Here is a 1,153,433-nt window from a genome sequence, read left to right as displayed (position 1 = left end):
GAGGAGGAGGAGGTTGGAGGAGGTAGGAGGGATTGCCACACACACAGCAGGGGAACAGCTGACGTTACTGAACCCCAATAACAGAGGAGGGACTGTTGACTGTGCGTACAGCACTTCTGGACGGCAACTGGCGGTGTTGGAGCCCAGGGGCAGGTGGAGGAGGAGGAGGTTGGAGGAGGTAGGAGGGATTGCCACACACACAGCAGGGGAACAGCTGACGTTACTGAACCCCAATAACAGAGGAGGGACTGTTGACTGTGCGTACAGCACTTCTGGACGGCAACTGGCGGTGTTGGAGCCCAGGGGCAGGTGGAGGAGGAGGAGGTTGGAGGAGGTAGGAAGGATTGCCACACACACAGCAGGGGAACAGCTGACGTTACTGAACCCCAATAACAGAGGAGGTACTGTTGACTGTGCGTACAGCACTTCTGGACGGCAACTGGTGGTGTTGGAGCCCAGGGGCAGGTGGAGGAGGAGGAGGTTGGAGGAGGTAGGAGGGATTGCCACACACACAGCAGGGGAACAGCTGACGTTACTGAACCCCAATAACAGAGGAGCGACTGTTGACTGTGCGTACAGCACTTCTGGACGGCAACTGGCGGTGTTGGAGCCCAGGGACAGGTGGAAAAGCAGAGGAACACAATGTAGGCCGAAGCCTGAGAAAGTCGAAAGGGAACCTTTAACCCCCCCCAAGGCGTTTGTAGCTGAAAGAGCCAGCTTGTGCAGCACAAAAGATGCAAAAGGAAAAGGTGGCTCTTTTCATCATGCTCCTTGCAAACACAGAACTAAACACTTATAAAATGTGTCCCCTGCAACCGTAAAACCGTCCCGGAGGTGGGACTTTCCTTCGTAATGTGACGCAGCACAGCCGTCATTCCCACCCCCCCGGCGCCGCGCACCGGCTCCTCAGCGTTGGTTTATTCCGTCCCGGAGCCTGCGCTGTTATGTTATCCCGTGGCCAGGCACACTTAGCGCTGCCCGTCTTCTGGCATCATTTGGTGTCAGGATGGCTGCGCCTGTGCGGCCGCGCTGGCAGAGAGCCCGCCTCGCAGTGTCTTCTGATTTAATCCCACTGGGGGCCTGGGATCCGTGTCCATGCGCAGTGCATATCCTCGCCTCTCACTCCCCTCCCTACGGCTTCTTAAGACTGTGCGGTGTCACGGCCGTGGCATGCTATTAGGGACCAGCTGACACCGAACAGTCTGAAGAAGCCATAGGGAAATGAGTGAGAGGTGGAGGTTCAGATATGCACTGCGCATGTCCATGGATCCCAGGCCCCCAGTGGGATTAAATCAGAAGACACTGCGAGGCGGGCTCTCTGCCAGCGCGGCCGCACAGGCGCAGCCATCCTGACACCAAATGATGCCAGAAGACGGGCAGCGCTAAGTGTGCCTGGCCACGGGATAACATAACAGCGCAGGCTCCGGGACGGAATAAAACAACGCTGAGGAGCCGGTGCGCGGCACCGTGGGGGTAGGAATGACGGCTGTGCTGCGTCACATTACGAAGGAAAGTCCCACCTCCGGGACGGTTTTACGGTATCAGTGGACACATTTTATAAGTGTTAAGTTCTGCGTGTGCAAGGAGCTAAACAAAAATAGCTACCTTTTCCTTGTGCAGCATTACTGCTGCACAAGGTGGCTCTTTCAGTAACAAACGCCTTGGGGGGGGGGGACAGATTCCCTTACATTTCAGTTGTTGTGTCAGCGTGGCGGTCGCATGACACATTGCCGGCTACACAGCTGGGGATCAGCTGACGTTACTGAAACCCAATAACACTGGGTCGTATGTTTTGACTGTGCAGACGGCACTTCTGAGCCTCAACTGGCGGTGTTGGAGCACAGGAATTTAAGTTCAGGTGGTAGAAAGATGAACACAACAGGAGACCTGGATAACGTATACAGTGACCTAATTATTTAATCAGGAGGAGGAGTGGCAAATTCCTGCGAGATCCAGGCCTTGTTCATTTTCAGGAAAGTAAGCCGGTCAACGTTATCGGAGGATAGTCGCATGCGACGGTCAGTTAGTACACCACCTGCAGCACTAAAGACACGTTCCGATAATACACTGGCCGCAGGGCAAGACAGCACCTCCAATGCATACTGGCTTAGCTCTGGCCATGTATCCAGCTTTGAGACCCAAAACTTGAAAGGGGAAGAGCCGTCTGGGAGTACAGCAAGAGGGCAAGACATGTAGTCTGTCACCATCTGACGGAACCGTTGCCTCCTGCTGACTGGAGCCGTCTGTGATGGTGTAGACTTTTGTGGGGGGCACAGAAAACTGTGCCACAGTTGGGCCATACTGGTCTTGCCTTCGGCAGAGGCACTGCTTCTGCTCCCTCTTTGTGCAGAGCCTCCTCCACTGCCTGAACGCACTGAGCTGCTTTGTAATGCACTAGCAGCACTTCTCTCAGTTGGAATGGAGAAGATGATGGAATTGACCAGTGTGTCTTGGTACTCCTGCATTTTTCGCTCCCGGTTCAACGGTGTGATGAGGCTTTCTACGTTGTCCCGGTAGCGAGGATCGAGGAGGGTGAACACCCAATAATCAGACATGTTGAGAATGTGGGCGATGCGGCGGTCGTTTCTCAGGCACTGCAGCATGTAATCCACCATGTGCTGCAGACTGCCAACTGCCCAAGAAACGCTGTCCCCTGCTGGAGGCGTGATCTCTGCCTGCTCGTCATCACCCCACCCTCGCTGTACACACTGAGTACTGGACAATTCGGTAACTCCCTCCTCTGGACGGACGTCTTCCTCCTCCATTGACTCCTCCTCATCCTCCTCACAAACTGTCCCCTGCCTACGCGTTTGTGAGGAACCACGTGGCGCTGACTGTCCAGAAGATGATGGAAATGGTGAATCCTCATCCTCCACCTCTTCCACAACATCATCCCTTAGCGCTTGCAGTGATTTTTCAAGCAGGCAGATAAGGGGGACAGTCATGCTGACTAGTGCATCATCTGCACTCGCCATCCGCGTGGAATAATCAAAGGGACGCAAAACCTGGCAGACGTCATTCATAGTGGCCCACTCTGTGGTTGTGAAGTCTGTACGGCGCTGACTGCGACTTTTTTGCGCCTGAAGCAGCTGGTACTCCATTACAGCTTGCTGCTGCTCACACAACCGCTCCAACATATGTAACGTGGAATTCCACCTGGTAGGTAGGTCACATATGATGCGATGTTCCGGCAGGCGGTGTCGGCGCTGCAGAGCCGCAATGCGCGCTTTTGCCGTGCTGGAACGCCGCAAGTGAGCACACTCTAGGCGGACCTTGTGCAGCAGTGCATCAAGATCCGGATAGTCCCTCAAAAAGCTCTGCACGACCAAATTGAGCACATGTGCCAGACATGGGATGTGAGTGAGGTTGCCGAGGCCCAGAGCTGCCACCAGATTTCGGCCATTATCACACACTACCATGCCTGGCTGGAGATTCGCTGGCACAAACCACACATCGCTCTCCTGCTTGATGGCATTCCAGAGCTCCTGCGCTGTGTGGCTACGATTCCCCAAAAAAATTAATTTCAACACGGCCTGTTGCGTTTGGCCACGGCTGTGCTCATGTCGGTCGTAACAGGTACACGTTCATCACGGGTCCATGTGGAGGTGGACTGTGACGGCTCCTGCAGCGATGATTCTGAGGAACTGGTGTAAGAGGAGGAGTCAATGCGTACAGAATGGATTCCTGCAATCCTTGGAGTGGGCAGGACACGTCCTGCGCCACTCGCACGGTCTGTACCTGGCTCAACGACATTAACCCAATGGGCAGTGAGGGAAAGGTATCGCCCCTGTCCATGTTGACTGGTCCACGCATCGGTGGTGAGGTGGACCTTGCTACTGACGGCGTTCAGAAGCGCGTGTTTTATGTGTCCCTCCACATGCTTGTGCAGGGCAGGGACGGCTTGCCTGCTGAAGTAAAAGCGGCTGGGCACATTGTACTGTGGGACTGCCAATGACATCAAGTCACGGAAGCTGTCAGTCTCCACCAGCCTGAATGACAGCATTTCCAGTGACAGCAGTTTGGCAATGCCTGCAGTCAGAGCCTGTGCTCGTGGGTGGTTTGACGAGAAAGGCCGCCTTTTCTCCCATGCCTGTACTACCGATGGCTGTAGACTGGGCTGGGAGTGTGTGGATGACTGGGAAAGTGGTGCTGCGGGTGGAATTACAGCGGGTCTCTGGACAACAGGGCCAGAGGTTCTTCCACGGCGATCCTGGGAGGAAGCCGAACCAGCTGCGTGTGAGCTAGAGGAAGAGGCAACACGAGCTGAAGAGGTGGTAGCTGCCGCTGTTGGTTGGCCTACCTCTTCAGTGTGTTTTTCTAACTCCGCCGGGTGCCTGTTGCGCACATGTTTCCACATGTTGGAGGTATTGAGGTTGCTGACATTTCGACCTCTTTTGACTTTTTGATGACACACGTTGCATCTGACATAGCAAATGTCATCTGCAACTGTGTCAAAAAAGGACCAGGCACTGCAAGTCTTGGGAGCGCCCTTTTTGGCTTTTGGAAGAGACATGCTCCTAACGGGTGCCAAAGCGGAGGCTGCAGGATCCGCGGTCTTCCCCCTCCCTCTCCCTCTTTGGGCCGTACGGGGAATCTCTTCCTCAGAGCTGCTCCCACCACCTTCCTGTCCCTCACGCCAAGATGGGTCGAGGACCTCATCATCTACACTACCCTCTGCCCCCAACTGCTCCTCCTGGGTAGTCTCAGCAGCAGAGCACGCACCAGTAAGTGGCACCTGAGTGTCATCATCAGCTGATGCGGCCTGCGATGTGGTGACCGGAGCCACTGGCCCACCCGCCTCTTCAGAGGAAGACAGAAAAAGCTGTTGGGCATCACTGCACCCTGCCTCTTCTTCCATTTCTCCAATGCTGCTTGGCTGGCCCCCTGTTTCCAAGCCAAGAGATTCAGAGAACAGAAGTAGAGACGGCTCCTGTCCTGGGCTCTCTGTCTGCCTGGGCAATTTGGCAGGTGGTGAAGAGACAGATGGCTGCTCTCCAGTGCTCTGTGTCTGAGAGGATGTGGCACTAATGGAAGTTGATGCATTAGCTGCCATCCATCCGACAACAGCTTCAATTTGGTCTTGACGCAGCAGCGGTGTACGGCGCTCTGACACAAAGCTGCGCATGAACGACTGTTGCCTGGTGAAAGTGGGTGCTGATGAGTCACCGGTGCCCGCAGCAGGCACAGAATCCCCACGTCCCCTCCCTGCTCCGCGCCCACGCCCACGCCCACGTGCCTTACTCACTGCCTTCTTCATCTTGGTTGACTGATAAAGATAAGCAGAAAAGTACTAACGGATTTGTGTGCTTATTCCTGAGCAACTCCTCCTAACAGGTATAAGAAACACTAATTTTCTAAAGTGTGGACTAGACTTTAATATGAGCTAATGTGGCCTACAGAAATGTAAAGTGGTGTAACTGGTGTGTTTGGTGAACTTTATTATTTATTTCTTTTTTGGGGGCTGAACTGACAACAGATAGAGCTGCAGTCACACAGAGACCGTGCAGACAGACGTAAACGGCGCTGCAAGGCCCAAAAACCCTCCTCTACTTTATCCTATGTAGTGTTTTTCCACAAATTAGCTGGAGACGGGTGGAAAGACACTAATAGGATTTTTTTAAATTAATTAGCAGCAGACTACACTACTTGAAAAAAAATTAAAATTGATTTGGCGGTATGACGCAGTGAACAACCCTGAGCTGGAGACAACCAGGCTACGGCTGCTCACAGACTACAGGGCGAGCTGCAGTCACACGGAGACCGTGCAGACAGCCGTAAACGGCGCTGCAAGGCCCAAAAACCCTCCTCTACTTTATCCTATGTAGTGTTTTTCCACAAATTAGCTGGAGACGGGTGGAAAGACACTAATAGGATTTTTTTAAATTAATTAGCAGCAGACTACACTACTTGAAAAAAAATTAAAATTGATTTGGCGGTATGACGCAGTGAACAACCCTGAGCTGGAGACAACCAGGCTACGGCTGCTCACAGACTACAGGGCGAGCTGCAGTCACACGGAGACCGTGCAGACAGCCGTAAACGGCGCTGCAAGGCCCAAAAAGCCTCCTCTACTTTATCCTATGTAGTGTTTTTCCACAAATTAGCTGGAGACGGGTGGAAAGACACTAATAGGATTTTTTTGAATAAATTAGCAGCAGACTACACTACTTGAAAAAAAAAAAAAAAAAAAGAACAGTATGAGGCAATGAACCACCCTCCCTGAACTGAATACAACCAGCTATGGATGGCCTATGTGGCTGCACTCAGACTAGAGAGTGGGCTGCACTCACACACACACACACACACAGACCTTGCAGATCGCTGTGAAAACAGCGCTACAAGGCAAAAGCAAGGTGAATAGTAGGTGAACACAGCGGTTGCTAAATTAGCCTTTGGAAAGCACAAAGAAGCAAATCGCTATCTCTAAACTGTCCCTCAGTCAGCAAACAGCGTCCTGTCACTAACTGAATTCACAGCAGAGTGATCGCAAAATGGCGCCAGCGACTTTTAAACTGCATCATGACATCATTTCAGCAGCCAATCACAGCCTTGCCAGTAGTTTCATGCCCTCCATGCTAAACAGGATGTGCCCACACTTGGAATCATTCTCATTGGCTGAATTTCGGAATTTTGAATCTGGGAACTTCCGATTCCGGTATCCGATACGCGGCAAGTATCGGAATCCCGGTATCGGAATTCCGATACCGCAAGTATCGGCCGATACCCGATACTTGCGGTATCGGAATGCTCAACACTAGTCACAGTACAGGGGTAGTATACATAGTGATTTCACAGTACAGGGATAATATACAAAGTAATGTCACAGTACAGAGGTAGTATACATAGTGATTTCACAGTACAGGGGTAGTATACAAAGTGATGTCACAGTACAGGGGTAGTATACAAAGTGATGTCACAGTATAGGGGTAATATACAAAGTGATGTGACAGTACAGGGGTAATATACAAAGTGATGTGACAGTACAGGGGTAGTATACATAGTGATGTCACAGTACAGGGGTATTATACATAGTGATTTCACAATACAGGGGTAATATTCAAAGTAATGTCACAGTACAGTGGTAGTATACATAGTGATTTCACAATGCAGGGGTATTATACAAAGTGATGTCACAGTACAGGGGTAGTATACATAGTGATGTCACAGTACAGGGGTAGTATACATAGTGATCTCACAGTACAGGGGTAATATACAAAGTGATGTGACAGTACAGGGGTAGTATGCAAAGTAATGTCACAGTACAGGGGTAGTATACTTAGTAATGTCACAGTAAAGGGGTAATATACATAGTGATGTAACAGTACAGGGGTAATATACACAGTGGTGTCACATTACAGAGGTTATGCACAGTGATGTCACAGTACAGGGATAGTATACACAGTGATGCCACAGTACAGGGTATGACAAAGTCACTGGCAAAGTGCAGGAAGGGCGATATATTTCACTGAGGCTATTAACTTCAGTGATTTGAAACCCAGTAGATATCTTCAGCACACTATGTTTTGAGAGATGTTAAATGGCCATTTTAAGGACTGGCTTTTTGTGGACAACAATAGAGCAGGTGGAGGGTTGTCCACCTTATCTCCGCCCCAGGGTGTGGTTTGGGTCTCAAATAGTCAGCCACCAGAGGCAGTCAAGTAGGGTTGGAGAGAGGAACTCCAGCGTTTTGTGTCCTGAGGAGGAAAAATTGAACCAGTGTGTGGTTATAACCCTGAGCGAGCGGATCCTCGCAGATGCAGAGGCTGTTTACCATTTTGTTTTGTTTCTCCTGTTTTTGCAAAAGGGCTGTTCTTATTTTCACTTCACGTTGGTTTCTGCAATATGAATAATAAACCAATGGAAGATTTAAAGAGACAGTGTATCTGTCTCTGCCTCCGTGTGCAGCCGAATGAGTCAATCTACCACAGTTGGCGGAGAATGAGGGCAATTTCACCAGGGAGCCATTGTGATGGCTGTTGATAAAATACCATGTCCCGGGTGAAGGTGGCCATAAGCTGAGAAACGACGTCAGACAACATCAAGGACCTGATTAAGCACCTTGTCAAAGGTCAACAGGAGGCAAGTCATCTGCTTATGCAACAGATACAGCAGCACCAGCAGCAGCTCCAACAACAGCAGCAGCAACAGGACCAGTTCTGACAACAACAGCAACAGATTCAGTTACTCATAGAGGCTGTTTGTGGGAGACCGACAAACCCTTCACCAAGTCCAGGTGACAACACATACATCCAGAAAGCGGTAAAATGAGCATTGCAAAAGATGACCCCGGGTGCTGATGTGGAAGCATTTTTGACTGTTTTACAGCGGGTAGCAGAGCGGGAGAAACTACTGCCAGACTAGTGGGTGGAGGTGCTGGCCCTTATCTAACTGGCGAACCCCAAAAGTCTTATGGGCTGTCCTTACAAGATGCCCCCGGAATATGCAAAACTAAAAACTGAGATACTGGTATGCTCAGGGGTGACTATGTCTGTCGGAGCTCAAAGGGTCCACTACTGGGCTCATTGCAGTGATAAAACCCCTCGCTCCCAAATGTTCAATTTGCTGCATCTGGTACAGAAGTGGTTGCAGCCGGAGTCCTCCACCCCTGCCCAGATGGTAGAGCAAGATGTAATGGACAGATTTATCCACTCCCTTCCAAGGCAGGTGCGGATGACATTGTTGGCCTAGTAGAAAGGTACCAGGTGGTCGAGAGGTTTCTAAGGAAGCCGGGTGGTGTTGCATCCCCATAATGGAGTACCCAGAGGGAGTGCAAATCCTAAATGAGGGGTAGAAAAGCCACCACTGGGGGAGTCTGAGGTCCCAAGGGGTTGCTAGGGGGTTACCAAAGGCCTCGGGTAAAGACTTGCTCTGCTGGAGATGTCATGGTCCTGGTCATATAGCCGCCCCATGTCCTATTCCCTGTGAATGGATGGACTGCAGTCTACGGAGGCACTGTTCGTACTATGCCTACTGCTCCTGCAGTGTGGACTATCTGCCCGGTGAGGGCCGAAGGCATGTCCCGTAACAATAAATGGGGTACTGGTTTCAGGACTCTTTGACCCAGAAAGTTTGGTGACCCTGGTAAGGACCACACTCCCCCACCAGTTGATCCCCGGTAAACACGTGGGCGTCCGCTGTATTCACGTTGACGCCGAGGACTATACTGTTGACACAATGTCTATAAAAATGAACTGTGGGGCTGAGACCCATGAGATCGGGGTGGTTAAGGACTTGCTAAACCCTGTGATAATAAGGCAGGACTTTAGCCAATTCTGAGACTTATGATAATGTGACTGTGATAAATGGATTTGCTCTAGAGTCAGAGGTTGACACCAGGTTTCCATATTTTGCTTTAAATGAGGAACTGCTATATTAGGTCACTAAACTGAGAGGGGAAGTGGCAGAGCAGTTGTTATTACCGGGTCCCTATAGCTGTAGGGTACTATACCTGGTGCCATTCTCATGTCTTGAGGGGGGTATCTGGGAGTAGACAAAACTCAAGAACTGGTCCTTCAGAGGTTCTACTAGCCTGGGTGTCACAGAGAGATTTTTACCTTCTGCCGGTCCTATCCTACTTGTCTGCTAACTGCTCCCGTATCCCACTTCCAAAGTCCGCTAGTACCATTGCCCATTATAGAGGTCCCATTTGACTGGATTGCCATGGACCTTGTAGGGCCCCTAGTTAAGTCTGCTGGGGGGGCACCAATACATCCTAGTAGTAATGGACTATGATTCCCATAGTCCTTAAATAGAATAGGCTAAAAGCACTTCAATATACAGATTATTCTCCACACTGATATGAAACTGTGCCATAACAGTAAGAAGTGACCAAAGAAAAGAGATTTGAATAAAAGAATATGTTTATTAATTGCATTATATACAAAAAAAGTTAAAACAGGTATAAAATGACAGGGGAAAGGGAGAATACCTCCAAACAAGGGGAGGAGACAGCAAGATTTTCAAAAAGGTCACATCCAGACAATGGTATAGAAAAGGGAAATGGCATGTGAACGATTAAAAAGTATCCAAAATTAAGAGAGCTTATGCAGCGCCCCCACTGCCGCAGGGCTGAGGGGTACCCGGTACCGGGCCTCTGAGTCTCTGCTCTGGGGTTGTCACGGTGGCTAGGCCCGATCCGTGACCCTGCCGAGGGGCGCACAGTGAATGATGTGACGGATGTAGATGGTGCGGTGCAGTAAATAACGAGGACACCAAGTTTGCAGTCTCTTTACCTCTTTACTGAAGATCTCTGGGTCCTCAGTCCGGAATCCGGATAACCAGGCTGCGCAAGTCCGGCCGGCCCAATGGCACCTCCAGAGTTCTCTTAGCAGGTGGAAATCTGTGCCTTCCTTCTAGCGCTATGTGTTGCGGTCCTTCCCTGCTGTGCTTACGGAAAGTCCCCACAACTGTTGTGTCTGTTTCTTAAGTTCCCTCACAACTCGATTAGATGATGTTCTGCTAATCCTCCGTCCCTCCCTGATGTTACGGTTAGGACGGCACCCGTTTGACGGGTAGGCTCGGAGCTCTTCCGGGACCCTAGAGTCGCCCCTCTCCACAGGTTGCCCCCCAAGACTGCATAGGTGATTTAAGTGAGACAGCCCGCCTTAGACTGACTGTCTTGCCGCTGTTTAGAGTATTGCTTGAAGCTGAATATTGTAATACTCCCTCGATCACGACGCCCCACTTCGGCAGGGAGCCCTCCAGCAGTTCTCCGCGTGCCTCCCGCTCCACTTCTCACTGGAACTCTGCGATCAGGTGGTTTCGATATTCCCCCCAGGGGAAGGGCCCGAGATTATGCCCCCCCCGGTGCATTGGTGCCAGAAAGCGGGGGCACCGGGGCGTCACTGGTCGCAGCAGTGGCCGGATCGTGGGCAGGGGTGAGGTAGCCCCCCCGGGGGTCGCGGCACGGGGTACCTTCACTTGCGGTAGCTCCTCCTGCGCCACTCCCCTCTCCTGTGGAAGGCGTCTGAACCGGGGACCGTTCAAGCACGGGATGCCCCATCGGCAGCTCCCACGGATACAAGTCTTCCAGCGGGGGCATATCGGAATAATCCACTGGTGACGGGGGTCGATGCGGGGCCATTCTTTTCTGCAGGCCTTCCCTGGTCTCCAGTTCCACCTCATCTGAGTCATAGTTTAGTTTCTTCGGTCTCCGCCCGCCATAGAAGATCAAGAGGCGGATCTCTCCTGTCGACGGGCCCGCCCTTAGGATGCAACAATATTTAGACTGGGCGGCCATTGTCCTTCGCGCTCTATAGTTTGTCTATGCCTATTCCACGCCCCTCTTCTCTTCCTGCGCTCTCCTCAGCGCTGTAATGGCGGTGGATTTTGGCGGTAAATGGCGAAGCACAGTCCTTGCAATAAAGTACAGTCCAAACACAATAAATCACAGTTCCAAGGCACACATGACCTGATTCTTCAGGCTTAAGTAGATCCTGTTCGTGACGCCAAGTTTTGCAGCGCCCCCACTGCCGCAGGGCTGAGGGGTACCCGGTACCGGGCCTCTGAGTCTCTGCTCTGGGGTTGTCACGGTGGCTAGGCCCGATCCGTGACCCTGCCGAGGGGCGCACAGTGAATGATGTGACGGATGTAGATGGTGCGGTGCAGTAAATAACGAGGACACCAAGTTTGCAGTCTCTTTACCTCTTTACTGAAGATCTCTGGGTCCTCAGTCCGGAATCCGGATAACCAGGCTGCGCAAGTCCGGCCGGCCCAATGGCACCTCCAGAGTTCTCTTAGCAGGTGGAAATCTGTGCCTTCCTTCTAGCGCTATGTGTTGCGGTCCTTCCCTGCTGTGCTTACGGAAAGTCCCCACAACTGTTGTGTCTGTTTCTTAAGTTCCCTCACAACTCGATTAGATGATGTTCTGCTAATCCTCCGTCCCTCCCTGATGTTACGGTTAGGACGGCACCCGTTTGACGGGTAGGCTCGGAGCTCTTCCGGGACCCTAGAGTCGCCCCTCTCCACAGGTTGCCCCCCAAGACTGCATAGGTGATTTAAGTGAGACAGCCCGCCTTAGACTGACTGTCCTGCCGCTGTTTAGAGTATTGCTTGAAGCTGAATATTGTAATACTCCCTCGGCGTTCCGGCCACCGGTTGTGCGCCTCAGTAGGATGTTGCCTCAGTCTTACAGCACGACTCCTACTGGTATTCTCCTTGTCGCTTTGATCTCGTTTCTCACTCAGCACAATCTATCTCGCTTCTGATCCTTCCTTGGGCACCGCCGCTATCCTGAGCAGGCACGGTCCCGTTACGTTCGCTCAAGTCGCCAAGCCTCTGTCAGGATCCCACCCCTGACAGAGACCCTACTGTATCTTCCCCCACAACACCCTCTGCCACAAGGTGTTGCCTGGTTCCAACCCAGTCAGCTTTCTTCCTAACTTCCTGCCTGACCCCCAGTTTTACCAGTGTGTGAGGAGTGGCCTAATGAATAGAACCCTTAGCTCCCCCTGGAGGCCCGGCGGTGAAATGTATTGGTGTCTGTGATACCTGATCAGATGAACTCCTTCAGTGCCATCAGACGTACCATAGCTCCCCTTAGTGGCGGAGCCACAGTACTGCAACGACCAGGACTCTGGGGCGCTGCACTTATAGTTGTGAGAACTGAGCACTCTGTATCCCATTACGTATTTTCAAATAACTTATAAAAGTGAAAAGGTAGTATACTTAGGTGAAGGAGGATGCATGGACACGTAAAGACCTAACAACCATGTATGAACCCTGTTAGAAAGAAATGTCCAGCTTCACCGAATCCGTGAAAAAAAGTTTTCTTAATTCACAAACTTAAACATGGAGGATACAAACTTCAGCACAAAACATATGGGTACGAATCTCAACTCGTTTCTGGAGACTAATCTCCCTTAATCATGACATTCCAAAGGGACATTTCTTTCTTTTGGATTCTACACGCCTGGACACAGCGGGTCCGTGCTCTCTAAACTCAGCTTATGCATCACGGGTGAGCTGGTTTATATTCCTTCTCTTCAATGAACTCTATTACCATGCCCTTTCTATAAATCTCTATACAGCACACACAATATAAAACATTCCATACTCAGATATTGCAGTACAATTGCTATTACCTGAAGTGGATGCGTGATTGCTGTGATGTGGTGCTGCAGCGCCCCAGAGTCCTGGTCGTTGCAGTACTGTGGCTCCGCCACTAAGGGGAGCTATGGTACGTCTGATGGCACTGAAGGAGTTCATCTGATCAGGTATCACAGACACCAATACATTTCACCACCGGGCCTCCAGGGGGAGCTAAGGGTTCTATTCATTAGGCCACTCCTCACACACTGGTAAAACTGGGGGTCAGGCAGGAAGTTAGACAGAAAGCTGACTGGGTTGGAACCAGGCAACACCTTGTGGCAGAAGGTGTTGCGGGAGAAGATTCGGTAGGGTCTCTTTCAGGAGTGGGATCCTGGCAGAGACTTGGCAACTAGAGAGAAAGCAACGGGACTGTGCCTGCTCAGTATAGCGGCGGTGCCCAAGAAGGGATCGGAAGCGAGATAGATTGTGCTGAGTGAGAAACGAGATCAAAGCGACAAGGAGAATACCAGTAGGGGTCGTGCTGTAAGATCGAGGCAACATTCTTCTACTGAGGCGCACTACCGGTGGCCGGAACGCCGAGGGAGTATTACAACATCCAGCTTCAAGCAATACTCTAAACAGCGGCAGGACAGTCAGTCTAAGGCGGGCTGTCTCACTTAAATCACCTATGCAGTCTTGGGGGGCAACATGTGGAGAGGGGCGACTCTAGGGTCCCGGAAGAGCTCCGAGCCTACCCGTCAAACGGGTGCCGTTCTAACCGTAACATCAGGGAGGAACGGAGAATTAGCAGAACATCATCTAATTGAGTTGTGAGGGAACTTAAGAAACGGACACAACAGTTGTGGGGACTTTCCGTAAGCACAGCAGGGAAGGACCGCAACACATAGCGCTAGAAGGAAGGCACAGATTTCCACCTGCTAAGAGAACTCTGGAGGTGCCATTGGACCGGCCGGACTTGCGCAGCCTGGCTATCTGGACTCCGGACTGAGGACCCAGAGATCTTCAGTAAAGAGGTAAAGAGACTGCAACCCGGTGTCCTCGTTATTTACTGCACCGCACCACTACAGCATCACCATCATCATCATCATTCACCATACCTATCACTGTACGCCCCACAGCAGGGTCACGGACCAGGCCTAGCCACCGTGACAACCCCAGAGCAGAGACTCAGAGGCCCGGTACCGGGTACCCCTCGGCCCTGCGGCAGTGGGGGCTCTACAACTTGGCGTCATGAACAGGATCTACTTAATCCTGCAGAATCAGGTCATGTGTGCCTTGGAACTGTGATTTATTGTGTTTGGACTGTACTTTATTGTAAAGATTGTGCTGCGCCATTTACCGCCAAAACTCCCGCCAAAAGTCGCCGCCATTGCAGCGCCACGGGGAGCTCAGAGGGAGAAGAAGGGCGTGCCATGGGAGGAGACTACCAAAGCGGCGCCAGAAGTAGCGACCGCCCCCTCCGACTCCTGCTGCGAGAGGACGACCTACCCAGCAGCAGAGGAGAACCGCCCCCTGATTTGCAACGGCGGGAACGAAGTGAAGAAGGAGCCCGACCTTGGAGAAATGGCGGAGCCAGATGCATGCACTGCCACCGACTATCAGACAGCGATGATGAACAGCAAGTGCCTGAACGAGGAAGGAGCAATCCCGGCTTGCCCTCCTCCACCAGAGGAGGACCTACGTCCACTGCAGCGGAAGGATCTGAATTCCTTGGAGCCGGCCGCGGAACTGAGCCTATCCATCCCGTCCTCGAAGCCAGCGGAGGAGGAACCATGGTGGGCGGAGCCGCATCTGGGGACCACCGTGGAAGAGCCGCGGTCCGGGCTGCAGCCGATTCCAGTGTCCCCATCAACGGACCGGATCGACGTCGGTGGAATCACATCGGGCGCAGGTATGGAAGACGCCCCTGCTCCCCTGCTCGATCCCGCTCCCGTGACCGGCCCTCACCTCAGTAAAAGCCGTCTCCTCTCGGCAGAGCTAGTGGTGTTACCCCCCGATGCAATGGGGAAGTTGGTACCACCGCTGCCGACTAGGATGGGGGAACCCGTAGATGTGGGCCCAGACGGGGTGACCCTCCAGTGGGATACCCCCCGGGTTGGGCCAGATGGAGTTCGGGAAGAAGGATTCACCCTTGCTGTACTTACCTGGGAACAATACAAACAATGCTTGATCCTACATTGGAAACGGCAAAAAGAGGCAAAGCTGACTGACCCACCGAGGGTGCAACAACCACCTCTTGCATGTGATGACAGGGACATGGTGAGGCGAGGCACTGTGTTGGCCTTCCACCCGAAGAGGGGATGGGGCTCCATACAGGAACCGGGGCTATTAACTGACGTCTTCGTTGCCAGCTGCAACGTGAAGACTCCCTGCTGCGGCCGAAGTGGCGACCCATTACAGAGGGGGGATCCGGTGACCTACACTCGTCATTGGAATGCATACGGGTGGTATGCCCGGGACGTGCGCCGCTGTGAGCTGGGCGGAACGCCATCTGCTACTTCAACCATGATGGAACCAGACGTGACGGATCTTACCAATATTGCCGCCGTACGTCTCGTTGCAGCGACTGAGCTGGCGGCTAGGGTCCGCCTTCGGGTCCAGACATCGGGTGGTCTGACTGCACCAGGGAAATCCGCCAGTGATACTGGTGCGGTGTCAGCTGACCTAGGATCAAGGTCTGCACAGTCGGAAGGTGCCCACTTTCGGCTGATGTCTTGTGATCTACTATGAAGATAAACCTCGATACCATGAGTATGTATATAGTTGCTGTTTTACTGTTTTGCTGCTAAACCCGTTCAGGGTTAACTCTTAAAGGGATCCCTTTGTTGACCCGGGATCCCTATTGTTTTGTTTGTTTTTCAAGTTTTGCACAAAGTTTCCAGAACTGCCGCAATCATGAACAGTGCATGATACAAACTCTTTGTAAATAGTTTGCACCTTCTTAAAGGTGCTCCCTACTGGTTTTACTTCAAAAAGGACTCTTTGTGAAGATACCACACTGGAACCTTTGCTGAGTATGGACTGGTAGTTTGAGAAGATACGCTACCTCATAGAGACTTGGTCCCCTCTTAAAGGGGATGTTCATTTGTTGCACTTAAATGGTGATATTGCTTTAAGACAGGTAGCAATAATGTTTTGACAGAAAGAAAGTGATGATAATGTTTGTATGAGAAAGTTATATGTATCCAACTAGTTAATTGTAAAGAAATGCTGATAATGTTCCCTGAAAGAAAGTGAAAGCTAGAAGAAGGATGCAGTGGGCCCGTAGGGGTAGACGTAGTGTCCAGCATACATGTCAGTAAGAAAATAATGAGAAGGTTTAATGTTATACAGAAAATGTTTGATAATGTTGATAGACAACAAGGATAGAAGGTGAACCCTGAGTCCTCCTAGGAGCCATATAGAGATGGCTCAGTGCTCTTAAACTGAAAGAAATGTTATGTTCTATACTGTGTATAGTAGTTGAAAAGACAGAAGGCTCGGGCTGAAAGGAGCGGTCCTGTAAGAAAGGAGAGGCAGTAGGTCTGGTGCCGTTAGGACAGGCGGTCCTGCAGATTTAAAGAAGGAGAATGAAAAAGTTAGATTGCCTTATAACGTGATTATAAGAAGGTCTTTAGCGGATTCAGAGTGTACGTCCTTAAAGGCAATGTTAAATTATTGTTCAAGAATTTGTACTAAGTAGAATACCCGGTTGGGTAAGAGAAGTTATTTATAGCATGTTGCTATGATATTTAACCATGTTTGTAACGTTCAAGTGTCCTCACCTCCCATAAAGGGAAGCTCTATTCAAGTATACTTATTGTTATTGCACTCAACAAAATTGTATGTCTTTTTGCTAACCTGTATTGTTGTTTTCTTCCCAGTCCCGGAGTACTGGATTTAACCGGGGAGGAGTGCAGCGCCCCAGAGTCCTGGTCGTTGCAGTACTGTGGCTCCGCCACTAAGGGGAGCTATGGTACATCTGATGGCACTGAAGGAGTTCATCTGATCAGGTATCACAGACACCAATACATTTCACCGCCGGGCCTCCAGGGGGAGCTAAAGGTTCTATTCATTAGGCCACTCCTCACACACTGGTAAAACTGGGGGTCAGGCAGGAAGTTAGACAGAAAGCTGACTGGGTTGGAACCAGGCAACACCTTGTGGCAGAAGGTGTTGCGGGAGAAGATTCGGTAGGGTCTCTGTCAGGAGTGGGATCGTGGCAGAGACTTGGCAACTTGAGAGAAAGCAACGGGACCGTGCCTGCTCAGTATAGCGGCGGTGCCCAAGAAGGGATCGGAAGCGAGATAGATTGTGCTGAGTGAGAAACGAGATCAAAGCGACAAGGAGAATACCAGTAGGGGTCGTGCTGTAAGATCGAGGCAACATTCTTCTACTGAGGCGCACAACCGGCGGCCGGAACGCCGAGGGAGTATTACAATATTCAGCTTCAAGCAATACTCTAAACAGCGGCAGGACAGTCAGTCTAAGGCGGGCTGTCTCACTTAAATCACCTATGCAGTCTTGGGGGGCAACTTGTGGAGAGGGGCGACTCTAGGGTCCCGGAAGAGCTCCGAGCCTACCCGTCAAACGGGTGCCGTTCTAACCGTAACATCAGGGAGGAACGGAGAATTAGCAGAACATCATCTAATTGAGTTGTGAGGGAACTTAAGAAACGGACACAACAGTTGTGGGGACTTTCCGTAAGCACAGCAGGGAAGGACCGCAACACATAGCGCTAGAAGGAAGGCACAGATTTCCACCTGCTAAGAGAACTCTGGAGGTGCCATTGGACCGGCCGGACTTGCGCAGCCTGTCTATCTGGACTCCGGACTGAGGACCCAGAGATCTTCAGTAAAGAGGTAAAGAGACTGCAACCCGGTGTCCTCGTTATTTACTGCACCGCACCACTACAGCGTCACCATCATCATCATCATTCACCATACCTATCACTGTACGCCCCACAGCAGGGTCACGGACCGGGCCTAGCCACCGTGACAACCCCAGAGCAGAGACTCAGAGGCCCGGTACCGGGTACCCCTCGGCCCTGCGGCAGTGGGGGCGCTACAGTGCGACCCAGGGACAAAGCTGTGTCCTACCCAGCGCATGACGAGCGCCGTTTTGCAATTAAGCTTCTTCCGATCAGTAATGGACTAAGCAACATGGTACTCAGAGGCGGAATCCCTGAGAAACTCCTCCGCCAGGAGCATAGACCGAGAGTTAGTCCATATTTTCTCCTGCGTGGGCCTGCCAAAGGAGATTCTAATGGACCAAGGAACTCCGTTTATGTCCACAGTGATGAGGGAATTGCTTAAGGCTCTCCAGATTGTACAACTCCGGATGTCGGTGTACTATCCCAGACAGATGGCCTGGTGGAGAGGTTTAAAAAGACCTTGAAGTCCATGCTTAAGAAGTTCGTGGAGAAGGATGACCGAGACTGGGATTGCCTACTGCCATACCTGTTGTTCTCTATCAAGGAAGTCCCAAAGGCCTCTACGGGGTTCTCACCATTCAAGCTGCTATACAGGCAGCACCCTCAGGGACTTCTGGATATTGCAAAGGAACCCTGGGAAGCAGAGGTAGCACCGCACCGGAGCATTATTGAGCACTAGTTGGTGGCCCGAGGACTCATCGGGTATTCTAGAATATGTATGTAGTTTATGAAATTTTCAGAATAATGCAATTTATACAAAGGATTCGGCCGGCCGGGCGCGACTAATTAGCTAAGCGTGGTTCAAATTCAGCGCCAATTCGCGGGCGGACTGCGACTGTCGCTGATTGTTCAAGGCCGGGCGTGACCAATCAGTGAAGCCAGGGCCGGCTCCAGGTTTTTGAGGGCCCTGGGCGAAAGAGTCTCAGTGGGCCCCCCTCTTTAACACATACCACGATTCATGATGCACAGATACAGCAGAGAAATATAGCACAGCCCACGTAGAATATAACACAGCCCATGTAGTATATAACACAGCCACGTAGTATATAGCAAAGACACGTAGTATATTGCCTAGACATGTAGTATATTGCCCAGCCACGTAGTATATTGTCCAGCCACGTAGTATATAGCACAGACACATAGTATATAGCACAGACATGTAGTATATTGCCCAGCCACATAATATATTGCCCAGCCAGGTAGTATATTGCACAGCCACGTAATATATTGCACAGCCATGTAGTATATGGCACAGCCACGTAGTATATAGCACAGAGACGTAGTATATAACACTGCCCATGCAGTATATAACCCAGGCCACGTAGTATAGAGCACAGCAATGTAGTATATTGCCCAGCCACGTAATATATACCACAGCCACGTAGTATATAGCACTGCCCACATAGTATATAGCACAGAGATGTAGTATATAACACAGCCCATGCAGTATCTAACACAGCCCACGCAGTATATAGCAATGTGGGCACCATATCCCTGTTAAAAAAAGAATTAAAATAAAAAATAGTGAAATACTCACCTTCTGTCGGCCCCCGGATCCAGCCCAGGCATTTACCGAGGCTCCTCGCAATGCTCCAGTCCCAAGAGTGCATTGCAGTCTCACGAGATGATGACGTAGCGTATAACACAGCCCACGTAGTATATAACATTATAGCACAGCCACGTAGTATATAACACAGCCACATAGTATATAGCACAGCCACATAGTATATTGCCCAGCCATGTAGTGTATTGCCCAGCCACATAGTATATTGCCCAGCCACATAGTATATTGCCCAGCCACATAGTATATAGCACAGTCACATAGTATATAGCACAGACACGTAGTATATTGCCCAGCCACGTAATATATTGCACAGCCACATAGTATATTGCACAGCCACGTAATATATTGCACAGCCACGTATTATATTGCACAGTCACATAATATATAGCACAGCCACGTAGTATATAGCACATAGACGTAGTATATAACACTGCCCATGCAGTATATAACCCAGGCCACGTAGTATAGACCACAGCAATGTAGTATATTGCCCAGCCACGTAAAATATACAACAGCCATGTAGTATATAGCACAGCCCACATAGTGTATAGCACAGAGATGTAGTATATAACACAGCCCATGCAGTATCTAACACAGCCCACGTAGTATATAGCAATGTGGGCACCATATCCCTGTTAAAAAAAAAATTTAAATAAAAGATAGTTATATACTCACCTTCTGTCAGCCCCCGGATCCAGCCCAGGCGTTTACCGATGCTCCTTGTGACGCTCCGGTCCCAAGAGTGCATTGCGGTCTTGCGAGATGATGACGTAGCGGTCTCACGAGACCGCTACATCATCATCTCGCGAGACTGCAATGCATGGACCGGACCATCGCGAGGAGCAGGAAAGGCCTGGGCTGGATCTGGGGGCCGACAGAAGGTGAGTATATAATGATTTTTTATTTTTTTATTGTTTTTAACATTAGATCTTTTTACTATTTGCATAGGCAGCATCAATAGTAAAAAGTTGGTCACACAGGGTTAATAGCAGCGTTAGCGGAGTGTGTTACACCGTGGCATAACGCGGTCCGTTAATGCTGCCATTAACCCTGTGTGAGCGCCGACGGGAGGGGAGTATGGAGCGGGCACTGACTGTAGGGGAGTAGGGAGCGGCCATTTCCTGTCCGCAATGTGCCCGTCGCTGATTGGTCATGGCCGTTTGACCACGACCAATCAGCGTCTTGGGATTTCCGTGACAGGCAGATGGAAGTGACCCTTAGACAATTTCTAATTTCTAAGTTTGATCTGCAGGGAGCCCCAGCTACCTTCCAGAGAGCCATGAACCAGATCCTATTTTCTAACAAAAAGTACTCCACCATTTATCTGAATGATATCGTGATCTTCAGCCTGGATTGCGGAAGTCACCTGCAGAAGGTCTAGGCGGTACTGGATGCACTGAGGAAGAGTAACATAAACACATAAACACAAAAAGTGTGCCGTGGGTAAGCAAGAGGCATAATACTTGGGCTATGTAGTCGGGAGGGTCGAAATAAATACGCAAGTAAACAAGGTGTAGGCAATCCAGAATTGGCCGCAACTAGTGATGAGCGAATAAACTCGTTACTCGAGATTTCCCGAGCACGCTCTGAGTATTTTTTTGTGCTCGGAGTTTTAGTTTTTAGCGCCGCAGCTGAATAATTTACATCTGTTAGCCAGCATAAGTACATGTGGGGGTTGCCTGGTTGCTAGGGAATCCCCAAATGTACTTATGCTGGCTAACAGATGTAAATCATTCAGCTGCGGCAAGAAAAACTAAATCTCTGAGCACTAAAAAATACTCGGAGGACACTGGAGCGTGCTCGGGAAATCTCGAGTCACGAGTATATTCGCTCATCACTAGCCGCAACCAGTCTCCAAGAAGCAATTACAGGCCTTTCTGTGATTTGTGGGATAATATTGTCGATTTATCCCAAATTTTGCGATGATAGCTGCCCCACTGACTAATCTTCTTAAGGGCACAAAGACGTCGATGGCCAAGTGGTCCTCTGAAGCTGAGATGGCATTCCAGGATTTGAAGCTCTCCCTATGCAAACATAGGGCGATCTTGGTCGCACCTGACTACACAAAGGAGTTTGTGGTCCAGACGGATGCCTCTAAGGTCGGGTTGGAAGCTGTGTTGTCCCAAGTAGTAGATTGGAATTAACATCCAGTCCTATACCTGAGTAGGAGACTCTCCTTCTATGAAAAGAACTATACCATCGTAGAGAAAGAGTGCTTGACCATCAAATAGGTGATTGACACGCTGAGGTACTACCTGTCAGGTCGAATGTTCAAGTTAGTGTCATACCATGCGCCCCTGAGATGGATGAGGAAAAGAAATTGGAAAAATCCCCTGGTGAGTAGACGATTTCTGTCTCTCCAGGACTTCAGTTTCTATGTCGAGCATAGGCCAGGGTAGCTACATGGTAACACAGATGCCCAATCCAGACTTCCCTGCTTCATGAGTGAACGTACCAAAACCTCCGTCTTTGGGCAGAGGGGTGGATATGTGACAAAGTCATTGGCAAATTGCTGGAGGGGAGATATGTTTCCCTGACACTATTAGCTTAAGTGATTTGAACCCTGCAGTTTTATTCAGTACACTATGTGTTGAGCGGGGTTAAACAGCCGTTTAAAGGGCTGAGTTTTTGTGGACAACTATAGAGTAAGTGGGAGGTTGTCCAGCTTATCTCCTCCCCAGGGTGTGGTCTGGGGCTTAAATAGTCCGCCTCCAGAGGCAGTCAGTGTTACTTAGGGCTGGAAAGGGGAAAGCCCTCATTTTGGGATGTAACAATACAGGAGTATTATACACAGTGATGTCACAGTACAGGGGTAGTATACACAGTGATGTCACAGTACAGGGGTATTATACACAGTGATGTCACAGTACAGGGGTATTAACACAGTGATGTCACATTACAGGGGTAATATACACAGTGTTGTCACAGTACAGGGTAACATACACAGTGATGTCACAGTACGGGTGTAGTGTACACAATGAAACTATAGAGAAAATAAACAGTGATGCTACATGGAGAGGGGATTTCTATATTGAAGAATTGTACACTGACGCTGCATGCTAGGGTTTGACAGAAAATTTGAAAAAAAAAAAAAAAAGCTGCTGGTGATTAAAACAGGTTCTGTGTGTCAGTGGGAAAAGCTGCTTAATAATAATTAAGGATAATCACCGCGCTAATTATTACAGAACTATCATGGATTGAACTAATATAAGTGGTATATATGGATAATTTTTGGGTGTTGTACTCACTTCATTGGTATTCGTGCTGTGCGTTGCTAGGAATCCATGCAGGGAGTCTGTTCGTGGTAAACGTGATACCTTTTGAGTATTGCTCCACAAAGATTCCCACTAATTAAATACATTTAAATTCACATTAGTTGTGTTGTGGAACAGGGATTACAACCGGCTCTTGTGTGCACTGCAATGTATTTGTACTGTAATGTGATGTATTGTGCTTTTGTGGCACCCCAGGAGTTCGGGTACCACGGTAGTGCTGCCTTCCTCTCGGGGAGGGTAGTGCTATGTCTGGAGACAAGTGAGATTCCCTTTGGTAGGTTATCACACACACCACACCTTCCAAATCCAAGCCAGGAGGGGGAGCTCAAAGCCCTGTTTTAGGGCAGCCTCCCTGGATAAAGATCCTGGTTTGGAGGTGGAGCTAGTTCAGTTAGTGCAGACAGTCTGTGTGCAAGGACAGACAGGGTCGGAGCTCAGTGGAGAAACAGGACTCCAGGAGGGGACTAGAAAGGCCTCCTGGCAGTCAGAACGCAGTAGTCGGGTAGTGGGAACCCGAGGCTTTTGTGGACTATAAGACACAGAGCAGAACCGGAGGGGGATGTTGCGTCAGCCCAGATGTTACACTTCCCACAGGTGAAGCGGGGTCCCCAGGTGTCCTATGGTGTGTGGCGTAGATGGTAAAGTCGGTGAATAAATGAAGGAGACGGGTTGTAAGCCTTTACCTGGTTTACTTGTGGGTGACAGGCCACAGTCCAGGGCACCGGCAACAGTTGAATAAGAAGTCCATAGACAAGTGTAATCCCCTTAGCAGGTCAGGTATGAGCCTTCCACTCTGCGCTCACTGTCTCTGAGGTCCCTGCTGCCACTAAGTGTCCTAAGCAAAGTCCTTAATCGTTCTCCTGTCCAGGGACAGGTACAGTACCTGTATGGCAAGCAGCTTGAGCCGTGCCTACTGGGATCCTTTCATGGTGACTCCAGGCTCCATGGTGCTGCTGTGCCACAGGTAAATATGGGCAAAGTCCATGTAATTCAATGCCCAGGGGACCACTCTAATGCAGCGTCAGTCCCCATATTGACCGAACTCCACAGGTGGCGTCACGACAAACTTTGAACATTTAACCCCCTTTAACGTTGATGCCCAGGGCCAGGGACCGGGTCGCAGCCACCGTGACATCCCCCTTTGCGACCGGACCTGGTACCGAGTATCCCACTGCCCTGTGGGCACGTCACTTTAGCTTAGGGATGAATTAGTACATAGTGCAGGACAATAGTTTAGCTTTCATCGCCGCAGCTGAATGATTTACATCTGTTAGCCAGCATAAGTACATGTGGGGGTTGCCTGGTTGCTCGCCCATGACTACCACCCCGTGCCACCTTCTTATACACCCTTCTATCCCACACAGCCTGCATCCTCATATCCTACATGCCTGCATACCCATGCAGCTCTGTATTTCATATAGCCTGCATCTTTCTATTTCAAACACACCCTACACTGCATATACCCATCTATGATATATATCCTGCACTCCCCATGTTCTCCTGTTCCCACATTACCTGCCTCCAGTGCCCCTTTGTTCTCCAGCTTACATACTGCTGCTTCCTACCCTGGAAAAGGAAAAACTTCCTCCACAACTCTATGATGGCTTCTTCCATACAAGTCATATGGACATGGTGTCATCACAGGTCCTGTACCATTAGTATGCATTCTCTTCTGTCTGTGCTGTGATATAATGATGGCTTTTCTACTCCTGCAACATGACACATCACTATGGCACCCCCCTTGCAACTTGCCGCCATAGACACATGTTCTCCAATGTAGATCAATACCAAAAGAATATAGGGAGTACACGTCCAAATCTTTTTTTAAAAGATATTAATACAAGTTTTATTAAGCAAAATCAATACATATATAATAGCAAAGTCACAAGCAATGTCAAGAAAATTCAGTAAGGGAAAACATTGGAACAACACTGAAAAAACAACGGTGAGAAACCCAGAGTATATCTGCAACTATTTCATAAGTAAAGTGCTAGTAGTGCATGTCATAAAAAAGAATGGGGGATTAAGAGAACAGGTTACTGCTATATTACATGTAGTACATCCCATGGTCTAAATACCATCAGGTATCGTGCACTGGATACCAAAACCCAGTTCCTCAGGTCTTACCCATAATGCAGATTACCAGGGGTCACCGTCTACGCCCCAATGCGCGTTTCACGTTGGCTTCGTCAGGGGACTGCCCCCTGATGAAGCCAACGTGAAACGCGCGTTGGGGCGTAGACGGTGACCCCTGGTAATCTGCATTATGGGTAAGATCTGAGGAACTGGGTTTTGGTATCCAGTGCACGATACCTGATGGTACTTAGACCATGGGATGTACTACATGTAATATAGCAGCAACCTGTTCTCTTAATCCCCCATTCTTTTTTATGACATGCGCTACTAGCACTTTACTTATGAAATAGTTGCAGATATACTCTGGGTTTCTCACCGTTGTTTTTTCAGTGTTGTTCCAATGTTTTCCCTTACTGAATTTTCTTGACATTGCTTGTGACTTTGCTATTATATATGTATTGATTTTGCTTAATAAAACTTGTATTAATATCTTTTTAAAAAAGATTTGGATGTGTACTCCCTATATTCTTTTGGTATTGATCTATGTTTGCTGGAGTGTCCTTGGTATTGGAAGGTAATGCGACCTCTGTCTTTGACACATATGACACATGGCTATGTGCGTGTGTAAGAGATCGCTTTTCTTTTGGTCCATACTGGGCTGTATTTATTATAACATGTTCTCCAATGCCTAGTGGCTAATAGAGACCTGGTTCTGGTAAAGTATTCATGTACTGACTATCCTTTTGGTGATGTAATCCTGTACTGATGGTGGTTGTAATGCTGTATTTCTGTACTGTTGGTGGTTCTGATCCTATATATATATATATATATATATATATATATATATACAACAATCCATAACTTGACAGAAAACCTGATGACTATGTTATTAAAGTTTTATGCCATCTGATAAGTTTAGGGTTACTCTATCTGTATTTATGTTAGGTACATTATTTACAAAAGTAATCACTCTAGTGTGCCAAATCCTAACCGTATGTAATATATTCACTGCCAGGATTCGGCTCTGCTTGCCAATTTAATCTGTCATCATGTGACCACACATACACTATTTTCATGTTCATGGTCACATGCAAACTAGCTTCTCTTTCTGCCTCTCTTAATGACGCAAGCACTGTAACACTTCACTGAACATTAAGAGAGTTTAAAAGAGCAGGTAGTTGCCACATGACGACTACTCAAACTTAAGCTGCATATAGGAGGAGCATCAAGCCAAATTTTTGCCCCAGGTCAAGGAAAACTAGACTTGCATCTGATTGCAGCAATGTCTTATGTTGCCACTTGCCAGTCTTGATAGAAGAGGAACCATGGAGATCAGAAGAGGACTGGAGCAGTGTTGGAAAAAGAGTGGCGAGAAACAAGTAATGTGAATTTTTTTTTACTTTGGCCTCCTACATCTTTTTTAAACCCTTTCACCTGTTGGGTGACTGATCCTGCCAATTGAAAATACAGTGGGTAAGGAAATTATTTATACCTCTTTAAATTATTCACTCTTTGTTTCTTTGCAGCCATTTGGTAAATTCAAAGAAGTTCAGTTTTTTCTCATTAATGTACACTCTGTACCCCATCTTGACTGAAAAAAAACTGAAATGTAGTAATTTTTGCAAATTTATTTAAAAAGAAAAACTGAAATATCACATGGTCATAAGTATTCAGACCCTTTTCTCAGTATTGAGTAGAAGCACCCTTTAGTACAGCCATGAGTCTTCTTGGGAACGATGCAACAAGTTTTTAACACCTGGATTTGGGGATCCTCTGCCATTCTTCCTTGCAGATCCTCTCCAGTTCCGTCAGGTTGGATGGTGAAGGTTGGTAGACAGCCATTTTCAGGTCTCTCCAGAGATGCTCGATTGGGTTTAAGTCAGGGCTCTGGCTGGGCCAGTGAAGAATGGTAACAGAGTTGTTCTGAAGCCACTCCTTTGTTATTTTAGCTGTGTGCTTAGGGTCACTGTCTTGTTGGAAGGTGAACCTTCGGCCAAGTCTGAGGTCCAGAGCACTCTAGAAGACGTTTTCATCCAGGATATCTCTGTACTTGGCTGCATTCATGTTTCCTTCAATAACAACTAGTCGTCCTGTCCCTGCAGTTGAAAAACACCCCAGAGCATGATGCAGCCACCACCATGTTTCACTGTTAGGATTATATTGGGCAGGTGATGAGCAGTGCCTGTTTTTTTCCACACATACCACTTAGAATTATCACCAAAAAGGTCTATCTTCATCTCATCAGACCAGAGAATCTTATTTCTCCTGGGAGTCCTTCATGTGTTTTTTAGCAAACTCTATGCGAGCTTTCATATGTCTTGCACTGAGGAGAGGCTTCCATCTGGCCACTCTACCATGAATGTCTGACTGGTGGAGGGCTGCAGTGATAGTTGACTTTGTGGAACTTTCTCCCATCTCCCTACTGCCTCTCTGGAGCTCAGCCACAGTGATCTTGGGGTTCTTCTTTACCTCTCTCACCAAGGCTCTTCTCTCAATTGCTCAGTGTGGCTGGACGGCCAGGTCTAGGAAGACTTCTGGTGGTCTCAAACTTCTTCCATTTAAGGATTAAAGAGGCCATTATGCTCTTAGGAACTGCAGAAATTCTTTGTAACCTTGGCTAGTTCTGTGCCTTGCCACAATTCTGTCTCTGAGCTCCTTGGCCAGTTTCTTAGAACTCATGATTCTCATTTGGTCTGACATGCACTGTGAGCTGTGAGGTCTTATATAGACAGCTGTGTGCCTTTCCAAATCAAGTCCTATCAGTTTAATTAAACACAGCTGGACTGCAATGAAGGAGTAGGACCATCTCAGGGAGGATGAAAAGGAAATGGACAGCATGTGACTTAAATATGAGTGTCTGAGCAAAGGGTCTGAATACTTATGACCATGTGATATTTCAGTGTTTCTTTTTCATTAAATTTGCAAAAATGTATGCATTTCTGTTTTTTTCCAGTCAAGATGGGGTGCAGAGTGTACATTAATGTGAAAAAAAAATAACTTTTTTGAATTTACCAAACGGCTGCAATGAAACAAAGAGTGAAAAATTTAAAGGGGTCTGAATAATTTCCGTACCCACTTTATATCGATTATCTATCTATCTATCTATCTATCTATCTATCTATCTATCTATCTATCTATCTATCTATCTACCTATTATCTATCTATCTAGCTATCTATTATCTATTATCAATCTATCTATCTATCTATTATCTATCTATCTATTTATCTTACCTATCGATTGGTGTCAGTACTTGTACTAGTTTACACATTGCAGAGAAATCATGCAGTTTTGTAAAGTTAAGTCATTTCTAGTATAAATATTTATGATGAGTTGGACTAATCTATTCCTGAACTATTTGTTATCCTATAATCATTGGCGTGTAGATTTTCTCTTCTATTTATGTGGCCATCCTCTCTGTCTTGTGTTCTGAAATACAGATTGCACATTTGTTTCTAGTAATTCAAGGTCAAGGTCCCCCAAACTTGTCATTCTAATAGCAGTGACTTTCTCCAAAGGTCTTGGATCACTTATAATGAGATTGATCTCTGTTGACATTTTGTGTTTGTGAAGTAAAAGATGAAACGGCGATGCTTGTCAAATCTTCTACCTCTGTACGCTGTGGAGAAAACTACAAGGTCATTGGTGTGAGCCTTGCTCATTTTTAATCTGAGTTTTCCTGCCGGGTTGTGCAACCTTTTACAAACAAGGGACCTGGAGGCAGTCATAAAATAAATGCAGAAAAACAACAACACCGGCCATTGAGAGGTAGCACATTTCTCGTGTATTCGGTTTTGTTATGGGGACGTCAATGATTTTTGAAACAGCCTGACAAATCTACAGTATCTGAAGATATAAGGGGACACATCTCCTCACAATATTTTCAACTGGCCATGTAAGTTGCAGCATGTGATGTGGCGATATGGTGCCAAGGCCCAGGCGTAATTCCCTAAACCATTCCTAAAGAGCTCTGCAGGAGTGGCTTAAGGCATTGAACAGTAACAGTCACAACTGGACTATCCCGTGTGGCTCTGCATGTCCTACAGGCAATTGCACATTTTTTCTTAGGAGTTGCAGCTACTGGATTCAATTTTGTTAGATTTCCCATTTTCTTGTCAAATTGGAATAAAAATTATTGTGAGGCTGAAGCAAAAAGAAAATTGTCCAAATTTTGATAATTATATATGTGCAGATAAGCTGCTTACATGCTGTGCTCCATAAATTGTAAGTTGCCCAAAATATTAGCAAAATGCCTGTTATATAACATATAGTAATACTTACAGTACCAAGAATTCAAGGGCCTAACTGGGGCATTTAAGCCTCCTAGGCTTCCTAGGCCTCCCAGGTTCATCTACAAAATTACCTGGAATGTCTAGCGCAGAAATTGGGGGCAGGGATGTCCCATTTAAATTGTGACTTTTACCAATTTTGCAAAGTTTCTATTAGAATCATTTCCTTTAGCAGTGATAGTTTCCTTTACCCATATGATACTAAAGGAAATCCAAGCCCCTTCTGCTGACCTGTTGCCTGTTACTGCAGTTGTTGTGCTGTTATTCCATCTTGAAATGTATAAGATAATTGGAAGTAGTCTGCTACTTTTGCCATGGTCAATAAGGTAAAGAATATCTATACACTGTGTTCCAAATTATTATGCAAATAATATTTCCTCATATTTTCTCTAAATGACCTATCTGAATTGCAGTCATTGTTATTTTCCGGTCATCTACTATTCTAGTACAATTGCAATGTTTTGGAACAAACTGCCTATGAAAACAGTATCTTTTTTAAAAAAAATAAACACTCAAAATGCATGTTCCAAATTATTATGCACAGCAGAGTTTTCAACCTTTTTTTTATTTTGAACAAAAAAATGGTCAATTGTGAAGTTATAAGCATTATCAGCTTATTACAAAATGAAATCAACCAGTTTTCAAGTGAAAACTTTATTCTAGGTGATGTTACATTTGCACATAGGACCCCTTGTTCGAAAGAAGCTTCTGAACTCTCTCGTCCATAGAATTTGTCAGTTTTTGGATGGTTTCTGCTTCAATTGTTTTGCATGTGGACAGAATACCCTTCCAGAGATAATGCTTAGATGTGAGCTGCCTCCCGCCATCATAGACACTCCTTTTGATAATGCTCCAGAGGTTCTCAATGGGGTTGAGGCCAGGGGAAGATGGTGGCCACACCATAAGTTTGTCCTCTTTTATGCCCATAGCAGCCAGAGATGCACATGTGTTTTTTGCAGCATGAGACGGTGCATTATCATGCATGAAAATGATCTTGCTGCGGAAAGCACGGTTCTTCCTCTTGAACCATGGCAGGAAGTGTTGTTTTAGAAACTCCACATAGATTATGGAGTTCATCTTTACCCCTTCAGGGATCATAAAGGGGCTGACAATCTCTCTCCCCATGATTCCAGCCCAAAACATTACTCCACCTCCTCCTTGTTGGCGCCTTAGCCGTGTTTTCATGGGGTGTCCATCAACCAGCCATCCTCCACTCCATCCATCTGGACCATCGAGCATTGCACGGCACTCATCGGTGAACAAAACAGTTTGGAAGTCAGTCTTCATGTATCGTTTGGCCCACTGGAGCCGTTTCTGCTTGTGTGCAGTGGATAGAGGTGGTCGACAGAATGGCTTACACATAGCTGCAAACCTCTGAAGGACCCTGCATCTTTTTGTTCTGGGGATGTTGGAGGCACCAGCAGCTTCAAAAACTTGTCTGCTGCTATCACAAGGCATTTTTGCAGCTGCTCTTTTAACCTTACGCAATTGCCTGTTGGAAAGAGTCCTCAATTTTTCCTTATCAGCACGCACACGTGTGTGCTGGGAATCAGCTACATACTTCTTGATTGCACGATGATCACGAGGAAGTGTCTTGGCAATGTTGATTGTAGTCATGCCTTGACCTAAATACTCCACAATTTGTTGCTTCTCAGCAGCCAACACATTCTTTTTCTTTCCCATTTTGGCAAAAAATGTAGGCTGCTTAATAATGTGGAACAGCCTTCTTAAGTAGTCTTGCCTTTATTTGGACACACCTGCCAAACTAATTTGCACAGGTATCTGCAATTGCTTTCAGTGATATAAAGAGCCCTGACACACATCACCATCAATGAGTTTAAATGACAAACAAAACAATTCTAACCTTATCACTCCTAAACTCTTTGTGCATAATAATTTGGAACACAGTGTACACTATCTGAAATTATCAGCATTGAATGGTCAGGGTCAAAGTGAACTGATAATATGCAATTGTTAATTCGGACCAATTTGCTCCAGAATTTCTATTTTTGAAGAACTAGCTCTAACATGTCAGGAGAGGTGGTAGACCCTTTAAAATGATACTGTCTGCAGACTGGTACAATGGGAATATGGAAACCTTTTTATAATGCTGGCACATGTTAGAGACAAAAGTTGTAGGGGCAAGTCCTTTTTAACTTAGAAATTCCCCTTCTAAAATAAAAATAACATAATCACCTCTCATGCCAGCACCATTTTAGCGATGTCTCCCAGGGCTCACATGACATTATGTCATGTAAGCCCTGCAGCCAATCAGCCGCCACTATTGAACTGCTGCTCACTCACATCCTTCATCATCTTCAACCTTAGACAAAGGTAATTAGAGAGAGTGCAGCATCCTACTAATAGCGACTAGGGTTGAGCGACCTTTAGTTTTTTAGGGTCGAGTCGGGTTTTGTGAAACCCGACTGTCTTAAAAGTCGAGTCGAGTGAAATCGGCCGACCACCGTGAAAAGTCGGGTTTCGGCCGAAACACGAAACCCAATGAAGGAAATTATTATTATTTTTTTTTTTTCTCTCTCTCTCTCTCTCTCTCTCCCCCTCCGTCCCAGCACAGAAAATTTTGTATTGCACATTCCAAATCCCTACTGCACACAAGCGATAACATGACGATAGGCGTTCACTCCCCTAAGACCTATGTCATCACTCTGCCCACGCTCATTCATTGGCTGAAAAAAATGGCGCTAAACGCGTCATACGAAACGCGACTTTGGCGCCAAGATCGCGTACCGCATGGCCGACCCCGCACAGAGATCGGGTCGGGTTTCATGAGACGCCGACTTTGCCAAAAGTCGGCGACTTATGAAAATGAACGACCCGTTTCGCTCAACCCTAATAGCGACCACTTGCTGGCTACAGAGCTCATGTGACATAATGTCACGCAAGCCCTGGGAGACCCGGTGCTGGTATCCCTGGAACAATGGAGGTGCCGGAGTATATGTTATTTAAAAAATAGGATGTGCAGGTATTATGCTTGTTTGTATAGCGCCATCATATTCCGCCTCACTTTACAGACATAATCATTGCTGTCCCCATTGGCGCTCATAATCTACATTCCCTAGAAACATGTCTTTGCAGTATGGGAGGAAATAGGAGGAAACCCACACTTTATGACGTGGACTGATAATACAGAAGTTTGAGTAAGTGATCAAAAATCATTACATTGTTTTATTTCTGGTCGGTTCGGCTTCTTCTCTGAAAACATGAATACATGAAAAACCCCATCGACTTAAATGTATTTAATAAAAGTTGCAGTCATTACAAATAAATATCACTCTGTACACATTGTGCTAAACTCTATATTAAAACCATTTAATTGCAGCCCCTGAGAGCGGACGTTCTTTCACACCGTTTTGAAGAATTATTTACCGCCAGATGGAAAGGGTTAACGAACCAACACACAATGGCGCGCTTCTGTCTTGGTAGCGCGGGACGTTGCAATATTTATAGTGACATCTCCCATTCTTTGAAAGCATTTACAGTTCTTGGCAGGAAGAAATTTCTGATACAAGGTTCTTGGAGAAAAAAGTGTACTGTACCCAGGTCGGCTCTAAGAAAGATTGAAAAGAAATATATTTAGAAAAATGAAGTCTGGAATCAATGTATTTCTTCCCCCGAGGACGTACAGCTGAGCTGACCCAATCATTCCTCAGCTTTAAGGCTCCTCTCGGCACTGTCAAGTACATAACAGCCCGCAGGGTCAAATTAGCATCCTATGGCTTGCAGGCGCCTCATGGATGAAGTTTTCCCTAATTAGAAGTGTGCTTATCTTTCAAGTGAAAACTAAACTGTGAGATATAATGGATGAGTGGATTGTAAATCTCATTACTTTCTGAAAATTATTAAAGGGGAACTGAGAGTTTTATTTGGATCACGTCCATTTGTCATCCATACAAATTATTTTCCCTTTTGCAGCTATGTGGGTTCTAAGAAACGTTTTGCGACCACTTTGCCTTTTCATAGGATATACTAAAATGGAGCTTTTATATCAAGACGTTGCAATTCCAACCTTTGCTTTCAGAAAGCTCCAGCTGCAAGCATAGTGACCAATATTGATAGCCAGCAGTTGCAGAGTGGTTATCTGAATACAACTGCTCATTAAGACATAGGGATGTTATGGTTTCCTGCCTTGGACACCCTCTATGTGCCATGGGAAACAACCCTTGCAGACCTTGCATTATATCACTGGTCCCCAACCTTTTATTACCAAACGCACTATGCTGGTACTAAGTAATAGCATAATGTAGGCAACTACAAGAAGGTTGCAATGCAACACACAAATTACTGTGACACACAAGTCGCAATAAATCTAAATCCTTAGCATTTTCTACAACTTGCGAGTGACAGGTGTCCAATCGCGAGTATTCACTTTTTCCACTATACTGAAATGTAGGACAATATCTGGTTGCATGATGATTGACATGGCCTAACTTTTTTTGTAGCCTCAGCCTTGGGCCATTTTTTAGAATAACACATTTCACGCTCCATATAAAAAACCGCCATGTGTCTCCTAACTTGAATTAACAACCTCATAGGCAAATATATAGTAAGGCTGCTAGATCGGGTCAAGATACATTTTACTGGTCTGTGCGTTATGGTTCATTTGTGGATCTTGAGACACTTGTCTGAAATCAACCTTCAATCACATATCCACGTAACTTGGTTGTGGGTTTCCCAACCCAAACTCAACAGGCTCTTGAGCATTTTTGAGACTCTCAAGTTTGGGTCAGAAGCCAGTAGCCAATCAGTGTCATGCGCTCCACTTTGAAGAGGTTATCCAGGCCTATGTTTTTTTTATACTATTGGCCTAAGAACACTTACCGGCAGGTAGATGCTAACTACCTGCCTGTTCGTCCCCGTGACAATCCCTTCTGGCTCAATCGGTGATTCTCCATCTTCATTTGACCTCATGTCAGTAGAGAAGCTCTTTCACTTCCGGTGTGCCCTGCAGACAGATGATTACTGTCCATGTCATCCTAATTGACAGCTGGATCGCCACTGTTAGGCAATGGACTATGCATATAAAAAAGAGAAGGAACTGCTCTGTTGATGTGATGTCATTGGAAGCACAAGAACCACTAGCAGGAGTGGTCCGTGACTGCTCTGAGCTCTTATAGATTGTCACAGGGTAGAACTGACAGGTAGTTAGCTACCACATGCCAATAAGTTCTTAGTCCCACAGCCAAAAAAACCCAAAGTCCCAGATAACATCTTTACATCTCAGTTCACCTTTTCATACTGGTATAATAGTCAAAACTATAAATAGAGTTAAACAGAGGAATGTCCAACCTAGAGAAGAATTGTGCTTATTTTTGATTATTAGTATCATATTTTTGTTAAAAACTGTGCCTAATTTCTTATTATACTTGTAGGAATAAATCTTTGGGAACATTAATAGTATTGCTATAAAAATAAGCACATTTTTTATGAAGTCCATCGTATGTACATTATGTGCACCGCACTAATAGATTACATTAAATTCAGAATTATATCACATCTAGAGATAGAGAAAATGTCCTACAGGATTGAATAGAAAGACACACTGCTTTCTGAGGGACTTGTAGGTGTTTCTCTTTAGTGATGATTTCTCACATTGGCAAAGCCGAGTTTGGCACTCCAACATAGTGTTAGACTTTAAGAGGCTTCATTGGAAAATGACACATTATTTCTACATGAACCTTTTTTTGGAAGTTTGTAATGATTTTGCAATATTCTTTCTATATCAATTTATCACAGTTGTCAAGATCTTCTTGTGCTGCCATTCAATAAGAAATTATTGATTCCCATTGGACTAAAATACTGCTCATATGATGAACACAGGTGCATAAAAAATAAGAGGAAGCATTGGGCCCGATTCATCATTTACATCTTTTTTTTCCAAGTCACATTCTTTTTCCAGGACATCCCTCATGACAGCACACCAGGAGGTGGTCCTTCTCATATTCTAGGGACAGGAAACACGAGAGGTTAAAAGCACCCCTCTCCACCTCACCCTCTGTGTTTTTCCCATCTATGAAGATCTGAGGTTGTGGGTTGTAATACTCACCTAGGCTGGTTAACGAAGCAACAATTTTTTTATTCCTTACATCCATGGTTGTACAACAAATCCAGGTAGATGGCCAAAATGTAATGTTCTCAGTCCGTAAGTTCCCAATCTGGAATTGGTAGTTCCACTGCCCTCGAACCAGGCGATACCCACTTTCTCCCAACTTTTGGTTGGTCCACAGCTTTTGGTATTTCCAGACAGTATAGTGTGCATTCACAGTTTATATTCCTCCAGACAATGGATATCACAATTCTTGCACAATGTTACTCCTCCAGCCAATAACCAATCTCCATCTCTATTGGTCATCCATCCATGTGATTCAGGATCTCATCCTCGATCCTCTCCCTTCTAAGTCACTCTTCTAACTGCCTGACAAAACATGTGGCTTCTTTTCCTCCCGCCCCCTTAAACATTTGCTTTTAGCTCAAAGAATGACGCATATTCCATAAGCCCATCACCTGGGACTGCATGTGAGACCCCCTGTGGTAAAAGCTCCATTGGGTCTACAATCCCCATCCACACAATGGAACACGTTGCTGTAAGAGCAATGGAATGAGAGAGTTCCTTGATTACTAATCTTGGGTTTGGCCTTATGTATGCATCAGATCTAGCCTGCATGTCTTCCTCTGCTTACTGTCACTGAATGGAAACATCGATTCCTGAGGCTGAACTGATGAACAAGCAAATCAGTAATAAAACACAGCCAGCAAATCTCTAATAAAATACAATAATATCAATGCAACCGGTGCTCTGTGCTGGAAAAAGTTGGCAATCTGTAGAGCCATGAACTCCACTCTATGTCTATTTGTCCAATAGTCTTTAATAAGTGGACAGCTCCTCACACTCTCCTTAGGAGGGCAGACACAGGGTGGATGCGCATTGGAGCAAGGATTACCTGGAATGTGCTCAGGGGGATCGGCGGGGATACATCATTTCCTTTCCTCCTGTGAAGAGGCACATGGCTGATACCCTGCTGGGTTGGGGTCACTCAGCCTGGGTCAGTAGAGCGGGAAGTGGCTCCTGGCTCTCACCGCTTACCTCTGTGGATTCCTCTCAGCTGCATGCTGCAGCTTCCCCCAAGGCACGCATTCAGTGACATGCGCGGCATGCATTCCAGAGTGGAATGCATTTTCAGAATTACAGGGGAAGGATGCAGGACTATCTGTCAGCACGGCGTGCATTCCAGGGTGGAACACAAGTGATTATGGGCGGTGGTGCTGGTGCGTATACCAGAAGACAAGGTAGGACACTATAAAAGCTTATTGTGGATGAGATTTTGGTGTACACTGTCTGACAATGAATGTTAATCTACTCGTTCAGAGACATCGTCCAAACAATTCTTGGGTATAGTAAGTCATAATGATTATCATTAGCCCTAATGTTTCCTTGAGTCAGTTCAGAAAGTCTTAGCCCCTTTTTCTCCTATCTTGTTTAGGAGAGGAGTCCCTATAAGGTCTGGTTCTTCCTCCAGGAAGGAAACCAATAGATGTGCAACATGTATTACCCAAAACACATAAACAGATGTCTGCCAAGTGTATCATGAAGATCCGGAAAAAAGGAGCAGGTCTCATTTATGGCTGACATAATATCCATTATTAAGGAATAAGTACAAAGCACTGTCTCTAGCCTAGTTCCCCTTCAGATGATACAGGTCTTGCCGCATTATAAATGGGCAAGATGGGAAATGGAGGGGTCATCAGAAGAGGAGGAATGTTCCTATTATTCTGACCAGGATCTGGAAGGTGAAGAGGATACACCTCAGATTCCCATATAGGAAAGAAAAAAAATATTATTTCTTGTCTGAAGATACTGATGAGCTTTAGTGTGCAGTTAGAGCACTATGAAGATTGAGGAGACACAGGTGGCTCACTCGATACAAGATGAGATGTTTGGGGGGCTGAGGTCAACAAAGATATTAATGCCATGATAATGGAAGAGAGGGAAGATATATTATTATTATTTAGTTATATAGCACCATTAATTCCATGGTGCTGTACATGCGAAGGCGTTACATACACAGTTATAGATATTGGGAAATTGTTTAGATGGAGTCTGACATTACAGCAATATGATTTTACAATTCAGCATAAGAAAGGAATTGATCATGGTAATGCTGATGGCTTATCTCGCCAAGGCGAGGCAGAACCAGATACTTGCTCAGGAGCTGACCTGTAAGTCAACCCCCATGCACATTCATGAGGAGGGAGGTGTAGTGAAATATCTATATGCATGAGTGTATGACCAGCAGTAAATTAACATCTGTCTTAGACTGCAGCTATCACAAAGGTTATGACCTATGTTATCCTGAGCAGACACTCTCCTGGTCTCCAGTCACCTCAGGGAGTGATGTCCTGAGAACACACAGAGAATTGGAAACACTTCACACCTCCTAGTGCCTTTGATGGGAAGATGCCAAATTTCAGCCTGACACTGTATATTTACTTGGAGAAAGAAAAATTACATGAAGACTGTTCAAAGAAAAATAATGTATTCATTGGTAAAATAGCCAGTATCCAGTCACAAACCAAGGATTAGAATATTAACCTGAGAGGTTCGTCTAGAAATTTGACCTTCAGGTTGACTCCATAAATTAGGCCTTTACACATAGAAACCTGTTCCCAGATTGAGGGGCAGCCAAGCTGATGTGAGCCATTCCATATTCAGCAAAACAAAGAAGAAAAAAAAAGGACTAGACAAATAACAGACATTGAGGGGGCGTTCCGGTTACTACCTGTGCCTCCGAATAGTGTCCTCCCATTGGGCTGCTTCTGTGAAGGAGCATACTACATAGATCGCTGTTTGCCCATGGGGTGCTCCATATCCTGCTCACTATTTGAGGTGTTTAGTTGCTTCCTCGAATGTGTCGTCATGGATGTTTGTAAGGCGGCACATATTATCCATTACCTCGACGACTTCTTATGCCTGGGCCCAAAAGATTCGCCACAGTGTGAAAACACGCAGTAGTCCACCTGTGAGAAGGAGAGAGCTGGAGGGAGAGTGGACACCCTAGAGCCGAGGGGTTAGATTGAGAAAGAAAGAAGGTGGTGTAGCTTGCTTCATGGGTGGGGTACTCTGCTGAGTAGCAGAAATTGCTACCAGGCCCAAAAGGATTTCCTGGGTCAGATGCCGTTACAAAATAGTAGTTAGGTAAACAGGCGCTGCAGCTTGCTTCATGGGTGGGGTACGCTGCTGAGTAGCACTAAATTCTACTAGGCCCAAAAGGATTTTCTGGGCTAGATGCCATTAAATAATAGTAGTTAGGTAAACAGGCGGTGTAGCTTGCTTCATGGGTGGGGTACGCTGCTGAGTAGCACCAAATTCTACTAGGCCCAAAAGGATTTCCTGGGCTAGATGCCGTTACAAAATAGTAGTTAGCAAAAACACAACAAAATTCACCATGGTGAATTCATGTCCACAAATAACCATATAACCAATGTCAAAAGTGAACATATATCAAATAATCACATGAAAGATATATATATCTTAAAAAATGATTTTATTACCAAAATTTATTACAAAAAAGAAGAGACAACAAATAATACGACAATATTTTACAAAAATGTATAATTAATGAGGAGACCAGATCCATATAATAAAAAAGATACTAGAAAAATATATAATCCATATACATATATGTGACCTTCCAGAGTGCAAAAACAAAAAACAATAGAAGGCACTACAAAAGGCCTTCTATCCCAATAAAGTGCATATGCATCAATAATAATAGTCTAACCCAGACAATAAAGTGCATAAATCTCTGAAAGAATACTAGTACCAGTGTAAAGATGATCTGTGGCCCTCCAGGACTCCGACCCCAACGTACGTTTCACCTGAGTGGCTTTTTCAAGGACTCCTTGAAAAAGCCACTCAGGTGAAACGTACGTTGGGGTCGGAGTCCTGGAGGGCCACAGATCATCTTTACACTGGTACTAGTATTCTTTCAGAGATTTATGCACTTTATTGTCTGGGTTAGACTATTATTATTGATGCATATGCACTTTATTGGGATAGAAGGCCTTTTGTAGTGCCTTCTATTGTTTTTTGTTTTTGCACTCTGGAAGGTCACATATATGTATATGGATTATATATTTTTCTAGTATCTTTTTTATTATATGGATCTGGTCTCCTCATTAATTATACATTTTTGTAAAATATTGTCGTATTATTTGTTGTCTCTTCTTTTTTGTAATAAATTGTGGTAATAAAATCATTTTTTAAGATATATATATCTTTCATGTGATTATTTGATATATGTTCACTTTTGACATTGGTTATAAAATAGTAGTTAGGTAAACAGTCGGAGTAGCTTGCTTCATGGGTGGGGTACGCTGCTGAGTAGCACTAAATTCTACTAGGCCCAAAAGGATTTCCTGGGCCAGATGCTGTTAAAAATAGCACTTAGGTAAACAGGCGGTGGGTGGCTGGGCTACTCTGCTGACTAGCAAACACTGAAGCCTGGGAGCAGACCTCTGAATCCCAGGCCATAGTATGAGTAAACAACTCTGCAGACGACCCCACCCACCTGGAATTGACGATGGCAACATCATGTAAAACTCAGCAAGGGGACTAAATAAAAGAGTCTCCATTTTTTCAAAAAATTCGGCCACAGACACCACTTAAGTGGCATCAATTTCGCCAGAGTTTTTTAAAACGGTTGGTGAGGTGATTTTCAAAAATCATCAAGCTTTTAGTCTTCCCAAGATGACACAGGGGTAGAAAAGTCCTTGAGGATCCAGGATTTGTTCATCTTGATGAACGTTAGTCTGTCTACATTGTCACTGGACAGCCGCGTGCGCTTATCTGTCAGCACACCACCAGCAGCGCTGAACACACGTTCAGAGAGAACGCTGGCTGTGGGGCACGACAAGATCTCCAAGGCGTGAGTAGCGAGCTCAGGCCATTTTTCAAGATTGGAAGCCCAAAATGAGCAAGGGTCCAGTTCCACAGTCATGGCATCGATGTTAACTTGGAGATACTCTTGTACCATCCTCTCTAGGCATTGGCTGTGCGTCAGACTTCTTGTCTCCTGTGGCCTTGCAAAGGATGGTCTAAAAAAATCTTGAAATGATTGGAAAAAATTTCTGTTACCACCAGATACGATGTTACTGTTACGGTTAGAGTGATGACTCGATAGTCCCACGGTTGGCAAGTTAGAACTCGGAGATTGACTACGTGCACCACTGGTGTTTTGTGGAAAAGCAGATGTTAGATTCTGTAACAGTCTCTGCTGATACTCCTGCATGCACAAATCCCTTTCCATGGCAGGAATTACTTCGCCAAATTTGCTTTTGTACCAGGGATCTAAGAGTGTGGCAACCCAGTAGTCGGCATCACTTCGGATTCTGACAATCCGAGGGTCATGTTGCAGGTAGTGCAGCAAGAAGGCACTCATGTGTCTTGCGCATCCAGGAGGACCAAGTCCTTGTTGTCTTGGTGGTGGCGAGGTGAGAATCATGCTTCCTTCGTCTGCCCTCTCCCCCCAACCTCGCACAACAGAAATTTGATCAAGGTCTCCCTCATCTGATGAGTCTTCCATGCCCAGCGCCAGTTCATCCTCCACTTCTTCCTCGCCTCCTGCACCTTCCTCAACAGTTTGGCTGCTACCATGCGCCCTCGGTAATCCATCTCCCCCAGCCTCCAATACCAGCCGCCTTGGTGCTGCCAACCTTCTTGACCTTGGAGATATGATCCCTTCCGCATATGACTCCTCCTGTTCCTCCTCCTCCTCTTGTTCCACCACCTGACTCCGAACACTGTGTAATGTGTGCTCCAGCATGTAAATCACCGGAATGGTCATGCTGATAATCACATCGTCAGCACTAAACATCTTCGTTGCGATTTCAAAACTGTGCAGAAGGGTGCATAGGTCCCTGATCTGAGACCACTCCTGCAGCGTGATTTGCCCCACCTCTTGAGCTTGTTGGCCCAGGCTATACATCATAACGTATTGCTCCAGGGCTCCTCGGACAGTGCAGACACTGCTCCTAGGCCCAAAACTATTAACTGGATTAGATGCAGTAAAAATTGAGGTACACAGGCAGTATAGTTTGTTTCACAGGCTGGCTACTCTGCTGACGTGCAGACACTGCTCCTAGGCCCAAAACTATTAACTGGATTAGATGCATTAAAAATTGAGATACACAGGCGGTATAGTTTGTTTCACAGGCGGCCTACTCTGCTGACGTGCAGACACTGCTCCTAGGCCCAAAACTATTAACTGGATTAGATGCAGTAAAAATTGAGATACACAGGCGGTATAGCTAGTTTCACAGGCGGGCTACTCTGCTGACGTGCAGACACTGCTCCTTGACCCAAAACTATTAACTGGATTAGATGCAGTAAAAATTGAGATACACAGGCGGTATAGTTTGTTTCACAGGTGGGCTACTCTGCTGACGTGCAGACACTGCTCCTTGACCCAAAACTATTAACTGGATTAGATGCAGTAAAAATTGAGATACACAGGCGGTATAGTTTGTTTCACAGGCGGGCTACTCTGCTGACGTGCAGACACTGCTCCTAGGCCCTAAACTATTAACTGGATTAGATGCAGTGAAAATAGAGATACACAGGCGGTGTAGTTAGTTTCAAAGGCGGGCTACTCTGCTGACGTGCAGACACTGCTACTAAGCCCAAAACCCCAAAACGATTTACTGGGTTAGATGCAGTAAAAATTGAGATACACAGGCGGTGTAGCTAGCTTCACAGGCGGGCTACTCAGATGACTATCAGACAATGCTACTAGCCCAATAGGATTGGCTGAGCTAGATTACACCAAATGCTGTGACTAACACTTGCACAGCACTGGCTCAGACCTGCCTGGCAAACAGTGCTATGAACTGCTGTAACCTACCCTGAAAAGGGCTGATATTACAACTAGTCCTGACTCCTCCCGACTCCCTAAACCTATCTCTCTGACAATTCGCTCCAAAAAAACACTCTTAGTCTGTATAGCGCCCACGGCAGCAGCGGTGCCATCTAACACTAAGCTGCAGTAGTGAGGAAATGGTGGCAACGGGGCAAATGGCTTGTTCTTATAGGGCAAAGACATGTGACATACACAGCCAATGACACATGCCCTTGCTTGTGTGCATCACATGCACATTGCTGTGTGTGTGCGCACTGCTGATAGGCTGAGAGACTGCACCGCCCCTCTGTAAATGCGGGAAAGAAAAAAAAATGGAGATCGGCGTTATTTCAGCACAGATCTATCCCCCGCCCACTATACACTGAAACAGTCTATTAACAATGATAAACAGTTTTAATGTGCAAATCAAGCTAGGCTTTTGGTGAATGAACAGTTATCGAACAGAAACTTGAGCAGCCGAATTTTGAGCAAATTGTTCGGGTTCGTCGAACGACTCAAACACCGCCCAAAACAGCTCGAATTTGAAATTGGCGAACAGTTCGACTCGAACACCGCTCATCTCTACTCGGGAGCCACATGTGGCTCGCGGTCCCATGAATTGTAGCTCGCGGCTGTCTGTCAGCTTGGTGAATTAGCTCCAATTCTAGCAAACAGGTATGAAGAGCAAATCTGAAAATGGTGAATTTTGTGAGCAGCCCTGCACAGAAGAGCAGATCTGGACACACATATACTGGTTTTAGGGGTTTTGAGATGATTTAAGTATGGTACGCTGGAGACACGATGATACCACCTGTCAGAGGAGATGTTTGAAGCTGGATGTGGCAGTGTCTTGGGAGTGCTTTATAGGAGAATACTGAATGGGGGTATTGTGGGAACCCCAGGATCTTAGTATACTGCTTTGGCGTGATTTTTGTGGAAAAGCTTTGGTTAACCATTATGCCAGTAATGGGGGCTTTGGTTGCCACTATTGTGAGGGGGGCGGGAGCTGAATGTGGCTTGCGACCCTCTCTCAAGGCTGGATGTGGCTCCAGACCCTCTCTCAGAGCTGAATGTGGCTCTCAAGGTCAGAAACATTGGGGACCTCTGCTGTAGAGACTAAGGTGCAAGTACTAAACGCTATAAAAAAAGAGCAAATTACTCCAGAAAAGTGGAGAAACAGCAATGGGAACAGGCTGCACAGTCTACAATGTATGTCCGCCCCTGCGTCACATAATGGCATTAGTTTACCTTCATAACATGGTGGTGGTCTGAGTACACCATCAAAGCACTGGCCGGAGGCTGTATAACTACAGGCTTGTGTTTTATTCTGGCAGAAAAACTCCACGTTCTCTGAGTGATGCACTAGACCTTCATCGATCTCTGTGACCCAGAGCTTCTGACCTTTGTAAATCACTTGGCTCCGCTGTACTGGCACTTTACATCTTGCTGTATATAGAACAGAGATGGACATAAACATTTAAGAGAAAACATAAAGAAATTAGATCATACATTTTTGTATGCTCAACATATTGTCTTTGCTGAAATTGAACGCAGGTGCCATTATCAAAAAACCCTTGATTTACAGTCCTTACTTATGAGTTCTATTGTGCATGAGATATGGCCACCAGCTCTCCCCATTTCTATAGATGCAGGTGTCTGTGATCTGCTTTGTTGCAGCAGCTTGAACAGAGACATTTTCACATTGGGTGAATATTTTTAATCTGTGTTGCTGCCGATGGTTTCGAGGTCACACAGACACAGCTTATACTCAGTTGAGGCACGCTAGTGTAGCTGCTGCCACCCCTCAGAGTACAAGCTCCATGGCTACCCAAAAATGTTGGTACACTTCTTGATGGTTAGTTACACATCAACATTAAAGCACAGAGCTTAGTGATATCATAAGAACAGGTCAATATTAAAGCACAGATCTTGATGATAACATAAGAACAGGAACAGTCTCTTTATTGAGTGTCTAAATTACAGTTCTATGGCATGGGACTTGATGGTTACGCTGCTAAACAGAGGTGTGCAGCTTGGTGGTTATTAGTGATTGTCCTTCAGCAAATGTATCCCGGGTCTTCTGGCTCAGGACAAAGTCAGGTTACAGAAGCTCAAGGTCCAGGCCAGAGTTGACTAATTGTCTCAGACTACAGCAGAGCTATTCTTATGATGAGCTCCGTTATTCACCAGTCCTGTGACTGCACAGACAATGTTTGCGAAGCTGCGGGGATGAGCATGCATATGCTTGCCTCACAAATTAAATAAATATGGCATATAATGTTCTCAATATCAAATCTTACTTTAACCACGTGTCCCATTCCTAGAGGAATTTGCTGTAGTTTTACAAAGTATAAGATGATAAACGCAGACTTCAGTAAGTTCCCATATGTTACCTCTGCAGGCAGGACCGTCAGACCATTGTCCATCCGCCATACACGTTACACTATGTGATCCATCCATAAAGAAGTTTCTTTTGCACATGTAGTAAATCACTTCTGAGACTTCATACTCTGCTTTCTTCACTGCTACCAGAATGCCTTCTTTGATCTCTGGAGGTGGTGGACAGTAGACTTCTAAAATTAAAATGTGAACTTTTATTCTCAATAGACAAATGTAAGTGGTCATTGAGTCAGGAGGACCAGCATGTGGAAGGGGAAGACTGATGGTCTTCAGGTAAGTGAGGACAGCAAGTGACTGGTGGTACTTCTAAGGGGATATTGTGGCTCATCATCTGTCATTTATACCATAATCTCTTCATATGGAATAAAGGGATGTTTTAGGCCCTCTCATGCTCCAGGGCCCTGTTGCAGACACAACTACTGCACTCCATAAAGTGTCATTGCTGTATATAGGGCAGCATGGTGGTGCAGTGGTTAGCACAGCAGCCTTGCGGCGCTGGCGTCCTGGGTTCAAACCCCACCAAGGACAACATCTGCAAAGAGTTTGTATGTTCTCTCTGTGTTTGCGTGGGTTTCCTCCCACATTCCAAAGACATACTGATAGGGAATTTAGATTGTGAGCCCCAACGGGTACAGTGATGATAATGTGTGCAACCTGTAAAGCGCTGTGGAATATGTTAGCGCTATATAAAGATTATTATTATATGCCTGTTTACGTATATGTAGATATGAGTTCATTCCTGACTCTTCCTTTACTAAATCTTGTGTATACCACTAAATGAAAAGATATAAAATATAGATAAACTGAGTAAACTGTTGCATAAAGAGAATAATGACTTACTTTTACATGCGGGGACATTGCTAGACCAGGTCTTGTTCTCCAAGCACTTTGTGAATACCGTACCTTCTAATGTGTAGCTGTCAAGAAGAAAGAAAAGTCATATATGTCTATAGGACAAAGACAACTGTGTGTGCTGCTGTACCTTAAACCCTTCCCACATTAGGGCATGAATTAACATCAGGGGAAGGGACCTGTAAGTGTGAAGGGTGCTCATGAGCTGTGACTGATGCCAGGTAAATTACATAGCCGACATCTACGGGATCTCTAACAGCCATTGCTGGAGCTGAGTTCAGGCCGCGGCTGTTAACCTCTTCAATCTATGACTGCGGCATTTAAATGGAACACGTGGCGCTCCAATTTTAGGGTTTCAGTCTTTCACAGCAGTCTTTTATGCTGTAAATTGTGAGTGTTACACAGCCATGACTTTCTTCATCACGACTGCAACCAGCCAGAGATACCTCCTGAAACTTCTCACCCATTCTCCACTATGAAAACTCAAGTTTTTCCAGATTGAAGTGTTTCAAAGTTACTAAAGTAATACCATTGTACTTGCAGTAAATCTCCTTTTTGGATGATGGAAATAGATTTGACTACAAAGCATAATATACACAGAGTCCAATACTATGTCCCTGAGATACCGTTGTTCTATACTGCCCAGTGTCCTGGTAGCTGCACGGTAGCTCCACTTTGTGGCTTTCAATTGTAGTAATAATTGTAAAAGAAACCATTGTTGGCTTTACACTTACCCTTGGTCGCATTCATACTGGACCAGTGCTCCTTCTACCAAATGTCCATTCTTTACAAAGTATCCATTCTCAATGCTTGGAGGATCGGCACAAGTGGATACGACTGAATATAAAACAAAGGAGGGTTGCTCAATAGCATACTAATCTAAAACCTATCGATACAACATTATAAGCCATGACCAGCATATATGTGGTCCCTGCTTGGGACATCTGTCTTTTAACTAGATGCCATGTAATACAATGGATTCCATGCAATACTATAGCTCTATTGCAGTAGCTGACGATGTGGAAATGTGCGGGCATTTAATATTGAGAAGAGGTTGTTCTGGTGGCACAAACCCATTTTAAGAAATGATTGCACTTTATGGCACTTTAGACAAATTATCACCTAGTCATTGTCAATAGATCAATATGGTTCCGTCTACTGTGACCACCACAGATCTTCAGAATAGGAGTGTCCATTTATCTGTAAGCCATAAGACTGTGAACCAGAGAAGTTGAATGGAGTGTCTGGTTGAGCAGCCGAGCGCAGTGGTCATCAGAGCCTTGGACTTTGAATGGAGCAGTAGGGCGCATACACTGTCAGACTGAAGAACATTGGGCCCACCAGAGAATTTCATTCTGAGGGCCCACCTTACTCCCCCACTCAAGAGTCCCATAGTAGCTGCAAGGTTCGCGCAGTGAACTCTCCTGAAGAAGAAGGCAGGGCCCACTGGAGGATTCTCTAGTTTTCTGGTGGGCCAGTCCAACCCTGGGTGCATTGCAGCCAGGTACTCCATTTAGCTTTTCTCACCCACGGTCTTGTGACTGGTGGGGAATGGAGTCCATCAGTCTTTGCCACCATAGCAGATGAACCCACATTAATCTAATTACTAGGATCTAAATAATGGAAATGTGATAATTTGGGTAAACTGCAATTAGTAGCTCATTTGTCAAGCTTGCTCTAGAGCAGTGGTTCCTAAACCTCTCCGGTATGACCCCCAACGGGCCATGTTGTCAGGATTTCCTTAGCATCTCACAGTCGTGAGAACCTGTCGCAAATACTGATGCCTTTCTAATAAAGCCATCACCAGGACAATACTAAGAAAATTCTGAAAACATTATTTGTTGATGCCATTAGGACTGGGGCTTGGGAAACTCTGGTATAGATGCAGATTCACACTGGTGCATGATTGTACAGTACGGCATTTATAGGATATCTGAATTCATGGCGGCTCTACCAGCTTCTGCGTGTAAAAAGCTGAATGGGTAAATAATCATTATAACACGATGAACTTGAAACATAATTTGGTCATTTCACGTGGTTCTTTACTAATAATAAGTCATCGACACCGCATTTAAATTCCAGAAATATTACAAATAATGACAGATGGAGTGGATGTGAGCAAATTGAATCATGATGTGACCCAGTCATACTGAATCGTTGAGTAAAAGTAATAGATATCGATGTTCCTGAAAGTGACAATTGTGTATTTCCTATTGTTAAAACCAACATCTCTTGTATAATTTATATATACCTATAACAAAACATGTGCAGTGTTTGATCATTTCTGTACTGGGCAGGCTGTAACACATGGTTTTAATATGGTTGTTTTTAGGCTTTGTTTTGACCATACCTGAAGGTCACAGAATCTTCCAAAAATAAGTTGCCAAGTTTTACATCTACTCTTTTTGGGCTTAGGTTAGGAGACAAAATCTGCAGGGTCGTCATTTGTGCCATTCTACAAACTCAGTCTTTGCTATTTGTCATGTAAATATAACAATAAGAAGCAAAGTCATCCAAGTTTGACTATTTGGATTTTGGGCATGTTTGACTATAAAATGTCTTTTTTTATATTAAGTGAAATATATGGTAGAGATGTTTTCACAAGCACAAAAGTGTAAAAATCCCAGCTTCCTGTGGTCACTGAATCCCTGCTGGAGTAAGACTTGTGGAGTAGTGAATATTGCAGCTGGTCATGAACTTGCCGGGCAGCAATAGCCACATCACTGTCCCATCCCAACTTTGCACACTTTGTCGAAGTTGGGTGAAATTGGCATGAGCCAAAATTCACATCATTTTAACGCATCCGCCAGTTACACCCAAACTATGAGACTTTTCAAAGCTTTGTTACGTCAAAATCCTGAGTAAAAGCTTTGATGAATCGTGCCCCTAGTGACTAGGGACTATAAATACAGGCCTGCCCGGCTTCCCATTCCAGCATTTCCCTGGCCCCCTGATAGTATCAGTTCTTCCAGTGTTGGTCACTAGTGATGAGCGAGTGTACTCGTTGCTCGGGTTTTCCTGAGCACGCTCGGGTGTTCTCCGAGTATTTATGACTGCTCGGAGATTTAGTTTTCATCCCGGCAGATGAATGATTTACAGCTACTAGCCTGCTTGATTATATGTGGGGATTCCCTAGCAACCAGGCAACCCCCACATGTACTCAGCCTGGCTAGTAGCTGTAAATCATTTCAGCTGCCCTGATGAAAACTAAATCTCTGAGCAGTCATAAATACTCGGAGATCACCCGAGCGTGCTCAGGAAAACCCGAGGAAAGAGTATACTCACTCATCACTATTGGTCACCCATACAGTGAATGATTGGCTGCAGTGGTCACATTTCTGCTTGGACTAAGCAGGACAGACAGAGACCGGTGGACGACCCTGGAAGTTTCAGAATGAGCAGTCAGGGATAAATAAAGTGAGCGTCGTCAGAGTTTTCCTTTTATTTTTAAGAGGTCACACAACCCCAGAAATATAAAATCTGCCTTCAGCTTTTAGCTACGGGCCTTCTGTCTGCCTCCCTCCCTGGCGTCTGTGTATTTGCTCCGCTTCATAGCCTGTTTTACATTAGCATCGGAAGAATTTTTCCTGGAATACTTATTTATGACGGTGTCTATAGGCAGCATGGTAAGTAGTAGTGATTAACAGCCTGCAGGGGAATAAGGCAGCTCGCTTCCTGGCAGACTCAGGATAACAGCTGCACCCAGGTCCATCTTCTGCCGTTCCCACTGGTGAAAGTGTTTAAAAATGCAAAGGGGAAGATTGCGGAGAGCCAGCGTGTGAGCAACATTACGGATTACAGAGCTGAAATAAAAATGAATCATGTCACTTTGCTATTACCATCACAGGGTGCTGTCACACTCCACTTCTTGTCTCCCTGACAACGGCTTTGTGCCATCTCCTGTCCGTCGGCCATCTTGAATCCCGGATGGCAGTGCACTAACATCTGATCTCCGAAGTTCCATGTTTCCTGCTTCAGGGACACGTTTGCATTCTCAAGGCTTACAGGCCACGGGCAGCTGCTGCGGGCTTTAATGTAGGAACCAGAGGAAATCCACCGTCAAAATGTGTCAGACAAAATACAGAAAATATACAGTTAATCTTCCTGACAATAGAATAACATTGATACGAGTGGTATCCGTCAAAACCAAACAAGCCAGCTCCGGTGTCGGGTTAACCCCTGCCATGTACCATTGTCTAGCATCAAGCTACATCTCCGAGTTTGACCTTATAAACATGGGATAGCCCCTTATCATTTGCTATATTCCCTGGTGTAAATTAAAACATCTTGTACTCACCTCTAGTGCTGGCGCCGATGGTCTTCTGGGGCTCGCGTGACATTGATATGTCACGTGGATCCTTGCAGCCAATCAGCAGCCGCATCACTATCTCCTCCTTCAAACAAAACTGATATCCGGAGAAAATGAGAGCTGCTGCTGCTATCTGACTTCACATGGATATCAGTTACATCCGAAAGAAGTGAGAATAAAGCAACTACTGTGGAATAACAATGTTACATGTGTCCCGGGACACCAGGCATCGATGTCGTTGGAATGGCTCCAGGGGTGAGTATAGGCTGCTTTAGTTTTACAAATGGAAATATAGCAATTGACAAGGAGTTCTCCAATTAGTGTACAATCCCTTAAAGAATTCATAATATAAGAATGAGGGCCCCACGCATATTGCCAATATTCTGAGGAAGCCTCCTCCTGTGATGATACACGTAGGGTCATAATGCCCATATGAAGATTTTGAGCCAATTCCTCTGTGACTATTCACATTGCACTGTGTTACTGCAGACCTCTTTAGATTGTTTTGATGCCACATTATTTTATATTAGCTGTACTTGTTCATTACTCCTCTCTCTATTATTGAATATTCTTTGACATTTCTTTAGCTGTACAGTCTATTTGTACCTATTTCAGATATCCACTTTATTACATGTTCTATTGGATATCATGCTGGCCATGAGTTTTAACTCAATGCCAGTTTATAGCCTGGGAAACAGGTTCTGGTGCATTTTTTAATTGGTTTTATGCTTTTTTGTGCTTGCTGCAAAATAAAAATTTACATTGCTAAAGTTTAGGAAGTGCAACCAATCTTTTGCATGTGTCTTTCCTTTTTTTATTTTGAATGACAGATTTGTGCTTCTCTTATACTATGATTAAGGATCACGTTCCGAAACACGTCTCTATGTCTTCATCTTGATGTAATATGTGGACATTTCAGCCAGGAAAGTATTTTATTGGATTGTTACAGTTGGATTTTTTGTGTTCTATCACGATACCTGTCGGGAGTGAGGTTGAATTTTTGTTCCTTTTTACTGTTACACATGGTGACTGCTGAAATAAATAATTTTCTACATGGTGCCCCTTGGTGCAATAAACCGTTCCTCTCTGAACATAAAACAAATACTCTAGACACATTACAACTTTGAGTAATTGTGTGTCACGGGTGTGTCAGAGGCTGCAGACAGTCGCACTGCATCTGGCTGCAGAAGGACTCAGCGGTTGGCCTTGCAAATTACTGGCCACCTCCCCTGGTCTTAATGGTGTCACCTGGATCTGGGTGTTTATAACGCCCAACTTCTTGTTGGGAGTTGCGAGTGTTATTTTCTATTAGCACTTCTCTGAGGCATGGCGCTGCAGCAGTCTGCTAGCGTCCTCTTGGAGTGTGAAGGATGACGGTGTTTCTCTCTGTGTCTACTCTAGCTAAGTGTACCCTTGTTTTGTGTATCCCAGCTGTCTTTAGCGGTAGTGGGGATTGACTAGTGCTCATCCTGTCCTTCTCAGTGCAGGGCTTATTCCCAAGGTCAGGCAGGTATTAGGTATCCTGCTCGGCGATAGGTGTGAAACCTATATAGGGACGATAGGGCAGACAGGGTGACGTTATATCTTTCTAGGGGTCTCCTCTCCCCTCCTTCCCTAGTGTTTGATTCCCCTTCCCTTATCCTCTTGTGTTGCACTTAGTCTGTCCTGCTCTGTGTGTGACCTTGTGTGTTTTTATGCATTTTGAAGTGATTTTGCTAAAGGAATCAAAGCACAATAAAAAAAAATGCAAAAGACTTATAGCAGTTTATAAAAGCCATAAGAGATCTGCTCTTAAACTGAAGAATGCCTCCAACTATAGTCTGTTGCCTGCTGAAATATTTGCGAGCCAACACCGGAGAATTTCCTGTAGCCCCATCTATAGTATTACAACACGACACTATACCGTACATCGCCATGTCAGGGCATAAAATTCTTAGAACTATTATAGCAGGATCACCATCAGTGACCTTCAAGAGTTCTAAGAAAAATGATGGAACCATAAGAAAACAAGATGTCCCTTGCTGTCTGAAGGCTGCAAATTGTGCGGAAACCCTAAATGCATGGCAAATTCATGCTTCTCATTGGGGATCGCCTCTATCTCACAGTATTAAAGCTTTCTGTGTGTGAACAGAATCATTTTTCTTAACAGCTTGCACCTTAAATAAGTCAAATGTGCGTGATGATATTAAAGGAAACAGCACCATCTGGTCACCTTCCCTTTGGTGATAAAAGTCATTTATCAGGCAGAGCATCTGGGTTTCCGCAATGCCCTCCTCTGCAACATGTGTGCCAGGGAGTCAGGCCGATGCTTCCCTGTGATAAGCCTTTTACTAGCTTTTCATTTTACAGTGTGGCTCCCCTGGCACAAAAATGTCTCCTCTTTTGATATTTTATTCATATTCTTAGCCGTATTTCCCAGTGTCGCTGTATTACTGAATTTGTAATGCTGGCACTTACATGGCAGGAGTGACAGACTTGGTCATTACCTGGTGTGTTATAACTAGGAATGACGGGGAAGGAGACTATTACGTGTAGTCTGGCAATAATACCATTTTAGAATATTAATGCTTTATTAGTGCACTGCTGCAATGGAGCTCTGGGGTCCTAATCTGGAGGAACATCTCAATAAAGTGTATGTCCCCAGTGTTCGTGTGAAAGGTTCTTGCCACACTCCAAAAGCAAGGAAATTGACCCTAGTTTTTGTCCGGTAGGTTGCAGTGATCACGTGACAGAACAATATCATGTGACCTCTGGAGACTGCAGATGTGACACCAATCCGGCAGCTGAGTATATATTTTTTTTATTTTATGTGGGCTCTTAAAGAGAATCTTTCACCAGGTATTTGCTCCTCCATATCAGAGCAACATGATGTAGGGACAGAGACCCTGATTCCAGCGATCTATCATTTACTGGGCTGATGATATAGTTTGGAAACAATATCTGCTGCAGATCTACCAGCTCTCTGAATGCTGAGCTCTGTATAACCCCACCCACACCATTGATAGACAGCTTTCTGTGTACACTGTGCATAGGCAGAAAGCTGCTAATCAGTGGAAAGGGAAAAGTTACACATGGCTCCTGAATATGGAAGACTATATGGTGGCAGATTTACTAGTTCTATAGTGATAATTTCTTACTGATTAAACTGTGATTATATCAAAACTACAGCAAGTAGCCTATAAGTGACACATCACAGGAATCAGGGTCTCTGTCTCTATGTAATGCAGGTGCCACAGATCTGGTGACAGATTCCCTTTATGCTTCTGAGAAACGGTTGTCCAACCCCTTTAAATTGTGTTCCTAATTGGTGACTTAGAAGTGAACGGTGACAACCTCTGTATAATGCTGCTACATAAGAACTGGGAAACATACTGCATAGAAAGACAAATTAGCAGGTAGGTTCTGTGCTGTGCTACTAGTTACAGTAGTTGGTGATACAGTCTACATAATCGATTTTCCACGTGGACGCACGACTGGACTCTGTCCTGAGGATGGCCGGCAACACAATGTGAACTGTGGACAGGCACAGGAAGTGCAAACATGTCCGAATGTTCCAGATGATCAAAGAGTTGTGCTAATTTAGCAAAAGAGATGTTCAAGTTTCCAAATATTATTTTTCTATTTATTCCCCCTGATTTTAGGGATTTGCACTACAAGTAGGTGCAGTGGCATGTAAAAGTTTGGGCACCCTGGCCAAAATTACTGTTATTGTAAACAGTTAAGGAAGTTGAAGATGAAATGATCTCTGAAAGACCTAAAGTTAAAGATGACACACTTTCTTTGTATTTTAGGCTTACAAATATATATATAAGCTTTATAAAAGCCCAGCCTCCTTTTACCTTGTACCAAAAAACAGCAGCCATGGGTTCTACTAAGCAGCTGCCTAGCACTCTGAAATGGGGGAGGCCCACAAAGCAGGAGAAGGCTGCAAGAAGATAGCAAAGCGTTTTCAAGTTGCCCTTTCCTCTATCTGAAATGTAATTGAGAAATGGCAGTTGACAGGAACAGTGGAGATCAAAATAAGGACTAGAAGACCAAGTAAAGTTTCAGTGAGAGCTGCTTGTAGGAATGCTAGAGGGGAAAATCAGAACCCCTGCTTCACTTAAAAAAAAAAAACCTTCAGAAAGATTGAGCAGACTCTGTAGTTGTAGTACATTGTTCTACTGTTCAGGGACACCTGAACAAATATGGCCTTCATGGAAGAGTAATCAGAAGAAAACCTCTCATCCTCATCATAAAATCCAGCTTCAGAAGAATGCAAAAGAACATCTAAACAAGCCCTTTGCATTTTGAAAAAAAGTCCTGTGGATCGATGAGGTTAAAATAGAACTCTTTGGCTTAAATGATCAACAGTATGTGTGGAGAAAAAAGGGCACAGAATTTCAGGAAAAGAACGTCTTGTCAACCATTAAGCATGAGGGTAAAGCAATCATAATTTAGAGTTGTGTTGCTGCCAATGGCACATGGAACATTTCCCGGGTAGTGGAAAAATGTATTCAACTAAATTTCAACAAATTCTTGACGCAAACCATCTGTAAAAAAGCTGAAATTGAAAAGCGGATGGCTTCTAAAAATGGATAATGATCCTAAACACACATCAAAATCCACAATAGACTACCACAAAAGACGCAAGCTGAAAGTTTTACAATGGCCCTCACAGTCCCCTGATCTGAACATCATTGATAATCTGTGGCTAGACCTCAAAATAGCAGTGCATGCAAGACAACCCAGGAATCTCACAGAACTGGAAGAATTTTCCAAGGAAGACTGGATGAAAATCCCTCAAACAAGAATAGAAAGACTCTAGGTTGGCTACAAAAAGGGTTTACAAGCTGTGGTACTTTCAAAAGGGCATGCTAATAGGCATGAGCCATGCAAGGTGCCCAAACATTTGCATTGGTCCGCTTTCCTTTTTATAATTTTCAAATGTAAAAAATGGCAGTATATAAATATATATTTTGCCTAAAATACAAAGGAAATGTGTCATCTTTAACTTTAGCCCTTGTAGAGATCATTTCATCTTCAACTTGCTTAACTGTTCACAATAACATTGATTTTGACCAGGGGTGCTAAAACTTTTACATGCCACTGTACTTATCACACGTAGACTTTGGATATGTCCATCAGGATCTATGATTGTTGGCTAAAATCAAGATCAAGCACACATTACATTGCTATAGCTATGGCCCCTGAGATCAGTGCTCATAAAGTGTTCATAATAGATACTATATTAGGAAATGAGGACGCGTCTTCTGCTCTGCTAATTGAGTTCTAATTATACTCTGCTGGAGAACCACATCACCGTCCTGTTACAGATTATAAAATGTGATAAAGTAACAGGAACATTTACATGCCGATCACTAGAGTAATGATACGAGCTATAGACATACGTGGAACGCAGCTCATCCCGCATTCTCCATCACAGAAACATTTCAGCCTCTTCTTTGGACAGTCTTGGTCTACAGCACAAGCCTTTTGACAAGTATGACCAATTGGGCTTTTAGTTCGTGTAGGGCAAAAATCTGCAATATCTGAAAAAGAAATGAACAAATGAAACAGTCAAATAATCCTATCACTGTGTCTGAACAATAAGGCTGATACCAAAGGTTACAGCAATCATAGCAATTTATAATAAATTCAACATGTAGAACAGGGTTGGGTTGAACATGGCTGAAAAGCTACAAGCAGGTTGTGGGTTCCACTCCAACAGCTACTGACTCTCGACTACAAGCTCATGGAAATATCAATTTACACAGTTTATTAAACTCTAGGATGAAGGGATTGGGGGGATTGAGTAGCACTCATCTCAGTAAAAGACCAGTCAGAGACAAATTTGTTTAACCCTGGAACTGGATTCACAGCCACACAGATCAGTACTTCTATATAATCTTTCTAGAGAAAGAAAAGCAGGAATTATTTCTCTGTCAGCATTCGCATTTCTACATTTTGCAGTTGCCAAATCATCAAATCATCAAATCTAGTTACCCCTCCATATACATATATCACATTTTCAACATGATAAAAAGCTGAAAAAGGCAAAAATTGGTAAAATCAATTTATCCTAAATGGAAGAAAACAGACAAACAACATTTTTAAGGGTTTCGCAAAGACAAGTTATCAAAATTAGGGTTATTCAGTTTGAAAAACAAAGGCTTAGGGGCGATCTTATTATAATGCACAAATAAATGAATGGACAGTACTGAGTTCATTACATCTTGGCCTGCAACCATGACAATGGGACATCCTCTACATCTCAAATTAATTCTTTACTGAACAAGCAGTGAAACTATGAAACTCTCTCCCACACAAGGATATTAGTCAATTCACAAAATAAAAGTTCTAGGAGGGTCTGGACGCCTTTCTCAAAAATGAAATATTGTAGTTATCGGTCCTAGATTCTGTAATGGGACTTTTATGCAGGGACCCAGACTGATTGCCATATGTGGAGCTGGAAAGCAAAGGTCACCCAATGTAGGGCCAATGAAATCTGAGGCTATTTCCGAACATTTCAAGCTTTATCACCTACTTAAAATTAGGTACTAATATGCCCTGTAAGAAGAGAGTATGCCTCCATTCATTGTCTATGGAAACTGTCAAAGATAGCCTAGTGCAGTGTTCTGCTTTCTCCATCAGTCCTATAGACGATAAATGGAGCAGTGGTGCACATGCACAGCCAGTGTTTCTTTCCAACAAACCATATCAAAGCCTTGTTCTTAGCAATTTGTAGGTCTCAACTATCAGACCCAGACTGATCAGCAAGTTATCACTTATCCCATGGACTTGCAATGCTGGAAACAATCCTTTACCCTTTAATTAATTTAAAAAGAGAAAAAAGCATTTCATGTTGCATCCAAAGTGAGGAAGCTTATTAGGGTAAAGAAACCTAGAGCTCAAAGGTCATGTAGAAGAAAAGTGACCATGAGATGTTGTCAACTTATCTTCATATGAGTCTAAAATTATACAGAATAATTATATTATTACATGCTGCTAGTGATGAGCGTGGGCATTAGGAGCCCCCAAATTTGATGCAAATCAAAGTTTAGTTTAATTTCATGAAATTTGCAGGTCCCAGCAAGCAAAATTCAATTATTTGTGATTCAAATCACCCCCCAAAAAATTGTGCCAGTTATTAGATGCCACTTATTCGATGCGTCAATTCTGGCGTTTTGCCTGGCTCTTCCCACTTGCCCTGGTGCGGTGGCAAGTGAGGTAGTATTTGTGGGGTTGATGTCAGCTGTTTTATGGCTGCTGACATCAAGCCCAAGGGTTAGTAATGACACCTTTTTTATTTAATATAAAAAAACAAAGTTATACTCACCTTCATGCCTAATCCACTGAAGCCAATGTCACCTGTAAAAGACAGAAAATAATAAACAACCATAATACCTTTATGCCTAATCTACCAATGCCCATGTCCCCTGTAAATGAAGAAGCATAATAGACAACTAAATATCTTATCTGTCTGACGTGAAGATAATCTATCTCACAAAGATCCGGATGATTTGGATAGTGGTCACATTCGTGATGCAACCGCTATCAGTGTGAGCTGGCTGGTGTGAATAGCAGTCATAATGAACTTAGGATTAGGTGTAAAGGTGTGTAATATTGTTGTTTTTCTTTTTTTGTTCTGCCCAAACCACCTTTCCCGTCATTTTTTCCCCTTTACTATCCCTGCTATCCACAATGCTTCTTCTGGGGTAATGGCCAGGACCTCTTCCACATGCCCATGGGGTAGAGCGCTTAGAGATATTATGCAGAATGAGGGCTTTACCGGGAGGGGGGGCAGAGGCTGACCGCTGCTTCACTCACCGCTGCTGCTCCGCTGCCATGTCCTTAGGGTTTTGGTGCCACGGCCACAATTAGTTCTTGGCCACACGATCGAGGCACTTTGGCTGCATCTTCTTTACAGCCAAGTGATCAAGATTCCTCGGCTGCGACTTATACCTGACTGTGTGGTCCAGGCTCTTCAGCCACAACTCCTTTACGGGTGCTCCTCACTTCCCTCCATTTATGATACAGCTCTCTGACCGGGATAGAAAAGTCGTCTTTGTGATCCTCGTTGGAGTCGTCCATTCTCCAGAGGCCTCCAGGACGCTCCTCTTTTTCATCCAACAGCTACACTGCCCCTTAATTTGGCTGATACCTCCCTGGTAAGTCACACTGCTGTTCACCATCCTGGTTGGTGTTGTCTCTCGCAATGGCACCAGGTTGCTGAGGATGAGGGATCCCTCTTCCAGACTGCGTCCTTCCTTGGGTGGAGTCACTTACCGCTGCTGTGCCCGTTCGACTTCAGTCTTCTCCCATGCTTCAATGATATGCATTAAATGGTGGGGTTTCTTCTTTCTTTGCTCCACCCACCATGGGCGGGCACTGTTCACAGGGGGCTGACTTCTGGGCTCAGGCCACCACCCATACCAGGAGGAATTTGTGATGTTTTCTGTGAGGCTGCCTATGATGGGTGAACTTTTCATCAGCCTCCATGCCATCATACGCCATTTCTAACAGTTGCTGTCTTGGCCATTTCAGGAGTTCCTCTGTTTTCTTCACACAAGGACTGTAAATCCTGCAGACTATGCCAAGTTGTGAGGCTTCTTTGTTTCCACACCCTGGCACCTCACAATTAAATAATGTCCCTTCTCCCTTGTGCTTTGTGTGAATTATATTACACTCATGGTTTCACTGGAAGCTGTCACTGACTCCACACCTCTGGATCCTGGATCAGCCACACTTTGAACGGGAGGCAATTCATAGTTTTCAAACAAATGAACTTTACTGAACAGTCCAATTTTCAGCTTAGTCACAGCACAATGCGATGTTACAGTCACGTCTTTTTCAGCCTGAGTTATCTCCTTCTGGTCTGGCACCCCAAGCCCCTGAGATACTCTGTCTAGCTCCGCAGCTTTCATGCATTTTGTCCCACCTTTCCTCCATAAATTATTCGAGCCATAGGCCACGGATGTCTCGGCAAGGCCTGCTGCTGCCCAAAAGTTCATACTCCCCGGCTTTTCAGCCCTATTACCTTGGACTCCACTGAATCAGTCTTTCTATCTAATCTCTCATCTCATCTCTATCTGACTAAAACCAGGAAGTGTTTTCCCATATAACTATCCTTCCCCTCCAACACTGGAGCTGGTTCTGAATACTTCAATTGCTTCTATGCTATCCTCTACTGCAATTTCTCATTCCTAGCTATGCCTGTCACTTTATCTTATTCCTATACCTACATCCTAATTTCCTATCCTCATACTGTCCCTATATTTAATTCAATGAAACACTACACTTTATCTAAGAACATTTTGCATCATCCACAACATTAATATTGAAACATGGTGTATCATTATTCATATTACAACAAAAAGCCCTCCCATTTTATTAGGAAGGGAAGAAGAACATGCTTGTCCTTGACATACTCCTGCAATCACATTACATGGTATAGTGCAGCCAATCAGGAGAGACTATCATAGCCTGCATAACAGCAGAGACAGGTAATGCAGCAGCAGAAACCATCACTGATTGTGGATACTTCACACTAGATCTTAGAAATCAAGGTCCCAGAGTCTGGAGGAAGAATGGAGAGGCCACAATCCAAGCTGCTTAAGGTCTAGTGTGAAGCTTCCACAATCAGCGATGGTTTGGGGAGCCATGTCATCTGCTTGTGTAGGTCGACTATGTTTTATCAAGACCAAAGTCAGAGCAGCCGTCTACCAAGGAACATCACGCTTCACTTCATGCTTCCGTCTGCCGACAAGCTTTTTGGAGTTGGAAATGTAATTCTCCAACAGGACTTGGCACCTGTCCACACTGCCAAAAGTACCAATACCTGGTTTACAACCAACAGTATCACTGTGCTTGATTGGCAGCAAACACGCTTGACCTTAACCCCATAGAGAATCTATGGAGTATTGTCAAGCAGAAGATGAGAAACACCAGACCCAACAATATAGACGAGCTGAATGCTGCTATCAAAGCAACCTGGGCTTCCATAACATCTCAGCAGTGCAACAGACTGATTACCTCCATGCTACTCCGCATTGAGGCAGTAATTGATGCCAAAGGAGCCCCAACCAAGTATTAAGTGCATTTATTGAACATACATTTCAGTAAGCCAACATTTTGGATTTTAATATCATTTATTCAAGATGGTGTTATAAAATATTCTAATTTACTGAAACTATGACTTTTGGGTTTTAATTGGCTGTAAGCCATAATCATCAACATTAACAGAAATAAACATTTGAAATAGATCACTCTGTTTTTAATGACTCTATATAATATATGAGATTCAGTTTTTGTATTGACGAACTGAAATAAATTTACTTTTTGATGATATTCTAATTTCGTGAGATGTACCTGTAGCACTTCCCATGTCCCAATCACAGCAGGATGATGTTATTTCTGACAGCGACAACATCAGTTTGAGTCAGTTTTCTGCAAAGAACAGGCTTCCTAATCACAAATGACCAAGACGGATCATTTCTGGATGATATTACTTATTTTAAGGGTATGTGCACACGTCCGGATTTCTTGCAGAAATTTACTGAAGAAAACCGGAAATTTTCTGCAAGAAATCCACATTTTTTTTTGCGTTTTTTTTCTGGTTTTTTTGCGTTTTTTTTAGCATTCTGCAAGCGTAATTAGCTTGCAGAATGCTAAAGTTTTCCAAGCGATCTGTAGCATTGCTTGGAAAACTGACTGACAAGTTGGTCACACTTGTCAAACATACTGTTTGACAAGTGTGACCAACTTTTTACTATAGATGCTGCTTATGCAGCATCTATAGTAAAAGATAGAATGTTTAAAAATAATAAAAAAAAAAAAAATGGTTATACTCACCTGCAGACAGCTGATCTCCTCAGCGGCGTCCGTTCCTATAGCTGGTGTGTGTGCGCAGGACCTTCCATGACGTCGCGGTCACATGACCGGTCTCGTGACCAATCACAGGACCGCGACGTCATCGCAGGTCCTTCACCGCACACCAGCTATAGGAACCGAAGCGGCAGCATGCACCTGAGAGGCGGGAAGACATCGAAGGTGAGTATATCACTATTTTTTATTTTAATTCTTTTTTTTTGACCAATTATATGGTGCCCAGTCCGTGGAGGAGAGTCTCCTCTCCTCCACCCTGGGTACCAACCGCACATAATCTGCTTACTTCCCGCATGGTGTGCACAGCCCCGTGCGGGAAGTAAGCAGATCAATGCACTGCTAGGTGTGCGGAATCCCTGCAATTCCGCATTTTTAATGAACATGTTGCTTTTTTTTCCGCGATGCGATTTTTTTGCGGAAAAAAATGCAACATTTGCACAAGAAATGCGGAATACACTGTAAATAATAGGAGGCATATGTTAGCGTTTTTTTCGCATTTTTATCACGTTTTTATAGCGAAAAAACGCGAAAAAAACACGAAAAATACTGAACGTGTGCACATGGCCTAAAAGCAGTAAAAAATAATCAGTGTACTGTGTTTTAGAATGAGCTCTCCTGCCGGATTAACATCCATTCTCTGGTGAGGTCACTCTGACATTGCTAAGGCTGTGTTTGCTTATTAGAGATTACAAGAGGTCAGATACACTCCTAGTAGACCTCAGAGAGTTATACACATCCTTTCAAGGCAAATGAAGTTCCTTCCAATGAAATGTTTTGAAAAATTCAACAAACCTGGTCGAATTCAAATTCGAAAATATTTGGTCATCTCTACTTGTTACCTTGTTACTGCAGATATAGATAGAGATAGTGTGTCAGGGAAAGATAGTGTCTGGGTAGTTTTTAAAATTAATGTAATACTGTTATTTCTCACTAGATGTCAATGGAATCTTTAAACAAACCTCAATTTACCATTGTAAGCATTCTGCAAAATGAGGATTACATTGCTATACAATGCTCGACTGCAAGAACATGTGACTGACTGCTGAATGTATTAGTTACCAAAGATACCAACAGTGGGCTGCAAACTGTTCCTGCTCATCAGCACAGCTGGCAGCACCTTTCATCAGCAGAAAGATCCTTATTCTCGTAGCAACGGAACGGGAAAAATTGCATTAATGAACTCAGGTCTACATCCCCAACACTATATGGAGTGTACCTACTATAGCTACAGCGCACAGCAAAGCTGAATAGCCAAGCAATGGCAAATAGTCTACAAAGGCAGTAAAAAAGATGTTTAAGCTGATGATCATACATGACACAAAATGCAAAAAATAAAACAAAAGCAAAACACAGCATTTAACAGTTTAAGGCCGGTTTCACACGTCAGTGGCTCCGGTACGTGAGGTGACAGTTTCCTCCCGTACCGGAGACACTGACACACGTAGACCCATAAAAATCAATGCATCTGTTCAGATGTCATTGATTTTGTGCGGACCGTGTGCGGACCGTGTCTCCGTGTGCCAAACACGGAGACATGTCAGTGTTCGTGGGAGCGCACGTTTTACACGGACCCAATAGAGTCAATGGGTCCGCGTAAAACACGCACCTCACACGGACATTCTCCGTCTGGGGTCCGTGTGGCGTGCCGGAGACAGCGCTACAGTAAGCGCTGTCCCCCCCACATGGTGCTGAAGCCGCGATTCATATCTTCCCTGTAGCAGCGTTTGCTATAGAGAAAATATGAATGATAGTGTTTAAAATAAAGATCCATGTGTCCGCCGCCCTCCCACCCCCTGTGCGCCCCCCCCGCTGGTCAGCAAATACTCACCCGGATCCCCCGTCGGCAGTCGCTCCTTCCTGGTCTGGCCGCGGCTTCTCTACTGTATGCGGCCGATTACACTCATGAATATGTGGCTCCACCTCCAATAGGGGCGGAGCCGCCTATTCATGAGTGTAAATGAGCGGCCCCACGTGACCGCATACAGTAGGAGGCGCGGCCAGACCAGGAAGGAGCGACAGCCGACGGGGGACCCGGATAAGTATTTTCTGACCAGCGGGGGGGCGCACAGGGGGTGGGGGGGCGGCGGACACATGGATCTTTATTTTAAACACTATTCTTCATATTTTCCCTGCAGCAAACGTTGCTGCAGGGATGATATGAATCGCAGCTTCAGCACCATGCAGAGTGGGTACCACACGCTCCGTGTGGTACCCACTCGCCATACGGGCGGCACACGTGTGCCGCAGGTATGGCCTCCGTGAGTTCCCAGGCACACGGACACGGATAACTCCGGTACCGATTTATTCCGGTACCGGAATTATCTGGACGTGTGGGACAGCCCTAAGGAACGTGAATGTGATTTCATAAAAAGATGCTGTTGAAGTCTGCATTTCTTTTTGCATAAAAATGTAAAAGAGGTTGTTTTTTTAAAGCAGGACAAAGCTTTCCTGTACTAAAATATGCATTAAAAAAACCTGCTTACAATTTGCCCCAAAAACCATATCTTCCAACTTTTGAAGATTAGAAAGAGGGACAAATTTTGCGGCAAATTTTGGCCATACCTCGATCCACGCCGATTTACCCCTTCTCCCCTGACAGGAGGCGTTGTCAGAGGGACGCTGGCAGTGAGGGACATTCAGCAGACGCCCGACCCTGCATGGCGTAGACCCAAATCCAGGACTGTCTGCTGCATCCGGGACAGTGGGGACTAGAGCTGAGCGGATGGATTCCCGGGTCATTTTGCTTGGACCGTTAAATGCAGCAGAATTTCTGTGCAAAAAAAAAAAAATTAAGCAGCATAAAAACGCAGCATTTATGCTACATGTGAACATGGTCAAGGCAAAGTGGATGTGATTTCATGAAATCTCCACCCTCGATTCGTCTAAAGACGCTGTTGTACTCTGTAGGTTTTGATGCATTTTTCCTCTATAAGCTTCTTCTGAAAAAAACGCACACAAAAAAACGCATTTGCAGTTTTAAGCGCAGAATCAACACTTTTCTGTATTATTGAAAAACCACTAAAAACTTGGATTCACATCTTCATCAAAAATGCATTAAATATGGCGATAACAGGCAGAAAAGAAGCGCAGCAAGCACGCACTAATCAGAGAAGATTGTTATTGCGTTGTGTGGTGAGGACATCTGCACAAAAAAAGCAGTAGAAAAAAATGCAACATTTACTCTACATGTGAACACAAACTAAGCATTACATTTTTATTACATTTTCTTATGGGATTATGACTATGAAAATTGTAAATTCGCACTGAAGGCATCAAAACTATGAATTACAACATGTGGAATTATATACTTAACAAAAAAAGTGTGAAACAACTGAAATTATGTCTTATATTCTAGGTTCTTCAAAGTAGCCACCTTTTGCTTTGATGACTGCTTTGCACACTCTTGGCATTCTCTTGATGAGCTTCAAGAGGTAGTCACCGGGAATGGTCTTCCAACAATCTTGAAGGAGTTCCCAGAGATGCTTAGCACTTGTTGGCCCTTTTGCCTTCACTCTGCGGTCCAGCTCACCCCAAACCATCTCGATTGGGTTCAGGTCTGGTGACTGTGCAGGCCAGGTCATCTGGCGTAGCACCCCATCACTCTCCTTCTTGGTTAAATAGCCCTTACACAGCCTGGAGGTGTGTTTGGGGTCATTGCCCTGTTGAAAAATAAATGATGATCCAACTAAATGCAAACCGGATGGAATAGCATGCCGCTGCAAGATGCTGTGGTAGCCATGCTGGTTCAGTATGCCTTCAATTTTGAATAAATCCCCAACAGTGTCACCAGCAAAGCACCTTCACACCATCACACCTCCTCCTCCATGCTTCACGGTGGGAACCAGGCATGTAGAGTCCATCTGTTCACCTTTTCTGCGTCGCACAAAGACACGGTGGTTGGAACCAAAGATTTCAAATTTGGACTCATCAGACCAAAGCACAGATTTCCACTGGTCTAATGTCCATTCCTTGTGTTCTTTAGCCCAAGCGAGTCTCTTCTGCTTGTTGACTGTCCTTAGCAGTGGTTTCCTAGCAGCTATTTTACCATGAAGGCCTGCTGCACAAAGTCTCCTCATAAAAGTTGTTATAGAGATGTGTCTGCTGCTAGAACTCTGTGTAGCATTGACCTGGTCTCTAATCTGAGCTGCTGTTAACCTGCGATTTCTAAGGCTGGTGATTTGGATAAAATTATCCTCAGAAGCAGAGATGACTCTTGGTCTTCTTTTCCTGGGGCGGTCCTCATGTGAGCCAGTTTCATTGTAGCGCTTGATGGTTTTTGCAACAGCACTTGGGGACACTTTCAAAGTTTTCCCAATTTTTCGAAATGACTGACCTTCATTTCTTAAAGTAATGATGGCCACTTGTTTTTCTTTACTTAGCTGCTTTTTTTTTCCATAATACAAATTTTAAGTTTATTCAGTAGGACTATCAGCTGTGTATCCAACAGACTTCTGCTCAACACAACTGATGGTCCCAACCCCATTTATAAGGCAAGAAATCCCACTTATTAAACCTGACAGGGCACACCTGTGAAGTGAAAACCATTTCCGGTGACTACCTCTTGAAGCTCATCAAGAGAATGCCAAGAGTGTGCAAAGCAGTCATCAAAGCAAAAGGTGGCTACTTTGAAGAACCTAGAATATAAGACATATTTTCAGTTGTTTCACACTTTTTTGTTAAGTATATAATTCCGCATGTGTTAATTCATAGTTTTGATGCCTTCAGTGTAAATTTACAATTTTCATAGTCATGAAAATACAGAAAAATCTTTAAATGAGAAGGATCTTTAAATGAGAAAGTGTGTCCAAACTTTTGCTCTGTACTGTTCATAATCTGCTTCTGGATTCACTGCCTGCAATTCAGGTCAAGAATACCAAATTCAGCTGTTTTTATCATTGTAAGCTGTGTAGATTAGATTTTTTAAAAGTGTGCACCCTTCTCCCACAGACACAGGTGCACAGTAGATCATTTTGTTTTTACACAAAATATTCCCATAGACACAGTGGCAGAGTAGAAAAAATATGTTTTATGCACATTGATTCCACAGACACTGATGCAGATTATTAAAAAAAAAAAATACACACACTATTCCCACAAACAAGGGTTCAGACTATTTAAAATTTGTTTTTATGCACGGTACTCCCATGGACAGGGGTGCAGAGCAGAGCAATTTGTTTTTACACACAGTACCGCCACAGAAACAGGTGCAGAGTATAAAACTTTGGTTAGGCACCCTACTTGGATAGACACTAGTGCAGAGTATAAAAAATTGGTCAGACACAGGTGCAAAGTAGAAAAAATTGATTAGGCACACTACTCCCACAGATACAGGTGCAGAGTAGAAAAAAATTGGTTAGGCACATTACTCCCACAGACACAGGTGCAGAGTAGAAAAAATTGATTGTAGGCACACTACTTCCACATACACGTGTGCTGAGTAAACACAGAGAGGATTTTTGGAAAAATGCGCACAGGTTTAGTGAATCCTGTGTTGAACAGGGGGTTGGACATGATGACCCTGATGGTGCCTTCCAACTCTAGCGTCCTATGATTCTATGAGTTTATAAACAAGAAAGTAAAAAGGCATTCCCATCAAAGTTTGTCTTTTCTTAATATATTGCAGTCATCATATTCTATAGCACTGTGTACTTACAATTGCTCATTTTGCCTTTCTATCCAGTTAATTTTTCTCTTTTGCATTAGGTCTACAACATCACTTGATGAAGAATCCTTTTAAGCTATATTTTACCTGTATGAGTCATCATTAAAACTACAATCCTGTGACTCTGAAAAAGTTCCTAGCAGGGTGAGGAGTTGAGCATGCAGGGAAAATTGACCTCCTGATTCTACATAGTGCTTAGAAGGATTCAACTAGTCTGTTTTTTAATGACGTGATGTCATAGACCTAATGGAAAAGAGAAAAATTAACTTGGAAAAAAGGCAAAACTAGCAATTGTAAGTACACAGTGCTATATAATATGACTGTAATTAAGAGGATAACAACTTTAGTGGAATTGCTTCTTTGCAAGTGAAAATATTTGGGTGCATGGTGTGGAGTTGGATTAAAAATTTCCAGCCCAATCTATGGATTTAATTTAGGAGCACGGTGACTCCGTGGAGGTAGAGGGCAACAGAAGGGCGGATGAGGCTGCTAAAGTAGCAGCAAGGTGGCCTAGGGAGCAGAGGACGGTGGCGGGAAATCAGCATATTCCAGCTACACTGAGCCTAGATGTCCTGAAATCCCTCCAGCTGCCCAAACAGAGAAGGAACACTGGGGGAGAATGGGAGCTGAGCTGAACTCAAATGGAGTATGGGAGAATAAGGATAAATTGTACCTACCAAGGTCCCTGTTCCCAATCATAGCGCAAGCAACACATGGCCCCACTCACACCTCAAAATGTCACATGTGTACCATGGTAAATGCCTTCTGGATCGCTCCTGGTTTCAGTTACGCAGCCACGAAACTCATACAGTCATGCCTCATCTGTGCACAGCACAACCCAGGTAAAACAGAAAAAGTCCCCAAGAAAGCGACACCTAGGCCTCTCTACCCATTTCAGAGACTGCAGACTGACTACATACAGCTACCCAAGGTAGGAGCGTATGAAAAATGTCCTAGTATGTGTAGATCTCTTCTCTGGTTGGCCGGAGGCCTATCTGGTAAATTGTGCAAATGTAAAACGACTGCAGACAAACTGATGAAAGAACAGATCTGCAGGTATGGTGTCCCAGAAACCATAGAAAGCGATAGTGGTACACACTTCACAGGAGAAATAATGAGGGAAATGATGCAGGCCCTGGGAATACAGCAAACATACCATACACCATGTAGACCACAAGGTAGTGGGAAAGTGGAAAGACTAAACGGGACACTTAAACTGAAACTTCAAAAAGCTATGGCAGATACAGGAAAGAGCTGGGTAGAGTGCTTGCCTCTTGCACTCTTTTCAGTCAGACACACTCTAAATAGAAAGACAGTTTTGACTCCTTTTGAAATCCTGTTTGGTAGTGCGCCAAAGACTGATCTGTACTTCCCACAGGTGCTACAAATGCAACACGGTGCTATGACAGCCTATGTCCAGGCCTTGCAGAAAAGACTTAATGTGGTGCATAAATATGTGTTCTCATCCATTCCAGATCCTAATGCCAGTGCAGACGTACATCAGCTGAATTCAGGTGATTGGGTGGTCATACACAGACACGTGAGAAGGAGCCTAGATCCACAATTTGACGGCCTGTTTTAAAGTCCAGCTGACCACATTCACCTCAGTGAAACTTGAGGGAAAGCCCACCTGGATCCATGCCAGTCACGGCAAAAAAATCTTTTCACCAGCAGAATGACTGTTCTCCTAATCACCTTTTTGGTAGTGGCAGGGTTATTGCACTCCACAGAGACACTGGATAAACTTTTAAATGTTCACAGCCACAACAAACTTATTCAGCATCATGCTTTTCTTATAAAGAAGAACCTGGCACTCAACTTAATGCTTAGAAGTTTATTTGTAGTACCAACAAACGTTTCGGTCCCCAAGTTCGGGACCTTCATCAATTACGTACTGGTAGACTTTTGGAAGAAAGGGGGCCAAGAAGAAAACAAACTGCATCTGTGTGCAGGGCGGTTACCTGGTGTAAGGCTGTATAGGAATGCGCTTAAAGCTAAGTGCATGTCGTGTGCTTCTGGCCCAGACACACCTTATACCAGGTAACCGCCCTGCACACAGACGCAGTTTGTTTTCTTCTTGGCCCCCTTTCTTCAAAAAGTCTACCAGTACGTAACTGATGAAGGTCCCGAACTTGGGGACCGAAACGTTTGTTGGTATTACAAATAAACTTCTCACTAAGCATTAAGTTGAATGCCAGGTTCTTCTATTTATTATCACGAGGTGTGGGAACCTACCTGAGCACCACCATTAGTAGTGCACACATATTCATCTTCAACTTTTCTTATAAAGGACGTGGAAGGACGAAAACCAAAAGACTTATGGATCTGTACACACAGCCCCCGTATCTGCAAGGACTGTGCTGTACTTAGCCTTACGCCTGGAGCCAAGGAAGGTATTAACACCACACTGCATACACAAGGAGACTTGGACTCAGATTTTCTAGGTACCTTGAGGTTCTTAATGAGACAAATACAGTACAGAGACTAAATCCTGCCAATTTGTTTAGTCGACTAGCCGGATGAATTTTTTAGTATTTTACAGACTTGCATGCAAATTTTATTGTTTTGTTTATTGAATAGTGTATGTGTAAGGAAGGAATGTAAGGCTGAGCCTTCCATAGTGTATCATAGACCCGAGATAACTACTGCTGACTGGGGAAGTGAGTGTCCACACTGAAGGTGGATGGGCGAAGCAGGTAGAAAGCCCCCTTATGGGTACTAGACCCTTGAGACAGTAGCTTCTTTGTGGACATAAGCTGACCCTGTGGCAGAGGTTATACCATTTACAAAAGGGGGAAATTGATATAGAAGGGTTACTGTTTTGCCTTTAATTTGCCTTTTGCTAGAATGTGTTTAGTCATGATGCAGTAGTCTAGTCAAGGAGACTATACTTCTTATCAGATATGTTCTCAATAGTCAGCCACAGCATGTGCTGGGTATGTGGGAAATAAAGGTCAGCATGACCCAGGGTAACTTTGCTACATGAATTAGATTGAGTTTCCTTTGTTGTAAATGGTATAAAATACTGCCACTTGCTCCACTAGATCAGATAAAGTGATTTTGCTCACAACATCTGTGCAGCTTTCTTCTTCTCCCAGCGCGCTTTTCAATTAAGGGCGTAATTCCACAATTTGGCCTCACTGGTGATCTGGCTATCTGACTCTGGGTCAGAGCGAAAACAGCTACGACAATTCTAATAAGTAAGTAACGTACGGAAAGTATGATGCAAAATATTCCCTGACTAAGTATAAAAAGAATACACTTGTTCACATTTTCTTTTTTAATTAGGTCAGCTATATTGATATCAACTCTAGTTATTAAAGGGAGGGTGCCGTGATTTTAGTTTTTGTATTAATAATTATTGATTATATAATCAATTATTTTCAATACAAAAGTAAATGTACCTCTTTCATACTTTTTTATTTATTCACTTTTACTTTCACCACTGGAGGCCGCCATTTTCATTAGTGTGGGTGTAAGTGTCTGGGCACGACACTTGCAGTCCTCACTTACGGCAGCCATGTACATAGGAGCCAACGGTCGGGCTCCGACCGCATCTCCTGCCTCTCAGCTGTGACTTGGCCACGCCCAATGAGCTGCCGCGTCACAGCTGTGAGAGGAGATCGCGGCCATTTTGTTTATTTCCCTCTGCCATCGCACACACAGCTCAGTGCGTGCGATGACAGGAGCTGCTGCTGGGAAGCGAGGGTCCGAGGTGAGTATCTGCAGCAAGGAGCTGTGATTGCAGCCTGTACTTAGTATTACAGTACATGCTGCAATCACTGCTTACTACCGACCTGTTCAGAGCAGAGCAGGGAGATGTCACACTGCTCTGCCCTGAACATGACTCAGCATTTCCTGAGAGAGGATGGAAGGTAAGTACAGGGTTTTTATTTTCTTACGCATCTACCACTGCTACCAGCCCCTATATACCACCTAGCACTGCCTGCCCCTATATACCACTGCTGCCTGCCTCTGTATACCCCTGCCTGCCTCTGTATACCACTGCCTGCCTGCCTCTGTATACCACTGCCTGCCTCTGTATACCACTGCCTGCCTGCCTCTGTATACCACTGCCTGCCTGCCTCTGTATACCCCTGCCTGCCTCTGTATACCACTGCCTGCCTGCCTCTGTATACCACTGCCTGCCTCTGTATACCACTGCCTGCCTCTGTATACCACTGCCTGCCTGCCTCTGTATACCACTGCCTGCCTCTGTATACCACTGCCTGCCTCTATACCACTGCCTGCCTCTGTATACCACTGCCTGCCTCTGTATACCACTGCCTGCCTCTGTATACCCCTGCCTGCCTGCCTCTGTATACCACTGCCTGCCTCTGTATACCACTGCCTGCCTGCCTCTGTATACCACTGCCTGCCTGCCTCTGTATACCCCTGCCTGCCTGCCTCTGTATACCCCTGCCTGCCTGCCTCTGTATACCACTGCCTGCCTGCCTCTGTATACCACTGCCTGCCTCTGTATACCACTGCCTGCCTCTATACCACTGCCTGCCTCTGTATACCCCTGCCTGCCTGCCTCTGTATACCACTGCCTGCCTCTGTATACCACTGCCTGCCTGCCTCTGTATACCACTGCTGCCTGCCTCTGTATACCACTGCCTGCCTGCCTCTGTATACCACTGCCTGCCCCTATATACCCCTGTCTGCCTGCCTCTGTATACCACTGCCTGCCTGCCTCTGTATACCACTGCCTGCCTCTGTATACCACTGCCTGCCTGCCTCTGTATACCACTGCCTGCCTGCCTCTGTATACCCCTGCCTGCCTGCCCCTATATACCACTGCCTGCCTGCCTCTGTATACCACTGCCTGCCTGCCTCTGTATACCACTGCCTGCCTGCCTCTGTATACCACTGCCTGCCTGCCTCTGTATACCCCTGCCTGCCTGCCCCTATATACCACTGCCTGCCTGCCTCTGTATACCCCTGCCTGCCTCTGTATGCCCCTGCCTGCCTGCCTCTGTATACCCCTGCCTGCCTGCCTCTGTATACCCCTGCCTGCCTGCCTCTGTATACCCCTGCCTGCCTTTGTATACCACTGCCTGCCTGCCTCTGTATACCCCTGCCTGCCTCTGTATACCCCTGCCTGCCTGCCTCTGTATACCACTGCCTGCCTGCCTCTGTATACCACTGCCTGCCTGCCTCTGTATACCACTGCCTGCCTCTGTATACCACTGCCTGCCTGCCTCTGTATACCACTGCCTGCCTGCCTCTGTATACCACTGCCTGCCTGCCTCTGTATACCACTGCCTGCCTGCCTCTGTATACCCCTGCCTCTGTATACCCCTGCCTGCCTGCCTCTGTATACCCCTGCCTGCCTGCCTCTGTATACCACTGCTACCTCTGTCCTGTGTAGCTAATCTAGTCCTTTGTAGCTAATCCTGTCCCGTGTACTGTGTCCTCAGCAGTCAGTATCACACAGGACAGGATTAGATACATGGCTCAGCTGTCGGTATCACACAGGCCAGGATTAGATACACGGCTCAGCAGTCAGTATCTAATCCTCTCCTATGCACTCTCCCCCCTGCGTGTCTTTTCCCATTGTGGTTTATTATTTTTGTTGTGGGAGATGTGGGAGTCGAGGATTATGCGTTCGGTATGGTTTAAAAAAGATTAATAAAGGACTTTATTCTGGCCGAGTCTTTATTTACAATACAACTATAGGATTAGTAATGGATGGGTGCCTTATGGACGCCTCTCCATTACTAAGCCGTGGGCTTGATGTCACCGGACAATATGAAGGTGACATTAACCCCACAAATATGAACCCCACTTGCTACCGCTACAGGGTAAGTGGAAATTGCCAGGCAAAGCGCCAGAAAAGGCGCATGTAAAAGGCAGCTGAGAGCTGATGTTTTTAGCCTGGGGGGGGACAGTATCCATGGCCCCTTCCTAGGCTATTAATGTAAGCCCGCAGCTGTCTGCATAATATTTCATGGTTATTAATTATAGGGGGCCCCACGTCTTTTTTTGAGGGGTGTCCCCCATTTTAATAGCCAGTAAAGGCTATAAGTATACAGTTGCGAGCGTGTGAGTGAGCACACCCTCCCACCCACAGACCAGTACACTGCTCTTCTGAAATACTGTGCTCCTGTCACCCTGCTCCTTCCACCATACGTCTCTCACCTCCCTAGAGCAGCACAATACCATATGGATCACGTATAATGCATATATATATATATATATATATATATATATATATATATATATATATATATACAGTGGGGCAAAAAAGTATTTAGTCATTCAGCAATAGTGCAAGTTCCACCACTTAAAAAGATGAGAGGCGTCTGTAATTTACATCATAGGTAGACCTCAACTATGGGAGACAAACTGAGAAAAAAAAATACAGAAAATCACATTGTCTGTTTTTTTATCATTTTATTTGCATATTATGGTGGAAAATAAGTATTTGGTCAGAAACAAACAATCAAGATTTCTGGCTCTCACAGACCTGTAACTTCTTCTTTAAGAGTCTCCTCTTTCCTCCACTCATTACCTGTAGTAATGGCACCTGCTTAAACTTGTTATCAGTATAAAAAGACACCTGTGCACACCCTCAAACAGTCTGACTCCAAACTCCACTATGGTGAAGACCAAAGAGCTGTCAAAGGACACCAGAAACAAAATTGTAGCCCTGCACCAGGCTGGGAAGACTGAATCTGCAATAGCCAACCAGCTTGGAGTGAAGAAATCAACAGTGGGAGCAATAATTAGAAAATGGAAGACATTCAAGACCACTGATAATCTCCCTCGATCTGGGGCTCCACGCAAAATCCCACCCCGTGGGGTCAGAATGATCACAAGAACGGTGAGCAAAAATCCCAGAACCACGCGGGGGGACCTAGTGAATGAACTGCAGAGAGCTGGGACCAATGTAACAAGGCCTACCATAAGTAACACACTACGCCACCATGGACTCAGATCCTGCAGTGCCAGTCGTGTCCCACTGCTTAAGCCAGTACATGTCCGGGCCCTTCTGAAGTTTGCTAGAGAGCATTTGGATGATCCAGAGGAGTTTTGGGAGAATGTCCTATGGTCTGATGAAACCAAACTGGAACTGTTTGGTAGAAACACAACTTGTCGTGTTTGGAGGAAAAAGAATACTGAGTTGCATCCATCAAACACCATACCTACTGTAAAGCATGGTGGTGGAAACATCATGCTTTTGGGCTGTTTCTCTGCAAAGGGGCCAGGACGACTGATCCAGGTACATGAAAGAATGAATGGGGCCATGTATCGTGAGATTTTGAGTGCAAACCTCCTTCCATCAGCAAGGGCATTGAAGATGAAACGTGCCTGGGTCTTTCAACATGACAATGATCCAAAGCACACCGCCAGGGCAAAGAAGGAGTGGCTTCGTAAGAAGCATTTCAAGGTCCTGGAGTGGCCTAGCCAGTCTCCAGATCTCAACCCTATAGAAAACCTTTGGAGGGAGTTGAAAGTCCGTGTTGCCAAGCGAAAAGCCAAAAACATCACTGCTCTAGAGGAGATCTGCATGGAGGAATGGGCCAACATACCAACAACAGTGTGTGGCAACCTTGTGAAGACTTACAGAAAACGTTTGACCTCTGTCATTGCCAACAAAGGATATATTACAAAGTATTGAGATGAAATTTTGGTTCTGACCAAATACTTATTTTCCACCATAATATGCAAATAAAATGATAAAAAAACAGACAATGTGATTTTCTGGGTTTTTTTTTCTCAGTTTGTCTCCCAAAGTTGAGGTCTACCTATGATGTAAATTACAGACGCCTCTCATCTTTTTAAGTGGTGGAACTTGCACTATTGCTGAATGACTAAATACTTTTTTGCCCCACTGTATATATATATATATATATATATATATATATATATATATATATATATACACTCACTGGCCACTTTATTAGGTACACCTGTCCAACTTCTTGTTAACACTTAATTTCTAATCAGCCAATCACATGGCGGCAACTCAGTGCATTTAGGCATGTAGACATGGTCAAGACAATCTCCTGCAGTTCAAACCGAGCATCAGTATGGGGAAGAAAGGTGATTTGAGTGCCTTTGAACGTGGCATGGTTGTTGGTGCCAGAAGGGCTGGTCTGAGTATTTCAGAAACTGCTGATCTACTGGGATTTTCACGCACAACCATCTCTAGGGTTTACAGAGAATGGTCCGAAAAAGAAAAAAAATCCAGTGAGCGGCAGTTCTGTGGGCGGAAATGCCTTGTTGATGCCAGAGGTCAGAGGAGAATGGGCAGACTGGTTCGAGCTGATAGAAAGGCAACAGTGACTCAAATCGCCACCCGTTACAACCAAGGTAGGCCTAAGAGCATCTCTGAATGCACAGTGCGTCGAACTTTGAAGCAGATGGGCTACAGCAGCAGAAGACCACACCGGGTACCACTCCTTTCAGCTAAGAACAGGAAACTGAGGCTACAATTTGTACAAGCTCATCGAAATTGGACAGTAGAAGATTGGAAAAACGTTGCTTGGTCTGATGAGTCTCGATTTCTGCTGCGACATTCGGATGGTAGGGTCAGAATTTGGCGTAAACAACATGAAAGCATGGATCCATCCTGCCTTGTATGGAGCATCTTTGGGATGTGCAGCCGACAAATCTGCGGCAACTGTGTGATGCCATCATGTCAATATGGACCAAAATCTCTGAGGAATGCTTCCAGCACCTTGTTGAATCTATGCCACGAAGAATTGAGGCAGTTCTGAAGGCAAAAGGGGGTCCAACCCGTTACTAGCATGGTGTACCTAATAAAGTGGCCGGTGAGTGTATATATCACATAATACTCCCATAAAGACCACACATTATGCCGGGATATTATAATATATATATATAATATCACACATTATGCCACCAAGTATTGTGTGATCTATGTGACGGTATTATATGTGATCTATATGGCAATATTATGTTTGATCAGTGTTGTGGAATGATGTAAAAACTATATGACGGTGGTATATGAGAACTATATTGTGGGATTATGTGTGATCTATGTGGAAGTACTAGGTGAGAATTATATGGCGGTATTATGTGTGATCTATATGGTGGTATGTGAGAACTGTATGACAGTATTGTGTGATCTATTTGATAGTATTGTGTGTGATGTATATGGCGGTATTATGTGTGATCTATATGGTGGCATTATGTGAGAACACTATGGCAGTATTATCTTCAGAAAGTGGACCCATTCTACGGTGGTTCTGGCTGAGCACCGGCACGCGGGTCTGGGGTAATAGAGGGGGCAGCATGACCTCCAGTTAGGTGCAGTCAGGGCTGGTGAGGCAGCTGAAGAGAGGGGTCTCATTTTTATCATTACTATATGGCTACATTTCCCCCAGCGTCACCCCGGACTGCGCCTGTCGTCTCACTTTCACACATCGCCAGGACAGGATGGAGAAGACAGGATGTGAGGAGGGGAATGGGGTCTTTGCATGCAATGTCTGGATCAGAACAGGCCATCAATCCGCATAAATGTTTCCTGGATTTCTGAGGAGCAGACGGTCCATCCATGTGTATAAAAGACAGCGCTCTATGTACAATCCCTGGCTGCTCCGCGCACTGAACAGGGTGCCCCCCATGGACCAGCACACTGCTCTCCTGAAATACTCTGTGCTGCTGTCACCCTGCTCCCTCCACCACATATCTCCCAGAATCCTTGCTGCCTGCCATCCTCGGTGACTGTCTACTTGTCAGTATAAGGCTGCCGTCACACATTCAGTATTTGGTCAGTATTTTACCTCAGTATTTGTAAGCAAAAACCAGGAGTGGGTGATAACTGCAGAAGTGGTGCATATGTTTCTATTATACTTTTCCTCTATTTGTTCCACTCCTGGTTTTGGCTTACACATACTGAGGTAAAATACTGACCAAATACTGCTAGTGTGACGGCAGCCTTACTCTGCAGTCACCAACAAAATGGCTGCTCACTGGGTTCCTGAATCCTCTCATCCCTTAGCAAACACATGGAAGGAGAGGAGACATCACACACGTCAGCAGACTCCGCCCATAATTACTGCAGTGCAGTAATGTGAGCTAGTTGTACACTAGGTTTTTCTGAAATTTCAGCAGCTGCTCCCCCTAGTGTTTAAAAGTGGAAATTCCAAAACTTTTCAAATTATTTTTCATATTTTACTAAATTATAAACAAATGAAAATATTTTTTAAGAAAATTTAAACATTAATTCTTTACATTTTTACAATTGCTGTAAAAAATTTTTTTTTGATGGCACCTTCCCTTTAAGTTAATATTATTCCAGTACTATGAAGTAGCTCTCAATGGGTTAACACTGGAAATTATGGGTCATAAATGGCAGCTTTTACTACAAAGTGCTCTATAGAGATTTGCTGGGATATTGGCTGTAATTGGAATGTTCGGGGGCTGTTACCAGCAGAATACAATGTTGTAACTCGCTAGTGTTTAGTATAATTACTTTGCTCATATTGCTAGCTGATGAAGCCTCCGGAGGTTGATTTTGTATACAGACTATCATATACTGCTTGGGATCCTTGAAATAGGTCACATGAAGAAAGGAATCTAGTTGGAGCTGGAACTCTTTATTTCTGAAAAATAAGCTCTAATCCACAGTCTAATAATAAAAAAATAAAATGTAAAAAAATTGGTGGTTAAAAAGATAGGCTAATGACAAGTAATATCCATGATGCAGAAAATGGGGGGAGATAGTCAAGGTGTATTTGATGCAATATACTGTGATTTTTTTAGATGGTATGTGGGGGGTAATTATCCAGAACTGTAAGGGTTATTAAAGGGAATAAATTGTCAGAAGATAACCTGAAGTGTTTAAAGTGTAACTGACGTTTCAGGAGAACTTGCAGCAGAATGCCTGTGACTTCGAGGAAGTCACAGGCATTCTTCTGCAAATTCTCCTGAAAAGTCAGGTACAGCTCCACTCTCCTCCTGCCCACTTCCTTCTCCATAGAACCTTATTTGCACCAACTATCATATCCTATTTCAGAAATGGGAAAATCTGTATTTACTGAAGAGAGATTTTACCTGTAAATTGAGAATTTTGAACATGAAAGATCAGTCCAGTAAAAAGAAAGAAGCAAAGAAGATTCAAAAGTTTCTTATTTTTATGTGTACTATTGATTAATGAAAAATAAATAAATAAATGAAGGTTACTTTTTAATTCATTGAATACCATGCATTAGGGATGATAAACTTTCACGCAAGTGTGGGATCCGGTCACCACTGCAATTTCAATCTACACTGGACATGCCCTGGATTATGGTCTGATATAGGCGCCGTGTCACTATTCCTAACTGAATATGTGTAGAGCGGATTGAGTCTAAAAAAAATTGATAATAATTTGAAAACATATAATAAAACATAAAAATGTGATTTAAACAGTAGGTCATTTTATAATTACATGTTCCCCTTAAATAAATTTAATGAAGTCTCTAATCTCTGATCATGTTATCACTAGGTGAATCCATATTTGGCCCTCAGTGCTCGCTCTCCTCTGGTGTTTTCCTGTCAGGGTGACCTGTTTGTTGCTACTCTTTGATTTGGATCTTCTGTGCCTGGCCTCCTGTTTACCACCAGTGTCTTCCTTTTGGATCCTCTGCTAATGATGGCAACAGCTTCTTGAAGCCTCAGTTAGCGCCCAATCATCTAAAAGATATTTCTTAAATATTAAATGCCTGAACTATCGCTTTTTACCAACCCCTTGAAACTGAGCCCTGATAATATGGAATCACCAATGTTTTAGGTCCACCTCAATGTAGTTTGTCCACTTCAACTAAGGTAGGCCTCATGAGTCATGACAATAATTTTTATAACAAAGGCTGTATTTTTCAGGCACACCCATCTAAGGTATTTAGACAACCTAAAGATACCCTTGGCTTTGCAATGTAGTTACCATTTTTAGAGCACTGTTTGTAAAATTATTGATGCACTGTAGTTTTTTTTTACCTATGTTGACTGCTCATGCTGTGGAAAGAAAACGTTGGCACCATCTTGGTCTCTGTCTCGCTGGACATTTTATCAAAAATTGCCCAACTCGTCATCAGGCAAGAACGCTGTCATGAGAACACCCTAGTCTTGGTGATTGTCGAGGAGGTCTCGCCTTTACAATTTGTTGAAGCCTGAATGAACCGCCATGAAAGACTTATGTTAACGAACGTTTACGATAGAGTCATATCTGTCCTGCCTCTTCCCCTGTAGCTGCTGGATTTTTCTTTGTAAGAAAAAAAGATGGGGGTCTCCGTCCTTGCCTCAATTTTTGAGAACTGAACAAAATAACGGTTAAGAATACATATCCACTTCGACTCATCTCCGACCTATCTATATATATAATTGTCTAAGGGTTTTTCCGTCTGTCTGTCTGTCTGTCTGTCTGTCCTGGAAATCCCGCATCTCTGATTGGTCGAGGCCGCCAGGCCTCGACCAATCAGAGACAGGCACAGCATGGCGACGATGATGTCATAATGGAAATCCCACGTCTCAGCGAAGGGCACAGTATCGACGTAGATGTCATAATGGTTGCCATGGCGACGATGATGTCATAAAGGTTGCCTCGACCAATCAGCGACGGGCACAGTCTGCCGCGAATTCTGGAATCATCATTGTCCATATACTACGGGGACATGCATATTCTAGAATACCCGATGCGTTAGAATCGGGCCACAATCTAGTAGTATATAATTAGCTAATGGAGGCTAAATGGTTTTCTAAACTTGACCTTAAGGGACCTTACAATTTGTTCCGCATCTGGAAGAATGATAAGTGGAAAATGGTGTTTTTAACATCTGAGGGCATATTTGGGATACCCAGTGCACCTGCTGTATTTCAAAATTTTATGAATGGTATTTTTTCTAATTGCATTGAAAGATTTGTTGTCATTTACCTGGATAATATTCAAATTTTCTCACCTGATTTGGACTCTCACCAGAAACATGTCCTTGTAGTTTTACAAAGGTTTAGGCACGACTCTTTGCTTGCTAAATTAGAGAAAATGTGTTTTCAGTTCAGGAAATTTCATTTCTGGGGTTTATTTTGTTAGCCGAATGGTTTGAGATGGACCCTGGGAAAGTGCTGTCCACCTTAAGGATTTTTCTCAGGTTGCTAAACCTCTTACTGACCTTAATCGTAAGGGGGCAGATCTCAAGGTTTTTGTCCCCAGATGCTATTAGGGCTTTTGAAAGATTAAAAGTGTTTAATGTTTGCTCCTTTTCTCATTCAGCCCGATCTCCAAGAGCCTTTCATTGTGCAGGTGGATGCTTCAGAGGTCTGGGGCAGTTCATAAAGGGGCAGTTCATCAAGTTACTGTGGTCACTGAACATAGGAATCTAATTCACATTGAATCAGCTAAACAATTAACCCCCAGACAGGTCAGATGATCCCTGTTTTTCTCTAGGTTTAATTTCTCTATCACATTCATGCCAGGGTCCAAGAATGTGAAAGCTGACAAATTATCTCCCTTGATTCAGTTTCTCCTACATAACCTCCATCTTCCATTCTTCCTCAGAGCATAGTGATTTCCATGGTGTCCTCAAAGTTGGAAGTGGAGATCCATAAAGTCCAGTTGATGGCTCCCTCCATTACTCCAGGGTCCAAATTATTTGTGAATGTGTATCTAAGATTGCATCTTTTACAAAAGTTTCATGATTCTGCCTTGAACTTGCGTGGTCATCTTGGGGTCACAGCTACATGGAATGCTATTGCTAGACAGCCATCCATGCTTAATGATATTAAAGATTTTGTGTCCACTTTTGAAGTTTACACAAGCGTTAAAGTATGTCATAACCAGCCAGTTGGCGAATTGACTCCATTGCTGATTCCAGAAAGACCGTGGACTCATCTCTCCATGTATTTCATCACAGATCTGCCTCTGTCTGGTGGGAAAACTGTTATTTGGGTGGTAGTTGACCGATTCAGCAAACAAGCTCATTTTGTTCGTTTGTTAGGATTACACTTTCCATGTTGTTTATTTCTCATATTGTAAGGTTGCCTGTGATCACTCCTAACATTGTGTCTGATAGGGGAGCGCAATTTGTCTCTAAATTCTGGAGAACATTTTGTAGTAAACTGGAGACTGACTTGTGATTTTCCTCTTCCTATTAACATGAAACCAATGGTCAGACAGAGATGATAAATCAGTCTGGAACAAATTTTAAGGTGCTTTTTTGCAGCTCAGCAGGAGGACTGGTCCTCATTCTAACCTCTCGCTGAGTTCGCCTTTAAAAGTCAAGTCAATCAGTCTAGTAAAACCTTGCCATTTATCTGTAACTATGGTTGTCATCCCCATTTTGGAGAATTTTCTAGGACTAGTTCTGAATATCTGGGATGAAAGTTGCCATACAGAAACTTGGGAATGTCTGGAAGGAGGTTCAAAAGAACACTTAGATTCTCCAAAAATGTAAGGCTGATAGAAAACGGTAGGTGGGTCCTGTCTTAAGGGTAGGTGATAAGATTTGCTTAACTTGAAGTGCCGTTGGCGAAGTTTGGTACTACATTCATTGATCCTTATGAGACACTGGAAGTAGTCAATCCTGTGACTTTTAGATTGAAACTTCCTCGGTCTCTTCGGATCCCTAATGTTTTTTATAGATCCCCATTAAAGGAGTTTGTCCCTTTCGTAGTACCTGCCTCATCCCCACCTTCTCCAGTTTCGGTCGGTGGCTTGGATTATGAGGTTCAGAGGATCGTGGATTCTCAAGGGGTTCGAAATTCTCTCCAATACCTCATCCACTGGAGGGGATATGGAGTCGATGAGAGATTCTTGGTCCTAGCTCGAGATGTGAAAGCCAATTGGTTGGTCAGGGCCTCTCGTTAGAAATTTACTCGAAAACCTGGGGGTCCGGTGGCCCACCTAGAAAAGGGGTACTATCAAAATCTTGCTGCTCACTGTGTCCTAGGGATGTAGTGAGTGACCACTCGGTAATCCTATAGATTGAAGGGATGTACTAGACTGTCAGTTTGGGGATGGGATTTCCTTGCATCCCAATTAGGCCAGACCTGCTCAAAATCCTCCAGTTGCTGCCCTTTCAGGATAAATTCTTGGCCATTAAGCTGTCTGGCTATGCTGGGACAATTGTTGTGAATTAGACTTTTTGGCTCCCTCTTGTGGTCACTAGTGATATGACTCTGGGATTTTCTTTCTTCAGTTTGGCACTCACCTGGGCCATTAGTCCAGGGGTGTCGCTATATAAACTTCCTGGATCCTTAGTCCAGTGCCTGGCATCGTTGTATTCAGATCCTTCTGTTGCTCCTGTCTACTGGTCCTGGCTCTTGCAAAATTAAGCTAAGTCCTGCTTCTTTGTTTTTTGAGTTATTTGCTTTGCTCCTATTTTTGTCCAGCTTGTACTAAATGTGATTTCTGACCTTGCTGGAAGCTCTAGGGGGCTGGTGTTCTCCCCCCGGCCGTTAGTCGGTTCGGGGGTTCTTGAATATCCAGCGTGGATATTTTAATAGGGTTTTTGCTGACCATATAAGTCATCTTACTATATTCTGCTATTAGCTAGTGGGCCTCTCTTTGCTAAATACCTAGCTCATTCTTATGTTTGTCTTTTCCTCTTACCTCACCGTTATTATTTGTTGGGGGCTTGTATCCAACTTTTGGGGTCATTTCTCTGGAGGCAAGAAAGGTCTTTCTTTTCCCTTCTAGGGTTAGTTAGTTCTCCGGCTGGCGCTAGACGTTTAGAACCAACGTAGGCACGTTCCCCGGCTACTTCTATTTGTGGTGCTAGGATTAGATATATGGTCAGCCCAGTTACCACTGCCCTATGAGCTGGTTTTTTGTGTTTGCAGACTTGGTGTTTATTCCTGAGACCCTCTGCCATTGGGGTCATAACAGTATGCCAGGCCTACATTGAATGTTTAATGCATTGCAGAAGTGGGATTATAAGAAAGGAAATTCTGAGTTTTTTTTTTTTTTTTTATTTCCTCTCTTCCTCCCCTTTACCTCTGAGTGGCTTGAGCTTGCTGCAGACATGGATGTCCAGACCTTGATTACAAGTGTGGACCAGCTTGCTGCTCGTGTGCAAGGCATACAAAATTTTGTTACCAGTAGTCCTATGTCTGAACCTAAAATACCTATTCCTGAACTGTTTTCTGGAGATCGATTTAAGTTTAGAAATTTTAGGAATAATTGTAAATTGTTTCTATCTCTGAGACCCCGTTCATCTGGAGACTCAGCTCAGCAAGTTTAAATTGTTATCTCTTTTTTACGGGGCGACCTTCAGGATTGGGCTTTCTCGCTAGCGCCAGGAGATCCGGCATTGGCAAATATTGATGCGTTTTTTCTGACGCTCGGATTGCTTTACGAGGAACCCAATCTTGAGGTTCAGGCAGAAAAAGCCTTGCTAGCTATTTCTCAGGGCCAGGATGAAGCTGAAGTGTATTGCCAAAAATTTCGGAAATGGTCCGTGCTGACTCAGTGGAATGAGTGTGCTCTGGCCGCAAATTTCAGAAATGGCCTTTCTGAAGCCATTAAGAATGTGATGGTGGGTTTCTCCATTCCTAAAAGTCTGAATGATTCCATGGCGCTGGCTATTCAAATTGACCGGCGTTTGCGGGAGCGCAAAACCGCTAATCCTCTGGTGGTGTTGTCTAAACAAGCACCTGATTTGATACAATGTGATAGAATTCAGACCAGAAATGAGCGGAAAAATCATAGACGTCAGAATGGGTTGTGTTTTTACTGTGGTGATTCTACACATGTTATATCAGCATGCTCTAAACGCCTAACAAGGGTTGTTAGTCCTGTCGCCATTGGTAATTTGCAACCTAAATTTATTTTGTCTGTGACTTTAATTTGCTCATTGTCCTCTTACCCTGTTATGGCGTTTGTGGATTCAGGTGCTGCCCTGAGTCTTATGGATCTGTCATTTGCCAAGCGCTGTGGTTTTGTTCTTGAGCCGTTGGTAAATCCTATCCCTCTGAGGGGTATTGATGCTACGCCATTGGCGGAAAATAAACCGCAGTTTTGGACACAGGTAACCATGTGCATGACTCCTGAACATCGGGAGGTGATTCGTTTTCTTGTTCTGCATAAAATGCATGATTTGGTCGTTTTGGGTTTGCCATGGTTACAGACTCATAATCCAGTCTTGGATTGGAAGGCAATGTCTGTGTCAAGTTGGGGCTGTCAGGGTATTCATGGTGACTCCCCACCGGTGTCTATTGCTTCCTCTACTCCTTCGGAAGTTCCGGAGTATTTGTCTGATTATCAGGACGTGTTTAGCGAGTCCAGGTCCAGTGCTCTTCCTCCTCATAGGGACTGTGACTGTGCCATAGATTTGATTCCAGGTAGCAAATTTCCTAAGGGAAGACTATTTAATCTGTCTGTACCTGAGCATACCGCAATGCGTTCGTATATCAAGGAATCTCTGGAGAAGGGGCATATTCGTCCATCCTCTTCCCCTCTTGGTGCGGGATTCTTTTTTGTGGCCAAGAAGGACGGATCTTTGAGACCTTGTATTGACTATCGGCTTTTGAATAAAATCACTGTTAAATTTCAGTATCCTTTGCCTCTGTTGTCAGACTTGTTTGCCCGAATTAAAGGTGCCAAGTGGTTTACCAAGATAGATCTTCGTGGTGCGTACAACCTTGTGCGCATTAAGCGAGGAGATGAATGGAAAACCGCGTTTAATACGCCCGAAGGTCATTTTGAGTATTTGGTGATGCCTTTTGGGCTCTCTAATGCTCCTTCAGTGTTTCAGTCCTTTATGCATGATATTTTCCGGAAGTATCTGGATAAATTTATGATCGTTTATCTGGATGATATTCTGGTTTTTTCTGATGACTGGGACTCGCATGTAGAGCAGGTCAGGATGGTGTTTCAGGTTTTGCGTGAGAACGCTTTGTTTGTTAAGGGCTCAAAGTGTCTCTTTGGAGTACAGAAGGTTCCCTTTTTGGGGTTTATTTTTTCCCCTTCTGCGGTGGAGATGGACCCAGTCAAGGTCCGAGCTATTCATGATTGGACTCAACCCACGTCAGTTAAGAGTCTTCAGAAGTTCTTGGGTTTTGCTAACTTCTACCGTCGCTTTATTGCTAATTTTTCTAGCATTGTTAAACCTTTGACGGATATGACCAAGAAAGGTTCTGATGTTGCTAACTGGGCTCCTGCAGCCGTGGAGGCTTTCCAGGAGTTGAAGCGCCGGTTTACTTCGGCGCCTGTTTTGTGCCAGCCTGATGTCTCACTTCCCTTTCAGGTTGAAGTGGATGCTTCTGAGATTGGGGCAGGGGCCGTTTTGTCGCAGAGAGGCCCTGGTTGCTCTGTGATGAGACCTTGTGCCTTTTTCTCTAGGAAGTTTTCGCCTGCTGAGCGGAATTATGATGTTGGCAATCGGGAGTTGTTGGCCATGAAGTGGGCATTTGAGGAGTGGCGTCATTGGCTCGAGGGTGCTAAGCATCGTGTGGTGGTCTTGACTGATCACAAAAATTTGATGTATCTCGAGTCTGCTAAACGCCTGAATCCTAGACAGGCCCGCTGGTCATTATTTTTCTCCCGTTTTGACTTTGTGGTCTCGTATTTACCAGGTTCAAAGAATGTGAAGGCTGATGCTCTTTCAAGGAGCTTTGTGCCTGACTCTCCGGGAGTCGCAGAACCAGTTGGTATTCTTAAAGAGGGAGTTATCTTGTCAGCCATTTCTCCGGATTTGCGACGTGTGTTGCAGAGATTTCAGGCAGGTAGACCTGACTCTTGTCCACCTGACAGACTGTTTGTTCCTGATAAGTGGACCAGCAGAGACATTTCCGAGGTTCATTCCTCGGTGTTGGCAGGGCATCCGGGAATTTTTGGCACCAGAGATCTGGTGGCTAGGTCCTTTTGGTGGCCTTCCTTGTCACGGGATGTGCGGTCGTTTGTGCAGTCCTGTGGGACTTGTGCTCGAGCTAAGCCTTGCTGTTCTTGTGCCAGCGGGTTGCTCTTGCCCTTGCCTGTCCCGAAGAGGCCTTGGACGCACATTTCCATGGATTTCATTTCAGATCTCCTGGTGTCTCAGGGCATGTCTGTCATCTGGGTGGTATGTGATCGCTTTTCTAAGATGGTCCATTTGGTACCCTTGCCTAAGCTGCCTTCCTCTTCCGATCTGGTTCCTGTGTTCTTTCAGAATGTGGTTCGTTTACACGGCATTCCTGAGAATATTGTGTCTGACAGAGGATCCCAGTTTGTTTCCAGGTTCTGGCGATCTTTTTGTGCTAGGATGGGCATTGATCTGTCGTTTTCGTCTGCCTTTCATCCTCAGGCTAATGGACAAACGGAGCGAACTAATCAGACACTGGAGGCTTATTTGAGGTGTTTTGTTTCTGCGGATCAGGATGATTGGGTGACCTTCTTGCCGTTGGCTGAATTTGCCCTTAATAATCGGGCTAGTTCCGCTACATTGGTTTCGCCATTTTTCTGCAACTCTGGTTTCCATCCTCGTTTTTCCTCGGGACATGTGGAGCCTTCTGACTGTCCTGGGGTAGATTCTGTGGTGGATAGGTTGCGGCAGATCTGGAATCATGTGGTGGACAACTTAAAGTTGTCACAGGAGAAGGCTCAGCGTTTTGCCAACCGCCGCCGCGGTGTGGGTCCCCGACTTCGTGTTGGGGATTTGGTGTGGCTGTCTTCTCGATTTGTTCCTATGCAGGTCTCCTCTCCTAAATTTAAACCTCGCTTCATCGGTCCTTACAGGATATTGGAAATCCTTAATCCTGTGTCCTTTCGCTTGGATCTTCCGGTGTCGTTTGCCATTCACAACGTGTTCCATAGGTCTTTGTTGCGGCGGTACGTTGTACCTGTGGTTCCTTCTGTTGAGCCTCCTGCTCCGGTGTTGGTTGAGGGCGAGTTGGAGTACGTGGTGGAGAAGATCTTGGATTCTCGTCTCTCCAGGCGGAGGCTTCAGTATCTGGTCAAGTGGAAGGGCTATGGTCAGGAGGATAATTCCTGGGTGGTTGCCTCTGATGTGCATGCGACCGATTTAGTTCGTGCCTTTCACGCTGCTCATCCTGATCGCCCTGGTGGTCTTGGTGAGGGTTCGGTGACCCCTCCTTAAGGGGGGGGTACTGTTGTGAATTAAACTTTTTGGCTCCCTCTTGTGGTCACTAGTGATATGACTCTGGGATTTTCTTTCTTCAGTTTGGCACTCACCTGGGCCATTAGTCCAGGGGTGTCGCTATATAAACTTCCTGGATCCTTAGTCCAGTGCCTGGCATCGTTGTATTCAGATCCTTCTGTTGCTCCTGTCTACTGGTCCTGGCTCTTGCAAAATTAAGCTAAGTCCTGCTTCTTTGTTTTTTGAGTTATTTGCTTTGCTCCTATTTTTGTCCAGCTTGTACTAAATGTGATTTCTGACCTTGCTGGAAGCTCTAGGGGGCTGGTGTTCTCCCACCGGCTGTTAGTCGGTTCGGGGGTTCTTGAATATCCAGCGTGGATATTTTAATAGGGTTTTTGCTGACCATATAAGTCATCTTACTATATTCTGCTATTAGCTAGTGGGCCTCTCTTTGCTAAATACCTAGCTCATTCTTATGTTTGTCTTTTCCTCTTACCTCACCGTTATTATTTGTTGGGGGCTTGTATCCAACTTTTGGGGTCATTTCTCTGGAGGCAAGAAAGGTCTTTCTTTTCCCTTCTAGGGTTAGTTAGTTCTCCGGCTGGCGCTAGACGTCTAGAACCAACGTAGGCACGTTCCCCGGCTACTTCTATTTGTGGTGCTAGGATTAGATATATGGTCAGCCCAGTTACCACTGCCCTATGAGCTGGTTTTTTGTGTTTGCAGACTTGGTGTTTATTCCTGAGACCCTCTGCCATTGGGGTCATAACAGTATGCCAGGCCTACATTGAATGTTTAATGCATTGCAGAAGTGGGATTATAAGAAAGGAAATTCTGAGTTTTTTTTTTTTTTTTATTTCCTCTCTTCCTCCCCTTTACCTCTGAGTGGCTTGAGCTTGCTGCAGACATGGATGTCCAGACCTTGATTACAAGTGTGGACCAGCTTGCTGCTCGTGTGCAAGGCATACAAAATTTTGTTACCAGTAGTCCTATGTCTGAACCTAAAATACCTATTCCTGAACTGTTTTCTGGAGATCGATTTAAGTTTAGAAATTTTAGGAATAATTGTAAATTGTTTCTATCTCTGAGACCCCGTTCATCTGGAGACTCAGCTCAGCAAGTTTAAATTGTTATCTCTTTTTTACGGGGCGACCTTCAGGATTGGGCTTTCTCGCTAGCGCCAGGAGATCCGGCATTGGCAAATATTGATGCGTTTTTTCTGACGCTCGGATTGCTTTACGAGGAACCCAATCTTGAGGTTCAGGCAGAAAAAGCCTTGCTAGCTATTTCTCAGGGCCAGGATGAAGCTGAAGTGTATTGCCAAAAATTTCGGAAATGGTCCGTGCTGACTCAGTGGAATGAGTGTGCTCTGGCCGCAAATTTCAGAAATGGCCTTTCTGAAGCCATTAAGAATGTGATGGTGGGTTTCTCCATTCCTAAAAGTCTGAATGATTCCATGGCGCTGGCTATTCAAATTGACCGGCGTTTGCGGGAGCGCAAAACCGCTAATCCTCTGGTGGTGTTGTCTAAACAAGCACCTGATTTGATACAATGTGATAGAATTCAGACCAGAAATGAGCGGAAAAATCATAGACGTCAGAATGGGTTGTGTTTTTACTGTGGTGATTCTACACATGTTATATCAGCATGCTCTAAACGCCTAACAAGGGTTGTTAGTCCTGTCGCCATTGGTAATTTGCAACCTAAATTTATTTTGTCTGTGACTTTAATTTGCTCATTGTCCTCTTACCCTGTTATGGCGTTTGTGGATTCAGGTGCTGCCCTGAGTCTTATGGATCTGTCATTTGCCAAGCGCTGTGGTTTTGTTCTTGAGCCGTTGGTAAATCCTATCCCTCTGAGGGGTATTGATGCTACGCCATTGGCGGAAAATAAACCGCAGTTTTGGACACAGGTAACCATGTGCATGACTCCTGAACATCGGGAGGTGATTCGTTTTCTTGTTCTGCATAAAATGCATGATTTGGTCGTTTTGGGTTTGCCATGGTTACAGACTCATAATCCAGTCTTGGATTGGAAGGCAATGTCTGTGTCAAGTTGGGGCTGTCAGGGTATTCATGGTGACTCCCCACCGGTGTCTATTGCTTCCTCTACTCCTTCGGAAGTTCCGGAGTATTTGTCTGATTATCAGGACGTGTTTAGCGAGTCCAGGTCCAGTGCTCTTCCTCCTCATAGGGACTGTGACTGTGCCATAGATTTGATTCCAGGTAGCAAATTTCCTAAGGGAAGACTATTTAATCTGTCTGTACCTGAGCATACCGCAATGCGTTCGTATATCAAGGAATCTCTGGAGAAGGGGCATATTCGTCCATCCTCTTCCCCTCTTGGTGCGGGATTCTTTTTTGTGGCCAAGAAGGACGGATCTTTGAGACCTTGTATTGACTATCGGCTTTTGAATAAAATCACTGTTAAATTTCAGTATCCTTTGCCTCTGTTGTCAGACTTGTTTGCCCGAATTAAAGGTGCCAAGTGGTTTACCAAGATAGATCTTCGTGGTGCGTACAACCTTGTGCGCATTAAGCGAGGAGATGAATGGAAAACCGCGTTTAATACGCCCGAAGGTCATTTTGAGTATTTGGTGATGCCTTTTGGGCTCTCTAATGCTCCTTCAGTGTTTCAGTCCTTTATGCATGATATTTTCCGGAAGTATCTGGATAAATTTATGATCGTTTATCTGGATGATATTCTGGTTTTTTCTGATGACTGGGACTCGCATGTAGAGCAGGTCAGGATGGTGTTTCAGGTTTTGCGTGAGAACGCTTTGTTTGTTAAGGGCTCAAAGTGTCTCTTTGGAGTACAGAAGGTTCCCTTTTTGGGGTTTATTTTTTCCCCTTCTGCGGTGGAGATGGACCCAGTCAAGGTCCGAGCTATTCATGATTGGACTCAACCCACGTCAGTTAAGAGTCTTCAGAAGTTCTTGGGTTTTGCTAACTTCTACCGTCGCTTTATTGCTAATTTTTCTAGCATTGTTAAACCTTTGACGGATATGACCAAGAAAGGTTCTGATGTTGCTAACTGGGCTCCTGCAGCCGTGGAGGCTTTCCAGGAGTTGAAGCGCCGGTTTACTTCGGCGCCTGTTTTGTGCCAGCCTGATGTCTCACTTCCCTTTCAGGTTGAAGTGGATGCTTCTGAGATTGGGGCAGGGGCCGTTTTGTCGCAGAGAGGCCCTGGTTGCTCTGTGATGAGACCTTGTGCCTTTTTCTCTAGGAAGTTTTCGCCTGCTGAGCGGAATTATGATGTTGGCAATCGGGAGTTGTTGGCCATGAAGTGGGCATTTGAGGAGTGGCGTCATTGGCTCGAGGGTGCTAAGCATCGTGTGGTGGTCTTGACTGATCACAAAAATTTGATGTATCTCGAGTCTGCTAAACGCCTGAATCCTAGACAGGCCCGCTGGTCATTATTTTTCTCCCGTTTTGACTTTGTGGTCTCGTATTTACCAGGTTCAAAGAATGTGAAGGCTGATGCTCTTTCAAGGAGCTTTGTGCCTGACTCTCCGGGAGTCGCAGAACCAGTTGGTATTCTTAAAGAGGGAGTTATCTTGTCAGCCATTTCTCCGGATTTGCGACGTGTGTTGCAGAGATTTCAGGCAGGTAGACCTGACTCTTGTCCACCTGACAGACTGTTTGTTCCTGATAAGTGGACCAGCAGAGACATTTCCGAGGTTCATTCCTCGGTGTTGGCAGGGCATCCGGGAATTTTTGGCACCAGAGATCTGGTGGCTAGGTCCTTTTGGTGGCCTTCCTTGTCACGGGATGTGCGGTCGTTTGTGCAGTCCTGTGGGACTTGTGCTCGAGCTAAGCCTTGCTGTTCTTGTGCCAGCGGGTTGCTCTTGCCCTTGCCTGTCCCGAAGAGGCCTTGGACGCACATTTCCATGGATTTCATTTCAGATCTCCTGGTGTCTCAGGGCATGTCTGTCATCTGGGTGGTATGTGATCGCTTTTCTAAGATGGTCCATTTGGTACCCTTGCCTAAGCTGCCTTCCTCTTCCGATCTGGTTCCTGTGTTCTTTCAGAATGTGGTTCGTTTACATGGCATTCCTGAGAATATTGTGTCTGACAGAGGATCCCAGTTTGTTTCCAGGTTCTGGCGATCTTTTTGTGCTAGGATGGGCATTGATCTGTCGTTTTCGTCTGCCTTTCATCCTCAGGCTAATGGACAAACGGAGCGAACTAATCAGACACTGGAGGCTTATTTGAGGTGTTTTGTTTCTGCGGATCAGGATGATTGGGTGACCTTCTTGCCGTTGGCTGAATTTGCCCTTAATAATCGGGCTAGTTCCGCTACATTGGTTTCGCCATTTTTCTGCAACTCTGGTTTCCATCCTCGTTTTTCCTCGGGACATGTGGAGCCTTCTGACTGTCCTGGGGTAGATTCTGTGGTGGATAGGTTGCGGCAGATCTGGAATCATGTGGTGGACAACTTAAAGTTGTCACAGGAGAAGGCTCAGCGTTTTGCCAACCGCCGCCGCGGTGTGGGTCCCCGACTTCGTGTTGGGGATTTGGTGTGGCTGTCTTCTCGATTTGTTCCTATGAAGGTCTCCTCTCCTAAATTTAAGCCTCGCTTCATCGGTCCTTACAGGATATTGGAAATCCTTAATCCTGTGTCCTTTCGCTTGGATCTTCCGGTGTCGTTTGCCATTCACAACGTGTTCCATAGGTCTTTGTTGCGGCGGTACGTTGTACCTGTGGTTCCTTCTGTTGAGCCTCCTGCTCCGGTGTTGGTTGAGGGCGAGTTGGAGTACGTGGTGGAGAAGATCTTGGATTCTCGTCTCTCCAGGCGGAGGCTTCAGTATCTGGTCAAGTGGAAGGGCTATGGTCAGGAGGATAATTCCTGGGTGGTTGCCTCTGATGTGCATGCGACCGATTTAGTTCGTGCCTTTCACGCTGCTCATCCTGATCGCCCTGGTGGTCTTGGTGAGGGTTCGGTGACCCCTCCTTAAGGGGGGGGTACTGTTGTGAATTAAACTTTTTGGCTCCCTCTTGTGGTCACTAGTGATATGACTCTGGGATTTTCTTTCTTCAGTTTGGCACTCACCTGGGCCATTAGTCCAGGGGTGTCGCTATATAAACTTCCTGGATCCTTAGTCCAGTGCCTGGCATCGTTGTATTCAGATCCTTCTGTTGCTCCTGTCTACTGGTCCTGGCTCTTGCAAAATTAAGCTAAGTCCTGCTTCTTTGTTTTTTGAGTTATTTGCTTTGCTCCTATTTTTGTCCAGCTTGTACTAAATGTGATTTCTGACCTTGCTGGAAGCTCTAGGGGGCTGGTGTTCTCCCACCGGCCGTTAGTCGGTTCGGGGGTTCTTGAATATCCAGCGTGGATATTTTAATAGGGTTTTTGCTGACCATATAAGTCATCTTACTATATTCTGCTATTAGCTAGTGGGCCTCTCTTTGCTAAATACCTAGCTCATTCTTATGTTTGTCTTTTCCTCTTACCTCACCGTTATTATTTGTTGGGGGCTTGTATCCAACTTTTGGGGTCATTTCTCTGGAGGCAAGAAAGGTCTTTCTTTTCCCTTCTAGGGTTAGTTAGTTCTCCGGCTGGCGCTAGACGTCTAGAACCAACGTAGGCACGTTCCCCGGCTACTTCTATTTGTGGTGCTAGGATTAGATATATGGTCAGCCCAGTTACCACTGCCCTATGAGCTGGTTTTTTGTGTTTGCAGACTTGGTTTTTATTCCTGAGACCCTCTGCCATTGGGGTCATAACAGACAATTGCCTGCCTTAGCTTTCAACTCAGTGGTATGTTTGCTCTATGCTGTGTACTCTGTCCTCTGATATTCTGACCTTTGTTGTCGGATATTGGATTTGCATTTTGACTATCTGTTTGTATTACCCCTTTGCCTTGATGCACTTTGACCTTGGAATTCTGACCCCAGACAATGACCTGACTACACCTTTGTATCTCCCCTCTTTTTATGACATACTCTCCCTTGCCGCAGACTCTGACTTCCCTGCCTCACGGCTTGTCCAAGAGAAGTGACTTAACCTCATAGCAGACTTACACAAAAACAAAAAAATAAATATTCAGGGTAGCAGTGGGAATAAAAAAAAGAGCAAAAACTGGCTAATTTTGACCTGGACACAGGCCATTTGTTAGGCTCATTGTAAATGGACCGATAATCTGGAAATGAACATTCATACGACAGGCTGAAGAGTGAGCAAACTGCTCACTCTTTTGGTGCAATAGCTGTTTCCTAATAGATGTAGTCAGAAATTGTCTTGATGTTTACTTTTCTTCATTTCTTTAACCAAGAAACTCAGTTATACAACAAAAAACACTTGATTATCTTACTAAGACAGTTTTACTTCAAAAGTCAATAGTCAGATCTAAACTCAAATTAACTGAATGTTGCAAATAGGAGCAAACAGAGGACTGGCACAATCAAGTCCAGGTCTAGTGTAATAATAGCAAAATATCCGTGTGTGTATATGTAAATGGAAGTGTAGAAATCTGCAATGTTTATATGTATTTGTGGATATCTCAATATAGATTTGAAATGTATATACATTGATATTTGCTACATGTATATAGGTAATTACCCTCATGTCCTTGCTTTCAACTTTTCACCCCACCTGTAAGTAGTTTTTGCACGTCAACCACACCTTAGGGATTTCCAGTGACATGCCTACATTTGCCCCAAGTGGAAGAGTGGTCAGATGATGCAGGTATGAGGTGTTTATTTGTATATATATATATATATATATATATATATATATATATATATATATATATATATATATTGTGAGGGTTTCCATAGTTTCAATGGTTCCAAAGGTAGAAACAGGAACACTTCTTGTGGTAAATCATCTGTTGGTTCATTATGGAACAGCATAAACCATAGCAGGGTTCAGCAAAGTAAACATGGCCTGCTCAGACCACCATGTGTCTTCAGCTCCACCTGGAGCCACGTCTGGAGTCTCTCCTCTCCAAACCACAACATCAAGAAAAAAAAACAGTGGCTGTACATTTAACATCCCAGCCACATCCTTGAGGTGGAGATATGGTAAGTAGGCATCCCACCCGTCGCTTACCTACAAACCTACACACCCATCCCATAATATGGCTAATTAAGTCCTTCAGCACCTAGCAGGCGTAAGAGAAACTTATGTGTTTCTAGATCACAGCAGAAAGCAATCTTTGTGACACATATCTCCCCTCCTGTTCCATGCCAATGACCCTGTCACTATATATATACAGTAAAGAGCAAAAGGGTAACAATGGTTTGAACTTTTGACTTTCAGTCTCCATATCTCACCATCCACTACTGCTTTGACCTTGAGACTATCATCATTTTATAGACAATCATCTTGGATATCTCATACATAAATTTGACTTGAAACTATTTAGCATATGATTAATTATATATAATTCTTCTCATGTCACTGCATTGTTATGTTTTGTTGCTAAAGATCTACCTTTACATTTGTATTATTCTGTTAGTAATTTGTAAATCCGCGTTTGGATTTCAACACTGCCTGAATCCTTCTGGGCATGCTCTCTGTCAGATTCAAACATGTGTTGGCTGAAATTTGATCTCAGGTCTCTTCTACACTTTCCGAAAGTCGGTGTATAGCAGTCGACTCACTTGGGTATGTACAGTTTTTTCTTCAATTCTACCCATAAGTTTTGATTGGGTTGAGATCTGGGGACTTCTGGGGACTTCTACTTCATTGTCATTGAACCATTTTTTTGACAACCTCGATGTATGCTTCTTGTTGTCCCATTGGAACACTATATCGTCCTTTTCTTATCCATAGTACTTGAGTGTACGAAGTAACTCATCTTGCAGGATACTCACATATAACCCAGCATTGAGACCACCATTGACCTTGGTCAAGTATCCAATGCATTTGGCTGTAAAACAGTCCCACATAATTTTCTCAAGCGAACTTGACATTTTCTTCAATTTCTCAATCCATTAGCCCTTTTTCCCCTTGTTTTTTCCATACTCATTTGCACCTATCAGAGCCAAGTCAACCGACTTTCATCCATATCATCTGCATACAATCTTCTACTGTCCACTTTTAGTACTTGTTTGCAAACTCGAACCAACGCTTTTTATGACAATTTAGAAGTTGAGGCTTCTTCACCTTTTTTCAGGTCACCACTCCAGACTTGTGTGATGTGCGTCGCACCATGCTTGTATCGATGTCTGTGATCTCACTATTAAGAAGCATACGAGCCACCTCCACTGCCGTGTTTGTCACTCCAGAACTGATAGACCTTGGGATGAGCCAATGTGTTGACACCGATATCTTGCCTGGATGTCCACGTTTTGGCTTCTGAATGAATCGATAGACTTGATTTTTGTATTCTTCCAACTGTCATGGCACTCACATGATGCAGTTTAGCATTTTTTTTGGCCAAGAGACCACTATCGATAAGCGGCATGATGCTGTTTCTCTTTTCTTGGGAAATTGTCTTCATGGCTGTTCCTTGATTAGAACCAATGACCTTTCATTTGGGAAACAACCTAGTCATACATTTAGCTAGGAGGGAATGTGAGAACAGGTTGTATTTTGTAGTATTCAGGAAGAAAAATATTTTTCCACCACCAGCAGCAAATCAGTAGCATGACAAAAATCTGCATAACTAATCATATGCTAAATAGTTGCAAGTCACATTTATGTATGAGATAGCCAAGATGATTGTCTATAAAATGTTGATAGTTTCTTGTTCTTGTTACATTTTGCTCTTCACTGTATATATATATTCATATGGACATTTTTCCAGAGTATGAGGTTTATGTTTGCTGTGTCCACAGCTAGATAGGCTTCTTTGCACCCCAGGGCAGTGGTGAAACTGTCAAGAAGTTTTGATGCCTGAATACAATGATGACAAATTACATCTTTCCACATGTGAAAATACACAAGCACATTCCATCAGAACAAGGTGGAAAGGACACATTATAGTCAATGACTGAAATGTATTGCGATTGTGTATAATTTAGTATATAGACTTGATATTGATTCTTATATACTGTATTTGACATGTGCTAATATTCTACTGTTTTGTTGTGATTTATGCATAGTTTTCTTAGTCAATAAATTTGTTATATTTAACTATAATAAAGTGTCATTAATCAGTGTGCTCATGTGCAAAGTAATAAATATTTTAGAATAAGGATAAAGATGGGAAACTAGTATACCATTAGGACCTAGACAATATATATTAATATCTTTTATCTGAAATTTCTAATCTTCTTCCGCAGTAATATATATACACACACACATATACATATACAGCATCTTGACAGCTATGGTTAGGGGGCACTGCAGGAGGGCCATCATTGGGTCATTGGGGGAGAGACTATGTGAATAGTGATGCTTTTGTTATTATAAATTATTATAAATCTGTTTCTGCTTTTAGCTGCCAATATGGGAGCTCCTACGAATATGCATTCATCTCATCTTATAATTCTGCTTTATAGCTGCATGATGGGAGCAATGGATTTGGATCAGAAATAGGAGTTCTAGTAATGCCCCAAGATGTCCACAATTGACACCTATTAATGGCCGCCATTATAGTGCCTGGAAAGGATATTATCCTACTTTTCACAATCTTTGATGGATAGGAGGATTTTTAAGGCATCTGACAAAGTGCATAGAATTGGGACATGGAACATTTTAATTTAAATATTACTTTCACCTCTGTTTATTAAATCTCAATGTTGTCATAATCTAGCATTTATAGTCACAAGTCAATTTTATGACGGATATTTAGAGAGGTAAACTTGCAAGCCTATAACTTTGGGATGGAATAACTGAGATCTATAATATTTACCAGATACCAAAACAAAGTACAAATCTACTACAGAAGATGAAATAATGACCCATAAGCAGAAATCAGCAAATACCGGTATTAATGAGCAGCCAAGAATACTATACCTTCATCTCCAAAGTCACAATGGACGGCGATCGGGATGAAGACCACTAGGAAATATATTTTCCAAGCCATTTTTAACATTGTCAGTATCCAAATGTTGTCGCTCTTCACTGGTTCCTACTTTTCTAGTCTGCACCTTCTTTATAAATTAGAAATGTTACTGATTAACCAGTTACTAGTACGAAAAAAACAAAATCTATGCTAAAGGCCATGTTGACTGTGGGCTCATCCTTCCGATTTGGTCATTGACCTCTCCCACGCTGATAGTTTAAGAACAAAGAAACAACTAACAGTCTCATGCCGGCTGGGAAAATAGTAAATAACATAATAGAAACTGTATTTATCAATGCCGGCAATGTAGGATTCTATGGGATTTTATATTTCCAAATCAGGAACTCGGATAGATACGTTGGACGAGTGGAATCTGTATGGTTTACCTTTTTGTCATGCGAGTGTAATGTGAGTGTGAGCATTATTTTCTCAGCTTGGATCCGTATGCGATCTGTATGACATGCGTATGAAATCTGTATGCAACACTTTTTTAACATAATTTTTTACATCATATACTGTACATACTATAATACTCTATGTAAACTTAAAACTAGATGCCAAAAAATAATAAAGCAATCATATATAAAGATATAGATAGATGATAGAATGACATTAGATATACAGTATAACACAGATCTACAAAAAAAGTTTTGTCAGGTGCCAAGGTTTTTTGAATTTTAGGGTATTTTGAGGGTGGTGAATTAAAAAATCCCATTACTTTTGCTGAATTGGTTCCAGTTTTTGAGATAATTCATCCATGAAAATAATTCATTCCCCCAATGTGACTTGCGTGATAACAAATGTAATAACTTTTGATCTTTTGACTCTTTAACTCCTTCAACTCCTTCACATTCATGATCAGGCCAAATTTTACAATTCTGGAACGCTTCAACAGATTCCACTAATAATGAGAATGTTGCCTCGTGACATATTTTACTTTGTGATAGTTGTAAAACTTCTTTGGTATGACTTGCGTTTATTTTTAAAATAATCAGAAAGTTGGCAAAATTTTGAAAAGTTCGCAGTTTTCAAACTTTACATTTTTATGTCCTTAAATCAGAGAGTCATATCAAACAAAATAGTTACCGTAACAAATATGTCTAATTTACATCAGCACAATTTTTTAAACATATTTATTTTGTTAGGACTAGTGTTGAGCATTCCGATACTGCAAATATCGGGTATCAGCCGATATTCGCTGTACCGGAATTCCAATACCGATTTCCGATATTTTTGCGATATCGGATACCGGAATCGGAAGTTCCTATAGTGCAATTATGCACTATAATGGAGTGTGGGCGGTGCGTGGGTGGAGACCGCGTGTGTGTGGGCGGGGTCTGTGTGGGCAGGCGGGGCCTGTGCGTGCCTTCCGGGGCTCTGTGCGTGCCTGCCAGGGCTCTGTGCATGCCTGCTGGAGCTCTGTGCGTGCCTGACGGGGCTCTCTGTGGGCTGCTGGGGCTCTGTGCGGGCAGCCAGGGCTCTGTGCGGGTCTGCCGGGGCTCTGTGCGGGCCGGCCGGGGCTCTGTGTGGGCCTGCCGGGGCTCTGTGCGTGCCTGCCAGGGCTCTCTGTGGGCTGCCGGGGCTCTGTGCGGGCTGCCGGGGCTCTGTGCGGGTCTGCCGGGGCTCTGTGTGGGCCTGCCGGGCCTCTGTGCGGGTCTGCCGGGGCTCTGTGCGGGCCTGCCGGGGCTCTGTGTGGGCCTGCTGGGGCTCTGTGCGGGCTGCCGGGGGTCTGTGCAGGCTGCCGGGGCTCTGTGTGGGCTGGCGGGGCACTGTGTGGGCTGTCGGGGCTCTGTGTGTGCCTGCCGGGGCTCTATGCATACCTGCCGGGGCTCTGTGTGGGCTGCCGGGGCTCTGTGTGGGCTGCCGGGGGTCTGTGCGTGTGTGCAGGCATCGTCAGATGGGACTACAATGTTATGGACCTGGTGGTTAGGTGCACCATGAATGACCTGATAGTTAAACACGGAATCAGGACGAGCTCTGGGGAAATGGGAACTCTGCTGACCGCAAATCCTACTCCTATCAACACAACTAGAAATAGCCGTGGAGCGTGCCTGACTCTGCCTAGACGCCTCTTCACTAGGGTTGAGCTAAACGGGTCGATCATTTTCAAAAGTCGCCGACTTTTGGCTAAGTCGGCGTCTCATGAAACCCGATCCGACCCCTGTGCTTGTCGGCCATGCGGTACGCGACTTTCGCGCCAAAGTCGCGTTTCAATGACGCGAAAAGTGCCATTTCTCAGCCAATGAAGGTGAACGCAGAGTGTGGGCAGCGTGATGACATAGATCCTGGTCCCCACCATCTTAGAGAAGGGCATTGCAGTGATTGGCTTGCTGTCTGCGGCGTCACAGGGGCTATAAAGGGGCGTTCCCGCCGACCGCCATCTTACTGCTGCTGATCTGAGCTTAGGGACAGGTTGCTGCCGCTTCGTCAGAAGCAGGGAGAGCGTTAGGCAGGGTCCACTAACCACCAAACCGCTTGTGCTGCAGCGATTTCCACTGTCCAACACCACCTTCGGTGTGCAGGGACTGTGGAAGCTATTTTTTATTTTTTTTCCCCTCAGCGCTGTAGCTCATTGGGCTGCCCTAGAAGGCTCCGTGATAGCTGTATTGCTGTGTGTACGCCACTGTGGAAACCAACTGCTTTTTTCAAAGCACATATCCTCTTGTTCCTTCCTTTCTGCACAGCTATCTTTTTTGTTTGTCCACACTTTTTATTTAATTTGTGCATCAGTCCACTCCTATTGCTGCCTGCCATACCTGGCTTAGATTACTGCAGGGAGATAGTAATTGTAGGACAGTCCCTGTTTTTTTTTTGTTTTTTTTGTGGGAGATTAAGATTGGCATTTCTGCTACAGTGCCATCCCTGTGTGTGCCATCTCTCACTGAGTGGGCCATAGAAAGCCTATTTATTTTTTCCGTGATTTGTGTTCTAAATTCTACCTCAACACAAAAACACTACATCAATCAGTGGGAGAAAAATATTGGCCTCAGTCAGGGCTTGTGTGCCACTGCTGTGTGTGCTATCTCTCATTCAGTGGGCTATAGAAAGCCTATTTATTTATTTTTTTTTTTTAATATTATTTGGTTTCTAAAGTCTCCCTGAAAAAAAAAAAAATACCTAAAAAAACAGTGGGAGAGTAATATTGCCCTTTCAGCTTGTGTGCCAGTCTTGACTCCTGGGTGTGCCACCTCTCTCTAATTGTGGGCCATAGAAAGCCTATTTATTTTTTCCGTGATTTGTGTTCTAAATTCTACCTCAACACAAAAACACTACATCAATCAGTGGGAGAAAAATATTGGCCTCAGTCAGGGCTTGTGTGCCACTGCTGTGTGTGCTATCTCTCATTCAGTGGGCTATAGAAAGCCTATTTATTATTTTTTTTTTTTTTAATATTATTTGGTTTCTAAAGTCTCCCTGAAAAAAAAAAAAAAAAACCTAAAAAAACAGTGGGAGAGTAATATTGCCCTTTCAGCTTGTGTGCCAGTCTTGACTCCTGGGTGTGCCACCTCTCTCCCTCTCATTCAGTGGGCCATAGAAAGCCTATTTATTTATTTTTTTAAATATTATTGGGTTTCTAAAGTCTCCCTTAAAAAAAAAACAAAAACCTAAAAAAACAGTGGGAGAGTAATATTGCCCTTTCAGCTTGTGTGCCAGTCTTGACTCCTGGGTGTGCCACCTCTCTCCCTCTCATTCAGTGGGCCATAGAAAGCCTATTTATTTATTTTTTTAAATATTATTGGGTTTCTAAAGTCTCCCTTAAAAAAAAAAAAAAACATAAAAAAACAGTGGGAGAGTAATATTGCCCTTTCAGCTTGTGTGCCAGTCTTGACTCCTGGGTGTGCCACCTCTCTCCCTCTCATTCAGTGGGCCATAGAAAGCCTATTTTTTTTTTTTTTTTTAAATATTATTGGGTTTCTAAAGTCTCCCTTAAAAAACAAAAAATACATAAAAAAAACAGTGGGAGAGTAATATTGCCCTTTCAGCTTGTGTGCCAGTCTTGACTCCTGGGTGTGCCACCTCTCTCTCATTCAGTGGGCCATAGAAAGCATTTTTTTTTTTTTCCTTGATTTGTGTTCTAAAATCTACCTCAACACAAAAACACTACATCAATCAGTGGGAGAAAAATATTGGCCTCAGTCAGGGCTTGTGTGCCACTGCTGTGTGTGCTATCTCTCATTCAGTGGGCTATAGAAAGCCTATTTATTTATTTATTTATTTTTTTTCTTATTATTTGGTTTCTAAAGTCTCCCTGAAAAAAAAAAAAAAACATAAAAAAACAGTGGGAGAGTAATATTGCCCTTTCAGCTTGTGTGCCAGTCTTGACTCCTGGGTGTGCCACCTCTCTCCCTCTCATTCAGTGGGCCATAGAAAGCCTATTTATTTTTTTTTTTAAATATTATTGGGTTTCTAAAGTCTCCCTTAAAAAAAAAAAAAACATAAAAAAACAGTGGGAGAGTAATATTGCCCTTTCAGCTTGTGTGCCAGTCTTGACTCCTGGGTGTGCCACCTCTCTCCCTCTCATTCAGTGGGCCATAGAAAGGCTATTTTTTTTTTTTTTTAAATATTATTGGGTTTCTAAAGTCTCCCTTAAAAAACAAAAAATGCATAAAAAAACAGTGGGAGAGTAATATTGCCCTTTCAGCTTGTGTGCCAGTCTTGACTCCTGGGTGTGCCACCTCTCTCTCATTCAGTGGGCCATAGAAAGCATTTTTTTTTTTTTCCTTGATTTGTGTTCTAAAATCTACCTCAACACAAAAACACTACATCAATCAGTGGGAGAAAAATATTGGCCTCAGTCAGGGCTTGTGTGCCACTGCTGTGTGTGCTATCTCTCATTCAGTGGGCTATAGAAAGCCTATTTATTTATTTATTTTTTTTCTTATTATTTGGTTTCTAAAGTCTCCCTGAAAAAAAAAAAAAAACATAAAAAAACAGTGGGAGAGTAATATTGCCCTTTCAGCTTGTGTGCCAGTCTTGACTCCTGGGTGTGCCACCTCTCTCCCTCTCATTCAGTGGGCCATAGAAAGCCTATTTATTTTTTTTTTTAAATATTATTGGGTTTCTAAAGTCTCCCTTAAAAAAAAAAAAAAAACATAAAAAAACAGTGGGAGAGTAATATTGCCCTTTCAGCTTGTGTGCCAGTCTTGACTCCTGGGTGTGCCACCTCTCTCCCTCTCATTCAGTGGGCCATAGAAAGCCTATTTATTTTTTTTTTTAAATATTATTGGGTTTCTAAAGTCTCCCTTAAAAAACAAAAAATACATAAAAAACAGTGGGAAAGTAATATTGCCCTTTCAGCTTGTGTGCCAGTCTTGACTCCTGGGTGTGCCACCTCTCTCTCATTCAGTGGGCCATAGAAAGCATTTTTTTTTTTTTTCCTTGATTTGTGTTCTAAAATCTACCTCAACACAAAAACACTACATCAATCAGTGGGAGAAAAATATTGGCCTCAGTCAGGGCTTGTGTGCCACTGCTGTGTGTGCTATCTCTCATTCAGTGGGCTATAGAAAGCCTATTTATTTATTTATTTTTTTTCTTATTATTTGGTTTCTAAAGTCTCCCTGAAAAAAAAAAAAAAAACATAAAAAAACCGTGGGAGAGTAATATTGCCCTTTCAGCTTGTGTGCCAGTCTTGACTCCTGGGTGTGCCACCTCTCTCTCTCATTCAGTGGGCCATAGAAAGGCTATTTTTTTTTTTTGTTTTTTTAATATTATTTGGTTTCTAAAGTCTCCCTGAAAAAAAAAAAAAAAAAACCTAAAAAAACAGTGGGAGAGTAATATTGCCCTTTCAGCTTGTGTGCCAGTCTTGACTCCTGGGTGTGCCACCTCTCTCCCTCTCATTCAGTGGGCCATAGAAAGCCTATTTATTTTTTTTAAAAAATATTATTGGGTTTCTAAAGTCTCCCTTAAAAAACAAAAAATACATAAAAAAACAGTGGGAGAGTAATATTGCCCTTTCAGCTTGTGTGCCAGTCTTGACTCCTGGGTGTGCCACCTCTCTCTCTCATTCAGTGGGCCATAGAAAGGCTATTTTTTTTTTTGTTTTTTTTAATATTATTTGGTTTCTAAAGTCTCCCTGAAATAAAAAAAAAACTTAAAAAAACAGTGGGAGAGTAATATTGCCCTTTCAGCTTGTGCGCCAGTCTTGACTCCTGGGTGTGCCACCTCTCTCTCTCTAATTGTGGGCCATAGAAAGCCTTTTTTTTTTTTTTTTTTTTTAATATTATTTGGTTTCTAAAGTCTCCCTGAGAAAAAAAAATAAATAAATTAGGTGGGAGATTAATATTGACATTAGTGCTTGAGTGACAGTCCTGCGTGTGTGTCATCTCTGTGATTTTGTGCCACAGAAAACAGAGTGTGTAACATTGTGCCTGATTTTCCTTGTGGTCTCACCAACCTGTTAAGGGATATTGAAATCATACTGAAGTTATAGCTCACCGTGTAAGTTGTTTGACAGCAACAAATAAAGTTACTTTGGTTAAGATTTTAAAACAATGAGGAAGTCTGGTGCAAGAGGTCGTCGTGGGCGTTCATTGTCAGCTGGTAATGATGGTAGTGGTAGTGGAGCATCAGGTGGTCGTGGGGATAAAAATATTCCACCTAAGTCTGGAGCTGTGGAGCCAGTTTCGTCGTCAGGCTACACAAGGCCTCGAACGCTCTCTTTTCTGGGAGTAGGAAAACCGCTTTTAAAGGCGGAGCAGCAACAGCAAGTTTTGGCTTACATTGCAGACTCAGCCTCTAGCTCTTTTGCCTCCTCTTCCGAAACTGGTAAATGTAAAAGCAGCGCGTCGCTTGTGGATGTTCACGGTCAGGGACAAGTCGCTTCCTTGTCCTCCTCAGCAAAAACTACAACAAGAGAGAAGGATGCAGCAGGCGACACAACGGGTCACTCCATGGAGCTCTTTACACATACCGTCCCTGGCTTAGAAAGTGAAACATTTAACAGGCCATGCCCATTACAAGTATATTCTGACATGGAGTGCACTGATGCACAGCCACAGCCAGAGTACTATGCTGCTCCTTTGACTCAGACCACCACATTGCCCTCTCAGGGTACAGATCCACAATCAGACCCTGATGAGACTATGTTGCCCCGCCACGAACGCTATACCACCGACCGACACAGTGACACAGACGAAGTTGCACACGAGCTCGAAGAGGAGCCGATTGGCAGCCATTGGGGGAACAGGGTGCAGGCGGCAGTAGTTCAGAAGCGGAGGTGGAGGAGGGGCCGCAGCAGGCATCAACATCGCAACAGGTTCCATCTGCCGGGCCCGTATCTGGCCCAAAACGCGTGTCAAAGCCAAAACCTGTTGGAGCACAGCGTTGCCATCCGGTTAAAGCTCAGTCTGCAATCCCTGAAAAGGGATCCGAGTCTAGGAAGAGTGCAGTCTGGCATTTTTTTAAACAACATCCAACTGATCAGCGCAAAGTCATCTGTCAAAAATGTTCAACTAGCTTAAGCAGAGGTCAGAATCTGAAAAGTCTAAATACTAGTTGCATGCATAGACACTTAACCACCATGCATTTTCAAGCCTGGACTAACTACCAAACGTCCCTCAAGGTTGTAGCACCCTCGGCCAATGAAGCTAGTCAGCAACGCAACATCCCTTCCGTCACTGTAAGGCCACCATTTTCCGCACCACCGGCAGTATCTGTGCAGGTTTCTTTGCCAGCCAAAAGCAGTCAGGGTCAGGGAATCACCAGTTTTGTAGGAGGAAATATTGCATCTAGGGCACCGGCGGAAACAATACCGTCTCCAACCGTCTCTCAGTCTGCCATGTACACCGGCACACCCGAAAGTTCCACGATCTCCAGCTCTCCAGTCCAGCTCACCCTACATGAGACTCTGGTTAGAAAAAGGAAGTACTTATCCTCGCATCCGCGTACACAGTGTTTTAACGCCCACATAGCTAGACTAATCTCGTTAGAGATGATGCCCTACCGGTTAGTTGAAAGCGAAGCTTTCAAAGCCCTGATGGAGTACGCTGAACCACGATACGAGCTACCCAGTCGACACTTTTTTTCCAGAAAAGCCATCCCAGCCCTGCACCAGCATGTTAAACAGCGCATCGTCCATGCACTCAGGCAATCTGTGAGTACAAAGGTGCACCTGACTACAGATGCATGGACCAGTAGGCATGGCCAGGGACGTTATGTGTCCATCACGGCACACTGGGTGAATGTGGTGGATGCAGGGTCCACAGGCGACATCAATTTAGGGACAGTTGTGCCCAGCCCACGGTCTAGGAAACAGTTGGCTGTAGGCGTTCGCACCCCCTCCTCCTCCTCCTCCTCGTCCTCCTGCAGAAGCTACAGCTCTTCCACAGAACGCAGTCTGCCAACCACTCCATCGGCAGATGACACTGTTGCACACCAGTTGTCCCATTATGGGCCAGCTACTGCCAAGCGTCAGCAGGCTGTATTGGCTATGAAGTGCTTGGGCGACAACAGACACACCGCGGAAGTTCTGTCCGAGTTCTTGCAACAAGAAACGCAGTCGTGGCTGGGCACAGTAGATCTTGAGGCAGGCAAGGTAGTGAGTGATAACGGAAGGAATTTCATGGCTGCCATCTCCCTTTCCCAACTGAAACACATTCCTTGCCTGGCTCACACCTTAAACCTGGTGGTGCAGTGCTTATTGAAAACTTATCCTGGGTTCTCCGACCTGCTCCTCAAAGTGCGTGCACTTTGCTCACATATCCGACGTTCACCTGTACACGCCAGCCGTATGCAGACCTATCAGCGGTCTTTGAACCTTCCCCAGCATCGCCTAATCATAGACGTTGCAACAAGGTGGAACTCAACACTGCACATGCTTCAGAGACTGTGCGAACAGAGGCGTGCTGTTATTTATTTGTGGGAGGATACACGGGCAGGCAGTAGGATGGCAGACATGGAGTTGTCAGGTGTGCAGTGGTCTAAGATACAAGACATGTGTCAAGTCCTTCAGTGTTTTGAGGAATGCACACGGCTGGTTAGTGCAGACAACGCCGTAATAAGCATGAGCATCCCCCTAATGCGTCTGCTGATGCAAAGTTTGACGCACATAAAGGAGCAGGCGTCTGCACCAGAGGAAGAGGAAAGCCTTGATGACAGTCAGCCATTGTCTGGTCAGGGCAGTGTACAGGACGAGGTAGCGGGCGAAGAGGAGGTGGAGGACGAGGAGGATGATGGGGATGAGTATATTTTTAATGCCGAACCTTTCCCGGGGGCACAGGAAATTGGTTGCGTGTCACGGCCGGGTTCTGGTTTTTTGAGGGACACAAGTGACGTAGATTTGCCTGCAACTGCCCCTCAACCAATCACAACCGGAGATTTGACAACTGGAACTTTGGCCCACATGGCGGATTATGCCTTACGTATCCTAAAAAGGGACACACGCATTACGAAAATGATGAACGATGACGATTACTGGTTGGCCTGCCTCCTTGATCCACGCTATAAAGGCAAATTGCAAAATATTATGCCACATGAGAACTTGGAACTAATATTAGCAACCAAACAATCAACTCTTGTTGACCGTTTGCTTCAGGCATTCCCAGCACACAGCGCACGTGATCGTTCTCACACGAGCTCCAGGGGGCAGCAGACTAGGAGTGTTAGGGGTGCACACATCAGAAGTGGCGTTGGACAGAGGGGTTTTCTGACCAGGTTGTGGAGTGATTTTGCTATGACCGCAGACAGGACAGGTACTGCTGCATCAATTGAAAGTGACAGGAGACAACATTTGTCCAGTATGGTTACTAACTATTTTTCATCCCTTATCGATGTTCTCCCTCAACCGTCATTCCCATTTGATTACTGGGCCTCCAAATTAGACACCTGGCCAGAATTGGCAGAATATGCATTGCAGGAGCTTGCTTGCCCGGCAGCAAGTGTCCTATCAGAAAGAGTATTCAGTGCTGCAGGTTCAATATTAACCGAAAAAAGGACTCGTCTGGCTACCCAAAATGTTGACGATCTAACATTCATTAAAATGAACCACAACTGGATTTCGAAATCTTTTGCCCCACCTTGCCCGGCAAACACCTAGCTTTCCTATGAAAAGCTCTTGCCTGTGAATTACTTTTCTAATGTCTAATTTGCTGCAGCTGATTGTACAGCATACGACATGTTTACACCTCCCTAAATGGCAAAACTCCCCACACGGGGCCGTGGTATCGCGACTTGGCGCAAGCACCCGTGAGACTGCTGTTTGTCTGAAGAGGTGGGTGTGCTCGCTTTTGGTTGACGGCATTGCTACTGGGTCCCTCATAGTACAATGTAGTGTCTCTGGCGGTGGTGGTGCGCACCCAACGTCAGACACACCGTTGTAACATGAGGGGCCCTGGGGCGGTCCCGCCGGCCTCAAGAGAGTTCCCCCCTACCCCAGCTCAAAATGTGCTCTACCACGTGCAAAATTATGTCGCACAGCTCCACCAATCTTTAGTCTATTCGCTGACATCATTCAATGTCTGGCACTGACAATACAAATTTGTAGACATCTATGATGCAACTTAAAGTAGTCTGTGTCTGTGTCCTATATTGGCACCATTAAATAGTTACTGCCAAATTACTATGTCAGAAACTCAGTAGATGAGCCCACCCCTGTACCTAAGTATGCCACCTTTTTTTTTGTTTTGGTTGTTTTGCGAGACATTAACATCTATTTATATTTTGGGAGTACTGGGACAGACACTCCTTGCACTACTCCTCCACTCACCACCAAGCTGCCCGTGTATCCATGTAACCGCTGTAAAACTGCCATGAGCCTATTGTTTGTTATTTTAGGCCTTTGAAGCCTGTCTGCGGTCCCTCCTTCCACTAGTCCTCCACTGACCAGACCACTGCTGCCCGTGTACCCCTGGAACCAATTATAAAGTGCCTACAGCCAGCCCATTTTTTTATGTTAGGCCTTTGAAGCCTGTCTGCGGTCCCTCCTTCTACTAGTCCTCCACTGGCCAGACCACTGCTGCCCGTGTACCCCTGGAACCAATTATAAAGTGCCTACAGCCAGCCCATTTTTTTATGTTAGGCCTTTGAAGCCTGTCTGCGGTCCCTCCTTCCACTAGTCCTCCACTGACCAGACCACTGCTGCCCGTGTACCCCTGGAACCAATTATAAAGTGCCTACAGCCAGCCCATTTTTTTATGTTAGGCCTTTGAAGCCTGTCTGCGGTCCCTCCTTCCACTAGTCCTCCACTGGCCAGACCACTGCTGCCCGTGTACCCCTGGAACCAATTATAAAGTGCCTACAGCCAGCCCATTTTTTTATGTTAGGCCTTTGAAGCCTGTCTGCGGTCCCTCCTTCCACTAGTCCTCCACTGGCCAGACCACTGCTGCCCGTGTACCCCTGGAACCAATTATAAAGTGCCTACAGCCAGCCCATTTTTTTATGTTAGGCCTTTGAAGCCTGTCTGCGGTCCCTCCTTCCACTAGTCCTCCACTGGCCAGACCACTGCTGCCCGTGTACCCCTGGAACCAATTATAAAGTGCCTACAGCCAGCCCATTTTTTTATGTTAGGCCTTTGAAGCCTGTCTGCGGTCCCTCCTTCCACTAGTCCTCCACTGACCAGACCACTGCTGCCCGTGTACCCCTGGAACCAATTATAAAGTGCCTACAGCCAGCCCATTTTTTTATGTTAGGCCTTTGAAGCCTGTCTGCGGTCCCTCCTTCCACTAGTCCTCCACTGGCCAGACCACTGCTGCCCGTGTACCCCTGGAACCAATTATAAAGTGCCTACAGCCAGCCCATTTTTTTATGTTAGGCCTTTGAAGCCTGTCTGCGGTCCCTCCTTCCACTAGTCCTCCACTGGCCAGACCACTGCTGCCCGTGTACCCCTGGAACCAATTATAAAGTGCCTACAGCCAGCCCATTTTTTTATTTTAGGCCTTTGAAGCCTGTCTGCGGTCCCTCCTTCCACTAGTCCTCCACTGGCCAGACCACTGCTGCCCGTGTACCCCTGGAACCAATTATAAAGTGCCTACAGCCAGCCCATTTTCTTATGTTAGGCCTTTGAAGCCTGTCTGCGGTCCCTACTTTAAATACTCCTCCACTCACCACCAAGCTGCCTGCCCGTGTATCCATGTAACCGCTGTAAAACTGCCATGAGCCTATTGTTTGTTATGTTAGGCCTTTGATAGCCTGTCTGCGGTCCCTACTTTAAATACTCCTCCACTCACCACCAAGCTGCCTGCCCGTCTATCCATGTAACCGCTGTAAAACTGCCATGAGCCTATTGTTTGTTATGTTAGGCCTTTGATAGCCTGTCTGCGGTCCTTACTTTAAATACTCCTCCACTCACCACCTAGCTGCCTGTGTATCCATGTAACCGATGTAAAACTGCCATGACTGCCTACTGTTTGTTATTTTAGGCCTTTGATAGCCTGTCTGCGGCCCCTACTTGCAATACTCCTCCACTGACCACAATGCTGCCTGGAGTGCCTGCCTGTGTATCCATGTAACCGATGTAAAACTGCCATGACTGCCTACTGTTTGTTATTTTAGGCCTTTGATAGCCTGTCTGCGGCCCCTACTTGCAATACTCCTCCACTGACCACAATGCTGCCTGGAGTGCCTGCCTGTGTATCCATGTAACCGATGTAAAACTGCCATGACTGCCTACTGTTTGTTATTTTAGGCCTTTGATAGCCTGTCTGCGGCCCCTACTTGCAATACTCCTCCACTGACCACAATGCTGCCTGGAGTGCCTGCCTGTGTATCCATGTAACCGATGTAAAACTGCCATGAGTGCCTACTGTTTGGTATTTTAGGCCTTTGATAGCCTGTCTGCAGCCCCTACTTGCAATACTCCTCCACTGACCACACCAATGCTGCCCGTGTACCCCTGGAACCTATTTAAAAGTTCATAGAGCCTAGTTATATATTTTATTTACTATTAATAAGGCCATGATGGACTACGCTGTACCACGCTACAAGCTAACCAGTCGACACTTCTTTTGCGAGAAAAGCCATCCCAACCCTCCACCAGCATGTAGAAGACCGCATTGTCCATGCACTCTGGCAATCTGTGAGTACAAAGGTGCACCTGACAACAGACGCATGGACCTGTAGGCATGGCCACGGAAGATTACGTGTCCATTACGGCGCAATGGGTTAATGTGGTGGATGCATGGTCCACAGGGGACAGCCTACTAAGTCTGTCTGCAGTCCCTAATTCAAATTGTCCTCCACTGTCTAAATTGGAGCTTCCACCTTCTGGCTTTCGGCCTATAGTATCAGAAATTAAACTGCATTTGGCCTTCAACTTTGGTTAGGGCCTACTAACGGCTTCTGCCCCTCCCTGGTGTTGCCCTCAACTAAATAAAGCTGAGCTTCAACCTTCCGGCTCTCATTAAGTGGTTTTAAAAAAAAAAAATGGTGGTTAGGGCCTACTAACGGCTTCTGCCCCTCCCTGGTGTTGCCCTCAACTAAATAAAGCTGAGCTTCAACCTTCTGCTCCAAATTACCATTTTAAAAAATGCAATAGGCTTTTCCGGCCTACTAAAGGTGTCTGTCTGTGTGCCCCTGCCTGGTGTTGTCCTCAACTAAATAAAGCTGAGCTTCAACCTTCTGCTCCAAATTACCATTTTAAAAAATGCAATAGGCTTTTCCGGCCTACTAAAGGTGTCTGTCTGTGTGCCCCTGCCTGGTGTTGTCCTCAACTAAATAAAGCTGAGCTTCAACCTTCCGGCTCTCATTAAGTGGTTTTAAAAAAAAAAAATGGTGGTTAGGGCCTACTAACGGCTTCTGCCCCTCCCTGGTGTTGCCCTCAACTAAATAAAGCTGAGCTTCAACCTTCTGCTCCAAATTACCATTTTAAAAAATGCAATAGGCTTTTCCGGCCTACTAAAGGTGTCTGTCTGTGTGCCCCTGCCTGGTGTTGTCCTCAACTAAATATAGCTGAGCTTCAACCTTCTGCTCCAAATTACCATTTTAAAAAATGCAATAGGCTTTTCCGGCCTACTAAAGGTGTCTGTCTGTGTTCCCCTGCCTGGTGTTGTCCTCAACTAAATAAAGCTGAGCTTCAACCTTCTGCTCCAAATTACCATTTTAAAAAATGCAATAGGCTTTTCCGGCCTACTAAAGGTGTCTGTCTGTGTTCCCCTGCCTGGTGTTGTCCTCAACTAAATAAAGCTGAGCTTCAACCTTCTGCTCCAAATTACCATTTTAAAAAATGCAATAGGCTTTTCCGGCCTACTAAAGGTGTCTGTCTGTGTTCCCCTGCCTGGTGTTGTCCTCAACTAAATAAAGCTGAGCTTCAACCTTCTGCTCCAAATTACCATTTTAAAAAATGCAATAGGCTTTTCCGGCCTACTAAAGGTGTCTGTCTGTGTTCCCCTGCCTGGTGTTGTCCTCAACTAAATAAAGCTGAGCTTCAACCTTCTGCTCCAAATTACCATTTTAAAAAATGCAATAGGCTTTTCCGGCCTACTAAAGGTGTCTGTCTGTGTGCCCCTGCCTGGTGTTGTCCTCAACTAAATAAAGCTGAGCTTCAACCTTCTGCTCCAAATTACCATTTTAAAAAATGCAATAGGCTTTTCCGGCCTACTAAAGGTGTCTGTCTGTGTGCCCCTGCCTGGTGTTGTCCTCAACTAAATAAAGCTGAGCTTCAACCTTCTGCTCCAAATTACCATTTTAAAAAATGCAATAGGCTTTTCCGGCCTACTAAAGGTGTCTGTCTGTGTGCCCCTGCCTGGTGTTGTCCTCAACTAAATAAAGCTGAGCTTCAACCTTCCGGCTCTCATTAAGTGGTTTTTAAAAAAAAAAAATGGTGGTTAGGGCCTACTAACGGCTTCTGCCCCTCCCTGGTGTTGCCCTCAACTAAATAAAGCTGAGCTTCAACCTTCTGCTCCAAATTACCATTTTAAAAAATGCAATAGGCTTTTCCGGCCTACTAAAGGTGTCTGTCTGTGTGCCCCTGCCTGGTGTTGTCCTCAACTAAATAAAGCTGAGCTTCAACCTTCTGGCTTTCGCCCTATACTATCAGATATTAAACTGCATTTGGCCTACTAGTGTGGTTAGGCCCTTGAAACAGTGTCTGCTGCTCTTGGGTTTGCTACTCCACTGAACAAAGCAATGCCGCCTGTTTAGTCCTGTTACCAATTTTGAACTGCATTTAGCCTACTTTATTCTTTGGCCCTATATCTGTTTCCTCCTCATCCTGCCCATTGCCCAGCCACTGCTAGATGAGTCTGCTGGTACATTGACCTAGACCACTACATTCCCCTTGTACTCTACACAGCCAGAATCTGACCCTGCTGAAAGTAAGGTTCCCCTTCCCGCATGTTATACCACCTTACACAGGGACAAAGAGGAAGGTGCAGATGAAAGTGCAGGTTCCTTCATCAGGTGGGGGGGCATACTCGTTGGCGACGTCACTGGCACAGGGCCCCTCAGAGTACGCAAAAGTGTCGCTGCTGGTGGGAGGCGCCCCCGCCATGCAAACACACCGCCGTACTTTGAGGGGCCCTGTGCCAGTGCCAATGCGAACGAGTGGGCCCCCCCCTGCTTGCTCAGGATCACAGCACTTGCAACGTTTAAATACTTACCTTTCCCTGCAACACCGCCGTGACGTAGTCCGCATTTCCTGGGCCCACGAAAAACTTGAGCCAGCCCTACTCCCCCCACAACTTTCCCCCAATTCCCTATGCCCAACTATTATTATACAGTTAATTAAGATTGGCAAGCTTCAGAAACAAGAATGGATGTTTTTGGCATTAAAATGGGCACTGTAGGTGTTTTCCTGGCCTCCACTCACTGCCGACTATGCTTCCCCATTGACTTGCATTGGGTTTCGTGTTTCGGTCGATCCCCGACTTTTAGCGATAATCGGCCGACTGCACTCGACTCGACTCTGGACAAAATCGGGTTTCCCAAAACCCTACTCGATCTTAAAAAAATGAAAGTCGCTCAACCCTACTCTTCACAGCCTAAGAGCTAACTACCCCTAAAGAAAGGAAACAAAGCCTCACTTGCCTCAGAGAAATTTCCCCAAAGGTAAACGCAGCCCCCCACAAGTATTGACTGTGAGATAAGAGGAAATCACAAACACAGGATGAAATAGGTTTTAGCAAAGAGAGGCCAGACTAACTAAACAGATTGAGGATAGAAAAGGGATCTTTGCGGTCAACACAAAAAGCTACAAAAACCACGCAGTGTGTGCAAAAAATACCCCCGCACCGACTCACGATGCGGTGGTGCCACTCTGCACCCCCAGAGCTTCCAGCTAGCCAGGTAGTTTCATGATAGCAAGCTGGACTAGGACTTAGCAAGAAAAACCATATGTAACAATTGAACTAACAGGAACTTAGCTTGTGCTGAAGTAGACAGGTCCTCAGAAAGATCCAGGAGAGATCTGAACCAGTACTAGAACATTGACAGCTGGCAAGGAATAACGATCTGAGTGGAGTTAAATAGAGAATCCAGCCTAGCCCTAAGCGAGGGCAGCTGGAGAAGGAATCTCAGAACCAGCAGCTCCATTCACAGCCACCAGAGGGAGTCCACGGACAGAACTCACCGAAGTACCATTCATGACCACAGGAGTGAGTTCGAGAGCGGAATTCACAACAGTACCCCCCCTTGAGGAGGGGTCACCGAACCCTCACCAGAGCCCCCAGGCCGATCAGGACGAGCCAAATGAAAGGCACGAACTAAATCGGCAGCATGGACATCAGAGGCAACAACCCAGGAATTATCCTCCTGACCATAGCCTTTCCATTTGACCAAGTACTGAAGTTTTCGTCTCGAAATACGAGAATCCAAAATCTTCTCCACCACATACTCCAACTCCCCCTCGACCTACACCGGAGCAGGAGGATCAACAGAGGGAACCATAGGCGCCACATATCTCTGCAGCAACGACCTATGGAACACATTATGGATGGCAAAAGAAGCAGGAAGGGCCAAACGAAATGATACAGGATTAAGAATTTCAGAAATCTTATAAGGACCAATGAAACGAGGCTTAAACTTAGGAGAAGAAACCTTCATAGGAACATAACGAGATGATAACCAAACCAAATCCCCAACACGAAGTCAGGGACCAACACGGCAATGGCAGTTAGCGAAACGTTGAGCCTTCTCTTGGGACAAGGTCAAATTGTCCACCACATGAGTCCAAATTTGTTGCAACCTGTCCACCACAGAATCCACACCAGGACAATCCGAAGGCTCAACCTGCCCTGAAGAAAAACGAGGATGAAAACCAGAATTACAAAAAAAAGGCGAAACCAAAGGAGCCGAACTGGCCCGATTGTTAAGGGCGAACTCAGCTAATGGCAAGAAGGTCACCCAATCATCCTGATCCGCAGAAACAAAGCATCTCAGATAAGTTTCCAAAGTCTGATTGGTTCGTTCGGTTTGACCATTTGTCTGAGGATGGAAAGCCGAAGAAAAAGACAAATCAATGCCCATCTTAGCACAAAAGGACCGCCAAAACCTTGAAACAAACTGGGAACCTCTGTCAGACACGATGTTCTCCGGAATGCCATGCAAACGAACCATATGTTGGAAAAATAATGGAACCAAATCAGAGGAAGAAGGCAATTTAGGCAAGGGTACCAAATGGACCATTTTAGAGAAGTGATCGCAAACCACCCAGATGACCGACATCCTTTGAGAAACAGGAAGATCAGAAATAAAATCCATGGAAACATGCGTCCAAGGCCTTTTCGGGACCGGCAAGGGCAAAAGTAACCCACTGGCATGAGAACAGCAGGGCTTAGCCCGAGCACAAGTCCCACAAGACTGCACAAAAGAACGCACATCCCGCGACAAGGAAGGCCACCAAAAGGACCTAGCCACCAAATCTCTGGTACCAAAAATCCCAGGATGACCAGCCAACACCGAACAATGAACCTCAGAGATAACTCTATTAGTCCATCTATCAGGGACAAACAGTTTCTCCGCTGGACAACGGTCAGGTCTATCAGCCTGGAACTCCTTCAGCACCCGCCGCAAATCAGGGGGGATGGCAGACAGAACTACCCCCTCTCTGAGAATACCAGCCGGCTCAGGAACCCAAGGAGAATCAGGCACAAAACTCCTTGAAAGGGCATCAGCCTTCACATTCTTAGAACCCGGAAGGTACGAAACCACAAAATTGAAACGGGAGAAAAACAGCGACCAACGAGCCTGTCTAGGATTCAACCGCTTGGCAGACTCGAGATAAGTCAGATTCTTGTGATCTGTCAAGACCACCACGCGATGCTTGGCTCCTTCAAGCCAATGTCGCTACTCCTCGAATGCCCACTTCATAGCCAACAACTCCCGATTGCCAACATCATAATTACGCTCAGCAGGCGAAAACTTTCTCGAAAAGAAAGCGCATGGCTTCATCACAGAGCAATCAGAACTTCTCTGAGACAAAACAGCCCCTGCTCCAATTTCAGAAGCATCAACCTCGACCTGAAAAGGGAGCGAAACATCTGGCTGACACAACACAGGAGCCGAAGAGAAACGACGTTTCAACTCCTGAAAAGCCTCAACGGCCGCAGAGGACCAATTCACCACATCAGCACCCTTCTTGGTCAAATCAGTCAACGGTTTAACAACACTAGAAAAATTAGCGATGAAGCGACGGTAAAAATTGGCAAAGCCCAGAAATTTCTGAAGGCTCTTCACAGATGTAGGCCGAGTCCAATCATAAATAGCTTGGATTTTAACAGGATCCATCTCGATAGTAGAAGGGGAAAAAATGAAGCCCAAAAAGGAAACCTTCTGAACTCCAAAGAGACATTTAGACCCCTTCACAAACAAGGAATTAGCACGAAGGACCTGGAACACCATTCTGACCTGCTTCACATGGGACTCCCAATCATCCGAAAAGACCAAAATATCATCCAAATATACGATCATGAATCTATCCAGATACTTTCAGAAGATGTCATGCATAAAGGACTGAAACACAGAGGGAGCATTAGAAAGGCCGAATGGCATCACCAGGTACTCAAAATGACCCTCGGGCGTATTAAATGCTGTTTTCCATTCATCGCCCTGTTTAATACGCACGAGATTATACGCCCCTCGAAGGTCTATCTTGGTGAACCAACTAGCCCCCTTAATCCGAGCAAATAAATCAGACAGTAGAGGCAAAGGGTACTGAAATTTGACCGTGATTTTATTAAGAAGGCGGTAATCTATACAAGGTCTCAGAGAACCATCCTTCTTGGCCACAAAAAAGAACCCTGCTCCCAATGGTGACGACGACAGGCGAATATGCCCTTTCTCCAAGGACTCCTTTATATAACTCCGCATAGCGGCGTGTTCTGGCACAGACAAATTGAAAAGTCGTCCCTTAGGGAACTTGCTACCAGGAATCAAATTAATAGCACAATCACAATCCCTATGAGGAGGTAGAGTACTAGACTTGGGCTCATCAAATACATCCCGGTAATCCGACAAAAACTCAGGGACTTCAGAAGGAGTGGAGGAAGAAATTGACAATAATGAAACATCCCCATGTACCCCTTGACAACCCCAACTGGACACCGACATTGATTTCCAATCCAATACTGGATTATGGACCTGCAGCCATGGCAAACCCAACACGACCACATCATGCAGATTATACAACACCAAAAAGCGAATATCCTCCTGATGCGCAGGAGCCATGCACATGGTCAACTGGGTCCAGTACTGAGGCTTATTCTTGGCCAAAGGCGTAGCATCAATTCCCCTCAAAGGAATGGGATGCTGCAAGGGCTCCAAGAAAAAACTACAGCGCCTGGCAAACTCTAAGTCCATCAAATTCAGGGCAGCGCCTGAATCCACAAATGCCATAACAGAATAGGATGACAAAGAGCAAATCAGAGTAACGGACAGAAGAAATTTAGGTTGTACAGTACCAATGGTGATGGACCTAGCGAACCGCTTAGTGCGCTTAGGACAATCAGAGATAGCATGAGTGGAGTCACCACAGTAAAAACACAGCCCATTCTGACGTCTATGTTCTTGCCGTTCAGCTCTGGTCAAAGTCCTATCACATTGCATATGCTCAGGCCTCTGCTTAGAGGATACCGCCAAATGGTGCACAGTTTTGTGCTCCCGTAAGCGCCGGTCGATCTGTATGGCCAAGGACATTGATTCATTCAGACCAGCAGGCGTGGGGAACCCCACCATAACATCCTTAAGGGCTTCACAAAGACCCTTTCTGAAAATTGCTGCCAGGGCACACTCATTCCACTGAGTAAGCACAGACCACTTTCTGAACTTCTGGCAATATACCTCCGCTTCATCCTGACCCTGACACAAAGCCAGCAAAATTTTCTCTGCCTGATCCACAGAATTCGGTTCATCATAAAGCAAACCCAGCGCCAGAAAAAACGCATCTACATTACGCAATGCAGGATCTCCTGGCGCCAGGGTGAATGCCCAGTCTTGAGGGTCGCCACGCAACAAAGAAATAATGATTTTTACTTGCTGAATAGGGTCACCAGAAGAGCGGGGTTTCAGAGCAAGAAACAGTTTACAATTGTTTTTGAAATTCTGAAACTTAGATCTATCCCCAGAAAACAAATCACGAACTGGAATTCTAGGCTCCAACATAGGATTCTGAACTACATAATCTTGAATGTTTTGTACCCTTGCAGCGAGTTGATCTACACTAGAGGACAGACCTTGAATGTCCATATCCACACCTAAGTTCTGAACCACCCAGAGTTTAAGGGGAAAAGAAAGGCAAAACACACTGCAGAGAAAAAAAAATGGTCTCAGAACTTCTCTTTTCCCTCTATTGAGATGCATTAACACTTTGTGGGCCAGCTGTACTGTTATGGACCTGGTGGTTAGGTGCACCATGAATGACCTGATAGTTAAACACGGAATCAGGACGAGCTCTGGGGAAATGGGAACTCTGCTGACCGCAAATCCTACTCCTATCAACACAACTAGAAATAGCCGTGGAGTGTGCCTGACTCTGCCTAGACGCCTCTTCACAGCCTAAGAGCTAACTACCCCTAAAGAAAGGAAACAAAGCCTCACTTGCCTCAGAGAAATTTCCCCAAAGGTAAAAGCAGCCCCCCCACAAGTATTGACTGTGAGATAAGAGGAAATCACAAACACAGGATGAAATAGGTTTTAGCAAAGAGAGGCCAGACTAACTAAACAGATTGAGGATAGAAAAGGGATCTTTGCGGTCAACACAAAAAGCTACAAAAACCACGCAGTGTGCAAAAAATACCCCCGCATCGTCTCACGATGCGGTGGTGCCACTCTGCACCCCCAGAGCTTCCAGCTAGCCAGGTAGTTTCATGATAGCAAGCTGGACTAGGACTTAGCAAGAAAAACCATATGTAACAATTGAACTAGCAGGAACTTAGCTTGTGCTGAAGTAGACAGGTCCTCAGAAAGATCCAGGAGAGATCTGAACCAGTACTAGAACATTGACAGCTGGCAAGGAATAACGATCTGAGTGGAGTTAAATAGAGAATCCAGCCTAGCCCTAAGCGAGGGCAGCTGGAGAAGGAATCTCAGAACCAGCAGCTCCACTCACAGCCACCAGAGGGAGTCCACGGACAGAACTCACCGAAGTACCATTCATGACCACAGGAGGGAGTTCGAGAACGGAATTCACAACACTACAAGTCCCATCGGACGATGCCTGCTACAATGACAGTGATTGACACATTAGCCAATGATGAGACAGTAGTAGTGCCATTATCCGGTTAATGTGTTGAATGTAAAAAAAAACAATACATACTACATACATACTACATGCATACTACATACTACATACATACTACATACATACATACAACATACTACATACATACTACATACATACAAACTACATACTACATACATACAACGTACTGCATACATACTACATACATACATACTACATACATACTACATACATACAACATACTACATACATACTACATACATACTACATACATACTACATACATGTTGATTAATAATACTATTAACCACCGCGCTAAACCGAAACTGGAATATCAATGTACTTACTTTTGATATGGCTATTACTATGTTGTCTGGGGTCCCTTGTGAGTGAAGGGTTACACCTGGTTACAGTGGTTTGCTGAAAGGTAAAGTGTGCAGCAGAGTGATATATTATTTGATTTGGACCTTACAAAAAAAAAAAAAAAAAAAAAAGGTGTTGGTTACAAACACTTACTCTTTTTATGAGGCTGTACAGGTTGCACCTGTGGTGTTTCAATGTGGGGTTAATAGTTTCTCTTTCCACAGTGTAGAGAAACTATTAACCCCACATTGAAACACCACAGGTGCAACCTATACAGCCTCATAAAAAGAGTAAGTGTTTGTAACCAACACCTTTTTTTTTTTTTTTTGTAAGGTCCAAATCAAATAATATATCACTCTGCTGCACACTTTACCTTTCAGCAAACCACTGTAACCAGGTGTAACCCTTCACTCACAAGGGACCCCAGACAACATAGTAATAGCCATATCAAAAGTAAGTACATTGATATTCCAGTTTCGGTTTAGCGCGGTGGTTAATAGTATTATTAATCAACTGGTTTAATTTTTAACAGAGTTTTGCACAGAACCTGTTTTAACCACCTGCAGCTTCCGTGGCTTCCTACCTCATCCTTCCAGGTAAATAAGCGCCAGTGTATATACGTTTTTATACTACATACATACTACATACTACATACATACTACATACAGCATACATACTACATACATACTACATACAACATAAATACAACATACATACCACATACATACTACATACTACATACATACTACATGCATACTACATACAACATACATACTACATAAATACTACATACAACATACATACAACATACATACTACATACATGCAACATACATACTACATGCATACATACTACATACATACATACATACTACATACATACAACATACTTCATACATACTACATACATACTACATACATACTACATACATACTACACACTACATGCATACTACATACAACATACATACTGCATACATACTACATTCAACATACATACTACATATATACTACTTACATACAATATACATACTACATACATACAACATACACACATACATACTACATACATACATGCATACTACATACATACAACATACATACATACTACATACATACATTACATACAATACAGACATACAGTACATTAAGCATAGATTTCATACTCACCATTACTTGTCACTTTGTTCCCCAAAGCCAGTGTCATCTGTAAAAAATATTAAAATAACAAACAACCAATATACTCCCTGTCCGCAGAAATCCACAAGTGTCCCACGACAATCTCCCATGGAGAACGGCAGCATCAGCTGATGCGACCACTCTCCAGGGGCTCCAGGAACACAGTGACGGGAGGAAGGTATCCTTCCGCACTGTATTCCTCCGCCGCTGTAAGAAAATAGTCACTAGTTTCACTTTTGGCATTGCTGTGTGAGAAATTTTCCCACGCAGCAATTGCCATAAAGTGAGACTTTGAACTATAGTAACCTCAGTGATGCACTGCAGGAGCCATTGTCTCCTGTCAGTGTGTCACTGAGGGTCCTATAGAGCAGTGACATCACCCGATGTCACTGTTCTATAGGGGAGATCGTCGTGGGACACTCGTTATTAATTGGACTATGGTGGACATTATACGGTTTATTAGTTTACTTTTTTTGCAGGAGCTGAAGTATGGTAAGTCTGGTTAAATAAAGAATATTTAAATACTTTTTTCCTAATGTGTGTGTGTTTTATTAACCCTTTATTACTATTGGATTAATAATGGATAGGCGTCTTATTGACGCCTCTCCGTTACTAACCCAGCTTAATGTCACCTTACAATAGCAAGGTGACATTAACCCCTTATTACCCCATATCCCACCGCTACACGGGAGTTGGTAGAGAGGGGCTAAGTGCCGGAATTGGTGCATTTTACAGATGCGCTATTTCTGGGGCGGCTGCGGACTGGTATTTGTAGCCGGGGGGGGGGGGAATATCCTTGGCCCCTCTCTATGCTATGAATATCAGCCCGCAGCTGTCTGCGTAGCCTTTCTGGCTGATATTCATAGCAGGCTACAAATATTGACCCCCAGCCGTCGGCTTTCCCCCTCTGGTGCAGAAAATTGCGTGGGAGCCCATGCCGTTTTTTTCTGTTTTTTTTAAAATTCAACATTCATTAAGGCCACTTTCACACTTGCGTCGGTACGGGTCCGTCGCTATGCGTCGGGCCGACGTACCGATGCATGTTGTGAAATTTGTGCATGACGTGGGCAGTGGATGCAGTTTTTCAACGCATCCGCTGCCCATTCTGAAGTCCGGGGAGGAGGGGGCGGATTTTCGGCTGCGCATGCGCGGTAGAAAATGGCGCATGCGACGGACCAAAAAGCTTTCACTTGAATGTTTTTTCATGCCGACGGTACGCCAAAACACGACGGATCCGTTGCACGACGGACGCAACGTGTGGCCATCCGTCGCGACCCGTCGCTAACACAAGTCTATGGGTAAAAAACGCATCCTACGAGCACATTTGCAGGATCTGTTTTTTTCCCAAAACAACAGATTGCTAAAAACACAAGTGTGAAAGTAGCCTTAGAAACATCAGCCTTTCTATTATATATCTATGGATATATCTATCTATAGATAAATTTATAGATATATCTATAGATACATAGATGTATCTATCCATATATCTGGCTGCTTTCACACATCTGGTTTTTGCCGTCAGGCACAATCCGGCGAGTTTTGAAAAAAACGGATCCGTTTTTTTCCGCCGGATACATTTTTTTTCCACCAGATCCGTTTTTTCTGCCGGATCCATTTTTTTCCGCCGAATCCTTTTTTTTCACTGGATCCGTTTCTTTCCGCCGTATCCGTTTTTTCCGCCGGATCCGTTTTTTTCCTCAGGATTCGTTTTTTTTCTGCTGGATCCGTTTTTTTTCCACCGGATCCATTTTTTCCACAGGATCGTTTTTTCCCCCGATCCATTTTTTCTCGCCGGATCCGTTTTTTTCAAAAACAGCATTAAAAGAAAGCATCAAAAACCGCATCAAAAGCCTGCATCAAAAACTGCACCAAAAACTGTATCAAAACTGCACCAAAAACTGCATCAAAAGCTGCATCAAAAACTGCATAAAAACGCATAAAAAAGGCACCAAAAAACCTGCATCAAAAACTGCACCAAAAACAGCATTAAAAACTGCATCAAAAACCACACCAAAAACCTGCAGCAAAAACTGCAGCAAAAACTGCACCAAAACCGGCATCAAAAACTGCAGCAAAAACTGCATCAAAAACCTCACCAAAAACCTGCATCAAAAATGCACCAAAAACTACATAAGAAACAGCATGAAATACCGCATCAAATACCACACCAAAAACCTGCATCAAAAACTGCACCAAAACCTGCATCAAAAAGTGCACCAAAAACAGCATCAAAAACCGCATCAAAAACCACACCAAAAAACTGCACCAAAAACTACATCAAAAACAGCATAAAAAAGCACACCAAAAACTGCATCAAAAACTGCATCAAAAACTGTATCAAAACAGCATCAAAAACCGCATCAAAAACCACACCAAAAACCTGCATTAAAAAATGCATCAAAAACAGCATGAAAAACCGCATTAAAAACCACACTAAAAACCTGTATCAAAAACTGCACCAAGAACTGCACCAAAAACTGCATCAAAACTGCACCAGTTTTGGACTTGTAGTCCCATCGGACGATGCCTGCACACATGCACAGACTCCCTGCAGCCCGCACAGAGCCCCGGCAGCCCGCACAGAGCCCCGGCAGGCACGCACAGAGCCCCGGCAGCCCGCACAGAGCCCCGGCAGGCACGCACAAACCCCCAGCAGCCCGCACAGAGCCTTGGCAGGCACGCACAGAGCCCCGGCAGGCATGCACAGAGCACCGACAGGCACGCATAGACCCCTGGCAGCCCGCATAGAGCCCCGGCAGCCTGCACAGAGCCCCGGCAGCTCACACAGAGCCCCAGCAGGCACGCAAAGAGACCCAGCAGCCCGCACAGAGCCCCGGCAGCCCGCACAGACCCCCGGCAGCCCGCACAGAGCCCCGGCAGGCACGCACAGAGCCCCGGCAGGCATGCACAGAGCCCCGGCAGGCCGCACAGAGCCCCGAGAGGCCCGTACAGAGCCCCGGCAGCCCACACAGAGCCCCGGCAGCCCGCACAGACCCCCAGCAGGCCGCACAGAGCCCCGGCAGGCACACACAGAGCCCCGGCAGCGCGTATAGAGCCCCGGTAGCCGGCACAGACCCCTGGCAGCCTGCACAGACCCCCAGCAGCCCGCACAGAGCCCCGGCAGCTCGCACAGAGCCCCGGCAGGCAAGCACAGAGCCCCAGCAGCCCGCACAGAGCCCTGACAGCCCGCACAGACCCCCGGCAGCCCGCACAAAGCCCCGGCAGGCACGCACAGAGCCCCGGCAGGCATGCTCAGAGCCCCGGCAGGCTGCACAGAGCCCCGAGAGGCCCGTACAGATCCCCGGCAGGCCCGTACAGATCACCGGCAGGCCCGCCGACAAGCCCGCACAGACCCCGCCTGCACACACAGACACGCACAGTGTCTGCCCACGCACCGCAGACACAGGATGTAGAAGGACAGAAAGGGCTTATTTACATTCTATTTGTGTCCCATTGACTTGCATTGGTATTGGCGATATCCGATATTTTTTGGATATCAGCCGATCCAATCCGATACCGATACTTTTGGATATCGGAAGGTATCACTCAACACTAGTTAGGACATTTAAGAGTTAAAAGCTGACCAGCGATTTCTCTTTTTTCCAACAAAATTTAGAAAACTATTTTTTAGGGACCACATCACATTTGAAGTGACTTTGAGCCATGAAAATAAGAAAATCACATTTTTCCCACAAAAATGTTCTCTTAGCGCCAACTTTTTTTTATTTTCACAAGGGTAACAGGATAAAATGAACCTCAAAATTTGTTCTGCAATTTAATACGCCAATACCCCATATGTTGGGGAAAATTACTGTTTTGGTGCACGGCATGGCTTGGTAGGGAATGAGTGCCTTATGACTTTTGGAGGTCAAAATTGACTGGAATCATTACCAGGTGCCATGTTGCATTACTGCTGTTCTGGATCACTGCGTTGAGAAACACGTGATGGTGTCTCCGCGGTGTTGGATGTTTTGATCTCCCCGAGGTCTTTCACCCTTGTGTTTATAGCATTACTGCTGATGACCCCATTTTGGAAACTAAACCCCTTTAGAAATGTATCTAGATGTGTCGTGAGCTCCTTGAACCCGCAGGTGCTCCACAGAAGTTTATAACGTAGAGCTGTGAAAATGAAGAAAATCACACTTTTCCCACAAAAATGTAATTAGAACCAAATTTGGATTTTCACAAGTGTAACAGAAGAAATTGCATCGCAAATTTTGTTGTGCAATTTCTTTTGAGTATGAGGTGAAAACTACTGTTTGGTCACATGGCAGGGCTCAAAAAGGAAGAAATGGTGTTTTGGAATGCAGACTTTGATGGAATGGTCTGGAGGTGTCATGTTGCATTTGGAGAACTCCTAAACAGTGGAAACTGATTTTTATACCATTGAGCAGTGAATAAAAAATAATTATATTGTTACCACCCAAATTTTGTTTTTGCCTCAGATTTTACATTTTCACACTGGAAAATTGCTAAAAGTGGAATCAAAATGTGTCCCACTATTTCTGCTGAATGTAGAGATGTGACGGTACAGTATTACTTAGGGTACTGTCACACTCTGCAACTTTCCAATGATCACGACCAGCGATACGACCTGGCCGTGATCGTTGGAAAGTCGTTGTGTGGTCGCTGGAGAGCTGTCACACAGACCGCTCTCCAGCGACCAACGATGCCGAGGTCCTGGGTAACCAGGGTAAACATCAGGTTACTAAGCGCAGGGCCGCGCTTAGTAACCCGATGTTTACCCTGGTTACCAGCGTAAAAGTAAAAAAAAAAAAAAAACGTACATACTCACATTCCGGTGTCCTTCAGGTCCCTTGCCGTCTGCTTCCCGTACTGACTGAGTGCCGCCGTAAGGTGAAAGCAGATCACAGCGGTGACGTCACCGCTGTGATCTGCTCTCACTTTCCGGCCGGCAGTCAGTCAGAGTGGGAAGCAGACGGCAAGGGACCTGAAGGACACCGGAATGTGAGTATGTACGGTTTTTTTTTTTTACTTTTACGCTGGTAACCAGGGTAAACATCGGGTTACTAAGCGCGGCCCTGCGCTTAGTAACCCGATGTTTACCCTGGTTACAAGCGAACGCATCGCTGGATCGCTGTCACACACAACGATCCAGCGATGACAGTGGGAGATCCAGCGACGAAAGAAAGTTTCAAACGATCTGCTACGACGTACGATTCTCAGCAGGGTCCCTGATCGCTGCTGAGTGTCAGACACAGCGATATCGTATGGATATCGCTGGAACGTCACGTATCGTACCGTCGTAGCGACCAAAGTGCCACTGTGTGACAGTACCCTTAGCCACAAGCCACAAGCGGAGATTCAGGAGGGACGGAGCGTTATTTGCCTCCTGGAGCACAGATTTTCCTAAAACAATTTGCAGACTCCATATACAGGGCCTCTAAGTGCTAGAAGAGCAGAATTTGCATAATCCCCCTTTCAAATGATCACATTATGTAAATTATACCCCTTTGGGAATTTATCTACAGGTGTAATGACAATTTTGACTGTATGGGTGTTTTCCAGAAACAGGCAGCAGTGGATGTTGCTGAGTGAAAATTGCACACTGCCATTTTTGTAGTACCAGAACACGTTTATGCCCAGCATGTTGCAGGCATCAGTACTTTGTATGTGCTAGTTTGGGGTATTTGGATTTGGGAGCAGAGAATTTGCTGAATTTCTTTTGGGGTACGACGAGCCATTTCGCTTTTCCAGAGCCTTTGTGCTCCCAGTAATGTGGAAGCCCCCTATATTTCCATTAAAAGATGATAGATCTGAGTGGGGACTTGCTTTATTTGTGGATTTAGTTGAAACTTTTATTGGGAACATTTTACATGATGTTTTGGATCACAGTTATCCTGCACTCTGCGATGAGCACTTACTTTGTGGTTTCCATCTAAATCTCCGAGGGACGTGACAGATGAAACCCCGAGGGATCCACTCACTATAATGAGGCAGCAGACTTACTCTGTACTCCGTCTGGCCTTTGTTCTGCGGTGTCCTTCTTTTCAGAAGTGAATGAAACTGTGGCCGAACACACTTATAGAAGAAGATGCTGTTTTCAACAATAACATTTTTATTTACATTAGTGTATTTGATCGCGTTTTATTCCACTATTTATTCAGTAGTATGATGATAAAGAATCATTTTATGCCTCATTTTTTTTGGTGTCCACTGAAAAGGTTAACTAGTGCAACAGTTTTATAAGTCAGGTCATTCCGGATGCCTCGATATAAAATATGTGTACCTTTATTGTTTTTTCTTAAAAATATTCATTTATATGTACAATATATTTTTTTACTTTTTTTACTATTTTTAACTCTGATTGCTTCTTATTAGGGTTGAGCAAAACGGATCGGACAAATTCAAAAATCGCCGACTTTCAGCAAAGTCGGGTTTCATGAAACCCGACCCGATCCTAGTGTGGGATCGGCCATGCGGTCAGCGATCTTGGCGCCAAAGTCACGTTTCGTAAGATGCATTCAGCGCCATTTCTCAGCCACTGAAGGAGGATGCAGAGTGTGGGCAGCGTGATGACATAGGTCTCGGTCCCCACCATCTTAGAGAAGGGCATGGCAGTGATTGGCTTGCTTTCTGCGGCATCACAGGGGCTACAAAGGGGCGTGCACGCCGACCGCCATCTTACTTCTGCCGATCTTAGCATAGGGAGAGATTGCTGCAGCTTCATCAGAAGAAGGGATAGAGTTAGGGAGGGAAGGTTAACCCCAAAACCGCTTGTGCTGTAGTGATTTCCACTGTCCAACACCACCTTTTTTTGCAGGGACAGTGGAGGCTATTTTTTTGTGCATTAGATCTGTAGCTTATTAGGCTGCCTTATAAGGCTCCCTGATAGCTGCATTGCTGTTTGCACGCTGCTGTGCAAACCAACTGCTTTTTTAAAAGCAAAAATCCTGTTGCTCCTTTTTGCAGTTATCTTGTTTATTTGTCCACACTTTTGTGTGCAGCAGTCCTTTTTGTTGCTGCCATACTTGTCCTGAGATCATTGTAGGGAGATTGAAATTGTACCACAGTCCTTGGTTTTTTTCAGATATCTTCCAGCCACTTTCTGCCACTTACATTGTGTTGTGTTATACACTGGGCCTGAGTTGCGGTGCAGTCTCCCCCCCTAAAAAGGGTGTTTCAAATTGTCACAAAGTGGATATACGTCAGTTCTGTTAGTTTGTCGTATATATCAGCCAGCCACGTTCTGCCACGTACATTGTGTTGTGTTATACACTGGGCCTGAGTTGCGGTGGAGTCTCCCCCCCAAAAAAGGGTGTTTCAAATTGTCACAAAGTGGATATACGTCAGTTCTGTTAGTTTGTCGTATATCAGCCAGCCACATTCTGCCATTTACATTGTGTTGTGTTATTCACTGGGCCTGAGTTGCGGTGCTGTCTCCCCCCAAAAAAAGGGAGATTCAAATTGTCACAAAGTGGATATACGTCAGTTCGGTTAGTTTGTCGTATATCAGCCAGCCACGTTCTGCCACTTACATTGTGTTGTGTTACACACTGTGCCTGAGTTGTGGTGCTGTCTCCCCCCAAAAAAAGGGAGATTCCAAATGTCACAAAGTGGATATACGTCAGTTCGGTTAGTTTGTCGTATATCAGCCAGCCACGTTCTGCCACTTACATTGTGTTGTGTTACACACTGTGCCTGAGTTGTGGTGCTGTCTCCCCCCCAAAAAAGGGAGATTCAAATTGTCACAAAGTGGATATACGTCAGTTCTGTTAGTTTCTCGTATATCAGCCAGCCACGTTCTGCCACTTACATTGTGTTGTGTTATACACTGGGCCTTAGTTACGGTGCTGTATCCCCCCAAAAAAAGGGAGATTCAAATTGTCACAAAGTGGATATACATCAGTTCTGTTAGTTTGTCGTATGTCAGCCAGCTACGTTCTGCCACTTACATTGTGTTGTGTTATACACTGGGCCTGAGTTGCGGTGCAGTCTCCCCAAAATAAAAAGGGAGATTTAAATTCTCAACAAGTTTAGATACACCTTCTACCTTGTTTTACAGTACCATATAATGATTGTTATTTTGGTAACATTTTCCCAAAAATGAGGAAGTCTGGTGGAAGAGGCCGTGGGCGGTCGTTGCCAGCTGGTACTGATGGTGGTGGTGGAGCATCTAGTGGTAGTGGGAAAAGCAAAATAGTGCCTAAGGCTGGAGGTATTGAGCCAGCGCCATCGTCTGGCTACACAAGGCCTCGAAGGCTCCCTTATCTTGGAGTAGGAAAACCGCTTTTAAAGCCGGAGCAGCAGGAACAAGTTTTGGCTTTCCTTGCTGACTCAGCCTCTAGCTCTTTCGCCTCCTCTTCAGAAAGTTCCAAATATAAAAGCAGCGAGTCGTCAGTGGATGCTCCCGGTCAGGAACAAGATGTTTCCTTGTGTCCTTCACCCAAACCAAAAGTGAAGGATGCGTCAGGCGACACTACAGGTTACTCCATGGAGCTCTTTATATATACCGTGCCTGGGTTAGAAAGGGAAATTGTTAACTGCCCATTACAAGATGAATCGGATATGGAGTGCACTGATGCACAGCCACAGCTAGATTATTATGCTGTTCCATTGACTCAGATCACTAAATTGCCCTCGCAGTGTACTCAGCCAGAATCTGACCCTGATGAAACTATGGTTACACGGTGACACAGAGGAAGGTGCACATGACATTGAAGAGGAGGTGATAGATGACCCAGTTGTTGACCCACATTGGCAGCCATTGGGGAAGAGGGTGCCGCTGCCAGTAGCTCAGAAGCGAAGGAGGATGATCCGCAGCAGCCATTTACATCGCAACAGCTGTCATCTGGCAGGCCCGTATCAGGCCAAAAACGTGTGTCAAAAACAGTTTTAGGATAGCGTGGCCATCCGGTGAAAGTAGCACAGCGTGCAATGTCTGAAAAGGTATTCGATAGTAGGAAGAGTGCAGTGTGGCAATTTTTTAACCAAGATCCGAATGATCAGTCAAAAGTTATCTGTAAGAAATGCTCAAAGACCTTTAGCAGAGGGAAGAATCTTCAAAATTTAAATACAACGTGCATGCATAGACATTTAACCAGCATGCACTTGCAAGCCTGGACTAACTACCAAACGTCCTGTACCGTTGGTGCACCTGCTCAGAATGAAGGTAGTCAGCAATGCTACATTGCTTCCCTCACTGTAAGCTCACCGGTTAGGACACCACCAGCAGCAAATGTGGAGGTATCGTCGCAGGGCCAAAGCAGTCAGGGAATCACAAGGTTTTTGGTAGGAAACACTGTATGTAGGCCAAAATCAAGAATGCCATCACCAACCCTCTCTCAATCCGCCATGTCCACCACCATCGCTAGTTCCACCATACGCAGCTCTCCAGTCCAGCTCACCCTACAAGAGACTCTCGATAGGAAATGAAAGTACTCATCCTCTCATCCGCATACACAGGGTTTGAACGCCCACATTGCTAGACTAATCTCGTTAGAGATGATGCCCTACCGGTTGGTTGAAAGCAAAGCTTTCAAAGACCTGATGGCCTACGCAGTACCATGCTATGACCTACCCAGTTGGCACTTATTTGCGAGAAAAGCCATTCCAGCCCTCCACCAGCATGTCAAAGACCGCATTGTCCATGCACTGAGGCAATCAGTCAGTGGAAAGGTGCACCTCACAACAGATGCATGGACCAGTAGGCATGGCCAGGGACATTACGTGTCCATCACGGCACACTGGGTTAATGTGGTGGATGCAGGGTCCACAGGGGACAGCCATAATGGGACAGTTCTGCCTAGCCCACGGTCTAGGAAACAGTTGGCTGAAGGCATTTGCCACCCCTCCTCCTCCTCCTCCAGAAGCAAAAGCTCATCCACAGAGCGCAGTCGCATGACCACTCCATCCGCAGCTGCCTGTGTTGCACGCGAGGTGTCCCATTATCGAACAGCTAGTGGTAAGCATCAGCAGGGTGTGTTACAAATGAAGTGTTTGGGCAACAACAGACACACCACGGAAGTACTGGCCGAGTACTTGCAGGAAGAAACTCAGTCATGACTGGGCAGTGTACATCTTGAGGCAGGCAAGGTAGTCAGTGATAACGGAAGGAATTTTATGGCTGCCATAGCCCTTTCAGAACTGAAACACATACCTTGCCTGGCTCACACCTTGAACCTGGTGGTGCAGTGCTTCCTGAAAAATTATCCGGGGTTACCAGCCCTGCTCCTGAAGGTGCGAAGACTTTGCTCGCACATCCGCCGGTCGCCCATACACTCCAGCCGTATGCTGAACCATCAGCGATCACTGAATCTTCCCCAGCACCACCTAATAATCGACGTTGCAACAAGGTGGAACTCCAAACTGCACATGCTTCAGAGGCTGTGCGAACAGAGGCGTGCTGTAATTTATTTGTGGGAGGATACACATACACGGGCAGGCACTTGGATGGGAGACATGGAGTTGTCTGGTGTGCAGTGGTCGAAGCTACAAGACCTCTGTCAAGTCCTTCAGTGTTTTGAGGAATGCACACGGCTGGTAAGTGCAGACGACGCCATCATAAGCATGATCATCCCACTAATGCGTCTGCTGATGCAAAGTTTGACGCACATTAAGGAGCAGGCGTCTGCAGCCAAGGAGGATGGAAGCCTTGATGACAGTCAGCCATTGTCTGCTCAGGGAACTCTCCTGGACGAGGTGGCGGATGAAGAGGAGGAGGAGGAGGATGATGGGGATGAATATTTATGGGAGGAGGATGCTTCTCAGGGGGCAATAGAAACTGGTGGCATTGCAAGGTCAGGTACAGGGTTTTTGCGGGAGACAAGTGATGTTGATTTGCAAGAAAGTACTCCTCAACCCAGCACAAGCAGTGAATTGACACCTGGAACATTGGCCCACATGGCTGAGTATGCCTTGCGTATCCTAAAAAGGGACCCCCGCATTATGAAAATGATGACCGTTGACGATTACTGGTTGGCCTGCCTCCTGGATCCACGCTATAAAGGAAAATTACAAAATATCTTGCCACATGAGAACCTTGAGCAAATATTGGCTATCAAACAAGCAACTCTTGTAGACCGTTTGGTTCAGGCATTCCCAGCACACAGCGGCGGTGATGTTTCTCACACGAGCCGTAGGGGGCAACATGGCAGAGGTGTTAGAGGTGCACAAATCTGAAGTGGCATTGGACAGAGGAGTTTTATGACCAGGTTATGGAGTGGTTTCGCAATGACCACTGACACGACAGGTACTGCTGCATCGATTCAAAGTGACAGGAGACAGCATTTTTCCAGTATGGTTACGAACTAGTTTTCCTCCCTCATCGATGTTCTCCCTCACAGGTCATTCCCCTTTGATTACTGGGCATCTAAAATAGACACCTGGCCTGAATTGGCAGAATATGCATTACAGAAGCTCGCTTGCCCTGCTGCTAGCGTGCTATCAGAAAGAGTCTTCAGTGCTGCTGGTTCAATACTGACCGAAAAAGGACACGTCTGGCTACCCGAAATGTCGATGATCTAACCTTCATTAAAATGAACCAATCGTGGTTTTCAAATTATTTGGCCCCACCTTCCCCTGCTGACACGTAGCTTGCCTGAAAAATGTCTTGCTTTTGGCCTCCTCTTACTGACTTCTCCAATTCCTCCATTTGCAGCTGCTGAATGTCCACCATAGACCATTTTTATACCTCCCTAAATGGGCTGACTCCCCCCACAGGGCTGTGGTCACCACCTGGCGCAAGCACCCGTGCGAGTGCCGTTTGCCTGGACAGGTGGGTGTGCCCACTCTTGGGCGACGGCACTGGCACAGGGTCCCTCATGGTACAATGAAGTGTCTCTGACTGTGGTGGTGCACAACCAACGTCAGACACACCATCGTAATATGAGGGGCCCTGTGCCAGTACCGCCGCCCACGAGAGAGTGTTCCCCCCCAGTTCGAACAGTGCTCTACCACTTGCAGTACTTACCTCTCCCTGCTCCACCACTATGTAGTCTGTGCTGTTAAATCCTTCAATGGCACTGCCAATACAAATTTGTTAAAATGATAGATGATAGTTAAAATATACAGGGGCCCTGGCCTCCATTTAGACCAGTTAATACTTTGCGCCTACTACCACTGTCTGCTACTCAGCAGAGGAGCCCACTTCTGTACCTAGCTATGCCACCTGTTTATTTATGAAAATTTTTTGGCAGAAATTTAGCCTACTTAATTATTTGGGCCTACTCACTGTGTCAGCCACTCCTTACAGTTGTCCTACGCTGAACAAAGCAATGCCGCCTGGTTAGTCCTGTTACCAATTTTGAACTGCATTTAGCCTACTTACTTATTTGGGCCTACTCACTGTGTCAGCCTCTCCTTACAGTTGTCCTCCGCTGAACAAAGCAATGCCGCCAGTTTAGTCCTGTTATCAATTTTGAACTGCATTTAGCCTACTTACTTATTTGGGCCTACTCACTGTGTCAGCCACTCCTTACATTTGTCCTCCGCTGAACAAAGCAATGCCGCCTGGTTAGTCCTGTTGCCAATACTGAACTGCATTTAGCCTACTTACTTATTTGGGCCTACTCACTGTGTCAGCCACTCCTTACAGTTGTCCTCCGCTGAACAAAGCAATGCCGCCAGTTTAGTCCTGTTACCAATTTTGAACTGCATTTAGCCTACTTACTTATTTGGCCTACTCACTGTGTCAGCCACTCCTTACAGTTGTCCTCCGCTGAACAAAGCAATGCCGCCTGGTTAGTCCTGTTACCAATTTTGAACTGCATTTAGCCTACTTACTTATTTGGGCCTACTCACTGTGTCAGCCACTATTTACAGTTTTCCTCCACTGAACAAAGCAATGCCGCCTGTGTAGTCATGTTACCAATTTTGAACTGCATTTAGCCTACTTAATTATTTGGGCCTACTAACTGTGTCTGCCACTCCTTACAGTTGTCCTCTGCTGAACAAAGCAATGCCACCTGTTTAGTCCTGTTACCAATTTTGAACTGCATTTAGCCCACTTTATTATTTGGGCCTACTAACTGTGTCTGCCACTCCTTACAGTTGTCCTCCACTGAACAAAGCAATGCCGCCTGTTTAGTCCTGTTACCAATTTTGAACTGCATTTAGCCCACTTTATTATTTGGGCCTACTAACTGTGTCAGCCACTCATTACAGTTGTCCTCCGCTAAACAAAGCAATGCCGCCAGTTTAGTCCTGTTACCAATTTTGAACTGCATTTAGCCTACTTACTTATTTGGGCCTACTAACTGTGTCTGCCACTCCTTACAGTTGTCCTCCGCTGAACACAGCAATGCCGCCTGTTTAGTCCTGTTACCAATTTTGAACTGCATTTAGCCTACTTTATTATTTGGGCCTATATCTGTGTTTCCTCCTCATCCTGCCCATTGCCCAGCCACTGCTAGATGAGTCTGCTGGTACATTGACCCAGACCACTACATTCCCCTTGCACTCTACACAGCCCGAATCTGACCCTGCTGAAAGTCAGGTTCCCCTTCCCACATACTATACCACCTTACACGGGGACAAAGAGGAAGGTGCAGATGAAAGTGCAGGTTCCTTCATCAGGTGGGGCATACTCGTTGGCGACGTCACTGGCAAAGGGCCCCTCATAGTAAAAAAAGTGTCTCTGCCGGTGGGAGGCGCCACCCGCCATCAAACACACCGCCGTACAATGAGGGGCCCTGTGCCAGTGCCAATGCCAACGAGTGGGCCCCCCCTGCTTGCTCAGGATCACAGCACTTGCAAAGTTGAAATACTTACCTCTCCCTGCTCCACCGCCGTGACATATTCTGCGTTTCCTGGGCCCACAAAAATCTTGAGCCAGCCCTACCCCCCAACAACTTTAGCCAAATGACCCCCAGTTTTCAATGCCTAACTATTATTATAAAGTAAATTAAGATTGACAAACTTCAGTAATAAGAATTGATGTTTTTGGCATTAAAATGGGCACTGTAGGTGTTTTCCTGACCTCACTCACTACCGACTTTGATTCCCCATTGGCTTGCATTGGGTTTCGTGTTTTAGTCGGCCCCCGACTTTTCACAATAATCGGCCGATTTCGGCTGACCCGACTTTTGACAAAGTTGGGTTTCGCGAAACCCGACTCGATCCGAAAAAAGTAAAAGTCGCTCAACTCTACTTCTTATCTCTTATAAAGCATAGCAATGCACAAGGATTTCTATGCTTTATAAACTGTCAGTGCTGCACTGACACACATGTCATGAGGAAGCCAATCGGAGGGCAGAGGGGGCACCCACCTTATGCCTGCCTTCTAAATGCTGCGATTTAACAATTTGGACTGCCTGGAGCTGTTTGGGCACCGCTCCTGTCAGTAAGTGCCGGGTGTGAGCTGTCATTTTAGCCATGCACAGCCTCCTGTGCATGGGTGATCACTATGGCGTACAGTACAGAACAAAAGTTTGGACACACCTTCTCATTTAAAGATTTTTCTGTATTTTCATGACTATGAAAATTGTAAATTCACACTGAAGGTATCAAAACTATGAATTAACACATGTGGAATTGTATACTTAACAAAAAAGTGTGAAACAACTGAAAATATGTCTTATATTCTAGGTTCTTCAAAGTAGCCACCTTTTGCTTTGATGACCGCTTTGCACACTCTTGGCATTATCTTGATGAGCTTCAAGAGGTAGTCTACACGTGTGGAGTCCTAAAGAGGTATAATGGGTAAGAGCGTAGATACATAGCATTGGGTAGATAGCAGCATGGTATTATATTAGCACATAGCACTTTATGTATTCTCTGTCCAATTTGGACTAATACACAGATATAAAACCATGTAAATATCTGCCGTATGGTATTACTAGCACCGTATAAAATAACATGATAATTTATGCTGTACCCACCTCATTATATATATACTATGCATCTAGGACCCACACATCTCTGTTGTTGCTAAATCCCCCTCTATGTAGAAACAGTTGTTGCCATAATACCATTTTGTTAATTTTGTGCCTTATTGTAATTAAATAAAGCTATAAACTTTTTAAGCATTTTTTAGTCTTTGGATTATTCACTTCAGGTGTTTTTGTCATATATATAGACAGATAATAGATAGATAGATAGATAGATAGATAGATAGATAGATAGATAGATAGATAAATAGATAATAGATGATATATATATATATATATTAGATAGATAGATTAATAGATAATAGATAGATAGATGATAGATACATTAGATAGATAGATAGATAGATAGACAGATATCCTGTAGATATATAATTTCACATCTCTTCTACATATTATAAAATTGCACCCTTTAATACCTTTCATGCAGAGTTTATTCTACAGCTTTTATGCTTGTTTAACCTAATAAATAAATTAAATAATTAAGAATACGATGTGGGGTACCCCCCTATTTTATGAAATCAGCAATGTTAAAGCAGACAGCTGTCCGCTGACGTTATCAGGCTATGAAGGTCCATGGTTAGCCTTAAAGTACCAGCCTGCTCCCCGAGAATTGACACATCACATTAGATGCATCAATTCTGGTACTTTGCCTGTCTCTTCCCAATTGCCCTGGTGCGGTGGCAATCGGGGTAATGGTAGTTAGGGTTGATGTTAGCTGTGAATTGTCCAAAGATACAGCTGTCATTAAGCCCTGGGGTTAGTAATGGAGAGGTATCCATTAGTAACCAGTAAATAAAAAGAAAAAACACACAGACAAAAATCATTATTTAAATAAAAACTCACCCACACTTTCTCTTCTTCACCATTTTGTTAAAAAAAAAATTCCCACGCAGGTCCGACGCAGTACCCAAATGGAAACTTGAAAAACATAAACCGAGATAATTAAATGCAAGACACTGTCGTTCATCACTTTATTAGAAAAAAAGGTCCCACGCAGGTCTTACTTAGTCTAGCGCTTCCTCCCAATGTTCCCTGATTTTGTCATCCAGAGCCTATGGAGCCTCGTTCAGAGGCAGCAGCCACTCCCAGCTTACACTGCACTCCGCGAGACCCAGCGTCTTTGATGAGTGGTGACGTTAGTAACGTTACTGAACTTCACAATGGTGATTGAGAGCTCTGGCTGGCCTGACAGTGCTCACTCCAGGCATACCAGTGCTGTCAGTGACCAGTGAGGGAGGTGTAGTTTGCAAAACCAATGGGCGGAACCATGCAAGAAGTCCCTCTTTCCTGTAAAAGGTGTGCAGAGCACCCTAAATTTTATATTTATTTAGCTTTATTTTCTACAGCGATTAGAACATATTAGGTGTCATTTTCTATGGGCTATATTCCCTATAAGGCTGTGTACTATCATATACTTTTAGTTTGGACTGATAAGTTCCCTTTAAACGCTCTGAAATGATTACCGTATTTTACTGACCATAAAACGCACTTTTTTTCCTCCAAATTTGGGAGGAAAGTGTGGGTGCGTCTTATGGTAGGGATGTAGCATGTTGGGAGGGGGGCAGCAGTGAGTGGGATCGCACTGTTATCCCACTTCAGGAGGCAGAAAAATGTCCCCACTGCCGGGAATCAGCGCTGGGGAAACCATGTGGTCCCGATGATTAAGTGCAGTGAATATTCATTAGCTACTCCCTGCCCACCTATCAGCTGAGCGGTGAGCCTGGAGCAGCAAATGAATACTGCACTTAAGCAGGGACACACATGGTTTCCTCAGCGCTGATTCCTGCAGCAGCTTGGGAGATCCGTGTGTCCGGGGGAGGAGGAGGCAGCAGCAGCAGGGTCTGGGGGAGAGGAGATCACTGGTACCTACCTGGGCTGGAGCTGAGTGCTGTGCAGTGTGCACAAGAAGGACCTGTGATGATGTCAGAAGTGGGCGGGCTGGAACATCACAAGGCAGCACAGAGCCCTCCCTCTTCTTGACATCATCACAGGTCCTTCAGACTCCAACACTAGAATCTGCTGGCTTCCATTACCTGTGCTGTGGAAAGGCAACAAGAGGGAGGGCTCTGTGTGTGCAGTCATGGGATGCTTTTACCTCACCACAGCTGGCTGGCTGCCACAATTAAGAGGTTAGTCTTTCCAAAACACAATAAAGCACTCTGCCACTCCTTTAGTGAACTATAACTCCCCCAGCATGTCATAGGATCTGCAGGACATGCTGGGAGTTATAGTTCTCCCATGGGATTTTAAAGCAGCACTCCAGTGTTATTTTGCAGTGCTGGAGTGGTGCTTTCAATATAAGCCCTGTGCCCCCATTCTTATACTCACCCACCAGTGTCTTCATATAGTACTGTACAGACACCACACTGGTCCCGCAGCTTCCAACATAATAACATACTATTATATATAATAACACCATATATAATAGTATGTTATTAAATATTTTACCACATTTTTTGCTTCAAATATTTTTTTCCCTATTTTCCACCTCTAAAACCTGGGTGCGCCTTATAGTCCGGTGCGTCTTATAGTCCGAAAAAATACGGTATATAGCCGTAATGATATGGATATTTAGAGTAGGTACACCAGTCTCATCAGGTCTATGAGATTTATTTATAAATGTATGTAGTTTGTATTGTGAAATCTGACAACAGATCCACTTTAATGAAATTTATGGAAAGGTACAGGCGGACACATCTGTACAGTGATAACATGAATTTGCAAGCGTGGGAGCAGCTGCTAGTTAGTGGCTTTTCTCTGGCTCAGGGATTCTGCTTTTTACAATTAATGTGCATCCTAAAGTATCAAAGTGTAAGAAATATCTGAGCAGACTCAAAGGGGAATTCAGCTGGGACTCAGTGAGGGGCCAGAGACTGGGATTGCCATCAATCTTCATTTACCAATCCTGACGCTGCTCCGGCTCTCTGCATGACTGCACCAACCCACAGGACTTAACCAATGCTATCAGTTATTCAGGATCTAGTCTACTGTACAGATGCAGACCGATAAGTGCATAACTGATAGCATTGGTTAAAAAATAAATGTCATTTTATTTTATTTTTTTTCAAAACTCAATAGTACACATGAAAATAAGAAATCTTGTAATATATCTTATCAGAGAAATCTGCTTCTTTCTCCTCCTGGACGGATTATTCAATCTCAAATGGTCCAATTCATGGGTAAAATCTGTATTTGGTGAAGGATTTACCATTAATACTGGAGCTCATTAAGTTCTATGGAGAACTCTACTGATGTATCAGGAGAACTGGCAGAATAATTTCTCTACTTCCTTTCCCTCCATAAAATTTTAAAATCACCAACTGCCATCTCCTATCTCAGTAATGGCAAAACCTGAATTCACTGAACACAGATTTCACCCATGAATTGAAAATGAAAGATCAACCCAGGAGGTGAAAGGGAAAGATTCCTCTGATTGCAACGTTGCTTAATAATTCAAACGGCAGTTACAATTTAAAGGGGTTGTCCGGGTACGGCCTTAGGCTACAAGTCTGCAGTCACTCTATGTGACAGCAGACTTGTGAAACCTTACAGAGCATGCACTGTGTGCGGTGAAGATTCGCCAGGGCAGGGAGCAGGTGGTAACTTGGAATACTTCTGGCCACACTCTGACTAGACATGTCTGGCCTTGCTCAATTTGCTTGTATTGAGTGAGGTCATGCACGTCTAGTTGGCATGTGACTGCATTCATTCAAAACACAAACTTGAAGTCACGCGCCCGCCACTCCCGGCACTGGTTTGGAGAATCTGCACAGTGCATAGTACACATGATTGACAAGTCTGTAGTCATATAGAGTGACTGAAGACTGGACAAACCCTTTAAGTGTTTGTAGAGATTCAGACTAATAAGTGAATTGCACATACAGTTGGTTAAATCTTGGACTGGGCAGTGGTTAAAATGCTTCAAAATAAAAAAAGTTGTGTTTGTGACCAACCATAAAATGATGTAGTTCTTCCTTCTAAATGTTACTTCTTTCCTTTAAATTAGCCAAGCTAGGCTACTTTCACATTAGCGTTTGAATCTGCAGCGTTTAATCCGCAAACGCAAGGACACGAAAAACGCATGAAAACGCGTGTAAACGCAGCGTTTTTAAAACGTTTACGGTTACCGCATGCGTCATTAAAACGCAGCGTTTACATGCTTTTGCTTGCGTTTTCTATGCGTTTGAGTTTTTTGTGCGCATGTCGCAAAATTTTACCAGAGAAAAATTCTAGATGCAAGAACCAGCCAATGGGACTACAGAGGGCGTGTATTATGTGAAATCTATATATAGACCCTAGGACAGCTGAAATCTTCAGATTTTGCTCCTGTGTCCTGTGAGAAGATGGATCTTCACATGGATAGCTATTACTTTAAACTAGATCTGAGCATCAAGATTTTTCTGGCATGTGCGTTTGCTTGGGAGCAACACCGAAACCGGGAAAGACAGAGAAGGACAAGGCGTAGGCGGTTTTGGCAACACCCCATTGTAGAACTGCGGGAGAGCCGTGGTACATATCACACCCTGTATGGCGAGCTCAATGAGAACCCAGAAAAATTCCCAGAATATACCAGGATGTCACAAGACTCTTTCCGGGATTTGCTTGATCGTGTCCAAGGAGCCATCCGGAGACAGGACACACAGCTCCGTAGAGCCATTCCACCAGCGGAACGTCTCCTGGTTACCTTAAGGTACGTAATAATTCTAAACAAAAGCTAACCAAAATTTTTTGCAGGTCTGATGTTTTTTTGCCTATTTTGTAAATTATTTATTCTTACTACAGATTTCTTGCAACTGGAGAGAGCTTGTCATCCCTTCATTTCCAGTACCGCCTTGGGATTTCCACGCTGTCCGGAATTGTTTTTGAAACCTGCCGGGCTTTATGGACCATTCTCCGTGAGGAATTTATACCCATACCCACGGAGGACATGTGGAAAGAAATTGCTGACAAATTTTGGACTGTTTGTGATTTTCCCAACTGTTTGGGTGCGGTGGATGGGAAGCACATCCGGATTACCAAACCAGCCAGAACGGGATCACAGTTCTTCAACTACAAAAAATATTTTTCAGTAGTTCTTATGGCAATAGCCGATGCGGACTGTCGCTTCATTGCTGTGGACATTGGTGCTTTTGGCCGTGGCAACGATTCACAGACTTTTAAAACCTCTGATATGGGCCGACGTGTTTATGGCAAAAATTTTAATTTCCCACAGCCACGACCACTCCCCTACACTCAAGGCCCACCGCTGCCATTTGTAATGGTTGGGGATGAGGCCTTTCAGATGAGTGAAAATCTCCTGAAGCCCTATTCAAGTCGGGACTTGAACCGCACAAAACGGATCTACAACTACAGACTAACCAGGGCACGCAGAACAGTAGAGTGTGCCTTTGGGATTATGGTGTCCAAATGGCGCATTCTAGCAACTGCAATAAATCTAAAAATGGAGACAGTGGATGAGGTAGTTAAAGCCTGTGTGGTTCTCCACAATTTCATTCTGGCTAAGGAGCGACCCACCATAGAACTTGATGAACCTGTTGCCAACCCTTTGCCTGATTACCGTCATCACCCGCTGCGGTCAACAGTTGAAGTAGGCCACATGCGGGACCAATTTGCAGCGTTTTTTGATTCTGACATTGGACGTGTGCCATGGCAGGACAATATGGTGTAAAATGTACTGCTGGTTTCGGGTCTGCAAATTTATGTTTGGAATGTTAATGTTTTTTCAAATAAAATAATTGTGATTTACTTTCTTCACCATGTCTCCTATCTATTTCCTTAACAAACCACTTTGGGTTTTTGGGCTTAGGTTGTTGACGTGAGTCCTGTCTTGGTTCACCATTAGCTTTTTGCCGCAGACTGTATAGACGATGTCCGTTATTGTCGCAGTATTTGTCCAGTACTTAACATCAGTATTTGTAAGCCTAAACCAGGAGCGGTAGTTAAATTCTTTTAGTGGTGCATATCTGTTTAATGTACTTTTCCTCACATAGTTCCACTCCAGGTTTAGGCTTACAAATAGTGCTGTAAAATACAGAGCGAATACTGACAGTGTGATGGCAGCCTACACCAGAGATCTATAGTCATCAAGTCAGGTGTCTGAACTAATGAATTCATGATGCTATTTGCTCTTGAATTCATTTTTCCTGACACTTGTCCGGGTGAGTATAGATATGCCATGTACATTGTTCCTTCACTTTGTGTGAAATATATGTATATGTACCAATAAGATAAAATGGAGGTAATACAATGCATTTCTAAAATCAGCAGGTCAGGGGTCATAAATAATGTTTCGGATAAGAAAGGACCTGTTGAGTATAGTTGTGCTGTGTATTACCACCATTTTGTCTTCTGTGTGCGACCAAAAGTCACGGAGTAAACAGAAAGAACTGTTTTTGGAGAAAATACAAGTGTTATTTTTGGGGGCAACCTCATATCTCTCAACCAAACACACCAAGCTTCAGTGTTCTGCTAAGTAGGTACTGGAGGTTGGAGGTGGCCCCCAAAAATGTGTTTGACGCATAATTTGTTATTGGCGCATGCTGTGTGGTGACGGTGGCGAAATACACAATTAACCAAACCTTATTGGGGCAAAAAACACAGGTTTATTAAACACACACAAACCAAAAAATTAACTGCGCCTGCTTGGGGTTGAGTGCCGATATTGTGGGGTGTTGAGTAGTGAGGTCTGGCTTACTGTAGCCGACATAGGGGTGGCAGGAGAAGGAGCTATGAAACTACTGGGGTCAGGATATTCAGGGATAGGGCTAGACACATGAGAGGGTTGAGACACACTGGAAGGGTGAGACAAACCAGACATTACAGACACATTGGGAGGTGAGGGGGGAGGGATAGCTATGGTTTTTTGTTTTTTTTTGCCTTTCCCCTTCCTTGTTTTGCGCGGGCACGTTGTGCGGTGGCAGGGAACGCCAGGGCAGGGTCCGGCAACGGCAGTCTGGTAGTGGTGGTGCCAGAGAACGCCAGGGCAGGGTCCGGCAACGGCAGTCTGGTAGTGGTGGTGCCAGAGAACGCCAGGGCAGGGTCCGGCAACGGCAGTCTGGTAGTGGTGGTGCCAGAGAACGCCAGGGCAGGGTCCGGCAACGGCAGTCTGGTAGTGGTGGTGCCAGAGAACGCCAGGGCAGGGTCCGGCAACGGCAGTCTGGTAGTGGTGGTGCCAGAGAACGCCAGGGCAGGGTCCGGCAACGGCAGTCTGGTAGTGGTGGTGCCAGAGAACGCCAGGGCAGGGTCCGGCAACGGCAGTCTGGTAGTGGTGGTGCCAGAGAACGCCAGGGCAGGGTCCGGCGGCGGCAGTCTGGTAGTGGTGGTGCCAGGAAACACCAGGGCAGGGTCCGGCGGCGGCAGCATGCTGGTGGCAGTGGAGGAGGCCCAAGCAGGAGCAGCAGTTGTCATGGTGGTGTCGGTGGGCTGACCCACTGCACTGGGCATGGTGGTGGTGCTATAATACGGTCCGGAAGTGTTTGGAATGGAGGTGGCCGTGCAGTGGTATGCAGCAGATGTCGGCATTGATGTAAAGCGTGACAGTGTGGGCACTGTTGGAAATGTCCCCACTGTCTGCTGAAAATACCGACTCTGCTGCATAGCCTGCACGTAAGCAGCATTGCAGGCCTGCATAACAGTAATCTGGAGCTCAGGACTAAGGTGTTCCGACATGCCCTGTTCTATCTGATTAAAAAAATGATGTGCTGGCCTCTGGAGGTCGGCTTTCACTTGGGCAAGGGCTGTGGTTACCTCCTGGATACGTGTGCTCATATGACTAATGGCAGTATCCAGTCGGTCACCCATCGCCTTGAGTCCCTCATGGAAGACCGAGCTCAAGTGCAAAAACTCGGGCATGAGTGACCTGTCCGCGGCCCTCTGCCGCTGCCGGGAGGAGCCCATAAAAAATTGGCTAGAGGCAGAGGGCTGGGGAAGGGGAACACCTAATGGACCAGCTTCCTGGTCTCCAGGTTGTGTGGCAGGCCCACTTGCTGCAGCGCTGGAGGATGGCTGGGACGGGTCCGTGGCTGACTGATGAAGGACCGCTCCAGAACCTGGGCCAACAGTGGAGCTCCAAGTGCTGCGGAAAAAAAAAAAAATATATTACAAAACATTTACAAAAAGATAACTGAACAGTTAGATACACATTCAGATAGGGAAAGGTCACACTACTATTTGTAGTGAATTTTACATCAGAATTTGCAAGCCAGGAGTTCAACAGTAGGAATAAAAGTTTCATAAAACAACATGCTATACTTCTGCATGCATCGACCAGTCCTTGGGGATTAAAAAAACTGATGTAAACTATGAAGAGATGATGGAGACAATACAAGCCATATCTCTATACAAGGTATTGGTATGCCAAAACCTGGAGAGGAACTATGTGAGGGAAAGTATTCAAAGAACACGTACCCCACTGCTGCATCTATCAATCAATCAAGGTTTCGGATTACAAATACTGATGGGAAATACGAATTGACGACAGAGGACATACAAGCCTCCTGTATACTCACCAGGACAAGTGTCAGGAAAAATGAATTGAGGAGCCATTGGCATCCTGAATTCATTATTTCTGACACCTAACTTGCTGAGTATAGATCTGTTGTGCAGGCTGCCGTCACACTCTCAGTATTTGATCAGTATTTCAAATCAGTATTGGTATGCCAAAACCTGGAGAGGAACTATGTGAGGGAAAGTATTCAAAGAACACGTACCCCACTGCTGCATCTATCAATCAATCAAGGTTTCGGATTACAAATACTGATGGGAAATACGAATTGACGACAGAGGACATACAAGCCTCCTGTATACTCACCAGGACAAGTGTCAGGAAAAATGAATTGAGGAGCCATTGGCATCCTGAATTCATTATTTCTGACACCTAACTTGCTGAGTATAGATCTGTTGTGCAGGCTGCCGTCACACTCTCAGTATTTGATCAGTATTTCAAATCAGTATTGGTATGCCAAAACCTGGAGAGGAACTATGTGAGGGAAAGTATTCAAAGAACACGTACCCCACTGCTGCATCTATCAATCAATCAAGGTTTCGGATTACAAATACTGATGGGAAATACGAATTGACGACAGAGGACATACAAGCCTCCTGTATACTCACCAGGACAAGTGTCAGGAAAAATGAATTGAGGAGCCATTGGCATCCTGAATTCATTATTTCTGACACCTAACTTGCTGAGTATAGATCTGTTGTGCAGGCTGCCGTCACACTCTCAGTATTTGATCAGTTTTTCAAATCAGTATTGGTATGCCAAAACCTGGAGAGGAACTATGTGAGGGAAAGTATTCAAAGAACACGTACCCCACTGCTGCATCTATCAATCAATCAAGGTTTCGGATTACAAATACTGATGGGAAATAATGACCAGCAACAAATTGCATTATACACCATTTTTTTTTTCTTTTTTAACCAATATACTTACGTTCTTCGTGCAAGGACTGGTCTCAAAAACGCAAGGATGCGGTGGTACTTGTATTTGCGTATCCTTGCTGCAGAACCACTTGGAAGCCGGCTCTCTTGGCGCAGGTCCTTGTTGAAGCGGTCCTTCATCGATCTCCAACGTGTTTTCACTTTTGACACTGTTGGCAAAACAAAACATAATAGTTAGGACAATGGTCTTTTGACCATGGTCACACAACTGTATGTGCTGTGAAAAAGTAATGACTTTCTCACATCATACACAGTTGTGTGAGCATGGCTAAGGTATTGACTACATCACACTGCATTGCGATACTTACCAAATGCAGAACGGACCCGAGCCGGGGCATTGGCCCAGCCATCCCACAACGCTGCGGCCACCTCATTCCAAAGCCTCCGGATCGTCACATTGTTGGCGTGCAGTGGATCCCGGGTGTCCCACAATGCGACTCGCTCGTGAACCAGGGAGATGAGGTGTTCATTCTCAATTAGGTCCTCATCCTCCTCTGGAACCTAACAACAAAAAGTACATTAATATAGGAGGCGTTCACATACGGAAGACAGAAAACAGAATCAGAGGAATGGCATGAATATTGAAGTAAAAAAAAACACTGGTGCTGAAGCAAAAGGGAAAGAAAGAGAGAAGTAGAAAGAAATGAAGATTCAAGAATTATAAAGTGAGGATACAATACACATTCAGCCAGCTATACTTACACGATGCCGCCGTCTTGCCCGGCCATGACTACGCTGCTCCTGCCCAGTCTCCTGCCCAGTCTCTTCCGCTGTAGAAGAAGTGGTCTGAAAAAGGGAAAATATACATTGTCATATGTGTAGATGTGACAGTGAATACAATCTGAGGAGGTGAATACTCACTTCGCTGACATGTTCCCCTTGTGCAGGCCCAGGCGTTTCCTCATCAGAAGAAGAAGACATTCTGATGTGTGCAGAAAGAAAGGAATGACAGAAATTAGGGCACATAGACACAGATTATAGAAAAGAAATGCATTGGATAGGATATACTCACATAGTTCTGAGGCTTGTTTGCTGCTCCAAGGGGCTGTGGGGCGTCTCGTCTGCAAGGCAGTCTGCTGACTAGTGACCTGCAAATGTCCACTACCTCCCTTTATCACCTTGTATGTGGGGGGGGGCTTATCAGTGTCTAGACATGTTTTTCTCAATTGAGACGCATGCGTCGGTAAACGCAAGCAAACGCATGTACTGAAAAACGCATGCGTTTACATAGACTACAATGCGTTTTTTGGGCGCAAACCTTGCGCAATCAGCCGCATACGTTTCCAGGCGGCAAAATGACGCCTCTAAAAATTACTACATGTTGCATTTCCGCGCCAAGACGCAGACGGCTAGACGACGCATGCGTCGTCAAACGCGGCAAAACGCGAACATAGAAAAACGCATGCGTCGTTAATGTTAAAGATAGGAATACACAACGCATGCAGATATTTGCGGAAGAAACGCTGCGGACACAACCGCAAATGTGAAAGCGGCCTTACAGGTCTTTGCCCACACTCCCCAGATCCCCTGTAAGGCTCTGTGCACACGTAGGAAATGTGGTGCAGAATTTTCTGCACTAAATCTGCATCTCCTGGCATAATCCGCAGGTGCTTTTTTTATGCGTTTTTAGTGCATTTTTTGTGCGTTTTTTATGCGTTTTTTTGTGCAGTTTTTGTGCAGATTTTACCACTGCAGATTTCTATTAATGGAGGGGTGCAGAAACGCTGCAGAAACGCAGAAAAGAAGTGACATGCACTTCTTTGAAATCTGCAGCGTTTCTGCGCAGATTTTGCTGCACCATGTGCACAGCTTTTTTTTTCTCACATTGATTTACATTGTACTGTACATCACAGTGCAGTTCTGCAGCGTTTCTGCAGCAGAAAAATCTGCTGCAGTTCTGCACCAATTCTGCACTAAATCTGCATCGTGTGCACATACCCTTAGGCTATGTGCACACGCTGCGGATAACGCTTAGGAATTTCTGGTGCGGATTTTGCCTCTCCTGGCAGAAAACGCACATGCTTTTTTTGTGCGGTTCAGCAGCGGTTTTTTGTGCGTTTTTGCTGGGGTTTTCTTGCGGATTTGCTGCGTTTTTTACCCCTGTGGTTTTCTATAATGGAATGGGTACAAAATCGCTGCAGATTCACAAAAAAGAAGTGACATGCTACTTCTTTTAAACCGCAGCGTTTCCGCAGCGGATTTTCCGCAACGTGTGCACAGCATTTTTTTTTCTCATTGATTTACATTGTACTGTAAATCAATTGCGGATCTGCAGCGTTTCTGCACTGCAAAAAACGCTGCGGATCCGCAGAGAATCCGCAATGTGTGCACATACCCTAAATCTCTCTCTACTGCAGCACTGATGTCACATTAGTGGCACTGCAGTGAAGTCACATTAGTGGTGCTGCAGCACTGAAGTCACATTAGCGGTGCTGCAGCACTGATGTCACATTAGTGGTGCTGCAGCACTGAAGTCACATTAGCATTGCTGCAGCACTCATGTCACATTAGGGGTGTTGCAGCACTGAAGTCACATTAGCGTTGCTGTAGCACTGAAGTCACATTAGCGGTGCTGCAGCACTGAAGTCACATTAGTGCTGCTGCAGCACTGAAGTCACATTAGTGGCATTGCAACACTGAAATCACATTAGTGGTGCTGCAGCACTGATGTCACATTAGTGGTGTTGCAGCACTGAAGTCACATTAGTGGTGCTGCAGCACTGATGTCACATTAGTGGTGCTGCAATACTGAAGTCACATTAGCGTTGCTGTAGCACTGAAGTCACATTAGCGGTGCTGTAGCACTGAAGTCACATTAGCAGTGCTGCAGCACTGAAGTCACATTAGTGGTGCTGCAGCACTGACGTCACATTAGTGGTGCTGCAGCACTGAAGTCACATTAGTGGCATTGCAACACTGAAATCACATTAGTGGTGCTGCAACACTGAAGTCACATTAGCGGTGCTGCAGCACTGACGTCACATTAGTGGTGCTGCAGCACTGAAGTCACATTAGTGGCGCTGCAGCACTGTCACATCAGTGATGCTGCAGACGATCACTGAGCTCACAGGCCTGAGCGACTCATGCCTGAAACTTTGGCAAAGTTGCAGCGCTGTTAATGTGACGTCACTGCTGCAAACAGCAGCAGACATGGGAAGCAGTGACTCAGTGTTGCACCCAGGGATGATGAGCAAAGCACTGATTTTGCAAAACCATACATTCCTTTAAGACTAGTTGCAGATTTTTCAGAGAGGCTTAAACTTAAGAATTGCTATTTACTGAAATGGACAAATGATTGTGAATTCACCAAGCGTTGTCGTGCATAACATAACATGCCCGATGCTTTGGAATTTAACACATTGTTGCCATGTCAACAGGCAGGTGCAGTGACCATAGAAATTGATAATCTCCAAGTTACCATCTGATATGCAAACAGCGCTCCGTAAAAGCTGCAGAATGACAGGTCTAAAATATGTGAAGAGCTTGACTGGGTTTTATGTAAGAGGCAGGTAAACAGCTTACTAATAAATCTATGGAAAAACTGTGAGAAAAACCCCAACACCTGTGAAAGATGACTTTATTCCTTGCCATTGAAATACATTTATGCATATTTTTTTTCAACCCATTAACTTCCTACTGGCCAAGGATGAATATATATAAGAGAGGGGATTCTGAAATTAGCAGAAAATAAAGGGTGTTGCAAGTTTGTGTATCTGCAACTGCAAAAAAAGGCATTATAGCAGATGGTAATGTTGCCTAGCAACCAGGAATGCGGGTACAGTGCTGGTCCTTCCGCTTTAACATGTACAGTTAACTCCTTTGGACCTTGTTTGCAATGGATAATAGTGGTACAGTTTTTACTATTACAGCCTCTGCCCCTGAAAAGCCTTTATCAAATGTAAAAGTATCTAAGCAGCAGCATAATTCTGAAATCAGAAATCTCCATATAAGAACATTGCACCAATGGACAAAAGTATTGGGACACCTATACGTTACCCTACCGGAGGTTTTATGTCATCCCATTCTAGATCCATAGACATTAACATGGAGTTGGTCCCCACTTTGCAAATATGACAGTTTCCACTCTTTTGGGAGGCCTTTATACAAGGTTTTGGAGCAAATTCACCCAGAAAATCATTTATGTGGACAGATGTTGATAATGTAGGAGGGGCAGGCTCATATAATGCACAATTCCACCAGTTTTGGAAGTGGTAGTTGGCCCCTTACGCCTTGGGTCCCTGTAAGATTGAACAAGTTGTAAGAATAGTATGTCCACCCTGTCCTAACAGTGTTGGATGGGGATGAGATTGGTTGAGGTTAGGGCTCTGTGTGGTTGGTCATGTTCTTCTTTATTAAATTCCTCCAACTTTTATGGTCTACACTATGTCCACTTGTAAAGGTGAAGAAGATGGCATAGTGCCCTCTCTGAAGATCCCAGTTGTTATATCATGTGTGGATTATATACAGTATATTTTTTTACTCTCATGAAGGCTGCATTTTCCTGTAAGTCAGAGATGACAGGGTTAACTGTAGGGCCAGCCCTGAGTTGAGGAACAGTAATAGGCACTAGTGTTTTAGCTCCTGGTTTTTAAATTAGTTTAGAGAGAGAGAGAAGAAAGGACACCCTCAGAGAGTTATGTCATGGCAACACAAGCCTCATTCATACATAAATAAAAACACGACAAGGTTTTAATAGTGGAAAAATAAGGCCGTGATGTTTATTTTGGGTAACTATAAAAAGTCATAACAGACAAACCCAAATAACTAATCCAGTAAATTGACCAAAATTCCATAAACCACCAAACCATCCACCCAGAAACTGGGCGATTTTCCCAAGAGCCTTGACTCAAAGAGGAGAGGCCCCCCCCACACCGCACAGCCATTTTTCCACTATGTTCTGCATATCAACATTAAAAATATCAAAGCCAATGTTAGACAAGTGAACTGAATCTTGCCTAAAAAGTCCAGGTAAAAAACCCTCGAGATCAATGTGCCTGTAAGAAAAGCCATTAATTAGGGGAAAAAAATTTTCCATGCCTTTATTCACCCGTTTACGAATCCTATCCATAAACCTGGATTCAGGAGATTGCCATAATAACCTAGGTATGATCTCGGAAAATACAAAGCCCGGAAGGGGAAAGGATTGTTTAAGCTTAACCAAATCAGATCGCATTTTAGCGAGCAAATCCAGAGTTCTGGATTTTCCAAGATCATTGCCACCTATATGAAAGATTACTAAATCGGGAAAAGGGAAGAAAGTAATACAGCGTTGAAATTCAAAATTTAAATTATACCAACTCAGTCCACGGACACCATGCCAAAAAATTTGGACCAATGCCGGGTCGAAGGACAGGTTCTCCGTATAACACCTTTGGGAAGCTCGTCTCTGTGCCCAAAAAATAAAAGAATGACCGATTATCCAAACTATTACCGGACCTGAAATAAATCAAAAATTAGTAATCATATAAATTGTGACGTACATAAAGCTTAAACCTCCCTGATTCCCATCTCCCAATTTGTTTAATTTGAGAATCACAAAGGCCAGCCCTAGAAGCTTCAGTCGCAGCACCAATCCGAAACGAGTGAGAGGAAATTCTGAGATGACCTTTGCCAATGGCTTTTAAACATTTTTTCAAAATAAAGTTAAATTGGAAGACTGTAGCAGGCGAACCGTCTTTATGAATAAACAACGGTCCCTCCGTAATTGCTCTGGCGCGTAACCAAAGCCCAATGTGCAACACAGGGCAAATGAATGGATCAGGAAAAGAGACAATTTTAATAGTTGTTCCTCTAGCTAGCTGATCAGTCTTAGATCTTCCAATAAATAGTGTGAAAAAAACCATCAAATAACCTTAAATCAGACAACCTAAGACCAGACGGATGAGACTTATTGGCAGAAACCAATTCGCCTATTCTAAGTGCCCCAAAAAATGCCAAACAAAAAGCTGTGTGGAACAATAATGCTTCATCAGCATTCAAACAAACCTGGCCCAAAGCCGAACATAAATCTTTAAGTAGAGGCAAAGAAATAGGCCGTCTGGTATCAGGTTGAAAAGTGCATTTCCTAAGGCCTTTTAAGAACTGTTTAACTGGAAAAAATGAGGTTAATGGTAATTCCCCGAAAAGCTTGAGAAAAAATGACACCCCTGCCAAATGTTTAGACACTGCAGAATAGGATAGACCTTGAGAAACTAACGACTCAGAAAATTTCAAACCAGTTACGGCATCAGCCACTCTAGGGTTAACAGAATGCAAACTACAAAAGTTCAGCCAAGCGAGCCATGCGGCCGGCCGAGTAGCTGGCCCATGATCTAACCGACAAAGATTCCTTAATATAATGCGGGATCAAACCGAAATCACATCCCAGATTAAAGGAGGGCAAGGGGTTTCTTCCGTATCCACTTCTGGAACCTGTGAACGAAAAGCCGACCAATGACGTGTACAAAGGGCATTAGTTGCAGTATGAAATATACTTCTGCCTGAGCTGGCTTTAAGCCAAATGTTCTGCTTAAGGCAAGCCAGAACCAGATGTCTCAAGATGCTCGCTGCCCATTTGTTTCTGGATGACAAGGTATTGACAGAGAAAATCACGCCAGGGTCAAGAGACAGAATGATAATTCTGGAATTTTGAAAAAGATGACCCCAAATGGAGATACCTAAAAAAATGGAAAAGAGTTCCAAGACCATCAGATTGTTGGTAACACCAGAAGAGACCCATGCGAGGGGCCATTCCTGAGCTGTCCAATGAGAGGAAAATAAAAGGCCACAGCCCGTAGAGGCATGAACTGAGAACACTAATGGTAAAGTACCGTATTTTCCGGCGTATAAGACGACTGGGCGTATAAGACGACCCCCCAACTTTACCAGTTAAAAAATAAAATCTTCTTAAAAGTCGGGGGTCTTCTTATACACCCTATGTCGTCTTATAGGGCCGGTGAATATGTGCCTTTTGGGGGGGGGGGAGTGATCCTGATGAGGACGAGGGGGCGTCTCACAGGAAAGTGAGTATCCCCCATTACCTTATCATAGCGCTGCAGCGTGGGGTCTCTGTGCTGGGAGCGGCGGCTGCTGTGCTGTGCTGTGCTGTGGCGGCTCCTCTTCTGCAGTGTGGGGCCTCTGGTGCTGTGGGGCGGTGGCGGCGGCGTATCTTCATACAGTCGGGGCTCCTCCGGCATCTCAAAGACTGGAAGCCCCGCCGGCAACTCCATGGGTACAATGCGGTCAGGTGGCCTCCGGGAAAATGGCCGCTGCTCAGATTCAGATCTCGTCCCGAGATCTCGGGAGACGAGATCTGAATCTGAGCAGTGGCCATTTTCCCGGAGGCAGCTCAATAGGTGCGATGCGGTGGCCCGGCCGCTGGGGGCTGCGCATGCTCAGATTCAGATCTCAACGAGATCTGAATCTAAGCAGCGGCCATTTTCCCGGAGGCCAGCGCATTGTACCGATGGAGTTGCCGGCGGGGCTTCCAGGCTGAGATGCCGGAGGAGCCCCGACTGCATGAAGATACGCCGCCGCCGCCGCCACCGCCCCACAGGCCCCACACTGCAGAAGAGGAGCCGCCACAGCACAGCAGCCGCCGCCGCTCCCAGCACAGAGACCCCACGCTGCAGCGCTATGATAAGGTAATGGGGGATACTCACTTTTCTGTGAGACGCCCCCTCGTCGTCATCAGGATCACTCCCCCCCCCACCCACCATATACACCCGGCGTACAAGGCGATTCCCGGCGTACAAGACGACCCCCGACTTTTAAGAAGATTTTCAGGGGTTAAAAAGTCGTCTTGTACGCCGGAAAATACGGTATCTGCAGAAGTGAAGGGCGTCTGCCAGCAAGATATACCATTATAATCCGAAAGGAAAGACAGCCAGACCCTGGCGTCTTCCTTTAAAGCCGAGACGATTCTCACATGAGAATTAGGAGCAGAAATACCGCTTGTGGCGTCATAAAGGCGACGGGAAAATGCTCTACCAATTGGAATGATTCTGCTGGCAAAATTCAAAAGGCCCAATAAAGATTGTAAATCTTTAAGTGTAGATTTTGGTTTGGAAATAAATTTAATTAAAGCAGAACGCAGTTTGGTGATTTTATCTACCGGGAGTCTACATTCCATAGTAGAGGAGTCAAGGATTATACCTAAAAATTCAATTGCTGTGGAAGGCAAAACAGTCTTTTCTTGAGCAAGAGGAACACCAAAATGACTACATAAATCAACAAAAGAATTCAAAGTCTTGAGACAGTCGGGGGAAGAAGGGGGGCCAACAAAAAGAAAGTCGTCCAAATAGTGTAAAATGCCCGCCCCAGGAGAATTTGTTTCCAACACCCAATGTAAAAAAGAAGAAAAACTCTCAAAGTAAAAACAAGACAAAGAAAAACCCATCAGAAGACATTTGTCAAAGAAAAAACAATCCTGGAAATGAAAGCCTAAGGAGGAAAAACCGTCAGGATGAACAGGAAGAAGCCGGAAGGCAGATTTAATATCAGCTTTAGACAATAATGCATCCTGACCAAAATGACGCAAAATGTCAATTGCTTTGTCAAAAGAAGAGTATGACACAGAACAGGATGAACCGTCAACTTCGTCATTTAAAGAGGAACCCGCAGGAAAGGATAAATGGTGAATAAGCCGAAAAGAACCAGGATCTCTTTTCGGTACGACACCTAGTGGAGAAATTCTAAAATTGACAAATGGTGGGGAAGAAAAAGGACCTGCTACCCTCCCGAGATCCAACTCAGTCTTGATTTTTTCCATGACAACATCAGGATATAGATCCACTGAACGTAAATTTTCAACAATGTGACAACCAGCCCCTTGGAAAGGGGGAACAAAAAAACCAAAAGAAAAACCTCTAAAAAGCAGATTACTGCTCACTCGGTCTGGGTATTGACTTAGCCATGAAACCATGTTTTCCACTTTCACTGGCGTCCGTGCTCTTTCCATTAGATTCTTTAGACACGGATGCAGCTGACTGCTTCTTGAAGCATTTAAACGCGGGGTGTGTGTTCCCACAAAAGGAACACTCATGGCGAAAACGACAATTGGAGCTCCATTTACAATTAGATTCATTGAAAGCAAAACAGAAGCCCTTCCTAGTGACAGGAGCAGAAGAGGATCTGGATGAAAAATGCCTCTGGGGGAGCATCAAATTTAACCATAAGCCCACGTCCTTACTACCCCAGCGAACTTCAGGGTGAACCGCCAGCTTCTGGCGGAAGGCCTCATCGTAATGAAGCCAAGCCACTCCGCCGAAATTGCGATAAGCTTCTAAAATAATATCTATATGTTGGAACAATTGACTACATAAGTTAGGTGACTTCTCTCCAAGGACAGCCGAGTAAATAGCAAAAGCCTGAAGCCAATTGTTGAAAGACTTAAAAGCACGTTTAGTATCTTCCGAATCAGGCTTGTCATCTTTCTTATCTAACCTACTCGGCTGCTCTCTACGAGGAAGTAAAGAGAATAGGTCCACATAATGGTTATTCCAAATAAGTTCCTTGGTGGAGGGGCTCAAGTGAAATCCTAACGGGGATAGCTCGCATGTTAACGCTTCCTTAAAAACATTCTTAGGGACAGAAGCGGTTAAATCTATAGGAGGGGTAGAGTGGGGACTAGTAATTAGAGAGCCGCCTAAGGCTTCAGAAAGGGCACTCTGAACCATGCGTTTAATATCACAATTAAGTAAAGACAATTGAGGATCCATAATCTCACCCCTTCCAGCGTTCCTGTTATCTGATGGCGTCTCCGTTGCGCAGCCTGCGCTCGAGCCCTCCAAATTAGGCGAGCGCAACTGCGTGGATAAGGCAGGCACGAATTCCGGGTCCCGGGTAGGCACTGACAAGATCCTAGAAGCAGCTGGGAAGGTGAAGTCCGCAGCCGCCGAGTGAGGGGAACCGGTATTCGAAATTGGCGCTCTCACCGCCCGACTCTTCCGGCCGCGACTGCTTCCGGCTTTGCTGGCGGTGCCTGATGACGAAGGCGGTGAATCCTCGCGACATCGCCGAGTATCGCGGGACGGACTCCGGGATCTTCTTGATGGAGGGAGGCGGGACTTCCTGCTGCTCTCCAGCGGAGGATGCCTGGGTGCAGGAGATGCCGGTGATGGGGAGTACGCTGCTCTGGGTTTCCTTTTCCTGGCGCTGCCGCGGTGGTTCAGCGGAGACAAAGGAGGCGAAGGTATGGGCCGCAGTGCAGAGCTGGGATTCGGTCGTTCAGGTACGACCTCCGGAGCCGTAGTAACAGGCTTTGAAGTGAGGCAGGACATAAGCCAAGCAGCACCATCGTCCTCAGCTGCCCTCGCAAGAACCCTTTTGGAGTAGATTATCCATAAAGACGTGAGGTCTTCTTTTCTTGAATGTCACCTCACAATGCCTGAAACTCGCCAGTACCTGACCATAAATATTCCGGCGACCGTACGGCAACGCACTGACAGCCAATTGTCAGCCGCTAAATGACCGCCAAAACGGCTGATTGGAGCCGGATTTACCAATAAAAAACTTAATATAAATAACATAAAAATACCATTCTGGCTAGTAACCTGAGTTAACCAATCAGCTTTAGAGGCTGTGTGGCCATGTGACCCCCCCTATATTCCCTACGTAAAGTAGGGGGGGGGCTTCCATTATTGGGTGTGTATGAACAGACCTGAAAGGGAGCATGCTAAAGCAAGCAATCTACAGTGGCGGCAGTTATTATCATAGTAGGCAAGTTGTTGGGGCACCTATGCAAGAAGATTTAAAGCATGTCTCGGTGTTAGCCTGACCTGGAGATCAGCAGTAAAAGAATACAGGAACAGCCAGGGGCACATCTGTAGGTTGGTAGTTAGTGAGAACTCTCTTACACTGCCAACAGAGTGCAGTTAGGGTGCACAGTCGGTAAAGTGCAACACACTGACTCGTGTGTCTCTGTATCAGAAGATGGAGGCCTCCAGCGTAACCTGTTATGCATTTGTAACTGTCATTGCTCGGCTTCATGGCTTGATCCAGTGACCTCTGGCTGGTGGTTTGTTTCTGTCTCTATTGGACCACAGCTTGTTTTGCTCTCAGTCCAACTGCTGACAATACTCTTGTCTTTGCTTTACTGTGCTGCTTCTATGCAGGTGTTTCCATTTTCTTGTTTGGTTTGTCCTATAACATCTTGGGAGGGACTATTTATACTCACCTTGAGCTGGCACTCTTTGCTGGCTATATTTGTCACGACTCAGCTGTCTGGTGACCTGTGACCAAGGGCTCCTTCCATGTCTCTACAATAGGAGGCGCCCTAGCTCACCCTATTCCCTGGGAAACTTCTGAATGTGAATATGCCGGGGCCACCAAATTGTCTTATCTCCTTAAACCGCCCTCTGTCTGTTCCCTTCACCCACCCACGGAAGAAGGGAGCTGCCATGCACCACAGTACAAAAACCAGACGAACAAGGCAACACGAACAAGTGCAATTGAAAATACCAGGCATACAAAACTTCACTCACATATAACAGAGGAATAAACTGGGGAGTGGAGGATGAAGAAAAACCAAAGTATGGGGAGGGAAGGGAATTATCACACTTATGAACCCAAGCAACAGTCACAGATAAATCTACTAAACTCCTTCACAAATAACCACCAAGCAACAATCCTCCCAGCCATGCAGCATAAGCTATCTCTGACGACGTGTTTCAGTCAGGACTCAGATTATATAGGGATGGTTAACTCCCAGAGCTCCCAACATGGCCGATTAACCCCTGTACTGCCAAAAGAAATTTACACCATTTAAAAAGAAGGAGAAGTGTTTCTATCAGCACAGGAGTAGAACGCTGCAGTCTTCTGATTCCTCTCTGTAGCGGTAACCCCGTGACAATATTCCAAGATTGATGATGTTTTGAGTTCCAGCTTTTCAACTAGGTATTACCGTCCTGACTAATCTCTGTTGCTTTTCCTATGGTTTGCGTGTCTTCCATCCTACTACCCTTTCCTTTCGTTTACGTGAGAGGTTTTCCATGTATTCCTTTTGATGTTTGGTTCTTATTATTTTCTTCTGTCTTTCCTGTGTGGCTGCGTGAACACATCCTTAGCCCTGTCTCTAACTCTGTGCTTGTGTACACTACTTTCTGTTGTTGTTTTGGAGTACACACTGTGTGTAGTTTAGGGTGCAGTTAAAGACACTCATGGTCAGGGTTGTCACTAGGAATTTAGGGGCCCCACACTAGCAAAATTTTCGTGGCCCCTTGAGACTTCACCCAGGTTCCATCCTAGCCCCACCTTGCCCCACCTCCACCCCTCGAACTGTCCCCAGTCCCACCACTCTCTCTTGGAAAAACTCCACTTCTCACAAATCCCACATAACAATTCCCATCACCAGATCACACATGTAGCCGGCAGCTCTTGTTTTGGCCAAAAGATTTTTTTAAATCTGCCACCACAGCAAGGTAGATTCTTTGGGCCGGGCCCTACTCTACTCTAACCTATTAAGCATTTGTTAAAATATGCAATACAATTTAGGTATATTTTTATTTATTTTTTCAATTTTTAAATTGACCAATAATATCACACACAAGGGACAAATACTACTGTACCATGTCCAGACCACATATTACCACCAAATGGTGACAAATAATACCACATACAAGGAACAAAAGCAACACAACATGACCAGACCACATATTACCACCACACAGTGACGAATAATAGCACATACAAGGAACAAATACCACTACACCATGGCCTAACAACATTTTACCTCCAGATAGTGACTGGATACTACAATACTGATCATTAATAAAAAAACACAATACTATCACCATAAGTGTCATTATACACAGGAGATCTGTATTTAGTATGCAGTGTCTGTGTACAGGTAATATGGGGATCACCAGTGACATTATACACAGGAGCTCTGTATATACTGTCAGTGTACAGTTAATACAGTGATCACCAGTGATAATATACACAGGAGCTCTGTATATAGTGTCAGTGTAGATTGTAAGCTTGCGAGCAGGGACCTCACTCCTAATGTCACTGTTTAAATTGTCTTAACCTGTATTGAATTTATTGTTTGTACATGTCCCCGCTTAATTGTAAAGTGCTGCGGAATATGTTGGCGCTATATAAATAAAAATTATTATTATTATTATTATTATAATAATACAGTGATCATTGGTGACATTGTACACAGGACATCTGTATATAGTATACAGTGTATAGTGCCAGTGCACAGGTAACATACTGACTCACCAGTGATGTCTCTAGGTGAAGTCCTTCATCTTGGCTTTTCATCTTCATCCAGCACAGACAGCCATCACTTCTTCCAGCCAGGGCTCGTCTTTGCATGTAATAACACAGTTATCTAGAGATTCGCTTGCAGAACACATTACTTAATTTTTTTCCCAACTTCTACACTACACCAGATGAAGAAAAAAATGTGACATAGTGTCGCTCTGCACAGTAACAGGACCGTCCCCCCATTTAAAACAGTATTCTCAAAAAATAAAATAAATACATCACTGCATTAATAATATCCCTTAATTAGCCACTATGGTAATAATATCCACCATCGTGGCCCTGTGTATCTCATTCCTGCCTCTAGCCATATGTTCTCCCATCCTGCCTTCATGAGTATCCATTCTGCCCCATATGATCTCCCCATCCTGCCCCACCTGTTTCTATCCTGCTCCATCTGTCCCATGATCCTGCCCCATCTGTCCCATGATCCTACCCTATGATCCTGCCCCATCTGTCTCCATCGTATCCATCCTGCCCCATGATCCTGCACAATGTGTCTCTATCCTGCACCAGGATCTGCCCCATCTGTCTTCATCCCGCCCCATGACCCTGCCCCATCAGTCTCCATCCTGCCCCATGACACGGTTCCATCTGTCTCAATCCTGCCCCATATTTCTGCCCCATCTGTCTCCATCCTTCCCCATACTTCTGCCCCATTTGTATCTATCCTGTCCCCCATGTCTCCCATCCTGCCTGTGTCTCCATTCTGCCCCATGTCTCCATTCTGCACCATGTGTACATCCTGCCCCGTTTCTCCCATCCTGCGCCCATAGCTCCCATCCTGCCCCGTGTCTCCCATCCTGCCCGGTGTCTCCATTCTGCCCTGTGTCTCCATTCTGCCCTGTGTCTCCATTCTGCCCTGTGTCTCCATTCTGCCCCGTGTCTCCATTCTGCCCCGTGTCTCCATTCTTCGCCATGTTTCCATTTTGCACCATGTGTTTATATCCTGCACCCCCTGTTTCCCATCCTGCCCCTGTATCTCCTATCCTGCCCTGTGTCTCCATTCTGCCCCATGTCTCCATTCTTCGCCATGTTTCCATTTTGCACCATGTGTTTATATCCTGCACCCCCTGTCTCCCATCCTGCCCCTGCATCTCCTATCCTGCCCTGTGTCTCCATTCTGCCCCATGTCTCCATTCTTCGCCATGTTTCCATTTTGCACCATGTGTTTATATCCTGCACCCCCTGTCTCCCATCCTGCCCCTGCATCTCCTATCCTGCCCCGTGTCTCCCATCCTGCCCCATGTCGTCATTCTGCCCCGGGCTTGCAGCTTTCAATAAAAATAAAAACAAAAACTTTCTTCTTACCAGGCCGCACCTCAGAGGCGATGTTCCATCCAGGCATTTTAAGCACGGACTCGCGAATGACAATGACGTAATTCGCCGGCAACGTGCGTGCTGACATCAGCTGCCAACCTCCGATTGACTGGCTGCTTTTAACTATTACCGTGCGGTCTCCCACAGCAATAGAGTTTAACTGAACCTGCGTCTCAGACGCAGGTTATTTTTGTACTGGCAGAATCCTGCTGCTGGGGCCCGATGAGCAGAAGAGACGGGGCCTGATGCGGGCCCCCTTTGCTCATCGGTCACCATAGGTCAGTCAGGGCAGTAATGCTCTGATGGCAGCCCTGCTCATGGCCAGCCGATGTTGAGTAGGGACGCCAGGGCCGGCTCCAGGTTTTTGAGGGCCCCGGGCGAAAGAGTCTCAGTGGGCCCCCCCTTTAACACATACCACGATTCATGATGCACAGATACAGCAGCAAAATATAGGTATAGTCCAATGCCAGATTTCACTTCTTACATGAGTGATAGCTATTGTAAATTCTACAATACCACACAGCAGAGGGGCTTTATATAAGTCATCCCCTTATATGCCAATTATGCGAGAGCGATGCGCGAGCCTTGCATTGCCTCACCCAAATCGTCCGTTTTTCTATGCAGCTGCACACTCCTGTCCAAAGAACGGGCGGCTGTGCAGGGTGAAGTGATGCGAGGTTCTTGCAAGTATATACACTACTATATATAGTAGTATAATTCAGCGCCATAGCGGTATAATGCACCCCCATAGTGTATAATATGCCCCATAGCGCGGCTTTACAAAAAAAAATCCAAGTGTCCTCCACTCGATGCATCTGAGGCCCAGACCTTCGCTCCGGCGTATGACAGTGATGTCATATGCCGGCTAAGGGCCTCCTGATGTCAGCTGCTGGCCTGTGATTGGCTGGCAGATGTTAACTGTTGCCGTGCAGTAGCAATCTCCCACACAGGAACAAATTTTAACTGCCTGTGCGTCTGAGGACACCCGATCAGATGCTGAGGTGGCAGAAGCCTTTAGGCTATGTGCACACTTTGCGGATTCCACTGCGGATCCGCAGCGGATTTGACCGCTGTGGGTCCGCAGCAGTTTCCCATGAGTTTACAGTGCAATGTAAACCTATGGGAAATGAAAACCGCTGTGCACATGCTGCGGAAAAAAACGCGCGGAAACGCAGCGGATTACATTCCGCAGCATTTCACTTCTTTGTGCGGATTCCGCTGCGGGTTTCCACCTGCTCCAATAGGAAACTGCAGGTGAAAACCCGCAGAGGAAACCGCACTAAAAACCGCGATAAATCCGCAGTGAAAAACCGCAGCGGTTTTGCACTGTGGATTTAGCAAATCTGCCTGCGGAAAAATCCTCAGCAGAGTCCGCAAAGTGTGCACATAGCCTTAGCTGGGGCCCGCTGAGCAGAGGAGAGGGGGCCCATCTGCTCATCGGGCCCCATCCAGTAAGGGCAGTAATGCCCTGATGGCGGCCCTGCTTAGGTCAGTGGGTTTGGGAAGAAGGATACTTATATTATAAAGTTTTCGGGAATATTAGGAATAATTAAAATATATAAAATAATTGTCCAGCTGAAAAAAGTGTAAGGCCGGGGTCCCACAAGTGATGATTCTCTCATGTGAGAGAATCGGCTCAATTATGCCACTGACACTCGGATCAAACTCTCATCCGAGTGTCATCTGATTCTCTTGAATGAGATAATGAGAGCATATTGAGAAGACAAGGACACTTAATTTCTACATCTTCTCTACTGTCTGAGGCCGTGGATGTCAGACTGCACTCAGATGACGGCTGAGTGCAGCCTGAAGTTTCACATGCATCCATAGATTTCAATGGGTCCGTGTAATCCGAATTCCAGAGCCACTCGAAGCGTGCTGCAGATTTTTCCACAGACGATTTTTCCACACGTCCTCAGCTGTGTTATACGCTCGTGTGAGCGAAGACTAAGACCCTTTATTCCCTCTGCAGATCTTCTCTCATTAGCCTCTCATGCTAAGTCCGGCCTCAATTACTTTTCTATAGTACTGTGGAATTTGTGGCATACTTTTACCATATACTGTGTTTGTATCTATCTATCTATCTATCTATCTATATCTATATGTCTATCTATATATATACACTCACCGGCCACTTTATTAGGTACACCATGCTAGTAACGGGTTGGACCCCCTTTTGCCTTCAGAACTGCCTCAATTCTTCGTGGCATAGATTCAACAAGGTGCTGGAAGCATTCCTCAGAGATTTTGGTCCATATTGACATGATGGCATCACACAGTTGCGGCAGATTTGTCGGCTGCACATCCCAAACATGCTCCATACAAGGCAGGATGGATCCATGCTTTCATGTTGTTTACGCCAAATTCTGACCCTACCATCCGAATGTCGCAGCAGAAATCGAGACTCATCAGACCAAGCAACGTTTTTCCAATCTTCTACTGTCCAATTTCGATGAGCTTGTACAAATTGTAGCCTCAGTTTCCTGTTCTTAGCTGAAAGGAGTGGTACCCGGTGTGGTCTTCTGCTGCTGTAGCCCATCTGCCTCAAAGTTCGACGCACTGTGCGTTCAGAGATGCTGTTAGGCCTACCTTGGTTGTAACGGGTGGCGATTTGAGTCACTGTTGCCTTTCTATCAGCTCGAACCAGTCAGCCCATTCTCCTCTGACATCAACAAGGCATTTCCGCCCACAGAACTGCCGCTCACTGGATTTTTTTTCTTTTTCGGACCATTCTCTGTAAACCCTAGAGATGGTTGTGCGTGAAAATCCCAGTAGATCAGCAGTTTCTGAAATACTCAGACCAGCCCTTCTGGCACCAACAACCATGCCACGTTCAAAGGCACTCAAATCACCTTTCTTCCCCATACTGATGCTCGGTTTGAACTGCAGGAGATTGTCTTGACCATGTCTACATGCCTAAATGCACTGAGTTGCCGCCATGTGATTGGCTGATTAGAAATTAAGTGTTAACAAGAAGTTGGACAGGTGTACCTAATAAAGTGGCCAGTGAGTGTATGTCTATCTATATATATATATTTATACAGTGTGTGGTCATGTTACATAACATCTCTAGAAGAGGAGCCTGTTCGGTGGCTATAAATCCTGACGAGCCCCCTCCAGAGAACAGAGAAGGATAAGGCTTCTGTGCCTCACATCTGCCCCCTGACAGGACACCACAGCTCCATTCTGAAGACTGAAGTTTGGAGAAGTGCAGGGAATTTTGAGAGGGGGTTGCTGTGTCCTGTCAGGGGGCAGGTTATGCTTCTCTGCAGGAGGTGAAGGTGCATGATAGACGGGTCAGACTCAGGACATACTGTGGCAGCTGCTGTGCTGATTAACGCTGTCAATGAGCACAGTAGCCAACTCACTGATGATGGTCGGCTGCAGGGACTAGAGCCTGTCAGGACACCGTCCATAAACTTAAACAACACAGGCTCAGACAACACTCACCGGGGGAGGGGGGCTGCTCCGTGACTCACTCCTGACTGTACTGTGTGACGGGACGGGAGCACAGCACACTGGAACTGCACTAAGCCCGCTCAGCCGGGATTGGATGCTGGAAAGTCCCGCCCTCCTGTTGCTCAGCACTGGCTGCCTCTCCCAGCTGTCTGTCACAATGCTGACTCCTGCTTCCTCCGCACACACACCGCTCTGGTTTGTAAATATTCTGACCGCGGGCCCCTCCAGCTCCTGGGTCCCTTACACCAGTGTGTGTGCGCTGTATCCCAGACAGCGTGAGTGGGCCCCCCCGTCTCCCCAGGGCCCCGGCACTTGCCCAGGTACGCCAGGTGCTAACGCCGGCCCTGAGGGACGCCATTACATAATCTTAGGGTGCCAACCTCCGTGGTCAGGTAGGGATGAATCAGGGTCAGGTTACGGATTGCCTAGTCTGAATAGGACCCTGTGGTGTGCTCATTTATCACCTCCCCCGGTTTGTACATTTCCTGTGTGAGTGTGCTTTAACAATCATAACATTAATAGTGAGAGGTGAGCGTGCTCTCCGAGCAGTGCCAAATATCGCAGGATACTTGAGTGCTCGCCTCCCTCAATGATTTCAATCTCAGCGGCGCAGCGCTGAAGCCGGGAATTCCCTTGCTGGGAGTCCAGGGACTCTCTCTCACTCTCTTTCTTTCTCATTATTTGTCTCTGTCTCCCAGAAAAATACGTGACTGTGCCTCTGTATTGCGCAGAAAAAAGTCAAGCATTGTTCCTGCTACCCTTTCTGTATAGAGTATGTTCCAAGCTCAGTAAGCAAGACTTTCATTTTGCAAAACCGTCTGCTTTCTTTGTTAAGGTAAAGGGGTCCAGTGCCACAAAAATTGTGCCAGAACGTATCCTGAAGTTGTCAGTAAAAGTACCGCAACCATATGCACACACCCAAGGACCCCTATATAAGGTGTTTATAGGCGCGGCAAAAGATGTCGGCAAAATTCCCTCTTTACATTCTGGGACTAGTCATGACAAACAGAAAAGCACCTTATCCAAACTGTTCACACAAAGCTGGATGCTGCAATTCACCATGATGACTTGGTATGCTGAAGCATTAAAGGGGTTATCCAGGACAAGTTATTTTTTTTTACTATGAGCCTAAAAACTAACAGGCAGGTACTGTAGTTGCTAACGAGTTGCCTGTTCTGTCCTGCACAGATCTCTGCCGGCACACAGTGATCACAGACCAATCCTGCCATTGATTCTGCCTCTTCCGCTGATGTCAAGTCAACAAAGCCGCGACTTCTCATCCAATCTGCTCTGTTGACGGGGTTTGACTGCTGTTGTCATGCTGATAGATAGCTGGCTCTCCACTGCCTAACTGAGGGAGACAGTTGTCAATCAGCATGATGTTGTTAATTACGCCCCATTAACAGAGCAGCCAGGAAGAGGAAGAGCTAATTTGTTGATGTGGAACAGCTGCTGAATAGCCGGCAGGAGCGGTTGGTGGCACTCTCAGCTGGCGTTAGGCAGAACAGGCAGGTAGTTGTCTCTATTAGCAACTGTCTGCCTGTTAGTTTTTAGGCCCATAGTAAAAACAGGAAAATAGTCCCGGACAAGCCGTTTAAGGCTTCCCTTCATAAAAAACAAATACTGTGATTTTTTATACAGTTGAACCTAAAAATTTCAAGACAACGATTGTAACCGAGCACCTGACCTAAATTTGAAGTGTGTCTCCTTTCTGTGACATGTCTAAAACTACTGCATGACTTAGTGAAGAGTGAAACAACATTATGGAGTGATTGTAAAATTGAATGTCAATGTGGAACAAATATTGCTGAAAGGGGCCAAGATGGGGACATTACACAATGATGGGGAGAAATATTACTGAACGGGGACCAGGTTGAATGACAGTCCAGGATGGGGACATTACACCAGGATGGGAGAATTATTACTGAACAGGGACCAAAATGGATGACAGTCCAGGATGGGGACAATACACCAGGATGGGGAGAATTATTACTCAATGGGGACCAGGCTGGATGACAGTTCAGGATGGGGACATTAGACCAGGATGGGGAAAATCATTACTGAACAGGGACCAGGCTGGATGACAGTTCAGGATGGGGACATTAGACCAGGATGGGAAGAATTATTACTGAACAGGGACCAGGCTGGATGACAGTTCAGGATGTGGACATTAGACCAGGATGGGAAGAATTGTTACTGAACAGGGACCAGGCTGGATGACAGTCCAGGATGGGGAGAATTATTACTGAACAGGGACCAGGCTGGATGACAGTTCAGGATGGGGACATTACACCAGGATGGGGAGAATTATTACTGAACAGGGAACAGGCTGGATGACAGTCCAGGATGGGGACATTATTATATTATGGAGGGGGGCAACACGTATGTCTTTATAGGACTTAGAAAGCTACAAGGGCTGATACATCTGACCAACATGTAGGTGGAGGCCCAGGTCCAAATTTTGCACTGGGGCCCATCGTACACTAGTTACGTCACTGTATCTAGCTATCTATTATCTATCTATCACCTAAAAATTGTGACTACACACAAGGTCAGTGTGCACCCATTATTAGAAGGAAGAATAACAATTTCCATCTATACATAAGCTGCTAAATACACACAAAAACAAAACCATGTATTCAACAACTCAGTAAGATGGTAAAATGGTTGGATGGCAATGAGGATGTGTAACCATAGTCCCCTGTAGAACCAAAAATCTGGAAATAAAGAAGTTACATTTACTAATTTTTTCAACAGCCCAATAAGAGCTACACCTGTCTGGAAGGTTTAGTGCACCTTAACGCTATCATTACCAGAGCACATAACTTAGAAGAAACGGTGTCTGTAAAAAGATTTCACAATACGACCTACATACATACTGTATTTTCTGGCGTATAAGACTACTTTTTAACCCCTGAAAATCTTCTTAAAAGTCTGGGGTCGACTTATACGCCGGGTGCCCTCTTGTACGCCGAGTGCAGACACCAATGTGTATATGGTGGGTGGGGGGGAGTGGTCCTGATGAGGAAGAGGGGGCGTCTCACAGGAAAGTGTGAGTGTAGTATCCCCCATTACCTCATTGTAGCTGCAGCATGGGGTCTCTGTGCTGGGGAGAGGCGGCAGCTGCTGCTCCTCTTTGTGCCGCATGGGTGCTGTGCTGTGGGGCGGTGGCCGCCGCCGCTCCCCAGCACCCCACACTGCAGCTACAATGAGGTAATGGGGGATACTCCACTCACACTTTCCTGTGAGATGCCCCCTCTTCGTCATCAGGACCACTCCCCCCAAAAGGCACATTAGTCACCGGCCCTATAAGACGACATACGGCGTATAAGAAGACCCCCAACTTTTAAGAAGATTTTATATTTTAACTGGAAAAGTTGGGGGGTCGTCTTATACGCCCAGTCGTCTTATATGCCGGAAAATACGGTAGTTAAATTAGGCGGGTGTACTTAACTTTGAAATATGATGTCTCATAATACTCTCAATTTAATATCAATAAGGTTTATATAATCCTTCTGACATAGACTTTAAAAGTAAGTACAACAGCCTCATGAGGTCTAAGGGATCTACTCGATAATTGTCAACTTGTATTTGAAATATGGTGACAGATGTATCTAAACAGGGACCTGTCACTGGGTCAAAAGTGATCATTTTTTGCTCTTATTTTATTTTTTATAAAAAAAAATGTGCCATATGGTTCAAGAAATACAGCTTTTTTTATTTAGTGTTGTTTTTTGTTGTCTTTACTAAGGGAACAGGGACAAGTAATAATGCAGAACAGCCTAAAGACATGCCCCAGAGGATCATGTGAGCCACGCCTCCATGTAAAAGTCATACAAATTGTCACTGCAAAGGCCCATATCTCTGAAACCGTATGGCGGATTTAGAAAAAAGAAAAAAAAAAAAGAAAGAATACTCAGGAGAACATTGGGAATGAAATAAGAGCAGACGCTGGCCACTTTTGACCTGCTGACAGGACCTATTTTACTTCAGTATCTGTAAGCCAAAACCAGGAGTGGGTGATAAATACAGAAGTGGTGATGTGTTTCTATTATACTTTTCCTCTGATTGTTCCTCTCCTGGTTTTGGTTTACAAATAGTGAGGTAAAATACTGACCAAATACTGAACGTGTAAACTTGGCCTTAAGACAATAAAATCCCACCCTTAGTCTATTGGATTTGCGGCTGCTAGACAGCTTGAATACATGTGGAGATTGCCTAACAAACAGGCAACCCCCACATGTATTCAGGCTGTCTCACAGCCGCAAATCATGCAGCTGCGTCAACATAAACGAAACCTCCGAGCACGCCAAAGTACTCAGAGACCACCCAAGCATGCTCGGGAAATCTCGAGTAACGAGTTTACTCGCTCATCACTAGTGGTGACAGTTTTCACACGTCCCGAAGACACTGACACACGTAGACCCATTCAAATGAATGGGCCTGTGCACATGTCTGTGTGTTTCTACAGACCATGTGTCCGTGTGTCCCACAAGTAGACATGTCCGTTTTTTACTGTTAGCACTGGTCGCAAAACGTCCCGCACACTGCACACGGTAAACACACATGAATATCATCCGGTTGACACACATTGGCGCTGGGGAAGAATCATTACAGCAAGCGCTGTTCCCCAGCGTCGGGTGCTGAAGACGGCTCTCATCATTCTCCCATGCTCTGCCGGCGATCGGGGTCCCTATGCTGGTTTTTTTTTAATTATTTAAATAAATAATTTTAAAAAACAGCAAGGGGACCCCTGTATTCTTGCTAAGCAGCCTTGCTGAAGCTGACAACTGAGGGTTGCAGCCCACAGCTGTGAGTTTTGCCTGGCTGGTTAAAGAAAATACGGGGGAACCCACGCCATGTTTTTCATTCATTTAGTTAAAGCACAGGCGGGTGAGAAATACCCCGATCACTGTTATTAGCGGCAGCAGGTGTAGGTTGACGAGAGTAATTGTCCCAAGAGCCCTCACCTGCTGTTATTGATCTTACTTGAATATAACTCTCATCATTCTCCTCTGCTCACTACGATCTCCGGTAGAGCAGGGGAGAATGATGATAGCCGTCTATAGCACCCGGCGCCGGGGAGCAGTGCTTACTGTAGCACTTCTTCCCTGCAGGCCATCCGTGTGGTTCTGATGCTGCAAGTATTACACAGACACACGGACATGGACGTGTGAAAATGGCCTTAGATGGGTTCTGGTGACATAGGCTTTACAATGCTTGGATAATCTATCAGAAATTGAGAACCTTCATAATTTACTTGAAATTCTGCTCTGTTCCTGAGCTGTCACATGAGGCCATGTGACCTCCAGCTCCTTACTTCCTGTTGCAATCCATTCAAAGCACAGAGTACAGAGATTTCCTGTCTGTGCTTTGTACGGCTTGGCCAGCAGTTCTGCAGTGTGATCTGAACGATGATGTCATGGGGTATTTTTATTGACTGGAGATTAGCACAGGAAGGGATGGAGAGCACATTGCAGGCTTCACACAGAAGAAGTATTCATGTCAAGTTGTGACTTTGGGCAGAGGGGATGGTGCTGGAGATTCTAGAGTTCTACATTACATCATATTATAATACATGAATATAATCAGGACTGAAGTGGAATAAAGAAGCAGCCCAGGTGCACACACCCTACTAGCCTTCATACTATAACACTCACCAATCAAGGAAAAATAGTGCTCAATACCAGGCTCAGAATATCTTACTTTACTCTGTTATGCCTCTGACCAGTCCCATAACACAGATTGTCTAGGATTCATTTTATTTGCTCATAGGCTTTCAAACAAAATAGCAAACACCTCAATACTCATCCTCTGCTGGTCCATTTCTGCCTCTCTGGTGCCATTCCTATCTTTATTGACAGACTGCAATAGTGACCTCATAATTACATAGCACATGACTGCTGCTGTCATTCATTGGAAGCAGCAGTTATGAAGAGGTATGGCCCCCATATGCATTACATAGCTGTTGGCAGACAGCTATACTGTATATCCTGACTTCCTGACAAGAAACACTCGGGGGATCATTTGTTCTCTATGACAGAGTTGTTGTCAGACTCCCTCATTCTCTCCAGACTCCCTTGTCCTCTTTAGACTCCCTCATCCTCTCCAGACTCCCTTGTCCTCTTCAGACTACTTTGTCCTCTCCAGACTCCCCTGTCCTCTTCAGACTTCCTTGTCCTCTCCAGACTCCCCTGTTCTCTCCAAACTCCCTTGACCTCTCCAGACTCCCTTGTCCTCTCCAGACTCCCTTGTCCTCTCCAGACTCTCCTGTCTTCTTCAGATTCCCTCATCCTCTCCAGACTCCACTGTCCTCTCCAGACTCCATTGTCCTCTCCAGACTCCCCTGTCCTCTCCAGACTCCCCTGTCCTCTCCAGACTCCCCTGTCCTCTCCAGACTCCCGTGTCCTCTCCAGACTTCCGTGTCCTCTCCAGACTCCCGTGTCCTCTCCAGACTCCCCTGTCCTCTCCAGACTCCCCTGTCCTCTTTAGACTCCCTCATCCTCTCCAGACTCCCATGTCTTCTCCAGACTCCCCTATCCTCTCTAGACTCCTCTGTCCTCTCCAGACTCCTCTGTCCTCTCCAGACTCCTCTGTCCTCTCCAGACTCCTCTGTCCTCTCCAGACTCCCGTGTCCTCTCCAGACTCCCGTGTCCTCTCCAGACTCCCTTGTCCTCTCCAGACTCCCGTGTCCTCTCCAGACTCCCGTGTCCTCTCCAGACTCCCCTGTCCTCTCCAGACTCCCCTGTCCTCTCCAGACTCCCTCGTCCTCTTTAGACTCCCTCGTCCTCTTTAGACTCCCTCATCCTCTCCAGACTCCCATATCTTCTCCAGACTCCCCTATCCTCTCTAGACTCCTCTGCCCTCTCCAGACTCCCCTGTACTCTTCAGACTCCCTTGTCCTCTCCAGACTTCCGTGTAATCTCCAGACTCCCCTGTCCTCAGCAGACTCCCCTGTCCTCAGCAGACTCCCCTGTCCTCTGCAGACTCCCCTGTCCTCTGCAGACTCCCCTGTCCTCTGCAGACTCCCCTGTCCTCTGCAGACTCCCCTGTCCTCTCCAGACTCCCTTGTCCTCTCCAGACTCCCCTGTCCTCTCCACACTCCCTTGTCCTCTCCAGACTTCCTTGTCCTCTCCAGACTCCTCTGTCCTGTCCAGGCTCCCCTGTGTTCTTCAGACTCCACTCTCCTGTCCAGACTCCCTTGTCCTCTCCAGACTTCCCTGTGCTCTGCAGACTCCACTGTCCTCTTCAGACTCCCTTGTCCTCTCCAGACTCCCCTGTCCTCTCCAGACTCCCCTGTCCTCTCCAGACTCCCCTGTCCTCTCCAGACTCCCCTGTCCTCTCCAGACTCCCCTGACCTCTTCAGACTCTCTTGTCTTCTTCAGACTCCCTTGTCCTCTTCAGACTCCCTTGTCCTCTTCAAACTCCCTTGTCCTCTCCAAACTCCCTTGTACTCTCCAGACTCCTCTGTTGTCAAGTATTCTCTCAGAGAACAAAAGGATTGGTCATTAGAAATCTAAATTTTTTACCACCTGTTGCTGCGGAGTTGGTTGGCTTCCAAGCACATTATATTGCCAGTCAATTCCTATAAAATCAGGGAGGTTGGCTGACTTTAGTCTAATGTGTATGGAGGCTTGTAGATGGCACAAGACTGCTGGCACAGTGATAGGTACCATGCCTGTATTTGTCTAGACGTCAGTGCTGCGGCCTGGTAAAATGCCAGGGCAGCTCTGGAGAGCCAACTATGGAGCAGGGGTGGATTAGAATAACTGTTTTTTTTTTTTTTTTACCTATGCACTAAACATCATTTAAACATCCAAAGCCCATTTAAAGAATCATCTGGTTGCAGCATATTTGGCACAGCAAAAACACTGAAAAAGCAAGATATTTATTTTGATTGTCTCCAAGTCACCAACTCGAGACAATTCTATTTTGGCTGCGACACACACTGCACATACTGTTAGCTGCAGCTACAATCGCTGCAATGTAAGTAAATGCTATAATGCAGTTTGGAAGAAATCCAAACAATTTTTTCTCTCCACTTGTGTATCATGTTCGCACAACCAGATTCACTAACATTACAGTGCATTCTAACAGCAGCACAATGTGATCTTTGGCTGCATGATGTGTGTCATACAGTATGTTGCATAGTTTGGTTGCAGAAGAAACTTGTGAGAGTAGATTATATGGGGTAATTCAACTTCAACTTCACAGAACATGAGGTACATGCATCAGCTTCTTAATACAGCATAACAGGAAGTATAAAGGACCTTTTACCAGAGAGAAAGTGGAACCAAAGCACAATAAGTATATGCATTACATTCAACTAAGCATATACAGTTATATGAAAAAGTTTGGGCACCCCTATTAATCTTAAGCTTAATGTTTTATAAAAAATGGGTTTTTTGCAACAGCTATTTCAGTTTCATATATCTAATAACTGTTGGACACAGTAATGTTTCTGCCTTGAAATGAGGTTTATTGTACTAACAGAAAATGTGCATTCTGCATTCAAACAAAATTTGACAGGTGCATAAGTATGGGCACCTCACCAGAAAAGTGACATTAATATTTAGTAGATCCTCCTTTTGCAAAAATAGCAGCCTCTAGTCGCTTCCTGTAGCTTTTAATGAGTTCCTGGATCCTGGATGAAGGTATTTTTGACCATTCCTCTTTACAAAACATTTCCAGTTCAGTTAAGTTTGATGGTCGCTGAGCATGGACAGCCCTCTTCAAATGATCCCACAGATGTTCAATAATATTCAGGTCTGGGGACTGGGATGGCCATTCCAGAACAGTGTAATTGTTCCTCTGCATGAATGCCTGAGTAGATTTGGATCGGTGTTTTGGATCATTGTCTTGCTGAAAGATCCATCCCCTGCGTAACTTCAACTTTGTCACTGATTCATGAACATTATTGTCAAGAATCTGCTGATACTGAGAGGAATCTATGCGTCCCTCAACTTTAACAAGATTCCCGATGCCGGTATTGGCCACACAGCCCCAAAGCATGATGGAACCTCCACCAAATTTTACTGTGGGTAGCAAGTGTTTTTCTTGGAATGCTGTGTTTTTTGGCCGCCATGCATAACGCCTTTTTGTATGACCAAACAACTCAATCTTGGTTTCATCAGTCCACAGGACCTTCTTCCAAAAAGAAATTGGCTTCTCCAAATGTGCTTTTGCATACCTCAGCCGACTCTGTTTGTGGCGTGCTTGCAGAAATGGCTTCTTTCACATCACTCTCCCATACAGCTTCTCCTTGTGCAAAGTTTGTTGTATAGTTGACCGATGCACAGTGACACCATCTGCAGCAAGTTGATGCTGCAGCTCTCTGGAGGTGGTCTGAGGATTGTCCTTGACTGATCTCACCATTCTTCTTCGCTGCCTTTCTGATGTTTTTCTTGGCCTGCCACTTCTGGCCTTTAACAAGAACTGTACCTGTGTTCTTCCATTTCCTTACTATGTTCCTCACAGTGGAAATTGACAGGTTAAATCTCTGAGACAGCTTTTTGTATCCTTCCCCTGAACAACTATGTTGAATAATCTTTGTTTTCAGATCATTTGACAGTTGTTTTGAGGAGCCCATGATGCCACTCTTCAGAGGAGATTCAAACAGGAGAACAACTTGCAAGTGGCCAATTTAAGTAGCTTTTTTCATGATTGCATACACCTGGCTATGAAGTTCAAAGCTCAATGAGGTTACCAAACCAAAAAAAGTGCTTTAGTAAGTCAGTAAAAAGTAGGCAGGAGTATTTAAAACAAGAAAATGATAAGGGTGCCCATACTTATGCACCTGTCAAATTTTGTTTGAATGCAGATTGCACATTTTCTGTTAGTACAATAAACCTCATTTCAAGGCAGAAACATTACTGTTTCCAACAGTTATTAGATATATGAAACTGAAATAACTGTTGCAAAAAAAACTATTTTTATAAAACATTAAGCTTAAGATTAATAGGGTTGCCCAAACTTTTTCATATAACTGTAACAGTAACAACATCGCCATCTACTGTCAGAAAAGTGTAAACTCTTCCTGCACACAAATAAGTCTATCTGTTGCATATCTGCCAACATCATAACCAAAGTTGCCGCATAGCCCAGGCCCAATGTTATGTACATTCCTTTAGTATAAACCCTGCGATAAAACTCATATACAGCATTTCACTATGAACCATTCAATGCCAACACTGTGCAAACATCATACAAGCTGAGAGTGTAATCACACAAGCCAAACCTCTAAGGCTGCTTTCACACATCAGGTTTTTCTCCACATGCCGGTTCGCGTCGCGCTGCAGCGTCGGATCCAGCGTATTTTGTAAAAACTGGATGAGACGGATCCGGTTTTTAGCCAGATCAGGTGTCCGAATCCGGCAAGAAACCGGATCCGTCTCATCCGGTTGTCATCCATTTCGTCCCGTTTTCCATCCGGTTTTTGATGGATCTGGTTTCTAAAAACGCCCCCTGAAGGGCTAAAAATGTGATTGGCCCACTGAAAACTATATATACAGTGTTCCTACAGCCCATCTGTGACAGGTTTGAGAGGAGCAAGATACAGAGCAAGATGGACGGCATTATTGCAAAGATTCTGCAGAACAACGTGGATTTCATCGTGGATGTGAATCGATTGAAAGCAATTGTTCTTGAGAAGGAGCGAGAGAGACAGCTCATCATGCGTCTGCGCCGACACCGTTTGTGGATCCACTCCATCACGGCACAGAGAATGACGCGGGAGTCTTTTCTACTTTATACATGGAGCTACGAGGAGACCCTGACAAGCTTTTCAGCTATGTGCGGATGAAAGCTGAGAACTTTGATGTATTGGTGGAGCGGGTTGAACGTCTAATAAGAAGGAGTGATACCTATTGCAGATTCTCCATTACACCGGCTGAGCATCTGATGGTCACTCTTCGGTAAGCATTCTTTTTGGATCTACTCTTGTAGCGCACTTTCATCGATTGATAATTTGAATTTGCAGTAATTTCTGCCTTGCTTTTGTTCACAGATTCCTAGCAACTGGTGAATCCCTGTCTTTACTACATTTTCAGTTCAGACTGGGAATTTCAACCATATCTGGAATAGTGAGGCACACTTGCCGTGCTGTGTGGGATTCTCTACATGACAAAATCATTCCACATCCCACAATGCAGACATGGTTGGAAGTTGCTGACAGATGCCAGGAAGTGTGTCAGTTTCCCAATTGCTTGGGTGCGGTGGATGGGAAACACATCCATATCGTGAAGCCGGCTGGCTCTGGATCTCAGTTTTTCAACTATAAAAAGTACTTTTCCATCGTGCTGATGGCCATCGCCGATGCGGATTACAAATTTGTAGCGGTGGATATTGGGGCTTATGGCCGCTCTAATGATTCTCAAGTTTTCAAACTGTCTTCTATGGGGCAGCATTTGTATGGACAAACCTTTCAATTCCACCCCTAGACCACTGCCTCAAACCTCTGAGCCACCAATGCCTTTTGTTTGTGTTGGAGATGAAGCTTTTCAGCTTTCAGAACATCTTTTGAAACCCTACTCCAGCTATGGTTTAAACAATACTAAAAGAATTTTCAACTACCAACTCACACATGCACGGAGAATGGTGGAGTGTGCGTTTGGGATCTTAACCGCCATATGGAGAGTTCTCCTGACATCCATTAACTTGAAGACAGACATTGTGGATGAGGTAGTGAAAGCATGTGTTGTCCTACACAATTATGTTATATCCAAGGAACAGCTTTCCATTGAGGACCACTCTGCAGAAACCACCTTGGCTGATTATAGCAACCAAACGTATAGAAGTTCTGCCACTGTTTCCAGAATACGGGATCACTTTGCAGAATATTTTATTTCACCCGAAGGAAGAATACACTGGCAGGATGAGAGAGTTTAAACAATTTGTCTTGAACCTAGTAACTTTTTCACCTTTTACCCAAGATGTGTACCTGTTTGGTTTTACCTACCCAAGATGTGTACCTGTTTGGTTTTACCTTTTACCCAAGTTGTGCATCTGTTTGGGTTGTACCCAAAGTATTTTACCTCTGACCAATAAACCTTGTTTAACCAAAGTGTGTTAATCTATACCTTATAAAGAATAAATACAAGATAGCTGTAAACAACAAAGTTTTATTAAAAATTTTTTTTACAATATCCAAACCAAACTTTTATTTTGAAACAAAAATAAATAAATACATTTTGCAGCATACAAAACAAACTAGAGATTGGAATAAGTCGGGGTGGAGATAGTGCTGGAGGGGCTGTCGGATAGGGACACTTCGACAGTGGGAGTGTGGAGAGAGGAATGTGTTGGTGGTGGGGAAGGATCAATAGGTAGTGGTGAAGGAGTGGAGAAGGCAATTGAGCGGGTGGACAAGAAAGTGGGATTGGGGTTAGGAATTTGGTAGGATGGAGGAATGTAGGTGATGTTTTGGGAGGATTGGGATGCAGAAGCAGTGATGGGTAGAGAAGAAGGATGGGAAGGAGGTGAAACAGGCTGGTGGTAGTGGCCAGTGAGAGGAGGCGCGGATGAAGTGGATGGGAAGTGGTATGGGTCAGGATCATCATATTGGTGGGAAGGGGCACGGGCAGGATGCTGGTAGTGTGGCTGGTGGGAAGGGGCATGGGAACGCTGGAAGTGTTGTGGCTGGTGGAACGGGGCACGGGCACGATGTGGGTGATGGTGAGGTTGGTGGGATGGGGCACGGGCAGGTTGGTCGTACGGGTCAGGAGGATGGTAGTGGCTGTAGTGATTGACAGTGGAGGAAGGGTGGGCAGTTGCAGCATGGGTGGCAAGAGTCTCTGCTCTTGAGGCAATGAGCGCTAGAGTAGACTGGCAGGATTCCATTACTTGCATCTGCCGGGAAGCAGATAGCGTCTCCATTTGCTCAAGTACAGACTGGAAAAAAGTGTTGTTCGGTGACTGTCTTGCCTCTGAACGCATTGTTAACAGAAGTGTATGCATCTCGAGTATACTTTTATTTATAAAATTAAAACCTGCAGCCATTTGCTCGGACAAAACTTTCAGACAGTTCTGGAATGATGCGTTCAGATGTAAGAACTCGGGCGCATAACTCTGTACCTGACCCCTCTGCTGAAGGCGCCCTGATGCTACAGGTTTACTAGAGGTGGCTGCAGCAGAAGGGTGGGGTACAGGAAACGATATATCCTCACCAGCAGATACATGCAATGGAACCGGCCAGGATGCTCCAGCGCTCGTGGATGGGACAGAGGGATCCGATGTGTGGGAAGGTGCAGAGTGGGAAGGTGCAGAAAGGGAAGGTGCAGAGTGGGAAGGTGCAGAGGGTTCCTCACTGTCAAAGTGTCCCTCGGTGGCGGCCTCCTGTGGGATCGCCGCAGAAGGGTTCAACTGTGCTGCAGGCTCCCGAGTGCTCCCGACGGTGCTGTGGAACAAAAGAGAAAAACAAACAATTAATATACTGTCATAGCATGGCCCTGGCTGAAAGAGCAAAAGAGGTTTAGACATGTTAAACATTTGTTAGTACATGTGGTGGGTAATATTTACCTTCGTGTCACCATCGTCGACCTGAGGAACGACAGGGCTTGGGCATACTTGTATTTGCTCCTGCGTCCTCCAGATCCACTCGGGGCCCGCATCTCTTTGTTGAACTCCTTCTTAAAGCAATCCCTGATCGACCGCCACCTTTTCACAATCCTCTCACCTGTTAAAAAAGGAGAAACACAACTTGGTTAGAAACAATACTTAGAATGCATCAACAAAACTGAACTGTGGATACTTACGTTCTTGATTCTGGGCCTGAACATCGAGGTCCTCCCATCTCGATATAAGTTCTTGGCAGATTTGCTCCCAGAGTCGACGGGTCACTGAGATATCAGCATGGCGGCGGTCACCCATGTTCCACAGCGGCTCCCTGTCTCGGACAAGATCGATGAGGAGGTAAATAGCAAGGCCGACCTCCTCACCGTCAGAATCAGGAGCACGCTGTGAAACCTGTTATAAAAAAGGGAAAAATAAATTAACACAAAATTGTAAACATAGAAAACCTCCAAAAAAAAAAAAAGTGCTTACACGACGACGGCCGCCACGACGCTCACGCCGACGACCCTGGGAGCCACTGGAAGGACCTCTCGATTGAGCACCAGAATCCGAACTCTAGAAGAAAAATAACATAAAAATTATATGCTTGTAGGTAGCCTTTCTATGTGTTGTGTGCCATGCAATATCTATAATGATAAGTTTTTTATGTGTTGTGTGATGTCTGAATGTATCAGTTTGTATGTGTTGTGTTCTATCTGTAAGTATCTAGTGTTATGTGTTGTGTGTAGTGTTGAGCGATACCGTCCGATACTTGAAAGTATCGGTATCGGATAGTATCGGCCGATACCCGAAAAGTATCGGATACCGCCGATACCGATACCCGATACCAATACAAGTCAATGGGACACCAAGTATCGGAAGGTATCCTGATGGTTCCCAGGGTCTGAAGGAGAGGAAACTCTCCTTCAGGCCCTGGGATCCATATTACTGTGTAAAATAAAGAATTAAAATAAAAAATATTGATATACTCACCTCTCCGGAGGCCCCTGGACATCACCGCTGGTAACCGGCAGCCTTCTTTGCTTAAAATGAGCGCGTTTAGGGCCTTCCATGACGTCACGGCTTCTGATTGGTCGCGTGCCGCTCATGTGACCGCCACGCGACCAATCACAAGCCGGGATGTCATTCTCATTTCCTAAATTCCTAGAATGAGGTGAGTATATCAATATTTTTTATTTTAATTCTTTATTTTACACAGTAATATGGATCCGATACCGATTCCCGATACCACAAAAGTATCGGATCTCGGTATCGGAATTCCGATACCGCACGTATCGGCCGATACCCGATACTTGCGGTATCGGAATGCTCAACACTAGTTGTGTGTAGTGTTAGGTTGTGGTTCCGCAATACATGAAAGAAACATACCAATTGTGATCCCTCTCCATGTCTTTCTCCACCCCTTCCCTCTTCTTCGGGGAGCACCTCTTGGACTATGGCAGCAGCTTCAGCAGCTTCCTACAAAGATGCAAAATGACAAAATACATTAATATACACATACATACACAAATACACACACAGACATGCATTCACACACACACATACACACAGACATACATACACAAACAGACACACATACACAGACACACATACACACACAGACACACATACACACACCCACACACATACACACACACAGACACACACACACACACACACACACACACACACACGACAGCGAGGGAGCAAGAGAGCAAAATTATGTTAAAAACATATTTACCTGCCGACGGGGAGGAGGGCTCCCAGAAGAAGACATGTCTGCTCTGGTATGGCTTGGCTGGCTGGCCTCTGTGGCAGGAGAGCGAGCTGGCTGGGCTCTGTGGCAGGAGAGCTGGCTGGGCTCTGTGGCAGGAGACCTGGCAGGCCTCTGTGGCAGGTAGCTGGCAGGCCTTTGAGGCAGGTTATAGCTGGCAGGCCTCTGTGGCAGGTTATAGCTGGCAGGCCTCTGTGGCAGGTAGCTGGCAGGCCTCTGTGGCAGGAGAGCTGGCTGGGCTCTGTGGCAGGTTATAGCTGGCAGGCCTCTGTGGCAGGAGAGCTGGCTGGGCTCTGTGGCAGGTTATAGCTGGCAGGCCTCTGTGGCAGGTTATAGCTGGCAGGCCTCTGTAGCAGGTTTGTAGCTGGCTCAACTCTCTGGCTCCTTTGTTCTTCTGTCTTGGCAGGGTGTGTCTCTCTTGTTGTCTCTCTGGCTGGCAGTATGGCTGGAAATGAGTGAAGGCCTCAATGGCATTGCTTTATATATAGTCCTGGGGGCAGGCCCATAGTTTCTGAGCATGCTCAGTGTAAAAAGCCGAATCAGGCCGCCGGATCCGCCATTTTCCGGATCCGGCGCTATCCGGTGTCCATAGACATGCATTGCAGCGAAAAGCCAGAAAGGCCGGATCCGGCCCTTCCAGCTTTTTTGCCGCAGACAAAAAACGTTACAGTAGACGTTTTTTTCCAGACGCCGGAATAGATTGTACGCCGGATCTGGCATCATACCGGAAGGAACGCTGGGCCATCCGGTGCAATCCGGCGCTAATACAAGTCAATGGGGGAAAAAACGGATCCGGTTTTGCACTATTCCAATTCCGGTTTTTCTCTGAAGAGCCGGATTTAGCCTGAAACAAAAAACCTGATGTGTGAAAGCAGCCTTAACGTTTGAAGAATAGAAGGATGGACAGATCACACGTTGCGCATAATGCGCTGTCGCTAATTTTGGCCATGTCCCAATCCACGCCCATATACCATTTCATTCTCCCCTGACAGGCAGAGTTGTCAGAGGGGCACTGGCAGTGAGAGGCGTAGACCCAAATCCAGGACTGTCTGCTGTATCCGGGACAGTGGGGACTAGAGCTGAGCGGATGGATTCCCGGGTCTCTCGTCCAGGTCAGTGGTACCTGGCGGCTGGACGGGGGGCCGTGAATCTCTTACCTTCTGGCGTCCCCGGCGGCTTTTCATTAGTCCGGGCAGCGCGGCGTCATCTGTGCGTCCGGCTCCTCTCTAGTTGGGACCTGGGGATTACTGTCTGTTCCTTCATTCACAGTCGGAGCTGCCAGAACGTTCTCATCTTTATGTAGTGTCACTATACGACCTCCGGCTTCTGGGGTCTGTACAGCCGTGTTCACACGCTGCAGAAATACTGTGTTTTCTGCAGGATCCGCCTCAAACTGCACAATAACAATCTTCTCCCCTTATTTGATGCGTTTTTGGTGCAGATGTGAAGCTGCGTTTTTAATCTGCTTTTTATAGTACAGAAAAGCTTTGATTCTGCACTTAACAATGTCTGCAGTTTTGTACATGCATTTTATTTAGACACCATAGAAGCATCTTTAGAAAAAAAAAGCCCCAAAACCGCACAGTTCAGTGGCATCTTTAGACAACAGGGGGAGCAATTCTCATGACATGGCATCCAGATGTAGCGCATGGCTCAGTAGTTAGTCCTGGGTTCAAATCCCACCAAGGACAACATCTGCCAGGTGTCTGTTTGTTACCCCCGTGTTCGTGTGGGTTTCCTCCAGGTTCTCCGGTTTCCTCCCGCACTCCAAAGACATACTGATATGGAATCTAGATTGTGAGCCCCCATGGAGACAGCGATGATGATTAGGGTTGAGCGAAACGGGTCGATCATTTTCAAAAGTCGCCGACTTTTGGCTAAGTCGGCGTCTCATGAAACCCGATCCGACCCCTGTGCTTGTCGGCCATGCGGTACGCGACTTTCGCGCCAAAGTCGCGTTTCAATGACGCGAAAAGCGCCATTTCTCAGCCAATGAAGGTGAACGCAGAGTGTGGGCAGCGTGATGACATAGATCCTGGTCCCCACCATCTTAGAGAAGGGCATTGCAGTGATTGGCTTGCTGTCTGCGGCGTCACAGGGGCTATAAAGGGGCGTTCCCGCCGACCGCCATCTTACTGCTGCTGATCTGAGCTTAGGGACAGGTTGCTGCCGCTTCATCAGAAGCAGGGAGAGCGTTAGGCAGGGTCCACTAACCACCAAACCGCTTGTGCTGCAGCGATTTCCACTGTCCAACACCACCTTCGGTGTGCAGGGACTGTGGAAGCTATTTATTTATTTTTTTCCCCTCAGCGCTGTAGCTCATTGGGCTGCCCTAGAAGGCTCCGTGATAGCTGTATTGCTGTGTGTACGCCACTGTGGAAACCAACTGCTTTTTTCAAAGCACATATCCTCTTGTTCCTTCCTTTCTGCACAGCTATCTTTTTTGTTTGTCCACACTTTTTATTTAATTTGTGCATCAGTCCACTCCTATTGCTGCCTGCCATACCTGGCTTACATTACTGCAGGGAGATAGTAATTGTAGGACAGTTTTTTTTTTTTTTTTGTTTTTTTTTTGTGGGAGATTAAGATTGGCATTTCTGCTACAGTGCCATCCCTGTGTGTGCCATCTCTCACTGAGTGGGCCATAGAAAGCCTATTTATTTTTTCCGTGATTTGTGTTCTAAAATCTACCTCAACACAGAAACACTACATCAATCAGTGGGAGAAAAATATTGGCCTCAGTCAGGGCTTGTGTGCCACTGCTGTGTGTGCGCTATCTCTCATTCAGTGGGCTATAGCAAGCCTATATTTTTTTTTTTTTTTTTTTTTTAATATTATTTGGTTTCAAAAGTCTCCCTGAAAAAAAAAAAAAACCTAAAAAAACAGTGGGAGAGTAATATTGCCCTTTCAGCTTGTGTGCCAGTCTTGACTCCTGGGTGTGCCACCTCTCTCCCTCTCATTCAGTGGGCCATAGAAAGCCTATTTATTTTTTTTTTTAAATATTATTGGGTTTCTAAAGTCTCCCTGAAAAAAACAAAAAATACATAAAAAAACAGTGGGAGAGTAATATTGCCCTTTCAGCTTGTGTGCCAGTCTTGACTCCTGGGTGTGCCACCTCTCTCCCTTTCATTCAGTGGGCCATAGAAAGCCTATTTTTTTTTTTTTTTTAATATTATTTGGTTTCTAATTCTCCCTGAAAAAAAAAAAAAAACCTAAAAAAACAGTGGGAGAGTAATATTGCCCTTTCAGCTTGTGTGCCAGTCTTGACTCCTGGGTGTGCCACCTCTCTCCCTCTCATTCAGTGGGCCATAGAAAGCCTATTTATTTTTTTTTTTAAATATTATTGGGTTTCTAAAGTCTCCCTGAAAAAACAAAAAATACATAAAAAAACAGTGGGAGAGTAATATTGCCCTTTCAGCTTGTGTGCCAGTCTTGACTCCTGGGTGTGCCACCTCTCTCCCTCTCATTCAGTGGGCCATAGAAAGCCTATTTATTTTTTTTTTTAAATATTATTGGGTTTCTAAAGTCTCCCTGAAAAAACAAAAAATACATAAAAAAACAGTGGGAGAGTAATATTGCCCTTTCAGCTTGTGTGCCAGTCTTGACTCCTGGGTGTGCCACCTCTCTCCCTTTCATTCAGTGGGCCATAGAAAGCCTATTTTTTTTTTTTTTAATATTATTTGGTTTCTAATTCTCCCTGAAAAAAAAAAAAAAACCTAAAAAAACAGTGGGAGAGTAATATTGCCCTTTCAGCTTGTGTGCCAGTCTTGACTCCTGGGTGTGCCACCTCTCTCCCTCTCATTCAGTGGGCCATAGAAAGCCTATTTATTTTTTTTTTTAAATATTATTGGGTTTCTAAAGTCTCCCTGAAAAAACAAAAAATACATAAAAAAACAGTGGGAGAGTAATATTGCCCTTTCAGCTTGTGTGCCAGTCTTGACTCCTGGGTGTGCCACCTCTCTCCCTTTCATTCAGTGGGCCATAGAAAGCCTATTTTTTTTTTTTTTAATATTATTTGGTTTCTAATTCTCCCTGAAAAAAAAAAAAAAACCTAAAAAAACAGTGGGAGAGTAATATTGCCCTTTCAGCTTGTGTGCCAGTCTTGACTCCTGGGTGTGCCACCTCTCTCCCTCTCATTCAGTGGGCCATAGAAAGCCTATTTATTTTTTTTTTTAAATATTATTGGGTTTCTAAAGTCTCCCTGAAAAAACAAAAAATACATAAAAAAACAGTGGGAGAGTAATATTGCCCTTTCAGCTTGTGTGCCAGTCTTGACTCCTGGGTGTGCCACCTCTCTCCCTTTCATTCAGTGGGCCATAGAAAGCCTATTTTTTTTTTTTTTTTAATATTATTTGGTTTCTAATTCTCCCTGAAAAAAAAAAAAAAACCTAAAAAAACAGTGGGAGAGTAATATTGCCCTTTCAGCTTGTGTGCCAGTCTTGACTCCTGGGTGTGTCACCTCTCTCCCTCTCATTCAGTGGGCCATAGAAAGCCTATTTATTTTTTTTTTTAAATATTATTGGGTTTCTAAAGTCTCCCTGAAAAAACAAAAAATACATAAAAAAACAGTGGGAGAGTAATATTGCCCTTTCAGCTTGTGTGCCAGTCTTGACTCCTGGGTGTGCCACCTCTCTCCCTCTCATTCAGTGGGCCATAGAAAGCCTTTTTTTTTTTTGGTTTTTTTAATATTATTTGGTTTCTAAAGTCTCCCTGAAAAAAACAAAAAAAACATAAAAAACAGTGGGAGAGTAATATTGCCCTTTCAGCTTGTGCGCCAGTCTTGACTCCTGGTTGTGCCACCTCTCTCTCTCTAATTGTGGGCCATAGAAAGCCTTTTTTTTTTTTTTTTTTAATATTATTTGGTTTCTAAAGTCTCCCTGAGAAAAAAAAATAAATAAATTAGGTGGGAGATTAATATTGACATTAGTGCTTGAGTGACAGTCCTGCGTGTGTGTCATCTCTGTGATTTTGTGCCACAGAAAACAGAGTGTGTAACATTGTGCCTGATTTTCCTTGTGGTCTCACCAACCTGTTAAGGGATATTGAAATCATACTGAAGTTATAGCTCACCGTGTAAGTTGTTTGATAGCAACAAATAAAGTTACTTTGGTTAAGATTTTAAAACAATGAGGAAGTCTGGTGCAAGAGGTCGTCGTGGGCGTTCATTGTCAGCTGGTAATGATGGTAGTGGTAGTGGAGCATCAGGTGGTCGTGGGGATAAAAATATTCCACCTAAGTCTGGAGCTGTGGAGCCAGTTTCGTCGTCAGGCTACACAAGGCCTCGAACGCTCTCTTTTCTGGGAGTAGGAAAACCGCTTTTAAAGGCGGAGCAGCAACAGCAAGTTTTGGCTTACATTGCAGACTCAGCCTCTAGCTCTTTTGCCTCCTCTTCCGAAACTGGTAAATGTAAAAGCAGCGCGTCGCTTGTGGATGTTCACGGTCAGGGACAAGTCGCTTCCTTGTCCTCCTCAGCAAAAACTACAACAAGAGAGAAGGATGCAGCAGGCGACACAACGGGTCACTCCATGGAGCTCTTTACACATACCGTCCCTGGCTTAGAAAGTGAAACATTTAACAGGCCATGCCCATTACAAGTATATTCTGACATGGAGTGCACTGATGCACAGCCACAGCCAGAGTACTATGCTGCTCCTTTGACTCAGACCACCACATTGCCCTCTCAGGGTACAGATCCACAATCAGACCCTGATGAGACTATGTTGCCCCGCCACGAACGCTATACCACCGACCGACACAGTGACACAGACGAAGTTGCACACGAGCTCGAAGAGGAGGTAATAGATGACCCAGTTATTGACCCCGATTGGCAGCCATTGGGGGAACAGGGTGCAGGCGGCAGTAGTTCAGAAGCGGAGGTGGAGGAGGGGCCGCAGCAGGCATCAACATCGCAACAGGTTCCATCTGCCGGGCCCGTATCTGGACCAAAACGCGTGTCAAAGCCAAAACCTGTTGGAGCACAGCGTTGCCATCCGGTTAAAGCTCAGTCTGCAATCCCTGAAAAGGGATCAGAGTCTAGGAAGAGTGCAGTCTGGCATTTTTTTAAACAACATCCAACTGATCAGCGCAAAGTCATCTGTCAAAAATGTTCAACTAGCTTAAGCAGAGGTCAGAATCTGAAAAGTCTAAATACTAGTTGCATGCATAGACACTTAACCACCATGCATTCTCAAGCCTGGACTAACTACCAAACGTCCCTCAAGGTTGTAGCACCCTCGGCCAATGAAGCTAGTCAGCAACGCAACATCCCTTCCGTCACTGTAAGGCCACCATTTTCCGCACCACCGGCAGTATCTGTGCAGGTTTCTTTGCCAGCCAAAAGCAGTCAGGGTCAGGGAATCACCAGTTTTGTAGGAGGAAATATTGCATGTAGGGCACCGGCGGAAACAATACCGTCTCCAACCGTCTCTCAGTCTGCCATGTCCACCGGCACACCCGAAAGTTCCACGATCTACAGCTCTCCAGTCCAGCTCACCCTACATGAGACTCTGGTTAGAAAAAGGAAGTACTTATCCTCGCATCCGCGTACACAGGGTTTTAACGCCCACATAGCTAGACTAATCTCGTTAGAGATGATGCCCTACCGGTTAGTTGAAAGCGAAGCTTTCAAAGCCCTGATGGAGTACGCTGAACCACGATACGAGCTACCCAGTCGACACTTTTTTTCCAGAAAAGCCATCCCAGCCCTGCACCAGCATGTTAAACAGCGCATCGTCCATGCACTCAGGCAATCTGTGAGTACAAAGGTGCACCTGACTACAGATGCATGGACCAGTAGGCATGGCCAGGGACGTTATGTGTCCATCACGGCACACTGGGTGAATGTGGTGGATGCAGGGTCCACAGGCGACATCAATTTAGGGACAGTTGTGCCTAGCCCACGGTCTAGGAAACAGTTGGCTGTAGGCGTTCGCACCCCCTCCTCCTCCTCCTCGTCCTCCTGCAGAAGCTACAGCTCTTCCACAGAACGCAGTCGGCCAACCACTCCATCGGCAGATGACACTGTTGCACACCAGTTGTCCCATTATGGGCCAGCTACTGCCAAGCGTCAGCAGGCTGTATTGGCTATGAAGTGTTTGGGCGACAACAGACACACCGCGGAAGTTCTGTCCGAGTTCTTGCAACAAGAAACGCAGTCGTGGCTGGGCACAGTAGATCTTGAGGCAGGCAAGGTAGTGAGTGATAACGGAAGGAATTTCATGGCTGCCATCTCCCTTTCCCAACTGAAACACATTCCTTGCCTGGCTCACACCTTAAACCTGGTGGTGCAGTGCTTATTGAAAACTTATCCTGGGTTCTCCGACCTGCTCCTCAAAGTGCGTGCACTTTGCTCACATATCCGACGTTCGCCTGTACACGCCAGCCGTATGCAAACCTATCAGCGGTCTTTGAACCTTCCCCAGCATCGCCTAATCATAGACGTTGCAACAAGGTGGAACTCAACACTGCACATGCTTCAGAGACTGTGCGAACAGAGGCGTGCTGTTATTTATTTGTGGGAGGATACACGGGCAGGCAGTAGGATGGCAGACATGGAGTTGTCAGGTGTGCAGTGGTCGAAGATACAAGACATGTGTCAAGTCCTTCAGTGTTTTGAGGAATGCACACGGCTGGTTAGTGCAGACAACGCCGTAATAAGCATGAGCATCCCCCTAATGCGTCTGCTGATGCAAAGTTTGACGCACATAAAGGAGCAGGCGTCTGCACCAGAGGAAGAGGGAAGCCTTGATGACAGTCAGCCATTGTCTGGTCAGGGCAGTGTACAGGACGAGGTAGCGGGCGAAGAGGAGGTGGAGGACGAGGAGGATGATGGGGATGAGTATATTTTTAATGCGGAAACTTTCACGGGGGCACAGGAAATTGGTTGCGTGTCACGGCCGGGTTCTGGTTTTTTGAGGGACACAAGTGACGTAGATTTGCCTGCAACTGCCCCTCAACCAATCACAACCGGAGATTTGACAAGTGGAACTTTGGCCCACATGGCGGATTATGCCTTACGTATCCTAAAAAGGGACACACGCATTACGAAAATGATGAACGATGACGATTACTGGTTGGCCTGCCTCCTTGATCCACGCTATAAAGGCAAATTGCAAAATATTATGCCACATGAGAACTTGGAACTAATATTAGCAACCAAACAATCAACTCTTGTTGACCGTTTGCTTCAGGCATTCCCAGCACACAGCGCACGTGATCGTTCTCACACGAGCTCCAGGGGGCAGCAGACTAGGAGTGTTAGGGGTGCACACATCAGAAGTGGCGTTGGACAGAGGGGTTTTCTGACCAGGTTGTGGAGTGATTTTGCTATGACCGCAGACAGGACAGGTACTGCTGCATCAATTGAAAGTGACAGGAGACAACATTTGTCCAGTATGGTTACTAACTATTTTTCATCCCTTATCGATGTTCTCCCTCAACCGTCATTCCCATTTGATTACTGGGCCTCCAAATTAGACACCTGGCCAGAATTGGCAGAATATGCATTGCAGGAGCTTGCTTGCCCGGCAGCAAGTGTCCTATCAGAAAGAGTATTCAGTGCTGCAGGGTCAATATTAACCGAAAAAAGGACTCGTCTGGCTACCCAAAATGTTGACGATCTAACATTCATTAAAATGAACCACAACTGGATTTCAAAATCTTTTGCCCCACCTTGCCCGGCCGACACCTAGCTTTCCTATGAAAAGCTCTTGCCTGTGAATTACTTTTCTAATGTCTAATTTGCTGCTGCAGATTGTACAGCATACGACATGTTTACACCTCCCTAAATGGCCAAACTCCCCACACGGGGCCGTGGTATCGCGACTTGGCGCAAGCACCCGTGAGACTGCTGTTTGTCTGAAGAGGTGGGTGTGCTCGCTTTTGGTTGACGGCATTGCTACTGGGTCCCTCATAGTACAATGTAGTGTCTCTGGCGGTGGTGGTGCGCACCCAACGTCAGACACACCGTTGTAACATGAGTGGCCCTGGGGCGGTCCCGCCGGCCTCAAGAGAGTTCCCCCCTACCCCAGCTCAAACTGGGCTCTACTACGTGCAAAATTATGTCGCACAGCTCCACCAATCTTTAGTCTATTCGCTGACATCATTCAATGTCTGGCACTGACAATACAAATTTGTAGACATCTATGATGCAACTTAAAGTAGTCTGTGTCTGTGTCCTATATTGGCACCATTAAATAGTTACTGCCAAATTACTATGTCAGAAACACAGCAGATGAGCCCACCCCTGTACCTAAGTATGCCATCTTTTTTTTTGTTTTGGTTGTTTTGCGAGACATTAACATCTATTTATATTTTGGGAGTACTGGGACAGACACTCCTTGCACTACTCCTCCACTCAGCACCAAGCTGCCTGCCCGTGTATCCATGTAACCGCTGTAAAACTGCCATGAGCCTATTGTTTGTTATTTTAGGCCTTTGATAGCCTGTCTGCGGTCCCTACTCCTCCACTGACCACCAAGCTGCCTGCCCGTGTATCCATGTAACCGCTGTAAAACTGCCATGAGCCTATTGTTTGTTATTTTAGGCCTTTGAAGCCTTTCTGCGCTCCCTCCTTCCACTAGTCCTCCACTGACCAGACCACTGCTGCCCGTGTACCCCTGGAACCAATTTTAAAGTGCCTACAGCCAGCCCATTTTATTGTGTTAGGCCTTCGAAGCCTGTCTGCGGTCCATACTTCCACTAGGCCTCCACTGACCAGACCACTGCTGCCCGTGTACCCCTGGAACCAATTTTAAAGTGCCTACAGCCAGCCCATTTTATTGTGTTAGGCCTTCGAAGCCTGTCTGCGGTCCCTCCTTCCACTAGGCCTCCACTGACCAGACCACTGCTGCCCGTGTACCCCTGGAACCAATTTTAAAGTGCCTACAGCCAGCCCATTTTATTGTGTTAGGCCTTCGAAGCCTGTCTGCGGTCCATACTTTAAATACTCCTCCACTCAGCACCAAGCTGCCTGCCCGTGTATCCATGTAACCGCTGTAAAACTGCCATGAGCCTATTGTTTGTTATGTTAGGCCTTTGATAGCCTGTCTGCGGTCCCTACTTTAAATACTCCTCCACTCACCACCACCAAGCTGCCTGCCCGTGTATCCATGTAACCGCTGTGAAACTGCCATGAGCCTATTGTTTTTTTATGTTAGGCCTTTGATAGCCTGTCTGCGGTCCCTACTTTAAATACTCCTCCACTCACCACCACCAAGCTGCCTGCCCGTGTATCCATGTAACCGCTGTAAAACTGCCATGAGCCTATTGTTTGTTATGTTAGGCCTTTGAAGCCTTTCTGCGCTCCCTCCTTCCACTAGTCCTCCACTGACCAGACCACTGCTGCCCGTGTACCCCTGGAACCAATTTTAAAGTGCCTACAGCCAGCCCATTTTATTGTGTTAGGCCTTCGAAGCCTGTCTGCGGTCCATACTTCCACTAGTCCTCCACTGACCAGACCACTGCTGCCCGTGTACCCCTGGAACCAATTTTAAAGTGCCTACAGTCAGCCCATTTTATTGTGTTAGGCCTTCGAAGCCTGTCTGCGGTCCATACTTCCACTAGGCCTCCACTGACCAGACCACTGCTGCCCGTGTACCCCTGGAACCAATTTTAAAGTGCCTACAGCCAGCCCATTTTATTGTGTTAGGCCTTCGAAGCCTGTCTGCGGTCCATACTTCCACTAGGCCTCCACTGACCAGACCACTGCTGCCCGTGTACCCCTGGAACCAATTTTAAAGTGCCTACAGCCAGCCCATTTTATTGTGTTAGGCCTTCGAAGCCTGTCTGCGGTCCATACTTTAAATACTCCTCCACTCACCACCAAGCTGCCTGCCCGTGTATCCATGTAACCGCTGTAAAACTGCCATGAGCCTATTGTTTGTTATGTTAGGCCTTTGATAGCCTGTCTGCGGTCCTTACTTTAAATACTCCTCCACTCACCACCTAGCTGCCTGTGTATCCATGTAACCGATGTAAAACTGCCATGACTGCCTACTGTTTGTTATTTTAGGCCTTTGATAGCCTGTCTGCGGCCCCTACTTGCAATACTCCTCCACTGAGCACAATGCTGCCTGGAGTGCCTGCCTGTGTATCCATGTAACCGATGTAAAACTGCCATGACTGCCTACTGTTTGTTATTTTAGGCCTTTGATAGCCTGTCTGCAGCCCCTACTTGCAATACTCCTCCACTGACCACACCAATGCTGCCCGTGTACCCCTGGAACCTATTTAAAAGTTCATAGAGCCTAGTTATATATTTTATTTACTATTAATAAGGCCATGATGGACTACGCTGTACCACGCTACAAGCTAACCAGTCGACACTTCTTTTGCGAGAAAAGCCATCCCAACCCTCCACCAGCATGTAGAAGACCGCATTGTCCATGCACTCTGGCAATCTGTGAGTACAAAGGTGCACCTGACAACAGACGCATGGACCTGTAGGCATGGCCACGGAAGATTACGTGTCCATTACGGCGCAATGGGTTAATGTGGTGGATGCATGGTCCACAGGGGACAGCCTACTAAGTCTGTCTGCAGTCCCTAATTCAAATTGTCCTCCACTGTCTAAATCGGAACTTCCACCTTCTGGCTTTCGGCCTATAGTATCAGAAATTAAACTGCATTTGGCCTTCAACTTTGGTTAGGGCCTACTAACGGCTTCTGCCCCTCCCTGGTGTTGCCCTCAACTAAATAAAGCTGAGCTTCAACCTTCCGGCTCTCATTATGTGGTTTTAAAAAAAAAAATGGTGGTTAGGGCCTACTAACGGCTTCTGCCCCTCCCTGGTGTTGTCCTCAACTAAATAAAGCTGAGCTTCAACCTTCCGGCTCTCATTATGTGGTTTAAAAAAAAAAAATGGTGGTTAGGGCCTACTAACGGCTTCTGCCCCTCCCTGGTGTTGTCCTCAACTAAATAAAGCTGAGCTTCAACCTTCCGGCTCTCATTAAGTGGTTTTAAAAAAAAAATGGTGGTTAGGGCCTACTAACGGCTTCTGCCCCTCCCTGGTGTTGTCCTCAACTAAATAAAGCTGAGCTTCAACCTTCCGGCTCTCATTAAGTGGTTTTAAAAAAAAAATGGTGGTTAGGGCCTACTAACGGCTTCTGCCCCTCCCTGGTGTTGTCCTCAACTAAATAAAGCTGAGCTTCAACCTTCCGGCTCTCATTAAGTGGTTTTAAAAAAAAAATGGTGGTTAGGGCCTACTAACGGCTTCTGCCCCTCCCTGGTGTTGTCCTCAACTAAATAAAGCTGAGCTTCAACCTTCCGGCTCTCATTATGTGGTTTAAAAAAAAAAAATGGTGGTTAGGGCCTACTAACGGCTTCTGCCCCTCCCTGGTGTTGTCCTCAACTAAATAAAGCTGAGCTTCAACCTTCCGGCTCTCATTAAGTGGTTTTAAAAAAAAAATGGTGGTTAGGGCCTACTAACGGCTTCTGCCCCTCCCTGGTGTTGTCCTCAACTAAATAAAGCTGAGCTTCAACCTTCCGGCTCTCATTAAGTGGTTTTAAAAAAAAAATGGTGGTTAGGGCCTACTAACGGCTTCTGCCCCTCCCTGGTGTTGTCCTCAACTAAATAAAGCTGAGCTTCAACCTTCCGGCTCTCATTAAGTGGTTTTAAAAAAAAAATGGTGGTTAGGGCCTACTAACGGCTTCTGCCCCTCCCTGGTGTTGTCCTCAACTAAATAAAGCTGAGCTTCAACCTTCCGGCTCTCATTAAGTGGTTTTAAAAAAAAAAAAAATGGTGGTTAGGGCCTACTAACGGCTTCTGCCCCTCCCTGGTGTTGTCCTCAACTAAATAAAGCTGAGCTTCAACCTTCCGGCTCTCATTAAGTGGTTTTAAAAAAAAAATGGTGGTTAGGGCCTACTAACGGCTTCTGCCCCTCCCTGGTGTTGTCCTCAACTAAATAAAGCTGAGCTTCAACCTTCCGGCTCTCATTATGTGGTTTTAAAAAAAAAAATGGTGGTTAGGGCCTACTAACGGCTTCTGCCCCTCCCTGGTGTTGTCCTCAACTAAATAAAGCTGAGCTTCAACCTTCCGGCTCTCATTATGTGGTTTTAAAAAAAAAAATGGTGGTTAGGGCCTACTAACGGCTTCTGCCCCTCCCTGGTGTTGTCCTCAACTAAATAAAGCTGAGCTTCAACCTTCCGGCTCTCATTAAGTGGTTTTAAAAAAAAAATGGTGGTTAGGGCCTACTAACGGCTTCTGCCCCTCCCTGGTGTTGTCCTCAACTAAATAAAGCTGAGCTTCAACCTTCCGGCTCTCATTATGTGGTTTTAAAAAAAAAATGGTGGTTAGGGCCTACTAACGGCTTCTGCCCCTCCCTGGTGTTGTCCTCAACTAAATAAAGCTGAGCTTCAACCTTCCGGCTCTCATTAAGTGGTTTTAAAAAAAAAAAAAATGGTGGTTAGGGCCTACTAACGGCTTCTGCCCCTCCCTGGTGTTGCCCTCAACTAAATAAAGCTGAGCTTCAACCTTCTGCTCCAAATTACCATTTTAAAAAATGCAATAGGCTTTTCCGGCCTACTAAAGGTGTCTGCCCCTCCCTGGTGTTGTCCTCAACTGAACAAAGCTGAGCTTCCACATTCTGGCTTTCGCCCTATACTATCAGATATTAAACTGCATTTGGCCTACTAGTGTGGTTAGGCCCTTGAAACAGTGTCTGCTGCTCTTGGGTTTGCTACTCCACTGAACAAAGCAATGCCGCCTGTTTAGTCCTGTTACCAATTTTGAACTGCATGTAGCCTACTTTATTCTTTGGCCCTATATCTGTTTCCTCCTCATCCTGCCCATTGCCCAGCCACTGCTAAATGAGTCTGCTGGTACATTGACCTAGACCACTACATTCCCCTTGTACTCTACACAGCCAGAATCTGTCCCTGCTGAAAGTAAGGTTCCCCTTCCCGCATGTTATACCACCTTACACAGGGACAAAGAGGAAGGTGCAGATGAAAGTGCAGGTTCCTTCATCAGGTGGGGGGGCATACTCGTTGGCGACGTCACTGGCACAGGGCCCCTCAGAGTACGCAAAAGTGTCGCTGCTGGTGGGAGGCGCCCCCGCCATGCAAACACACCGCCGTACTTTGAGGGGCCCTGTGCCAGTGGCAATGCGAACGAGTGGGCCCCCCCTGCTTGCTCAGGATCACAGCACTTGCAACTTTTAAATACTTACCTTTCCCTGCAACACCGCCGTGACGTAGTCCGCATTTCCTGGGCCCACGAAAAACTTGAGCCAGCCCTACTCCCCCCACAACTTTCCCCCAATTCCCTATGCCCAACTATTATTATACAGTTAATTAAGATTGGCAAGCTTCAGAAACAAGAATGGATGTTTTTGGCATTAAAATGGGCACTGTAGGTGTTTTCCTGGCCTCCACTCACTGCCGACTATGCTTCCCCATTGACTTGCATTGGGTTTCGTGTTTCGGTCGATCCCCGACTTTTAGCGATAATCGGCCGACTGCACTCGACTCGACTCTGGACAAAATCGGGTTTCCCAAAACCCTACTCGATCTTAAAAAAATGAAAGTCGCTCAACCCTAATGATGATGTCTGTAAAGTGCTGTGGAATATGATAGCGCTATATAAGCAAAGCATAATAAATAATCCACTTTGCTTGGACAGTTAAACACAGCAGAATTTTTGTGCAAAAAAAGTGGCAGAAAATACAGACCATTTACGCTACATGTGAACATAGTCCAAAGCGCAGAATTAAAGCTTTTCAGTACTATTAAAAAGCACTACAAACTCTGATTCACATCTGTACCAAAATCATGTCCAATAAGGTGGAAAATGCACAAAAGAAAGACAGAAAGCGTGCAATAATCAGGGAAGATTGGTGAAGACAGCAGCAGAAAAAATGGCAGCGTTTATTTTACATGTGATGTGAATATGGCCTCAGCGTTAGGCCGGCGTCACACTCAGCGTATGAAAATACGGTCCGTTTTTTACGGCCGTAATACGCAGAAACATTCCCAAAACAGTGATCCGTATGTCATCCGTAGGCAGGGTGTGGCAGCGTATTGTGCGCATGGCATCCTCCGTATGTAATCCGTATGGCATCCGTACTGCGATATTTTCTCGCAGGCTTGCAAAACCGACATCTAATGGATTTATGGGCTCAAATGTTCGTTAAAACACATATACAGTCTATATATACACTCACCGGCCACTTTATTAGGTACACCATGCTAGTAACGGGTTGGACCCCCTTTTGCCTTCAGAACTGCCTCAATTCTTCGTGGCATAGATTCAACAAGGTGCTGGAAGCATTCCTCAGAGATTTTGGTCCATATTGACATGATGGCATCACACAGTTGCCGCAGATTTGTCGGCTGCACATCCCAAAGATGCTCCATACAAGGCAGGATGGATCCATGCTTTCATGTTGTTTACGCCAAATTCTGACCCTACCATCCGAATGTCGCAGCAGAAATCGAGACTCATCAGACCAAGCAACGTTTTTCCAATCTTCTACTGTCCAATTTCGATGAGCTTGTACAAATTGTAGCCTCAGTTTCCTGTTCTTAGCTGAAAGGAGTGGTACCCGGTGTGGTCTTCTGCTGCTGTAGCCCATCTGCCTCAAAGTTCGACGCACTGTGCGTTCAGAGATGCTCTTAGGCCTACCTTGGTTGTAACGGGTGGCGATTTGAGTCACTGTTGCCTTTCTATCAGCTCGAACCAGTCTGCCCATTCTCCTCTGACCTCTGGCATCAACAAGGCATTTCCGCCCACAGAACTGCCGCTCACTGGATTTTTTTTCTTTTTCGGACCATTCTCTGTAAACCCTAGAGATGGTTGTGCGTGAAAATCCCAGTAGATCAGCAGTTTCTGAAATACTCAGACCAGCCCTTCTGGCACCAACAACCATGCCACGTTCAAAGGCACTCAAATCACCTTTCTTCCCCATACTGATGCTCGGTTTGAACTGCAGGAGATTGTCTTGACCATGTCTACATGCCTAAATGCACTGAGTTGCCGCCATGTGATTGGCTGATTAGAAATTAAGTGTTAACAAGAAGTTGGACAGGTGTACCTAATAAAGTGGCCGGTGAGTGTATATATATATATATATATATATATATATATATATATATCATTGAGACACACACACATTATATATATACTGTATTTATATTTAATTCAGCGCGAGATAGCACAAAAGCCGGTAATTCAATTGCCGGCTTTTCCTCTCTCCTTCACAAACCCGACAGGATATGAGACATGGTTTACATACAGTAAACCATCTCATATCCCTTTTTTTTGCATATTCCACACTACTAATGTTAGTAGTGTGTATGTGCAAAATTTGGGTGCTCTAGCTTGTAAAATAAAGGGTTAAATCGCGGAAAAAATGAATGGAGTGCAGGGGAATGTCCTGTAGTTACCTTGAGTCGTGGTGATGCGCCCTCTGCTGGATGAACTCATATGAACTTGCGCGTGGGAACTTTTCCCAGGCACGAGTTCATATGAGGACATCCAGCAGAGGGCGCATTACTGCGACTCAAGGTAACTACAGGACATTCCCCTGCACTCCATTCATTCCCAAAATTTTACAGACAGGAGCACAGCTGCATTAGCAGAGCTCCTGGGTGTAAAATGATTTAACCCCTTTAGATGGATTTACAGCGTGGGACGTGACTGAAAGATGGAAAGTATGGGATATTGTTGTTTTTTTATTTTTCCTTTTTACAGAACTAGGGTCTTCAGGTGGATTAAGAGTATAATAAAATATTAAAACACCATGTGTCTTTATTTCATTAAAATACTTTTTAATAATGTGTGTGTGTTTTATTAACCATTTTGTACTATTGGATTAATAATGGATAGGTGTCATAATTGACGCCTCTCCATTATTAACCTGGCTTAATGTCACCTTACAATAGCAAGGTGACATTAACCCTTCATTACCCCATATCCCACCGCTACATGGGAGTGGGAAGAGAGTGGCCAAGTGCCAGAATAGGCACATTTTCCAGATGTGCCTTTTCTGGGGTGGTTGGGGGCAGATGTTTTTAGCCGGGGGGGCCAATAACCATGGACCCTCTCTAGGCTATTAATATCCGCTCTCAGTCACTAGCTTTACCACTCTGGCGGAGAAAATTGCGCGGGAGCCCATGCCAATTTTTTCTGCGATTTAACCCTTTATTTTACAAGCTACAGCGCCCAAATTTTGCACATACACACTACTAACATTAGTAGTGTGGAATATGCAAAAAAAAAAAAAAAAAGGGATATGAGATGGTTTATTGTATGTAAACCATGTCTCATATCATGTCGGGTTTGTGAAGGAGAGAGGAAAAGCCAGCAATTGAATTACCGGCTTTTCTATAGAACACAGCTGCGTATTTCTCGCAAGTCACACTGCTGGTCCGTGTGTAATCCGTATTTTTCTTGCCCCCATAGACTTTCATTGGCGATTTTTTTTTGGCGCAATACGGTGACAAACGCAGCATGCTGCGATTTTCTACGGCCATACAAGACCGTATAATACGGATCCGTAAAATACGGCTGATAGGAGCTGGGCCATAGAGAATCATTGTACCGTATGCATTCCGTATTTTCTGCACCTCTCATACGTCCGTAAAACTCGCTAGTGTGACGCCGGCCTTATAGTTTATTACATTTTTTATGGGTTTAATAGAGAAAAATTATCAATCACGCAATTATTTTACTTCATTTACCGATTCCGGTAAATAATCTGATTTCTGTCGTTACAACTACAGTGACGTCAAATATGTCCCTGTCATTTGCTGATTTGTGATGTTTATTATTTAAAAAAAAAAAAAACATTAAAAATGCAATATTTTTTATTATCAAGTGTTTTTAGTTATTTTATAGGATGAAAAAAATCAGTTATTCTCCATCTAAAATACAAATATATACATTGTACGCAGCAATATATTTTTATCAGTATAATCTGCCTGTGGAGTCAGAGTCTGGAATGCAGATCAAGTACACAAAATTATCCCCATTTCATCACCAGAGCCTGTAGCTCAGTAGCTTTAGATCCTGGCTGTAATGTGGGTTTGAGACTTGGGGAGACTTTCACAGAAAAATGGCATTTTTGTGATTGCTTCTTATTATTTTTACTTCTTTTGTAATAACAAAATAAATATTTTTTTTCATCTCAGTATACAGTGGCCAAAGAAATACAATGATTATACACATTCTATCTCTATGGACATGAATACTTGTACTACTTCTGGGTTCACTAGGTCAAGACACATGATGTGTCATGTGTGTAAACTAGTGTTTTAAATTTTTTTTTTTTAAATACATACTCATTAAAGCAATCAAAAAGACACAGTCCTTGATTCAACCACAGCAACAGAAGACAGTGCTTATTCTGGTCTCCCTTTCTGATTCTTCCAAATTTGTCTTTGACAGACCCTCATTGGCCACATTGTTTCCAGCCAGGGTCTAGAGATGGATCTGGAGAAAGTCTTTGCTTTCCTCTCCTGGCCTTGTCCCTAAGTATCGCATGCCATCCAAAGGTTCATGGCTTTTGCCAAGTTCTATAGATAATTTATACCACACTTCTCGTCTCTCAAGGCACCCATCTCTGCCTTAACCAAGAAGGGGGCTAATGCCAGAATCTGGTCTGTGGCTGTGTCTTCCTTCCAGCATTTGAAAGAGGCCATCACGAGAGCTCCAGTTCTGTATCTCTTGTGAATTCCGTTCTGGAGCTCCCTCCTGTGGTTGCTAATGGTATTTTTGCGGGTTCTGCCCTTGGGCTCCCTCTGGTGGTTTCGAGTGGAACTGCTGCTCCTTTAGGTAGCTGTAGCAGCTGCCTCCACTGATCGCCTTGCCTGGGTTTGTTATTTAAACCTGCTCTGGGCTTTAGTTCATGCCAGCTGTCAATGTTCTTGGTTGGATTTGGTTCTCTCCTTGGATTTCTCATATGGCCTGTCCTTGTCAGCAAAAGATAAGTTTTTGCTAGTTCTTGTTTGTCCATTTGTTTGGACTCTATTGCTCTGCAAATATGTCTCTTTTTGTCCAGCTTGTCACTATATCATATTCAGGCTAGCTGGAAGCTCTGGGGAAGCAGATTTGCCCCTCCACGCCGTGAGTCGGTGTGGAGTTCATTTTTGTAAACTCTGCGTGGATTTTGTAGTTTTTAATACTGACCGCACAGTATCCTTTTCTCTCTGTCTATCAAGTTTAGTATTGGCCTCCTTTGCTGAAATCTGATTTCATTTCTGTCTACGTCATTTCCCTCTCCACTCACAGTCAATATTTGTGGGGGGCTGTCTTTCCTTTGGGGGTTTTCTCTGAGGCAAGATAGCTTTCTATTTCCTACTTTAGGGGTAGTTAGCTCTTAGGCTGTGACGAGGTGTCTAGGGAGAGTCAGGAACATCCCACGGCTATTACTAGTGTTGTTGTTAGGATTAGGAACTGCGGTCAGTAGAGATACCACCTCCTCAGAGCTCGTCCCATGTTGCGTTTTAGCCACCAGGTCATATCAGTGTGGCCTCTTAACCACCAGGTCATAACAGTACAGCTGGCCCACAATGTGTTAAATGCATCTCAAAAGAGGGAAAAGAAAGTTCTGAGTCATTTTTTTTTCCTTTGCAGCTTGTTTTGTCTTTTTTTTCCCCTTAATCTCTGGGTGGTTCAGGATTTTGGTGCTGATATGGAGGTTCAGGGTCTGTCCTTGCGTGTGGATCAACTCGCTGCAAGGGTACAGAGTATCCAAGATTATGTTGTCCAGACTCCGGTATTAGAGCCTAGGATTCCTATTCCTGATTTGTTTTCTGGGGATAGATCTAAATTTTTGAACTTCAAAAATAATTGCAGATTGTTTTTTGCTCTGATACCCTGTTCCTCTGGTGACCCCATTCAGCAGGTGAAGATTGTTATTTCTTTGCTGCGTGGTGACCCGCAGGACTGGGCATTCTCCCTTGAGCCAGGAAATCCTGCATTGCTCAATATTGACGCATTTTTTCAAGCGCTCGGATTGCTGTATGACGAGCCTAATTCTGTGGATCAGGCAGAAAAGACTTTGCTGGCTCTGCGTCAGGGTCAGGAAGCAGCAGAAGTATACTGCCAGAAATTTAGAAAGTGGTCTGTGCTCACAAAATGGAATGAGTATGCTCTGGCAGCGATTTTCAGAAAGGGTCTTTCTGAAGCCCTTAAAGATGTTATGGTGGGGTTTCCCACGCCTGCTGGTCTGAATGGGTCAATGTCTTTGGCCATTCAGATCGATCGGCGTCTGCGCGAGCGCAAGGTGGTGCACCATATGGCAGTGTCCTCTGAGCAGAGTCCTGAGCCTATGCAATGTGATAGGATTTTGACTAGAGCAGAAAGGCAGAAATTCAGACGTCAGAATGGCCTGTGTTTTTACTGTGGTGATTCTGCTCATGCTATTTCTGATTGCCCTAAGCGTACTAAGAGGGTCCCTAGGTCTGTTACCATTAGTACTGTACAGCCTAAATTTCTCTTGTCTGTTACCCTGATTTGCTCATTGTCGTCCTTTTCTGTTATGGCATTTGTGGATTCTGGCGCTGCCCTGAACTTAATGGACTTAGAATTTGCCAAACGCTGTGGTTTTTCCTTGGAGCCTTTGCAGAGCCCTATTCCCTTAAGGGGGATTGATGCTATGCCATTGGCCAAGAATAAACCTCAGTACTGGACACAGTTAACCATGTACATGGCTCCAGCACATCAGGAAAATATTCGCTTTTTGGTGTTGCATAATTTGCATGATGTTGTTGTGCTGGGTTTTCCATGGTTACAGGTACATAATCCAGTGCTGGATTGGAGATCTATGTCTGTAACTGGTTGGGGTTGTCAGGGGATACATAGTGATATTCCTTTGATGTCAATTTCCTCGCCCCCTTCTTCTGAAGTTTCTGAGTTTTTGTCGGATTTCCAGGATATATTTGATGAGCCCAAGTCCAGTTCCCTGCCTCCTCATAGGGACTGCGATTGTGCCATTAATTTGATTCCTGGCTGTAAGTTCCCTAAGGGACGACTTTTCAATCTGTCTGTGCCAGAGCATGCCGCTATGCGGAGTTATGTAAAGGAGTCCTTGGAGAAGGGGCATATTCGCCCGTCTTCGCCACCGTTGGGGGCTGGATTCTTCTTTGTTGCCAAGAAGGATGGCTCCTTGAGACCCTGTATAGATTATCGCCTTCTCAATAAGATCACGGTCAAATTCCAGTACCCTTTGCCTTTACTTTCTGATTTGTTTGCTCGGATTAAGGGTGCCAGTTGGTTTACTAAAATCGACCTTCGAGGGGCGTATAATCTCGTGCGTATTAAACAAGGTGATGAATGGAAAACAGCATTTAATACGCTCGAAGGCCATTTTGAATATCTTGTGATGCCATTCGGGCTCTCTAATGCTCCATCGGTATTTCAGTCCTTTATGCATGATATCTTCCGGAATTATCTGGATAAATTCATGATTGTGTATTTGGATGATATTTTGTTTTTTTCCGATGATTGGGAGTCTCATGTGAAGCAGGTTAGGATGGTGTTTCAGGTCCTTCGTGCTAACGTGTTGTTTGTGAAGGGGTCTAAGTGCCTCTTTGGAGTTCAGAAGGTTTCTTTTTTGGGTTTCATTTTTTCTCCCTCGGCTATTAAAATGGACCCTGTTAAAGTCCAGACCATTCATGATTGGACTCAACCCACATCTGTAAAGAGCCTTCAGAAATTTTTGGGCTTTGCTAATTTTTATCGCCGCTTTATTGCTAATTTTTCTAGTGTGGTGAAGGCTCTGACCGATTTGACGAAGAAAAGCGCTGATGTGATGAATTGGTCCTCTGCGGCTGTTGAGGCCTTTCAGGAGCTTAAACGTCATTTTACTTCTGCCCCTGTGTTGCGTCAGCCAGATGTTTCACTCCCTTTTCAGGTTGAGGTTGATGCTTGAGATTGGGGCAGGGGCCGTTTTGTCTCAGAGAAATTTAGATGGCTCTTTGATGAAACCATGTGCTTTCTTCTCCAGAAAGTTTTCGCCTGCTGAGCGTAATTATGATGTCGGCAATCGGGAGTTGTTGGCTATGAAGTGGGCATTTGAGGAGTGGCGACATTGGCTTCAGGGAGCCAAGCATCGCGTGGTGGTCTTGACTGATCATGAGAATCTGATTTACCTCGAGTCTGCTAAGCGGTTGAATCCTAGACAAGCTCGGTGGTCTCTGTTTTTCTCCCGTTTTGATTTTGTGGTCTCGTATATTCCAGGATCTAAGAATGTGAAGGCTGATGCCCTTTCTAGGAGTTTTTTGCCTGACTCTCCGGGAATTCTTGAGTCGGCTGGGATCCTCAAGGAGGGGGTGATTCTTTCTGCCATCTCCCCTGATTTGCAGCGGGTACTTCAGGAGTTTCAGGCTGATGAACCTGACCGCTGTCCAGTGGGGAGACTGTTTGTTCCTGATAGATGGACTAGCAGGGTAATTTCTGAGGATCATTGTTCGGTGTTGGCTGGTCACCCTGGGATTTTCGGTACCAGAGATTTGTTGGCTAGGTCCTTTTGGTGGCCTTCCTTGTCGCGGGATGTGCGTTCGTTTGTGCAGTTCTGTGGGACCTGTGCTCGGGCTAAGCCTTGCTGTTCCCGTGCCAGTGGGTTGCTTTTGCCTTTGCCTATTCCTGAGAGGCCCTGGATGCATATTTCCATGGATTTTATTTCTGATCTTCCTGTTTCTCAGAAGATGTCTGTCATCTGGGTGGTTTGTGACCGTTTTTCTAAGATGGTCCATTTGGTACCGTTGCCTAAGTTGCCTTCCTCCTCTGATTTGATTCCATTATTTTTTCAGCATGTGGTTCATTTACATGGTATTCCGGAGAATATTGTGTCTGACAGAGGTTCCCAGTTCGTTTCTAGGTTTTGGCGGTCCTTTTGTGCTAGAATGGGCATTGATTTGTCTTTTTCTTCAGCATTCCATCCTCAGACAAATGGCCAAACGGAGCGAACCAATCAGACCTTGGAAACCTATTTGAGATGCTTCGTGTCTGCTGATCAGGATGATTGGGTGACCTTTTTGCCGTTGGCCGAGTTTGCCCTTAATAATCGGGCTAGTTCGGCTACCTTGGTTTCACTTTTTTTTTGTAACTTTGGTTTTCATACTCGTTTTTCTTCAGGGCAGCTTGAGCCTTCTGACTGTCCTGGTGTGGATTCTGTGGTGGACAGGTTGCAGCAAATTTGGACTCATGTGGTGGACAATTTGACGTTGTCTCAGGAAAAGGCTCAACGTCTTGCTAACCGTCGTCGGTGTGTTGGTCCCCGGCTTCGTGTTGGGGATTTGGCCTGGTTGTCTTCTCGTCATGTTCCTATGAAGGTTTCTTCCCCTAAGTTCAAGCCTCGCTTTATTGGGCCTTATAAGATTTCTGAAATTATCAATCCGGTGTCTTTTCGTTTGGCCCTTCCAGCTTCTTTTTCCATTCATAATGTGTTCCATAGATCCTTGTTGCGGAGATATGTGGTACCTATGGTTCCCTCCGTTGATCCTCCTGCTCCGGTGTTGGTTGAGGGGGAATTGGAATATGTGGTGGAGAAGATTTTGGATTCTCGTTTTTCGAGGCGGAAGCTTCAGTATCTGGTCAAGTGGAAGGGTTATGGCCAGGAGGATAATTCTTGGGTTGTTGCCTCCGATGTTCATGCTGCCGATTTGGTTCGTGCTTTCCATTTGGCTCGTCCTGATCGGCCTGGGAGCTCTGGTGAGGGTTCAGTGACCCCTCCCCAAGGGGGGGGGGGTACTGTTGTGAATTCCGTTCTGGAGCTCCCTCCTGTGGTTGCTAATGGTATTTTTGCGGGTTCTGCCCTTGGGCTCCCTCTGGTGGTTTCAAGTGGAACTGCTGCTCCTTTAGGTAGCTGTAGCAGCTGCCTCCACTGATCGCCTTGCCTGGGTTTGTTATTTAAACCTGCTCTGGGCTTTAGTTCATGCCAGCTGTCAATGTTCTTGGTTGGATTTGGTTCTCTCCTTGGATTTCTCATATGGCCTGTCCTTGTCAGCAAAAGATAAGTTTTTGCTAGTTCTTGTTTGTCCATTTGTTTGGACTCTATTGCTCTGCAAATATGTCTCTTTTTGTCCAGCTTGTCACTATGTCATATTCAGGCTAGCTGGAAGCTCTGGGGAAGCAGATTTGCCCCTCCACACCGTGAGTCGGTGTGGAGTTCATTTTTGTAAACTCTGCGTGGATTTTGTAGTTTTTAATACTGACCGCACAGTATCCTTTTCTCTCTGTCTATCAAGTTTAGTATTGGCCTCCTTTGCTGAAATCTGATTTCATTTCTGTCTACGTCATTTCCCTCTCCACACACAGTCAATATTTGTGGGGGGCTGTCTTTCCTTTGGGGGTTTTCTCTGAGGCAAGATAGCTTTCTATTTCCTACTTTAGGGGTAGTTAGCTCTTAGGCTGTGACGAGGTGTCTAGGGAGAGTCAGGAACATCCCACGGCTATTACTAGTGTTGTTGTTAGGATTAGGAACTGCGGTCAGTAGAGATACCACCTCCTCAGAGCTCGTCCCATGTTGCGTTTTAGCCACCAGGTCATATCAGTGTGGCCTCTTAACCACCAGGTCATAACATGTATCACCCCGATCCCATCAAGCAATTTCTTTTGGAGGTAGTTTCCTTTTCTACCAATGCTTGAGTGGTGCTCCTGAAAAGAACTTCTTTTGGGCAGTCTGTCTCTTGTATTTTTTTTTCTTAAAAATGTTTTCGCTGGCTGAGCCAAAATGTACCGTTGGGTATTGTGAATTTCTGGCCATTAAGATAGCGCTCAAGGAAAGTTGACATCTACTGGAGGGTGTCAGTTCTCTGGTATTATTAAACATGAACCATACAAACCTGACCTTCCAGCAGTCCACCTAGCGATTGAATCCCCATCAAGCCAGGTGGGCACTCTTCTTTGCTCATTTTAACATCGATGTGAATACTTTTCTGCCCAATGATGACAGAAGTATTACATCAAATTATTCTTCTGTACTGCGGAGAAGCATGCCAAAGCAGATGCTCTGTCTCGATCTTTAATGTGACCAATTCTGTGGAGGAGTCTTAACACATCGTTGATATGGCCAGGATTATTGAAGCAGCCCCAGTCCCTTTAAAAGACATTCCTGAGGTTGAAACATTTGTGCCTACAGCTAAGAGGAGGAGAATCCTTTGCTGGGGATACAAATCCAAGTTTGCTGGCCATATGGGCATATGCAAGTCCCCTGAGCTGATTACTTGACACTTCTGGTGGTCTTCGCTGATAAAGGATTTCGCAACTACCTGTCAGCTGTGCGCCAGAATGACCAGTTGGATTTCTCCTCCGTGTATCACCCTCAGACCAATGGGCAAATAGAGTCAACCAGGTTCCCGAGAATTACCTGCGTCACTTTGTCTGTGCCCGCCAGGATAATTGAGTGCAATTATTATTATTATTATTATTATTATTATAATTATTATTATTTATTTATATAGAACCATTGATTCCATAGGGCTGTACATGAGAAGGGGTTACATACAAATTACAGATATCACTTACAGTAAGCAAACAATTACAGACTGATACAGAGGGGAGAGGACCCTGCCCTTGAGGGCTTACATTCTACAGGATGGTGGGGAAGGAGACAATAGGTTGAGGGTTGCAGCAGGTCCGGTATTGGTGAGGCGGTAGCTTCAGTAGTGGTGAGGAGGCAGCGAGGTCAGTGCAGGCTGTATGCTTTCCTGAAGAGGTGGGTTTTCAGGTTCTGTCTGAAGCATCCGAATGTGGTTGATAGTCAGACATGTTGGGGCAAAGAATTCCAGAGGATGGGGGATATTCGGGAGAAGTGTTGGAGGCGGTTGTGTGATGAGCAAATAAGTGTGGAGGAGAGAAGGAGGTCTTGGGAGGACCGGAGATTATGTGAGGGAAGATATCGGGAGATTAGTTCAGAGATATATGGAGGAGACAGGTTATGGATGGCTATGTAGGTTAGTATTAGTAATTTGAACTGGATATGCTTAGGGAATGGGAGTCAGTGAAGAGCTTTGCAGAGGGGGAAGTGGAGGAGTAGCGAGGAGAGAGATGAATTAGTCGGGCAAAAGAGTTAAGGATGGACTGAAGAGGTGCAAGGGTGTTAGCAGGGAGGCCACAGAAAAGGATGTTGCAGTAGTCAAGGCGGGAGATGTTGAGGGTATGCACAAGCATTTTGGTAGATTGACGGTTGAGGAAAGGACAGATTCTGGAGATATTTTTGAGCTGGAGGCGACAGGAGGTGGAAGGAGCTTGGATGTGTGGTTTGAAGGACAGGGCAGAGTTGAGGGTTACTCCGAGGCAGTGGACTTCCAGTACAGGGAAAAACATGATGTAGTTAATTGCAATAGAAAGGTCAGGTAAGGAAGATCTATGACATGGAGGAAAGATGATGAGTTCAGATTTGTCCACATTGAGTTTGAGGAAGCGAGAGGAGAAGACAGAGGATATGGCTGATAGACATTCCAGGTTTCTGGACAGCAGAGAGGTGACGTCTGGGCCAGAAAGATAGATCTGAGTGTCATCAGCATAAAGGTGGTACTGGAGTCCATGAGACTTTATGAGTTGTCCCAGGCCAAGTTTAAAGTTTGAAAAGAGTAGGGGTCCTAGAACAGAGCTTTGGGGGACTTCAGCAGAGAGAGGGTGGGATGAGGAGGCAGTGTGGGAGTGGGAGACGCTGAATGTGCGGTTGTAAAGGTATGAGGAGATCCAGGATAGGGTGACGTTCTTGATGCCAAAGGAGGAGAGGAGCTATAGTAGGAGGCAGTGGTCAACTGTTTCGAAAGGGGAGGACAGGTCTAGAAGGAGGAGTACAGAGTATTGTCCGTTAGCTTTGGCTGTAAGTAGGTCATTAGTAATTTTGGTCAGGGCTGTCTCAGTTGAGTGATGGTGGCAGAAACCAGATTATTGTCGAAGAGCAAGTTAGATGAGAGGTAGAAGGAAAGTTCAGCGTGGAGGTGCTGTCCAGGAGTTTGGAAGCGAATGGGAGCAGTGATATTGGGCGATAGCTGGACATAGCAGTTAGATTGAGGGTTGGCTTTTTAAGGATAGGCGTGATTGTGGCATGTTTGAAAGCAGAAGGTAAGGTGACAGAAGTTAATGATAGGTTGAAGAGGTGGGTTAGGGATGGGATAATAGTGGCGGTGAGGTTGGGGAGGAGGTGCGATGGGATGGGGTCGAGCACACAGGTGGTGAGGTGCGATTTGGAGGGGAGAAAATTAAGCCCCCCCTTCAGTGATGTTGGATAGGGAGGTTATGGGGTTTGGGCATTGGTCTGGTATACAAAGGGGTTGTGGTGGTTGATCAATGAAGACTTGCCTTGTTTGGTCAATCTTATTTTTAAAGTGTGTGGCAAAGTCCTGAGCAGAGATGAGGGAGGTCAGAGGGGGCAGTGGGGGGCGGAGAAGGGAGGTAAAGGTTTTGAATAACTGTTTGGGGTTGTAGGATAGGGAAGATATGAGGGTTGTGAAGTAGGCCTGTTTAGCAGAGGATAGAGCAGATTTAAAAGCGAGTGTTGCTTGTTTGAATGCAGTGAAGTAATCTTGCAAATGTGTTTTCTTCCAATGCCACTCAGCAGCCCTGGACACTTGCCGGAGCTTTTTAGTGGTGTTATTGTGCCAGGGTTGTCTATTGATACGTCGCACTCTGCCATGAATGAGAGGGGCAACCGTGTCAATAGCTGATGCAAGAGTGGCTTTGTAGAAAGCAGTTGCACTGCCTGTGTCGTGGAGTGAGGATATGGATGCCAGTGGTAGGATAGATTCAGGGAATGTGTGGGTGTCTAGGTGTGAAAGGTTTCTGCAGGGATGCACATGTTGCTGGACATGGGTGACCAGTGAAGAGGACAGGGATGAGAAAGTGAGCAGGTGGTGGTCGGATAGAGGGAGAAGGGAGGTGGTGAAGTTAGATAGAGAGCAGAGATGGGTGAAGACCAGGTCTAGCATATGTCCATCTGTGTGGGTGGCTGCGGAGGACCACTGAGTAAGTCCAAAAGATGAAGTAAGGGACAGAAGTTTGGAGGCTGTTGACTGAAGGGTATCAGTGGGGATGTTGAAGTCACCCATGATGATGGTGGGAATGTCAGCAGAGAGAAAGTGAAGAAGCCAGGTGGAGAATTGATCAATAAAGGCAGTGGCCAGGCCTGGAGGTCGGTATATGATGGCCACTTGGAGGTTGGAGGGAGAGTAGATGTGGACAGAGTGGACTTCATAAGAGGGGAGGATAAGGGAGGGTAGAGGTTGGATTGAGTTAAAGGTGCAGTTTGAAGAAAGGAGAAGACCCACTCCTCCACCATGTCTGTTGCCGGGGCAGGGGTGTGGGTGAAGTGGAGGCTGCCATAACACAGCACAGCAGGGGAGGCTGTGTCAGATGGTGTTAGCCATGTTTCTGTGAGGCAGAGGAAGGCAAGCTTGTGAGAGAGAAAAAGGTCATGAATCACATGAAGCTTATTGCAGATTGAGCGGGCATTCCAGAGTGAGAGAAGGAGCAGGAGGGTGGGGGTCAGGGGCATGAATATTATGTTGGAAAGATTGCGGTAGTTCCTATTAGATAGGGAGCAGTAGGAGGGTGTAGTAATGGGAGGTATGAGCTGTGGGGATCCAGGGTTGGGAGATATATTGCTAGCAGTGACGAGAAGCAGAGAGAGACAGAGCAGGTGGGAGAAGGAGAGTGGGCGGCTTGTTTTATGCTTTTTTAGGACAGATTTTAGGTTGAGGAAAGAGGGAAGGGGAGATGATTATTTGGTTAGAGGGTGCAGGGGTTTGTGGATAGCAAAGGAGAGAGAGCATTAGGGGAGCAAACACTGTAAGGACATATGTAAACATGGTGAAGGAGTAAGATGGGTTAATAGAAAGGCTAGATGCAAGTAATAACAAGTGCTTACTCAGCAGATATTCCCAAAAGAGACAGATACATAGAGTGGGGTCATGACTTCTGCCGTGACTAACTGCCGTTGAAATAACTGCACTTCACGATACTTAGCTGCCGTGGTACTTTGCTACCATTATTCCCTGGGCAGAATTTTCCTACAAAAACGACATTGCAGAGTCTTCCAGAACCTCCTCCAAATATTATTGCATACTCCCAGCATCTTCTAGTGCTCTCTTATATGTCTGATTTTTGTGGATCGCCAGCATCTGATTCCTTGTACTGTTGTAGCATGGAGCAAGGCAGTAGCCACGGGCGAGGCACTTGTCTCCAGCGCCCTGGAGTGTTACATGAAAGTGTGGGTCCTGACTGGGTGTGTATTTTGTGCTGTGATAGCCTTAAATCCATGCAGACTGCATTTAGCCTGTCTTGTGGGCTGGTCAGGACCAGATGTTTCACAGTTCAATGAGAGAGACTTCTGTTCCAAAGTGAACTCTTTACTGAATGGTAACTTGTTAAGGATTATATACAAGTCATAGTGGATACAAAGTCTTATGTTCGTTCCCTTACAGTATTATGTATTATTCCACACAGTTTCTTTCCTCTGTAGTATGCACCTGGGCTTTCAAGGCACACTGTTTCTCCCTACTTCCCCATAATCCAGCTTTAATGTTACAGTTCTGATCAGCTTAGCAAGTCTCCTTCTCCACTGTTTCTCCCTGCCATGCTCTACTATTTTATTATGAAGCCATAAATTAATAAAGAACGGACCTTTTGCATGGACGGTGAGTGCTCTTCTGTTTTTTTAAGTCTTATCATTTGCAACAGTTGGTTTTTCTGGAATGAGCACCCGTAGTCCATAGTGGCTGGAGTACGCTTTCTAGCTCGGGGAGGTGCAACAGGTGTATTGGCTGATTGTGCGCACTTTTTCTTTCTTTCTTCATTGTTCAGCTACCTCTATTGAACCTCTGCTGCCTGCCCTGTTGTCAGATTGTCTAATCACGTCTTTGGCTTCATTCCCTGTACCTCTTACTCGTTGGTCTGCTGCTGCAGACCCGGGGACTGCCCTGGAATGGTACCTGATGAGTACCTGTGGCCAAGCCTATCCTTACCCTCAGAGGCTCCAGTGAATCCCAGATAGTCACTTAGTTACACCCCTCCAGGCTAAGCCCGGTCTGTGGTGCAATGGGTCCACACCCACGAGCGTTACACAAATGCAATTTGCGCACCTCACACAAGCACAGCACATGTCACACATGCACTGTGCACACATCCCATCACATAAGCTCAGGCTAACTGGTTAGATTTCCCACTGCTAATAAACACAACCAGGCGCTCTGACTACACTAATGACAAGCAGGGGCCCCAGGCTGAGTAAGATGTGGAGTTTTGATATTGAAGCAGATCTAGCTTTGCCTCCATTGAACATTCTGACGGCCAGCAGCCAATCTCCATAGTGGCACCATATGTGTGATGCAGGAGCTGCCTGTGGAATGTAAAGGGACCAGGAAAGGTGGGGATGGAAACGTGCAGCTCAAGTCAGGCAAATGGCCAGCCTGGGATGGTAAAAGTTAAATAAGGCATATCTCTCCTGCAGGAAACTGAACCTCTGTTGGAGATTATTGCCTGCAGGAGACTATCCGGGCAGTACATACAAGGTGAAGGAGTGTTAGGAAGGATAAAGTATGTGTAATGATGTATCCTTCTTGTGACTATGTAGGAGCCCTTAAATGGTACTTTCTAGGTAATGGGTGGGAAATAAAGCCTAGAGACTAGTGTTGAGCGATACCTTCCGATATCGGAAAGTATCGGTATCGGAAAGTATCGACCGATACCGTCAAAGTATCGGATCTAATCCGATACCGATACCCGATCCCAATGCAAGTCAATGGGACGAAAATATCGGAATTAAAATAAACCCTTTCTTTCCTTGTAGGTTCATTCTACATGAAGGAAAACAACTAAGAATAATGTAGGATGTATTGGGGGAGGTGGCGCCGGAGACATTAAAAGCACAGAGGTTTAGCCCAAATCGAATCAAATAGAATAGCAGGATTTTTTTTTTTTTTATGACGTTCGGCGTTAGAAAGATTTTGACTATGTTAATTTTTTTTTTATTTTGTCAGATATTGATGTTTCACTACTTCAACGCCCTTCACCTTCTTTTTTACTTCTCCCACACTTTCTTCTTCATTATCCTCATCATCAGCTTCTTTGACATCAACTTCTTCACCTTATTCATCTTCTTCTTCATCTTCTACCTATAATTTTTTTTGTTACATTGTTCATATTCTTTTTATTTTACTATTATCTGCTTCATATTCAACTTCTTCATCATATTCTTATTTGTGACAGGAATTCCCGTAGTTGTTATCTATAAAAGTTTGAAGATTACACCTTCCGTTCGGCCTGTCACAAAAGAGTTACATTTGTCTGCGTTCAGTTTGGCCTGCAGCATCAGGCTTTATCCAGGGGCACCACGAGGAGGAATGGACTCACCCCCATACACTGCTTAGTCTTCTTCTGCTTATAATTTAGATAATATCTTTTGCTCTGATATTTAGTCTTATGCTTAATGTTCTTCTGCTCTTTGTTCTGCAGCCTCTTGTTCTTCTGCTTCTCGGTCTTCCAGGTCGTCGTCGTCTCCAGGGTCGTCGTCATCGGGGTGGTCTTCAGGGTCATCGTCTCCATGGTCGTCGTCATCTCAGTGGTTGTCGTCTCTGGTGTCGTCGTCATCTTAGGGGTGGTCTTCCGGGTCATCGTCTTTAGTCTCTTGAACTTGGAAATGTAGCAGAAGGTACAAGAAGGCTGAGAAAATGCCGAGAAACAGCTGATGGAACTGGAACTCGGATGGCTACCCGAATGTCCAAGAGCCAATGGAACTACCGAGGACCAGCTGACGTTACTGGAACCCGGTTACTAAGCAGGAGGTACCCGTGCCTGAAAGCACTACCAAGGACCACCTGACGTTGGTGGAACTCGGATACCCAGAGGGAGGCACCTAAGCCAAAGGCTCTGCCCGGAACCAGCTGACGGTACTGGAACCAGGATGGGGAGCAGAAGGTACAAGAGCAAAAGACACTGCAGAGAACCAGCTGACGGTACTGGAACCCGGATGGGTAGCCGAAGGTCCAAGAGCCAATGGAACTACCGAGGACCAGCTGACGTTACTGGAACCCGGTTACTAAGCAGGAGGTACCCGTGCCTGAAAGCACTACCAAGGACCACCTGACGTTGGTGGAACTCGGATACCCAGAAGGAGGCACCTAAGCCAAAGGCTCTGCCCGGAACCAGCTGACGGTGCTGGAACCAGGATGGGGACCTATTCAAGCTTGTCTTCCTAGAGCCCCAACTAGCAGTGTTGGAGCAAAGGGTCAGCAGGGGGAGCAGAGTGTAGGCCGAAGCCTGCACTGGCGTCAGCTTTGGGTCTGTTGTGTCTGCGTGGCGTTTGCAGGACACGTTGCCGGCTACACAGCAGGGGAACAGCTGGCGGTGCTGAACCCCACTGACATAGTGGCGTGTGTTTTGCTCTGTGCAGCCAGCACTTCCGGACAGCAACTAGCGGTGTTGGAGCCCGGGCTCTGCAGGTGGAGCAGAGTGTAGGCCGAAGCCTAATTGAACCGATTTTAAAGGTAACCTTTAACCCCCCTTCAGGGGTTACAAACTACAAGAGCCACAGCTTGGGCAGCAGTAATGCTGCACAAGTCAAAGGTTGCTCTTTTAATTTTGCTCCTTGCACACGCAGAAAGAAACACGTATAACATTTAGGCCCTTAAGCAGTCAAACTGTTTTGGAGGCGTGAGTTCCCTTTGTAATGAGACGCAGCACAGCTGTCAAAAATCCCACCTTGGTGCTGGGCGCGGCCTCCTGAGCGTTGTTATTTGCTGCACAGGAGTCTGCGCTGTAGTGTTATCCCTTGGCCTTGCGCTGTTAGCGCTGCCCATCTTCTGACATCATTTAATGTTGGCCAGTGCGGTTCGCGATGACCATGAATCCCAGCCCCGCAGTGTCTTTACATTGTTAAAACACTGCGGGGCTGGGATTCATGGCCTGGCGCAGTACATATGTTCGCCTCTCACACTCGGGTCCTTACACCTGCTTCAGACTGTGCGGCGTCAGCTGATCCCTTGTCGCATGCCACGGCCATGAAGCTGCACAGTCTGAAGAAGGCCGAAGGAGATGAGGGACAGGCGAACATATGCACTGCTCATGCCCATCAATCACACCCTCGCAGTCAAAATAAATAAGACACCGAGGGGCGTTGTGTGGGCCAGGGCGGCCGCAGAGGCGCAGCGAGCCAAACAATGATGCCAGAAGACGGGCAGCGCTACCAAGGGGGTTGCAGCGTGTCATTACAAAGGAAAGTCACACCTCAGGGACGGTTTATTGGTCACAGAGGACACATTTTAGACGTGTTCAGTTCCACGTGTGCAAGGGGAATAAGTTTCTGAGCCACCTTGCACACATGCAGCATTACTGCTGTACAAGGTGGCTGTGAAACATACAAATGCCTGGGGGAGGGGGGACAGGTTCCCTTCAATTTCAGTTCTTGTGTCTGCGTGGCTGTTGCAGGACACGATTCCGGCTACACAGCAGGGGAACAGCTGGCGGTGCTGAACCCCACTGACACATTGGCGAGGTGTTTGGCTCTGTGCAGCCAGCACTTCTGGGCCCCAACTGGCGTTGTTAGAGCCCAGGCTCTGCAGGGGGAGCAGAGTGTAGGCCGAAGCCTAATTGAACCAATTTTAAAGGTAACCTTTAACCCCCCCTCAGGTGTTACAAACTAGAAGAGCCACGCCTTATGCAGCAGTAGTGCTGCACAAGTCAAAGGTTGCTCTTTTAATTTTGTTCCTTGCACAAGCTGAATGAAACACGTACAACATTTTGGCCCTTATACAGTCAATCTGTCTTGGAGGCGGGAGTTCCCTTCGTAATGAGATGCAGCACAGCTGGCAAAAATACCACCTTGGTGCTTGGCGCGGCCTCCTGAGCATCGCATTTTGATGTACAGGAGTCTGCGTTGTTGCGTTATCCCTTGGCCATGCGCTGCCCGTCTTCTGACATCATTTCATGTCGGCTGGTGCGGTTCGCGATGCCCATGAATCCCAGCCCCGCAGTGTCTTTACAGTGTTTCACACTGCGGGGCTGGGATTCATGGCCTGGCGCAGTACATATGTTCGCCTCTCGCTCGTGTCCTTACACCTGCTACAGACTGTGTGGCGTCAGCTGATCCCTTATCGCATGCCACGGCCATGAAGCCGCACAGTCTGAAGAAGGCGGAAGGAGCAGAGTGACAGCCTGGCGAAGATATGCACTGCTCATGCCCGTCAATCACACCCTCGCAGTCAAAATAAATAAGACATCGAGGGGCGTTGTGTCGGGCAGGGCGGCCGCAGAGGCGCAGCCAGCCAAACAATGATGTCAGAAGAAGGGCTGTGCTACCAAGGGGGTTGTTGCGTGTCATTACAAAGGAAAGTCACACCTCAGGGACGTTTTAATGGTCTCAGGGGACACATTGTAGACGTGTTCCGTTCCACGTGTGCAAGAAGAATAAGTTTATGAGCCACCATGCACACATGCAGCATTACTGCAGTACAAGGTGGCTGTAAAACATACAAACACCTGGGGGAGGGGCGACAGGTTCCCTTCAATTTCAGTTCTTGTGTCTGCGTGGCTTTTGCAGGACACGATGCCGGCTACACAGCGGGGGAACAGCTGGCGGTGCTGAACCCCACTGACACATTGGCTGGTGTTTTTCTCTGTGCAGCTAGCAGTACCGGGCCCCAACTGGCGGTGTTAGAGCCCAGGGTCAGCAGGAGGAGTAGAGGGAGCAGAGTGTAGGCCGAAGCCTGCACTGGCGGCAGCTTTAGGTCTGTTGTGTCTGCGTGGCTGTTGCAGGACACGTTGCCGGCTACACAGCAGGGGATACAGCTGGCATTGCTGAACCCCACTGACACATTGGCTTGTGTTTTTCTCTGTGCAGCTAGCACATCTGGGCGCCAACTGGCGGTGTTAGAGCCCAGGGTCAGCAGGAGGAGCATAGTGTAGGCCGAAGCCTGCACTGGAGCAAGTTGAAAGGGAACCTTTAACCCCCCCCCCCAGGGGTTTGTAGCTGAAAAACCGTCCGGTCGGAGGGACTTTCCTTTGTCATGTGATGCAGCACAGCTGTCATTCTTACCCCCTTGGCGCCGTGCGCCGCCTACTCAGCGTTGTTTGAATCTGTCCCAGAGCCTGCGCTGTTATGTTAGCCCTTGTCCATGCACACAGTTTGCGCTGCCCATCTTCTGACATCATTTGGTGTCAGGCTGGCTGTGCCTGTGCGGCCGCGCTGGACGAGATCCCGCCTCGTAGTGTCATCTAATGTAATCACTCTGCGGACCTGTGATCCATGGGCATGCGCAGTGCATATCCTTGCCTCTCACTCCCCTCCTTCCAGCTTCTTCAGACTGTGCGGCGTCATGGCCGTGGCATGCTATTAGGGATCAGCTGACGGCGCACAGTCTGAAGAAGGCTGAGGGAGATGAGAGAGAGGCGGAGGTTAAGATATGCACTGCGCATGTCCATGGATCACAGGCCCGCAGTGGGATTAAATCAGAAGACACTACGAGGCGGGATCTCGTCCAGCGCGGCCGCACAGGCACAGCCAGCCTGACACCAAATGATGTCAGAAGATGGGCAGCGCAAACTGTGTGCATGGACAAGGGCAAACATAACAGCGCAGGCTCCGGGACAGATTCAAACAACGCTGAGGAGGCGGCGCACGGCGCCAAGGGGGTAAGAATAACAGCTGTGCTGCGTCACATGACAAAGGAAAGTCCCTCCGACCGGACGGTTTAACGGTGTGAGGGGACACATTTCATAAGTGTCAAGTTCAGCGTGTGCAAGGAGCACCACAAAAAGAGCCACTTTTTCCTTTTGCATCATTATTACTGCTGCACAAGGTGGCTCTTTCAGTAACAAACGCCTGGCGGGGGGGTGGCTTCCAGGTTCCCTTAAATTTAAGTTGTTGTGTCTGCGTGGCTGTTGCAGGACACGTTGCCGGCTACACAGCAGGGGAGCAGCAGGCATTACTGAACCCCACTAACACATTGGCGAGGTGTTTGGCTCTGTGCGGACAGCACTTCCGGACAACAACTAGCGGTGTTGGAGCCCAGGGACAGCAGGATGAGGAGGAGGAGGAGGTGGAGGAGATAGGAGGGATTGCCACACACACAGCTGGGGAACAGCTGACGTTACTGAACCCCAATAACAGAGGAGCGACTGTTGACTGTGCGGACAGCACTTCTGGACAACAACTAGCGGTGTTGGAGCCCAGGGACAGCAGGATGAGGTGGAGGAGATAGGAGGGATTGCCACACACACAGCTGGGGAACAGCTGACGTTACTGAACCCCAATAACAGAGGAGCGACTGTTGACTGTGCGGACAGCACTTCTGGACAACAACTAGCGGTGTTGGAGCCCAGGGACAGCAGGATGAGGTGGAGGAGATAGGAGGGATTGCCACACACACAGCTGGGGAACAGCTGACGTTACTGAACCCCAATAACAGAGGAGCGACTGTTGACTGTGCGGACAGCACTTCTGGACAACAACTAGCGGTGTTGGAGCCCAGGGACAGCAGGATGAGGAGGAGGAGGAGGTGGAGTAGATAGGAGGGATTGCCACACACACAGCTGGGGAACAGCTGACGTTACTGAACCCCAATAACAGAGGAACGACTGTTGACTGTGCGGACAGCACTTCTGGACAACAACTAGCGGTGTTGGAGCCCAGGGACAGCAGGATGAGGAGGAGGAGGAGGTGGAGGAGATAGGAGGGATTGCCACACACACAGCTGGGGAACAGCTGACGTTACTGAACCCCAATAACAGAGGAGCGACTGTTGACTGTGCGGACAGCACTTCTGGACAACAACTAGCGGTGTTGGAGCCCAGGGACAGCAGGATGAGGAGGAGGAGGAGGTGGAGGAGATAGGAGGGATTGCCACACACACAGCTGGGGAACAGCTGACGTTACTGAACCCCAATAACAGAGGAGCGACTGTTGACTGTGCGGACAGCACTTCTGGACAACAACTAGCGGTGTTGGAGCCCAGGGACAGCAGGATGAGGAGGAGGAGGAGGTGGAGGAGATAGGAGGGATTGCCACACACACAGCTGGGGAACAGCTGACGTTACTGAACCCCAATAACAGAGGAGCGACTGTTGACTGTGCGGACAGCACTTCTGGACAACAACTAGCGGTGTTGGAGCCCAGGGACAGCAGGAGGAGCAGAGGAACACAGTGTAGGCCGAAGCTCAATTGGAGAAAGTCGAAAGGGAACCTTTAAACCCCCCAAGGCGTTTGTAGCTGAAAGAGCCAGCTTGTGCAGCACAAAGGATGCAAAAGGAAAAGGTGACTCTTTTCATTATGCTCCTTGCAAACACAGAACTAAACACATATTATAAAATGTGTCCCCTGATACCGTGAGACCGTCCCGGAGGTGGGACTTTCCTTCGTAATATAACGCAGCACAGCCGTCATTCCTACCCCCTTGGCGCCGTGCGTCGGCTCCTCAGCGTTGTTTAATTCCGTCCCGGAGCCTGCGCTGTTATGTTATCCCTTGGCCAGGCACAGTTAGCGCTGCCCATCTTCTGACATCATTTGGTGTCAGTCTGGCTGCGCCTGTGCGGACGCGCTGGCCGAGAGCCCGCCTCGCAGTGTCATCTAATGTAATCCAACCGCGGGCCTGGGATCCGTGGCCATGCGCAGTGCATATCCTCGCCTCTCACTCCCCTCCCTACGGCTTCTTCAGACTGTGCGGCGTCACGGCCGTGGCATGCTATTAGGGATCAGCTGACGGCGCACAGTCTGAAGAAGGCATAGGGAGATGAGTGACAGGCGGAGGTTCAGATATGCACTGCGCATGTCCATTGAGCTCAGGCCTGCAGTGGGATTAAATCAGAAGACACTGCGAGGCGGGATCTCGGCCAGCGCGGCCGCACAGGCGCAGCCAGCCTGACACCAAATGATGTCAGAAGACGGGCAGCGCTAAGTGTGCCTGGCCAAGGGATAACATAACAGCGCAGGCTTCGAGACAGAATCAAACAACGCTGAGGAGCCGGGGCACGTCGCCGGGGGGGTAAGAATGACGGCTGTGCTGCGTCATATTACGAAGGAAAGTCCCACCTCCGGGACGGTTTTACGGTATCAGTGGACACATTTTATAAGTGTTAAGTTCTGCGCGTGCAAGGAGCAAAACAAAAATAGCTACCTTTTCTTTGTGCAGCATTACTGCTGCACAAGGTGGCTCTTTCAGTAACAAACGCCTTGGGGGGGGGGGGGGGACAGGTTCCCTTACATTTAAGTTGTTGTGTCAGCGTGGCGGTCGCAGGACACATTGCCGGCTACACAGCTGGGGATCAGCTGACGTTACTGAAACCCAATAACACTGGGTCGTATGTTTTGACTGTGCAGACGGCACTTCTGAGCCTCAACTGGCGGTTTTGGAGCCCAGGAATTTAAGTTCAGGTGGTAGAAAGATGAACACAACAGGAGACCTGGATACTGTAGACAGTCACCTAATTATTTAATCAGGAAGAGGAGTGGGAAATTCCTGCGAGATCCAGGCCTTGTTCATTTTCAGGAAAGTAAGCCGGTCAACGTTATCGGAGGATAGTCGCATGCGACGGTCAGTTAGTACACCACCTGCAGCACTAAAGACGCGTTCCGATAGTACACTAGCCGCAGGGCAAGCCAGCACCTCCAATGCATACTGGCTTAGCTCTGGCCATGTATCCAGCTTTGAGACCCAAAATTTGAAAGGGGAAGAGCCGTCTGGGAGTACAGCAAGAGGGCAAGACATGTAGTCTGTCACCATCTGACGGAACCGTTGCCTCCTGCTGACTGGAGCCGTCTGTGATGGTGTAGACTTTTGTGAAGGCACACAAAACTGTGCCACAGTTGGGCCATACTGGTCTTGCCTTGGGCAGAGGCACTGCTTCTGCTCCCTCTTTGTGCAGAGCCTCCTCCACTGCCTGGACGCACTGAGCTGCTTTGTAATGCACTAGCAGCACTTCTCTCAGTTGGAATGGAGAAGATGATGGAATTCACCAGTGTCTCTTGGTACTCCCGCATTTTTCACTCCCGGTTCAACGGTGTGATGAGGCTTTCTACGTTGTCCCGGTAGCGAGGATCGAGGAGGGTGAACACCCAATAATCAGACATGTTGAGAATGTGGGCGATGCGGCGGTCGTTTCTCAGGCACTGCAGCATGTAATCCACCATGTGCTGCAGACTGCCAACTGCCCAAGAAACGCTGTCCCCTGCTGGAGGCGTGATCTCTGCCCGCTCATCATCACCCCACCCTCGCTGTACACACTGAGTACTGGACAATTGTGTAACTCCCTCCTCTGGACGGATGTCTTCCTCCTCCATTGACTCCTCCTCATCCTCCTCACAAAGTGTCCCCTGCCTACGCGTTTGTGAGGAACCACGTGGTGCTGATTGTCCAGAAGATGATGGAAATGGTGAATCCTCATCCTCCACCTCTTCCACAACATCATCCCTTAGCGCTTGCAGTGATTTTTCAAGCAGGCAGATAAGGGGGACAGTCATGCTGACTAGTGCATCATCTGCACTCGCCATCCGCGTGGAATAATCGAAGGGACGCAAAACCTGGCAGACGTCCTTCATAGTGGCCCACTCTGTGGTTGTGAAGTCTGAACGGTGCGGAGTGCGACTTCTTTGTGCCTGATGCAGCTGGTACTCCATTACAGCTTGCTGCTGCTCACACAACCGCTCCAACATATGTAACGTGGAATTCCACCTGGTAGGTAGGTCACATATGATGCGATGTTCCGGCATGCGGTGTCGGCACTGCAGAGCCGCAATGCGCGATTTTGCCGTGCTGGAGCGCCGCAAGTGAGCACACTCTAGGCGGACCTTGTGCAGCAGTGCATCAAGATCCGGATAGACCCTCAAAAAACTCTGCACGACCAAATTGAGCACATGTGCCAGACATGGGATGTGAGTGAGGTTGCCGAGGCCCAGAGCTGCCACCAGATTTCAGCCATTATCACACACTACCATGCCTGGCTGGAGATTCGCTGGCACAAACCACACATCGCTCTCCTGCTTGATGGCATTCCAGAGCTCCTGCGCTGTGTGGCTTCGATTCCCCAAAGAAATTAATTTCAAGACGGCCTGTTGACGTTTGGCCACGGCTGTGCTCATGTCGGTCGTAACAGGTAAACGTTCATCACGGGTCCATGTGGAGGTGGACTGTGACGGCTCCTGCAGCGATGATTCTGAGGAACTGGTGTAAGAGGAGGAGTCAATGCGTACAGACTGGATTCCTGCAATCCTTGGAGTGGGCAGGACACGTCCTGCGCCACTCGCACGATCTGTACCCGGCTCAACAACATTAACCCAATGGGCTGTGAGGGAAAGGTATCGCCCCTGTCCATGTTGACTGGTCCACGCATCAGTGGTGAGGTGGACCTTGCTACTGATGGCGTTCAGTAGCGCGTGTTTTATGTGTCCCTCCACATGCTTGTGCAGGGCAGGGACAGCTTGCCTGCTGAAGTAAAAGCGGCTGGGCACATTGTACTGTGGGACTGCCAATGACATCAAGTCACGGAAGCTGTCAGTCTCCACCAGCCTGAATGACAGCATTTCCAGTGACAGAAGTTTGGCAATGCCTGCAGTCAGAGCCTGTGCTCGTGGGTGGTTTGACGAGAAAGGCCGCCTTTTCTCCCATGCCTGTACTACCGATGGCTGTAGACTGGGCTGGGAGTGTGAGGATGCCTGGGAACGTGGTGCTGCGGGTGGAATTACAGTGGGTCTCTGGACAACAGGGCCAGAGGTTCTTCCACGGCGATCCTGGGAGGAAGCCGAACCAGCTGCGTGTGAGCTGGAGGAAGAGGCAACACGAGCTGAAGAGGTGGTAGCTGCCGCTGCTGGTTGGCCTAGCTCTTCAGTGTGTTTTTCTAACAACGCCGCGTGCCTGGTCCGCACATGTTTCCACATGGTGGAGGTATTGAGGCTGCTGACATTTCGACCTCTTTTGACTTTGTGATGACACACCTTGCATTTGAAATAGCAAATGTCATCTGCAACTGTGTCAAAAAAGGCCCAGGCACTGCAAGTCTTGGGAGCGCCCTTTTTGGCTTTTGAAAGAGACACACTCCTAACGGATGCCAAAGTGGAGGCTGCAGGATCCGCAGTCTTCCCCCTCCCTCTCCCTCTTTGGTCCGTTCGGGGAATCTCTTCCTCAGAGCTGCTCCCACCACCTTCCTGTCCCTCACGCCAAGATGGGTCAAGGACCTCATCATCTACACTACCCTCTGCCACCAACTGCTCCTCCTGGGTAGTCTCAGCAGCAGAGCACGCACCAGAAAGTGGCACCTGAGTGTCATCAGCGGATGCGTCCTGCGATGTGGTGACCGGAGGCACTGGCCCACCCGCCTCTTCAGAGGAAGAGAGAAAAAGCTGTTGGGCATCACTGCACCCTGCCTCTTCTTCCATTTCTCCAATGCTGCTTGGCTGGCCCCCTGTTTCCAAGCCAAGAGATTCAGAGAACAGAAGTAGAGACGGCTCCTGTCCTGGGCTCTCTGTCTGCCTGGGCAATTTGGCAGGTGGTGAAGAGACAGATGGGTGCTCTCCAGTGCTCTGTGTCTGAGAGGATGTGGCACTAATTGAAGTCGAAGCATTAGCTGCCATCCATCCGACAACGGCTTCAATTTGTTCTTCACGCAGCAGCGGTGTACGGCGCTCTGCGACAAAGCTGCGCATGAAGGACTGTTCCCTGGTGAAACTGGGTGCTGAGGAGTCACCGGTGCCCGCAGCAGGCACAGAATCCCCACGTCCTCTCCCTGCTCCGCGCCCATGCCCACGTGCCTTACTCTCTGCCTTCTTCATCTTGGTTGACTGATAAAGATAAGCAGAAAAGTACTAACGGCTTTGTGTGCTTATTCCTGAACAGCTCCGAGTCCTAACAGGTATAAGAAACACTAATTTTCTACAGTGTGGACTAGACTTTAATATGAGCTAATGTGGCCTACAGAAATGTAAAGTGGTGTGTTTGGTGAACTTTATTATTTATTTATTTTTGGGGGGCTGAACTGACAAAAGAGAGAGCTGCACTCACACGGAGACCGTGCAGACAGCCGTAAACGGCGCTGCAAGGCCCAAAAACCCTCCTCTACGTTATCCTATGTAGTGTTTTTCCACAAGTTAGCTGGATACGGGTGGAAAGACACTAATAGGAATTTTTTGAAAAAATGTGCAGCAGCCTGCACTACTTAAAACAAAAGGAAAATTGATTTTACGGTATGACGCAGTGAAGAACCCTGAGCTGGAGACAACCAGGCTATGGCTGCTCACAGACTACAGGGCGAGCTGCAGTCACGCGGAGACCGTGCAGACAGCCGTAAACGGCGCTGCAAGGCCCAAAAAACCTCCTCTACTTTATCCTATGTAGTGTTTTTCCACAAGTTAGCTGGATACGGGTGGAAAGACACTAATAGGAATTTTTTGAAAAAATGTGCAGCAGCCTGCACTACTTAAAACAAAAGGAAAATTGATTTTACGGTATGATGCAGTGAAGAACCCTGAGCTGGATACAACCAGGCTATGGCTGCTCACAGACTACAGGGCGAGCTGCAGTCACACGGAGACCGTGCAGACAGCCGTAAACGGCGCTGCAAGGCCCAAAAAACCTCCTCTACTTTATCCTATGTAGTGTTTTTCCACAAGTTAGCTGGATACGGGTGGAAAGTCACTAATAGGAATTATTAGAAAAAATGAGCAGCAGACTACACTACTTGAAAAAAAAAAAAAATACAACAGTATGAGGCAATGAACCACCCTCCCTGAACTGAATACAACCAGCTATGTCCTATTGGCTGCACACAGACTAGAGAGTGGGCTGCACTCACACACACACACACAGACCTTACAGATCGCTGTGAAAACAGTGCTGCAAGGCAAAAGCAAGGTGATTAGTAGGTGAACACAGCGGTTGCTAAATTAGCCTTGGAAAAGAACAATGAAGCAAATCGCTATCTCTAAACTGGCCCTCAGTCAGCAAACAGCGTCCTGTCACTAAGGGTACTGTCACACAGTACCATTTTGATCGCTACGACGGTACGATTCGTGACGTTCTAGCGATATCGTTACGATATCGCAGTGTCTGACACGCAGCAGCGATCAGGGATCCTGCTGAGAATCGTACGTCGTAGCAGATCGTGTGGAACTTTCTTTCGTCGCTTGATCACCCGCTGACATCGCTGGATCGTTGTGTGTGACAGCGATCCAGCGATGTGTTCGCTTGTAACCAGGGTAAACATCGGGTAACTAAGCGCAGGGCCTCGCTTAGTAACCCGATGTTTACCGTGGTTACCAGCGTAAACGTAAAAAAACAAACAGTACATACTTACATTCCGGTGTCTGTCCTCCAGCGTCTCAGCTTCTCTCCACTGTGTGAGCGTCTGCCAGCCGGAAAGCGAGCACAGCGGTGACGTCTGACGTCACCGCTGTGCTTGCCGGCTATGGCGCTTACACAGTGGAGAGAAGCAGAACGCCGGGGACAGACACCGGAATGTAAGTATGTACTGTTTGTTTTTTTATTACTTTTACGCTGGTAACCACGGTAAACATCGGGTTACTAAGCGCAGCCCTGCGCTTAGTTACCCGATGTTTACCCTGGTTACCGGGGACTTCGGCATCGCTCCAGCGCCGTGATTGCAACGTGTGACCGCAGTCTACGACGCTGGAGCGATATTCATACGATCGCTGCGACGTCACGGATCGTGCCGTCGTAGCGATCAAAATGGTACTGTGTGACAGTACCCTAAGGGTACTGTCACACAGTGCAATTTTGATCGCTACGACGGTACGATTCGTGACGTTCTAGCGATATCCATACGATATCGCTGTGTCTGACACGCAGCAGCGATCAGGGACCCTGCTGAGAATCGTACGTCGTAGCAGATCGTATGGAACTTTCTTTCGTCGCTTGATCACCTGCTGACATCGCTGGATCGTTGTGTGTGACAGCGATCCAGCGATGTGTTCGCTTGTAACCAGGGTAAACATCGGGTAACTAAGCGCAGGGCCGCGCTTAGTAACCCGATGTTTACCCTGGTTACCAGCGTAAACGTAAAAAAACAAACAGTACATACTCACATTCCGGTGTCTGTCCTCCGGCGTCTCAGCTTCTCTGCACTGTGAGCGCCTGCCAGCCGGAAAGCGAGCACAGCGGTGACGCGGTGACGTCACCGCTGTGCTTTCCGGCTATGGCGCTTACACAGTGGAGAGAAGCAGAACGCCGGGGGACAGACACCGGAATGTAAGTATGTACTGTTTGTTTTTTTTACGTTTACGCTGGTAACCAGGGTAAACATCGGGTTACTAAGCGCGGCCCTGCGCTTAGTAACCCGATGTTTACCCTGGTTACCCGGGGACTTCGGCATCGCTCCAGCGCCGTGATTGCACAGTGTGACCGCAGTCTACGACGCTGGAGCGATAATCATACGATCGCTGCGACGTCACGGATCGTGCCGTCCTAGCGATCAAAATTGCACTGTGTGACAGTACCCTTACTGAATTCACAGCAGAGTGAGCGCAAAATGGCGCCAGAGAGCCAATCACAGCCTTGCCAGTAGTTTCATGCCCTCCATGCTGAACAGGATGTGCCCACACTTGGAATCATTCTCATTGGCTGAATTCGTGCAAATTTGTGCAGTTTGAATCCTGGGAACTTCCGATTCCGGTATCCGATACGCGGCAAGTATCGGATCTCGGTATCGGAATTCCGATACCGCTAAGTATCGGCCGATACCCGATACTTGCGGTATCGGAATGCTCAACACTACTAGAGACACATAGAGAGATGGCAGGAAGTTCAGGATGTAACTATCAATACTGCTGCTGCTGCCGCCTCCTCGCTCGCTCCCGGCCTCTGCTTCTCATGCGCGCACGCATACCAGGTTCAGTGCTGCGCGTGTGCACTTCTGATCTTCTGTCGGCGCTCCTCTTCTTCTCCTCTATGGTCCTGGAGGACTAGTACCCGGAAGATGGTCCTCCTTATTGTCCTCTCTATGGTTCTGGAGGTCTGTTACCTGGAAGTGCTACCCTGCCTTTAGTTATTTAAACTATTTCCTGCTGTCCCTCTGTGCCTGGTTATATTTGTTCCTTCAGGTGTTCCTGGCTGCTCTTAAGGTACCGTCACATTTAGCGACGCTGCAGCGATCTAGACAACGATGCCGAAGTCCCCGGGTAACCAGGGTAAACATCGGGTTACTAAGTGCAGGGCCGCGCTTAGTAACCCAATGTTTACCCTGGTTACCAGTGTAAATGTAAAAAAAACCAAACACTACATACTTACATTCCGGTGTCTGTCGCGTCCCCCGGCGTTCTGCTTCCCTGCACTGTAAGCGCCGGCCCTAAAGCAGAGTGGTGACGTCACCGCTGTGCTCTGCTTTACGGCCGGCCGGCGCTGACACAGTGCAGGGAAGCAGAACGCCAGGGGACGCGACAGACATCGTAATGTAAGTATGTAGTGTTTGGTTTTTTTTACATTTACACTGGTAACCAGGGTAAACATCGGGTTACTAAGCGCGACCCTGCGCTTAGTAACCCGATGTTTACCCTGGTTACCAGTGAAGACATCGCTGAATCCGCGTCACACACGCCGATTCAACGATGTCAGCGGGAGATCCAGCGACGAAATAAGGTGCTGGCCTTCTAGCTCCGACCAACGATGTCACAGCAGGATCCTGATCGCTGCTGCGTGTCAAACACAACGATATCGCTATCCAGGACGCTGCAACGTCACGGATCGCTAGCGATATCGTTGTTAAGTTGTTCAGTGTGAAGGTACCTTTAGTCTCTGTGAAGTTCGTTTTCCCTCTGACTTTGGGTTTATTCTGTCTTTCCTGTATCCTGCTAGCCTCTGCGTTCCCTCAGTTCCTCTGCCAGTCCCAGCACTGCTGCAGTTTACCCACCAGTCCTGTGTCTCTGCAGTACTCACCTATCCTGTGGTCCTACTATCTCCGCCTCTTCTTGGTCTTCTCCCATCCTGGTCCTCGAGCTTCCGTGGTGATAGTCCCTCACGGGCCTGCCCCTAACTCTCCCTGTATAGGGGGCGGTCTATCTGGTCAGCTCATCCGTGAGGGGTTCGTCGTCGTGGTCTAGAGGGTCCACTCTCCGTTTTCCCTCTTTGAATTTTCACACTCACAATAGGACTGCACTCGGATGACATCTGAGTGCAGCCTGATTCTTACAGCATAACAGTATAACCAGGCCATGGACCCCGCTGGTGTCTCTGCCACTCAGAAGGAGTTACTTTTTTTGTGGGAGAACCAGACTAGAATCATATCCTTTCTCAAGAACATGGAGTCTCGTCTCGCGATGTTACAGTCTACCGACCCTGGTAACGCTACTCAGTTGGCGGCTCTTCAGCAAGAGTTAAGTCAACAACGGGACACTCAGTCCCATATTTTGAATTTTATGGCCTCTGTCGATAATCGACTTCTTTCTCTTCAGACTTCAGACTGCCCCTTCTGCTCCTGTACAGGCGTCCGCTCCACAGCCCTTGCCCCGTCTTGCCAGGCCACCTCGGTATGGTGGGGATCCTAAATTATGTCATGGGTTTCTCAACCAGTGTCAACTACACTTTGAATTATCTCTGCTACTGTACCCAACTGACCGAGCTAAGGTGGCTTTTGTGATGTCCCATTTGGAGGGCGAGGCTTTGGCTTGGGTGAACCCTCTTTGGGAGCGAGATGATCCAGTGGTTTCTCAACTTGCTCTCTTTTTAGACACCTTCCGCAAGGTGTTTGATGAACCTGGTCGTCTGGTATCGACTGCTGAGTCCCTTTTCAACCTTAGTCAGGGGACCCTTTCTGTAGCTCAATATGCCATCCGCTTCCAGACGCTGTCCTCTGATTTAGGTTGGAATAATGAGGCTTTGGTGGGAGCATTTTGGCGAGGTTTGTCTTCTCGTATTAAGGATGAGCTGGCAGGGCGGGATACTCCTGCTTTAGATGACCTTATCTCTTTGGCGACTCGCATTGATTTGCGGTTCCAGGAGCTCTCTCGTGAGGTTGTCAGAGAGAGGAGATCTCCTCGTTTATCCTCCGTTACACATGGTACTTCTCTTTCCCAAACCACTGCAGCTTCCTCCTCTTTTTCCCCTGAGCCTATGCAGGTTGATCGCCTCAAGCCTGCCGAACAATGCCGAAAGGGGAGACTTGCACAGGGCTTATGCTTTTATAGTGGCAGCGCTTCTCATCTTCTGCGTTCTTGTCCCCAGAAGCCGGGAAACGCCTCCGCCTAGGTCAGGTAAGCGAGGCCTCCCTAGGTAGCCATGATTCCTCTCCAGATTTGATTTTGCCTGTTATTTTACACATGAGTTCCAGTCGCTTTTCTCTTGAGGCTTATGTAGATTCTGGTGCGGCTGGGAATTTTGTTCAACTTGAGCTGGTCGAGAGGCTTGGGATTCCTGTCAGATCCTTGGAGGTTCCTAGGCAAATAGCTTCTGTCGACGGTCAGCCTTTGCGGGAGGTCGTTTCTTCTGTCACAGAGGAGATTGAGATTCAAATTGGAGCTTTACATCGAGAAAAGTTGGCATTTTATGTTTTACCATCTTTGTCCCATGCATTTCTTTTAGGACTCCCCTGGCTAGGAAACCATGAACCTACTCTGAATTGGCGTACTGGGGTCATCCTATCCTGGGGACAGTTTTGTCAAAACAGATGCCTGCTTCCCGTCAAGCCTGCTAGTTTCTCTCCCTCGGCTCCGGAACTAGCGAATCTACCCACAGCTTATTACTCTTTTTTGGACGTTTACAACAAAAAGGAAGCAGAGGTCTTACCTCCGCATCGCCCATACGACTGTCCGATAGATCTTGTATCCGGCTCTACTCCTCCTAGAGGTCATATATATCCTCTGTCACCCTCCGAGACTCAAGCCATGTCTGAATACATTCAAGAGAATCTGGCCAGAGGCTTTAAGTCCTCCTCACCTGCAGGCGCTGTTTTTTTCTTCGTCAAGAAGAAGGACGGTTCCCTTCGTCCCTGCATTGATTACCATGGCCTCAGTAACATCACCATTAAAAACAAGTATCCACTTCCTCTCATCCCAGAACTTTTTGATCGTCTGCGTGGAGCATGAATCTTCACTAAACTGGATCTCAGAGGAGCTTACAACTTGATCCGAATTTGTTCGGGAGATGAATGGAAGACTGCGTTTAACACCAGAGATGGTCATTATGAGTATTTGGTGATGACTTTCGGCTTATGTAATGCTCCTGCAGTTTTTCAAGAGTTGGTGAATGATGTTTTTCGGGACCTATTTTACACCTGTGTAGTGGTGTACTTGGATGACATCCTTGTGTTCTCACCGGATCTGCATTCTCATAGGAGACATGTGCGGCAAGTTCTTCTCCGTCTAAGGGAGAATCGTCTGTATGCTAAACTTGAAGTGTGCCTTCGAACAGTCGTCCCTGCCGTTGCTGCCGTTCCTGGGCTTCATCATCTCTGATTCTGGTCTGTGTATGGATCCGGCTAAAGTGTCTGCCGTACTCAACTGGCCACGTCCGCTTGGGTTTAAGGCGATTCAGGGTTTTCTAGGATTCGCGAATTACTATCGGCAATTTATTCCTCATTTCTCCTCCTTGTCGGCTTCCATCTCTTCTCTGATAAAGAAGGGTGCCAATCCTCGTCTTTGGCCAGCAGAGGCTGAAAAGGCTTTTCATTCTCTCAAAGAAGCATTTGCCTCCGCTCCTTTACTCCATCGCCCTGAAGCTAATAAACCCTTCTTCCTAGAGGTTGACGCCTCTGCTGTCGGTGCCGGAGCTGTGCTTTCTCAGAAGTCTTCTACTGGTCGTCTTGTGCCCTGTGGTTTCTTCTCCAAGAGTTTCTCTTCTTCTGAAAGAAATTATTCCATTGGCGACAGAGAACTTTTGGCCATTAAATTGGCCTTAGAGGAGTGGAGATATCTGTTGAAAGGAGCCTTACATCCCTTTGTCATCTTTCCGGATCATAAGAATTTGGCATACATCCGTTCAGCGCACCGACTGAATTCACAACAGGCCAGGTGGGCCTTGTTCTTTGCCCGATTTGACTTTGAACTTTGCTTCCTGCCTGGAGAAAAGAACTTCAAAGCTGACGCTCTATCCAGGTCCTTCTTGTCGGTGGACACTGAGGAGGAGTCCTCACACATCATTGACCCCGCTAGAATCATCACACTTGCTCCAGTATCTATGACCTCTTTACTTCCGGGTAAGACTTTCGTTTCTGAGAGGAAAAGGAGACGTGTGTTACTCTGGGGACATGCTTCCAAGCTAACGGGACATGTCGGTTTCAAGAAAACTCTTGATCTAATATCTCGTTACTACTGGTGGCCGACTCTTTTGAAGGCTGTCCAAGCTTTTGTGGTCTCTTTTCCTTCCTGTGCCAAGAACAAAGTACCCAGGCGGCTTCCTTCCGGGCTTCTTCTTCCTCTTCCAGTGCCTACCGCTCCGTGGCAACATATTGCAATGGATTTCTTAACTGATCTGCCTCGTTCCTGTGGTTGTACCGTCATCCTCGTGGTTGTGGACCGTTTTTCTAAAATGGCACATTTCATTGCTCTTCCTGGTCTGCCTTCGGCTCCTGAACTGGCGAAGATTTTTGTTCAACATATTTTTCGCATTCATGGTCTTCCACAGCACATTGTTTCTGACCAGGGAGTTCAGTTCACCGCTCGTTTCTGGAGATCTCTCTGTAAGTCTTTGAACATTTCGCTTGATTTTTCTTCGGCCTATCATCCACAGTCCAACCGCCAAGTGGAGCGTACCAATCAGATCCTGGTTACTTATCTCCGGCATTTCTCCAACGCTCATCAAAATGATTGGTCCGACTTACTACCATGGGCCGAGTTTTCTTATAATAACCACACCAGCGAAGCTTCTACCAAATCTCCATTTTTTGTCATCTATGGACAACACCCTGGTCTTCCTCTACCAGTTCCTCCTGTCTCTACTGTGCCGGTGGCAGATCTTCTGTCTACAGAATTCTCCAGGGTTTGGCAGGAGACCAAGTCTGCTCTCGAACTAGCTCAGCATAGGATGAAGAGGCATGCAGATAAAAGGCATCTCTATTCTCCTGTGTTCCATCCTGGGGATAAGGTCTGTCTTTCTTCTAGATTTATTCGCCTTAAAATCCCTTCACATAAACTGGGTCCCCGTTATATTGGTCCTTTTGAGGTTTTTACACGTATTAACAATGTTTCTTACAAACTTAAGTTACCTGCCTCTCTTCGTATCCCTAATTCCTTTCATGTATCTCTCCTTTAGCCTGTAGTTTTTAATCGGTTTCATACCTCGACTCTTTCTTCACCTTCGCCTGTTTCCGCAGACAATGTTTTTGAGGTTAAGGACATTTTGGCCATGAAAAAAATTAGAGGTAGAACTTTGTTTTTGGTCGACTGGAAAGGTTTTGGTCCTGAGGAGAGATCCTGGGAGCCTCGGGAGAATATTTAGACTCCTCGAATTTTAGCTAAGTTTCTTTCTGGCCTAACGAGGAGGGAGGGATGTAAAGACGGGGTACTATCATACCGCTGCTGCCACCTCCTCGCTCGCTCCCAGCCTCTGCTACTCGTGCGCGCGCATACCAGGTTCAGTGCTGCGCGTGTGCACTTCTGATCTTCTGTCGGCGCTCCTCTTCTTCTCTTCTATGGTCCTGGAGGACTAGTACCCGGAAGTCGGTCCTCCTTATTGTCCTCTCTATGGTTCTGGAGGTCTGTTACCCGGAAGTGCTACCTTGCCTTTAGGTATTTAAACTGCTTCCTGCCGTCCCTCTGTGCCTGGTTATCATTTGTTATTTGTTCCTGGCCGCTCTTAGTCTCTGTGAAGTTCGTTTTCCCTCTGACTTTGGGTTTATCCTGTCTTTCCTGTATCCTGCTAGCCTCTGCATTCCCTCAGTTCCTCCGCCAGTCCCTGCACTGCAGCAGTTTACCCACCAGTCCTGTGTCTCTGCAGTACTCACCTATCCTGTGGTCCTACTATCTCCGCCTCTTCTTGGTCTTCTCCCGTCCTGGTCCTCCAGCTTCCGTGGCGATAGTCCATCACGGGCCTGCCCCTAACTTTCCCTGTATAGGGGGCGGTCTATCTGGTCAGCTCGTCCGTGAGGGGTTCGTCGTCGCGGTCTAGAGGGTCCACTCTCCGTTTTCCCTCTTTGAATCGTCACACTCACAATAGGACTGCACTCGGATGACATCTGAGTGCAGCCTGATTCTTACAGCATAACAATAACTAATGATAGACCACGAGGATGGCTATAGGGGGCTAAAAATGTAAACAAATATGAAATGCCATTTACATTTCACAATTACTGTGAATAATTGCACAGTCTGCACAAGGTGCTGATCACCTGAAAAACTGGCAAAAAAAAAGCTCGTTCTTCAAGTAAAATGATCTTTTCGGTTGCATAATAGATCATCCTTATCGGCAGCGCACTATCCTATGTAAACAGAAGCTATGCTGCCAAGAAAAGGCTACTAGACGACAGCCGACTACCAAAAATGATATCGGTGGGCGGTCGTTTAACACTCGTAGACACACCATAACGGTGGGGCCTTATTTCAGGGACAGCCAGATCAATTTTTACTTTCTTTGTGTGCCTGGAAAACCCCTTTAATTATTTATAAGTGCACAAGTGTTGATGAGCTGAATTTACCAGATAACAGATCATGTCGCTATGAACTGTACCGAGCAATGCTCACCCTGACAAATGTAGCACTGCTAGCTTTGTAACGTAGCATTTCCATGAGATTTTCCGGTGTTCAAACGATAAACCAATTAGTGGAATGAGCGCTGTGGTAAGCCTAGCATGGGGAGGGGAGCTCATCACATGTGACGTACCTTAGCGTCTGCTCATTAACTAACTGACCACTGTAAGAATCAGGGAGAGACTCGGTCAGCCTAGTCCCAGGTAAGTGAGCACATACAGTAAACTGGGCCATGTGCCCATGGCGTCACGTCATATTCCAGGATTGTGTGCCGGTTCATGTTCACTAATGTGCAAATCATTGTATGTTTCCTACCTGCTGTGTCCTTAGAAGATACTCTAAAGCACAGTAAAAAAGGAAACAGCAAACAATGTGCTATTCTGTTAACACATATCAAAGGAAAAAAGTAATAACGAAGCTGAATAATGTAACCTTCAATGCTATCCAAATAAATGAACTATATAAGCTAAATGTATTTCAGGAAAAAAGTATGTCAATAAGCAACCTTGGGGGGGAAGGATGTGATAAAATGGGCACAAGGTATAACATAAGGCACTAAAGGCCAGTATAATATTAACTATACTACGCAAAATTGTGTACATTATAATTACGCTGAATTGAAATAGTGATGAATTAGAGTAATTAACGAATGTACAAAAGATAAATAATAGTAATAGTTATGTCAGCACCGTGTCACATACATAAAGGGAATGACTCATAAAGAAGAGAAGTGTTCCTAAGCTGGCACCCAAAACTCATCACAGTTTTGCTACAATTTTAAAGTTTCCAGTATTCAAGAAGCAGCGGAAAGTGTGGCATGTTTTGTCCTACAAGCATCTCCCCAAATAATCTAGTCTCGAAACATGTTAGACTTGTATGTGAACCAAAGTTGTTTTAAAGAGTTATCCCCCCACCCCAAAAAAGGTTATCCCTTATTCAGTGAATAGGGGATAATCAGTTGATCACTGGCGTGGCGGCTGCTGTTTCTTGATTGAAAAAAATGCGAAAGCCAAGCTTGGTTGTGTGTCCACTAGTTGGGCTCAGTCCTTCTCCACATTCATGTCACTTGACAAATGGTAAAGTTTTTTAATATTAGAGTTAGGACTGTCGCAATTTCGGTAGCCGTGATGAGGTGGGATGGCTTCTGCGCTTTTTAATCAAAAAACATGTTAGCTAAGTACCATATATTATCTTCATGCACTATACTATTTATTTACTGCGGGGTATTTAATCATTATGTTTATGTCTTTGTTTTTTGTTTTTTTATGTTTAATGGCCAGTGTGAACGTGCGCTTACATGCTGCATGCACACAAGTTTATATCCCAGTTCATACCTTTGGGTTTTGCTCAGCTTACTTGTAACCAGAATACCCAAGTCTTTCTCCTGTTCTGTAGTCCTGAGTATACTCCCATTTAGGCTAAGTGCACACGTTGCAGAATTGCCACGAAAATTTCTGCAACTCCTGCCGCGGGTATATCGCATGCGGAATTGGCATGCATATTCCTGCTAAAAACTAGCGTTTTGCAAGCATAATTAGCTTGCAGAATGCTAGCGTTTTCCAAGCGATCTGTAGCATCGCTTGGAAAACTGATTGACAGGTTGGTCATACTTGTCAAACATAGTGTTTGACAAGTGTGACCAACTTTTTACTATTGATGCGGCCTACGCAGCATCAATAGTAAAAGATAGAATGTTAAACATAAAAAAAAAAAAAAAAAAATGGTTATACTCACCTTCCGTTCCTATAGATGCTTTGTGTGCAGGACCTGCGGTGACGTCACAGTCACATGACCACGACGTCATCGCGGTCACGTGACCGCGATGTCATCGCAGGTCCTTCACACAAAGCATCCATGGAAACAGAAGCGGCCGCGTGCACCGCTGAGAGGCGGGAAGACTCCGAGGCCATCAGAAGGTGAGTATATCACTATTTTTTATTTTCATTCTTTTTTTTTACCAATTATATGGTGCCCAGTCCGTGGAGGAGAGTCTCCTCTCCTCCACCCTGGGTACCAACCGCACATGATCTGCTTACTTCCCGCATGGTGGGCATAGCCCCATGCGGGAAGTAAGCAGATCAGTGCATTCCTAGGTGTGCGGAATCCCCGCGATTCCGCAAATTTAATGAACATGCTACGTGAAAAATCTGCTACGTGTGCACACAGCCTTAATGTATATGCAGTGTGAGGGATTGACACAGGAACACTTTGGTGGTGAAACACCTGCTGGTTTATTAACATCAGCAAGCACCAAGGCAGGGTTCAGAAAAACAAAAGCAGAGCCTTCCTGGCGTAGCGGAAAACAAAACAAATAAAGTATAACAGAGTCCTTTCTCTGCAGGTTTAACCCCTTAACGACCGCCGATACGCCTTTTAACGGCGGCAGTTAAGGGTACTTAAACCACAGAGCTGTTAATTAACGGCGATGTGGAAAAAGTGAATAGCGCCCCCCAGAGTCGGATTTTCTCTGGGATCTCGGTTGCCGGGGGTAGCCGAGACCCCAGAGAACATGATTCGGGGAGGTTTTACCGACCCCCGAGTTGCGATCGCCGGTAATTAACCGTTTACCGGCGGTCGCCACAAAAAAAACCCCGCAATTTGCCATTTAATTTCTCTGTCCTCCGATGTGATTGCACATCGGAGGACAGAGAAATGGGGTCCTAGATCGCCCCCCATACTTACCTATCTCCCCTGGTGCTCCTCGTGGCTCCCGATGGGTGCCGCCATTTTTTTCCGGGAAAAAAAGGGCGGGCGCATGTGCAGTGCGCCCGCCGCCCGGCACACGGAAGATCTTTGGGGTCTCGGCTGCCGGGGGTAGCCGAGACCCCAAAGAACATGATCGGGGTCGGTTTTTGCGATCGCCGGTAATTAACTGTTTACCAGCGACCGCAAAAAAAAGAAAAAAGCGATGTCATTCTCTGTCCTCTGATGTGATCACACATCAGAGGACAGAGAAATAGGGGGATCGGGGACCCTGTTATACTTACCGGTGTCCCTGGGTCCTCCTGCTTCTTCTTCTGGCCGCCGGCTTCTTGCTCCGGTAAGAAAATGACGGACGCATGCGCAGTGCGCCCGCCATGATCTGCCGGCCGCAGAGGAAAATTCTTCCTATTGTTTTATTTTGGTCACTGTGAGATCCTATCACAGTGATCAAAATAAAAAAAAAAAGTAAATAACCCCTCCCTTTATCACCCCCTTAGTAAGGAAAAAATAATAAAATTAAAAAAATGTAGGTATTTCTATTTTCCAATTAGGGTTAGGGGTAGGGTTAGGGTTAGGGGTAGGGATAGGGGAAGGGTTAGGGGTAGGGTTAGGGGAAGGGTTAGGATATGTGCACATGTAGAATGGTTCTCTGTGGATTTTTCCGCAGCGGATTTGATAAATCCGCAGGGCCAAAACGTTGCGTTTTTCCTGAGAATTTATCGCGAATGTACCACGTTTTTTGTGCGGATTCCCCTGCGGTTTTACACCTGCGGTTTTCTATTATGGATCAGGTGTAAAACGGCTGCGGAATCTGCAGAAAGAAGTGACATGCTGCGGAATGTAAACCGCTGCGTTTCCGCAGCATGGGCACAGCGTTTTATGTTTCCCTTAGGTTTACATTGTACTGTAAACTCATGGGAAACTGCTGCGGACCCGCAGCTGTGGAAACGCTGCGGATCCGCAGCAAAATCCGCAATGTGTGCACATAGCCTTAGGGTTAGGGCTAGGGTTAGGGCTTGGGTTAGGGTTAGGGTTAGAGCTAGGATTAGGGTTAGAGCTAGGGTTAGGGCTAGGGTTAGGGTTGGGGCTAAAGTTAGGGTTAGGGTTGGGGCTAGGTTTAGGGCTAAAGTTAGGGTTAGAGTTGGGATTAGGGTTTCGATTAGGGTTGGCATTAGGGTTACATTTGGGATTAGGGTTAGGTTTGGGATTAGGGTTAAGGTTAGGGTTGGGATTAGGGTTAGGGGTGTATTGGGATTAGGGTTAGGTTTTGAGGTTAGGGTTGAGATTAGGATTAGGGATGTGTTGGGTTTAGGGTTTTGATTAGGGTTATGGTTAGCTTTGGGATTAGGGTTAGGGGTGTTTTGGGGGTTAGGGTTGTGATTAGGATTATGGATTGGGTTGGGATTAGGGTTAGGGGTGTTTTGGGGTTAGGGTTGTGATTAGGATTATGGATCGGGTTGGGATTAGGGTTAGGGGTGTGTTGCGGTTAGGGTTGGAGTTAGAATTGGGGGGTTTCCACTGTTTAGGTACATCAGGGGGTCTCTAAACGCCACAGCCAATTTTGCGCTCAAAAAGTCAAATGGTGCTCCCTCCCTTCTGAGCTCTGCCGTGCACCCAAACAGTGGTTTACCCCCACATATGGGGCATCAGCGTACTCGGGATAAATTGGACAACAAATTTTGGGGTCCAATTTCTCCTGTTACCCTTGTGAAAATAAAAACTTGGGGGCTAAAAAATCTTTTTTGTGTAAAAAAAAATATTTTTTATTTTCACGACTCTGCATTATAAACTTCTGTGAAGCACTTGGCCATTAAAAGTTCTCACCACACATCTAGATAAGTTCCTTGGGGGGTCTAGTTTCAAAAATGGGGTCACTTGTGGGGGGTTTCTACTGTTTAGGTACATCAGGGGCTCTGCAAACGCAACATAACGCCCGTAGACCATTCTATCAAAGTCTGCATTCCAAAACGGCACTCCTTCCCTTCCGAGCTCAGCCATGCGCCCAAACACTGGTGCCCCCCACACATAGGGTATCAGTGGACTCAGGACAAATTGGACAACAACTTTCGGGGTCCAATTTCTCTTGTTACCCTTGTGAAAATAAAAACTTGGGGGCTAAAAAATCTTTTTTGTGGAAAAAAAAATATTTTTTATTTTCACGACTCTGCATTATAAACTTCTGTGAAGCACTTGGCCATTCAAAGTTCTCACCACACATCTAGATAAGTTCCTTGGGGGGTCTAGTTTCCAAAATGGGGTCACTTGTGGGGGGTTTCTACTGTTTAGGTACATCAGGGGCTCTGCAAACGCAACATAACTCCCGCAGACCATTCTATCAAAGTCTGCATTCCAAAATGGCGCTCCTTCCTTTCCGAGCTCTGCCATGTGCCCAAACAGTGGTTTACCCCTACATATGGGGTATCAGTCTACTCAGCATAAATTGCACAATACATTTTGGGTCCAATTTCTCCTGTTACCCCTGTGAAAGTAAAAATTTGGGGGTGAAAAGATCATTTTTGTGGAAAAAATATGATTTTTTTTATTTTCATGGCTCTACATTATAAACTTCTGTGAAGCAGCTGAGGGTTCATAGTGCCCACCACTAGGGTTGAGCGACTTTTATTTTTATAGGATCGGGTCGGGTTTCACGAAACCCGACTTTCTCAAAAGTCGGGTCGAGTGAAATCGGCCGATCCTATAAAAAAGTCGGGGTCGGCCGAAACGCGAAACCCAATGCAGTGCAATGGGATACTATGGTTCCCAGGGTCTGAAGGAGAGGAAACTCTCCTTCAGGCCCTGGGATCCATATTTACGTGTAAAATAAAGAATTAAAATAAAAAAAATTGATATACTCACCCTCTGACGCACCCTGGTAGTAACCGGCATCTTCCGTTCCTAAAAATGGCGCTTGAAAGACCTTTCGAATGCTTCACGGCTTGTGATTGGTCGCGGTGGCCCACGTGACCGCTGAGCGACCAATCACAAGCCGGTGACGTAATTCTCAGGTCCTGTTCTGGTTCTCAGGTACATGAGAATTACGTCACGGCTTGTGATTGGTCGCTGAGCGGTCACGTGGGCCGCCGCGACCAATCACAAAGCCGTGACGTCATCGGAAGGTCCTTCACGCGTTCATTCTTAAGAAGGAAGGCTGCCGGAAAGAAGCAGGGCGCATACGAGGGTGAGTATATACCTAATAGGAATATACTCACCCTCGGCTTCTTTCCGGCAGCCTTCCTTCTTAAGAATGAACGCATGAAGGACCTTCCGATGACGTCACGGCTTTGTGATTGGTCGCGGCGGCCCACGTGACCGCTCAGCGACCAATCACAAGCCGTGACGTAATTCTCATGTACCTGAGAACCAGAACAGGACCTGAGAATTACGTCACCGGCTTGTGATTGGTCGCTCAGCGGTCACGTGGGCCGCCGCGACCAATCACAAGCAGTGAAGCATTCGAAAGGTCTTTCAAGCGCCATTTTTAGGAACGGAAGATGCCGGTTACCAGCGGCGATGTCCAGGCTGCGTCGGAGAGGTGAGCATATCAATATTTTTTATTTTAATTCTTTATTTTACACTTAAATGTGGATTCTGATACCGATTTCCGATATCGCAAACATATCGGAACTCGGTATCGGAATCCCGATACCAGATTCAGAAGATCGCCGACCTCATGGCCGACCCCACACAGGGGTCGGGTCGGGTTTCGGCGACTTCTGAAAATGGTCGACCCGTTTCGCTCAACCCTACCCACCACACATCTAGATAAGCTCTTTGGGGGGTCTAGTTTCCAAAATGGGGTCATTTGTGGGGGGTTTCTACTGTTTAGGTACATTAGGAGCTCTGCAAATGCAACATGACGCCCGCAGACCATCCCATCAAAGTCTGCATTCCAAGCGGTGCTCTTTCCCTTCCGAGCCCTGATGGGTGCCTAAACAGTGCTCCCCCCACATATGGGGTATCAGTGTACTCAGGACAAACTGGTCAACAGATTTTGGGGTCCGATGTCCCCTGTTACCCTTGAGAAAATAAAAAATTGCAGGCTAAAAAATCATTTTTGAGGAAAAAAAAGGATTTTTTATTTTCACGGCTCTACGTTATAAATTTCTGTGAAGCACTTGGGGGTTTAAAGTGCTCACCACACATCTAGATAAGTTCCTTAAGGGGTCTCGTTTCCAAAATTGGGTCACTTATGTTTTTTTTTTACTGTTTAGGCATATCAGGGGCTCTCCAAACGCGACATGGTGTCCGATCTCAATTCCAGCCAATTCTACATTGAAAAACTAAAACGGCACTCCTTCTCTTCCAAGCTCTGCGGTGCGCCCAAACAGTGGTTTACCCCAACAAATGGGGTATCGACGTACTCAAGAGAAATTGCACAACAACTTTTGTGGTTTAATTTCTCCTGTTACCCTTGTCAAAATAAAAATTTTGGGGCAAAAATATCATTTTTGTAAAAAAAAATGTGATTTTTTATTTTCACGGCTCCACGTTATAAACTTCCGTGAAGCACCTTGGGGTTTAAAGTGCTCACCACACATCTAGATCAGTTCCTTAAGGGGTCTAGTTTCCAAAATGGTGTCACTTGTGGGGGGTTTCCACTGTTTAGGCACATCAGGGGCTCTCCAAACGCGACATGGCGTCCGATCTCAATTCCAGCCAATTCTACATTGAAAAAGTAAAACGGCACTCATTCTCTTCCAAGCTCTGCAGTGCGCCCAAACAGTGGTTTACCCCCACATATGGGGTATCTACATACTCAAGAGAAATTGCACAACAACTTTTGTGGTCTAATTTCTCCTGTTACCCTTGTGAAAATAAGAATTTGTGGGCGAAAAGATCATTTTTGTGTAAACAAATGAGATTTTTTATTTTCATGGATCTACTTTATAGACTTCTGTGAAGCACTTGGGGGCTCAAGGTGCTCAACACACATCTAGTTAAGTTCCTTAAGAGGTCTAGTTTCCAAAATGGTGTCACTTGTGGAGCGTTTCCACTGTTTAGGCACATCAGGGGCTCTCTAAACATGACATGGCATCCAATCTCAATTCCAGCCAATTCTGCATTGAAAAAGTCAAACGGCGCTCCTTCTCTTCCAAGCTCTGCGGTGCACCCAAACAGTGGTTTACCCCCACATATGGGGTATCAGCGTATTCAGGAGAAATTGCACAACAAAATTTATGGTTACATTTCTGTTTTTACACTTGTGAAAATTAAAAAAAAAATGGTTCTGAATTAAAATGTTTGCAAGAAAAAGTAAAATGTTCATTTTTTCCTTCCACATTGTTTCAGTTCCTGTGAAGCACGTAAAGGGTTAATAAACTTCTTGAATGTGGTTTTGAGCAGCACCTTGAGGGGTGCAGTTTTTAGAGTGGTGCCACACTTGGTTATTTTCTTGTGTTTCCAAAATTGTGCTGATGTAAAGTAGACATGTTGGAAATGTTATTTATTAACTATTTTGTGTGACATATCTCTCTGATTTAAGGGCATAAAAATACAAAGTTTGAAAATTGCAAAATTTTCATAAATAATCGCAAGTAATATCGAAGAAATGTTACCACTAACATGAAGTACAATATGTCATGAAAAAAACAGTCTCAGAATCAGCGGGATCCGTTAAAGCGTTCCAGAGTTATAACCTCATAAAGTGACAGTGGTCAGAAATGTAAAAATTGGCTCGGTCATTAAGTACCAAAATGGCTGTCACTAAGGGGTTAAACCTGCAGACACCACACACTGTCCTCAGCTCCACCATGTAGCTACTTGGGGGTACCTTCTCTCCCAAGACACCCACACACAGACTGACTCTCATGCCCAGGTATTTAACAACCCATGTGATAACCACATAACCTTGACTTCACACAGGTCCTGTTAGGACTCTGCAAGTCGAAATATGGTGGACCTTCTCTCTATGGAGGTCCACTAAAATCACTAAATAACATAACTTAACCCTCTCAGTACAGAGCGTGCTGGATTAACCCCTTTCTGACCTCAGACGGGATAGTATGTCCGAGGTCAGATAACCCGCTTTGATGCAGGGCTCCGGCGGTGAGCCCGCATCAAAGCCCGGACATGTCAGCTGTTTTGAACAGCTGACATGTGCCCGCAATAGCGGCGGGTGAAATCGCGATTCACCCGCTGCTATTAACTAGTTAAATGCCGCTGTCAAATGCTGACTGCGGCATTTAACCTGCGCTTCCGGCCGGGTGGCTGGAAATGCGCGCATCGCCGACCTCCGTCACATGATTGGGAGTCAGCAATGCTTCTGCAGAGTAACCATATAGGTCCTTGAGACCTCTATGGTTACGGATCCCTGGTAGCATTTCTGCTGCATAGCAGCGATCTGATGATCGCTGCTATGTAGCAGAGCCGATCGCGTTGTGCCAGCATCAAGCCTCCCATTGAGGCTATAGAAGCATGTCAAAAGTAAAAAAAAAAAAAGTAAAAAAAATGTGAAAAAAATAAAAAAATATAAAAGTTTAAATCACCCCCCTTTCCCTCCATTCAAAATAAATCAATAAAAAAAAAATCAAACCTACACATATTTGGTATTGCCGCGTTCAGAATCGCCCAATCTATCAATAAAAAAAAGCATTAACCTGATCGCTAAACAGCGTAGCGAGAAAAAAATTTGAAACGCCAGAATTAAGTTTTTTTGGTAGCCGCGACATTGCATTAAAATGTAATAACGGGCGATCAAAAGAATGTATCTGCACCGAAATGGTATCATTAAAAATGCCAGCTCGGCACGCAAAAAATAAGCCTTCAACCGACCCCAGATCATGAGACGCTCCGGGTATCGGAAAATGGCGGAATTTTTTTTTTTTTAGCAAAGTTTGGAATTTTTTTTCATCACTTAGATAAAAAATAACCTAGTCATGTTAGGTGTCTATGAACTCGTACTGACCTGGAGAATCATAATGCCAGGTCAGTTTTAGTATTTAGAGAACCTAGCAAAAAAGCCAAACAAAAAACAAGTGTGAGACTGCACTTTTTTTGCAATTTCACCGCACTTGGAATTTTTTTCCCGTTTTCTAGTACAAGACATGCTAAAACCAATGATGTCATTCAAAGGTACAAATTGTTTCGCAAAAAATAAGCCCTTACATGGCCATATTGACGGAAAAATAAAAAAGTTATGGCTCTGGGAAGGAGAGGAGCGAAAAACGAACACGGAAAAAAGGAAAATCCCAAGGTCACGAAGGGGTTAAAACAATTCTGGTTTTACATCATTAAAGCCAATATGCACAGTGACACATATCTCCCTTCATAGACTGGGCCAGTGACCCAGTCACATATTCCCCCCCACTCTGCCTAAAGGACAGTCCCCAGGTATATGCTATTTGGGGTGCCCACCGCCACTCAAAATATGTGTGTATTTTCCTTACACATTTCCTCCCCAATAAGGGGGTTTCAGCAGGGGAATCTAATGATAAATGTCAAAGAGTGGACTTTCTATAAAGTAGTTTTGCAGTTCAAAAAATGTAAATGTGCCACATTTACAATAGTGTTGTGAATTTGGTTTCTGGGCTCCCCCGGTGGTTTCTGGTGGTACTGCACTTGTGTGCTTCATCTCCTCTGTTCACCTGTTTCCATCAGGATGTGGGAGTTTTCTATTTAACCTTGCTCCTCAGTCATTTCTATGCCGGCCAACAATGTTACCAGAAGCCTTTCTGTTGCATGTTCCTGCTCCTAGACTACTATCAGCTAAGTTGGACTTGTAGTCCTAAGTTTGTTTTGCATTTTTGTTCCAGTTCTCTGTGATTGATTGTTTCTGAGGCTGGAAGCTCTTGTGAGCTGAAATTGCCACTCTGGTGTCATGAGTTGATATTAGAGTCTTAAAGTAATTTCAGGATGGTGTTTTGAAAGGGTTTTCAGCTGACTGTGAAGTTCCCTTTTCTGTCTTCCTACTATCTAGTAAGCGGACCTCAATTTGCTAAACCTATCTTCATACTTTGTATGTCAATTTCCTCTGAAATCACCGACAATATATGTGGGGGCTACTGTCTGCCTTTTGGGGAAAATTTCTCTAGAGGTAAGCCAGGTCTGTATTTTCCTCTGCTAGGGTCAGTCAGTTCTCCGGCTGGCGCTGGGCGTCTAGGGATAAAACGTAGGCACGCTACCCGGCCACTGTTAGTTGTGCGGTAGGTTTAGCTCACAGTCAGCTCGAGTTCCCATCTTCCAAGAGCTAGTCCTTTTTGTATGCTTTACTATGTTCTCTTGCCATTGAGAACCATGACACAATAGGGTTGGTGATGCTAATGGTCACACCTTGAGGGGGGATGTCTGCCACTGCAGGTCTCCCTTATATATATTTTTTGAACTGCAAAATACCTGGGGACTGTCCTTGTTTGGACCGGAGCAATGCAGGGGCACAACAGGGAAGAATAGATATCCTCCTTCTCCCCGCTATCATATTAGGAAGGCACACATTCTTGCTCCTGTTCATCATGGATTCGATAAGGTTCTACGAGACTTGGTGAGACCAAACCATTTTTTTAATTGAGCACTGATGTGGATTGTCTAGAATTAATTTGAATGGAAAACCAATAAAGGTTATATTTTATTGTTATTTAGATAGGACCGTCAGAGGTAGATTACATTATATTACGAGGGGAATTCTGTTGGTAGATAATTAAACTACCAAAAAGTTGACTTTAACGTACCTTGTGGCTTCCAGTCGCTCAGTGAGTTCATCCACGCAGGGTATCAGGTATGTGTCAAAATGGGACACCTTGATTGAGCTTCCGGTAGTCATTACAAAGCCGCCAATCGCCATTGGGCTTCGGTACGAGGACGACGGGACTTGACCAGCCACTTTTTGATTCCTCTATCACCCCGAGGTCCAGCATTCTCTTCACCTCCTTGGAGATTATCTACTGGCGAGCTTCAGGGATTCTGTAGGGTTTGAGGTTTACCCTTGCATGCAGTTCTGTTAGCACATTGTGTTCCATGACCTGTGTGTGAACTGGCAACTCCGAGAACAGGTCACGGTTCTGCTGCAGCAGTTCTTGACATTGTTGCTTCTGGGCCAGTGTTAGCATCTCAGTGATCATGAACTCCTCGATCTTGGCTTCGGGTCTGGTCCAGGAAAGGAGCTTCCAGCAATTCACTGTCCCGCCAAAGTTTGAGTAGGTTCACATGGTATACCTGGTGTGGCTTCCTGCGACTGGGCTGGTGTACCTTGAAATTCACGTCCCCAAGTTTTTCCACTATCTCACATGGATATTGCCACTTTGCCAAGAATTTGCTCTCCACTGTAGATATAAGTACTCGCACGCTGTCCCCGGGCTGGAATTGCCTTAGCCTCGCTGATCGGTTGCATACCCTCGCTTGGGCCTCCTGTGCCTGGAGAAGATGTTCCATTACAATAGGCAATACATGTGCCATCCTTTCTTGCAGTTGTGCGACATGCTCAATGACTCTCCAGTATGGCATGACCTTTGCTTCCCAGGTCTCCTTGGTGATGTCCAGCAGCCCTCGTGGATGTTGACCATACAGGAGCTCGAATGGCGAGAAGCAAGTAGAGGCCTGTGGTACTTTTCTCATAGAAAAGAGCAAGAACGGGATCAGATAGTCTCAGTCCCTACAACTGCTAACCAGAAATTTTTATAGCAGTTGTGGTTTGTAAAGCTGAGAGGTGCGGTGACCTGAGATGGTAGATTGAAACATTCTCACCCATTTATTGCTCTTCCTATTAGATCGGGATGTACCTGGAGTTTTCATTCAGGAAAGAGACGGTGTTCAGAATATCCCTATAGGTCCCTATGATGGCTATGTCCGATTCTAACCCCGAGTCCCCGAGTACTCCTGCCCTGAGTACGAGAAGAGTGAACTCCCAGTCTTCTTTATTGCACAATCCGACCCGTTTTCTCCAAGTAAATCATCAGGGAACTAAACACTTGTTTCTTATGAATAAGGTTTCTAAGGTGCTAGGGGCTAGATAGACTCTCTGTACTTTCCTGCAAACGTCCTATTGCAGCGCCCCAGAGTCCTGGTCGTTGCAGTACTGTGGCTCCGCCACTATGGGGAGCCATGGTGCGTCCGATGGCACTGAAGGAGTTCATCTGATCAGGTATCACAGACACCAATACATTTCACAGCTGGGCCTCCGGGGGGAGCTAAGGGTTCTATTCATTAGGCCACTCCCCACCATAGTGGGTAAACTGTTATGACCCCAATGGCGAGGGTCTCAGAAATATCAGCAAGTCTGCGAAGTACAAAAATCCAGCTCATAGGGCAGTGGTAACTGGGTTGACCATATATCTACTCCTAACGCCAACACTAGAAGTAGCCGGGGAACATGCCTACGTTGGTCGCTATATGTCTCGCGCCAGCCGGAGAGCTAACTACCCCTAGAAGAGGAAAACAAAGACCTCTCTTGCCTCCAGAGAAAGGACCCCAAAAGTAGGATACAAGCCCCCCACAAATAATAACGGTGAGGTAAGAGGAAATGACAAACACAGGGATGAACTAGGTTTAGCAAAGAGAGGCCCACTTACTAATAGCAGAATGTAGTAAGATAACTTATATGGTCAACAAAAACCCTATCAAAAATCCACACTGGAGATTCAAGAACCCCCGAACCGTCTAACGGCCCGGGGGGAGAACACCAGCCACCCTAGAGCTTCCAGCAAGGATAGGATACAGATTATGTACAAGCTGGACAGAAATGCAAACAAAAACAAAATAGCAAAAAGCAAGAAAGCGGACTTAGCTTAATCAACACAGGAACCAGGATCAGTAGACAAGAGCACTACAGATTAGCTCTGATATCAACGTTGCCAGGCATTGAACTGAAGGTCCAGGGAGCTTATATAGCAACACCCCTGACCTAACGACCCAGGTGAGCATACAAGGGATGAATGACATACCCAGAGTCAAATCACTAGTAGCCACTAGAGGGAGCCAAAAGGTAAATTCACAACAGTACCCCCCCCTTAGTGAGGGGTCACCGAACCCTCACCAAGACCACCAGGGCGATCAGGATGAGCGGCGTGAAAGGCACGAACTAAATCGGCCGCATGCACATCAGAGGCGACCACCCAGGAATTATCCTCCTGACCATAGCCCTTCCACTTGACCAGGTACTGAAGCCTCCGCCTGGAGAGACGAGAATCTAAGATCTTCTCCACCACGTACTCCAACTCGCCCTCAACCAACACCGGAGCAGGAGGCTCAGCAGAAGGAACCACAGGCACAACGTACCGCCGCAACAAGGACCTATGAAATACGTTGTGAATGGCAAACGACACCGGAAGATCCAGGCGAAAGGACACAGGATTAAGGATCTCCAATATCTTGTAAGGACCAATGAATCGAGGCTTAAATTTGGGAGAGGAGACCTTCATAGGAACAAATCGAGAAGACAGCCATACCAAATCCCCAACACGAAGTCGGGGACCCACACCGCGGCGGCGGTTGGCAAAACGCTGAGCCTTCTCCTGTGACAACTTCAGGTTGTCCACCATATGATTCCAGATCCGCTGCAACCTATCCACCACAGAATCCACTCCAGGACAGTCAGAAGGCTCCACATGTCCCGAGGAAAAACGAGGATGGAAACCAGAGTTGCAGAAAAATGGCGAAACCAAGGTGGCAGAACTAGCCCGGTTATTAAGGGCAAATTCAGCCAACGGCAAGAAGGTCACCCAATCATCCTGATCAGAAGAGACAAAACACCTCAAATACGCCTCCAGAGTCTGATTAGTTCGTTCCGTTTGTCCGTTAGTCTGTGGATGAAAAGCGGACGAAAACGACAAATCAATGCCAATCCTACCACAAAAGGATCGCCAGAACCTGGAAACAAACTGGGATCCTCTGTCTGACACAATATTCTCAGGAATGCCGTGCAAACGAACCACGTTCTGGAAGAACACAGGAACCAGATCAGAAGAGGAAGGCAGCTTAGGCAAAGGAACCAGATGGACCATCTTGGAGAAACGATCACATATCACCCAGATGACAGACATGCCCTGAGACACCGGAAGATCCGAAATGAAATCCATAGAGATGTGTGTCCAAGGTCTCTTCGGGACAGGCAAGGGCAAGAGCAACCCGCTGGCACGAGAACAGCAAGGCTTAGCTCGAGCACAAGTACCACAGGACTGCACAAATGACCGCACATCCCTTGACAAGGAAGGCCACCAAAAGGACCTGGCCACCAGATCTCTGGTGCCAAAAATTCCCGGGTGCCCTGCCAACACTGAGGAATGAACCTCGGAAATGACTCTGCTGGTCCATTTAGCAGGCACAAACAATCTGTCAGGTGGACAAGAGTCAGGCCTACCAGCCTGAAATCTCTGCAACACACGTCGCAGATCTGGAGAAATAGCTGACAAGATAACTCCTTCCTTAAGAATACCCACAGGTTCAGCGACTCCAGGAGCATCAGGCATAAAGCTCCTAGACAGAGCATCGGCCTTCACATTCTTAGAACCTGGTAAATACGTGACCACAAAGTCAAAACGGGAGAAAAACAATGACCAGCGGGCCTGTCTAGGATTAAGGCGTTTAGCAGACTCGAGATACATCAGATTTTTGTGATCAGTCAAGACCACCACACGATGCTTAGCACCCTCGAGCCAATGACGCCACTCCTCAAATGCCCACTTCATGGCCAACAACTCCCGATTGCCCACATCATAATTTCGCTCTGCCGGCGAAAACTTCCTAGAGAAAAAGGCACAAGGTCTCATAGTAGAGCAACCAGGGCCTCTCTGCGACAAAACGGCCCCTGCCCCAATCTCCGAAGCATCCACCTCAACCTGAAAGGGAAGTGAGACGTCAGGCTGGCACAAAACAGGCGCCGAAGTAAACCGGCGTTTCAACTCCTGGAAAGCCTCCACGGCAGCAGGAGCCCAGTTAGCTACATCAGAGCCTTTCTTGGTCATATCCGTCAGCGGTTTAACAACGCTAGAGAAATTTGCGATAAAACGACGGTAGAAGTTAGCAAAACCCAAGAACTTCTGAAGACTCTTAACTGACGAGGGTTGAGTCCAATCATGAATAGCTCGGACCTTGACTGGATCCATCTCCACAGCAGAAGGGGAAAAAATGAACCCCAAAAAGGGAACCTTCTGTACACCAAAGAGACACTTTGAGCCTTTTACAAACAAGGAATTTTCACGCAAAATCTCAAAAACCATCCTGACCTGCTCCACATGCGAGTCCCAATCATCAGAAAAAAACAGAATATCATCCAGATAAACAATCAAAAATTTATCCAGATACTTCCGGAAAATGTCATGCATGGAGGACTGAAAAACTGAAGGTGCATTAGAGAGCCCAAATGGCATCACCAAGTACTCAAAATGACCTTCGGGCGTATTGAATGCGGTTTTCCATTCATCGCCTTGCTTAATGCGCACAAGGTTGTACGCACCACGAAGGTCTATCTTGGTGAACCACTTGGCACCTTTAATCCGGGCAAACAAATCTGACAACAGCGGCAAAGGATACTGAAATTTGACAGTGATCTTATTTAAAAGCCGATAGTCAATACAAGGCCTCAAAGATCCGTCCTTTTTGGCCACAAAAAAGAATCCCGCACCAAGAGGGGAAGAAGAAGGACGGATATGCCCCTTCTCAAGAGACTCCTTGATATATGAACGCATCGCAGTATGTTCAGGTACCGACAGATTAAACAGTCTCCCCTTAGGAAACTTACTGCCAGGAATCAGATCAATTGCACAGTCACATTCTCTATGAGGAGGCAGTGCACTGGACTTAGACTCACTGAAGACATCCTGATAATCAGACAAATACGCCGGAACTTCCGAAGGCGTAGAAGAAGCAATAGACAAGGGCAGGGAATCAGCATGAATTCCATGGCAGCCCCAACTAGACACTGACATAGCCTTCCAGTCCAAGACTGGATTATGGGTCTGTAACCATGGCAAACCCAAAACAACCAAATCATGCATTTTATGGAGAACAAGAAAACGTATTACCTCCCGATGTTCGGGAGTCATGCACATGGTAACCTGTGTCCAAAACTGCGGTTTATTTTTTGCCAATGGCGTAGAATCAATACCCCTAAGAGGGATAGGATTTTCCAATGGCTCAAGAACAAATCCGCAGCGCTTGGCAAATGGCAGATCCATAAGGCTCAGGGCCGCACCTGAGTCCACAAACGCCATGACAGGATACGATGACAGTGAGCAAATCAAAGTTACAGATAGAATAAATTTAGGTTGCAAATTACCAATGGCGACAGGACTAACAACCCTAGTAAGACGTTTAGAGCATGCTGAGATAACATGTGTAGAATCACCACAGTAGTAACACAAGCCATTCTGGCGTCTATGAATTTTCCGCTCACTTCTAGTCAGGATTCTATCACATTGCATTAATTCAGGTGCCTGTTCAGACAACACCATGAGGGAATTTGCGGTTTTGCGCTCCCGCAACCGCCGGTCAATTTGAATTGCCAGGGCCATGGAATCATTCAGACCTGTGGGAATGGGAAAACCCACCATCACATTCTTAATGGCTTCAGAAAGGCCATTTCTAAAATTTGCAGCCAATGCACACTCGTTCCACTGGGTCAGCACGGACCATTTCCGAAATTTTTGGCAATACACTTCAGCCTCGTCCTGGCCCTGAGACATAGCCAGCAAGGCTTTTTCTGCCTGAATCTCAAGATTGGGTTCCTCATAAAGCAAACCGAGCGCCAGAAAAAACGCATCAATATCAGCCAATGCCGGATCTCCTGGCGCCAGCGAGAAAGCCCAATCCTGAGGGTCGCCCCGTAAAAAAGAAATAACAATTTTCACTTGCTGAGCGGAGTCTCCAGAGGAACAGGGTCTCAGGGACAAAAACAATTTACAATTATTCCTGAAATTTCTAAACTTAAATCGGTCTCCGGAAAATAGTTCAGGAATCGGTATCTTAGGTTCTGACATAGGATTTCTGGTAACATAATCTTGTATGCCCTGCACACGAGCAGCAAGCTGGTCCACACTTGTAATCAAGGTCTGAAAGTATCGGTATCGGAAAGTATCGGCCGATACCGGCAAAGTATCGGATCCAATCCGATACCGATACCCGATACCAATACAAGTCAATGGGACTCAAGTATCGGACGGTATTCCTGATGGTTCCCAGGGTCTGAAGGAGAGGAAACTCTCCTTCAGGCCCTGGGATCCATATAAATGTGTAAAAGAAAGAATTAAAATAAAAAAATATCGCTATACTCACCTCTCCGACGCAGCCTGGACCTCAGCGAGGGAACCGGCAGCGTTGTTTGTTTAAAATTCGCGCTTTTACTTGGTTACGTGAAGTCCCGGCTTGTGATTGGTCAGGGCGGCCATGTTGCCGGGACGCGGACCAATCACAGCAAGCCGTGACGAAATTATGTCACGGCTTGCTGTGATTGGTCCGCGTCCCGGCAACATGGCCGCCATTAACCAATCACAAGCCGGGACGTCACGGGAGGCTGGACACGCGCCCATTTTAAAAAGCGCGCGTGTCCAGCCTCCCGTGACGTCACGGCTTGTGATTGGTTGCGTCTCCCATGTGACTGCGACGCAACCAATCACAAAGCCGGGACGTAATTTTAAAATCCTTAAGGACCTGAAATTACGTCACGGCTTGCTGTGATTGGTTGCGTCGCCCATGTGACTGCGACGCAACCAATCACAACGCCGGAACGTAATTTTAAAATCCTGAAGGACCTGAAATTACGTCACGGCTTGCTGTGATTGGTTGCGTCCCGGTCACATGGGCGGCACGCAACCAATCACAAGCCGGGACTCACGTAAAGGAAAGAAAAGCGCGAATTTTAAACAAAGAACGCTGCCGCTTCCCTCGGTAAGGTGCAGGCTGCGTCGGAGAGGTGAGTATAGCAATATTTTTTATTTTAATTCTCTCTTTTACACATTTTTACATTAATGTTGTTTCGATACCGATACCCGATATCACAAAAATATCGGATCTCGGTATCGGAATTCCGATACAGCAAGTATCGGCCGATACCCGATACTTGCAGTATCGGAATGCTCAACACTAGTCTGCAGCAATCACAAGCCACTCAGAGGTAAAGGGGAAAAGAAAAAAAAAATGAGAGAGAGAAAAAAAAAACCTCAGAACTTTCTTTCTTATAATCCCGCTTCTGCAATGCATTTAACATTTAATACTGGCCAGGCAAACTGTTATGACCCCAATGGCGAGGGTCTCAGAAATATCAGCAAGTCTGCGAAGTACAAAAATCCAGCTCATAGGGCAGTGGTAACTGGGTTGACCATATATCTACTCCTAAAGCCAACACTAGAAGTAGCCGGGGAACATGCCTACGTTGGTCGCTATATGTCTCGCGCCAGCCGGAGAGCTAACTACCCCTAGAAGAGGAAAACAAAGACCTCTCTTGCCTCCAGAGAAAGGACCCCAAAAGTAGGATACAAGCCCCCCACAAATAATAACGGTGAGGTAAGAGGAAATGACAAACACAGGGATAAACTAGGTTTAGCAAAGAGAGGCCCACTTACTAATAGCAGAATGTAGTAAGATAACTTATATGGTCAACAAAAACCCTATCAAAAATCCACACTGGAGATTCAAGAACCCCCGAACCGTCTAACGGCCCGGGGGGAGAACACCAGCCACCCTAGAGCTTCCAGCAAGGATAGGATACAGATTATGTACAAGCTGGACAGAAATGCAAACAAAAACAAAATAGCAAAAAGCAAGAAAGCGGACTTAGCTTAATCAACACAGGAACCAGGATCAGTAGACAAGAGCACTACAGATTAGCTCTGATATCAACGTTGCCAGGCATTGAACTGAAGGTCCAGGGAGCTTATATAGCAACACCCCTGACCTAACGACCCAGGTGAGCATACAAGGGATGAATGACATACCCAGAGTCAAATCACTAGTAGCCACTAGAGGGAGCCAAAAGGTAAATTCACAACAGTAAACTGGGGGTCAGGCAGGAAGTTAGAGGAGAAAGCTGACTGGATTGGACGAAGCAACACCTAGTGGCAGAGGGTGTTGTGGAGGAAGAGACAGTAGGGTCTCTGTCAGGGGTGGGATCCTGACAGAGGCTTGGCATTGAAAAGAACGTAACGGGTCCACGCCAGCTCCGGGAAGCGGCGGGACCCAAGAAAGGACTAGAAGCGAGATAGATTGTGCTGAGTGAGAAACGAGATCAAGCAATAGGAGAATACCAGTAGGGGTCGTGCTGTAAGACCGGAGCAACATCCTACTGAGGCGCACTACCGGCGGCCGGAACGCCGAGGGAGTATTTCATTAGACAGCTTCAAGCAATACTCTAAACAGCGGCAGGACAGTCAGTCTCAGGCGGGCTGTCTCACCTAAATCACCTATGAAGTCTTGGGAGGCAATTGCGGGAGAGGGGCGTCTCTAGGGTCCCGGAAGAACTCCAGGCCTACCCGACAAACGGGTGCCGTTCTAACTGTAACATCAGGAAGGGACGGAAGATTAGCAGAAGATCAGTTAATCGAGTTGTGAGGGAACACGAGAAACAGACACAACGGTTGTGGGGTACTTTCCGTAAGCATAGCAGGGAAGGACTACAACACATAGCGCTAAGAAGGAAGGCACCGATTTCCACCTGTGAAGTGAACTCTGTAGGTGCCATTGGACCGGCCGGACTTGCGCAGCCTGGTGAACCATATTCTGGACTGAGGACTCAGAGATCTCCAGTAAAGAGGTAAAGAGACTGCAACCTGGTGTCCTCGTTATTTACCGCGACCTGCACCCCCACAACTGCACCACCCCACACCTATCATTCACTGTGCGCCCCACGGCAGGGTCACGGACCGGGGCCTAGCCACCGTGACAACCCCAGAAGCAGAGACTCAGAGGCCCGGTACCGGGTACCCCTCGGCCCTGCGGCAGTGGGGGCGCTACAACTTGGCGTCACGAACAGGATCTACTTAAGCCTGAAGAATCAGGTCATGTGTGCCTTGGAACTGAGATTTGTTGTGCTTGGACTGTACTTTATTGCAAAGACTGTGTACTGCCATTGACCAAGAGAAGTTCCCGCCAAAAGCCGCCGCCATTGCTACGCCAGAGAAGAAGGAGGGCGTGCCATGGGAGGAGACTATCAGAGTGGCGCGAGAAATGGCTACCGCCCCCTGTGTTTCTGGCTGCAAAGCGATGACCTGCCTCGGAGTACAAGACCACCCCCTGATTTACAACGGCGGGAAGCAGGAGATGGAGAAGCCCGGCCCAGGAGAAATGGCGGAGTCAGGTGCATGCACTGCCACCGACTATCAGGCAGCGATGATGAGCAGCAAGTACCTGAACGAGGAAGAAGCGATTCCGGCTTGCCCTCCTTCACCAGAGGCGGACCTATGTCCACTGCAGCGGAAAGATCCGAATTCTTTGGAACCGGCCGCGGAGCTGAGCTTACCCATCCCGTCCTCGGAGCCAGCGGAGGAGGAACCATGGTGGGCGGAGCCGCACCCGGGGACCCCATTGGAGGAGCCGCGGTCCGGGCTGCAGCCGACTCCAGCGTTCTCGTCAATGGACCGGATCGACATCGGTGGAACCACATCAGGCGCAGGTATGGGAGACGCCCCTGCTCCCCTGCTCGATCCCGCTCCCGCGACCGGTCCTCACCCCAGTAAAAGCCGCCTACTATCGGCAGAGCTAGTGGTGTTACCCCCCGATGCAATGGGGAAGCTGGTGCCACCGCTGCCGACTAGGATGGGGGAACCCGTAGACGTAGGCCCAGATGGGGTGACCCTCCAGTGGGACACCCCCTGGGTTGGGCCAGATGGGGTTCGGGAATAAGGATTCACCCTTGCTGTGCTTACCTGGGAGCAATACAAACAATGCCTGATCCTACATTGGAAAAGGCAGAAAGAGGCAGAGCTGACTGCCCCACCGAGGGTACGACAACCACCGCCTGCATGTGATGACCGGGACATGGTGAGGCGGGGCACTGTATTGGCCTTCCACCCGAAGAGAGGATGGGGCTCCATACAGGAACCGGGACTGCCAACCGACGTCTTCGTTGCCAGTTGCAACGTGAGGGCCCCCTGCTGTGGCCGAAGGGGTGATCCGCTACAAAGGGGAGATCCGGTGACTTACACCCGTCATCGGAATGCATACGGGTGGTATGCCCGGGACGTGCGCCGTTGTGAGCTTGGGGGAGCGTCGTCTGGTACTTCCACCATGATGGAACCAGACGTAACGGATCTTACCAACATTGCCGCCGTACGTCTCATTGCAGCGACTGAGCTGGCGGCTAGAGTCCGCCTTCGGGTCCAGACATCGGGTGGTCTGACTGCACCAGGGAAATCCATTGGTGATACTGGTGCGGCATCAGCTGCTGACCTAGGATCACAGTCTGCACAGTCGGAAGGTACCCACTTTCGGCTGATGTCTTGTGATTTACTATGAAGATAAACCTCGATACCATGAGTATGTATATAGTTACTATTTCCTGCTGCTAAACCCGCTCAGGGTAAACTCTTAAAGGGATCCCTTTGTTGACCCGGGATCCCTATTGTTTTTGGTTACTTTTCTACTTTTTCTATGTTATTCAAAAACTGCTGAAATCATGAACAGTGCATGATCCGAACTTCTTGTAAATAGTTGCACCTTATTAAAGGCGCTCCCTACTGGTTTTACTTAAAGACTCTTTGCGAAGATACCGCACTGGAACCTTTGCTGAGTATGGACTGGTAGCTTGAGAAAATACGCTACCTCACAGAGACTTGGTCCTCTCTTAAAGGGGATGTTCATTTGCCGCATTTCGATAGAAATATTGCTTAAGACAAGTAGCAATAATGTTGATGAGAGAAAAGTGATGATAATGTTTGTACAAGAGAGTTATATGTGTTTAATTAGTTAAATGTGAAGGAATACTGATGATGTGCTCTGAGAAATAAAAGGTGAAAGATAGAAGAAGGATGCAGTGGGCCCGTAGAAATAGATGTGGTGTCCAGCATGCAAGAAAGGAAGAAAGATAATGAGAAGGCTTAATGTTCGATAGAAAATGTTTAGATAATGTTGATGGATAGTTAGGATAGAAGGTAAACCCTGAGTCCTCATAGGAGTCATGTAGAAGATGACTTAGTGCTCTTAAACTGAAAGAAATGTTATGTTCTATACTGTGTATAGTAGTTGAAAAGGCAGTAGGCCCTGGCTGAACGGGGCGGTCCTGTAAAAGAAAGGAGAGGCAGTAGGTCCGGTGCCGATAGGACAGGCGGTCCTGCAGATTTAAAGAAGGAGAATGAAAAAGTTAAAGTGCCTTATAATGTGATTATAGGAAGGTCTTTAGTGGATTTAGAGTGTGAGTCCTTAAAGGCAATGTTAAATTATTGTTCAACAATTTTGCACTTAAGTAGAATGCCCGGTTGGGTAATAGGAGTTATTTATAGCCTGTAATTTATAATGTTAACCATGTTTGTAACGTTCAAGTGTCCTCACCTCCCATAAAGGGAAGCCTGTTCAAGTATACTTATTGTTATTACACTCAATGAAACTGTATGTCTTTTTGCTAACTTGTATTGTTGTTTTCTTCCCAGTCCCGGAGTACTGTGTTTAACCAGGGGGGAGTGCAGCGCCCCAGAGTCCTGGTCGTTGCAGTACTGTGGCTCCGCCACTATGGGGAGCCATGGTGCGTCCGATGGCACTGAAGGAGTTCATCTGATCAGGTATCACAGACACCAATACATTTCACAGCTGGGCCTCCAGGGGGAGCTAAGGGTTCTATTCATTAGGCCACTCCCCACCATAGTGGGTAAACTGGGGGTCAGGCAGGAAGTTAGAGGAGAAAGCTGACTGGATTGGACGAAGCAACACCTAGTGGCAGAGGGTGTTGTGGAGGAAGAGACAGTAGGGTCTCTGTCAGGGGTGGGATCCTGACAGAGGCTTGGCATTGAAAAGAACGTAACGGGTCCGCGCCAGCTCCGGGAAGCGGCGGGACCCAAGAAAGGACTAGAAGCGAGATAGATTGTGCTGAGTGAGAAACGAGATCAAGCAATAGGAGAATACCAGTAGGGGTCGTGCTGTAAGACCGGAGCAACATCCTACTGAGGCGCACTACCGGCGGCCGGAACGCCGAGGGAGTATTTCATTAGACAGCTTCAAGCAATACTCTAAACAGCGGCAGGACAGTCAGTCTCAGGCGGGCTGTCTCACCTAAATCACCTATGAAGTCTTGGGAGGCAATTGCGGGAGAGGGGCGTCTCTAGGGTCCCAGAAGAACTCCAGGCCTACCCGACAAACGGGTGCCGTTCTAACTGTAACATCAGGAAGGGACGGAAGATTAGCAGAAGATCAGTTAATCGAGTTGTGAGGGAACACGAGAAACAGACACAACGGTTGTGGGGTACTTTCCGTAAGCATAGCAGGGAAGGACTACAACACATAGCGCTAAGAAGGAAGGCACCGATTTCCACCTGTGAAGTGAACTCTGTAGGTGCCATTGGACCGGCCGGACTTGCGCAGCCTGGTGAACCATATTCTGGACTGAGGACTCAGAGATCTCCAGTAAAGAGGTAAAGAGACTGCAACCTGGTGTCCTCGTTATTTACCGCGACCTGCACCCCCACAACTGCACCACCCCACACCTATCATTCACTGTGCGCCCCACGGCAGGGTCATGGACCGGGGCCTAGCCGCCGTGACAACCCCAGAAGCAGAGACTCAGAGGCCCGGTACCGGGTACCCCTCGGCCCTGCGGCAGTGGGGGCGCTACACTATTATTGTATATGTAATAGGATCTTTTGTCTTCCAAAAGTGTCTGGATCATTTTAACTGCCCCGCTGTGTCTAACCCACTCCATGACACAACTCATAAGATATATGATTTTGATCTCCACACTGCAGGGCAGATCAAATCATTCTATACTATTTTAATAAGATAGACAGAGCTCCATATCTAGGGGTGATTTATACCTGATCTTTTTTTAGGTGCCACTTTTTTATTTAAATTTGGAACTATTAAAAGTAGTGTTGAGTGATACCGTCCGATACTTGAAAGTATCGGTATCGGAAAGTATCGGCCGATACCGGCAAAGTATCGGATCTAATCCGATACCGGTACCCGATACCAATACAAGTCAATGGGACTCCAAGTATCGGATGGTATCCTGTATGGTTCCCAGGGTCTGAAGGAGAGGAAACTCTCCTTCAGGCCCTGGGATCCATATCAATGTGTAAAAGAAAGAATTAAAATAAAAAATAGGGATATACTCACTTCTCCGGCGCAGCCTGGACTTTACCGCCGTAACCGGGAGCCGTTGTACATAAGAATGCGCGCTTGAAGGGCCTTAGATGAGGTCACTGCGCTCTGATTGGTCCGTAGCGGTCGCGTGACCGCTACGCGACCAATCACAAAGCCGTGACGTCACCTAAGGTCTTTCAAGCGCTTGAAATACCTTAGGTGACGTCACGGCTTTGTGATTGGTCGCGTAGCGGTCACGCGACCGCTACGGACCAATCAGAGTGCAGTGACCTCATCTAAGGCCCTTCAAGCGCGCATTCTTAGGTACAACGGCTCCCGGTTACGGCGGTAAAGTCCAGGCTGCGCCGGAGAGGTGAGTATATCCCTATTTTTTATTTTAATTCTTTCTTTTACACATTGATATTAATCCCGATACCGATTCCCGATACAACAAAAGTATCGGATCTCGGTATCGGAATTCCGATATCGGCAAGTATCGGCCGATACCCGATACTTGCAGTATCGGAATGCTCAACACTAATTAAAAGTCTTAAGTCTTAATATTATCTCACAATTTCTGTACACTGCTGTGTACAGTGGCAAGGAGGTCAAGGGTGAAGACTGGGTAAAACATCATGCAGGGGATTATTATTTATTTTTAGGGCCCCATTGATTCCTTGGTGTTGAACATGAGGAGGAGTTTTATACAAAACACAAATTGAAATGACAATGAACAAACTGACAGGCAGGTACAAAGGGAAAAATATCCTACCCTTGCTGCATAATATTCTGCAGGATAATAGGGAAGGAGACAGTAGGTTCAGGAGCTGCAGCACCTCTGGTATTGGTGAGGTGGCAGAGGGGTCATTGCAGACTGTAGACTGTTCTGAGGATATGGGTTTTCAAGATCTCCTTGAAACTTCCAAATATAGGAATAATGACCACAGAATTCTACAGGAAGGGTGATAATTGGGATAAATAATGCAGGCAATTGGATGAGGCACATACGATTTTGGAGGAGAGAAGGAGGTCTTGGGAGGACTAGGGTTGAGCGACTTTCACTTTTTTAGGATCGAGTCGGGTTTCGCGAAACCCGAGTTTGTCAAAAGTCGAGTCGAGTGTAATCGTCCGATTATCGCCAAAAGTCGGGGATCGACCGAAACACGAAACCCAATGCAAGTCAATGGGGAAGCATAGTCGGCAGTGAGTGGAGGCCAGGAAAACACCTACAGTGCCCATTGTAATGGTAAAAACATCCATTCTTGTTACTGAAGCTTGTCAATCTTAATTTACTTTAAAATAATAGTTAGGCATTGGAAATTGGGGGTCATTTGGCTAAAGTTGTGGGGGGTAGGGCTGGTTCAAGTTTTTAGTGGGCCCAGGAAACGTGGACTACGTCACGGCGGTGGAGCAGTGAGAGGTAAGTATTTAAAGTTTGCAAGTGCTGTGATCCTGAGCAAGCAGGGGGGGCCCACTCGTTCGCATTGGCACTGGCACAGGGCCCCTCAAAGTACGGCGGTGTGTTTGCACGGCAGGGGCGCCTCCCACCGGCAGCGACACTTTTGCGTACTCTGAGGGGCCCTGTGCCAGTGACGTCGCCAACAAGTATGCCCCCCCACCTGATGAAGGAACCTGCACTTTCATCTGCACCTTCCTCTTTGTCCCTGTGTAAGGTGGTATAGTATGCGGGAAGGGGAGCCTGACTTTCAGCAGGGTCAGATTGTGGCTGTGTAGCGTGCAAGGGGAATGTAGTGGTCTGGGTCAAAGTACCACAAGACTCATCTAGCACTGGCTGGGCAATGGGCAGGATGAGGAGGAAACACAGATATAGGCCCAAATAATAAAGTGGGCTAAATGCAGTTCAAAATTGGTAACAGGACTAACCAGGCGGCATTGCTTTGTTCAGTGGAGTAGAAAACCCAGGAGCGGCAGACACCGTTTTAAGGGCCCAACCACACTAGTAGGCCCAATGCAGTTTAATATTACAAATATAGGCCGAAAGCCTGAAGATTGAAGCTCAGGAAAATAACACAGGACAACACCAGGGTGCGGCAGACACCGTTACTAGGCCCAACCAAAGTAGTAGGCCAAATGCAGTTTAATTTTTAAAATGTAGGCCGAAAGCCTGAACATTGAAGCTTGGGAATGCAAAACAGGAGAAAACCCAGGAGCGGCAGACACCGTTTTAAGGGCCCAACCACACTAGTAGGCCCAATGCAGTTTAATATTACAAATAAAGGCCGAAAGCCTGAAGATTGAAGCTCAGGAAAATAACACAGGACAACACCAAGGAGTGGCAGACACCGTTACTAGGCCCAACCAAAGTAGTAGGCCAAATGCAGTGTTATCTTACCAACTACTTAATGAGAGCCAGAAGATTGAAGCTCAGCTCTGTTCAGTGGAGAACACCAAGGAGCGGCAGACACCGTTAGTAGGCCCCAACCACACTAGTAGGCCAACTGCAGTGTTATATTAACAACAACTACTTAATGAGAGCCTGAAGATTGAAGCTTAGCTTTATTCAGTGGAGGAGACAAGCGAGGGGCAGCAGACACCGTTACTAGGGCCCAACCAAACGAGTTGGCCAAATGCAGTTTAATATTTAAAATGTAGGCTGAAAGCCTGAAGATTGAAGCTCAGGAAAACCAACACAGGACAACACCAAGGTGCGGCAGACACCGTTACTAGGCCCACCCAAACTAGTAGCCCAAATGCAGTGCAATATTTAAAATGTAGGCCGAAAGCCTGAAGATTGAAGCTCAGGAAAACCAAACAGGAGAAAACCCAGGAGCGGCAGACACCGTTAGTAGGGCCCAACCAGACAAGTAGGCCAAATGCAGTTTAATATCTGATAATATAGGCCGAAAGCCTGAAGATTGAAGCTCAGCTTTATCCAGTGGAGGACAACTGTAATGGGAGACAGACACAATAAGTAGGCCTAAATAAGTAATTAGGCAAAATGCAGTTCAAAATTGGTAAGTGGAGTACACAGGCGGCATAGCGTGGTTCAGCGGAGGAGGGCATGTGTAATTAGTGGCTCTGACACACTAAGTAGGCCTAAAATAAAAAGGAAGGCTATATTCAGTTCAAAATTGGTAAAAGGAGTACACAGGTGGCATAGCTGGGTTTAACGGTGGAGGACAACTGTTGTGAGAGTCTGACACAGTTACTAGGCCCAAATAAGTAAGTTGGCTAAATGCTGTTCTAAATTGGTAAGAGGTGTACACAGGCCGCCTAGCTTTTTACAGCGGGGGACAGTTGTAAGTGTAATGTGTGGTGCAGACAGACAGACAGAGGCCTACAATAAAAAAAGGTGGCTAAATGCTGTTCAAAAATGCTAGCAGGACAAACCAGGCGGCCTAGCTTGTTTCAGCGGGGGACAGTTGTAATGTGTGGCACAGACAGACAGACAGACAGACAGAGGCCTACAATAAAGAAAGGTGGCTAAATGCAGTTCAAAACTGCTAGCTGGACTAACCAGGCGGCCTAGCTTGTTTCAGCGTGGGAGGACAACTGTTATGAGAGGCTTACACTGTTACTAGGCACAAATAAGTAAGTAGGCTAAATGCAGTTCAAAATTGGTAACAGGAGTACACAGGCGGCATAGCTTTGTTCAGTGGAGGACAACTGTAAGGAGTGGACTGGCTGAGACAGACACAGGTAGTAGGCCTACAATAGAAAGTAGGCTCTATGCAGTTTAAATGAGGCTACAGGGGTACACAGGCAGCATTGGTGTGGTCAGTGGAGGACGATTGCAAGGAATGACCACAGACCGACTTCCTAGGCCTAAAATAAAAAAGCAGCCTCTATGCAGTTTAAATTAGGCTACAGGGGTACACAGGCAGCATTGGTGTGGTCAGCGGAGGACGATTGCAAGGAGGGACCGCAGACAGACTTCCTAGGCCTAAAATAATAAAGCAGGCTCTATGCAGTTTAAATTAGGCTACAGGGGTACACAGGCAGCATTGGTGTGGTCAGCGGAGGACGATTGCAAGGAGGGACCGCAGACAGACTTCCTAGGCCTAAAATAATAAAGCAGGCTCTATGCAGTTTAAATTAGGCTACAGGGGTACACAGGCAGCATTGGTGTGGTCAGCGGAGGACGATTGCAAGGAGGGACTGCAGAAGAAATCACTCCACAACCTGGTCATAAAACCCCTCTGTCCAACGCCACTTCTGATTTGTGCCCCTCTAACACCTCTTGCATGTTGCCCCCTGCAGCTCGTGTGAGAACCATCACCGCCACCGTGTGCTGGGAATGCCTGAACCAAACGGTCTACAAGAGTTGCTTGTTTGGTAGCCAATATTTGCTCAAGGTTCTCATGTGGCATGATATTTTGCAATTTCCCATTATAGCGTGGATCCAGGAGGCCGGCCAACCAGTAATCGTCATCGGTCATCATTTTGATAATGCGGGGGTCCCTTTTTAGGATACGCAAGGCATAATCAGCCATGTGGGCCAATGTTCCAGGTGTCAAATCAATGCTTGTGCTGGGTTGAGGAGCACTTTCTGGCAAATCCCCATCACTTGTCTCCCGCAAAAAACCTGTACCTGACCTTGCACCACCAACACTTTCTATTCCCCCTGAGAAGCTTCATCCTCCCATAAATAATCATCCCCATCTTCCTCCTTCTCCTCTTCGTCCGCAACCTCGTCCCCGAGACTTCCCTGAGCAGACAATGGCTGACTGTCATCAAGGCTTCCCTCCTCCTCGGCTGCAGACGCCTGCTCCTTAATGTGCGTCAAACTTTGCATCAGCAAACGCATTAGTGGAATGCTCATGCTTATGATGGTGTCGTCCGCACTGACCAGCCGTGTGCATTCCTCAAAACACTGAAGGACTTGACAGAGGTCTTGGAGCTTCGACCACTGCACAGCAGACAACTCCATGTCTGCCATCCAACTGCCTGCCCGTGTATGTGTATCCTCCCACAAATACATGACAGCACGCCTCTGTTCACACAGCCTCTGAAGCATGTGCAGTGTAGAGTTCCACCTTGTTGCAACGTCGATTATTAGGCGGTACTGGGGAAGCTTCAACGATCGCTGATGGTTCTGCATACGGCTGGAGTGTACGGGCGACCGGCGGATGTGCGAGCAAAGTCTTCGCACCTTCAGGAGCAGGTCTGTTAACCCCAGATAACTTTTCAGGAAGCACTGCACCACCAGGTTCAAGGTGTGAGCCAGGCAAGAAATGTGTTTCAGTTCTGAAAGGGCTATGGCAGCCATAAAATTCCTTCCGTTATCACTGACTACCTTGCCTGCCTCAAGATGTACACTGCCCAGCCATGACTGAGTTTGTTGCTGCAAGAACCCGGCCAGAACTTCCGCGGTGTGTCTGTTGTCGCCCAAACACTTCATTTCCAACACAGCCTGCTGACGCTTACCACTAGCTGTTTCATAATGGGACACCTCGTGTGCAACACTGGAAGCTGCGGATGGAGTGGTAGGGTGGCTGCGCTCTGTGGTCGAGGTTTTGCTTTCCTAGAAGTGTCGACTGGGTAGCTCATAGCGTGGTACTGCGTAGGCCATCAAGGCTTTGAAAGCTTCGCTTCCAACCAAGCGGTAGGGCATCATCTCTAACGATATAAGACTAGCAATGTGGGCGTTCAAACCCTGTGTATGCGGATGAGAGGGTGAGTACTTTCTTTTGCTAATGAGAGTCTCTTGGAGGGTGAGCTGGATTGGCGAGGTGCATATGGTGGGACTTGCGGTGGTGGTGGTGGACATGGCGGATTGAGAGAGGGGTGGTGATGGTATTCTCGATGTAGGCCTACATGCTGTGTTTCCTACTGTGATGCAGTGACCCCTGTAGCAGGTAGGGGGCGCTGCATGGTCTCCCCGGTATGTGCACGGAGTCGTATTGAGGCCGTGAGAATCGACCTGCAGTGATGTCAGGATCACGTGGCTAGCCCATGTGATCCATTACTGTGGGTGTGGTTACGGGTACATAGTGTGGCCAGGGTGTGGGTCACATGGTTCCTGTGGGCCTGTGTGTGGGCTGTGTGTGCTCCTGTGTTGGAAGCCCTGGGAGGAGGCTTCCTGGAAAGCACATGCTGGCGTGGGAGGTCCTGGGAGGAGGACCGGATCCCTGAGCACGGCACAGTGGAACTTGGGGAAGCTACAGTCCTCCGGAGGGTCTGGACTAACTAGGTTATGCCGCAAAGGCAAGTTGGTGATCCCCGTGAGGCAGCTTTCCCAGAGGACTGACACGGAGTCAGCAGATGGAGCAGGAGCTCCTATAAGGTACCTCCATAAGCTGTTGGTGCTTGTAACATGAACTGTGTGGTAACCCACGGCAACTGAACGGAGTGAGGTTCAGCGTGTGTAGAGACCACGACCCAGAGTCACATGTGCTGTATGTGACTTGGGACATTGGTGAACTGTTCGGCGTACGGACACCCATGATAACTGGACGAAGTGAGAGATCCAGCATGTTCAGTGTCCGTGAGTCAAAGCCGTAAATGAAGTGTTTAAAGCTGCAAGTTAATATCACCAGTTGGTGCCTGTTGTGTTTCATGAGTTGTACATAAGGAACTGTGCATAACCCGGTTTATGAGGCATAATAAACCGTATGGACTGGTTTGTTTTTAAAAAACCCGTGCCTGTGTGCTGAATATCGCGGCCAAGCGAGTGTCCCCCAACACACTCAGTAAGAATAGTCTTACATTTGGTGCTCGAAGCGGGCAACGGTCCAGCACGCACACCTGGGAGTTAATTGCTGTAACTCGGCGGGGTTACGAAGCTGACAAGCGTCTGGCTGTAACTCGGCGGGGTTACGAAGCTGACAAGCACCTGGCTGTAACTCGGCGGGGTTACGAAGGGGACAAGCGGCGTCCTGTGGATTGGCGGGTCCACGAAGTCGGCGGTAGAGCCTTGTGGAGCGTAGCTGCAGTGGCAGCAAGAGGTTCCCCAGCAGGCGGAGCAGCAGTGGCTTGTGGTTTGCAGCCGGAGGTGCCGGTTGTATGTGACTGCAGCGGGAGCTGTGGCGGTACCAGCAGGAGCTGGTGAAGTGACGTATAGAAAAAAAAAATAAAAATTTTCTTCCTCCGTTTGTACAGACTCTTAAAGGGCCAGTACAAGCCCAGAGACATTGGGGTGTAATGTGCGAACTGGGGCCTGAGTGCTGTGGAGAAGTCCACGGGGTGTATCCCATGGAGGGGAGTATCCCTAATAGTGAGCCGTGGCCCAAAGGGAGATGGTTGCCCAAAAGGGGGCGGAGTCCCAAAAAGGGGCGGTAACCCGAACAGGGGTAATGGCCCAAAAAGGGGTGGAATCCCGAAGGGGGGCTGAATCCCGGACGGGGGTGTTGTCAAAAAGCAGAGCACTGGCCCAAAAAGGGGGCGGAGCCAAACAAGGGGCGGCAATCGGTGAGGAGTCACGACTGTGTCCTTTTTGGCTGGATGGAGAGTGTGTGCGGGGGTTGATAGACCCGGGGAGAGAAGCGTCTTTGCTGAGAACCCTTCCAGGAAGTTTTGTGTCACCTGGGGACACTAAACGTCTTCAGGTAGCCACTCTCTACATTGTCGCAGCTGAGGTTTCCACATACCATGAGGTGGCTGTAGTCCCGAACTTGCCGTGTCCTATGGTAATAGGACAAGATTTGGTAGCACTGTGGGAAAAGGGTGAAGTGTTTGTGGATATAATGTGGATGGGAGGTAGTAATGTTGAGAAGGCGCCCCCTGGAGTTGACAGTCCTAAGGTAGGCCTGACCAAGGGAAAAGGTGCGACTGCCCAACTAACTGACCTGACGTCGCCTGAAGTGTGCCACAATACGACTGGTAGTGGTCTGGTGGTTAAAACAAGTGGAGCTGACACCCAGACATTGAGTGACTTGCGGGGTCATCGTACTGTGGGGTGTGATACAGACTCTGGGGGTGACTGTGACAAGTCATGGTCAGTAACAAGCGCTAGAGCGGAGTGTGACGCTGTGCTAACAGAGGTACTGACACAGAGAAACAACAGGGCTCCACAGGCTGAAGTCATGGTAGCGGTGGCAGCTATTCCAGAAACTGTGACCTGTTTAGATGGGGACGGCTGGTTCCTGGATGACCGATCGGGTGGTGGTGACTCCCATTCAGACGGTGATGCCAGTGGGAAAGAGTGCAGTAAGGTTGATTTAGGTACAAATGGCAAGTCTTCCTCCCGTCGCCGGAGACGTAAAAGAGGCAAAGGGGTGGAACCAGTTGCACTGTGTGAAGAATTGACGGAAGATGCTGAGGACCTGGAGTGTATGAAGTACTCTGAAGTCCCAGGGAAAAGGGACGAACCTAATGATGTCACCGCTGAGACCCAAGAGAGGGCCGACCCTGACAGTGCAGGGTTTGAGGGTGTTGAAGTGGAGGAGGCCACCAAAGAAGTGGTGCCTGAAGTAAATACCTCCTCAAGGGATGGATGTTCCACCAATCCAGAGGATGGGAGAAGCGAGATAGAGTTGATTAAAGAGACAGTGAAAGACCACGTTGAACGAGAAAGGGTCCTGAGACAAGCGGCTAAGCACAGGGTGGATGAGCTGGAGAAGGAAGTCTCTGAGCTCAGAGGTCACCTGTTCACATGGCAAAGTATGTATAAGACCCTAAAGGAAGACATTGTAGTGCTCAGAGAAGCACTAAAAGGCCCTCTACAAGAGAAAGAGGTGGTGGTCGCAGACTTCCCGTGCCAGTGCCAGAGTGGTAACGAGGTGAAGCTGCTAATGCCCATCCTGACCAGGGGTCTGGAAGAGGGTAAAGCTGAAGAGGAGTTGGTGCTAAAGGCAGAACAAGATAGTCACCCGGTTGTGACAGGTGTCTTGGTGGAAAGGTCCATGGCAAAGCAGGAGCCGTCCATTCCTGAAGAAAGTGAGACTCCGCTCTTCAAGTGCGTGATAGATGTACCCGAAGAGGCGCAAGATGCATGTACCAGTGAGGGTGTGCATGAGGCCTTTAAAAATGCAGGAGAAGCGTGTCGTGTGCACTGGGCACTAGTGTTGAGCGATACCGTCCGATACTTGAAAGTATCGGTATCGGAAAGTATCGGCCGATACCGTCACAGTATCGGAATCCAATCCGATACCGATACCCGATACCAATACAAGTCAATGGGACTCATGTATCGGACGGTATTCCTGATGGTTCCCAGGGTCTGAAGGAGAGGAAACTCTCCTTCAGGCCCTGGGAACCATATAAATGTGTAAAAGAAAGAATTAAAATAAAAAATATCGCTATACTCACCTGTCCGACGCAGCCGGGACTTCAGCGAGGGAACCGGCAGCGTTGTTTGTTTAAAAATCGCGCTATTACTTGGTTACGTGAATTCCCGGCTTGTGATTGGTCAGGTCGGCCATGTTGCCGGGACGCGGACCAATCACAGCAAGCCGTGACGAAATTACGTCACGGCTTGCTGTGATTGGTCCGCGTCCCGGCAATATGGCCGCCCTGACCAATCACAAGCCGGGACGTCACGGGAGGCTGGACACGCGCTCATTTTAAAATGGGCGCGTGTCCAGCCTCCCGTGACGTCACGGCTTGTGATTGGTTGCGCCGCGATCAACCAATCACAAGCCGGGAGGCTGGACGCGCTCATTTTGAAATGGGCGCGTGTCCAGCCTCCCGTGACGTCACGGCTTGTGATTGGTTGCGCCGCGATCAACCAATCACAAGCCGGGAGGCTGGACGCGCTCATTTTGAAATGGGCGCGTGTCCAGCCTCCCGGCTTGTGATTGGTTGACCGCGACGCAACCAATCACAAGCCGTGACGTCACGGGAGGCTGGACACGCGCCCTTTTTAAAATGAGCGCGTTTCCAGCCTCCCGTGACGTCATGGCTTGTGATTGGTTAATGGCGGCCATGTTGCCGGGACGCGGACCAATCACAGCAAGCCGTGACGTAATTTCGTCACGGCTTGCTGTGATTGGTCCGCGGCCCGGCAACATGGCCGCCCTGACCAATCACAAGCCGGGACTTCGCGTAACCATGTAAAAGCGGGAATTTTAAACAAACAACGCTGCCGGTTCCTGCGCTGAGGTCCCGGCTGCGTCGGAGAGGTGAGTATAGCGATATTTTTTATTTTAATTCTCTATTTTACACATTTTAACATTAATGTTGTTCCGATACCCGATACCCGATACCACAAGAGTATCGGAATCCCGGTATCGGAATTCCGATACAGCAAGTATCGGCCGATACCCGATACTTGCAGCATCGGAATGCTCAACACTACTGGGCACTGGAGACGAAACAGTTGGTGATACTGTCTACTAAAGAAGTCACAGTGAAGAGGGTGGCTGTCCTGAGGGACATGCACCTACAGTGCCTCCGCACGAAACAGATGATCCTGTTGAGGAATAATGAGGCCACTCGTTGTTTGGAGCAAGCCAGGAGAGCTCGGGCTCGTCTGGGCTTGGTAGAGGACACGGTCCAAGTGCCCAAAGCTCTGGTAGCGAAGCTCATTGGCAGATTTGGGAAAGTGATTCAGGAGATGGTGAATATATCCGGTGTGAAGAGACTGAGGATTCCGGCTGATGACGAGGCCCAGGTGGGTGAAGATGGGATGGTGTCATTCCTGGTTGTCGGGTCCAAGGAGAGTCTAGGGAATATTCGGATGCTCCTGACTGGTATCGCGTGGCATACCTGAGAGAAATAGAGCAGCTAAGACTGTACAGACGGCAGGTCAATAAACAGCTGCAGAACATGAGGTGGCGGCCGCCTTCTTCCCAAGGAAAAGGAAACAAAAGGGACCCTCCAAAGAATGGAATGGCTGACCACCAAGGATGTTCGGAGAGACAGGGTGGTCGAATGTCTGAAAGTGGCAGTTCTACTCCCAGTACAAAGCTGGGGGACGTGATCAGTGATGGACGTAGTGATGGAGGGTCAGACTCTGATCAGTTGCTAGTCTCGACTGTAAGTGGGACTAATGACCGCACCAACCGTGGGTGGCGACCATGGAGAGAAAGGTCGAGGAAAGAGACAAACTTGACTAAAGGTTTGGTGACACAGACAGTCTGTGACTTAAGGGCCAAAGCTCAAGGCCTACATGTTGACCGCTGGGGGCGGGGTAAACTCAACAACTGTATGATTGTATGTGATGCTCAAAACCGACTGAGACGGTTCTCTCGACTGGTAGGGCAAGGTAACGTGCGTGACATGTCTCGTGACCCCACATGTTTGACAGGTGTTCAACCCCACAAGTTTGAACAGAGGGGGGGATATGTGATGCAGTGACCCCTGTAGCAGGTAGGGGGCGCTGCATGGTCTCCCCGGTATGTGCACGGAGTCGTATTGAGGCCGTGAGAATCGACCTGCAGTGATGTCAGGATCACGTGGCCAGCCCATGTGGTCCATTACTGTGGGTGTGGTAAAGGGTACATAGTGTGTCCAGGGTGTGGGTCACATGGTTCCTGTGGGCCTGTGTGTGGGCTGTGTGTGCTCCTGTGTTGGAAGCCCTGGGAGGAGGCTTCCTGGAAAGCACATGCTGGCGTGGGAGGTCCTGGGAGGAGGACCGGATCCCTGAGCACGGCACAGTGGAACTTGGGGAAGCTACAGTCCTCCGGAGGGTCTGGACTAACTAGGTTATGCCGCAAAGGCAAGTTGGTGATCCCCGTGAGGCAGCTTTCCCAGAGGACTGACACGGAGTCAGCAGATGGAGCAGGAGCTCCTATAAGGTACCTCCATAAGCTGTTGGTGCTTGTAACATGAACTGTGTGGTAACCCATGGCAACTGAACGGAGTGAGGTTCAGCGTGTGTAGAGACCACGACCCAGAGTCACATGTGCTGTATGTGACTTGGGACATTGGTGAACTGTTCGGCGTACGGACACCCATGATAACTGGACGAAGTGAGAGATCCAGCATGTTCAGTGTCCGTGAGTCAAAGCCGTAAATGAAGTGTTTAAAGCTGCAAGTTAATATCACCAGTTGGTGCCTGTTGTGTTTCATGAGTTGTACATAAGGAACTGTGCATAACCTGGTTTATGAGGCATAATAATGTATGGACTGGTTTGTTTTTAAAAAACCCGTGCCCGTGTGCTGAATATCGCGGCCAAGTGAGTGTCCCCCAACACACTCAGTAAGAATAGTCTTAAACTACCAATAAACTTGTGGTTCCCTGACTGCTTTTCCCTAGCGACGACACCTCCACATTTGCTGCTGTTGTTGTTCTAACCGGTGGGCTTACAGTGAGGGAAGGAATGTAGCGTTGCTGACTAGCTTCATTGTGAGCGGGTGCAACAACGTTATGGGACGTTTGGCAGCTAGTCCAGGCTTGCAAGTGCATGGTGGTTAAATGTCGACGCATGCAAGTTGTATTTAAACTTTTGACATTCTGACCTCTGCTAAATGTCCTTGAGCATTTCTTACAGATCACTTTGCACTGATCATTCGGATCTTGGTTAAAAAATTGCCAGACTGCACTCTTCCTACTATTGAATACCTTTTCAGGCATTGCACACTGTGCTACTTTAACCGGATGGCCACGCTGTCCGAAAAATGGTGTTGGTTTTGCCAAACTTTTTTGGCCAGAGACGAGCCTGCCAGATGAATGCAAATGTGATGTAGATGGCTGCTGCCGATCCTCCTCCTCTGCTTCTGAGCTACTGCCAGCGGCACCCTCTTCCCCCAATGGCTGCCAATCTGGGTCAACAACTGGGTCATCTATCACCTCCTCTTCAATCTCATGTTCAGCTATCTCTGTGTTACCGTGTAAGGTGCTATAACGTTCGGGAATGGGCACCATCGTCTCATCAGGGTCAGTTTCTGGCTCAGTACACTGGGAGGGCAATGTAGTGATGTGAGTCGATGGAACAGCATGACAATCTAGCTGTGGCTGTGCATCAGTGCACTCCGTGTCCGAATCATCTTCTAGTGGGCTGTTAACTATTTCCCTTTCTAACCCAGGCACGGTATGTGTAAAGAGCTCCATGGAGTAAACTGTTGTGTCACCTGACGCATCCTTCATTGTTGTTTTGAGGGAAGGACACAAGGAATCAACTTGTTCCTGACCGGGAGCATCCACCGACGACTGGCTACTTTTCAATTTTGAACTATCCGAAGAGGAGGTTTTCCAACTCCCAGAAAAGGTAGCGTTCGAGGCCTTGTGCAGCCGGACGATGACGCTGGCTCAACAACTTGAGACTTAGGTGCTATTTTTATTTTCCCTCTACCACCCGATGCTCCACCAGCAGCACCACCACCACCATCAGCATTACCAGATGGCAATGACCGCCCACGGCCACGACCTCTTCCACCAGCCTTCCTCATTCTTGGGAAAATGTAACCAAACTAACAACCGTTATATGGTACAGAAAAACAAGGTAGAAGGTGTATGTTAACTTGTTGTGAATATAAATCTACCTTTTTATGTGTGGGTGAGTGCTGAATAAATCAGGCCCACTGTATGACAGTATAGTTTCTGTGGCTGAAAATGACTGACAGAGATACCACAGACAGGACTGGCGCAGATGCACAGATTTGCCAATATTAATCTCCCCTTTTTTAATTATTATTTTTATATGGAAGAATAGTCAATAAATCAGGCCCACTGTATGACAGTATAGTTTCTGTGGCTGAAAATGACTTACAGAGATACCACAGACACGACTGGCACAGATGCACAGATTTAGCAATATTATTCTCCCTTTATTTTTATTTTTTTTATATGGGAGACAAGTGAATAAATCAGGCCCAATGTATGACAGTATAGTTTCTGTGGCACAAAATGACTGACAGAGCAACCACAGACACGACTGGCACAGATGCACAGATTTGGCTATATTATTCTCCCTTTATTTTTATTTTTTTTATATGGGAGACAAGTGAATAAATCAGGCCCAATGTATGACAGTATAGTTTCTGTGGCACAAAATGACTGACAGAGCAACCACAGACACGACTGGCACAGATGCACAGATTTGGCTATATTATTCTCCCTTTATTTTTATTTTTTTATATGGGAGACAAGTGAATAAATCAGGCCCAATGTATGACAGTATAGTTTCTGTGGCACAAAATGACTGACAGAGCAACCACAGACACGACTGGCACAGATGCACAGATTTGGCTATATTATTCTCCCTTTATTTTTATTTTTTTATATGGGAGACAAGTGAATAAATCAGGCCCAATGTATGACAGTATAGTTTCTGTGGCACAAAATGACTGACAGAGCAACCACAGACACGATTGGCACAGATGCACAGATTTGGCAATATTATTCTCCCTTTATTTTTATTTTTTTATATGGGAGACTAGTGATTAAATCAGGCCCACTATATCACAGTATAGTTTCTGTGGCACAAAATGACTGACAGAGAAACCACAGACACGACTGGCACAGATGCACAGATTTGGCTATATTATTCTCCCTTTATTTTTATTTTTTTTATATGGGAAACAAGTGATTAAATCAGGCCCACTATATCACAGTATAGTTTCTGTGGCACAAAATGACTGACAGAGATACCACAGACACGACTGGCACAGATGCACAGATATGGCAATATTATTCTCCCTTTCTTTTTTTTATATGGGAGACAAGTGAATAAATCAGGCCCAATGTATGACAGTATAGTTTCTGTGGCACAAAATGACTGACAGAGCAACCACAGACATGACTGGCACAGATGCACAGATTGGCAATATTAATCTCCCTTAAATTTTATTTTTTCATATGGGAGACTAGTGATTAAATCAGGCCCACTATATCACAGTATAGTTTCTGTGGCACAAAATGACTGACAGAGAAACCACCGACACGACTGGCACAGATGCACAGATTTGGCTATATTATTCTCCCTTTATTTTTATTTTTTTTATATGGGAGACAAGTGATTAAATCAGGCCCACTATATCACAGTATAGTTTCTGTGGCACAAAATGACTGCCAGAGATACCACAGACACGACTGGCACAGATGCACAGATTTGACAATATTAATCTCCCTTTATTTTTATTTTTTTTATATGGGAGACAAGTGAATAAATCAGGCCCACTATATCACAGTATAGTTTCTGTGGCACAAAATGACTGCCAGAGATACCACAGACACGACTGGCACAGATGCACAGATTTGGCAATATTATTCTCCCTTTCTTTTTTTTATATGGGAGACAAGTGAATAAATCAGGCCCAATGTATGACAGTATAGTTTCTGTGGCACAAAATGACTGACAGAGCAACCACAGACACGACTGGCACAGATGCACAGATTTGGCAATATTATTCTCCCTTTATTTTATTTTTTTTATATCGGAGACTAGTCAATAAATCAGGCCCGCTATATCACAGTATAGTTTCTGTGGCACAAAATGACTGACAGAGATACCACAGACAGGACTGGCACAGATGCACAGATTGGCAATATTAATCTCCCTTTTCAGGTGTGGGACAGTGCAGAAAAATACAGGCCCACTGTTTTACACTACACAGTTTCAGGGGCTGAAAGTGGCTGGAAGATATTTAAAAAAAAAAAAAAGGGACTGTACTACAATTACTATCTCCCTACAATAATCTCTGAAAAGTATGGCAGGCAGCAATAAAAAGGACTGCTGCACACAAAAAGTGTGGACAAACAAACAAGATAGCTGTGCAGAAAGGAAGGAGCAACCGGATTTGTGCTTTTAAAAAAGCAGTTGGTTTGCACAGCGGTGTACAAACACCAATGCAGCTATCAGGGAGCCTTCTAGGGCAGCCCAGTAAGCTACAGAGCTGATGAAGAGAAATCTAGCCTCCACTGTCCATGCAAAGAAAAGGTGGTGTTGGACAGTGGAAATCGCTACAGCACAAGCGGTTTTGGGGGTTAATTTACCCTGCCTAACGCTATCCCTGCTTCTGACGAAGCGGCAGCAACCTCTCCCTATGCTCAGATCGGCAGCAGTAAGATGGCGGTCGGCGGGAACGCCCCTTTATAGCCCCTGTGACGCCACAGAAAGCAAGCCAATCACTGCCATGCCCTTCTCTAAGATGGTGGGGACCGAGACCTATGTCATCACGCTGCCCACACTCTGCGTCCACCTTCATTGGCTGAGAAAAGGCGCTGAAAGCGTCATACGAAACGCGACTTTGGCGCGAAGGTCGCCGACCGCGTGGCCAATCCCACGCTGGGATCGGGTCGGGTTTCACGAAACCCGACTTTGCCAAAAGTCGGCGTCTTTTGAAATTGTTCGATCCGTTTCGCTCAACCCTAGGGAGGACTAGAGATAACGTGGTGGGAGATATCATGAGATTAGTTAAAAGATATATCGGGGAGACAAATTATGGACAGCTTTTTAGGTTAATGTTAGCAGCTTGAAGTGGATACTGTTATGCGCAGGAATAGCTACTCTGAAGCGACTTGTAGACGCACATTGCGTAAGCCACCACTGCTAGGCAGGTCCTTGAGAGCCAGGATACTATTCTCACACTACCAAAGGAAGTGGGGGCGCTTTACAGAGCCCTTCTCAGACTGCTGCCACAGGGTGATGTCTGTTAATGTGGAAGATGTGAAGTCAGGAAAAAGATTAAATCCAAAGCTAGCAAAAAACCCAAATAAAAACCAAATGGAAATCACAGGACAATTGCTAATAAAGAAGAACCAATAGCAATTATTAGCAACTACTGAGAAGCAACCAGAGTTCAACGAGGAAGCACTCACAATACATCTACGCAAGGGAAATTTATAAACAGCACTGAACTGGATTAGAAGCAGACCTAATATAGCCAGACCTTATCCAAGGGCAATAATCAGATGATGCATTCATCCCAGTCATGTCAAGGAAGCTACTCCCTTCTCACTGAAGAGCAGGGTGCACATCTCTCCACCATTGGCTAACACCAGGCAAGGCAATGTCCTGTGTTGCCGGCAACCAAGGAGACACAGCGTCCTATGGCTCCCACCCAGCAAAACTAGTGGGAACCACAGCATCCCATGTCCTGTCATCGCTCAGCACTTCCACACAGGAGGAAGCACCATATATAGTCACACCACCCAAGTGAGTGTTGGCTCCGTCACCAGAGTGGATCGACTGGCGAACATGAAACTGGAGGAGGACATTTGCATCCACGGCATGTATTCCTATCAAATAAGTCATGCAATTGTGAGACCATGAAGGGATCTGCAGAGGGGAGAAGGAGTAGAGTAGCGAGGACAGAAATGGATTATTAGGTCAGCAGAGTAACGGACAAACTGGAGAGGTGTGATGATGCAATAGGAGATGATGAGGTCCTAGACCCACACATGAATTCCTATTATACATACTGTACATTGGAGGAATTGAAATGGGTATTGTCCAATTTCTGCGAATCTTCTGCTGTTAGTTTTGCAGATGATAAATCACATAAGTTATTTAACTGTTTGATAAGGAGGCAGTATCTTTTAACTGCCCAATGGGTAAATGTAGTGGCGGCTGGGCCTGAGGCTGAAAGTGTTTTGGTGCATGGCCTACACACCACCGAGGTTTGCTGGATGTTTCTATGTCCATGTTACCTCCTCTTCTTCCACCGCCTCCTCAACCGCCTCCTCATACAGTCGACACCTGCACAACCAACCTCAGCACAGCCAATGAGAAACTACAGCAGGCTGCTCTGAAACTCCATCATTGAGGGAAAAATCCCACACTACGCAGGATCTGTGTATGAGGATTAAAGACTGTAAAGATGTGTGGTCGGTGCCGCTAAACCTCAAGCCAAGCTTGGTGGTGTGAAATCTTGTATCAGCTCTGGGCCTAGATGGTTTGAGGCACATCCCTTGCCTGGCACATCTGCCAAATTTGGCGGTGTAGAGCTTCCTTAAAAATTACACAGATATGTCAGAGCTGCTGCTGAAACTGATGGCTGATTGTGCTCGTTTTCAACATTCACATCCTGATGCTGCTCGCCTGCACTGCAGCTTCAATTCTGCCTTCCTTCTCACTGCCTCATATGTTATGCACCCACAAGGTGGAACTCCACCTTGCACATGCTGGAGAGACTGTGCAAGCAGCAGCAGGCGAAACTTGAATTTGAGCTGCAGAACGCATAGGTGAGTTCCTGTGCGGAACTATATCACTTCATGACCAGCGAGTGTGCCTTCATGCAGAATGTGTGTGCCGTGTTGTGCTTCTTCGAGTACTCCATGAACATGGCCAGCGCTGATGATACCATCATCGGCATTACTATCCCACTTTTTTGCCTCCTAGACAACCAAAGTTTCAGGCGATGATGGATGAAGTGGTGTCACAGGAGGAAGAGGAGGAAGAACAGCGAACAATTCACACCATTATCAGGCCAGGTGTCCAAACATCTTTGTGAGTGGGTTCCTATACCAACAGCAGCCAGGTAGACAAGTGTCCAGCCAGGGGACAGTTTTGAAGAAGGAGGAAGGAGGATGAGGAATAACTGTGTTCACAGCAGGGTGGCACTCAAGGCAGTTCACAGGCTTCACTGGAGCATGGCTGGAGAGATACAGACAATACTGAGAACCCAGGTGATATCTGGACAGCATGGCACAAATGAGGCAATACAAGCTGCTTTGCCTATGCAATGACTGCCGAGTTGGTGAGATTGTTACAAGTGCTGATTACTGTGTGGCCAACCTTCTGGATCCCCAATATATGCAAAACGTACCATACTTACTTACTAAAACGTTATCAGAAAATGTCGGAATTCAAGTGCACTCTGAAAGACACACTACTGAAGGCGTCCTCACCTGACAACGGGGACTCAGTGGAAGAGCAACACAAAGGAAGAGGAGGGGGGTGCCATCGCAGCTGGGGCAGGAAGGGAGGGTTAGTATGACAGAAATAATATAATAATATAATAATTTTTATTTATATAGCGCCAACATATTCCGCAGCGCTTTACAATTTATAGAGGGGACTTGTACAGACAATAGACATTACAGCATAACAGAAATCACAGTTCAAAATAGATACCAGGAGGAATGAGGGCCCTGCTCGCAAGCTTACAAACCATGAGGAACAGGGGAGACACGAGAGGTGGAAATGTGGAAAACCTTACTCAGCATGTCGCAACTTCCAGCACCCCCATCAGATGCGGTCTGTATTAGCAGGCGGCAGCATTTAGGTTATGCCTGTGTAGCAACTCACTCGGCAGTAATAGGTTAGACACTAAAAAACCCAACTGAGCCTGACGGTTCCTGTACAGACTAGATATCTTGACATCACAGTCTCTAGTAGTGCCTGCGGGTACTGAGATAACCCTAACGAAAGAACTATTGGATGGCAACTCAGACGTAAACTCCCTAAACGACGGTCGATTTGCTTCAGGTTCCTCTTAACCGGTGGGCAGAGCAGAGTGTGAATTTGTCACGGTAAGCTGCAGTCGCAGATGCGGCCCAGCCCAAAAACGCCCCAAAACCAACCAACCTCTGAAAGCGGGGGGCGCGCGTCCCCTGGGGACGCAATACGGACCCTTAGAACCGCAGAGGGGGACCCGGGCCTTCCCGAACTAGGGGAGGGCAGAGACTGGGGTTCTGTGGCAGCTGAGCATGTGGACAAGGAAAGAGACACGTAGGACTTGATTACACCGCACAACTTCAGGTATAGAGAAAACATCAAGGTTACTTACCGGTAGCTGGTTTTTCTGGAGCCCATGACAGCACACCTGAGAGAGGGATCCGCCCAGTCAGGACAGGAAACCTACTGAAATAAAAGGGCGGTACCTCTCCCTCGCTTCAGTTGGTTTTCAGAGCATGAGAGGCCCCCTTGGTTAGTTCACATGGCAATCTACCACCACATTATAATAATATCAAAAAAATGCGCACCAAAGGGTGAAAAAAAGGGAGGGAATATACAGGTGCTGTCATGGGCTCCAGAAAAACCTGCTACCGGTAAGTAACCTTGGTGTTTTCCCGTCTCCCATGACAGCACACCTGAGAGATTTTTGGAGAAAGGAACACCTTAGGGAGGGACCACCGCTTGCAGCACCCATCTACCAAAGGTAAGGTCAGACGAGGAGGATAGATCCAGACGGTAGTGTTTAAAGAATGTAGACGGTGAGGACCAGGTAGCGGCCTTACAAATCTGATCAATCAATACCTCTGCTTTTTCTGCCCAGGAAGTAGCCACAGCTCTGGTGGAGTGAGCCTTGATGCCTTCAGGGATCGGGGCACCACGTGCAGCATAGGATAAGGTAATAGCCTCCCTAATCCACCTAGCAATAGTACCTTTGGATACCTCATATCCCTTCCTGCTACCCTGGAAAGCTACAAATAGGGACTGATCCTTCCTCCACTGACTGGTCAAGGATATGTATTGTAAAATGGACCTTCTTACATCCAGTGTATGAAACTTTTCTTCCCCTGAGTTCCTAGGATTATCACAAAAAGAGGGTAATACAATTTCCTATGGAATTTAAGTACCACTTTCGGTAGATATGCCGGATCTGGTCTCAGAACCACCGTGTCCTCAAATATTGGTGTGTAAGGAGGGGAAATAGAGAGGGCTTGTAAGTCACTCACCCTACGGGCTGATGTCAACGCTACCAGAAGCACTGTTTTAAGAGTGAGGAGTTTTACCGATGATTCCTGTAAAGGCTCAAATGGACTCCAAGTTAGAGCTTCTAAAACCAGATTCAAATCCCATGGGGGAACCCTCTGAACTACCACTGGTCTAGATCCACTACATGATTTTATAAAGCGGGACACCCACCTATTGGAGGCTAGATTACAATTATATAAGGCTCCTAACGCCAACACTTGTACCTTGAGCGTATTGGTTGCCAACCCTAGTTGTAAACCCGCTTGTAGAAACTCTAAAATAGTACCCACAGGAGCCTCATCCCCCAAAGGTTGTCCTGAAAAATCTAGAAACTTCTTCCATGTTCTACCATAAATTCTTGACGTGACCGGTTTTCTACTTTTCAACAAGGTAGAGACTAGCCCTGGTGAAAACCCCTGCCGACTCAGTAATGCCCTCTCAAATTTCAGGCTGCAAGATGGAAACCCTTCACCTGAGAGCGGCATATTGGACCCTGGGTAAGCAGGTCCGGAATTTCTGGTAGAATCCATGGATCGGTTACTGACATCTGTCTTAGGAGGGAAAACCAAGGTCTTCTCGGCCAAAATGGAGCAATCAGAATTACCCTTGCCTGCTCCATTCTGATCTTTCTTACCACTGCTGGAATCATCGCTATCGGTGGAAATACATAAGCGAGACTGAATTTCCATTGAATTTGAAGAGCATCTACTGCAAATGGTTTCTCTCTCGGGTCTAACGAGCAGAAACTGTCCACTTTTCTGTTGTGAAGAGTGGAAAATAAGTTTATTACAGGTATGCCCCAGGCCTGCACTATCTGTTGAAACACCTGGGGATTCAATGACCATTCTCCCTGCTTTAGTATTTTGCGACTTAGGTAGTCCGCCTTCGTATTTTTGACCCCCTTTATGTGAAGAGCAGAGAGGGATAGTAGGTGATGCTCTGCTAGCTGTAGGAGGACAGACGCTGATTTCATAAGGGAAAGGGATATCGTTCCCCCTTAGTGGTTGATATAAGCTACCACTGCATAGTTGTCCGACATGACTCTGGTATGGTGACCCTGAAGGATAGGGAGGAAATGTTTTATCGCTCTCTCTACAGCCCATAATTCTCTTACATTGGATGCCTGTTGTGATTCTAGTCGGGACCAGGATCCCTGAACCGACAGGGTTCCTAAATGAGCACCCCATCCTGTTCCGCTTGCGTCTGTGGTGATGACATGCTCTATTGGAGTTATCCACTGGACCCCCGATGCCAAATGATCTCTTACTGCCCACCATTTTAGGGAATCTCTTACACCCACCGAAAGGCATAATTTCCCCTCTAAATGCCCTTTTAACAACTTTTGTGCTGACAGGACCTCCCACTGTAATTGTCTTAGATGAAATTGCGCCCATCTCACCGCGGGTATACAGGATGTCAGTGAACCTAACAGGGACATCGCCTTTCTTAGTGTCATTACAGGGTGCTGAATTGCTAATTCCACAAGATTTTGTATTTTGACTAATTTGTTTTCTGGTAGGAGACAAAGTTGACGCCTGGAGTCCAGAACCAAGCCCAGAAAGGACTGAACTACCTCTGGCGTCAACCTTGATTTGGTGAAATTTATTTTCCAACCCAACACCTCTAGCGTTGCCGTCACTTCTTTTATTTGTGCTAGACAGTGTACTGCCGAATTCCCTATTATAAGGAAGTCGTCTAGGTACGGAACTATAACTACGTCTCAAGAATGAAGGAAGGACATGACTTCTGACATTAGCTTGGTGAATATTCTTGGTGCTATAGACAGGCCGAATGGGAGGGCAGCGTATTGATAGTGCCTGAGTCTTCCTTGGACATAAACTGCTACTCTTAGAAATTTTTGGTAGTCCCGATGGATTGGGACATTGTAGTAAGCGTCCTTTAAATGTATAGCCGCCATGAATCAGTTTGGGAATAAGAGCTTTATCGCTGTATTTACCGACTCCATTTTGAAGGAGCAATTTGTTACCGACTGATTGAGTTTTCTTAAGTTGACAATAGTTCTTAGTGATCCGTCCGGTTTTCGTATTAAAAAAAGAGGGGAATAAAAACCTTTTCCTTCCTCTTCCCCAGGGACTTCTACCAGAACTCGTTTTAACACCAGTTCCAATACCTCTGCTTCCAAGGCTAGCTGTTCTTCCGGGGATTTTCTTTGGGATGTCAAAACAAAAGTCTGTCACGGTGGATAAACAAAGTCTATTTTTAGGCCGTCTTTGATGACCTTCAGTGCCCAACGACTGGGGGAGATATTTACCCAGGCAGGGAAAAAGAATGAGAGTCTTCCCCCTACCTCTGACCTGGCGTCATTGGGAGGGCTTTTTTGCTGATGTAGAGGGACCCTTAAACATGTATCCAGATCCTTTTCTGTCTCTGGAGTCCCAATTCCTTCTATCTCCCGGGGGGGCGGCCTCTACTAAATTTTCCTCTCCAAAAATAAGGTCTTCTAATGTCCACCGGAAAGTGAGGAAAACCCTTTTTCCTATGCCCTGCTTTTTCTAAAATGTCCTCCAGCTTCTGACCAAAGAGGAAATGGCCGTTACACGGTATGGAACAAAGTCTATTTTTTGAAGGCAAGTCGCCCGGGCACCCCTTCAACCATAGAGCACGTCTAGCCGCATTGGATAAACTTGCTGCCCTAGCTGCTAGCCTTACGGAGTCTGCTGAGGAATCTGCTATAAAGGCTGCCGCTCCTTTAGCCATTGTCATATTAGCTAGGATCTCTTCCCTTGGTGCTTTAGACTTCAGTTGATCCTCTATCTGTTGTAGACAGACTATAAGGGAGCGTGCAACACTAGCTCCTGCTATTGCCGGTTTTAAACCCCCTGCGGTTGCTTCCCAGGTGTGTCTTAGGAACCCATCCACCTTTTTGTCTAAGGGGTCCCTTAATACGCCAGAGTCTTCTAAGGGAAGGGATGACTTTTTAGATGACCTAGCTACCGTACCATCAATTTTTGGAACCTTATCCCATGTCTCCGAATCTTTCTCCTCAAAGGGGTAACGTCTTTTAGAAGCCGAGGGCAGATTACCCGATTTCTCTGGCTTCTTCCACTCCTTTTCTATAAGGGCTTTTTCTTTAGCGTTAACTGGGAATGTACACTTCCTTTTCTCCTCTAAACCTCCAAACATAATGTCCTCCAGGGATTTGGCTGCTTTCTTATCTTTTAGGCCCATTGAAGATCTGACGGCTTTTACTAATTTATCCGTGTTCTCAGTTAGAAAGCATGGACGGCCCCCAACATCGCTATCTGAAGAGAAGCCAGAGGATATGGAAGAGGAGGGGAAGGGAGATAAAGGTTCCTCCTGATAGTCCTCGTCAGAATGAGAGACGTCGGAATCTGAAATAGGTTCTGGGTTCTTACTACCCTTTTTTTTAAGGACTGATTTTAAAGAGCCTTCTACTTCTGCTCTAATTATGGCCCTAAGGCTAGAAGCAAAGTCAGGAGTCTCTACCTGGATAGTCTTTTGGATGCAATCCACGCAGAGACTTTTCTGCCACTGGACTGCCAACGGAACTCTACAGAGGGCACATTCCTTGTTCTTTGACTTGGTACTAGCCTTCCTCGGTGCCTGCCAAGTAAACAGAAAATGTTGCCTATTACCACCAGGGTGACATTCACGTAGATCACTCACCACCCGCTGACCATGAAGGCTACCGGATTCTGAGGCTGAATAGGAGCACAGACAACGTCCCTCCTAGAAGCTGAGGAGTCCTGTGACCTCCGATCAGGACGACTGCCGCTCCTTCCACTCGAGCGGCTACTTCTCTTATCATGTTGGTGTGCAGGTGCAACACCTGATAAGGGCTCTTGCTGCTGCTGCTGTAATGGCTGCTGCTTCTCCATACAATCCTCCATATTTGGAGAGCTCTATAGAAGTGAGCGATACTCTGTGTATACTTCCCCGTTAAAAAAGGGTGATCCGTAGTGCTCACCGCCTCTTCCGGTATCCGATATGCACCTCCCCCCTGCATCCCGCCGGGAAGTCTGTATTGCAGCCGGCGTCCGAGCCATGGGCGCCGCCATCTTGGATCCGGCGCGCAGCTCTGACATCACGCAGGCACGCCCATTCCCAGAATGCCTTGCGCAGAACGCCAGCCGCGCACCCGGAAGTCACCGAAGGCCGATTAGCAGAGGGGGAGAGAGCAGCGTGGCAGCCACAGAAGGGCCTCAGGACCCCGGACTGTGCTGGCCCGATGCCCACACGTGCGCAAGAGCCCACAGGATCTGCGAATGGCGCTTCCATCATCCTGAAGGCCGTCGCAATCCGTCGTTTTGGGCAAAAAACAGATCCTGTAAATGTGCTTGCAGGATGCGTCTTTTGTCCATAGACTTGTATTAGCGAAGGATCGCGATGGATGGCCACACGTCGCGTCTGTCGTGCGACGGATCCGTCGTGTTTTAGCGGACTGTCGTCACAAAAAACGTTCAATGTACCGTTTTTTGTCCGTCGCGTCCGCCATTTTCGACCGCGCCTGATGACTGGTGGTTCCTGTTGGTCGTGTCGGATGTCCGGAACCGAACGACTCCTGTCTAATGTCTGCCGTTGACGACGGATTGCGACAGATGCCAAACAACGGAAGTGTGAAAGAGGCCTTAGGAAGACCATCAGGACTTTCCACTGGGACTATAGCAAGGCAAGTTACACAGAAGCTGGTCAGAATATCAGTGTATGTTTCCTCCTTCAGGAAATGCTGCGTTTTTTATGCTGCGTTGAGCAGCAGCGTCAAAAACGCAGCATCCAGATGTTACAGCATAGTGGAGGGGATTCAATGAAATCCTGTCTCCACTATGCAATAAAAGATGCATACGGCATACCCGCGGAAACGGACATGTGGCGCGTCTTTTAAGAACGCAGCATGTCCTTACAGTGCTGAAACAATGCAAGAACAACACAGGTGACCTGCCAGTGACCTCAGGTGAAGATTTGGTCAGGATTTTACCTGCATAAAATCCTGACCAAATCCTGATGCAATCCTGAACGTGGACACATACCTCAAGTAAGTGGCAGTGGACATCAAGACCTTAAATCATTTGAAGCCCCACCCAAACCACACAGCATGTGACTCTACATCTCCCAGTATGGATGGAAATGGATGTCCCAGTGAACATAAAAGTAGAACCGCTGCCCCACATCAACCGGAAACAAAATAGAAGTATCACCTGGTGACAGAATCAGAGGCAGGAAGGGCAGGCACTGATACAGATGTCACAGAGAATAGTCATGTAATAAGTTGATTTCAATAATCAGGACTAGTTTTCACTTGGACACAAGCAAGACACAAATAAGTACACAAAAGAAAGCCAGATTATAATTGGCAGTGGACAGCAGGATTTCAGGAGATTGAGGCTATGTGCACACGTCAGGATTTCTTCTGGATTTTTCGCGTTTTTTTTCGCTATAAAAACGCTATAAAAACACTTAAAATCCGCATACATATGCATCCTATCATTTAGAATGCATTCCGCAATTTTTGTGCCTATGTTGCGTTTTTTTAAAAAAAACGCAGCATGTTTATTATTTTGCGGCTTTTTTGCGGATTTCCCACTATATTATTGCATCCCAGAACCTCCGGAAAAATCCGCAAAAAAACAGCAAAAAACATGCAAAAAACGCGTGAAATACGTGAAAAAAACGCAAAAAATCCGCATGCGGATTTCTTGCAGAAAATGTCCGGTTTTGTTCAGGAAATTTCTGCAAGAAATCCAGACGTGTGCACATACCCTGAGTAGCTTGCAGCCCCACCCAAACCACTCAGCAGTTAACTCTATATCTCCCAGTCTGGATGGAACGGCAAGATCCAGAGGAGATAAAACTGGAATTGTCGCCTGAAGTGAGAGTGTGGCACCACCTGGCAAGAGAAGCAGAGGCAGCAAGGGTAGGCACTAGTGATGATGAGCGAATATACTCGTTACTCAAGATTTCCCGAGCACGCTTGGGTGTCCTCCGAGTATTTTTTAGTGCTCGGAGATTTAGTTTTCATTGCCTCAGCTGAATGATTTACAGCTATTAGCCAGCCTGAGTACATGTGGGGGTTGTCTGGTTGATAGGGAATCCCCACATGTAATCAAGCTGGCTAGTAGCTGTAAATCATTCAGCTGCAACGAAAAAAACTAAATCTCCGAGCACTAAAAAATACTCGGAGGACCCCCGAGCATACAGATTTCACACCTATGGTGGATTAAAAAAAATAGCCGATTACTTAGGGGAACACTGGAAGTAAAATAAGAGCAAATACTGTCCATGTTTGACCTGGTGACTGGTCCTCTGTAGACTTGCCTGCCTCACCTTACATTTACCTTTGCCTTGTCTTCATCGATTGCTGCGTCCTCTTGTAACAGTTTTAGGAGTCAAAGGACCACACACAACAACTGATCCACTTACAGTCATCATGTGACAGCTGCTCCAGATAATGAAGATGTATAAATATATCATACCTGCGATTATTAAAAATGCCTGAGTGAAATCTGGGGCAGGTATGGGGGGCTTACACAGTGAAGCCATGCTTTATATGGCTCTGTCTACAACGACAGAGATGTAATATCATCGTGTAAAAGGTCAGCCATCATACTTTTAGATGAGATATCTTACTAACGCAAATACACATGTATCACGGAGAGCCTCGGCATGGGTAATGCCTTCATACAGTATCAGAGTCTGACATAATTCTGCTGTCTTCTCTGCAGCTATGTGGTTAGGAGCTGCCTGCATGCCGGACTGGGGGCATTAATGCACTGATATATTCATGTCTTCAGAACACAGCTTTCTCTGTTACATTGACACCCTGTTCTCTTCATCTAGCAGATTGGAGTTGTTCATGAGCAGGAAGCCAACAATTCAACTAACATTCGTGACAACCAATGACAGATACGGAGCAGCGATCTGCATGCATTCCCCGGTCACTATGGAGACTGATACATTATGGACTGCCGGCTTCTTATGGCATTTCCACCACTTTATCACCATTTGTTTACTAGGAGAACGGCAGAACATTAGTGTCCGTCTATGGTAACCTTTCCACTAGCTATAGCACAAGGCTGGCATTTGCTGTCGGCAGCTTCATTATATATCCTTTATAATGATGTAGTTCGATAAAAGGAACTAGTGTTAGATGTCCTCTGAAACTAATCCATCCTTGTGGTGTCTGAGGAAATGTATAAATTCTTTATTGTAATGCTCAGATTAAAGCAAAATCTCACACGGCCATGAAATCATTCCGCATGAAATTTCCTCTGATTCACATATGTACAATCCACATGAGAAAATAAAACAATGTCAGATTTTTACCCAGAAAAACAGATGATTTTTCATCTTTATGGATTTTTATAAATCACTAGTTTGTAAAATTTATGTTAAGCGCAATGTATCTATAGAAATCAGATGCTGTACGTACGGATGGGATCCGATTTCATGCGCGCTCATAGACTTGAATAGACAAGTCTCATCCGACATACAGAAGAGATGAGTGCATACTGTGATTTTTTTTCATGTAGACATTCAGTCCATCTAAAAAGCAGTCATCTGAACAGCCCTATTGAATACATTTGAGCCTAGTGCTGTCCATTGTCCGTGTGATATAATTTTTTTCCTCGGAGAGCACTTGGACCTAAAATATGGTGGTGTGACTGTACTCTTATCTCAACATGAAGGAGGAATAAAAGCTGCAGCACCACTAAATAGCACTTCTAGCTAGGTCAGTCTTCAAAGATATACTCAATACTTTTGAACTGTCATGATTTGAGATGAGCGAACATCGTCGGCTCCATCCTTATTCGGCAAGTTATAGCGCTTACCGAAGAAGCTGCATCGGGAACACGGATACCTGGATCGCTCCCGATAATCAGGTGTCCGGCGCCACAGCTGCATGTATTGCGGCTATGTGTCAGTCACAACACATGCATGGAGAGCCTGAATGTTGTGACAGTTACACAACCACGACACATGCAGCTGCGGCTCGGAACAGCTGATTATTGGGAGCGATCCATGTATTCGGGTTCCTGCTGCAGCTTCTTCGGGAAGCGCTATAACTTGCCGAATAAGGATGAAGCTGATGATGTTCGCTCATCTCTAGCCATGATGGCATACGACTCCCTGAGTCATACCCCAAAATGAATGCAGACCATATTCAAGCCAGCCTAAAAAAATACAGACTTCTCAAAAGACATCTTAAAAATATAAACATCTTTGTAAAAACTCCAGTCCAGCTCTGTCTTTTAGTAAAGTAGAGTTGGCGTGCACACAGTGGATGAGGCGAGGTGCTGGTAGAAGAGGGTGGTGAGCACCTGGGACATCGAGTGAAGTAAATTCACCGCCCACTCAAGTTGAATGCAAAGTTCTTTTGTTTTCATTTCAGAATACAGATACACACAAGCTCAGTTTAGGTAAAGAGAAAGATTGTAGTAGGTGTGACTTCGACGTTTCAACCTAGTCCTGGGTCTTGTTCACAGAGTCACTCTTATAGTGTTGACCTTGACCAAAGATGCTGATGGTTCCTGGAGGGGTAGAAATGGAGGGGCTTCTCCTGAAGGAATATCTTGTACAGTGCGTATCTGCGCCTCTGACATGTGCCCACAACCCTTCCTCTATACCTAAACTGAGCTTGTGTGTAACTGTATTCTGAAATAAAAACAAAAGAACTTGTATTCAACTTGAGTGTGCAGTGACTCAGCTCTGTCTTTTAAAGAGACACCAGACCAAATCCGCTATATACAGACCTCAATCAGACCCACCCACTATGCAAACCCCAATCCTGGCCCCACTGTATACTGAACAAAGACAATACGGTCCATGAATAGAGCACTCAAATATAACCTTCATCTGACAGCCCTCAGATCAGACCCCAATCAAACACCAGACTGGTCCTTAATCCAGACAATACACCAAATAAAGACCACAAGCTAGACTACACTTTGTAGATACTCAAGACTAAATATTCCTCATCTGCATAGACCCAAGAATAGATCCTCCATTAATACAGACCTACGGCCCCTCATTTAAACAGATCCCTGACAAGACCCCCTATCTATGCAGACCCTACACTAGACACCCTGTAAACTAATCACTGACCAGGGCCCCCATCTTCATACAGTTCAGCCAGACACCCGAGCTATACAGACTTCAAGCTAGAAGCTAGACTATCTTCATATATAAACACCCCAGACCTCTAGATATAGAGACCCCATACTTTACCCACCTTTTTAACAGACCATAACCACAGTCACTTCAGTACAGACCTGAGACACCCACCTAGTCAGACCCCAAACCAGACCATCTCTCTCTATACAGACACCAGACCAGATCACCACTTTTTACGGCCTCCAAACTTAACCCCTTCTTTTACAGACTGAAGAACAGACCGCATCTTTCCATAGACCCAAGCACAGACCCTTTGTCTCTTCAGACCTCAGACCAGATGTACAACAATGGCCAGAAAAGCATCAGCATCCGAACATTTTGTGTGTCAGCATCAAGACATGAAAAGAAGTGTGAGAACATCGAGAGGTAAGTGTCATTTAAACGTAAGCTCCTGTAAAATTTCCCCTCTCTTCCAGGAGTTACAGAATACCGTAGAGCCATCCCCCAAGGTGTACCTAATCAGGATGGTACCTAACTCCTGTAGTTTTTGTACCCTCGGTACTTCTTGACTTCAATATGTTATACGACCCTCTTAGGTATACCCCAAAAACTGCCTATCATATTCTGGCCAATCTAAATAAATACAGACCTCTTAAAAGACCCCTAAAACCTTAAACTCCTCTTTGTAAAGACTCCTGCCCAGCTCTATTTTTTAAATGGACTCCAGACCAAGTCCACTACAGACCTTCCAGTGTACACACCCCAATCCTGGCTCCCATGTACACTGAATACAGATCAAACGCTTCATGAATAGAGAGCTCAAACAAGGTCCTGATCTGTACAGACCTCAGATCAGACCCCGATCAATGCCAGACTAACTCTTAATCTAGACAACACGCCAAATGAAGATCACAAGCTAAGCTAGACTGCACTATTTATAGACTCAAGACTAAATCCCCCAATTGTATAGACCCAACACTAGATCCTCCATTAATACAGACCCTTCATGTAAACAGTTCCCAGACCTGAACCATTATCTGTACTGAACTTACAATAGACCACCTCAGTAAACAGATCCTTGACAAGGCAACTCCATCTTCATAGATTTTAGCCAGACACCCAAATATAAAAACTTCAAGCCAGACTATCTTCATATAAACAGTCCCCAGACCAGACTCCCAGATAAAGAAACCCCATACTTGACCGACTAGCTTGATCCCTAACCACAACCACCATCGGTACAGACCCAAGACACCCATCTAGTCAGACCCCAAACCAGACGCTTTCTATCCATAAAGATATCAGACCTGATCACACCTTTTTACAGACTCCAAAATTAACCTCTTCTTTTACAGACCCAAGAACAGATCCCATCTTTCTACAGACCAAAGAACAGACTCTTTGTCTCTTCAGACCTCAGACCAGATGTACAGCATGAGTCAAAAGAGCATCAGCGTCCGAACATTGTGGGTGTCAGCACCAAGACATGAAGAGGAGTGCGAGAACAGGGAGAGGTAGGCGTAACGTAAAACTTAGGCTCCTGTGATATTTCTCCCCTCTTCTAGGAGTTACAGTATATCATACATATATCCTCTTATTTCAGCAGAGTAGGCAAGTTTTTATTTAGTGTCAAATACTCTCCTATTACCGGTATATTTATTTTTTTACTTACTTATATAATGCCATACTCCACCGTAGAACACCTTTTCCTGATTTGTCCCATCACAATATCTTATCAGGTTAGGGTCACATAACAATTTTTCTCTTATTTGAGAAAATTGGTTCGATTAAGGTAATCACAGTCTGATCAGAGTTTGATCAGAGTGTGATCTGATATTCTCAGATGTGGAGAATAATAAAAAATAAATTCTCCAACTTCTCCATTCTATCGGTCCATGAACATTGGACTGCATTCGGATGCCATAATTTTTTCTACTGAGCCATAGACATGAATGGCCGAGTGCAGTATGTTAATCGGTGCTGCAATTTTTTTACTTGAACCACTTAGAGGAAATAATCAGACATGTGCACTGCTCCATAGAATAATTTGGAGCCGAGTGCTATCCGTCAAAAAGACAGATAGCACTCATTCAATTTTTACAGTCACGTGCACGAGCCCTTAGGATGTATTTTGATGAGTGATTTTTTTAGCAGCTCCTTATGTGTTTTTTTTTCACAATTTTCATATTTTGTCAATTTTTTGGAATTGTCACAATTTTGAAAAGCGGAAAAAAAATTACAAAAAAACCCATCTGGTGTAACTACACCCTTAGCTCTAAATATACGGCTCCCCCAAATAGCATCAGTCCTTTTAACGTAGCAGCACCTTGTGAGTGTTAACCCAGAAGTGTGCTGCTGCATTTGAAGGCAAAATATCAAGATGATCTATTCCAGAGATCAGAACCCCAGAAGAATTTGCCCTCAAAACGCTCTTTATGTCGGAGCTTTGGTGAATGTATGGCGCTGCTGGCATTTATCTAACACCGTCCACCAAACTAGAACATGACAAATTCACGTTCTACAACCGAAAATACTGTAAACGATATCACAGGATGCACCGAAGCCATTGTAAGAGCTTATTATTGGCTGAATCATAGAAGACATCAGCATGATAATTGTTTTTAACTCTTACATAACCAGCCAATTCTATTAATGTTTTCCTTTATGAAACTCCCCCCATTTGCTCCCAATAGACAGGGAAAAGTCCTTCCTTTTGAAGGATATGTTGAAGAACTGCCCTCTCTATCTCCTAGGCTCGTGAGGATAGCATCCAACCGTGGCTCTCAGCAGACACACACATACACTCACACATACACACAGCCGTGACGACTGCCCTACAGTTACAGCAAGTATCTCCAGCGAGAGGCTCATAGCTACAGCTGACTGCAGCTCTCTCCTCTGCCAGCCTTCATTTCCACAGGCACCTATTAAAGAGCTCATTCTGGTTTTCTCTCTGCCAGGTGTTCAGGTTTTATTTCCTCGCTGTGTCCTCTGGCATTGGGTGAATCTGGAAATCTCACAGATAGTCGCAGCAATAAAGACCTGGACAAGATGGCTCAGGTGTGCACTGGCACCGACGTGGAGCAGCCTTTTGTAAAACCACTGTTTTGTAGGAAGGGTGCCCTCAGGCAGAAACTGGTGCATGAGGTCAAGAGTCACAAGTTCACAGCCAGGTTCTTCAAGCAGCCGACCTTCTGCAGCCATTGTACTGATTTCATATGGTAAGTTTCCTATAAGGAACTTTTGGTATTTGCATGCATCCTATACTCCGTACATTGCATCTCTGTGGAGAACACATCATCTCTCTCGTTGTTTTCTCATCCTTCACATACAGTGTCTGACTTTATGCCGTACTGATCATTTGTATGGACAGATGTGGCTGGAAACAATGTGTGTGCAGAGCAGATGTTCAGGTAAAGGACAGCAAAGAGCACCTGTGTGCAAGTCTCCGAAAGAAAGGCTGTCCCTCATCGCTGTCACCTGTCAGTGCAGCATGGCATGGATGCTAGTAATACACTTGCTACAGAACCAAGCGGCACACATATCTGTTCCTGTTTCTGCTTATATATTGTAGTAATGGCCAACAGTGTGACAGGGAAGATATGAGCAATATACATAAATATAATCATTAGTGCATGAACCCAAACATGGAAAGAATGACCAATAATCACAACTATAACCCTGTGTATATGACCCCAAACATGTAAGGCATGACCAATCATACCTATAATTTTGTGTACATAGATCCCAACATGTAAAGCTTGACCAATAATCATACCTATAATCTTTGTGTATAGACCTGAACATGTAAGGTATGACCAATAATCATCCTTATAGTCATGTGTGTATGGACTCAAACATGTATGGTGTGACCAATAATCATCTTTATAGTCATGTGTGTATGGACCTGAGCATGTATGGTGTGACCAGTAATCATTCTTACAGTCATATGTGTATGGACCCAAACATGTATGGTGTGACCAATAATCATCCTTATAGTCATGTATGTATGGACCTGAGTATGTATGGTGTGACCAATAATCATCCTTACAGTCATATGTGTATGGACCTGAGTATGTATGGTGTGACCAATAATCATCCTTACAGTCATATGTGTATGGACCTGAGCATGTATGGTGTGAGCAATAATCGTCCTTACAGTCATATGTGTATGGACCTGAGCATGTATGGTGTAACCAATAATAATCCTTACAGTCATATGTGTATGGACCTGAGCATGTATGGTGTGAGCAATAATCGTCCTTACAGTCATATGTGTATGGACCTGAGCATGTATGGTGTAACCAATAATAATCCTTACAGTCATATGTGTATGGAGCCAAACATGTATGGTGTGACCAATAATCATCCTTATAGTCATGTGTGTATGGACCCAAACATGTATGGTGTGACCAATAATCATCCTTACAGTCATGAGTGTATGGACCCGAACATGTAAGGTATGACCAATAATCATCCTTATAGTCATGTGTTTATGGAGCAGATCATGTATGGTATGAGCAGTAATCATCCTTATAGTCATGTGTGTATGAACTCAAACATGCAAGGTACAACCAATAATCAAACCTATAATTCTGTGTGTATGAAGCCGAACATGTATGGTATGACCAATAATCATCCTTATAGTCATGTGTGTATGGAGCCGAACATGTAAGGTATGACCAGTAATCAATCCTATAATTCTGTGTGTATGAACCCAAGCATGTAAGGTTTGACAATAATCAAAGCTATAAGTATGTATGGACTCGAACATGTTGTAAGGTATGACCTGTAATACTTCCTACAGTCACGTGTGTATGGACTGAAACATGTAAGGTACGACCAATAACCATACCTATACTCATGTGTGTATGAGTCCGAGCATGTAAGACATGACCAATAATGATTCCTACAATCGTGTGTACGGACCCAAAAAATCAAATATAAACTATTACAATTATTATTGTGGCAGGTTGACCCACGGCCTCGACCAGTCTAGGGTTGTGCACCAATGTTGCAGGTGTTATTACTGTACTGCCGCTATAAATGATCATTGCCACCAGATAGGTCGCAAGACATAATTTACCGAGAAGCGGACTGTGAACATTGGTGGTGCTGTACACTAAGGATAAAGTCCCACGTGGTGGTCCCTATTCGCCTGTGTTATGACAGTCACAAAATGCACTATAGGAAAATTTGAGTAGTTTCATTGTTCTTTATTAATGCCACAAATTGTACAAAAACAACCCAATTCTTTTACCAAAAGCAGGTAATGTACACGCATGTACGGCCACTTCGACTGTCATGACGTGTCTTTGTTACTGATGTGGTGGCCGTCTTGTGGGACCCTTTAGTAATCATCGTATTGGAGTAGTGGATAGGAGGCACCTCTATTCCTAATTCTGCCAATATGGTAGTGACCATGGATGTAACAGTGTGACATACCGGGAGTGAGTTATATCCTAATTACGATACTGGAGCATTACAGCACATTGTCGCGTCTACGTCCGGGTCTACACATATGCTCAATGTTCATGGAGAACCTCACAGGCAGTGTGTAGGAATTCCACCATTTCAGCATATCACATTCTGATATAAAGAGGAATGAAACCTTCTGCACAAAGTGCTTAGCAACCATACGCCGCTGATAAAATGCTATTTACATAGTCCTGATCTCACGTCTATGGCTCTGCATCTATGCCAGAGGAAACTGGATGTTATTGGGCTCAAACAGGTTGCCATCTGGATTAACGTGACAATTAAAGCTCATTATTGGCTGCCAATTACCATTTTATGGTTGATAGATATATAAAAAGAAAAAAGAACAGGTTTAAATAGAAATAACCATTTTAACAGGAAACACCAAGCCCAGCACAGATCGTGATGTTGTAAGGAATTAGCCAAAGACAACCGAGTAACAGTATGCGCTTATGGGGTCTAATAGACACCGGCATAACCGCATTGTTTTTGAAGCAGAAGACCCTTCAATTAAATGCCAGGGGTGTTTTCATGAAGTGTCTTCTTTTATTTCCTTTTTATGGCGTACTTTTTTATTCCATATATAAAGTAGTGATGCCGCCTGAAGAATAGACCTTTTCTTTTAGCTGCTTAACAACTCTCAAGACCTGAAGTGGTAACAAGAATTGTAAGCGGCAAGAAGGTACACTGTCAGTGCGCATTGCAAGGAGTTTACCAGGCAAGCAGGCGTTTACCAGGCAAAGTTATATTGGTAAATAACCACAAAAAAATGAAGTACATCACCTCAAATAATTCATAAAATATTCGTTTATTAAGTATACTAAAAAGAAAACAAAATATAATATAACATACAAAGTATCAAACAACAGAAATGTTCAAGATAAAGGGAAAAGGTGCACCACAATATCCACATCACATAAATGGAGAGGAGAAGGACATGAGTTCAAATATAAATAGTAGTAGCAGATCCCTGTATCTACTTATTGAAACGAAAGTATCCTAGTCCTAAATATCAGACAGAGAGTTGCCACACACCTCCTAGCGCTGCAAACACATGTTAGGGCATTATCCCAAAGTCTAGTGACCCATAGTCCCCTTGGTGCAGCAGAAACATATTATGCTCATGTAACGATCTTACCCTTCTCTGTCTCCATCTGTGAAAGAACACGCCCCAACGCGCGTTTCGCCCTCAGCTTCCTCGGGGGGCCCGGGTTTTGGGGGTGGGACTGGTCTATGCTTTTCCTGCTCTTCGGGTTATTGCTTTACAATGTACAGTGCCAGTGCACTCTCTTTCCGGCTCATCGCTTCTCATCAGAGCCAGCAATGGAGTGCACTGTAACTGTGCACGGAGAAGAACATTGCACAGTAAGAAGGGAGCTCGTTGGAGTTGACAACCGACGCATGCTCAGTAGAGCGGAGACTAGCCCAATCCCGGAAACAGACGTCAATGATGATGCTTCATTTTAGGGTGAGAACAGAAGCTTTAAAACAGACCGATCATATGCACAGCAAACCAGTTTTGATAATGCTGTGTATATATATTCACTATTTTTAACACATTATCAGGCGGGTTCCAGGCGATATCTGCCCGAAAAAGATGTATACAGATATAATCAAAGACGCAAAATTCAGCTATAATGAAACCTGTTTTAGCACATGAAGAGGAGCTGAGTTATTAGTAGTGGTGCTAAGCTTGGGTGAAGGATCAGAGCCAACTTTGGCACAGTGTGAATTGCCTTTACACGAGACGGCAGGTTGAATGATGCATTGCTGTTGTATGTGCAGATTGAAAATCTGCTGAAAATTCCATTTGTAGCATTGTGGATGATTTGGAGTTTTTTTAACAAAATTTCATCCGCACCCTGCAGAAAATCTGTATTGACCGAAGATATATGAAGCGAAGGTTGACATATGCTGTAAATCTAAATATTCGCCCAAGTTTCAAATTTGCCGCAGATTTTCCATGCAGAACTACCCTAAATAATTAGTACTCACAATTATCATTTGCAGGGGTAGCAAGGCTGAGAGTTATGTAATCCCAGGTAGTATATGTAGCTCTTAGGGGACAACAAAATCCCAGACAATGATTGTGATTATTGAGCGTAAGAATTAAGTTTGACAATTCTTCCTCTGATCCTTTACAAATCCAATGAGGTAGGGTTGCTGCCCATGAAAGGTCTGCTTGACATAACTAGGCAGCCCGATAAATCAAGGCATTTTCTATTATTGATTTGTACAAGGCTGGAACTCCCCACTGGGGTTTGAGACTCGTGAACGCTCGGGAATATCGCTCAATGATGTCCTATTGTGGATAAACAATGAATGTCTACGGCATCAAATCTGGCAAATGGAGGGTGGCATTTACGATATAATGAAAGGCTTAGCAATATTAATTAACGCTCGGCTGTGTGCACATTACGCAGTGCAATGTTGACATATGAGGTGGTTGTATATAGGATCAATATTTTTTTTTTAGCTTCTAGAAATTCCAATTAAACATTTGCTTGTTTGTAATTTGGCTTTTTTCAACGACATAAATAATCCCGGTGATGTGCATTCACATAACGGGCTCGTACCTTATTAGCTTCTGATTGAAGCCACTTATAGTATTATGGAATCACATTATGAGCAGTTGTCTATCATAATAGTATAAGGTTGAATACAAATTATATTAGTGTCCTCTGTTTATGGCCCGGAGTTCTCATAGTATTGATCCTGAAAAAAGCAGTTCATTCAAAGAAATCTAACACTATGTTCCGATAAAAAGAGATGTAACAAACCAAAAGAAATATTAGAAAGTATTAGAATTGGCAAAGTACTGATAATAAAATTCACATGGGGATTGACTCAGGTGTTGGATACAGCGTTGGTTGCCCCTAAAAAGCACTTTTTCTTGTATTATAAATGTAAATTTTACTTATACTAATACTTACTTGAAGCCTGTATAACTGCAACATTCATGTATCATGGCTTCAGAGCTTACATCTTCCAACATTCCCACTTTTGACGTGGCTTTCATTATAAATCTGCCAAATGCTACTACTACCACATAAATCATGTTAATTTAAAATGGACTTCCCCATTGGATTCTCCATTAAGTTGACCAGAGACAATGGAAAAATTTGATCAGTGACAATGGACATTATAGACCAGAAACAATGGACACTTTTGATTAGAAACATTAGACACGTTTCACCAAAGACAATGGGCACATTAGATAAAAAACAATTGACACTTTTCATCAAAGACAATGGGCACTTTAGATAAAAAACAATGGACACTTTTCATCAAAGACAATGGACACTTTAGATAAAAAACAATGGACACTTTTCATCAAAAACAATGGACACTTTAGATAAAAAACAATGGATACTTTTCCCCAAAGACAATGGGCACTTTAGATAGAAAACAATGGACACTTTTCACCAAAGACATTGGGCACTTTAGATTAAAAAAATTGACACTTTTCATCAAGGACCATGGGCACTTTAGATAAAAAAAATTGAAAATGTTGCCCAGAAACAGTGCCACTCAGAATTCATCTCAAAGAACAAAAGCAGAGAGCTCCTAAAGTTGACCATATGAGTTTGCAAAAAAAAAATGCGCAGGACCATTGTCCAGTGGTCATGTCAGTAGTCCGTACCTCTATAACAAAGCGAACTTCCTCCAGGCCCACTGTCATTCTCGGCACCTCTACTGATTAGTAGGTTTAATGCAATGTCAACAACTCCACAAAGAAGATAATGCGCCAAGTCTACAAAATGGGCCTACTTATCAGAGGAAGCTCCAATAATGCCAGCAGATATCTACCATATCTTTGTATCTCTGCAACTTTGGGTAGTGTGAGTCTATACCCAGGAGCCGGTCCATGGGCCACGTCAGTGATCTGTGGTCGCAGGTTGGAAGCCCTGAGAACCACCTCTTATATGATGCCATTCTCAGCTTCCCTTTTGATTAGTCAGTGTGTCACAACGTCATGGTTGTGGTGTGATGCACTTTTGTCAGCTAATCGAAAAAAGGGCTTCAGATATTGTCAAGTACAGTTGGTTCTGAAGGCTCCTGTCCAGCAGCCATAGAATAGATTGGCACCATCTCTAGTATGTATCTGTTCAGCTTGTTATCCCTTTACTTTCCCCATCTGCCTACATATTCACTTGTCTGTCTGCCCTGCTAACGATAGCCATATTTAACGTGTATAGTCAGTGAAGCCTCGATGCTCTCGGTGATATACGGGGAGTTTTCTATCATCTCTCGCCTTCTGTCGCTGAAGTTAATGAAGCATAGAAATGCAGCTTATCAGAGATTACAATTACTGGAAAACCATTTTTCTATTCCCTTGGTAAAGTTCAAAGATTTAGCAAAGTAGTGAGACTAATCCTAGGAGCGATGAGCGTATCTCTTCGGAAGGGGGTCTTGTTATGGAAACATGACATTTATTTCCAGTTACACAAGGCATGAAAGGATGCGGAGTCCGGGGTATCTCCCAGGCTGATGCTTCTCTGTATTTCTTACTGGCATCTGAGAATAAAGATCTGCACCAAGCAGAACTTGTGGATTTATTACTAACTAGATGGCAGCCCGATTCTAAAGAATCGGGAGTCTAGAATCCATATATACTTTATTTATTCAAATGTAAGAATAATACAATTAATAAATAATAGTAAGAAAGAACAAAAAATGGCTGTACTCACCAGCTCTTGACAATTCTTGACAGTACGGCACATTTCTGATTGGTCGCTCGCGGCAGGCAGCAACCAATCAGAAAAGTGCCGCGCACCACGAAGGCATATATCTTTGTCCACCCTGAGCGGGTGTAGGACGCTGGTGACGTCACTTATCTCCGGACATTATCTCCGGACAAAGCCACGGAAGTTGGCACAAATTGCCGGAAGTAGTATTCTAGGCAATTATATATTAGATTTTAATGTTATCAGTGTTTACCTTTGAACGTTTATATTGTATTGTCCTGTCACCAGCCATGTGTACGATTATCGGCCGAAAGCCTCTCTGGAACCAATAATCACCCCATGTAAAGGTATCTTTATAAGTTAAAGATTCAGAATACTATGACTTTTATCATATCCTGAACAGTCAAGTTTTTTATGAACCGTTAAGGTTTTCTGGTTGAAGTAAAAAAAACTCTGAGTGTTTACAGTTTGAAACCATAAAATGTTGAAAAATTATGTCATTCTTGAGTATATCACTCAATGGTGCTCATAAACGTGTCAAATTTGATCTATAATATACTTTAATATACGTTACTTTAATCTTTAATATACTTAAGAACAGGGCCCCAGACATCACACAGGGGGTCTGAAACACCGCACAGTGGTCCAAAATATCGCTGTGCTCTGCCTGGGGCCCCATATGCTGCCTGGGGCCCCTGTGCTCTGCCTGGGGCCCCATATGCTGCCTGGGGCCCCTGTGCTCTGCCTGGGGCCCCATGTTCTGCCTGGGGCCACTGTGCTCTGCCTGGGGCCCCATATGCTGCCTGGGGCCCCTGTGCTCTGCCTGGGGCCCCTGTGCTCTGCCTGGGGCCCCATAGGCTGCCTGGGGCCCCTGTGCTCTACCTGGGACCACTGTGCTCTGCTTGGGGCACCATATGCTGCCTGGGGCCCCTGTGCTCTGCCTGGGGCCCCATGTTCTGCCAGGGGCCACTGTGCTCTGCCTGGGGCCCCATAGGCTGCCTGGGGCCCCTGTGCTCTGCCTGGGACCACTGTGCTCTGCCTGGGGCCACTGTGCTCTGCCTGGGGCCCCTGTGCTCTGCCTGGGGCCCCATATGCTGCCTGGGGCCCCTGTGCTCTGCCTGGGGCCCCATATGCTGCCTGGGGCCCCTGTGCTCTGCCTGGGGCCCCTGTGCTCTGCCTGGGGCCCCTGTGCTCTGCCTGGGACCACTGTGCTCTGCTTGGGGCCCCATATGCTGCCTGGGGCCCCATATGCTCTGCCTGGGGCCCCATGTTCTGCCTGGGGCCACTGTGCTCTGCCTGGGGCCCCATAGGCTGCCTGGGGCCCCTGTGCTCTGCCTGGGACCACTGTGCTCTGCCTGGGGCCCCATATGCTGCCTGGGGCCCCTGTGCTCTGCCTGGGGCCACTGTGCTCTGCCTGGGGCCCCATATGCTGCCTGGGGCCCCTGTGCTCTGCCTGGGGCCCCATATGCTGCCTGGGGCCCCTGTGCTCTGCCTGGGGCCCCTGTGCTCTGCCTGGGGCCCCATGTTCTGCCTGGGGCCACTGTGCTCTGCCTGGGGCCACTGTGCTCTGCCTGGGGCCCCATGTTCTGCCTGGGGCCACTGTGCTCTGCCTGGGTCCCCATAAGCTGCCTGGGGCCCCTGTGCTCTGCCTGGGACCACTGTGCTCTGCCTGGGGCCCCATATGCTGCCTTGGGCCACTGTGCTCTGTCTGGGGCCCCATATGCTGCCTGGGGCCACTGTGCTCTGCCTGGGGCCCCATATGCTGCCTGGGGCCCCTGTGCTCTGCCTGGGGCCCCATATGCTGCCTGGGGCCCCTGTGCTCTTCTGCCTGGGGCCCCTGTGCTCTGCCTGGGGCCCCATATGCTGCCTGGGTCCCCTGTGCTCTGCCTGGGGCCCCATATGCTGCCTGGGGCCCCTGTGCTCTGCCTGGGGCCCCTGTGCTCTGCCTGGGGCCCCATATGCTGCCTGGGGCCCCTGTGCTCTGCCTGGGGCCCCTGTGCTCTGCCTGGGGCCCCATGTTCTGCCTGGGGCCACTGTGCTCTGCCTGGGGCCCCATATGCTGCCTGGGGCCCCTGTGCTCTGCCTGGGGCCCCATATGCTGCCTGGGGCCCCTGTGCTCTGCCTGGGGCCACTGTGCTCTGCCTGGGGCCCCATAGGCTGCCTGGGACCACTGTGCTCTGCCTGGGGCCCCATATGCTGCCTGGGGCCCCTGTGCTCTGCCTGGGGCCCCATATGCTGCCTGGGGCCCCTGTGCTCTGCCTGGGTGTAGGACACTGGTGACGTCACTTATCTCCGGACATTAGCTCCGGACATTAGCTCCGGACATTAGCTCCGGACAAAGCCACGGAAGTTGGCACAAATTGCAGGAAGTAGTATTCTAGGCAATTATATATTAGATGGCGACCAATATCATAGCCTCAAGCTATCCACACTCACTACATTGATACTGTCATCATTAGCTGCCAACATGAAACATCTAACCCTGATGAATTCCCTTGGTGTCCTCCATTTCCATATAAATGATCAAGCATCTTTGGCTAAAGTAATTCATGTCAATAGGTTGATGATGAATATTGATGGGTTATGTAGGTGACAACGGACGCCTGGTCAATGTTATGGTCAATTTCACTTGACCCCCTCGCTGACAGTTTCTGTTTGTGAATAAATTGGAGGATGAACTGAAAATGCTTTTTACAAACTACCTCTGTCAAAAACAGATCAGATGCTATAGGCCGCACCAACTGGGGCTAGTCGTAGTCAGAGCTCTATTGCCTAAAGTGCCGGACAAAATAATGGCAGTCTGGTTTATAAACCCTATCTATAAATACTGCAGTTATGTGAAAAAGTGTTTGCCCCCTTCCTGATTTCCTATTCTTTTACATGTTCGTCACATTAAATGTTTCAGATCAACAAACAAATGTAAATATTAGACAAAGATAACACAAGTAATCACAAAATGCAGTTTATAAATGAAGGTCTTTATTACTAAGGGAAAAAGAAATCCAAACCTACAGGGCCCTGTGTGAAAAAGTGATTGCTCCCCACACCTTAAGGCCGGTTTCACACGTCAGTGGCTCCGGTACGTGAGGTGACAGTTTCCTCACGTACCGGAGACACTGACACACGTAGACCCATAAAAATCAATGCATCTGTGCAGATGTCATTGATTTTTTGCGGACCGTGTCTCCGTGTGCCAAACACGGAGACATGTCAGTGTTCGTGGGAGCGCACGTTTTACACGGACCCAATAGAGTCAATGGGTCCGCGTAAAACACGGACCTCACACGGACATTCTCCGTCTGGGGTCCGTGTGGCGTGCCGGAGACAGCGCTACAGTAAGCGCTGTCCCCCCCACATGGTGCTGAAGCCGGTATTCATATCTTCCCTGTAGCAGCGTTTGCTATAGAGAAAATATGAAGAATAGTGTTAAAAATAAAGATCCATGTGTCCGCCGCCCCCCCACCCCCTGTGCGCCCCCCCGCTGGTCAGAAAATACTTACCCGCTCCCTCGCTCCTTCCTGGTCTGGCCGCGCCTCCTACTGTATGCGGTCACGTGGGGCCGATCATTTACAATCATGAATAGTCGGCTCCGCCCCTATGGGGGGTGGAGCCACATATTCATGACTGTAAATGATCGGCCCCACGTGACCGCATGCAGGAGAAGCCGCGGCCAGACCAGGAAGGAGCGACAGCCGACGGGGGACCCGGGTAAGTATTTTCTGACCAGCGGGGGGGCGGCGGACACATGGATCTTTATTTTAAACACTATTCTTCATATTTTCTCTGCAGCAAACGCTACTGCAGAGAGGATATGAATCGCAGCTTCAGCACCATGCAGAGTGGGTACCACACGCTCCGTGTGGTACCCACTCGCCATACGGGCGGCACACGTGTGCCGCAAGTATGGCCTCCGTGAGTTCCCAGGCACACGGACACGGATAACTCCGGTACCGATTTATTCCGGTACCGGAATTATCTGGACGTGTGGGACAGCCCTAAAACATATATTATCTGTGGTTTATCACATTCCCTAGTCACACACAAGCCTGATTACTGCCACGCCTCTTCTCAATCAGGATCAGTTTATTAGCCAGAGAGATGATCAGGATCTCAAGCTATGGTATGGTGGAAACACCTCTACTTGTGGCACTGGAGACAAAAAATTAGGATTCAAAGAGTGATGATCATTTTAATTTAATTTGGTCATTATTAAAGGAAATCTGTCAGCAGGTTTTTGCTATGTAATCTGAGGACAGCATGAGGGAGGGACTGAAACATAGATTTCAGTGACATGTCACTTACTAGGCTGTGTGATGTTGATCCAATACAAGCATTTTATCAGCAGGAGATTATCACGGCGGACTGGTGATCTTGCGAGTCCTGGTCCAACTGTGCCCCCAGCTTTCTGAGTATAATCAGTAGTATGGGTGGGGGCAGCTTTCTGAGCTCTGCTGCATACTGTTAGGGCTAGCGGAACGCACCAAGTAAATATAGATGTTTATTATTATTGGTGCGTTTGCAGCCCGGGGTCCACCGTGCAGGAGGAACCTGCTGCTAGTGAATGGTGGCACTATTTGGTGGTATAGGCTAGCTCTGTTACTTCACAGAGTAGCCGTGAAAGGAAAGCTCTGCGCCCTGTTAGACTCACAGGAGCACAAGCTAACTGCCCACACAGAGAGCAGTCAGTGGTCATGCATGCACACAATCTCCTCATCGGAGGGGCTTATTTCAGCCGGGTCCCTGAATACAATCACACATGACCACACTGGCGCAAAGCACATAACTTGGATTGATACTAGCGCATGGCCGTGCGGTCATGCAAACCTTTTATAGCTGCAGCGAGTACAGGGCCTTCCCAGAAGGACCAACGGGAGGCTGCCACAGAAGTTGAGCACCTTCAGGACCTTCCTAGAGGACCAATGGGATTAGCTGCAGTATCTAAGCATGTGACCCTTGATTTCCAACCAGAGATCTTACCCTGGGCATGCTCAGAAGGGGAAAAGCAGGACTTAGTTCCCAAAATGTCTGCTCGCCGCTGCCCAGTACTGGCTACAATGGCAGAAGCTGGAAAGGCAGCAGTAACCCTTTGCACAGAGTCAGACTGAGCAAGAAGCTGGGACCGACGTCTCCGCTGAGCAAACTCCACTGCGGCAGGAAAAGAATGGGAGACTGCAGCGGAGATGGCCCAAGATTCCCCCTGTGCAGAGGCGAGAACTCGACCCCTAACACATACTACATTTAAAAACTTTGATTGTCACAGCTGCTGCACCCCGTAAACTAAGTGACACATCACCGGAATCAGGATCTCTGTCCCTATATTATGCTGCTCTCAACTTAGGTCGCAAACCTGTCATGTCAAAAAACGCTATTAACCTGCAGATGTGGTGTTAATTTTTGGTTAATGGCATTATAAAGCCATGCAGCCACTAATGAAACCCTGGCTACTGGGAGGAAATAAGCGTTATTCCTCTCGTTAGCCTTAGACTTTAAGTCATAGAGGTGCAACCAGCGTGGTTTCAGTCATCGCTCCCTACACAGGGAGCAGCGGCTTTACCCTTGCCCCAGCATTGACTGGGAGCTGGCTGTGTTGTGCCTCAGTACAGAGCCGGCTATCAGTCAGTGCTGGGGTGTAGTTACAGCCATTACTTACTATGTACTGACCGGTGACTGAAACCACTCTGGCCACGCCTCTATGACTGAAAGCTGGAGGCTGATGAGAGGAATTAGGCCAGATTCACACTTGTGAGTGTGATGCGAGAAACTCGCGCATCAATACCTGGCACTGCTGCCAGCACTTGGGACCGGAGCGTTCTCCTGCATAGAAATACATACTCCGGTCCCGAGTGGTGGCGGTAATGCCGGGTATTGAGGCGAGAGACTCGCAAGTGTGACCCCGGCCTAAAGTTAATTTCCTCCCTGTTGCCGAGCTTTCATTTCGCGGTCTGCACGACTTAAGAATGTTATTAACCTGCAGATTAACCCTATATCTGCAGGTTAATAGCATTTTGGGACATGAAAGGTTCTCTTTAAGTTCTCTTATTGTTGCATACATTGAGCCTTATATCATTGAATCCCTTATTTGTCAAAAATTGGGCATAATGCTCCAATGCTAGGCATGACTAGTGATATGTATACCTTAAAGGGAACCTGTCACCCCGTTTTTTCAATATGAGGTAAAAATAGTGTTCGCCGCGATCTCCATCTGCGCACGCGCGGAATCCCGTGACCATTTTCCTGAAGCCCCGGGAAGCAGAGTACTCCATCTGCGCACGCGCGGCCTCAGGAAGATGGCCGCCACCACGATAAACCGTTGAATAGCGCAGATCGCGCTCTTTTTCTGCCGCTGCGCAGTGCATTCGGCTGTTGCACATGTGCGAACCACTACGCCAACGCCGGGAAGAAAAGCAAGAGGTGGGGGAGAAACAGCGATTTCACCACTCCCATTTGACCAGACCTGCATGATTCACAGCCGAAAATGGCGACTTTACTAAGGTATTTTGGCAGCAAAGGTGGGGAATCAGGGGGGATAATAAAGGCACTATTGTACAGCACAGCTCAGGCCCTATTGAACACTATTTTTACCTTATATTGAAAAAACAGGGTGACAGGTTCCCTTTAAGTATGGAGACATTTTGAATACATCCTATTATTTTATAAGCTTTAGCAGCAGCTGACTGGCATTGCTTTCTGCTGCTCAGTTTAATTACAACTAATTTCCCCTGTTTTTTTTTCACGTCAGTGTTGCCAAATGTTATTCTATTGAACATGTAGTGATGACATTTATTAAATCATCCTCAATGTATAATCGTATATTAATCTACAATAAACTCCATAATCTCCAACCTTCCTTCTGTATAACCTTCCCATTTCCCCAAATTCCTTAGTAATATCACACTATCAATCCCTGACAGCGGCATTTAACACGCATCGGCAGGGGGCATGTGCCATTCCACGTGATGCGATCGCAGGGCACCAATGGGTTGTCATGATAGCCGGGGGTCTGATAAAGACCCCGGGTTTGACAAGACGATTCTTTTACTCATAGGAGAGTGTGATTTTCACTATACAAACCAGTGTTGATGTACTACTGTGCATAGTACAAGCGATCAGATGATCGAGGCTTCGATTAATAAAGTAAAAATACAGTAAAAAAAAAATATTTTGAAAATTGAAAAAACTCAAAAGTTCAAATCACACCACTTTTTTGGCCGACACAAACAAATTTTCTTTGTACTATGCATATTTGGTATCTGTGTACTCGTACTGACCTGCAGAATCATATTACCTGATCAGTTTTCCATATATACTAAACAATGTAAATAAAAAAAAAAACAATTGTGAAATTGAACTTTTTTTTTGCAATTTCAACACACTTATAATTTTTTCCCGCTTTCTAGTGCATTAAATGATAAAATGAATGGTGCCATTCAAAAGTACAACTTTGACGCAAAAAAACAAGCAATCATACGGCTATGTGGACGTAAAAATATAAAAATAAGGCTCTTAGAAGAAGGGGAGGTAAAAACGAAAATAAAAAAATGGAAAATGACTGCGGAAAGAAGGGGTTAAAGCCCTCAAGAACAATCACTTAGCGGCAAATATGGGGGAAGGTATTGAGTCCCCGTTGTATTTATTTATAGGCTTATTATTTGCAGACTTATTATTTATAGGGTTAGTATCACTTCCTGTAATATACATGACTCTACCTGTGTAAAGAATATTTAGCTTTTTGTTAGTTTTAGAGATTTTTGTGTAGATTACATATTTTCTCCTATTATATTACCGATTGGCTCCTCATTTGCCATGTGTTAATAAGACCACACATAATGTAACTACATGGAAGCACAGTGCAGTAGTCCTGATTTAGGCTTTTTTATGTATCATTTATAATGAAACTGTCTCAGAGCGTCATGTCTATCTCTTGCCTTTTCACAAGGGTGACATCAAATATGCCTGGTCCTTCATTAAATAGTAAAGGTAATAAATAAAAAATCCAGGTCACAAAATTATTCAGGTTCCTTTTATCTAGATGGCGCAACATTCTTCTTAAAGAGTAACGAAAGTTTTCAAAATTTGTTTTTTCACATTTCTTTGCCTCTATAATTACAAGCAAATTGGTGGTGGTCAGAGTCCTGAGGTGTCCGGTGATTGCTCAAAATCCCCTTCCCGAGAGGTGCACAGGTCAGAAGACAGGAGTGCGCAGCTCCTGGCTGAGTACACGCAAAGAGCGGGGTACGGATTCATTACATTATGCTTTCAATTTAATCTGATGTAGAAAAACTGGAATAACAATGAGCACAAAACGGTTTTATCAAGTGACGTTGGGGAGACCAAAGGCAATGGTACTCACCTGGTAAGGTTGTGTATCCACATCCACTAAAAAACTCAAGGCTAAGATGACAACTGAAATGGAATGAAAATGGTTAATTCTGCACTGCCGGTAGTCAAAGATGGAAGAGGAGAACGGTATTCAGGAATTCGTTTTATTTGTCAATGCATTTCGAAGATCCAAACTTCTTTGTCAGTGTAAACCACAGTGACCCGGTTGTAACTTCGAAACGCATTGACAAATAAGCTACATTCCTGGATACCTCCTCTACCGTCTTTGACTACCGGCATGTCAGAATTAACCTTATTTTCCCGTTTCAGTTGTTCAATCTAATCTGCACATTATGTTGTTTGCAGGCTTAGCCAAGAGGAGCTGTGCACTTTTGTCTCCTGAGCTGTACACCTCTCACGGATGGGGATAAGTTTAGGCAATCAATGGGTGTCTCAGGACTCAAACTCCCACCAATCTGCTTGGAATTATTGGGGCAAGGAAATGTCAAAAAAACATTTAAAAGGCTTAGTAAAAAATTAAATATTGTGTGGTAGCATTAGAGAAATCAGCTCGTAGTGATAGTATAATGGGGGGACTGTTTACAGTCACCAGTCGGCTCTAAAAATGGCTAGCCACTCCGTTTACCAAATCTCATGGGTTGCTCTGGCCTTCACCTATTTAATTCTGCACAGGGATCTAGTCTTTTGCAGGGTCCCCTGGGTTGGCGCCACAGAGTCGGCTACTGCTCTTCAATGATGCGGGCTGGCAGGAATGGTGTGATAGCCAAGTGAAAATCAGAAAGGCAGATAAGGTACAAAATCATCAGGCAAGAGAATAGTCAGTAAACAAGCTGTCACCATAAACAGGAAAATCCACTAGAAACCAGGCATTGAAAATCAGAGTGTGTGAACAAGGCAAGCAGAACTATATCTGGCAGCTTCCAGCAGGAAGCTTGGAGCTTTTGTAAGGTGCGGTGCTGTCCAAATGGCCAAGGTAAGAAGTTGATTACTCCAGCTAATGCACACACCCATAGTCTAGGTGCAGACAATCATATTTTTTGTCTTCCGAGAAAATCGGATCAATTAAGCAAATTACACTTTCATCAAACTGTGATCAGACTGTCAGTATAATGTGATCTGATTCTCTCTGATGATGAGAAAAAAAGTCTCCATCTTCTCCATTCTGTCAGTACATGGAAATTGGACTGCACTCAAATGTCATTCGACATTTGAACTTTAACTCCACTCCTGACATCTCCTTTAATTTTTATTTTTTATATAGCGCTAACATATTCCGCAGCGCTTTACAGTTTGCACACATTATCATCGCTGTCCCCAATGGGGCTCACAATCTAAATTCCTTATCAGTATGTCTTTGGAATGTGGGAGGAACCCGGAGGAAACCCACACAAACACGGAGAGAACATACAAACTCTTTGCAGATGTTGTCCTGGGTGGGATTGGAACCCAGGACTCCAGCGCTGCAAGGCTGCAGTGCTAACCATTGCGCCACCGTGCTGCCCCGAAACATTTAAGCAAGTACCTCTTCTTAGTAAAGCTTACCCCATTATAGAGACTGTGTCATGTTCTGTCCATGCTTCCAAGAGAGGAATCACCAGCTTGGGCCATCCTATAAATTATATTAGGATGCGGCCAACTGCACACGTTTGGGCACCGAAGACTAACACTGCAAAATCATCTGTTGGTCTAAGTGTGTGTTCTTAATGGGAGAGGGGAGTCACTGCTGGTCAACCCTGAAGACCATTTATCTCCCTTGAGAAGAAAGGATCGGGCATGTTGAAATTGTTGCACTTCTGTTCATTGCGTTGGATTATCTCAATGCATTCAAAATAAAAAAAATGTAGTCTTTGTAGAAATTTCCCTTGTTTTCTCTATTTTTTAATTAAAGATTTTTTAAGCAGATAAGCAAAAAAATGGAGAGAGATGGAAAGGTGTATGACTGCACAATATTATTACACAGGACTTGTTTGTAGTCTGTGACCATGGTCTACAAAAGGGAGTATAAGAAAAAAATCTTGAAAATATATACAACAAAATTTCCCATTTCAGATGCTTTAAGATGATAGAAATAGTTGTGAAGGTGTACACAACCGACCTTTACATGAATCTATAAAAGATAAAGATGAGACATTTCTGAGAAATGACCTGTGTAATATAAAGGTCCTCTATCGTCTGGGCATTATATTGCATGACAATATATTTCATTATTGTATTAAATTGTATGGAAACCCATTGACTTTTTGGTTTGCCACACCAGATGTTTTACAGTTCAATAAACTTTTTAATGGATGGGAACTTGGTAGAGAGTATAAACAGGAGATAAGCGGGTACAGTCTTTTAAACGTTTCCTTCACAACTCAGAGCATTTTCCACATAGTTTCAACTTCTTCCTCTTTACTCTCATTACTTGTTCTTTGTATTCACTATTACTCACTACTTCACCACAACCCAGCTCGACACTATAGTTCTGTTTAGCAAGAGTCCTTTACTCAACCTACAGATCAACGTCTTCTTTCTCCTTAGGGGAGCTATGGTGCTAGTATGTCTGGTAGTCAACTTCTCTAATGCTCATTCTCTGGAACTCTCATCCAGGATACTCTATTCATCTACGTATTCAGTCCTGTCTAGGCCCATTACCTCTTGTAGTTATAAACTCTAGACCTTACTCTTAGGCATCCTCTCCAAGGACCAGTCTCCAGAAAATCATTCTGTCTCTCATCCACTCCGGCTTCTCCATCTCTTCCTTTCGGTCTCCTCTCACTTAGTGACACCCAAGAATGCGGCACTGCTCACATTGGACCATATGTTCTTTCTCTATGCACCCCAGGCCCTGTCTGCCTCACTACCAGGAAACTATCTCTTTCCCTCCAACTTAGCTCTTCCCGGTCCCAAACATTAACTCTCACTATTTCTACTGTCAAAATGCACACATTATCAACATCATTAACACAAGTCACAATTCACATTGTACATCACAGTTCACATTACACAGAACAATTTACATATTCTTCAAGGGGGAAAATGAGCAATATGTCCATCTCCTTACACATGCATATGGGGGTACGGCAGAGATAGATGGCAGCTGCCTATTGTGTATTACATTGTAAATTGCAGGACCTGACAGATGAAAATGGCTGTCCAGCTCATAGAATCCCTTTAATCAACATGAAAATCTATGCAAAGCTCAAAGTATGTTATTTGTTTCATAGAGTCAATGTTTTGAGACTGGCACAAATTGTGTTTTTCACAAAGTTTGCTGCTTCACTAATTTTAGTCAGATGTTTCTTTGGTTATAAAAGTACAATTATCAGCATTTCATAAGTTCTTAAATTGTTATTGACAAATATATCAACGTAATGCAAAGATTCAATATGTACAGCGTTGACCCTTATTTTTCTAGACTTCTGCAATTCTTCCTGGCAGCTAGATATCAGCGTCTGGGCCAAATCTTGACTGATAGCAACACATTCTTGTCTATTCCATGCTGGGAGTTGATCACAACTTCGTTGTTTTTTGTTTGTCCACTTGGCAAGCTCTACACTGATGTTGTACTCAACCTATAGTGGAATCCTCTTTAGGAATTGATCCTGGCTCTTGCTGGACTCTCTTGGGTGCCTTAAAGTTTTATTCACAGGAATGAACAACTCTCTCTTTAAAGTTCTTGATGGGATGATAAATGATTGATTTAAGGCATTGTTATAAGCAGCAATGTCCTTGTCTGTAAAGACCTTTTGATGCAAGGAAATGATGACTGGAAGTGTTTAATTAGAGGTGACCATGGTTAATAGAACAATTTCAAACACCAGCCCCTTGTAAGCCAAAGAGTCTGCACTCATAAATCAATTAACATGACAGAGTCATATCAATTGCCTTGTCCTCTTTACTACTTTCTTCTAAGCTAACGAGAAGATCACTGAAATGATGTAAGCATTTAGTTTTTTTTTAGCAGAGCTATAATTCAATGAAAATTCAATGTTTTTTGTTCATTTTCATGACAAGTAATGACTTTCCAATTTTTTGCAATTCATCTGAACACTCTCCATAACCATCTAAAGTTAAAGCGGTATTCACAATTTATTAAATTACATTAATTAGGTAACATGAAAATAAGCAAGTTTGCAATCGACTTGCTTTCTCTATCTACTGTCAGTCTCCTGTTTTCTTTCATAGTGTAAAGCTGGTTTCCTTGGAGCCTGGCAACTAGAGTCGGCCCAGACCTTGAAGAAGATTGCAGTGCACAATAGTTACATTCCAGGAATTAAGATTAACTACTAAGATACCAGCAACTGCTCTTCAGCTCATTATTTTTCTATAGTAGTTTTTTGCTCTCCTCACTTTCTCTCCCTCTCAGTTCCTGATAAGCTGCTGTTATCAATCTTGCAAAATCATCAGCTCATAGACCTCAGACTTTCCTGTCCTAAGCTGTGTGTGTTAGGGCTAGCGGAACGCACCAAATAATTAGAATAATAATAATAATAATTTTATTTATATAGCGCCAACATATTCCGCAGCGCTTTACAAATTATAGAGGGGACTTGTACAGACAATAGACATTACAGCGTAACAGAAATCACAGTTCAAAATAGATACCAAGAGGAATGAGGGCCCTGCTCGCAAGCTTACAATCTATGAGGAAAAGGGGAGACACGAGAGGTGGATGGTAACAATTGCTTTAGTTATTCGGACCAGCCATAGTGTAAGGCTCGGGTGTTCATGTAAAGCTGCATGAACCAGTTAACTGCCTAAGTATGTAGCAGTACACACACAGAGGCTATTAACTGCATGAAGTGTATGAGAACATGATGCGAGAAACCTGATTTTTTTTTTTGAATGGGCCACACAGGGATAGTTAGGTTAATGCGTTGAGGCGGTAGGCCAATCTGAACAAACGAGTTTTTAGGGCACGCTTAAAACTGTGGGGATTGGGGATTAATCGTATTAACCTAGGTAGTGCATTCAAAGAGTCAGCGCAGCACGTGTAAAGTCTTGGAGACAGGAGTGAGAGGTTCTGATTATTGAGGATGCTAACCTGAGGTCATTTGCGGAGTGGAGGGCACGGTTAGGTTGGTAGACTGAGACCAGAGAGGAAATATAGGGTGGTGCTGAGCCATGGAGTGCTTTGTGGATGAGGGTAGTACTTTGTTTTGGGTAGGGTAGTTTTGTACTGGATTCTGGAGTGGATGGGTAGCCAGTGTAATGACTGGCACAAGGCAGAGGCATCGGTGTAACGGTTGGTGAGGAATATGATCCTGGCAGCAGCATTCAGGACAGATTGGAGAGGGGAGAGTTTGACAAGAGGGAGGCCTATTAGTAGAGAGTTACAATAGTCCAGATGAGAATGAATAAGTGAAACAGTAAGAGTTTTTGCAGAGTCGAAAGTAAGAAAAGGGCGAATTATAGAAATGTTTTTGAGATGCAGATAAGAAGAGCGAGCCAGTGATCAGATGTGGGGGGTGAATGAAAGCTCCAAATCAAGTATGACCCCAAGGCAGCGGGCATGTTGCTTTGGAGTAATGGTGGAACCGCACACGGAGATGGCAATGTCAGGCAAAGGTAGGTTAATAAAGGGAGAGAACACGAGGAGTTCAGTTTTTGACAGGTTCAGTTTCAGATAGAGGGAGGACATGATGTTAGAAACAGTGGTAAGACAATCACTGGTGTTTTCTAAAAAGGTCGGCGTGATAACAGGAGAAGAAGAGTATAATTGGGTGTCGTCAGCATAGAGATGGTACTGGAAACCAAATCTACTAATTGTTTGTCCAATAGGGGCAGTAAACAAAGAGAAGATGAGGGGGCCTAGGACTGATCCTTGAGGAACCCCAACAGTAAGGGGAAGGTGAGAGGAGGAGGAACCAGCAAAAGATACAGTGAAGGAGCAGTCAGAGAGATAGGAGGAGAACCAGGAGAGAACGGTAGACTTGAGGCCGATGGAGCGGAGCATAGTGAGGAGGAGCTGATGATCCACAGTGTCGAATGCTGTGGAGAGATCCAGGAGAATTAGCATGGAGTAGTGACCATTAGATTTAGCTGTTAGTAGGTCATTAGAGACTTTAGTGAGGGCAGTTTTAGTAGAGTGTAAAGAACGGAAACCAGATTGAAGAGGGTCGAGAAGAGAGTTATCTGAGAGATAGCGGGTAAGACAAGAGTGGACCAGGCGTTCGAGGATTTTGGAGATGAAGGGAAGATTAGAGACAGGTCCATAATTAGTGGCACAGTTTTGATGGAGGGATGGTTTTTAAGTAATGGATGTATGATGGCATGCTTAAATGAGGATGGAAAAATACCGGAAGTGAGAGAAAGGTTGAATATTTTTGTTAGGTGAGAGGTGACAGCCGGGGAAATGGACTGGAGGAGATGTGATGGAATGGGGTCACTGGTGCAAGTGGTTGGGCGAGAAGATGCAAGGAGCCTGATTACTTATTCTGTAACTGGTTCAAAGTCAGAGAGTGAACTAGATGCAGTGGGGGAGGGAGGACAGTGCATGGTATGAAGAGATTGGGAGATGATTTCCTGTCGAATATGGTCAATTTTTTCTTTGAAGTAATTGGCCAGATCATCAGCGCGGAGATCCGTGGTTGGAGCCTGCACTCTTGGGTTGAGTAGGGACTGGAAAGTGTCAAAGAGACGTTTAGGGTTATTGGATAGTGAAGTGATGAGGGTGTTGAAATAGGTTTGTTTGGAGAGGTGAAGGGCAGAGTTGTATGTTTTTAGCATGAACTTATAATGGATGAAATCTTCGGGTAGATTAGATTTTCTCCACAGACGTTCGGCGCACCTGGAGCACCGCTGCAGGAAACGTGTTTGCAACGTGTGCCACGGTTGTCGTTGTCTGTGCCAAGTTGTTCTATGTATAGGAGGTGCAGCTTCATCCAGGGCACTTTGCAGGGTTTCATTGTAATGCTTCAGAGCAGAATCAGGACATGAGATGGAGGAGATTGGGGCCAATGAGGACTGCAAGTTCTTCATAAGTTTCTGGGTGTTAATGGCCTGCATGTTTCTATAAATGTGGAAAGTGTGGGTGACCTGAGCGGGATGGCAGTTCTTGATAGAGAATGAAAGAAGGTTGTGGTCAGAGAACGGGAGAGGGGAGTTTGTGAAATCATCCACTGAGCAAAGCCGGGAGAAGACCAAGTCGAGGGAGTTTCCATCTTCATGTGTTGGAGAGTTAGTATGCTGCGAGAGGCCGAAAGAGGAGGTTAGAGATAAAAGGTGAGAAGCAGATGGGAAGAGGGGAAAAGCAAAGGGGATGTTGAAATCACCCATGATGAGGGTGGGGGTGTCACGGGAGAGAAAGAGTGGAAGCCAGGTGGCAAAATGATCCAGAAACTGATGAGAGGGGCCTGGAGGATGATACACCACTGCCACACGCATGGAGAAGGGGATGTAGAGTCTGACAGCATGGACCTCAAACGAAGGGAAGACAAGTGAGGATACTTGGGGGATAACTTGGAAGGTACATTTGGGTGAAAGGAGCAGACCAACGCCTCCACCTGCTCTGTTGTCCGATCTTGGGGTATGAGAAAAGTGTAGTCCACCATATGAAAGAGCAGCAGCAGTGGAGGTGTCTGACTGCTGGATCCAGGTTTCAGTAAGAGCCAAGAGGATAAGAGAATTAGAAAGGAAGAAGTCATGGATGAAGGAGAGTTTATTACACACAGAGCGAGAATTCCAAAGGGCACAATTCAAAGAGACAGAAGGCATGCATGGAATATTAATAAGGTTAGAGGGGTTTCTGAGTGTAGCAGTTGGGAGGTTTGACTGGCTATAACATGGGGGTCGGGGTTGGGAGAGATGTCTCCAGCGACTAGGAGAAGGAGGATAGAAAGAGTGAGCAGATGGTTAAGTGATTTGTGAGAGCGTATCTTGTGTTGGATGGTGGGACTGAATGGATCTGCGCTGTTAAGCAGTGTGAACAGAGCATGAGTGCTATACATAGGAGAGGCAAGGACAGAGGGGCCGATATGGATGGAGTATAGAGAGTTAATGCAAGGGCGGTGAAAGTGTGTGAATGCAGCAGCCAGGATATAGATTATACAAATACATATGGTGAGTATTTGTTCTGTTCCAAATGAATAGGGAATAGATTTAGATTGTCTTACCTGTCTCCTGCCCTGTCTAACTGCCATGTTATAACTGCGAGTACTTAGAAAAAGTACTTTGAATAAATGTACACGAATAATAGTGCACGAATGCACCCCTGCACAAATGTCTCCTGCACAAATGTCTCCCCAAGCTATGTCTACATTTATAGAAGGCTCTCACTTTTTTTCCCCCTCTCGTTTGCAGTCAATCTAACTCAGTTGAGACAGCAGGACACAATAAATGTAGTGAACAGATAAACAAACGTCCAGGTCTACATGGATCATAAACCGCTTTGAAACAGTTATGTGATCTCTCTGCATAAGGGCTAGCAGAAGTGAGTTAAATATCTATAAACAAAAACAATTGCATACTAAGATGGCTAGCAAATATAGATATAAGCAGGAATCAATGCCGAAGATAGAATGACTCAGATACCATTCAGGCTGCTTGCTGTCAGGAACTGGAGCAATAGACATGCAGGGTTTTTCAGTTCAGAGAATGAATGATAAGTTTACCATTCAGGCTGCTTGCTGTCAGGGACTGGAGCAATAGACATGCAGGGTATTTCAGTTCAGAGAATGAATGCTAAGTTTACCATTCAGGCTGCTTGCTGTCAGGGACTGGAGCAACAGACATGCAGGGAAATTTAGAGAAAAGGAATAAGGTGCGTTTGCAGCCCGGGGTCCACCGTGCAGAGATGGAACCTGCTGCTAAGCAATGACGGACTATATGGCAGTACAATGAGGATACACATGGGTTAGCTTCACCCTGTGTGAAATAGGCGAACCCTGTTGCGTCACAGGGCCGCAGTACCGCACGTTACAGAAATAATAATTAACCCTTCGCGACATGCGCCGTACTAGTACTGCGCTGCCGGCACTGCATTTGTGCCAGCCGCAGTACTAGTACGGCGCATCGATCACCGCGGTCTCGCGCTGAGTGCCGCGGTGATCGGGTGCGGGTGTCAGCTGTATATGACAGCTGACACCCTGCAGCAATGTCCACGATCGGCGCTATCGCCGATCGCGGGCATTTAACCCCTCTGATGCCGCTGTCAATAGTGACAGCGGCATAGAGGGGGATCGCGCAGGGACGGGGGCTCCCTGCGCTCTCCCACCGGAGCAACGTGATGAGATCGCGCTGCTCCGGTGACCTGGAAGGAGTCCCCGGATCCAAGATGGCCGCGGGACTCCTTCCGGGTCATGAGATGACCTAGCTTGCCGGCGCCTGCTGAGAGTTCCTAATAGCAGGCGCTGGCAAGCCTCTGCCCTTGCCTGTCACATCGGTGATCTGACAGAGTGCTGTGCACACTGTCAGATCACCGATCTGTGATGTCCCCCCCTGGGACAAAGTAAAAAAGTAAAAAAAAAAACGTCCACATGTGTAAAAAAAAAAAAAAAAAAAAAAATTCCTAAATAAAGAAAAAAAAAATATTTTTTTCCCATAAATACATTTCTTTATCTAAATAAAAAAAAAATCGCACAATAAAAGTACACATATTTAGTATCGCCGCGCCCATAACGACCCCACCTATAAAACTATATCACTAGTTAACCCCTTCAGTGAACACCTAAAAAAAAAAAAAAAAAAAAACCGAGGCAAAAAACAACGCTTTATTCTCATACCGCCAAACAAAAAGTGGAATAACACGCGATCAAAAAGATGGATATAAATAACTATGGTACCGCTGAAAACGTCATCTTGTCCCGCAAAAAAAGAGCCGCCATACAGCATCATCAGCAGAAAAATAAAAAAGTTATAGCTCTCAGAATGCAATGCAATGCGATGCAAAAACAATTATTTTTTTATATAAAATAGTTTTTATTGTGTAAAAGCGCCAAAACATAAAAACATTACATAAATGAGGTATCGCTGTAATCGTACTGACCTGAAGAATAAAACTGATTTATCAATTTTACCACACGTGGAATGGTATAAACGCCCCCCCTAAAAGAATTTCAGGAATTGCTGTTTTTTGTTCATTCCGCCTCCCAAAAATCGGAATAAAAAGCGATCAAAAAATGTCATGTGCCCGAAAATGGTACCAATAAAAACGTCAACTCGTCCCGCAAAAAAACAAGATCTCACATGACTCTGTGGACCAAAATATGGATAAATTATAGCTCTCAAAATGTGGTGATGCAAAAACTATTTTTTGCAATAAAAAGCGTCTTTTAGTGTGTGATGGCTGCCAACCATAAAAATCCACCCAAAAAACGCTATAAAAGTAAATCAAATCCCCCTTCATCACCCCCCATAGTTAGGGAAAAATAATAAAATTTTAAAAAATATATTTATTTCCATTTTCCCGTTAGGCTACTTTCACACTAGCGTCGGTACGGGGCCGTCGCGCTGCGTCGGCCCGACGTACCGACGCATACTGTGCAAGCGCCGCATATCGGGGGCAGCGGATGCTGTTTTTCCACGCATCCGCTGCCCCATTGTGAGGTGCGGGGAGGTGGGGGCGGAGTTCCAGCCGCGCATGCGCGGTCGGAAATGGTGGACCGTCGGCACAAAAAAAAGTTACATGTAACGTTTTTTGCTGCCGGCGGTCCGCCACAACACGACGCAACCGTCGCACGACGGTTGTGACGTGTGTCAATACGTCGCAATGCGTCGCTAATGTTAGTCTATGGGGAAAAAACGCATCCTGCAGATGACTTTGCAGGATGCGTTTTTTCGCCAAAATGACGCATTGCGACGTATGCAAAAAAACGCTAATGTGAAAGTAGCGCTAGGTTAGGGTTAGGGCTAGGGTTAGGGTTGGGGTTAGGGCTAGGGTTAGGGCTGGTTTTAGGTTTAGGGTTTCAGTTAGAATTGGGGAGTTTTCACTGTTTAGGCACATCAGGGGCTCTCCAAACGCAACATGGCGTCCGATCTCAATTCCAGCCAATTCTGCTTTGAAAAACTAAAACAGTGCTCCTTCCCTTCCGAGTTCTCCTGTGCGCCCAAACAGTGGTTCCTCCCAACATATGGGGTATCAGCGTTCTCAGGACAAGTTGGACAACAACTTTTGGGGTCCAATTTCTCCTGTTACCCTTGGGAAAATAAAAACGTGGGGGCTAAAATATCATTTTCGTGGAAAAAAATATATTTTTTATTTTCGCGGCTCTGCGTTATAAACTGTAGTGAAACACTTGTTGGTTCAAAGTTCTCACAACACATCTAGATAAGTTCTGTGGGGGGTCTAGTTTCCAATATGGGGTCACTTGTGGGGGGTTTCTACTGTTTAGGTACATCAGGGGCTCTGCAAATGCAGCATGACACCTGCAGACCAATACATCTAAGTCTGCATTTCAAACGGTGCTCCTTCTCTTCCGAGCTCTGCCATGCGCCCAAACAGTGGTTCCCCCCCATATATGGGGTATCAGCGTACTCAGTACAAATTGGACAACAACTTTTGTTGTCCAATTTCTCCTGTTACCCTTGGGAAAATAAAAACGTTGGGGCTAAAATATCATTTTCGTGGAAAAAAATATATGTTTTATTTTCGCGGCTCTGCGTTATAAACTGTAGTGAAACACTTGTTGGTTCAAAGTTCTCACAACACATCTAGATAAGTTCCGTGGGGGTCTAGTTTCCAATATGGGGTCACTTGTGGGGGGTTTCTACTGTTTAGGTACATCAGGGGCTCTGCAAATGCAACATGACACCTGCAGACCAATCCATCTAAGTCTGCATTTCAAACGGCGCTCCTTCCCTTCCGAGCTCTGCCATGCGCCCAAACAGTGGTTACCCCAAATGTATGGGGTATCAGCGTACTCAGGACAAATTGGACAATAACTTTTGTGGTCCAATTTCTCCTGTTACCCTTGGGAAAAAAAAATTGCGGGCTAAAACCTCATTTTGTGGAAAGAAAAAATGAATTTTTAATTTTCACAGCGCTACATCCTAAACTTTAGTGAAACAATTGGGGGTTAAAAGTGCTCACCACACATCTAGATAAGTTCCTTAGGGGGTCTTCTTTCCAAAATGGTGTCACTTGTGGGGGTTTCCACTGTTTAGGCACATCAGGGGCTCTCCAAACACGACATGGGTTCCGATCTCAATTCCAACCAATTTTGCATTGAAAAGTCAAATGGCGCTCCTTCCCTTCCGCGCTCTGCCATGCACTCAAACAGTGGTTTATCCCCATATATGAAGTATCAGCGTACTCAGGACAAATTGCACAACAACTTTTGGGGTCCAATTTATCCTGTTACCCTTGGGAAAATAAAAAATTTGGGGCAAAAAATCATTTTTTGTGAAAATTAATATGAATTGTTTTTTTACGGCTCTACATTATAAACTTCTGTGAAGCGCTTGGAGGTTCAAAGTGCTCACCACACATCTAGATTAGTTCCTTAGAGGGTCTACTTTCCAAAATGGTGTCACTTGTGGGGGTTTCCACTGTTTAGGCACATCAGGGGCTCTCCAATCGCGACATGGGTTCCGATCTCAATTCCAGCAAATCTTGCATTGAAAAGTCAAATGGCGCTCCTTCCCTTCCGAGCTCTGCCATGTGCCCAATCAATGGTTTACCCCAACATGTGGGGTATCGACGTACTCAGGACAAATTGTTCAACGACTTTTTTGGTTCAATTTCTCCTGTTACCCTTGGTAAAATAAAATAAATTGGATCTGAAGTAAAAATTTTGTGAAAAAAAAGTTAAATGTTCAATTTTTTTTAAACATTCCAAAAATTCCTGTGAAGCACCTGAAGGGTTAATAAACTTTTTGAATGTGGTTTTGAGTACCTTGAGGGGTGCAGTTTTCAGAATGGTGTCACTTTTGGGCATTTTCTGCCATACAGACCCCTCAAAGTCACTTCAAGTGTGAGGTGGTCCGTAAAAAAAAAATGGTTTTGCAAATTTTGTTGCAAAAATGAGAAATCGCTGGTCAACTTTTAACCCTTATAACTCCCTAACAAAAAAAAAAAATGTTTCCAAAATTGTGCTGATGTAAAGCAGACATGAGGGAAATGTTGTTTATTAACTATATTATATGATATAACTCTCTAATTTAAGGGCATAAAAACTAAAAATTTGAAAATTGCTAAATTTTCATAATTTTCGACAAATTTTTGTTTTTTTCACAAATAAATGCAAGTCATATTGAAGAAATTTTACCACTATCATGAAGTACAATATGTCACGAGAAAACAGTGTCAGAATCACCAGGATCCGTTGAAGTGTTTTAGAATTATGACCTCATAAAGTGACAGTGGTCAGAATTCTAAAAATTGGCCGTCACTTAGGTGAAAACAGGCTTCGGGGTGAAGAGGTTAAATAGCACGAGAGTGCATGTGATGTCGCACTGGCGGACGCCACTAACCACCCAGACTTGGGTTTGGAAAGCGCGGTGATAGCGCATGGCGCCGCACTGGCGATCACAGCAATAGACGCTGTTTGTGTACCAGTTTTGGTTACAAGTCAGGCACTAGATTACAATCATCCTCCTTACGCGAGCATTCAAACACAAGGGAGGGGATGATTAAGAGCACATAAACACGTGTATACTAGCGCATGGCCATGCGGCCATGCAAACCTTTTATAGCTGCAGCATGTACAGGACCTTCCTGGAGGACCAATGGGATCTGCTGCAGTATCTGAGCATGTGACCCTCGATCTCCAATGGGAGATCTTGCCCTGGGCATGCTCAGAAGGGGAAAAGCAGGACTTAGTCCCAAAAGTGTCTGCTCGCCGCTGCCCAGCACTGGCTTCAATGGCAGAAGCTGGAAAAGCAGCAGTAACCCTTTGCACAGAGTGGGACTGAGCAAGATGCTTGGACCGACGTCTCTGCTGAGCAGGCTCCATTTTGGCTGATGCAGAATGAGAGACCGCAGCAGACATGGTTCGAGATTCCCACTGTGCAGCAGCGGGAACTCGACTTCTAACGGTGTGCTTGTTCAAATGCCCTGTTCTCTTTGTATGTAACTATTGTGAAAACAGTTTAGATGCAGAACAGACCACTGATAGCTGAATGTGGTATAGCAGGACTTGTGCCGAGTTATATAGTTTTACTAATACTGCAACTCTATATCTCACATGAACTGTCATTCAAGAAGGTGCATAGCTGTCAGATGCTCAAGAGGCAACATGAGAATACACCTTTAATGCAATTTGCCACTATTAAAACTAAAGTAACGAACTTTGTGAAAACCAAAATTTTTATCAGTTTCAATACTTTTGGCCAAGTGTAACACAGCATGGGGCGTAGCCATGAGCGAGGCACTCATCTCCTTTTATGCTCTGACACGCTACATGAAAGTGTAGGTTAACTACTTCCAAAAGAACGATGAAATAATGGTCCAAAAAGGTAATATACAAAAAATATAAACTTTATTGATAATGAACATGACCAAAGTGAGAGGAAGGAAAATGACACTGCCAGAAAAATACTGGATAACAAGCAGGAAGCGCGTGCCCAGGAACCAAGTCCCTTAGAAGAATGATCATCTAATTATGCATGACTTAGCCATAGAAAAAATTAGCAAAAATACTAAATCAAAAAATAAAAACTAAACATACATAACGCAAAAACCTGAATGGAAGATAATGCAAGTGCGGTGAAACAATAGAACAGCAATCTGCAGCAATCCGCAAACAACCATCATTACAGTACATAGAGGCGATGGAAACAACAGACCAGAATAATGGCCATAAATACGGCACTTTCAAACAATGTTACCCCTCATAAGAAGTACCGAAAATGTGGTTGCTGCCGAATACTTACCGCACAAGGGACAAATGTTCCTGGGGACGTCCCCAGGAACATTTGTCCCTTGTGCGGTAAGTATTCGGCAGCAACCACATTTTCGGTACTTCTTATGAGGGGTAACATTGTTTGAAAGTGCCGTATTTATGGCCATTATTCTGGTCTGTTGTTTCCATCGCCTCTATGTACTGTAATGATGGTTGTTTGCGGATTGCTGCAGATTGCTGTTCTATTGTTTCACCGCACTTGCATTATCTTCCATTCAGGTTTTTGCGTTATGTATGTTTAGTTTTTATTTTTTGATTTAGTATTTTTGCTAATTTTTTCTATGGCTAAGTCATGCATAATTAGATGATCATTCTTCTAAGGGACTTGGTTCCTGGGCACGCGCTTCCTGCTTGTTATCCAGTATTTTTCTGGCAGTGTCATTTTCCTTCCTCTCACTTTGGTCATGTTCATTATCAATAAAGTTTATATTTTTTGTATATTACCTTTTTGGACCGTTATTTCATCGTTCTTTTGGAAGTAGTTATATGTATTTGATGATAGGCCCTGTGGGTCTTTGTCACTAGTGGTACGGATTGCTGTTATATTATGTGTTACCATGGTGACTAGTTCTATAAGCTGCTATGAAAGTGTAGGTTCTAGCTGGTTGTGTTGGCTACAGCTGTGGTAACTCTTTGCTGAATGGTAACTTGGTAAAGGTTATATACAAGGGATAGCGGGTACAAAGTCTTATGGACGTTTCCTTTACGGTACAAAGCATTTTCCACTTTCAATATCCTTCCTCCGTAATTGACTCCATGGCTAGTGAGGCACACTGTTTCATCCTATTCTGCCACAACCCTGCTTTAACTCTACAGCTCTGATTAGCAAGTTTTCTTATTTGCTCTCTGGTTCCATGTCCTATTTTTTTCCACTACTGGCACCCTGAAATCCTTGCACTTGGAACCTCCATTAGTCCGTCATACTCAGTTTCTTCTTAAGTCTTTTACCTTCTGTGTCCCAAGCTCTGGGGTTTGTGACTCGGTGTCTTATCCAAAATACCTCTCTGGAAGTGTCTCATCAGTCACTTCTCTTCAAGATCTCACTATCCCTCTCCTTTGTCTCCTCTAACTGTGAACCACCTTTTTGCAGCTCTGCTCACGTTACACACCAAACTCTATCTCTGTAACTATCAGGAACTCCATCACATCTCTTTATTCTGAGAGCTATAGCTTTTTTATTTTTCTACTGACATAGCTTTGTCATGGCTTGTTTTTTTGCAGAACAAGATGCGGTTTGATTGTTATACAGTTTGGTCTTTTTTATCATGTTTTATTCCACTATTTGTTTGGCGGTGATGATAAATAGTTTTTTGCCTCTTTTTTTTTTTTAAAGTGTTCACTGGAGGGGTTAACAAGTGGGACAGTTTTATAAGTTGTGTCACCACCGGGCAGCACGGTGGCGCAGTGGTTAGCACAGCAGCCTTGCAGCGCTGGAGTCCTGGGTTCAAGCCCCACTAAGGACAACATCTGCAAAGAGTTTGTATGTTCTCTCCGTGTTTGCGTGGGTTTCCTCTGGGTACTCTGGTTTCCTCCCACATTCCAAAGACATACTGATAGGGAATTTAGATTGTGAGCCCCAGCGACGATAATGTGTGCAACCTGTAAAGCGCTGCGGAATATGTTAGCGCTATATAAAGATTATTATTATTATTCCGGACGTGGTGATACCAAATATGTGTACTTTTAAAAAAAATAAATGTATTTATTGGATTAATATTTTTTGTTGTTGTTCTTTATTTTGTGATTTTTAAAAAATATTTTTACACTTTTTATTAACTTTTTTAAAACTTTTTTACATTGTCCCAGGATGGGACATCAACTGTATAATGACAGATCGCTGCAGAGCATTAGAGCAGCGTCTCAGATGCAGGGAGGAGGCGAGTCAGCTCGAGCTCTCAGTATGAGACTCGGGTCGCCATTGAGAGCATCGTCACAATGCGATAACATCGTGTTGTGTGTCATGATTCTCAATGGCGAGAGAACATAGCCCAGCATATATGAGAACTAGCTCTTGGAAGATGGAAACTATACTGACCATGAACTAAACCTGCCGCACAACTAGAAGTGGCCGGGTAGCATGCCTACGTTTTTTTATCCCTAGATGCCCAGCGCCAGCCGGAGAACTACCTAATCCTAGCAGAGGAAAAGACAGTCCTGGCTCACCTCTAGAGAAATTTTCCCAAAAGGCAGACAGAGGCCCCCACATATATTGGCGGTGATTTTAGATGAAACGACAAACGTAGTATGAAAATAGGTTTAGCAAAAATCGAGGTCCGCTTACTAGATAGAAAGAAGACAGAAAGGGCACTTTCATGGTCAGCAGAAAACCCTATCAAAACACCATCCAGAAATTACTTTAAGACTCTAGCATTAACTCATAACACCAGAGTGGCAATTTCCGCTCACAAGAGCTTTCCAGACACAGTAACGAAACAGCAGCTGTGAACAGGAACAAAATGCAAAAACACACAAGGACAAAAGTCCAACTTAGCTGGGAGTTGTCTAGTAGCAGGAACATGCACAGAAAGGCTTCTGATTACATTGTTGACCGGCATGAAACTGACAGAGGAGCAAGGTTATATAGCGACTCCCACATCCTGATAGGAGCAGGTGAACAGAGGGGATGATGCACACAAGTACAATTCCACAAGTGGCCACCGGGGGAGCCCAGAATCCAATTTCACAACAGTACCCCCCCCTCAAGGAGGGGGCACCGAACCCTCACCAGAACCACCAGGGCGATCAGGATGAGCCCTATGAAAGGCACGGACAAGATCGGAGGCATGAACATCAGAGGCAGTGACCCAAGAATTATCCTCCTGACCGTATCCCTTCCATTTGACCAGATACTGGAGTTTCCGTCTGGAAACACGAGAGTCCAAGATCTTTTCCACAACGTACTCCAACTCACCCTCAACCAACACCGGAGCAGGAGGCTCAACGGAAGGCACAGCCGGTACCTCATACCTGCGCAACAATGACCGATGAAAAACATTATGAATCGAAAAGGATGCAGGGAGGTCCAAACGGAAGGACACAGGGCCAAGAATCTCCAATATCTTGTACGGGCCGATGAACCGAGGCTTAAACTTAGGAGAAGAAACCCTCATAGGGACAAAACGAGAAGACAACCACACCAAGTCCCCAACACAAAGCCGAGGACCAACACGACGACGGCGGTTGGCAAAAAGCTGAGTCTTCTCCTGGGACAACTTCAAATTGTCCACCACCTGCCCCCAAATCTGATGCAACCTCTCCACCACAGCATCCACTCCAGGACAATCCGAAGATTCCACTTGACCGGAGGAAAATCGAGGATGAAACCCCGAATTACAGAAAAACGGGGACACCAAGGTGGCAGAGCTGGCCCGATTATTGAGGGCGAACTCCGCCAAAGGCAAAAAAGCAACCCAATCATCCTGATCCGCAGACACAAAACACCTCAAATATGTCTCCAAGGTCTGATTAGTCCGCTCGGTCTGGCCATTAGTCTGAGGATGGAAAGCAGACGAAAAAGACAAATCTATGCCCATCCTAGCACAGAATGCCCGCCAAAATCTAGACACGAATTGGGTCCCTCTGTCAGAAACGATATTCTCGGGAATACCATGCAAACGAACAACATTTTGAAAAAACAGAGGAACCAACTCGGAAGAAGAAGGCAACTTAGGCAAGGGAACCAGATGGACCATCTTAGAGAAACGGTCACACACCACCCAGATGACAGACATCTTATGAGAAACAGGCAGATCCGAAATAAAATCCATCGAGATGTGCGTCCAAGGCCTCTTCGGGATAGGCAAGGGTAACAACAATCCACTAGCCCGAGAACAACAAGGCTTGGCCCGAGCACAAACGTCACAAGACTGCACAAAGCCTCGCACATCTCGTGACAGGGAAGGCCACCAGAAGGACCTTGCCACCAAATCCCTGGTACCAAAGATTCCAGGATGACCTGCCAACGCAGAAGAATGAACCTCAGAGATGACTCTACTGGTCCAATCATCAGGAACAAACAGTCTACCAGGTGGGCAACGATCAGGTCTATCCGCCTGAAACTCCTGCAAGGCCCGCCGCAGGTCTGGAGAAACGGCAGACAATATCACTCCATCTTTAAGGATACCTGTGGGCTCAGAATTACCAGGGGAGTCAGGCTCAAAACTCCTAGAAAGGGCATCCGCCTTAACATTCTTAGAACCCGGTAGGTAAGACACCACAAAATTAAACCGAGAGAAAAACAACGACCAGCGCGCCTGTCTAGGATGCGCGCCTGTCTAGGATTCAGGCGCCTGGCAGACTCAAGGTAAATTAAATTTTTGTGGTCAGTCAATACCACCACCTGATGTCTGGCCCCCTCAAGCCAGTGACGCCACTCCTCAAAAGCCCACTTCATGGCCAAAAGCTCCCGATTCCCAATATCATAATTCCGCTCGGCGGGCGAAAATTTACGGGAAAAAAAAGCACAAGGTCTCATCACGGAGCAGTCGGAACTTCTCTGCGACAACACCGCCCCAGCTCCGATTTCAGAAGCGTCGACCTCAACCTGAAAAGGAAGAGCAACATCAGGCTGACGCAACACTGGGGCGGAAGAAAAGCGGCGCTTGAGCTCCCGAAAGGCCTCCACAGCATCAGGGGACCAATCAGCAACATCAGCACCCTTCTTAGTCAAATCAGTCAATGGTTTTACAACATCAGAAAAACCAGCAATAAATCGACGATAAAAGTTAGCAAAGCCCAAAAATTTCTGAAGACTCTTAAGAGAAGAGGGTTGCGTCCAATCACCAATAGCCTGAACCTTGACAGGATCCATCTCGATGGAAGAGGGGGAAAAAATGTATCCCAAGAAGGAAATCTTTTGAACCCCAAAAACACACTTAGAACCCTTCACACACAAGGAATTAGACCGCAAAACCTGAAAAACCCTCCTGACCTGCTGGACATGAGAGTCCCAGTCATCCGAAAAAATCAGAATATCATCCAGATACACAATCATAAATTTGTCCAAATAATCGCGGAAAATGTCATGCATAAAGGACTGGAAGACTGAAGGGGCATTTGAAAGACCAAAAGGCATCACCAAATACTCAAAATGGCCCTCGGGCGTATTAAATGCGGTTTTCCACTCATCCCCCTGCTTGATTCGCACCAAATTATACGCCCCACGGAGATCAATCTTAGAGAACCACTTGGCCCCCTTTATACGAGCAAACAAATCAGTAAGCAGTGGTAACGGATATTGATATTTAACCGTGATTTTATTCAAAGGTCGATAATCAATACACGGCCTCAAAGAGCCGTCTTTCTTAGACACAAAGAAAAAACCGGCTCCTAAGGGAGATGACGAAGGACGAATATGTCCCTTTTCCAAGGACTCCTTTATATATTCTCGCATAGCCGCGTGTTCAGGCACAGACAGATTAAATAAACGACCCTTAGGGTATTTACTATCCGGGATCAAGTCTATGGCACAATCGCACTCCCGGTGCGGAGGTAGTGAACCAACCTTGGGTTCTTCAAAAACGTCACGAAAGTCAGACAAGAATTCAGGAATCTCAGAGGGAATAGATGATGAAATGGAAACCAAAGGTACGTCCCCATGAGTTCCTTTACATCCCCAGCTTAACACAGACATAGCTCTCCAGTCGAGGACTGGGTTATGAGATTGCAGCCATGGCAATCCCAGCACCAAAACATCATGTAGATTATACAGCACCAGAAAGCGAATAACCTCCTGGTGATCCGGATTAACACGCATAGTCACTTGTGTCCAGTATTGTGGTTTATTACTAGCCAATGGGGTGGAGTCAATCCCTTTCAGAGGTATCGGAGCCTCCAATGGCTCCAAATCATACCCACAGCGTTTGGCAAAGGACCAATCCATAAGACTCAAAGCAGCGCCAGAGTCGACATAGGCGTCCGCGGTAATAGATGACAAAGAACAAATCAGGGTCACAGATAGAATAAACTTAGACTGTAAAGTGCTAATTGAAACAGACTTGTCAGGCTTCTTAGTACGCTTAAAGCATGCTGATATAACATGAGTTGAATCACCACAATAGAAGCACAACCCATTTTTTCGTCTAAAATTCTGCCGCTCGCTTCTGGACAGAATTCTATCACATTGCATATTATCTGGCGTTTTCTCAGTAGACACCGCCAAATGGTGCACAGGTTTGCGCTCCCGCAGACGCCTATCGATCTGAATAGCCATCGTCATGGACTCATTCAGACTCGCAGGCACAGGGAACCCCACCATAACATCCTTAATGGCATCAGAGAGACCTTCTCTGAAAATCGCCGCCAGGGCGCACTCATTCCACTGAGTAAGCACAGACCATTTGCGGAATTTTTGGCAGTATATTTCAGCTTCATCTTGCCCCTGAGACAAGGACATCAAGGCCTTTTCCGCCTGAAGCTCTAAATGAGGTTCCTCATAAAGCAACCCCAAGGCCAGAAAAAACGCATCCACATTGAGCAACGCAGGATCCCCTGGTGCCAATGCAAAAGCCCAGTCTTGAGGGTCGCCCCGGAGCAAGGAAATTACAATCCTGACCTGCTGTGCAGGGTCTCCGGCAGAGCGAGACTTCAGGGACAAAAACAATTTGCAATTATTTTTAAAATTTTGAAAGTGAGATCTATTCCCCGAGAAGAATTCAGGCAAAGGAATTCTAGGCTCAGACATAGGTGCATGAACAACGAAATCTTGCAAATTTTGTACCTTTGTGGCGAGATTATTCAAACCTGTAGCTACACTCTGAAGATCCATTTGAAACAGGTGAACACAGAGCCATTCAAGGATAAGAAGGAGAGAAAGAGAGGAAGGCTGCAGTATAGGCAGACTAGCAAGTGATTCAATTAAGAGCACACTCAGAACTAGAGGGAAAAAAAAAAAAAAAAAATTGTAGCAGACTTCTTTTTTCTCTCCTTTCTCAGCCAGTAATTTAACCCTTTTTTTCTGGCCGGTCAAACTGTCATGATTCTCAATGGCGAGAGAACATAGCCCAGCATATATGAGAACTAGCTCTTGGAAGATGGAAACTATACTGACCATGAACTAAACCTGCCGCACAACTAGAAGTGGCCGGGTAGCATGCCTACGTTTTTTTATCCCTAGATGCCCAGCGCCAGCCGGAGAACTACCTAATCCTAGCAGAGGAAAAGACAGTCCTGGCTCACCTCTAGAGAAATTTTCCCAAAAGGCAGACAGAGGCCCCCACATATATTGGCGGTGATTTTAGATGAAATGACAAACGTAGTATGAAAATAGGTTTAGCAAAAATCGAGGTCCGCTTACTAGATAGAAAGAAGACAGAAAGGGCACTTTCATGGTCAGCAGAAAACCCTATCAAAACACCATCCAGAAATTACTTTAAGACTCTAGCATTAACTCATAACACCAGAGTGGCAATTTCCGCTCACAAGAGCTTTCCAGACACAGTAACGAAACAGCAGCTGTGAACAGGAACAAAATGCAAAAACACACAAGGACAAAAGTCCAACTTAGCTGGGAGTTGTCTAGTAGCAGGAACATGCACAGAAAGGCTTCTGATTACATTGTTGACCGGCATGAAACTGACAGAGGAGCAAGGTTATATAGCGACTCCCACATCCTGATAGGAGCAGGTGAACAGAGGGGATGATGCACACAAGTACAATTCCACAAGTGGCCACCGGGGGAGCCCAGAATCCAATTTCACAACAGTTGTGCCGATTGGAGCACACAGGGAGCTCACTCCCTCTGCGAAGCCCGGCGATGTCGCTGTCACTATTGACAGCGACATCACAGGGATTAAATGCACGTGATTGGGGCTAGCACCGGGGTGTCGCTGCAGGGCATCAGCTCTTTCATAGAGCTGACACCCGCACTCGATTGCGGTGGTGTGGCCTGCAGAGACTACAGTATATCACGAAGATTCAGATACTGTCCAAATATTTGTGGACCTCACTGTAACTCCGAAAGTGTAGAGCTTTGTCGTTACTTGCCTCAGTCAATAGCCTTGGTGCTGTGCATATACAGTAATGATTGTGAGGATACGTTCTTTTAACGATAATAACGAGCCTTTAGTTCACAAGCATGGGAACATGACAGAGGAGAGCAGATCCTCAGATCACAAAAACAAGACAGAAGATGAAACAAGGGTACAAACCAGATACTAATGTGTGTATTTACTAATTTGATGACAGCATGTATAGAAGTCGTGGAAGGATTTCTCAAGGGGGAGGCTTGACAGCAGAACAGAGCAGCAGAAGATAAACCATGACAGTTGTTCTGTATTTCCAGTCTGCTGATATTCTAAGCATCTCCCATGGAAATTATGAATGCCAATATTCTCTCTACAGAAGATAGTGTACCGAAGACAGCGGCTTCTGTTTACTGTTTAACTCTACAATAACCGATATTTTGGGCCATAAAATGTAGATATTTGGTAGATATATATTTCTGCCTGTACTGATAATTAAATGATGGCTCATACACCCAGTGTACACAGCAGGATCTAAAAGTTATCTATCTGCAAAAGTCAATTAAGGCTCAGCTGTGAGTGCTCAATTGAAAAAAATTAATATATATTAACTTTTGCATTTTTAAATTTAGGGAAAAGAAAGAAAATAAGATAAAAAAAAAATTTAATCAAAGAATGAGATATCGCGCTGTAGCACTGCTTATTTGAACCCACCTATTATACTCAATAGAAGCCTACACTAATATGCCATAAACTAATGAAGAAATAACAATAATATGATAAAACTAACAAGAAAATGATGAGATCATAATAATATGAAATACTAGATAACAGTAATGGTAGAATGCCACTACTTCAAATACCAAGAACAATACGAATGAATAATTAAGAGCCAAACTTCTTACCTAAATGGTAGCTTAAAGCAAGTACCAGCTGGTACAGCGGTGTAAGTGGTAGATGTCCGTAGCCTGCGGTGCCAGGCGGCAGAGACAATTGTCAGCCCGTACTATACTAATATAGCGATGCTGGTAATAAGGTGCCCGCAGCTGGACCTGCTAAAACACTCGGCGGCAAGAGTGAGTGTCCAAGGAGAGGGGTGTGCTCTACGAACGCGCAGAGCCAGGAGCACTCCGGCCGGTAGTGATCCTGGATGCGCGTGTGAAGGAATGGCCGCCGCTGCTGAACTGCAGCGTGTGACGTCACAAGGGCCTACGGCGTGTAGCACAGGACACAAGGTGGCTAACCAACGCGTTTCGAGGGACTCCGTCCCTCTTCGTACCCTGACGAAGAGGGACGGAGTCCCTCGAAACGCGTTGGTTAGCCACCTTGTGTCCTGTGCTACACGCCGTAGGCCCTTGTGACGTCACACGCTGCAGTTCAGCAGCGGCGGCCATTCCTTCACACGCGCATCCAGGATCACTACCGGCCGGAGTGCTCCTGGCTCTGCGCGTTCGTAGAGCACACCCCTCTCCTTGGACACTCACTCCTGCCGCCGAGTGTTTTAGCAGGTCCAGCTGCGGGCACCTTATTACCAGCATCGCTATATTAGTATAGTACGGGCTGACAATTGTCTCTGCCGCCTGGCACCGCAGGCTACGGACATCTACCACTTACACCGCTGTACCAGCTGGTACTTGCTTTAAGCTACCATTTAGGTAAGAAGTTTGGCTCTTAATTATTCATTCGTATTGTTCTTGGTATTTGAAGTAGTGGCATTCTACCATTACTGTTATCTAGTATTTCATATTATTATGATCTCATCATTTTCTTGTTAGTTTTATCATATTATTGTTATTTCTTCATTAGTTTATGGCATATTAGTGTAGGCTTCTATTGAGTATAATAGGTGGGTTCAAATAAGCAGTGCTACAGCGCGATATCTCATTCTTTGATTATTCTTATTTCACTATTAGGTGTGACGGGCGAGTCACGGCACCCGTCTGATATCAGCAGCTGGCACATATCTTATCTCATTAGCGCCAGTGTGGTATTGTTTGTTGTTTCTAAAAAAAAAATTTCTCTGGATTACTGACTATAAAAGTGTTAGTTACAATTAATCACACTTTGGAAAAAGACAAATATACAGTGCCTTGCAAAAGTATTTGGCTCCCTGGAACTTTTCAACCTTTTCCCACATATCATGCTTCAAAAATAAAGATACCAAATGTAAATTTTTGGTGAAGAATCAACAAGTGGAACACAATTGTGAAGTTGAACAAAATTTATTGGTTATTTTAAATTTTTGTGGAAATTCAAAAACTGAAGAGTGGGGCGTGCAATATTATTCGTCCCCTTTAACTTAATACTTTGCTGTGCCACCTTTTGCTGTGATTACAGCTGCAAGTCGCTTGGGGTATGTCTCTATCAGTTTTGTACATTGAGAGACTGAAATTCTTGCCCATTCTTCCTTGGCAAACAGCTCGAGCTCAGTGAGGTTTGATGGAGATCGTTTGTGAACAGCAGTTTTCAGCTCTTTCCACAGATTCTCGATTGGATTGAGGTCTGGACTTTGACTTGGCCATTCTAACACCTGGATTCTTTTATTTGTGAACCATTCCATTGTAGATTTTGCTTTATGTTTTTGATCATTGTCTTGTTGGAAGACAAATCTCCGTCCCAGTCTCAGGTCTTTTGCAGACTCCAACAGGTTTTCTTCAAGAATGGTCCTGTATTTGGCTCCATCCATCTTCCCATCAATTTTAAACATCCTCCCTGTCCCTGCTGAAGAAAAGCAGGCCCAAACCATGATGCTGCCACCACCATGTTTGACAGTGGGGATGGTGTGTTCACGGTGATGAGCTGTGTTGCCTTTACGCCAAACATATCGTTTGGCATTGTTGCCAAGAAGTTCGATTTCGGTTTCATCTGACCAGAGCCCCTTCTTCCACATGTTTGGTGTGTCTCCCAGATGGCTTGTTGCAAACTTGAAGTGAAATGTTTTATGGATATCTTTGAGAAATGGCTTTCTTCTTGCCACTCTTCCATAAAGGCCAGATTTGTGCAGTGTACGACTGATTGTTGTCCTATGGACAGACTGTCCCACCTCAGCTGTAGATCTCTGCAGTTCATCCAGAGTGATTATGGGCCTCTTGGCTACATCTCTGATCAGTCTTCTCCTTGTTTGAAATGAAAGTTTAGAGGGGCGGCCGGGTCTTGGTAGATTTGCAGTGGTATGATATTACTTCCATTTCAATATGATCGCTTGCACAGTGCTCCTTGGGATGTTTAAAGTTTTGGAAATCATTTTTTATCCAAATCCGGCTTTAAACTTCTCCACAACAGTATCACGGACCTGCCTGTTGTGTTCCTTGGCCTTCATGATGCTCTCTGTGCTTCAAACAGAACCCTGAGACTATCACAGAGCAGGTGCATTTATACGGAGACTTAACTACACACAGGTGGATTATATTTATCATCATTAGGCATTTAGGACAACATTGGATCATTCAGAGAACCACAATTAACTTCTGGAGTGAGTTTGCTGCACTGAAAGTAAAGGGGCCGAATAATATTGCACGCCCCACTTTTAAGTTTTTGAATTTCCACAAACATTTAAAATAACCAATAAATTTTGTTCAACTTCACAATTGTGTTCCACTTGTTGTTGATTCTTCACCAAAAATTTACATTTGGTATCTTTATGCTTGAAGCATGACATGTGGGAAAAGGTTGAAAAGTTCCAGGAAGCTGAATACTTTCACAAGGCACTGTATCAGAAGTCAACACATGGGTTAGAAAAAAATTCTGTGCAAACCTAACATGTGCAATTATAGGGAAAGAGACAGTCTCTCTACATGTCTTCTAGATCAATCTAAACAATTCAGTTATGTATCTCTTTATGATATGGATTGAAAATGTAAATTTATTAATTTAATTAAAATACTTTAATTCTAATAGCAGGAAGGAAGCCACGGTCAGTGGCAGAAAGGATGGGATGACTTGTCCCTTCATCTTCTGTGGCCCTGTATTTGGTGATACTTCTGCTTCTTTATTCTTTACGATTTTGTGACTTTGGGTCACCAGCTTTTTGTTTATTTTGAAATCTCTTTCAGCCATTTGTAACACCCCAGGAAGCAGGCTGTTGCAGTGGTGTCTCTTTCCATTCGGGGAGGGTGATGCCATGCCTGGAAGTGAGGAGGATCCCTTTAACAGGTGGTACATACATGCCACATGTTCTGATTCCAGGCGAGAAGGGGGAGCTCTGAACTCAGATACAGGGGAGCTTCCCCAGATATATATATTCTGGCTTAGAGGAGGAGTTAGTGAGATGGTGTCAGTTGGAGGAGACAGAGGGAGCAGGAGAACTGGGGTCGTGCAGCCACGTGGTGCTGCAGCTCCAGGCCAGAGAGAAGAAGTGGACAGTGTTGTATCTGTAGAACGTGCCAGAGGGGAGAAGCACAGGAGAAGTAAGGAGCTGGAAGGGAGCTGCGACTGAGCTCCTTCTATGCTGAAGCGCAAGAGCCGGGCACGGGTAACCCTAGGCTGTGTGGAACTGTATGTCCCACAGCAGAAACTGGAGGGCAGAAGATTCTAGGTAAATAAAAAATCACCTGCAGCAGGCGGTGGAGCCAGCGCTGCAGCATGATCAAATGTGTAATGTGCAGTTCATTCTTTTATATCATGCTATAAATAAAATCATGAGACAAAAAATGTGTCTGAAAATGGCACAGGCTGCATCTGCGCATCTGTGCAGTAGCAGCTATCGGTAATCCGATAGCTGTTACTGCGCAGTCACCAGCGGTAACATCTTTCTAGATTAAAACATTTCCTCCTCAAAAATGGCAAGGCAGGTGGCTGCGCAGTAGCAGCTATCAGATCGTCGATAGCTGCTACTGCGCTGGCGCGGCTGGTGCCATTTTCAGACACATTTTTTTCCATTATGTATGCCATCAAAAACAATAATTAAATACACAATATAGATGCGATCATGCTGCAGCGCAGACGCAGGTGCCTGCCTGCAGAAAGTGATTTTTTAAAAAAAATATATATAATATTCTTTATGTAAACTAAGGGGCAGGTCAGTGAAGGACCTGTCAAAAGCCATATAGATGAATACCTAATCAAAGCTCCACATGAAGACCCCCCACAGGCCGCCCCGGGGAATGAGCGTATCATTAACTCAAAACTGAAAATAATGCTTACACAACAATCACAAGACGGATTTCATGACCAGGTAGCATTTTAATCAGTGTAACGACACCGACCTAACAGTGTCTGTTGGTTACTCAGCACAATCCTGCTGACAGGTTCTCTTTAGCTTATTTTTGGAAACTGAGTGAGTTTATAGTTGTTGCATTGTGGTTAAATCACACAATCACTGTTCTTTGATCTAAATATAAAATCTATAAATCACTTTATTTAAAGATTATAGTTTATTGCCCCTGAAAAATTACTCCAAAGTTCCTGTCACTAGGTGTCTCTCTCTCTCTCTCCACTGCCTGTTGTCAAGAGTAATCTGTCACTAGCAGCAGAAAAACTGTGATGGAATACAAGTGGAGACTAGATTTGGTGCAAATTGAGTAACAGAACCAAGTCCATCGGTCATGTCAGTGTTCTCTGGTTACTAGACAGGAGCCTTCAGAACTTCCTCCTACCTCCCAGCAATCACAACTCCTCTTTTGATAAGCCGGTCTCATGCAGCATCATTGCTGTGGTGTTATGCACATGTGACATCACTCCAAGCCCGCTAATCAAAAGAAGAACCATGTATGCTAGGAGGTAAGAAATGGTTCTTAGGGCTCCAATTTATCGGGAACATACTACTAACATGGCCAATGGACAGTGTAGCGTGGCTAAAGGTTGGATAGTTGACAGGAGGTATGTATCACAGAGAAGGCTTGTCGCTGTGATGTAACCCGGAGTGTTTTCTGTAATGCACATAAAGCAATAAGGAAGTGTTTAAGTATATTTGGGTCCAGGTTACGGGTAGCTATGAGAGATGGGAGGGTCTGGCTACCCATATACCTCACCCCTGGGTAAGGGGCATAACCATGCCTATCTATGTTTGTTTCAGGACCTGTGGTGATGTCAGAACCACATGTCTAATCATGTGACAGGTACCTGGGTGTGGTTTCAGGCTACATAATGTTGGTGTGTTTCGCACATGTGCGTGAGTGTTTGGAAGTCTGTCAGAGTGGACACACTTCCATGTGTCTTGGCTGGAAACTGCAGAGTGGCCTGTGTGTTGGACGGTTCCAAGTGGGGACAGACGTCCTGGAAGCACACAGAGACCATATTTAGGCTGGAGAGCCTACGTGCTGGACATGGCACAGCCTGTATGCCTACAGGTCTGAGAGAGAGCGGAGCTCTACTATGGACACTGAGGACTTATTCATCTGATGTAAGACTGTTTACCTTTGTTTTGCTGACTTAAATGGTTTATGGAGTGAATAAACCTACATGAACACTGAAGAGAATGTGCCTCCTGTTTCCTCCTACGCACCTGAGCGAGTGAACACCTACAATTGGTGTTTCGGATGTGGGCAAAGATCCGAAGAGCACATGTTGCAGCGCTGGCTGGTCTGAGCCAGAAGAGTGGACGGTCTTGAAAACCGTGAGTAAATACTGACCGGGGTCAGTGAGAATTGTTATTGGTGGGATACCTTCAAGGAGAAGAGGGTCCCAGGAACCTGTGCGGCAATGACGGGTAATGGTCTTGAAAACCGTGTGTAAATACTGACCGGGGTCAGTGAGAAAACTGTTGTGTCTGGGTACATCTGAGGCCGAGGGGTGTCCAGGAACCCGTGAAGTTGCCAACGGGTGACGGTCTGAAAACCGTGTACTGTACTGACCGGGGTCAGTGAAAAACTATGTTTGGGCTGTGTGTAAAGCCGGGTGCGTAACAGACCGGAGTCTGTGGTGTTCTGACCGGGGTCAGTGAGGGACTGAGTTTTTTTTTCCTGAGAGTCAGCTTGCTGTGGCTCGGTGAGGTCACGAAGTTTGCTGTGGCTCGGTGGGGTCACGAAGGTGACAAGCGGCTTGCTGTGGATCGGCGGGTCCACGAAGTCTGCGGTTGAGCTGTGCAGCACGGTTGCAGCAAAGAGAGAGAAAAAAAAGACATTGCTGGTTTAGAGTGTGCAGACTCTTAAAGTGCCAGAGTCACATTGGTGTGCTGGGCGAACTGGGGCCTGAGATTGCTCTGGGAAGTCCACAGGGTGTACCCCAGAGTGGGGTGGTGTCCCTAAAAGGGGGTGGAGTCCCAAAAAAACGGAGCAGTGCCCAAATAATTATGGTTGGCCAAAAAGGGGCTGCGTCTCAAAAGAGGGTAGTAGCCCAAAAGGGGGTGGAGTCCCTAAAAGGGGTGGTGGCCCTAAAGGAGAAAATGGTCCACAAGGGGGCGATAACCCAAAAAGGGGTGGTGGTGAATGTGCTGATGGACTGTTGCCGGGTTCAGTGTTCGAACAGCGCATGTTCAGAATGTTGTACTGACTTTTCATCTGGCAAGATGACACAGAGCTGTTCTGTAGAAATCAATGGAGTGTACGTGACTGGATCTCTGAACTCAGGGAGCCTGGTGACGCTGGTGAGCGCCACACTCCCTGTCTATTTGATTCCCGGAAGGAAGATGGAAGTCCACTGCGTTCATGGGGTCACTAGGGATTATCCAGTGTCCAGGGTAATCATTGAGACGCCCACTATTATTGCCAGCCATGATGTACCTGTAGTCTCAGATTTGCCATTCCCTGTTGTAATAGGCCAGGACTTTGAAAGGTTTTGGGACTTGTGGGAGGAAAGGGGAGTGTCTGACTGCTCAGAATGGACTCAGAATGACCCTAAAGGCCCCGTCTCACATAGCGAGATCGCTAGCGAGATCGCTGCTGAGTCACAAGTTTTGTGACGCAACAGCGACCTCAGTAGCGATCTCGCTATGTGTGACACGTACCAGCGATCAGGCCCCTGCTGCGAGATCGCTGGTCGTGTCAGAATGGCCTGGACCTTTTTTTGGTCGTTGAGGTCCCGCTGACAGCGCTGAATCGGTGTGTGTGACACCGATCCAGCGATGTCTTCACTGGTAACCAGGGTAAACATCGGGTTACTAAGCGCAGGGCCGCGCTTAGTAACCCGATGTTTACCCTGGTTACCAGCGTAAATGTAAAAAAAAAACAAACAGTACATACTCACCATTTGATGTCCGTCAGGTCCCTTGGCGTCTGCTTCCTGCTCTGACTGAGCCGCCGTAAAGTGAGAGCAGATCACAGCAGTGACGTCACCGCTGCGCTCTGCTCTCACTGTACGGCGGCTCAGTCAGAGCAGGAAGCAGACGCCAAGGGACCTGACGGGCAACAGATGGTGAGTATGTAGTGTTTTTTTTTTTTTACATTTACGCTGGTAACCAGGGTAAACATCGGGTTACTAAGCGCGGCCCTGCGCTTAGTAACCCGATGTTTACCCTGGTTACCCGGGTGCTGCAGGGGGACTTCGGCATCGTTGAAGACAGTTTCAACGATGCCGAAGTCGTTCCCCTGATCGTTGGTCGCTGGAGAGAGCTGTCTGTGTGACAGCTCCCCAGCGACCACACAGCGACCACACAGCGACGCTGCAGCGATCAGCATCGTTGTCTGTATCGCTGCAGCGTCGCTGTGTGAGACGGGGCCTTAAGGGAGCCCCACCACAACAGGCGGCTGTAGTGATTCCGAGTGGTGTGATGTGTGAAAAGGAGATAACGACACCTAAGGTCGATAATCCAGAGTTCCGGGTGACTGTAAGAAAGTGTGAATTTGACACTTGTGTAAATGGGGAATTGCTGTTCCAGGATGACAGAGTGAGAGGGGGTGACTCCTATCCAGACTGTGACTTGAGCGCAAAGGGAAAAGTGTGCAGTAAGGAGGAGCCGAGTAAAAATCACAGATCTTCCTCTCGTCGCCGGGGACGGAAAAAGGCGAGACAGGTTACACCCTCTGAGAAGAAAGATGATGAGGAAGAGACAGGGTCAGGTGCAGATAACGTTATTGTCCTTGATGAGGAGGTCACTTTATCTCTGACAAACCCCTATCACTGAGGTAGTTAGTGACGGGCTGGAGTTAGAACAGACCTGTAGTAGGCCCATGTCTGCAATACCCAGAAAGAGTGAAGTGGCTCAGTATGAAGGCTCCAGAGTACCTGATGCTGAAGAGATGGAGAACTCTGAAGTTACCAAGAGCCCAGGAGAGACCATGGAGGTGGATGCAGAAACAGGTGGAACTCTGAAGGGGCAGAGTGTGGCTGGGCAAGAGACCCCGTCTGAAAGTTTAATTAAAGAACTGGTGGTGCGACATGTGCTAGCCAAAAGAGAGCAGGACCATGAGATAGAGCTGCTTAAAGAGACAGTCGAGCAAGAAAGGGTCCTGAGACTGGCGATTGAGCACAGAGTGGATGAGCTGGAGAAGGAAGTCTCTGAGCTCAGAGGTCACCTATCAGCATGTCAAACCGTGAATAGGGCCATATTGAAAGATGTGGGCGTGCTCAGATTGGCTCAAGAAAAGCATCAGCAGGAGCTTCTCCAGAGAGAGGAGGAACATCGCTTGCGGGCAGAAGAGTTGCCAATCCCCATCTTGGAGAAGGCTATAGCAGAAGACAAGACTGAGGAAGAGTTTGTGCTAAAAGCGGAACAAGACAGTCACCCGGTCGTGACAGACGTCTTGGTGGAAAGGTCAGAGGCAAAAAGGGAGCCGTCTGTCTATGAAGAGAGTGAGACCCCGCTCTTCAAGATCATGATTGATGTACCCGAAGAGGTGCAAGAAGCCTGTACTGGTGAAGGTGTGCATGAGGCCTTCAGAAAAGCAGTGGAAGCATGTAGTGTGCACTGGGCACCAGAGACTAAACAGTTGGTAATACTGTCGACTATGGAAGTCACAGTGAAGCGAGTGGCTATCCTGAGGGATATGCACCTACACTGCCTCCGTACAAAACAGAGGATCATTTTGAAGAATGATGAAGCCGTTCGACGTTTGGAGCGTGAAAGGAAAGCTCTTAGTCGGCTGGGCTTAGTGGAAGACACAGTCCAAGTACCCAAAGTTCTGGTAGCGAAAGTCATTGGGAAACTTGGGAGAGTGATGCAGGAGATGGTGGATAAATCCGGTCTGAAGAGACTGAGGATACCGGCTGATGAAGAGGTCCAGGCCATGGGTGAAGATGGGATGGTTCCGTTCCTGGTTGTCGGATCCAGAGAGAGTCTTAGGAATATCCGCATGCTCCTGGAATATCGCATGGCATACCTAAGGGAGGTAGAACAGCTGAGACTTGAGAGACTGCAAGTTAATAAACAGCTGCCAGAGAGGCGAAGAGGTGCTCTAAAGCCTGGAAGTCCTCAAGCTGAAGTTAACAGAGGATATAGACGTAAAGAGAAGAGCTGCTCTCCGAAGAAAGACAATAGGAGAGATCAACGACTGAGAGAGAACCGAAGGTGGTCAGATGGAAGAGCTAGAAATAGTGACTCCTCAGTTAGCTCAGGGCTCAGTGACTTAAGCGGGAGATCCTGTAGCGGACGAGATGACAAGGGGTCATCGTTATCAATGGATGTGACGGAAAGGGATGACGAATACCGACGAAAGGGTTCAATAACAGGCCCTGACTTAGACAGACGGTGTGGCTGTCAGGGACAACTGAGAGAGGTCTCTAGTCGGTTTAGGACAAGTGCCAAGCCCCACGGCTTTAGGCAGAGGGGGGAGGTATGTAGCGTGGCTAAAGGTTGATAGTCGACGGGAGGTATGTATCACAGAGAAGGCTTGTCGCTGTGATGTAACCCGGAGTGTTTTCTGTAATGCACATAAAGCAATAAGGAAGTGTTTAAGTATATTTGGGTCCAGGTTACGGGTAGCTATGAGAGATGGGAGGGTCTGGCTACCCATATACCTCACCCCTGGGTAAGGGGCATAACCATGCCTATCTATGTTTGTTTCAGGACCTGTGGTGATGTCAGAACCACATGTCTAATCATGTGACAGGTACCTGGGTGTGGTTTCAGGCTACATAATGGAGGTGTGTTTGGCACATGTGGGTGAGTGTTTGGAAGTCTGTCAGAGTGGACACACTTCCATGTGTCTTGGCTGGACACTGCAGAGTGACCTGTGTGTTGGACGGTTCCAAGTGGGGACAGACGTCCTGGAAGCACACAGAGACCATATTTAGGCTGGAGAGCCTACGTGCTGGACATGGCATAGCCTGTATGCCTACAGGTCTGAGAGAGAGCGGAGCTCTACTATGGACACTGAGGACTTATCCATCTGATGTAAGACTGTTTACCTTTGTTTTGCTGACTTAAATGGTTTATGGAGTGAATAAACCTACATGAACGCTGAAGAGAATGTGCCTCCTGTTTCCTCCTACGCACCTGAGCGAGTGAACCCCTACAACAGGTTCCGGAAAAATTATTTGAATCAACTTTTGTGAAGACCGGTCTTTGCCTCTCTGATTCTGCTGTTTTATTTGTGTAAAGGCATATCAAAGAGAGACAGCCTTTCAGTGCAGGGCAGCTAAGCCATTGGGCAATATCAGAGGAAGTACATGCTGGGTAGTGAATGAAAAAGACAGTCCAGATTCTATAATGATGGCAGAATGCTGATAAAGAAAACCGCCCTTGTTACAGAGCACATGGATATTCTCTGGTATTTGGAGCTGTTTTGTTATAGTAACCAATTTTCCATTTTTGAAGTCTGGAAAACGCCTTTAAATTAAAGTCGAATCAGGGGCTCAAAGCTTATATTTTAGTCTGTACTTACAGAAGACTCTCATCTGTTTATTTGTCTCAGGTTGTGTTGCTTGGCTCAGCTTTATTTGATCAAAACTATGATCAGAAACTACAGTTTCACTACACGTCCTACAGGGAGTCTGAGGTGGTCTGAGACACACCTCCTGTCTCATCATTGGTTCAGTGTACTGCTCTGTCCCACCCCCAAGGAACTCTTCCACCTCAAATTGGTTGCTGTGTATTGCATAAGCCTTGAATAGGTCTCTACGTGGAGAGGGGATTTCTTTTACATCAAGGGCAGAATGAGTATAAAATGCAGAATAGTACCAACCAGTAACAAAAAATAAGATTACTAGGCAACTATCAGTTTTTTGTTAACCGAACTGAGCTTTAGTAGGGTTTAGGCTGAATGGTCACTTTTATGCATTTGTGACCCTTTTATTTATATTGCTTTATATGTAAAAGACACAGTGAATTTAATAAAACACAGATTACATTTATACAATAGATTTTACAGTAGATATGTAAATGGAAAACTAATCTCTGCAGAGCAGAACATGAATATTTCATGTCAGATCATAGACTTAGATCTTTATGTTTGCATCTATTCTCATGGTGCCCATACATATTTAAAGAAATGAAAATCTGTTGTTAGAAATTGAAATTTAACTACATGTTCAAGTCTATAATTTGGCCCACAAGGGGTACTATCAGTCAGAAGTGCTAGTGTAGTCAACAAGTTTGGCTTATTTAGGAAAGGCAAAGGCAGAAAAATGACAGCCAATTTTCAGAGATAGAAATACGCCCAGCATGCTTCTCTTCCTCTGCTCCTCTGGGTATGTCCTAGAAAATGCATTACTCAGCAGGCGTCGGCCATGAGAAGAGGAGGAAGCGCTTCTCAATGAAGGAAGTTTCCATTTCGCACGATTAGATTCAGAGTCAGAAAAAAAATGTATAAATTCAGAATAAAATAGAATCTAATGTTTATTTCCTTAATATTTTTTAATAATTCCCTGCAATTATCAATTATTTATAATCTATATCTCCATAAGCCTCTGTAAATGCTTCTGTAAATGATTAATATCTGCTCCTGTAAAGAAAACTGATTCCACATGGATGACAAGTGAGAAAAAAATTGGGATGAAACTCTAAACGATATTTGAAATGCTCTTTTTATAATTATAGCCTTGATATTCATAACTAAGAGCAGGGGCGTAACTACCGCGGTCGCAGCGGTCGCCATTGCGACCGGGCCCCGCAGGTCAGGGGCCCCGGGCCGGCAGGTCTGAGCAGGGCCAGGCTGGCCATCGGGCACTTCTGGCAAATGCCAGAAGAGCCGATGCCAGTAGTGGGCCGCTGCACTGTTCCTCCCCCGGAACCCCCCCCAGTGCCGCCGCCGCCGCATTTAACTATACCGGCGTCTATGACACCGGTATAGTTCAATGCAATGATGGGAGGAGAGAGCGTCACCTGACGCTTCCTCTCCCATCATTCCCCGCTCTGCCTCTGACAGTACACTGCGGGTGCGCGATGACGTCATATCATCGCGCACCTGCAGTGTCCTGGGCAGACTTCAGCCGCCAGGAGCAGCGCGGGCAAAAGGAAAGGTGAGGAGAGTTTTTTTTTTTTTTTTCTTTTTAACCGGACTGTGGGGCCATTATCGGGGGGGGGGGGGGGATGAGATGAGATGTGGGCTGTGCTCTATATATCCCTGTGCGGGCTCTGCTGTATATATCCCTGTGCGGGCTCTGCTGTATATACCACTGTGCGGGCTCTGCTGTATATACCACTGTGCGGGCTCTGCTGTATATAACACTGTGCGGGCTGTGCTCTATATACCACTGTGCGGGCTCTGCTGTATATACCACTGTGCGGGCTGTGCTCTATATACCACTGTGCGGGCTGTGCTCTATATACCACTGTGCGGGCTGTGCTCTATATACCACTGCGGGCTGTGCTCTATATACCACTGTGCGGGCTGTGCTGTATATACCACTGTGCGGGCTGTGCTGTATATACCACTGTGCGGGCTGTGCTGTATATACCACTGTGCGGGCTCTGCTGTATATAACACTGTGCGGGCTGTGCTGTATATACCACTGTGCGGGCTCTGCTGTATATAACACTGTGCGGGCTGTGCTCTATATACCACTGTGCGGGCTCTGCTGTATATAACACTGTGCGGGCTGTGCTGTATATACCACTGTGCGGGCTGTGCTCTATATACCACTGTGCAGGCTCTGCTGTATATAACACTGTGCGGGCTGTGCTCTATATACCACTGTGCGGGCTGTGCTCTATATACCACTGTGCGGGCTGTGCTCTATATACCACTGCGGGCTGTGCTCTATATACCACTGTGCGGTCTGTGCTGTATATACCACTGTGCGGGCTCTGCTGTATATACCACTGTGCGGGCTGTGCTGTATATACCACTGTGCGGGCTGTGCTGTATATACCACTGTGCGGGCTCTGCTGTATATACCACTGTGCGGGCTGTGCTGGATATACCACTGTGAGGGCTGTGCTGTATATACCCCCTGTGCTGGCTGTGCTGTATATACCCCTGTGTGGGCTGTGCTGTATATACCCCTGTGCGGGCTGTGCTGTATATACCCCTGTGCGGGCTGTGCTGTATATACCACTGTGCGGGCTGTGCTGGATATACCACTGTGCGGTCTGTGCTGGATATACCACTGTGCGGTCTGTGCTGGATATACCACTGTGAGGGCTGTGCTGGATATACCACTGTGCGGTCTGTGCTGGATATACCACTGTGCGGTCTGTGCTGGATATACCACTGTGCGGTCTGTGCTGGATATACCACTGTGAGGGCTGTGCTCTATATACCCCCTGTGCTGGCTGTGCTGTATATACCCCTGTGCGGGCTGTGCTGTATATACCCCTGTGCGGGCTGTGCTGTATATACCCCTGTGCGGGCTGTGCTGTATATACCCCTGTGCGGGCTGTGCTGGATATACCACTGTGAGGGCTGTGCTGGATATACCACTGTGCGGTCTGTGCTGGATATACCACTGTGCGGTCTGTGCTGGATATACCACTGTGCGGTCTGTGCTGGATATACCACTGTGCGGTCTGTGCTGGATATACCACTGTGCGGTCTGTGCTGGATATACCACTGTGCGGGCTGTGCTGGATATACCACTGTGCGGGCTGTGCTGGATATACCACTGTGTGGGCTGTGCTGGCACCCAACACCATGTTGCAGTGCAGGAGATTCCTGCAACAGTCCGAGGCGTATCTAGGGGAAGCGGGGCGGGGGAAGGTGGGGGGGTTGTGGGGGCGGGGGAAGGTGGGGGGGGGTAGGGGGGGGGTAGGGGGGGGTAGGGGGGGGGCCCCATTTGGAAGTTCGCACCGGGGCCCATAACTTTGTAGTTACGCCACTGACTAAGAGGACATATAACAATGTATTAACATGGAAAGACGTGATATCCAAGTTTTACCGACAAATCTTCAAAGTGATTTCCATTGGCCACATGGCAGATGTCTAGTCGGTAGCCCAGGTCTGTCCTGATGCGTGCCCGTATATCCTCAGATATAAACTCCATAGTTTCAATGATGTGTTGTCTAAGGCCGGTTAAATACTTTTATGGGGGTGGGGGGACAGGTAAGGCCTCTTTCACACTAGCGTCGTGCACTGCACGTTGCAATGCGACGTTGCGTTGCACCGACGCAAACTGTGAAAGCGGTTGGGGAGGCGGTGGCGGAGTTCTGGCCACGCATGCAAAGTTACATGTAACGTTTTTTGTGGCGACCGTCCGACCCAACACGACGCAACCGTCGCACGACGGTTGCGACGTGTGGCAAAGCGTCGCAAATGCAAGTCTATGGAGAAAAAACGCATCCTGCAAGCACTTTTGCAGGATGCGTTTTTTCTGCAAAACGACGCATAGCGACGTGCAGTGCACGACGCTAGTGTGAAAGTAGCCTTAGCTGAATCCTTGATGTAGACCCACAGAAAGATGATGCAAGGTCCTAAACCTAAACACCAGTCTTGACAAGAGGATGTGGTGGAGTCAGAGGTGCGCGATTCATTGAGAGGCACATATTTAATGAAACCGGGTGCATCTGAAAAGTGGAGTGCGCCTACAAGCGCCTTGCGACACATCTTACTCCAGATTTCTGGTATGAGGTACAGCACAATTCATTGTGAATTAGTTGAGCTGGGCCATCACATCCCCGTTTCTCCCTCGTTTTGCCCAGTGTCATGATCCAGACTGGATTTTGAGTCCTGTCTTACCTTTTCCAGGTCTGATCATGTCAGGGGTTAACTTTTCTCAGCCTAAGTCTGGTCTCAGATTTGCTATTTAGCCCTGCTGTGTCCTGCAGATCATGTTAGTAATAGTTTCTGCCTAGTGCTGCTGTAGCTGACTCTGAATGCTCCGATTTGTCCTCCTGCATTTGCTGTCTGAACCCATTTCTGTTTTCTCCTGTTCCCATCTTGACTCAGTGTTTCTCGTTAGTGTGCATACTCCCTGGTTTGACTTGGCTGGTATCCTGACCTATTTCTGTCCTTTGTCTTTTGGCTTATCCGCTCCTGAACGTTTCTGACCCCCTAGCTCATATCTTACCGTGAGTTTGCTTATTCCTTTGGTACTGCACTACAGTCTAGGATTTGACCCGGCTTGTTTTGACTGTTCTGCTGCCTGTGGTAGCCTCACAGCTGCACTGCAGGTTAGCTCTGTTTAGGTGCAGACCTGCTTCCTCTCTACTGCCATCTTGTGAAGCCTGCACCTACCGGCATTTGGTGACTTATCAAAGTGTTTTATGCCTGATTTATGGTAAAAACTCTTACTTAAATGAATGGGGGCCAAAGTCATTCATAATTATCCTTACAATACACACTCACAGATGACAAAAATAATCACTACCAGTGGCGTAACTACAAAGTTATGGGCCCCGGTGCGAACTTTCAAATAACCCCCCCCAAAAAAAACTCCCCCATTTGAGCCTTAACTCTATTGAAACTGTATGACCAAGCCAAGGTACATTCCTGAAACTCCATAATGTTAAAATAGATACCAATAAAAGTTAAATTAGTTGAGACATCAGTAGGTTGTGTTTTTGAATATCCATATTGAATCAGGAGCCCCATATAATGCTCCATACAGTTCATGATGGCCCCCATAAGATGATGCTCCATATTAAAATATGCCCCATATAATGCTGCATAAAGGTTAATAATGGCCCCATAAGATGCTCCATAGACACATTTGCCCAATATAATGCTGCACAAATGTTGATTATGGCCCCATAAGATGCTCCATACGGACACTTGCCCCATTATAGTGCTGCACAAATGTTTTGGCCCCAGAAGATGCCCCATACAGACACTTGCCCCATTTTTGTGCTGCACAAATGTTATGGCCCCCATATAGTGCTGCATAAACATTATGGCCCCATATAGTGCTGCACAAACGTTATGGCCCCCATATAGTGCTGTACTAACATTATGGCCCCATATAGTGCTGCACAAACATTATGGCCCCTGTTGTGAATTTGGTTTCTGGGCTCCCCCGGTGGTTTCTGGTGGTACTGCACTTGTGTGCTTCATCTCCTCTGTTCACCTGTTTTCCATCAGTATGTGGGAGTTTTCTATTTAGCCTTGCTCCTCAGTCATTTCTATGCCGGCCAACAATGTTACCAGAAGCCTTTCTGTTGCATGTTCCTGCTCCTAGACTACTATCAGCTAAGTTGGACTTGTTGTCCTAAGTTTGTTTTGTATTTTTGTTCCAGTTCTCTGTGATTGAATATTTCTGAGGCTGGAAGCTCTTGTGAGCTGAAATTGCCACTCTGGTGTCATGAGTTGATGTTAGAGTCTTAAGGTAATTTCAGGATGGTATTTTGAAAGGGTTTTCAGCTGACCGTGAAGTTCCCTTTTCTGTCTTCCTACTATCTAGTAAGCGGACCTCAATTTGCTAAACCTATCTTCATACTTCGTATGTCATTTTCCTCTAAAATCACCGCCAATATATGTGGGGGCTACTGTCTGCCTTTTGGGGAAAATTTCTCTAGAGGTAAGCCAGGTCTGTATTTTCCTCTGCTAGGGTCAGTCAGTTCTCCGGCTGGCGCTGGGCGTCTAGGGATAAAACGTAGGCACGCTACCCGGCCACTGTTAGTTGTGCGGTAGGTTTAGCTCATGGTCAGCTCGAGTTCCCATCTTCCAAGAGCTAGTCCTTTTGTATGCTTAATTACGTTCTCTTGCCATTGAGAACCATGACTGTTTGGCCGGCCAAGGGTTAAAATAATTGGCAGAAGAAAGGAGAGAAAAGAAGTCTGCAGAGAATTTTTTTTTTTTCCTGAGTTTGCTCATTAGTTGATTCACTAGCATCTCTGCTTACTGCAGCCTTCGTCTTTCTCTCCTTCTAATCCTTGAATGGTTCTGATTTCACCTGATTAATATGGATCCACAGAGTTTAGCTACAGGTTTGAATAATCTCGCTATGAAGGTTCAAAGCTTACAGGATTTCGTTATTCATGCTCCTACATCTGAACCTAGAATTCCTTTACCTGAATTTTTCTCTGGGGATAGATCTCGCTTCCAGAATTTCAAACATAATTGTAAATTATTTTTGTCTCTGAGATCTCGCTCCGCTGGAGATCCTGCACAGCAGGTCAGGATTGTAATTTCCTTGCTCCGGGGCGACCCTCAGGATTGGGCATTTGCTTTGGCACCAGGGGATCCTGCGTTGCTCAATGTGGATGCGTTTTTCCTGGCTTTGGGGTTGCTTTATGAGGAACCTCATTTAGAGATTCAGGCTGAAAAAGCCTTAATGGCCCTGTCTCAGGGGCAAGATGAGGCTGAAATATACTGCCAAAAATTTCGTAAGTGGTCTGTGCTTACTCAGTGGAATGAGTGCGCCCTGGCGGCGAAATTCAGAGAGGGTCTCTCTGATGCCATTAAAGATGTTATGGTGGGGTTCCCTGTGCCTACAGGTCTGAATGAGTCCATGACAATGGCTATTCAGATTGATCGGCGTTTGCGGGAGCGCAAACCTGTGCACCATTTGGCGGTGTCTACTGAGAAGGCGCCAGAGATTATGCAATGTGATAGAATTCTGTCCAGAAGCGAACGACAGAATTTTAGGTGAAAAAATGGGTTATGCTTCTATTGTGGTGATTCAACTCATGTTATATCAGCATGCTCTAAACGTACTAAGAAAGTTGATAAGTCTGTTTCAATTGGCACTTTACAGTCTAAGTTTATTCTATCTGTGACCCTGATTTGCTCTTTATCGTCTATTACCGCGGACGCCTATGTCGACTCTGGCGCCGCTTTGAGTCTTATGGATTGGTCCTTTGCCAAACGCTGTGGGTTTGATTTAGAGCCTCTGGAAGTTCCTATACCTCTGAAGGGTATTGACTTCACGCCATTGGCTAGTAACAAACCACAATACTGGACACAAGTAACTATGCGTATTAATCCGGATCACCAGGAGATTATTCGCTTCCTTGTGTTGTATAATCTACATGATGTGTTGGTGCTTGGATTGCCATGGCTGCAATCTCATAACCCAGTCCTCGACTGGAAAGCAATGTCTGTGTTAAGCTGGGGATGTCAGGGGACTCATGGGGACGTACCTTTGGTTTCCATTTCGTCATCTATTCCCTCTGAGATTCCGGAATTTTTATCTGATTATCGTGACGTTTTTGAGGAGCCTAAACTTGGTTCACTACCTCCGCACAGAGATTGCGATTGTACTATAGATCTGATTCCGGGCAGTAAGTTTCCAAAGGGTCGTTTATTTAATCTATCTGTGCCTGAACATGCTGCTATGCGGGAATATATTAAGGAGTCCTTGGAAAAGGGACATATTCGTCCTTCGTCATCTCCCTTAGGAGCCGGTTTTTTCTTTGTATCTAAAAAAGATGGCTCTTTGAGGCCGTGTATTGATTATCGGCTTTTGAATAAAATCACGGTTAAATATCAGTATCCTTTGCCACTGCTTACTGATTTGTTTGCTCGAATAAAGGGGGCCAAGTGGTTCTCTAAAATTGATCTTCGTGGGGCGTATAATTTGGTGCGAATTAAGCAGGGGGATGAGTGGAAAACCGCATTTAATACGCCTGAGGGCCATTTTGAGTATTTAGTAATGCCTTTTGGTCTTTCAAATGCCCCTTCAGTCTTTCAGTCCTTTATGCATGACATTTTCCGTGATTATTTGGATAAATTTTTAATTGTGTATCTTGATGATATTTTGATTTTTTCGGATGACTGGGACTCTCATGTCCAACAGGTCAGGAGGGTTTTTCAGGTTTTGCGCTCTAATTCCTTGTGTGTAAAGGGTTCTAAGTGCGTTTTTGGGGTTCAGAAGATTTCGTTTTTGGGGTACATTTTTTCCCCCTCTTCCATTGAGATGGACCCTGTCAAGGTTCAGGCTATTTGTGATTGGACGCAACCCTCTTCTCTTAAGAGCCTTCAGAAGTTTTTGGGCTTTGCTAATTTTTATTGTTGATTTATAACTGGTTTTTCTGATGTTGCTAAACCGTTGACTGATTTGACTAAGAAGGGTGCTGATGTTGCTGATTGGTCCCCTGCTGCTGTGGAGGCCTTTCGGGAGCTTAAGCGCCGCTTTTCTTCCGCCCCTGTATTGCGTCAGCCTGATGTTACTCTTCCTTTTCAGGTTGAGGTTGACGCTTCAGAAATCGGAGCTGGGGCGGTTTTGTCGCAGAAAAGTTCCGACTGCTCCGTGATGAGACCTTGTGCGTTCTTTTCTCGTAAATTTTCGCCCGCTGAGCGAAATTATGATATTGGTAATCGGGAGCTCTTGGCTATGAAGTGGGCTTTTGAGGAGTGGCGTCATTGGCTTGAGGGGGCTAGACATCAGGTGGTGGTATTGACCGACCACAAGAATTTGATTTATCTTGAGTCTGCCAGGCGCCTGAATCCTAGACAGGCGCACTGGTCGTTATTTTTCTCTCGGTTTAATTTTGTGGTTTCTTACCTACCAGGTTCTAAAAATGTGAAGGCGGATGCCCTTTCTAGGAGTTTTGAGCCTGATTCCCCTGGTAATTCTGAACCTACAGGTATCCTTAAGGATGGAGTGATATTATCTGCTGTTTCCCCAGACTTGCGACGGGTCTTGCAGGAGTTTCAGGCGAATAGACCTGATCGTTGCCCGCCTGGTAGAATGTTTGTTCCTGATGATTGGACCAGTAGAGTCATCTCGGAGGTCCATTCTTCTGCGTTGGCAGGTCATCCTGGAATCTTTGGTACCAGGGATTTGGTGGCTAGGTCCTTCTGGTGGCCTTCCCTGTCGCGAGATGTGCGAGGTTTTGTGCAGTCTTGTGATGTTTGTGCTCGGGCCAAGCCTTGTTGTTCTCGGGCTAGTGGATTGTTGTTATCTTTGCCTATTCCGAAGAGGCCTTGGACTCACATCTCCATGGATTTTATTTCTGATCTCCCTGTTTCTCAGAAGATGTCTGTCATCTGGGTGGTGTGTGACCGTTTCTCTAAGATGGTCCATTTGGTTCCCTTGCCCAAATTGCCTTCCTCATCCGAGCTGGTTCCTCTGTTTTTTCAAAATGTGGTGCGCTTGCATGGTATTCCGGAGAATATCGTTTCTGACAGGGGAACCCAATTCGTGTCTAGATTTTGGCGAGCATTCTGTGCTAGGATGGGCATTGATTTGTCTTTTTCGTCTGCTTTCCATCCTCAGACTAATGGCCAGACCGAGCGAACTAATCAGACCTTGGAGACTTATTTGAGGTGTTTTGTGTCTGCGGATCAGGATGATTGGGTTGCCTTTTTGCCCTTGGCGGAGTTTGCCCTCAATAATCGGGCTAGTTCTGCCGCCTTGGTTTCTCCTTTCTTCTGTAATTCGGGGTTTCATCCTCGTTTCTCTTCCGGTCAGGTGGAGTCTTCGGATTGTCCTGGAGTGGATGCTGTGGTGGAGAGGTTGCATCAGATTTGGGGGCATGTGGTGGACAATTTGAAGTTGTCCCAGGAGAAGACTCAGCATTTTGCCAACCGCCGTCGTCGTGTTGGTCCTCGTCTTTGTGTTGGGGACTTGGTGTGGTTATCTTCTCGTTTTGTCCCTATGAAGGTTTCTTCTCCTAAGTTTAAGCCTCGGTTCATCGGCCCGTACAAGATATTGGAGATTCTTAACCCTGTGTCCTTTCGTTTGGACCTCCCTGCATCTTTTTCTATTCATAATGTCTTCCATCGGTCATTGTTGCGCAGGTATGAGGTACCGGTTGTGCCTTCCGTTGAGCCTCCTGCTCCGGTGTTGGTTGAGGGTGAGTTGGAGTACGTTGTCGAGAAGATCTTGGACTCCCGTGTTTCCAGACGGAGACTTCAGTATCTGGTCAAGTGGAAGGGCTACGGTCAGGAGGATAACTCTTGGGTGACAGCCTCTGATGTTCATGCCTCCGATTTGGTCCGTGCCTTTCATAGGGCTCATCCTGATCGCCCTGGTGGTTCTGGTGAGGGTTCAGTGCCCCCTCCTTGAGGGGGGGGTACTGTTGTGAATTTGGTTTCTGGGCTCCCCCGGTGGTTTCTGGTGGTACTGCACTTGTGTGCTTCATCTCCTCTGTTCACCTGTTTTCCATCAGTATGTGGGAGTTTTCTATTTAGCCTTGCTCCTCAGTCATTTCTATGCCGGCCAACAATGTTACCAGAAGCCTTTCTGTTGCATGTTCCTGCTCCTAGACTACTATCAGCTAAGTTGGACTTGTTGTCCTAAGTTTGTTTTGTATTTTTGTTCCAGTTCTCTGTGATTGAATATTTCTGAGGCTGGAAGCTCTTGTGAGCTGAAATTGCCACTCTGGTGTCATGAGTTGATGTTAGAGTCTTAAAGTAATTTCAGGATGGTATTTTGAAAGGGTTTTCAGCTGACCGTGAAGTTCCCTTTTCTGTCTTCCTGCTATCTAGTAAGCGGACCTCAATTTGCTAAACCTATCTTCATACTTCGTATGTCATTTTCCTCTAAAATCACCGCCAATATATGTGGGGGCTACTGTCTGCCTTTTGGGAAAATTTCTCTAGAGGTAAGCCAGGTCTGTATTTTCCTCTGCTAGGGTCAGTCAGTTCTCCGGCTGGCGCTGGGCGTCTAGGGATAAAACGTAGGCACGCTACCCGGCCACTGTTAGTTGTGCGGTAGGTTTAGCTCATGGTCAGCTCGAGTTCCCATCTTCCAAGAGCTAGTCCTTTTGTATGCTTAATTACGTTCTCTTGCCATTGAGAACCATGACAGGCCCCCATATAGTGCTGCACAAACATTATGGCCCCCATATAGTGCTGCACAAACATTATGGCCCCCATATAGTGCTGCACAAACATTATGGCCCCCATATAGTGCTGCACAAACATTATGGCCCCCATATAGTGCTGCACAAACATTATGGCCCCCATATAGTGCTGCACAAACATTATGGCCCCCATATAATGCTGCACAAATGTTATGGCCCCCATATAATGCTGCACAAATGTTATGGCCCCATACAGACACTTGCCCCATTTGCTGTTGCTGCGATAAAAAAAACCACATACCTCTCCTTCGCTCAGGCCCCTGGCACTTTCAATATTCACCGCTCCTCGTTCCTGCCACCAATCAATCTTCCGCCTCCTCCGCACTGACGCTCAGGCAGAGGGGCGCACTAACTACGTCACCACGCCCTCTGACCTCAGCGTCACTGCAGAAGATGAACGAGGAGAGGTGAATATCGCGCAGCGCTGCGCTCCCCTCCCCGTTATACTCACCTGCTCCTGGCGTGGTGCAGTCCCTGCTTCCACGGCACTGCTGCTTCTTCCTGTACTGAGCGGTCACCGTTACCGCTCATTACAGTAATGAATATGCGGCTCCACCCCTGTGGGAGGTGGAGCCGCATATTCAGTACTGTAATGAGCGGTACCATGTGACCGCTCAGTAGAGGAAGGAGCCGGGGCGCCGGGCAGCCAGGGACCTGCAGGGACCGTGCCAGGAGTAGGTGAGTATAATTAGACAGCCCCCGCTCCCTGGCCCTGCTAACCCCCTCCTTGGACCGCCGCATCATCAGGCGGCCCGCTGTCAGCTGCGCCCGGGGCACATCCCTCGGCTGCCCCCCTGGATACGCCACCGCTCTGACCTGCCGGGCCCCTGACCCGCCGGGCCCGGTCGCAATGGCGACCGCTGCGACCGCAGTAGTTATGCCCCTGATCACTACACTCTGCTCTTTCATGCAAATCACAAGTGAAGGAGCCATTGTTTCTCACACTGAAGTCGCAAATGAACTGCCATGGTTCAAACCAGCACTGTAGTGACTTGTTAGACAGGGACCTCTTACAGAAACAACTGATAAGACAGTGAGGCCAGCAAAAGTTTTACTACCGTTAGAGTGCATCATATTTTTGACTCACTCTTGTACATTGGTAACTTCTTTTAACGTGCAAACTGAGGTATCCTGTCATACATTACATGATGTTAAAAGGACTCACAAAGAAAAGGTACAAGGCAAACACATCACTATTCACATAGTGTGATATGGACTCTACAAGTGTATGTCCATATGCATCAACGCATGTTTCACCCTGCTTCATCAGGGGACATGTCAGAAGAAGTTATATAGCAAGTACTGTATGTACACCATGAATAAATTGATGCTAGTCAATACCTGTTGAGAGGCATCACTACCATGAGTTCTATACTTATATTTTTGTCTATCTTACTGATTAACTTTGTCGCTTACATGTCTTTTAATTGCCTCTTATGAAGATTATGCGATTGAGACACGTTTTAGTACCGTACTATTTTTTTACCGTAGTATTTTTTTACTTGGTTATTATCAATTATAACTGGAACTTTTCTTTAATTTTCTGTGGAAGCTACGATGATTAAGAGCAAAAATGAAATCTGTCCTATTTTAGCTATTAGCATTTTATATGATTAGTGGATGAGATTTCCCTTTCCATAGTGACTTGAGATTTTTGTTGGGAAGAGAATGCTGGCAAGTATGGGAATGAGGGTGCGTGTCCACGTTCAGGATGGCCGGCGGTATCGTCGGAGCGGCTAAGCCGCTCGGCGCTAAGCTCCGCCCTCTTCTGGGACGCGATGATGCCAGATGTGTTAACTGTACACATCCAGGATCATCGCACTCCTCGCATAGGGCCCTGTGATATTCCTTGCGGCGAGGCTGCGTCGCCGCAAGGAACACGGACATGCTGCGATCTGAAAAGACGCGCAGCATGTCCGGAGTCGCAGGGCCGCCGCATGCGTGTTTCCACGCATAGTGGACACGGGATTTCAAAAAATCCCCTCCACTATGCTGGAACATCTGGACGCTGCGTGTTTGACGCTGCGGCCCCACGCAACGTCAAACACGCAGCGTTAACTGACCGTGGACACATACCCTTATATTCTCCGCAGATCTGTGTTTGGGTATGTGTCCACGGTCAGGTTGGCTTCAGGCTTTGGTCAGGATTTTATGCAGGTAAAATCCTGACCAAAAATGCACCTGAGGTCACTGGCAGGTCACCTGCGGTGTTCCTGCGTGTTTTGCTCATTGTAGCAACATGCTGCGTTCTTAAAAAACGCAACGCATGTGCGTTTTTTCGGGAAAAACGCATGCGTTTTTTAATGCACAGTGGAGATGGGATTTCATTAAATCCCCTCCACTATGCTGTAACATCTGGACGCTGCGTTTTTGACGCTGCGGCTCAGCGCTGCGTTAAAAATGCAGCGTTTCCTGAACGTGGACACATACCCACATACTGGGACGCGATGATGCCGGATGTGTTAACTGTACACATCCGGGATCATCGCACCCTCGCATAGCGCCCTGTGATATTACTTGCGGCGACGCAGCGTCGCCGCAAGGAACACGGACATGCTGCGATCTGAAAAGACGCGCAGCATGTCCGGAGTTGCAGGGAAGTCGGATGCGTGTTTCCACGCATAGTGGACACGGGATTTCATAAAATCCCCTCCACTATGCTGGAACATCTGGACGCTGCGTGTTTGATGCTGCAGCTCTGCGCAACTTCAAACAAGCAGCGTTTACTGACCGTGGACACATACCCTTACGGTATGTGTCCACGTTCAGGATTGCATCAGGATTTGGTCAGGATTTTTCATCAGTATTTGTAAGCCAAAACCAGGAGTGGGTGATAAATGCAAAAGTGGAGCATATGTTTCTATTATACTTTTCCTCTAAGGGTGCGTGTCCACGCTCAGGATGGCCGGCGGTATCGCCGCAGCGGCGAAGCCGCTCAGCGCTAAGCCCCGCCCCCTTTCTGGGACGCGATGGTGCCGGATGTGTACAGTACACATCCGGGATCATCGCACCCCTCGCCATAGGGCCCTGTGATATGCCTTGCGGGGACGCTGCGTCCCCGCAAGGTGTACGGACATGCTGCAATCTGAAAAGACGCGCAGCATGTCCGGAGTCGCAGGGCCGCCGCGTGCGGGTTTCCACGCATACTGGACATGGGATTTCAACAAATCCCCTCCACTATGCTGGAACATCTGGACGCTGCGTGTTTGACGCTGCAGCGTCAAACAAGCAGCGTTTCCTGACAGTGGACACTCACCCTAAGGGTATGTGTCCACGTTCAGGAAACGCTACGTTTTTGACGCAGCGTTGAGCCACAGCGTCAAAAACGCAGCGTCCAGATATTACAACATAGTGGAGGGGATGTAAAGAAATCCCGTCTCCACTGTGCATTAAAAAACGCATGCGTTTTTCCCGCGAAAACGCACATGCGGTGCGTTTTTTCAGAACGCAGCATGTTGCTACAATGAGCAAAACACGCAGGAACACTGCAGGTGACCTGCCAGTGACCTCAGGTGCAGTTTTGGTCAGGATTTTACCTGCATAAAATCCTGACCAAAGCCTGAAGCAAACCTGAACGTGGACACATACCCTAAGGGTATGTTTCCACGGTAAGTAAACGCTGCTTGTTTGACGCTGCAGCGTCAAACAAGCAGCGTCCAGATGTTCCAGCATAGTGGAGGGGATTTTATGAAATCCCGTCTCCACTATGCGTGGAAACCCGCACGCGGCGGCCCTGCGACTACGGACATGCTGCGCGTCTTTTCAGATCGCAGCATGTCCGTACACCTTGCGGGGACGCAGCGTCCCCGCAAGGCATATCACAGGGCGCTATGGGAGAGAGCGATCATCCCGGATGTGAAGAGTTAACACATCCGGCATGATCGCGTCCCAGAAAGGGGGCGGGGCTTAGCGCCGAGCGGCTTCGCCGCTGCAGCGATACCGCCGGCCATCCTGACCGTGGAAACATACCCTAATTGTTCCACTCCTGGTTTTGGCTTACAAATACTGATGAAAGCCAGGTTTGCTTCAGGATTTGGTCAGGATTTTATGCAGGTAAAATCCTGACCAAATCTGCACCTGAGGTCACTGGCAGGTCACCTGCGTTGTCCTTGAGTTTTTTTTCTGCAATGTAAGGACATGCTGCGTTCTTAAAAGACGCGCCGCATGTGAGTTTTCTCGGGTGTGCCGCATGCGTATTTTTCTGCATAGTGGAGACAGGATTTCATGAAATCCCCTCCACTATGCTGTAACATCTGGATGCTGCATTTTTTATGCATGCTGCTCAATGCTGCGTCAAAAACTCAGCGTTTCCTGAACATAGACACATACCCTAAGGGTATGTCTCCACGGTACGGATGGGCGGCGGTATCGCCGCAGCGGCGAAGCCGCTCGGCGCTAAGCCCCGCCCCCTTAATGGGACGCGATCATTCCGGATGTGTTAACTCTTCACATCCGGGATGATCGCTCTCTCCCATAGGGCCCTGTGATATGCCTTGCGGGGACGCTGCGTCTCCGCAAGGTGTACGGACATGCTGCGATCTGAAAAGACGCGCAGCATGTCCGTAGTCGCAGGGCCGCCGCGTGCGGGTTTCCACGCATAGTGGAGACGGGATTTCATCAAATCCCCTCCACTATGCAGGAACATCTGGACGCTGCTTGTTTGACGCTGCAGCGCTGCGCAGCGTCAAACAAGCAGCGTTTCCTGAACGTGGAAACATACCCTTAGGCTATGTCTCCACGTTAAGGCTACTCAGCGGTATCGCCGCAGCGGCGAAGCCGCTCGGCGCTAAGCCCCGCCCCCTTAATGGGACGCGATGGTGCCGGATGTGTACAGTACACATCCGGGATCATCGCACCCCTCGCCATAGGGCCCTGTGATATGCCTTGCGGGGACGCTGCGTCACCGCAAGGTGTACGGACATGCTGCGTTCTGAAAAGACGCGCAGCATGTCCGGAGTCGCAGGGCCGCCGCGTGCGGGTTTCCACGCATAGTGGAGACGGGATTTCATAAAATCCCCTCCACTATGCTGGAACATCTGGACGCTGCTTGTTTGACGCTGCAGCGTCAAACAAGCAGCGTTTACTGACCGTGGAAACCCCTTAGGGTATGTGTCCACGTTCAGGTTTGTTTCAGGCTTTGGTCAGGATTTTATGCAGGTAAAATCCTGACCAAAACTGCACCTGAGGTCACTGGCAGGTCACCTGCGGTGTTCCTGCGTGTTTTGCTCATTGTAGCAACATGCTGCATTTTGAAAAAACGCACCGCATGTGCGTTTTCGCGGGAAAAACGCATGTGTTTTTTAATGCACAGTGGAGACGGGATTTCTTTACATCCCCTCCACTATGCTGTAACATCTGGACGCTGCGTTTTTGACGCTGCGGAAAATGCAGCGTCAAAAACGCAGCGTTTCCTGAACGTGTACACATACCCTTAAGCATTTCTCCTTACATACTTTCAGCATGGTGCATCTAGTGCCAGGCTCCAGACTCCACGCCACTTTAAAATCTGTTCCTCATAAAACTGCAGCACTCAATTTCAGGCAAAAAACAATCAAAAATTGTTTAGTTTCCATAGAGCAGTTGCTTTGTTTCATACTGATTGTTTTCAGCAAAAGAATCCTTGCTTCATAAAGAATCAGTATGGTTTGAGATTCATTATACACACAATGCTTTAGCAGTAAATGCTGTGCAATATAATTACCATGATGACTTTACTCTCTGGGTTAATATGATTATGGTGATGCCATATTTATATCATTTTTAATGTTTTACTACTTTTGTACAATAAAAAATATCATTTGTTTTTTTTCCTGCTGTCGTGTGTTAGACCAAAAACACTTTGATTTAATTCCCAAATGTGTTTGAGGGCTTAATTTTTGCAACAAGAGTTAACGATATTATTATTGGCAATATTTTGTGGTACATTTGACTTTTTGATCAATTTGTATTACTTATTTTGGAGGAGAAATAACTTTTCTATTTTTAAAGACGTTCACCACATGGGATAAATAATAGGCTAATTTTATAGTTTGTTTAGTCACGATCTCTTCGTTTGGCATCAAAGACCATGCCCTATCCTGGATCTCCTCATGCCTTGCGAACCGCACGTTTAGCGTTTCCTACTCCCACACTACCTCCTCATCCCACCCTCTATGTTGGTGTCCCTCAAGGCTCTGTCCTAGGAACCTACTCTTCTTCATGTTTACACTTGGCTATGGGTAGCTCATAAAGTCCTCTGGCTTCCAGTACCATCTATATGCTGATGACACTCAGATCTACCTCTCTCGACCAGACGTCACTTCTCTGTTGTCCAGAATCCCAGAGTGTCTATCAGCCATATCCCCCTTCTTCTCCTCTCGCTTCCTCAAGCTCAATCTGGACAAATCTAATTATCTTTCCTCTGCCTCACATACCTTCCCTACCTGATCTATCTATCACAATAAATGACATCTCACTTTCCCCTGTCCCGGAAATCCTCTGTCTTGGAGTAACCCTTGACTGTCCTGTCCCTCAAACTGCACATCCAAGCTCTTGCCACCTCCTGTCACCTCCAGCTCAAAAATATTTCCAGTATCTGTCCTTTGCTAAACCCTCACTCCACCGAAATGCTTTTGCATGCCGTAATCATCTCTCGCCTCGACTACTGCATCCTCCTCCTCTGTGGCCTATCTTCTAACAATCTTGCACCTCTCCAGTCCATGTTTTTTTTCGGTATGGGACAAATGTTTGATCACTTTTATATTATAATAAAGGTCCCTATACACATTGGACTAATGTTAGCCAAACCTGCCAATATTGATGGGAACGGCAAACAGATGGTTGGGAGATTATATTTGGGAATGTCCAATTTCAGACTGCCAATTGCATTGTTCTCGTGAGGTACACTGCAGGCCAACATGTCACCAAGCGGTTTTCTCATAGAGAATACAGTAGGAGGAGAGGTCAGCGTTCATAGTAAGTGAGTATTTCTAATAGTCAGAGCAGGGCTCAAGCCCTGCTCTGTGTAGCACAAGTGATCGGATTATTTCAGCTTCTAGTCACCCATGGAAACTATTGAAGCAAGTGTATAGTTTTAAAAAAAAGTTTTAAAAAATATTAATTAATCCAAACAGTAAACAGTGTAGTGAGAAAAAAGTCAAAACGCCAAAATTACGCTTTTTTGGTCTCCGCAACATTGCATTAAAACGGGAGATCAAAAGATCGAATTTATATAAAAATGGTATCAATAAAAGCAATGGCTCATCATGCAAAAAATAAGCTCTCACCTGGCACCAGATCACGAAAAATGGATTTGTTACGGGTCTCGGAAAATGGTCCAATTTTTTTTAACAAACTTTGGATTTTGTTTTCACCACTTACGTAAAAAAGAACCTAGACATGTTTGGTGTCTATGAACTCGTAATGACCTGGAGAATTATAAAAGCAGGTCAGTTTTAGCATTTGGTGAACAGCTGTGTAATTGCACTTTTTTGCAACTTCATGCTACTTGGAGTCTTTTTCCTGTTTTCCAGTGCACAATATGGGTGAAACCAATGGTGTTTTCAAAGATACAACTCATCCCACAAAAACAAAGCCCTCACATGGCCATATTGAGAGAAAAATAAAAAAGTTATGGCTCTGGGAATAAAGGGATCGAAAACAGAAACACAAAAATGAAAATGGGCTGCCACGTGAAGGGGTTAAAACAGGTCACCCACTCATACCTGATATTTATCTCATTGATTGAAACACTAGACACTAATTTCATCTTCAAATTATCTGCTAATTTGTAAGGTTTTCCCTGGAGGGCGTGAACAACTCCCCATTCAATAAGTTTCACAATTTACTTTCATGGGCTGCAAATCAGTCCCATGCGTAATCACATGAATACCAGGCACATTACAAAGAAATTCTCCAGTTTCTCTCGCCACCTATTATAGGCCATGCTCCTTGTATTATTACAGAACTAGGATTGTTTTTCAACATGTAATTAACCCATCCAACTCCGAGCCTATTTTCACCTTCCTGACCAGGTGAAATTATTTTAATTCTGACCAGCGTCACTTCGTGTGGTAATAACTGGAACGCTTCAACAAATCCCAGTGATTGTGAGATTGTTTTTTTTTCCTGACACATTGTACTTGATGTCAGTGGTAAACTTAGGTTGAGCATTTTTGGGCGTATTTAAAAAAAAAAATTTTTTTTTCGAAAATTTAGCAATTTTCAACCTTTCAATTTTTTATATCCTTAAACCAGTTAGTCATGCTGTACAAAATAATTTATAAATAACATTTCCCACATGTCTACTTTACATCTGCATCAGTTTTTAAACATAATTTTTTTTCTGTTATGAAGTTAGAAGAGTTAAATGTTTATTAGCAATTTCTCATTTTTCCAACAAGATTTACAAAACTTTTTTTAGGGATCACATCACTGAAGTAACTTTGAGGGGCCTATATGACAAAAATGCCCCAAAGTGAGACTATTTTAAAAACTGCACCCCTCAAAATTCTCAAAACCACATTCAAGAAGTTTATTAACCCCTTAGATGCTTCACAGGAATTAAAGCAATGTGAAATGAAAAAACAAACTTTTTACTTTTTCTCATAAAGAAAATGTTCATTTAGCCTCAAATTTTGCATTTTTACAGGGGTATCAGGAGAAAACGAAACATACAATTTGTTTTGTAATTTATCCTGAGTACAAAGATACCTCATATGTGAAGGAAAACTACTGTTTGGGTGCATGGCAGGGCTTGGAAGAGAAGGAGCGCCATTTCACTTTTGGAGTACAAAATTGGCTGAAATAGATTGTGGGAGCCATGTTGCTTTTACCGAGTCTTTGATGTGCTTAAACAATGGAAACGCCCCACAAGTGACTCTATTTTGGAAACTACACCACTCAAGGAATTTAGAAGTGTGATGAGAAACTTCAACCCACAGGTGCTTCACAAAATTTTATAACGTTGATCTATGAAAATGTAAAATTACAAAAATTATTGCTCAGCCCCAAATATTTAATTTTCACAACAGGAGAAAATGAATCATACAATTTGTTGTGCAATTTATGCCAAGTAAACCGATAACCTATATGTGGTGGAAAACTAATGTTCGGGCACATGGCAGGGATGGAAGGGAAGGAGCATCAATTAATTTCTGGAGTGTAATTCTGGTTGGAACAGATTGTGGATCTCATGTCACATTTAAAGAGCCCCTGACATGCAAGCAGAAATCTCAACAAGTGACCCCATTTTGGAAACTATACAACTTGAGGAATTCATTTAGCAGTGTGGTGAGCATTTTTAACTCCCAAACGATTCACAGATTTGATTAACATTGGGCTGACTCAACAGAAAATTACCATTTTTTCCACTAAAATGTTTCTTTAGCCCCAAGTTTTCTATTTTCAAAAGGGATAATATGAGAAAATGGATCACAAAATATGTTATGCAATTTCTCCCGAGTATGCCAATATCTCGCATGTAGTTGAAAACTACTTTTGAGTCACAGTGCAAAGCTCAGAAGGGGACAAGTGCCATGCTGTAGTGCACAGTTTGCTGGATTGGTTTGAGTCTGCCATGACACACTGAAAGAGCCACTGAGGTGCCGGAACAGCAGAACTCCCCATAAGTGACCCCATTTTACAAACTGCACCTCTCATTGACTTCAAATAGGGGTCCAGTGATATCATATTGATGCCACATGTGTGTCACAAAATTTTATACCACTGGATGATGAAAAAAACAAATTACTGTACATTTTTACCATAGAAAATTAGTTTTAGCTTCAGATTTTACCTTGTCAGTCAGGGAAATGTGTAAAAATGGCAACAAAATGTGTCCCATAATTTCTGCTGATCATGGTGACATCCTATATTTGGCTGTGCAGTACTGCATACGGAGAGACTCGGGAGGAACGGAGCGCTATGTGTTGTGAATTAGACTTTTTTGGCTCCCTCTTGTGGTCACTAGTGATATGACTCTGGGATTGTCTTTCCTCAGTTTGGCACCCACCTGGGTCGTTAGTCCAGGGGTGTTGCTATATGAACTTCCTGAATTCTCAGTCTGGTGCCTGGCATCGTTGTAATCAGTCCTTTCTGTTTGCTCCTGTCTGCTGGTCCTGTTTCTTGCAAAATTAAGCTAAGTCTTGCTTCCTTGTTGTACCTGGGCGGCCCATAGTCTCGGGCAATGGCAATTTGTGTGAAACCATTTCAAAATTCTTGGACTTTCACCTTAAACCATTGGTATCTGACCTTCCATCCTATGCTAAAGACACCAGTGATGTCTTGAGAAAAATTGAAGGTATACCATGGGAAGAGGACATGTGGCTTGTCTCGATGGACGTCGAGTCACTATATACCTCTATCCATCATTGTGATGGGATTCAGGCAGTTAAAACTTTTTTGACAATGACCAAGCATGAGCCTGAGTTTATTAACTTCCTACTCAAATTATTAACTTTTGCCCTGGAACATAATTTTTTTATTTTTAAGGAAACCATCTACCTCCAAAAGCAAGGTACCGCCATGGGTGCGGCCTTCGCGTCATCATACGCAAATTTGTTTTTAGGTATGTGGGAAAGGGGCTTGTTTTTTACCCAACCGGTGGCGCATATCGAGGGGGTCCTGTTCTGGACCCGCTATATAGATGACATTTTACTCATCTGGCAGGGTTCAGAGCGGGACCTCCTCGATTTTGTGAAAATCCTGAATGACAACAATTTGAATATTAAACTATCTGTTAAATATAGTCAAAACACTATTGATTTTCTGGACATTCAAATTTCAGGAGGAGTGGGAAAAACTCTGGAGACTGATGTCTTTCGGAAGGCAACTGCCGTAAACAACCTGCTCCACGCCTCGTCCTCTCATCCTAAACCACTCATAGATGGTATCCCCACAGGACAATTTCTGAGGGTAAGGCGAATATGTTCCAATGACTCGACATTTCAGGAACAAGCAAGTGCACTCGCTACAAGATTCGAAGAGCGAGGCTACTCAAAGAGAAGCATAAGGAAAGGTGCAAAAAAAGCCCAAAATGCAAGACGCGCTAGTTTATTACAACCATGCATAAAAAATCCTGCAGAGTCAAAGGTACGATTCATCTCTACATATAACGGTAGATGGTTTGAAATGAGAGAAGCCCTAAGAAAATACTGGCCTATTCTAATGACTGATCGCACCCTCAACAAGCATCTTCCACAAAACCCAGCCATCACCTTCCGGCGATCACCAAATTTGAGGGATCAACTTGTCCATAGTTATTACCGTGGACCGCAAATAGAAAAAAGCTTCACATCTAAAGGTCCTAAATGGGGTTTCTATCCGTGTGGACAATGTATTGCCTGCCCCAATATGTTGCGCGCAACAGAATTCAAGTCATGCGATGGTAAGAACACCTTTACTATCACACAACACATCACCTGCAACACTACTGGGGTGGTATACTTAGCAACCTGTCCCTGCCCCAAATCATATGTGGGGCTTACTTCTAGGCCACTCAAAATCAGGGCAAGGGAGCACCACCGGGACATTTTGGGTGCATTAAAGGTGGAAGACCTTACACTTTTGAAGCCTATTCCTAGGCATTTTAGAAAACACCATGACTGTGACGCCACGCTTCTATCTGTTACTGGCATTGATAAGGTTTATGTGGATACTCGAGGAGGTAATTGGAAGAAAAAGCTAGCACAATTAGAGGCTCAGTGGATCTATAGGGTGGGTTCTATTCAACCGTCAGGTCTAAATGAAGTTCTTAGTTATGCCCCTTTCTTATAAAAGGTATATATATATCCCCATATATATATACTTTTGTATATTTAATGTTTTAGATGTGTTTTAGATTGATTTGTTTTTAATTTTCATTTTTTACTCTTTAGTTATTATGCGAATATTATGGCTTAATAGCGTTTTTTCTCACTTCTGCGAAGTCTGAGGCTGTTATGAATCTACCCAACCACAGCATTTTCAGCATGGTCGTCTTCATGAAAAACGAAACCAGCGTTGTTATAGCAGGAAGGAGATTCTCCAACTATATCATTATTCTTTTATGGACAATAATTCTTGCTTGATACATATGTATGTATCTTTATATGTATACACATTGCACAGGTCACTTTATTAATATAGATTCGTCACCTTTAATATCACACTTTTATACCAGCTTTGGCATTATTCATTATTTACTAGTTATTGTTTATATTTATGTATAATCATTTTCTTATATATAAATATATATATGGAAGCACTGGTCACTTTATGCACCAAATTAATACACGGCTCACTATTATTAATAATATGGTATAGTAATATCATCTTTATCTATTTTTCCGTTTTATAGAATTATCCCCTTTATATTTATATTTTTTAATACCTTTTTAGAACGATTTTTTTAATGCACTTATATAATGTGCAATGTGTGTGTATATATAGAATGCACGGGTCACTTTATGCATAATGGTCTATATTAGTAATCTCTCTCGTAATTTATTAATTTATATTGGTTAATTTGGCATCACATTTTATGTTTGTTTTTTATGTATAGCTCAAACTTCATATGTATAGAATATGGGATATTCATATAAGCCTTTGGATGTTTTTTGCATTTCGTATTATGGTGCACTCTTTTTCTTTCTGTCCGCATCTTGATTGGCCCCTTCCTCAAACTATCTTAATGAGTATGCTGCATGCGACATATTTCATCTGTGCGCAGTATTACCTTTCTATATGCTGCACAGTCAGATCCGGAACGAGTTTTCTATCAGCCGTGCACCATGCATACACGAGCTTCCTGTTTCTGCGGTCGCTGTGGAGACGCGTCTCAGTTGGCGTCCGGCCCGCCCCCTGCTCTGACGCGTCGGGCAGAGGAGGCGCGGTCGAGCATCACGTGACGCCGATCAGCAGCGGCAGCATACAGGAGTGTTCGTACACACGCCGCCATTAAATCGCCACCAATCCGAGCTAAACCCTCTCTATTTAAACATTTGGAAATAGACACAGTACATGCACTTTCCCCGGACGAAGCATTACGCGAAACGCGCGTCGGGACGCTGCCACCACCGTGAGGTAACAATCCAGGCTGCTACTTAACATAGGTCATGTTTTGCTTCTAATGCATGTGGAATCTGGCTATTGGTAGGTTTATAACCACCACTATTTTCCACTTGGCCATACATCTTTTGCTCAAAAACCATTTTGGTTTCTATACAGATATAGACATTAGTATTATAGATGTTGGTACCATAGACATTAATACATACTCGCATCTTTCATCAGTATGCGTTGCTATTAGCATGACCCTTTTTCACATGCCCATTTAAATCATCTTTTGACATTATAACACATGCCTGGTGTATATACATCTTTTCTTCACTCTTTTTTATCACATTTTTTTGCGCATTGTATGATCTGCATTTTTGCCTTGTATAACCATACCATTGTTATACATTATACCTTTTTTGGCTTTTTTACATTTGTTTTGCGCACAATCATGTCATTTGAACAATATATTATACCACATTGATATGCTTTTTTGCCTCATGGTGGTTACTTTCTTGTATAGTTTCTATCCCCATACTGTTATCAAATATTTTTAACATTTTTTTTGTATTTATATGTACCCTTAATAAAATCTTGTTATTTTATGGCTACATTGCTTTTTGTTGCTTTTTTGGATGAGTATATTATTTTGGAGCATTGCCACTAAACTAGGCAGATACCTTTTTTCCCTTTGATGTATTCTGTGGTGGATAGGTTGCAGCAGATTTGGAATCATGTGGTGGACAACTTAAAGTTGTCACAGGAGAAGGCTCAGCGTTTTGCCAACCGCCGCCGCGGTGTGGGTCCCCGACTTCGTGTTGGGGATTTGGTATGGCTGTCTTCTCGATTTGTTCCTATGAAGGTCTCCTCTCCTAAATTTAAGCCTCGCTTCATCGGTCCTTACAAGATATTGGAAATCCTTAATCCTGTGTCCTTTCGCTTGGATCTTCCGGTGTCGTTTGCCATTCACAACGTGTTCCATAGGTCTTTGTTGCGGCGGTACGTTGTACCTGTGGTTCCTTCTGTTGAGCCTCCTGCTCCGGTGTTGGTTGAGGGCGAGTTGGAGTACGTGGTGGAGAAGATCTTGGATTCTCGTCTCTCCAGGCGGAGGCTTCAGTATCTGGTCAAGTGGAAGGGCTATGGTCAGGAGGATAATTCCTGGGTGGTTGCCTCTGATGTGCATGCGGCTGATTTAGTTCGTGCCTTTCACGCTGCTCATCCTGATAGCCCTGGTGGTCTTGGTGAGGGTTCGGTGACCCCTCCTTAAAGGGGGGGGTACTGTTGTGAATTAGACTTTTTTGGCTCCCTCTTGTGGTCACTAGTGATATACATAGTTACATAGTTACATAGTTATTAAGGTTGAAGGAAGACTGTAAGTCCATCTAGTTCAACCCATAGCCTAACCTAACATGCCCTAACATGTTGATCCAGGGGAAGGCAAAAAAACCCCATGTGGCAAAGAGTAACTCCACCATGGGGAAAAAAATTCCTTCCCGACTCCACATACGGCAATCAGACTAGTTCCCTGGATCAACGCCTTATCAAGGAATCTAGTGTATATACCCTGTAACATTATACTTTTCCAGAAAGGTATCCAGTCCCCTCTTAAATTTAATTAATGAATCACTCATTACAACATCATACGGCAGAGAGTTCCATAGTCTCACTGCTCTTACAGTAAAGAATCCGCGTCTGTTATTATGCTTAAACCTTCTTTCCTCCAGACGTAGAGGATGCCCCCTTGTCCCTGTCTCAGGTCTATGATTAAAAAGATCATCAGAAAGGTCTTTGTACTGTCCCCTCATATATTTATACATTAAAATAAGATCACCCCTTAGTCTTCGTTTTTCCAAACTAAATAGCCCCAAGTGTAATAACCTATCTTGGTATTGCAGACCCCCCAGTCCTCTAATAACCTTGGTCGCTCTTCTCTGCACCCGCTCCAGTTCAGCTATGTCTTTCTTATACACCGGAGACCAGAACTGTGCACAGTATTCTAAGTGTGGTCGAACTAGTGACTTGTATAGAGGTAAAATTATGTTCTCCTCATGAGCATCTATGCCTCTTTTAATACATCCCATTATTTTATTTGCCTTAGTAGCAGCTGCCTGACACTGGCCACTGAATATGAGTTTGTCATCCACCCATACACCCAGGTCTTTTTCATTGACGGTTTTGCCCAGAGTTTTAGAATTAAGCACATAGTTATACATCTTATTACTTCTACCCAAGTGCATGACCTTACATTTATCCCCATTAAAGCTCATTTGCCATTTATCAGCCCAAGCTTCTAGTTTACATAAATCATCCTGTAATATAAAATTGTCCTCCCCTGTATTGATTACTCTGCAGAGTTTAGTGTCATCTGCAAATATTGAAATTCTACTCTGAATGCCCCCTACAAGGTCATTAATAAATATGTTAAAAAGAAGAGGGCCCAATACTGACCCCTGTGGTACCCCACTGCTAACCGTGACCCAGTCCGAGTGTGCTCCATTAATAACCACCCTTTGTTTCCTATCCCTGAGCCAGCTCTCAACCCACTTACACATATTTTCCCCTATCCCCATTATCCCCATATGACTCTGGGATTGTCTTTCCTCAGTTTGGCACCCACCTGGGTCGTTAGTCCAGGGGTGTTGCTATATGAACTTCCTGAATTCTCAGTCTGGTGCCTGGCATCGTTGTAATCAGTCCTTTCTGTTTGCTCCTGTCTGCTGGTCCTGTTTCTTGCAAAATTAAGCTAAGTCTTGCTTCCTTGTTTTTTGGTTATTTGCATTGCTCTTAATTTTTGTCCAGCTTGTACTAAATGTGATTCCTGTTTTTGCTGGAAGCTCTAGGGGGCTGGTATTCTCCCCCCGGGCCATTAGACGGTTCGGGGGTTCTTGAATATCCAGCGTGGAAATTTTGATAGGGTTTTTGCTGACCGTATAAGTCATCTTACTATATTCTGCTATTAGTCAGTGGGCCTCTCTTTGCTAAATACCTAGTTCATTCTTACGTTTGTCTTTTCTTCTTACCTCACCGTTATTATTTGTGGGGGCTTGTATCCAACTTTTGGGGTCTTTTCTCTGGAGGCAAGAAAGGTCTATCTTTTCCCTTCTAGGGTTAGTTAGTTCTCCGGCTGGCGCGAGACGTCTAGAACCAACGTAGGCACGTTCCCCGGCTGCTGCTATTTGTAGTGCTAGGATTAGATATACGGTCAGCCCAGTTACCACTGCCCTATGAGCTGGTTTTTTGTGTTTGCAGACTTGGTATTTATTTCTGAGACCCTCTGCCATTGGGGTCATAACAGCTATGTGACTCTCAGAGAACAAATTATGGTAGAATAGTTTGTGGACTCCATTTATAGAGCCCTTAAGTGCCAGAAGAGAAGAATATCCCCTCAAGTGACCCCATTTTGGAAATTAGACCCCTCTTGGAATTTATCTACAGTTGTAGTGATGATTTTGACTCCATTGGTGTTTGTCAGAAACTAGCAACAGTGGATGTTGCTGAGTAAAAATTGAAAAGCTGCCACTGTAGTGCCCAGTACTTTGCAGTACCCAAACATTGTGCTCAGCTCGTGATTCTGGAGACATGAACCCCATAAATTAGGCGAGCTCTCATCACTACAGAAATGCCAAATGTGGACCCTATATGTGGTTTAGGTACACTGCAGAGCTCAAAAGGGAGGGGGAATTTGGATTCAGAGTCTCATAATTTGTTGGATTTCTTTTGAGGATGAGGAGCCATTTAACTTTTCAAGAGGCTTTTTGCTACCAGTAATGAGAAAGCGCCGTATATTTCAATTGGTAGATGACAGGCCTGAGTGGGTACTTGCTTTCTTTGTGGATTGAGTTGATGCTTTTATTGGGAACATTTTACATAACACTTGGGATCTCATTTATCTGGTGCACTACCCTTAGCACACACTTTGGGGCTTCCATCTAAATCTTTGAGTGACGCAATTCAGATGAAACCACTGATGGATCCATTCACTATAATGAGGCAACAGAGTTACTCTGGACTCTGTCTGGCCTCTGTTCAGCTGTGTCCTTCTTTAAAGAAGTGCACAAAACTGTGGTTTACTGCGCTTTTATGCAATCCTAAAAAGACGGACACCGCCGGATCACAGGTCAGACAGCATCCACAGTGCCTCCATCTGCTTCATTATAGGGAATCTTCTGCCGGGAGTTCTGTCTGAATCACATATTTTAGAGATTTACATGGAAACCCCGGTGTAAGTGCTCAGTACAGAGCACAGGATAAATGTGCACCGAGCCTTACTGCGATCTTTGGGAGGCAGAATGAATGAATGAATCAGCTGAATGATTTAGCCAGCATATGGGGGCATGTGGGGGTTGCCTGGTTGCTAGGGAATCCCCACATGTACTTATGCTGGCTAACAGATGTAAATCATTCAGCTGTGGCAAGAAAAACTAAATCTCCGAGCACTAAAAAATACTCAGAGGATGCCCGAGCGTGCTCGAGAAATCTCGAGTAACGAGTATTTTCGCTCTTCACTAATAGATAGAAATATGCCAGTGTACTATATAATCAGCTCTTTGCATGTTTTGTTTTTTGTGCTTGCTTTTTATTTTTAAGCAAATAAGTCTCCTTATAAATTGTAGCCAGTAAAGGCTAAACAGACAGCTGTGGACAGATATTAATAGCCTGGGAAGGGGCCATGGATATTGGTCACCCTCTCAGGCTAATAACATCAGCCTTTAGTGGCCTCAGAAATGGCACATAAATAAGATGCGCCAAATCTGGCACTTAGTCTCACTCCTCCCACTTGCCCTGAATGGGTGGCAAGTGGGGTAATATGGTTGAGATTGATTTCAGCTGTTTTATGGCATCAAGCACAGGGGATAGTAATAGAGAGGCAGCTATAAGATGCCCCCATTACTAACCCCATAGTCATATTGTTAAAAATATACAGCCAGAATTTCTTTATTTAAAAGAAACCACAGACTCTGTTATTTGAAATGAACACTTCCCACCCATTTACCTATTTACTAGTGTAAAATAAAAAAAAACATTTTCCTCACCAGTCAGACGATAATCAATTTGTCCCACGCCATAATCCATCTCTGCTTCATCTGGATGCCTTGCTGAAGAGTTTCATGATGTGACCATTCAGCCTGGCATCCAGAAGACACTAAGCTGAGAGTCAGAGCACAGCTTCAGTGACCTGCGGTGACTTCATTGAGGTTACTGCAGGTCACTAAAGCTGCGGTTCCCACAGACAGCTCATTGTGAGCATCATGATGAACTGCGGTGACCTCAATGAGATCACCTCTAGCACCGTACGAAATTTCTTGATGTCAGCAGACATAAAACAGCTGATATCAAACCCAACCCTATTACCCTACCTGTTGGGTAGAATTTAAAGGGAGACTTTACGTAATTTTTTTTCTGTGGTCCCTCTGTACACTATCCAGTAAAGGCTAAACAAACAGCTGTGAGCTGTTATTAATAGCCTGGGAAAATTTAGGGCTAATGGCCCCTTTCCTAGATTATTATATCAGCTTCCAGCAGTCGGCTTTTCCTCTGCTGGTTATGAAAAATAAGCGTGAGCCCACACTGTTCTTTTTAAACATTTATTTAATACACCACTGGACACACGCTATGACTACAACTATCATCAGTGTCTCCTGCTCTCGCTGATCGCAGGGAGAGTAGGTGACAATGATGAGCTGAGTTCTGCACTTCGCATCTGGGAACAGAGCAAACTATACGGGTTTTCCTAGATGCTGGTATGTGACACACTGATGACACACAGATGTTATCCGTGTCATCAGTGTGGACGTGCGCAGCATGCATTCTGTCAGTGGTGCTGGTAAAAAACGGACATATCTGCAAGTCTGACATGTGCACACCACCATTGAATACAATGGGTGTGCGTGTGTACGTATTTGCGGTCCTTAAGAAATGGACCACATGCGAACATGAAAAACGGACTTGTGAAGTTAAGCTCAGAAAGCTAGCCCCACACACCAACACAGCTTTTGTGTACATTGTCTGTTGACAGTAAACTGCTAATCAGTGCTGGGGGTGAAGGTGAATCTCAATGCACGTAAGCACCAGTCTGGACCGCTCCTGCTGATAAAAAACTCATTGTATTGACACAACAGCATAGAGACTAATAAGTGAAACCTCTCTGAAATCTGCATGTCAGCTCCCACATAATGTTGAAAACTTTACTAATTAAAGGATTTTTTTCCATTTCCTAAAATGATGACACATCTCTATGAAATTGCGTTACTTGATAAGTGAAAATACGGAGTGAAGTGGCTATAGCATTGGTTTAGTGCTGGTTACCATTCATACTTTTTACTATATACTCGGGCTCCTGGCCACCGATTGTGCAGGGAATGAAGAATGGACACATTCACTTGCACAGTGAGTACTTGGAAATGATGCTGTGCCGTGAAAAACAGCGAAGGGATATGGAGCTAAATTAGATTTTTCCTACATTTAGCTTCTTGGACACGTAGTACCTAGCGGTCTCATTTTCTTTCTCGTTAGGATTATTTACCTTTCAAGACTAGTGATGAGCGAGTGTACCCGTTGCTTGGGTTTTCCCGAGAACGCTCAGGTGACCTCCGAGTATTTGTTAGTTCTCGGAGATTTAGTTTTCATCACAGCAGCTGAATGATTTACAGCTACTAGCCTGCTTAATTACATGTGGGGATTCCCTTGCAACCAGGCAACCCCCACATGTACTCAGCCTGGCTAGTAGCTGTAAATCATTCAGCTGCCGCGATGAAAACTAAATCTCTGAGCAGTTACAAATACTCGGAGGTCACCCGAGGGTGCTCGGGAAAATCCAAGCAACGAGTGCACTCGCTCATCACTAGTCAAGACAAACTCTGCTATATTTAATTCTATGGTAAAAGGGTTGTCTCACCAGGTTCAAGTGATCGCTATCCACTTGTTTGGAGGAAGCTCTCAGGTTGAAGTTACCATTCAGCCTTGCATTTCTCTGTAGTAGCCTCTCTTGTATGTGGGCTTACTAAAGTCAAGAAGGAGGATGAACCCCCCTATGATCTACTCAACCTCCAGTGGACACAACCACTATATACAGAGAGAGAACAGAGAGAAGATAGGGAATTATTATCACTTTGGTTTTCTGTTGGTGACCCAGTAAATGACTGGTACTCCACTTTGGCTCATAGGGGGTGGTCCTGAGTGAGGACCTCTTTCGATAATGTTCGTATGTTCGTTAATAGGGAATCCAAATATTTTCAAGTTAAATACCGAAATAACATTTTTACATTTAACCAGCCAAGAAGAGATTATAGTTTATACTAAGACGAAATCAAAGATGATAGTACTTGTCTGGCTAAAACGTATTTATTTTAAATGAAGACAAATCTTTGGTTCAATTTCAAAGGTCAAAGATTCTTTAAGCTCATTACCAAAATCTAATAGACTTTCCTCTAATACATACTGTACTGAAATGAAAACCATAATAAAATCAATGTAAGCCGTATTTATTCCAGTTATCTCGCTGGGAATTAAACATGCTGTGCCTGTTACTATCACATTAATTATGTAGATCTTTATGTCACAGGAACTTTCTGAATATGGGGTAGATAATTCACAATATTTCAATTATGTGCAATAATCTTATATTTTTTTGTGAATTTAAAACAATATGCTGTACAGCATATACTATTGGTTTTTTGTATGTAGATTTAGGCTCTGTTCTTGTTGGTGTTTGTTCTCCTTCCATCCAGTTTTTTAACATCAAGAATAGTCAAAATTGCAACACTTGTCTTGCTGTCCAAAATGAGGAAACCATGTGGATTTTAAAAAAAGCATAAATCCTCCAAGACTCAAACTTTAAGAATATTGTTAAACTGGTTGTCTGGTCCATTTATATCTATGGTCTACACTTAGGGAATCTGATGAAGCAAAGCAAAGATAGTGATGTAGGTGAGTAGACTGAGTGATGTGGTGAAGTTGACTACGTGGCAGAGTCCGAAATTTAAGTACAACAAATTTAGGCATGAGGCACAGTCCTGTGCAAAGCAGGTACAGCATATGGCAGAATAAAATGCAGTAAAGTCAATGAAGGTACTGCAGCTGAGTGGAAAAGTGGATTAGAGCTCACCCTTTGAGGAAGCACATTGAGTGAAACGTGTGTTGAGCCTGATAGGTGACTAGATTCCCTGGTTGCACTTTATCAGTATTTTATTCTTAATTTGGATTTGTCCCTGGCTTTTTTACTCTGTATACATTGGAATATATAGACAGTTTTTTTTTACTTTATTTTTTAATAATACTTATTTGTCAGTTCATTTTAAAAATGAGCCTGGAGCGTTGTTATGTATATGTATGTATACTTACTAAACTATTAAATTAATTCAATACTTTATTCTATAGATATTATTGAGGTTCTATAATACTCCACACATTTCTTATGTTCGAGTTTACTATTTAAAACTTCTTTTTATCAGTGTCTTATTTTAATAGGCATTATCAAATACAGTTTGCGTAAAGTTATTTTTGGTGACATTCATGATTTGTGTTTGCAGGATTCATGGCAATGTAGTAAAACCCAGCAAAGCAGGGAATGTCAAGAGGCACACTTGTAGCAAAAGAGCAGAGCCCAGCCACAAAACATGGCTGTCTATGTCAGAAAGCACACTTGTTGTAAAGTAGCAGAGCCCAGGTGTGAAACTAAGCTGAGTATGTCAGGAAGTGTAACAGAGCCCAGTGGTATAGCAGACAATGCTGCGTGTGTTAGGAGACATGCTTGTGCTAGCACTGATAAGAAGAGCCCAGAGGTGTGACAGTTGTAATGGTCAAATTACCTGAATACTCAGGTGGTGTGCTGCCTGAGCCAGCCTAGAAGTTTTAGCAGTCTTCCATCAGAGGTGCACATAAAGGCAAATAGAGCTGTATATCAGAAGAGGAGCCTGCAGAGTCTAACACTAGAGCCGAGAGAGGTGAATAACACAGTAAAGCATTATAAATTAACCCTTTGTGTGGTTGATTTTCTATATTTAAGTTATCCAATTATTTTTATTTCTCCACGCATGCAGGTGGCGCATGTAGTTTGTTGACCCACTCTAACGCGGTGCTGGATTTACTTAGGAGGGACATAGCTAAGCGACAACCTGCTGTTCATTAGAGCTCCTGATGGTGGAGACAGGTTTGAGCTACAGGTAGCCGTCAGGTACTATTCCTAGGCAGCCTCCAGTACTGCAAATGCTGAGCCCAGGGATAGATATGCAGACACGGATAGGACTCGGTCTCCATTCAGGATCGATGGGTAGAGTGGTTGCTGACATGGAGACTCAGACAGGATTGACCTGGAGACTGATAGGGCAGTCCAGATACATGAACTACTTTGATAGGTACACATTAAGATACATTGGTCTCCGATACAGATTCAGATACTGGCCGCACATGGACTGAGGGATGAGGTTAAAAAACTGGCCACACAGAGACTAGGGACTATGGGTTCAGGACTGACCATGCAAAGAACAGGGACTATGGGTCCCCATTGGCCACATGAGGACTAGTGGTTCAGATTCAGAACACTGGCCGCACCAGCACTAAGGGACTTCATAACTCACTAGTAGACTACCACACTACCTAATGATTCTATGATGCATCTGCACCTCAATAATGAGAAGGCTTTCCTTTTAAGCAAGATGCCTCCCAGTTATTGGCTGGGGGTCATCTTGCACGTGGCATTCTAAGAACAGGGCAGCACGTGCGTGCATGTACTATGTGTGCTATCAGGAATTCAGAGACGCAGGGAGCAAGTTAAGGGAGACACCGCGTGGCCGGGGCAGTGATAATCTCAGTGTCCCTGCATGGAGAAGGAGCCATGGGGGGATGCTGGATGCGGTATTACAGAATTTGAGCAATATAATCTTGTCAGTAACTTTAAAATAATTTATTATAAGACAAAATCATTGATAATTTCCATGCACCTTCGGCGATTATTGCAGGCAACCCAATTTCTTCTATCCACTTTGAAAAAGAGGATAAAAGTATGTTGGCGTTTTGATTCTCATACCATTGGTGGACAATGCTTGCTCTAAATCTGAATCTCTATTAAACCACATACAGTACTTAACAAACTAAAGGAATGTAATAAATCTTTGTCCTTGTGTGGATAAATTATTAAAAAACACATTCTATATATTTATCAAATCAGTCCTCCTTATTGAAGGATCTCTCAGTAGGGTTTCGCCATTTCGTAGAGGTGTTGGCCAAACCTCAGATGAGATTAGACACAATATTTGAATAAAAGGCTACTTTTGTAGTTGGCCACGTTAATTTTAGTCCATCCTTTCATGCAGCCATCCTATCTAGGACAGTTAATTGATCTCTATCCTTTGACATCAGACAGTGAATGAGACTTGATAGTGATCTTTTCTCCTTATAAGCTGATATCTCTACATGGATCTCAGAAAGTAATGACTATGAAGATGGATTTCTCATTAGCGACCCTTCACACTTTAGAGGTTTGGAGTTATTACCTAAGTCTAGAAAAAAATCTACCCGTTGTTCCAGGTCCTTTATCATTCCTTTTTTTGTAATCTTCATTTTTATCCAACCATATCTGTTTCTCAGTTTCTTTGGTGGTAGTCGTCTGGCAAACCATGTCTAAATGAAATAATCTCCACATCGGGGAGATTGCTTCACTCAATACGTTCAGTGGGTCCTATCTGATTTATCGCTGGCTCAGCTACAGTATTCACAATTACGATGGTTTGTCAGTGAGATTGTATCCACACTGATTTTGAACCTTTTTTGGTTTCTACTAGAAATCTACGTACTGATTTCTCTCTTGTTTATTTTTCCTGATTGTGGATAGAGAAATTAGAAATAATTTCCAATTCTGGGCAATGCACCAACATTTTCCTCTTAAAGCATAGAATTCCCTTGGCACATCATGCTCGGAAAAAAATTATAAAACGTTGTCTCACTGGTACACAGTACCCACCGTGCTTCACAGGATGTTCCCCTCTGTATCAGAGCTGTGCTGACTGTGACTCTGACCCTGGCTATTCTCCATGCTTGGTGGAGTGGTGCATCTTCACACCCCTTCTGGAAGCCATATTTGAGATTTAGAACCATATTTTTGTAACTACATTAAGGAATATCCCACAGTTGACTTTGCATTCTTTTATTCCCTTTTAAGGGTTATTAAAAATGGCCTGCTCCGATGCTTTTTGGCAGCTACTAAGGATGTCATCCTTTGATATTGGAAATCTACAAGGGCCCAATCAATTCAGGAATACGTTTTTGGAATGAATCTCTCTGAATGCTGAGCTCGGTTCAACCCTGTCCACACCACTGATTAGCAGCTTTCTGCCCATGTACGGAGAAAGCTGCCAATTAGTGCTGGGGGCGGTGTTATACAGAGCTCATTAATACGGTGGACTACCTGGTAGAAGGTTTACTAGTCCTCCTGCTGAGAAAACAGGTATTTTATCAATACTACACCAAGTAGCCCAGTAAATGGCATATTGCTGGGATGTGAGTATATGAAAGAAGGGTATACCAGAAGTATATAAGATGTGATAGGATCACACAATTATAAGCCCTGATTGTATTTCCATATAAATATAAACATATTATTATACCATGTACTGTGAATGATATAGAAAGTCACATGTATCCACTCTAGTCCACGGCTGAGATTCTTTGATGATGCCCCATTCCATAATATTCACATTCCATATTCATCTAATGAATCCTATTTGTTCTTTCATCTCCACAGGGGAATTGGAAAACAAGGATTCCAGTGCCAGGGTAAGATATTTATTTTATGCTTTGCTTTATTTGTGCGTTATCTGTTCCTCTCATTTTCTCTAGAGGATGCCCTCTGCTATTTTTTGCAGCTGTGCAGAGGAGAAAATGATTCATTTATTCAGATCGCCTTTTCTTTTGCTGTAGGTAATACTGGCTGCCTAATTCTCCAATGCCTGGAAATGCATATAGTATGCCACAATTTAATTTAAAATATGCCAAACCCATATAAAGTAGCATAGCAGGCTGCACTTAATTACTTAATTAACAGGCATTAAAATGTTTATGCCGATTTCATGTTTCTTTGCTCCCTTACTTCTCTGTATGTTGCAAGTACGATATTCAAACTACAGCAATTGAACGTTCACATTTTGGAATACAGATGTTGGATACGTGGATGTGTCATTGTCGTGAGCTTAAAAGCCTTAAAGGAGTTGTCCACTATTAACCCCAGTTTAATCGATTTAGGACCCCCAAATAAAATAGCAATATATACTTACCTCCTGCAGTGGCACCATTCCAGCGATGTTGGGACCGCTGTTCTTGGTGCATAACGTGACTTGTCGAGACACATCGTGAGGGGTTGACTCACTCACCTGCTTTCAGAAGTAGACACAGGAACGTAACTCACCTGCTGGTTTATTATGGATCAGCATAAACCATGGCAGGGTTCAGTAAAGTAAACGTGGCCTTTCTGGCATAGCGGCAAAACAGAAAGATAAATCACAGTATATCTGAGGGGTTCACCAGCTCAGACCAGCATATGTCTTCTGCTCCTCCTGGAGCCACGTCTGGAGTCTCTCCTTTCCAATCCACAACACTAAGAAAAAAAAACAGTGGCTCAACATTTAACTCCCCAGCCACTGCCTTAAGGTGGAGATACGGTGAGTAGGTGACCCGCCCCTCTCTCACCTACTCACCTAAAAACCCATCCCTTATCATGGCTGATTGACCCCTTCTAAACATTGCATGCTGGAAAGAAACTTATGGGTTTCTAGATCACGGAAGAAAGCAATCTCCGTGACACATATCTCCCCTCACATACAGTGCTCATGACCCTGTCACAATATAAAACCTCAGCCAGTGAGTGGGCACTCTTTGGCTGCAGCTCATCAATATTCCATCAGGATGGAAGAGTAAAGGCTGCAGCTGACAATTGTCCACTCATTGGCTGCAGCCTAGATAGGAAACAATAATTTAAACCGTTGGAATGGTGCAGTTGCAGGAAGTAAGCAGTCATTTTTTACTGGTGAACAACCCAACCCCGTTAACCCATTTGTGACATGTATGACACTTTGAGTGGTGTAAGCAAGCTCCGTACATGTCTTGTACAAGCTGTGTTATACAACTGACAGTACTCTTCAGCTGCCAAAATAGAGACAAATCTGATCCCTGTCGTTTAACCTCTTAAATGCCATGGTCAATAGCAGCCTAAGTCTAAGGCATTAGGCAATGGGACGCATCGTTAGCACTCACATATTGATCGTAAGTTGCTAATGGCTTGTTCTAGTGCTGGATCAGGATTCCACTTAGTTAACCAAAATCAGAGCAACACTTGGAACTCCGATCCATTAAAATAAAGAATTATAAGTGCAATCATTAGACAGTATTATAGCAAACCACAAAGGCCAAAATGGCACAAATATACTGCCCGAGAATTGCCGTGATAAATCTTTATTGTAACAGATGTACTGAGTAGTTATTTTTGAGTGGAGTTGAATTCTACTTGAATATTACAAAACGTTTATAATTTGCTTCCGCACAGAGTCAGAAAAATGGTGAAGAGGTATCAAAAGGTTAAAAAATGTAAAAAACAATAAAAACAATAATTATGCTTAACTTTCCATCTGGGAGGTTTCTATACTTGTGCACCAAAAGTGAAGGCACACATTGTGCAACCAAGGTCAAGGCACACATTGTGTACCCAAGTTCAAGGTATACATTGTGCACCCAAGGTCAAGGCACATGCTGTGTATCCAAGGTCAAGGGATACGGTGTGCACCCAAGGTCAAGGCACACGTTGTGCACCCAAAGTCAAGGCACACGTTGTGTATCCAAGGTCAAGGCATACATTTTGCATCCAAGGTCAAGGCACACATTGTGTATCCAAGGTCAAGGGATACGTTGTGCACCCAAGGTCAAGGCACACATTGTGTATCCAAGGTCAAGGCACACGTTGTGTATCCAAGGTCAAGGGATACGTTGTGCACCCAAGGTCAAGGCACACGTTGTGTATCCAAGGTCAAGGCACACGTTGTGTAGCCAAGGTCAAGGCACATGTTGTGCACCCAAGGTCAAGGCACAAGTTGTGTATCCAAGGTCAAGGCATACATTTTGCACCCAAGGTCAAGGCACACATTGTGTATCCAAGGTCAAGGGATACGTTGTGCACCCAAGGTCAAGGTACATGTTGTGCACCCAAGGTCAAGGCATACATTGTGTATCCAAGGTCAATGCACATGTTGTGACATCAGTACATCGTGACCTTACTCAGAGATGTTCCAGGCCTCATCAGAGCCAGAATTCCTGACATGGGGTAAAGAGGCAGATGAATTTAGTACTTGGTGGTGATATCAATATGTACTGAGGAATTGACTGAGGGGCCGGAGAAGGGAGTATAGCAAGGGATATTCAGTTCGGAGAGAATAATTTTTCTGAGAATCGAATTTTCTGGAAAAATTTGCTTGAGAAGATGAATTTGAAATTTGACTGATCCATTTATCTCTCATATTGAGTTCTGAGAGTTACTGTAATAGCTATACTGATTTAGGACCACATCAAAGTTAGTAGAGGGCAGAAGACCATTCAGGAGAAGAATGACAAGGATCATCATCTTGGCCATCAAACAAACACAATGATGTAATTACTCAGTTACTGTACGTATTGAGTGATACATAGGAGCCAAACCGTCAAAAACTTTTAAAGAAACCCTATTTATAAAATGCTTTTAGCCAAAGACACATTCAAGCAAAAAAAATGACTGAAGGGTGTTTATTTCCTTAAAGATTAAGGCCCATGTAAATAAATGAAAATATACCACAGATCTCATAGCAAGGAGTGTCGGTGTTGCCTAACTGACTTTTCTCATGATAGCCAAGCGCTGGGTAGCAATGTCTTGACTAAATGTCTGAACAAATCATTTTAATGATTAATTTTAATGAACAATTTCATAATCATTGTTATTTTTCTTTCTTTTACACTGTACAATAAGCCTAATGGTTGCACTAAATTATTGAATGCTCTAAAAATCCAAAGTCAATGTTAAATAAGAAACATACTGCAGCTAGCAAAAAATGTTTCCGCCATGCTTGCACTTGCATTGCAGTTTCTGATTATTAGTCTATATTCAAACTTACATTTTAACATAATGTTTGCTCAATTTTAGGAATAAATTAATGGAATTAATATATTTGTCCAGTGAATACAAGTTATCATATATCTACATGATAGGTGACACGTGTCGTAGCTGTTTTCGCTCTGACCCAGAGTCAGTACGTCAGATCACCAGTGAGGCCTAATTGTGGAATTACGCCCCTAATTGACAAGCGCTTGGAGACAAAAGAATCACACACGTTGTTCTGTGTGATATTCACTTTTATCTGATGTAATGCAGCAAAAGACAATATTTTATACCATTTACAACAAATGCATTTCAATGTAAGTCATGTAGCCCCCACCATCACCCAGGGTCATACTTTATTTACCATAACCCAGAACATGTTGTGGCTGACTATTGAGAACATACATGATAAGAAGTATAGTCTCCTTGAAGAGGAGACCGTCAGACTACTGCGTCAACAGATTCTAGTAATTCTAACACTTAAAGGCAAAAGGCACTTAAAGGCAAACTATTAACCCTTCTATATCAATTTCCCCCTTTTGGAAATGGTATAACCTTTGCTACGGGGTCAGCTGATGTCCACAAAGGAGCTACTGTCTCATGAGTCTAGTACCCACAAGGGGACTTCCTACCTGCTTCGCCCATCCACCCTCAGTGTGGACACTCAACTTCCCTGTCAGCAGTGGCCATACGGGGCCTATGATACACTACAGAAGGCTCAGCCTTAGATTTTTTTCTGCACATACATTATTCCATAGCTTAGGTAATACATATATTAGCGCTTTTACGGCTACATAAAACAATAAGCAAAGCAACAAAATTTGCATACAAGTCTGTATAATGCCAGAAATCCATCCTGCTAGGCCATTAAACCAATTTGCTGGATTTAAAAAGGAAAATGTGTTCCCCCACCAGGAGTCTCTGTTTGCACTGTGTTGGGTTAACCATCGGTCTCTAAGTTCACCTATTTTATCTATACTAGCCCTGATCTGGAGATTGCCAGCAGGGTCAATATAATTGCAACAAGTGGGACCAATTATTTGACACATTCCTCCTTCCTTTGCTGTCAGGTAATCGAGTACTATAGTATGTTGGTTAGTAACTATGATTAATTGTCTCTGTATTGTATTAGTTTCATTAAGAACCTCAAGAATCTGGAAAATCTGATCGTCCAGGTAGTCAGTAGCCTCCACTAATTTATCCCACATTTGTGTTATGAAGGGGTATATTAGTATGCTACTGAATATTTTATTTGTTATTCCCATTTCTACTAAATGTGGTCTACCGCTTGAGCGAGGTTTATTGTCTGCAGCCCTTCTGTACAAGGTGTGAATTGGGACAGCTGCTGTCTCTATTTTACTATGCGGAACTATGAAGGTGGCTGGTGTTAGTTTGCCAAGAGTGCAAACCCCTCTTATGTCTGGGCTCACCCACCTGTATGCACGATGTCCGCACACTAAGAATACTCCTTCTGGGAGAACACAAACGTGACCAGGGGTCTGTATACATTGGTATAAATTCAAAAGTCCCAACACAGGTTTATGGGCACACCAAGTATTATTCATTTGTTTTCTGCTTATACCATATGTACATTTACCCCTTTCTTTCCTTAGTGTTTCACTCAGCTGCTTTACAGCCTTCAACACCATCTTGGTATATTGTCTTGTTAACTCGTGTTTGATCATGAGTGTATATACGGAAACAATTATTGTCCTCACCACAGGTATTTGCTCCAGCGTTTTGAAGACTGAACCATAATCCATCGTTGGGAATGGGGTCGGAACGAGGGATTTCAGTCCTCCTCCTGGTGACCACATCTCCAACATTTGAATCATACTCCCGCCACCACATTTGTACTTTAGGCCGTGTTATATTAAACTGGAACCAGGGATTAGTGGTCCATCCGATTATATCCAATGAGGCAGATATATCATGGGGCACATCTTTTCCCCAAAACCTAGATTGAGTCCAAGTCTCATTGTGTATGCAGTGTGGGATTAGTACCTGCCATGTCTCCAGAGGTAAGGCTAAATATGGCATAGTCCTTGTAGATACTGGGCTGTGTGTGCAGAACCAACAGTCTTTTGGTTTCTGCCCTTCCATGTCCTTTATAAGCAGAGCATGATGTCGAATAAGCATGTTGTCCCAGTCAACATTTAAAAGTTTATCCTGTGTCTTTGTAAAGTGCAGTAATCCTGTCACTGCCAGCAAGGTGATTAGGAGAACAGTCATTCTGCTGGTAACAGGACCTTCTTGCAGTGACTGGCGTGGATCCAGGTGGGCTTTCCCTCAAGTTTTACTGAGGTGGATGTGGTCAGCTGGACTTGGAAGGGGCCATCAAATCGTGGATCCAGGCTCCTTCTCACGTGTCTGCGTATAACCACCCAATCACCCTGATTCAGCTGATGCACATCTGCATTTTCATTAGGATCTGGAATGGATGAAAACACATGTTTATGCACCACATTAAGTCTTTCCTGCAAGGTCTGGACATAGGCTGTCATAGCACCGTGTTGCATTTGTAGCACCTGTGGGAAGTACAGACCAGTTTTTGGGGCACTACCAAACAGGATTTCAAAAGGAGACAAGCCTGTCTTTCTATTTGGAGTGTGTCTAACTGAAAAGAGTGCAAGAGACAAGCACTCTACCCAGTTCTTTCCTGTGTCTGCCATGGCCTTTTGAATTTTTAACTTAAGTGTCCCGTTTAGTCTCTCCACTTTCCCACTACTTTGTGGCCTGTATGGTGTATGAAATGCTTGCTGTACTCCCAGGGCCTGCATGACTTCCCTCATTATTTCTCCCGTGAAGTGTGTGCCCCTATCGCTCTCTATGGTTTCTGGAACACCATACCTGCAGATCAGCTCTTTCATCAGTTTGTCTGCAGTAGTTTTAGCATTTGCAGATTTTACCGGATAGGCTTCCGGCCAACCAGAGAAGAGATCTACACATACTAGGACATATTCATACACTCCTACCTTGGGTAGCTGTATGTAGTCAATCTGCAGTCTCTGAAATGGGTAGAGAGGCCTGGGTGTCGCTTTTTTAGGGACTTTTACTGTTTTTCCTGGGTTGTGCTGTGCACAGATGAGGCATGATTGTACAAGCTTTGTGGCTGCATAACTGAAACCAGGAGCGATCCAGAAGGCATTTACTATGGCACACATGTGACTTTTGGAGGCGTGAGTGGGGCCATGTGTTGCTTGCGCCATGATAGGGAACAGGGATCTTGGTAGACACAATTTATCCTTATTTTCCCATACTGCATTTGAGTTCAACTCAGCTCCTGCTCTCCCCCATTGTTCCTTCTCTGAGGGGGAGGCTTGTTGCTGGAGGGATTTCAGGACATCCAGGCTCAGTGTGGCTGGAATACGTTGACTCCCCGCCACCGTCCACTGCTCCCTAGGCCGCCTTGCTGCTACTTTAGCAGCCTCGTCCGCTCTTCTGTTGCCCTCTATCTCCACAGAGTTACTGTTCGTGTGTGCTTTTACCTTGATGATGCCAACCTGGACTGGTAACATCAATGCCTCCATCAATTGTTTCACCAGCTCTGAATTTTTAATGGGCTTACCGGCTGATGTAAGAAATGCTCTGCTTCTCCAGATAGGGCCATAATCATGGGCTATTCCCCATGCATAATTCAAGTCTGTGTAAATGATAGCGACTTTACCTGCAGCAGCTCTACACGCCTCAGTGAGTGCCTTCAACTCTGCCTCCTGTGCCGACATGTGAGGATAGAGTGGTTTAGCTCGGATTACCTCATGTGAGGATACTACTGCATATCCAGTGTAGAATCGCCCATCCTGGTGGTATCTGGAGCCATCTACAAAAAACTCAAAATCTGCATTAGGAACAGGTCTCTCATGAACATGTGCAAAACCCACTGTCTCCTGACTCATCAGTTCTATGCAGTCATGTTCATGCGTTATGTCAAAGTACTCTTCTTCACTTGCTAAGACTGTCACCAGTTCCCCCTTTTCTGAATCCACAAGTAGGAGGGTGGCTAGATTCAGAACATTACATCTTTTTAGGGTGACATATTCAGGAATCAGTAGAGCACATTCAAGTCTGAGTTGTCTAGCCATCGACAAATGTTTTGGTTGAACTTGTACAAGAATGGCATGGATGTCATGTGGGGAATAAATTGTCAAAGGAAAAGTCAGCGTGATCTCACATGCTTTTCCTAGTAGTAGTGCAGCTGCTCCTACTGCACGGACACACGTAGGAGACCCTCTGATCACTGGGTCTAATTGTGCTGAGTAGTAAGCTATTGGTCTCTGTTTCTCTCCATGTTGTTGTGTCAGTACTGCGGTAGCATGTCCTCCCTGCTCTGTACAAAACAAGAAAAATGGCTGATCATAGTTGGGAATGCCTAGGGCTGGGGCTGACACAATGAGTAGCTTGAGAGAATAGAAGGAATCAATTGCTTCTTGAGTGAGATTGTAGGGGTCTGATGGCAAACAGTCATAAAGTGGTTGCATCATTTGTGAAGCAGACCTTATCCAAGGCCTACAGTAGGTCACCAAACCTAGGAAGGTGCGTAGATGCTGGTGTGACCTGGGTAAAGGGAGATTCAGTATTGCCTGTTTCCTGTCTTCAGTCAGGTGTCTTGTACCTTCAGCAATACAATGTCCTAAAAATGTCACCTTTTGTTTGCAATACTGTAATTTGTCACGTGAGACCTTGCAACCCTTCTCTGCCAAGAAACACAGCAAGGAAACTGTAGCTTCCTTGCAGGACGTCTGGTCTGGGCAGCAGAGCAAGAGGTCATTCACGTACTGCAATAGTACAGTCTGTGGATGAGGTGGTTGCCACTGCTCAAGAATCCCTGCCATCGCTGTTGAATAGATGGTTGGGGAGTTCTTTCCCCCTTGTGGGAGGACCGTCCAACAGTATTGTTTACCTTCGTGAGTAAAAGAGAAAAGATACTGACAGTCAGAGTGCAGGGGTACAGAGAATAATGCATTTGCCAAATCAATAACTGTGAAACATTTTGACGTCGCTGGAATCTGTGACAGTAAGGTGTGTGGATTAGGGACAATTGAGGTCATACTCTCTGTAACCTCATTAATAGCCCTTAAGTCATGAACCATTCTGTAAGCACTAGGGGAACCCTTGTGTCCTTTTTTCTTAATGGGATACAAAGGGGTGTTGCAGGGGGAAGATTTTTGCACCAGAACCCCTGCCTTAACGTACTCTTTAATATCCCTGCTCAGGGCCATTGATTTGGCTAGGCTTAAGGGGTATTGCTTTAAGCAAGGAGGAGTGGTTCCTTCTTTCAATTTAATCATGACAGGCGGAATGGGCCGTCGACCCACAACAGTTTTCCCCTTTGCCCAAACTGTTTCTGGAACCTGATTTATTTCCCCATCCTCAGACATATTGGTGTCAGGTGTTACTTTCACTGTTTTTGTCATATACACCATTGCTGCAATCTTACATAAGTGCTTGTCTGAGAGGGGACTTGTGACTATAATACCCTCAGGAGAGTACTGTATGGTGGCCTGGATAGCACTCAGTACATCTGCTCCCAGCAGGTTCATAGGGGTATTGTCACTAACAATAAGTTTTGTAAGCACCTCTTGGCTGTCCCGTAATTTTAGTCTCATTTGTTTAGTCATTAGGGCTTCTGTCACTTGTCCTTCCACCCCCACACATTCCACAGTCTCGTTAGTAATCATGTCTGGCATTATCAAGTCTTTGTGCACCACAGTCCCGGCTGCCCCAGTGTCAATCATAAATTCTGCCTCCTTCCCTCCCGGCATTGTTATGGTGGTCATTAAGGAAGGACCGGGTCCGGAGGGGACAAGAACAGGGTACACATTTGTCACTGGGTTGCCAGTTTCCTAGTCTGAAGGAGGCGGAGGATTGGTCTGCTTAGTTTCCTTTGTAGGGTTTCTACAATGATCAGCGCAGTGCCAATTTTCTCCACAGTTCCATCACGTTTCTGAGTCTCTAGGTCCTTTTTTACATCTCCACTGTTTTCCCTGTGCTTCAGCATACATGACAGGTCGTTTTGTGGTCCGGGTTTGTTCAACTCCTTTAGCTACCTTCAGGTGGTCTTTTGGATCTACATTTCTCCATTCAGGTCTGGCTGTCTGTACTGCATCTCGTAAGCCTTTGGTCATGCCGTCAATAAATGCATTTACCAGTATTTTAACATCAAGTGGATTTATTGGACTGTACCCCATGTCTGCCCATTTTAGCTGTAACCGTCCAAAGTACATCTCTACACTCTCTCCTTTTTGCTGTGTTACGTCAGTCAGGAGTACAGATTGTTCTGATTGTTTTACTGTCGCCCATTGTTTTAGTGATTCACAGTATGTCTCTCCAGACCATGCAGATTTATCATCCATGCACCATGCTTGATCTTTTGCCACATCTGTATGTGTCTTAATTATGTGTCCTAGTACGTCACCTGCTTTTGAACTCACCAAGCTCTCTAGGTCTGCCCAGGTGCACTTATATGCCCGCTGTATTTCCTTTATTTGTCTGTAAAATGGGAAAGGTTGGGTCTCAGGATTAGGCAACTGTTTTAACATAGCCAGCTGGTCAGAGGGGCTCCAGGGATAATATTCCTGTATCTGTCTCACTCTAGTCACCCTCCTAGGTCTTGATGTGGATGCTTCTCTGGTGTTGGGTCTGGTGGAGGAGATGACTGGATGATGATCTATGGGGGTGACATGTTGTTCCACATTTTCCTCTCCCTCAGAAACACTGTCAACTAACTCCCTAAAGGTCAATGCTCCCGCTACTGAGTCAGCTTCCTCTGTCACTGCATGTGACCTTGTCCGGACAGGATTTAATGCAATTGGCTTAGGTCGGGTTGGAGCACAGATCATACAAGTGTTTCTCCAGTCTGGGTTTGGCTGATCACAGTGTTTACAAGTCCATCTCTCTTGTCTCGGTCTCTGGTTACACAGAGGTGGGGGACTAACAGTCATAATTTTTTGTGCATCAAAACAGTCATAATACACCTTGTGCCCCACTGTAGTCTCTCTACTTCCATACTGTTGCATTTCTTCTGCCACACGACACCATTTATTCACTTGTTGCTCTCTCCCCTTGTCTTTTATCCAACCTCTATTCTCTTCTCTGAAACTGTGCCATTTTTGTACATCCAAACATCCACACTCTGGCATTTTTGCCTTTTTCAATATTGGTCTCACATCTTTCACTGCTTCCTTTCCTTCTCTGTCTTTTACAATCTGTATAGCGGTTTTGGATCCCATTGGGGGCCCTGACTGCGCACAGAATAAGTTGCCCATGGCTTCAACTTATCCGCTCAGACAACTCACCTGCAGTGTGAGTGTCAAGTAGTGTTGAGCGATACCTTCCGATACTTGAAAGTATCGGTATCGGAAAGCATCGGCCGATACCCGAAAAATATCGGATATCGCCGATACCAATACAAGTCAATGGGACACCAAGTATCGGAAGGTATCCTGGATGGTTCCCAGGGTCTGAAGGAGAGGAAACTCTCCTTCAGGCCCTTTGATCCATATTAATGTGTAAAATAAAGAATAAAAATAAAAAATATTGATATACTCACCCCTCCGACGGAGCCTGGACCTTACCGATGTAACCGGCCGCCTCCGTTCCTAAGAATGAGCGCGTGAAGGACCTTCGATGATGTCGCGCGACCAATCACAAGCCCCGGCGTCATCCAAGGTCTTTCACGTGCTCATTCTTAGGAACGTAGGCTGCCGGTTACAGCGCTAAGGTTCAGGGGCCTCCGGAGGGGTGAGTATATCAATATTTTTTCTTCTTTATTTTACACATTAATATGGATCCCGATACCGATTCCCGATATCGCAAAAGTATTTCCGATACCCGATACTTGCGGTATCGGAATGCTCAACACTAGTGTCAAGATTTAGAGGGAAGGTTATGCCACCTCTCACCCGGTAAACCTAAAGGATGTAACGGGAAGGCTAAAAACTGCCTCTCACCCGTTAGATCAGCTGGCTAGAAAAGGAAGGCCCAGGTGTGCTAGGCCTCTGACCCACTAGCTCAGTTCCATGGACGGGAAGGTTATGCCACCTATGATACGAGCTATATCATTACTCAATTCATTCAATCTCAGATGTAGATTGAAATATCTGTAACGCACCCGTCCTGGGCCTTGCACAAGAACTGGAAAGGTAACAATATTAGGAGTCCATGAACAAATTCTGTAGGGCTCTGCCCCTTGACTTACTACACCTAAAACTCCTCTGCAACCTTGACAGAATGGTCCAAATTGTGCTCCTAATTCATTCATAAGTGCTCATTCACTCACCTCTTATCTCATTCAGAGGTTCTCCCAGCCTGCCTATTTTCTACTTTGGAATTAACACAACTCTATATAAATAAAACTGCAGCAGTGTCCACTGACACTCTGAAAGCACTTTTAAGGCCAAACAACAAAAACCACGGTCTTATACCAAATACAGCTTTATATAATGTACTGCCAATCCAAAATGACCAAAATAACAACACAACACTGCACAGAGTCTATCCCAGCTCTGTACTTCACACTTATACAAATACACAACCAATTAATATATTGACAGATATTACAGATGAGATCTTATTTCTCTATTATTCAACTCTCATACGGACATAAACAAACAAAACACAAAACTCTCTGGTGATGTGGATTCTTTTAAACCGTGTTCACAGCCTTTTACCCAGAGGTATGGAGAGATCCAAAAGAGATTGCAAATGCAAACTGAGTGTAAGAATAAATTTCTTACTTTGCTGCAGCTGTGCTTTGCGTGTCCAATCTCTCAGGAAGCTCCCACATACGGATTCCGAATAGGCTGGTTACACGGTCCCATGTTTGGGCGCCAAACTGTCGTAGCTGTTTTCGCTCTGACCCAGAGTCAGTACGTCAGATCACCAGTGAGGCCTAATTGTGGAATTACGCCCTTAATTGACAAGCGCTTGGAGACAAAAGAATCACACACGTTGTTCTGTGTGATATTCACTTTTATCTGATGTAATGCAACAAAAGACAATATTTTATACCATTTACAACAAATGCATTTCAATGTAAGTCATGTAGCCCCCACCATCACCCAGGGTCATACTTTATTTACCATAATCCAGAACATGTTGCTGACTATTGAGAACATACATGATAAGAAGTATAGTCTCCTTGAAGAGGAGACCGTCAGACTACTGCGTCAACAGATTCTAGTAATTCTAACACTTAAAGGCAAAAGGCACTTAAAGGCAAACTATTAACCCTTCTATATCACACGTTGCTGATCGGTGGGTTTCCCACCACTGGACCGATCGGTATATCAGGTAACTTTTATCCCCAAGAAAACTTTAACCTCCCCCTGTTACAAATAGTAGTGGCATACTGGATGAATGACCACATCCATTGTTTCTTTATGGGGCTGTGAGAAAAAGTGGAGCACTGCTTTTAGCAGCCCCATAAAGAATGACTGAAGTAGCGGTCGATCATGCTGGCTTCCGCATGGGGATAAAAGTCCCAACCCGCAGTTCTATAAATTGGCTCAGTTCCCAATTTTTGGACCACCACTAATCAGTAAGTTATCCACCTGATGGATATAATAACCTGTTTTTCACTGGACAACTCCTTTCTATGTCAACTGTTGTACAACTGATGAAAATGGAAGCTGAGGGACTCCATTGATTGTTATGGGGCCTTCATGTCTCTGTTTTTAGAACGGAAGAAAAAGTGCATCATGCAGAACAATTTCTTCCATTGTAAAGACTTCAGGATATTCCAATACGGGTAACATGACCTCAACGTTTAGTCATCCATAATATCGTCATATGTATTTTATTTTTATTCTTTTGGTAATCGGGCAGGAATAATTAATTCCTATAACATCTGTTATTAAACCACTTGGAACAATTAGTCATCACTTTAATTATTGCAGCAACTTATTATCATGGAGATTTCGACACAGTTAGTAGGGAATGTTACTAAAATTGCCATTTTTTACATTAATATTAAGGCCGCGTTCACATTTGCGTAAGTGTGAGCAGCATATACCTGCACACCGATCCGCAGGTATATGCTGTTTTGCCGTTATTGACCCCCAGACCATGTGTGTAATTTCTTCCCAGATTTCATTTTTCCACTTTTCTTTTTTTCCTGACTCATTGCCAAAAGTCATAACTTTGTTGAAATATCAGTAGAAATAATCATAAGAGGGCTTATTTTTAAAAAACTTATATTTTTTTATGATCTTTCATTTTTATTTTCAACAGAAAAAATAATAATAAAACAAAATAATCATTCAAAATGCCAGCTCGCGAGCTTGGTTGGATAATAGCATGAAACCAATATTCACATTTTAGAAGCATAAGATGCAATATTTCACATTCCTAGAAGGAAGAGACTATAACGATTTATAATTAATTTTAAGAGTGGTAACTATCCGTTCGATTTTCTCAGGTGTGAAATACTTCAAAATAAATTGCCTCCGTCTCTTATAGAAACTACCCATCTGCCTGTCCTATTTCTTTTCAGCGTTAAGTCTTTCTATGATCAGGAGATGCCCCATCTGGTCCAGAAACTCTAATACTGTTGGGATAGAATTTCTCAACTAATGTTTAAGCAAGAACCATTTGGCAGATAATGACATCACAAGCAATAATTGAGACAGCATGAAAACTTCCAAGAACAATCATTCTCTTCTGCCCAGTTTAATGCAACAGAATAAGATGAGGAGACTGCTCCAAATGTTATCTCCGAAATTACATGATGCGCCTTCAAACCATTGTAAAGTGACCGCAGGTGGTAGCCATGATGGAGCTGCTGCTACACATTGCCCCGGCACTTTACTGGAAAGTTGTGTCCTAGTACCAATGTGCCTCCCTGTGTGGAGTATTTGTTTATTATAGTTGGCATATGCCTTGTAATGAGCAGGCTACGCTTCTGAGTCTTCTCCAAAGTCACTGATGCTTCACAACATAATGGTACGTCATGGAGCATAAAGAATACCTATGTCCAGGAGTGGACACAGACAGAAGAAGGCACCTGTGAAAAAGGATTGATGTGCCCTTGGCAGTCTTATTGTCACGACTCAGCTGTCGGGTGACCCGGGACCAGGGGCTCCTTCCCTGTCCCTAACACTAGGGGGCACCCTAGCTCACCCTATTCCCCAGGATACCCATGTGCACGTTACATGGGTTGGTGTGCCAGATCCAATCCTTTGTTTTCCTGTGATTGCAGTGCTCACCAGCGGAACAAGCACTCACCCGGAATTTTCATTTGGACTCAGTCTCACGTGCATTCATCTGGATAACATTTGCAGCTCCCTACCTCTCTCTCCTACCTGTAAACAGAATCTTTGGCCCTGAGGAAGTGGCAGATTGCCATGAAACGCGTTGGCACAATAAAGCTTTCAAGAACATTTCCATTGTGTGTGGTAAGCGCGGATACATTACATTGAGAAACCCGGTCTTCTCCTTCCTTCTTTGTCTACCTGTAAACAGGGCAGTGTCTAGTTTTGTTTGTAGGAACGGGGGTGTTTTGGTTCGGCATTTTGAGTTGGAAAAAGGGAATAATGATTTCTGGTTGGCAGACGGGATTCATTTGAATGCAGTGGGTAGTGAACTCTTGGCACTTGGTTTACAAGATGGTATTGAAAGAGCCATAGCATTTCGGTGTAGGGGAGTCTCGTGCATTTGAGGTGGTCAAAGGCCCTTGTTGTGGCGGTTGGGGGAGTCCTTGAAGTTGGTTACAAATTGGTCTGGGGATCAGTTGGGATATGGATTCCTCAATTTGGAATTTAACTTGGTGCTGGATCTGGTGAAATGTGGAGGGGAGTTATGGCAAGGGATTGTCAGATCCCCAGGAAGTTCAAGTGAACATTGGAACCCTTGTGGTTATGGTGCTCCTGAGCCAGTGGGGTAACAGCTGGGAGTAATTGATGGTATAATTTATGTTCACTTGTGTTATTGTTATTTGTTTGTTGTTTATTATTGTATATTTGTTTTAATAAAGGCTGCTGTGGCCATAATTATCCAAACAATTTTGGTGTGACCGTTTTATTTTAAGGATTGGTAAATAAGGGGAGGTATAGTTAAGGGGTATAATTATACTACAGGTTATCCTCACAGGTAGAACTTCAACAATACCAGTGTCAGGATGCAAACAACAACATAAAAAATACTCATCAGTTTACCTTTCTTTTGTGTCCTAAACTCTGACTAAAATTTAAATGAGAAAAATGAGTTAACCATGCTGCTAAATCAAAGATAACTGCAGCCAGAGAAAGAGCTTTGCAGTTTATAGTCATCTATATGAAAACTGAGCTGCGGAACTAGACAGTGTTAGTTAAAAGTGTAAAATGTTAGGCGCTATCTGCTAAATCGGCTTCCAGCTTTGAATCAATTTACGATGTAAAACTGCTTTCAATGCTATGTACAAATAAAGGGAATACTAATACAAGGTATAAAATATTTAAAAGAACTTGTTTACACATTTAAATATTTTATACCCATTATTCTAACATAGTTTAAAGATCACAGGCTGAGATGAGATTAGTCCGGCGCTGCCCGGCCGGCTTCTTTCCGCACCGCTCTAGTTGACTGGCAGGGCTCTCCCATGTGGTACATCTAGAGAGATCTTTAAACCTTTATGTTTTCTCTGAAACACCAAAGAGCTTCAGAGGAGAATGTACCGGCTTGCATTCATTCTGACAGGTTCGGATTAATGTTTCTTGAGGTTTGGGCAGCATGAATCAGCTTTGTGTGCACAAATAAAATTAATAAGAATAGAAGATATTTGTAAATATTTATAATTATAAATAGAAATTTAACACATTTTATACCCCCTATTCTTTTTCTAATATCTAATCTGTATCTTCTCCTTTTCAGTTTCATTCCATTGCTTCTTGTGTTTCCATTAGCTAATGAGAATAAGGGTGATCCCTCTGCACTGTGACAGACCTTTAGATATTTGTAGACAGCTATTAAGTCTCCTCTTAGCCTTTGTTTTTGCAAGCTTAACATTCCCTGATCCTTTTATCACTCCATGTAGGACATGCTTTGCAGTCCGCTCACCATCCTGGTAACTCTGAACTTCTTCCAGTCTTTCAATGTCTCTTTTAAAACATGGTGCCCAGAACTGGACACAGTATTTCAGATGCGGCTTGACCAAGGACAAGTAGAGGGGGATAATTACTTCACATGATTTAGACTCTTTGCTTCTCTTAATACATCCTAGAACTGTGTTTGCCTTTTTGCTGCTGCATCACACTGTTGACTCATGTGCAGTCTGTGATCCATTATTATAACCAAGTCTTTTTCACATGTGCTATTGCTTCATTTTATTCGTCCCATTCTGTAGATCTTTAGATATTTGTAGACAGCTATTAAGTCTCCTCTTAGCCTTTGTTTTTGCAAGCTTAACATTCCCTGATCCTTTTATCACTCCATGTAGGACATGCTTTGCAGTCCGCTCACCATCCTGGTAACTCTGAACTTCTTCCAGTCTTTCAATGTCTCTTTTAAAACATGGTGCCCAGAACTGGACACAGTATTTCAGATGCGGCTTGACCAAGGACAAGTAGAGGGGGATAATTACTTCACATGATTTAGACTCTTTGCTTCTCTTAATACATCCTAGAACTGTGTTTGCCTTTTTGCTGCTGCATCACACTGTTGACTCATGTGCAGTCTGTGATCCATTATTATAACCAAGTCTTTTTCACATGTGCTATTGCTTCATTTTATTCGTCCCATTCTGTAGATGTAATTTTTGTTTTTCTTGTCCAAATGTAGAATCTTGCATTTCTACCTGTTAAATACCATTCTATTAGTCGCTGCCCATTGTTCAAGCTTATCTAGATCCTTATGAATCTTTTCTCTGTCTTCCTTATGTTAGCTATCTCTCCTAGCTTTGCATCGTCTGCAAATTTGATCAGTTTACCTTCAGTTCCCTTATGTAGATCATTTATAAAAATGTTGAACAACACTGGAGCCAGGACAAAGCCTTGTGCTACCCCAGTTCAAACACTGTTCCAATTGGATTTGCAGCCATTTATTACCACTCTTGGAGTACGACCACTGAGCCAGTTATGAATCCACCTAACCGTAGTCTGGTCAGTCCCATACTTGGTCATTTGTTAAATAAGGATAGTATGAGATGCTTTATCAAATGCTTTGCTGAAGTCGAGATATACTATTTCTACCACATTTCCCTGATCCACTCAGTCAGTGATTCTATCATAGAAGGAATTTAGATTAGTCTGGCATGACTTGTTAGCTTCAAACCCATGCTTGCTCTCACTAATTACTGTATTCTTATCCATCTTATTTGTGTTTATTTCTTTTTGGCATTATATCAAAACTGGGTGCATTACTCAGGAGGACCACTTTACAGTTTGGGAATGTCTTTCATAAAGAATATTTTTTCTTCTTGTGCATACTTCCAAGCTGGCTTAGGGAGACCTATAGGCCAGGCAATGCTCCATGGGAAAAGATCTACAAATTAGAATTAGCATTCCTCCAAGAGAAAGCTGTCGCCCAAGTGCCACCTACTTTAGGTATTTACTTGTAAAGTAAAGCCCACTAGGGGTACAAGGATCAGATATCATAGATAAAATATAACTTTTAGCATTCAAGATTAAAATATGGGTAGCCAAACCTCGCATGACACATACAGACAATAAAGTGATAAAGTGAAGCAGTGCTCAATTAAAAAATGGTTGAATCTTACCAGTAGAAGTTTTCGATCAGCAAAAATATGATGTAGGAGGGAGAAAAGGTAAATAAAGTCAGATAAATTCCCTGTCATGCCCAATGCAATATATCCTGTCCTGACAAGAACAATGCCCGAGTGTGACCTATCCCCTAAAAATATCTGTGTACAAATCCTTACTTGTAAAAGAAAAGGACAGAGCCAGGAGTCAGCTAAACTGTATATATAGAAAATGGGAGGAGAAAAATAAAGAGTTTTAACTGGAAATAATAATATTATGGATTGGTGGGGAAAAGAAGTGATGAAATAGATAAAGCACCACTCCAGTGATTTTATTATTGCAGCGCTGGAGTGGTGCTTATATAATCTAAGTTTCTTGCCCTTAGTCTTGTACTTACTAGCCACCATCTTCTTATTTTTTCAGTGCTGCTTTTTTTGGTCAACAGTATTGATGAGCGAGTGTACTCGTTAATCGAGTTTTCCGAGCATGCTCGGGTGTTCTCCGAGTATCTTGGGCGTGCTGGTAGATTTTGTTTTAGTCCCCGCAGCTGCATGATTTGCCGCTGCTAGATAACCTGACCACATGCAGGGATTACCTGTTTGTTAGGTAATCACTACATGTATTCAGGCTTTCTAGCAGCTGCAAATCATGCAGCTGCGGGGACTAAAACATAATTTACGAGCACGCCTAAAATACTCGGAGAACACCTGAGCATGCTTGGAAAACTCGAGTAACGAGTACATTGCTCATCAATAGTCAGCAGCAATTTGTAACCTGCCAGATGGCTCTAATGTTTGCTGAGTAATCTGAGTCTCAACTTAATGTAGGCCTATGAGAGCTAGAACAAGGCCAGAATGAGACTCATAGACTTACATTGAGAACTTGTGACCGTTATCTCTGACTTCAAGTCAATAAGAAGTTGCAGTCACGAGATGGCGCCAAGGGCCTAGATTGGCACTGGGAACAGCAGAAGAAATCCCTAGTAGGTATAATACTAGAGTCAGGTTCCTTACATTAGTGACACCACTTCAGCACTGAAATATAAAAAAGCTGGAGTTGTGACATTTTATCCAATTGTTTTCAAGTGGAACATCAGAATGTGTAGGGTGAGACTCCAGGTTCTGGAATCAGTAGAGCTAGTGCTACCTTAATTTCATAAAAAAGTGGTGTTCTGTACTATTTTAGGGGTGAGAGTGCAGGGTAATTATTATCATAGTTTTACATCTGCTGCAAGAGTTGGGCAGATTGATTTACAGGACATTGGTCCATCGGCCAGATCAGTAGTCTCTTGCAGCTGGATGGGAGGTTCACAAATCTCTTATCTTTAGGGATCCCAAGCATGGCTTTTGATTAGCCAGTCTGGTGCAATGTCATATGTGTGTCATGTCACAACAATGCTATCTCGCCAAACCATCTAATTAAAAGCCGCATTGGGAATCAAGGAAGGAGGAGTCCTGTTAATCGATCCACCCATTTCTATCTTCTGCACAATAATTAATGTCCTCTCATGATCAAGTATTGCTCAACAACGACAAGTACTGAGCAAATGTACTCATAATAATCAAATTCATCACAAATTTAATTATAAATTTGAACTCATCAGAATCCAAATTTTTTCCTGATTAGTTTTTTCAAATCCAAGAAACTGATGGCTGGCCAATTTGATGGATTCTTTTGAGGGCTAGGGATGTTCTAATTTAACAATAAAAGATTATACTCACCTGTCCAAGACCTGCCCTTTAACTGTCCTGCCATAACCACTTCTTCCATGGTTCTCAAGGCTTTGCATTGGATCTTCTGGCCCCAGTCTTTGGATCTTCTGGCCTATGACCTTTGGGTTTTCAGACCCTGACTAGACCTCACACAGTCACAAAGGGACCTTTTGGGCCCAGATGTGACTGCTACTTCTTCACTTACTATATATACACCCCTGGTGACCAATATTGCTATATAATTTTTTGATTCAATTTATCCTAAAAGGGTTTATATTAGACTATTTTTTTTGTTTTTTTTTATAGGTTTAGTTGCCAACTCTCTGCCTGGTTAACACAGTACAAGGTCACTGCTGTCGGCAATTCAGCTGCTCTGTCACAAAAGAGTACCTCTTCTTCTTCTGGGCTTCTCTGTCAACAAGGCATGACCACCGATGTCATGCTGATTGACATCCGGCTCCCTGCAGTTAAGCAGCAGGGAGCCAGGTATCAATCATCATGATGTTGGCAGTCACGCTTCATTACCCTTCATCAGCAGAGTAGAGAGGAAGAGAAGCTGACGCCCTGTTGATGTGACATCAGCTGAAGCCGCTTAATCGCTGGCAGGAGCAGTCTGTAACCATGCTATTGGCGGAGATCGGTGCTGGCCTCAAAAGGCAGGTAGATAGCAACTACCTGCTTGTTGGTTTCTAGTCCCATGGTTAAAAAAAATAGTCCTGGATAAACCCTCTCTTAAATTTTACTCCAGAAAATGTTGGCATGGTAACCCATGGTCCAACAAATTTTCCATTCTTTAAGCCAGCTGGTTCTCATTTTAATTTGTTATCTAAACAGATGCGCAAAGATGCACCTCATTTTCCAGCCTCTTGATAAATTACTCTAGCGAGTACTTTATTGGAACTGGTTTATAAAATAGTCATCTTAATGGATTGTCCAACTCTGAGGACAACTTCTTTTAATAAAATGCATGTATTATGGGCTAAATACTATTTTTACAAATTGGTTTCATGAAAGATGTTGCACCGTTTGACTTTTATTTCATCTTTATTGTGATCTGTGGTCATAAATCAGCTGAGAGGAGCTAAAAAAAAAGTTAGGTAGGAGAATTTGAGACTCTCCTATTGGGCCATCAGAATGGGATCAATCAAAGATTCCCAGCTTACTCATCTTGCAGCCTGGCATAAACAATGTAAGGCAGAGGACATAGAAAGAAAACTATGAAAATTTATTTATGAAATCTCACTACAAAAAATAGTTTTTAGCCCAAAATACATAAAAAAAAAATGTATTCAAATGTTGACAACCCCTAAATTGCACATCTAATACATAATAATGCTATCATCATATCTCTCGGGTTGGCTGTTTAGTGAACCATGGTTTTTAAGCCCAGCTTAACACGTAAACTGATTGAATTCAGTCACAACAAGGCCTTAGCCACTAAGTAATAGTTAAACGGGAGTAATAGCAGGGAGCAAAGTGGTGGTGGCAATTACACACAATAGTTGTAGCTTAATTGTTGTCATCAAATTATTATTATATTCTACATCAATTGTAAATTTTAAAGAACCACAAACATCTGAGGGTCCCCACCGCGCACAATAATAACCAGTTGTGGCCCCCTGTCTTGAGGTTGGCACTCGAGCTATTACTCTATAGCAGAATTCTGCATATTACTGTTACAGAGCAGATCCGGCTGATAGTCTAGTAATTTTCCTCCTTTGTAATTCGGATTATTTGAACTATTAATTTGATGCTTTTATTCTCTAATTAAAGAACAAGGATAAAACAGTCTGAACCGTCAATCCGGCACTAGGATAACTGGTGCTCACGGAATGAAAAAAGGAGCCTTGTATCTAACCTGTCATATAATTACCTTTATAAATTAGATTTTTTTTTTCAATATTTATTACTTGGAATGTTTTCTTTCAGGGTTTCTATGACAACTTCAAAATGCTTTGGCATTGCATCCTTTATCCGAGGTTTGAATTTAATACATAAATTGAAAATGTGTAACCTAGAATTATGCAAACACTGAATCCTAAGACATTTATATATATACAGTATATATATATATATATATATATATATATATATATATATATATATATATATATATATATTTATGTATGTGTGTATATATATATATATATATATATATATATATATATATATATATATATATATATATATATATATATATATATATATAGTATTATATGTTGTTTTTCTTACATGAAAATAGAGTATGTATTAAATGGAGAATTTAGTTGCTGGGTAAAGCAGAATTTTTTTTAGTATTGGCATTTAAAGGTAATCAGTCACCAGGTTTTTGCTACTTAATCTGAGAGAAACATAATGTAAGTGTAAGGAGGAGGACCGGACTGCGGGTACCTGTGCCAGACCGGGTCCGGAACTGCTGAGGCTGCGTCCCATGTTGTCCGGGGGGAGGCTAAAAGGCCCGGACAGGTTCCCTGATCCGGAAGCTGGGGGCGCGGTTATAAAAAAAAAAAACAAAACCGCGTGCAGCGTTGGGCAGTTTCCCGCCGGCGGTGACAGATCAAGGAACATGTGCAGCAAGCTCTGAAGGGGTGAGCAGCCAGGCCACAAAGACACATGGACGATCCGATGCTGGGATGCTGCCGGAGCCCACTGCAGTAACAAGGAAAGAGCCGAGAGCCCTGTTCAGCTCAGCGCCGCACGTCAGCCTAAGAGCCAGGGTAGAGTTCGGGACTGTTAGCTGCTGCCCTCGTCGTCAGACTGTTGTCTACAGTACCTTTTTGGAGAAACGTCATGCCAGCTTTTGTCGGCGCTACAGACTTGGCGGGAACAGGCAGCGCGCAGCAGAGAGAGAGAAGTGCAGTGCGCCCGATAGCTGGCAGAGAGCGAGGTGCCGTGTGCTTCGTGACCAGTGGTACACTGAACGTACCGCAAAGAGAGAACCAAGTACTGGACAGACTTTTGCAACCCACCTTACCAGCATATACCTTCCCACCCACAGGAGACCCTGATTGTGCTGCGGCCTTGCTTGCTCCTGCTGCATATGTTCATGGACTAGAGGCTTAGCGGATGGTACCACACACCGACCGCTGCCGGCATAAGATGGACTACCGTTACCAGCTGAACCTTCTTGTACAAGCACAACACCAGCCGTTGTTGGCACTATTGACTTCCCAGCAGAATTCACAATCTGGGGAACTAGTGCCACGTTAAGTGATTCACAAGAACTGCTAAATCTGCTTTCATGTAGTCTAATCCCGACTCCACCACTGATTGGCAGCTTTCTGCCTACGCATGGTGTATACAGAAAATTAGCTACCAATCAGTGGTGTAGGTGGACCTCAAAATTCCAAGAACTGCTGCAAATAAAATTCCTGTTTTATAAAAACTGCGACAAGCAGCCCATTGTTTATTAATTATACTCACTTTGGATGTGGTTTTTCTAAACCCCTCTCCTTTACTGTCAGTTGGCATGACTGTCCCACCAATGTTATGACAGTTGAAAAGTTCTCAAGAACTGTTTGGTTTCTTTGTGCGGCATTTGACGAAGTTGATGGCTTAAAGAGTTATTCCCAAGATAGTAAGTTCTTTCCCATCCCTAAGATAGGGGATAGAGAACTTACTGATTGATCCCCAGTGATCCTGAGAGCAGGGCTACATAACCACAAAATGTGTGCACCGTCCGCTAAACTCTGTCTTGAATGGAGTGTAGGTGCACATGCTCCACCTCTTTTCCATTCATTATCTATTGAAAGGTTTTCCATCAATTATCTATTGACGGAATGGTTTATGCAATCCTAAAAAGACAGCCACCATCGGATCACAGGTGATATGGCATCCATACTGCCTCCATCTGCCTCATTATAGGGAATCTTCCATCAGGGGATCTGACTGAAACAAGTATTTCAGAGATAAATGTGTGCCGAGCCTTACTGCGATCTTGGGTGGCAGAATGAAAAAATCAACAGCATGTGAAGAATTAGTTTTATCTATTTTTTACGCAGTTACTCATGCAGTATAAGTGATCAGACAACTTTATTCTTCGGGTTGGTGCGATTACAGCAATACCAGATTTATATCGGGTTTTTATGTTTGGCTGCTGTCACACACTAAAAGACGCTTTACATTGCAAAAACTAGTTTTTGCATCCCCATATTTTGAGAGCTATAATTTTTCAATATTTTGTCTTGCAGAGTCATGTGATGGCTTGTTTTTTTGTGAGACAAGTTGATATTTTATTGGTACCTTTTTCGGGCACATGACAGCTTTCTACTCCAATTTTTGGGAGGCCTCATGAACAAGAACCAGCAATTCAGGATTTTTTTTATGTCGTTTTGCTTGTGGTCAAATTGATAAAGCAGTTTTACTCCTCTGGTCAGTGTGATTACAGCGATACCACATTTATATAGTTTCTTTATCTTTTGGCGATTTTACAGAATGAGCTATTTTACAGAAAAAAATATTGTTTTGCATCGCTTTATTCTGAGAGTTATGACTTTTTTCTTTTTCCACTGACGGAACTATGTGATGACTTTTTTTTTGTGGGACAAGATGACAATTTCAGCTATACCATTTTTATTTACATTTGTCTATTTTGTTACGTTTTATTCCACTTTTTGTTTGGCAGCATGATGATAAAGTTTTTTCCATCATTTGTTATGGTGTTCACTGAAAGGATTAACTAGTGAGACAGTTTTATAGGTCAGGATGTTCCAGACAAGGTGATACCAAATATGTGTACCTTTTTTGTTTATTTTTATTTTTATATAAATAAATGTACTTATTGGATATATATATATATATATATATATATATATATATATATATATATATATATATATATATATATATATATTTTTTTTTTTTTTTTTTTATTTTCTTTATTTTGTGATTTTTTTTTAAATTTTTTAAATTTTTTTTAAACTTTGCTCTTTGCTTTTCTAACTTGTCCCAGTATCGGACATCAACTTTCTGACTAATCAATGATCTAATACTCTGCAATAGTTTTACATTGCAGGGCATTAGAACAGTGCAGCCCAAGCAGGGATGCGGTGTTTCAGCTCCTGCTCTGAGCAGGAGCTTACAGGTCACCGTCCCTGCGACCCCATGTCCTTCTTTTGACCAGGGGTCGCTATGGAGACCATAGGCACAATTGCTGATGTGCCGATGGGAGCAGAGAGGGAGCTTCCTCCCTTTGCGATGCCCATCTATATCGCTGTCACTATTAAGAGCGGTATCAGGGGGGTTAAATGCGAGATCCGAGATAGCATTGATCCCTGGTGTTGTTGCAGGGTGTCAGTTGTCATACAGGTCAGACACCTTCAGTTGATTGTGGAGCGCCCACTAGGGCCATGGGGTACTCGAGCCGGGTCCGGTGGTACTTAAAGGGGTGGTACCGGAAGCGGTGACCCGATCTATGGCCCTGGGCAACCAATAAAAATGATGAAGGGTAGTGGGAAAATAAAGTCTATAGGAAATAACTCGTGACGCCACCTGTGATGTTCGGCCAGGATGGCCGACGCTGCTTAAAGGGACCGCTGGGGCCGATGGTAACGCAGTGGGGATGGTTCTCCTCCCCACAGGTGGAGCGGGGCCCCAGAGCTACTGGTACAGTTGGTAAGGGGTGATTGACGGAGGGGTGCAGGACTGAGGGTGTAGGAAATGATTGAATGACACGTGGATTGCAGCTTCCTTTACCTTTTACTGGTGAATTGCAGGTCCGGGGCACAGGTAACAGGTGAGGATGGGGTCCGGGCAGCTTGGAAGTAACTTGGGATCCACCTAGACAGGTGGGTTTGGAGGCTTCCCTTCTGCGCTGTATTCTCTGTCCCTTACTGCCTGAAGCTTTGCACAAGTTCCACTCAGTGTCTGTTACTCCTAACCCATATGGCTGACAGCTTGAGGCTTTCATGGGCACTGTCTTTCCACTGACAGCCCCAGACTCCTGACCTGCTGTGGTGCCTGCAGGTATCAGATGGGGCCAGGAGACCTGCAATCTCCTGCCCTCCAGCTTTAGTTGCTGGGCCTTTAGTACCCATGCAACCATGGACTCCGGTGTCTGGTCTCTTTGGCTTAATCCTGGGGTGAGCTCAGTCGCAGCTCCACACCCCAGGCTTTCCTCTCTTGCCTCCTCGACCCTCACTCACTGTCCCTACACCACCATCTAACTAACCCCGCCTCCAGACCAGAACTTATAGGGAAGTTCCCCTGAAATCGGGTTTAGAGATCCCCCTTCTGGTCTGGAGTCAGGAAGGTGTTGCATGTTTGTGTTACCTGCCAAGTGGATCCCTCCTTGCTTACAGGCATCACATCACCCCCTGTGAGGAAGGCAATGCCATTGTGGCAACCGGACTCCTGGGGTGCCACAATTGTAGCGATGCTCAGCGTGAGCCCACGTGATCATCAGGAAGCATTTGTGCAGCGGTTTGCAGGAATGCAGCTCACACTGAGCCGTACATATACTGCGCTTGTCGGAAATGGGTTAAAGGTGTATGACTTTTTTTTGTTCCATGGCTGTAAAAATTCTTTACTCACTTATTGCAGGTTCAGTGCTGCCTCTCTACTACAAACTTTGTTTACAGGCTGCAGTAGTGACTTCACGGCCACTGCACATCTGACATCTGCAGACAATCACTGCGCTCAGCAGTCTCTTGCTAACTACCCCAACCCAGTGATTGGCTTCAGTTATGTGTGCGGTAGTCTTGACATCACCACTGCATTGTGGCAACCGGACTCCTGGGGTGCCACATTCCCCCCTAGTACAATTCAGCACTCCTGAACTGAGGAAACAAAAAGAAAACATGTCAACAGGTGAACAATAATTAACAATAATAGGTGGAAATTTTGCAAAAACCCCCAAATAGAAAACAACAACACAATTACGGCAGCGCCTAGTCCTTACACTGCCATCCAGGAATTGTTTCTTTTTTTATCCATGTACCTGGAGTTCGGTTGGTGGGAACCGCCTTAACCCACTTTATGTTTCATCCCTGGGCGTGGCTACATTTGTCCTTTAACAGGCTATTATGCATGTTTAAAAGTTCTTACTGTAGTCTCTGTAGGTTCTGATGCTTAGTGGTTGCAAACTTATACATTCCAACTTATTTATATCACTAATACAGTGACATTTTAATCCCTATACTGGGTTGAGACCTGATCCCTGGTACTGCGGGTGGAGTACAGGTGTTGAGAGTGACCTTACCGGATTCACTATGCTTGCTACCACTGGTGTAGTGCACTCTATTGGCTACGCTATGGGTGATTGTACGTAGCACAGGTATACCTGATCTCCTAGGACTTCTCCTGCTCACTGTGGGCATGACAGATTCACCGCTTTGGATTCTCTTGCTCCACTGCTGGTGTGGCATCTGCTGCTTGAGCCCGCAGGTCTTCAGGTTGGTCCTGAGTCATAACTCTTTCTTGCACAGCTAGCTGGGGAAAGGTCAAAACGGCCACGACTATGGCCTGGTTCACTCTTGTCCAATTTGGAGGGAACTCGCCAAATACTGTGCTGATCTTTTCCTCCATTTCTTCCATGTGCTGAAGTATTTTGATCTTCAATCCTTTCTTTCAGTTTGTCAGGGCATGATTTTAGATGATCCCCTGATACTGCCGCTGAGGTTTCTCCTCCATCTTTACTGATGAGACTCAGTTTGGTTTTATCAAATTCTGAAGGTAAAATGATGTATGGCTAAACCTCCCACTGATCATCTAGTTTGTGAGCTCATCTGTTCCTATTGAGTACTTGTTCTCCAGGTGACAAGGGAACTGCAGGGGCATGCTGATTATAGTTTCTCTCCTGCCTCTGTTTTGCCTGGGACAAACTTTTCTCTACACATTCTTGCACTTTACGGTATTGTTGCTGCCACTTTGTATCCCAGTCTGCATCTGGTGATGTTGTCTCAGGTGTTAAGACTCCTATGTCCAAGTCAATGGGTAACTTGCCAGGTCTCGCTCTCAGCTAGTAGGCCAGAGTGCAGTTGGTGGAGTTCACCGGGATATGTATCTGCCAGATACGGCAAAATCTCTGGTCACTGGTTTCTTTCTTCCAGCGGCAAGATCTTCAACAGGTCAATTACCACTTGGTTCATTTTCTCGCACATGCCATTTGTCTGTGGATGATATGGCGTTGTCCTGATTTTCTTGCATCCACAAGGTTACAGAATTCATGGAACAGTTCTGCCTCAAAGGCTGGGCCTTGGTCGGTGAGCACTTGTAACCATGCAGTCGACAAAAATGTTCTTGGAATGCTTTGACTGCTGTCTTTGCTGTTTGGTCTTTGACAGACACGACTACCAGGAATCTTGGGTAATGGTCCACTATGGTGAGGGCATAGCCTGAATGGCTTGGGGCCAGCTTCGCATTGTCCAAGGCTACCAGTTCAAGTGGCTGTTTGGTGATTATTGGCTGTAATGGGGCTCGCTGGCTGTTATTGTGTTTCCTGTGCAGGTTGTATGGGCCACACTCTTGGCACCACACCTCAATGGCTTTCCTCATGCCAATCCAGTAGAATCTTTCACAAAGTAGGACCTCCAACTTCTTCCACCTGAAGTGTCCTGCTCCATCGTCATGCACCTCAAAGACCATTGGCACATCCTGATTCGGGACTACCACCTGCCAGACGAGTTTGTGTGTGTGCATGTTGATGTTTCTCTGACACAGTTTACCCTCATAGATGAACAGCTAGCCCTTCTCCTTCCAGAACTGTTGGATCTCTTGTGGAGCATCTGGACTGGGGTACGAATCAGCTTGTGTCAGCAATTCCTTTACTAGGCGGACTGCCGAGTCCCTGTCCTGCGTCTCTGCCCATCCATTGTGGGGCAATGGGTTAAATGTTGCCCCTTGCACGACAAAACTCTTGTTCCTCACGCAATGGGAACACTGGACCACCTCTGGGTGGTGGAAGGCTGATAACTCAATTTCTTATAGCTCTTCCGGGTCTTCTTCCTCTTCTCATAAATTGGGCATCCTGGACAGCGCATCAGCATTAGCGTTCTTATAACCTGCTCGGTACTTGATGGTAAACTTGACGAAGGAGTTTAGCTCCGAAACGCGTGTCGGGTAGACGTGCAGACCGTGGACATTATACATCTGAGCGCCACCTAAAAAAGGTAATATGCAGAGTGGCGGTTATTACGCCCGAAGTGATGGTAGTGATGGATAACTGTAACTCTTTTTGGAGAGTGGCTTCAGGGCTGTGTACTTATTACATGGGCACATTATAGGCTGGCTGCTTTGTTATAAGCCCGTGGACTGGGTGCTACTTGTTGTATAGAATGATAGATTCAGTCCAGTGTGGCAACAATGTGGCTAATTGGTCTATTGTATAGAAGCATACAACAAACCCATGGTGCAGCACCCTGTTATATTTATATGTGCTATGCCCACATACATAGTTGTTCATTTTGCTCTTGTATATAGATCCCTCATACTAACAACAGAGAGATATGGGATTACCTTCCCGGTCTGCATGTATATGCTTTGCACGGTATCACTTTGTTTGTGACCTACATTGTCTTCTCACTATGTTTGATCATTGTCCTTGATTGATATTTTTAGACTGTGTCTTTTGTACTAAATAAAGATTTTTTTGTTTATATAACATATGTTTCTGTTTGGTCGTTTTTGTGGTTTGCACACCCCCGTTGTATGTTGTAGTAACGACTGGGTTAAAACAAGTCCGTAATTTGAACAAAATTTGAGTATGACATCTGATTTATGTGAGCTATGTTGTTGAGAAATACCATTATCTTTCTATTGATGGTAAACTTGTAGTTGGACAGCCGGGCCATCCATCGCTGTTCCTATGCACCTAGCTTTGCGGTTTCCAGGTGAGTCAGCGGATTATTGTGAAGACGGCAAATTTTTCGGTAGTGTTTGAATTGCACAGTTACAGCCCAGACTATAGCGAGAAACTCCAATTTGAAGGAACTATAGTTGTTACTATCAATGGAATCGTAGGCAATCACTATCTCTCTGCCTTTCTGCACTTGGGACAGCCCTGCTCTCAATCCCACATTGCTGGCATCAGTGTAAAATATGAATGGCTGGTCATAGGGTAGGCCAGGACTTCATCTCCCGTGACAGCCAACTTCAACCCGAGGAAGGATTCTTCCAACCTGTCATTCCACTCGAATGGAGGATTCTTCTTCTTGGCCTTCTTCGACTGGCCCACTAGAAGGTCTTGCAGAGGTGCGGCTAACTTGGTGAAGCCCTTGATGAATTTCTGGTAGTAGCCTACTAACCTGAGGAACTGCAGTACTTTATGAATGGTGCTGGGCATTGGCCAGTCCCTGATCACGGTGACTTTGTCAGGGTCTGGTGCTACACCTTTGCGCTTACCACATGGCCTAGGTACTGCACCTTGGGCTTCAGCGGATGACATTTGGACAGCTTCACCTTCAGGCCAAAAGTAGGACAGGACTTAAAACACCTTGACCAGGTGCTTCAAGTGGTCTTCATAGGTTTTGGAGAAGATGATGATGTCATCCAATCTGTCCCCATCTTGCATGCTGTCAGGGTCAACCTGCTTAATGGCCCGCAGCGCATCCTGGAGATTAAGGGCATAGTCCCGTATACTGTCCTGCACCCTTTGTTTACACCCAAAGAATCTCATTTTTATCTCTGCTGCAGTGAGGGTGTCAAAGATGTCCTTCAGCCTGGCCAAAATTTGTTTAAAAGTTCTTTTATCAGTGTTCATCCAGGACTTTACTTCCCTCTGAGCTGCACCAGTTAACTGGCCAGTGAGGATGCTGACCTTTTGATTCTCAGACAGGGCGTACACTTCAAATAAACTGCAGAGTCTCTCCTTAAAATCGCTCATGGTATGTGACTTCCCTGAGTACTCCAGTAACCAGGCTGCTCCCAGTATGTACGGCATTGATAACGGCATTATGGAAAGTGTGGCTATGGCCACTGGATCTGGCTGCATCATGGGGGTTGTGGCTGCCGCTGGATCTGGCTGCATCACGGGTCTCTGGCCGCCACTGAATCTCCACTAGGATTGAACATTTTTTCCTCCCCCCTAGTGAACCTCAACCAGGCCCTGCGTTTCATTACCAGAGTCAGCAGCTGCTGCATCGGTGGCCCGGACGGTGCTCCTTCCAGTTTTCAAGTCGGGCCTCCTGCTTTTAACAGCAGAGCACAGAGCACTGCTTCCCTTTGCGTTCTTTCTTTTGCTCCGCCCACAAAGACACACCTCCTCTGCTTCTCGCATGCCGCACGGCACGGCAATGGCGGTTATCACACAGCCCAATAAAGTTTATGTCACAGTGGACCAGATGGTGCCAGGCTACGACATCCTGGTTCATGATGCCAGAATGGAACGCCCGCTAGGACTGTGGGGGTACTCGGGCGGTACTTAAAGCGGTGGTCATGGAAGCAGTTACCCGGCCCATGGTCCTGGGGGGTTATATGAAAATGATTGGCTTCAGTTATATGTGCGGTAGTCTTGACATCACCACTGCAGTCTATCAACAAATACCAGTGCAGCAGCGAAGAGCCAGCACTTGAACCTGCAGTGGGGACTCAATGATTCTTTTTATTATTTATTACAGTGGGGAAGCAAAGGAACAAAAAGATTCTTAGAACTTAGAACTTAGAGCACTCCTTAATGTTTTCCCTTTTCATTGTAGTGTTTCTCACTGACATTTATTTTTACAAAATATTTGCTAAGCTACTTCCAGCACAGGTCTGTAAACTAATGATTTATTACTAGTGATTTCCATAAAAATGTTTAGAAGTGGAAATATTTTGTAATAACTTTAGAAATGGAGATTAGGAAAAGGACTGTGAACAGAATACAGAACTCAAAGCTTTAAAGTCTATGATTATCTGCGAACACCATTATACAGTTTACATAGATAATCTACCTAAATGCCTGAGTGACTTTGAAAATACATCGCATTACTAATCTTGTCCTCATCCATAGGCATGTTTTATAGCTCAGAGCGGCATTCACAATTCACAATGCTTTTTTCTGGCTCAGTGTCTGCACAGTGATAATTAGCATTCTGGGAACTGTCACCCTTCTTACTTTGGGCGCTGTGCAATAATTTCACGCAGGGAATAGTCCCTCCATTGCTGCATTGTAGGCGTTTAGCTAGGCTAAGGTGTATCTGGTGATAAGCTTGTTGATATTTTCCAAGAGCCACCAGCAGAACTTTAAAAGCAGCTCTGGGATGTAAAACATAATGTAACTCAAGACTAGTGTTGAGCGATACTTTCCGATATCGGAAAGTATCGGTATCGGAAAGTATCGGCCGATACCGTCAAAATATCGGATCTAATCCGATACCGATACCCGATCCCAATGTAAGTCAATGGGACGGAAATATCGGAATTAAAATAAACCCTTTATAAACTTGTAGGTTCATTCTACATGAAGGAAAACAACTAAGAATAATGTAGGATGTATTGGGGGACGTGGCGGAGACATTAAAGGCACAGAGGTTTAGCCCAATGTAATAAAATAGCAGGATTTTGGTTTTTTTTATGACGTTCGGCGTTAGAAAGATTTTGACTATGTTAATTTTTTTTTTATTTTGTCAGATATTGATGTTTCACTACTTCCACGCCCTTCACCTTCTTTTTTACTTCTCCCACACTTTCTTCTTCATTATCCTCATCATCAGCTTCTTTGACATCAACTTCTTCACCTTATTCATCTTCTTCTTCATCTTCTACCTATTATTTTTTTTGTTACATACATTGTTCATATTCTTTTTATTTTACTATTATCTTCTTCATATTCAACTTCTTCATCATATTCTTATTTGTGACAGGCATTCCCGTAGTTGTTATCTATAAAAGTTTGAAGATTACACCTTCCGTTCTGCCTGTCACAAAACAGTTACATTTGTCCGCGTTCAGTTTGGCCTGCAGCATCAGGCTTTATCCAGGGGCACCACGAGGAGGAACGGACTCACCCCCATACACTGCTTAGTCTTCTTCTGCTTATAATTTAGATAATATTTTTTGCTCTGATATTTAGTGTTATGCTTAATGTTCTTCTGCTCTTTGTTCTGCAGCCTCTTGTTCTTCTGCTTCTCGGTCTTCCAGGTCGTCGTCGTCTCCAGGGTCGTCGTCTCCGGGGTCGTCGTCATCGGGGTGGTCTTCAGGGTCGTCGTCTCCGGGGTCGTCGTCATCGGGGTGGTCTTCGGGGTCATCGTCTCCAGGGTCGTCGTCATCACGGTGGTTGTCGTCTCTGGTGTCGTCGTCATCTTAGGGGTGGTCTTCCGGGTCATCGTGTTTAGTCTCTTGAACTTGGAAATGTAGCAGAAGGTACAAGAAGGCTGAGAAAATGCCGAGAACCAGCTGATGGAACTGGAACTCGGATGGCTACCCGAAGGTCCAAGAGCCAATGGAACTACCGAGGACCAGCTGACGTTACTGGAACCCGGTTACTAAGCAGGAGGTACCCGTGCTTGAAAGCACTACCAAGGACCACCTGACGTTGGTGGAACTCGGATACCCAGAGGGAGGCACCTAAGCCAAAGGCTCTGCCCGGAACCAGCTGACGGTACTGGAACCAGGATGGGGAGCAGAAGGTACAAGAGCAAAAGACAGTGCCGAGAACCAGATGACGGTGCTGGAACCCGGATGGGTAGCCGAAGGTCCAAGAGTCAATGGAACTACCGAGGACCAGCTGACGTTACTGGAACCTGGGTACTAAGCAGGAGGTACCCGTGCCTGAAAGCACTACCAAGGACCACCTGACGTTGGTGGAACTCGGATACCCAGAGGGAGGCACCTAAGCCAAAGGCTCTGCCCGGAACCAGCTGACGGTACTGGAACCAGGATGGGGAGCAGAAGGTACAAGAGCAAGTGTCTGCGTGGCTTTTGCAGGACACGATGCCGGCTGCACAGCAGGGGAACAGCTGGCGGTGCTGAACCCCACTGACACATTGGCTGGTGTTTTTCTCTGTGCAGCTAGCAGTACCGGGCCCCAACTGGCGGTGTTAGAGCCCGGGGTCAGCAGGAGGAGGAGATGGAGCAGAGTGTAGGCCGAAGCCTGCACTGGCGGCAGCTTTGGGTCTGTTGTGCCTGCGTGGCTGTTGCAGGACACGTTGCCGGCTGCACAGCAGGGGAACAGCTGGCGGTGCTGAACCCCACTGACACATTGGCTGGTGTTTGGCTCTGTGCAGCTAGCAGTACCGGGCCCCAACTGGCGGTGTTGGAGCCCGGGCTCTGCAGGGGGAGCAGAGTGTAGGCCGAAGCCTACTTGAACCAATTTCAAAGGTAACCTTTAACCCCCCCTCAGGGGTTACAAAGTAGAAGAGCCACAGCTTATGCAGCAGTAGTGCTGCACAAGTCAAAGGTTGCTCTTTTAATTTTGCTCCTTGCACACGCTGAATGAAACACGTATAACATTTAGCCCTTTATACAGTCAAACTGTGTTGGAGGCGTGAGTTCCCTTTGTAATGAGACGCAGCACAGATGTCAAGAATCCCACCTTGGTGCTGGGTGCAGCCTCCTGAGCGTTGTTATTTGCTGTACAGGAGTCTGCGCTGTCGTGTTATCCCCTGGCCTAGCGCTGTTAGCGCTTCCCATCTTCTGACCTCATTTAATGTCGGCCGCTGCGGTTCGCGATGACCATGAATCCCAGCCCCGCGGTGTCTTAACATTGTTAAAACACTGTGGGGCTGTGATTCATGGCCTGGCGCAGCACATATGTTCGCCTCTCGCACTCGGGTCCTTACACCCGCTGCAGACTGTGCGGCGTCAGCTGATCCCTTATCGCATGCCACGGCCATGAAGCCGCACAGTCCGAAGAAGGCGGAAGGAGATGAGGGACAGGCGAAGAAATGCACCGTTCATGCCCATCAATCACACCCTCGCAGTCCCAATAAATAAGACACCGAGGGGCGTTGTGTGGGTCAGGGCGGCCGCAGAGGCGCAGGCAGCCAAACAATGATGCCAGAAGACGGGCAGCGCTACCAAGGGGGTTGCAGCGTGTCATTACAAAGGAAAGTCACACCTCCGGGACGGTTAAATGGTCACGCAGAGGACACATTTTAGACGTGTTTTCAGTTCCACATGTGCGAGGAGAATACGTTTATGAGCCACCTTGCACACATGCAGCATTACCGCTGTACAAGGTGGCCTTAAAAACGTACAAACGCCTGGGGGAGGGGGGACAGGTTCCCTTCAATTTCAGTTCTTGTGTCTGCGTGGCTTTTGCAGGACACGATGCCGGCTGCACAGCAGGGGAACAGCTGGCGGTGCTGAACCCCACTGACACATTGGCTGGTGTTTTTCTCTGTGCAGCTAGCAGTACCGGGCCCCAACTGGCGGTGTTAGAGCCCGGGGTCAGTAGGAGGAGGAGATGGAGCAGAGTGTAGGCCGAAGCCTGCACTGGCGGCAGCTTTGGGTCTGTTGTGCCTGCGTGGCTGTTGCAGGACACGTTGCCGGCTGCACAGCAGGGGAACAGCTGGCGGTGCTGAACCCCACTGACACATTGGCTGGTGTTTGGCTCTGTGCAGCTAGCAGTACCGGGCCCCAACTGGCGGTGTTGGAGCCCGGGCTCTGCAGGGGGAGCAGAGTGTAGGCCGAAGCCTACTTGAACCAATTTCAAAGGTAACCTTTAACCCCCCCTCAGGGGTTACAAAGTAGAAGAGCCACAGCTTATGCAGCAGTAGTGCTGCACAAGTCAAAGGTTGCTCTTTTAATTTTGCTCCTTGCACATGCTGAATGAAACACGTATAACATTTAGCCCTTTATACAGTCAAACTGTGTTGGAGGCGCGAGTTCCCTTTGTAATGAGACGCAGCACAGATGTCAAGAATCCCACCTTGGTGCTGGGTGCAGCCTCCTGAGCGTTGTTATTTGCTGTACAGGAGTCTGCGCTGTCGTGTTATCCCCTGGCCTAGCGCTGTTAGCGCTGCCCATCTTCTGACCTCATTTAATGTCGGCCGCTGCGGTTCGCGATGACCATGAATCCCAGCCCCGCGGTGTCTTAACATTGTTAAAACACTGCGGGGCTGTGATTCATGGCCTGGCGCAGCACATATGTTCGCCTCTCGCACTCGGGTCCTTACACCCGCTGCAGACTGTGCGGCGTCAGCTGATCCCTTATCGCATGCCACGGCCATGAAGCCGCACAGTCCGAAGAAGGCGGAAGGAGATGAGGGACAGGCGAAGAAATGCACCGTTCATGCCCATCAATCACACCCTCGCAGTCCCAATAAATAAGACACCGAGGGGCGTTGTGTGGGTCAGGGCGGCCGCAGAGGCGCAGGCAGCCAAACAATGATGCCAGAAGACGGGCAGCGCTACCAAGGGGGTTGCAGCGTGTCATTACAAAGGAAAGTCACACCTCCGGGACGGTTAAATGGTCACGCAGAGGACACATTTTAGACGTGTTTTCAGTTCCACATGTGCGAGGAGAATACGTTTATGAGCCACCTTGCACACATGCAGCATTACCGCTGTACAAGGTGGCCTTAAAAACGTACAAACGCCTGGGGGAGGGGGGACAGGTTCCCTTCAATTTCAGTTCTTGTGTCTGCGTGGCTTTTGCAGGACACGATGCCGGCTGCACAGCAGGGGAACAGCTGGCGGTGCTGAACCCCACTGACACATTGGCTGGTGTTTTTCTCTGTGCAGCTAGCAGTACCGGGCCCCAACTGGCGGTGTTAGAGCCCGGGGTCAGCAGGAGGAGGAGATGGAGCAGAGTGTAGGCCGAAGCCTGCACTGGCGGCAGCTTTGGGTCTGTTGTGCCTGCGTGGCTGTTGCAGGACACGTTGCCGGCTGCACAGCAGGGGAACAGCTGGCGCTGCTGAACCCCACTGACACATTGGCTGGTGTTTGGCTCTGTGCAGCTAGCACATCTGGGCCCCAACTGGCGGTGTTAGAGCCCAGGGTCAGCAGGAGGAGGAGAGGGAGCAGAGTGTAGGCCGAAGCCTGCACTGGAGCAAGTTGAAAGGGAAACTTTAACCCCCCCCCCCCAGGCGTTTGTAGCTGAAAGAGCCATCGTGTACAGCACTAATGCTGGAAAAGGTAAACTTAGCTCTTTTAATTATGGTCCTTGCACATGCTGAACCTAACACTTATAAAAAGTGTCCCCTCCTACCGTGATACCGTCCGGTAGGTGGAACTTTCCTTTGTGATGTGACGCAGCACAGCCGTCATTCTTACCCCCTTGGCGCCGTGCGCCGCCTCCTCAGCGTTGTTTGAATCAGTCCCGGAGCCTGCGCTGTTAGGTTAGCCCTTGGCCATGCACACATTTTGCGCTGCCCGTCTTCTGACATCATTTGGTGTCAGGCTGGCTGCGCCTGTGCGGCCGCGCTGGCCGAGAGCCCGCCTCGTACTGTCTTCTGATTTAATCCCACTGGGGGCCTGAGATCCATGGACATGCGCAGTGCATATCTGAACCTCCACCTCTCACTCATCTCCCTACGGCTTCTTCTGACTGTGCGGTGTCACGGCCGTGGCATGCTATTAGGGACCAGCTGACACCGCACAGTTTGAATAAGCCGTAGGGAGATGAGTGAGAGGTGGAGGTTCAGATATGCACTGCGCATGTCCATGGATCTCAGGCCCCGAGTGGGATTAAATCAGAAGACAGTACGAGGCGGGCTCTCAGCCAGCGCGGCCGCACAGGCGCAGCCAGCCTGACACCAAATAATGTCAGAAGACGGGCAGCGCAAAATGTGTGCATGGCCAAGGGCTAACCTAACAGCGCAGGCTCCGGGACTGATTCAAACAACGCTGAGGAGGCGGCGCACGGCGCCAAGGGGGTAAGAATGACGGCTGTGCTGCGTCACATCACAAAGGAAAGTTCCACCTACCGGACGGTATCACGGTAGGAGGGGACACTTTTCATAAGTGTTAGGATCAGCATGTGCAAGGAGCACCACGAAAGAGGCACTTTTTACCTTTGCATCATTACTGCTGCACAAGGTGGCTCCTTCAGTAACAAACGCCTGGGGGGGGGACAGGTTCCCTTAAATTTAACTTGTTGTGCCTGCGTGGCGGTCGCAGTACACGTTGCCGGCTGCACAGCAGGGGAACAACTGGCGGTGCTGAACCCCACTAACACATTGGCGAGGTGTTTGGCTCTGTGCGGACAGCACTTCTGGACGGCAACTGGCGGTGTTGGAGCCCAGGGACAGGTGGAGGAGGAGGAGGAGGTAGGAGGAGGTAGGAGGGATTGCCACACACACAGCAGGGGAACAGCTGACGTTACTGAACCCCAATAACAGAGGAGGGACTGTTGACTGTGCGTACAGCACTTCTGGATGGCAACTGGCGGTGTTGGAGCCCAGGGACAGGTGGAGGAGGAGGAGGTAGGAGGAGGTAGGAGGGATTGCCACACACACAGCAGGGGAACAGCTGACGTTACTGAACCCCAATAACAGAGGAGGGACTGTTGACTGTGCGTACAGCACTTCTGGACGGCAACTGGCGGTGTTGGAGCCCAGGGACAGGTGGAGGAGGAGGAGGTAGGAGGAGGTAGGAGGGATTGCCACACACACAGCAGGGGAACAGCTGACGTTACTGAACCCCAATAACAGAGGAGCGACTGTTGACTGTGCGTACAGCACTTCTGGACGGCAACTGGCGGTGTTGGAGCCCAGGGACAGGTGGAGGAGGAGGAGGTAGGAGGAGGTAGGAGGGATTGCCACACACACAGCAGGGGAACAGCTGACGTTACTGAACCCCAATAACAGAGGAGGGACTGTTGACTGTGCGTACAGCACTTCTGGACGGCAACTGGCGGTGTTGGAGCCCAGGGACAGGTGGACGAGGAGGAGGTAGGAGGAGGTAGGAGGGATTGCCACACACACAGCAGGGGAACAGCTGACGTTACTGAACCCCAATAACAGAGGAGCGACTGTTGACTGTGCGTACTGCACTTCTGGACGGCAACTGGCGGTGTTGGAGCCCAGGGACAGGTGGAGGAGGAGGAGGTAGGAGGAGGTAGGAGGGATTGCCACACACACAGCAGGGGAACAGCTGACGTTACTGAACCCCAATAACAGAGGAGCGACTGTTGACTATGCGTACAGCACTTCTGGACGGCAACTGGCGGTGTTGGAGCCCAGGGACAGGTGGAGGAGGAGGAGGTAGGAGGAGGTAGGAGGGATTGCCACACACACAGCAGGGGAACAGCTGACGTTACTGAACCCCAATAACAGAGGAGGGACTGTTGACTGTGCGTACAGCACTTCTGGACGGCAACTGGCGGTGTTGGAGCCCAGGGACAGGTGGAGGAGGAGGAGGTAGGAGGAGGTAGGAGGGATTGCCACACACACAGCAGGGGAACAGCTGACGTTACTGAACCCCAATAACAGAGGAGCGACTGTTGACTGTGCGTACAGCACTTCTGGACGGCAACTGGCGGTGTTGGAGCCCAGGGACAGGTGGAGGAGGAGGAGGTAGGAGGGATTGCCACACACACAGCAGGGGAACAGCTGACGTTACTGAACCCCAATAACAGAGGAGCGACTGTTGACTGTGCGTACAGCACTTCTGGACGGCAACTGGCAGTGTTGGAGTCCAGGGACAGGTGGAGGAGGAGGAGGTAGGAGGAGGTAGGAGGGATTGCCACACACACAGCAGGGGAACAGCTGATGTTACTGAACCCCAATAACAGAGGAGGGACTGTTGACTGTGCGTACAGCACTTCTGGACGGCAACTGGCGGTGTTGGAGCCCAGGGACAGGTGGAGGAGGAGGAGGTAGGAGGAGGTAGGAGGGATTGCCACACACACAGCAGGGGAACAGCTGACGTTACTGAACCCCAATAACAGAGGAGCGACTGTTGACTGTGCGTACAGCACTTCTGGACGGCAACTGGCGGTGTTGGAGCCCAGGGACAGGTGGAAAAGCAGAGGAACACAATGTAGGCCGAAGCCTGAGAAAGTCGAAAGGGAACCTTTAACCCCCCGCCAAGGCGTTTGTAGCTGAAAGAGCCAGCTTGTGCAGCACAAAAGATGCAAAAGGAAAAGGTGGCTCTTTTCATCACGCTCCTTGCAAACACAGAACTAAACACTTATAAAATGTGTCCCCTGAAACCGTGAAACCGTCCCGGAGGTGGGACTTTCCTTCGTAATATGACGCAGCACAGCCGTCATTCCTACCCCCCCGGCGCCGCGCCCCGGCTCCTCAGCGTTGTTTGATTCCGTCCCGGAGCCTGCGCTGTTAGGTTATCCCTTGGCCAGGCACACTTAGCGCTGCCCATCTTCAGACATCATTTGGTGTCAGGCTGGCTGCGCCTGTGCGGCTGCGCTGGCCGAGAGCCCGCCTCGCAGTGTCTTCTGATTTAATCCCACTGGGGGCCTGGGATCCATGGCCATGCGCAGTGCATATCCTCGCCTCTCACTCCCCTCCCTACGGCTTCTTAAGACTGTGCGGTGTCACGGCCGTGGCATGCTATTAGGGACCAGCTGACACCGAACAGTCTGAAGAAGCCATAGGGAGATGAGTGAGAGGTGGAGGTTCAGATATGCACTGCGCATGTCCATGGATCCCAGGCCCCCAGTGGGATTAAATCAGAAGACACTGCGAGGCGGGCTCTCGGCCAGCGCGGCCGCACAGGCGCAGCCATCCTGACACCAAATGATGCCAGAAGACGGGCAGCGCTAAGTGTGCCTGGCCACGGGATAACATAACAGCGCAGGCTCCGGGACGGAATCAAACAACGCTGAGGAGCCGGGGCGCGGCGCCGGGGGGGTAGGAATGACGGCTGTGCTGCGTCATATTACGAAGGAAAGTCCCACCTCCGGGACGGTTTTACGGTATCAGTGGACACATTTTATAAGTGTTAAGTTCTGCGTGTGCAAGGAGCTAAAACAAAATAGCTACCTTTTCCTTGTGCAGCATTACTGCTGCACAAGGTGGCTCTTTCAGTAACAAACGCCTTGGGGGGGGGGGACAGATTCCCTTACATTTCAGTTGTTGTGTCAGCGTGGCGGTCGCATGACACATTGCCGGCTACACAGCTGGGGATCAGCTGACGTTACTGAAACCCAATAACACTGGGTCGTATGTTTTGACTGTGCAGACGGCACTTCTGAGCCTCAACTGGCGGTGTTGGAGCCCAGGAATTTAAGTTCAGGTGGTAGAAAGATGAACACAACAGGAGACCTGGATTATGTATACAGTGACCTAATTATTTAATCAGGAGGAGGAGTGGCAAATTCCTGCGAGATCCAGGCCTTGTTCATTTTCAGGAAAGTAAGCCGGTCAACGTTATCGGAGGATAGTCGCATGCGACGGTCAGTTAGTACACCACCTGCAGCACTAAAGACACGTTCCGATAATACACTGGCCGCAGGGCAAGACAGAACCTCCAATGCATACTGGCTTAGCTCTGGCCATGTATCCAGCTTTGAGACCCAAAACTTGAAAGGGGAAGTGCCGTCTGGGAGTACAGCAAGAGGGCAAGACATGTAGTCTGTCACCATCTGACGGAACCGTTGCCTCCTGCTGACTGGAGCCGTCTGTGATGGTGTAGACTTTTGTGGGGGGCACAGAAAACTGTGCCACAGTTGGGCCATACTGGTCTTGCCTTGGGCAGAGGCACTGCTTCTGCTCCCTCTTTGTGCAGAGCCTCCACCACTGCCTGGACGCACTGAGCTGCTTTGGAATGCACTAGCAGCACTTCTCTCAGTTGGAATGGAGAAGATGATGGAATTGACCAGTGTGTCTTGGTACTCCTGCATTTTTCGCTCCCGGTTCAACGGTGTGATGAGGCTTTCTACGTTGTCCCGGTAGCGAGGATCGAGGAGGGTGAACACCCAATAATCAGACATGTTGAGAATGTGGGCGATGCGGTGGTCGTTTCTCAGGCACTGCAGCATGTAATCCACCATGTGCTGCGGACTGCCAACTGCCCAAGAAACGCTGTCCCCTGCTGGAGGCGTGATCTCTGCCCGCTCGTCATCACCCCACCCTCGCTGTACACACTGAGTACTGGACAATTGTGTAACTCCCTCCTCTGGACGGATGTCTTCCTCCTCCATTGACTCCTCCTCATCCTCCTCACAAACTGTCCCCTGCCTACGCGTTTGTGAGGAACCACGTGGCGCTGACTGTCCAGAAGATGATGGAAATGGTGAATCCTCATCCTCTACCTCTTCCACAACATCATCCCTTAGCGCTTGCAGTGATTTTTCAAGCAGGCAGATAAGGGGGACAGTCATGCTGACTAGTGCATCATCTGCACTCGCCATCCGCGTGGAATAATCAAAGGGACGCAAAACCTGGCAGACGTCATTCATAGTGGCCCACTCTGTGGTTGTGAAGTCTGTACGGCGCTGACTGCGACTTCTTTGCGCCTGAAGCAGCTGGTACTCCATTACAGCTTGCTGCTGCTCACACAACCGCTCCAACATATGTAACGTGGAATTCCACCTGGTAGGTAGGTCACATATGATGCGATGTTCCGGCAGGCGGTGTCGGCGCTGCAGAGCCGCAATGTGCGCTTTTGCCGTGCTGGAACGCCGCAAGTGAGCACACTCTAGGCGGACCTTGTGCAGCAGTGCATCAAGATCCGGATAGTCCCTCAAAAAGCTCTGCACGACCAAATTGAGCACATGTGCCAGACATGGGATGTGAGTGAGGTTGCCGAGGCCCAGAGCTGCCACCAGATTTCGGCCATTATCACACACTACCATGCCTGGCTGGAGATTCGCTGGCACAAACCACACATCGCTCTCCTTCTTGATGGCATTCCAGAGCTCCTGCGCTGTGTGGCTACGATTCCCCCAAAAAATTAATTTCAAGACGGCCTGTTGACGTTTGGCCACGGCTGTGCTCATGTCGGTCGTAACAGGTACACGTTCATCACGGGTCCATGTGGAGGTGGACTGTGACGGCTCCTGCAGCGATGATTCTGAGGAACTGGTGTAAGAGGAGGAGTCAATGCGTACAGAATGGATTCCTGCAATCCTTGGAGTGGGCAGGACACGTCCTGCGCCACTCGCACGGTCTGTACCCGGCTCAACGACATTAACCCAATGGGCAGTGAAGGAAAGGTATCGCCCCTGTCCATGTTGACTGGTCCACGCATCGGTGGTGAGGTGGACCTTGCTACTGACGGCGTTCAGTAGCGCGTGTTTTATGTGTCCCTCCACATGCTTGTGCAGGGCAGGGACGGCTTGCCTGCTGAAGTAAAAGCGGCTGGGCACATTGTACTGTGGGACTGCCAATTACATCAAGTCACGGAAGCTGTCAGTCTCCACCAGCCTGAATGACAGCATTTCCAGTGAAAGAAGTTTGGCAATGCCTGCAGTCAGAGCCTGTGCTCGTGGGTGGTTTGACGAGAAAGGCCGCCTTTTCTCCCATGCCTGTACTACCGATGGCTGTAGACTGGGCTGGGAGTGTGTGGATGACTGGGAAAGTGGTGCTGCGGGTGGAATTACAGCGGGTCTCTGGACAACAGGGCCAGAGGTTCTTCCACGGCGATCCTGGGAGGAAGCCGAACCAGCTGCGTGTGAGCTAGAGGAAGAGGCAACACGAGCTGAAGAGGTGGTAGCTGCCGCTGTTGGTTGGCCTAGCTCTTCAGTGTGTTTTTCTAACTCCGCCGGGTGCCTGTTGCGCACATGTTTCCACATGTTGGAGGTATTGAGGTTGCTGACATTTTTCCCTCTTTTGACTTTTTGATGACACACCTTGCATCTGACATAGCAAATGTCATCTGCAACTGTGTCAAAAAAGGACCAGGCACTGCAAGTCTTGGGAGCGCCCTTTTTGGCTTTTGGAAGAGACGTGCTCCTAACGGGTGCCAAAGCGGAGGCTGCAGGATCCGCAGTCTTCCCCCTCCCTCTCCCTCTTTGGGCCGTACGGGGAATCTCTTCCTCAGAGCTGCTCCCACCACCTTCCTGTCCCTCACGCCAAGATGGGTCAAGGACCTCATCATCTACACTACCCTCTGCCCCCAACTGCTCCTCCTGGGTAGTCTCAGCAGCAGAGCACGCACCAGTAAGTGGCACCTGAGTGTCATCATCAGCTGATGCGGCCTGCGATGTGGTGACCGGAGCCACTGGCCCACCCGCCTCTTCAGAGGAAGAGAGAAAAAGCTGTTGGGCATCACTGCACCCTGCCTCTTCTTCCATTTCTCCAATGCTGCTTGGCTGGCCCCCTGTTTCCAAGCCAAGAGATTCAGAGAACAGAAGTAGAGACGGCTCCTGTCCTGGGCTCTCTGTCTGCCTGGGCAATTTGGCAGGTGGTGAAGAGACAGATGGCTGCTCTCCAGTGCTCTGTGTCTGAGAGGATGTGGCACTAATTGAAGTTGATGCATTAGCTGCCATCCATCCGACAACGGCTTCAATTTGGTCTTCACGCAGCAGCGGTGTATGGCGCTCTGACACAAAGCTGCGCATGAACGACTGTTGCCTGGTGAATGTGGGTGCTGATGAGTCACCGGTGCCCGCAGCAGGCACAGAATCCCCACGTCCCCTCCCTGCTCCGCGCCCACGCCCACGTGCCTTACTCACTGCCTTCTTCATCTTGGTTGACTGATAAAGATAAGCAGAAAAGTACTAACGGCTTTGGGTGCTTATTCCTGAGCAACTCCTCCTAACAGGTATAAGAAACACTAATTTTCTAAAGTGTGGACTAGACTTTAATATGAGCTAATGTGGCCTACACAAATGTAAAGTGGTGTAACTGGTGTGTTTGGTGAACTTTATTATTTATTTATTTTTTGGGGGCTGAACTGACAACGGATAGAGCTGCAGTCACACGGAGACCGTGCAGACAGACGTAAACGGCGCTGCAAGGCCCAAAAACCCTCCTCTACGTTATCCTATGTAGTGTTTTTCCACAAGTTAGCTGGAGACGGGTGGAAAGACACTAATAGGAATTTTTTGAAAAAATGTGCAGCAGCCTGCACTACTTAAAACAAAATGAAAATTGATTTGGCGGTATGACGCAGTGAACAACCCTGAGCTGGAGACAACCAGGCTACGGCTGCTCACAGACTACAGGGCGAGCTGCAGTCACACGGAGACCGTGCAGACAGCCGTAAACGGCGCTGCAAGGCCCAAAAACCCTCCTCTACGTTATCCTATGTAGTGTTTTTCCACAAATTAGCTGGAGACGGGTGGAAAGACACTAATAGGAATTTTTTGAAAAAATGTGCAGCAGCCTGCACTACTTAAAACAAAATGAAAATTGATTTGGCGGTATGACGCAGTGAACAACCCTGAGCTGGAGACAACCAGGCTACGGCTGCTCACAGACTACAGGGCGAGCTGCAGTCACACGGAGACCGTGCAGACAGCCGTAAACGGCGCTGCAAGGCCCAAAAACCCTCCTCTACGTTATCCTATGTAGTGTTTTTCCACAAATTAGCTGGAGACGGGTGGAAAGACACTAATAGGATTTTTTTGAATAAATTAGCAGCAGACTACACTACTTGAAAAAAAAAAAAAAAAAGAACAGTATGAGGCAATGAACCACCCTCCCTGAACTGAATACAACCAGCTATGGATGGCCTATGTGGCTGCACTCAGACTAGAGAGTGGGCTGCACTCACACACACACACACACAGACCTTGCAGATCGCTGTGAAAACAGCGCTACAAGGCAAAAGCTAGGTGAATAATAGGTGAACACAGCGGTTGCTAAATTAGCCTTTGGAAAGCACAAAGAAGCAAATCGCTATCTCTAAACTGTCCCTCAGTCAGCAAACAGCGTCCTGTCACTAACTGAATTCACAGCAGAGTGATCGCAAAATGGCGCCAGCGACTTTTAAACTGCATCATGACATCATTTCAGCAGCCAATCACAGCCTTGCCAGTAGTTTCATGCCCTCCATGCTAAACAGGATGTGCCCACACTTGGAATCATTCTCATTGGCTGAATTTCTGCATTTTGAATCTTGGAACTTCCGATTCCGGTATCCGATACGCGGCAAGTATCGGAATCCCGGTATCGGAATTCCGATACCGCAAGTATCGGCCGATACCCGATACTTGCGGTATCGGAATGCTCAACACTACTCAAGACCAATATATTTTATATAAGACATTTAGATTAGACTTTCCCTACTTTTACTATGAACCTAGGGCAATTTTGTACACCAGACACTGAAGGTTCAGTGCCTAAGGAGGCAGATTACAGGGGGCGTCATCAGCCAGAACTAATAAAACCTTTTTTTTCTCTTCATTTAACAAGAACTTTCTCAAGTAGGAATGTTGCATCCAACACATGTGTAGTGGCTGATAAAGCGTTGGTCAGGACATCCCTAGGGTAAGATCAAACAGTGCTACTGCCACGTGACCAAAGCTCTGCCCACTCATGGCTGAGAAATGGCCCCTTGATTGTTAAACAAAATTGTGCAGCAATTTACCATCACTGTGGATTCAGCTTTGGACACATGCAGCCAGCTACACCATCTGGCTGTACCCTTACTATACATGCACAGAATGCTTCTGGAACTTGATTGCAGGCAGTTTGTATGCAGTCTGATGGCCATATAAATCAGAATGAGATCGTAACTCTATGTACAGATTGGCCTGCGGCACTCCTGATCCGAGTGTGACAGCTGCATAGGAACACATGTAACCATGTAACCATCAAGCTTGGGTCGGGAGAGCCGCTGACTGGATCATGTGTAAGGAGGCCAGGGTGGTAGTCATGGCAACAAGTTGCAGTGTTCCCACACCCTGTTGCCTCACAAATGAAGTATAATGTCCCTTCTGTGGTATATGCAATGTGCGCAGCAAAACAGTCACATTAGTTGCCGGAGTCCCCTCATCTTCGGTCATTCTGGCTCCGGATCCACGGGTCTCACAAACAACTCCAGATTCAATGTTCATTCTCAATAGTTCAACTTTACTTGCTAGTCATCACTGCTCTTTCTGGAAATCCCATCCCATCCCGTCCCATCCTGGCAATCACTGCTCTTCCTGGACAATCCCTGTCCCATCTTGGCAATCACTGCTCTTCCTGGACAATCCCTGTCCTGTCCTGGCAATCACTGCTCTTCCTGAACAATCCCTGTCTTCTCCGGGCAATCACTGCTCTTCTTGGACAATCCCTGTCCTGTCCTGGCAATCACTGCTTTTCTTGGACAATCCCTGTCCTGTCCTAGCAATCACTGCTCTTCCTGGACAATCCCTGTCCAGTCCATGCCTTTTGGTCCACCTGCTTCCTCCCATTCCCCTTGCCCGGCTTCAAAAGGAAAAGGTAAAAGGCTCACCATCTCAGCTTTGCCTAGTCCCGGCTGTAGGCCCTAGATCCTCTTCACAATGGTTACCGTTTAAGCTGGTGACCCCCTGCATGCCACTATGCCTGGGGTCCCTTCCTGCATTAGCAGCTTCACCCCCATAGCTAGCAGACTGTCATCTGTCACTGCTGTATCCTTACTGCTCTCTAACCAGAAAATCCTATCACTACACTCTACTGTTACTCCTCCAAGTCTGGAAAACCACTATTTGCCTATTCTTACACTCTCATTCCCTATCGCTAATGTGCGCCACTATTTTATCCCTATGATTGTCTACCCCTTTATCCTTTATACCTTTCCCTAACCCTATGCATAACACATGCACAATACATACACATTACATGAATACATAAACAGTTATAAGCACTATGGAACCACACACAGTCAATGTGAATACTATTCAAAGAGGGGGAGGCATATGACGGACTCTGTCACCTCCTTACACATGCATTTTAGTCCACTCTTGGTCAGGTAGCAGGTAGCGAGCTACCTAATAATTACATTAATGCTGCTTGAAATTATGACAGACCTGATTTCCGCAGCATGTCTTCTGTGTGTGAATATACACTAGTTTTATAAAACCCACTCTTAGTACTTGCTGTACAATGTGAGCACTACGAGGTAGGAAGCCATTGTGTTCATGATGCGCTGAATCAACGATTAGTGAGTGCACTTGTGTCTTTAATGGAGGTCTAAGTGGTTTTATGGATATGGGCCATTTGTGGTTCTTGCAAGAGTTTACATCTGTACATATAATTGTTTTTGGTTATATATTTGTCCGATTTTCTCTCTTGGTAGCTCAGACTTACTAAAGTGAATATCAACACTAAAGACTAGTGTTGAGCATTCCGATACTGCAAATATCGGGTATCGGCCGATATTCGCTGTATCGGAATCCCGATACCGAGTTCCGATATTTTTGCATTATCGGAAATCGGAATTGGGATCCATATTCATGTAAAAAATAAAGAATAAAAATAAAAAATATGGATATACTCACCCACCGACGGCCCCTGGCTCTCAGCGGTGCAACCGGCAGCCTTCGTTCCTAAGAATGCAGTGAGTGTAGGACCTGCGATGACGTCGCGGTCTTGTGATTGGTCGCGTGACCGCTCATGTGACCGCTCACGCGACCGCGACGTCATCGAAGGTCCTTCACTCTGCATTCTTAGGAACGGAGGCAGACGCTTGCAGCGGTGACAGCCAGGGGCCGTCCGAGGGTGAGTATATCCATATTTTTTATTTTTATTCTTTATTTTTTACATGAATATAGATCCCAGGGCCTGAAGGAGAGTTTCCTCTCCTTCACACCCTGGGAACCATCCAGGATTGCTCGCTATTACGTTCCGATATTTGTGTCCCATTGACTTGTATTGGTATCGGGTATCGGTATCGGCGATATCGGATATTTTTTGGATATCGGCCGATCCAATCCGATACCGATACTTTCAAATATCGGAAGGTATCGCTCAACACTACTAAAGACTGTTAGAAGCAGTTTTGCTTATCTAGTATTTTTCTTTAAGAACAAACTACTTTTTGAAGTTACAATTCCTTTAGTGAAAATATACTTGTTCACAATTGAAATAAACTACGGTATGTCCTCTCCTTTCTGTAGTTACAATGCTGGCAATAAAACAAGGCAAAATGATAAATGATACCAGCGTTCATATATTCAGATTTTAGAGCTTATTTTCTTCGAAACAAATGCAAAAAGAAATCTAAAACAAAAAAAATACCTACTTGTATATAAAATAGAAATGGTTTGGTAGTTAGAAAATGAATTATAGATATCAGCTGTGGGGAAAGGGTGAAATTTGTTTGGCCATGCCACCACCATTGCAGCCATCTTGAAGTTCTCGATTTGAATTCAACTTCAGTTTTTCACTTGGGAAGACAGGTGTGGCATGAGTTTCCATGTTAAAACATTGATTTTTCTTCTTTACAGGTGATGTGCAGGATGGCATTATCCTAAGCAGAATGTGTGCTTATGTGGTGAGCCGTCATCACCAAAACATGCTTCTTTATCATACAAACTTCTTGCCAAATGTTTTAAAACAGAAGGAATTAAAAGCTGAATTACCAAAACCACTACGGATGTATCAACAGAAGTTATTGTGCTGGCATCATTCAGCAAGAGTCCACAATGTTGCCTTCATCGTCTGTCAGAGGCCTTCCGAGCCTGAATTCAGTGATTTTTGTCTACCCATTAAGATACTGCAAACACGATCCAAAAATTCAGATAGAAATTTTGATAGAATTTGCAAAGGAGTGACACAGTAACTTTAGATAAACACTAATTTTCCGTATTAAATACTGTTCAGTGACGGCAAGAAGTTTGGCTACTGCCATCGCTGGTTGGCGTTGGATGAAATCTTCTGCAATGATTCGTGTGCTTCATTCTTCAGAAATGGAGTTGACATTAAAAATGAAACCCATATATGATTGTGAACCAGTATGGATCGGCATATGGCGCTATACACAATAGAAATAATAGATGAGAAGGAAAAACAGGTCAGGGATGAATGACCCACTGTATTCCTAGAAAGATGTTATTCTCTGGCATGATTAAGAAACATGTTTTGTAAGAGAGATTATTAGATCAAAGAACTTTGTTTTTCAGGATGTTGTGGAATGTGTTCATGAATTATCTGATATTGGCATGAATCTTTGGCAGTTTCCATCTTACTAATAGACCGATCATGTCATGTTGTTTCCTTTGTATTAGAGGTAAATGTATCGATTCACAAGACCCTGATCCAGAGGCCATGTCAGAAGTCCGTGGCTGCTGAGATGGAGCCTTGCGACCTGTCTCCTAATTGCTGTAATCCCTGGCGTCTCTTCTGATCTGTAGGTCCGATGTTACGTCATTTCTGCCATGTGACATGTGCATGACATAACCCAAGGCCTACTAATGAGAATAAGCACCAGAAATGGCGGCAGGTAGGAGTTAGTTCACATTATTCCCATCGACTGGCGTTAGATTAATGTGTCTTGAGAATTGGTTTGCTCATCTTTAGCTTTTATTTTTTATTGTTTTATTAAAATTATATTAATATAATAATTGGATCGGCCTGTCATGTGTGGTCCTTACTGTTGATATAAGTAGTTATAAACAATAGAAAAATATTTATGACATGGGTTTGGATTGGATAATGCAAGAGTGGGTGATTAAGGGTTTTCTACTAATGGACAACTCCTTGTGAATGATCTTAGAGTGCTGCATAAAATAAAAAATTGTCCTTACCTTACCTGCACTCCACACACTCTGCTTCTTCACTCTTAGCGCTATGTCACCACAGGTCTTGTGCGTAAACTATGCTTTGTGACCACTGCAGCCAACCAGCAGACACTGTTTCACAATTTCATCAGAACACCGATGGTCCAAAAGGCAAGTATTTATTTGTTTTATTTTATGCAGCACTTTGTGACCATTGTCCAATAAGGATAACTCCTTTAACCCCTTCATGACCAGACTTATTTGCATTTTTGCATTTTCATTTTTTGCTTCCCTTCTTCCCAGAGCCATAACTTTTATATTTGTGGCCATGGCAAAGTGAGAGCTTGTTTTTTGAGGGACGAGTGGTACTTTTGAAAGACACCATTGTTTTTAACATATTGTGTACTGGAAAACGGGAACAAAATTGAAAGTGCGGTGAAATTGAAAAAAAATGCAATTCCACCATTGTTGTTTTTTCTTTTTTTTTTACTATGTTCATTAAATGCTAAACCTGACCTGTCATTGTGAATCTACAGGTCATTGCGAGCTCATAGACACCAAACATGTCTAGGTTCTATTTTAGTTAAGTGGTGCAAAAAAAAATCTAAAGGTTTGGTTAAAACAAAAATGGTGCCATTTTCCGAGATCTGTAGCGTCTCCATTTTTCAGGGTCTGGGGCTGGATGAGGGCTTATTTTTTGTGGGTCGAGCTGCCATTTTTATTGATACTATTTTGGTGTGGATATGATCTTTGATCGCCTGTTATTGCATTTTATTGTAATGTAGCGGCGTCTAAAAGCATGTCATTTTGACGTTTTGGTAGGACCCCAGTAATTTCTCCCATGGAATCAATGGTGCTATATAAATAAATAAATAGTAATAATATCAATAATAATAATTATACATGTACTATGTGTCCTGTGGAGAGCTGATGTGAAGTAAACTTTAAAAAATAATAACTAAGTGAAAGGTCTTAAAAACCCAATCAATTTCTCCTCCTACATTTGATTATACATTTTTGCAGCTACTTTGGGTCCTCAGATTATATGTTGAAACCAAAGAACAGGCTCTTCTGTATGTGTTCTCAATAATCTCATTAGATAAAAAGGAGTAGAAACACAAAGTGTTATTTTGGCGTTTTTATCAAGATTTATGGTCTTTTTGTTTATGGAGTACATGTAGTTATTGCCTGAGCTCTTTACAAAGATCTTCAGCAAGTCATAATGACCCGGTGTACTGAATAAGAAGGTTAGCACAAAAGCATTATTTACTGATGGGTTTTATGAAAGCGAGAAGTCGCCGAGTTAATTCATTATTAATTAGACATTTGCATTCCATCTTGTGGTTTTTTTTGGTTCCTACTAAGGGAAAATGACAAAAAGACTTTATCTGTTAATATTAATTAAAACCTTCTGCATTTGCTGCTTAGGAATGGGGAACAATCATTGAGTTTATTGAAACATCCATTTTTGAACTTTAATGTGTTGGAAATAAACATTAATTTGTGATTGTCTCAATTGCTTCGCACCTTCCGACATTTGTAATGCTTTTGTGTATGATCTTTAAATGTGACCTTTTTTTTAGTTTCGGCAAAATCTGTCTCATGCATGCTCGCTGTATGTGTCCATCTGGAGGCTAATGTCCTGCTGAGCCTGAAAATGCAACAATACTAATGAGATTGTCCCCTGCTGATGCATGTAAGAAAAATACTCTTGTCATCTCCATGTAACTTGACTCTGTAGGAAATTCCATCAAAACATGGTGGTGCAGTGCATGGAAGCTCTCTAAAGGTACCTTCACACGAAACGACTTTGTAACGACATCGCTAGCGATCAGTGACGTTGCAGCGTCCTGGCTAGCGATATCGTTTAGTTTGACACGCAGCAGCGATCAGGATCCTGCTGTGATGTCGCTGGTCGCTGAATAAAGTCCAGAACTTTATTTGGTTGTCCGATCGCCGTGTATCGTTGTGTTTGAAAGCAAAAGCAACGATACCAGCGATGTTTTACACTGGTAACCAGGGTAAACATCGGGTTACCAAGCGCAGGGCCGCGCTTAGTAACCCGATGTTTACCCTGGTTACCAGTGTAAAAGTAAAAAAAACAAACAGTACATACTCACCTGCGCGGTCCCCCAGCGTCTGCTTCCTGACACTTACTGAGCGCCGGCCCTAAAGTGAAAGGGAAAGCACAGCGGTGACGTCACCGCTGTGCTGTTAGGGCCGGAGCTCAGTCAGTGTCAGGAAGCAGACGCTGGGGGACGCGCAGGTGAGCATGTACTGTTTGTTTTTTTTACTTTTACGCTGGTAACCAGGGTAAACATCGGGTTACTAAGCGCGGCCCTGCGCTTAGCAACCCGATGTTTACCCTGGTTACCCGGGGACCTCGGCATCGTTGGTCGCTGGAGAGCGGTCTGTGTGACAGCTCCCCAGCGATCAAACAGCGACGCTGCAGCGATCGGCATCGTTGTCGCTATCGCTGCAGCGTCGCTTCGTGTGAAGGTACCTTAAGGAATGGCAGATTATCATATCAACAGTGCGTAGTTTATGCAGAACCGTTCGCTACTCTATAAAAGGCTGCAATCAGTCATCAAATCCGAGTCCGCAGTCCATGTCATCTCATAATACTGCTCCGATGTCTGAGAATTTTGCAATCCTTTTAAATCCATGATTATACTTTTACTTTCTGCTGATGTTACAGCTGATGAACACGTTTCTTATGAGAAAGGCATCAAATCCATTTTTACATCCACAACCCCTGGCAAAAACATACAAACGTGCAAACTCCTTGCAGATGTTGCCCTTGGTGGGATATGAACCCAATACTACAGCGCTGCTAATCACTGAGTCACCATGCTGCCCCATGATACGATGTTTCCTACCAAAATACACAATATACAACCCTTGGCAAAAATTATGGAATCACCGACCTTGGAGGATGTTCATTCAGCTGTTTAATTTTGTAGAAAAAAAAGCAGATCACAGACATGGCACAAAACTAAAGTCATTTCAAATGGCAACTTTCTGGCTTTAAGAAACACTAAAAGAAATCAAGAACAAAAAATGTGCTAGTCTCAGTAATGGTTACTTTTTTTAACCAAGCATAGGGTAAAAATTATGGAGTCACTCAATTATGAGGGAAAAAATTGAGGGTTCATATCCCACCAAGGGCAACATCTGCAAGGAGTTGGTATGTTCTTCTCGTGTTTGTGTGGGTTTCCTCTGGGTTCTCTGGTTTTCTCCCACACTCGAAAGTGCAGTGAGCGGTGTCAGAAGAAAGGAGTCTAAGGAGAATACCTGTGGTCACTACATCCATGCACAGCCACACACGCGCCAACAGTATTCAGACAATGCTCGCTCTAGGAAGAAAGCACTGTCAAACAGAAGAAGAGAAAGGGCCCCAAAATGCAAATGAGGAGTAGTGTTGAGCCACCCCTGTCATGGTTCCCAATGGCAAGGGAACGTCAGAGAACTTAAATAACAGACTAGCTCTTGGGTGATGGAATCTCGGGCTGACCGTGAGCTAAACCTACCACACAACTAACAGTGGCCGGGTGACGTACCTACGTTTTATCCCTAGACGCCCAGCGCCAGCCGGAGAACTAACTAACCCTAATAGAGGAAAAAACAGACCTGGCTTACCTCTAGGGAAATTCCCCCAAAAAGGAGACAGAAGCCCCCCACATATATTGACGGTGAGCTCAGAGGAAAAAACATACGCAGTATGAAGGTAGGTTCAGCAAAGAGAGGTCCGCTTACTAGATAGTAAGAAGATACAATAGGGAACTTCACGGTCAGCTGAAAACCCTATTAAAATACCATCCAGAAATTACTTTAAGACTCATGTGTCAACTCATGACACCGGAGTGGTAATTTCGGCCCACAAGAGCTTCCAGCTACAGAAACATAACATAACTGTAAACTGGAACAAAAAATGCAAACAAACTTAGGACTAAGAGTCCAACTTAGCTGATAGTAGTCTAGAAGCAGGAACATGCAACAGAAAGGCTCTGGTTACATTGATGGCCGGCACTAGAATAACTGAGCAGCAAGGCTAAATAGGATACTCCCACATCCTGATGGAAACAGGTGAACAGAGAAAGTGAAGCACACAAGTCCAGTACCACCAGCGACCACCGGGGGAGCCCAAAAACCAAATTCACAACAGTACCCCCCCCTCAAGGAGGGGGCACCGAACCCTCACAAGAACCACCAGGGCGATCAGGATGAGCCCTATGAAAGGCACGGACCAAATCAGAGGCATGAACATCAGAGGCTGTCACCCAAGAATTATCCTCCTGACCGTAACCCTTCCACTTGACCAGATACTGAAGTTTCCGTCTGGAAACATGGGAGTCCAAGATCTTCTCCACAACGTACTCCAATTCACCCTCAACCAACACCGGAGCGGGAGGCTCAACGGAAGGCACAACCGGTACCTCATACCTGCGCAATAATGACCGATGGAAGACATTATGGATAGAAAAAGATGCCGGGAGGTCCAATCGAAAGGACACAGGGTTAAGAATCTCCAAAATCTTATACGGGCCGATGAACCGAGGCTTAAACTTAGGAGAAGAAACCCTCATAGGGACAAAACGAGAAGACAACCACACCAAGTCCCCAACACGAAGACGAGGACCAACACGACGACGGCGGTTAGCAAAATGCCGAGTCTTCTCCTGGGACAACTCCAAATTGTCCACCACCTGTCCCCAAATCCGATGCAACCTATCCACCACAGTATCCACTCCAGGACAATCCGAAGACTCCACCTGACCAGAAGAAAAGCGAGGATGAAACCCCGAATTGCAAAAGAAAGGAGAAACCAAAGTGGCAGAACTAGCCCGATTATTGAGGGCAAACTCCGCCAACGGCAAAAAGGCAACCCAGTCATCCTGATCCGCAGACACAAAACACCTCAAATAAGTCTCCAAGGTCTGATTAGTTCGCTTAGTCTGGCCATTAGTCTGAGGATGGAACGCAGACGAAAAAGACAAATCAATGCCCATCCTAGCACAGAACGCCCGCCAAAATCTAGACACGAACTGGGTCCCCCTGTCAGAAACGATATTCTCCGGAATACCATGCAAGCGAACCACATTTTGAAAAAACAGAGGAACCAACTCGGAAGAGGACGGCAACTTAGGCAAGGGCACCAAATGAACCATCTTTGAAAAACGGTCACACACCACCCAGATGACAGACATTTTCTGAGAAACAGGGAGATCAGAAATAAAATCCATAGAGATGTGAGTCCAAGGCCTCTTTGGAATAGGCAAAGATAACAACAATCCGCTAGCCCGAGAACAACAAGGTTTGGCCCGAGCACAAACATCACAAGACTGCACAAAAACTCGTACATCTCGAGACAGAGAAGGCCACCAGAAGGACCTAGCCACCAAATCCCTGGTACCAAAGATCCCGGGATGACCTGCCAACGCAGAAGAATGAACCTCCGAGATGACTCTACTGGTCCAATCATCAGGAACAAACAGTCTACCAGGCGGGCAACGATCAGGTCTATCCGCCTGAAACTCCTGCAAAGCCCGTCGCAGGTCTGGGGAAACAGCAGATAATATTACCCCATCCTTAAGGATACCTGTAGGTTCAGAATCACCAGGGAAATCAGGCTCAAAACTCCTAGAAAGGGCATCCGCCTTCACATTTTTAGAACCTGGTAAGTATGAGACCACAAAATTAAACCGAGAGAAAAACAACGACCAGCGCGCCTGTCTAGGATTCAGGCGCCTGGCAGACTCAAGATAAATCAAATTCTTGTGATCGGTCAATACCACCACCTGATGTCTAGCCCCCTCAAGCCAATGACGCCACTGCTCAAAAGCCCACTTCATAGCCAAAAGCTCCCGATTACCAATATCATACTTTCGCTCGGCGGGCGAAAATTTTCGAGAAAAGAACGCACAAGGTCTCATCACGGAGCAATCGGAACTTTTCTGCGACAAGACCGCCCCAGCTCCGATCTCGGAAGCATCGACCTCAACCTGAAAAGGAAGAGTAACATCAGGCTGACGCAACACAGGGGCGGAAGAAAAGCGGCGCTTAAGCTCCCGAAAGGCCTCCACAGCAGCAGGGGACCAATCAGCAACATCAGCACCCTTTTTGGTCAAATCAGTCAAAGGTTTAGCAACATCAGAAAAACCAGTTATAAATCGACGATAAAAATTAGCAAAGCCCAAAAATTTCTGAAGGCTCTTAAGCGAAGAAGGTTGCGTCCAATCACAAATAGCCCGAACCTTGACAGGATCCATCTCAATGGAAGAGGGGGAAAAAATGTACCCCAAAAAAGAAATCTTTTGAACCCCAAAAATACACTTAGAACCCTTCACACACAAGGAATTAGCCCGCAAAACCTGAAAAACCCTCCTGACCTGTTGGACATGAGAATCCCAGTCATCCGAAAAAATCAAAATATCATCCAGATACACGATCATGAATTTATCCAAATATTCCCGGAAAATGTCATGCATAAAGGACTGAAAGACTGAAGGGGCATTTGAAAGACCAAAAGGCATTACTAAATACTCAAAATGGCCCTCGGGAGTATTAAATGCGGTTTTCCACTCATCCCCCTGCTTAATTCGCACCAAATTATACGCCCCACGGAGATCAATCTTAGAGAACCACTTAGCCCCTTTTATTCGAGCAAACAAATCAGTCAGCAGTGGCAGAGGATACTGATATCTGACTGTAATTTTATTCAAGAGTCGATAATCAATACACGGCCTCAAAGAGCCATCTTTTTTAGATACAAAGAAAAAACCGGCTCCTAAGGGAGATGAAGAAGGACGAATATGTCCCTTTTCCAGGGACTCCTTAATATAATCTCGCATAGCAGCATGTTCAGGTACAGATAGATTAAATAAACGACCCTTTGGAAATTTACTGCCCGGAATCAGATCTATGGTACAATCGCAATCTCTGTGAGGAGGTAGTGAACCAAGCTTAGGCTCCTCAAAAACATCACGATAATCAGATAAAAATTCCGGAATCTCAGAGGGAATAGATGACGAAATGGAAACCAAAGGTACGTCCCCATGAGCCCCCTGACATCCCCAGCTTAACACAGACATTGCTTTCCAGTCAAGAACTGGGTTATGAGATTGTAACCATGGCAATCCGAGCACCAAAACATCATGTAGATTGTATAACACAAGGAAGCGAATCGTCTCCTGATGGTCTGGATTCATACGCATAGTCACTTGTGTCCAGTATTGTGGTTTATTACTAGCCAATGGTGTAGAGTCAATACCCTTCAGAGGTATAGGAACTTCCAGAGGCTCTAGATCAAACCCACAGCGCCTGGCAAAGGACCAAGCCATGAGACTCAAAGCGGCGCCAGAGTCGACATAGGCATCCGCGGTAATTGACGATAATGAACAAATCAAGGTCACAGACAAAATAAACTTAGACTGTAAAGTGCCAATTGAAATAGACTTATCAACCTTTTTTGTACGTTTAGAGCATGCTGATATAACATGAGTTGAATCACCACAATAGAAGCACAACCCATTTTTTCGCCTAAAATTCTGCCGTTCGCTTCTGGACAGAATTCTATCACATTGCATATTTTCTGGAGCCTTCTCAGAAGACACCGCCAAATGGTGCACAGGTTTGCGCTCCCGCAAACGCCGATCAATCTGAATAGCCATTGTCATGGACTCATTCAGACCTGTAGGTGCAGGGAACCCCACCATAACATCTTTAATGGCATCAGAGAGACCCTCTCTGAAATTCGCCGCCAGGGCGCACTCATTCCACTGAGTAAGCACAGACCATTTACGAAATTTTTGCCAGTATATTTCAGCTTCATCTTGCCCTTGAGATAGGGCCATCAAGGTTTTTTCAGCCTGAATCTCTAAATTAGGTTCCTCATAAAGCAACCCCAAAGCCAGAAAAAACGCATCCACATTGAGCAACGCAGGATCCCCGGGTGCCAATGCAAATGCCCAGTCTTGAGGGTCACCCCGCAGCAAGGAAATTACTATCCTAACCTGCTGTGTGGGATCTCCAGCGGAGCGAGATCTCAGGGAAAGAAATAATTTACAATTATATTTGAAATTCAGGAAACGAGATCTATCCCCGGAGAAAAATTCTGGTATAGGAATTCTAGGTTCAGATATAGGAGCATGAATAACAAAATCCTGTAAATTTTGAACCTTCGTAGCAAGATTATTCAAACCTGTAGCCAAACTCTGAGGATCCATTTTAATCAGGTGAGATCAGAGCCATTCAAGGATTAGAAGGAGAGAGAGAGGCAAAGGCTGCAATTAGAGCAGAAATGCAACTGAGTCAACTATAGAGCAAGCTCAGAAGAAAAAAAAAAAAAAATCTGCAGACTTCTTTTTCTCTCCTTTCTTCTGCCAACGGTTTTAACCCTTGGCCGGCCATACTGTCATGGTTCCCAATGGCAAGGGAACGTCAGAGAACTTAAATAACAGACTAGCTCTTGGGTGATGGAATCTCGGGCTGACCGTGAGCTAAACCTACCACACAACTAACAGTGGCCGGGTGACGTACCTACGTTTTATCCCTAGATGCCCAGCGCCAGCCGGAGAACTAACTAACCCTAATAGAGGAAAAAACAGACCTGGCTTACCTCTAGGGAAATTCCCCCAAAAAGGAGACAGAAGCCCCCCACATATATTGACGGTGAGTTCAGAGGAAAAAACATACGCAGTATGAAGGTAGGTTCAGCAAAGAGAGGTCCGCTTACTAGATAGTAAGAAGATACAATAGGGAACTTCACGGTCAGCTGAAAACCCTATTAAAATACCATCCAGAAATTACTTTAAGACTCATGTGTCAACTCATGACACCGGAGTGGTAATTTCGGCCCACAAGAGCTTCCAGCTACAGAAACATAACATAACTGTAAACTGGAACAAAAAATGCAAACAAACTTAGGACTAAGAGTCCAACTTAGCTGATAGTAGTCTAGAAGCAGGAACATGCAACAGAAAGGCTCTGGTTACATTGATGGCCGGCACTAGAATAACTGAGCAGCAAGGCTAAATAGGATACTCCCACATCCTGATGGAAACAGGTGAACAGAGAAAGTGAAGCACACAAGTCCAGTACCACCAGCGACCACCGGGGGAGCCCAAAAACCAAATTCACAACACACCCCCTAGTGTTCGAGTTTGGTTAGGTTCGTCAAATTGGGGCGTGTTCGAAGAATGTTCATCAAATGTTCGACGAACACTGTCGAACCCCATTGAAACCAATGGCAGGCAAACACAAACACATACAAACACATAGAAAACATATAGAAAACACCTTAAAAGTTATCCAAAAGCTGACAAACTGCTCAGAAGACACAACAAACACATGGAAAAGTCACAAGTACATATAGTCATACGAAAAGAAAAGAGGTGGAGGTGTAAAAGGAGGAGGAGACACAGATATAGGCATGTCATGCCCTTCTAAAATCAAGAAAGGCGGGAGTAAAAATCTAAAATCAGCCTAACAACACCCAGACGTCGTGACAAAAATATTTAAAAAAGGAATATCTTTAGGTAGAATGGCGGGTCCATTCAGATCACTTTCCTTAGAAGACTTAGTGGTATCCCCATTGGGAGTCGTGCCAAAAAAGGAACCCAATACATTCAGACTAATCCACCATTTGTCATATCCAAGGGGCAGGTCAGTAAACGACAACATCGACGCGGAACCAAGTACAGTACTATGTACTGTAGCTCCTTTGATGAGGCAATCAGGCGGATCAAGAAGTTGGGAAGGGGCACCCTAATGGCCAAAACAGACATTGAGGGGGCGTTCCGGTTACTAACTGTACCTCCGAATAGTGTCCGTCTATTGGGCTGCTGCTGTGAAGGAGCATACTACATAGATCGCTGTTTGCCCATGGAGTCCTCCATATCCTGCTCACTATTTGAGGCGTTTAGTTGCTTCCTCGAATGGGTCGTCATGGACGTTTCTAAGGGGGCACATATTATCCATTACCTCGACGACTTCTTATGCCTGGGCCCAAAAGATTTGCCACAGTGTGAATACATGCGGTAGTCCACCTGTGAAAAGGAGAGAGCTGGAGGGAGAGCGGACACCCCAGAGCCGAGGGGTTAGATTGAGAAAGGAACAAGGCGGTGTAGCTTGCTTCATGGGTGGGGTACGCTGCTGAGTAGCATAAAATGCAACTAGGCCCAAAAGAATTTACTGGGTTAGATGCAGTAAAAATTTAGATACACAGGTGGTGTAGTTAGCTTCACAGACGGGCTACTCCGCTGATGTGCAGACACTGCTCCTAGGCCCAAAACGATTTACTGGGTTAGATGCAGTAAAAATTTAGATACACAGGCGGTGTAATTAGCATCACAGGCGGGCTACTCCGCTGATGTGCAGACACTGCTACGAAGCCAAAAACGATTTACCAGGTTAGATGCAGTAAAAATTTAGATACACAGGCGGTTTAGCTAGCTTCACAGGCGGGCTTCTCAGATGATTGCCAGACAATGCTACTAGCCCAAAAGGATTGGTCGAGCTAGATTACACCAAATGCTGTGACTTTGCACAGCACTGGCACAGATCTGCCTGGCAAAAAGTTCTAGGAACTGCTGTAACCTACCCTAAAAAGGGCTGATATTACAACTAGTCCCGACTCCCGACTCCCTAAACCTATCTCTCAAAATATTCGCTCCCAAAAAAGACTCATAGTCTGTATAGCGCCCACAGCAGCAGCGGTGCCGTCTAACACTAAGCTGCAACAGTGAGGAAATGGTGGCGACAGGGCAAATGGCTGGTTCTTATAGGGCAAGGACATGTGACATACACAGCCAATGACACATGCCCTTGCTTGTGTGCATCACATGCACATTGCTGTGTGTGTGTGTGCACTGCTGATAGGCTGAAAGACTGCACCGCCCCTCTGTAGATGCGGGAAAGAAAAAAAAATGGAGATCGGCTCATCTCTAATGAGGAGGCGTAATTGTGCACCAAAATCTTGGCCGTAGCAATGGTGTACCAAAGCCTCTTCATTGGCAGATGAATTAACAGTTACTTTCTCAGCATCTGTACCAGAAACAGGTACACTGCTAGTATGGTTGTAATAGGGGGTTAATCCCGTACAACACTGTATAGTCCATTTAGAATGAATTTTGGCGTTGATGGACCCACTTTAAATTGACATATCCTGAAAATGCCATTGATGATGTTCCATTCCAGTCACCAATCATAGTTCTCTGTGGTCAATTGTCTGAAGAACGGGTCATCATCGCTTCCTGCTTAACTGAAGTCCACTGACGTTGCAGAGGTTGGAGTCGTTGAGTGTACCTTCTTTCTTTATTTTTTAACCATCTCTTCCTTCTATAATTTTTTTTTTCAAAGTTGAACAAGCCTCACCATATGCAATAACGGGGTGACAGGTTTCTTCATACCTTTTTATTTGCTTACAACAAATAAGGGGTGTTGCATCCACTGATACTTATACGATTGGCTACTGTTACCATTAATTTCTCAAAATAAACAGAAAGGGCCTCATTAATGAACAACCTATAGCCTATAGCAATTAATCGGAGCTCAGTATTAATTTATTAACTGCAGGCGAACTGCCAGACTCCCCATAGAGAAGGCAGATTAGGCTTATTACCATCTCTGTCTTTCTGAACACTGCATACACACCGCCAAACAAGCACTATGTAAAGACTGGGCTTCTTTCTGCTGTCCTAATAATCACACTGGCAGATTTGTACAAATGTCTGAATGTGCTTTAAGGATGACTTTATCTATATATCATTTAAAGGGTCCCACCACCTCCCAACCACTCCTTAGTTCTCTTTATTTTTATGCAAATTATATTTTTCTCGGACTTTCCTAAATGGTCGGTGCAAATGACAGTCAGTCTCAGAGGCGTAGCTAGGGTTTTGGTCCAGGGGGGCGAAGCTTCTGAGTGGGCCCCTAACCAGGTAACCTTGATTACAACTCGGTGACGCGCCCTAATACTGGAGGAGAACCTCAGGAGATGACCGCGCTATTACTGAAGATAATCTCTATATAAAGACCAATATGGATATTACCGCCATATGGTCAGTGGTAGATACCAGTCCTGCAGAACATAGATCACAGCACAGTTACAGATAATGACTTACCGCTGACGTCCTTTCTGATGGAATCGTTCATTTTTCCCGTCTTTTCCATCTGGCCCAGACTGACATGACAACTTCTTCCAGCAACGATTCACCTGCAGAGAATACAACAAAGACACATTTCACTTCTTATATTCCAGCCCCATCACCATCTATTCCCAACCTGCACAAACTCCTCATCCTGCTGATACCCCAATACTGAGCCGCTGCTGCCATATGTGACCCTATTACTACACCTGATACCCCAATACTGAGCTGCTGCTGCCGTATGTGTCCCTATTACAGCACCTGATACCCCAATACTGAGCCGCTGCTGCCGTATGTGTCCCTATTACAGCACCTGCTGTGTGATTCTCTGTGCCCTCTAAATTCTGAAGCAACTCTCTACAATATATTAATGCCAGGTGCAAGTGCCCTAGAAAACAGTGCCCATATTTTGCCCCTAGAAAGTAATAATGCCCTGTGTGCCCCTTTGATAGCCATATTAACCTGAGTTCCCCTATAACAATAAGTGCCCACTTTACATTTAATAAAGTTCGGAGTCTCCCCCTTTACAGCTCCCCTTTACACAGCATGATGCTCTCTTATACACAGTATAATGCACCCACACAGTATACTGACTCCTTAGTAGCCCCCAAACTGTTTGATGGCTCCAGCACTGTATAATGACCCCCACATTGTAATCTCCATACTGTATGATGGCCCCGTAGATAGCCTCCATATACAGTAGCATAATGCACCAAATAGTCCACAATATAGTATAATGCACTCCCTATAGGCAGACTCTATAGCATAAGGCAGCACCCCCATAGGCAGACCCTGTAATAAGGCGGCAGACCCTGTAATAAGGCATCAACCCCATAGTCAGACTCTGTAAAAAGGCAGCTCCCATAGTCAGACCCTGTAATAAGGCAGCACCCCTATAGGCAGACCCTGTATCAAGGCGGCAGACCCTGTAATAAGGCAGCACCCCCATAGTCAGTACCTGTAATAAGGCAGACCCCTTAGTCAGACCCTGTAATAAGGCAGCACCCCAATAGGCAGACCCTGTAATAAGGCAGCACCCTCATAGTCAGAACCGGTAATAAGGCAGCACCCCTATAGGCAGACCCTGTAATAAGGCAGCACCCCTATAGTCAGACCCTGTAATGAGGCAGCACCCCTATAGTCAGACCCTGTAATAAGGCAGCACCCACAGTCAGACCCTTTAATAAGGCAGCCCCCCATAGTCAGACCCTGTAATGAGGCAGCACCCCTATAGTCAGACCCTGTAATAAGGCAGCCCCCACAGTCAGACCCTGTAATAGGGCAGCCCCCCCATAGGCAGACCCTGTAATAAGGCAGCCCCCATAGTCAAGCCCTGTAATAAGGCAGCACCCCATTTCAGATCCTGTAATAAGGCAGCAGCACCCATTAAAAAAAATACTCACCTCTCTTCTTCCTAGTTCCTGCGCTGCTCCCACTGATCTCCTGACAGCGGGCGCTGGGCAGTAACGTCATCGCGCACGCTGTCAGTGTAGGCGACGTCAGACGCCGACACTGACAGGGGGAAGATAGGAGAAGGAGTGCAGCGCTCCTTCTCCCATCATTGCGATCAGCTGTATCGGCTAAATGCCGGTACAGCTGACCTTCCGATGATGGCGGGGGGCCCACTGCTGGCACCGGGATCCCCGCCTGCTCAGGGGCCCCATAGCAGCAGAGAAGGGAGTTCGATTCTCCCTGCTCTGACGCTGAATGTAACCGATACAGCTACAGTAGCGTAGTTCCAGGTGGGCCCCATCAGAGCGCCAGGCCCGGAGCTACCGCACCCTCTGCCCCCCCGGTAGCTACGCTGCTGGTCAGTCTAACAAAAGTCATTACCCGTTAGAGTATCCATCGAATTTTATTGAAGAAACCTCCCAATGATAACAGTTTAATCTCCGAAATGAATAAAAACTCAAAATGCACTATTCCAAATTATTAGGCACAGTAGAATTTCTAAATATTTGATATGTTTCAAAGAACTGAAAATGCTCATTTGTGGAATTTGCAGCATTAGGAGGTCACATTCACTGAACAAAAAAGCTATTTAACTCCAAAACATCCTAACAGGCCAAGTTACATGTTAATATAGGACCCTTCTTTGATATCACCTTCACAAGTCTTGCATCCATTGAACTTGGGAGTTTTTGGAGAGTTTCTGCTTGTATTTCTTTGCATGAAGTCAGAATAGCCTCCCAGAGCTGCTGTTTGGATGTGAACTGCCTCCCACCCTCATAGATCTTTTGCTTGATGATACTCCAAAGGATCTCTATAGGGTTGAGGTCAGGGGAAGATGGTGGCCACATCATGAGTTTATCTCTTTTTATGCCCATAGCAGCCAATGACTCAGAGGTATTCTTTGCAGCATGAGATGGTGCATTGTCATGCATGAAGATGATTTTGCTCCTGAAGGCACATTTCTGCTTTTTATACCATGGAAGAAAGTTGTCAGTCAGAAACTCTATATACTTTGCAGAGGTCATTTTCACACCTTCAGGAACCTTAAAGGGCCCTACCAGCTGTTTCCCCATGATTCTGGCCCAAAACATGACTCCTCCACCTCCTTGCTGATGTCGCAGCCTTGTTGGGACATGGTGGCCATCCACCAACCATCCACTACTCCATCCATCTGGACCATCCAGGATTGCTCGACACTCATTAGTAAACAAGACTGTTTGGAAATTAGTCTTCATGTATGTCTGGGCCCACTGCAACCGTTTCTGCTTGTAAACACTGATTAGGGGTGGCTGAATAGTAGGTTTATGCACCACAGCAAGCCTTTGTAGGATCCTACACCTTGAGGTTCTAGGGACTCCAGAGGCACCAGCAGCTTCAAATAACTGTTTGCTGCTTTGTAATGGTATTTTGACAGCTGCTCTCTTAATCCAATGAATTTGTCTGGCAGAAACCTTCCTCATTATGCCTTTATCTGCATGAACTCTGTCTGTGCTCTGTTTCAGTCACAAATCTCTTCACAGTATGATGATCACTCTTAAGCTTTTGTGAAATATCTAATGTTTTCATACCTTGTCCAAGGCATTGCACTATTTAACGCTTTTTAGCAGAAGAGAAATACTTTTTAGTTCCCATATTGCTTGAAACCTGTGGCCTGCTTAATAATGTGGAACATCATTTTTAAGTAGTTTTCTTTTAATTAGTGAAGCAGGGCAGGTAGGGAAGGTAAACGATTGCATAGCATTGTGGAATCAGTCATTTTGCCAAAGGTATTGCCTTCCATCACATTAATACCAAACATGACTGATTCCATACTATTGTACAAATTTTAGCAAATAAGGATGACAATAATAAGGGGGAACACTGCAGGAAAAACTGATCCATTGGGCACAATTCTTCATTTGAGTTTTTTTTGTCAATTTTCTTGTTTTATAGTAATTGTTGATGGTTTTTGCTCTAAATTCTTTAAAATGGTGCAGAGGGTTCGTGAATAATGAATAATGTAATATAATAATTGTTTTCTTTCATCTCCTTAGTGCAAAAAGTCTCATGTGCCTCTAAATTATTGCAAAATTGGATCAAAACTTCATGCAGATGTAAAATTCCTGTAAAATGATGCGACTTTTTCAAAAGTTGAAATTGATGAATTAGTCATAAATATCAGGAGACCCCAAATTTTGTCCATAGCACGGGGAGCAGAAAAAAGGCCCACTCTCACAAGTGACACCTGTTTTGGGGCGGGGTGGGGCTGGTCTCTGCTTGCCGTGCTCTCTCCTTACAATGTGCACTTACAGTGCACTCTTTTGCTTGCTTTTCACTTCTAATTAGAGCCTGTGAAAGTGTGCACTGTCAGTGTGCACTGAGAAGAATATTACACAGTAAGGTTACTTTCACACTAGCGTCGTGCACTGCACGTCGCTATGCGTTGTTTTGTTGAAAAAACGCATCCTGCAAAAGTGCTTGCAGGATGCATTTTTTCTCCATTGACTTGCATTAGCGATGCAGTGCGACGCATTGCCACACGTCGCAACCGTCGTGCGACGGTTGCGTTGTGTTGCGTCGGACCGTCGCCACCAAAAAACATTGCTTGTAACGTTTTTTGGTGCGGCGTTCCCGTCTTTTCCGACCGCGCATGCGCGGCCGGAACTCCGCCCCCGCCTCCCCGCACCTCACAATGGGGTTTTGCGGCGCATTCACTGCTAGCGTCGGTACGTCGCAACGACGCACTTCGTCGTGCGTCGTCCAATGCTAGTGTGAAAGTAGCCTAAGGCTGCCATCACACGCTCAGTATTTGGTCAGTATTTTACATCAGTATTTATAAGCCAAAACCAGGAGTGGGTGAAAAATGCAGAAGTGGTGCATATGTTTCTATTATACTGTACTTTTCCTCTAATTGTGTGATGGCAGCCTAAGAAGTGAGCCCAAACTGAGTATACATTGAAATTGAATCACTGTAGAGTAAGCTTATTTGAAAATATATTAAACTATAACTTTTAATAATTTGTAATTTAAAAGTTACTGATTTAATGATATTTAATGACAAGTCAATTAACCTCTTCTTAGTATATTTCTCATGTGTAGAGGGAACTTGGAATATCTAGAGGAGACCCATTTAAACATGGAAAGAACAAATAAACTTCAGGCTTCAAGATTTAGCACATATAATGTACTTTAAGTCACAACTTTCTATTGTACTTCACTTCAGTCCTTCACAATCCTCGAGATTTCTGTTGATTGTCAGTGAATGAAAACTTTCTTGATTCAGTGCAAAATGAAATTCTCACTGGGGTTTTTCAAATAGGTATCAGTTTGGGCACTCCTCTGTGAGCAAATATTTTTCCTTCTCAAAGTTTATTACTTTTATCAGGACTTCATCAAGATTAGTATTTCTCAGACGACCAGAGTCCCCAGACCTCCGATCCACCTTTTAATACGTCCACCATCATCCAGGCGCAGACTGATTGGAGAGATGATGTCATGCATGTTCATGGCTCATTCCATTTTAATCTGTGGAAGTCACACAAGCAAGCTTTCTCAGATGCTTCCCTAATGCCTATAAAATAAACTATTACAAAGAATTGCCCTGTCAGACATTTTGCACCTCTGGTACCCTATTGTACAGTAAATAAAAATGATGTAAAACACCCATACTATGCACTAAAACACCAGACCATGCAAAGATGTGCAATATTTGCAAATATTCAAATTATTGACAAACTTGTCATGCAACCAAAATATACTCAGCAGAAAAGTGTAAGGTAAGAAGAAGAGATGAGCGCATGGCTCAGCGGAGGATCGAGTTTGAGTTGAATTTAGAACATTTTGACATTTGTTTTGAAAAAATAAAGAAACACTTGCCGGGCACCATTTCTCACACTGCTGAAGCATTAGAGCTCAAGGTAACATAATTTTGTGTGGTTTCATGGGCCTCCATACAATGCCATTCAGCAATGACATCTTACGGATGATCATACCTTGTTCAGTGGTGGTCAGCTCCGGGGCCATCACAGATCAGCGTTTCGCAGTTGAGCACAGTTTGTACAGCAGAGTTGTTTTCCATCTCCAGAGTCACTGGGTACGTCTCTTTCTCCTGTAAAGTGTAAGCTCTTATGGTCAGTGTGATCCTCTCCCTCCTGTAGAGTGTAAGCTCTTATGGTCAGTGGGGTCCTCTCTCACCTGTAAAGTGTAACCTCATCTGGTCATTGTGGTTCTCTCTCCCCTGTAAAGTGTAACCTCTTCTGGTCAGTGTGGTTCTCTCTCTCCTGTAAAGTGTAACCTCTTCTGGTCAGTGGGGTCCTCAATCTCCTGTAAAGTGTAACCTCTTCTGGTTAGTGTGGTTCTCTCTCTCCTGTAAAGTGTAACCTCTTCTTGTCAGTCTGGTCCTCAATCTCCTGTAAAGTGTAACGTCTTCTGGTCAGTGTGGTTATCTCTCTCCTGTAAAGTGTAACCTCTTCTGGTCAGTCTGGTCCTCAATCTCCTGTAACATGTAACGTCTTCTGGTCAGTGTGGTTCTCTCTCTCCTGTAGAGTGTGAGCTCTTATGGTCAGTGGGGTCCTCTCTCTCCTGTAGAGTGTAAGCTCTTATGGTCAGTGAGGTCCTCTCTCTCCTGTAGAGTGTAAGCTCTTATGGTCAGTGTGGTCCTCTCCCTCCTGTAAAGTGTAACCTCTTCTGGTCAGTGTGGTTCTCTCTCTCCTGTAAAGTGTAACCTCTTCTAGTCAGTGTGGTTCTCTCTCTCCTGTAGAGTGTGAGCTCTTATGGTTAGTGGGGTCCTCTCTCTCTCTCCTGTAAAGTGTAACCTCTTATACTCAGTCTGGTCCTCTCTCTCCTGTAAAGCGTAAACTCTTCTGGTCAGCGTGGTTCTCTCTCTCCTGTAAAGTGTAACCTCTTCTGGTCAATGTGATTTTCTCTCTCCTGTAAATGGTAACCTGTTCTGGTGGTCAGTCTGGTCCTCAATCTCCTGTAAAGTGTAACGTCTTCTGGTCAGTGTGGTTCTCTCTCTCCTGTAACGTGCAAGCTCTTAGCATTTGCTGGGTTCTCTCACTTCTGTACAGTAGAGTGTAATCTCTTAAGGTCTGTGGGAGCTTCTTTCTCTTTGTCTTCAGTAGAGTGCAGCTTTTATGGTCAACAGTATCTTCTTTCTCCTGTATAGTATATGCTATCAGTGGGGTCCTCTAGTGTCTTTTCACCCCTCCCTGTCTCCTGTCGAGTGCAAGCTGTTATGATCAGCAGGGTCCTGTCTCTCTTTTCTATAGTGTTAGCTCCTATTATCATCTCTCTCTCTCTCTCTCTCTCTCACACATTCTGTCTCTCAGAATCACGGGAATTTTTATTTACCATTAATCAAATATTTGGAAAAAATTTGGCAAAGTCAGTGAATTAGTATTATAAAAGGTCATCTCTAGTAAGAAGCTTATACATACCGCATATAACTACTTTCACATGTGCTTAAAGAAACAACAAGACCACATTAATGCACCAAACAATTTTTTCCATTCAAATTAGATTAGCCATTATTATTTTCCATCCCTGTATATGAAGTCTAACCGTAATTAATCACAGATCTCTAACATAATGTGTTAACTAATATTAACAGCTTTGTGGAACTCGTCCACCCTAAAAATTCTTGGTTGAATTTTCCTCATTGAAAGTAATTAGGTCAGTGAAAAGCAGAAAATAGTCGGACATAAAACTAATTCAACTCTGGTAGAAAAGTAACTGACCAATTTCCATCTAAACACTGCCTATAACCCTCAAAAAACATTAAACTGAGCCACACTCGGTGATATCGACAAATTCGGCCAACAGTATATTGTGTATGGGGCACCGGTCAACAGATTGTAGGTGAAATGTTTATTGGGAATGTCTGATTTCAGACAGCTGATTACTTTGTCTCCTCAGAGATAAGCTACCGGCAGGCATGTCTGTTGGGAATATTGCATAGAGAACACAAGAGCACTCACAAGCGCCCTGTGTATGGGAGAGACATTCAAGATGATTGCCGAACGATTGGCCAAAGCATCATTCAGCTGACAGCCATCTAATGTGCATGGGGCCTTAACTTTCAAAATGTCAGTGTTTTGTACATTGTACCAATAATAGCATTCACTATACAGCCATTAAATAAGATACACAGGAACCAGATGGAATGACTAAATCTCAGAAACATGGAGCCTTCCATTTTATACAGTAATTTAGATGAGCAGAATGTAGATTTCCTATCCTAATTAGCTTATACTGTACATCAGATTCTCAGACCAATTTACAGCATGTTTAAATATAGCAATTGTCAAGTTGTCTGAGACAAGAACATATCCCCAGGCGCTGGTGGCTTTCCTAAGATACTTGCACATGACTCTGATTAGCGAGTTATAAATGTTTGTTGTTCACTTTCATTAAATATCTGACTTATATAGTTTCATATAGTTGAAAGAAACAAATCGCTATGTACTGTAACATTTACACTTGATTTATACATTTCTGCTTCTAAATCTGGTGCTGAAAGTTGCAATAGGTGATAGCACTTAAATATCTGTAATACTGTGTATGGCTAATCAGAACCATAACTGCCCCTCTCCTCCAACATAGGGCTGCCACCAGGAATTTCAGGGTCCCATACTGTCAAAATTTTTGGGCCCCCTTGAGAATCCACCCAACCTCCACCCTCAAACCTTCCACAGTGCCACTGCCCACTCTTGGAAAAACTCCACTTTTGCCCCACGTCCTCCCCAATCACACATTAACAGTTGCTATCGAACCCCAGATCACATACAGTACATAGCCAGCAGCTTTTGTTTTGGCCAAAAGGTTTTTTAAGCCACCACCATGACAAGGTAGACTCTTTTGCCCGGGCCCTACCCTAATCTATTGAACATTTCTACAAAAATTCAATACTCATTTTAGGTATATTTTTCTTTATTTTTCTTTAAGGGAATGTGTCACATACATTTTTTTAAAGGAACAATAATACCACATACAAGGGACAAATACCTGCACATCATGCCCAGACCACACATAATGTCACCACATAGTAACTGAAAAATACAACGTACAGTACAAGGAACAAATACCGCCACACCATAACCAGACCACATATTACCAGCACATAATGACCGAATACTACAATCCTGATTATTAATAAAAAACACAATACTAATATTACCATAAGTGCCATTATACACTGGAGCTTTGTATATAGTTTATAGTGTACAGGTAATTCAGGGATCACCAGTGCCATTATACACAGGAGTTCTGTATATAGTAAAAAATGCATAGGGTCACTGTACAGGTAATACACTGACTTATCAGTGACCTTATATGCAGGAGCTCTGTATATAGTATACAGTATATAGTATCAGTGTACAGGTAACACACTGACTCACCGGTGATATCTCTAGTTGAAGTCCTTCATCTTTGCTTTTCTTCTTCATCCATCACAGATCACCATCTCTACTTCCAGCCAGACTCATCTCTGCAGAAAATAGCACTCAGTTATCCAGAGCACCAATTCCAGAACACATTCCCCACTTTTTCCCCAACTTCTACACTACTAATACAGATGTGCACCCACCATTAATATAAATAAGTTATTGTGCAACCCACCATTCCAAATATAAATTGTAATCCACCACTGCGCCATCACTAACTATACATAGCAACTTTTCCCACCTAATAAATACATAAATTAATTAGAACCTGTACTCTTTCCACCAGTTCATTACCAGTCACACTCCTGCATCTTCAATGCCTCCATTTTATACCTCCCGCTCTCCTGATTCATTATATTTATATGCCCTCTCCACCCCATTTCATGGTCATGTCCCCTTTCTCTTCCACCATTAATTCATTATTTGCTCTCTCCATCCCCTCACCTCTAAGTCTTCATTTGCTGTCCCCTTTCCTCAATTTATCATATGCTGTCCCCAACCCTCAATTCATCATTTGCTGTCGCCTACCCTAATTCATCATTATTTGCACTCCCCACCACAAAATATATCATCATTCACTGTCCTCCACCCTGAATTCATCATTTACCGTCCCCCACTCCCAATTTATCATTTTTTTGTGCTCTTCCACCTCAATTCATCATCATTCATCATTCATTTGCTCCCCCCAAGCCAATTTAATTCATTTCATTCAAAAAAATAAAAATTCATACTTACCTCTCATACGATCCCCTACAGGCGCAGCCCCGCTTCTGATGTCCTGGAGAGTGGTGTGCATCCATATGAGAAGAAGTTATCACGCACACACTGTCACCAGTGTTTCTCAGAACAGGCAGAGGGACTCCCTTGGAGTTGCATGGTTGTTCCTTGAAGCTCCAGGAAGGCTGCCGGTGTCAAAATGTATGGCACCGATAGCGGTGCACTAGCACACAATGGTTTATTATACCATGGGGCTCGGTGAGCAGAAACATAAGAGGGGGGCTCGGACTAGTTTTTGCCCCCCCTCTTTATGTTTGCTCACCAGGCCCCATACAACACTAAGGGCAGTAATGCCCTGATGGCAGCCCTGGGCCACAATAACCCTGCTATAACGCAATATTATGTCTAGGCGGTACTGTTTCTTGATGAAAAAAATGCTAAGCTGATGTGTGGAGACTTAAAGACCAGACAATGCTCTCTTGGAAAAAATTATTATTAAATTAACTCTGCCAGCCGATGAACAAAGCTCACAGTCTAAGGCCAACCTTTGGAGAAAACTGCCCTGAAGCGAATCTCACACAAGTACTCTCGGTTAGCACCTGAGCATGGAGGATAACATTTTATGCGATCACGTTCGCTCATCACCATGAATTTGATTTGGTCACAATATGAAGGAACAGCAAAAAATTAAATCACATTGAATCAAATCTTGGGGAAAAATTTGTCAAACCCAGTGAATTTGAATTTCAAAATGTTCCACCATCTCTAGTTGCATCTGCTTCATGATAAACTGGGCTGTGCTGTTCAGCTTTGTTCAGTGTTTGTATCTGCCCACCACCAGAGCTAGTGATTATTAATGGAGTCAGGTTCTATGTTAATGCAATAGACAGATCCGATACCCATCGATATGATATTAATAACCTATTCTAAGCATAGGTCATCATTATTTTATGCTCGGACAACCCCTTGAAGTAGAAGTATCGGTAATAATATGACTGTCATCTGCCAAAATAAGTTGTTGAGAGACTTTCTGACCTCACATGTAGCCATGCCAATAGAATCCATGAGCAGCAGTGGAGATTCAGTGCCGGAGCAGCGGGGGTTGAATTGAATATTATTACCTTAATTTTAAAGATTGAAATCCCTCTTAACATACACACATAATATGGATGACATTTAAGGAAAAATATCTGTGTTTTTTTTAAGTAGCGATAGACAGCAGACTAAACCTTGACCCGTGGTCATATAAAGCAAGCAATAAAGAATATTGCAGCCCTAAAAAAGGATTAAGAAGAATATCGCAGTTTATTATTTAGCATGGGACTTTTTAAAAATTGATAATGAAATATGGCACTGGAGTAAAAAACAAGACACTACAGTTTCTTCTGAATAGCTGTAACATTCTTCATGACTTAACATTCCCTGAATTGCCACCTTTTTATATTGTAGATACCCACCTAGTAGAGCGTTAGACCTCTTTGGCTTTCAGAACTGCAGAAATTCATTGTGGCAGGAACTCTTGAGTTTCTCAAGACTCCAGCACAGGAGTTGAAGACTAGAGATTACGAGAAAGAGAAAAGGAGCTTGATCTCATACGATTGCCACTGTACCACACTGGTGGAATATCACCGTCAGAATAAGATCCCTAGAGGTCCTAGAAGTAACTTACGCCCTACCTTATTTGCTGCTAACAAGGAATTTTGTGATAAATATAAAAAAATTCTAAACAAGTGCTCCTTGGATATTATTATCCTCACTGTGGAATATCTTCAGAAAGGGTTCAAAACGTCATTCTTTGTAGTCGTTTTTCTTGTATCTATTTTGCTCCCATATGTATGTATAATAAATTATATGATTTCTGCAATATATTCCACTAGAGTGTGCGGTGAATTTTGACTCCCTGGTTATAGGACCATAGGTCTGTTACACCAGCACCTCATTTGTATTAGGCCGGCGTCACACTCGGCGTAAGACAATACAGTCCGTTTTTTACGGCCGTAATACGGCCGTAATACGGAGGAATGTTCCCAAAATAGTGATCTGTATGTCCTCCGTTGGCAGGGTGTGTCAGCGTATTTTGCGCATGGCATCCTCCGTATGTAATCCGTATGGCATCCGTACTGCGATATTTTCTCGCAGGCTTGCAAAACCGACATCTAATGGATTTATGTGCTCAAATGTCCGTTAAAACATATATACAATATATATATATATATATATGTCATTCAGACACATATATATATTCTGTATTTATATTTAATTCAGCGCGATACATGTGGAAAGCCGGTAATTCAATTGCCGGCTTCTCATTTCTCCTTCCCAAACCTGACAGGATATGAGACATGGTTTACATATAGTAAACCATCTCATATCCCCCTTTTTTTTTGCATATTCCACACTACTAATGTTAGTAGTGTGTATGTGCAAAATTTGGGCGCTGTAGCTGGTAAAATAAAGGGTTAAATGGCGGAAAAAATTGGCGTGGGCTCCCGCGCAATTTTCTCCGCCAGAATGGTAAAGCCAGTGACTGAGGGCAGATATTAATAGCCTAGAGAGGGTCCATGGTTATTGGCCCCCCCGGCTACAAACATCTGCCCCCAGCCACTCTCTTCCCACTCCCGTGTAGCGGTGGGATACGGGGTAATGAAGGGTTAATGTCACCTTGCTATTGTAAGGTGACATTAAGCCAGGTTGATAATGGAGAGGCATCAATTATGACACCTATCCATTATTAATCCAATTGTCTGAAAGGTTAAAAAACACACACACACATTATTAAAAATTATTTTAATGAAATAAACACAGGTTGTTTTAGTATTTTATTGCTCTCTCAATCCACCTGAAGACCCTCACTTGGCAAAATAATAAACCCACAATATACATACCATCCGAGGATCTGTCAGGTCCCACGATGTAAATCCTTCTGAAGGGGTTAAATCAATTTACAGGCAGGAGCTGCGCTAAAGCACTCGCTCGTACCTGTAAACCCCGGGTGCTGAAAGGAAAGCAGGATGATCTGTACTTACATTGAGTTGCGGTGAGGCGCCCTCTGGTGGATGAACTCATATGAACTTGAGCGTGGGAACTTTTCCAAGGCTCCAGTTCATGAGGACATCCAGCAGAGGGCGCCTCACCGCGACTCAATGTAAGTACAGATCACCCAGCTTTCCTTTCCTTTCAGTCATAATTGACGCCTCTCCATTATTAACCTGGCTTAATGTCACCTTACAATAGCAAGGTGGCATTAACCCTTCATTACCCCATATCCCACCGCTACACGGGAGTGGGAAGAGAGTGGCCAAGTGCCAGAATAGGCGCATCTTCCAGATGTGCCTTTTCTGGGGTGGCTGGGGGCAGATGTTTGTAGCCAGGGGGGGTCCTATAACCATGGACCCTCTCCTGGCTATCAATATCTGTCCTCAGTCACTGGCTTTACCGCTCTGGCGGAGAAAATTGCGCGGGAGCCCACGCCAATTTTTTCCGCCATTTAACCCTTTATTTTAGCAGCTACAGCAACCAAATTTTTCACATACACACTACTAACATTAGTAGTGTGGAATATGCAAAAAAAAGGGGGATATGAGATGGTTTACTGTATGTAAACCATGTCTCATATCATGTCGGGTTTGGGAAGGAGAAATGAAAAGCCGGCAATTGAATTATCGGCTTTTCACTAACACCGCTGCGTATTTCTCGCAAGTCACACTGCTGGTCCGTGTGGAATCCGTATTTTTCTCGCCCCATAGACTTTCATTGGCATATTTTTTGCGCAATACGCTGACAAATGCAGCATGCTGCGATTTTGTATGGCCGTAGAAAGCCATATAATACGGATCCGTAATATACGGCTGATAGGAGCAGCCCCATTGAGAATAATTGTGCCGTTTGTTTGGTGAGTTTTACGGACGTATTTTCTGCGCTCTTACGTCCGTAAAACTCGCTAGTGTGACGCCGGCCTTACAGAGTGCAGGCTAAATTTCTTACTCGTAATGACCTGGAGAATCAAAATGGCAGGTCAGTTTTTGCATTTATTGAACCTAGCAAAAAAGCCAAACAAAAACCAAGTGTGGATTGCACTTTTTTGCAATTTCTTCGCACTTGGAATTTTTTCCCGGTTTCTAGTACATGTCATGCTAAAACCAATTATGTTGTTCAAAAGAACAACTTGTCCCGCAAAAAGCAATCCCTTACATGGCCATATTGATGGAAAAATAAAAAAGTTATGGCTCTGGGAAGGAGGGGAGCGAAAAATGAAAATGCAAAACCGAAAAAGGGCAAGGTCTTGAAGGGGTTAAAAGAAAAAAATTACCATGGCTAAAAATGAGGGAGCCAGTAGCAAAAGCAACACCACCACTGACACAGCCAAAAGAGAGTAGAACTACCAAACCTATGTCACACAGTAAAACAGTGCACAGACATTCGATGAGTTTGAAAAACTAAAAAAAGGTCAAAAATGATCTCTTTGTCATTTGTGATCAAGTATTCTGTGCAAAATGCTGACTTAAACTGACAGTGTCACTGTCAGAGGTAACATCATCTTGCTGTGATATACTTTTTATAATGCATGCCACTTCCTTCCTACTAATATGCTTGCTGGAGGCAAAGGAGGCCAATTATGGCCTGTGTTTGGTACTGGCCACTGCCAGGGATGGTTATGATACTTCTGCTGCTAACAGCTCCCACATCCTTAACTGTGGTAAGGAGTTTTTTTTCTTTTAAACTGTCATGTCCATTGCCATGGCCACTTTTCCTTTTACCATATAGTTTGCTTAACACTATTATTAACTTTTGTCAATCTTTTTAACTTATTCAACCTTTGCAAAAGATGACATAGTAAAAATGTTAGATAGGCAGGTACACATACAAAGAGCAAATTGTGACAACAGGCTGCAGTATATGTGTGAAGTGTACAGTTGTCAAAGTAAGCAAAGACATGTACAATTAAAGGTTTTAATTTTTTTTACTTTTTCAACCAAATTTAACCTCCTTCCCAAAAATGAGCAGAAAAAGAAATGCTAGGTAGGTACATGACCCTAAAACACCTGCAACATGGTACTGTATTGGTGTAGTGTGTATGGATGTAAAATTTGATTAGTAAAACAAATATGCAAAAAAAATGTTTTCAACACACTGTGAGGTAGACATCAAATAAATGATTGGGATTGCCTACATTTTAGGAAATGTTATATTGTATTTAAAAAAAAAAAAAACAATTATGCCTCTCCACAAAAATGATTGCACAGGAATTGAAAAAACTCAGAATAGTTATGTGTCGCAAGTACACTACCTGACACTAATTGTATTTTTTTTTTCTGCTAAAATTATTGCTCTGTCTTACTTCTGCTTTCTAGAGCATCATGAATGAATACAAAAAATGTTTATTTAGAATTCAAATGCAGCAGAACAAATTCCAGCTACATTACGTCACTGATCGATCACACTAATCTGACACTGGTGCTTGCACCTCTCATATCTCTTTCTCCCAATATCAACAGAATTTCTGTATTTTTCCCAGACTATTCTTCTCGTTTTCTATAGTTTTCAACTAGAAATGAGCAAATTACTTTTCAGGAACCTAGTCAAGGGGCCACATCAATATTTCTTGGTGACCCTGTAAGCCATCTTTAACTTGACGGCAATCAAGACGTCTCTTTTAATTAGTAGGCCTGTTTTGATGTCATGTGATTGTCATGCTGCAACAATACATAATATATAAAAACATAAAATGTATGAACTGTTATAAAAATATATGAAAGAAAACCTGTGTGGGTCTTAAGGCCTCAGACTTTTGTTTTTCACATAATTGTTCTGCCCATGGTTTTCATGGACAGAACACGTACCCATGATAGTCTATGGGGCTGTTCACATGTCCATGGTTTTTTGCGTATTGTGTCAATGCAAAAATCATGACAACATTTCCATTTTATACTGGCATCATGGATGAAAACTACCAATATAAATCTACTAGATGGTGGCCCGATTCTAACGCATCGGGTATTCTAGAATATGCATGTCCACGTAGTATATTGCCCAGTGACGTAGTATATTGCCCAGTGACGTAGTATATTGCCCAGTGACGTAGTATATTGCACAGCCACGTAGTATATTGCCCAGTTACGTAGTATATTGCCCAGTGACGTAGTATATTGCCCAGTGACGTAGTATACAGCACAGAGCCACGTAGTATATTGCCCAGTTATGTAGTATACAGCACAGCCACGTAGTATATTGCACAGTGACGTAGTATACAGCAGAGAGCCACGTAGTATATTGCCCAGTTACGTAGTATACAACACAGAGCAACGTAGTATGTTGCACAGCGACGTAGTATACAGCACAGAGCCACGTAATATATTGCCCAGTTACGTAGTATATTGCCCAGTTACGCAGTATATTGCCCAGTGACGTAGTATATTGCCCAGTGACGTAGTATATTGCCCAGCCATGCAGTATATTGCCCAGTTGCGTAGTATATTGCCCAGTGACGTAGTATATTGTTCAGTGAGGTAGTATACAGCACAGAGCCACGTAGTATATTGCACAGCAACGTAGTATACAGCACAGAGCCACGTAGTATATTGCACAGCGACGTAGTATACAGCACAGAGCCAGGTAGTTGTCATGATCTCTGCAGGCAGAGATCATAGCAAGCCTATAGAGGGACAAGCTCTCGGAAGATGGAACTATACTGACCATGAACTAAGCCTGCCGCGCAACTAGAAATAGCCAGGTAGCATTTCCTATTTATTGCTAGATGCCCAGCTCTGGCCTAAGACCTAAATAGCTAGCAGAGGGAAATATAAGACCTGGCTCACCTCTAGAGAAATATTCCAAAGAAGACAGTAGCCCCCCACATATAATGACGGTGAGTTCAGATGAAACAACAAACGCAGCAGGAAAAAAGTCTTAGCAAATTTGAGGTCCGCTTACTAGATAGCAGAAGACAGATAGTATACTTTCATGGTCAGCAGAAAAACACTAACAAAACACCATCCAGAGATTACCTTAAACTCTGGCATTAACTCATAACGCCAGAGTAGCAATCCCTGATCAACGAGAGCTTTCCAGACACAGTAACAAAACTTCAGCTGTGAACTGGAACAAATAGGCAAAACAAAACATGGACAAAAGTCCAACTTATCTAGTAGTTGTCTAGAAGCAGGAACAAGCACTGAGAGGCATCAGATAACATTGTTGACCGGCAAGAAACCACCAGAGAAATGAGCTTAAATAGCGACACCCACTACTGATGGAACCAGGTGAAACAGGAAAGAGGATAACAAGTCCAATTCCACAAGCGGCCACCGGGGGAGCCCAGAATCCAAATTCACAACAGTACCCCCCCCTCAAGGAGGGGGCACCGAACCCTCACCAGATCCACCAGGGCGACCAGGATGAGCCCTATGGAAGGCACGAACAAGATCAGAAGCATGAACATCAGATGCATTGACCCAAGAATTATCCTCCTGGCCGTAACCCTTCCAGTTGACCAGATACTGGAGTCTCCGTCTGGAAACACGAGAGTCCAAAATTTTCTCCACAACGTACTCCAACTCACCCTCAACCAACACCGGAGCAGGAGGCTCAACTGAAGGTACAACAGGTACCTCATACCTGCGCAATAACGACCGATGAAAAACGTTATGAATGGAAAAGGACGCAGGGAGGTCCAAACGGAAAGAAACAGGATTAAGAATCTCCAATATTCTATAAGGGCCGATGAACCGAGGTTTAAACTTAGGAGAAGAGACCCTCATAGGGACAAAACGAGAAGACAACCACACCAAATCTCCAACACAAAGCCGAGAACCAACACGACGATGATGGTTGGCAAAACGCTGAGTCCTCTCCTGGGACAACTTCAAATTGTCCATAACCTGCCCCCAGATGTGATGCAATCTCTCCACCACCGCATCCACTCCAGGACAATCCGAGGATTCCACCTGACCGGAGGAAAATCGAGGGTGAAACCCCGAATTACAGAAAAACGGGGACACCAAGGTGGAAGAGCTGGCCCGATTATTGAGGGCAAACTCTGCCAATGGCAAAAAAGCAACCCAATCATCCTGGTCAGCAGAGACAAAACACCTCAGATATGTCTCAAGGGTCTGATTAGTCCGCTCGGTCTGGCCATTAGTCTGAGGGTGAAAAGCAGATGAAAAAGACAAATCTATGCCCATCCTAGCACAGAATGCCCGCCAAAATCTAGACACAAATTGGGTACCTCTGTCAGAAACAATATTCTCAGGAATACCGTGCAATCGGACAACATTCTGAAAAAACAGAGGAACCAACTCAGAAGAAGAAGGCAACTTGGGCAGAGGAACCAAATGGACCATTTTAGAGAAACGGTCACAGACCACCCAGATGACAGACATCTTCTGGGAAACAGGCAGATCTGAAATAAAATCCATCGAGATGTGTGTCCAAGGCCTCTTAGGAATAGGCAAGGGCAACAGCAGTCCGCTAGCCCGAGAACTACAAGACTTGGCCCGAGCACAAACGTCACATGACTGCACAAAGACTCGCACATCTCGTGACAGGGAAGGCCACCAGAAGGATCTTGCCACCAAATCCCTGGTACCAAAAATTCCGGGATGACCTGCCAATGCAGAAGAATGTACCTCAGAGATGACTCTGCTGGTCCAATCATCCGGAACAAACAGTCTATCAGGCGGACAACGATCCGGTCTATCCGCCTGAAACTCTTGCAAGGACCGCCGCAGATCAGGAGAAACGGCCGACAAAATTACTCCCTCCCTAAGGATACCTGTGGGTTCAGAATTACCAGGAGAGTCCGGGTCAAAACTCCTAGAAAGGGCATCTGCCTTAACATTCTTAGAACCCGGTAGGTATGACACCACAAAATTAAAGCGAGAAAAAAATAAAGACCAGCGCGCCTGTCTAGGATTCAGGCGTCTGGCAGTCTCAAGATAAATCAAATTTTTGTGGTCAGTCAATACCACCACCTGATGCCTAGCCCCCTCGAGCCAATGGCGCCACTCCTCAAACGCCCACTTCATGGCCAAAAGCTCCCGATTCCCAACATCATAATTCCGCTCTGCGGGCGAAAATTTGCGAGAAAAGAAGGCACAAGGCCTAATGACGGAGCAGTCGGAACCTTTCTGCGACAACACTGCCCCAGCTCCGATCTCCGAAGCGTCAACCTCAACCTGAAAAGGCAGATTCACATCAGGCTGACGCAACACAGGGGCAGAGGCAAAACGGCGCTTAAGCTCCTGAAAGGCCTCTACAGCATGAGGGGACCAATTAGCAACATCAGCGCCTTGTCTGGTCAAATCAGTCAGTGGTTTAACGACATCCGAAAAACCAGCAATAAATCGGCGGTAAAAGTTGGCAAAGCCCAAAAATCTCTGAAGACCCTTAAGAGAGGAGGGCTGAGTCCAGTCACAAATAGCTTGCACCTTGACGGGATCCATCTCAATGGAAGAGGGAGAAAAAATATACCCCAAAAAGGAAATTTTCTGGACCCCAAAAACGCACTTAGACCCCTTCACACATAAAGAATTAGACCGCAGAACCTGAAAAACTCTCCTGACCTGCTGGACATGAGAGTCCCAGTCATCAGAAAAAATCAGAATATCATCCAGATATATTATCATAAATTTATCCAGAAAATCGCGGAAAATATCATGCATAAAAGACTGGAAAACTGAAGGGGCATTAGAAAGACCAAAAGGCATGACCAAATACTCAAAGTGGCCCTCGGGCGTATTAAATGCGGTCTTCCACTCATCCCCCTGCCTGATCCGCACCAAATTATACGCCCCACGAAGATCAATTTTAGAGAACCACTTAGCACCCTCTATACGAGCAAACAAATCAGTAAGCAATGGCAATGGGTATTGATACTTAACAGTGATCTTATTCAGAAGCCGATAATCAATACATGGTCTCAAAGAGCCGTCTTTTTTTGAGACAAAGAAAAACCCAGCTCCCAAGGGAGAAGAAGATGGACGAATATGTCCCTTTTCCAAAGACTCCTTTATATATTCCCGCATAGCAGCATGTTCCGGCACAGACAGATTAAACAAACGACCCTTTGGATATTTACAACCCGGTATCAAATCTATGGCACAATCGCACTCACGGTGCGGAGGTAACGACCCAAGCTTGGGTTCGTCAAAGACGTCTTGATAATCAGAGAGGAACTCAGGGACTTCAGAGGGAATGGACGACGAAATAGAAACCAAAGGTAAGTCCCCATGAATACCCTTACATCCCCAGCTCAACACAGACATTGCTCTCCAGTCCAAGACTGGGTTGTGAGACTGCAACCATGGCAATCCCAGTACCAAATCGTCATGTAAATTATACAGCACCAGGAAACGAATAATCTCCTGGTGATCCGGATTGATACGCATGGTTACTTGTGTCCAGTATTGTGGTTTATTATTAGCCAATGGGGTGGAGTCAATCCCCTTCAGAGGAATAAGAGTCTCCAAAGGCTCTAAATCAAAACCACAACGATTGGCAAAGGACCAATCCATAAGACTCAGAGCGGCGCCAGAGTCAACATAGGCGTCCGTGGCAATGGATGACAAAGAGCAAATCAGGGTTACAGACAAAATAAACTTAGACTGAATGGTGCCAATGGAAACAGACTTATCAAGCTTCTTTGTACGCCTAGAGCATGCTGATATAACATGAGTAGAATCCCCACAATAGAAACACAATCCATTCTTCCGTCTAAAATTCTGTCGCTCGCTCCTGGACAGAATTCTATCACACTGCATACTTTCTGGCGTCTTTTCCATAGACACCGCCAGATGGTGCACCGGTTTGCGCTCCCGCAGACGCCTATCAATCTGAATAGCCATTGTCATGGACTCATTCAGACCTGCAGGCACAGGGAACCCCACCATAACATCCTTAACGGCATCAGAGAGACCTTCTCTGAAAGTTGCCGCCAAGGCGCACTCATTCCACTGAGTAAGCACAGACCATTTACGGAATTTTTGGCAGAAAACTTCAGCTTCGTCTTGCCCCTGAGATAGTGCCATCAAAGTTTTTTCTGCCTGAAGTTCCAAATGAGGTTCCTCATAAAGCAAGCCCAAGGCCAGAAAAAACGCATCCACATCGCGTAACGCAGGATCCCCTGCTGGCAATGAGAAGGCCCAATCTTGAGGGTCACCCCTGAGCAAGGAAATCACAATCCTAACCTGCTGAGCAGGGTCTCCAGCTGAACGAGACTTCAGGGACAAATAAAGCTTACAATTATTTCGGAAATTCTGGAAGCTAGCTCTATTCCCTGTGAAGAACTCCGGCAAAGGAATTCTCGGCTCAGATACCGGAGCATGTACCACAAAATCTTGTAAATTTTGTACTTTCATGATGAGATTATTCAAACCCGCAGTTACACTCTGGAGATCCATTATTGTCAGGTGCACACAGAGCCATACAGAGATTAGGAGGAGAGAGAGAAAAAAGACTGCAGCAAGGCAGACTGGAGGAAAAAAAAAAAAAAAAAAAATTCCAGCAGACTTCTTATAACTCTCCTTTCTCAACCTGGGTCTTTAACACTTTATTGGCCGGTCAAACTGTCATGATCTCTGCAGGCAGAGATCATAGCAAGCCTATAGAGGGACAAGCTCTCGGAAGATGGAACTATACTGACCATGAACTAAGCCTGCCGCGCAACTAGAAATAGCCAGGTAGCATTTCCTATTTATTGCTAGATGCCCAGCTCTGGCCTAAGACCTAAATAGCTAGCAGAGGGAAATATAAGACCTGGCTCACCTCTAGAGAAATATTCCAAAGAAGACAGTAGCCCCCCACATATAATGACGGTGAGTTCAGATGAAACAACAAACGCAGCAGGAAAAAAGTCTTAGCAAATTTGAGGTCCGCTTACTAGATAGCAGAAGACAGATAGTATACTTTCATGGTCAGCAGAAAAACACTAACAAAACACCATCCAGAGATTACCTTAAACTCTGGCATTAACTCATAACGCCAGAGTAGCAATCCCTGATCAACGAGAGCTTTCCAGACACAGTAACAAAACTTCAGCTGTGAACTGGAACAAATAGGCAAAACAAAACATGGACAAAAGTCCAACTTATCTAGTAGTTGTCTAGAAGCAGGAACAAGCACTGAGAGGCATCAGATAACATTGTTGACCGGCAAGAAACCACCAGAGAAATGAGCTTAAATAGCGACACCCACTACTGATGGAACCAGGTGAAACAGGAAAGAGGATAACAAGTCCAATTCCACAAGCGGCCACCGGGGGAGCCCAGAATCCAAATTCACAACAGGTAGTATATTGCCCAGCCACGTAGTATATTGCCCAGCCACGTATGTCACAGGTTAAAAAATAAAAAATAAACATATACTCACATTCCGAGGGGCCCCTTGTAGTTCTGTCGCCTGTGTTCGGATCAGGCGGCAGCTTCCGGTCCGAGGGTGTGATGACGTCGCGGTCACATGACCGTGACATCACGGCAGGACCTTCTCGCGCAGGCGCGCAGGGCCTGCGATGACGTAGCAGTCACATGACTGTGACATCACGGCAGGTCCTTCTCGCGCAGGGCCTGTGATGACATCGCTGTCACATGACCATGACGTCATGGCAGGTCCTTGTCGCACACCAACCTTAGCACCGGAACCTGCCGCTTGCATGGACCGGTCACCGGAGCGTCAGAAAGGCGGCGGAAGGTGAGTATATAATGATTTTTTTTGTTTTTATTATTTTTTACATTAGATGTTTTTACTACTGAGGCTGCATAGGCAGCCTCAATAATAAAAACTTGGTCACACAGGGTTAATAGCGGCGGTAATGGAGTGATTTACCCACGGCATAATGCGGTCCGTTACCGCTGGCATTAACCCTGTGTGAGCCGTGACTGCGAGGAGTATGGAGCGGGCGCCGAGCAGTGACTGCAGGGGAGTAGGGAGGGACTAATCGGACTGTGCCCGTCGCTGATTGGTCGCGGCAGCCATGACAGGCAGCTGGCGAGACCAATCAGCGAATGAATATCCGTGACGGAAGTTGCCGACAGAAAGACGGAAGTACCCCTTAGACAATTATATATATAGATGGGTCCGAAAAATTACGGACAGCACACGGATAGCATCAGTGCAAAGTCTTTGTACTGTCTATTTATTGGAGAAGCTTTGTATTTATTTAGTTATTCATCTATATGTGAAATAAAATGATAAAAATTAGATCCGAAACACTGATGAAAATCCTACTTTTTTAATTAATTTTCTTTTCGCACGTGAGCCAACACAGATATCTGAATGAGGCCGTAATGCAGTTTATTAATGTCACAGTTTATATTGATCACTGGTGTATATCAGAAAGTGAAGCGAATAAAAAGCAAGTGAAAAATTGCTCTGGGCGGCATCCATCAGTGGCCAGCTGTGCTAAATGCACAAAACTGCATTGCGTCAGAGGCAAAATCCTTCCAGCCAGTAACTCCAGAACAATATGCTAATGTGACTGTGTTTAGATTTTGATGTGAAGTTTTGTTTATTGGTTTTCTAAAAATAAGTTATCATGGCAATGTATTTTTGCTGTGATATTTTCCTGTTTTCTAGCATCAACAGAAAACTAGAATCATTTAGACTTGTGTAAATAGTCATTAGTAACATTGTCAATCAAATCAACATTTAGAAACCTTTTACCCTTGTCTTGAAACTAGGCCAATTCGCATGTCGTTACAATTAATAGATGCTTTCAATACTTTTTTTTCTATGAAGATTCATACACAATTGGAAACCACTTGATCATGCTGCTTGTGAAAGGACAGACTTGAAGCTGTAGTTAACTGCAGCCACCATATGCCTATCTGGAGCAAACAGGGAATACAGAGTGAAACGGGCTGGGTAGTGGAACCACTGTGCCGAAGCCCAAGAAAAACCTGGAGGGGCGTGACTAGGAGCCTCCACTAATCTGACCATGGATACGCAGCAACATACAATACCGAGATCCAAGGAGAGACAAGAGAAGTAGTCCAGGTGCTACTCCAGGACTGACCTTTGGGTAGGTGGCAGCTGACCCCCTAGGAAGTGATAGTTGAGGTGGTCCGAGGGAATGTTCAACAGAAGCAGGCAGAGTAAGAGGACAGGAACCACAGATGCATACTGGACCTGCTGATGAAGAATTGGGAACTAGCAAGTGCAACTGGACCAAGTGACGTAGAGGTGAGCAAAGGCAGGTGCAATGAGACCAGCTGACTTTGAGTAGAGCATGGCAGGTGCCACGGGACCGGCTGATGTTGAGATGAGAACTGGCAAGTGCAGCGGGATCGGCTGACGCAGAGATGAGCACTGGTAGGTAGAGCGTACAGGGACCTGAGAACTCACAAGAGTGTTAAAAAACAAACTCACAACATTTCACAGGCACCTCCATTTTGGAGGACGTGCCTAAAATAGTTAGTGTCCTCCAGCTATTGGCTGAGGACACTTTAGGGGAACATGCACTGCCCTTTTAAGAAAGGGGAAGTGTGCATGTGCCCTAAGCACAGTGCCCGGGGACCTGTGCTGCATGCACCCCGGGCAGATGCAGACTTGAAAGGAGGAGACAGAGCAGGCCAGGTGCCGAGGCGGTGAGTACACTGGCATTTCTGCAGCAGGAGAAGGACTGCATGCAGAAATTCCAGTGCTACACAGAGACCAGTGGGATACAATGGCCAGTGAAGGAGGGATGTGGAATTGGCACATTGACTTTATTTTACCATGAGGTTTAAGGGGTAATGTTTCTCCTTGTAGAAAGTGACATGCCTGACATTCCAGGGTAAGGAGACTTATAGGCCATGCAATGCTCCTCTGAGAAATTAAATATGCAAATTGCTTCTTCAGAGAGGAAGAGGACTTGAACTCTAGAGCCACCTCTAGGAGGTATCAATCCTAAAAGTCAATGCTGACCCCTTAAGGAGCCTTGTTATATGGCAGTGAAAAGTGTGACATCTGATTTTGGCTGTATAAGAGAACTCAAATTAGAGACTAAGGGGTTACTTTTTTCCTTGTGTAGAGTAACATGCCTGACGTACCAGGGTAAGGAGACTTATAGGTTATGCATGCAATTATTTTATAATGTTACAGCATTCTGCCTGCTTTAAAAAAATGTTTACAGACTGGACAACCCCTAATGGCAAATAAAATGGGAAATAAAATGCTGTAGAGTAGATTGAGGAGATTAGGGATGAGGGAAAACATGGGGTCAGTTTGTTGGGTGTTTAACCTTTTCCCGATATCGGGCGTAATAGTATGCCGATGTCGGATACCCGCCCTTTGATGTGGGCACCGGCGGTGAAATAGTGAAATCGCGATCCACCCGAGGCTATTAACTAGTTAAAGGCTGATCCCAAACGCTGACAGCGGCATTTAACTGGTGCTTCTGGCCATCGCGACGGAAATAAGCACACCGGTGACCCCGTCACGTGACTGCGTGTCACCAGTGTGTCGGCATGACAATCCGAGGTCTCCTGGTGACCTCTATGGTTGTCACTGCCGGATTGCTGTGAGCGCCACCCAGTGGTCGACACTCATAAGCAACTCAGCAATTCTACTACATAGAGGCGATCTGAGCATCGCACTATGTAGCAGAGCCGATCGAGTTGTGGCAGCTTCTAGTCTCCTATGGAGACTATTGAAGCATGCCAAAAGTAAAAAAAATGTTTTTTAAAATATAAAAAAAAAAATATATATATTTTGCCCCATTCAAAATAAAACAATACAAATAAAATCAAACAAACACATTCAGTATCGCCGCTTTCAGAATTGCCCGATCTATCAATAAAAAAAGGGATTAACCTGATCGCAAAACGGCGTAGTGAAAAAAAGAATTACGTTTTTTTTGTCGCCATGGCATTTAAATAAAATGCAATAACGGGAGATCAAAAGAACGTATCTGCACCAAAATTGTATCATTAAAAACGTCAGCTCGGCACACAAAAAAATAAGCCCTAGCCCAACTCGAGATCACAAAAAATGAAGATGCTACGGGTACCCGAAAGTGGCCCCATTTTTTCTTTTTTAGCAAAGTTTGGAATTTTTTTTCACCACTTAGATAAAAAATAACCTAGACATGTTTGGTGTCTATGAACTCGTAAGTTCATTATGGAGAATCATAATGGCAGGTCAGTTTTAGCATTTAGTGAACCTAGCAAAAAAAGCCAAACAAAAAACACACATGGGATTGCACTTTTTTTGCAATTTCACCGCACTTGGAATTTTTTTCCCATTTTCTAGTACACGAGATGGTAAAACCAATGATGTCGCTCAAAAGACAAAATTTTTTTTAAATGCAATAACGGGCAATCAAAAGAACATATCTGCACCAAAACTGTATCACTAAAAATGTCAACTCGTCCCACAAAAAATAAGCCCCTCACATGGCGATATTGACGGAAAAATAAAAAAATTATGGCTCTGGGAAGGAGGGGAGCGAAAAATGAACGCGGAAAAACGGAAAATCCCAAGGTCATGAAGGGGTTAAAGAAATGGGAGTGGAAACTTACTTAGGGCTATCAATTTAATATGCATTTTACATACAAAAAACATTTTTTTTCTGATGGCGGGGCAATGAGTTTATATCTATCTCTATCCTTTGTCATGGCAACCAGCCTGGGTCTAGGGTCTTTAAAGGGAACCTGTCAGCAGGATTGTGCACAGTAACCTACAGACAGTGTCAGGTCTGCGCTGTTAGGGCTCCTTCTCACTTGCGAGAAATACGTCCGAGTCTCGCAGGTTAAAACCCTGCTCTGGCGCCGGCACTCCAGAGCGGAGCTGGCAGCCGCACAGCAATACATGGTGCTGCACGCTCTGCTCTGGAGTGCCAGCGAAAAAGACAAACAGCATCAGGCTATGTAATAGGGACCACCACTAGAACAATTACACAATTATAATTGTGTAATTGTTCTAGTAGTGGTCCCTATTACATAGCCTGACGCTTTTCGTCTTTTTCGTATTCTATTGAATGTCATGCTTTGGGTTGATCCCCTTTTGGTATTGCTATTATGCCTTGATGGTGCCCTCCATCCTCCCTCTGTTCATTTCTGCTCTGGAGTGCCGGCACCAGTGCAGGGTTTTAACCTGTGAGACTCGGACGTATTTCTCGCAAGAGAGAAGGAGTCCTTATAATATTTACAATGATACCCATTGTTGATGAAATCCATCTTGTGGTTGTTGTGTAATCTTTATTTTCAGTTTTTAGTTAATAATATGCTCTTGCTCCAGGGCGGCCTCTGGTCTTCATGTGGTGCTCTGATTAGGTATTCACATGTATGGCTTCTGACAGGTCAATGATACCTCAATGACCTGCCCCATATTTTACATAATGAATATATATACCAGCGCGAAACGGCCGTCTTCAGAGCCTGCCCACTCCTATCTTCACCCCCCCCCCGAGCCATGAAGGTTTTATTATGTGACTGAATAAAGGACAAACCATTTTAAGGATCGGTGAGTGCTGCCTTCTCTTCTTTGTCATATGGACTATATATACACTCACCGGCCACTTTATTAGGTACACCATGCTAGTAACGGGTTGGACCCCCTTTTGCCTTCAGAACTGCCTCAATTCTTCGTGGCATAGATTCAACAAGGTGCTGGAAGCATTCCTCAGAGATTTTGGTCCATATTGACATGATGGCATCACATAGTTGCCGCAGATTTGTCGGCTGCACATCCCAAAGATGCTCCATACAAGGCAGGATGGATCCATGCTTTCATGTTGTTTACGCCAAATTCTGACCCTACCATCCGAATGTCGCAGCAGAAATCGAGACTCATCAGACCAAGCAACGTTTTTCCAATCTTCTACTGTCCAATTTCGATGAGCTTGTACAAATTGTAGCCTCAGTTTCCTGTTCTTAGCTGAAAGGAGTGGTACCCGGTGTGGTCTTCTGCTGCTGTAGCCCATCTGCCTCAAAGTTCGACGCACTGTGCGTTCAGAGATGCTCTTAGGCCTACCTTGGTTGTAACGGGTGGCGATTTGAGTCACTGTTGCCTTTCTATCAGCTCGAACCAGTCTGCCCATTCTCCTCTGACCTCTGGCATCAACAAGGCATTTCCGCCCACAGAACTGCCGCTCACTGGATTTTTTTTCTTTTTCGGACCATTCTCTGTAAACCCTAGAGATGGTTGTGCGTGAAAATCCCAGTAGATCAGCAGTTTCTGAAATACTCAGACCAGCCCTTCTGGCACCAACAACCATGCCACGTTCAAAGGCACTCAAATCACCTTTCTTCCCCATACTGATGCTCGGTTTGAACTGCAGGAGATTGTCTTGACCATGTCTACATGCCTAAATGCACTGAGTTGCCGCCATGTGATTGGCTGATTAGAAATTAAGTGTTAACAAGAAGTTGGACAGGTGTACCTAATAAAGTGGCCGGTGAGTGTATATATATATATATATATATTTATTTATGTAGTTGCCTTGCAATATATTTATTTCCTGTTCTGTCCAGATGTCACCGTATTCCAGAATTCCAAGCGGAGGAAGTTCACTGGCTGCCATATTTTGACACCCAAGTGATGGGTGTCTCAATATGGAAACTGCTGCCGGTACCAACCTATTGCGCGGTACCACCAGCGGAACACCGTTGCACCATACACACACACGCCGTACATACCACACACACACTCACACTCACACACTCAAACTCACACACTTACACTCACACACTTACATTCACACACACGCTCACACACTCACACACTCACACACTCATGCAGCCTCTTGAGCAGTACCACCAGCAGAATGCCGCCGCTGGGATCAGCCAAATGATTCACTGACTGCCGCCATCTTTGTACAGGAGGAGCGCATGCGCAGTTTTAATGTGACTGCCGCTATCTGTCTGCACAAAGATGGCGGATTACGCGCAAATGCAGTGAATCATTCGGCTGAGCCCGGTGGCAGGTTTTCCCACGAACTAAAATTCATTTTAAAAATTGACTGTGTCTGACCGTGTACAGAACATACCACATCTCCTGGGCAGGGGAGGAAGCAAAATATGATACTGACATTACAGCAGGGGATCACAGAGGATTCATTTTGTGAGGTAAAATATTTAACTGACTGTTTTTAAAAAATATTGCTTTCTGAACTCCTCCTGATTTAAAACATTAGTATTGTTGTTTCTAAATAAATATGGACTTGTTTTCTTTGCATTATTTGAGGTCTGAAAGCACTGTTTTTTCTTTGTGAGAAAAAAAATACAAAATGTGTTGCTTGGAAATTCGGAGACATGTTGTCAGAAGTTCATAGACTAAAAGAACAATTTACATTTCACTCAAAAATATACCAATAAAGACAAAAATCAGGCAAACTGAACATTTTGCAGTGGACTCTTAGTTTTTGCCAGAGCTGTGTGTGTGTGTGTGTGTATATATATATATACTAGCTGTACTACCCGGCATCGCCCAGGTTAATGACTGCTGTTAGCAAAATAGAATGTGTTAACAAAAATTTATTCTGCACGCAAAAACCACAAAACAAATAGATAGAAATGTAATTATTAAAAGGCAAAAACTAAGCTAATACAAGCATTTCACAACATATATTAGCTTTGTTATACTGAGAATGTCTTTGTTGCCTATATTAACCAATCAGAGCTCAGATTAATTAACTGTAGCAAAATAGAAGCTGAGCTGTGATTGGTTGCTATTGGCAGCCTGATAAATCCCCAGCCAACATATATATTAGCTCACACATACACATAATAGACTGGTCATGTGACTGACAGCTGCCGGATTCCTATATGGTACAGTTGTTGCTCTTGTAGTTTGTCTGCTTATTAATCAGATTTTTATTTTTGAAGGATAATACCAGACTTGTGTGTGTTTTAGGGCGAGTTTCATGTGTCAAGTTGTGTGTGTTGAGTTGCGTGTGGCGACATGCATGTAGCGACTTTTGTGAGATGAGTTTTGTGTGGCGACATGCGTGTAGCAACTTTTTGTGTGTCGAGTTGCATGTGACAGGTTAGTGTAGCAAGTTGTGTGCAGCAAGTTTTGCGCATGGCGAGTTTTGTGCGTGGCGAGTTTTATGTGTGGTGCCTTTTGAGTATGTGCAAGTTTTGTGTGAGGCAACTTTTGCATGTGTTGCAACTTTTGTGCATGTGGCAATTTTTCTGCGTGTGCAAGTTTTGCGTGTGGCGAGTTTTCCATGAGGTGAGTTTTGCACGTGTGGCGAGTTTTGCATGTGGAGAGTTTTGCGCGTGGCGAGTTTTGAGCGGCGACTTTTGTTTTTCGACTTTTATGTGGCGAGGTTGGTGTGTGTGTGGTGAAATGTGCGCTGAGGGTGGTATATGTGTTCGAGCACGTGGTAGTGTGTGGCGCATTTTGTGTGTGTGTTCATATCCCCGTGTTGGTGTGGTGATTATCCCATGTCGGGGCCCCACCTTAGCAACTGTACAGTATATACTCTTTGGCGCCATCGCTCTCATTCTTTAAGTCCCCCTTGTTCACATCTGGCAGCTGTTAATTTGCCTCCAACACTTTTCCTTTCATTTTTTCCCCATTATGTAGATAGGGGCAAAATTGTTTGGTGAATTGGAACGCGCGGGGTTAAAATTTCGCCTCACAACATAGCCTATGACGCTCTCGGGGTCCAGACGTGTGACTGTGCAAAATTTTGTGGCTGTAGCTGCGACGGTTCAGATGCCAATCCCGGACATACACACACACATACATACATACATACACACATACACACATTCAGCTTTATATATTAGATATATATAAAATCTTGAAAACTAAATCCAGGCAGGTGTCAGCGGTGGCACCTGTGCTGCAGCATGATCGCATCCACAATGTGAATGTAATCCTATTCTTTCAAGTTATCCATCATTTCTTTAAAAAAAAAAAATCAGTTTGAAAATGGCACTGCGCAGGAGCCATTTTGCAAGAGGAAAAAAAATCCTCCTCCAAGATGGTGCCACGCTTACGGAGTAGCAGCTATCTGCGATCATCTAATCAAAGCACCACATGAAGACCCCCACAGTCCCGCTCTGGAGCATGAGCATATCTTTAACTCAAAGCTTAAAATAAAGATTAAAGAACAACCACAGGACGGACTTCATCAACCAAATACAATGCATTGGGATTGCAGGAATTTATCTCTCTTTTTGGACATCCTAAAATTTTGCTTGCTGTGGCAGCTGCTGCTTGGCATTGATTGCTGCTGTTTAGCTTATTGTAAGCAGAATACCCAAGTCCTTAGTAGTTGCGTTTTCTGGGTATTGTGGTGTTTCCTAATTCATGTTAATAGGAAAACAGGGCAAGATCTAGTATAGCTGCTGCTGTATACAGAACAGTGAACTCACTAAATGGACCAAAAGACAGCGCTCGTACGAACACCACAATCTCTTATTGCAGCTCATTGGTGGGAGTGCCTAGAGTCAGACCCTCACCCTTCTATTTTGTGACATTATTATGATACTGAAATCCCCTTTAGTAAATCGGCTGTTGTGATCATAATTTTCCGACATCACACAGTGTCTGTATAGAGGCGAGGAGAAGTCACCAAGACAATCCCAACTGGAGTTACGAAACCCAAATGTTTTGAAGGAAATATCATCATTTAGTAGTTTGTTGTAAAGGTAATTGAGATGAGTTTCATGTCTCCATGAGGATCAGAACCATATATTTAGGTCGATAACAAAATGCAGTGAGATAAAACAAGCTTACAAGTCAGGAATCACAAGTAAAATCTGTAGATTATAATATAGAGTGATCTATTGATCTGTGGAAAAATGTAAAAAAATCAGAAAGTGAATGCTATTATCTCTGGACTCATCTATAAATTTGCCTTCACATAGATACAGATGTTCCAGATCCTGCACGTTATTATTTTCTTACCTGCACTCAAGGACATCTTTTTAAGGATAATGGGAAAGCATTAATTCTGGGTCCTGCTGACTGGCCAGCTGTAATATCTCTACGGCACCCCATCCAACATAATTCCGTTAACCCAATCCACACTGTTCTGATTCTCTACAAATGTTACTACTGCAGTCAAGAAATCATGTATAATTATTATAATTATACATTTAGATGAAACTAAATTTAAATATATTACTAATTATGCTAAGGGATCCAGTCAACAAGTCAAGTGTAGTTTATGGAAATAAGATGTCTGAGTGGATACACTGTGATTTATATTGATTAATAATTGTAGATATGTTCATCTAATTTTTTTCTCTCTTTACAGTATATTAACGTGAAAACTAGAAAACATTGATTTAAGAGTGAATAAAAATTTACACTGTTTTAAATGTGTAACATACAGTGGTATGTAAAAGCTTGGGCATCCTTGGTCAAAATTGCTGTAATTGTGAACAGTTAAGCAAGTTGAAGATGAAATGATCTCTAAAAGGCCTAAAGTTAAAAGTGACACATTTCCTTTGAATTTTAGGCAAAAAATAACTATTGGCATCTGTAAATTTTTAAAAATTACAAAAAGGAACATGGTTTGATGCAAACGTTTGGGCACCCTTGGAGATTTGTGGTCAGATAACTTTGACCTTAATTAGCCTGTTAGCGTTATGGCTTGCCCACTGTCATTGTTAAGAAAGGCCAGGTGATTCAAATTTCTCAGCTTTATAAAAACCCAGCCTCCTCTAACTTTGTGCCCAAAAACAGCAGGCATGGTTTATTCTAAGCAGCTGCCTAGTACTCTGAAAATGAAAATGGTGGAGGCCCACAAAGCAGGAGAAGACTATGAGAAGAAAACAAAGCGTTTTCCAAGTTTCCCTTGAAAAGAGTTCTGGAAGACCAAGTAAAATTTGAGTGAGAGCTGCTCGTAGGATTGCTAGAAAGGCAAATCAAAACCCACACTTGACTGCAAAAGACCTTCAGGTAGATTTAGCAAACTCTAAAGTTGTGGTACATTGTTCTACTGTTCTGAGAAACCTACACAAATATGGTCTTCATTGAAGAGTTATCAGAAGAAAACTCTCCTGTGTCCTTATAAAATTCAGTCTAAACAAAGGAACATTTAAACATTTAAACAAGTCCTGTGGACCAATGAGATTACAACAGAACTCTTTGGCCACAATGATCAAAGGTACGTGTGGAAAAAAGGCCAAGAATTTCAGGAAAAGAACATCTTGCCAACCATTAATCATGGGGTTGGATCAATCATGCTTTGGAGTTGTGTTGCAGCCAATGGCATGATAAACATTTCACTGGTAGAGATAAGAATGGATTCAATGAAACAAATACTTGATGCAAACATAACACTGTAGGAAGATGGACTGGGCCGGTGAAACTTCTCTCGTGTTGGTTCTGGAACTAACTGGGCTGTTACCATTGTTGCTGGGGGAAAGCTTTCTGACCCGGACAGACCTTTGCACTCGACTGTATGGGGGATGTCAGGGATAAAAGGCATTGTGCACAGGAAAGAGGGACACTTGGCAGGAAGACAGAGCACGAAGCAGGAGAAGGTTGACTCACTCTCCTCTGCGGACTACGCGATAGGACAGTCCTGCGCTGCAGCACCTCAGCCCTTGCGCGCTCTGACTGTGGAGGATGTGAATCCGTGGGTCCTCTGACTCCTGTGACCGAGATTCTGCCTCATATCGTTCCTCTGACTGCCGTGAGTTAACGGCCTAAACATTACCAGGCGAGTCACCCAGAGTCGGGTGGCCTTATCACTGCCGCCGCCACTGAACTGAGATGCTTTCCAGCGGTGTCAGAGACTGCTTCACACTACGTACATCGGCCCGGTAATCGAGAACCTCAGCTCTGGGAGCCTGTATACGTCGCTTCTGTCAAAAGCCAGTGCATCCACTTCCTTCAGGAACAGGCCAGAGACTTCACGCATCACCTACGGTGCCACTGTGGAATTCCAAGTCTGCACCGCCCGGAAACAATAAGACTGATAAGTTTACCAGTTTTATAACCAGTTTGTTCTCACCCTGAAACTATGCCCAGTTTTACTCCCCTTTTAACCCTTCCTCTCCCTGCGAGGAGTATCCCTTGTTATAATCCATTTAACTTTTGCTCTGCCTCCTGCTCATTACTGCATCCCACGTTCCTGCTATTCTTACAACACGATCTGTAAAAAAAGCTGAAGTTAAAAAGAGGATGGTTTCCACAAATGGATTTGATCCTAAACACACATCAAAACCCACAATAGACTACATCAAAAGGCGCAAGATGAAGGTTTTACAATATCCTTCATAGTCCACTGATCTGAAAATCATTGAAAATCTGTGACAAAACCTCAAAACAGCAGTGCATGCAAGATAACCCAGGAATCTCAGGGAACTGGAAGAATTCTCTGAGGAAGAATGGATAAAAATCCCTTAAACAAGAATTGAAAAACTCTTGTCTTGCTGCAAAAAGCGTTTACAAGCTGTGATACTTTCAAAAGGGGGTACCACTAAACACTAATCATGCAAGTGCCCAAACCTTTTCATCTGCCCATTTTCCTTTTTGTAATTTTTAAAATGTAAAAGACAGATGACAATATTCTTTTTTTGCCTAAAATACAAAGGAAATGTGCATGTCTTGTCCCTCCCTTTGATGTGGGCTTCGGTGATGAGCCCACATCTTTCCTGGCACGTCAACTGTTTTGAACCTAATCTAACCTGATTTGTGGATTTCAAAATGACGGGACAACACTTTGTGTCCAAATCAGTCACCCTGATTATTGCAACCAGCCAAAACAGCAGTAATTTACTTTACTGCTATGACCCTCCTAGCAGAGCAAGTTTCAGGATAGGATATCAATATTAAAGTAGATCTGCGGGAATCTGGCTCTTTGCACCCTTGCCAAACAGCTGCATGAGGGGAGAAAGCACGGCATCCCTTTTATTGTTTCCACACAATGCCATAGGTTTAGAACTGCTTGTGTTTAGTTTTATAGCTCAAAAACATTCACTTGAAAATAAAGTAGTAACACCAGGCATAATGAAGCGGATGCAGGAGCACTATGACACCTTAAAATAGCTGATCAGGAGTGGTGCCTGGAGTCAAAACCCCACATACCTAATATTAATGGCCAATGCTATTATTGAGCCATCCAATTTAAAGAATTTGAAAACTCTTCAAACCAATGATATTCACTATTACTTTTTTATTGCACTATGATTTGTATATAGCATCTCCGTGAGTGTTTGCACTTTGCCAAATTTTCATATTATTTTGCCAATTAGTATAAGCTATGACACTAGTGAAGGGGACTCAGGGCCAATTCTGACTTTTTTCACCCTAAAACCACTCTTCTAAACTAATATTCTTTACATGTTGTGCTCGCTCTGCACTTACTTGTGGGCTGGAAGCCACTGACACATTTGTGTCCTTGGGACCAGAATTAGTAATGCACACAGCAGGAGGCTTTGGGTCTGGTTCAACAGTTTCTGTTTTACTGTACAGATCGGTTACATTCAACTGCGGCACATAGTTAGGGGCAGAGCCCCCTCCATTTGATGTTCCCATAAAACAGTACACTTCAAGGTCCTGCCTTTGGTCTGCCTGAACTGTCCCCACGTCAACCGCTTCTGTTGGAACTAAGCACTCCCTGACGAGCAATCCAGCTTTTCTGAGGCCGGCCTCCAGTTCCTCTTGCTCTTTTTCTATGGATAGAATGAAATGTGGATTCCAATGCCTCTTCCAAGCCCTAGGCCTTGGACCGTCAAGGGATCTACGCTATATTCTCGTTGCGGCCTTCTTCTGTTTGGCAGCTTGGTTCTGCTAGGGCCTGTTGCAGCTTGAACTTGAACTGACTTGAACCTGGCACTATCATTGTCGGAGACTCACACTCCTCTCTAAACTCTCTTCATCAGGAAGTGCTTCTGCTTATTGTTAGACATAATCCCTCCCAATATGTGGGCAATTCCCAAAACATTTATCTGTTTCTTAACTTTGTATGTACTAACCACATCTCAACAGTATATACTTACCGGTTTCCCTATTTGTCAGCCCTCCCCAATTCCCGGGAATGGCCTTGAGCTAAAACCTCCAAGAAACCAAAGCACAGGCCAGCCATAAGGGCAAAATGCATATATATATATATATATATATATATATATATATATATATATATATATATAAAACCTGTAACCATAACACCTGTGATGCAGCTAGGGGGTGCTGTGTGTGCTCCTCGGGATGTGCATGGAGGCATATCTGTGGTTATAATGGTGGTGAAACAACAACTGGAAGAATTGTAAGTGGCCGATATGTGTCACAGAGGGAGTCTGCGCGGTAAGTCTGAAGTGATGTTGTTGTTGTTCTTGGACCTGCATTCCTACAAGTAAATTGTGTTGTTTAACAAGGGAGACTTACTGGGCTAGTTATGAGAGATGGACGGGTCGAACTAGCCACATACACTCCCACCTGTGGGAGTGGTTACAGCTTCATAATGTGACCAGGGTGTGTGTCACATGGTTGCTGAATGTGGACCTGAATGGGCTATGCTGGAAGGTCCTGGAGAGCCTATGTGTTGGGAGTGTTGTCTCCCTGAAGAGCACGTGGTGGGGCTTTGGACATGGTGGCCTGGGGTGTTGGACAGATGTCCTAAATAGCACCCGGACAGGTCACATGCCTGTGTGTTGGAGGGTCCCCGGTAGGGACGGACGTCCTGAATAGCACACTGAGTAGCCTGGGTTGGAAGTCCTGGGAGTAGGCTTCCTGAAGAGCACAACCTGTGTTGGATGTCCTGGGAGTAGGAGACCTGAAGAGCACATGCCAGTGTGTTGGACGGTCCCAGGTGGGATGGACGTCCTGAACAGCGCACAGTGAGACTGTGGTCCTGGACGGTCTGTGTTGGAAGCTCCTGTGAGGGGAGTCTTCCTGGAGAACCTGAGAGATCGTGGACCTGTGTAGCGGAAGCTACCGACCTTTGGTGGCTCTGGACTGACTGATATGTGCCTGCCGGGCAAGTTGGTTATCCCCGTAAGGCAGTTTCCCCAGGACAGAGGACTGACGAGGAGTCAGCAGGTGGAGCAGGAGCTCCGGTAAGGTACCTCAATAGACTGTTGGTGCTTATGATGTTCTATGAACTGTGTGGTATCCCACGGCAACTGGTCGGGAGAGGACCAGCGTGTTTAGTTGCCACAGACTAATGATGCAAAACTTAATGTGATGTCCTGACAGAGTGTGCAATGGACTGTTCATGATGTGGTTTATGATACCTTAATAAACCAAATAGACTGTGTTTAAGCGAAAAACCGTGCCTGTGTGCTTGAATCCCATGCCAAGAGCGTGTCCCCCAACACATGCGGTAAGCACAATCTTACAACCTCTATAAAATACAACTCTCTCTTGCCATGGCTTTTTCTTGACCACTGCTCATCATTTTACACTAGGGTTGCAGAAAATCGCATCAAGCTTGTGATACTTCGCATTTCTACTAAAAATCAAACAGTAAAGGCAGCTCTCCAACAGATTTTGAAAAAAGATAAAATCGATTGATTTATCCAAGATGCAACCTTTTCTGCATCTCATGAAGCCTTTTTTAAGAATTTCCACTAGATATCTTGGACTTAGTAACACATAAGGCTAGTTTCACTCTAGCGTTTTGAGGAGCTGCGGAGGGCATGCTTCCGCATGCGTCGTTTTGACGATGCGGAAAAAAAAAGAAATTGCTACAAGCTGTGTCCTACGCTGGTCGCCGCATCGTCAAAATGATGCATGCGGAAGCATCCGCATACAGCCGCATGACCTGCGTACCTAATGTTAAAGATAGGTACGCAGGGCGCATGTAGAAGTAGGTGGAGCTAGAGGCGGAGGTGCGGCCAAGGGCGGGGCTTCATGGAGAATGTCCGCAGCTCCTCCAAAAACTAATGTGAAACCGGCCTAAGACCCACATATTGAGTAAATAAAGTAATTGAGTAAATGAAGGCTTGAGAGGCTTGATTTTAGTTTTCTCCGTGTGTTTTGGTTATATTAGTCTATGATTATTATTATTATGTTTTTATCAATTTTCTTGAAAACATCAAAATGTTCCGTTTGGAAAAAAAAAAGAAAAACATATGCATCCAAATGTGACCTTTTTCTGACTTTAACTTGAATGCTCTATGACTATTTTATGATTACTGGCCACCACTAACTCCTTTCTCTAGCACTGATTGACTTTTAATGCTATGATACATAGAAAAATCAAATAAACAGTTAAACAAGGAGAAAAAAAAGATGAGAGGTTTTATGTTTTTTTCACCAGTTTCTTGTGATAATTTTATTGACATTATTTTTTATTATGTTCATTAAATGAAAATGGAACGTGTTACTTCTACTTCAAGTCATTTGTAAGTAAAGTGGATTACAAGCGTTTGTTGTTTTTGCTCTACTTTAGGTATAGATCAGGTCTGAATAGGTTTCTCTATGGCTACATCATAAGAGGTACAAAAACATCTTTGGCCCAATTCATTAGTTCATTTGCTTTTTTTTTTTGGTGTTTTTCATCTCTTTTTCATTTTGCACCTAATTACTTTTTTAATTTGGACCTTTTTTCAAAGGAGTTTATTTTACGTGTTCACCTGTTGTTTTTGTGCAGATTTTGCCCTTTGTTCCAAACGTGTAATGTGTTGTAAACATAAAAAAGGTGCAAAAAAGGAAAAACTCAACAAAAAACAAATGCAAATGCAATAGTGAATCGGGCACATAGTTCTGGGCACAATACTATCCTCACAGAAATTACAGCTGGTGACTTCATGAAGTTCCCACACCTTAAAATAGTGTTATCAAAACTTGGTCATTTTTCCAAGATGTCCGGGAGGCTCCAGAAAAATGGGAAGGTCTCCTTAAGATGATGGCAAGTTTTCCTGGGTGTTGCAGAAGACTCCTGGAAGCTCCTATGCAGGGCCGGAGTCACCACCTGGCACCGGGGCCCTGAGCAAGCGGGGGGGCCACTTGCTGTCGGGTACACTGGCGTGCTATGGGGCCCATGAGCCGGGGGTGACATCACAAGGCAGAAGGAGCAATTACATCACTACAGCGCGTCCACTGCCCTGAGCAGCAGAGGGAGGCAGAAGTAGCTGAAGATACTGGAGCTGTGGCCAGCAAGGAGTATTTGATTATTTTTTTTAATGTATGGAGCATTACATGGGGTCCATTCTGTATAGAGCAATATTTAGGGCCCATTCTGTATGGAGCATTTTATGGGGATCATTCTGAGGAGCATTATATGGGATCCATTCTGTATGGAGCGTTATATGGGGCCCATACTGTATGGAGCAATATGTTGGGCCCATTCTGTAAAGAGCAATATTTAGGGCCCATTCTGTATGGAGCATTTTATGTGGATAATTCTGAGGAGCATTATATGGATCCTTTCTGTATGGAGCGTTATATGGGGCCCATACTGTATGGAGCAATATATGGGGCCCATTCTATGTGGAGCAATACAGTGGGGCAAAAAAGTATTTAGTCAGTCAGCAATAGTGCAAGTTCCACCACTTAAAAAGATGAGAGACGTCTGTAATTTACATCATAGGTACACCTCAACTATGGGAGACAAACTGAGAAAAAAAAATCCAGAAAATCACATTGTCTGTTTTTTTATCATTTTATTTGCACAAAATTTCATCTCAATACTTTGTAATATATCCTTTGTTGGCAATGACAGAGGTCAAACATTTTCTGTAAGTCTTCACAAGGTTGCCACACACTGTTGTTGGTATTTTGGCCCATTCCTCCATGCAGATCTCCTCTAGAGCAGTGATGTTTTTGGCTTTTCGCTTGGCAACACGGACTTTCAACTCCCTCCAAAGGTTTTCTATAGGGTTGAGATCTGGAGACTGGCTAGGCCACTCCAGGACCTTGAAATGCTTCTTACGAAGCCACTCCTTCGTTGCCCTGGCGGTGCACTTTGGATCATTGTCATGTTGAAAGACCCAGCCACGTTTCAACTTCAATGCCCTTGCTGATGGAAGGAGGTTTGCACTCAAAATCTCACGATACATGGCCCCATTCATTCTTTCATGTACCCGGATCAGTCGTCCTGGCCCCTTTGCAGAGAAACAGCCCCAAAGCATGATGTTTCCACCACCATGCTTTACAGTAGGTATGGTGTTTGATGGATGCAACTCAGTATTCTTTTTCCTCCAAACACGACAAGTTGTGTTTCTACCAAACAGTTCCAGTTTGGTTTCATCAGATCATAGGACATTCTCCCAAAACTCCTCTGGATCATCCAAATGCTCTCTAGCAAACTTCAGACGGGCCCGGACATGTACTGGCTTAAGCAGTGGGACATGTCTGGCACTGCAGGATCTGAGTCCATGGTGGTGTAGTGTGTTACTTATGGTAGGCCTTGTTACATTGGTCCCAGCTTTCTGCAGTTCATTCACTAGGTCCCCCCGCCTGGTTCTGGGATTTTTGCTCACCGTTCTTGTGATCATTCTCACCCCACGGGGTGGGATTTTGCGTGGAGCCCCAGATCGAGGGAGATTATCAGTGGTCTTGAATGTCTTCCATTTTCTAATTATTGCTCCCACTGTTGATTTCTTCACTCCAAGCTGGTTGGCTATTGCAGATTCAGTCTTCCCAGCCTGGTGCAGGGCTACAATTTTGTTTCTGGTGTCCTTTGACAGCTCTTTGGTCTTCACCATAGTGGAGTTTGGAGTCAGACTGTTTGAGGGTGTGCACAGGTGTCTTTTTATACTGATAACAAGTTTAAACAGGTGCCATTACTACAGGTAATGAGTGGAGGAAAGAGGAGACTCTTAAAGAAGAAGTTACAGGTCTGTGAGAGCCAGAAATCTTGATTGTTTGTTTCTGACCAAATACTTATTTTCCACCATAAAATGCAAATAAAATGATAAAAAAACAGACAATGTGATTTTCTGGGTTTTTTTTTCTCAGTTTGTCTCCCATAGTTGAGGTCTACCTATGATGTAAATTACAGACGCCTCTCATCTTTTTAAGTGGTGGAACTTGCACTATTGCTGACTGACTAAATACTTTTTTGCCCCACTGTATATGAGGCCCATTGTACTATATGGAGCATTATATGGGACCCATTATTTTGTATGGAGCATTATAAGAACCCCTTCTGTATGGAGCAATATATGAGGTCCATTATTCTGTATTGAGAAATGTATGAGACTCATTATACTGTATGGAACAATATATGGGGCTTATTATACTGTATGGAGGACTATATTGTCCGGTCTAAAATGAAATCTTTTGCATTCCCCCAGGGCATGCACTGTGCACTGCGAGGATTCTCCAGTTTCTGAGCTATTGTAGGATGTACAATAGATATCACTCATGTACAGGCTCGGACTGGCCCACCGGAGAACCGGAGGATTCTCCGGTGGGCCCAGGCACTAACACCTGCTGGTATACTGGCCAGCAGCTGCCTAGGGCCCCCACTGCTCCATGGGCCCCTTGCCAGTGGCTATAGGGCCCCTGAGTCAAGGTGGCCCGTCCTGTGCCAGAAGCCACAGCTGGAGACAGGATCCTGTCCCCGCTGCTAAAGCCAAATGAATATTCACACTTCCCCACGCCCCTATGGGTGTGGAGAGGCGTGAATACCATTTATCTTTAATAGCGGGCAGCGTTAGCTGCAGGGTGCAGCTAACACTGCCCGCATGTAAAGCCGCACCACCAACACACACTCACAAAGTACCACACACACACACAGCACAGCACCGCACCACACACATAAACACGCAGGCACACAGACTCACAGAGCAGCTCACCTCCCGGCGTCCTGCTTCCTGTCTGAGACAGCCCAGCTGGATGACGTCATCATCCAGCATGCTGCTGTCTCAGTCAGAAAGCTTCCAGGAATCCAGCGAGGTAGAAGCTGCTGGAATGAACTGCTGCTGTGGGGAGGTGATCTATGCTGCGTGCCTGCATGCCTGCGTGTGTGTGTGTGTGTGTGTGTGTGTGTGAGAGTGTGTGTGTGTGAGAGTGTGTGTGTGAGAGTGTGTGTGTGAGAGTGTGTGTGTGTGTGTGAGAGAGTGTGTGAGAGTGTGTGTGTGAGAGAGAGTGTGTGAGTGTGTGTGTGAGAGAGTGTGTGTAAGAGAGAGAGTGTGTGTTTGTGAGAGAGTGTGTGTGTGTGATGAGCTGCTGCTGTGGGGAGATGAGCTGTGCTGTGTGCCTGCGTGTGTGTGTGTGAGAGTGTGTGTGTGATGAGCTGCTGTGGTGAGCTGTGTGTGTGGTGAAGGACAATGATGTTGGTGGGGGAGACAATGATGAAGGTGATGGGCAATGATGGTGGGAGGGAAGACAATGATGGAGGTGATGGGCAGTGATTGTGGTGGTGGGGAGGCAATGATGGAGGTGAGGGGAGGCAATGATGGAAGTGATGGACAATGATGGTGAGGAGAGGCAATGATGGTGGGGGAGGCAATGATGGAGGTGATGGGCAATGATGGTGGTGGGGGAGAGGCAATGATGGAGGTGATGGGCAATTGTGGTGGTGGGAGGCAGTGATGGAGGTGATGAATTGGACAATGATGGTGGGGGAGGAGGCAATGATGCAGGTGGTGGAATGGGCAGTGATGGAGGTGGTGGGGGAGAATGATAGGGGTGGTGGGGGAGAAGGCAATGATGGAGGTGGTGATGAGGACAATGATGGGGTGGAGAGGGGCTGCATTATACTTTATGAGGGGGCTACATTATACTATGTGAGGGGGCTACAGTATACTCTATGGGGGGATGCATTATATTCTGTGGTGGGGCTGCATTCTCTCAGTTGACTACATTATATTCTGTGGTGGCTGCATTATACTATATGAGGGGGCTGCATTATACCCTATGAGGGTGCTACATTATATTCTATGGTTGGGACTGCGTCATACCTGAGGGGGTTGCATTATATTTTGTGGGGTGCTGCATTAAATTCTATAAGAGGGGACTGCGTTATATTTTATGAGGGGGCTAAATTATATTCTGTGAGGGGGCTAAATTATATTCTGTGAGGGGGCTACCCCAACCCTTGCTACATAATTAAGACGTGAACTACCTTATATTATACCCTGATATTAGCGCTTTTTACCACACAATTAGTGGTCTTGTATCTATTTCTATGTAGCTACATAGTGGGCCCCAAGAATGATTTTCTCTGGTGGGCCCAATGTGCTCCAGTCCGACATGTGCTCATGTATTATAAGAAGTGAAATCTTTGGCATTGTACTATATCTATATTTCTCTGCTGTATCTGTGCATCATGAATCGTGGTATGTGTTAAAGGGACCAACTGAGACTCTTTCATCAGGGGCCCACAAAAACCTGGAGCTATCCCTGCTATGGATCTCTAAAGGTTTCCTCATTGTAGAGTTGGGTTGCTTCATCAGCATTGCAAGCGCCAGCATCCAGATGCACAGTCAGGGAACAGTAAATGTATTCATAATTGGTGTGGCCTGTAAAAGAGGTATTATTATGTAAAAAATTCATAAGCTTCCTGTAGGGATTTCATGCTCCTTTGGCAGCCGTTAGCATCCACACAGGCAATGTATCTGGTGCAAACAAAGGAAGTTTTAGTGCTTTCATAAAACTTCAGTGGTTAAAAAAACAAAACAGTCTCTTCTGGGCCCAAAGGTATAACAGAAAATGAACAGTTCTTGCACCAGCAAATATATAGCCCACCCATCTCTTTTGACCGTTCCTAAAACCGGGACCCAAAATCTGCACCCATTACAAAACCTCTCAGCTCGATCTGTGCTGAAGCCGGCTTTTCCAGGCTCACATCACCAAAGCTAACAACCTCCGTGACACATATTTCACATCTAAGATCTGTCCACCTGCCACCTTACACTCCATATTTTGGAATATCTTGCAAAACTACTTCACAAAGTTAACATGTATGGTGTAATCTTACAGTAGGTGGATGAAGTTTGAGACTATTACTAGATGGAATCTGTCACCAGGTTTTTGCTATGAAATTTGAGAGCAGCGTGATGGTGGGGCAGAGAACCTGATACCAGTAATTATATACTGGTTTGCTTAGTGTAGTTTTTATGGAATCCCTGTTTTCTCTGCTGCTGATCTATCAATTTTCTGAATGCTGAGCTCTATATAACTCTACCCACGTTACTGATTGATCTTTGACAAAACCCGACCTTGCAGATACATACACTAGTATACCAAATCTCTATATGCCCTGTGCCCATGGCACTAACAGGGCGAGGGGAGGGGTAAACTCCCAACTACTATGATCCTACAGATAAACTAAGAGCATACTGCCCCAAAATAGATATGACGTCACCAAATTAGTATAAAAATATAAACTTTATTAGTACTATCACACGATATATAATATTTTGTAAAACCAGTAATTGCACAATATCAGTATGATGAGGGTCAGTGAATGATCAAATGAACGATTCCAGCAGAAAAGCCCACATTCAGAATATAAAGGTGCACCACAATGCGGCACATCATATAATACTAAGTAACACAAAACAATTGCTAAGTCTCAGGGATATAAGGAATATATGGAATTAGTCCCATATGGACCAAAACTCAATCCTATTGTGGAATATGAACCAATTATTCAACCCCATAAATTCCCTCCCATATTGCACATAGCCCAGTTTTTTTCACGCAAAAGGGCATCAATCCAAAAGGCCATCAGTGCTGCTTACTCATGGGAGACCTGCCGCTGGATACGTCCATCATAAGCCCCGACGCGCGTTTTGCGTACTAAGCTTCCTCGGGGGGCTTTGTGGATTATGGATAGTGTTGGGTTTATATCTCCCTACCACATCTGTATCTAATCGCCTCTTAGATCATGCGGCGCATGGGGGCGGGTCTCCCAAACCAGTATTGCGCTCTTTCCGGCCATCTCAGCGGCGCAAAGATGAGGAATAAAATTCCTATGATGTCAGTAGTCTGTGCTTCACTGTGGCAGAATCCTTCTGGAATGCAAACAGGCAGGGATCTACCGCGCATGCGCACCACTAAGCGGCCATTTTAGAACAGGGAACAAGTACTGGCAGGTCATTCAAAGAGTCGGATCTCTAACCATTATTTCCTTAGAAATAATTGTGTATCTTTCATAGCTGAAAAATAATTAAAACTATTAGTGGGAACAAAAGTTAGTCCAAGGCTCAAAACCTCTAGTTGGTCCCTCGACAGAGCATGATCTGATAAATTAATTACCTCCAGACTATTAGTGGATTTTGTTTTTTTCTCCTGGGATTGGGGTGGAGTGAAACGTGTTTTTTTTTTTCTTTTCGGTTTCCAAACTTGCCCAATCCTAGTCTTTTGTTCAGAGCACTGTTTGAGTGACTACTACCAGCCGGTTCTTCATCCATAGAGGATGCAGAGGAGAAGGAATTACGATGTATATTGAATTTAGGCTGATTAATAACCTGTTTCCTCCTCCATTTGTATACATGGTTGTTTTTGAAATCTTACACATCTCTCTGGTATTTCTTGGTCTTGGATTTTCAAAAATCTTACAGTTACAGCTAAAACTAAACTCAATGAGGAACTTGAGGGCGATTTTAAAAAGTGGGAAAAAGATACAGTTGCATCCAAGACCAAGAAATACCGGAGAGATGTGTTAGATTTCCAGATCACAAGTTACATCTCGTGCAGCACCACCCATGTCATATATTATGCGGTGTATACCTGCAATTTAATATATGTAGGTCTCACCTCACGTGAACTCCGTGTCAGGGCTTGGGAGCACATAAGGGACATTATGGCTGCCAGGGATGCTGATGATGTCTCAGAGTTAAGAACTATTCCGAGACATTTCCGGTTACATCATGAGTGTAACCCAGATGCTTTGGAAATTTGGGGGATTGATAGGGTCCATTTAGGTATTAGGGGTGGCGATTCAAAGCGCATATTAGTGCAGCTAGAATGCCGCTGGATAGTATCATTAGGGACCATGATCCCACATGGCCTCAATGAAAAATTGTCATTTGTCCCTTTTCTATAGGGGTTTTTTGGTATGCTGAGCAGGGTTTAATGACCGAGTGCTCGTCTGTTTTCCCTCGGTTTTTTTAATTGTTGTTTGTGGTTTTAATTATTCTTTGTTTGATTGCAGTTTTCTTTTGATGCTCTCCCTATCTATTGGGTGCAAGTATGTCTGTCTTACACTTATTGGATTACTGGCTGACTAAATAGTGAATTGAGAAAAGGACCATCGGCACTACATAATACTGACCGGCACTGCAAGAGTCTGAACGTAGTACAATATTATGAACACGGGACTTGCAGAATGTACATATTATTATGATCTGTATATATTAATATTGGTGTTGACATTAGTTGTCTCTTTTCCCTTTCCCCTGTTGTTTTATTTACCTGTTATTGCCTTTGGTTAGCGATCCGACTCTTTGAATGACCTGTCAGTACTTGATCCCTGTTCTAAAATGGCCGCTTAGTGGTGCACATGCGCAGAGGATCCCTGCCTGTTTGCGCTCCAATAGGATTCTGCCACAGTGAAGCACAGACTACTGACATCACAGGAATTTTATTCCTCATGTTTGCGCCGCTGAGATGGCCGGAAAGAGCGCAATACTGGTTTGGGAGACCCGCCCCCATGCGCCGCATGATCTAAGCAGTGATTAGATACAGATGTGGTAGGGAGATATAAACCCAACACTATCCATAATGCACAAAGCCCCCCGAGGAAGCTCAGTGCGCGAAACGCGCGTCGGGGCTTATGGTGGACGTATCCAGCGGCAGGTCTCCCATGAGTAAGCAGCACTGATGGCCCTTTGGATTGATGCCTTTTTGCGTGAAAAAAACTGGGCTATGTGCAATATGGGAGGGAATTTATGGGGTTGAACAATTGGTTCATATTCCACAATAGGATTGAGTTTTGGTCCATATGGGACTAATTCCATATATTCCTTATATCCCTGAGACTTAGCAATTGTTTTGTGTTACTTAGTATTATATGATGTGCCGCATTGTGGTGCACCTTTATATTCTGAATGTGGGCTTTTCTGCTGGAATCGTTCATTTGATCATTCACTGACCCTCATCATACTGATATTGTGCAATTTCTGGTTTTACAAAATATTATATATTGTGTGATAGTGCTAATAAAGTTTATATTTTTATACTAATTTGGTGACGTCATATCTATTTTGGGGCAGTATGCTCTTAGTTTATCTGTAAGACCACATTACTAATTGGTAGGTTTTTTTCTGTGGATAGGCAGAAAACTGCTACTCAGTCATGGGAATGGGACTGCTCAGAGCAGAAGGACTACATGGCATGAGACACCTAGTCTTCTAGTGATAATCTCCTGCTAATAAAACACTGATTCTATTGAAACTACAAGCAGCCCAGTATGTGGCACCTCACTCTACATAGCAAAAACCTGCTGACAGATTTCTTTTAATCTTTCCTCTTAATGTGTAGTCCTGCTGTTCAGAAGGTTTTTTTTTTCAGCTTGTTTGTATTCCTTTTTATTTCATTATTACATGTTTGCCTGTTGCTTTATTAAATGTGTAATGTGAATATGAGCGGAGCCTTTGCTTCAGAAGTGGACCTTACATAACACCTGCCTAGGTACCTTGCTGCTTTCAGCTTTCATTATTATAAAGCATTGAAACACGGCATGACTTCACGTTGCTATGCAGACGGGTATTATTAGTTTTATGTGATATATCTGAGATGTCTGCACAATAGCTTAATGGAGTCGGGGCCTTTCCGTCACTAGTTGCCATAATGAAGTCTTGTCAAAGCTATGCTTAGTATTTCTTTAGGACTTTCTTACCTAACTTGAATTACTTTAAACAGCCTTTGTGAATTATTTATGCAGATTCCTATCACTCACATGCTAACTATTTTAACTAATTTGAACAAATAGTGGTGCTATGTCAAATGGTTTAGAACTCCAATGTCATCACAAAGATGATCTGTCAGGTCCCCACTGCTCCCCTACAAATCTGATGACTAAGGGTTGAGCGAAACGGATCGGACAATTTCAAAAATCGCCGACTTTCGGCAAAGTCGAGTTTCATGAAACCCGACCTGATCCCAGTGTGGGATCGGCCATGCTGTCGGCGATCTTCGCGCCAAAGTCGCGTTTCGCATGACGCTTTTAGCGCCTTTTCTCAGCCAATGAAGGAGGACGCAGAGTGTGGGCAGCGTGATGACATAGGTCTCGGTCCCCACCATCGTAGAGAAGGGCATGACAGTGATTGGCTTGCTTTCTGCGGCGTCACAGGGGCTATAAAGGGGCGTGCACGCCAACCGCCATCTTACTGCTGCCAATCTTAGCATAGGGAGAGGTTGCTGCAGCTTCATCAGAAGAAGGGACATAGGGAGGGAAGATTAACCCCCAAACCACTTGTGCTGTAGCGATTTCCACTGTCCAACACCACCTTTGTTTTGCAGGAACAGTGGAGGCTATATTTTTGTGCATCAGCTCTGTAGCTTATTAGGCTGCTTTATAAGGCTCCATGATAGCTGCATTGCTGTTTGCATGCTGCTGTGCAAACCAACTGCTTTTTTAAAAGCAAAAATGCTGTTGCTCCTTTTTGCACAGTTATCTTGTTTATTTGTCCACACTTTTGTGTGCAGCACTCCTTTTTATTGCTGCCATACTTGTCCTGAGATCATTGTAGGGAGATTGTTATTGTAGTACAGTCCTTTTTTTTATTAAGAATTCCAGCCAAGTTCTGCCACTTATACTGTGTAGTGTAATACAATGGGCCTGTTTGTTGCAGCAGTGTCCACACACAAAAAAGGGAGATTTAAATTGCCACTAAGTGGATCTACGTCAGTTCTGTTTGTCGTATATCTGCCAGCCACGTTCTGCCACGTACATTGTGTAGTGTAATACACTGGGCCTGAGTTTGGGTGCAGTGTCACCCCCAAAAAAGGGAGATTTAAATTGCCACTAAGTGAATCTGTGTCAGTTCTGTTTGTCGTATATCTGCCAGCCACGTTCTGCCACTTAAATTGTGTTCTGTAAGACACCAGGGCCTGAGTTTTGCTGCAGTGTCACCCCCAAAAAGGGAGATTTAAATTGCCACTAAGTGAATCTGCGTCAGTTCTATTTGTCTTATATCTGCCAGCCACATTCTGCCACTTAAACTGTGTTCTGTAAGACACAGAACCTGAGTTTTGCTGCAGTTTAACCCCCAAAAAGGGAGATTTAAATTGCCACTAAGTGGATCTGCGTCAGTTCTGTTTGTCGTATAGCTGCCAGCCACTTTCTGCCACTTACATTGTGTAGTGTAATACACTGGTCCTGATTGTTGCAGCAGTCTCCCACCCAAAAAAGGGAGAATTAAATTGCCACTAAGTGGATCTGCGTCAGTTCTATTTGTCGTATATCTGGCAGCCACGTTCTGCCACTTACATTGTGTTCTGTAAGACACAGGGCCTGAGTTTTGCTGCAGTTTAACCCCCAAAAAAGGGAGATTTAAATTGCCACTAAGTGGATCTGCATCAGTTCTGTTTGTCGTATATCTGCCAGCCACTTTCTGCCACTTAAATTGTGTAGTGTAATACACACGGCCTGAGTTTGGGTGCAGTTTCCCACCAAAAAAAGGAAGATTTAAATTCTCAACAAGTTTATATACACCTTCTACCTTGTTTTACAGTACCATATAACGGTTGTTAGTTTGGTTACATTTTCCCAAAAATTAGGAAGTCTGGTGGAAGAGGCCGTGGGCGGTCATTGCCAGCTGGTAATGATGGTGGTGGTGGTGGTGGAGCATCTGGTGGTAGTGGGAAAAGCAAAATAGCACCTAAGGCTCGAGTTGTTCAGACAGCATCATCGTCTGGCTACACAAGGCCTCGAAGGCTCCCTTATCAGGGAGTAGGAAAACCGCTTTTAAAGCCGGAGCAGCAGGAACAAGTTTTGGCTTTTATTGCTGACTCAGCCTCTAGCTCTTTCGCCTCCTCTTCAGAAACTTCGAAATATATCAGCAAGGAGTTGTAAGTGGATGCTCCCAGGCAGGAACAAGTCACTTCCTTGTGTTCTTTACCCAAAGCAAAAGTGAAGGATGCGGCAGGAGACACTACAGTTTACTCCATGGAGCTCTTTACACATACCGCGCCTGGGTTAGAAAAGGAAATAGTTAACAGCCCATTACAAGATGAATCAGACATGGAGTGCACAGATGCACAGCCACAGCTAGATTATTATGCTGTTCCATTGACTCAGATCACTACATTGCCCTCGCAGTGTACTGAGCCAGAATCTGACCCTGATGAGACTATGGTGCCCCGTCCCGAACGCTATAGCACCTTACATGTTGACACAGAGGAAGGTGCATAGGACATTGAAGAGGAGGTGATAGATGATCCAGTTGTTGACCCAGATTGGCAGCCATTGGGGGAACAGGGTGCCGCTGGCAGTAGCTCTGAAGCGGAGGAGGAGGATCCGCAGCAGGCATCAACATCGCATCAGCTTTCATCTGGCAGGCCCGTATCAGGCCCAAAACGTGTGTCTAAAACAAAAACAGTTTTAGGACAGCGTGGCCATCCGGTGAAAGAAGCACAGCGTGCAATGCCTGAAAAGGTATTCGATAGTAGGAAGAGTGCAGTGTGGCAATTTTTTAACCAAGATCCGAATGATCAGAGCAAAGTTATCTGTAAGAAATGCTGATTGACCTTTAGCAGAGGGAAGAGTCCCCTAAATTTAAATACATGCATGCGTAGACATTTAGCCAGCATGCACTTGCAGGCCTGGACTAACTACCAAACATCCCGTAACGTTGGTGCACCCGCTCAGAATGAAGGTAGTCAGCAACGCTACATTGCTTCCTTTACTGTAAGCCCACTGTTTAGGGCACCACCTGCAGCAAATGTAGAGGTATCGTCGCAAGGCCAAAGCAGTCAGGGAATCACCAGGTTCTTGGTAGGAAACACTGTATGTAGGCCAACATCAAGAATACCATCACCAACCCTCTCTCAATCTGCCATGTCCACCACCACCCCCGCTAGTTCCACCATATGCAGCTCTCCAGTCCAGCTCACCCCACAAGAGACTCTTGTTAGGAAAAGGAAGTACTCATCCTCTCATCCACATACACAGGGTTTAAACGCCCACATTGCTAGACTAATCTCGTTAGAGATGATGCCCTACCGGTTGGTTGAAAGCAAAGCTGTCAAAGCCCTGATGGCCTACGCAGCACCACGCTATGACCTAACCAGTTGACACTTCTTTGCGAGAAAAGCCATACCTGCCCTCCACCAGCATGTCAAAGACCGCATTGTCCATGCACTCAGGCAATCAGTCAGTAGAACGGTGCACCTCACAACAGATGCATGGACCAGTAGGCATGACCAGGGACATTATGTGTCCATCACGGCACACTGGGTTAATGTGTTGGATGCAGGGTCCACAGGGGACAGCCATAGTGGGCAGTTATGCCTAGCCCACGGTCTAGGAAACAGTTGGCAGTAGGCGTTTGACACCCCTCCTCCTCCTCCTCCTCCAGAAGTAAAAGCTCGTCCACAGAGCGCAGTCGCATGACCACTCCATCCGCAGCTGCCAGTGTTGCACACGAGGTGTCCCATTATGGAACAGCTAGTGGTAAGCGTCAGCAGGCTGTGTTGGAAATGAAGTGTTTGGGCGACAACAGACACACTGCGGAAGTACTTGCCGAGTACTTGCAGCAACAAACTCAGTCATGGCTGGGCAGTGCACATCTTGAGGCAGGCAAAGTAGTCAGTGATAACGGAAGGAATTTTATGGCTGCCATAGCCCTTTCAGAACTGAAATGCATACCTTGCCTGGCTCACACCTTGAACCTAGTGGTGTAGTGCTTCCTGAAAAGTTCTCAGGGGTTACCAGCCCTGCTCCTGAAGGTGTGAAGACTTTGCTCGCACATCCGCCGGTCGCCCGTACACTCCAGCCGTATGCAGAACCATCAGCGATCGCTGAAGCTTCCCCAGCACCGACTAATAATCGACGTTGCGACAAGGTGGAACTCCACACTGCACATGCTTCAGAGGCTGTGCGAACAGAGGCGTGCTGTAATGTTTTTGTGGGAGGATACACATACACGGGCAGGCAGTTGGATGGCAGACATGGAGTTGTCAGGTGTGTAGTGGTCGAAGCTACAAGACCTCTGTCAAGTCCTTCAGTGTTTTGAGGAATGCACACAGCTGGTAAGTGCAGACGACACCATCATAAGCATGAGCATTCCACTAATGCGTCTGCTGATGCAAAGTTTGACGCACATTAAGGAGCAGGCGTCTGCAGCCGAGGATGAGGGAAGCCTTCATGACAGTCAGCCATTGTCTGCTCAGGGAACTCTCCTGGACGAGGTGGCAGATGAAGAGGAGGAGGAGGATGATGGGGATGAATATTTATGGGAGGAGGAAGCTTCTCAGGGGGCAATGGAAACTGGTGGTGTTGCAAGGTCAGGTACAGGGTTTTTGCGGGAGACAAGTGATATTGATTTGCCAGAAAGTGCTCCTCAACCCAGCACAAGCAGTGATTTGACACCTGGAACATTGGCCCACATGGCTGATTATGCCTTGCGTATCCTAAAAAGGGACCCCCGCATTATCAAAATGATGACCGATGATGATTACTGGTTGGCCCGCCTCCTGGATCCATGCTATAAAGGGAAATTGCAAAATATCATGCCACATGAGAACCTTGAGCAAATATTGGCTACCAAACAAGCAACTCTTGTAGACCGTTTGGTTCAGGCATTCCCAGCACACAGCGGCGGTGATGGTTCTCACACGAGCTACAGGGGGCAACATGGCAGAGGTGTTAGAGGTGCACAAATCAGAAGTGGCGTTGGACAGAGGGGTTTTATGACCAGGTTGTGGAGTGATTTCGCAATGACCGCAGAAACGACAGGTACTGCTGCATCGATTCAAAGTGACCGGAGACAACATTTGTCCAGTATGGTTACAAACTATTTTTCCTCCCTTATCGATGTTCTCCCTCACACGTCATTCCCCTTTGATTACTGGGCATCTAAAATAGACACCTAGCCTGAATTGGCAGAATATGCATTACAGGAGCTCGCTTGCCCAGCTGCTAGTGTGCTATCAGAAAGAGTCTTCAGTGCTGCTGGTTCAATACTGACCGAAAAAAGGACTCGTCTGGCTACCCAAAATGTTGATGATCTAACCTTCATTAAAATGAACCAATTATGGATTTCTAATTATTTTGCCCCACCTTCCCCTGCTGACACGTAGCTTTCCTGTAAAAAGGTCTTGCTTTTGGACTCCTCTTACTGACTGCTCCAATTCCTCCATTTGCAGCTGCTGAATGTCCACCATAAGCCATTTTAACACCTCCCTAAATGGGCTGACTCCCCCCATGGGGCCGTGGTCACCACTTGGCGCAAGCACCCGTGCGAGTGCCGTTTGCCTGGACAGGTGGGTGTGCCCACCTTTGCCCGACGGCACTGGCACAGGGTCCCTCATAGTACAATGAAGTGTCTCTGGCGGTGGTGGTGCACACCCAACGTCAGACACACCATCGTAATATGAGGGGCCCTGGGCCAGTACCGCCGCCCACGAGAGAGTGTTCCCCCCCCAGCTCAAACAGTGCTCTACCACTTGCAAAACTTACCTCTCACTGCTCCACCACTGTTTAGTCTGTGCTGTTAAATCCTTCAATGGCACTGCCAATACAAATTTGTTGAAATGATATATGATAGTAAAAATATACAGGGGCCCTGCCCTCCATTTAGACCAGTTAATACTGTGCGTGAACTACCACTGTCTGCTACTCAGCAGAGGAACCCCACCCTGTACCTAACTTTGCCACCTGTTTATTTAGGAAAAATGTTTTTGCAGACATTTAGCCCACTTTACTATTTTGGCCAACTTACTGTGTCAGCCACTTCTTCCAGTTGTCCTCCACCGAACAAAGCAGTGCTGCCAGTTTACTCCTGTTACCAGTGTAGAACTGCATTGAGCCTACTTTTTTATTTTAGGCCTAGTAAGTCTGTCTGCGCCACTCCTTGCAATCGGCCTCCGCTGACCAAACCAATGCTGCCTGTGTACCCCTGTAACCTATTTTAAACTGCATTGAGCCTACTTTTTTATTTTAGGCCTAGTAAGTCTGCGCCACTCCTTGCAATTGTCCGCCGCTGACCAAACCAATGCTGCCTGTGTACCCCTGTAGCCTATTTTAAACTGCATTGAGCCTACTTTTTTATTTTAGGCCTAGTAAGTCTGTGCCACTCCTTGCAATCGTCCTCCGCTGACCAAACCAATGCTGCCTGTGTACCCCTGTAACCTATTTTAAACTGCACTGAGCCTACTTTTTTATTTTAGGCCTACTACATGTGTCTGTTTGCGCAACTCAATACAGCTGTCCTCCACTGAACAAAGCTGAGCTTCAATCTTCAGGCTTTCGGCCTATAGGAAATTTTAAACTGCATTTGGCCTACTAGTTTGGTTGGGCCCTAGTAACGGTGTCTGCTGCTCCTTGGTGTTCTCCTCCACTGAAAAAAGCTGAGCTTCAATCTTCAGGCTTTCGGCCTGTATTTAGAATATGAAACTGCATTTGGCCTACTAGTTTGGTTGGGCTTACTAACGGTGTCTGCCGCTCCTTGGTGTTCTCCTCCACTGAACAAAGCAGTGCCGCCTGTTTACTCCTGTTACCAATTTTGAACTTTATTTGGCCCACTTTATTATTTGGGCCTACTAACTGTGTCTGCCATTCATTACAGTTGTCCTCCACTGAACAAAGCAATGCCGCCTGTTTAGTCCTGTTACCAATTTTGAACTGCATTTAGCCTACTTTATTCTTTGGGTCTATATCTGTGTTTCCTCCTCATCCTGCCCATTGCCCAGCCACTGCTAGATGAGTCTGCTGGTACATTTACCCAGACCACTACATTCCCCTTGCACTCTACACAGCCAGAATCTGACCCTCCTGAAAGTCTGGTTCCCCTTCCTGCATACTATACCACCTTACATGGGGACAAAGAGGAAGGCGCAGATGAAAGGGCAGGTTCCTTCATCAGGTGGGGAGGGCATACTCGTTGGCGACGTCACTGGCACAGGGCCCCTCATAGTATGCAAAAGTGTCTCTGCCGGTGGGAGGTGCCCCCGCCGTGCAAACACAACGCCGTACTTTGAGGGGCCCTGTGCCAGTGCCAATGCAGACGAGTGTGCCCCCTTGCTTGCTCAGGATCACAGCACTTGCAAAGTTGAAATACTGACCTCTCCCTGCTCCACCGCTGTGGCGTAGTCCGCGTTTCCTTGGCCCACGTAAAACTTGAGCCAGCCCTACCCCCCCCACAACTTTAGCCAAATGACCCCCAATTTTCAATGCCTATTATTATAAGGTAAATTAAGATTGACAAGCTTAAGTAACAAGAATTTATGTTTTTGGCATTAAAATGGGCACTGTAGGTGTTTTCCTGTCCTCCACTCACTGCCGACTTTGATTCCCCGTTGACTTACATTGGGTTTCGTGTTTCGGCGATCCCCGACTTTTCGCGATAATCGACCGATTTCACTCAACCCGACTTTTTCGATCCTAAAAAAGTAAAAGTCGCTCAACCCTAGTCAACACTTAAGTGCCCTCCATATGCGGTCAGCCCATCATAAAGTTACGTCGATATGCGCAAAAGGGTTAATGTTTTATATTTCTGTTTTAAGACTTGTAGAATTACTACTTTTTTTTACTTATGGTTTTCTGCTAAAAGTATGGTAGTGTTGGATGTAATATTCAATCAGTACACTTCAGATAATTAATATTTATTGGATCAATATAGCAATGGCTTTGGCTCATTTGTGTCCCTTTTATCACACTTGTATGAATAGCTCTGGGACTTGGGGGTGGAAATAGGGTCTAGATTGGCAGGTGGTATTGTATAGTATGGATGAATACTCTATTTGCCTCCAGGCTCGGCTAGGGAAGTAGGCGACTTTTTCAAATATTCCAATGGCTGAAAGAGAAATTCAATTTAAGTTACAGATGCTGAAGAGCTGCTGGAGTTTCTCATTTCTTTGTGCAAATCTATTGATAGAGTATTGCACTGATCATTGCAAGAAAAAGAATAGCCGTTACCGGCAGGTTGTTGAGAGTCTATAACAATAACTATCACTTGGAGAGGAACTTCTTCGGAACACATTATGAGGATGCTCCTCACAAGCAGCAGGCAACTGTTGGGTCATCTGTAGATCAGGCAAGTATGGCAAAAATGGCCACATTTTCAGAAACGAGACAATGCCTAGAATATGAGGCTACGGTATTGCTCTAACAGCAGAGATCAGAGGAACCATTTGTCACTATTAATGCAAATAGACCTTCATTTAGACTAGGTCTACACAGTGATATGATGCATCCCACATCTAATGACTTCCTATGGTGTCTGTCAATCATCACATTTCGCAAAAGACTTATTCAGTTTGAAAAAAAAAGATTAGGGGTTATTTCATTACCATGTGCAAATATATAAGGGGCAGTACAGAGATCTTTCTAATGATCTTTTTGCACTCAGGCCTGTGATGGTGACAGGGGAGCATTGTCTACGTCTAGAAGAAAGAAGTGTTAATCAGAGACACAGATTCTTTCCTGTAAGAGCAGTGAGACTATGAAACTCTCGACCACATGATGTTATAATGGTTGAGTCACTACTAAAGTACAAGGAGGGTTTGATGTCTTTCTTGAAAATCACAATTAGGGGAACTAGATTCTGAGATGGATGTTGATCCAGGGAACTGATCTGATTGCCGTATGCGGAGTCGAGAAATAATTTTTCCCCAAATATGGAACTATTCCTATCTTCTTTTTTCGGATCATCATGTTAGGTAGGTTGAACTCAATGGACCTTCAACCTTAAAAACTACGAAAGCCCCAGGTAACCCCAGCTTATTTTTTGTCATAAGAAATCAAAGTCACATGATCACCATTAATGGCAAAACAACCCTAGGACTGTTCGGTCATATTTTCTATTGTTAGGTCACACTTTTTGATACAACATAAAAATCATAAATCTTCCAATGAGTTTAATAAAAGTAAAATGAATGGAAAAAAGTATCGTAAAAAAACAATCAAGAGTTCATATTTTTTTTAAAATATAGGTTTTATTGATATAATAAACGTAAGAACAAGGTTGCAGCTACACAGCGACCAAAGTTTGCTAGGTGTCACTGCTACACCGCCATGCAAAACAAGTCAATGAGGTCCCATTGAAACCCGTGGCCATGTATCTACAGCCTTAGGCATGTAAAATAATAAATGCAGACAAAAATGAACATTTTTCACAGTTAAAAACCATTACATTGTATAAGTTTCCAAACAGTATTTAAAGGTGTGGGCCAAAACTATTGCCTATTTAATCCTAAATGTCTATCTATGTAACGGGAACCTGTCACCGGGTTTTTCCCATATGAAGTATGGCCAGCACCTGTAAGCCCTATGTGACAGCATGCTAGAATGCTACGTATGTGTCTCCAATGCGCTCTGAATAGCACAAAAAATAGCTTTTATTATAATCACCTATGGAGCGTTTCGGTCCAATGGGCATCACTGGTCTTCATCCGGCGCCTCCTGTCTTCTTGCTTTGTGTAGACCACGTGTTCTCCATCATCTACACAGTGTCCTTGGCATTGCTCTCATATGCAGGCGCTCTTCTTTTCCATGCCAAGGGCAGAGCAAAATACTTTAATATGCATACGTGGGGAAAGTGCATCGGTGCATATGCACTATAATACTTTACTCTGCCCTCGGTAGGGCAAAGAAGTGCACCTGCGTAGGAGCGCGATGTTGAGGACACTGTGTGGATGACATAGAACACATCATCCACACGAAGCAAGAAGAGAGGAGGCGCCGGATTAAGACCAGCGACCTCCATCGGTCTGGAGCATCCCATAGACGAGTATATTAAAAGCTATATTTTGTGTTAGTTGGAGCTCATTGGGGACATATATCCAGGATTCTTGAATGCTGTCACCTAGGACATACTGGTGATGGACATACTTTGTATAGGAAAAAAACTGGTGACAGGTTCCCTTTAATGTAATAATCTAATTCCTTTTCTATTCTACTTTAATGAAGCATTCCCCACTGTTCCCTCTCTACATTATCTAGCTGCTTTTTTTGCCAACTTCCTGTTTGATGACATTTATTTTGAGAATCTCCATGCTGGGATACTCTAACGAAACATCATCAGGGGCAGCAGCTGTGATATCTTTCCAAGGTGGGCCTCATGTTTTCTTTTTCTGCTTGTCAGGTCCTCTCCTCACAATACGCACTGACATTGTGTTCTCTTGCTGATATTTCTCATCAGTGCCGATGAGCGAGCGCACTGTCACTATGCATTAAAAAGAATATCGCGCTGTGACAAAATCCTACTGAGCATACATTGAAATTCACAACCAATGCATGCTCAGTAGAGCAGAGACTAGCCCAGCATCATTGATTACCCTTCATTTTAGGATGGAGACAGAGGACGTGACAGTGACTGCAGCCTCGGCTCCCGGATGAGGTCACATTTGTGTATCCCAGCATGCACTGGGGACTCTCCAATGACATTTCATTAAACAGGAAGTTGATAAAAAAAATACAGCCGATAGGGTAGAGATAGAAAGGTAGGGATTTTTTAATTATGGTATGTTAAAAAAAAATCTGATTATCACATTAAGCAGACAGACATTTAGGATTAAATCAGTGTTCGTTTCAGACCACCCCTTTGATGTACACATATTTGTTCTTCCTTATGATGGTCCATGGTCTATTAAAATATAGATAAACGTTTTTCATTTTCTAGTTTCCTTTTTTTTCCAAAGAGTTTTGTTTTCCATTTTTGTTAGGCCATTAACAGATGTGCATACCTTCTCTTATCATGATGCTTTTTGAAGACTTTCTGTATTTGCTTCGTAGAGCGGCTGAATAATAAACTACTTAATGTGACAGTAGTACAGAACATCGGCATCTAAAGTCCAAGTCTGTACTTATCCTGCCTGATGTTTCTCTAATGTGTAATCTGGGCTGCCGGGTGTAATGCATCTGTCATTGTACTATCCAATTAATGTGTACAGCAGTAAATATATATGTAGTGCAGAAGGAAACCAGCTGAATAAGGAATCCAGGTCAGAATTTAGCAAACAAGCTGTAAACTTTAACGAGGAACTTGGTAAATATCTTACTGGTACAACTCATTAAACGCAACTTACTGGAATATCCTAGATTATTTGTTTCAATTGGTTCAGACATCACATAATGATTGAGGAGAGATTGTGGCTGGGAAGTGTAATCCCGGTATCTGCTCCCTGGTCCATAATCTGACCTTTCAGGGCTTTGTAGCCTTTACATAAAGGGCAACATAAAAACACCTTATACCATTAAGGATAATGTTTACTTTTTTAGCACTGAAAATGGTAATATTCTGACAATGATTGGAACGGGTGATCAATGTGTGGAACAGGCGGCCACGAGAGGTGGTGAGTTTTCCTTCAATGGAAGTCTTCAAACAGAAGCTGGACGGACATGTGTCTGAGATGATTTAGCGACTTCTGCATTGAGCATGGGTTGGACACGATGACCCTGGTGGTCTCTTCCAAAGATTCTATGATTCTATAACACCCTTGTCCATCGAAGCACAATACAAGGTTCAGTAAATTGTGACTTACTTGGTCATGCCCCTCGCCAGTTCTTTACAAGATTTTTTTGATGAGGCACATCCATGTATGAATGGAGCTGCAGTACGCATTATCGACCTCAGCTACATTCCAAGGGGCTTGTTAGAGCACAGAGTCAGTCGGGGTCCCAGCTGTAAGACCCCCAGTTATCAGAAAGTTAACTTCCAAGCCTGACCTAACCCTTTTAAACAGGTTGTTCCATTTCTATTTGCCGAATTGCAGAGCACATGTGGAGAAGATGGAGAACTTAAATGCTGCATCTTCTCCATGGTCTCTGTGCGCGTACATCGGACTGCACTTGGATGACATTTGAGTGTACTCCGATGTTTCACACGTACCCATAAACTTCATAGAACAAAAAAGCTGACCTGCACCTCCATATAATGTGAACAGGTGCCAGCTGCAATGACTACATAACTTACAAAAAGGAGGAACACAGCAGCACTCTGTAGAGACCAATATATATGCAAACACAAAATCTATCATAACTGCTGAGTAAACTGTAATAAAAAGTAAAAAAAAGTTAAATAATTACTTACAAAAGAGAAGGTTCATGGCGTATAAATTGGCCAATTCATGTGAGCCCATCAACCACGACAAGGTGACAGTTCTCTGATGGGTCCTATCATCTAAAACATGCCTCTCTTAGGCTATAAAAGCCTACAGTATGAATGGGCAAACATGCTTCTAGTATGTATCAGAGTGTCAGCTTAGTGTGATCCGATTCTCTCAAATGAGAGGTATGACAGGTAAGGAGAAGATGGAGAACAAGATTTCTCCAACTTCTCCATTGTGTGAGTCTGAAGACATCAGACTGTATTCAGATGACATCCAAGTGCAGTCCAATGTTTTCCATGCACATATAGACTTTTATAGCTGAATGGCATCTGATTTGCACTGCAAGTGTATATATACATACATTACATATATATATATATATATATATATATATATATACATCGACAGAGCAGAATGGAAATGGAAGACCTCCTCTGTTGACATGGAGCAGTCAGTTGGTGACTGCTCTGGGCCGATGTCAGGTAGAACAGGCACGCTATTTAGCACCTATCTGCCTGTTCGTTTTTAGGCCCATATTAAAAAAGAGTAGTCCTGGATAAACTCTTAAATCACGGAAATTTGGTACTAGTCAGTGTGCCAGCTTCCAACATCAACTTCTACAACTGCCTATTCATTATCTGCCCAATGTATTCCACATCTTGAAAGCTGCTATTGGCCTACAGTAACCAATGGCATTCACTTCCCCCTGTTTTTAATGTTATGGCTGATTGCTATATACTGTAGCTGCCGTTGACTTCAATGCTAACTTAGCCAGATGCATTATCGATTTACCAATCACGAAAGAAGCTTCAATCTGCACCAGGCTGGTCGGTAAATAAAAGCTGATCTTTTTAAATTTAGCCTTTTTGAGGCAAATGAAAAGCAGAATGCCAATTAGGAGAAGCAGACCATGCCAAATCTATAAAGGTGCTCACCGCGTGTCAAATCTACAATTAAACAAAAGAATACTTGCATGAATGAAAAATAAAATTGGGCTGCAGGAAAAGGATCAAATAATATGACTGAATGAATGGGGAAATCATTTCACAGGCCTTAGAGACACCAGCTCTGAATAACAAAATTCACATGGGACCCGGCAGAAGCGAGTTGTCCATTTATCCAGTTGACAATGAATGATTATAATTTCTGTCTTTTGTGCTTTGTTGTCTTTTAAAGGGAACCTGTCACCCCCCCCCCCCCCCCAGGCGTTTTTAACTAAATGAGCCACCTTGCGCAGCAGTAATGCTGCATTCTGACAAGGTGGCTCTTTTAGTTCTGGGTGCTATAACTGCAGAAATAATCCGTTTTGTAATTTGTCCTAAATACCTTTTCTTCAGTCCTGGAGGCAGGCGTTTCTCCCCTGCTGCAGACGCCACACAGCCATCACTCAAATCTTTTTGGCGCCGCCTCCTCACCGCTATTTTGAAATGAGCGCCTGCGCTCTTTTCTCCTGCCTTGGGCAAGTGCAGTGAGCGCTGCCCGTCTGTCCTCATATGCAGTCTAGCTGACTGTGCCTGTGCGGCCGCCCTGCCTGTTATTCCCAGCCCCGCAGTGTCTTCTGATTTATTCTCACTGCGGGGCGGGGATTCACAGGCAGGGCGGCCGCACAGGCACAGTCAGCTAGACTGCATATGAGCACAGAGGACGGTCATTGGTTCTTGTCTACATTTTTCTCTCTCTGATTTTATCGTATTTTGCTGAACCCCGTACATGTCCATTCCTTTCTGCAGTTTATTATTATTTTTGAATATTGAATTTGGTGTACTTTGATTTGATGCAATAACTATTGACCCAACCCTCCCATAGCTCATAACATAAATAAAACATTTCAGAACAGCCTCAATTTGCAATCTGTTGCTGATGATAGTTAACGGGGTTGTCCGATACCAAAATATACTTCTTTACTCACCTTCCAGTGCCCCTGTGATTGGTTACAGTATTCAGGTGATTAGAAAAGTGTGTTATCAGATGTTTCTGTTTCCGGTGACTTATTGTAAACATTACTCTTTGATGAAGTGTGGACCTCTGGAGGAGCCTACACTGGATCCTTGGGGGCAGTTGATGGTGGATATGCCTCTGTTTACCATTTTAAAACCAATCATGTAGTTAAAAAGTAAGTAAAAGTTGTTTTGGTGATAAGCGACCACTTTAACACTAGTTACAGAGAATCTCTCTGTAGAATCAACCCTGCTGAGATATTCCCTTTAATTTTAAGGGGTGATATTACCTATTTAGTTGGAACTAATTCTTAAATTGGAGTGTATATGTCTAGCATCCCCTCCCCATCTGTGTGGTCTGTTGCCTTTTTGCCATATTCTGTGTTATGTTATGTCCTAACTGTGTCTGTCCATTTTGTCTTTTGCTGTTTGGAATGGAAAAGATCTGCAAATACCTTCTGCATTTCACTATGATTGTGGAGCAATGGAGAGGAGAAGACAGCGGTATTGGCATACTCGTGGTCCTCAATGTGAGAACAGCTTCCTTATGGGCTGAAAAATTAAGGAGAAAAAGCATTTTCATCTTCTTTGCAGTGGTGATATTTAGCCACGATGATACCATGTGGTGGTGGAGGACACTAGACACAGTGAAGCGCTGTTGGTTAATGGTGCATGTAGGAGAAGGAGGCAGTATAAAAAGAAGATAGGGCCGTCATACACATTAGGCTAACGTTGGCCAAAACTGCTGATATCAAGAAGTTTGGCCTACTGTTTATCGTGTATGAAGGTCACCAATTAAGATCTGGGGTGTCCGATGTAAAGGCCCCGTCACACATAGCGAGATCGCTAGCGAGATCGCTGCTGAGTCACAAGTTTTGTGACGCAACAGCGACCTCAGTAGCGATCTCGCTATGTGTGACACGTACCAGCGATCAGGCCCCTGCTGCGAGATCGCTGGTCGTGTCGGAATGGCCTGGACCTTTTTTTGGTCGTTGAGGTCCCGCTGACATCGCTGAATCGGTGTGTGTGACACCGATCCAGCGATGTCTTCACTGGTAACCAGGGTAAACATCGGGTTACTAAGCGCGGCCCTGCGCTTAGTAACCCGATGTTTACCCTGGTTACCGGGTGCTGCAGGGGGACTTCGGCATCGTTGATGACAGTTTCAACGATGCCGAAGTCGTTCCCCTGATCGTTGGTCGCTGGAGAGAGCTGTCTGTGTGACAGCTCCCCAGCGACCACACAGCGACAAAACAGCGACGCTGCAGCGATCAGCATCGTTGTCTGTATCGCTGCAGCGTCGCTGTGTGAGACGGGGCCTTTAGACTGCTAATCCTTTTGTTCTCTAAGAGATAAACCTCAGCCAAAGATGTCTGGGAGCTCTTTTCTTACAGAGAACATGGGAGTACTCAGCAGAAAGAGTAAGGGTAAGATAACTAGAGGGTAAGATAACTAGAGGAAAAACAATCAGCCGAACAGATTCCTAAAGTGTGTGGGGGGCTATAAGTACAGAGGCACCTACTTCAAGTACTGCAAATGTAAAAGGCCCAACCTAGCTGCGAGAGGAGAACTGGTGGGCAAGAGACAGCTAATGAATGCCACCCCTGTGTTGATCCACACAGGTTTTTAATATCAGATAGTATAGGTTCCGTCCCGATCAGGGGCACATTGATGATGGTGGGATGTTTTTTGTTATTTTTGATCAAAAACAGTATTACCAAGAACCCTGTGTTATATAACCCCTTAATCCCATATGACGTACTATCCCGTCGAAGTGACCTGGGAGTTAATTCCCAGTGACGGGATAGTACGTCATAGTTGATCGTCCGCGCTCACGGGGGGAGCGCGGCCGATCGCTGCCAGTTGTCAGCTGATTATTATAGCTGACATCCGACACTATGTGCCAGGAGTGGTCACGGACCGCTCCCGGCACATTAACCCCCGGAACACTGCGATCAAACATGATCTCAGCATTCCGGTGGCATAGGGAAGCATCGCGCCGGGAGGTGGCTCCCTGCGTGCTTCCCTGAGACCCTCGGAACAGCGCGATGTTATCGCTTTGTTCAGAGGGTCTCCTACGTCCTCTTCCCTGCAGGCCCCGGATCCAAAATGGCCACGGGGTTCCTTCCAGGTCCTGCAGGGAGGTGGCTTGCAAGCACCTGCTCAGAACAGGCGCCGGTAAGCCTCCCTGCAGTGCCTGTCAGATCGCCAATCTGACACAGTGCGCTGTAAAGTGTCAGATCAGCGATCTGATAATATATAGTGATGTTCCCCCCTGGAGTAATGTTATAAAGTAAAAAAAAAAAATTACATGTATTAAAAAAAAATAATTTCCTAAATAAAGAAAAAAAAATATTGTTCCAATAAATACATTTATTTATCTAAATAAAAATAAAAAACAATAAAAGTACACATATTTAGTATCGCCGCGTCCGTAACGACCCGACCTATAAAACTGTCCCACTAGTTAACCCCTTCAGTGAACATCGTAAAAAAAATGAGACAAAGAACAACGCTTTATTATCATACCGCCAAACAAAAAGTGGAGTAACACGCGAAAAAGATGGATATAAATAACCTTGGTACCGCTGAAATCGTCATCTTGTCCCGCAAAAAACAAACCCCATACAGCATCAGCAGAGAAAAAAAAAGTTATAGTCCTCAGAATAAAGCGATGCAAAAAAAATTATTTTTTATATAAAATAGTTTTTATCGTGTAAAAGCACTAAAACATAAAACATGATATAAATGAAGTATCGCTGTAATCGTACTGACCCGAAGAATAAAACTGCTTTATCAATTTTACCAAACGTGGAACAGTATAAACGCCCCCCCAAAAGAAATTCATGAATACCTGGCTTTTGGTCATTCTGCCTCACAAAAATTGGCTTAAAAAGCGATCAAAAATGTCACGTGCCCGAAAATGGTACCAATAAAAATGTCAACTCATCCCACAAAAAACAAGACCTCACATGACTCTATAGATCAAAATATGGAAAACTTATAGCTCTCAAAATGTGGAGACTCAAAAACTATTTTTTGCAATAAAAAGCATCTTTTAGTGTGTGACAGCTGCCAAATCATAAAAATCCACTAAAAAACCAGATATAAAAGTAAATTAAACCCCCTTCATCACCCCCTTAGTTAGGGAAAAAAATAAAATTAAAAAAGTATTTATTTCCATTTTCCCATTAGGGTTAGGGTTAGGGCTACAGTTAGGGTAGTGGCTAAAGTTAGGGTTAGGGTTGGGGCTAAAGTTAGGGTTAGGGCTACAGTTAGGGTTGGGGCTACAGCTAGGGTTGGGGCTACAGCTAGGGTTAGGGTTGGGGCTAAAGTTAGGGTTAGGGTTGGGGCTAAAGTTATGGTTAGGGTTGCGGCTAAAGTTAGGGAAGACGCTAAAGTTAGGGTTAGGGTTGGGGCTAAAGTTTTGGTTAGGGTTGGGGCTAAAGTTAGGGTTGGTGCTAAAGGTAGGGTTAAGGTTGGGGCTAAAGTTAGGGTTAGGATAGGGGCTAAAGTTAAGGTTAAGGTTAGGGCTAAAGTTAGGGTTTGGATTACATTTACGGTTGGGATTAGGGTTAGGGGTGTGGTTAGGGTTATGGTTCGGATTAGGGTTAGGGGTGTGTTGGAGTTAGGGGTGTGGTTAGGGTGGGGATTAAGGTTAGGGGTGTGGTTGGTATTAGGGTTAGGGGCATATTCATGTTTAGGGGAGTGGTTAGGGTTATGGGTAGGGTTGGGATTTGGGTTATGGGTGTGTTTGGGTTAGGGTTTCAGTTAGAATTTGGGGGGTTTCCACTGTTTAGGCACATCAGGGGCTCTCCAAACACGACATGGCATCCGATCTCAATTCCTGCCAATTCTGCGTTGAAAAAGTGAAACAGTGCTCCTTCCCTTCCGAGCTCTCCCGTGTGCCCAAACAGGGGTTTACCCCAACATATGGGGTATCAGCGTACTCAGGACAAATTGGACAACAACTTTTGGGGTCCAATTTTTCCTGGTACCCTTGGGAAAATACAAAACCAAAAGCTAATAATAATTTTTGTGGAAAAAAATGATTTTTTATTTTCCCAGCTCTGTGTTATGAACTGTAGTGAAACACTTGGGGGTTCAAAGTTCTCACAACACATCTAGATAAGTTCCTTTGGGGGTCCAATTTCCAATATGGGGTCACTTGTGGGGGCTTTCTACTGTTTAGGTACATCAGGGGCTTTGCAAACACAATATGACGCCTGCAGACCATTCCATCTAAGTCTGCATTCCAAACGGCATTCCTTCTCTTCCAAGCTCTGCCATGAGCCCAAATAGTGGTCACCCCCCCATATATTGGATAACGGTGTACTTATGACAAATTGGACAACAACTTTTGGGGTCTAATTTCTCCTGTTACCCTTGGGAAAATACAAAACCAGGGGCTGAAAAATAATTTTTGTGGAAAAAAAGATTTTTTATTTTTACAGCTCTGCATAATAAACTGTAGTGAAACACTTGGGGTTCAATGTTCTCACAACACATCTAGATAAGTTCCATGGGGAGTTTAGTTTCCAATATGGGGTCACCTGTGGGGGTTTCTACTGTTTAGGTACATCAGGGGCTCTCCAAATGCGACATGTTGTCCTATCTCAATTCCAGTCAGTTTTGCATTGAAAAGTCAAACGGCACTCCTTCGCTTCCGAGCTCTGCCACACGCCCAAACAGTGGTTTACCCCCACAAGTGGGGTATCAACGTACTCAGGACAAATTGCACAACAACGTTTGCAGTCCAATTTCTCCTATTACCCTTGGGAAAATACAAAACTGGGGGCTAAAAAATAATTTTTGTGGAAAAAAAATGAATTTTTATTTTCACGGCTCCGCGTTATAAACTGTAGTGAAACACTTGGAGGTTCAAAGTTCTCAAAACACATCTAGATAAGTTCCTTAGAGGGTCTACTTTCCAAAATGGTGTCACTTGTGGGGGATTTCAATGTTTGGGCACCTCAGGGGCTCTCCAAACGCGACATGTTGTCCTATCTCAATTCCAGTCAGTTTTGCATTGAAAAGTCAAGGGGCACTCCTTCGCTTCCGAGCTCTGCCACACGCCCAAACAGTGGTTTAACCCCACATATGGGGTATCAGCATACTGAGGACAAATTGCACAACAACTTTTTGGGTCCAATTTCTTCTGGTACTCGTGGGAAAATAAAAATTGTGGGCGAAAAGATAATTTTTGTGAAAAAATATTATTTTTATTTTTGCGGCTCTACATTATAAATTTCTGTGAAGCACTTGGTGGGTCAAAGTGCTCACCACACATCTAGATAAGTTCCGTAGGGGGTCAGCTTTCCAAAATGGTGTCACTTGTGGGGGTTTCAATGTTTAGGCACATCAGTGGCTCTCCAAACCCGACATGGCGTCGCATCTCAATTCCAGTCAATTTTGCATTGAAAGGTCAAATGGCGCTCCTTCCATACCGAGCTCTGCCATGCACCCAAACAGTGGTTTACCCCCACATATGGGGTATCAGCGTACTCAGGACAAATTGCACAATAACTTTTGGAGTCCAATTTCTTCTGTTACCCTTGGGAAAATAAAAAATTCGGGGCGAAATTTCATTTTTGTGAAAAAACATGATTTTTTATTTTTACGGCTCTGCATTATAAACTTCTGTGAAGCACTCTGTGGGTCAAAGTGCTCACCACACATCTAGATAAGTTCCTTAGGGGGTCTACTTTCCAAAATTGTGTCACATGTGGGAGGGTTTCAATGTTTAGGCACATCAGGGGCTCTCCAAACGCGACATGGCATCTTATCTCAATTACAGTCAATTTTGCATTGAAAAGTCAAATGGCGCTCCTCCATTTCGAGCTCTGCCATGCGCCCAAACAGTGGTTTACCCCCACATATTGGTTAATAGCGTACTCAGGATAAATTGTACAACAACTTTTGGGGTCCAATTTCTCCTGTTACCCTTGGTAAAATAAACCAAATTGGAGCTGAAGTAAATTTTTTGTGAAAAAAATGTAAATGTTCATTTTTTTTTAAACATTCCAAAAATTCCCGTGAAACACCTGAAGGGTTAATAAACTTCTTATATATGGTTTTGAGCACCTTGAAGGGTGCAGTTTTTAGAATGGTGTCACACTTGGGTATTTTCTATCATATAGACCCCTCAAAGTGGCATCAAATGTGATGTGGTCACTAAAAAAAATGGTGTTGTAAAAGTGAGAAATTGCTGGTCAACTTTTAACCCTAATAATTCCCTAATAAAAAAAAATTTTGGTTCTCATTTAAAGATTTTTCTGTATTTTCATTATGAAAATTGTACATTCACACTGAAGGCATCAAAACTATGAATTAACACATGTGGAATTATATACTTAACAAAAAAGTGTGAAACAACTGAAATTATGTCTTATATTCTAGGTTCTTCAAAGTAGCCACCTTTTGCTTTGATGACTGCTTTGCACACTCTTGGCATTCTCTTAATGAGCTTCAAGAGGTAGTCTTCAGTGTGAATGAACAATTTTCAGTCATGAAAATACAGAAAAATCTTTAAATGAGAAGGTGTGTCCAAACTTTTGGTCTGTACTGTATCTCTGTGATTTAAGGGCATAAAAATTCAAAGTTGGAAAATTGCAAAATTTTTGCCAAATATCCGTTTTTTTCACAAACAAACGCAGGTAATATCAAAGAAATTTTACCACTGTCATGAAGTACAATATGTCATGAGAAAACAGTGTCAGAATCATCAGGATCTGTTGAAGCGTTCCAGAGTTATAACCTCATAAAGGGACAGTGGTCAGAATTGTAAAAATTGGCCCGGTCATTAACGTGCAAACCACCCTTGGGGTTAAGTGGTTAAATGCACTGGCTTTTTACTTATTTAGTTACAGCAGGGTTTTTTGCTTTGTTTCTTTTAGGGTTTAGGATCAGAAAGTAGAAGATCCATAAAAGTAAAAATTAAGGGTAAGCTTATAATCTGCATTGTATGGCCGGGCTTTTTTTGTATATATTGAGTAATTCTGCTGAGTGTAAGGGTACGTGTCCACCTTCAGGATGGCCGGCGGTGCGGCAAACCCGCTCCACCCTAAGCTCCGTTCCCTTCTGTGATGCGATGATGCCGGATGTGTTCATTGCACACATCCGACATCATCGCACCCCACACATAGGACCCTGTGTTTTTACCTTGCTGCGGCGCAGCGTCGTCGCAAGGTAAACGGACATGCTGCGATCTAAAAAGACGCGCAGCATGTCCAGAATCGCAGGGCCGCCAGATGGCGTGTTACCACGCATAGTGAAGACGGATTTCATAAAATCCCCTCCACTATGCTGTAACATCTGGATGCTGCGTGTTTGGCGCTGCGGCTCTGCACAGCGTCAAACACGCAGCGTTTCCTGAAAGTGGACACATACCCTTAAATAGTTTTCACAATAACTTGAGAACTTCACAGCTCCTCAGAAAGGCAGAGCTGAATTGCTTGCTTACCCTGATGACAAATTGTTAAAGGTGAAAGCTCCAGGGATTCAGTCTTCGCAAGGCAATCTATTTTCTTAGACAGCTGGGTGGTTAATAAACCCTCGAAATACAGAGTCAGCTTAAGAACAAAAATGTTCCTTACTGCAGAAACAGTGATTAAAGGAATAGTATTATGGAAAATGTTTCACACTATTAAAATATATGGACAAATTTGGTTTAAGGAGTTCTTTATTATTATTATTATTATTATTACACCTTTTATTCTATGGCGTTTTACATGTGAAAAGGGTTTACATAATAAAATACAAACACAAGTACAATAATATTAAACAATATTGGCAAATTTGGTGGGAGGAGGGTCTTCATTATTATTATTATTTTTATTATTAATATTATTATTATTGCACCATTTATTCCATGGCACTTTACATGTGAAAAGGGTATACATAATAAAATACAAAAACAAGTACAATAATATTAAACAATATTGGCAAATTTGGTGGGAGGAGGGTCTTCATTATTATTATTATTATTATTACGCCATTTATTCCATGGCAGTTTACATGTGAAAAGGGGTGTACATAATAAAATACAAAAACAAGTACAATAATATTAAGCAATATGGACAAATTTGGTGGGAAGAGGGTCTTCATTATTTTTATTATTATTACTATTGCGCCATTTATTCCATGGCGCTTTACATGTGAAAATGATTTACATAATATAATACAAAAACAAATACATTAATATTAAACAATATGATGTCATTCAGTCTAGAGGATCGGAAAAACCAAGAAGACCTACATTTATTTTGCAGCACGATGGACATTTGCCATGGCATGGTTATAAACGCTTAATATGCTGTCCTAGAAAATATATATATAGCAGCATCTGCAGTGTACATTTTAATGCAAGCAGTTGACGAAAAAAAAACAAGAATGAAGAATCTGGAAAAGTTGCAACACATTTATCAGTTTCTGGCGAAGGGACATGGAAAAAAAAGAGGATCTCATTTTTATTTGGTGTGTCGATGATGTGGTTAAAAGTAGGTTGTGTGCAGCGAGTAATATGTGGAACAAAAAAGGACGACAGTATTGAGGAATGCAATGAATGGCTGAAACACACGTAGAAATGTGCTCCATAACTCACCAAGGCAGTGTGGGTAAAATGGAGATCAACGCTACCACTGTTATTTTTTTAACATCACAGGAGAAGCGCAGAGTTCTTTTCGAAAGGTACATTAGAGACAGGGACAGCAAAACTTTTCACTGAATTTTTAATCCCTATGAAGATGAAGCTACTGTTGTGAAAAAAGAATGTGCAGCCACGTGCAAAAACAAATCACATGAGACTTCAAAAGGCAAAAAAATAACAAAGGTATCGGTGGTAAAGGAACTGGAAAGTTAACAGATACAGTTATTGGTGAACTCCCTAAGTGTTATGACTTGGCGATTCACAAACATTCAGATTTCCTCGAGGAAATGAGGAAAGAAATATGGGCCCCGTACTATCATAAAAGTTCTATCGATGATAAACCGCAACATCACAACTGCCCGCTGGTGCAAGTGGTGTAAAGCCGAAGCCGAAAGTACACTCACAACCTTCCGTCAAAATAAACCACCTCTTACTGCGAAGGTATTGGAGGTAATAAAGCCAATTAATGAAGCGCTGTCATCAGATGATTTGCTGTAACGTTGTGTTGGAGCAGAAACACAAAATGACAACGAATCGCTCAACCCACTCAAAACATCTTCATTCGGGTGCAAAGATTGTGAACATAACTACGTTTTTGGCAATATTTACTTTTAAGGAGGGATTTTCGCCAATTCTTAAAGTAATGGACGTGATGGGAATGACTATTGGACAGCAAGCGGAGATGCACGCTCAAGCTCGAGACAAGGTTCGTTCAAGATACTCGGAGCGGCGTTCGTCTGAGTCCGTTCAACATGACAGATCTCATCACAGAAAAGAGAGAGCAGTTCTGCAGGAATTTTATGCGCATGAGGAAGAATCACTCAATAATACTGAAATAGCTGATTGCAAGTACCCATGTCTCTGTATGATCAGTACGAAAAACGTTTTCTCAAAAACACTTTTTTCAAATCGGTGGCCACAATATCTCCAGAACCAATTGGTCAATTGAGTGGGGCTTGTTCACACACTTTCAGTATATACGTGCCTATTTCATGTACTAGAATTAAGGCAAATTATTTTTTTTATAATTTTGACAGAACTCCTTTTGTGCCAAAAAGTGGCAATACTCAATCAATACTCAATTTTCAGCATGACGCCATTTTTTTGGTAATTTTCACAGTTTTTTTTATTCTGCTACAGTAGATGGCAACAATCAAAGTAGTTAAGAATATCTTTTTTTTTTTTTTGTTTCAGACATGTACAACAGCCAGGATCGTGGTCAAAATTCACCACTATTTTGTTTTCCTTGCCCACTTCACTGCATTTTTACAGTACTTATTTATGCTCTTTTCCTAAAATAACAATTTGTAAGCATGCTTAAAACATGTGTAAATTATTCTAAAAAAAACTATCCTAAAAATCCATTTACTTTTTCAACCAAATTGTTTTTGTAAAAATAGCATAAAAAACTGCGGTCTATACTATAAGACCCCTTTAAATATGTGTATTTTGGCTAAAAATCATTTTGTTTCATTAAGGGCATAGAAATTCAAAGTTTGAAAATTGCAACATTTTCCAAATTTTCGTTCAAATTCTGATATATTCACAAATACACGCAAAAATTATCATCCTAAATTTACCCCTAACATGAAGTACAATGTGTCACTGTAAACCAAGCTTAAAATCATTGGGATATGTTAAAGCGTTCCAGAGTTATTACCACTAGTGATGACCGAGTGTACTCGTTGCTCGGGTTTTTCCGAGTACGCTCGGGTGGTCTCCTAGTATTTATGACTGCTCAGAGATTTAGTTTTCATCGCAACAGCTGAATGATTTACAGCTACTAGACAGCTTGATTAAATGTGGGGATTCCCTAGCAACCAGGCAACCCCCACATGTACTCAGCCTGGCTAGTAGCTGTAAAACATTCTGCTGCCGCGATGAAAACTAAATCTCTGAGCAGTCATAAATACTCGGAGGTCACCCGAGCAACGAGTACACTCGCTCATCACTAGTTACCACATAAAATGATACTGTTTAGAATTGTAAAATCTGGCCTCATCAGGAAGGTGAAAATAGGTTTGGGCTTGAAGGGGTTAATTCTGTATTGAGATGGGCTAGTGGCTTAGTTCTTGATGGACTGTGATTATTTTGTGATCATTTCCTTTGAAGAAAGTGTTATTTAAGCTACATGGCAGCTACCATTGGCATGGAATGTGGTTTTAAGGGGATTCTGTCAGTAGGATCAACCCTCCCAAGCCAACGACTATATGGGTACACGAATATAGTTACACTTTGATATCTGTGAACTGATGTCTTATTCCAAAGAAATCAACACTTTCTTGTATGTAAATGAGCAGTTTGCATCTATGGGCCGGACTTAGATCTCCCCGAGAATCTGCCTCTAGAGATAATTGAAAATGAAACGGGGCATTACCAGTATGAAATATGTAAAAAAATGGGGTGAGAACAGAAGAATAGAGCCTGACTAAGGGCAGAAGTGAGATTAGGGATGAAGGAATTAGTATGTGAGACCATAGAGAGATGGGAAATGAGATGTGGGTAGTTGGATGAAAAAGTGTAAAGGTAAAAAGACAAAAAAGCCATCAAAAAAGGTAATATTTGAGGATTTTATCATCAAAAGAAATTCCAAGGACAAAATCACTAAGAGCAAAGTGCAAAAATGTCTACTGTGTGCAGAGTTGGTGCAGAGTACAAAAAGAGCATGTGATGAAAAATATGTGGAGAAAGAGAACAGTGAAAGGGAAGAAAGAATGGCTATTGGTGTGAGGAAGAAGAGTATGAGAAAAAAAAGTGAAAAAAGAATTAGATAAAAACAAAACAAAAATAAAGGTGAAAGGAGTGATGTTAAAAAAGAAAATGGAGGAACTAGGAAGATCAGAACTCAGAATTGAAGTGAGAGCAATGAAGGAAATACGACATCAAGTGTGTGGGGCTGAAAGAGACAGGGAGAAGTTGGTGAAAATGGGGTGATGGCCAGAATTGTGAACAATGTAAGGTAGGGATAGTGATGAATAAATGGGAAAGGGAGTACAAGACAGGAAGTTGTTAGTCAAAAATATAATTGTGCAGGAGGAGGATGGGGGAAAAAAATGCCGGATAACTGCTGTCAATCAGCATGACACCGACATTCACGACCCATCGACAGAGCAGCCCAGAAGAAGGAGAGCTGATCTGTTGACATGGAGTAGCTGATTGATCTGTTGACATGGAGTAGCTGATTCGTTGACTGCTCTGAGCCGGTGCCGGGTAGAACAGGCAGGTGATTACCTCCGTTAGCAACTTCCTGCCTGTTAGTTTTTAGACCCATAGTAAAAAAAAAATTCCTGGATAACCTCTAAGTATATCTGCAATTACGCTAATTTCTTACAGACACTTCTGTCATATTGTAAGGGCTTATCTTCAGCGTTGTATGGCAGCTCTAAAATTGTAACTCATTGAAAGGTTCCGGTTGTGGAAGGGTGTGTATTGTCATTCATTTTTCGGTTGATTTATCTTTACATTTGAGATTGGGAATGTTGCAAGACAACAGACATGAGCACTTTACACTTACGACTCTCTCGATGTGTGAAAACTTTCATTATCATCCTCACCAGACATCTCCTTAGGAATTTGAGAAGATTTTAATACGTACAAACTGCAAGTGGAACAGGCAAATTTCATGTAGCAAAGTGGTCATGGATTTTAAGTTTTCACCTCCCCCATGCTTGGCTCCTTCCAGCAATGCAGAAAATCTGAGTATATTTGGGGAATCTGTTGTCATGGAGACTAGGATTGGATTCTGCAAGTGCTAAGAAATACATTACGTCTTTCTCTTTGTAGTTCTATGCGGATGGGGTAATTTTCTAACTCACTTCAACTGTGTTAGTTTTTTCCTCTAGTTCAAGTTCTTTGAAAATAATCCTGAAGGGACCATAAAATGTTCCTTTAGGCATATTTTGATAGTAATACTTTGTAAAGTACCTTCTGCTTTTGCCATACAGTTGGCTATGAGATACTTTATGTGGGATTACTTTCATTTCTGGGTGCAATGATAAGAAATTCATTCAGTAGAGATCCACAAAACCTTGCCAAAGTTGATAGAAATTGCATTATTTGTTATTTATAAGGAAAAAATTATATAACCGCTCCAACTTCAAAATGACCATAAGTTTATCTGGCAGAGCACTTGGACTGGTTGCTTAGTCAATTGTGTTATCCCAAAAATCTCAAATCTGGGGAAGTTTGCAGGGGAGGCTTTCAACATTGTTCAAGCAACTTTACTGTTCCCAGTTACAACCACTTTTAAACTTCTGTCGAGAGACATTTTCGCAACATTATACACTTTATATAGTTTCAACAATCTTTGCAAAAACTTTGTAATATATAGTACCAGAAAAATATGCTTCTTTCATCACTTAATAGCCTCCTTTTCTCCATCATGAGCTCATCATTCAATCTGAAAAATGGCTAAAATCCTGCTTGGTTAAAAGAGGACAGATTGTCAGCTCTCTGAGATGCCTATTCAGAGATATCATAGCAGCGAGTGTTAGGAGTCGAGTTCCCGCCGCTGCACAGGGGGAATTTCGAGCCTTGTCTGCTGCGGTCTCCCATTCTGCTCAGCGGAGACGTCGGTCCCAGTGTCTCGCTCAGCCTGATACTGTGCAAGGGGTTACTGCTGCCTTTCCGGGCTCAGCCATTGTAGCCAGTACTGGTCAGCGGCGAGCAGACGTCTCTGGGACTAACTCCTGCTTTCGCCTTCTGAGCATGCCCAAGGTAAGACCTCTCATAGGAGGTCAGGGGTCACATGCTCAGGTACTGCAGTAGCTCCTATTGGTCCTCTAGGAAGGTCCTGAAGTTGCCCAGGTACTGTAGCAACTCCCACTGGTCCTCTAGGAAGGTCCTGAAGTTGCTGCAGCAATAAAAGGTTCGCATGGCCGCTCGGCCATGCGCTAGTATCAAAGCAAAGTCTGTGAGCTCAGCGCCAGTGTGGTCATGTCTGGATGCGGTTAGGGTTTGGCTGAAATAAGCCCCTAGAATATGGCACCTCCGGTGAGGAGTTTGTATGTGTGTATTCAGGGTCTTGGCTGAAATAAGCTGCTACAATACCGGCACCTCCGGTGAGGAGTTGTTTGCGTGTTTCTCTGACTGCATGACCACAGTTTTGCTCTATTTGGTAGCTGTGTACCTCTGTGAGATTAACAGCATCTTGTTTCCAGCGAATCTATGGAGTTAATAGAGTTCGCTTATACTGCCATATAGCGCTGCCATTTGCCAGCAGCAGGTTCCTCTCCTGCACGGTGGACCCCGGGTTGCGAACGCACCTATTAATACATATATATATATACTCGCTGCGTTTCGCCAACCCTAACAGTGAGTCTCCACCCACTAGTTCAGAGACAACTGTAAATCAGTGATAGAGTCTGCAGAGGGAAACAAGTGTATAATGAAGGATACAAGTCATACAATGGCAAGAAATAGGGTTATTCTAAATATAGAAAACAAAAATAATAAACAACTACATCCCTCACCTCTCCGACATGAAGATAATCCACCCATGCCTATGTCCCCTCTAAAAAAACAAAACAAATAATAAACAATCATATCACCTGTCCGACGTGAAGGTAATCCATTCGTCCCTTCATGAGATTAGCTCTGCTGCATCCAGATACCAGGCTGAGCGCTGGCACAATTTGATTGTTCAGCCTGCCATTCAGTAGAGACACTGAGCTGCGCGTAATAGCACAACATAATTGTCTCGAGGTGACGTGGTTAAGGTGAGCAGGTTTCATAGCAGATGAACTCCATTCACCTCACTGACATCACCGCTAGCTTGAGAATTTTCTCACGCTAGCGGTGACGTCAGTGAGGTGAACGGAGTTCATTGGCTATGAACCCAGCTCACCTTATTCATGTCACCGCAAGACACTGATGCTGCGCTATCATATGCAGCTCAGTGTCTGCTAAATGGCAGGCTTAGCGCTCACATCATGCCAGCGTTTATCCACGCTTTATCTAGATGTAGCAGAATGAGACTTGTTAAGGGACAAAAGAATTATCTTCATATCGGACAGTTAAGGGATATGGATGTTTATTATTTTTGTTTTTTACAGGGTACATGAGCATTGGAGGATTATCTTTACATCGGACAAGTGAGGGATATGGTTGTTTATTATTTTTGTTTTTTTACAGGGAACATGAACTTTAATGAATTTCAGGTGTTTATTTTGAAATAAATGTGTAAACAGAGTGTTGAGTTTTACTTCAAATATAGGATTTTATTCCTGCTGTGTGTTTATTTCCAAACTTACTTTGGGGTTAGTAATGTGTGCATCTTACACTTTTAATAAAGTGATTACTAACCCCTGGGCTTGATGTCAGCTGCCAATACAAAGCTAATATCAACCTTTTCCCTCACTTGCCACCACCACAGGGCAAGTGGGAAGAGCTAAATGCCATAAGATGTGCCACTTCTGGGGCAACTGAAGGCTGATGTTGAAACCCTGGGCCATATCTCTGACCCCTTCCCAGGCTATTAATATCAACCCGCAGCTGTCTGTTTAGCCTTTACTGGTTTGCATTTATAGGGTGTCCCTATGTCATTTTTTTCTGAGGTCCCCCGTAAGTTCACCAGTAAAGGCTAAGCACACAGCTCGGTACTTTTTAGGATATTGTCCCTTTTCCCAGATTATTAACAGCAGCCCCCCAGGTGTGGGCTTTCCATCTGCTGGTTATGAAAATTACGCACCCACTCCTTTATTTAAATTTCATTATATATTTTACACAGATTGTACACAGCAGGTGCTGAATACAACTCCAATCATTGTCTCCTGGTTGCGCTGATCACAGGGAGACCAAGCAACAATAATTAGAGCTGCCTTCAGTAGCTGGTGCCTGGAATCAACGCAAACTGTACTGCTTTTCCCAGACCCTGGTATGTGTCACACGAACGGCACATGGATGTGATACAAGGACACACGGACAGCACACAGATACACGGATGTCACATACGTACATAGATATGGCACACGGACACGGACCACGGATCTCACCAGTACTGGTTTTTCCTGTACAGGAATCAGCAGGACATGTGAAGGAGGCCTAAAAGGGTTGCCTCATTTTAATAAATTGGTAAAAAAGGAAAGAGCTTGTAAAAATAAGCAACTATGCAATTTACCTCTTAAAAATCTTATCCGATCTCAAATAACAGAAGGATTTTTAATTTTATAGTTTATAGCTCTTTGCCAAGGTTGCTGGTTAAATGAGAGGTAGCTAGTTTCCTAGGCAAGGAGTTTGAGTTCACAAAATATTTCCTATACACCTTGCAAGTGCTGCTCTGAAGCTGTCCAGGTTGCTGGATTTGCATTAAACATTCACAGTAGATTTAATTTTCAGAAAGCAAATGTAATGAATCCATAGTACATTTTATAAAAAAACACCAGCATGTAACAAAAGCATCTGAACTCAAACAGTCATCTTGATTTAAAATTAGGACATTTTTGCAGTAAAAGATCTAACAAAGATTCCAAGAGCTACTGGCAACCAATATAAAAAACTGGTAGGGGAAGACAACCAGCACCCCATCCAATCAGCTGTTACCCAGTCCCGTGGTCAGTGAAAGTGTATGGAGCAGTACCGCCCTATACACTGTCTGTTGGCCTTTCTTCAGTACTGCAACTCAACTCATCTCCATTACTAAGCCATGGACTTGATGTCACTGGACAATACAAAGGTGACATCAACCTCACAAATATGAACTCCATTTGCCACAGCTACAGGGCAAGTGGGAAGATCCGGGCAAAGTGCTAGAATTGGCACATCTAATAGATGAGCCTTTTCTGGGCTGCTGAGGGCTGCTATTTTAAGGCTGAGGCAATATCTATGGCCCCTTACCAGCCTGAGAATACCAATCCTCCGCTGTCTGCTTTAGCTTGGTTGGTTGTCAAAATTTATTTAAATGTATTTAAATAATTTAAAAAATCGGACTTGGAACCCCTTTATTCTTGATAACCAGTCTTGCTAAAGCAAACAGCTGAGGGTTGCTGCCCCCAGCTGTGAGTTTTGCCTCGCTGATTATCAAAATTACAGGGGAACCCAGTGACTTGAGGTAAACTTTTTACTTCCGATCACAGCTGCGGGCTCACACTGTCACTTGAGGACAGCTGGATTTGCACATGGTCAGTTCTAGTCATCTAGCACAGTAGTGAAGTAATTCACGTCCTCATAGAGAAAGAAAGTAGTTTTGATCTCACCCTTTAACATGCCACTCAGAACAGGAGGATTACACTGGAAACAGCACATGAAAATTGGAAAAGCTAAATCTCCAACCTAAAATATGTTGGTGTCTCATAAAAATATATCACAGCGTGATAACATAGGGTAGAATAAAAAAAGAAAGCACATCTTCTGTCGCTTTTTGAGCGTGGATAATACACTTAATCATAGACACTAGATCAGAATTTGTCAATTGCCTAAATATCTTTTCCAACCTCCAGTTACGCCTTATTAAAATTAGCAGGTGCATGGGAAAATGATGCACAATAAAACAAAACAAGGAAACATTGGCAAATTAAGGATTAAAAACTAGTGTTGAGCGATACCTTCCGATACTTGAAAGTATCGGTATCGGATAGTATCGGCCGATACCCGAAAAATATCGGATATCGCCGATACCGATACCCGATACCAATACAAGTCAATGGGACACAAGTATCGGAAGCTATCCTGGATGGTTCCCAGGGTCTGAAGGAGAGGAAACTCTCCTTCAGGCCCTGGGATCCATATTCATGTAAAAAGTAAAGAATTAAAATAAAAAATATGGATATACTCACCCGTCCGGCGACCCCTGGACCTTACCGACGTAACCGGCAGCCTCCGTTCCTAAGAATGAGGAGTTTAGGACGTTCGATGACGTGGCGGCTTGTGATTGGTCACGTGACGGCTCATGTGACCGCTCACGCGACCAATCACAAGCCGCGATGTCATCGCAGGTCCTAAACTCCTCATTCTTAGGAACGGAGGCTGCCGGATACATCGGTAAGGTCCAGGGGCCTCCGGAGGGGTGAGTATATCCATATTTTTTATTTTAATTCTTTATTTTTTACATGAATATGGATCCCAGGGCCTGAAGGAGAGTCTCCTCTCCTCCAGACCCTGGGAACCATACACTGGGAACTTCCAATTCCGATTTCCGATATCACAAAAATATCGGAACTCGGTATCGGAATTCCGATACCGCAAGTATCGGCCGATACCCGATACTTGCGGTATCGGAATGCTCAAAACTATTAATAACATAGAAAATACACAACAGTCACAAAGGAAAGACTAAGATGAAAAACGTAAGTTTCTAGTAGATCTTGTATTTTAATGAATCAAAAGAGAACACAAGTGTTCAGCAAGATGATCCAATAAGTCTTCCTGATGAACAATTTTTGGAGATGGTCTTCTCCCCTGAATGGTGCATTAACTCTATCTGTACCCTCTTCTTTCAAATGTGAGGTGATTCCGGAGTATTTTCCCTGCATCATGGCACCAAAACATGGGATGTTAATTTTGCTTGTACCAGCCACGTAAGTTAAGTGTCCTGTGATATGAGTGCAGCGCCCCAGTAGGGCTATGGGGTACTCGGAGCCAGGCCCTCTGGTTTTCGAGGGGGATGTCACGGTGGCTGACCCGGTCCGTGGCCCTAGGGACGTCTGTTGTAAAAGGGGGAAGGTCTTTAAAGGGATAATGTTTGTGACGCCACCTGTGGTATTCGGTCAGGGTGACCAACTCTGCTGTGGGGGGTCTACTGGGGTGATGTTATGGCAGCTAGATGGTATACCTTCCCACAGGTGAAGTGTATCCCCAGGGCTTCCCAGAGTGTAGATGGTGAATGGTGTAGGGCACAGTGAAAAACGAGGACACAAGGTTGCAGTCTCTTTACCTTTACTAAAGGCTTCAGCCTCCACAGTCCAGAGCACCAGATCACAGGGCAGGCAGAGTCTGGCCGGTCTGAAGGCAAATCCAGAGTCCCCTTATCCAGGTGGAAATCAGTAGCCTTCCTCTAGCGCCTGGGTGTTGTAGTACCTCCCTGCTGAGCTTCTCGGTAAGGTCCTCACAACTGATGTTCGTGTCTCTTTCTCTCTCTGTCCCCCTGATGGATGGATAGGACAAACCCGTATGACTGATGGCCTGAGGCTTTTTACAGGGACTCTAGCACGCCCCAGCCCCCACAAGTTGCCACCGTGCCTCCTGGGTATAAGGTCGGGCAGCTAATGTGGAATTAACTGTCCTGCCAGTCTCTGAAGTAAAGCGTAGAGATCCTTTCTCCCTCAGTGTTCTGGCTACCGGATTCTGCGCCTCAGAAGGAGGCAGCCTTTTGCAGGGCAGAACTCCTTCTGGTTTTCTCTCCTTTTGCTATGACTCCGTTTCTCACTCTCTACAACGCAAATCCTTTCAAGGTCTCTTCCTTAGGATGCTGCCGCACGTGGGGCAGGCGCAGCTCTGTAGTCTTCTGTCTAGGCCCCCGACAGGATCCCACCCCTGTCAGGGACCCACTACCTGAGCAAAGCCCAGATAGCAGTTCACTGGGTCCAGCCCAGCCAGCGTCCGCCAGACTGGTGTTGTCTGGGTGAAACCCAGCTCGCTTCTACCTCACTTCCTGTCCAAACCACCAGTTTTACCTAATTGTGAGGAGTGCCCTAATAGATAGGAGCATAGCTCTCCCTGGCGGCCTGGAGTGTGAAGTGCGTTGTGTGGTTTGTGATACCTGGTTAAGAGATCTCCTTTATTGCCTTCAGACGTAACATCACTCCCCCTGGTGGAAGACATTACTGCAACGACCAGAACTCTGGGGCGCTGCACGAGTATTTAAATTACCGGAAGTTTAACCAACATCTTGTACTTAGCAGGAAACATGAGTTATAAGATACACCACAAAAGCAATGTTGCAGTTCATATATTGGCAAGGTTGGAATGTTTTATCATTAGATATAAAATTTAGTTATACCGACAAAACTTTACAACACAAACGTTTGTGGATGCCTTTGAAGTTGTGTTTGATTGGTAATCCAACTGCTGAAGGTGGTGGTGCATCCGTAAGATTAAAGCAACTTCTCTTATGTTGGTGCTTTTCATGGAACATATTGCATCGCTGCATCATCAGAACTTTGTAGAAATATTGCCATATAGTAAGGGAATATTCTTTTTGATAATCTTTCCGATATCATTAAACAGAATATTGAGTTGTGAAAATGAATTCAGATGAACCGTGTGCATCACGATTAGATTTTGTATTGGAATTATCATTCAACAGTTGTTTTCTGCTTTTAGATCTTGTAATAGTATCTGTACAGGTGATTGTCCATTCTGGACATGATCTGGACCTTCATTAGAGAGGAACTACTCAGCTTCCAATGTGAACAAGTTGGTATTAGTGTAATTGCATTTTGTTCTGAAAAGCTCGCCACGGGGATCTCTTTAATGAAATGTAAAATGAAACAAAAATCCATCCTAATCCAACTAATTGTCTGAATATTTTCTGCCGGGAAAAAAAACATTTCCTTTCAAATTATAAAAAGTTTAGCATCAAAATAAATAATTAAATTTAAAAATGGAAAGAACATTGGTGCGCTGCAAAATCAGTTTACTGAGTTTCACTTCCTACTAGAGATGAGTGGTCGCTTTGCACTACAGTCCACGGTCAGGGTCAGTGCCTTCTGGCCATGCACAGGAGCTGTGTGAATTTTTAGGTATGTGGTGAAACACTGTTCCTGCCCCTGAACACAGCAGATGCACTATGTGAATACTGTTGTGCGTTTTTTTTAAGTGAAAGTAACGTTGGTCTAATGCAATCTATGTAATGTATTATGGTGATGTATAGCATAAGGATAAGCTTTGGACAGCATAGAATATAGCATAAGGATAATAGGTTAGCAATGGCATGAAACATAGGAACGTGTTAAGGTTAGGATTAGCTTAGTAGGTGGACACTAGTTCTGATCACTTGCTGGTTAGAGAGAGTTCAGTGTCAGCTAGTGAAGTGTATAGTGGAGTCCAAGTTCAGGTGAGGTGGGTTGCTAGGGGCAGCATAGGCCAGACATTCAAGGCAATGGGAAGACAAATAGAGATCTCTGATGGTCATTCCAACAGCATCTGGAGCCTAGGGCTCAGGTCAGGTACCATGGAGTAGACCTGGTCTTCTGACATCATGCTGTAGATGGACATGGAGTTACTTGGGGGACAAATATTCGATCCCGGGTGCATTACCAGAGTGGACAACGAATCCTTGAGGCCTGTGGAGCCAGTGGGCTTGGGTGTAGTCCAGAATGAATGTGTGGCAAGACAGAAGAGAAGCTGTACTAAGAATGAAGGAAGTGCAAACTGCTGTGCCCTATCCCACTTCTACCCTCCTGATGAACTTGAACTGTTTAGTAAAAGTTTGACTGTTGCAAAGAACCTGGTGTCCCATGCATTGTGTGCAGCGGCTTCTGAGGACAGAAGCCAGGAAGCAGCAGAGGCCTACTGCCTACAATTTAGTGTGATGCACCCCATGTTCCACAGCACACAAGAAATGGGACTTCCCTTGTATGTAAAGTGACAGAGCACAACCAGACAGCAGCTCAGTCGTGACTATCGCTCTGGAGCACTTAACAGATTTCCCTACCCTTCGGGATTCCAGGCTCAGCTTATGATTTTCCTGGCTAGCGAAACATCACCTTTGCCTCACACAGATGACGTTTACACAGGCGGGCAAATCGAATGCTGCGCCGAGGAACCTGGACACTCAGGAAATTCATGCGGTTTTCATTTATTGCCGTTATTGACTCTCCAGAATCCTCATCAATGTAGAAGTTTTCATATTATTTTTTATAACAAAGCACTAAATAGTGTGGTGTCCGAGTCTTGCTCAGCCACAATTGTTTGGAGACCTTTTTCTTTGTTTTATCCTAATTGCTTGTGGTCAAATAGTGTTACCCTAGAGAGCACTCTTTGGCTTTTTCCTGAAATACAGTCTTTCATACCTACCAGATGACTCATTAATGCTTATGGAGAGCGAAATTTGAACCATCTGGGCTAATCCTGCAGAAAAGCTACTGTAGAACAAATTGGAGACATTGTTAAGGGAATCTGTCACCTCCTGGACAATTTTGAGCTATTACTATGGGCATACAGGTATTAGAATTGTTAAACAAACCTTACCTGTGTGCAGTAGGAGACTCACCTATGCCTGTGCAGAAGATCAATGCAAACATTGCCCATAGGTGAGTGGGCAAGGTTATCATAACCGCGCGCATGCATAGCGCATGCGCGAGGTCACAGTGCTATTACAATGAAGTCAGGAGGCAGTGATTTCTTCCAGGTACCACAAGCCCAGAAGCCTGGAAGAAATCATTAACATATAATATTATAAATTAATTTCTCAAGATCTATACCACAGGTAGGAGGATATGGGTAAAGCTGGTTTAACCATTCTATTACCTGTATGCCCATAGTAATAGCTCAAAATCGTCCAGAGGAAGACAGATTCCTTTTAAAGCTGGCTGTGATGGAAGCGTGTCAAAATACTAAATTCTTAACAGTTCATTATGACTTGCACTGCATAGTGGCCAGTCAGAGTACCCTTTCCGGCCACTTACAATGGATGCCAGGAAGGTTGCCTTGTCATCTTGTTTTTAACATTTCACAGATGTAATGGTTATGATTTCATTAATAATATTCTGTCTTCTGTAGATACATTCTGGATAATACTTATTTTGGAGGAAATATCGTATAAATCTGAAATAATCTGAGCTCAAAATATTACCTTACAGTCAGAATATGACATATTTGTTCCATATCTAAAAATATCCTTCAAATTTTTCAATCCGTCCAAAAGTTCTACATTTCACAAACATGATTTCTATCCTTTGTGAAATAGCAGAGAGAAAAAAAAAACCAAAGAGGGCGCTCAAAAGGGTATCACGTCTGGGTTACTGCATACTCATGCTGGAGAGATCAGTTAGGATTAGGGTAGATAGCTTTTTAGGATAAGCAAAATGTTATTGTATAGTATACAATAGGATCAATGATGCCTGATGTACCAAACCTGCAAGAAGAGTTGCTGAGTTCAATGAAGGTTGAGTTTGACAGAAAAAGACTTAGGTCAGTTGTTAAACAGATCCAGGTAAGCAGACATCAGTGGGCACCATAGATTCTGAGGAATGAAGAGGATGTTTGGAAACATAATGGCTGAAAGATGACCTGTCACTTGCTGAAAAAAAGTTAAACACCTTCTAATAATCCCTGATCTTCCCTGATTTTGCAGCTCTTTTCCCGTTTTTGCTGCTTCAGTCCAATGCACAGATGCTCACATTTGTTCCTTCTGGATCACTGTATGTGAAATATCTTCTTGCAGACCAACTGGGTGTTTATTCAGGATTTTCTCTGGGGATGTGCACTTTCCCTATCACTCTGAGATTATGCTAAACACAGCTGGGCAGCTGATATAGCAGTCTCCGAAGAAACACCAAGTTGGACTGTGACACAGAGATTTCACATACTGAGCTCCAGAGAAATTTAACAAATGAGGATATGGAGCGCCCGCTAGGGCCATGGGGTACTCGGGCCAGGTCCGACGGTTCGTAAGGGGGGGGGGTCACGTCAGCAGTGACCCGGTCCATGGCCCTTGGTGTCCAATAAAAGTCAATTAAAGGGGAATTCAAGTTTATAGGGGATTTGTTTGTGACGCCACCCGTGGTGCTTGGCAATAGATCAATGGCCGACGCTGCGGTTCAGGTCCACTGGGGCAAATGGTGATGCAACAGAGATGTTTCAGGTCTCCACGGGTAGAGCTAGGCCCCAGGGCAGTTACTGAGTTAAAGTTAATGATTGTGAATGTTGTGATGCACGGCAGGTGACACAGTAATAATTCAGAGGACACAACAGGGTGCAGTTTCCACACTTTTACTCACAGTTCTTAAATGCACTCCCAGCCGGATGCTGTGTCCTCCGGGTCTGTTGTCCAGCCAGCTCTCAGGTAATTTGGGGTCTTTGCCAGAACCCCCTTCTTATGTGCCTTCCTTACCGTCTCACTGCACTGGCTCCTGCCTCTCGTGCCCTGTGCCTTCACACACAGTGTCCCAAGCCAGCATCCTCGGATCCTGTCGGGTGACCTCCTGGTCCCCTTGATCCTATGTGGCTGCCTTTTCAGTGAGTGTGTATGGTTGTGTCTATGGCACGTACAGATACCACAGCCTCCGGCTGGCTATCTGATCCTAGTAGTTCTCCACAAATCTGGGGGCTGGTTCCACCACTGTGCCCAGGTCCCTCCACCCAACTACAGTCGGCGTGGATCCAGGCCCCACCAGTGGATTCCTCACTACCCCTGCCCCTAGGACCCCTTCTCTCTTCTTTCTGTCAGGAGCTTCTCTTTATCTTCCATGTTCTCTCTCTCTGTCCTCTGGTGCTGGGATGAGCTCCTTACTGCTCTAGTCCCCAGCTCCAACTCCTTTTGTCACTGACTCCTCCCCTCTCTATTTCCTCTACCCACACCCTCTTCCTAGTTCCCTCCAGGCCTATAGAGATCCAGTGTTGGGTGCTAGTGTGTGGGTCCTGGGTAGTGCCCCCTTATTACCCGAGAGTGGGGTACCACACCTCTGGCTGAGATGCAGTACATCTGTAGCGACTGGACCCTCAAGGACACCACAAATATCTCTGCAATTGATCGACTCAGAATCAGGGGAGCTCAGGAATTATCGTACAGACTGGACACAAATACAAAGATGACTAGCTGGGCTTAAAAAAGGGTAATTAGTTACTCTTTATCACAGTAACATGAAATAAAAGTTACATTGATGTGATTATGAAACAATAGTGATAAGAGTAATAGCTCATTTTTGGCATGATAGGAAATTGTTCCATTAGAGACTCTAAGGTAAGCTGTGTCATATAGTGGTACTCCAAGGATAATTTTGTAATAATATCTACATGAAGGTACTACATTTGACATGTCCAGAAAGCAAATCAAGATGGTACACAGATGAAAGCGCATAAAGGTACTAGACAGGTTGTGTGTATGTGCATAAATTTTTAAGCACTATTTTGGCCCTTTTGTCACAGCCCACCCAATCATCAAAACAAAGTTTATTTCTATATATTTTTTTATCATGATTGATATTTGATTTTTAATTAAATGTATTTAATCAGCATCCATTGACATCATGAGTAATCGTTTTTATCCAGCTATTAAACCCCCTACTAATCTCACCATACAGTAAGAGGTTACATTTTATTTTGCACAGTTCTGTTTCAGTTCACCAAGCCTTCCATCCTATCTCTTACAGCCAAATTTTTAGCTAATACTGGGACTCTACACTTCCTGTCATGAAGCTTCAAGTCGGGCAGCTATAGACAATCAGTGGCATGGCTCTGGCTGCACCTACACCACTCTTCCTCAACCTTGTGATATATGGGTTGCTATTACCAGCTTTCCTTCTCAATTTGAATCCTGCCTTGCTCAGAGGTGTGGTGCAGATTGTTAGGTTTGCTATAGTAACCTTTGATACCTTTCTATGTGTCCTGGGACCTATAATTATATTTGTCGTTGTTCATTTTTTTATGCACTTGGCTAGTATATTTTATTGTTAAGTTTTGTTGTCATGACTTGTGGAGACATGAGGGTCCATGGGTGCTCTCGTCCGCTAGCCGGAGACCACATGGACCAGGGCTCATACCACAGAACACCTGTACTCCTTTCCTGTGGGCAGAATACTCAGACAACACAGGGTGAAGGTAAAACAGCGTGGCAATACATTATTGAAACAACAAACAGACAATAACATATAGAACAGTCCCAGCAAAATACCCACGATGACGCAAGCTACAGAGTCTCACCCTACCGCTGGCTAGCCGGGATTAGAGAATCTGCAACTTCGGGGCTTTAAGGGCCAACTACCCCCACTACTGGCACCCCACTTTTGGTGGACACCCACAGAGAGGAGGTAACAACAAGCTTAGGAAGCTGATCAAATGCAGTGAGGTATGTGGCCAGGTGACATGATTTTCCCACCTTGGATTCTCCAAATGTCTTTGTAAGTTTAGTGATGGTCAGTGGAGCAGATTTGTATTCTTCCAGCTAGGGTCGTGGTCCTTAATCCTGTAGAATGTAAAATGTATTTCTCTCTTGATGGAGCCATGGTGTTCTGGCAGCTGTCCTGTAGAGTGTTCCTGGCAGTGGTTTTGTAAAGTTGCCCTGATAAGGAGGCAGAGCCCTCTTTTATAGTTCACAGGTCTTATTCAGGCATTTTTCCACATAATTTCGAAAAGGTGGCAGGGGCTCATCTCTCATTGTTTGAGTATTTAATCAATTTTACATGGTTCGTCCTCCTCAGTTTTGCAGGTTAACAAACTGCATGGCCTGGTACAATGTGTAATCAACATATTAGCAAACATGATTGTTCAGTGACCCTGCATCCCTGTTTTGCAAAGATAGGAGCAATAACCTGTAGGAGCTGATATAAGAGGTAAACAACAGCTATAAAGCAATTTAACAAACAACAATTCTAGTGTCAACATACAGACTCATAAAACAATAGATCATGTGTCTTGACCAACTGAATAAAAACACAAATTCAATAGTCAACTTTCAGACAATAGCCTAATAGCCTATTAGTGATGAGATTGTATGCTCGTTACTTGAGTTTCTCCGAGCATGCTCAGGTTGTCTCTGAGTGTTTGTTAGTGCTCGGAGATTTAGTTTATGTCGACGCAGCTGCATGATTTGTGGCTGCTAGACAGCCTGAATACATGTGGGGGTTGCCTGTTTGTTAGGGAATTCCACATGTATTTAAGCAGTCTAGCAACTGCAAATCATGCAGCTGCGTCAACATAAACTAAATCTCTGAGCACGCCGAAATACTCGGAGACCACCAGAGCATGCTTGGAGAAACTCGAGTATCGAGCATACTCGCTCATCACTATAGCCTATGTCATATGGCCTACTAAAAATAGACACCTGAATAAATATGATTAAATGCTGTGTCATCACATGTCTGTTATCCCTAATACCACTGAATCATCGAGCATGGTGGCGAAGTGGTTTGCAATGTTGCTTTGCAGTGTTGAGATCTTGGGCTCAAATTCCACCAAGGACAACATCTGCAAAGAGTTTTATGTTCCTCTGTGTGTTTCCCCTGGGTTCTCTGGTTTCCTCTCACAATCCAAATACAGACTGACAGGGAATTTAGATTGTAAGCTTGAGAAAGGCTCATTTGAGCCGAAACGTTGCCCGGACATGTGGGTCTGAATTAAACCTTGCACATTTATTAAGAAAATGGAGTGCTGCCTCCTTCTTTTTTTAATATATGGACTTTGGATAACCAGTGGACAGGTTGCCTGGAGGCTTTGCACCCAAGGATAAGTAGAGACTTGTGCTGTTCCTCTTTTTTTGAATATATATATAAAAAAATATTACCTCCCACCAGGTGGTCTTAGAAGTTTGGCACAAATTTAAATTGTATTTAAGGACTTTAAGCTGCGGTGGTCCCACATGTGTTTTTGCACTTGACTTTGGGGTCTGTTAGGTGTCAAGTTCCCACCTCTGCACAAGAGGAATCTCGAACCATCTCCACTGTGGTCTCCCATTTTTCTCCAGCCGCAGTGGAGCCTGCTCAGCGGAGACATCGGTCCCAGCGTCTGGTTCAAGCTGATACTGTGTGTCTGGTTACTGTTGCCCTTCCAGGCTCTGCCTTTGTAGCCAGCACTGATCAGCAGCAAGCAGGCATTTCAGGGACTAAGTCCTGCTTTTCCCATACTGAGCATACCCACGAAACGACCTCCCATTGGAGGTCGGGGGTCACATGCTCGAGTCCTATTGACATGCTCGAGTCCTGTTGCGGCTCCTATTGGACCATCTGGAAGGTCCCGTAGCACTGCTGCTATATAAGGTTTGCATGGCCGCTCGGCCATGCGCTAGTGTATACTTGAAAACGTGTGTGTGTACATGTGTGACTGTCGCTCTTTAATCATCCCCCTTCCTAGTGTTGTTGACTGCTATCTAGCGCCCGACAGTGCTACCTGCACCCAACAGACGATACAGCGTCTGATTGCAGTGACCGCCAGTGCGGTGCTGTGTGCTAATAGAGCGCTTTCCTGGCCCAAGTCTGGGTGGTTAGTGGCATCCGCCAGAGCGGCACTGCATGCACTCTTGTGCATTTAATTATTGTTTCTGTTTAACTCTGATACCTCAGTAGCGGTGTTGAGCACAAGTGGTCTAGAGGAACTCTTTCCCTGAGTCTTGGGACAGAGTTCTGTGACTCCTTGCTTGCGCTCTTTGTGCGGTACCGCGGCCCTGTGACGCAACAGGGTTCGCTTCCTTCATACCGGGTGAAGCTAACCCATGTGTGTGTATCCACATTATACCGCCATATAGTCCGTCATTACTCAGCAGCAGGTTCCATCTCTGCACAGTGGACCCCGGGCTGCGAATGCACCTTATACCATCTTCCTTATTATTTGGTGCGTTCCGCTAGCCCTAACAGGGTCTGAGATTATCCAAGCAAACAAGACCCTTCCACAATATCTTGCTTTGTCTCCTCTCAATTCATTTGTTTGGGACTATGGTACACTAGGATGTTTCCTAACTTGGGTCAGTCTAACAACAAATCTAAGCCTTTTTCGTTCAGTGTCTATTACAAAAGTAATTTTGAATTGGATTTAATATTGGCTGAACTGATAAATCTATTTCTTCACTGCAGGAAACAGAACAGAACATAATATAATAAAAATATAATATAAAGTAACATAATGTTTAATAAGAACATAATATAATATTTGACATTATAGAATCCTGTGCCAGTGTTTAGCAGCATTAAATATTCCACTTACATCTGAATACTGGGATATTGTCTCATTAGAATATTATCTGTAAATGTTGCTTGGACCTTTTCATCATCAGTTGGAGTCAAAATTAGGTATGCATGAATAAAATCTTCAGGGAAGCGGGGCAGAGAAGGCAAAAGGGTTATTGTCTGTTGGAGCACAACATTTGATATGCTCACTCTCCATGGATGACAGACACCTAGCTGGTATTTTCCACATCACAGCCATGAGCAGAATATATAACGAGGAGCAGTGTTTTTTCATGGGAAGTAACAATAGACAACATTATTAAGCAATTATACTGTATCATAATCTGAATGTTTTATTTGTTATGGAGAATAAGGTTTTAGCCATTATTATTGTTGATAAAATGAAATTACCAGATTTTAGATTTTTACTTGATTACTGGAAAAGGGAATCTATAAACCGAAATTCCTTGCTACACATTATTCCCCACAGACCCCTGACTTGGTGTAAAGATTTGACATTTATCACTTTTTTTTAAACTCCTGCTTGATTGCTATGTCTTGTGCTGTTTGTTACATGGATGGGGGAAAGTAAAATACAGATGTCCACCAATTACTTTTCTTGAATTGTGTTAACCTAAAGTATTTGTCTTGATTAGAGATGAGTGGAACCATCAGCAGAGGATCAAATTTGATTTTGAACATTTTAAGATTTGATTTGCAGGACACAAAAAAAAAACATTTCCCACACTGCTGAAGCATCAAAGAGCATAGGGAGCTAGTGGGATTTTTCGTTGCCATGTTGGGGTCTCCATAATGTCCTGCAGCCAGAGGCGTAGCTAGGGTTTTGGTTCAGGGGGGCGAAGCTTCTGAGTGGGCTCTAACTGGGTAACCTTGATTACAACTGGGTGACGCACCCTAATACTGGAGGAGAACCTCAGCAGATGACCGTGCTATTACTGAAAATAATATCTATACAAAGAGCAACATTGATATTACCGCCATACGGTCAGTGGTAGATACCAGTCCTACAAAACATATAAGAGATCACAGCACAGTTACAGATAATGACTTATCACTGACCTTCTTTCTGATGGGGTTGTTCACTTTTCCCGTCTTTTCCATCTGGCCCAGACCGACATGACAACTTCTTCCACCCGAGACTCGGCTGCAGAAAATACAACAAAAACACATTTCACTTCTCATATTTTCAGCACATCACCATCTATTCTCAACCTGCACAAACTCCTCATCCTGCTGGTACCCCAATGCTGCTACCGCATGTGTCCCTATTACTGCACCTCCTGTGTGGTTCTCTGTGTCCTCTAAATTCTAAAGCAACCCTCTAGAATATAGTAATGCCATGTGTAAGTGCCCTGGAATACAGTGCCCACATTTTGCTCCCTATATAGTAATATTGCCCTCTGTGTGCTCCTTTGATAGTCACAGTAACCTGAGTTCCCCATATAACAATAAGTGCCCACTTAGCATTGAATAATGTCCCGAGTCTCCCCCTGTACAGCTCCCCTATACACAGTATGATACTCTTTTATACATAACATGATGCCTCCTCACTGTAATGTACCCCCACACAGTATACTGACCCCTTAGTAGCCCCCAAACTACTTGATGGCCCCTTCACTGTGTGATGGCCCCTTCACTGTAATCTTCACACTGTATGATGGCCCCCTAGATAAACTCCATATAGAATAATGTGCCAAATAGTCCCCAATATAGTATAATACATTCCCCATAGGCCTGTATAGAATAATGCATTCCCCATAGGTCTGTATAGTATAATGCACTCCCCAAAGACCTGTATAGTATAATGCACTCTACATAGGCCTGTATATTATAATGCACTCCTCATAGGCCTGTATAGTATAATGCACTCCCCATAGGCCTGTATAGCATAATGCACTCCCCATAGATTTGTATAGTATAATGCACCCCCCATAGGCCTGTACAGTATAATGCACCCCCCACAGGCCTGTACAGTATAATGCACTCCCCATAGACCTGTATAGTATAATGCGCAAAGACCTCGCCCAATGAATTAAGACAGGCCACAAAAATGTATAGTTCAAAAATACATATCAATTTATTAAATCAAACAAATAGAAAACCTCAAGCTATAATACACAATTCAATCATGATGTAAAAAAGTACCTCCAATCTAAAACAGGTCACATGTAGATATATAATAATATCAAAGTGTCAGTAACAATGCAAATTTTATATATGCCACAAAAGGCTATATATCACACTAGATGGCAGCCCGATTCTAAAGAATCGGGAGTCTAGAATCCATATATACTTTATTTATTCAAATGTAAGAATAATACAATTAATAAATAATAGTAAGAAAGAACAAAAAATGGCTGCACTCACCAGCTCTTGACAATTCTTGTTATTTAAGGTACAGTTACACAGGATCCATGAACATGCTTATGAGGGGTGTGATGAAAGACATCAGACAACAACTTTGCGTGTTGTGGCAAATGCCACAACAACGGTTCTTTGCTTAAGAACAATAATGTAAATAATAAATAATATGTATCAATAACTATGTATATTGGTATGTTCTATGACATTTTAAAATATTTCATTATTATGTGGAAAAGCTCTTAGTACCCAAACTCGGCGCATACTTGTGTGCCGATAAGGTATTTTCACAGTAAAATTTTCACAGGTGGGGCCCCTCGTCCTCCGATTTGGTGGGCGGGGACCCTCGGCCTCCGATTTGGTGGGCGGGGACCCTCGGCCTCCGATTTGGTGGGCGGGGACCCTCGGCCTCCAATTTGGTGGGTGGGGACCCTCGGCCTCCGATTTGGTGGGCGGGGCCCCTCGGCCTCCGATGTGGTGGGCGGGGCCCCTCGGCCTCCGCTTTGGTGGGCGGGGCCGCTCAGCCTTCGATTTGGTGGGCGGGGCTCCTCGGCCTCCGATTTGGTTGGCGGGGCCCCTCGGCCTCCGATTTGGTTGGCGGGGTCCATCGGCCTCCGATTTGGTGGGCGGGGACTCTCGGCCTCCGATTTGGTGGGCGGGGCTCCTCGGCCTCCTATTTGGTTGGCGGGGCCCCTCGGCCTCCGATTTGGTTGGCGGGGCCCCTCGGCCTCCGATTTGGTGGGCGGGGACTCTCGGCCTCCGATTTGGTGGGCAGGGACCCTCGGCCTCCGATTTGGTGGGCGGGGTCCCTCTGCCTCCGATTTGGTGTGCGGGGACCCTCGGCCACCGCTTTGGTGGGCGAGGCCCCTCAGCCTTCGATTTGGTGGGCGGGGTCCCTCGGCCTCCGATTTGGTTGGTGTGGACCCTCGGCCTCCGATTTTGTGGTCGGGGACCCTCAGCCTCCAATTTGGTAGGCAGGGACCCTCGGCCTCCGATTTGGTGGGCGGGGACCCTCGGCCTCCAATTTGGTGGGCGGGGACCCTCGGCCTCCGATTTGGTGGGCGGGGACCCTCGGCCTCCGATTTGGTGGGCGGGGCCCCTCGGCCTCCGATGTGGTGGTCGTGCCCCTCGGCCTCCGCTTTGGTGGGCGGGGCCGGGCCCCTCGGCCTCCGCTTTGGTGGGCGGGGCCGCTCGGCCTTCGATTTGTTGGGCGGGGCTCCTCGGCCTCCGATTTGGTTGGCTGGGCCCCTCGGCCTCCGATTTGGTTGGCGGGGCCCCTTATCCTCCGATTTGGTGGGCGGGGACTCTCGGCCTCCGATTTGGTGGGCGGGGACCCTCGGCCTCCGATTTGGTGGGCGGGGCCCCTCGGCCTCCGATTTGGTTGGCGGGGCCCCTCGGCCTCCGATTTGGTGGGCGGGGACCCTCGGCCTCCGATTTGGTGGGCGGGGACCCTCGGCCCCCGATTTGGTGGGCGGGGCCCCTCGGCCTCCGATGTGGTGGGCGGGGCCCCTTGGCCTCCACTTTGGTGGGCGGGGCCAGGCCCCTCGGCCTCCGCTTTGGTGGGCGGGGCCGCTCGGCTTTCGATTTGGTGGGCGGGGCTCCTCGGCCTCCGATTTGGTTGGCAAAGCCCCTCGGCCTCCGATTTGGTTGGCGGGGCCCCTCGGCCTCCGATTTGGTGGGCGGGGACTCTTGGCCTCCCATTTGGTGGGCGGGGACCCTCGGCCTCCGATTTGGTGGGCGGGGACCCTCGGCCTCCGATTTGGTGGGCAGGGACCCTCGGCCTCCGATTTGGTGGTCGGGGACCCTCGGCCTCCGCTTTGGTGGGCGGGGCCCCTCGGCCTCCGATTTGGTGGGTGGGGTTCCTCTGCCTCCGATTTGGTGTGCGGGGACCCTCGGCCTCCACTTTCGTGGGCGGGGCCCCTCGACCTTCGATTTGGTGGGCGGGGCTCCTCGGCCTCCGCTTTGGTGGGTGGGGCCCGTCGGCCTCCGATTTGGTGGGCGGGGCCCCTCGGCCTCCGATTTGGATGGTGTGGACCCTCAGCCTCCGATTTGGTGGGCGGGGACCCTCGGCCTCCGATTTGGTGGGCGGGGACTCTCGGCCTCCGATTTGGTGGGCGTGGCCCCTTGGCCTCCGATGTGGTGGGCGGGGCCCCTCGGCCTCCAATTTGGTGGGCGGGGCCCCTCGGCCTCCGATTTGGTGGGCGGGGACCCTCGGCCTCCGATTTGGTGGGCGGGGACCCTCGGCCTCCGATTTGGTAGGCGGGGCCCCTCGGCCTCCGATTTGGTGGGCGGGGACCCTCGGCCTCCGATTTGGTGGGCGGGGACCCTCGGCCTCCGATTTGGTGGGCGGGGACCCTCGGCCTCCGATTTGGTGGGCGGGGACCCTCGGCCTCCGATTTGGTGGGCGGGGCCCCTCGGCCTCCGATGTGGTGGTCGGGGCCCCTCGGCCTCCGCTTTGGTGGGCGGGGCCGGGCCCCTCGGCCTCCGCTTTGGTGGGCGGGGCCGCTCGGCCTTCGATTTGGTGGGCGGGGCTCCTCGGCCTCTGATTTGGTTGGCGGGGCCCCTCGGCCTCCGATTTGGTTGGCGGGGCCCCTCGGCCTCCGATTTGGTGTGTGCTCTGCCTGGGGCCACTGTGCTCTGCCTGGGGCCCCATATGCTGCCTGGGGCCCCTGTGCTCTGCCTGGGGCCCCATATGCTGCCTGGGGCCCCTGTGCTCTGCCTGGAGCCCCTGTGCTCTGCCTGGGGCCCCATGATCTGCCTGGGGCCCCTGTGCTCTGCCTGGGGCCACTGTGCTCTGCCTGGGGCCCCATGTTCTGCCTGGGGCCACTGTGCTCTGCCTGGGGCCCCATAAGCTGCCTGGGGCCCCTGTGCTCTGCCTGGGACCACTGTGCTCTGCCTGGGGCCCCATATGCTGCCTGGGGCCCCTGTGCTCTGCCTGGGGCCACTGTGCTCTGCCTGGGGCCCCATATGCTGCCTGGGGCCACTGTGCTCTGCCTGGGGCCCCATATGCTGCCTGGGGCCCCTGTGCTCTGCCTGGGGCCCCATATGCTGCCTGGGGCCCCTGTGCTCTGCCTGGGGCCCCTGTGCTCTGCCTGGGGCCCCATGTTCTGCCTGGGGCCCCTGTTCTCTGCCTGGGGCCACTGTGCTCTGCCTGGGGCCCCATATGCTGCCTGGGGCCCCTGTGTTCTGCCTGGGGCCCCATATGCTGCCTGGGGCCCCTGTGCTCTGCCTGGGGCCCCATATGCTACCTGGGGCCCCTGTGCTCTGCCTGGGGCCCCTGTGCTCTGCCTGGGGCCCCATGTTCTGCCTGGGGCCCCTGTGCTCTGCCTGGGGCCACTGTGCTCTGCCTGGGGCCCCATATGCTGCCTGGGGCCCCTGTGCACTGCCTGGGGCCCCATATGCTGCCTGGGGCCCCTGTGCTCTGCCTGGGGCCACTGTGCTCTGCCTGGGGCCCCATAGGCTGCCTGGGGCCCCTGTGCTCTGCCTGGGACCACTGTGCTCTGCCTGGGGCCCCATATGCTGCCTGGGGCCCCTGTGCTCTGCCTGGGGCCACTGTGCTCTGCCTGGGGCCCCATATGCTGCCTGGGGCCCCTGTGCTCTGCCTGGGTGTAGGACACTGGTGACGTCACTTATCTCCGGACATTAGCTCCGGACATTAGCTCCGGACATTAGCTCCGGACAAAACCACGGAAGTTGGCACAAATTGCAGGAAGTAGTATTCTAGGCAATTATATATTAGATAAATAAACACAATGATTGTGGGAAGTATATATGAGGAAAACCTAAGGGAAAGCACCCATATGGAAAGTGCTACGTGCATACAAATCACCTCTCATGTAGATAATATATGGAGGACTAAAGGTAGTAGTACCAAGGGTATCGGGTTTTTTTGTCCTAATTATTCCTGGTGCCCAGTCACACGCTCGCTGATGGGTCAATTTTTATTTATGGCCCTGTCTGTGTATGTGTTGTTACCAGGCAACACCGACGTATGTCTGTCACTTGAGGTATTCGGGCCTCCGGCTTTATTTACTCCGTTGCTTAGTTACGCGGTTGTCCCGGGATTTCCGGTTCTCCGTGGCTGTTGATCTGTTATATTACGAATATTTGGCACTTTTGTTGTGCAGCATTCAGCTGTGTGTCCCATAGCTTTTATTCACGTTATGATTTGATTAGCCACTTCCGCATTTGCGCATTTGCGCTTGCTAAGGAGATGTATTCACCTCATATACGGTATTTGTATTGTCATTTCTGGTACTTCCGTCTTGACGTAATGGGTCCCAAGGGGGGGAAATGCTTGTCACACTATGCTAATTTCACCACTGCCGCAATCAGACTTGTGATTGGCTGAGGTTAGCTTAAATACACTCCCATCTATCTCCATGCTATACGCCCCCCGGAAGAAGAATTCATTCGAAACACGAGTAGGGGTCTTTTAGGTCTCGTGTCTCTTCATGCGGTAAATATATTTTGAGGTCTCTCCATGGCTGCATATCACACCTGCAACTATTAAGCATTGCAGTTAGGTGTTTTTGTTTGGACATCCAGTACCAATGTTAGGGTTGTACCCTTGGTTAGTGTTGAGCATTCCGATACTGCAAATATCGGGTATCGGCCGATATTCGCTGTATCGGAATTCCGATACCGAGTTCCGATATTTCTGCGATATTGGAAATCGGAATCGGAAGTCCCCACAGTGCAAAAATGCACTATAATGGAGTGTGGGTGGTGCGTGGGCGGAGACTGCGTGTCTCTGTGCGGGCGGAGTCTGTGCGAGTGTGCGTGCCTGCCGGGGGGTCTGTGCGGCCTCTCCGGGGTCTGTACGGCCTGCCGGGGGGTCTGTGCGGCCTCTCCGGGGTCTGTACGGCCTGCCGGGGGGTCTGTGCGGCCTCTCCGGGGTCTGTACGGCCTGCCGGGGGGGTCTGTGCGGACTGCCGGGGGTCTTTGTGTCTGTGCAGGCATCGTCCGATGGGACTAAAAGTTCCATCGGACGATGCCTGCTACACTGACAGTGATTGACACATTAGCCAATGATGGGACAGTAGTAGTCCCATCATCCGGCTAATGTGTTGAATGTAAAAAAAATAAAAAATACTCCATACATGCTACATACATACATACATGCTACATACATGCTACATACATACATACATGCTACATACATGCTACATACATGCTACATACATACATACATGTTACATACATGTTACATACATACATGCTATATACATGCTACATACATGCTACATACATACACTCACTGGCCACTTTATTAGGTACACCATGCTAGTAACGGGTTGGACCCCCTTTTGCCTTCAGAACTGCCTCAATTCTTCGTGGCATAGATTCAACAAGGTGCTGGAAGCATTCCTCAGAGATTTTGGTCCATATTGACATGATGGCATCACACAGTTGCCGCAGATTTGTCGGCTGCACATCCCTGATGCGAATCTCCCGTTCCACCACATCCCAAAGATTTCATGTTGTTTACGCCAAATTCTGACCCTACCATCCGAATGTCGCAGCAGAAATCGAGACTCATCAGACCAAGCAACGTTTTTCCAATCTTCTACTGTCCAATTTCGATGAGCTTGTGCAAATTGTAGCCTCAGTTTCCTGTTCTTAGCTGAAAGGAGTGGTTCCCGGTGTGGTCTTCTGCTGCTGTAGCCCATCTGCCTCAAAGTTCGACGCACTGTGCGTTCAGAGATGCTATTAGGCCTACCTTGGTTGTAACGGGTGGCGTTTTGAGTCACTGTTGCCTTTCTATCAGCTCGAACCAGTCTGCCCATTCTCCTCTGACCTCTGGCATCAACAAGGCATTTCCGCCCACAGAACTGCCGCTCACTGGATTTTTTTTCTTTTTCGGACCATTCTCTGTAAACCCTAGAGATGGTTGTGCGTGAAAATCCCAGTAGATCAGCAGTTTCTGAAATACTCAGACCAGCCCTTCTGGCACCAACAACCATGCCACGTTCAAAGGCACTCAAATCACCTTTCTTCCCCATACTGATGCTCGGTTTGAACTGCAGGAGATTGTCTTGACCATGTCTACATGCCTAAATGCACTGAGTTGCCACCATGTGATTGGCTGATTAGAAATTAAGTGTTAACAAGAAGTTGGACAGGTGTACCTAATAAAGTGGCCAGTGAGTGTATATACTACATACATGCTACATACATAAAACATACTACATACATGCTACATACATACATACATGCTACATACATGCTACATACATACATACATGCTACATACATGCTACATACATACATGCTACATACATACATGCTACATACATGCTACATACATACATGCTACATACATGCTACATACTACATACATACATGCTACATACATACATTCTACATACATACATGCTACATACATGCTACATACATACTACATGCGTGCTACATACATACTATATACATACATACATGCTGCATACATACATGCTACATACATACATACCACATACATACTACATACATACATGCTACATGCATACTACATGCTACATACATGCTACATACTACATACATACTACATACATGCTACATGCATGCTACATACATACATACTACATACATGCTACATGCATGCTACATCCATTCATACTACATACATGCTACATACATACTACATGCATACATACTGCATACATACATACATACAGTACATACATACAGAGATACAGTACATTAAACATAGAGTACATACTCACCATTACTTGTCACTTTGATCCCCGACATTTTCCCATGCAGCAATTGCCATAAAGTGACACTTTGAATTCAGGTAACCTCAGTGATGCACTGCAGGAGCCATTGACACCTGTCAGTGTGTCACTGAGGGTCCTATAGAGCAGTGACATCACCCGATGTCACTGTTCTATAGGGGAGATCATCGTGGGACACTCGTTATTAATTGGACTACGGCGGACAGGTAGTATACGGTTTATTATTTTACGTTTTTTGCAGGCGCTGAAGTATGGTGAGTATGGTGAAATGAAGAATATTAAAATATTTTTTCCTAATGTGTGTGTGTTTTATTAACCCTTTTCTTACTATTGGATTAATAATGGACAGGCGTCTTATTGACGCCTCTCCGTTATTAACCCGGCTTAATGTCACCTTACGATAGCAAGGTGACATTAACCCCTTACTAACCAATATCCCACCGCTACACGGGAGTGGGAAGAGAGGGGCTAAGTGATGGAATTGGCGCATCTTACAGATGCGCCATTTCCGGGGCGGCTGCGGACTGGTATTTGTAGCCAGGGGTGTTATGACCCCAATGGCAGAGGGTCTCAGAAATAATTACTAAGTCTGCAAACACAAAAAGCCAGCTCATAGGGCAGTGGTAACTGAGCTGACTGTTATGGTTCTCAATGGCAAGAGAACATAGCCCAGCATACATAGGAACTAGCTCTTGGAAGGATGGAAACTTAAACTGACCATGAACTAAACCTGCCGCACAACTAACAGTAGCCGGGTAGCGTAGCCTGCGTTTTATCCCTAGACGCCCAGCGCCGGCCGGAGGACTAACTAATCCTGGCAGAGGAAAATATAGTCCTGGCTCACCTCTAGAGAAATTTCCCCGAAAGGCAGACAGAGGCCCCCACATATATTGGCGGTGATTTAAGATGAAAATGACAAACGTAGTATGAAAATAGGTTTAGCAAAATCGAGGTCCGCTTACTAGATAGCCGGAAGACAGAAAGGGTACTTTCATGGTCAGCTGAAAACCCTATCAATACACCATCCTGAAATTACTTTAAGACTCTAGTATTAACTCATAACATCAGAGTGGCAATTTCAGATCACAAGAGCTTTCCAGACACAGAAACGAAACTGCAGCTGTGAACTGGAACAAAATGCAAAAAACAAACAAGGACAAAAGTCCGACTTAGCTGGAAGTTGTCTGGTAGCAGGAACATGCACAGAAAGGCTTCTGATTACAATGTTGACCGGCATGGAAGTGACAGAGGAGCAAGGTTAAATAGCGACTCCCACATCCTGATGGGAACAGGTGAACAGAGGGGAAGATGCACACAAGTTCAATTCCACCAGTGGCCACCGGGGGAGCCCAAAATCCAATTTCACAACAGTACCCCCCCCTCAAGGAGGGGGCACCGAACCCTCACCAGAACCACCAGGGCGATCAGGATGAGCCCTATGAAAGGCACGGACCAGATCGGAGGCATGAACATCAGAGGCAGTCACCCAAGAATTATCCTCCTGACCGTATCCCTTCCATTTGACCAGATACTGGAGTTTCCGTCTGGAAACACGGGAGTCCAAGATTTTTTCCACAACGTACTCCAACTCGCCCTCAACCAACACCGGAGCAGGAGGCTCAACGGAAGGCACAACCGGTACCTCATACCTGCGCAACAATGACCGATGAAAAACATTATGAATAGAAAAAGATGCAGGGAGGTCCAAACGGAAGGACACAGGGTTAAGAATCTCCAATATCTTGTACGGGCCGATGAACCGAGGCTTAAACTTAGGAGAAGAAACCCTCATAGGGACAAAACGAGAAGACAACCACACCAAGTCCCCGACACAAAGCCGAGGACCAACCCGACGCCGGCGGTTGGCAAAAAGCTGAGTCTTCTCCTGGGACAACTTCAAATTGTCCACCACCTGCCCCCAAATCTGATGCAACCTCTCCACCACAGCATCCACTCCAGGACAATCCGAAGATTCCACCTGACCGGAGGAAAATCGAGGATGAAACCCCGAATTACAGAAAAAAGGAGACACCAAGGTGGCAGAGCTGGCCCGATTATTGAGGGCAAACTCCGCTAAAGGCAAAAAAGCAACCCAATCATCCTGATCTGCAGACACAAAACACCTCAAATATGTCTCCAAAGTCTGATTCGTCCGCTCGGTCTGGCCATTAGTCTGAGGATGGAAAGCAGACGAGAAAGACAAATCTATGCCCATCCTAGCACAGAATGCCCGCCAAAATCTAGACACGAATTGGGTTCCTCTGTCAGAAATGATATTCTCCGGAATACCATGCAAACGAACCACATTTTGAAAAAACAGAGGAACCAACTCGGAAGAAGAAGGCAACTTAGGCAGGGGAACCAAATGGACCATCTTAGAGAAACGGTCACACACCACCCAGATGACAGACATCTTCTGAGAAACAGGAAGATCCGAAATAAAATCCATCGAGATGTGCGTCCAAGGCCTCTTCGGGATAGGCAAGGGCAACAACAATCCACTAGCCCGAGAACAACAAGGCTTGGCCCGAGCACAAACGTCACAAGACTGCACAAAGCCTCGTACATCTCGTGACAGGGAAGGCCACCAGAAGGACCTTGCCACCAAATCCCTGGTACCAAAGATTCCAGGATGACCTGCCAACGCAGAAGAATGAACCTCAGAAATGACTTTACTGGTCCAATCATCAGGAACAAACAGTCTACCAGGTGGGCAACGATCAGGTCTATCCGCCTGAAAATCCTGCAAGGCCCGCCGCAGGTCTGGAGAAACGGCAGACAATATCACTCCATCCTTAAGGATACCTGTAGGTTCAGAATTACCAGGGGAGTCAGGCTCAAAACTCCTAGAAAGGGCATCCGCCTTAACATTCTTAGAACCCGGTAGGTATGACACCACAAAATTAAACCGAGAGAAAAACAACGACCAGCGCGCCTGTCTAGGATTCAGGCGTCTGGCGGACTCAAGATAAATTAAATTTTTGTGGTCGGTCAATACCACCACCTGATGTCTAGCCCCCTCAAGCCAATGACGCCACTCCTCAAAAGCCCACTTCATGGCCAAAAGCTCCCGATTCCCAATATCATAATTCCGCTCGCCGGGCGAAAATTTACGAGAAAAAAAAGCACAAGGTTTCATCACGGAGCAGTCGGAACTTCTTTGCGACAAAACCGCCCCAGCTCCGATTTCAGAAGCGTCGACCTCAACCTGAAAAGGAAGAGCAACATCAGGCTGACGCAACACAGGGGCGGAAGAAAAGCGGCGCTTAAGCTCCCGAAAGGCCTCCACAGCAGCAGGGGACCAATCAGCAACATCAGCACCCTTCTTAGTCAAATCAGTCAATGGTTTAACAACATCAGAAAAACCAGCAATAAATCGACGATAAAAGTTAGCAAAGCCCAAAAATTTCTGAAGACTCTTAAGAGAAGAGGGTTGCGTCCAATCACAAATAGCCCGAACCTTGACAGGATCCATCTCGATGGAAGAGGGGGAAAAAATGTATCCCAAGAAGGAAATCTTTTGAACCCCAAAAACGCACTTAGAACCCTTCACACACAAGGAATTAGACCGCAAAACCTGAAAAACCCTCCTGACCTGCTGGACATGAGAGTCCCAGTCATCCGAAAAAATCAGAATATCATCCAGATACACGATCATAAATTTATCCAAATAATCACGGAAAATGTCATGCATAAAGGACTGAAAGACCGAAGGGGCATTTGAAAGGCCAAAAGGCATCACCAAATACTCAAAGTGGCCCTCGGGCGTATTAAATGCGGTTTTTCACTCATCCCCCTGCTTAATTCGCACCAAATTATACGCCCCACGGAGATCTATCTTAGAGAACCACTTGGCCCCCTTTATGCGAGCAAACAAATCAGTCAGCAGTGGCAACGGATATTGATATTTAACCGTGATTTTATTCAAAAGCCGATAATCAATACACGGCCTCAAAGAGCCATCTTTCTTAGACACAAAGAAAAAACCGGCTCCTAAGGGAGATGACGAAGGACGAATATGTCCCTTTTCCAAGGACTCCTTTATATATTCTCGCATAGCAGCATGTTCAGGCACAGACAGATTAAATAAACGACCCTTAGGGTATTTACTACCCGGAATCAAATCTATGGCACAATCGCACTCCCGGTGCGGAGGTAATGAACCAAGCTTAGGTTCTTCAAAAACGTCACGATAGTCAGACAAGAATTCAGGAATCTCAGAGGGAATAGATGACGAAATGGAAACCAAAGGTACGTCCCCATGCATCCCCTTACATCCCCAGCTTAACACAGACATAGCGTTCCAGTCGAGGACTGGGTTATGAGATTGCAGCCATGGCAATCCAAGCACCAACACATCATGTAGATTATACAGCACAAGAAAGCGAACAATCTCCTGATGATCCGGATTAATTCGCATAGTTACTTGTGTCCAGTATTGTGGTTTATTACTAGCCAATGGGGACAGAATTCTATCACATTGCATATTCTCTGGCGTCTTCTCAGTAGACACCGCCAAATGGTGCACAGGTTTGCGCTCCCGCAGACGTCTATCGATCTGGATAGCCATTGTCATGGACTCATTCAGACCCGCAGGCACAGGGAACCCCACCATAACATCCTTAACGGCATCAGAGAGACCCTCTCTGAAATTCGCCGCCAGGGCGCACTCATTCCACTGAGTAAGCACAGACCATTTACGGAATTTTTGGCAGTATATTTCAACTTCATCTTGCCCCTGAGATAGGGACATCAAGGCTTTTTCTGCCTGAAGCTCTAAATGAGGTTCCTCATAAAGCAACCCCAAGGCCAGAAAAAAAGCATCCACATTGAGCAACGCAGGATCCCCTGGAGCCAATGCAAAAGCCCAATCTTGAGGGTCGCCCCGGAGCAAGGAAATCACAATCCTGACCTGCTGAGCAGGATCTCCAGCAGAGCGAGATTTCAGGGACAAAAACAACTTGCAATTATTTTTGAAATTTTGAAAGCAAGATCTATTCCCCGAGAAAAATTCAGGCAAAGGAATTCTAGGTTCAGATATAGGAACATGAACAACAAAATCTTGTAAATTTTGAACTTTCGTGGTGAGATTATTCAAACCTGCAGCTAAACTCTGAATATCCATTTTAAACAGGTGAACACAGAGCCATTCCAGGATTAGAAGGAGAGAGAGAGAGGAAGGCTGCAATATAGGCAGACTTGCAAGTGATTCAATTGAAAGCACACTCAGAACTGAAGGAAAAAAAAAAAAAAAATTTTCAGCAGACTTCTTTTTTCTCTCTTTTCTCTGCCAATTAATTTAACCCTTTGTGGGCCGGTCAAACTGTTATGGTTCTCAATGGCAAGAGAACATAGCCCAGCATACATAGGAACTAGCTCTTGGAAGGATGGAAACTTAAACTGACCATGAACTAAACCTGCCGCACAACTAACAGTAGCCGGGTAGCGTAGCCTGCGTTTTATCCCTAGACGCCCAGCGCCGGCCGGAGGACTAACTAATCCTGGCAGAGGAAAATATAGTCCTGGCTCACCTCTAGAGAAATTTCCCCGAAAGGCAGACAGAGGCCCCCACATATATTGGCGGTGATTTAAGATGAAAATGACAAACGTAGTATGAAAATAGGTTTAGCAAAATCGAGGTCCGCTTACTAGATAGCCGGAAGACAGAAAGGGTACTTTCATGGTCAGCTGAAAACCCTATCAATACACCATCCTGAAATTACTTTAAGACTCTAGTATTAACTCATAACATCAGAGTGGCAATTTCAGATCACAAGAGCTTTCCAGACACAGAAACGAAACTGCAGCTGTGAACTGGAACAAAATGCAAAAAACAAACAAGGACAAAAGTCCGACTTAGCTGGAAGTTGTCTGGTAGCAGGAACATGCACAGAAAGGCTTCTGATTACAATGTTGACCGGCATGGAAGTGACAGAGGAGCAAGGTTAAATAGCGACTCCCACATCCTGATGGGAACAGGTGAACAGAGGGGAAGATGCACACAAGTTCAATTCCACCAGTGGCCACCGGGGGAGCCCAAAATCCAATTTCACAACAGCTGACCATATATCTAATCCTAGCACCACAAATAGCAGCCGGGGAACGTGCCTACGTTGGTTCTAGACGTCTCGCGCCAGCCGGAGAACTAACTAACCCTAGAAGGGAAAAGAAAGACCTTTCTTGCCTCCAGAGAAAAGACCCCAAAAGTAGGATACAAGCCCCCAACAAATAATAACGGTGAGGTAAGAGGAAAAGACAAACGTAAGAATGAGCTAGGTATTTAGCAAAGAGAGGCCCACTAGCTAATAGCAGAATATAGTAAGATGACTTATATGGTCAGCAAAAACCCTATAAAATATACACGCTGGATATTCAAGAACCCCCGAACTGTCTAACGGCCCGGGGGGAGAACACCAGCCCCCTAGAGCTTCCAGCAAGGTCAGGAATCACATTTAGTACAAGCTGGACAAAAATAAGAGCAAGCAAATAACCAAAAAAACAAAGAAGCAGGACTTAGCTTAATTTTGCACGAACCAGGACCAGCAGACAGGAGCAAACAGAAAGGATCTGATTACAACGATGCCAGGCACTGGACTAAGGATCCAGGAAGTTTATATAGCAACACCCCTGGACTAACGACCCAGGTGGGTGCCAAACTGAGGAAAGACAATCCCAGAGTCATATCACTAGTAACCACAAGAGGGAGCCAAAAAGTCTAATTCACAACAGTACCCCCCCCCTTAAGGAGGGGTCACCGAACCCTCACCAAGACCACCAGGGCGATCAGGATGAGCAGCGTGAAAGGCACGAACTAAGTCGGCCGCATGCACATCAGAGGCAACCACCCAGGAATTATCCTCCTGACCATAGCCCTTCCACTTGACCAGATACTGAAGCCTCCGTCTGGAGAGACGAGAATCCAAGATCTTCTCCACCACGTACTCCAACTCGCCCTCAACCAACACCGGAGCAGGAGGCTCAACAGAAGGAACCACAGGTACAACGTACCGCCGCAACAAAGACCTATGGAACACGTTGTGAATGGCAAACGACACCGGAATATCGAAGCGAAAGGACACAGGATTAAGGATTTCCAATATCTTGTAAGGACCGATGAAGTGAGGCTTAAATTTAGGAGAGGAGACCTTCATAGGAACAAATCGAGAAGACAGCCATACCAATTCCCCAACACGAAGTCGGGGACCCACACCGCGGCGGCGGTTGGCAAAACGCTGAGCCTTCTCCTGTGACAACTTTAAGTTGTCCACCACATGATTCCAGATCTGCTGCAACCTATCCACCACAGAATCTACCCCAGGACAGTCAGAAGGCTCCACATGTCCCGAGGAAAAACGAGAGTGGAAACCAGAGTTGCAGAAAAATGGCGAAACCAAAGTAGCGGAACTAGCCCGATTATTAAGGGCAAACTCAGCCAACGGCAAGAAGGTCACCCAATCATCCTGATCTGCCTAAACAAAACACCTCAAATAAGCCTCCAGAGTCTGATTAGTTAGCTCCGTTTGTCCATTAGTCTGAGGATGAAAGGCAGACGAAAACGACAAATCAATGCCCATCCTAGCACAAAAGGATCGCCAGAACCTGGAAACAAACTGGGATCCTCTGTCAGACACAATATTCTCAGGAATGCCGTGTAAACGAACCACCTTCTGAAAGAACACAGGAACCAAATCGGAAGAGGAAGGCAGCTTAGGCAAAGGCACCAAATGGACCATTTTAGAAAAGCGATCACATACCACCCAGATGACAGACATGCCCTGAGACACCGGGAGATCTGAAATGAAATCCATGGAAATGTGTGTCCAAGGCCTCTTCGGGACAGGCAAGGGCAAGAGCAACCCGCTGGCACGAGAACAGCAAGGCTTAGCTCGAGCACAAGTCCCACAGGACTGCACAAATGACCGCACATCCCGTGACAAGGAAGGCCACCAAAAGGACCTAGCCACCAGATCTCTGGTGCCAAAAATTCCCGGATGCCCTGCCAACACCGAGGAATGAACCTCGGAAATGACTCTGCTGGTCCACTTATCAGGAACAAACAGTCTGTCAGGTGGACAAGAGTCAGGTCTACCAGCCTGAAATCTCTGCAACACACGTCGCAAATCAGGAGAAATGGCTGACAAGATAACTCCCTCTTTACGAATACCAACTGGTTCTGCGACTCCAGGAGAGTCAGGCACAAAGCTCCTTGAAAGAGCATCAGCCTTCACATTCTTTGAACCTGGTAAATATGAGACCACAAAGTCAAAACGGGAGAAAAACAATGACCAGCGGGCCTGTCTAGGATTCAGGCGTTTAGCAGACTCGAGATACATCAAATTTTTGTGATCAGTCAAGACCACCACACGATGCTTAGCACCCTCGAGCCAATGACGCCACTCCTCAAATGCCCACTTCATGGCCAGCAACTCCCGATTGCCAACATCGTAATTCCGCTCAGCAGGCGAAAACTTCCTAGAGAAGAAAGCACATGGTCTCATTACCGAGCAACCAGGGCCTCTCTGCGACAAAACGGCCCCTGCCCCAATCTCAGAAGCATCCACTTCGACCTGAAAGGGAAGTGAGACATCAGGCTGGCACAAAACAGGCGCCGAAGTAAACCGGCGCTTCAACTCTTGGAACGCCTCCACGGCTGCAGGAGCCCAGTTAGCAACATCAGAACCTTTCTTGGTCATATCCGTCAAAGGTTTAACAACGCTAGAAAAATTAGCGATAAAACGATGGTAGAAGTTAGCAAAACCCAAGAACTTCTGAAGACTCTTAACTGACATGGGTTGAGTCCAATCATGAATAGCTCGGACCTTGACTGGGTCCATCTCCACAGCAGAAGGGGAAAAAATAAACCCCAAAAAGGGAACCTTCTGTACTCCAAAGAGACACTTTGAGCCCTTAACAAACAAAGCATTCTCACGCAAAACCTGAAACACCATCCTGACCTGCTCCACATGTGAGTCCCAATCTTCAGAGAAAACCAGAATATCATCCAGATAAACAATCATAAATTTATCCAGATACTTCCGGAAAATATCATGCATAAGGACTGAAACACTGAGGGAGCATTAGAGAGCCCAAAAGGCATCACCAAGTACTCAAAATGACCTTCGGGCGTATTGAATGCAGTCTTCCATTCATCTCCTTGCTTAATGCGCACAAGGTTGTACGCACCACGAAGATCTATCTTGGTGAACCACTTGGCACCTTTAATCCGGGCAAACAAGTCCGACAACAGAGGCAAAGGATACTGAAATTTAACAGTGATTTTATTCAGAAGCCGATAGTCAATACAAGGTCTCAAAGATCCGTCCTTCTTGGCCACAAAAAAGAATCCCGCACCAAGAGGGGAAGAGGATGGACGGATATGCCCCTTCTCCAGAGACTCCTTGATATACGAACGCATTGCGGCATGCTCAGGTACAGACAGATTAAATAGTCTTCCCTTAGGAAATTTACTACCTGGAATCAAATCTATGGCGCAGTCACAGTCCCTATGAGGAGGCAGAGCACTGGACCTGGACTCGCTGAATACATCCTGATAATCAGACAAATACTCAGGAACTTCCGAAGGAGTAGAGGAAGCAATAGACACCGGCGGAGAATCAGCATGAATTCCCTGACAGCCCCAACTTGACACAGAAATTGCCTTCCAATCCAAGACTGGATTGTGGGTCTGTAACCATGGCAGACCCAAAACGACCAAATCATGCATTTTTATGCAGAACAAGAAAACGAATCACCTCCCGATGTTCAGGAGTCATGCACATGGTTACCTGCGTCCAAAACTGCGGTTTATTTTCCGCCAATGGCGTAGCATCAATACCTCTAAGAGGAATAGGATTTACCAACGGTTCAAGAACAAAACCACAGCGCTTGGCAAATGACAGATCCATAAGACTCAGGGCAGCGCCTGAATCCACAAACGCCATAACAGGGTAAGAAGACAATGAGCAAATTAAAGTCACAGACAAAATAAAGTTAGGTTGCAAATTACCAATGGCGACAGGACTAACAACCCTTGTTAGGCGTTTAGAGCATGCTGATATAACATGTGTAGAATCACCACAGTAAAAACACAACCCATTCTGACGTCTATGATTTTTCTGCTCATTTCTAGTCTGAATTCTATCACATTGCATTAAATCAGGTGTTTGTTCAGACAACACCACCAGAGGATTAGCGGTTTTGCGCTCCCGCACACGCCGGTCAATTTGAATAGCCAGCGCCATGGAATCGTTCAGACTTGTAGGAATGGGGAAACCCACCATCACATTCTTAATGGCTTCAGAAAGGCCATTTCTGAAATTTGCGGCCAGAGCACACTCATTCCACTGAGTAAGCACGGACCATTTCCGAAATTTTTGGCAATACACTTCAGCTTCATCCTGGCCCTGAGAAATAGCCAGCAAGGCTTTTTCTGCCTGAACTTCAAGATTGGGTTCCTCGTAAAGCAATCCGAGCGCCAGAAAAAACGCATCAATATTTGCCAATGCCGGATCTCCTGGCGCTAGCGAGAAAGCCCAATCCTGAGGGTCGCCCCGTAAAAAAGAGATAACAATTTTAACTTGCTGAGCTGAATCTCCAGATGAACGGGGTCTCAGAGATAGAAACAATTTACAATTATTCCTGAAATTCCTAAACTTAAATCGGTCTCCAGAAAACAGTTCAGGAATAGGTATTTTAGGTTCAGACATTGGACTACTGGTAACAAAATCTTGTATGCCCTGCACACGAGCAGCAAGCTGGTCTACACTTGTAATCAAGGTCTGGACATTCATGTCTGCAGCAAGCACAAGCCACTCAGAGGTAAAGGGGAGGAAGAGAGGAAAAAAAAAAAAAAACTCAGAATTTCCTTTCTTATTATCCCACTTCTGCAATGCATTAAACATTCAATGTTGGCCTGGCATACTGTTATGACCCCAATGGCAGAGGGTCTCAGAAATAATTACTAAGTCTGCAAACACAAAAAACCAGCTCATAGGGCAGTGGTAACTGAGCTGACCATATATCTAATCCTAGCACCACAAATAGCAGCAGCCGGGGAACGTGCCTACGTTGGTTCTAGACGTCTCGTGCCAGCTGGAGAACTAACTAACCCTAGAAGGGAAAAGAAAGACCTTTCTTGCCTCCAGAGAAAAGACCCCAAAAGTAGGATACAAGCCCCCAACAAATAATAACGGTGAGGTAAGAGGAAAAGACAAACGTAAGAATGAGCTAGGTATTTAGCAAAGAGAGGCCCACTAGCTAATAGCAGAATATAGTAAGATGACTTATATGGTCAGCAAAAACCCTATCAAAATATCCACGCTGGATATTCAAGAACCCCCGAACCGTCTAACGGCCCGGGGGGAGAACACCAGCCCCCTAGAGCTTCCAGCAAGGTCAGGAATCACATTTAGTACAAGCTGGACAAAAATAAGAGCAAGCAAATAACCAAAAAAACAAAGAAGCAGGACTTAGCTTAATTTTGCACGAACCAGGACCAGCAGACAGGAGCAAACAGAAAGGATCTGATTACAACGATGCCAGGCACTGGACTAAGGATCCAGGAAGTTTATATAGCAACACCCCTGGACTAACGACCCAGGTGGGTGCCAAACTGAGGAAAGACAATCCCAGAGTCATATCACTAGTAACCACAAGAGGGAGCCAAAAAGAGCCAATATCCATGGCCCCTCTCTAGGCTATGAATATCAGCCCTCAGCTGTCTGCGTAGCCTTTCTGGCTATAAAATATAGGGGACCCCACATCTTTTTTTGGGGGGTCCCCCTATTTTAATAGCCAGTAAAGGCTACGCAGACAGCTGCGGGCTGATATTCATAGCAGGCTACAAATATTGGCCCCAGGCTGTCGGCTTTCCTCCTCTGGCGCAGAAAATTGGCATTCATGCAGAGGAAGAATTACACTGTTCTGGAATGGCCATCCCAGTCTCCAGACCTGAATATCATTGAACATCTGTGGGATCATTTGAAGAGGGCCGTCCATGCTCGGGAACCATCAAACTTAACTGAACTGGAATTGTTTTGTAAAGAGGAATGGTCAAAATTACCTTCATCCAGGATCCAGGAACTCATTAAAAGCTACAGGAAGCGACTAGAGGCTGTTATTTTTGCAAAAGGAGGATCTACTAAATATTAATGTCACTTTTCTGGTGAGGTGCCCACACTTATGCACGTGTCAAATTTTGTTTGAATGCAGATTGCACATTTTCTGTTAGTACAATAAACCTCATTTCAAGGCAGGAACATTACTGTGTCCAACAGTTATTAGATATATGAAACTGAAATAGCTGTTGCCAAAAAAACTATTTTTAGAAAATATTAAGCTTAAGATTAATAGGGGTGCCCAAACTTTTTCATATAACTGTATGTATGTATGTAGCATGTATGTATGTATGTAGCATGCATGTATGTAGTATATAGCACTCCCCATAGGACTGTATAGTATAATGCACCCCCATTAGGCAGTCTATATAGTATAATGCACCCCATTAGACAGTCAGTACAATATAATGCACCCCCATAGGCAGCCTGCATAGTATAATGCACCTCCCATTAGGCAGCCAGTACAGTATAATGCACTACCATTAAGCAGCGTTCATAGTATAATGCACCGTCATAAGGCAGCCAGTACAACTTAATGCACCCCTATTAGGCAGCCATCTAGTACTGACGTAATCGCGACCCCCTGTCAGTGTCGCGTCGGTGACATCAGACGCTGACAGGGGGATGAGGGGAGAGGGAGCGTAACACTCCCTCTCTTAACAATGCGAACCCTATGATGACAGGTGGAGGGCCCACTGCTGGCACCGGGTCCCCGGCCGTCTCCTCTGGGGCCGCAGAGTGGCCGGGCGGTAGAGCAGGGAGATCGTGTCTCCCTGCCCTGCCACAGAATGTAACTGTATCGGCGTGCTGTGCATGCCAATACAGTTACATAGCGTAGCTCTGGATGGGGCCCCTCAGAGTGCGGGGTCCGGGGCCACCGCCCCCCCAGTAGCTATGCTTCTGCCTGCAGCTAAGACATCTAGTGGATTATCATACTTTGTACAGTGGTCATCAGTACTTTGGCCATCTCAGATCAATGGTTCAAAGTTGAGCATAGTTTGTATAATAGAGACTAGTGATGATCAAATCAATGGTGTTCAGCTCTGGCGAGTTCGAACACCTAAAAAAAAGTTTGGCTCGAGTACCAGAACGGTACCCGAACAAAAACCTGAACCCGGACACCATGAAGATAAATAGGAAGCCTGAACATTTGTTGTTTGTGTGACAGGCCAGCACGACAGACAAGGGCCAATTTTGATGTACGGTAGTTTTGTATTGTTTATTTTGAATTCACCATGTAGGATAAACATTGGTATTTTTTTGGCACTGGTTATTACAACAACATGATACCAAATATGTGTTCTCCTTTGACAATTTTTATTTTATTAAATGAAACAACATTTTATTTTGAAAGGTTTTTTACCATATTTATAAATATATTAAAACATTTTTGGATATTCTGCTACAATGTTTATTAGTTCCGTAGGGGCACATGAACATGTGGTTCCTTGATTGCATAGATAATCCTCCTAAGGGTGGGCTCACCATATGTAAATAAATGGATCAGACGTTGATCAGAGCGGCATCAGTTTTTATCATATGCGGAGAGAAAACAAACGATTTTCCACCTTGTCCTTTATGTCAGTCTGTGAAAATCGAACCACAGTCTTATTCCATATGGGTGTGGTCTGATCTTTTTTCACAGATCCATAGATTTGCATTGCCAATTTTGATCCAGCTCTCTTGGATCAAAATTGGACATGTCTCTGATTTCCTCCGATGACCACTCGATCCAACCAAAAGATCGGACATGTGCACTGCCTCATAGAATATCATTTGTATGTAAGTTGTGTATCGGGGTGTGTTCCTCAAAATACAGTGATGTCACTGGAGGGAAAACTCGAGTCCTACACAGTTAACTCACTGTAAGTATTTTACTTAGTTATGTGGATTACTCAACCAGAAAATAGACAACATTAAAAACTTCATACAGACATTCAGGCGTGAGGCTGAGATCCTTGTGCTGTACAGGCTTGTGCCCAAACAATCTGTACCCACTATACTTTCTATAAATCTACTTACTGGCATGACTGTCTACACTGGCCACCGGTTACCTGTTAACATGCGGAGAACTGGGACTATTATATGAGTGTAATGTACAGGCTGTCCTGAAGTACAGCACCACAGTTTATAATCTTATAATCAATTACCTCTATCCTCCAAACAAATATCCCTATCCTGTCCTGATGTGACTTCAATGAACTCAGAAGAATAGCCGTCCTGAACTATACCAAAAATACCAACTGCGATGGCTATTTAGCCATAAACTAAGTCTGTAGAAGTTGAACAAATATCCTGTGCTATAATGTTCCTCAGAAACTCTTTCCTGAAATAAAAATAAGTTCACGTTTGGTCTAAAGTCCATTGTGTGCTGTGTTAGAACCTAGGTGTGGATTAGGATTCTTAACTAAGGAAGAAACAGGAAACATGGCATTGAATCAGGAGGTTCCACACACTGATTTTGGCAATAAACGTGGCCTGAAACAGTTGATATGCCTATCTATCTAACTACAGGTCCTATCTCAGCCTTGAATATTTTGGTGCCAGAATGTAGTGAGGTGTATGCACGGTTACCCACTGTGGCAGCATAGTGGGCTTTATTTTCTTACTTACCAGGGTCTGCTCCGGACAAACAATTGGTATATATGGAAAGGATGAGGGACCCCTCCAGAACAGTACTGTTGATGACTGGGACTTCACTCCTCAATTGTGTTCAACATCTCTCATGCCATGTGCCTGGCCTTTTCTGTCTCAGCAGTGTGTCTGGCAAAAATCTTCTCACATCTGGATAGGTTCTGGTCACAGACATGATCAGCTCCACTCTGCCACTGCTCTGGTCTCGATAGAATCCTTCCAGGAGATGATATCATTGGATTCCCCTCCAGCACATCCTCTCCCTGATCTCAAAAACTGCAGACTACCCTTAAGATGGCTGCACTTCCTCTTCCTGTGTTTCACATCATTTCAGATTATAACTACACCTCTGGCATTAACTTTTGCATCTTTTTACAGTCTTTTGGTAATGTTTAGGCAACAGAGACATTAGTGACCGAATAACAAGATTAGAGTAAAGAATCAAATCTATTTACAACAGGTAGAGTATTAAACTGATGGAGACGCAGGTAAACACATTTATACCACCGTGGTTAGCCAACACACATCTCACAGGTATAAGTGTTATCCATGAAAACCACAGATTTAACTCATAAGTGAAAATGTCCATAGAATGCCCTTTTTACCTGTCTTCTAAAATGAGCATACAGTGCATTAACCACCCATCAGCGCCTAACTAACTATTTAGTGCCTCTTTTTTACTGTTGTCTAAAATTATATTATGTAGAAAAGTAAATGATCTGAGATAATATCAAATAAGAATCAATAAAGGTTCTCAATCTTAGAGAATTATGGAACCGTTACAGATGCACAGTGCATGGAAATAGATACTATTACTTTTTTTTTTCTGCATTATTACAAAAATCTTATTGCATGTAGTAAACCTTAGGAATAAAAGTAAATCAAGTTAATTACCAGAACATAGCAGCACATAAATTGCTGAACGTTTGATGCTATTTGTAGAATCTGTCCCTTAATACTCTTTATTTATAGCACTGCTTAAGCCTGGAGACAATTGTGTGTGTATTTACATTACCTAAATAGTAGGTATCACATACACACAGGCAGTGGAGCCGTCATTTGCAGAAAGCATATAATGTACTAGCAAAACTATAAAACTTTAGTCTTGCTAGTAGTCTGAAACTTTAGAAAAGTTGCCATTTCATATTGGTTGTGGTCCAACTCCTGCTCAACTCCCTGAGGAGCCAAAGTATTTCCTTCAGCTACATAATTTGCTTGGTGGGGATGCTGGACATCAGATTTGCTCCTGAGAACGTGTACTATGGACTCTATGTCAATATCAAACTCGAGGAAAAACACGAAGTCCTTCAGAAAGCTGGAAATTAACAAGTAACAGGGCCCCAAACATCAAGAAGTCCAACTGGTATGGTGTGATAGGCTAGGACCCCCACTATAGAATTTCTTCTGGGTTAAAGTTCATCATTATTTTACAGAATTCTAGCATAATTTGTTAGAGATGAGCGGATCGACCCACTAAGAATCCAACTCAAATTGAATTTCCTGAAATCTGAGGTTTTGACAAGAATTAGAACGTTATATTCAAATTGCAGTTCCCAAAAAACCTTTGCTCGGCAGCATTTTCTACACTGCTGAAGCATCAGAGAACAGGCAAATGTCATCTTGCATTGTCGTGCAGGCATTCCCATAATACTCTGCAGCTATGAAGTCTAGCGGATGATCATGCATTGCACAGTGGCGGTCATTACCTGGGATATCACACATCACTGGTTCCCAGTGGAGAACAGTTTGCAGAGTCCCTTTTCATCTCCAAAGTCACTGGGTAAGTCTCCTATAGTGTGTAAGCTTTTACAGTCAGTGAGGGGAGCGTAAACTCTTACAGTTAGCAGGGTCATCTCTCTCTCCTGTAGAGTGTAAGCTCTTATAGTCAGTTGGGTCCTCTCTCTCTCCTATAAAGTGTAAGCCCTTATGGTCAGTTGGGTCCTCTCTCTCCTGTAGAGTGTAAGCTCTTATAGTCAGTGAGGTCCTCTCTCTCCTATAGAGTGTAAGTTCTTATGGTCAGTGGGGTCCTCTCTCTCCTGTAGAGTGTAAGCTCTTATGGTCAGTGAGGTCCTCTCTCTCCTGTAGAGTGTAAGCTCTTATGGTCAGTGGGATCCTCTTTCCTGTAGAGTGTAAGCTCTTACAGTTAGCAGGGTCCTCTCTCCTGTAGAGTGTAAGCTCTTATGGTCAGTGGGGTCCTCTTTCCTGTAGAGTGTAAGCTCTTACAGTTAGCAGGGTCATCTCTCTCCTGTAGAGTGTAAGCTCTTGTGGTCAGTGGGGTCCTCTCTCTCCTGTAGAGTGTAAGCTCTTATGGTCAGTGGGGTCCTCTCTCCTGTAGAGTGTAAGCTCTTACAGTTAGCAGGGTCATCTCTCTCCTGTAGAGTGTAAGCTCTTATGGTCAGTGGGGTCCTCTCTCTCCTGTAGAGTGTAAGCTCTTATGGTCAGTGAGGTCCTCTCTCTCTCCTGCAGAGTGTAAGCTCTTATGGTCAGTGGGCTCCTCTCTCTTTCCTGTAGAGTGTAAGCTCTTACAGTTAGCAGGGTTATCTCTCTCCTGTAGAGTGTAAGCTCTTATGGTCAGTGAGGTCCTCTCTCTACTGTAGAGTGTAAGCTCTTATGGTCAGTGAGGTCCTCTCTCTCCTGTAGAGTGTAAGCTCTTATGGTCAGAGGGGTCCTCTCTCTCCTGTAGAGTGTAAGCTCTTACAGTTAGCAGGGTCATCTCTCTCCTGTAGAGCATAAGCTCTTGTGGTCAGTGGGGTCCTCTCTCTCCTGTAGAGTTTAAGCTCTTATGGTCAGTGAGGTCCTCTCTCTCCTGTAGAGTGTAAGCTCTTACAGTCAGCAGGGTCCTCTCTCTCTCCTGTAGAGTGTTAGTTCTTAGGGTCGGTGGGATCCTCTATCTCTCCTGCAGAGTGTAAGCGCTTATGGTTAGTGGAGTCATCTCGCTCTCTTCTGTGAGGTGTAAGTTCTTACAGTCAGCGAAGTCCTCTCTCTCTCCTGTAGAGTGTTAGATCTTATGGTCAGTGGGGTCCTCTCTCTCCTGTAGGGTGTAAGCCTTTATGGTCAGTGTGGTTCTCTCTCTCCTGTATAGTGTAAGCTCTTATGGTCAGTGTGGTCCTCTCTCTCCTTTAGAGTGTAAGCTCTTACAGTTAGCAGTGTCATCTCTCTCCTGTAGAGTGTAAGCTCTTACAGTTAGCAGTGTCATCTCTCTCCTGTAGAGTGTAAGCTCTTATTGTCAGTGGGGTCCTCTCTCTTCTGTAGAGTGTAAGCTTTTATGGTCAGTGAGGTCCTCTCTCTCTCTCCTGTAGAGTGTAAGCTCTTACAGTCAGCAGGGTCCTCTCTCTCTCCTGTAGAGTGTTAGTTCTTACAGTCAGTGGGGTCCTCTCTCTCTCCTGTATAGTGTAAGATCTTTTGGTCAGTGGGGTCCTCTCTCTCTCCGGTAGAGTGTTAGCTCTTATAGTTAGTGGAGTCCTCTCTCTCTCTACTGTGAAATGTAAGTTCTTACAGTTAGCGTGGTCCTCTCTCTCTCCTGTAGAGGGTAAGCTCTTACAGTCAGCAGGGTCCTCTCTCTCTCCTGTAGAGTGTTAGATCTTATGGTCAGTGGGGTCCTCTCTCTCTCCTGTAGAGTGTAAGCTCTTATGGTTAGTGAATGCCTCTCTCTCTACTGTGAAGTGTAAGCTCTTACAGACAGTGGGGTCCTCTCTCTTTCCAGTACAGTGTAAGTTCTTATAGTGAGCAGAGTCCTCTCTCTCCTGTAGAGTGTAAGCTCTTATGATCAATGGGGTTCCCTCTCTTTTTATGTTATAGTGTAAGATCTTACAGTCAGCAGGGTCCTTCCTTTACTATAGAATGTAAGATCTTATGGTCAGTGTTAGGGTTGGCGGAAAGCACTAAATAAAATATAATAATAAAGTGCATTCGTCACCTGGGGTCCAACGTGCAGAGATGTAAAACTGCAGCTAATGTGAACAATGGCAGAGAACGAAGTGAGCGATTGCTAGCTCTTCCTGCAATAGAACAGTGTCACTCACACACAGTAATGAAAGATATGACACTAGACCTGATCCCTGTTAACCTCACAGAGGATTGAAGCTCACTAACGGAGCAGGTAGCATACAGTGGTCATACAGTCAGCAACCACACTCAAAGCAACTCCTCTCCGGAGGTGCAGGAATTCTAACGGCTTACAGCCGACCCTGAGCACATGCTGATACAGACCACACAGTATCAAAATTCATACACCCATGAACATAAGTTGATACTAGCGCACCAGCGTGCGCCTCTGAAACCTTTTATACCTTAAGCTCAAGTCCAGACAGAAAGGACCTTGCATGTGGAACAATCTGAAGCTGCCACATCACCAGAGCAGCTGACGTCCGAGCACCAATGAGAAGGGGCTACATCATGAACATGCTCAGTAGGGTGAAATCTGGACTTAGGCTCCAGAGCATAATGCTGCACGTGTATACCAGTAGTCACCATAGGCTTAGCTGGAGTGCCAGCAGTAACTACACATACAGCATGAGTCTGGGCAAGGCACTGGGTCTGATGTCCTTGCTGAAAAGTACTCACAGCAGTCGAAGCTAAATGGGAGACCGCAGAGGCAGACAAAGGTTGAGATCCATCCTGAGCAGTGGGAGAATCCCTGCGCCTAAGTCAGAAAGGTCCTCTCTCTCTCTCCTGTAGAGTGCAGCTCTTAGAGTCAGTGGGGTCCTATCTCTTTCCTGTAGAGTGAAGCTCTTAGAGTAAGTGGGGTACTCTCTCTTTCCTGTAGATTGCAAGCTCTTGTGGTTTGTGGGGTCCTCTCTCTCTGCTGTAGAATCTAAGCTCTTATGGGCATAAGGGTCCTCTCTTTCTCTTTCCTGTAGAGTTTAAGCACCTATATTTAGCTAGGTCATCTGTCTCTCTCTCTTTCTCCTTTAGAGTATAATTTCTCATGGTCAGTGGGTCCTCTCTATCTCTTGCTCTCTTTCCTGTAGAGTGTAAACTCTTATGGTCAGCAGGGTCCTCTCTTCCTGTAGAGTGTAAACTCTTATGGTCAGCGTGGTTCTCTCTTCCTGTACAGTGTAAGCTCTTATGGTCAGCGGGGTCCTCGCTCTGATGTAGAGCGTAAGCTCTTATGGTCAGTGGGGCCCTCTCTCTCTCCTGTAGAGTGTAAGCTCTTATGGTCAGTGGGGCCCTCTCTCTCTCTCCTGTAGAGTGTAAGCTCTTATGGTCAGTGGGGTCCTCTCTTTCTCTCCTGTAGAGTGTAAACTCTTATGGTCAGTGGGGTCCTCTCTCTCTTTCTCTCTCTCTCTTGTAGAGTATAATTTCTTATGGCCAGTGGGTCCTCTCTATCTCTTTCTCTCTCCTGTAGCATGTAAGCTCTTATGGTCAGTGTCATCCTCTCTCTCCTGTAGAGTGTAAGCTCTTATTGTCAGTGGGGTCCTCTCTCTCTCCTGTTGAGTGTAAGTTCTTATGGTCACTGGGGACCTCTCTCTCTCCTGTATAGTGTAAGCTCTTATGGTCAGTGGGGTCCTCTCTCTCTCCTGTAGAGTGTAAGCTCTTATGGTCAGTGGGGTCCTCTCTCTCCTGTAGAGTGTAAGCTCTTACGGTCAGTGGGGTCCTCTCTCTTTCTCCTGTAGAGTGTAAGCTCTTATGGTCAGTGGGGTCCTTTCTCTCTTTCTCTCTCTCGTAGAGTGAAAGCTGTTATGGTCAGTGAAGTCTTCCCTCCTGTAGAGTGTAAGCTGTTATGGTCAGCAATGTCCTCTCTTCCCCGTTCTGCAGAGTGTAAGCTCCTATGTTCAGCTAATTTCTCTCTCTCTCTTTCTCCTTCAGAGTAAGTTATCAACACTCTACAGAATAGGTGATAAACTCTAGATCAGAGGTGGTCTGACCAATGGGACCCCATCAATTGGTAGAATAGGGCACTTTCCTAACTGGGTAGTACAGTAAGTAGTGTGCATGCTCGACACTGCTCCACTCGTTCTCTATGAGACTGGTGGAGAATGATGAATTCAGCATGTGAACTAGATAACTACATCCAAAGACTATTGTGAGGAAAATGACACTTTTCATTTCTAAGAGTTTATATTTCACTAGATGGCAGCCCGATTCTAAAGAATCGGGAGTCTAGAATCCATATATATTTTATTTATTCAAATGTAAGAATAATACAATTAATAAATAATAGTAAGAAAGAACAAAAAATGGCTGCACTCACCAGCTCTTGACAATTCTTGACAGTACGGCACATTTCTGATTGGTCGCTCGCGGCAGGCGGCAACAAATCAGAAAAGTGCCGCGCACCACGAAGGCATATATCTTTGTCCACCCTGAGCTGGTGTAGGACGCTGGTGACGTCACTTATCTCCGGACATTATCTCCGGACAAAGCCACGGAAGTTGGCACAAATTGCCGGAAGTAGTATTCTAGGCAATTATATATTAGATTTTAATGTTATCAGTGTTTACCTTTGAACGTTTATATTGTATTGTCCTGTCACCAGCCATGTGTACGATTATCGGCCGAAAGCCTCTCTGGAACCAATAATCACCCCATGTAAAGGTATCTTTATAAGTTAACCCCTTCATGACCCAGCCTATTTTGGCCTTAATGACCTTGCCGTTTTTTGCAATTCTGACCAGTGTCCCTTTATGAGGTAATAACTCAGGAACGCTTCAACGGATCCTAGCGATTCTGAGATTGTTTTTTCGTGACATATTGGGCTTCATGTTAGTGGTAAATTTAGGTCGATAATTTCTGAGTTTATTTGTGAAAAAAACGGAAATTTGGCGAAAATTTTGAAAATTTCGCAATTTTCACATTTTGAATTTTTATTCTGTTAAACCAGAGAGTTATGTGACACAAAATAGTTAATAAATAACATTTCCCACATGTCTACTTTACATCAGCACAATTTTGGAAACAAATTTTTTTTTTGCTAGGAAGTTATAAGGGTTAAAATTTGACCAGTGATTTCTCATTTTTACAACAAAATTTACAAAACCATTTTTTTTAGGGACCACCTCACATTTGAAGTCAGTTTGAGGGTTCTATATGGCTGAAAATACCCCAAAGTGACACCATTCTAAAAACTGCACCCCTCAAGGTGCTCAAAACCACATTCAAGAAGTTTATTAACCCTTCAGGTGTTTCACAGCAGCAGAAGCAACATGGAAGGAAAAAATGAACATTTAACTTTTTAGTCACAAAAATGATCTTTTAGCAACAATTTTTTTATTTTCCCAAGGGTAAAAGGAAAAACTGGACCACGAACGATGTTGTCCAATTTGTCCTGAGTACGCTGATACCTCATATGTGGGGGTAAACCACTGTTTGGGCATACAGCAGGGCTTGGAAGGAAAGGAGCGCCATTTGACTTTTTGAATGAAAAATTGGCTCCAATCTTTAGCGGACACCATGTCGCGTTTGGAGAGCCCCCGTGTGCCTAAACATTGGAGCTCCCCCACAAGTGACCCCATTTTGGAAACTAGACCCCCCAAGGAACTTATCTAGAAGCATAGTGAGCACTTTAAACCCCCAGGTGCTTCACAAATTGATCCGTAAAAATTAAACAGTACTTTTTTTTCACAAAAAAATTATTTTAGCCTCAATTTTTTCATTTTCACATGGGCAACAGGATAAAATGGATCCTAAAATTTGTTGGACAATTTCTCCTGAGTACACTGATACCTCACATGTGGGGGTAAACCACTGTTTGGGCACATGGTAAGGCTCGGAAGGGAAGGAGCGCCATTTGACTTTTTGAATGAAAAATGATCTCCATCGCTAGCAGAGACCATGTCACGTTTGGAGAGCCCCCGTGTGCCTAAACATTGGAGCGCTCCCACAAGTGACCCCATTTTGGAAAGTAGACCCCCCAAGGAACATATCTAGAAGCATAGTGAGCACTTTAAACTCTCAGGTGCTTCACAAATTGATCCGTAAAAATTAAAAAGTACTTTTTTTTCACACAAAATTTCTTTTAGCCTCAATTTTTTCATTTTCACATGGGCAACAGGATAAAATGGATCCTAAAATTTGTTAAGCAATTTCTGCTGAGTATGTTGATACCTCATATGTGGGGGTAAACCACTGTTTGGGTGCACGGCAAGGCTCGGAAGGGGAGGCGTGCCATTTGACTTTTTGAATGGAAAATTAGCTCCAATCGTTAGCGAACACCATGTCGCGTTTGGAGAGCCCCTGTGTGCCTAAACATTGGAGCTCCCCTACACGTGACCCCATTTTGGAAACTAGACCCCCCAAGGAACTTATCTAGATGCATAGTGAGCACTTATAACCCCCAGGTGCTTCACAGAAGTTTATAACGCAGAGCCGTGAAAATAAAAAAATAATTTTTCTTTCCTCAAAAATGAGTTTTAGCCCAGGATTTTTTAATTTTCCAAGGGTAATGGGAGAAATTGGACCCCAAATGTTGTTGTCCAGTTTGTCCTGAGTACGATGATACCCCATATGTGGGGGTAAACCACTGTTTGGGCACACGGCAGGGCTCGGAAGGGAAGGCACGCCATTTGGCTTTTTGAATGGAAAATTAGCTCCAATCATTAGCGGACACCATGTCACGTTTGGAGAGCCCCTGTGTGCCTAAACATTGGAGCTCCCTAACAAGTGACCCCATTTTGGAAACTAGACCTCCCAAGGAACTAATCTAGATGTGTGGTGAGCACTTTGAACCCCCAAGTGCTTCGCAGAAGTTTATAACGCAGAGCCGTGAAAATAATAAATGTGTTTCCTTTCCTCAAAAATATTTTTTTAGCCCAGAATTTTTTATTTTTGCAAGGGTAACAGGAGAAATTGGACCCCAAAAGTTGTTGTCCAGTTTCTCCTGAGTACGGTGATACCCCATATGTGGGGGTAAACCACTGATTGGGCGCACGTCAGGGCTCGGAAGGGAAGTAGTGACATTTGAAATGCAGACTTTGATGGAATGCTCTGCGGGCGTCACGTTGCATTTGCAGAGCCCCTGATGTGCCTAAACAGTAGAAACACCCCACAAGTGACCCCATTTTGGAAACTAGACCCCCCAAGGAACTTATCTAGATGTGTGATGAGCACATTCAACCCCCAAGTGCTTCACAGAAGTTTACAACGCAGAGCCGTGAAAATAAAAAATCATTTTTCTTTCCTCAAAAAAGATGTTTTAGCAAGCAATTTTTTATTTTCACAAGGGTAACAGGAGAAATTGGGCCCCAATGTTTGTTGCCCAGTTTGTTGTGAGTACAGTGATACCCCATATGTGGGGGTAAACCACTGTTTGGGCACACGTCAGGGCTCGGAAGGGAAGTAGTGACATTTGAAATGCAGACTTTGATGGAATGGTCTGCGGGCGTCACGTTGCATTTGCAGAGCCCCTGATGTGCCTAAACAGTAGAAACACCCCACAAGTGACCCCATTTTGGAAACTAGACCCCCCAAGGAACTTATCTAGATGTGTGATGAGCACATTCAACCCCCAAGTGCTTCACAGAAGTTTACAACGCAGAGCCGTGAAAATAAAAAATCATTTTTCTTTCCTCAAAAAAGATGTTTTAGCAAGCAATTTTTTATTTTCACAAGGGTAACAGGAGAAATTGGGCCCCAATGTTTGTTGCCCAGTTTGTTGTGAGTACAGTGATACCCCATATGTGGGGGTAAACCACTGTTTGGGCACACGTCAGGGCTCGGAAGGGAAGTAGTGACATTTGAAATGCAGACTTTGATGGAATGGTCTGCGGGCGTCACGTTGCATTTGCAGAGCCCCTGATGTGCCTAAACAGTAGAAACACCCCACAAGTGACCCCATTTTGGAAACTAGACCCCCCAAGGAACTTATCTAGATGTGTGATGAGCACGTTCAACCTCCAAGTGCTTCACAGAAGTTTACAACGCAGAGCCGTGAAAATAAAAAATAATTCTTCTTTCCTCAAAAATTATGTCTTAGCAAGTAATTTTTTATTTTTGCAAGGGTAACAGGAGAAATTGGACCCCAACAGTTGTTGCCCAGTTTGTCCTGAGTACGCTGGTACCCCAAATGTGGGGGTAAACCACTGTTTGGGCACACGTCGGGGCTTGGAAGGGAGGGAGCACCATTTGACTTTTTGAATGCAAGATTGGCTGGAATCAATGGTGGCGCCATGTTGCGTTTGGAGACCCCTGATGTGCCCTAACAGTGGAAACCCCTCATTTCTAACTTCAACACTAACCCCAACACACCCCTAATCCTAATCCCAACTGTAGCCATAACCCTAATCCCAACCCTAACCCCAACACACCCCTAACCACAACCCTAACCTCAACACACCCGTAACCCTAATTCCAACCCTAGCCCTAATTCCAACCCTAACCCTAAGGGTATGTGCCCACGTAGCGGATTCGTGTGAGATTTTTCCGCACGACTTTTGAAAAATCTGCAAGTAAAAGGCACTGCGTTTTACCTGCGGATTTACAGCAGATTTCCAGTGTTTTTTTGTGCGGATTTCACCTGCGGATTCCTATTGAGGAACAGGTGTAAAACGCTGCGGAATCCGCACAAAGAATTGACATGCTGTGGAAAATACAACGCAGCGTTTCTGCACGGAATTTTCCGCACCATGGGCACAGCGGATTTGGTTTTCCATAGGTGTACACGGTACTGTAAACCTGATGGAAAACTGCTACGAATTCGCAGCGGCCGATCCGCTGCGGATCCGCGGCCGATCCGCTGCGGATCCGCGGCCGATCCGCTGCGGATCCGCGGCCGATCCGCTGCGGATCCGCTGCCAAATCCGCACATGCCATAACCCTAACCCTACCCGTAACCCTAACCCTAGTTCTAACCCTAACCCTAGTTCTAACCCTAACCACAGTGGGGAAAAAAAAAAAAAAAAAATTTCTTTATTTTATTATTGTCCCTATCTATGGGGGTGATAAAGGGGGGGTTTATTTATTATTTTTTTTATTTTGATCGCTGTGGTAGAACCTACCACAGCGATCAAAATGTACCTGTAAGGAATCTGCCGGCCGGCGGGCGTACTGAGCATGCGCCCGCCATTTTGGAAGATGGCGGCGCCCAGCGAGGAGACGGCCGGACACCGGGAGGATCGGTAAGTATGAAGGGGTGGTGGGGGGGTGGATCTGAGCACAGGGGGGGTGATCGGAGGACGGGGGGAGCGGACAGCAGGACGGGGGAGCGGGCAGGAGCACGGGGCAGCGGAGCACAGGACGGAGGGGACCGGACCCCATAACGGAGCGGTGGGGGGGCGATCGGTGGGGTGGGGGGTGGTCACTTCAGGTTTTCCAGCCATGGCCGATGATATTGCAGCATTGGCCATGGCTGGATTGTAATATTTCACCTGTTTTTTAGGTGAAATATTACAAATCGCTCTGATTGGCAGTTTCACTTTCAACAGCCAATCAGAGCGATCGTAGCCACGGGGGGGTGAAGCCACCCCCCCTGGGCTGAAGTACCACTCCCCCTCTCCCTGCAGATCGGGTAAAATAGGAGTTAACCCCTTCACCCGATCTGCAGGGACGCGATCATTCCATGACGCCACATAGGCGTCGTGGGTCGGATTGGCACGGGTTTTCATGACGCCTATGTGGCGTCATGGGTCGGGAAGGGGTTAAAGATTCAGAATACTATGACTTTTATCATATCCTGAACAGTCAAGTTTTTTATGAACCGTTAAGGTTTTCTGGTTGAAGTAAAAAAAACTCTGAGTGTTTACAGTTTGAAACCATAAAATGTTGAAAAATTATGTCATTCTTGAGTATATCACTCAATGGTGCTCATAAACGTGTCAAATTTGATCTATAATATACTTTAATATACGTTACTTTAATCTTTAATATACTTAAGAACAGGGCCCCAGACATCACACAGGGGGTCTGAAACACCGCACAGTGGTCCAAAATATCGCTGTGCTCTGCCTGGGGCCCCATATGCTGCCTGGGGCCCCTGTGCTCTGCCTGGGGCCCCATATGCTGCCTGGGGCCCCTGTGCTCTGCCTGGGGCCCCTGTGCTCTGCCTGGGGCCCCATAGGCTGCCTGGGGCCCCTGTGCTCTACCTGGGACAACTGTGCTCTGCCTGGGGCCCCATATGCTGCCTGGGGCCCCTGTGCTCTGCCTGGGGCCCCTGTGCTCTGCCTGGGGCCCCATGTTCTGCCTGGGGCCCCTGTGCTCTGCCTGGGGCCACTGTGCTCTGCCTGGGGCCCCATATGCTGCCTGGGGCCCCTGTGCTCTGCCTGGGGCCCCATATGCTGCCTGGGGCCCCTGTGCTCTGCCTGGGGCCCCATAGGCTGCCTGGGGCCCCTGTGCTCTACCTGGGACAACTGTGCTCTGCCTGGGGCCCCATATGCTGCCTGGGGCCCCTGTGCTCTGCCTGGGGCCCCATGTTCTGCCTGGGGCCACTGTGCTCTGCCTCGGGCCCCATAGGCTGCCTGGGGCCCCTGTGCTCTGCCTGGGACCACTGTGCTCTGCCTGGGGCCCCATATGCTGCCTGGGGCCCCTGTGCTCTGCCTGGGGCCACTGTGCTCTGCCAGGGGCCCCATATGCTGCCTGGGGCCCCTGTGCTCTGCCTGGGGCCCCATATGCTGCCTGGGGCTCCTGTGCTCTGCCTGGGGCCCCTGTGCTCTGCCTGGGGCCCCATGTTCTGCCTGGGGCCCCTGTGCTCTGCCTGGGGCCACTGTGCTCTGCCTGGGGCCCCATGTTCTGCCTGGGGCCACTGTGCTCTGCCTGGGGCCCCATAAGCTGCCTGGGGCCCCTGTGCTCTGCCTGGGACCACTGTGCTCTGCCTGGGGCCCCATATGCTGCCTGGGGCCCCTGTGCTCTGCCTGGGGCCACTGTGCTCTGCCTGGGGCCCCATATGCTGCCTGGGGCCACTGTGCTCTGCCTGGGGCCCCATATGCTGCCTGGGGCCCAGTGCTCTGCCTGGGGCCCCTGTGCTCTGCCTGGGGCCCCATGTTCTGCCTGGGGCCCCTGTGCTCTGCCTGGGGCCACTGTGCTCTGCCTGGGGCCCCATATGCTGCTTGGGGCCCCTGTGCTCTGCCTGGGGCCCCATAGGCTGCCTGGGGCCCCTGTGCTCTACCTGGGACAACTGTGCTCTGCCTGGGGCCCCATATGCTGCCTGGGGCCCCTGTGCTCTGCCTGGGGCCCCTGTGCTCTGCCTGGGGCCCCATGTTCTGCCTGGGGCCACTGTGCTCTGCATGGGGCCCCATAGGCTGCCTGGGGCCCCTGTGCTCTGCCTGGGACCACTGTGCTCTGCCTGGGGCCCCATATGCTGCCTGGGGCCCCTGTGCTCTGCCTGGGGCCACTGTGCTCTGCCTGGGGCCCCATATGCTGCCTGGGGCCCCTGTGCTCTGCCTGGGGCCCCATATGCTGCCTGGGGCCCCTGTGCTCTGCCTGGGGCCCCTGTGCTCTGCCTGGGGCCCCATATGCTGCCTGGGGCCCCTGTGCTCTGCCTGGGGCCACTGTGCTCTGCCAGGGGCCCCATATGCTGCCTGGGGCCCCTGTGCTCTGCCTGGGGCCCCATATGCTGCCTGGGGCTCCTGTGCTCTGCCTGGGGCCCCTGTGCTCTGCCTGGGGCCCCATGTTCTGCCTGGGGCCCCTGTGCTCTGCCTGGGGCCACTGTGCTCTGCCTGGGGCCCCATGTTCTGCCTGGGGCCACTGTGCTCTGCCTGGGGCCCCATAAGCTGCCTGGGGCCCCTGTGCTCTGCCTGGGACCACTGTGCTCTGCCTGGGGCCCCATATGCTGCCTGGGGCCCCTGTGCTCTGCCTGGGGCCACTGTGCTCTGCCTGGGGCCCCATATGCTGCCTGGGGCCACTGTGCTCTGCCTGGGGCCCCATATGCTGCCTGGGGCCCAGTGCTCTGCCTGGGGCCCCTGTGCTCTGCCTGGGGCCCCATGTTCTGCCTGGGGCCCCTGTGCTCTGCCTGGGGCCACTGTGCTCTGCCTGGGGCCCCATATGCTGCTTGGGGCCCCTGTGCTCTGCCTGGGGCCCCATAGGCTGCCTGGGGCCCCTGTGCTCTATCTGGGACAACTGTGCTCTGCCTGGGGCCCCATATGCTGCCTGGGGCCCCTGTGCTCTGCCTGGGGCCCCTGTGCTCTGCCTGGGGCCCCATGTTCTGCCTGGGGCCACTGTGCTCTGCATGGGGCCCCATAGGCTGCCTGGGGCCCCTGTGCTCTGCCTGGGACCACTGTGCTCTGCCTGGGGCCCCATATGCTGCCTGGGGCCCCTGTGCTCTGCCTGGGGCCACTGTGCTCTGCCTGGGGCCCCATATGCTGCCTGGGGCCCCTGTGCTCTGCCTGGGGCCCCATATGCTGCCTGGGGCCCCTGTGCTCTGCCTGGGGCCCCTGTGCTCTGCCTGGGGCCCCTGTGCTCTGCCTGGGGCCCCATGTTCTGCCTGGGGCCCCTGTGCTCTGCCTGGGGCCACTGTGCTCTGCCTGGGGCCCCATGCTCTGCCTGTGGCCACTGTGCTCTGCCTGGGGCCCCATAAGCTGCCTGGGGCCCCTGTGCTCTGCCTGGGACCACTGTGCTCTGCCTGGGGCCCCATATGCTGCCTGGGGCCCCTGTGCTCTGCCTGGGGCCACTGTGCTCTGCCTGGGGCCCCATATGCTGCCTGGGGCCACTGTGCTCTGCCTGGGGCCCCATATGCTGCCTGGGGCCCCTGTGCTCTGCCTGGGGCCCCTGTGCTCTGCCTGGGGCCACTGTGCTCTTCCTGGGGCCCCATATGCTGCCTGGGGCCCCTGTGCTCTGCCTGGGGCCCCATATGCTGCCTGGGGCCCCTGTGCTCTGCCTGGGGCCCCTGTGCTCTGCCTGGGGCCCCATATGCTGCCTGGGGCCCCTGTGCTCTGCCTGGGGCCCCTGTGCTCTGCCTGGGGCCCCATGTTCTGCCTGGGGCCCCTGTGCTCTGCCTGGGGCCCCATATGCTGCCTGGGGCCCCTGTGATCTGCCCGGGGCCCCATATGCTGCCTGGGGCCCCTGTGCTCTGCCTGGGGCCACTGTGCTCTGCCTGGGGCCCCATAGGCTGCCTGGGGCCCCTGTGATCTGCCTGGGGCCCCATATGCTGCCTGGGGCCCCTGTGCTCTGCCTGGGGCCACTGTGCTCTGCCTGGGGCCCCATAGGCTGCCTGGGGCCCCTGTGCTCTGCCTGGGACCACTGTGCTCTGCCTGGGGCCCCATATGCTGCCTGGGGCCCCTGTGCTCTGCCTGGGGCCACTGTGCTCTGCCTGGGGCCCCATATGCTGCTTGGGGCCCCTGTGCTCTGCCTGGGTGTAGGACACTGGTGACGTCACTTATCTCCGGACATTAGCTCCGGACATTATCTCCGGACATTAGCTCCGGACAAAGCCACGGAAGTTGGCACAAATTGCAGGAAGTAGTATTCTAGGCAATTATATATTAGATGTATGAGCCAATGTATGAGCCAAAATGTAATGGAATAAAACAAATATGAATATACCAACTAATCGAAAAGTATCAACCTCTCCATGACACTTTTTTTCGACTTATTGGTCTTTGTCATGATGCACGGTATTTAACCCCCATAAAGCCAGATTTTTGGACAAGTCCCACAATTCCAGCGAGGTGAGGGTTTTTGGAGGATGCGTTATACTGGCTTGACTTGATCTTTTGTATATAAACGGAGAGAAGGACGACTCGTGTCCCCCTCTCCACCACAATCCCTTTATATAGCAGTTTTCTCTGTGCTGATCCAGTTTCTATAAAGGTGACAGTCTTCTAATGCCACTTTTGGAATCTGCCATTGGTTTCCATGGAGACAAGGAATCTAAATATGTTCTTTCCAAGCAAACCCCACAGTTTGCCTCCTATTCTGAAGACTAATGAGAATGGATAGAAAAAAAAGCAGAGGATTAAAAAAAAAAAGACCTTTAAAATTAGTAAAACCGTTTGTCTCTGTATTTAGTTGCGATCTGCTGTATAACGTTTAACATTTTCCGTTAAATGTCATTGTCATTCATTTCTATAGACCTAACTGATGTATATCACATTAAAAAAGTTATTTTTTATCTAGTTTCCACTAAAAACAAGTATGTAAAGAGGAGTTTTCACTTGGTCAAAAGTGAAAAGTTTTAGTTCTTATTTTATTCTCGTTACTCCTCTGCATTTTCCAGTTTTTTAATCTACAATATGGTTTAAGAGTAAGAGACTTTTTATTTAGATCTACTTTTTTATGATCTTTACCAAAGGGGTGTTGCTCACAAGGATCTCTGGGGGCATTTCTCATAGGATCCTCTGGGGCGTGTCTTTAGGCTCCTCTGCATAATTACCCTTTGAACCCCACCCCCTTGGAAAGACCATAAACTTTTGCATTGAATAAAAAGACGATATTTCTGAAAACCTATGATGGATTTAAAATATAAAAAATAATATGGAATAGTCAGAGAAGCTGCGGAAATAAAGTAAAAGCTAAATCTGGCCACTTTTCATCTGGTCAAAGGTCCTTTTTAATTATTTTACTTTTTTCCATAACATTCACATCCAGCAGCATCATATCGCCATTAACCCCTGTGATGCCAGAAGTCATTAGGGATGTAATATACAGTACGTGTAGTATATTATAATTATAACCAGACATTGATTTATTTTATCAGAAACTGAGTGCCAAAAACCAATATTACAAATTGTGCCCCTTACCACCATCTCTAATACATGCTATTGTCCAAACTGGTAATTCAGAGGAGCAGTTCTTCAGCTATTTCTGCTCTAAAAACTCTGTTTTATTTTTTTAACATGAAAATAAGAAAGGTTGTAATATATCTGATCAAACAATACTGCTTCTTTTATTTCCTGAGCTTTCATTCTCAATATTCTCAATTCAGTGGTAAAATCTGCCTACAGTGAATACAGATTTTCCCACTTCAGAGGTGGGAGATAACAGTTGGTGCTCATAAAGTTCTATGAGAACTTATAACAGAATGTCTATGACTGACTCTAGCTCCTCCCTCCTCCTGCCTTCTCCATAGAAATTTAAAAGCACCAACTGTCTTCTTCTATCTCAGGGATGATCTGTTTGCAGATCTTCACCGAAGGCAGATTTCTTCCAATGAATTGAATGAAAATTGAGAGTAAAAGATCAATCCAGAAAGAGAAAGAAGCAAATTTCTCTGATAAGGTATAATACAAAATGATTGTTTTCATGTGCATTATTGAGTTATGAAATAAAAATGAACATCATTTATGTTTTATGGCCTTCATACATATTAGAGAACAGTCAGACAGCCACGTAATATGTTAAGGAGCCTTCCGACAAATGAAATGAGTTACACTGAACTTCAGTGCCCAAACCTTTTGTTTTCCCAGAAGATAAGGTCCTGCCAGTGGTGCCTGGTGGTGGTGTTGTGGTCCACGTTCGTGTGTATGTTGATGTCAAGAAAAATAGCTGAACAAGTGTTCATTCAACAATTACGGTATCTAAACAGTTTGGGCAAGCCTGGTTACCGATAGGCCATCATTCATCATAACCACAATCTAGTATCATTATCTACCGCTAGAGTAGGAATTCTTGTAGCACATGTATTCTGAGGGTATCATATGTAGGCTTTCTTCTTTTCACCACATCTCTGTCTGTTCTGATTTCTTTCTGGGTATATACAGAAGTCCAGATACAAGCTTATCAGGCAAACAGAGCATGGAATATTAAAGGGTTTGTACAGCCTTTAGCTGGAAGTCTGCAGTCATTCTATAAGACTGCAGACTTGTGAATCCACACATTATGTGCACGGTGGGGCATTGAGGATTCTCGGGTGCCATCTCCTGCAGTGGGTGGTCATGTGACCGCAAGCATGCGCTTTGCAAACTTCTGGCCACATTCCAACTAGACTGTGTCCGGCCTCACTCAATACACTTTCATTGAGAAAGACTGCACACGTCTAGTCTACATATGAATGCATGTACATAAATCACATACTTGCGGTCATGCGCCAACACCGTAGAATTCTCACAATGAACAGAGCATGAGTTATGAGGCTTCACAAGTCTGCAGTCATATAGAATGACTTTAGATTTGTAGCCTTGGAAGTATGCATACATCTAGGTAACTTTGCATGCACAGAAGCTGTGCACGCATGATCGCCTCCAGAAGTCAGCTGATTCTGACAGCTGACATCCAGCTCTCAGTGCCAGGCATCAATCCCAGCACTTTAACCCCCTAAATGCTGCGATCACTTTTAGTGAGCAGGCAGAGGGAAGAAAACCCCTCTGCCCTTGGATCAGAGTTGACGTAGCATAATCGGGGGGTCCTGATAGTTGCCATGGTGACCCAATGTTGTCATGACGACATCCGGGTCACCAGGTACTAGCAAGTTAGTTGGATCATGCACAATGCATGATCTAGCTAACTTGTGTCTGCAGGGCTGATAGGCTGCAAGGTATAGCAATGCTCCTGCATTGTTATTCCTTTTAACTGCGATCAGACTGCAGAAAGTGAAAGTCCCATAGTGGGACTAAAGGTACCGTCACATTAAGCGACGCTGCAGCGATAACGACAACGATGCCGATCGCTGCAGCGTCGCTGTTTGATCGCTGGAGAGCTGTCACACAGACCGCTCTCCAGCGATCAACGATGCCGAGGTCCCCTGGTAACCAGGGTAAACATCGGGTAACTAAGCGCAGGGCCGCGCTTAGTAACCCGATGTTTACCCTGGTTACCAGCGTAAAATGTAAAAAAAACAAACAGCACATACTTACATTCACGTCCCCCTGCGTCCACTTCCTGACTGACTGAGCGCCGTACAGTGAGAGCAGAGCGGTGACGTCACCGCTGTGCTGCTTTCACTTTCACTTTGCGGCGCTGAGTCAGAGGAGGAAGCAGACTGCAGGGGACGCAATGTGAGTATGTGCTGTTTGTTTTTTTTACATTTTACGCTGGTAACCAGGGTAAACATCGGGTTACTAAGCGCGGCCCCGCGCTTAGTTACCCGATGTTTACCCTGGTTACCAGTGTAAAATATCGCTGGTATCGTTGCATTTGGTGTCAAACACAACGATACACGCCGGTCTGACGACCAAATAAAGTTCTGGACTTTATTCAGCGACCAGCGACATCACAGCAGGATCCTGATCGCTGCTGCGTGTCAAACTAAACGATATCGCTAGCGAGGACGCTGCAACGTCACGGATCGCTAGCGATATCGTTATAAAGTCGTTTAGTGTGACGGTACCTTAAGTAAAAAGTTAACCCATTACTGATTGTGGATACTTCACACTACACCTTGGAAATCAAGGTCCCAGAGTCTGGAGGAAGAGTGGAGAGGCCACAACCCAAGCTGCTTGAGGTCTAGTGTGAAGTTTCCACAATCAGTGATGGTTTGAGGAGCCATGTCTTGTGCTGGTGTAGGTCCACTGTGTTTTATCAAAACCAAAGTCAGCGCAGCCGTCTACAAGGAAATTTTAGAGCACTTCATGCTTCCTTCTGCCGACAAGCTTTTTGGAGATGGAAATTTAATTCTCCAGCAGGACTTGACACCTGTCCACACTGCCAAAAGTAACAATACCTAATAGTATCCCTGGGCTTGATTGACAGCAAACTCATCTGACCTTAGCACCACAGAGAATATATTGAGTATTGTCCAGAGGAAGATGAGACACACCAGACCCAACAATGCATACGAGCTGAAGGCTGCTATCAAAGCAACCTGGGCTTCCATAACCCCTCAGCTATGCCACAGGCTGATCACCTCCATGCCATGCCGCATTGATACAGTAATTGATGCATAAGGAGCCCCGACCAAGTATTGAGTGTATTTGCTGACCATACATGTCAGTAGGCCAACATTTTGGATTTTAAAATCATTTTTCAAGCTGGAGTTATAAAGTATTCTAATTTACTGAGATAATGACTTTTGGGTTTTCATTGGCTCTAAGCCATAATCATTAACATTAACAGAAATAAACACTTGAAATAGATCACTCTGTTTAAAATGACTCTATATAATATATGAGTTTCACTTTTTGTATTAAAGAACAGAAATAAATTAACTTTTTGATGATATTCTAATTTTTGTGAGAAGCACCTGTAACTCTGATTTAAGGGCATGCAAAATTAAAAGTTTGAAAATTGCTAAATATTTAAAATTTGGCCAAATTTCCATTTCTTTTCACAAATAAATGCAAATTATATCAAATAATTTTTACCACTATCATGAAGGACAATATGTCACAAACAGCATTCTCAGAATCTGTGGGATCCGTTGAAGCATTCCAGAGATATAACCTCATAAAGGGACAGTGGTCAGAATTGTAAACATTGGCCTGGTCATTAACGTGCAAACAGCCTTGGTGGGTAAAGGGGTTAAGGTTAAAAACGAACATATTATTGCATGCCTCCTCTTCGCACTCTAGACACATTATACAGTCTGTGCCAAGTGGACAATTTCTGTGGTTGAGCAGACTTTGTTCTTCTGACAACGATTTTGCAACACAGGCTGAGGACTTAATATCTTGTTTGCTTGAACGGGGATATAGCAGACGTATGGCTAAGAAAGCATTCAATAGAGCGAGGTATTCCTCGAGACATGACCTCCTTTATAAGACTCGGGTTAAGGATGATCAGGATATTGTCCGATTTGTGACTCCTTACCATTCACAGTTTCCTATGCTCAGAAGTGTTTTGGATAAATCATGGCCTATTTTAAGGGCTGATCCAGTACTTTCAAAATTTATACAGTGAGTGCTGCCATCACTGCACGTACTGTAGATCACGTAATCTTCGGATCTTCGGGATTTGTTAGTCCGCAGTCACTATGTTGATGATCCACCAAAAACATTTTTGGGTAATAAAACTGCGAGGTGTGGATGTGTTCTATGTGGATGCTGCGTAGCATGCCCACATATTGAAAGTAGTGAAATGTTCTCCAATGCTGATGCGACACGTGAGTATGGCATTAGGAGACATATCACATGTACTAGTACTAATGTCATCTATTATGCTACATGTCCCTGCGCTAAGATCTATATGGGTTTGACTACACTCCAGTTGAAGGTACGCGTTAGGGAACATGTGTTGGGCATTACTGCAGCAGCGGCCCATGATGACACATCCACACTAAAAACAATCCCCCGTCATTTTAAACTACATCATAACAGTGATGGGAGTCTTCTCAGGGTAAAAGGGATCGATATGGTAGAAGTTGGTATTCCGGGAGGTAATGTCTCGAGGAAACTCGCTCAGATGGAGTCCAGATGTTTCTGGACATTGGGTACTCTACATCCATCGGGACTGAATGAGAACATTAGCTATGCTCCCTTTCTCTGATCACCTGTCTGATTATTTAATTGTTTTGTTTATGCTATTATTTTAATTATTTTCAATTTTTAACTATCCCTGTCCTTTATGCAGTAATTCCAGATGCAACCCTTGATGTAATCCTGAATAATCGTTCTCCCATATATTCCCTCTGGTTGCTCCAGATGTGAACATATATATACGGATGCATTGTATATGTGATAATGAACATTTATATTATAATGTATACATAATTTTTATTTAAATTTGTTGCAATTTTTGTATTTGTAATCCTTGCCTTTGTGATGGGATGCTGTGGAATACATTAGCATCGGGGACCAGTATTGTAGGTGGTGGTATTTAAGTTCAATATTATATTAATTATGCCTGTGTGGGGTGATTATATTATGGTTAAGTCCTTTTTGTGGGGAAGCGCGTCTCTTGCCTGTACGTGCGTGCTGGCCTGGCATCTGTGGCTCCTCCTGGCTTTCGGCATCTCTATGCAGTGGATCGCGCATGCACGCTCTTCTGCATGGTGCCGACGCCGGATGGCGTCACAGTTGTCCCGGCGACACGCACATCATTTCCAGCTAGGACACAACTTCCAGTGGGTGGTGCCGCTCCTGGATTAGCGGCGTTAATTATGATTCTGGTATATATACTGCGGTGGATGGGGATAGTGTGTGCTCCCTGAAGAAGGCAGGACCGAAACGCGCGTTGGGGCGGACACACACTCCCCTTTGGTTTCCGCCAGGAGATGCGCACTATGCACTTTAACAATAGGTATAAGCTTGAATCTTTTGTATTCACATTCCCTTATTGTTATGGCTATGTGGGGGTAGGAGAATTTGGATGGTAGTAGTATTGAATATCAATTGTATTGATTCAGGCCTTGTATTAGGTGTGCAATTATATATTATATAATGAGATATGAATTATAGTACCTTTTGGTGGGCTCGATTACATGGTGTATGCACCTTCTTAACAGCATATTTTTTTATTTTATACTATTCTTCTGTTGAATCTTTTTATAAGTGTTAATAAAGTTCATATGTTTAATATTTGGATTTGTACATCATTTGTTCATTTGGAACTGCGGTTATGTATATTCCTTGATGTGTCCCACTAGTCTAATTATCCACATTTAATTTTTCTATAATATATAATGATAGTGGAAAATTGAGTGTACAGTATGTGATATTGTTGGTGTTTTTTGTATATATTATGCGGTCTAGAAGTGGTTGGATGTAAACAATGTACACACTGTTGTGGCTCAGTATATTGTTTAATTTTTACTAACTATTCAGGGGAGTGAGAGATAATGAGCAGCACGTGTGGGCGGCGGAACAGAAGTGCAGACAGACATTTTATTTTATTGAACTCAATGCCTCATTCAATGTAGGGGCTAAACCCAATGTGGACATCCCCTAAGCTATAATTACATTAACCTTGTGTATTCCGACACATGAACAGGACTGGTTAGTCTCATATCCTAAATTTTGATGGGTGCACTGGTGGCTACTTTCCTCATTTATAAAATCTAAAAAAGATGGAGATGTTTGATTCATGTTAATTCTACTGTTCTCTAATTAAATTCTGTGATCTAGATGTTTTTTTTACAAACAAATCTAGTGAGTTTAGCATAACTTCTCTGAGTTCAAAGATTTGTATTTTCTGCGTTGAAGCTATTGCCTTCACGCTGGTTTTAACATTATATTGATTCTCAGTATCATTGGCTTATGCGTGACTCATGATGTCCCTTCCTCGTAGAACCTGTATATCAAAGCAATGGTATTTAAGTGTTTGCAGATCAAAGTACTTGGCAGTAGATTTAAGCATCCCATTTCACTGCTTTAGCTGGTACAAACTGTGAGACATTGGCATTGTACACTGCATATCATCCCCCGCAGAGATGGGTTATTTGCTTGATATGCCAATTAAGGAGGGTTGGTAAAAATTGCAAGAGGGTGGAGGACTAGCAATAGGTTAAGAAAAATATCATGGGATGTCTGCCAGAAAAATCCATTGTTAAACCACTACAGTTAAAGCACTTGAAAATCAGACGCTTGTTCATAGCTGTGTTGCTTTCATTTTCAACATAATTTATTAAAGCTAATATTCTGTTTTCTTTATAAATGTGATTACAAAAATGTATTTAGTTGTAAATTCATTGGTATGAGTGAAGAACCACACCTCGCTACCCTGCCTGACATCAGTATTACATCTGAAGGATCACGTAGTGCAGTCTCCCCACTTTCACCAACTTGACGTTCCGCACTTCCTGGAAACATATATGGTCAGCTTGGTACAGTTTTGCCCAGACACCCCCCCCCCCGTTCACATGGGCACAGGGAGGCATGAGGACGCACTCACTAACAACCCTGACAGGCTGAGATGCCCTTTTCACGAGCACCAGTGAAACAGCGCCTGTTCAGCCTGGTGGGAAACTGCAAACCAGTTCCTTGTGAGATATAAGCCTGGTCCATTAACAGGATTAGATTGGGCCAGAAACCAGCACCGGTAGCATGGAAAGTTAAGCCGAGAATATGGACGTGTGGACTCGTGGATCGAGATAAAAGAGCAGCCCAAGTTAAATTATATATGTAATTGCCTTAATGGCACACTAGACAATACACTATATACACACTGGTTATACATATACAATGGACAGATATGCAGATACAAGTAAAGTACAAAAGATATAAGCAGATAAATCCAGTCCATTACCGGTTGATGTTCAATCACGTGTGCGCTGGGCTGCAGGGGGCATGGGCTGCCAGCTGGTTCCTAGTTCCATCACAGCAAGATACTCAATGAGGCCCCCACTTTTCGAAGTGAACAGGAAGCAAACCAGAGAGAAAGCACATCACCTTACACAAGCCTTTATCCCCTTGGTTGGTCACACTCCTTTCCATCTCAGGAGGATCCTTATTCCCCTCCCCTGGAGGTTTGTAGCTACATCTCCCAAAACCTATGAAAGATCACAACTTCCTGACGGCAGGTCCTAGGGCGGAGGGACGAGTGACATCGGATATGGCCTGGCCCCCGTTTTTATTGGTTATGAAACACGGCTTGGCTACATGGCTCTTGCTTACCCTTCTACATTTCTCCCCACTCTGGGGTGTTAGAATGGATCGAGACCCTGGAAGTCATTCAGCCCATTCCAGATATCATAAAATGTAACCGGTATGTGGCTAGGATGTAAAATAAGTCCATATTCTCTTTATGAAATCATAGCTGACTGAACAAAGCAGTTAGACCGCATGGTACACACAAGGGGTCTTCCTGTAGGAGCTTGGATGTGAATTTCTCCTCTGAAGCTCATAAGGCTGGGGCCCCCTGCCAGGTATCCTGTTACAGCTGCACAAAGGAAGGGAATTTTATAATCCCATGCCAAATAGGACACAAATGATTGATATGAAATTATAGCCCCAATATTCTTCATAGTAGGTATCTGTAGAATATGGAGATGGGAAATATAAAGCAGCACAACGTGACAATTAAACTAAGCAGTGGGCAATAAAAAGTTGGGTAAAGAATGCTATGCAACTTAACCAGATCACAGCTGATGGCCAAACAGATGCAAAAATGTATCAGATGGAGAGATGAGCGGATCAGGCAATTGATTTTTATCCAGAGAAATTTGAAAATTATTCTCTGCAAATTTTATGTACCTTAATATGCTGTGGGGTCTCTTTAGACACCAGAGCAATACTAAATTTAATATGTAAAAAAAAACATGTAAAAAAAAAATCCTTATACTCACCCTCACCTGTCCAGACCCTCTGCTCCTCACCATTACCTGTCTGGTCCTCATCTTGCTCGTATTGAAATTCCCGGGTCTCTCACAATGAGCCATCACTTCTGACTATGTTTAGGCATGAGAGGATTACATGTAAGCATACAAAATTTCATGATGTCATGATGTGGCCAATGACCTCACATGCGCATGTACAGATCCGTCTCAGCCATCATCATAGTGGGAAGTCCCTGTTCAGTGTGAGATACCCAGAGATATCAGCATGTGCCACATAGATGGGAAGATGCAATGAGAATCAGACAGTTAGAAGTGAAGGGGACAAAAAGGTGATTGATAAGATGAGTATGGATTTCTTTTTTTTTACCTTTCGATGGTCAACAGGTGCCATTTTGCTAAATCACTTGGAAGCATATTACAAAAAAAATGCATTTTGACAATTGCAAATTTTTGTAAAATTAGAGTTATATTCAATTTCACTCGAATATATTTTCTCTTCTCTAATAAATTGCTATCAGGATTATTCAGCATTTCACGTCATATCACAAGTAGATCACTGGTCTGGATCGCAATGATACATGAAATGTGATCCCAGCCATCGGATTAGCACCTGCACCTGTCCAACTGATGCACTGAAGAGGTATAAATGATCCAATTGCAAACATTGTGATTAGTTCATCCATCATCTACCAACAGGTGTTTTAGTTTAAACTACTGTATACATGGTATGTAGAGAAAAGCAGAAGAGTAGAGATGTGTGAACCCGAACAGTAGAGTTTCTGTCCATACCGAGTACCTACAGAGTTCACCACAAAGTCTGTGTTGCTGTTCAGGTTTGGCCCCCTGAACACTGGTTGTTTGTTGCGCTGTCATGTGCATGACAGCACAGCAAACACGACTTCTGATCGGTGGTAAAATCTGGTGCTTTGCCCTGCTCTTCCCGCTTGCCCTGTAGCGGTGGCAAGTGGGGTTCATATTTGTGAGGTTGATGTCACCTTTGCATTGTCCGGTGACATCAAGCCCACAGCTTAGTAATGGAGAGACATCAGTAAGACACCCGACCATCCATTACTAATCCTATAGTTATATTGTACACAAATACAGAGCCAGAATAAAGTCCTTTAATTGAAAGAATGACATAGACTCATGTAGCGCCCCCACTGCCGCAGGGCCGAGGGGTACCCAGTACCGGGCCTCTGAGTCTCTGCTCTGGGGTTGTCACGGTGGCTAGGCCCGGTCCGTGACCCTGCTGAGGGGCGTACAGTAATAAATGTAGATGGTGGTGGAGCGGTGCAGTAAATAACGAGGACACCAGGTTGCAGTCTCTTTACCTCTTTACTGAAGGTCTCTGGGTCCTCAGTCCGGAATATGGTTCACCAGGCTGCGCAAGTCCGGCCGGTCCAATGGCACCTCAAGAGTTCTCCTTACAGGTGGAAATCTGTGCCTTCCTGTTAGCGCTATGTGTTCTGGTCCTCCCCTGCTGTGCTTACGGGATAGTCCCCACAACTGTTGTGTCTGTTTCTCGTGTTCCCTCACAACTCGATTAGATGATCTTCTGCTAATCTTCCGTCCCTCCCTGATGTTACGGTTAGGACGGCACCCGTATGACGGGTAGGCTTGGAGCTCTTCCGGGACCCTAGAGTCGCCCCTCTCCACAAGTTGCCCCCTATGTCTTCGCAGGTGATTTAGGTGAGACAGCCCGCCTATGACTGACTGTCCTGCCGTTGGTTTGAAGTATTGCTTGAAGCTAGATTTATGAATACTTCCTCGGCGTTCCGGCCGCCGGTTGTGCGCCTCAGTAGAATGTTGCCTCGGTCTCACAGCACGACTCCTACTGGTATTCTCCTTGTTGCTTTGATCTCGTTTCTCACTCAGCACAATCTATCTCGCTTCTAATCCTTCCTTGGGCACCGCCGCTATACTGAGCAGGCACGGTCCCATGACATTCTCTCAAGTTGCCAGGCCTCTGTCAGGATCCCCCCCCTGACAGGGACCCTACTGAATCTTCCCCCACAACACCCTCTGCCACAAGGTGTTGCCTGGTTCCAACCCAGTCAGCTTTCTCTCTAACTTCCTGCCTGACCCCCAGTTTACCCACACGGTGAGGAGTGGCCTAATGAATAGAACCCTTAGCTCCCCCTGGAGGCCCGGCTGTGAAATGTATTGGTGTCTGTGATACCTGGTCAGATGAACTCCTTCAGTGCCATCAGACGTACAATAGCTCCCCTTAGTGGCGGAGCCACAGTACTGCAACGACCAGGACTCTGGGGCGCTGCACTCCCCCCCGGTTAAATCCAGTTCTCGTGGACTGGGAAGAAAACAACAATACATGTCAGCAAAAAGACATACAATTTTGAAAATGCAAGTACAAGTCAACTTTTTAACAGAGCTTCCCTTTATGGGAGGTGAGGACACTTGAACGTTACAAACATGGTTAAATACTTTTAAATAACTTTACTATAAATAACTTTTCTTACCCAACCGGGTATTCTACTAAGTGCAAAATTTTGAACACTAATCCAACTTTGCCTTTAAGGACGTACCTGCTGAATCCACTAAAGACCTTCTTATAATCACATTATAAGGTTACTGAACATTTTTACATTCTCCTACTTGAAGTCTGCAGGACCGCCTGTCCTAACCGCTCCAGGCCTACTGCCTCTCCTTTCTGTTACAGGACCGCCCCTTTCAGCCCGGGCCTACTGCCTTTTCAACTACTATACACAGTATAGAACATAACATTTACTTTCAGTTTGAAATCACTGAGCCATCCCTACATGGCTCCTAAGAGGACTCACTGACTAACCCCGTACGGGTTCACTTTCTGTCCTCATTTTTCTTTCAACGTTATCAAACATTTCTTACAATCAACTAGTTGGATACATATAACTTTTACACGTAAGCATCATCATCACTTTCTTTTTGTCAAAACATTATTGCTATCTATCTGTCTTAAAGCAATACCATTCCTTAAGTGCAACAGGTGAACATCCCCTTTAAGAGGGGATCCAGTCTGTATGAGGTAGCACATCTTCTCAAGATACCAGTCCGTACTCAGCTAAGGCTCCGGTGCGGTATCTTCGCAAAGAGTCCTTCTTTAAGTAAAACCAGTAGAGAGCACCTTTAAGAAGGTGCAAACTATTTACAAGCAGTTTGTATCATGCACTGTTCATGATTGCGGCAGTTCTTAATAACAAGGAAGAAAATAGAAAATACCCAAAAAAGCAGTAGGGATCCCGGGTCAACAAAGGGATCCCTTTAAGAGTTAACCCTAAACGGGTTTAGCAGCAAAACAGTAGAACAGTAACTATTTACATTCTCATGGTATCAAGGTTTATCCTCATAGTAGGGTGCACGACATCAGCCGAAAGTGGACACCTCCTGACTGCGCAGGCCCCTGGTCCACGACTGATGCGGTGCCAGTGTCAATAGTTGGTCCCTCGGGTGCAGTCAGACCACCTGATGTCTGGATTTTAAGGCGGACTCTAGCCGCCAGCTCAGTTGCTGCAATAAGACGTACGGCGGCAATAGTAGTAAGGTCTGCCACGCCTGGTTCAATCCCAGTTGAAGTTACAGATGACGCCCCCTCAGGTTCACATCGGCGAACGTTCCGAGCGTACTATCCTTGCGCATTCCGATGACGGGTGTAGGTCACCTGATCCCCCTTTTGCAACGGGTCACCATCTCGGCTGCAGCAGGGAGTTTTCACGTTGTGACTAGTAACGAAGACGTCAGTTGGTAGCCCCGGTTCCTGTATGGAGCCCCATCCCCTCTTTGGGTGGAAGGCCAACACAGTTCCCCGCTTTACCACGTCTTTCTTACCACGCGCAAGAGGTGGTTGTTGTACTCTCGGTGGGTCAGTTAATTTTGCCTCTTTTTGTCTTTTCCAATGCAGGATCAAACATTGTTTGTATTGTTCCCAGGTAAGCACAGCAAGGGTGAAACCTTCCTCCCGAGCTCCATCTGGCCCAATCCGGGGGGTGTCCCACTGGAGAATCACCCCGTCTGGGCCCACGTCTATGGGTTCTCCCATCCTGGTCGGCAGCGGTGGTACCAGCTTCCCCATTGCATCGGGGGGTAACACCACTAGCTCTGCCAAGAGGAGGCGGCTTTTACTGGGGTGAGGACCGGTCGCGAGAGCGGGATCGAGCGGGGGAGCAGGGGCGTCTTCCATACCTGCGCCTGATGTGATTCCACCGATGTCGATCCGGTCCACTAACGAGGACACTGGAATCGGCTGCAGCCCGGACCGCGGCTCCTCCATTGCGGTCTCTGGATGCGGCTCCGCCCTCCATGGTTCCTCCTCCGCTGGCTCCGAGGTCGGGATGGATAGGCTCAGCTCCGTTGCCGGTTCCAAGGAATTCAGGCCCTTCCGCTGCAGCGGACGTGGGTCCGCCTCTGGTGGATGAGGGCAAGCTGGGATTGCTCCTTCCTCGTTCAGGCACTTGCTGTTCATCATCGCTGTCTGATAGTCGGTGGCAGTGCATGCACCTGACTCCGCCATTTCTCCGGGGCCGAGCTTCTCCGTCACCCGCTTCCCGCCGCTGCAAATCAAGGGGTCGTCCTCTGCTTTGAGGCAGGTCTTCGCTTTGCAGCAAGAGGCGCAGGGGGCGGTCGCCGCTTCTGGCGCCACTTTGGTAGTCTCCTCCCATGGCACGCCCTCCTCCTTCTTTGGTGTAGCAATGGCGGCGATTTTTGGCGGGAACTTCTGGCGGCAAACGGCAATACACAATCCTCTCAATAAAGCACAGTCCAAGCACAATAAGTCACAGTTCCAAGGCACACATGACCCGATTCCTCAGGCTTAAGTAGATCCTGTTCGTGACGCCAAGTTGTAGCGCCCCCACTGCCGCAGGGCCGAGGGGTACCCAGTACCGGGCCTCTGAGTCTCTGCTCTGGGGTTGTCACGGTGGCTAGGCCCGGTCCGTGACCCTGCTGAGGGGCGTACAGTAATAAATGTAGATGGTGGTGGTGCGGTGCAGTAAATAACGAGGACACCAGGTTGCAGTCTCTTTACCTCTTTACTGAAGGTCTCTGGGTCCTCAGTCCGGAATACGGTTCACCAGGCTGCACAAGTCCGGCCGGTCCAATGGCACCTCAAGAGTTCTCCTTACAGGTGGAAATCTGTGCCTTCCTGCTAGCGCTATGTGTTGTGGTCCTCCCCTGCTGTGCTTACGGGATAGTCCCCACAACTGTTGTGTCTGTTTCTCGTGTTCCCTCACAACTCGATTAGATGATCTTCTGCTAATCTTCCGTCCCTCCCTGATGTTACAGTTAGGACGGCACCCGTATGACGGGTAGGCTCGGAGCTCTTCCGGGACCCTAGAGTCGCCCCTCTCCACAAGTTGCCCCCTATGTCTTCGTTGGTGATTTAGGTGAGACAGCCCGCCTATGACTGACTGTCCTGCCGTTGGTTTGAAGTATTGCTTGAAGCTAGATTTATGAATACTTCCTCGGCGTTCCGGCCGCCGGTTGTGCGCCTCAGTAGAATGTTGCCTCGGTCTCACAGCACGACTCCTACTGGTATTCTCCTTGTTGCTTTGATCTCGTTTCTCACTCAGCACAATCTATCTCGCTTCTAATCCTTCCTTGGGCACCGCCGCTATACTGAGCAGGCACGGTCCCGTGACGTTCTCTCAAGTTGCCAGGCCTCTGTCAGGATCCCCCCCCTGACAGGGACCCTACTGAATCTTCCCCCACAACACCCTCTGCCACAAGGTGTTGCCTGGTTCCAACCCAGTCAGCTTTCTCTCTAACTTCCTGCCTGACCCCCAGTTTTACCAGTATGTGAGGAGTGGCCTAATGAATAGAACCCTTAGCTCCCCCTGGAGGCCCGGCTGTGAAATGTATTGGTGTCTGTGATAACTGGTCAGATGAACTCCTTCAGTGCCATCAGACGTACCATAGCTCCCCTTAGTGGCGTAGCTACAGTACTGCAACGACCAGGACTCTGGGGCGCTGCACTCACTTCATCACCCATTCCATTGAAGCGCTCGTCTCCTGTAATAAAACAAAAATAAAAAGCAGTCATATCCCTCACCTGTCCAACGCTCTTTCCCACACTGTAATCCATGTCTGGGGATAAGCAATTTTCAACCTGGTTGGTGCCAAGATGCAACCATTCAGGCTGAGAACCACGGGGAGATCCCCGCTAGCACAGTGAGAAAAAGCCTCATAGTGCAGCCGTGAGTTTACCTTGAGAAATTTCTTACAGTTAACTGGGGTGAACTCTCTGAGCTCAGGGCTGCACTGTGAGACTTTTTCTCACAGTGCTAGCAGTGATCTCACAGAGGTCACGGCAGTTCAGGTGCCTGGCTGGGAATGAAGCCTCAGTGACTGGCGGTAACCTTGATGACATCACAGCTGCTCACTGAAGCTGCGCTCACAACAGTTTATTCTCCCAGTGGTTCTCAGCTTGGATGGTCACATCTTGGCACCGTCCAGGCTGAAAACTGTTTATTCACATACATGGATGAACTTTGATGGAAATGCTTCTTTAATGAAAAGGACCCGTTTTTCTTTCATGCATCTAAACTTGTAGGATTAACATGTAGCATGTTTACCCATATGCCAAAATATTTAGATTCATGGCATGTGTGGGATTACTTCTAAGAGAGAATACAGTGGCACATGCAATACCTTTAGCTTTGCACAATGGATCTGTAGATATGCCAAAGCTCTGTCATGTACATGGATCCTTTTTTGTTAAAAAAAAGTATTTGTTTTCACCTTTAAGTGACACATACATTCATGAGGGCTAGGTAGAAAATGTAATTAGGGTTATACAGGTTACCCAAAATGTAATTATGCTAAAAAATAATAGTGGCTGATAGATTTCCCAGACATCCAGAATGGCAAATTTAATTTAACAAGCCATTTCAGGGTACACAAGAAACCTGCAGTTACAATATTTTCACGGAGAAGGAAAATAAGAGATGCAAAGTTTGAAGTTTTATTATGACTGTCAGTTGATTCTGCCAACATTGGTGAGTTTGTCCAACTTTAGTATAATATGTACTGGGGCTTTTAATAATATTTATACCCATTGCTTAAATAATAAGAAAAATATATATATACCGTATATACTCGAGTATAAGCCGACCTGAGTATAAGCCGACTCCCCTAATTTTGCAACCAAAAACTGGGAAAACTTATTGACTTGAGTATAAGCCTAGGGTGGAAAATGCAGCAGCTACTGGTATATGTCAAAAATAAAAATAGATACCAATAAAAAAAAAATTAATTGAGACATCAGTAGGTTAAGTGCTTTTGAATATCCATATTGAATCAGGAGCCCCATATAATGCTCCATGCAGTTCTTTATGGCCCCTTAGATGCCCCATATAATGCTCCATGCAGTTATGGCCCCATAGATGCCCCATATAATGCTCCATGCAGTTATGGCCCCATATAATGCTCCATTCAGTTCTTTATGGCCCCATAGATGCCCCATATAATACTCCATGCAGTTCTTTATGGCCCCATAGATGCCCCATATAATGCTACATGCAGTTATGGCCCCATAGATGCCCCATATAATGCTCCATGCAGTTATGGCCCCATAGATGCCCCATATAATGCTCCATGCAGTTATGGCCCCATAGATGCCCCATATAATGCTCCATGCAGTTATGGCCCAATAGGTGCTCCATATAATGCTCCATGCAGTTTTGGCCCCATAGATGCTCCATATAATGCTCCATGCAGTTATGGCCCCATAGATGCTCCATATAATGCTCAATGCAGTTATGGCCCCATAGATGCCCCATATAATGCTCTTTGCAGTTATGGCCCCATAGATGCCCCATATAATGCTCCATGCAGTTATGGCCCCATATAATGCTCCATACAGTTATGGCCCCATAGATGCTCCATATAATGCTCCATATAATGCTCCATGCAGTTGTTTATGGCCCCATAGACGCTCCTTACAGCATTGTGCCACATGTAATGTTGCTGCTGCTGCAATAAAAAAAAAATACATACCTCTCGTCGCTGCCTGCTGCTCCTCAGCGTCCCATCTCTCCGCACTGACTGTTCAGGCAGAGGGCGGCGCGCACGCTAATACGTCATCGCGCCCTCTGACCTGCACAGTCACTGCAAGAGGATGGGAAGACTGAGCGGCGCCCAGCGAATGGAACGCGGACAGGTGACTATGAAATAGTCACCTGGTCCCGGCGCTCCTGACGCTGTCCCTGCCTGTCCCATGGTACCGCAGCTTCTTCCTGTAATCAGCGGTCACTGGTACCGCTCATTACAGTAATGAATATGGGGCTCCACCCCTATGGGAGTGGAGTCCATATTCATTACTTTAATGAGCGGTACCACGTGACCGCTGAATAGAGGAAGAGCTGCAGCGAGGGAGACCATGGGACAGGCTGGGACAGCGTTAGGAGCGCCGGGAGCAGGTGAGTTTGCGACAATCCTCTCTCCCCCTCACCCGCCGACCCCGCCACCAAACATGACTCGAGAATAAACCGAGAGGGGCACTTTCAGCCCAAAAATTTGGGCTGAAATTCTCGGCTTATATTCGAGTGTATACGGTAGTTGTAGTGTGCTACCCAGTAGATGGAAAAATATTACAATTTGAGGGTCCTCAGTGGTTGATACCTTTTAATGGCTAACTGAAAAGATGGTAACAAATTGCAAGCTTTTAAGACTACTCAGGTCTCTTCATCAGTCATAGAATAACACAAAAACTGAAGAGTCACATATTTATGCACAAGATACAGGAATAATGCAATAGATAAGTCAAGTGACATGAAGCGGAACTACCATTATGGGAGAGGGATAAACAGTTGTGGCTGTAAATATTTGAACAGTTCATAGATAAAGAGTGTGAAAGTTTTTATTGTCCTGTGATTGAGGTCTGGTCGGGTTGTGATGCCCCATCAAGGTCTGAGGAGCACATTCCTTAGTTGATATAGAAAGACATAAATCCATGTGACATATTCATTCCTGCAGTGACTGTGTCAAAGGTTGGGGAGACAGGGCATAAACTTAGAACAAGGATGAATTCTCATCACCACACAATAAAAGAAAAAAGAATAGATCTTGTCAGGACTCTGAACATTGTGATCACCTTTTGTGCATTACTGCCCTTTTCCAAGATGGGGTCTTTGGTCTCATGTGCACTGTGTCTTCCTGCTATATAACTCCACCCCAGCCTTTAGTCTGTGCTGGAGTATTCTGCCTTGCATCCAGCTCCTGATGACTCCCTGGCTTTGCACCTGCACCTGCACCTGCACCTGCTCCTGTGAACCTGTGTGGAGATCCTGCTACTCAGCTCTGAGTTTCTGCTGCATACATCGGTTTCCAGTAATCCTCCATCTGGCTGCTTGTGTTTGTTTCCATCTGCATTTGCTGGACTTGTAAGCTGTTGCTGCTCTGCTTAAACCTGAGACTATTACCCAGGCCTCCCTGGTTGTGCTAAGATATTATTTGAACTGTCTTATAAGCATATCTATCTGTGTTTGGATTACCAAGGACTTATTCGTGTCAAGTATCCTCAAGAATAATTGTGCTTCATAGACTTTCTGTGTGATTGCATTTTCCTCTGAAGTTTCCTATAGACTGCTAAGCTGCATTTAATATTTATTCCAAGTGTTGTGGACTTGAGTTTCTCTCTGCACCTGTTTGAATCACCGTGTGATAATATAGACTTTACCACTTATAAATCTGTGTCCTGTAGTTGTCTTGTTCCATGCAAAGAGTCTCCTGAGTTATCCCTTATAATCATTACAGATCTACCTGTGACCAAGCTTTTTTGTATCCCTGATCAAAGCACCATGGACAAGAAATTACTAGTATTAAATGGTAACTTAAATCTCAGAGACACAGAAGAGCCTGGGAGTATAAACTTATGGCAACTTTTGACACCCTCAGTGCAGGAATGAATGTGTTGCATGGATTTATGCGTTTCTACATCAACTAAGGAATGTGCTCTTCAAACCATTTGGGGGCATCAGGACCATGGACCAGACCTCAATAACAGGACAATAAAACTTTCACACTCCTAATCTATGAACTTTTCCAATATTTATGTCCATAACTGTTTATCCCTCTCCCATAATGATAGTTCTGCTTCACGTCACTTGTCTTACCTATTACATTATTCCTGTGTCTTGTACATAAATATGTGACTTCAGATTTTGCACTATTCTATGCCTGATGAAGAGACCTGAGTAGTCTCGAAAGCATGCAAGTTGTTACTATCTTTTCAGTTAGCCATTAAAAGGTATCAACCACTGAGGACTCTCAAATCTTAATATATTTCTATCTACTGGGTAGCAAAGTACAAATATGTATGTTAAGCTTGAATAATAATACATTTAGTTGATACTGGCTCTTAACATTAGCTTCTCTTAGAGTAGCTTTTTTTGGTTGATAGAGTGGACTGCCTTTGTTACATCCTTCATACAAAATTAAAAACTCAAAACAGGAAAGTTTTTTTTCAACCAAATTTGCATTAACGGTTTTCAAGATAACAAAATTATTTTATGGACAATTTTTTATGTATTTCAAAATTTTAATTATTTTACAAAATAATGCTGGACATTGCTAAAACACAATACAATACAATTTAGTAATCTTACAGTGTATCATATGAGCGACCAAACAATCACAAATTCAAGCTTTTAAGCATAGAACAAAAAATACAAAATATAAGTTTCAGTTCCCTTTACTTTGCTATTCATCACATAAAAAACCTAAACAATAAATATAATTTTAGGTATCACTTCATCTAAATGGATAGCGCTAGTACAATATCTACAATAGTACAATATCCATAAAAAATAAAGTGTAAAAATTTCATATTTTTGTCAGGTTTTTTTCAGTATTTTATATTTCAGGATAAAAAAGGTTTCCTGTAGGTCAAAATGGTAAAAATGAAAATTACAGCTCTTCCTATGAACAAATAAACCCTTTAAGTGCTCTGTTGATGGAGAAATAAAAATAAATTATTGATCTAAAAGGACACAAACCAAGTTAATTTTTTTGGTAGTGAAACAAAAAAGATATAACACAGGTGAAGAATTTGGTACTCCAAAGTGGATGCTAGAATTAGGATTATTTATCTCACAAAGCAATTCACTGTATATTATTATTATACTTTTTATAGCGCCATTTATTCAATGGCACTTTACATGTGAAAAATATAGACAAATACAATAAACATGAGCAAAAAACAAGGTACTAACAGGTACAGAAGGAGGGAGGACCCTTCCCGTGAGGGCTCACAGTCTGCAGGGGATTGTTGAGGATACACTAGAAGAGGGTAGAGCTGGTTGTGTGGCAGTTCAGTAGGTTGAGGATCACTGCAGGCTGTAGGCTTGTCGGAAGAGATGAGTCTTCAGGTTCTTTTTGAAGGTTTCTATGGTAGGTGAGAGTCTGATGTGTTGGGGTAGAGAGTTCCAGAGTATGGAGGAAGCACAGGAGAAGTCTTGGATGCGGTTGTGGGAAGAAGAGATGAGAGGGGAGTAGAGAAGGAGATCTTGTGAGGATCGAAGGTTGCATGTAGGTAGGTACCCGGAGACCATGTCGCAGATGTATGGAGGAGACAGGTTGTGGATGGCTTTCTATGTCATAGTAAGGGTTTTGAACTGGAGTCTCTGGACGATAGGAAGCCAGTGAAGGGCTTGGCATAGGGGAGAGGCTGGAGAATAGCGGGGAGACAGGTAGATTAGTCGGGCAGCAGAGTGTAGGATGAATTGGAGTGGTGCCAGAGTGCTAGAGGGGAGGCCAGAGACGTGAGGTTGCAGTAGTCAAGGCGGGAGATGATAACGGCGTGTACTAGTGTTTTTGTGGTTTCGTTGTCGAGGAATGTGCGGATCTGGGAAATATTTTTGAGTTTGAGATGGCAGTAGTAAGCAAGGGCTTGGATATGTGGCTTGAAAGAGAGGGCAGATATACACATTAACGTTTCTGCCTTTCGTCAGGCCTTCATCAGAAACAGACTGCAGGGTTCAATAACGAAACCAATACAACAATGAATTGTGGTAACAGCCCTTAGGGTGCATACAAGTTTGTGCTGAGAAGTGCCAAGTTCTTCATCTGTGTTATATTTGGAGTATCATCTTTGAGCACCCAGCCATTAGGAGTGCAACACAGCTCTACATCCTTAAAAGAACAGATCATTATTGTGTTGCTATAATAGCACAGTGTGCCGAATAAAGTGAACAAGTCATTTTTATGTCAGAGTAAATGTTGTAAAACTAAACTGAAGAAACAAACAGGCAACTTGTTTTATGTCAGTTCCAACCCACAGCTCCACAACAATTTTTTTCCATACAGTTTATGATAATTTAAATGGTGTCTTTAACAGCATACTGTTCTGTCATATATAAAGAGCACTTGACAATTGTTTTTCCATGAAAGATATATGTCACATTGATTATATGAATACTGCTTATGTACCCGTGTAATGAGCTGCAGGAGATTGACAATATGTGTATAGATGGCTTCTGCAGAAACTGAAGGGAGAACACAGATTGCTGTAGATCCCTTTACGACCTATGACATATAAATATGTCATAGGTCATGACCCGGCATTTGATGCGGGCTCTGGAACTGAGCCCGCATGATTTCAGGCACAAGATAGCTGATCTGATCAGCTGTCATGTGTCCCTAACAGCCGCAGGTGGAATAACGACGCATCTGCTGCTGTTAACATGTTAAATACCGCTGTTAATCTCTGACAGCGGCATTTAACATGGACAAACTGGTGGTGTGTCACAAACCCCACCCATCGGCGCCCCTGTCACATGATCACGGAACCCCAATGGTTTGGCATGACAACCCGGGGTCTGCGGTAGACCGTTGTGTTTGTCAGCAGCATGAGTTTTCATGTACTGCACCAGAAATCTGCATCTCTGATGTGAGAAACTCCACTGCTTTTCATGAGATTTGATGTGCTGACATAGCCTCACTCCTTCCCGCCATGGCTCCTCCCCAGCTTAGCCCATTTTGGTGGAGCTGCCAGGAAATGTGTTGAAAATGTCAAAAGTCGCAAATTTGTTCTGATTTTTCAAACTGTGGTAATGTTTTGGGATAGATATGACTTGTGCTTCCATTTTATTTCATATTTTTTAGATGGTTATGCACCAAAACAGTAATTTATTTTTGCGGCCTTTATCGTGGGTGATGAATACTGAAACCATTTTATAGCATGTGTCATAACAGACACAGTAATAATAATAATAATCACATATAACCCTTTCCATAAATCAAGTATCAAAAAAGAGTCAGAGAGTATTCATCTTAAACATCTAACAAAATTTATTTAATCAAGAATGACAAAAAGTAAAAACCAAGGTGACACTAAAAGCGGGATAATTAGGAGATATATCTGTTACATTATATGTTGCATTAAAGAGTACAAATATACATAAACATTGGTCCCATCAGGAATCCAAAATACAAAAGGATGTAGCGCAATTACCAAGGCTATCAGCAGCGTCCCACATATGGGTGTATATGAGTAACCAATCAAGCCTAAAGTAAAAGGCAGTGATACATGCTGCGGGTTTAAGCCAGAGCTAAAGTGCGGTAGTGCGTATAATATATAAGAGCTATAAGTGCTCAGATGTAAAAAAATGAATCGCAGATCCCCACCCGCCGCCTCAAATATCAGTAATAATAATGTATACCTTGCTTTAATGGTGTTTTTTGTGAAGAAATCATTTTTTATTAAGGAAAACTAGCTTTTTTAATAATAATAATAATAATAATAATAATAATAATTTGGGCTAATTCACACCACCAAATGCTATCCTTGAATAAAACGGACAGCACTCAGACCAATGTTATTCAGTGGAGCAGTGCAGACAGGGGCGTGCATAGCATTGGTGCAACGTGTTCGGGGCCACCTCGACCTCCAAAGCAGGTGGAGTTGTCTATTACTATGAGCCATTGGACTGCAAGGGGCCCATATACTATTTTTTCACAGGAGCCCTCTTCTGTCTGTGTCCGCTAGTGAGTGCAGATGAGCGATTTTTTTTCAGTGAATGAAAAAAATCGCAGCATGCACTAGTTTTAGTTTCTGATGAGAGTCAGTTATTCGTCAAGGGTGTGCAAAAAAAAAAGGAATATCACGTGGAACCATGGTATAGCATCCAATTTTTAGGGATACTATAAAGATGAGATTATCAGTCTCCTGATAATAACTGTTTCTCTACATATTCTCTGCATAGAACAGGGGGTGTAGTAATTCCCCCTGTCCCTAGACTGGCTGTTACTCACAGGAGGGAACTGCACACTAGTGTGTGATGTAATGTCCTAGAAGGAAGGGGAGAGCAGTGAGGAGCAGCTCTTGTCACACTAAATTATAAGTGTAATTATTACAAATGTACATGCAGAGCCTGACTGGCATAGGTACATAAATTATATTAGGATAGATCAGCCATAGCAAAGAGCCATACCAGATGGATGGGTGATGTGCTGTGTTTGAAGTGTGGAGCCAAACCCCGACGCGCGTTTCGGACCAGACCAGATCAGACCTACGTCAGACCTGCTATTTAAATATATTGTTTAAAAACATCTTGGTTTGTTTGTGTTGGTTTTCTACATAGGGCATTTGTAGGGTGGTGATTTGTGACTATCCATAGTCCATTTTTGTTGTTTTTTGTTCTGTATGTTCACCTTTGAGTTGGGTTGTTTTGTTTTAAAGATATCTAATAACACTAAGGTTAAAAGATATTTTATGAGTCAGATGTAATAGCTAATGACCGCAGGAACAAGACGCTATTAATATAGGGTCCTCACCCCTCTGTATCAGTCTGTCATTGTTAGTTTGTTTACTGTAAGTGATATCTGTAACTTGTATGTAACCCCTTCTCATGTACAGCAGAATGGAATCAATGGTGCTATATAAATAAATAATAATAATAATAATATGGAGAAGACGACTTCCCAATATGTTTCACCCTTTCAGGCTTCATCAGGGTCAGGAAGCAAATGCAAACCAATATGGCCAAGCAAACCATTTATATGCTCCCCATCTGACACCATACCGACCTCATTATTTTCATTCCCAATCTTCAGCCAATCTGATCTTGCACAATGCTGGGCCAGTGTGCATCTATCAGAGTGAGGTCAAAGATATACATCCATGTCACATTTATGTTTACTAACCTATCAGCATGATCTGTTCTAGGCAGCCAATACAGAGCTGGTCACCATGTGATCACAAGGAATCAAAATCATAATGGTCTCCTAGAAAATGGCGTCTGCTCCATAGGCTTAATAAAAGATGGCTGTGATGCTCTCACAGTCCATGAAATGTCACTCAAACAAATCTTCAGGAAAATGGTGTTCGCTTTATAGTGTGGGCTCCTTCAAAATGGCCATGATGCATATGCAATGTGAAGAGATGTCAAAGGTCTCAAAAAATGGTGCAGGTCTTCTACTTTGAGCTTCTTCAAAATGTCCACAGTGCCTGCACAATAGAGTATAACATACTAGAATAGACCTTTATTGGATAAAGAACTGAAGAATCATTTAAAGAGATAGCGCCACTTAATATAATCATCATATAAAGGAATAGTGCCCACTTAGTATAACCATCATGAAAAGAGATAGTGCCCGCTTAGTAATTCATGGAAGAGAGCGCACCCACTTTATATAACTATACTTTAAAAAGATAGCCCTCTCTAAGTATAACCAATTTTTTAATCAATAGTGCCCACTTAGTAAACATATAAAGAGTAAACATACATTTGACATGGATGTATGATAAATGGCCCAGCATTGTGGTAGTTCAGATTGGGAATCAAAATGATGCGGTTGGTCTAATGTCAGATAGGGAGGTTGTTCGGCCATGTTGGTTTGCATTTGTTTCCTGACCCTGATGGAGCCTGTGATGGTGAAACATTGGTGAGGAGCCTTCTCTATAGTAACAGCTCCTTGCTCCTGTGGTCATTAGGCATTACACAATAGGATACACTCCCTCATGGTTCGATAATGGCGGCCGTCCTTGTGCTTTGTTAGTTATATACTTGGAGCTGTCACCGATGTGGCTACAGATGGATCTATCCGTATGTATATTACAATTTTATGACACAGCTAGTGCCGCAATGTGACCGCTTCGGATACATTTATACATAGGACCAATAAGGAATAGAGTGTAATTTTAAAGTGCATATTAACATATGATTTTCACTGGTTTCTCTTATTTTTAGTTTAATAATTAAAAGTTATGTTTTATTTTGTATTGGTTAAATAGGATTTTTTGGCCTTTGGCTATTGGATTTCAATTATTAGCTAATCCCTACTGATACCATTGAGCAATTCTGATGTAATCTTAATTCATTTAGAGCATCTTGTTCCTGCATGCGCCTCATTAAGGCTGGCTTATGACATACCAATCTTAATGAATCCGGGCTTCTAAGCTTAACGAGAGATGTAAAGACTAGCCTGTGAGCGAGATACTTGTTTTTAGCCCATTGAAGATAAAGCTATTTTTGCATTGATGAAATGGTGATTTTTCATTTGTGCATCAATGCTTCCTGAGAGCCATAACCTCTATATCCTCCCAATCACTCAGCTGTGTGAGGACCTTGTTTTTCATTGTGTACGATTTGCATTTTTAATGACAACATTTAAGGATATTTATAATTTGTTGACTTTTTCATAAATATTCTATTTTGTAGGTATTTGTTTGTTATGCTGTTGAAGTGACCACTTTATTTTATGGTTCAAGGAGAAAACAGACCAAACAAATAATGATATGCACACTAAAACAACAAGAAAACAAATTATTATTTCCCCTGACGAAACTTTTAGCAGCGATACGCGTGGGGCTCTTTCCCCAAACCCCTGCTCCATGTGAACATTTTTGCCCATTTTGGCTGCCACATGATTTCTCCAGAGCCGGTCAGTTAGCTATATTTAAGGACAATTCTATTCATTTTTCAATCTTGACACTGTCATTTTTATTACCTCTTTGCTGCTTTCTTGGCTGTTATGCCACTTAGATTCTACATCTTGTGATTCTATGGGTAATAGGTGCGGATGTGGTCCATTTTCTATTTCAACGGGGTTGCACAATACTGGCCACTTACCCCTTCAACAAGCTCATCAGCATGCCTTTTTGCAGCCTTTTGCTTGTGTATCTATTTTGGTACTTTAGCATGCGGTAATCTTAAAGTTCTAATCACATGTGCTTATATACTTGCTTTGTCAGACTCTTTTACTCAGCAGAGGAATTTTGTCCTCTATTGTCTGACATTTCTTTGGCTCAGGGGTGTGATTCATTGTTCATGAGTTGTTCATGTTTTTAAGTGGTTTTAATACACATTTTGTATGTCCTGGTTTTCTAATAAAATTTGTGTTCATGTTGTTTGCGTGTGCATACCATTATTTTTTTGGTCTGTTTTCTCCTTGAATCATGGTTTTCCTCCCATACCAGGTATTGCTCCCCATCTTTACTCTACAAATATTTAGTTGTTTATGAATGTAGGTGCACCCTATACATTTTTTGTGGTACACTTTATATTATGGGTCAGTAGAACTACAATGCTGAATATACTGTGTATGTATATATATATATATATATATGTATATATATATATATATATATATATATATATATATATATATATATATGTGCTAGATGGTGGCCCGATTCTAACGCATCGGGTATTCTAGAATATGTATGTAGTTTATTTATGAAGATTTAAGAATAATGCAATGAATACACAGGATTTTCTGAGTAAAATATATACATTATCAGTGAAGCGGTGTTTAAATCCCGCACCAATATCGCTGATTGGTCAGGGCCAGCGAAGCGTGGTTCAAATCCCGGGTCAATTCATGGCCGGACTGCGCCTGTCACTGATTGTTCGCACCCGGCCGGCCGCGACCAATCAGCCAAGCGTGGTTCAAATCCCGGGTCAATTCGTGGCCGGACTGTGCCTGTCACTGATTGGTCGCACCCAGCCGGCCGTGACCAATCAGCGAAGCATGGTTCAAATCCCATGCCAATTTGCAGCTGGACTGCGCCAATATTGCTGATTGGTCACGGCCTCCATGTTATTCTCCCCCTCACAAACTGTCCATGTTATTCTCGCCCTCACAGACTGACCTCCATGTTATTCTCTCCCTCACACTGTTTTCCATGTTATTCTCTCCCTCACAGACTGTTTTCCATGTTATTCTCTCCCTCACAGACTGTCCTTCATGTTAGTCTCTCCCTCCCTCACAGACTGTCCTCCATGTTATCCTCTCCCTCACAGACTGTCCTTCATGTTATTCTCGCCCTCACAGACTGAATTCCATGTTATTCTCTCCCTCACAGACTGCCCTTCATGTTATTCTCGCCCTCATAGACTGAATTCCATGTTATTCTCTCCCTCACAGACTGTCCTCCATTTATTCTCTCCCTCACAGACTGTCCTCCATGTTAGTCTTTCCCTTACAGACTGTCCTTCATGTTATTCTCGCCCTCACAGACTGATCTCCATGTTATTCTCTCCCTCACAGACTGTCCTCCATGTTATTCTCTCCCTCACAGACTGTCCTCCATGTTATTCTCTCAAACACACACTGTCCTCTATGTTATTTTCTCCCTCACAGACAGTCTTCCATGTTATTCTCTCCCTCACAGACTGTCCTCCATATTATTATCTCCCTCACACACTGTCCTCCATGTTATTCTTTCCCTCAAAGACTGTCCTTCATGTTATTCTTGCCCTCACAGACTGACCTCCATGTTATTCTCTCCCTCACAGACTGTCCTCCATGTTATTCTCTCAAACACACACTGTCCTCTATGTTATTCTCTCCCTCACAGACTGTCCTCCATGTTATTCTCTCCCTCAAAAACTGCCCTCCATATTATTCTCTCCCTCACACACTGTCCTCCATGTTATTCTTTCCCTCAACAGACTGTCCTTCTTGTTATTCTCTCCCTCACAGACTGTCCTCCATGTTATTCTCTCCCTCACAGACTGTCCTCCATGTTATTCTTTCCCTCACAGACTGTCCTTCTTGTTATTCTCGTTCTAGTATATGTATGTTGTTTATTTATGAACACTGATTGGTCGTGGCCAGTCAAATCCCGGGTCAATTCGCAGCCTGACTGCGCCAATATCGCTGATTGGTCGTGGCCTCCATGTTATTCTCTCCCTCACAGACTGTCCTCCATGTTATTCTCTCCATCACAGACTGTCCTCCATGTTATTCTCTCAAACACACACTGTCATCTATGTTATTTTCTCCCTCACAGTCTGTCCTCCATGTTATTCTCTCCCTCAAAGACTGTCCTCCATGTTATTCTCTCCATCACAGACTGTCCTCCGTGTTATTCTCTCCCTCGCAGACTGTCCTTCATGTTATTCTCTCCCTCACACACTGTCCTCCATGTTATTCTCTCCCTCACAGACTGTCCTCCATGTTATTCTCTCCCTCACAGACAGTCCTTCTTGTTATTCTCATTCTATTATATGTATGTAGTTTATTTATGAACGCTGATTGGTTGAGCCCGGCCGAACGCGACCAATCAGCGATGCGGGATTTTGGCTACAGATAAACAGACCCTTAGACAATTATATATATATATATATATAGATATAATATATACACACACACATATATATATGTATATATATATATATATATATATATATATATATATATATATATATATATATAGCAGTGCATATATATATATATATATATATATATATATATATATATATATATACAATATATATATATATATATATATAAACATTGCTCAAAAAAATAAAGGGAACACTTAAACAACAGAATATAACTCCAAGTAAATCCAACTTCTGTGAAATCAAACTGTCTACTTAGGAAGCAACACTGTTTGAAAATCAATTTTACATGCTGTTTGGTAAATGGAATAGACAACAGATAGGAATTATTCGCAATTATCAAGACACACTCAATAAAGGAGTGGTTTTGCAGGTGGGGACCACAGACCACATCTCAGTACCAAAGCTTTCTGGCTGATGTTTTGGTCACTTTTGAATGTTGGTTGTGCTTTCACACTCGTGGTAGCATGAGACAGACTCTACAAACAACACAAGTGGCTCAGGTAGTGCAGCTCATCCAGGATGGCACATCAATGCGAGCTGTGGCAAGAAGGTTTGCTGTGTCTGTCAGCGTAGTGTCCAGAGGCTGGAGGCACTACCATGAGACAGGCCAGTACACCAGTAGATGTGGAGGGGGCCATAAGAGGGCAACAACCCAGTAGCAGGACCGCTAACTCAGCCTTTGTGCAAGGAGGAACAGGAGGAGCACTGCCAGAGTCCTGCAAAATGACCTCCAGCAGGCCACAAATGTGCATGCGTCTGCACAAACGGTTAGGAACCGACTCCATGAGGATGATCTGAGTGCCCGACATCCACAGATGGGGGTTGTGCTCACAGCCCAACACCGTGCAGGACGCTTGGCATTTGCCACAGAACACCAGGATTGGCAAATTCACCACTGGTGCCCTGTGCTCTTCACAGATGAAAGCAGGTTCACACTGAGCACATGTGACAGACATGACAGAGTCTGGAGATGCCGTGGAGAGCAATCTGCTGCCTGCAACATCCTTCAGCATGACCGGTTTGGCAGTGGGTCAGTAATGGTGCGGGATGGCATTTCTTTGGAGGGACGCACAACCCTCCATGTGCTCACCAGAGGTAGCCAGACTGCCATTAGGTACCGAGATGAGATCCTCAGACCCATTGTGAGACCATATGTTGGTGCGGTTGGCCCTGGGTTCCTCCTAATGCAGGACAATGCCAGGCCTCATGTGGCTGGAGTGTGTCAGTAGTTCCTGCAAGTTTATGGCATTGAAGCTATGGACTGGCCTGCCCGTTCCACAGACCTGAATACGATTGAACACATATGAGACATCTTGTCTCGCACCATCCACCAACGTCTAGTTGCACCACAGACTGGCCAGGAGTTGGCGGATGCTTTAATCCAGGTCTGGGAGGAGATCCCTCAGGAGACCATCGGCCACCTCATCAGGAGCATGCCCAGGCATTGTAGGGAGGTTATACAGGCACGTGGAGGCTACACACACTACTGAGCATCATTTTCTTGTCTTGAGGCATTTCCACTGAAGTTGGATCAGCCTGTAACTTTGTAACTTCATTTTCCACTTTGATTTTGAGCATTATTCCAACTCCAGACCTCCGTGGGATATTAGTTGTGATTTACGTTGATAATTTTTAGGTTTTATTGTTCTGAACACATTCCACTATGTAATGAAAGAAGATTTACAACTGTAATATTTCATTCTGTGATATCTAGGATGTGGGATTTTAGTGTTCTCTTTATTTTTTAAAGCAGTGTATATATACAGTATATATAGTTTGATTTTGATGATTTATTTTTTACATTTAACTTTATTTACAATTTACTCTATTTCATTTTAGTCCAAATAGAGAACTACTTGAAGCCTTAGGTTACAATTCTGCAGTCCCTCTAATAGTATAAAAGAGCTCACCTGGGGACATTAATTAGGCCCTCAGCCTCCAAAAGAAAGGGAACCCCATCTGTTCCCTGCTTTTTTTCCTTCCCATTTCCCAATCTCTTAGATAATAATAGGATCATTATTGACCTTGGCATCTAGGAGGTTCAGTGACCTGGATTGGAGCAATATCTGATCACGACAGCTGCAGAAAAGTGTTAGATGTAATATTATATTGACACCTGCTGAGGATTGTGAGTGATGGCATCAGCTACTGAACCCATCTCATGCCAAACTGCACTTGGTGGTAACTGCACAGTGCCAACATCATTTAGGTGTTAGCAAACTGGTCTGAGATCGGGCTGCAATGTATGTAATGGACACAAGTCTCCTGATCAGAGCGTGACAGGTTCAGTTATTTCTGTGAAACTGTCGGGAGAACCGGTCTGATCTTAGACCGATTTGCACGGACATCTACCTGCACCCTAAATGTACAGGGGCCGTTATCAAAGAGTTAAACAAAGTAGGATCCACCTAAATGACAATGTATTTTTGTATTGCGTTTACCTATTTCTGTAAAATTAATTTGATCTTTCTTTTCAGTTTGCAGCTTTGTAGTACACAAACGATGTCACGAGTTTGTCACCTTCGAATGTCCCGGTGGCGGTAAAGGACCACAGGCAGATGTAAGTACTATGCGAATAGCCCGATATTGGCTCCTTCCTGTAAGTGTCGGCCCACACAATCTTTGACAAATATGGTGTACTCTGCTATGAGAATGACTGGTATCAGCAATCATCTGGTATTAACAAGCTACTTATATGCTAATCCAGGATTATTTTTGTATTCTGAAATTTTCTTTAACAGTTTACGTGCCAAGCAAGGTCAGAATTAGCATTGAAACCCATCTGGCATTTAGAAATGAATTACCAAAGATAAGACAATGAAAATTGGCTCATTAACCTTTGTCTACTTTGATCAAATATACAATGAGATGAATAAATGAGTAGGAATGTGTGATTGGCAATAAGTCATAACTTCTGACCCCTAGAAATATGAGCTGACCGAGGCTTATCTTTCAATAATTCAGCAGCCATGCGTCCATGACAAGCAACATTGTGGTCAGTACTGTAGTCAGTAGTAAAATTACAGTGTTTCAACGAAAATGGTCCTTGTGAGAACATTGTTTGTAATGTATCTTTTCCTATGCCATATTAGAACATGTGCTCTGAACTCTCTGCTTAGAACTCCTAATTATTAGCCAGAACAGAAAATTGCTACAAAGACCATGTTTCACCCTGGATGATACCTCATGGATCTTGCTCTTTTCAGAAATCACAATATCATCACAGACAGGATTACAGTGACAGTTAATATCTTTGTGCAAGGTCTAATAACGTGGAATCCACCATCACAAGTGGTATCACCGCTCTCCCTGATCCACCTCCCTTCACAATCACCTTTGCACATGCTCATTAGATATTTAATTAAATGGAATAGGATCTGAGTCAGTCTTGTGCTGCTAATGTACATGTAAAGTTTCTGAAAGAACAGGCATCATGAGTCTAAAATAGCCCCAATGGCCACTGTGAGAATTGTAAGAGTTTTAATTTGTATTCAATAAAGAAAATGATACATAAAAAAATACCAATTTTGTTTTCCCAAAAAATAAAACATAAGCACATGATTTAAAGAGCACATGATTTTCTGATAACACATCCCCATTAAGACTAGGCAACTCCAATCATTACTTCATCTACACATTAATTTAATCTCTGTGCAAGAAAGTAACCTCATGTTCAAATCAAGTTTTTATGTTAAAAATAATTTTATATTTTTGGGGCTTTTTCCTTATCATCAAAATAAAAATGATAGAATTTTCACTTTTGAAACTGATTACGGAGCCAACATTGCAGTGATGGTTTACATATATATAAAAAACTTCCTTCTCACCCTCCACTAGAGTTGGTCGTTTTTGTCCCTTCTCATTCTCAGGTCCTCTACCAGAGGCCTGGGAGTTTGAGGGTTCTGCACAGGATCTTAGTTGTTCCCTGCATTGCGCTTTTCTGGACAGAGATCTCAGATGTTGTTCCTGGGATCTGTTGTAGCCATTTTCCCAACTTAGGGGTCACTGCTCCAAGTGCTCCTATCACCACTGGAATCACTGTTGCCTTCACCTTCCACATCTTCTCCAGTTCTCCTTTGAGGCCCTGATATTTCTCCAGCTTCTCACCTGCTTATCCATCTGGATCTTGAAGTCCCACAGGATTTTAGCCCTTTCTTTCTCCACCACATTTTCTGGGGTCTCCCACCTTGGCTTAGGGGGACTTAGCCCATATGATGTGCAGATGTTCCTGTACACAATTCCCGCTACTTGGTTGTGGCGTTCGGTATACGCTGTTCCTGCTTGCATTTTGCATCCTGCTGTAGGAGGGGGGAACCAGGGAGGTAGCCATGGCCGACAGCAATCCCTGCATCACTCCCTGGACCCCCTCCTGCTTACGATCACGTCTCTCTGCTGCGTTACCTCTGTGCTGACTCTCTGCGCCATCTGGACTTGCCCACTATGGGGATGAATTCCTCACAGATGGTTCCGAAATAAGGGAGACACACTCTGGCTCAACTTCAATGTTAACTCTTTTACTCAGCACAGCTTGTTCAAATACAGGCACTTCAAGTATCTCAGTTGACTTGTTCCTTTATGTCCCTTCTCTGTCCTTTTCTTCACTATGCTCAGCCCCGGGTCAGCCGAATCTTCTGGTCCAGCAGAATCTATTCCATCCGGAATTCTTGCCTCACATGGGGGAGTCCTACACCGCCTCTCCCCGGTTCTAAGAACTGCTGCCCAGGCATAGACCTGCCACATCTTGCTTGTGCTGCCCGGCTGAACAAACTTCTCTCTCTATAGGGACAGATTCCTTCAGCTGCGTCCGCTGCGCTCCCGTACTCCTTTCCTTCTAGAGGAATTCTTCAGTGTGTTGTTCTATGCTGGGCCCCTTCTCTTGTAACATTGTGGGGCACAGCGACTCCTGGCTAGGCAGCCCAGTGAGCTGCACGGGCACCCAGGCCCTGACTGACTAGAAGCAGGAAGCCTAACTCTTCTTATGCCACAGAGCCCCTCCTACTCTAACTATATGCTAAAGCGTCCCCTCTAATGGCCAACTATGGACACTACGCCCCTATCACTATACTGGGCCTGGGGACAAACTTTCCCTATAAACTATATGTGCGAACAACTGTGCATGTAAAGGCATACATATATTAAGAGCAATACACAAGGGGTGTAGAAATATTCTTGTACACGGTGGTAATACACTTTATGTGTAGCAGTACCACCGTGTACGAACACAATAATAATATACAATATACACACTTAAAGGATTGGGGAGAAGAGGGAACTCTTTCTTAAAGATGGTTGTCCTCAACCATATAAGACTTTAGTATGAAAACATTATTAAACATAATAAAGGACTCAATAAGAGTTATGTCCATATTATTCTTCAAAGGGGAGACGACCCGCTTCCTTTAAATATGGTACTCCTGTACCAGAAACATAATTCACTGGATAGTCCTGCTTCTCCAGCATAATAGGCACAAGAGGTGCAACCAAAAATGGGTTGGGGAGAAGAGGGAAGAACAATACTTTCACATCCTCTACACTGCCACTATGTGTTGGACTGTTTCTGAGGTTTCTTTGCATAGTCTGCATCTTGTGTCTTGTCTTGTGTGGTAGATTCCTGCTTCTATGGATCTGGCACTTAGTGCTTGCTCTTGTGCCACTAAGATTAGGGTCTCTGGCTGTCTCTGAGTCCAGCTTACTCCAGCCATTGGTATGATTTCTCCATGTCAGCCACCTCCATTATTTGTCGATCGTACATCCCATGCAGTGACTTGTCTTGCCGTGGCGCTTTATGTTCCTGTTCTTCCTTCCAGATCTGTTGTTGTTGCAGCCTTAGGCTTTCTCTCAGCATCTCATCTTTTGGTGCCATTTTTCTGATGTATTCTTGGATACTCCTTGTTTCATCTGTGATGGTGGCTTGGATGCTTATCAAGTCTCACCCACCCTCCTTTCTGTTGGTATGCGATCTTCGGGTGTTGGACTTAGGGTGGAGACCTCCATGCATTGTGAGGAGCTTTCGTGTCTTCACATCTGCAGCTTCCATCTCTTCTTTTGGCCAGCACACTACGCCAGAAGGGTATAACTGGCAGGACATATGCATTGATGGCGCGGATTTTATTCTTCCCATTGAGCTGGCTCTTCAGGACGTGTCTTACTCTTTGATGATATTTGGATGTTGCTGCTTTCCTTGCCTCCTCATCATAGTAACTGTATCCCTGTGGGATGCCGAGGTACTTGTAGCATGTGCTATGTGTTCTGCTGGTAATTTCACTCCATCAGTCTTGACTACCTTGCCTCTCTTTATAACCAAATGGCCGCACTTCTCCAGGCCATCTAGGCCATTTTTATCATTTTTTTGTTATTTTTCTCTTTTGAATTTTCTCTCAGAAATGGGGAATAAAGGAAAAACTATATATCTACACCCATTAATCCCAATAAGTATAAGAAGTAATGATATATATGTTCATATAAAAATATCTTAGGCATACATATTAACTAATAATAATGCCAATCAGACAAGTCAGTATTGATCTATGTGCCTAGTTTCAATACATGATGTTTTAAGAACTTTATCTACATTTGGATGTTTGTGTATTCACTGTGCACCATTTTGATTCCTAATAAAATACAGTATTTATTCTTTAAATTGGAAAGAGTCATAGATTATTTATTCAGTTTTCTCTTCTAACGAAAGCTCAGGCAAGTTGACCATAATCATATACAGATATTGTAATAAAAAAATTACTATAAGAAAATAAAAACAACTTATAAAATAATGTTTTACTATCTGACTTTAATTATTTCATATTTCAAAGTGTTCATTGAATCATTATATAGTAAAAAGTAGAAAAAAGGAAATGAAATGAGGACTTAAGACCTGAAGGCATAATAAACAAAAACAAATTAGATAGCAATAATGACAATTATATCAGATCATCATAATGGTAATAGTATAACAATAGTAAGAAAATAAGTTCAAGGCCCTGAAATGTGACTTTATTATGTCAATCAGAATATGAGAATGGAACCATCACGTGTGGCAGAGAGGGGCCAACAATTCCGTGAACCCCAAATAAGAGTATTTCTTATATCCTGCTCTTTTCTTTCCAAAGTCAGCCAACAGACAACAAATTGAAAGAACAGGACAGAGAAGAGAAAGAAATGAAGAAAAAAAATGGTTTTAATTACTGTAAAACAATAAAAGTGGCACAATTCTTTTAAAGGGATTGTCCCATCAAATACTTATATAACCAATCCACAGGATAAGATGATAAATGAATGATCTCTACAGACCCAGCTACTGAGACTATTTGATTCCGAGATCAAGGGGTCAAAATTACTCTGTGTAAATGAAATGTTACTGAGCATGTGCAACCCCTGCTTTTCCATTAGGTCTAGGACATCATGTGATTAAAAGCTGACTAGCTCAATGCTTCTAATCTCTATGGAGAAATGGGAGGTCAATTTTACCTGTATGAGTCATCATAAGTCACTGAAAAAGGGGAGAGGAGGGAGCAGCTAGGTCAGGAGTTGAAGAGGGGAATGATTTCTGCAAAGACAAGAGATTCCTGTTTCTACATAGGAAAAGATAAGAACTAGTTGGGCAGAAAGGCAAAATGAGCAATAGTAAGCATACAGTGCTATATACAGTAGTATGATGAATGCAATATATTAAGATAAAAAATTTGATGGGAGTGCTTCTTTCATGGACAATTAATGGAGCAGTGGTTGCACATGCTCAGTAATGTTTCATTAATAAAGGGATCATAGATTTTACATAGATTTAAAAATTTTTCTGTGTATGGGTGATAAACTGTATATTGTTTATGGCAAAACCGCTTTAACCCCTTTCCGACAAATTATGCACTGATACGCCATTTTTCAGCTTCCTCATTTTCATGTGGGTTTGCATGCTGAGGCTTGCTAAACCCCTTTCTGACGTCAGACGGGATAGTACGTCCGACGTCAGAAACCATGCTTTGAGGTGGGCTCCTGCTGTAAGCCCACCTCAAAGCCGCGACATGTCAACTGTTTTCATCAGCTGACATGTGCCCGCAATAGGCATGGGCAGAATCGTGATCCGCCCTCGCCTATTAACTAGTTAAATGCCGCTGTCCAACTCTGACAGCGCCATTTAACAAGCGCTTCCGGCCACGCTGCCGGAAATACGCGCACCGCTGACCCTGTCATGTGATCGGGGGTCAGCTGTGCATCGGCATGACAACTAGAGGTCTTCTTAAGACCTCTATGGTTGTTGATGACAGATTGTTATGAGTGCCATCCTGTGGTCGGCGCTCATAGCAATGCTTTAATTCTACTACATAGAAGCGATCTGAACATCGCCTCTATGTAGGAGAGGCGATTGAGTTGTGGCAGCTTCTAGGCTTTTGAAATATGGCAACAGTAAAAAAAAATGTGTTTAAAAAATATGAAAAAAAATAATAAAAGTTCAAATCGCCTCCCTTTTGCCCCATTCAAAATAAAACAATAAAAATAAAATCAAACCTACACATATTTGGTATTGCCGCGCTCAGATCTATCAATAAAAAAAGGATTAACCTGATCGCTAAACGGCGTAGTGAGAAAAAAAGTCAAAACGCCAGAATTACGTTTCTTTGGTCGTCGTGACATTGCATTAAAATGCAATAACAGGCTATCAAAATAATGTATCTGCACAAAAGTAGTATAATTAAAAATGTCTGCTCATCGTGCAAAAAATTAACCCTCACCCAACCTAAGATCACGAAAAATGGAGACGCTACGGGTCTCGGAAAATGGCACTTTTTTTTTTTTTTTTTTAGCAAATTTTGGATTTTTTTTCTCTACTTAGATGAAAAAAATAACCTAGATATGGTGTCTATGAACTCGTAATGATCTGGAGAATCATATTCGCAGGCCAGTTTTAGCATTTAGTGAACCTAGCAAAAAAGCCAAACAAAAAACAAGTGCGGGATTGCACTTTTTTTGCAATTTCACTGCACTTGGAATTTTTTTCCCATTTTCTAGTAGACGACATGGTAAAACCAATGATGTCGTTCAAAAGTAGAACTTGTCCCGCAAGAAATAAGCCCTCACATGGCCATATTAACCGAAAAATAAAAAAGTTATGGCTCTGGGAAGGAGGGGAGCAAAAAACGAAAACGCAAAAATGAAAAAAGCTCCGGTTATGAAGGGGTTAAGAACTTTATGCCTGTCATTACCATCCTCCTGCGAAAGCCAGCATTTAGCTGACATTCATAAAACATTGGGATTTTCACTATAAATACTCAGGGTCACCCGAGCGTGCTCTGAAAACCCGTCGCTCATCACTACTGACAATCCTTTTTGATTCTGACACATGGCATTGGCTACCCCTGGCAGCCTACTCCACCGGCCAGTGGATTCTCTGATGACTTAAACCCAGGTTCCCCTTGGAAGTCCACATCCTTGTACTGGAATTTAAGGGTGAAGGTCAGAGCTTCCCTGGAACCAGACAGTCTGAGTAACTTGTGCAAAATCTGTTTGTGAAAACTATTTAGTGCTGTCAGGTGACCTCAGACAGAGCCATTTTACATTTACCTCAGTTTTTCCAGAAAGTTCTTGTATTAAATTATACGATCTCAAATAATCCTACTCAGGTTTTACCTTCTGTCTTGTAGTTAGTTCTTGTCAGAGGTGCCCGGCTGGACATGCCACCACCTGTTTGTTAACGGCAATATAGGAAAATAAGATGATGGTAGTAGAGGTGAATCACAGTTGTCGAAGATCGTGTGTTCAAAAAGTCAATGCTAAGCCATTTTTGCAATTTGTCAAGAAAAGCTCTTGGATAAATTCAACTTTATAGATGTTAGTACAGTTCCAGAATATGAGAATCTTTGTCATCTAAGTGTCTATGCAGGAGAGTGTTGCTGAAAATGATCAGCAGTGCAGTGTAAGAATATGATCCTCCTCGCCATTCATTGACCTTGGTTATGATACTGATGACGTGTGATCAGATGCCTGAAAGTTTTGGTTTTTTGGATTTTTCTGTCACCCATTCCATTAAAAGAAAAGTATGCTCTATACAAACCCTATATGAGTTTGGAATATAAATAATTGCTCATTGTTCATTACTTACATATGTTTCTGTAATTTAACCCCTTCACGACTGACATATAGGTACGTCATAGGCCATGTCCCGGTGTTTGACGTGGGCTCTGGTGCTGAGCCCGTCTCTTTTCCGGCACATGATTTGATCAGCTGTCATGTGCCCCTAACAGCCGCGGGTGGAATTGTGATCCACCCGCGGCTGTTAACATGTTAACTATCGCTGTCAATCTCTGACCGCGGCATTCAACTTGTACTGAAAGGAAGCACGTCACAAACCCCTCCCATCAGCACCCCTATCACATGATCGCAGGGGTGATGGGTTGGTATAAAAACCGAAGGTCTGCAGAAGACCCCCGTGCTTGTCATTGCAGATCTCCTTTAAACGCCGGCAAGTGAAGATGATGAAGCCCCACTATGTGTAGCACAAGTGATCCGATCATCGCAGCTTCAAGTCTCCTTAGAGGACTATTGAACCCAGTAAAAACTTTAAAAAAATGTTTTTAACACATCAAAAAAAATAAAAGTTCAATTTGCCTGTGATGACAATCCATGATGAGTTTTAGGCCGCATTGAAGACGTAATCACCAGACAATGGAGCTGATCACTGGCATGTTTGATTGTGACAATTATTGGAATCAATAGTCCTCAAAGTTTCCGCTTGGTCTATCATAGACCCTTGTAAAAGGACCTTAATCAGGAGAAAACACCATCTAGCCAAGTAATAAACAGTGATGCCTTCTTCATAGTCAGTAGAAGAGAAGTGGAAATAAAACTGTGACCGATGTGGTATGATTTCATGCCCAGCCATTCAATATGACAGTCAAGTAGGTTTATGTGCCAAGAGCTGTTAAAGCTGAGGAAGAAACGGAAACAATTTATGGTCAAGCAAGACTGAAGATGACAATCCCTCTAAAGAATAACTGTCGACTATAGATTGAAATGGCAAGGTGGTAAATGTGTAGGAAAACATAAAGCGGGTCACGGTAGCTGAAATAGCAGGTAGTGTGCTGTCAGCGTGATTCAGTTACGTCTGGGATTAAGCCACGGAGCCCTCTTATTCTTAGTATATTTACTGATAACATTGTAAAGGGATGATCAAGTAAGATTTCAATATTTTTCAACATTTGCAGATGATCTAAAACTCTGTAAAGTAATCAAGACAGAGGAAAAAGCTCTAATATTACAAAAGATGTAAGAAAGCTGGAGGATTGGGCAGAGAGATAACAAAGTATGTTTAAAGGGAGACTGTCGACTTAATAGCCCTGAAGAAATTACTGTAGAGCCTCCTTAAAAAATTGTACCTTTAGTGTTGTAATCACTGCCTCCCTTCTGTAGAAACTGAATTTAGTCAAATATGCCACATAGGGTGCTTGGTGCACCCTTGGTGTGGCTTAACAGCTCAATGCACCATTCTGCCCACTGATTTTGCATTCTTTTGCTTCCCTCACTGATGATTGGCAGCGATGGCTGGACTCGAGCCATCGCTGCTTTCAGAGAAAACTCAGACAAGTCAGCACTGTCAATCATCAGTGAGGGAGGTGGGATATGCAAGACCAATGGGTGGAATGGTGCACTGAACCTTTTGGTCACAGTTAGGGTGCACCAATCACTGAACACCTTAAGTTAAACTTCAGCTTCTAAGTTTTAAGCTTCTGTAGAAAAGGTACAGTGATAAGAACATAACGTATCTAAATATTGGGTGCATCCCATAGTAAGGTATGTCCTATAGTCCAAAAATTACAGTATATGTCCCTCTGCTCTGTGCTGTACTTGTTATTTCCTGGGTATGAGGGGTGGTGTCATCTAGAGGGAGAGCCTATTCAAATATCTGCTGTGGCTGCCCTGACACTCTCAATTACACCCCTGGGACACAGTGAACTTAATTTTCACAACTATTGGCAAACAGCAACACACAAAACAAAAATTATGGGCTGCATCAAAAAAGGTAGACATGCACATAACATAAAATCATGGTTCTGTTTCTCAAGAATTCACTAGTTAAAACATAAATTAGATTTATTTTGCACAATTTTGGAAGGAGCGAAATTACAGTGGGTGCAGAGGAGGAGGACAAAAGTAATTAAGAAACAAAAATAAGAATTACTGGTCCTTCCAATTAATGAACAAATAAACAGTAATAGTCCTCACACTAATTGAAACCCACTGATAAAATAAATGATCCAGGGAAATGGGGTAAAGATCTGATAAAGTAAAAATGTGAGTTACAAAATATCACCATTATTATCATTTCATGAAAATATACACGTACATTATTTTTTATCAGCTATCTACAGCAATACATAAAATATGTACACCCCAACTGTGGTTCGATATTATTAAAAAAGATCCACTTTGGGGAAACTAGCTGAGATCTCCTAGAAAGGCTTGTATTCTATGCAGCAGAAGCCCCTGTGATGGTGCTCCGACAGAGGGGAAAAGAAAGGAAGAAGCTATTCATATATAGGAGAAAAATTCATTATTGATATACGGTAAGTGTATGTATAAGTACAGTAGTAGGGGAGCCATCAATTTAAAAAATGTTAATGACTCCTATACCTCTGTTACAAACAGAGAATATAGATCTTAAAGAGAACCTGTTACAGGATTTTTCTATTTACACATTACAGAAAGGCCCATATTAGTGCTGTAATACTGATTAAAATGATACCTGCAGTGAAGAAATCTGTTTTGTGGTTCTTGTGTAATGAGTGAGTAAACTTTTGCCATAATCATGTTTTCATGCATCGGGGTGGGACTATGGGTAGTCTCTTTTCCTGTTGCTCCTGTTTGAATGACATGCCATTGATTCATCAGTGACCTGCCTTCTATTTGAAATAGTACTTTATTTTGTCTCAAAAAATCAGTAGGTCTCCCACAAATTGGTGGCGGTGGCGCACGCACAGTTGCATCAAAAAGTCTATACTACTTCTCAATCTGTGCATGCGCCACCCATCGTGCCCAGAGCACCAGGGTGGGAGCGCGCAGAAGAAGAGACCATAAACATTGCGCAATCCAGCATTCCATAAGCTGATTATAGATGCTTTTGAGAACAGGGGCAGTATCTCTTAAGTGATTGTGGCAGCTTATGGTGTCTCTTTCATGATACTAAAGACATTGGCTTACTACTTTGCTGAAGCAAATATGGTGTATATCACGTTCTCATAGATTAAAACATTCCTATCTTTTTCTCTCTATCATACTGTCCTTAATATTTGTTACCAGAACAATCATCCTTACTTAGGTTTCGCCTAGTTTACTGGCTTCTTCAAGAAGCACAGCCTACCCAGTTGGCAAGCCTACAAAGGCTTAAAAAAGCATAAAAACATAAACTACTATCATTATGTTACTAATTATACAGCTGTTATATCTATGGTAATAATAAATAGTTTAAAAAAAAAAAGAGATAAAGCCTCTGCAACACTGTTATGTATTAAAAACAAAAAGGGCATGTTCTCTCCAAATATAAACTTTTTTAGAAGGTACAGCAACATGCAAGATTAAACTGTGTATGATTTAATTAATGCAATTTGTATTAACATATAAATTCTTCAAGTCCATGAAATTTAAATGTATACTGCTAGAAACACTGCCAGATACGAAATCCCTGGTAGTAAAAATAAAAATTAAAAAGATATTTGTTGTAAAAGGTGCCATGTAGAGCCATAAAGTGTAGCATGCTAGTTTCTATTACTATATGAGATGTCACATAAAATGAATAAAGCCATTCAGCCTAGTGTAACTTTAGATCGTTAGGCAGTCCGGCATAACTCATAGCATGACAATATTCACACCATACCTATAGTCACCAATCTATAAAATTAAAATAAATAATGATCCAGATAAGCATAAAATACTATTATGCGAAGTTCAATTTTTTAAATAGTTATAAATAATTTAGATATGTATGAAGATTCTGTTTAGCATTATTTCAGCATTCATGCAGCCCCACATAAGGAGACTGTTCCATCATGTTTCACTGTAGGCACCATGCATTTTTCTAAATTAATTTTTCTAACTGAATAGTGCCTACAGTGAAACAAGGTGGTGGCAGTGTTATTATGTGGGGCTGCATGAGCTGCTGGTGTTGTGGAGCTACATTTCTTTGATGGTATCATAAATTCCCAGATGTACTGCTCTATAGTGAAAGAGATGATGCCACCATCGCTCCATGCCCTTGGTAATCAGGCACTTTCCCGACATGACAATGATCTAAAAGACACATCTGTTGCATTTCAAAGGGGTGTACATACTCATTTATGCTGAGCACTGTGTGTATATGCATATATTTATACTTAATAATGATAATAATAATAATCTTTATTTACATAGTGCCAAAATATTCCACAGCGCTGTACAGTTTAACAGCTTCAAACACAACAGTCATAGGTAACAATGTTAACAATACAATAATTAAAGCAACACAAGACGACCCTGCTCGTGAGAGCTTACAATCCACAATACTTGTGCAGAGCAACTGATTTGTGTTTTGGATAATTGCATATATATATATATATATATATATATATATATATATATATATATATACTGTATATATATATATCCACTTAACCACCAAGACACATAAATATACAGTGGATACGGAAAGCAATTAAAGCCCAGGACCAAATACTGTACATTTTTAATGTTTGGTCATTATCAAATTACTAGATCAAATGTGGCCATTTTTTGCATTTATTTTACTCTCAATGTTCTCTTGAAAATGCAATGTATATGGTTACAGAAATATCGGCCTCTTTTATTTAGTGTTAATTTTTATGCTATTCACCAAAGGGGAGTGGCTCACAGAGTAATGATGTAGAGCAACCTATAGACATGCCCACAAAGAATTCTTTGCGCACCACCCCATTGTAAAGACGATAAAAAAGTGACACAATAATAAGTTCCATATGTAGCGCCCCCACTGCCGCAGGGCCGAGGGGTACCCGGTACCGGGCCTCTGAGTATCTGCTCTGGGGTTGTCATGGTGGCTAGACCCGGTCCGTGACCCTGCTGAGGGGGCGTACAGTAATAGATGTGGATAGTGGTGGTGGTGCGGTGCAGTAAATAACGAGGACACCAGGTTGCAGTCTCTTTACCTCTTTACTGAAGGTCTCTGGGTCCTCAGTCCGGAATACGGTTCACCAGGCTGCGCAAGTCCGGCCGGTCCGATGGCACCTCCAGAGTTCCCTTTGCAGGTGGAAATCTGTGCCTTCCTGCTAGCGCTATGTGTTGTGGTCCTCCCCTGCTGTGCTTACGGGATAGTCCCCACAACTGTTGTGTCTGTTTCTCGTGTTCCCTCACAACAACTTGATTAGATGATGTTCTTCTAATCCTCCGTCCCTCCCGGTGTTACGGTTAGGACGGCACCCGTATGACGTGTAGGCTCGGAGCTCTTCCGGGACCCTAGAGTCGCCCCTCTCCACAGGTTGCCCCCTATGTCTGCATAGGTGATTTAGGTGAGACAGCCCACCTGTGACTGACTGTCCTGCCGTTGGTTTGAAGTATTGCTTGGAGCTAGATATATAAATACTTCCTCGGCGTTCCGGCCGCCGGTTGTGCGCCTCAGTAGGATGTTGCCTCGGTCTTACAGCACGATTCTTACTGGTATTCTCCTTCTTGCTTTGATCTCGTTTCTCACTCAGCACAATATATCTCGCTTCTGATCCTTTCTTAGGGCACCACCGCTATGCTGAGCAGGCACGGTCCCGTAGCTTTCTCTCTGTTTGCCAGGCCTCTGTCAGGGTCCCAAACCTGACAGGGACCCTACCGAATCTTCCCCCACAACACCCTCTGCCACCAGGTGTTGCCTGGTTCCAACCCAGTCAGCTTTCTGTCTAACTTCCTGCCTGACCCCCAGTTTACCCACACGGTGAGGAGTGGCCTAATAAATAGCACCCTTAGCTCCCCCTGGAGGCCCGGCTGTGAAATGTATTGGTGTATGTGATACCTAGTCAGATGAACTCCTTCAGTGCCATCAGACGTACCATAGCCCCCCTTAGCGGCGGAGCCACAGTACTGCAATGACCAGGACTCTGGGGCGCTGCACATATATCTATAAAATGTATGGCGAAAATTCCTAAAAAATTTTTTAGGTGAGCATAAGAAACAGGAATAAAGTAAGAGCAAAAAGTGTTCTCTTTTAACCTGTGACAGGTCTTCCATAACACTTAAAAATAGATAGAATTTTGCAATTCAAACTTTCTCTGTTATTTCGAATATTGTATTTTGCTGACATTTCAATAAAGAATTCTGACAGTTGAATCAATAATTAACTTCATATTCTATCATTAAACAATTATTATGACTTTCTCTATGATTATTTTATATTTAATCCTGATCTTCAGAAAAAATATATTTTTTTAAATTTGTTTCAACTTGTGCAGGGATCTTTCCCTAAGGAATCTTTGTCCCATTTCTAAGATCTATTATTAATGTTAAGAAAGAATGAAGAGAATACTGTCAGCACAGGTTCTTTGTCCCCGTTTGCATTGTGCCCTTGGCCTTTTTATTAATAGGGAAGACAGGTGCTTTGTAAAAAAAACTCCAACTGAAGTAGAACATTACATGGAATCAAAGAAAAACACAGTATTCTATTTTTTGAAACTGCTCATTATCAAAGGCAGACACGCAAGGAAATACACTATATAGAGTGGCATGTAAAAGTTTGGGCACCTCTGGTCAATGTTACTGTTATTGTGAACAGTTAATCAAGTTGAAGATGAAATTATCTCTAGAAGGCTTAAAGATAAACATTACACATTTCCTTTACATTTTAGACAAATATATACAGTACAGAGCAAAGGTTTGGACACACCTTCTCATTTAAAGATTTTTCCATATTTTCATGACTATGAAAATTGTAAATTCACACTGAAGGCATCAAAACTATGAATTAACACATGTGGAATTATATACTTAACAAAAAAGTGTGAAGCATATGAAAATATGTCTTATATTCTAGGTTCGTCAAAGTAGCCACCTTTTGCTTTGATGACTGCTTTGCACACTCTTGGTATTCTCTTGACTTTTGTTCTGTACTGTATATATACTAGATGGAGGCCCGATGCTATCGCATCGGGAGGGCGGTAATGTCATGATGGGGCTGGCTTTGCAGCGTTGAGAATCTCTCCCCCCATGTGCTCACCCACCTATCCACTCTCTCTTTCCCCATGTGCTGACTTCGCTCGTCTGTGCTCTCTTCTTTGACCTGTCTACCCCATGTGCTATGCGCTCTTCCTGTATAAAGATGGCGGTGGTCAGTAAATCAGTTGGCTGATCCCGGCGGCGGCGTGTTTGGGATCATGTTCCACTTGTGGTACCATGCAAGTGGCTTCATACGGCATATACAGTGTGTGTTTGTGGGTGTGTGGTGCGTACAGCGTATGCAGTGTGTGTGTGTGTGGTGCGACGGTGTTCCGCTGGTGGTACCGCGCCAGAGGCTTGTACCACCAGCAGTTTCCATATTGAGACACCCATAACGTGGATGACCCAATATGGAGGTCGGTGAACTTCCGCCGCTTGGAATTCTGGGATCCGGACACACCTCGATGGAACAGGGAGTGAAGACATTGTAAGGTAAGTATACATTAAGATATATATATATATATATATATATATTGTGATGCAGTGACCCATGCTGCAGCTAGGGGATGCTGTAGGTGCTCTTCGGGATGCGCATGGAGGCATATCTGCGATTATCATGGTGAAACAGTGTGCGGCATGATTGTAAATGGCTGGTATGTGTCACAGAGGGAGTCTGCGCTGTAAGCCTGAAGTAATGTTGTTGTTGTAGGACCTGTAGTCCCACAAGTATTTGTATAGTTTGTAAAGGGAAGCTTGCAGGGTTAGTCGGAGAGCTGGGTGGGCCTGGCTAACCACACACACCTCCGACCTGTGAGAGTGGTTACAGGTACATAATGTGTCATGATCTCAATGGCAAGAGAACATAGCATCAGCATATATTGGAACTAGCTCTTGGAAGATGGGAACTGAGCTGACCATGAACTAAACCTAACGCACAACTAGCAGTGGCCGGGTAGCATGCCTACGTTGATTCTAGATGCCCAGCACCAGCCGGAGGACTAAATAAAGCTAGCAGAGGAAAATATTAGTCCTAACTCACCTCTAGAGAAATACCCCGAAAGGAGACAGAGGCCCCCCACATGTATTGGCGGTGAGTTAAGAAGAAATAACAAACGTAGTATGAAAATAGGTTTAGCAAATTTGAGGTCCACTTACTACATAGCAGAAGACAGAAAGGACACTTTCATGGTCAGCTGAAAACCCTATCAAAACACCATCCAGAAATTACTTTAAAACTCTGGCATTAACTCATAACACCAGAGTGGCAATTCCTGTTCACAAGAGCTTTCCAGACACAGTAACGAAACTACAGCTGTGAACTGGAACAAAAATGCAAAAACAAACATGGACAAGAGTCCAACTTATCTAGTAGTTGTCTAGGAGCAGGAACAAGCACAGAGAGGCTTCTGATAACATTGTTGACCGGCAAGCAACTAACAGAGCAGCAAGGTTATATAGCGACTCCCACATCTTGATGGGAACAGGTGAACAGAGAAGATGAAGACACCAGTTCAATTCCACCAGTAGCCACCGGGGGAGCCCAGAATCCAAATTCACAACAGTACCCCCCCCTCAAGGAGGGGGCACCGAACCCTCACCAGAACCACCAGGGCGATCAGGATGGGCCCTATGAAAGGCACGAACCAGATCAGAGGCATGAACATCAGATGCATTCACCCAAGAATTATCCTCCTGGCCGTATCCCTTCCACTTGACCAGATACTGGAGTCTCCGTCTGGAAACACGAGAGTCTAAGATTTTCTCCACAACGTACTCCAACTCACCCTCAACCAACACCGGAGCAGGAGGCTCAACGGAAGGCACAACCGGTACCTCATACCTGCGCAATAATGACCGATGAAAAACGTTATGAATAGAAAAGGATGCAGGGAGGTCCAAACGGAAGGAAACAGGGTTAAGAATCTCCAATATCTTATACGGGCCGATGAACCGAGGCTTAAACTTAGGAGAAGAGACCCTCATAGGGACAAAACGAGAAGACAACCACACCAAATCCCCAACACAAAGCCGAGGACCAACACGACGGTGGCGGTTGGCAAAAAGCTGAGTCTTCTCCTGGGACAACCTCAAATTGTCCACCACCTGCCCCCAGATCTGATGCAATCTCTCCACCACAGCATCCACTCCAGGACAATCCGAAGATTCCACCTGACCAGAGGAAAATCGAGGATGAAACCCCCGAATTACAGAAAAACGGGGACACCAAAGTGGCAGAGCTGGCCCGATTATTGAGAGCGAACTCCGCCAATGGCAAAAAAGCAACCCAATCATCCTGGTCAGCAGACACAAAACACCTCAGATATGTCTCCAGGGTCTGATTAATCCGCTCGGTCTGGCCATTCGTCTGAGGATGGAAAGCGGACGAAAAAGATAAATCTATGCCCATCCTAGCACAGAATGCCCGCCAAAATCTAGACACGAATTGGGTCCCTCTGTCAGAAACGATATTCTCAGGAATACCATGCAAACGAACAACATTTTGAAAAAACAGAGGAACCAACTCGGAAGAAGAAGGCAACTTGGGCAGAGGAACCAAATGGACCATCTTAGAGAAACGGTCACACACCACCCAGATGACAGACATCTTCTGAGAGACAGGCAGATCTGAAATAAAATCCATCGAGATGTGCGTCCAAGGCCTCTTAGGAATAGGCAAGGGCAACAATAATCCACTAGCCCGAGAACAACAAGGCTTGGCCCGAGCACAAACGTCACAAACGTCACAAGACTGCACAAAGCCTCGCACATCTCGTGACAGGGAAGGCCACCAGAAGGACCTTGCCACCAAATCCCTGGTACCAAAAATGCCAGGATGACCTGCCAACGCAGAAGAATGAACCTCAGAGATGACTCTACTGGTCCAATCATCAGGAACAAACAGTTTATCAGGTGGGCAACGATCAGGTCTATCCGCCTGAAACTCCTGCAAGGCCCGCCGCAGGTCTGGAGAAACGGCTGACAATACCACTCCATCCTTAAGGATACCTGTGGGCTCAGAGTTACCAGGCGAGTCAGGCTCAAAACTCCTAGAAAGGGCATCCGCCTTAACATTCTTAGAACCCGGTAGGTATGACACCACAAAATTAAACCGAGAGAAAAATAATGACCAGCGCGCCTGTCTAGGATTCAGGCGCCTGGCGGTCTCAAGATAAATCAAATTTTTGTGGTCAGTCAATACCACCACCTGATGTCTGGCCCCCTCAAGCCAATGGCGCCACTCCTCAAAAGCCCACTTCATGGCCAAAAGCTCCCGATTCCCAACATCATAATTCCGCTCAGCGGGCGAAAATTTACGGGAAAAGAAGGCACAAGGCCTCATCACGGAGCAGTCAGAACTTTTCTGCGACAACACTGCCCCAGCTCCGATCTCAGAAGCGTCGACCTCAACCTGAAAAGGTAGAGCAACATCAGGCTGACGCAACACAGGGGCAGAGGAAAAACGGCGCTTAAGCTCCCGAAAGGCCTCCACAGCATCAGGGGACCAATCAGCAACATCAGCACCCTTCTTAGTCAAATCGGTCAATGGCTTAGCAATATCCGAAAAACCAGCAATAAATCGACGATAAAAGTTAGCAAAGCCCAAAAATTTCTGAAGACTCTTAAGAGAAGAGGGCTGCGTCCAATCACAAATAGCTTGAACCTTGACAGGATCCATTTCAATGGAAGAGGGGGAAAAAATATATCCCAAAAAGGAAATCCTCTGTACCCCAAAAACACACTTAGAACCCTTCACACACAAAGAATTAGACCGCAAAACCTGAAAAACCCTCCTGACTTGCTGGACATGAGAGTCCCAGTCATCCGAAAAAATCAGAATATCATCCAGATACACAATCATAAATTCATCCAAATAATCGCGAAAAATATCATGCATAAAGGACTGGAAAACTGACGGAGCATTTGAAAGACCAAAAGGCATCACTAAATACTCAAAGTGGCCCTCGGGCGTATTAAATGCGGTTTTCCACTCATCCCCCTGCCTGATTCGCACCAAATTATACGCCCCACGAAGGTCAATCTTAGAGAACCACTTGGCCCCCTTTATGCGAGCAAACAAATCAGTCAGCAACGGCAATGGGTATTGATATTTAACAGTGATTTTATTCAAAAGCCGATAATCAATACATGGTCTCAAAGAGCCGTCTTTTTTTGACACAAAGAAAAAAACGGCTCCTAAGGGAGATGACGATGGACGAATATGTCCCTTTTCCAAGGACTCCTTTATATATTCTCGCATAGCAGCATGTTCAGGCACAGACAGATTAAATAAATGACCCCTTGGATATTTACTACCCGGAATCAAATCTATGGCACAATCGCACTCTCGGTGCGGAGGTAACGAACCAAGCTTGGATTCTTCAAAGACATCACGATAGTCAGACAGGAACTCAGGAATTTCAGAGGGAATAGATGATGAAATGGAAACCACAGGTACATCCCCATGAGCCCCCTTACATCCCCAGCTCAACACAGACATAGCTCTCCAGTCGAGGACTGGGTAGTGAGATTGCAGCCAAGGCAATCCTAGCACCAAATCATCATGTAGATTATACAGCACCAGAAAACGAATAATCTCCTGGTGATCCGGATTAATACGCATAGTTACTTGTGTCCAGTATTGTGGTTTATTATTAGCCAATGGGGTGGAGTCAATCCCCTTCAGAGGAATAAGAGTCTCCAAAGGCTCTAAATCATACCCACAGCGTTTGGCAAAGGACCAATCCATAAGACTCAAAGCGGCGCCAGAGTCGACATAGGCGTCCGTGGTAATAGATGACAAAGAGCAAATCAGGGTCACAGATAGAATAAACTTAGACGGTAAGGTGCAAATGGAAACAGATTTACCAAGCTTTTTAGTGCGCTTAGAGCATGCTGATATAACATGAGTAGAATCACCACAATAGAAACACAACCCATTTTTCCGTCTAAAATTCTGCCGCTCGCTTCGGGACAGAATTCTATCACACTGCATACTCTCTGGCGACTTCTCAGTGGACACCGCCAGATGGTGCACTGGTTTGCGCTCCCGCAAACGCCTATCGATCTGAATAGCCATTGTCATGGACTCATTCAGACCCGCAGGCACAGGGAACCCCACCATAACATCCTTAATGGCATCAGAGAGACCCTCTCTGAAAGTCGCCGCCAGGGCGCACTCATTCCACTGAGTAAGCACAGACCATTTACGGAATCTTTGGCAGTAAATTTCCGCTTCATCTTGCCCCTGAGATAGGGACATCAAAGTTTTTTCTGCCTGAAGCTCCAAATGAGGTTCGTCATAAAGCAACCCCAAGGCCAGAAAAAACGCATCCACATTGAGCAACGCAGGATCCCCTGGTGTCAATGAAAAAGCCCAGTCTTGAGGGTCGCCCCGGAGCAAGGAAATCACAATCCTGACCTGCTGTGCAGGGTCTCCGGCAGAGCGAGATTTCAGGGACAAAAATAATTTGCAATTATTTCGAAAATTCTGAAACCCAGATCTATTCCCCGAGAAAAATTCCGGCAAAGGAATTCTCGGCTCAGATACAGGTGCATGACAAACAAAATCTTGCAATTTTTGTACCTTCGTGGCGAGATTATTCAAACCTGCAGTTACACTCTGAAGATCCATTACAAACAGGTGGACACAGAGCCATTCAAAGATTAGAAGGAGAGAAAAAAAAAAAAAAAAAAAATTTCAGCAGACTACTTATTTCTCTCCTTTCTCAGCCAAGGATTTTAACCCTTTAGTGGGCCGGTCAAACTGTCATGATCTCAATGGCAAGAGAACATAGCATCAGCATATATTGGAACTAGCTCTTGGAAGATGGGAACTGAGCTGACCATGAACTAAACCTAACGCACAACTAGCAGTGGCCGGGTAGCATGCCTACGTTGATTCTAGATGCCCAGCACCAGCCGGAGGACTAAATAAAGCTAGCAGAGGAAAATATTAGTCCTAACTCACCTCTAGAGAAATACCCCGAAAGGAGACAGAGGCCCCCCACATGTATTGGCGGTGAGTTAAGAAGAAATAACAAACGTAGTATGAAAATAGGTTTAGCAAATTTGAGGTCCACTTACTACATAGCAGAAGACAGAAAGGACACTTTCATGGTCAGCTGAAAACCCTATCAAAACACCATCCAGAAATTACTTTAAAACTCTGGCATTAACTCATAACACCAGAGTGGCAATTCCCGTTCACAAGAGCTTTCCAGACACAGTAACGAAACTACAGCTGTGAACTGGAACAAAAATGCAAAAACAAACATGGACAAGAGTCCAACTTATCTAGTAGTTGTCTAGGAGCAGGAACAAGCACAGAGAGGCTTCTGATAACATTGTTGACCGGCAAGCAACTAACAGAGCAGCAAGGTTATATAGCGACTCCCACATCTTGATGGGAACAGGTGAACAGAGAAGATGAAGACACCAGTTCAATTCCACCAGTAGCCACCGGGGGAGCCCAGAATCCAAATTCACAACAATAATGTGACCATGGTGTGGTCAAATGGTCCCTGTGGTAGAGAGTGTGTAGGTCCTGGATGGCTTGTGTGTTGGGAGGTCCTGTGCGTGGACCGGATCCCTGAATAGCACACTGAGAGTCTGTGGACCAGAAGACTTGTGTGTTGGGAGGTTCTGTGTGTGGACCGGATCCCTGAAGAGCGCACTGAGAGACTTGTGAGTTGGGAGATCCCGGGAGTAGGATCGGATCCCTGAATAGTGTACTGAGACTTGTGTGTTGGGAGATTCTGGGAGTAGTATCGGATCCCTGAATAGCACACTGAGAGGCCTGTGTTGGAAGATCCTGGAAGTACAACTTCCTGAAGAGAACATGGAAAGGCATGTATGAAGAGTCTGCTATTGCACTGCATTGGAGGAGCTACAGCCCATCTGAGGATCTGGACTGTCAGGTGGCCGAGAGAGCAAGGCATTGTCTGGGACGCTGATCCCAGTTTGGCAGCTTCCCTGGGAGAGAGAAAGTACTGACAGTCAGCGTGTGGAGCAGGAGCTCCTGAAAGGTAACCCAGAGTATGGGGAACTGTGTGCACTGACAGGGGATCAGTTAAGGTCAGTTAAGGTCAGTAAGGTCCAGCATGTGTAGTGCCTGCAACCTAAAGCTGTGTGTTGGTGCCTGTTGTGTTCCATGGACATTAATGAACTGCAACCTAATGTAGTGCTATGAAGTATCTGAGTCAAAACTGTATAGTTATAAAATGCTATGGACTTTATGAGGTCTGTGATGTGTAACACGGCCTACAGTGGTTTATGAAGTGTAAATAAACCGCATAGACTGTTTATGTGGAAAAAAAGTGCCTGTCTACATTTATCCCGTTGCCCAGCGAGTGTCCCTCAACACACTCAGTAAGCTCTATCTTACTATATAAATATATATATATATACATATCTATATATATAAGAGGCATCATGATTACTCGCTAATCCCGCCCCCTGCACAGTAGCTCTGCCCCCCACCACATTACCACATATAATCCCACCCCCCACCCCATTACCACACACAATTCCGCCCCCACCACATTACCACACACAATCCCCCCCCCACCCCATTACCACACACAATCCCGCCCCCCCACCCCATTACCACACACAATCCCGCCCCCCCACCCCATTACCACACACAATCCCGCCCCCCCACCCCATTACCACACACAATACCGCCCCAACCACATTACCACACACAATACCGCCCCCCCACCCCATTACCACACACAATACCGCCCCAACCACATTACCACACACAATACCGCCCCCCACCACATTACCACACACAATCCCGCCCCCACCACATTACCACACACAATCCCGCCCCCCCACCCCATTACCACACACAATCCCGCCCCAACCACATTACCACACACAATACCGCCCCCCCACCACATTACCACACACAATCCCACCCCCCACCATATTACCACACACAATCCCACCCCAACCACATTACCACACATAATCCCGCCCCCCACCACATTACCACACACAATCCCACCCCCCACCACATTACCACACACAATCCCGCCCCCCACCACATTACCACACACAATCCCATCCCCCACCACATTACCAAAGATAATCCTGCCCCCACCACTTTAACACACACAATCCCGCCCCCCACCACATTACCACACATAATCCTGCCCCTCACCACACTACCACACATAATCCTGACCCCCACCACATCACCACAAATAATCCCACCCCCACCCCATTGCCACACATAATCCTGCCCCCCCCACCACATCACCACACATAATCCTGCCCCCCACCACATTACGACACATAATCCTGCCCCCCACCATATCACCACACATAATCCTGCCCCCACCACATTACCACACACAATCCCGCCCCCACCACATTACCACACACAATCCCGCCCCCACCACATTACCACACACAATCCTGCCCCCCACATTACCACACACAATCCTGCCCCCCACATTACCACACACAATCCCGCCCCCACCACATTACCACACACAATCCCGCCCCCACCACATTACTACACATAATCCAGCCCCCCACCCCATTACCACACACAATCCTGCCCCACCACATTACCACACATAACCCTGCCCCCCACCACATTACCACACACAATCCCACCCCCCCACCCCATTACCACACACAATCCCACCCCCCCACCCCATTACCACACACAATCCCGCCCCCCACCCCATTATCACACACAATCCTGCCCCCACCACATTACCACACACAATCCCGACCCCCACCACATTACCTCACACAATCCTGCCCCCACCACATTACCACACATAACCCCGCCCCCACCACATTACCACACACAATCCTGCCCCCCACCCCATTACCACACACAATCCCGCCCCCCACCCCATTACCACACACAATCCTGCCCCCACCACATTACCACACACAATACCGCCCCCCACCACACACAATCCTGCCCCCCACCACATTACGACACACAATCCTGCCCCCACCACATTACCACACACAATCCCACCCCCCACCACATTACCACACACAATCCCTCCCCCCAACCACATTACCACACACAATCCTGCCCCCCACCACATTACCACACACAATCCCGCCCCCCCACCACATTACCACACACAATCCCGCCCCCCGCCACACACAATCCCACCCCCCACCACATCACCACACATAATCCTGCCCCCACCACATTACCACACATAATCCTGCCCCCACCACATCACCACCCATAATCCCGCCCCCACCCCATTACCACACATAATCCTGCCCCCCACCACATCACCACACATAATCCTGCCCCCCTCAACATTACCACACACAATCCCGCCCCCACCACATTACCACACACAATCCCGCCCTACCACATTACCACACATAACCCTGCCCCCCCACCACATTACCACACACAATCCCGCACCCCACCCCATTACCACACACAATCCCACCCCCCCACCCCATTACCACACACAATACCACCCCCCCACCCCATTGCCACACACAATCCCGCCCCCACCACATTACCACACACAATCCCGCCCCCCTACACACAATCCTGCCCCCACCACATTACCATGCACAATCCTGCCCCCACCACATTACCACACACAATCCCGCCCCCCACCACATTAGCACACACAATCCTGCCCCCCCACCACATTACCACACACAATCCCACCCCCCACCACATTACCACACACAATTCTGCCCCCCCACCACATTACCACACACAATCCCGCCCCCACCACATTACCACACATAATCCAGCCCCCAACCCCATTACCACACACAATCCTGCCCCCCATCACATTACCACACACAATCCCTCCCCCCCACTACACACAATCCCGCCCCCCACCTCATTACCACAAACAATCCCGCCCCCACCACATTACCACACACAATCCTGCCCCCCACCACATTACCACACACAATCCGCACCACATCACCACACACAATCCCGCCCCCCTACCACATCACCACACATAATCCCGCCTGCCCACCACATCACCACACATAATCCCGCCCCCCCCACCACATTACCGCACACAATCCCGCCTCCCACCACATCACCACACATAATCCCTCTTGCCCACCACATCGCCACATATAATCCCGCCCCCCCACCACATCGCCACACATAATCCCGCCCCTCACCACATTACCACACATAATCCCGCCCCTCACCACATTACCACACATAATCCCACCCCCCCACCACATCACCACACATAATCCCGCCCCCCACCACATTACCACACATAATCTGGCCCCCCCACCACATCACTACACATAATCCCACCCCCTCCACATTACCACATGAGGCTCAGTCCCCACACATTACCACACGAGGCTCCATCCCCACACATTACCACATGAGGCTCCATCCCCACACATTACCACACGAGGCTCCGTCCCCACACATTACCACACGAGGCTCCGTCCCCACACATTACCACACGAGGCTCTGTCCCCACACATTACCACACAAGGCTCTGTCCTCACACATTACCACACAAGGCTCCATCCCCACACATTACCACACGAGGCTGCGTCCCCACACTTTATCACACGAAGCTCTGTCCTCACACATTACCACACGAGGCTCCGTCCCCACACATTACCACACGAGGCTCCATCCCCACACATTACCACACGAGGCTCCGTCCTCACACATTACCACACGAGGCTCCGTCCCCACACATTACCACACGAGGCTCCGTCCCCACACATTACCACACAAGGTTCCGTCCCCACACATTACAACACGAGGCTCCATCCCCACACATTACCACACAAGGCTCCGTCCTCACACATTACCACACAAGGCTCCATCCCTCCACATGACCACACAAGGCTCCGTCCCCACACATTACCACTCGAGGCTCCGTCCCCACACATTACCACTCGAGGATCCGTCCCCACACATTACCACACGAGGCTCCGTCCCCACACATTACCACACGAGGCTCCGTCCCCACACATTACCACACGAGGCTCAGTCCCCACACATTACCACACGAGGCTCCGTCCCCACACATTAACACACGAGGCTCTGTCCCCACACATTACCACACGAGGCTCCGTCCCCACACATTACACACATGAGGCTCTGTCCCCAGACATTACCATACGAGGCTCTGTCCTCACACATTAACACATGAGGCTCCGTCCCTCCACATTACCACACGAGGCTTCGTCCCCACACATGATTATTATTATTAACTTCTTTTTAAGTTAATTTACCACCTGCATAAGCGCTATTGAATGTTGTCATTATTTACTTTAGTTTAATCACTAGCAGCGTTAATAAGATAGCAATGAGCGTGCCGAGCGTTAGCTGGCTGGAAACATCTAGTATATATATATATATATATATATATATATATATATATATATATATATATATATACTGTATATATATATATATATATATATATATATATATATATATATATATATATATATATAGTACAGGCCAAAAGTTTGGACACACCTTCTCATTTAAAGATTTTTCTGAATTTTCATGACTATTAAAATTGTAAATTCACACTGAAGGCATCAAAACTATGAATGAACACATGTGGAATTATATACTTAACAAAAAAGTGTGAAACAACTGAAAATATGTCTTATATTCTAGGTTCTTCAAAGTAGCCACCTTTTGCCTTGATAACTGCTTTGCACACTCTTGGCATTCTCTTGATGAGCTTCAAGAGGTAGTCACCGGAAATGGCCTTCCAACAATCTTGAAGGAGTTCCCAGAGATGCTAAGCACTTGTTGGCCCTTTTGCCTTCACTCTGCGGCTCAGCTCACCCCAAACCATCTCGATTGGGTTCAGGTCTGGTGACTGTGGAGGCCAGGTCATCTGGTGTAGCACCCCATCATTCTCCTTCTTGGTCAAATAGCCCTTACACAGCCTGGAAGTGTGTTTGGGCTCATTGTCCTGTTGAAAAATAAATGATGGTCCAACTAAACATAAAGCGGATGGAATACCATGCCACTGCAAGATGCTGTGGTAGCCATGCTAGTTCAGTAAGCCTTCAATTTTGAATAAATCCCCAACAGTGTCACCAGCAAAGCACCCCTACACCACGACATCTCCTCCATGCTTCACGGTGGGAACCAGGTATGTAGAGTCGATCCGTTCACCTTTTCTGAGTCGCACAAAGACACGGTGGTTGGAACCAAAGATCTCAAATTTGGACTCATCAGACCAAAGCACAGATTTCCACTGGTTTAATGTCCATTCCTTGTGTTCTTTAGGCCAATCAAGTCTCTTCTACTTGTTGCCTGTCCTTAGAAGTGTTTTTCTAGCAGCTATTTTACCATGAAGGCCTGCTCCACAAAGTCTCCTCTTAATAGTTGTTGTAGAGATGTGTCTGCTGCTAGAACTGTGCGGCATTGACCTGGTCTCTAATCTGAGCTGCTGTTAACCTGCGATTTCTGAGGCTGGTGACTTGGATAAACTTATCCTCAGAAGCAGAGGTGACTCTTGTTCTTCCTTTCCTGGGGCGGTCCTCATGTGAGCCAGTTTCTTTGTAGCGCTTGATGGTTTTTGCAACTGCACTTGGGGACACTTTCAAAGTTTTCCCAATTTTTCAGACTGACTGACTTTCATTTCTTAAAGTAATGATGGCCACTTGTTTTTCTTTACTTAGCTGTTTTTTTCTTGCCATAATACAAATTCTAACAGTCTATTCAGTAGGACTATCAGCTGTTTATACACCAGACTTCTGCACAACACAACTGATGGTCACAACCCCATTTATAAGGCAAGAAATCCCACTTATTAAACCTGACAGGGCACACCTGTGAAGTGAAAACCATTCCCGGTGACTACCTCTTGAAGCTCATCAAGAGAATGCCAAGAGTGTGCAAAGCAGTCATCAAAGCAAAAGGTGGCTACTTTGAAGAACCTAAAATATAAGACATATTTTCAGTTGTTTCACACTTTTTTGTTAAGTATATAATTCTACGTGTTAATTCATAGTTTTGATGCCTTCAGTATGAATTTACAATTTTCATAGTTATGAAAATGCAGGAAAATCTTTAAATGAGAAGGTGTGTCCAAACTTTTGGTCTGTACTGTATATAAATATATATATATATATATATATATATATATATATATATTTTTTTTTTTTTTTTTCTTTTTTCTTCAGTATATACACTCACCGGCCACTTTATTAGGTACACCATGCTAGTAACGGGTTGGACCCCCTTTTGCCTTCAGAACTGCCTCAATTCTTCGTGGCATAGATTCAACAAGGTGCTGGAAGCATTCCTCAGAGATTTTGGTCCATGTTGACATGATGGCATCACACAGTTGCCGCAGATTTGTCGGCTGCACATCCCAAAGATGCTCCATACAAGGCAGGATGGATCCATGCTTTCATGTTGTTTACGCCAAATTCTGACCCTACCATCCGAATGTCGCAGCAGAAATCGAGACTCATCAGACCAAGCAACGTTTTTCCAATCTTCTACTGTCCAATTTCGATGAGCTTGTACAAATTGTAGCCTCAGTTTCCTGTTCTTAGCTGAAAGGAGTGGTACCCGGTGTGGTCTTCTGCTGCTGTAGCCCATCTGCCTCAAAGTTCGACGCACTGTGCGTTCAGAGATGCTCTTAGGCCTACCTTGGTTGTAACGGGTGGCGATTTGAGTCACTGTTGCCTTTCTATCAGCTCGAACCAGTCTGCCCATTCTCCTCTGACCTCTGGCATCAACAAGGCATTTCCGCCCACAGAACTGCCGCTCACTGGATTTTTTTTCTTTTTCGGACCATTCTCTGTAAACCCTAGAGATGGTTGTGCGTGAAAATCCCAGTAGATCAGCAGTTTCTGAAATACTCAGACCAGCCCTTCTGGCACCAACAACCATGCCACGTTCAAAGGCACTCAAATCACCTTTCTTCCCCATACTGATGCTCGGTTTGAACTGCAGGAGATTGTCTTGACCATGTCTACATGCACTGAGTTGCCGCCATGTGATTGGCTGATTAGAAATTAAGTGTTAACAAGAAGTTGGACAGGTGTACCTAATAAAGTGGCCAGTGAGTGTATATATATATATATATATATATATATATATATATATACATTCATCTTTTACATTTTAAAAATTACAAAAAGTTTGGGCACACTGCATGGTCAGCAATGCACCTATTAGCCCAACCTTTTGCAAGTATCACAGCTTGTAAATTATTTTTGTAGCCAGTCAAGAGTCTTTGAATTCTTCTTTTAGGGATTTTCATCCATTCTTCCTTGGAAAATTCTTCTAGTTCTGTGAGATTCCTGGGTCGTCTTGCATGCATTGTTATTTTGAGATCTAGTCACAGATTTTTAATGATGTTCAGATCAGGGGACTGTGAGGGCCATTGTAAAACCTTCAGCTTCCCCCTTTCGTGGTCGTCTATTGTGGATTTTGATGTGTCTTTAGGATCATTATTTATTTGTAGAAGCCATCCTCTTCAAATTCAGCTTTTTTACAGATGTTGCTGTGTTTGCATCAAGAATTTGTTGAAGTTTCATTGAATCTATTCTCTCTACCTGTGAAATATTCCCGTGCCATTAGCTGCAGCACAACCCCAAAGCATGACTGATCCACCACAATGTGTAATGTGTTATGGACTGGTAATTTAGGAGCGACATGCGACTAGCTCTGGGCAGGTGGTAACTATACAGACCGCAGTTCCTGATCTTAACACAACACTAGCAGTAGCCGTGGGATGTTCCTGTCACTCCCTGGACACCTCATCACAGCCGGAGAACTAGCTACCCCTAAAGGTAGAAACAGGAAAGATATCTTGCCTCAGAGAAAATCCCCAAAGGATAGGACAGACCCCCACAAATATTGACTGTGAGAGGAGAAGGAAATGACATACGTAGTATGAAACAAGATTTAGCTATACCACTCAAAACCACAGGAGGGAGCCCAAGAGCAGAATTCACAAAAGTGCTACTTACAACCACCGGAGGGAGCCCAAGAGCGGAATTCACAACAGTACCCCCCCTTGAGGAGGGGACAGGCAAAGGCAAAAGCAACCCACTAGCGCGGGAACAGCAAGGCTTAGCCCGGGCACAAGTCCCACAGGACTGCACAAAAGAACGCACATCCCGTGACAAGGAAGGCCACCAAAAGGACCTAGCCACCAAATCTCTGGTACCAAAAATCCCAGGATGACCAGCCAATACCGAACAATGGCCCTCAGAAATTACCTTACTTGTCCATCTATCAGGAACAAACAGCTTCCCCACAGGACAGCGGTCAGGTTTATCAGCCTGAAATTCCTGAAGCACCCGCCATAAATCAGGGGAGATGGCAGAAAGAATCACCCCTTCCCTAAGAATGCCAACCGGCTCAAGAACTCCAGGAGAATCAGGCAAAAAACTCCTAGAGAGGGCATCCGCTTTAACATTCTTAGATCCCGGAAGATATGAAACCACAAAATCGAAACGGGAGAAAAATAGGGACCATCGAGCCTGTCTAGGGTTCAGCCGCTTGGCCGACTCGAGGTAAATCAGATTCTTATGATCGGTCAAGACCACAATACGGTGCTTGGCCCCCTCAAGCCAATGTCACCTCTCCTCAAATGCCCACTTCATAGCCAACAACTCCCGATTGCCGACATCATAATTGCGTTCTGCAGGCGAAAACTTTCGGGAAAAGAAGGCACATGGTTTCATCAAGGAACCATCAGAATTCCTCTGTGACAAAACGGCCCCTGCCCCAATCTCAGAAGCGTCAACCTCAACCTGAAAAGGAAGAGACACATCCGGCTGACGCAAGACAGGAGCAGAAGTAAATCGGCACTTAAGCTCCTGAAAGGCCTCAACAGCCTCAGAGGACCAATTTGTCTCATCAGCGCCTTTCTTCGTCAAATCGGTCAGGGGCTTAACCACACTGGAAAAGTTGGCAATGAAACGGCAATAAAAATTAGCAAAGCCCAAAAAATTTCTGAAGGCTCTTCACAGATGTGGGTTGAATCCAGTCATGAATGGCCTGGACCTTAACAGGATCCATTTCTATAGACGAAGGAGAAAAAATAAACCCCAAAAAAGAGACCTTCTGAACTCCAAATAGGCACTTAGACCCCTTCACAAATAGAGCATTATCACGAAGGATCTGGAATACCATCCTGACCTGCCTCACATGAGACTCCCAATCATTGGAAAAAAATCAAAATATCATCCAAATACAGGAAATAGAAAAAAATCCAGCTCAACGAGGTGGTGAAAAAGCAAAGTCTTGGTACTTTATTCACTTCATATCAAAAAATAGAGGATAAAACAACAGCACAATATAATTAAAAACACTATCTACGCGTTTCTGGTGACATAGCACCCTTAGTCATGACTAAGGGTGCTATGTCACCAGAAACGCGTAGATAGTGTTTTTAATTATATTGTGCTGTTGTATTATCCTCTATTTTTTGATATGAAGTGAATAAAGTACCAAGACTTTGCTTTTTCACCACCTCGTTGAGCTGGATTTTTTTCTATTTCCTGCATTCCTCACGCCTTGACACAGTGTTTCCGTGCTCCGAGCCTCCAGGGACTACAACTATGGTGAGCTGGATTTTTTCTTTTGTCTTTACATCATCCAAATACACAATCAAGAATTTATCAAGATAATTGCGGAAAATGTCATACATGAAGGACTGAAATACAGAAGGAGCATTAGAAAGCCCGAAAGGCATCACCAGGTATTCAAAATGGCCTTCGGGCGTATTAAATGCAGTTTTCCATTCGTCACCCTGTTTAATACGAACAAGATTATATGCCCCTCGAAGGTCAATCTTGGTAAACCAACTAGCCCCCTTAATCCGAGCAAACAAATCAGAGAGCAAAGGTAAAGGGTATTGGAATTTGACAGTGATCTTATTAAGAAGGCGATAATCAATACAGGGTCTCAAGGAGCCATCTTTCTTGGCAACAAAAAAGAATCCCGCTCCCAATGGTGACGAAGACGGCCGAATATGCCCCTTCTCCAAGGACTCCTTAACATAGCTCCGCATAGCGGTATGTTCTGGCACAGACAGGTTGAAAAGTCGGCCCTTAGGGAACTTAGAGCCTGGAATCAAGTCAATAGCACAATCACAGTCCCTATGTGGAGGAAGGGAACTGGACTTGGGCTCATCAAATACATCCTGGAAATCTGACAAAAATTCAGGAACATCAGAAGAGGGGGAAGAGGAAATTGACATTAAAGGAACGTCACTATGTACCCCTTGACAACCCCAACTAGTCACAGACATCGATTTCCAATCCAACACTGGATTGTGTACTTGTAACCATGGAAAACCCAGTACAACAACATCATGTAAATTATGCAATACCAGAAAACGACAATCTTCCTGATGTGCTGGAGCCATGCACATAGTCAGCTGAGTCCAATACTGAGGTTTATTCTTGGCCAACGGTGTAGCATCAATACCACTCAAAGGAATAGGGCTCTGCAAAGGCTGTAAAGAAAAACCACAGCGCCTGGCAAATTCTAAGTCCATTAAGTTCAGGGCAGCGCCTGAATCCACAAATGCCATGACAGAGAAAGATGACAATGAGCAAATCAGGGTCACAGACAGGAGAAACTTAGGCTGTACAGTACTAATGGTAACAGATCTAGCGACCCTCTTAATACGCTTAGGGCAATCAGAGATAGTATGGACTGAATCACCACAGTAAAAACACAGCCCATTCTGACGTCTGTATCCCCTCTGTTCCGCTCTAGTCAGAATCCTATCACATTGCATAGGCTCAGGACTCTGTTCAGAGGATGCTGCCATATGGTGCACCACTTTGCACTCGCGCAGGCGCCGATCGATCTGAATGGCTAGAGACATAGATTCGCTCAGACCAAAAGGCGTGGGGATCCCCACCACAACATCTTTAAGGGCTTCAGAAAGACCCTTTCTGAAAATTGCTGCCAGAGCGTCCTCATTCCATTTAGTGAGCACAGACCATTTTCTAAATTTCTGGCAGTGTAATTCTGCTGCTTCCTGACCCTGGCACAGAGCCAACAAGGTTTTTTCCGCATGATCCGCAGAGTTAGGTTCGTCATACAATAATCCGAGCGATTGAAAAAATGCATCTACATTAAGCAATGCCGGATCCCCTGACTCAAGGGAGAATGCCCAGTCCTGAGGGTCACCACGCAGCAGAGAAATAACTATTTTAACTTGCTGAGTGGGGTCACCAGAGGAACGGGGTTTCAGAGCAAAAAACAATTTGCAGTTATTTTTAAAGTTCAAAAACTTAGATCTATCCCCGTAAAACAAATCTGGAGTAGGAATTCTAGGCTCTAAGGCTGGAGTCTGAACAACATAATCTTGGATACTCTGAACTCTTGCAGCAAGCTGATATCACCACACGAGAAAACAAACCCTGAACATCCATGTCCGCGCCCAAATCCACCCAGAGATTAAGAGGAAGGAAAAAGACAAAACAGATTAAAGAAAAAAAAATGGCTCAGAACTCTTTTTCTTTTCCTTCTTTTGAGATGCATTCAACTCATTTTTGGCCAGTTGTACTGTTATGGACTGGTAATTTAGGAGCGACATGTGACTTGCTCTGGGCAGGTGGTAACTATACAGACCGCAGTTCCTGATCTTAACACAACACTAGCAGTAGCCGTGGGATGTTCCTGTAACTCCCTGGACACCTCGTCACAGCCGGAGAACTAGCTACCCCTAAAGGTAGAAACAGGAAAGCTATCTTGCCTCAGAGAAAATCCCCAAAGGATAGGACAGCCCCCCACAAATATTGACTGTGAGAGGAGAAGGAAATGACATACGTAGTATGAAACAAGATTTAGCAAAGGAGGCCAATTCTAGCTAGATAGACAGTAAGGAAAGAAACACTGTGCGGTCAGTAATAGTGTTGAGCGATACCGTCCGATACTTGAAAGTATCGGTATCGGAAAGTATCGGCCGATACCGGCAAAGTATCGGATCCAATCCGATACCGATACCCGATACCAATACAAGTCAATGGGACTCAAGTATCGGACGGTATCCCTGATGGTTCCCAGGGTCTGAAGGAGAGGAAACTCTCCTTCAGGCCCTGGGAACCATATTAATGTGTAAAATAAAGAATTAAAATAAAAAATATTGCTATACTCACCTCTCCGACGCAGCCTGGACCTCACCGAGGGAACCGGCAGCGTTGTTTGCTTAAAATGCGCGCTTTTCCTTCCTTCCGTGACGTCACGGCTTCTGATTGGTCGCGTGCCGCCCATGTGGCCGCGACGTGACCAATCACAGCAAGCCGTGATGTAATTTTCAGGTCCTTCTAGGCATTCAGTATTTTAAAATTACGTTCCGGCTTTGTGATTGGTCGCGTGTGCGGTCACATGGGCGACGCGACCAATCACAAGCCGTGATGTCACGGGAGGCAGGAGATGCGCGCATTTTAAAATGCGCGCGTGTCCAGCCTCCCGTGACATCACGGCTTGTGATTGGTCGCGTCGCCCATGTGACCGCGACGCGACCAATCACAAAGCCGGAACGTAATTTTAAAATACTGAAGGACCTGAAATTACGTCACGGCTTGCTGTGATTGGTTGCGTCGCGGTCACATGGGCGACGCGACCAATCACAAAGCCGGAACGTAATTTTAAAATACTGAATGCCTAGAAGGACCTGAAAATTACGTCACGGCTTGCTGTGATTGGTCGCGTCGCGGCCACATGGGCGGCACGCGACCAATCAGAAGCCGTGACGTCACGGAAGGAAGGAAAAGCACGCATTTTAAGCAAACAACGCTGCCGGTTCCCTCGGTGAGGTCCAGGCTGCGTCGGAGAGGTGAGTATAGCAATATTTTTTATTTTAATTCTTTATTTTACACATTAATGTTGTTTCGATACCGATACCCGATACCACAAAAGTATCGGATCTCGGTATCGGAATTCCGATACAGCAAATATCGGCCGATACCCGATACTTGCGGTATCGGAATGCTCAACACTAGTCAGTAATAAAAACTAGAAAAAGTCCACCGCAGAGATATGCAAAAATCTCCACACCTGACTAAAGGTGTGGAGGGCAAAATCTGCAGCCCAGAGCTTCCAGCTTAGCCGAATAGATCCATACTGATAAGCTGGACAAATGAGCAAAACATAGAATGTGCTGAACAATAAAGTCCACAACAAGTGGACAGCAAAAGGACAAAAGGACTTATCTTTGCTGAACTGGACAGAGTGTCAGGGAAATCCAAAAGAGCAGTGGCTCCAAGCAGGAACAATTGACAACTGGCATTGATTGAGGAATAAGGCCAGACTAAAATAGCCGAGCCAGAAAGACGATCAGTGGGAGCAGCTGCTGATGCTAAATCCAAGAAGCAGCTACACCACTCAAAACCACAGGAGGGAGCCCAAGAGCAGAATTCACAAAAGTGCTACTTACAACTACCGGAGGGAGCCCAAGAGCGGAATTCACAACAGTAATGGTTGGCGAGATATTCTTTTCCTGAAATTCTGTGCCCTTTTTTCTCAATATATACCTTTTATCAATGTGGCTAAAGTTTTTTATTTTAACCTCATTGGTCCACATGACTTGATTACAAAATGCATCAGGGTTGGTTAGATGTTATTTTGCATACTTCTGACTCTAAATTTTATGGTGTGGAGGCAAGAGAGTTTTTTTTCTGATGACTCTTCCACAAAAGCCATATTTGTCCAGGTGTCTCTGGACAGTAAAACAATGTACCATGACTCTGGAATCTGCTAAATCTTTTTGAAGGTCTTTTCCAGTCAAGCGGGGGTTCTGATTTGCCTCTCTAGCAATCTCTCACTGAAATTTTGCTTTGTCTAACATACCTTATCTTGACCTCCACTGTTGCTGTTAACTACAAGCTATTAGTTTCGAACTGAGGAAAGGACACTTTGCTATCTTCCTATAGTCTTCTCCTGCTTTGTTGGCTTCCACCATTTTCATTTTCAGAGTGCTAGGAAGCTGCTTAGAAGAAACCATGGCTGCTATTATTTGGCAAAAGGTTAGAAGGGGCTGGGTTTTTATAAAGCTAGGAAATGTGCATCACCTAGCCTTTCTTAACAATGATAGTGAACAATCCATATCCCTAACAGGTTAATTAAGATCTGAAACCTTGGTCAAGTTATCTGAGTGTATAATCTTGACCCCATCCAAAACCTTAGGGATGAACTAGAATAGAGATTGTGAGCCTGGCCCTATCATATAACATTAGTGTCTGACTATAAATACTATTTTGCATTAATGTGCAAAAATTTGAACAGACACTCTCCAAAATTTTATTAGAAAACATTCCCGGAAAAGTGGAAGCTGTTATAGTTGCAAAATGGAGACCAACTCCAAAGTAGATACTAATGCCTATAGATTTAGAATTGGATGTCATGAAAGCTCCTGCAGCTGTAATATACAGTTAGGTCCATATATATTTGGACAGAGACAACATTTTTCTCATTTTGGTTATAGACATTACCACAATGAATTTTAAACAAAACAATTCAGATGCAGTTGAAGTTCAGACTTTCAGCTTTCATTTGAGGGTATCCACATTAAAATTGGATGAAGGGTTTAGGAGTTTCAGCTCCTTAATATGTGCCACCCTGTTTTTAAAGGGACCAAAAGTAATTGGACAGATTCAATAATTTTAAATAAAATGTTCATTTTTAATACTTGGCTGAAAACCCTTCGTTGGGAATGACTGCCTGAAGTCTTGAACTCATGGACATCACCAGACGCTGTGTTTCCTCCTTTTTGATGCTCTGCCAGGCCTTGACTGCGGTGGTTTTCAGTTGCTGTTTGTTTGTGGGCCTTTCTGTCTGAAGTTTAGTCTTTAACAAGTAAAATGCATGCTCAATTGGGTTGAGATCAGGTGACTGACTTGGCCATTCAATAATATTCCACTTCTTTGCTTTAATAAACTCCTGGGTTGCTTTGGCTTTATGTTTTGGGCCATTGTCCATCTGTAGTATGAAACGACGACCAATCAGTTTGGCTGCATTTGGCTGGATCTGAGCACACAGTATGGTTCTGAATACCTCAGAATTCATTCTGCTGCTTCTGTCCTGTGTCACATCATCAATAAACACTAGTGACCCAGTGCCACTGGCAGCCATACATGCCCAAGCCATCACACTGCCTCCGCTGTGTTTTACATATGATGTGGTATGCTTTGGATCATGAGCTGTACCACGCCTTCAACATACTTTTCTCTTTCCATCATTCTGGTAGAGGTTGATCTTGGTTTCATCTGTCCATAGAATGTTCTTCCAGAACTGTGCTGGCTTTTTTAGATGTTTTATAGCAAAGTCCAGTCTAGCCTTTTTATTTTTGACACTTATGAGTGGCTTGCACCGTGCAGTGAACCCTCTGTATTTACTTTCATGCAGTCTTCTCTTTATGGTAGATTTGGATATTGATACTCCTACCTCCTGAAGAGTGCTGTTCACTTGGCTGGCTGTTGTGAAGGGGTTTCTCTTCACCATGGAGATTATTCTGCGATCATCCACCACTGTTGTCTTCCGTGGGCGCCCAGGTCTTTTTGCATTGATGAGTTCACCAGTGCTTTCTTCCTTTCTCAGGATGTACCAAACTGTACATTTTGCCACTCCTAATATTGTAGCAATTTCTCGGATGGGTTTTTTCTGTTTTCAGAGCTTAAGGATGGCTTGTTTCACCTGCATGGAGAGCGCTTTTGACCGCATTTTTACTTCATAGGAAAACCTTCCAAATGCAAGCACCATACCTCAAATCAACTCCAGGCCTTTTATCTGCTTAATTGAGAATGACATAATGAAGGGATTGCCCACACCTGTCCATGAAATAGCCTTGGAGTCAATTGTCCAATTACTTTTGGTCCCTTTAAAAACAGGGTGGCACAGGTTAAGGAGCTGAAACTCCTAAACTCTTCATCCAATTTTAATATGGATACCCTCAAATGAAAGCTAAAAGTCTGAACTTCAACTGCATCTGAATTGTTTTGTTTAAAATTAATTGTGGTAATGTCTATAACCAAAATGAGAAAAATGTTGTCTCTGTCCAAGTATATATGGACCTTACTGTATCTTCCATTTTGAATCAGTATTATGAGTAGAGCGAAGTGATAAAGTCCTTGCTGTCCAAGGACTGTGAAACAGTTATTTGTGTATTTCTGATGGCAAGATAATGAGATATTATGGAAGAATATTGACCTAGACAGTTTTGAAGACTACATTTGTTTAATAATACAGGGTTTCTAGAAGAAAACATGGGCATATTAGGAACATATTCCAAATTGCCAAATATTGCCATGAGTATGCAGAGTTATAGTTTTTCACCCCTTCACCCCAGGCCTGTTTTCACCTACATGACCAGTGTCTGGTCAGTGTCAATTCATGCGGTAATAACTTTGGAACTCTCCCACTAATTCTGAGAAAGTTTTCTTGTGACCTATTGTACTTCATGATAGTGGTAAAATTTGTTCGATATGTCAAACTTTAAAATGTTATGCCCTTAAACCAGAGAGGCACAGAAAAAAGTGAATAAATAACATTTCCCACATGTCTACTTTACATCGGCACAATCTTTGAAACATAATTTTTTTGTTAGAAAGTTAGAATGGTAGCCTCACGTTTGAAGTTACTTTGATGGGTCTATATGACAGAAAATACCCAAAAGTGATGCCATTCAAAAAACTGCACCCCTCAAAGTCCTCAAAACCACATTCAAGAAGTTCATTAATCCTTCAGGTGCTTCACTGGAATTAATGGAATGTGGAAGGAAACAGTGAACATTTACCAAATATACACGAGTATAAGCTGACCCGAATATAAGCCGAGGCACCTAATTTTACCATAACAAAACTTTGAAAACTTATTGACTCTAGTATAAGCCTGGTACACACGGCCTCCTCATTTCCATCCTGGTACGCATGGCTCCTCATCCCTATCCTGGTAAGAATGGTCTCCTCAACCCCATCCTTGTATCCATGGCTCCTCATCCCCATCCTTGTATCCATGGCTCCTCATCCCTATCCTGGTATGCATAGCCCCACTCTCCATCCTGGTATGCATGGCACCCTCATCCCTATCCTGGTATGCATGGCCCCCATCAGAAAAACATATAAAAAAATCCCTCATACCTTCCTGTGCTCCCTCGCAACGTCTTGCTCCCATGCCAGTAGCTGATTTATGCTTGTAAGTAGCACATGGCTGTGACATCATGCGCCGCTTACAAGCAGAGGACAGCTGCCGGAATACTCACTGCTCTCCACGCTGGGACTATGTGTGTGAAGAGCAGTGAGTATTCATTGCCATTTAGTAGTGGGCATAGTAGCTGCATCCACCGGTTTCCTGAGCTGCCAGGCGATTATGTGTGCCCGCTACTTAAGGGAATTATTATTCACTACCCTCCACACCCATGGGAATGGAGGGAAGTGAATATTCATTAGTCTTAAGTAGCGGGCACTCATGATCGCCTGGCAGCTGCAGGAAGCTGGCGGCTGCGACTACAGTGCACGCAATTAATGAGAAATAAATATTCTCTGCCAGTGCAGTGAATAGTCATTTCTCTTTAGCAGCAGGCACAGGCTTTAGCCGCAGCAGCCGGCCACTGCCTCCTGTGACCCGCTGCTCTGCCGCTCCCCCACCATCTTGTGGGACCCTCATTCGAGTATAATCTGAAGGGGGCTTTTCAGCATAAAAAATGTGCTGGAAAACTCGGCTTATACACGAGTATATAAGGTAACTTTTTTCACAAAAATTTTAATTTAGTCTCAACATTTTTTATTTTCACAAGGGTAACAGGAGAAAATTGACCACAGAATTTGTTCTTCAATTTCTCCTTAGTACGCCGAAACCCCATATGTGGGACAAAACTACTGTTTGGGCGCACAACAGAGCTTGGTAGGAAAGGAGCACAGTTTGACTTTTTGAATGTAAAATTTGCTGGAATCATTAACAGACACCATGTCGCGTTTGGAGAGCCCCTGATATGCCTAAACAGTCGAAACCATTCAGAAGTGACCCCATTTTGGAAACTAGACTCCTCAAGGAATGTATCTAGATGTGTAGTGAGCACCCAGGTGCTTTACAGAAGTTTATAACATTGAGCTGTGAAACTGCAAAATCTATTTTTTCCCAAAATATATTGCTTTAGCGCCAATTTTTTTATTTTTGCAAAGGTAACAGGAGAAATTGCACCATACAATTTGTTTTGTAATTTCTCCTGAGTACGCCGATACCTCATATGTGGTCAAAAGTACTTTGGAGGCACAGTGCAAAGCTGTCGCGCAGTGACTGTATGTGATTAGGGCCCTGAATCGTCCCTAAGACTGGGACCTTAACTATTCCTGCTCCTAAAGGTACCGCTAAAGGTGAGTAGATTTGGGACACCAGCCTTAGGCTATGTGCACACGTAGGTTCGGGTCCCTGCGGGTTCTCCCGCAGCGGATTTGATAAATCTGCAGGGCAAAACCGCTGCGGTTCTCCCTGCAGAATTATCACGTTTTGTCTTGCGGTTTCCGCTGCGGTGCTTTGGTTTTACTATTGATGCTGCATATGCAGCATCAATAGTAATGTTAAAAATAAAAAAAAATGGTTTATACTCACCCCCTCTGACGTCCCGATCTCCTCGGCGCTGCACGCGGTGGTCCGTTTCCAAAGATGCTGTGCGAGAAGGACCTTCGTGATGTCACGTAGCCCCAAATCGGAGGACAGAGGGAGCCCCCTCCCTCTGCCTGACTTCTGAGTGTTGCATTTAGAGGGTTAAACTGCTGGGAACGGTGCGGGAACAATAACGCCTTTGTGCAGAGTGAAATTGGTGTACGTATCTTATCATTAAGGAACTTTACTGCTTACTTACAAAAACCATTAAACTTTAGGCATGTCCAAAAAATATGACAAAATGAGCCAGGCACAGTATTATACGTGGGACATTTATCATCATAATAAGGGCAGAGTCTGTGCAGTCTTGTACAGCTAAGGCTCTGTGGACTATAAAAATTTGTAAAGTTCATTGTGGTTAGAGGCAACTACATTTGAAGAGATAAGAGTCCTATTCCATTCATCTTCTGCAAGTAAATCTCCCATGCACCCCTGAGGGTTATGAGCATGGGGTCTCTTTTTCTGAGAGAAGAGCATAAAAATAAGCAAAGATCAAGCTGCTTGATCAGTGATAGATGAAAAAAATCCAAAAGTGAGATATCTCAGTGTAAGACAACTCTATACAAAGTAGTTGAAAGGCAACAAAACTATCTTAGTAACCAATCTATACCATAGGGGCGAAAAGTAATTGTGGGTCATTGTATATAGTAGTTGCATACAAAGAATGCTGCCTCAACAAAGAGTAATTCTAGTGTATTGTAGGACACAGAAGAGAATATGTGAGAGATGGGAGAATCCTGGCATAATTATTAGTATCTAGACATGTGTTTTGTTGTCTGGTATCCCATCAAATGAGGTCTGGCAGCATTATGTGGATTTTTATTGTAACAAAAATATGTGTTAGTAATAAATGGGAGATTGATAACATAAGTATAGTATTTTGAGTATGGACCAGTAAAAAAGAGTAGCATAACCCGTTACCATTATCGGTGAGACTCGTCAGCAGAGGAACTTCAGTTGATGGAACAGGCAGTGTAGGAGGAAGAGGAGAGCTGCCAAGCTCCATGATCGGGAGGAACAGCTCAACCGGCGAGAAGAAGATGTTAGTTCTTTACTTCATTCTCGAGCATCCCAGTGAATAATCAAGAGGTGCGGTGTGATAAGGTGTCTAGTAGTGATGAGCGAGTGTGCTCGTTACTTGGGTTTTCCGAGCATGCTCGGGTGTTCTTCGAGCATTTTGGGCATGCTCGTAGATTATGTTTGTGTCTCCGCAGCTGCATGATTTGCGGCTGCTGGACAGCCTGAATACATGCAGGGATTTCCTGTTTGTTAAGAATTCCACACATGTATTCAGGCTGTCTAGCAGCCGCAAATTATGCAGCTGCGGAGACAAAAACATAATCTACGAGCACGGCCAAGATATTCGGAGATCACCCAAGCATGCTCGGAAAACCCGAGTAACAAGCACACTCGCTCATCACTAGTGTCTAGACATTTTCTGTATGAACAAGAGGACAGTTTACATGCAGGGAGAGCAGTAAATAAGTAGTTTCTCTGCCTTCATAAAATCTTCTCTGTGTTTTGCCTTCACTGTTTCTCAGCACTAGAGTGTTATCAATAACTTCTGTTCTCCTTCTTTGTGTAAGATGGTGACAATTTCTTATTTTCTTCCCCATATAACTCTAGCTTTTTTTTCTGTTATCTATTTTGTTCTCTATTCTGTATTTCGGCCCATGTGGCTTATGCCCTTCATAAACTGCAATAATGTTTGTTTCTGATTAAGTGGATAATTCCAGCATCTACAATTAAAACAAATGGAAAAAAATATTTACAATATTGGTCACTGTAAAATTTCAAGGACAAAAAAGCAAAAGAAAAATCACTTGGCTACACGTTTCAAGTCCATGCATACTGTAGCCCTTTGTTATAGATGCTTTTCAAATATTTCTGCTCTAATTTATACTTTTTTTTGGAACAGATTTAACCAAATTTGATGTGATGTGGATGGCCCTGCTGTTCTACTAATCTCTTAGTTATTAGTTTAGCACGGGTCTTTGGATACGAGATATGGGCCAGTAGGAAAAAAAAACAGTGATCATGGCCTCTCACATTAAGTGGGGAAATATCATGTCACACTAAGGCTACTTTCACACTAGCGTCGTACTCGGCCCGTCGCAGTGCGTCGGGCCGACGTACCGACACTAGCAGTGAATGCGCCGCACAATGGGGGCAGCGGATGCTGTTTTTCCACGCATCCGCTGCCCCATTGTGAGGTGCGGGGAGGTGCGGGGAGGTGGGGGCGGAGTTCCGGCCGCGCATGCGTGGTCGGAAATGGCGGTCCGTCGGCCGCAAAAAATGTTACATGTAATGTTTTTTGCAACCGACGGTCCGCCACAACACGGCGCAACCGTAGCACGATGGTTGCGACGTGTGGCAAAGCGTCGCAATGCGACGCTAATGCTAATCAATGGTGAAAAAACGCATCCTGCAAGCACTTTTGCAGGATGCGTTTTTTCAACCAAACGACGCATAGCGACGTGCAGTGCACGACGCTAGTGTGAAAGAGGCCTTAGTATCTTAGTAAAAGTGTCAGGGCCCCATTACGAAGGGTGAGCCATCTTGAAGGATAAATGGTTGTTCGAAAACCTTTTTTCTGTCTTCGTAAAATAGTTGTCTGGAGAAAGGAGGCTTTTCTTCTTGGCTGCATGTGGTTTGAGATGGTCTGGTTTTGCGGAGTCATTGACACTTATTTTACTCAGCCCAGTTTTTTTTTATATTGAAGTGCTACTTTAATACACAATTGGCAGCTCTCGCTCATACGCCTTTAAGGGGTTGTTAATCTTTGGGGACAATTTGTTTAATTTTAATTTCATTAAATGCATTTGTTTAAGACTAAAATGTATTTGTAAATGGGTTTCATTAAAAATGTTACACCAGTTGACTTTTTCAGGATCTCTGTTTTGCTGCACCTTCAACTTTGATGTCTCCAGTCAAAGTCTCCAGCACAATCTCAGTTAATTCATTTTGCAGCCAACAATCGGCAGCGTAATACAGAAGATGTAGAAGCAAAAGTGGATTTTAGCCCAAAATATATGCATTTAAAGAAAACGCTATTAGCCTGCAGATATGGGTTTAATCTTCATATGAATAGTGTTCTGAAGCCGTGTGGCTGCCATGCTGGAAGCCTGGCTGCCAGGAGGAAGTTAACTTTTATCCTCCCGGCAGCCTCCGGCTTTCAGTCACAGAGGCGCTGCTCCGTGTATCGAGCTGTGACTGAAGCCGTGCAGGTTGTTCCTCTATAACTGAAAGCAGGAAGCTGCTGGGAAGATTAACCCCTTTCTGACATCGGACGTACTATCCCATCAAGGTGGGGTGGGCCGGTATGACCACATAGGGATAGTACGTCCAGCGTGATCGGCCGCGTTCACGGGGGAGCGCGGCCGATCGCGGCCGGGTGTCAGCTGACTATTGCAGCTGACATCTGGCACTATGTGCCAGGAGCGGTCACAGACCGTTCCCGGTGCATTAACCCCCGGCACACTGCAATCAAACATGATCGCAGTGTTCTGGCGGTATAGAGAAGCATCGCGCAGGGAAGGGGCTCCCTGCGGGCTTCCCTGAAACCCCCGGAGCAACGTGATTTGATCGCGTTGCTCCAAGGGTCTTTTACCTCCTCCTTCCTGCAGCAGGCCCGGATCCAAGATGGCCTCGGCATCCGGGTCCTGCAGGGAGGTGGCTTCACTGCGCCTGCTCAGAGCAGGTGCCGGGAAGCCTCCAGGAGCTGTGCACGTCAGATCGCCGATCTGACACAGTGCACAGCAAAGTGTCAGATCGGCGATCTTACACTATAACATCATGCCCCCCCTGGGGCAATGTTATAGTGTAATAAAAAAAATTTTCACATGTGTAAAAAAATATATATATATATATTCCAAAAAATAATGCAAAAGAAAAAAAAAATATTCTTCCTATAAATACATTTCATTATCTAAATAAAAAAAACAAACAATAAAAGTACACATAATTAGTATCACCGTGTCCGTAGCGACCCGACCTATAAAACTGTCCCACTAGTTCACCCCTTCAGTGAACGCCGTAAAAAAAAAAAAAAAACCGAGGCAAAAAACAACGCTTTATTATCATACTTCCAAATAAAAAGTGGAATAACACACGATCAAAAAGACGGATATAAATAACCATGGTACCGCTGAAACGAGCCACCATACAGCATCATCAAAGAAAAGATAAAAAAGTTATGGTCCTCAGAATAAAGCGATGCAAAAATAATTATTTTTTCTATAAAATAGTTTTTTTCGTATAAAAGCACCAAAACATAAAAAATGATATAAATGAGGTATCGCTGTAATCGTACTGACGCGAAGAATAAAACTGCTTTATCCATTTTACCAAACGCGGAACGGTATAAATGCCTCACCCAAAAGAATTTCATGAATAGCTGGTTTTTGGTCATTCTGCCTCACAAAAATCGGAATAAAAAGCGATCAAAAAATGTCACGTGCCTGAAAATGTTACAAGTAAAAACGTCAACTCGTCCCACAAAAAACAAGACCTCACATGACTCTGTAGACCAAAATATGGAAAAATTATAGCTCTCAAAATGTGGTAACGCAAAAAATATTTTTTGCAATAAAAAGCGTCTTTCAGTGTGTGATGGCTGCCAATCATAAAAATCCACTAAAAAACCTGCTATAAAAGTAAATCAAACCCCCCTTCATCACCCCCTTAGTTAGCGAAAAATAAAAAAATGTATTTATTTCCATTTTCCCATTAGGGTTAGGGTTAGAGCTAGGGTTAGGGCTAGAGTTAGGGATAGGGTTAGGGTTAGGGCTAGGGTTAGGGCTAGGGTTAGGGATAGGGCTAGGGTTAGGGTTAGGGCTAGGGTTAGGGTTAGGGCTAGGGTTAGGGCTAGGGCTAGGGTTAGGGTTAGGGCTAGGGTTAGGGCTAGGGTTAGGGTTAGGGCTAGGGTTAAGGCTACAGTTAGGGTTGGGGCTAAAGTTAGGGTTAGGGTTGGGGCTAAAGTTAGGGTTAGGGTTTGGATTACATTTACGGTTGGGATTAGGGTTGGGATAAGAGTTAGGGGTGTGTCAGGGTCAGGGGTGTAGTTAGGGTTACCTTTGGGATTAGGGTTGGGGATGTGTTTGGATTAGGGTTTAAGTTAAAATTGGGGTTTTTTCACTGTTTAGGCACATCAGGGGCTCTCCAAACGCGACATGGCTTCCGATCTCAATTCCAGCCAATTCTGCGTTAAAAAAGTAAAACAGTGCTCCTTCCCTTCCGAGCTCTCCCAACATATGGGGTATCAGCGTACTCAGGACAAATTTGACAACAACTTTTGGGGTCTAATTTCAACTGTTACCCTTGGAAAAATACAAAACTGGGGGCTGAAAAATAATTTTTGTGAAAAAAAAAGGATTTTTTATTTTCACGGTTCTGTATTATAAACTGTAGTGAAATACTTGGGGGTTCAAAGTTCTCACAACACATCTAGATAAGTTCCTTGGGGGGTCTAGTTTCCAATATGGGGTCACTTGTGGGGGGTTTCTACTGTTTAGGTACATTAGGGGCTCTGCAAATGCAATGTGACGCCTGCAGACCAATCCATCTAAGTCTGCATTCCAAATGACGCTCCTTCCCTTCCGAGCTCTGCCATGCACTCAAACGGTGGTCCCCCCCCCACATATGGGGTATCAGCGTACTCAGGACAAATTGGACAACAACTTTTGGGGTCTAAATTCAACTGTAACCCTTGGAAAAATACAAAACTGGGGGCTAAAAAATAATTTTTGTGGGAAAAAAAATAATTTTTATTTTCACGGCTCTGCGTTATGAACTGTAGTGAAACACTTGGGGGTTTAAAGCTCTCACAACACATCTAGATGAGTTCCTTAGGGGGTCTACTTTCCAAAATGGTGTCACTTGTGGGGGGTTTCAATGTTTAGGCACATCAGTGGCTCTCCAAACGCAACATGGCGTCCCATCTCAATTCCTGTCAATTTTGCATTGAAACGTCAAACGGCGCTCCTTCCCTTCCGAGCTCTCCCATGCACCCAAACAGTGGTTTACCCCCACATATGGGGTATCAGCCGACTCAGCACAAATTGTACAACAACTTTTGGGATCCAATTTCTTCTCTTACCCTTGGGAAAATAAAAAATTGGGGGCAAAAAGATCATTTTTGTGAAAAAATATGATTTTTTATTTTTACGGCTCTGCATTATAAACTTCTGTGAATCACTTAATGGGTCAAAGTGCTCACCACACATCTAGATAAGTTCCTTAGGGGGTCTACTTTCCAAAATGGTGTCACTTGTTGGGGGTTTCAATGTTTAGGCACATCAGTGGCTCTCCAAACGCAACATGGCGTCCCATCTCAATTCCTGTCAATTTTGCATTGAAAAGTCAAACGGCGCTCCTTCCCTTCCGATCTCTACCATGCGCCCAAACAGTGGTTTACCCCCACATATGGGGTATCGTCATACTCAGGACAAATAGTACAACAACTTTTGGGGTCCATTTTCTCTTGTTACCCTTGGTAAAATAAAACAAATTGGAGCTGAAGTAAATTTTTTGTGAAAAAAAGTTAAATGTTCATTTTTATTTAAACATTCCAAAAATTCCTGTGAAACACTTGAAGGGTTAATAAACTTCTTGAATGTGGTTTTGAACACCTTGAGGGGTGCAGTTTTTAGAATGGTGTCACACTTGGTTATTTTCTATCATATAGACCCCTCAAAATGACTTCAAATGTGATGTGGTTCCTAAAAAATAATGGTGTTGTAAAAATGAGAAATCACTGGTCAACTTTTAAACCTTATAACTCCCTAACAAAAAAAAATTTTGGTTCCAAAATTGTGCTGATGTAAAGTAGACATGTGGGAAATGTTACTTATTTTGTGTGACATATCTCTGTGATTTTATTGCATAAAAATTCAAAGTTGGAAAATTTTCACAAATAAACGCAGGTAATATCAAAGAAATTTTATCACTATCATGAAGTACAATATGTCACGAGAAAACAGTGTCAGAATCACTGGGATCTGTTGAAGCGTTCCAGAGTCATAAAGGGACAGTGGTCAGAATTGTAAAAATTGGCCCGGTCATTAACGTGCAAACTTTAAAGGGGTTAAAGTTAATTTCTTCGCTGTAGCCTGGCTTCCAGCATGGCAGCCGCATGGCTTCAGAAGCTATTACCCTGCAGATTAAACCCATATCTGCAGGATAATAGAATTTTTTCACATGACAGGCTTCCTTTACATAAAATAAAATTGTCCCTATGATTGGACAACTATTTATGGGAGTCACACATAACTTCTGTCATTTCTCTAAAAAATAATTAGCGGAGGTGAAGATTTTTAGGCAGAATAGATTTACATAGTTACATAGGTTGAAAAAAGTCCTATCTCTATCAAATTCCAACTTTTCCAACCTTTCATCATATGGGAGGCCTTCCTTCCCTTGTAATAATCTAGTTGTTCGCCTTTGAAGTGACCCTAACTTCTGAATATCTATTTTAAAACATGGAGCCCTAAACTGGATCCAATATTCTAGATGTGACCTCACAAGTGGTTTTAAAAGGGGTAATCATATGTTGGGATCGCGGGATTTTATCTCTCTTTTATACATCCTAAAATCTTGATTGCTTTTGCAGCTGCTACTTGACATTGAGTACTTTTGCTCAGCTTACTTGTAATGAGAATACCCAAGTCCTTCCTCCTGTTCCATAGTCCCAAGTATGGTCCCATTTAATGTATCTGCAGCAATAGGATTTCTCCGTCAAAGGTGTATTACTTTTCCTCTACATTTATATACATTAAATCTCATTTGCCAAGTCTTTACCCATTCAGATACCTTATCCAGATCATTTTGTAATATTGTAATGTCAAGGTCTGTTTTTAATATTCTATGTAAAGTGTTCAGACGAGGTAGTAGTGGGCGACTTGCTGCTCCCCGTCCCTGTGTGCTGCTGTGTGTGGGGGTTTCTGGCCTTCAGGCCTCCATTGGCTCCAAGTTTTCCTCTTCTGGAACCTTGGCAGCAGTCAATCCAAGGGACACAGGTTTTGTAAAAACAATCAAACTTTTAATGGACTGTTGGCAGTCTTTGCAATCAGGTGTATAGGATAAATCCCAATGGGTTGTCGTCTTTCCCACAAGTTCCAGACACAACTTTTGCCCTGGTGCTCGGTATAGGTAGAGTGAAAAAGGTAGAGTGTCCCTCTTGCTATATTCTCTAGCTATGGGAATTCTTCTCCACCACTAGCAGTACATCCGGATTGCAATACCTTCCTCTCCATTTAGTCTTAGTCCATGTTTCCCTGTAGCTTTACAAGCTGAGCGCGCCCAAAGGCCCCGATGTTCATCTTGACATTCTCCAGGCCTGTAGACAGAATCACATGGAAGAGTATTTTTGGCAATCCACTGCCGCTATTGTTAGGCCCTCATTGTCCTTGGCAGCCTATTACATGAGACTGCTGTTGACACTTTACTCTACTTTCCCCTCAACTGTCTGACACTTCCTGAACCTGACATTAACACTCAGTTCCCCCTTCCAATCTTGGTCGACCATTACAGTTAACCCTGCCTAGGTTAGACTGAAGCTCCAGTGAGTGTTACCCTTTTATAACATGCATGATATAAAATACAATTAACCCATCTAGAGTGTCAAGGAGCAGACCATCAGCTCCACCACTCCTACATCTACATAGTTTAGTGTCATCAGCAAAGACTGACACTTTCTCTTAATTCCATCCACAAGGTCAGTAATAAAGAGATTAAAAAGAATTAGTCCTAGCACAGATCCTTGTGGTATCCCACTGCTGACTTTATCCCATCTAGAGAATGTACCATACAGAACTCTGCTTCCTGTCTTTTAGCCATTTTTTACCCATCTCTATATATTGTCCCCTAGTCCTTGCTTCTGTAGCTTCAGTATAAAGCTGTTATGTGGTTCAGCATCAAATGACTTTGCAAGTCAAAATAAATCACATCAGCCACATTACCAACATCTAGATTGGCACTTACAGTATCTCCTCATACAAACCCAACATGTTAGTTATACACAACTTATCTTTCATGAATCCATGCTGTTTGTCAGTTATTATATTATTCTCTTCAATATATCTCTACAGGTCCTATCTTATTAGCCCCTCAAAAACTTTGCATACTACTGATGTCAGACTTACAGGGCGGTAATTGCTAGGATCCACCTTCTTAACTATCTTCATTTATGGAGTTCAATTCCCTCAATATCCATGGATGAATGCCATCTGGCCCATAGGATTTGCAATGTTTAATTTGGTCATATGCAGGCGTACTTTTTCTTGTGTTAAACTAGTTATATCAGGTGCTGAACTTTTATTTTGCCTTGTTAAACGATCCCTGGAATGTTTAGTAGTTCATTGGTAATGAAAAGTGCCTGTTTAATATCTGAGCCTTTTTTCTTTCCTCTATAATTACCTTGTTATTATCATCTTCTAAGGGGCAGATACCATACTTTTTTGTTTTTGGCATTTCAAAGCTTTCAGACTCTCAGGGAAATATTTAACCCCTTCACCCCCAAGGGTGGTTTGCACGTTAATGACCGGGCCAATTTTTACAATTCTGACCACTGTCCCTTTATGAGGTTATAACTCTGGAACGCTTCAACGGATCTTGGTGATTCTGACATTGTTTTCTCGTGACATATTGTACTTCATGATAGTGGTAAAATTTCTTTGATATTACCTGCGTTTATTTGCAAAAAAAATGGAAATTTGGCGAAAATTTTAAAAATTTTGCAATTTTCCAACTTTTAATTTTTATGCCCTTAAATCACAGAGATATGTCACACAAAATACTTAATAAGTAACATTTCCCACATGTCTACTTTACATCAGCACAATTTTGGAACCAAAATTTTTTTTTGTTAGGGAGTTATAAGGGTTAAAAGTTGACCAGCAATTTCTCATTTTTACAACACCATTTTTTTTTAGGGACCACATCTCATTTGAAGTCATTTTGAGGGGTCTATATGATAGAAAATACCCAAGTGTGACACCATTCTAAAAACTGCACCCCTCAAGGTGCTATAAACCATATTCAAGAAGTTTATTAACCCTTCTGGTGCTTCACAGGAATTTTTGGAATGTTTAAATAAAAATGAACATTTAACTTTTTTTCACAAAAAATTTACTTCAGCTCCAATTTGTTTTATTTTACCAAGGGTAACAGGAGAAAATGGACCCCAAAAGTTGTTGTACAATTTGTCCTGAGTACGCCGATACCCCATATGTGGGGGTAAAACCACTGTTTGTGCGCATGACGGAGCTCGGAAGCGAAGGAGCGCCATTTGACTTTTCAATGCAAAATTGACTAGAATTGAGATGGGACGCCATGTTGCGTTTGGGGAGCCCCTGATGTGCCTAAACGTTGAAACCCCCCACAAGTGACACCATTTTGGAAAGTAGACCCCCTAAGGAACTTATCTAGACGTGTGGTGAGCACTTTGACCCACCAAGTGCTTCACAGAAGTTTCTAATGCAGAACCGTAAAAATAAAAAATCACATTTTTTCACAAAAAATATTTTTTGCCCCCAATTTTTTATTTTCCCAAGGGTAAGAGAAGAAATTGGACCCCAAAAGTTGTTGTACAATTCGTCCTGAGTACGCTGATACCCCATATGTGGGGATAAACCACTGTTTGGGCGCATGGGAGACCTCGGAAGGGAAGGAGCGCCATTTGACTTTTCAATGCAAAATTGACAGGAATTGAGATGGGACGTCATGTTGCGTTTGGAGAGCCACTGATGTGCCTAAACATTGAAACCCCCCACAAGTGACACCATTTTGGAAAGTAGACCCCCTAAGGAACTTATCTAGAGGTGTGGTGAGCACTTTGACCCACCAAGTGCTTCACAGAAGTTTATAATGCAGAACCGTAAAAATAAAAAATCATATTTTTTCACAAAAATTATCTTTTCACCCCCAATTTTTTATTTTCCCAAGGGTAAGAGAAGAAATTGGACCCCAAAAGTTGTTGTCCAATTTGTCCTGAGTACGCTGATACCCCATATGTGGGGGTAAACCACTGTTTGGGCGCATGGGAGAGCTCGGAAGGGAAGTAGCACCGTTTGACTTTTCAATGCAAAATTGACAGGAATTGAGATGGGACGCCATGTTGCGTTTGGAGAGCCACTGATGTGCCTAAACATTGAAACCCCCTGCAAGTGACACCATTTTGTAAAGTAGACCCCCTAAGGAACTTATCTAGATGTGTTTTGAGCGTTTTGACCCACCAAGGGCTTCACAGAAGTTAATAATGCAGAGCCATAAAAATAAAACAAAAATTTTTTCCCACAAAAATTATTTTTTTAGCCACCAGTTTTGTATTTTCCCGAGGGTAGCAGGAGAAATTGGACCCCAAAATTTGTTGTCCAAGTTGTCCTGAGTGCGATGATACACCATATGTGGGGAGAACGACTGTTTGGGTGCATGGGAGGGCTCAGAAAGGAAGGAGTGCCATTTGGAATGCAGGCTTAGATGGAATGGTCTGCAGGCGTCACATTGCGTTTGCAGAGCCCCTAATGTACCTAAACAGTAGAAACCCCCCACAAGTGACACCATGTTGGAAAGTAGACCCCCTAAGGAACTTATCTAGATGTGTGGTGAGCGCTTTGACCCACCAAGGGCTTCACAGAAGTTTATAATGCAGAGCCGTAAAAATAAAACTAAAATTTTTTCCCACAAAAATTATTTTTCAGCCCCCAGTTTTGTATTTTCCCGAGGGTAACAGGAGAAATTGGACCCCAAAAGTTGTTGTCTAATTTGTCCTGAGTGCGCTGATACCCCATATGTGGGGGGAACCACCGTTTGGATGCATGGGAGGGCTCGGAAGGGAAGGAGCGCCATTTGGAATGCAGACTTAGATGGAATGGTCTGCAGGCGTCACATTGCGTTTGCAGAGCCCCTAATGTACCTAAACAGTAGAAACCCCCCACAAGTGACACCATGTTGGAAAGTAGACCCCCTAAGGAACTTATCTAGATGTGTGGTGAGCGCTTTGACCCACCAAGGGCTTCACAGAAGTTTATAATGCAGAGCCGTAAAAATAAAACTAAAATTTTTTCCCACAAAAATTATTTTTCAGCCCCCAGTTTTGTATTTTCCCGAGGGTAACAGGAGAAATTGGACCCCAAAAGTTGTTGTCCAATTTGTCCTGAGTGCGCTGATACCCCATATGTGGGGGGAACCACCGTTTGGATGCATGGGAGGGCTCGGAAGGGAAGGAGCGCCATTTGGAATGTAGACTTAGATGGAATGGTCTGCAGGCGTCACATTGCGTTTGCAGAGCCCCTAATGTACCTAAACAGTAGAAACCCCCCACAAGTGACACCATGTTGGAAAGTAGACCCCCTAAGGAACTTATCTAGATGTGTGGTGAGCGCTTTGACCCACCAAGGGCTTCACAGAAGTTTATAATGCAGAGTGGTAAAAATAAAACTAAAATTTTTTCCCACAAAAATTATTTTTCAGCCCCCAGTTCTGTATTTTCCCGAGGGTAACAGGAGAAATTGGACCCCAAAAGTTGTTGTCCAATTTGTCCTGAGTGCGCTGATACCCCATATGTGGGGGGAACCACTGTTTGGATGCATGGGAGGGCTCGGAAGGGAAGGAGCGCCATTTGGAATGCAGACTTAGATGGAATGGTCTGCAGGCGTCACATTGCGTTTGCAGAGCCCCTAATGTACCTAAACAGTAGAAACGCCCCACAAGTGACACCATGTTGGAAAGTAGACCCCCTAAGGAACTTATCTAGATGTGTGTTGAGCGCTTTGACCCACCAAGGGCTTCACAGAAGTTTATAATGCAGAGCCGTAAAAATAAAACTAAAATTTTTTCCCACAAAAATTATTTTTCAGCCCCCAGTTTTGTATTTTCCCGAGGGTAACAGGAGAAATTGGACTCCAAAAGTTGTTGTCCAATTTGTCCTGAGTGCGCTGATACCCCATATGTGGGGGGAACCACCGTTTGGATGCATGGGAGGGCTCGGAAGGGAAGGAGCGCCATTTGGAATGTAGACTTAGATGGAATGGTCTGCAGGCGTCACTGTTATGACCCCAATGGCGAGGGTCTCAGAGGAACGTGGAAGTCTGCAGAATACAAAAATCCAGCTCATAGGGCAGTGGTAACTGGGTTGACCATATATCTACTCCTAACGCCAACACTAGAAGTAGCCGGGGATCATTCCTACGTTGATTCTAGATGACACGCGCCAGCCGGAGAATCTAGCTACCCCTAGTAGAGGAAAACAAAGACCTTTCTTGCCTCCAGAGAAGGGGACCCCAAAGCTGGATAGAAGCCCCCCACAAATAATGACGGTGAGGTAAGAGGAAATGACAAACACAGAAATGAACCAGGTTTAGCACAGAGAGGCCCGCTTACTGATAGCAGAATAAAGAAAGGTAACTTATATGGTCAACAAAAACCCTATCAAAATCCACACTGGAAATTCAAGAACCCCCGAACCGTCTAACGGTCCGGGGGGAAAACACCAGCCCCCTTGAGCTTCCAGCAAAGGTCAGGATATAGATTTGGAACAAGCTGGACAAAAATACAAAACCAAAACAAATAGCAAAAAGCAAAAGGCAGACTTAGCTGATATAACTGGAACCAGGATCAGTAGACAAGAGCACAGCAGACTAGCTCTGATAACTACGTTGCCAGGCATTGAACTGAAGGTCCAGGGAGCTTATATAGCAACACCCCTAACTAACGACCCAGGTGCGGATAAAAGGAATGACAGAAAAACCAGAGTCAAAAAACTAGTAACCACTAGAGGGAGCAAAAAGCAAATTCACAACAGTACCCCCCCCTTAGTGAGGGGTCACCGAACCCTCACCACGACCACCAGGGCGATCAGGATGAGCGGCATGAAAGGCACGAACTAAATCGGCCGCATGAACATCAGAGGCGACCACCCAGGAATTATCCTCCTGACCATAGCCCTTCCACTTGACCAGGTACTGAAGCCTCCGCCTGGAGAGGCGAGAATCCAAGATCTTCTCCACCACGTACTCCAACTCGCCCTCAACCAACACCGGAGCAGGAGGCTCAGCAGAAGGAACTACAGGCACAATGTACCGCCGCAACAAGGACCTATGAAATACATTGTGAATAGCAAACGACACAGGAAGATCCAGACGAAAAGATACAGGATTAAGGATTTCCAATATCTTGTAAGGCCCAATAAAACGAGGTTTAAATTTGGGAGAGGAGACCTTCATAGGAACAAAGCGGGAAGAAAGCCACACCAAATCCCCAACGCGTAGTCGGGGACCCACACCGCGGCGGCGGTTGGCAAAGCGCTGAGCCTTCTCCTGTGACAACTTCAAGTTGTCCACCACATGATTCCAGATCTGCTGCAACCTATCCACCACAGAATCCACCCCAGGACAGTCAGAAGGCTCCACATGACCCGAAGAAAAGCGAGGATGGAAACCAGAGTTGCAGAAAAAAGGCGAAACCAAGGTGGCGGAACTAGACCGATTATTAAGGGCAAACTCAGCCAACGGCAAGAATGTCACCCAATCGTCCTGATCAGCAGAGACAAAACACCTCAAATAAGCCTCCAAAGTCTGATTGGTTCGCTCCGTCTGTCCATTAGTCTGAGGATGGAAAGCAGACGAAAACGACAAATCAATGCCCATCCTACTACAAAAGGATCGCCAGAACCTGGAAACGAACTGGGATCCTCTGTCTGACACAATATTCTCAGGGATGCCGTGCAAACGAACCACGTTCTGGAAAAACACAGGAACCAGATCGGAAGAGGAAGGCAGCTTAGGCAAAGGAACCAAATGGACCATCTTGGAGAAGCGATCACATATCACCCAGATAACGGACATGCCCTGAGATAGCGGAAGATCAGAAATGAAATCCATGGAGATATGCGTCCAAGGTCTCTTCGGGACAGGCAAGGGCAAGAGCAAACCGCTGGCACGAGAACAGCAAGGCTTAGCTCGAGCACAAGTCCCACAGGACTGCACAAATGACCGCACATCCCTTGACAAGGAAGGCCACCAAAAGGACCTGGCCACCAGATCTCTGGTGCCAAAAATTCCCGGGTGACCTGCCAACACCGAGGAATGAACCTCGGAAATGACTCTGCTGGTCCACTTATCCGGGACAAACAGTCTGTCAGGTGGACAAGACTCAGGCCCATCAGCCTGAAATCTCTGCAACACACGTCGCAGATCCGGAGAAATAGCTGACAAGATAACTCCATCTTTAAGAATACCAACAGGATCAGCGACTCCAGGAGCATCAGGCACAAAGCTCCTAGAAAGAGCATCGGCCTTCACATTCTTTGAACCTGGTAAATACGAGACAACAAAATCAAAGCGGGAGAAAAACAATGACCAGCGGGCCTGTCTCGGATTAAGGCGTTTAGCAGACTCGAGATACATCAGATTTTTGTGATCAGTCAAGACCACCACACGATGCTTAGCACCCTCGAGCCAATGACGCCACTCCTCAAATGCCCATTTCATGGCCAACAACTCCCGATTGCCCACATCATAATTTCGCTCGGCAGGCGAAAACTTCCTAGAGAAAAAGGCACAAGGTTTCATAACAGAGCAACCAGGGCCTCTCTGCGACAAAACGGCCCCTGCCCCAATCTCCGAAGCATCCACCTCAACCTGAAAGGGAAGTGAGACGTCAGGCTGGCACAAAACAGGCGCCGAAGTAAACCGGCGTTTCAACTCCTGGAAAGCCTCCACGGCAGCAGGAGCCCAGTTAGCTACATCGGAGCCCTTCTTGGTCATATCCGTCAAAGGTTTCACAATGCTAGAAAAATTAGCGATAAAACGACGGTAGAAGTTAGCGAAGCCCAAGAACTTCTGAAGACTCTTAACTGACGAGGGCTGAGTCCAATCAAGAATAGCTCGGACCTTGACTGGGTCCATCTCCACCGCAGAAGGGGAAAAAATGAACCCCAAAAAGGGAACCTTCTGTACACCAAAGAGACACTTTGAGCCCTTGACAAACAAAGAATTTTCACGCAAAATTTTAAAGACCAACCTGACCTGCTCCACATGCGAATCCCAATTATCAGAAAAAACCAAAATATCATCCAGATAAACAATCAAAAATTTATCCAGATACTTCCGGAAAATGTCATGCATAAAGGACTGAAAAACTGAAGGCGCATTGGAGAGCCCAAAAGGCATCACCAAGTACTCAAAATGACCTTCGGGCGTATTGAATGCGGTTTTCCATTCATCACCTTGCTTAATGCGCACAAGGTTGTACGCACCACGAAGGTCTATCTTGGTGAACCACTTGGCACCCTTAATCCGGGCAAACAAGTCAGACAACAGCGGTAAAGGATACTGAAATTTGACAGTGATCTTATTCAAAAGCCGATAATCAATACAAGGTCTCAAAGATCCGTCCTTTTTTGCCACAAAAAAGAATCCCGCACCAAGAGGGGAAGAAGACGGACGAATATGTCCTTTTTCCAGAGACTCCTTGATATATGAACGCATAGCGGTATGTTCAGGTACCGACAGATTAAACAGTCTTCCTTTAGGAAATTTACTGCCTGGGATCAAATCTATAGCACAGTCACAGTCCCTATGAGGAGGCAGTGCACTGGACTCAGACTCACTGAAGACATCCTGATAATCAGACAAATACTCCGGAACTTCCGAAGGCGTAGAAGAAGCAATAGACACAGGCAGGGAATCCTCATGAATACCACGACAGCCCCAACTTGAGACTGACATAGCCTTCCAGTCCAGGACTGGATTATGGGTCTGTAACCATGGCAGCCCTAAAACAACCAAATCATGCATTTTATGTAAAACCAGGAAACGTATCACCTCGCGGTGTTCAGGAGTCATGCACATGGTAACCTGAGTCCAATACTGTGGTTTATTTGCTGCCAATGGTGTAGCATCAATACCCCTAAGAGGAATAGGATTTTCTAATGGTTCAAGAGTAAATCCACAGCGCTTAGCAAATGAGAGATCCATGAGACTCAGGGCAGCACCTGAATCTACAAACGCCATGACAGGATAAGATGACAGTGAGCAAATCAAAGTTACAGACAGAATAAATTTAGGTTGCAAATTTCCAACGGTGACAGGACTAACAACCTTAGCTATACGTTTAGAGCATGCTGAGATAACATGTGTAGAATCACCACAGTAGTAGCACAAGCCATTCCGGCGTCTATGAATTTTCCGCTCATTTCTAGTCAGGATTCTATCACATTGCATTAAATCAGGTGTCTGTTCAGACAACACCATGAGGGAATTTGCGGTTTTGCGCTCCCGCAACCGCCAGTCAATTTGAATAGCCAGTGCCATAGTATCATTCAGACCTGTGGGAATGGGAAAACCCACCATAACATTCTTAATGGCTTCAGAAAGGCCATTTCTAAAATTAGCGGCCAGTGCACACTCGTTCCAATGTGTCAGCACGGACCATTTCCGAAATTTTTGGCAATACACTTCAGCCTCGTCCTGCCCCTGAGACATAGCCAGCAAGGCCTTTTCAGCCTGAATCTCAAGATTGGGTTCCTCATAAAGTAAACCGAGCGCCAGAAAAAACGCATCAAGATCAGCCAATGCCGGATCTCCTGGCGCCAGCGAAAAAGCCCAATCCTGAGGGTCGCCCCGTAAGAACGAAATAACAATTTTTACTTGCTGAGCAGAATCTCCAGATGAACAGGGTCTCAGAGACAAAAACAATTTACAATTATTCACGAAATTCCTAAACTTAAACCTGTCTCCGGAAAACAGTTCAGGAATCGGTATTTTAGGTTCTGACCTAGGATTTCTGATAACATAGTCTTGTATGCCCTGCACACGAGTAGCCAGCTGGTCCACACTTGTAATCAAGGTCTGGACATTCATGTCTGCAGCAAGCATAGCCACTCTGAGGTAAAGGGGAAGGAGAAAGAAGAAGAAAAAAAAAACAAAACTCAGAATCTTCTTTCTTATAATCCCTCTTCTGCAATGCATTAAACATTTAATACGGGCCTGGCAAACTGTTATGACCCCAATGGCGAGGGTCTCAGAGGAACGTGGAAGTCTGCAGAATACAAAAATCCAGCTCATAGGGCAGTGGTAACTGGGTTGACCATATATCTACTCCTAACGCCAACACTAGAAGTAGCCGGGGATCATTCCTACGTTGATTCTAGATGACACGCGCCAGCCGGAGAATCTAGCTACCCCTAGTAGAGGAAAACAAAGACCTTTCTTGCCTCCAGAGAAGGGGACCCCAAAGCTGGATAGAAGCCCCCCACAAATAATGACGGTGAGGTAAGAGGAAATGACAAACACAGAAATGAACCAGGTTTAGCACAGAGAGGCCCGCTTACTGATAGCAGAATAAAGAAAGGTAACTTATATGGTCAACAAAAACCCTATCAAAATCCACACTGGAAATTCAAGAACCCCCGAACCGTCTAACGGTCCGGGGGGAAAACACCAGCCCCCTTGAGCTTCCAGCAAAGGTCAGGATATAGATTTGGAACAAGCTGGACAAAAATACAAAACCAAAACAAATAGCAAAAAGCAAAAGGCAGACTTAGCTGATATAACTGGAACCAGGATCAGTAGACAAGAGCACAGCAGACTAGCTCTGATAACTACGTTGCCAGGCATTGAACTGAAGGTCCAGGGAGCTTATATAGCAACACCCCTAACTAACGACCCAGGTGCGGATAAAAGGAATGACAGAAAAACCAGAGTCAAAAAACTAGTAACCACTAGAGGGAGCAAAAAGCAAATTCACAACACGTCACATTGCGTTTGCAGAGCCCCTAATGTACCTAAACAGTAGAAGCCCCGCACAAGTGACCCCATTTTGGAAACTAGGCCCCCCAAGGAACTTATCTAGATGTGTTGTAAGAACTTTGAACCCCCAAGTGTTTCACTACAGTTTATAACGCAGAGCCGTGAAAATAAAAAATATTTTTTTTTTCCCACAAAAATTATATTTTAGCCCCCAGTTTTGTATTTTCCCAGGGGTAACAGGAGAAATTGGACCCCAAAGGTTGTTGTCCTGTTTGTCCCGAGTACGCTGCTACCCCATATGTTGGGGTAAACCCCTGTTTGGGCACACGGGAAAGCTTGGAAGGGAAGGAGCGCTGTTTTACTTTTTCAACGCAGAATTGGCTGGAATTGAGATCGGACGCCATGTCGCGTTTGGAGAGCCCCTGATGTGCCGAAACAGTGGAAACCCCCCAATTATAACTGAAACCCTAATCCAAACACACCCCTAACCCTAATCCCAACAGTAACCCTAACCACACCTCTAACCCTGACACACCCCTAACCCTAATCCCAACCCTATTCCCAACCGTAAATGTAATCTAAACCCTAACCGTAACTTTAGCCCCAACCCTAACCCTAACTTTAGCCCCAACCCTAACTGTAGCCTTAACCCTAGCTCCAAACCTAGCCCTAATGGGAAAAAGGAAATAAATACATTTTTTTTCCCCTAACTAAGGGGGTGATGAAGGGGGGTTTGATTTACTTTTATAGCGGGCTTTTTAGCGGATTTTTATGATTGGCAGCCGTCACACACTGAAAGACGCTTTTCATTGCAAAAAATATTTTTTGCGTTACCACATTTTGAGAGCTATAAATTTTCCATATTTTGGTCCACAGAATCATGTGAGGTCTTGTTTTTTGCGGGACGAGTTGATGTTTTTATTGGTAACATTTTAGGACATGTGACAGTTTTTGATCGCTTTTTATTCCGATTTTTGTGAGGCAGAATGACCAAAAACCAGCTATTCATGAATTTCTTTTGGGGGAGGCGTTTATACCGTTCCGCGTTTGGTAAAATTGATAAGCAGTTTTATTCTTCGGGTCAGTACGATTACAGTGATACCTCATTTATATTATTTTTTTATGTTTTGGCGCTTTTATATGATAAAAACTATTTTATGGAAAAAATAATTATTTTTGCATCGCTTTATTCTCAGGACTATAACTTTTTTATTTTTTTGCTGATCATGCTGTATAGTGGCTCGTTATTTGCGGGATAAGATGACGCTTTCAGCGGTACCATGGTTATTTATATCTGTCTTTTTGATCGCGTGTTATTCCACTTTTTGTTCGGCGGTATGATAATAAAGCGTTGTTTTTTGCCTCGTTTTTTTTTTTTTTTTCTTACGGTGTTTACTGAAGGGGTTAACTAGTGGGCCAGTTTTATAGGTCGGGTCGTTACGGACGCGGCGATACTAAATACGTGTACTTTTATTGTTTTTTTTATTTTATTTAGATAAAGAAATGTATTTATGGGAATAATATTTTTTTTTTCCATTATTTTGGAATATTTTTTTTTTTTTTTTTTTACACATTTGGAAAATTTTTTTTTTACTTTTTTACTTTGCCCCAGGGGGGGACAATACAGATCGGTGATCTGCCAGTTTGCATAGCACTCTGACAGATCACCGATCTGAGAGAAGTGCAGGCTGCTTCACAGTGCCTGCTCTGAGCAGGCTTCTGTGAAGCCACCTCCCTCCCTGCAGGACCCGGATCCGCGGCCATCTTGGATCCGGGTCTGGAGCAGGTAGGGAGGGAGGTAAGACCCCCACAGCAACGCGATCACATCGCGTTGCTGCGGGGGGCTCAGGGAAGCCCGCAGGGAGCCCCCTCCCTGCGCGATGCTTCCCTGCACCGCCGGCACATCGCGATCATGTTTGATCGCGGTGTGCCGGGGGTTAATGTGCCGGGAGCGGTCCGTGACCGCTCCTGGCACATAGTGCCGGATGTCAGCTGCGATAGGCAGCTGACACCCGGCCGCGATCGGCCACGCTCCCCCCGTGAGCGCCGCCGATCGCGCTGGACGTACTATCCCGTCCGTGGTCATGGGGGCCCACCCCACCTCGACGGGATAGTACGTTCGATGTCAGGAAGGGGTTAAAAGATGGAAGAGAAATCTACCTAAGGAATGATCAAAATATGGTCTAGACAGATAACCCGCATTTAAAACTGCCATATGTAATGAGTGATTCACTACTAAAATTTAAGAGGGGACTGAATGGCTTTCTTGAAAAGTATAATGTAACAGGTTATATATACTAGATTCCTTGATAGGGCGTTGATGCAGGGAACTAGTCTGATTTCCATATGTAGAGTGGGGAAGGAATTTTTTTCCCCAATGTGGAGCTTAGTGTTTGCCCCATGGGTTTTTTTGCCTTCCTCTGGATCAACATGTTAGGCTATTGGTTGAACTAGATGGAGTTAAAGTCTTCCTTCAACCTTAAATGTTATGCTACTATGTTACTATATGTAGGAGGTATGGATATGCATTAGGTCTGTAAATGCAAGAATATCATCAATGAATAAACTCAAGAAGGACTGATTAAAGCTAGGGAAGAGGGCATACAGTAGCAGAAGCAAAACTGTCCAGGGGATTGTCCCAATTAAAGGAAATTACAGGTATTGTCAGGTTGGTACTGTTAAGGGTTGGTGAAGGCTCAGTGACCTGTCATTTAAGCCCATATGGATGAATATGTGAACAGAGCACCATATAAAGCCCCACCCACAGACCCACCCCAGAGCACAAGAAACTCATTAACTCAAAACTGCAAACACAGATTAAACAAGAAACACAAGATTTCTTCAACCTAGTTATCATTTTAATTAGTATAACAGAACCAACCTGGCAGTGCCTGTGGTTTACTTAGCAAAATCATGATGACAGGTTTACTTTTAAAGAGAAAAAAGGAAGGGCTGACAGCACTCACTTGTTGGGGCGCCCGTTCCAAGTCCAGGGAACCTTCCTGGGCAATCAGATAACCAAAATACCAAAAGAACAGCGCTCCATCCAGGTGTAGTAATTCAAGAAGATAAGTTTATTCTGCCATAGTGAAGCAACGTTTCGACCAAATCGGTCTTTTTCAAGAATTTTCAAGAAGGTTTACTTTGAAATTGCCAAGGTGAACATCTAGGACAGATTTGCATGAATATCTGAATGAGCCCTAATTCAACAGAGCTGCTATTATGTCACCCACCATTTGCATATCCTATCACCAGTAACTGATGTGCATTATATTTGCCCCTTTTTCATGATTCCTTCCCTTCAGGTTCTGCCAAGCTTCCTTGCCCCTTGATTGCCCTCAGTGCAGTTGCAATTCTGTCTTGGATTGTCAGATTGTGACAGACTGGTTGTAGTTTGCCTGATGACCCTATTGAAAAGATGTTGGTTGTTATTCTCTGTACCTTCGTCAATGAGAGTGTCTCATATGACTCTGCTGTTCTTCCCAGCAGCTTGGTAGCAGTCATTCTTTGTTATCCTTTTTGTTAAACAGATCTTTTTAAAATAAGATTTAGGCTGAAAAACCTCACAAAAAGGTTAAAGTGTGATCAGATAAAAGGCTTACGTTAAAGTTGCTATACATTGTGGTCCTCAGCTTGGTTAAAATCCTGAAAGGTCCTCCGAGCATGAATGAAACATATTTGTAAAATGCTGTGATGTGAAAATAGCTACATAATGAGTAGCCTTGTTCGGATTCAATGACATTTTTTTCACGGCAAAGAACTCAAAGGTTCATTTGCAATTCGCTGATGCATTAACGGACACTAATGTGCAAAGAGTTATATTTCATATTTCATTAATTTTGCAAATTTATGTCTGTTTTGGATTAGTTTCATATTGATTAGTGTTGTAAGTAATATTTATTTTTGATCAATTTTGATTTCTAATTTAAGGGCATGACATTGGTTAGCTATTTGATGATTACTCAATGAGCAATCATCAGTAGAGGGACATTGTTCTGTTCAGGTGTGGAACTATGAAATGATAGGTCAAAGGAGCATATGTACTGTGTATGGATGATATGTACACACTGCTATATCTCCCTTGAGGAAGCAGCATGCCAAACTAGAGTAATATATTTTATTTTATTACTGATATGATGAAATATGTGTTTTAAATTATCTAATAAATGGTACATTTTATTTACATTTTTTCATCAAAGTGTGGCATTTTTCTTTGTAGAATTTGTGATTGATTTACACACTTATTTTTATTGTTTAATAAATTAGTAATCTAAGAAATATTTAGAATCAAGAATAAATTTGCTCAATACACCTTGAATTACCCTTTTTAATGTCTCTGTACATATTTCATGTTCTTAGGGTAGACTGGCAATACAGATCATCATACCGTCTGTCTTCACACCAAACAGTCATAAAGTAAAATGATAAAATTTTAACTAAATCTTCTGCAAGAGATAACACAGAGTCATCAAAAAGTTTTTGCCAAAAATCTGGCATAAAAGTAAAGCACGGTAAGGTCTTTGGCATAACACAAAGTTGAGCTAAAGTTGGTGTCTTTAGGGGGGGGAAGAAGAAACAATTAAGAATCCTTTTGTGAAGATGTTCAGTTAGATAAGTTACTGTTCTCCATACATCATCTCAGAAATAGTAAAAACAGCAAGTGGAAAAAGCTTTGTCCTGCAACCTAAGAATGACATAGTTGCAATAAATACATTTGAGAAAAAACACGTTTACATACATACGTAGTTACATAGGTTGAAGACAGATACAGATCCATCAAGCTCAACCTTTCTCGATCAATAGTCAATTATTTTTTTGTTAAAGTATTTACAACTAAAAATACTATGAGAAAAATATCCAGCACATTTATAAATGATGATATAATATGTTCTGCTACTATAATTTTTTGGTCAGGCATTTAACAGTCTGACTGCTTTAACTGCAAAGAATCCTGTCTAGAAGTCTAAATTGTCCTTTACTCCATGTGTAATGAATGTCCCCTAGCCCTTTTAAGGTCCTTGGAAGGAAAAATTGTATGCCATTCCTTTGTATTCATACAAATATACCTGCCATACAGTATGTAATAAATTAGTTGCTATCTTTTGGGCTGACTCTAGCTTTCCTATATCCTCTTTAGAATCTAGAGCCTCCAACTGGATCCCATAGTCTAGATGTGGCCTTGAAAGTGATTCATAGAGGGGCAATATTGCATTAGGATTGCAGATTTTTATCTCTTTGTATGCAGCCTTGCTTTAGCAGCTGCTGCTTGACATCGGGTGCTGCTGCTTAGCTCACTTGTGTCAAGGGTTCTTAAAGGTAGAGAATAAGAGAACTTCTATCAAAATTTCTGAAGGATTTTGTGATAATCCCAAGTTATACTGTAGCTCATATTACAGCCTATTCTTACCCAGAACTCTAATCACAATTGTGCCAATTTTAGTGCCTTCTAAATATCCTATGGTGCAATATGTTACACTAGATAGTGGTCCGATTCTAACGTATTGGGTATTCTAGAATATGTATAGTAGTATATAGCACAGCCCACGCAGTATTTAACACAACCCACATAGTATATAACACAGCCCACGTAGTATATAACACAGCCCATGTAGTATATAACACAACCCACATAGTATATAACACTGCCCACGTAGTATATAGCACAGCCCATGTAGTATATAACACAACCCACATAGTATATAACACAGCCCACGTAGTGTATAACACAGCTACGTAGTATATTGCCCAGCCATGTAGTTTATTGCCCAGCCACATAGTATATTGCACAGCGACGTAGTATATAGCACAGCCCACATAGTATATAGCACAGAGATGTAGTATATAACACAGCCCACGCAGTATATAACACAGGCCACTCAGTATATAACACAGCCACGTAGTATATTGCGCAGCCACGTAGTATATAGCACAGCCCACATAGTATATAGCACAGCGACGTAGTATATAACACAGCCCACGCAGTATATAACACAGGCCATGCAGTATATAACACAGGCCACTCAGTATATAACACAGCCCACATAGTATCTAACACAGCTCACGTAGTATATAGCAATGTGGGCACCATATCCCTGTTAAAAAAATAATTAAAATAAAAAATAGTTATATAACCACCAGCCCCCGGATCCAGTCCAGGCATTTAGCGATGCTCCTCGCAACACTCCGGTCCCAAGAATGCATTGCGGCAATAACTTGTGATGATGTAGCATTCTCGCGAGACTGCTACTTCATATCCGGTCATTGCCGCAATGCATTCTTGGGACCGGAGCATCGCGAGGAGTGGCATAGGTGCCGGAAGGTGAGAATATAGTGATTTTTTAATTATTTTTAACATTAGATCTTGTTACTATTGATGCTGCATAGGCAGCATCAATAGTAAAAAGTTAGTCACACAAGGTTAATAGCAGCGTTAACAGACTACGTTAAACCTTGTTATGCCACGGTGTAACGCAGTCCATTTAACGGACTGCTAAACTGCTATGGGGGCACTGACTGGAGGGGAGTAGGGAAGGGCGAATTTACGGCCGGACTGTGACTGACGCTGATTGGTCGCAGCCGGCCGGCCGTGACCAATCAGCGACACCAGATTTCCATGACAGACAAACAGATAAATAGATGGAAGTGACACTTAGATGATTATATAGATAGATGTCTTGGAATACCAAAACAAGGGGTATTATCAAAATTGCTAACACTGACATGTAGATATTATCACATTTTTTACCTGCCTTTAAAAATCTGAAAATAAGGGAGGAAAATAAGGGAACGGAAGAACAGAGGAGAAACTATGAAAACAATAGAGGACAACATCTGCAAGGAGTTTGTATGTTCTCCCCATGTTTGCCTGGGCTTCCTCCAGGTTCTCCGGTTTCCTCCCACATTCCAAAGATATACTGATCAGGAATGTAGACTGTAATATCAGTAATGCGCTGTGGAAATTTAAAGCGCTACATAAATGAGTGAAATTAACAAATAATTATCATCAATAGTGACATTTATGGAGTTTGGTCCATCACACGTCGTAGTGACCTTCAGTCTTGGACTACACATGACTTGAACCCACGATTCATATTATTTGAGAGAACTAGCTAAAGACCTAACAGAAATTCAATTTGTACAATCCTTTGTGGTTTTTTTCAATGTTTCCGAAGTTATCTTTCCTTTTTCTCTGTCTTTAGGTGTCCACACAAGTTCATACATTAGCTGCCTTCTTCTTTTCTCCAAGAAGCTTTCTCTTTGAAGCAGATAACCTGTAAGAAATGAGTGATTCTCCTGAGAGGTGCTTAACAATTACTGTAGATAATTATTCATATCCCAGTACGGAGAGCCCCAGAGCCTCATTCAAAAGATGTTCTATATTCTGGGAATGGGTCATTTATCGTCGCTCCAGGGATATCTGTCGCATCAAAATATAAGTAGCTTCCACTTTTTCTACTACTAATATGATATGTTACAGTAATTTCAATTAATAAGAATACAAGCAGCAGATACACATTATGCAAAAATCAAAGCCCAAAGCTAATCAGTTAAATTAATTCATTTTACAAGTAATGTGTCCTGTGATTGCCTCGCTAAATGCTTTTGATTTCTACAAAAGGTGAGAGACACTGGGGGACATTTATTAACTTTTGAAACCTCTCAAAAACAGTCTTAAAAAATAAAACACATTTTTTTGCATTTGGATGATGATAGGCATTTTTCTATATTTGTGTTTTCCATTATTGTGGAAAACCTTTATGGACATTCATTTATAAAGACTTGAAGTGCAGTCCCCACTAGTCAAAGTGTAAAACAGTGCTCAGGGTTGGCCTTTGAAGAGCATAAACTTTCTTGCAACCAGGGCTGTGGAGAATGGAGGCGGAGGCGGTGTCCATTTTGGACCGACTCCGACTCCTAAAATAAATAATAAATTGTGTACAGTAGTTCAATGAAGGATGTGCTGTAAACTTTATTATATGAATTTGGGAAATTATGAAATGTCATACAAACATCTGTTCTGTTCCTGATCTAAGGATCTCGGCTTTCAGTTGAGATGAATCTGTGCTGCACTTTACGTACATGCTCAGTAGTGAGGCAGTGCTGTGGAGTCGGAGTCGGAGGTTTGGCTTACCGACTCCACGGCATTGATTGTAGCTAACATCCTTGATGGCCATAATAGATTACACAGACAGCACATTTTCTGTATGGCTCAGATAAGGAAGTGGTGGTTCTTATTATTTCAGATGTTCAGTCGGCACATATCTGTGTCTGACATTCGTCTCCTGGTCCCAAACTATCACCAGGAGCGTCTTATCTCCTCTAATTAAGCTCAGAGCTCCACTCGGTGGTTCAAGGCTTTCTAGGTCCATCCCCATGGCATCACCTTTTGATTAAAAAATCGACTACTCCACATGTGTATTCTACTTTCTCACAGGAACCTCTTATATTTATATATTTCCCATTGTTCATACGTAGCATGTGGACCATAGTTCAACAATGTCTGAATCCCCCTCAGTGCCATCTTGAGATGGCCATCACCTCAAAAAAGGAAGAACTACTAGCTCTGATTTTTAACGTAACATACTTTATCATGGTATGCACATTCACATAAACTGTATAGCATTTCAGCATAATTATCAATATGACTTATAAAGGAGGTTTTGTCCACACCTTGCAGAAGCACAAACTTAAAGGGGTTGTCAAATAGATCCTGCATAGCACGAGTTGTCAGTAATCTCCAGTGCCGGCAGCGGGTGGTCATAGGAACGCAAGTATGCAATAAGCATACTCCAGGCCACATTCCAACTAGACATATGTGGCCTTGCTCAATATAGGTAAATCGTGCAAGGCCACAAACATTTAGTCGGAATGTGGCCGGTAGCTAGAATATCACATGTAGTACAGACACATGACCACATAGTCTTGCTAATTGTATTTGAGAATTCTGACAGGGCATACTGTGTATGATGTGAGGACAGAGAAGTCTGCAGTCACACGGAGTGATGGACCCATGGAAGCGTGTTATACGCGAAACGGCCATAGTCCTGTTTTTTTGCCTGCATGTCCGCATTTGTCCTGCTCTTATACACCTTGTCCATGGAAAGTATTCGTAAATAAAGGACTAAGGTTTTTATCACACGATAAACAGAGTGTTGCTGCTTTTTTCTTCATTTGTAGGTATAAATATGCTTCATGAATTTTTTGATCTCAGCATCACTCAGGAAAGTTATAAAAGTTTTTTTATTTTTTAAAGGGAAAAAAAGGGAAATCAGTTCTCCTAAACTATCTTAGAATAAGGTGTTCAGTGTATGAATGCTGAGAGACAGACATTTGAGAAGGATGTAGGTTAGGCCATGTCAGGATTGAAAGCTACACATATAACTTAGTTTCCTGCTTCGTATTTAGCTTGAATATTATCTGCCTAAAATCCCGAAAACGCTATTGCATATAACTTGCAAGTGCATACAACTTATTTCCCTCCTGTCATAAGATCCAAGCATGAGAACAGGATTCCTTCGTCTTCTGTTTGAATAGAACAGTCGTGCTAGCGAGCACTAAACTCTCTGTCAATATGACTGTCAAAAATAGTGGAGTGCTTTATCAGCTATCTACAGTATGTCTATCCAATACATGTTAAAAAGACCAACAGAACACATGCAATGATGCCACTTCATTCATATAAAGAATGCAGGACTCCTGTTCTCACGATTGGTGGGACCTCCAAGTGATCAGACATTGGTCAAATATGTTGCGGATAGGTGGTTAGTTGTAATTGAGGGACATCTTCCCAAAAGGTTAGTCTTTAACAAGTATCTTCAGTAGCACACTAGTCACCCGCCTCCTGACTTTTTTATTGCTTGAGGTTGGGCACTCCTTGAGTTGTCCTACTGTTGAACTGAATGGTCTATGGTGACTGACATTGGGCTTGTTCCAAAGTTTGCACTGTTATCTTTACATTTACAGATGAAGATAATTGTGCCTTTGAACAAGTGGACTGCTCAGCAGCTCTTGGAAAAAAGTGAGCAGTGGTTAGAAGCTCAAGTAGCCAATGAGTGGGAGACATAGGCTTATAATTTTTCAGGACTGATAGTATCTCCTAGTGAGGAGCTGACAGGCATGGTGAGGTGAGAAGCACTGTCAAACTTCTCTATAAAAAATGATGGATTGAAGAGAAGTGACTGCAATCTCAGGAATTAACTTTCAGATCCCATCCTTGTATGCGGCTGGTCGGTCCCATTGTAATGAGCTATGAACAATAATCACAAAAGAATAGCAGACGAATGACAGTAGATTGAAAAACAAGTCATTTGTAACCTTGCTTATTTCCAAGATATCTGACTAAACCAATTAAAAACATGATGATAACTCTTTAAAAGGAATCAGTCACCGGTTTATTATGCATTGCTTATATAGCACCATCATATTCCGCAGCACTTTACATACATCATCATCACTGTCCCCATTGGGGCTCATAATCTAAATTCCCTAAACAGTATGTCTTTAGAGTGTTGGAGGTATCTGTACTACCCAGAGGAAACCCACGCAAACATACAAACTCATTCCAGATGTTGCTCTTGGTGGGATTTTAGCCCAGGATGCCAGCGCTTCAAAGCAACAGTGTTAACCACTGTGCAGCCCCATTTTTTAAGAGCATATGAGAGCAGCATAATTTAAGAGTAGAGATCCTTATTCCAGTGATGCAGCACTTACTAGAATGATTGCTGTTGCTTTGATAAAATCACTGTTTTATCTGCTGCTGATCTACCAGTTCTCTGAATGCTGAGCTCTGTAAAATCCCACCCACAATACTGATTAACAGCTTACTGTGTACACTGTGCATAGGCAGAAAGCTGCCTATCAGTGGAGGAGATGGCGTTATATAGAGCTCATTAATGTGGAGGACGACATGGCAGCAGTTTTACTAGTTCTCTAGTGTTAATCTCCTGCTGAGAAAACTGTGAGTTTATAAAAACTACAGCAAGCAGCCCGGTAAGTGACACATTACTGGAATAAGGGTCTCTCTGTTCTAAGCTATTCTGCTTTTAAATTCAATTTCAAAACCTTGATGACAGATTACCTTTATGTTTAGACACTTGGAAATATAAAATATATTTTCTTTCTCCTAATAATATTAAAGAGGTGGTCCTATATCAAATTGAATGTCATTCTCCATCCCTATCTATTTAGGGCCATAATCTATTCTATTTTCTAACATACTTTGTAAGGTGACTGCTCGACACATAGTGAATGGGAGATATGTATCACGGAGGTGCCTGTCCTCTGTGATATAAAACTGGAATAATACTCTAGCACTCATAGTACTAAGAGGGGTTAATTGTTGTGAACTCTATTTTTGGGCTCCCTCTAGTGGTCACAAGCGGTACTGTGTAGTGTTGTCTTTCTGCAGGTTGCAGCATCAGCTGGTTCGTTATCCTTGGTTGGTTTCCTATTTAAGCTCGCCTGGATACTCAGTTCCTTGCCTGCTATCAATGTATTCAGTGCTCTTCAGATTCCTTGTGTCTACCTTGCTCCCAGTCTCTCCAAGACAAGCTAAGTTTTTGTTTGATCATTTTTTGATTATCAGTGTTCATTATGTTTTTAGTCCAGCTCGCTAAAATGTGATTTCCTCGCTTGCTGGTTGCTCTGGGGGACTGAGTTTCTCCCCCCACACCGTGAGTTGGTGTGGGGGTTCTTGAAATCTCAGTGTGGATATTTTGTAAGGGTTTTTTACTGACCGCATAGATTCCCTTTTCTATTTTCTGCTATCTAGTATTAGTGGGCCTCATTTGCTGAATCTGCTTTCACCCCTGTGTATGTGCCTTCCTCTTACATCACCGTTATTATCTGTTGGGGGCTTCTATATCTTTGGGGATTATTTCTCTGGAGGCAAGAGAGGTCTTTCTTTCTCTCTAGGGGTAGTTAGTTCCTCAGGCTGGCTCGAGACGTCTAGGATTTTTTAGGCACGTTCACCGGCTACTTCTAGTGTGTTTGGATAGGTTCAGATTTGCGGTCAGTCCAGTTTGCCACCTCCCTAGAGCTTGTCCTACATTTGTTACTTAGCTGGAGCAATTTGTGATCCTCAACCACTAAGGATCATAACAGTATAGCAGGCCAAAAAGTGTTTAATGCATCGCAGAAGTGGGATAAAAAGAAGACCTGAGTACATTTTTTATTTTTTCCTTCCTCCCGCTTTTCCTTTTGCTGCAGTCTGTTTAGCTTCTTTCATCCCCTTGAACTCTGGGTGGTTTTGAGCTCAGCTGCAGACATGAATGTTCAGACTCTGACTTCTAGTGTGGATCATCTTACTGCACGGGTGCAAAGTATTCAGGATTTTGTTATTCGTAGCCCTATGTCAGAACCAAAGATACCCATTCCAGAGTTGTTTTCTGGAGATAGATCTAGGTTTAAAAATTTTAAGAATAATTGTAAGTTATTTCTATCTCTGAGACCTCATTCCTCTGGTGATTCCACTCAGCAAGTTAAAATTGTTATCTCCGTGTTGCGTGGCGACCCTCAAGATTGGGCTTTCTCTCTGGCGCCAGGAGATCCTGCTTTGCTTAATGTAGATGCATTTTTTCTGGCTCTTGGACTGCTTTATGAGGAGCCTAATCTTAAGAATCAGGCAGAAAAAGCGTTGCTGGCTATCTCTCAAGGTCAGGATGAAGCAGAGGTGTATTGTCAAAAATTTCGGAAATGGTCGGTGCTTACTCAATGGAATGAGTGTGCCCTGGCTGCAAATTTCAGAGAAGGTCTTTCTGAGGCCGTTAAGAATGTTATGGTGGGGTTTCCCACCCCTACAAGTCTGAGTGATTCTATGGCTTTAGCCATTCAGGTTGATCGGCGTTTGCAGGAGCGCAAATCTGCTCATCCTTTGGCGGTATTTTCTGGACAGAGACCTGAGTCTATGCAATGTGACCGAACTCTGACCAGAATTGAGCGACAAAGTCATAGACGTCAAAATGGGTTGTGCTTTTACTGTGGTGATTCTACTCATGTTATCTCAGCATGCTCTAAACGCTTAAAAAAAATCGCTAAACCTGTCACCATTGGTACTTTACAGCCTAAATTTATTTTGTCTGTTACTTTGATTTGTTCTTTGTCGTCCTACCCGGTTATGGCTTTTGTGGATTCGGGTGCTGCCCTGAATCTGATGGATTTGTCGTTTGCCAGGCGCTGTGGTTTTGTCCTGGAGCCTTTGAAATTTCCTATTCCTCTGAGGGGAATTGATGCTACGCCATTGGCTGAGAATAAGCCTCAGTATTGGACGCAAATGACCATGTGCATGACTCCCGTACATCAGGAGGTGATTCGCTTTCTTGTTCTGCATAATTTGCATGATGTTGTCGTTTTGGGTCTGCCATGACTGCAAGCTCATAATCCAGTTTTAGATTGGAAAGCTATGTCTGTGTCAAGTTGGGGTTGTCAGGGAATTCATGGCGATACTCCGTTGGTGTCTATTGCTTCTTCCACTCCTTCTGAGGTCCCTGAGTTTTTGTCTGACTACCAGGATGTATTTGATGAGCCCAGGTCCAGTGCCCTGCCCCCTCATAGGGATTGTGACTGTGCTATAAATTTAGTTCCTGGTAGTAAATTCCCTAAGGGACGACTTTTTAATTTGTCTATACCAGAGCATGCCGCGATGCGGAGTTATATAAAGGAGTCTTTGGAGAAGGGACATATTCGTCCATCCTCTTCCCCTCTTGGTGCAGGATTTTTTTTTGTGGCCAAGAAGGACGGTTCTTTGAGACCTTGTATAGATTATCGTCTTCTGAATAAAATTACAGTCAAATTTCAGTATCCTTTGCCACTATTGTCTCATTTGTTTGCTCGGATTAAGGGTGCCAGTTGGTTCACCAAGATAGATCTCCGTGGTGCGTATAACCTTGTGCGCATTAAGCAGGGAGATGAATGGAAAACAGCATTTAATACGCCCGAAGGCCATTTTGAGCCCTTAGTGATGCTTTTTGGACTCTCTAATGCTCCTTCTGTGTTTCAGTCCTTCATGCATGACATCTTCCGAGAATATCTGGATAAATTTATGATTGTTTATTTGGATGACATTTTGGTCTTTTCTGATGATTGGGAGTCCCATGTGAAGCAGGTCAGGATGGTGTTTCAGGTCCTGCGTGCTAATGCTTTATTTGTGAAGGGCTCAAAATGCCTCTTCGGAGTACAGAAGGTCTCCTTTTTGGGTTTTATTTTTTCTCCTTCTACTGTGGAGATGGACCCAATCAAGGTCCAGGCTATTCATGACTGGACTCAGCCCACGTCTGTTAAGAGTCTTCAGAAGTTCTTGGGTTTTGCAAATTTTTACCGTCGTTTCATCGCTAATTTTTCTAGCGTGGTGTGATGGTGTAGTGACCCCTGTGGCAGTTAGGGGGCGCTCTGTACGCTCTGCGGGATATGCATGGAGGCGTATTTGTTGTGGTGATATTCGTGGTGAACCTGTGATCGGCAGTGTTGTGAATGGCCGATATGTGTCGCAGAGGGAGTCTGCGTAGTAAGTCTGATGTTTTGTGTTTATGCTGGGACCTGTAGTCCCTCAAGAGTTTCTGTAATGTGTATAGTTAAGTTTGGGTGACTTACTAGGCTGGTCATGAGAGAGGGTCAGACTAGCCACACATCCACACACACATCCAGGGGTGTGGTTTCAGGTATATAATGTGACCAGGATGTGGGTCACATGGGAGGCATGTCCGGCAGGTCCTGTGTGGAACCTGTGTATGGACCTGACCGGTGAAGGTGCTGGATTGGCCTGGGAATGACCAGGGTCCTGCAAGCACCTGGGAATGGTGCGGGATTGTCCTAGGAATGACTAGGGTCCCGGGGACTGTCCTAGGAATGACTAGGGTCCCGAATGGTGCTGGATTGGCCTAGGAATGACTAGGGTCCGGAGAGCACCTGAGAACGTGGACTAGGCCACTGGCGTGATCCTGGTAACCTGAGGTAACGGGTGGAGGACGGGGTCCAGGACCTAAGCTGATAGGTGGAGGACGGGGTCCAGGACCTAAGCTGACAGGTGGAGGACGGGGTCCAGGACCTGTTGTGACAGGTGGAGGACGGGGTCCAGGACCTAAGCTGATAGGTGGAGGACGGGGTCCAGGACCTAAGCTGATAGGTGGAGGACGGGGTCCAGGACCTGTGGTAACGAGGTGACGACCAGGATCTGCAGAGCCAGTGTCCGTTACGGTGTGGGGAAGCTGCAGTCCTTCGGTGAGGTCCGGACTGACTACTGTGTGCCGGACAGGCAAGTTGGGGATCCCCGTTAGGCAGCTTACCCAGAAGAGTGTGAACAGAGTGTGGGGAAGCTGGAGTCCTTCGGTGAGATCTGGACTGACTACTGTGTATGGACCAGGCGAGTTGGTGATCCCCGTTAGGCAGCTTACCCAAAGGCTGTTGGAAGAGCCGGCAAGGTGGAGCAGGAGCTCCCGTCAGGTACCAAAGAGACTGTTGGTGCCTGTTGTATTCTATGTAATGAACTGTGCTTAACCCGGTTTATGTGGCTTAATAAACCGTATGGACTGCTTTCTTTTATAAACCCGTGCTGTGTGCTTAAATATCGCGGTCAAGCGAGTGTCCCCCAACACTCTCAGTAAGAGAAACCTTACAAATTGGTGGAGAATTTTGGCAACGATCCCGCTAGCACGTGGAGTTAATTGCTGTGGCAGAGCCACGAAGGTGACAAGCGTCTAGCTGTAACTCGGCGGGGTTACGAAAGTGACAAGCGTCTGCTGTGACTCGGCGGGGTCATGAAGGCGACAAGCGGCAGCAGTGGAGCCGTGCAGAGCCGTGTCGAGAGTAACCGCGGTTGCAACGAGAGGTTCCACAGCAGGCGGAGCTGTATTGGCTTGTGGTTGGCAGCACCTGGAGGTGCCGGTTGTGTGTGACTGCAGCGGGAGCTGTGGCGGTACCAGCAGGAGCTGGTGAACTGACATAGAGAAAAAAAAAAAAAAATTCTTTTTGTGCAGACTCTTAAAGGGCCAGTACAAGCCCAGAGACGTTGGGGTGTACTGTGTGAACTGGGGCCTGAGTGCCGTGGGGAAGTTCACGGGGTGTATCCCAGGGAGGGGAGTATCCCTAATAGTGAGCGGTGACCCGAATGTAGATAGTTGCCCAAAAGGGGGCGGAGTCCCAAAAAGGGGCGGTAACCCGAATAGGGGTAATGGCCCAAAAAGGGGTGGAATCCCGAAGGGGGGCTGAATCCCGAACCGGGATGGTGTCAAAAAGCGGAGCACTTGCCCAAAAAGGGGGTGGAGCCAAAAAAGGGGTGGCAATCAGTGAGGAGCCACGTCTGTGTACTTTTTGGCTGAATGGAAAGTGTGTGCGGGGGTTGATAGACCCAGGGATAGAAGCGTCTGTGCTGGGAACCCGTCCAGGGGATTTTGTGTCACCTGAGGACACTGAATATCTCCAGGTAGCCACTATTTACATTGTCGCACCGGAGGTTTCCACATACCGCGAGGTGGCTGTAGACCCAATCTTGCCGTATCCTATGGTAATAGGACAAGATTTGGTAGCACTATGGGAAAAGGGTGACGTGTTTGTGGGTGTAATTTGGATGTCAGTTAGTAATGTAGAGAATGCGCCCCCTAGAGGTGACAGTCCTAATGTAGGCCTGACCAAGGGAAAAGATGCGATTGCCCAACTAACTGACCTGACGTCACTTGAAGTGTGCCACAATATGACTGGTAGTGGTCTGTTGGATAAAACAAGTGGAACTGACACCCAGACAGAGAGTGACTTGTGGGGTCAACGTACTGTGGAGTGTGACACAGACTCTGGGGGTGACTGTGACAAGTCAGGGCCAGTAACAAGGGCATGTGCCGTGCTGACGATTGGTGGTGACTCCCATTCAGACGGTGATGCCAGTGAGAAAGAAAGGCTCCTGAGACAAGAGGCTGAGCACAGGCTGAATGAGCTGGAGAAGGAAGTCTCGGAGCTCAGAGGTCACCTGTTATCCAGGGAAGATGTGAAAGGGCTCAGAGAAGCATTAAGTGGTCTTCTACAAGAGAAGAAGATGCTGGTTGAAGACTCACATCTGCTAATGCCCATCGTGACCAGGGGTCTGGAAGAGGGTAAAGCTGAAGAAGAGTGGGCGTTAAGAGCCGAACAAGATAGTCACCCGGTTGTGGCAGAGGTCTTGTTGGAAAGGTTGATGGCAAAACAGGGGCCGTCCGTTCCTGAAGAAAGTGAGGACCCACTTTTCAAGTGTGTGATAGATGTACCCGAAGAGGCGCAAGATGCATGTACCAGTGGGAGTGTGCATGAAGCCTTTAAAAAGACAGTAAAAGCGTATAGTGTGCATTGGGCACTAGAGATGAAGCAGTTGGTGGTACGGTCGACTAACGAAGTCACAGTGAAGCGAGGACCGGTCCTCAAGAATATACGTCTACGGTGCTTCTGCATGAAACAGATGATCATGTTAAGGAATAATGGAGCAACTCGACGTTTGGAGCAGGCCAGGGAAGCTCAAAATCGCCTGGGCCTGGTGGAATGGCTGATCGCCAAGGAAGAGTTAGAGGCAGTTACTCCTCAGTTAACTCAGTGTTGAGTGACCTAGGTGGGAGACCTGGTAGAGAAAATGTAGTGACTAAGGGTTTGGTGACACAGACAGACTGTGATTTAAGGGCCAAAACTCAAGGCCTACGTGTTGACCGCTGGGGGCGGGGTAACCCAACAAGGGTATGAGTATGATTATGAGTGTTGCTCAAAACCGATTGAGACAGTCTTCTCGTCTGGTGGGACAAGAGAGTGTGTGTGACCTGTCTCGAGATTTCAGGTGTTTGTCAGGTGTTCAACCCTACGGGTGTGAACAGAGGGGGAGGATATGTGATGGTGTAGTGACCCCTGTGGCAGTTAGGGGGCGCTCTGTGCGCTCTGCGGGATATGCATGGAGGCGTATCTGTTGTGGTGATATTCGTGGTGAACCTGTGATCGGCAGTGTTGTGAATGGCCGATATGTGTCGCAGAGGGAGTCTGCGTAGTAAGTCTGATGTTTTGTGTTTATGCTGGGACCTGTAGTCCCTCAAGAGTTTCTGTAATGTGTATAGTTAAGTTTGGGTGACTTACTAGGCTAGTCATGAGAGACGGGAGGGTCAGACTAGCCACACATCCACACACACATCCAGGGGTGTGGTTTCAGGTATATAATGTGACCAGGATGTGGGTCACATGGGAGGCGTGTCCGGCAGGTCCTGTGTGGAACCTGTGTATGGACCTGACCGGTGAAGGTGCTGGATTGGCCTGGGAATGACCAGGGTCCTGCAAGCACCTGGGAATGGTGCGGGATTGTCCTAGGAATGACTAGGGTCCCGGGGACTGTCCTAGGAATGACTAGGGTCCCGAATGGTGCTGGATTGGCCTAGGAATGACTAGGGTCCGGAGAGCACCTGAGAACGTGGACTAGGCCACTGGCGTGATCCTGGTAACCTGAGGTAACGGGTGGAGGACGGGGTCCAGGACCTAAGCTGATAGGTGGAGGACGGGGTCCAGGACCTAAGCTGACAGGTGGAGGACGGGGTCCAGGACCTGTTGTGACAGGTGGAGGACGGGGTCCAGGACCTAAGCTGATAGGTGGAGGACGGGGTCCAGGACCTAAGCTGATAGGTGGAGGACGGGGTCCAGGACCTGTGGTAACGAGGTGACGACCAGGATCTGCGGAGCCAGTGTCCGTTACGGTGTGGGGAAGCTGCAGTCCTTCGGTGAGGTCCGGACTGACTACTGTGTGCCGGACAGGCAAGTTGGGGATCCCCGTTAGGCAGCTTACCCAGAAGAGTGTGAACAGAGTGTGGGGAAGCTGGAGTCCTTCGGTGAGATCTGGACTGACTACCGTGTATGGACCAGGTGAGTTGGTGATCCCCGTTAGGCAGCTTACCCAAAGGCTGTTGGAAGAGCCGGCAAGGTGGAGCAGGAGCTCCCGTCAGATACCAAAGAGACTGTTGGTGCCTGTTGTATTCTATGTAATGAACTGTGCTTAACCCGGTTTATGTGGCTTAATAAACCGTATGGACTGCTTTCTTTTATAAACCCGTGCTGTGTGCTTAAATATCGCGGTCAAGCGAGTGTCCCCCAACACTCTCAGTAAGAGAAACCTTACAGTGGTTAAACCTTTGACGGATTTGACCAAGAAGGGTTCTGATGTGACTAATTGGTCTCCTGCGGCCGTGGAGGCCTTTCGGGAGCTGAAGCACCGGTTTTCTTCAGCTCCAGTCTTATGTCAGCCAGATGTCTCTCTTCCCTTCCAGGTCGAGGTTGATGCTTCTGAGATTGGAGCAGGGGCTGTCTTGTCGCAGAGAACCTCTGATGGCTCTGTGATGAAGCCATGTGCTTTCTTTTTAAGAAAGTTTTCGCCTGCCGAGCGGAATTATGATGTTGGTAATCGGGAGTTGTTGGCTATCAAGTGGGCATTTGAGGAGTGGCGACATTGGCTCGAAGGAGCTAAACATCGTGTGGTGGTCCTGACTGATCACAAAAATCTGATTTACCTTGAATCTGCCAAGCGCCTGAATCCTAGACAGGCTCGTTGGTCGTTGTTTTTCTCCCGTTTTAACTTCGTGGTCTCATACCTGCCTGGCCCGAAGAACGTGAAAGCTGATGCACTTTCTAGGAGTTTTGTGCCTGACTCTCCGGGAGTTTCTGAGCCGGCTGGTATTCTCAGAGAGGGAGTGATTTTGTCTGCCATTTCCCCAGATTTGCGATAAGTGCTGCAGAAATTTCAGGCGGATAGACCTGACCGTTGTCCACCAGAGAGACTGTTTGTCCCGGATAGATGGACCAGCAGAGTTATTTCCGAGGTTCATTCTTCGGTGTTGGCGGGTCATCCTGGGATTTTTGGTACCAGAGATTTGGTGGCTAGGTCCTTCTGGTGGCCTTCCTTGTCGCGGGATGTGCGTTCCTTTGTGCAGTCTTGTGGGATTTGTGCTCGGGCTAAGCCTTGCTGTTCTCGTGCCAGCGGTTTGCTTTTGCCTTTGCCGGTTCCGAAAAGCCTTGGACGCACATTTCCATGGATTTTATTTCGGATCTTCCAGTATCTCAGAAAATGTCTGTCATCTGGGTGGTGTGTGATCGTTTTTCCAAGATGGTCCATTTGGTGCCCTTGCCTAAGTTGCCTTCTTCCTCTGATTTGGTTCCTCTATTTTTTCAGAATATGGTTCGCTTGCACGGCATTCCTGAAAATATTGTGTCTGATTGAGGATCCCAGTTTATGTCCAGGTTTTGGCGGACTTTTTGTGCTAAGATGGGCATTGATTTGTCTTTTTCGTCGGCCTTCCATCCTCAGACAAATGGCCAAACCAAGCGAACTAATCAGACGTTGGAAACTTATTTGAGATGTTTTGTTTCTGCTGATCAGGATGATTGGGTGACTTTTTTGCCTTTGGCCGAGTTTGCCCTTAATAATCGGGCTAGTTCTGCTACTTTGGTTTCACCTTTTTTCTGCAATTCTGGTTTCCATCCTCGTTTTTCCTCGGGTCAGGTTGAGTCTTCTGACTGTCCTGGGGTGGATTCTGTGGTGGATAGGTTGCAGCAGATTTGGAACCATGTGGTGGACAATTTGAGGTTGTCACAGGAGAAGGCTCAGCGCTTTGCCAACCGCCGCCGCGGTGTGGGTCCCTGACTTCGTGTTGGGGATTTGGTGTGGCTGTCTTCTCGGTATGTTCCTATGAAGGTCTCCTCTCCTAAATTCAAGCCTCGCTTCATCGGTCCTTATAAGATCTTGGAAATCCTTAACCCGGTGTCTTTTCGTTTGGATCTCCCAGCATCGTTTGCCATTCATAATGTGTTCCATAGGTCTTTGTTGCGGAGGTATGTGGTACCTGTGGTTCCTTCTGTTGAGCCTCCTGCTCCGGTGCTGGTCGAGGGCGAATTGGAGTACGTGGTGGAGAAGATTTTGGATTCTCGTATCTCTAGACGGAGGCTTCAGTATTTGGTTAAGTGGAAGGGCTATGGTCAGGAGGATAATTCCTGGGTTGTCGCCTCTGATGTTCATGCGGCCGATTTGGTTCGTGCCTTCCACGCGGCTCATCCTGATCGCCCTGGGGGTCTTGATGAGGGTTCGGTGACCCCTCCTCAAGGGGGGGTACTGTTGTGAACTCTATTTTTGGGCTCCCTCTAGTGGTCACAAGCGGTACTGTGTAGTGTTGTCTTTCTGCAGGTTGCAGCATCAGCTGGTTCGTTATCCTTGGTTGGTTTCCTATTTAAGCTCGCCTGGATACTCAGTTCCTTGCCTGCTATCAATGTATTCAGTGCTCTTCAGATTCCTTGTGTCTACCTTGCTCCCAGTCTCTCCAAGACAAGCTAAGTTTTTGTTTGATCATTTTTTGATTATCAGTGTTCATTATGTTTTTAGTCCAGCTCGCTAAAATGTGATTTCCTCGCTTGCTGGTTGCTCTGGGGGACTGAGTTTCTCCCCCCACACCGTGAGTTGGTGTGGGGGTTCTTGAAATCTCAGTGTGGATATTTTGTAAGGGTTTTTTACTGACCGCATAGATTCCCTTTTCTATTTTCTGCTATCTAGTATTAGTGGGCCTCATTTGCTGAATCTGCTTTCACCCCTGTGTATGTGCCTTCCTCTTACCTCACCGTTATTATCTGTTGGGGGCTTCTATATCTTTGGGGATTATTTCTCTGGAGGCAAGAGAGGTCTTTCTTTCTCTCTAGGGGTAGTTAGTTCCTCAGGCTGGCTCGAGACGTCTAGGATTTTTTAGGCACGTTCACCGGCTACTTCTAGTGTGTTTGGATAGGTTCAGATTTGCGGTCAGTCCAGTTTGCCACCTCCCTAGAGCTTGTCCTACGTTTGTTACTTAGCTGGAGCAATTTGTGATCCTCAACCACTAAGGATCATAACAGTTAATCAACCATGTTAGGGCCAGGTCTTATTGTGAGCATCTGAAGAGTTAGGACTGGATGGCTGCTCACCATATCTCCACCCTATTGCAAAATGGGACCTGTTTGCCTCACACATGGTTCTGAGTATGGAGGTAAGAAGACCTCCTGGACTGTGTGCCTTTGCTAAAGGACAAATAAGCTGGACTCTAACCCAAGCGGGCAAACCATCACAATTGTATTCACCTTTTGCTTTATGTTTCACTTTGTGTGGGACAACAGCTGTATTTTAGTTTTTCTGTGATGTGGTTTATGAGGAATGACATAAATTAGCCAGATTTTTAAATAGAAACTGTTCCTGTGATAACTCATATTGCTCTCAAGTGAGTAGCATTACCACAACTTGTATATACAGTATACTATATAATTGCTATTCTATTTTTTTCCCTATTTCCTTTCTGATGACACTTTGAGAATCCCACTGCATGCTGCGATACTCAAATAAAGCGTAATCTGGGGGTAGAGGCTGCTGTCACTGTCACAGCCTCTGCCCTCTCGCTGAAATAAAACATCATCAATGACACTCGTTTCAGTTGCTGTGCTCATCCCTGCTGATTCCATGCTGTGCCCCTCCATGTGAGCTGTGCATTGTGAGATTTGCACAGTGCCAGCTTCCGATCTGTTGTTGGCTCAGATGACTAATCAGCCGGCAACAGAGCTGTGTCAGAATACCCAACATGTAGGAAACGAGTGACGTCACTGTCAGGAGCGGCGCTAGGCTCCAGCACAACGAATATTCTGACTCCCCTCTGTTGCCAGCTGATTATTACTGATCTGAGCTGACAACAGAGTGGACGCTGGCTCGGTGCAGAATGCACAGCACACAGCTTGTATGGAGGGACACATCAGGGACGAGCACAGCCCCTGGAACGAGCATCACTGATGACGCTTCGATTCAGGGATGGGCAGTGGTTGTGAAAGTGACCGCAGCCTCTGCCCCATAATGACATTTTGTTTGAGAATCTTAGCATGCACTAGGATTCTCAAACAAAGGGTCATCATCAGGAAGGAAGTAGAGAAAAAATAGCATAGCAGTTAGGTTGTGTAGATTGGGTATTTTAAATACAAGTATAATTGAAAATAGCATAGATTATGGGACTAAATAGGGATTCAGAATGCAATTTAGTTTGCCTTTGGACCACCTTTTTAACTAACGGACTCTAAATTTAATAATAATCACCCAGAACATTAGGCTAAATACTGCTGATAATTACTTCAACCCAAAAAGAAGAAGAAAGCCCAAATAATGACAAAATGTATAAACTTTATCAATTAGGTCAAAACTAGGGATGAGCGAACTCGTGAATGTTCGGGTTTGTCGAGTTTGGCCGAACAGTAGTCCACAGTTCAGATCGGTTATCATAGCTTGACACGAACTTGACCCGAATTGAATAAAAGTCAATGATGACCCAAACTTTGGTGCTGCAAAATGATCATAGTAAGGGCAATGGGGCTGCAAAAGGAAGCAAAATGGAGGTAAGAGCAGGACAATTGCCCTGCAAACAAGTGTGGATAGGAAAATGACTTAAACTAATGTAAAATAAAAAAAATAATAAATAATCTTGAACGAGGAGGCAGAGGTCCAAGTGGAGGAGGAGGTTGAGAAGGAGATGGAGGTGGACATGGTTGTGTAGGTGGAAGAGTCGGAGAAGAAGGTAGCCAACACTGTTTTTGTGTTTTGTTTTTCGTTAATTATTTTTTGGGGGTACTCTAAAAACAGGCTCTGTGGGGGAACTCTGCATACAGGCCATTTAATAATCTGCTGGCTACTCTCTTTAATCAGGCCGTATAATGCTCTGCACTTTTTGAGGTGCAAAGAATGAGGAGAGCATCGAATAGCTGACATGGCCGTGTGCTTCAGGTGGTGAGGTATCTGCTGCAGGGAGAGGGATGTAATTGTCAATTATTTTTCAGGCAGAGTGCAAAGCTGAGAAGGCTGTTATGGTTTGCAGGTGTCATGACCCACTGGGAGAGCCCATGAGGTGCCAGAACAGCAGAACCCCCCATAAGAGACCACATTTCACAAACTACATCTCTCAATGAATTCATCTAGGGGTGCAGTTTTGGCACCCCAGGAGTCCGGTTGCCATAGTGGCATTGCCTCCTTCACAGGCAGTGATGCCATGCCTGGAAGCAAGAAGGGATTCCCTTAGCAGGTACTCTGGCATACAACACCTTTCCTGACTCCAGACAAGAAGGGGGAGCTCTAAACTCGGTTTCAGGGGAACTTCCCTATAAGTTCTGGCCTGGAGGCGGGGTTAGAGAGTTCAGTGTGAGACAGTGAAGGGAGAGGAAGCATGTGAGGAGAAGCCTGGAAGTGGAGCTGCGACTGAGCTCACCTTAGGATTGAGCGCAACATAGCAGACACCAGAGTCCATGGTTGTGTGGGAATTACAGGACTGGCAGCCAAATTCGGAGGACAGGAGATTGCAGGTCTCCTGGCCACAACTGACTCCCGAAGGTACCGCCGCATACCAGAGCCTGCGGTCACCATGAGGGAGTGACTTTTTGAACAGGCCCAAACTGCCTGCCATGCTGGTAGTGTTTCACTAATTGGACAGACTGAGAAAAGGACTTTAGGAGAACTATAAGCATCAGGAACCGAGGAGCAGCGCAGTAGGGAGGCTTTCAACCCCACCAGCTGCATCACCTTTGTCCACAGGGGTCCCTTTAAGCAGCGTCGGCCATCCTTGGCCGAGTACCACAGGTGGCGTCACAAACATTTCCCCTTTATCCCCTACAAACTTTATCATCAACATTCCCTCATTCCCTTTTGTTGTACGCCCAGGGCCTTGGACCGGGTCACTGTTGCTGTGACCACTCCTTTAAGAACCGTGCGACCCGGTTCCGAGTACCCCATGGCCCTAGCGGGTGTTGCACAGTGATCATATTGACACCATGGATGTGTCACAGAATGTTATACCATTGGGCAATGAAGAAAAAATAACTACATTTTTACCAGCAAAATTTTGTTTTAGCCCCAGATTTTACATTTTAACACAAGAAGTGGGTAATGTGACAATACCCCATATGTGTATGTACAGTACTGCTTAGCCATACCGAGAGACTCAGGAGGGACAGAGAGCTATTTGTCTTCTGGAGCACAGACTTTCCTAGAACAGTTTGCAGACTCCATATGCAGAGCTCCTGATTGCTAGAAGAGCAGAATCCCTCTCAAGTGACCCCATTTTAGAAACTATACCACTTGGGGAATTTATCTACTGGTGTAGTGAAGATTTTGAATCCATGGGTATTTTCCAGAAACAAGCAGCAATTAATATTGCTGAGTGAAAATTGCAACTGCCGTTGTGGTGACCAGTACGTTGAAGTCACCAGTACGTTATGCCCAGCCCATGCTTCTGGCGGCATGCATCCATAAGTTAGGCAGGCTCTCATCGCTTCAGAAATGCCAAACGTGGACGCAATATGTAGTTTAGGTACACTTCAGGCTCAGAAGGGAGGGTGCATTTCGATTTGAGAGAAGAGAATTTGCTGAATTTCTTTTGACGGGTGGGGAACCATATTGCTTTCCCAGAGCCTTTGTGCTACCAGTAATGTGGAAGCCCCCTATATTTACTTTAGCAGATGACGAACCTGAATGGGGACTTTTTTTTCTGGATACAGTTAAAGCTTTTAATGGGAACATTTTACATAACATTCCAGGTTCTACGCTGACCACTTACTTTGGGAATTCCATCTAAATCTCTGAGTGACATGATTCAGATGAAACTCCCGATGGATCCATTTACTGTAATGAGGCAGCAGCGCTATTCTGTTCAGCAGTGTCCTTTTTTTCAGAAGCTCCCAAAACAGTGACTGACGGCACTTTTATGCAATCCTAAAAAGACAGACACCGCCGGATCACAGGTCAGACTGGGTCCACAGTGCCTCTATCCGCCTCATTATAGGGAATCTTCCACCAGAGGTTCCCTCTGAATCATGTATTTCAGAGATTTACACAGAAACCCCGATGCAAGCACTCAGCGCAGAGTGCAGAATAAATGTTCGCCGAGTCTTACTGCGATCTTTGGGAGGTAGAATTAAAAAATCAACAGCAGTTGAAGAATAGGTTTATTTATTTTTTACGCCTTTTCTCGTGTGATATCTCATTAGATCGCAGCATTTTGTGGGTTAAAGCGCTGGGAGCAGTGCGTGACCTCTCCTGGCACTAAGTGCTGGGCACTAGCTGTCAGAATCAGCTGATACCAGGTGGCAATCACCCCTTTGTGTGGGCGATCGCAGGGGCCTTAATAATCTGTGCACAAAAAAAAGAACATGAACCGCACTTCCAAAAATCATATATTGATCTAAAGCCGTGAGGCAAAAAATTGCATAACAGAACATGAGGTTCTTAGTTTAACATTCTGATCAGACTGTATGAAGCCCACTGCCACGTCACGGTAAACCTCCTAGTGGGTCCTAGCGCCCTAACGGAGCAGAGCCGTGTGCCGACCATAGTCACAGTGGCAATGCACCAGCAGCGCAGACGGCTTGGTGACCCACAGTGCCCATGCTGCAAGACTTAGTCCCTATGACTCCAGACCACACCGCCCGACCAGCACAAAACCACAGCAACAATGGCCACCCACACCAAATGAAAGGATCACTGAAACTTACCTTCCTTCAGCTCTTCAGTAAGAACAAAAATGGGCTAGTCCCCTTACTTTGGAGTCTCCTGCTAATTAAAATCTTGGTGCCGAGATCTCCAACTGCACAAGTGCTGCCCCTGGCAGCAATTTTCCCAGAGCCCACCGCATAGGAAACCTTGGAACTGCTAGGGATCTGGCCTTTCACAAAATGTTGGCAGAGCACCCACAGCACCGGAGGCACCCGCAGCAGCATCGGACACCCCCGAGGCAGCGCCAGACACCCCCGCAGCAGCATCAACAATCCCGCAGCACCGCCGGACACCCCCTCATCCGAGCCTGCAGCCTGAAACAACGGTACCTTTAAGGTATTTCCGCATTATAAGACGCACCCCCATTTCCCCCCAAAAAAGTGTGTCTTATAATCCAAAAAGTACGGTATTATTTTAAGGTCTGCGGCTCGATCTCGAGCCATGGTAACTTGATGGATAAATAATCTGTAGAAAGATGATCTTGTGCAAGCATTAATACATCCACCAGTGTCTTCCCCGACATTATCTTGATAGTATCAAGCTGTTGGTTTGCTGGTCTTCCTCTTTGCCTTGTTCTTTCTATTCTTCAGACCATGATGTCCTTCTCCAGTGATTGCTGTCTTCTGATGATGTGTCTAAAGTAGGAAAGTCATAGTTTGATGTCCTTGCTTGAAGTGACATGTCTGGCTTGATCTTTTCCAAAATTGTTTTGTTTGATCTTCTTGCTATCCATGGAATTGATAGCATCCTTCTCCAACACCTTTCAAAGGTGTTGAAGCTGTTGATTCTTTCTATTCTGGATTTTACTGTAGATGTATAAATAAGTAGTGCATCAGATGAATAAAACATTGTCTAAGCCTGCAAAATCCTTTATTATGTCACAAAGAAAAGGTGTTAGAGAAATGTACATTTTTTTCTGCTCTTTCCAAGTTAATGCTAGATGAATACATGAGTAATTCCAAGAAATCTTCATACATAATACAAGTGTAAATATCTACTTGCCTGACTTCTTCTATTCCCAAAAGAGCTTTACTTCAAAGGCCAAGAAAATAATTCTAACTACAGCATAATTACTATTGAGATGTGAAGACATGGAAATTATCTTAGACGAAGTTACGGGAGGGGGAAGGAAGCCGTTGTCACAGCATAGAGATGTTCCAAGAATGAGTTATTAAAGGGCTTCCTTTAAGGCCTTTCTTGCAATATATTATCTAAGCATTTAGCTACAGAAGTTGTTAGAAATCTCACTAAATAGATATGACTACTCAGATCTTCAATCTAATTTTTCTTCTTTGTTGAGGATGCAATATGCACAGAAGTGACCAAGATCTTCAACATGCCCTTGAGTGTTCATCCGGTGCAGGCATTTGTGATCTTTATAGATTGAGTATGATTTCTGAGCAATATAGTTATAAGGTAAAAGGTGTCTGTCAGTAGGATCAACCCTTCTAAGCCAACTATATTGGTATGCAGGGCATAGGAAGTGGAATAAAATGAAATATTGATATCCACAATCCAATGTTTTATTCCAGAGAAATCTCTCTTTTTCTTAATATGTCAATGAGCTCTTAAGATCTATGGGCCAGAAATAGATCTTCCTGAGAGTCTGCCTCCAGAGATTATTGTAAATGAAATGGAGAGTTACCAGTGTGAGATATGTAATGACTGACAGTCTGCTCTCCTGATCTACATGTCTCACAATGGTAACTACCCATTTATTTAAAATATTCTCTATAGGCAGATTCTCAGGGAGATCTATGTCCAGCCCATAGATCTTAAAATCTTATTTCTGTATAAAGAAAACATGTATTTCCCTGGAATAAGACATTGGGTTGAAGATATCAAGGTATAATTTTATTCAGCTTCCTATTACCTAGAAGCCTCATAGATGGGTTAGGACTGTTGAAAATTATAATATAACAGATACAGCTGGAATTAGTAATAATTACGGCTCATATGAAAAAAAAAAACAAAAAAAACTAATACCTCTAAAAATGTCCTTTATTATTCAATCTATAAAAAGGGAAAATTAATCCCCAAACCACACAGTGTGAGAAAAAACAAACAAAAACTATAAAGATATTGCTAATCCATATAAGGTGTAACAGCATAGTAGTATTCCACAAAGAAGCCAGGTGTATTGGATTGTGTTATTAATGTATATATACTTGTGGTTGTACTATTCTAGGGGCTTCTAGGGACCACAGGGCGAGCTGCCGTTGAGTGGGGGCTCCATTTGCGTTCAAGAGGGTGCCAACCTCCGCTGTCAGGAAGGGTCCAGCTAGGGCTAATTAGGGTTGCACAGGTATAACCGTCGCCTATGCTGTTACACCTTATACGGATTAGCAATATCTTTATAGTTTTCATTTGGTTTTTCTTACACTGTGTGGTTTGGGGATTAATTTTAAAGATTGAATAATAAAGGACATTTTTAGAGGTATTAGGACTGTTGACCCTACTGACAGATTCACTTTAATCATAATGTACTGAATAAATACAATACATAAAAAAGCAGCCAGAGCATTAGGCTTTGTGTTTGTGATGATGGCACATTTCTTAATGTATAACCCAACTGTTTGCCACTAGAGATTTTCTTGGCATGTACAGCATGTGGAACGTTCATCACATTATATAATATAGGGCTGCAATGTACTGTATGCTAACATGGTGCAGGTGTTATATTGTCATGCTCTACTGTCATAGTATATGAATGCATTGCCATCTGGTTGGAAACAGTGAAGAACATTGCTAACAATTCCAGATTAGCTGATAATTTGTAGATAATGTTACAGATGTTGCTACTGAACATTTAAAATGATGATTATCTACAGTTTTATTTTAGCATTGAAGAGATTTCCGAGCTGTGGCAGCTCATACATAGAGTTTGTGCCTATTGATATCTAAATTTGGCATACTGAATACTGCATATCAGTATAAATTCTAGCTTCCCAAAATGAAACTCTCAGTGCTACACTTAATTAAAGGGAATCTGTCAGTAGTATGCACCACCCAAACCAAAAGCCCGTATATATGGGCATGTAGGTCATAGGAAGCTGAATAAAATGATATCTTGATATCTGCGAACCGATGTCTTATTCCTGAGAAATCCATGTTTTTCTTATATGCAAATAAGCTGTTAAGATCTATGGGTCGGACACTGATCGCCATAGAAATCTGCCTCCAGAGCTTATTTTAAATGGCATTACTTGTGTGAGACATGTAATGACACATTTTATAATAAGCTCCGGAAGCAGATTCTCTGGGAGATCTATGTCCGGCCCATAGATCTTAACAGCTCATTTAGGCTGGTTTCACACTTGCGTTTTTGTCTGCAGCGTTTTTTGCACAAAAAACGCATGCGTTTTTTCCCCCTATATTTAACATTGAAAACGTATGCGTTTTTTTTGTTTGCGTTTGGTCGCGTTTTCAAACGCATGCGTTTTTTTTCTGCATGCGTTCATTTTCAAAAATGCAACCTGTAGTATTTTTTTTGCGCGTTTTTTTTTGCCGCGAAAAAACGCATGCGTTTTTTCGCGGCAAAAAAATGCATTGCTGTCTATGTAAACGCATGCGTTTTTAAGCACATGCGTTTGTTTGCGTTAAAAACGCATGCGTTTTTATAGAAAAAACCCAGAAAACAGACTGAAAAGCCACCCACCACCATCAAGGTGATAAAAGGGATCCAAACCCTAACCCTAACTCTACCCCTAACCTCACCCCTAACCGTTTAATGAACATTTTCTGACAGTCATAGTGCCACGTATTTCAGTGCCACGTGCCACGTATTTCAGTGCCACGTATTTCAGTGCCACGTACCACGTATTTCAGTGCCACGTACTTCAGTGCCACGTATTTCAGTGCCATGTATTTCAGTTACGTTTAGGGGTTAGGGGTAGGGTTAGGGTTACGGTGACCAGGACATTCTTCTAATAAAAAGCTACCCCTAACCCTAACCCTAGTTAATTCTACTATTAGTGGATTTTCTAGTTGATTTTTTCATGGGGAAAAAAAAAAACGCATGCGTCTAAAAAACGCGGCGTTTTGCCGCGATTACATGCGTTTTTTCACACATGCGTTTTTTAAAAAACGCATGCAGATAAAAACGCAAGTGTGAAACCAGCCTTACATATTAAGAAAAATGTAGATTTCTCTGTAATAAGAAATCCGATGACAAATATCAAGATATCAATTTATTCAGCTTCCTATGACCTACATGCCCATACAGACCGCTCAGGAGGGCTCATCCTACTGATAATTTTCCTTGAAAACACTATATGGTATAATATTGATGCTACATGACAAAAGAACCTTTTTACTTTGATGATATTGAATGTGTAAAGTCAATAGAACTTCAGAGAATGTTTTAGCTAAATGTTTTTGAATGGATGTAAGGTTTTTATGAATTATGTATGAAAGCAAATGCAAGCAACAAATATTGGCTTACAAACCAGGGGCAGATATTGAAAGCTTGAGGCCCCTGTACAAGAAATGTTTGGGCCCCCTCCTTTTATGGAATCCAAGCTTATTATTATATGTAGTTTGTGTACATATACTGTATCTGTATTACATAGTGTCCTCTCATCATGAATATTGCTGTCCCTTATAGCACAGTGCTCGCTCTTGTTACGTACAGCACCGTACCTTAGATATATCATTATTTTGATATTTATGGAACCCTGTCTTTATTTCTCTTGTTAGATATAACCTGAATTGATGACTGATGGAACATAGTAAAACTTGTTTTCTGATGTAGCAGGCTAATGGATTAGTTTTTTGGTCAGATGCTAATCCATCAGCAGTAGTGTTGAGCGATACTTTCCGATATCGGAAAGTATCGGTATCGGAAAGTATCGGCCGATACCGTCACAGTATCGGAATCCAATCCGATACCGATACCCGATCCCAATGCAAGTCAATGGGACGAAAATATCGGAATTAAAATAAACCCTTTCTTTCCTTGTAGGTTAATTCTACATGAAGGAAAACAACTAAGAATAATGTAGGATGTATTGGGGGAGGTGGCGGAGACATTAAAGGCACAGGGGTTTATCCCAATCAAATAGAATAGCAGTATTTTTAATTTTTTTATGACGTTCGGCGTTAGAAAGAATTTGACTATGTTAATTTTTTATTTATTTTGTCAGATATTGATGTTTCACTACTTCCACGCCCTTCACCCTATTTTTTACTTCTCCCACACTTTCTTCTTCATTATCCTCATCATCAGCTTCTGTGACATCAACTTCTTCACCTTATTCATCTTCTTCTTTTCTACGTATATATATATATTTTTTTTTACATTGTTCATATTCTTTTTATTTAACTATTATCTTTTTTATATTCAACTTCTTCATCATATTCTTATTTGTGACAGGCATTCCCGTAGTTGTTATCTATAAAAGTTTGAAGATTACACCTTCCGTTCTGCCTGTCACAAAACAGTTACATTTGTCCGCGTTCAGTTTGGCCTGCAGCATCAGGCTTTATCCAGGGGCACCACGAGGAGGAACGGACTCACCCCCATACACTGCTTAGTCTTCTTCTGCTTATAATTTAGATAATATCTTTTGCTCTGATATTTAGTCTTATGCTTAATGTTCTTCTGCTCTTTGTTCTGCAGCCTCTTGTTCTTCTGCTTCTCGGTCTTCCAGGTTGTCGTCGTCATCTCCAGGGTCGTCATCTCCAGGGTCGTCGTCATCGGGGTCGTCGTCATCGGGGTCGTCGTCATCGGGGTCGTCTTCAGGGTCATCGTCTCCAGGGTCGTCGTCATCTCGGTGGTTGTCGTCTCTGGTGTCGTCATCATCTTAGGGGTGGTCTTCCGGGTCATCGTCTTTCGGGTCTTGAACTTGGAAATGTAGCAGAAGGTACAAGAAGGCTGAGAAAATGCCGAGAAACAGCTGATGGAACTGGAACTCGGATGGCTACCCGAAGGTCCAAGAGCCAATGGAACTACCGAGGACCAGCTGACGTTACTGGAACCCGGTTACTAAGCAGGAGGTACCCGTGCCTGAAAGCACTACCAAGGACCACCTGACGTTGGTGGAACTCGGATACCCAGAGGGAGGCACCTAAGCCAAAGGCTCTGCCCGGAACCAGCTGACGGTACTGGAACCAGGATGGGGAGCAGAAGGTACAAGAGCAAAAGACACTGCCGAGAACCAGCTGACGGTACTGGAACCCGGATGGGTAGCCGAAGGTCCAAGAGCGAATGGAACTACCGAGGACCAGCTGACGTTACTGGAACCCGGTTACTAAGCAGGAGGTACCCGTGCCTGAAAGCACTACCAAGGACCACCTGACGTTGGTGGAACTCGGATACCCAGAGGGAGGCACCTAAGCCAAAGGCTCTGCCCGGAACCAGCTGACGGTACTGGAACCAGGATGGGGAGCAGAAGGTACAAGAGCAAAAGACACTGCCGAGAACCAGCTGACGGTACTGGAACCCGGATGGGGACCTATTCAAGCTTGTCTTCCTAGGGCCCCAACTGGCGGTGTGTTAGAGCCCAGGGACAGCAGGAGGAGGAGCAGGGGGAGGGGAGTGTAGGCCGAAGCCTGCACAGGCGGCAGCTTTGGGTGTGTTGTGTCTGCGTGGCTTTTGCAGGACACGTTGCCGGCTACACAGCAGGGGAACAGCTGGCGGTGCTGGACCCCACTGACACATTGGCGAGGTGTTTGGCTCTGTGCAGCCAGCACTTCCGGACAGCAACTAGCGTTGTTGGAGCCCGGGCTCTGCAGGTGGAGCAGAGTGTAGGCCGAAGCCTAATTGAACCGATTTCAAAAGTCACCTTTAACCCCCCCTCAGGGGTTACAAAGTAGAAGAGCCACAGCTTATGCAGCAGCAGTGCTGCGCAAGTCAAAGGTTGCTCTTGTAATTTTTCTCCTTGCACACGCTGAATGGAACACGTATAACATTTAGCCCTTTATACAGTCAAACTGTGTAATGGAGGCGAGAGTTCCCTTTGTAATGAGACGCAGCACAGGTGTCAAGAATCCCACCTTGGTGCTGGGTGCAGCCTCCCGAGCGTTGTTATTTGCTGTACAGGAGTCTGCGCTGTCGTGTTATCCCCTGGCCTAGCGCCGTTAGCGCTGCCCATCTTCTGGCATCATGTAATGTCGGCCGGTGCGGTTCGCGATGCCCATGAATCCCAGCCCCGCAGTGTCTTAACATTGTTAAAACACTGCGGGGCTGGGATTCAGGGCCTGGCGCAGCACATATGTTCGCCTCTCACACTCGGGTCCTTACACCCGCTTCAGACTGTGCGGCGTCATCTGATCCCTTATCGCATGCCACGGCCATGAAGCCGCACAGTCCGAAGAAGGCGGAAGGAGAGGAGGGACAGGCGAACTGATGCACTGATCCTGCCCATCAATCACACCCTCGCAGTCCCAATAAATAAGACACCGAGGGGCGTTGTGTGGGTCAGGGCGGCCGCAGAGGCGCAGCCAGCCAAACAATGATGCCAGAAGATGGGCAGCGCTACCAAGGGGGTTGCAGCGTGTCATTACAAAGGAAAGTCACACCACCGGGACGGTTAAATGGTCACACAGAGGACACATTTCAGACGTGTTTTCAGTTCCACATGTGCGAGGAGAATACGTTTCTGAGCCACCTTGCACACATGCAGCATTACCGCTGTACAAGGTGGCTGGATAACGTAAAAACGCCTGGGGGAGGGGGGACAGGTTCCCTTCAATTTCAGTTCTTGTGTCTGCGTGGCTTTTGCAGGACACGTTGCCGGCTGCACAGCAGGGGAACAGCTGGCGGTGCTGGACCCCACTGACACATTGGCTGGTGTTTTTCTCTGTGCAGCTAGCACATCTGGGCCCCAACTGGCGGTGTGTTAGAGCCCAGGGACAGCAGGAGGAGGAGCAGGAGGAGGAGGAGCAGGGGGAGGGGAGTGTAGGCCGAAGCCTGCACAGGCGGCAGCTTTGGGTGTGTTGTGTCTGCGTGGCTTTTGCAGGACACGTTGCCGGCTACACAGCAGGGGAACAGCTGGCGGTGCTGGACCCCACTGACACATTGGCGAGGTGTTTGGCTCTGTGCAGCCAGCACTTCCGGACAGCAACTAGCGTTGTTGGAGCCCGGGCTCTGCAGGTGGAGCAGAGTGTAGGCCGAAGCCTAATTGAACCGATTTCAAAAGTCACCTTTAACCCCCCCTCAGGGGTTACAAAGTAGAAGAGCCACAGCTTATGCAGCAGCAGTGCTGCGCAAGTCAAAGGTTGCTCTTGTAATTTTTCTCCTTGCACACGCTGAATGGAACACGTATAACATTTAGCCCTTTATACAGTCAAACTGTGTAATGGAGGCGAGAGTTCCCTTTGTAATGAGACGCAGCACAGGTGTCAAGAATCCCACCTTGGTGCTGGGTGCAGCCTCCCGAGCGTTGTTATTTGCTGTACAGGAGTCTGCGCTGTCGTGTTATCCCCTGGCCTAGCGCCGTTAGCGCTGCCCATCTTCTGGCATCATGTAATGTCGGCCGGTGCGGTTCGCGATGCCCATGAATCCCAGCCCCGCAGTGTCTTAACATTGTTAAAACACTGCGGGGCTGGGATTCAGGGCCTGGCGCAGCACATATGTTCGCCTCTCACACTCGGGTCCTTACACCCGCTTCAGACTGTGCGGCGTCATCTGATCCCTTATCGCATGCCACGGCCATGAAGCCGCACAGTCCGAAGAAGGCGGAAGGAGAGGAGGGACAGGCGAACTGATGCACTGATCCTGCCCATCAATCACACCCTCGCAGTCCCAATAAATAAGACACCGAGGGGCGTTGTGTGGGTCAGGGCGGCCGCAGAGGCGCAGCCAGCCAAACAATGATGCCAGAAGACGGGCAGCGCTACCAAGGGGGTTGCAGCGTGTCATTATAAAGGAAAGTCACACCACCGGGACGGTTAAATGGTCACACAGAGGACACATTTCAGACGTGTTTTCAGTTCCACATGTGCGAGGAGAATACGTTTCTGAGCCACCTTGCACACATGCAGCATTACCGCTGTACAAGGTGGCTGGATAACGTAAAAACGCCTGGGGGAGGGGGGACAGGTTCCCTTCAATTTCAGTTCTTGTGTCTGCATGGCTTTTGCAGGACACGTTGCCGGCTGCACAGCAGGGGAACAGCTGGCGGTGCTGGACCCCACTGACACATTGGCTGGTGTTTTTCTCTGTGCAGCTAGCACATCTGGGCCCCAACTGGCAGTGTGTTAGAGCCCAGGGACAGCAGGAGGAGGAGCAGGAGGAGGAGGAGCAGGGGGAGGGGAGTGTAGGCCGAAGCCTGCACAGGCGGCAGCTTTGGGTGTGTTGTGTCTGCGTGGCTTTTGCAGGACACGTTGCCGGCTACACAGCAGGGGAACAGCTGGCGGTGCTGGACCCCACTGACACATTGGCGAGGTGTTTGGCTCTGTGCAGCCAGCACTTCCGGACAGCAACTAGCGTTGTTGGAGCCCGGGCTCTGCAGGTGGAGCAGAGTGTAGGCCGAAGCCTAATTGAACCGATTTCAAAAGTCACCTTTAACCCCCCCTCAGGGGTTACAAAGTAGAAGAGCCACAGCTTATGCAGCAGCAGTGCTGCGCAAGTCAAAGGTTGCTCTTGTAATTTTTCTCCTTGCACACGCTGAATGGAACACGTATAACATTTAGCCCTTTATACAGTCAAACTGTGTAATGGAGGCGAGAGTTCCCTTTGTAATGAGACGCAGCACAGGTGTCAAGAATCCCACCTTGGTGCTGGGTGCAGCCTCCCGAGCGTTGTTATTTGCTGTACAGGAGTCTGCGCTGTCGTGTTATCCCCTGGCCTAGCGCCGTTAGCGCTGCCCATCTTCTGGCATCATGTAATGTCGGCCGGTGCGGTTCGCGATGCCCATGAATCCCAGCCCCGCAGTGTCTTAACATTGTTAAAACACTGCGGGGCTGGGATTCAGGGCCTGGCGCAGCACATATGTTCGCCTCTCACACTCGGGTCCTTACACCCGCTTCAGACTGTGCGGCGTCATCTGATCCCTTATCGCATGCCACGGCCATGAAGCCGCACAGTCCGAAGAAGGCGGAAGGAGAGGAGGGACAGGCGAACTGATGCACTGATCCTGCCCATCAATCACACCCTCGCAGTCCCAATAAATAAGACACCGAGGGGCGTTGTGTGGGTCAGGGCGGCCGCAGAGGCGCAGCCAGCCAAACAATGATGCCAGAAGACGGGCAGCGCTACCAAGGGGGTTGCAGCGTGTCATTACAAAGGAAAGTCACACCACCGGGACGGTTAAATGGTCACACAGAGGACACATTTCAGACGTGTTTTCAGTTCCACATGTGCGAGGAGAATACGTTTCTGAGCCACCTTGCACACATGCAGCATTACCGCTGTACAAGGTGGCTGGATAACGTAAAAACGCCTGGGGGAGGGGGGACAGGTTCCCTTCAATTTCAGTTCTTGTGTCTGCGTGGCTTTTGCAGGACACGTTGCCGGCTGCACAGCAGGGGAACAGCTGGCGGTGCTGGACCCCACTGACACATTGGCTGGTGTTTTTCTCTGTGCAGCTAGCACATCTGGGCCCCAACTGGCGGTGTGTTAGAGCCCAGGGACAGCAGGAGGAGGAGCAGGAGGAGGAGGAGCAGGGGGAGGGGAGTGTAGGCCGAAGCCTGCACAGGCGGCAGCTTTGGGTGTGTTGTGTCTGCGTGGCTTTTGCAGGACACGTTGCCGGCTACACAGCAGGGGAACAGCTGGCGGTGCTGGACCCCACTGACACATTGGCGAGGTGTTTGGCTCTGTGCAGCCAGCACTTCCGGACAGCAACTAGCGTTGTTGGAGCCCGGGCTCTGCAGGTGGAGCAGAGTGTAGGCCGAAGCCTAATTGAACCGATTTCAAAAGTCACCTTTAACCCCCCCTCAGGGGTTACAAAGTAGAAGAGCCACAGCTTATGCAGCAGCAGTGCTGCGCAAGTCAAAGGTTGCTCTTGTAATTTTTCTCCTTGCACACGCTGAATGGAACACGTATAACATTTAGCCCTTTATACAGTCAAACTGTGTAATGGAGGCGAGAGTTCCCTTTGTAATGAGACGCAGCACAGGTGTCAAGAATCCCACCTTGGTGCTGGGTGCAGCCTCCCGAGCGTTGTTATTTGCTGTACAGGAGTCTGCGCTGTCGTGTTATCCCCTGGCCTAGCGCCGTTAGCGCTGCCCATCTTCTGGCATCATGTAATGTCGTCCGGTGCGGTTCGCGATGCCCATGAATCCCAGCCCCGCAGTGTCTTAACATTGTTAAAACACTGCGGGGCTGGGATTCAGGGCCTGGCGCAGCACATATGTTCGCCTCTCACACTCGGGTCCTTACACCCGCTTCAGACTGTGCGGCGTCATCTGATCCCTTATCGCATGCCACGGCCATGAAGCCGCACAGTCCGAAGAAGGCGGAAGGAGAGGAGGGACAGGCGAACTGATGCACTGATCCTGCCCATCAATCACACCCTCGCAGTCCCAATAAATAAGACACCGAGGGGCGTTGTGTGGGTCAGGGCGGCCGCAGAGGCGCAGCCAGCCAAACAATGATGCCAGAAGACGGGCAGCGTTACCAAGGAGCTTGTTGCGTGTGTCAATACAAAGTCAAATCACACCTGAGGGACGTTTTAATGGTCACAGAGGACACATTTTAGACGTGTTCACTTCAACATGGGCAAGGAGAATAAGTTTCTGAGCCACCTTGAACACATGCAGCATTACTGCTGTTCAAGGTAGCTGTAAAACATAGAAACACCTGGGGGAGGGGGGACAGGTTCCCTTCAATTTCAGTTCTTGTGTCTGCGTGGCGGTCGCAGGACACGTTGCCGGCTACACAGCAGGGGAACAGCTGGCGGTGCTGAACCCCACTGACACATTGGCTGGTGTTTTTCTCTGTGCAGCTAGCACATCTGGGCAAAAACTGGCGGTGTTAGAGCCCAGGGTCAGCAGGAGGAGCAGGGGGAGCGGAGTGTAGGCCGAAGCCTGCACTCGAGCAAGTTGAAAGGAAACCTTTACCCCCCCCCCAGGCGTTTGTAGCTGAAAGAGCCATTGTGTACAGCACTAATGCTGGAAAAGGTAAACTTAGCTCTTTTAATTATGGTCCTTGTACATGCGGAACCTAACATTTATGAAATGTGTCTCCTCACAGCGTTAAACCGTCCGGTAGGTGGAACTTTCCTTTGTCGTGTGACGCAGCACAGCCATCATTTTTACCCCCTTGGCGCCGTGCGCCGCCTCCTCAGCGTTGTTTGAATCTGTCCCGGAGCCTGCGCTGTTAGGTTAGCCCTTGGCCATGCACACATGTTGCGCTGCCCGTCTTCTGACCTCATTTGGTGTCAGGCTGGCTGCGCCTGTGCGGGTGCGCTGGCCGAGATCCCGCCTCGCAGTGTCGTCTAATGTAATCCCACCGCGGGCCTGTGATCCGTGCCCGTGCGCAGTGCATATCCTCTCCTCTCACTCCCCTCCCTACGGCTTTTTCAGACTGTGCGGTGTCACGGCCGTGGCATGCTATTAGGGACCAGCTGACATCGCACAGTCTGAAGAAGCCGTAGGGAGGGGAGTGAGAGGAGAGGATATGCACTGCGCACGGGCACGGATCACAGGCCCGCGGTGGGATTACATTAGACGACACTGCGAGGCGGGATCTCGGCCAGCGCACCCGCACAGGCGCAGCCAGCCTGACACCAAATGAGGTCAGAAGACGGGCAGCGCAACATGTGTGCATGGCCAAGGGCTAACCTAACAGCGCAGGCTCCGGGACAGATTCAAACAACGCTGAGGAGGGGGCGCACGGCGCCAAGGGGGTAAAAATGATGGCTGTGCTGCGTCACACGACAAAGGAAAGTTCCACCTACCGGACGGTTTAACGCTGTGTGGGGACACATTTCATAAGTGTTTGGTTCAGCATGTGCAAGGAGCATCACGAAAAGGGGCACTTTTGCCCTTTGCATCATTACTGCTGCACAAGGTGGCTCCTTCAGTAACAAACGCCTGGGGGGGGGGGGGTCAGGTTCCCTTACATTTAACTTGTTGTGCCTGCGTGGCGGTCGCAGTACACGTTGCCGTATACACAGCAGGGGAACAGCTGGCGGTGCTGAACCCCACTAACACATTGGCGAGGTGTTTGGCTCTGTGCGTACAGCACTTCTGGACGGCAACTAGCGGTGTTGGAGCCCAGGGACAGGTGGAGGAGGAGGTTGGAGGAGGTAGGAGGGATTGCCACACACACAGCAGGGGAACAGCTGACGTTACTGAACCCCAATAACAGAGGAGGGACTGTTGACTGTGCGTACAGCACTTCTGGACGGCAACTGGCGGTGTTGGAGCCCAGGGACAGGAGGAGGAGGAGGAGGTTGGAGGAGGTTGGAGGAGGTAGGAGGGATTGCCACACACACAGCAGGGGAACAGCTGACGTTACTGAACCCCAATAACAGAGGAGGGACTGTTGACTGTGCGTACAGCACTTCTGGACGGCAACTGGCGGTGTTGGAGCCCAGGGACAGGAGGAGGAGGAGGAGGTTGGAGGAGGTTGGAGGAGGTAGGAGGGATTGCCACACACACAGCAGGGGAACAGCTGACGTTACTGAACCCCAATAACAGAGGAGGGACTGTTGACTGTGCGTACAGCACTTCTGGACGGCAACTGGCGGTGTTGGAGCCCAGGGACAGGTGGAGGAGGAGGAGGTTGGAGGAGGTAGGAGGAGGTAGGAGGGATTGCCACACACACAGCAGGGGAACAGCTGACGTTACTGAACCCCAATAACAGAGGAGGGACTGTTGACTGTGCGTACAGCACTTCTGGACGGCAACTGGCGGTGTTGGAGCCCAGGGACAGGTGGAGGAGGAGGAGGTTGGAGGAGGTTGGAGGAGGTAGGAGGGATTGCCACACACACAGCAGGGGAACAGCTGACGTTACTGAACCCCAATAACAGAGGAGGGACTGTTGACTGTGCGTACAGCACTTCTGGACGGCAACTGGCGGTGTTGGAGCCCAGGGACAGGTGGAGGAGGAGGAGGTTGGAGGAGGTTGGAGGAGGTAGGAGGGATTGCCACACACACAGCAGGGGAACAGCTGACGTTACTGAACCCCAATAACAGAGGAGGGACTGTTGACTGTGCGTACAGCACTTCTGGACGGCAACTGGCGGTGTTGGAGCCCAGGGACAGGTGGAGGAGGAGGAGGTTGGAGGAGGTTGGAGGAGGTAGGAGGGATTGCCACACACACAGCAGGGGAACAGCTGACGTTACTGAACCCCAATAACAGAGGAGGGACTGTTGACTGTGCGTACAGCACTTCTGGACGGCAACTGGCGGTGTTGGAGCCCAGGGACAGGTGGAGGAGGAGGAGGTTGGAGGAGGTTGGAGGAGGTAGGAGGGATTGCCACACACACAGCAGGGGAACAGCTGACGTTACTGAACCCCAATAACAGAGGAGGGACTGTTGACTGTGCGTACAGCACTTCTGGACGGCAACTGGCGGTGTTGGAGCCCAGGGACAGGTGGAGGAGGAGGAGGTTGGAGGAGGTAGGAGGGATTGCCACACACACAGCAGGGGAACAGCTGACGTTACTGAACCCCAATAACAGAGGAGGGACTGTTGACTGTGCGTACAGCACTTCTGGACGGCAACTGGCGGTGTTGGAGCCCAGGGACAGGTGGAGGAGGAGGAGGTTGGAGGAGGTAGGAGGGATTGCCACACACACAGCAGGGGAACAGCTGACGTTACTGAACCCCAATCACAGAGGAGGGACTGTTGACTGTGCGTACAGCACTACCAGGCAACAACTAGCGGTGTTGGAGCCCAGGGACAGGAGGGGGAGGTGGAGGAGGTAGGAGGGATTGCCACACACACAGCAGGGGAACAGCTGACGTTACTGAACCCCAATAACAGAGGAGGGACTGTTGACTGTGCGTACAGCACTTCTGGACGGCAACTGGCGGTGTTGGAGCCCAGGGACAGGTGGAGGAGGAGGAGGTTGGAGGAGGTTGGAGGAGGTAGGAGGGATTGCCACACACACAGCAGGGGAACAGCTGACGTTACTGAACCCCAATAACAGAGGAGGGACTGTTGACTGTGCGTACAGCACTTCTGGACGGCAACTGGCGGTGTTGGAGCCCAGGGACAGGTGGAGGAGGAGGAGGTTGGAGGAGGTAGGAGGGATTGCCACACACACAGCAGGGGAACAGCTGACGTTACTGAACCCCAATAACAGAGGAGGGACTGTTGACTGTGCGTACAGCACTTCTGGACGGCAACTGGCGGTGTTGGAGCCCAGGGACAGGTGGAGGAGGAGGAGGTTGGAGGAGGTAGGAGGGATTGCCACACACACAGCAGGGGAACAGCTGACGTTACTGAACCCCAATAACAGAGGAGGGACTGTTGACTGTGCGTACAGCACTTCTGGACGGCAACTGGCGGTGTTGGAGCCCAGGGACAGGTGGAGGAGGAGGAGGTTGGAGGAGGTAGGAGGGATTGCCACACACACAGCAGGGGAACAGCTGACGTTACTGAACCCCAATAACAGAGGAGGGACTGTTGACTGTGCGTACAGCACTTCTGGACGGCAACTGGCGGTGTTGGAGCCCAGGGACAGGTGGAGGAGGAGGAGGTTGGAGGAGGTTGGAGGAGGTAGGAGGGATTGCCACACACACAGCAGGGGAACAGCTGACGTTACTGAACCCCAATAACAGAGGAGGGACTGTTGACTGTGCGTACAGCACTTCTGGACGGCAACTGGCGGTGTTGGAGCCCAGGGACAGGTGGAGGTTGGAGGAGGTTGGAGGAGGTAGGAGGGATTGCCACACACACAGCAGGGGAACAGCTGACGTTACTGAACCCCAATAACAGAGGAGCGACTGTTGACTGTGCGTACAGCACTTCTGGACGGCAACTAGCGGTGTTGGAGCCCAGGGGCAGGTGGAAAAGCAGAGGAACACAATGTAGGCCGAAGCCTGAGAAAGTCGAAAGGGAACCTTTAACCCCCCCCCCCAAGGCGTTTGTAGCTGAAAGAGCCAGCTTGTGCAGCACAAAAGATGCAAAAGGAAAAGGTGGCTCTTTTCATCATGCTCCTTGCAAACACAGAACTAAACACTTTTAAAATGTGTCCCCTGAAGCCGTGAAACCGTCCCGGAGGTGGGACTTTCCTTCGTAATATGACGCAGCACAGCCATCATTACTACCCCCCCGCCGCCGTGCCCCGGCTCCTCAGCGTTGTTTGATTCCGTCCCGGAGCCTGCGCTGTTATGTTATCCCGTGGCCAGGCACACTTAGCGCTGCCCATCTTCTGACATCATTTGGTGTCAGGCTGGCTGCGCCTGTGCGGCCGCGCTGGCCGAGAGCCCGCCTCGCAGCGTCTTCTGATGTAATCCCACTGGGGGCCTGGGATCCATGGCCATGCGCAGTGCATATCCTCGCCTCTCACTCCCCTCCCTACGGCTTCTTTTTCAGACTGTGCGGTGTCACGGCCGTGGCATGCTATTAGGGACCAGCTGACACCGAACAGTCTGAAGAAGCCATAGGGAGATGAGTGAGAGGTGGAGGTTCAGATATGCACTGCGCATGTCCATAGATCCCAGGCCCCCAGTGGGATTAAATCAGAAGACACTGCGAGGCGGGCTCTCGGCCAGCGTGGCCGCACAGGCGCAGCCAGCCTGACACCAAATGATGCCAGAAGACGGGCAGCGCTAAGTGTGCCTGGCCACGGGATAACATAACAGCGCAGGCTCCGGGACGGAATCAAACAACGCTGAGGAGCCGGGGCGCGGCGCCGGGGGGGTAGGAATGACGGCTGTGCTGCGTCATATTACGAAGGAAAGTCCCACCTCCGGGACGGTTTTACGGTATCAGTGGACACATTTTATAAGTGTTAAGTTTTGCGTGTGCAAGGAGCAAAACCAAAATAGCTACCTTTTTCCTTGTGCAGCATTACTGCTGCACAAGGTGGCTCTTTCAGTAACAAACGCCTTGGGGGGGGGGGACAGATTCCCTTACATTTCAGTTGTTGTGTCAGCGTGGCGGTCGCATGACACATTGCCGGCTACACAGCTGGGGATCAGCTGACGTTACTGAAACCCAATAACACTGGGTCGTATGTTTTGACTGTGCAGACGGCACATCTGAGCCTCAACTGGCGGTGTTGGAGCCCAGGAATTTAAGTTCAGGTGGTAGAAAGATGAACACAACAGGAGACCTGGATAACGTATACAGTGACCTAATTATTTAATCAGGAGGAGGAGTGGCAAATTCCTGCGAGATCCAGGCCTTGTTCATTTTCAGGAAAGTAAGCCGGTCAACGTTATCGGAGGATAGTCGCATGCGACGGTCAGTTAGTACACCACCTGCAGCACTAAAGACACGTTCCGATAATACACTGGCCGCAGGGCAAGACAGCACCTCCAATGCATACTGGCTTAGCTCTGGCCATGTATCCAGCTTTGAGACCCAAAACTTGAAAGGGGAAGAGCCGTCTGGGAGTACAGCAAGAGGGCAAGACATGTAGTCTGTCACCATCTGACGGAACCGTTGCCTCCTGCTGACTGGAGCCGTCTGTGATGGTGTAGACTTTTGTGGCGGGCACAGAAAACTGTGCCACAGTTCGGCCATACTGGTCTTGCCTTGGGCAGAGGCACTGCTTCTGCTCCCTCTTTGTGCAGAGCCTCCACCACTGCCTGGACGCACTGAGCTGCTTTGGAATGCACTAGCAGCACTTCTCTCAGTTGGAATGGAGAAGATGATGGAACTGACCAGTGTGTCTTGGTACTCCCGCATTTTTCGCTCCCGGTTCAACGGTGTGATGAGGCTTTCTACGTTGTCCCGGTAGCGAGGATCGAGGAGGGTGAACACCCAATAATCAGACATGTTGAGAATGTGGTCGATGCGGCGGTCGTTTCTCAGGCACTGCAGCATGTAATCCACCATGTGCTGCAGACTGCCAACTGCCCAAGAAACGCTGTCCCCAGCTGGAGGCGTGATCTCTGCCCGCTCGTCATCACCCCACCCTCGCTGTACACACTGAGTACTGGACAATTCGGGAACTCCCTCCTCTGGACGGATGTCTTCCTCCTCCATTGACTCCTCCTCATCCTCCTCACAAACTGTCCCCTGCCTACGCGTTTGTGAGGAACCACGTGGCGCTGACTGTCCAGAAGATGATGGAAGTGGTGAATCCTCATCCTCCACCTCTTCCACAACATCATCCCTTAGCGCTTGCAGTGATTTTTCAAGCAGGCAGATAAGGGGGACAGTCATGCTGACTAGTGCATCATCTGCACTCGCCATCCGCGTGGAATAATCAAAGGGACGCAAAACCTGGCAGACATCCTTCATAGTGGCCCACTCTGTGGTTGTGAAGTCTGTACGGCGCTGACTGCGACTTTTTTGCGCCTGATACAGCTGGTACTCCATTACAGCTTGCTGCTGCTCACACAACCGCTCCAACATATGTAACGTGGAATTCCACCTGGTAGGTAGGTCACATATGATGCGATGTTCCGGCAGGCGGTGTCGGCGCTGCAGAGCCGCAATGCGCGCTTTTGCCGTGCTGGAACGCCGCAAGTGAGCACACTCTAGGCGGACCTTGTGCAGCAGTGCATCAAGATCCGGATAGTCCCTCAAAAAACTCTGCACGACCAAATTGAGCACATGTGCCAGACATGGGATGTGAGTGAGGTTGCCGAGGCCCAGGGCTGCCACCAGATTTCGGCCATTATCACACACTACCATGCCTGGCTGGAGATTCGCTGGCTCAAACCACACATCGCTCTCCTGCTTGATGGCATTCCAGAGCTCCTGCGCTGTGTGGCTACGATTCCCCAAAAAAATTAATTTCAAGACGGCCTGTTGACGTTTGGCCACGGCTGTGCTCATGTCGGTCGTAACAGGTACACGTTCATCACGGGTCCATGTGGAGGTGGACTGTGACGGCTCCTGCAGCGATGATTCTGAGGAACTGGTGTAAGAGGAGGAGTCAATGCGTACAGAATGGATTCCTGCAATCCTTGGAGTGGGCAGGACACGTCCTGCGCCACTCGCACGGTCTGTACCCGGCTCAACGACATTAACCCAATGGGCAGTGAGGGAAAGGTATCGCCCCTGTCCATGTTGACTGGTCCACGCATCGGTGGTGAGGTGGACCTTGCTACTGACGGCGTTCAGTAGCGCGTGTTTTATGTGTCCCTCCACATGCTTGTGCAGGGCAGGGACGGCTTGCCTGCTGAAGTAAAAGCGGCTGGGCACACTGTACTGTGGGACTGCCAATGACATCAAGTCACGGAAGCTGTCAGTCTCCACCAGCCTGAATGACAGCATTTCCAGTGACAGAAGTTTGGCAATGCCTGCAGTCAGAGCCTGTGCTCGTGGGTGGTTTGACGAGAAAGGCCGCTTTTTCTCCCATGCCTGTACTACCGATGGCTGTAGACTGGGCTGGGAGTGTGTGGTTGACTGGGAAAGTGGTGCTGCGGGTGGAATGACAGCGGGTCTCTGGACAACAGGGCCAGAGGTTCTTCCACGGCGATCCTGGGAGGAAGCCGAACCAGCTGCGTGTGAGCTAGAGGAAAAGGCAACACGAGCTGAAGAGGTGGTAGCTGCCGCTGTTGGTTGGCCTAGCTCTTCAGTGTGTTTGTCTAACTCCGCCGGGTGCCTGTTGCGCACATGTTTCCACATGTTGGAGGTATTGAGGTTGGCGACTTTTTGACCTCTTTTGATTTTTTGATGACACACCTTGCATCTGACATAGCAAATGTCATCTGCAACTGTGTCAAAAAAGGACCAGGCACTGCAAGTCTTGGGAGCCCCCCTTTTGACTTTTGGAAGAGACATGCTCCTTACGGGTGCCAAAGCGGAGGCTGCAGGATCCGCAGTCTTCCCCCTCCCTCTCCCTCTTTGGGCCGTACGGGGAATCTCTTCCTCAGAGCTGCTCCCACCACCTTCCTGTCCCTGACGCCAAGATGGGTCAAGGACCTCATCATCTACACTACCCTCTGCCCCCAACTGCTCCTCCTGGGTAGTCTCAGCAGCAGAGCACGCACCAGAAAGTGGCACCTGAGTGTCATCATCAGCTGATGCGGCCTGCGAGGTGGTGACCGGAGCCACTGGCCCACCCGCCTCTTCAGAGGAAGACAGAAAAAGCTGTTGGGCATCACTGCACCCTGCCTCTTCTTCCATTTCTCCAATGCTGCTTGGCTGGCCCCCTGTTTCCAAGCCAAGAGATGATTCAGAGAACAGAAGTAGAGACTGCTCCTGTCCTGGGATCTCTGTCTGCCTGGGCAATTTTGCAGGTGGTGAAGAGACAGATGGCTGCTCTCCAGTGCTCTGTGTCTGAGAGGATGTGGCACTAATGGAAGTTGATGCATTAGCTGCCATCCATCCCACAACGGCTTCAATTTGGTCTTCACGCAGCAGCGGTGTACGGCGCTCGGCGACAAAGCTGCGCATGAACGACTGTTCCCTTGTGAAAGTGGGTGCTGATGACTCACCGGTGCCCGCAGCAGGCACAGAATCCCCACATCCCCTCCCTGCTCCGCGCCCACGCCCACGCCCACGTGCCTTACTCACTGCCTTCTTCATCTTGGTTGACTGATAAAGATAAGCAGAAAAGTACTAACGGCTTTGTGTGCTTATTCCTGAGCAACTCCTCCTAACAGGTATAAGACACACTAATTTTCTAAAGTGTGGACTAGACTTGAATATGAGCTAATGTGGCCTACACAAATGTAAAGTGGTGTAACTGGTGTGTTTGGTGAACTTTATTATTTATTTATTTTTTTGGGGCTGAACTGACAACGGATAGAGCTGCAATCACACGGAGACCGTGCAGACAGCCGTAAACGGCGCTGCAAGGCCCAAAAACCCTCCTCTACTTTATCCTATGTAGTGTTTTTCCACAAATTAGCTGGAGACGGGTGGAAAGACACTAATAGGATTTTTTAAAATAAATTAGCAGCAGACTACACTACTTTGAAAAAAAAGAAAATTGATTTGGCGGTATGACGCAGTGAAAAACCCTGAGCTGCAGACAACCAGGCTACGGCTGCTCACAGACTACAGGGCGAGCTGCAGTCACACGGAGACCGTGCAGACAGCCGTAAACGGCGCTGCAAGGCCCAAAAACCCTCCTCTACTTTATCCTATGTAGTGTTTTTCCACAAATTAGCTGGAGACGGGTGGAAAGACACTAATAGGATTTTTTAAAATAAATTAGCAGCAGACTACACTACTTTGAAAAAAAAGAAAATTGATTTGGCGGTATGACGCAGTGAAAAACCCTGAGCTGCAGACAACCAGGCTACGGCTGCTCACAGACTACAGGGCGAGCTGCAGTCACACGGAGACCGTGCAGACAGCCGTAAACGGCGCTGCAAGGCCCAAAAACCCTCCTCTACTTTATCCTATGTAGTGTTTTTCCACAAATTAGCTGGAGACGGGTGGAAAGACACTAATAGGAATTTTTGGAAAAAATGTGCAGCAGCCTGCACTACTTCAAAAAAAAAAAAAAAAAGGACAGTATGAGGCAATGAACCACCCTCCCTGAACTGAATACAACCAGCTATGGATGGCCTATGTGGCTGCACTCAGACTAGAGAGTGGGCTGCACTCACACACACACACAGAGAGACCTTGCAGATCGCTGTGAAAACAGCGCTACAAGGCAAAAGGAAGGTGAATAGTAGGTGAACACAGCGGTTGCTAAATTAGCCTTTGGAAAGCACAAAGAAGCAAATCGCTATCTCTAAACTGTCCCTCAGTCAGCAAACAGCGTCCTGTCACTAACTGAATTCACAGCAGAGTGATCGCAAAATGGCGCCAGCGACTTTTAAACTGCATCATGACATCATTTCAGCAGCCAATCACAGCCTTGCCAGTAGTTTCATGCCCTCCATGCTAAACAGGATGTGCCCACACTTGGAATCTTTCTCATTGGCTGAATTTCTGAATTTTGAATCATTGAACTTCCGATTCCGGTATCCGATACGCGGCAAGTATCGGAATCCCGGTATCGGAATTCCGATACCGCTAGTATCGGCCGATACCCGATACTTGCGGTATCGGAATGCTCAACACTAATCAGCAGTCATTTTATTTTATATCTATCAAGAGAAAACTATGTAATAAAGAGAGGAAGCCATGAATAACAAAAATAACAATAATACATTATGTAACGGAGGGTGCTGTACATAACACAAGATTAACTATATAATAAGGGATGGCGCTGTACATAACACAAGATTAACTATATAATAAGGGATGGCGCTGTACATAATGCAAGATACACAATATAATAAGGGATGGCACTGTACATAACTAGAAAGAATGATATGCAATGTGTAATTAAAGATGGTGCAATACATAATAAGAAAGTACACTATATGCTAAGTGATCAGTGTGCTGCAAATTTTTTTCCTTGGATAGTACATTGAGTATGTCACATTGTGATCCTCAGAATCGGATCAGAACAGGACATGCTCTGATTCAGGCAAATCTCATTCTCAGATCCATGATTTTCACTCATATGTGAATGGATCTATGAAACTGTGAGTCCTTATGCCATATAATAAAAAAAATATGGCAGCATATGGATAATTAATGTGAATGTGAGAAACCTGCCTAAGGGAGGATATTTTAATAACAACAGATTTACTCTACGTCATGCAGTACAGGTATAGAATAATATGTACATGACACCACATGGAAATGTCTTTTCTCACTCCTCACTGTAGCAACTTACTCACTACTTACAGCCGCAGACAGACAGGATCCAGGCGACAGAATGCGTCCACAGGCACATAGTGTGCACACCCTCACTGAAACTTGGAGTGTGCTGCTGTGTTTCTTCAGTGTGGGTGCTCAAGCGCAGACAGGTGAACTGATGTTAGATTGTGCTCTCTTTTACCAATGGATCACTATCAAGACAGTAGTCTGGCTTTAAAGACAACCTGTCCCAAGGTTTTCCCCATATAAAGTATGGCTAGCACCTACAGTGGGGAAAAAAGTATTTAGTCAGCCACCAATTGTGCAAGTTCTCCCACTTAAAAAGATGAGGGAGGCCTGTAATTGACATCACAGGTAGACCACAACTATGAGAGTCAAAATGAGAAAACAAATCTAGAAAATCACCTTGTCTGATTTGCCATGACTTATTTATGGTGGAAAATAAGTATTTGATCATTAATGTAACGCGGGTGGGTTTATACCTTGTTTCTTTGGCATGTCTCTGCTTTAACCCTTGCTCCTCTCCCCCTAACTTGCAGGGATTCTATAGTCTGTTACCTGTATGGATGCGGCTCAGTTCACTCTGCTGCTGCGTAGCTGTGCATGTGTTATTAGGTCTTCGCCCTGCTGCATGACCACTCGCATGTGTGGTCCCTGGCTGCTGCTGTGGAAGCTATCCGAGGCTTGCAAGGTCCTCTGCAGCTGGTGCATGACTTTCCAAGTGTGTTCAGGCTAGCAGTCGCTGCCAGGTGCCCTAAGCCACAGTTCCTGTGCTGTCTGTGCTGCAATGGTTTCTGTTTGTGCTTAGGGTGAGCGCAGCCACACCTACCCTGCTTTTATTAGGGTTTGAGTGTGCACCTGTGTTGCTTCCTCAGCCTATTGCTGAGGGACAGCTCCTATATAAACTCCCTCTTTCCTGTTGGGCTTTGTCAGAACACTGCATTGTGCTTCTGAGTCTTGCCTTGTGTGTTAGGTATCCAGCTCCCATTCTATCTGCAGTCTGTTCTGGGAGAGCTGATACCTGTCTTCCACCTATTCTGGGGGCAGAGTACCCAGATCAGCTAGTATCTTGTTTTTCCGCCTGTTCAGGGGCAGAGTACCCAGACCCGCCTATCCTGGAGGCTGCATATCCAGTCCGTTTGTGTTTTGTTATTTTCCGGCTGTTCTGGGGGCAGAGTACCCAGATCCGCCTATCCTGAAGGCTGCATTTCCAGCCCATTTGTGTTTTGTTTTTTCTGCCTGTTCTGGGGGCAGATTACCCAGCTCCTCCTATCCTGGAGGCTGCATATTGAGTACCTGATCCTGTCTGAACTGTGTCCTCTGTGTTATGTTCCTGAAGTCCTTTTGTGTCTGACACCCCGTACACAGTGTCTGAACTTCCTGGGCTCATCTTTTAAAGATGGAGTCTGGTGTTCTTGCTGAGCTTTTACTATGCTGTGCTAAGCCTGCTATGCGGTGCTAACCCCACCCGACCCAGGTTCAATCCGGCGGTGCTTGCACCGTCACGCTTGAGTTCCTTCCTAGATCCACTGCCCAGAGCTTGACGGCCATCACTAGGAACCTGATGACCAACGCTGCCTGGTCCTGTGCCATCTGTGTCCCAGCCGATGACCTGGGCTGCCTCGCCAGTGTTTTAGATGTCTATCCAGTATTCCTGATGTCCTGAGGCCTTGCCTGTGTCCTGATGTCCTGATGTACCTCCTGTGTCCGATATCCTGATGTAACTGATGCCCTGGGCTGCCACGCCAGTGTCCCAGCCGATGACCTGGGCTGCCACACCAGTGTCCCAGATGTCTATCCGGTATTCCTGATGCCCTGCCTGTGTCCTGATGTCCTTTCTGTGTCCGATATCCTGATGTCCATCCTGTGTCCCAATGTCCTGATGTTCAACCTGTGACCTGATATCCAGCCTGTGTCCGATGCCCTGATGTCCTGCCTGGGATCTGATGTTCCACCGGTTCCCTAGGGTCCACCCTGCGATGACGTCTATCCTGGATCGGTGCCTGATGTTCTCCTTTTGAGCCTGTGCTATGCCCAAGGCCTGAGAGAGGCCATTCTAGTAAGCCTGTGCCAGATGACCATGGACTGCATCAACCCGTGATGATGACCCCTGCCATCGTCTGATGTCTGTCCAAGGTTGGTGTCTGATGTTCTCCTGCTGAGCCTGTGCTACACCTGAGGCCTGAGAGAGAGGCCATTCTGGTAAGCCCGTGCCAGAGGACCCTGGACTGCATCAACCCGTGATGACCCCTGCCATCATCTGAAGTCCATCCAAGGTCGGTGTCTGATGTTCTCCTGCTGAGCCTGTGCTGCGCATGAGGTCTGAGAGAGAGGTTGTTCTAGTAAGCCCGTGCCAGATGACCATGGACTGCATCAACCCGTGATGATGACCCCTGCCATCGTCTGACGTCTGTCCAAGGTTGGTGTCTGATGTTCTCCTGCTGAGCCTGTGCTACACCTGAGGCCTGAGAGAGAGGCCATTCTGGTTAGCCAGTGCCAGAGGACCCTGGACTGCATCAACCCGTAATGACCCCTGCCATCGTCTGAAGTCCATCCAAGGTCGGTGTCCGATGTTCCCCTGCTGAGCCTGTGCTGCGCCTAAGGTCTGAGAGTGAGGTCGTCCTAGTATGACCGTGCTAGATAACCCAGGACTGCAACATGCCTTCATCTGTTATCCTGAGACGTGTACCCTTCTCTGATGTGTGGAATCGGGATCCTGACTAGTGTTGAGCGATACCGTCCGATACTTGAAAGTATCGGTATCGGAAAGTATCGGCCGATACCGGCAAAGTATCGGATCTAATCCGATACCGTTACCCGATACCAATACAAGTCAATGGGACACCAAGTATCGGACGGTATCCTGTATGGTTCCCAGGGTCTGAAGAAGAGGAAACTCTCCTTCAGGCCCTGGGATCCATATCAATGTGTAAAAGAAAGAATTAAAATAAAAAATAGGGATATACTCACCCTCCGACGCAGCCTGGACTTTACCGCCGTAACCGGGAGCCGTTGTACCTAAGAATGTGCGCTTGAAGGGCCTTAGATGACGTCACGGCGCTCTGATTGGTCCGTAGCGGTCGCGTGACCGCTACGCGACCAATCACAAAGCAGTGACGTCTTCTAAGGTATTTCAAGCGCTTGAAAGACCTTAGGTGACGTCACTGCTTTGTGATTGGTCGCGTAGCGGTCACGCGACCGCTACGGACCAATCAGAGCGCCGTGACGTCATCTAAGGCCCTTCAAGCGCGCATTTTTAGGTACAATGGCTCCCGGTTACGGCGGTAAAGTCCAGGCTGCGTCGGAGAGGTGAGTATATCCCTATTTTTTATTTTAATTCTTTCTTTTACACATTGATATTAATCCCGATACTGATTCCCGATACCAGAAAAGTATCGGATCTCGGTATCGGAATTCCGATACCCGCAAGTATCGGCCGATACCCGATACTTGCGGTATCGGAATGCTCAACACTAATCCTGACATCATTATGTTTTGTTTATGTATTGTGCTTTCATTTAAGTAAACTTTGTTTCCTCATACCTGAAATTGTGCGGTGTAATCTAGTGCTGCACATTGCAGTCTGCTCAGCTGTCACAGACTCTGCTCTCTGCCCTTCCCTAGTCTGGGTAGGACCAGGATACTCTATGTGGTCCAGTGGGTCCACATTGCGTTCCCACTTGAGACGCTCGCCCATGTCGTCATGGTTTGGCGACGTGGAAGCTTTGGTTCGGCCGCATCTGCGGTCGCAGCCGTAACAATTAACAAAAGTTCATCTCAATATTTTGTTATATATCCTTTGTTGGCAATGACAGAGGTCAAACATTTTCTGTAAATCTTCACAAGGTTGGCACACACTGTTGGTGGTATGTTGGCCCATTCCTCCATGCTGATCTCCTCTAGAGCAGTGATGTTTTGAGCCTGTCGCTGGGCAACACAGACTTTCATCTCCCTCCAAAGATTTTCTATGAGATTGAGATCTGGAGACTGGCTAGGCCACTCCAGGACCTTCATATGATTCTTATGAAGCCACTCCTTCGTTGTCTTGGCAATGTGCTTGGGATCATTATCGTGCTGAAAGACCCATCCACATTTCATCTTCAATGCCCTTGCTGATGGAACGAGGTTTGAGCTCAAAATCGCACGATGCATGGCCCCATTTATTCTTTCATCTACACGGATCAGTCGACCTGGTCCCTTTGCAGAGAAACAGCCCCAAAACATGATGTTGACATCCCCATGCTTCACAGTAGGTATGGTGTTCTTTGGATGCAACTCAGCATTCTGTCTCTTCCAAACACGATGAGTTTTGTTTCTACCAAACAGTTCTACTTTGGTTTCATCAGACCATATGACATTCTCCCAATACTCTTCTGGATAATCCAAATACTCTCTAGCAAACCTCAGACGTGCCCGGACATGTACATGCATGGGGACACATCTGGCACTGCAGGATCGGAGTCCCTGGCGGCGTAGTGTGTTACTGATGGTAGCCTTTGTTACGGTGATCCCAGCTCTATGCAGGTCATTCACTAGGTTCCCCTGTGTGGTTCAGGGATTTTTGCTCACCGTTCTTGTGATCATTTTGACCCCACAGGGTGAGATCTTGCATGGAGCCCCAGATCAAGGGAGCTTATCAGTGGTCTTGTATGTCTTCCATTTCCTTATTATTGCTCCCACAGTTGATTTTATCACACCAAGCTGCTTGCATATTGCAGATTCAGTCTTCCCAGCCTGATGCAGGGCTACGATTTTGTTATTGGTGTCCTTCGACAGCTCTTTGGTCTTCACCATAGTGGAGTTTGGAGTGTGACTGTTTGAGGTGTCTTTTATACAGATAACAAGTTCAAACAGGTGCATTACTACAGGTAATGAGTGGAGGACAGAGGAGTCTCTTAAAGAAGTTACAGGTCTGTGAGAGCCAGAAATCTTGCATGTTTTAAGGTTACCAAATACTTATTTTCTGCCATAATTTGCAAAATTGGTGACTGACTAAATACTTTTTTTCCTCACTGTACTTCCTTGGTGTAATAGTCTATAATGAGACTTGTACATGCCAAATTATTACAGCAACATTTTGAAGATGCTTGGTATTGGGAGGTTAACCTACCTTACGCTTCTAATTCCATCCTTTTTGGTAAATGCCTGGAAGTGGAGTTCTTTAATTAATTTTTTAATATTTAAAGAAAATCATTAGTGTTGAGCGATACCATCCGATACTTGAAAGAATCGGTATCAGAAAGTATCGGCCGATACCGGCAAAGTATCGGATCTAATCCGATACCGATACCCGATACCAATACAAGTCAATGGGACTCAAGTATCGGACGGTATCCCTGATGGTTCCCAGGGTCTGAAGGAGAGGAAACTCTCCTTCAGGCCCTGGGATCCATATTAATGTGTAAAATAAAGAATTAAAATAAAAAATATTGCTATACTCACCTCTCCGACGCAGCCTGGACCTCACCGAGGGAACCCGGCAGTGTTCTGTGCTTAAAATGCGCGCGTTTACTTCCTTCCGTGATGTCACGGCTTGTGATTGGTCGCGTGCCGCCCATGTGGCCGCGACGCGACCAATCACAGCAAGCCGTGACGTAATTTTCAGGTCCTGGATGCCTAATTCTAGGCATTCAGGATTTTAAAATTACATTCCGGCTTGTGATTGGTCGCATCGCGGTCACATGGGCGACGCGACCAATCACAAGCCGTGATGTCACGGGAGGCAGGAAACGCGCGCATTTTAAAATTACGTCACGGCTTGTGATTGGTTGCGTGTCGCCCATGTGACCGCGACGCGACCAATCACAGCAAGCCGTGACGTAATTTCAGGTCCTGAATGCAGAAATAGGCATTCAGGACCTGAAATTACGTCACGGCTTGCTGTGATTGGTCGCGTCGCGGTCACATGGGCGGCACGCAACCAATCACAAGCCGTGACGTAATTTTAAAATGCGTGCGTTTCCTGCCTCCCGTGACGTCACGGCTTGTGATTGGTCGCGTCGCCCATGTGACCGCGACGCGACCAATCACAAGCCGTGACGTAATTTTAAAATGCACGCGTTTCCTGCCTCCCGTGACGTCACGGCTTGTGATTGGTCGCGTCGCCCATGTGACCGCGACGCGACTAATCACAAGCCGGAACGTAATTTTAAAATCCTGAATGCCTAGAATTAGGCATCCAGGACCTGAAAATTACATCACGGCTTGCTGTGATTGGTCGCGTCGCGGCCACATGGGCGGCACGCGACCAATCACAAGCCGTGACATCACGGAAGGAAGTAAACGCGCGCATTTTAAGCACAGAACGCTGCCGGTTCCCTCGGTGAGGTCCAGGCTGCGTCGGAGAGGTGAGTATAGCAATATTTTTTATTTTAATTCTTTATTTTACACATTAATGTTGTTTCGATACCGATACCCGATACCACAAAAGTATCGGATCTCGGTATCGGAATTCCGATACCCGCAAGTATCGGTCGATACCCGATACTTGCGGTATCGGAATGTTCAACACTAAAAATCATATTTTAATTTTTAAATAACTGTTTTAATATTCCAATATTCCAGTAGTACACCCCACAACCATACTGCATGATGATGCAATAATTGCAAGAACCAACGTGTAGCTTCTTAGCAATGTAGCAATTTAAGGTTATGTATTTTTTGCATTTTTGGTCAAGAGTGGAAAATTTAAATGAAAAAAATTGTGAAGAGAATATAAAAAAGTTAAGGTTTTGCAACTATTGTACTAGTCCAATTTAACAAACATATATCTACTGCACTTGTCCAGTGCGCTGTAATACTTCTGAGAAGTGTACTCTCTTGAGAGCATACAAACACATAACAACTTCACTTAAAAGGATAGATTTTTTTCATGGCTTTTTGACAACAGCTAGACTGTTCCTGTTCCCTAAAAAAGGGGATAATTGTTAGACCTCTTGATAAAAAGTTTTTGCAATTGTTTAATCATTTGGAGAACATCAAACCTGTTGCAGATCCCAGAAAGGATACTTGTTTCATTCCTAGTTAAGAAGTAATTACTTTTTTATTTCCAAAATATCTTACGTATTCTTGCTCACTAAATAATAGGATAATTTTTGGATGACTTGTTGAAATGGTATCATTTCTTTATTTAGCAAATAAAGGAAGCTCTTGATACTCCATGAACATAAATCATTTTGCACTACCCCATGTTAATAAGCCATGGCTTCTTCCATTTTCAACACCTGTGTATAATAATAGCAAATCAGGTGTTGCCCCCCGTAGGGGATAATTTTGGACTGTTTTTAAAACGTAAGCAGCCTAAAAGTGTATTGTGTTGTTAAATAAACTGTTGGCGGTTACCATCCATTTTCCACCCTGATAGGTATATTGAAGTCATTTGGACATTAATACGGCTGTATTTGCGTTAGAGAGAACAAAAAGGGTTCAATACAGACCTTGGAAACCTAGAGATTTAGCAGGATTCAGTTTTGCTGCTAATTTTTATTTTTCGCATGTCAATTTTTTTGGGAAAAGCTGGAGAGTTCACATCTCAAAAGATCCACTCATTTCCATATCAAAGTTACGGCAAAGGAACCATTCTGTTTTAAAGTGTTTTCACACCATTTATATATATATTATACAAGTCATATTCAGCTGTGAAACTTACTCACATCTACCATCAATAGACATGTCCTCAAGTTTCTTTAATATGTTTGACTCAATTTTGTCTTTAGCTAATAAAGCTTACGTGAAATGACTTTTATAGTAATGACATGTCAAAACTAAGATGTGGGGCATTCCTCTACTTCAGTTAAAACCCTTCAACAATCACCAACACATATTACAACAAACACAATAAGATGCATCTGTTTTTCATGTTTTAAAAGGACATTCCCACGCAAATTCTAAAAATTAAGAAGGAGTGGGGGAAACTGCCAGTAGATATATAGTGGGGGCGTTGGTGATAGACAGTGGATGTGGGACTGGGCGTTTGGCTTTTTTTCCCCCGTGTAATAGAGTACTCAGTACTCACTGTAATTATAAGGTTCAGTCGCTGAATATCACTTTCTTTACTTCAGTAATTTTAGAAAATCACTCAGAACTATTTGACTTCTATTCCAATGATTGTATATGTGAAAAAGCACATACATAATCTAAATGATTGCAGACATGAATATTAATTAAAAAAGAAGCCGTTCTTCACTTTGCATTTTAGTATATGTATGCAAAATGGGAATATGCATTTTTCACGCGTGTAAAAATGAATATAAGCTCAGAAACTTTTGAAATACAAATTACTCTTTGATACTATTTCATATATAAAATGAAAAATGATATTGTGTCACCATGTAAGCTGCAAAAATATATGTAAAAAAGAAAAAAATATTCGGAGAGTTAGTTTTTTTTTTTGACAAACTGGACAGTATCTGGTTAGCCAATAATATCACTCCTAGAATAATGGGGTCTTTTTTTTTTTTACATAAAAGTTTTTTCAAATACTTTTTCATACTGGGTTGATAGATAGTCCCTTTGATCAATTGTTTATTGGGGTCTCCATGGTTTCATGTTTCTTTTGTTCACATTTTCTAAGATTGTCTAGGAAGCTAGGTACCCAAAAATAAGATTTTGAAGCTTTAAATAGAGTCCGTTAGCTCATGCTGTGCACTCTTGGTGTGGTCAAATATTTAAGCGCACCTTTCCGCCTAGTTGTTTTTCCTTTTTTCCACCCTCCTCTTCTTTGATTGACAGCTCTGGCTGTATAGAACCAGAGAAGGGTGGAGGTAGATGGATAACAAGTAGGTGAAAACGTCCACATAAATGTTTGATGTTTTTCCATACCAAAGGTGCACCGAGCTCCTGTACTTGGATTGATACAGGAAAGATATATATCTTGGTACCGTGTTAGCCAGTGGATAGAAAAATATTTAGAATTGAGAGTCCTCAGTGGTTGATACCTTTTAATGGCTAACTGAAAAGATGGTAACAAATTGCAAGCTTTTGAGACTCCTCCGGTCTCTTCATCAGGCATAGACTAATAGAAATCTAACTAGAAATTCAACTAAGGAATTTGCTCCTCAGACCATGTGGGGGCATCATAACATAGAACCAGACCCCAATCAGAGGACAATAAAACATTCACACTCCTTATCTATGAACTGTTCCAATATTTATGGACATAACTGTTTATCACTCAGATAATGGTAATTCGGTTTCACTTCACCTGTCTTATCTATGTCATTTATCTGTGCTGCATTGTGCATAAATATGTGATTCTTCAGAATTTCTATTAGTCTATGCCTGATGAAGGGACCTGAGTAGTCTCGAAAGCTTGCCATTTGTTATCATCTTCTCAGTTAGACATTAAAAGTTATCAACTACTGAGGACTGTACTTGGATTGAACATTCATTCTGTGCTGATAGACTCCCTTTACAAGGCGATGTCTATTACCAAGCAAATATGCCAATCCTGTTAAGGGGGTGGTATTACAGGCTTGTATTTCACCAATATTAATTTTCATCTCCTTTCTCCCATCTCAACATTATATTTAACAGCTTAGACCTTCTTGAAGTTTGTATAAATCTACCATGTTTTACCTTGGATATAATGTAAACATATGCAGACTACATTTTCTTGGGTGAAGAGTTTATGTGCCCACGATAGGCTTTTGGTGCGTTTTTGATGCTGTATATTTGTCATATCGGACGCTGTTCATACTAGGGCGTTTGACAGACAGCGGTAATTCCGCTTTTGTCCACTATGCGCTCAGTGGCGTCGGCTAGATTTTATCTAGCTGGTCCGGGGTTAATTTAGCTGGTGCTCGGTTTGGAAGCTAGGTCACGCCCACTGCCTTGAAATAGTTCTTCTGAACATTGGGCGTCGCCGATTATAGCTTCTGTCTTGTGCTTGGTTATCTTGGTCTGGAGTGGGGGTCTAGGAGAAGGAGTCTCGTATCTGGTGTTGTATTTCCCTTCGTCATATTTTCTCCTTCCTTTATTTGTACTTGTTTTGCCCTGTGCACTTATAGTGTATTCCTGTGTGACTGCGGCATGGTGCTTATTTTCCGTTATCCTTGTCTGTGCTAACTGTGGGTATTGTGTGGTCTCTTCACTGGGTGGTGGGTGGTGGTTTCAGCCTAGGGTTAAAACAGGAGACAGGGTGAGGATGGAGGCCCAGACATGCACACCATCAGTGTAAACTCTGGGAGAAGGGTCAGTCAGGGTTTCCCAGAGTTGAGGGAAATCGCAGGGGCCTGGGTTATTAGCTCTTGCCTACCTAGGCTTCCCGTGACATTATAATTGGCCAACATGATTTGTATTCCATGGATCCCATGACTTCCATAACCCGCCAGTTGGAGGCGCTGTCCCTACAGGTCACGGAGTTGAGGGGGGCAGTGCAGCCACAGGGACTAGCAGTATCTAATGTGCAAGCTGGAGCGGCAGGTAAAGTTGCTGAGCCTAAGTTTCCTTTGCCTGAAAAGTTTGCTGGGGAACGCAGTAAATTTGTTACTTTTCGTGAAGCTTGCAAACTATATTTTCGTATGCGCCCGATCTCCTCAGGTAATGAGGCTCAGCGTGTGGGCTTGGTGTTGTCATTACTAAACGGGGATCCTCAAGCATGGGCGATTTCTTTGCCTTCTGATTCTGCTGCATTTAACTCAGTGGAGAGTTTTTTTTCTGCTCTTGGACACATTTACGATGATCCTGACAGAATGGCTCTAGCAGAATCTAAGCTACGCGCTATTCGCCAGGGGGAGCGTGTTGCAGAGGATTACTGTTCTGAATTTCGCCGCTGGGCAGTCGACACACAGTGAAATGATCCCGCGCTGTGGAGTCAGTTTATTCATGGGGTTTCTGGAAGGGTTAAAAAAGCCCTTCTGATGCACGAGACTCCTGCTTCTCTAGATTCCGCTATGAGTCTTGTTGTCCGCATTGATCACCATTTGCATCAGGGGGATCATGAGACTCCCGTCTATGGGAGAGAGTTTAGGTTCACGTGAGGTTGCTGCAGGTGAGCCCACAGAGCCTATGCAAATTGCAGGAGTGTCACATGTTAAGCATCGAGCCCCTGTGCTCAAGAAGCAGGGAGCCTGTTTCTACTGTGGTAAAACTGGTCATTTTGTTAACATTTGTCCTCTGCTGTGTAAGAAAAACGCAACGGCGGAAAACTTCTAAGCTCAGAGGGTGTGGAGGAGACCAATCTGAGCTTATGCATATCCTCCATGGTGGTTTCTCAATGCATGCTCCCTGCCAAAGTTATTATCGCTGGCAGAGAGCTGCCAATCACTGTTTTTGTGGATAGTGGTTCTGCCACAAATCTCATTGATGAGGAGTTTGCGCGCACAGCAGGTTTTAGGATCGAAAAACTGCCTCATCCTATCCGCGTGGTCACCATCAATGCAGCTCCTCTCTCACAGGGGGAGATTACTGAGTTTGTGGCTGAGGTGAAGCTCCACATTGGGGTTCTACATTTCGAGCAGATTACATTAAGGTGCTCAGGAATCTTCCTGCACAGGTGGTTTTGGGTTTTCCATGGTTGTCTATGCACAACCCGGTTATGGACTGGAAAACTCAGGACATAATTCAGTGGAGTGAATTCTGCCAGGAGAATTGCCTGGCCACATGTGTGTCTGCTGTGACTTCAAGCGTTTCTGAGTCACTTCTGGATTTTGCGGATGTGTTCTCTGAGAAAAGTTGTTCAGAGTTGCCACCACATCGCCCCTATGATTGTACTATCAGGTTTAAACCAGGGGCCAAATTGCCTAAAGCAAGGATGTTTAACATCTCCGGTCCGGAGAGACAAGCGTTAAAGGATTGCATTGCTGAAAGTTTGCGCAAAGGACGCATCAGGCCTTCGTCCTCGCCTGTGGCAGCGGGGTTCTTCTTCGTAAAGAAGAAAGATGGCGGACTATGCCCGTGTCTGGGTTTCAGAGAGTTAAACCAGATTACGGTACGTGATCCATACCCTATGCCACTGATACCAGATTTGTTCAACCAGGTGGCAGGTTCTAAGTGGTTTACCAAGCTTGACCTCAGGGGGGCATATAACCTCATAAGAGTCCGTCAAGGTGATGAGTGGAAGACGGCTTTTAATACCCCTGAGGGTCATTTTGAAAATTTGGTGATGCCATTTGGGTTGACAAACGCACCTACAGTGTTCCAACATTTCATAAATGATGTGTTCTCGCATGTTTTGGGGAAATTCGTTATTGTGTACCTAGATGACATTCTCATATATTCTTGCGACCGTGGTACTCATTTAGATCACGTCAGGCAGGTGTTACAGCTTCTCAGAGAGAATAAGCTCTATGCAAAACTTGAGAAATGTGTGTTTTCGGTTCAGGAGTTGCCTTTCTTGGGTTATATTGTGTCTGCTTCTGGGTTTAAAATGGACGCCGCTAAGGTGCAATCGGTGTTTCGTTGGGAACGGCCTGATAACCTAAAAGCTCTTCAGTAGTGTTGAGCATTCCAATACCGCAAGTATCGGGTATCGGCCGATATTTGCGGTATCGGAATTCCGATACCGAGTTCCGATATTTTTGTGATATTGGAAATCGGAATCGGAAGTTCCCAGTGTATGGTTCCCAGGGTCTGGAGGAGAGGAAACTCTCCTTCAGGCCCTGGGATCCATATTCATGTGTAAAATAAAGATTAACAATAAAAAATAGGGATATACTCACCCTCTGACGCGCCCTGGTTGTAACCGCTGCAACCGGCAGCCTCCGTTCCTAAGAATGAGCGAGTGAAGGACCTGCGATGACGTCGTGGCTTGTGATTGGTCGCGTGGGCGGTCACATGAGCGGTCACGTGACCAATCACAAGCCGCGATGTCATCGAAGGTCCTTAACTCGGCATTCTTAAGAAACGGAGGCACCGCTAAGAGCAGGGGCCACCAGAGGGGTGAGTATATCAATATTTTTTATTTTTATTCTTTATTTTATACATGAATATGGATCCCAGGGCCTGAAGGAGAGTTTCCTCTCCTTCAGACCCTGGGAACCATTCTGATATTTTGTGTCCCATAGATATGCATTGGTATCGGGTATCGGTATCGGCGAGATCCGATATTTTGCCGGTATCGGCCGATCAAATCCGATACCGATACCTTTGCATATCGGAAGGTATCGCTCAACACTACTCTTCAGCGGTTCCTTGGGTTTTCTATCTACTATAGGAAGTTTATCAAAGATTTTTCTATCATTGCAAAACCGCTAACTGACATGACTAAAAAGAGTACCAATTTCTCCGTTTGGCCTGAGGCTGCTGTGCGCGCATTTGAGTTTCTTAAGAACAGTTTTGTTTTGGCCCCCATTCTTGTGCAGCCAGATGTATCGAAACGTTTTGTCGTGGAAGTTGATGCATCTGAGGTTGGTGGGGGGGCGGTGCTGTCACAAGGCTCATCCTTGAGCGATTTGCGTCCATGCGCCTGTTTCTCCAAGAAACTGTCATCCGCCGAACGTAACTACGATATCGGCAACAGGGAGTTGTTGGCAATCAAGTTGGCCTTTAAGGAATGGCGACACTTCTTGGCAGGGTCAGTTCATCAGGTTACTGTTATTACCGACCATAAGAATTTGCTTTATTTGGAGCCTGCCAAGCGTCTATCTCCCAGGCAGGCTCGCTGGGCATTGTTTTTCACACGGTTCAACTTTGTTGTTACTTACAGACCTGGGTCTAAAAACACTAAGGTGGATGCTCTGTCCAGGTGTTTTACGGGGGGAGAACCTCGGGAAGATCTGGTACCCATCCTCCAAAAGTGTGTTGTGTTTTCGGCTCTCACAACCGAGGTTGAAGCTGAGATTGCCGAGGCCCAGGAGGAGGTACCGTCTGAGCTTCCCATCAACAAATCGTTTGTACCGCTTCATCTCTGCTTAAAGGTTTTGGCGGAGCTTCATGATGCTGTCCTGGCTGGCCATCCAGGGGTCAGGGGTACTTTGCAGTTGGTGTCACGTCGGTTTTGGTGGCCCAAAATCCGACAGGACGTGGTCTCTTACGTGTCAGCTTGCACCACGTGCGTCAGGGCTAAGACGCCCTGTTCCCGTCCTGTAGGCACACTACTTCCTCTCGAGGTACCTAGTAAGCCATGGACAGAGATCTCCATGGATTTTATCACTGCCTTGCCCTCCTCAGCTGGGAACACGGTCATTTTGGTGATTGTTGATCGGTTCTCAAAAATGTCGCACTTTGTGTCTTTGCCTTCATTGCCTAACGCAAAGACTCTGGCTCAGGTATTTGTGCAGGAGGTGGTAAGACTTCATGGGGTTCCATCTGACATCGTTTCTGATAGAGGTACTCAGTTTGTGGCAAAATTTGGGAAAGCGTTTTGCTCACATCTGGGGATCAAGTTGTCTCATTCTTCGGCGTTTCATCCTCAGTCAAATGGTCAGACCGAGCGTATGAACCAAAATTTGGAGCAGTACTTTGTTTCTGATAACCAGGAGGAGTGGTCGACGTTCCTTCCTTTGGCTGAGTTTGCCATCAATAATCACCACCAGGAGTCTTCTGGGGAGTCTCCGTTTTTTTGTGTTTACGGGTTACATCCTCAGTTTTGTACTTTGAGTCAGGGGGGCTCTTCCGGCGTCCCGGAGGAAGACCAGTTAGGAGCACAACTGTCATCAGTCTGGAGGAGAGTTAAACAGCGCATGTTGAGCGTGGGTGCTAGGTGCAAATGTGTGGCTCACAGTAGGCGTGTGCCAGGTCCGGACCTGAGTGTGGATGACTGGGTGTGGTTATCCACAAAAAACATAAGACACCAAAATTCCATCCCTTAAATTGGGTCCTAGGTTTATTGGTCCATTTAGGGTCGCCCCCGTCATTAACCCAGTGGCGTACCGTTTGGAGCTTCCTTCGGTGTATAAGATACACAACGTGTTCCACAGATCATTGCTAAAAAAGATGGTGGGTTTTGGGGACGCGAAACCGATGCCTTCTCCTGTCTTGGTGGATGGTAATTTGGAATTTGAAGTCTCCAAGGTGGTTGACTCTCGTGTAGTGCGCCGCACTTTACAATACTTGGTACACTGGCGTGGTTATGGGCCTGAGGAGAGGTCTTGGGTACCAGCCTCGGACATTCATGCGGATCGGCTGGTTAGTATGTTTCACCGCCGCCATCCGGACAAGCTGGGTCCTATAAGTCGTGAGGGCCCTGGGGTCCCTCGTAGAAGGCGGGGTACTGTCATGTCGGACGCTGTTCATACAAGGGCGTTCGACAGACAGCGGTAATTCCGCTTTTGTCCACTATGCGCTCAGTGGCGTCGGCTAGATTTTATCTAGCTGGTCCGGGGTTAATTTAGCTGGTGCTCGGATTGGAAGCTAGGTCACGCCCATTGCCTTTGAATAGTTCTTCTGAACATTGGGCATCGCCGATTATATCTTCTGTCTTGTGCTTGGTTATCTCGGTCTGGAGTGGTGGTCTAGGAGAAGGAGTCTCGTATCTGGTGTTGTATTTCCCTTCGTCATATTTTCTCCTTCCTTTATTTGTACTTGTTTTGCCCTGTGCACTTATAGTGTATTCCTTTGTGACTGCGGCGTGGTGCTTATTTTCCATTATCCTTGTCTGTGCTAACTGTGGGTATTGTTGTGTGGTCTCTTCACTGGGTGGTGCGTTGTGGTTTCAGCCTAGGGTTGAAACAGGAGACAGGGTGAGGATGGAGGCCCAGACATGCACACCATCAGTGTAAACTCTGGGAGAAGGGTCAGTCAGGGTTTCCCAGAGTTGAGGGAAATCGCAGGGGCCTGGGTTATTAACTCTTGCCTACCTAGGCTTCCCGTGACAATATTATTGCTGAAAGGCAGTGACTTACAGCTCCAGTAAAGTGGATGGGATGGAAATCTCCTGCCCACCATACTTCTTTTCAATGCAGCATAAACTCACCTGCGGTGCATGTTTCAATTTTGCAACATGGCAATTTCTTTTGTGGGTACACTGCGTTTTCTGTGCACAATTTCCTCACAGACTTGCATTCTGTGCATAAATTCCGCAGGTAAAAAAAATGCATGTAATCCGTGCTTAAATATATCAATAACTTTTGGTCAAATCCAAATACCAGGAAATAGGAAAAACAAAGCACTTTTATTGAACTCCTTCACCTTGAAGCCTGTTTTCACCTTCCTGACCAGGCCATTTTTCTCAATTCTGATCAATGTCACTTTGTGTGGTAATAACTCTGAAACGCTTGAACAAATCCCACCGATTCTGAGAATGTTTTCTCATGACATATTGTACTTTATGATAGTGGTAAAATTTGTTCAATATTTTTTGTGTTTATTTGTGAAAATATCAGAAATTTGGCAAAAATTTAGAACATTTTGCAATTTTCAAACTTTTAATTTTTATGCCCTTAAATCAGAGAGTTATGTCACACAAAATAGTTAATAAATAACATTTCCCATTTGTCTACTTTACATCAGCACAATTTTTAATCATATTTTTTTGTTAGGAAGTTATAAGGGCTAATATTTGACTAGTGATTTCTAATTTTTCCAACGAAAATTTTTTTTAGGGACCACATCACATTTGAAGTGTCTTTCAGTGGCCTATATACAGAAAATACCCAAAAGCGAAACCATGCTAAAAATTGCACCCTTCAAGGTGCTCAAAACCACATTCAAGAAGTTCATTAGCTCTTCAGGTGCTTAACAGGAACTGAAGCAATGTAGAATGAAAAAAATAACATTTAACTTTTTTCACGATAATTCTTTGGATCTAATTTTTTATTTTCACAAGGGTAACAGGAAAAAATTGATGGCAAAATGTGTTGTGCAATTTCTCCTGAGTATGCCTATACCCCATATGTGGGGGAAAACCACTGTTTAGGCGGACGGCACAGATCGGGAGTGAAGGAGCGCCATTTGACTTTATGAACTCAAAATTATCTGGAATCACAAGTTACTCCATTTTGGAAATTAGAGACCTCAAGGAACGTATCTAGATGTGTGGTGAGCACCTTGAACCCTGAGGTGCTTCACAGAAATTTGTAACATTGAGCTGTAAAAATAAAAATAAAAATTCCACAAAAATGTTCTTTTAGCCCCAATTTTTTTTTATTTTCAAAAGGGTAACAGGGGAAATGGACCCTAAAAATTGTTGTGCAATTTCTCCTAAGTACGTCGATAATCCATATGTAGTAGAAAACTACTGTTTGGACGCACAGCAGGGCTTGTAAGGAAAGGAGTGACGCTTCGGAGTGCAGATTTTGATGGAATTGTTTGGCAGCGTTGTCATTGTTGAAGAGCCCTTGATGTGCCTAAACAGTGGAAATCCCCCACAAGTGATTCCATTTTAGAAACTACAGCCCTCAAGGAATTTTCAAGAGGCATAGTTATAGTAATGATAATAATGTTTTTGGTTTTACTGGTGTATGAATTTATTATGTGCTGGTATGTGTACAATGGAAACAGGGGAATCAGAACAGAATACATTGTTATAGCATCCTAAATATAGTCCCCTGCCTGAAAAATTGGGACTTGGGTAATACCCTTATGGACACTCTTCCTCAATATGAAAAACAGAAAACCTGGAGTAATTAGTCCAAAGAAAAAAATTGTGCTAAAACATTTTTCTTTATTACATCACAAAAAGGCACATAAATTCACAAAATTGTATCATGACAACAATAGTTTATACAGAGAGGGATTGATAACAAAAAATGTGGGTCTCAAAGAATCTATAATGAGGTGTGTATAGCATTCATAAATATATATAAATTGCTAGTGCTAGGATGGAAAGGTGCATGCTCAAAATTTATACGGCACCATGTTAATGATATGCAATCACTAGTAAGCAGAGTCCATAAAGTGCCATATGCCGATATATAAGAAACACCACTGCCTATCCCATAAATGTAAGAGTGCTCTTACCCCTAGTCCCTCTTTAAGACACCACAGCCATAGCCCCAACACGCGTTTCGTGACGGCTTCTTCGGGGGGCCATGCCTGCTGTATGTCCCAGCGGTCTTTTTATAGGGCTCTATAATTGTGTGCCAGTGGTTTGGGAGTTCTCGGCACATGTGTCTCATCAGTTGCCCTGGGAGTGCATCACACTCTGCAGCCCATGGCGGTGCAGGTCACTGGGAAGTCTCCGATGATGTTATTGACCTACACATGTCATTATCAGGTGCCGAGCGCGACGCTCCAGCTGTCAGGAGATGAGAGACATGCGCACCTCCCACTTCCTGTCAGGAGCACCTCTGCTTGCATAAACACCATGTCAGGTGTGGGCACATAAAAGGGTTTGCTACTTCTCTATTAACCATATGTTTAAAATACAAACATAAACAACAAGAATAAAAGGGGATTATATACGGGAAAAGACTGGACATAATGAACTATTGCTCCTAAATGTCAAAGCCATTATTATGGATATACATAGGAAGAAGAACTATACTCTTTATAAATTACAAAAAGTTTATAAGTGCTATTACTTAAAAATGTATACATATAACAATGTACAAAGTGCAATTTAAAATGCTGTATATATATACAACCAATATATGCATAAAGGCATATATTACACATCATATTTAAAGCAGCAATATTAGATATAATAATAATAATAATAATAATAATAATAATAATAGTGAAAAATAAATAAAATGAGTTAAACATCAAAGTGACAAAAATTGTAAAATATTCACCCTTGTGACTTTAATAGTGATGGCTTCGGTACTTCATAATCTCCTATGTCCAGAGCAACACCAATTGAGTTGGGCTTGAGGAAATATTGATAACACTGGTCTACAAAAAAATAAAAAATTCTGGCATGGACTTTAAGAACAGTTTTTGACTAATTTGAAGGTGCTGAATTCAAATCTGACCTTATCATTTCTCTATCACATCACGTTTTTGCGCTATAGGTATATAGCCCATTTTCATGAATACCATGATAAATATAAGTAGTGTATGAAAAGTGCCAGTTTATACGGTTCACTAACGTAAATTTAGTTTTCATTTAGTCTCCTAATAAACATGAGAATATCTTTGTTTTCTTTGAACATGCATAATTCCCATTTGTTATGATAACACCCTTGTTTTCTGTGATAATGGGACAGTAGAGCTACAGCAGAGCATTGGGTGAAAACTGAATGGCCTCAGCGACAGAATTTGGCATCTGGCGATAAGAATGTCACCCATGATCCTCTAGTGGATAGGAAGGACATTGTCTTTCCTCCCTTACACATAAAACTTGGATTGATGAAGCAGTTCGTCAAAGCTCTCAATCACAGTGGAGAATGCTTTAACTATATATGTTCAACTTTTCCTGGTCTTAGTGAAGAGAAGAAAAAGGCTGGAATATTTGATGGACCTCAAATAAGAACACTTATGAGAGACCAAAATTTTATCACATCAATGAATGAGACAGAAGAAAGAGCTTGGAATGCATTTTGTAATGTGGTGCAGAATTTTTTAGGGAATAAGAAAGCAGAAGCTCACAGACACAAAAAGAGGACTTAAAAATCCTCCAGAAAATTGAAAAAAATCACAGAGAAAAAAGCAGAGATGATTACCTGCTGAAGCCTCCAAACAAATGCACTAGCAGGGGGCATCGGACCCGATTAATGATGGCAAAAACACAGGTGCAAAAAATACCGATGAAACAACCACTTTCAATCCAGTATTGGTTGTTTGGCGTTAGTGCACAAAAAGATAAGAGATAACAGTCTGTATGTGGCATTGTTCACACAGGCAATGCAGAGCATCTGGTTTACAGCCTATTACTAGCGCACATACAGGCGGGCCGCCCAGTGCTACAAAATGCATGCTGTGTGAATAGAGGCCAATAGTTTACAGAGCCATCTTGGTCCGACTGCGCCCTGCAAGATAAAGTGCAAAAAAACTTTATCTTGCAGGGCGCAGTCGGACCAAGATGGCTCTGTAAACTGTTGGCCTCTATTCACACAGCATGCATTTTGCAGCACTGGGCAGCCAGCCTGTATGTGCATCAGTAATAGGCTGTAGACCAGATGCTCTGCATTGCTTGTGTGAACAATGCCACATACAGACTATTATCGCTTATCTTTTTGTGCACTAATGCCAAACAGCCAATACTGGATTGAAAGTGGTTGTTTCATCGGTATTTTTTGCACCTGTGTTTTTGCCATCATTAATCGGGTCCATGCACCCTGCTAGTGCATTTGTTTGGAGGCTTCAGCAGGAATAAGAAAGCAGACAACTATGAAGAGATTGTGGAAGATCTACTAATGAGTCTGTGAAATCTTGCATGTAGAATAAGTATCAAGATTCACTATTTACAGAGCCATTTGGACTTTTTTCCAGAGAACCTTGGGGATGTGAGCGAGGAACAAGCGGAGCATTTTCATCAGGACATTAAAACAATGGAAGAGGCCGGTGGGACACATATGATGGCTGACTATTGCTGGAGCTTGATGAGAGACAACCCAGAAGCTGTACATCACAGATCAGCCAAGAAAAGAAAGTTCAAATAACTGCCATTTGTCATTCATCTGTGTGCCATATATATGTGTTTTTATATTTTGTAGTTTAATTCTGTAAGTATATTTGATTTGCTGTACATAGACTTTGTAATCTTTGTTATTCCTTGATTAAAAATATACAAAATGTAGTACCGAAAATCATGTGTTTTTATCATAAAACATTAGGAGTAATTTTCATCAAAAATTGAAAATATCTCGAAATCCTGATGTGATAGCCAAAAACGGAGTTCATATTCGTAATCAGCAGCCAAAATTGACTTAAAATATGTTTTGAAACCTTTTGCCAGAAACATTTCGTTGGCCAGTGTAATAAATACACTGAAACAATCTAGAGAAGAAAATGTATAAACACAAGGACATACACTTAATAAAATAAAACCAGGGAGACATATAAGTTTAAAGAAAAGGGACAAAGCTCAATGGTTCATTCAGACCTGTTGGAACCATAGTATCTAGTGTGGAAATCCACTTGCATTCACGTTGTGCAAGGATACGCTTATAGCTCCCCCCTTATTCCCAATTGTACATGGTCAATGCCCCACACCTTCAATTTAGTAGGGTTACAATTATGTTTTAATTTAAATGGCGTGGGATTGTCTAGAGAGTACTAGAATCAGCTACATCACGCGCAGCCACAATGTCTCTCACATGTTCATGCGTTCTCACACGTAGTTCTTTGGATGTCAATCTGACATAAATTAAATCACAGGAGCATCGAGGATAGTATACAACATGTGATGTGCTGCACGTGATGTTTTTGATCCTGTCCTCCCTCAGACCATCCGAAGACCTAAAACTTGTTGTTCGAACATGATTTTTGCACGCCATGCAGTCATGTTAATTAACGGCACTGTGAAAAAATTGTACAGCGGCCCCAGAGTTGGATTTTCTCCCGGGTCTCGGCTGCTGGGGGTAGCTGAGACCCCAGAGAACATGATTCGGGTCATTTTTTGCCGTTCCCCGGGTTGCGATTACCATTATTAACCGTATAACAGCGACCGTAAAAAAAAGCTCGATTTGCCAATTCATTTCTCTGTCCTCTGATGTAATCATACATCAGAGGAGAGAGAAATAGGGTCCCCGATGCCCCCCAATACCAGTGTCTACCAGTGTCCCTGGGTCCTCCTGTTTCCCCCCACGGCCGCTGGCATCTTCTTCCAGTAAGAAAATGGTGGGCGCATGCGCTGTGCGCCCGCCGAGATCTGCCGGACGGCACCCAGCAACAATTGGAAGATTTTTCCTATTGGTTCATTTTGGTCACTGTGAAAGAGAATATCACAGTGATCAAAATTAAAAAATAGTAAATAACCCCCCTTTATCACCCCCTTAGTTAAGGAAAAATAATAAAATAAAGAAAATATATTTATTTCCATTTTCCCATTAGGGTTAGAGTTGGGCTAAAGTGAGTTGGGATAAAGTTAGGATTGGGGTTAGGGTTGGGGCTAAAGTTAGGGTTAGAGTTGGGATTAAGGTTAGGGTTGGGATTAGGGTTTGGATTAAGGTTAGTGTTGAGATTAGGGTTAGGGTTGGGATTAGGGTTAGGGGTGTGTTGGGGTTAGGGTTGTGATTAGGGTTATGGATGGGATTAGGGTAAGAGGTGTGTTGGGGTTAGGGCTATGATTAAGGTTATGGTTAGGGTTGGGATTAGGGTTAGAGGTCTGTTGGGGTTAGGATTGTGATTAGGGTTGTGGTTAGGGTTGGGATTAGGGTTAGGGGTGTGTTGGGGTTAGGGTTGTGATTAGGGTTATGGTTAGAGTTGGTATTAGGGTTAGGGGTGTGTGGTGTGTTAGGTTTTTAGGTGTGTGGGGGTTGGGGTTGGAGTTAGAATTGGGGATTTTCCACTGTTTAGCTACATCAGGGGGTCTCGAAATGCGACATGGAGCCACCATTGATTACAACCAATTTTGCGTTCAAAAAATAAAGTGATGCTCCCTCCTTTCTGAGCTCTGCCATGTGCCCAAACAGTGGTTTACATCCACATATAGGGCATCATCGTACTCAGGACAAATTGGACAACTTTTGGGGCCCAATTTCTCCTGTTACCCTTGGGAAAAAAAATGTGGGCTAAAAACATAATTTTTGTGGAAAAAAACAGATTTTTTTATTTTCACAGCTCTACATTATAAACTTCTGTTAAGCACTTGGGAGTTCAAAGTGCTCACCACACATCTAGATAAGCTCCTTGGGGGGGTATAGTCTGGCTTTGGGACTTGTGTTGCGGTACCTCGGACAGTGACATGAGAGCTGTTGTCATAGTGTGTGGTGATCAAGAATAGGACATCCCTCTTGTTCTTATACTTGACCACCAGCATGTTGTTGCTGCATTGGACTCTGCTTTCGCCGTTTCTCAGCAGTTGCCCAATTAGCGGCTTAGGGTGGCCTTTCTGATTTTTTCACATGGTGCTGCAATGCAACTGTGCCTCTGACAGTGAGGGTCTTAAAGACTGGGATGCTGGTATAAAGGTTATCTATGTAGGGGTGATAACCCTTATCCTGCAGTAAGTGCAGGAATTCCCTCAAAATTTTCCCACTCACCCCCAGGACAGGGGAGCATTCAGGGCTGTAAAGCTGGGTGCTCTTTCATTTGTAGACCCCAAATCTGTGGGGGTACCCTGAGGTCCTCTCGCACAGCTTGTGCAGTTTAATACCATACATGGCTCTCTTATTGGGCAGGTATTGTCGGAATTTTAGCCTCACTTGTAAATGAACCAGAGTTTCATCAATACAGATGTCGCTTAGGAGGTTGTACGTCTCAGCAAATTTTCTGCTGAGGTGTTCAACTGCTGATCAAATTTTATATGGATGATCAAAGTTAGGATCGTATTGGGGAGGACTCATTTTTGATCTCAAAATTTTGAGATCACTTTAAATTGTGTCCTTGTCATGGACATGCGGAATACCCGTATGCTGTAGAGTATATCAGTATTGATGAAGCTCTGGTTTTCGGAGTATTCCCATATGCAGCATAATGCCCCCAAATGTCATGATGTCTTCTGCATATACAGGGGTCCATCTGGTGTATGATGATGTGAGATTTTGGTTGAAAAATTGATGAGCATAAAAATTTGTCTAGACCACCATAAGATTTATTATTTCCTCGCTGAAAAAAAAAGTTGAAAAAGTCAATTTCAGTGAGGTCGGTGGTGTCAAATTGTACTCCTGATCTGCCCATGAAAATACAGAATTACAGGCTGATAATTTTCGGGGATCCATACGGGATCGATTGCTGAAGGGGTTGCCTGGGTCCTAGGGTGCCTTGCTGGTGTCCCTCCTCACTATGTAGATGAGGAGAAGAAAGAGGAGGAAGAAAAATAGAGGAATGTGGGATCTTCCTCACTGCCTGAATCCATGTCGGAGGCAAGAAAAGCGTATGCTTCCTCTGGTAAATAGAGTCTTGTTGACGAATGGGCCATTTTTATTTTATTCTTCAAAACACTGGGGATGTGTGTGTAAGTGGTGCTTTTACACATGTATTGCATGAGGCTTGTGTAAAGGGTACTATTTATTATAAAAAGTGGAGAGAAAAAAGTACAGGAAAAATTTAGAAGAAACGCTTAGAAGGAAAAAATGAAAAAAAATCAGTAGATGTGTAAAAAAGTTTGTTTAAAAAAAAATAAAAGTGACATTCATTACTCTAATGCCCTTCCTACCTGTAAAGTTACTTGGTGCTAACTATTCTTTTTTTTTTTGTGCAAAACATCACTAAGTCTACGTTCACATTTGCGGTCTGCGCCGCAGCGTCGGGCGCCGCAGCGTCGCCGCATGCGTCATGCGCCCCTATATTTAACATGGGGGCGCATGGACATGCGTTGCACTTGCGTTTTGCGACGCATGCGTCACTGCGGCGCACGCGTCCGGGCGCAGAGGACGCAGCAAGTTGCATTTTTGCTGCGTCCAAAATCAACCAAAAAAAGGACGCATGCGTCTCAAAACGCAGCATTGTGCATGCGTTTTGCTGCGTTTTTGTTTGCGTTGTGCGTTGCGTCGCCGACGCTGCGGTGCACAACGCAAATGTGAACGTAGCCTAACACTGCGACATACGCTCCCCTAATGCACTAGCTACAAATCTACTCGGCACTAACCATTCTTTTTTTTACAAAAGAAAAATGGACATCACTAACACTGCAACATTTGCTCCCATAATGCACTAGTTATAAATTTACTCGGCATTAACTATTCTTACTTTGTTTGCTAAAGAAAAACAGATGTCAGTAACACTGCGATGTACACTTCTCTTATGCACTAGCTATAAATTTACTGGGTGTTAATTATTCTTTTTTTTTTATAAAAGAAAAACGAACGTCACTAACACTGCGATGTACGCTCCCCTAATGCACTAGCTAAGAAATTATACGGGGACAACAATTCTTTTTTTTTCTTTTAATTATATAAAGCTACTCTGTACTATTTTTTTTTCCGAAATTAAAATTGGGCATTACTAATGGAGTGCTCACGAGGGCCGTGGGAATACTCGGTACTGGGCCAGTTCTTAAATGGGACGTCTAACGGCAGCAGTGACCTGGTCCGTGGCCCTGGGCGTCCAATAAAAGGGGAATAAAATTGTTGGGATTAATGGGATTAAATGTTCGTGACGCCACCTGTGGTATTCAGCAAATGTGACATGTTAGCAGACGCTGCTTGAAGAGACCGCTGGGGCTGATGGTGATGCAGCAGAGTTGGTACAGCTCTCCACAGGCAGACCTTTAGTCCCAGGGCACTTAGGTTGTATTATGGTGGTGATGGCAGTTGTGGTGATTGTAGTGCAGAATGGATGGCACTGTAAATAAGTATGAGGACACGGCAGAGAGCGGTTTCCAAAGCTTTACTCACAGTTCTTAGTTGCCCCAGCCGGGGTGCTGTGTCCTCCAGGTTTGAGGTCCAGCCAGCTCTCAAGCAATTTGGTTGCACTTTCCAGAACCCTCTTTCTATGTTCCTTTCTCTGGCCATCTCTCTGCGCTGGCTATCTCCTCTCCTGCCCTTCGCCTGCCACACAGTGTCCCAAGCCAGCAGCCTAGGATCTTGTCGGGCGGTGTGCACTAAATCCCCCTGGATCCTATACGGCTGCCTTTTCAGTGAATGTGTGCAGATGTGACTGTGCTTCTTACAAAAGCCACAGCCTCCGGTTAGCTAACTGAGTCCTTAGTTTCTCCACTAGAATGGGGCTGGTCCCCTTGCCTGCGTCCTGGTCCCTCCACCTGACTCTGGTCAGCGTGAATACGAGCCCCACGGGTGGACTTCTCACTATCCGTGCCTCTAGGACCCCTTCTTGGAGCTTCTTTCAATCTCTTCCTCTCAATTCTCTCTTCAAGCTGTCAGGAGCTGCAGACCCTCACATCTGCTCCCCTCCCCTCCTGTTGTGAATTAGACTTTTTGGCTCCCTCTTGTGGTTACCTGTGATATGACTCTGGGATTGTCTTTCCTCAGTTTGGCACCCACCTGGGTCGTTAGTCCAGGGGTGTTGCTATATAAGCTTCCTGGATCCTTAGTCCAGTGCCTGGCATCGTTGTAATCAGATCCTTTCTGTTTGCTCCTGTCTGCTGGTCTTGGTTCGTGCTAAATTAAGCTAAAGGTACCTTCACATGAAGCGACGCTGCAGCGATAGCGACAACGATGCCGATCGCTGTAGCGTCGCTGTTTGTTCGCTGGGAAGCTGTCACACAGACAGCTCTCCAGCGACTAACGATGCCGAGGTCCCCGGGTAACCAGGGTAAACATCGGGTTGCTAAGCGCAGGGCCGCGCTTAGTAACCCGATGTTTACCCTGGTTACCAGCGTAAAAGTGAAAAAAACAAACATTACATGCTCACCTGCGCGTCCTCCAGCGTCTGCTTCCTGACACTGACTGAGCTCCGGCCCTAACAGCACAGCGGTGACGTCACCGCTGTGCTTTCACTTTCACTTTAGGGCCGGTGCTCAGTAAGTGTCAGGAAGCAGACGCTGGGGGACGCAGGTGAGTATGTGCTGTTTGTTTTTTTTACTTTTACGCTGGTAACCAGGGTAAACATCGGGTTACTAAGTGCGGCCCTGCGCTTAGCAACCCGATGTTTACCCTGGTTACCAGTGTAAAATATCACTGGTATCGTTGCTTTTGCTTTCAAACACAACGATACACGGCGATCGGACGACCAAATAAAGTTCTGGACTTTATTCAGCGACCAGCGACATCACAGCAGGATCCTGATCGCTGCTGCGTGTCAAACGAAACGATATCGCTAGCCAGGACGCTGCAACGTCACGGATCGCTAGCGATATCGTTTCGTGTGAAGGTACCTTAAGTCCTGCTTCTTTGTTTTTTGGTTATTTGCTTTGCTCTTATTTTTGTCCAGCTTGTACTAAATGTGATTCCTGACTTTGCTGGAAGCTCTAGGGGGCTGGTGTTCTCCCCCCGGGCCGTTAGACAGTTCGGGGGTTCTTGAATATCCAGCGTGGATATTTTGATAGGGTTTTTGCTGACCATATAAGTCATCTTACTTATTCTGCTATTAGCTAGTGGGCCTCTCTTTGCTAAATACCTAGCTCATTCTTACGTTTGTCTTTTCCTCTTACCTCACCGTTATTATTTGTTGGGGGCTTGTATCCAACTTTTGGGGTCTTTTCTCTGGAGGCAAGAAAGGTCTTTCTTTTCCCTTCTAGGGTTAGTTAGTTCTCCGGCTGGCGCGAGACGTCTAGAACCAACGTAGGCACGTTCCCCGGCTGCTGCTATTTGTGGTGCTAGGATTAGATATATGGTCAGCTCAGTTACCACTGCCCTATGAGCTGGTTTTTTGTGTTTGCAGACTTAGTAATTATTTCTGAGACCCTCTGCCATTGGGGTCATAACAGTATGCCAGGCCAAACATTGAATGTTTAATGCATTGCAGAAGTGGGATAATAAGAAAGGAAATTCTGAGTTTTTTTTTTTTTCTTTTCCTCTCTTCCTCCCCTTTACCTTTGAGTGGCTTGTGCTTGCTGCAGACATGAATGTCCAGACCTTGATTACAAGTGTAGACCAGCTTGCTGCTCGTGTGCAGGGCATACAAGATTTTGTTACCAGTAGTCCAATGTCTGAACCTAAAATACCTATTCCTGAACTGTTTTCTGGAGACCGATTTAAGTTTAGGAATTTTAGGAATAATTGTAAATTGTTTCTATCTCTGAGACCCCGTTCATCTGGAGATTCAGCTCAGCAAGTTAAAATTGTTATCTCTTTTTTACGGGGCGACCCTCAGGATTGGGCTTTCTCGCTAGCGCCAGGAGATCCGGCATTGGCAAATATTGATGCGTTTTTTCTGGCGCTCGGATTGCTTTACGAGGAACCCAATCTTGAAGTTCAGGCAGAAAAAGCCTTGCTGGCTATTTCTCAGGGCCAGGATGAAGCTGAAGTGTATTGCCAAAAATTTCAGAAATGGTCCATGCTTACTCAGTGGAATGAGTGTGCTCTGGCCGCAAATTTCAGAAATGGCCTTTCGGAAGCCATTAAGAATGTGATGGTGGGTTTCCCCATTCCTACAAGTCTGAATGATTCCATGGCGCTGGCTATTCAAATTGACCGGCGTTTGCGGGAGCGCAAAACCGCTAATCCTCTGGTGGTGTTGTCTGAACAAACACCTGATTTAATGCAATGTGATAGAATTCAGACTAGAAATGAGCGGAAAAATCATAGACGTCAGAATGGGTTGTGTTTTTACTGTGGTGATTCTACACATGTTATATCAGCATGCTCTAAACGCCTAACAAGGGTTGTTAGTCCTGTCGCCATTGGTAATTTGCAACCTAAATTTATTTTGTCTGTGACTTTAATTTGCTCATTGTCTTCTTACCCTGTTATGGCGTTTGTGGATTCAGGTGCTGCCCTGAGTCTTATGGATCTGTCATTTGCCAAGCGCTGTGGTTTTGTTCTTGAATCGTTGGTAAATCCTATTCCTCTTAGAGGTATTGATGCTACGCCATTGGCGGAAAATAAACCGCAGTTTTGGACGCAGGTAACCATGTGCATGACTCCTGAACATCGGGAGGTGATTCGTTTTCTTGTTCTGCATAAAATGCATGATTTTGTCGTTTTGGGTCTGCCATGGTTACAGACCCACAATCCAGTCTTGGATTGGAAGGCAATGTCTGTGTCAAGTTGGGGCTGTCAGGGAATTCATGCTGATTCCCCGCCGGTGTCTATTGCTTCCTCTACTCCTCCGGAAGTTCCTGAGTATTTGTCTGATTATCAGGATGTATTCAGCGAGTCCAGGTCCAGTGCTCTGCCTCCTCATAGGGACTGTGACTGCGCCATAGATTTGATTCCAGGTAGTAAATTTCCTAAGGGAAGACTGTTTAATCTGTCTGTACCTGAGCATGCCGCAATGCGTTCGTATATCAAGGAGTCTCTGGAGAAGGGGCATATCCGTCCATCCTCTTCCCCTCTTGGTGCGGGATTCTTTTTTGTGGCCAAGAAGGACGGATCTTTGGGACCTTGTATTGACTATCGGCTTCTGAATAAAATCACTGTTAAATTTCAGTATCCTTTGCCTCTGTTGTCGGACTTGTTTGCCCGGATTAAAGGTGCCAAGTGGTTCACCAAGATAGATCTTCGTGGTGCGTACAACCTTGTGCGCATTAAGCAAGGAGATGAATGGAAGACAGCATTTAATACGCCCGAAGGTCATTTTGAGTACTTGGTGATGCCTTTTGGGCTCTCTAATGCTCCCTCAGTGTTTCAGTCCTTTATGCATGATATTTTCTGGAAGTATCTGGATAAATTTATGATTGTTTATCTGGATGATATTCTGGTTTTCTCTGAAGATTGGGACTCACATGTGGAGCAGGTCAGGATGGTGTTTCAGGTTTTGCGTGAGAATGCTTTGTTTGTGAAGGGCTCAAAGTGTCTCTTTGGAGTACAGAAGGTTCCCTTTTTGGGGTTTATTTTTTCCCCTTCTGCTGTGGAGATGGACCCAGTCAAGGTCCGAGCTATTCATGATTGGACTCAACCCACGTCAGTTAAGAGTCTTCAGAAGTTCTTGGGTTTTGCTAACTTCTACCGTCGTTTTATCGCTAATTTTTCTAGCGTTGTTAAACCTTTGACGGATATGACCAAGAAAGGTTCTGATGTTGCTAACTGGGCTCCTGCAGCCGTGGAGGCGTTCCAAGAGTTGAAGCGCCGGTTTACTTCGGCGCCTCTTTTGTGCCAGCCTGATGTCTCACTTCCCTTTCAGGTCGAAGTGGATGCTTCTGAGATTGGGGCAGGGGCCGTTTTGTCGCAGAGAGGCCCTGGTTGCTCGGTAATGAGACCATGTGCTTTCTTCTCTAGGAAGTTTTCCCCTGCTGAGCGGAATTATGATGTTGGCAATCGGGAGTTGCTGGCCATGAAGTGGGCATTTGAGGAGTGGCGTCATTGGCTCGAGGGTGCTAAGCATCGTGTGGTGGTCTTGACTGATCACAAAAATTTGATGTATCTCGAGTCTGCTAAACGCCTGAATCCTAGACAGGCCCGCTGGTCATTGTTTTTCTCCCGTTTTGACTTTGTGGTCTCGTATTTACCAGGTTCAAAGAATGTGAAGGCTGATGCTCTTTCAAGGAGCTTTGTGCCTGACTCTCCTGGAGTCGCAGAACCAGTTGGTATTCTTATAGAGGGAGTTATCTTGTCGGCCATTTCTCCTGATTTGCGACGTGCTTTGCAGAGATTTCAGGCTGGTAGACCTGACTCTTGTCCACCTGACAGACTGTTTGTTCCTGATAAGTGGACCAGCAGAGTCATTTCCGAGGTTCATTCCTCGGTGTTGGCAGGGCATCCGGGAATTTTTGGCACCAGAGATCTGGTGGCTAGGTCCTTTTGGTGGCCTTCCTTGTCACGGGATGTGCGGTCATTTGTGCAGTCCTGTGGGACTTGTGCTCGAGCTAAGCCTTGCTGTTCTCGTGCCAGCGGGTTGCTCTTGCCCTTGCCTGTCCCGAAGAGGCCTTGGATACACATTTCCATGGATTTCATTTCAGATCTCCCGGTGTCTCAGGGCATGTCTGTCATCTGGGTGGTATGTGATCGCTTTTCTAAAATGGTCCATTTGGTGCCTTTGCCTAAGCTGCCTTCCTCTTCCGATCTGGTTCCTGTGTTCTTTCAGAATGTGGTTCGTTTACACGGCATTCCTGAGAATATTGTGTCTGACAGAGGATCCCAGTTTGTTTCCAGGTTCTGGCGATCCTTTTGTGCTAGGATGGGCATTGATTTGTCGTTTTCGTCTGCCTTTCATCCTCAGACTAATGGACAAACGGAGCGAACTAATCAGACTCTGGAGGCTTATTTGAGGTGTTTTGTATCGGCAGATCAGGATGATTGGGTGACCTTCTTGCCGTTGGCTGAGTTTGCCCTTAATAATCGGGCTAGTTCCGCTACTTTGGTTTCGCCATTTTTCTGCAACTCTGGTTTCCATCCTCGTTTTTCCTCGGGACATGTGGAGCCTTCTGACTGTCCTGGGGTAGATTCTGTGGTGGATAGGTTGCAGCAGATCTGGAATCATGTGGTGGACAACTTAAAGTTGTCACAGGAGAAGGCTCAGCGTTTTGACAACCGCCGCCGCGGTGTGGGTCCCCGACTTCGTGTTGGGGATTTGGTATGGCTGTCTTCTCGATTTGTTCCTATGAAGGTCTCCTCTCCTAAATTTAAGCCTCGCTTCATTGGTCCTTACAAGATATTGGAAATCCTTAATCCTGTGTCCTTTCGCTTGGATCGTCCGGTGTCGTTTGCCATTCACAACGTGTTCCATAGGTCTTTGTTGCGGCGGTACGTTGTACCTGTGGTTCCTTCTGTTGAGCCTCCTGCTCCGGTGTTGGTTGAGGGCGAGTTGGAGTACGTGGTGGAGAAGATCTTGGATTCTCGTCTCTCCAGACGGAGGCTTCAGTATCTGGTCACGTGGAAGGGCTATGGTCAGGAGGATAATTCCTGGGTGGTTGCTTCTGATGTGCATGTGGCCGATTTAGTTCGTGCCTTTCACGCTGCTCATCCTGATCGCCCTGGTGGTCTTGGTGAGGGTTCGGTGACCCCTCCTTAAGGGGGGGGTACTGTTGTGAATTAGACTTTTTGGCTCCCTCTTGTGGTTACTTGTGATATGACTCTGGGATTGTCTTTCCTCAGTTTGGCACCCACCTGGGTCGTTAGTCCAGGGGTGTTGCTATATAAGCTTCCTGGATCCTCAGTCCAGTGCCTGGCATCGTTGTAATCAGATCCTTTCTGTTTGCTCCTGTCTGCTGGTCTTGGTTCGTGCTAAATTAAGCTAAGTCCTGCTTCTTTGTTTTTTGGTTATTTGCTTTGCTCTTATTTTTGTCCAACTTGTACTAAATGTGATTCCTGACTTTGCTGGAAGCTCTAGGGGGCTGGTGTTCTCCCCCCGGGCCGTTAGACGGTTCGGGGGTTCTTGAATATCCAGCGTGGATATTTTGATAGGGTTTTTGCTGACCATATAAGTCATCTTACTTATTCTGCTATTAGCTAGTGGGCCTCTCTTTGCTAAATACCTAGCTCTTTCTTACGTTTGTCTTTTCCTCTTACCTCACCGTTATTATTTGTTGGGGGCTTGTATCCAACTTTTGGGGTCTTTTCTCTGGAGGCAAGAAAGGTCTTTCTTTTCCCTTCTAGGGTTAGTTAGTTCTCCGGCTGGCGCGAGACGTCCAGAACCAACGTAGGCACGTTCCCCGGCTGCTGCTATTTGTGGTGCTAGGATTAGATATATGGTCAGCTCAGTTACCACTGCCCTATGAGCTGTTTTTTTGTGTTTGCAGACTTAGTAATTATTTCTGAGACCCTCTGCCATTGGGGTCATAACACCCTCCTCTCACAATCTCTGACTCACTTTCCCTCCTAATTAGCTCCTCCCCTACTCTACCTACCCCACCCACTCTTCCAACACCCTTTCCTATCCAGCCTGGGATGAGGCCATCCTCCCTTAGGGTACACCCAGGTGCCCTGACTGAATGGGCTAGTGTTGGATACAGGTGTAGGGTTCTGTGCAGTGCCCCCTCCTTACCTGAGAGTGTAATACCACACCTCTGGGTGAGGCTAGTATCAAAAGAAAAAATGGAGTAATAGGTCCAATTGTATAAAAAGATGTACATTTATTGATAACAAAAATTACAATCAATTATCATTATAAATAACAGACTAGGATCAGGTAATGATGACTACCTGTGTCGTAACACTCAAATCTGTAATTGTATACGGGTAAAGTGCTTAGTGCCAAGCAATATACACATGTAAAGGGAATAAATAACAAGAAAGTCAGTGCATTCCAAAGATTGTTGTAATTGCGCGCTAAATTATTGGAGCCTAAATCCCCTCTGTGTTGCAAGTGCTTACCCATGATATAAGGAGTCAGGACACGTGCCAAGCCGCCACCAATATCCCTGGATTTACATTCTAAAAAGCTACCCGATCCTTCATTGAAAATAAAATAAAATTCCGCCATTGTTTTTTTAGATTTTGCTTTTACAACATTCATTGTATGGCAAAAAAAGACCTCGTAGTTTGATTCTCCAGACCAGTTTGAATAAGATAACACTAAACTTGTAGATTTTTTTTTATTTAAGTGGTGATGGTGACAAAAATTAAGAAGTTTTAAAAAAAGAAAAATTATATTTGTGTCGCCATTTTTCATGATCTGTAATATTTTTATTTTTCCATCGAAAACTTATATGAGGTCTTGCTTTTTTGCATGGTAAGCAAGGTATTGATACCAATGAGGAGTTCAGTGTTTTTATTTATTTTTATTTATTTTATTTTTTTTGCATTTTATTAGGGAGATGAAGTCAAAGAAAAAACATAATGGTGTTTTATTTTTATGTTTTTTCACTTTATGGCAACTACTACTGAAAAGGTTAATTAATTTTATATATTGATAGACCAGACTTTTAAGGATGCAGCAATATCAAATATCTTTTGTTTCTATTTTTTATATAAAAAAAATAATAGGGGAAAAGGGGTGTGTTAGGGTTCACGGATCGCACTAAATTTAAATTAGGATAAAGTACGCTTGCAACCCAGGGTCCACCGTGCAGTGATGGAAAACTGCAGCTAGTGAACAATGGCGGAGCAAAGCTGCGAGGTAGCACTATAAACACACCGAGTTAATGGTCACTCGGTGTGAACAGAGCAATAAGTATCTAGCTCCGTTACACCACAGAGCGGTACTAAGAGGAAAGCACTCAGAGCTTTACCCTGTTTGGAGTCACAGGAGTAAAGCAGTAATAATGCTAGTTGGGGTCCCTATGGCTACCTCCCAGGGAAGTCTAAGCTGGTGGTTGTGCTCACTCTGACACTCCGCTGTGCTAACCGCACACACAACTTGAGCTGCCCGGAGTCAGAGGCTAAGCCAAGAGGGAGTTCCCACCCTACACTGCCTGCCTAGACTCACAATCGCTGTGTGAGAAGCAGCACACATACACACAGAGTGGTAACGTATCCACCAACATGCATGACATAAATTATCTTAGTGCACCGACGCGCGCTCCAGGAAACCTTTTATACGTTCCTGTTCAAGTCCAGTCAGACAGGACCTTGCTCGTGGACCAATCCGGCACTGCCACATCACCCGAGCAGCTGACGACCGACCACCAATGAGAGGTCGACACCTCACGAGCATGCTCAGTAGAGTGTTCCCTGGACTTAGCCTCTGGAATGCCTGCTTGCTGCTGCCTATTGCTAGTTACTGTTGCTTTGGCTGGAGAGGCAGCAGTAACCAAGTGAGCAGCATGAGTCTGGACAAGACACAGAGACTGACATCTTTGCTGAGCAGCTCCCACTGTGGATAAAGCAGAATGGGATACCATGGAGGCAGACAAGGCTTGGGATCTGCCCTGTGCAGCGGCAGAATCCTGCCGCTTAACAGGCTGTGTATCAAATTTTTATTTTTTATTTGTTTAATTAAAAAAAACTTTTTTTATTTTTACTTTATTATTTTAGTCTTCTTAGGAGATTAAAACCTGCAGTCATATGATAGCTGCTTATGCTGTATAATGCAGTAGAACAGTACTGAAGCTTAGCCTGTGGCTGAGCTTCACAGTAATTCCAAGACGGCAGCACATTTATTTTTGCTCTGCAACAGCGCTAAATTCTTCAATAGGGCACTGCCTGTAATACCTCATAATTAGTTGGTCTTTTTAAAGAGAACCAATACTCCCTCACATTGCATCAATGGCATAGCAGTCAGCCGGTCTCCACTCTACATTGAGGAAGAGCAAACACTCGGAAAATGGCCGTCTGTTGTAAAAGATCTTCTGACTTTGCAATTATTTTTGGTCATGATGCATGGCTCGACATTGACTTAGGGATAATTCACTAGCCCAATTTTTATTTGTGAGTGCTATCCGTGTTTTTCCTGTGATAGTCCATGCACCATTCACATATCTCGGTCTGTGGAAAATAGCTGAGATGTGTACGATTTTGATCCGAGGGTTGGATCACAATCGGTAATGCAAGTCAACAGGTCCATAAAAAAAGGTTAACAGTGTTTAATGTGCAATAATAATGACCTGGGGATATGATTCTGCTAGTCAGTAGACTAGCAGCAATGTGAAATGTAAATGTTATTTATTATTATTATTTATTTTTTAAACTAATTTTGATGTTACTGTTTTCTAAATATAATAATTTTCTAAATCTCAATAATTTTGAGATATGCACAAAATACAAGAGGAGAGGGGATCAATCTGTAAATGATCGAGTTCGAGTCATATTTAATTAAATTAATGGTTTCTCATGAATTTTAACATTTTGACATTCGATTCGCCGTTCACAAAAATAGAACACCTCTCGTTCTCTCTCTGTGTCTCTCTTTCTCTCCTTAACCTGTAGAGTGGAAACTCTCATGGTCAGCGAGGCCTTCTTTTCTTTCTCTCTTCTGTAGAGTGTAATGTCTTTCAGACAGTGTGGACTTCATTTCCTTGAACTCTCTCTGTCTCCCTCCCCATTCCCCTCTCACTGCTATGGAGTGCAAGCTTTTATGGTTAGCATGGCTCTCCTTTTTCTCTCTCTCACTCTATCTTTCTCTCTCTCTTTCCTGTAGAGTGTAAGCTCTTATAGACAGCATGCTTTTCCTTTCTTTCCCTCTCCCTCTTCTTCTCTCTCACTTGTAGAATCTATGCTCTTATAGTCAGCGGGATCCTCTTTCTGTCTCCTGTAGAGTGTAAGCTCTTATGGTCAGTTTGAACCTCCCTCTCTCCCGTAGAGTGTAAGCTTTTATGGTCAGTGGGGTTGTCTCTCTCCTGTAGAGTGTAAGCTCTTATGGTCAGTGGGGTCATCTCTCTCCTGTAGAGTGTAAGCTCTTATGGTCAGCAAGGTCCTCTCTCTCTCCTGTAGAGTGTAAACTCTATGGTCAGTGGGGTCCTCTCTCTCTCCCTCCTGTAGAGTGTAAGCTCTTATGGTCAGCAGGGTCCTCTCTCTCCTGTACAGTGTAAGCTTTTATGGTTAGTGGGGTCCTCTCCCTCCTGTAGAGTGTAAGCTCTTATGGTCAGCAAGGTCCTCTCTCTCTCCTGTAGAGTGTAAACTCTATTGTCAGTGGGGTCCTCTCTCTCTCCCTCCTGTAGAGTGTAAGCTCTTATGGTCAGCAGGGTCCTCTCTCTCCTGTACAGTGTAAGCTTTTATGGTCAGTGGGGTCCTCTCCCTCCTGTAGAGTGTAAGCTCTTATGGTCAGCAAGGTCCTCTCTCTCTCCTGTAGGGTGTAAGCTGTTCTCCATGCTTAGTGTGGCACACACAAACACACAATGTAAAGACTGAGACAACTTCTCCCCTTTTTATCTGGTTTCAGGTATGATTTTCATATTTCCCACACCCGATTCTTGACAAAGGTGAATTTGACCTAGCACTAATGATGAGCGAACATGCTTGGATAATGTCTTATCAGAGCATGTTTGGATGTTATCCGAGTATCTTGGAGGTGCTCCTATATTATGCTCGAGTCCCCGTGGCTGCATGATTTGTGGCTGTTAGACAGTCTCAACACATGCATGGATTGCATGTTAGGGAATTCCCACATGTTGAAGCAGTCTAATAACCGCAAATTATGCAGCCGAGGGACTCGAACATAATATACGAGCACACCAAGATGCTCAGATAACACCAAAGCATGTTCGAATAAGACGCTATCCGAGCACGTTCCCTCATCACTAACGAGCATCACATGCTTGAAATAAAGTTATTTACCCACAATTTTGTAAAGTTGCCAACAATTTTGTCGAGACCGTTTTGGGGGTTTTGTGTGAAATTCTGTCCAATTTGACTTTTGATCTCAGTTTTTTTTGTGTTGCTCCAGGTCACACAGATAAAATAAACACGTGCATAACAAAACGTGAAATTTACATTCTTTTTGCTGATGTTTTTAACTTGAAACATTTTGTGTCTTTTTAACATTGTTTTCTGGGAAATACTGCAACTGTTCTCCAAACCTTAAAGCCTGTTCAGATCGATCACAAAGTGCAATGTCATTGTCTTTCATTATACAACATCCATCAACTCTTTAAATTGTTAACTATGTGTCTATGTGTTGTGCAATAAACAAATGTGCAATTAGTGAGTGGGTAAGATGCCCCTTTAGCCTTTTATCCACTAAAACAAAAATGGACTGCAAACAGGTGACACGTGTGAAAAAAATCATCCCACTTTTCTGGATGAAATTCTGTACAATTTTTTATATGATCTTGTGACCCTACCGTACACAGTGACACGACTGTTTAAATTGGACAAGTGCTACCCGTGGTTCTGACAGATTGCATTTGTACCCATGTTACTCTATGTGCACGTCTAATTTTTTTCGGACCGCACTCGGATGACATGATTTTCATGGACTGACGTAATGGAGAAGATGGAGAACCTGTTTTTTCGCTTCTTTTCCGGTCACTGACTGATAAGTCTTTCTTCTCTCAATGACCTGCTCCACTGCTGGAGACCAGGTGCCATCATTCTTTATGGAGGTGCAGCGCCCCAGAGTCCTGGTCATTGCAGTATTGTCGCTCTTCCACCAGGGGGAGTGATGGTACGTCTGATGGTACTAAAGGAGTTCACCTGACCAGGTATCACAGTCACACACTACACTTCACACTCCGGCCACCAGGGGGAGCAAAAGGTTCTATCTATTATGCCACTCCTCACACTCGGGTAAACCTCATATGATGACGTCCTTCTCCTTGCTTCAGTTGTGGCTCCTTTGCAAGGCATACTGATTTGCCCTGTTGAGGTAAAGTACTGCAGTGCGCAGGCGCCGGGCTTCTCTGACCTTTCCCGGCACCTGAGCACTGCAGTACTTTGCTCTGCCCTCAGCAGGGCAGAGAATTACGCTTGCACTGGAGACTCATCAGAGAAGATTACCTTACTCCAGCCCTTTATGGTCCAATCCTTATGGTCTTTGGCAAACTTCACCATGGTTCTCCTTTGCTTTTCATTGATGAATAAAATAAAACAAGATGACGGTCATCCCAGTCAGTGGAGAGTCGTTTTTTGTTGTCCCCAATGTCTGCTGCTTGACCTTGTTGTAATGGACTACTGTCTTAGAAATTTTAAGGATGGAGGCAACATGACACTCACTGTGCCCCTCTGCTAGTAAAGCCAGATTTGAGCCCTTCTTTTCCTCACTCAAGACTTTTCTTTTCAACTCCTTTGGCATGGTTAAAAGTTATTTTTTTATTCCTATTACTTTTGGGATATTGCTAGCACTTGTTTTGCCATCCAGCTTGTCCTACTGCAATAGGATTGTGAACACCACACCAGTGTTTTTTATACTTTCCTTCATTAAATAAGATTTGGTTTAGGTGATCACCTAATCAGAAGGATATAACGCCAGGAGTGTCACTCTGTCTGAAGCCTTTGCAGACTGCACAAGCGTGATGCACCTGTGCAGGCTGGACCCCACAGAGTTACGCATCCAGCAGTCGCGTAACTACCGGAGGGCAGAGGGGGCCCACCCACAGCTACGCTAGTGTAACTGTATTGGCGTGCACAGTGCGCCGATGCAGTTACATTCTGCGGCAGAGCAGGGAGAATCGATTTCCCTGCTCTGTTGCATGACCGCTATGGGCCCCAAAGCAGGTGGGGGAATCCGTTTTTCTCGAAGATGGAGAGAAAAAAATAAAAGTTTTTCAAACTTTTCCATGCACTTCGTTCGTGAGTACTTTTGGGTGGCATCTGAGTCACTGAGATTTCATATTCTATTCATTAACCCATAGGCTTGAATGGGCAAGTGCCATCTGAATCTTGGAGGCACCCCGCCTGTCATCACAGGGTCAGCTGACCGCATTGCTGAGGGAAGAAGCGCTATGCTCCTTCTCCCATCACCCCCTGTCAGTGTCTGATGTCACCGACGCCGACACCGACAGGGGGCGCAATAATGTCACTGCCCGGCGCCCATGGTCCGGAGGTGAGCAGGAGCAGGGAGCAGCACAGGAACAAGTTTTTTATTGTTTTTTAATTGAAGCTGCCTTATAATACAGAGTCTGCCTGTGGGGGGTGCTGCCTTATACTATAGAGTCTTCCTGTGGAGGGGTGCTGCCTTATACTACAGAGTATGCCTGTGAGGGTGCTGCCTAATACTACAGAGTATGCCTGTGGGGGGTGCTGCCTTATACTAGAGAGTTTGCCTGTGGGGGGCTATGCTGCCTTATACTACAGAGTCTGCCTGTGGGGGGTGATGCCTTATACTACAGAGTCTGCCTATGGGGGTGCTGCCTTATACTACAGGGTCTGCCTATGGGTTGCTGCCTTATACTACAGGATCTGCCTATGGGATGACGTCTTATACTACAGAGTCTGCCTATGGGGTGCTTACTTATACTACTGGGTCTGCCTATGGGGTCCTGCCTAATACTACAGAGTCTGCCTATGGGGTGCTGCCTTATACTGCAGAGTCTGCCTATGGGGTACTGTCTTAAACTACAGAGTTTGCCTATGGAGTGCTGCCTTATACAAGAGTCTGCCTATGGGGTGCTGCCTTATACTACAGAGTCTGCCTATGGGGTACTGTCTTATACTACAGGGTCTGCCTATGGGGTGCTGTCTTATACTACAGAGTCTGCCTATTAAGTGCTGCCTTATACTTCAGGGTCTGCCTATGGGGTGCTGCCTTACACTATAGAGTCTGCCTATGGGGATGCTACATTATACTACAGAGTTTGCCTATAGGGTGCTGCCTTACACTACAGAGTCTGCCTATGGGGTGCTGCCTTACACTACAGAGTCTGCCTATGGGGTGCTGCCTTATACTACAGGGTCTGCCTATGGTGTGCTGTCTTATAATAGAGTCTGCTTATGGGGTGCTGCCTTATACTACAGGGTCTGCCTATGGGGTGGTGCCTTATACTATATGGTCTGCCTGGGGGGGCTGCCTTATAATGCAGAGTCTGCCTATGGGGGCTGCCTTATGCTATAGAGTTGACAGAATGGGGGCGCAGAATGTGTGCAGCACATGACAGAATGGGGGGTGCAGGTTGGGAGCAGCACATTACAAAATGGGGGCTCAGGATGGGAGCAGCACATGACAGAATGGGGGCGCAGGATAGGGACACAGGATGAGAGCTCCACATGACAGGATGGGAACGCAGGATGAGAGCACCGCATGACATGATGGGGGTGCAGAATTGGAGTAGCATATACCAGGATGGGGGCAGCATATGCCAGAATTGGGGCACAGGAAAAGGGTAGCACATGACAAGATGGAGGCGCACAAAACAAGATGAAGGCGCAGGATGGGGGCTGCACATGACAGGTAGGGTGCACAGGATGGAGGCTGCACATGACAGGAAGGGGGTGCATAATGGTAGCAGCACATGACAAGATTAGGGTGCAGGATGGAAGCACCATATACCAGGATGTAGACCATATACCAATATACATGCTCACCACCCGGGCGTAGAACAGATGCAATAGCTAGTGTATATATATATATATATATATATATATATATATATATATATATATATATATATATATATATATATAAAATATATTTATACATATATATGTATATAAATAGCTCAGTGGTAAAATTCTTCTGATAGATTCCCTTTAACCCATTGAGATCTGTATATTTGAGGTGACTGGTCTGGCATCTGTATAAAAGTTTAGGCAGAAATCTGTGGAAAGGCGCTAGGATGTATATTTTTATATAAGGGGTCTTATCAGGGATCAGGTAAGCTAAAGGGGAGGTTTTATATTTTTCCAATATAAATGTCATATGTTGAGTCGCACATCCAATATAAATGGAACATACGTTTGGAAAAGAGTATGACATGTATATGTATATACTTTTGCCTTGCAATAATACTTGTTTTTATCTTATATCATATGATGTTGCATCAATCTGTAACACATTTTGTATAGGGAGAAAAGCTGTAAGGAAATGTCCCAATAAAGTATTGATGGCAGCCGTGCTGTTTGTCTGCACGTGAACTGCTGAAAATGAAAACCATAAACCATGAATTTGGAGAATCATCCTGATTATTTGTACTTGTGATGTCGGATGAAAGAGTGACCCACAGAGGCAAACACAGTGAGGTATAACGGACCCTTTTTACCATTAAGCAGATTAAATTGGATGAGCTGTTTCACTTGGATGGTGATTTGTAATAATATTTCAAAGCTTCCACGTTCCACCACGCCGAGAGAACATTGCATTACATGGCTCTCATTAAAAACCCGAAGGTGACTTTGTATCTATTGTGAGTGTAACAAGAGTGGAGCAGAGGGAAGCTTTGTGCCTACGTTTTGAGGCTTTCAGTTTTACGGGAAGACTTCCTATGTTTGGTCTGAAGGAAAACAATGGAAATAAAAAAATAAACGGATAATTTTTAGACTGTAGAATGAAAAGGAACTTGTCAGAAGATTTACAAAATGGAGAGTTATAGTTAATAAACAAGTGGTATGGAGATAATCTCATCCAAGGAATGTGTCAGAGATTCCTTACAATCCAGCCTGGTGACAAATTACATTGCTTGGGCTTGACATCTAATGGTTTTGGAGTGAGCAACTCTTTATGGGAAAGAAGTAATGCCAGTTTAGGAAGTGATGGTCTCTATGACGTGTAAGATTTGGAAAAGTCAAGTCAATCTCCATTGCTCCATTTTCTCTCTTAGGCCAAGGTCATGAGACCTTGGAGACTATGGTCATCCGAGAAAAATGGTCTGAATATGTTAACCAAACTCTGATCAGAGACTGACGTGAGTTTGATCAGGGTGGGATCCGATTTTCTCGAAGGTGGAGAGAAAAAAGAAAAGTTTTTCAAACTTTTCCATGCACTTAATTATTGAGTACTTTTGGGTGGCATCTGAGTACACTCAGATTTCATATTCATATTCATATTCATAAACCCATAGGCTTGAATGGGCAAGTGCCATCTGATTCTTGGAGGCGGCAATTTGGGCATGCTGTGATTTTTATCCTTGGAACGCCCAGTCTAAGGAAAAAGTTGGACATGTGCACATAAAATACTATGGGTACGAGTGCTATGCATCAAAACCATGGCATAGCAATCATCCAATTTTAACGGTCATGTGCATGAGCCTTAAACAGAGTTTGGCATGACGTTCTATCAGAATTTGGATCAGGATTGAAATGTGGATGTTGGGGGCATTTAGTGACATACACGTCCTGGTGCTTGGTGCTTGAGGAAGGGGTGATGCTGGCACCAGGAACAAGATATTTTGCATGTTAGTGAAAAGGGGGGCATCAGTGCTAGACTGGTCAAGCTGAATATTTGAAAAATGTACTAAAAATCCATACAGGGAGCTGCACATATTATTTTGAAAGGAGGAATTGAATATTTACCCTGGATAGTCTATAGAGTTAGGAGGACTAAGCAGAACACAGGGGTTATTCTGTCAGGGCAATTTCTATCACCTATATCTCCTCATAGAGAATATACATGTCATAGAAGGGAGGTGGGGGGTCCATAGCTTGAGACTTCTCTATATGTGCCAAAACAGAGAGCCATATGTAAGAGCAGCCCACACTCTTATGGATGGAGTCTATCCTTTTAGACCAATAGTACCACAATCAGCTGATAACTGATCATTTGGAAAGGGAGTTGCCTTAAAGGGGTAATTCAGGACTATTTTTTTTTTATTATGAGACAAAAAGTAAGCAGGCATGTAGTTGCTAAGTTGTTAGAAACTACCTGCCTGTTCTTTCCGGCTTCAGCTCAGAAGACCGCGCCAGTTGGCGATTCAGCTGTCCACGTCGAGACCAGCTCTTCTTTTCAGGACTGCTCTGACAATGGGGCATGACTGCCAACATCATACTGACTGACAGTTGGCTGTCAATCAGCATGACATCAGCAGTCATGCCTCATCAATAGTGTTGAGCATTCCGATACCGCAAGTATCGGGTATCGGCCGATCCTTGCGGTATCGGAATTCCGATACCGAGATCCGATATTTTTGTGGTATCGGGTATCGGAATCGGAAGTCCCCACAGTGCTAAAATCACTATAATGTAAAGTGGGCGGTGCGTGGGCGGAGACTGCGTGTCTCTGTGCGGGCGGGGTCTGTGCGGGCCTGCCAGGGATCTCATTCTATGCGGCCGGCGCTGTATGCCCAGGCTTGATGCGGCGTGCCGGGGCTTGATGCGGCGTGGGAGGGCTCTGCGGCGTGCTGGGGGGGTCTATGCGGCGTGAGGGGGGGTCTATGCGGCGTGAGGGGCTCTCTGCGGCGTTCTGGGGCGTCTATGCGGCGTGCTGGGGGATCTATGCGGCGTGAGGGGCTCTCTGCGGCGTTCTGGGGCATCTATGCGGCGTGCTGGGGGGTCTATGCGGCGTGCTGGGGGGTCTATGCGGCGTGCTGGGGGGTCTATGCGGCATGCGGGGGTCTCTGCGGCGTGCTGGGGGGTCTCTGCGGCGTGGGGGGGGTCTCTGCGGCGTGGGGGGGGTCTCTGCGGCGTGCGGGGGTCTCAGTGCGGGCATCGTCCGATGGGACTACAAGTCCCATCGGGCTATGCCTGCTACACTGACAGTGATTGACACATTAGCCAATGATGGGACAGTAGTAGTCCCATCATCCGGCTAATGTGTTGAATGAAAAAAAAAAATACTCCATACATACATTCTACATACATAAATACATATAGACATACAGTACATTCATACATTACATACATGACATACATTACATTAAACATAGATTACATACTCACCATTACTTGTCATTTTGATCCCCGAAGCCAGTGTCATCTATAAAAAATGTGAAAAAAACAAACAACCAATATACTCCCTGTCCGCAGAAATCCACGAGTGTCCCACGACGATCTCCCGTGGAGAGCAGCAGCATCAAATAATGCGACCGCTCTCTAGGGGCTCAGAAACACAATGACGGGAGGAAGGTATCCTTCCGCCACTGTATTCCTTCGCCGCTGTAAAAAAAAAAGTCCCTAGTCTCACTTTATGGCATTGCTGTATGAGACATTTTCCCATGCAGCAATTATATAAAGTGACACTTTGAACTCAGGTAACCTCAGTGATGCACTGCAGGAGCCATTGTCTCCTGTCAGTGTGTCACTGAGGGTCCTATAGAGCAGTGACGTCACCCGATGTCACTGTTCTATAGGGGAGATCGTCGTGGGACACTCGTTATTAATTGGACTACGGCGGACAGGTAGTATGCGGTTTATTATTTTACGTTTTTTGCAGGCGCTGAAGTATGGTAAGTATGGTGAAATGAAGAATATTAAAATACTTTTTCCTAATGTGTGCGTGTTTTATTAACCCTTTTCTTACTATTGGATTAATAACGGATAGGCGTCTTATTGACGCCTCTCCGTTATTAACCCGGCTTAATGTCACCTTACGATGGCAAGGTGACATTAACCCCTTATTACCCCATATCCCACCGCTACACGGGAGTGGGAAGAGAGGGGCTAAGTGCCGGAATTGGCGCATCTTACGGATGCGCCATTTTCGGGGCGGCTGCGGACTGGTATTTGTAGCCGGGGGGGGCCAATATCCATGGCCCCTCTCTAGGCTATGAATATCATCCCGCAGCTGTCTGCGTAGCCTTTCTGGCTATAAAATATAGGGGGACCCCACGTCATTTTTTTTGGGGGTCCCCCTATTTTAATAGCCAGTAAAGGCTACGCAGACAGCTGCGAGCTGATATTCATAGCAGGCTACAAATATTGGCCCCCGGCCGTCGGCTTTCCCCCTCTGGCGCAGAAAATTGCGCGGGAGCCCACGCCGTTTTTTTCCATTTTTTTTTTTTTTAAATTCAACGCTCATAAAGGCCTCTATCACCCTTGCGTCAGTACGGGTCCGTCGCTATGCGTCGAGCCGACGTACCGACGCACGTTGTGAAATTTGTACACGACGTGGGCAGCGGATGCAGTTTTTCAACGCATCCACTGCCCATTCTGAAGTGCAGGGAGGAGGGGGCAGAGTTTCTGCTGCGCATGCGCAGTAGAAAATGGCAGACGCGACGGACAAAAAAACGTTCACTTGAACGTTTTTTCGTGCCGACGGTCCGCCAAAACTCGACGGATCCGTTGCAGAACGGACGCGACGTGTGGCCATTCGTCGCGATCCGTCGCTAATACAAGTCTATGGGGAAAAAAAATGCATCCTGCAAGCACATTTGCAGGATCCGTTTTTTTCCGCCAGATCCGTTTTTTCAGTCGGATCCGTTGTTTTCCGCCAGATCGGTTTTTTTCCACCGGATCCGTTTTTTTCCGCTAGATCCGTTTTTTTTCCGCCGGATCCGTTTTTTCCTGCCGGATCCATTTTTTTCCGCCAGATCCGTTTTTTCTCATAGAGTTGTAATAGCGCCGGATTGCGCCTGATGGCCACACATTTCATCCGTTTTTTGCAGGATTCGAAAAAAAAAACTTTCCGCCGGACGGAAAACTCATAGGAAAGTTTTTTGTCCGTATTTTTTCATGCATGTTTCCATTCAAATCATGCACATTTTCCGTTTATTTATTTTCCAAAAACCTCATCAAAACCTGCATCAAAACTAAACTGCATGAAAAACCGCACCAAAAACCTGCATCAAAAACAGCATCAAAAACCGCACCAAAAACCTGCAGCAAAAAAAGCACCAAAAACTGAACCAAAAACTACATCAAAAACCGCACCAAAAACATGCAGCAAAAAAGCACCAAAAACTGCATCAAATACTGCACCAAAAACTGCAACAAAAACCTGCAGCAAAAAAGCACCAAAAACTGCATCAAAAACGGCATCAAAAACCTGCAGCAAAAAAAGCACCAAAAACAGCACCAAAAACCTGCAGCAAAAAGCACCAAAAACTGCATCAAAAACCGCATCAAAAAGCTACATCAAAAACAGCACCAAAAACTGCATCAAAAACCGCATCAAAAACTGCACCAAAAACCTGCAGCAAAAAAGCACCAAAAACTGCATCAAAAACGGCATCAAAAACCTGCAGCAAAAAAAGCACCAAAAACTGCATCAAAAACCGCAACAAAAAGCTACATAAAAAACAGCACCAAAACCTGCATCAAAAACCGCATCAAAAACTGCACCAAAAACTGCATCAAAACCTGCATAAAAAACTGGTGCAGTTTTGATGCGGTTTTTGATGCAGTTTTTGCTGCAGGTTTTTGGTGCGGTTTTTGATGCAGTTTTTGGTGCTTTTTTTGCTGCAGTTTTTTGGTGCTGTTTTTGATGCAGTTTTTGGTGCAGTTTTTGGTGCTGTTTTTGATGTAGCTTTTTGATGCGGTTTTTGATGCAGTTTTTGGTGCTTTTTTTGCTGCAGTTTTTTGCTGCAGTTTTTTGGTGCGGTTTTTGATGCAGTTTTTGATGCAGTTTTAGGTGCTTTTTTGCTTCAGGTTTTTGGTGCGGTTTTTGATGCAGTTTTTGATGCAGTTTTTGGTGCGGTTTTTGATGCAGTTTTTGGTGCAGTTTTTGATGCAGGTTTTTGGTGCGGTTTTTGATGCTGTTTTTGATGCAGGTTTTTGGTGCGGTTTTTCATGCAGTTTTGATGCAGGTTTTGATGAGGTTTTTGGAAAATAAATAAATGGAAAATGTGCATGATTTGAATGGAAACATGCATGAAAAATAACGGACAAAAAACGTTCCTATGAGTTTTCCGTCCGGCGGAAACAGTTTTTTTTAACGAATCCTGCAAAAAACGGATGAAATGTGTGGCCATCAGGCGCAATCCGGCGCTATTACAACTCTATGAGAAAAAACGGATCTGGCGGAAAAAAATGGATCCGGCAGGAAAAAACGGATCTGGCGGAAAAAAAACGGATCTGGTGGAAAAAAACGGATCCGGTGGAAAAAAACAGATCTGGCAGAAAAAAACGGATCAAATGTAAAAAAACGGATCCGGTGGAAAAAAACCGATCTGGCGGAAAACAACGGATCCGACTGAAAAAACGGATCTGGCGGAAAAAACGGATCCTGCAAATGTGCTCGCAGGATGCATTTTTTTCCCCATAGACTTGTATTAGCGACGGATCGCGACGAATGGCCACACGTCGCGTCCGTTCTGCAACGGATCCGTCGAGTTTTGGCGGACCGTCGGCACGAAAAAACGTTCAAGTGAACGTTTTTTTGTCCGTCGCGTCTGCCATTTTCTACTGCGCATGCGCAGCAGAAACTCTGCCCCCTCCTCCCCGCACTTCAGAATGGGCAGTGGATGCGTTGAAAAACTGCATCCGCTGCCCACGTCGTGTACAAATTTCACAACGTGCGTCGGTACGTCGGCTCGACGCATAGCGACAGACCCGTACTGACGCAAGGGTGAAAGAGGCCTTTATGAGCGTTGAATTTAAAAAAAAAAAAATGGAAAAAAAACGGCGGGGGCTCCCGCGCAATTTTCTGCGCCAGAGGGGGAAAGCCGACGGCCGGGGGCCAATATTTGTAGCCTGCTATGAATATCAGCTCGCAGCTGTCTGCGTAGCCTTTACTGGCTATTAAAATAGGGGGACCCCCCAAAAAAATGACGTGGGGTCCCCCTATATTTTATAGCCAGAAAGGCTACGCAGACAGCTGCGGGATGATATTCATAGCCTAGAGAGGGGCCATGGATATTGGCCCCCCCCCGGCTACAAATACCAGTCCGCAGCCGCCCCGAAAATGGCGCATCCGTAAGATGCGCCAATTCCGGCACTTAGCCCCTCTCTTCCCACTCCCGTGTAGCGGTGGGATATGGGGTAATAAGGGGTTAATGTCACCTTGCTATCGTAAGGTGACATTAAGCCGGGTTAATAACGGAGAGGCGTCAATAAGACGCCTATCCGTTATTAATCCAATAGTAAGAAAAGGGTTAATAAAACACGCACACATTAGGAAAAAGTATTTTAATATTCTTCATTTCACCATACTTACCATACTTCAGCGCCTGCAAAAAACGTAAAATAATAAACCGCATACTACCTGTCCGCCGTAGTCCAATTAATAACGAGGGTCCCACGACGATCTCCCCTATAGAACAGTGACATCGGGTGACGTCACTGCTCTATAGGACCCTCAGTGACACACTGACAGGAGACAATGGCTCCTGCAGTGCATCACTGAGGTTACCTGAGTTCAAAGTATCACTTTATATAATTGCTGCATGGGAAAATGTCTCATACAGCAATGCCATAAAGTGAGACTAGGGACTTTTTTTTTTACAGCGGCGGAGGAATACAGTGGCGGAAGGATACCTTCCTCCTGTCATTGTGTTTCTGAGCCCCTAGAGAGCGGTCGCATTATTTGATGCTGCTGCTCTCCACGGGAGATCGTCGTGGGACACTCGTGGATTTCTGCGGACAGGGAGTATATTGGTTGTTTGTTTTTTTCACATTTTTTATAGATGACACTGGCTTCGGGGATCAAAATGACAAGTAATGGTGAGTATGTAATCTATGTTTAATGTAATGTATGTCATGTATGTAATGTATGAATGTACTGTATGTCTATATGTATTTATGTATGTAGAATGTATGTATGGAGTATTTTTTTTTTTTCATTCAACACATTAGCCGGATGATGGGACTACTACTGTCCCATCATTGGCTAATGTGTCAATCACTGTCAGTGTAGCAGGCATAGCCCGATGGGACTTGTAGTCCCATCGGACGATGCCCGCACTGAGACCCCCGCACGCCGCAGAGACCCCCCCCACGCCGCAGAGACCCCCCCCCACGCCGCAGAGACCCCCCAGCACGCCGCAGAGACCCCCGCACGCCGCTGAGACCCCCGCACGCCGCATAGACCCCCCAGCACGCCGCATAGACCCCCCAGCACGCCGCATAGACCCCCCAGCACGCCGCATAGACCCCCCAGCACGCCGCATAGACGCCCCAGAACGCCGCAGAGAGCCCCTCACGCCGTATAGACCCCCCAGCACGCCGCTTAGACCCCCTCACGCCGCATAGACCCCCCCAGCACGCCGCAGAGCCCTCCCACGCCGCATCAAGCCCCGGCACGCCGCATCAAGCCTGGGCATACAGCGCCGGCCGCATAGAATGAGATCCCTGGCAGGCCCGCACAGACCCCGCCCGCACAGAGACACGCAGTCTCCGCCCACGCACCGCCCACACTCTCCCCCCCTCCAGAACCCCATATAGAAGGACAGAAAGGGCTGATTTACCGTCCGATACTTGAGTCCCATTCACTTGTATTGGTATCGGGTATCGGTATCGGATTAGATCCGATACTTTGCCGGTATCGGCCGATACTTTCCGATACCGATACTTTCAAGTATCAGACGCAGTAGCGTAGCTACCGGGGGGGCAGAGGGGGCCATCGCCCCGGGCCCAGGGCTCTGAGGGGGCCCACCCGGAGCTACGCTACTGTAACTGCATCGGCGCTCGCAGCGCGCTGATGCAGTTACATTCTGCGGCAGAGCAGGGAGAATCGATCTCCCTGCTTTGCCGCTATGGGGCCCCTGAGCCGGTGGCGGGGGCCCGGTGCCAGCAGTGGGCCCCCCGCCTGTCATTGCACGGTGAGCTGTATCGGCATCTAGCCGATACAGCTCACCTCAGTGATGAGGGAAGGAGCGCTGCGCTGCCTATAGGGGGGGGGAGTGCTGCCTTATATACAGGATCTGCCTATAGGGGAGGAGTGCTGCCTTATATACAGGATCTGCCTATAGGGGGGAGTGCTGCCTTATACACATGATCTGCCTATGGGGGGGGGGAGTGCTGCCTTATATACAGGATCTGCCTATAAGGGGGGAGTGCTGCCTTATTCTACAGGATCTGCCTATGCACGGGAGTGCTGCCTTATACACAGGATCTGCCTATGGGGGGGTGCTGCCTTATTCTACAGGATCTGCGTTTAGGGGGGAGTGCTGCCTTATACACAGGATCTGCCTATAGGGGGGAGTGCTGCCTTATACACAGGATCTGCCTATAGGGGGGGAGTGCTGCCTTATACACAGGATCTGCCTATAGGGGGGAGTGCTGCCTTATACACAGGATCTGCCTATAGGGGGGGAGTGCTGCCTTATATATAGGATTTGCTTATAGGGGGGGGGGAGTGCAGCCTTATTCTACAGTATCTGTCTATAGGGGGGGAGTGCTGCCTTATATACAGGATATGCCTATGGGGGGGGGGAGTGCTGCCTTATTCTACAGTATCTGCCTATAGGGGGGAGTGCTGCCTTATTCTGCTGTATCTGCCTATGGGGAGGGAGTGCTGCCTTATACACACGATCTGCCTATAGGGGGGCGTGCTGCCTTATTCTACAGGATCTGCCTACGGGGGGGAGGGCTGCCTTATTCTACAGGATCTGCCTATGGGGGGAGTGCTGCCTTATTCTACAGGATCTGCCTATGGGGGGAGTGCTGCCTTATTCTACAGGATCTGCCTTTGGGGGGTGCTGCCTTATACTACAGGGTCTGCCTATAGGGGTGCTGCCTTGTGCTATATTGAGGACTATCTGGCACATTATACTATATGGAAGTTATCTATGGGGCCATCATACATTGTGGGGATTACAGTGTTGGAGCCATCAAACAGTTTGAAGGCTACTAACGGGTCAGTATACTGTGTGGGTGGTACTATACAGTTAGGGGGCATTATACTGTGTATAGGTGAGCTGTACAGGGGGCGAGACTCAGGTCATTATTAAATGTAAAGTGGGCACTTATTGTAATAGGGGAACTCAGGTTACTGTGACTATCAAAGGGGCACACAGAGGGCATTATTATTTTCTAGGGGGCAAAATGTGGGCTCTGTTTTCTACGGCACTTGCACCTGGCATTACTATATTATAGAGGGGTGCTTTAGATTTTAGAGGGTACAGAGAACCACAGAGTAGGTGCAATAATAGGGTCACATAGGGCAGCAGCGGCTCAGTATTGGGGTATCAGGTGCAGTAATAAGGACACATACGGCAGCAGCGGCTCAGTATTGGGGTATCAGGTGCAGTAATAGGGACACATACGGCGGCAGCGGCTCAGTATTGGGGTATCAGGTGCAGTAATAAGGACACATACGGCAGCAGCGGCTCAGTATTGGGGTATCAGGTGCAATAATAGGGACACATACGGCAGCAGCGGCTCAGTATTGGGGTATCAGGTGCAGTAATAGGGACACATACGGCGGCAGCGGCTCAGTGTTGGGGTATCAGCAGGATGAGGAGTTTGTGCAGGTTGGGAATAGATGGTGATGGCTGGAATGTGAGAAGAGAAATGTGTCTTTGTTGTTTTCCCTGCAGCTGAGTCCTTGCCGGAAGAAGTTGTCATGTAGGTCTGGGCCAGATGGAAAAGACGGGAAAAGTGACGATTCCATCATAAAGAACGTCAACGGTAAGTCACCATCTGTAACTGTGCTGTGATCTCTTATATGTTCTGAAGGGCTGGTATTTACCACTGACCATATGGCGGTAATATCCATGTTGGTCGTTATATAGAGATTTATCTTCAGTAATAGCGCGGTCATCTGCTGAGGTCTCCTCCACTATTAGGGTGCGTCATCGAGTTGTAATCAAGGTTACCTGGTTAGGGGCCCACTCAGAAGCTTCGCCCCCCCGGACCAAAACCCTAGCTACGCCTCTGATCAGACGGTATCGCTCAACCCTACTCATCAACAGAGCAGAGCGGAAGAGAAGCTGCTGCTGGCAGGATAGTGCCGGCACAGATTATCACCGGACATCCCAGACAGGCAGTTAGCAAGTATCTGATTGTTTGCTGGTAGGAGCTCAGTAAAAAATGTATAAAGTTCTGAATAACCTCTTCAATGATACCACCAGCTTGATATATGAGTCTTGTTGCCTATGCTGTTCCACAAATATACCAAACTGGTGCCGGTTTAATACAAATGTGTAACACGGTTGATTTTTTTCAGAATTCCAGAAACAGTCAGCACTGATTCATTGTTTGGAAAAAGGACAGGACATAAGATAGAATATATATATAGGTCAGTGGAAGTGAGGCTGGGGCATCATTCATCTGCAGAAGAATAGAGAACACGTTGGCTGCAATGAATGCATTGTCCTTTCAATTTACCGTAATCTGTGAGACACAAAGGATTTACACAGGATTTGCCTGCGACTGTAAATTAATGTCAATGGAAGCAATAATGTCGTGCACTCCTGAAAACAAGAGCAAATGTCTGTCTCTTCTATAGCTTGTGGTAATCAAAAGTACTCGCCATTTTGGGTCACATTCCTTTTCTGTACATCGGAGAACTAAATCTCTCATTATGTTCTCTGTGGTCCACAGAAGCTACAGATGCGGCCAAAAGTTTAGAGACTGACACAAGTTTGGGTTTTCACAATCTTCATCCCTTTCTGATCTTTTAATCTGATGTTTCTATTGTTACTGAAGAACAATTAGAAATATTTCATACGATTATAAACTTTTATTGAAAAACACATTAAGATTACGTAAAGACTCAATATTTAGTTGACCCCTATTTATTCAAGACTTCTGCCCTTCGCCCCAGCAGATGGATATCAGCTTCTGAGCCAAATCCTTACTGATGACCGCCCATTCTTGCCTAATTGGTGCTATATTACAAGTTTTTTTTTAGTTTGTTGCTTTTCGAGGATTGACCAAAGTTCTTAATGGGATGGAGATCTGGATGGTTTTTTTGCACTGGACAGGAAATGTCAATGTTTTGTTCACCAAGCCACTTATTAATTTTGCCTTGTGATGGTCTCCATCATGCTAGATAAAGCAGTGTTTTTCAGCAAATTGCTCCTGGATCGTTGGGAGAAGTAAGTTGCTCTTTGAGGACGATTAGATACAATACTTTATTGCTGACAGTGTTCTTTGGTAAAATTGTGAGTGAGCCTCGTCCATGGATGAAAAGCCTCCACACATGAATGGTCTCAGGATGCCTTATTTTTGGCCGAATACAGGACAATGTTCATCTTTTCTTGATTTTTTTCGTCCAATTCTTGCTAATCATATTACAAAATTTTCAAATAGGATTTGCAAGGACATGCGAATTTCAGGAAATTGGATCATCCCTGGATTGTTCGGTTCATCTCTATTGGACACTCCCTTTAATGAGACCACATTTTAATAATAATCAATGTAGTAATCCAGGTGATTTTAAAAGGGTCAGTTTTATTAATTGAAGCTGTATCTAATATATATTTTTTAAATAACGCTGATGCACTGTATTCCTTATTTTTGAGGTATACCAATAGGATCCCACTCATTCTCATAATACATACAAAAAATTGGACTCTTAAATTCTGATTCAGACATGTCATTTTTATATTCTAGCAAGCCGATCGTGTAAAACGTTGTTTTAGTTCAAATTCTGGACCTTCCTCACACACGCTGTTACGACACATACAAGACAGATCATAAGTCACTCACAACATATCCAAACTGTACACTTCCCCGAGTCATCCAGAGGCTCGAGACAAAGGGAGAGGAGAGTGGAGGGAGAGATTTGACCCACTACCATCCTGCAGATCTCTCCAAAAATAAACGCCAATGCTGGATTTTCCTAAATCTGACTTGGTCAGTTAGTTTGACCAAATCCATTCTCTCTTTTATTTTGCCACAGGCTCGACTGTAATTACAATGCTCTCCAGAGGGTTTAGCATGCCTCTATGCCCATCCTGAGGGACACATAACAACCCTCATATATCATTCCCCTCACTGCATCACAACTGCAACAAGTGACCATCAGATGTGCTTCTAATGACACGTCAATCCAAAGGTGTCCTGGCACAGACCATCAGGGTGGTCTCTCTGATCCGCCTGGCGTAGAGCAGGTAAATAAGTATGTTTGATGATAATATTCACCCACTCGTACATTTTCCTTAGAGCCTGGACCTCCTCATCATTAGCATAGTGCACCGTAGTGATTTTTCATCGGATACCATCCGACCAATGTTATTTATTAGGTCAGTGCTCATGACCGATATCTCTCACTGACCATATCTGTCTGTGAAAAAAAATGCTGTATGCTGCGGTTTCACTCCGAAATCGGAAGCCAATCATCCATTCAAGTCTATGGGTGCATGGAAATCATCTTGGATGACATCTGAGTGTAGTCCGATTTCTGCAGACTCACAGATTGGAGAAGACGGAGACATTTTGTTCTCTTCACCTTTGCTCATCTGAAAGAATCGGACCACACTAATATGACACTCTGATGAAACTACCAGGGTGTCATAACCATAATTGATCTGATTCTCTTGGAGGAGAGAGTCTACGCTCATGTGACCTTAGCCTTCTTCTGTACAGACTAGCTAATATATCTGATCACTATGAATAATATTCCCCTAGTGTTCTCATACTCGTTACTCATTGCCTTTGCTTGCATCTCTCTAACCAACCTTGAGCAGATTTAGGAATCATTTCAGTGCTCTCATAAACCAGAAGTTGCACATTTCCATGTCCTCCGGCATCATGTGTGACGAGGGAGTGACAGAGCCATCTGCAACCTCCTAGTGACTCGCGTACCTGACAGTAAAAAAAAAATAATCTACTTTGCATCTATGCAGAAAGATCAGTGTTCTGGCCCTGATTAAACTATTCCTAGCTCAGTGATCTTCAGGGAAGGCCAGATGTCTGCTCATAGTCAAGATGTTTCCGTACCAAGGACCAGACCAGAATACATAACAAGCATATCAGCTGCATGACATGTTAGATCAGAAAGCCCTGACAAATGATGGGAATATCCAAGAAACGTAATGAAACACAGTGGTTGGATATTCATTGTCGATCTGTGAGGGATCTGGAGTGGACCACCCTTTAATCACGATGATTACGGTGTGACGATGCATATGTACAGACAGAGGAGGCATTATTACAGGCTCGCCTGCATCTCGTTCCTTACTTTCCATGCACACAAGCAATTAAAGCATCAGAAAGCCATTTGCAATCAGAACGTCGGCGCTGTCAGTGAGATTGCTGTTGATATTTGATTTCCTGGAGTGTTAGTCTGTAATTTATAGAAATTGGCTTTAAGTTCTCTTTTTGATTGCTGAAGAGGAAAATAAATATGAATGATATCGCCAATGAATTGTAACAAGCCCAATTACCCTGGTGTCACTGATAAGGAATAACAGTGAGTAACCATGCAGCAAACATGGGATCATGTTCTAAACTTTCTCTTGGCTGCATATTTCATTGCACTTGTCTCTTAAAAGAAACCTGTAACCAGTAAAAAATGCTATTAACCTGCAGATTTGGGGTTATTCTGCAGGTTAATAGCGTTACTAACCTGCCTGCGTTTGCACTTAGCTGAACGCTGAGGGGAGAAAATGTATTTTATTCCCCCCTACAGTGTTCAGTTTCAGTCACAGGGGCGGCGATGGCGTGTGTTCAGTCACTGCTCTGTAACCGCACCCCTGGCCCTGACTGACAGCCAGCCCCAATGCAGAGGGTGTGTCAGTCAGGGCCGGGGGCGCAGTGACAGAATCCGCACCACTGCCGCTGCCCCCGCAACTGAAACCAGAACGCTGCAGGGACGAATACAGTTTATTTTGTCCCTGCAGGGTTCAGCTATATGCGAACGACGGGCAGGTTATTAACACTATTAACCTGCAGATAAACCCATAGCTGCAGGTTAATAATGCTTTTTCTGATGACAGGTTCCCTTTAAAAGGATTCTGTCACAAGGTGTTTGCTACGAAGCCTGAGAAAAGCATCATGCAGAATCAGGAATCCTGATTCCAGTGATCTGTTACTTACTAGGCTGCTTGCTGTAGTTTTGATAAAATCACAGTTTCATCATTAGGAGATTTTCACTATAGGACTAGTAAACCTGGTGTCATGAAGTCCAATCATGACACCACCACTGATTAGCAGCTTTCTGCCCATGCACAGTGTTCACAGAAAACTGCCAATCAGTGATGGGGACGGGGAAACACAGAGCTCAACATTTAGAGAAATGCTAGAGCTGCTAGATTTTATCAAAACTGCAGCAAACGGCCCAATAAATGACACATAATTGGACTCATGGTATTTGCTCCTACCTCATGCTGCTCTCAGACAACTGGTGCCAGATTTTATTTAAATGTTATATGAAAATAGAAGGTCCCAGCCCTCAAATGTTAGTTAATGCTCTTTAATGAAAATGCAGACACAAGATGTTTTAGCCCATCCCAGGCTTTTTCATTAAAGAAGATGAACTTACATGTGAGTGTTGGGACCTTCTATTTTATATGTTGTTGTCTTTCCACATGCACCACAGCTTGAGTACGGAGTGCCGACCTTCTGGACTAAAATTCCCTTTAAATGTTATGCTGCTACTAATAATGTCTGTCTGGCACCAGACTGATCGATTGCACCTACATAGTCTTTAATGCCTGGTGTTTGTATAAAGGCTAACTGAAGGATAATTACAGATGAATGTTACTACTATATCACCAATGCATCAATATGACCAAGGCTTCATATCAGAGGCGTAGCTAGGGGTTTTGGTTCTGGGGGGGCGAAACTTTTGAGTGGCCCCTAACGAGGTAACCTTGGCTACAACTCGGTGACGCACCCAAGAGTGTATGTAGAAGAACCTCAGCAGATGACCGCGTTGTTACTGAAAATAATCTCTATACAATGACCAATACTGATATTACCGCCATATGGTCAGAGGTAGATACCAGTCCTACAGAACATATAAGCGATCACAGCACAGTTACAGATGGTGACTTACAGCTGACATTCTTTGTGATGGAATCGTTCACTTTTCCCGTCTTTTCCATCTGGCCCAGACCAACATGACAACTTCTCCAGACAGGACTCAGCTGCAGAGAATACAACAAAGACACATTTTACTTCTCACATTTCAAGCACTATCCCCATCTATTCCCAACCTGTACAAACTCCTCATCCTGCTGATACCCCAATACTGAGCCGCTGCTACCGTATGTGTCCCTATTACTGCCTCTGATACCCCAATACTGAGCCTCTGCTGCCGTATGTGTCCCTGTTACTGCCTCTGATACCCCAATACTGAGCCGCTGCTGCCATATGTGTCCCTATTACTGCCTCTGATACCCCAATACTGAGCCTCTGCTGCTGTATGTGTCCCTATTACTGCACCTGATACCCCAATACTGAGCCTCTGCTGCTGTATGTGTCCCTATTACTGCCTCTGATACCCCAATACTGAGCCTCTGCTGCTGTATGTGTCCCTATTACTGCACCTGATACCCCAATACTGAGCCACTGCTGCCGTATGTGTCCCTATTACTGCCTCTGATATCCCAATATTGAACCTCTGCTGCTGTATGTGTCCCTATTACTGCACCTGATACCCCATTACTGAGCCACTGCTGCCGTATGTGACCCCATTACTGCCTCTGATACCCCAATACTGAGCCTCTGCTGCCGTATGTGACCCTATTACTGCCCCTGATACCCCAATACTGAGCCTCTGCTGCCGTATGTGACCCTATTACTGCCGCTGATACCCCAATACTGAGCCGCTGCTGCCGTATGTGACCCTATTACTGCCCCTGATACCCCAATACTGAGCCGCTGCTGCTGTATGTGTCCTTATTACTGCACCTGATACCCCAATACTGAGCCGCTGCTGCCGTATGTGTCCCTATTACTGCACCTGATACCCCAATACTGAGCCACTGCTGCCCTATGCGACTCTATAACTGCACCTGATACCCCAATACTGAGCAGCTGCTGCCGTATGTGTCCCTATTACTGCACTTGATACCCCAATACTGAGCTGCTGCTGCCATATGTGTCCTTATTACTGCACCTGATACCCCAATACTGAGCCGCTGCTGCCGTATGTGTCCCTATTACTGCACCTGATACCCCAATACTGAGCCGCTGCTGCCCTATGCGACTCTATAACTGCACCTGATACCCCAATACTGAGCCGCTGCTGCCGTATGTGTCCCTATTACTGCACTTGATACCCCAATACTGAGCTGCTGCTGCCGTATGTGTCCTTATTACTGCACCTGATACCCCAATACTGAGCCGCTGCTGCCATATGTGTCCCTATTACTGCACCTGATACCCCAATACTGAGCCGCTGCTGCCCTATGTGACCCTATTTCTGCACCTGATACCCCAATACTGAGCCACTGCTGCCGTATGTGACCCTATTACTGCCCCTGATACCCCAATACTGAGCCACTGCTGCCGTATGTGACCCTATTACCGCACCTACTGTGTGGTTCTCTGAGCCTTCTAAATTCTAAAGCAACCCTCTAGAGTATAGTGACACCGGGTGCAAGTGCCCTAGAAAACAGTGCCCACATATTGCCCCCTAAAAATTAATAATGCTCTCTGTGTGCCCCTCTGACAGTCAAAATTATCTGAGATCCCCTATAACAATACTTGCCCACTTTCATTTAATAATGTCCCGAGTCTCCCCCTGTACAGCTCCCCTATACACAGTATAATGTCCCCTCATTGGATAGTACCTCCCACACAGTGTACTGACCCCTCAGTAGCCGCAAACTGTTTGATCCAACATTGTATGATGCCCCCTCACTATAATCTCCACACTGTATGATGGCCCGCTAGATAGCCTCCATATAGTATAATGCAACAGATAGTCCTCAATGTAGTATAATGCACTCCCCATTGGCAGACTCTATATTGTATAATGCATTTCCCATAGGTCTCCATATAGTATAATGTACTAACCATAGGCCCAGACTCTATATAGTATAATGTACTCCCCATAGGCAGACTTTATAGTATAATGCACCCCCTAGAGGCACACTCTATATAGTATGATGCACTCCCCATAGGCAGACTCTATAGTATAATGCACTCCCCATAGGCAGACTCTATATAGTATAATGCGCCCCAATAGGCAGACTCTATAGTATAATGCACCCTCTCGAGGCAGACTCTATATAGTATAATGCACTCCCCATAGACTATATACAGTATAATTCACCCCCATAGGCAGAATCTGTAGTATAATGCACCCCCCCATAGGCAGACTCTATTGTATAATGCACCCCCCAAAGGCAAACTCTATATAGTATAATGCAGCCCTCAAGGCAGATTCTATAGTATAATAATAATCTTTATTTGTATATAGCACTAACATATTCGGCAGTGCTTTACAGCCATTATCATCACTCACAATCTAAATTCCCTATCAGTATGATTTTGAAATGTGGGAGGAAACCCACGCAAATACGGAGAGAACAGACAAACTCTTTGCAGATGTTGTCCTTGGTGGGATTTGAACCCAGGACTCCATCACTGCAAGGCTGCAGTGCTAACCACTGAGCCACCATGCTGCCCTAGTATAATGCATCCCCATAGGCAAACTCTGTAGTGTAATGCACCACCCCAAGGCAGACTCTATAGTATAATGCACCCCCATAGGGAGACACTATATAATATAATATACAAAAAAAGTTGCACTCTATCATGCTAAAGCATGTCAATGTGAAATATATGAAATATGAATAGCAATACGGCTTTTGAATATTAGGAAAAAATGAGATGCTTAGCATAGAATTTGGCCAAATAATGCTCCAAACATAATGGGCCTCATATAATGCTCCGGTATGTGCTGGGACCCTTAGAATGCTCCATACATAATGGGCCCCATATAATGCTCCAGTATATGCTGGGCCCCATATAATGCTCCATACATAATTGGCGCAATATAATATTCTAGTATATAATGGGTATAATGGTCCCCATAGTATATAATGGGCCCCATTTAATGCTCCAGTATAAGATGGGTTCCATATATTGCCCCAGGTCTAGGAAGACTTCTGGTTGTCCCTAACTGCTTCCACTTAATGATTATGGAGGACACTGTACTCTTAGGAACCTTGAATACCACAAAATTTCTGCTGTAACCTTGGCCAGATCAGTGCCTTGCCACAATTCTGTCTCGGAGCTCCTTGGCCAGTGCTTTTGACCTCATGTTTCTCATTAGGTCTGACATGCACTGTGAGCTGTGAGGTCTTATATAGACATGTGTGCGCCTTTCCAAATCAAGTCCTATCAGTTTAAATAAACACAGCTGGACTGCAATGAAGGAGTAGAACCATCTCAAGGAGGATCACAAGGAAATGGACAGCGTGTGACTTAAATATGAGTGTGTGAGCAAAGGGTCTGAATACTTATGTTCATGTGATATTTCGGTTTTTATTTTTTAATAAATTTGCAAAAATGTCTACATTTCTGTTTTTTCAGCCAAGATGGGGTGCAGAGTGTACATTAATGTGAAAAAATGAACTTTTTGAATTTACCAAATGGCTGCAATGAAATAAAAAGTGAAAAATTTAAAGGAGTCTGAATACTTTCCGTACCCACTGTATGATGGGCCCTATATACAGTAAAGCTCCAATCACACAAACATCAGAGTGGGGAACGAGAGACCTACGTCTTTCAAATTAGTTCTTAATAATGGTATAATGTGAACTCACAAAGTACAAACTTTTTAAAAGCAAATATCATGACAAACACACCTCTTCTAATTAATTTTTAAAATCACAAGAATAAGAATAAATATATCATATTTCAAATAACGTCATGACATTACAAAAAATATTTTATTAATATGAAATATGCCTGTAACGTTTGTATATTACACTGGTCCAACTCCCTAGATTATGTTGTGGGTTGGTATACTGTACACCAACTATTCTTCATTCTAGTTACAGCTTGGCCATACATTGCTTTGGTAATGGAACCGATGTTACAACCATTTCTCCAAAGTGTTCCAGAAGCCATTTTTCAATACAACAATGCCAGGCTGCATGTTTATTGTGCTACTGTAAGCATGCTACATGTCCTAAACATACTGCCATTGTCTGTAGCATCTCCGGACTTATCTTCCATCAAGCACATCTTGGATGTCATTGGTTAGCAATAGCACAGGAAGCTGCCAGCAGCAGAACTTGATGATTTTTGAGCCCAAATGCAATCGGTGTGGCAGAACATTTTTCAGACAACTAAGACATACAGTTGTGCTCAAAACTTTACATACCCCAGCAGAATTTTTGCTCTCTTGGCCTTTTTCAAGATAATATGAATGATAACACCAAAACTTTTTCTCCACTCATGGTTAGTGGTTGGGTGAAGCCATTTACTGTCAAACTACTGTGTTTTCTCTTTTTAAATCATAATGATAACCCAAAACATCCAAATGACCTTCATCAAAAGTTCACATACCCCATGCCTTAATACCGTGTGTTGCCCTCTCTAACATCAATGACAGCTTGAAGTCTTTTGTGGTAGTTGTAGATGAGGTTCTTTATTTTCTCAGATGGTAAAGCTGCCAACTCTTCTTGCCAAAAAACCTCCAATTCCTGTAAATTCCTGGGAACTTCTGTACATGTTATCAGGCCAAAATCATCAGGGTATGTGAATTTTTCATCGGGGTCATTTGGAAGTTTTGGGTTGTTATGATTTAAAAAGAGAAAACACAGTAGTTTGACAATAAATGGCTTCGCCCAACCACTAACCATGAGTGGAGAAACAGTTTTGGTGTTATCATTCATCTATATATATAATTGTCTAAGGGTTTTTCCGTCTGTCTGTCTGTCTGTCTGTCTTTCTGTCTGTCTGTCCTGGAAATCCCGCGTCTCTGATTGGTCGTGGCCGCCAGGCCTCGACCAATCAGAGACGGGCACAGCATGGCGACGATGATGTCATAATGGAAATCCCGCATCTCTGATTGGTCGAGGCCGCCAGGCCTCGACCAATCAGCGACGGGCACAGAATCGACGTAGATGTCATAATGGTTGCCATGGCGACGATGATGTCATAAAGGTTGCCTCGACCAATCAGCGACGGGCACAGTCTGCCGCGAATTCTGGAATCATCATTGTCCATATACTACGGGGACATGCATATTCTAGAATACCCGATGCTTTAGAATCGGGCCACAGTCTAGAGGGCCGCCTGGGCCTCGACCAATCAGCGACGGGCATAGCATGGCGACGATGATGTCATAATGGAAATCCCACGTCTCTGATTGGTCAAGGCCGCTAGGCCTCGACCAATCAGCGATGGGCACAGTATCGACGTGGATGTCATAATGGTTGCCATGGCGATGATGATGTCAAAAAGGTTGCCTCGACCAATCAGCGACGGGCACAGTCGGAATCATCATTGTCCATATACTACGGGGACATGCATATTCTAGAATACCCGATGCATTAGAATCGGGCCACAATCTAGTAGTATATAATTAGCTAATGGAGGCTAAATGGTTTTCTAAACTTGACCTTAAGGGACCTTACAATTTGTTCCGCATCTGGAAGAATGATAAGTGGAAAATGGTGTTTTTAACATCTGAGGGCATATTTGGGATACCCAGTGCACCTGCTGTAATTCAAAATTTTATGAATGGTATTTTTTCTAATTGCATTGAAAGATTTGTTGTCATTTACCTGGATAATATTCAAATTTTCTCGCCTTATTTGGACTCTCACCAGAAACATGTCCTTGTAGTTTTACAAAGGTTTAGGCACGACTCTTTGCTTGCTAAATTAGAGAAAATGTGTTTTCAGTTCAGGAAATTTCATTTCTGGGGTTTATTTTGTTAGCCGAATGGTTTGAGATGGACCCTGGGAAAGTGCAGTCCACCTTAAGGATTTTTCTCAGGTTGCTAAACCTCTTACTGACCTTAATCGTAAGGGGGCAGATCTCAAGGTTTTTGTCCCCAGATGCTATTAGTGCTTTTGAAAGATTAAAAGTGTTTAATGTTTGCTCCTTTTCTCATTCAGCCCGATCTCCAAGAGCCTTTCATTGTGCAGGTGGATGCTTCAGAGGTCTGGGGCAGTTCATAAAGGGGCAGTTCATCAAGTCACTGTGGTCACTGAACATAGGAATCTAATTCACATTGAATCAGCTAAACAATTAACCCCCAGACAGGTCAGATGATCCCTGTTTTTCTCTAGGTTTAATTTCTCTATCACATTCATGCCAGGGTCCAAGAATGTGAAAGCTGACAAATTATCTCCCTTGATTCAGTTTCTCCTACATAACCTCCATCTTCCATTCTTCCTCAGAGCATAGTGATTTCCATGGTGTCCTCAAAGTTGGAAGTGGAGATCCATAAAGTCCAGTGGATGGCTCCCTCCATTACTCCAGGGTCCAAATTATTTGTGAATGTGTATCTAAGATTGCATCTTTTACAAAAGTTTCATGATTCTGCCTTGAACTTGCGTGGTCATCTTGGGGTCACAGCTACATGGAATGCTATTGCTAGACAGCCATCCATGCTTAATGATATTAAAGATTTTGTGTCCACTTTTGAAGTTTACACAAGCGTTAAAGTATGTCATAACCAGCCAGTTGGCGAATTGACTCCATTGCTGATTCCAGAAAGACCGTGGACTCATCTCTCCATGTATTTCATCACAGATCTGCCTCTGTCTGGTGGGAAAACTGTTATTTGGGTGGTAGTTGACCGATTCAGCAAACAAGCTCATTTTGTTCGTTTGTTAGGATTACACTTTCCATGTTGTTTATTTCTCATATTGTAAGGTTGCCTGTGATCACTCCTAACATTGTGTCTGATAGGGGAGCGCAATTTGTCTCTAAATTCTGGAGAACATTTTGTAGTAAACTGGAGACTGACTTGTGATTTTCCTCTTCCTATTAACATGAAACCAATGGTCAGACAGAGATGATAAATCAGTCTGGAACAAATTTTAAGGTGCTTTTTTGCAGCTCAGCAGGAGGACTGGTCCTCATTCTAACCTCTCGCTGAGTTCGCCTTTAAAAGTCAAGTCAATCAGTCTAGTATTCTCTATAAAAGGCCAAGAAAGTAAAAATTTTGATGGGGTATGTAAACTTTTCAGCACAACTAGACAAGGTTTTTTTTTCTTGTACTTTGTCTTGCTACACAACCCAACAGCTCCTGAGCTTCAGGACACTGACTAATAATCAGACATTCTCCTTCAGAATTTTTGGGTAGATAGTGATCTACGGGATAATGTCTCTCAATGTGGACATGCCTGACATGCCAATGTAAGGAGATTTACCGGCTATCCGGTAAATAGCAAATTTTGACTGACCACTCTGGACATGAAGCAGGATAACATTCTTACACAATCACGCTACCACCACCATGTTCCAATAAGGCTCTCCAGTCAACAAAATTTCAGTACATAGGCTTGGGTTGAGCAAGAAGATTTGACAATAATTAGATGAGCGTTTAAATTCTTTTGGTTGAGGGAGATTTTCATCTTCCAGCTTTATGAAAGAGACATAATATTAAGTAATACTCAGTTAGAAGTTAGTAAGCAGGAGTCTTGACAGAGGGCTGAAATAAGATGCAATGTACATAAAATATTCCATTATTTTAGATTGTACAAGAGGAGATCAACGACAATATCCAATGATTTATAAATGGTTGCTCTTCAGAAAAGTCCAATCATGCTGACATTTGGGCGCAGCAGAATTAACAAAACTGGTAACACATTATACATGTCTTAGTGTTGGACGCTTGCTCTGTATGTAATGATCCTACAGCCATCTTTCAAGTTTCTTGTCCAAATTTAAATATCTCTTTAAAAAAGGAACAATAAATTGAAAGGATGTTTAAAACTGGAAAATGTGTGCAAAGTCTAGGAACTCGGTGTTTAATTTAATGTAATTAATGAAGGCTGTGTCTGAAAATTCTGATGAGTGTGACCTCATAAATAATTCAATTCTAAGGACTTTACATAGTTTTAGTTTATTGATCCCTGCATATGATATGTTCTAGCTTGCCTTAATAACCTTTTCATTATTTTTTTTACAGTACAATGTCCTGTTTATTTTTATTTAGAGAAAAGATAATCAATAAAACCGTGCTTAGGCTTTTATCATACTTTCATATACTGTGATGCACGTACTAGCCATGGGTCTGCTGCCTGCCCATGAGACTGGAGTGGATTCTCTCTCCCATAGTTGGAATATAAAAAGCAGAAGTGTGAAATTAGCCTTTGGCCCCCTTCACACGTCCATTTTTTATGTCCGTATGCAGTCCGTTTTTAAGGACCTCAAATACTGACATACACAAACCCATTGATTCAATGCTGGTGCACACATATCAGGTTTTTCACACAGACTGTGTGTCCATGTGAAAAACCGGCAAATATGTCATTTTTTTTATCAGCATGGACAAAATGCTTGTCACATACATGCACACTGATGACACAGGGATGACATCCGGGACACGTACCGGTGCCTGGGAAAAAGCTGTATAGTTCACTTTGATCCCAGGATCCAACTGTTCTTCTGGGGCAGCTGAGGGATGATGTTGGTAGCCTGGGGGGGGCAATATCTCAGACCTCTTCCAAGGCTATTACTATCAACCCACTGCTGTCTGTTTAGCCTCTGCTGGTTTCAACTTATACTGGGACTCAAGATCATTTATTTTCTGGGCTCCCCCATAAATTCACAAGTTAAAGGGAACCTGTCACCACGTTTTTGGAAGATGGGATAAAAATAGCGTTAAATAGGGGCAGAGGTGGGCATTACATTAGTGTGTTTGTTATGCGTTTATTACCCACCTAAGTTGCCGAAATACCTTTGCAAAGTCTCCGTTTTTGCCTGTCAATCAGGCTGGTCTGGTCAAAAGGGCGTTGTCTTCCCCCAGATTTTGCGTAGTTTTCCGTTGGTGGCGTAGTGGTGTGCGCATGCCCAAGGTCCTGAATCCTCTGCCAGGGGATTTAAAAGAGCGCGCTGTTCGTTTTCATTGGTGATCGGTGGGCGCGGCCATCTTCCTTTGGCCGCGCGTGCGCAGGAGCGGCGCTCTGCTGGCCGCGGCTTCAGGAAAATGGCCGCGGGATGCCGCGCGTGCGCAGATGGATATCGCGGCGGCCATTTTCCTGAAGCCGCGGCCAGCAGAGCGCCGCTTCTGCGCACGCGCGGCCAAAGGAAGATGGCCGCGCCCACCGATCACCAATGAAAACGAACAGCGCGCTCTTTTAAATCCCCTGGCAGAGGATTCGGGACCTTGGGCATGCGCACACCACTACGCCACCAACGGAAAACTACGCAAAATCTGGGGGAAGACAACGCCCTTTTGACCAGACCAGCCTGATTGACAGGCGAAAACGGAGACTTTGCAAAGGTATTTCGGCAACTTAGGTGGGTAATAAACGCATAACAAACACACTAATGTAATGCCCACCTCTGCCCCTATTTAACGCTATTTTTATCCCATCTTCCAAAAACGTGGTGACAGGTTCCCTTTAAGGCTCAGAAAACAGCTTTGAGCTGTCATTAATTGCCTGGGAACCTTTTGGGATATTGTCCCTTAACAGTGGGCTTTCCCCCTGCTGAAAATTACACAGGAACCCAAGTCATTTTTTATATTTAATTCTTAATTTTACACAGAATGTACACAGATGGTGCCAAACATGACTCCCATCATTGTTGCCTGGTCGCACTAATCTCAGGTAGACCAGGGACAATAATGAGACTGAGCTGCCTTCACCAGCCGGCTCCTGGGATCATTCAGCGCAAATTCTCCTGCTTTTCCTAGGCACCACTAAATGTCACAAGGACACTCAAATGGCACACAGATGCCACATGGATGTGACACTCGGACTGCAAACGGATACAAGGATGTCACACGGATGTCACATATGTACATGCAGATGGCACATGGATACAGACCATGGATCTCGCCAGTACTGTTTTTTCCTGTACAGAAATCACCAGTACGTGTGAAGGAGACCTTAGGGTACCGTCACACAGTGCAATTTTGATCGCTACGACGGCACGATTCGTGACGTTCCAGCGATGCATTTACGATATCGCTGTGTCTGACACGCTACTGCGATCCGGATCCCCGCTGAGAATCGTACGTCGTAGCAGATCGTTTGAAACTTTCTTTCGTCGTCTAGTGTCCCGCTGTGGCGGCATGATTGCATTGTGTGACACAGGTTGTATACGATGTGCGCACAGTAACCAACGGCTTCTACATCGCAAATACGTCATGAAATTATCGCTCCAGCGCCGTGTATTGCAACGTGTGACCGCAGTATACGACGCTGGAGCGATACTTATACGACGCTGCAACGTCACGAATTGTGCCGTCGTAGCGATGAAAATGGCACTGTGTGACGGTACCCTTAGGCCGGGGTCACACTTGCGAGTGTGATGTGAGAAACTCGAGCAAGTGTCTCGCATCAATACCCGGCACTGCCTCCGGGACTCAGGACCAGAGCGTTCAGCTGCATAGAAATACATGTAGCCGCACACTCCGGTATCGAGTGCTGGAGGCAGCTCCGGGTAATGATGCGAGAGACTCGCGCGAGTTTCTCGCATCACACTCGCAAGTGTGACCCCGGCCTTAGGGTGAGGATTGGCTTCAGCGCATCATTTTCTTATTTGATCTTCATGTTACAAATAGTTTATCCACAGGCTGACTTGACTTTCACCTTTCTAGTTTGAGGTGCTTTTATGGGCCAGTTGTATGTGTACATTTAGGGTGTACAATAGGTTCGAATGATGCTGTAGCTTACCGATTGGTAGTTTGATGACGTTGCCTTCAATTTGACTAATGGCTTGATAATGATGATATCATCTTTGGTAAGACAGTACTACGGTAATATGATCTTATATTATGGCATCTGCTTTACTTACAGGATCCTCGTAGCAGACACAAGTTCAAAGTTCACAGCTACAGCAGTCCAACTTTCTGTGATCACTGCGGTTCCCTTCTTTATGGGCTGGTCCACCAGGGAATGAAATGTGCTTGTAAGTACTATTTACCAGTAATAGATTTTTTTAAATAAATACTATATATATATATATATATATATATATATATATATATATATATATATATATATATATATTTTTTTTTTTATCAGATCACAAACTAACTTTCTTTCCATAAACATTCATAATACACTTCTATATATCGCATCTCATTTCTCCCATCTCCTTACCCACCCAACTTCCTTTCCTCATTCCCTCTTAAGTCCATATTTATCCAGTACTAGGATATATCTTGAATATACTTCCATACTCCATCATGTATAGCATTTGTCTCTGCTCTTAGGTCTTGCAGATCGAGTAGATCTTGTGATTGATGGCTAGAAAGAACTAAAGTTATCAGATGTTTCTTCAATTCATCCTCTTGTGTCAACCCCAGAAATCTGATAAAATCTTCCCAACCTCCTCATCAAGATATACAGTATGTTTCATTTGTCTATGGGAGCAAAATGAAGCAGGGTCCATGTGAACCTTTCTGTATGATAGAATTCTTTTTTTTTAATCCTCCTTCCTCAAACTACAAGAATAATGATACCTTTGTAATGGATATATTGAATTTGACATATTTTGATGATAAAGCTGGAACATTTTAATTAAGACTATTTAGAATATTGCTTAACTTTGCATTTTTACGAATCAAATCTGTGAGATGGTGTAAATAACACTAACTCTATCCATGGCTGGTTGTAGACAAAGTGGAGCCCTGGACAAAAGTTTAATGTAGAATCCTAAATGCAGACTCAGTGCAGCATCACACTCAAACATTGTAGGTGCATTTACATGCGCATGGTTAAGACCATTAAATGAGCACGATGGACAATATTGAAGTTGTTTGGAGTTTGTTTCCCGGCCTCTTTACATGGGCTGATGAAGAATGATGGGGACAGAACAATCGCTAAAAGACAATCTGTGGTATCAAAGTACAGGTGCTTATCACAAAATTAGAATATCATCAAAAAGTTTTTTTTCTCAGTTTTTCAATACAAAAAGTGAAACTCATATAATATATATAGACATTGCAAACAGAGTGATCTCTTTCATGTGTCTATTTCTGTAAATGTTGATGATTGTGGCTTACAGCCAATGAAAACCCAAAAATCATTATCTCAGTAAATTAGAATAATTAACAAAAACACCTGCAAAGGCTTCCTAAGCATTTAAAAAGGTCCCTTAGTCTGTTTCCGTAGTCTCCACAATCACGGTGAAGACTGCTGACTTGACAGATGTCCAGAAGGCAGTCATTGACACACTCCAAGGAGGGTAAGCCACAAAAGTTGATTGCTAAAGAAGCTGGTTGTTCACAGAGTGCTGTATCCAAGCATATTAATGGAAAGTTGAGTGGAAAGAAAAAGTGTGGTAGAAAAAGGTGCACAAGCAACCAGGATAACAGCAGCCTTGAAAGGATTGTTAAGAAAAGGCAATTCAAAAATGTGAGGGAGATTCACAAGGAGTGGACTGCTGCCGGAGTCATTGCTTCAAGAGCCACCACACAAAGACGTATCCAGGACATGGGCTACAAATCCAATGGTCACTACTCCATGCTAATTCTCTTGGATCTCTCCGCAGCTTTCGACACTGTGGACCATCAGCTCCTCCTCACTATGCTCCGCCCCATCGGCCTCAAGGACACTGTTCTCTCCTGGTTCTCCTCCTATCTCTCTGATGGCTCTTTCACTGTATCTTTTGCTGGTTCCTCCTCCTTTCATCTTCCCCTTACTGTTGGGGTTCCTCAAGGATCAGTCCTAGGCCCCCTCCTCTTCTCTTTGTATAGCGCCCCTGTTGGACAAACAATCAGTAGATTTGGGTTCCAGTACCATCCCATGCTGATGACACCCAATTATACACTTCTGCTCCTGATATCACGCCTGCCTTTTTAGAAAACACCAATGATTGTCTAACCACTGTCTCTAACATCATGTCCTCCCTTTATCTGAAACTGAACCTGTCAAAAACGGAACTCCTTGTGTTTTCTCCCTCTACTAACCTACCTTTGCCTGACATTGCCATCTCTGTGTGTGGTTCCACCATTACTCCCAAGCAACATGCCCACTGCCTTGGGGTCATACTTGATTCCGAGCTTTCATTCACCCCCAACATCCAATCACTATCTCGCTCTTGTTATCTGCACCTCAAAAACATTTCGACAATTTTCTTACTTTCGACTCTGCAAAAACTCTTAATGTTTCTCTTATTCACTCTCATATGGACTATTGTAACTCTCTACTAATCGGCCTCCCTCTTATCAAACTCTCCCCACTCCAATCTGTCCTGAATGCTGCAGCCAGGATCATATTAACCACCAACCATCATTCCGATGCCTCTACTTTGTGCCAGTCATTGCATTGGTTACCCATCCACTCCAGAATCCAGTACAAATATATTACCCTCATTCACAAAGCACTCCATGGCTCAGCACTAGGGTTGAGCGACCTTTACTTTTATAGGATCGGGTCGGGTTTCACGAAACCCGACTTTTTCAAAAGTCGGGTCGAGTGAAATCGGCCGATCCTATAAAAAAGTCGGGGTCGGGGTCGGCCGAAACTCGAAACCCAATGCAGTGCATTGGGTTTCCAATGGTTCCCAGGGTCTGAAGGAGCGGAAACTCTCCTTCAGGCCCTGGGATCCATATTTAAGTGTAAAATAAAGAATTAAAATAAAAAATATCGCTATACTTACCCTCTGACGTCGCGGTGACGTCGCGGCTTGTGATTGGTCACGCGGCCGCCCATGTGACCGCTCGCGCGACCAATCACAAGCCGCGACGTCACCGTGACGTCACCGAAGGTCCTGGAAGGGCTGATTCTTAGGAAGGAAGGCTGCCGGAAAGAAGCAGGGCGTGTCCGAGGGTGAGTATATACCTAATAGGAATATACTCACCCTCGGCTTCGTTCCGGCAGCCTTCCTTCCTAAGAATCAGCCCTTCCAGGACCTTCGGTGACGTCACGGTGACGTCGCGGCTTGTGATTGGTCGCGCGAGCTGTCACATGGGCGGCCGCGCGACCAATCACAAGCCGCGACGTCACCGCGACGTCACCGCAAGGTTCTGGAAGGCTGATTCTAAGGAAGGAAGGTTCCCGGTTAGTACCAGGGCCCGTCAGAGGGTAAGTATAGCGATATTTTTTATTTTAATTCTTTATTTTACACTTAAATCTGAATTCCGATACCAATTCCCGATATCTTAAACATATCGGGAATCGGTATCGGAATTCCGATTCCAGATTCAGAAAATCGCCGACTTCATGGCCGACCCCACACAGGGGTCGGGTCGGGTTTCATGAAACCCGACTTTGCCAAAAGTCGGCGACTTCTGAAAATTGCCGACCCGTTTCGCTCAACCCTACTCAGCACCACCCTACATCTCCTCCCTGGTCTCAGCCTACCACCCTATTCGTGCACAACCCAGGTTAATATGATTAATCCCCAATCCCCACAGTTTTAAGCATGCCCTAAAAACGCATTTGTTCAGACTGGCCTACCGCCTCAATGCATTAACCTAACGATCCCTGTGTTGCCCATTCAAAAAACTTAAACCATAATCAGGTTCCTCGCATCATGTTCTCATACACTTTATGGATTTAATTATCCCTCTGTGTCTGTACTGTTACATATTTAGGCTGTTAACCGGTTCATGCAGCTTTACATGAACACCCGATCCTTACACTTCGGCTGGTCCGAACAACGAAAGCAAATGTTACAATCCACCTCTCGTGTCTCCCCTTTTCCACAATCAGTGATGGTTTGGGGAGCCATGTCATCTACTGGTGTAGGTCCACTGCATTTTATCAAGACCAAAGTCAGCGCAGCCGGCTACCTGGAAATTTTAGAGGACTTCATGCTTCCCTCTGCCGACAAGCTTTTTGGAGATGGAAATTTCATTCTCCAGCAGGACATGGCACCTGTCCACACTGCCAAAAGTACCAATACCTGGTTTACAAACAACACTATCACTGTGCTTAATTGGCCAGCAAACTCGCCTGACCTTCATCCAATAGAGAATCTATGGGGTATTGTAAAGAGGAAGATGAGAGACACCAGACACCAAAGCAACCTGGGCTTCCATAACACCTCAGCAGTGCCACAGGCTGATCGCCTCCATGCCACGCCGCATTGATGCAGTAATCGATGCAAAAGGAGCCTTGACCAAGTATTGAGTGCATTTACTGAGCATACATTTCAGAAGGCCAACATTTTGGATTTTAAAATCATTTTTCAAGCTGGTGGTATAAAGTATTCTAATTTACTGAGATAATGACTTTTAGTTTTTCATTGGCTGTAAGCCATAATCATCAACATTAATAGAAATAAACACTTGAAATAGATCACTCTGTGTGTAATGACTCTATATAATATATGAGATTCACTTTTTGTATTGAAGAACTGAAATGAAATAACTTTTTCGATGATATTCTAATTTTGTGAGAAGAACCTGTACCCGTTCTACTGCTACTGAATGAAACAGTTGTGTGGCGGACGAGGTAGATTTGTTCCAGTTTACCATATCTCACATTGATGAGGGGCAGTACCTGAAACAGGTGTCTGCAAATTGAGATTCTGGTTTGGCCTCTATCCTAAGTCAATTGGCAAGGCTTGATAAAAGGTCAATATTGACTTTTAGGTTTGCTACTTCCAATAGGTGACACTAGAGTTCTAGTTCTCTTCCTCTCTGAATATGGAATTTGAACTACTACTACTTTGGGCTCTGGGAGTTAGGCGATGTATACACTGCATTGTGCGTACACTGAGGATAAATAAATGTGCATTATGCTTTGCTGGCATCTACTGGTCAGTGTATGCATATGAAAGTTAGGTGATTAATGTCCTCACAACAAGCTACCATAGAAAGGGCTGGAAGGAGCCTCCTAGCTCAGAGCACACACTTCCTGTGAGCTGCTACAAACCAGTCTAGTCCTGTCTAGTCAAGGCAGAGGAAGGAAGCAGCACTGCTCCCTGAATCCTTCCAGTCCACACTGAGGAGACATCATTCTCCACACAGTCGCTTCCACAAAAGAGGGAAGCTTCAAACATTTAGGAAAGTTGAAGTTCAACAAGTGTTTTCCTGCATACTGATTTTTCCTATGTGTTTTTGGCAAGAATCAGTTCCACGTGTCTTCCACAACCCAAACTTTGTCCGACCTACTCCCTGCAATATGAAACGGTACGGCCAAAACCATGAGAACTTACACACCACTAGTGTGTCACCACAGGAGCCCACCCGTGAAGGTTCCTCCATCAGTGTAGCATTTCCTGGACTTTGCAGAATATTAACTCTACTAGCGGAAAAATATGTGCTCCAGCTGCCCTGAGAGGCTCTATACTTGCTTATTTTTTAAGGAGAACCTTCCTTCGTACCCACAATATGCAGTGTAACCTATGATATGAACTACCGGCACCTTACCTTTAAATGAGAGACTGTACCATGTTTTCTGCTTCAGTAAAATGTTACGTTAACAAGCTCTCACATATGCCTGGCTGCCTAAGATTGCAGGAACATCACAGGCGCTGCAACACCTGCACCCAGACACCACCTCTAAAAGTGCGCCCCTGCGGGTCTTATACCATCTCCATAAGTGCCACCTCCCACTACTGACAATTGTTGTGGACACGAGGGAAATGTTTAGGGGTCCAGTGACATACTTCAGCAACCGTAACTTTAAAATCTGCTCCCAGTGGAACTACATGTCCCAGCTGTTCCCCCTGCAATATCTAGCACCTCCCACAAGGAAAATCTGTCCCCAAACAGTATCATGTGATCAGCAGCACTTCTACAGTTTACATCAAGTGAGATGCTGCTGAGAACAATGATCTGATGAATGAGCAGCATTTTGCTGGTTCATTGGGCAATTGCTGACATGTTTACACCTATAAAATCTATTCTGCACTGTTTATAAATGCGGCTCCTACATGCACAGATTGCAAGTTACACACACATGCTGTATGTATATGACGCACCGCCTTGTGAGATGCAGGGCCTAGTATCTCGGAGGATGGTTCAGTCACGGTGACTCCAACAATGCTTAGGTTAGGTGACAATTATAAAGGGGAGACAACGGATATATGAGACTGTGAGTGTTAGGGGTCGAGTTCCCTCCTCTGCACAGGGGGAATCTCGGTCCATCTCCGCTGCTGTCTCCCATTCTTCTCCTGCGGCAGCGGAGCCTGCTCAGCGGAGACGTCGGTCCCAGCGTCTCGCTCAGTCTGACTGTGCTAAGAGTTACTGCTGCCTTTCCTGCTTCTGCCATTGAAGTCGGTGCTGGGCAGCGGCGAACAGACGCTTCTGGGTCTAAGTCCTGCTTTGCTCATTCTGAGCATGCCCAGAGTAAGATCTCTCAGTGGAGATCGAGGGTCACATGATCTGATACTGCAGCTAAGGTCATTGGCTCCTTCAGGAAGGTCCTGTAGGTGCTCACGCTCTGGTGTAGCTTCTCATTGGTCCTTCTAGGAAGGTCCTGTACATGCTGCAGCTATTTAAGGTTCGCATGACCGCGCGGCTATGCGCTAGTATTGTTCTTTGTTAAGTGCTTTGCGCTAGTGTGGTCACGAGAGTATGTGTTCAGGGACCCGGCTGAAATAAGCCCCTAGAATGCTGGCACCTCTGGCGAGGAGTTTGTGTTTGAATGTGTTCAGGGACCCGGCTGAAATAAGCCCCTAGAATGCTGGCACCTCCGGCGAGGAGTTTTGTGTGCATGCGTGACCACTGACTGCTCTCTGTGTGGGCTGTTAGCCTGTGCCTCAGTGAAGCCTAACAGGGCACAGTGCTTTTCTTTCACGACTACTCGGTGAAGTAACTGAGTTAGTCCATACCGCCATATCGTGCCGCCGTTGCTAGCAGCAGGTACTCCTGCACGGTGGACCCCGGGCTGCGAATGCGCCAATATCAATAAAAACATCTCTATTTATTCGGTGCGTTCCGCTAGCCGTAACATAATACTAGCGCCAGGGTCTGGCTAGTAAATGGCGGACATTCAGCAAACTTTGCGGTATATCCAGCAGCTGGAGGGTAGGTTGGCGGCTCTCGAGAGCTCAACCCCAGCTGTGGATGTTACTGCAGTTGCTGTACAGGCTGCTAGCGTGGCTGCAGCTACCTTGTCCACTGCCACCCCTGTTCCGACATTATCTCGCCTCCCGCTGCCAGAAAAATTTTCTGGAGACAGCAAATCTTGTAGGGGTTTCGTGAGTCAGTGCTCTATTCTTCTCGAGCTCCTAGCTGCACATTTCCCTACTGAGCGGGCTAAGGTGGGATTTATTCTGTCTCTCTTGTCGGACAAGGCGTTGGAGTGGGCTACGCCGCTGTGGGAGCGTGGTGATCATGTGGTGCAGAGTGCTCCGCAGTTCCTGAGCACTCTGAAACAGGTCTTTTTAGGACCTCAAGTCACCCATGACACGGCGCTCCAACTGCTGGCATTAACTCAGGGTGAGTCCATGGTCAGCCATTTTGCCATTCGATTTCGGACTCTGGCTTCTGAGCTGGAGTGGTCGGATAAAGCCCTTATCCTCATATTTTGGAGGGGCCTGGCTGATCACGTTAAGGACGCTCTGGCCACTAGGGAGATTCCTGCCACACTGGAGGAGTTAATATCGGTCTCTACTCGAATTGACCTCCGTTTTAACGAGCGGAGGTTAGAGTGAGCCCAGTGTAGGCAGAGGTTTCGGCTTGCTCCCACCTTCGCCAAACCTCTCGAATCTCCGGTCATGGTACCTGAGTCACATGAGGCCATGGAAGTGTTACGAGCGGGTTCTAAGTCCCGGACTGCTTGTGCACTCCAGGTTTGTCATGTTTGCCAGCAGTCAGGACATCTTGCCACCAGATGTTCTCAGCGGTCGAGGAAACGTCAGCGTCTAGTGGTACACTAGACACGGCGACGTTTGCCTCCAAATTGTCCTTTAAGGGGACAATTATTATTGGCTCATCCTCCCACTCGGTAGAGCTCTGCTTGGATTCTGGGGCGGAGGGCAATTTTATGTCTTCTGCCTTCGCCCAACGTCACGCAATACCCCTGGTTATGCTTGCTCAACCAGTGACGGTATGAGTGGTGAATGGGTCGACACTGCCCTCACAGATAACACACCAGACCATCCCTTTTACTCTGTCCATGTCGCCATCCCATCAGGAGATTATATCTCTGCTTGTCATTCCTGAGGGAATTGATGAGGTCCTGTTGGGGATACCTTGGTTACGGTGCCACGCTCCTCATATCGAGTGGTCCTCAGGCAGAATTTTGGGATGGGGTGAATCTTGTGGGGGTAGGTGTCAGAGGGAGTGCGTTCAGGTTGCTACTACAGAGGTACCCGCAGATCTATCCTCTCTCCCCAAGCAGTATTGGTCTTATGCGGACGTGTTCTCCAAAAAGGCGGCGGAGCCCCTTCCGCCCCATCTCCCCTATGACTGTCCTATTGATCTCTTGCCTGGTGCTGAGCCTCCTCGGGGTTCAGTTTATCCATTATCTCTCCTGGAGATGGAGGTAATGTCTCAGTACATTCAAGAGAATCTGGTAAGAGGGTTCATCAGGAAGTCAGTGTCACCTGCTGGGGCTGGGTTCTTCTTCGTGCAGAAGAAGAAAGGGGAACTGCGTCCATGCATAGACTACAGGGGTCTTAGCGCCATCACCGTTAAGAATAGGTACCCTTTGCCCTTGATATATGAGCTCTTCGATAGGCTTCGGGGAGCAAGCGTGTTTACTAAACTAGATCTGCGGGGTGCTTACAACCTGATTCGCATCCTTGAGGGGGACGAATGGAAGACGGCTTTTAACACCAGAGATGGGCACTATGAATATCTGGTGATGCCCTTCGGGCTCTGTAATGCCCCAGCCATTTTCCAAGACTTTGTGAACAACATCTTCCGGGATATGCTCACCACCTCGGTCGTAGTCTATCTGGATGATATTCTCATCTACTCTCCAGATATTGACTCCCACCGGAGAGATGTTTGCAAAGTCTTCGACCTCCTACGGGCAAACTTCCTCTATGCCAAGTTGGAGAAGTGTGTGTTTGAGCAGGAGTCCTTACCTTTCTTGGGCTATATCATCTCCGCCCAGGGATTGGCCATGGATCCTGCCAAACAACAGGCTGTGATGGACTGGCAGGAACCCCATTCTCTTAAAGCGGTGCAGCGCTTTATGGGGTTCATAAATTATTATCGTCAGTTTATTCCGCACTTCTCGACTTTGGTAGCTCCCTTGGTTGCCCTCACCAAGAAGGGAGCAAATCCCAAATTGTGGTCTGTGGAGGTCTCCAAGGCCTTTAACTCCATAAAGTCTCACTTCGCTAGCGCTCCCATCCTACATTGCCCCGATGTAGATAGGCCATTTATCATGGAGGTGGATGCCTCATCTGTTGGTGCTGGAGCAGTCCTCTTCCAAAAGGATGCTCAAGGTCGGAAGCATCCTTGCTTCTTCTTTTCTAAGACCTTCTCACCAGCAGAGAGGAATTATTTCATCGGGGACAGGGAGTTGCTAGCCATGAAGTTGGCATTCTCGGAGTGGGGACATCTCTTGGAGGGAGCTCGTTTTCCCTGCCAAGTCTACACAGATCACAAAAATTTGGTGTACCTGCAGACAGCCCAGCGGTTAAATTCTCGCCAGGTCAGATGGTCCTTGTTATTCTCCCGGTTTCATTTCACCCTCCGTTTCCTTTCTGGGGATAAGAATATTCGTGCCGACGCTCTCTCTCGCTCCGTTGTGTCATCTGTGGAGGAGGAAGAGGAGCCTCGGCATATTGTCCCCACCGAGAGCCTGAGAACTAAGGCCCCGGTTTCGCTAGAGTCTGTGCCTCCGGGCAACACTTTTGTACCATCCGGTTTGCGACCGGAGATTCTCTCTTGGGCACACTCGTCCAGGGTGGGTGGACATTTTGTTTCCAAAAGGAACATCTGAGTTACTGGCGAGGACATACTGGTGGACGCATATGGCTCATGATGTCGCAGACTATGTTCGGGCGTGTGTCTCCTGCGCCAAAAATAAGTCTTCTCGACAACAGCCAGCTGGGTTATTATATCCTCTGCCGGTGGCAGATAGGCCCTGGGAGATGGTCGGGATGGACTTTGTGGTGGGTTTGCCTAAGTCTCGTGGCTGTACCATCATTTGGGTTATCACCGATTATTTTTCTAAAATGGTGCACTTGGTGCCGCTTCCACGGCTACCTTCTGCACGGGCCTTGGCAGCGTTGTTTATTAAACACATGTTCTACCTACACGGTATGCCAGACAAAATTGTCAGTGACCGGGGTCCCCAGTTTGCGTCTCGGTTCTGGAGAGAGCTTTATCATCTTCTCAGTATTGAGTTAAATCTCTCTTCTACTTATCATCCCGAGACGAATGGGTTGGTAGAGAGGGCCAACCAGATCTTGGTCACTTATCTGCGACATTTTGTCTCAGCCAGGCAGGATGACTGGGCATCCTTGCTATCGTGGGCAGAGTTTACACTGAACAACGCTGTAGCCGACTCCACTGGACAGACGCCATTCCTCCTTAATTATGGTCAGCATCCGCGGGTACCTGTGCCCATGCCCGTGTCTTCCGCCGACTCCATGGTGGCAGACTTGGCTGTGGAGGCGCGGGACATTTGGGACCACACTCAGGATGCCATTCGGGCCTCCAAGGAGAGAATGAGGTCTTCCGCCGATACACATCGGCCACCCGCTCCGACCTTTGCTCCGGGCGATTTAGTGTGGCTCTCCGCCCGTAACATCAGGCTGCGTGTTGAGTCCACTAAGTTTGCTCCTCGCTACTTGGGTCCCTTCAAGGTCATCGGACAGGTTAATCCTGTGGTCTACCGTCTAGCTCTTCCTCCACGCCTAGGTATCACCGACACCTTTCATGTGTCCCTCCTTAAGCCCGTATACATGTCCCGGATTTCTGAGTCATCTGCCGGGACATCGGGTTTGTCTACGGATGATTACGAGGTGAACACTATTTTGGGGTACAAGGTGGTTCGTGGCAAAAACTTTTATTTGGTGGACTGGAAGGGTTACGGTCCTGAGGATAGGTCCTGGGAGCCTGCTGAGCGCATTCGGGCCCCGCAGCTCATTGCTGCCTTCGAACATAGTGAGGCCCAAGGAGGGGGGGCCCTAGGATGGGGGTAATGTTAGGGGTCGAGTTCCCTCCTCTGCACAGGGGGAATCTCGGTCCATCTCTGCTGCGGTCTCCCATTCTCCTGCCGCAGTGGAGCCTGCTCAGCGGAGATGTCGGTCCCAGCGTCTCGCTCAGTCTGACTCTGTGCTAACAGTTACTGCTGCCTTTCCTGCTTCTGCCATTGAAGTCAGTGCTGGGCTGCGGCGAGCAGACCCTTCTGGGTCTAAGTCCTGCTTTGCTCGTTCTGAGCATGCCCAGATTAAGATCTCTCAGTGGAGATCGAGGGTCACATGATCTGATACTGCAGCTAAGGTCATTGGCTCCTTCAGGAAGGTCCTGTAGGTGCTCACGCTCTGGTGTAGTTTCTCATTGGTCCTTCTAGGAAGGTCCTGTACGTGCTGCAGCTATTTAAGGTTCGCATGACCGCACGGTCATGCGCTAGTATTCTTCTTTGTTAAGTGCTTTGCGCCAGTGTGGTCACGAGAGTATGTGTTCAGGGACCCGGCTGAAATAAGCCCCTAGAATACTGGCACCTCCGGCGAGGAGTTTTGTGTGCATGCGTGACCACTGACTGCTCTCTGTGTGGGCAGTTATCCTGTGCCTCTGTGAAGCCTAACAGGGCACAGTGCTTTTCTTTCACGACTACTCGGTAAAGTAACTGAGTTAGTCCATACCACCATATCGTGCCGCCGTTGCTAGCAGCAGGTACTCCTGCACGGTGGACCCCGGGCTGTGAACGCACCAATATCAATAAAAACATCTCTATTTATTCGGTGCGTTCCGCTAGCTGTAACAGTGAGTTATGTTGATGCCTGCAAGAGATGAGGTCGCGGATGAAAGAAGCATACACCGGGGTCTCGTGCAAACTTGAAAGATGAACTTTATTGAAGACTTGTAACAATCATTATATTTTTCAATATAACAGTCATGGGTAGCCAATAACATTTTTCTTGCAATTGCGATGGTCAAAGCCTTTTCTCTGTCCTGGCCTTGGGAGGATGGTGGTAACTTTTCATTTGACTAACTGTGTTGTCATGCAAACTGACCTAAATTAGATCGGAGTATCCAGGGAATCTGCTGAGCAGTTCTTTCTCTTATCTCAGCACTCTGTTGCTGTAATATGCGGGGCACTCCTAATAGGGTGCTATTTGTACACCCCGCTTGTCCCAATCCAGGAGCCCCAATGTTCTACCTCCTCTCCCCACCAAAACCGTCCATAAAGTGCTGTTTGTCCTGCACGCACCACCTCCAACTGCCGCTTATCTTCAAATCAGAAAAACATGTTACAATGCCAAACTAAGGCAGAAGAGGGCAGCATAGTACTACAAGTTGTAATACCAAAACAAGGCAAGAGAGGGCAGCAAAGAATTAAATACTTTACCTCCTCCCAAGGCAAGACGAGGAGCCGGTGTCACAAGTGTAATCATGTAAGTAATAGAGAACACACTTACCATATGATATATAACATACATTAGTAATGGCTTTCCTGGTCACTACATATACACACATAGCACACACACATATATATATATATACCAAGCACACACAAACATATAGCACACACGCATGTATATGCAGAGCATACACACACACATATGTATACAAACACATAGCACACATGTAAGCAGGTTGCAGGGATGCAGTGACGGACATGAGGCAGAGCAAGGGTTAACAAGTTTAACAGTTTAATCGAACAGACTAGTAAACTCCTTGCAAGGGAAATGAAATGAGCAACAAATGTGAAATAGCAATAGTCCAGTTATCCTTTATGCTCCTCCACCGCAGATGATCCCGCAGGGGTTGTAGCACCGGCAATGGCCAGGAAGAAGTCCATCTATCTATCTTCTGGCGGCAGCAGTCGGTCTCCGGTACCTTCCACTGAGCCCCTATTCCATAAACTTGTGTTGGCAAATCCAACAAGGCAGCGGCACTTCCAGAGTCAAATGTGGCCTGGCGTACGGCAACTGGCAGGGAGGGTTGCAAGCATATGTCCGGTTCTCGGTTTTCTCTCCTCCGCACATGCGCGGTACTCACAGTTGCTGAGCTCATGGCACCGCTCCCTCTTATGGCTCCGCTTGTGATGATGGGAGCCGGCAAATATGGCTCGACGCAGCGCCGATGCTCGGGGGCGGAGCATGGTGCTCAACCTGCTGTGCACTGCTGCTTTCTGCCCAAACTGACTGTTGCCGTGCGCGCTACAGGTTTTGCCACGCCCTGTGCTTCCGGGTCACCAGGTCTGTCTGGTTCTCTATTGTTTCCCAGGGACGCAGCCTCGACAGTTCCGGACCTGGCGCAGTACAGGTACTTACGGCCCGGTTTTCCTCCTTACACTCCCCCTCTCTTTTAGCTTGCCATTCTATGGGCAAGAGTTCTTGCAGTAAGTGTTGACATTCCTCCATCTCTTGCACATTCCGCTGCCAAATAAATTGGTCTCGTTCATAAGGATTGAGAGGTATTCCAGCTGTCGTTCATTCTGTGCGGTGTAAGTCAGGTTTTGGAGTCGAGAAGGGGTCATGCAGATATTATCTGGATATTACAAGGATATTAACTGCTTCACCCCTGTGATTTTTTTATTTTTTGTTCCTCCACCTTCTTCTTAGAGCCATAACTTTTATTTTTCTGTCCACATATCCATATGAGGGGTTGTATTTTGCGCGACAAGTTGTATTTTTGAATGACACCAATAATTTTACCACAAAATGTATTTGAAATTGCAAAAAAAGTGCAATTCCACAAATGGTTTTTTAATTTTTTATTTAAAAAGTTCACTAGGTCATTATGAGTACGCCGAAACCAAGAATACGGTAGTTTTTTTTTCATTTAAGAGAAAAAATAATTGAAATTTATAAAGAAAAAATACAATTTGCTTTTGTCGTCATTTTCGGAGACACTTAATGTTTTCATTTTTCCGGATCTGGGGCTGGGTGAGGGCATATTTTTTTTTGCGTCTTGAGCTGAAGTTTTTACTGATAAGATCTTGGGGCAGATACAACATTTTGATTTCTTCTTACTGGATTTTATTGTAATGTTGCGATGGTCCCAAAAAATGAAATTCTGGCGTTTTGAATTTTGTTCTCGCTGTTTACCGTTCAGATTAATTTACTTTAGATTTTGATAGATCGGACTTTTACGAATGCAGAGAAACCTAATATGTGTATTTTGTACTCTTTGTAATAGTTTTAATGCTACTATCAGTGCAGTTCCTGCTGTAGAGGCACAGTGCCTCCTAGGGAGTGGGGATCCTGGCCTTTACTTTCTCCGTCTCCTCTGCACCTAGCCCCGATCCCTCATGCGGGGGGATCGGAGCACAGGGCACTGACACTCGGATCCCGCTCGCAGCAGAGCAGGAGCCAATACTCTCACACTCATGATACTGTGAAAACACACATCGATACTATTAGCTGCGTTATGTGTGCACAATCCCTGACTCTTTCATGGCCAACACGTGGATTTCATTATGATCACTCCACAAACTCCTTTTGTACATACAGGCTCTTTGCTTTAAGATCCTTTCCTACCCTTGCTTTGTGCCTTTTATCCTGAAACTTTAGAATGTGCTCTTATGGCAGACGTGAAATAGCATTTCATTTTATATTTCACTTTAAAGCAAAAAAAAAACAATAAAACATACATACAAATAAATTATATGGGTTTCTGCATGTTTTGTGGTTTCCCTTTTCTGAAGAATTTTTTATTGCACTATCAAGACTCTCAGTATCTTATAATATGATACCCTGATTATATTTATCAAAAAACACATCAACTTACCATCTTACTACCGTCTTACCATCATTGTATTTTTTTTAATGCTGAAAATATGACTGATTTGATTTTTTTAAAAATGTAAACTTTATTTCTTGCTTTTTACTTTATTTTTTGTCCCCTTAGGGGACTTGAACTTTTAATCGTTTGATCACCTAATGCTGCTACAGTATATATACTTTGCATGAACGTAAGAAACCTTGTAATACAATGTATATCTTATCAGAGCAGTACGCTTCTTTCTTCACTTATGAGCCACCTCACCCTCTTTTCGCCTTAACATTAACTGTGAAAATCTGATAAAATGTACATAGGTCAAAACAGGATGGACTGCCATTACACTGAGGGATCAGATTATGTCTTCCTACTAAATTCTATGGAGATGGAAAGGGAGAAAAGAGAAATGCAGTGGGAGACAAGGCAGAGACACAGGCACACACATACCCATAGTGCTCCTTGTAGTTGTTCTATCTCACTCCAGAGCTGGATTCACAGTTTCTCTGCATAGTACTGCTTTATAATGTCCTCCATGCTGCTGCATCTAAACATTTGTAACATAGAGACAGGAGACCAGGAATCACTCATGTCTGTGTGTACTGCGTATAGGAGACAGCATAGCAGCTAGTCTTCATCCAGTAGGTTAGAGAAAACTGAAACTAAGAAATTGGGCCAAAATAGGAGAAAATGTGAAAAATGCAGGATGTAAGACAGACAATGATCAAAACTACACAACAACTTATTCCAAAAAGTCACATGAAAAGAAGATTTAACTTTTGGTCTTTTGCCCCCCTTAGTTACCTCTGAATATTGTATTTATGATATAACACTGGTGGGTGTGGACCCTCTGCCCCACCCGCTGGGCTTACCCTGAAGGTGCGTAACTAACTGTATACTGGGTCTTTACTAGGGTCTCTGATGGTGAGGATAAGCTGGGCTGCCCGTTGACACCAGGCCCCAATCCAGGCCAATCCCCAGGTCTGCAGAAGGTAATTGACGGTCAGAAGCAAAATACAAATAGCAAAACGAATGTGTAGTCAGAAGGTTAAAGGTCAAGGCTGGCAGCACGGGTTCGCAAAACAAATCAGGAGTGCGGGAAAAAGAAGTCAAGCCCTCCATCAGCGCAAAGCAGTAGGCCTTATTTGGCTGAGTGAGAGGCCTATGACAGGGGGAAGGTTTCTCCTAGTGGAGAGTGCCAAGCTGGCATAAGGAGACTTATAAGTCATGTGATGCTCCTTTGGTAATTTAAATATGCAAATATCTTCTTCAAAGAGGAAGAGGACTGGAATACTAGCGCTACTGATTTATTTACTGGGATAGCAATACTGAAAGTCAATAAAAAATGATAGAACACATAGACAAAAATCGGACATGTCAGTGGGGCTTTATTAATGAGTTATTCCTCTGTATACTGTATATAACAAAGGCAAAGATATATCCCTTGGAAATAAACAATGAAGGATCCCATACAACAATAGCAAAAATAGATGTGAATCATTGATCCTGAAAATATATAAGACGATTGTACAAATTTTTATTGCATCATTCAAAAGTTGTTGCTTTTTGCTGAAACTGAAATATTGATTTAATATTCATAGGTCAGTAAAGGTTTGCATGTATAATACAGTATGTTGTCTTTCTGCAGGCTGTGAGATGAATGTACACAAGCGTTGTGTTCAGAGTGTACCTAGCCTCTGCGGGGTCGACCATACTGAACGTCGTGGCCGGATGCACATCAGGGTGGAATCAATTAACGATGAAGAGTTTCAAGTAACAGGTGTGTGAGACATTGTACACCCAGGCCTACATACAAATTTAAATATGTATATATATATATTTTTATTTACTGTATTTATTTTTCTTTCTACTATGAATAGTTCTATTGCTGCCCTTTTAGTATCACTTTTTAGTTCTTTTTATAGAGTGGCATAAAGTGCTCATAACTTGAGAGTGAATCTTTTAATCTGGATGGCCACCCTAGAATATATTTATATATTATATATATATATTTGTATATTTAATTCGAAAAATGAGAAATGGGTATACAAAAGATAAAGAAGGTGGGGAAAGATGTAGTACAAGTTTCAGAAACAATAATATCAGTATTTAGTGAAATTAATCCAAAATAAAGTTGGGTCTTTTAAATAATATCTTTATATCCTGATTGTGGTCCGGATATTTTGCAGATAGACAAAGAACAAATCCTTTGCATATACAGTTTACATTCTCACTACATTCTACATACAAGAGTGCCAGATTTCATTTTTTATAAAGAGTGATACCCTATCTGGGCACCTTTTGTAAAAACGGAGTGACGTGTATCCATACTCAGTATATGGGTGTGTGGGGGGATATTACACTGTGTATGGGAGCCTATGAGGTATCATACTGTATGTAGGGGGCTATGGGCCATGCTACTGTATATAGGGAACTATTGGGCCATCATGCTGTGAATAGGGTATGTGGGAAATCATTTTGTGGATGAGGTACAATGAGGGGCATTAAAGGGAATCTGTCATCTCATTTTTCGCATATAAGCAGCAGCCACCGCCATTAGTCGCTTATCTACAGCATTCTGTAATGCTGTAGATAAGCCCCCAATGTAATCTGAAAGATAAGAAAAATGAGTTATATTATACTCACCCAGGGGTGGTCCTGATGCGGTCCGGTATGATGGGTGTCACAGGTTCGGGTCCGACGCCTCCCATCTTCATGTGATGACGCCCTCTTCCTTGCTTCTGTCGCGGCTCTGGTGCAGGCGTGGTGATTTGCCCTGTTGAGGGCAGAGCAAAGTACTGCAGTGCGCAGGCGCTGGGCCTTTTTGACCTTTCCCGGTGCCTGAGCACTGCAGTACTTTGCTCTGCCCTCAACAGGGCAGAGAATTACGCCTGCCCAGGAGCCGTGACAGAAGCAAGGAAGAGGACGTCATCGCATGAAGATGGGAGGCACCAGGCCCGGACATGCAACACCCATCGGACCTGGACCACACCGGACCACCCCCCCAGGTAAGTATAATCTAATTTATTTTTCTTATCTTTCAGGTTACATCGGGGCTTATCTACAGCATTACTGAATTCTGTAGACAAGCCCTTAATGTTGGTGGACGCAGCTTATAGGCCAAAAATGAGGTGACCGATTCCCTTTAACCTGATTAGTGCACATGAGGTTTTTCTACTTGGACTGATCATCTGCATAGAAAAAAAATTGCAGCATGCAGTATTCTGGTCCATTTTGGAGATAGCTCATGCACGGGTACACAGTATGGATGAGTACACAGAGCCTGGGGTGCCAAGGGCCCACCGATAACCAACTCCAGGGACCCACTTTTCAGCTTCATGCAAATGTGACACAGATTTATATAGCAATGAACTGAGTAGATTGGTAAATGAATAAGATGCCGCCTCTGTACATAGTTATTCAGGTATGTTATGCCGAGTACTGCTCACATAAGAGCGTGGTGGCCCACCAGAGGATTCTCTTTTACTCCTGTAGGCCAGTCCAAGCCTGCACAGAGCTGAGAATGGAGTTAATCACATTCACATTTCGCCAACATGACTGGACCATCTTGTGAATTTCAGGAAATTTGACTGAAACTCGATCTTTCACTTATGTTTAGCCTCAGTGTATACAGGTCCTTCTCAAAAAATTAGCATATAGTGTTAAATTTAATTATTTACCATAATGTAATGATTACAATTAAACTTTCATATATTATAGATTCATTATCCACCAACTGAAATTTGTCAGGTCTTTTATTGTTTTAATACTGATGATTTTGGCCTACAACTCCTGATAACCCAAAAAACCTGTCTCAATAAATTAGCATATTTCAACCGTCCAATCAAATAAAAGTGTTTTTTAATAACAAACAAAAAAAACATCAAATAATAATGTTCAGTTATGCACTCAATACTTGGTTGGGAATCCTTTGGCAGAAATGACTGCTTCAATGCGGCGTGGCATGGAGGCAATCAGCCTGTGACACTGCTGAGATGTTATGGAGGCCCAGGATGCTTCAATAGCGGCCTTAAGCTCATCCAGAGTGTTGGGTCTTGCGTCTCTCAACTTTCTCTTCACAATATCCCACAGATTCTCTATGGGGTTCAGGTCAGGAGAGTTGGCAGGCCAATTGAGCACAGTAATACCATGGTCAGTAAACCATTTACCAGTGGTTTTGGCACTGTGAGCAGGTGCCAGGAAGCATGAAGTGCTCCAAAATCTCCTGATAGCTAGCTGCATTGACCCTGCCCTTGATGAAACACAGTGGACCAACACCAGCAGCTGACATGGCACCCCACACCATCACTGACTGGGTACTTGACACTGGACTTCAGGCATTTTGGCATTTCCTTCTCCCCAGTCTTCCTCCAGACTCTGGCACCTTGATTTCCGAATGACATGCAAAATTTGCTTTCATCAGAAAAAAGTACTTGGGACCACTTAGCAACAGTCCAGTGCTGCTTCTCTGTAGCCCAGGTCAGGCGCTTCTGCCGCTGTTTATGGTTCAAAAGTGGCTTTACCTGGGGAATGCGGCACCTGAAGCCCATTTCCTGCACACGCCTGTGCACGGTGGCTCTGGATGTTTCCACACCAGACTCAGTCCACTGCTTCCTCAGGTTCCCCAAGGTCTGGAATCGGTCCTTCTCTGTTGTGAATTTGCTTTTTGCTCCCTCTAGTGGTTACTAGTTTTTTTGACTCTGGTTTTTCTGTCATTCCTTTTATCCGCACCTGGGTCGTTAGTTAGGGGTGTTGCTATATAAGCTCCCTGGACCTTCAGTTCAATGCCTGGCAACGTAGTTATCAGAGCTAGTCTGCTGTGCTCTTGTCTACTGATCCTGGTTCCAGTTATATCAGCTAAGTCTGCCTTTTGCTTTTTGCTATTTGTTTTGGTTTTGTATTTTTGTCCAGCTTGTTCCAAATCTATATCCTGACCTTTGCTGGAAGCTCTAGGGGGCTGGTGTTCTCCCCCCGGACCGTTAGACGGTTCGGGGGTTCTTGAATTTCCAGTGTGGATTTTGATAGGGTTTTTGTTGACCATATAAGTTACCTTTCTTTATTCTGCTATCAGTAAGCGGGCCTCTCTGTGCTAAACCTGGTTCATTTCTGTGTTTGTCATTTCCTCTTACCTCACCGTCATTATTTGTGGGGGGCTTCTATCCAGCTTTGGGGTCCCCTTCTCTGGAGGCAAGAAAGGTCTTTGTTTTCCTCTACTAGGGGTAGCTAGATTCTCCGGCTGGCGCGTGTCATCTAGAATCAACGTAGGAATGATCCCCGGCTACTTCTAGTGTTGGCGTTAGGAGTAGATATATGGTCAACCCAGTTACCACTGCCCTATGAGCTGGATTTTTGTATTCTGCAGACTTCCACGTTCCTCTGAGACCCTCGCCATTGGGGTCATAACAGTTTGCCAGGCCAGTATTAAATGTTTAATGCATTGCAGAAGAGGGATTATAAGAAAGAAGATTCTGAGTTTTTTTTTTTTCTTTCTCCTTCCCCTTTACCTCAGAGTGGCTATGCTTGCTGCAGACATGAATGTCCAGACCTTGATTACAAGTGTGGACCAGCTGGCTACTCGTGTGCAGGGCATACAAGACAATGTTATCAGAAATCCTAGGTCAGAACCTAAAATACCGATTCCTGAACTGTTTTCCGGAGACAGGTTTAAGTTTAGGAATTTCGTGAATAATTGTAAATTGTTTTTGTCCCTGAGACCCTGTTCATCTGGAGATTCTGCTCAGCAAGTAAAAATTGTTATTTCGTTCTTACGGGGCGACCCTCAGGATTGGGCTTTTTCGCTGGCGCCAGGAGATCCGGCATTGGCTGATCTTGATGCGTTTTTTCTGGCGCTCGGTTTACTTTATGAGGAACCCAATCTTGAGATTCAGGCTGAAAAGGCCTTGCTGGCTATGTCTCAGGGGCAGGACGAGGCTGAAGTGTATTGCCAAAAATTTCGGAAATGGTCCGTGCTGACACATTGGAACGAGTGTGCACTGGCCGCTAATTTTAGAAATGGCCTTTCTGAAGCCATTAAGAATGTTATGGTGGGTTTTCCCATTCCCACAGGCCTGAATGATACTATGGCACTGGCTATTCAAATTGACCGGCGGTTGCGGGAGCGCAAAACCGCAAATTCCCTCATGGTGTTGTCTGAACAGACACCTGATTTAATGCAATGTGATAGAATCCTGACTAGAAATGAGCGGAAAATTCATAGACGCCGGAATGGCTTGTGCTACTACTGTGGTGATTCTACACATGTTATCTCAGCATGCTCTAAACGTATAGCTAAGGTTGTTAGTCCTGTCACCGTTGGTAATTTGCAACCTAAATTTATTCTGTCTGTAACTTTGATTTGCTCACTGTCATCTTATCCTGTCATGGCGTTTGTAGATTCAGGTGCTGCCCTGAGTCTCATGGATCTCTCATTTGCTAAGCGCTGTGGATTTACTCTTGAACCATTAGAAAATCCTATTCCTCTTAGGGGTATTGATGCTACACCATTGGCAGCAAATAAACCGCAGTATTGGACTCAGGTTACCATGTGCATGACTCCTGAACACCGCGAGGTGATACGTTTCCTGGTTTTACATAAAATGCATGATTTGGTTGTTTTAGGGCTGCCATGGTTACAGACCCATAATCCAGTCCTGGACTGGAAGGCTATGTCAGTCTCAAGTTGGGGCTGTCGTGGTATTCATGAGGATTCCCTGCCTGTGTCTATTGCTTCTTCTACGCCTTCGGAAGTTCCGGAGTATTTGTCTGATTATCAGGATGTCTTCAGTGAGTCTGAGTCCAGTGCACTGCCTCCTCATAGGGACTGTAACTGTGCTATAGATTTGATCCCAGGCAGTAAATTTCCTAAGGGAAGACTGTTTAATCTGTCGGTACCTGAACATACCGCTATGCGTTCATATATCAAGGAGTCTCTGGAAAAAGGACATATTCGTCCGTCTTCTTCCCCTCTTGGTGCGGGATTCTTTTTTGTGGCAAAAAAGGACGGATCTTTGAGACCTTGTATTGATTATCGGCTTTTGAATAAGATCACTGTCAAATTTCAGTATCCTTTACCGCTGTTGTCTGACTTGTTTGCCCGGATTAAGGGTGCCAAGTGGTTCACCAAGATAGACCTTCGTGGTGCGTACAACCTTGTGCGCATTAAGCAAGGTGATGAATGGAAAACCGCATTCAATACGCCCGAAGGTCATTTTGAGTACTTGGTGATGCCTTTTGGGCTCTCCAATGCGCCTTCAGTTTTTCAGTCCTTTATGCATGACATTTTCCGGAAGTATCTGGATAAATTTTTGATTGTTTATCTGGATGATATTTTGGTTTTTTCTGATAATTGGGATTCGCATGTGGAGCAGGTCAGGTTGGTCTTTAAAATTTTGCGTGAAAATTCTTTGTTTGTCAAGGGCTCAAAGTGTCTCTTTGGTGTACAGAAGGTTCCCTTTTTGGGGTTCATTTTTTCCCCTTCTGCGGTGGAGATGGACCCAGTCAAGGTCCGAGCTATTCTTGATTGGACTCAGCCCTCGTCAGTTAAGAGTCTTCAGAAGTTCTTGGGCTTCGCTAACTTCTACCATCGTTTTATCGCTAATTTTTCTAGCATTGTGAAACCTTTGACGGATATGACCAAGAAGGGCTCCGATGTAGCTAACTGGGCTCCTGCTGCCGTGGAGGCTTTCCAGGAGTTGAAACGCCGGTTTACTTCGGCGCCTGTTTTGTGCCAGCCTGACGTCTCACTTCCCTTTCAGGTTGAGGTGGATGCTTCGGAGATTGGGGCAGGGGCCGTTTTGTCGCAGAGAGGCCCTGGTTGCTCTGTTATGAAACCTTGTGCCTTTTTCTCTAGGAAGTTTTCGCCTGCCGAGCGAAATTATGATGTGGGCAATCGGGAGTTGTTGGCCATGAAATGGGCATTTGAGGAGTGGCGTCATTGGCTCGAGGGTGCTAAGCATCGTGTGGTGGTCTTGACTGATCACAAAAATCTGATGTATCTCGAGTCTGCTAAACGCCTTAATCCGAGACAGGCCCGCTGGTCATTGTTTTTCTCCCGCTTTGATTTTGTTGTCTCGTATTTACCAGGTTCAAAGAATGTGAAGGCCGATGCTCTTTCTAGGAGCTTTGTGCCTGATGCTCCTGGAGTCGCTGATCCTGTTGGTATTCTTAAAGATGGAGTTATCTTGTCAGCTATTTCTCCGGATCTGCGACGTGTGTTGCAGAGATTTCAGGCTGATAGGCCTGAGTCTTGTCCACCTGACAGACTGTTTGTCCCGGATAAGTGGACCAGCAGAGTCATTTCCGAGGTTCATTCCTCGGTGTTGGCAGGTCACCCGGGAATTTTTGGCACCAGAGATCTGGTGGCCAGGTCCTTTTGGTGGCCTTCCTTGTCAAGGGATGTGCGGTGATTTGTGCAGTCCTGTGGGACTTGTGCTCGAGCTAAGCCTTGCTGTTCTCGTGCCAGCGGTTTGCTCTTGCCCTTGCCTGTCCCGAAGAGACCTTGGACACATATCTCCATGGATTTCATTTCTGATCTTCCGCTATCTCAGGGCATGTCCGTTATCTGGGTGATATGTGATCGCTTCTCCAAGATGGTCCATTTGGTTCCTTTGCCTAAGCTGCCTTCCTCTTCCGATCTGGTTCCTGTGTTTTTCCAGAACGTGGTTCGTTTGCACGGCATCCCTGAGAATATTGTGTCAGACAGAGGATCCCAGTTCGTTTCCAGGTTCTGGCGATCCTTTTGTAGTAGGATGGGCATTGATTTGTCGTTTTCGTCTGCTTTCCATCCTCAGACTAATGGGCAGACGGAGCGAACCAATCAGACTTTGGAGGCTTATTTGAGGTGTTTTGTCTCTGCTGATCAGGACGATTGGGTGACATTCTTGCCGTTGGCTGAGTTTGCCCTTAATAATCGGGCTAGTTCCGCCACCTTGGTTTCGCCTTTTTTCTGCAACTCTGGTTTCCATCCTCGCTTTTCTTCGGGTCATGTGGAGCCTTCTGACTGTCCTGGGATGGATTCTGTGGTGGATAGGTTGCAGCAGATCTGGAATCATGTGGTGGACAACTTGAAGTTGTCACAGGAGAAGGCTCAGCGCTTTGCCAACCGCCGCCGCGGTGTGGGTCCCCGACTACGCGTTGGGGATTTGGTGTGGCTTTCTTCCCGCTTTGTTCCTATGAAGGTCTCCTCTCCCAAATTTAAACCTCGTTTTATTGGGCCTTACAAGATATTGGAAATCCTTAATCCTGTATCTTTTCGTCTGGATCTTCCTGTGTCGTTTGCTATTCACAATGTATTTCATAGGTCCTTGTTGCGGCGGTACATTGTGCCTGTAGTTCCTTCTGCTGAGCCTCCTGCTCCGGTGTTGGTTGAGGGCGAGTTGGAGTACGTGGTGGAAAAGATCTTGGATTCTCGCCTCTCCAGGCGGAGGCTTCAGTACCTGGTGAAGTGGAAGGGCTATGGTCAGGAGGATAATTCCTGGGTGGTCGCCTCTGATGTTCATGCGGCCGATTTAGTTCGTGCCTTTCATGCCGCTCATCCTGATCGCCCTGGTGGTCGTGGTGAGGGTTCGGTGACCCCTCACTAAGGGGGGGGGGTACTGTTGTGAATTTGCTTTTTGCTCCCTCTAGTGGTTACTAGTTTTTTTGACTCTGGTTTTTCTGTCATTCCTTTTATCCGCACCTGGGTCGTTAGTTAGGGGTGTTGCTATATAAGCTCCCTGGACCTTCAGTTCAATGCCTGGCAACGTAGTTATCAGAGCTAGTCTGCTGTGCTCTTGTCTACTGATCCTGGTTCCAGTTATATCAGCTAAGTCTGCCTTTTGCTTTTTGCTATTTGTTTTGGTTTTGTATTTTTGTCCAGCTTGTTCCAAATCTATATCCTGACCTTTGCTGGAAGCTCTAGGGGGCTGGTGTTCTCCCCCCGGACCGTTAGACGGTTCGGGGGTTCTTGAATTTCCAGTGTGGATTTTGATAGGGTTTTTGTTGACCATATAAGTTACCTTTCTTTATTCTGCTATCAGTAAGCGGGCCTCTCTGTGCTAAACCTGGTTCATTTCTGTGTTTGTCATTTCCTCTTACCTCACCGTCATTATTTGTGGGGGGCTTCTATCCAGCTTTGGGGTCCCCTTCTCTGGAGGCAAGAAAGGTCTTTGTTTTCCTCTACTAGGGGTAGCTAGATTCTCCGGCTGGCGCGTGTCATCTAGAATCAACGTAGGAATGATCCCCGGCTACTTCTAGTGTTGGCGTTAGGAGTAGATATATGGTCAACCCAGTTACCACTGCCCTATGAGCTGGATTTTTGTATTCTGCAGACTTCCACGTTCCTCTGAGACCCTCGCCATTGGGGTCATAACACTTCTCCACAATCTTCCTCAGGGTCCGGTCACCTCTTCTCGTTGTACAGCGTTTTCTGCCACATTGTTTCCTTCCAACAGACTTACCATTGAGGTGCCTTGATACAGCACTCTGGGAACAGCCTATTTGTTGAGAAATTTCTTTCTGGGTCTTACCCTCTTGCTTGAGGGTGTCAATGATGGCCTTCTTGACATCTGTCAGGTCGCTAGTCTTACCCATGATGGGGGTTTTGAGTAATGAACCAGGCAGGGAGTTTTTAAAAGCCTCAGGTATCTTTTGCATGTGTTTAGAGTTAATTAGTTGATTCAGAAGATTAGGGTAATAGGTCGTTTAGAGAACCTTTTCTTGATATGCTAATTTATTGAGACAGGTTTTTTGGGTTATCAGGAGTTGTAGGCCAAAATCATCAGTATTAAAACAATAAAAGACCTGACAAATTTCAGTTGGTGGATAATGAATCTATAATATATGAAAGTTTAATTGTAATCATTACATTATGGTAAATAATGAAATTTAACACTATATGCTAATTTTTTGAGAAGGACCTGTATATGCACCTGTGTATAACTTTAATATGTTGGCCCTTGTTTAACTACATTTATTGTTATCTTGCCATGAGATGACTACAAAGAAGTGATTTGTACAGAATTGAATTCATTAGGATGCTCAGCCGTAAGTGTGAAAATCACAATATTTTAGAACTATTTTTAATAGGTTGTAAAATAGGAAAGATAAATAAAGGGGGCAGATTTACCAAACAAATCTTATTCTCCCCTCTCCTCAACCCTCCCACTACCTGCCCTGCCACCACTAGTCCTCAATCTTTTGTCTTCTTTCTTTTATCTTCCTTCCAGCCAAGTCTTCCATTCACTAGCTTCCACTCCATCATGTGTGGTGGCTACTTGTCAGTAATGTGCATGTTATCACGTGTCTGCATGCAGTGGAGTGTGTAATGCTGCATGATGAATGGAAGTCTGCGCTGGAATGCAGATAGAAGAAAGAAGAGCCGATCGGAGGACAAGTAGCAGCAAGATACAGTAGGTACAAAGAAGGCTTAAGACAAGTAATTTTTTTTATTTTTCTCAGAAATTCAATTCACTTCAAATGTATTCAATGTGAATTGAATTTCCTCTTTGAACCCAGATGTCATCTGAGTGCAGTCCGGCATCCACAGACTCAGACCATAGAGAAGATAGAGAAATTGTGTTCTCCGTGTTCTCCCCACCTTTGCTGGGATTCTCACATATGAGAGAATCGGATCACACTCAGATGACACTCTGATCACACTCTGACAGAGTTTGATCTGAGTGACAATAGTATAATCGGCCCAATTCTTTTGCATGAGAGAATCTGTGGACGTGTACGTGAGCCCTTATTCTAGAGAAATACCCATCTTTCATAATATGTAACTGAGCTGTTAAGATCTCTGGCAGACATGGGCCTCCCCGAGAATCTACCTCCAATACTTATTTTAAATTTAAGGGGGTGCCATCAGTGTGACAAATGTAGGAGAACATGAAGGAGATGGAGGACCTAATTCTAATGTCAAGCTAAGTTAATAGCTCTGTGAGCCATGGTGGTAGGGTCACCAGCAGTAGTAGCCCCCTTAGCCAGGTCAAATCTGGAGGTGAAAATCAATTGGGGAGATGGACGAGGGCAAGGAGCTCAGGCCATTTTACTCACAGAAGCAACTGTCAGCTGAATCAGGAATAACAACGATGATGATTTTGTGGTAGACAAGACTGGTGAACTAGACAGGAGTACCAAGGAGGTGATGTCTGCAGTGGAGGTTTTTGGCCTTAGCGATATACAGCGCAGGTGATACATGACTAAAAATATCATCTGGGGCAAAATCTGCTAGTTCTGTGGTCAGATCTGGGAGAGGTGATGGTGGTGGAAAAGGTTCAATAGCACCTAAAAGGCCTAATCGCGGTGATGGCGAATCACACATGTGATCAGCTCGTGTGTGAGAGTTTCCACATTGCTGCCAGATGATTCTTGGGCAGTCGCAAGATCTGTACCGTAACTGGAAAATAAGCTGTGATCATTACGACTCGTATACACCACATTCCAAATTATTTTGCAAATGCTATTTTTCTCCGCTTTTCCTGAATGGTTGATGCAGATGATTCAGTACAAAGTTCAAATCATTAATTGCTAAGATTACCAATCAAATTATATAGGACAAACATCCCAGTGATAACAGGAAAATAACTCACAATGTGCTGTTCCAAATTTTAATGCACAACAGGGTTTCCAAACACTTTATAGGTTGTAAAGAACTGAAAATGGTCTTTTTGAGTAATTTATTGACATCAAACGCTTTTGAAATCAAAAACATCTTAACAGGCCAAGTTACATGTTAACATATGACCCTTTCTTTGATGTCACCTTCACAATTCTTGCATTCATTTCACTTGTGATTTTTTTTTATAATTTATGCTTGAATTTCTTTGCAGGATGTCAGAATAGCCTCCCAGAGATACTGTTTTGATGTGAACTGCCTCCCACCCTCAGATAATTTGCTTGAGGATACCCCAAAGTTTCTTAATAGGGTTTATGTGAGAGGAGAATGGTGGCTACACCATGAGTTTCTATCTTTTATGCCCAGAGTAACCAACAATTCAGAGGTATTGTTTGCAGCATGAGATGGGGCATTGTCATGCTAGAAGATCATTTTGTTATGGATGTCACAGTTCTTCTTTTTGTACCATAGAAAAAAGTGGTCAGACAGAAACTCTATATACTTTGCCAATGTCAATTTCATGCCTTTCGGCTCAAAACATGATTTTGCCACCTCCTTGCTGATGTTGCAGCCTTGTTCGGACATGTTGGCAATGTACCAATCACCCACTACTCTATCCATCTGGACCATCCAGGGTTGCATAGCCCAGCAAAATTGGTCTCCATGTATGTCTGGGCCCACTGCAACCATTTTTGCTTGTGAGCAAAGTTTAGGAGTGTCCAAATAGTTGGTTTATGCACAACTGCTAGCCTCTAGGGAATCCTACAACTTAAGATTCATGGTGCTACCAAGGCGCCAGTAGCTTCAAATACCTGTTTTCTGCTTTGCAATGGTATTTTAGCAGCTGCTCTCTTAATCCAATTAATTTGTCTGGCAGAAACCTTCCTCATTATGCCTTTATCTGCATGAAAATAATGTCTTCAAAGGGAGATTTGTAGTTAAAATTCTGCGCTGCCGCTAAGATGAATTTCAGGAGAAATATTTCCTGATGAAGTGGGCATGATACTCCTGAAAAGCGTTGAATAAAACCACTGTCAATCAACTATACTCTCATACTCTCCTGAAATTCATCTTAGCGGCAGCGCAGAATTTAAACTACAAATCTCCCTTTGAAGACATTATTTTCTCTGGTCGGTGAAGACCTGTGGATCTGCAGCAGCTGCTATCTATATGCTCTAATCTCATCCTAACCAGGTGAGCAAATTTGGTATATATTCTTCTCTGTGTAACGTGGATAAGACCCTATTGCACTCTTTATCTCCCATTGTTTTGCAATATTTATCTGCATGAACCCATCTGTGCTCATCTGTTCTCTGTATCAGCCACATATCTCTTCAAAGTACAATGATGATGCTTAATTTTTCACTAAATATCTAATGTTTTCAGACCTTATCCAAGGGATTGTGCTGTTTAACATTAACACTCTATTTGATAGTGCTAGACCGTACTGCAGCTGCCAGAGCCACCATTGCTGGCTTTACACTGCTAGACATCTCTTTGCTCACCCATCATAATTTTTTCAGGGTGGCTTCTGCACCGCCATGCCAAACACACATTTTCTGGATGCACACGTTGATTTATTGTGCTAGACTGTACTAATGCTGGGAAATGTACACTCTTATAGATGCACAAACATGAAACAGCTTCCAAAAAAGGGATCATTTTTTCAAAGGTTTGTCAACAAGCCATTTGATGCTTCAGTTTCAAAACAGCTAGCCTATTCCTTCTCCCTAAAATAAGGATACTTTCTAGCAGCTTGGTTAAACGGCTTTGTAATTGTTTAATCATTTCAAGAATGGAAAACCTATTTTTTTCACTCTTTGTTGAAACACAATTACTTCTTTTTTGGAAGGCTTGATAAAAAGTTATTGGTTTTTCACTTAGCAAAGAAAAAAGCTCTTGATACTCCCCAAACAGGGATAATTTTTGAACTACCAGTGTGAAAAAGCCACAATTTCTTCCATTTGCACTACTTATATGTTAACACCCGCAAGGCAAGTATCTTTCCCCCAAAAGGATAATGTTTGGACAGTTTTTACAATTTAGGTAGCCTAAAAGTCACTGATCATACGCTTCCCTTAGCCAGATCGGTTGATATGAATGCAGTGAGGGATAGAAGCCGCGAGCATGTGCGAGGCATATATAGCGCAAACGATGATGTCAGTGATTGTAAGTTATGTTACCTCGCCCACAGGGGCGTGATAACATCTAAATGGGTCGACTAGTCTGGGGACATTAACACCCCATCCACTAGTCAAAGCCCTCATTTTCATGTCATAAACGGACTTTACAAATACTTATTCTAAAGATCTGTTTAGGTATTTCATGTAATATATGGACTATTAGGCAGGGGATTTACTTGTATTATCAAAAAAAGTAAAAAATTACACCAATGGCACTTCTAACAATTCCACAGTCACATACTCTGTTCGTATAATCTAGATCCAGAGTCTAGAAGAGAACCATATTCATTAAAAACGTTCATTTCTTTATTAGATAATTAATTAAAATAAATATGTAAAGTATAGAATATAGAAACAGTAACACACTGATGTTCACATAGGAGATCGAAAACTTTAAATTCAGGGTGAGTAAAACTCCCAACTGTGACACCAGATATTTGCTCTGATATAACGTACACGTAAAATGCCGCAGATCTTATACAAATAGAGAAAAACTCATAGCCTTGCTAAAAGGAAGCATAGCATGCAAGAGTACTCCTAATGTGGGTGCCAAACATGGGACTATGGTGCGTACAATATACTTAACCAGTGTATATGCAGAAGCAGGGCTGAGGGTATGGACAAAACAAGGGGAAGAAAATACCTTCAGAGGAGATCTATAAGGAGTACTGATGAGCGAGTACACTCGTTACTCCAGTTTCTCCAAGCACCCAGCTTGAATACATGTGGGGATTCCCTAACAAACAGGCAACCCCCACATGTGTTCAAGCTGTCTAGCAGCCGCAAATCATACAGCTGCGCCAACATAAACTAAATCTCGGAGCACGCCGAAATACTCGGAGACCACCCCAGCATGCTCGGAGAAACTGGAGTAATGGCCATACTCATCACTAATAAGGAGCAGACAGGTGATGAGAATGTGGCGGTTATCGTAAATTATAATATAATGAAGTTACAATCGTAGTAATCTGTACAGTCTTCTCCAGTTAAAAAAAAAATATATATATTTAAGAAATAGACAAAAAAGTCACCTAGTGAACCTGACACCAGGTCCTCATCTGATCCAATAGATGGAAGTTGTCTTTCCTGAAACTTCATTAAGTCCCATCTCACCAGTAAGACCAATAGGTTTATTGCCAAAAACTCATATACTAAATTCTCTGTAGCATAAGGAAGTGGCCATCTGTATAAAGAATCATCCCTATCTAGTGCTACTGAACCTAACGATACCATAAAGATGCCGAATTATCCAGAATATGAAAATATTAGGAACATGAGGCATTTCCTGTTTTATATTTAAGAACCAGAACATTTGTGTATCTAAAAATGTCTCAATCTGTGAACACGGCTAATTATTTCATCACAGGAACATCCGTTACCTTGTCTCCTACTCTCGTCTCTAGCACCATCTTATGGAAAATATTCAGTACAGACGCGCTTCGCACCTAAGATTCGAGATTCCCCTTAGCAACAAGCTGGAGTTAAAAATAACCTTTATCCTCTATACTTGGATTTCTTTCCTGTTGTTTGTGCACATTAAGACAGCATTTATTCCGTCTTCTGAGCCAAGCAGAAGCACCATCGTATGAGAACATTCTGTGTATCTGTAAGAAAAGGTGTGAGATAGTAGACATCTAATACATGCCGTCTAATTACAGAATAATGACATGTGCTTGTGAAACGAACACTGTGCAAACATGATATCGAGAGATTATTTTTGATAAATATGTGCACACTTTTTCCAATAAATAAAGATATTTTTATGTGTGTCCTTTACAAAGGAAGAAAATGCAGGCACTCAATATTACAAAAAAATTGTTTGACTTTGAGGGTGATCAATGAGTGGAACAGGTTCTCCTCCAATGGAAGTCTTCAAACAGAGGCTCGACAGGAAACTGTCTGAGATAGTTTAGTAAATACTTCATTGAGCAGCAGGTTGGACACGATGACCCTGGAGGTCCCTTCCAACTCTAACATTCCATGATTTTATTATTCTAGTAGACCATTCTTGAGATATACATGTTCTAATACAACCACTGTTTGCCTTTCATGGAACATTGTGCATTAGATTTTCTTCTAATATCTTTTGAAAATATTGGAAAGGTGCCAATGTTCAGAGTAAGGATAAAGAATTATTACATGCAGATTTTGAAGTGGCTTTCTGTGGCTTTCACGCTATGTATTGCAAACGGTTAAATCTACAGAGAAAATTGGGAGGGAGATTTGTTAAGCTGCAAATGTAAAATCCAATACAGGAAAACCACCTATGCCAAGCATGGTATCCATCCACAAACAGCTGTTTCGGGGTTTTTGCCCCTCATCAGTGTGGAGTAGGAATCATGTGATGGTGTCTCCGCAGCTACTCTACATGCATTTGCATATTTCCCATAAGGGATGGGGGCAGTGTTCTGGATCACTGCGTTGAGAAACACGTGATGGTGTCTCCGCGGTGTTGGATGTTTTAGTCTCCCCGAGGCCAATCATCTGTGCCTTTATAGCCTTTTTACTAGGCACTGCTCCTAATAGCCAGATTCCTACTCCACACTGATGAGGGGCAAAAGCCCCGAGACAGCTGTCTGTGGATGGATACCATGCCTGGCATAGGTGGTTTTCCTGTATTGGATGTTTTCCTTTATTGGATGCTGCCCTTCCCGTGGTTGTTCCTTCCCGGGGAAAGGCCTGGCTATTCACTGCTTGCATTGAGAAACACGTGATGGTGTCTCCGCAGCTACTCTACATGCATTTGCATATTTCTCATAAGGGATGGGGGCAGTGTTCTGGATCACTGCGTTGAGAAACACGTGATGGTGTCTCCGCGGTGTTGGATGTTTTAGTCTCCCCGAGGCCAATCATCTGTGCCTTTATAGCCTTTTTACTAGGCACTGCTCCTAATAGCCTGATTCCTACTCCACACTGATGAGGGGCAAAAGCTGTCTGTGGATGGATACCATGCTTGGCATAGGTGGTTTTCCTTTATTGGATGCTGCCCTTCCCGTGGTTGTTCCTTCCCGAGGAAAGGCCTGGCTATTCACTGCTTGCATTGAGGAACACGTGATGGCATCTCCACAGCTACTCTACATTCATTTGCAGGTTGTAGGCCGAGCATAAGCGAGGAGCTTGGAAACTTCTTCTTCTGAATCAGGTTCAAAGATGTCTAGTGAGCTTGAGGTGCGGCAGGGAAGGGGATCCAGGCACTGAGGAGATTGAGCTGAGATATCCTGATGGATGTGGTTGATTTTTTTCTAAGAAATAAGTGGCCAGATCCTCACCGCTGAGGTTGGTGATGGGGGCCTGTACTTTAGGTTTCAGGAGGGAGTTTAAGGTTTCAAAAAGTCGTTTTGGGTTGTTGGATAGTGAGGTGATGAGGGTGGTGAAGTAGGATTGTTTGGCCAGAGAAAGGGCAGAGTTATAGGTTTTGAGCATGAACTTATAGTTGATGAAGTCTTCTGCTAAGAGAGATTTTCTCCACTGCTGCTCTGCACAACTTGATCAACGCTGAAGAAAGCGTGTTTGCATAGTGTGCCAGGGCTGCCGTTGTCTGTGTCGGGTCTTTCTGTGTGTAGGAGGTGCTGCTTCATCTAGGGCATTCTTCAGTGTATTATTGAAGTGTGACAATGCTAAGTGTGGACAGGAGAGGGAGGAGATGGGGGCTAGAGATGTGTGGAGATTGTCCACAACTGCTGGGTATTAATGGTACGTGTATTCCGATAAGTGTGGTAAGTGGGGGTGTCCCGGGTGAGGAGACAATTCTTAAAAGAGAAGGAAAGAAGGTTGTGGTCCGAGAGCGGGAGAGGGGAGTTAGTAAAGTCGTGCAGCGAGCCGGGACAGGAGAAAACCAGGTCCAGAGTATTCCCGTCCTCATGCGTAGGAGAATTAGTAAACTGTGAGAGGCCAAATGAAAAAGTTAGAGAAAGAAGATGAGAGGCAGATTGGGAGAGGGGATCATTGATGGTGATGTTAAAGTCTCCCATGATGAGGGCGGGGATGTCACAGGATAGGAAGTGAGTAAGCCAGGTGGCAAAGTGGTCTAGAAACTGGCGGGAGGAGCCTGGAGGGCGATAAACAACCGCCACTCGCAAGGAGAAGGGTTTAAAGAGTCTGATGGCATGGACTTCAAAGGAAGGGAATGTGAGTGAGGGAATCGGGGGGATGACCTGGAAAGCACATTGTGATGAAAGGAGCAAACCAACTCCTCCACCCTGTCTGTTCTCAGGTCTGGTGGTATGTGAAAATTTCAGCCCGCCGAACGAGAGAGCGGCAGCGGTAGTGGTGTCTGAATGCTGGATCCAGGTTTCTGTAGTAGCCAGAAGGTTAAGGGAATTAGAGAGGAAAAGATCGTGAATGTAAGCTAGTTTGTTACACACAGACCGTGCATTCCAGAGAGCACAGTGGAAAGCGACAGGAGAAGGCATGCACTGAATGTTAATGAGATTAGCAGGGTTTCTATATGTAGCTGGAGGAGAGTAATGTATGCTGGTGGAGGGAGGCCCAGGGTTCGGGGAGATGTCACCTGCAACTAGTAGAAGGAGAAAAAACAGAAAGAGCAGGTGGTGGGATGATTTGTATGAACGTTTTGAGTGCTGCTTGGAGGTAGTGGCTGGTTTGGAGTGGGTAAGAAATGTCAGTAGAGCCTCAGAGTTATACATGGGAGAGGGGAGAAGGGAGGGGTGGATATAGAGAGAGTGGCCAGAATGTGATAAAGGGCGGGCGAGTTGTGAGAAAGCAGAAGTAAAAACAAATAAGAAGCAGATTGATATGATCAATGCATAATGTAGTATGACTGACCAAGAAGCATGATTGTTTGAAAAACTTATGCACCTTACCTGTCTCCTGCCCTGTCCACCTGCCATTTTCTAACTGCCAAGCACTTAACACTGTTTTTACAGTCCTGCGCTTAGTAACCCGATGTTTACCCTGGTTACCAGTGAAGACATCGCTGGATCGGTGTCACACACACCGATTCAGCGATGTCAGCGGGACCTCAACGACCAAAAAAAGGTCCAGGCCATTCCGACACGACCAGCGATCTCGCAGCAGGGGCCTGATCGCTGGTACGTGTCACACATAGCGAGATCGCTACTGAGGTCGCTGTTGCGTCACAAAACTAGTGACTCAGCAGCAATCTCGCTAGCGATCTCGCTATGTGAGACGGGGCCTTAAGGCCAGAGCAGGCATTACTATGGAGGGTAAACAACCAATGCTGAACAAGGCCATATAGCAGTGGGACAAAAGGGAAACAAAAAAAAGATAGCTTTGAAAACTTTAAATCAGAAACAAAAAAACAGAAAAAAACAACAACACAGGAGTGGTGGATAAAATACCATTTGCAAAGTCTTGCTAAATATGGTTCAGTTCACACTTGCATTACTATTCATTACAGCAGTGAGAGTTCAAAAGTCTGAAGTCACATAGAAAGACGGCAGATTTTGATCACAAACTTGGACAACACCTTTAATGCTTCTACCATAAATAAAAACATATTAACTTTTAACCGCACAACACTTTATTGCCATAACCATATATCACGTAATCTGACATGTTATGGATTGTTACATATGTACAGGAACAGAACCAGTAACGGCACAAGAATACATCACCAGTGACACCAGCAATAGAGAAACACATCACAAGAATCCTCATAAGAAAAGAAATACATCACCAGAACAACCATCAGCACACAAAAACATCACTAAAACCACAATCAGAACAAGAATACATTGACAGAACAAAATCAGTAGAGAAAGATATCACCAGAACCATCATCCTTACATGAATAAATCTCCAGAACTACCATCACTACATGAATATAAAACCAGGACCACCATCAGTACATGACTACATCACCAAGACAACCATTTATACATGAATTTAGCACCAGAACCACCATCAGTGCATAGTACAAATAAAATCTACACCAAGCATAAGCTATTGTAAATTTCCGATACAACTTATGACAGTTTTCTGGCCAAAGCACAAAAAGTCACATACAACTTTGTGTAAAAACCCATGGCCAAAATGTACAATTTTTTTAAATTTTAAACTGTAATGATGAATACCCCAATTTATTTATTATAGTTTAAGTTCTTTTTAACTGTCCATTCCCTATATTTACTGGCAAATAAATGCATAAAGGAGTTATTCTGGATACAAATAATTTATTCAGTGCTTATGATCAACATAGCAGCCCTGCATTGCATACATTCATGTTGCTTTAGTCCTGTAGTCTCCATGGTTGCAGCTCTACCACAAGAATCCAATCTTCACATTCCTGCAGTCTGTTTCCTGCTCTGGCATCAAACTTCAGTGACAGCTCATGCCTCAGGGCATCTGCTGTAAACTGCTTCACACAGTACTTTGCACGTGTATTTAAAGAGCATTTTAGTCATCATTGAATTACACTAATAATTACAATTACATTTTGCAATTTTCCTCATAAGCTGGAAATTTGGCACTGAACCAAATATAGTGCATGAAAACAATAATAACTACATAGATGCAAAAAATTATTGTATAGTGCCATATCCAAACTTAGTTTATTTACACAGTCACAGAACCAGGTACAGCACATAGATACAATCACAACTTATTGCAAAGAAACAGTACCAGAACCAAGTTTAAAATGGTTGTCTCATCTAAAATGAAAAGACTGCAGTCACTCTGCAGGGTGTGGGGGTATAACATAAGGGAAGTTGTGCTGTGTGCAGTGTCTGGGGTTGCAATATAAGGGAGCATGAGTTGTGTGCAGTGTCTGGGGGAGCAAAATGAGGGAGCATGAAGCATGACTTGTTTGCAGGGTTTGGGGGTACAACATAAGGGAGCATGTTATTAAACATGGAGAAAAAAGAGTCAAATTGCTAAAAAGAGTATAAAGTAGGGTTGAGCGAAACGGGTCGGCCATTTTCAGAAGTCGCCGACTTTTGGCAAAGTCGGGTTTCATGAGACCCGACCCGACCCCTGTGTGGGGTCGGCCATGAGGTCGGCGATCTTCTGAATCTGGTATCGGAATTCCGATACCGAGTTCTGATATGTTTGCGATATCGGGAATCGGTATCGGAATCCATATTTAAGGGTTAAATAAAGAATCAAAATAAAAAATATTGATATACTCACCCTCGGACGCGCCCTGGTACTAACCGGCAGCCTTCCTTCCTAAGAATGAGCGCTTGAATGACCTGCGGTGACGTCGCGGCTTGTGATTGGTCGCGAGCGGTCACATGGGCGGTCACGCGACCAATCACAAGCCGCGACGTCATCTAAGGTCCTTCACGCGCTCATTCTTAGGAAGGAAGGCTGCCGGAAAGAAGCAGGGCGCGTCTGAGGGTGAGTATATACCTAATAGGAATATACTCACCCTCGGACGCGCCCTGCTTCTTTCCGGCAGCCTTCCTTCCTAAGAATGAGCGCGTGAAGGACCTTAGATGACGTCGCGGCTTGTCCATGTGACCGCTCGCGACCAATCACAAGCCGCGACGTCACCGCAGGTCATTCACGCGCTCATTCTTAGGAAGGAAGGCTGCCGGTTAGTACCAGGGCACGTCCGAGGGTGAGTATATCAATATTTTTTATTTTGATTCTTTATTTAACACTTAAATATGGATCCCAGGGCCTGAAGGAGAGTTTCCTCTCCTTCAGACCCTGGGAACCATAGTATCCCATTGCACTGCATTGGGTTTCGTGTTTCGGCCGACCCCGAACCCGACTTTTTTATAGGATCGGCCGATTTCACTCGACCCGACTTTTGAGAAAGTCGGGTTTCGTGAAACCCGACCCGATCCTATAAAAATAAAAGTCGCTCAACCCTAGTATAAAGATTTTATTTGTGTTGCAAAAAATTGCATAAAAAATACAAGTTTATTTTCCTTATAATGGGTACAGTGTGATTAAATCCATCAGTGAATATAAAAGTGAATATAAAATTGATCAGGAAACAAAGGTAACCTTATATGTACAGTAATTAAATTAGATCCCTATTCAGCATCTACAGTTGTGCTCAAATAGTTTACATACCCCGGCAGAATTTTTGCTTTCTTGGCCTTTTTTCAGAAAATATGAATGATAACACCAAAACTTTTTCTCTACTCATGGTTAGTGGTTGGGTGAAGCCATTTATTGTCAAACTACTGTGTTTTCTCTTTTTAAATCATAATGACAAACCAAAACATCCAAATGACCCTGATCAAAGGTTCACATACCCTGGTGATTTTGGCCTGATAACATGCACAGAAGTTGAAAGAAATGGGTTTGAATGGCTACTAAAGGTAACATCCTTACCTGTGACCTGTTTGCTTGTAATCAGTGTGTGTGCATAAAAGCTGAGTGAGTTTCTGGGATCCAGACAGGCTCTTACATCTTTCATCCAGCCACTGATGTTTCTGGATTGTGAGTCGTGGTGAAAGCAAAGGAATTGTCAACGGATCTATGGTACAAGGTAGCTGGACTGTATAAAACAGGAAAGGGATACAAAAAGATATCCAATGAATTGATAATGCCAGTCAGCAGCATTCAAACTGTGATTAACAAATGGAAAATCAGGGGCTCTGTAAAAACAAATCCACAGTCAGGTAGACCAGCAAAAATGTCGTCCACAACTGCCAGGAAAATTGTTTGGGATGCAAGGATAAACCAACAAATAACATCAGCTGAAATACAGGACTCTCTGAAAACTAGCGGTGTGGCTGTTTCAAGATGCACAATAAGGAGGCACTTGAAGAAAAATGGGCTGCATGGTCGAGTCGCCAGAAGAAAGCCATTACTGCACAAATGCCACAAAGTATCTCACCTACAATATGCAAAACAGCATAGAGACAAGCCTAAAAACTTCCGGAACAAGATAATTTGGAGTGATGAGACCAACATTGAACTTTTTGTCCACAACCTTAAATGTTACATTTGGAGAGAGGTTAACAAGGCCTTCCACCATTCCTACTGTAAAGCACGGAGGTGGATCACTGATGTTTTGGGGATGTGTGAGCTACAAAGGCAAAGGAAACTTGGTCAAAGTTGAAGGAAAGATGAATGTAGCACGTTATCAGCAAATACTTGAGGCAAATTTGCAATCATCAGCCCGGATGCTGCGCATGGGATGTACTTGGATGTTCCAACATGACAACAAAACATAAGGTCAAGTCGACCCATCATTGGCTACAGCAGAACAAAGTAAAGGTTCTGGAGTGGCCCTCTCAGTCTCCTGACCTCAATACCATTGAGTGGACAGCTTTACTATCTGAGAAAATAAAGAACCCCATCCACAAATACCACAAAATACTTCAAGCTGTCATAGATGTTAGAGGGGGCAATACACCCTTCAAGACGCAGCCCTTTTTCGTTTTTGCAATTTCGTTTTACGCTCCCCTCCTTCCAAGAGCCATAACTTTTCTATTTTTCCGTCAATATGGCCATGTGAGGGCTTATTTTTTGCAGGGCGAATAGTACTTTTGAACAACACCATTGGTTTTACCATGTCTTGTACTAGAAAATGGGAAAAAAATTCCAAGTGTGGTGAAATTGCAAAAAAGAGGAATCCCACACTTGTTTTTTGTTTTGGCTTTTTTGCTAGGTTCACTAAATGCTAAAACTGACCTTCCATTTTGGCTCTCCAGGTCATTATTACGAGTTCATAGACACCAAACATGTCTAGGATGTTTTTTATCTAAGTGGTGAAAAACAAATCCAAAGTTTGCTAAAAAAAAATTGCGCCATTTTCCAATACCCGTAGTGTTTCCATTTTTCAGGATCTCGGGTCAGGTGAGGGCTTATTTTTTGCATGCTGGGCTGACTTTTTTAATGGTACCACATTTGTGCACATACGTTCTTTTGATCGCCCGTTATTGCATTTAAATGCAATGTCGCGGCGACCAAAAAAACGTAATTCTGGCGGTTAGAATTTTTTTGTCGCTGCACCATTTAGCGATCAGGTTAATCTTTTTTTGATAGATCGGGCGATTCTGAACTCGGCGATACCAAATATGTGTAGGTTTGATTTTTTTTATTGTTTTATTTTGAATGGGGAGAAAAGGGGGTGATTTAAACTTTTATATTTTTTTTATTTTGTTCATACTTTTAAAAACATTTTTTTTAACTTTTGCCATGCTTCATAGCCTCCATGGGAAGCTAGAAGCTGGCATAGCCTGATCGGCTTTGCTACATAGCAGCGATCATCAGATCACTGCTATGTAGCTGAATTACAGGCTTGCTATGAGCGCTGTACACAGGGTAGCGCTCACAGCTAGGGTTGAGCGACTTTTATTTTTATAGGATCGGGTCGGGTTTCACGAAACCCGACTTTCTCAAAAGTCGGGTCGAGTGAAATCGGCCGATCCTATAAAAAAGTCGGGTTCGGGGTCGGCCGAAACACGAAACCCAATGCAGTGCAATGGGATACTATGGTTCCCAGGGTCTGAAGGAGAGGAAACTCTCCTTCAGGCCCTGGGATCCATATTTAAGTGTAAAATAAAGAATCAAAATAAAAAATATTGATATACTCACCCTCGGACGCGCCCTGGTACTAACCGGCAGGCTTCGTTCCTAAGAATGAGCGCGTGAATGACCTGCGGTGACGTCGCGGCTTGTGATTGGTCACGAGCGGTCACATGGACAAGCCGCGACGTCATCTAAGGTCCTTCACGCGCTCATTCTTAGGAAGGAAGGCTGCCGGAAAGAAGCAGGACGCGTCCGAGGGTGAGTATATTCCTATTATTAAATATATATTAAATATTAAATATATAAAAATATTACAAATATTTTTTATTTTGATTCTTTATTTAACACTTAAATATGGATTCCGATACCGATTCCCGATATCGCAAACATATCGGAACTCGGTATCGGAATTCCGATACCAGATCCAGAAGATCGCCGACCTCATGGCCGACCCCACACAGGGGTCGGGTCGGGTTTCATGAAACCCGACTTTGCCAAAAGTCGGCGACTTCTGAAAATGGCCGACCCGTTTCGCTAAACCCTACTCACAGCAAGCCGGCATCAACAACCATAGAGGTCTCAAGGAGACCTCAGTTTGTCATGCCGACGCATCTCCGCCCCCAGTTATGTGACGGGGTCGGCGATGCGAGCATTTCGGCCGCGCGGCCGGAAGCAGAAGTTAAATGCCGCTGTCATTGTTTGACAGCGGCATTTAACTAGTTAATAGCGGCAGGTGGATCGCGATTCCACCTGCCGCTATTGCGCGCACATGTCAGCTGTACAAAACAGCTGACATGTCGTGACTTTGATGTGGGCTCAGCGCCGGAGCCCACATCAAAGGGGGAGACACGACAAGTGCAGTACTAGTACGGCGCATGTCGTGAAGGGGTTAAGAAATGGTGAATGTGAACTTTTGATCAGGGTCATTTGGATGTTTTGGGTTGTCATTATCATTTAAAAAGAGAAAACACAGTAATTTGACAATAAATGGCTTCACCCAACCACTAACCAAGAGTGGAGAAAAGGTTTTGGTGTTGTCATTGATATTCTCTGAAAAAAGGCCAAGAAAGCAAAAACTCTACCGGGGTATGAAAACTTTTCCACACAATAGTATATCATCTAACACTGCCAGTTTTTGCATTGCTACCGCTTCTTCAAAGGGACACCCCTGAAGAAGCAGAAGCAACGCAAAACGCGCGTTGGAGAATGGAGCCGATGTCTCGACAGGATATATGCAAATCATGGGTAATTACTCTGACTATTGATTTTACTTCTTCTTTTCTACTTTATGTAATATATAAAAGCACAAAAAGAGGACTTAAAAATCCTCAAAAAATTCAAAAAACAGCAGAAAAAAGGCAGCAATGTTTACCTTCCCAGGCCTCCAAACAATTGCACTAACAGGATGCAGTGGACCAATGTAGATAAGATGGCAGCAACACAGGTGCAAAAATACAGATGAAACAACCATTCTCGGCCTGCCAAATCATGGAAGGGGTGGTTGCTTAGTATGCTAATGTACAATAGAGCTTTGTATGTGGCATTGTTCACATGCAGAGATCTCAATCTGAGCATGCGCCGCCCCAGCGGCCATTTTCCTGGAGGCCACCGCATCACAGCAATGGATGTGTGGGGGTCTCTGAGCTTTTGCAAAATTTCGTAGGAGCCCCCCGCACCACAGAGCACCGCGGAACCTGCCGCACCAGCCTGGGAAGGGAGTGTGATCATCGCCCTGCAGCATCGGACTGGGACTGCTTCAGAATCACCCGACTCCTGCTGCTGCCACACTATTTGTAAGTATATTCCGACTAAAAGATGCACCCCCATTTTCCACAAAATATTTTTGGGAAAAAAGTGAGGAGCGCCCCCGGTAGGGCAATGAGGTACTCGGTACCGGTTCCCTCGGTTCTCAGTGGGGATGTCACAGTGGCTGACCCGGTGTGTGGCCCTAGGGATGTCCATTGATAAATGGGGGAAAGGTCTTTAAAGGGATAATGTTCGTGATGCCACCTGTGGTATTCGGTCAGGGTGACCGACGTTGCTTAGGGGTCCGCTGGGGTGATGTTATGGCAGCTAGATGGTATACCTTCCCACAGGCGAAGTGTATCCCCAGGGCTTCCCAGAGTGTAGATGGTGGATGGTGTGAGGAGCCGTGAAGAACGAGGACACAAGGTTGCAGTCTCTTTACCTTTACTGAAGGCTTCAGCATCCACAGTCCAGGGTATGGACCACAGGGAAGGCAGAGTCCGACCGGTCTGAAGGCAAATGCAGAGTCCCCTTATCCAGGTGGAAATCAGTAGCCTTCCTCTAGCGCCTGTGTGTTGTAGTCCCTTCCTGCTGAGCTTCTCGGTAAGGTCCTCACAACTAATGTTGGTGTTCTAGATGTTAAGTCTCTTTCTCTCTGTCCCCCTGATGGATAGGATAGGACAAACCCGTATGACTGATGGCCTGATGCTTTTTATAGGGACTCTAGCATGCCCCAGCCCCCACAAGTTGCCACCGTGCCTCCTTGGTGTAAGGTCGGGCAGCTAACGTGGAATTAACTGTCCTGCTGGTCTCTGAAGTAAAGCGTAGAGATCCTTACTCCCTCGGTGTTCCGGCTACCAGATTCTGCACCTCAGAAGGAGGCAGCCTTTTGCAGAGCAGAACTCCTTCTGGTTTCCTCTCCTTGTGCTATGACTTCATTTCTCACCCTCCACAACACAATTCCTTTCCAATGTCTCTGTCTTACAATGCTGCAGCTCCGTGGCCTTCTGTCTAGGCCTCTGACAGGATCCCACCCCTGTCAGGGACCCACTATCTGAGCGGAGCTCAGAGAGCAGCTTACTAGGTCCAGCCCAGCCAGCATCCGCCAGACTGGTGCTGCCTGGGTGAAACCCAGCTCACTTCTGCCTAACTTCCTGTGCAGACTCCCAGTTTTACCTAATTGTGAGGAGTGCCCTAATACATAGGAGCGTAGCTCCCCCTGGTGGCCTGGAGTGTGAAGTGTGTTGTGTTGTATGTGATACCTGGTAAAGAGATCTCCTTTATTGCCTTCAGACGTAACATCACTCCCCCTGGTGGAAGAACGACATTACTGCAACGACCAGAACTCTGGGGCGCTGCAAGTGCATCTTATAGTCCGAAAAATACAGTATATAACATGCAAGTGCATAATGCTCCCTCAACAAATTACTGTTTTGTTCTTAGTATGCATGGAGCATTATTGAATCTGTGAGTATTGGATGATATAGATGCTGAACAGGGATCTAATTTACCGTATATACTCGAGTATAAGCTGAGATTTTCAGCCCACTTTTTTGGGCTGAAAGTAACCCTCTCGGCTTATACTCGAGTCATAGCCAGGGGTCGGCAGGGGAGAGGGAGCGAAGCTGTGTAATAATACTCACCTGCTCCTGGCGTGGTCCCTGCATGTCTTTTTCCCGGCGTCAGCAGCTTCTTCCTGTAGTGAGCGGTCACATGGTACCGCTCATTACAGTAATGAATATGGACCCCACTCCCATAGGGGTAGAGCCGCATATTCATTACTGTAATGAGCGGTGCCATGTGACCGCTCACTACAGGAAAAAGCTGCCGGCACCGGGGAACAGCCGTGCAGGGACCACTCCAGGAGCAGATGAGTATAACTCACTGCGCTATATTCACCTGCTCCCCATTCCACCGTCGGCGCCGTTATGTCTTCTGCGTCCTCTGCAGTGACGCTCAGGTCAGAGGGCACGATGATGCGATTAGTGCGTGCCGCCCTCTGCCTGAACAGTCAGTGCGGAGGATAGGGAAGACACAGCGGCGGTTGGCGGTGGAACGGGGAGCAGGTGAATATAGCAAGAGCCAGGGACCTGAGAGGTGAGTATGTGATTTTTTTAATTTTTTAATCGCAGCAACAGCATACAGGACAAATATCTGTATGGAGCATCTTATGGGGCCATAATCAGCATTATATGGGGCAAATATCTGTATGGGGCCATGTGCAGCATTATATGGGGTAATTATCTGTATGGAGCATCTTATGGGGCCATAATCCACACTTGTGGAGCATTATACGGGGCAAATGTGTCTATGGAGCATCATATGGGGCCATAATCAGCATTTGTGCAGCATTGTATGGGGCAAATGTCTGTATGGAGCATTGTATGGGGTCATAATCAACATTTGTGCAGCATTATATGGGGCATATTTTAATATGGAGCATCTTATGGAGCCCATCATAAACTGTATGGAGCATTATATGGGGCGTATTTTGTATGGAGCATCTTATGGGGCCATTATGAACTGTATGGAGCATTATATGGGGCTCCTGATTCAATATGGATATTCAAAAACACTTAAACTATTGATGTCTCAATTAATTTTACTTTTATTGGTATCTAATTTTATTTTTCAAATTTACCAGTAGCTGCTGCATTTTCCACCCTAGGCTTATACTCGAGTCATTAAGTTTTCCCAGTTTTTTGTGGCAAAATTAGGGGGGTCGGCTTATACTCGGGACAGCTTATACTCGAGTATATACGGTAATTACTGCACATATAAGGTTACCTTTGTTTCCTGATCAATTCCTCTGCCTTTTATATTCACTTACAGATTTAATCACACTGTACCTTTAACAAGGAAAATAAACTTGTATTTTTGTGCAAATTTTTGTAACATTAACGCTAATTATGCAAAATGTCTCTTCAGAGAGGAAGAGAACTAGAACTCTAATGCCACCTATAGGAAGGTAGCAATCCTACAAGTCAATGTCAACTGTTGTGAATTGGATTTTTTGGCTCCCTCTTGTGGTCACTAGCGACATGACACTTTGAGTTTCTTTCCTCAGCTTGGTACCCACCTGGCTCGTTAGTCCAGGGGTGTTGCTATTTAAGCTTCCTGGATTTTCAGTCTGGTGCCTGGCATCGTTGTAATCAGTTCCTTTCTGTTTGCTCCTGTCTGCTGGTCCTGGTTCTTGCAAAATAAGCTAAGTCCTGCTTCCTTATTTTTTGGTTATTTGCATTGCTCTTATTTTTGTCCAGCTTGTACTAAATGTGATTCCTGATTTTGCTGGAAGCTCTAGGGGGCTGATATTCTCCCCCCGGGCCGTTAGACGGTTCGGGGGTTCTTGAATATTCAGCGTGGAAATTTTGATAGGGTTTTTGCTGACCGTATAAGTCATCTTCCTATATTCTGCTATTAGTCAGTGGGCCTCTCTTTGCTAAAAACCTAGTTCATTCTTACGTTTGTCTTTTCTTCTTACCTCACCGTTATTATTTGTTGGGGGCTTGTATCCAACTTTTGGGGTCTTTTCTCTGGAGGCAAGAAAGATCTATCTTTTCCCTTCTAGGGTTAGTTAGTTCTCCGGCTGGCGCGAGACGTCTAGAACCAACGTAGGTACGTTCCCCGGCTGCTGCTATTTGTGGTGCTAGGATCAGGTATATGGTCAGCCTAGTTACCACTGCCCTATGAGCTGGTTTTTGTGTTTGCAGACTTGGTAATAACTTCTGAGACCCTCTGCCATTGGGGTCATAACAGTATGCCAGGCCAAAGTTGAATGTTTAATGCATTGCAGAAGTGGGATAATAAGAAAGGAAATTCTGAGTTTTTTTTTTTTTTCTCTTTCTTCCTCCCCTTTACCTCTGAGTGGCTTGAGCTTGCTGCAGACATGAATGTCCAGACTTTGATTACTAGTGTGGATCAGCTTGCTGCTCGTGTGCAGGGCATTCAAGATTTTGTTACCAGTAGTCCTATGTCTGAACCTAAAATACCTATTCCTGAACTGTTCTCTGGAGACCGATTTAAGTTTAGGAATTTCAGGAATAATTGTAAATTGTTTCTATCTCTGAGACCCCGTTCGTCTGGAGACTCAGCTCAGCAAGTTAAAATTGTTATCTCTTTCTTGCGGGGCGACCCTCAGAATTGGGCCTTCTCGTTAGCGCCAGGAGATCCGGCATTGGCAAATATTGATGCGTTTTTTCTGGCGCTCGGGTTGCTTTACGAGGAACCCAATCTTGAAATTCAGGCAGAAAAAGCCTTGCTGGCTATCTCTCAGGGCCAGGATGAAGCTGAAGTGTATTGCCAAAAATTTCGGAAGTGGTCCGTGCTTACTCAGTGGAATGAGTGTGCTCTGGCCGCAAATTTCAGAAATGGCCTTTCTGAAGCCATTAAGAATGTGATGGTGGGTTTCTCCATTCCTACAAGTCTGAATGATTCCATGGCGCTGGCTATTCAAATTGACCGGCGTTTGCGGGAGCGCAAAGCCGCTAATCCTCTGGTGGTGTTGTCTGAACAAACACCTGATTTAATGCAATGTGGTAGAATTCAGACTAGAAATGAACGGAAAAATCATAGACGTCAGAATGGGTTGTGTTTTTACTGTGGTGATTCTACACATGTTATATCAGCATGCTCTAAACGCCTAACAAGGGTTGTTAGTCCTGTCGCCATTGGTAATTTGCAACCTAAATTTATTTTGTCTGTGACTTTAATTTGCTCATTGTCTTCCTACCCTGTTATGGCGTTTGTGGATTCAGGTGCTGCCCTGAGTCTTATGGATCTGTCATTTGCCAAGCGCTGTGGTTTTGTTCTTGAGCCGTTGGTAAATCCTATCCCTCTTAGAGGTATTGATGCTACGCCATTGGCGGAAAATAAGCCGCAGTTTTGGACACAGGTAACCATGTGCATGACTCCTGAACATCGGGAGGTGATTCGTTTTCTTGTTCTGCATAAAATGCATGATTTGGTCGTTTTGGGTCTGCTATGGTTACAGACCCATAATCCAGTCTTGGATTGGAAGGCAATGTCTTTGTCAAGTTGGGGCTGTCAGGGAATTCATGGTGATTCCCCGCCGGTGTCTATTGCTTCCTCTACTCCTTCGGAAGTTCCTGAGTATTTGTCTGATTATCAGGATGTATTCAGCGAGTCCAGGTCCAGTGCTCTTCCTCCTCATAGGGACTGTGACTGCGCTATAGATTTGATTCCAGGTAGTAAATTTCCTAAGGGAAGATTATTTAATCTGTCTGTACCTGAGCATACCGCAATGCGTTCGTATATCAAGGAGTCTCTGGAGAAGGGGCATATCCGTCCATCCTCTTCCCCTCTTGGTGCGGGATTCTTTTTTGTGGCCAAGAAGAACGGATCTTTGAGACCTTGTATAGACTATCGGCTTCTGAATAAAATCACTGTTAAATTTCAGTATCCTTTGCCTCTGTTGTCGGACTTGTTTGCCCGGATTAAGGGTGCCAAGTGGTTCACCAAGATAGATCTTCGTGGTGCGTACAACCTTGTGCGCATTAAGCAAGGAGATTTTGGAAATCCTTAATCCAGTGTCCTTTCGCTTGGATCTTCCGGTGTCGTTTGCCATTCACAACGTGTTCCATAGGTCTTTGTTGCGGCGCTACGTTGTGCCTGTGGTTCCTTCTGTTGAGCCTCCTGCTCCGGTGTTGGTTGAGGGCGAGTTGGAGTATGTGGTGGAGAAGATCTTGGATTCTCGTCTCTCCAGACGGAGGCTTCAGTATCTGGTCAAGTGGAAGGGCTATGGTCAGGAGGATAATTCCTGGGTGGTCGCCTCTGATGTTCATGCGGCCGATTTGGTTCGTGCCTTTCACGCTGCTCATCCTGATCGTCCTGGTGGTCTTGGTGAGGGTTCGGTGACCCCTCCTTAAGGGGGGGGTACTGTTGTGAATTGGATTTTTTGGCTCCCTCTTGTGGTCACTAGCTACATGACACTTTGAGTTTCTTTCCTCAGCTTGGTACCCACCTGGCTCGTTAGTCCAGGGGTGTTGCTATTTAAGCTTCCTGGATTTTCAGTCTGGTGCCTGGCATCGTTGTAATCAGTTCCTTTCTGTTTGCTCCTGTCTGCTGGTCCTGGTTCTTGCAAAATAAGCTAAGTCCTGCTTCCTTATTTTTTGGTTATTTGCATTGCTCTTATTTTTGTCCAGCTTGTACTAAATGTGATTCCTGATTTTGCTGGAAGCTCTAGGGGGCTGATATTCTCCCCCCGGGCCGTTAGACGGTTCGGGGGTTCTTGAATATTCAGCGTGGAAATTTTGATAGGGTTTTTGCTGACCGTATAAGTCATCTTCCTATATTCTGCTATTAGTCAGTGGGCCTCTCTTTGCTAAAAACCTAGTTCATTCTTACGTTTGTCTTTTCTTCTTACCTCACCATTATTATTTGTTGGGGGCTTGTATCCAACTTTTGGGGTCTTTTCTCTGGAGGCAAGAAAGGTCTATCTTTTCCCTTCTAGGGTTAGTTAGTTCTCTGGCTGGCGCGAGACGTCTAGAACCAACGTAGGTACATTCCCCGGCTGCTGCTATTTGTGGTGCTAGGATCAGGTATATGGTCAGCCTAGTTACCACTGCCCTATGAGCTGGTTTTTGTGTTTGCAGACTTGGTAATAACTTCTGAGACCCTCTGCCATTGGGGTCATAACAGTCAACGCTTTATCGATCCTTGTCACATGACTTAGGATAATAGCCAAACCAGAATAAAGGGTTGACATTGACTTGTAGGATTGCCACCTTCCTATAGGTGACACTAGAGTTCTAGTTCTCTTCCTCTCTGAAGAGACAATTTGCATTATTAGCATATTTCCCAGAGGAGTATTGTGGCTTTAAGTCTCCTCATCTCAGCATGCTTAGCATGTCAATCTCCGCAAGGAGAAACGATACTTTTTGGATATCAGTCAGACGCCTCTCACACAGCTAAACCAGATCTCCACTTTGCACTGACGAGGGGCAGTACCCCAAAACGCAGTGTCTGCAAATTGAGATTCTGGTTTGGCTGTTATCCTAAGTCATGTGACAAAGCTCGAGAAAGGGTTGATATTGACTGTTAGGATTGCTACTTCCAATAGGTGGCACTAGAGTTCTAGTTCTCTTCCTCTCTGATGAGACAATTTGCATGATTAGCATATTACCCAGAGGAGCATTGCAGCTTTAAGTCTCCTCATCTCGGCATGCTTGGCATGTCAATCTCCGCAAGGAGAAACGATACTTGTTGTCACATAAATAAAATTTGTATACTCTTTTTAGCAATTTGACTCTGTTTTCTCCATGTTTAATAATTTATAGTGAGTCACTAATTATGTGGGTTCATTATTTCTGAACTGGTACCTTTATTTAATTGTAAGGGAGCATGTGTTGCGTGTAGGATCTTGGGGTACAATTTGAGTATGTTTTATTAATGGGTTCTGGGTAGGGTTGAGCGAAACGGATCGGACAAATTTAAAAATCGCCACCTTTCGGAAAAGTCGGGTTTCATGAAACCCGACCCGATCCCAGTGTGGGATCGGCCATGAGGTCGCTGATCTGTGCGCAAAAGTCGCGTTTCATATGACGCTTTCAGCACCATTTTTCAGCCAATGAAGGAGGACGCAGAGAGTGGGCAGCGTGATTACATAGGTCTCGGTCCCCACCATCTTAGAGAAGGACATGACAGTGATTGACTTGCTTTCTGCGGCGTCACAGGGGCTATAAAGGGGCGTGCGCGCCGACCGCCATCTTACTTCTGCCGATCTTAGCATAGGGAGAGGTTGCTGCAGCTTCATCAGAAGAAGAGCTATAGTTAGGGAGGGAAGATTAACCCCCAAACTGCTTTTGCTGCAGCGATTTCCACTGTCCAACACCACCTTTTTTGCAGGGACAGTAGAGGCTATATTTTTGTGCATCAGCTCTGTAGCTTATTAGGCTGCCTTATAAGGCTCCCTGATAGCTGCATTGTTGTTTGCACCGCTGCTGTGCAAACCAACTGCTTTTTTAAAAGCAAAAATCCTGTTGCTCCTTTCTGCACAGTTATCTTGTTTATTTGTCCACAATTTTGTGTGCAGCAGTCATTTTTATTGCTGCCATACTAGTCCTTAGATCATTGTAGAGAGATTGAAATTGTACTACAGTCCTTGTATTTTTTCATATATCTTCCAGCCACTTTCTGCCACATACATTGTGTTGTTTTATACACTGGGCCTGAGTTTTGGTTCAGACTCCGCCAAAAAAAGTGAGATTCAAATTCTCACAAAGTGGATATACTTCAGTCCTGTTAGTTTGTCGTATATCAGCCAGCCACTTTCTGCCACTTACATTGTGTTGTTTTATGCACAGGGCCTGAGTTTTGGTTCAGTCTCCCCAACAAAAGGGAGATTTAAATTCTCAACAAGTTTATATACACCTTCTACCTTGTTTTACAGTACCATATAACGGTTGTTATTTTGGTTAGATTTTCCAAAAAATGAGGAAGTCTGGTGGAAGAGCTCGTGGGCGGTGGTTGCCAGCTGGTACTGATGGTGGTGGTGGTGGTGCATCTGGTGGTAGTGGCAAAAGCACAATAGCACCTAAGGCTGGAGGTCTTGAGCCAGCGTCATTGTCTGGCTACACAAGGCCTCGAAGGCTCCCTTATCTGGGAGTAGGAAAACAGCTTTTAAAGCCGGAGCAGCAGGAAAAAGTTTTGGCTTTCCTTGCTGACTCAGCCTCTAGCTCTTTCGCCTCCTCTTCAGAAAGTTCCAAATATAAAAGTAGCGGTCAGGAACAAGACATTTCCTTGTGTCCTTCACCCAAACCAAAAGTGAAGAATGCGTCAGGCGACACTACAGGTTACTCCATGGAGGTCTTTACACATACCATGCCTGGGTTAGATATGGAAATTGTTAACTGCCCATTACAAGATGAATCGGACATGGAGTGCACTGATGCACAGCCACAGCTAGATTATTATGCTGTTCCATTGACTCAGATCACTACATTGCCCTTGCAGTGTACTGAGCCAGAATCTGACCCTGATGAGACTACGGTGCCCCGTCCCGAACGCTATAGCACCTTACACAGTGACACAGAGGAAGGTGCACATGACATTGAAGAGGAGGTGATAGATGACCCAGTTGTTGACCCAGATTGGCAGCCATTGGGGGAAGAGGGTGCCGCTGCCAGTAGCTCAGAAGCGGAGGAGGATGATCCGCAACAGCCATCTACATCGCAACAGCTGTCATCTGGTAGGCCCGTATCAGGCCAAAAACGTGTGTCAAAACCAAAAACGGTTTTAGGACAGCGTGGCCATCCGGTGAAAGTAGCACAACGTGCAATGCCTGAAAAGGTATTCCATTGTAGGAAAAGTGTAGTGTGGCAATTTTTTAACCAAGATCCGAATGATCAGTCAAAAGTTATCTGGAAGAAATGCTCAAAGACATTTAGCAGAGGGAAGAATCTTCAAAATTTAAATACAACGTGCATGCTTAGACATTTAACCAGCATGCACTTGCAAGCCTGGACTAACTACCAAACGTCCCGTACCGTTGGTGCACCTGCTCAGAATGAAGGTAGTCAGCAACGCTACATTGCTTCCCTCACTGTAAGCCCACCGGTTAGGACACCACCAGCAGCAAATGTGGAGGTATCATCGCAAGGCAAAAGCAGTCAGGAAATCACAAGGTTATTGGTAGGAAACACTGTATGTAGGCCAACATCAAGAATACCATCACCAATAGTGTTGAGCGAAACCTTCCGATATTTGAAAGTATCGGTATCGGATAGTATCGGCCGATATCCGAAAAATATCGGATATTGCTGATACCGATACCCGATACCAATACAAGTCAATGGGACACAAATATCGGAAGTGATCCTAGATGGTTCCCAGGGTCTGAAGGAGAGAAAACTCTCCTTCAGGCCCTGGGATCCATATTCATGTGTAAAATAAAGAATAAAAATAAAAAATAGGGATATACTCACCCTCGGACGGGCCCTGGTTGTAACCGCTGCAACCGGCAGCCTCCGTTCCTAAGAATGAGCACGTGAAGGACCTTCGATGACGTCATGGCTTGTGATTGGTCGCGTGACCGCTCATTTGACCACTCACGCGACCAATCACAAGCCGCGACGTCATCGAAGGTCCTTCACGCGCTCATTCTTAGGAACGGAGGCTGCCGGTTACATTGCTAAGGTCCAGGGTCCGCCGGAGGGGTGAGTATATCCATATTTTTTTTTTTTTATTCTTTATTTTTTACATGAATATGGATCCCAGGGCCTGAAGGAGAGTCTCCTCTCCTCCAGACCCTGGGAACCATACACTGGGAACTTCCGCTTCCGATTTCCGATATCACAAAAATATCGGAACTCGGTATCGGAATTCCGATACAGCAAATATCGGCCGATACCCGATACTTGCGGTATCAGAATGCTCAACACTAATCACCAACCCTCTCTCAATCCACCATGTTCACCACCACCACCGCTAGTTCCACCATATGCAGCTCTCGAGTCCAGCTCACCCTACAAGAGACTCTTATTAGGAAAAGAAAGTACTCATCCTCTCATCCACGTACACAGGGTTTGAACGCCCACATTGCTATACTAATCTTGTTAGAGATGATGCCCTACCGGTTGGTTGAAAGTGAAGCTTTCAAAGACCTGATGGCCTATGCAGTACCACGCTATGACCTACCCAGTCGGCACTTCTTTGCGAGAAAAGCCATCCCAACCCTCCACCAGCATGTCAAAGCCCGCATTGTCCATGCACTGAGGCAATCAGTCAGTGGAAAGGTGCACCTCACAACAGATGCATGGACCAGTAGGCATGGCCAGGGACGTTACGTGTCCATCATGGTGCACTGGGTTAATGTGGTAAATGCAGGGTACACAGGGGACAGCCATAGTGGGACAGTTCTGCCTAGCCCACGGCCTAGGAAACAGTTGGCTGTATGCGTTCGTCACCCCTCCTCCTCCTCCTCCTCCTACAGAAGCGAAAGCTCGTCCACAGAGTGCAGTCGCACGACCACTCCATCCGCAGCTGCCAGTTTTGCACATGAGGTGTCCCATTATCGAACAGCTAGTGGTAAGCGTCAGCAGGCTGTGTTACCAATGAAGTGTTTAGGTGACAACAGACCCACCGCGGAAGTACTTGGCTGAGTACTTGCAGCAACAAACTCAGTCATGGCTGGGCAGTGTACATCTTGAGGCAGGCAAGGTAGTCAGTGATAACGGAAGGAATTTTATGGCTGCCATAGCCCTTTCAGAACTGAAACACATACCTTGCCTGGCTCACACCTTGAACCTGGCGGTGCAGTGCTTCCTCAAAAATTATCCGGAGCTACCAGCCCTGCTCCTGAAGGTGCGAAGACTTTGCTCGCACATCCGCCGGTCGCCCGTACACTCCAGCCGTATGCTGAATCTTCCCCAGCACTGCCTAATAATCGACGTTGCAACAAGGTGGAACTCCACACTGCACATGGTTCAGAGGCTGTGCGAACAGAGGCGTGTTGTAATTTATTTGTGGGAGGATACACATACACGGGCAGGCACTTGGATGGCAGACATGGAGTTGTCTGGTATGCAGTGGTCGAAGCTACAAGACCTCTGTTAAGTCCTTCAGTGCTTGAGGAATGCACACGGCTGGTAAGTGCAGACGACGGCATCATAAGCATGAGCATCCCACTTATGCGTCTGCTGATGCAAAGTTTGACGCACATTAAGGATCAGGCGTCTGCAGCCGAGGAGGAGGGAAGCCTTGATGACAGTCAGCCATTGTCTGCTCAGGGAACTCTCCTGGACGAGGTGGCAGACGAAGAGGAGGAGGAGGATGATGGGGATGAATATTTATGGGAGGAGGATGCTTCTCAGGGGGCAATAGAAACTGGTGGCGTTGCAAGGTCAGGTACAGGGTTTTTGCGGGACACAAGTGATGTTGGTTTGCAAGAAAGTGCTCCTCAACCCAGCACAAGCAGTGAATTGACACCTGGAACATTGGCCCACATGGCTGAGTATGCCTTGCGTATCCTAAAAAGGGACCCCTGCATTATCAAAATGATGACCGATGACGATTACTGGTTGGCCTGCCTCCTGGACCCACGATATAAAGGAAAATAACAAAATATCATGCCACATGAGAACCTTGAGCAAATATTGGCTACCAAACAAGCAACTCTTGTAGACCGTTTGGTTCAGGCATTCCCAGCACACAGCGGCGATGATGGTTCTCACACGAGCCGTAGGGGGCAACATGGCAGAGGTGTTAGAGGTGCACAAATCTGAAGTGGCGTTGGACAGAGGGGTTTTATGACCAGGTTGTGAAGTGATTTCGCAATGACCGCTGACACGACTGGTACTGCTGCATCGATTCAAAGTGACAGGAGACAGCATTTGTCCAGTATGGTTACGAACTACTTTTCCTCCCTTATCGATGTTCTCCCTCACAGGTCATTCCCCTTTGATTACTGTTCATCTAAAATAGACACCTGGCCTGAATTGGCAGAATATGCATTACAGGTGCTCGCTTGCCCTGCTGCTAGTGTGCTATCACAAAGAGTCTTCAGTGCTGCTGGTTCAATACTGACCGAAAAAAGGACACGTCTGCCTACCCAGAATGTTGATGATTTAACCATCATTAAAATGAACCAATCATGGATTTAAAATTATTTGGCCCCACCTTCCCCTGCTGACACGTAGCTTGCCTGAAAAATGTCTTTCTTTTGGCCTCCTCTTACTGACTTCTCCAATTCCTCCATTTGCAGCTGCTGAATGTCCACCATAGGCCATTTTTATACCTCCCTGAATGGGCTGACTCCCCCCACAGGGCCGTGGTCACCACCTGGCGCAAGCACCCGTGCGAGTGCCGTTTGCCTGGACAGGTGGGTGGGCCCACTCTTGGGCGACGGCACTGGCACAGGGTCCCTCATAGTACAATGAAGTGTCTCTGATGGTGGTGGTGCACAACCAATGTCAGACACACCGTCGTAATATGAGGGGCCCTGTCCCTGTGCCAGTACCGCCGCCCACAAGAGAGTGTTCCCCCCCAGCTCAAACAGTGCTCTACCACTTGCAATACTTACCTCTCCCTGCTCCACCACTGTGTAGTCTGTGCTGTTAAATCCTTCAATGGCACTGCCAATACAAATTTGTTGAAATGATAGATGATAGTTAAAATATACATGGGCCCTGGCCTCCATTTAGACCAGTTAATACTTTGCGCCTACTACCACTGTCTGCTACTCAGCAGAGGAGCCCACCCCTGTATCTAGCTATGCCACCTGTTTATTTTTGAACATTTTTTTGGCAGACATTTAGCCCACTTTATTATTTGGCCTACTAACTGTGTCTGCCATTCATTACAGTTTTCCTCCACTGAACAAAGCAATGCCGCCTGTTTAGTCCTGTTACCACATTTGAACTGCATTTAGCCTACTTTATTATTTGGGCCTACTAACTGTGTCTGCCACTCATTACAGTTTTCCTCCACTGAACAAAGCAATGCCGCCTGTTTAGTCCTGTTACCACATTTGAACTGCATTTAGCCTACTTTATTATTTGGGCCTACTAACTGTGTCTGCCACTAATTACAGTTTTCCTCCACTGAACAAAGCAATGCCGCCTGTTTAGTCCTGTTACCAATTTTGAACTGCATTTAGCCTACTTTATTATTTGGGCCAATATCTGTTTCCTCCTCATCCCGCCCATTGCCCAGCCACTGCTAGATGAGTCTGCTGGTGCATTGACCCAGACCACTACATTCCCCTTGCACTATACACAGCCAGAATCTGACCCTGCTGAAAGTCAGGTTCCCCTTCCCGCATACTATACCACCTTACACGGGGACAAAGAGGAAGGTGCAGATGAAAGTGCAGGTTCCTTCATCAGGTGGGGGGGCATACTCGTTGGCGACGTCACTGGCACAGGGCCCCTCATAGTACGCAAAAGTGTCTGTGCCAGTGGGAGGCGCCACCCGCCGGCAAACACACCGCCATACTATGAGGGGCCCTGTGCCAGTGCCTGCTTGCTCAGGATCACAGCACTTGCAAAGTTGAAATACTTACCTCTCCCTGTTCCACCGCCGTGACGTATTCCGCATTTCCTGGGCCCACGAAAATCTTGAGCCAGCCCTACCCCCCACAACTTTTGCCAAATGACCCCCAGTTTTCAATGCCTAACTATTATTATAAAGTAAATTAAGATTGACAAGCTTAAGTAATAAGAATTGATGTTTTTGGCATTAAAATGGGCACTGTAGGTGTTTTCCTGTCCTCCACTCACTGCCGACTTTGATTCCCCATTGACTTGCATTGGGTTTCGTGTTTCAGTCGGCCCCCGACTTTTCGCAATAATCGGCCGATTTCACCCGACCCGACTTTAGACAAAGTCGGGTTTCGCGAAACCCGACTCGATCCGAAAAAAGTAAAAGTCGCTCAACTCTAGTTCTGGGTGCAGAATATGTTGCATGTGATAAACTGAAATAAATTGACTGTGAACCCCTCTGCTATAAACAACTGCTGCCATCTTTCTTGTAACAACAGGAATCCTGATGCCTGTGTTGGTCACTTAGTTGGCTTAATTATTCTTTTTTAGTACATCGGTGAGACAGTGAAGTGAACAGTGTAACAAAAAGACAGCAGCTGTTTTCTACTGCTGAATTTTGGAGGAATGGACATTAACATGTAACATATAACTTTACTAGAAATAGGCCCAATGCTATTGCATCGGGAGTGCGGTGAAATGAACATCTGTGTATCCTTATTGGTGCTAACAGGAGCAGTGCAGATTTGAATACCGCTAGCATCTGATGGGATTGGTCAACCGCGGCCAGGTTGCCGATCTATCAGCTGTTAGTGGTATTTCTGATCTCCCGACGGTGTGGCCGCAGGAGGTTTTAAACACAGCCATGTTTAAATCTCCCGCACCGACACCATCGTGATATCGGCAATACCGCTAGCAGCTGATTGGTCACCAGCCTTGGCAGGGGATTGAAATCCTGTGTGGCACGCTCATTGTCTCAGCCGGCAGGCAGCTCAACCAATGAGCCGTGCCGCGTGGGATTGAAATCCCCTCCAAAGCCGCATGGCACCGCTCATTGGCTGAGCTGCCGGCGGCTGAGCCAATAGGTGGAGTGAGATTCAAATCCCCCGCCAAAGCCGCACGGCACCGCTCAGCCAATGAGCGGTGCCGCGCGCCTTGGCGAGGGATTTGAATCCCACGCGGCACCACTCATTGGCTCAGCCAGAGGGGCATTTGAATCCCGCGCCCTGCACGGCTTTGAGCGACGTGAGATTCAGGGTATGTGCACACGTTGCAGATTTGCCTGTGCATTTTTGCACACTGAATCCACATGTCTTGGCAGAAAATGCAGATGCGTTTTTGATGCATTTTTTGCGTGGTTTTGATGTGTTTTTTATACGTTTTTGTATGCGTTTTTCAAAGCTAAATAAAGATGTATTATTGAACAAAAAAAAAGATTTGTGATGTAATTTCTTGTCCAACCTCCTCTTTTACATTTGTCCAACCCACACTCCATTACACACAGATGGATAGATAGATAGATAGATAGATAGATAGATAGATAGATAGATAGATAGATAGATAGATAGATAGATAGATAGATAGATAGATACAGTTAGGTCCATATATATTTGGACACAGACAACATTTTTCTAATTTTGGTTATAAACATTACCACAATGAATGAATGAAATGAAATTACCACAATGAATAAACAAAACAATTCAGATACAGTTGAAGTTCAGATTTTCAGCTTTCATTTGAGGGTATCTTTTACATTTGTCCAACCCACACTCCATTACACACAGATGGATAGATAGATAGATAGATAGATAGATAGATAGATAGATAGATAGATAGATAGATAGATAGATACAGTTAGGTCCATATATATTTGGACACAGACAACATTTTTCTAATTTTGGTTATAAACATTACCACAATGAATGAATGAAATGAAATTACCACAATGAATAAACAAAACAATTCAGATACAGTTGAAGTTCAGATTTTCAGCTTTCATTTGAGGGTATCCACATTAAAATTGGATGAAGGGTTTAGGAGTTTCAGCTCCTTAAAATGTGCCACCCTGTTTTTAAAGGGACCAAAAGTAATTGGACAGATTAAATAATTTTAAATAAAATGTTCATTCCTTGTACTTGGTTGAAAACCCTTTGTTGGCAATGACTGCCTGAAGTCTTGAACTCATGGACATCACCAGATGCTGTGTTTCCTCCTTTTTGATGCTCTGCCAGGCCTTCACTGCAGTGGTTTTCAGTTGCTGTTTGTTTGTGGGCCTTTCTGTCTGAAGTTTAGTCTTTAACAAGTGAAATACATGCTCAATTGGGTTGAGATCAGGTGACTGACTTGGCCATTCTAGATTATTCCATTTCTTTGCTTTAATAAACTCCTGGGTTGCTTTGGCTTTATGTTTTGGGTCATTGTCCATCTGTAGTATGAAATGACGACCAATCAGTTTTGCTGCATTTGGCTGGATCTGAGCACACAGTATGTCTCTGAGTACCTTAGAATTCATTCGGCTGCTTCTGTCCTGTGTCACATCATCAATAAACACTAGTGACCCAGTGCCACTGGCAGCCATGCATGCCCAAGCCATCACACTGCCTCCGCCGTGTTTTACAGATGATGTGGTATGCTTTGGGTCATGAGCTGTACCACGCCTTCGCCATACTTTTCTCTTTCCATCATTGTGGTAGAGGTTGATCTTGGTTTCATCTGTCCAAAGAATGTTCTTCCAGAACTGTGCTGGCTTTTTTAGATGTTTTTTAGCAAATTCCAGTCTAGCCTTTTTATTCTTGATGCTTATGAGTGGCTTGCACAGTGCAGTGAACCCTCTGTATTTACTTTCATGCAGTCTTCTCTTTATGGTAGATTTGGATATTGATACGCCTACCTCCTGGAGAGTGGTGTTCACTTGGTTGGCTGTTGTGAAGGGGTTTCTCTTCACCATGGAGATTATTCTGCGATCATCCACTACTGTTGTCTTCCGTGGACGCCCAGGTCTTTTTGCATTGATGAGTTCACCAGTGCTTTCTTTCTTTCTCAGGATGTACCAAACTGTAGATTTTGCCACTCCTAATATTGTAGCAATTTCTCGGATGGGTTTTTTCTGTTTTCGCAGCTTAAGGATGGCTTGTTTCACTTGCATGGAGAGCTCCTTTGACCGAATGTTTACTTCACAGCAAAACCTTCCAAATGCAAGCACCACATCTCAAATCAACTCCAGGCCTTTTATCTGCTTATTTGAGAATGACATAACGAAGGGATTGCCCACACCTGTCCATGAAATAGCCTTGGAGTCAATTGTCCTATTACTTTTGGTCCCTTTAAAAACAGGGTGGCACATGTTAAGGAGCTGAAACTCCTAAACCCTTCATCCAATTTTAATGTGGATACACTCAAACGAAAGCTGAAAGTCTGAACTTCAACTGCATCTGAATTGTTTTGTTTCAAATTCATTGTAGAAATGTCTATAACCAAAATTAGAAAAATGTCGTCTCTGTCCAAATATATATGGACCTAACTGTAGATAATATATATATAAATATAGATAGACTAGATGGTGGCCCGATTCTAACGCATCGGGTATTCTAGAAAATGCATGTCCACGTAGTATATTGCCCAGCCACGTAGTATATTGCCCAGCCACGTAGTATATTGCCCAGCCACATAGTATATTGCTCAGTCACGTAGTATATTGCCCAGCGACGTAGTATATTGCCCAGCGACGTAGTATATTGCCCAGTCACGTAGTATATTGCTCAGCGACGTAGTATATTGCCCAGTGACGTAGTATATTGCCCAGCGACGTAGTGTATTGCCCAGCGACGTAGTATATTGCTCAGCGCCGTAGTATATTGCCCAATTACGTAGTATATTGCTCAGCGCCGTAGTATATTGCCCAGCGACGTAGTATATTGCCCAATTACGTAGTATATTGCCCAGTGACGTAGTATATTGCCCAGTGACATAGTATACAGCACAGAGCCACGTAGTATATTGCACAGCGAAGTAGTATATTGCCCAATTACGTAGTATATTGCCCAGCGACGTAGTATATTGCCCAATTACGTAGTATATTGCCCAGTGACGTAGTATATTGCCCAGTGACGTAGTATACAGCACAGAGCCACGTAGTATATTGGCCAGTCACGAAGTATATTGCCCATCCACGTTTGTCACAGGTTAAAAAATAAAAAATAAACATATACTCACCTTTTCGAGGGCCCCTTATAGTCCACGGCAGCTTCCGGTCCCAGGGTTGGTCTGAGCGCAGGACCTGTGATGACGTCGCGGTCACATGACCGTGTAGCGGTCACATGACTGTGACGTCACGTCAGGTCTTTTCCGCGCAGGCGCGCAGGACTTGTGATGACGTCGCGGTCACATGACCGTGACGTCATGGCAGGTCCTTCTGCCATACCATCTTTGCCACCGCAACCTGCAACGGAAGATGGCGGGCGGCGCGAGCGGCTCAGCGGACTACAGAGGGTGAGTATAGCAGGTTTTTTTTTTTTAATTATTTTTAACATTACATAGGCAGCGTCAATAGTACAAAGTTGGGGACACACAGGGTTAATAGCGGCGGTAACAGAGTGCATTACTCGCGGCATAACGTGGTCTGTTACCGCCGGCATTAACCCTGTGTGAGCGGTGACCGGAGGGGTGTATGCGGGTGCCGGGCAGTGAGTGCGGGGAGTAAGGAGCGGCCATTTTTTTCCGGACTGTGCGCGTCGCTGATTGGTCGTGGCAGCCATGACAGGCAGCTGGCGAGACCAATCAGCGAACGAAAAACCGCGACAGACAGGCAGACAGAAGGACAGACAGACGGAAGTACCCTTAGACAATTATATAGTAGATAGATGATAGATAGATAGACAGATAATAGATAGAAGGAATGAGATAGATAGATGATAGATAGATGATAGATAGATAATATATATAAATATAGATAGATAGATGATAGATCGATTGATAGATAGATAGATAGATAGATAGATAGATAGATAGATAGATAGATAGAAGGAATAAGATAGATAGATGATAGATAGATAGATAGATAGAAGGAATGAGATAGATGATAGATAATAGATAGATAGATAGATAGATAGATAGATGGAATGAGATAGATGATAGATGATAGATAGATAGATAGAAGGAATGAGATAGATGATAGATAGATAGATAGATAGATAGATAGATAGATAGATAGATAGATAGCAGGAATGAGAAAGATGATAGATAATAGATAGAAGGAATGAGGTGGATAGATTAATCTATAGATTGATACTGTAGATCTATACATAGATAGATCTATACATAGATCGATAGATATTATCTATCTATAGATCTATCTATCTATCTATCTATCTATCTACAGTCATATGAAAAAGTTTGGGCACCCCTATTAATCTTAAGCTTAATGTTTTATAAAAAATTTTTTTTTTGCAACAGCTATTTCAGTTTCATATATCTAATATTTGTTGGACACAGTAATGTTTCTGCCTTGAAATGAGGTTTATTGTACTAACAGAAAATGTGCAATCTGCATTCAAACAAAATTTGACAGGTGCATAAGTATGGGCACCCTTATCATTTTCTTGTTTTAAATACTCCTACCTACTTTTTACTGACTTACTAAAGCACTTTTTTTGGTTTTGTAACCTCATTGAGCTTTGAACTTCATAGCCAGGTGTATGCAATCATGAGAAAAGCTACTTAAAGTGGCCACTTGCAAGTTGTTCTCCTGTTTGAATCTCCTCTGAAGAGTGGCATCATGGGCTCCTCAAAACAACTCAAATTATCTGAAAACAAAGATTATTCAACATAGTTGTTCAGGGGAAGGATACAAAAAGCTGTCTCAGAGATTTAACCTGTCAATTTCCACTGTGATAAAGGAAAAAAAAAAAAAAGAAGGAAAAACAACAACAAGGCGCCCCCAATGTGTCACACTGTATATGAAAGAATACAGTCCTTAGTAGGGAATGTGCTCACCTATTGAAGTTGTGAACCTAGGTCACAACTCCCATGCAGGCATAACCGTAGCAGCAGGTCTCCACGAAAATCCAAAAAGGATGTTGAGGGTAGTAGTTTTAGGCAAACTGAAGACCGTGCACACGAGGTAGATTCTAGGAAGTTTATTGAAGCCTACGCGTTTCAAGAGCTTTCTTGCTCTCTTCTTCAGGGCATGTGGTACATAACACAATACAGGGTGTATTTATACAAAGGAAGGGGAGGGGCACAAAGGCCCTTGTACTATGATACATAAGCAAGATTTAAAAACATATATAGTAACATAGAAACATTACACATTACTATTTATATCCTAAAAACATTGATTAATGTTAAAAACCCAAAAAAAAATTAATAAAACCAACCCTGCATAAAAGTGTGTGAAATATAAAAAATATGTATACAAAAAAAAGAAATTAAAAATAGGCAGGAATCTAAGGTAGCCCAATGAGTATTCGAACCGGGGAGCTTTGTGTAGTAGTTCCATTATCTAGGCTGTTCAAGTCATTGTGCCACAGACTACTGATGGTTCCTTCTTGATTTTTCTTGTGGAGATGAGAACATCTGGAAATGTTCTTATGGGAAAAAGGAAGACAAAATCTTGTAAAAATGAACAAAAGAGCAATGGTTATACGCTGTTACTGATTATACAAAAAATTATATTATAATTCTTATAATTTGTACTAGGACCCTCCCATGGGACCAGAGGTAGTTATTGGAGTGAGGCTCAGTATAAGCAACCACACTTCAGTTAGAGGTTTTGTAGGTTAAAGGATATCTGACATTACATTTAGCCCTGAAGGGCTTTATGTACTTGTACTGTATGTTGTATGTACTGTATGTTGTTTGTTGTATGTACTGTATGTACTGTATGTTGCATGTACTGTATGTACTGTATGTTGTATGTACTGTATGTTATATGTACTGTATGTACTGTATGTACTATATGTTGTATGTACTGTATGTTGAATATACTGTATGTACTGTATGTTGTATGTACTGTATGTATTGTATGTTATATGTACTGTATGTACTGTATGTTGAATGTACTGTATGTACTGTATGTTCCATGTACTGTATGTTGTATGTACTGTACGTTGTATGTTGTATGTACTGTATGTTGTATGTAATGTATGTTGTATGTACTGCTATCTAGTATTAGTGGGCCTCATTTGCTGAATCTGTTTTCACCCCTGTGTATGTGCCTTCCTCTTACCTCACCGTTATTATTTGTTGGGGGCTTCTATATCTTTGGGGATTATTTCTCTGGAGGCAAGAGAGGTCTTTCTTTCTCTCTAGGGGTAGTTAGTTCCTCTGGCTGGCTCGAGACGTCTAGGATTTTTTAGGCACGTTCACCGGCTACTTCTAGTGTGTTTGGATAGGTTCAGATTTGCGGTCAGTCCAGTTTGCCACCTCCCTAGAGCTTGTCCTATGTTTGTTACTTAGCTGGAGTAATTCGTGATCCTCAACCACTAAGGATCATAACAGTATAGCAGGCCAAAAAAGTGTTTAATGCATCGCAGAAGTGGGATAAAAAGAAGACCTGAGTACATTTTTTTTTTTTTTTCCTCCCGCTTTTCCTTTGCTGCAGTCTGTTTAGCTTCTTTCATCCCCTTGAACTCTGGGTGGTTTTGAGCTCAGCTGCAGACATGAATATTCAGACTCTGACTTCTAGTGTGGATCATCTTACTGCACGGGTGCAAAGTATTCAGGATTTTGTTATTCATAGCCCTATGTCAGAACCAAAGATACCCATTCCTGAGTTGTTTTCTGGAGATAGATCTAGGTTTCAGAATTTTAAGAATAATTGTAAGTTATTTCTGTCTCTGAGACCTCGTTCCTCTGGTGATTCCGCTCAGCAAGTTAAAATTGTTATCTCATTGTTGCGCGGCGACCCTCAAGATTGGGCCTTCTCTCTGGCGCCAGGAGATCCTGCATTGCTTAATGTAGATGCATTTTTTCTGGCTCTTGGACTGCTTTATGAGGAGCCTAATCTTGAGAATCAGGCAGAAAAAGCGTTGCTGGCTATCTCTCAAGGTCTGGATGAAGCAGAGGTGTATTGTCAAAAATTTTGGAAATGGTCGGTGCTTACTCAATGGAATGAGTGTGCCCTGGCTGCAAATTTCAGAGAAGGTCTTTCTGAGGCCGTTAAGAATGTTATGGTGGGGTTTCCTACCCCTACAAGTCTGAGTGATTCTATGGCTTTAGCCATTCAGGTTGATCGGCGTTTGCGGAAGCGCAAATCTGCTCATCCTTTGGCGGTATTTTCTGAACAGAGACCTGAGTCTATTTAATGTGACCGAACTCTGACCAGAATTGAGCGACAAAGTCATAGACGTCAAAATGGGTTGTGCTTTTACTGTGGTGATTCTACTCATGTTATCTCAGCATGCTCTAAATGTTTAAAAAAAATCGCTAAACCTGTCACCATTGGTACGATACAGCCTAAATTTATTTTGTCTGTTACTTTGATTTGTTCTTTGTCGTCCTACCCGGTTATGGCTTTTGTGGATTCGGGTGCTGCCCTGAGTCTGATGGATTTGTCGTTTGCAAGGCGCTGTGGTTTTGTCCTGGAGCCTTTGGAATTTCCTATTCCTCTGAGGGGAATTGATGCTACGCCATTGGCTGAGAATAAGCCTCAGTATTGGACGCAAATGACCATGTGCATGACTCCCGTACATCAGGAGGTGATTCGCTTTCTCGTTCTGCATAATTTGCATGATGTTGTCGTTTTGGGTCTGCCATGGCTGCAGGCTCATAATCCAGTTTTAGATTGGAAAGCTATGTCTGTGTCAAGTTGGGGTTGTCAGGGAATTCATGGCGATACTCCGTTGGTGTCTATTGCTTCTTCCACTCCTTCTGAGGTCCCTGAGTTTTTGTCTGACTACCAGGATGTATTTGATGAGCCCAGGTCTTCAGGGTCATCGTCTCCAGGGTCGTCGTCATCTCAGTGGTCGTCGTCTCTGGTGTCGTCGTCATCTTAGGGGTGGTCTTCCGGGTCGTCGTCTTTAGGGTCTTGAACTTGGAAATGTAGCAGAAGGTACAAGAAGGCTGGGAAAATGCTGAGAAACAGCTGATGGAACTGGAACTCGGATGGGTAGCCGAAGGTCCAAGAGCCAATGGAACTACCGAGGACCAGCTGACGTTACTGGAACCCGGTTACTAAGCAGGAGGTACCCGTGCCTGAAAGCACTACCAAGGACCACCTGACGTTGGTGGAACTCGGATACCCAGAAGGAGGCACCTAAGCCAAAGGCTCTGCCCGGAACCAGCTGACGGTACTGGAACCAGGATGGGGAGCAGAAGGTACAAGAGCAAAAGACACTGCCGAGATCCAGCTGACGGTACTGGAACCCGGATGGGTAGCCGAAGGTCCAAGAGCCAATGGAACTACCGAGGACCAGCTGACGTTACTGGAACCCGGTTACTAAGCAGGAGGTACCCGTGCCTGAAAGCACTACCAAGGACCACCTGACGTTGGTGGAACTCGGATACCCAGAAGGAGGCACCTAAGCCAAAGGCTCTGCCTGGAACCAGCTGACGGTACTGGAACCAGGATGGGGACCTATTCAAGCTTATCTTCCTAGAGCCCCAACTAGCGGTGTTGGAGCAAAGGGTCAGCAGGGGGAGCAGAGTGTAGGCCGAAGCCTGCACTGGCGGCAGCTTTGTGTCTGCGTGGCTGTTGCAGGACACGTTGCCGGCTACACAGCAGGGGAACAGCTGGCGGTGCTGAACCCCACTGACACATTGGCGAGGTGTTTTTCTCTGTGCAGCCAGCACTTCGGGGCACCAACTGGCGGTGTTGGAGCGCAGGCTCTGCAGGGGGAGCAGTGTGTAGGCCGAAGCCTAATTGAACCAATTTTAAAGGTAACCTTTAACCCCCCCTCAGGTGTTACAAACTAGAAGAGCCACGCCTTATGCAGCAGTAGTGCTGCACAAGTCAAAGGTTGCTCTTTTAATTTTGTTCCTTGCACAAGCTGAATGAAACACGTCCAACATTTTGGCCCTTATACAGTCAATCTGTCTTGGAGGCGGGAGTTCCCTTCGTAATGAGACGCAGCACAGCTGGCAAAAATACCACCTTGGTGCGGCCTCCTGAGCATCGCATTTTGAAGTACAGGAGTCTGCGTTGTTGCGTTATCCCTTGGCCATGCGCTGCCCGTCTTCTGACATCATTTCATGTCGGCTGGTGCGGTTCGCGATGCCCATGAATCCCAGCCCCGCAGTGTCTTTACAGTGTTTCACAGTGCGGGGCTGGGATTCATGGCCTGGCGCAGTACATATGTTCGCCTCTCGCTCGTGTCCTTACACCTGCTACAGACTGTGCGGCGTCAGCTGATCCCTTATCGCATGCCACAGCCATGAAGCCGCACAGTCTGAAGAAGGCGGAAGGAGATGAGTGACAGCCTGGCGAAGATATGCACTGCTCATGCCCATCAATCACACCCTCGCAGTCAAAATAAATAAGACACCGAGGGGCGTTGTGTCGGGCAGGGCGGCCGCAGAGGCGCAGCCAGCCAAACAATGATGTCAGAAGAAGGGCTGTGCTACCAAGGGGGTCGTTGCGTGTCATTACAAAGGAAAGTCACACCTCAGGGACGTTTTAATGGTCTCAGGGGACACATTGTAGACGTGTTCTGTTCCACGTGTGCAAGGAGAATAAGTTTATGAGCCACCTTGCACACATGCAGCATTACTGCTGTACAAGGTGGCTGTAAAACATACAAACACCTGGGGGTGGGGCGACAGGATCCCTTCAATTTCAGTTCTTGTGTCTGCGTGGCTTTTGCAGGACACGATGCCGGCTACACAGCAGGGGAACAGCTGGCGGTGCTGAACCCCACTGACACATTGGCTGGTGTTTTTCTCTGTGCAGCTAGCAGTACCGGGCACCAACTGGCGGTGTTAGAGCCCAGGGTCAGCAGGAGGAGAGGGAGCAGAGTGTAGGCCGAAGCCTGCACTGGCGGCAGCTTTGTGTCTGCGTGGCTGTTGCAGGACACGTTGCCGGCTACACAGCAGGGGAACAGCTGGCGGTGCTGAACCCCACTGACACATTGGCGAGGTGTTTTTCTCTGTGCAGCCAGCACTTCGGGGCACCAACTGGCGGTGTTGGAGCCCAGGCTCTGCAGGGGGAGCAGAGTGTAGGCCGAAGCCTAATTGAACCAATTTTAAAGGTAACCTTTAACCCCCCCTCAGGTGTTACAAACTAGAAGAGCCAAGCCTTATGCAGCAGTAGTGCTGCACAAGTCAAAGGTTGCTCTTTTAATTTTGTTCCTTGCACAAGCTGAATGAAACTGTACTTGCACTGCGCATGTCCATGGATCTCAGGCCCCCAGTGGGATTAAATCAGAAGACACTACGAGGCGGGATCTCGTCCAGCGCGGCCGCACAGGCTCAGCCAGCCTGACACCAAATGATGTCAGAAGACGGGCAGCGCAAAATGTGTGCATGGCCAAGGGCTAACCTAACAGCGCAGGCTCCGGGACTGATTCAAACAACGCTGAGGAGGCGGCGCACGGCGCCAAGGGGGTAAGAATGATGGCTGTGCTGCGTCACATCACAAAGGAAAGTTCCACCTACCGGACGGTATCACGGTAGGAGGGGACACATTTCATAAGTGTTAGGTTCAGCATGTGCAAGGAGCACCACGAAAAGAGGCACTTTTTCCCTTTGCATCATTACTGCTGCACAAGGTGGCTCCTTCAGTAACAAACGCCTGGGGGGGGGGACAGGTTCCCTTAAATTTAACTTGTTGTGCCTGCCTGGCGGTCGCAGTACACGTTGCCGTATACACAGCAGGGGAACAGCTGGCGGTGCTGAACCCCACTAACACATTGGCGAGGTGTTTGGCTCTGTGCGGACAGCACTTCTGGACAGCAACTAGCGGTGTTGGAGCCCAGGGACAGGAGGAGGAGGAGGAGGTGGGGGAGATAGGAGGGATTGCCACACACACAGCAGGGGAACAGCTGACGTTACTGAACCCCAATAACAGAGGAGGGACTGTTGACTGTGCGTACAGCATTACCAGGCAACAACTAGCGGTGTTGGAGCCCAGGGACAGGAGGAGGAGGAGGTGGTGGAGGAGATAGGAGGGATTGCCACACACACAGCTGGGGAACAGCTGACATTACTGAACCCCAATAACAGAGGAGGGACTGTTGACTGTGCGTACAGCACTTCTGAACAGCAACTAGCGGTGTTGGAGCCCAGGGACAGGAGGAGGAGGAGGAGGTGGGGGAGATAGGAGGGATTGCCACACACACAGCTGGGGAACAGCTGACATTACTGAACCCCAATAACAGAGGAGGGACTGTTGACTGTGCGTACAGCACTTCTGGACAGCAACTGGCGGTGTTGGAGCCCAGGGACAGGAGGAGGAGGAGGAGGTGGGGGAGATAGGAGGGATTGCCACACACACAGCAGGGGAACAGCTGACGTTACTGAACCCCAATAACAGAGGAGGGACTGTTGGGACTGTGCGTACAGCACTACCAGGCAACAACTAGCGGTGTTGGAGCCCAGGGACAGGAGGAGGAGGTGGTGGAGGAGATAGGAGGGATTGCCACACACACAGCTGGGGAACAGCTGACATTACTGAACCCCAATAACAGAGGAGTGACTGTTGACTGTGCGTACAGCACTTCTGGACAGCAACTAGCGGTGTTGGAGCCCAGGGACAGGAGGAGGAGGAGGAGGTGGGGGAGATAGGAGGGATTGCCACACACACAGCAGGGGAACAGCTGACGTTACTGAACCCCAATAACAGAGGAGGGACTGTTGGGACTGTGCGTACAGCACTACCAGGCAACAACTAGCGGTGTTGGAGCCTAGGGACAGGAGGAGGAGGAGGAGGTGGTGGAGGAGATAGGAGGGTTTGCCACACACACAGCTGGGGAACAGCTGACATTACTGAACCCCAATAACAGAGGAGTGACTGTTGACTGTGCGTACAGCACTTCTGGACAGCAACTAGCGGTGTTGGAGCCCAGGGACAGGAGGAGGAGGAGGAGGTGGTGGAGGAGATAGGAGGGATTGCCACACACACAGCTGGGGAACAGCTGACGTTACTGAACCCCAATAACAGAGGAGGGACTGTTGGGACTGTGTGTACAGCACTACCAGGCAACAACTAGCGGTGTTGGAGCCCAGGGACAGCAGGAGAAGCAGGAACACAATGTAGGCCGAAGCCTGATTGGAGAAAGTCGAAAGGGAACCTTTAACCCCCCCCCAAGGCGTTTGTAGCTGAAAGAGCCAGCTTGTGCAGCACAAAAGATGCAAAAGGAAAAGGTGGCTCTTTTCATTATGCTCCTTGCAAACACAGAACTAAACACTTATAAAATGTGTCCCCTGAAACCGTGAGACCGTCCCGGAGGTGGGACTTTCCTTCGTAATATGACGCAGCACAGCTGTCATTCCTACACCCTTGGCGCCGTGCCCCGGCTCCTCAGCGTTGTTTGAATCTGTCACGGAGCCTGCGCTGTTATGTTCTCTCTTGGCCAGGCACACTTAGCGCTGCCCATCTTCTGACATCATTTGGTGTCAGGCTGGCTACGCCTGTGCGGCCGCGCTGGACGAGATCCCGCCTCGCAGTGTCGTCTAATGTAATCCCACCGCGGGCCTGGGATCCGTGGCCATGCGCAGTGCATATCCTCGCCTCTCACTCCCTTCCCTACGGCTTCTTCAGACTGTGCGGCGTCACAGCCGTGGCATGCTATTAGGGATCAGCTGACGGCGCACAGTCTGAAGAAGGCGTAGGGAGATGAGTGAGAGGCGGAGGTTCAGATATGCACTGCGCATGTCCATGGATCTCAGGCCCCCAGTGGGATGAAATCAGAAGACAATGCGAGGCGGGCTCTCGGCCAGCGCGGCCGCACAGGCGCAGCCAGCCTGACACCAAATGATGTCAGAAGATGGGTAGCGCTAAGTGTGCCTGGCCAAGGGATAACATAACAGCGCAGGCTCCGGGACAGATTTAAACAACGCTGAGGAGCCGGGGCACGGCGCCAAGGGGGTAGGAATGACAGCTGTGCTGCGTCATATTACGAAGGAAAGTCCCACCTCCGGGACGGTCACACGGTATCAGTGGACACATTTTATAAGTGTTAAGTTCTGCGTGTGCAAGGAGCTAAACAAAAATAGCTACCTTTTCCTTGTGCAGCATTACTGCTGCACAAGGTGGCTCTTTCAGTAACAAACGCCTTGGGGGGGGGGGACAGGTTCCCTTACATTTCAGTTGTTGTGTCAGCGCGGTCGGTCGCAGGACACATTGCCGGCTGCACAGCTGGGGATCAGCTGACGTTACTGAAACCCAATAACACTGGGTCGTATGTTTTGACTGTGCAGACGGCACTTCTGAGCCTCAACTGGCGGTGTTGGAGCCCAGGAATTTAAGTTCAGGTGGTAGAAAGATGAACACAACAGGAGACCTGGATAACGTAGACAGTCACCTAATTATTTAATCAGGAAGAGGAGTGGCAAATTCCTGCGAGATCCAGGCCTTGTTCATTTTCAGGAAAGTAGGCCGGTCAATGTTATCGGAGGATAGTCGCATGCGACGGTCAGTTAGTACACCACCTGCAGCACTAAAGACGCGTTCCGATAATACACTAGCCGCAGGGCAAGCCAGCACCTCCAATGCATACTGGCTTAGCTCTGGCCATGTATCCAGCTTTGAGACCCAAAACTTGAAAGGTGAAGAGCCGTCTGGGAGTACAGCAAGAGGGCAAGACATGTAGTCTGTCACCATCTGACGGAACCGTTGCCTCCTGCTGACTGGAGCCGTCTGTGATGGTGTTGACTTTTGTGGCGGGCACAGAAAACTGTGCCACAGTTGGGCCATAATGCTCTTGCCTTGGGCAGAGGCACTGCTTCTGCTCCCTGTTTGTGCAGAGCCTCCACCACTGCCTTGGACGCACTGAGCTGCTTTGTAATGCACTAGCAGCACTTCTCTCACTTGGAATGGAGAAGATGATGGAATTCACCAGTGTGTCTTGGTACTCCCGCATTTTTCGCTCCCGGTTCAATGGTGTGATTAGGCTTTCTACGTTGTCCCGGTAGCGAGGATTGAGGAGGGTGAACACCCAATATTCAGACATGTTGAGAATGTGGGCGATGCGGCGGTCGTTTCTCAGGCACTGCAGCATGTAATCCACCATGTGCTGCAGACTGCCAACTGCCCAAGAAATGCTGTCCCCTGCTGGATGCGTGATCTCTGCCCGCTCGTCATCACCCCACCCTCGCTGTACACACTGAGTACTGGACAATTGTGTAACTCCCTCCTCTGGACGGATGTCTTCCTCCTCCATTGACTCCTCCTCATCCTCCTCACAAACTGTCCCCTGCCTACGCGTTTGTGAGGAACCACGTGGCGCTGACTGTCCAGAAGATGATGGAAATGTTGAATCCTCATCCTCCACCTCTTCCACAACATCATCCCTTAGCGCTTGCAGTGATTTTTCAAGCAGGCAGATAAGGGGGACAGTCATGCTGACTAGTGCATCATCTGCACTCGCCATCCGCGTGGAATAATCGAAGGGACGCAAAACCTGGCAGACGTCATTCATAGTGGCCCACTCTGTGGTTGTGAAGTCTGAACGGCGCGGAGTGCGACTTCTTTGCGCCTGATGCAGCTGGTACTCCATTACAGCTTGCTGCTGCTCACACAACCGCTCCAACATATGTAACGTGGAATTCCACCTGGTAGGTAGGTCACATATGATGCGATGTTCCGGCAGGTGGTGTCGGCGCTGCAGAGCCGCAATGCGCGCTTTTGCCGTGCTGGAACGCCGCAAGTGAGCACACTCTAGGCAGACCTTGTGCAGCAGTGCATCAAGATCCGGATAGTCCCTCAAAAAACTCTGCACGACCAAATTGAGCACATGTGCCAGACATGGAATGTGAGTGAGGTTGCCGAGGCCCAGAGCTGCCACCAGATTTCGGCCATTATCACACACTACCATGCCTGGCTGGAGATTCGCTGGCACAAACCACACATCGCTCTCCTGCTTGATGGCATTCCAGAGCTCCTGCGCTGTGTGGCTTCGATTCCCCAAAGAAATTAATTTCAAGACGGCCTGTTGACGTTTGGCCACGGCTGTGCTCATGTCGGTCGTAACAGGTAAACGTTCATCACGGGTCCATGTGGAGGTGGACTGTGACGGCTCCTGCAGCGATGATTCTGAGGAACTGGTGTAAGAGGAGGAGTCAATGCGTACAGAATGGATTCCTGCAATCCTTGGAGTGGGCAGGACACGTCCTGCGCCACTCGCACGATCTGTACCCGGCTCAATAACATTAACCCAATGGGCAGTGAGGGAAAGGTATCGCCCCTGTCCATGTTGACTGGTCCACGCATCGGTGGTGAGGTGGACCTTGCTACTGACGGCATTCAGTAGCGCGTGTTTTATGTGTCCCTCCACATGCTTGTGCAGGGCAGGGACGGCTTGCCTGCTGAAGTAAAAGCGGCTGGGCACATTGTACTGTGGGACTGCCAATGACATCAAGTCACGGAAGCTGTCAGTCTCCACCAGCCTGAATGACAGCATTTCCAGTGACAGAAGTTTGGCAATGCCTGCAGTCAGAGCCTGTGCTCGTGGGTGGTTTGACAAGAAAGGCCGCCTTTTCTCCCATGCCTGTACTACCGATGGCTGTAGACTGGGCTGGGAGTGTGTGGATGACTGGGAAAGTGGTGCTGCGGGTGGAATTACAGCGGGTCTCTGGACAACAGGGCCAGAGGTTCTTCCACGGCGATCCTGGGAGGAAGCCAAACCAGCTGCGTGTGAGCTGGAGGAAGAGGCAACACAAGCTGAAGAGGTGGTAGCTGCCGCTGTTGGTTGGCCTAGCTCTTCAGTGTGTCTTTCTAACTCCGCCGCATGCCTGGTCGCACATGTTTCCACATGTTGGAGGTATTGAGGTTGCTGACATTTCGACCTCTTTTGACTTTGTGATGACACACCTTGCATTTGACATAGCAAATGTCATCTGCAACTGTGTCAAAAAAGGACCAGGCACTGCAAGTCTTGGGAGCGCCCTTTTTGGCTTTTGGAAGAGACATGCTCCTAACAGGTGCCAAAGCGGATGCTGCAGGATCCGCAGTCTTCCCCCTCCCTCTCCCTCTTTGGGCCGTACGGGGAATCTCTTCCTCAGAGCTGCTCCCACCACCTTCCTGTCCCTCACGCCAAGATGGGTCAAGGACCTCATCATCTACACTACCCTCTGCCCCCAACTGCTCCTCCTGGGTAGTCTCAGCAGCAGAGCACGCACCAGAAAGTGGCACCTGAGTGTCATCATCAGCGGATGCGGCCTGCGATGTGGTGACCGGAAGCACTGGCCCACCCGCCTCTTCAGAGGAAGAGAGAAAAAGCTGTTGGGCATCACTGCACCCTGCCTCTTCTTCCATTTCTCCAATGCTGCTTGGCTGGCCCCCTGTTTCCAAGCCAAGAGATTCAGAGAACAGAAGTAGAGACGGCTCCTGTCCTGGGCTCTCTGTCTGCCTGGGCAATTTGGCAGGTGGTGAAGAGACAGATGGCTGCTCTCCAGTGCTCTGTGTCTGAGAGGATGTGGCACTAATTGAAGTTGATGCATTAGCTGCCATCCATTCGACAACGGCTTCAATTTGTTCTTCACGCAGCAGCGATGTACGGCGCTCTGCGACAAAGCTGCGCATGAAGGACTGTTCCCTGGTGAAAGTGGGTGCTGATGAGTCACCGGTGCCCGCAGCAGGCACAGAATCCCCACGTCCTCTCCCTGCTCCGCGCCCACGCCCACGTGCCTTACTCACTGCCTTCTTCATCTTGGTTGACTGATAAAGATAATCAGAAAAGTACTAACGGCTTTGTGTGCTTATTCCTGAACAACTCCTAACAGGTATAAGAAACACTAATTTTATAAAGTGTGGACTAGACTTTAATATGAGCTAATGTGGCCTACACAAATGTTAAGTGGTGTCACTGGTGTGTTTGGTGAACTTTATTATTTATTTATTTTTTGGGGACTGAACTGACAACAGAGAGAGCTGCAGTCACACGGAGACCGTGCAGACAGCCGTAAACAGCGCTGCAAGGCCCAAAAACCCTCCTCTACGTTATCCTATGTAGTGTTTTTCCACAAGTTAGCTGGAGACGGGTGGAAAGACACTAATAGGAATTTTTTGAAAAAATGTGCAGCAGTCTGCGCTACTTAAAACAAAAGGAAAATTGATTTTACGGTATGACACAGTGAAGAATCCTGAGCTGGAGACAACCAGGCTATGGCTGCTCACAGACTACAGGGCGAGCTGCAGTCACACGGAGACCGTGCAGACAGCCGTAAACGGCGCTGCAAGGCCCAAAAACCCTCCTCTACGTTATCCTATGTAGTGTTTTTCCACAAGTTAGCTGGAGACGGGTGGAAAGACACTAATAGGAATTTTTTGAAAAAATGCGCAGCAGCCTGCACTACTTAAAACAAAAGGAAAATTGATTTTATGGTATGACGCAGTGAAGAACCCTGAGCTGGAGACAACCAGGCTATGGCTGCTCACAGACTACAGGGCGAGCTGCAGTCACACGGAGACCGTGCAGACAGCCGTAAACGGCGCTGCAAGGCCCAAAAACCCTCCTCTACTTTATCATATGTAGTGTTTTTCCACAAGTTAGCTGGAGACGGGTGGAAAGACACTAATAGGATTTTTTTGAAAAAATGAGCAGCAGACTACACTACTTAAAACAAAAGGAAAATTGATTTTACGGTATGACGCAGTGAAGAACCCTGAGCTGGAGACAACCAGGCTATGGCTGCTCACAGACTACAGGGCGAGCTGCAGTCACACGGAGACCGTGCAGACAGCCGTAAACGGCGCTGCAAGGCCCAAAAACCCTCCTCTACTTTATCCTATGTAGTGTTTTTCCACAAGTTAGCTGGAGACGGGTGGAAAGACACTAATAGGATTTTTTTGAAAAAATGAGCAGCAGACTACACTACTTGAAAAAAAAAAAAAAACAGTATGAGGCAATGAACCACCCTCCCTGAACTGAATACAACCAGCTATGGATGGCCTATGTGGCTGCACTCAGACTAGAGAGTGGGCTGCACTCACACACACACACACACACACACAGACCTTGCAGATCGCTGTGAAAACAGCGCTACAAGGCAAAAGCAAGGTGAATAGTAGGTGAACACAGCGGTTGCTAAATTAGCCTTTGAAAAGCACAAAGAAGCAAATCGCTATCTCTAAACTGGCCCTCAGTCAGCAAACAGCGTCCTGTCACTAACTGAATTCACAGCAGAGTGAGCGCAAAATGGCGCCAGCGACTTTTAAACTGCATCATGACATCATTTCAGCAGCCAATCACAGCCATGCCAGTAGTTTCATGCCCTCCATGCTGAACAGGATGTGCCCACACTTGGAATCATTCTCATTGGCTGAATTTGTGCAGTTTGAATCTGGGAACTTCCGATTCCGGTATCCGATACGCGGCAAGTATCGGATCTCGGTATCGGAATTCCGATACCGCTAAGTATCGGCCGATACCCGATACTTGCGGTATCGGAATGCTCAACACTAGTCTTGACTGATCACAAAAACCTGATTTACCTCGAATCTGCCAAGCGCCTGATTCCTAGACAGGCTCGTTGGTCGCTGTTTTTCTCCCGTTTCAACTTTGTGGTCTCATACCTGCCTGGTTCGAAGAACGTGAAGGCTGATGCACTTTCTAGGAGTTTTGTGCCTGACTCTCCGGGAGTTTCTGAGCCGGCTGGTATTCTCAGAGAGGGAGTGCTTTTGTCTGCCATTTCCCCAGATTTGCGACGAGTGCTGCAGAAATTTCAGGCGGATAGACCTGACCGTTGTCCACCAGAGAGACTGTTTGTCCCGGATAGATGGACCAGCAGAGTTATTCCCGAGGTTCATTCTTCGGTGTTGGCGGGTCATCCTGGGATTTTTGGTACCAGAGATTTGGTGGCTCGGTCCTTCTGGTGGCCTTCCTTGTCGCGGGATGTGCGTTCCTTTGTGCAGTCTTGTGGGATTTGTGCTCGGGCTAAGCCTTGCTGTTCTCGTGCCAGCGGTTTGCTTTTGCCTTTGCCTGTCCCGAAAAGGCCTTGGACGCACATTTCCATGGATTTTATTTCGGATCTTCCAGTATCTCAGAAAATGTCTGTCATCTGGGTGGTGTGTGATCGTTTTTCCAAGATGGTCCATTTGGTGCCCTTGCCTAAGTTGCCTTCCTCCTCCGATTTGGTTCCTCTATTTTTTCAGAATGTGGTTCGCTTGCACGGCATTCCTGAAAATATTGTGTCTGATAGAGGATCCCAGTTTGTGTCCAGGTTTTAGCGGACTTTTTGTGCTAAGATGGGCATTGATTTATCTTTTTCGTCGGCCTTCCATCCTCAGACTAATGGCCAAACCGAGCGAACTAATCAGACGTTGGAAACTTATTTGAGATGTTTTGTTTCTGCTGATCAGGATGATTGGGTGACTTTTTTGCCATTGGCCGAGTTTGCCCTTAATAATCGGGCTAGTTCTGCTACTTTGGTTTCGCTTTTTTTCTGCAATTCTGGTTTCCATCCTCATTTTTCCTCGGGTCAGGTTGAGTCTTCTGACTGTCCTGGGGTGGATTCTGTGGTGGATAGGTTGCAGCAGATTTGGAACCATGTGGTGGACAATTTGAGGTTGTCACAGGAGAAGGCTCAGCGCTTTGCCAACCGCTGCCGCGGTGTGGGTCCCCGACTTCATGTTGGGGATTTGGTGTGGCTGTCTTCTCGGTATGTTCCTATGAAGGTCTCCTCTCCTAAATTCAAGCCTCGCTTCATCGGTCCTTATAAGATCTTGGAAATCCTTAACCCGGTGTCTTTTCGTTTGGATCTCCCAGTATCGTTTGCCATTCATAATGTGTTCCATAGGTCTTTGTTGCGGAGGTATGTGGTACCTGTGGTTCCTTCTGTTGAGCCTCCTGCTCCGGTGCTGGTCGAGGGTGAATTGGAGTACGTGGTGGAGAAGATTTTGGATTCTCGTATCTCTAGACGGAGGCTTCAGTATTTGGTGAAGTGGAAGGACTATGGTCAGGAGGATAATTCCTGGGTTGTCGCCTCTGATGTTCATGCGGCCGATTTGGTTCGTGCCTTCCACGCGGCTCATCCTGATCGCCCTGGGGGTCTTGATGAGGGTTCGGTGACCCCTCCTCAAGGGGGGGTACTGTTGTGAACTCTGTTTTTAGGCTCCCTCTAGTGGTCACAAGCGGTACTGTGTAGTGTTGTCTTTCTGCAGGTTGGCTGCATCAGCTGGTTCGTTATCCTTGGTTGGTTTCCTATTTAACTCACCTGGATACTCAGTTCCTTGCCTGCTATCAATGTATTCAGTGCTCTTCAGATTCCTTGTGATTACCTTGCTCCCAGCCTCTCCAAGACAAGCTAAGTTTTTGTCCGTTCATTTTTTGATTATCAGCATTCATCATGATTCTTGTCCAGCTTGCTAAGATGTGATCTCCTCGCTTGCTGGTTGCTCTAGGGGACTGAGTTTCTCCCCCACACCGTTAGTTGGTGCGGGGGTTCTTGAAATCTCAGTGTGGATATTTTGTTAGGGTTTTTTACTGACCGCACAGACCCCTTACTATTTTCTGCTATCTAGTATTAGTGGGCCTCATTTGCTGAATCTGTTTTCACCCCTGTGTATGTGCCTTCCTCTTACCTCACCGTTATTATTTGTTGGGGGCTTCTATATCTTTGGGGATTATTTCTCTGGAGGCAAGAGAGGTCTTTCTTTCTCTCTAGGGGTAGTTAGTTCCTCTGGCTGGCTCGAGACGTCTAGGATTTTTTAGGCACGTTCACCGGCTACTTCTAGTGTGTTTGGATAGGTTCAGATTTGCGGTCAGTCCAGTTTGCCACCTCCCTAGAGCTTGTCCTATGTTTGTTACTTAGCTGGAGTAATTTGTGATCCTCAACCACTAAGGATCATAACAGTACTGTATGTACTGTCTGTACTGTATGTTGTATGTACTATATGTTGTATCTTGTTTGTACTGTATGTACTGTATGTTGTATGTACTGTATGTTGTATGTTGTATGTACTGTATCTTGTATGTACTGTATGTACTGCATGTTGTATGTACTGTATGTTGTATGTACTGTATGTTGTATGTTTTTTTACTGTATGTTGTATGTACTGTATGTACTGCATGTTATATGTACTGTATACTGTATGTACTGTATGTAGTATGTACTGTATGTACTGTATGTTATATGTACTATATGTACTTTATGTACTTGTACTGTATGTTGTATGTACTGTATGTTGTTTGTTGTATGTACTGTATGTACTGTATGTTGCATGTACTGTATGTACTCTATGTACTGTATGTACTGTATGTTGTATGTACTGTATGTTATATGTACTGTATGTACTGTATGTACTATATGTTGTATGTACTGTATGTTGTATGTACTGTATGTACTGTATGTTGTATGTACTGTATGTATTGTATGTTATATGTACTGTATGTACTGTATGTTGAATGTACTGTATGTACTGTATGTTCCATGTACTGTATGTTGTATGTACTGTACGTTGTATGTTGTATGTACTGTATGTTGTATGTACTGTATGTACTCCATATTGTATGTGCTGTATGTACTGTATGTTGTATGTACAGTACAGACCAAAAGTTTGGTCACACCTTCTCATTTACATTTTTTTCTGTATTTTCATGACTATGAAAACTGTAAATTCATACTGAAGGTATCAAAACTATGAATTAACACATGTGGAATTATATATTTAACAAAAAAGTGTGAAACAACTGAAAATATGTTTTATATTCTATGTTCTTCAAAGTAGCCACCTTTTGCTTTGATGACTGCTTTGCACACTCTTGGCATTCTCTTGATGAGCTTGAAGAGTTAGTCACCGGAATTGGTCTTCCAACAATCTTGAAGGTGTTCCCAGAGACGCTTAGCACTTGTTGGCCCTTTTGCCTTCACTCTGCGGTCCAGCTCACCCCAAACCATCTTGATTGGGTTCAGGTCTGGTGACTGTGGAGGCCAGGTCATCTGGCGTAGCACCCCATCACTCTCCTTCTTGGTTAAATAGCCCTTACACAGCCTGGAGGTGTGTTTGGGGTCATTGTCCTCTTTAAAAATAAATGATGGTCCAATTAAAAGCAAACCGGATGGAATAGCATGCCGCTGCAAGATGCTGTGGTAGCCATGCTGGTTCAGTATGCCTTCAATTTTGAATAAATTCCCAACAGTGTCACAGCAAAGCTCCCCCACACCATCACACCTCCTCCTCCATGCTTCACAGTGGGAAGCTTCTCGGTGGGAACCAGGCATGTAGAGTCCATCCGTTCACCTTTTCTGCGTCACACAAAGACACGGTGGTTGGAACCAAAGACATCAAATTTGGACTCATCAGACCAAAGCACAGATTTCCACTGTTCTAATGTTCATTCCTTGTGTTCTTTAGCCAAAACAAGTATCTTCTGCTTGTTTCCTGTCCTTAGCAGTGGTTTCCTAGCAGCTATTTTACCATGAAGTCCTGTTGCACAAATACTCCTTTAAACAGTTGTTGTAGAGATGTGTCTGCTGCTAGAACTCTGTGTGGCATTGACCTGGTCTCTAATCTGAGCTGCTGTTAACCTGCGATTTCTGAGGCTGGTGACTCGGATAAACTTATCCTCAGAAGCAGAGGTGACTCTTGGTCTTCCTTTCCTGGGGCGGTCCTCATTTGAGCCAGTTTCTTTGTAGCGCTTGATGGTTTTTGCAACTGCACTTGGGAACACTTTCAAAGTTTTCCCAATTTTTTTGACTGACTGACCTTCATTTCAATGATGGCCACTCATTTTTTTTTTACTTAGCTGCTTTTTTCTTGCCATAATACAAATTTTAACAGTCTATTCAGTAGGACTATCAGCTGTGTATCCACCTGTATGTTGTATGTACTGTATGTACTGTATGTTGCATGTACTGTATGTTGTATGTTGAACTACTGTCCCATCATTGTCTAATGTGTCAATCACTGTCACTCTAGCAGGCATAGCAAGATGGGACAATGCCTGCACACACACACACGGACACCCCTGGCAGAGACCGGCACACCCACGGAATTTGATTCCCCTCCAAACCTCAGCCAGCGGGCGGCTCAGCCAATGAGCGGAGCCGCGCGGCTTTGGCAGGAGATTTGAATCCTGCGCCGCTCATTAGCTCAGCCGGCGGCAGCTCAGCCAGTGAGCGGTGCCGCGTGGCTTCGAGCGGCGCGGGATTCAAATCCCCCACCAAAGCCATGCAGCACAGCTCATTGGCTGAGCGCCCCTAACGGCGCTGTGAAAAAAGTTTATAGCACCCCCCAGAGTCAGAATTTCTGTGGGGTCTTGGTTACCGGGCGTCGCTGAGACCCCAGAGAACATGATTTTTACCGACCCTCGGGTTGCGATTGCCAGTAAATAACCGTTTACCGGCGGCTGCAAAAAACCCCAAAAAACACGATTTCCTATTTAATTTCTCTGTCTTCCGATGTGATCGCACATCAGATGACAGAGAAATGGAGTCCCCGATAGCCCCCCGATACTCACCCGTCTCCCCTGATGCTCCTCGTGGCTCCCGATGGGCGCCACCATCTTTTTCAGGGAAAAAAATGGTGGGTGCATGCTCAGTGTGCTCGTAGGCCGGCACCCGGAAGATCTTTGGGGTCTTGGCTGCGGGGGGTAGCCGAGACCCCAAAGAACATGATCCGGGTCGGGTTTTACAGACCCCTGTTTGGTGATCGCCGGTAAATAACCATTTACTGGTGACCACAAAAAGAAAAAAAAAGAGCTAGGGTTAGGGTTAGGGCTAGGGTTAGGGTTGGGGCTAAAGTTAGGGTTAGGGTTAGGGTTGGGGCTAAAGTTAGGGTTAGGGTTAGGGTTGGTGCTAAAGTTAGGGTTAGGGTTGGGGCTAAAGTTAGGGTTAGGGCTAGGGTTAGGGCTAAAGTTAGGGTTAGGGTTGGGGTGAAAGTTAGGGTTAGAGTTGGGATTAGGATTAGGGTTTGGATTAGGGTTAGGGTTGGTATTAGGGTTACGTTTGGGATTAGGGTTAGGTCTGGGATTAGGGTTAAGGGTAGGGTTGGGGTTAGGTTTTAGGTTAGGGTTGAGATTATGATTAGGTGTGTGTTGAGCTTAGGGATTTGATTAGGGTTAGGGTTGGGATTAGGGGTGTTTTGGCGTTAGGGTTGTGATTAGGGTTACGGTTAGGGTTGGGATTAGGGTTAGGGGTGTTTTGGGGTTAGTGTTTTGATTAGTGTTATGGATTGGGTTGGGATTAGCATTAGGGGTTTGTTGGGGTTATGGTTGGAGTTAGAATTGGGGGGTTTCCACTGTTTAGGTACATCAGGGTGTCTCCAAATGCGACAACCAATTTTGCGTTCAAAAAGTCAATTGGTGCTCCCCCCCTTCTGAACTCTGCTGTGCGCCCAAACAGTGGTTTACCTTCCCAGATGGGGTATCAGCGTACTCAGGACTGATTGGACAACAACTTTTGGGGTCCAGTTTCTCCTGTTACCCTTGCAAAAATAGGAAAAAAATTGGGGGCTAAAAAATCATTTTAGTGGGGAAAGAATGATTTTTTATTTTTATGGCTCTGCGTCAAACTTCTGTGAAGCACTTGGGCATTCAAAATGCTCACCACATATCTAGATAAGTTCCTTGGGGGTCTAATTTCCAAAATAGGGTCACTTGTGGGGGGTTCTACTGTTTAGGTACATCAGGGGCTCTGAAAATGCAACATGGCACCCGCAGACCATTCTATCAAAGTCTGCATTTTAAAACGTCACTACTTCCCTTCCGAGCCCTGATGTGTGGAAAAAAAATATATATATTTTCACGACTCTGCCTTATAAACTTCTGTGAAGCACTTGGGCATTCAAAGTGCTCACCACACATCTAGATCCGTTCCTTGGGGGGTCTAGTTTCCAAAATGGGGTCACTTGTGGGGGGTTTCTACTGTTTAGGTACATCAGGGGCTCTGCAAACGCAACATAACGCGTTCCAAAACGGCGCGCCTTCTGTCATGATCTCCATGGCCAGAGAACTAGCATAAGCCTATATAGGAACAAGCTCTTGGAAGATGGTAACTGTACTGACCATGAACTAAACCTTACCGCACAACTAGAAGTAGCCAGGTAGCATGTCCTACTTTTTATCCCTATATGCCCAGCGCCGGCCGGAGAACTAAATAATGCTAGCAGAGGGAAATATAAGACCTGACTCACCTCTAGAGAAATGCCCAAAAAGGAGACAGAGGCCCCCCACATATATTGGCGGTGATTTTAGATGAAATAACAAACGCAGCAGGAAAATAGTTTTAGCAAATTTGAGGTCCGCTTTCTAGATAGCAGAAGACAGAAAGCACACTTTCATGGTCAGTAGAAAACCCTAACAAAACACCATCCAGAAATTACTTTAGGACTCTGGCATTAACTCATAATACCAGAGTGGCAATTCCTGATCAACAAGAGCTTTCCAGACACAGTAACGAAACTGCAGCTGTGAACTGGAACCAAAAAACAAAAACAAACAAGGACGAAAGTCCAACTTATCTAGTAGATGTCTGGGAGCAGGAACAAGCACAGAGAGGCTTCTGATAACATTGTTGACCGGCAAGCAACTAACAGAGAAGCCAGGTTATATAGCGACACCCAGATCTGATGAGAACAGGTGAACAGGAAAGATGATGACACAAGTTCAATTCCACCAGTAGCCACCGGGGGAGCCCAGAATCCAAATTCACAACAGTACCCCCCCCTCAAGGAGGGGGCACCGAACCCTCACCAGAACCACCAGGGCGATCAGGATGGGCCCTATGAAAGGCACGAACCAGATCGGAGGCATGAACATCAGATGCAGTGACCCAAGAATTATCCTCCTGGCCGTATCCCTTCCACTTGACCAGATACTGGAGTCTCCGTCTGGAAACACGGGAGTCTAGGATTTTCTCCACAACGTACTCCAACTCACCCTCAACCAACACCGGAGCAGGAGGCTCAACGGAAGGCACAACCGGTGCCTCATACCTGCGCAATAACGACCGATGAAAAACGTTATGAATAGAAAAGGATGCAGGGAGGTCTAAACGGAAGGAAACAGGGTTAAGAATCTCTAATATTTTATACGGACCGATGAACCGAGGCTTAAACTTAGGAGATGAGACCCTCATAGGGACAAAACGAGAAGACAACCACACCAAATCTCCAACACAAAGCCGAGGACCAACACGACGGTGACGGTTGGCAAAAAGCTGAGTCTTCTCCTGGGACAACTTCAAATTGTCCATCACCTGCCCCCAGATATGATGCAATCTCTCCATCACCGCATCCACTCCAGGACAATCCGAGGATTCCACCTGACCGGAGGAAAATCGAGGATGGAACCCCGAATTACAGAAAAACGGGGACACCAAGGTGGCAGAGCTGGCCCGATTATTGAGGGCGAACTCCGCCAATGGCAAAAAAGCAACCCAATCATCCTGGTCAGCAGACACAAAACACCTCAGATATGTCTCCAGGGTCTGATTAGTCCGCTCGGTCTGGCCATTAGTCTGAGGGTGAAAAGCAGACGAAAAAGACAAATCTATGCCCATCCTAGCACAGAATGCCCGCCAAAATCTAGACACAAATTGGGTTCCTCTGTCAGAAACGATATTCTCAGGAATACCATGCAAACGAACAACATTTTGAAAAAACAGGGGAACCAACTCGGAAGAAGAAGGCAATTTGGGCAGGGGAACCAAATGGACCATCTTAGAAAAACGGTCACACACCACCCAGATGACAGACATCTTCTGGGAAACAGGCAGATCTGAAATAAAATCCATCGAGATGTGCGTCCAAGGCCTCTTAGGAATAGGCAAGGGCAACAATAATCCACTAGCCCGAGAACAACAAGGCTTGGCCCGAGCACAAACGTCACAAGACTGCACAAAGCCTCGCACATCTCGTGACAGGGAAGGCCACCAGAAGGATCTTGCCACCAAATCCCTGGTACCAAAAATTCCAGGATGACCTGCCAATGCAGAAGAATGCACCTCAGAGATGACTCTACTGGTCCAATCATCAGGAACAAACAGCCTATCAGGCGGACAACGATCCGGTCTATCCGCCTGAAACTCCTGCAAGGCCCGCCGCAGGTCTGGAGAAACGGCTGACAAAATAACTCCATCCTTAAGGATACCTGTGGGCTCAGAGTTGCCGGGTGAATCAGGCTCAAAACTCCTAGAAAGGGCATCCGCCTTAACATTCTTAGAACCCGGTAGGTATGACACCACAAAATTAAACCGAGAAAAAAATAATGACCAGCGCGCCTGTCTAGGATTCAGGCGCCTGGCGGTCTCAAGATAAATCAAATTTTTGTGGTCAGTCAATACCACCACCTGATGTCTGGCCCCCTCAAGCCAATGGCGCCACTCCTCAAACGCCCACTTCATGGCCAAAAGCTCCCGATTCCCAACATCATAATTCCGCTCAGCGGGCGAAAATTTACGGGAAAAGAAGGCACAAGGCCTCATCACGGAGCAGTCAGAACTTTTCTGCGACAACACTGCCCCAGCTCCGATCTCAGAAGCGTCGACCTCAACCTGAAAAGGAAGAGCCACATCAGGCTGACGCAACACAGGGGCAGAAGAAAAACGGCGCTTAAGCTCCTGAAAGGCCTCCACAGCATCAGGGGACCAATTAGCAACATCAGCACCCTGTCTAGTCAAATCGGTCAATGGCTTAACGACATCCGAAAAACCAGAAATAAATCGACGATAAAAGTTGGCAAAGCCCAAAAATTTCTGAAGACTTTTAAGAGAAGAGGGCTGCGTCCAATCACAAATAGCTTGAACCTTGACAGGATCCATCTCAATGGAAGAGGGAGAAAAAATATATCCCAAAAAGGAAATTCTCTGAACCCCAAATACGCACTTAGAACCCTTGACACACAGAGAATTAGACCGCAAAACCTGAAAAACCCTCTTAACTTGCTGGACATGAGAGTCCCAGTCATCCGAAAAAATCAGAATATCATCCAGATACACTATCATAAATTTATCCAAAAAATCGCGGAAAATATCATGCATAAAGGACTGGAAGACTGAAGGGGCATTAGAAAGACCAAAAGGCATCACCAAATACTCAAAGTGGCCCTCGGGCGTATTAAATGCGGTTTTCCACTCATCCCCCTGCCTGATCCGCACCAAATTATACGCCCCACGGAGATCAATCTTAGAGAACCACTTGGCCCCCTTTATGCGAGCAAACAAATCAGTCAGCAACGGCAATGGGTATTGATATTTAACCGTGATTTTATTCAAAAGCCGATAATCAATACATGGTCTCAAAGAGCCGTCTTTTTTTGACACAAAGAAAAAACCGGCTCCTAAGGGAGATGACGATGGACGAATATGTCCCTTTTCCAAGGACTCCTTTATATATTCTCGCATAGCAGCATGTTCAGGCACAGACAGATTAAATAAACGACCCTTTGGGTATTTACTACCCGGAATTAAATCTATAGCACAATCGCACTCACGGTGCGGAGGTAGTGAACCCAGCTTGGGTTCTTCAAAGACGTCACGATAATCAGACAGGAACTCAGGGATTTCAGAGGGAATAGATGATGAAATGGAAACCAAAGGTACGTCCCCATGAGTCCCCCTACATCCCCAGCTCAACACAGACATAGCTCTCCAGTCAAGGACTGGGTTGTGAGACTGCAGCCATGGCAATCCTAGCACCAAATCATCATGTAGATTATACAGCACCAGAAAACGAATAGTCTCCTGGTGATCCGGATTAATACGCATAGTTACTTGTGTCCAGTATTGTGGTTTATTATTAGCCAATGGGGTGGAGTCAATCCCCTTCAGAGGAATAAGAGTCTCCAAAGGCTCTAAATCATACCCACAACGATTGGCAAAGGACCAATCCATAAGACTCAAAGCGGCGCCAGAGTCGATATAGGCGTCCGTGGTAATAGATGACAAAGAGCAAATCAGGGTCACAGACAAAATAAATTTAGACTGTAAAGTGCCAATGGAAACGGATTTATCAAGCTTTTTAGTACGCTTAGAGCATGCTGATATAACATGAGTAGAATCCCCACAATAGAAACACAACCCATTTTTCCGTCTAAAATTCTGCCGCTCGCTTCTGGACAGAATTCTATCACACTGCATGCTTTCTGGCGTCTTCTCAGTGGACACCGCCAGATGGTGCACTGGTTTGCGCTCCCGCAGACGCCTATCGATCTGAATGGCCATTGTCATGGACTCATTCAGACCCGCAGGCACAGGGAACCCCACCATAACATCCTTAATGGCATCAGAGAGACCCTCTCTGAAAGTAGCCGCCAAGGCACACTCATTCCACTGAGTATGCACAGACCATTTACGGAATCTTTGGCAGTAAATTTCCGCTTCATCTTGCCCCTGAGATAGGGACATCAAAGTTTTTTCTGCCTGAAGTTCCAAATGAGGTTCCTCATAGAGCAACCCCAAGGCCAGAAAAAACGCATCCACATTGCGCAACGCAGGATCCCCTGGTGCCAATGAAAAAGCCCAGTCTTGAGGGTCGCCGCGGAGCAAGGAAATCACAATCCCAACCTGCTGTGCAGGGTCTCCAGCAGAACGAGATTTCAGGGACAAAAATAACTTGCAATTATTTCTAAAATTCTGAAAGCCAGATCTATTCCCTGAGAAGAATTCCGGCAAAGGAATTCTCGGCTCTGATACCGGAGCATGAACAACAAAATCTTGCAAACTTTGTACTTTCGTGGCGAGATTATTCAAACCTGCAGTTACACTCTGAAGATCCATTATAGACAGGTGCACACAGAGCCATTCAAAGATTAGAAGGAGAGAGAAAAAAAAGAAAGACTGCAGCATAGACAGACTGGCAAGTGATCCAATTAAGAGCACAAAAAAAAAACAAAAAAAAAAAAAAACAAACTCTCAGCAGACTTCTTATTTCTCTCCTTTCTCAGCCAAGGATTTTAACCCTTTAGTGGGCCGGTCAAACTGTCATGATCTCCATGGCCAGAGAACTAGCATAAGCCTATATAGGAACAAGCTCTTGGAAGATGGTAACTGTACTGACCATGAACTAAACCTTACCGCACAACTAGAAGTAGCCAGGTAGCATGTCCTACTTTTTATCCCTATATGCCCAGCGCCGGCCGGAGAACTAAATAATGCTAGCAGAGGGAAATATAAGACCTGACTCACCTCTAGAGAAATGCCCAAAAAGGAGACAGAGGCCCCCCACATATATTGGCGGTGATTTTAGATGAAATAACAAACGCAGCAGGAAAATAGTTTTAGCAAATTTGAGGTCCGCTTTCTAGATAGCAGAAGACAGAAAGCACACTTTCATGGTCAGTAGAAAACCCTAACAAAACACCATCCAGAAATTACTTTAGGACTCTGGCATTAACTCATAATACCAGAGTGGCAATTCCTGATCAACAAGAGCTTTCCAGACACAGTAACGAAACTGCAGCTGTGAACTGGAACCAAAAAACAAAAACAAACAAGGACGAAAGTCCAACTTATCTAGTAGATGTCTGGGAGCAGGAACAAGCACAGAGAGGCTTCTGATAACATTGTTGACCGGCAAGCAACTAACAGAGAAGCCAGGTTATATAGCGACACCCAGATCTGATGAGAACAGGTGAACAGGAAAGATGATGACACAAGTTCAATTCCACCAGTAGCCACCGGGGGAGCCCAGAATCCAAATTCACAACAGCCTTCCCTTTCGAGTACTGCCATGCGCCCAAACAGTGGTCCCCCCCCACATATTGGGTATCAGCCTACTCAGCATAAATGGCACAATAAATTTTGGTGTCCAATTTTTCCTGTTACCCTTGTGAAAGTAAAAATCTGGGGGTGAAAAGATCATTTTGTGGAAAAAATATGATTTTTTTTATTTTCATGGCTCTACATTATAAACTTCTGTGAAGCAGTTGGGGGTTCATAGTGCTCACCACACATCTAGATAAGCTCTTTGGGGGTCTAGTTTCCTACTGTTTAGGTACATCAGGAGCTCTGCAAATGCAACATGCATTTTAAAACATTACTACTTCCCTTCCGAGCCCCGATGTGTGCCAAACAGTGGTCCCCCCACATATGGGGTATCAGCATACTCATGACAAGCTGGACAACAAATTTTGGGGTCCAATTTCTCCTGTTACCCTTGTGAAAATAACAAATTTTGAGCTAAAAAATCATTTTTGAGGAAAAAAAAAAGGATTTTTTTATTTTAATGGCTCTGCATTATAAAGTTCTGTGAAGCATTTGGACATTCAAAGTGCTCACCACACATCTAGATAAGTTCCTTGGAGCATCTTGTTTCCAAAATGGTGTAAATTTTGGGGGGTTTCCACTGTTTAGGCACATCAGGGGCTCTCCAAACGCAACATGGCGTCCGATCTCAATTCCAGCCAATTCTGCATTGATAAAGTAAAACGGCGCTCCTTCTTTTCCAAGCCCTGCCGTGCTTCCAAACAGTGGTTTACCCCCACATATGGGGTATCCGCTTATTCAGGAGAAATTGCACAACAAATTCTGTGGTTCATTTTCTCTTTTTACACTTGTGAAAATAAAAAAAATTGATTCTGAAGTAAAATGTTTGTAAAAAAAAGTTAAATGTTCATTTTTTCCTTCCACATTGTTTCAGTTATTGTGAAGCACGTCAAGGGTTAATAAACTTCTTAAATGTGGTTTTGAGCATCTTGAGGGTTATAGTTTTCAGAATGGTGTCAAGTTTGGGTATTTTCTGTCATATACACCCCTCAAAGTGACTTTAAATGTGAGATGGTCCCTAAAAAAATGGTTTTGTAAATTTTGTTGTAAAAATGAGAAATTGCTGGTCAAATTTTAACCCTTATAACTTCCTAACAAAAAAAAAATGTTGTTTCCAAAATTGTGCTGATGTAAAGTAGACATGTGGGAAATGTTATTTATTAACTATTTTGTGTGACATATCTCTCTGATTTAAGGGCATAAAAATTCAACATTTGAAAATTGCAAAATTATAAAAATTTTCGCCATATTTCCGTTTTTTTCATAAATAATCGCAAGTAATGTCGAAGAAATGTTACCACTAACATGAAGTACAATATGTCACAAAAAAAAATCTCAGAGTCAGCAGGATCCGTTAAAGCGTTCCAGAGTTATAACCTCATAAAATGACAGTGGTCAGAATTGTAAAAATTGGCCCAGTCATTAAGTACCAAATTGGCTGTGTCACTAAGGGGTTAATGAAAAGTACTTTTTCCTGGAGAAAAACAAAACAAAATAAAACAAAAAATAAAAAAAAAATGTACAATCATTTGCCCCAGATGAAACTTTAATTCTGTCTTTCAGGGTTCTTGAGCTTTATTTAGTCCCAGAGAACCTTTTAACCATAGTACGTTGCTTATTAGAGTCAGCAGGAAGGGATTTGCAGAAAACATGATTTTTTTTTCACCAAGTCTGTTTGATTGCTTCCATGAGAACAATCATTTCAGGGCAAAGGTTAATCTCATGTGCATTTGAGAGCACATATCCAGTGTATCACACATCTTAAACCATTTCCCTATAATCCCTTTTGTTCTTGTGTATAAATAGGACTGGAACAGAATAAAAAATAAAACACTCTACAATTAGACATTTAATTTCTTATAGTTGAGTAAATTTTCAAAAATATCAAAACTACAAAGCTTTCCTATTCTTTAAGAAATTGCCTACATAAAAAATCAATGACGAAACTCAATAAATGGGCAATTAAAGTGTTGCCTCACAACCAGGTACAACTGCTTTTAGCGCACATATCAATGTAATATTCTCGGGAACACTCTCAATTCTTATGCTACATAACATTCCATCTATTCTTTCTGAGTGAGAGGTTCTTCTTCATCACCATTCTGTCACTATCAACCACTTCACCTCGTTTGCCATTTTTTTCATTTTCATTTTTTCCTCCCCTTCTTCCAAGAGCATTAACTTTTTTATATTTCCATTAATATGACAGTATGAGGGCTTGTTTTTTTGTGGTATTTTTAAATGGTACCATTGATTGATACCATATAGTGTACTAGAAAATGTGAAAAAATTCCATGTTCGGTGAAATTGCAAAAGAAAAGTGCATTTCCACAATTACTTTTCTTTTTTATTTACCATGTTCACCATGTGATAAAACTAACCTGCCAATATAATTCTCCAGGTCAGTACGAGTATACAGATACAAAATGTGTATAGTTTATTTTCGATTTAAGTGGTGAAAAAAAAAAAAAATCTAAATTTCATATGAAAAATTGTTTGTGCTTATGTCGCCTTTTTCTGAAACCAGTAGCGTTTTCATTTTTCAGGATCTTTGCCTGGGTGATGACTTAATTTTTTTGCCCTAAGATGACATTTTTATTAATACCATTTTCGGTTAGATACGATGTTCTGATTGTCTCTTATTGCATTTTATTCCAATGTTTCAGCAGCCAAAAAAAGGTAATTCTAGTGTTTCTATTTTTTTTCCCATTACATCTTTTACCGATCAGATTAATTTAGTTTTTCGATATGCCAGACATTTCTGAAAGCAACAATACCAAATATGTTTATTTTCTTTTATAATTGTTTTATTTCCTATGGAGAAATAAAATAAAGGGGGGTGATTTGAACTTTTGTGTTTTTTATTTTTTCCATATTTTTAAAACCTTTTTTTTTCACTTTTTTTCTTTTTTTTTTTTACCTTAGAAGATGAGCTGGAGTACACAAAAGTATCATAATAATAATAATAATCGGTGCCCCACCGATCACATGACATGGGCCCCTGGCCTGCGCCAGCTGACATGGTTTAAATCCTATTGTCAGTAATTGACTGCGGGATTTAACTGGTTAACAGCCGAGGGTGGAGATCCGATCCACCCGCAGCTGTTAAAGGCACTTGATGGCTGATTAAATCAGCTGTCGTGTGTAGGGGAAGATGCGGCTCAGCGTGGACACTGCATATGACGTAACTATACCACCAGAGAATCCCGACAGTGCGCACACTGCATAATGTCTGGATTCACAAGTCTGCAGTCACATACAGTGACTTTACCCCCAAACCTTTAACTGTTTGTTTTGTTGGGGTAAGATACAGTAACTCACTGGAGCATGTCAAAAGGTTTTTTTTATGGGAGGTTGGGACAAAATGTACGACTTTCTGGAAAACAACGCCTGCACTGAGAAAGGTGGCAGTATTGGTTCATACATGAAGATCCTGGTCACAGGTTCCATTTTAGTAAAGTGATTTCCAGATTGCCTGTTTAGCACATTATCTATCAAAAGATTGAGTTGTCTAGAAATGCAGTGACCAATTAATGCATCAACATATTTTATTGGTCATTCATGGAGTTTTCTAACAGTAATGTATTTCTATTTCATGTTATTTTGTTTCTTCAGTTGGAGAAGCTCGAAATCTTATCCCAATGGATCCCAATGGCTTGTCAGATCCTTATGTGAAGCTGAAGCTCATACCTGACCCAAAGAACATGACCAAACAGAAAACCAGGACTGTCAAATCCACGCTTAATCCATTGTGGAATGAAGCCTTTATTTTGTATGAAGCATATCTTTACAATTACTGTTGTGTGCCGAATGTAGATGTTTAGCTGACAAATATTAGCAAGTTTTTTTTTTAAGGGATTAAGGTGCCTCTACAATTTAGCTTATTTACTTGTGTGACTGCTATTTTATCCAACTCCCCCATAAATAGCCTAAGGGTGCATTGACATTGCGCAATTATTGGGAATGAGTGTTCCAAAGAACATTCGTTTTTGGAAACCATACAGTGTAAACTGGCTACCAATCACCCGATGAATTAGCAAAATGCTTATTCCACAGGAAGATTGATTTTTAAGCTTGCATAAAAAAATATTTAGAATTGAGAGTCCTCAGTGGTCTAAATATTTTTCTATCTACTGGCTAACACGGTACCAAGATATATATTTTTACTGTATTAAGCTTGCATAAAAAAATCATTGTTCTCGGCAGCACATCCTGTGTAAACAGCGCATGTGCTGTCGAGAACAAGTGAGCCTATTACTTATTGTTCTGTGCCCACAGTAAGGGTGGTCAGCCTTTCTAAACAAGCTTTAAACAATCTCTAATCAGCAAACATGTAGTGATGGTTTAACAGCCATCATTGACCAGTGTAAATGGGACGTAACACTCTGTGTTTTCACTCAGATTACATGATGATTCTCAGGAAGCCCTCATTCACATCAGATGGTTGGCCTACATTATTTAATGTGTCTAAGTGGCTTTATGGAATGCTGCTATGTATATACTGTATTATCACACAAGACCATGCACAGCATCCAGTATGCCTCCACATAGAGAACACAGACAACCATACATCTTATGTAACTCCACATAAAATATCTAGTGCCATTATAGGAAGGGGAGCAAGACCAACTGACCAGATGTAGAAGCTCTCTGTAGGGTAAAGGCTCAGAAGGTGCATTTGCTTTATTAGCAAAGGAAGGGCCATGGAAATTCAAAGATAGCAGAGGCACTGATTGAAGAGTTGACCTCAGAAGGAAAGGGAGTGAGGACATAAAGTGGCAGCACAGCATCTCTGTGCTTAGCACTATAGCCTAGTAGAGATTTGGTCCTGGGTAGAAAAGTCATCAGTAGGGATGAGCAGACTCATGGATGTTCGGATTCATTGGGTTTAACAAAGCTTTTGTCCAAAGTTCAGTTCATTTGCCAGAACTCAACCAGAACTTGAACCAAAATCCATAGAACTCAGTGGGGACCTGAACTTTGGTGCTGTAAAAGGGCTTATAAAATGGTTGTAGTAAGGGCTATGTGTCTCTCCCTCTCTCTCTCTGCCGGAATTCCGAAAACTAATACGGACTTCCGGGAGAACTCTATGTTTGGACCTCAGCGCCGTACACTAGGTGTTTGGTACAAACCCTGAACTTTTCATTTCGGGTTTGCTCATCTCTAGTCATTAGTCAACTGGCATTAAGTTAAACTTTCATGTCAGAGATGGGAATAACTTCTTCTGGTCACGGTGACCAGAGGAGGGTTTAGAAAACAGCCGAATGCGCACTGTTTATGTATCTATTATAAAAATGAATGAGAAATACCAAAACAGCATTGCAAAATATACTATGCTGTTTCCACAACTCATCCATTATGCCAAGAGTATAGCTTACTTTGCTAAGGTGCATAAAATACCTTATGGAAAGTATATTAGTAGAATTTTAAATGCATGTACATTAGAAAATTGTTTCACTTCTTCTCAAATACCATAGTCCATCACTATAACTGAGACCTTTAGGCTGTGTGCACACGTAGCAAATTTTTCACATTTTTTCGTGTTTTTTCGCTATAAAAACCACGAAAAAACCGCTCACATTAAGCATCCTATTTAATAGAATGCAATCCGCATTTTTTGTGCACATGCTGCGTTGTTTTCCTGAGCGGAATCGCATTCCCGAAAAAAACGCAGCATGTTCATTAAATTTGCAGAATCGTGGGGATTCCGCACACCTAGGAATGCATTGATCTGCTTACTTCCCGCATAGGGCTATGCCCACCATGCGGGAAGTAAGCAGATCATTTGCGGTTGGTACCCAGGGTGGAGGAGAGGAGACTTTCCTCCACGGACTGGGCACCATATAAGTGGTAAAAAAAAAGAATTAAATAAAAAATCGTGATATACTCACCTTCTGATGGCCCCGGAGTCTCCCCGCCTCTCAGCGGTGCACGAGGCTGCTTCCGTTCCCAGGGATGCTTTGTGTGTGTGAAGGACCTGCGATGACGTCACGGACCACGATGACATCGCGGTCACGTGACCGTGACGTCATCGCAGGTCCTTCACACACAGCATCTATAGGAACGGAAGCCGCTGAGATCGGCTGCCATCGGAAGGTGAGAATAACCATTTTTTTAATTTTTTTATTATTTTTAACATTATATCTTTTTACTATTGATGTTGCATAGGCAGCAGCAATAGTAAAAAGTTGGTCACACTTGTCAAGCACTATGTTTGACTAGTGTGACCAACCTGTCAATCAGTTTTCGAAGCGATGCTACAGATCGCTTGGAAAACGCTAGCATTCTGCAAGCTAATTATGCTTGCAAAACGCTAGTTTTTAGCAGGAATATGCATGCCAATTCCGCATGCGATATACCCGCGGCAAGAGTTGCAGAATTGCCACGGAAATTTCCACGGCAATTGTGCGAAGTGTGCACTTAGCCTTAAAGATCTTTTGATACGTGAAGAGACATTATCTATCTATAAACATACATTGTTCTTCACTTACCATAGGCATAACATTGCTTTTTTATGAAATTTTTACAATGATTATTTATACAAAGCATTAATTTTACTTTTTTTTATTTGGATTCCTAAGCTCCCTAAAGCAAGGGGATGAAGACAGACGTCTCTCAGTAGAAGTTTGGGACTGGGATCGCACGTCACGCAATGACTTTATGGGCTCCATGTCATTTGGTGTCTCAGAAATCATGAAGAATGCTGTGGATGGCTGGTAATTACTTTAGATCTATTGTTTTTTACTTCCATGTACATTGTGGTGCAGACGATGGGTCGCTTACCATTCAGTGATTAGTCAGTTAATGTGATGAATGTGATGAATGAACGTAAGATGTTCTCGTCTTGTTGTGATGTAGAGACAAAGCATAAGATATATATGGAATATCAGACACCAATAAACTTTCCTGGGAATGCCTACCTTATTTTCCTTTCTTTTTTTTCTTATTCTTCTTTCTCTTTTTTATATTTGTTCACTTGGTGTTGCCATAAATTCCCCCCCCCACCTATTTTTTTTTATCACTTACCACTTTAATTTCATTTGGGTTCCTTTTTTACTTTATTTAATATAATTTCTTATACGTTCACGTTACCATATGCAATGCTTTTTACTGTGGTCTCGATTATTTGATCATTTTCTTACTTGCTGATCTACTCAATCACACTATTTTTTTTTTCATGCTGCCATTTTTCCTGTGTCCCCCTTCCCCTTCCTTCTTGGTCCTGGTTGTTTGTCTGCCCTGTGTCTCTCTCAGGTACAAGCTATTGAATCAAGAAGAAGGCGAGTATTACAATGTGCCTGTAGCTGATGACGCAGATGACTTTGGACTACGGCAAAAGTTTGAGGTACAGGCTGTGCCCGTACACACTTTAGGGTTTAAGCTTTGGTACCAGTACTTGATTTTTTTTCATGGTTCACATGAATATAAAATTATTTTTACATCACTCCAGGTTTTACATAGAGAAGTAGATTTCCTCTTAGTGTCCTACTTAGAAGAAGAAGATGGCCTGGATCTCTAAGCTTCTCCCCAACCTATTTTGTTTGGCTTTCAGTGGTTTTGAAGATAGGAAGCCCGGTATAGAGTTAAATTTTGGGAAAGGAAGGTATAGAAAACTAGAATATAGGGTTCTATGGTCCTAATCTCCCATAACAGAGGCAGATGTGCTAAATTCCTCTTCAGCACCCTACATGTGATTCACTTGAGACAAAATCAGACGGCTATATCTTGGCTTGTGGTATTAATATAGTTTTACTAATTTTGTAAAAAAGAAAACAAGTGCAAGACTTCATGCTGTCCTTGATAGTCCTAAGTATCTAGTGGAAGACTACTAATTATGGCAGCCTGTATTCTATAAATTGGTTAATATACGTTTCATCCTCCGGTACACAGTATGCAAGCAGCTGTTTGATGTCTAACATAGTTAGAGCAATGGTGGTATTACCGTACTTTATATAGATAGAAAACAATCCAAAGATCTAATGCACCAGATAGTATCCTTCAAAAAAGTTTTGTTGACACTATTATGCGCATAACTGGCATGCGACGTTTTGGCCACACAGGGCCTTTTTCAAGCCCAAGAATAGGTATTTATACATTTTCAGCTTGAAAAAAGGCCCTGTGTGGCTGAAACATACGCCGCCTAATACTTACCTTTCTGGCCGGCGCGCTCCTCCTCGCTCCTCTCCGTCTGGATTCCCTGGTGCTCGTCCCTTCGGCGGTCCGCGCATGTGCAGATGGGCTCCTCTTACCGCTGGGGCTTCTGGGAGGTCGTGACCCATTGGCTCCACCCCCAATATGGCGGCGCCCGTCGGGTATTTCTCTCCTGCATCCGTCGTGATAAGACGCCTTTGCATCTATCGTGTTTGTCGGCTTCTAGCCGGCGTCCCTTTAGTTTCTTTGGCTCCACTAGCGTTTACCCTGTCTAGGCTCGTGTCTCATTCTCGTCTTCTGCCTTCCTTGCCAATCCTGTGTTCCTGCCAGTCCTGTGCTCCTGCCAGTCCTGAGTTCCTGTCATCCCTGCCAGTCCTGTGTTCCTGCCGTCTTGCCAGTCCTGTGTTCCTGTCATCCCTGCCAGTCCTGTGTTCCTGCCGTCTTGACAATGCTTCGTTCCTGTCATCCCTGCCAGTCCTGTGTTCCTGCCGTCCTTGCCAGTCCTGTGTGCCGCTCATCCCTGCCAGTCCTGTGTTCCTGCCATCTTGCCAGTCCTGTGTGCCACTCATCCTTGCCAGTCCTGTGTTCCTGCCGTCTCAGCCATTCCTGTGTTCCAGTCGTTCCTGCCGGTCCTGTGTTCCTTCCATCTCAGCCAGTCCTGTGTTCCTGCCGTCCCTGCCAGTCCAGTGTGCCAATCTTCTCTGCCTGTCCTGTGTTCCAGCCATCCCTGCCGGTCTTGTGGTCCTGACGTTCCCCATTTATCATGTATCTCCTCCATACCGGTCAGTACATATTCTCTGCAGTCTCTGCCCGTCCGGTGTCTCTTCCGTTCTATTTGCCTCAGTGGCTCCATCTCTCTCCTGTCCTCTGACCCATCTTTGGTCCTATCTTCAGTCATCCCTTTGGCTCCGGCAGTTGTGGCTTCACCTTCCTTGGGCCTGTCCCAAACACTCCCTGTACAGGGGGTGGCTCCATCTGGTCCGCTCGCCTTTGGGGGCTCTGAAGCCGTGACACAGAGGGTCCACTTCTCGGGTTCTAATACATTGCATGTCTGTTTTTTCGATGTATACACTGGGGTCAATAAACCTTTTCTGAAGGATACTACCCAGTGCCTTGGATCTTTGGATTGTTTACAGTTTTTACAACCGAGTTGAGCGTTATACCAAGTCTGCATGGGTCACTTACTGACACGGAATGCAACCACTAATATCTCACATAGCTGAAAACACCAAAAATAAAACTGGTGATTGCAGTTTAGAGATATAAAAGCTACTCACAGGTTCCTTATAGAAATGGAATGATCATTGTAAGGTGGCCAGAACGTTATGGGTAAGGCACCATGACCATGGAACTTCAGGACAATATTTCAGCTTCATCTCTGTCTCTTAACCCTTTAATACCCTATCATGGCTTGTAGATATAATAGAGACAGGGGCTTTACCTAGAAATACATGTCTGTCGTGAGGGTCCTGATGCTTTTCACCAGAGGACAGATAACTCCTTTAATTCAGATTCCACCAATTTGATAATGTAATAAGTGGCTGAGTATTGTGCGCTGTATATAACGCCACTATATCACAATAGCACCTGAGCAATGCATACATATATCAACCATGTGCTGAACACTGGATGCAGAATAGATGGCCACAGGGTGAAGCAACTTATCACATCTACCCAGTGTTTCTGAGGACATGGTAAACAAAAAATCTCTTTTTTACCTTTATTTTCTCTTTTTCTTTTCTTTTTATTCCTCTTTTTTTTACCTTTTTTCTCTTTTTATTTCCTCTTCTTTTTTTTTTTGCATGTGGTGGAATTTTCGTTCTGCTTAATGTCCAGCTAATCTTTTCAGTGCAGAAACGTTTAGTTCCTTTCATTGGCCGGGATCACACAACTGTAGATTTTCACATCTCAGACAATTAGGTCGATTAGGCTAACGACACGCCGATTAAACTCAGAGTTTGATCAGTTTGCCATCTTACTGTGGTTCGATTCTCTGAAATGAGGAGAAGATGGAGAAAGAAATGTCTCCATCTTCTCTATTGTGTGAGCCTGAGGAAATCGGACTGCACTCTGAAGTCATTCGAGTGCAGTCAGATGTTTTCCGAGCACTCATAGAGTTGAATAGGTGAGGGTCTCAGTAAAATATCAGTATGCTATGATATTTTTCACAGAATCTATCATTAAAAAACAAATCGGACATCAGCACTGTCCCATTGAATAACATTGGTCCGAGGGCTATCCGATAAATAATGGGACAGCACTCCTCCCATTTATGTGCTTGTCTGACCCTGGCCATAGCATCATACTGAGACCTTACCATACATAATATCTGTGATCTTTGTATTATAACAGGCCACACTGTAACTCTATGCACATCTGGAATCCGTTATGTTATTATAGTAGGAATGTTTTCTTTCCTGATCTCTACAGGAACATAAACTCTTCAAAAATGAGTTATATAAATAATTATAGAGATGGTGTTCCAAATGCCAAACAACAAAGAGTAATGTTAAAAATGCAATACATTCTTTACAACAAACATAACTCATCCACCACCGTAAATAATTGAACACCCTCATGTCATAAAATGTCACTTTCACATTTTATATTATATATTGTGAGACACGTGGTAATTGTGGAGCCATTTACCAATATGCATATATATTATTTATGCATGTTATAAAGTGAAAACATGTGTTCTTCCCCCAAAAGTGCTAAAGCAGGGTTCATTTACTTTACAGGCAGTCGGTGAATTATTGGCATCTCTAATAAAATCAGATTTGAGGACTGTGTCGTCCTCTTGTGGCAAAAATAAGAAATGCAATCAGATTGATAAATAAATATGCCAATTTTACACACACATACACACATGCTAAATATATATATAAAATAGCATAAAGATGTCATAAATTGTTCTGTAATTTCTGCTAAAGACCACCAAAACTTATTATGCATAATAAAACTCTTAAAAGGAGGGAGTATGGTGTAAGTGTACAAAGTAATATATTTATTGAAGAAAATGTTGGTGATGACAATCCAAGGATTTGTTTCCTTTCCCCACATTCATACCAAAGCTTTTTTTTATCAGGTCTATTTCTGTAAGACAAACTTCAGGTTTTTTAGGGGCAATTTTTACATAACATAACATTTATATTACATTACATTGAGTTACATTTATTTTAATTTTTATCATATTGTAAACGCAGGGAAAACAAACTTACAGTTTAATTCATTTTTTTTTTGTCATGCATTGTTATACCTAGAGGCTGTAGAAGTCAAACAATCCAAAAATGTTCATGAAACCTTTTTTTTTCAAGAAATATTTTAGCTAAAAAATATATTCAGCATTTTTATTTCATTTCACAGCTGGAGTGGTGCTAATAACCTATGTTTCCTTGTATTATACTAGCTTCAGCTGTTTCTGGCGCCACTTCGGTTCTGATGTGACATCTTTATTTCTTTATTTTACTCACTTATATAGCACCATTAATTCCACAGCTTTACAGATATCATCATCACTGTCCCCATTGGGGGGCAAAATTAAGATTCCCTATCAGTATGACTTTGGAATGTGGGAAGAAACCGGGGGAAACCCACGCAAACACGGGGAGAACATAGAAACTCCTTGCAGATGTGGTCCTTGGTGGGATTTTAACCCAAGATCCCAGCGCTGCAAGGCTGCAGTGCTAACCACTGAGCCACCATGTTGCTCCTGTGACCACAATTTCTGACTGACCGGAAGTAAGAGGTAACAGTCACAAGCTCTCGATGTAAGTCTATCGGATCCTCATTCTGGTCGCTGACTTACATTGACTTGTGATTTCCAGCTCTCCCAGTAAACTGTAGAGCGATCCAGCAGGTCACAATGTGTAAAAGACTGACCAGAGCAGAGCTGATAAAAGATGAAGATGGTGGCTGGTGAGTATGATGTTAGGGACACAGAACTTAGATTAGTGGCACCACTTCAGAGCTTAAATCAAAAAACAGCCACTGGTGTAGCACTTTTAGAGAAAAAATCAATTGGACCAGGATGCAGTTGAAACAGTTACTGTTACAGGTGTGAAGCAATATATTCAATGTATCCGCATGGAATATCTATTTTCACATTTAATTAGTCTACCATGTCCTTGACATTCGCCTAACAATAAGAGTGTTTATTGAACTTACAGAAGTTAATTGAGTTGATACCCACCCTGCCTAAAAAGATCTATGCTTTTAGAGCTTGCTTAAACTTTGGGACATTGGAAAACAACCTGACTGACTGGGGTAGTAGATTCCAATTGATTCCTGATCACTTTTCCAGCACAGAAGAGTGCTAAAGACAGGAGAGGTATGTTCCGATTATGGAGAATGTTAGTCTAAGATCATTAGCATAATGGAGAGCACAGCTAGTGTGGTAGACAAAGATGAGTGAAGAGATGTGTGGTAGAGCAGAACTGTGGAATACTTTTTTTTGTTGAGTGTTATGAGATTATATCCTATTATGTAGCAGATGTGCAACCAGTGCAATGACTGGCACAGGGTGCAGGCATCTGTTTAACAGCTGGACAGAAATATGGGGTATGAAGGTGTTTTAAGTGTGAAAGTGATTGGATATGAGGAGTGAAGGAAATATCTGAGTCAAAAGTGATCCCAAATGGAATGACCTTATAATGGGGTACTCCTATTATTAAAAGGGGTTGTCTGATCTCAGCCCTATTCAGGTTATGCACATATTGAGCATTAATATGCATGATTTAAAAGGGTCCGAGGTCTGTTCCCCAGTCAACCCTGTTGCCAAGAACAAAACTGACCATGTATGCTTACTTTCTTAGAAATGCTCTCCAGAATTTGGAGACAATTTTTTTCTCCCCTATCAGACTCAATGTTAAGAATTCTATGCAATCTTACATGACAAATTTGAAAGTGTGTCTGCTTTAGGTAACCTTGACAGAGGAATAAAATGAGCCTATTTATTGAATTTGTCAAACACCATCCAAATAACCATTTTTCCACCAGACAGAGGCAAATCCGAGATGAAATCCATGTACAGATGAGTTCACAGTCTTTCTGGAATTGGCAATTGGGCTAATTCACTGGCCGGTTAGGACAGAGCTTAGCACATGCACAAACATTACAAGTGAATACAAAATCTTTAATATCATTATTCATAACTGTCCACCAAAAGAGCCAAGCAATAACTTTCTGCGTAACTGTGATCTCAGGATGACCACTTAAGATGGGATCATGAAAGTCCAGTAACAGATGCAATTTTAGGTATACAGGTGCAAATAACTTTACCCTGAAGTGGTGAAGAAGCCAATGACTGGATTTTACAGATCTCCGCTTCCAACTCCAAGGATACCACAGAGACCACAATGCCCATAGGGAGAATGGAGAATGGAGGTTCTGGAAGAGACACTGAATCAAGGCTGTGAGATAATGTGTAAGCCTTCGGATTAGGGAGATAAAATCACAGGTAACTGTGTAAGACCTTAGAAATGCAAAGAGATGAAGGAAGCTTAAACCTAAAAGCCACCATTTTGACCACTTTCAGAATCTCATAGGGACTGTTGAACTTTGGACCCAACTTCAACTTTAACGGGGTGATAATTCTGTAGTCAGTCTGTGTGACTGCAGACTTTGCCGGCTTCTTGATTCAGCCATTCATTTGTAAACCTGCCTAAAAAGAAGTGGCCTCTGTGCTCTGAAAGCTTGCAAATATATATTTTTGGTTAGCTAATAAAAATATTAGTGTTACGCCCCAGGGTCCTGGTCATCATAGTGACATTGCTTTCCTCACGGGGAGAGTGATGTTACGATTGGAGGCAAGGAAGGATAACTCTCACCAGGTAAACACAAACATGCAACATGTTCACACTCCAGGCCACAAGGGGGAGATTTTGATCCTATTCCTAGGTGACTCCCCTATTTATATTGTGGTTTGGAGGGAAAGTTAGTCAGTTCCTGTCAGAGAGACAGAGGAGTAGGAAGCAGAGGGGCCGTGCAGCCATGAGAAAGTGCTGCAGCTCCTGGACAGAGATAATACCGAAAGCAGAACAGATTGCAGTGAGCGTGTAGGAGAGCGAAGCACAGGAGAGTGACATCAGGGGAGAACTGCTGCGAGCGAGCGATCCCCCTTTGAAGCGCAGATAACAGGTAGCTGGAACACCGAGGTTGTAAGGGACTCTCAGACTTACAGCAGAGACAGGCAGGACAGCTGAACTGCAAGTTACCTGTCCACCACAATACCCAGGAGGCACAGTGACACATAGAGCCCAGATCATGATAGAGACCCTGTAAAAAGGCTCGAGTCACCTATCATACGGGTTTGTGTCCTATCCTATATGGAGGACAGAGAAGAACTGTGAGGACCTTATCAGAAGCCATAGGCAGTAAGGGACTACAACACTACCGCGCTAGAGGAAGGCTTTTAACCACCTGGTAAAAGGGACACCCAACCTACCTCCAGGCCTGCCTATCCTGTGATTTCATACCTTGGACTGTGGCTGCCTGAGGTCTTCAGTAAACCAGGTAAAGAGACTGCAAACCTGTGTCCTCGTTCTTTACTGCGCCATTCACCATCTTCCATCTACACACCAGGAGCCCCGGGGATATACTTCACCTGTGGGAAGTTATACCATCTAGCTGCCATAACATCACCCCAGAGGACCGCTTAAAGCAGCGTTGGTCACAACTGACTGAATACCACAGGTGGCGTCATGAACATAAACTTTATTCAATCTCCCTTTTACATGGGCACCCAGAGGCACGGACCGGGTTGCCACCATGACATCCCCCTGTGAACAACGGACCCTGTACCGAGTACCCCATGGCCCTGGCGGGTGACTCATCTTGGTATCACGAACAGGATGTACTGACCCAGCAAATCGGATCTTGTGCGCCTAAAAGATTGTGTTGTGCTGAGAGACTGTGCATTTTGAATTGCCAGCAAAACTGCCACCATTATAGCGCCACGAGGTGTGCTGGAAAAGAAAAGTGCGCCATCGTGGGTGGGGACTAGTTGCACGGCACAAAAATAATGGCCACCCACTCCAAATACTACTGCACCATGTGGATGTGCCCATCAGCAACTGAGATCCGCCTCCTAATCCTGAATGGCGGGAGAAAGAGGAAGAAGAAGCTCTGCCCCCCACAGGAGAGAGCGGGAACGAGACGAGGAAGTAGAGAGGAACGTGGAGGATGACATTGCGAGCAGCCAGGACCCGGAGCATGGGGTGGAAGCCAAGGACTCCCCCAGCTAACAGGATGGAAGCCGGGCAAGCCATCTGCAGAAGTCCCAGAGTTCCGGCAAGAAGAAGTGGAGGAGCTGAGCGACCAACTCCTGCAGATTCAGCTGAGCACCGTGGCCGGGTGGAAGGAGGCCTTCATCGCGAGCCTTACCGGAAATCCATCAGCAACTTCATCTGGTCCGGAGCAGGAAGGAGGATCCGGCGCTCCGGAGCCAGAAAGAGCGGCACTGCTGAAAAAGATGGCGGCGCCGACGAAAGACCTGCAGCCTACACCTTTGACCCCAGTGGAGCCAGAAAGTGAGACACTGCTGAGGAAGATGACAACACTGTGGCCTGTCCAGCGACCAGTGACTGCAGCTTCAGCAGAGAAGCAGACCGGCACTGGAGGGACTGCATCTGAAACAGGTATGAGGAATGACCCTGCCCTGCTGACAGACCCTGCTCCAGCGACTGCTCCTGCCCCAGCTACTAACCCCGCTCAAGTGACTGTGCCATGCTGCAGGCCGACGAGTCACTGGTAGGCCCACTCCCAGCACCATCAGACCCCTGACCTGGTTGGGGCCATTACCACATTCCCTGGGACCAGGACAGCGAAAAGAAGGGGCACATGGGAGCACCACTAAAACCCATAGGCACACCACTGGAGGTGAGCGCAGAGGAGGACATGATTGCGCTGCAAAGGGAAATCCCTATGATAACCTGGAGGGAACATTGCAGACGTCGGGAGGAACAGGAGAGACAGCAATTCCTGGCCCAGCAAGCATAAGATAAAGTAAATTAAAGGAACCTGACTTTGAATAAGTTGACTGTTTAAAAGTTTTGTTTTACCTGACCAAGGTTGCACAAAAAAGTTTAACTGTTTAAAGGACATTCGGATCATGGACAATGTATGATCCAAAAACTTTCCATTGTGCATAGTCGGCACTTATTTAGGTGCTTCCTACTGGTTTTACATAGCAGCTTTAAAGGAATTCTTTCAAATGTTGCCTTAAATATTAATTTGTTTACAGAGACCTGAAGAAAAACCTGTTTGGCGAGGCAGAATCTCGGGTCTGGATACACGCCTTGTAGCCGGCCCAACACCTACGTTGGGGGTTCATGACGGGTCCCTCGCATCGTTGCTACTCTTATAAAGTTATTAATTGACTTGAGTATTAATTGCGCAATTGAATGCACTACCTCCGTAAAGAAAAATGTTGAAAATTGTTTGCACTCTTAAAGGGAATGTTGACTTGTTGCACTTTATTAAAGTGATAATGTTTTATAGTATTAAAGATAGCATTGTACGTATAAAATACTAGTGAGAGATGGTGACTAAGAATAAAGTTGAAACTTTGCACTTGTAGGAAAGTGATTGATGTTGTTATAAGAAGTGAGCTGGTATCGTAAGTGATAATATTATATGCAGACAGTGTTGAAGGAAGTATAGCAAGAGACAGTAAATTAAAGAAAAACTAATGTTGGTTTTTGCACTTTGAATAAAGATAAATCTAGATAGTATACCCGTAGGGGTAGTTGCTGTTCCATAATATAATACAGTTCTATATTTCTGAAGAAGATATCTATACTATGTAAATATGTTCTTGTAACGTTCAAGCATCAATTCCTCCCATAAAGTGAAGCTCCAGTTTACATTAATTAACTTATTTTACATGTTTACAGCATTTAAAAATTTGTAAGTCTTTTTGCTAACTTATATAGTTGTTCTTCTTTTCCCAGTATGGGAGTACTGGATTTAACTGGGGGGGGGGGTGATGCCCCAGGGTTCTGATTGTCACAGTGACATTGCTTTCCTCATGGGGAGAGTGATGTTACACTTGGAGGCAAATAAGGATAACTCTCACCAGGTAAACACAACAAATATGCAACATGTTCACACTCCACGCCACAAGGGGAGGTTTTGATCCTATTCCTAGGTGACTCCCCTATACATATTGTGGCTTGGAGGGAAAGTTAGTAAGTTCCTGTCAGAGACACAGAGGAGAAGGAAGCAGAGGGGCAGTGCTGCCATGAGAAAGTGCTGCAGCTCCTGGACAGAGATAATACCGAAAGCAGAACAGATTGCAGTGAGCATGTAGGAGAGCCCTGGCGGGCGACTCATTAGTCCTAGAATACTTTTGTCATTTTTGGTCATTAATGTATTTACATCAGTTTTTCTGGCTAACAATGTACCACAATATATTTTTTATTGTACATCTGCTTACAGATGCAATAATGATCATGAGTTAAGCACATACAGTATTTCTATGTGTGAGCTTTGGCACACATGAGCTAACATTTTTATTATAATTAGATATGTAAGCAAATATTGGACTTATTGGACATTTGAGCTAATATTGTACTCATAGATGAGAATATCGGCAAACCTTGTACTTACAGGCACATGTTAGCTAATATTGTACTCAGACATCATATTAGCTAGAATTGTGCCTATAAGACACATATGAGCTAATATTGTACCAATTGGGACATATGAGAGCAAATATTGTGCTAATATTTATACATTTGAGGTAATAGTCTTCTCATAGGTGAACAATTCAGAAAATATAGTACTTCTAGACAGATGTGAGCTAATATTAATTTTATAGATAGACATGTGGACCAAAATACATGCTGGGAGGCAATGACCCCTGTTGCAGTTAGGGGGGCTCTCCAGAATGTGCATGGAAGCGTAGTGAGGCCATGAGGGCGTACTGCAGACACAGGTGTGGCTGTAATTAGAATAGTGAAGCAGTGACTGATTAAAAGCTCTGTAGTAGAGTGGGAGGTGTGTCAGTGTTGAGCTTGGAAGCAGACAGAGCAGTTGTCTGCAGAGCTCTCTCTATGTGGAGCAGCACAGAGGCAGAAGGAACCAAAGAGTCTGGCACCCTACATCCCGGGCTGTCTTGTGTTTACGCAATCTGGAGGATAAAGAGTGCAGTGCACTGAGTGAGTACAGAGACTTGATACCGGCGTGTGGTCACCCAGGGAAACTGGACAGATCGAAGTTCGGCCTGTTTATTGACTGCATCATATAGCCATGCATTACTAATGGACTGTATGAAGAACTGGACTGTATGGACTGTATGAAGAAGCCATATAATGTATAGACTGTGTGAAGTAACACAATAAAGGAACGTTTTGTTTGAACTTGTTTGAGTCACTGCCGTTTCACTGTGTATGGTCCTACAGCTGCATCACAATCCATATATACCAATACAATAGCAAATTTATACTTATCGGCATAGAGTAAATGTGAAATAATACTGTACCTGTAGGCACATATTTGAAGTAATTTTTTTGTCATGGCACACGTGAGTTAATATTGTACTTCATGGAGCACACATGCACTAATGCTGTACTCGTAGGTACATGTGAGCTAATGTTCTTCTTATAGGCACGCAATGTAGACTAATATTGTACTTCTTCGGAGCTCTAAAAAAAATTAAAATGGATACGACGCCTCACAGGGCAACTTTCTTTCACTGTGATGAAACTTGGGACGATCTTAGTATTTTCCTTGCTGGATAAATCTGCTAACAAGACTGGATTTTGTACAGGGCAAAAAACCTCCATGTGTAAGTGGAAAAAAAAAAAGACTGCCTTTTCCAGACAGAGTGAGAAAGAACAAAAAGTAAATAGCCCATACAGTACTGGGGGTTCACGTGCTCAGGGTAATGTCCTTTAGCAAACACACTGGAGGCCTCCACAACTCCAGTCACAGTCACTGGATAAGACACCTGGTCTCCATCCATTTTATTTGTCATATGTGAGCAGTGAGTACCACCCATTTTTTTGACTTGTAAACCTATATATATATATATATATATATATATATATATATATATATATATATATATATATATATATATATATATATATATATATATATATATATATATAATGTTACTCAAAAAGATAAAGGGAGCACTAACGTACCACATACCAAATCTTTATTATTATTAGTGGAATGCATTGAGAACAATATAACATAAAAATTATCAATGTTAATTAAAATTATTATCCCATGGAGGTCTGGATTTGGAATGATACTCAATATCAAAGTGCAAAATCAAATTACTGAGCAACTTCTGTGGGTTGTACAGTAGACACCGCCTCATGCTAGTATACCTCTGGGGGTGAGAGCAATGACAAAATGCAAAAGTGACTAAAATAACAGCCAAAAAGGATGAGAGCAGAAAAATTGTTTGTGGTCACCCCCTGCTTTATCACTCCTTTATAGTGGTTGTCTTGCTAATTGCCTATCATTTCTATATGTTGTTTGGTCCATTTGCACAACAGCAGGAGAAATTGATTCACAACCAGTGTTGCTTCATAACGGAACAGGTTGTTTTCACACAAGTGTGATTGACTTGGAGTTACATTGTGTTGTTTAAGTGTTTCCTTTATTTTTTGAGCAATATATATATATATATATATATATATATATATATATATATATATACAAAAAACAGTGTTCCCTGATGATAATGCAAATTTATGTGAGTTATGTGACATCAAAAGCATACCAGACAAGGATAGCTTAAGCCAGCAGGAATAAGACATTACCTACTGTGAATGTGGTGCCAGGCCCCGAAGTGCGTTTTGGTGTACTGCATTCCTCTGGGGGAATTATGAGCTAATATTATTCCTTAAGGCACAAGTACAGTACAGACCAAAAGTTTGGACACATCTTCTCATTTAAAGATTTTTCTGTATTTTCATGACTATGAAAATTGTAAATTCACACTGAAGGCATCAAAACTATGAATTAACACACGTGGAATTATATACTTAACAAAAAAGTGTGAAACAACTGAACATATGTCTTATATTCTAGGTTCTTCAAAGTAGCCACCTTCTGCTTTGATGACTGCTTTGCACACTCTTGGCATTCTCTTCAAGAGGTAGTCACCGGAAATAGTTTTCACTTCACAGGTGTGCCCTGTCAGGTTTAATAAGTGGGATTTCTTGCCTTATAAATGGGGTTGAGACCATCAGTTATGTTGAGCAGAAGTCTGGTGGATACACAGCTGATAGTCCTACTGAATAGACTGTTAGAATTTGTATTATGGCAAGAAAAAAGCAGCTATGTAAAGAAAAACGAGTGGCCATCATTACTTTAAGAAATGAAGGTCAGTCAGTCCGAAAAATTGGGAAAACTTTGAAAGTGTCCCCAAGTGCAGTTGCAAAAACCATCAAGCGCTACAAAGAAACTGGCTCACAGGAGGACCGCCCCAGGAAAGGAAGACAAAGAGTCAACTCTGCTTCTGAGGATAAGTTTATCCGAGTCACCAGCCTCAGAAATCGCAGGTTAACAGCAGCTCAGATTAGAGACCAGGTCAATGCCACACAGAGTTCTAGCAGCAGACACATCTCTACAACAACTGTTAAGAGGAGACTTTGTGCAGCAGGCCTTCATGGTAAAATAGCTGCTAGGAAACCACTGCTAAGGACAGGCAACAAGCAGAAGAGACTTGTTTGGGCTAAAGAACACTAGGAATGGACATTAGACCAGTGGAAATCTGTGCTTTGGTCTGATGAGTCCAAATTTGAGATCTTTGGTTCCAACCACCGTGTCTTTGTGCGACACAGAAAAGGTGAACGGATGGACTCTACATGCCTGGTTCCCACCGTGAAGCATGGAGGAGGAGGTATGATGGTGTGAGGGTGCTTTTCTGGTGACATTGTTGGGGATTTATTCAAAATTGAAGGCATACTGAATCAGCATGGCTACCACAGCATCTTGCAGCGGCATGCTATTCCTTCCGGTTTGCGTTTAGTTGGACCATGATTTATTTTTCAACAGGACAATGACCCCAAACACACCTCCAGGCTGTGTATGGGCTATTTGACCAAGAAGAAGAGTGATGGGGTGCTACGTCAGATGACCTGGCCTCCACAGTCACCAGACCTGAACCCAATCGAAATGGTTTGGGGTGAGCTGGGCCAAAGAGTGAAGGCAATAGGGCCAACAAGTGCTAAGCATCTCTGGGAACTCCTTCAAGATTGTTGGAAAACCATTCCCAGTGACTACCTCTTGAAGCTCATCAAGAGAATGCCAAGAGTGTGCAAAGCAGTCATCAAAGGAAAAGGTGGCTACTTTGAAGAACCTAGAATATAAGACATATTTTCAGTTGTTTCACACATTTTTGCTAAGTATATAATTCCACATGTGTTAATTCATAGTTTTGATGCCTTCAGTGTGAATTTACAATTTTCATAGTCATGAAAATACAGAAAAATCTTTAAATGAGAAGATGTGTCCAAATTTTTGGTCTGTACTGTATATGCTTATGTTGTACTTGTAGGCACAGATGAGTTAATATCATATCATACAGATGATTTTACCTAAGCTGATACAATATTTGCAACTAAATTGAGTTAGTTAATTAGGCGGTTACTGTCTTTTCAGCAAAGTGCATAAATCAATGGTAGAAAAATAGTACAGACAACTGTAATAAACTTTAGAATATATCTTATTCTATCTATGTTTCTTTCTCACTTATGAGCCACTTTCTCCAATCCTTACACCTTTTAAACTCATCATCTGCTCTGAAAAAAAAGCTCATATCCAATGGACAGTCAGCACAGTGCGAAGTTAGGGAACAGTTCCTATTATACTCAATGAAGAGGAGTAAAAAGCACTCAGCACAGTAAGAGTGCAGATAGACAAAGGCAAAGAAAGAGGCAGATCTTTCTGCGGCTACTAGAACATTTATTTTCACTTCAGTGTTGGATTCACAGCCACACAGCTCAGTGATATTGCATAATGTTTCCCAAGCTACCGCTGCTGCTTCAGTCTGTGTGCTTCAGAGAAAGAAGAGCAGGAACTCACCTCTTTCTGTGTGCTATATAAAGGCGATATCAAAGCAACTAGTCTATGCCCACCAGCTCAGAGAGAACTGAAAATAAGAGATGAGCCTGCATAGGAGAGAACTGGGGAAAATGCAGGATATAAGTCATATAGTAGCCAGAAGTAAAGTTATCCCATGTGACCGCTCATTCATAGGTTACCTGAAATAACAGGCACACTGCTTTATATAATAACTATTGTGATGTGTTGTTTGGCACAACTATTACTATTTTAGCCCAGAACGACTTTTTTCTTCATCAATTTTCAGTTTGTTAATTTAATATAAATATTTATTTTTTCCTCCTTCTTTATATCAGTTTCTCTCTGTTTCTTAAATTACCTTTATTTTCTTTGCCATTCCCACACTTTTTCATTTTCCTCTTTATTTCAGGCGTGCAATTTTCCTCTTGAACTTTATGAGGTAATTTATATGTTATTTGTTGTGAAAACAAACAGCGTCTTGTATGTGCGTCTTGTTCTACTGTGGCATTACCAGCAGATACCTATCGTCTGTCTAGTTTGCAATGTCTCTGGTCTTGTGATCTTCTATAATGATACTGTGTTTGGAGCCAATGCTAGTGGAGTACCAGCAGCCCAGGTAATAGGTAATACTTTTGGACCCTGGAGGAGAGGAAGTGAGTACTGAAAAATTGCATGAGCAGGCTGAAAAATACAAGCTGAAGATCTAGAGAGCTGTAGGAGCTGGTAATCTACTGGAGAAGGAAGGATATCGAGGGGCTGGTGCAGCTGCCTGGGGGCATATATCAAGGGAGTGGTCCAATTTGTGCATTTTTTTTCTCAATGAGAGGGAATCTGTCAGCAGGTCTTTGCTATATAACCTAAGAGCAGCATGATGTAGGGGCAGAGTCTCTGATTCCAGCGTCGTATCACTTTCTGGACTGCTTGGTGTAGTTTTAATACAATGTAGATTTAGCAGAGCTGTGTATAACCTCGCCCACACTCCTGATTGGCAGCTTACTGTGTACATTGTGAATTGTCAGCAAGCTGCCAATCAGTGGTGGGGGCGGGGTTACAGAGATTAGCTGGACTGCTCTGCACTTGAAATGTAGTCCTGTAGTTATAATCTCCTTCTAATAAAATACTGCTTGTATTGAAACTACAGCACACAGTCTTATAAATGACATATCCCTGGAATCAGGCTCTTGTACCCCATATTATGCTGCTCTCAGATTAAATAACAAAAATCTATTAACAGATTTGTTTAACAGTCCTGGCTTCAGTATCCCCACTAATCAGTTACATACTGTAGATAATCGTTTCTGGCATCCTATCCACAGATCAGACCTTGTATCAAATAGCTGAAAGTTTGCCACCTACAATGAAAGGTTATGAGTGGTCCACGTCCACTGGAGATAAAAAATGGCTGTCATTCAACGGTTTTAAAATCTATTAAATAAAAAAGTCTGTATGTGCACATACCATACTTTACAAGCAAATTCTTCGTAAAAAAAAATTGCTGAAACCCACAGTGAAAAATGAACATTGCTGTGCATATGTTCAGTCTTGCCACAACAAAAGTGATGACAAAGGCACCAGCTAAGGATCTTCTGCCATGCTTTTTCCTGAAGCAGCTTTACCTAGGCAAACCTCATCAGGTTCACCAGTGTCTTAAAGACACGTGTACGTCCATTGAGACCATGCGCACATAGAGATTTTGGAGGAGATGTTGGAGCAGAGAGTGAAGACTCTCCAAATCCTTCTCAAAATGTTCCTCTAAAATTTCGAGGTTCTACTCAGTTTCTTCTCTAAAAACGCTGTGTGTACATAGCCTTATTGCTCATGATAGTTCACAATATTATTAAAGTTTTAATCCCACTTTGGGCATTTATGACATATCATCAGATTTATGCTTTATACATGAGATAAATAAGAGGTCTGCTGGAATGGAGATTTTAAAAAATGCACAATTAAGTATGCATGGCTATTTAAGAAAAATAATAATAAGCAGCTGTTATTCATTTCTAGCAGTCATGCATATGCCCCTTTACAGAAAATGCTTTAATGATAAATTGGTATTTTAATCAATGGTTATTCTTTAATGCTAATAATTAATTTGGGACTAATAATAACTTTTGACATACTGTAGTTATCGCAGTTCATGCCTGTGCAAGTCTTGACTGTCCCACTAGAGGGCGGACTTGCTCCATCATATAATTCTCTACCTTAACCATTTCCCAGTTGCAGGTAAAGAAATGCAGCAGTCTACACAATACAAGTCTATACAATAACTGTACAAAGAAAGTAATTTAATATTTATTCACTTAAAATTGCTATATTTTCACAAATTGTAAATTTAACGAGAAGATTCTTAGAGCCTGGGAAAAATACCATTTTCTTTTAACCTTCAACAGTTTCCATTCAAGGCAAATTGACAAATAAAATGTTTTTTTTAAAACTTCCATCTTTTATTTTATTTTTTTATATAGCACAAATAATCCATTGCCAGTAAAAATGTGAAATTGTGCCTAAAGTCCTGATAAGGCTTCATATAAGTGTGTTACACTGCTCTACCTTTGCTTTATATCACTTTATATCGGAGGCTTTGTTGCAGGAAAATAGCACTATTATAGTCATTGGGGTCTTTTGGGGCAATTGTCAGAGCATAAAAGAAGAAATAGAAGCACAGATATGAACCCGTTCACCTTAGATCCTATAGAATTAATCAAGAAAACTTTTCTTTTTAAAGGGCTTGTTTCACAAAGTCTTGGTCCCCAAATGCAGTTTATTATAAAATATAAATAGGGCTTTCCTCACCATGCCCAGGTCCACAGCTCTACCACTGAGTCTCTGCTGTTGCTCCCATTCTCTAACATTGGCTGCAGCCCTAATTTCACTGCAACAGCACTGCAATCAGTGAGCCCAGTGGCTCTGAGTGAAGTGTTCTGTCTACACAGGCATAGGTGCTGAACTCAGTTATTGGAATAGAGTGCCAATTAGAAGAGATTGATAGCAGCATTTAAATGGATACCAAGCCTCTGCTAGAGATGAGCTAAAGTTATAAGCAGATACAGGGGTGATTGCGTGTGGAGAAGGCTTAGTAGCTGACTCCTCTCTGGATGTGGCAGAAACCGGCTATATTAAATAGCCGATTCTTGCCTAGTCCGGAGAGAACTCAGCTGCTGAGCCTTCTCCACACTCAATCACCATAGCCGGAATTAGCCTTGTCCAGAGAGAACTCAGCTGCTGAGCCGTCTCCAAATGCAATCACCATAACTGGTATCTGTCTCATCTGGAGAAAACTCAGCTGCTGAGCCTTATCCACACGCAACCACCATAGCCGGTATCTGCCTTGTCCGGAGAGAGCTCAGCTGCTGAGCCATCTCCAGATGCAATCACCATAGCTGGTATCTGCTTCGTCCAGAGACTACTCAGCTGCTGAGCCTTCTCCACATGCAATCACCATAACTGGTATCTGCCTTGTTCAGAGAGAACTCAGCTGCTGAGCCTTCTGCACACGCAATCAACATAGCCGGTATCTGCCACGTCCGGAGAGAACTCAGCTGCTGAGCCTTCTCCACAGGCCACCAATATAGCCGGTATCTGCCACGTCCGGAGAGAACTCAGCTGCTGAGCCTTCTCCACTTGCAATCACCATAGCCGTTATCTGCCTTGTCCGGAGAGAACTCAGCTGCTGAGCCATCTCCAGATGCAATCACCATAGCCGTTATCTGCCTCGTCCAGAGAGAACTCAGCTGCTGAGCCTTCTCCACACGCAATCAACATAGCGGGTATCTGCCTCGTCCAGAGAGAACTCAGCTGCTGAGCCTTCTCCACATGCAATAACCATAGCCGGTATCTGCCACGTCCGGAGAGAATTCAGCTGCTGAGCCTTCTCCACATGCAATCAAGATAGCTGGTATCTGCCACATCGGGAGAGAACTCAGCTGCTGAGCCTTCTCCACATGCAATCACCATAGCCGGTATCTGCCTTGTCCGGAGAGAACTCAGCTGCTGAGCCTTCTCCACATGCAATCACCATAGCCGATATCTGCCTTGTCCGGAGAGAACTCAGCTGCTGAGCCATCTCCAAACGCAATCACCATTGCCAGTATCTGCCTCGTCCAGAGAGAACTCAGCTGCTGAGCTTTCTCTACACGCAATCAGCATAGCTGTTATCTGTCACGTCCAGAGAGAACTCAGCTGCTGAGCCTTCTCCACATGCAATTAACATAGACGGTATCTGCCACATCCAGAGAGAACTCAGCTGCCGAGCCTTCTCCACACGCAATCAACATAGCCCTTATCTGCCACGTTCGGAGAGAACTCAGCTGCTGAGCCTTCTCCACATGCAATCACCATAAACGGTGTCTGCCTTGTCCAGAGAGAACTCAGCTGCTGAGCCTTCTCCACACGTAATCAACATAGCCGGTATCTGCCACGTCTAGAGAGAACTCAGCTGCTGAGCCTTCTCCACACGCAATCAACGTAGCCCTTATCTGCCACGTTCGGAGAGAACTCAGCTGCTGAGCCTTCTCCACATGCAATCACCATAACCGGTATCTGCCTTGTCCAGAGAGAATTCAGCTGCTGGGCCTTCTCCACACGCAATCACCATAGCCGGTATCTGTCTCATCTGGAGAGAACTCAGCTGCTGAGCCTTCTCCACATGCAATCACCATAGCCGGTATCTGTCTCATCTGGAGAGAACTCAGCTGCTGAGCCTTCTCCACATGCAATCACCATAGCCGATATCTGCCATGTCCAGAGAGAATTCAACTGCTAAACCTTCTCCACATGCCATCACCCTAACCGGTATCTGCCTCGTAAGAAGAGAACACAGCTACTGAGCTTTTTCCACACACAATCACAATAGCAGCCGGTATCTGCCACGTCCGGACAGAACTCAGCTACTGAGCCTTCTCCACACACAACCACCAAAGCAGGTATCTGTCCCATCTGGAGAGAACCCAGCTGCTGAGCATTCTCCACATGCAATCACCATAGCCGGTATCTGTCTCATCTGGAGAGAACTCAGCTGCTGAGCCTTCTCCACACGCAATCACTATAGCTGGTATCTGCCATGTTCGGAGAGAACTCAGCTACTGAGCCTTCTCCACACGCAACTACCATAGTCGGTATCTTCCACATCCAGAGAGAACTCAGCTGCTGTGCCTTCTCCACATGCAATCACCACAGCCTGTATCTGCCTCATCAAGAGAGAACTCAGCTGCTGAGCTTTATCCACATGCAATCACCATAGCTGGTATCTGCCTCCTCCGGAGAGAACTCAGCTGCTGAGCCTTCTCCACACGCAATCACCATAGCCGGTATCTGCCTCATTCAGAGAGAACTCAGCTGCTGAGCCTTCTCCACACGCAATCACCATAGCCGGTATCTGTCTCTTCTGGAGAGAACTCAGCTGCTGATCCTTCTCCACACACAATCACCATAGCTGGTATCTGCCACATCCGGAGAGAATTCAGCTGCTGAACCTCCTCCACACGCAATCACCATAGCTGGTATCTGCCTCCTCCGGAGAGAACTCAGCTGCTGAGCCTTCTCCACACGCAATCACCATAGCCGGTATCTGCCTCATCCAGAGAGAACTCAGCTGCTGAGCCTTCTCCACACGCAATCACCATAGCCGGTATCTGTCTCTTCTGGAGAGAACTCAGCTGCTGATCCTTCTCCACACACAATCACCATAGCTGGTATCTGCCACATCCGGAGAGAATTCAGCTGCTGAACCTCCTCCACACGCAATCACCATAGCTGGTATCTGCCACCTCCGGAGAGAACCCAGCTGCTGAGCCTTCTCCACATGCAATCACCATAGCCATTATCTACCTCATCCAGTGAGAGCACAGCTGCTGAGCCTTCCCCAAACGCAATCACTGTAGCCAGTTTCTGCCTCGTCCGGAGAGAACTCAGCTGCAGAGCTTTTTCCACACACAATCAAGATAGCCGGTATCTGCCACGTCCGGAGTGAACTCAGCTACTGAGCCTTCTCCACACGCAATCACCATAGCCTGTATCTGCCTCATCAAGAGAGAACTCAGCTGCTGAGCTTTGTCGACATGCAATCACCATAGCTGGTATCTGCCTCCTCCAGAGAGAACTCAGCTGCTGATCCTTCTCCACACGCAATCACCATAGCCGGTATCTGCCTCATCCAGAGAGAACTCAGCTGCTGAGCCTTCTCCACACGCAATCACCATAGCCAGTATCTGCCTCATCCAGAGAGAACTCAGCTGCTGAGCCTTCTCCACACGCAATCACCATAGCCGGTATCTGCCTCATCCAGAGAGAACTCAGCTGCTGAGCCTTCTCCACATGCAATCACCATAGCCGGTATCTTCCACGTCCAGAGAGAACTCAGCTGCTGTGCCTTCTCCACATGCAATCACCATTGCCTGTATCTGCCTCATCCAGTGAGAACTCAGTTGCTGAGCCTTCTCCACACACAATCACCATAGCCGGTATCTGCCTCATCCAGAGAGAACTCAGCTGCTGAGCCTTCTCCACACGCAATCACCATAGCCGGTATCTGCCTCATCCAGAGAGAACTCAGCTGCTGAGCCTTCTCCACATGCAATCACTATAGCCGGTATCTGCCTCATCCAGAGAGAACTCAGCTGCTGAGCCTTCTCCACACGCAATCACCATAGCCGGTATCTGCCTCGTCCGGAGAGAACTCAGCTGCTGAGCCTTCTCCACACGCAATCACCATAGCCGGTATCTGTCTCATCCAGAGAGAACTCAGCTGCTGAGCCTTCTCCACACGCAATCACCATAGCCGGTATCTGTCTCATCTGGAGAGAACTCAGCTGCTGAGCCTTCTCCACACGCAATCACCATAGCCGGTATCTGCCTCGTCCGGAGAGAACTCAGCTGCTGAGCCTTCTCCACACGCAATCACCATAGCCGGTATCTGTCTCATCCAGAGAGAACCCAGCTGCTGAGCCTTCTCCACACGCAATCACCATAGCCGGTATCTGTCTCATCTGGAGAGAACTCAGCTGCTGAGCCTTCTCCACACACAATCACCATAGCTGGTATCTGCCACATCCGGAGAGAATTCAGCTGCTGAGCCTTCTCCACACAAAATCACCATAGCCAGTATGTGCCACATCTGGAGAGAACTCAGCTGCTGAGCCTTCTCCACATGCAATCAAGATAGCCAGTATCTGCCACATCCGGAGTGAACTCAGCTGCTGAGCCTTCTCCACATGCAATCACCATAGCTGGTATTTGCCTCTTCAGGAGAGAACTCAGCTGCTGAGCCTTCTCCACATGCAATTACGAGAGCCGGTATCTGCCTCATCAAGAGAGAACTCAGCTGCTGAGCCTTCTCCACACGCAATCAACATAGCTGGTATCTGCCACATCCGGAGAGAACTCAGCTGCTGAGCCTTCTCCACACGCCATCACCATAGCTGGTATCTGCCTCATCCAGAGCAAACACAGCTGCTGAGCCTTCCCCAAAAGCAATCACCATAGCCGGTATCTGCCTCGTCCAGAGAGAACTCAGCTGCTGAGCCTTCTCCATGCACAATCACCATAGCCGGTATCAGCCACGTCCGGAGAGTTCTCAGCTGCTGAGCCTTCTCCACACATAAACACCCCCATAATCACGTACATGCATTGAATATTGTTCTATGGGGTTAAAGGGACCCTGACAGCTGATTCATGCTGCAAAAACCACAGGTAGTATGAATCAGATCTTTTCTGCATTATTGCAGCAAGGCATACTGCAGCATTTCAGAGAAAAAATAATCTGAAGTTCTAGCTGATGACTATAGCCGAAGACAAAACTAGTCCAGTGCCTTCCTTGGCCGGCTCTTCCCAGCACTGCCAGAGTTGATTGACAGGTCTCTCACTATATACACACATGGGAAAACCATGTTAAAGACTTGGAGTGGTGTGGTGAGAATCCGTCCAGTGGTTTTAAGAGAAAAAAATACCTGGCTGCAGTCACGCATGCTCGAATTGATGCCGCCAGCATGAATCAACTGACAGATTCCCTTTAATATTCATTCTAAAAACACAGCAGCCATGACAAGGTGGACACTTAATCTCCTTGGATAAAATACTCTATGTTATTGCTTTTCCCCTTTAAGTCATCCTCTGTTGCTATGCAACAAGCAGTCTTCGGCTTGGAAGCAGAGTCAGGATGCAGTGTGGAGAAGACGGAATAAGCCGGCATTATGTTGTTATATCAGCCAAGATCAACGCCCTATCAAGGAATCTAATATATAACCTGTAACATTATACTTTTCAAGAAAGGCATCCAGTCCCCTCTTAAATTTAAGTAATGAATCAGTGCTGGGTGTGTGGTTGGACCAGTATGCACGGGAACTGTAGTCCGGCAGTGATAATCTCCTGCTGATAGAACACTCATTGCATTGAAACTACAGCACGCCGCCTAATAAGTAGCACATCACTGGAATCAGTGTCACATTCCCTACTTCATGCTATCCTCAGATTACATGGCAAAAACCTGTTGGCAGATTCCCTTTAATCCTGACCTTTGGGTGCTTCCATTGCCCGGTTTTCTGACCGTGCTTAGTCGAAGTTCTCAGTTCACTTAGACCAGTGTTTCCCAAACTCCAGTCCTCAGGGCTCCCAACAGGTCATGGTGTCAGGATTTCCTTAGTATTGCACAGGTGGTGGAAGTATCATCAAGGTTTCAGGAATTCTCTCTCCTGTGCAACACTATGGAAATCCCGAAAACACGACCTGTGGGGATCGTGAGGACTGGAATCTGGGAAACACTGACTTAGACAAATGTATGTACCAGGAAAGGATCTCAACGTTACCAATCTGATATACCATCATTTATCAGACCAAGGTCATAGCGTTCCCCTCGTTCTCTATCTCATTGGTATGTGTGTACCATTTTTTATTATATTGGAAATCACAACAAATGGCGCTTTCCTGTACAGGACACCACCACAAAACGAATGGTATACATCTTTTCACAATGGATAGGGCCCATGCTATGGGGCATTTTGCAGGTCTGTGATGCCTCATCCCATGATACAAAGACAGTCGAAATCTCCCGATGCAGTCTAGATAGATGTCGGACAACTATCCATCGACTCTGTGAGTGCACCCGTGTTCTCTATTAGAGAGTTGCTGTCAAGCTTCTTAGCTGGCGGTTATATCTCTTACACAACAAAAGGATTAGCAAAATCAGACATGCCGAATTTCTATCTTCCCAAAAATCATTTATTGGGGGCCCCTTACATTTTTGACTGTTAGATGAACTCATCAATTTTGGCAAAAAGTTTGAGGTTAGTCTATTGCATGTGGGACATTAAAGGTGAGTGTACACTTTGCGATTAGCATCTGTTTATGACTGCTGACTCGCTACATGCAAGCCAATTGGTGGTCAATTAATAATCTGTTCAGACAGACCTACCAAATGGTACCGAATACAATCGTTCTGTGAGCATAGATTGTCATTGTTCTCGCCAGCACATTTTCTGTTTACATATATAAAGCACATGTGCTGCCGAGTATGATGATTTTTTAAGAAAGCCTTAAATCATTTTAACCAATGAACAAGAGTTTTACTCATTTGTCAGGTGCTTCGGAACCTGTTTACACTGCATGATTATCAAAGAAATGAACATTCCTAGGAATGCTCATTAATAAAAACTTTCCAATGTAAATCCACCCTTAATTTGCACTGATTGTTGTGGGTCATTTTTAGGCTGGACTGTCAATATTTATGGCCTCTTACCAACCTGAAAATACCAGCCCCCTACCCTCCCTTCCCTCCTAGTCTTTCCCAAATCCTGTTTTTAATATAAAATCCAATAAAAAAAATAAAAAAAATACCAGCCCCCAGCTGTCTGCTTTAGCAAAACTGGTTGAAAAAAATGTGGCAGACCCCAGGCCATTTTTTTTAAATTATTTATTTTAATAATAAAAAAATACGGGGTGGGGACCCCTCTATTCTTGATAACCAGCCGTGCTTAATCTGACAGCTGAGGGTTGCAGCCCCGACCTGTGAGTTTTGCCTGGCTGGTTATCAAAAATACAGGGGAACCCATGCTATTTATTTTTTAATTATTTACTTACAATGCAGGAGCCGGCTGATGAATACTCCCAGCGGCCGCTCCTGCTCTCACTGTTATTAGCAGCAGCATTCATCAGATGTTCGGAGATATAGACCAATTCGCTGACCCCAGTGACCGGAGGTAAACTTTATACCTCTGATCACATTTGCGCACTCACGCTGTCTTTTGACAGCGTGGGAACCGTGGCTGTCTGATCAGCGGTGATTATTTTACTGCCGATCAGAAGCGTTGTTGGCTGCGCTGTTATGCACATGACAGCATAGCAAACACTGGATGTTCGGGCCCCCATTTAAGTGAATGGGGTCTGGGATCGGGTCCGGGTACTGTTCTTGTACCTGAACCAGAACTTTTTGCAACTGTTTGACCCAAACATCCAGTTATCCGCCAACTCTAATCATTCATTCTATAAATCATGTTCTCCAATTTTTTTAGATATAGAAAAAATCCCGGAAAAATGGTGCTTCCACAAAAAATGTATGCTCCAAAAAACAAAACTATTTATTAAAATTTTGTAGCATTAAAACACAATGTGTTTCGGCCATGACAAATCAGGTGTCTCTCTTTATTCCACTTTCCCTAGGGAAATCCTTCTTTTAACCTTTTTTACTAGATGTTTGATAATTCTTGTTTTTTTGTTTTACCATTTGCTCCCGTGGATGATTACAAATTCGTGATTACTTGTTACTTACTTACAAAACATTAAAAAAAGAACAGGATAGAAGCAATTCAATGTTTTTACAGGTTGGATAATTTTTAGACAGGGTTTTAACAGGCTGGATAATTTTTAGACACGGTTGGATTTTATCATCTCTGGTTTAATTACCTACAAGATTGTACGTAAATACTTTTAACTGTCTATTAAATACTTTTAACTGTCTGACTGCTGGGATTTTTGTCTGGTCTATATGTTGCCATGTTCACAATGTCAAACTGTTTGATGTATCCTTGCTGTTATACGTGTACCGAAATTTGCAAATGTCAAACATCCTGTCGTCATCGTAAATTTATGAAATGCAAAAAATATGTTTACTCTACTTCTCTCAGATGTTAGAGGTTTATTTTCCATCTTGATTTAGATATAAAGTTCATTGAAAAGTGTAGAATTATCTGTCATGCTGTTACTCTCCTTTCTCTTATTCTAAACCATATGCAAAATCAATGATCTCCTGGCAAGCAGCTTAATAGCTTGGAGATGGAGTGTAGTAACTCACTGACTGTTGCTTGCATTATTATTACTAGGCAAAGACTTCTACAATATCTGCCAACCAAGGTTTTTTTTAACTTGTGCCTACAAATATGTATGAGACTATATATGGATTAAATAAGGTATATGGTTAAAGGGAGCCCAGTCCATCATGAAGTCCATCTGTGTTATGTATGAAAAGTGGTCTAGATGTAGAGTAGTTTAGAAGATGACCCATGTGTTGCATGTACTGTACAACTAGATACATCTCACGCACATCATCGCTGGGTTGACTGTGATGAACTTGTAGATTTTGATCTTACACACAACGATATGAGATCTATTCTGTAATTTGTATATGATTGTAGCTTTCCATTTTAGTTTTTTTTATATTTCACAGTAGTGCATTTGTGCTAATGCCAGATCCTACGTCTTGCCTCACAATCTCTTGTAGTACGTACAGGTAAATAGGTGTCTTTGCAGTCACATTATATGATATGATGCACCTTGTACATATGCCTACAATATTGATTTATACCGAAAAAGAACAGCCTGAGTAAATCGTCTCAAGATCCTTACCTTTTAAGAACTGTATACATTTGTTTGGTTAATGAATTACCTTTATTTCACCTCTGTTGTGCAGAAAGTCAGACGAGGTCCAGTTCCGAGTCCAAGCCCAACAGATTCCAAACGCGTCAGCTTCTTTGGTACTAGTCGCTTCCACATCTCCGATTTCAACTTTCTCATGGTGCTTGGGAAAGGAAGTTTTGGAAAGGTTAGTAAATCTTGGCATTGGATGTTATAATATTTATCCTATTATATCAGTCTTTTTAGGACACTCTTTTACTGCTGACAGAGCACAGCTCAGAAACTTGTGTAGGATGTTGAGTAATTACTAGTGATGAGCGACTGTGCTCGTTACTCGGGTTTTCCGAGCATACTCGGGTGATCTCCGAGTAACTTGGACGTGCTCGGAGATTATGTTTGTGTCTCTGCAGCTGCATGATTTGTGGCTGCTAGACAGCCTGAATACATGTTGGGATTCCTCAACAAACAGGCAATCCTTGCATGTCTTCAGGTTGTCTAACAGCCGCAAATCATGCAACTGCGGGAACACAAACATAATCTACGAGCACGCCCCAAATACTCGGAGAACACCCGAGCATGCTCAGAAAATCCGAGTAACGAGCACACTTGCTCATCAATAGTAATTACATATTTTTTACATTTTACGTAGTGTAAGAAATATAAATGTACCATTACAGAGAACCTGCCAGCTGATTCATGCTGCCCAAACGACAAGCAGTATGAATCAGAGCCTGGCTGCACGATTGCAGAGATGTAACATAGTTATTAAGGTTGAAGGAAGACTTTCAGTCCATCTAGTTCAACCCATTGCCTAACCTAACATGCCCTGACATGTTGATCCAGAGGAAGGCAAAAAAAAACATGTGGCAAATCTAATATATAATTGCCTAGAATACTACTTCCTGCAATTTGTGCCAACTTCCGTGGCTTTGTCTGGAGCTAATGTCCGGAGCTAATGTCCGGAGATAATGTCCGGAGCTAATGTCCGGAGCTAATGTCCGGAGCTAATGTCCGGAGATAAGTGACGTCACCAGTGTCCTACACCCAGGCAGAGCACAGGGGCCCCAGGCAGCATATGGGGCCCCAGGCAGAGCACAGTGGCCCCAGGCAGAGCACAGGGGCCCCAGGCAGCATATGGGGCCCCAGGCAGAGCACAGGGGCCCCAGGCAGCATATGGGGCCCCAGGCAGAGCACAGTGGCCCCAGGCAGAGCACACACCAAATCGGAGGCCGAGGGGCCCCGCCAACCAAATCGGAGGCCGAGGGGCCCCGCCAACCAAATCGGAGGCCGAGGAGCCCCGCCCACCAAATCGAAGGCCGAGCGGCCCCGCCCACCAAAGCGGAGGCCGAGGGGCCCGGCCCCGCCCACCAAAGCGGAGGCCGAGGGGCCCCGACCACCACATCGGAGGCCGAGGGTCCCCGCCCACCAAATCGGAGGCCGAGGGTCCCCGCCCACCAAATCGGAGGCCGAGGGTCCCCGCCCACCAAATCGGAGGCCGAGGGTCCCCGCCCACCAAATCTGAGGCCGAGGGGCCCCGCCTACCAAACCGGAGGCCGAGGGTCCCCGCCCACCAAATCGGAGGCCCAGGGTCCCCGCCCACCAAATCGGAGGCCGAGGGGCCCCGCCCACCAAATCGGAGGCCGGGGGTCCCCGCCCTCCAAATAGGAGGCCGAGGGGCCCCGCCCACCACATCGGAGGCCGAGGGTCCCCTCCCACCAAATCGGAGGCCGAGGGTCCCCGCCCACCAAATCGGAGGCCGAGGGTCCCCGCCCACCAAATCGGAGGCCAAGGGTCCACACCATCCAAATCGGAGGCCGAGGAGCCCCGCCCACCAAATCGGAGGCCGACGGGCCCCACCCACCAAAGCGGAGGCCGAGGGTCCCCGCCCACCAAATCGGAGGCCGAGGGTCCCCGCCCACCAAATCGGAGGCCGAGGGTCCCCGCCCACCAAATCGGAGGCCGAGAGTCCCCGCCCACCAAATCAGAGGCTGAGAGTCCCCGCCCACCAAATCGGAGGCCGAGGGGCCCCGCCAACCAAATCGGAGGCCGAGGGGCTTCGCCAACCAAATCGGAGGCCGAGGAGCCCCGCCCACCAAATCGAAGGCCGAGCGGCCCCGCCCACCAAAGCGGAGGCCGAGGGGCCCCGCCCACCACATCGGAGGCCAAGGGGCCCGCCCACCAAATCGGAGGCCGAGGGTCCCCGCCCACCAAATCGGAGGCTGAGCGGCCCCGCCCACCAAAGCAGAGGCCGAGGGGCCCGGCCCCGCCCACCAAAGCGGAGGCCGAGGGGCCCCGACCACCACATCGGAGGCCGAGGGGCCCCGACCACCACATCGGAGGCCGAGGGGCCCCGCCCACCAAATCGGAGGCCGAGGGGCCCCGCCCACCAAATCGGAGGCCGAGAGGCCCCGCCTACCAAATCGGAGGCCGAGGGTCCCCGCCCACCAAATTGTAGGCCGAGGGTCCCCGCCCACCAAATCGGAGGCTGAGGGGCCCCACCCACCAAATCGAAGGTCGAGGGGCCCCGCCCACGAAAGCGGAGGCCAAGGGTCCCCGCACACCAAATCGGAGGCAGAGGGACCCCGCCCACCAAATCGGTGGCCGAGGGGCCCCGCCCACCAAAGCGGAGGCCGAGGGTCCCCGACCACCAAATCGGAGGCCGAGGGTCCCTGCCCACCAAATCGGAGGCTGAGGGTCCCCGCCCACCAAATCGGAGGCCGAGGGTCCCCGCCCACCAAATTGGAGGCCGAGGGTCCCCGCCCACCAAATCGGAGGCCGAGGGGCCCCACCTACCAAATCGGAGGCCGAGGGTCCCCGCCCACCAAATCGGAGGCCGAGGGTCCCCGCCCACCAAATCGGAGGCCGAGGGGCCCCGCCCACCAAATCGGAGGCCGGGGGGCCCCGCCCACCAAATTGGAGGCCGGGGGGCCCCGCCCACCACATCAGAGGCCGATGGGCCCCGCCCACCAAATCGGAGGCCGAGGGTCCCCGCCCACCAAATCGGAGGCCGAGGGGCCCCGCCCACTAAATCGGAGGCCGGGGGGCCCCGCCCTCCAAATCGGAGGCCGAGGGTCCCCGCCCACCAAATCGGAGGCCGAGGGTCCCCGCCCACCAAAGCGGAGCCCGAGGGGCCCGGCCCCGCCCACCAAATCGGAGGTCGAGGGTCCCCGCCCACCAAATCGGAGGCCGAGGGTCCCCGCCCACCAAATCGGAGGCCGGTCCCCGCCCACCAAATCGGAGGCCGAGGGTCCCCACCCACCAAATCGGAGGACGAGGGGCCCCACCAACCAAATCGGAGGCCGAGGAGCCCCGCCCACCAAAAGTAAGTGCGGCCCCAAAAGTAAGTGCGCCCCCGGGTGCAAAAGTAAGTGCGCCCCCGGGTGCAAAAGTAAGTGCGCCCCCGGGTGCAAAAGTAAGTGCGCCCCCGGGTGCAAAAGTAAGTGCACCTCTGGGTGCAAAAGTAAGTGCGCCCCCGGGTGCAAAAGTAAGCGCGCCCCTGGCCCCGGGTGCAAAAGTAAGCGCGCCCCCCAGTCCCGTGTGTGAAAAGTGCTGCTGTAAAGCTGGTAGCGCTGTTCAAGCACCATGTATTTCCTTCAGGAAATGCCCATCTAATATATAATTGCCTAGAATACTACTTCCTGCAATTTGTGCCAAGAAAGAACATACCAATATACATAGTTATTGATACATATTATTTATTATTTACATTATTGTTCTTAAGCAAAGAACCGTTGTTGTGGCATTTGCCACAACACGCAAAGTTGTTGTCTGATGTCTTTCATCACTCCCCTCATAAGCATGTTCATGGATCCTGTGTAACTGTACCTTAAATAACAAGAATTGTCAAGAGCTGGTGAGTGCAGCCATTTTTTGTTCTTTCTTACTATTATTTATTAATTGTATTATTCTTACATTTGAATAAATAAAGTATATATGGATTCTAGACTCCCGATTCTTTAGAATCGGGCTGCCATCTAGTAGTATATATTTTTCTCTGGAATCCTCTGGCATTTGAGAAAAAGGTTTGCTTTAAATATACAGGTCCTTCTCAAAAAATTAGCATATAGTGTTAAATTTCATTATTTACCATAATGTAATGATTACAATTAAACTTTCATATATTATAGATTCATTATCCACCAACTGAAATTTGTCAGGTCTTTTATTGTTTTAATACTTAGGGTACCGTCACACAGTACCATTTTAATCGCTACGACGGCACAATCCGTGACGTCGCAGCGATCGTATGATTATCGCTCCAGCGTCGTAGACTGCGGTCACACGTTGCAATCACGGCGCTGGAGCGATGCCGAAGTCCCCGGTAACCAGGGTAAACATCGGGTAACTAAGCGCACGGCCGCGCTTAGTAACCCGATGTTTACCCTGGTTACCAGCGTAAACGTAAAAAAAACAAACAGTACATACTCACATTCCGGTGTCTGTCCCCGGCGTTCTGCTTCTCTCCACTGTGTAAGCGCCATAGCCGGAAAGCACAGCGGTGACGTCAGACGTCACCGCTGTGCTCGCTTTCCGGCTGGCAGACGCTCACACAGTGCAGAGAAGCTGAGACGCCGGAGGACAGACACCGGAATGTAAGTATGTACTGTTTGTTTTTTTTACGTTTACGCTGGTAACCACGGTAAACATCGGGTTACTAAGCGCGGCCCTGCGCTTAGTTACCCGATGTTTACCCTGGTTACAAGCGAACACATCGCTGGATCGCTGTCACACACAATGATCCAGCGATGTCAGCGGGTGATCAAGCGACGAAAGAAAGTTCCATACGATCTGCTACGACGTACGATTCTCAGCAGGGTCCCTGATCGCTGCTGCGTGTCAGACACTGCGATATCGTAACGATATCGCTAGAACGTCACGAATCGTACCGTCGTAGCGATCAAAATGGTACTGTGTGACGGTACCCTTATGATTTTGGCATACAACTCCTGAAAACCCAAAAAACCTGTCTCAATAAATTAGCATATCAAGAAAAGGTTCTCTAAACGACCTATTACCCTAATCTTCTGAATCAACTAATTAACTCTAAACACATGCAAAAGATACCTGAGGCTTTTAAAAACTCCCTGCCTGCTTCATTACTCAAAACCCCCATCATGGGTAAGACTAGCGACCTGACAGATGTCAAGAAGGCCATCATTGACACCCTCAAGCAAGAGGGTAAGACCCAGAAAGAAATTTCTCAACAAATAGGCTGTTCCCAGAGTGCTGTATCAAGGCACCTCAATGGTAAGTCTGTTGGAAGGAAACAATGTGGCAGAAAACGCTGTACAACGAGAAGAGGTGACCGGACCCTGAGGAAGATTGTGGAGAAGGACCGATTCCAGACCTTGGGGAACCTGAGGAAGCAGTGGACTGAGTCTGGTGTGGAAACATCCAGAGCCACCGTGCACAGGCGTGTGCAGGAAATGGGCTACAGGTGCCGCATTCCCCAGGTAAAGCCACTTTTGAACCATAAACAGCGGCAGAAGCGTCTGACCTGGGCTACAGAGAAGCAGCACTGGACTGTTGCTAAGTGGTCCCAAGTACTTTTTTCTGATGAAAGCAAATTTTGCATGTCATTCGGAAATCAAGGTGCCAGAGTCTGGAGGAAGACTGGGGAGAAGGAAATGCCAAAATGCCTGAAGTCCAGTGTCAAGTACCCACAGTCAGTGATGGTGTGGGGTGCCATGTCAGCTGCTGGTGTTGGTCCACTGTGTTTCATCAAGGGCAGCGTCAATGCAGCTAGCTATCAGGAGATTTTGGAGCACTTCATGCTTCCATCGGCTGAAATGCTTTATGGAGATGAAGATTTCATTTTTCAGCACGACCTGGCACCTGCTCACAGTGCCAAAACCACTGGTAAATGGTTTACTGACCATGGTATTACTGTGCTAAATTGGCCTGCCAACTCTCCTGACCTGAACCCCATAGAGAATCTGTGGGATATTGTGAAGAGAAAGTTGAGAGACGCAAGACCCAACACTCTGGATGAGCTTAAGGCCGCTATTGAAGCATCCTGGGCCTCCATAACATCTCAGCAGTGTCACAGGCTGATTGCCTCCATGCCACGCCGCATTGAAGCAGTCATTTCTGCCAAAGGATTCCCGACCAAGTATTGAGTGCATAACTGAACATTATTATTTGATGGTTTTTTTGTTTGTTATTAAAAAACACTTTTATTTGATTGGACTGGTGAAATATGCTAATTTATTGAGACAGGTTGTTTGGGTTTTCAGGAGTTGTATGCCAAAATCATCAGTATTAAAACAATAAAAGACCTGACAAATTTCAGTTGGTGGATAATGAATCTATAATATATGAAAGTTTAATTGTAATCATTACATTATGGTAAATAATGAAATTTAACACTATATGCTAATTTTTTGAGAAGGACCTGTAGACATTTTCTCGGATCATGCCTAAAAAAGTGGAATGTATGGTACTTTTCATTTCCTATCGAATACAATGCCAGAAATCAATTACTTAAAGGGGTTTTCCCACAAATAAAGCACACTTTGAACAATAGATCTTGGAACAATAACCCACAATTGGAATGTTAAGCTAATTTTTCCTGCACAGAAATAAACTTATAAATGTGCTCCTGGTATATGCTGTTATGTGCTGTGTCTGACCATGCTGAGCTGCCCCAGATCATGGTTGGCACATACCACAGCTATTGGCCAAAGGAAGGGAAGCATACGTCAGTAATAATAAGTGAATATACAAGACGACACAGAAGGACTCACACGTGCTGCTTTCTGAGTTAACACATTTCCATGCCTGAGTTAACACAGGAGTGAGTGTTTCTACTGCTTTACAGCCATCTGAGCTCATCAAAATCAAGTTGGTGACTTAGGAGCGCAAGTGCCAACTTAGCTTATATATCAATCACTTGAATTTTGATGAGTTCAGAGGACTGGAGATGAGATAGAAACGCTCACTCCTGTGATAAAACGAGCAAGAAAATGTGCTTCTTCATTAAGCAGCAGCTGTAAGCTCCTGTTGTTTCTTCTGTTTACTCGCTTATCATAAGTAACTTATGCTTTAAACCATGGCTAGGAGCATTAGTATCTGCCGATCATGAACTGGAGTGACTTTGCATGGTCTGACACAGTCATTTCACATATATATAATTAGACAAATGGAGTCAGAAAACTGTCTTTTTTAATAGATAAAAAGTTATAACATTTATTAAATATCAAAATTATATTCAAATCAATTAGACTAATAGTAAAACACATATAGTCAATACAGAGTTACTCTGTGAACAACGGATACAGGTAACAGAACCACACTCCACACTAATATAATATAATCCGACCTGAGGTCACAGGTTCAGAAATGTAAATAGTCCATAGCATAATTAAACACTAGATGTCCCACTGGACCCCATCAAAAATCAGTATATAGGACTGGACCTCACCCATATTGGTCGTAGTGTGGAAGTGGAAACGCCAGCCCCTACGCGCGTTTGGTGTAGGCTTCTTCGGGGGGCCGTCTAGGAGCATTAGTATCTGCCAATCATGAACTGGAGTGACTTTGCATGGTCTGACACAGTCATTTCACAGTATACAGCACAGGCACATTTATAGGAAAAGGTTGTTAACACATCCAATTGAGGAACTTATTAATATTCCAAGATCTAAAAAATGTACTTTGTGAAGCAATACATTTAAGATGAGCACATATTAGACTTTGTCTGTGTAAAGCTGATTTTGGAGGGAATCATTAACTATCTAACATATCTATAATGTTCTGGATAGGAGAGGAGAGGAGGAAAGTTGGCATGTTTTAAATCCATAACAATTTTAATGTCTTAAAACTTTAAGAGAAATATAAACATTATCATTAGCTATGATGAAAAATTGTACATACCTTGTATTTAGTAACTGAGGGCATACTTGCAACAATTTCTCGTTTTTTGAATTCTAATTTACACAGCAAGAGTTTAAGAACTTATTTCATTGCAAAGTTTCCCTGCAGAGATCACATTGTAGCATGCACCGTAAGCAGTCTGTATGTCCCTCCCTGTAGATGGTGCCTCCATTGCTCTTAGGAGAGTAAGTCTTTAAATATAAGATGTAAATGAAAGGTATAGGAACTCGAAGGTATTGTGTGGACCCACAGAGGTCCACGGTCGTTGGTTTAGGTCTCAAGTTGTAATAAACAATAATATGGCAGTATGTATGAGCCCTTGGACTTTTTCTGAGATGTGATTGAAAAACTTTATTTTGCCGGAGTGTATTCCACTTGTATATAGTCAGTAGTTATGCATTTTATTCACATCCACAATCAATCTAGCTACGCTGGGCTGATTGAAATCTTCGTGAAATATCAAATGTTTTCATTTTCTGCTTACCAATAGAGGACACTGTATTGTGTGCCCCGTTTGTCGGGCTTTATTATCATGCATTTGGTAATGGTGAAATTGGTTTATTTATGCATTGGCAATCAGAATTCTCCCTGCATGAATACCGGATCCCGTGGTGAGTTTACTTCAATTGATTTGTGCAGCAGAACTTCATTTTCTGAACTGAGTAATATAAATAATGTAAAGTGGTTATGATGTAAGCACCTGAGGATTTTATATTGCATATATTCTGTGTCATGGAAGCTAAATGAAAGAAAAGCAAAGCCTCTGTTGGTTGTATCATTAATTTTAATCTAGAGACTACAGGAACATATTAATAGGTGCTGGGTTTATAATAAAACTGTTGAACCATGAATGAATCAGATAGTCTCTATGTACTATAAAGCGTCTTTTCATCAGACACTCCATTTCACTACATTTCAGTTCCTTAAAGGGAAACTGTCAACAGGATTCCACCTTCAAACTATTTATACATGGATGTACTGTAGCTCTCTCAAAGACAAGTCCAGTAATACCTTTACATGTCCAGTTCGTTCCTTTTTTGCTGAGAAATTAGTGTTTCAATTGGTATGGAAATGAGGCAGTAGATCTGAAGCCTCTGTCACTCCAGCTCTATTCCACTCCCACCGCAGTCTCCTTCTAGGCTCTATGCTCTGTGCCTTTAGGAAAAGGAGTAATAACAGAAGCGGAAGGAGGCACCCTTGCTCAGAGAAAAGACCAGGAGGGACAGAGAGCTGATTTCTCAGTAACAGGGGAACAGGTTGGCCATGTTAAGGTATTGCTGGACTTGTCATTGAAAGAGCTACATGTTCATATAAATTGTTTGGATTGTGGGGAGGGTTAAATCCTGCTGACAGATTTTCTTTAGCTAGTTTCAGACCGCCCATAGATGATAAAAGTCCAAACGGTCCACACTGTACTTTGCAGTGACGTTATTAAATGTCAGTGCAAAGTATATCAGCTGAGCACGATCTTACAGTTATGGGAGTGGGTAGTCAGCTGACTGTTCCCATAAAGAAGGCACAGACAGTTTATCATCCTCTTTATCTTCTCTATCCCTCTATACACAACGCTGCACAAGCACTGTGTGGGTAGTAATAGACCGTGATAATGTCGCTTCCTCCTCCAGACACAGCAGTCAAGTGATTGAGAGGGAGAATGAGCTGCTGGGTCTTAGGAAACCCGGTCAACTCTGCTATACAGCCAGGATGCTTTATTTCTACTGCAACTTGGCATAATATGGTGACCTAGTTACAGGATAAATAAACTATTAATATTTAAATGTTGAGATACCCCCCTCCCCCCAAAGGACTTAAGTTCTTTTTTTACTTCATGGGGGAAAATATATAAAATAATGAAAAATTAATAAATAAATATAATTCATGTTAAAAATTATAAAAACCCACTACATATCCACTTTGCTGTTACTTGCAATGAAAAAAAATGCGTCCGATATTTAAAAATAATTGTTACAAATAGGGGAACACATTTTTAAAAGTACAGCATTCTAGTGGTCTATTGTGTTCCTAAAAAATAATACAAAATGTGAAAACAGATATGTAATTAATTTTCTCTGCATAAGGAAAAAAGGATCTGCATCACAAAAGAAAAGAAAATTCAAGTCTATATTGTATCCAAATTAAGAATGTGGACATCCATGGCATAGGATTAAAAACATGCTTGTTTTGACCCATTTCTGGCCAAAGTCCTAAGTCGTAGAATATGTCGTAGAATGTATTTCCTATATTTTCACACCAATATCGACAAAAAAAATAAGGTATGACAATTTCACAAAATATAGTCATAAGCAGAGCCTGCAATCCTATAAGGTAAGGAAATTCGCTCAGCTGATGTTCATGGCCAGAGAAAACTGACCTGGGCAGTGGACTTGTGAAGCGCCCCGTCAGGGCCGTGGGGTACTCGGTACCGGGTCCCGCAGTTCACAGGGGGATGTGATGGTGGCTGACCCGGTCCGTGGCCCTGGGATGTCCGTATAAAAGGGGAAAGGTCTTTAAAGGGATGTAGTTTGTGTTTGTGACACCACCTGTGGTATTCGGTCAGAGTGACCGACGCTGCTTTAAGGGGTCCGCTGGGGTGATGTTATGGCAGCTAGATGGTATACCTTCTCCACAGGTGAAGTATGTCCCCAGGGCTTCCCGGTGTGTAGATGGTGGTATGGTGAGAGGCGCAGAGAAGAATGAGGACACAAGGTTGTAGTCTCTTTACCACCAGATCACAGGGCAGGCAGAGTCTGCCCGGTTTGGAGGCAAGTCCAGAGTCCCCTTGTCCAGGTGGAAATCAGTAGCCTTGACTTGTGCTGCGGTGGTGTAGTCCCTTACTGCCTATGGCTTCACATAAGGGACTCACAAATGTGGTGTTTCATTCTCTCTGTCCCCCATATAGGATAGGGCAAAACCCGTATGACTGGTGACTTGAGCCTGTTTATAGGGTCTCTTAGATAATCCGGCTCTGTAGGTGTCACCGTGCCTCCTGGGTGTAGGTGTGGACAGGTAACCTGCAATTAGCTGTCCTGCCAGTCTCTGAAATAAGGCATAGAGGTCCTTACTCCCTCTGTGTCTGGCTACCGGGATTTTGCGCCTCAGAAGGAGGCAGCCTGTGCGGGGCTGGTCCCCTTTTGGTATCCTCTCCTTTGCTTTGCTTTCCTTCACGCTCGCTGCAATACAATTCTGCCTTTCAATGTCTCTTTCTGGGAGCTGCAGCTCTGAGGGCATGCACAGCTCCGTTGACCTTCTATCCTCCTTAGACTCTGGTTTGGAACTCACTAACAGAACTCCTGCCTGGAGCTCTGTCAGGAACTGACTCCTGTCTGGAACTAAGTAACTTTCCCTACAGACTACCAGTTATGTATATATATGGGGAGTGACCTAATAAATAGGAACAGAAGCTCCCCCTGGTGGCCTGGAGTGTGAATGTGTTGCATGTTTGTGATACCTGGATGCAGTTATCCTTCCTTGCCTCCAAACGTAGCATCACTCTCCCGAGAGGAAAGCAATACCAGTGCAACGACCAGGACTCTAGGGCCCCGCACTCCCCCCTGCTAAATCCAGTACTCCCGGACTGGGAAAAGAAAAACAACAGTTACAGGTTAGCAAAAGACATACAAATTTTTGAAATGCTATAAAAAAGTTAATACTATATCTAAGCTTCCTTTTATGGGAGGTGGGGACACTTGAAAGTTGCATTAACACTATGGGCCCATTTTGATAAGAATGGAAAACAATATAACAGTTAACTAACTATGAAATGCAATGACCCTTATGGGTATACTATCTCTTAAGTGCTAAGGCAAACATTCTATCTTTATTCAAGTGCAAAGTTTTCGACTAACCCCCACGAGTTTACTATAGTCTCTTCCCAATTTTATTCAAACTGCATCAGGATATCAGCTACACACTATCGACCATTTATATATAAAACACCATTCTAATTAAGTTTAAATCTGGGCTTCCATTACTATTGACTATATAAATTCTTTAATATGTTAACCTGCTATCTTGTAACACACAAGTCTATCTATCATAGTGCAACTAGCAAACATTCCCTTTAAGGGTTCAAACAATATTCAAGTCTTTTTAATGAGGTAGTGGAAATGTATCAATCGCGTTAATATTTAAGTCAATCAAAACTTTAGAACAGCAGCAACGATGCGAAGGACCCGTCATTAACCCCCAACCTTGGCATTGGGCGGGCTACAAGGCATGTATCCAGACCTGCAGGACAGCATAGAGGGCGGCAGGACTTTATGTCACTCTTCTTTAATATATAGGCACTCCTTCTCTACAAGCAAGCATGTCCCCTGAAGAGTTGGCTTGGACGAAACGCGTAGGGACGAATTTATAAGGGAGAGTGCAGGGCTTCTTATGTATAGGGGTAGTTGTGGACTGCCCTTGTAAGGGCAGGAGCTTTGGGGATAGACTATTGACAGCCCCATAGGGATTGATATAGGGACTGTCATCCCTCCGTATCCTGGATGTCTACCTAACAGGGGATCATCCGGTGCTTCGTTGCCCTTGTTGTGGAATTGGTGAGACCGTTCCTTATTTATATTTATATTTATTAAATATCAGCAAGCATTGTTTACAATATATGCTATGACTGTCTCCTTTGGTCTTATGCGACTGAGTGCAGGAGATTTGCTGTGATCACATTTGATACTGGTGGCACAGCTTTTTCAATTTTTCTGCCTCAGTAATAAGGATTCTGAATATTGACATTGCAGTCGAGGTCCTTTTTATCCTGTATAGGGCTCACTAGTCTCTATTGACCATTACGTTATATGGTAGAGACCTAGCCCTGTTTTTTTGCTTTATTTTTCACTTGGGTGATTTGTCTTTTAGGTTACTTTTTAGTATTAAAAGTTACGTTTTATTAGTCCTTTTTGCTGTATTGGGATTGTCGTTTATAGGATTATTCTTATGATTGTATTTATTACACTAATTTTGCTTTGTTACTATGTATCCAGACCTGGAATCCTGCCGTGCCAAACGGATTTTCTTCAGGTCTCTGGAAAAGAAAGCAGTTCTCACAGCAATGTTAGAAGTAGTCTTTTAAAACTTCTTTTGTAAAACCAGTTGGAAGCACCTTTAAGAAGGTGCAAACTATTTACAAGTGAAAGTTTTGGAGCCATTCACTGTCCATAACTCCAGCGTCTTTAATTAAGGTAACTTGTGCAAAACATAGGATCCCTTTTAACATGGAACCCCTTTAAGTGGTGTGTGTGCCTGTCAAACCTTTTTAAGCACTGACTGTTTTTAACTAAATCACATCATATTTGATAATAAGAAGATCTGTACATTGTGTATTCAATAGATATGTATTGTAAGTCTTATGTACTGACCTTACATAAAATTCTGGAGAAATATAAGTTTTTTCTGTTTTTAATTTTCTTTAAACCAAAAAACTATTTCTCAAGAGTAGATCCCACCATTACTGGTATTAATATGACTCTGCTCTTCTGAACTTGTTTTAAATTATAAAAAGTCTGCTATGGACTGATGCCCAAAATTATACTGCTTGTTCAAAGTTACGTTTGGGAAAATGCACTTAAATGCGATAACACAATAATTTAACACACATTAAATGGTAACGCTACAGCAACTCTGAAATACAGGTTTGGCTTCACTGAATTCCACCTAACACTTTCCATGATTCATGCTAATAAATGTTCAAGAAGCTAAGCTATGTTTTATAAATTCATCTGAATTGTAAACCTCTAAATAGGCAGTATCTGTTCAAATGTCCAAATTAGAATTCATCCTTTCCTCAACCCCAAATCTACTAAAATGTTGTGCATGCCCTCATCATCTCCCACCTTGACTACTGCAATTTCCTCTTCTGTGGCCTCGTATCTACCTCTGTCACACCTCTCTTATCTGCCCTTAAGTCTGCTGCCTGATTAATCCATCTCATGAATGAAAAGAAAAAAGCCTCCGCACAGCTGTTTATAGCTAGACTCTGTTTTCCAAACAACCCTTATAACAGAAAAGCCGGCAAACTAATCCCTTATGCATTCAACGGGGTGCAGCTTCCAAAGTAACACACTGTAGTCCATGAGAAGATAAAAAAGAAGTGCACTTACCCATATGTAGTAGTCACAATTTTATTCGGACATATTACAAAATGTGCAGGGAAGGGTGTGGAAAAACGCGGACAACGGCCGTTTCGTGCCTCAGCACTTCAACGGGTCCTAACGGTCACCTCGTCAGTGGTAAGTGTCTGCCAACTTTTCATCTAGCGATCAGTTTCCCCATTGTGGCATTAGATTGGCTCTTTATTCTGGCAGCACACTTATCCCCCTATGCCTTAGCACTATGCACATGCACTTTATACATGCACTGATAGTCGCCAAGGGACTAGGGTTATGAGAGGGCTATGGTTACCCCAGTGTGTTATTTCTGCACATGTACCTTTTTATCCTATTTATGTATAATGTCTAGTCTATGTTATGTGAATCTCTAATAAATTTGAACTTTTTTCTACGTTATTTATACCTAGTACAACTCTTATTCCTCCAGTTATAATATGCTGTTTTGAGTAGGTATACTTTTTGTTGCTATATGGGCTAACTATAGCCTTCGCTTCTGACTTAAATATGTCAGAGAGGTTTTTGTGGTTATTAAATAGGGAAGGTGTAGTATTAAAGTTTGCTCATAAGATGGAGTATCTTAGTATAGTGTACATCAGAGATGTCAAACTGCATTCCTCGAGGGCCGCCAACAGGTCATGTTTTAAGGATTTCCTTAGCATTCCACAAGGTGCTGGAATCATTCTGTGCAGGTGATTAAATTATCACCTGTGCAATACAAGGAAATCCTGAAAACATGACCTGTTGGCGGCCCTCGAGGAATGCAGTTTGACACCTCTGGTGTACATAATGCTAGATAGGAGTTTCACATAGCTGAGAACTAGTTACTGTAGGAGGGGTTAGCTGCAGCTAAGGGAAGGTATGTTTGACTTAGGATAAAAGCCAAATCAGTATCTCAATTCGCAGACACGGTGTTTCGGGCTGTTGGCCCTCGTCAGTGCGAAGCATGAGAACTAATTTGGCTAGATGAGAGGCTTTTGACTCTGGACATTGTCCAGATTTGACCTCACAAACTTATTGTTTTCTAACTTTGTTATCAAATTGAGTCATTCAATAGAGGGAATATTACTATGACTAAGAACATGTGTGGTCGAAACGCATAAGGACTTTCCCTGTTCACACCATGCTCTTTTTTTCCATGGAATTTTAGCCATTGGGTTTTTGTCATGGTTTATTAAAGAATTTAGCTTTTAATTACCTATTATCGACGTGATGCTGGATGCACACTTTTTTTTTTTTAGCTTCATAGAGTACTTGCTGAAGAGCTTGGCATTGGCCGGGCATAGTAACTAAGAGTGGTTAGTTATAACAAAGTATAATGGTTATATTGCACATAAAACCATTTCACATCATATATTCAATGCTACAGATTTTCATTTTACCCCTCACGTCTCTCATTTTGCCCTCACTCCTCTCATTTTCCTCCTCACACCTCTCATTTTCCCCCTCACTCCTCTTATTTTCCCCCCTCACACCTGTCATTTTGACCTCACACCTGTCATTTTCTGATCACTCTACTATTTTCCCCTCACTCTTCTCATTTTCCACTCACACCTTTTCATTTTCACCTCACACCTCTCATTTTCACCTCACTCCACTATTTTCCCCTGACTCCATTATTTTCCCCTCACTCCTCTCATGTTCCCCTCACTCCTCTGATTTTCCCCTCACCTCTCTCATTTTCACCTCACTCCTCTCTTCCCCTCACATGTGCACGGCAACTTTCTGTTTTGAGCACAGAGGTTTAATCCATGAGGCTCCTCCCTTTCACTTGATGTCATGCCTCACAGGAGAAACTCCATTCTAGTCACGATGGAGCTAGATGTGGCCTGTGCCTGCTGCGCACTGATACTCTGAATGCGGTGGCCCTGATTGTAGCTCGCAGCGGCTAGGACATCGCAGCCGGTGAGTTTTGCAGGGTGGCTTTCGAGGTGAATATGTCTCTGCCCGTGTGCACTAACAACGTGGGCCATGTGGATGGGGCTTTGCGTTTGGAGTGAGTGTGGCTATGCGGAGTGGGTGAGGCTATGTGGAGTGGGTGTGGCTTGGTACATGCACACACATACATGCACTCAGCTTTATATATATGGATACCTTTTTAAAAATTTGAATAATGCAGAGTCGTCTTTTATAAGAAACTCTGTAACTTTGCAGATTCAGGTGACTAGTTTATGCTTCTTTTTTATATACTTAAGTAACAATATTATACTGCAAGATGAAAAGATGTTTCTCATTTTTAGTCATTTACTGCGGTTAAAAATACAGGACAGCAGAACAAGGGTTGACACTTTTATTATGCTAATAGTATGGTGCTGGATCGAGCTAGAAGGGAGCTGAACACTATATAGTTTAAAGGAGAGGAGAACAGTGACAATAAAAGGAAAATGTGTTAAGTTATTGCACAAAATTATAGGCTTTCTACAGATACTTTATAATTAACGTTGCTAGAAGGGGTTTTAGATATCACAGTGTCAGGTATATGACATGGTAATAAAAATGCAAGAATATAAAAATAGGTTACGCAGAGAAATCTGTTTTACACAATGTTTAACCCAAGCGAAAAAAGCTATAGTCATATGCAGAAATGAAACATGTGCAGTAGAGATAAATTTGTCAATACAGCGGGGATGGCTTTGTATGTTGGCACCAGTTATTGTGACAAATCTATCTCTGGCGCTTTTTCTTCATACATTTTTTCCAAGCTTACTACAATCCCTCAACATTGAAGTTGCAGCACCAAGAGGGAAAACTTGTGGATTTATGGAAATCACAGGATGGATAGACTTTTTCAAAACCATTCCATTTATTCAGTATCGAGTATGAGCGACACAAGCAGAAATACTCATACTTAAAGCCTTGGCTGCTATTAGTGAGGTTACTCGTGGTTGAAGAATGTTCTACAGCGTTGACAGCACTTTGGTATAAAAATCATCAAGATCAGCTGCTGGCAGCTCCCAATTCAGTTGGCACCCCAAATGTGCTCGATGGCATACAAGTCCAGAGACTCTACATTTAGGATGCGCAGGCTGCTCATGGTAGCACAATCAGCATACCGCCTGGCATTGTTGTATTGAAAAATGGATACTTTGGAGAAATGACCATACCAATTGTTCCACAACTGTTTCATTTTGTACTGCAAACGAAATTGGACATCACATACCAACCCTAAGGCGTAAAACAGTGTCTGAACAAACCATCAAAAGGAGTTTGCACGACATTGCACTACAAACCAAACAGCTACAGGTGCTCCATTGACCTCACACCACCACTCTCAAAGGTTATTATAGTGCAATGAAAGATAGCAACTAGTGATGAGCGACTATACTCATTGCTCGGGTTTTCCATAGCATGCTCGGGTGTCCTCCGAGTATTTTGGTGTGCTCGAAGATTTAGTTTTTGTCGACGCAGCTGCAAATGCTCGGGGAAAACCCGAGCAACGAGTATAGTCGCTCATCACTAATGGCAATGGACACTGGAATTGAGTTTTCTTCTTTTAAGCAATAAGTCCTGTTTTTGTCTTGAGACAACTTGGGGAACTCCATGAAGAAGCCTTCATAAGGGAATGTAACATTGGTCCTGTTCCTGGGATTATGTTGTTGGGAGGTTTAATGTATGGTAGCCAGACACCTCAAGTCTTCATTCCAGGTACACTAAGGGCTTGGTCACAAGAGTGTATAACTCTGATGAGTGCTATCCAATGTTTTATCGGATAGCACTAGGACCAATATTATACTATGGGACAGTGCAGATATGTGTTTTTTTTCTCTCATGCCTATTCAGGATGAGAAAAAATTGCAGCATGCTACGAGTGGCTCCACAAATTGTACCACACACACACTCATTCAAGTCTATGAGTGCGATGAAACATAAGATTTATGAAGACACAGACAATTAGGTTCTCTGTTTTCTCCACAACTGTGATACGATTCTAATGGATAAAATCATTACTCATGTGAGTGAGCACTAACAGCTCAGCGTTACATTGAATTGGTAATTTAATCAGTGGTATTGCCATTTCTCGAATGTTGCTTCTTGGCCTAAATATGCTACCGTGGCCTCCAGTGTCTTCGGACTTGTCTCCCATCGAGCACATCTGGGACATAATTGGCCAGCAATGAAAAGGGAACTGCTTTCAGTGGATATTGATGATTAACATGCCCAAGTGCATTCAGCATGGCAGAACATTTCTCAGACAATATTTCATCATGCAGCATCAGTAGTTTTCAGAAAATTTCTCTTAATCAAAGCTTTCACTTTCCAGAGCCCTGCGCTTGTTCAAATGTGCTGTTACTTGGATATATAGTGATAATAGTGAAGACTCAGACCAAACAGTGACATATCACTACTGTGTAGTGTCAGGACTAAGCTCCTGACTAGAACTGTCACCCAAGAAGGAACACCCAACCGTAAGCAACCAGGAAGTAAGGAGACCACAAAGCTCTGAGCTGCTCAAGAAACTACTTCAGAATGCTGCTTTAAGTGCTCATGCATGGTTAATTAGATGGATGTCAGCTCTAGTGGTGGGCATCCTTTGGGATTTTGAATTTTCTTTTCCTAGTTATCTTCTTTTTATTCTTTGGTTACATATATACCATAGTGTTTGCTTCGCCTTTGTTTTTACTTTATGTTCAGATTTTTATGGCTTGAGGTCTATGCACAGATTTATTTGGAGAGATTTAATAATATACTAGATGGTGGCCCGATTCTAATGCATCGGGTATTCTAGAATATGTATGTATGTATGTATATAGCAGCCACATAGTATATAGCACAGGCCACGAAGTATATAGGAGCCATGTAGTATATAGCAGACAAATAGTATGTGTGCTATATACTATGTGGCTGCTATATACATACATACATACATACATATTGTAGAATACTCAATGCGTTAATACAGGCCACGCAATATATAACAGTGGCCATGCAGTATATAACACAGCCCAAACAGTTTATATAACACAGCCCACGCAGTATATAGCAGCCACACAGTATATAACACAGGCGATGTAGTATATAACACAGGCCATGCAGTATGTAACACAGTCCACGCAGTATATAACACTGGCCATGTAATATATAGCACAGCCCACACAGTATATAGCAGCCACGCAGTATATAACACAGGCCACGCAGTATATAACACAGCCCAAACAGTATATAACACAGCCCATGCAGTATATAGCAGCAACGCAGTATATAACACAGGCAACATAGTATATAACACAGGCCACGCAGTATATAACACAGCCCACGCAGTATATAACACTGGCCACGTAACATATAGCACAGCCCACGCAGTATATAGCAGCCACGCAGTATATAACACAGCCCACGTAGTATATAACACAGCCTATGCAGTATATAGCACTGGCCACGTAATAAAGAGCACAGCCCATGCAGTACATAACACAGCCCACGCAGTATATAACACTGGCAACATAGCATATAGCAGCCACACGGTATATAACACAGCCCACGTAGTATGCAGCAGTGTGGGCACCATATCCCTGTTAAAAAAAATAATTAAAATAAAAAATAGTTATATAATCACCTGCCGGGATCCAGCGAAGCTCTGGCGATGCGACCGCGGCTGCCGCCATCTTCCGTTCCCGGGATGCATTCCAAAATTACCCAGATGACTTATCGGTCTCAAGAGACTGCTAAGTCTTCTGGGTAATTTTGCAATGCATCTCTGGGAACGGAAGCTGGCGACAGCCGCGCGCGCCTCGACGGAAGGTGAGAATAGCAGATTTTTTTTTTTCATTATTTTTAACATTACATCTTTTTACTATTGATGCTGCATAGGCAGCATCAATAGTAAAAAGTTGGGGACACAGGGTTAATAGCAGCGATAACGTAGTGAGTTACCCGAGGCATAACGCGGTCTGTTACCGCTGGCATTAACCCTGTGTGAGCGGTGACTGGAGGAGAGTATGTGGGCGTCGAGCACTGACTGCAGGGGAGTAAGGAGGGACTAATGGACTGTGCCCGTCGCTGATTGGTCGCGGCAGCCATGACAGGCAGCTGGCGAGACCAATCAGCAACATGGGATTTCCGTTACGGAAGTTGCAGACAGAAAGATGGAAGTACCCCTTAGACAATTACATATATAGATGCAATTTGTTTTAACAATGTGGTAGTTTCTCCTCTGATGCCGCATGCACAACCGTCTGATAATTATGGTGTATGTGCTTCTTACCAGCAAGGTGTCAGCAAGTCAGAACAGAGATGGCAGTTTTCATGGGAGTGATCATATGCTTCACAGTCCTTTCTATGGCTGCTGCACTATTTAGTTTAATAACTCATTTGATACATTAAAGTCTTATATTAATGTTTTATGGGATTCAGGATTCAGAAGACAAATATAGAAAAATTGAGAGATAATTTTCATTATAGTATGTACTTTCACTATACATGTTGAGGCTTAGACATCATCTTGGTCTGGCCTTAGTCTTGGTGGTCTGTGAGACCTCTTCTTGGTCTGTCTGAGGTGGCCCCAGAAGTAAAACTTTGTAAAGCCCAAGATATACCAGCTTATATATTTGAAAACTTCATAAATGAGTTGCATAAAATTTGATTAACTCAGATTTAATAAAAAATATTGGCACTGGGGACACATAGAAATATTATGTCATGTAATAATGTTTCATAGTTATTTAGATACTGTCACGGGGTCCTTCTCCGATACCACACAATCAACAGAGAGAGGGAATTGTGAACAATCCCAAGACCTTTATTATAGTCAAAACTAAAAGGTCCATAAACAATCCACCACACTGAGGATACAATAGTCCAGAGCACGAATGCAGTTCAGTAACAGGATAAAATGTACAAGGAGATGAGAGTCCAGTAATCCAGCAGACAGAGGATAAAAATGGTCCATATGCTTCCCTTTCTCTCTGACGTGTTGTGTTCACACCATCCTCACCATACAGTATCTGACTTCAAGCTCCTGTCCTCCCCAGCCCCCTCCTTATGTACTGGGGTAGTCAGACAGGTTGGGGCGGTTTTCAGGCCTCCCAGACCTGACAAAGGTACCTCGGGGATTAAGGCACTACAGGGGGTTCATCAAGAGGCATAGATACAGTCAGGCTGCATACATTAAGTGAGCTAATTCAATTATCAGCCTTTTGGAGGTAATTGAGACTGTCGGGACCACACTCAGTCGGAGCAGCCTTTGGAAGTGGGGAATCACCAGAAATAATACACAAGACACGTCTCGTATAGTATATCACTGGGAAGCCTTTGAAGCACGCCTGCCTTCAAGGTGCTATTCCCTCTTTATATAGTTGGACAGGTAGTTTCAGTGGTTATACAAGCTTTGCTTGTTTAAACAAAGAGAGAAAAGAGAAGACAAAAAAACAGTTTTGGCCATGTGATAGTTTCACAACAAACAAAACAGTACAGTTTCGCCTATGTGGCAGTTTCACAAACATGAAATAGGATTTCATACTATAGCTAAAATGTCCTTGAATGGATAGGTCAATATTGATCACAAATCCTTTTTGGTTCATTGAGGTAACCATTTTTGTTCCGCTCTTCACAATCCCCCCTTTGACATATTCCATTCAAAACCTTGTCATATAGACGATTATTTTAGTCATTCTTTTTGTGATATTGCAAAAAAAACTTTATATTCTCGCATCCATTACACAAAATTTATTTGTGCATACCGAGATACCCTTGAGTACAACCTTAAATAATACATATATAATTACAATAACTATAACTGTATGTATTAGGCTTTGCATAATCCCGGTAACCCACCCACCAATCCCCCTGAACCAATTGGCCGGGTTAAGAAAAGAAAAGGTATCTGACCACCAGCTATCCTTATTTTGGTCATTGTCTTTGTCATACTGATCCCTGAGTCGTTGTACGTCTTCTAATTTAAATCTCATACTCATAGTACTATTTGGGTCTATATAATGACAGCAGGTGGGTCCGATGATTTGACACATACCCCCTTGTGAGGCAGTTAGGTAATCCAATACCAGGGTATGTTGGTTAGTGACTATTATAAGCTGATTTTGTACAGCTATACTAGTATTTAATATGTCCAATATATCCCAAATCTGGTCATCTAGATAATCCGTGGCTCTAACTAATTTATCCCACATCTGTGTTAACATAGGATAAACAAAAATGGTACTAGCAATTTTGTTGGGAATTCCCATTTGTACTATATGTGGCCTCCCCGAGGGACGTGGTGAGTTATCTGCAGCTCTTTTATACAGTGTGTGCTTGGGCACGGCTTGCATATTCACTTGTTTGTTCGAAATTATGAAAGTAGCAGGGGTTAGGCGTCCTAATGTACAAGTACCTTTTATACCTACGGGAAGCCATTTATATGCTCCTTCTCCGCATATCCAAAATGTACCCTCAGGCAGATCCCACAAAGCTGAGTGCTGCAATACCAATCTGTGAGCCAAATCCACAAAACTAGATACATTCTGAAGCATACACCAAGAGGGTTTTTGTCCCAAGGGGCTACAGTACCCGGCTGCGGGATTCCCACATACATGCATTCCGTTGACATACTCATCGGATTCATTACAAACCAGGTTCCCCGGCTTACTTGTACAACTGTTTGCATCACCTTGGGGGAACAACTCGGAATGTTCCCATTTTCTATTATGTATGTACGAATCTATTGTTCAAAGGGGCTAGAGAATTCAATCTTTCCCATGCCTCCGTTGAGGTTAACATTATTAACATCAATATCATGAGTCTTATACTGCTTTTTTGCAATGGCTTGCATGTATCCATGATGCCTTTCCTTCAAGCTTGACTGCTGTTGGAGTTGTTAACAGGACTTGGAAAGGTCCGTCAAATCTCGGTTCCAGAGTCTTTCTGGTGTGTCTTTTCACGTAGATTTGATCACCAGGTTCCAACTTGTGGCCTCCTTCGAGATTTTCTGGATCTGGAAGGGAAGCAAAAACTTGCGAATGCACTTTAGTTAAACGTTTTTGTAATTCTTGTACATAAGCAGTTAAAGTCTCAGTATTCAACATCAGTTGTTGTGGAAAATAACAACCCAAATTTGCTGCTCTACCAAAAAGAATCTCATGTGGTGACAGCTTAGCCTTCCCCCTTGGGGCGTTTCGGATGGAATACAGGGCAAGTGGTAGACACTCGGTCCAAGGCTTTCCTGTTTCTGCCATGGCCTTCTGGATTTTTAATTTTATTGTTCCATTTAATCTTTCCACTTTACCTGAACTCTGTGGGTGATACGGAGTGTGAAACTGGTTTTCTACTCCCAACATTTTCATAACATTCTGGAATATTTCTCCAGTAAAATGGGTACCCCTATCTGACTCGATCACCTCAGGCATGCCGTAACGGGGTATCAGTTCATGTGCTATTTTAATGGCAGTAGTTTTTGCTGAGGCTTTACGAACTGGATAAGCCTCTGGCCACCCTGAGAACATGTCCACACACACAAGCACATATTCGTATCCATTGTACCTAGGAAGCTGGATGTAGTCGATCTGGAGTCTTTGAAAGGGATACAGTGGTCTTACATGATGCTTGGTTGGGGTTTTAATGGTCTGACCTGGATTGTGTGCCAGGCATATAGCGCATGCAGCACACATGTTCCGAGCGAAATTACCAAAGCCTGGAGCCAACCACCTTTCTTTTACCTTGAGCGTCATACCGTTTGCCGATACATGCGTAGGTAGGTGGAGGTCACTCGCCACTGCGGGGTACCAGGCTCTGGGTAAACACAACAAAGTTCCTTTTTTTCCATAATCCTTGCTGATCTTCTGCCCCTTTTTTCTGCCACTGCCCTCGTTCTTCGTCGTCTACCTGTTTCTGAGCTTCCTTCAATCTCTCCTCATCATCTTCAGAGCTATCTAGTGTGTGGGCATGATGTAAGGGTTTACGTGCTGCCTGTTTTGCTGCTTTGTCGGCTTTATCGTTACCCCTGGCTTCCTCGGTGTCGAGTCTCACATGTGCAGCTACCTTTATCACCGCTATTTCTTTAGTTTCTTGTGCTGCCTCCAGAATCTGTCTAATGAGGGAGGCATGTTTAACAGGTTGGCCTGAAGCAGTCATATAACCTCTGGCTCTCCATATTACGCCAAAATCGAAAATAATGCCATGTGCATATCTAGAATCAGTGTATATGTTTGCTGTCTGATCTTTGGCTATTTTTAGAGCTTCAACTAATGCCGTAAGTTCTGCTTCTTGTGCAGACTGATTAGCAGGGAGAGGTTCTGCTTTCAGCACTTCATGCTGAGTTACTACCGCATAACCTGTATGAAATTGTCCATTCATATCTGCATATCTACTGCTATCTATGAAAAGTTCAAATGTAGCATTACAGAGTGGCTTGTCACGTACATTACGTAAGCCCTGAGTCTCTTGTTCCATTATTTCTACACAATCATGCATTGACTCTGATGGGTCAAAGGAGTTGGAGAGTGCAGTTTCCTCAGGTATGGTACCCCCCTCAGACTCTAAAGGGAGCAAAGACGCGAGATTAAGAGTCTGAACCCTGGCAAAGGAAATGTTGGGCGGCAGTAGTAGGGAACATTGGAGACGGAGGTGTCTGGCCATTGAAATATGTTTAGGTTGGACCTGGTTAAGAATGCCATGTACATCATGAGTGGTCTGAACTAGAAGTGGGTGATCAAGAACAATCTCAGAAGCTTTATCTAATAACAGTGAAATTGCGGCTACTTAACACCCTAGGAAAACTAAACTTTTAGCTAAGGTACACTGACTCTAGTTGTATCCTGCATCAGGTGAACGAAACCATGTTGTCCGTCCAAACTTCAAGGTCAGCACACTGTATAACATGACACTCCATCGTGTACATCCGTTATCTGTCCATGCTTACTCGCCTATCTTAGCTCACGTAACAACACCCTTTATCTAATCTAAGATGCACAGGAAAACAAACAAACAAACAAAGTCAGTTTTACAGCTGAACTTCAAAGCTTAGGTGAACACACACCTCCCTACCTATCTTAGTTCAAGCAACAAATCAGAGCATCCATGGATGTGACTCTATTATCCTGTGATCTGTGTTACTCTTATCATTATAAATTCTATGGAAACCTGGAGTTAAAAACCACAGGGGGTCTGATAGAAAACAGCAAAAACAAAAAAAACAAAAAAAAAAAACAACAACTAACAAATCCTATTATCATTGCAATCACATTGCACCTCAGATAAGGCCCTTCTGCCTCCTGTCTAAACCACACTGGTCTAACAATTCATTTCAATAACAAAAGAGCAAACTTAGCAAATAGAAGAAGAATAAAAGGAGCTAAAACAAAACAAACAATGAAAGACCAGAGACCAGATAGAAACTCTATAATCTGAGTTTACATCAAGACCTCACTATCCTCCCTGGTTGTAATTGGCCATTTTGAGGAGTTTGCCCGTGGCTTGGGACAGACTGAGAGAAAATGCCATTATGTCTGTGAAAATGCCTGTGCTCCCTGACAATATTGCTAGGCCCCTCACAATTACTTGTGCAGTAACAGTTCCTTGCAATATGTCCAAAGTGACCACATTTAAAACATTTCACAGAATAATATTTCCTCTCCTTCATCGTACCCGGCCATTTGCAGTACCTGGCAATATGGCCGGAGCCAGCACAGGCATAACATGTAACACATGCCAAGCCTGATTTATGGGCCCGGACAGAACATACCTCCCTCTGTCTGGAACTTTTAAACTCTTCCATTACTAAGGATGCACTCTTAACAATGTCACGTTTGAACTTTCTTTGTAATTTAGACAGCACATATCTGTCATTACTTTTTATTATTGGATCAAAATTTGATAAAATATTTGATATATCACCTTTTCCATCACTCCCCCCTTTTTGCCCTGCACAGGGCACAATTGGTCGGGGATCTGACCTTGTGTTCAGAGACAAAGAGAAGGCCCACATTTGAAAAATCATTGATGATATTTTTCAGACTAGTAATCAGTTGGGAACTAGTATCCAGCTCCACACTGCACTGATTAACAATGGCATCACTGGCTGCTGCCATTTCCTTCACAGCTCTGACCTCAGCCCCAGACTGAATCAGCTGGGCTTCCATATCAACACAATGATTTTTCATTTTCAGCAGTTGTGATTCAAGACTAGCAATCTGCTTTTCTCTGTCTACATTATACTGTTCATTCTCTGCCAGTTGTGTCTGTAAGGCACACACTCTCTGCACATTAGTCACACAACACTGGCAGTGGAAATTTGGGGAATCTGCATTGCACAGGGATTCCTCATACACACAGATCAGTTTAGCTAACATTTGTAGTCGTTTGCTTGATTTATTCAAGACCGACCGTTTCTGTATGCACATGCTGTCATGCCCACATGCTTGTTCCAATAGGGCAGACCACAGCATTTCTGCTACCCTAGAGACATCAATCAACGCTTGGATCTGATCTATCCATTTCTTGTCTCTGATTATGCCTTTTTTTTTTTCCTGAATTCCTTCCCATTTTTTCCTACTAAAAGCTTCTGCCTTAGTAACTCCAAACTTACTAAAAATCTTTCTCAGCCCCTTAGTGGCATCTTCACCACTTCTCTCCTTTATGATAGTATAGATATCTAATTCTTCTGGTTCCGACTTTGTTTGCTTATTCCCCATTTTCTTATCCTGAGCTTTCTTGCCCTAGGTGGTGTTTGGGTATGAGAATACCTCGTTACCTTCTTCCTAAGGAGCTAGGATGTTTAACGGCTTCTGCGTACCGTGTTGATGTAAGAAAATCCTGATTCCTACACCTATAGCAAACAACACAAATGCAACCAGACAGAGGATCAAAATACAACGTATCTTGTCCCAGGCTAATTTATCTGTCCTGGGCTCATACTATCATACACTTATCCGTCACCAGGTTTTCGTCAAAGACAGGATCAGAGATTGAACATAGGCGCGGAGGTCTCCCCGAAAGGACGCAACCACGTTGCCCAGTGGGACAGTCACTTCTTCTGTTTCAACACCCTGGGCGGCTTATAGGGCTATTCCCAACTTCCACACACCTTCTATTCACATTCACTCTCATTCAATGCCGTACTCCGTGAGGTGGTCAATTCCTAAGTAGTTCAAGAACCCGAGCTATAGGTATCCTCCTCTACTAGAACTACCCGCTAAAGGACACGACACAGAAAATCTTACGGACAGTGCAGGGCAGATATAAGAGATCTAACAGTGTCTCTTACCTGGCCAGGTTTTTATTCATCTGCCGTCCATTATCCCAGATTCTCTTTTCGTTCGTATCCTGCCGGTGTTCTTGAAGGAGTACACAGACCTCGGGTCCCTGTTCAGGCGCCAGGAAATGTCGGGACCACACTCAGTCGGAGCAGCCTTTGGAAGTGGGGAATCACCAGAAATAATACACAAGGCACGTCTCGTATAGTATATCACTGGGAAGCCTTTGAAGCACGCCTGCCTTCAAGGTGCTATTCCCTCTTTATATAGTTGGACAGGTAGTTTCAGTGGTTATACAAGTTTTGCTTGTTTAAACAAAGAGAGAAAAGAGAAGACAAAAAAACAGTTTTGGCTATGTGATAGTTTCACAACAAACAAAACAGTACAGTTTCGCCTATGTGGCAGTTTCACAAACATGAAATAGGATTTCATACTATAGCTAAAATGTCCTTGAATGGATAGGTCAATATTGATCACAAATTCTTTTTGGTTCATTGAGGTAACCATTTTTGTTCCGCTCTTCACAAGACTCTAGACAATATGGGGAATACACGGAATGATACAGGGCAACAAGATAACACTATGAAAATCAGTAAAATATAAATATACACAAAATGATACCCACATAACATATCACACCATCACAAATACATTTTCTAGATAGTTCAAGTTCACTGTTATAATTCATTCTTGAAGGGGTTGTTCTATAAACAACAGTTATCATATATCGACAATATAGATGATTACTGTACAATCACCTCAGGACTCTTAGTGATCTGAAGAACGTGGGTCTTATAGTCCTTTGTGTAAATGGATCTGTAGTGTGTGTGTATCTTCACCACAGTATTCACTGTCTATGGTCATTCGCACTTCCACTTTCCTAGATCCATAGCAATGAATAAAGTGGTGGTTTTCCATGCAGATCACTGTTCCATTCTCACAAGAACCTCTGGAGTTCCCAGAGTTTAGACTCAATCCTAGTTTAAGTAGGTGGTAGATGAATAAAAGTGAGTGACAGCAGTATCATATTTCCCTGTATTTGTAGTCCGTAATGATAGAGACATGTAATTCTGCTTAGTGGCTGCAGGAACAAAACAGTATGAACTTTTTAATCAAGGTATGTGTCGAAGTTGCTCCACTGTTTAATTTTATATGTATTGGAGAAATAAAAAAAAAGCATGGATTAAGCGTATCTTTTAAGCCTTTGCCATTTTTTGCGGTGCTTTGCCTTTTTCGCAAACCTCCTACATCGGATTATTAATGACTCCATTAGTGAGGACTTTTCTGTTAGGTAGCCTTTGGATTGTTAAGATGCTATATTCAACTTTATTACCAGATATTGTTTGCTGCCATTACACATGTCTGCCTGGTGAACAACTCCAAACCAGTTTTCTATAACACAGTTGCATCAAAAATCATGTTGTGAGACCCCTAAAAGTCAAAACCTGCAGTAGTAAATGCTGGAACCTACTGTAGCTCCTAGGCCCTGCTGACCTGGGAGATAAAGAAATATTAGGCTTTACTGTTAGAATTTTTATTTTGTGATTCCCCCCCCCCCTGTATTTCAGGTTATGCTGGCTGAGAGGCGTGGATCAGATGAACTGTACGCAATTAAAATTCTTAAGAAGGATGTAATTATTCAGGATGATGACGTGGAGTGCACTATGGTTGAGAAACGCGTTTTAGCATTGAATGAAAGACCTCACTTTCTCACACAGCTTCATTCAACATTTCAGACCGTGGTACGATGTTTTTCTGATTTGCTATATGTTATATTTTTATTGCATGGATATCAAGAATGAGACAAAACAAAATGATGCAGTGTAAAATATGGCGGAGAGACAGAGCATCCGCCTAATTATTGATTGGTCTGTCATTTGACCTGTTGAGTAATAGTTACTGTGATTGGCTAACCCTTACTCACTGAAATATACAAACTCCGCCCCATGGAGTACATCAGAAATATTGAAAATCTTATTAATGCTTTAAAAATGTCCTGAGAGCTTAATTGAAACCATCATTTAAAGGGACTACTCCAACATTTATCATCTAACCATAGATGATCAGAAGAAAAAACTCTCATACCTTCTGTGTGTAGTAACCCATAATGAGCATTCAGGACCACCTCTTTATCCATTCTGTGGGAGCACAACCACTCTAATCATGTTGGTCACGGGATCTCATAGATCATGGAATTCCCAATGCTTGAATTCCTGTTGATCATGAATAACATTTCCTGCAGATGAATAATAAATGTTTTCTGCCGGATAATATCTTTAACTGATTTGTCCCAAAAGCATTAATTAAAGGGTTGATCAGATGAAAAATGACATACATGGGCTGTGTACCTCTTTTCTGTTTATAAATGTCTAAATGTACAGTAACATATTCAGGATATTCTGTTATTCTAGGATCGTCTTTATTTCGTTATGGAGTATGTGAATGGTGGTGACCTTATGTACCACATACAACAGGTTGGCAAGTTCAAGGAACCCCATGCCATGTAAGTGATTGAAGGTTAAGTGGGATGTCTGGTATAGGAAGACAATTTTTAAATGTCCTATCAGGAAATGTCAAAAAAGTTCAAAAAATGGGGTTTTGCTCATGAGAACAGAGAGCAACTACAAAGATAGCTACAATCTCCTGGTTCACCTTTTTGGGCAATATAGGGTTGGGCATTTGTCAAGCCACCTCTCTATTCATGCTGCTATTTTTAAGTGGCCGTTTCACCTTGTTCGACCCCCAAATATAAGACATATTCTGTGGATTTTAAATGATTCTAGTGCATGGATTTGTTCCCAGTTCTTAAGATCCCATTAGATACTAGTCATTCCTTACGATATGTTGTGTCTATTTGTAGGTTCTATGCTGCTGAGATTGCCATTGGACTCTTCTTCCTCCACAATAAGGGAATCATCTACAGGTATTTAATAACATAATGCATTTTATATATCTAAAACAAAGGCCATTGGAAATACCTACAGTGTCATAATAAAGCAACATATGGAAAAAAAAAATATTTTAGTATTGCCATTAGGATAACAAATTATGGTGAAGTAAGATACCAAGACATAATAGTCCTTCACTGACACATTGTGAAGCATCATTAACTAGTCAACATCCCTTTGGCTTCTATTTCCATGTTTTTGCTTCTCTTTGTCAATGCAGCACCTATTCTCTTCAGCTCACTGGACACATGGAAATAGATAACCATTGTGCATTAACTTTTAAAGAAGAGAAGTGGAAATGAGTTGACCATATCATACCCAAATCCACCGACTTTATGAGAACAGACCAACCATCTAATGTGAGTTTGGGGAAGATAAAGATCAGGCATTTTCAATTATTAATCTCAATAATTTTAGTCCCTACAATAAGTTATGACCAGTGCTGTTTGACAGCGACTTTTCAAAGAGAACACATGAACTCTCAGCTGAGCCAAGCGATCATATGTATGAATAGTCAGGAGTGATATCTTTTGGCTGACAGCTGTATGGGGTGTATGAGACACTAAGTGTAAGATTCTAATGTGTTAATCCCTTCACCCCCGGAGCTTTTTCCGTTTTTCCGTTTTCGTTTTTCGCTCCCCTCCTTCCCAGAGCCATAACTTTTTTATTTTTCCGTCAATTTGGCCATGTGAGGGCTTATTTTTTGCGGGACGAGTTGTACTTTTGAACGACATCATTGGTTTTAGCATGTCGTGTACTAGAAAACGGGAAAAAAATTCCAAGTGCAGTGAAATTGCAAAAAAAGTGCAATCCCACACTTGTTGTTTGCTTGCCTATTTTGCTAGGTTCACTAAATGCTAAAACTGACCTGCCATTATGATTCTCCAGGTCACTACGAGTTCATAGACACCTAACATGACTAGGTTATTTTTCACCTAAGTGGTGAAAAAAAATTCCAAACTTTGCAAAAAACAAAACAAAACAAAATTGCGCCATTTTCCGATACTCGTAGCGTCTCCATTTTTCGTGATCTGGGGTCAGGTGAGGGCTTATTTTTTGCGTGCCGAGCTGGCGTTTTTAATGATAGCATTTTGGGGTAGATACGTTCTTTTGATCGCCCGTTATTGCATTTTAATGCAATGTCGTGGCGACCAAAAAAACGTAAATCTGGCGTTTCGAATTTTTTTCTCATTACGCCATTTAGCGATCAGGTTAATGCTTTTTTTTTATTGATAGATCGGGCGATTCTGAACGCGGCGATACCAAATATGTGTAGGTTGGGTTTTTTTTTAATTGATTTATTTTGATTGGGGCGAAAGGGGGGTGATTTAAACTTTTATATTTTTTTTTATTTTTTTCACATTTTTAAAAACTTTTTTTTTTTACTTTTGCCATGCTTCTATAGCCTCCATGGGAGGCTAGAAGCAGGCACAGCCCGATCGGCTCTGCTACATAACAGCGATCATCAGATCGCTGTTATGTAGGAGAATTGCAGGTGTGCTGTGAGCGCCGACCACAGGGTGGCACTCACAGCCACCGGCGATCAGTAACCATAGAGGTCTCAAGGACCTCTATGGTTACAATGGAGGAGCATCGCCGACCCCCGATCATGTGACGGGGGTCGGCGATGCGCTCATATCCGGCCGCACGGCCGGATGCGGTAGTTAAATGCCGCTGTCTGCGTTTGACAGCGGCATTTAACTAGTTAATAGCGGCGGGTGATCGCGATTTCACCCGCCGCTATTGCGCGCACATGTCAGCTGTAAAAAACAGCTGACATGTCGCGACTTTGATGTGCGCTCACCGCCGGAGCGCACATCAAAGCGGGGGTCCCGACATGTGACGTACTATTCCGTCACATGTCGGGAAGGGATCTGCATTTAAAATGCATGTTTGATGCATTTTATTCTCCCATTTTTCTGAGCTATTAGAAAGGAATTTCATCTCAGTTAATCATCTAACTTAAAGGGGTTGTCCAGCCTTGGGGCTCAAGCCTGCAGTCACTCCATACTTCCGACCACTTTTTAACTAGATGTATCTAGCCTCGCTCAATACATTTGCATTGAGTGAGTCCACGCCCATCGAGTTGGCATATAACTGCATGTATGCAAATCACATACTTGCGGTCACGCACTAGCAGTGCAGGCACCAAAGAATTCTCAAAACGTGCACACTGCGAGCTTTGAGGATTCTCTGGTGCTGGCTCAGGGAGCGGGTGGTCATGTGACCACAAATATGCAATTTGCATACTTCTGATTACTTTGCAACTAGACGTTTGTGGCCTAGTTCAAGGCACTTGCATGGAGTGTGACCACATAAATCTAGTTGGAATTGGAGATGGGCGAACCCGAACAGTAAAGTTCATGTACTGTTCATGAACATGGACTTCCTTACTGTTCAGGTTCGGCACCTAAATATCGGGTGTTTCCCTCGCTGCCGTGTGCATGACATCGAGAGAAACACTGGCGACTCTGATAGGACATAAGATTATTACCGCTGGTCAGAGAGCTGCAGTTCCCACTCTGTCGGATGACAGCGTCAGCCGGCAGCTGATGTGAATACTACTCTCATCAGCTTACGCATGTTATCGCTGATAACAGCAAGATCAGGTGCTGCTGATGGGATTATTCATCAGTCAGCGCCTTCACAATAAATATAAAAATGACTTATGGTCTGATCTAGTTTTGATAACCAGTATGGCAGAACTGACAGCTGAGGAAAGCAACCCTCAGATGTCCGCTTTATCATGGCTGATTATCAAGAGTAGAGGGGTTTGCACACCATTTTTTTTTTAATTAAGTAAATGAATAAATAATTAAAAACGCTGTTCCCCCAGTTCTTTACAACCAGCCAACATAAAGCAGAGAGCTGGTATTCTCTATGTATATTGGCCCCCAAGCCTAAAAATAGCAGCCCACATCCATCCCAGAAAAGGAGCATCTATTAGATTCACCAATTCTGGTGCTTTGCTCGGATTTTCCTACTTGGCATGTGGCAGTGACAAGTGGGGTGATATTTGTGGGGTTGATGTCACCTTTGTATTGCTTCATCAGTTCAAGCTTAATGTGGAGTGGGGGCAGGAGAACTTTAGTGGGATCAACAAACCTTTCCACAGCTCTGCTCTTGATTCCAGGTTGCAAAGATGCTCTTATTTGCCAAACTTTTTGGTTCCATTGATGAGTCCTATCCTGACTGTCCCATTCTTGCAAAAAGCATGGGTACTTTGTGCATCCTCTTTGCTGCCCAAGGAGCAAGGAGAGAACTGTCATATCATCACATATTGACCATCCTTGATTCTCATAGTTACATTTATTGTGAATAAAGTCTAAACTCTCATAGCTTTCATTCAAGTTCACAGAATATCCTACAGGTGCTGAAGCATACTTGCTGCCAATGTGCAGTACCACGTCTTCAGCCTTTTTTCAGATGAAAAAAGTCTCCACTTGCTCACATTGTTTTCAATGTTATATATTTCCATCAGCCCAGGAACACCACTGCAATACAGTAGAGCACCATCAGAAGAAAAGTATGAAAGGAATTCCTTTTTCTGCTTCTGTACAATGAAAATCAGGTACCAGGAGCTGGCAGGTCCTTTTCCTTTAGCCTAGCCCCTAAAAGTTCTGCTGAATGTTCAGGAAGGTCAAAGTCCCTGACTAAATCATTTAATTTGAGCTGTAGCTCCTTGGGACTAGCGTGAATGTCTTCTTCAGAATTCTGCTCTTCATGTTCTGAATCTTCTGAATTAGGCGTATCTTCAGGTTTCTTCAGAAGTGAAGGGACAGGTATTCCTGGACTGTAAGACACAGGGTGAATCCCTGACAGGAGGTGAAGATATATAATTTCCTTCTTAGTTTTAAGCTTGAATTCCTCCACGTTGCACGTATAAAAGCAGCAATCATCACTATGATTTTGTGGCTCCCTCCAGATCATAGGAATGCCAAAATGAAATCTTTCTTCCTTCCCACTGTTGTAGTTCTTCTACACAAAAAGAACTTCATGTGGAGCCCACGACTTGTCTTGATCATCTATTTTTACCACAAAGTGCGCATAATACAGTTCGTAATCCTTCGGTGTTACTTCACTACAAAACTACCGCAAATATAGCTAAAGTTGTTGGGTGAATTACGACACCTCCTTGTAGCCATTTTGACCACGTTGTTAGAAACAAAAGATTAATCCACAACCACTAAATATTGAAAGGAACCGTGGTATACATACCTCCACATTCTGATGAACCCTGTCTAAATGAAAATCTGTCTTTATTGCCCATAACAACCAATCACAGTGCAGCTTAAATTTCTTTTACTGCTGAAGTACAATGAAAGATATGATATTATTGGATGCTATGGACATCACCACACTCTTTGAAAGCTGGGTTAAGAAAATCTCTGCCCACAGCAGCCAAATGCAGCACAGCTTATTTTTCAATTATTTTTAAAAACATTTTTTTTTACTTTTTGCATGTTTCAATAGTCTCCATGGGAGACTAGAAGCTGCAATACTTTGATCAACTCTGCTACACACAGGCGATGATAAGATCGCCCATGTGTAGCAGAAATGCTCACTTGCTATGAGCAATGACCATTGGGCCGCACTCATAGAAATCTGGCAATGACAACCATAGAGGTCTGCTGTAGACCTCTGGATGTCATGCCAACTCACCGGTGACCCACAATCATGTGACGGGGTCACTGAACTAACAGGACTGAAAGAGAGAAGCATTAAGTTATATCTGGCAGCTTCCAGCTGGAAGCTTAAGTACAGTGTGGTGCTCTCCAATTGGCAAGAGTAGGGAGCTGATAACTCCAGCAGGACAGCTCACGCAGCCATGCTGCCAGACTGAACAGCAATGCAAGTCCCAGCCACCCTAATCTCAGTGGCTGGACAGAGACTGCACCGTCCAGAGCTTCTGGTTCTGATATCTCTTCTATCATCTGCGTCGCCCGCAGATTGAACACGGCCGCACCTGGCGACAGAATCAGATGTCACAGGAGCAGGGCTTGGAGGAGATGTGATACCCGTGCAGCAGCACATTCGGTATTCTTTGACAAATGAGATTAATGATGTCCACTGTCCTTACATATCACATGTTTTTGCGTTTTATATTGTACATATGCTATTTGTCATTTAGAGAAGATTTATAACATATCAGTATGTTCTGGTATCATATCTTGGGTCATTTACTTAATTCCCTGACGATATGTTTTTTTTGTATGCAGAGACTTGAAGCTGGATAACGTCATGCTGGACGCTGAGGGACACATAAAAATCACTGATTTTGGAATGTGTAAAGAGAACATTTTCAGCGGTGCCACCACTCGCACATTCTGCGGGACCCCGGACTACATAGCTCCAGAGGTAATTCATTGTACGTCTATAAATCTGTCTAAGCTCCTGGAATCTGGGCCTGCATCTTTACTAAATTATTTCATTATCTACTCTTATTACTCCAAACAATCAAACATACTTTCAGTGGACAGTTTATTTGGAAATCTAACTGAAATCCCATGGCTTCACTCAAAATTACAGCTGAGACATCACTGGGTCAACTAATGCTAGCACTGTCAATCAATAAAGTGGGGGTGGAGCTAGCATCAAGACTGCCCACACTGCCGTGGGAATAAAAACATGTATGGTGAGCGTGTATAAAGAGGGCTTAGCTCCATATACACATTTGTCATCTGCACCTAACAGCCATGATTGTTTTGTGACCATACAGGTGCTGCTATGGAGCCCATCTGTTTCTGGGCTTCATATGCGACTATTACTGTCACTATATTCTGCAATACTAAAGTGCAAACAATTAAATAATGGCAGGTTCAAGCCCCTTACACCAGTGTTCACACTACACGTCTGTAGTGTGTTCAGGGGTCTCTCCATAGACTGCAATGACGTGATTTTTTTTCTTAAAGTGTTTGTCATTTCGGTCAGGCACAGAAACAAATCAAACTACATTTACGTATCTGTCTAAAAGACGGGCACTGTCAGAAAAAAAACACAAAAAGGCTCCATTGCGGGTTCGTACTATATCTTGTTTTTAGGGAGATTCAAGAGTAAACTTTGAATGCAGTACAGACATACGGTGTAAACAGGGACTTAGAAAGGCTAATAAAATATATCTTTAAAAAAAAATAAAAATAAAAAACCTAAAAGTACATATAATTCACCTTCAGCAAAAAAAAAAGCACAAAAAGGCCCCATTGGACTTAGAGCGGCTATTAAAATATATATTAAAAAAGTAAAAATAAATTAAAAAATAAACAAAAAGCCTAAAAGTTTATATAATTCACATTTTCTCTATCTGAAAACAACATAAAAATGGTATAATCTCATCTGTACAAGTCAGATCTTTCAAAATAAAAAAATTATTGAACCCATAGGGTAAATGCTATAAAGAAAAAGAAAATTGGACATTCCATAATTGCACTGTTTTTGCTTACCAGCCTCCCAGAAAAAAATGCAATAAAAAGTTATTAATTAGTCGCATATAGCCAAAAATGCTCTCAATAACGGTAATAATAAAAGCAATAGATTAAAAAAATGATATTAGTTTATTATCGCACTGGAAAATCAACTCAACAGATAATTTATACAGCACAATTAACACCTTAAAACAAGTACGGTACATTATATGGTGAAGGCAATTGTGGAATTTAAAACTGCAACTCATCAAAAAATAGCTTTTTTTTTACAGCTTTATTAATGGATAAAAGGTATGGCTTTGAAAAAAGAGGAAGAAACAACAAAGGCTCAAAAATGAAAAATTGGCCTGTTGTGGGATGGGAGGGAGTTTAAGGGGTTTTCCACTTTGCAAAAAGTGGATCCCAAATGCTCCAAAGTGCCTAAAATAACAAACAGAACAGATACTCACCACTTGTAAGTACTTGGGTCTCGGTGTTTTGGCCACAGCTGTGATGTCAAATCAACAGCGTGCAACACTTCTGTAGCCAGTAAGTGTTGCCAAGGTAGACACCATGGGCTGCCGAGCTCCATGATTGGTCACAGTGGTGAGGAGTGCTGTCGAGGTGATGTCACCACTGCAGCCAAAACACCAAGGCCCAAGCAGCGGCAGGGAACCAGTGATGGAGTCAGAGAGGATAAGTACCGGCTGTTTGTTATTTTAGGTATTTTAGAGCATATAGGGTCCACTTTCCTAAAAGTGAAAAATCCCATTAAACTAAGTTACAATATCTGGAAAACAAGCCAATGGATTTTTTCAATAAAGGTATGAGTCTACTAAGGGTCAGGTTCCATTTATGGAACTATGTATTGTTTGCCACAAAACTATGGCCTAAAAAACTCTCTGTAAGAAAGGGCTGCAAGAGCAAAGTTGATGAAGTTACTTGATGACATCAGTGGAAGAAACCGAGTTACTAAATGTCTTGCATGGCGTCTTATACTGTTTGAGTTGTATAAAAATACAAAAAGTCCAGCAGCATCCCATACAGGCCCTCGATGACCTTTTATCAGACCCCAGAGCAGATTTTCAGGGGCCGCATTCTTGGGTAGGGAGGTGTATTTTGACTACAACCACCTCATTCATTTCTTCTTGCTCTGTTAGCACACACACGCAGTGTTAACTACTGAACATTGAAGGGCGTGCAATGAAAGATTATGTCCTGAAACCAGTGCCAAAGTCAGGATGTACTTTGTGGGCAGAGTTTGTACGGCCCCGAAGGATGGTATAACTATCCAAATGGCCCTTGGCAGAAAAAAGATTCCCCACCACTGCTATACAGGCTGCAATTATTAGTTATCCTACAAACAGTTGTGAAACCCTGCTAAATATATTATAGTACAGATATTAAACATTAGTGATGATCAAGTTTTCCCTCCAAATTCGTTTCCCATGGAAGTTATTTAACGCAAATTGAATATTCCTTTGTTATGATCTGGGGTCTCTGCAGACCGGGGTCATAATAAACATGTTGCGCAGCAAAAAAAAATGCTCACCTGTCCACCATCGTAGCCCTGCATCCTGTCCACCATCGTAGCCCTGCCTCCTGTCCACCATCGTAGCCCTGCCTCCTGTCCACCATCGTAGCCCTGCATCCTGTCCACCATCGTAGCCCTGCATCCTGTCCACCATCGTAGCCCTGCATCCTGTCCACCATCGTAGCCCTGCATCCTGTCCACCACCGTAGCCCTGCATCCTGTCCACCACCGTAGCCCTGCATCCTGTCCACCATCGTAGCCCTGCATCCTGTCCACCATCGTAGCCCTGCATCCTGTCCACCACCGTAGCCCTGCATCCTGTCCACCATCGTAGCCCTGCATCCTGTCCACCACCGTAGCCCTGCATCCTGTCCACCTTCGTAGCCCTGCATCCTGTCCAACATCGTAGCCCTGCATCCTGTCCACCACCGTAGCCCTGCATCCTGTCCACCACCGTAGCCCTGCAACCTGTCCACCATCGTAGCCCTGCATCCTGTCCACCATCGTAGCCCTGCATCCTGTCCACCATCGTAGCCCTGCATCCTGCCCACCATTGTAGCCCTGCATCCTGTCCACTACCGTAGCCCTGCATCCTGTCCACCATCGTAGCCCTGTATCCTGTCCACCACCGTAGCCCTGCATCCTATCCTTCTCTCATCTTCTTTGGCGCCTCCGTCATCTTCACTCGGCACATACAGTAACAACATAATAATTTCACACCAAGTGGAATGAAAAGACAAACACACCAACTGGAAAGTCAGAATAATTATATGTGAAACATGGTAATGTTGAAAATGCGAGTGCTATTTTCAGTCTGTAAATAAATCCAAATATTAAAGTGATATATGGAGAAGTGCTGTAGCTGCATAGTCAGTGTAACTGTTTTGATTGATCTGACATACAGCAGTAACGGCACATTTTTTTATTCTTCAAATACTGGCAAACAAGGAGGGGAATATTAAACCCCTCAGCTCTCTCTCTCTCTCTTTCCACCTCCCTCTCCTCTATTTTCAGGTCAATTACTGGCTTTTCAGTATCAATCACAGCAAATGTATTCGATGTAATTCAAATTTTTGGGAAAAAATTTAATGACCTTGGTGAATTTGAATTTCAAAAGATCCACTCATCTGTAGGTTAGTCTAATGATGGTCTCATTCACTTGCATTGACACCTCTGCGTTTGAGAAATTGCATGAACACCCACCAAATGCAAATGCCATACTTAGAATTACTTCCAGACCTTTTATCGCCTTAATATGTAATGACTTGGTATTGAGGTAACAGGTCACATGGTCACATGGAACCGTGATACAGGTGATCAATTCGTTCTCCAAATAATTTTACTTCTATTAAAATGGAGGGCCTAGGTAAAAATGGCAGATTCTTACGCCCCCTTAATTAGGGTACAAAAGATAAAATATGAAAATTGGGTCACAATCCATAAGATTGGTGCGGTACATACATTATGTATGACGTATTCGTAAAACATTGTTTTATTTCATAGAATAAGTAACTATGACATTGTGCAAAATCAAATTGTAACAATTGCAATACACAATGGAAGCCACAAGATGGCACATTGTATACACTATGTACTATGAGTAGCACAGCAATGTATAATGCATTACCGCATCTGCTTCCTGAGTATATTTACAATTTGCAGAACCTCTTTTATTATCATTTCGATATATTATATTAGATATATTTTGTTCCAGCTTATAGTTTTTTAACTAAAATATACTGTATTTCCATATACAAATGCTAACAATGATTTCCTATGGTATATATATTTTTTTTTAATCGGGCCCCCATACAATTGACTCAGTGTATTTAATAAAGCAAGAGGTCCAGTTTTGTAATGTTCATGTGTAATCATCATAGTTTGTGTGTGAGATAATATTGAGCTAAATAAATATTAACTAAAAGTCTGGAAGATTCATAATTTGAAACAATTTTACAAGGAAGTGTAATTCCTAATTCAAGGTGATTCGCTCACTTCTTTACCCGGAAAAATAGCTGTAACTTCTAAAAGAGACCGTACATACCTTGGTTCATGGGAAACTGATGTGTTAACCCCTTAATCCCAGGAGCTTTTTTCAGGTTTGCATTTTCGTATTTCACTCCCCTCCTTCCCAGAGCCATAACTTTTATATTTTTCTGTCGATATGGCCATGTGAGGGCTTGTTTTTTGCAGAACAAGTTGTACTTTTGAATGACACCATTGGTTTTTTAAAAATTCCAAGTGCGGTGAAATTGCAAAAAAAGTGCAATCCCACACTTGTTATTTGTTTGGCTTTTTTGCTAGACTCACTAAATGCTAAGCCTGACCTGCCATTATGATTCTCCAGGTGATTATGAGTTCACAGACACCAAACATGTCTAGGTTATTTTTTATCTAAGTGGTAAAAAAGTTTCCAATCTTTGCTAAAAAAAAAAAAAAAAGCGCCATTTTCCGAGACCCGTAGCGTCTCCATTGTTCGTAATCTTCGGTTGGGTGAGAGCTTATTTTTTGCATGTTGAGCTGACATTTTTAATGACTCCACTTTTGTGCAGATACATTCTTTTGATCGCCTGTTATTGCATTTTAATGGGATGTTGCAGTGACCAAAAAAATGTAATTCTGGCATTTTGAAATTTTTTTTTCTCTATGCCGTTTAGCGGTCAGGTTAATCCTTTTTTTCATTGATAGATTGGGCGATTCTGAACGCGGCGATACGTCATATGTGTAGGTTTGATTTTTTTATTGTTTTATTTTGAATGGGGTGAAAGGGGGCGATTTGAACTTTTATATATATTTTTATTGTTTTCATATTTTTAAAAACATTTTTTTTACTTTTGCCATGCTTCAATAGCCTCTATGGGAAACTAGAAGCTGGCATAGCCTGATCGGCTCTGCTACATAGGGGAGATGCTCAGATTGCCCCTATGTAGCTGAATTACAGCATTGCTGTGAACGCTGACCATAGGGTGGCGTTCACAGCAATTTGGCATCAACAACCATAGAGGTCTGCAGGAGACCTCTGGATATTATGCCGGTGCACCGCTGACCCCCGATCACGTGATGGGGTCAGCGGTGCACGCATTCCCGGCCGGATGGCCGGAAGCGCTTGTTAAATGCCGCTGTCAGAGTTTGGCAGTGGCATTTAAATAGTTAATAGGTGCGGGTGGATCGCAATTCCGTCCGCGCCTATTGCAGGCACATGTCAGCTGTTCAAAACAGCTGACATGTCCCGGCTTTGATGCGAGCTCACCATTGGAGGCCACATCAAAGCGGGGGTTCTGCCATCGGACATACTATTCCGTCTCATGGTAGAAAGGGGTTAAAGCATGTTTTGGAAATGCCTACTGTTCACATCCAAGCACAACTGTACACGCCGTTCCATATTGTTGAATGTATTCAGCAGGATGTCTGGGGTCATAGCCTGAATTTCTCACTGTATCTTCTCTCGGAGTGCCTGTAATGATCAAGGCTTGATACCGTATACCCGACCCTTCAAATGGCACCTAAGGAAAAAACCTGAGGCAACAAGTCAGTGCGATCACTCAGTGCGAAGATATTTCTCGTCGCTGTCAATGAGGTTCATTGTACTCTCAGTTCTCATGGACCAATGTACAGTCCAAATTTCAGAACGGTCGACGGACACCACAGGATCATAGGCCAGGCAGTATCCACAGTGCCTCATTATATGGAATCTTCTGCTGGGGGTTCTGTCTGAACCATGTATTTTTGCATTGCTTTTTTCTGAGCGTTATAATTTTTTTTTCCGCTGATGGAGCTGTGTTGCGGTGTGTTTTGGCAGAACAAGCTGACGTTTTCAGAGATACCACATTTATTTACATTTGTCTTTTTGATCACATTTTATATACTTTTTGTTTCGCGATATGATTAGTGTTGAGCATTCCGATACCGCAAGTATCGGGTATCGGCCGATACTTGCGGGTATCGGAATTCCGATACCGAGATCCGATACTTTTGTGGTATCGGGTATCGGTATCGAAACAACATTATGCTGTAAAATAAAGAATTAAAATAAAAAATATTGCTATACTCACCTCTCCGACGCAGCCTGTACCTCACCGAGGGAGCCGGCAGCGTTCTTTGCTTAAAATGCGCGTGTTTCCTGCCTCCCGTGACGTCACGGCTTGTGATTGCCTAATTCTGCATTCAGGACCTGAAATTACGTCACGGCTTGCTGTGATTGGTCGTGTCGCGGTCACATGGGCGGCACGCAACCAATCACAAGCCGTGACGTCACGGGAGGCAGGAAACGCGCGCATTTTAAGCAAAGAACGCTGCCGGTTCCCTCGGTGAGGTCCAGGCTGCGCCGGAGAGGTGAGTATAGCAATATTTTTTATTTTAATTCTTTATTTTACACATTAATATGGATCCCAGGGCCTGAAGGAGAGTTTCCTCTCCTTCAGACCCTGGGAACCATCAGGGATACCGTCCGATACTTGAGTCCCATTGACTTGTATTGGTATCGGGTATCGGTATCGGATTAGATCCGATACTTTGCCGGTATCGGCCGATACTTTCCGATACCGATACTTTCAAGTATCGGACGGTATCGCTCAACACTAGATATGATGATAAAGCATCCTTTTTTACATAGCTTTTTATTTATTATTTTCACGGTGTTCATTAAAAGTGTAAAGTAGTGGGACAGTTTTATAGGTCGGGTCATTCTAGAGCCAAATATGTGCATTTTTTGTTTTTCATAAAAAAAATTTATTGCTGGGTACAATATATTTTTATGTTTTATTTTGTGATTTTTTTTTATGTTTTTACATTTTTTTTTCACTTTTTTTATTTTTTACTTTGTCCCAGTATGGGTCTTTCACTTTTTGCAGTCTGATATCTTGTAAAGTATAGCAAAGCAGAAACTTTGCTATGCTTCACAAACTGTCAACGCTGCACTGTCAGACAAACTACCTCATGCTCTGAGCATGTTACCAGGTTTATGTGATGCCCACCAGGGCCGTGGGGTACTCGGGACCGGGTCGGGCAGTTCTTTGGGGAAGTCACGGGGCCGCGACCCGACTCCATGTCCCTCGGCATGCAATAAAAATGCTACCTGCTGGCGTAGGCTATCATTCTCTCTCTGCCTTTCTGCACTTGTGATAGCACTGCTCCCAATCCCACGTTGCTGGCATCAGTGTAAAGTATAAATGGTTGATCATAGTGAGGGTAGGCCAGGACTTCATCTCCCGTGAGAGCCAACTTCAACCGGGTGAAGGATTCTTCTATCCTGTTGTTCCACTGAAACGGATGATTCTTGTTCTAGCCTCCTTGGGTTTGCCCAATAGGAAGTCTTGCAGAGGTGTGGCTATCTTGGTGAAGCCCTTGATTAATCTCTGGTAGTAGCCTACCAACCTGAGGAACTGCCAAACTTCATGAATGGTGTTGGGTTTTGGCCAGTCCCTGATAACGGTGACTTTGTCAGGGTCTGGTGCCCCACCTTCTCCGCTTACTACGTGGCCAAAGTACTGCACCTTGGGCTTCAAAATGTGACATTTGGACGGCTTCACTTTCAGGCCAAAGTTGAACAGGGCTTCGAACACCTCGGCCAAGTGCTTCAAGTGGTCTTCATAGGTCTGAAGACCTATGAGAAAATGATGATGTCATCCAGGTACAATAGAACCATTTTGAAGTTCTTGTGCCCAAGCCAACACTCCATCAACCTCTGGAATGTCCCCGGTGCGTTGCAAAGCCCAAATGGCATGCAGTTGAACTCACATAAGCCCATGGGTGTCATGAAGGCGTACTTCTCTCTATTCACCTCTGCCACAGGAACCTGCCAGTACCCACTGGTAATATCCAAGGTGGAGAAATAGTTAGCAGATTTAAGTGCAGCTAATGACTCCTCAATTAGTGGTAATGGGTAGGCATCTTTATGTGTTATGTGGTTTATCTGCCTGTAATCAACAAACATCCTCTTGTATTGTCTTTTTTCTTAACGAGGCTTAACGGAGCTGCCCAGGGGCTACTAGTATCTCTAATGTCCCCCGTTATTTTCATCAGCTGTAACATGCCCTTGGAACACTGGTAGTGGGCCGTGGGAACTGGGCGGTACTTTTCCTTAATTGTTGGATGGTCTCCAGTGGGGATATGGTTTTAAACCCTTTTTACCTGCCCAAAGTCTAGTGGGTGTTTGCTGAATACCCATTCATACTCTTGAACCACCCGGTAAAACCCATTCTTTTGGTGCAACGGAGTGGGGTCGTCCTCTGACGTACTTGTCTCGCCAACTTTGTGAGCCCTGTCATCTTACTCCTGGGGGTTGGCCCTCTACCCCAGGAGTTGCTTTTTTAAATTACAGAATCTTGCGATGTGCCCCGCCTTGTTGCAGTGGGGACAGATGGATCATCCGTCCATGGTAAACGAACTCTGGGTTGTCACATTTACCATGTCAATCTTATCAAACCTTGACAGACAGGGAACCCATGGAAGCTCCTTGTCTGGTGAACAAGTTCAAAGCCAGCGTGAAAGAAATTAAAGTGGCGGACCTCAATGAGTTAATAAAGCATAAAGTACCCACAGAGCCTCATGTTTGCTTTAACTTAAAACCTTGTCAGATTCCAGAGGCCTGCCGAGAGGTGATCTCGAAAGAGGTGAAGTAGATGCTGAATCTGGGAGTCATTGAAGAGTCTTTCAGTAGCTGGTCCAGTCCCATTGTGTTGGCGCCAAAGCCGATGTGGATTGGTATTTCTGCAATGACTGCAGGAAGCTCAATGAGGTCTCAAAATTAAACATCTACCCTATGCCCTGGGCAGATGAGCTCTTTGAGAGGCTAAAGCAAGCTCAGTACATCACCAGCCTGTACCTCACAAAAGGTTAATGGCAAATTCCCCCGTCCAAAGAGGCCAAGGAAAAAATGGCCGTCTTGACACCAAACGAGTGTTTCTAAAATGTCATGATGCTTTTTGGGTTGTAAGGAGCTCTGACCACCTTCCAGAAAGCCATGGACCAGGTTCTAGCACCCGATAAGAAGTATGCAGTGGCCTACCTGAATGACATTGTAATATTCATCCAGGAATGGGGAAGTCATTTCAGCAGGTCAAGGCTTTTCCATCAACCCAAAGAAATGCGCCATGGGGATGAAGGAAGCCAAGTACTTGAGCTATGTCATAAGCAGGGGCGAGATCAAAGCCCATATAAATAATGTAGACACAATCTATAGTTGGCCACAACCTTTGTCAAAGAAACTCATCAGAGCATTCCTTGGCATGGTGGGCTACTACTGACAGTTTGTTCTTTACTTCGAACATCTAACAGAATTATTTAAAGGTATGAAGTTGGCTATGGCTAAGTGCTACCCGAAAGCTGAGACAGCCTTTCAAGACCTGAAGCTAACGCTGTGTAAACAACCAGTATTGGTGACGCTGGACTTCTCCAAGGAGTTTTAGGTCCAGACTGAAGCATCGGATATTGGCCTGGGTACTGTCTTCTCTCAGGAGGTTAATTGGGAAGAGCATTCAGTAAGGTACCTAAGTTGGAAGCTGTCTTCCTGCAAAAAGAACTACTCCATAGTAGAGATTGAATATCTTGTGATCAAGTGGACATTGGATACTCTGAGTTACTACCTGTTAGAAAGTTAAGGTTAGTGTCAGACCATGCCCTATTGAGATGGATGCTGGAGAAGAACGGAAAGAATGCCCGAGTAATGAGGTAGTTCCTATACCTTCAGGATTCTAGTTTTTGGCTGGAGCAAAAGCCTGGAATATAACATGGAAATGCAGATGCCCTATTAAGGGTCTATTGTATGTTAGCAGAAGGTGCCAAGCCCCCTAGGTTTTGGCAGAGGGGAGTATGTCAGGTAGCAGCTGGACAGGTCCTGGATGGGAGGCATGCGTCCCCAAGGTGCCAAGCCTCAGTGATGTAGGACCTGAAGATGCAGGTGGAGTGCCCGATAGGACTGTGGGGTACTCGGAACTGTGCCGGTTCTTAAATGGGATGTGTCACGGCAGCAATTACCTGGTCCGTGGCCCTGGGCGTCCAATGAAAGGAGTTGAAGCGGATGGAAATAAAGTTTATAGAGTTTTTTCATGATGCCACCTGTGGTACTCAGCAAATGTGAGATGTTAGCCAACGCTGCTTGAAGAGTCCGCTGGGGCTGATGGTGATGCAGCAGAGTTGATACAGCTCTCCACAAGGAGAGCTTTAGTCCCAGGGCACTTAGATTGTAAATGGTGGTGATGGCTGTTGTGGTAGTTGTAGTAGCTCACGTGCAGGGTGGATGGTGCAGTAAATAAATGTGAGAACACAGCATGGTGCAGTTTCCAATGCCTTACTCACAGTTCTTAGTTGTCCCAGCCGGGGTGCTGTGTCCTTCAGGTTTGTGGTCCAGTCAGCTCTCAAGCAATTTGGGGGCACTTTCCAGAACCCTCTTTCTTATGTTCCTTACTCTGGCTGTCTTTCTGCGCTGGCTATCTCCTCTCCTGCCCTGGTCCTGCCAAACAGTCTCCCAAGCCAGCAGCCATGGATCCTGCCGAGCGGTGAGTGCTAAGTCCTCCCTGAATGTTATACGGCTGCCTTTTCAGCGAATGTGTGCAGATGTGGCCGTGCTTCTTGCAAAAGCCACAGCCTCCAGTTATCTAGCTGAGTTCTTAGTTTCTCCACTAGTTTGAGGGATGGTCCCTCACTGCGACCTGGTCCCTCCACCTGGTGATGGTCAGCGTGGATATGAGCCCCACGGGTGGACTTCTCACTACTCGTGCTTCTAGGACCCCTTCCTTCGGTTCTTTCTGTCATTTCACTTCTCTTCAGTTCCCTCACTTTCTGGGAACTCCTTTCTGTCTCTGTCAGTCTTTTCTGTCTCACAGGAGCTGCAGACTCCCACGTCTGCTCAGCTCCACTTCTCTCTCAAGCTCTGCCTTAGCTGATGTCCTAACAAACTCCTGCCCTACTCTACCTACCCCACCCACTCCTCCAACAGCCTTTCCTATCCAGCCTGGCCCTGACTGAATTTACTAGTGTTAGATGCAGGTGTAGGGTTCTGTGCAGTGCCCCCTCCTTACTTGAGAGCGGAATCCCACATCTCTGGGTGAGGTGCAGTACTATATGGTGACTGGACCCTCAGGGGCGCCACACAGGCTCCAGGGCATATAGTCTTGAGAGGTTTTTTCTATTGGCCCGGATCCATGGGGTCAAGGTTTTAAGAGCAACTGAAAGACCTGGAAGGGCAAAGTAAGATTTTAATCAATATCTCTCTTACTACAAGAAAATGTACAAAATTTTGACATCATTGAGTTTTATAGAATACTTTTTTCACTCATAACCTGATTGTAAGGTTAATAATAAAATGTTTTAAAATCTTTATTTTTACTGAAATTAGTTGATGCAAACATGAATACACCCTACATCAAAAACTGCTTTATCCAGAATATTTTATGACCTCTATGATTTTAAGGACAGCAGCACCAATGCATGGAATGAACAAATTGTCGACTTATTTCTAATATCTGTCTTTTTCCATTCTTCAAGGATGATGTCTTTTAGAGCCTGGATGCTGCAGAGTGATGATCACTTATCACTTCTTCAGAATTCCCCATAGGCGTTTGTTACAAATCAGAAGACACTTGGCCACTGAATCACTTTCACCCAGTTCTTCTTCGAAAATGCAACAGTGGCCTTAGATGTGTGTTTTGGGGCATTGTCATGTTGGAAAACTATTCGTCTATCAAGGGAGCAGAGTTATGGCAGCATCTTCTCTTTCAATACAGAGCATTAAATGCATCTCCTCGACACAGCAGCGCTCATGCAGACCCACATAAGTACACTGCTGCCACCATGTTTCCCTGCAGTCACCATATGTTTTTCTAAATTCATTAGTCTAAAAGCTTGGTGCCTACAATGAAACATGATATATTTCATATTCCCTCACTAAAAAATATTTTACGCTGCGCTGTAAGCCACTAATGCACAAATATCTTCACCTCTTCATCAAATGATTTGCTGCAAATCCAACGTCACTCGTCTATCCAACAGTATCAGTTTACGTGCACGCTCAACTATGTCATCAGTCGTGGATGTAGATGAATTTCCAGATCTTTCTTCATTGCTGACACTTGTGGGACCTTCCTTGAACTGCTCTATCCATTTTTTGCTACACTTCTGTGCACAAAACACTTTCTCTAGACTTTGCACAGTTGGTTATAAATATTGGCACTAGGGATGAGCGAGCACTAAAATGCTCAGATGCTCGTTGCTCGAACCGAGCAACTCCTAATACTCGGCTGCTCATTTCGAGTAACAAGTATACTGTAATGGGAGTCAATGGAAAATCTGGGCACTTTCCTACAGACCCTACAAGGAGGTCTGGTGGGCAATGAAAATGTTGAAATGGATGGAAAAAGTGCTGAAGAGAAGGAGAACAGCATGGAGAAGACCCATAGAAGCATGTCTGACTCCCTGAACGCTGATGAGAACAATGGTGTGAAACTTTTACTCCACTTTAAGGACTGACAATAAAACATTCAAAATCTAAGAGAATTGGAGTTTAGAAACTTGATTCCAGCTCACCCAGTTACTCTATGCTCATCCACCTGGGGCTCAGACATCGGCCTTGCTTTGGCCTCACATCAAGGAAAATAGAAAAAAATTGGAGTCTGGCTCAACAGGACTGGATTTTATTTTTATTTTTTAAAAGAAAATATAGTTCATACGAAAGAAAATTTTCATGGTCGACATGACCCAGTTGATGCGTTTCGACTGCACTAAGCAGTCTTACTCATGATTTGGAGTTTAGAGGAAAAAAAAAGAAATATTGTTACCTGTATAATGACTTGTATATAGGCCAAAATTTTAAAAAGGATTTAAAAAATATATAATAATGTATGTTGCCAAAATTTAATTTTTTATAAAAATGTTTTTGAAATATCAGTGTAATTTATGAAGGAAGCAAGAAGTGCCAAAAATTAGGGACTCAGAGTGACTCAGATACACATGGTATTAGACATAGAGTTGCCTATCACCTCCACATACTTCTTTAGCATTCCCTGTTTTGCCGTTGGAGCGCCCCCAGATGCAGGGCCGCCGGGTACTCGGTACCGTGCCTCTCTGTCCCTGTCTTGGGGTCGTCACGGTGGCTAGACCCGGTCCGTGACCCTGCTAAGGGGCGTCTTCCTCGACGTTCCGGCCACCGGCTACGCGCCTCAGTAGGATGTTGCCACGATCTTAAGGCACGACTCCTACTGGTTCTATTCTCCTTTTTGCTGCGATCTCGTTTCTCACTTCTCCACAATAAACTTCGCTTCGTATCCTTTCTTAAGATGCCTGTTGTGAACTATATTTGTTGGCTCCCTCTTGTGGTCACTAGCGGTATGGCACTTGGATTATCCTTCCCCAGGTTGGTACCCACCTGGTTCGTTAGGCCTTGGGTGTTCCTATTTAGACTTCCTGGAAACTCAGTCTAGTGCCTGGAATCGATGTAATCAGTCTATGTCTGTTTTCCTCCTGACTCCTGGTCCCTGAGTTTTGCAAGATAAGCTAAGTTCTGCTTTCTTATTTTTGTCCTTTTGCATTTGCTCTTATTTTGTTCCAGCTTGTTCAAAATGTGATTTCTGTTTTTGCTGGAAGCTCTAGGGGGCTGATATTCTCCCCCCACACCGTTAGTCGGTGCGGGGGTTCTTGGATCTTCAGCGTGGATATTTTTATAGGGTTTTTTGCTGACCGCATAAGTCCTCTTCCTATTTTCTGCTATTAATTAGTGGGCCTCTCTTTGCTAAATCTAGTTCATTCTTACGTTTGTCTTTTCTTATTACCTCACCGTTATTATTTGTTGGGGGCTTGTATAATAACTTTGGGGTCTTTTCTCTGGAGGCAAGTGAGGTCTTATTTTCTCTGAAAGGGTTAGTTAGTTCTCCGGCTGGTGCGAGACGTCTAGAATCAACGTAGGTACGTTCCCCGGCTACTTCTAGTTGTTGTGCCAGGATCAGATATGCGGTCAGCCAAGTTACCACTTCCCTATGAGCTGGTTTTTGTGTTTGCGGACTTAGCTGGAACTCCTGAGATCCTCTACCACTAGGATCATAACAGTATTCCAGGCCGAAAAAGAGAATATTTAATGCATTGCTGAAGCGGGATTAAAAGAAAAAAAAAAGTTCTGAGTTTTTTTTTTTCTCCTTCCCCTTTTTCTCTGAGTGGCTTGAAGCCCTGCTGCAGACATGAATATTCAGACTCTGATTACTAGTGTGGATCAGCTTGCTGCACGAGTGCAGGGCATTCAGGATTTTGTTACTTGTAGTCCTATGTCAGAGCCTAAGATACCTATTCCTGAGCTGTTCTCTGGAGATCGATTTAAATTTAGGAATTTTAGGAATAATTGTAAATTGTTTCTATCTTTGAGACCTCGTTCGTCTGGAGACTCAGCTCAGCAAGTTAAAATTGTTATCTCCTTCTTGCGTGGCGACCCTCAGGATTGGGCCTTCTCATTGGCGCCAGGAGATCCTGCATTGGCAAATATTGATGCGTTTTTTCTGGCGCTCGGATTGCTTTATGAGGAGCCTAATCTTGAAATTCAGGCAGAAAAAGCGTTGCTGGCTATCTCTCAGGGCCAGGATGAAGCTGAAGTGTATTGCCAAAAATTTCGGAAATGGTCCGTGCTTACTCAATGGAATGAGTGTGCTCTGGCCGCAAATTTTAGAGATGGCCTTTCTGAGGCCATTAAGAATGTGATGGTGGGGTTTCCCATCCCTACAAGTCTGAATGATTCTATGACTCTTGCCATTCAGATTGATCGGCGTTTGCGGGAGCGCAAATCTGCTAATTCTCTGGCAGTATTGTCTGAACGGACACCTGACTCAATGCAATGTGATAGAATTCAGACTAAAACTGAACGACAAAATCATAGACGTCAGAATGGGTTGTGTTTTTACTGTGGTGACTCTACACATGTTATCTCAGCATGCTCTAAACGCCTAACAAAGGTTGTTAGTCCTGTCGCCATTGGTAATTTGCAGCCTAAGTTTATTTTGTCTGTGACTTTAATTTGCTCATTGTCTTCCTACCCTGTTATGGCATTTGTGGATTCTGGTGCTGCCCTGAGTCTTATGGACTTGTCGTTTGCCAAGTGCTGTGGTTTTGTCCTGGAGCCTTTGGAAAATCCTATTCCTCTTAGAGGAATTGATGCTACGCCATTGGCGGAGAATAAACCGCAGTATTGGACACAAGTGACCATGTGCATGACTCCTGAACATCGGGAGGTGATTTGTTTTCTTGTTCTGCATAAAATGCATGATTTGGTCGTTTTGGGTCTGCCATGGTTACAGACCCATAATCCAGTTTTGGATTGGAAGGCTATGTCTGTGTCAAGTTGGGGTTGTCAGGGAATTCATTGCGATTCCCCGACGGTCTCTATTGCCTCTTCTACTCCTTCTGAAGTTCCGGAGTACTTATTGGACTATCAGGATGTATTCAGTGAGTCCAGGTCCAGTGCCCTTCCTCCTCATAGGGACTGTGACTGCGCTATAGATTTGATTCCTGGTAGTAAATTTCCTAAGGGACGATTATTTAATCTATCTGTACCTGAGCATGCCGCAATGCGTTCTTATATAAAGGAGTCTTTGGAGAAGGGACATATTCGTCCATCTTCTTCCCCTCTTGGTGCAGGATTCTTTTTTGTGGCCAAGAAAGACGGGTCTTTGAGACCTTGTATTGACTATTGGCTTCTGAATAATATCACTGTCAAATTTCAGTATCCTTTGCCACTATTGTCGGACTTGTTTGCTCGGATTAAGGGTGCCAGTTGGTTCACCAAGATAGATCTTCGTGGTGCATACAACCTTGTGCGCATTAAGCAGGGAGATGAATGGAAAACTGCGTTCAATACGCCCGAAGGTCATTTTGAGTACTTGGTGATGCCTTTTGGGCTCTCTAATGCTCCTTCAGTGTTTCAGTCCTTTATGCATGACATCTTCCGGAAGTATCTAGATAAATTTGTGATTGTTTATCTGGATGATATTCTGTTTTTTTCTGATGATTGGGATTCTCATGTAAAGCAGGTCAGGATGGTGTTTCAGGTTTTGCGTGATAATGCTTTGTTTGTGAAGGGCTCAAAGTGTCTCTTTGGAGTGCAGAAGGTTTCCTTCTTGGGTTTTATTTTCTCCCCTTCTACTGTGGAGATGGACCCAGTCAAGGTCCGAGCTATTCATGATTGGACTCAACCCACGTCTGTTAAGAGTCTTCAGAAGTTCTTGGGTTTTGCTCATTTCTACCGTCGTTTTATTGCTAATTTTTCTAGCATTGTTAAACCTTTGACGGATATGACCAAGAAAGGTTCTGATGTTGCTAATTGGGCTCCTGCAGCCATGGAGGCTTTTCGGGAGCTGAAGCGCCGGTTTATTTCGGCGCCTGTTTTGTGCCAGCCTGATGTCTCACTTCCCTTTCAGGTTGAAGTGGATGCTTCTGAGATCGGTGCCGGAGCTGTTTTGTCGCAGAAAGGCCCTGGTTGCTCTGTGATGAGACCATGTGCTTTTTTCTCTAGGAAATTTTCGCCTGCTGAGCGGAACTATGATGTTGGTAATCGGGAGTTATTGGCCATGAAGTGGGCATTTGAGGAGTGGCGTCATTGGCTCGAGGGAGCTAAGCATTGTGTGGTGGTCTTGACTGATCACAAAAATCTGATGTATCTCGAGTCTGCTAAGCGCCTGAATCCTAGACAGGCTCGTTGGTCGTTGTTTTTCTCCCGTTTTGACTTTGTGGTCTCGTACCTGCCTGGTTCAAAGAATGTGAAGGCTGATGCTCTTTCTAGGAGCTTTGTGCCTGACTCTCCCGGCGTCTCAGAGCCAGCTGGTATTCTTAAAGAGGGAGTAATCTTGTCGGCCATTTCTCCTGATTTGCGACGTGTGTTGCAGAGATTTCAGGCTGGTAGACCTGACCCTTGCTCACCTGATAGATTATTTAACAAAAGCTGACATAGCGGATCACTATTAATAGTAAAAAAGAAGAGAGTCACTCCCTATGAAGACATACTACCTATAAAGACTGGAGTTCAAGACTCATACACAAGGGGACCAACCACAGTTCTAAAACAGTATAAATTTATTGAACAACCAAAACACAAAATTGCAAAACAGTTACAAAAAACGGAAGGCCCAATACACATATGGACATATATTACTTATGGACGAATGTCTCAAGAGAAGAGCAAAAAAAAGGGGGCTGCATGCACAGAAGCTGTGATGGGATGCTGTTGCAGACGGGCAAAAAATACAAAAATACCACTGAACAAGTGTCTATAGCCCATACCCAAAATTACACCATTTTAAGAGGAAACTTATTCCTGTGATACTAACTCACTGTAGTGTCTAGGTGCTAAAGGTAGGGCTATGCGGTATTTGTAGATGCCACGTCTATAAGGTGCTAGTGCTTAAAGTGACATAGTGTAAATAATAGTAGCAGCTCAACGTAACTTACCCATGGCAGATAAAGGCACAGTTAATGTGCATGCAGCACGCCCCGACGCGCGTTTCGCGTTGCGGGCTTCTTCGGGGGGCAGTGTGGTTAAGCCTGACAGAGAGTGTATTTATAAGGGGTATGAGGCGCTGCACCTGTGAGCGCATGCGGCGTGGAGCTGAAGACGCCGCGCACCACGTTCGTACGTCCAGCTCACGGCGCGGGTCCAGGAAAAAACTTCCGATGACGTCATAGGCCCGCGCCGCAGCTTAAGGACGACTTCGGAGGCGCCGGCGCACACACAGCACCACAGCGCATGCGCAGCCAGCAGCGCCCGGCCATATGAAGCCAACTCAAACGCCACAGCATCAGATGACACTGGTGCCGATTACTGCTCAACCATGTCAGGCACATCATATATAATATGGTATGTGAATGTTGGTTAGATGGGTATATGACAAACAATAAAAAACAATTAACAAAATCCGCTATACCGGTAGTACAGTTATAAAGAAAAAAGAAGAAAGAAAAAATACGAAAAAAATATATATCACAACAGTATTAGGTATGGGCACAACGGGTCGGGACCATGATTTCTCTTTTGCTTTTTCCACTTGTCCCCGTAAATCGATCCAGCCAAAAAGTATCGATTACTTCTTCATATTGTGCACCGCACCATCCAGGGCTGAAGAGTCCATTTATTATGAATAGATTGGTGTGGAAAACAACAATAATACGCCCCAGAAGCGGATACTGTTATCAAGAAAATATAATAATAAAAACAACAATTACTACCACAATGACAACACATACAATATTAAAAGCAGGAAAAAGATGACAGAATATGACAATTACAAGAATGGGGAGAATGAGAGCTTTTCATTCAAGCCATGGGGAGACATTGTTTTCAAAGAGACTATCCATCGACATTCAAGCTGCGCCAGAACACGTTTGGGGTTCCCACCACGTATGCCCAAATGCACCTTGTCGATACCCCTAATCCTTAATCCAGTGGGGTCACAGTTGTGGCGCAGCCTGAAATGTCCAGGGATAGTCTTCAGAACCAAGGGATCAGGACAGGTTTTGGCTGCCACAATGTCCCTTACGTGTTCCCTTGTCCTAATTCTCAATTCACGTGAGGTAAGCCCCACGTAAATGAGATTACACGGGCAAACAGCGTAGTAGACCACAAAAGTGGTACTGCAGGAGATGTAATTAACAATCCGGTAGTCCCTACCCCCATCTGATGTAGCAAAAGATGTAGCCCGATCAATATTACGACACGCCAGACAAGAACCACAAGGATAACAACCCCACCTCTGCCTAGGGGCACCAAAGATATTGGGGGTGCTGGGCACATAGTGGCTCCTGACTAACAAATCTTTTAAATTCCTCCCTCGTCTGGCCGTCAGCAGCGGTCGATCTGGGATCACCCGTTTCAAGACAGGCTCTGTTCTGAGAACCGCCCAATGTTTCTGTAATATTTGACGCATAGTGTCCCAATGATTATTATACGTCGAGATGAACCTCAACGGTGCGTCTTTTTTGGGCTTGGGCGGCGCTCTACAGAGTAACCCGTCTCGTGCTTCACCCTTTGCACGAGAATAGCCTCTCCTGATTCTTCTATTACTGTATCCCCGATCCTGGAACCTCCTAGACAGGTCCCGAGCCTGGTTCTCAAATAACCCATCCGAGGAACAAATTCTTTTCATCCTCAAGAATTGTCCGATAGGGACTGCCTTAATTGTTGAGGATAGGTGCGCTGAGGTGGCGTGTAGCAGTGCGTTAACCGAGGTGGCCTTACGAAACACATCACTTTGGATGTTCCCCGCACCATCAACCAAAATTTTAATGTCCAAGAAATCAATTTGTTTGGCATCAATTTTGTATGTTAATTTGATGTTATACACATTTGAATTAAGTTCACGGATCAGGTCATGAAAACCAGACTCGGTACCCTGCCACACTACAAAAATATCGTCTATATAGCGATACCAGCACTGCGCATGGGAGGCGGCCCGCACACCCCCCCCGAAAATCTCTCTCTCCCAAAAACCGAGAAAGAGATTTGCGTACGAGGGCGCACAGGCTGCGCCCATCGCAGTGCCGCGTTGCTGAAGATAGAAACGATCTTTGAAGGTGAAATAATTGTGTGTCAAGATGAATTCAAGGAGCTCCAGGATCAGGGAACAGAGACCAGCATCCAGGCTACTACTCTCAAGATAAAAGGCAGCGGCTCTCAGACCATCAATGTGCCTAATACTGGTATATAGTGCTTCCACATCGACCGCTGCCATCAGCATATCAGAATCAAGGGAGAGACCATTAATTTTCCCCAGGACGTCCGTCGTGTCCCTGACATAGGAGGGTAGGGTTTCCACCAATGGATGCAGATAATATTCAATAAATTTACATACCATGTCACATAACCCTCCAATGCCAGAGACAATCGGACGTCCAGGGGGGGTCAGGGAGTCCTTGTGGATCTTGGGTAACAGATAGAAGGTAGGGACCACCGGATTTCTAGAACTCGGCGCCTGTTTTGTGCCAGCCTGATGTCTCACTTCCCTTTCAGGTTGAAGTGGATGCTTCTGAGATCGGTGCCGGAGCTGTTTTGTCGCAGAAAGGCCCTGGTTGCTCTGTGATGAGACCATGTGCTTTTTTCTCTAGGAAATTTTCGCCTGCTGAGCGGAACTATGATGTTGGTAATCGGGAGTTATTGGCCATGAAGTGGGCATTTGAGGAGTGGCGTCATTGGCTCGAGGGAGCTAAGCATTGTGTGGTGGTCTTGACTGATCACAAAAATCTGATGTATCTCGAGTCTGCTAAGCGCCTGAATCCTAGACAGGCTCGTTGGTCGTTGTTTTTCTCCCGTTTTGACTTTGTGGTCTCGTACCTGCCTGGTTCAAAGAATGTGAAGGCTGATGCTCTTTCTAGGAGCTTTGTGCCTGACTCTCCAGGCGTCTCAGAGCCAGCTGGTATTCTTAAAGAGGGAGTAATCTTGTCGGCCATTTCTCCTGATTTGCGACGTGTGTTGCAGAGATTTCAGGCTGGTAGACCTGACCCTTGCTCACCTGATAAATTGTTTGTTCCTGATAAATGGACCAGCAGAGTTATCTCTGAGGTTCATTCCTCGGTGCTGGCAGGGCATCCTGGGATTTTTGGTACCAGAGATTTGGTGGCTGGGTCCTTTTGGTGGCCTTCCCTGTCGCAGGATGTGCGTTCTTTTGTGCAGTCCTGTGGGATTTGTGCTCGGGCTAAGCCTTGCTGTTCTCGTGCCAGCGGGTTGCTTTTGCCCTTGCCCGTCCCGAAGAGGCCTTGGACGCACATTTCCATGGATTTCATTTCAGATCTTCCGGTGTCTCAAGGAATGTCTGTCCTCTGGGTGGTGTGTGATCGTTTTTCCAAGATGGTCCATTTGGTGCCCTTGCCTAAGTTGCCTTCCTCTTCCGATCTGGTTCCTTTGTTCTTTCAGAATGTGGTTCGTTTGCACGGCATTCCTGAGAATATTGTGTCTGACAGAGGATCCCAGTTTGTGTCCAGATTCTGGCGATCTTTTTGTGCTAAGATGGGCATTGATTTGTCATTTTCATCTGCCTTTCATCCTCAGACTAATGGCCAAACGGAGCAAACTAATCAGACGCTGGAGGCTTATTTGAGATGTTTTGTTTCTGCGGATCAGGATGATTGGGTGACCTTCTTGCCATTGGCTGAGTTTGCCCTCAATAATCGGGCTAGTTCCGCTACTTTGGTTTCGCCATTTTTCTGCAACTCTAGTTTTCATCCGCGTTTTTCTTCGGGTCATGTTGAACCTTCTGACTGTCCTGGGGTGGATTCCGTGGTGGATAGATTGCAGCGGATTTGGAATCATGTGGTGGACAACTTAAAGTTGTCACAGGAGAAGGCTCAGCGTTTTGCCAACCGCCGCCGCGGTGTGGGTCCCCGACTTCGTGTTGGGGATTTGGTTTGGTTGTCTTCTCGGTTTGTCCCTCTGAAGGTTTCCTCTCCTAAGTTTAAGCCTCGCTTTATTGGTCTTTATAAAATTTTGGAAGTCCTTAATCCGGTGTCTTTTCGTTTGGATCTTCCTGTGTCGTTTGCCATTCACAATGTGTTCCATAGGTCTTTGTTGCGGCAGTACGTTGTGCCTATGGTTCCTGCTGTTGAGCCTCCTGCTCCGGTGTTGGTTGAGGGCGAGTTGGAGTACGTGGTGGAGAAGATCTTAGATTCTCGTCTCTCTAGACGGAGGCTTCAGTATCTGGTCAAATGGAAGGGCTATGGTCAGGAGGATAATTCCTGGGTGGCCGCCTCTGATGTTCATGCGGCCGATTTGGTTCGTGCCTTTCACGCTGCTCATCCTGATCGCCCTGGTGGTCTTGGTGAGAGTTCGGTGACCCCTCCTTAAAGGGGGGGTACTGTTGTGAACTATATTTGTTGGCTCCCTCTTGTGGTCACTAGCGGTATGGCACTTGGATTATCCTTCCCCAGGTTGGTACCCACCTGGTTCGTTAGGCCTTGGGTGTTCCTATTTAGACTTCCTGGAAACTCAGTCTAGTGCCTGGAATCGATGTAATCAGTCTATGTCTGTTTTCCTCCTGACTCCTGGTCCCTGAGTTTTGCAAGATAAGCTAAGTTCTGCTTTTTTATTTTTGTCCTTTTGCATTTGCTCTTATTTTGTTCCAGCTTGTTCAAAATGTGATTTCTGTTTTTGCTGGAAGCTCTAGGGGGCTGATATTCTCCCCCCACACCGTTAGTCGGTGCGGGGGTTCTTGGATCTTCAGCGTGGATATTTTTATAGGGTTTTTTGCTGACCGCATAAGTCCTCTTCCTATTTTCTGCTATTAATTAGTGGGCCTCTCTTTGCTAAATCTAGTTCATTCTTACGTTTGTCTTTTCTTATTACCTCACCGTTATTATTTGTTGGGGGCTTGTATAATAACTTTGGGGTCTTTTCTCTGGAGGCAAGTGAGGTCTTATTTTCTCTGAAAGGGTTAGTTAGTTCTCCGGCTGGTGCGATACGTCTAGAATCAACGTAGGTACGTTCCCCGGCTACTTCTAGTTGTTGTGCCAGGATCAGATATGCGGTTAGCCAAGTTACCACTTCCCTATGAGCTGGTTTTTGTGTTTGCGGACTTAGCTGGAACTCCTGAGATCCTCTACCACTAGGATCATAACAGATGCCGCCGCATTCAAGTGCAGGCGCGGCTCCATAACAATCTGTCCTGTTCGCTAGGTCACTGTCAGGATCCCACCCCTGACAGAGACCCCCCTGAATCTTCCCCCGCAACACCCTCTGCCACAGGATGTTGCCTGGATCCAACCCAGTCAGCTTCTGACTAACTTCCTATCCAGCCCCCAGTTTTACCCAAGTGTGAGGAGTGGCCTAATGCATAGAACCCTTTGCTCCCCCTGGTGGCTGAAGTGTGAAATGTAGTGTGTGACTGTGATACCTGGTCAGGTGAACTCCTTTTGTGCAATCAGACGTAACATCACTCCCCTCAGTGGCAGAGCGACATTACTGCAACGAACAGTTCTCTGGGGTGCTGCACCTATACAACATTTTTTTCAAAACCAGGTGCTGTGTATTATCTGCTCACACAACTTACATACACTTAATAGCCATTTGTGTCCGTACACATAATGGATGGTAACCAATTCATGCAGCATTATGTGAACATGCTATTTATTATATTAATGGCTGGATAGTACAATACAAGCAATTGTTACCATTCACCTTTTATGTCTCCCCTATTTCCTCCATAGATTGTAAGCTTGTGAGAAGGGTTCTCACTCCTCTCGGTATTTGTTGATTTAAGTGATCATTATTCTGTAATGTCTTTTATTGTCTGTACAAGTTCCCTCCAAGATGTAAAGTGCTGCGGAATATGTTGGCACTATAGAAATAAAATTATTTTTATAAGGAAGGACATCATGCACATTCTGTTCAAATTGTCATGAAGTGGTACTCCAAGACTCATAAAAGCTATGCACTAAGAGCAAGGTCTGCTAAAAATTGCAATCAGGGTCATCCATACACCCTTGAAGGCACCAATTGTAGTGTCTCATTCAAATATTGTGAATAAAGTGCCATTGTGGAACTTCTACACTCTTAAAAGCTCTGCACACAGTGCAAATCCTGCCAAAAATTACAAGCAGGGTCATCCATACAGCCTACAATGGACCTCATTCAAATATTAAGAAAGTGTAGTTGTGGTACTTTTATACTCATAACGGCTCTGCACACAGTCCACATAGGAGAAAACGGACGAAGCTTGTGTGATTACTAGCCTCTACCTCCTCATTTTTACCCAATCCAAGCTGAGCAGATGAGATGAGGCTGGGTTGGGTTGTATCTCCCTGTCTCGTATCTTCCTCCATCTCTACCTGTTCTGCATGCAAATCCTCTTGTTTAATTGTGTGCAGCGACTGTTTAAGTAGACATAGAAGCAGAATCGTTGCACTGATGATGGCGTCACCACCGCTTACCATCTTTGTGGAGTCCTCAAAGACTTGAAAAACTGCACAAATGTCAAAAATCCATGCCGACTCTTCAGTTGTTATGTGCGGAGGCTGACCAGAATACTGACTTGCATGTTGGAGCTGATATTCTATAACTAGCCCCTGCTGCTCACAAAGGCTTGCCAGCATGTGTAGTGTTGAGTTACAGCACGTGGTAACATCACACACCAGTCAGTGAGCTGGCACTTGTATGCTCTGCTTCAGCACTGATAGATCGGCAGATATAGCTGACTTATGGAAATGGACGCTGATGACCAAAAGCTCTGGCAAATCTGGGTAGGCTTTCAGAAATCGCTGATCTACCAAGTTGAGCATGCGGGTCAAGCATGCTACGTGTGTGAGTTTGCCAAGCTTCACAGCCACCACCAGGTTACAGTCATTGTCACACAAGAACATGCCTGGTTGTAGGTTAAGCGGCAAGAACCACAGATCTGTCTGGTCTGTAATTACTTCTATTAACTCTGCTGTGGTGTGCAGTTTGTCTCCTAGACAAATTAGCTTCAACAGAGCCAGTTGCTGCATCATTGAGGCAGTGCTGCCGCATCAATGAGCTGCCAGTTTCCAGCTGATGTGGACAACGTGCTCTGAGATAGCACATCAGAGATGGAGGATGAGGAGGAGCAGAATGGAGTGTAGGAACTGTTGTAGGAGATGAAGGAAACACTGATAGAAGTAAGGCCAGCATACCTCAGCGTTGGTAGCATATGTGCTGTGACAGGGTGCAACTTGGCTCCGGCCTCCACAATGTTTATCCAATGTGCCGTTAGGGAAATTTAGCATACCTGGCCACAAGGGCTTGTCTACATGTCAGTTGTTAAGTGAAAATCCCCTTTAACTGTGTTAGTAAGGGCACAAGTGATGTTCCTGGACATGTGTCGGTACAATGCGGGGGTGCCACACCATGAGAAATAATGGCGGCTGGGGATAAAGTACCAAGGGACCAATTTTGTACACTTATAGGAGGCCAATTCTTGTTTTTATTTCAAACCAACAAAACTGCACACAAGCCAGGTTCTACAGTGCATATGACAATAATTCATTTTTGAACAACCAAATTTGTATACCTGTATTAGGCCAATTTTTCTTTTTCATTTTAAAACAACAAAATTTCACACAAAGCAGGTTATACAGTATATATGACAATAGTCAATTTTTTAAACAAAAATATTTTGTGAACTGTATCAGGCCAAGCGGCTTTTAAACATGTTTAACCACTGTAATTTTACATACATCACATTAAACTAATTGAATCCAGAAAAATGTTCACCGCTTTTTTAAATGTTACAATCACCAAAATTTGACACAAAGCAAGTAATACTATATTTAGGAATAATTGAATCCAGAAAAAAATGTTGAAAGTTTTTTTGTAGTTTTAGATACCACCTTAATTTAACACAAAGTATGTAATAATCTATGGATAATAAATTCAATCCAGAATTTTTTTTTTAACATAAATATTTTGAAACTATAGATGATGTTCCCTTCCACTCATCAAGGCTATGCACCAAGTGCAAAGCCAGGAAAAAAAATGATAAGGATGATTATCCAATCATCTATAGACCCCAGAAAGAAAACAAGTGGTGGGCCTCATCCAAATGTTTTGAAAGTGTAGTTGATGTACTCCTACACTCATAAAGGCCTTTATTCAAAGTGCAAAGCCAGGAAAAAAATTATAAGGATGGTCATCCATATACCCTTGAAAGGCAACAACTGAATGGCTTCATTCCAATATTTTGAAAGCATAGCTGATGTACTCCAGTCTCCTACACTCATAAAGGCTTTGCACAAAGTGCAAAACCAGGAAAAAATTATAAGAAGGGTCATCCAGTCATCAATAGACCCCTACAGGACAACAACTTGGGGGACTCATTCAAATCTTTTGAAAGTGTATTTGACATACTCTTAGACTCATAAAAGCTTTGCACAAGGTGCAAATCCAGGAAAAAATTATAAGGAGGGTAATACAGTAATCCTCTTCAGGTGCCCATTTCTTCTTCACCATCCTTGGGAGGCTGAAGGGACTGCCTCCACCTGCTTCCCAGTGCCCAATTCCCAGGTGCCTGGGCTGTAAGTTACACAGCTTCAGGTAGTGCCAGAGCCCACAACATGTAGAGATGGGTGACAGCCCTCTGTTTCACTTGCACTATCGTCTGGTCCCACATAGGAGGTAGGTAACCCCATGGAGAGTCCGATCTCAGGGGTGGTGGCCCCATCTCGAGCCACCTTGAGGAGCCTCTCCCAGGCCCATTCAGTTTGCAAAAAGGGTTCATCCTGCTCCCTTCCTTTTTGGATCACACTCACCACATACCAGCAATGTTACTTATCCATTTTGAGGAAAGTGACCCTGGTTCCAGCTGTCAGCTATTGCATACTTTGAGGCAAGCATTCATCTCACTAAGCACGTTACATTGAATGGATTACTGATTTAATCTAGAAAAAAATGTGAAAGCTTTTTTGAAATATTATATACTACCGAAATGTAACACAAAACATGGAAAGCTCTATGAATGACTCATTGAATCCAGAAAAAAAATGTCAACGCTTTTTTAAAATGTTACATACCACCAACATTTATCAGAAAGCACATAATACTCTATGGATGACTAATTGAATCCAGAAAAAAAAGAAAATCAGAAACATTTTTGAACAATTTTTTTGAATGTTATATACAAACAAAGTTTAGCACAAAGCACATAATATTCTATGGATGACAATAGTCAATTTTTTCCACCCAAAAGAAAAAGAATGTGGTCACATGCAGCAGATGTTTAGCATCAGACTGAAAAACCCTGCCCAGAAGCTGTAGTCTGCCACTCTCCCTGCTAAAGCAATGGTCCTTTCAAGTAGGTTAAATGCGGAATGTATGTATCTGACACAAACAGAAGAGCTCAAGATTATCTCAAGACTAGTCAACTGTTAGAATGATGGTTCAGAATCAGCACAAGTATCAACACTAGAGAACTCTGACTTAGGATAAAAGCCAATCCAGAATCTCAATTTGTAGACACAATGTTTCCGGGTGTTGCCCCTCATCAGTGCAAAGAACAGAGTTAACACATTGAAACCAGCACGACAAAGACAGGTGAGATAACGACCTCAAACAGAAAGGTCTGATACGACAGTGAGGCCAACTGAAGTCTAACTCCTTAACCCCCGGATCTTTTTTTGGTTTTGCGTTTTCGTTTTTCGCTCCCCTCCTTCTTGGAGTCATAACTTTTTCATTTTCCATCAATATGGCCATGTGAGGGCTTATTTTTTGCCAGACGAGTTGTACTTTTGAATGACACCATTGGGAGAAGAAAGGGGAAAAAAGTTCCAAGTGCGGTGAAATTTCAAATACAGTGCAATCCCACAATTGTTTTTTGTTTGGCTTTTTTGCTAGGTTCACTAAGTGCTAAAACTGACCAGCCATTGTGATTCTCCAGGTCATTACGAGTTCATAGACACCAAACATGTCTAGGTTTTTTTTTATCTAAGTGGCAAAAAAATTCCAAACTTTGCTAAAAAAATAAAAAATTGTGCAATGTTTCAATACCCGTAGGGTTTATTATTTGCGTTCCGAGCTGTCGTTTTTAATTATACCATTTTGGTGCAGATACGTTCTTTTGATCGCCTGTTATTGCATTTTAATTCAATGTTGCGGCGACCAAAAAAAGTAATTCTGGTGTTTTTAATTTTTTTCTCGCTACGCCGTTTAGTGATCAAGTTAATCCTTTTTTTATTGATAGATCGGGCGATTCTGAACTCGATGATACCAAATATGTGTAGGTTTGATTTTTTTATTTTTTTTTTATTTTTAATGGGGCTAAAGGGGGGTGATTTGAAGTTTTATATTTTTTTTCATATTTTTAAAAACATTTTTCTTTTACTTTTGCCATGCTTCAATAGCCTCCATAGGAGGCTAGAAGCTGGCATTGCCTGATCGGCTCTGCTACATAGGAGCGATGCTCAGATTGCTCCTATGTAGCTAATATACAGCGTTGCTATGAGCGCCGACTGCAGGGTGGCCCTCACAGCAATCTGGCATCAACAACCATAGGGGTCTTCAGAAGACCTCTGGTTGTTATGCCAATGCACCGATGACCCCCGATCATGTGACGGGGGTCACCTGTGTACGCTGGATGGCCGGAAGCACTTGTTAAATGCCGCTGTCAGGGTTTGACAGCAGCATTTAACTAGTTAAAAGCGGCGGGTGGATCGCGATTCCACCTGCTGCTATTGCGGGCACAAAACAGTAACTGTACAAAACAGCTAACATTTCCCGGCTTTGATGCGGGCTCACCCCCAGAGCCCACATCAAAGCGGGGGTTCTGCCACCGGACGTAATATTCCGTCTGAGGGCAGAAAGGGGTTAATATAACTTTTTAAGTCAGAATTTTTCTTTTTCCCTTTTGCATTGTTTTTCTGCTATGATTATGACATATAAAACAGTGAATTGGTTCTTAAAGGGAACCTGTCACCTGAATTTGGCGGGACCACTTTGGGTCATATGGGCGGGGTTTTCGGGTGTTTGATTCACCCTTTCCTTACCCGCTGGCTGCATGCTGGCCGCAATATTGGATTGAAGTTCATTCTCTGTCCTCCGGAGTACATGCCTGCACAAGGCAATCTTGCCTTACACAGGCGTGTACTATGGAGGACAGAGAATGAACTTCAATCCAATATTGCGGCCAGCATGCAGCCAGCGGGTAAGGAAAGGGTGAATCAAACACCCAAAAACCCCGCCCATATGACCCAAAGTGGTCCCGCCAAATTCAGGTGACAGGTTCCCTTTAAGGCCACAGACCAGTAGATCTATATCACGGTAACACAGCCCTGAGTTGTACATTTCTCCCCTACCGTAGCAATCCATTTTGTGATACAAATGGTTTTGAAGCCAAAGGGTATATGAGACCATTCCCATCTCTTGTTTTGGGAGATAGAATGATGACTTTTTCTGTTCTTGGATCACCTCGGGCTTCTGTTAGGCAGGAGGAGGCCACCGGGGAGATTCATTAGCGCAGGATATGTAAAACAAAAGCTACAGCCTATCTCACGTTGTTTCTCCTTTGCTCCTCGATCTTGTACTTGTCATGTTCTATCTGAATAACTAGCATGTATATAACCTTGCAAGGGAAATTAGATTTTGCTGAAATACCCATGAAAAACAGCAGATGGCATAAAAAAATCAGGATTGCCAACTAGATAGCGATGTGCATCATTACCTTCGTGCATCTGAGCAGGGACACACAGAAATCACATGGCTGCATAGAAATACTATTGGCCCCAACCAACTATTGAAAGCTCCAACAAATAATGTTAATAGGTTCATCTTCATCTTACTTTCTTAAGGAACCTCTGCTAATTTCACTGCATTGGGTGTTACAAAAGCTCTTGTGACCGCTCATATTTATTAAAGGGAATCTGATAGTACTTTTTATCAACTAAGTGGGATCAGCACAAATTTAGGGGCAGAGATCCTTGATTCCAGTGATGTATCACTTACTGGGCAGCTTGCAGCCATCTTGATTAAATCTTTCTTTACTCTGCTGCAGATCTAGCAGTTCCCAGAATGCTGAGCCCTGTATTGGACACCACTGATTGGCAGCATTTGGCATGCACTGTGCATAGGCAGAAAGCTGCAAATCAGTGGTGGGGCAGGGTTATACAGAGCTCATGAATAAGGAGGACTACATGTCAGCTGGTTTACTAGTCCTTTAATGATAATCTCTTGCTGATAAAACTGTGATTTTGTTTCAAAACTACACTAAGCAGCCCAGTAAGTGACACATCACTGTAATCAGGGTCTCTACCCATACATTAGGCTTATCTCAGATGAGGTGGTAAAAAAACCTGGTGGCAGATTTGATTGAATAGGGTGCACTAACAATTGATTAATCTGACTTATAGTAAAGACCCTAGATCAGGCATGTCAAACACGCGTCCCGAGGGCCGCATGCAGCCCTTCACAGGCATATCTGTGGCCCTCACAAAAGTCTCAAACTTTGTCTCTAAACACAAAGTTTGAGACTTTTGTGCGGGCCGCAGATGCTCAAAACTTCACGATCAGCACTTCCGGCTCTTCATTCATTGGCCCATATCCCTGCATATGACCTGCTTACGTGATCAGCAGCCGACCAACTAGCTCCGTGTCAATCCATGACGCGTGTACTTTGGTCGGCTGCTGATCACGTAAGCAGGTCATATGCAGGGATATGGGCCAATGAATGACCACCCGGAAGTGCTGATCGTGAGTTTTGTACATCTGCGGCTCGCGTGGCTGCTGATCACCTAAGTCAGTTTTGTTGTGAGCGGAGGAAGAGTCGTGGCTGAGAGTGACTGGGATACTGTGACCGTGCTGAGGAAGAAGGGACCCACTGCCGCACAGGCAAAGTCCAAGCAAGTGACTGGCCCTCCTGTATGTAACCATTAAAAACTAAAGAGGTCCTGCCTGCAGTGCAAACGTTATCAGTAAGTGCTGGGGATGGAACATTTTAGGTTTATTAAATTCAGGTATGTCACTGTGAGACCGTTGTGGTATTGTGGGGGCTGAAAGTGAGTGAGGGGGGACAGGGTACTGAGGGGTGAACGTGAGACCATTTGGTGGTTGTGAGGGCAGAAGGTGGGTGAGGTGGGACAGGGTACTGGGGGGTGGATGTGAGTTGATGGGGGTATTGGGACTAAAGTGGGGGAGGGGGGACAGGTCACTGGGGGGCTGAATATTATAATGTTTAGTTATGATATTATATGTACTCCATCACATAATATTTGCTGTCTGGGGAGGCTGGAGATGAGGGGGTCGGGGGCTTTTGATACGTACCACCTGGGCCTTTTATGAGTATTAGTATAAGAAGCCCCCATACAGTAACCAAGAGCTGCATCACATTTACAGCACCACTCCAGCATTATTTTTTATTTCATTACTGGAGCGGTGCTGAAAATCTGCGTCCCCTGCCCCCTGTCTGATACTCACCTTCTGGCGTTTTCATCCGTTTTAGTCTCCGCTCGGCTCCGTCTCCTGCAGTATGTGACCTGTCCGAGGCTCCAGTGTTTCATGGAGCAGCGCAGAGGTCACTAATCAGTGTGAGTCTGTGGGAGCCTCGTTCTGGCCTGTTCCTCACTCTCAGGCTATGTGCACACGGTGCGGATTGGCCGCTGCGGATCTGCAGCAGTTTTCCGTCTGGTTTACTACAAGACCTGGCTTTTGCTGTGGATATAACTGCACATTTAACTGATCTTAATCTGAAATTACAAGGTAAAAACAATCTCATCACTAATCTGTATGATGATATCAAGTGCTTCCTTGCAAAACTAAGCTTATGGAAGTCGCAGTTGTCAAATGAAAATGTAGTTCATTTTCCTACGTGCAAAGAGTTAAAAAAACACAGCTAATACTGAGTCTGTACTTATCTTTGCTAAGTATGACAGTCATCTGAAGCTATTGTCAAAGGAATTCCAGGAAAGATTTTGTGATTTCTCATCTTTTGAACATCAGTTTGCATTATTCTCAGCACCATTCACCTTTGATGTTGCAAAGGCAGAAGAAAGCCTGCAGATGGAACTTTTAGAAATACAATCTGATTCTACACTCAGAGCAAAGTATCTTGAAGTGGGAATACCTGGTTTCTTTTCATACCTTCCTGAAAAGTTTAACAACTTTAAAAAGTTTGCCACACAGATTATGGCAATGTTTGGTTCAACCTATGTTTGCGAACAGTTATTTTCTTTTATGAAACTAACAAAATCTTCTCAGAGAACAAGGCTGACTGATCACCACTTATCATCTTTGATCAAACTAGGCACTGCGTTGTCATTTCAGCCTGATATACCAACAATTGTTAGCACAAAGAGGTGTCAAGCCTCAGGACAAAACACTAATGATTGAAAATAATGATAGCAAATAAATGTTTAGTTTTTAATTGCTGTATTTTTGTTAAATATATTAGTTGCTGTTGCGCACTGCAAATATATGTTGCTGTTACATATTACTACTTCATATCTTGTTTTCATGACTGCTGTTACAATACGTGTGTGACATTAGCTGCTGTGTGCGGCCCTCGCAACAACCTCTTGTTACTCATGTGGCCCTCGGGGTACCCTGAGTTTGACATGCCTGCCCTAGATCACACCTTTTTCAACACTTTTCATAGAAACACAAAGGCAATTGACTGTTTTCTTGCCAAATATTGCTTGCATGATTTCACCATGTATGCATTACTTGTGCTTATTCTGTATGTAACACTCCGTAGGATAATATATAGTTATATACTATTGTATACACTTGCTATTTGGTGTATTCTGTATGTCTTCCATACATCTATCCAATGTTACAGTCACTGCACTGTTCAGAGAAACCAGACTCTGTTCACGACTAAGGTTCCTTTTCTTATTATGTCACTAATTTTTGTAGATTAGAAATATACTGAATTTTCGAAACTGCTAGCTGCCTCAAAATAATCTCCACAATATGGGCACTGGAAAAAAAAAATCTTTGCTGTATCAACATTAACAACTGTTTTGTTTTTTTCTCTGTATCTGCTGAGCATGTAATCCAAAGGCAAACAATGTATATAGACTTGTATATTTTCACAGCAGAAGGTCCAAAGTGATTAATGGTGCTGGGACTTCGTATTACCCTGTAGTGGTAATCAGTATCACAAAATACATCTCGTGTATTGGAGCAGCATTTACAAATCTTCTTGTTTAAAGAGGACCGTTCTGTACTATTGTAGTTGTATCTGCTTTCCTCATCATAAAGCTTCTCAAGTTCTGATTTAAATGTTTTTTTATTTTATTTTTTTTTTCACCACTCTGTTGTGGAAATATTCGTCACTGAATTTTGCTGTGCCCCATAAACAAATTCCACTTCAACCAAAGTTTCTTCTCTGTTGGTGTATACTTTTCTCCTGTATGATATTACCCAATTATAAGAAGGCAGCATTATAGAGGTGAAAAAGCTAACGTCCCCAGATAAGGTAAATTTTAGCATTTTCAGTGTAATCTGGTAAGATGATATCTTGCACTTGATCATGCTGAGAACGCCTTTCTACTTCCTCCTATCATTATAGCTTTGGGAGAGAAGAGGAGCTACAGCGTGAAGTGCCTGGAGAAATGAAGATCTTTGTAGTAGCAATGTTTGCCACAATAAACATCCTGAAACTCCTACAGGTATCTTGGAATAAAGAGATTGGCGGTATGCTCCGATGCCTGAAGTAGGTCCAGAGCGTTTTATGTGACAAATGCTGCTCCCACAATGGTGTTCTCTGCTCCAGGTGCTTCACACAGCAGCTCTCCTCCACTTATAAAGAAGCCTCAATCAAAGTTTTTATCCTCTTAATATATTGCAGTCATCATATTATATTGCACTGTGTACTTACAATTGCTAATTTTGTCATTCTACCCAATTAATTCTTCTGTTTTACCTGCTCTATGTAGAAACAAGAAGTCTCTTGTCCCTGGAAAAATAATTCGGCTCTTCAACTCCTGAACCAGCTGCTCAGCTCATTCTCCTGCCAGGGACTTTTGTAGTGACTCATGACTCATACAGGGAAAATTGACCTCCTGTTTCTACATATAGCTATAGCTATATGATTCAGCTAGTCAGATTTTAATCATGTGATGTCATAGACCTAATGGAAAAGAGAATAATTATCTGGTGTAGTGCTACGGTAGCACATGTGCGCAGTGAAGAGGCAGTGACCCACAAAGTTCAAACACAAAATGTTCCTTTAATGTGTTACTTCACACAGTCCATTTCTCACAAGTGCATAGAATTCATGTTTAGTTCACATAAACAATGCACTACGTAATACACGGCATCTTCCAAGTCATAGTCCCTACACATGCCAGACTTCTCTTTGCCCAGTTTCCGTGGGGCGACTGCAGGTTGTGACCAAGTCTCTTACGCACACAGCTTCATATGTTGCAGACACTGCACATGCCAGTCCTCCTCTAACTAGTTCCCATGGGTGTCCTGCACCACTGTATCACAGTCTCTTTACTCACAACTCCATTGGTTTGCAGCCACTAAACACGCTGTTCCTCCTCTGACCAGTTCCCGTGGGTGGTGGCAGCACTGTGTTAGTTGTGGATGCCAGGCGTCTCAGCTCCCCTGTCTGCTTGGCTTCACTCTGACCTGTGTCACCACACACCAACAAAGCTCCACAGAGCCTCTTGCTCTGTCCTCCTCCAACCACCAGCTGGACACTGACTCTGATCATGACACCTGACACATCTGAGACTCAGACTCACTAAGACCTCACTAACCCTTTCCTGTACAGTTTTTAACAAACAAATCTGTGGCTTCCTGCCACATAGAAAACCCAGACTGGAAATGAAATGGACTGCACCATTAACATACCACAGTCAGTTTCATAACACAAAACCTAGAGCAGGTTGGACACAGTATGTCCAAGATTCACACTTATTTTTATTATTTTTAAACTGCATTGCAGTCAGCGCTACACCCTCGACTGCCATGCACATCTATGTGCTTCATACATCTACATTCACAACCTGGGGAGAACACACAGCGACCCCTACCTGTGCATTGGTCACTGCTTCACCATTGCAATCACAGCTACACCTGCGTCTGCAATACCCCCTTATGGCCTCACTATGCTTCTGAGCGCATTCTGGGGAGCCCAAACAGAGCCCCCTAGCTGTAACAGGGGTCACTGCCTCACACTGGGTAGAGAGGCAAAATGAGTAGAGTTGAGCGACTTTTACTTTTTTAGGATCGAGTCGGGTATCGCGAAACCCGACTTTCTCAAAAGTCGGGTCGGGTGAAATCGGCCGATTATTGCGAAAAGTCGGGGGCCGACTGAAACACGAAACCCAATGCAAGTCAATGGGGAATCAAATTCGGCAGAGCGTGGAGGACAGGAAAACACCTACAGTGCCCATTTTAATGCCAAAAACATCAATTCTTATTACTGAAGCTTGTCAATCTTAATTTACTTTATAATAATAGTTAGGCATTGAAAACTGGGGGTCATTTGGCTAAATTTGTGGGGGGGTAGGGCTTGCTCAAGTTTTTCATTGGCCCAGGAAACATGGAATATGTCACGGCGGAGGAGCAGGGAGAGGTAAGCATTTAAACTTTCCAAGTGCTGTGATCCTGAGCAAGAAGGGGGGCCCACTCGTTCGCATTGGCACTGGCACAGGGCCCTTCAAAGTACGGCGGTGTGTATGACGGCGGGGGTGCCTCCCACTGGCAGAGACACTTTTGCGTACTATGAGGGGCCCTGTGCCAGTGACATTGCCAACGAGTATGCCCCCCCATCTGATGAAGGAACCTGCACTTTCATCTGCACCTTCCTCTTTGTCCCCATGTAAGGTGGTATAGTATGCAGGAAGGGGAACCTGACTTTCAGCAGGGTCAGATTCTGGCTGTGTAGTGCAAGGGGAATGTAGTTGTCTGGGTCCATGTACCAGCAGAGTCATCTAGCAGTGGCTGGGCAATGGGCAGGATAAAGAGGAAACACAGATATATGCCCAAATAATAAAGTAGGCTAAATGCAGTTCAAAACTGGTAACAGGACTAAACAGGCGGCATAGCTTTGTTCAGCGGAGGACAACTGTAATGAGAGGCTGACAATTAGTAGGCCCAATAAAGTAAGTAGGCTAAATGCAGTTCAAAATATGTAACAGGAGTAAACTGGCGGTATAGCTTTGTTCAGCGGAGGACAATTGTAAGGAGTGGCGCAGACAGACTTAGTAGGCCTAAAATAAAAAAGTAGGCTCAATGCAGTTCAAAATTGGTTACAGGAGTACACAGGCGGCATAGCTTTGTTCAGCGGAGGACAATTGTAAGGAGTGGCAGACACAGTTAGTAGGCCCAAAAAAGTAGGCTAAATGCAGTTCAAAACTGGTAACAGGAGTAAACAGGCGGCAAAGCTTTGTTCAATGGACAGCAGTAATGAGTGGCGCAGACAGTTTGTAGGCCCACATTTAAAAAGTAGGCTCCAAGCAGTTCAAAAATGGTAACAGGAGTAAACAGGCGGCATAGCTTTGTTCAATGGAGGACAACTATAATGAGTGGCGCAGACAGAATTAGTAGGCCTAAAATAAAAAAGTAGGCTAAATGCAGTTCAAAATTGGTAACTGGAGTACACAGGCGGCATAGCTTTGTTCAGTGGAGGACAGCTGTATTGAGTGGTGCAGACAGACACAGGTAGTAGGCCTAAAATAAAAAAGTATGCTAAATGCAGTTAAAAATTGGTAACTGGAATACACAGGTGGCATAGCTTTGTTCAATAGAGGACAGCTGTAATGAGTGGCCCAGACACAGTTTGTAGGCCCACATTAAAAAAGTAGGCTCCAAGCAGTTCAAAAATGGTAACAGTAGTAAACAGGCGGCATAGCTTTGTTCAATGGAGGACAGCAGTAATGAGTTGCGCAGACAGAATTAGTAGGCCTAAAATAATAAAGTAGGCTAAATGCAGTTCAAAATTGGTAACTGGAGTACACAGGCGGCATAGCTTTGTGCAGTGGAGGACAGCTGTAATGAGGGGCAGACACAGTTAGTAGGCCCAACCAAACAAGTAGGCCAAATGTAGTTTAATATTCGAAACAGGAGTAAACTGGTGGCTCGGCTTTGTTCAGTGGAGGAGAAAAGCAAGGAGCGGCAGACACCGTTAGTAGGCCCAACCAAACAAGTAGGCCAAATGCAGTTTAATATTCGAAACAGGAGTAAACTGGCAGCATAGCTTTGTTCAGCGGAGGACAACTGTAAGGACTGGCTGACAGTTACTAGGCCCAAGTAAGTAAGTAGGCTAAATGCTGTTCAAAATTTGTAACAGGAGAACACAGGCAGCATAGCTTTGTTCAGTGGAGGACAACTGTAAGGACTGGCTGACACAGTTACTAGGCCCAAATAAGTAAGTAGCCTAAATGCAGTTCAAAATTTGTAACAGGAGTACACAGGCGGCATTGCTTTGTTCAGTGGAGGACAACTGTAAGGACTGGCGCCGACAGACACAGTTAGTAGGCCTAACATAAAAAAGTAGGCTAAATGCAGTTCAAAATTGGTAACAGGAGTACACAGGCGGCATAGCTTTGTTCAGTGGAGGACAACTGTAAGGACTGGCTGACACAGTTACTAAGCCCAAATAAGTAAGTAGCCTAAATGCAGTTCAAAATTTGTAACAGGAGTACACAGGCGGCATTGCTTTGTTCAGTGGAGGACAACTGTAAGGACTGGCGCCGACAGACACAGTTAGTAGGCCTAACATAAAAAAGTAGGCTAAATGCAGTTCAAAATTGGTAACAGGAGTACACAGGCGGCATAGCTTTGTTCAGTGGAGGACAACTGTAAGGACTGGCTGACACAGTTACTAAGCCCAAATAAGTAAGTAGCCTAAATGCAGTTCAAAATTTGTAACAGGAGTACACAGGCGGCATTGCTTTGTTCAGTGGAGGACAACTGTAAGGACTGGCGCAGATAGACACAGTTAGTAGGCCTAACATAAAAAAGTAGGCTAAATGCAGTTCAAAATTGGTAACAGGAGTACACAGGCGGCATAGCTTTGTTCAGAGGAGGACAACTGTAAGGACTGGCTGACACAGTTACTAGGCCCAAATAAGTAAGTAGGCTAAATGCAGTTCAAAATTTGTAACAGGAGTACACAGGCAGCATTGCTTTGTTCAGTGGAGGACAACTGTAAGGACAGGTGCAGACAGACACAGTTAGTAGGCCTAAAATAAAAAAGTAGGCTAAATGCAGTTCGAAATTGGTAACAGGAGTACACAGGCGGCATAGCTTTGTTCAGTGGAGGACAACTGTAAGGACTGGCTGACACAGTTACTAAGCCCAAATAAGTAAGTAGCCTAAATGCAGTTCAAAATTTGTAACAGGAGTACACAGGCGGCATTGCTTTGTTCAGTGGAGGACAACTGTAAGGACTGGCGCAGATAGACACAGTTAGTAGGCCTAACAAAAAAAAGTAGGCTAAATGCAGTTCAAAATTGGTAACAGGAGTACACAGGCGGCATAGCTTTGTTCAGAGGAGGACAACTGTAAGGACTGGCTGACACAGTTACTAGGCCCAAATAAGTAAGGCTAAATGCAGTTCAAAATTTGTAACAGGAGTACACAGGCAGCATTGCTTTGTTCAGTGGAGGACAACTGTAAGGACAGGTGCAGACAGACACAGTTAGTAGGCCTAAAATAAAAAAGTAGGCTAAATGCAGTTCGAAATTGGTAACAGGAGTACACAGGCGGCATAGCTTTGTTCAGTGGAGGACAACTGTAAGGACTGGCTGACACAGTTACTAGGCCCAAATAAGTAAGTAGGCTAAATGTATGCCAAAAAAATGTTCATAAATAAACAGGTGGCATAGCTAGGTACAGGGGTGGGCTCCTCTGCTGAGTAGCAGATAGTGGTAGTTGGCGCAAAGTATTAACTGGTCTAAATGGAGGCCAGGGCCCCTGCATATTTTTACTATCATCTATCATTTCAACAAATTTGTATTGGCAGTGCCATTGAAGGATTTAACTGCACAGACTACACAGTGGTGGAGCAGGGAGAGGTAAGTTTTGCAAGTGGTAGAGCACAGTTTGAGCTGGGGGGAACACTCTCTCATGGGCGGCGGTACTGGCACAGGGCCCCTCATATTACGACGTTGTGTCTGACATTGGTTGTGCACCACCACCATCAGAGACACTTCATTGCACTATGAGGGACCCTGTGCCAGTGCCGTCGCCCAAGAGTGGGCACACCCACCTGTCCAGGCAAACGGCACTCACATGGGTGCTTGCGCCAAGTGGTCACCACGGCCCTGTGGGGGTAGTCAGCCCATTTAGGGAGGTATAAAAATGGCCTATGGTGGACATTCAGAAGCTGCAAATGGAGGAATTGAAGCAGTCAGTAAGAGGAGGCCAAAAGCAAGACATTTTTCAGGCAAGCTACGTGTCAGCAGGGGAAGGTGGGGCAAAATAATTTGAAATCCATGATTGGTTCATTTTAATGAAGGTTAGATCATCAACATTTCAGGTAGCCAGACGTGTCCTTTTTTCGGTCAGTATTGAACCAGCAGCACTGAAGACTCTTTCTGATAGCACACTAGCAGCTGGGCAAGCGAGCTCCTGTAATGCATATTCTGCCAATTCAGGCCAGGTGTCTATTTTAGATGCCCAATAATCAAAGGGGAATGACCTGTGAGGGAGAACATCGATAAGGGAGGAAAAATAGTTCGTAACCATACAGGACAAATGCTGTCTCCTGTCACTTTTAATTGATGCAGCAGTACCTGTCGTGTCTGCGGTCATTGCGAAATCACTCCACAACCTGGTCATAAAACCCCTGTGTCCAACGCCACTTCGTATTTGTGCACCTCTAACACCTCTGCCATGTTGCCCCCTACAGCTCGTGTGAGAACCATCACCACCGCTGTGTGCTGGGAATGCCTGAACCAAACAGTCTACAAGAGTTGCTTGTTTGGTAGCCAATATTTGCTCAAGGTTCTCATGTGGCATGATATTTTGTAATTTTCCTTTATATCGTGGATCCAGGAGGCAGGCCAACCAGTAATCGTCATCAGTCATCATTTTGATAATGCGGGGGTCCCTTTTTAGGATACGCAAGGCATACTCAGCCATGTGGGCCAATGTTCCAGGTGTCAATTCACTGCTTGTGCTGGGTTGAGGAGCACTTTCTTGCAAATCAACATCACTTGTGTCACGCAAATACCCTGTACCTGACCTTGCAACGCCACCAGTTTCTATTGCCCCCTGAGAAGCATCCTCCTCCCATAAATATTCATCCCCCATCATCCTTCTCCTCCTCCTCTTCGTCCACCACCTCGTCCAGGAGAGTTCCCTGAGCAGACAATGGTTGACTGTCATCAAGGCTTCCCTCCTCCTCTGCTGCAGATGCCTGCTCCTTAATGTGCATCAAACTTTGCATCAGCAGATGCATTAGTGGGATACTCATGCTTATGATGGCGTCATCTGCACTTACCAGCCATGTGCATTCCTCAAAACACTGAAGGACTTGACAGAGGTCTTGTAGCTTCAACCACTGCACACCAGACAACTCCATGTCTGCCATCCAAGTGCCTGCCCGTGTATGTGTATCCTCCCACAAATAAATTACAGCACTCCTCTGTTCGCACAGCCTCTGAACCATGTGCAGTGTGGAGTTCCACCTTGTTGCAATGTCGATTATTAAGTGGTGCTGGGGAAGATTCAGCGATCGCTGATGGTTCAGCATACGGCTGGAGTGTACAGGCGACCGGAAGATGTGCGAGCAAAGTCTTCGCACCTTGAGGAGCAGGGCTGGTAACTCCGGATAACTTTTCAGGAAGCACTGCACCACCAGGTTCAAGGTGTGAGCCAGGCAAGGTATGTGTTTCAGTTCTGAAAGGGCTATGGCAGCCATAAAATTCCTCCCGTTATCACTGACTACCTTGCCTGCCTCAAGATGTACACTGCCCAGCCATGACTGAGTTCCTTGCTGCAAGTACTCAGCCAGTACTTCCGCAGTGTGTCTGTTGTCGCCCAAACACTTCATTTCCAACACAGCCTGCTGACGCTTACCACTAGCTGTAACATAATGGGACACCTTGTGTGCAACACTGGCAGCTGCGGATGGAGTGGTCGTGCGACTGCGCTCTGTGGATGAGCTTTCGCTTCTGGAGGAGGAGGAGGGGTGGCGAACGCCTTCAGCCAACTGTTTCCTAGACCATGGGCTAGGCAGAACTGTCCGACTATGGCTGTCCCCTGTGGACCCTGCATCCACCACATTAACCCAGTGCGCCGTGATGGACACGTAATGTCCCTGACCATGCCTACTGGTCCATGCATCTGTTGTGAGGTGCACCTTTCTACTTACTGATTGACTCATTGCATGGACAATGCGGTCTTTGACATGCTGATGGAGGGCTGGGATGGCTTTTCTCGCAAAGAAGTGTTGACTGGGTAGGTCATAGCGTGGTACTGCGTAGGCCATCAGGGCTTTGAAAGCTTCGCTTTCAAACAACCAGTAGGGCATCATCTCTAACGAGATTAGTCTAGCAATGTGGGCGTTCAAACCCTGTGTACGCGGATGAGAGGATGAGTACTTCCTTTTCCTAATGAGAGTCTCTTGTAGGGTGAGCTGGACTGGAGAGCTGCATATGGTGGAACTAGCGGGGGTGGTGGTGGACATGGCAGATTGAGAGAGGTTTAGTGATGGTATTCTAGATGTTGGCCTACATACAGTGTTTCCTACCAAGAACCTTGTGATTCCCTGACTGCTTTGGCCTTGCGACGATACCTTCACATTTGCTGCTGGTGGTGTCCTAACCGGTGGGCTTACAGTGAGGGAAGCAATGTAGCGTTGCTGACTACCTTCATTCTGAGCGGGTGCACCAACGTTATGGGACGTTTGGTAGTTAGTCCAGGCTTGCAAGTGCATGCTGGTTAAATGTCTACGCATGCACGTTGTATTTATATTTTGGAGAATCTTCCCTCTGCTAAAGGTCTTTGAGCATTTCTTACAGATAACTTTTGACTTATCATTTGGATCTTGGTTAAAAAATTTCCACACTGCACTCTTCCTACTATGGATAACATTTTCAGGCATTGCACGCTGTGCTTCTTTCACCAGATGGCCACGCTGTCCTAAAACTGTTTTTGTTTTTGACAAACGTGTTTGGCCTGATACGGGCCTGCCAGATGACAGCTGTTGCGATGTAGATGGCTGCTGTGGATCATCCTCCTCCGCCTCTGAGCTACTGGCAGTGGCACCCTCTTCCCCCAATGGCTGCCAATCTGGGTCAACAACCGGGTCATCTATCACCTCCTTTTCAATGTCATGTGCACCTTCCTCTGTGTCACCGTGCAAGGTGCTATAGCGTTCGGGACGGGGCACCATAGCCTCATCAGGGTCAGATTCTGGCTCAGTACACTGCGAGGGCAATGTAGTGATCTGAGTCAATGGAACAGCATAATAATCTAGCTGTGGCTGTGCATCTGTGCACTCCATGTCAGATTCATCTTGTAATGGGCTGTTAACAATTTCCCTTTCTAACCCAGGCACGGTATGTGTAAAGAGCTCCATGGAGTAACCTGTAGTGTCGTCTGCCGCATCCTTCACTTTAGGTTTGGGTGAAGGACACAAGGAAGCGACTTGTTCCTGACCGGGAGCATCCACTGACGACTCGCTGCTTTTATATTTCGAACTGTCGGAAGAGGAGGCGAAAGAGCTAGAGGCTGAGTCAGCAAGGAAAGCCAAAACTTTTTCCTGCTGCTCCGGTTTTAAAAGTGATTTTCCTACTCCCAGATAAGGGAGCCTTCGAGGCCTTTTGTAGGCAGACTATGACGCTGGCTCAACACCTCCAGCCTTAGCTGCTATTTTGCTTTTCCCACTACCACCAGATACTCCACCACCACCATCAGTACCAGCTGGCAACGACCGCCCACGGCCTCTTCCACCAGACTTCCTCATTTTTGGGAAAATCTAACCAAAATAACAGTATATATATAGTACTGTAAAACAATGTAGAAGGTGTATATAAACTTGTTGACAATTTAATTCTCCCTTTTTTGGGGGGAGACTGCACCACAACTCAGGCCCAGTGTATATCAAAACACAATGTAAGTGGCAGCAAGTGGCTGGCTGATACACCACAAACTAAGAGGACTGAGGTATATCCACTTTGTGAAAATTTCAATCTCACCTTTTTTGGGGGGAGACTGAACCCAAACTCAGGCCCTGTGTATTTTACAACGCAATGTGAGTGGCAGCAAGTGGCTGGCTGATACACCGCAAACTAAGAGGACTGAGGTATATCCACTTTGTGAGATTTTCAATCTCACTTTTTTTGGGGGGAGACTGAACCCAAACTCAGGCCCAGTGTATTTTACAACACAATGTAAGTGGCAGAACATGGCTGGCTGATATACGACAAACTAACAGAACTGACATATATCCACTTTGTGACACTTTGAATCTCCCTTTTTTTGGGGGGAGAGAGCACCACAACTCAGGCACAGTGTGTAACACAACACAATGTAAGTGGCAGAAAGTGGCTGGAAGATATCTGAAAAAAACCCAAGGACTGTAGTACAATTTCAATCTCCCTACAATGATCTCAGGAAAAATATGGCAGCAACAAAAAGGACTGCTGCACACAAAAGTGTGGACAAATAAACAAGATAACTGCAGAAAGGAGCAACAGGATTTTTGTTTTTAAAAAAGCGGTTGGTTTGCACAGCAGCGGTGCAAACAGCAATGCAGCTATCAGGGAGCCTTATAAGGCTATGTGCACACGTAGGTCGGGTCCTCTGCGGGTTATTCCGCAGCGGATTTGATAAATCTGCAGGGCAAAACTGCTGCGGTTATCCCTGCAGATTTATCGCAGGTTTTTTTTGCGGTTTCCTCTGCGGGTTTACTCCTATACTATTCATGCTGCATATGCAGCAATATGCAGCATCAATAGTAATGTTAAAAATAATTTAAAAAAATGGTTTATACTCACCCTCTGACGTCCCGATCTCCTCGGCGCTGCACGCGGCGGTTTGGTTCCAAAGATGCTGTGCGAGAAGGACCTTTGTGACGTCACGGTCATGTGACCGCGACGTCACCGCAGGTCCTGCTCACACAGCAACCCTGCGACCGGACGGCCGCGTGCAGCGCTGAGAGGTGAGTATATCATTATTTTTTTATTTTATTTCTTTTTTTTTACACAAATATGGTTCCCAGGGCCTGGAGGAGAGTCTCCTCTCCTCCACCTCGGGTACCATCCACACATGATCTGCTTACTTCCCGCATCGTGGGCACAGCCCCATGCGGGAAGTTAGCGGATCAGTGCATTCCTATGTGTGCAGAATCGCAGCGATTCTGCACAAAGAAGTGACATGCTGCGGAATGTAAACCACTGCGTTTCTGCGCGGTTTTTCCCACAGCATGTGCACAGTGGATTGCGGTTTCCATAGGGTTTACATGTAAATGTAAACGCAATGGAAACTACAGAAGACCCGCAGCTGCAGAAACGCTGCGGATCCGCGGTAAAACCCACAAAGTGTGAACATGGCATAAGGCAGCCTAATAAGCTACAGAACTGATGCACAAAGATCTAGCCTCCACTGTCCCTGCCAAACAAAGGTGGTGTTGGACATTGGAAATCGCTACAGCACAAGCGGTTTGGGGGTTAATCTTCCCTCCCTAACTATAGCCCTTCTTCTGACGAAGCTGCAGCAATTTCTCCCTATGCTAAGATCGACAGAAGTAAGATGGCGGCTGGCGTGCACGCCCCTTTATACCCCCTGTGACACCGCAGAAAGCAAGCCAATCACTGTCATGCTCTTCTCTAAGATAGTGGGGACCGAGACCTATGTCATCACGCTGCCAACACTCTGCGTCCTCCTTCATTGGCTGAGAAATGGCACTGAACGCGTCATGCGAAACGCGACTTTGGCGCGAAGATCGCCGACCACACTGGGATCGGGTCGGGTTTCATGAAACCCGACTTTGCCGAAAGTCGGCGATTTTTTAATTTGTCCGATCCGTTTCGATCAACCCTAAAAATGAGCAATTGTAAGAACACAGTGCCATATGATATGATGACTGTAAGATGTTAAGAGGTAAAAACGTTGATGAGAGGCTTCTTTAAAGCTGGGGACACACTGTGTTTATGGCCATTATTGAACACATACATTCTTGAGGTATGCATAATCAGGAATGATGCTCAGCCATCCATCCAACATAGGTATCCATTGCAAAAAAAACCCATATTCTGCATGGTGTATTTTTTTTTTACCAACAGCCCCTTGTATAAGAAAATGCAGTCTGCTGTGCTTTCCTATAAAGTCATGCAACCGGTATGCAGGGGCATACTGACCAGACAGGGGCCAAACAAACACACATTTGACTTCTGTCTGGTGAATGAGGGCTGGCACCACTGACCTTACTACTGCACAGTATTCTGCCCTTCCATGGGCACTGGAACAAGCGTCCCTTTGCATGACTATATCGTGCCTGGGCTTTCAGTAGCAGAATCTGAAGTCACACATGAAATGGAAGATCAATTTACATACAGAGGTGTCACCACAACATAAGCTCTGGAGGCAGACTCTCTGGAAGATCTCTGTCCCACCCAGAGATCTTAAGCCTTATTTACAAATTTAGAATGGATTTCTCTGCAATGTGTCATTATATAGCAGATATTAAGGTAGCAATTCATTCATCTTTGTATGACCCGCATGCCCATATAGATGACTTATGAGAGTTGATGCTTCTGACACAACCTCATAAAGGGATATCACCTGTTTTTACTAAAATTGTCCCCTCTGAATACATAGGCTGCGATTCACCATTGACTTTACATCTTTTTTCTGGAGCATTATTGCTCCTAATAGTGACTTTCATTTTTGCGCCTCATTCAATATTTAATTGTGCTTTTTTTATAAGTTAACTTTACTCATTTCTATTTTTTTCTAATCAACAATATCAGGGTGGTTTTCCTTATATAGACTTTCTTTTATCATAATTCAAAACGTTGCTAAATATATGCACAATTGTAGTCCATCCTAATAAGGTACAAAATCTAATTTTAGTTTTGCGAAGAAAAAAAATATCTTGAATTTTGTGCAAAAATTCATGAGCACACATATACCTTTATGAAGAATGTGGTGCAAAAAATGTCAATGAAGTCAGCAAAGATTAAAAAGAATAGACACTTAAAAAAAAAAGATAGGCCCACCAAAGCGTTTTAAGTCCTAAGACATTTTGTCATTTTGCATTGTTTTTGTCCTCTGTTTATTTTTTTGGGTTGACTCTCTTTACCTTAGTATTTGATGCATGTGATTCACTCAGCACAAGGAGTGGCGCTATAGTAATATAGCAGTGCTATATTGTGCATGCTTGACTGGCTAAAAACTGTGCTGTTAAGGAACTAACTAAGGGTAAATATCAGATATTAGAGTTCGGCAAAAGATTTGCACAATCTTCACTTCTGTGGCTTTCAACCACATCCCAGGCATACTGGGTGCCTCTGGCGTTTAATAGGGGTCAAGACATTGCGATGTGATGCACTTCATGATGTTGCGTAATGACTAGAGACTAGGCTTATACATTTTGATGACTTTACTGACCCCAGTTAATGCCAGAAATTTCAAGGATGCCGGGGCGATGATGCTATAGAAAATAAGGAGCTAACACTCCATGTGAAGGCCTGCAATTAAAATCATAGGGAGGAGGATTTACCGCACTCACCTCCGAGAGTTGTGCAGAGAAGCCACAACGCTGACCCCAGTTAATGTGGTTCATTACAAATTACAAACTATATAAAACCTTAAGGCTATGTGCACACGTAGGAAATGTGGTGCAGAATTTTCTGCACTAAATCTGCATCTGCAGATTTGATGCAGTTTCTGTGCAGTTTCTATGCAGTTTCTATGCAGTTTCTGCGCAGATTCTATGCAGTTTCTATGCAGATTCTATGCAGATTCTATGCAGTTTCTGCGCAGATTCTATGCAGATTCTATGCAGTTTCTGTGCAGTTTCTATGCAGTTTCTGTGCAGTTTCTGTGCAGTTTCTGTGCAGTACAATGTAAATCAATGTGAAAAATAAAAAGCTGTGCACATGATGCAGAAAAATCTGCAGCAGAAACGCTGCAGAACTGCACAAAAGAAGCGACGTGCACTTCTTTGGAATCTGCGGCGTTTCTGCGCAGATTTTTCTGCACCATGTGCACAGCTTTTTTTTTTTCCCATTGATTTACATTGTACTGTAAATCACAGTGCAGTTCTGCAGCGTTTCTGCAGCAGAAAAATCTGCTGCAGTTCTGCACCAATTCTGCACTAAATCTGCATCGTGTGCACATACCCTAAGACTAGAGATGGACAAACCTGAACAATAAAGTTTGTGGTTTGTACCGAACCCTTAATGTTCGGGCACGGACCCCATACATGGACTTCATCAGGAAGTGTGTGTTACTGTTTGGGTTCGGAACCCCGAACACCAAGTGTTTCTCATGCTGTCATACACACTGGCTCCGATTGGAGGTAAAATCATTACCGCCGGTCAGACAGCCATGGTCACCACGCTGTCAAATGACAGTGTGAGACCGCAGCTGAGATTAAAGGTAAAAAATGTCACAACTCGGTTGGCAGGTGACCCGGGACCAGGGGCTCCTACCCTGTCCCTAACACTAGGCGGCGCCCTAGCTCGCCCTATTCCCTGGGTAACTTCTGAAGGTGAAGATGCTGGAGTCACCAACCTTGCCTTATCTCATGTATACGCCCTCTGTCTGTACCCATCCCCCACCCAAGGGAGAAGGAAGCAACCGTGCACCGCAGTAAACCCACCCGACGAACAAGGCAACACGAACAAGGGCAACTGAAAATACCAGTGTGAGGGCGATTTCTTAAAGGGAGATCTATATGATTGCTTGTACCTGACCAAATATAAGCTGAGTGCTAGCTTAGAGGCCCAGAATGTATCAGATTCACAGAGACAATACACACAGCCTCTCTCAGTGATGGCTCACTCACAACTGCTTTATTCTGAACAAAGGATGATACTAAAAACACGGAATAGGGGAGGTCGCACAACTTCTGAATAGTTAGTGTCACTCTGATTGGTTCATTCCAAGCTTCATTTCCAAATACGGTGTATTCCAGTGCCTTCACTCCTGCATTCCAAAGATTCCTTCCAGGACCTTTTCAAGGATCTTCAAGACAGTTTCAAAGACACAATCGCCATCTTGCTACACCATATCTGAACTGACTTATATAAGGTTTAATAATTGATTTCAAATATTCATTCACATATAACAGATGAATGCACCGGAGAATGGAAGAAGGTGATAAACCAAAGTAAGAGGAGGAAAGGAAATTATCACACTTACAAACCCAAGCAACAGTCACAGATAACTCCTCCTTCTCATATAACCACCAAACAACTATCCTCCCAGCCATGCAGCATAAGCTAGCTCTGACAATATGTTTCAATCAGGACCCAGATTATAAAGGGGATAAGAATGGCTAATCAAGCTCAGCTGAGAGCTCAGACTCCCAGAGCTCCCAATATGGCCGATTAACCCCTGTTCTGCCTAAAGAAATTAAAATAATTTACAAAGAAGGTGAAGTGCTTCTTTTCAGCACAGGAGTGGGAGCAATCAGAAGCTGAAGTCTTCTGGCTCCTCTCTGTTGCGGTAACCCCGTGACAGAAAGTTTACATCCAGTCACTAGCATCAGCTGATGGGACTGCTGCTCCCATCAGCCTATGCCTGCTGACACTAATAACAGAGAGCAGGCGAGGGCTGATGAAAGTATTCATCAGCTGGTGCCTATGCCCTAAATAAATAATTAAAAGAAAAAAACACTTGGGTTCCCCTTTATTTTTTATAATCTGCCAGGCTGCAACCCTCAGCTGATAGCATTAGCAAGGTTGGTTATCAAGAATAGAGGAGTCTCCACTTTCTTCTGTTTTTAAGTAAATCATTTAAAAAAACAGCATGGGTTCCAGCCATTTTTGACAGCTAGCCAAGCTAAAGCTGACAACTGGGGGCTGGTATTCTAAGGCTGGTAAGGGGCCATTAATATTGACCCCCCCAGCCTAAAATGTACATCTTGCAGCCACCCACAAAAGGCACATCTATTAGATGAGCCAATTCTGCCGCTTTGCCAGGCTCTTCCCACTTGCCCTGTGGAGGTGGCAGGTGGGGTTCATATTTGTGGGGTTGATGTGTCCTTTGTATTGTCCAGTGACATCAAGTCCACTGCTTAGTAATGGAGATCTGTCTATAAGACACATATCTATTACTAATCCTATAGTTATATTATAAATAAGCACACAATCAGAATAAAGACTTTTATTTGAAATTTAAAAAAACACACTTTTACTTTTGTATTTAAAAATAGCAAACACAGTTATACTCACATAACACTTTATCCATTGAAGCCCTTATCTCCTGTAATAAAACAAAAATAAAAACAACAATATCCTTCACCTATCGTTCGTTCTGTCCCAGGCTGTAATCCATTTCTGGGGATAAACAGTATTTAATGTGGATGATGCGACCGTCCAGGCTGAGAACCACTGAGGAATGAGCTGCTGCATGTTCAGCATCAATGATTAGCGGTGATTTCATCGATGTTACTTCCGGTCATTGATGCTGCCTTCCCACCTGAACCCTTGAACTGCAGTGAACTCTGGCAAGATCAGCACTGCATCGTGAGAAAAAATTCTCTCGATGCAGGACTGAGCTCAGAGAGTTCATCGGGAGAAATGAGAAATTTATCTTGGTGAACTGCAGTGAACTTACAACTGACCTTGAGACTTTTTCTCACTGTGCTAGCGATGAGGTCACCGCAGTTCAGTGGCCTGGCTGGGAAACTCAGTATACCTTAGATGTCAGTTCAGTCTACCTCGTGGCGAAACGCCTTTCAGCTTTTTAAATTGCTCATTCACAGGGAGATTCCTTGCTATGTTTAACTACCTCATGGCATCCTTCGCAGATGTGACCACGCAAAAATCACTTTGACAAAGTCCTCTCTGGCTCTCTTGTTTAATCTTCTCATTATAGTCCAATACTGACACATATGTTTCACATATTGCTACATATCAGTCTTGGTGGAGCTACACCTCCTTGGAAGAGCATAATCGGCTTGACTTAGTATCTCTGCACTGTTGTTATAGGAACCACTGTTTCATCTAGCAAGACTCTGCCTCCACCCATCATCTTCTTTAAAAAGCTTGCTCCCATCCAGTGCCAGGTTTACATAGGAGCTTATAGTGCCCAAGTGCACAGGGTGGCCCACCCCATTGCTATAAAACACCTGCATCTATCTATCTATCTATCTATATTAAAAATTGTTAAAAAAGCATGTCTCACACCTTCTTAAAGGGCTGTTAACTGATGACCAGTAACTGTCATTTTTGCATCCATAGGAAATGTATTGCATATAAAGAACATGAAGGTCCTTTGGTCAAAATCATTTCCAAGTCCTCTTGTCAGTCTCCCATCTGGATATAATAGAATTAGGTTATGGAGTAAAATTTGTTCTACCATGATATCAACTCCCTCTGTGCCACCCACATACCATGATATGGGAAAACCCGCTCACCCTCGTTGAAGCTAATACAAATTCTCCGCACTCATGCCTGATGTGACACAATGAAGATCCAGAAAAAGAAAGTCCTCCTGCCATTTTCCAAATAAAGTGGTAACCTTCAATCCAACCAGTTTAAAAGACAATTTCAAGTTTATTCAAGTTTCTGTGTTCTTTTCAGACTGCAGTTCAGTCCTCATTATCCATGATTAAGGACTGAGTTGCAGTTTGACCTGCATAGGAAAGTACTTAGAATTTTGGATATACTTGAACATGACTTTCTTTTGAATTTTTTGGAATAAAATATACCATTATATTTGGAAAACAGCTGGAGGACTCTTTTTTCTCGACCACCGAATACCACCTCCTATGAATAAGGCAAAAGGAAGGTGGGTACGACAAATCCTGGCCAGATGGGATCACCATTAATTAGTGCAATGCTTGACATTTTGAGAATGATAACCCATATAAGTGGTGTATAATTTGCAGCCTGCTATGTGGTAAAGCTTTTTAGTTATCACTACAGATTGACACTTGTATTTACAAAAGTGAAATATAATGATTGAGTCTTGGATTCTGCTGCTTCCTGACCACTGTAGGTGTCCTACTCACATTGCGCCACATAATGATGTCACACTGAGGGGCAAAGAAAGGCCAGAGAATTTTCTTTGTCTGATAATTGGCGTTTCTGTGTTTGTATCAGCTTCATTGTTTCTATATTGGTTTAATTTAATTCAGTATAAATGGGAGATTAACATAACTAAATTACAACCTAAAAAATAATCACAAGAAATTGTTCTGGAATTTCAGGTTGGTCGCAAGATCGAATTTATATACTGAAACCCAAAGAAACCAATAAGATTTCATAAGCTTCAGTACTGAGTACCACTAAAACCTGATATACATACAGTAGGTTGAGTTTGTACCATTTCACTAAATAAGGCTCATAATGTGCATGGTAATAAAATCGGCAATAAAGGATAAAACAGAAGGCGGACGCGTTATTGCAATCTTTCCTCGTATGGCTAGTAAATAAGTTTTACATTTATGATTCGTTAGAAGATTACATAATACAATGGCTTCTCCTACATAATAAAGATTGCTAATAAAACCCATGCAGAACCTAATTACACGCGCTTTATGATTGTATATTGAGTTGCTGTAGTGACGGTGATAAAGAAGACTGTAGAAGAAGAGCGCCGGGCAATGTGAGCTTCATTGATATTCGTCCTCGTCCTTCGTGGTCGTTGATGACCATGACTTCAGGTTTAAAAGAGAATTAATAGTTATGGGTCGGAAGTGGCTGATGAGGCCAATACGGGCCCTGAAGAAGACTGTAGAAGAAGAGCGCCAGGCAATGTGAGCTTCATTAGAGAACATTTTTATATCACTACAGGTATTGCGTCCTGATAATATACAGCAACTGTTAGAACACTATGCACTGCATGCTAATGATGAAATAAGTATCAAAAGACTAATTTTGACTCTGCAAGGAAAGTTCCTTACGTTTTTAGAGGTCGAACATTTTCAGAAACACTTGTAGGATTGGGACATATACACAAAATGAAATTCTCTACAATACAATAGTTTCTCTTGTGGCTCGGATGGCAAATTACCACTTATTCATAGTGTGGTGTAGTGACCCCTGTTACAGGTAGGGGGGCGCTGCATGGTCTTCCCAGAATACGCATGCAGGCGTATTGAGGCCATAGGAATGCATGGCAAACGCAGATATAACTGTAGTGATGAGTCAAAGTCCAGCATTATTGTAAATGACCGGTATGTGTGTCACAGAGGAAGACACTCTGCACTGTCAGCCTGAAGTGAGGTTGTTCTGGGACCTGTAGTCCTACAAGAAAATTGTGTTGTTTAACTAGGGAGGCTAGCAGGGCTAGTTCTGAGAAATGGGTGGGTCAAACTAGCCACACACACTCCCATCTAGGGGAGTGGTTACAACCATATAATGTGACTGAGGTCTGGTCACATGGTCTCTGAGTGTGGACCTGAATGGTCTGTGCTGGAAGGTCCTGGAGAGCCTATGTGTTGGGAGTGTCGTCTCCCTGAAGAGCACGTGGTGGGCCTTCGGACCTGGCACATGCCAGTGTATGGAACGGTCTGATAACCATGGGCAATACTGACCGGGGTCAGTGAGAACATCTGTAGGATACCTCTGAGGAAGAGAGATATCCGAGAACCTGTGCGGCACCAACAGGTAACGGAAAGGGATCAGTGTTATACTGACTGAGGTCAGAGAGAGAGAGAAAGAGAGAGACATTGTGTATGGGACATCTCTGAGGACAAGAGGTGTCCAGGAACCTGTGAAGGTCGCCAACAGGTAACGGACGAGGTCCGTGTGTTATGCTGACCGGGGTCAGTGAGGTACTGTGGTAAAGCTGAATATGTGCAGACGGTGTTCATGCTGTTATCAAGTTCTTGAGGATGTGGTTTATAGTGTTGTGAAATAAACCTAAGAGACTGTGTTTTGTAAGAAAACCGTGCCTGTATGCGTTAATCCCGTGCCAAGCGAGTGTCCCCCAAGACACATAGTAGGGGAAACACTACAATAGAATCGGGAATAAGTGTCTTTGCGATCTGACCCCCACTGTTGTTATAAAATAAACAGGTGTCATTCAGCTTCTCACTAATGTCTTCCCTATAAACTCTGCTCACTGTTTATGTCTCTTATTCTCTTATTTGCAATGTGCGGTCACTTTACTTTTTAATGTATATGGTTATAACCAGCATGTTAGACACACTATTTGCTGCTCTAGGGATAAACCCATAAATTGATTAGAGCGAACATAAATTTCTGCAGTAACTTTATATAATTTCAGATTCCCAATAGGTACACTGTCAGGACTCCTCTGAGCGGTTGTCACGGGGGAACATAGTTGCTGTAACTCACCAACTAGATTCTCATCTACTTCCCTCAAAAGAACATTGATAGAGGCAGTAAATGTTGCTGTTACCACCAAAGCAAATTGAGCTGGCAATACAGGGGAATCCTGACAGCGTGCATATTGCACACTGTCAAAATTTGTTCATCTGAATTATCTCTATGTATAACTTTATGTTCATCCCAGAAAACCGTTTTAAGTTCCAATATACTGAAAAAAAACATGTTGCCAATAAAATATGAAATTAGTTAAATGAGTCTTTAAATTCTAATGGCATATGTATTAAAGGAGTTGTCCGGTATATTAATATTGATTGCCTATCCTTAGATAGATTGGTGTGGGGGGGTGCAACACACTCCAGCCCTGCCAATTAGCTAGATACCGTCTTATCCAACCCTAGGCATTCAAATAGAGGTGGATGTGTAGTACCTGGCTACGGCCACCATGCAGTTGATGGAGCTGTTCTGCTGCCCTCCACGACTTATCACATTTGGCCACTAGTGGCATTGGGAACAGCTGATTGGGTATTGGGTACCGGATCCCCACTTATCTGGTATTAGTGACTTTTTGACTTTTCCCAAGATTAGGCTATCAGTCTTAAAGTGTCGGACACCCATTTTAAGTTGCAGTACCCAGGTATAATAGAATTGGTTTTATGGTCGGTTGTTATTTTATATTTCCTGTGCTAAGAAGGAGAATGCAGATAAACATACTGTTCGGTAATATTCTAGAAACTCATGAAGTCACATCTGTACAGCATTTAATAGCTAGTGCCAATTTCATGATCCCACAATTTGCATTCTTTTCAGATTATTGCCTATCAGCCCTATGGGAAGTCGGTGGATTGGTGGTCCTATGGGGTTTTACTGTATGAAATGCTGGCTGGACAGGTAAGTTGTATGATCGCATCATAATGTTGCTCTTCATTTTACCCTGACGCTATTGAGGAAAGACATTTTACTGGCCTTCCGTTACTGCATGTGACCCTCTGGGCTCTATTTGGTCACCGCTGATCTGACCCATAATAATTTATGGGTAATAGTTTTTGAATTTTTTTTTGTCATGTTTATTTTTCCACTTTTTAAAATATTTACAGATTTATTCCATATAATCTTGTAACCATCTTTTATATTTTTTGATAGTTACAAAATTTTTGGGGGTATGCCCAAGATTACAATATTGATAACTTATTCTTAGGATAGGTTTTCAACATCAGATTAGTGAGGGTCCTATAAGAGCCACTAGACAGTGTACAGAACCATGTTATTCTGGTCCGTTCGTTGTTACAGATGCCACCAGAGCTGATCACTGCTGAATTCATCTATGTCACAGGACAACTGGACAACCCCATTAATGTGATGTTTATTTTCTCTTTATGGTACAACAGCCCCCATTTGATGGAGAAGATGAGGATGAGTTATTCCAGTCTATCATGGAGCAGACTGTGTCATATCCAAAGTCCCTGTCCAGAGAAGCTGTCTCTATATGCAAAGGGGTAAAATGTATTAATATATTCCTATTATTAAAGTGATTCTGTCAGGTTCCCAACCAGTACTACAGTGGCCTGCATGCTATTTGCTAATTCTAGTAAAGGGTTTTATGCACTTACTTAAAGGGAGTCAGAAAGCTGAAACATGGTGCCCGATCTGTGGTCAGCATGTATCAGGCACTGGCTACATGATTCCAGCCATTTATGTTCAACTCTGAAATATTGTGGAGTTTCAGAGAAATACATAATTCAATAACCAGCAGGGACAGAGCAGCTCTGAAGACTAGTCCAACAGGTGGGTCCCCAGTGGCTTCTCCTCACTCGCTGCCCAGGATTGACCAGTCTCTGCCTATTCGCACATGTAGGTAGAAACCTATCATTGCAGCGTAGCATGCTAGGAGATGCTGCTGGGGACCTGCCTGTCCAACTAGTCTCCAGTTCCCTTTAAGCAAGCTTTTAAAAGTGAACTTTAATTCTGCAGAGTCCCATTTCCTGATGAGGTAGGGCTAGTCCAGTTGGGGAGCCTCTTCCGCCAGCCTAGTCGTGCTCTAACCGCACTCGTCTTGAGTCTCTTGACATGATTCATAGCCAGCGTAACCATGCTAGTATAACAAATATTCAGGTTGGCAATAATGCACAGTGTGATGTGATTAGAGGCTCCAAGCCTGGACCCAGATACAGCCCCAAGACCTCACCTTGTTATACACATTTTTCCAGGATAATTGGAGTATCTGCAACTTACGATACAGATCAAATTTTTTTAAAAAAACCTGGCAAATTTGAATGACAAAAGATTCAATCATCTCTACATATAAGCATTCTTCTAGGCCTAGATGTAGCAAGCTCCTACTGACCACACATGTATTTAACAATATGAATGAGGTCTCTTCTGAAGCGTCTTCTTGCAAAGCTAAACAAGCCCAATTGTTCCAACATCTCCTTACAGGAGAGAACTTCCATCCCTTGTAAAAAATCTAGTTGCCACCTTTGAATTTACTCCTCAATATGCTTTAATTGTCCATGTCTGCTAGAAATAGATCAACATTTGCTTCTGAACTGTCACTATAAAAATGTAACTTCAGACTTGTTTGTCTTCTCCAGCTGCCATTATTCCCCAATACCTCCTTTCATTCCTCACTCCACATTCCCCCCTTGACCTCATCTTTTGAAGTTCCTCTTTAGCTCCCAATATCATCCATATTACCACTAGGCCACGTAAGTCACCACTACATAAGCAAAGACTTTATTGATATTCTGTACCATGACAGAGCACAGCAGGGAGGCTTCTTCTGCAGCCAGTTGTCTTACAGACACACACAAGACAGTTTGGGGATGCGATGGGGGAATAGCTGAGTATTAGTGATGAGCGAGTGTACTTGTTGCCCGGGTTTTCCAGAGCACGCTCAGATGACCTCCGAGTATTTGTGACTGCTGGGAGATTTAGTTTTCATCGCGGCAGCTGAATGATTTACAGCTACTAGCCAGGCTGAGTACATGTGGGGGTTGCCTGGTTGCTAGGGAATCTCCACATGTAATCAAGCAGGCTAGTAGCTGTAAATCATTCAGCTGCCGTGATGAAAACTAAATCACCAAGCAGTCATAAATAGTCGGAGGTCACCCAAGCGTGCTCGGGAAAACCCGAGCAACGAGTACACTCTCTCATCACTACTGAGTATCTGAGAAATGTATTTCTTAGTTATAATTGTGATGTTAGATAAAATTGTATCAAATAAAAGGAGGAGGTAACAGACATAACTGCTGGGATTGTTTTTTTAATTATTTTTTTGGACATTTTTTTAATAAGAATAATATTCAAATGAGATATCAGTTAAAGCTGAGTCTATACCATTTTACGTAGTGAGATATCATCCACTTCATTTTTAATACATTTCTGTCAAAGCCATGCATTTATTCATCTTCTATGTTTAGGTGAAAGAACCTGTTTCTGTAAAAAAAAAAGTCAGCTTTTTATTAAATAGAAGTAAATATGTCTGCTGTATGTGAGTGATGGCTCCATGTGCTGCAGAATTCCTGAAAAAGATGGAAAAACATATTGACATATGGTCAGGCTAATAACTGTAGCATTTATTTTTATCATTTTGCTAGTTGCTCACAAAACATCCTCTAAAGCGACTTGGATCTGGCTGTGATGGGGAGCGGGATATTCGCGATCATGCATTTTTCCGTTGGATTGACTGGGAACGTTTAGAGCGTCTCGAAATCCAACCGCCTTTCAAACCGCGTCCAGTAAGTAAAAAAAAAGTTAACATATTTATATACATGTGAGAAGGAATGTTCCGGAGTATGTTCCAACTTTAGTGACTCCTTTTTATTGTGAACGAGAAGGTCAATTGAAAGTGATAGTCTGGAGTTCTATCATCTAATTGTTTGGGGTCAAAAAACGGATGATGTCAAGTCATCAACAAGACGTTAAACTAGACCAACTGAAGGAAAACATGAACAAAAAAGAGAATTGGTAAATTGTACAAAGAAAAATGTCATAAATCTCCTTTAAGATGCAAATTATAGACTGAGTAAGGATACAGATTAGAAAAAGTGTCAATTCAGCTCATTACTTATGTGTTAGAGATTATTTTCCTAGGAGACTTCCAGGGTAGACCATCTGTGGTCTGGATGTGGTGCTCGGAGTATGGCCTCGTCTAACCTCCAGGTCAAATACCTTTCAATGGTCCAGAAGGTGAATGTTCTTCAACACCAAAGGAAAGTAGATGAAAATTAATTTTTAATCATATTAGATAAAAAATGGACAGAATTTGCACGTTAAAAAAAACCCTCATAATGCTTACATATTTCGGGTTGAAAACCCTTAATCTACCCGAAACACATAAGCATTATAGTTATTTTTTTAATATGTGCAAGTTCTGCTAATTTTTTTATCCTGTATGATTGAAGGCTAAGATTTACCGTAACTGCTTTCCTTTGGTGCTGGAGACCATCTTCTTCTGGAGATATGGAAAAAGATGTTGGTCTTTCTCATCGATCTAAGTGTACATTTTGCTGCTATTACATATAACAAGGTGAAGTTATACCAGTTATAAAAATATAAAGGAAGAACAAGAAAGATGTGAAAGCAACAGGATAAAAATTTCAAAGCAATGTTTCGTAAATAGAAAATGCCCAACCAAATGAAAAAGAAATGGGCCGAAACAGGAGTAAATGTTTATGAGAGAACTGTAAGAAATTGCCTGAATAAAATGACATTTACAGATAGAAAATGCGTAGAAAAAACATTACTGGCACCTCAACAGTAGAAAACAAGGTTACAGTGAGCTAAAGAGAAGCAATCATGGAGAGTGGATGATTAGATGAAAGTTATATTCAGTAATGAATCACGGCAAAGTAATGAATGATGAGCGCTGGAACTTTCTAACGATATACAGGAAGATGGTTTCCTTAAGAAAGCAATCAAATTTCCTTCCTCATTTATGATATGTGACACATAAAGGACTGGGGAGATGGAAATCATTATGTTAATAGTCAACTCCCAGGTGTTCACAAACATTTTAGACACCTTTCTCATTCTATCGATAGAAAATAGGTAAAGTGATGGCAAAATCATTTTATAGCATGACGATGCATCTTTCTTACAGAGAAACTCGATTAAAGCTTTTTTTCAGGCAAAGGATATTAGCATGGCTAGTAGACATTCCGAACCGACCTAACATTTGTGGTTAGAATGAAAAATGTTGGATCCTGCAAAGCTGATTTGTCAACTACTTTTCCAGGGAGTTGAAACTAGCCAGATATAGAATATTACAGTCTTATAGTTTTTAATGGATGATAGTAAGTCCATCAAGTTCATCCAAGAGGCTAACATACTGATCCACAGCAAGAAGAAAACGCCATGACGCAGATACTAATTGCTCCATATTAAGGGAAAAAATCATTCCCGACTCCACATACAGCAATCCTACTAGTTCCTTGGGTCAACGCCCCATCACAGAACCTAGTGCCGATAACCTGTAATATTTTAGCCAAACCATTGATTCATTAGTCTATCCATTGTCTTCAAAAATTCAGGCCTTCATAAAAATCAAAGACGGAGAATCAAAGACGGAGCAACAAAGTACTGGTCAGAGATGAGTGATCTGTCTCTCAAATTTTGTTTTATCCAACAAATTCAATTCCATTTCAAGGACATTAGTCCAAATTTAAAGCTGCAAAAAGACATTTATTATGCTCTGAAATTTCTCTAGACCCAAAAGTATAATAATCAGAGGGGAGAGAAGTGTTAAAAATAGAGAACTCAGTTGAGATGTTCAAGAGAGGCCTGGATGTCTTCCTGGAGCGTAACAATATTGTATCTTACAGTTACAGTTGTGACCAAAAGTATTGACACCCCTGCAATTCTGTCAGATAATACTCAGTATCTTCCTGAAAATGATTGCAATCACAAATTCTTTGGTATTATTATCTTCATTTAATTTGTCTTAAATGACAAAACACAAAAGAGAATGAAGCAAAACATTGATCATTTCACAGAAAACTCCAAAAATGGGCCAGACAAAAGTATTGGCACCCTCAGCCTAATACTTGGTTGCACAACCTTTAGCCAAAATAGCTGCGACCAACCGCTTCCGGTAACCATCAATGAGTTTCTTACAATGCTCTGCTGGAATTTTAGACCATTCTTCTTTGGCAAACTGCTCCAGGTCCCTGATATTTGAAAGGTGCCTTCTCCAAACTGCCATTTTTAGATCTCTCCACTGGTGTTCTATGGGATTCAGGTCTGGACTCATTGCTGGCCACCTTAGAAGTCTCCAGTGCTTTCTCTCAAACCATTTTATAGTGCTTTTTGAAGTGTGTGTTGGGTCATTGTCCTGCTGGAAGACCCATGACCTCTGAGGGAGACCCAGCTTTCTCACACTGGGCCCTACACTATGCTGCACAATTTGTTGGTAGTCTTCAGACTTCATAATGCCATGCACATGGTCAAGCAGTCCAGTGCCAGAGGCAGCAAAGCAACCACAAAACATCAGGGAACCTCGGCCATGTTTGACTGTAGGGACCGTGTTCTTTTCTTTAAATGCCTCTTTTTTTTCTCCTGTAAACTCTATGTTGATGCCTTTGCCCAAAAAGCTCTACTTTTGTCTCATCTGACCAGAGAACATTCTTCCAAAACATTTTAGGCTTTTTCAGGTAAGTTTTGGCAAACTCCAGCCTGGCTTTTTTATGTCTCGGGGTAAGAAGTGGAGTCTTCCTGGGTCTCCTACCATACAGTCCCTTTTCATTCAGACACCGATGGATAGTACGGGTTGACACTGTTGTACCCTCGGACTGCAGGGCAGCTTGAACTTGTTTGGATGTTAGACGAGGTTCTTTATCCAACATCCGCACAATCTTGCGTTGAAATCTCTTGTCAATTTTTCTTTTCCGTCCACATCTAGGGAGGATAGCCACAGTGCCATGGGCTTTAAATTTCTTGATGACACTGCGCACGGTAGACACAGGAACATTCAGGTCTTTGGAGATGGACTTGTAGCCTTGAGATTGCTCATGCTTCCTCACAATTTGGTTTCTCAAGTCCTCAGACAGTTCTTTGGTCTTCTTTCTTCTCTCCATGCTCAATGTGGTACACACAAGGACACAGGACAGAGGTTGAGTCAACTTTAATCCATGTCAACTGGTTGCAAGTGTGATTTAGTTATTGCCAACACCTGTTAGGTGTCACAGGTAAGTTACAGGTGCTGTTAATTACACAAATTAGAGAAGCATCACATGATATTTCGAACAGTGCCAATACTTTTGTCCACCCCCTTTTTTATGTTTGGAGTGGAATTATATCCAATTTGGCTTTAGGACAATTCTTTTTGTGTTTTTTCATTTAAGACAAATTAAATGAAGATAATAATAAAAAAAAAAATTGTGTTTGCAATCATTTTCAAGAAGAAACTGAGTATTATCTGACAGAATTGCAGGGGTGTCAATACTTTGGGCCACAACTGTATTAGGTTCTTTAGAAGGACGTAGATATGGGGATTTATTCTGATGGAATATAGGCTGAACTGGAAGGATAAATGTCTTTTTTCAGCCTTGCTAACTATATTACCATGTTACTATGCTTTGCTCCTAAATACATTTATCTGTTGGTTTTGCAAGTGTACTACCACTCCATTTACACTGGGGACCTTGGGAGCCCAATATATGATCGCCTGGGTAAAACTGCTGGAAGACACAGTGATCCCGAGAACAGGGGTCCTAAAGTCCCCAATGTGGATTAAAACTGGTAGTCATTCAAGTGTACTACCACTCCATTGGTGATATTGGGATCACAATGTATGATTGTTGGGGGTCCCACCACTTGGGCCACAAACAATACCGAGAATGAAAGTCTCAAATTCCCCAGTGTAAATGTAGTGGTAGTATACATAAATGACATCCAGTTTTAATCCACACAGGGGAAATTAATGCCACTTTTCTCCAGATCAGGATCACTTCAGTTCCCAGCAGTTGGACCCCCAACAATGATACATTTATTATCTATCCCCTTCGAGGCATAAGCTATGTTTTTTAGCATTTAAATAGTAAATTAGCATGTGTAATACAGTGTCTTTGTTTTTTTTTCTATTACAGTGTGGAAAGAGTGGTGAAAATTTTGACAAATTCTTCACTCGAGCAGCTCCAGTCCTTACACCTCCAGACCAGTTGGTCTTAGCCGGGATCGACCAGAGTGAATTTGCTGGTTTCACATTCATCAATCCAGAGTTTGTCCATACTAATCCTCATAGTCCAGTTCCCATATCCTTGGTGTGACCACTTGATATGTACCACAAGGAGCAGAAGGCATTTTCTCCAAGCCCCAATGCTTTGGTCAGCATGGTATCCTCCTTGATATTGGCTTTCTTGGCAGTTTATGCCCTAACCCCATCTTCTCCTTCGTCCCATTCTGCATCTTGGAAAAGCACTAAGTGTTGTAACGTGCCGTGTGATGGGGCCAGGATGCAATAGTGAATCCATTCCTTCCGGGACCTGACACTGATCTGGTATTTAACTATAATTCGAAGATATGAAAGAGCTGATGAGCAATTTGTGAGTTTTACCTTTGGGTTGCTTGGTGTCTCAAGACCACCTAATGAAGAGCCAGGTCATTGCTATACTGTCTACAACGAGGTCACTTTGAAGTGGCACACGGTAATCTAATTCAGATGTTGGAACCCAATTGTGAGCCTATAAGATGGATGCCTGAGAGTCCGCATTTTGGACAAGTGCTCATACTTGAAGTAAAATTGGATTCTGAATATATAAGAAGCAAATGTGTCTTTTAGTTTGCACAACCCCGACTTGGAATGGACTTAACACTGCCTGCATCTCTCCCAAATTTGCATCTAGCACTGGCATGCATGGCCTTTTATTATATTTGTTTGTGTAAAATATATCTAAGTGTTATCCTGTTAGCGTAGGCACAGGTATTCCCTTCCTCTCTAGGAAGAACGACCCTCGGAAAAATATATATGTATTATATACTTAGATCATCTGCTTTTTTGTGCATGGGCTGTAAGAGAACATGCTATGTGTACATACTCGCTAGTCTGATCAGTTTCGCTGAGTCTTTCTGGACTTGGCGTAGAAAAAGTGGTGGGATAACTGGTTTGGGCTTCCATGGGTATATTTTGATAAATATTTTCAACGTATTCTGAATATTTTGATTGTAGTGTTTATGAGTATTTTGACAAGTATAAATTAGCGCCACACAAAGACTGCTGGGACCAACTTGAAGGAAATGTATGTTTCATAGATGATAATTTATCCATTGGTTCACGATGGGGCTTACCATGAGTAAAGCGGAGAAGGTTTTGGTTGTGTATTGTTAGACCATTGACATAGTAGTGTGTGATATCATGTTCTTCCACTGCACACTGGTACATTACTTGGATTTATGGAAACATGCGTTATTACAATAAGGTTATTGTGTTTCTGATGTAATAACAAGCCAATACAAAGAGCTCGTTTACTCACCTCGTCTGAGCTTCTACTTTCTTATTCTGTTCCAGTAAATGGAGGGGAAAGTGAATGAGGGCATTTTGAATAAATAATCGGGATGCCTAATGAAGTATAATGAAAGAGCAGAAGTCTATTCATTAAGCTAATTTTAAGAAGTCTCAATATTCAGAGGATCATAATGAAAGAAGTCATCTTTCTATGGAGATATTAAAAGTATTTTGCATGCAGTCCACTCAGGACTGTTCGGCTGTCCGTCTAATCCAAAGTGTAGCTAACAGGTATATATAGGTTGGGAGCTTTCAGTGACTGAAAGGGAACTGGTCACTTTAAACATGCTGTGTGAGCTTCAGAAGCATGTTATCATGCAGGAGAAGGTCAACAAATTAATATATGGTTTTGTTGAAAAATATTTGGGGGAAATTATAACTTACTCATTTAAATTCTCACTCATTCTGGGCTTAAGAGTCCAGTGAGCATCATATCAGTGAGTGACATCCATCCCTGTATACACGCACATACTGAGACAGCTGGAGTGGGTAAGACCACCCACTGGACTCCCAATGAAAGAATAGGTGGTGTTTAATTATATCAGTTAAGGTAGTTTTTACTCTTTAAAATACCGCTGGCAGATCACATTGGATGTTTAATGTGATGGGTTCCTTTTAAGGTGGTTGCCTAATTTATTGTAAATGAAGCTTATTGAAATTAATTCTATACAGTGACTAGGTCCATGGAAAATAAGACAATTTTGATTGAGATGTTTGTCCACTGAAGACACTTCTTTGGAAATCACGGTTGCTTTAAATAATTTGTCTAAGTTTGGGACAAAAGTGTGAAGTCACTTTAGACAAGTGCCAACCATTAATAAGTGCACTGTCACGAATCCCCAGGATTGTGGGTGGTCACATAACCACATGTACAGTACAGGCCAAAAGTTTGGACACAACTTCTCATTTAAAGATTTTTCTGTATTTTCATGACTATGAAAATTGTACATTCACACTGAAGGAATCAAAACTATGAATTAACACATGTGGAAATATAGAAATATATACTTAACAAAAAAGTGTGAAACAACTGAAATTATGCCTTATATTCTAGGTTCTTCAAAGTAGCCACCTTTTGCTTTGATGACTGCTTTGCACACTCTTGGCATTCTCTTGATGAGCTTCAAGTGGTAGTCACCGGGAATGTTTTTCACTTCACAGGTGTGCCCTGTCAGGTTTAATAAGTGGGATTTCTTGCCTTATAAATGGGGTTGGGACCATCAGTTGTATTGTGCAGAAGTCTGGTGGATACACAGCTGATAGTCCTACTGAATAGACTGTTAGAATTTGTATTATGGCAAGAAAAAAGCAGCTACGTAAAGAAAAACAAGTGGCCATCATTACTTTAAGAAATGAAGATCAGTCAGTCCGAAAAATTGGGAAAACTTTGAAAGTGTCCCCAAGAGCAGTGGCAAAAACCATCAAGCACTACAAAGAAACTGGCTCACATGAGGACCGCCCCAGGAAAGGAAGACCAAGAGTCACCTCTGCTTCTGAGGATAAGTTTATCCAAGTCACCAGCCTCAGAAATTACAGGTTAACAGCAGCTCAGATTAGAGACCAGGTCAATGCCGCACAGAATTCTAGCAGCAGACACATCTCTACAGCAACTGTTAAGAGGAGACTTTGAGCAGCAGGCCTTCATGGTAAAATAGCTGCTAGCAAACCACTGCTAAGGACAGGCAACAAGCAGAAGAGACTTGTTTGGGCTAAAGAACACAAGGAATGGACATTAGATCAGTGGAAATCTGTGCTTTGGTCTGATGAGTCCAAATTTGAGCTCTTTCGTTCCAACCATCGTGTCTTTGTGCGACGCAGAAAAGGTGAAAGGATGGACTCTACATGCCTGGTTCCCACCGTGAAGCATGGAGGAGGTGTGATGCTGTGGGGGTGCTTTGCTTGTGAGCTGTTGGGGATTTATTCAAAATTGAAGGCATACTGAATCAGCATGGCTACCACAGCATCTTGCAGTGGCATGCTATTCCATCCGGTTTGCGTTTAGTTGGACCATCATTTATTTTTCAACAGGACAATGACCCCAAACACACCTCCAGGCTGTGTATGGGCTATTTGACCAAGAAGAAGAGTGATGGGGTGCTACGTCAGTTGACCTGGCCTCCACACTCACCAGACCTGAACCCAATCGAGATGGTTTGGGGTGAGCTGGACTGCAGAGTGAAGGCAAAAGGGCCAACAAGTGCTAAGCATCTCTGGGAACTCCTTCAAGATTGTTGGAAGACCATTCCCGGTGAATACCTCTTGAATCTCATCAAGAGAATGCCAAGAGTGTGAAAGCAGTCATCAAAGCAAAAGGTGGCTACTTTGAAGAACCTAGAATATAAGACATAATTTCAGTTATTTCACTTTTTTGTTAAGTATATAATTCCACATGTGTTAATTCATAGTTTAGATGCCTTCAGTGTGAATGTACAATTTTCATAGTCATGAAAATACAGAAAAATCTTTAAATGAGAAGGTGTGTCCAAACTTTTGGTCTGTACTGTATGTGCTTTGCATATTTGTGGTCAAGAGCTAGCTAGACACGCTCTGCTTCTCTCCATAGAAGTGAATCGAGAGACGTTGGATACATCTTGTTGGACCATTATCCCATGCATGGAAAATTGTTATAAATCATGACAGTGTGCACACTACATCAGGACAGGACTTCAGAGTTTTGTCCCAAGCCAGGACAACCCCTTTAAATCTATTCCATTAAACACAATGAAAGACTTCCCTTGCAAAGACGCTGTCCTTTTTTCTCAATCTTTGTTTGCCACAATTGGTACTGGTGGTCATGTGATCACTGGGATGCTGGCATGAGGAGGCCAGAAGTAACAATGTGAATTGGCACCATAAGAAGACTGAAAAGTATAGTGGGGGAAAAGTAATATACACCTCTGGCAAAAATTAAGAGACCACCACATCAAAACCCTGTCATGGGCAGCCCAATCTCCAGTCCTGGACCCCCTTGAAAACCTCTGGAATGTAATCAAGAGGATGATGGATAGTCACAAGCCATCAAACAAAGAAGAACTGCTTAATTTTTTGCGCCAGAAGCATTGTGAAAGACTGGTGTAAAGCATGCCAAGACGCAAAAAAGCTGTGATTAAAACTCATGGTTATTCCACAAAATATTGGTTTGTGAACTCTTCCTGAGTTAAAACATTAGTATTGTTGACTATCCACCATCTTCTTGATTACATTTGAGAGGTTTTCAATGGGGTTCAGGTCTGGAGATGGGGCTGCCCTTGACAGGGTTTTGATGTGGTGGTCTCTTTATTTTTGCCAGAGCTGTATATATACATTTTTCTTTTTTCCCCAAATGATTTTTTATGACCTTTGATGAAAAAAACAAACAAGAATATCCCTAAAAATGCTCCTCAAGAAGCACTAACTCAGCTCTCCCAACAGTGATTTTTGCAACTCTAACCTTGACCCAACTTCTCTAAAATAGACATGTGTTATACTAAGAATCATCATCAGTATACAACAGGGAACTCAAATACAATGTCCATTTTAAGGTAATGCTATAAAACTGAAAAATTTACTTAAATGAAAAAAAAATGCATAAATTGTGTATAAAATGAAAAAGAACCAAGCACTAAAAAAAGTACTAAATGTCTTGGTGGTAGTCCAACAAAAAAAAATTAACGGCTGCTCTGTTGGTGCACGCTATGGCTAAACTATTTCTGGTCCTACGTACCCTGCCTCAAAACCAGTAAAAAAACTTAATTTATAACAGGACAATCATATTAACTCTTGAAATGAGAAATGTAATGATATGATATTGCTTTCTTCTGTGACGGGTACTCCTAAAAATGAAAGGTTGCAATGTATCTCTCTGACTAGCAATGTGAATAAAACAGAGTGCATGCCTACCATTATTCTAAGTATTCTTCTTCTGTTATGTTATTTTACTATGCATAGTATCAATCTTTGATCTCACAAGGTGCAATATGACTATCATATGTGTTTATAGTGAAATATCATCTAAAAATATATGAGTTTAACATTAGAAGAGACGATCCTCTGAAAATAAAAGCTCATTAAAATGTGTTACTTTTTGCCGTCACGCTCGCTCTACCTGCTAGGTGGGTGGACAGGAAGGTTCTGCAGCAACTTAACAAATTGCTATTACCTTAAGACTCTTGGAAGGGGAACATTTGCAGCACCTTCTACCAGACTTTTCACGGATGACTGGAGGAGAATTGCTTATTCAATTCAGATTAGGCTGACATTAATTTTCTGCACGCACTGTATGCACAGCTCCGCTGTTTCCGCCTAGTGATTACCAGTCTCTGCATTTGTTTTGAGAAGGCCTAAGTAATCCTTCATCAAACATCCACTTTATTAATAATAGATAGATATGTCAATGGTCCCTAAAACATGACAAATGAGGTTTTTCGTCACTATATTTCTCTGTTGTATAAGAGCATTTGTTTTAAATATAAAAAACATAGGGCCATTCTCATGAATATTGAGGTTGTGCATGCCCATCTTAATGAAGGGCTCACTGCAATATGATGTACCAAATTCATTAAGAGGTGCCCGTCATTTAAAACACCACTCCAGTGACATTTTTTATTGCAGTGGTGCTAGTAATCTAAGCTCCTTGCATTTACTCTTATACTTATAAGGCACCACCTTCATCTTTTATCAGCTGTACTCCGGTTGGTTTTGCACAGGTTGTGATCTGCTAGTTCGCTCCAGTGTTTTTGCTGAGCAATCTGAAAGTCACAAGTCAAATTTTGTCTATAAGAGCCAAAGAGAGGCCAGAATGAGAGTATCATAGACTTGCATTGAGAGTGTCACGGAGGGCAATGGGAAAATAGGAGATAAGGAACCTGGGCTCCTGAACTGCCCCTCAGACTAGGGGAGCCCTGTCTTTCCTAACCTCAGTGGTACCCTTGATGGTAGGGAGGCCTGAGTCACCGACCTGTCCCTATCTTCTGTCAGGCCTTAGCTGAACCCACAACACCCACCCCAGGTGGTGAACCGTAATGTTAGACACAGATAAAGACCAACAGAATACAAATAGAGAAATGAGCAAACAACAGAGTATACTTCACCATACTCCAAATTAAGATTTGAGTATGAACTGCTACTCCAACACAGGACTGGAAAGCAAGAGGCACGCAAATGCTATAGTCGGCATCCAGGAATGTTCTGAGCCATACTTAAAGGGAGAAGGCATTCCCAGCAGCCTCAGCCTTCAATTGACACTAATCAAAAGGTTAACTCCTACAAAGCTGAACATCTGAGAACAAACCACCGCTGATGCCCACACTCAGGCTGAGCAACAGACTCCCCAGTGTGAACAGAGTCCGAAGCCGGCATAACAGAGAGCTTGTGACCGTTACTTCTGACTTCCAGTCATTCAGAAGTTGTGGTCACAATATGGTGGCATGGGGCTGGGAGGAACTGAAGATGGCAGCTGGTAAGTATAATACTAGATCCAGGGAATTTAGATTAATAGCACCCACCACTCCAGAACTGCAATAAAAAAAGAAGTAAGTAGCTCAATGTTCTAGTAATCCAATGACCCATGTTAATGGGTAAACATTTCCCAAAAGTAATCAATACAAAACAACAACCGAGGTGCATATTAACTATGGGCAGAAAGGAGTGTTACAATATTGTGATTTTTTTAAAAAAAATGTTTTTATTGATAATTAATAAAAAGTAATTAAAATAAGAAAGGTACAGGATGAGAAGGAGGGAGTGAGATTTAAAAGTAAAATTTGCGTGGCATGGTAATTCATATATACTTCAGTAATTATGCAATGGCATACATTTAGGACATAATTGCATAATATAGCTAAGCAAAATATACTATTGAGAGGCCACAAGTATAAACTGAATAAGTAGTGCAAATAAATAAAAATTGTCATTAACCCATTGTGGGGATAAAGATAGGGAAAGTGCACTCAAAGTAATATAATGGAAAATGAAGGTGAATACATGAAGTAATTACCCGAGTTGTAGGCAAGCAATGGCGGTAATAAAGTCCAGTTCCTCTTCCCCGACACGCACGTTTCGCCCAGCTTTTTCGGGGGCAGGGCAGAAGAAGTAGAAGCTGAAGCGGTGCTTTAATAATTTTGAGCATTTTCTTAATAGCATTCGCCTGCATGTGCCTATCAATAAAAGCTACTACAGTCAGTGACTGGACAAAGCATAGGATAGAAACAAAATGAGCATAAGTAAGTAAATAGTAATAGTACATATACAGTAAATAACAGAGTACTTAGTAATCACTGTTTTTGATCAAGAAAGCATAAAATTCATCCCACTACGACAAGATGTATCCAACCGGGACAGTCTCTTTACCATGTGTCAGACGATGTCAATGTAGATGGGGGCAGAGCAGATCTGGAGTCCAACTGTTCAGACACCCAGCTATGGGAAGCGATATAAAAGAAACGCACCCACGCTCATATAGCTTCGCATGGCTGGGTGTCTGAACAGTTGGACTCCAGATCTGCTCTGCCCCCATGTATATTGATATCGTCTGACACAAGATGAGGTTTAGGACAGGACTGTCCCAATTGGGGTACACTTTGTCACTTTTTTGATCAAAAACAGTGTTTACTTTGTTCCCTTTATTATTTATATGTACTATTACTATTTACTTACAGCAGTGGACATACTCATTATGTTTCTATCTTGGGTTTTGTGCGCTATATGTCCACAGTGTGAACATGTTTTGATATATCAACTTATATTCTGGCCAGTGGCGTAACTACAAAGTTATGGGCCCCGTTGCAAACTTCCAAATGGGCCCCCCCCTGCAGCCCTGCCATGCAATTCAATGTAACCCCCATAGAATACAATCCAGCCCCCCTCATAGTATAATGCAGCCCCTCCATACAGGGGCAGTGAGAAAGACACGAGCAAATGGTGACGAGGGGACAGGTTAGAGGGCACAAGGGGGTTAGGGGAGACAGGCACAAGGGTAACATAGGGGGGCTAGGGAGCAAGGAAGACAGGCACAAAGGGACACATGGGGGCTAGGAGGCAGGTGAGAAGGTTACAAGGGGACTAGTGGGCAAGGGAGACTGATACAAGGGGACAAGGGAGACTGACACAAGGGGACTAGTGGGCAAGGGAGCCTTACACAAGGGGCACACGGAGACAAGTGAGCAAGGGAGACTGACACAAGGGGCACACGGGGACTAGTGGACAAGGGAGACTGGCACAAGGAGACACAGGGACTAGTGGGCAAGGGAGACTGACACAAGGGGACACACGGGGACTAGTGGGCAAGGGAGACTGATACAAGGGGACTAGTGGGCAATGAAGACTGACACAAGGGGACACACGGGCACAAGGGATACAAGCACAAGGGGACACACAGGGACAAGTGGGAAAGGGAGACTGACACACAGGGACTAGTGGGCAAGGGAGACTGACACAAGCACAAGGGGACAAAGGAGACTGACACAAGCACAAGGGGACAAAGGAGACAGGCACATGGGGACACACAGGGACTAGTGTTGAGCGATACCTTCCGATATGCAAAGGTATCGGTATCGGATTGGATCGGCCGATACCCAAAAAGTATCGGATATCGCCGATACCCGATACCAATACATATCAATGGGACACAAAATATCAGAATGGTTCCCAGGGTCTGAAGGAGAGGAAACTCTCCTTCAGGCCCGGGTATCCATATTCATGTATAAAATAAAGAATAAAAATAAAAAATATTGATATACTCACCCCTCGGACGGCCCCAGCTCTCACCAAGCGTCTGCCTCCGTTCCTAAGAATGCAGGGAGTGAAGGACCTTCGATGACGTCGCGGCTTGTGATTGGTCGCGTGACCGCTCATGTGACCGCTCACGCGACCAATCACAAGCCGCGACGTCATCGCAGGTCCTAAACTCACTGCATTCTTAGGAACGGGGGCTGCCGGTTACACCGCTAAAGGTCCAGGCTCCGCCGGAGGGGTGAGTATATCCATATTTTTTATTTTTATTCTTTATTTTTTACATGAATATGGATCCCAGGGCCTGAAGGAGAGTCTCCTCTCCTCCAGACCCTGGGAACCATACACTGGGAACTTCCGATTCCGATTTCCGATATCACAAAAATATTGGAACTCGGTATCGGAATTCCGATACCGCAAATATCGGCCGATACCCGATACTTGCGGTATCGGAATGCTCAACACTAACAGGGACTAATGTGCAAGGGAGACTGGCACACGGGGACAAGGGACACAAGCATAATGGGACAAGGGAGACAGGCTCAAGGGGACACATGGGCCCCTGGCCTGCCAGAGCCGCTTGCAGCGGCGACCGCTGCAACCGTGGTAGTTAAGGCCCTGTCTCACACACACACACACTACAGATATCATGCACACACACATACTACAGATATCACACACACACACACACTACAGATATCACACACACACACACTACAGATATCACACACACACACACACACTACAGATATCACACACACACTACATATATCACACACAAACTATAGATATCACACACACACACTACAGATGTCACACACACACACTACAGATATCACACACACACACTACAGATATCACACACACATACTACAGATATCACCCACACACTACAGATATCACACACACATTACAGATATCACACACACACTACATATATCACACACACACATACTACAGATATCACACACACACACTACAGATATCACACACACATACTACAGATATCACACACACACACACACACATACTACAGATATCACACAGACACATAATACAGATATCACACAAATACTACAGATATCACACACACTACAGATATCACACACACACACACACTACAGATATCAGACACACACACACCAGATACCAGCTCATATACACAACTCACAATCTCCTCTCTGGTACAGGGGTGGCTGATGTAAACCGGCTGCAGCTCCTCAGCTTCTCCTGACTAAAGCGGCTCTGTCCCGCACCTCCCCCTGCTCTCGCCTTCTGACCCGGGGCTGCAGAGCAGGAGAAGCTGTCTCACCATGATGACTGGAGCTGCTTCCTGTCTCTCACGTGCCCCGGCTGCCCCCTCCCCCTAGATACGCCTCCTGCACTGCAACATGGTGTTGGGTGCCTCTGACCTGCCGGGCCCCTGACCCGCCAGGCCCGGTCGCACTTGCGACCGCTGCGACCGCGATAGTTACACCCCTGATTCCGGCCCATATTTATTTTTTGCTATAGGTTCTAGTACTTTGTGCAAACAGGGGTGTGTCTCCCCCTTTTTGAGCTAGGTATTTCATTTATAAAAGTTCCCATGGCTGGGTGACCTCGGTCCCGCTCTGCCCCCATCTACATTGAGGTCATCTGGCACAAGGTGAGGTTTCAAAACTAGAGGAAAGGACCGTTCCGATTGGGGTACACCTTTTCGTGGTTGGATGGCTTTTATGCTTTTTTTGATCAAAAACAGTATTTGCTAAGTACCCTGTGTCATTTATATGTACTATTACTATTTACTTACTTACGGCAGTGTACATGCTCACTTTATTTCTGTCTTAGGTTTTGTTTGCTAACTAGCCACAGTGTGAACATGATTCTATATGTTACATGTATACCAAGTTATACTCCGACTCATTTTGGGGGGTTTTACAGGCAGTGATTGGAGTAGCATTTTTGGTGTAAGAAACATTGGAACTTTTACAAAATTTGATTGGCAGGAAATGCCCTGGCTCCTCCCAAACTCAGCCCATTTTGCCAAAGCTGTTTCCCAAAATATTTTTCAAGTGCTATACGCCAGTTTTAAGGCAAAAATGTTTTGATGAATCGCACCCGTAAACACACTTGTGTCAGAGGCTTTATACAAAGTCTAACAAATATGGCAGGAGGAAAAGTGCAGCATGCAGATGGAACCCCAAAAGACACTGACAGTGCCTATAGGACAGATTGGGCACTGGGTCATTTTATTATAATATATAAGTAATGCCATGTGTACACTGCATTTATGGCCACTGTTGGGCATATACTGTATGTTCACTAGATTTGCACTTAAGAGTGGCCACAGTCTCGATGGATGCAGTGGCTAATTACATGTTTTCTTCTTGATGAATATAACCACTCCATGTGAGTGACTGCTGAACCTACTGTATCGTCTCATGCATATGGTCTTATTATGGATTTGTATAAAGACTGACATGTATGGAACCATACAATAATCGCAGAAGTTGATGGAGTCTTCAACCTTTGTATGTCTACAGTTTCCACAAATGGAAGTATGCTGATTTTTAATCTGTCTGTTTTATGGAATTGGCTGTTCTATTTTAAAAACGTACCCCAGATGGAAACCAGACAGACCTCATAATGATCAATGGGGCCCTTTTGGCTTCTGGTTGCATCAGCTAGCAAATGGATAATTTTTGGACTTTTCCATTTGTCTGTTCCTGCAACGGCACATTAATCAGAACTCTGAAGGACACATGTAAATTTACTCTTAGGAGTAGTCCTGTTACCTGGGAAAATAAAACAAATACTAAACTAATTTTGAGAGTGTGGTACTTCACTAAGTATATTTAGAGAGCAACCAAAGCAACGGAGAACATAGAAGACCAAAAAGTATACAAGCTGGAAATAGATTATAAAATGTCTTTATTAATAAAAAGTGGCAAATAATTAATTTAAAATAATTGTGTGCGCATGACAGGATAAAAAAATCACATAAAAATACACAGTATGTACAAAAAAGCAATCAATAGCACTAGACCCAATAATCTTATTTACAAATATATTATTCAGTTGTGCAAAAGTAAAATCAATTCATAGTGGTAAAAAATCAAAATATAACGTGCGTATAATAGAATATAAATAATTCATCCTGTGTGTTTGATTTATAAGATAAACTCCTAAAGAAGTGCGAAAAAAGTGCTATGTGCAAGACAAAACATGCAAAAGACCTTTCAATGGTCTCCACATCCAAATACACAACTTCAATAAAGTACTACGTGTTGAAAAAAGGCACAGCAGAACATTAGTAATATACCTTTGTGGGGCCCCAGGGTCCTGGTTGTCACAGTAACATTGCTTTCCTCATGGGGAGAGTGATGTTACGCTTGGAAGCGATGAAGGATATCTCTTTATCAGGTAACCACAATGCACACAACATGTTCACACTCCAGGCCACAAGGGGGAGCTTTTGATCCTATTCCTAGGTGACTCCCCTATATATATTGTGGTTTTGAGGGAAAGAGGAGTTAGTTCCTGTCAGAGAGACAGAGGAAAGGGCAGACCGACATAGAGTGTCAGAAGGTCTGAAGGGGTCCTGTAGTCCGAGGTACTACAGCCCCTGGAGAAAGAGATAGACAGAAGGAAAGAACATTGTTCAGTGATCGTGCAGGAGAGCAAAGCACAGGAGATTGATATCAGGAGAGACCAGCTACGAACGAGCTGCCTCCCTCTGAAGCGCAAATAACCGGTAGCCAGAATACCGAGGTTGTAAGGGACTTTACGACTTACAGCAGAGACCGGCAGGACAGCTGAACTGCAAGTTACCTGTCCGCCACACAGACCTGAAGACACAGTAACACATAGAGCCCGGGGCGTGATAGAGTTCCTGTAAAAAGGCTCGAGATATCTGTCATACAGATATTGTCCTATCCTATATGGGGGACAGAGAAAAGAACTGTGAGGACCTTATCTAAAGCCATAGGCAGTAAGGGACTACAATCCACCACGCTAGAGGAAGGCTTTAAACTCCACCTGGTAAAGGGGAACTCTGGATTCGCTTCCAAGCCGGCCGGACTCTGCCTGCCCTGTGATCTGGTACCCTTGACTGTGGCTGCCTGAAATCTTCAGTAAACCAGGTAAAGAGACTGCAGACCTGCGTCCTCGTTCTTTACTGCACCATTCACCATCTTCCATCTACACACCGGGAGCTCTGGGGATATACTTCACCTGTGGGAAGGTATACCATCTAGCTGCCATAGCATCACCCCAGAGGACCCCTTAAAGCAGCATTGGTCCCCACTGACTGAGCACCACAGGTGGCATCGTGATCATAAACTTTATTCAATTTCCCTTTTACATGAGCGCCCAAGGCCACGGACCGGGTCGCCACCGTGACATCCCCCTGTGGACACCGGACCCGGTACCCCACGGCCCTGGCAGGCGACTCACCTTTAAGGGTCGCCACGTCCCGTAACTGTGCACCCCGACGAAGGTATATTATTATATTCTGTTGTGCCTTTTTTCAACCTGTAGCACTTTATTGAAGTTGTGTATTTGGATGTGGAGTCCATTGAAAGGTCTTTTGCACTTTTTTTTGGAAATAGCACTTTTTTAGTAGTTCTTTGGGGTTTATCTTATAAATCAACCACACTGGATGAATTATTTATATTATATTATATGCACGTTATATTATGATTTTTTTACCACTATGAATTGATTTTACTTTTGCACAACTGAATAATATATAGTATTTGTAAATAAGATTATTGGGTCTGCTGCTATTGATTGCTTTTTTGTACATACTATATATTTATATGTGACTTTTTCGTCCTGTCATGCGCACACAATTATTTTAAATTAATTATTTGCCACTTTTTTATGAATAAAGGCATTTTATAATCTATTTCCAGCTTGTATACTTTTTGGTCTTCTCCATTGCGCTGGTTGCTCTCTCACTTTAGTGATATCCACTACCTTTCACAGAACACCGTGACTTTTTCATTTGTATATGTACATTTTTTTATATATTGAATATTTTATTTGAATATTGTCCTTGGTGTGCCTGTGTTTTTAACCCCTTCGTGCCATGCGCCGTACTAGTACGGCGCTGCCGGCACTGCATTAGTGCCAGCCGCAGTACTAGTACGGCGCCCCGATCACCGCGGTCTCACGCTGAGCGCCGCGGTGATCGGGTGCGGGTGTCAGCTGTATATGACAGCTGACACCCCGCAGCAATGCCCACGATCGGTGCTGTCGCCGATCGCGGGCATTTAACCCCTCTGATGCCGCTGTCAATAGTGACAGCGGCATAGAGGGGGATCGCGCAGGGACGGGGGCTCCCTGCGCTCTCCCACCGGAGCAGCGCGATGAGATCGCGCTGCTCTGGTGACCTGGAAGGAGTCCCCGGATCTAAGATGGCCGCGGGACTCCTTCCGGGTCATAAGATGACCCTGCTTGCCGGCGTCTGCTGAGAATTCCTCGTAGCAGGCGCCGGCAAGCCTCTGCAATGTGCCTGTCAGATCGGTGCTCTGACAGAGTGCCGTGCACACTATCAGATCACCGATCTGTAATGTCCCCCCCTGGGAAAAAGTAAAAAAGTAAAAAAAAAAAATTTCCACATGTGTAAAAAAAAAATAAAAAAATTCCTAAATAAAGAAAAAATAAATAAATATATTCCCATAAATACATTTCTTTATCTAAATAAAAAAAACACCACACAATAAAAGTACACATATTTAGTATCGCCGCGTCCGTAACGACCCCACCTATAAAACTATGTCACTAGTTAACCCCTTCAGTGAACACCGTAAAAAAAAAAAAAAAAAACGAGGCAAAAAACAACGCTTTATTCTCATACCGCCAAACAAAAAGTGGAATAACACGCGATCAAAAAGACGGATATAAATAACCATGATACTGCTGAAAACGTCATCTTGTCCCGCAAAAAAAAAGCCACCATACAGCATCATCAGCAGAAAAATAAAAAAGTTATAGCTCTCAGAATAAAGCGATGCAAAAACAATTATTTTTTTATATAAAAGTTTTTATTGTGTAAAAGCGCCAAAACATAAAAAAATTACATAAATGAGGTATCGCTGTAATCGTACTGACCCGAAGAATAAAACTGCTTTATCCTTTTTACCAAACGCGGAACGGTATAAACGCCCCCCCTAAAAGAATTTCAGGAATTGCTGGTTTTTGTTCATTCCGCCTCCCAAAAATCGGAATAAAAAGCGATCAAAAAATGTCATGTACCCGAAAATGGTACCAGTTAAAATGTCAACTCGTCCTGCAAAAAACAAGATCTCACATGACTCTGTGGACCAAAATATGGAAAAATTATAGCTCTCAAAATGTGGTGATGCAAAAACTATTTTTTGCAATAAAAAGCGTCTTTTAGTGTGTGATGGCTGCCAACCATAAAAATCCGCCCAAAAAACGCTATATAAGTAAATCAAATTCCCCTTCATCACCCCCTTAGTTAGGAAAAATAATAAAATTTTAAAAAATATATTTATTTCCATTTTCCAGTTAGGATACTTTCACACTAGCGTCGGTACGGGGCCGTCGCGCTGCGTCGGCCCGACATACCGACACATACTGTGCAAGCGCCGCACAACGGGGGCAGCAGATGCTGTTTTTCCACGCATCCGCTGCCCCATTGTGAGGTGCGGGGAGGTGGGGGCGGAGTTCCAGCCGCGCATGCGCGGTCGGAAATGGTGGACCGTCGGCACAAAAAAAGTTACATGTAACGTTTTTTGCTGCCGGCGGTCCGCCACAACACGACGCAACCGTCGCACGACGCTTGCGACGTGTGTCAATACGTCGCTAATGTTAGTCTATGGGGAAAAAACGCATCCTGCAGATGACTTTGCAGGATGCGTTTTTTCGCCAAAACGACGCATTGCGACGTATGCAAAAAAACGCTAGTGTGAAAGTAGCGCTAGGGTTAGGACTAGGGTTAGGGTTTCAGTTAGAATTGGGGAGTTTTCACTGTTTAGGCACATCAGGGGCTCTCCAAACGCGACATGGTGTCCGATCTCAACGCGTTTGTTTGCGTTAAAAACGCATGCGTTCTTATAGAAAAAAACCAGAACACACACTGAAAAGTCACCCACCACCATCAAGGTGATAAAGGGATCCAAACCCTAACCCTACCCCTAAACTCATCCCTAACCGTTTAATGAACATTTTCTGACAGTCATAGTGCCACGTATTTCAGTGCCACGTATTTCAGTGCCACGTATTTCAGTGCCACGATATTTCAGTGCCACGATATTTCAGTGCCACAATATTTCAGTGCCACGTATTTAAGTGCCACGTATTTCAGTGAAATACATGGCACTGAAATATCGTGGCATTTATGTGAAATACGTGGCACTTAAATACGTGGCACTTAAATACGTGGCACTTATATACGTGGCACTTATATACGTGGCACTTAAATATCGTGGCACTTAAATATCGTGGCACTTATATACGTGGCACTTATATACGTGGCACTTATATACGTGGCCACTGAAATATCGTGGCACTTATATACGTATATACGTATATAAACGTATTTCAGTGCCACGTATTTCAGTGCCACGTATTTCAGGTTAGGGTTAGGGGTAGGGTTAGGGGTAGGGTTAGGGTTTTTTGTTTTTTTCTTGTTTTCTTGTGTTTGTCTATAAAAACGCATGCGTCTAAAAAACGCATGCGTTTTACCGCGTTTACATGCGTTTTTTCACATGCGTTTTTTAAAAAAACGCATGCAGATAAAAACGCAAGTGTGAAACCAGCCTTACCCTTGGGAAAATAAAAACATGGGGGCTAAAATATAATTTTCGTGGAAAAAAATATATTTTTTATTTTCGCGGCTCTGCGTTATAAACTGTAGTGAAGCACTCGGGGGTTCAAAGTTCTCACAACACATCTAGATAAGTTCCGTGGGGGGTCTAGTTTCCAATATGGGGTCACTTGTGGGGGGTTTCTGTTATGACCCCAATGGCAGAGGGTCTCAGGAATAATGCTAAGTCAGTAAATACAAAACACCAGCTCATAGGGCAGTGGTAACTGGGCTGACCATATAACTAATCCTAGCACCACAAATACCAGCAGCCGGGGAACGTTCCTACGTTGATCCTAGACATCTCGCGCCAGCCGGAGAGCTAACTACCCCTAGAAGGGAAAAGAAAGACCTTTCTTGCCTCCAGAGGAAATACCCCAAAAAGTTGGATAGAAGCCCCCCACAAATAATAACGGTGAGGTAAGAGGAAAAGACAAACATAAGAATGAGCTAGGAATTTAGCAAAGAGAGGCCCACTAGCTAATAGCAGAATATAGAAAGATAACTTATATGGTCAGCAAAAAATCCTATCAAAAATATCCACACTGGAAATTCAAGAACCCCCGAACCGTCTAACGGCCCGGGGGGAGAACACCAGCCCCCTAGAGCTTCCAGCAAGGTCAGGAATCACATTTAATACAAGCTGGACAAAAAAGATAGCAAACAAATAACCCAAAAAAACAAAGAAGCAAGACTTAGCTAAATTTAGCACGAACCAGGGCCAGCAAACAGGAGCAAACAGAATGTGTCTGATAACACCGATGCCAGGCACTGGACTAAGGTTCCAGGAGGTTTATATAGCAACACCCCTGAAGTAACGACCCAGCTGGGTGCAAACAGAGGGAAGGAAATCCCAGAGTCATATCACTAGTAACCACTAGAGGAAGCCAAAAAAGTCTAATTCACAACAGTACCCCCCCCCTTAAGGAGGGGTCACCGAACCCTCACCAAGACCACCAGGGCGATCAGGATGAGCAGCGTGAAAGGCACGAACCAAATCGGCCGCATGCACATCAGAGGCAACCACCCAGGAATTATCCTCCTGACCATAACCCTTCCACTTGACCAAATACTGAAGCCTCCGCCTGGAGAGACGAGAATCCAAGATCTTCTCCACCACGTACTCCAACTCACCCTCAACCAACACCGGAGCAGGAGGCTCAGCAGAAGGAACCACAGGCACAATGTAGCGTCGTAACAAAGACCTATGGAACACGTTGTGAATGGCAAACGAAACCGGAAGATCCAAGCGAAAGGACACAGGATTAAGGATTTCCAATATCTTGTAAGGACCGATGAAGCGAGGCTTAAATTTAGGAGAGGAGACCTTCATAGGAACAAATCGAGAAGCCACACCAAATCCCCAACACGAAGTCGGGGACCCACACCGCGGCGGCGGTTGGCAAAACGCTGAGCCTTCTTCTGTGACAACTTCAAGTTGTCCACCACATGATTCCAGATCTGCTGCAACCTATCCACCACAGAATCTACTCCAGGACAGTCAGAAGGCTCCACATGTCCCGAGGAAAAACGAGGATGGAAACCAGAGTTGCAGAAAAATGGCGAAACCAAAGTAGCGGAACTAGCCCGATTATTAAGGGCAAACTCAGCCAAAGGCAAGAAGGTCACCCAATCATCCTGATCTGCCGAAACAAAACACCTCAAGTAAGCTTCCAGAGTCTGATTAGTTCGCTCAGTTTGTCCATTAGTCTGAGGATGAAAGGCAGACGAGAACGATAAATCAATGCCCATCCTAGCACAAAAGGATCGCCAGAACCTGGAAACAAACTGGGATCCTCTGTCAGACACAATATTCTCAGGAATGCCGTGTAAACGAACCACATTCTGAAGGAACACAGGAACCAGATCGGAAGAGGAAGGCAGCTTAGGCAAAGGCACCAAATGGACCATTTTTGAAAAGCAATCACATACCACCCAGATGACAGACATACTCCGAGACACCGGGAGATCAGAAATGAAATCCATGGAAATATGTGTCCAAGGCCTCTTCGGGACAGGCAAGGGCAAGAGCAACCCGCTCGCACGGGAACAGCAAGGCTTAGCTCGAGCACAAGTCCCACAGGACTGCACAAATGACCGTACATCCCGTGACAAGGAAGGCCACCAAAATGACCTAGCCACCAGATCTCTGGTGCCAAAAATTCACGGATGACCTGCCAACACCGAGGAATGAACCTCGGAAATGACTCTGCTGGTCCACTTATCAGGAACAAACAGTCTGTCAGGTGGACAAGAGTCAGGTCTACCAGCTTGAAATCTCTGCAACACACGTCGCAAATCAGGAGAAATGGCTGACAAAATAACTCCTTCTTTAAGAATACCAACAGGTTCTGTGACTCCAGGAGAGTCAGGCACAAAGCTCCTTGAAAGAGCATCAGCTTTCACATTCTTTGAACCTGGTAAATACGAGACCACAAAGTCAAAACGGGAGAAAAACAATGACCAGCGGGCCTGTCTAGGATTCAAGCGTTTAGCAGACTCGAGATACATCAAATTTTTGTGATCAGTCAAGACCACCACACGATGCTTAGCACCCTCGAGCCAATGACGCCACTCCTCAAATGCCCACTTCATGGCCAGTAATTCCCGATTGCCCACATCATAATTCCGCTCAGCAGGCGAAAACTTCCTAGAGAAGAAAGCACATGGTCTCATTACCGAGCAACCAGGGCTTCTCTGTGACAAAACGGCCCCTGCCCCAATCTCAGAAGCATCCACCTCGACCTGAAAGGGAAGTGAGACATCAGGCTGGCACAAAACAGGCGCCGAAGTAAACCGGCGCTTCAACTCCTGGAACGCCTCCACGGCTGCAGGAGCCCAGTTAGCAACATCAGAACCTTTCTTGGTCATATCCGTCAAAGGTTTAAAGGGAACCTATCACCCCGTTTTTTTCGGTATGAGATAAAAATACTGTTAAATATGGCCTGAGCTGTGCATTACAATAGTGTAGTTTGTGGACCCCGATTCCCCACCTATGCTGCCGAAATACGTTACCAAAGTAGTCATTTTCGCCTGTCAATCAGGCTGGTCAGGTCGGATGGGCGTGGCTTCTTCCCCCAGATATTGCGTAGTTTTCCGTTGGTGGTGTAGTGGTGTGCGCATGTCCAAGGTCCCCAATCCTGCACGGGGGGGTGAAAATAGCAGCGATGTCCGTTATTCCATTGGTGGTCGGTGGGCGCGGCCATCTTCCTTTGGCCGCGCGTGCGCAGAAGCGGCGCTCTGCTGGCCGCGGCTTCAGGAAAATGGCCGCGGGATGCCGCGCGTGCGCAGATGGAGATCGCGGCGGCCATTTTCCTGAAGCCGCGGCCAGCAGAGCGCCGCTTCTGCGCACGCGCGGCCAAAGGAAGATGGCCGCGCCCACCGACCACCAATGGAATAACGGACATCGCTGCTATTTTCACCCCCCCGTGCAGGATTGGGGACCTTGGACATGCGCACACCACTACGCCACCAACGGAAAACTACGCAATATCTGGGGAAGAAGCCACGCCCATCCGACCTGACCAGCCTGATTGACAGGCGAAAATGACTACTTTGGTAACGTATTTCGGCAGCATAGGTGGGGAATCGGGGTCCACAAACTACACTATTGTAATGCACAGCTCAGGCCCTATTTAACAGTATTTTTATCTCATACCGAAAAAAACGGGGTGATAGGTTCCCTTTAACAACGCTAGAAAAATTAGCGATAAAATGACTGTAGAAGTTAGCAAAACCCAAGAACTTCTGAAGACTCTTAACTGACGTGGGTTGAGTCCACTCATGAATAGCTCGGACCTTGACTGGGTCCATCTCCACAGCAGAAGGGGAAAAAATAAACCCCAAAAAGGGAACTTTCTGTACTCCAAAGAGACACTTTGAGCCTTTAACAAACAAGGCATTCTCACGCAAAACCTGAAACACCATCCTGACCTGCTCCACATGTGAGTCCCAATCTTCAGAGAAAACCAGAATATCGTCCAGATAAACAATCATAAATTTATCCAGATACTTCCGGAAAATATCATGCATAAAGGACTGAAATACTGAGGGAGCATTAGAAAGCCCAAAAGGCATCACCAAGTACTCAAAATGACCTTCGGGCGTATTAAATGCAGTCTTCCATTCATCACCTTGCTTAATGCGCACAAGGTTGTATGCACCACGAAGATCTATCTTGGTGAACCACTTGGCACCCTTAATCCGGGCAAACAAGTCCGACAAGAGAGGCAAAGGATACTGAAATTTTACAGTGATTTTATTCAGTAGCCGATAGTCAATACAAGGTCTCAAAGATCCGTCCTTCTTAGCCACAAAAAAGAATCCCGCACCAAGAGGGGAAGAGGATGGACGGATATGCCCCTTCTCCAGAGACTCCTTGATATATGAACGCATTGCGGCATGCTCAGGTACTGACAGATTAAATAATCTTCCCTTAGGAAATTTACTACCTGGAATCAAATCTATGGCACAGTCACAGTCCCTATGAGGAGGCAGAGCACTGGATCTGGACTCACTGAATACGTCCTGATAATCAGACAAATACTCAGGAACTTCCGAAGGAGTAGAGGAAGCAATAGACACCGGCGGGGAATCAGCATGAATTCCCTGACAGCCCCAACTTGACACAGACATTGCCTTCCAATCCAGGACTGCATTGTGGGTCTGTAACCATGGCAGACCCAAAACGACCAAATCATGCATTTTATGCAGAACAAGAAAACAAATCACCTCCCGATGTTCAGGAGTCATGCACATGGTCACCTGCGTCCAAAACTGCGGTTTATTTTCCGCCAATGGCGTAGCATCAATACCTCTAAGAGGAATAGGATTTACTAACGGTTCAAGAACAAAACCACAGCGCTTGGCAAATGACAGATCCATAAGACTCAGGGCGGCACCTGAATCCACAAACGCCATAACAGGGTAAGAAGACAAAGAGCAAATTAAAGTCACAGACAAAATAAATTTAGGTTGCAAATTACCAATGGCGACAGGACTAACAACCCTTGTTAGGCGTTTAGAGCATGCTGATATAACATGTCTAGAATCACCACAGTAAAAACACAACCCATTCTGACGTCTATGATTTTTCCGTTCATTTCTAGTCTGAATTCTATCACATTGCATTAAATCAGGTGTTTGTTCAGACAACACCACCAGAGGATTAGCGGTTTTGCGCTCCCGCAAACGCCGGTCAATTTGAATAGCAAGCGCCATAGAATCATTCAGACTTGTAGGAATGGGGAAACCGACCATCACATTCTTAATGGCTTCAGAAAGGCCATTTCTGAAATTTGCGGCCAGAGCACACTCATTCCACTGAGTAAGCACGGACCATTTCCGAAATTTTTGGCAATACACTTCAGCTTCATCCTGACCCTGAGAAATAGCCAGCAAGGCTTTTTCTGCATGAATTTCAAGATTGGGTTCCTCGTAAAGCAATCCGAGCGCCAGAAAAAACGCATCAATATTCGCCAATGCCGGATCTCCTGGCGCTAGCGAGAAAGCCCAATCCTGAGGGTCGCCCCGCAAAAAAGAAATAACAATTTTAACTTGCTGAGCAGAATCTCCAGATGAACGGGGTCTCAGAGAAAGAAACAATTTACAATTATTCTTGAAATTCCTAAACCTAAATCGATCTCCAGCAAACAATTCCGGAATAGGTATTTTAGGTTCAGACATAGGACTACTGGTAACAAAATCTTGTATACCCTGCACACGAGCTGCCAGCTGGTCAACACTTGTAATCAAGGTCTGCACATTCATGTCTGCAGCAAGCACACGCCACTCAAAGGTAAAGGGGAGGAAGAGAAGGAAGGAAAAAAAAAACAACTCAGAATTTCCTTTCTTATTATCCCACTTTTGCAATGCTTTAAACATTCAATATTGGCCTGGCATACTGTTATGACCCCAATGGCAGAGGGTCTCAGGAATAATGCTAAGTCAGTAAATACAAAAAACCAGCTCATAAGGCAGTGGTAACTGGGCTGACCATATAACTAATCCTAGCATCACAAATACCAGCAGCCGAGGAACGTTCCTACGTTGATCCTAGACGTCTCGCGCCAGCCGGAGAGCTAACTACCCCTAGAAGGGAAAAGAAAGACCTTTCTTGCCTCCAGAGGAAATACCCCAAAAAGTTGGATAGAAGCCCCCCACAAATAATAACGGTGAGGTAAGAGGAAAAGACAAACATAAGAATGAGCTAGGAATTTAGCAAAGAGAGGCCCACTAGCTAATAGCAGAATATAGAAAGATAACTTATATGGTCAGCAAAAAATCCTATCAAAAATATCCACACTGGAAATTCAAGAACCCCCGAACCGTCTAACGGCCCGGGGGGAGAACACCAGCCCCCTAGAGCTTCCAGCAAGGTCAGGAATCACATTTAGTACAAGCTGGACAAAAAAGATAGCAAACAAATAACCCAAAAAAACAAAGAAGCAAGACTTAGCTAAATTTAGCACGAACCAGGACCAGCAAACAGGAGCAAACAGAATGTGTCTGATAACACCGATGCCAGGCACTGGACTAAGGTTCCAGGAGGTTTATATAGCAACACCCCTGAAGTAACGACCCAGCTGGGTGCAAACAGAGGGAAGGAAATCCCAGAGTCATATCACTAGTAACCACTAGAGGGAGCCAAAAAAGTCTAATTCACAACAGGTTTCTACTGTTTAGGTACATCAGGGGCTCTGCAAATGCAACATGACACCTGCAGACCAATCCATCTAAGTCTGCATTTCAAACGGCGCTCTTTCCCTTCCGAGCTCTGCCGTGCGCCCAAACAGTGGTTCCCCCCCATATATGGGGTATCAGCGTACTCAGGACAAATTGGACAACAACTTTTGTTGTCCAATTTCTCCTGTTACCCTTGGGAAAATAAAAATGTGGGGGCTAAAATATAATTTTCGTGGAAAAAAAAATATTTTTTATTTTCACGGCTCTGCGTGATAAACTGTAGTGAAACACTTGTTGGTTCAAAGTTCTCACAACACATCTAGATAAGTTCCGTGGGGGGTCTAGTTTCCAATATGGGGTCACTTGTGGGGGGTTTCTACTGTTTAGGTACATCAGGGGCTCTGCAAATGCAACATGACACCTGCAGACCAATCCATCTAAGTCTGCATTTCAAACGGCGCTCCTTCCCTTCCGAGCTCTGCCGTGCGCCCAAACAGTGGTTCCCCCCAATGTATGGGGTATCAGCGTACTCAGGACAAATTGGACAATAACTTTTGTGGTCCAATTTCTCCTGTTACCCTTGGGGGAAAAAAAATTGCGGGCTAAAACATCATTTTGTGGAAAGAAAAAATGATTTTTTAATTTTCACAGCGCTACATTCTAAACTTTAGTGAAACAACTGGGGGTTAAAAGTGCTCACCACACATCTAAATAAGTTCCTTAGGGGGTCTTCTTTCCAAAATGGTGTCACTTGTGGGGGTTTCTACTGTTTAGGCACGTCAGGGGCTCTCCAAACACGACATGGGTTCCGATCTCAATTCCAGCCAATTTTGCATTGAAAAGTCAAATGGCGCTCCTTCCCTTCAGAGCTCTGCCATGCGCCCAAACAGTGGTTTATCCCCATATATAAAGTATCAGCGTACTCAGGACAAATTGCACAACAACTTTTGGGGTCCAATTTATCCTGCTACCCTTGGGAAAATAAAAAATTTGGGGCAAAATATCATTTTTTGTGAAAATTAATATTAATTTTTTTTACGGCTCCACATTATAAACTTCTGTGAAGCACTTGGAGGTTCAAAGTGCTCACCACACATCTAGATTAGTTCCTTAGAGGGTCTACTTTCCAAAATGGTGTCACTTGTGGGGGTTTCCACTGTTTAGGCACGTCAGGGGCTCTCCAAACACGACATGGGTTCCGATCTCAATTCCAGCCAATTTTGCATTGAAAAGTCAAATGGCGCTCCTTCCCTTCCGAGCTCTGCCATGTGCCCAATCAATGGTTTACCCCAACATGTGGGGTATCGGCGTACTCAGGATAAATTGTACAACAACTTTTTTGGTCCAATTTCTCCTGTTACCCTTGGTAAAATAAAACAAATTGGATCTGAAGTAAAAATTTTGTGAAAAAAAAGTTAAATGTTCAATTTTTTTTAAACATTCCAAAAATTCCTGTGAAGCACCTGAAGGGTTAATAAACTTTTTGAATGTGGTTTAGAGTACCTTGAGGGGTGAAGTTTTTAGAATGGTGTCACTTTTGGACATTTTCTGTCATATAGACCCCTCAAAGTCACTTCAAGTGTGAGGTGGTCCGTAAAAAAAATGGTTTTGCAAATTTTGTTGCAAAAATGAGAAATCGCTGGTCAACTTTTAACCCTTATAACTCCCTAACAAAAAAAAATTATGTTTCCAAAATTGTGCTGATGTAAAGCAGACATGTGGGAAATGTTGTTTATTAACTATATTATGTGATATAACTCTCTAATTTAAGGGCATAAAAACGAAAAATTTGAAAATTGCTAAATTTTCATAATTTTTGACAAATTTCTGTTTTTTTCACAAATAAATGCAAGTCATATCGAAGAAGTTTTACCACTATCATAACGTACAATATGTCACGAGAAAACAATGTCAGAATCACCAGGATCCGTTGAAGCGTTTCAGAGTTATGACCTCATAAAGTGACAGTGGTCAGAATTGTAAAAATTGGCCGTGTCACTTAGGTGAAAACAGGCTTTGGGGTGAAGGGGTTAACTAAGTATATTTAGTCGCAGCTGTGCTGGGAATTGCGATATAAACGTACTTTCTACTAGGTATATAGTATAGTATGGCCAATCCCCTGTAATGCCTTCAAGCAGATGATCACCAGGGCTGCGGAGAATGATCTTTCCATTATTAGAAAAATAAAACTGTAAAAATGCTTTAACCAAACAGACCCTTTTAAAACAATTTTTTTTATTTATCGCATATCACAAAGAATATAAATATGGGATGTCACATGCACCTATCCGTAGAGTACTACGAAGCACGATATAGTACAAAAATCACTGCACATAACACTAGCAGGAAAGGAAAACTCAAGATTTAATGAAACACAAGGTCACTTGTGGTAGAATGATACCAGATGAAACAGGTTCTGAAAACAATGTACCGTAATAATCCCAAAATTCTTCCGAGCTTATAATAGTAAGAAATGGAGATTTGCATCTCTTCCTGCCTCCATTTTTTTATCCGAACCTTCGTTACTTCTAACACATTGACACATATAAATGATATTTATGTGTATATCTGATGATGTGTGCGTCTTCTAAATCCACGCATATGACATGAATAGAAGCACCTGCTTCGTGCTTTCACCCCCTCCCACCGGGCAGCCAATCAGGACTGCACTGGATCATATTGGTATGCAGGGAGCGTTGTATGCTGCAGTCAGCAGCTGTGATTGGAAGGGGGGTTGGATGAAATGAAGGCGAAGGAACAGCAAGCTCAGGCAGTCGAATATTGCATGCATTAACCCTATTGCTGCCTAGGGATTGTTCAGCACAGTCAGCCCTTAAAATGTTAAGACTATAAAGGTGGACACAGCATTTGTCTATGCGTCCATCCACCCTTACTTAGGTCTCCTAAGCTTATCTCAATGTCCATATCGATGATATTTATATACATATATACATACACAGTACACAAGTTCAGACCAAAAGTTTGGACACAACTTCTCATTTAAAGATTTTTCTGTATTTTCATGACTATGAAAATTGTACATTCACACTGAAGGCATCAAAACTATGAATTAACACATGTGGAATTAATGTATATACTTAACAAAAAAGTGTGAAACAACTGAAATTATGTCTTATATTCTAGGTTCTTCAATGTAGCCACCTTTTGATTTGATGACTGCTTTGCCCACTCTTGGCATTCTCTTGATGAGCTTCAAGAAGTAGTCACCGGGAATGGTTTTCACTTCACAGGTGTGCCCTGTCAGGTTTAATAAGTGGGATTTCTTGCCTTATAAATGGTGTTGGGACCATCAGTTGTGTTGTGCAGAAGTCTGGTGGATACACAGCTGATAGTCCTACTGAATAGACTGTTAGAATGTGTATTATGGCAAGAAAAAAGCAGCTAAGTAAAGAAAAACTTTAGGTCTGTACTGTATATACTCACTCTGACACACACATATATATATATGTATAAATGTTCGATACATGCTACTACGCTAAGCAGCATCACTATAGTAATCATCCAGAAGACTGAATTCACACGCACACATACATTTATAAATAAAAGAAATAATGTGACACTAAGTCACCTGATCCCAATATTCCCTCTAGGATTTAGGGCTCGCTCAAGCCCCCCACAAGTGACCCCATATTGGAAACTTTACCCCCCAAGGAACTTATCTAGATGTGTTGTGAGAACTTTGATCCCCAAGTGTTTCACTACAGTTTATAACACAGAGCTATGAAAATAAAAAATCCTTTTTTTTTCCACAAAAATTATTTTTAGCCCCCGGTTTTGTATTTTCCCAAGGGCAACAGGAGAAATTGGACCCCAAAAGTTGTTGTCCAATTTGTCCTGAGTACGGTAATACCCCAAATGTTGGGGTAAACCCCTGTTTGGGCGCACAGGAGAGCTCAGAAGGGAGGGAGCACTGTTGCAGAATTGGCTGGAATTGAGATTGGACGCCATGTCGCATTTGGAGAGCCCCTGATGTGCCTAAACAGTGGAACCCCCAATTCTAACTGAAACCCTAACCCAAGCACACCCCTAACCCTAATCCCAACCATAAACCTAACCACACCCCTAATCCCAATCCTAACCCTAACTTTAGCCCCAACCCTAACCCTAACTTTAGCCCCAACCCTAACGCCAACCCTAACCCTAACCCAAACCCTAACCCCAACCCTAACTGTAGCCCTAACCCTAACTTTAGCCCCAACCCTAAACCTAACTTTAGCCCCAACCCTAACACTAACCCTATTGGGAAAACGGAAATAAATAAATTTTTTAAAATTTTATTATTTTTCCCTAACTAAGGGGGTGATGAAGGGGGTTTGATTTTCTTTTATAGCGGGTTTTTTAGCGGATTGATATGATTGGCAGCCGTCACACACTAAAAGATGCTTTTTATTGCAAAAAATAGTTTTTGCGTCTCCACATTTTGAGAGCTATAATCTTTCCATATTTTGGTCCACAGAGTCATGTGAGGTCTTGTTTTTTGTGGGATGAGTTGACGTTTTTATTGGTACTGTTTTCAGGCATGTTACATTTTTTGATCACTTTTTATTCCGATTTTTGTGAGGTAGAATGAACAAAAACCAGCTATTCATGAATTTCTTTTTTTGGGGGGGCGCTTATACTGTTCCACGTTTGGTAAAATTAATAAAGCAGCTTTATTCTTCGGGTCAGATCGAGTACAGCGATGCCTAATTTATATCATTTTTTATGTTTTGGCGCTTTTATACGATAAAAACTATTTTATATAAAAAAATAATTATTTTTGCACCACTTTTTTATTTTTTCGTTGATGACACGGTATGGCGGCTCATTTTTTGCGGGACAAGATGACGTTTTCCGCGGTACCATGGTTATTTATATCCGTCTTTTTGATCGCGTGTAGTGATGAGCAATACCATCCGATATCCAGAAGTATCGGTATCGAATTGGATCTGCCGATATCCAAAAAATATCGGATATCGCCGATATCAATACCCGATACCAATGCAAGTCATGGGACACAAGTATCGGAATGTAAATAAGCCCTTTCTGTGCTTCTACATCCTGTTCCGGAGGGGGGAAGAGTGTGGGCGGAGCGTGGGCGGACACTGTGCGTGTCTGTGCGTGCCTGCCGGGGATATGTATGGGCGTCTCGGGGCTCTGTGTGGGCTGCCAGGGCTCTGTGCGGGGCTCTGTGCTGCCTGCCGGGGCTCTGTGCGGCCTGCTGGGCTCTGTGCAGGGCTCTGTGTGGCATGCTGGGGCTCTGTGCGAGCTGCTGGGGCTCTGTGCGGCGTGCCAGGGCTCTGTTCGGGCTGCCAGGGCTCTGTACGGGTGGCCAGGGCTCTGTGCGGGGCTCTGTACGGCGTGCCGTGGCTCTGTGCGGTGTGCCGGGGCTCTGTGCGGGCTGTCGGGGCTCTGTGTGGGGCTCTATGCGGAGTGCTGGGGCTCTGTGCGGGCTGCCGGGGCTCAGTGTGGGGCTCTGTGCGGGGCTCTGTGCGGCGTGCTGGGGTTCTGTGCACTGTTGGGGCTCTGTGCGGGCTGCCGGGGCTCTGTTCATGTGTGCAGGCATCGTCCGATGGGACTACAGGTCCCATCGGACGATGCCTGCTACGGTGACAGTGATTGACACATTAGCTAATTATGGGACAGTAGTAGTCCCATCATGCGGCTAATGTGTTAAATGTAAAAAAAATACTACATACATACTACATACATACATACATACTACATACATACTACATACAATACATTCATACATTACATACAATACATACATATAGACATACCGGACGTTAAACATAGATTTCATACTCACTATTTCTTGTCACTTTGTTCCCCGAAGCTGGTGTCATCTGTAAAAAAGATTAAAATAACAAACAACCAATATACTCCCTGTCCGCAGAAATCCACGAGTGTCCCACGACGATCTCCCATGGGGAACGGTGGCATCAGCTGTTTGGACCACTCTCTAGGGACTTCAGGAACACAATGACGGGAGTAAGGTATCCTTCCGCACTGTTTTCCTCCGCCGCTGTAAAAAAAAAAATAGTCCCTAGTCTCACTTTATGCCATTGCTGTGTGAGAAATTTTCCCACCCAGCAATTGACATAAAGTAAGACTCAGAGGTTACTATAGTTCAGTGATGCACTGCAGGAGCCATTGTCTCCTGTCAGTGTGTCACTGAAGGTCTTATAGAGCAGTGACATCATCCGATGTCACTGTTCTATAGGTGAGATCGTCGTGGGACACTCGTTATTAATTGGACTACGGCAGACAGGTAGTATACGGTTTGTTATTTTACGTTTTTTGCAGGCGCTGAAGTGTGGCAAGTATAGTGAAATGAAGAATATTAAAATACTTTTTTTCTAATGTGTGTGTGTTTTATTAACCCTCTACTACTATTGGATTAATAATGGATAGGCATCTTATTGACGCCTCTCCGTTATTAACCCTGCTTAATGTCACCTTACAATAGCAAGGTGACATTAACCCCTTATTACCCCATATCCCACTGCTACACGGGAGTGGGAAGAGAGGGGCTAAGTGCCGAAATTGGTGCATCTTACAGATGCACCATTTCTAGGGCGGCTGCGGACTGGTATTTGTAGCCAGGGGGGCCAATATCCATGGCCCCTCTCTAGGCTATTACTATGAGCCCGCAGCTGTCTGCGTAGCCTTTCTGGCTATAAAATATAGGGGGACCCCACACCATTTTTTGGGGGGTCCCCCTATTTTAATAGCCAGTAAAGGCTATGCAGACAGCTGCGGGCTGATATTCATAGCCCAGGCTACAAATATTGGCCCCCGGCCGTCGGCTTTCCCCCTCTGGCGGAGAAAATTGTGTGGGAGCCCACATCGATTTTTTCCTTTTTTTTAAATTCAATGCTCATTAAGGCCTCTTTCATACTTGCGTCGGTACGCCTCCGAATCCGTTTTTTCATGCATGTTTCCATTCAAATCATGCTCATTTTCCGTTTATTTATTTATTTCCAAAAACTGCATCAAAACTGTGCAAAAACCACATCAAAAACTGCATCAAAACTGCATCAAAAACTGCATCATAACTACACCAAAAACTGCATCAAAACTGCACCAAAAACTGCATCAAAAACCTCATCAAAAACCTGCACCAAAAACCTGCACCAAAAACTGCACCAAAAACTGCATCAAAACCTGCATCAAAAATAGCATCAAAAATCCGTCGCTGTGTGTTTTTTCGTATGTGTTTTCTGGCCGACGGAAACAGCTTTTTTGATGGATCCTGCAAAAAAACGGATGAAACGTGTGGCCATCAGGCGCAATCCGGCGCTAATACCATTCTATGAGAAAAAAAAAGGATTTGGAGGAAAAAACAGATCCTGCAAATGTGCTTTCAGGATGCATTTTTTTACCCATAGACTTGTACTAGCGATGGATCACGACGAATGGCCACACGTCGCGTCCGTCGTGCAACAGATCCGTCGCATTTTGGCGGACCATCGGCATTTTTTTGTCCATCGCGTCCACCATTTTCTACCGCGCATGCGCGGACGATACTCCGCCCCTCCTCCCTGGACTTCAGAATGTACGTTGTGCACAAATTTCACAACGTGCATCGGTACGTCGGCCCGACGCATAGTGACGGACCAGTACCGACGTAAGTATGAAAGAGGCCTTAATGAGTGTTGAATTAAAAAAAAACAGAAAAAAACGGCGTGGGCTCCCGTGCAATTTTCTGCACCAGAGGGGGAAAGCAGACGGCCGGGGGCCAATATTTGTAGCCTGGGCTATGAATATCAGCCCGCAGCTGTCTGCGTAGCCTTTACTGGCTATTAAAATAGGGGGACCCCCCCAAAAAATGACGTGGGGTCCCCCTATATTTTATAGCCAGAAAGGCTACGCAGACAGCTGCGGGCTGATATTCATAGCCTAGAGAGGGGCCATGGATATTGGCCCCCCTGGCTACAAATACCAGTCCGCAGCCGCCCCGGAAATGGCGCATCTGTAAGATGCGCCAATTCCGTCACTTAGCCCCTCTCTTCCCACTCCCGTGTAGCGGTGGGATATGGGGTAATAAGGGGTTAACGTCATCTTGCTATCGTAAGGTGACATTAAGCCGGGTTAATAACGGAGAGGCATCAATAAGACGCCTATCCATTATTAATCCAATACTAGTAAAGGGTTAATAAAACACACACACATTAGGAAAAAAGTATTTTAATATTCTTAATTTCACTATACTTACCATACTTCAGCGCCTGCAAAAAATGTAAAATAACAAACCGTATACTACCTGTTCGCCGTAGTCCAATTAATAACGAGTGTCCCTCGACGATCTCCCCTATAGAACAGTGACATCGGGTGATGTCACTGCTCTATAGGACCCTCAGTGACACACTGACAGGAGACAATGGCTCCAGCAGTGCATCACTGAACTATAGTAACCTCTGAGTTTTACTTTATGTCAATTGCTGCATGGGAAAATTACTCACACAGCAATGGCATAAAGTGAGACTAGGGACTATTTTTTTTTTACAGCGGCGGAGGAATACAGTGTGGAAGGATACCTTCCTCCCATCATTGTTTTCCTGAAGCCCCTAGAGAGCGGTCGCATCAGCTGATGCTGCTGTTCTGCACGGGCGATCGTCGTGCGACACTCATGGATTTCTGCGGACAGGGAGTATATTGGTTGTTTGTTATTTTAATCTTTTTTACAGATGACACTGGCTTCGGGGAACAAAGTGACAAGTAATGGTGAGTATGAAATCTATGTTTAATGTACTGTATGTCTATATGTATGTATTGTATGTAATGTATGAATGTATTGTATGTATTATGTATGTAGTATGTATGTTGTATGTATGTAGTATGTATGTAATATGTATGTTGTATGTATGTAGCATGTATGTATGTATGTATGTATGTAGTATGTATGTAGTATGTATGTTGTATGTATGATATATGTAGCATGTATGTATGTAGTATGTATGTAACATGTATGTAGCATGTATGTAGCATGCAGTATGTATGTAGTATGTAGCATGTATGTAGCATGCATGTGGCATGTAGTATGTATGTAGTATGTATGTAGCATGTAGTATGTATGTAGTATGTATGTAGCATGCATGTGGCATGTAGTATGTATGTAGTATGTATGTAATATGTGTGTAGCATGTATGCAGTATGTATGTAGTATGTATGTAGCATGCATGTAGTATGTAGTATTTATGTAATATGCATGTAGCATGTATGTGGCATGTAGTATGTATGTAGTATGTATGTAGCATGTAGTATGTAGCATGCATGTAGCATGTAAGTAGCATGTAGTATGTATGTAGTATGTATGTAGCATGCATGTAGTATGTATGTAGCATGTATGTAGTATGTATGTAGCATGTATGTAGTATTTTTTTTTTACATTCAACACATTAGCTGGATGATGGGACTACTACTGTCCCATTATTGGCTAATGTGTCAATCACTGTCACTGTAGCAGGCATCGTCCGAAGGGGCTTGTAGTCCCATCGGACGATGCCTGCACACATCAACAGAGCCAAGGCAGCCCGCACAAAACCCCAACAGTGCACGCCGCACAGAGCCCCGCACAGAGCCCCACACTGAGCCCCGGCAGCCCGCACAGAGCCCCGGCACTTCGCATAGAGCCCCGGCATGCCACACAGAGCCCCACACAGAGCTCCGACAGCCCGCACAGAGCCCCAGCACACCGCACAGAGCCACGGCAGCCTGCGCAGAGCCCCGGCACGCCGCACAGAGTCCTGCACAGAGCCCTGGCAGCCCGCACAGAGCCCCGGCAGCCTGCACAGAGCCCGGCACACCACACAGAGCCCCGTACAGAGCCCCGGCAGCCGGCACAGAGCCCCTGCACGCTGCACAGACCCCCCTACGGTCCCGCACAGACCCCGCCCGCACAGAAACATGCAGTCTCCAACCATGCACTGCCCATACTCCATTATAGTGCATTATTGCACTATGGGAACTTCCGATTCCGATATCCGATATCGCAAAAATATCTGAACTCGGTATCGGAATTCCGATACAGCGAATATCGGGGATATCCGATATTTGCAGTATCGGAATGCTCAACACTAATCGCGTGTTGTTCCACTTTTTGTTTGGCGGTATGATAATAAAGCGTCGTTTTTTGCCTCTTTTTTTTTACGGTGTTCACTGAAGGGGTTAACTAGTGGGACAGTTTTATAGGTCGGGTCGTTACGGACGTGGCGATACTAAATATGTGTACTTTTATTGTTTTTTTTTATTTAGATAAAGAAATGTATTTATTGGAACAATATTTTTTTTTCTTTATTTAGGAATTATTTTTTTTTGTTACACATGTAAATAATATATTTTTTTACTTTTTACATTGCCCCAGGGGGGACATCACATTATCGTGAGAGATCGCTGATCTGACACTTTGCAGTGCACTGTGTCAGATCAGCGATCACACAGGCACTGCAGGGAGGCTTACCGGCAAACCACCTCCTGATTTTGGATCCGGGCCTGCAGGGAGGAGGAGGTAGGAGACCCTCTGAGCAACGTGATGTGATCGCGTTGCTCTTAGGGTCTCAGGGAAGCATGCAGGGAGCCACCTCCCTGCGCGATGCTTCCGTGTGCCGCCGGAACGCTGCAATCATGTTTGATCGCAGTGTTCCTGGGGTTAATGTGCCGGGAGCGGTCCGTGGCCATTCCTGCCGTGACCGTTCCTGGCACACAGTGCTGGATGTCAGCTGTAATAATCAGCTGACACCCGGTGGCGATCGGCCACGCTCCCCTCGTGAGCGCAGCTGATCGCGCTGGACGTACTATCCCATCAATGGGAATTAAGTCCCAGATCACCTCAACGTGATAGTATGTCCAATGGGATTAAGGGGTTAAAGTCTATTTTTCCTTGTCTGTTTTTTTCTCTTTTATCCATTGTGGGAATTGTTTTTGCAATACAAATGTTTGCAGCTGATTTATAGTTTACGACAGTTGTATTAGATTTTTTAAAGGATCAAGCTAATTTTTACAATTAAAATGAGCAAAAAAAGGAAATATAAAAAATATATATATTTTTTTTTGCACTAAATTCATGAACCCATGTGCCCCATTAAGATGCATCTGGAGTTAAAAATATTATTGAACACCACAAGAAAAAAAAACAGTTAATGGAAAGAAATGGATTAACTGTGATGACCCCTCTATTTTTGATAACCAGCCTTGCTAAAGCTGACAGCTGAGGGTTGTAGCCCGTAGCTGTCAGTTTTGCTTGGCTGGTTATCAAAAATACAGAGGAACCTTTCATTATTTATTTAAAGCGCAGGTGCCAGTTCATGAATACTCCCATCAGCCTCACCTGCTCTTGCTGTTATTAGTGGCCATAGAGTTGTAGTCACATCAGCTGATGCCAGAGACCAGAGGTAAACTTTTTATCTACGATCACAGATGCAGGCTCACACTGTCATTTCACAGAGTGGGAACTGCAGCTCCCTGAGCAGAGGTTGTGTTTGCTGCACTGTCATATACCAGACAGCATGGCAAACACTAGATGTTCTGACCCCGCCAATTCAAGTGAAGTGGTCAGGGTTCATGCTCAGGTTCTTTTTGGTACATGAATTAAACCTTTTTTTAACTGTTCGCTGAATCCGAACATCCAGGGGTTGGCTCATCTCTAGTATGCAGCAGCTGATTTTCTGAGCTACGTGTGTTGCGTCACACAACCAGGTCAGGTCTGCACTAGAGATGAGTGAACCTTTCAAAGTTTGGTGTGGATTTGCCAAACAGTTCCCAGAAGTGAATAGCAATAGTGCATGAAAATAACATAGGGTACTTACGTCATTTGACATATGGTAAGCTTTGCCTTTGCTAGTTATTAAAAATGGGAGGACCCCCAAAAAATGATGTGGGGTCCCCCTATTTTAAAAAACAAGCTAAGGCATAGCAGACAGGTCAAAACTGATATTAATAAGCTGGGAAGGTGCATGGATATTGGCCCCTTCCCAGACTAATAAGATTCCCTCTCTGCTCCCCCAGAAATGGTGCATCCATTCTTTTTCTCCCTGCAGTAGGGATCTCAGTGCATATATATATATATGACCTACAGTTATGGTCTTACTTACATTATTCTTTCTCCATAACTAGGCTAACAGTGTGGGTTCTTGAGACACCGTTTATATGGATGTCTGTATTGACCAGTAGGGTTGAGCGAAACGGGTCGGCAACTTTCAGAAGTCGCCGACTTTTGGCAAAGTCGGGTTTCATGAAACCCGACCCGACCCCTGTGTGGGGTTGGCCATGAAGTCGGCGATCTTCTGAATCTGGAATCGGAATTCCGATACCGATTCCCGATATGTTTAAGATATCGGGAATTGGTATCGGAATTCAGATTTAAGTGTAAAATAAAGAATTAAAATAAAAAATATCGCTATACTTACCCTCTGACGGGCCCTGGTACTAACCGGGAACCTTCCTTCCTTAGAATCAGCCTTCCACGACCTTGCGGTGACGTCGCGGTGACGTCGCGGCTTGTGATTGGTCGCGCGGCCGCCCATGTGACCGCTGCACGACCAATCACAAGCCGCGACGTCACCGTGACGTCACCGTAGGTCCTGGAAGGGCTGATTCTTAGGAAGGAAGGCTGCTGGAATGAAGCCGAGGGTGAGTATATTCCTATTAGGTATATACTCACCCTCGGACACGCCCTGCTTCTTTCCGGCCCATGTGACTGCTGCGCGACCAATCACAAGCCGCGACGTCACCGCGACATCACCGCAAGGTCCTGGAAGGCTGATTCTAAGGAAGGAAGGTTCCCGGTTAGTACCAGGGCCCGTCAGAGGGTAAGTATAGCGATATTTTTTATTTTAATTCTTTATTTTACACTTAAATATGGATCCCAGGGCCTGAAGGAGAGTTTCCGCTCCTTCAGACCCTGGGAACCATTGGAAACCCAATGCACTGCATTGGGTTTCGAGTTTCGGCTGACCCCGACTTTTTTATAGGATCGGCCGATTTCACTCGACCCGACTTTTGAAAAAGTCGGGTTTCGTGAAACCCGATCCGATCTTATAAAAGTAAAGGTCGCTCAACCCTATTGACCAGTACTCACACAAAGTTATTTAACCAAATAGCCTTAATACGACTGCAGAACCAAGTATGAATATACCAGAAGTTTTATTGTCAAATTGAACTCTTTTATTATGCCATTGCAGTAGGTAAAAAGACTTTTCTAAACCAGAAATGTATAGAGATGATCCTAGCAACATGGAAGACAAATACTGACTTGGGGAAAAGAAAGAAGGCAAGTGTTACTGACAACAGAGCTGGACGACAGGGAGAGTGATTCTTCAAACTTCTAAAAGGCAAACCTGATTGCATAGCAGTATAAAAACAATACACTACTCTATGATTCACCAATACACTCAATAAGTTTAAATGTGGTTTATAACTTTATGTATGTCTATGTAATTATTTTGTTATCAACTTATTCATACACTATGAGGCCTATTCATCAAAACTGGCATTTTGTGCACTAGATTTGATTCAAAAAGCTCTAGAGTTAGATGTACCAAATCGATAATGAGACATGAGCGTGGACAGAAATTTATTTTGTAATTTAAGCCATTTTTGTTACAGAAATTATGATTAACCCCTTAACTACCACTGATACGCCATTTAACGGTTGCAGTTAAGGGTACTTATTCCTCAGTGCCGCTTTTTTATGGCACTGAGAAATAAGGTAATAGCGCACCCTAACATAGGAAAGGCTTTGGAGTCTCAGGTACCAGGGTAAGCTGAGAACCCATAGAACATGATTCAGGTCAGTTTTTACTGACCCCAGTATTGCGATCACCATTTTTCATGGAATAATGGCAAGCGCAAAAAATAAAATCTGATTTCCCATTTAATTTCTCTCTCCTCTGATATGATCTAGCACATCAGAGGAGGGAGAGATGGGGTCCCCGGAGCCCCCTTGGTACCTTCAGTGTCCCTGGACCCTCCTGCAACCCCCAGTCCTGTCCCCTAGCCGTCGGCATCTTCTTCTGGGAAGAAAATGGCGGGTACATGTGCAGTGTGCTTGCCGAGATCTGCCGGCCGGCAACAACAGGACATTTTTCCTATTGGTTCATTTTTATCACTGCAATAGACCCTATTATAGTGATGAAAATAAAAAAAATAGTAAATCAAACCCCCCTTTATCACCCCTTTGTTAGGTAAAAATACTAAAATAAAAAAAATTCCCTTTTTCCATTAGGGTTAGGGTCGTGCTAGGGTTAGGGTTGGGGATAGAGCTAGGGTTAGGGTTGGGGCTAGGGTTAGGATTGGGGCTAGGGTTATGGTTGGGGCTAGGTTTGTGTTGGGGTTAGGGTTGTGGTTAGAGTTATGGTTGTGGTTATGGTTGGGATTACGGTTAGAGTTGGGATTAGGGTTAGGGGTGTGTTATGGTTAGGGTTGGGATTAGGGTTAGGGGTGTGTTGTGGTTACGATTGAAGTTAGAATTGGGGGGATCCACTGGTTAGGTACATCAGGGGGTCTCCAAATGCAACATGGCACCCACTATTAGTTTGAGACAATTTTGCTCTCAAAAAGTCAAACAGTACTCCATCCCTTCTGAGCCCAGCCATGCGCCCAAACAGTGGCTTTCCCCCCACACACAGGGTATCACCGCACCCAGGAAAAATTGAACAACAAATTTTGTGTCCATTTTCTCCTGATACCCATCTGAATTTAAAAAAAAATTGGTTCCAAAGTAAATTTTTGTGAAAAAAGTAAAATGTTGATTTTTTGCCTTCCACATTGCATTAGTTTTCGTGAAGCACCTGGAGGGTTAATAATCTTCTTGAATGTGGTTTTGCGCACCTTGAAGAGTGCAGTTTTTTGAATGACTTCAAATGTGAGGCGGTCCCTAAAAAAAATGTTTTTTTAAATTTTGTTCGAAAGATGAGAAATCGCTGGTCAACTTTCATCCCTTATAACATCCTAACAAAAAATATATTTTTTTTCAAAATTGTGCTGATATAAATATGACATGTGAAAAATGTTATTTATTAACTATTTAGTGTAACATCACTCTCTGATTTAAGGCTATGCAAATACAAAGTTTGAAAATTGCAAAATTTTCAAAACTTTTGACAAATTTCTGTTTTTTCCAAAGATAAATGCAAGTTTATCGACTGAATTTTACCACTGTCATGAAGTACAGTATGTCACGAAAAAACAGTCTAAGAATCAGTGGAATCCTTTGAAGCGTTCCAGAGCAATAACCTCATAAAGTGACAGTGGTCAGAATTGTAAAAAATGGCTTGATCATTAAGTACAAAATTGGCTCTGTCACTAAGGGGTTAAAATGTCAGCCCATGCTTGGCTTTGTCCCAGCTGTTCATCTATTTTTCTAAATCCCAACATACACATCAAAAGTTACAATTTTTTTGCATAACTATGAGTTGCAAACATTTTTTGCATAACTGCAAGTATATTTTTGCCAAAATGTGGATTTTTTGTAATTTGCTCCAGTATTTTTCTGAACGGTAAACGGTCATCAAAAGGTTAAAAAAAAAAATCTTAATACTCACCTTACCACTCAACTTTCTGGCCCCTTAACTCCTCCTCGTTATCAGTCTGGTCTTCTTTCCATCTTCTGATCCCAGAACCTCACACAATGAGCTGCGACTTCTGGCTTCTAATGAAATCTAAGAGAATTCTGTGCATGCACACAGAAGGTCACAAAAGCACGTCGTGACGTCATAATACAGAACCCTCCCAGGCTTCATCATATTCGGAGCTCCTGGATCACTGTGAGAGGCCCGGTGATTTCAAAGGATGCAACGAGGAACAGACATGTGATGGTGAGGAGCGGAGGGACTGAAGAGGTGAGCAATAAGGTGAGTATAATTTTTTTATATTACATTTATTATGCTCTGGGGTCTAGAGAAATCACAGAATATAACAATCTGTTAAACACATTTTGGGGAAAAATCTGCGCAATCAGGCAAAATAGAATCTTGCCTGATCTACTCATCTCTAGTCACTAGGTCATAAGTAAGCAGCTTTTGCATTAAGTTAATTTCTGGTGCTCGCCTGAGTATTCCATTTTAATTTGTCTGAATGTCTTTAAATCCAACATATGATTCCAGAGATATGGACCATTTCTATTAGTGCAAATTGTTGTTGTCTTCAAAGGAGGCATGGTTCACAGGGAAATTTTGAACAGCATCCAAAATACATGTCCCAAGAGAACCAGTAAGCCACACCTCCTTGGTGAAATTCAGAAATATTTGGACTAAGTATAAAGATTAATACCTCTGGAACTGGAACTGTATGGTGAATTAAAAAAATTGAAAAAAGGAATATTCACAGTAGTAGCGAGAACAAATTGAGAGCAAATGCTAGCCATTTTTTAACCTGGTGACAAATCCTCTTTAATCCCTCATGTAAAAGGATGGATTATGGACCTGTTCAACCTCTGAGTTGCAGAGCACTGTAATAATTCTAGGGGATAACTCAGGAGACTCTTTGCGTGGAACAAGACAACTACAGGACACAGTTTTATAAGTGGTAAAGTCTATATTATCACACGGTGATTCAAACAGGTGCAGAGAGAAACTCAAGTCCCCAGCACTTGGTGTAAATATTAAACGCAGCTTAGCAGTCTATAGGAAACTTCAGAGGAAAATGCAATCAAGCAGAAAGTCTATGAAGCACAGTTATTCTTGAGGATACTTGACACGAATAAATCCTTGTCTTAGTCCAAACACAGATAGATAAGCTTATAAGGCAGTTCAAATCATATCTTAGCTCAACCAGGGAGGCCTGGTTAATAGTCTCATGTTTTTGCAGAGCAGAAACAGCTTACATGTCCAGCAAATGCAGATGGAAGCAAACACGAGCAGCAGATGAAGGAGGATTACTGGAAACTGGTGTATGCAGCAGGAACTCAGAGCAGAGTTGCAGGATCACTACACAGGTTCACAGGAGCAGGTATATAGCCAGGGAGTAATCAGAGGTCAGGAGCTGGATGCAAGGCAGAATACTCTAACACAGACTGAAGGCTGGGGTGGAGTTTTATAGCAGGAAGACACAGTGCACATGAGACCAAAGACGCCACCTTGGAAAAGGGCAGTAATGCACAAAAGGTAAAAAATGTTCAGAGTCCTGACAAGCACATTACAATTGTGCTCAAAAGTTTAAATACCCTGTTAGGGCTAGTGGAACGCACCAAATACTTATAAGGATGGTATAAGGTGCGTTTGCAGCCCAGGGTCCACCATGCAGAGATGGAACCTGCTGCTGATTAATGATGGACTAAATGGCGGTATAATGTGGATACACACACGAGTTAGCTTCACCCGGTATGAAGGAAGCGAACCCTGTTGTGTCACAAGGCCACGGTACCACACAAACAGCGCAAGCAAAGAGTCACAGAACTCTGTCCCAAGACTCAGGGAAAGAGTTCCTCTAGACCTCTTGCACTCGACACCGCTACTGGGGTGTCAGAGATTAACAGAACTAATAATTTTCTGCAAAAGAGTGCATGCAGTGCTGCTCTGGCGGACGCCACTAACCACCCAGACTTGGGTCAGGAAAGCGCTCTATTAGCGCACGATGTCGCACTGGCGAACCTTTTATAGCGGAAGCTCTTCAGGACCTTCCTAGTGGTCCAATAGGAGCTGCTACACAACCTGAGCTTGTGACCCCCGACCTCCAATGAGAGGTCGTCCCTTGGGCATGCTCAGAAGAAGAAAAGCAGGACTTAGTCCCAGAGACGCCTGCTCACCGCTGATCAGTACTGGTTACCATGGCTGAGCCAGGAAGGACAGCAGTAACCAGCCGCACAGTATCAGCTCGAGCCAGACACTGGGACCAACGTCTCTGCTGAGCAGGCTCCACTGCGACTGGAGGAGAATGGAAGACCACAGTGGAGATGGTTCGAGATTCCCCCTGTACAGTGGTGGGAACTTGACACCAAAGATACACTTGCAGAATTTTTGCTTTCTTGGCCTTTTTTGTCTCTCAATATGAGACAACTTTTTCTCCATTCATGGTTACTGGTTGGGTGAAGCCATTTATTGTCAAATTACTGTGTTTTCTCTTTTTAAATCATAATGACAACCCAAAACATCCAAATGACCCTGATCAAAAGTTCACATACCCCTCTTCTTAATACTATGTATTGCCCACTCTAACATCAATGACACCATGAAGGCTTTTGTGGTAGTGGTGGATGAGGTTATTTATGTTCTCAGATGGTAAAGCTACTCAGACTTCTTCGCAAAAAGCCTCCAATTCCTGTAAACTCCTGGGCTGTCTGGCATGAACTGTGCACTTGAGATCTCCCCAGAGTGGCACAATGATACTGTGGTCGGGAGACTAAGATGGCCACTCCAGAAGCTTCACTTTGTTCTGCTGTAGCCAATGACATATCGACTTGGCCTTGTGTTTTGGATTGTTGTCATGTTGGAACATCCAAGTACATACCATGTGCAGCCTCCAGGCTGATGATTGCAAATTTGCCTCCAGTATTTGCTGATAACGTGCTGCATTCATCTTTCCTTCAACTTTGACCAAGTTTCCATCACCTTTGTAGCTCACACATCCCCAAAACATCAGTGATCCACCTCTGTGCTTTACAGTAGGAATGGTGTTCCTTTCATTATAGGCCTTGTTGACCTCTCTCCAAATGTAATGTTTATAGATGTGGCCAAAAAGTTCAATTTTGGTCTCATCACTCCAAATTACCTTGTTACAGAAGTTTTGAGGCTTGTCTCTGTGCTGTTTTGCGTATTGTAGATTAGATACTTTGCGGCATTTGGACAGTAATGGCTTTCTTCTGGTGACTAGACTATACAACCCTTTTTCTTCAAGTGTCTCCTTATTGTGCATCTTAAAAAAGCCACACTGCTAGTTTTCAGAGAGTCCTGTATTTCAGCTGATGTTATTTTTGGGTTTTTCTTTGCATCCCAAACAATTTTCCTGGTAGTTGTGAACAAAATTTATGTTGGTCTACCTGACTGTGGTTTTGTTTATACAGAGCTCCTGATTTTCCATTTTTTAATCACAGTTTGAACGCTGCTGACTGGCATTATCAATTCATTGGATATCTTTTTGTATCTCTTTCCTGTTTTATACAGTTCAACTACGTTTTCCCGTAGATCCATTGACAATTCTTTTGCTTTCCCCATGACTCACAATCCAGAAAGGTTAGTGGCCAGATGAAAGATGCAAGAGTCTGCCTGGATCTCAGAAACTCACTCAGCTTTTATGCACACACACTGATTACAAACAGGTCACATGGGAGGATGTTACAGTACCTTTAGTAGCCATTCAAACCCATTTGTGTCAACTTCTGTGCATGTTATCAGGCGAAAATCGCCAGGGTATGTGAACTTTTGATCAGGGACATTTGGATGTTTTGGGTTGTCATTATGATTTAAAAACAGAAAACACAGTAGTTTGACAATAAATGGCTTCACCCAACCACTAACCATGAGTGGAGAAAAAGTTTTGGTGTTATCATTCATATTCTCTGAAAAAAGGCCACGAAAGCAAAAATTCTGCTGGGGTATGTAAACTTTTGAGCACAAGTCATAAACTTGTAGGCTTCTATGGACTCTAATGGGTTCCAGTAAGCACTATAGCCTTTCTTTTAGCTGTACAGTAGAAAGAAGATGGATGCCATATGCAATCCAGCAGTAATAAGGAAGGAGCCTCAAAGTTTTTATAGGATTAGCTCTGACTAGACAAGGGAAAAAATATTTAAATTAAACCATGGTATTCACACCTCTTCTCCCCCATAAAGGTTTTGTCTTCTTAAATAGTTTGGGTTAATTTCTGCACTTACTTTTTTGCTACACTCGTATGAGACTTGATCAAATCTCGTCATCAATTTACTAATTTATTTTCAGCATCTCTGCCGCATATGCACATTCCAATGTTTGGCTAAGATTTGCAATCCTATACAGTTCAAGAGGAATTTACTGAGCTGGGTCCTTTTTTCTGTAAAATAAATAATTTATGTGTCAGTGGCTTTTTTATCCATGAACTTGCTTTGCTGAGAAGGCTTTTATCTCAAGCCAGAACATCAGCATAAGTTAAGATGCCTTATATTGAGCTCAGTCGGAATTTCAAAAACCGTTTCTGGCTCCATTGAGCCTGATATGATGCAATGCAGACTAAAATATCTTACATTTTTCTACTTTTACAAAAAGGTGAAATTGAAAGCTTTTAATCCCCAAATCAAAATAATTTACAGGCCCTCCAAGCACCACTTATTATTTAAAGTACAGAGACAGTACAATCTTGTGGGTAAAGAGGTCTGAAAGGTCCTGATAAGAATTATAGGACCCAGATTTGGTTTTAAAAGCTGTCTGGAGAAGATGGGGGAAGTTGGGTGAATAATGGTGTGTTGCCCAAATGGTGGCCACAATTCTCAAAGCACAATGCAGAAAATATATGAAAAGCCAGCACTGATACAGCATTAAAGGGAATCTGTCACCACATTTGACCTATCTAAACTATTAATATGGGTATCTAGGTGATAGAATGGTGAAAAATGTCCTCTCTGTATTCAGATGTGTTGTTGCTGAGAAATCTTCTTTTATCACTTTATATAAATGACGTCTTCCAGGCTCCAGGGCGGATGATGCCTGGAGATAACTGCCTCCAGAGCTTAGTTTACATGAAGGTGGAGTTACCAATGTAATGTGTAATGGTTACCAATGTTACCAGTGGGATGTGTAATGGCCGCTCTCTGTTCTCCTGATCTCACTTCAGAGCTGTGTGGGATTATACCTGACACATCTTATAATGCTGAAGTTGGTTTCTTATTTTGCAATTTCTTATTTGGGGCTCAAGTTGGTTTCTTATTTGTCCAGTTTCTTATTCAGGACTGAAGTTGGTTTCTTTTTCGGCAATTTTTTTTTCTTTTTTTATAGTTTTAATGACAAAAATGAAAAATTACAATTATAAAATACAATGCAGCAGGGAGGCTTGATCTGAATACGCTTAAAAGCAGCTACAATAGTTAAAACTGGTGCAAAAATGGCCATCAAAGTGGGCACTGAAGGGTGTTAATAAAAGGGCTAAATGAATTTGGACCACTAATCTCACACTGCAGACACATAGATCAGGGTGACCCACATCAAATTCTGGCCCAAATTGATTATGGGCATCAAAATAGGCATCAAAGAGGGCAAATAGCCACTTTTCACAGATTTGAATAGGTAACTGGTGTTTTTGAGGGGTTAAATGACTTTGGGCCACTGATCTCATACCACTATTACAATAAATATTGATTATACGCATTAAATTCAGGTCAATCTATACTGGCCCAAATGGCTCCTGGGCATCAGAAAGGGCATCAAAGTGGAAAACTAGCCAATTTTCACAAATGTTAATAAGTAACTTGTGTTTCTCAGGGGCCACTGATCTCACACCACCATTACGTACATAGTGATGGCCTGCATCAAATTTAGATCACCCCAGTCTAGCCCAAATGTTTACTGGGCATCAGAACGGTCATCAAAGTGGGCATATAGCCACTTTTTACAGATTTGAATAAGCAACTGCCATTTTTCAGGGGTTAAATGACATTGAGCCAAAAATCTCACACCACCATTACATACATAGTCATGTATCAAATTCAGATCAATCTAACCTGGCCCAAAAGTGTTCTGGGTAGGTAAAAAAAAGTACACATATTTGGAATCATCACATCCAGTACGATCCGACCCATAAAAATGTCACACTATTTAACCCCTTTATTGAACAATGAAACAAAATAAAATAAAAAACAGGACAAAAAACTATGCATTTTCATCATACCATTGAATACCAAAAAGTAGAATAAAACATGATCAAAAAGATGAATAGAAAAAAAAGGTAAAGCTGAAAACGTCATCATGTCCTGCAAAAAAAAAGCCACTACACAGCTCCATCAGTGAAAAAATAATCAAAAAACATCATGTACCCAACAGCTCGTCCCACAAAAAATAAGCCCTGAAATGACTTTGTCAACAGAAATATAGAAAAATTATAGCTCTCAAAATATGAGGATGTAAAAATTTGTTTTGCAATAAAAAGCGTCTTTTCATGTGTGAGAGCAGCCAAACGTAAAAACTTGATATATATCTGGTATTGCTGTAATCGCACTGACCCGAAGAATAATTCACTTATACTGCATGAGGAACGGCGTAAAAAATAAATAAAACCAATTCTTCACATGCTGTTGATTTTTTCATTCTGCCTTCAAGAGATCGGTTCACATTTATCCTTTGCTATGCGCTGAGCGCTTACACCGGAGTTTCCATGTAAATCTCTGAAATACATGATTCAGAAATAATCCCCAGCAGAAGATTCCCTATAATGAGGCATATTGAGGCACTGTGCATGCATTCTGGCCTATAATCCGACAGTGTCTGTCTTTTTAAGCGTACATAAAAGAGTGGTCCGCCACAGTTTTGCTCACCTCTGAAAAGAAGAATATCACTTAACAGAGGCCGGATGGAGTCCAGAGTGACTCTACTACTTCATTATAGTAAATGGATCCCTCGGGGGTTTTACCTGAATCACATCACTCAGAGATTTAGATGGAAACCTCAAAGAAAGTGTTCAGCATAGAGCACCAGATAAATGTGATCCAAATGTTATATAGAATGTTTCCAACAAAATCTTTAAATCAATTCACAAAAATATCAAGGTCCCACTCAGGTCCTTCATCTGTTAATGGAAATATAGGGGGATTTCACATTATGTCAGTTTGCAATTTTCACTCAGCAACATCCACTACTGCTTATTTCTGGAAAAAATACATGGAGTTAACATCATCACTACACCTGTAGATAAATTCCCAAAGGGGTATCGTTTTCAAAACTGTGTCACTTGAGGGAGATTTCTGCTCTTCTAGCATTTTGGGGCTCTGTATAAGGAGTCTGTAAAATGTTGCAGGAAAATTTGCTCTCCAAGAGGCAAATAGTGATCTGACCCACTCGATTCTCTACATATGGATAAGCAGTACTGTACAGCCACATATGGGGCATTTCTATATTCAGCAGAACGTGTGGAATAAATTTTGGTGCCTTTTTTTACCCACTTCCCAATGTGTAAATGTAAAATCTAGGCCTCAAACAACATTTTTGTGGTAAAATATAATAATTTTTCCTTACTTCCCAATGGTATAACATTTTGTGACACACCTGCAGCGTCAATATGATTACTGCACTACTAGATGAATTCAATGAGAGGTGATGTTTGTAAAATTGGGTCACTTATGGGTGGTTCTGCTGTGCTGGCACCTCAGGTCCTCTCCAACTGGGTCATGGCACCTGTAAACTTAACAGTAAAATCGCACAATATTATGGCTCTCCTTCCTTTCTGAGCTTTGCGCTGTGACTAGTGTTGAGCGATACCGTCCGATACTTGAAAGTATCGGTATCGGAAAGTATCGGCCGATACCGGCAAAGTATCGGATCCAATCCGATACCGATACCCGATACCAATACAAGTCAATGGGACTCATGTATCGGACGGTATCCCTGATGGTTCCCAGGGTCTGAAGGAGAGGAAACTCTCCTTCAGGCCCTGGGAACCATATTAATGTGTAAAATAAAGAATTAAAATAAAAAATATTGCTATACTCACCTCTCCGACGCAGCCTGGACCTCACCAAGGGAACCGGCAGCGTTGTTTGCTTAAAATTTGCGCGTTTACTTCCTTACGTGAAGTCCCGGCTTGTGATTGGTCGCGTGCCGCCCATGTGGCCGCGACGCGACCAATCACAGCAAGCCGTGACGTAATTTCAGGTCCTTCAGGATTTTAAAATTACGTTCCGGCTTTGTGATTGGTCGCGTCGCGGTCACATGGGCGACGCGACCAATCACAAGCCGTGACGTCACGGGAGGCTGGACACGCGCGCAATCACAAGCCGGGACTTCACGTAAGGAAGTAAACGCGTGAATTTTAAGCAAACAACGCTGCCGGTTCCCTCGGTGAGGTCCAGGCTGCGTCGGAGAGGTGAGTATAGCAATATTTTTTATTTTAATTCTTTATTTTACACATTAATGTTGTTTCGATACCGATACCCGATACCACAAAAATATCGGATCTCGGTATCGGAATTCCGATACAGCAAATATCGGCCGATACCCGATACTTGCGGTATCGGAATGCTCAACACTAGCTGTGACTGAAAGTGATTCCCAATTACATGAAGTGAATTAGTGCACTTAGGAGAATTTGCACAGCAAACTGAGTGCTCCATTTGTTCCTATTAGCCCTTAGAAAAAATAAAAACTTGGGGCTGCAAAACATTTGAATGGTAAAAATGTAATTATTATTTCTTCACTGCCCAATGGTATACAATTCTGTGACGCACATGTGGTGTCACCTAGTTCACTGTATCCATAGAATTAATTGGGTGTGCAGTTTGTAAAATGATATCACTTATGGTGGGTTCTTCTGTTCTGGCACCTCAGGGGCTCTGCCAGTGTGACAAGGCACCCTCAAACAATTCTAGCAATCTCTGAACTCCAATATGGCGCTTCTTCCCTTCTGAGCTTTGCACTGTGACTCAAAAGTAGGTTTTGACCACGTATGTGGCATCAGTGTACTCAGTAGAAATTGAACAACAAATTTTTGGGACCATTTTCTCCTGCTATCCTTAGGGAAATGAAAAATTTGGAAGTAAAATAACATTTTTGTGAGAAAAATCTGATTTTTTTATTTTCACTGCTCTATGTTATAAACTTCAGTTAAGCACCTGGGGGTTCATGGCGCTCATCACACGATTAATTCCATGAGGGGTCTAGTTTCCAAAATGGGGTCACTTGTGGGGGGCTTCCACTGTTAAGACATAATCTTAGAGGTGACTTCTTCTCTCATTGGAGTTGTTTTCGTTTCCATCTTTTCCAGACCATGACTTTTCACATCCACAGCTTGTCTCTGCAGATTTTCATCGTCTCCAGTCTTCTGCATCTCATCCTGACATGGTGCACTTTAAAATAACAGTGTGACTATAATGTCCCTTGATAAAAATATCTGCCCTACACTGGTCATCTGAGTAGCTTCCCCTCAATGTGCTCCCTGCATAACATATGTCCCTTGCATCATCCCTCTATTGGTAAATGACCTCCAGGCACTTTCCTTTTTTAGAAAAAACACCAGAAAAACTGGCAAAGATGCTTTCCTGTCTAGGCCTTGAATCAAATGTACTATCATGGTGCAGCAGGCCCAAGTAATGATGGCAACTACACAGGTGCGGTAATACCAATGAGACAGACAGCCTACAATCAGGGTTTGGACGTTTGGCACACCAGTGCAAGCAAATAATCTGCAGCAGTGTTCACAAAGAGAATGCAAAGCATCTCGATCATAGCCTATTAGTAATGCCCTGTAGTGGGCTGCCCAGTACTAACTGTAATGGATTTTGTGTGAACACAGTCTACAAAGCCATCTGGGCCCAACTGCACCCTGAAAAATACAAATAAATAAAATGCACAAAAACATATCAAAATATGTAAGGTATTAGTTAATATTAGCATTAGTTTATATTATATTATATTAGTTAATATTATGGCCACAATACGTAAGCTGGCAACCCATGTCAAGGGTCCTCACACTTGCCAGTCCTACTCTAACAGCAAAAACCACAAAAGGAGGAAAAAAGAGGAAAAAACCTTCACTATTCTAGAAAAAACACCAGAAAAACAGGCAAAGTCGCTTACCTGTCTAGGCCTTGAATCAAATGCACTTTTTTTTATACTGAACCTTGTTATGGTTCTCAATGGCAAGAGAACATAGCCCAGCATACATAGGAACTAGCTCTTGGAAGGATGGAAACTTAAACTGACCATGAAGTAAACCTGCCGCACAACTAACAGTAGCCGGGTAGCGTAGCCTGCGTTTTATCCCTAGACGCCCAGCGCCGGCCGGAGGACTAACTAATCCTGGCAGAAGAAAATATAGTCCTGGCTCACCTCTAGAGAAATTTCCCCGAAAGGCAGACAGAGGCCCCCACATATATTGGCGGTGATTTAAGATGAAAATGACAAACGTAGTATGAAAATAGGTTTAGCAAAATCGAGGTCCGCTTACTAGATAGCAGGAAGACAGAAAGGGTACTTTCATGGTCAGCTGAAAACCCTATCAATACACCATCCTGAAATTACTTTAAGACTCTAGTATTAACTCATAACATCAGAGTGGCAATTTCAGATCACAAGAGCTTTCCAGACACAGAAACGAAACTGCAGCTGTGAACTGGAACAAAATGCAAAAAACAAACAAGGACAAAAGTCCGACTTAGCTGGAAGTTGTCTGGTAGCAGGAACATGCACAGAAAGGCTTCTGATTACAATGTTGTCCGGCATGGAAGTGACAGAGGAGCAAGGTTAAATAGCGACTCCCACATCCTGATGGGAACAGGTGAACAGAGGGGATGATGCACACAAGTTCAATTCCACCAGTGGCCACCGGGGGAGCCCAAAATCCAATTTCACAACAGTACCCCCCCCTCAAGGAGGGGGCACCGAACCCTTACCAGAACCACCAGGGCGATCAGGATGAGCCCTATGAAAGGCACGGACCAGATCGGAGGCATGAACATCAGAGGCAGTCACCCAAGAATTATCCTCCTGACCGTATCCCTTCCATTTGACCAGATACTGGAGTTTCCGTCTGGAAACACGGGAGTCCAAGATTTTTTCCACAACGTACTCCAACTCGCCCTCAACCAACACCGGAGCAGGAGGCTCAACGGAAGGCACAACCGGTACCTCATACCTGCGCAACAATGACCGATGAAAAACATTATGAATAGAAAAAGATGCAGGGAGGTCCAAACGGAAGGACACAGGGTTAAGAATCTCCAATATCTTGTACGGGCCGATGAACCGAGGCTTAAACTTAGGAGAAGAAACCCTCATAGGGACAAAACGAGAAGACAACCACACCAAGTCCCCGACACAAAGCCGAGGACCAACCCGACGCCGGCGGTTGGCAAAAAGCTGAGTCTTCTCCTGGGACAACTTCAAATTGTCCACCACCTGCCCCCAAATCTGATGCAACCTCTCCACCACAGCATCCACTCCAGGACAATCCGAAGATTCCACCTGACCAGAGGAAAATCGAGGATGAAACCCCGAATTACAGAAAAAAGGAGACACCAAGGTGGCAGAGCTGGCCCGATTATTGAGGGCAAACTCCGCTAAAGGCAAAAAAGCAACCCAATCATCCTGATCTGCAGACACAAAACACCTCAAATATGTCTCCAAAGTCTGATTCGTCCGCTCGGTCTGGCCATTAGTCTGAGGATGGAAAGCAGACGAGAAAGACAAATCTATGCCCATCCTAGCACAGAATGCCCGCCAAAATCTAGACACGAATTGGGTTCCTCTGTCAGAAACGATATTCTCCGGAATACCATGCAAACGAACCACATTTTGAAAAAACAGAGGAACCAACTCGGAAGAAGAAGGCAACTTAGGCAGGGGAACCAAATGGACCATCTTAGAGAAACGGTCACACACCACCCAGATGACAGACATCTTCTGAGAAACAGGAAGATCCGAAATAAAATCCATCGAGATGTGCGTCCAAGGCCTCTTCGGGATAGGCAAGGGCAACAACAATCCACTAGCCCGAGAACAACAAGGCTTGGCCCGAGCACAAACGTCACAAGACTGCACAAAGCCTCGTACATCTCGTGACAGGGAAGGCCACCAGAAGGACCTTGCCACCAAATCCCTGGTACCAAAGATTCCAGGATGACCTGCCAACGCAGAAGAATGAACCTCAGAAATGACTTTACTGGTCCAATCATCAGGAACAAACAGTCTACCAGGTGGGCAACGATCAGGTCTATCCGCCTGAAAATCCTGCAAGGCCCGCCGCAGGTCTGGAGAAACGGCAGACAATATCACTCCATCCTTAAGGATACCTGTAGGTTCAGAATTACCAGGGGAGTCAGGCTCAAAACTCCTAGAAAGGGCATCCGCCTTAACATTCTTAGAACCCGGTAGGTATGACACCACAAAATTAAACCGAGAGAAAAACAACGACCAGCGCGCCTGTCTAGGATTCAGGCGTCTGGCGGACTCAAGATAAATTAAATTTTTGTGGTCGGTCAATACCACCACCTGATGTCTAGCCCCCTCAAGCCAATGACGCCACTCCTCAAAAGCCCACTTCATGGCCAAAAGCTCCCGATTCCCAATATCATAATTCCGCTCGGCAGGCGAAAATTTACGAGAAAAAAAAGCACAAGGTTTGATCACGGAGCAGTCGGAACTTCTTTGCGACAAAACCGCCCCAGCTCCGATTTCAGAAGCGTCGACCTCAACCTGAAAAGGAAGAGCAACATCAGGCTGACGCAACACAGGGGCGGAAGAAAAGCGGCGCTTAAGCTCCCGAAAGGCCTCCACAGCAGCAGGGGACCAATCAGCAACATCAGCACCCTTCTTAGTCAAATCAGTCAATGGTTTAACAACATCAGAAAAACCAGCAATAAATCGACGATAAAAGTTAGCAAAGCCCAAAAATTTCTGAAGACTCTTAAGAGAAGAGGGTTGCGTCCAATCACAAATAGCCCGAACCTTGACAGGATCCATCTCGATGGAAGAGGGGGAAAAAATGTATCCCAAGAAGGAAATCTTTTGAACCCCAAAAACGCACTTAGAACCCTTCACACACAAGGAATTAGACCGCAAAACCTGAAAAACCCTCCTGACCTGCTGGACATGAGAGTCCCAGTCATCCGAAAAAATCAGAATATCATCCAGATACACGATCATAAATTTATCCAAATAATCACGGAAAATGTCATGCATAAAGGACTGAAAGACTGAAGGGGCATTTGAAAGGCCAAAAGGCATCACCAAATACTCAAAGTGGCCCTCGGGCGTATTAAATGCGGTTTTCCACTCATCCCCCTGCTTAATTCGCACCAAATTATACGCCCCACGGAGATCTATCTTAGAGAACCACTTGGCCCCCTTTATGCGAGCAAACAAATCAGTCAGCAGTGGCAACGGATATTGATATTTAACCGTGATTTTATTCAAAAGCCGATAATCAATACACGGCCTCAAAGAGCCATCTTTCTTAGACACAAAGAAAAAACCGGCTCCTAAGGGAGATGACGAAGGACGAATATGTCCCTTTTCCAAGGACTCCTTTATATATTCTCGCATAGCAGCATGTTCAGGCACAGACAGATTAAATAAACGACCCTTAGGGTATTTACTACCCGGAATCAAATCTATGGCACAATCGCACTCCCGGTGCGGAGGTAATGAACCAAGCTTAGGTTCTTCAAAAACGTCACGATAGTCAGACAAGAATTCAGGAATCTCAGAGGGAATAGATGACGAAATGGAAACCAAAGGTACGTCCCCATGCATCCCCTTACATCCCCAGCTTAACACAGACATAGCGTTCCAGTCGAGGACTGGGTTATGAGATTGCAGCCATGGCAATCCAAGCACCAACACATCATGTAGATTATACAGCACAAGAAAGCGAATAATCTCCTGATGATCCGGATTAATTCGCATAGTTACTTGTGTCCAGTATTGTGGTTTATTACTAGCCAATGGGGTGGAGTCAATCCCCTTCAGAGGTATAGGAGTTTCAAGAGGCTCTAAATCATACCCACAGCGTTTGGCAAAGGACCAATCCATAAGACTCAAAGCGGCGCCAGAGTCGACATAGGCATCCGCGGTAATAGATGATAAAGAACAAATCAGGGTCACAGATAGAATAAACTTAGACTGAAAAGTGCCAATTGAAACTGACTTATCAAGCTTCTTAGTACGCTTAGAGCATGCTGATATAACATGAGTTGAATCACCACAATAAAAGCACAACCCATTTTTTCGTCTAAAATTCTGCCGTTCGCTTCTGGACAGAATTCTATCACATTGCATATTCTCTGGCGTCTTCTCAGTAGACACCGCCAAATGGTGCACAGGTTTGCGCTCCCGCAGACGTCTATCGATCTGGATAGCCATTGTCATGGACTCATTCAGACCCGCAGGCACAGGGAACCCCACCATAACATCCTTAACGGCATCAGAGAGACCCTCTCTGAAATTCGCCGCCAGGGCGCACTCATTCCACTGAGTAAGCACAGACCATTTACGGAATTTTTGGCAGTATATTTCAACTTCATCTTGCCCCTGAGATAGGGACATCAAGTCTTTTTCCGCCTGAAGCTCTAAATGAGGTTCCTCATAAAGCAACCCCAAGGCCAGAAAAAACGCATCCACATTGAGCAACGCAGGATCCCCTGGAGCCAATGCAAAAGCCCAATCTTGAGGGTCGCCCCGGAGCAAGGAAATCACAATCCTGACCTGCTGAGCAGGATCTCCAGCAGAGCGAGATTTCAGGGACAAAAACAACTTGCAATTATTTTTGAAATTTTGAAAGCAAGATCTATTCCCCGAGAAAAATTCAGGCAAAGGAATTCTAGGTTCAGATATAGGAACATGAACAACAAAATCTTGTAAATTTTGAACTTTCGTGGTGAGATTATTCAAACCTGCAGCTAAACTCTGAATATCCATTTTAAACAGGTGAACACAGAGCCATTCCAGGATAAGAAGGAGAGAGAGAGAGGAAGGCTGCAATATAGGCAGACTTGCAAGTGATTAAATTGAAAGCACACTCAGAACTGAAGGGAAAAAAAAAAAAAAAAAATTTTCAGCAGACTTCTTTTTTCTCTCCTTTCTCTGCCAATTAATTTAACCCTTTGTTGGCCGGTCAAACTGTTATGGTTCTCAATGGCAAGAGAACATAGCCCAGCATACATAGGAACTAGCTCTTGGAAGGATGGAAACTTAAACTGACCATGAACTAAACCTGCCGCACAACTAACAGTAGCCGGGTAGCGTAGCCTGCGTTTTATCCCTAGACGCCCAGCGCCGGCCGGAGGACTAACTAATCCTGGCAGAAGAAAATATAGTCCTGGCTCACCTCTAGAGAAATTTCCCCGAAAGGCAGACAGAGGCCCCCACATATATTGGCGGTGATTTAAGATGAAAATGACAAACGTAGTATGAAAATAGGTTTAGCAAAATCGAGGTCCGCTTACTAGATAGCAGGAAGACAGAAAGGGTACTTTCATGGTCAGCTGAAAACCCTATCAATACACCATCCTGAAATTACTTTAAGACTCTAGTATTAACTCATAACATCAGAGTGGCAATTTCAGATCACAAGAGCTTTCCAGACACAGAAACGAAACTGCAGCTGTGAACTGGAACAAAATGCAAAAAACAAACAAGGACAAAAGTCCGACTTAGCTGGAAGTTGTCTGGTAGCAGGAACATGCACAGAAAGGCTTCTGATTACAATGTTGACCGGCATGGAAGTGACAGAGGAGCAAGGTTAAATAGCGACTCCCACATCCTGATGGGAACAGGTGAACAGAGGGGATGATGCACACAAGTTCAATTCCACCAGTGGCCACCGGGGGAGCCCAAAATCCAATTTCACAACAGAACCCCTTTTCACACTGCCCACTCTGAACACTGTCCCATGCACGCTGGGCCTTTATACTGCCCCCTTTCTATATTGCCCCCACACACTACCAAGTCTTTATAAGGTGCCTATTCACACGTTTATCCCTCATACTGTCCCCTCACACATTTCTTCCCCTCATACGAACTCCTCACATTCCTCACTCCCCATACTTTCTGCTCACGCATTTCCTCTCCCCTTATTGTCTCCTCACTAGGGTTGAGCGAAACAGGTCGGCCATTTTCAGAAGTCGCCGACTTTTGGCAAAGTCGGGTTTCATGAAACCCGACCCCTGTGTGGGGTCGGCCATGAGGTCGGCGATCTTCTGAATCTGGTATCGGAATTCTGATACCGAGTTCCGATATGTTTGCGATATCGGAACTCGGTATCGGAATCCACATTTAAGTGTAAAATAAAGAATTAAAATAAAAAATATTGATATACTCACCTCTCTGACGCAGCCTGGACATCGCCGCTGGTAACCGGCATCTTACGTTCCTAAGAATGGCGCTTGAAAGACCTTTCGATGACGTCACGGCTTGTGATTGGTCGCGGCGGCCCACGTGACCACTGAGCGACCAATCACAACAAGCCGTGACGTAATTCTCAGGTCCTAAATTCCTCATTCTAGGAACTTAGGCCATGAGAATTACGTCACGGCTTGTGATTGGTCGCTGAGCGGTCACGTGGGCCGCCGCGACCAATCACAAGCCGTGACGTCATCGAAAGGTCCTTCACACGCTGATTCTTAAGAAGGAAGGCTGCCGGAAAGAAGCAGGGTGCGTCCGAGGGTGAGTATATACCTAATAGGAATATACTCACCCTCGGCTTCTTTCCGGCAGCCTTCCTTCTTAAGAATCAGCGCGTGAAGGACCTTTCGATGACGTCACGGCTTGTGATTGGTTGCGGCGGCCCACGTGACCGCTCAGCGACCAATCACAAGCTGTGACGTAATTCTCATGGCCTAAATTCCTAGAATGAGGAATTTAGGACCTGAGAATTACGTCACGGCTTGTTGTGATTGGTCGCTCAGCGGTCACGTGGGCCGCCGCGACCAATCACAAGCTGTGACGTCATCGAAAGGTCTTTCAAGCGCCATTCTTAGGAACGGAAGATGCCAATTACTACCAGGGCGCGTCAGAGGGTGAGTATATCAATATTTTTTATTTTAATTCTTTATTTTACACTTAAATATGGATCCCAGGGCCTGAAGGAGAGTTTCCTCTCCTTCAGACCCTGGGAACCATAGTATCCCATTGCACTGCATTGGGTTTCGCGTTTCGGCCGACCCCGACCCTGACTTTTTTATAGGATCGGCCGATTTCACTCGACCCGACTTTTGAGAAAGTCGGGTTTCGTGAAACCCGACCCGATCCTATAAAAATAAAAGTCGCTCAACCCTACTCCTCACATATTCCGTTACCCATACTGTCTATGCACACATTCTCCCCCCACCCATACTGTTTCATAATAGTTACCTTATAGCCGTCCTCTTCACCTTTGTGGAGCAGTAGTGATGTCAGCAGCGTGATAAGCTGATCTGATCACACTACTGAAGTCGACCTAACTCAGAAGGGCTGATGGTAAGGGCTTCAATGGCATTCATGCCTAAAAGACGTGAAAACAATTGAATACCAGGAGCTGGCATTTTATATCTTCTGTGAGCTGGTGGTCTAGCTTCATCTGACTCAGAGAAGATGTAAAATGCCGAATCTCACTCAGGTGGTCAACAATATACAGCCACCTGTGAGAAACCTTGGATCACCACATTAAGCGGCCTGAAGACACCCCTCAAGCCAGCTCTAACTGAAGCAAAAGCACCCCACACCGATTCACCTTAAAATATGCCACTGCACTAAGGATTTGCTGGGGATTTGAAAAATACATTTTTACTAGTTTGAGCTTTTTAAATGGGACTCATCATGAAGTAGTGGCTGTAAAATTGGAATTATTTTTTTTGTATGTAAACTTTTAGTGCCAATTTCAACTATAATCAAAGGATTGTTAGCCGAGATTTTTCACTTTCATTTACTTTTTACCCTGAATGACATAATCATGAGCAGGCATGGAAGAAAAAAGGAAATTGCACCAGAAAATGTGAAAACTTACTTTGCCAGATATAGTAAAACATATAAAGACCCCAGAGCATAATATGAAATACTCAATTCACAGAGAATAACTTCTCTGCAAACTGAATTTTTTATGAAAAACTGTGCAAACATACCAATCTGAATTTTGCCTGATCCGCTCTTCTCTTCTGCTAAATACTACCATACACCTTCAGAAGCAAGTGTTTGTACAAATAAAATATATCTACGTCCACTGCTACTATTGAAGTAGAAAAAAAGCCCACAAATGCAAAGAGTTAAGGTTATTTTGCTCTCTGAGGCGTAGGCACAAATATTGCTTTCTTACCCGACACTCACATTTTTGTTGTTACACTTTGCATATCTCCAGCATGTGTGGGTCACAGCTCCCGTTGAAGTACGTCACTTTCACATCTTTCTTGTGATGCCACCTTCTACAACTGGAATAAAATGTGGGTGGCATAATTTTAGACTAGTGAAATAACTTACTGAACAGTGCACAGTACTGAAAATCCATGTTACAACTTTTCTTCTTATTTTTATGCTATATAGGTAACAACATAGTTACAGATATACACTCCTCAACGCTGAAATTGCAACACCAAGTAGGAAAAATCATGAAATTCTGGAAATAACATTATGGATAGACATGTTAATGATATGTAAATGATAGTAAAAAAATAATAATTCAAAACATCTCAATTTATTCAGTATGGAGTACGTTGTATTGAGCACAACGTGCAGACATTTCGGCACTTACAGCCTTGGCTGCTATCAATGAGATTATTAATGATTCTGCCACACTGAATGCACTTGGGAAATCATCAAGATCCACTGCTGGCAGCTCCCTTTGCCATTGACAAAAAATGAAATCCCAGATGTGCTCGATGGGGGTCAAGTTCTGGAGATGCTGTAGGCCATTGAATCACATTTAGGCCATGCATGCTGCTCAAAGTAGCAAGAGCAACATGCAACCTGGCATTATCTCATTGAAAGGCGGCAACTGGTACAATTTAATGTATAAGTATGTGTATTTATATTAACTGAATACATTTTGTTACCATTTTTTAATAATTTCCATGTCAGCGACATGTTAATCCATCCTATGATTTCCATAATCCCACAACTTTTCCTTCTTGGTGTTGCAATGTCAATGTTGAGGAATGCATATATAAACTAGCTAGTAATAGGATAACTAGTGTTTAGTGTTGAGCATTCCGATACCGCAAGTATCGGGTATCGGCCGATATTTGCGGTATCGGAATTCCGATACCGAGTTCCGATATTTTCAGTATATCGGATGCCGGAATCGGAAGTTCCCATAAATCAGAGCCAGAATTCAGCCAATGAGGAATGTTTAGAAGTGTGGGCACATCCTGTTCTGCATGGTAGGCATATAAGTACTGGCATGGCTGTGATTGGCTGCTGAAATGATGTCATGATGCACTATAAAATTCGCCGCCACCATTTTGGGCTCACTCTGCTGTGAATTCAGTTAGGGACAGGACGCTGTGTTCTGACTGAGGGCCAGTTTAGAGATGGTGATTTGCTTCATTGTGCTTTACTCAGGCTAATTTAGCAACTGCTGTGTGAGAACCTTGCTTTTGCCTTGCAGCGCTGTTCACAGCTGTCTGCAAGGTCTCTGTGTGTGTGAGTGCAGCTCACTCTGTAGTCTGTCCGCAGCCACAGCCTGTTGTAGTCAGCTCAGGGTGCGTCACTGCCTCATACTGTGCAATCCATTGTCCTTTTATGAAATTAGTGCAGCCTGCTGCACATTTTTTCAAATTTATCCTATTAGTGGCTTTCCATCCGTATACTGCTAGATTGTGGAAAAACACTATATAGGATTATGTAGAGGAGATTTTTTTGGCCTTGCAGCACCGTTTACGGCTGTCTGCACGGTCTGTGTGTGAGTGCAGCTCGCTCTGTAGTCTGTTCTGCCGCCACAGCCGGTTGTAGTCAGCTCAGGGTGCATCACTGCCTCATACCAGTCTGTCTCTATAAGGATGTCTCTAAAAGGATAACAGCAAATATTATAGCAGAAATATGCCAGAAAAATAACCCCCTGCTATAGATGCTTCATTTTTATTTTTATTTTTGCTATGCATTGTTATTGCTATCAATCTGACAACTTATCTGCTTCATCCTCAGGTATGTCCGCTGGCTGCTACCCCAATCCCATCACCATCACCCAACTTTCTTGATCTTCCTCACCCTGCTATTTCTTCCTGGTATGTCCGCTGGCTGCTATGATTGTTTTGGTTTTTTTCCCCTTCCCCTGCATGTTTTCTCATTTTAATTCCTTGATGCCAATGCACAGTTTGGCTTTATCTTTCCATTTGGATCTATTTCCCCTTGCATTTTCCCTTCTGACTTATAATTAATCCCCTCCTGTGTCTGTGACCAGTCTTCCTGCTGCCCCTCCCTCCTGATCACACCTGGCCTATTTCATGAGCACTTAGCCTGTTATAAATTCAGAGATACAGGTCTGTCTGGACCTTGGTCTGTCTCTATAATGATGTCTCTAAAAGGATAACAGCAAATATTATAGCAGAAATATGCCAGAAAAATAACCCCCTGCTATAGATGCTTCATTATTATTTTTATTTTTGCTATGCATTGTTATTGCTATCAATCTGACAACTTATCTGCTTCATCCTCAGGTATGTCTGCTGGCTGCTACCCCAATCCCATCACCATCACCCAACTTTCCTGATCTTGCTCACCCTGCTATTTCTTCTTGGTATGTCCGCTGGCTGCTACCCCAATCCCATCACCATCACCCAACTTTCAATAACTTCCTCACCCTGCTATTTCTTCCTGGTATGTCTGCTGGCTGCTACCCCAATTTGAATCTCCCTTTTTGGGGGGGCAGACTGCACCAAGACTCAGGCCCAGTGTATAACACAACACAATGTAAGAGGCAGAACGTGGCTGGATGATATACGACAAACTAACAGAACTGACGTATATCCACTTTGTGACAATTTGAATCTCCCTTTTTCTGGGGGGAGACTGCACCAAAACTCAGGCCCAGTATATAACACAACACAACGTAAGTGGCAGAACGTGGCTGGCTGATATACGACAAACTAACAGAACTGACTGATATCCACTTTGTGACAAATTGAATCTCCCTTTTTTGGGGGGAGACTGCACCAAAACTCAGGCCCAGTGTATAAAACAACACAATGTAAGTGGCAGAACGTGGCTGGCTGATATACGACAAACTAACAGAACTGACTTATATCCACTTTGTGACAATTTGAATCTCCCTTTTTTTGGGGGGAGACTGCACCAAAACTCAAGCCCAGTTATACACTGAGCTAACAGAACTGACGTATATCCACTTTGTGACAATTTGAATCTCCCTTTTTTGGGGGGAGACTGCACCAAAACTCAGGCCCAGTGTATAACTCAACACAATGTAAGTGGCAGAACGTGGCTGGCTGATATACGACAAACTAACAGAACTGACTTATATCCACTTTGTGACATTTTGAATCTCCCTTTTTTTGGGGGGAGACTGCACCAAAACTCAGGCAGCACAGTCTATAACACAACACAATGTAAGTGGCAGAATGTGGCTGGAAGATATATGAAAAAATACAAGGACTGTAGTACAATTTCAATCTCCCTACAATGATCTCAGGACAAGTATGACAGCAACAAAAAGGACTGCTGCACACAAAAGTGTGGACAAATAAACAAGATAACTGTGCAGAAAGGAGCAACAGGATTTTTGCTTTTAAAAAAGCAGTTGGTTTGCACAGCAGCGTGCAAACAGCAATGCAGCTATCAGGGATCCTTATAAGGCAGCCTAATAAGCTACAGAGCTGATGCACAAAAATATACTCTCCACTGTCCCTGCAAAAAAAAGTGGTGATGGACAGTGGAAATCGCTACAGCACAAGCAGTTTGGGGGTTAATCTTCCCTCCCTAACTATATCCTTTCTTATGATGAAGCTGCAGCAACCTCTCCCTATGCTAAGACCGGCAGAAGTAAGATGGCGGTTGGCGTACACGCCCCTTTATACCCCCTGTGACGCCGCAGAAAGCAAGCCAATCACTGTCATGCCCTTCTCTAAGATGGTGGGGACCGAGATCTATGTCATCACACTGCCCACACTCTGCGTCCTCCTTCATTGGCTGAAAAATGGCGCTCAACACGTCATACGAGGCGCGACTTTGGCGTGAAGATCGCCGACCACATGGCCGATCCCACACTAGGATCGGGTCGGGTTTCATAAAACCCGACTTTGCCAAAAGTCGGCGATTTTTGAATTTGTCCGATCCGTTTCGCTCAACCCTAGTTTCCAGTACAATATATGGTAAAATCAAAAGTACAACTCATCCCACAAAAACTAGCCCACACATGGCCATATTGAAAAAGAAAAAAGTTATGGCTCTGCGAAGAAGGTGATTGAAAAATCATAACAAAAAAAGAAAGGAAAATGGCCCAGGGGAATTAAACTCCTCAATAGAGTTGAGCAAATTTGTTGGGCATTGAATATTGCTTTTGTAATATTCGTCAAACCCAGCCGAACGTCATTAGAGTCAATGGGAGTAGAAATTACCGAATATGTTTGATACCGAACATCAAACATACATTTGGCACGAATAGGGTACAAATATGGCACGAATATGCCAAATTCAGATTTGACGACCAATTCTGAATAAATTTGCTCTACTCTACTCTACAGTCATTCGTTTCGTCCTCTTCATAGCAGTTCTGCACGCAAGATCATGGTGCACATCACATCATCAGTGCCTTTTGTTTGATGGCACAAAACTCACCCCGGCCTCAGAGGCAGAAGTCCTAGCTCTGAATTAAAGGACCAGGGAATTTCAGCATGAGCACTGGGATCAGAAGATGTGACGGAGGCCGGACAGGTGACAATGAGGAGCCAAATAGGTAAGCACTTAGGTGATTATAAAGCATTTTTACCATTTTTCACATATGTTTATCATGTTCTGGGGTCTAGAGAGACCCAAGAGCATAATAAGGGACTTTACATTTGTGAAGAATAACTTCTCCGCAAATCGATTTTCCCAGGCGAATTTGAATTTTACCTCTAGTGGAACCCAAGATGCTAAATTATCCTGTACATTTTTCTAAAAGGGATTATTGCATACATATAAGTAAGCTATGTGGATGGTCAGCTTTTAAACTTTTCCTTGTGTCTGGTAAAAAAAAATCAATAAACTACATTACATAAATGACAAAGGCAACGACTGAAAGGGTTCTTTGTTCTTGTTTTACACCAGAATGACGTCAAATGGCTATAATAAGTTGAAATGACCAATTTTCCAGTATTGTAAGTGTATCCATAAATAAATAAGTTTATTTCAGTTCATCTGCCATGGTTTATAATCGCTATATCACATATAATATATGGTCAAATAGTCTCCTTCTCCGAGGAGTCAGTCACCTTCACTAGTTCTTGATGTCAAGCTTCTTTAGCAGAGCCGGCCGATAGAGTATTTCCATCCTGAACAGACCTCTCGAATTTCAGCACTTACAGTATTTTTTTCCATTCCAAAATAGAATCACTTATTGATCAGCTGTGTTAACAGAAACCCAGTGAGACTCCTTTAGTAACACATTCTTCCAACTGCCATGGATCCCTCTTAGTCCTGTATTTTACATGCTAATTAGATTTCTAAAATTCAATATGCTAAAAATACAACATAAAGTAACTTTTTTTTATTGTAGTATTATGTTTCATATTTGTCATTTTTGGCACATTATTACTATAACAGTTAAACAATTGTTAAGCCTTCAATGTTATATAAATGCTACTAAATACTATTCTGCAAATCCAATCATAAGTCTATTTAGTGAGAAGAATATGTGCTCTAACCTATGAAAGTACCTATTTATTTTCATATTATTCAGCCTTTTTCATGAATCAGAAAGCTTCTAGTTTCTCTGACTCATTTACTACACGCAAAAGTGAATAAAACAAAGCATTAGTTACATTATTTTAAGATGTGCTGATCAATCATACATTGCATAATTTACTCATTTAGCACGCCGTGTTGCACTCTAACAATGTTTTCTCTATATCACCGATTGGAAATCAATTTGAGCAAAGAGCTGAAATTTTTGCAACGATTTTCAATAACTAATACTCTACATATAATCACCTATAGTTAAAATTCTATTATTCATCAATTCTTGTGCACTCCTGTAAGATTCAAATATGTCCAGCATCTAAGTTTTGCTGTATATTTGTATGGTAATACATAATAGGAACTCTCCTGATAAAATTTGGGGAGAAAATTGCTGACCGGCATTCACGTTAGGGTTCACGCACACTACCGATTTTCTCGTACGAGTGCTATCCATGGTTTTCAAATAGGAAACTCGGAAGTAGAAACCTATTACATTTCTCAAATATATTATATTGGTGTAAATCTTTGCACTCAGTATTGTGGAAACATTTTTAAGCAGGTGTGTAAAAGATGCTTAAAAAAGAAGTGTTAAAAGTAGAAATAAGTGAAGCAATCTACTGCAAATCAACTTTGAACTGAATGCAAGTCCTGGCAAATTTAGCATCTAACACATCATATGGTCTAACATATCCAATAAAGGGTTACAGCCTGGAGTTAAGAGGTATCTAGCCAAAAAAAAAATCACAGTATGGTCTCTCATGTAGTGCTTTATCATAGAAAAAGACCTAAAATAATCTTCAAAGTCAATATTTTTCAGTCAAGATGGGGTGCAGATTGTACATTAATGAGAAAAAAATGAACTTTTTTGAATTTACCAAATAGCTAGAAATGAAAGAAAGAGTGAAACATTTCAATGGGTCTGAATACTTTCAGTATCCACTGTATGTGAAGAAAATGGCCTAATTTGGTTGTGTTGAAATACTGTAGTGCTGAAATACATAAAATTGGAGTGGCAGTCTCAGTCTGTAAATAATAATACAAAGATTTATGTAAAGGGAGGTGCTGTACCTGCATAGTCAGTTAGTTTGTGAATAGATTGATTTGTGCTATACAGCAGTAGAAACACATAAATAGCTGCATTTTTTAACTCTTCACAAATGGCAATTCTATTACCCTGTGCCCTGGACAAAGCTTTTATTAGCGAAACGCGCGTCGGGTGTGGTGGGTCCCTGGCTGTTGGCTCTGATAAGGTAACTGTGTGTCTATGGTGTATATCTAGGGTATTGTTAATTTATATTATCATCTGGCAGGCAGTGGTGTCTTGGCACTTTGTTTATCTTCGTTATATGCATTTTTGCACAAAATATATATATATCCTGTTACTTTTACTATGCACTTTATATTTATGTAGTGCTGGACTCCTACTGCTCACAGGCTGAGTCAATGGATCATACGTATGAGTTTAATGCTCATTGAGACTGGCAATATACATTTATTATTACCTATCATGGATATTTATTATTATTATTATTATTATTATTATTATTATTATTATTACAGTCTCTATATATGCACCTGATATACCGTAATTATGCCACTTTGATGCCATACACAATTTTCCTTTTTCTGTACTGTCTCCCATTTAAAATATGTTTTTTGATATGTTTTTATCTTTTGATGTGTTGAAATAAAATTTGTATACTTTTGAACCAACTGTAAAGCGGAAATTTTTGGTGTGAGTTATAGATATAGCTGGTTGTTGGTATTTACTATATATTCTTTTTATTGGCTTTGACCCCACATAATGAGCCAAAGAGCAACAGATAAATGTGGATATTGTATTAAAGTGCATGTGCATGAAAGTTAATCATTACACTCTCTTAGTGAATAGATATTAGCCAGTGAGAACTGCTCTAGAAAGTGCCTGTGCATTTACAGCTGGAAAAAATCGATACACTAACATCTATAAGTGGGGACTATTCACCATGTATAAACAACAAAAGAGGTGGTGTGCGATGGTGCGCATGATGTCCTTATTGCCATACCTTGTACCTGGAGGTAGACCTGTAGGTTGAATATCAAATAATTGTGTGTTGTTAATATATATTCAAGAAGGATGAGCAGGTTTTCAGCCACTGGTGTTTCAATGTTGATGGGTTTAAGGAACCAAGAAGTCACTACAAGGCCATCAGAAAGCCTGATGGACGTGTACAGAGACTTCACATCTGCCGTAACCATAAGCATGTTCTCAGTTAGATGCATATGGTCTAACCTGTGTGGTGCGGTTGCAGTATCCTTGATGTGTGAGGGTAATGTGGTCACCAGTGGCTTAACATCTTTCCGACATGGGTGTACATTTACGTCGATGTCGGAAGGGACCCTTTTATGTGGGCTCCGGCAGTGAGCCCACATCTTTCTGGGGACATGTCAGCTGTTTTGAACAGCTGACATGTGCCCGCAATAGCCGCGGGTGGAATATCGATCCACCCGTGGCTATTAACCAGTTAAATGCCGCTGTCAAATTCTGACAGCGGCATTTAAATCGTGCTTCTAGCAATCACACCAGAAATTCGCACACTGGTGACCCCTGTCACGTGATCACGAGTCACCGGTGTGCTGGTATGACAACCTGAAGTCTCCTGGAGACCTCTATCATTGTCAGTGCTGGCTTGTTGTGACTGCCACCCAGTGGTTTGCGCTCATATCAAGTGAGTAAATCTGCTATATAGAGGCGGTCTCAACATTGCCTCTATTTAGCAGAACTGATCGGGTTGTGGCAGCTTTTAGTCTCCTATGGAGATTATTGAAGCATGCCAAAAGTAAAAAATAAATGTTTTTAGAAATATAAAAAAAAAAATAAAATAAAAGTTCAAATCACCCCCCTTTTGCCCCATTCAAAATAAAACAATAAAAATAAACTCAAACATACACATATTTGGTATCGCCGCACTCAGAATCGTCAGATCTATCATTAAAAAAAGGATTAACCTGATAGCTAAACGGCATAGCGAGAAAAAAGTAAAAATGACAAAATTATGTTTTTTGGTCGCCGCGATATTATATTAAAATGCAATAACGGGTGATTGAAAGATTGTAAGTATACCAAAATGGTATCCTTAAAAACATCAGCTCAGCAGACAACAAATAAGCCTTCATTCAACCCCAGATCATGAAAAATGGAGACGCTACGGTTATTGGAAAATGGTGCTTTTTTAACAAAGTTTGGAATTTTTTTTACCACTTAGATATAAAAGAACCTAGACATGTTGTTTGGTGTCCATGAACTCATAATGACCCAGAGAATTATATTTTTAGGTCAGTTTTAACATTTAGTGAACGTAGTAAAAAATTCAAACAAAAAACAAGTGTTTGCGATTGCACTTTTTTTGCAATTTCACCGCACTTTGAATTTTTTTCCTGTTTTCTAGCACACGTCATGGTAAAACCAATGATGTGCTTCAAAAGTACAACTCATCGCGCAAAAAACAATTTTTTATAGAAAAATAAAAAAGTTATGGCTCTGGGAAGAAGGGGAGTGAAACACAAAAACGCAAAACCGAAGAAAGCTCCGAGGATTAAGGGGTTAAGAAAATAGTCCAGGGTATCAAACATTACTTCATATAGGCCATAGTTGTTTGCTACAATAGGTCTACCAGGAGGGTTTAAGGGATCCTTATGAATTTTCAGGATCAAGTAAAATTAGGGAAGTCGAGAGTCTAGGGTTCAGATACTTTCCTTAAAAGTAAATAAGCTGTTAAGATCTATAGGCCAGATAGATCTCCCTGAAAATCTGCGTCCAGGGCTTAGTTTAAATAAAATCGGGAGTTAACAATGTGAGACATGTAGATCAGGAGAGCAGACTGTGAATCATTACATGTTTCTCACTGATAATGTCTCCTTTCATTTACAATAAGCTCTGGAGGCAGTTTCTCATGTAGATCAGTGTTCGGCCTATAGATTTTACATATAAGATACCATGGATTTTGGGGCAAATAAGACATCAGATCAATAACAGATATCAAGGTATGATTTTATTCAAGATTCTATGAATTCCCATGTACATGACTTGCGAGAATTAATCTTACTGATAGATTCCCTTTATAGAGACTCTGTATCATCAAACTCTGTACATCTCTGTGAATAAAGTCCACTTGGACTGTTGCATCTGCATTACTTTGCCATACCTAAGTTGAGAAACCAATCTGTCCAATAAAGGTCAATGTATATGTGACGTTTAAAGAGTCACATCATTCATGTATACTCCTTAAAGAGTGGGATCAGTGTTATCTTGGTTTTTAACCATTGCAACGAAGTGTAATAGGCTGTCTGAAACCTTGAAAACTGCAGGTGTGATGCTGTTTTCAGCTATACAGACATTTGGCAGGAGGTCTGGTCAATTGACTGGCTCTAAATGATGGAGACACTTAGAATTTGATTGTTGTGAAGGACTCATGTGCAGTAGTCCTATCAGAACTACAACGCACGTGTAGTTGACATATACCAGTTGTGATAATTTTTTATAGATTTTTATATTTTTTTTGGCACTTTATGAATTTTTTATGATGCGCACTATAGCAGTTAAGAGATATTGTATGTGAATAGTTCAATATTCAAGAACAGTACACTGAGTATTGAGATTCAGAGAGAGAGGGAAGGTATAAAACTTCTGATTGTCACAGTGTTAATTGCCTACCTATAAAAAGCTGCTGTTGCTGCAGATTATATAACATTGACAAAGACAAGACAGGTCGAATTGCTGATTATGTGGATTGAGGAATAACATTTATTTTTTGGCAAAACCGGAGAACGCTATCAGTTTTTCCTATTCTGCAAGACCAATTAAAAAAAAGTTTAGAGATGCAAACTTTTGAACTGTTGGTTCATTACAAGTTGGATGGCAACTCTCCTATTGAGTCCGCAAGTTACTTTCTCTGTGGATTCCATTTGACATTTTTCCTTAGTCCATTTTAATTTAGCATTGGCTCAGAGACAACTCTTGTGTTTCTGGATTGTATTGATATCTTCTTTACATGATAGAGATTTAACTTGTATTTGTGGATTATACGGCGAACTGTGTTCTCAGACAATTGTTTCTGGGAGTATTCCTTGATCTTTCCTGGTGTCGGTTTTTAATGCAGAGCCACCTGACGGCCTTTAAATCATGAGCATCCAATATTGACTGTTGGCCCTGACTATTGTGCACATGGATTTCTCCAGAATTTCTGAGTCATTTTATGATATACTAGATGGCAGCCCGATTCTAAAGAATCGGGAGTCTAGAATCCATATATACTTTATTTATTCAAATGTAAGAATAATTTGGTGGGCGGGGACCCTCGGCCTCTGATTTGGTTGGCGGGGCCCCACGGCCTCCGATTTGGTGGGCGGGGTCCCTCTGCCTCCGCTTTGGTGGGCGGGGCCGCTCGGCCTTCGATTTGGTGGGCGGGGCTCCTCGGCCTCCGATTTGGTTGGTGGGGCCCCTCGGCCTCCGATTTGGTGGGCGGGGCCCCTTATCCTCCGATTTAATGGGCGAGGACCCTCGGCCTCCGATTTGGTGGGCGGGGCCCCTCGGCCTCCAATTTGGTGGGCGGGGACCCTCGGCCTCCGATTTGGTGGGCAGGGACCCTCGGCCTCCGATTTGGTGGTCGGGGACCCTCGGCCTCCGCTTTGGTGGGCGGGGCCCCTTGGCCTCCGATTTGATGGGCGGGGTCCATCTGCCTCCGATTTGGTGTGCGGGGACCCTCGGCCTCCGATTTCGTGGGCGGGGCCCCTCGACCTTCGATTTGGTGGGCGGGGCTCCTCGGCCTCTGATTTGGTTGGTGGGGCCCCTTGGCCTCCGATTTGGTGGGCGGGGCCCCTTATCCTCCGATTTAATGGGCGGGGCCCCTCGGCCTCCGATTTGGTGGGCGGGGCCCCTCGGCCTCCGATTTGGTGGGCGGGGCCCCTTGGCCTCCGATTTGGTTGGCGGGGCCCCTCGGCCTCCGATTTGGTGGGCAGGGACCCTCGGCCTCCGATTTGGTGGGCGGGGACCCTTGGCCTCCGATTTGGTTGGTGGGGCCCCTCGGCCTCCGATTTGGTGGGCGGGGACCCTCGGCCTCCAATTTGGTGGGCGGGGACCCTCGGCCTCCGATTTGGTGGGCGGGGACCCTCGGCCTCCGATTTGGTGGGTGGGGACCCTCGGCCTCCGCTTTGGTGGGCGGGGCCCCTTGGCCTCCGATGTGGTGGGCGGGGCCCCTCGGCCTCCGCTTTGGTGGGCGGGGCCGGGCCCCTTGGCCTCCCCTTTGGTGGGTGGGGCCGCTCGGCCTTCGATTTGGTGGGCGGGGCTCCTCGGCCTCCGATTTGGTTGGCGGGGCCCCTCGGCCTCCGATTTGGTTGGCGGGGCCCCTCGGCCTCCGATTTGGTTGGCAGGGCCCCTCGGCCTCCGATTTGGTGGGCGGGGACTCTCGGCCTCCGATTTGGTGGGCGGGGACCCTCGGCCTCTGATTTGGTGGGCGGGGACCCTCGGCCTCCGATTTGGTGGGCAGGGACCCTCGGCCTCCGATTTGGTGGTCGGGGACCCTCGGCCTCCGCTTTGGTGGGCGGGGCCCCTCGGCCTCTGATTTGGTGGGCGGGGTCCCTCTGCCTCCGATTTGGTGTGCGGGGACCCTCGGCCTCCACTTTGGTGGGCGGGGCCTCTCGGCCTTTGATTTGGTGGGCGGGGCCCCTCGGCCTCCGATTTGGTTGGTGTGGACCCTCGGCCTCCGATTTGGTGGGCGGGGACCCTCGGCCTCCGATTTGGTGGGCGGGGACCCTCGGCCTCCGATTTGGTGGGCGGGGACCCTCGGCCTCCGATTTGGTGGGCGGGGCCCCTCGGCCTCCGATTTGGCTGGTGGGGCCCCTCGGCCTCCGATTTGGTGGGCAGGGACCCTCGGCCTCCGATTTGGTGGGCGGGGTCCCTCTGCCTCCGATTTGGTGTGCGGGGACCCTCGGCCTCCACTTTGGTGGGCGGGGCCTCTCGGCCTTCGATTTGGTGGGCGGGGCCCCTCGGCCTCCGATTTGGTTGGTGTGGACCCTTGGCCTCCGATTTGGTGGGCGGGGACCCTCGGCCTCCGATTTGGTGGGCGGGGACCCTCGGCCTCCGATTTCGTGGGCGGGGCCCCTCGGCCTCCGATTTGGTGGGCGGGGCCCCTCGCCCTCCGATTTGGTTGGCGGGGCCCCTCGGCCTCCGATTTGGTGGGCAGGGACCCTCGGCCTCCGATTTGGTGGGCGGGGACCCTTGGCCTCCGATTTGGTTTGGTGGGGCCCCTCGGCCTCCGATTTGGTGGGCGGGGACCCTCGGCCTCCAATTTGGTGGGCGGGGACCCTCGGCCTCCGATTTGGTGGGCGGGGACCCTCGGCCTCCGATTTGGTGGGTGGGGACCCTCGGCCTCCGCTTTGGTGGGCGGGGCCCCTTGGCCTCCGATGTGGTGGGCGGGGCCCCTCGGCCTCCGCTTTGGTGGGCGGGGCCAGGCCCCTTGGCCTCCGCTTTGGTGGGCGGGGCCGCTCGGCCTTCGATTTGGTGGGCGGGGCTCCTCGGCCTCCGATTTGGTTGGCGGGGCCCCTCGGCCTCCGATTTGGTTGGCGGGGCCCCTCGGCCTCCGATTTGGTTGGCGGGGCCCCTCGGCCTCCGATTTGGTGGGCGGGGACTCTCGGCCTCCGATTTGGTGGGCGGGGACCCTCGGCCTCCGATTTGGTGGGCGGGGACCCTCGGCCTCCGATTTGGTGGGCGGGGACCCTCGGCCTCCGATTTGGTGGGCGGGGACCCTCGGCCTCCGATTTGGTGGGCGGGGACCCTCGGCCTCCGATTTGGTGGGCAGGGACCCTCGGCCTCCGATTTGGTGGGCGGGGCCCATCGGCCTCCGATGTGGTGGGCGGGGCCCCTCGGCCTCCAATTTGGTGGGCGGGGACCCCCGGCCTCCGATTTGGTGGGTGGGGCCCCTCGGCCTCCGATTTGGTGGGCGGGGACCCTCGGCCTCCGATTTGGTAGGCGGGGCCCCTCAGCCTCCGATTTGGTGGGCGGGGACCCTCGGCCTCCGATTTGGTGGGCGGGGACCCTCGGCCTCCGATTTGGTGGGCGGGGACCCTCGGCCTCCGATTTGGTGGGCGGGGCCCCTCGGCCTCTGATGTGGTGGTCGGGGCCCCTCGGCCTCCGCTTTGGTGGGCGGGGCCGGGCCCCTCGGCCTCCGCTTTGGTGGGCGGGGCCGCTCGGCCTTCGATTTGTTGGGCGGGGCTCCTCGGCCTCCGATTTGGTTGGCGGGGCCCCTCGGCCTCCGATTTGGTTGGCGGGGCCCCTTATCCTCCGATTTGGTGGGCGGGGACTCTCGGCCTCCGATTTGGTGGGCAGGGACCCTCGGCCTCCGATTTGGTGGTCGGGGACCCTCGGCCTCCGCTTTGGTGGGCGGGGCCCCTCGGCCTCCGATTTGATGGGCGGGGTCCCTCTGCCTCCGATTTGGTGTGCGGGGACCCTCGGCCTCCGCTTTCGTGGGCGGGGCCCCTCGGCCTCCAATTTGGTGGGCGGGGACCCTCGGCCTCTGATTTGGTGGGCGGGGACCCTCGGCCTCCGATTTGGATGGTGTGGACCCTCGGCCTCCGATTTGGTGGGCGGGGACCCTCGGCCTCCGATTTGGTGGGCGGGGACCCTCGGCCTCCGATTTGGTGGGCGGGGCCCCTCGGCCTCCGATGTGGTGGGCGGGGCCCCTCGGCCTCCGATGTGGTGGGCGGGGCCCCTCGGCCTCTGATTTGGAGGGCGGGGACCCCCGGCCTCCGATTTGGTGGGCGGGGCCCCTCGGCCTCCGATTTGGTGAGCGGGGCCCCTCGGCCTCCGATTTGGTGGGCGGGGACCCTCGGCCTCCGATTTGGTGGGCAGGGACCCTCGGCCTCTGATTTGGTTGGCGGGGCCCCACGGCCTCCGATTTGGTGGGCGGGGTCCCTCGGCCTCCGATTTGGTGGGCGGGGACCCTCGGCCTCCGATTTGGTGGGCGGGGACCCTCGGCCTCTGATTTGGTTGGCGGGGCCCCACGGCCTCCGATTTGGTGGGCGGGGTCCCTCTGCCTCCGCTTTGGTGGGCGGGGCCGCTCGGCCTTCGATTTGGTGGGCGGGGCTCCTCGGCCTCCGATTTGGTTGGTGGGGCCCCTCGGCCTCCGATTTGGTGGGCGGGGCCCCTTATCCTCCGATTTAATGGGCGGGGACCCTCGGCCTCCGATTTGGTGGGCGGGGCCCCTCGGCCTCCGATTTGGTGGGCGGGGACCCTTGGCCTCCGATTTGGTGGGCAGGGACCCTCGGCCTCCGATTTGGTGGGCGGGGCCCCTCGGCCTCCGATTTGGTGGGCGGGGACCCTTGGCCTCCGATTTGATGGGCGGGGTCCCTCTGCCTCCGATTTGGTTGGTGGGGCCCCTCGGCCTCCGATTTGGTGGGCGGGGACCCTCGGCCTCCAATTTGGTGGGCGGGGACCCTCGGCCTCCGATTTGGTGGGCGGGGACCCTCGGCCTCCGATTTGGTGGGTGGGGACCCTCGGCCTCCGCTTTGGTGGGTGGGGCCCCTTGGCCTCCGATGTGGTGGGCGGGGCCCCTTGGCCTCCGCTTTGGTGGGCGGGGCCGGGCCCCTTGGCCTCCGCTTTGGTGGGCGGGGCCGCATCGGCCTGCGATTTGGTGGGCGGGGCTCCTCGGCCTCCGATTTGTTTGGCGGGGCCCCTCGGCCTCCGATTTGGTTGGCGGGGCCCCTCGGCCTCCGATTTTGTGGGCGGGGACTCTCGGCCTCCGATTTGGTGGGCGGGGACCCTCGGCCTCCGATTTGGTGGGCGGGGACCCTCGGCCTCCGATTTGGTGGGCAGGGACCCTCGGCCTCCGATTTGGTGGTCGGGGACCCTCGGCCTCCGCTTTGGTGGGCGGGGCCCCTCGGCCTCCGATTTGGTGGGCGGGGTCCCTCTGCCTCCGATTTGGTGTGCGGGGACCCTCGGCCTCCACTTTGGTGGGCGGGGCCTCTCGGCCTTCGATTTGGTGGGCGGGGCCCCTCGGCCTCCGATTTGGTTGGTGTGGACCCTCGGCCTCCGATTTGGTGGGCGGGGACCCTCGGCCTCCGATTTGGTGGGCGGGGACCCTCGGCCTCCGATTTGGTGGGCAGGGACCCTCGGCCTCCGATTTGGTGGGCAGGGACCCTCGGCCTCCGATTTGGTGGGCGGGGCCCATCGGCCTCCGCTTTGGTGGGCGGGGCCGCTCGGCCTTCGATTTGGTGGGCGGGGCTCCTCGGCCTCCGATTTGGTTGGCGGGGCCCCTCGGCCTCCGATTTGGTTGGCGGGGCCCCTCGGCCTCCGATTTGGTGTGTGCTCTGCCTGGGCCCACTGTGCTCTGCCTGGGGCCCCATATGCTGCCTGGGGCCCCTGTGCTCTGCCTGGGGCCCCATATGCTGCCTGGGGCCCCTGTGCTCTGCCTGGGGCCACTGTGCTCTGCCTGGGGCCCCATATGCTGCCTGGGGCCCCTGTGCTCTGCCTGGGGCCCCATATGCTGCCTGGGGCCCCTGTGCTCTGCCTGGGGCCACTGTGCTCTGCCTGGGGCCCCATATGCTGCCTGGGGCCCCTGTGCTCTGCCTGGGTGTAGGACACTGGTGACGTCACTTATCTCCGGACATTAGCTCCGGACATTAGCTCCGGACATTAGCTCCGGACATTATCTCCGGACATTAGCTCCGGACAAAGCCACGGAAGTTGGCACAAATTGCAGGAAGTAGTATTCTAGGCAATTATATATTAGATACTTTAGATGTTAGGAGATTCAAAGTCTTTGCAATATTACTTTGAGACATTTTTTTCTTTAATTCTTCCACAATTCCTAGACACAATGGTTGACAGACTAGTGAACCTCTGACTATATTTGTTTCTGAAAGACTCTCCCTCTCTAGCATGCTCTTTTATACATAGGCATGTGATACTGCTGAAAATTGACCTCACAACTGTTTTGGTTTATTGGTATTACTTTCTTTTCCATCCTTTTGTTCAACCTGTAACAATTTGAGTAAGAGATTTGCTTCAGCCATCAATTCCTAAATGCGCTTTTTTCTTTTAGTTCTTTCAAATAAATGTCTAATTGTGAATAGGAATACAAGAGATTTCCATTGCAATATTGATTACTTTACATTTTATACAATGTCCCATCTTTTTGGGAATTTAGGTTGCAAAATCTATTTCACTGAGTAGATTCCTTGCTTTATTTTTACTAGACTATTTCATTTATGCAATTTTGAAAATTATCACCATGAACTTCACCTTTTGCAAAGCAAAGGGTAAAAACCTGCAGGGAATCGGCAGCATTTATTCAGAAAAAGCAGAATGAATGTCGTCCTACATAGGTACAATATTGACTTATCTACTGTTAGGTTTCGGCAGCAAAATCTGAAACGGATAATTCCTGTGTTAACTTACTTTTATTGGTAAGGTATTCATGGTGAATGCTGATGTGTAGTGTTGAGCGATAGCTTCCGATAATTGAAAATATCGGTATCGGATTGGATCGGCCGATATTTGAAAAATATTGGATATCTCCGATACCCGATACCAATGCAAGTCAATGGGACAAAAATATCGGAATTAAAATAAACCCTTTCTTTCCTTGTAGGTTCATTCAACATGAAGGAAAACAACTAAGAATAATGTAGGATGTATTGGGGGCGGTGGAGGACACATTAAAGGCATAGAGGTTTAGCCCAATCAAATGGAATAGCAGGAATTAATTTTTTTTTGAAAGACGTTCGGAGTTACAAAGATATTGACTATGTTAAGATTTTTTATATTTTGTCAGATAATGATGTTTCACTAATTCCATGCTCTTCACCTTCTTTTTTACTTCTCCGACACTTTCTTCTTCATCATCCTCAGCAGCAGCATCTTTTACATCAACTTCTTCTTCACCTTATTCATGTTCTTCTTCTTCACCTTCTTCCTATTATTCTTTTTTGTTACATTCTTCATATTCTTTTTAGTCAACTATTATTCTTCATCATATCCTGCTTCTTCATCATATTCTTATTTGTGACAGGCATTCCTGTAGTTGTTATCTATAAAAGTTTGAAGATTACACCTTCCGTTCTGCCTGTCACAAAAGAGTTACAACAGGATTTGTCCGCGTTCAGTTTGACCTGCAGCAGCAGGCTTTTTCCAGGGGCACCACGAGGAGGAACGGACTCACCCCCATACACTGCTTAGTCTTCTTCTGCTTATAATTTAGATAAAATCTTTTGCTCTGATATTTAGTCTTATGCTTAATGTTCTTCTGCTCTTTGTTCTGCAGCTTCTTGTTCTTCTGCTTCTCGGTCTTCCGGGTCGTCGTCTCCAGGGTCGTCGTCTCCGGGGTCGTCATCGTCATCGGGGTGGTCTTCAGGGTCGTCATCTCCAGGGTCATCGTCTCAGGTGTTGTCATCTCTGGTGTCGTCGTCATCTTAGGGGTGGTCTTCAGGGTCGTCGTCTTTAGGGTCTTGAACTTGGAAATGTAGCAGAAGGTACAAGAAGGCTGAGAAAATGCCGAGAACCAGCTGATGGAACTGGAACCCGGATGGCTACCCGAAGGTCCAAGAGCCAATGGAACTACCGAGGACCAGCTGACGTTACTGGAACCCGGTTACTAAGCAGCAGGTACCCATGCCAGAAAGCACTACCAAGGACCACCTGACGTTGGTGGAACTCAGATACCCAGAAGGAGGCACCTAAGCCAAAGGCTCTGCCTGGAACCAACTGACAGTACTGGAACCAGGATGGGGAGCAGAAGGTACAAGAGCAAAAGACACTGCCGAGAACCAGCTGATGGTACTGGAACCCGGATGGGTAGCCGAAGGTACAAGAGCCAATGGAACTACCGAGGACCAGCTGACGTTACTGGAACCCGGTTACTAAGCAGGAGGTACCTGTGCCAGAAAGCACTACCAAGGACCACCTGATGTTGGTGGAACTTGGATACCCAGAAGGAGGCACCTAAGCCAAAGGCTCTGCCCAGAACCAGCTGACGGTACTGGAACCCGGATGGGGAGCAGAATGTACAAGAGCAAAAGACACTGCCGAGAACCAGCTGACGGTACTGGAACCGTGATGGGTAGCCGAAGGTCCAAGAGCCAATGGAACTACCGAGGACCAGCTGACGTTACTGGAACCCAGTTACTAAGCAGCAGGTACCCGTGCTAGAAAGCACTACCAAGGACCACCTGACGTTGGTGGAACTCGGATACCCAGAAGGAGGCACCTAAGCCAAAGGCTCTGCCTGGAACCAACTGACAGTACTGGAACCAGGATGGGGAGCAGAAGGTACAAGAGCAAAAGATACTGCCGAGAACCAGCTGATGGTACTGGAACCCGGATGGGTAGCCGAAGGTACAAGAGCCAATGGAACTACCGAGGACCAGCTGACGTTACTGGAACCCGGTTACTAAGCAGGAGGTACCTGTGCCAGAAAGTACTACCAAGGACCACCTGATGTTGGTGGAACTCGGATACCCAGAAGGAGGCACATAAGCCAAAGGCTCTGCCCAGAACCAGCTGACGGTACTGGAACCCGGATGGGGAGCAGAATGTACAAGAGCAAAAGACACTGCCGAGAACCAGCTGACGGTACTGGAACCGTGATGGGTAGCCGAAGGTACAAGAGCCAATGGAACTGCCAAGGACCAGCTGACGTTACTGGAACCTGGTTACTAAGCAGCAGGTACCTGTGCCAGAAAGCACTACCAAGGACCACCTGACATTGGTGGAACTCAGATTACCCAGAAGGAGGCACCTAAGCCAAAGGCTCTGCCCAGAACCAGCTGACGGTACTGGAACCAGGGGGACCAATTCAAGATTGTCTTCCTTCAGCCCCAACTAGCGGTGTTGGAGCCCAGGGTCAGCAGGGGGAGCAGAGTGTAGGCTAAAGCCTGCACTCATGGCAGATTAACATCTCTTGGAGTGTCAGCATGGCGGTCGCAGGACACATTGCCGGATACACAGCTGGCGATCAGCTGATGTTACTGAAACCCAATAACACGGCAGCGAGTGTTGACTGTGCAAACAGCACTTCCGAGCAGCAACTAGCGGTGTTGTAGCCCAGGGTCAGCAGGAGGAGCAGAGAGTAGGCCGAAGCCTGCACTCGAGTCAGTTTAATATCTGTTGTTGTGTCTGCGTGGCGGTCGCAGGACACATTGCCGGCTACACAGCAGGGGAACAGCTGGCGTTACTGAACCCCATTGACACAGTGGCGAGTGTTTTTCTCTGTGAAGCCAGCACTTCTGGGCATGAACTGGCGGTGTTGGAGCCCAGGGTCAGCAGGGGGAGCAGAGTGTAGGCCAAAGCCTGCACTCGAGGCAGTTTAATATCTGTTGTTGTGTCTGCATGGCGGTCGCAGGACACATTGCCGGATACACAGCAGGGGAGCAGCTGATGTTACTGAACCCCAAAAACAGAAGAGCAACTGTTAAATGTGCAGACAGAACTTCCGGGCAACAACTGGTGGTTTTGAAGCCCAGGGATAGCAGGAGGAGCAGGCTAGAGTTATTGCTGCAACACAGCAGGGGAGCAGCTGGCGTTACTGAACCCCAAAAACAGAGAAGCAACTGTTAACTGTGCAGACAGCACTTCCGGGCAGCAACTGGCGGTGTTGAAGCCCATTGAAAGCAGGAGGAGCAGGCTAGAATTATTGCCGCAACACAGCAGGGGAGCAGCTGGCATTACTGAACCCCAAAAACAGAGGAGCAACTGTTAACTGTGCAGACAGCACTTCCGGGCAACAACTGGCAGTGTTGAAGCCCAGGGATAGCAGGAGGAGCAGGCTAGAATTATTGCCGCAACACAGTAGGGGAGTGCAGCACCCCAGAGTCTGGTCGTTGCAGTAACATCGCTCCTCCACCAGGGGGAGCAAAAGGTTCTATGCATTAGGCCACTCCTCACACTCTGGTAAAACTGGGGGTTGGATAGGAAGTGAGTCAGAAAGCAGCCTGGGAGAGTTCCAGGGAGGACCTGTCAGGTGTGGGACCCTGACAGTGGCCTAGCACGAGACAGATCGTTACGGAGCTGCGCCTGCACTGCATAGCGGCAGTTTCCTAAGAAAGGACACGAAGCGAAGTATATTGTGGAGAAGTGAGAATTGAAGTCACGGCGCAAGGAGAAAACACCAGAAGGAGTCCTGCCATAAGATCGGTAACATCCTTCTGAGGCGCGTAGCTGGTGGCAGGAACACCGAGGAAGTAATAGGCTCTACGCATTACTTTGAACTACGGCAGGGCAGTTAACTCTAGGTTGGCTGTCTCACCTTTACACCTAATGAAGACAACGGAGGCAATTGTGGGAGAGGGGCATCTCTAGAGTCCCTATAAAATAACTCCAGGCCTACGCCATCATATGGTTGCATCCTATCCTGGCCATCTGGGGGACGGAGAGAGAGAACAGAAACATACACGACAGTTGTGAGGACTATCCCGTGGTGCTCAGCAGGGAAGTACTACAACACACAAGCGCTAGTAGGAAGGCTACTGATTTCCACCTGCAATGGGAACTCTGGATGTGCCTTCGGACTGGCCGGTCTCAGCCAGCCCTGTTAGCAGTGCTCTGGATTGTGGATGCTTAAGCCTTCAGTAAAAAGCCGAAGCCTTCAGTAAAAAGATAAAGAGACTGCAGCCCTGTGTCCTCGTCATTTACTGTGACCTACACCATTACCATCTACTCATCGAGGGAAGCCCTGGGAACATACTTCACCTGTGGGAAGTTACACCATCTAGCTGCCATTCCATCACCCCAGTGGACCCCTAGCAGCGTCGGTTACCCTGACCGAATACCACAGGTGGCGTCACGAACACTTGACAAACTCTCACCTACACCTTTATTTGGGCGCCCCTTAGCAGGGCCACGGACCGGGTCAGGCCACTGTGACACCCCTAGAACCAAGACCGAGGGACCCAGTACCGAGTACCCCGCTGCCCTGCATCTGGAAGCGCTCCAAACTTGGCATCACGAACAGGATCTACTTAAGCCTGAGAATCAGGTCATGTGTGCTTTGGAACTGTGACTGAATTGTGCTTGAATCGTGATTTATTGCAAAGACTGTGTATTGCTATTTACCGTCAAAATCCGCCATTGCCGCGCCGTGTGGAGTGTGAGGGGAGGAGCTGTAGCTTTGTGGGCAGAGCCAGCGGAAAGGAGCGCGAAGCAAGAGGGCGGGTGTCGATTACGGAAAGGAACCCTGACTTTCACCAGGTTAGCGGAGGGGGAGAGCGGCCATGTCCGATCCCGGAGGGGAGGTGGTGGTGGTCGCAGCCGCAGACTCAGAAGTGCCCCCAGGCCCCGCAACAGGCGCAGCCGCAGGCCTTGTACTGCCGCCGGGTCCCGCAGAGCTTGCCGCTCCCATCAGCCAGCCAGACACCGCTGCGGCTACAGCGGCCATAATGCCCTTCTCCATGCCATATATACCTGGAGCAGCCTGGCTCCCACGATACTCTGGAGAATCGCATACATTAACTGACTTTAAAGAAGGGATCTGCAGCCTGCTTAAGGTTTATCCCTTGACAGAGCCTCAGAAAGTTCACATGGTAACGGGCCAACTGTTTGGAGCGGCTCTGAGAGAAGTGAAGTCCTGGCCCACTGCGGATAAGAGACCCACGCAGCAGGTCTTTGCAAAGCTCAAAGCCACCTTTGACACCCGCACCGCCACAGAAATTAAATTGACGTTCTATGGGTGCAAACAGAGGCCGCAGGATAGCTTACGGGACTATGCCCTTAATCTCCAGGAGGCACTGTGGGCCATCAAGCAGAATGATCCAAACAGCATGCAATATGAGGATAAACTCTTGAAGGAGCGGTTCATTGAGGGGCTCCTGTGCAGTCACCAAAGGGCCCAACTGCACCTCCTGGCCATGCAGAACCCTGACCTGACCTTTGCGCAATTTAAGGACAAAGCCATCCAAGTGCTGCAGGAGCAACATCCCGGCCGTGCAGTACTTCCCAGGCAGCAAGCTCTCACGTACCACCAGGAGGTGGCGCCGGATACTCTAGTTTCCGCCGAGGCCGATGCCCAGACCCGGGAAGATGAGTCCCCTACAGGACTTCGCCTCCAGATGCAAGAACTGACCAAGAGCATTGCTGCCTTAGCCCGGACCGTACAGTCTCTACAGGAGGCCCCCAAAGAAAAGATCAAGCTGGCTTCCAGACCGGAGGATGTCCCCTGGTGGAGACAGAGGAGGATTCCGCCGACCAGAGGCAGAGACGACAATCGCTTTCATCAGGACGGACGACCCATCTGCTGCTGCTGCCACCAGGTGGGCCACCTTGCAAGGTACTGTCATTTAAACGAGCAACCCCTGGGGCAGAGGGCCGACCCCCAGTAGCAGGATGACCCGGCCCGCAAAATTGGAGAGCCAAATATATTGGAGGACGACCTGTTCTCCCCATGGTGATCGACGGTATTCCCATGAACGCTCTGTTGGACACTGGTTCTCAGGTGACAACTATGCCTTACATCCTTTACAAGCGGGAGGACACCGACATTACTCGTGGCCCCGATGATGATTTCACTATAATAGCCAGTAATGGTCAGCCATTGCCACAAGTGGGGTACAAAGAGGTCACCATTAAAGTGGGGCGGGTGGTATTGGAGGCCCAAGGAATTGTAATTGTTGACATTGACCGAAGTGAATGTAACCCCATCATGACCATTGGTACTAATGTCATAGAAAATTGTCTTGCAGAGGTTATTGTCTTGTTACAGCAGGTGGCAGAAACAGCTGGTTACAGTGAACAACGTGCCCTGCAGAAAGAAATCAGAGCTCTGATGCAGACACAACAGGTAGAACTGACTGGTGGTGAAATTGGCCGTGTCACAGTGAGTGATTCAACCCCCATTGCAATACCCCCCAGGAGTAAAATGTTAATATGGTGTCAGGCAGCAATAGGCCTCAGGGGTAAAGATTACCAGGCCCTGGTAGAATCTGTATATTCAGATAGTAGGCCTACCCTCCTGACAGCCCGAGGAGTGGTTGAGGTCCGCAAGGGGAGGCTGCCAGTACACGTCCTCAATAGTGTTGAGCATTCCGATACCGCAAGTATCGGGTATCGGCCAATACTTGCGGTATCGGAATTCCGATACCGAGTTCCGATATTTTTGTGGTATCGGAAATCGGAATCGGAAGTTCCCAGTGTATGGTTCCCAGGGTCTGGAGGAGAGGAGACTCTCCTTCAGGCCCTGGGAACCATATTCATGTAAAAAATAAAGAATTAAAATAAAAAATATGGATATACTCACCCGTCCGGCGGCCCCTGGACCTTACCGATTGTAACCGGCAGCCTCCGTTCCTAAGAAGGAGGAGTTTAGGACCCTCGATGACGTTGCGGCTTGTGATTGGTCGCGTGCCGCTCATGTGACCGCTCACGTGACCAATCACAAGCCGCGAGGTCATCGCAGGTCCTAAACTCCTCACCATCAATTACCGGGCAGGGCACAAGAATGTAAATGCCGATGCATTGTCCAGGATGCCCAACTTGCCAGAAACGGGAGAAGACCCGGAAGCACTTGAAGAGATAGAGTTGCCAGCTTTCCATCGCCCCAAGGCCACCCAGTGTTCCCATCATGTGGAGAACAGGGGCAAGAACAAGCAGGATGCTACACCACATCCCCTGCCCCACCACGGATGGGCAGAGACCCAGGATGGTGACCCCGCGGTCCGTCGGGTGAAAGAGCTCCTGACGCAGGCAGGTTCGCAACCCGATCCGGATGATCCACAAGAGACACAACAACTGTGGAAGGGGAGAGGCAAACTGTTTATCCACGATGGTAGGCTATGACGAAGAAGCATAGACCCACGCACTCATGAGTTGGTATGGCAGATAGTAGTCCCAAGGCAAGATGCGCCAATGGTTCTGGGAGCGTACCATGATGGGGCAGGACACTTCGGATGGAGGAAGCTGGAGAGTCTACTCCTTGGGAGGTTCTACTGGGTTGGCATGAAGAAAGCCATCAAAAAGTGGTGTCGGGAGTGTGGCCCATGTAGCCTGCGCCGGAAGGACTGTGACAGCCAAAGGGCTCCCCTGCAGCCTATCATCACCAAACGGCCGCTTGAACTGGTTGCGCTAGTTCATGTGAAGTTAACACCCAGCCGGTTAGGCTATGTCTACGCACTCACCATGGTGGACCACTACTCTAGATTTCTGGTAGTGGTGCCTGTCAAAGATCTGACAGCCAGGACGGCCGCCAAAACCTTCCAGCAGTACTTCTGTAGACCACATGGGTACCCGGAGAAGGTACTGACCGATCAAGGGCCGGCATTTGAAGCGGAGGTGTTCCAGGAATTCTGCAATTTATACGGGTGTAAGAAAATCAGAACAGCACCGTATCACCCACAAACTAACGGGATGTGCGAGAAGATGAACCAAGTGGTAATCGACTTACTGAAGACCTTGCCTGCGGACGAATGGAACTTGTGGCCAACAAAGTTGCCTGACTTGGTAGACATGTACAACCACATCCCAGTGAATTCCACCAACTGCACTCCAGCATATCTGATGCGAGGGAGATCTAGTAAGTTGCCTGTTGATCTAGACATGGGGGTCCTAACCCCCGAAGATACCTCGTCAGATGCAGATTGGGATACAGAAAGGCAGCAAAGGTACCGCAAAATGCAGGAATGCGTGGAAAGAAGTCTACCCAAGCCAGACAAAAACAAGACAAGGGACTACAACCAGCATGCTCCTGCAATTCCCTTGTCGCCAGGTGAACAAGTACTCAAACGGAAGAGGAGACTACGCAAACTTTACGACCAATGGGAAGCGGAACCCTATACCATCCTGCCATCCGATTTCGACAATACAAAGGTCTGTCTCATCAGCAAAGATGGTGGCGAAACTTCAACAGCAATATCCAGAGACCACCTCAAAGTATCCCCTGATAAGTTGAAAGGTAGGGAAACAGATCCGGGAACATCTCCACCCGTAGAAGAGGAGAAGATGATACACACTGTTCTTGGCAATTTTCCCCAGTCTTTGACTCGAATAAATCAGGCCATCGTGGTACCTGTCTTAACGTTTTGTCAGCCGAAGCCGCCGGAACCAAATGTGATGCCAGATCATTTGGAGCCAAAAGAGCCTCTGTACCAACAGATTCCCATAGCCGACGCGATTTCGGCTGTAACTCAACCACAGCAGATTCCGACAGAAGATGCCGTACCAACAGTTGAATCGGCAAGTCCTCCCTCTGCTATCGGTGAATCTGCCATGCCCACAATTAGCAGCAGCGGTCCTGAGAGTTCTAGCATACCAGTGCTACCCAGACTCACTAGAAGTGTAGCTAGAAAACAGTGCACTACACCAGCGATAGCAAGCACAGCGGGTCCTGTTAGGTCACTAGCAACCCCGGCACTGAGGAGGTCTATATGTAGCACCAAGAATCAAACCCCAATTCGCTACAAAACTTGGAAGTATTATGGGTGCTGCTGTTTGGTTAAAAATGTTTGCATATATATATCTTTGTTACAGATTTAAAATGGACAATGGAGTAATGGATAGTGAATTGCTCCAAAACTTTCAAAAAGGATCCCTTTGTTTACCCGGGATCCCTGCTGTTTCAAGTTGCACTTATTGAACTGAGAGTCATAAACTGTGCATGACCAAGATTTTCGCAACGTTCAAGTGTTCTCACCTCCTATAAAGGGGAGCACTGTTATATGTTTAATTGTTTACAGCATTTCCAAAAATTTTCTATGTCTTTTGCTAACATGTATTGTTGTTCTTCTTTTTCCAGTCCGGGAGTACTGGATTTAACGGGGGGGAGTGCAGCGCCCCAGAGTCTGGTCGTTGCAGTAACGTCACTCCTCCACCAGGGGGAGCAAAAGGTTCTATGTATTAGGCCACTCCTCACACTCTGGTAAAACTGGGGGTTGGATAGGAAGTGAGTCAGAAAGCAGCCTGGGAGAGTTCCAGGGAGGACCTGTCAGGTTTGGGACCCTGACAGTGGCCTAGCATGAGACAGATCGTTATGGAGCTGCGCCTGCACTGCCTAGCGGCAGTTTCCTAAGAAAGGACACGAAGCGATGCTGGTGTTCAGCAGGGAAGTACTACAACACACAGGAGCTTGTAGGAAGGCTACTGATTTCCACCTGCAAAGGGAACTCTGGATGTGCCTTCAGACCGGCCGGTCTCAGCCAGCCCTGTTAGCAGTGCTCTGGATTGTGGATGCCGAAGCCTTCAGTAAAAAGGTAAAGAGACTGCAACCCTGTGTCCTCGTCATTTACTGCAACCTACACCATTACCATCTACTCATCAAGGGAAGCCCTGGGGACATACTTCACCTGTGGGAAGTTACACCATCTAGCTGCCATTCCATCACCCCAGTGGACCCCTAGCAGCGTTGGTCACCCTGACCGAATATCACTTGTGGCGTCGCGAACACTTGACAAACTCTCACCTACACCTTTATTTGGGCGCCCCTTAGCAGGGCCACGGACCGGGTCGGGCCACCGTGACACCCCTAGAACTGAGACCGAGGGATCCGGTACCGAGTACCCTGCTGCTTTGCGTCTGGGGGCGCTCCAGGAGCAGCTGGCATTACTGAACCCCAAAAACAGAGGAGCAACTGTTAACTGTGCAGACAGCACTTCCGGGCAGCAACTGGCGGTGTTGAAGCCCAGGGAAAGCAGGAGGAGCAGAGTGTAGGCTGAGGCCTAATTGGAGTAAGTTGAAAGGGAACCTTTAACCCCCCGCAGGCGTTTGTAGCTGAAAGAGCCAACTTGCGCAGCACTAATGCTGCAAAAGGAAAAGGTGGCTCTTTTAATTATGCTCCTTGCAAACACAGAACTAAACACTTATAAAATGTGTCCCCTGATACCGTGAAATCGTTCCGGAGGTGGGACTTTCCTTCATTATGGGATGCAGCACAGCCGTTATTCCTACACCCCTTGGTGGCGTGCGCGGCCTCCTCAGTGTTGTTTGAATCTGTCACCGAGCCTGCGCTGTTATGTTCAACCTTGGCCATGCGCAGTTAGCGCTGCCCGTCTTCTGACATCATTTGGTGTCAGGCGGGCTGTGCCGGTGCGGCCGCGCTACGCGAGATCCCACCTCACTGTGTCGTCTAATGTAATCACACTGCGGGCCTGGGATCCTTGGGCATGCGCAGTGCATATCTCTCACTCACCTCCTTTCGGCTTCTTCAGACTGTGCGGCGTCACGGCCATGGCATGCTATTAGGGATCAGCTGACGGCGCCAAGTCTGAAGAAGGTGGAGGGAGATGAGTGAGAGCCTGAGGTGAAGATATGCACTGCGCATGCCCATTGATCCCAGGCCCGCAGTATGATTAAATCAGAAGAGACTGCGAGGCGGGATCTCAGGCAGCGTGGCCGCACAGGCCCAGTCCGCCTGACACCAAATGATGTCAGAAGACGGGCATCGCAAACAGCGCATGGCCAAGGTTGAACATAACAGCGCAGGCTACGGGACAGATTCAAACAACGCTAAGGAGGCAGCGCACGGCGCCAAGGGGGTAGGGATGACGGCTGTGCTGCATTCCATTATGAAGGAAAGTCCCACCTCCGGGACGGTTTTACGGTATTAGGGGACACATTTTATAAGTGTTAAGTTCAGCGTGTGCAAGGAGCAAAACTAAAAGAGCTACATTTTCCTTGTGCAGCATTACTGCTGCACAAGTTGGCTCTTTCAGTAACAAACGCCTGGGGGGGACAGGTTCCCTTAAATTTGAGTTGTTGTGTCAGCGTGGCGGTCGCAGGACACATTGCCGGATAAACAGCTGGGGATCAGCTGATGTTACTGAAACCCAATAACACTGGGTCATATGTTTTGACTGTGCAGACGGCACTTCTGAGCCTCAACTGGCGTTGTTGGAGCCCAGGGATTACAGTTCAGGTGGTAGAAACAAGAATGCAACAGGAGACCTGGATACTGTAGACAACCAATTATTTAATCTGGAAGAGGAGCGGCAAATTTCTGCGAGATCCAGGCCTGGTTCATTTTCAGAAAAGTAAGCCGGTCAATGTTTTCGGAGGATAGTTGCATGCGACGGTCTGGTAGTACACCACCTGCAGCACTAAAGACGCATTCCGATAATACAGTAGCAGCAGGGCAAGCCAGCACCTCCAGTGCATACTGGCTTAGCTCTGGCCATGTATCCAGCTTAGAGACCCAAAACTTGAAGGGGGAAGAGCCGTCTGGGAGTACAGTAAGAGGGCAAGACATGTAGTCTGTCACCATCTGATGGAAACATTGCCTCCTGCTGACTGGAGCCACCTGTGATGGTGTAGACATTTGTGGTGGGCACACAAAACTGTGTCACAGTTGTGCCTTGTGCTATGGTGCCTTGTGCTGAGGCACTGCTTCTGCTCCCTCTTTGTGCAGAGACTCCTCCACTGCCTCGACGCACTGAGCTGCTTTGTAAAGCACTAGAAGCACTGCTCTCAGTTGGACTGGAAAAGATGATGGAATTCACCAGTGCGTCTTGGTACTCCCGCATTTTACGCTCCCGGGTCAACGGTGTTATGAGGCTTTGTAAGTTGTCCCGGTAGCAAGGATCTAGGAGGGTGTACACCCAATAATCAGCCGTGTTGAAAATGTGGGCGATGCGGCGGTCGTTTCTCAGGCACTGCAGCATGTAATCAACGATGTGCTGCAGACTGCCAAATGGCCAAGAAACGCTGTCCCCTGCTTGAGGCATGATCTCTGCCTGCTCTGCATCACCCCACCCTCGCTGTACACACTGACTATTGGAGAATTGTGCTCTCCCTCCCTCCCTCCTCTGGACCGATGTCTTCCTCCTCCATTGACTCCTCCTCATCCTCCTCACAAAGTGTCCCCTGCCTAGGCCTTTGTGAGAAACCACGTAGCGCTGACTGTCCAGAAGCTGATGGAATTGGTGACTCCTCATCCTCCACCTCTTCCACAACATCATCCCTTAGCGCTTACAGTGTTTGTTGAAGCATGCAGATAAGGGGGACAGTCATGCTGACTAGTGCATCATCTGCACTCGCCATCCGCGTGGAATCATCGAAGGAACGCAAAACCTGGCAGACGTCCTTCATAGTGGCCCACTCAGTGGTTTTGAAGTCTGATTGGCGCGGAGTGCGACTTCTTTGCACCTGATGCAGCTGGTACTCAATTACTGCTTGCTGCTGCTCACACAACCGCTCCAACATATGTAACGTGGAATTCCACCTGGTGGGTAGGTCACATATGATGCGATGTTCCGGAAGGCGAAATCGGTGCTGCAGAGCTGCAATGCGTGATTTTGCCATGCTGGAACGCCGAAAGTGAGCACACTCTAGGCGGACCTTGTGCAGCAGTGCATCAAGATCCGGATAGTCCCTCAAAAAACTCTGCATGACCAAGTTGAGCACATGCACCAGACATGGGATGTGAGTGAGGTTGCCTAGGGCCAGAGCTGCCACCAGATTTCGGCCATTGTCACACACTACCATGCCTGGCTGGAGATTCGCTGGCACAAACCACATGTCTCTCTCCTGCTTGATGGCATTCCAGAGCTCCTGCGCTGTGTAGCTTCGATTCCTCAAAGAAATTAATTTCAAGATGGCCTGTTGACGTTTGGCCACGGCTGTGCTCATATCGGTTGTAACAGGTAAACGTTCACGGGTCCATGTGGAGGTGGACTGTGACGGCTCCTGCAGCAATGATTCTGAGGAACTTGTGTATGAGGAGGAGTCAATGCGTACAGACTGGATTCCTGCAATCCTTGGAGTTGGCAGAACACGTCCTGCGCCACTCACACAATCTGTACCCGGCTCAACAACATTAACCCAATGGGCAGTGAGGGAAAGGTATCTCCCCTGTCCATGGTGACTGGTCTATGCATCGGTGGTGAGGTGGACCTTGCTACTGACGGCGTTCAGTAGCGCGTGCTTTATGTGTCCCTCCACATGCTTGTGCAGGGCAGGGATGGCTTGCCTGCTGAAACAAAAAGTGGCTGGGCACATTGTATTGTGGGACTGCCAATGCCATCAAGTTACGGAAGCTGTCAGTCTCCACCAGCCTGAATGACAGCATTTCAAGGGACAGTAGTTTTGCAATGCCTGCATTCAGAGCCTGTGCTCGGGGGTAGTTGGCCGAGAATGGCCACCTTTTCTCCCATGCCTGTGCTACCAATGGCTGTAGACTGGGCTGGGAGTGTGAGGATGACTGGGAACGTGGTGCTGTGGGTGGAATTACACTGGGTCTGTGGACAACAGTGCCAGAGGTTCTTCCATGGCGATCCTGTGAGGAAGCTGAGCCAGCTGTGGGAGCTGGAGGAAGAGGCAACAACACGAGCTGAAGAGGTGGTAGGTGCCGCTTTAGGTTGGCCTAGGTCTTCAGTGTGTTTTTGTAACTCCACAGCATGTCCTGGTCCGCACATGTTTCCACATATTTGTGGTATTGAGGTTGCTGACATTTCTCCCTCTTTTGACTTTCTGATGACACACCTTGCATTTGACAAAGCAAATGTCATCTGCAACTGTGTCAAAAAAGGACCAGGCACTGCAAGTCTTGGGAACGCCCGTTTTGGCTTTTGGAAGAGGCATGCTCCTAACGGGTGCCAAAGTGGAGGCTACAGGCTCTGCAGTCTTCCCCCTCCCTCTCCCTCTTTGGACCGTTTGGGGAATCTCTTCCTCAGAGCTGCTCCCACCACCTTCCTATACTTCATGCCATGATGGGTCAAGGACCTCATCATCTACACTACCCTCTGCCACCAACTGCTTCTCCTGGGTAGTCTTGGCAGCACAGTACGCACCTGAAAGTGGCACCTGAGTCTCATCATCAGATGCATACTGAGGTGTGCTGACCGGAGGCACTGGCCCACCCGTCTCTTCAGAGTCAGAGAGACAAAGCTGTTGGGCATCACTGCATACTGCTTCTTCTTCCATTTCTCCAATGCTGCTTGGCTGGCCCCCTGTTTCCAAGCCAAGAGATTCACAGAACAGTAGTAGAGATGGCTCCTGTCCTGGGCTCTCTGACTGCCTGGGTAATTTGGCAGGTGGGGAAAAGACAGATGGGTGCCCTCCAGTGCTCTGTGCCTGAGAGGATGTGGCACTAATTGAAGTCGATGCGTTAGCTGCCATCCATCCGACAACGGCTTCAATTTGTTCTTCACGCAGCAGCAGTGTATGGCGATCTCCTACAAAGCTGCGCATGAAGGACTGTTCCCTGCTGAAACTGGGTGATGATGAGTCACCGGTGCCCACAGCAGGCACAGAATCCCCACATCCTCTCCCTGCTCCACGCCCACACCCATGTGCCTTACTCCCTGCCTTCTTCATCTTGGTTGACTGATAAAGATAAGCAGAAAAGTACTAAGGGCTTAGTGTCCTTATTCCAGAAAAGCTCCTAACAGGTATAAGAAACACTAATTTTCTAAAGTGTGGACTAGACTTTAATATGAGCTAATGTGGCCTACACAACTGTAAAGTTGCTACAGATGGATCTGGATAAGTTGGAAACTTGGGCTGAAAGGTGGCAGATGAGGTTTAACAATGATAAATGTAAGGTTATACACATGGGAAGAAGGAATCAATATCACCATTACACACTGAACGGGAAACCACTGGGTAAATCTGACAGGGAGAAGGACTTGGGTATCCTAGTTAATGATAAACTTACCTGGAACAACCAGTGCCAGGCAGCAGCTGCCAAGGCAAACAGGATCATGGGGTGCTGTTGTGATTTTGCTTTTTGCTCCCTCTAGTGGTCATTAGTGATTTGACTCTGGAGCGTCTGTCTTTTCCTATATCCTCACCTGGGCCGTTAGTTCAGGGGCGTTGCTATATAAGCTCCCTGGACCTTCAGTTCAATGCCTGGCATCGTTGAAATCAGAGCTAATCTGTTGTGCTCTTGTCCACTGATCCTGGTTCCTGCGTGTTTAAGCTAAGTCTGCTTCTTTGCTTTTTGCTTTTGTTTTGTTTGGTATTTTTGTCCAGCTTGTTCCTATCTGTATCCTGACCTTTGCTGGAAGCTCTAGGGGGCTGGTGTTCTCCCCCCGGACCGTTAGACGGTTCGTGGGTTCTTGAATCTCCAGCGTGGATTTTTATAGGGTTTTTGTTGACCAGATAAGTTATCTTGCTATATTCTGCTATTAGTAAGCTGGCCTCTCTTTGCTGAACCTGGTTCATTTCTGTGTTTGTCATTTCCTCTTACCTCACCGTTATTATTTGTGGGGGGCTTGTATCTTGCTTTGGGGTCCCTTTCTCTGGAGGCAAGAGAGGTCTTTGTTTTCTTCTCCTAGGGGTAGTTAGATTCTCCGGCTGGTGCGAGTCATCTAGCGATCACCGTAGGCATGATCCCCGGCTACTTCTAGTGTTGGCGTTAGGAGTAGCTATTTGGTCAACCCAGTTACCACAGCCCTATGAGCTGGATTTTTGTATCTTGCAGACTTACACGTTCCTCTGAGACCCTGTCCACTGGGGTCATAACAGTATGCCAGGCCAGTATTAAATGTTTAATGCATTGCAGAAGTGGGATTATAAGAAAGAAAATTTTGAGTTTTTTTTTTCCCTCTCTCATTTTTTTTTTTTTCTTTTCCCCTTTACCTCAGAGTGGCTTAAGCTTGCTGCAGACATGAATGTCCAGACCTTGATTACAAGTGTGGACCAGCTTGCCGCTCGTGTGCAGGGTATACAAGATTATGTTACCAGAAATCCTAGGTCTGAACCCAAGATTCCGATTCCTGAACTGTTTTCAGGAGACCGATTTAAGTTTAGGAATTTCAGGAATAATTGTAAATTATTTTTGTCCCTGAAAGCTTGTTCGTCTGGAGACTCTGCTCAACAAGTAAAAATTGTTATTTCATTCTTACGGGGTGACCCTCAGGATTGGGCTTTTTCGTTGGCGCCAGGAGATCCGGCATTGGCTGATATTGATGCGTTTTTTCTGGCGCTCGGTTTACTTTATGAGGAACCCAATCTTGAGATTCAGGCAGAGAAAGCCTTGCTGGCTATGTCTCAGGGCCAGGACGAGGCTGAGGTGTATTGCCAAAAATTTCGGAAATAGTCCGTGCTGACACATTGGAACGAGTGTGCACTGGCCGCTAATTTTAGAAATGGCCTTTCTGAGGCCATTAAGAATGTTATGGTGGGTTTTCCCATTCCCACAGGTCTGAATGATACCATGTCCCTGGCTATTCAAATTGACCGGCGGTTGCGGGAGCGCAAAACCGCAAATTCCCTCATGTTGTTGTCTGAACAGACACCTGATGTGATGCAATGTGATAGAAAAAACGCAAATTCCCTCATGGTGTTGTCTGAACGGACACCTGATTTGATGCAATGTGATAGAATCCTGACTAGAAATGAGAGGAAAATTCATAGACGCCGGAATGGCTTGTGCTACTACTGTGGTGATTCTACACATGTTATCTCAGCATGCTCTAAACGTATATCTAAGGTTGTTAGTCCTGTCACCGTTGGTAATTTGCATCCTAAGTTTATTCTGTCTGTAACTTTGATTTGCTCACTGTCATCTTATCCTGTCATGGCGTTTGTAGATTCAGGTGCTGCCCTGAGTCTTATGGATCTCTCATTTGCTAAGCGCTGTGGTTTTATTCTTGAACCATTAGAAAATCCTATCCCTCTTAGGGGTATTGATGCTACACCATTGGCAGAAAATAAGCCGCAGTATTGGACACAGGTTACCATGTGCATGACTCCTGAACACCGCGAGGTGATACGTTTTCTCGTTCTACATAAAATGCATGATTTGGTTGTTTTGGGGCTGCCATGGTTACAGACCCATAATCCAGTCCTTGACTGGAAGGCTATGTCAGTGTCTAGTTGGGGCTGTCGTGGTATTCATGAGGATTCCCTGCCTGTGTCTATTGCTTCTTCTACGCCTTCGGAAGTTCCGGAGTACTTGTCTGATTATCACGATGTCTTTAGCGAGTCCAGGTCCAGTGCATTGCCTCCTCATAGGGAATGTGACTGTGCAATAGATTTGATTCCAGGCAGTAAATTTCCTAAGGGAAGACTGTTTAATCTGTCGATACCTGAACATACCGCGATGCGTTTATATATCAAGGAGTCTCTGGAGAAAGGACACATCCGTCCGTCTTCTTCCCCTCTTGGTGCGGGATTCTTTTTTGTGGCTAAAAAGGACGGATCTTTGAGGCCTTGTATTGACTATCGGCTTTTAAATAAGATCACTGTCAAATTTCAGTATCCTTTGCCGCTGTTGTCTGACTTGTTTGCCCGGATTAAAGGTGCCAAGTGGTTTACCAAGATAGACCTTCGTGGTGCGTACAACCTTGTGCGCATTAAGCAAGGGGATGAATGGAAAACCGCATTCAATACGCCCGAAGGTCATTTTGAGTACTTGGTGATGCCTTTTGGGCTCTCTAATGCCCCTTCAGTTTTTCAGTCCTTTATGCATGACATTTTCCGGAACTATCTGGATAAATTTCTGATCGTTTATCTGGATGATATTCTGGTTTTTTCTGATAATTGGGACTCGCATGTGGAGCAGGTCAGGATGGTCTTTAAAATTTTGCGTGAAAATTCTTTGTTTGTCAAGGGCTCAAAGTGTCTTTTTGGTGTACAGAAGGTTCCCTTTTTGGGGTTCATTTTTTCCCCTTCTGCTGTGGAGATGGACCCAGTCAAGGTCCGAGCTATTCTTGATTGGACTCAGCCCTCGTCAGTTAAGAGTCTTCAGAAGTTCTTGGGTTTCGCTAACTTCTACCGTCGTTTTATCGCTAACTTTTCTAGCATTGTGAAACCTTTGACGGATATGACCAAGAAGGGCTCCGATGTGGTTAATTGGGCTCCTGCTGCCGTGGAGGCTTTCCAGGAGTTGAAACGTCGGTTTACTTCGGCGCCTGTTTTGTGCCAGCCTGATGTCTCGCTTCCCTTTCAAGTTGAGGTGGATGCTTCAGAGATTGGAGCAGGGGCCGTTTTGTCGCAGAGAGGCCCTGGTTGCTCTGTTATGAGACCTTGCGCCTTTTTCTCTAGGAAGTTTTCGCCTGCGGAGCGAAATTATGATGTGGGCAATCGGGAGTTGTTGGCCATGAAATGGGCATTTGAGGAGTGGCGTCATTGGCTCGAGGGTGCTAAGCATCGTGTGGTGGTCTTGACTGATCACAAAAATCTGATGTATCTCGAGTCTGCTAAACGCCTGAATCCTAGACAGGCCCGCTGGTCATTGTTTTTCTCCCGATTTGACTTTGTTGTCTCGTATTTACCAGGTTCAAAGAATGTGAAGGCCGATGCTCTTTCCAGGAGCTTTGTGCCTGATGCTCCTGGAGTCGCTGAACCTGTTGGTATTCTTAAGGATGGTATTATCTTGTCAGCTATTTCTCCTGATCTGCGACGTGTGTTGCAGAGATTTCAGGCTGATAGGCCTGATTCTTGTCCACCTGACAGACTGTTTGTGCCTGATAAGTGGACCAGCAGAGTCATTTCCGAGGTTCATTCCTCGGTGTTGGCAGGTCACCCAGGAATTTTTGGCACCAGAGATCTTGTGGCCAGATCCTTTTGGTGGCCTTCCTTGTCTAGGGATGTGCGGTCATTTGTACAGTCCTGTGGGACTTGTGCTCGAGCTAAGCCTTGCTGTTCTCGTGCCAGCGGGTTGCTCTTGCCCTTGCCTGTCCCTAAGAGACCTTGGACACATATCTCCATGGATTTCATTTCTGATCTTCCGGTGTCTCAGGGCATGTCTGTTATCTGGGTGATATGTGATCGCTTCTCCAAGATGGTCCATTTGGTTCCTTTGCCTAAACTGCCTTCCTCTTCCGATCTGGTTCCTGTGTTTTTCCAGAACGTGGTTCGTTTGCACGGCATCCCTGAGAATATTGTGTCAGACAGAGGATCCCAGTTCGTTTCCAGATTCTGGCGATCCTTTTGTAGTAGGATGGGCATTGACTTGTCGTTTTCGTCTGCTTTCCATCCTCAGACTAATGGACAGACGGAGCGAACTAATCAGACTTTGGAGGCTTATTTGAGGTGTTTTGTCTCTGCTGATCAGGACGATTGGGTGACCTTCTTGCCGTTAGCTGAGTTTGCCCTTAATAATCGGGCTAGTTCCGCCACCTTGGTTTCGCCGTTTTTCTGCAACTCTGGTTTCCACCCTCGTTTTTCTTCGGGTCATGTGGAACCTTCTGACTGCCCTGGGGTGGATTCTGTGGTGGATAGGTTGCAGCGGATCTGGAATCTTGTGGTGGACAACTTGAAGTTGTCACAGGAGAGGGCTCAGCGCTTTGCCAACCGCCGCCGCGGTGTGGGTCCCCGACTACGTGTTGGGGATTTGGTATGGCTTTCTTCCCGCTTTGTTCCTATGAAGGTTTCCTCTCCCAAATTTAAACCTCGTTTTATTGGTCCTTACAAGATATTGGAAATTCTTAATCCTGTATCCTTTCGCCTGGATCTACCTGTGTCGTTTGCTATCCACAACGTGTTTCATAGGTCCTTGTTGCGGCGGTACGTTGTGCCTGTGGTTCCTTCTGCTGAGCCTCCTGCTCCGGTGTTGGTTGAGGGCGAGTTGGAGTACGTGGTGGAGAAGATCTTGGATTCTCGTCTCTCCAGGCGGAGGCTTCAGTACCTGGTCAAGTGGAAGGGCTATGGTCAGGAAGATAATTCCTGGGTGGTCGCCTCTGATGTTCATGCGGCCGATTTAGTTCGTGCCTTTCACGCCGCTCATCCTGATCGCCCTGGTGGTCGTGGTGAGGGTTCGGTGACCCCTCACTAAGGGGGGGTACTGTTGTGATTTTGCTTTTTGCTCCCTCTAGTGGTCATTAGTGATTTGACTCTGGAGCGTCTGTCTTTTCCTATATCCTCACCTGGGCCGTTAGTTCAGGGGCGTTGCTATATAAGCTCCCTGGACCTTCAGTTCAATGCCTGGCATCGTTGAAATCAGAGCTAATCTGTTGTGCTCTTGTCCACTGATCCTGGTTCCTGCGTGTTTAAGCTAAGTCTGCTTCTTTGCTTTTTGCTTTTGTTTTGTTTGGTATTTTTGTCCAGCTTGTTCCTATCTGTATCCTGACCTTTGCTGGAAGCTCTAGGGGGCTGGTGTTCTCCCCCCGGACCATTAGACGGTTCGTGGGTTCTTGAATCTCCAGCGTGGATTTTTATAGGGTTTTTGTTGACCAGATAAGTTATCTTGCTATATTCTGCTATTAGTAAGCTGGCCTCTCTTTGCTGAACCTGGTTCATTTCTGTGTTTGTCATTTCCTCTTACCTCACCGTTATTATTTGTGGGGGGCTTGTATCTTGCTTTGGGGTCCCATTCTCTGGAGGCAAGAGAGGTCTTTGTTTTCTTCTCCTAGGGGTAGTTAGATTCTCCGGCTGGCGCGAGTCATCTAGCGATCACCGTAGGCATGATCCCCGGCTACTTCTAGTGTTGGCGTTAGGAGTAGCTATTTGGTCAACCCAGTTACCACAGCCCTATGAGCTGGATTTTTGTATCTTGCAGACTTACACGTTCCTCTGAGACCCTGTCCACTGGGGTCATAACAGGGTGCATTAAAAGAGGTCTGGATACACATGATGAGAGCATTATACTGCCTCTGTACAAATCCCTAGTTAGACCGCACATGGAGTACTGTGTCCAGTTTTGGGCACCGGTGCTCAGGAAGGATATAATGGAACTAGAGAGAGTACAAAGGAGGGCAACAAAATTAATAAAGGGGATGGGAGAACTACAATACCCAGATAGATTAGCGAAATTAGGATTATTTAGTGTAGAAAAAAGGCGACTGAGGGGCGATCTAATAACCATGTATAAGTATATAAGGGGACAATACAAATATCTCGCTGAGGATCTGTTTATACCAAGGACGGGCACCAGGGGGCATTCTTTGCGTCTGGAGGAGAGAAAGTTTTTCCACCAACATAGAAGAGGATTCTTTACTTTTAGGGCAGTGAGAATCTGGAATTGCTTGCCTGAGGAGGTGGTGATGGCAAACTCAGTCGAGGGGTTCAAGAGAGGCCTGGATGTTTTCCTGGAGCAGAACAATATTGTATCATACAATTATTAGGTTCTGTAGAAGGACGTAAATCTGGGGATTTATTATGATGGAATATAGGCTGAACTGGATGGACAAATGTCTTTTTTCAGCCTTACTAACTATGTTACTATGTTACTATGTAAAGTGGTGTGTATGGTGAACTTTCTTTTTTTTTGCAGAACTGACTACAGAGTGAGCTGCACTCACACACAGACCGTGCAGACAGCCGTGAACGGCACTGCAAGGCCAAAACAAGCTCCTCTATGTAATCCTATATAGTGTTTTTCCACAATCTAGCAGGATACGGAGGGAAAGCCACTAATAGGATAAATTTGAAAAAATGTGCAGCAGGCTGCACTAATTGAGAAACAGACAATCGAACGGTATGAGGCAGTGACACATCCTGAGCTGACTACAACCGGCTGTGGCTGCGGACAGACTACCGAGCGATGTGCACTCACACAGAGACCGTGCAGACAGCTGTAAACGGCACTGCAAGTCCCCAAAAAGCTCCTCTATATAATCTTACGCAGTGTTTTTCCAAAATTTAGCTGGATACGGATGGAAAGCCACTAATAGGAAATATTTGAAAAAATGTGCAGCAGGCTGCACTAATTGCAAAAAAGGACAATGGATTGAACAGTATGAGGCAGTGATGCACCCTGAGTTGACTACAACTGGCTGTGGCTGTGGACAGACTACAGAGCGATGTGCACTCACACAGAGACCATGCAGACAGCCGTAAACGGCGCTGCAAGGCTGAAAAAACCTCCATGTAATCCTATGTAGTGTTTTTCCAAAATTTAGCTGGATACGGATGGAAAGCCACTAATAGGAAATATTTGATAAAATGTGCAGCAGGCTGCACTAATTGCAAAAAAGGACAATGGATTGAACAGTATGAGGTAGTGACGCACCCTGAGCTGACTACAACTGGCTGTGGCTGCGGACAGACTACAGAGCGATGTGCACTCACACAGAGACCGTGCAGACAACCAAAATCGGTGCTGCAAGGCCAAAAAAAACCTCCTCTATGTTATCCTCTGTAGTGTTTTTCCACAATTTAGCTGGATACGGATGGAAAGCCACTAATAGGAAATATTTGTAAAAATGTGCAGCAGGCTGCACTAATTGCAAAAAAGGACAATGGATAGAACAGCATGAGGCAGTGATGCACCCTGAGCTGACTACAACCGGCTGTGGCTGCGTACAGACTACAGAGCGAGCTGCACTCACACACACAGAGACCTTGCAGACAGCTGTGAACAGCGCTGCAAGGCAAAAGCAAGGTTCTCACACAGCGGTTGCTAAATTAGCCTGGGTAAAGCACAATGAAGCAAATCGCTATCTCTAAACTGGCCCTCAGTCAGAACACAGCATCCTGTCCCTAACTGAATTCACAGCAGAGTGAGCCCAAAATGGCAGCAGCGACTTTTATAGTGCATCATGACATCATTTCAGCAGCCAATCACAGCCATGCCAGTAGTTACATGCCCATCATGCAGAACAGGATGTGCCCACACTTCTAATCATTCCTCATTGGCTGAATTCGGGCACTTTGAATTCTGGGAACTTATCGGAACTCGGTATCGGAATTCCGATACCGCAAATATCGGCCGATACCCGATACTTGCGGTATCGGAATGCTCAACACTACTGATGTGCCATTAGTCACTACACATGGACAAGCCTTGTGGCTTGGGTAATCAAGAGGTCCGGGGTCTGATACCACTAGGACTTATCAAATGCAAATGGGTAAGGCAAAAGAAATAGGCAGGTCACAGTCCATAGTCAAAATTCCAAAATCAAAGTACGTCAAGACAAAAGTGGTAATAGGTCAGTAGTAGTGTTGAGCATTCCGATACCGCAAGTATCAGGTATCGGCCGATATTTGCTCTATCGGAATTCCGATACCGAGATCCGATACTTTTGTGGTATCGGGAATCGGTATCGGGATCGATATTAATGTGTAAAATAAAGAATAAAAATAAAAAATATTGATATACTCACCCTCTGACGCGCCCTGGTTGTAACCGCCAGCCTCCGTTCATAAGAATGAGAGCTTGAAAGTCCTTAGATGACGTCGCGGCCTGTCACTGGTCGCGTTGCGGTCACGTGACTGCTCCGTGACTAATCACAGGCCGCGACGTCATCTAAGGACTTTCAAGCGCTCATTCTTATGAACGGAGGCTGGCGGTTACAACCAGGGCACGTCAGAGGGTGAGTATATCAATATTTTTTATTTTTATTCTTTATTTTACACATTAATATGGATCCCAGGGCCTGAAGGGGAGTTTCCTCTCCTTCAGACCCAGGGAACCATCAGGATACCTTCCGATACTTGGTGTCCCATTGACTTGTATTGGTATCGGGTATCGGTATCGGCGATATCCGATACTTTTCGGGTATCGGCCGATACTATCCGATACCGATACTTTCAAGTATCGGACGGTATCGCTCAACACTAGTCAGTAGGTAAATCCAAGGTCCAGCAACAAAAGATCAGACTGTTAAAATTCAGAGCACAAGGCATATAGGACAAGCCACACGGAGATGGACGTTACCACTGGCAGTTATTTGGCAGAGATAGATTAGTTAAGTAGCTTGGTAATCACTTGGAACAGGGAACACCTGAAGGAAGCCCAGCATCTCAAAGTCCCAGATTGGATGACTAAGCTGTCAATCAAAATACCGACAGCTTAGCGTGCCCCTGCACTTGATAGGATGACTAAGCTGTCAGTCACTGAGTCCAAGACACACTGAGTGGTGGAATCAAGACAGCTGATTTTTTAATTGCTGGTACATCAGATCACTCAACCCTCTCAACAAAACTTAACGAGTTTAAGTCATGAAGAAAATGAACTTCAATTCAACAAGTTGTCTTTTGACACTTGCAGAAAATCCAACAGATATATACATTAAAATCTTTATTAATATTTAATAATTTTAATTTCTATAGCGCCAACATATCCTGCAGCACTTTACATTTTAGAGGGGACTTGTACAGACAATAACAACATTACAAAAACTCATTAATTCAACAGGTACCAAAAGAAGTGAGGGCCCTACTCGAAAGCTTACAATCTATGTGAGGTCATTTCTACATCATTACATGATAATAAGGAATACACAGTACATCTGCGGCATCAAGGTACAATGTGAAATATATTGTACAAAAAAAATAATATCTGGCTTGGAATCATGTCACATAATTTATTTGTGCCTTGTAAAATGGATTAAAATGTTTTGGATTAAATCAACAACTCAAGTTGTCTTTATGGCCTTCTAGTAGTAGCTAAATTGAAGGGTCAAATTTAAAATTGTGTTAAGGCTTTACAATTGTGTTAACCAAATGGCTAAGATAAAATAGGATAAAAATGTAAATATTAACATATGCTTATATGATTGGAATTGTAACCTTCTTATGAAATTGTAATTCAGCTGTTTGTCATTGAAACATTTTGCTGGTTACATTATGACAATAGGGAATATAAAAATCTAATTTTCCTCCCTGCTGGATTTTTTTTGCATCTTACGTGCATTTAACCCAGTGTCCTTCTGGCTTGTCGCCCAGCTTCTGTTGTTTTGGGCTATATAATCTGACTATTGAATGAATTTGGGAGTTATTATGTAGATCAGCATCTTATAACTTGGAGTCTTGTAGTAATTACTTACAATATGACAGCGGGAATCTGAAAATTAGTAGTCAAACTTTAAAGTCTGACTTCTTTTGAATTTACTTTAGTTGCAGTTTTGGGAATTCGGGCAACTCTATTCTATCAAATTATATTATATGAAAGCATTGTAATTATGATTATTATAATTATGATTAATTATTATTATAATTATTATTATATGAGATTATAATCATATTATATTATATGAAATTATTTCTGAAACAGATTCTGGGGGGCCAGGAAAAGGGAAAATGCTATTTTTTACTTCTGAACCTCATCATATCAATTATGAATACTAAGGGCTTTTTAATGAAACAAAATATTGTTCACATAACGTCTTTTTCAAGAAGCCAAAATTGTCCGTTATTCACGAGGAAGATGCTTCAGGAAAGCTCCCTTATTCTATGGGGTTTCTTAAACCTGAATCATATTTTTTTAGTGTTTTTGATCATTTTGATTTGATCAGAGTGCTTGATCCTGTTCACATTTTCTGGACAGCTACGGTATTTGTATTTAATTCACCAATGAATAAACCGCTAATGGTTTTTTATGCAAAATCAAAAGGCTGAAAAGGACATATTTTCATTTTTTGGGAATCTTTCGAGCCTTCCATTGATTTGTAATAAAAGTTTAGCGTGTCTTACACTTACAAGATGCTTGAAAATTGGTCTTTTCACTTCTTCCTAGCACTTGGTGTCTTTTGAAATCTAAAGTATTTAAGAGACGCTCAAAAGTCTGGACTTATAATCAGCAAGTCTTTTTACCACAGAAACACACAATGCCTTCACTCTTGTGCACATGGATTTCTCCAGAATATATGAATCATTTAATGATATTATGTACTGTAGATGGTGGGATATTCAATGTCTTTGCAATTTTGCTTTGATTTTTTTTTATTCTTCCTCAATTGCTAGACACAATGGTTCACAGATTAGTGAACCTCTGACAATGTTTGCTTCTGAAAGACCCTGCCTCTCTAGCATGCTCTTTTCATACATGTGATTTAGCTTAAAATTGACCCTCCAACTGTTTTTCATTGGTATCGCTTACTTTTCTAGCCTTTTGTTCAATTTGTCAAAACTTCTTAGAATTTTGTTTCTGCCATCTATCTCTACATGTTTTCTTTTCTTTTTTGTTTTGCTTTCGAATTAAATGTCTAGTTGTGAATAAAATATGGCTATAAAATAATTCCAAGCCATTGCATTCTTGATTACTTTACATTCTTACCCCGTGAACTTTTCCACATTTTTTTTTCATGTTACACGTACGCACTTAAATGCATCTTATGGGATTTTATATGCTATACTAACACAAAGTAACAAATATTTCATTTCTTAAATGAAGGGTTAAGAAAATAAAATATGGTTTTCTTAATATTTTACAATTATAATTTTGAAAATTGTGACACGCATTGGCCAGGAAAACTTTTTCAAGGCACTGTATATATTAATTTGTTATAGCATTTTGCTAGCAATTTCCTACATTATGGCTGTTCAGAACAATGAAGGCAATTGTTACCATCCACTTTTCGTGTCTCCCCTTTTCCTCATAGATTGTAAGCTTGCGAGCAGGGCCCTCATTCCTCTTGGTATCTGTTGTTGATGTGATTACTGTTATGCTGTAATGTTTATTGTCTGTACAAGTCCCCTCTAAAATGTAAAGTGCAGGGAATATGTTGGCGCCACAGAAATACAATTTTTCAGCCTGGTTTCAGAGCAGACCAACTCCAAAATCATCAGAAAATTCATAAAAGTTTTCACACTATAATTTTAGTGTAAAAGCTTTGAAAAGTGGAGAAGTTAGACACAGATTGGAGTTCTGCTTAAATCTCATGACTTTTAGTATTTTCGCTCGAGTATCCACCAGCTTCAACAAAAAGGAGTGAAGCTGAGGTGAGACGTGGGTGCATCGGGACATCACAGCTCATCTAATTCATTAAAAGCTGTGTAATTTCCTATGCCAGAAATCTCACTCCAGTACCTGTCTGAAGAGAGGTTTCTGTATTAGAGCATGGCACACGCCACTCGTCAGACACTCTAGATTCATGTAGAGCTATGCACCTTTTCATGAACCAGAAGCATGTAACTACAGCATGCCCCTTCATCAAGAGCAATGTGAACAAAGCCGGTCTTGATGAATCAGGCACTATCTGTGAACATACAATAAGGATGCTCTTGCTGGATATTCTAATATGTCAAAATATTTGTAGTGTAAAGACTTGTGGGAACTTTTGGATAAAAGTTGAACTGAATTTTTATCAGTTTTATTTTATTTCAGTGAGATGCGGTGACTGACAATTGGGAACTGAATCATAGAATGTTAGAGTTGGAAGGGACCTCCAGGGTCATCATGTTCAACCCCTGGCTCAATGCAGGGTTCACTAAACCATCTCAGACAGACGTCTGTCCAGCTTGTTTGAAGACTTCCATTGAAGGAGAACTTACCACCTCTCGTGGCAGCCTGTTCCACTCATTGATCACCCTCACTGTCAAAAAGTTTTCCAATATCTAATCTGTATCTGCTCCCTTTCAGTTTCATTCCATTGCTTCTCGTGTTTCCATGTGTAAATGAGAATAAGGATGATTCCTCTACACTGTGATATCTCTTCAGATATAGCAAACTACGAACTGGAGGATAACGATAAACCTTTGGAGGGATATACAGTATATATATATATTTATATATATATACATGTAAGGCAAAAAACTGAGCAGCACTATCCCACAGCCCAAATTATCACAGGAAACTCATAGCGGGATTTTCAGATAAACTCTTTGCTGTGTAAAAACGTGAGACTTCGGGTGCTCCTCTCAAGAAACAAAGTCCATGTATAAATAATCTTGATAAGAAGAAAAACGAGGAGAGCACTCACCGGTCTTCTGTAAAATCACTTCTTTATTAGCAACATAACATCCAGGCAACGATAGAGGCCGGGGGAGAGAGGGAGCAGGGATGGACGACGGCCGTTTCGCGCAAGTCCTGCGCTTCTACCATAGAAGCGCAGGACTTGCGCGAAACGGCCGTCGTCCATCCCTGCTCCCTCTCTCCCCCGGCCTCTATCGTTGCCTGGATGTTATGTTGCTAATAAAGAAGTGATTTTACAGAAGACCGGTGAGTGCTCTCCTCGTTTTTCTTCTTATCAAGATTATTTATATATATATATATATATATATATATATATATATATAAAAAATTAACAAATTAGGTAGAACCCCAAATAAGCCCTCACTGGAAGGCTTTAAAATGTATCCTTTAATTTTTATCTAAAACATAAAACATTTAGGGTAAACAAATTCACATATTTGTGAATTTGTGTACGTCCCATTAACAAACTGTCTATAACAGGTCCATGTGCTATCCGTTCGTAGACAGCATACAAACCAATTATACTATCATATGTAGAATCTCTAGTTTTTGTTGCAACTGTTGCAAAAAAATGCTCCATATGCTGTGATTTTTGAAAATCACCAGAAAAATACCTAGCAAAAGAGAGCACTGCTCTCACAATGTATAAAAACAGCATTACTGACAGTGATCACTTTTAGTGGTGAGTCAGGTAGACAGTGATACTATTCTGTGAGAGTGGCTTATCAATCCGTAGAAGTTCTGTTGAACCTGTATACTGATCTGCATGTGTGCTCAGGCAGAATTTCATCAGCTCTGCTGCTTACCTTGGATACCGGGCCGCTGTTTCACTTCACCTGTGGAAGGGACCCCGCTCACGCCATACCGCTCACTGCGCCTCATCATCCCCGCACCTCTGCGGGGGAAAAAGTGCATCTCATAGTGCAAAAAATATGGTAAGTATTACTATGCATACATTGCTACAGGATCAGAATCAGAATCAGTACATGAATATAGCCCAGGACAACCACCAGCACAAATATTGCACCAGAAATACTTTCAGCACATAAATACAACACAAGAACTACCATCAGTACATTAATCCAGCACAAAAACCAACATAAGTACATGAATGCAGAACCAAAACCACCGCCATCATGAATACAATACCCGAATCATCATCAATCCATTAATACATAGTTATTTAGATACATATTTTGAAAAAATCATATAAGTCCATCAAGTCAATTTTTCCCCATCAGTAATATATTCTCTATACCTAGGTGATATATAACCCACAATGACATTTGCTGTGAGAAAAACATCACCGGAATAACAAACATAAATATATACCACCAAAACTGCCATCACTACATGAATACTGCATCAGAACCAATATCAGTACATGAATACAACACTAGAAGAGTCATCAGTATATGAATAGACAACTCACCTTATGCCAGCTCAGCTTGCACAATATGCATTTATATGTCATGATCTTGCAACTCTCATTATGATTTCAACAATGGTTGAATGACGTCGCGGCTTGTGATTGGTCGCGTGAGCGGTCACATGAGCGGTCACGCGACCAATCACAAGCCGCGACATCATCGAAGGTCCTAAACTCCTCATTCTTAGGAACGGAGGCTGCCGGTTACATCGGTAAGGTCCAGGGGCCGCCGGATGGGTGAGTATATCCATATTTTTTATTTTAATTCTTTATTTTTTACATGAATATGAATCCCAGGGCCTGAAGGAGAGTTTCCTCTCCTTCAGACCCTGGGAACCATCCAGGATACTTTCCGATACTTGTGTCCCATTGACTTGCATTGGTATCGGGTATCGGTATTGGCGATATCCGATATTTTTTGGATATCGGCCGATACCATCCGATACCGATACCTTTGAGTATCGGAAGGTATCGCTCAACACTATTCAGAATCCATCCTTTCCTCAACCCTCAATCTACTAAAGTGCTTGTTCATGCCCTCATCATCTCCAGCTTTGACAATTAGAGCATCCTCCATTGTGGCCTCCCAGCTAACACTCTCTCACCTCTCTAGTCCATCCTTAACTCAGCTGCCTGACTAGTTTATCTCTTTCCTCACTGCTCATCTGCTTCTCTCCTCTGCAAATCCCTTTATTGGCTTCCAAGTCCTAGCATATCCAGTTCAAGCTACTAACACTGACCTACAAAGCCATCCTAACATGTCTACTCTGTACATCTTCGAACTAATCTCCCAATATCTTCTCTCATGTTATCTCCAGTCCTCCCAAGAACTGCTTCTCTCCTCCACACTTATTCTTTCCTCACTGAATCACCTCCAAGACTTTTCCTGAATATATCCCATCTTCAGGATTTCTGTGCCCCAACATGTTCGATTATGCATTACATTCGGATCCTTCAGATGTAACCTGAAAATCCAACTTTTCAGGAAAGCTTACTGCCTGCAATGACCACCCTACCACTTCATCTCCACCAGAGCTAATGAATCCCCCCAACTTACTGTCTCCCCTCTGTATCAGTCTAACATTGTTAATTTATTTACTGTCAATTATATCTGTATTTTGTATATAACCCTTTCTCATGTACAGCAACATGGAATCAATGGTGCAATATAAATAAATAATAATAATAGTAATAATAAAAATAATAGGGGAAACCTAGTGATAAGTTAACTTTTAAAAAATGGGTACTAATGTAAAGTGGCCAACAGCGGAAGTCATGACCAATCGACTGTCCGGTTACGCACTGCCACTTTACTGGAAAACAGTGTCCCAGTCCTAGCGTGCTGTCAGATGTGGTTGCATCACACTCACTTGTAAGCCGCAGATCTCCGCTCTCTCCAGGTCTCCATCTCCAGGAGCTACCACACACAACTCAGGGAGTACCAAGTTCTTTTTGACAAGCAAACGTTTGCTGGTCAGTTCAAGTTAATCAGATTGCAACTTTTTGAATAGGGCACAACATTTCACATGGCTGAATTGTTTTGCTCCCCCAACTGGTACACTCATGCATTTGCTCTACAATAAATGTTCTTATTCACCTACATAAATTGTTTGTTATTTTCCACTTTTTTAAAACTTTGCTTTGTATCAAGACATCATCATCCTCTGTTTTTTTCTGAAACTGTACTATATGGTCTAACATTGTGTAAAAATAAAAATAAATAAATCATACTCATCTTACCACTCCTCTTCCAAAGATGAACAGGTCCTCCTGAATGCTCCATAATTCTTCTACCAGCAAAGTTGAGCATATGACTGCTGATACCAGTCACAGGTTGCAGTGGTGACCAACACATCACCACTGTGGACATTGATTGACTGCAGCAGTCACAAGTAGAGTCTAAGCAAGACTTGAATCAATTTACGGTACATCACTGGGTAAAGGTGCCCCATCAGTTGTCCATAACCACTGGACAGGAGTTGTGAATCATTAAACCATCTCATATCTGACAGCATCTACTGCTCTTCTTTTGATTAGCCAGTCTGGCACAATGTATAATCAAAGAAGAACTGCAGTTGCTGTCAGATAAGTGACGGTTCTCAAGCCCTTGTCCAGCAACTACACATTACTGGATCAGCAAATGAATTTGCACCGACTCTACTAATTGTGCTTAATTTCTTTATTTTTCACCATAACATGCAATACACTGTTATTGGTGGAAAACCCCATTTAGGTAATGTAAAAAAAAACATACAAAGAAAAATAACAGAGCAAAATGAGAGGGCAAAGGTGAAAAGTGGTCAAAAAGCCTTTAAAGAACCTATCATATGACATAAACATGTAGTTTTATATCAGGTGTAAGTGCTGCTTTTTTAATCTAGGATTGTTTTTCCTTTCTTCATGCAACTCTCCATTCCTGAGATATGGCTCCCTTTTCCCTGTACGAAAATCAAGACTTTTATCCAATTGGGTGTGATCTTCATAAAGTTTTCCATGGAGAAGAATCTAGGACCATGCCCATTTTCTTAAAATATGTCAAGTTTTGACAGGACAATGAAGAAAAAAAGGCAACACCTGATTCATAACAGTGACACTTATACCAGGCAAAAATACATACTTATGGCAAGTGACATGCCCTCTTCATTAAGGACCTTCCACTAAATTTTTCATGTTGAATAGAATCAACAAATAAATATATATATTTTAATTTTGCCTGTACATTGCGGAGATGATGGACAATCAAAGTATTTGACATCTAAACAGTTACTTTTTTAAGCACAGTTCAAATTTCCAGAGAGATTTCACTGGGAATGTGTACTTCTTACTCTTTCTGATGTTGAACAATCACAAGCAGGCAGCAACACTCTGGGAAAAGAAACGCACACCCTTTAACAGCTTAGAACAGGCTCAGTGTGAGACATAACATCACAGTCTGCACACTACATACTAGAGAGCGATGACATGTACTTGAGCAAAGCAGACCTGAGTGAGATTGATAGCTTTTATCTTCCATCTCCAATGGAGTCAGGGGAGGGGTAAAGCTTCAGAGTTAAGTTTCATTGCAAACACTTCAAATAGCTGTCATCTCAAAATTCAATTGAGCTTTTTGGTAGGATCAAATATACATTAGCATTGTCAAAGCAAGTGTAATGCTGCCAACACTGCTGTACTGGCCATTTTCCCACCCTGACTGCTGGAGATGAGATCTGACAGCTGTTAATCACACTGAGCTATTAAGTGGGCGTGTTCTATTCCCAGTATGTTGCTATCTGATTATGATTGGCCAGTGTCAGAAAGAGGAAGAAGTACACTCCCCCAGTGTAATCTCTCTGGCAAGAACCACTTGTACTTAAAAAAAAAATAACTGTTAAGGTACCAAACACTTTGATTGCTAAGATCTTTACAATTTTTTTTTTAAATGCTTTATTCTGCTCTGCAACCACTATTACTGTACGTTGTTTGTCCAATTCAACATGAAAAATTTGGTAAAATGTCCTCTTTAAATACTTAGGCAGTGAAAGATCACATACATAGATTGCAAGACATAGCAGTCACATACTAAGTTTTAAGAAAAATAATGAAGCGGAAGAAAAAATATTTCACATTAATACTGTTATCATGGTGATATAAGGCTCTCAATGTTGTAGAAAAGGCAAAATAAAAAAAAGCTTTGTTAAGAAATCAGAAAAATGTATATCCAAAATGGGTAATGTTCACATGCACATGCATTTTACTCCTTGCAGACACTAAAACAAAAACAAAAATCACAATTTATAAAATTTTATTTTCCTTTTTTATCGTTAATTTATACATTGCCACTTTGATAGCCATGAGGTTCCTTTGGTTCATTTAGGGAGCTTACTGTGCTGCTGCAATGGAGGCCTCAACAGAGTTGTAGCTTATGCTGACACTATAGACATTACGGAGCATACGTTTAAAACCCTTTCACTCGCCCCACAGGATTATCACAGGAAAGGAAATTAATTCTACCCTACAGCAAACTACAGTATTAGTTGTCTATTTTAGTATTCTAGTCCCATTTATGGTAAAAGGAATACATAAGATGCTACTTAGTTTTCATGTAACTAACACATCTGATAGATGAGTACATGGAGTACATGAAGCAAGTCAATAAAATATATATATATATATATATTGGAAAAGAATGAAGAGTTAGCTAAAATTTATATTAAGTAATAGTTTCATTAGTGATGATCCTCGCCACTACTCCGTACTCGTCTGACTCGTCTGAGCGTCTCGCTGCTCGAGATGCTCGGAGCTCGCCGAGTATTTCCGGGGTTGCTTGGCGGGAGCTCGGGTCCCCTCCCTGCATGTTTGGCGTTCATTAGACAGCCAATGAACATGCAGGGATTGTCTGCCACACACTGTAATTCTGCAGCCATGTTGGTTGTGGCATTACAGTGATTGGTTGGCCGCACTGCATCCTCTGTATCGACCTGGCACCGCCATGCTCGTCACAGTCTACTCTGGAAAAAGGCAGTGTAGGGAGAGGTGCTGCCAAGCTAGGGAGAGATTTGCTTGTTTCTTAGTTAGAGTAGGTATACCACAATATATTATACACATATCCATCTCAACTAACAGTCCTTCTGAGGACTAATCCAGCTGCATAGATATCAGTGCTAGGCAAGTGGGCAGTGTATGTGGTAGAGTGCAGTGCATATAGCAAGAGGGTTAAATCCAGTTCTGTCTGCTGCTGCTGCTTTTACAGATATTTCTAGACATAGCCCCAGGTATCAGGGGCCAGGAATAATTTTCTTTTGGATGTTAATCTTCATTATTTGCTTAAAACGCAATCCAGAGAACACCGTTTTTCTGCTCCATTTGCTTGTTGGCACTGCAGAATACAGCCAGATCCTTTTCGTATTACAGCGTTAAAAATCCATGTATTTAAAACTGTGATTTGTCCGTCACACGGATCACATATAATTGCACTCCAAATTCTGCCATTGCTGGCCTCCATTTAAATTTTGTTGCAGTGTGTTAGTGAAGTTAGTGACACCAGTTTGCTGTTAAAATGTCACGGGGAGACTAGGTGAGCGAGAGCTAATAACCCGGGCCCCTGCAATTTCCCTCAGACTAGGGAAATCCTGACTGACCCTCTACCTGGAGTTTACACTGATGGTGTGCATGTCCAGGCCTCGAACCTCACCCTGTCTCCTGTTTCAACCCTAGGCTGAAACCTCCACCCACCACCCAGTGAAGAGGTAATACACCAATACCCACAGTTAGCACAGACAAGGATAAAGGAAAATATACACCACGCCGCAGTCACTCAGGAATACACTATAAATGTGCAGGGCAAAATAAATACAAATATAGGAAGGAGTAAATAAGACTAAGGAAAATACACCACCAGCAACGAATCTCCAACAACCAGCTCTCCACTCCAGACCGAGATAACAACGCACAAGACAGAAGCTATAATCGGCGACGCCCAATGATCAGGAGAACTATTTAAAGGCAATGGGCATGGCCCAGCTTCCAATCTGAGGATCAGGTAAATTAACCCCGGAACAGCTAGATAAAATCTAGCTGACGCCAATGAGCAAATAGTGGTCAAAAGCGGAATTACCGCTGTCTGTCGAACGACCTGGTCTGAACAGCGTCCGACATGACATAAAAATAGCTACCTACAGGCCAGCTATTCAAAACTGTGGTTTTCTGTCACATGGATCACATATAAGCGCGCTCCAAATTCAGCCAATTGTAGGGAATGTGGAAAATATTGTCCTCCATTTAAAATTGGCAAGGCACATGGCAAGGGAGGGTTGACTGGACATGATGGTGATGGTGCATGCAGAGGCCGAGCCATGGGCAAACTGAAATTGTGCCACAACAAACACCCACATCTTCTCGCCCAACCTTCCTGTCCCAAATACTAGGGGACCGCAGCACGCCACTATTGAGCCCAGAGCAGTTTCAAAAGGCTGTTAGTTGGGTAGAAGATAATGCTTCCAGTCATTTTGCCCCCAACACCACCACCACCCTGTCTTTCACATGGTCAAGTCTCATTAGCAGTGAGTCTGGACTGCATATTCCTCACCCTAATCCTCCTTCCTCTCACCATGCCGAGTTCCAGGAGACAACTGATCCCACACTTGGACACTCTGAGAGCTATTAATTTTCCATTTATAGATTTGGGCCTCTCATCTGGTCCTCTTGAAGTGGGGCAAGAGGAGATCGCATGTAGTGATGCCCAAGTATTTGAGCAGCCACAGTCATACAAAGGTGACAGTGGAAAAGTATCAAAAAAGGTGGACAATGATGAGACACAATTGCAAGAAAGTCAGGAGGAGGACCAGGGTGTGGTACTGGAAGACAAAGTGGTGGATATTATAGTAACTGAACCAACCTGGCAGGAGGACATGCAAAGCGAGGACAGCAGCACCCAGGAGGAGGGAGGTGTACCACGCAAACAGGCAGGAAGAAGCAATGTGGTGGCTGTAGACAGAAGGCGGGCAACCATTCCACATAATACCAAAACGACGGAAGTTGCCAGTCCAACTGTTAGGTCTTTCCAAGTCTGGTTGTTCTTTAACAACTCTACCGATAACCTCAAAAAGGCCATTTGCACCATCTGCCAGGACAGCATCAGCAGGGGTAGCAAAGCAACCAGCCTGGCCACCATCAGCATGATCAGGCACATGGCAGCAAAGGACCTGACTTTGTGGGCCGTACCCCAGGGTCCAGGAACAGTGTCTGAGGGTAACACCACTGCTTCTTCCACTGTTGTGAGTGAAAGCCAATCCCTTGTCTATGGTGCATGAGAAGATGACTCCTGCCCTGTATGTGTCGTTGCACATACTCATCTAGCACCATGAGCAAGCACGTCCACATCCTTGTCCCAGCGCAGCGTTCAGTTGTTCATACCCCAGTCCTTGGAACGCAAGCGCAAATACACAGCCAACGCCCAACAAGCCACACTACTAAACTGCTTGCGCTCGAAATGTTGCCTTTTAGGCTCATGGAGATGGAAGCTTTCCGCAACCTGATGGCAGCAGCCGTCCCTCATTACTCGGTCCCCAGCCACCACTATTTCTCCTGGTGTGCTGTCCGCGCATTACACAAGCACGTGTTCCACAACATTAGCCATGCCCTCAACAATGCAGTTACTGGGAAAGTCCACCTAACCACGGACACGTGGACAAGTGCTTGTGGGCAGGGATGATACATCTTGCTGATGGCACACTGGGCTGACTTAGCGGAAGCTGGGACCCAGTCAGACCTTGGGATGGAACATGTCCTCCTGACGCCAAGGATTGCGGGCCCTACGTCAATCAGGGTTGTCCCAACAGTCTACAGCTCCTGCACCTCATCCTCCCTCTCTTCAGCCTCCATCTCTGAAATGACCACATCAGTCACAAGCTGGAAGCACTGCAGCACTGCCTCAGCCAAGCAGCAACAGGCTATGCTGAAGCTAATATGCTTAGGTGACAAACCACACAATGCTGAAGACTTGTGGACAGCTCTGAAAGGGCAGGCAGATCTGTGGCTGACACCGCTGAACCTACAGCCAGGCATTGTCATGTATGATAATGGCCAGAACCTGGTGGTGGCTCTGAGGCAAGGCGAATTCACACACGTACCATGCATGACCCATGTACTTTATCTCGTGGTTCAGCTGTTTCTTAAAACCTACCCAGAGCTGATGAATCTGCTTGTCAAAGTACACCACCTGTGTGCCCATTTTAGAAAGTCAGCTACAGCTTCTGCCACCCTTGCCATTCTTCAGCAGCATTTGCAGCTTCCGGCAAACCGACTGGTGTGTGATGTCCCCACCCTATGGAACTCTACACTGCAGATGTTGGGAAGGATTTTAGAGCAGAAGAGGGCAGTTATTGACTGCAAGTATCAAGAAGGCTGTCAGTATTCAGTTAAGACTCCATACAAAAGACCTCAACAGTGGACATGGATGTAAGACATATGTACTATCCTTCAAAACTTTGAGCACTCCTCCAAGATGGTGAGCGGTGATGACGCCATAATTAGTGTCACCAAATTGCTTCTCTGTGTTCTTTAATTACTTCTGCTCACAATCAAAGAGGATGCTTTGCAGGCAGAGCACAATGAGATGGAGCAAGGAACCATACAGGGTGATTACACACAGCCCAGCCTCATCTCATCCCAACTTGGATTGGGTGACAATGAGAAAGAGGAGGAGGAGAAAGAACAGGAGCTAGCTTCATGCCCTATAGAGGGCACTACTTGCACAACTGTCATACCTTCTGTTCAGCATAGATTTGCTGAGGACAGGGAGGAGGACGAGGAGAAGAGCATGGTCAGTCATCCTATTGGTGAGGACACGGAAGTCTTGCCTGTTAGCATCCTGTGACGCATGGCTGAATTTATGTTGCTCTGCATTTCCCATGATCCTCACGTTCTCAAAATTTTGGGTGACAGTAATTACTGGTTGGTGACACTTCTAGACCCATGCTACAAGGAGAACTTTCTATCTCTTATTCCGGAGGCGGACAGGTCTACTAAAATGGGGCTGTACCAGAAGGCCCTTGTTGCAGAATTATTTAAAAAATTCCCATCTGAAAACACTGGTGGCGGAGGTCACAGTTCATTGGGCAACCAAGGAGTATGGGCGAGAGAGAGAGAGAAAACTCCAATCCAGCAAAGGCAGGGGAACACTGTCAAAGTTCTGGGAGTGCAAAGTTTTGGAAGATGCTGAGGGAGTACCTTGCTGACTGTACCAACATCCTTCGTGATTCCTCTGTGCCTTATAATTATTGGGTAACCAAGCTGTAGACGTAGCATGAACTGTCTCTCTATGCCTTGGAGGTCCTGGTGTTCCCTGCCACTAGCATTTTGTCAGAGCGGGTTTTTAGTGCCACTGGTGAAATTATAACTGATAAGCGCATCTGCCTGTCAACTGAAAATGCTGACAAGCTGACTCTTATAAAAATGAACAAGGGCTGGATTGGGCCAGACTTCTTAATACCACCGAATGATAGCAGCATAACATAAACTCAAATCTTGTGTCTTTTTTTGGGAGGTCTATTCCCATGCACCCTTTCACACCCACACATGGGTCCCCAGGGTTCTGGTTGTCACAGTGGCATTGCTTTCCTCACAGGGAGAGTGATGTCACTCTTGGAGGCGATGGAAGATTCCTCTTAACAGGAAATTAGCACATACAACACCATTCTGACTTCAGGCCAGAAGGGGGAGCGCTACACCCCAAATCAGGGGAGCTGCTCTCTCTTCAGTCGGGAGGAGGAGTTAGTTGCTAGGCAGTTGGGAAGATTTAGACACTTGGTGCCAGACAGCAGACTGGAGCAGTCTGAGGCAGAAGGACCGGTGAGGGGCCGTACAGCCTGAGGTGCTGTAGTTCCTTGATAGCGAGATACAGAAGGAAGAACAGCCTTTAGCTAACGTGCTGGAGAGTGAAGCACAGGAGTGTCACAACAGGGGAGAATAGCTGTGACTGGGCTACATACCTGATTGAGGGCAGACACCGGTAGCCTGAAGACTGAGGCTTTTGTGGGACTCTAAGACACATAGTAGAAACCGGCAGGACAGCTGGATTATACATCACCTGTTCGCCCTAACACCCAGGAGACACAGTGACACATATAGCCCGGGTCGTGATATAACCCTGTAAAAAGGCTTGAGGCACCTGTCATACGGGTTTGTGTCCCAGTTCAACAAAGGACAGAGATAACTGAGAGGACCTTGCTACAAAGCCATAGGCAGTAAAGGACTATAACAAAACAGCGCTAGAAGGAAGGCTTTTAACTCCACCTGATAAAGCTGGACTCTGAACTCGCTTCCAAGCCGGCCGAACCTCGCCTGTACCTGTGATCTGATGCCCTGGACTGTCGCTACCTGCTACCATCAGTAAACCAGGTAAACAGACTGCACAACTGCGTCCTTCATTCTTTACTGCACCACTCACCATCCTCCATCTATTCACCGGAAGCCCTACTTCACCTGTAGGAAGTTATACCATCTGGCTGCCATAACATCACCCCAGAGGATCCCTTTAAGCAGCGTTGGTCATCCCTGACCGAATACCACAGGTGGCATCACGAACATTTATTATTTTACAAATCCCTTTAAAGACTATCCCTTTAACATGGGCGCCCAGGGCCACAGACCGGGTCACCATCACACGTCCCTTTAAGTAATGGACCCGGTACCGAGTACCCCACTGCCCTGGCGGGCAACTCATTTACGCTTCCTGATTTTGGCTATTTGCTGTTGTCCTCCTCCTTCTCCTCATCCTCCACCACCATATCACCAGGATGACCATGGTCCGTGATACAACACCCACATAATTTCTTTTAAAGAGTCTTTATAATGCTAAGTGTGAACATAGCCCTAGGTGTGGAGGAGCATTTTTTGGGGGTTATTTATTTTGCTTCATATACAAGTCATTACCCTGGAAAGGATGTTCCTTAACATATTTCTCAGGAAAATCCATTTTGGTTTTGTTTCTGTATGCTTTAGTGTGAGTCTGTAAAAGTGGCATAAGAATCTGACAACATTGTTTACAGCAGTGACCCGGGAGTCAGAAATGCTCCCAGGGGTCTTCCCCATGCTTTTACCATGTCATTTAAGCACTGTTCCCATCAATTTCTTCAATTTCTAGTTCCTCTGCAGACCGCAGGAGGTGGGCCACCGGAAAAATGCACTCGAGCATTCTAATTTGCTCGAACGGGGCAATGAGCACCTGAGCATTTTAGTGCTGACCTTTTCACTGTACCTCAAATGTAGTTTTTGACCACATATGGGTGTCTTTGTTCTCAGGATAAATTGTACAACAATATTTAGGGTTCATTTCGTCCTGTTACTCTTGCTAAAATAATTAAATTGGGGCTAAAATAACATTTTGAGGGAAAAGTTAATTTTATTTTTACGGCTCTACATTTTAAACTTCTGTGAAGCACCAGGAGGTTTGAGGTGCTCTTCACACATTCCTTGAGGGGTCTGGTTTTCAAAATGGGGTCACTTGTGGTTTTTTCCACTGTTTAGGCCCAATCAGGGCCTCTCCAAAAGTGACAAGACATCTACAGACCATTTCATTAAAGTGGGAGCTCCAAAGCATCACTCCTTCCTTTCTGAGGCCCGCCATGCACACAACAGTAGTTTTCCCCCACATATGGGGTATCAGCGCACTCAAGAGAAATTGTGCAACACATTTTGCGGTCCATTTTCTCATGTTAAACATTGCATTTTTACAAGGTTAAGTCTAAAAAAAACATTTTTGTGGTAGAAATTTAATTTTTTTATTTTCACAGCTCAATGTTATAAACTTCTGTGAAGCACCTGGGGGTTCATTGTGCTCACTACACATCTACATAAGTTGTCTGAGGGGTCTATTTTCCAATATGGTGTCACTCATGGGGGATTTACACTGTTTAGGTACATCGGGAGCTCTACAAACATAACATTGCATCCGCTAATTATTCCAGAAAATTTTGCATTAAAAAAGTCAAATGCAATGCTCTATCCCTTCCGTGCCCTGTCATGCACCCAAACAGTAGTTTTCCTCCACATATGAGGTATCGGCGCACTCAGGAGAAATTGAACAACAAACTGTATCATGCTATGTCCCCTGGTACCCTTGTGAAAATTCAACATTTGGGGCTAAAAACCATTTTGGTGTGAAAAATGTGATTTTTTTATTTTCAGTATACACTAGACAAGTCCCGTGGGATCAACGTCTGGTTAATTTTAGTGAATGTGATGTTGCACAGGTTGGCTGTGGAAAGACAGATATGACCGTCCGAACACAGTCCCTGCCGCACTAAACACATGTTCTGACAGTTCATTTTCTGCAGGGCAGGCCAGTACCTTCAAGTCATAAAACGCAAGCTCAGGACATGTGTCAAATTTGGAGACCAAGAAGTTAAATGGGGTTGACCCAAAGCTAAGTATGTAGAGAGATATAGATACGCAGCCCTCCCCATGTTGAAATGCTGCCTCCTGCTAATACGGACCATATCAGATGCATTTTGTGGAGTGCTGAGGAAGGTTTTCCACATTTCGGTCAGACTAACTCTCCCTTCTGAGATGGTGCTGGTGTCCCAGCTGCGTCAGCGACTTCCTCCCCCTCTTCTGCCTTGTGCTTCCACTGAGCTCCCGCTGTCAGGTGGGAAAGCTGTCATTAGTTCGTCTACTAGCATGCGATTGTATTCCTGATTTTTTTAATCCCGTTCCAGTGGCTGTAGTAATGATGATACATTGTCCTTGTAGCGGGGATCCAACAGGGTGGCCACATAGTAATGAGCAGTGGTAACAATCCGGGCAACTCGATAGTCATTTTGCAAGCACAAAAGCATGTATTTGCTCATTTGTTCCAGGCTGCCCAGAGGCAACGACAAGCTATCCTTGATGGGAGGCGTATGGTCTGTGTCCTCTGTATCCCTCCAGCCACGCTCCAGTGATGACTGTGAGCTGCTTTGAGTGCCAACCTGCTGTGAACAAAGTTCTTCCTCCTCATAATCATCCTCCAAAACTGTCCTCTGGCTGGACAGTTGTGTACCTGGCCGCTATTGGTACAGCACTTCCCCTCCGAGCCATATGTGGATGACTGGACTGATATTGGTGTGAATTGTCACTGTTCCTCTTCGTCATCCTTTACCACCACCTTATCCATCATCGCCTGAAGCATTTTTTCAAGCAAGCATAGAAGTAGGTTTCATAATTATTATCAGAGATTTGCTGCAGTGATCCGTGGACGTGTGCATTAGCCCTCCCACGTACTCATACTCAAACTGGAAAAGTGGTTGGGTAGCAGTGCACTCAATCTTATTAACTTGTGGTGAAGGGCAAAGTGGATGGCCCACGGAATAACAGCCAGCGGTGTCATCAAAAAGCAGAATTGACTGCTGCATGACTTGGCACCAACACTGCTTGGCTGATTTGCAAGGGGGTGAGGTTTAAGTTAGATGTCCGTGGTCTGCAGGTGCCAACTCTGCACTTTCAGCAGTGAACCTGGTGGAAGACAATGAGATGGAACTGGAGGAATTCTCAGCTATTCAATCTTAAACCTATTCAACATGTTCTGGCCTTACCATTGTACAGTGGCATTCGGGCCTATGAAATAATGCAGAACATCCTGTCGCGTGTGCGCACCAGATGAAGGTGTTTCATTTGGGCATGTAGCAGGCATAGTACAGCCATATCCTCTCCCTGCAGCAACTTCATTACCACCAGCAGCACCACGACCACGTTCATATCCCCTATTTGATGCTCTCCTGATTTTTTCCACCCCAGAAAAGTGCACAGTTTAGAAGAGAAAGTGCCCAGCAGATTATTACACTCTTAGGGTACTGTCCACCAGGCTGTTAGGACACTCTGCACAAAGCAGCTAGGGCACTCTGAATAAAGCAGTTAGGGCACTCTGCATCAGGCAGTTAGGGCACTTTGCATCAGGCAATTAGGGCACTCTGCACCAGGCAATTAGGGCACTCCACACCAGGCAGTTAGGGCACTTTGCACCAGTTAGGGCACTCTGCACCAGGCTGTTAGGGCTCTCTGCACAAGCCATGAGGGCACTCTGCATCAGGAATTAGGGCACTCTGAACCAGGCATTTATGGCACTCTGCACTAAGCAGTTAGGGCACTCTGCACCAGGCAATTAGGGCACTCTGCATCAGGCCATTAGGGCACTGTGCATCAGGCAGTTAGGGCACTCTGCACCAGGCAATTAGGGCACTTTGCACCAGGCAATTAGGGCACTCTGCACCAGGCAATTAAGGCACTCTGCACCAAGCAATTAGGGCACTCTGACCCAGGCCATTAGGGCACTCTGCATCAGGCAGTTAGGGCACTCTGCGACAGACAGTTAGGGCACTCTGCATCAGGCAGCTAGGGCACTCTGCTTCAGGTATTTAGGGCCCACTGCACCAGGCAATTAGAGCCTTCTGCACCAAGCAATTAGGACACTCTGCACAAAGCAGTAAGGGCACTCTGCATCAGCCAGTTAGGGCACTCTGCACCAAGCAGTTAGGGCACTCTGCACCAGGCAGTTAGGGCACTCTGCACCAAGCAGTTAGGGTACTCTGCACCAAGCAGTTAGGGCACTCTGCACCAAGCAGTTAGGGCACTCTGCATAAGGCCATTTGGGCACTCTGCATCAGGCAGTTAGGGCACTCTGCACTAAGCAGTTAGGGCACTCTGCACCAAGCAGTTAGGGCACTCTGCACCAAGCAGTTAGGGCACTTTTTACCAGGCAATTAGGGCACTCTGCGCCAGGCACTTAGGGCACTCTGCACCAAGCAGTTAGGGCACTCTGCACCAAGCAGTTAGGGCACTCTGCAACAGGCAATTAGGGCACCCTGTACCAGGCAATTAGGACACTATGTACCAGGCTGTGAGGGCTTTCTGCACCAGGCTGTAAGGGCTCTGTGCACCAGGCTGTAAGGACTCTCTGCACTATGCTGTAAGGGCTCTCTGCACCAGGGTGTAAGTGCTCTCTGCACCAGGGTGTAAGGGCTCTCTGCACCAGGGTGTAAGGGCTCTTTGCACCAGACTGTTAGGGCTCTCTGCACCAGGCTGTTATTATACATTGCATCAGGATGTTAGGGCACTGTGCACCAGACTGTTACAGTGATCTGCACTAGGCTGTTAGGGCACTGCGCACCAGGCTGTTAGGTGTTGTGAACTCTGTTTTCGGGCTCCCTCTTGTGGTCACAGGTGGTATTGCGTGAATTTTATTTTTGGGCTCCCCCTGGTGGCTTTGCTTGTTATCTTGCGGGTCTGTGGCTGGATCAGCTGCCTCGTTATTCTCTAGGGAGGTTCCTATTTAGCTCTGCTTCACCTCCACTTGTTGCCGGCTGTCGATGTATTCAGTGCTATTCTGATTACTCCTGACTATCTTGGTTTTCTGTCTCTTCATGAGAAGCTAAGTTCTGTTTGATTATTTTTTGCTCATCTGTCTGCAATATGATTTCTGTTTATGATGAGTTTAGTCCAGCTTGCTAATATGTGATTTCTTGCTGCTGGTAAGCTGTGGGGTACGGAGTTGCTTCCCCCACACCGTTAGTTGGTGCGGGGGCTCGAGCAATCTCTGCGTGGATATTTGAATAGGGTTTTTCATTGACCGCACAGTTCCCTTCCTATTTTCTGCTATCTAGTGTTAGTGGGCCTCATTTGCTAAATCTATTTCATCTCTGCGTATGTGCTTTCCCCTTAACTCACCGTTAATATTTGTGGGGGCTTTTCTATATCTTTGGGGTCATTTCTCTGTGGCAAGTGAGGACTTACTTTCTCTCTAGGAATAGTCAGTTTCTCAGGCCGTGACGAGACGTCTAGGATTTCCAGGTAACGTTCCACGGCTACCTATTGTTGTGTGCGGATAGGATCAGGTTGCGGTCAATTCAGTTACCACTTCCCCAGAGCTAGTCGTCGGTTCTGTTTCTTAGCTAGTCAGATTTGCGATCCTTGCCACTAGGATCATAACAGTTAGGCCACTAAGCACCAGTCGCACCAGGCTGTTAGGGCTCCCTGCACCAGTCTGAAAATAGAATGGCAGAACAACCCGTGATCCAGCATTTATAGAGGCACATGATGCACTGGAAAATCAAAGCCATGTCAATACTTGGCATGGTTGTGATGACTCTGGGAATACCCACAGCTTAAAATCTTGTTGATTGGCTGCGATGCAGCCTTTCAACAAACTTTATTTTGCACCCAAACCCAAACAATATAATGGACTTCCAGGAGAAGTCCATGTTTGGAGTTCAGAACCAGACATTGTTCACTCATCTTTACTTCTATCAGCCACATTGCCGTCTGTCCTTTAACTGATGTTAGCAAATCAGTTTTAGTAACTAATGACTAGTGATGAGCGAGTATACTCATTGCTCGGGTTTTCCCGAGCATGCTCGGGTGGTCTCTGAGTACTTGTTAGTGCTCAGAGATTTAGTTTTCATCTCCGCAGCTGCATGATTTACAGCTGCTAGACAGGCTGAATACATGTGAGGAATGCCTGTTTGTTAGGGAATTCCCACATGTATTCAGGCTGTCCAGCAGCCGTAAATCATGCAGCTGAGGCGACGAAAACGAAATCTCCAAGCACTAACAAATACTCGGAGACCACCCGAGCAACGAGTATACTCGCTCATCACTACTAATAACTTCTACACAGTCAAACACATAGAAGCTTGCATTTCTATAGCCCTTTGGCTACTCTCTCTTTCTATTGTCTTAAGGTCCTGAACAGCAAAGTCATGTGACTGAGAAGGTTCTCAACTGATAACTCATAAGAGCAAAAAACACAAAGAAAAACAAGTAAAGCTCCTTGCTAGAATAAGGACAGGGTTAAATTAAAGTTATAATCATGTTCATTTGCTTTAAGACACATAGAACTATATGATGGTGTGTTATAAAGTGAAGATCTCCCCTTTTTATTGATATTTATAATATTATTAACCTATTATCCAAGTGAACTATGTAATAAGCTTTTCCTTGATATGATGTCAATATTGAAAAAAATCAAACAATGCCATAATACACAAGCAAAGCTGCAAAGAAGTTGAACATACCAAATTCCTATTCTTTCTGCATAATACCAGTTGCCTTTTACTATATTACATGAAAGGTGGTAATAATTGCCTAATGGCTTTACAGTATCTTGTACAGTGTTGATCAGTTTCTGCGTCATCACAGAACAGTGGTCCACAGGGGATGTTGATCAGTTTCTACGTCATCACAGAACAGTGGTCCCTAGTGGAGCAGTTTGTACAACAGAGTCATTTTCCATCTCCAGAATTACTGGGTAAGTCCCTTTTCTTTAGAGTATAAGCTCTAATTGTCAATGGGATTTTTGTTCTCTCTACTGTAGAATGCAAGGCACAGAGAGAATAAACCACACAGTAGCTAAGCTTATGTCTAACAAAGATCTCGGAGTAACAGCTCAGTTCAGTAGCCTGGCAATCACCTTGGATAAAGAACACCTGGAGAAAGCCAGTGCTTCCCAGTCTCAGATTGGATGGTCGAGCTGTCAATCAACACACTAACAGCTCAACACATCCCTGCTCCAGACTGGATGACTGAGCTGTCAATGAAAGTACTGATATCTTTAACATTCCTCTGTACCAGATTGAATGGCTGAGCTGTCAGTTATTGCATCCCAGACACACTGAGGGGTGGAACCGTGACAGTATGCTCTTATGGTCAGCTGGGTCTTCGATCTCCTGTAGAGTGTAAGCTCTTATTGTCAGTAGGGTCCTCTTTCTCCTTTAGAGTGTAAGCTCTTATGGTCAATGGGGTCCTCTCTCTCCTTTAGAGTGTAAGCTCTTGTGTTCAGCAGGTTCTTCTCACTCTGGTAGAGTGTAAGCTCTTATAGTCAGTGAGGTCCTACCTCTCTCCTGTCCAGCGTAAGCTCTTATGGTCAGTGGAGTCCTCTCTCTCTCCTGTACGGTGTAAGCTCTTATGGTCAGTAGGGTCCTATTTCTCCTTTAGAGTGTAAGCTCTTGTGGTCAGCAGGTTCCTTTCACTCTGGTAGAGTGTAAGCTCTAATGGTCAGCAACGTTCTCCTCTCTCCTTCTCTCTCTCTCCACCCATGTGTGTCTTATGAGCAATTATAAGATTTTCAGTGTTGAATTTTATCGGCTCACCTAGTGTAGTGGACTCACTACGCCCCAGCAGCATTGATGCAGTGAGCAAGATGACACAAGGGGAGTGAGGACAAAAAACCCTCAGGAATCTAGGGAATAGTATGATAGATGCAGCAAAAATAGCAGGGTTGCAGGGATAAAAGTACTGTATATAAAACAGTGTATAAAGGAGGAGGAGAGTAACAAACCAAAGACTTGAAGAACAATCCAAAGAAACAGGTGTCGTAATAGGCCTTAAAAGGAGATGAAGTCAAATGCTGTACAACCTGCAAAGCCTATAGTGGAGCACAACAGAGGGCAGCAGACCGAGGTCAAGGGAGCAGAGACTAGATCTGAGAAAAGTGTGTAACATTGAAATTCTTGCAAATCGAATTTATTTGGAAATTTGAAATTCAAATCTGCTCATCTGTAGCTGTGATGATACAGTTTGGTAATGAGAACCATATGACCATGCTAGTCTGTAGTAACAGGGGTAAATGATGCTGTGCACTGATTGTTGCAAAATATATTTTAGTACATATGAATAAAAGCCCTAAATACAAGTGCAAATTATACTATTAAATGCTTCTTAGCAATATTGCCACTACATATATGGAGCTATGTCAATTACCTCGTGTTTCCTTTTTTTTTCCCATCATGATCCTGGTGTAATGACTCTGTTGTCGGGTGTCCCGGGACCAGGGGCTCCATCCCTATCCCTAATGCTAATCAAGCAGAGTTCGCATCTCGGCTTCCGGAAAATGGCCGCCGCGATTTCCATCTGCGCACGCGCGGCATCCCGCGGCCATTTTCCTGAAGCCGCGGCCAGCAGAGCGCCGCTTCTGCGCACGCGCGGCCAACGGAAGATGGCTGCCCCCACCGATCACCAATGAAATAGTGCACATCGCGCTCTTTTAACTCCCCTGTGCAGTGGATTCGGGACCTTGGGCATGCGCAAACCACTACGCCACCAACGGAAAACTAAGCAAGATCTGGGGGAAGACACCACGCCCTTTTGACCAGACCAGCCTGATTGACAGGCGAAAACGGCTACTTTGGTAATGTATTTTGGCAGCATAGGTGGGGAATCGGGGTCCACAAAATACACTGTTGTAATGCACAGCTCAGGCCCTATTTAACAGTATTTTTATCTCATACTGAAAAAACGGGGTGACAGGTGCCCTTTAATGTAAGAAATCTTCCAAGATCCGTCAACTAGGCAGATTAACCCCTGCACTGCTTAAAAAAGCCTACACCATTTAATATGAAGGTGAAGTGCTTTTGTAACACCCCAGGTAACCGGTTGTTACAGTGATATTGCCTTCCTTTTGGGGAGGGTGATGCCATGCTTGGAAGGAAGGAATATCTTTTTAACAGGTAGTACACCTATATGCAGCACATTCTGATTCCAGGCCAGAAGGGAAGCTCTGAACCCGGTTTCAGGGGAGCTTCCCCCAGATATATACATTCTGGCTTGGAGGATGAGTGAGTCAGTTGGAGTTGGAGTTGAGTGGAGACAGTGAAGGAGAGAGGGGTGTGAGCTGAGCTGGGGTCGTGCAGCCATGGGTGGTGCTGCAGCTTCAGGAGAGAGGAGAGAAGCAGACTGGTTGCATTGATAGCAAGTGCCTGAGGGGAGAAGCACAGGAAAACAAAGAAGCTGGAAGGGAGTTGTGGTTGCGCTCCGTCCAAGCTGAAGCGCAGGAACTGGGCATCGGGAGCCCGAGGCTGTGTAGTACTTTATGTCCCACAGCAGAACCGGAGGACAGTAGATTTTATGTCGACAGTCCGCACCCCAACCTGAAGGTACAGCAACACACAGATCCCGAGTCATGATAGAGACTCTGCAAAAAGGCTTGAGTCACCTAACATGCAGGTACTGTCCCTGGACAGAAGCCACAGGCAGCAAGGAACTCGCTTAAAAGTGTGAGACAGAAGGCTTACGAACCTCACTTGGGAAAGGGATCTGTAATTGCTTCCAGGCCAGCCAGACCTCACCAACACCTGTTGCTCGTACCCTGGACTGAGGCTGTCTACCATCAATTAACCAGGTAAAGAGACTGTAACCCTGTGTCCTCCATTTATTTCCGGCACCACACCATCCTTGCCAAACACATTGGGAGCCCTGGGGACCCAGCTTCACCTGTGGGAAGCCATACTATCCCTGCTGCCATAACATCACCCCAGAGGACCCCGTTAAGCAGCGTCGGTCACCCTTGACCGAGTACCACAGGTGGTGTCACAAGCTTTTATTACTTTACAAACCCCTTTAACCCCTTCACCCCCAAGGGTGGTTTGCACGTTAATGACCGGGCCAATTTTTACAATTCTGACCACTGTCCCTTTATGAGGTTATAACTCTGGAACGCTTCAATGGATCTTGGCGATTCTGACATTGTTTTCTCGAGACCTATTGTACTTCATGATAGTGGTAAAATTTCTTTGATATTACCTGCGTTTATTTGCAAAAAAAATGGAAATTTGGCGAAAATTTTTGAAAATTTTGCAATTTTCCAACTTTGAATTTTTATGCCCTTAAATCACAGAGATATGTCACACAAAATACTTAATAAGTAACATTTCCCACATGTCTACTTTACATCAGCACAATTTTGGAACCAAAATTTTTTTTTGTTAGGGAGTTATAAGGGTTAAAAGTTGACCAGCAATTTCTCATTTTTACAACACCATTTTTTTTTAGGGACCACATCTCATTTGAAGTCATTTTGAGGGGTCTATATGATAGAAAATACCCAAGTGTGACACCATTCTAAAAACTGCACCCCTCAAGGTGCTCAAAACCATACTCAAGAAGTTTATTAACCCTTCTGGTGCTTCACAGGAATTTTTGGAATGTTTAAATAAAAATGAACATTTAACTTTTTTTCACAAAAAATTTTCTTCAGCTCCAATTTGTTTTATTTTACCAAGGGTAACAGGAGAACCGTATGCAGAAAATGCAGAACCGTAAAAATAAAAAATCATATTTTTTCACAAAAATTATTTTTCGCCCCCAATTTTTTATTTTCCCAAGGGTAAGAGAAGAAATTGGACCCCAAAAGTTGTTGTACAATTTGTCCTGAGTACGCTGATACCCCATATGTGGGGATAAACCACTGTTTGGGCGCATGGGAGACCTCGGAAGGGAAGGAGCGCCGTTTGACTTTTCAATGCAAAATTGACAGGAATTGAGATGGGACGTCATGTTGCATTTGGAGAGCCCCTGATGTGCGTAAACATTGAAACCCCCCACAAGTGACACCATTTTGGAAAGTAGACCCCCTAAGGAACTTATCTAGAGGTGTGGTAAGCACTTTGACCCACCAAGTGCTTCACAGAAGTTTATAATGCAGAACCGTAAAAATAAAAAATCATATTTTTTCAGAAAAATTATCTTTTCACCCCCAATTTTATATTTTCCCAAGAGTAAGAGAAGAAATTGGACCCCAAAAGTTGTTGTACAATTTGTCCTGAGTACGCTGATACCCCATATGTGGGGGTAAACCACTGTTTGGGCGCATGGGAGAGCTCGGAAGGGAAGTAGCACCGTTTGACTTTTCAATGCAAAATTGACAGGAATTGAGATGGGACGCCATGTTGCGTTTGGAGAGCCACTGATGTGCCTAAACATTGAAACCCCCCACAAGTGACACCATTTTGGAAAGTAGACCCCATAAGGAACTTATCTAGATGTGTTTTGAGCGCTTTGACCCACCAAGGGCTTCACAGAAGTTAATAATGCAGAGCCGTAAAAATAAAACAAAAATTTTTTCCCACAAAAATTATTTTTTTAGCCCCCAGTTTTGTATTTTCCCGAGGGTAGCAGGAGAAATTGGACCCCAAAATTTGTTGTCCAATTTGTCCTGAGTGCGCTGACACCCCATATGTGGGGGGGGGAACCACCGTTTGGACGCATGGAAGGGCTCGGAAGTGAAGGAGCGCCATTTGGAATGCAGACTTAGATGGAATGGTCTGCAGGCGTCACATTGCGTTTGCAGAGCCCCTAATGTACCTAAACAGTAGAAACCCCCCACAAGTGACACCATTTTGGAAAGTAGACCCCCTAAGGAACTTATCTAGATGTGTGGTGAGTGCTTTGACCCACCAAGGGCTTCACAGAAGTTTATAATGCAGAGCCGTAAAAATAAAACAAAAATTTTTTCCCACAAAAATTATTTTTCAGCCCCCAGTTTTGTATTTTCCCGAGGGTAACAGGAGAAATTGGACCCCAAAAGTTGTTGCCCAATTTGTCCTGAGTGCGCTGATACCCCATATGTGGGGGGAACCACCGTTTGGATGCATGGAAGGGCTCGGAATTGAAGGAGCGCCATTTGGAATGCAGACTTAGATGGAATGGTCTGCAGGCGTCACATTGCGTTTGCAGAGCCCCTAATGTACCTAAACAATAGAAACCCCCACAAGTGACACCATGTTGGAAAGTAGACCCCCTAAGGAACTTATCTAGATGTGTGGTGAGTGCTTTTACCCACCAAGGGCTTCACAGAAGTTAATAATGCAGAGCCGTAAAAATAAAACAAAAATTTTTTCCCACAAAAATTATTTTTCAGCCCCCAGTTTTGTATTTTCCCGAGGGTAACAGGAGAAATTGGACCCCAAAAGTTGTTGTCCAATTTGTCCTGAGTGCGCTGATACCCCATATGTGGGGGGAACCACCGTTTGGACGCATGGAAGGGCTCGGAATTGAAGGAGCGCCATTTGGAATGCAGACTTAGATGGAATGGTCTGCAGGCGTCACATTGCGTTTGCAGAGCCCCTAATGTACCTAAACAGTAGAAGCCCCGCACAAGTGACCCCATTTTGGAAACTAGACCCCCCAAGGAACTTATCTAGATGTGTTGTAAGAACTTTGAACCCCCAAGTGTTTCACTACAGTTTATAACGCAGAGCCGTGAAAATAAAAAATCCTTTTTTTTCCCACACAAATTATTTTTTAGCCCCCAGTTTTGTATTTTCCCAGGGGTAACAGGAGAAATTGGACCCCAAAGGTTGTTGTCCTATTTGTCCTGAGTACGCTGATACCCCATATGTTGGGGTAAACCCCTGTTTGGGCACACGGGAGAGCTCGGAAGGGAAGGAGCACTGTTTTACTTTTTCAACGCAGAATTGGCTGGAATTGAGATCGGACGCCATGTCGCGTTTGGAGAGCCCCTGATGTGCCGAAACAGTGGAAACCCCCCAATTATAACTGAAACCCTAATCCAAACACACCCCTAACCCTAATCCCAACAGTAACCCTAACCACACCTCTAACCCTGACACACCCCTAACCCTAATCCCAACCCTATTCCCAACCGTAAATGTAATCTAAACCCTAACCGTAACTTTAGCCCCAACCCTAACCCTAACTTTAGCCCCAACCCTAACTGTAGCCTTAACCCTAGCCCCAACCCTAGCCCTAACCCTAACCCTAATGGGAAAATGGAAATAAATACATTTTTTTTATTTCTCCCTAACTAAGGGGGTGATGAAGGGGGGTTTGATTTACTTTTATAGTGGGTTTTTTAGCGGATTTTTATGATTGGCAGCCGTCACACACTGAAAGACGCTTTTTATTGCAAAAAATATTTTTTGGGTTACCACATTTTGAGAGCTATAATTTTTCTATATTTGAGTCCACAGAGTCATGTGAGGTCTTGTTTTTTGCGGGACGAGTTGACATTTTTATTGGTAACTTTTTGGGCACGTCACATTTTTTGATCGCTTTTTATTCCGATTTTTGTGAGGCAGAATGACCAAAAACCAGCTATTCATGAATTTCTTTTGGGAGAGGCGTTTATACTGTTCTGCATTTGGTAAAATTGATAAAGCAGTTTTATTCTTCGGGTCAGTACGATTACAGCGATACCTCATTTATATTTTTTTTATGTTTTGGCGCTTTTATACGATAAAAACTATTTTATGGAAAAAATAATTATTTTTGCATCGCTTTATTCTCAGGACTATAACTTTTTAATTTTTTTGCTGATCATGCTGTATGGCAGCTCGTTATTTGCGGGACAAGATGACGCTTTCAGCGGTACCATGGTTATTTATATCTGTCTTTTTGATCGCGTGTTATTCCACTTTTTGTTCGGTGGTATGATAATAAAGCGTTGTTTTTTGCCTCGTTTTTTTTTTTTTTTTCTTACGGTGTTTACTGAAGGGGTTAACTAGTGGGCCAGTTTTATAGGTCGGGTCGTTACGGACGCGGCGATACTAAATATGTGTACTTTTATTGTTTGTTTTTTTTTTATTTAGATAAAGAAATGTATTTATGGGAATAATATATATATTTTTTTTTCATTATTTTGGAATATTTTTTTTTATTTTTTTTTACACATTTGGAAAAATTTTTTTTTACTTTTTTACTTTGCCCCAGGGGGGGACAATACAGATCGGTGATCTGCCAGTTTGCATAGCACTCTGACAGATCACCGATCTGAGAGAAGTGCAGGCTGCTTCACAGTGCCTGCTCTGAGCAGGCTTCTGTGAAGCCACCTCCCTCCCTGCAGGACCCGGATCCGCGGCCATCTTGGATCCGGGTCTGGAGCAGGCAGGGAGGGAGGTAAGACCCTCGCAGCAACGCGATCACATCGCGTTGCTGCGGGGGGCTCAGGGAAGCCCACAGGGAGCCCCCTCCCTGCGCGATGCTTCCCTGCACCGCCGGCACATCGCGATCATGTTTGATCGCGGTGTGCCGGGGGTTATTGTGCCGGGGGCGGTCCGTGACCGCTCCTGGCACATAGTGCCGGATGTCAGCTGCGATAGGCAGCTGACACCCGGCCGCGATCGGCCGCGCTCCCCCCGTGAGCGCTGCCGATCGCGCTGGACGTACTATTCCGTCCTTGGGAATTAGGGCCCACCCCACATGGACGGAATAGTACGTCCAATGGCAGAAAGGGGTTAAAGACTGTCCCTTTCACTTGGGGGCCCAGGGCCATGGACCCGGTCACCATCGCCGTGACACATCCCTTTAGGTACCGGACCCGGTACCGAGTACCCCACGGCCCTGGCAGGAGTTCAACTTTTAAATAGTGCAGGATTGGAAGAAATCAGACGCTGCTTTCTTCTGGCTCCTCTCTATCACAGTAAACCGTGACACCTGGACTATAAGAAAATGAAAATATGTTCAGCAATTTTACTGGATTATAGAGAAAAATATATTTCCATTCCTCAAAATGACTGACAGCTAGTAACAGACTTCTGGTGCAAAAGCAACCTCCTATGGTGGCTCATATCATTAAAAGCAGCAGTCTTGGAGACACCTGCTGACCACCCTATATTTCTGGTTGCTTTGTAATTATTTATACATTCATCTTCCTTACTTCTGATATACTGGTTAATTAGAGCACATAGGTCAAATGTGTATATAGTAGTTGGATTTTGGATTTAGTGGCCAGGAAAAAGCACCATAATCTGCTACTGTTTTCACTTGAATGCTGCCCTAGATTTGATGTTGGGAACAATAATACATCCTGTGATGTGTAAAGAGATAAAAAAAGAAAGATATTAATACCAAGAAGGGTTTCCTTGCTTTAGACATATACCATTTCACAGTCAATAAATGCTTCCATTCATAAATCATGTATAGCTGCACCCTGCACTTCTAACGCAATGCTAATTCTTCCATTCACAGTGATCTTACTGGCAATGCAAGGGCAGACATGAAACAGATGTCAAAGTCAGAGAGTCGATGGTTGCATAAATGCCTATTTATAACTAGCTATTTATAAAAATTGTCATTTTTATTGACAATCCTCTGCCGTCAATGGGGCATTTGATTACATTTGCTTTAGATAACACAAAGCAAGTTACGAAAATAAAATAGGGCTGTGTGCCATAAATTGTGTTCCTTACTATCATGTGTCATAATCTATCCCCACCATACTAAGATGAAAACAAATGGTAACCCTCCTGGGGACATTAGATTATACAAAACTTTCAAAATTTAATTTAATTTTTCATGACCTATGTTGGTGTGGCACCCCATGAGTCCGGTTGGCACAGTGGCATTGCCTCCCTCACAGGGGGTGATGTCATGCCTGGAAGCAATGAGGGATCCCCTTTCCAGGTACATCAGCATGCAACACCTTTCCCACTCCAGACCAGAAGGGGGAGCCCTAACACCTGATTTCAGGGGAGCTTCCCTATAAGTTCTGGCCTGGAGGTGGGTTACTTAGTCTGAGACAGTAAAGGAGGAAGAGGCAAGTGAGGAGAACCTGGGGGATTGAGCTGTGACTGAGCTCTCCCCAGGACTGAGCGCCAAAGACCAGGCACCAGAGTCCATGGTTGTGTTGGAACTGCAGGCCCAGCAACTAGAAACGGAGGACAGGAGATTTGGGCCCCAGCTGACACCCTGAGGTACAGCAGCTTATGAGAGCCCGGAGTCACCACAAGGGAGTGACACCTGGAACAGGCTCAAGCTGCCTGCCATGCGGGTAGTGTTCCATTTAATGGACCGACTGAGAGAGGGATTTGAGTGTATCATAAAGCATCAAGAACCCAGAGAGCAGTGCAGTAGGGGGGCCTCCAACCCCACCTGGCTAGGTGGATTCTGAATTGCTTCCAGGCTGCCCGGATCTCCAATACCATCTGTTACCTGAGCTCCGTACTGCACCTTCAACCAGGTATTAAAGGTAAACAAAACTGCAACCCTTCTGTCCTCTAGTCCTTTCCCGCACCCTCAGTCCTGCACCCCAATGTCCACGATCCCTGATGGACTATACTCGTAACTCTTGGTCCTTGCTTCACCTGTGGGGAGCAGAACCATCTCAGTTGCGACGCCATCGGCTCCAGCGGTCCCTTTAAGCATCAGCAACCCATGCCGAACACCACAGGTGGCGTCACGTGAAATCCACTACTAATATTCCCTCATACTTTTATTGCGCACCCAGGGCCACAGACCGGGTCAACACTGCCCTGACCACTCCTTTAAGAATCATCCGACCCGGTTCCGAGTACCTAGCGGGTGTCGCATTGGCTTTCAGTGGTCTACACTCTGAAAGTTGGAAATTTGATCTAATTATATGATGCACACACAGCTTATTGTGTATTAACACCTTCCTGACATCTGCTGTGTGCTCCCCCAACCGCTCTACATATATGTGACCCATTGATGGACCTACCTTCATCATCAGTGGGTGTCAGCTGTATATTATAGTGGACACACAGCTGTAAGGGCTACGATTGGTGCTAGCACTAATCACAGTTGTTCAACCCATTAGATGTCACTGTCGATAGTGATAGCAGCATGTAGATAGTTATTTGAGGGAGGCAGCTCCCCTTTAACCTCAAAAAGCACCCTGTGATCACGCAATACTGATGGTTGCAGTAGAGATTCATGGCCAAGTAATGTCCTCGGGGGTCAGCCAGCTACAGTGGCCTGTTAGGCCCTGCCATAACCAGGATGTAAAACACCTCCTGTCAGTGTCAGAATAGCAGATCTAATAACCTGCAGTGCATAAGTATTGTGGGCACTAGATAAGCAATCACACTAGTGAAAGATGGAGTCCTGCACTGGAAATAAGTATATATATATATATATATATATATATATATATATATATATATATACAGTATATATGTATATATATATAGATAAAAAAATGGAAACAGCACAAGCTCACCAATGGGTGCCAGGCCTCCTGGGCAGGACGGTCCACTCATCCACCCAAATACCATACCAAGCGAAAAAAGGAAGGCAGCACTCCAATTCTTGGAAAAGTGAAAAAGCTGTGAAGTTTATTTCAGACCCACATCTCTATACGACGTTTCGGCTCACACTGAGCCTTTCTCAAGCTCAGTGTGAGCCGAAACGTCGTATAGAGATGTGGGTCTGAAATAAACTTCACAGCTTTTTCACTTTTCCAAGAATTGGAGTGCTGCCTTCCTTTTTTCGCTTTATATATATATATATATATATATATATATATATATATATATATATATATATATTGTGAGATACCGCTCAGGCACGGTTTCTCCACATAAACGGTCCATCTATCCGGTTTATTAAACATCATAAATCTCACCATGAACAGTTCATTATTTACATCAACGGAACACATTAACCACCAACAATCTGTTCCAGTGGCAGATACGCCTCTGCCCGTAACCCCCTTTATCAGGAGTTATCTTACAGGAGCTCTGGCTCCACACACTGACTCCTGTCAGTCCTGGTTCCCAGGGGAAAAAGCTGCCTCATTGGGATCATTGTTGTGAATTTGGATTCTGGGCTCCCCCGGTGGCTACTGGTGGAATTGAACTGGTGTCTTCATCTTCTCTGTTCACCTGTTCCCATCAAGATGTGGGAGTCGCTATATAACCTTGCTGCTTTGTTAGTTGCTTGCCGGTCAACAATGTTATCAGAAGCCTCTCTGTGCTTGTTCCTGCTCCTAGACAACTACTAGATAAGTTGGACTCTTGTCCATGTTTGTTTTTGCATTTTTGTTCCAGTTCACAGCTGTAGTTTCGTTACTGTGTCTGGAAAGCTCTTGTGAACAGGAATTGCCACTCTGGTGTTATGAGTTAATGCCAGAGTTTTAAAGTAATTTCTGGATGGTGTTTTTGATAGGCTTTTCAGCTGACCATGAAAGTGTCCTTTCTGTCTTCTGCTATGTAGTAAGTGGACCTCAAATTTGCTAAACCTATTTTCATACTACGTTTGTTATTTCATCTCAACTCACCGCCAATACATGTGGGGGGCCTCTGTCTCCTTTCGGGGTATTTCTCTAGAGGTGAGCTAGGACTAATATTTTCCTCTGCTAGTTTTATTTAGTCCTCCGGCTGGTGCTGGGCATCTAGAATCAACGTAGGCATGCTACCCGGCCACTGCTAGTTGTGCGTTAGGTTTAGTTCATGGTCAGCTCAGTTCCCATCTTCCAAGAGCTAGTTCCTATATATGCTTATGCTATGTTCTCTTGCCATTGAGATCATGACAGTTTGACCGGCCTTCAAAGTGTTAATTGTTTGGGCTGAAGCAGGAGAAAAAGAAGTGTTGAAGGGAAATTTTTTTTTTTTTTTTTTTTTTCCCCCTAAGAGTTTTGCTGCCTAGCCCTTAATTGCTGTCTAGCTGCTTCTTACCTCCTCTTAACCCTTGAATGGCTCTGTGTCCACCTGTTTGTAATGGATCTTCAGAGTGTAACTGCAGGTTTGAATAATCTCGCCACGAAGGTACAAAATTTGCAAGATTTTGTTTGTCATGCACCTGTATCTGAGCCGAGAATTCCTTTGCCGGAATTTTTCTCGGGGAATAGATCCGGGTTTCAGAATTTTCGAAATAATTGCAAATTATTTTTGTCCCTGAAATCTCGCTCTGCCGGAGACCCTGCACAGCAGGTCAGGATTGTGATTTCCTTGCTCCGGGGCGACCCTCAAGACTGGGCTTTTTCATTGACACCAGGGGATCCTGCGTTGCTCAATGTGGATGCGTTTTTTCTGGCCTTGGGGTTGCTTTATGACGAACCTCATTTGGAGCTTCAGGCAGAAAAAACTTTGATGTCCCTATCTCAGGGGCAAGATGAAGCGGAAATTTACTGCCAAAGATTCCGTAAATGGTCTGTGCTTACTCAGTGGAATGAGTGCGCCCTGGCGGCGACTTTCAGAGAGGGTCTCTCTGATGCCATTAAGAATGTTATGGTGGGGTTCCCTGTGCCTGCGGGTCTGAATGAGTCCATGACAATGGCTATTCAGATCGATAGGCGTTTGCGGGAGCGCAAACCAGTGCACCATCTGGCGGTGTCCACTGAGAAGTCGCCAGAGAGTATGCAGTGTGATAGAATTCTGTCCCGAAGCGAGCGGCAGAATTTTAGACGGAAAAATGGGTTGTGTTTCTATTGTGGTGATTCTACTCATGTTATATCAGCATGCTCTAAGCGCACTAAAAAGCTTGGTAAATCTGTTTCCATTTGCACCTTACCGTCTAAATTTATTCTATCTGTGACCCTGATTTGCTCTTTGTCATCTATTACCACGGACGCCTATGTCGACTCTGGCGCCGCTTTGAGTCTTATGGATTGGTCCTTTGCCAAACGCTGTGGGTATGATTTAGAGCCTTTGGAGACTCCTATTCCTCTGAAGGGGATTGACTCCACCCCATTGGCTAATAATAAACCACAATACTGGACACAAGTAACTATGCGTATTAATCCGGATCACCAGGAGATTATTCGCTTTCTGGTGCTGTATAATCTACATGATGATTTGGTACTAGGATTGCCTTGGCTGCAATCTCACAACCCAGTCCTCGACTGGAGAGCTATGTCTGTGTTGAGCTGGGGATGTAAGGGGGCTCATGGGGATGTACCTGTGGTTTCCATTTCATCATCCATTCCCTCTGAAATTCCTGAGTTCCTGTCTGACTATCGTGACGTCTTTGAAGAATCCAAGCTTGGTTCGTTACCTCCGCACCGAGAGTGCGATTGTGCCATAGATTTAATCCCGGGTAGTAAATACCCAAAGGGTCGTTTATTTAATCTGTCTGTGCCTGAACATGCTGCTATGCGAGAATATATAAAGGAGTCCTTGGAAAAGGGACATATTCGTCCATCGTCATCTCCCTTAGGAGCCGGTTTTTTCTTTGTGTCAAAAAAAGACGGCTCTTTGAGACCATGTATTGATTATCGGCTTTTGAATAAAATCACTGTTAAATATCAATACCCATTGCCGTTGCTGACTGATTTGTTTGCTCGCATAAAGGGGGCCAAGTGGTTCTCTAAGATTGACCTTCGTGGGGCGTATAATTTGGTACGAATCAGGCAGGGGGATGAGTGGAAAACCGCATTTAATACGCCCGAGGGCCACTTTGAGTATTTAGTGATGCCTTTTGGTCTTTCTAATGCTCCGTCAGTTTTCCAGTCCTTTATGCATGATATTTTTCGCGATTATTTGGATAAATTTATGATTGTGTATCTGGATGATATTCTGATTTTTTCGGATGACTGGGACTCTCATGTCCAGCAAGTCAGGAGGGTTTTTCAGGTTTTGCGGTCTAATTCTTTGTGTGTGAAGGGTTCTAAGTGTGTTTTTGGGGTACAGAGGATTTCCTTTTTGGGATATATTTTTTCCCCCTCTTCCATTGAAATGGATCCTGTCAAGGTTCAAGCTATTTGTGATTGGACGCAGCCCTCTTCTCTTAAGAGTCTTCAGAAATTTTTGGGCTTTGCTAACTTTTATCGTCGATTTATTGCTGGTTTTTCGGATATTGCTAAACCATTGACCGATTTGACTAAGAAGGGTGCTGATGTTGCTGATTGGTCCCCTGATGCTGTGGAGGCCTTTCGGGAGCTTAAGCGCCGTTTTTCCTCTGCCCCTGTGTTGCGTCAGCCTGATGTTGCTCTACCTTTTCAGGTTGAGGTCGACGCTTCTGAGATCGGAGCTGGGGCAGTGTTGTCGCAGAAAAGTTCTGACTGCTCCGTGATGAGGCCTTGTGCCTTCTTTTCCCGTAAATTTTCGCCCGCTGAGCGGAATTATGATGTTGGGAATCGGGAGCTTTTGGCCATGAAGTGGGCTTTTGAGGAGTGGCGCCATTGGCTTGAGGGGGCCAGACATCAGGTGGTGGTATTGACTGACCACAAAAATTTGATTTATCTTGAGACCGCCAGGCGCCTGAATCCTAGACAGGCGCGCTGGTCATTATTTTTCTCTCGGTTTAATTTTGTGGTGTCGTACCTACCGGGTTCTAAGAATGTTAAGGCGGATGCCCTTTCTAGGAGTTTTGAGCCTGACTCGCCTGGTAACTCTGAGCCCACAGGTATCCTTAAGGATGGAGTGGTATTGTCAGCCGTTTCTCCAGACCTGCGGCGGGCCTTGCAGGAGTTTCAGGCGGATAGACCTGATCGTTGCCCACCTGATAAACTGTTTGTTCCTGATGATTGGACCAGTAGAGTCATCTCTGAGGTTCATTCTTCTGCGTTGGCAGGTCATCCTGGAATCTTTGGTACCAGGGATTTGGTGGCAAGGTCCTTCTGGTGGCCTTCCCTGTCACGAGATGTGCGAGGCTTTGTGCAGTCTTGTGACGTTTGTGCTCGGGCCAAGCCTTGTTGTTCTCGGGCTAGTGGATTATTGTTGCCCTTGCCTATTCCTAAGAGGCCTTGGACGCACATCTCGATGGATTTTATTTCAGATCTGCCTGTTTCTCAGAAGATGTCTGTCATCTGGGTGGTGTGTGACCGTTTTTCTAAGATGGTCCATTTGGTTCCTCTGCCCAAGTTACCTTCTTCTTCCGAGTTGGTTCCTCTGTTTTTTCAAAATGTTGTTCGTTTGCATGGTATTCCTGAGAATATCGTTTCTGACAGAGGGACCCAATTCGTGTCTAGATTTTGGCGGGCATTCTGTGCTAGGATGGGCATAGATTTATCTTTTTCGTCCGCTTTCCATCCTCAGACGAATGGCCAGACCGAGCGGATTAATCAGACCCTGGAGACATATCTGAGGTGTTTTGTGTCTGCTGACCAGGATGATTGGGTTGCTTTTTTGCCATTGGCGGAGTTCGCTCTCAATAATCGGGCCAGCTCTGCCACTTTGGTGTCCCCGTTTTTCTGTAATTCGGGGTTTCATCCTCGATTTTCCTCTGGTCAGGTGGAATCTTCGGATTGTCCTGGAGTGGATGCTGTGGTGGAGAGATTGCATCGATCTGGGGGCAGGTGGTGGACAATTTGAGGTTGTCCCAGGAGAAGACTCAGCTTTTTGCCAACCGCCACCGTCGTGTTGGTCCTCGGCTTTCTGTTGGGGATTTGGTGTGGTTGTCTTCTCGTTTTGTCCCTATGAGGGTCTCTTCTCCTAAGTTTAAGCCTCGGTTTATCGGCCCGTATAAGATATTGGAGATTCTTAACCCTGTTTCCTTCCGTTTGGACCTCCCTGCATCCTTTTCTATTCATAACGTTTTTCATCGGTCATTATTGCGCAGGTATGAGGTACCGGTTGTGCCTTCCGTTGAGCCTCCTGCTCCGGTGTTGGTTGAGGGTGAGTTGGAGTACGTTGTGGAGAAGGTCTTGGACTCTCGTGTTTCCAGACGGAGACTCCAGTATCTGGTCAAGTGGAAGGGATACGGCCAGGAGGATAATTCTTGGGTGAATGCATCTGATGTTCATGCCTCCGATCTGGTTCGTGCCTTTCATAGGGCCCATCCTGATCGCCCTGGTGGTTCTGGTGAGGGTTCGGTGCCCCCTCCTTGAGGGGGGGGTACTGTTGTGAATTTGGATTCTGGGCTCCCCCGGTGGCTACTGGTGGAATTGAACTGGTGTCTTCATCTTCTCTGTTCACCTGTTCCCATCAAGATGTGGGAGTCGCTATATAACCTTGCTGCTTTGTTAGTTGCTTGCCGGTCAACAATGTTATCAGAAGCCTCTCTGTGCTTGTTCCTGCTCCTAGACAACTACTAGATAAGTTGGACTCTTGTCCATGTTTGTTTTTGCATTTTTGTTCCAGTTCACAGCTGTAGTTTCGTTACTGTGTCTGGAAAGCTCTTGTGAACAGGAATTGCCACTCTGGTGTTATGAGTTAATGCCAGAGTTTTAAAGTAATTTCTGGATGGTGTTTTTGATAGGCTTTTCAGCTGACCATGAAAGTGTCCTTTCTGTCTTCTGCTATGTAGTAAGTGGACCTCAAATTTGCTAAACCTATTTTCATACTACGTTTGTTATTTCATCTCAACTCACCGCCAATACATGTGGGGGGCCTCTGTCTCCTTTCGGGGTATTTCTCTAGAGGTGAGCTAGGACTAATATTTTCCTCTGCTAGTTTTATTTAGTCCTCCGGCTGGTGCTGGGCATCTAGAATCAACGTAGGCATGCTACCCGGCCACTGCTAGTTGTGCGTTAGGTTTAGTTCATGGTCAGCTCAGTTCCCATCTTCCAAGAGCTAGTTCCTATATATGCTTATGCTATGTTCTCTTGCCATTGAGATCATGACAGATCATCATCCTTGTGACCAAGGCACCTCACATAGTCCAGACCCGCAGTAGGAACTGTAGCTTCCCCAAAACAGTAGCCATCCCAGGCTTTGCAGATACGGCCTCTCCATGCGCTATTCAGGAGGTCAAGTCCCGGGCACTTCCAACACACAGGCCTTTAGTCCATTGTCTCACCATGTGCTTCCAGGAATCCAGTCCACTCCAGGACATTCCAACACACTGACCATTCAATCCATGGCCTCACCATGTGCTTCCAGGAATCCAGTCCACTCTAGGACATTCCAACACACAGGCCATGCACTCTGAACCATGTGACCAAACCCTGGTCAAATTATGTAGCTGTAACCACTCCCGTAGATGGGTGGTGTGTGTGGTTAGCCAGTCCCAACCATCTCAATATCTAACCATGCAAGCCTCCCTTTACAAACTATACAAATACTTGTGGGACTACAGGTCCCAGAACAACAATACTACAGGCTAACAGCGCAGACTCCCTCTGCGACACATACCAGCCATTTACAATCATGCCGGACACTGTTTCATTATCATCATTTCAGATACGCTATATATATATATATATATATATATATATATATATATATATATATATATACTAGCTGAAGAGCCCGGCGTTGCCTGGGCATAGTAAATATCTGTGGTTAGTTATAGCACCTCACTTCTCTTATTTTCCCATCACGCCTCTCATTTTCCCATCACATCTCTCATTTTCTCCCTTGCACCTCTCATTTTCCCCCTCACTCCACTATTTTCCCTCACTCCTCTCAATTTGCACTCACACCATTTCATTTTCACCTCCCACCCCTCATTTTTACCTCACACCTCTCATTTTCCCCTCAATATATACATATTTGTCATCTCCCTTATATATAGTATACACCTGTATGTCATCTCCTGTATATAGTATATACCTGTATGTCATCTCCCCTGTAAATAGTATATACCTGCTGTATGTCCTCCTGTATATTGTATATACCTATGTGTCATTTCCTCCTGTATATAGTATGTACCTGTATGTCATCTCTTCTGTATATACTATATACCTGTATGTCATCTCCTCCTATATATAGTATATACCTGTATGTCATCTCCCCTGCATATAGTATGTACCTGTATGTCATGTTCTATGTTATGATCTGGTGGCCTAAGAGCAGCATGGGACGTACTCTGGAGAAGGTGGTACCTGTACTGACCGCAGACCCTGACCCTAACACCGCAACTAGAAGTAGCCGTGGAATGTACCTAGCGCTCCCTAGACATCTCGACACAGCCGGAGGACTAATTACCCCTAGAGATAGAAAAGGGAAAACTATCTTGCCTCAGAGAAAATCCCCAAAGAACAGGCAGCCCCCCACAAATATTGACTGTGAGAGGAGAGGGAAAAAACATACACGGACTGAAATGAGAATTTAGCAAAGGAGGCCACTTCTAGCTAAATAGAAAGGACAGGACAGAGTACTATGCGGTCAGTATTAAAACACTAGAAAATATCCACCACAGAAAATACAAAAACTCCACAGCTAACTAAAGACATGGAGGGTATATCTGCATCTCCAGAGATATCAGCTTGGCTAAACAAATCCTTATACAGACCAAGCTGGACAAGACAAAACATGGAAAATAACTGAACAATAAGACCACAGCATGTGGAAAGCAAAATCAAGGCCAGAACTTATCTTTGATGAAAAGAACTGCAAAGCAGAAGAGACCAGGCAGGGATGTGAATCCTCCAGGAACAATGGACAACTGGCACTGACTAAAGGGAGAAGCAAGACTAAATAGCCCTGTCCAAATTGCAAAAAGTGAAAACACCTGATAAATGCTGTGATTCAGAGACAGCAGCGCTACCACTTACAACCACCGGAGGGAGCCCAAGAGCAGAATTCACAACAGTACCCCCCCTTGAGGAGGGGTCACCGAACCCTCACCAGAGCCCCCAGGCTGATCCGGACGAGCCAAATGAAAGGCACGAACCAAATCATCAGCATGAACATCAGAGGCAACAACCCAAGAATTATCCTCCTGGCCATAACCCTTCCATTTGACAAGATACTGAAGCCTCCGCCTCGTAAAACGAGAATCCAAAATCTTCTCAACCACATACTCCAACTCCCCATCAATCAACACCAGGGCAGGAGGATCAACAGAGGGAACAACGGGCACCACATATTTCCACAACAAAGATCTATGAAAAACATTATGGATGGAAAAAGAGGCTGGAAGGGCCAAACGAAAAGACACTGGATTGATAATCTCAGAAATCCTATAAGGGCCAATAAACCGAGGCTTAAACTTAGGGGAAGAAACCTTCATAGGGACATGACGGGAAGACAACCAGACCAAATCCCCAACCCGAAGCCGGGAACCAACACAGCGACGACGGTTAGCAAAACGCTGAGCCCCTTCCTGAGACAACACCAAATTGTCAACAACATGAGCCCAAATTTGCTGCAACCTGTCAACCACAGAGTCCACCCCAGGACAATCAGAAGGCTCAACCTGCCCTGAAGAAAAACGAGGATGAAAACCAGAGTTACAAAAGAAGGGTGAAACCAAGGTAGCAGAACTAGCCCGATTATTAAGGGCAAACTCGGCCAATGGCAAGAAAGACACCCAATCATCCTGATCAGCAAACACAAAGCATCTCAAATAAGTTTCCAAAGTCTGAATAGTTCGCTCGGTTTGGCCATTTGTCTGAGGATAAAATGCAGAAGAAAAAGACAAATCAATGCCCAGCCTAGCACAAAAGGCCCGCCAAAACCTAGAAACAAACTGGGAACCTCTATCGGACACAATGTTCTCCGGAATGCCATGCAAACGAACCACATGCTGAAAAAACAACGGAACCAAATCAGAAGAGGAAGGCAATTTAGGCAAAGGTACCAAATGAACCATCTTAGAAAACCGGTCACAAACCACCCAGATAACTGACATCCTCTGGGAAACCGCAAGATCCGAAATAAAATCCATAGAAATATGCGTCCAAGGCCTCTCAGGGACCGGCAAAGGCAAAAGCTACCCACTAGCACGGGAACAGCAAGGCTTGGCCCGCGCACAAGTCCCACAGGACTGCACAAAAGAACGCACATCCCGTGACAAAGAAGGCCACCAAAAGGACCTACCAACCAAATCTCTGGTACCAAAAATCCCAGGATGACCGGCCAACACAGAACAATGAACCTCCAAAATCACTTTACTAGTCCATCTGTCAGGAACAAACAATTTCCCCACAGGACAGCGGTCAGGTTTATCAGCCTGAAATTTCTGAAGAACCCGTCGTAAATTAGGGGAGATGGCAGAAAGAATCACCTCTTCCTTCAGAATACCGACCGGCTCAAGGACCCCAGGAGAATCAGGCAAAAAGCTCCTAGAGAGGGCATCAGCCTTAACATTCTTAGAACCCGGAAGATACGAGACCACAAAATCAAAACAGGAGAAAAACAGGGACCATCGGGCCTGTCTAGGATTCAGCCGTTTGGCAGACTCGAGGTAAATCAGATTCTTATGATCGGTCAAGACCACAATACGGTGCTTGGCCCCCTCAAGCCAATGTCGCCACTCCTCAAATGCCCACTTCATAGCCAACAACTCACGATTGCCGACATCATAATTGCGTTCCGCAGGCGAAAACATTCGAGAAAAGAAGGCACACGGTTTCATCAAGGAACCATCAGAATTCCTCTGAGACAAAATGGCCCCTGCCCCAATCTCAGAAGCGTCAACCTCAACCTGAAAAGGAAGAGAAACATCCGGCTGACGCAACACAGGGGCAGAAGTAAATCGGCGTTTAAGCTCCTGAAAGGCAGAAACAGCCGCAGAGGACCAATTCGTAACATCAGCGCCTTTCTTCGTCAAATCGGTCAGGGGTTTAACCACACTGGAGAAGTTGGCAATGAAACGGCGATAAAAATTAGCAAAGCCCAAAAATTTCTGAAGGCTCTTCATGGATGTGGGCTGGATCCAATCATGAATGGCCTGAACCTTAACCGGATCCATTTCTATAGATGAGGGAGAAAAAATGAAGCCCAAAAAGGAAATCTTCTGTACACCAAAGAGGCACTTAGACCCCTTCACAAACAAGGCATTATCACGAAGGATCTGAAATACCATCCTGACTTGTTTCACATGAGACTCCCAATCATCTGAAAAAATCAAAATATCATCCAAATATACAATCATGAATTTATCAAGATAATTCCGAAATATATCATGCATGAAGGACTGAAACACAGATGGAGCATTAGAGAGTCCGAATGGCATCACAAGGTATTCAAAATGGCCTTCGGGCATATTAAACGCAGTTTTCCATTCGTCCCCCTGCTTAATACGAACCAGATTATATGCCCCTCGAAGGTCAATCTTAGTAAACCAACTAGCCCCCTTAATCCTAGCAAACAGATCAGAAAGCAAAGGCAAAGGGTATTGGAATTTGACCGTGATCTTATTCTCAAGAGGTGATAATCAATACAGGGTCTCAAGTAGCCATCTTTTTTGGCAACAAAGAAAAAACCTGCTCCCAATGGTGAAGAAGATGGCCGAATATGCCCCTTCTCCAAGGACTCCTTCACATAGCTCCGCATGGCAGTATGTTCTGGCACAGACAGGTTGAAAAGTCGGCCTTTAGGGAACTTACAGCCTGGAATCAAGTCAATAGCACAATCACAGTCCCTATGCGGTGGAAGGGAACTGGACTTGGGCTCATTGAATACATCCTGGAAATCTGACAAAAACTCAGGAATTTCAGAAGAGGGGGAGGAGGCAATTGACATCACAGGAACGTCACCATGAACCCCCTGACAACCCCAACTAGTCACAGACATAGATTTCCAATTTAATACCGGATTATGCACCTGTAACCATGGGAAACCCAGCACAATAGCATCATGCAAATTATGCAACACCAGAAAACGACAATCTTCCTGATGGGCTGGCGCCATGCAGATGGTCAGCTGTGTCCAAAACTGAGGTTTATTTTTAGCCAACGGTGTAGCATCAATGCCCCTCAAAGGAATAGGACTCTGCAAAGGCTGCAAGGGGAAACCACAACGTCTGGCAAATTCTAAGTCCATTAAATTTAGAGCGGCGCCTGAATCCACAAATGCCATGGCAGAAAATGACGATAATGAGCAGATCAGGGTCACAGATAACAGAAATTTAGGTTGCACAGTACTGATGGTAACAGAACCAGCGATTCTCTTGGTACGCTTAGGGCAATCAGAAATAACATGAGCAGAATCGCCGCAGTAAAAACACAACCTATTCTGACGTCCGAATCCTTGTCGCTCAGCTCTAGACACAATCCTATCACACTGCCTAGGCTCAGGACTCCGCTCGGAAGACAATGCCATAGTGTGCACAACTCTGCGCTCGCACAAGCGCCGATCAATCTGAATGGCCAGAGACATAGAATCACTCAGACCAGCAGGTGTGGGGAACCCCACCATAACATCTTTAACGGATTCAGAAAGACCCTTTCTGAAGATTGCCGCCAAGGCATCCTCATTCCATTTAGTCAGTACAGACCATTTTCTAAACTTCTGGCAATATGATTCTGCCGCTTCTTGACCCTGAGACAGGGCCAACAAGGTCTTCTCAGCATGATCCACTGAATTAGGTTTGTCATACAATAACTCAAGCGCCTGAAAAAAGGTGTCTACATTAAGCAACGCCGGATTCCCAGGTTCCAGGGCAAATGCCCAATCCTGGGGGTCACCACGCAGCAGAGATATAATAATTTTAACCTGCTGGATGGGATCACCAGAGGAACGGGGTTTCAGAGAAAAAAAACAGTTTACAGTTATTTTTAAAGCTCAGAATTTTGGACCTATCCCCAAAAAACAAATCAGGAGTTGGAATTCTAGGCTCTAAAACCGGAGTCTGAACGATATAATCGGAAATACCCTGTACTCTAGCAGCAAGTTGATCCACATGAGAAGCCAATCCCTGAACATCCATACCAGCGCCGAACTCCTGAGCCACACAGGAAAAGAGGGAAGAGAAAAAAAAAACACAACAGACTACAGAAAAAAAAATGGCTCAGCACTTTCCTTCCCTTCTTCTGAGATGCAATTAACTCATTGTTGGCCAGTTGTACTGTTATGATCTGGTGGCCTAGGAGCGGCATGAGATGTACTCTGGAGAATGTGGTAACTGTACTGACCGCAGACCCTGGACTTAACACCGCAACTAGAAGTAGCCGTGGGATGTACCTACCAATCCTAGACACCTCGACACAGCCGGAGGACTAATTAACCCTATAGATAGAAAAGGGAAAACTATCTTGCCTCAGAGAAAATTCCCAAAGGATAGGCAGCCCCCCACAAATATTGACTGTGAGAAGAGAGGAAAAAACATACACAGGCTGAAAACAGAATTTAGCAAAGGAGGCCAATCTAGCTAAAATAGGAAAGATAGGACAGAGAACTATGCGGTCAGTATTAAAATACTATGAAATGTCCACCACAGATAATACAAAAACTCCACATCTAACTAAAGACATGGAGGGTAAATCTGCCTCTCCAGAGATTCCAGCTTGGCTGCATAAATCCTTACACAGATAAAGCTGGACAAGAAAAAACATGCAATGCACTGAACAATGAGGCCCACAACATGTGGGGAGAAAAACAAGCAGAACTTATCTTGTAGAAATGAACTGCAAGCAGGAGCGACCAGGAAGGGATGTGAATTCTCCAGAAACAATGAACAACTGGCACTCACTAAAGGGTGAAGCCAGACTAAATAGCCCCGTCCAAAGTGGACGCACCTGATGACTGCTGTGAAGGACAAAAAGCAGCACTACCACTTATAACCACCGGAGGGAGCCCAAGAGCAGAACCCACAACAGAATTCACAACAGGTACCTGTACTGACCGCAGACCCTGAACCTAACACCGCAACTAGAAGTAGCCGTGGAATGTACCTAGCGCTCCCTAGACATCTCGACACAGCCGGAGGACTAATTACCCCTAGAGATAGAAAAGGGAAAACTATCTTGCCTCAGAGAAAATCCCCAAAGAACAGGCAGCCCCTCACAAATATTGACTGTGAGAGGAGAGGGAAAAAACATACACAGACTGAAATGAGAATTTAGCAATGGAGGCCACCTCTAGCTAAATAGAAAGGACAGGACAGAGTACTACGCGGTCAGCATTAAAACACTAGAAAATATCCACCACAGAAAATACAAATACTCCACAGCTAACTAAAGATATGGAGGGGATATCTGCATCTCCAGAGATACCAGCTTGGCTAAAAAAATCCTAATACAGACCAAGCTGGACAAGACAAAACATAGAAAGGAACTGAAAAATAAGACCACAACATGTGGACAGCAAAATCAAGGCCAGAACTTATCTTTGTTGAAAAGAACTGCAAAGCAGAAGAGACCAGGCAGGGATGTGAATCCTCCAGGAACAATGGACAACTGGCACTGACTAAAGGGTGAAGCAAGACTAAATAGCCCTGTCCAAATTGCAAAAAGTGAAAACACCTGATAAATGCTGTGATTCAGAGACAGCAGCACTACCACTTACAACCACCGGAGGGAGCCCAAGAGTAGAATTCACAACACCCTGGCTGTGTGTTTCCTGTCATTGTCAAGTTGGAAGACCCTGTCATGACCCATCTTCAATGCTCTTGCAATAAGTGACCCCATCCATCCTCCTGTCAATACGGTACAGTCGTCTTGTCTCCTTTGCAGAAAAGCACCCCCAAAGTATGATGTTTCTCCACCATGTTTCATGGTTGGGATGGTGTTTTTGGGGATGTACTCATTCTTCTTCCTTCAAACACGGCGAATGGAGTTGACACTAAAAAGTTCTATCATCTGACCACATGACCTTCTCCCATGCCTCCTCTGGATCATCCAGATGGTCATTGGTGAAATTTAAATGGGCCTGGGCAAGTGCTGGCGTGAGCAGGGGGACCTTGCGTGCCCTGCAGGAATTTAAGCTATGACGGCATAGTGCATTACTAGCGGTAATATTTGAGACTGTGATACTACCTCTCTTCAGGTCATTGACCAGGCCCTCTGGTATAGTTCTGGGCTGATTCCTGACCTTTTTCAGAATCATCTGTAGCGTTTCACCCACTATGTGTCTTGGGGAACACTCGCTTGGCATAGGATTCAAGCACTCAGGCACGGTACCTCACACAATTCAGCCCACATGGTTTATTTAAACTCCGCATAAACCAGATAGGGTACAGTCCGTTTCATTACGGCCATGAAACATTATAGGACATCAGTCAGTTCATGTAGCAGATAGGCTTCTCTGCCGTATATTATAATCCCCTTGTCCGGGGTTACCTTTCAGGAGTTCCACTCCTCACGCTGACTTCACGTCAGTCCCAGGTCCTCAACACAGACCGTCCAGGTCTATGGTCTCTAGGTGCTTCCAGGACCTACAGCACACAGGCCACTCAGTGCCAAAGCCCAACCATGTGCTATTCAGGAACTCCCAGGATTTCCAACACAGGCTTCCAAGGCCTTGCACTTGGACCACTCAGATCCAAACACAGGAACCATGTGACCCACACCCTGGTCACATTATATACCCTTAACCACTCCCTTGGATGGGAGTGTAGATGTGTGGCTAGCTTATCCCGCCCATCTCATACAACTAGCCTAGTAAGTAGTGTTGAGCATTCCGATACCGCAAGTATCGGGTATCGGCCGATACTTACGGTATCGGAATTCCGATACCGAGTTCCGATACTTTTGTGATATCGGAAATCGGAATCGATGAGGAGTTTAGGACCTGCGATGACGTCGCGGCCTGTGATTGGACGCGTGAGCGGTCACATGAGCGGCACGTGACCAATCACAAGCCGCGACATCAGGTCTTAAACTGCTCATTCTTAGGAACGGAGGCTGCCGGTTACATTCGGTAAGGTCCAGGGGCCCCCGGACGGCTGAGTATATCCATATTTTTTATTTTAATTCTTTATTTTTTACATGAATATGGATCCCAGGGCCTGAAGGAGAGTTTCCACTTCTTCAGACCCTGGGAACCATCCAGGATACCTTCCGATACTTGAGTCCCATTGACTTGTATTGGTATCGGGTATCGGTATGGGCGATATCCGATATTTTTCGGGTATCGGCCGATACTATCCGATACCGATACTTTCAAGTATCGGAAGGTATCGCTCAACACTACTAGTAAGTCTCCCTTGACTATTATACAACACTACACAAACTCTTGAGGGACTACAGGTCCCAGAACAACCACGTTACATCAGACTTACCACGAAGACTCCCTCTGCAACACATATCGGCCATTCACAACACTGCCAGTCACTGTTTCATCACAACTATGCCTCCAAGTGCATCTTGAAGTGCACACACAGCGCCCCCTGGCTGTAACATTGGTCACTGCACCACATACCTCCCCCCCTTTGTTCAACCCTATTGGGGTGGACACATGACATAAACCCGGGGTTCCAATACCGGGAACCCACTTCACCTTTGATAGGCCTCCCCCTCCCCCAGCGGTCAGTTTGTTGGCCCTGAACTTCAACCCTTGAGTCACCATCCGTGTCTGCAGACCCTTTTTGGTCAACCCACTTACAGTCGAGCTGACTGTCTGGTCTGAGTCTGACCCTTCGCTACTACGTCTGCTACCAGGTCTCCCACCTCGGTCACTCAGCCCTGAGCTAACAGAGGAGTCACTTCTTTGGACTCTTCTATTCTTTAGGGTATCTTTTCGCGTCTCCAAACCCTGGGTTGGAAGTGGTCGCCATCTTATATTCTGCAGCTGTTTATTAATCTTCAGACGTTTCAGTCTTAGCTGCTCTATCTCCTTTAAATACATCACCCGGTATTCAAGAAGCATTCGAATGTTCCTGAGGCTACTTACTGAGCCAATTACAACAAATGGAACCATCCCATCTTCACCAGCTACCTGGAGTTCACCATCATCTGGTATCCTCAGTCTTACCACACAGGATCTATTCACTAGGTCCTGCATCACTTTCCCAAATCTTCCAATTACTTCCCCACCAGACTTCTGGGTACTTGAACAATGTCTTCCACAATGCCCAGCCGACTTTGAACTTTCCTGGTGTGCTCCAAACGTCGAGCGGCTTCCGTATTTCTCAACAAGATCTTCTGTTTTGTACGGAGATATTGTAGGTGCATATGCTTCATGATAGCCACCCGCTTCACTGTGACTTCCATAGTCGACAATATCACCAACTGTTTAGTCTCTGGTGCCCAGTGCACACTACATGCTTCCACTGATTTTCTAAAGGCCTTATGCACACCTTCACCGGTACAGGCTTCTTGCACCTCTTCGGGTACATCAATCACACACTTGAAGAGCGGGGTCTCACTCTCTTCATGCATGGACGGCTCCTGTTCTTCAATGGACCTTTCCATTAAGACATCTGCCACGACCGGGTGACTGTCTTGTTCTGTTTTTAGCGCCAATTCTTCCTCTGCTTTACACTCTTCCAGATCCCTGGCCAGGATGGGCACTGGCATCTTTACCTTGTTACCATTCTGGTACCACCGCTGTGAGTCTGTGACCAGCATCACCTTCTCTTGCAGAAGACCACTTAATGCTTCTCTGAGCACTTCCACGTCTTTCCTTATGGCTTTATTCACACTTTGCCACGTTGACAGGTGATTTCGGAGCTCAGAGACTTCTTTCTCCAGCTTATCCACCCTGTGTTCAGCTGCTTGTATCAGATGCCTTAACTCGGCTTGTAAATCTGTTACCTTTTGCTTCTCATGAGACAACTCATTAGCGAGATCCTGGACCTCCTCTTTATCAATCTTCTCACCAGGTGCAATTTGTTCAGCCCCTTTTCCTCTTTTACATCTCCGGCGATGGGAGGAAGACTTGCCACTTGTACCTGAGTCAGCTATACTGCACTCTTTTCCGCTGGCGTCATCATCTGAATGGGAGTCACCAACACCCGGTTGGTTATCCTGGAACCAGCAGTCGCCACTTTCACAGGTCATATTTTCTGGTATGGCTGCCCCCGCCATCCTGATGTCACCTTGTGGAGCACTGTCATTCCCCTGTGTCAGTGTTTATGTCAGCACAACCTCGTACTCAGTCCTAGTGGTTGCTACTGACAATGACATGTCACAGTCACCCCTGGAGTCTGTGTCACACCCCACAGTACAATGAACCCTCAAGTTCCTTTCTAACAGGGTGTCAGCTTCACAGGTTTTATTTACCACATTACTTTCAGTCATTTTGGGGTACACGTCAGGTGACATTATGTCGGTAAGTTGGGCAGACAAACCCTTCACACTGGTCACCCCGATGTCTGACCCGTCAATTTTGGGATGTATTCCTGTCTTAATGTATGCCCCTGCCACAGTAATGATACTTCCATCCTCGTGCTGCAGAGGAACTCCCTCCTCCCACAAGTCTGAGAATAACTTGCGTACAGTCCTAGCCTACTATCACCGGACAAGGTAGGTTAGGAACTTTGGCGGCCTCCAGAATTGTATGGCTCCTGACCGTCTCGAGTTGCACCAAGGCCACTGAATAAACGTTAGTGTCCCCATGGATGCATGTGACCTCAATCTTCCTTTCAGACATTACAAATTTATCTTCTACAGCCCTTACCAGGGTCACCGAGCTCACCGAATCAACCAGACCAAAAACATCCTCTACATCTGCGTTCAACTCTAGAACACACCCACGCAGCTTCTTACCAGGAGGGTAGCTCACATGGCAAATTGGACACACATAGTACCATTGTCTCTGGCAACAGTCTGTTTGGGCCACCTTTTTAGTTTCAGGAGGCTCCACCCCCTTTTGGGCATCTGCCCCCTTTAGGGTCACCACCCCCTTAAGGGACTCCAGGCCGTTTTGGGCAACTGCTCTTTTGGGATACCGCCCCCTTTTGGGACTCCGCCCCTCTTTTAGCAACCATTCCTGTTTGGGTTACCGCCCCCTTTTTTGGGACACCATCCTATTAAGGACACCACCCCTTCCCTGGGGTACACCCCATGGACTCTGCACAGTACTTTCAGGTCCCAGTTCGCACAGAACACCAATGTGACTCTGGCCTTGCACTGGCCCTTTAAGAGTCTGCACGCTCTGAACCAGCAATGTCTTTTTTTTTTTTCCTCTTTGCTTCAACTGCAGCTACACTTCACAAGGTTCTGCACTGCAGACTTTGTGGACCCACTGATCCACAGCAAGACGCTTGTCACCTTCATGACCCCGCCGAGCCACAGCAAACTTCGTGACCTCACCGAGCCACAGCAAGCTGACTTGAGAAAAAGAAACTTCACAGTCTCTCACTTCACAGTCGGCTTTACAGCCTAAACACATTTTCTCACTGTACACATGCTTCTGGGGCGCTGCCCGCATTCGAACACCAATTGTAGCGTTTCACCCACTACGTGTCTTGGGGAACACTCACTTGGCATAGGATTCAAGCACTCAGGCATGGTACCTCACACAATTCAGCCCACATGGTTTATTTAAACTCCGCATAAACCAGATAGGGTACAGTCCGTTTCATTACGGCCACAAAACATTATAGGACATCAGTCAGTTCATGGAGCAGATAGGCTTCTCTGCCGTATATTATAATCCCCTTGTCCGGGGTTACCTTTTAGGAGTTCCACTTCTCACGCTGACTTCATGTCAGTACCAGGTCCTCAACACAGACCATCCAGGTCTATGGTCTCTAGGTGCTTCCAGGACCTACAGCACACAGGCCACTCAGTGCCAAAGCCCAACCATGTGCTATTCAGGAATTCCCAGGATTTCCAACACAGGCTTCCAAGGCCTTGCACTTGGACCACTCAGATCCAAACACAGGAACCATGTGACCCACACCCTGGTCACATTATATACCCTTAACCACTCCCTTGGATGGGAGTGTAGATGTGTGGCTAGTTTGTCCCGCCCATCTCACACAACTAGCCTAGTAAGTCTCACTTGACTATTATACAACACTACACAAACTCTTGAGGGACTACAGGTCCCAGAACAACCACGTTACATCAGACTTACCACGCAGACTCCCTCTGCAACACATATCGGCCATTCACAACACTGCCAGTCACTGTTTCATCACAACTATGCCTCAAAGTGCATCTTGAAGTGCACACACAGCGCCCCCTGGCTGTAGCATTGGTCACTGCACCACACATCCTTAACCCATGAGGCGATCTTGCATGGAGCCCCAAACTAAGGAAGATTGACAGTTATCTTGTGTTTCTTCCATTTTCTAATAATTGGGCCAACAGTTGTTGCCTTCTCACCAAACTGCTTGCCTATAGTCCTGTGGCCCATCCCAGCCTACAATTGTGTCCGCTGTGAACTTAGACAGCTCTTTGGTCTTGACCATGGTGGGGAAGTTGGAGTGCGATTGGTTGTGTGGACAGGTGTCTTTTATACAGGTGATGAGTTCAAACAGATTCAATTAACACAGGTAATGAGTGCAGAGAAGGAGGGCTTCTTAAAGAAAATCTAATAGGTCTGTGAGAGTCAGAATACTTGCTGGATGGTAGGTGATGAAATACATATTTCATGCAATAAAATGCAATTTAATTGTTTAAAAATCATACAATGTGATTTTCTGGTTTTTATATTTAGATTCTGTCCCTCACAGTTGATGTGTACCTATGATAAAAATTACAGACCTCTCTATTATTTGTAGGTGGTAAAACATTCAAAATCGGCAGTGTATCAAATACTTATTTCCCCAACTGGATAAATGGAACCATCTCTATTTTAAGTCTGAGTGCTATATGTGAAAAACATGGATTACACTAGTAAGCAAAAACGGATGTGTGAATAAGCCCAGTGAGAAAATCAGCTTTCCATCCATAAAACCCATTGTGATCCAGCTAGTTCAATATGAGATCTCATCATCTAGAACAGGGATGAAATTGGCTCTGAAACTGGAGCAGACAATAATCCTTCTTTATTATTTCAAAACACTCATTTTCGGTGATTACTTTGTATCTCTGTTCATACTGCACCCACACACACAAATGATACATCATTTGAAAGGTAAATTTGCCCCGTTCAGAAAGAAAATAGCCAAACAAACCACACATCCACGATGTGATCACAAATTACACTTTAAACAATAATTTTCATAAACCTGCAATAAGAATGAATTACCTGCAGGTGGCACCACACTACCCCAAAGCATAATATCCCAAAGCTGAAACAAATCCTAACATTTGCCTTGGGGGCTTGCCAGCTTGCCGAACTCCTTGCCCAGCCAATTTCAGGCAGGTACATATAAAATATTTGCTACATATGTGGAACTAGAATAAAAGTAAAACTTCACCTGTTTAAGACTTCAGCTTTAAAACTGAAGATATAAATGAATGCAGCCTCCCCGATAGGAGAGATTGGTGAAAACAACCTTGCAAAAATTGAAAAAAAGAAATCCAACCGTAGGGAAAAAAAGGTAAAATAATCTGCAGAAATTACTTTTTTTTTTAAAGGGATATTAGCAATTATTATACAATGGTGTAAATATGCTCAGTTATGGGGTCAATTCTACTTCATCATTTTTACTGTCAAAGTGGCACTGTTGTACTGGGAGCTGCTCCGTTCACATACATAGGGGTGTGTTGCACTTCCCTACACTGCAGATACATGGCAGTGCTGCTGTGGAGGGGAAAAAATGCTGCTGCCCCTGTTCTTTTGCAAGGTCTTGACAATCAGACCCCTTCTGATCAGTAAGTAAAATACCATTATGTTTAATGTTGGGGGATCTCCTTTAGGCTGGAGTCACACACAACGTATAAAAAATCGGTCCATTTTACACGGACGAGAATCGCAGAAATGTTCCCTGAACAGTGATCCATATGTCATTCGTGTGCAGTGCGAGGATACGATTTTCTCGCATGTAAGCATCCGTGTAAAATCCATATGACATCCATATGGCGAGATTTTCTTGCCGGCTTGCAAAATGGACATATAATGGATCTATGGGCTCAAATATTCATGAAAACATATATATATACTAGATGGTAGCCCGATTCTAACGCATTGGGTATTCTAGAATATGTATGTAGTTTATTTATGAAGATTTAAGAGTAATGCAATGAATACACAGGATTTTCCAGGTAAAATAGCGAGCAATCGGCAAAGCGTGGTTCAAATCCAGCACCAATTCGCAGCCGGACTGCACCTGTTGCTGATTGGTCGCGGCTGGCCGGGCGCGACCAATCAGCAAAGTGGTGTTTAAATCCCGCACCAATATCGCTGATTGTTCATGGCCAGCTGCGACCAATCAGCTAAGCATGGTCTAAATTCCGCACCAATTCATGGCTGGACTGCGCCTGTCGCTGATTAGTCGCGGCCGGCCGGGCGCGACTAATCAGCGAAGCGGTGTTTCAATCCCGCCCCAATATCGCTGATTGGTCACGGCCGGCCAGCTGTGACCAATCAGCGAAGCGTGGTTCAAATCCCGCGCCAATCCACAGCCGGAATGCGCCAGTCACTGACTGGTCGCGGGCAGCTGGGGCGACCAATCAGTGACGCAGGATTTCCATTACAGACAGAATTAGATGATTATATAGTAGATATGTCAGTGACAGACATACCTCTCTGTGCTCATCATCTCATTAAATACATTTACATTTGACCAGCTTAATTTTCCTGAAAATGCCTGCGCCCCCGACAACCAATGTGTGAAAATTTCGCACTGGCCAACTAGTCAGTAAGTATTGTAAAGAAGGACAATCATTAGGTCAAAAGTTATCAGTTTTTACTCTTATTTTTTTCAGCTTATTCCCAGAGCATTACTTTTTTTTTTTTTAAGTTACCATATATAAATATGGGCTTTTTTGTTTGGTACTACTTATTATCATCTTTACCAAGGGGGAATTGCAAAAACATCTCCTCCCTTGTCAGACTGAATGAGAAGGGGCAGATGCTGATAGCTTGGGGCACCTGTGTTTGGGCCCCCCTTCTTTTGGCTACCATGCAATTTTCACTCAGTAACATCCACTGCTGCTTATTTCTGTAAAACACCCATGGAGTCAAAATCATCACTACACCTGTAGATAAATTCCAAAAGAGGTATAATTTCCCTAATGGGATCACTTGAGGGGGGCTTCTGCTCTTTTAGCACTTAGGGGCTCTGTATACTGAGTCTGCAAACTATTCCAGCAAAATCTGCGCTAAGGAAATAGTGCTCCTTCTCTCTTCAGTATCGACGTATGGCTAAGCAGTACTGCACAGCCACATATGGGGTATTTCCACATTCAGCAGAAATTGTGGGATAAATTGTGGTGCTGTTTTTATATTTTCAGACTGGGAAATGGGTAAAATCTGTGGCTAAAACAAAATTTTGATGGTAAAAAAAGCAATAATTTTTTCTTCACTGCCCAATGGTATAACATTCTTTGACACCTGTGGTGTCAATATGATCACTGCACCCATAAATTAATTAATTGGGAGGTGTAGTTTGTAAAATGGGGTCACTAATGGGGGATTCTGCTATTCTAAGGTGCTCTGCCAATATGACATGGCACCCTCAAACCAGTCCAGCAAAATCAGAACTCGAATATGGCTCTTCTTTGCTGTGCACTGTGCCTCAAGTAGTTTTCGGCCACATACGGGGTATTGGTGTACTCAGGAGCAAGTGCACAACAAATATTGTGGTCCATTTTCAACTGATAACCTTGTAAAAATAAAAAAAATGGGACTAAAAGAAAATTTTCATGGAAAAAATGTGATTTTTTTATTTTCATGGTTCAACATTATTAACTTCTGTGAATTATCTTGGGGTTCAAGGTGCTCACCACATCTAGTTAAGTTCCTTGAGGGGTCTAGTTTCCAAAATGGGGTCACTTGTGATGGGTTTCTACTGTTTAGGCACATCAAAGTTTCTCCAAATGTGACATGACACCTGCAGAACATTCCATCAAAATCTGCATTACAAGAGGTCACTCCATCCTTTCTGAGCCCTGCTGTGCACCTAAATAGTAGTTTCACCACACATATGGGGTATCTGTGTAGTCAGAACAAAATGGCACAAAAAATTTTGGGGCACATTTTTGTCCTATTACCCTTTGGATGTGCTGGCCAGGGGCGGATTATAATGGGGTCAATCTGGGCGGTAGCCCAGGGCCCAGCGGTGTGGGGGGGCCCTCGGCTACCGCTCAGATTGCCCACCGCCAGTCAGGGCATTACTGCCCTGACTGGCGTATAGGCCCGGTGGGCAGAGAGGGGGCCCGCATCGGGCCCCATCTCATATGCTCAGCGGAACCCTACCAGCGCTGCGGCAGTTTCAGTATTGACGTGCGGGCACGTGCCCGCACGTCAATAGTTAACAACAGCCGCCAGCCAATTGGAGGCTGGCAGCTGAAGTCTGCCGCAGGCGCAGCACACACGTCGCCGGCGTCTGACGTCATTGTCAGTCGCCGGTGAATGTGCGCTGCTGGAGGGAGCTCGCCGCTGGAGCGCACAGGACAGGTGAGGAGAACTCTTTTTTTTTTTTTTTCTTTGCGAACGGCCAGATTGCTGGACACACTGGGGATGCTGGAGAGAAGACACTGGGGCAGATTGGAGACGCTGACTGGGGCAGATTGGAGACACTGACTGGGGCAGATTGCTGGAGACACTGGGGGCAATATGCTGGAGACCCTGGGGGTAATATGCTGGAGACACTGGGGGCAATATGCTGGAGACACTGGGGGCAATATTGGACACACTGGGGCAGATTGCTGGACACACTGGGGCAGATTGCTGGACACACTGGGGCATATTGCTGGACACACTGGGAGCAATATGCTGGACACACTGGGGCAGATTGCTGGACACACTGGGGGCAATATGCTGGACACACTGGGGCAGATTGCTGGACACACTGGGGGCAATATGCTGGACACACTGGGGCAGATTTCTGGACACACTGGGGGCAATATGCTGGACACACTGGGGGCAATATGCTGGACACACTGGGGCAGATTGCTGGACACACTGGGGGCAATATGCTGGACACACTGAGGCAGATTGCTGGACACACTGGGGGCGATATGCTGGACACACTGGGGGCAATATGCTGGACACACTGGGGGCAATATGCTGGACACACTGGGGGCAATATGCTGGACACACTGGGGGCAATATGCTGGACACACTGGGGCAGAATGCTGGACACACTGGGGGCAGTATGCTGGACACACTGGGGGCAGGACTGGAGGCATGGGCAGAATGTAGATATGGGGCATGATTGGAGACACGGGGCAGAATGAAAGACATGGAGCAGGATAGGATCATGGGTCAGGATGCATACGATGGAGACAGATGGGGCAGGATGGGGAGATCATATGGGGTAGAATGGATACTCATGAGGGCAGGATGCGAGAACATATGGCTGGAGCCAGGAATGAGACACACGTGTCATGATTCTCAATGGCGAGAGAACATAGCCCAGCATATATGAGAACAAGCTCTTGGAAGATGGAAACTATACTGACCATGAACTAAACCTGCCGCACAACTAGAAGTGGCCGGGTAGCATGCCTACGTTTTTTTATCCCTAGATGCCCAGCGCCAGCCGGAGAACTACCTAATCCTAGCAGAGGAAAAGACAGTCCTGGCTCACCTCTAGAGAAATTTTCCCAAAAGGCAGAAAGAGGCCCCCACATATATTGGCGGTGATTTTAGATGAAATGACAAACGTAGTATGAAAATAGGTTTAGCAAAAATCGAGGTCCGCTTACTAGATAGCAAGAAGACAGAAAGGGCACTTTCATGGTCAGCAGAAAACCCTATCAAAACACCATCCAGAAATTACTTTAAGACTCTAGCATTAACTCATAACACCAGAGTGGCAATTTCCGCTCACAAGAGCTTTCCAGACACAGTAACGAAACAGCAGCTGTGAACAGGAACAAAATGCAAAAACACAAGGACAAAAGTCCAACTTAGCTGGGAGTTGTCTAGTAGCAGGAACATGCACAGAAAGGCTTCTGATTACATTGTTGACCGGCAAGAAACTGACAGAGGAGCAAGGTTATATAGCGACTCCCACATCCTGATAGGAGCAGGTGAACAGAGGGGATGATGCACACAAGTACAATTCCACAAGTGGCCACCGGGGGAGCCCAGAATCCAATTTCACAACAGTACCCCCCCCTCAAGGAGGGGGCACCGAACCCTCACCAGAACCACCAGGGCGATCAGGATGAGCCCTATGAAAGGCACGGACAAGATCGGAGGCATGAACATCAGAGGCAGTGACCCAAGAATTATCCTCCTGACCGTATCCCTTCCATTTGACCAGATACTGGAGTTTCCGTCTGGAAACACGAGAGTCCAAGATCTTTTCCACAACGTACTCCAACTCACCCTCAACCAACACCGGAGCAGGAGGCTCAACGGAAGGCACAGCCGGTACCTCATACCTGCGCAACAATGACCGATGAAAAACATTATGAATCGAAAAGGATGCAGGGAGGTCCAAACGGAAGGACACAGGGTTAAGAATCTCCAATATCTTGTACGGGCCGATGAACCGAGGCTTAAACTTAGGAGAAGAAACCCTCATAGGGACAAAACGAGAAGACAACCACACCAAGTCCCCAACACAAAGCCGAGGACCAACACGACGACGGCGGTTGGCAAAAAGCTGAGTCTTCTCCTGGGACAACTTCAAATTGTCCACCACCTGCCCCCAAATCTGATGCAACCTCTCCACCACAGCATCCACTCCAGGACAATCCGAAGATTCCACTTGACCGGAGGAAAATCGAGGATGAAACCCCGAATTACAGAAAAACGGGGACACCAAGGTGGCAGAGCTGGCCCGATTATTGAGGGCGAACTCCGCCAAAGGCAAAAAAGCAACCCAATCATCCTGATCCGCAGACACAAAACACCTCAAATATGTCTCCAAGGTCTGATTAGTCCGCTCGGTCTGGCCATTAGTCTGAGGATGGAAAGCAGACGAAAAAGACAAATCTATGCCCATCCTAGCACAGAATGCCCGCCAAAATCTAGACACGAATTGGGTCCCTCTGTCAGAAACGATATTCTCGGGAATACCATGCAAACGAACAACATTTTGAAAAAACAGAGGAACCAACTCGGAAGAAGAAGGCAACTTAGGCAAGGGAACCAGATGGACCATCTTAGAGAAACGGTCACACACCACCCAGATGACAGACATCTTATGAGAAACAGGCAGATCCGAAATAAAATCCATCGAGATGTGCGTCCAAGGCCTCTTCGGGATAGGCAAGGGTAACAACAATCCACTAGCCCGAGAACAACAAGGCTTGGCCCGAGCACAAACGTCACAAGACTGCACAAAGCCTCGCACATCTCGTGACAGGGAAGGCCACCAGAAGGACCTTGCCACCAAATCCCTGGTACCAAAGATTCCAGGATGACCTGCCAACGCAGAAGAATGAACCTCAGAGATGACTCTACTGGTCCAATCATCAGGAACAAACAGTCTACCAGGTGGGCAACGATCAGGTCTATCCGCCTGAAACTCCTGCAAGGCCCGCCGCAGGTCTGGAGAAACGGCAGACAATATCACTCCATCTTTAAGGATACCTGTGGGCTCAGAATTACCAGGGGAGTCAGGCTCAAAACTCCTAGAAAGGGCATCCGCCTTAACATTCTTAGAACCCGGTAGGTAAGACACCACAAAATTAAACCGAGAGAAAAACAACGACCAGCGCGCCTGTCTAGGATTCAGGCGCCTGGCAGACTCAAGGTAAATTAAATTTTTGTGGTCAGTCAATACCACCACCTGATGTCTGGCCCCCTCAAGCCAGTGACGCCACTCCTCAAAAGCCCACTTCATGGCCAAAAGCTCCCGATTCCCAATATCATAATTCCGCTCGGCGGGCGAAAATTTACGGGAAAAAAAAGCACAAGGTCTCATCACGGAGCAGTCGGAACTTCTCTGCGACAACACCGCCCCAGCTCCGATTTCAGAAGCGTCGACCTCAACCTGAAAAGGAAGAGCAACATCAGGCTGACGCAACACTGGGGCGGAAGAAAAGCGGCGCTTGAGCTCCCGAAAGGCCTCCACAGCATCAGGGGACCAATCAGCAACATCAGCACCCTTCTTAGTCAAATCAGTCAATGGTTTTACAACATCAGAAAAACCAGCAATAAATCGACGATAAAAGTTAGCAAAGCCCAAAAATTTCTGAAGACTCTTAAGAGAAGAGGGTTGCGTCCAATCACCAATAGCCTGAACCTTGACAGGATCCATCTCGATGGAAGAGGGGGAAAAAATGTATCCCAAGAAGGAAATCTTTTGAACCCCAAAAACACACTTAGAACCCTTCACACACAAGGAATTAGACCGCAAAACCTGAAAAACCCTCCTGACCTGCTGGACATGAGAGTCCCAGTCATCCGAAAAAATCAGAATATCATCCAGATACACAATCATAAATTTGTCCAAATAATCGCGGAAAATGTCATGCATAAAGGACTGGAAGACTGAAGGGGCATTTGAAAGACCAAAAGGCATCACCAAATACTCAAAATGGCCCTCGGGCGTATTAAATGCGGTTTTCCACTCATCCCCCTGCTTGATTCGCACCAAATTATACGCCCCACGGAGATCAATCTTAGAGAACCACTTGGCCCCCTTTATACGAGCAAACAAATCAGTAAGCAGTGGTAACGGATATTGATATTTAACCGTGATTTTATTCAAAAGTCGATAATCAATACACGGCCTCAAAGAGCCGTCTTTCTTAGACACAAAGAAAAAACCGGCTCCTAAGGGAGATGACGAAGGACGAATATGTCCCTTTTCCAAGGACTCCTTTATATATTCTCGCATAGCCGCGTGTTCAGGCACAGACAGATTAAATAAACGACCCTTAGGGTATTTACTACCCGGAATCAAGTCTATGGCACAATCGCACTCCCGGTGCGGAGGTAGTGAACCAACCTTGGGTTCTTCAAAAACGTCACGAAAGTCAGACAAGAATTCAGGAATCTCAGAGGGAATAGATGATGAAATGGAAACCAAAGGTACGTCCCCATGAGTTCCTTTACATCCCCAGCTTAACACAGACATAGCTCTCCAGTCGAGGACTGGGTTATGAGATTGCAGCCATGGCAATCCCAGCACCAAAACATCATGTAGATTATACAGCACCAGAAAGCGAATAACCTCCTGGTGATCCGGATTAACACGCATAGTCACTTGTGTCCAGTATTGTGGTTTATTACTAGCCAATGGGGTGGAGTCAATCCCTTTCAGAGGTATCGGAGCCTCCAATGGCTCCAAATCATACCCACAGCGTTTGGCAAAGGACCAATCCATAAGACTCAAAGCAGCGCCAGAGTCGACATAGGCGTCCGCGGTAATAGATGACAAAGAACAAATCAGGGTCACAGATAGAATAAACTTAGACTGTAAAGTGCTAATTGAAACAGACTTGTCAGGCTTCTTAGTACGCCTAAAGCATGCTGATATAACATGAGTTGAATCACCACAATAGAAGCACAACCCATTTTTTCGTCTAAAATTCTGCCGCTCGCTTCTGGACAGAATTCTATCACATTGCATATTTTCTGGCGTTTTCTCAGTAGACACCGCCAAATGGTGCACAGGTTTGCGCTCCCGCAGACGCCTATCGATCTGAATAGCCATCGTCATGGACTCATTCAGACTCGCAGGCACAGGGAACCCCACCATAACATCCTTAATGGCATCAGAGAGACCTTCTCTGAAAATCGCCGCCAGGGCGCACTCATTCCACTGAGTAAGCCCAGACCATTTGCGGAATTTTTGGCAGTATATTTCAGCTTCATCTTGCCCCTGAGACAAGGACATCAAGGCCTTTTCCGCCTGAAGCTCTAAATGAGGTTCCTCATAAAGCAACCCCAAGGCCAGAAAAAACGCATCCACATTGAGCAACGCAGGATCCCCTGGTGCCAATGCAAAAGCCCAGTCTTGAGGGTCGCCCCGGAGCAAGGAAATTACAATCCTGACCTGCTGTGCAGGGTCTCCGGCAGAGCGAGACTTCAGGGACAAAAACAATTTGCAATTATTTTTAAAATTTTGAAAGTGAGATCTATTCCCCGAGAAGAATTCAGGCAAAGGAATTCTAGGCTCAGACATAGGTGCATGAACAACAAAATCTTGCAAATTTTGTACCTTTGTGGCGAGATTATTCAAACCTGTAGCTACACTCTGAAGATCCATTTGAAACAGGTGAACACAGAGCCATTCAAGGATAAGAAGGAGAGAAAGAGAGGAAGGCTGCAGTATAGGCAGACTAGCAAGTGATTCAATTAAGAGCACACTCAGAACTAGAGGAAAAAAAAAAAAAAAATTGTAGCAGACTTCTTTTTTCTCTCCTTTCTCAGCCAGTAATTTAACCCTTTTTTTTTAGGCCGGTCAAACTTTCATGATTCTCAATGGCGAGAGAACATAGCCCAGCATATATGAGAACAAGCTCTTGGAAGATGGAAACTATACTGACCATGAACTAAACCTGCCGCACAACTAGAAGTGGCCGGGTAGCATGCCTACGTTTTTTTATCCCTAGATGCCCAGCGCCAGCCGGAGAACTACCTAATCCTAGCAGAGGAAAAGACAGTCCTGGCTCACCTCTAGAGAAATTTTCCCAAAAGGCAGAAAGAGGCCCCCACATATATTGGCGGTGATTTTAGATGAAATGACAAACGTAGTATGAAAATAGGTTTAGCAAAAATCGAGGTCCGCTTACTAGATAGCAAGAAGACAGAAAGGGCACTTTCATGGTCAGCAGAAAACCCTATCAAAACACCATCCAGAAATTACTTTAAGACTCTAGCATTAACTCATAACACCAGAGTGGCAATTTCCGCTCACAAGAGCTTTCCAGACACAGTAACGAAACAGCAGCTGTGAACAGGAACAAAATGCAAAAACACAAGGACAAAAGTCCAACTTAGCTGGGAGTTGTCTAGTAGCAGGAACATGCACAGAAAGGCTTCTGATTACATTGTTGACCGGCAAGAAACTGACAGAGGAGCAAGGTTATATAGCGACTCCCACATCCTGATAGGAGCAGGTGAACAGAGGGGATGATGCACACAAGTACAATTCCACAAGTGGCCACCGGGGGAGCCCAGAATCCAATTTCACAACACACACGGGGCCAGGATGGGAAATATTATTATCATAGGGGCTAATTAAGGGATATTATTACTGCAGTGATGTATTTATTTTATTTTGAGTATATTGTTTTAAATGGGGGGGCGGTCCTGTTACTTTGCAGAGTGACACTATGTCGCCTTTTTTTCTTCATGTTGTGTAATGTAGAAGTTGGGAAAAATTAAGTAATGTGTTCTGCAAGCGGAGCTCTAGATAACTGTGTTATTTCCTGCAGAGACGAACCCTGGCTGGAAGAAATGATGGAGGTCTGTGTTGGATGAAAGATGAAGGACTTCACCTAGAGACGTCACTGGTGAGTCAGTGTTACCTATACACTGACACTATACACTGTATACTATATACAGAGGTCCTGTGTACAATGTCACCAGTGATCACTGTATTACCTATACACTATATACAGAGCTCCTGTGTATAATGACACCGGTGATCACTGTATAACCTCTACACAGACACTGCATACTAAGTATAGAACTCCTGTGAATACTGGCACTTATGGTGATAGTATTGTGTGTTTTTTTTTTTATCACTGATCAGTATTGTAGTATTCAGTCACTACGTGGTGGTAACATGTGGTCTGGAAATGGTGTTGCGGTATTTGTCCCTTGAATGTGCTATTTGGTCACCATGTGGTGGTAATATGTGGTCTTGACATGGTGTAGCGGTATTTGTTCCTTGTATGTGATATTATTCGATCACTGTAGTTGTAATATGTGGTCTGGTCATGGTGCGGTGGTATTTGTTCCTTGTATGTGATACTATTGGTCATTTTAAAAATTGAAAAATAAATCAAATTATACTTAAATCGTATTGCATATTTTAACAAATATTTAATAGGTTACAGTAGAGTAGGGCCCGGCCAAGAGTGTCTACCGTGTTATGGTGGCGGCTTGCAAAATCTTTGTCAAATGACCCTCCCGTCACATGACCGGGGGGGGGGGGGGGGCCACAGTGTCTGAACAGCCCGGGGCCCTGGCTACCCTTAATCCACCCCTGGTGCTGGCATCGGTACTTAACAAACATGACATAAAGTCTTTACATATACATTATACAGGAGCAATAGACAAATACATTATAAAATCTACAAGCCTACAGTAAAAGCATATATATGCAATAAAACATAACGGGACGAGTGTGAGGGGCGGAAATAGTACCGCCCGTGTACCACCTTACAACGGCAAAGGTTATTTTAGCCCCTATCCTCATCAGCTTGTAATGCTTGGAATCAAGGAGTGAGTTCAGCCCCCTGTAAAATTTGGAGTGATGCGTTACCATCGTCACCAATAAAGCAGTTATTTCAGCACCATGAGTGACAAAATTAAAGACAAAAAGAATGCCACAATCTACATTTCTGCAGGCAGCTATGTGTAGCAATGTACAGTATATTTCGGTAAAAGATCCTCTACCACCCCAACATGCAAACTAAACTACTTATACAGTTATATATTGGATGTAGCCCCTATACAAATCATACCTGTTATAAAGATTTCAGTGTTTTTGTGGCTGAAAAAAAGTGTTTTAATCCATGTGCAGATGAGGGTGCTTTGGTATACATTTGGCATGGCCAGTGGCTCAGTGCACCATTACGCCCACATATATTGCATTCTGAGCACTGTCCCTTATCCTGATTGACAGCGCTTTCTTTCCCGGAGCATGTGCTGCATCAATTCAAGCTGCGGCACACTGAAACTAAAGAAGTCTAGCGGCCCTCACACAGTGTCAGTTCCGGAGCGTACACAGCGTAGGTACAGGCATGCTCTCATCTCCAATGCCTTGGCCACGTGTCAGTATATCATTACTACGCATGCTGTATATCATTGCTGTACCTACTTCTTATGAAGCCAATCACTGTAGTCACTGCTGCCAAGTAAACAATGACGGGCTTGGAGCAGCAGATTAGTGCCCATGTAGTGGTTCGAATTTAAATTGGTAAACAATGCAATGTTTCTTATTTTTCATCCACTCCCCAATCGGCATATTTTCTCTTCTTTAAATAATGACAACTCCTTTAAACAATTCATTCCATTCCACTCATCCATGCTGCCAAGCATTCACATTGTTGGAAAAATATTCATCAGATCTGTTTCCTATATATAACTGAGATGTGTGATGTGAAAATTACACCGAATTCAATGAGTGAAACGTGTGAACAATGTCAATTGCAACTCTCAGTAAACGAATTACCGTAGATTTTGTTATTTTTGGGGGGCTAGATGATATCTTTTCTTTTCGTTGTATTTGTAAATATCACTTTCTGAAGTTTGTCAACCTTTCGTGTGGCGTAACCTTCAAGAGATACTGCCCAGGGCTCTAATTCTAGCCCAAGCCAAGGTCATGCGAGCCATGGTGACAAGGAGGAGTAACTAATGCTACACAGCTCGGTGCTGTTTTTTGACCAGACATGTCGTATTGTTATATATTCTATATTTCTTAGTGTTGGCCTAATCATTCCTATGATTGAAGCGGAATGGTTAAAAGGAGGTGACCTTTTTAGTTTCCATTGTCAGTAGGATAACATCAATTTTTTAATTTTATAGCTACATTTTTTAATTGTAGCAAATTTGGACACATTCAGAATAACAGTAGAACATGTAACAATTTACAGAGCATATATGTATGCAGATGCTATGTAGTTGCTGATATGATGACATCTCGGCTGCACGTATGGCAGGCATTTTTGCAGCTAGAAGTGTGTGATTTCCGATGACCATTATTCCTCCTCTTTA

At 45.1% G+C, this 1,153,433-nt stretch overlaps 2 protein-coding genes and 1 long non-coding RNA gene across 5 annotated transcripts; 2 read left to right on the top strand and 1 right to left on the bottom strand.

Annotated features, from left to right (window-relative positions):
* Window positions 1-32,406: 32,406 nt before the first annotated feature.
* On the bottom strand, window positions 32,407-161,940 carry LOC143770159 (beta-2-glycoprotein 1-like). Of its 3 annotated transcripts, none has more exons than XM_077259492.1 (8): window positions 161,598-161,940; window positions 55,027-55,167; window positions 49,167-49,355; window positions 46,062-46,164; window positions 45,316-45,392; window positions 44,469-44,648; window positions 43,324-43,521; window positions 32,407-32,732 (listed from the first exon to the last, which is right to left on the bottom strand). In XM_077259492.1, the coding sequence occupies exons 2-8, from the start codon at window positions 55,040-55,042 to the stop codon at window positions 32,659-32,661; spliced, it is 837 nt and encodes a 278-aa protein (XP_077115607.1). In that variant the 5' UTR covers window positions 55,043-55,167; window positions 161,598-161,940; the 3' UTR covers window positions 32,407-32,658. The 3 variants fall into 3 exon arrangements, with proteins under 3 accessions (XP_077115607.1, XP_077115605.1, XP_077115606.1); XM_077259490.1 differs by lacking the exon at window positions 161,598-161,940 and adding an exon at window positions 96,095-96,226; XM_077259491.1 differs by lacking the exons at window positions 55,027-55,167; window positions 161,598-161,940 and adding an exon at window positions 49,625-49,966.
* LOC143770161 (uncharacterized) lies at window positions 49,236-61,845 on the top strand. Its single transcript, XR_013214562.1, has 3 exons — window positions 49,236-49,362; window positions 52,348-52,423; window positions 61,437-61,845. It is a non-coding gene; the product is annotated as an uncharacterized LOC143770161 (long non-coding RNA).
* Window positions 161,941-285,599: 123,659 nt separating the features above from the next.
* On the top strand, window positions 285,600-994,422 carry PRKCG (protein kinase C gamma). Its single transcript, XM_077259484.1, has 18 exons — window positions 285,600-286,069; window positions 371,828-371,859; window positions 594,898-594,980; window positions 770,450-770,561; window positions 787,055-787,186; window positions 861,756-861,912; window positions 864,722-864,856; window positions 865,395-865,485; window positions 880,750-880,779; window positions 892,234-892,365; window positions 920,904-921,077; window positions 921,747-921,838; window positions 922,196-922,258; window positions 927,503-927,641; window positions 981,855-981,935; window positions 982,433-982,540; window positions 984,641-984,781; window positions 989,129-994,422. The coding sequence occupies exons 1-18, from the start codon at window positions 285,900-285,902 to the stop codon at window positions 989,306-989,308; spliced, it is 2,052 nt and encodes a 683-aa protein (XP_077115599.1). The 5' UTR covers window positions 285,600-285,899; the 3' UTR covers window positions 989,309-994,422.
* The last annotated feature ends 159,011 nt before the right edge of the window (window positions 994,423-1,153,433 follow it).

The sequence above is a fragment of the Ranitomeya variabilis genome, chromosome 4, assembly GCF_051348905.1.
Source record: "Ranitomeya variabilis isolate aRanVar5 chromosome 4, aRanVar5.hap1, whole genome shotgun sequence".
Taxonomy (NCBI): Eukaryota; Metazoa; Chordata; class Amphibia; order Anura; family Dendrobatidae; genus Ranitomeya; species Ranitomeya variabilis.
The sequence above is the reverse complement of the archived record's forward strand: the minus strand, read 5'-3'. Positions and strand labels throughout refer to the sequence as shown.

Excerpts from the sequence above, each read along its gene's own strand:
- LOC143770159 (XM_077259490.1), bottom strand. The coding sequence starts at position 96,173 with ATGTTAAAAATGGCTTGGAAAATATATTTCCTAGTGGTCTTCATCCCG. Across the intron at positions 49,356-55,026 it reads CGGGATGAGCTGCGTTCCAC|CCCGCAGCAGCTGCCCGTGG; the intron begins GTATGTCTATAG and ends CCTACATTAAAG. Across the intron at positions 46,165-49,166 it reads TGTGACAGCACCCTGTGATG|TCGTATCCACTTGTGCCGAT; the intron begins GTAATAGCAAAG and ends TTTTATATTCAG.
- PRKCG (XM_077259484.1), top strand. The coding sequence starts at position 285,900 with ATGGCTCAGGTGTGCACTGGCACCGACGTGGAGCAGCCTTTTGTAAAA. Across the intron at positions 371,860-594,897 it reads ACAAGGATTCCAGTGCCAGG|TTTGCAGCTTTGTAGTACAC; the intron begins GTAAGATATTTA and ends CTTTCTTTTCAG. Across the intron at positions 922,259-927,502 it reads AATAAGGGAATCATCTACAG|AGACTTGAAGCTGGATAACG; the intron begins GTATTTAATAAC and ends TTTTGTATGCAG.